The 828,737-nt window shown below is 42.2% G+C and overlaps 8 protein-coding genes, 4 long non-coding RNA genes, 3 other non-coding genes and 1 pseudogene across 23 annotated transcripts; 8 read left to right on the top strand and 8 right to left on the bottom strand.

Annotated features, from left to right (window-relative positions):
- Positions 1-51,458: 51,458 nt before the first annotated feature.
- On the top strand, positions 51,459-89,008 carry LOC143844236 (uncharacterized). The gene is made up of 4 exons (XR_013233881.1): positions 51,459-51,544; positions 84,017-84,067; positions 87,478-87,600; positions 88,303-89,008. It is a non-coding gene; the product is annotated as an uncharacterized LOC143844236 (long non-coding RNA).
- Positions 89,009-192,672: 103,664 nt separating this feature from the next.
- On the bottom strand, positions 192,673-267,276 carry LOC143844796 (chloride channel protein C-like). Its single transcript, XM_077352447.1, has 16 exons — positions 266,936-267,276; positions 263,595-263,724; positions 259,130-259,210; positions 256,518-256,693; positions 254,845-254,937; positions 252,345-252,588; positions 246,310-246,504; positions 244,561-244,658; positions 243,700-243,803; positions 242,372-242,543; positions 240,033-240,204; positions 227,248-227,414; positions 217,510-217,689; positions 197,371-197,467; positions 195,963-196,058; positions 192,673-194,398 (listed from the first exon to the last, which is right to left on the bottom strand). Exons 1-16 carry the CDS (start codon positions 267,184-267,186, stop codon positions 194,156-194,158), a joined length of 2,499 nt encoding a protein of 832 aa, XP_077208562.1. The 5' UTR covers positions 267,187-267,276; the 3' UTR covers positions 192,673-194,155.
- Positions 267,277-274,310: 7,034 nt separating this feature from the next.
- Positions 274,311-288,694, bottom strand: UBE2V2 (ubiquitin conjugating enzyme E2 V2). Its single transcript, XM_077352450.1, has 4 exons — positions 288,556-288,694; positions 280,529-280,674; positions 276,762-276,887; positions 274,311-275,184 (listed from the first exon to the last, which is right to left on the bottom strand). The coding sequence occupies exons 1-4, from the start codon at positions 288,569-288,571 to the stop codon at positions 275,038-275,040; spliced, it is 435 nt and encodes a 144-aa protein (XP_077208565.1). The 5' UTR covers positions 288,572-288,694; the 3' UTR covers positions 274,311-275,037.
- On the top strand, positions 288,688-323,620 carry LOC143844800 (uncharacterized). The gene is made up of 3 exons (XR_013234135.1): positions 288,688-288,779; positions 307,093-307,159; positions 323,503-323,620. It is a non-coding gene; the product is annotated as an uncharacterized LOC143844800 (long non-coding RNA).
- TRNAA-AGC (transfer RNA alanine (anticodon AGC)) lies at positions 297,770-297,842 on the top strand. Its single transcript has one exon. It is a non-coding gene; the product is annotated as a tRNA-Ala (tRNA).
- TRNAA-AGC (transfer RNA alanine (anticodon AGC)) lies at positions 298,348-298,420 on the bottom strand. The gene has a single exon. It is a non-coding gene; the product is annotated as a tRNA-Ala (tRNA).
- On the bottom strand, positions 304,253-327,789 carry MCM4 (minichromosome maintenance complex component 4). Its single transcript, XM_077352449.1, has 16 exons — positions 327,370-327,789; positions 323,614-323,778; positions 323,005-323,165; positions 321,370-321,471; positions 320,833-320,928; positions 317,423-317,518; positions 316,588-316,726; positions 315,514-315,734; positions 314,004-314,124; positions 312,971-313,230; positions 309,283-309,648; positions 308,827-308,954; positions 308,227-308,434; positions 306,136-306,364; positions 305,795-305,928; positions 304,253-304,681 (listed from the first exon to the last, which is right to left on the bottom strand). Exons 1-16 carry the CDS (start codon positions 327,440-327,442, stop codon positions 304,589-304,591), a joined length of 2,592 nt encoding a protein of 863 aa, XP_077208564.1. The 5' UTR covers positions 327,443-327,789; the 3' UTR covers positions 304,253-304,588.
- A 272-nt stretch (positions 327,790-328,061) lies between these two features.
- Positions 328,062-428,840, top strand: PRKDC (protein kinase, DNA-activated, catalytic subunit). The gene is made up of 86 exons (XM_077352448.1): positions 328,062-328,273; positions 330,040-330,116; positions 330,477-330,569; positions 330,979-331,053; positions 332,935-333,043; positions 335,194-335,306; positions 336,519-336,618; positions 338,218-338,273; positions 338,363-338,393; positions 339,502-339,659; positions 340,280-340,426; positions 342,690-342,854; positions 343,037-343,205; positions 343,782-343,831; positions 344,740-344,877; positions 345,158-345,310; positions 345,480-345,604; positions 347,042-347,201; positions 348,015-348,101; positions 349,471-349,590; positions 350,086-350,245; positions 351,333-351,439; positions 352,972-353,062; positions 355,313-355,476; positions 356,499-356,651; positions 357,786-357,893; positions 358,544-358,770; positions 359,503-359,597; positions 360,360-360,459; positions 361,264-361,397; positions 362,699-362,953; positions 363,821-364,047; positions 365,054-365,262; positions 365,373-365,505; positions 366,183-366,341; positions 367,268-367,471; positions 367,959-368,144; positions 369,963-370,067; positions 370,970-371,137; positions 371,895-372,022; positions 372,482-372,689; positions 372,842-373,020; positions 375,665-375,833; positions 376,547-376,612; positions 377,457-377,529; positions 379,015-379,163; positions 379,581-379,718; positions 380,288-380,407; positions 381,804-381,947; positions 382,328-382,479; positions 384,323-384,454; positions 385,552-385,663; positions 386,951-387,075; positions 387,174-387,323; positions 387,805-387,978; positions 389,106-389,204; positions 389,817-390,027; positions 391,081-391,267; positions 391,531-391,746; positions 392,042-392,154; positions 392,835-392,966; positions 393,761-393,940; positions 396,089-396,300; positions 396,751-396,889; positions 399,757-399,945; positions 400,679-400,903; positions 402,143-402,251; positions 402,738-402,840; positions 405,821-406,007; positions 407,412-407,586; positions 407,734-407,924; positions 409,678-409,858; positions 411,122-411,282; positions 411,664-411,875; positions 413,468-413,555; positions 413,695-413,838; positions 414,977-415,181; positions 416,169-416,236; positions 416,547-416,767; positions 418,582-418,674; positions 420,691-420,771; positions 423,795-423,866; positions 424,248-424,449; positions 425,493-425,681; positions 426,521-426,660; positions 427,268-428,840. Exons 1-86 carry the CDS (start codon positions 328,108-328,110, stop codon positions 427,470-427,472), a joined length of 12,426 nt encoding a protein of 4,141 aa, XP_077208563.1. The 5' UTR covers positions 328,062-328,107; the 3' UTR covers positions 427,473-428,840.
- LOC143845293 (U6 spliceosomal RNA) lies at positions 340,163-340,266 on the top strand. The gene has a single exon (XR_013234348.1). It is a non-coding gene; the product is annotated as a U6 spliceosomal RNA (small nuclear RNA).
- LOC143844957 (small ribosomal subunit protein uS5 pseudogene) lies at positions 394,358-395,821 on the bottom strand (annotated as a pseudogene).
- A 1,886-nt stretch (positions 428,841-430,726) lies between the features above and the next one.
- LOC143844801 (uncharacterized) lies at positions 430,727-436,612 on the bottom strand. The gene is made up of 2 exons (XR_013234136.1): positions 431,442-436,612; positions 430,727-431,342 (listed from the first exon to the last, which is right to left on the bottom strand). It is a non-coding gene; the product is annotated as an uncharacterized LOC143844801 (long non-coding RNA).
- Positions 436,613-437,171: 559 nt separating this feature from the next.
- CEBPD (CCAAT enhancer binding protein delta) lies at positions 437,172-439,044 on the top strand. The gene has a single exon (XM_077352452.1). The coding sequence runs from the start codon at positions 437,473-437,475 to the stop codon at positions 438,454-438,456; it is 984 nt and encodes a 327-aa protein (XP_077208567.1). The 5' UTR covers positions 437,172-437,472; the 3' UTR covers positions 438,457-439,044.
- A 2,454-nt stretch (positions 439,045-441,498) lies between these two features.
- Positions 441,499-635,350, bottom strand: SPIDR (scaffold protein involved in DNA repair). 3 transcript variants are annotated; one of them, XM_077352453.1, is made up of 20 exons: positions 635,177-635,350; positions 627,025-627,180; positions 624,704-624,776; positions 619,813-619,971; positions 617,766-617,929; positions 559,365-559,621; positions 555,509-555,609; positions 543,464-543,674; positions 509,172-509,385; positions 507,701-507,972; positions 476,664-476,825; positions 472,018-472,105; positions 469,407-469,544; positions 469,251-469,310; positions 457,978-458,188; positions 456,831-456,983; positions 448,105-448,198; positions 444,695-444,809; positions 443,530-443,583; positions 441,499-442,154 (listed from the first exon to the last, which is right to left on the bottom strand). In XM_077352453.1, exons 1-20 carry the CDS (start codon positions 635,189-635,191, stop codon positions 441,984-441,986), a joined length of 2,868 nt encoding a protein of 955 aa, XP_077208568.1. In that variant the 5' UTR covers positions 635,192-635,350; the 3' UTR covers positions 441,499-441,983. The 3 variants fall into 3 exon arrangements, 1 of the variants encoding a protein (XP_077208568.1); XR_013234137.1 differs by lacking the exons at positions 441,499-442,154; positions 443,530-443,583; positions 444,695-444,809 and having other exon boundaries at positions 448,110-448,198; positions 456,831-456,925; XR_013234138.1 differs by lacking the exons at positions 441,499-442,154; positions 443,530-443,583; positions 444,695-444,809 and having other exon boundaries at positions 448,110-448,198; positions 456,831-456,939.
- On the top strand, positions 479,857-487,863 carry LOC143844804 (uncharacterized). The gene is made up of 2 exons (XR_013234139.1): positions 479,857-480,018; positions 487,469-487,863. It is a non-coding gene; the product is annotated as an uncharacterized LOC143844804 (long non-coding RNA).
- A 117-nt stretch (positions 635,351-635,467) lies between the features above and the next one.
- LOC143844805 (ethanolaminephosphotransferase 1-like) lies at positions 635,468-696,257 on the top strand. 3 transcript variants are annotated; one of them, XM_077352455.1, is made up of 10 exons: positions 635,468-635,584; positions 655,663-655,731; positions 661,686-661,794; positions 666,751-666,825; positions 668,693-668,961; positions 672,229-672,337; positions 685,074-685,122; positions 686,075-686,255; positions 690,517-690,699; positions 693,992-696,257. In XM_077352455.1, the coding sequence occupies exons 2-10, from the start codon at positions 655,702-655,704 to the stop codon at positions 694,052-694,054; spliced, it is 1,068 nt and encodes a 355-aa protein (XP_077208570.1). In that variant the 5' UTR covers positions 635,468-635,584; positions 655,663-655,701; the 3' UTR covers positions 694,055-696,257. The 3 variants fall into 3 exon arrangements, with proteins under 3 accessions (XP_077208570.1, XP_077208569.1, XP_077208572.1); XM_077352454.1 differs by lacking the exon at positions 635,468-635,584 and adding an exon at positions 640,336-640,723; XM_077352457.1 differs by lacking the exon at positions 635,468-635,584 and adding an exon at positions 640,336-640,723 and having other exon boundaries at positions 655,668-655,731.
- A 7,534-nt stretch (positions 696,258-703,791) lies between these two features.
- Positions 703,792-824,618, bottom strand: MAPRE2 (microtubule associated protein RP/EB family member 2). 5 transcript variants are annotated; one of them, XM_077352460.1, is made up of 8 exons: positions 824,601-824,618; positions 797,334-797,393; positions 752,319-752,446; positions 732,324-732,469; positions 729,888-730,101; positions 717,346-717,485; positions 715,970-716,128; positions 703,792-712,099 (listed from the first exon to the last, which is right to left on the bottom strand). In XM_077352460.1, exons 3-8 carry the CDS (start codon positions 752,437-752,439, stop codon positions 712,028-712,030), a joined length of 852 nt encoding a protein of 283 aa, XP_077208575.1. In that variant the 5' UTR covers positions 752,440-752,446; positions 797,334-797,393; positions 824,601-824,618; the 3' UTR covers positions 703,792-712,027. The 5 variants fall into 5 exon arrangements, with proteins under 5 accessions (XP_077208575.1, XP_077208574.1, XP_077208576.1 ...); XM_077352459.1 differs by lacking the exon at positions 824,601-824,618 and adding an exon at positions 817,617-818,158; XM_077352461.1 differs by lacking the exon at positions 824,601-824,618 and adding an exon at positions 817,194-817,210.
- Between the last annotated feature and the right edge of the window lie 4,119 nt (positions 824,619-828,737).

Consider the following 828,737-nt stretch of genomic DNA (forward strand, 5'->3'; position numbering starts at 1 on the left):
AACAACAGCACACATGCATGCACATACGTAGCCAAGGCCTTCAGCAAGCCATCTGATTGCAATCAGCATTTTGTGGAGTGATAGCTCATCAAAAGGTTCAGCATTCGATTATAGCAGAAAGGACTCCTAACAATGTTAGCAAAACAAACAAAAGTGCAGAGCAGTTCGTTCAGCTGCCAAAGGGCCAGATGTATCTTGTGCCATAAACCGATGAGGAACAGAAAGCATCACTAGGGCTCGGTTCAGCACCCACAACCATGGTTCGGTTTTCCCAACACTGCTGTTCCTCCCTGGGCTCGCTCTGCACTTTTCCATCCTCCCCCCTCTCCTCACATAGCATAAAAGACTGCAAAACAATTGTGCCTCATGAAGACAAAGTGCTATTGTGCAAAAGAGCCCAGCATCGTCCCCTCCCTACAGATATGCGGACCTTGGAGGAGTAGCGATTTCCCATCTGCCCACAGTTTAGGTGTTCCACCTTACATTTCCAGCAGAGTGAGGTGGCACATTTTAGAGGGGCATTGCATTTTCTCTTTGAGCATTTCAACATCATCATTTTCTCCGCCATCAGTAATGCAGATAGGCTGAACAATTTTGATTATCATCAAAGCTGAGTTCAAAGGGCAGTTTTCTACCTCACAAATTGGTTGTAAACATCTGTATTATATTTCAAAATGGCAAGTTATTTAGCTATTACCCGAGAAACATTCAAAGAAAAATAAATACCTTAGATACATATAACATCTGTCACCAGATGCTATTCACTAATGGCAGGAGAAAAAATTAATTCCAGAGTATTCTGAATTTGGTTAGTTTTCAGAATTCACTGTAAAGCTAAAATGGTGGAATTTAAGTAATTAAAGAAGGCTTTGCTTTTCTACTAGCATTAGCAGTCTATGAAAGCACTGAGACTCAGGACACAGCAACAAAGGCTCATAGCTCTCAGATTATTTACAGCCTCATGGTCAGTTTGGTTCAATGGATAAAGTTTCAGGCAGGAATGTGTGAGGTTCACATCCTTGGTCAGCCATGCAGCTCACTGGGTGGCCTTGGCTAAGTCACAGTCATTTGTGGTGCACTTTCCCAGTATGTTAAATGAGTGGTGGAGCAGGGGTCCCTTGTGGTAGTGAATGAGCAGTCTCTCCCTTACTAACCTAGCAGGACTGGGGTCTAAATAAGGCTTGCTCTTCTGTGACTGAGAAACCTGAAGTGTTCAACTGGCAGCCAAGTGAGTCTGCTCCCTGATGCTGCCTTCATTCTCTTTTACTTGTTGTAAATACTTATTAAATCTCATTGTTGCAACCTACAGTAGGCTATTCTCACTGGCATGCTTTAATGTGCTCCTGTTAGCAGAACTACGTGACAGATTTGTGAGGATTGGGAGGAGAGACGGTGCTTATGTGGAGCCCAGATAGACCGTTTATGCACTGGGAACTTCACTGCCCCAGCTTCCATGCAGGAGCACAAATCGGGGGCAGATGAGGTACACTGGGCCAAATGCTCCCCCGTGTGGGTGCAGGAAGAGGTGGGGCAACCTACCATGACTAAAACTCCAGCCTGCAGCTGGGCATGAAACCTCCAGTGCGTAAACGGTCATAGTGATGCATTCAAAGAAAAAAACTCCTTTGCAGTTGGATTGTTGGAACAGGCTTGCAACATAGAATTTCCAAATATGCATTTGCTGAGATACTACATAATTCCCTAGTCTAACTTCATCAGAAAGCTGTGATCACTAATAAGAATAAGTATTTTGTACATAGGGCCCATTTGTGTATTCAAAGGAAGCAGTGAAAAAGGAAGCACGAGTGGATTGTATTGCCTGTCCTGGTACCCATCCAAAGAATACTATTTGCATTCTATCTCAGCATCTCATTATGAGACAAATGTACTTTCTCCCACCAGACAGGAAATGGAAGCAAGGTGAATAGATGAGCAAATCACCTCCCTTACTGCTCCTCCCCAACAATCAACATCACTTTGAAAGATGGCAGAGTCATGATTCAGAATAGCAGCACATATGCCTTTAAACAAAAACAATTAAAAAAAACACTATGGAGCACAACACCCCCATAGTTTTCATCCTAGTTTTAATTATTTCCCCACATGTGTGTAATTGAACAAGGAGAGAAACAGCAAGAAAATCGTTCCAAGTTGATCCACCACCATGTTGTGGGGGTGAAGTTAGCTTTGAAAACTTTCTTCTTTCCTCCATTCCTTTTGGACATTTGTCCTAAATTTTATCTACTTAGCATTGCTTTGGGAACTATTCCCCCTCAAAATGGGATCCTGGTTGTCTTGAAACCACACAGAAGCCTCAAAGCCCTAAAAACATTTCCTGAATGACTGTGGAGTGCATTTAAGGATACAACTACTTGTTATGAAAGTCTTTGCGTACCTACAACAGCATAAATAAATAGCCCTGAAATGTGCTGCTGGGGCCCTCTGACTGAAGTCCACATAAGCAATGCAGTCTGCCAACATCACTGAAATGAGTGCTGTTGGGGACCTGTCAAGAAGAAATGATAAAATGCAAAACAAAGAAAGAGGCAGAATTAGATTTTGAATTCAATTTTATCACTTGGCTCATGTCAAGTTTGGTAATGCAGGGTTTCCTTGGACAGATTTATTTCGCTAGGTAGAATATGATAAAGCCACAGGTTTTTGCACAATCTGAATAAAGGAAACCTTGCTATAAACAAACTGATTCCAAAGTTGGTTTAACATTCAAGGGTTTTTGACTAACAGTAGTATGTGTTTGTGCATGTCCAGTTCCACATATAGGTTTTGATAGCATGTTTCTCCACAGCACAGATCAATTATCAACAGAAAGTGTATGTGAGATGGTTGACCTTGTCCTTCAGTGCTGAAGGCCTGTGGGTTTGGGCCAGGAACAGGAATTCCCTGTACAGACAGTGAGTCTGCTGAAGGAGACAGGAGAGCAACCTCCACAGAAGAGGACTTTGTTCATTGCCACTAAGGAAAATTGACACAACATAGAGACAGCTATACAGAACATGGGGGTGGGGTGGTGGGGATGAAAATTTTAATCCTACTTCTTTCTTGAAGAATGTATGTGTGCATACATACATGCAAAAAAAATTAATGAAGATTAAGACAATATCACCAAATGAAGAGCTGGAAAGCATATTAATTTCTACTAACTAGTGAAACTACATCAGAGGAGATCACCAACTCATAAAGAATATTTTTAAATATCTGCCAGCCATATATGGGACTAGAAATTTGAGTTTTTGTCTTTTGCTGCATAGAAGTGCCTGTCAGTTATGTTATCCCCCTGCTGCAGAGGGTATGTAGTGTAGTAGAGGGTATGTAGTGTGGTAGTGAAGAAGAGAAAAGCACCCAATACATACAATGAGAGTGTTATAACTTCTACTGACATATGAAAGCTTCTGAAGCAGCACAGATCTCTTCATCTACATGTATATCATATGGCTATAAAAAGAGGAAGAACATGTTGGTTACAATAGAAAATCCAAATAAAAATATTTGCAGTGGAAACCAACCTGACCCAGTGTAATAGTAATGTTTAGATAAGGGGCTACAGTTTCCAATTGTCCTTACTCTAACCATGACAAAAGAAACAGGTGCAAAGGGATGGCCATGGCATTTGTCACATTGCCTTAAAATTCCACTTGCATTAGCCATTATTACCATGTTTTTTCTTATGTACAAACAACTTCATTAAGTTGTCTCACTTCTTTCCCACCGCTAATAAAACTGGTCTCTCACACACTTTCCCCCAAAGTAAAATGTATTTGCAACAATTATTTCTGTTTTATTTTACTAAGAAACGGTTGTCTTTTTCCAGGTGGGGGCGGAGGAAGGAGAGGCTAGAGAAAAGAACAGGGGGGGAAAGAAGAGTTCTGAGGGAGAACTGCAGCCAGGTGCAGTCCAATGAGAACCAGAAGGGCAGCAGGGGAGACAGTGACAAGAAGACAGCTCTACTGTCTGACTGAAGCTAGAGATAGAAACTCTGATTCAGACTGGCTGTGCTTAGGATAGCCCTGTCAGGAGGTGCCTGGAACCCATGAATTCCTGCTACTTAACCAGCAACCTCAAAAAGCCCAATGAAAGTTCTACCATGAACCAAGTTATTATTCCATAGCCCTTGATGGATGAAGCTTCCCTGTTTACTTACCCCATTAAAATGTTTGTTGCTACTAGGCACAAGTCAGTGTGGTTACTGGGAGCCACCAGGGTTAATATAGAATTTGCTAGTTCTGAAACGCCTTCAGCATTTGCCTCAAATCTGCACACACATGCAACTAACTTCTGTTGACATTATACAGTGTCAGGGGTTGGATTCCAAAAGGGGCTGAAGGCAAAAGAAAAAGGAACAGGGAACTTGGGTATGTCCTGAGACAACTATCTAGCATTTTCCAAAGTATAATGGCAGCAAAAGGAACCTCCTGACCAGAGACAAATTTGTTGCCCACATAACTGGGAAGTAAATCCAGATAACTCTACCAAAGGAGAAATCAAAGTTGTTAGGGGAGGTCATTCAGATAGCCACAGAAGTAGAGTAGGCCAGTAGAAGTTGCAGACAGATGTACAGCCCCAATAGTACAAGTTCATGAGACCAAAGCAAGAACTTCCCTTCCTGTTGCCCCTCCCTGGTGATGCAGAGTCAGTTCTATACTTTTCTCCAGATAAGCTGCCCAACTTTCAAGTATTCCATTATCTTCTGCTGTAACCTTTTGTTTCTCGAAAAGAATACATTTTATGCTATGGGCCAGAAACTGTATAACTGGCCTGGCTTTAGAGTCAGCAATTGGAGACCGATCTTGGATTCCAATAGAAATGCAATAGACTCCCACCACACACACTGGATCCCTCATCCTTCTATTTGATTTCTTCAAGGAACAGGACAGGTAATCTTTGGTCTCCATCTCGATCTATGCCCTGCCCCCTTATTTTCTAAATGACACAGTTTTTATTTTTGCTATGCCAATAAAAGCTCTGTGTATGTGTGTATATACAGACACCTTTAGCACAAGGAGTAACTTCTGCTCCAATTTGGAATAGCTCTGCTGAATATTTGGTTGTTGTTGCTGTATTAATTAGGATAAGGGAATATTTCTGTGTTTAGATTTAGTACTACTAATATTTGCTTAGGGTTCTCCCCCTCCCCCCCCCCCCACACACACACACTATCATACCAACTCCTGGAATAAACTTTGTATTCCTTTTAAATCAGGGCTCTGAAAAACTCTCAGCCACAATTTAAATGAACAAATAGACCCCGGACAGGGGTGGGGTCCAGGCCCAGACAGGGCCACCTAAATGGCCCTTTTTCTTTTATATGTAAGACTTATGGTTAAGATAGGGTATCAGTGACTACCAGCCACAGTAACTAAAGGGGACCACTATGCCCAGAGGTATTGTCTATCACAAATCGGAGGAAACATCAGGAAATAAAACTGGCAGACAGATAAACCATCGTTCTCATCCAAGAGGACTTTTATGTTCCCCTGAGCAAATTGAAATGTGGAGTTCTACCCATCTTCTGTTTTAAAAGTTTGTAGGATGAGCTCACAATTGTGTTCCAAGTGGAAAATGTGAGATATACTAATTACTCATCAGGAGGTGACCCTTTTCCTTATATTTTGACTGTTATGTAAAAAACTAGAGAAGGTTTTGAGGCACACTGCTCTCTACATGGGGAGTTAAAAATTAGATTTCCAGCCATACAGTGAGGTGAGATAGATGGAACAATAATTTCCTCATTAGACTGCTATATCTATAAGTACTGCATTCACTTGGGTAGCTGACATCAGTTTTTCCTGCATCTTTCTGATAGATTGGTGCCTGCCAATCTAATCCAGGAATGCAGTTCTATGGCCCTGGCAGAAAATAAAAGCAGTTTTACTTGGATCAGTTGCCAGATTATGGCAAGTGCAAATATGCAGAAAATATACTGGGCATGAGAAATCATATCACTCTTCCACGAAGAATCTGCCCCAACGCCAAAAGCACATCCCCCTGTGTACAGCATGAACATCTTACATTGTCCAGGAACATGGTCCATTATTCTTATTACAGTAAGGCTATTATTTCTAACAGTATTGCTTCAGGAAATAAAAAATAAATTCACCATGATCAATCATTTCTATGTTACTTTTGCTCAAATATAACCTGGTCTAAAAAAGACTGTTTTTTGTTTAGGTAACAAATCTATCTACTTGCCTAAAGGCCATTTTAAAAGTCCCCCATGAGGGAGCATCAGATTCCTCTTCCTGAATGACACTATGCCAAAGCTAGTCTACTGACCCTAATTTAAGCTCAAGTAATTGGGTGAAGAGATTGTTGAGGGAGTACAAATAGCTGCCACTTCCACTCAAAATGATTAAGTGTGGTTGCTAACCTTTGTGAACACTCAGATTATTGTGTGACTGACTTATGACCCCCCCCCCATTTCTTTTGCTAGGATGAAGGATGGTATTTCCTCAGTCAGCCAGATCTCATATAATGAAGACAACAGTAGAAATAAAGAACATGTTCATACCGAAAACAAGAAAAGGATACCACAAATTAGCATGCCAACTGCAGCCCAATGACTGCTTTGTACTCTCAGTTGGGGTGGGGTTTAGTGGCAGTTGCCATGGAAAACTGATACAGCTAAATATTTTGGGGGAAAACATTTAAATTTTCACTTTTGAAGCATTTCTCATTAAATAATAACTGGGGATCCTAAGGAGGCATTTCATTTCTCCTCTGCTATTCCTTTCCCTTCCCTTCCCTCTTTTCTAGCTTCCCTTCATTTATCCCACCCACTAACCTATCTAAGTTTATCTGTCCACTATCTTCCGCTTTCCTGCCTCCCCCCTCTGCAGTCCTAGGCCCAAGATGTGTGGTGCTAGTGCCTGTGCTCAGTTGTACAGTAGGGAACTGCAAGGACTTGCCTGTATCTCTCTCACCTGTATCTGTCTCCCCACTTTTACCTGTCTGTCTCCCACCCCCTTCTGCCCTCGTCTTCCTTTTTCTTCTGGTTCCTCCAATCTAATATTTAATATCAAATTGGCCATGTGTCATTACTGTTACTGATGTGACAGTGATAATTGTGGCTTTAAACTGTTTAAAATTGTTTTAGTATTTACTTGATTGCTTATTGTATTATCTAATTAATTTTTATGTGTAAACCGCCCCAAAGAAGTACCATTGTGAGGGACGGTATAGAAATTCCTAAATAAACAAACAAACAATGTTACTATGTATGGCATTTAGAGACACATCAAACATAGATGCATCAAACACAGAAATCATAAATTTTAAAATAATTTTATTGTATTCTTGTATTTTACTATGTGCTGGTTTTTAAATGCTAATATTGTTCCGAACTGCCCTGAACCCACTTGCAGGGAGGAAGCGGTCAGGAAATCTAATAATAAAAAATAATTTTAAAAATAGTACCTTTGAGTTGGATGACTCAGGCAGTCTCATAATAACCACACCTATCTCTGATTCCCTATCCATGCATGTGATGGAACGCTGCAGCTGGTATATGTCTTCCCTCCATAAATACACCACAGAAATAAACACACAACAAAATATACATAATGATTGCACAATCATGACCAAGCCTTGATTTGACTGCTTCACTGAAGTGCAGGAGATTCACCACACTTGGTGCAGTCCTCACTTATGACAGCAAGATGTGTTGACATTGGACGTGTGCACTTTCATGAGCTGACATATCTGTTTCTCCTTTGACTCATAGGATATTTTAACAAGAACAAAGATGAATAGCTAGAAAATGTGTACAATAAAATTGTTCATAGATTCAGACCAATGTCAGACATGTCAAATGATGAAGAAGCAGCTCAAGGGTTTTCAAAAGCCTTGGAAGCTTTTCACATTATTTTTACACAGCACCTCTTTTATGTATGATGCCATACCATGTCATATAACAGTACTGCAGCAATGCAGTTTAAGAGTAGGAAAGGCAATACACACCTATATCAGGAATAATGCTGTTTGTCTTATGAAGCTCCTGATAAACAACTGTACATAAATGTTTATCTAATTTCTACAACCAATACTGTTGTTGTACTCCTGAAGCACTTACCTAAAAGTAAACCAAGTATATCCACAGAAAAAAATTAGCTAGGGGAAGGGTCTGCTAGTTGTAACTCAGATCACCTGATCACACTTTTTATACAAGTAAATTTAGGATTAGAGGAATGCTTGCCTCCACACACTTATTCAAAAAACTCTATCAAATACTGTGGGAATTCTTTCTGAATAAACATGCATAGGATTGAGTTGTCTGTCTCAGTGACTATTTACAGTAGTCACACAGGACCTCTGAGACCTCTAACTAACTTAATACATGGTTAGCGCAAAGACATTCTGTACTTCCAGCAGCTCAGCGTTATTCATTTTAATGAAAGAGTAGATTACACATATACAGTATTTTATGGATGATGTTTTAATGGCTATTCATAATATTTCCTCAGGGTGCTACATTTGGAAAATGGCAAACTCAGGCAGAGTTTTACTTGATGCCTATGTAGAACTGAAATGGAACAGGCAACAAAGAAAATATATTTGGAAACTGGAAAGGCGACAATATTTAGAAACTGACTACAGAGTTGTCCACCGTAATAGCAAACTATCCAGAATGGCAGCTTCTTCTACACTACTGGTTATCCATCCTCTGCAGTGTGTAGCAGTAAGCAGGATTGTGTTCTTGGATACACTCTCAGTTCTCTAGGGCACTGATGGAGCCCAGTTGTCTTGGCCAGCATTACATACAAACTGATTATGCACCTGGAACATGCCCCAGATTCTTTAGCAATACTTAGCAAACATGTCAGTGTCAAAATGATTCCCAAAAGGTATAGTTTGAAAAGTCTGCTCAGCAGCATCGTCTCATGGTCAGTCAAGCAATTCTAAAGTAGAATTCAAATCAGTCTGCTCACAGATGAATAAACCAACAGATGGATCTATAAATTTACAGCCATGTGGTCCAACATCCTGTTTCACACAGTCACCCTGGAGGTCTACAGATCCATAGGCATATAAAGGCCAAGGACATTCCCTGATATAGCTTCCCAGCAGTAGCAGACATTTTGTTTGGTCACCGGGGATCATAACCACTGATGGATCCATACTCCATTAATCTGTCTTACCCTTTAAAAGCCATATATATTTGTGCCCATCACTACATTCACAGACAGTGAATTCCACAATTTAATTGCCCACTGAATAAAGAAGCATTTCCTTTTGCCTGTCTCCCACCAGTTGTTAGTTCATGCTTGGCAAATCTATCTCCACCTCATGCATGATGATCTTACCAAAGCAGGAATCTCTTTTTGCTGATCAGATCATACAAATTAGAATCTTAATATTATTTTAACAAAATAAGGTTGCAATCCTAAACACACTTATTACAGATTTACTGCTATGGATATAAGGCTTGATGCATGACTGATGAATGTCTTATCATTATTAAAGAAATACTAGAAGCAAAAATAAAAGGTGACAAAAATAGAATCATTAGTCAAATTTTGTGGGCATTTCTGAGAGGGCCCAGACAGCATCAGAGTTGTGCATGAGTGGGGATTAGCCCCACTGTCATGCAGGCACTGGCCCACCCTTCTCTGCCCATGCATAATCAGTCAACAAGACAATGAAAAATACAATGATGTTAGGAAAAGTTGAAAGTAGCAAGAAAAGGGGAACATGAGATGGACTGGAAGCCATGGTCCTCAGTTTGCAAGACCTAAGCAAGCTTATTAACAATAGGATGCTGTGCAGGTCACTAATTCATAGGGTCACCATAACTTGGAAGTGACTTGATGGCACTAAACATACACATATATAAGCTTCAGACTGTACTGCATAACTCTCCTATGCTTTTGCCCATTCTGCCACAAGCATTGTAGAGGATTGTGTACAAAACACTTCTATCTGATCTGCCTCTTAATTAAAATTAAAATTAAACCCACCTTTACTCCATTTCTTTCTCATCCTGCTGAACCCACCCACTATCATGATTCATAAATAATTATGCTGCATCCCAAATGAAGGGGTTTGAAGGCTGAATCCAGGGTGACTCAACAGAAAATCCCTATTATTTTCTTTGTATTTTTGTAACAAAGACAAACTATCCTTTCCCTCTGATACCAAGCTTGCTTTAATGGATTTCAATAATGTTCTGCCATAGATTGCAATAACAGCAGAATTCATTCATTTTCAGTCTCATTGCAATAGATAGTAAAAAGAATATGGACTTCTGGATTTTGAAATGAATTCAATTAACTTCCTGGAAAAATAACATTATTTTGATTTTATATGTCTCTTGATGAAAACATGTTTTCTTTACTTTTTCAGATGAACATCCTGAAAAGCAAGTAGTATCAAGACATATAACTTTGCATTTTGTAATTAACAGTAGCATCTCTTGAATAAGAGATGTGAAAAATGCCATGTGAAAAATGCCTCCATTAAGGGTATCATGGCCTTTTACTTAATAAGAGCAATAAACACATTAGCTGTCACAGCAGTAGACTTATATGCCCCCAATCCAGTATTGCCTCCTAGGCTCAGGAGTTCAGTTGCTCATATGGAGCTCCTTTATTAGCCACCCATTTATTTACCTGGGATTTGCTGGGGCTGATTGGATGTGAGGTAGACATTAATATATTTAGTTTTAGTTTTAACTATATTTATGTTAATTCATGCAAATTAACTAGAATTTTGATCAATTTTAAATCCTGATTACAGTATTAAGCATCAAATTTAAGAGATAGAAGAATGAACACCAATTGTACTGGGATAATTTTTTTCTGGGAGAATTAAAAGGATGGTAAATGCTATTATCAAAGCAACCACTTTCCTGTATATAATCCATATGGCAATTTTTCAGTAATTTTCTATCCTGAAACAATTATTAATAGATGTATTCATAACAGATTTTGTTTACAACTTGTCTGGTGTTTCCCACCTATATAACAGTTTTCATTTCTTTGAGGAGAAGTTGATTGGTCCTTGCTATTCAGCCTGTAAGAAAGAGCACATTAAATCATATTAGGCATCTGCTCCAAAGCAAATGTAAGGCAGGACACCTATGCCCCGTTCTTGCTCAAAGCTGTTGATTCTTTCTGTAAATATGCTGCTAATGCTAACTGCTAGTGTAGACTTGCATTCCTATCCTCCTAATACTAGGGCTTGGCGGTAATGTGTACTCAGCAGGCTACAGAAGGTGGTACTTAAAGAAATTGGCACGAGCAAGGCAGGTGGAGCCTGGAAGGGTTTTCTACCTGTAACAACAGCTGCCCTTTTTTAACATATAGGGTATTTTCCACTCCCTCAAGTGAAATGAGGATTTAAATTGCATTGAATATTTCCAGGATTTTTGTTTTAAGTCCCAGTATCTTTTTACAACTGGTCAATTGTACTTCAAAGGTGATTCTGCCATTGTGCCATGTGCAAATAAGGAGGTGCTCCCTATGTAAATCATCCATGTGAAGAAAGGTGCCAATGGGGATAATACTGGTCAGTGCCAAAATCACCTTCAAGTGGGCAGTCTCCTGATGACTGTTCTACAAGCAAAACATTCTACCTCTGTACTATGAGTGTCCTGTTCTCCCATACTTGTAAAAAGAAATCTGTTCTATTCATCCTTTTCGTATAAACCAAGATAATTTTACCATCTTCACTGAGTATATTTTACCCCTAGCTAATGTACAATAGGCCCCAAAACACAATTTCTGGGAGCAAATCTCAAAAATAATGGTTCTTTAGGCTCACTTCTTGCAAGTAAAACAATGACAGTTATCTAATTATCTGTTGGTCTGTTGGTCATACTTGAAGGAAGTTCAGAATTTACTCAGAAACCAGTGATTAAGCAAAATATCAAAAACTCAGCAGCTAGTACAGTCAATTAAAATGCAGTCATTTGTTGCCTTGATCATGATATAGCCTGTCAGATTATCACTTCTGCAATTTCTGTCTTCTTACATATCCATCCCTCTATTTTTAATAACAGAGCCTCTTGTGGCGCAGAGTGGTAAGGCAGCAGTCTGAAAGCTTTGCCCAGGAGGCTGGGAGTTTAATCCCAGCAGCCGGCTCAAGGTTGACTCAGCCTTCCATCCTTCCGAGGTCGGTAAAATGAGTACCCAGCTTGCTGCTGGGGGGTAAACGGTCATGACTGGGGAAGGCACTGGCAAACCACCCCGTATTGAGTCTGCCATGAAAACGCTAGAGGGCGTCACCCCAAGGGTCAGACATGAACCGGTGCTTGCACAGGGGATACCTTTACCTTTACCTATTTTTAATAACAAAATAGAATGCATTCTATTTGTAGGATAGTGTATTTTTATACCAGAAAAAATGCTTTTTAAAGTAAGTAGAAACATCCTCTTTATTCAAGACTTACTGCTTTTCTGTTCTCTTACAACTGTCATTATTTAATTTTTCTTTCTTCTCTTTTCCCTTCCTACACTGTTTTTCAATATTTGTTGACAGTAATTGCTGAAATTGCTGGATCTAGGAAATTCAAGTTTATGACACTGGCAGAAAATGGAGGTTGCCATGATAACATGATCTGCTACATTGGATATGCATTTTACATCTCTCTCTCTCTCTCTGACTATTTTGATGTATTGAATATAAACATACAATTAACATTATTTATGATATTAGTCGGATCAAGACAATATATCGGAGCAATTAAGAACTTATCAAATATTGTAATTCCTACAGAGAGGTGTGATGTCATTTCCATGCTTTCCCCAGAAATGATGCAAGAAGAAGAAAAAGAAGAGTTGATTTTTATACCCCACTTTTCACTACCAGAAACATCTTACTTCCTGGCTCCACAATAGACACCCTGTGAAGTAAGTGGGGCTGAGAGAGGTCTGACAGGACTGCTCTGGAAGAACAGCACTATCAGGACTGTGACTGGTCCAAGGTCACCCAGCTGGTTGCATGTGGAGGAATGGGAAATCAAGCTCTGATCATCAGATTCAAAGCTGTTGCTCTTAAACAGTACTCCAAGCTTGCCCACGGTGCCTGCCACAGCATCCCCTGCAGCTCCCGCCAAGGAGCATCACCATATATATCACCTTGAGGCAAATAGTTTAGGGTTCCTGGCTGGGTGAAAAATTGGGCTATTTTGCACCAAATACATAAAATAAAATATTTTTTCTGTGTAGTTAATGGGAACTGTATAGCAGAAATGCCCTTCCACAAGTTCCCATTTATTTTAAACAGGTTTATACAGGAGAGTTTTCCAATAAATTGCATGGGGCATCAGGCCAGGTAAAGTGTCTAGAGATAGAATCCAGCAACATCCCACAATATATACCTAGAGCCTTCTACCTTTGTCTGGTTCTCAATGGTATGACTGCCCTCCCAACATTATATCTTATGTATTTACTGCATGATAATTTGCATTGAGTATGTAGCCTTCTGGCAAGCACACAGCACAGTGGTGGACAAGTCATATACCAACACACAATACTTTCCATTATGCCCTAATCGCCAGACTTGAAAATGGTTATCATGAGCTTACACCGCTCCATGAGTCACAAGCCTCTCCCTGTCTCCAAAGAAGCAGTCTCGAAGCAGGCTGCCACGCGCCTGCTGCACCTGATTGTCTCATCGGCACATTCCAGCTAACAAAGGTAGACGAGCTGAGGCAAAGCCTGGGACACTGATACACTTGTTCTATCCCCACAGGTGTAGCAGCCTTCTGTTTTGAAAGCTCCTGGGTGTAGGCGTTAAAGAGCTGCATTCTTTCTTTAATTTGTACTCACTCCTTTTCCAGGCAGATGGAAACCCAGCCAACACCAACACTGACAGCAGAAACACAGGCCGGTGTGTGCAAGGCCAGGACAGCAGCATAAAGATCCTTACACCAAATTCTCTGCAATGTAATGGCAGAGGGTAAACAGCCGCTCAGCTTTTGCTACCAACTCAGCAACTTCCTGACAGCAGGATGTAGAAGGGAGCCAGACAACAGGATCTTCACTTCTTTAAAAATTAACTGTAATCATGAATATATAAATATTTTCATCTAGGGGTAATGCATACCCCCACAGCAGGTCTGAAGAAGGATGTCCTGTCCCTTTAAGAGAGGCTTAATGGAATGTTATTTACCAGATGATGTTTGAATGTTATACCCTGAAAAGCTTCAGCTGCTGGTTGCCATACCATAAGTTGCTATTTCATGGAAAGGAACTTTTTTCTTTAGGTCTATTGGCAACCCCGCCTCACAGACACACAAAAGAAAAAATTAGACATGGCTGGATATCAATATGTTCATCCATCCCTTTCTGGGGAAATCTGTGCATCATAAACACATTAATAAAATAGAGTGTGGTTTAGTATCAGGGACCAACTATTTCTGATTGCACTGATTAAAATAAAACTATATTCATGGTCAAGACCAGACCAGGGAACCAAAGACCACCTATTTCTTTCTTTAAGACATTTTTGTTCTACCTTATCCTAGGATTGCCAGCCTCCAGGTTGGGGTTGGAGAGCTCCTAAAATTACAACTGATATCCAGACTACATAAAACAGTTATTTATATAATTTTTTACTCCACTTTTCCTAGAAAAAAATGGTTGCTCAACTTTTTTACCATTGAGAAACACCTGAAACATTCTTCAGGCTCCAAGAAACCCCAGAAGTGGTGCCATCATGCAGAATATGGTTGGGAATCATAGCAGTGTAGACACCCAATCAAGGCTCCTCCCCTTCTCATCCCCTCCAGGCCAATCATTGGCCATTGGGGTTGGGGCTGGTTGACATGACCATATATGGTCATATCATCTTAAAAATGTTTAACAAATGTAAATAATATATTAAAAATTAACTTCCATCCATTTGGGAAACCCTTTCAGGGCCATAAAGAAACCCCAGAGCTTCACAAAACCTTGATTGAGAAAGTCTGATTTAGAAGGTGGACTGCAAGGCACTATACCCTATCAAGTTCCTTCCCCCTCACACACACACACACACACACACACAAATTCACCCTCCTGGTCTCCATCCTCAAATCATCAGATATTGCTAAGCCAGGAGTACGCAACCTTATCTTATCCCTTTGGGCTCATGCCAGCGAACAACACAGCCAGCCACCAAGCTGCAAAAGTCATAAAAATTGGCCAATTAAACAAATTAAAATAGATTGAAATACCTAGATTACAAATTTAAGAGCATTCTAATTTAAAACACAATGTTTCAGCACAATCACAATCCAATCTGCTCGAAAAACTCACCCTCCAACTAATCGTCTCTGGAATAAAACTGTCTTATATGTCATCATCTGCAAGTGAAGTGTCTTCCTCATTCACTCTGACTGGCTGTTCCAAAGAACTGTAGCCATATTGATCTGTAGCCATATAGACAGTCCTAAGGATGGGCACCTTGAGGAGGCTAACTGAAGAACATAACTGGCACAGGGGAACATAAGGGAGATGTGTTTCAATAAGTAAAAGGTCTCTAGGGTGTAAACTGCACGGAGCTTTTATTCCACTCCCAGGTCAATTCAGTCCCTCCCGTCTACACTGAAATCGATTTCCAGTTTGATTTCCATCGATGGAAATTTTCCATCTGCAACTGTCATGCCTCGACCCGCATTCACCGTACCTTTCCCTCGGAATATCAGGGAGCGCTTATTTTCCGGAAAATTCGCGCTGGATGCACCAAAGGATCCACGTGTAGATGTCCTCGGCACTCGGATTAACCGGCATTCCTCCCCCCGCTCCTCCCCAATGGTGACGTTACGGAACTGTCTTTTGCTGATTGGTCAACCAACCCCCGCGTTTCCAATGCTGATGCTGCATGGTTCTCTCTTGCTGATTAGTTGACAACCCCCCCCCCTTTCCAATGCTGACTGAACGTGTTTATCTCCTGCTGATTGACCAACTCGCGGAGTCGAAAGAAAGGGGGAATAATTGTTTCACGGGTAAATACGCTGTTCAGCTCTGTTTTGAGAGCTTAGATTATTTGAGACAGCACAGAAATGGAAAAGTGTACAAATACAGTAATAAAAAAAACATATCCAGGCGCACTCTGGTGGGAAGTACGTCAGAACATCAGGAATCGATTTAAACTAACGTGCTGCAGATGACGCAAGTATGTTAAAGCTGTTTCGTTTCGGAAATAATGTTTGTTGCAGATCACTCATAATGCCCGAGCCCGAATCGGGCGGAGATCGGCAAGAATAAAAGCGGGAAAATCAAGAGATGTAGAATAGGCCCAGGTGAAGAAGGACTTTGATGCTCCACCTCCACATTTAATATACAGAAAAACAAGGTCTAGAATAAACTTTTGTCAATATTTAATTGCCAACTATGTAAAACAAATACCCCCTCCTTTCTATTTTGGTGCCCTGTAAAGTCTAGCATCCTGTGCAGTAGACTAGTTTGCCTTTCTGGCCTGGGTCAATATGATTAGACTTTTATAGGTTCAGCCGTTAATACTGGTAAAGCCAAGGTTTAACATTTGTGACAATAGAGACATACTGCTGCAAAGTCTGTAATGATGGCTAAGTATCCCAAATGGAGATAGCTGTCTATATGGTAACAGGAAGCTGCAAAACACAGGAAAGCAGAACAGGACAGAGTAAAGGCTAAGACATGTGTTTGCATGTGTAATGAGTGTAGTTCAACAATGAGGCTGCTTGGTGGTTTCCCTCAATGGCTCATAGTGGCAAAATGTGATTCTAGAGTTGCCAGACTCTAGGTGGAGCATTGAGGTCTCCTGGAATTACAACAATTCCAGACTACACACATCAGTTCCTTGGATATAATAAGCACTTGGGGGTTGTATATGGCACTACGCTCTGTTGAGGACCCTACACTCCTCAAACACCTCTCCTCAGGCTCCACTGCAAATACTACTAGCCCTCCCAACATTATTGGGAGTTGTCAACCCTATTCAGGAGTTGTCAACCCTACTGATTGCCCATAGTCTCCAGAATCACAAGCTCAATAGAGCACTTTTGAACATAATTTCTTACTAAGGAGTCAAAGAAAGTAACTCTAATTTGTCCTTTGACCCCTCTAGTTAAAGATCTTGGGTGACAGAGAAGACACTCTGTGTGTGTGTGTGTGTGTGTGTGTGTGTGTGTGTGTGTGTAAGTCATAGTTGAGTTATGGCAGTCCAGTAGGTTTTCAAGGCCAAGGTCATTCCAAGGTGTTTTGCCAGTGCCTCCCTCTACATAGTGACCCTGAAATTCCTTGGTCGTCTACCATCCAAATGCTAACCAGGGGCAACCCAGCTTAGTTGATGAGATCGGGCTAGCCTGGGTCCTCCAGGTCACAGCACTGAGATTACAGAATGATATAGCTATCAATATATAATATATATAATATATATAATGATATAGCTTATATCATTATAAGCTATATATAAAGGATATAAATATAATATATAATGATATAAGGTAAAGATAAAGGTATCCCCTGTGCAAGCACCGGGTCATATCTGACCCTTGGGGTGATGCCCTCTAGCGTTTTCATGGCAGACTCAATACGGGGTGGTTTGCCAGTGCCTTCCCCAATATAATGATATAGCTATCAATATATTCAAACTAATATTTTCCTAACATTTAGCTTGAAATTTAGAGTGATGCAGAAGAAAAATGTACAGATGGAAATTATACCCAGCATATTTTGCAGGTGTCTTGGAAGGTGGCCCTGACCTGGATGGCCCATGCTAGCCTGATCCCATCTAATCTTGGAAACTAAGCAGGGTCAGTGCTGGTTAATATTAGGATGGGCGACAACTAAGCTACGTAGAGGCAGGTAATGGCAAACCACCTCTGAATTGCTTTGGAAACCCCACAGAGTCACCAGAAGTAGACTGCCACTTGACAGGACTTTCCACCACTACCGTAGGAGGGTGCTGATAGGAGCCTGATAAAATATGTGATCGAATTTTAATATGAGACAACTCACAAGACTTGTATGAAGTGCAGGCTGGAGCAAATTGACACTCCTCACAATTTTCTTTTTCTTTTTACTGGTGATAAGGAATAATGGAAGTTTATTTGGGATATATTACAATACCATTTTTAGACTTATCAGAGACCATGGGGTTTAAATGATCATAATTATAATTATAGCTTGAACGGATATGGCATAATTGGTCTACAGCTTTATTTTTAAATATTACATTTAAAAATTCCAGTTTAGCATAAACTAACAACAAGAACATGTGTATGTTTTCCCTGGATAAAAGAAGTTTGCAGGCAGCAATTATTGGTATTAAATTAGTGCAAAGGATAAGAATACCAGCATTCCACTTAAAATCAGGTGGGTTACACTAGACTGGGGAGATGGGGCAGAAAAATAGATCAATGTTTTTACATAATGTGCAAGTCTGTCCTGAGAAGCATCTGCTAAATTAGTTTCACTGAAGGGCTTCTTAACAGAACACCAATTCCACCTGCCTTAAATAAAGACAGTTTTCTACCAGTTTGGAAAACTATATTTTATATATCTACTAAATTTACCTAGGCGTACTTCTGTTATCTTGAACTCATTTTGATAAATAACCTTCAACTCATTTTTTGCCTGCTCTTGCAAGGAAACAAATCCAGCCTCACTTCCAATACAAGTTTAGACAACATGGTTAAATTAACAGCTTGAACATTAGAAAAAAAAAGATTAGGGTAATTAATGCCAAGATTATAGAACTAGGAGTGTTTTATACTGTAGGTAGGGCCACTATTTGGGAGGCCAAAAGAGAACTTTTACCATCAACTCAAAACAGGTCCTGACAGTGAACCATGAAAAAGAAATGTTCCATGCCCTTATAATTGTGCCAAAAAAAGGGATGCCTAAAGGCAGGTACCTAAGTCTCTATTCTGAATAGGCTGCTAGACACAGATACCTACATTGCAAGAATACAAGCAGTTCAAACATTCAAAATGTGCTGTTGTGTGCATAGCATTTGGAAATTAGAAGCCCAAAAGTGGATTTTAAAACTGGCAGAGTTAGAGCATTTAAAAAGTAAAGGTCTTGTAGCTAATTAATCATCAGCATTTTTCCTCTCCCGTCCCATTTGATGACCCAAGATGACCCTGGAAAGGGGTTATATCTTAGTAGTGAAACACATTTAAGCAAGGTCATAGATCCTGACATCACCAATTAAAGGATCTCAGGAAGCAGGTGTTGGGAAAGACACTTCTCTGCCTAAGATACCAGAAGTGTCACTGCCAGTCAGCCTTATGCCACTTTAACAGAATCCTGGTCCAGAGCCCACATCTTCAGATAGCCTGAGCTTGGGTAGGCCATGCTCATCCTCGAGCCAGTCTCTTATTGAGGCCCCACACTTTCAGGGCTTCAGTATACAAACTGAATCCCTGCAACAACAGGCTCTTTCTCATGCCTCTTTTTAAACTACTGTGACAAAAACAATTACTTATACATAACTTTAATAGAAGAAGAAGAGTTGGTTCTTATATGCCGCTTTTCTCTACCTGAAGGAGGCTCAAAGCGGCTTACAGTAGCCTTCCCTTTCCTCTCCCCACAACAGACACCCTGTGGGGTGGGTGAGGCTGAGAGAGCCCTGATATCACTGCTTGGTCAGAACAGTTTTATCAGTGCTGTGGCGAGCCCAGGGTCACCCAGCTGGCTGCATGTGGGGGAGTGCAGAATCGAACCCCGCTTGCCAGATTAGAAGTCCACACTCTTAACCACTACACTCCTAAATCCTAGAATTTCATTAATTTTGTTTACACTATGCATTGCCTGATAATTCAAACACACTGTTTCTGCAAATGGCAGGTTCTTCTTTCAAAAGAGGACTTGTACACATCTTCTAATCCTATTTCTGGTGTTCATTAAATGGCTCGTTTGGGGTTATGCTCTAAATGACAAAAATGGTTGCACAGAAAGTGGCTTTTTCATTGTTTACCAAAGATTCTGGCCCCATCTGTACGAGACAAGGCTACCACTTGTGTATATAGGTTTAAGTTGCTACTACTAAAATGGAAAAGATTCTTAATATCATATCACAGAGGGGAAGGAATGGAACCATGCCAACTAGTGTCCAGAGATGGAACAGGGGAGAGGCACTTTCTTTTTATCTGAAAACGTTGCTGAATATCAAATGGCAGATATTCAAGTGACAGCTTTTCTTTTCAAAGACTATTGAGAAGTAAAGAAGATATAATCATTTGGGTAAAGCAGGATGTGGTGCAGGCCAGGGCCTGCAGTGAAATGCATTCACCCAGTTATTTCACTGAAAGACGGAGACACTTGCCTATGGCAGGTGCAAAATTCAGGCAGTGCTCTGATTGTCTCAAGAGAAGCAGGCGGGGGGTGGGGAGAGAGAGAAATCTGCAGAAAGTGTTGGGACACGTTCTAAGCCTCTTAAACAATTATTTCTTGCTCTCTGTCCCCCTGCCCTCCTCAACCTCAACCTGCTTTTTCCCCAGTAAGAAAGGCTGTGGTTTGTAAGGGTTTCAACAGAAATGATAAAGAATATAGAGGCTTCATAAAGGTACAATCATTTTGCTTAAATAGATTCAGTGATATGGCAAGGTGTTTAATTGTGCATATGAAATATACTTTATTCTTATTTTAAAAGCCATTTTAAATGTTGTTTATCAAGGGTTTTTATATCCTAAGATGGATCTGCAACAAATTTCCTAATAATTTATTTTGCTCCATTTCCAAATATTAGAAGAGTGGAACATAAAGGGAGGAAGAAGAAAAACTCAGCTTTTTTCTGCAAAGGTGTCATTTCCACTATCCCTCTAGATTATCTAGAGATGTCATTTCTGGTATATTAATGTAAATAGTAATGTATTTGAATCCAACAGGCTATTAATAGTGCATGGATGTTACATGACAACACATCTTTTGTCCTGTGTGCCCAAGTCCTATTGCCTTACAGGGAGATGACAATAAGTATGACACTAAATTATGACACATAAATTATTATGACCCCCAAAAATTACCCTACCCACAAAAATCCCACAATGGTAACAACATTCAGTGCCTTACCCAAGACAGGGATCCAAAATTAGTATTATTTTTTTTTACACCTATAACATAATTCATCCAAAGTTGTATTTTTATTATTGCAGTTTCTGGTTATAACCAACAAGACTTAAAATAAATATTTTGGCTAAATTATGGCTTTGGTTTTTAGGGTCTGGGAGGAATAGTCCCTTTCTTTATGTAAGAATGGTTTCTGAAATATCATTTAAGGACTATCTGCATTACCAACCACTGCTTATATTTATTTATTTATATTTAAATTTTTATACAGCCCCTCACAACAAATCATCTCAGGGTGGTTCACAATATAAAGCCAATAAAATACAGTAAATATCCATAAAATCCCTTAATTATACAGTAAAATAGAAAGAGAAGCCAAAAGACAGGTGGTGGCATAATCTCTCCAAAACCAGTAACTGTTCCAGCCAAGGCCGCGTGGATGATCCTAAAATCCTGTCCGTCCAGGGGATGGATCATACACATGGGAAAGGATCCACAGATGCCATCTCCACTCACCACCCTGGCCTCAACCAAATGCCTGGCAGAAGAGCTCCATCTTGCAGGCCCTGCAGAACCCAGGGCCCTCAGCTCTTCTGGGAGCTCATTCCACCAGGTAGGGGCCAGGAGCAAAAAGACCCTGGCCCTGGTCAAGGCCAAGCGAATGTCCTCGGGGCCCAGAATAACCAGCAAATTCATATCCATACTTACTGGATAATCATGCATGTACAGTAGATAGAATCACATCAAAGAACCCACTATCTTCAGACATCTAGTTATTTACCCCTTAAAAAAAAAACCTGGTTCTTCAGATGCTACATACAAGAGACTGCAGACAATACAACTGCGCACACTATCATTACCAGTGCTGTATTAACTCTTGAAATGTACAAATATAAGAAACAAAGCAACAATAGTAGTTATAAGTAATTGAATTTTCATGATGAAATGTATTAATAGCTCAAAAGTGATAAATCACTGATTTACCTTCAAGACGTGTATGCACAACCAATAAAGAAACCAATGGTACTGAATTACATATTTAAAGCTAGGACACTAAACACACACTAAACAACTTAACACATTTGATTGTGGGAGCATATGCATGACTAAGCTAGTGCAAAGTGTTCCCCCTCTCCAAACACCGACAAATCATGCATTGCATCCCTTCATAGATTTCAGTTCTATGTAGAACCACCACACAACATAATAGTTAAAACTCTGAAGACATAGCCTATATAGTTACTGATGGTCTGAGACACTAGGACAAAATCTAGCTGCCATGGCTTCCTCTATGTACTTCTACCATATTTGTTACTCATCTTCCTCTTACACTGTGACATTCAACTTTTGCTTTTGCCTAACAGCAGGTGAGGAGGGAAACTGAGTCAGGGATAATCATTTGAAACAGTATCTGGTATGTGGAGCACTGGTATCTTGCTGCAGCTGATAGATAACACATGGATGGTTGTTACATAACTGTATTGTTCTGTGAAGAAAGTAACAGTAGTGTCAGGCTGCAGAAATTTCAGTGGAAGCCAGTCCTGCTGCAATTTGAGTTTATAGTAGAAATTAACTAAAGAGCACAAAAATATGTATAAACAAAACTGGCAAAAGCTACATTTGAGGTCTGGCCCACACAAGCAGCAGAATGAGGTAGTAGGCTGTACCACTTCAGTCTATTGGTGTCAGATTTGTAATGTTTTGCTATATATTTAAAAAAATCACATCAGAGAGCAGAGCTCTATCCTAGCCCTTCACACGTTGTGCTAATATTCCACTTACAGGAAAGTATTAATACAGAGAAACTTTGTAAATTGTAATCAGCCGTCTGAAGTTAGGATTGCCAGGTCTACTGATCCAGGTGGGAGTCCCGCTTTCCGGATGAACCTCCCCCTGAACTCCCCCCTCCCCCGACTCACCTAAACCCAGAAGAACATTGTGATGTTCCAGCATCACCTGGAAGTGACATTGGCATGCCAGGATCATGGGGGGGGGGGTAACATTCTGAGTTTGGGAGAAAACTCTATAGTTTGAAGCAAATTCTACCATAGAGTTTTGCCTGAAAGCCAGAATGCCACCCCATGACATCTCTAACATGTCAATGTTACTTCTGGGTGATGTCAGCATAATCCTGGAACTCCTGCCAGAAGCATCAAAGGACAAGGAAGTCCTATCTGAAGTGGTATATTCCATTCTGTCACCTCATTCTGTTGTGTGTGTAGGACAGTTCTGAGTTTGCAACCACATGCAACCAGCTGGGTGACCTTGGGCTCGCCACGGCACTGATAAAACTGTTCTGACCGGGCAGTGATATCAGGGCTCTCTCAGCCTCACCCACCCCACAGGGTGTCTGTTGTGGGGGGAGGAATGGGAAGGCGACTGTAAGCCGCTTTGAGCCTCCTTCAGGTAGGGAAAAGCGGCATATAAGAACCAACTCTTCTTCTTCTTCTTCTTCTTTAATCTGAGGATGCAGTTTTATAAATGACACCTGTAATCAGGGCATAAAATCTTACCCTCTAGCTACCTGCTTCAAAATGGCAACAGACCCCCTCACATATTGCGAATGAAGGCTTCATAGGAGATAATTGCACATTATAAACAACTGCCCAATTAAATTTTAAAACAAAAGTTCTAAAAGTTATTAAGGTGTCCCCCTCTCATTACACACATGCATACAGGATAGATTGCTTGAAGAATAGGGATCCGCTTCATGAAAAGATTTCATTTTAGTTAGGAACTCAGTGTACTCAAAAGCATGTTTGCCACCATCTACTAGAAAAGACTGAAGTAGACAAATTTGTGTTGTGTATTATTGCTCAAACTCAGAAGCACCTTGAGGCAGGCACTGACCTGCTTACATTTTTTCATTCCCTGCCCTTGATGGTATGAGTAACAGTCAGGAAAACAGGCTTCTTTTTAAAAGTGTTCAAAGGATTCAAAATATGGCCGAATCATTATTACCAGAAAGCTGCTGAATGTTTAGAATTCTATATCCTGATAAGATGTCTTCGCAAACTGAAAGAAATACAGGTTGTGTATCCAGTGCAGCATCTTAATATACTTACCTGGAATAAAATGCCCTTAGGGTGTTAGTTTTGCATTTCTCTCTCACCCACCCACACAACCTGATGCTGCACACACCTAAGAGACATTTCCTTTAGTAAAACGCTGCAGTTGTCAGAAGCTATCCCTCTATTCCAATGCCATTTATTAAACCCTGGAGTACTTTTTCCGCCATTACAACCATTAGAAGAAGAAGAAGAGTTGGTTCTTATATGCCGCTTTTCTCTACCAGAATGAGTCTCAAAGCAGCTTAGTCACCTTTCCATTCCTCTCCCCACAACAGACACCCTGTGAGGTCAGTGAGGCTGAGAGATCCCTGACATCACTGCTCGGTCAGAACAGTTTTATCAGTGCTGTGGTGAGCCCCAGGTCACCCAGCTGGCTGCATGTGGGGGAGCGGGGACTCAAACCCAGCTCACCATATTAGAAGTCCATGCTCCTAACCATTATATCAAGCTGTCTCTCTGAACAGGACTTATTACCAAGAAATCCCTATACAGGTACATGTGGGGTTGGGGTGGAAGGACAAATGTGATAAACCATGAGACTTTCTCTCCTTCTCCTTTCTCTCTATGCAAAATGTACCAAGATAGCCCACATAAGCCCGATCCCATCAGATCTTGGAAGCTAAGCAGGGCCAACCCAGACTACTATTTAGATGATACTTCCTCCAAGGATCACTAAGGGTCAGGGCACATAGGCAGAAAATGGCAAACTACCTCTGAACATCTCTTGCCTGGCTGCCAGACAAACCTTTGATACGCTATACAAATCATCCAATCCAATAAATATATAAATAAACATCCATGCACATGTGTAGAGGAAGGGCCAGTGCATGAGCCCCCTCCACACTGCTTCCTGAATAATGCTGCTCACAGGGAGGAAGCGCTACCTTTGCACATTTGCACCCTGAGGATGACTTGGCAAGTGTATGGAGGCAGGGGTGGGACCAACATCTTCATTCCCACTCCCCTTCCCTGCACAGAGAGTCAACATATGGACAGGTCATCCGTACAGAACTGCTGAGAAATGGATGTTGCTGGTCAAAGTAATCATTATGTTTTAGTATAGAGGCAAAATAGGAAGCCATCTGTCTGACACTTAATAAGCTAATCTAGCCCACAAGGAGAAGAAAACTGATCCTTTTGAGATTTTGAAAATGAAAAAAGAAAAACTGCTTAACAGATATTTTTATTTCATGAGATGCTCTACAACTGATGCCTGCAACAAATTAGGATGGTTTCCAAAATTTTAGTCCCATCATAAGTGTACTTCCTCCTGAAAGCAAACCTGGAGCATAGTCCAGTAACAGTGTATCAATTAGAACAATACCTTCCAGGCCCACATCTAATTTGACAAGGCTGGACAGAAATGCCACAAAAAGGGCCAAATCGTAACAAAAGTGTTTTGCAATTATCTTGGCAGCACATTTGTTGTAATTATGAGGAAACTCCACTTAACCACACATTTTATAAAGTTTGTTCTCCCCTTTCAATTAACACAACTATTTTGCATTTGCTCTTTCTTAATTTTAGTTTTAAAATTCTTCAACTAAAGGAGACAAAAGCTGCTGAACAGATTATTACATTAAGCATAATAAGATACGAATGGTTGAAAGCAAAGGAATTCCTTATTAAACTGTCTCTTTGGCAGATCATAATTGGATACTGCATCAGTACATGGCACCTGTACATTCTGATATGTTGTCATAACCCTCCAAGCTATGTAAACAAGCAAGTCCCGTCCTGTTGTGACTGACTCCAGTAATCAGAGAGATAGACAAAGTGATCTCAAAAGGAGTCAAGAACATGCACACGCGCTCACACACATCGGCAAGTGAAATGACTAAGCAAACACGGTGACTGTAAAGTGAAATTATACAAGGTCTCAAGCTTAAGAAAGTTAAAACTCCAGCAAATAAGGTTGTCAACAGGTCTGGAGAAAAATATCCTATCCCTTTAAAAGCGGCTCAAAATGTGAAAGCAGGCAGGTGAATTTCCATTATCATCATCAGGCTTCCACAGTGTCCCACTTCTCAAAACTCTGCTCAGAATGAGAGGTATGTAATTCACGTCACTGGAACACTTATCCCCCCATGGCAACAGTGTGTTTGAGCTGCGTTACACATATGTTAGCAATGGAGGAAAACTGATCACTATATTAATCAGTTCATTTTATACTCACAAGAGAAACTGGAGTCCAACTATGGTGTTGAATTAAAGATTTATCATTTTCAGAAGAGTCTCTGGTAACTCTTATCTGTGTCATTCATTCTCAGTTGTGAGGTCAGTGTTACCACACACTTTGTACCTGTTACCTGCATAACATGATATGACAAATATACTTGAAAGAGGGGGGGAAATACTGGCAAGAATGTACAATGCACATCACCAAATGTTTTATTCAGCCAAAAGAATGATTGCCTTTCAATATTTGCAGATCAAATCTAAGTATTTGGTCTTTTTCATCCCAATACTGGGGCTTAGAATCCATCAGTGGAGCAGCAAGTTTAAGCTTCATGATCCTTTGCTGAAAGGGAACATATAGGGGGTTAACATGGGTAGTTGCCCAGCCAAAGCCCTCCTTAAACACTGGCATGATTTGTACTTCCCCAATATAGAAGAACTGTGTTCTCCAAAAGTCTCAGACCACACAGACACATCATGACCATGCGCCAGCCATCAGTTTCCATGAGCAGTAAACAATCTGTCTGCCTACTGTCAATGGCTGCTCAGAACAAGGCTCCAAGGTTCAACAAAGTTCAATAAATTCATTTATTTATACAACTTTTATGTCCTGGCTAGCACTTGGAAGGGCAACCTCCAAGGAATAGCAGGGTCACAAAGCAGGGGCAGGCAACAGCAAACCACTCGGGAACAACTCTTGCCTGGCAGCCAATCTTAGGATCTTGTGGCTATATTACACACATGCCAAACAATAATTAATTAATTAATACTTTATATCATCCTTCTATGACAACTTTGTTCTATCCCCACCCCCAGACATAGGATTTCCCCTCTGTTTTGTTTTTTTCCCCCCTCTTTCTTTCTGACTGAGGAGCCCTTCTCTTTTCTTCTTTCCTGAAAATCTATGGCGGTTCCACCCAGTCAAGTTATTGTATTTTTATGCTGGCTCAGGCTAGGAACTTGAGGAAAGACACAAGATCACACTCTTAATTTATTTTTCATATTTATATACCACTGCTCTGCAATTGAACTCGCAGTGGTTTACAAAGAGCCTCAAAGAGCCTCTTGTGGCACAGAGTGGTAAGGCAGCAGACATACAGTCTGAAAGCTTTGCCTATGAGGCTGGGAGCTCAATCCCAGCAGCCGGCTCAAGGTTGACTCAGCCTTGCATTCTTTCGAGGTGGGTAAAATGAGTACCCAGCTTGCTGCTGGGGGGTAAACGGTAATGACTGGGGAAGGCACTGGCAAACCACCCCGTATTGAGTCTGCCATGAAAACACTAGAGGGCGTCACCCCAAGGGTCAGACATGACTCAGTGCTTGCACAGGGGATACCTTAACCTTTAGTGGTTTACAATAAAATAATAAATAATAAAATATAAATAATAAAATAATAAAAACCAAATAATAAAAACCATAAAACCCCGTTAAAACATTAAACTTTAACAATAAGCATTAAAAGATGGTGATATAGAGTTCTAACCCCTCACCCTCTCCCTCTGTCCAACTAGAAGCCAAGAGCTCTCTCTCATTGGCAGGAAGGGTCCTGATTTAGCCACTACTAAGGGATCCGCTGATGGTAACTCCAGGACTCCGGAAATAGCATGAGAAGCTTTATAACATGCAAAAATAAACAAAGTATTTTATTTAACATAGAAAGCACAAGGTGAGGTGATATCAGAGGTAAAATGCCTGAGGTAAATCAGTAAGAACTCGGGGATAACAATATTTTCACAAACTATAGTTTATACATTTCAAGCAATTGAGAGATTTAAACTTTTCACACAGCATCTTTGAGATGAGAGGCTTTTGTTTCAATGTTTCCTAAATACTTCCATATACTTTCTTGAATTTAACTGACTCTTCAAGTCTCAGAAGGCAGGGCTACACTACCAAGCTCTCAAATTCCTTCCCTGAGCACACAAGGGATCACTCCATACTTTAGAGCTATCTCCCTTTCAAATGGGCAGGGAATCTCTTTTCTCACTAGAAGATCTATCCCTTTTCCTGGCTTTCATGAAAGTCTTCACTGATTCACCCACTCCTCCTTGCCAACAGTCAGGGCTAAACTCAAACTGAGTTCTCTTCAAAAGTCAGTTCCCAGGTCTTTCTGCTCAACTGACAATATCCAATCAAATTCCTTTGAGCAGCCTGTGACTCAAGGCTCTCTGGCTCTGCGAGGCATTAATCCTTCACAGTGCATTACATGTTTATACAGCACTTATGAGCTTTTAAAATGTAGTCCATCATACATTCCTCCAAGGATCTCAGGGAAATTTGCATGGCTCTCAATTTCTCCATTTGTCTTCCAAGCAACCCTGTGAGGTAGGATCAGAGAAAGTTACTGTCCCAGGGTCACTCACTGAATTCATAGCAGATGGAAGATTTGATCCCAAGCCTCCTTGTTCCTATTTGAAAACTCCAGTAGCCTTCAACATACACTCGCAAGGTACAGTTCCAAACTTACAGATAAACCACACATAATATATATGCAATACATTTAAAAGAAAAGGTGTTGACTCAATTCTAATTTCTAATTTCTCTTCCGCTGCCGAACCTCACTGTGACATCAAAGCTGACAAGCCAATGTCTTGTGTCTGCCTGAAGCACCTCCTGAACAAGTGGCATAAAAGTGCCTACATTTTCTAAATAAATATGACATCGAGACAGAGGTGTCCACTGTAAAGTTGCCACAGTAAGCAAGCTAAATTTCTAATGAAACCAAGCTGATTAAACTAGCTTTACCTATACCCCAACCACTATGTTTGCATTCAGCTGCACCAGTCCAAGTCACTACTTTAAACTATTGATGTTCAATGTGATCCATAAGATCAAGCTGTATAACAAATGCTCAGACCCAAATCTGTGTTATCTACGTATGTGAAATTCATTTGGCTGCAGGTATCACTCCAGCTCATTATTGATTCCCCCATATAATGGACCACATTTGATCCTTCAGGTGAAATAAAAGGTAGGCAATAATTTAGCTGAGGTCTGGATTATTCTGTGAAATACAGAGCTTTGCCAAAAACATTTCCTGCAATTAGCAATCAAGACTCAAGGCTTCTTTGGAATCACATGGCAGATAAGCTTTTGCAAAGCACTGATTGTTCAGCCTTTCTGCAGGTCTCCTATGCTGCCTCATACACATTGGACAGCTCAGATCATCTTCTCTTAAAGAACAGTCAGAAAGGCAATTATAGAGCAGAGCTGCCAACTCCCAAACTTGTGTTTTATGTGATTCTGTCTTTTTAAAAAATGGTTTTTTTTCTGAAAGCATGTGTAGAAGTGTGAACATTCCCTCAGTCTCTGATCAAACAGTTAAGGCTGACATGAAGTAAAGTGTAAGTTCTTTTTCTACCTGTAAGGCATTCAAGCGCAAAGTGATAGGTGTGCAGACACATAGCATACCTGCAAGACCTCCTACGTCTCTGTTGCCAGACTTTGTGTTAATAAGAGTGCCCCCCTGTGGTACTAAGCTGAGGGGAAAAAATTAGACACTTGTTGAATATCAAAGCAACCTGCTTCTGTAAGAGGCATCAGATTTCACAGCAAAGTAGATTTACTGTACCGTTTATGCAAAGCAATCAAAGTAAGCTGTGTTGGAATCACTCTTGGTAAAGTAAATCTGGAAATCCACCTAAAAGTATGGGAACAAAGCAGTGCACCTCTTCACAGTGACGGAGACAGGAGATTTAACAATGCTATTAAAAGTTTCAGAGTCAGCAATTTATTATGGGTTGTTTATTGTTAGTATTGTCTAGCTACAGCTTTGAGGTATGTGAGCTTCACATGTAAAATGACAATCCCTGAATTAAAGTGGCTTCTCCCTACTTAGTTTAAGTTCAACTGAGGTTGCAAATCGTTGTGAGTCCCATTGTCAAAGAATATATTACGCCTAGCAAATCCTCCATTCCAGTCTAGTGCTGCCTCAATCTAGCTTTTGAGAGTGATCCTCTGCCTTAATGCCAAATCAGGACAACTTCAGGAGGTGTGGCTTCTTCTGTTACCACAGTGCTGTCTGATGGAAATTGAAGCCAGATCTGAACACCTTCTCCCTGTCAAGGAATGGAGGTTTTCTTGAATCCGTTCCTTCAAAATATACCTTTCCCCTCCACTTTCATGAATACTTTGAGGAGCCATGCCAGAAGACATGAGTTACACAAACTACCTTAATATGGGCAGGAAGCTACTAAATGTGAACATATTTGCTTCCTAAACACACTTCTTCATAAACACATCACAACAACTGTGATGTTTATTTGTATTTGTTTAAATGTAATTTAGTTGTTTAAATCTCCACTATGGTTGCCAACCTCCAGGCAGTGGTTGGAGATCTCCTGGGATTCCAAATTATCTCCAGGCAATTACAGGGATTACATCTGATCTCTAGGTCACTTTGGAAGGTTGATTCTATGGCATTTATACCCCACTGAAGTCCCTCTCTACCCTAACCCCTGCACTCCTCAGGCTCCAGCCCAAAAGCCTCCAGGCATTTTTCAACCTGGAGATGGCAATCCTAGTCTTTGCCAAAGCAAAGAGACAGAAACTATACAACCCATCATACCCTGAAAATGTAATGAGGTAACAAATAAAGAATATACAGCAGCAACTAAAAACAGCCCAAATAGACAAAGTCCACATGAGAAAATTGGAATGGATTAAAACAAACCCCACCACAGCAGCCTGTTAAAACCAATTACAACTGCAGAAAACAGAAGACCCATTTCTTTTTATAGCAGCTTTCAGGGGAAAAAATTACTAATAGTTGCTGTTTTCATTATAATACACATGTCAGGAAAGGAAACTGATAAAATTCTTCCTATCAGACATCTCTCTGTCCCATAACTTAGAAGCCTTCTTCAAAGGCAGTGTGCTTCAATTTCTAGGTTGTATTAGAAGAAAGTGTTCTGAAAGAGGGTTGCAAGTTTTGCAATTTTCAAATGACTTGACTATTGCAACTAATCAGCTATATTGCCCTCATTCTCCTCAGATACAGGGAACACTCCTTTTTGGATGTCAAAAAGAAAGCTTCAATCCAAATTCAATGTTCATGTATATCTACACAGTTCTAAATTTTATATGTGCACAAAGCCCCATTCAGTTCAAAAGAGAGAGCCAATCCACACATGCAACATGGTGTAGTGTTAAGGAGGGATGACTTCTAATCTGGCGAGCCAGGTTTGATTGCCCACTCCTCCTCCACATGCAGCCAGCTGGGTGACCTTGGTTTTGCCACGGCACTGATAAAGCTGTTCTGACTGAGCAGTGATATCAGGGCTCTCTCAGCCTTATCCACCTCATAGGGTGTCTGTTGTGGGGAGAGGAAAGGGAAGGAGATTGTAAGCTGCTTTGAGACTCCTTCTGGTAGAGAAAATCAGCATATAAGAACCAGCTATTCTTCTTCTTCTGCAAAGGAATGTACACACTGGGTTAGATCCATGGATACATTACAATGGGGGTCATCAACCCCCGGTCCGTGGCCTGGTACCGGGCCGCGAAGGCCACAGTACCAGGCCGCCGGCAGTCATGCCTGCCTTCCCCCCCCCCCCGCAGCGAGAAGCTCGCCAGGCCTGGCTAGCTTCTCACTGTGAGTGGGAGGGGAAGAGGCAGGCGCGGCCAGTGGCACACCGGCGACACAAATGCACATGCGCGGAGCTGCTGTGCATGCACATTAGCACCCCCTGGTGGCAAAAACGCAAATGTGTGGCAACTGTGCATGAACGTTTGCGTGCAGCTGCTGTGCGTGCGCGGCTTCTGGGCTGTCGGCTCTCCCCTCACCCCTGGAAGCGGTCCCTGACCACAGAAAGGTTGGGGACCGCTGCATTACAGCATCCCTGGTGCTTAATTATCTGGTGCAAGGAGCCTTCCCTTGATATAACACATTCTTCAGGGGAAAACTCTTTGTGTCAAAGGAAAGCACCACCACCAATGCATTCAACCCTAGAGTCTTACTCAAGGTTCCGCAACCAAGCGGATCCCTTGGGGATCCTTTGGGCTCCTTTGGGGCTCTGTCTGGGGCTTTGTGAGAGCTCCTCGGGGGTCTCCCAGGCCTTTCCCCTATATCCTGCCTTAATGTAGCTGGCCACAAGCTATTCCTAGCATTGCCATGAAAGCAGGGAACTGGCTGCTGCCATTGTCCTGGGTGGGTTCTTGTATAGTTACCACTCCTGGGCAGGGGGCAGAGCTTGGACACCTACTCCTGCCTCAAAGCACCTCCCCTCTCCTCCCCCCTCCAGTCATCCTTGGGTGTGGCAGGGAGGCATCATCAACTGACATTACTTCTAGCCCTGCTCCAGGGCTCCCAGAAGCCTGAAAATTATTTCAGGGTCTCCTCTATGCTTGAAAGGTTGAAAGGGGCTGGACTAGCCAGTCTCCATTTTGATTTAATTGAATGGGAAACTGCTTTGGGTGGAAAAACTCCATCAACCCATAGTGTAGCTCAAGTTTTTAAAAAAACCAGTAAGGGTTGATTCCTGACATATAACCATCCCTTCAGGTTCCATACAGCAAGTAGGATGCTGTGCAGCAGGATTTAGATAAGATTAGATATTCAGCTTCCCTTTTTCCAGATACCTTTGTGGTAGGAAGTCTGCTGAGAAGATTATTGAGCGCTCTGCTGCATTAAAATCACACACTACAAAAAAGGGGGTTTGAGGTATACTTGGTTTTCAGCCAGGGTAGGATATTTGTGAATCACTGACCTAGAAGTTATCCCATCACCAGAGCACTGAGCCATCCCTTCTTCATGCATACAGTTCTATTTAACAAAATTAACAAAATGATACTTGACAACTGCTTAATCCATGTTATAGTTTAATAACTTTTAGTATTTTAGATGGAAGATTAGCTACTGGGCATAGGGTAGAATTCTGCATCTAGATTTCCATAAGGCAATCAACCTCAAAGATTTTAAATATGCCTTCTCTTTTCTGTTCTCCATCTGTATGTGTATCGACAGACAGACAGACAGACAGACAGACAGACAGACAGACAGACAGACGGGATTTTGTTTTGGTTTTTTGCTTGAAATATACTTCATTACATAGTTTGTTTCTGTGGCTGATATACTTTTACATGACTGTTTGCAATATAAAAATGGCACAAGAAACATCGCCATCATTCATGCTTATTAAATATCATCACCAAACATCATCTTTCATGCTTATACTCGAAATTGCTGGAAATTAGAATGTTCAGTTTGCACAACACAGTTAATAAAATCAAATGCATTTAAATTTTAAATGATTATTTTTTAAAAAATTGCAAACAAAATAAAGCTCACTTGTTTTTGTGGGTTTTCAGGGCTGTATTTTCAGTCCCTTTCAGTAACTACAGCTGGTATTTTTAGAGGTAGGACATGGCATCTTTCTGTGCCAATATGGGCATCTTTCTGTGCCAAAGTGTGGAATGCATGAGCAATTGCTGGGCATTTTATTTACTTAGAGGAGGGGGGTGTAATGTATCACATTCCTGTCTTATCTGGGAGTCTTCCAGGGCATGGACTAGAACTACAAAGTGTCCTGTATCTGTGTGGAGTTCATTAGAAAGTCCATTGCCTATCTTATCTGATTAAATATTGCAAGATGTCTTTAGAATTCCATGGGGTTCTGTTTTTTTAGGGCTGGTAGCTATGTTTTAGTCAGGGACTGCCAAACCACAGCCACACAGTCCAGAAAACCCACAACCAGTAGACTCCAGTCATGAAAACCTTTGACAATTCAAAAGAGCTACTCTCTCTCCTCAGCCCCAGCCTACGCAGAACATGTTTGCCACTGCAGAATCCATTCACTATTTTTCTCTTGTCCCTGCTGTTTGTACACCTTTTCTTTGCAGTATTTCAGTGCAATCCTGAGCAAAGTTATACACTTTTAAATGTGTTAACTTCCATGGGACTGAAGAAAAAGAAGAGTTGGTTTTTATATGCCTGTTCCACTGACTGAGGTTTCTTTGAAGAGCACGTGCAAAGTCTGTCAGCAAATGGGATTTTGGCATAGCGACCTTTAGTCACTGCCCTTGGTAGGAGGTTTAGTCTCACAAGCCTAAAAAAAAGGTTTCAAGGAAGGTGATGTTAAAGATGAAAAATACTCCAGGTTTCTCCTTGCTGGGGGATAGATTTTTAAAAGATGGGAGAGCATGTTCTGCATGCTCCAGTGACAGTGTTCTGATAATCAATGTTCAAGATTCATGGCCTGAAGGTGTTATAAGCTTGTTTCTCATCAACAGCTGAATAAGCCTATAGACTTTAGTTTGTTGTTTATCTTCATGAACCAAGGTTATAAAAATTATCAGATAACATAAACCAGAAATTAAAAATGCAAAACCAGGCTAGCGAAGGCCAGTTGGGTAACACCAGTCAGTCAGTTTAGCTCAGCGGTTCCTTTGCAACCAGTTACAAGAAACTGTACATCTCTTTCAAAATGTCCCTGATCTATTTTGTTCTACTAAGAGAATTTCCTCTTTGTTGTACTGTATCTGAATGATGGACACACACCTCACCTGTGCACTGGGGAATGTTCAAAAACAACCACTGCTTTGTGCCTGGTTTATTTAGTTCCTTTCAAAGGTTGATGAAACTTTTTCTTTTATTGGGTCTCCCAATTCCTCAGAAATAAAGCTCAAGGAACATGAATGATTATCTAGATTATCTTGGCAGAGAGGAAGAAAAGGAAAAGAGAATCAAGTCAGTATATTTCAAGTAGAAGAAATGCATGTTTGTGCACTGGAGAAATTGTTCAAGGACAGTGAATGTATCTAAAATATGTCTCTTGTAACAGTGCCAAGGTCAATGAGAGCTAGAGTGACCTGCCACAAAATTGTGTTTTTCTATGTTCATCCAAGCCAACTCTCCCTTTCACCCCATTTCCTCCACAACATTTCAAAGATGTCTATAACTCCTCCACTTCCGGAATATTTGGCACTTCCTCAACGATGTGCACAAATGTCTAAAATCAAAACACAGGCACTGAATAGAGGACAAACTGTTCCTGAATTTCTGGAGTTGTGAGACTGGTTTTGTCTAGTGGCATCCAATATTTCAAAGCCGATCCCACCATTTCATTTATCTCTGGCACGCTAACACTGCACATGTAGTTCAGACACCCTGTGACATGTTTAAATCCAGCCTAAGGCTTCAATCCTGCGTAAACTTTTTTTAGAATTCAAAAGGACATTATTTCTAAGGAAATATGTTGCAAACATGTTAAACACCTCTATGAACACTTGGTAAGACAAATATTAGGTCTAAATAGGTTGATGATCCTTAAATCTTTTCCTGTTTGGAAGATGTTGACTGACCTCCATCTACCTCCACTAAAATGGGGAGATCTGTTATTGGTGTGATTTCTTTTGGTTGTTTAGCATCTATAGAATTATTTCACTAAAGTGATTTCTGTATTCAACTGAGATGAAAATAATATGATAAATCTCATGTGGCATAAGGAAGACAGTGCAGGAAAGAAACCAAGTATAAAAAGCAGCACAGAAAAGAGGTGCAAAATTGGAAGAAGCCTATAAAGTGGCTTTTAGGCGCCATATTTTATAGCTATTATTAAGAAACTAGCAGTAGAGCCCGCTGTCAAAAAAATACAGCGGGCCCTAGGGGAAGGTTTGCTTCCCCTCCCCCCCATGTTGCAAAACGCTCCCCAGGCCCCGGGGCTTGGAGAACGTTTTTAGGCGGCGTGGAGGTTTTAAAACGCTCCCCAAGCCCTGGGGAAGGCGATACGCGGCTCCCGGAGCCACGGATCGCCTTCCCCGGGACTTGGGGAGCGTTTTACAACCTGCACACCACCTTAAAACGCTCCCCACGCCCCGGGGAAGGTGATCCGTGGCTCCCGGAGCCGCGTATCGCCTTCCCCAGGGCTTGGGGAGCGTTTTAAAACCTCCACGCCGCCTAAAAACATTCTCCAAGCCCCGGGGCCTGGGGAGCGTTTTGCAACATGGGGGGGAGGGGAAGCAAACCTTCCCCTAGGGCCCGCTGTATTTTTTTGACAGCGGGCTCTACTGCTAGTTTCTTAATAATAGCTATAAAATATGGTGCCTAAAAGCCACTTTATAGGCTTCTTCCAATTTTGCACCTCTTTTCTGTGCTGCTTTTTATACTTGGTTTCTTTCCTGCACTGTCTTCCTTATGCCACATGAGATTTATCATATTATTTTCATAATACACATGTCAGGAAAGGAAACTGATAAAATTCTTCCTATCAGATATCTATCTGTCCCATAACTTAGAAGCCTTCTTCAAAGAAACAGGCAGTGTGCTTCAATTTCTAGGTTGTATTAGAAGAAAGCGCTTTGTGCCTCCCAATTGGTTATTGGCCGGGCAAGCAGCTTGGGGGTGTACTGACTGGTCAGTCCAGTCCACTGGTCAGTCCACTGGTCAGTCCAGGGGAAGGGGCCTATCGACACCCTTCCTCATCCCGGACAGGGCCCGCCTTCGCGGCCCTTACTCCTTTATTTAGTCCGCGGCGCCGTGGCACCGCAGGGCAGTTTAAAGATATGGCCTGTCTTAATACATTTTCCTTTTGTATGTTTACCCAGAAAATTTCATTAATGCTTACAAGGGCACTGTGTTTTCACAATCATCTTAATTTTTTATTGTGATTTTTGGCCACCCGCTTCTCATTCTGTAGTATGTGTGTGTTAGTTATTAAATCTGGAGCAGCCCACTCTCCATTAAAACAGCATATAGATGCTCCAGACAGAAGTTCACTGAACATTAGTAAATGTCAACAACTCCCACCTTTTTAATATAATTCAGGGTTCAAATGGAATCTCATATTTTCAAGAGTATTTTCAAAAGTCATTCATTTGGAGTTGAATGGCTTTGGGGCTAATCTGGCAATGCAAACTAGACCAACCCATTAAACATGGCCAAAGACAAGGATGTGATCATGAGGCTCTTATAAAGGTAGAGGTACTCAGAGGTTACACAGAGGCAGAAGGCAATGGGGATTGCTGGCAGGAAGCCTTCTGACATAAGAACCTTAAAAATCTAGTTTTTACCATTGGAAGGTCAAATGGGGGGGGAGTAATTCACTAAACAGTCTCATCAAGGATACATGAAGAGAAAGATGAACAATGTGTATTGCACTGCTGCTTATACTTGAGTACTTCAGTCACACTGTAAAAAGTCTGGTGCTAAAGAAATGTTTCCACAAATCTTCACAGCTAATCAGATTTCAAATTCCTAATCAGCAGCCTCACTAGCCTTAAGCTCCACCTCACCTCACCCAGTCTCTAAAACACTTGGTAGCAGGGCTGCCACCTTAAAAGTGGTACCTGGAGATTCCCCACTATTGTAATTGATCCCCAAATTACTAAGATCTATCCACCTGGAAAAAAATGGCTGTTTTGGAGGGTGACTCTGTGGCATTAGACCCATCTCACTCCAATCCCTGCTCTTCCCAGGCTCCACCCTCCAATATCCAGGTATTTCCCCATCCAGAGCTGGCACCCTACTTTGGAAGCCCCGGGAAAGGTGTTGGTGGGTGTCATGGCATCCACAGAGGCATCATGAAGGACCACTGAGCTCAAGTGCATGTAAAAATTGAGAAATTCAGAAAGTAAGAAATGTGCCCTTCATATTTGCTAGTGAGCACAATATGTCCATTTCATGTTGTAAGTATTCACAGAGACACCATCTGGTATCTGTCTGGAATTCATCCAGAATCTATACAATATCAATTCAATGACATGTTGAATACTTGCAAATATTACAAGCTGGTCAGGGATCACTTGGTAATCAAAATGTATGTGCTGGCCCTGAGTACCTTTTCCCTGTCAGCACCTAGAATCCATCCATGCATACCACACAAGCTACACTGATTTCAACGGTTTGATTAGACTTACATTATATTGGTCTGAATTAATTACTGCTCTGAAGGTACTGGACAGTGTAAAAATCAACAGGCATTCCGATATTTGAACTATATACTATTAAGACTTCCATGCCAGACACTGCAAGAACTTTTGTATGGGCATACATCAGATCTATTTTTGCTGCAAACAATGCCAGTGGAAGGAAGTGAGCTTTGCTTCCTATCCCATCAACAGGTAATTGGCCATCTGGAGTTTTAAAACTACCAGTAAAGGTACTGAACTTTATCCCTTCCTGTAGTAAAACACTCATTCCTGTTCTAAATATTAATCATTTCTATAGCTTTTTGCAATGTACAAAACAATATAATTTTATACAACTTATTTTCATAACAGTATCCAGGAATGCCTTACCCAAGGCTCACACAGCAAACTTCATGGAGGAGCATGGATTGAACCTGTCACATTCAGATCTGCACTCACCACTGGGTATAACATTGATGCTATTTTTGAAAAACAAAGAGTGCTAAAACCCCATAGTGCAAGGATTTGGAAATGGACCGTGAGACTTTCTGTTGTTGTTTTCAGTGCTAATTGTCATAAAGTAAACATGTGGAAAGTATCTATTCATCTGTAAATACTTTTGTGTCATAAGCATAGGAGAAAGAAAGAAAGAAAGAAAGAAAGAAAGAAAGAAAGAAAGAAAGAAAGAAAGAAAGAAAGAAAGAAAGAAAGAAAGAAAGAAAGAAAGAAAGAAAGAAAGTCTCAAAGTGGTTTATATCCACCTTCCCTTTCCTCTCCCCACAACAAAGACCCTGTGAGGTGGGTGAGGCTGAGAGAGCCCTGATATCACTGCTTGGTCAGAACAGCTTTATAAGGGCTGTGGTGAACCCAAGGTCACCTAGCTGGCTGCATGTGGAGAAGCAGGGAATTGTGGGGTGTGATGTTTTACATTCCAGAGCAAATATGGCTGTTCAATAATTGGAGTGAGGAAAAGGATATGAGAAGGAATATCCATTGTTCCTGGAGTCCATGTTTGTATGCTGTTTTTAACCAGAACAGCAGCCCCCCCCCCTTCCTGAGGCATGGGGTGGGTGGTCATTTAACTGGTGGGGGTGTTTTTAGTTGCTACCAGGTTGCTTTAATGTTGGGATTTTAATTTTTATATTGTGGGGTTTTATTGTTGTAACTCACTGCAAGACAGCTTGCTGATAGAGGGAGGTAAGAAATCCAATAATAATTTTTTTTAAAGTTGCAGCAAGGAATTTTTGCAACAAATTCCTGACCATATAGGTTTACACTGAAATTTTCATAAAATTCTTAACTGTAATAATATACTGATAATGTTTACAGGAATACTATACTCTTTCTAAATATAGATTTCTCTCATCTTTCTCTCATCTACGGGATCTTATGCATACTGAAAGAAGATAGCCTTGCTTATGCTTAGCAAGTCTAATTACTTAATTTTCCTATCTGTTAAAGCAGTGTCAACAAAAAGCCAATTCCTTCATTTTGCTTTATCCAACCAGAGTTCTTTACAATACATAAAATTTCATTTTATAGGATCATAGAATCACAGAGTTTGAAGGTACCTCCAGGAGCATCTAGTCCAACCCCCTTGCAGGAACCTACAACTACCTGCCCACCCACTCACAATTTGCCTAAGTACATAAAATCAGCTACTTCTTTGAATTAGTAATGTTGTGTCCATCGTGGTTTTTAAAATATCTCTTTGTTTGTTTTTAAATGTTATCTTAAGGAAGGCTAGGAATGGCTTAAAAGCAACCTGTGCAGCCACCCCTATATGATGCAACAATTGAGTCCCTTCTAAATAAACAGAGGGAAAGAAAACATAATTAAAAACAAAAAGACCAGTTGCTTGTGTCAACCTTATGACGAAGGTTCCCAAGAAAGCAGATTGCCTAAGTGTGATGAGCAATGATAGGGATTTCCTAGCTCTTAATGAACATTTCAAAACAGAGATCCGAATGGGCACAGAAGTGTTTGTCACCACCACAGGGGAAATCCAATGTGTGTGTGTGTGTGTATGCAGACCATTCTTAATTACTGCAGGTAAAACCAGTTATGTTCTCTGGAATAGTTGCAATGAAAAAAATCCAGATTATATTAAGTAGAGGTAAAGACATACTGAAACTTTCCACAGAGGAACAGAAAGATAAAAGAGCTTCCAGATAGAGACGGATCAATGGATCCATGGTTGATACTTGGTTGATACTTCTGATTTCCTTCCATGATGTTATTGAAATGTATTTTAATATGAAGACTATATATGTTATCATATTTTGTATTGACTATGGATCAATTTCAGGTTTGCAGTGGCGTAGATGGCCAGCATATTTTTTACTATGGTTTTGCAACCTAATTTTAATTGCAAAATGCATGTATCACAACTTTCTAGGAAATAATACCTGCAGTAGTGAGATTGATCCAACTGGCACAGATATTATCTTGCCAATCCAATATATGAGCAAATCTCATATATATATGTGTGTGTGTGTGTGTTTTTAAAGCTGATTCCAACCAAAGTAGGTATATTAATGGTGCCATCCTCAGCATATTTACACCTTCCCCATTGACTGAAAAGGGCCTCAAAGGGTTAAGCTTTGTTTGGGTGACACTGTAAGATCCTCTGATAAATAACTACCTAAACCAGGACAGAAATATACATTACAATAAAATAAAAGGCTGCTACCAAACAGTATCCTTTTATCAGTTTTCCTGATGTACTTTTTGCAAACTTAGCTCAAACTCACAGAATTTCCCCAGAAATGCATATTTCCTTGCCTTTTGTTCCACATTATTGGCAGAAGTGAAGGCATGAAAAACAATGGTATCCAGACAGGAGTAAGTTGTCCTACAACTGCCCTGAAGAGAAAGGGAAGGAAGAAAGGAGAGCTTCCATTTTTTGGCAACAGCCTGTGTTTCACAGAACATTTACTTCCACCCTGACTTATAACACAATGAAACCATGCATGGCAGTGGTGGCACCGGGCACCACCGGGTGGTGGTGGCACTGGGTGGTGGCTGGGCAGCATGCCCAGGGAAGAAATCCCCTGGCACACACAGCTGTATGTGCACATGTACAGCTCCAAGGTGAGTGGATTCTACTGCACTTTGTGGTGGCAGCAGCGGGAGGAGGTATGGGGGTCCCACTGCACAATGGTGGGTGATCGGCATGCTGGTCTCCCATCATTGGGGGGGGGCTAAAAATTCCCCATTCAACTCCGCAGCACCATGAAGCTCACTGGGTCATTTTGTGTCCCTGCAGGGACAGTGTAGATGGGAGGGTAAGCGTGGGCCTGGCTTGGCCAGGCCTCTGATGGCCACCGCAGCAAGAAAGGGAATGTGGAAGAATCCGTGTCCCCTTGCTGTAGGCTATCTGAGGCCCTAAAGTTGGCCAGGGCCAGGAGGGGGCCCAGATGGTACCACCATCGTACATACATGAGGATTAGCCCCGCTGGCCCAGTCTTCCCTGCCCATGCATAATTGGTCTCTGAGAGTGGTTTATAAGCATTTTGGTTTTAATAATGAGATTCAATGGTCTTTGATTATTTCTGGGATAATATATATTATTAGTATTTGTATATGTGTGTGTGTGTATAAACACATTTTTAAAATGAATTTTGTGGTCCTGGTAACTGAAGTCAGAGTTACACAAAGAGTTTCCAGGGCCCTTGTAACTGCTGGCAGGGGATGGGGAATGCATTCTGTAAGTAGAGAAAATTAGCATGAAAGTCACGTCAGCATGTTGGCTTTTGGGCAAAAACTTTATGATATAATTAGTTTTTTAAGTTTTGCCAAAAAAACAGTGTCACCCCCCCCCCCCCAACATAACCAATGTGCCTGTGTCACATTTACTTCCTGCTTCTTCCCCCCTGTGCCTGGTAAGTTCCCTCAGGTCTGAGAGCCCAAAAATGGGGGAAAGGCTCCAAACTGGGGAAACGCCAGCCCCCAATTGGAAACTGGCAGTCCTAGTTACAGATTTAAGAATACATTAATCTGCTACAAGAAAACATTTGGAGCCTTCAAGAAATTAGCACTGTTATGAGTGTAGATTTATGAACTCTGCTCAAAAAGAACCTTTTCATGTTGAGTGAGACTGTCTCCTGTTTGGCTCTGTGTGTGTGCATGTAAAAAACTATTGTGACACCTGTAGGAATATTATTGCTCAGCCTAATATAGGCATTTTCTTTTGTTACCCTGTCTGTGTTTCTGATTTTGTACATGCTTTAAAAACAGGAAGCGACTGCTATAATTTTAAAGAAATCTGGCAATCAACTCATTAAAGAACAAAAATTCCAAAAGAAAACAGAGATATATATTTGGAAGCATTCAAACAAGATTTCCTTAGCTAACCCCTGATTAGCTAATGCTTTATATTAAAAAGTGAATGGGGGAGGGATCTGACTGAAACTGGCTGATGTAGAAGATAGCAGCTGGATATATGTCTGGGAAGAGATTTAAATGAATTTATATTCAATCATTTTCCAGGGAAGGAAAGCAGAATAACATCATTTTGTCTACATAAATATTTTCATGAAAGTTAATATATCTATTATGCTGTATCAAGGTGTTGTTCTGAAAAAAAAGAAACATCTAGAATCACATTGTTTTCATTTTCAAAAGCTTTTCTGCAAAGTTTATAATAACTGTGTGCTGTCAAGTTGCAACCCTCATGGCTTTCCCATGGAATTTTCGAGATAAGAAATGAGCATGACCACTCATCGATATTATTAATTTGTCTTCTGAAAGAATATCTGGAATAATGTCTGGGTAAGACTTTAAAATGTGTTTGATTGGAGAAGATTTGTAAATCATAACCAGTGATGAGGCAAATGGCTATTTGCAAATTTGCTTCAAATAAATACCATAAGGAGCATGTGTGAGATTGCCCTTGAATTGTTCATCTTCCTGGATGTAGTTCACCCCCTGAGTTGTCAGGACAAATATCTATTTATAAGTATCTTAAATAAATGTTGTGTCTGTGGACATCCAGAAACCTGGAGTTTGGAGCAAGGACTGGAATCCTGATCTCTTGCTAGGGATATGCCAGATCCCAGTTTACAACCAATAAGCTAGCAGACTTATGAACCTCTCATGGGCCTCCATAAAGGGCTAATCATGTGTCTTGGTGGGACAAGCATGTTCCCCAGTTCTGATTGTCTGTGTTCAGTATTTCTGGTTCCAGTAAAGTTGTTTTTGATGCTGGGTGTCTTACTGAACCTATGGATTTAATACTAAATGAATTGTGGATTTAATTTAGATTTGTCTATTCTCATTGTGAAATGTCTGAGAAATGTGACAAGCTTGAAGAACATCTCCTACACTTTGCTAAATGGTCTTCAAAAAATGTTAATTCTTCTGGTGCTTCTTACCTAACTTCCCTGTCTCACTTAGAAAGCATTTCCCCACAAGCCAAACTTATGAGAACAATCTATCTAAGTGTGGAATTTCTCTTAAGAATGTAGACATTTTGATTAGTTTCCTCTACTGTTTACAAACATCGTTTCCTGTCAAAAATGTTTTCATATAGCCTGGTGACTGTGCTGTGATATTTCAGTCCAGTCACATGATTGAATATATAGAGAAACACTGGGAAAACAACTTTCTTAAACAAACAAACATCCTTGCTCTTGAACTTCATGCTCCTTGTAATCTTTGCCCTCATTAATCACACTCAATGTTTAACTTAAAAGCCTAAAGAGGATAACAAAGAAAAGGAGGGAGACAACCAAGGGTCTTTGAGGACAAGAAAAAATACTCTAGATTAAAATAATTCTGCATGGTAATTAGATCTTTTTTTTTTCCATTCAAGGAAAAATTCCCTAAACCGGAATTCAAAGAACCCCAGATAAGCAGGCTTGAGCCTGCTTGGTAGATGACTTTTCACATCATCAGACAATACAATACAGTACAGTGTGGTTGGCAGAATTGTTCTTAGGTGCATTCTCTCACACAGCCAGATGGGACTCCTAGTTCCCTCCCACTCAGAACTGTCCACACTGTGTACCACTCAACAGAGAAATGTTCAAATGAGCAAACCAGCCAAACTGTTGTTTATCAATATGGTTTGTTTTCAAATAGTCTTATTTGGTTGTTTGTCTAAACCTGTTATTGATGTTACTTTGCATGTGCAATTTTGTAAAGCCTAATGGAAGCTGGCATTTATACTCCCTCCCTGTGTTAATTATCCGACCCAACCATCCATGACTGGGTTGGGGGGGGGGGATGATTTCATCTACTGCACAGGTGGCAAAACCATCTGCCATGTCGAAAGACATTAAAGTTCACCTCCACAGCTACTGTGCAGCTGCAAAGCTGTTTGATGCACACTTTGTGTCATATGGCTGCAAGACAAAGTGATCTGAGGCTCAGGTAACATGAGCATGGCTATCAAAACCAGTATGCTTGTCTGGTGATGTGGCAAAGCTTTTAGCATCCCCAGTGCAAGCTGCTGTCTTTGCACCACATCACAGCATCAATTCCAGAGGGGCAGTTATGTTAGTCTGCTATAAGAGAGACCCTACTAAGCGTGGCTTGATTTTTCATGGTTGTATATCAAGCTCAATCCAATAAATCAATTGTTTAATTCACTTTGGTTGTATCTGTCTCTCACTTGTCTTATGCTGATAAAGGTATCATTATCATTATTGTTATAAAAGAAAGATGAAAAGAGGAATTTCTGTGCACTCTAAAAACTAGCATGTTTTATTTTAACACTAGGGGCTAAGCCCATTGCATCCAGGAATACAACAGGTGTTAGATTGGGGGGAAGGGTGAAAGAACTCTCCCTCCCCCCAGGACCTGGGAAGATTGTAGGCTGAAGGTCCCCAAGAAGGGAGCTCACCAGCAGGGGCAGCTTTCACGCAACAGAGATCTGCAGACTCTGAGCCTCAGGGGGAAGTAGGAGGAGGAGGGAGTGGTCAGGGGTGGGGGATGGAAGGCAATTGGCTGGCCGCTGGACAGGCAAGCCAATTGGAGAAAGAGGCACTCAGGGGTGGGACAGCTGCCCTGAGTGGGTGTTAAGCACTGAGTGTCACTTAAAGCCATTAGACACGTTTCACTTCCAAGGCCTTACCAGAAATATATTCTGTGGGACAGAAGAAGTGTCATGGACCTTGTCAGGTGCATGAAGTGTATAAATTTCTGAAGAGAAAAGTTGCAAGCAGCAAGGTGACCAAACCATGAAAGCTGGAAAAACTGAGACATAATAATGTAAAATTCAAATGCAATCAGTAGAAGTACAGGAACCATTCACAACAGCAATGATCTCTTTAGTTTTACTAAACTGAACAGCATCTGTAATAGCAAAGGAATTGAAAGAAATGCCACTATATTTCTCAATGAATTCTAATTCAGTCATCCCATGCTGGACTCTCCTTTTGTTGTTTCTTTTGCTGAAGGCCACAGCGACAGCTCCATAATAATCATAGTATAATCACATTTGTAAATGGGAGGATGATAATTTATTGGCTCATCAAGACAGACATACTCTACCGATTCATCTCTAATTTCACCTTGTTTTCACTTAGCTAATATGAAGTATAGCCAAAATGCCACTGCCCTCCTCCTTTTCTTTTCTCCTTTAAAATAATCAGCTGAAACCAAGAAAAGTTGGCCATTCTTGCCAGCGGGCAAATCTACTCACTCAACTAAGGTGGAGCGACTTTAACCACCCAAGAAGTATAATTATCACCCTGAAATGCTCCGTGTGGAATGTATTATTTCTGTCATGAAATGGAATTTCTGCATAATAAGGAAAACAGTGAGGCCCACGGATTTACTGGACTTCACTGGCATGGTTATGACACTAAGAGTAACCAATCAGAATACTGTAGCAGAGACAACTTTTTTCCAACCATATCCTAATTCTGTACAGTTATTAGCCAAAGAAAAGATGAATAAAAATAAAAGAATATTTATTTAGGTTGGGTTATCAGTCAATGAAAAGGTTTGCAAACCACCCAATACTGCCAACTATTCCACCTCCTCTGGTACACAATACTGAATGACCTTTTCATCTGTTGGCAAGGCAGTCCACCATGATGAATTATGTCAGCAGCTGCCAACAAAGGCCCCTGAGCCCCCTGACAGAAGGACATGTCATCATCAGAAGTAATGAAAGTGGGAGGAGCTGGAGAAAAATTATTTAAAAACCAGGGAGAAATGTGATGCAGGGATTAAAGGGGCTAACTGAATTGCCAACTCTAGCTTTGAAAATCTTTGAAGAGTTGAGGGAGAAGCCTGAGAGAGTGCCTGAGAGAGAAGCCTTTAGGGAGTGGAAGGACCTTGGTAGGGTATGATGCCAGGCAGAGTATCTTCCAAAGCTGTCAAGGAGAAGTGGAATAACTATTTCAATTAAATAATTAAGTGATTAAGTGATTAGTCTAAAGAGCAGTTGTAACTCTGGGAGTTTAATGGTTTGGTTAATTCTTTATGCCAATAAAGGTATTCTGATTCTGATTCTAGCTCTGGGAGATCTCCAGCCTTTACTGGGAAATTGGGAACTCTACTATCAATATCTGGGTCAGTGAACATGAGAATCTTCTTCATTAAAGATTTCTCTGGTACTTGGTTCCTTTCTTCAACATACAGCATTTTAAATTCTAATTAGCATCAGCCAGCAGAGGCAGTCAAATTCATTGTGCTATTTCAGTAAGCTCTGGACATCCTAAATGTCTGGTCTGCTAATCTCCTCACAAGTCAGACAACAGCCCTAGTCCCAACATTTTCAGTTTTATTCTTTAATTTTCTGTCTAGTATCAAAAGTTTGAGTTTGCCTTCTATACCTCAGTCCTCACATCTGAGTTTGGACTTCTGATGGGACTTTTGAATCTTGGTCTGAGAATATCTCTGATCCTGATGAGCTCAGCAGAGCTTCATGCTGCGGCTCCTAATTTATTTTGAATATATTGACTACAGTCTTATACATGGGATATGATTCCCTCTTCATAGCATCTGAAGAAATAAACTCCAACTCATGAAAGTTCATGCTGGAATAAATGTAGCTAGTCTTGGAGATGCCACTGGAGTTCTGTTTTATTTTCTAACAGGGTAACATGGCTACTCCATGGTCATTGCTACATGGCGCCTCCCTTCCTATTAGTGCTTCTAACCACATGGTTTTGATGCCAACAAAAGTAAGGGAACCACCACATTATTCTAGAGAAGCAAGCACTGGATAATGATGGAACTTATGTTTCACTAGAATGAATGTACATGTCAGATCCGTTTCAAATAATTCTAGGATTTTAGATTACTGTGACTAAATTTCATCAACAGGCAATTCATCAACATATTAAATTTTCCTTAATTACTTTATCAGCTCTAGCAAATTTCTATGCTTATCTGAACAGACAATTTTTTAAAAACCTGCAGTCTCCTGACAGCAGAATCCATCTTTTTCTTCTAAAATGGAAAATACCATAAACAAATTGTAGCTATCAAGAAGTTCTGGGAATTATTAGCACCCGATTTTGTGTCATGTTTTTCCGTTTCATCTCTGGCTGGCAGTTCTCCTGTTTCCTTTCACTAGTTCTAAGGGAAGGTGAGAGGCTACTTTGCATTGTCTGCCAAGGAACACTTGCCCTGTGGGATAGACAATGCCTTCCTACAGACAGGAAGAAGGCTTCAGCAGACAGGATACACCATACTTCCAATTCTAAAGTTTATTTTACTGTCATCACCCAAATGTATATATCTTACTATATTACTAAATGTGACACAAATTTGTTGAAGGAAGAATGGCAAATATAAGTCTTGCTACAAATAAAGTGATACATGAATCAAGATACAAAACTCCAGACACGGTGTATTCAAAATTTCTACAACCGAAGTTCTTATATACTTTGCAGCTAGAGAAGAAAGTATAGTTGATTAGGGACATTAAAAGAGCCCTGCGGGACCAGGCCAATAATCCATTTAGTTCAGCCACCTGTATCCTTTACTAGTCTATCACAGCAGTTCCCAACCCCCGGTCTGGGGACCGGGACCGGTCCAGGGATCAGTCGGTACTGGGCCACGGCTCCTCCTCGTCCTCCTCCCTGGCTGTTGCTTCAGGGGCTGCCCTGCCACTCTGCCGCCAGCTCACCATTGGTGCTCTCCGGTGGCCGCCATGGCTGGGGCTCCTCCTTGGCATGGCACTGCGCAGCTGCTGCTGGCAGTGCCCCCCAATGGGCAGCAGGAAGTCAGGGGTGCTGGCGGGAAAGCAAGCAGAGCAGGGGCTCAGGTGGCAGCAGCGGCGATGTCCCTCGGCAAAGACTACCCCCCTCCCCGGGCCTCAGTAAAATTGTCAAGCATTGACTGGTCCCCAGTGATAAAAAGGTTGGGGACCACTGGTCTATCAGATGTGACGCAAAACAGGAGCCCAGAGATAAAGCTTAAAAATCCCAAAACTGATCAAAAACTAAGGACTATTATGCACAGGAATTTTCCTTCATTTTCACTGTGCGTGCCTGTCGGGTGTTGTCATTATGCATTTATTTTCCTCCCTCCCTTCAGTTCACTTTCTGGGCACTGTTTCTCTGGGTTTTCTTTTATGTCGATTTCCCCCTTGTTTCACTTCCAAGCTGAAGGTAATTCTACAGTGTACATATTTCCTTGGATTCCCCCTCCCCTTTTGCTGCCTCTCAAAGGTCATTTCCCTGCTTACATTGAGATCATTCTACGCTTTCCACATCTTCCACCATCCTCCCCCCTTCAAGCTCCCCTACAAGCTCCACTGATTACTCTTTGTTGTTTATTTATTTATTTTTTTACAAGCAGCATGAGTCCAGCAATATGAGACTATCACTAGTCTTGGAACACTAAATTTAAAAAATTAAAATGAAGGAGGAAAAGTTTAAAAGAAGCCATGCAATATAAACTCAGAAAAAGAAACCAATCCAAAGGCAATACAATAAACTTAATACTATCAAAAACAAGAATAGTCTCTCTTTATATGTTCTTTCTTTTCTTATTCCTTATTTGTCAGGACTTCTACCAGAACAGCATCCTGATAATGTCCGTTTTCAATGGAAAACAACTTTCCTCAGTGGAAAGTCCTAGACAAATACAAATAAATCTTACAATGTTTTACATAAATATGGATACCTTTACCTTTACCTTTATGTAATACAAATTGCACATAGTATAATGTTAAACCACATACTTCCAATTAGTCAATTTTCAAATACAATGGATATCTATCCAATAGCTTATTTTAAACCAGTAGAAACAACATAAATGATAAATTAATTTTTACAAAAAGACTTGTGTAAACCTAACAAGTCTAATGAAGCTCATTCTTACCAGTAATAATAAACAAATGGTAGATTAGGTTTACACACAAGTCTTCTAATCCTGGCAAGCTGGGTTTGATTCTGCACTCCCCCTCCACGTGCAGCCAGCTGAGTGACCTCGGACTCGCCACAGCACTGATAAAGCTGTTCTGACCGAGCAGTGATATCAGGGCTCTCTCAGCCTCACCTACCTCACAGGGTGTCTGTTGTGGGGAGAGGAAAGGGAAGGCGACTGTAAGCCACTTTGAGACTCCTTTGGGTAGAGAAAAGCGGCATATAAGAACCAACTCGTCTTCTTCTTCTTCTTCTTTAACCACTACACCAGGCAAGTTCTCAATGTGGCTCCATATGGATCTTGATGTGAATGGAACCCCGGATCACAGGCAAGATGTAATTGTTTGCCATATTTCTGTGATGTCCAGAATATATGGCAGTAGGTAGTTACCAGATAATATAGTACAATTGTATATCCAACTGATAAAGTTTTCAAAAATAAAAGATTTATTACAAGTTCAGTTTAAAAAGTCAAACCTCCACAAGTCATCTGGGACCGAAAGTGAATTGCTAGGACACAACGTGCATGGGTCTCTTGGCAGCCCCTGAACTACTCACTGCCACTTCATACACCCAAGCCTAGTAGCAATTGCCTAGTAGCAAGCCCCTGAAATTTGGCTACCACATGACTCTCCTGGGTGACTTACCATTGCTCATCTTGTATGACTTGCCCAGGCTTGAAGGTACCATCCACAAAAGTCACTCAAACACTTAATTAGTGCACAACTTTTGCTACTTGGCCAGACTTTTCCGGGGGATAGACCTGTGAGAGCCAGGGAAGGGGAGAAAGCGGAATACTGGGGGTGAGGGCCAGAAAACAGTAAGTTGGTTGGGAAAGGAAAGGAGGAAGCAGGAGGGGAGGGACTACCAAAGGGAAGAGGAAATAGTGTGGGTTGGGAGATACAGAAGAAATGAGATACCCCCCTCCCCACAAGTTCTTGCAGGTCATCAAAATGTACAACCTCCAAGGATTAGCTCCTTCCCAGAAAATTGTTGAGTAATTTGTTAATCAACTCTTTATAACTTAATTACGGGGTTCATTGCAAGCAAATCTCCATGAACATAAGTTGTCAGTTTGGCAGCTAAGAGCATAGGCACATCTTGAGGTCAATTCTAACCCATTCAATCTTTTTGTAGCATTCAATTTATCAATGAAATAACATTACCCCTGAATATTGCTAAATGCAAAATGAGACACAATACAAACATTTAAAAGGTCTGATTTTTTGTCTATAAGGATTAGATTGATTTTCTGGTTTGTGAACTGTACTTAATTCTAGCTTTCTGAACAGTAAATATCATCCTTTTTAATGCCATCTAATTTGAGGTGGGAGCCTCTTGTGGCGCAGAGTGGTAAGGCAGCCGTCTGAAAGCTTTGCCTATGAGGCTGGGAGTTCGATCCCAGCAGCTGGCTCAAGGTCGACTCAGCCTTCCATCCTTCTGAGGTCGGTCAAATGAGTACCCAGCTTGCTGGGGTGTAAACGGTAATGACTGGGGAAGGCACTGTCAAATCACCCCGTATTGAGTCTGCCATGAAAACTCTGGAGGGTGTCACCCCAAGGGTCAGACATGACTCGGTGCTTGCACAGGGGATACCTTTACCTTTACCTTAATTTGAGGAGGAAAAATGGTAGCACTCACAACTAGGGTTGTGCGATTCGGCCGCCGAAGCGGCCGTTCCGTCCGGGCGCAGCCAGCGCCGCACCGCGGGGGGGGAGGGCGGTGCCGGCAGCGGCGTGACAGTGGGCGCAACCACGCAGGCGTGGAACTCCGCGCCTGCGTGGTTGCGCCCTCTGTCACACCGCTGCCGGCACCGCCCTCCCCCCCCCCACGGCGCGGCGCGGCGCTGGCTGCGCCCGGATGGAATGGCCGCTTCGGCGGCCGAATCGCACAACCCTACTCACAACTGTGTTTATGTTTTGTTTTTTTTACTTTGCATTTTCCGGTATTCAGTGGCAATGTCCTTGTAGAATCTAGTGCTACAAAAATATTGGACCTATTGGAATGTCTGTGTTCTTGGCTGCCAAACTGAATTTTCCAAACTGCCACACTGGTAAAAATGGACCTTGAATAATAATGTGAAGAAAGCCTTCCTTGAGTGCGTTCAGGGTCTTGCCAGAGCACGAGTTGTAAGTAGCACATCATATCATCTTGTTTTGCCTTATTCTGGAAAGAGTTGGCAGTTTTGTACCAATATGTGGCTTGATTCTAGTTCTGTATAACCTGGCTTGTCAACATTCATGTCTAAAGAGAAGTTTGAGATTTCAAGGCAAATCTCTTTTGAGGGGAGACAGAAAAACAACCAGGAAATCTACACTTAAAGCTACAATATTGCTTCTGTGGAAAATAAAAGGCATAATGGCTTGAGTTCAGAAAAAGATGCCAGCCACTGCTCTGAATTTCCAGGCTATGTGTCAGGTTCTGTCAGTGTTATATTATTTAAATGGAGCTTTATGTCTGTGCTTTCAAAATTATTTAATAGTAGCACTATTTTAAGAGAAACAATAACAAAAAAGAGAAACTGGTTCAGGAAGGTTACGTATTTATAAAATGTACTTATGGGAAATCATAAAAGCAAAAGTTATGTAGGCCCATGATTTCATCTTGGTATACACATTGCAAGAATTCAAAAGATTTATTGTGCAATCCTAAAAATGTTTTCCTGGATTAAGCCCCAATAAATAGACCTGAATAGGATTCTGGGTCAATCATTTTAGAATGGCAGTGATAATTACCAGGTAAATTATGTTTCAGCATATATTATTCAGACATCTGTTTAATGTGATAAATACAACATAACAAAAGGCCTTCTGAATCAGACCTGCTGTCCATCTAGGCCAGCATCCTCATTCACACAGAAGTCTAACCAGTTGCCTGCTGGGGCAAACAAAGAGGGCACACAAGCCAAGGCCTTCCCCTGATACTCCTTGAATTGCTGCCATTGTATAGAGAGGTTCCATTTACTCGCTGTGCTTAGTAGCTACTGATGGACCTATCCTCCATGAATCCTTGCCAGCAGAAGAAGTGGAGTGGAACCACTACCTGCTTGTTGCTGTATGTTCTCAGCAGCCAGCAAGCACACTGTGTTCCTTGCCCCTTCAGGTGGGACCATCCTGGGTATCCCCTCCTGCATGGCTGCAGCTCTTGGGGAAAGGGGAAGGGAGTCTGAAGAATGACCAGTCTCTGGACAGGTAGTTTCTACACTGTTTAAAACATCATGTTTAAATGCTTATACTTTATTTCCAATCTGTTTCAACTCTGTTTTCAGATTTCTAAGGTTCAAAGCCTATTCCACTGTTCATTGGATGTTTCAATCTTATTGATTGTACTTGACTTGCATTTGAATCTCAGTGAAAAAGGCCAGAATTGTTATCTCCCTAGTACTGGTGGGGACTGAGGCTGGGAAAGAGTGGCTTGCCAGGTTTGTGGATGAGATGAGATTTGAATCAGTAATCACCCAGATCATTCTCCTCCCCCTATTATGCTGCACTAGTGCAATGTAGATACAGTTCCTGTAGCTGTCTGCACCATTTGCACTACAAACAGGACTTTATAGTGATTTTCCTAGCATTTACTAGACTGAACAGGTACATGTGCGTCATATTCCATTGATGAGACAACATCTCTGTCTCAAAAAAGACAAATGATGGCAATAATTAGGAAAACGTTCACTTGAATTTCTTGGATACATTTAAGTTGCATTATCTACTCATTATGCTCCTGACAAGATAGGAGTCATTAAATGGGCAAAGATGAACACACAAATCAGTATCTTGTCTTCAGGTCACAAAAAAAAGCTGGAAGCCCTACTCCAGTCTAGACTTTATTCTTCCTATTTAAATTTATTTGAAAGTCAATGCCATGGCAGTGGTGGCCACAAAGGAGCAATATTTTTCAGCCATCATTGCATCCACAGAATGTAGACCTGCAGAACTCCTCCTGATGGTTCAAGGGCTATTGAGATCTGGCCAATGGGAGGAAGTGAACTTCTTCATGCTCCAAAGCAGCCATTTGCTCCAGAGACCTGATCTCTTTCATATGAAAAGTGGTTGCAATTCCAAGGGATCTCACCTGAAGGTAGACAACACTAGTTCTCATGGAGGGAATTACTGCTTTGGAGGGTGGATTCTGTGGGATTATATCCTGCTAAGGCCTCCCCCAAACTCTGCATTCCTCAGACTTTACCCAAAATCTCTGGGAAGTTCCCAACCTGGAACTGGCAACCTAGATAGGCCTGGCCTCAATGAATCCTCTCAAAGACCAAAACTAGCTTGAAAGGGGCTCTGTCCCCTCCTTCTGCCTTTTACTCATGGAAACTGAATCCTGAAATGCTATGGTTGCCTAGCAACAGCCACTGAGATAATCCAATTTTAAATGCTACAGATACTACTTTTATCTTTTTCAAAATATTTAAATTCCTCATTGTATTTTTGATTTTCTTTGATTTCACATTTTCCTGAAAACTTGGGGACCTTTTCAGGTTTGTGAAAAGATCTGCCTTGCCTGTCCACAACTCTGGTCACCAGATTTATTATCCAAAGATTTGCCCAATTTCACACTCAGAATATAAGATGCCACCACATATTCAAACACTGACATACAGAGACTATCATATAAAAAGAAAAAGAAGTTATGTGTGCATTATTATGTCCAACACCAGTGAGATTTACCTGAAAATATTATTTTTCCTCACCATTTTCACTTTAATTTCCAAAATCTTTAAACAACTTTACATTGGAAAATAGGCCACAAAGGAAAGGTTTAAGATAGTGTTTTTATTTCCCCCAGACATTTTAAAATAAAAAATGAGATAAAGGCAACTCAAGACATTGGCACAATATAAAAAGTCTGAGAGAGGAAATGCAGGGCAGGATTTCAGTCATTTAATCCCATTTGAGATGGAAAGTGTGACAAATGCTGTTCACATTTTTAAAGTATAACATCATCATATATTATGGCACATTTTCAACTTGGCTATGAGGCTGCAGTGTTCAGTGTTAACTGCATCCAAAATAGGTGACACAAGTAATATTAATAAGGCTAATATTTATTAAGAATGTTCAGCTGCTCAGTAGAGATATGATATCATATGTATGATATCATGCTCTATATGCATACATTAGTTTTATTCCACATTCTCAGAGCCAGGATGGCAAAGTGTGCCTCTAACCAGGGACTGTTGCAGTTTGTGAGTGTCTCAGAGTTATATGGCAGTAGGAGGAGCAATGGACAAAATAGACCCCTCCATGAATTCAGCACCAACTCTTCCTAATTTCTTAATTATTCAGATGATAGTAACTGTTGCAAGTGAATTTATCTATAGTAAAAAAAATGTCATTTTCGGTCTATTTAAAAAACTAAAAACACCAACACAGGTCTAGTAACACTTTGTTGTGAATGACTAGTGGCACTGTATGAAGATGTATTATGTTGTTAAACATAGCAGCTCACATTGTGTTATCCTAAGTGGGAAATATTCTTTAATAATGGTTTTTGAACTGTCTGTACTCTGGAGCAAAATATGGCATGATGGGAACTCACCATGAAACTCTCTGTGGCAGGAATTTTTGCCAGCCTCGAGGTAAGATCTGGAGATCTGCAATTACAATTGATCTTCAGACTATATGCATCACTTAGACCAATTATGCATGGGCTGGAATGCCTACGCTGGCGGTGGCAGGGCTTCGGGGGAAATCCCCAATAATGCATGCCGCTGCCATCAGTGCAGGCGTGTCCCAGCCCAGGCCCTCAGAAGACCCAGTTAATGAAACGCAGGTTCTTCCGGAGTCCCAGGACTCTCGAGGGCATAGGCTAGGGCCATGCCGCCCAAGCCCTGTGCATAATTGGAGGAGCCAGGCTTTTGGCCCGGCTCCTCCCCCCGACCTACAGTGCCCCTGCAGGGACACCTCTCATCTCTGCCGGCTCCATGGAGCCAACAGGGGTGACCCCCTGCCCCCAACATGGTGGGAGAGCAGCATGCTGATCCCCACCATCCTGCAGTTGGGGCCTCCTGCCCCCAATCCCCCCCCAGCTGCTGCCGCCGCTTACCTACACTCCCGGTCCCACGTTTCCTGCATGGGGCCACTGCGCCGGGACAGCTGGCGGAGCTCTGTCCCCGTGCATACACCGGGGACGGCGGGGCTTTTTGCCCCGCCACAATAGCACAGCGGCGGTGCGGAGTAGCTGCTGCTGTGCATAATGGTTCTTATGTATTTATTTTATTAAAATATTTATTCCCCTTCTGAAGAAAATGTCTGCTTTGGAAGATAGTCTGCCTGGCATTATACCCTACCAAGATCCCTTCCCCTCCCTAAACCTCACTCTCCCAGACTCCTATTTCTGAACGGAGTTGGCAACGCTAGGAGCAATTCTGTTGTGGATATGGTGAGTTTGAGACTTTGATATATCCAGTAGCAGCTGGTGTGGACATGAAGCCTCTGGAAGATATTCTATTGCAACTTTGGTTGATAATTTGGTGAGTTTGGGAATACATGCAGGGAGATACAAAGGAAATACCGTATTTGCCGGCATATAAGATGACTGGGCGTATAAGATGACCCCCCAACATTTCCACTCAAAATACAGTACTATGGGCCACTATGGGCAGCTATGTCTATCCCAACTGAAGTGCACCCGGCATATAAGACGACCCCCCCACTTGGAGGCATGTTTTTCAGGGGGGAAAGTAGTCTTATACGCCAGCAAATACTGTAGTTGTTCTTTCTGCCCCTCCTCTTATCTGAATGTGAGGATGAGTGTGAACCTCTAAAAAGAGTAAATGTGACTATACATAGTAGGACAAGGTACAAAACAACTCCACAACCTGAACTCACAGTAACTACACAGCCAGTGCTCCAGTTAAGAGGCAGATGAAAAGAAAGAAAAATAAAGGTGTCTCCTTGCTGTGAAGGAGAAGTAGAGCAAGAGGCTAGAGTAGTAGGTGAAGAGATTAAGGATGGGCATGGACCAAACCATGAAGTGAAATTTGTGATGAATGTTGCCATTAGTAGTTCCCAAACAGAAGTTCATGATGGGTTTACTGTCATGAACTTTCATTATCTTTTAAGGCAGTTCATGGAGCCTGTGGTCAGAGCAGAAAGCATGGATTTGGAAGAACTCTAAATCACACAAAAAAGTTAAACAACCAAAGCTCTTCCAGCAAATCAGCTGTTTTGGGTTTTCTTGGGCAGTCCAGTTAAAGGCTGGCCTGAACAATTTATTTCCTAGCTATACAAAAGCGTGCTGGCCTATTGGGAATCAGTGCATGTGCTGACTTCTCCCACCTGAGTATCATGTGTTTCTGGGTGGTGCAACTCCTTTCCCCACAGTTCAACCTAAGCCACTGCAAGAATCCCACTTGTCACAACAGGACATGTGAGAGCTTACGGCAGGGTAGAAAGGAGGGAAATGTGTGTCTGCACAGAAGATGCTGATGAACAACAGTTACAGGTAAGTGCAACTCTGTTTTCATCTTCCGTCTTCTCGTGCAGCACCACATCGGGGCCATTACTAAGTTACTTATTGTAAGAACAAGGCATGTAAAAGTGCCTTTCCTACACATGCATCCGTTCTAGAATGCTGGTACACTGCAGAATGCTTCACAAAGATATCTCCCAAAACCCAAGCTGCGGCCTTGCAGATGCTTTACTTTCACCTCTATAGTTTTGGGTCACAACCAATGTCACTATTTACTGGTAACGATATATGCTTTCAAAAGATCTTATGCATTAGGCTCTCCTCAGAGTAACACATTACATTCTGCATTTACCAAACTCTATCAGGAGGGAGTGGAGCTATGTGAAGCAGTATCGATAGGTGTAATGCTGCAGGAGGCAGGGAAAAGCTTAGCATGGGGATGACATTTTCCACAGCATCTCTTAATCATTGGTAGCATGTAGTTTTCGCTCTGATTCTATCTAAATTACCATATTTTACATTAGCCAGGAAAACTGCTGTTTCACCAGTATATCTGAGGAAGAGTGCTCGCACTTGAAAGCTCACGCCTTGAATAACTCTTTGTTGGTCTTAAAGGTGCTAGTGGACTCTGATTTTATTGTACACTTGGAAAAGTGTAGCATGAGTAACATCACTGTATTATCATATCCTGACCCTCATATGTAGCAGCCAATGAAACAAAATGCAGGAGGAAACAAGAGGTTGACGCAAAACCACACATTTTTCAGGTTCTGCCAGAGAGTACTACACACATATACCCATAACATGTAGTCAACCTGTGGTCCTCCAGATGTCCATGGACTACAATTCCCAGCAAATGCTGGCAGGGGCATCTGGAGGACCACAGGTTGACTACCCCTGATGTAGAGTACATTGTAATACTGGATTAATTTGCTATTTTAAGGATATTATATATGGTTCATACATTTCTACAGAAGAAAAAAAGAACAATAAGCAACAGCTAGTACTCTTTTCCAGAGAGGTCTGTAGACTTTATTGTGCCTCTTTGTTCAACTCTATTTTAATGAAGTTAAAATTAAAAGCAAAACTATTTCTGACTATATTTGCCAGGGCTTCTTTCACAACATTCTTTAGTGACATCAAAAATATCACACAGATGCAAGCCTTCCATGTGTGCTTGCATCCTGAACTCCAACCAATATGTGTTTGAACTCAGACTCCATTTTCAGTGCCAACATTTGGACTATTGAGCAAGCAAGAGCATAGAAGCCAAAACAAATCTAATTATTCCATGAGCACAATGTGAGCTGCCGAACTAGCACATTCAAAAAATAGTGTAATTACAGCAATAACAAACACCACAATGGGAATAAGAATGCAGATTGTGACAGAAACAAATTTATTTGGCTTTGAAATTATTTTTTCAAGAGTGAGATTTTCAGATCCAGAATTGTATAAGAGGTAGAGAGCAGAGAGTATTCTTGACAAAGAAACTAGTAACACCTGTCAGTAAAATTCAAACCACCTGTTCAGACTTCCTTGGGAATTCCTTTCTTGCAGCTGGCTGCATGCTCTCCCGTACTCAGCCTGTGTCTTCTCAGAAAACAGAAAATGGAAGAACAGGTTCCTCTTTTTAAAATGCCGCTCAGGAAAAGAATGTGCATGAAATAGACCACAATTTGAGATGAAAACTCAACTTTTGGAATACAGTAAACTCCTTTTCCTGTATAGTTGCATGCTTGCTGGTATCTCAATGGATATCGTCAACAGCATTGAGATCGAGCAAACAGAATTTGCTCAGGATACCCTGCTCCAAAGAAATCAAATTGGCCTCAATCCAGGCCAGAGCCTTTTCAGCCCTGGCCCCAACCTGGTGGAACACACTGGCCAATGAGATCAGGGGCCTGCAGGACCTCAGACAGTTCCACAGCCCTGTAAAACAGAAGGGTTCCATCAGGCCTACAGCTGAGGCTGTGAAATAACATCAGAAATTAATCTGCCTCCTGTTTTAGTGGCCAACAACAAAGGCTGGGAGCCAGGCCAGACCAAGCTGCAGCAAGAACCTGTAACTACTTCAGACCCAGTAAAGACTGCAGGCTTCAGCCTGGCTGTGGTATTTGGGAGCTGAGAACTATTTTGAGCCAGTCATTGTCCAGGAGTAGTGGTGGAGGTTGCAGGCAGGTAGTCCTCACCTCAGCAGCAAGTGGGGGAATGGGTTCCCCACTGCTATATCTAATTCTCAATAGACTATATGTAAGACATAAATCTGACATTAGAAACCATAACATTCAAAACCCATTGGGAGAATTTTTAATATTCTAAGAGCCTCTTGTGGCGCAGAGTGGTAAGGCAGCCGCCTGAAAGCTTTGCCCATGAGGTTGGGAGTTCAATCCCAGCAGCCGGCTCAAGGTTGACTCAGCCTTCCATCCTTCCGAGGTCGGTAAAATGAGTACCCAGCTTGCTGGGGGGTAAACGGTAATGACTGGGGAAGGCACTGGCAAACCACCCCGTATTGAGTCTGCCATGAAAACGCTAGAGGGCGTCACCCCAAGGGTCAGACATGACTCGGTGCTTGCACAGGGGATACCTTTACCTTTACCTTTAAGACATTCAGCTGCTGACCTAAGAGAAGCAGTTCTCTTACAAAGATATTTCAAAGGGAGATTAGAAAGAGAGACTGCTGAATTGCACCTGATAATGAAGCTCAAAACAATGCACCTTCCTGGACTGAATTGAGACCTAGGTTTCCTGTCTCGTTTGTTGTTGTTGTTGTTGTTGTTGTTGTTGTTAGGTGCGAAGTCGTGTCTGACCCATCGCAACTCCATGGACTATGATCCTCCAGGCCTTCCTGTCTTATTACCCGTGCTGATTTCTCCACACCTACTATCCGTCTGTATATCACACCTGATCCAATCGCTCCTGCTATTGTAATTCACCTGCTATTATCACCTGCTTGCTAATATCATCCAGCATCTGAAATCACTCCACTCACCAAAATATAGGACAGATGGACTCATACTATAGTTGCATCTGAAGAAGTGAGCAGCAATTCACAAAAGGTTCTACAAGACTCTTGCTCTTTTCTATAGATCATATCCCAATATTTATTCTGTTTCCCTCTTCCATCACCTCAGATGCATCACTTTGAGAAACTATGATTGATATGAAACTGCTTTGTTTATAAAGCTTAGATATATATGTCTAGTACAAAAGGGATCCTGTTGCTGAAGAACATTTGTGTCTGCATGATTAACCATGTGCTCCAAAACAGAGTGACCCCCTTCTAATTCCATTCGTGTTAATAGGCTTAGGAGGGTATTACTGTGCTTAAGAAATCTAGTCGTAAAAAAAAACATTAGAAGAATTAAGGATGAATTGGTACAGAACTGCTGCTCTTTTTTCAGTGCCTTTAAAATAAAGAAAATCAAAAATTCCAGAAACCTTAAACGAAATGCCAAAAGTAACAGTTTCAATTGGATACCATTACCTTACTGTGAGGTGGCTCTATATTATTTTTGGTTTTGCTTTCAATAAACTGCACAGCCTCACCAGCTTAATAAGCATTTGCTTTAAGTTTTCTTTTGTATAAAAACTGTTCTGTAAAGAAGTGGTTACCGGATACCCTGGGGCAGGAGTAGTCAACCTGTGGTCCTCCAGATGTTCATGGACTACAATTCCCATGAGCCCCTGCCAGCATTTGCTCTAGAGTAGGGTAGCAAATGCTGGCAGGGGCTCATGGGAATTGTAGTCCATGAACATCTGGAGGACCACAGGTTGACTACCCCTACTCTAGAGCAAATGCTGGCAGGGGCTCATGGGAATTGTAGTCCATGAACATCTGGAGGACCACAGGTTGACTACCCCTGCCCTGGGGTATGCAGCAGAACACTTCCATGTGTGACTCCTTTCTATAGATAACAAAGGATAACAGGAATTACCTCCCTAGAAATTGTCTTTCTTTCTCTTGAATTTTTATGAAGCATTAACTTTTCATTTAATGGTCTGGAACTACAAAAATAAAAATAAAAGAGAAGAAAATTAATCTCACATGTCACATATGATGGGGCAGAGAGGAAAAACGAAAACTGATAATCATATCTGCCCTAGGCAAATTTTGCAATCTACCTTGTGGCTCATTTGGAAGGGGAAGGGAAAGGGGAGGTACCTACATGAGAAACTATGCCAGCATGATCTGAGAGGGAGCTAAGTGATTCAGTAAATAGATTAAGATTGTATCAAAAACAGATTATATCATATCTGTTACATTTTTCTTAGACGTTCTCTAGTCTACTAGAGGTTCTATGGCAGAATATGGTTGACAAAGAACTCTGTTAGATTTAGGAATTCATTGGTTTACAAGTTCAATGCAATGTCCATGTTTTTCCCCCTCTTCTCTTTTGTTCATACAACAATACCATGAAGTAGGTTAGGCTGAGAGAGATTAATTGGCCCATTTCATAGCTGACTAAGGATTTCAACCCAGGTCTTTGTAGCTCTACCTTCTAACCACTATACCACACAAGCTCTCTGTGAAACCTAGGAGACTGCCCCTAGACTTTATTTTATTGGGCCCTTTCCTATTAACCAAGAGGCTCTCTAGTCTGTCTTAGCCACACACCAAGACTGTAACACAAAGACCACTACTGTAGACCTTGTTCCCTTTGGACATCTGCCATTGCCTGATCATTTTCATAAAGCAAGACCTTTATGTGGTTTTTAACGACTGAGTTTAAATGAGTTCAGAGTGAGTTTTTAGTTGGATAGTAATCCAGTTAATACTAATACTTTGCCAAAGTTTTTTTAACCTTTTAAAGTAAGGTTGAATACTCTAACCCACCTAGTAAACTTCAGATGGTGTTTGGGGAAGAAAGGAAACATTATAGAATGAAGCAATTTGCACCCCAGACTTTATGCAGCTGGGTGCTAACTGGATAGGGACAGATCACAGGCACTCGAGAGAGCCAAAGGAGTCCATCTTCTTTTATGAAAAAGCTGCTGTATTCCACTATTTGGAAACTGCACAGTGCATGTCAGGTACGCCCAGCTTTAGCGGATCAATCAACAGTGTAGATCATGTATCCATTATCTGAGTAAGTGACATCTGTCTCAGGATTTCTCTGACAGAAGCATTTAAAAAATATCACAGATGGTGAAATTGTGCCAACAACAGACATAGCTGAGTCCAGAGTGTAAACTGCACGGAGCTCATATTCTAGTCCCAGGTCGATTCAGTCCCTGCCGTCTACACAGAATGCGATTTCCGTTTTGATTTGGGGCGATCTAAATTTTCCTTCTGCAACAAGAAGGACTGATCCGGAGTGACCCTACCTTTATTGTACGGTATCTTAGAGTGCTTTTGCTCAATATTTATAAAATCCAGATTGAGAAACCAGGCTGTTTTGAATCTGGGCTTTGCTGTGTGATACAGAACCCCTGATTGGCCAAAGCTGGTCATGTGAGAAGCTTGCCTTAAAGGAGAAGCCCCTAATTTCTCTCAACTTCTGTCGGTCTTGTGTTTTCTCCCCTCCTCTGCCTTTTTCGATCCTCTCCCCCCCCCTCCAAGAAAAGAAAGAAGCTCCCTGCTTGGCTCAATGGGAGGCTTTGCTCCGGCCCAGGGACTTGCAGGGGAGGGGGTGGCCGGGGGAGACTTTGGCTCAGCCCTCAGAGTGGACCTGCTGTGGCGGACCTGCTCTGAGCCTTCCCCAGCTGCCCCCCTTCCCAGTGTTCCCCCAGCTTCCGTGTGGCCTTCGGAGCTGTGAGGCCCGCACAGAAGGCTCCGCCGGCCGGCCACCTACCTGGTGGGGGTGTCTGGGTGGGTCAGGAGGCACTGTGCACCTCCTGACCGGCCAGTCCAGGGCCAAGGGGCCAATCATTTTCCCCCATCCCAGACTGAGCCCACCCCCACACCCCTTAGCCTTTTATTTATACCGTGGAACGCAGTTTAGAGATGCTTAAATCCGGTGACCAAAGATGTGAATTCCTAAGACAGATCATTCTACAAACTTGAAAAGGGCTCCAGAGCCTCTGGGTATGCTGAAAAAATGTGAAATTAAAAAGAAAAATATACTGGGAAGCTTTAAAAAGACAAAAATGATAAAGGAGCGCCTCAGTGGCTGTTGTTCGGCAACCACAACGTTCCAAGATTTGGTTCTGTTAGCAAAAGGCAGGAGGAGAGGTAAAGCCCTACTTTGGCCTTTGACAGAGGGCACGCTGGGGCCAGGCCTGGCTGGTATTGCCACCTCCAGTTTGGGAAGTTCCTGGAGATTTTGTGGTAGAGACTAAGGGGGTTACAGCTTGGGGACTAGGGAGGCCTCAGTTGAATATGATCCCATAGAGACCATCCTCCAAAGCAGTAATTTTCTCCAGGGGGACATATGTCTGCTGTCCGGAGTTCAGCTGTAATTCTGGGAGATCACCAGGTGCCAGCTGAAGATTGGAAACCTTAGGCCTGGAAGCAACCTCTGTAACTCAGGCCTGTCTGCTTGCTACTGAGCCTGCTTGCACAGAAGGGTGGTCTATAAATCTTTAAACCGCCCGCGGCGCCACGGGCACCGCGGACTAAATAAAGCGCTAAGGGCTTGTGGGGAGTTAGGGCGGGCTCTGTCCGGAATAAAAACTTGGAAGAGTGAATCAGGAGCCACAAAGTGTCAATCCTAGACCGAGGAGGCAATGGGGAGGCCGCCATTGCCTCCGCCACGCTGCGGGGAAAGGAGCCGGCTCCTTTCCACCCTCACAGCCGCCCAAACTCTGCCTTCTCCCGGCCGCTGGGGCAGCCATACCGCATCGCAGACGCGGTGAGGCCACTCCGGCGGCCGGGAGAAGACCGCTGCTCACTTGCCATGGGCGCCGCCCCTTCTCCCGCCGCCTGCTACCGGCTCGCTGCCGCCACTCTGGACATCAACAGAAGCCTTCAGACCACTTGTCGGCGCCACCGGCGCCCGCAGCCACGCCTGCCCAACTCTGCCTTCTGCCGGCGACACTAACAGGTAAAGGCTGACGCTCACTCGCCATCGCCGCCGGCCCACGATGCCCCGGAGCGCTCGAAGGACTGCCCTTCGCCCAACACATCGACAGCCGGAGCCTGTGAGCCTGCCGCCGAGCCGCCAACCACCCCCGGACATCACCGCGCCCACGGAGAAGCTGCCGCCGAGTCCCCAACGGCCCGCGCCACCAGACAAAATGGCCACCAACCACACCTCGCTGCTGGCGAGCCACCGGCCGCCCTCGACCCTCACCCACCGCCTTAGGACGCTGCCGCTCGACGCTGTCGCTGGTAGGCTGCCTTTACTCTCCCTACCCTCGCCTCTCCCTCTCCCTCTGAGATCCCTCCCATATAACTCGCCACTGCCACTGCCCCCAATCTACCTCCCCTCTCTCTTTCTCATCACTGCTAGCGCCCATTGTATTTTTACTACAATGGGCTTTATTCCTAGTCTAATAATAATACTGATTAACAGCAGCCTTCCTATGAAATCCATGTGTGGTATAGCAGTTAAAGTATCAGGTAGGGTATAGGGTACCAAGATTGGAATCCCCATCTTGCTGTGGAAACTCACTGAGTGATTCTGAACCAATCACATATTTTCAGCCTACCTATCTCACAGGGTTGTTATGCAGATAAAAAGGAGGAGAAAAGAATAATGTGAGCTACTTTGGAAGGAGGGTATAAATGAAGAAAATAAATAATAAATATAGCTGAAGATGCGAGGCAGTTTAGAGGTGGGTTGGTGCCTGAAAAGTCCTTGACAGTTCCCTACCATATCCACTAGTCCTTGAAGATTCCCTAATATAAGGTAGGCCCAAAGGGGCCTTAGTTTGCCTAAGTAAAGGCTGCTGGGGGGCTGTGGAGGAGGGGTGGAGGAGCTGGACAGAGGGTCAGGGTCAGACAAAGGTAAGTCGACTATTGGGTAGGAAGAAGACAGGGCTGCCAATTCCAGGGTAGGAGAGCGATTTGGGAGCTGAGGAAAGTGGTGTTTGAGAGGGATGGTGACCTCAGAGGAGTATAATGTCACAGACAGCTTCAAACAACCAACAACTTTATTGGCCCAAGAGAACCCTGAATACCGATAGCCAAAACTGCTGAACTTATATACATTCTTGAGCCTCCTGCCAGGACTTACCATTGGCTGTTATCAGAAGCCCGTGATTGGTCCTTAATGTCTGTCCAGTGATTGACTAAAATCCCAGGACCAGTGAATCCCCAGCAAGGATTCAGGATCCCAGTCTCGGTTCCCAAGCTCAAGGTCTCTTTATGTCCACAAACACAACAATACACAACCTAGGACTTTTGTTTTTGAAAACTGAAAATAGTTTTTTGGGGAAAGAATTTATCCTGCTCCCAGTACCTTTTACCCAGTATTCAAGAATGCCAGTTATAAATGTCTTAGTATCATTTATAAGTGGAGATTAACACAATTTATGTGCTAAAGGGAGGTTAATAAAGTCCAGAACAAGTTAAGCCAGAAGCAGCACTACAAAACTCTATTAGCATTACTACCTTAGGGACTTTTAAAAATGGCACACAAGTGTAATAGTTTCATCCAGCTAAAATACCTGGAATGGACTGAGAGTTCAGAAGATTTCACAATGCATCTGGTTCTTGTAAATATGTTCCTAGTTGTTAATATTTCGGCTGTTTTTCAAAGAAAATGTCAAATAATTATTGTTCCTAGGTTGACTTCCCCCAAGATCCCATAGGGTTTATCTGCGTTTCAGGCTACAGTCTGGCTCTTTTACTCCACCTAATCTAGAATCATCGTAATCATCAGGGAGATACTATTTCCCAAGTCTCCCCCAGTCTGCAGATATCTAAATATGCACTTAGGCCACACTTAAACAGATGTTTCTGCAAATTTGAGGGACTTGTAGGCTTACAGAAGAATATGTCTTATTTAAAAAATGGGGTGGCGGTTAAATTCCACATACTTCAGGAGGCACAGGAGGCCAAGAAGTACACTGTGCCTTGCAAGAAAGTGGGGGGAGATGGCACTTCCCCTCCTGCAAGTTTTACAGCCCCCCCCCCCCAGAAGCTAAATGGAAGTCAACACCACTACACCCACACTTAGCCAGCAAGTCTGCGGCCTGTCTTCTGAAAGGTAGGTGAGAAAAGCAGCAAGGGTAGGGTGTAGTCTTGTATGCTTTGGGGCGCGTTGGCCACTTTCGTGGCCATTTAAGCCCGAGGCAGCCAGCGCTGCAGCGCGGGGGGGGGGGTGAGAGAAGAAAAATAAGAAGAGTTGGTTCTTATATGCTGCTTTTCTCTACCTGGAGGAGTCTCAAAGCGGCTTACAGTCACCTTCCCAGTCCTCTCTCCACAACAGACACCCTGTGAGGTGGGTGAGGCTGAGAGAGCCCTGATATCACTGCTCAGTCAGAACAGTTTTATCAGTGCTGTGGCGAGCCCAAGGTCACCCAGCTGGCTGCATGTGGGGGAGTGTAGAATCGAACCCAGCATGCCAGATTAGAAGTCTGCACTCCTAACCACTACATCAAACTGGTGGAGGGGTGATGCCAGTGGCGGTATGTGACCAAGTGCCCACATGCAGGTACAGAGCTCTATGCCTGCATGCATGCGCTGACTGGCATGTCATCACCACCCCTCCCCCCCCACGGCGCTTGAATGGCCACCAAAGCAGCCGAAGCACGCCAAAGCATTCTATTCCTAAACAGGAAAAAAAAATGCCCCAGGTGGATTGGCAGCGCTGCATAGCATCATGGAGCCACCTAGGGCATTTAGTGTCCCTTCCGAGACATGATAGTAATCCCAAGGCAGGGAGAGGAGTCAGGCCTGGAAGCCCCTACTCCTCCCTGCCAGATGGGCCTGGGTCAACATAGACCCTAATGGTGCCTATGGCAGGGAAGGGAACACCAGAAGAATCCATGTTCCCTTGCTGTGGGGCAACAAGGGACTGAATTGGGCTGGTGACAACATCATGTGGAAGTGGGGATATGCCCCACTGCCAGATGAGTGCTGGTCCAGGCCTTATTCCCCGTGCAGAAAAAGTCTAAAGGAAGCAAAGAGAATCTCCATTTGAAGTAGCAGAAAAGGAAGTGCAGATTTTTTGGGGTCTACCAACAAGTGTGTTGTTTGGGTCTACCAACAAGAAAAGGGAAGTTTTTGACTTTTTAAGTCAGATTCTACAAGAGAAGTAAATAAAATACCAGTCAAAAATGCCATTTTCAATAGAGGTATACTTACCAAAAGTAATCAAAACAGAAGAACAACTCAAGCTAACTGCAAGCAGATGATCCACATTAAGGAACTGAAGAAAAATCTTCAAACAACACAAAGTAAAGCTCAGTAGAAAAAACAGCCATGGCGTCAACATTGAGACAAAATTGATAGATTAATAGATTAAAAATGGTATTATCAAATATTAGTGAGCTCAGTTCTATGAAACATATGAAAATTTTCAACGAACTTAAAAAGCAAGATACAGGTATTTTATGTCTACAAGAAACCCACATACAGAAACAGGAACATATTTTAAATATTAAAAAATAGGAAAAGTATATCTTGCTTTAGCGCTAAACAAAATGTACAGAATAGCTTTTTATATAAATAATTCACAATTAGAAGTAATAGAAAAATTAAGAGAACCAAAGGTTAGGTATCTAATTTTAAATCCCCTATATACTTACGTATAAGCCTAGTTTTTCAGTACCTTTTTCACTCTGAAAAAACCCTCCTCGGCTTATATGCAGGTAGATAGGGTAGTTGAAATAAACGCCTGCTCCAGCCAGCCAGTCGTTGCATTGCCTTTTGCAAATGTGTACTGAAAGCTGAGCTTGCTCTGGCAGCTTGTAGGACGCTTTGACTGAGGGACTCTTTTTTTCCCTTTTGCCTTCAATGGCAAAAGGAATGGCAATGCTGGATGGGAGAGGCTGTGATGATGGAGCATTTCCCACCCTCGGCATATATGTTAGTCAATAAGTTTGCCCAGATTGTGTGGAAAAATTAGGTGCCTCGGCTTATATGCGGGTGTATACGGTATGAGACTTCCAGAAGACAAGGTGTGTATGCTGGCAATAATATATGTTCCAACATAACAGTGGAGGTACATTTCTATTGAAGATCTAGAGCAGGGGTAATCAAACTGCGGCCCTCCAGATGTCCATGGACTACAATTCCCAGGAGCCCCTGCCAGCCACTGTAGTAGGTGACAGATATTCTTTACAGGAGCACAGTTCCACTCTTGAGTCTTTTAGTCCAAGCCAAATGATTCCCCTTTTTCTTCTTACAATTCTACAAATCTACTTACAAGATTAAGTCAGTGGGCTTAGAAAGGTCTCACTTTTTTTCTGATTGTACTGTTGAAAAATTAGTTCACTGTCATGTCTCTGGGATCAATTTTTACACATTGAATAAATGTATCCACAGAAGAAAGCATATCTTGTCTTTAGGATACTGTATAGCCACTCTTGTGACTCCTCTTGTGAGTTATAACAGAATTTCTTTTTCCAGCTGTGGAAAACCACCATACTGCTAAAGCTTTTTCCATTATCAATAGCAACAGTTAAATTTGTACATCTGTAATTATTGCTCGGCCATGATTTTTTCCCTAACATCACAGTCAGTTGAGAGATGGTATCCAGAACACAATACTCTACAACCTAGATCATTTATCACCCATTTTGACACAGAAATACATTAAGTGGTTTTAGAGACAAGCTGAGAAAACCTCAGAAAACTGATGGTAATCAAGTAAGCATAAGAAATAAAACTTTTCTGAGCCCCATGAAACATAATGACAGTTTGTTGAAACTGTATGCCTTTTTCCCTTTTAACATCAAGTCTTGACATTGATTTAAAAACCTGACAACAATTGGCCAACTGGAGTGTTGACTCCACAGTTCCCTGACAAGTCAGCAGAAGGACTGTCTCATTTTTCTGGTGTCCAAAAATGAGAGATTGCAAACTGTTTTATCTATTGGGCCATTATTTGAGTTGTGACACATACTAATTACAATGGCAAAGATTATCTTTTTGTTACAAACATAATAGTGCCCAACATAATAGTCTTGCAATAGTGCCCAACATAATAGTCTTGCTACTAGCTATGTTTTCCTCAGAACCTGGCTGAAACTCACTTCGGCTGCGTGTTGATGCCACGGAGGGCCGGTTGGAGGTGGACTCAACCACCCCAGCAGCCTGTCCGTAGTGTGCACTGTGTCTGGGCAGCGTGTGTGGTGTCAGGAAGCAAGGTGGGTCCCAGCCTATTTGCCCAGGTTGCCGCAGAGAACAGCTTTCCTCTCTCCCATCCTGTGTTAATGTGAAAACAGTCTTGTTCAGTGTCTGAGATGGATGTCTCATGGTTAATATTTCACCACAGTTGCAGGTTTGTATGGAATGGACCCTGTTGGCACGTTGTTTGATGTACAATCTGACTTTCTGAGGTTTGAGGCCTCCATATGAGATGGCATGTAAATGAGCACAGCTGATGCTGCTCAGTGGCCAGGGGCTTATTTGCCAGGTGGCCTGGGGGCAGCCAACTGAAGTTTGCACCCTTCGGCTCCCCCCACACAGGTTACTTCCCCTAGCGGCAGATTCCAGTAGGCAAGAGGATCCGCTCTCCCAGTGGGGAATGGTGTGGATCTCAGGGTGCCTCTTGAGTCCGTGGGATGTGACACAGTCCACTGACTGCGAGGTCAGGCCTCCTCTCCCACACTATGCCAACCCTCCTGTGGGAGGTAATAAAGTTGTGACCTTGTTCATACCCAACATTGGTTTGTCATGTCTTATTCCAGCCCAAAGTCTGTTGTGATAACTCTCATTAGAATTATATTACATTGGTTCAAGTAGGATGCTCAGAAAAACAGGAATTTAAAAATCAGTCTGCCACCAAGTTTACTATGCCACACAAGGACCGATTATGCATGGGGTGAAATGCCTGGGTTGGCAGCAACAGAGCTGCGGGGCTAATCCCTCCCATTATGTCAGACCTTGCTGCCATCCCAGCTGCTGCCCAGCCCTGGCCCAACTCAGGTCCACAGATGGCCCACGGTATGGAACATGGATTCTTCCACATTCTCTGAGATGCTGCAGGCACCATTGGGGGCTAAGTCAGGCCAGTGCTGTGCATAATGGAGGAACTGGGCCTTTGTGCCAAGCTCCTCCCCAAACCTATGGTGTCCCTGCAGGGACACCACACGCCCCTGTCAGTTCCATGGAGCCATGGAGCTGGCCGGTGTGTTCCCTCACCTCCACCTTGTTGGGAGAGTGGCATGCTGCTCCCCTGCCATTGTGCGGTGGGGGACCATGCCCCCTACTCCCTCCTGCTGCCACCAGGCAGTGCACCAGGCTTTCCAGCTCCAGGCTATCCACATATACCGGTGGATTCCCTCCCCTGTGAATACATGGGAAGCAGTGGGGCATGCCACCCTGACGCAAGGACCTGGCAGCAGCCTGGCATGGCTACTGTCATGCATAATCAGTCAAGGTTTTTATCTCCCATAACTACAGTTAGGTCTATACATACAGGATAATGAGGAGGTGGTAAAGTGGGTTGTACCACTTCACATTACATGTGTGGGATACTGCTTTCAATATTGAACTTAAAAACCACTGCAATCAGAAAAGTAGGACATGGGAGGAGAGGTTGCATTCAAATTCTTTTCCTATTGCACTTTGTAGGGAGTTTTTTACAGAATAAAACATTAAAATGGTATTTACACCTCAAACTGAAGCGGTATGATCCAAGTTACCACCTCATTCTTCAGTAGACCAGGCTGAACTCCTGGGAATGCTTTAACAACTCAGGCTGAAATACATTTGATACTCAGTTGTGTGATTTTTGGCACCCCAATGAGGAAAAAATTCCCATATCCTTTTCTCCATGAGCGAGAATCCAACTTGGTGAAGGAATGATTAGAAGCAGCAAAAAACTGCAATCTTGGGCTCACTCTCCTGGAAGTAAGCCACTCTGAAGTAAACAGGGTTTATATTTCAGTAGACCTGGGTGTAAACTGCACGGAGCTTTTATTCCAACCCCAGATCGATTCAGTCCCTGCCCTCTACACAGAATGCGATTTCCGTTTGGATTTTGGGTGATTTAAATTTTCCTTCTGCAGCAAGAAGGATTGATCTGGAGTGACCCTACCTTTATTGTGCGATATCTTAGAGTGCTTTTAATCCTCAATATCCAGATTGGGAAAGAAAGCTCCGTGGTAGAGAACCTCTGATAGGCTATACCTGGTCATGTGACATGCTTGCCTACACCTGGTCATGTGACACGCTTGCCTACACCTGGTCATGTGACACGCTTGCCTTAAAGGAGAAGCCCCTAATTTCTCTCAACTTCTGTCGGTCCTGGATTTTTCCTCCCTCCTCTGCCTTTTTCGATCCTCTCCCCCACCCCTCCAAGAAAAGAAAGAGGCTCCCTGCCTGGCTCCTCTCCCCCCCCTTCAAGAAAAGAAAGAAAGAGGCTTGGCTCCCCCCCCCTTCTGAACTACCCTAACCACGTGCAGAAGACTTTCCTGTTTCAATGGGGGGGGGAGAAGAAGATCTGATTTCAAAGCGATCTGAATTCAACAGGATTGACAATGGAATAAACAAAGTAAGTGCAGACTCTGCCCTGGTTAGGATTGCTTCTAAAGATCAGAAAGAGAACGGGTTAAGCAGCCCCTCAGTGTCTTTCTTCTCTTGTTTGCAGCCTCCAAGCGTGTTTTGCATCTAAAAAACAAATTGTTAAGAATCACACAACTGAGTGTCACATGTGGTTTGAACTTTACTGAATAATGGGAATGGTACGATCAGATCAGAGAATGGATCAAAAAAAGGCTGGATTTCATTCTTTGTGAGAAAATAACCAGAAGAAAATGCTCTGGTCCCCATTTGGAAAATACCCACAAACAAGAGCAGAACCAAACTGGTGCCTTCTCTGTGAAACTGACCAGCTTTATAAATATACCTCAGTGCTTACAATGTGTGGTAGCATGAGCTTTTAAAGTTATAAATATGAGTAACATGTAGATACAAAGAAATAAAACATTCCTTACCATCTTTATCTCTTTTAGAGCAGTCTTACAAGTAAAGCTACTGTTTTCATTTCTGCTGAGACAACATATGTAGAATCTGAATTTAATTTATAGGTTTACTGAGAAAATCAGAGGAAGTTCTATTTAAATTCCAAGAACATGATGGGGATTTGCCCATTATCAGTCAAAAACTCAGTTGAAATTTTACAGGATTACTCATATTGATCAGGAAATCTAAAAAAGAATAATAAAGGAGTGTCACACAACCCCTAAGGTATGATTCAAATGAGAATTCCTGGATAACTAACCGCAAATCCATCGGGAAGCGGTTATAGAATAAAACAATGCTACTTAAATAATCACATAAAAACCATTGAAATCAATTAACTCTGGAGTAAGGAATGGCTCATGTTAATGAGGTTAGAAATCTCAGAAGTTGCAAATGCAGTCCTAGTAATAACATTGAGCAAATATGCATAATTTTATATTACTAGATATAGGAGCAGTAGAGCTCAGCCAAAACCCCTGGCCTTTTTGATCACATAAGTACAACTAATGGAAAGCATGAATATCAAGACAAAATTAAAGAACAAATATCTGCCCCAGATCATGTACCCCAGAGAGAACAGGATGTGAAAAGAATAGAGTGACAGAAGGCTGCAAGGAAGAGAGAGAGTATCATTGGTTTCCATCCAAACAATGTGGAAGTAATTGAAACTTCACAAGAACATTTCCATAATAGCAGTGCATGCAAAACAGGAAAATAGAGCACACCACAGATCCCAACTTACTGGGCTCCCACGGTCACATTTCATTCATTAAGTTGGAAGGATGTTTCTCCTTTTCCAACCTTTTATAAGGTGTTTATTATAAAAATAATGGATACTAAAGTATCTTCATCTAACTATATAATGGCATCACAATCATCTCAGTTACATTTTTTTATCTTCCTTCATCATCATTTTAGAAAGTATGAGTCAGATCCTTAGTATAGCTGTTTTGACCTCCTTGACCAAACAGATGTTAATGGGCAGATCCCCCAGATGTTTATTGCATCCCTCTCCAATGCTTGACAAAAGTAGTTTCCAGTGTTCCCCATATCCCAGAAGAAACCATGAATTAAATAAATAAGGCTATAATTTAACGGAATACAAAGGACCAACCCATGTTTAACAATACCCATCTGTTTAACTCCAAGTTGCCAGTGGAAAATTCATATCTCCTTTGTTAAGGAGAAGGAAATGCTCACACATGGCCAACACGTTCTGTACATAGAAGGTCCTGGATTAAGTCCACAGCATCTCCAGTTAATGGATCTTGGAATGTAGGTATTGGGAAAGACTGCAACCTGCAGATGATATTGAGCAAGATGGAACCAATAAGACTGTTTCCCTTGTCCATATTCTTGCTAATTTCTTTATGCAATGCCTTGCCTTCTGCTTTAGAGGGTTGGAGCAGTATTGAATACTGCTTGCTGTTTTCTCCAGTTATATACCCTGAAGATGAGCTGAGGAGAATGAGCAAGTTATTTGTATTAGTTTCCTGTAAACTCTGAGCCTGCTCCCCAAGTAATCCATTTGCTTGCATTATAGCAATGTCATCAGTGTTTGCTTGTGTTCTCTTCCATGATAAGGTCAAAAAGTTTCTTCTTTAATGCCAGTTTGCTGATTTCTTCAACAGCACACACAATTTCATGTCTCCCTTTCCTTGTATTTTTCTGCCGTTGGTTTTAGTAATCCAAATTATGCCAGACTACTTTTATTGTTACTTTCACCCAGGGAGCCAGCAGTGTGTGTGAGGGGGGATTTTCACATTATTTTACTGTATATGGCACTCTTATTTGTGTTTTGTTGCAATTGACTTTCATTAACATGTTACCTAAAATGATCAATAGCCATATTGCACTGGTCTTTTTTTATGGGGTAGGCTCAATACCCTGGGGGAAAATCACGACTTGAGGGTATGAAAATCCCGTTATTTTCACCATATTATTACATGTAAAATAATGTGAAAAAAATATTTATACACCCATGGCCCTTTCCAATGATGTTGCAACATCTTCTGGAGCCCTAACAGTCCAACTAAACCAAAAAACTAGCCACCCTGATCCATAACTTGCAAAACCCTGTCCCTAAGTAGATTACTTGAGAGTATGAAAATCCCAATATTTTCACCATATTATTACATGTAAAATAATGTGAAAAATATTTATACACCTCATGGCCCTTCTCAATGATGTTCCTGGGGGGAAAGCACAGCAGGCTTAGCAAGTGCCATGTTAGGTGATAGATCTCAATTTTGCATAGCAGCACAGTATCTCTAGTGCACCTGTGCAAATGTTTTTAAAAGGGGAAGCTGATCTGATGGCAGCAATGACAACATTGCTGATGTCCGCCACCCTTGAATTTTAAAATTGGATTGTAACCCAGTGTGAAGAACAACAAATTTAAAGCAGGAAATAGTATAGTGGGTGCAGGAGGAATGGGCAAATTGCTGAGTGCTCAATACCAAGCCATTTCCAAAACTTGGAGGTTAAGCACACAGAAGATTAGGAGTAAAGTCAGTATGCAGAAGAGGCCTATGTCTATATATTTCTACTGTACTATTAAATATTTTAGATATACACTTAAAATGCTTTTTAAAAATGTTTTAATGTCTTGATTCTTGCTGATTTAAGACCCTACAAGTAAATGGTTACAAAATTGGGATGAAGCACTTAGGCACATCGCTATGGAGCTGGCAAATGGGCTGCTGTGGCAAATGGGCTGTTGGCCCTAGACCAAACACTGCTGGGGGTTGGTTTCATGTGTCTCTCAGCCTGACCATAAGTGGATACAGCTGGGCTGGAAAAGATGCAATATTGTCACTGCATCCTCTTCCACTGCCAGAGCAGAGTAGGGGTACCATCTTGGAGGCAGAGAGAAAGAATCCAGAGGCAGAGCCAGCACTTACCTTGCGAGAGATCCTGGGTCTGACATCTGGCCTCCTCTGTACCTCCCCATATAAAGCAGTACAAGGCAATAATGTGTAAGCCAAGATCTGCAGCTAAGTTCTAGAAGCTGTAAAGCATACAAGGTTCCCTACTCACCCCAGAAAGACAGTGTAGCACACAGTTCCACTTCTGAGGCTCACAAGCACCCCCATCCCACCAACAGTATTTCACACTTGCTAATCAAATAGTACTCGGTTGTATGGTGTTGAGGTTATCACAGTCACTCCCCCACACACCATTCATTTACTGGACTCAGAAGTAAAATGTCCACAAATAATTTAAAAAGGACATTAACACAACAATGGAGAGGAATTGTTAATTTTATTTGCTTCGGCTAAGTGGGTAGCTGAATAGATAACCTATAACAATCACTCCTGAGAAAGCACACCTTACAGTAGGAGGCCTGTCCCAAAATCCAGAGTGGGAGCACAATATCAATTCAAGAGTGATACAAACCTTTAAACTATGGGAAAGGGGTACTTAATCTCACTGAAACTATATTTCCTCTTACAAAAATACAGTGTATCATTTAACTCATTATTTGCAAGGACAACCATTTTGAAATTCTGATTGAAATACATATTTCCTGGACATGGCCTACCTAATTAAGAGATCAGTGCCGTTATATTACTAATTATCTTACATAAGGAACAGTTCTAAAAAAAAAGAACAAGTACCAAAAACTTAACATGTTGCAAAACCTCAACAAGGGATACAAACCAAAGTCAAAAGCATTGTTGCATGTTATAGTTAGATAAATGTGAAATACTGCAGACAATAAACTAAGCTCGTAAAACCATAAATACCATCAAAGCTAAAATATCAAGAGAAAAACAGATTAAAAGAATCTTTGAATAAGATTTTGTTTTCTCATGTTGGAACCATGATTTACTCGAGTGATTCTCATGAGCGGCAGTTTCAGTATACCTTTTTCTGCATGCCTACACTGTGTACACAAGACTCACAAAGAAATGTCCCTACTCAGAGAAATTATTACGCTTAAAGTCCCAAAGGCTAGCCTGATTTTTTCATTAACAATCAACTAGTGACACAACTTACATCAAACTACTCTTTATTATATAAGCTATCACTTGACTTAGCGCTCTCTTAAATCTAGTTTTTTAGTTTTAGAATCTACATTTTTTTAGATGTGGACATCTTACTTAGTATCTGGCAGGACAGTTATGGAGGAAAGGCAATACCCCGAGGAATTTTTTTTTTTAAAGGTAAGGCTTATGTACTTACAGGAGGTTCTTGCCATAGAGTTCCTGGTGATTTCTAGAGTGACAAACAGTAGCTCTAGGAATCACCAGAAGATAGCAGCAGGCAACAGGACCTAGGGGAGGGAAATCCCACAAACACCAAAGGCTTGACAACCTTAGTTACAGGACAGGTTATGTGGGTCTGTTATTGAAGTGCTGCCTAGCTGAATTTGAGTGCTGCTCAACCACATCACTAAATATCACCACTGTCACTAACATTAATCAATAAACATTATAAAGTTGAAGTTGTGTCCAGCTAACTCACTGCCTACCTGATTGGATCTGGGGGTGTGCTGCCAATAGGGAGATACTACTCTGCCAGTGAGGGCCAATCATATCAATTTGCACTCTGCCAATTAGGTCTAAGCAGTGTAAATTGCACTCTGTCAATGAGGGCCAATCAATTTAAATTGCACTCTGCCAATGAGTTCCAATCAGTTCAAATTGCATGCAGACAACTCAATCCTTACCTGATTGGCCTGCCCTGGGAGTGTGCAGCCAGTAGGGAGAGAACACTACTAATCATGGCCATTCATGGGGCTTTTCTGTTCTCTTCTTCCTCCTTGATGGACAGAAGAAGTGTTGGCCTCTCTGAAAAGCTCTGCTGGGGGTAAGTTACTCCAGTCTCAGACTCTTTCCATCCTCCATCTCCTCCAGGCAAGGGAGGGAAGCCAGTTGCTAATTCTAATTCTCCTCCTCCCATCCTGTGGGCTGCAGGTTCTCATGATGAGCCAATTATTCCATTCCTAACTTTGGCCTTGAAGATAAGGACCAAGGCAGGATTTTAAATGCTACTGGCCTCTGTACTCATATATGATTTTCAGTTTGACCATTTTACTTCAAGCCAATGCCCAGTTTTTTGCCATTTCCTCTGTAATCTGCTTAGTATTTTCAGAAGATCATTTTAAAATAATAACTAGAATATAGGTGCTACAACTACATATGCTTGTATTATTTTCCTTCAGTTTCACATGGTACACAGTTTTAACATGGGATATTTTCAAACAAGCTGAATGAAAGGCTTTTATTTTAAGGATTCAAGAAACTGGGTACAACCAAAAACAAAGTTCTCTGAGTCTCTAGTGCATAGATAATCAATGCATCATCAAGTTACATAGAAGTTCAAAAACTCAGTGTTTAGAGAGCTGAATTCACTTTTTCTGATGCTGCACACATAGCTGAAGTGTTGACTTACATTAAGCGGAAAACCAGCTTTAGTGGTCAGGAATCATGCTCTATCTCCTGAACTAAAAATGCAACATTAATGTACAAAAAGACCCACAAAAAAGCTGTATGGTTTATTTTTATCATATTTCAGTCTCATGTTTTGTATGTGTTTTTTGTTTTAGGGAAGTTTGTCATGAAAACTATTGCCAGGATATTTCTACAGGGCTACCAATATACAGGAGACTGTAGTACACATCTGATAGATATTGTGAAAAATATCTTTTTTTCAGCAGAGCATTGGCAGGCAGCAGCATATAGAGAAGTGGAAGAATGTTTTTATGTTATAAATTCCAATCATATTCTATGGACCTAAATCCTATTCTTTGTGCTGATGCTTAGAGTTGTCTTTTTCTCAACCTTTAGAGCAGGCTCTCTCAATCAAGTTATTGTGAAATCCCGGGATTTCTTGATGGCTCTGGAACGTTTTCCTGAATGGGTGGGAGTTAATTAATGTGTTATATATTTTAAGTATGTTAAACAGTTATTGGGTGATATATGGTTATGTCAACCTGCTCCCTTTCCAAAATGGCCAATGATTTGCCTGGAGGGGGTAGGAAGGGGAGGGCCCCCAGGTGGGCATCTGCACAGCTGTGCTTCTCTGCCATATTCTGCACCATCGCACTACTTCTGGGGTTTCTCAAAGCCTGAAGAATATTTGAGGGGTTTCTCAATGGTAAAAAAAAGTTGAGAAAGGCTGCTTTAGAAACTCTACAATACAGTCAGGCATCCAGAATCCCAAATGGATGGCATTATACAGTTAATAAGGCTGCCACTCAGCTAATCAAGTAAACTCAAAAGATTAATTGACTTTCACACTGGGTATTTGGTTCAGCTTTGATGCTGATGGGGGAGTTCTTTTCCCTCACTTCCACAGAGTATTGTGGTGCTTATTTTTAAAAGGACAATTTAATTCTGATGGTCGTTGATCAGTCACTGAACAAGAAGCACTGTCCGCATTCTTTGAGCAAACAGCAGCCAACTACTCTCCATACACATGCCACATACAGTTGAGACTCAACACTCCACTTAAAACCCAACAATATTTCTGGGATATTGAACCATCATTAAAACTGTTTTTATTAGCATAATGAAAACTGAAACACTTGCATGCATCCAGAAAGAACTTCCAAGAACACAAAATTGGGTACAATGGGCAAAGACTGTCCCATTAATACCCGGACATGTAATTTAGTTATGGAGACACATCTATAAACAAAAACGAATAAGGTTTTTAAACAGCAGCTATCATATACTTTGCATCTGTGTTAGCCAAATGGAACATAAACTGCTTAACACAGACCATGCTTGGCCTGCTTTGGCAACCTTCCGTTTATTGCTGATTCCCAGTACATATTATGTATCAAGAATAAACTACATCCAAGTCACTACCCAATGGGAAGGACTTTTGCCAACTCCAGTCCATTATTGTTAAAGCCAAACTTCTGGCAGCCATGACCAAAAGAAAAAGTAGGAGTTGGAAGCACTTAGTTGGTGGCATGGCAGCAGGAGCTGCAGTGATTGCTCTCATATCCACTTTCTTTACTACTACCCAGTTGTAAGCTCAGCACCCCATGAGAGTCGACACCACCCACAGCAGCTAAGCAGAGAGCTTTAGCTAGTAACTCCACTCCCTGACCCATCCCAGTCTCTACACTAAACCAACATGTATCATGACTGATATCATTAGTTGATAATGCCGCTGCAATTTTTAAAATTAAAAACGTATAACACCCAGATTTCTTTTTCTGCAAAAGAGAATTATTTAGGATTCTAGAAGTTTTTCTGACCTAGCTCATCTACAAACTTCCTACAGCTTTTAGCAAGCCACAGTTTTTCAGCCTCCTATCTAAAATATGAGGATAATAATAGAGACAGAACTTATAGGACTAAATTATTGCATATACAAAGATAAATGCAAATATTATTACTTGTTGTGATGGAATGATATTTTTAAAAGCTTAGAAATGCTGTACAAACAGCTGAAGGACTATGAAGAGTTAATTCTTCAAAGCAACAGAGAGCCTTGAGTAACAGACTGCTCCAAACAATCTGATTGGTTAGCATCAGCTAAGCAGAGAAAGACATGAGAGCTGAATGCTGAGGAGACAATTAGATTTCTGCCTTGTATCTGATTTCAGCCTTAGCTGAGAAAAGTCAAGTACTGAGAGATTCAGCCCTGACTGAGAGCAGTTTAACACAGACAGGAGAACTGAGGGAAAGTTGGCAAGGACATGGGAAGCAGGTTAAGACTTCCATTCAGGCCAAAGAAGGGGGATAGAGTTTCTAGTTGGAGAAGAATTTCCCCACCCAGTCAAACAAGGAGTTAGTTCTGAAGACTGCAGAAATTCCTAGACTAGTGTGGTTATAAACTGTCTTTAGAGACCTTAAGAATCAGTTAAAAACTCAAGACAAGTAATGGTGTTTCAAGAGAAGGGTTTGCATCCTGGAGTGCACGAGCCTTCAGAAAACCAAAAATTAAAGGATACTCAAAGTATACTGAAATGTTTTGGGGAAATATTGGAACAGAAGCTTCTCAACATAAAGATTTAAGTCACTGTGAAAAGCTTAAGAAATTTGCAGTATACTGAAACAGAAATCCTAAAGTCTATTCATGTACTGGTTTTACCTCAGAAATTTCAACCCTTGAATTCACCTGACCTTTCCCCTCTGTGTTAAATAAAATATTTTGCTATTTTTAAATTTCAAAACAACTACCATCAGCACAATCCTCCAATCTACTGACTCATCGTTTGGTTCATACATTCAGTCAGGGTAGTACTGAAACAGAATCAAGAAGTGACATGAGTCCTTTACCTCCTCCATGCAGAGAGCCTCTAGCATGAACTGCTCTCTCCTTCTGTGCTCTATTGTACAGAGGTCTGATTCACAGAATTTACACATGCACAAACATTTTCTGAAGAGGAGAAATGGCATGAACAAACTGGGCATCTATGTGTTCAAGCACTCATATGAAGGATTCAGTTCACACTTGAGGCTGTTAGTGGAGCTGAAGGCTTCCACTGCTCCATCAACTTGACGAACCAAAGTGGCACCTCCAATAGCAAAGCCAGGGAAGAAAGGAACAAGTAGAACCAAGCAGAGGCATGGTTACATGATGAAGGGATAACGGCTTTTATTTGAGACAGTTTTTTTTTTCAACAAAGAACTACCTCTATGTCCTAACTGGACTGAATTATGAGCAAATACACAAATATCAAGTGCTAAATTATGATCAGTGTTAAGAATAATGCTCTGGAATTACTCTTCCTACTTTCCATTATTCTCTCATACTTAAAAACTTCTTTAAAGTATACATTAGTCTGTTTGCATATTAACACTGGTTTCCATGCACTGGAATGTGAGTAAAGAATTGCCCAATTCACAGGCCAAAGTTATAAAAATGTAAACACTGGGCAGCTTTGGTTTGCTGCATGAGACAGAATTTAGGCTGACATCAACCAAAACAGTCTAACTATAAAGTACATGGGAATTCCAGAGTCTAGAAGGAGTTTGTGAAGGCTATGAGGGATGATCCTGGCAAAATGCCCAGCCATCACAGAAGGCCTGTGAATCCTTAACCACAATGGGAATATCTAGGATCCTTTGCAGACTGCAGTCTTGCAATGCTACGCAATCACTCCTGCTACAGCATTATTAAGCAGGTGTATTTCCAGCAGAAGCTGGAAATAACGAAATCATAATCTGAGTCACTATGGTGTCTTCCATCACCACCCTCCTCTATCACATGTAAGTCAGAGAGCACAACTGACTGGCTAGCAGAGAGCACAAACTGAAAAAAAAACCCCAAAGCCCAGGGGGATGATGTTATGAGAGACGGTGTCTGAATTGTCACCAGCCATCACGGAAGCATACAGGAAGCCAGCCAGAGCCAGGAAGGACACTGCCCCGGTGCTTCCTTTCTGCCACTTCAAAAATATCAACTAATAGGCTCTCTTCAAGAAGTGCTGCACACAGATTGACATTAACTCTTGGCCTTTGCCTTAAATTATACAGTTGAAAAACAGAAGGAAAGAACTGCATGCTAAAACTAATCCTCATCTGTCTCAAAGACTTTCAGTAACAAGGTGATTGGGGGATTTTAAAAAACCAAGGCATAGAACTTGCTGTTTAAATGATGTAATTTCATTGATGGTTTCTTTAGTATTCTAGCCAAAGCATCTAATTCTGGAAAGGGCATATATTTCTGGCTTATAAAGCAGTGTAAAAGAAAACAGATCCATTGTCCTTCCCTCATTTCCCAATCCAAAACTGAATTGTGTAGGGATGCCAACCTCCAGGTTGGACCTGGGGATCCCCCAGAATTTCACCTCATCTCCAGACTCCAGGGAACAGTTTCCCTAGAGAAAATGGTTGCTTTGGAAGGCATTGAACCTCATTGAGGTCCCTTCTCCCTAGGCTCCATCCCCAAATCTCCAGGAGTTTCTCTGCCTAGATGTGGCAACCATCGACGGCTGGGGTGGGGAGGCAGCTGGCAACTCTAACGCTAGAACACATCTTGATAGGAAAGCATAAATTAAACCGTCAAAGGTTCTGCATTGTATAATAAGCAATTTTTTTTCGTATATGGCTGATGCCACAATATAATGCAGGAATTTCCACAAATCTTTCAAAAATATTTTGTTTGTTTGTTTTTAATCTTTATGACTTCACAACCCTGCACTCCAATGCAAAAATTAACTTTTAAGTAACATAAAGTTCCTAATAAAAGCATGCAGTATTTTATAGGCTGGAAAAGGTACAGTGAAAAAATACTGGCTTCAAAGAACACTGTCTTGACAATAAGCCCCAGAGCATAAAATAGGACTCTACTTAGGATTGCTCCCATTGTCTAGTGCCACATTGATCACTTGCCCTGCCATTCTTATTTTCCACCCAACTTAAAATTCTGAACACTTCTCAGATTCTCAATTTTTGTAATAATTCAGGATCACACATTTACTCTTCAACATTGTTATTCCTCTCACAGTTACTTTCCACATTGCTGGATGAAGTGAACACCTGTTTAGTCAAGAATGCCACATTGAATAAACATAATCTCTCTGTTGTAAACAGTTATGAGGCAGACACATTTCCCTAACTTTAAGCATGCTAGATTTGGTTGTATGCTCAATTATTTAGATTCCAGCCTACAAAATTCCAGCCTTCAAAATTATTTAAAATCCATTTTGAAATAGAAATTTGTTAGTTCATACCTACATTATGCATGGAGCTGTATATGTAAGCAAAATATTAGGAGCTGGTTGTAAAGCACAAACAATTTTATTACAGTCCTTCACTTTTTTAAAAAAGCTGATTATCCTAGACTAAAATTAATTAAACTCTAAGACTGCATAGGAAAAATGTGACATTTTATTAACTGTGGAAGGAATGTTGGTCCTTAACTGCCCCTCAAGTTCATAGACAAATGAGATCAGTTTTAAAAGGTTAAGTAAATAAGATATTTTATAATACAGTTCAGATGAAGCCTTTTTCAACAAAGTTGGTTTAAGAGTTCAAAAATTGGTTTACAATGTTGAAGATTTTAATGACTATTGATACCATTATATTACACTAGAACTGCAGCTATTAAATAGCCAAATTAATTGGGGAAAGTTTTTTATAACCCACAGCGAACCCATTTTTGCCTCTTTGCTGTTTACACATTCCAAAGAAGTCATCTCTGCTTTTATTTTTGCACCATTCTCCATTTAACCTTTTTCTTTTAATTTCTGAAGTGCTGTCAAAAGTCAGGCGTTCCTGGGTTGGCTGTCATAGCCAGAGTTTATTTTTATTTATTTATTTATTTATCTATCATACTTCTATACCGCCCTCCCCGGAGGCTCAGAGCGGTTTACATTATAACAGAGAACAATACATAAAACAGTCTGTAGAACATGTATAACTGATAACTAATAATTGTAACCAAATAACAACACAGTATAACAGTAAACAATATAGTAATACAAACAGGTCCAGGGCTTATTGATGGGATTCTGAGGTGGGGGGGAACAGCAAGCAACACTGACCTGACAACTTACTGCTTACAGAAAGCCTGAGCAAAGTAACAAATCAGTAAACATTATAAAATACAAACTGTCCGCTCACTCACTACCCCATTGCCCATCCCTCAGGGTGTGCCACCAATAGAGACAGAGCAGTCTGCCAATGAGGGCCAATCAGTTCAAATTGCACACTCCCAATGAGGACCAATCAGTTCAAATCACACTCTGCCAATGAGGGCCAATCAATTTAAATTAGCTCAATTAGCTCAAATTGCATGCAGATTAGTCACTCCTTACCTGATTCTCCCCTACCCTGGAAATAGTTCCCCAATAGGAGATAGCCCTCAGCCAGGAATGGCCTGCCCTAGTAGTGTAGCCAGCTTGGTGTAGTGGTTAGGAGTGTTGACGTCTAATCTGGCAAGCCAGGTTTGATTCTGCGCTCCCCCACATGCAGCCAGCTGGGTGACCTTGGGCTCGCCACAGCACTGATAAAGCTGTTCTGAAAGTGCAGTAATATCAGGGCTCTCTCAGCCTCACCTACCTCGCTGTCTGATGTGGGGAGAGGAAAGGGAAGATGATTGCAAGCTGCTTTGAGACTCCTTCGGGTAGAGAAAAGCGGCATATAAGAACCAACTCTTCTTCATCTTCGCCTCAATCAGGAGAAAGTTCTCAGCCAGGAAAGGCTAATAAGGGATCAGCTTTCTGATTCCAGTTTTCTGTCTGTTTCAGAAGTTTGGTGGGTAGAAGAGGAGCCAGCCTTCAGAACATGCTCTGCTGCCAGTAAGTTGCCCTGGCTGCCGGGCCTCTTTCACTCACAGGAAACGGGGGGGGGGGGGGGGGAAGCAAGCCACATTCTGGAGTAGCCTCTGTATACCTTCTGGAGAGGAGCTGTGGGAGACCCAGAAATGGCTCCCTGCTGGCCCTCTTGGACCCAGGGTGGCCAGGAAAAGCCTCTACCCTAGGAATGCTTACTCATAAGTAATTCATGGGCCCTGCCCTGGGAATGTTTACTTATGAGTAAGTCAGGGCCCTCAGCCAGTAATGACCCACCTTTGTAGTTTAGCCACAATCAAGAGGGAGTTCTCAGCCAGGAAAGGTTAATAACTGGTCAACTCTCATTATGCTCGATCTGTCGGCTGCTTTTGACATGGTCAACTATGAGTTATTGGACATGGGTACAGCTCTCAGCTGTTAACTCCTTCCTCCATAATCTGTTCCAGATGGTAGCAGGGGGGGAAGAGATATTGTGCCCCTTTTGGATCCCTTGTGGAGTTCCTCAGGGGGCGGTGCTCTCCCCCATGCTCTTCAATATCTTTATGCACCCTCTGGCTCAGCTGGTCTGGAGCTTAGGGCTGGGCTGTCATCAGTATGCTGATGACACCCAGCTCTATCTCCTCATGGACAGCTGACTGGGCTCCCCCCTGGGCCCATTCACCAAATATTTGGAAGCCATTGCTAGATGGCTCAAACAGAGTCATCTGAAACTCACCCCCTCCAAGAGGGAGGTCCTATGGCTGGGTAGGAGGGGGGCATACCAGGAAGCATGCTTGCTCACCCTGGCTGGGACACAACTGGTCACCATGCCCCAGGCCAGGAACTTGGGAGTGACCTTGGATGCCTTGCTATCCATGGAAGCACAGGTCAAAAAATTCATCAGGCATTTTTCCATCTCTACCAGGTGAGACTATTAGTGCCCTATCTGTCCTCCAAGCATCTGGCCAGGGTGATCCATGCGACAGTCACCTCCAGGATTGATTTCTGTAACTTGCCGTACACTGGCCTGCCCTTGTCCCTGACCCAGAAATTACAGCTTGTGCAAAATGCAGCTGCTACGGTCCTCACAGGAACACCTTGGAGGGCCCATATCCAGCCTTTGCTGAGGCAGCTGCATTGGTTCCCAGTTGTAGCCCGGATCAGGTTCAAGGTTTTGGTACTGACCTTGAAGGCTTTACACGGACTGGGACCCACATATCTATGAGACCGCCTGTCACCAGGGCCTTGCACTCTTTGGGTTCCAACTTACTAGTAATTCCTGGAGTCAAAGTGGCTTACTTGGCCTCAATTAGGGCCAGGGCCTTTCCAGTCTTGGCCCCTACCTGGTGGAATAAGCTCCCAGAGGAGCTACAGGCCCTGCCTGGAGCTTTCAGCTTTTGTCAGGGCCTGTAGGATGGAGCTGTTCCACCAGGTCTATGGTTGGGGCCACTGCAGAGAGAAGATCTGTGGACCCCCCAAAGGAAGGTATTCCACCACATTTAACAGTGGTGGCCAGCAGTTCTCCCCTAGTCCACAGTGGGGGTAGGTGGGGGAGGGTGGTTTGCCACCTCGCTTGTTATTGGAATCTGTATATTTGTTAATTGTTGTAATTTTAGGGGGGTTTTAGGGGACGCTGCATTTTTATTTTATTTTTATCTTGTAACCCACCACAAGCCAGCTCTGCTGAGAGTGGCAGGAAATTAATCATCATCATCATATGATTGTATATTCCATCACCGTGCCAAATTCAGGCTGACAGGAAACCACCATGCAAGGAGAAATGCTTCTAGTCAAGCCTTTCCCCCTGACTACTTAGCTTTCTAATAAGAAGCTGGATGCTAATATAATACTGTCCTCAAAGAGTTATGCTGGTGCTTTTCATAAATACACAGTCATGGTGAGAATACTGTCGTTTCTCAGGAAAGCAACATCCTGATCTCTGGTCTGCACAATTCAGTCCCTCTGGGAAAGGCTGATAACTTTTTACCTGTGACATTCCCAAACTGACCATGGACATTCAGACATGCAGACAGCAAAGCTCAGTTTGTCCAATGTCAAGTGCATTCCTCAGACACACAGACTAGCATGAGGTCAAGCAAGCACATTCACTAAGGGTATAGATTCTAGGAGCGGACAAATTAAAATTGCATTTCCTATCCCTCCTACAGATCCATATGGAATTGTTTCTAGTTCCATGGGGAGATCCATGTTCCAGTTTAGCTTTCCTTGAAAAATTGGGCTATAGCAAAGACACCTCTAATGTTCAGAATAAATTGAATGCACTTAAATAGAGAATGTTGTTGACAAACAGTCCTGGTAAATTTTAGATGAGTGGCAGGCACTTCCTAAAGTGGCAGAGAGGCAGCAACGCTCCTCCTAAATGAGCAAAGGGTAATTTCCTTTCAATCATACAAGACGAATTACTGTAAATGTATCTCATCTGGCAGCCTTTTTTGGTTCCACTAAATGGACAAACTGTGAGAAATGAAATAACACGCTGGCATCTGTACTTGCCATGGTAAAATTACTCAGACTTAGGAAGAACAGAGTTGCTTGTTCAGTTTATTCTAGAAAGGGAAGTGCCTGATTTGTTCTTTTTAAGGCTTCCTCCTCCCTCGTTCTCTCCAAGGCCCCACTGAATCCAATCCATGTCTGGCGAGCTGCCTCCTTGGCTATTGATTCAGCATCAAGCAGAAGCCAGACTGAGTCTAAGAATGAAGGCCTGGATTTCTTGTGAGAAAGCACAGGTTTTGGAGTGAACGGCTCATGGCTACAAGTTGGTCTTGATACAGGGAACCCCAAAAGCTCCTACATTTTATTAGAAGCCAGAATGAAGAGGCTGTCCCCCTATGGGAAGCACACAAATATGAACTACCTGGGTGGCAGATTTTACTGCTGCTAAAAATGAGTGGGAACTGTATCATATGATCTGGTTTTGAGAAAGATTGCCTTGAGCTGCGGTTGTGGTCTGAATCAACTTCTCTCTATTCCTCAGCCACAATGCAAACTTCAGAACTGATAAATTAAAAAGAAATTTGGAAGGGGGAAATTTAAACGGAGAAGAAGAACCACCGTTATCTTTAAATCCCAGAGAATCTTTTGGCAGAAAAGAGGGGAATAAATATTTCTCTCGCTGAAACCGCCACAATCCTTTCTTAGTTTGAGAGCCGAAGAACTCTCCTCTCAATCCCACTAGCTTGCTTGCTCTCTCCCTGCCTGCCTGCCTATCATCTTGCTCTAATTGTTTCCAGATTTGTGTGGGAGGTCAGGGCCCGGGAGTGCTGCTTCATGCCAAGTTTATAAACAGAGCAGTGTTTCCAGATGGCCACTGGCTCCAGCCTGGCTAGCAGGTTGATTGGGACCAGAATAACAACAGGTGGAGAACAGACAATGAATTCCTTGACACTTATTTTACTCCCTCCCCCCTCCCCCCACAGCAGCCACCACCATGACTACCAGACTCACCAGCAGACCCCTGATATTTTCCAGCCAGCAAAGGAATAGAAGGCACTGGAGAAAAACAAGTGACTTCCTCATTTCAAGAAAAAGAGGGGCAGAAGGTGAAGTCTGCTTTATTTTACTGCCATGGGCTACTTACCCCTGCTGTTAATTAAAGTTGCCTGTGGTGATTTATGGAGGGGGGCTCTTAAAGTTAAAGTGTACAAAGAACAAGTAAATTGTATATTTTTAAAAAACCAACTTAACATTCCCCCCTGTTCATGGACTCTTGCTCTAGGAACACAAACTTCCCCTGTTAATATTTTGGCAGCAGCTTCCACCCTCACAAACCTTTATATGCAGAATTCAACAGTCCAACTCTTTACATTTCCAGCTTTTATTCTTCCATGTAGACTGGCTGGAGATTAAAGCATAACATGATAGGGGATTTGCAGATTGTTTCAGGAAACCAGTCTGTAACTGGTTCATGACACATGTTCTAGTGTTTCTGACCACCTAGGCATTTAAAGATGTTATTCTAATGAACAGCATCATTTCCCGACTTTTGCAATGTAAGGTTGCCAGTTCCAGCTTGGGAAATTCTTGGGACTCTGGGGGGTGGAACCTGGAGATGGTGGGGTTTGGGGATGCATGGGACCTCAGAGGGATATAATACCATAGAGTCTGTCCTCCAAGACAGCCCTTTTCCCCAGGGAACTGATCAGTTGTAGTTCTAGAAGACCTCTGACCCCCATTTGGAGACTGGCAACCCAATCCCAACCTGAAGATAAAATCTGAATACTGGTGTTGCTTTTATATCATAGATCTACAGATCTACAGAATCTTTTAAAAGAAATCGTGAGGCTACTCGAAGCAAGGTTCAGCTTGTAAAATTAATGTACCCAACCAAGCCCATATGAGGTTTCACCAATACCTTTCATTCCTTTTCCTGCAACTTCAAGGCATGATTTCAATGACAAAAGGATTTAAAAGTTATTTCCCCTGATCTTCAATTTTCTCTACCCACCAGTCCAAACTACTCAAGTTACACCACAGTGTAAGCTCTCGCGATGGACCAAATCCAGCACAAAAGTGTTCAGCTATTACATCTAGTTTGTCATGGATGCTTATATGGATATGTACCCATATAATACACACGCACACAAGCACACATATTCCTATCAAGTCTAAACATATCTGTGGGTTTGTTTTCGTTTTTCCGGTATGCCATCTGAAGCATGGTGACAGAATGTAATACCAGTCTGATCAAAGACTATGATGAGACACAAGAAATGGAAAAACTCATCACCAGCTCTATAATAACCACTCCAAGTCCTCACCTACATCTATCCATATGCTTAACCTAAGGCTAAGATAAGGTAAACTGCCACTATCGACTAGGCTACAGTGGCTATCTTGTAGTGTAAATGTGTAATGGGCATATATGCATTTAAAACTGAAAATTCAAAAATAATATTGAAATGTGTGAACATATGTGTTGACATAGTCTAAATTTGTGTTTGCCATGTTGGTTGCTTTTTTCCATTAACAAATACTTATCAAAGATGATGTACAGATGTCCTGGTTGTTGTTTCAAATTAAAGAAAAGCATGTTTCAAACGTGGCTGTTGCATAGCCCATCATTCCCAGAGCTCGAACAAATTACTCCCAAAAGTGTTCAAAAGCGAGCCATATCGCTGACTTCTAATGTTCCTGCAAGGAGCCAGCTATGCTTCTCCTCAAATAACTTTTGAAACACCTCAAACCTAAATTAAGTTATTTTTCCCTTTCAAAAACTTGGCAAGAGGGTGAAAAAGCTAATGTGGAGGAGGTGAGAAATACCATTTCCAAATGTTAAAAAGTCCAAATAAACTGTTGGTAACAACCCAAATTCAGTAACAGTCAGATTATTTACCACACTGATTCAAAATAATTGTTGTTCAACGATTGTAATAAAGTTGATGCCAGGTGACTGATACAAATATTCCAGTAAATGTGTGGTTTTAATTTTCCAATTAAATTCTCAGAGGTTTTGTACAATAAAGGCCACAATTGCTAGTGGTGAAATCACTAGGGACTTTTTGTATCATTCAGCATCAGTGAGTCAAGAATGTGTGCTTTGTTTATTCTTTCTACTATATTTATAGTCTGTCTCATTGAGATTCAAATTGGATTACAAAGTGTAAATCGATGCAATCAATATGATGAGATATCTAATATGATGTACTAGAATCACAAGTTGCATAGAATATAACATGATACAGAACAATATAGAAAAATGCAACATCAGTAGAAAAAATTAATGCAATAACAAAAAGATAACCTATGCAGCATACAGATGCACAATGTTATAGTTCATTATCCCATGTACACATAGTTGTTGACCTTGCCCATTTACAGGGTGGAGAGTGGTGATCTTACAGATCTGAGTGTCTAAGGCCATGTAAGTGATAACCATTACCTTGAACAAGTGAAGTGACTGCCAAATGAGCATAATATACATGCTCCACCTAGCTCTTGATTTTAAAAAAATCAAGCATTCTTCATGAATTGCAGTATCTGTGCTATTCTAAGGGCAGACCCATATTCAAGAACAAAGCTAATGCAAAGCAATGCAATTAAATTCCTGTGCACATCTCTGAGCAAAAGGAGATGTTACCACTGCATTTTAGATGCATCAGCAAATACTAGGTTGCATCAGCAAATACAAATATTGTTTGTTTTGTCCTACAGCAATGTTCTAGCATGTATTGTAGCAATCACCTTGTATTTGCTCACTATAACTTACTACTACTGCATATATGTAAACACAATCCCGTGAACTCAAAAGTTAGCAGATTGTTATATCATTTGGTTGGGCCTAATATATGGTAGAATGTGGATGGTGTTCTGATGTTATTGTTGTTTTGATTTTACTTTGAAACCAACAGAGCTGCTAACAATTTCTTTCTATGAAACATCCCCTAAGTATAGACATACTTCACTCAGTAATATGCAACAAGCTGGAGTTATTCAAGTGGGTAGCGGTTTTGGTCTGAACTAGCACAACAAAAATATAGCCCAATAGCACCTTTAAGACCATCAAAGATTTATTCAAGATGTGAGCTTTTGGGTGCATGCACTCTTCCTCAGACTAATGAACAACCATCATAACCTCTCAGGGCTGGTGGTGGCGTCCCCCTGTTGGGCCCATGAGAGCTGCTTGGCCATCATGGCCTCACCTATAATATTTAATTTCAACTTGAAGAGATAGTTTTAGTTCTTGGTCTGAAAATGCCTTCTTTTTCTGCATTTTTTATTTAAGCATTTGTAAAACTGTAGAAACTTTCCATCTCCATTAGAGATACATGTATTTCTTGAAAAAAGTCATAAGGTCTGCATAAAAAATTAGGGGACTTTTTCTTTTTAGAAAAACAGCATACGAAGTATGGGGGTACCTGCTGGCAAATGGTAAAAATCTATAATCCTTATATACATGTGCCAATTCTTTAGCATGTTCTTTAGCTATCAGATGGTATATTTTGTGAAGATTTGAAATCCATAACACAAAAAATTCTTACAAGTAAATTCCCAGATGAAAACCTAGCAGATATCTATCAAAATGGCACTCTCTATTCCTGACAGTATGTTGCAATTAATAGAAGTTTCAGTGCATTCCTCAGACAATGGGTTGCTTTTCTGCATGCTTAAAATCATAACCAAGAAGTACATTGGGGACAATCACAACATAGCAAAATGGTGATGCTTTGGATGCTTGTCAAATGTATGAGGGATCCTCATCTAGATCACATTCATACAATTATTTTTCCATTAATTAATTTCTCAGAATAATAGTCCTGCTTTAACATAGCAGCATTTTAATTGTTCCATACTTCACCTTACTCAACAGCACTATTGAACTTAATATGTCTCAGCTGCGATTATCTGATTTACAGTAACGTTGTGGTATTTTTCCTTTCTCCTCATCTATTTGTACTTTACAGCATTCTCTGATTGCTCAGCATATTTTCATGCCTATAAAAAATTCAGTTTTGTGGTTTCCTCTCCCTCTGTTTTTATTCTTTTTCTAGTGGTTCATTCAATGTCTTTGTTTTAATTTGTGCTTATTCTAAAGTGTACTGTGATTTATGTTGGGATATATTTATACATAGAATGGTATTATAGTCTAAAACTTATACAATAATATTTTTTGTTGGACACGTAGTATATTGATGTCTACTTTTCTGTTTTGTTTCAAATGCTATTTACAATTAACATATTGCAAGGAACCCCCTAAATTATGGTTAAGGAAACCAAATATATTGGAGTCATTTAAATCTTCTATTTTTAGCCATATTGCATATGGCACATTCTTGCTTCTAAAATATATCTTCATGGATATTTCCAAACACATTATATACAGAGTTAAAGTAGTAAAAGAGAAAGGAAAATTATCAATAGACTATAACTTTTCTTTTATTACCAGGTAAATGTTAATGAATGTTTAAAGCAAATATTGAGCTTAGCATGGTGGCTCTCATTATCTAACTATGGCCACAGACCACACAATAAATCTAGTATTGTGTAGTAGTAGCGTGAGATAGTGGTTAGACTCCAAATGAGCAAACCCAAGTTCAAGTCTCCACCCGACCACAGACCTGAGTTTTCTTGGGCCTACTTCACAAAGAACAGGAGAACCAAGTATGTTACTTTGCTGTTCGGAAGAGTTGTCAGATACAAATTTAATAAATGAATCATTTTATTTTTTCCAGAATGCTGCTTAGTATTATCTAAAAAATAGAGACTGATAATGTTCAGCACTTGGATGATGACCAGGATGAAAGGAGGGTGAAGCTTCCCACACAAGCTTCATTGGAGTCAGGGTGAATCCTACAATGGGCCATCAAGGAAGCTGCTGCCACCACAGAATACTGAGGAGGTGATCTTGCCAGCCAAGTTGATGGTGTCTTCGCCGTCCAAGCTGGACTCTGAGTTGCTGCTCCCCAAGTAAGTGCCCAGGCCTGGCAGAATCCTGATGTGCACGGCCACCAAGGGGCAGTGAACCATAGGATCACTCCCAGAGCTGCTGCCCAGATCCAAGAGGACTTTTCTGGAGCCTCTTCCAGATTGGCATCAGGGTTGAGGTTCAGTCTTTTCCTGTTGTTGGCTCCCTCTGAATTTCTGTTTCACAGCGCCTGACAAAATCTTCACTTGAGGGAACTTGCTCTTGTTTCCCTTGGACTTCACCAACAGCTTTTGCCTCTTTTTTTCAAGTTAGTGCTTCCCCCAACCTTGGACAAAGAACTTCTGCATTCATTCAGTTCTTTCAGATCTTGATGCTGCTTCTGAGAAACCTCATTGAGGAAATTGGTCTCATACTCATCTAGGCCTCTGACCATATTTTTGAATTTGAATTGCTCTTCAAACTCATGATTCTTATCTTTTTGCCCCTGAAGTCTTTCATAGAGTGATCGGGAGTCATACACTTCCTCAGGACACTCTTCAGGGTCTTCCGGCTTCTGAACTTTCTCCCATTCTTCTGCTCTTCGAATTCTATTTCAGGGTTGGTACCACCTTCTCTTCCATTCATTGTGAAGCAGCCTTAATTCTTCTCCCCTCAGGCTTGAAGCTGATTGAGAAGGGAGCCTGCTGGACCAGAGGTTGTGCCACAACACCTACCTACTCTCACCGGGGACAGCACCACTGACCCTAGAGCCTCTATTTCCAATAAATGAATCTTAAGTGTGGTTACCACACTAGTAGTAGTGGTACTACCCTTGCTTTGGTTCTTTCCAGAATATAGGACAACAAATATCTTATCAGATTGCAGCCACCATCCTTTGCTGTCCTTCCCATACTGTTATTCTAGCTGTATTCCTAGATAGCCACATCAAATTTCCTGATTCTCACATTTCATAAAATTATGGCATTAATTAACCCCCCTTCTTTCTGCCCTCATGAAGGCTAGCAAGTGTTGACTGGCAGGTGGCGACTCAACCAGCGAAGACACGACTCCAGCTTTTGGCATATAACTTGGCCGCAGCCGTTTATTGACAGACCACCCCCAGCCGAGGGTTGGCCATATGTAGGTAAGGGAGCCTGACCCCATCAGCCGTCCAGCTGCTCGTACCAACCCGCGGCCCTTTTGCTCCACGCCTCACTCCCAGCCGGGAGGATGGGACACCTTCTGCCGTGGGTTCAGGGGAAGTGGCCGCGAGGAACCCAACGGGCGTCCGCCTCCATTGTTGTTCCCCCGCCACTTGGCTCCCCGGGCCCCTGGCCTCCCAGCCGGGTAGGCCGCGCCCGGGTCAATGCCGGTCTCTTTAAGGAGACCCCCCACCTCAGGGAGTCCCGCACGCAGACGGGCTCCCTGCCAACAGGCTCCCTACCTTGCATATCCATGACTGCGATGAATTTTAGAACGGAACGAAACGAAAAACAGGGAGGGTGGGCGGGCAACTGTCCTCGGCGAGCAGCTGGCGCGAAAGAGGATGGGGACGCCTGCTCCGGCCTTTTTAAGGCCGGCGGCCCCGCCCCTCTGCAGCCGCGCTCCGGCGCGGCCCCTATGACGCCGCCAGGAGCCGCGTCAACGCTGGGCGCCCCCGCGGCGTCAACGGCGGCTGTGCCGAGCCGCGGCCGCTATTTATTGCCTACTGCTGCTCTGAGAGATGTCAGGAGAAATCTTTCTTAAGTGAAGGCGTGAGGTAAAGCATGGAAGCAACACAGGGCAGATCTAGGAATCATAGAAAATGATCTTATCCCTGCTGCTCACTGCTTGTTCACCTCTGGGACACAATAGAGAGTTATAAATCCACTTTCCTGGATTTACCATATTGTGCTTTAAAAATGGCCACATCATGAAACAGCCTTGGGGGGTTGGTGGTGTCATTTGGAGGAGCCCCAAGGAGCTGCAAAAATTTGGAGGCTGTGTCACCAAATATTCCTTGTGTGGAAGTTGCTTCTTTCTTTACAAGCTAGTGTTTACAAAATATGTGTATGCCTGGGATGAACAAACATTGTTCAAAGTTTTCCTAATCTAAAATACATCCGCTTATATTATTCATATTTGGGCCAGATCTGTAGCTAGTAGTAAGAACAGAGTTTCTGTAAAATTTGCTGAGCCATAAGCCATGGTTTTAAGTCTTAAAACAGATTCAGAAAGTAGTTTTGTATGCTGTCAAAACAATGGCTCCATAGTGTCTGCAGTATCCCAGTACTTCCACATTAAGTGTCTGTTCTCAAATGGCCAACACAGACTTCTCGGGACTATTCTATAGGCCTTTATGGAATACAGTCTGTAGTCTGACTCTATTATATTAGTATTACAATTTTCCTGTTCAGTATTTTATGTTACATGCATTATTTCAATGCAGAGCTACCCAGAGAAAAAAGGGGAGAGATGCAAATGGCACAAGTCCAGAAACTATTCTCTGACATTTTCACAAGCATAGAGAGGTCATCTTCTGGCAAGGAAAAAGCAGGTAACACAAGCATTTGTGGATGAAGCATGGCTTTGCATAAAACTGCTGCTGAAGTTTGGAAATATGTTATTAATCTAACTCAAGAGAGCAAAGAAATAAATGGGCTGTAATTTATGAACAAAAACATATTTGTCCTCTGGATTTAGACCCCCTAGACTGTGCAGGCTTTAGAGAGAGGAAGCCTTTTCAAGTGAAACTAAAGAAAAAGAGCATGACATCTGCAAATCAATCAATACCATGAAGTTTCAGTTCCACACACCAAATAGGAGCCAAATAATTAAATTTATTTCTACTTCAGAGGTATGTCTTCTACTTAGAATAACATATTGGATGGAAAGTAGAAGTGACAGTTTCAAAGCTGCAGTCAGGGAGGGATTTGTTCTGATAAGAAATCAAAGTGAGAGGTTTATATAATCTTTTTTATCAAGTTTTTTTTAACCAAATATATATAATTGAGTAACACACTTGAGAATCTTTTCCAAAATATATTGTCATATAAAAAGCAAGTTTGTATATTAACAAACCAAAATAGTTATTATTACAAATATCTTCAACTGGAATACTATAATAGAAAATTATTACTCTTCCTACCTGCTTCATTTCTTCTTAATTCAGCCCCTTTTTTTCTTTTTTGGTCCTTTCATACTTTTTTCATGCTTGCTTCCTTTTTAGTTCTTGTATAGAGTATAGACAAAATATTTGGCAAGTGTGCATATTTTATATAGAGGTGTATTTTGATAGTTTTTCTGCAGGCATATATGGGTGGAAAGCTGTTAGAGCTGTCTAAACTCTGTTTTCTTCAGTCTTATGACTGCAAGTAATGGAAGTTTTTATGGAACTTGACTTATTGAGAGAAAACTATTTAAAAACAGGTAAGAATGAGATATGACTTTGAAGTTTTTTAATATAAAACAAAACGTCTACTAAACCATCTGTACACCGCCCGTGGCGCCGTGGGCACCACGGACTAAATAAAGGAGTAAGGCGTTCTGGGGCGGGATGTGTCCGGGATGAGGAAGGGTCCGGATTGGACCCTTCCTCATGACAGACAATCGGAGGGACCAATTGGCAGGCGCGAAGCAACTGCGAGCCGCGCACAGCGCCTGACGCCCGAAGCCTCCCTGCTTCGTGCCTCCCGATCCACCCCCCTCCAACCTCGCCCGGCTGCTGAGAAGACGCACCAGCCCCGGCCAGCCCCAAGAGGCAGCAAGAGGACGACGCCACAGCCGCGGCTTGCATGCCCTGCCAACAAACGCAGACCGGAGGAAAAGCCTGACGCGAGAGCCGCTGCCCGCCGATCGCCAGAGAGGCGGTGCCCGGAGGACACAGACGCCGGGAGAGGCACCCAGCCCCGCCCACCCGTGCGCGCACCCCGCGCCATCGCTGCAAATGAGCCGACCGACCCCGCTCTCTCCTGAGCCTACCCTCTCCAGTCTCGCCCAGCTGCCGCCATTGGCTGCATAGCCGCCCATACGACCCAACAGCCTCTGCAGCCGCTAAGAAGACGCCCCACCCACGACCAGGCCCAAGAGGTGGCGCCCGCCAGCCGCGCCTGCCTACCGCCACCAGCAGCAAAACGACAATGCCACGTCCGCGGCTCACATGCCCTGCCAAGAGCCACTGACCGCCCAGAAAGCCCGCTGCGAGAGCCGCTGCCCCCCCGCCGCCGTTCGTGAGAGGGCTGCTGCCCAGAGGATGTGGACGCCGCAACAGGCACCTGGCCCCACCCGCACCCAGCACCGCCGCCGCCAATGAGCTGCCCAACCCCGCTCTCTCCCGAGCCCACCTCTGACGCTCAGTTCTACGCAAACACCACCAACGGTAGGAAGGCTCCAAGCACGCCACCTGGCCAGCCTCACCTGCGGGGGGCCCGGTGGGGATGCTGCCAGCCGGTCCGGGAAGGGTCTCATGGTGCCTAGCTCCCGCTGTATTTAGGAGACAGCGGGCTTATTTACTAGTTACTAATATAACCATAAAATAAAAATAATTCTATATCACTGCAGCTCATGTTCCCTGAAATCCTATTATCTACTAACACTTCAAAATCTGATGATGAGTAAACTTTTAGGATTCATTGATATAGTTTCTCCCTTTGTTATAATGTATAGTCAGCAGGTTAGAAAAATCTCCAAAACATACATTCTCTAAAGATGTTCTATGGACAAGCATTGTATACTAGCCATATGAACATCAGAGACCCAAATAGTCGAGTTTGGGCCAGTCTCTGACAACAGGTTAAAATTCTGTATATCTAGTTTTATCTGTGCAAGGAAATCTGATCCTCTATGTTCACTGTGTTGGTGGATTAGATTCTGCATGTATGTAAACTGCAGTAGGGGGTTCTTAAATACCTCACAACGAACACCTAGAATCTTCAACTGAATTTCTGTGACAAACTTTATACAGAGGCCTTCCCTTGTCTCTGACCTGGGAATTGTAGTTGGTACAAAATGCAGCTGCTGGAGTCCTCACAAGGTCATAATGTCCAGCATATCCTGAGGCAGCTGCATTGGTTGCCAATTTGCCTCCAGGTCAGGTTCAGAGTTTTGGTTCTTACCTTTAAGGCCATTCATGGCTTGGGTCCCACCTATCTGAGGGAACACTTGTCTCCTTATTCCCTTTGCAGGTATCTCTGCTCTGCAGGTAGGAATCTGCTGGTTGTCCCCAGTCCATGGAAGGCATGCCTGGCCTGGGCCAGAGCCTTTTCTGTCCTGGCCCCAACCTGGTGGAACAAGCTCCCAGAAGAGCTAAGGGCCCAGACGGAATTGTCAATGTTCCACAGGGCCTATAAAACAGAGCTCTTCCACCAGGCATGAGGTCAGGCCAGGAAGAACAGCTTCCTCCCTGTAGGGGCCTATGGAAACCTGTTGGGCCAGACTCTCTCCGAAGCTACCTCCTGGAGTATTGACAGCTGTGTATGTGGGGGTTGGAGGAGAGGGGGAATCATTATTCTGCTGATAATGATCTGTGTTTGTGTGGGTATTGTCTTTAGGACCCATTATGTACGGCCGCCGAAACGGCGATTTCGGGTCACATGGAAAATGCGGTGGGGGAAGACGCGAAGCACACCGGTTATGCATGGGATGGGGCCCGATGGCAGCAAAACCCAGAGTAACCGATCATGCACGCGGCGATCCCAGCGCCACTTCTGGTTGCGCCCCGGTCACCCGGAAGCTGCACTTTCTTCTGCGTTTCGCTAATGCGGCTTTTCCGGCGGCATGCACCAAAGCTGCGGCCGGTTGCAGCCAGCACCGTGCGTTATTGGTGATTTTAGTCGCTGCCATTCCACCCCGAATGTGCGTTATTCCCCCCATGCATAATGGGTCTAGATGGGGCTTTTAAATCTTATGTAAACTGTCATGAGCTGGTTGTGTCCAAGAGTGGTGGTTAACAAATACAATTATCCTTACCACAGGTTCCTCTTAATATCTGAGAAAGGGCAATCTAGGCGGCACTGGCCAGGACAGGAACCTGTGGTCCGGCCTGCACTTCTGCCACTCCAGCGGGCCAATCCGGATATACCCAGCAAAGCTAGGCAGGTCCAGATTGGGCTGGCCCCTTTCCGCCAGACAGTTCTTGGATGGCAAGGAGGGCACTTCCAGGGCTCATGCCCTTCCCTCATGCTGCACCCAGCCGTCATGGGGTGGCCTGGCTGCTGCTACCTGCTGCTGCATGGCTGGACGGGCAGTGCGGAATTGGAGGTGGCAGCATGAAGGTTGGCCAGGCGACAGGCTTAGCACCGCATCAGCCTCCGACAGACTGCCGCCACTCCAGCCGCTCACCACCAGCCTGCCTGGCAGTGAGGCGCTTACCCGGCCTCTCTGCCAGAGGCTGGCTGGCCACTGTGGACTCACCGCCAGGGGGGAGGGCCTTTCCAGCACCTATTGGCCCTTATAGCCCTGTTGCCACCTCACAGAAGTGGCAACAGTGCTTTGCGGGCCAGAGGGAGGCGGGCGCAGGGACGGAGCCAGTGTCCATTGGCCAGGTGGTGACAGGGCTTTGTGGGCCAGCAGGAGGCTGGCGTGGGGGAGGGACCTGACAGAGGGGCCTTCCCCTTTCCCCATTGGCCTTCCCCTTCCCTGATTTTTAAAATGGGCTTTGATACTAGTTATAAATACTAATAAATAGTAATAATAAAATTATATATATATACTAGGAATAAAGGATAATTGGACACTTGGCCCTGAAGTGCCACTCGGAAGAGCGAATCAGGAGCCGCTTCGCGCCCCGAGAAAAGATTTGATTGATTTTTAGACTGCCCTCCCAGTGATCTGGTTCAATCTTATGACTTGAAAGTAATTGTAGTTTTAATGAAACTACAATGTCCTTTATATTCTAACTCTAGCACCATGCCTGTTCTGACTAAACTAGAGCCTCTTGTGGTGCAGAGTGGTAAGGCAGCCGTCTGAAAGCTTTGCCCATGAGGCTGGGAGTTCAATCCCAGCAGCCGGCTCAAGGTTGACTCAGCCTTCCATCCTTCCGAGGTCGGTAAAATGAGTACCCAGCTTGCTGGGGGGTAAACGGTCATGACTGGGGAAGGCACTGGCAAACCACCCCGTATTGAGTCTGCCATGAAAACGCTAGAGGGCGTCACCCCAAGGGTCAGACATGACTCGGTGCTTGCACAGGGGATACCTTTACCTTTACCTTTATGTTTTATCATTTCTTTAAAAAGAAAGGATTAAAACTGAAAAGTCTACTGCAAACTTCAAAAAACTCATTCTTTTTCATTCTGGTGATTACTGAACCTAATATGACACCTATATCCCCATTCTCCCCACCCACACCCACCCTTACCCCTCACATATATAACCTTCAAGCCATAACTCCAGCAGTTTATTTATCTGTTTTCCATTTTATTTACCTATGAAATAAGAACTGGACTCCTCATTCCACATAAACCTACCAATAAAATAATTCATATACATTTGCAAATAATATGACTCAAAGATTCAGTAAATTTCATTAGGGAATCAGTCCATCTAGATTGAAACATGCTTGCCCTCCTTTCCTACATAAGGTTAAGAATTCTTTGAGCTCCAGTTGGCATCAGGATGTACAAGCTAGTTGCTGTTCAGCAAATCAGTGCATCTAGCCATAATGTTTTCCATTTTGGTATATATGAAAAGGAAGAGGTCACATTTCAAACCTTGTCTGTCATCTATTGAAATGACCCAGTAAACAGAAATGCAGTCTGCTTGAGGTTTCAAGTTTGCTTCTATGCATTTGCAAAAGTGTTGTAATCTTTGGCACAGAAGAGTTTGTTTTTAATTGGACTTCAGATAATTAAATTAGCCCCTAAATGGTTATACCATAATCAGAAATAAATAAATACAAAAATGGAACTCCTGCCCTTGCTTTGCATTTTTTTAATACAGTAATATGTATGTAGACTTTTAGCTATTTAGATGAAAAAGAAGGCTTCTGTTTTTCTAAGGCACAATTTTGACCCCAAGCAGATAAAGAACATTAAACAACAAACATTCTGCAAAGAGTTACTGTGTTCTTCCCCCCTCAACTCTGTTTACATTAGAAAATCTACCCAGGGACAGAGGGGAAGGGGAAGGCAGGAAAGCTGCCTTTCATCGGCAGCTCTCACTTCCACTGGCTCCAGTTAAAGCTGGCCCCTGTTTCTCAGTAAGCTTACTCCACTCCAGATGTGCCTCGGCTCCAGAGTGGCTGCCATGTACAGTAAATCGGCATCTGAGGGCTCGTCAATCTGTGGAGTAGAGCAATTGTGGTCTCGCCAGGCCATCCCCCTGGCACAAACAGAAATCTGTGCTGCTAACGGGTGAAGGAGAGGAAAGGAGGTAAAGGAGGGTGTGAGAAGGGGGGCCAGCAGTTGAAGAGCTGGCAACAAATGAAAGGTGAGGGGCTGGTTCCCAATGGGAGGGAGAACACTCCTGGGAAGTGACTCTTCTTGGTATGATTGCAATTTTACTTGTAAACGTTTTACACAGCATTTGGAAATGTTGGCTGGCTACAGGTCACAGTCCTGTGACTTGCAATCAGAGCAAGAGTAGCAGCAAATCATGAGCAAGCACAGTTTGGAGTAAGTACATGTGAGTGGGGGTAGCACAGATCTCTTTCATCTGTGTCTGCAGCTTAAGCAGCAAAAGCAAGATGCTTTGTATTCATCACAATGTGCTGTAGAAGTCAATGTCATTCAAAACATTCTTCCAACATTCCAACAGATGGCCATTCATTTAGAGGCCAAACCTGATCTGCAAACCCCAAGATATACGCAATTTCTGATTCTTCCATTGTCTACGCTATAACAACAAAAATAATAGCTAAGTGGGGGGAAATATATTTAATTTGACTTGGACATAAGGCTAGATTGTGCATATTGCCATAGGAGGAATTATCACTTCGTGTGTTACTTACCTTCAAATATGCAAGCTCCCCTGAAGTTTGTTTCAAAGGTCAAATGCAATGAATCCTTGCATCTATTTGGATGACAGCCAAGCACTTTTGAAATGCTTTGGGAGCTTAGTGTGCAAATATACGCTCTATTATATATGAATATATGCTCCGTTAACTCACTGATTGCATGTGTGCTTGTACACATAAAGGGTCTGGCCACAAAGAAGACTGCCTGTAAATCAGGGTAAGGCCATCTGATATACGATCCCTGATCTGAAATAGCCCCAGGAAACTTCCTTGTATCCTATTAGCAGTAGCTCATCAGGACGCAAGCTTCTCCAGGGGGCAAAGAGAAGCTCCCTAGGTGATTTTCCAGCTGAGAAAATGACTTAAATCTGTTCCAACTTCGTACAGTTGCCAACTGCCAGGTGATGGCTGGAGATCTCCTGGGATTATCCCTGATCTCTAGGTGACAAAGATCATTTCACCAAAATGGCCACTTTGGAAGGTGGACTCTAAAGCATTAAGCTCCAAGGAAGTTCCTCACAGGAGAGCCAGTATAGTAAGGTGACCAGATTTTAACATTGGTAAAGCAGGACACCATTGACCGGGGGGGGGGGGGCGGGTCTTGATTAAAAATTTGGTTGATATAGAGCAACAAAATTTTTCATAGAATGCATGGAATGCAAAAATAGTATTGTAATATATATTTTTTAATTTCAACATAAGTACAATTTGCCACGTACCCTCAGATGTCCCTCCAAAAGTGCCCCCTGGAGAATCTGGTCACCTTACAGTATAGTGTTAAGAGCAGCAAACTCTAATCTGGAGAAAGTTGCAAATTGTTCTGAATTAGGAGTTAATACACTCATATGCTATTAAGAACTAATCACTTCAGATGACAGGCAAGGGATCCCATTTTTAACACCTCCCTAAGTGAAAGAACAACATAGCAAGCTATAACCTTTTTTCCTTATGTCCTAGCTATCTGTTTCCATTGAGTTTTTATTGGGAGATACTTTTAAAAGTCATTATATCTGTTCTACAGACTTAACATTCTGCTGTCTCATTCTGTTCTGCCTGTTTCCCTCCTTAAACAGCAATTCAGAGGCAAATACTGAATCTGTAAATTGTTAGTGCACTCCTGCACCCGTTAAATGTAGTGAAATGCTTACCTTATGCAGTCCTTATTTTAGTGGTAGAGCCTGAGGAGCGCAGGGAAAGGAGAGGGGAGAGACCTCAGCAGAATATAATGCCATGGAATCTGTCCTCTAAAGCAGTGGTGCCCAACCTTTTTATCACCGGGAACCACTCAACACTGGGGACCACTCACCGGGGACCACTCAACGCCTTTTACTGAGGCCCGGTTGGGGGGGTAGTTTACTCCTCTACTCTCAACCACTGCCCTAACACTCTATGATCACTGGGTAATGTTTAAACATCCCTTCAAAATAAGATACAGACATGCCACAACAATGAAGTGTGTTGTAAAGGGCTGGGGGGGATAAAGGAAAGGGCCGGGGGGGGGGGGGGAAGAAGGCGTCTTTCGGGGCCCACCTCCAATTAGTCAAAGGACCACATGTGGTCCCTCGCCCACAGGTTGGGGATCGCTACTCTAAAGGAGCCATTTTGTTAAAGAGAATAGATCTTGGTCATCTAGAGATCAATTGTAATTGTGGGAGGTTTCCAGTTTGGAAACTCTCTTAATTGGCCGTAAATAGATTTAATATGAAATTATTCAAAAATAATTTTTGAATCATTGCTTGAAATTATCAGGTAAAAGGTAAAGGTATCCCCTGTGCAAGCACCGGGTCATGTCTGACCCTTGGGGTGATGCCCTCTAGCGTTTTCATGGCAGACTCAATACAGGGTGGTTTACCAGTGCCTTCCCCAGTCATTACCGTTTTACCCCCCAGCAAGTTTGGTACTCATTTTACCGACATCAAAAGGATGGAAGGCTGAGTCAACCTTGAACCAGCTGCTGGGATTGAACTCCCAGCCTCATGGGCAGAGCTTTCAGACTGCATGTCTGCTGCCTTACCACTCTGTGCCACTCTGTGCCACAAGAGGCTCTTGAAATTATCAAGCAAGCATTTAAATGATTGCAGGACTGTGCCCAGAACCGTTCCTCATTAAAGTAACTAGGCTCTGGCAGTGTGTTTTGCTGGCTTTTGTGTTTGCACTTATTCAAGCACTTTTCTTTCTATTTCTTGAACATAAGGATTGAACTAAACAAGATGATGGGAGATCCAATGACTACCCCATCCTAGTTTTTTAAAAGTTAAAATTGCAGATGTGTAATTGCATGTGATTCAGATCAGAGAAGGAGCAGCATTTAATCCTACCATCCTGCACAGTTTCACCTGTCAAAACTGCTCTCTGCACGCTGCTTTTTGTCTGGTGAGAGAAAAGATGTGTACCTCCAACAGCTCATAGCAGCATGGGAAGGGTGATTTGATAAACAAAACCATGTGTGATCAGAAGAGTTAAATCCCCTTTTCCCACACCATGATCTGATCTGAATCCGGGACAGGTAAGATTGCAATTTAGATTCACAATAATTCTGGGAATAGCTTTGCCTGCTTTGATACTTACACCTGGACATTTCTCTACCAATGTTAATTTTCCTACCAACACCTTAAGAACTGGGGGGGGGGGTCAGTTTAGAACTGGAGACACTTAAATTTCAAACCTCTATTCAGCCATAAAGCAAACCAAGCCATCCACTTTCAGTCTAATTATCTCATGAGGTTATTTTTAGGAGGGAAAAAATATGCATACTGCCCTTAAATTCAGTAGCCTGAATTTAAGTGTGGGGGTATATGCAAATGCAGTCATTATGTAGGCTGAAAGCTGTCAAATCTGGTATACTGATTGCAAGGAGGAAAAGTCAAACATGTAATGAATTTGATAAGTTAGGATATTTCCCATCCATCAGGGAACTGTTTGTTTTTTCCTGCCCAAAGAAAAAAGCCAAAGAAAGAAAGCAAGAGAGCACAACGCTGATAATGAACTGTCTTGGGAAATTTGGGCAAGATGCTCAGATGTCAGGAGCCAAATCTGAATGACCTCAAATAACATACCTAAGAGCTAAGAGCAAGGCAAGTGTGTGAACTGGGAGGGTGATACTGAAAAGCAGTGCCTGAGAGATGAACCCACTTCTTATATTCTTAGAACCTCTTACATCTGTCTCATATAATGCAACTAAAATTAGGAGCAATCATTTCCCTCTCCTCAATAACATTGTGCATTACAACCAGCCCTCTTTCAAGGCTTAAACTGAGAGTCTAACTAATTTACAACATCTTCAGGTCAGGCCAGGGTTGACACAAAATGTTTCAGTCTGCTGTGAATTGTGAGTTCATGCTATGAATTAAATTCCCAGGCATGCAACCTAACTTGGACAGGGATTATAGTATACAGGGAGATGATGCTTGTGCCATCTCATCATATTGTTTTTCTACAGAGTCACAATCCAACACAACAGGGGGGATGGGAATGGTGGCCTAGGATCACCTCAGACTCACAACAATATTTAATTTCCATTGGATAACTTAAAAGAAGAAGAGTTGTTTTTTGTACCCCACTTTTTGCCTGAAGAAGTGGCTTATAATCGCCTTCCCTTCCTCTCCCCACAACAGACACCCTGTGAGGTAGATAAGGCTTGGAAGAGCTCTAAGAGAACTGTGACTGGCACAAGGTCATGCAGATGGCTGCATGTGGAGGAATGGGAAATTAAACCCAGTTCACCACATTAGAGGTCACCCCTCTTAACCCCTACACCAAGAGATACCTGTTATTTAGATGAATTGTTAGATCATTTTATATGTGTGGTACTATGCAGATGCACAAATACTGTTTACAACATTTCTATTTAGAACATTTTATTCAGCTTTTACTTCAAAGAGTACTCAGGGCAGTGTACATAATTCTCCTTTCCCCATTTTATCATCACAAGATGTTAGATAGGTTGAAAAAGGATAACCAGCTCAAGGCCACACAGGGAGCCTCATGACAGAATAGGGGCTTGAGCCCAAGTTTCCCAGTTTCTAGTTTGATACTTTAATCCAGGGGTAGTCAAACTACGGCCCTCCAGATGTCCATGGACTACAATTCCCAGGAGCCCCTGCCAGCGAATGCTGGCAGGGGCTTCTGGGAATTGTAGTCCATGGACATCTGGAGGGCCGCAGTTTGACTACCCCTGCTTTAATCCCTACACCACACCATACTTTCAACCTTGTGACAACTCAAACATCTGGCAGACTTGCTATTGACTCCCTTCACCCAGGCTGAATGGTCTCTTCCACTATGCAACAAACACAATATATTGGCGAATACATCTGAAGAGATGTTTGAATAAATGGCATAAGCATTCTTTCTATATCCCAGATTATGCTCAAGAAACACTAACAATAAGGCAAAATTCCTTTCTCGACTTTTGTCTTTCCTCAGTGTTTTACTGAATTATTTGCAAGGATATTTAAAGTTTACCATATACATGAGTGGTGATGGTGGAAAGTGCCGTCAAGTCACAGCCAACATCTGGAGACCCTGGAGGGTTTTCAAAGCAAGAGACTATAAGAAGCGGTTTGCCATTGCCTGCATTTGCATAGGGACCATGGATTCCTTTTGTGGTCTCCCAACCAAATATTAACCAAGGCCCTACTTAGTTTCCAAGATCTGACAAGATCAGGCAAGCACGGGCCACCCAGATCAAGGCATTACCTAAGTCACCTCTGAATGCACAGATCAGACTCTCCTTACTGGTTGCTTGGTGTCCAGTGACATTGCCTCAACACCTGCAGATAAGTGAATGAATTCTGGATCAAATGTATTAGGTAATACAGTGAATTACAAAACATCCGGCCGGTTCAGCCCAGCTCTTTGTCATCTTACACAAAAGAAGTTAAAAATATTAAAGGTTGTTGATTACTTGCCAGGCAAGGGTGGGTAGATTTAGTGACCTGCAATTTAAGATGACTTTGCTGCAAGGATATTTTTGACAAGAGGAGTATTGTACACCCATCAACATAAATTCAGTGATGGAAACAAAATATTTTGATCTATTTGCTGAAATTCTGACAATTTATTCTGCACAAGAAATTTATTAATAGGATAGTGGAATCCTAAAAACACTTTTTGAGATTAAACCCCACTGAGTAGACTTTGGTAGCATCCTGAGGTAAGCTGCTTATTGACTGGCAGGTGGCGACTCTTCCAGCAACGACACGACTCCAAATTGTTGGCAAATAACTTGGCCGCAGCCTTTATTAACAAAACAACCCCCTCCCTCTTAAACGTGGGGTTGGCCTTATGCAGGTGAAGGGGAGCCTGATCCCCAGCAGCCGTCCGGCTGCAAAACTTTAATCCGCGGCGCTCCGGCTCCACGCCTCGCTCCCAGCCGGGAGGATGGGACGCCTTCCGCCGCGGAATCCGAGGAAACGGCCACAAGGGACCCAAAGGGCGTCCGCCTCCATTGGGTCCCCCTGCCGCTTGGCCCCGGGCCCCTGGCCTCCCAGCCGGGTAGGCCGCGCCCGGGTACTGCCGGTCTCTTTAATGAGACCCCCACCTCAGGGAGTCCCGCACGCAGGCGGGCTCCCTGCCAACAGGCTCCCCGCCTAGCATAACCGCGGCTGCGACGTAAACATTTTTTAAACCGGGAGTGGAGGGTGGGTGTCTGTTCCCTCGAGCGGTCCAGGCGCGAAGAGGGCGGGTGCGCGTGCGTCTGGCCTATTTAAGGCCGCGCGCCCCGCCCCTCGCCTGCCGCGCACCGGCGCGGCCCGATGACGCCATCGGGAGCCGCGTCTGTTGCCGGGCGCCCCCGCGGCGTCAATGGCGGCCGCGCCAAGCCGCGGCCGCTCTTTGACTGGCAGGTGGCGACTCTTCCAGCAACGACACGACTCCAAATTGTTGGCAAATAACTTGGCCGCAGCCTTTATTAACAAAACAACCCCCTCCCTCTTAAACGTGGGGTTGGCCTTATGCAGGTGAAGGGGAGCCTGATCCCCAGCAGCCGTCCGGCTGCAAAACTTTAATCCGCGGCGCTCCGGCTCCACGCCTCGCTCCCAGCCGGGAGGATGGGACGCCTTCCGCCGCGGAATCCGAGGAAACGGCCACAAGGGACCCAAAGGGCGTCCGCCTCCATTGGGTCCCCCTGCCGCTTGGCCCCGGGCCCCTGGCCTCCCAGCCGGGTAGGCCGCGCCCGGGTACTGCCGGTCTCTTTAATGAGACCCCCACCTCAGGGAGTCCCGCACGCAGGCGGGCTCCCTGCCAACAGGCTCCCCGCCTAGCATAACCGCCACTGAACAGGTGTAGCACCCCTGTTCCCGCCAACCCTACGCCAATACCCCCAACAACCCAGTCCGGAGGTCGTCCAGCCAGAGTTCACTGCCACGCTCGGTCAAGTGAACTCCATCCTTCCGGTACAGAAAGGGGGCCCGAAAAGAAATCCCCGGGTGCAAGACGACGCACCCGCCCAGGGCCCGTATGGTCTTCACTGCCACCTTGTTGGCCTTGTGTTTGGCCCAGTTCACCCGGTCTGGCCGGACTGCCGCCCGCCAGGACAACCTGTCCAGCATCTCGGACCACAGCAACACGGCATCTGGAAGGCGCTGTCGCAAGGTGGTGAGGTCCGCTGCAATATTGGCGCTGAGCTCTCTCCCGGTCATCGCTGGCAAATCGTTCTCGCCCAGGTGTACCACCAGTATATCCGGTGCTCCACCGCGATGAACTCCGTCCGCCACCACTTCAAGCAAGGACCTCCACCGCATCCCGCGTCTGGTCCACCAGGCGATCCGACAACGGTCCTCCAGCCCCAGGTCCGGTCCCCTCGCAGATGCTGCGGCCTGCCGACCGGCCCAATACGGTATGCTGTGGCCCACGACGGCGACCGATGCTACTGGGCAAACACCTACAAAACAAAAGGATTAGTCCAACTGCCAAGGGCGTATGTATGCCTCAAACGCCCGGGATTGCCACCTCCCCAACCGCTTGATGTCCCCTTCCGACCGCCCTGCCAGGTAGGCCTGGGTGGCGGCCCCGATCCTGAACGAGTGGGACCCAAATGCGGAAGCCTGGAATCCCGCGGCAGACAGGCAAGCCCTCAAGACCGCGACGAACTGAAATCGAGACAGGCATGTGTACAAACAAGGCCCCCGGAAGGGGGGGCCGTAGACGTAAGTACTGAGCCATCCACAGTCGCGGGCAATCGGGCGAACCCGGGGAAGCTGTGAGTACCACCAAGCTGCCCCTTCCTTTCTGATCGGCCTTGGACCTCCGCAAAAAGCACTCGACGCCCTGCTCGTCAATCTGGACGTCCTCCACCCCAAGGCCCGACACGCCCGTGGACGATCGGGAACGAGCCGTAATTTCCCCGACCCGGAAGGCCCCATGGAAAGCCGTGCAAAAGGCTGCTGCGAACAATACTCCCTCGTAGGGGGATCGGCAAACACCCTGTATGCCATCAAGCAGACGCCCCAAAACCTCCCGTGTGATAGGGCGGCGGACATCCGGCCGAGCAGGAGCCTGCCGGCCCCATCCTTTGAGGGCCCGCCGGGCCAGGAACGATCTGCCGGGATCCCACGACCCGGCCGCCTGGCTGCAGAACGACAGTCCCGACAGTGTGACCCGCAAAGATCGATGCGACAGCCCGCGATCATGCAGGTGGGCCAGATACCGCAGGGCCATCTCCTCGTCCATTGGCCAGGCGGACCGGATACCCAACCGGCCTGCGAACTCCAGGAAGCCCGTCGCCGCCCGGCGGTAGGAACGCCTCGTGGATTCGGCCAGCGATGATAACACGCCGTCCCATATCACTCGGCTCCAAGCCGCCACATCTCCGCTGGGCAAACCTCCGGGTCCCTGGCCGCTCCGGGAGCGAGCCGACGAAATCTCTCGACCTGAAACCGAGAGAGAGCATCGGCAAGCTCGTTATTGACCCCAGGCAGATGCCGTGCCCGGAACGTGACGTTGTGTGACAAGCATGCCAAGACAAAGCGCCGGACCAATCGCATGACCCTGGTAGAACTCGAGGACTGCTTGTTAATGATATAAACCACTGCCTGGTTGTCACACAAAAACTCGACCCTCTTGTCCGCGAACTCCTGTCCCCACAACAGCACCGCTACGAGGATAGGGAAAAACTCCAAAAAAGTCATGTCTCGGAGAACCTCCCCTTGCCAATCCGGGGGCCACCGCTCTGCACACCAGCGGCCGGAGAAGTACACCCCGAATCCGACGCCCCCTGCCGCATCCGAGCAGACCTGGAGAGTGTCACGGGGCGCGAACGGTGACTGCCAAATAGCCACCCCATTGAAGCTTTCAAGGAATTCCTTCCACACTGAAAGGTCCAGCTTAATGGAACTGGTCATCCGCACGTGATGAAAGGGCCGGGTCAGACCCCTCGTGGCCCTGGAAAGGCGGAAACAGAAGGCCCTGCCCGGGGCGACTACCCGGCACGCAAAATTCAGATGCCCCAGGAGAACCTGAACCTCCCGAAGCGTGCACTTCCGCTTGGACAATGCCCCGGAAATCAGACCACGCAGCGTGACAAGCTTGTCCTCCGGTAACCTGGAAGTCCCCGAGACGGTGTCCAATTCAATGCCCAGGAAAGTAATCCTGGTGCCCGGGCCCTCCGTCTTTTCGGCTGCCAGAGGGACCCCCAGGCACGCCATGAGGTCCTGAAACCTGCGGAGGCGAGCAGCGCACAGTTCTGAGACCCCCGGCCCGGCCATCAAAAAGTCGTCCAAATAATGCGCTATCTCCGCGAACGGGCCCCTGACCCGCACCACCCACTCCAGGAAAGAACTGAAAGCCTCGAAGGCCGCGCAGGCAATGGAACACCCCATCGGCATGGCTTTATCTACGTACCACTTGTCCCGGAACCGAAATCCCAGCAAGCAGTAGTCATCTGGGTGGATGGGCAGGAGCCGGAACGCAGATTGCACGTCACATTTGGCCATCAGTGCGCTGCGTCCACAGCCCCGCACCATGGCAACGGCCGAATCAAACGGTGTATATCTAACTGCACATAGTTCCGGAGGGATCCCATCATTGACCGACCCCCCTTCCGGGTAAGAGAGGTGCTGAATGATACGGAATTCACCTGGCGTCTTCTTGGGCACCACACCCAGGGGGGAGATCCGTAAATTCTGTAGCGGGGGCCCATCGAACGGCCCGGCGATCCTCCCGGCCGCTCGCTCCTTCTCGAGCTTTGCCGCCACCACGTCAGGCATCTCCCTGGCTGACCGCAAGTTACCACTCGAGGTCGCCACCCTCTCCCCGGTATAGGGGATGCGGAAACCCTCGCAGAATCCCTTAGCAAGGTAAACGGCAGCCTTCCTGTCGGGGTAACCCCGCAGCCAGTCCACTAGTACGCCTAGCTTGACTGGCGTGGGAGCCAGCCCTCGAAGCTGGTGGTCCACTTCAAGCCACCTTTTGTCCCGTGGAAGGTGCTGCAGCCCCCGATCCACCGTCCTTCTTGCCGGTGGATCGGGCCCCTCGAAAGGGCTGCGCAGACGTCTGGGGTTGAGTGCACGCACCCATCGAATGCCCCGCCCCGCAAGACTCGCAGCGGTGCTCGAAGCGGCACTTGCGCCGCTTACACCCTCCTCTATTGTAATCCCAGCAGACGAGCCCGCTGAGTTTCTTGGCTGGGACCGATGACCCGGGGCGCATCCGTTCCCTCCTTGGCCGACCCGGGGACCCAACCTGGACGACCCACGCGTCGTGCAAGCGAAGGTCCCAGCGCGTTGACGCGTTGTGGGAGGCGAGCTCACGGAACTCCCTATCGTATTCCATGGCCGCTTCCTCCCCACCCCGCTCCCAGGCATCCAGTACCGTGTACAGGTATCTGCACAAGTGCCAACCCCTCTCAGGGTAGGCGCCGCAAATGAGCCCGTGGTATTCAGTGAACCCCTTGAGCCAGTTCAACATGGACCGCTCGCAGGGCTGGGGCTTCTGCGCTTCCTTATCACTGCGCTCCCCCGTGTCGCCCCCTTTATTGCGCCCGCGGACCATGTCGAAGAGATCTACAAAATACCCATCAAGGGCCTTCTCTCGCAGCTTCGCCGGGAGGTGAACCCCAGGAGGCGCCTCCCCGTCCTTGAACCACCCGGGCGGCTCCCTGCGCCATTCGCTGACGCCCGCTTCGTCCAGCTTGCGCTTCATGGAATGCCGCCTGCTCAACATCCACGGGGGTATCCCTGGTACGAAAGCTGCCTCAATCCAGTACCACCCGTCGTGTACCGTACTGTCCCCTTCTTCTCGCGAGGTCGACTCACCAGAAGAGTGGGTATGCCGCGAAGACCGACGCCTCTTATGAGCTTTCCGCTGCGTCTTCCTCGACCGCTTCCCCGCACCCCCGGAAGAAGCCGACGGCCTGTCCGCCTCCGCCGTCCGTTCCCGACTCCTGGACGAGGAACTGCGACGATGGCTCGAACTCCGGCGCCTGGATCGCCTATCAGTGAATCGGGCCAGAGCCTTGGCGTACCCCTCCCAGTATTCGGCCGACTTGGGAGACCCGCCCCGTCCCGAAGAACGGGAACTGGACCGAAATGGGGAGGACCCCCTGCCCCGTTCACGCCTGGAGCCCCTCGAAGGCCGACGCCCCTGGCCCCTCCCAGCCGAAGAGCCACTTGAACCCCCCGCCCAGCTGCCCCGACCCTGCAGGGGCCGGCGCAAAGGCGACGGGGTCCGCGGCCTGACCCGCCGACGGATCGTGCGGTCCCCCCGATCCCAACGCCTGATGGCTCGGGAACCGGACGACTCACTGGAGCCCGATGGCGCTATCACCCCTCCGCGCCGCCGCAGCGGGGAGCGGGGTCGGCCCGGGCGGTCCCCCGGCGATGAGGGGGAACCCCTATTGCGCCCCCCGGGGGCACCCCGCCGCGTGGCCGATTCACTGACCCCGCGGCGTGGGCTCCGCCCGGGCCCATCCCCGGACCCGCCCACCTCACGGCGTCGGGCAGCCGGAATGGCCGTAGCCCAGGCCCGGCTGGCCCTTAGGGCGCTCGCCCGCTTGCGCCCCCCGTCTTCCTGGCCGCGTTCCCGCACTGGGGGAGTCGGGGGGGATCTTTCCCCCCCGCCCCTGCCCCGCACCCGGTCCCGAGCACGTGGCGAGGGCCCACGGGTGGCCTCAGCCCCTGCCCGGGCCGAACTCGAGGCCTGACCCGACCTTGTCCTCGGGGGGGAGGCCCGCCCCCTGACCTGGGGGCTGCCCGCCTCATCCCCCGCGCCCCGCTCCCCGGGAGCCCCGGTGGGAGACCCCGTCCCACCTCCCTCCCGGCCGCGCTCCCCCGTTACCCGGGCTGCCGCCCCCCGTGCCGCTTGCCGCCGCCCTCCACGACGGACCCGGAGCCCGGCCGGGGACGAAGCCCTGGGCCGCGCCCGCGGGCTCTCTTCGCCGGCCCCGGCCCCTGCGACCTCAGGACTCCCGCGGCCTCTGGAAGCCGGCTGCCGCCGGCGGGGCATCTCCGCGCCGGTCCTCCCCGCCCCAACTACTCCTTCCTATCACGGGGAGCCAGCAAGCGCCCCAAGCGCCGTCCGCTGCTCCCCGCCGGGCGAAGCAGGCCTACTCCTTACCGCTCGGGAACAGCACGCTGTTCCCTCGAGCGGTCCAGGCGCGAAGAGGGCGGGTGCGCGTGCGTCTGGCCTATTTAAGGCCGCGCGCCCCGCCCCTCGCCTGCCGCGCACCGGCGCGGCCCGATGACGCCATCAGGAGCCGCGTCTGTTGCCGGGCGCCCCCGCGGCGTCAATGGCGGCCGCGCCGAGCCGCAGCCGCTCTATATGACAAACAGATGCTTTAGGTTGATCCTGCATTGAGCAGGCGGTTGGACTAGGTGAATTATAAATTATAACAATAAAATCAATTCAATAAATCTAATTTAAGTGTTTTAATTAATTAGGTTAAAAAGCATCTATTTTAGTTAAAGGTATGCATTGGTCAGTGTTTTGTCAGACTTCTTCAAAATGGGTCTCTGTCTGGTTTTCTATGCTGGTCACAAGCCACGTATTTAAAGCTCAATTCCAGTGCCTGCAGTTGGGCCCATAAACAGATCGGAATCCAGTGTAGAGAACCCCTGACTGGAGTGATATGTATTCCTACAGCACAAGAGATTCAATGAACAATGTAGTAGTACAGAATTAAAAGACAATACAAACAACAAAGTGCCTAAGGCAAAATATACTATAAACCAGGGGTAGTCAACCTGTGGTTCTCCAGATGTTCATGGACTACAATTCCCATGAGCCCCTGCCAGAAAAATGCTGGCAGGGGCTCATGGGAATTGTAGTCCATGGGCATCTGGAGGACCACAGGTTGACTACCCCTGCTATAAACAATGTACTAAGTTAATTACATATCAGAAAGATACTAATATCCAGTTCCATGTGCACCATGGAGCTGTGTGGTTATCATTTTACGCTGTACTGAAAAGCTTTTACTGGCGTTGCTGTGGTCATGGTAATAGTACTATTGATTCTATGTCATTTTTCTTTAAGAAATAAGAAAATCATATATAGCAGTGGTCCCCAACCTTTTTATCACCGGGGACCGGTCAACACTTGACAATTTTACTGAGGCCCAGGGGGGTAGTCTTTTGCTGAGGGATGTTGCCGCTGCCTGAGCCCCTGCTCCACTTGGTTTCCCACCGGTGCCTCTGACTTCCCACTGCCTGCTGCGCAGTGCCACATCGAGGGGGAGCCCCAGTCATGGTGTCCACTGGAGAGCACCAAAGGTGAGCCGGTGGCAGAGTGGCAGGGCAGCCCCCAAGGCAACAGCCAGGGAGGAGAACGAGGAGGAGCCATGTCCTGGTACCGACTGATCCACAGACCAGTAGCGGTCCCCAGACCGGGAGTTGAGGACCACTGATATATAGGTTACAAGTACAATTGATTTCAGCAAGAATGTTGTTCTGTCCAACATGATTCTAGACCATCATTCTACATAATGTCACTCGATGTTAGTGCACACTGAAAAACTAGGCAATCCGTCTCACCCTTAGAATTATATTTTCAGCCTCAACTTTGGTGACTGTAAGTACGTGCTTGTTTCCTAGGCACAGACTAAGAATTTCTTACTTAGCCCATTGACAAGTGGTCTGCCATTTCATATTCTCAGTACTGAGCAATACTTCCATAAGAGTTTCACCATATGAAATACTTTTGGAAAATCAGGTCATTAATTTTTAAGGTTTAATGTGGATTTTGGAACCCAAAATTTAAGCCTAATTCCAACTGCATACAACTCTGTAGTTCTTGGTAGCTGCAGCTTGTATTGATCAGTAAAGATTGATGGAACTCTGCACTTGTTTGTTGATTAACTCATTCCTCATGATGCTTAATTAGTCAAAATACTACTCTATAGAAAACATTGTTTACATAGAGCAACTGAAGCCCTCTCCATCAATCCATGTGCCTGTTGGATTGTATTTTCCACAGGCAGCCAGACCTGTGTCTTTTGTTTTACCCAAAGGCCAAGAATCTGTGTTTTGGTCACCTCTCTGAAACCACAGGAGATCTTGTAAATACCATGACCCTTCACACTGAGGCATGATATATCACGTGCGTATTGTTGAGAGGATCTGTAGAAGAATTCCTTCAACACAGAGGGAGGCTGACCAGCAATGTGACCCTCTTTAATACAACATAAAGTAGACCCTTTGATGGACTGAAAGGGTTTCTTCCTTTAAAAAGCAATCATGAGTGCAGACTGTTCTTCAAGACTGCAGATTATTGTCACGTAGTCTATATTAGTGAATATATTAAAGCACCCCACATTGTTACTTTTGCCTTACAAGCAGAAACATCAAAGGAATCTAAACATCCTAAATGATTGCTATGAGTACTGAAAATGTATAGAGTAAAATGACTGCTAGATCCTTAAAAATAGGGGACTCACAAGGACACATGGGGAAGCAATCTCTTTTCTCCTTCCCTACCAATTCTTCTCTTCCTTCCCTGAAAATCCCCAGTCTCCCCTTTTGCCTTCCCTCTCTCCTTCCCATGCATCAGCCAGCCCATCTTTGTTTGCCCCCTCCCAATCTTCAGCTTTCCACCCAATCTTCAGATTCCCCCCCCCCTTTCTTTTACTTCCCCGAACATTAACTTCAGATATGTTTATTTTTTAATTTATATCTTGCTTTTCTCCACAGTGGGGATTCAACATGACTCACATTTTTCTCCATTTTATCCTCACAGCACCCTTATGAGATAGGTTAGGGTGAAGCTGAGTCTCCCAGATCCTAGTCTGACACTCAAGTCACTACACCACAGTGGTTCTTGGTCCTGGCCTCAACCAAACACCTGGTGTAAGAGCTCCGTTTTGCAGGCCCTATTTGCAGAAAGATAGCTCCATCAGGGCCCTCAGATATTCCAGGAGCTCATTCCACCAGGCTGAAGCCAGGTGTGCTTCTCTAGGGCCAGGAAACACAAGGGGCCATATTAAGTTTAACTTTTACATAATTAAGTTATTGCTGATGGAGCTCAGATTTAATAATTTTTGTACATTTGTAACTCAGCCAGAAGAATAAACGTCAAAGAACCATTTGTGTTCTAATACTAAATTTTTGTCTAATGCAGTGGTTCTCAATCTTGGGGTCCCAACCCCATTTCGGGTCGCCTGGCCCCATCCACGGGGTCGCCAGGCTGCTAGCTGCCGCAGCAGTGGCAACAGGTGGTGGCAGCGGCCCGCAGCAGTAGCAGGCAGCAGTGGGGAGTGGTGGCAGTGGACAGAGGCAGGCGGAGGTGACGGAGCCATGGCACTGGCTGCCTCCATGCCACTTCCAAATTGTGCGCCTGCGTGTGCGTTCAACATGGCTGGTGGGCCATCGGCAGCATGTGTGAACGCAGGGGCGGTGGTGGCTGGGGTGTATGGTGTTCCACCGTGCCTCCTTGGATGGCCCTAGCTGCCGCAGGATGCTGGACACCGGTGCTGGCTCCCGGAGCATGGACGCTGGGCCTGGGAGTTTTTTTGGGGGGGTGGCTGTGTGTGGCACTGTGGCCACCTCCCAGTCAGTGGCCCCCTGAGCTGGACAGGTGTCCTAGTAGGTAGGAGGCATCCAGTGCACTCCACCCCTGTGGCTAGGTGGGAGCTCTAGCGGATGCAGGACATAGGGCGCGGCTGTCGCCTCGAGGTGCACATGCATGGGGCTGGGGCTGGCCAGTTCTCTCTAAAGGCGGTGGTACTGTGTCTCTGCAACCGGCCGTGGACTGGCTGTGGATTGTTGTGCACTTGCGTGCGCACTTGAGTGCACATGCCCACGCCTGCCACCACACAGTTGGGGTCGCAGCATAGTGGCGGTTGAGAACCACTGGTCTAATGCCAATATAGCTGCTGAAGTGAAGTTCATTTTACAAAAGCATGACATCCCTTTCATTGGGGCTAATGAGTGATATCCCTGGTGAATCCTGCCGTAGGTTTCTTAGTTCTCCACTATTATCTTCTTTCACTCTGCCCCCAAATACAATGAGCTTTCAGTTAGGAATTCTTGAGGGAGCCAAAGGCCTGCACCTTTCATGAATTAATCCTGAGTTCTTAAGAAACATGTTTCTGTTTAATGTGGGACATCTGACAGTATGGTCTGCATATCTCTTTGTTCACAAGCAGTGTATTAAAAGAAAGTGCTGGGTAATCAGTTTAATCAGGTCAGATGGGAATAAGTAAAGCCATTGACTAGCAATATTCACAGGCTCCATGAATACAGTCCCAGGAAGTCAATTTGGATATTTATTTTTCTATTGAATGTCTTAATCCTATTTGGCTGGCTCTAATGGGGACAAAAAGAATAGCTTTACAATAAATCTCATCCTTCATCTGTTCTGTGCAAATTGTCTTTCCTTATAACTTCAAAAGGTGGATTGCTGAAGTGTGTTGCCATTTAGAACAGATAAACTATCCTGTATCTAATGTTTTACTGGGCCACCATGAGGATCAATAATCCCAAGATAATGAGGCCAGGCGTATTCTTCTACAGACCTGATTGACCCCCTAGGTTTACAAAAATATGTAGTCGACCCCCCCAAAATGGACCATGGGTTTAAATCCTCTCCCAAGAACAGACCATAGTCAGTGCTTACACAGATAACATAATGGGGTACCACTAGGTCAGGTGGAAGAGCAGGTGGCAACAGTACCACATAAACTGGGTTGCAGAGGGAGAGCTGCCACTGTATGTGCTAGGTAGGTGAGAAGGAGAAAGGAGAACCAGAGCTGGCCCTGCAACATGAGCCAGGCAAGTGGAAGTAGCAAATTCAGCCTCCTCATCACCACTGTCCCTACTGCTTGACCCAAGCAGCAGTAATTCTGCAGCTGAGCAGGTTAGTAGATGTCCAGCAAAGAGGCAGTCCATCAAGAAAGGAGCAAAATGATGGGATCCCCCCCCCCATGAGTCTTGCAGGTCCCTGCTTGTTAACTGAATACTATGCTTTTGCACAGTGATTAATTCCAAAGACTGAAACCTCTTCCAGGCAATTATTAATCACCCAACAATTGTATATTCATTAATAATAATCAAATAGTATGACCTATTCTCTTATTCAGCCTTAGTTCTACGCTACTGCATATTGTAATTTGCAATTGTGTAAATGAATCATGTCCAATTGAGCACTGGATTGGTATCCTAACTTTAACCCCAATTTATGGCTTCTTACCATAGAATTCTGCTCCAAAATCAGAGTATCAACCCCCAACATCACTGACATGCCTGCATTGCTTCCAGGTGACATCAGTATGTCATGTTTACTTCCTGCTTCTTCCATCCCCATGTCTGGTAAGTTCCCCAGGTTTCTGAGAGCCTGAAAACAGGGGGAGAGGCTCCAAGACAGGGGATATCCAGGTCCCAACCAGGAACTGGCAACCTTACAAAGAAATCTTGAAAATTATAAAAGGATTTTTGGGGTGAAATGCAGCCTTAGGCATCTGTGATACTGTACTAACAACATTCCTTCCATTCACTAGGTTATATCACCCAATGTGACACATTTTGATTTTCTATTGTACCATATAAAATTTTGTTCCTGTTTTGAGAAGTTTTATTGCTGCTCTTGCCCTTACAGATAATTTTAGGGATGCATTTAATAAATACTGCCCTTTTATATTTTAAAGAGAAAAATTCATTTTTATTATAAGCATCCTGCAAGGGGTTCATCTAGATCAGTGGTCCCCAACCTTTTTATCACCGGGGACCGGTCAACACTTGACAATTTTAGTGAGGCCCGGGGGGGGGGAATCTTTTGCCGATGGACGTCACCGTCGCCGCCTGAGCCCCTGCTCCACTTGCTTTCCCTCCAGTGCTCCTGACTTGCCGCCGTCCGCTGGGGGGCGCTGCCAGCAGCAGCTGCATAGTGCCACGCCGAGGGAGAGCCCCAGCCATGGCAGCCACTGGAGAACACCAAAGGTGAGCCAGCAGCAGAATGGCAGGGCAGCCCTCGAGGCAGCAGACAGGGAGGAGGACAAGGAGGAGCCGCAGACCGGTACTGACTGAGCTGCGGACCGGTACTGGTCCCTAACCCGGGGGTTGGGGACCGCTGATTTAGATGACCCTGGAAGTCCCTTCCAACTCTATGATCCTATGATTCTATATGGCATTTTTTTCAAATAATTTGGAAAATCACAAGAAGACCTGAGATACTTCCCTTTAGGATTACTTGCTTTCAGAAGTCTGTTAAAACCTAATAAGTTACAAACAACTGTAAGGTGCTGCTCTAGGCCCCAGTCTAAGGCAAAAAGAAGCAGATCATGGAGTTAGAGAAGCAAGGCCTGGAAGTCATAGCTGACTTCCCCGCACTGAGAACAAAGAGGAGGTAGAACAGGCCCATTTCCTGTGTATCAATTAGGCAGAAAACTGTTTGCACAGTTTTGTTTCTATTCGTGGATCTAGAAGGTCCAGAGACTTGCTTTTCAAAAAAGAAAAAAACCTCATAGTGTATGCCAGCTAATGAGCCAAATGGGTACTAGGTGGCATGCTCAGAGTCCATTTAAAACCCAGTTTAAAAAAATGGCTACATGGTCTGCTGGGGGGGGGGGAATATGCTATGTCAAATTCTCCTTTCGCTCCAGTTTCCCCTATTTTTCCTACACATCACTGAATGCTTCTGGCAGGCTGAACAGCCTAAGTGTGTCAGTCGTGAGGTGCTGGTGGCAAAAGCAACTTGATGTGCCTATATCTAAGTTCAGGTCTTTGAACTTTGCAGCCAAATCTTTTTTGCTAAACTCCATTAAAAGGTGGAATAGCATTCCAGTGACTAGAACCACCGCTTCCCAATGTTTCATGGAAAGATGGGCCCTGATTTTTAAACAATGCTTCCCTTTGATATCATGTGAAATGAGAGCCATAAAACCCTACTGTCAAAGGCTGTGGCATATGTTTCTGTTGGATAAACTTGTTGAAGAGCCAAGAATCTCTCCACAAAAGGCCAATTCAGACTTACTTCTATCACTTCGGAAGAGATTAGCAGATACTACTTTTGTGTCTTTCCAGGGCGCCCTCCCCCCCCCAAAAAAAAACCTGCCTCTATCATCAGGGGATGCTTAGCATTGAAAACCAGCATTTTGTGAGTAGCCCTGGCCATGCCATCCACATAGCAGTAACATTTGGTGGCAGCCACCACCAATTTTCAAAATAACAAAAATGCCCACAGGTTCTACAGGGTTAGGAATCCTGGCATTCACATTTTTATAGGTGACATATTTCCATGGCAAAGGATGGTTTTAGTGATATACTGGCAGACTGGGCAGATTCTCAATCTGAGTATATTTTCAGAGGCAGAAGGGAACAAGCCTTACCATTTAAATGTTAAACAAACAAAAACCTACTAACCTATATCCATGGATTTCTTGTATACTCACCCATTATTCTTTCAAGCAATTAATAATACTGACATTTTATGGCTTTGACTGGATTTGCCATGAGGAAACTGTGGTGGAAGAAGTTACTCACTCAGTTCTCACTTACCATGCCCAGCTCAATGATATCCCAAACCAAAGCTGCAGAACTATCCCAAGAGCAATTGATGTAGCTGCTAAGTCATCTCGAAAAGCTTAACTGTCCTTATGTCACAGAAGCTGTCAAGCAACAGTTCTTTGTTATAGCAAGTGTTGCCCAATACCCAAACTCTGCACCAATGAATGTACCTGGCTCAAATATCCTGTTTTCTCATTTAATGGAAAGAAGCTGGCTCGTCCCCAGAGCTAGATGGGCTAGCGCAGTCACAAAAGCACTGATCAGAATGACAATCTGTTTCTCTTAAGAGTCTCAGACTCAGTTCAAATTTCTTAGCCTGTTATATCATGTCACCCTCTTGGCTATTCATGTTTACCCTCTTTGCTCTAATTATTTTTCTTTTGGTATTAATGCTATATGTTACAAAACAAATCATATATTTCCTTCTTCCAACAAGTCTGTGATTCTTTTTTTTTAAATTACTAACCTGGAGAAGAAAAAATCTTGGAGGACTTACAGCAAAAAGGGAGCATGTAAATGCTTAAGTAGACAAACATGGTACCCACACCAAAAAGGTACATGCATCCCAAGCAAATTTTGCTCATGCAAACTGTAAGTAACCTAGGTATGGTCTACAACAGGTTTTCTTGATAGCTCTGGAAGGATTTCCCAGATGGGTGGGAGTGTGTGTGTGTGCATTCTTATCCATTGTTGTTCCTCTATATATTTATGAAACAGCTTAGGGGGTGGGATGTGTCCGGCTGTCCAAGTTGGAATAGGGCCAATCAGGGTGCAGGCAGCTTTGCTCTGATTGGCCCTGCCCCTGCAGCTCCCGCCCTCCGTCCCTGGACTCTAGCCTCTTTGCTCTCAGACGCCTCAGTGCCTGGAGCCAGCAGCAGGTAAGGGGAGAGGCCCTGGGCAAAGGATTGTGGTGGAGGGCCTCCTAACGAGGGCCTCTGGGCCTGCTAGGCTGGGACTGCTGATGAGGGCCTCCTGGCCTGCTGATTGCTCATTAAGGACTGCTAACAATCTGCCCAGCCCCTGCCCACTCCACTTGATCTGGCTGTGAGCTGCAGCCCAAAGCCACCTTAAGTTGCCTGGCCAGGGGCCAAGGGAGGGGGCCCTATCAAGGCCCGTTCTTATGAATGGGCTTTGAAGCTAGTATATTTATATTTATATTTATATTTATATTTATATTTATATTTATATTTATATTTATATTTATATTTATATTTATATTTATATTTATATTTATATTTATATTTATATTTATATTTATATTTATATTTATATTTATATTTATATTTATATTTATATTTATATTTATATTTATATTTATATTTAAACGTTTATCAGATAATATGACCATATATGGTCATTGTGACCCACCCCCTCCCTAAATGGCCAATTATCGTTTATAATATCTTATTCGCTAAACACTACTAATATATTCATATCATACTAACAGGATATTCTAATATAATATTCACCAATATGACATTCACTGAGCTACTCATCATTACTACAAACCAGTATAGACAGCCAAAGGGAAGTTTTATGATAAATATATGCATAACAATATACATAAATGAAGACAAGTATTCTAAATGTTAAATAATACATTCATTATCACTCACAGCTGCCAAGCAATTACATATACAAAACTTAAAAACAGATTAAGATACAGATGACTGTATGAATAAAACGGCACATCTTGAATTAACAAGAATACTAGAGAGTTGTATTATGGTTGGAAAGAGATACAAAAGGAAAGAAAAAGTCACTTTTACCCATTCTTTGCCTTTTGTCAATTTGACCTGGGCTAGAAGGAACATTTGCTCAAGGATGCAGGTGACAGTCCTTTAAACTGAAGAGAACAAATAAACATCACCCCACTAAAACATTAACTTCAATTAGGAGGTATCTCCTTGAATACAATCCACAAAGAAATGCCCCTTTTTTACTCCCTTCATTTTGGTTTTCATTCCTTTTCCCAGTTATTTCTGGAGATGATGAGATCTGGGAATTACTCAGAGTGGGAAAAGATCAGACTGCTGGAGAGGGACGAGAAAGGGAATGTGGTTTCCTGAAAAGTTTCCAGAAACTACATGGGAAAATAAATCTTGAAAGAGATGTAGAACTGGAAACACTTCCTCTTGGAGCAGCATTTCCAGCAGTGTTTGTGAGGCCAAATGTAATAACAGTTCTGCTATTATTGTTGCAAAGAGGGTGGGCAATGAGTGGGGTGGAGGGGGCAATTCACACAGCAAGCAGCTGTAATTTCTGGGGTTACAAACCATGTCTACTATGAAGAATGGAATTTGTGTGGTTTTAATATGCAACTCTGCATAAAAAAGAAGCGGCTTTTTCATATCCATACTAAAAGCTATCAGAAACAAGGTTTCCAGGAATGCTTTAGGCAGCAAGAATCTAAACTAAAAACATGCCTTTAGTTTGGGCTTGATTTTAACTGCCTTTTCAGAACTTCATAGAGGACAATTCTCAACTTTCCTTCAATATTCTCTTTCATGGATCAACAATAAGCTTTAGGGCAGGTAGCTAAGAAATCTGTACAACAATGAGCATGAGTCAGACTGGGGTTGCCAGCTCTGGGTTGGGAAATACCTGGAAACATTGGAGATAGAGCTGGGAGTGGGCAGGATTTGGGTTGGAGAATGACTGCAACGGAATATAATGCTATGGAGTCCACCTTCCAAAGCAGACCTTTTCTCCAGGACTGTTTCCGCATTAGGTGATATACATTATTTTAGCCTTGTTTTGGATTTCCTTGGATGCTGCAGGTCGATTCTAGCTTTTCAGCATTTGGGCATTCCTCTCCTCATAAACCAGGCTGAAATTTGTAGTATGCTTTCCACACTGCAGCCTCCCATCATGCTTTGTTCTCCTCCCCTTTTCAAAAACTGTGTTTTTTGCAAAATGATGCCTGTTTGCACCTTTCTTCTCATTGTGCCCCTTAATCCCACCATTGTGCCCTTGATTGCCTCCCCCTTCCCCCCAAAGTGTCCTGAATGTAATTTAAAAAATTAAACCCTGAGTGATACTGCTATGCAATACTGCTTCTCTTTAAACTGATAAACAGCATTGGAACACGATCACCCCTTTAAAAAAAAAAAGAAAAAGAGGAGGGAACGAAGGAGGGAGGGAGGGAGGATGGCAACAAGGAAAAGGCCATGTCCAAATGACTCAAAATGGCAGGTGCAGCAAAAAGCTCAAGTGCACGCATTTCCAAACTGAGCAGCCCCAAAGTCAATCCCGTTAGACCTCCCTTGAAAAGTTGAAATCAGGTTTTCTGGGGATTCCTTTGCTGGAGACCAAGTGAGGGGGCAATTTGGGTCTACACCTGAAGTAGGGGATTTCAGTTCAGAAACACAGTGGTCTAAATGATTTAAACAAATAAGTTTTTTATATTGTCTGGAGATCTGTTGTAATTTGGGAAATCTCCAGCCCCAACATGGTGGCTGGCATCCTTACCAAAATCCTTGTTTCCCAGTAATATTGAGCAGTAACACTGCAACGTCATCCTGTGTTGCTACAACATTCTAGCAATCTCCCAGCTCTCTGTGGTTTTACCATAGATATTTCCCATAGTGATTTGGGGGATTGTTAGAGTGTTGTGATGCATAATATGACTTCAAGCTATTATGAGATGAGATGGGAGTGACATCATGGTGTTGAAGCTATAGCCCTCCCCAAATTTTCCCCCATTCCCCCACCAGGGGAATTTGAGGAGGGGAAAGAGATTAGCAGGCATGTGATGTCCAACATTCTACCTTCTGAAGCTGCCATTTTATCCAGGCAACTTGTATCAATGATCTGGTGATCAAGTTAATTATGGGGAAACTCCAGGCCCCACCTGGAGTATGCCAAAATGCAGACATTAAGAAGTATTTTCTTCAGTGGCAAAATCAAATGTATATTTTACAAAGCAATTTGTCAATTTTCATTCCGGACCGGCATTAGTAACAATCTTAACACTGTAGTGCAACAAAGAATTCTTCAGAAAGTAATATTAGAACAGAATCGTGTTTAAAATGTAGTATATAAGCAATCAGTAGGCTGCAGCCACTCTTGCTTGTGCACAAAGCAAATTGTGTGCTTTGTACACAATTCTGTTGTAATATTATCTTTTGAAGAAATCTCTGTTGGACTATGGTGTTAAGATAATACTAATATTGGTCCTGAATGAAAATTAACAAAGTGCTTTGTAAAATACTTATTTTGCCACTGAAGAAAATACCTTTGAAAACATTTAATAACTGGTCTGTATTCTGGCATACTTTATTTTTGGAATTAAAGAAGACTTCACTTATGGATTTAACTTGTGTAGCCTTTTTTCAGCTTCTTTGGTTGTTTGTTCTCTGCAAATCTGACAAGTTGCTTTCTCTGTCCCCACCTGATGTATGGCAGCTCTAAGACCTGGTCTGCCTACTAAATTTGCCAATCTCTAGGTGGGGATCTCCTGGAATTACTGTTGATCTCCAAATGACCAGAATCAGTGCCCCTGAAGAACACAACTACTTTGGAGGGTGGACACAATGGCAATTGCAATATCTCACATCCCAGAGCAGGCAACTCTATATGTTAACTGGTATCAGAACAGAACAACCATGTTTGTTAGTAGATGGAATTATAAGCCAAAGAAACTATATGTTGATAGTCATATAGATCCAAAGTCCAGCAAATTTTAAAAATCTACATCCTCAATTGATCCCCAGTCACATTCCTGAATCCTGCAGCAGACTGCAGTAAACTCAATGAAATAGAAAGGAGCCCAAAACTGTCCTGACAACTGCTCAAAGTAAAACCCTATGGGTGTTTTCACTGATTTCTATTAATATATAAACAGGGCTGAAAAACACACTGTGAGAGTGAAAGTTAAATGTGAGTCAGTCCCAATCTATCAGTCAAACTGCCTTATTAGGCGATTGATAAGATATCATGGGACATCCCCATGTGTTCTCCTTAGGATACTTAATATATTTGGGTACTTAATATATTTTTAATAAACATTTAAGCTCTTCTAAGAATTGTACTTTTTACAAAGCTTAACTGCAGCAAACAAGCAGCAGGAATTCACTGAGGGAGGCTAAAAATCAAAATATTTATTGCTCCAGCTCTCTAGGTCCTAGCATGATGTACTAGACAAAGTGCATAGGTTATACACAGATCATTCACAAATGAAAAACTCAGCTGCATAGCATAGTGGCTGAATAGGTCACTTTCTATCTGTTGGGATTCATGAGACTACTCTGGATAGGCCTGCCAACCTCCAGATGGGGCCTGGAGATCTCCAAGTATTGCAATTGAACACACAATGGAGTTCAGTTCCCCTGGATATAGGGCTGCCAACTTCCACATGGGGGCTGGAGGTCTCCTGGGTTTACAATTAATCTCTAGAGTTCAGTTCACCTGGGAAAAATAGCCACTTTGAAAGTTGGACTTCATGGCAATATACCCCAGTGAGATCCCTCCTCAAACTCTGTCTTCCCCAAGCTCCAGTCCAGATCTCCAGGTATTTCCCAACCCAGAGCTGGCAACTCTACTCCAGAGCAAGTTGTCTGAGGACTGAAGTTGGACCAAATGAAAATATACTTTGCATACCGAACAGCTACTACTATAAAGCTAAATTACAGGATAAAGGTGACAATTCCTTTTCATCCCGAGAAGTGTTTGGGCTATCTAACAATGTAATCCATCTAATTCTTCAAATCATAATAGTTGGGCTTTATTCATTTATCTATTTCACATTAATAATTATGTTTACATTATCGATTTAGGAGAGTTTGCCTTGCTAAACACTCATCAAAACAGAATATTATCATATGGCACGCTGTGAGCATCCCTTGTATTTTTCCATTTCACAAAAAAGATTCTTTTATATACACAACTATGAATGCAGAAGTAAAAGTTTTACATGTCTGGAACCCATGAGATCTGGTCATCCAGACTTAGTAAATGGGATTTCTTTTCTGAAAACAACAGCAAGGTTCCAAAAAAAAATGTTATTTGCTAAGGAGCCCCTGGATTTTTAGAGGACAGGAAGGCCTGGAGGATCATTGTCCATGGGGTTGCAATGGGTCGGACACAACTTCGCAACTAACAACCCTGGATTTGCTAAGGAGACAAACATGGGCATTACTTTTTAGTCATGAACGGTATGGCACCATCTAGTCCTTGCCCACAAAACACTCACCATCACTAAGCTTCAGGCATTAAAACTCTTTTCACTAAATGTACAGCCAGACTGAAATAAAAGATAATAATGTATCCTTGTTAACTTCTATACAATCAGTGGCCTAAATTGTTCTGCATGGAGAGCCAGACTTAGCTGTTCTTGAATACAATGCAATAAAGGTTAAGCACTTTAAAGTGATTCTCATTGGAAAAGGAGGGTTAAGCACATGTTTGTTGCTCTCTCTCTCTCTGTGTCTTCTATGGCATTTAAGTTGCTGAGATGTGCCTGATAAATCAGCTTATACAGACTCATGTTTGGGTGCAATTGCTTGAGTAAGAACCTTCAGACAGTGTTTGGAAATCCCCAGCAGTTGCCCTTCCAACCAGCACTGCTTACGCAAGCCAAGTTGTTTAAGTTAGCCTTAATTTCCCTCCACCCCACCCCAGGCATTCTTTCCAGGTGGTGAGAACTGCCTCCAAATACACCTGTTATAGTGCAGACAGCACAATACAGAAGAGCCTAAGCACACTGAGTCACTTGACACAATCAGATGAGCAAACAGCCATTAACTGTGTGTAGTTTTGCTGATTATTCCAGGACTTAGAAGAAACTTGCTTGGAATCACTTCAGAATAGGTATCAGACACAAGAACAATTTAACTTGGAAGTCATGCCAAGGAATTATGCCAGTTTTTACCTGTTGCAGCTGCTGGGAAACAGACGTGGACATGATGGAAAGCAACGTGTCTTTGCATGTCAGTGTGAGCAGGTGTTTTCAAACCACAGCTGTATCCTTCCCGACAATGCTGGCCGTCTCGAGCTTAAATAAATAATTCCCGGTGCCTAAAATATCCAGCAGTTTATTGGGGTGAGATAAAAACATCATCAAAGCAGGACTAGATGTTTTTTTTTTTAAGGGTGTACTATTTGCTTGAATATAATCTCTTTTTTTATTCTCATGACCGGCTAATTCTCATCTTTTACAGTGTTCTCTTTTTCCCCACCCACTCAAGGGAAAAAAACTGGGGTTAATAAGATATTACTCTTTTATGGCTGGTTTTACCCAGAGCAATTATCCCTGTTCATTGCATAGCAAAAGAAAAAAGAAACCGGTAGGGACAATAAAACTAATTACTAAGGAGACCTGCTGGGGGAAAAGGAAACTTTTTAGCCTCAGGTCAGATCTCATTCCAGCTGGACAATTCTGTGGTCAGAAGTTTTTATATGCTTTCCTTGTATGTATACACACACTTCTCATTTGCATTCTCAAAATATTATACGCAATATGTTTAATGTGGCCACTCTGCCACTACCACCCCATCCCCCACCAGTGGTCAGGGGGAACCTGGTAACCGTATCAAGGTTATCAACACTATGATTGTATGTTCGGTGGAGCAGAAGAGCATGTTGCGGATCTCCTCCATGACCAACCTTTATGGGGAAAAGGAACTCAGCATCAACTCCAGTGACTGGCTGACCTATCAAATGATGTGTTTTCTGAAGCCCTTTCAAGACACTACTGAGGTACTCTGCAGCCTGACAGCCAGCCTGGGGCAAGTCACCCCCTCATTCAAGAGCTGGACTCCACAATAGAGCCATACCCCAAGTGGACAGCTATTCTCCCACAGGTCAGGTCCCTGGCAGAGAAGTTGTGGGTGGCCATCAACACCAAGTTGCACCCTCTATGCAAGATAATACAAACCTGCAGTGCTCTTCAGAATTGTGCAATGGAAGTATGAGCTCTGCAAAGAAGTGCGGAGGGTGCAGGCCAACAGGAAGAGGCTGGGGAGAAGGAGGAAGAGAAGTTTGTCTTGCAGTTTCCTTCATACTACCATGCAACTTTGTTTGAGGGGGTTCAAACAAAATCTCATAGTCCATAAGATAAGCCATTAGAAACAAACCTCATTACAAAAAGGCAGTAACCACTATTCATAGCATTTCATCTCTCTTAGGCTGTGATAACCTCACAAACCATGTGTGAACTCAGCTCTGTGATTGTTTAACACAACACTAGCAAGAAAAAGGCTGCTAACAAGCTGAAGGATCCCTGTATATGCTTTGTATGATATAACATCCTTGATATGTGATATCAACTTTTATGTTGATTATATATTTATATATAACACCTTGAAACATGGAATGTAGTATCAGTCGAACCAAAAAGACATGATACAGTCCTCAGAGTTGCAAATCAAAATGGCATTCCAGTGTGCTTTTCTTTGTTCTCTCTGTAAATTACTGGTCCCATGTCCTGACAATATCATGTTGTGCATTGCCCTATCACACTCTCAAATGCACCTGATACTGAAAAGTAATTGACAGATGTTTAACATCATAACCTCCAAAGTATCACAGGTTCCATAATGCTAGTATGCTTCAAATGTCAGACAAAAATGCCTCTCAGTGATCTGTCAAGAGAGGTTTATCTTGCAACAAGATTATTTTCTTATAATACTCATAATATATTGCAGACAGGAATGCTGATATAAATCCTCTGACTACTATCACTGAACAAATGTATAATGAAGATAATCCCTAACTAGATGACTACCCAGGTAAAAATATGGACTTTCTCACCCTTTAGAAGCCACGTCTTGGTTTAATCCATAATTTTATTGTGATATGCATTGTTTTCACACAATAGAGTGTTTATAAAATGTAAGTTCTAAAAGCTAATTATTTGCAGAAGAGATTTCCGGAATTAGTAGTGCCTTATAGTACAATCTTCCCTTGGCACTCGTAATTGTTATTGTTTGTTTCCATTTCAAGGCACAGATGAAATGCATCTCAATTTTAGGAGGGGCTGGGGGAAGGGGAAAAGGAATACATAAAGAGACATTTCTTGTGAAGAAAATTAAAACAGATGCACAGAAGGGGAAAGATGCTGGTGGGAACAAGGATGAATTGAAGCACATTTTCTCTAGGAGATGACAGCTTTGTGTGATTCTGCAAGGCTTCCCACAAACAGACATCTCCCCTGTGGAAAGGTTCTCCGGAGGAGGTGGGATCGAATCTCTGGGAAGAGACGTTAGGAGGAGAAGGGTGTAACAATCCCAAATGAAGTCTTTCACGTCAGATTTGCATTGTTCTGCATAATTTCCTCATTTTTAAAAAAAGAATCCAGCATCTGTATGCTAGAAAACAGAAAGAAACCTCTTGTCTAATCCTGTTTATTTGAAGAAGCTCGGCCAACAGCAGACATGCTTTCCAGCAGGGTGATCCTAGTCTGCTCCAAGCTGACACAGTGACATGATGACTGGGCTTTGAAGATAGAGCAGCAGTGTTTATGTGGAGAGCAGTCCTGGTGGAGAGGGGAAGAAGGGGGAGGAGGCGCTGGGAGGGAAACTGGGAAACTGTAACTCATTGTGGATGGGTTGGCCTGGCCTGGGTGGCAAGCTCTTAAAGCTCAGAACATTCATCAACCTGCCTAGTGGGCCCGACATGCTGGAGCCACAAGTTACTCTCTCCCTCTCTAACTGTGTCAGGCGTGATCTAGTCCAACTGTGCGGAGACAGCACAGCCAGGCCAGACAAGCTCTGGTCAGTGCAAATAATCACAGCTCTGACTCCTTTCTCTGTTACTCAGCAAAGCCTGGCCACTGAACACAGAGTCCTTACAGGAAGTTTACGTCAATTCTCATACACACACTCACACTCACATACAGTCCAAGTCTTTTCAAACTCCATTTAAATCTCTCATGTTACACCCACAGATCTATATGGCCTGGTTTCTTAACCATTAGACAGACTTCAACAGTTAAAGCATGATTTTTCAAATCAGATTTACCTAACAACCCTTCTAGCTTCTACAACTTGGCTAATAAGCGTGAGTTTTACTAACCTTTTGCAAAACGTGCTGCAAGCCACTACTAAGCTCTGAGAGGGGACAGGGTTCATGCTATCTACCATTCATTTCTTCCAGAATAAGCAAGGAGGTTACAAATATACAAAGGTAACACACAAAATAAGCTGCTAACCAGGCTTGTCAGCTCTGGGTTGGAAAAATACCTGGAGATTTGGTGCATGGAGCCTGGAGAAGTCAGAGTTTAGGGAGGAGCGGGACCCCAGCAAGATCTAACGCCATAGTCCACCCTCCAAAGCAGCCATTTTCTCCAGGGGAGTTAATCTTGGTCACCTGGAGATCCACCGTAATAGTGAGAGATCTCCAAGTTCAACCTGGAGACTGGCAACGCTACTGCCAACAGCCAGAGAAAATATAAGTATCAGTGCCAAAATTTAGCTAGGAGAAATCCAGTTTCACAGTCCAGTTGTTTACAGGTTCATTTTTGGGAAATTAATGTTTAAAAAAATCTTTCCCTTCTCCTTGTGCATGTGAATCACTTTACCCATAATCACAGCCATACATTTGCCCACAAAGTTCTTATTGTGCTTCTGACATGTATTCACGCGAAAAGGGAACTCCATAAAAACAAGTTGCTATCAAGAATTATTACCCATCAGTACTTTGTGGGCTGGCTTATTACAAAGAGGGCCAAAATAGTTTGTGATTGGATCTTCCCAGCATTTTTGAAATGCTGATAGTTGCTGCAACAGGCTCATATTTCACTGGACCATGGCATATGGGAGACAGTCTTATCTTTGCACCCTACTCCCAGTTTTGTATACTGTATTTGGTTTTATAAAGGAGGGAAAGATGGGCAAAGTGAGGGGATCAGCATTTTAGGAGCTAGTATCACTATGTGTGCATGGTGGGGTCACACATTAGCAAATCCATGAAGGGTACAAGGGTACAAGGACATCACTTCTTCCTTGGCTCAAGTTATAGGAAGTTACAACACTGAGTAGGTAGAGATTTTTCCCAGGTGAATCATCAAAAGTCTAATTAAATGAATGCTATAATAAGCTACACCTTTCCCACCCACCCCCCATGTGCATATCGATCCTGTGAATGCACGAGTAGAGAAGAAGCAATACTGACAGCCCAGTCCTATTCTATTAGAGTAAGTCTAACTGCATTAAATCCTCATAGGAACCCAGTCCTAATAGGGACTTTGGATGCATATCTCAATGGGTGCCACAACATTTATGTAGTTGTAGATCATTATTCTGCTTAGCAAAGCATTTTAGGAATATTATAGTAATGTTCCATGCTTATTATGATAGCATCCTATATACTTACCATTGACAATATTAGGTTGAGACAGCACAGCCACTGTTATAGCTGCTCCTGTACATATATGGAAAGCTTGTGAGCATTCCTACAGTTAATCTGTGCCATCAGTGAACAGTGAAGTGCACATCAGGGAAAACTATACACAGAACTATACATCTGTGTTTCATCTGTGATTTTTTTAAAGTAGAACGTGCTACGAAAGCACTGGATAAAGTTCTGAATGTACACTAAGATGTATGTACAGCACATCAACCCTCTCCCATGTAAAGTCCAAACAGGAAACTGTAATCCAGCATTCAAGAAAGAATTTAGTCCTTAAAAACCTGGTCCTGCTTTATCCCTGACATTTTTACAAAACACAAATAGTCTCTATGTAGGAAAAAGCAGTCCCATCATCTCACCATGAGTGGTGGCTTCCTTGTCAACATGCCCACAGCACAGGCTTGCCAGGCCACCAGCAGGGGATGAGGAGATACAGCTGCCAGGTCCAGGCTAGGAAACTCCTGGACCATTTCCACATTAGGAGACATAACTTGTTTCAGCCTCGCTTTGGATTTCCTTTGGGATGCTGCAAATTGACTCTAGCCTGTCCACATTTGGGCTTTCCCTCCCCCCTCATTTCCCAGGCTGAAATTCATGATACGCTTTCCAATCTGAGTCTGGTGGAGGCAGCCTCCCATCATTCTTTGCTCCACTCCTCTTTCCAAAAAATATGATTTTTGCAAAATGGTGCTTGCTTGCACCTTTGTTTTCATTGTGCCTCCTAATCCCGCCATTCTAGGCTCTTGATCGCCTGGAGATTTGAGGGTGGAGAATAGGGAGGACAGGGAGTCCACCCTCCAAAGCACCCATTTTCTCCAGGGGACCTGATCTCTGTAGTCTGGAGATGAGCTGTAATTCCAGAAGTTCCCCAGGTCCCACCTGGAGTCTGGCATCCATACCACAGCAAAATAAACATGTTTGGCATGTTTTTACCTAAGATCAACCACTTTAGCTGTATTTGAAGAAGTGAGCAGTGACTCACAAACATTCATACCCTGCCACAAATTTTGTAAGTCTTTGAGAGCCAGTTTAGTGTAGTGATTAGGAGTGTGGACTTCTAATCTGGCATGCTGGGTTCAGTTCTGCACTCCCCCACATGCAACCAGCTGGGTGACCTTGGGCTCGCCACGGCACTGATAAAACTGTTCTGACCGGGCAGTGATATCAGGGCTCTCTCAGCCTCACCCACCCCACAGGGTGTCTGTTGTGGGGAGAGGAAAGGGAAGGCAACTGGAAGCCGCTTTGAGACTCCTTCGGGTAGAGAAAAGTGTATAAGTTCCAACTCTTCTTCTTCTTCCGGACTTCTAGTGCAGCATACCTAAACAGGGCACATGAAATTGGTTTTAATAAAATTGACCCTTTATTTTGTATGGTGGCTTAAAGATCACATACATTGGTGCTCATAAACTTCATTGGGAAAGGTTATTCGTAGCCAGGCTTCATCCCTGGTTTCTCCAGAAAGAGTCGCTGCACAAGGCCTTGGAGCTCTGTTGCCAATCAGAGAATCTAGTACTGACCTAGAAAGTTGACTGGACAGAAATTGTTTAAAATGGTATAAAAAGTGATCTGAGAAAAGGCAAGCTGAGTGCATTGTGCAGATGCCCATATTTCTCTGGATTTCTGAATCATGGAGAGTTTATTTGATGCATTATAGAATCAAGACTCACCGTGCAATCCTAAACAGAGTTGTTTCCTTCCAGGTCCACTGAAGTAAACAGGTTAAGAATGGTACAAAAACCATGCTTACAATTGCGTATTTAATCTCTAGGTGTAAAAGTAGTTTGGGTTCATATGTTTTAAATCTGTTTTTATTGTAGTGGGAAATTACTTCAGGGCAAGGTAGATTTTGCTTTGTCAACAGTTTGCCCTGGAGCAGAAAGGAGTGAGACTTATTCTTAAAACCAGTGTATGTGTGTGCTTGTTTGCATGTACATGACTTTGCAAAATCCAGGTCTGGTTTTACAATACAAACTGTTGTCTACTGTGAGTCTTGTTAAATGCTGAAAGAAAAGTCACACACTTGAGTGACACCACCCTTGCAGTTATTCCCAAGAGAAAAAAAGGACTCGGCATTGCACTAGTCCTAGTAAGGTGACCTTTTTGTAAGTGATAATATATGTCCTCATCACTGTCAGGTTGCATAATGCTAAACATAATGATCTAATTATTCACCCCAAATATAAAGGGCAGGGTTCCATGGGAATTTAGAAGAGCAACGCTGTGAACTCTGTTTCACAATACTAAAGGGGAAGGGTGTCACATGATCTTTTAATATGGGAAAATTTAAAAAAACAAAGCCTTTGGTTCAATAGCATCTCTATGTTCCTATTGCAAAATGACAAAAGAAAATTGAGATGTGGTCCATGATGGCCCATTGAATACTAATCTGTCTTCCACAATAATTTTATTATAGTTTCTATTGTGCATGATTCAGATCCCAGTTGTAAAGTCTACCAAAAAATTATGTGGGGCATCTAGGTGTTTTCTTTTGTTCAACTCATTCAACTATGCAGTGAGTACATTTCAGAAGACATGGCTGACTGTTTCTGTGACCCATGCGCACGCTAGTTTATGAAGATTATTTGGAGCAATCAGGGTCTGAAATTAATTGGTAAAGCTCAGTCCCTTAAGACTTAAATGTACAGTTGTATAGCTCCTGCACAGTTCAAACGCATTCATGTATTGAAAAGATTACAAATGGGGTGGTTAGCTTTCAGTTCTACCTGGAGCCATGTAAATGTACTTTCAGGGTAAAGAATTGAGATTATACTTATAGCTCTAAATTACAACCCATACTTTGCAACTAGTGCAAATGTCCCGTTAACCTTATTAGATCTTGCAGCAGACTTTAACTCCATTGACCATGGGTTTATGCTGAGAAGACTGCAGGGTCAGCAAATGCCTACAGAACCACTCTCTGGTGACTACATATTCTTAATAGGATATATCAGAAAATAGACATTGTTTTTGCATTGATCCAAGGTAATTTTATAACCAGACAACCACACAGCCACATGAATTATGCAGAGATGTCTGAACATTATACCTGACTTGATGGATTGAACAAAAGAGGCAGACACGTGTATATAAGGTTTGGAAACAACCATGTTCTTGGTCACTTGGGTGAAAGAACATGTTTTTCATTTGTTATTCACCAAAGAAAAGGAGTAATAATGCAGTAACAACCACCATCTTATCCTTGAATCCCTATAACAGCTTGGATCCAGTGTAATGGAGTAGATCCAGATAAATAGGTAAGTTACAGATTTCATATTCATATTAATATGCTGCTCTTATACTATTAGCTGTTGGTTGTGGGGTAACAAGAGGTAAAAGTTGGATAATTAAGCACATAACAGGCCCACACAGTTCACACTAAACCCAAGATCTACAACAGGCTATTACTATGAATCCATGTGAAATCACAGTCACCAAATGTCCTTTTTAAATAAACTATTCGTACTGATTTTCTACAAGATAGGGAATCTCATCTAGCCTTTTCCCCCATCTCCCCCTTGCAACTCCTCCTGGCTTTAATTAAACCCTATCCCACCCTAAATCTTTACAGAGAGAAGGCAGATATCTATATGCCTGCATTAGTGCTTGCAAAAGAACAATATTCACATATAATTTTTGGCGTCGACCGTTTGCCAATTGAAAATTGGCAAAATAGCCCTTAAAGAAATATATATCTATATCAATATCTATATATAGATAGATATAGTCTCCACCCTTGCAGGAAAATCCAGTATTTGCCAACAGCATAGCAAAAGGGTTTTTCAGAGTCAAAGCCTGAGAAATAATGTGTACAATATGTTCAGCATTTTCCCATAGAATTAACGTGGGAATCCCGTAGAATTCAACTCAAGACTGGGTTTTTTTAATGATTCATTCTTGCTACATCTACCCACTCCAACTGCAAGATGACTGTCTAAGGAGCCAAAGCATTTTTTGCAGGCATCACTAAAATGAGGTATAATGTTCACAGGCAGCACTTATGACAAAACATTGTGGAATGGAGAGGAACACACTCTAATCTCACATCAGCAAGAAGCTAAAACATTGCTCCAATGCATGTTCTGTCTTCCATTCAAGAGACATAATGCTATTACATAGTAACTGCTAAAATGTTTACGTTAGCCCTGAGTCTAATTCTGATAGGAAAATGTACTTCTTTTATCTAGGGAGTTAAAAAAAAAATTCAGAGTCCTCCTGAGTATACCAGAATTTACTTCCTTGTAAGCATGAGAATGAGATATTTTATGGTGCCTGTTATTTCATTTATGCAAGCCATTTCAAAAGGAAAAGGAAAAGGAAATATGTCATGCTGGTACATGTGCTAAAAAAAACAACATAGTTTTGTCTTTTGAACAAATATTTTAGGAAACTTCAAAATAAGATTATTCATCTTGCAACTCTGCTGAAAAAGCAGTTTGCTGACTGCCTGAGAAGTGTTTTCATATGGAGAAATAATAAATCACTGTAGTATCTGTTTTATAGGGAGTGCTTTTAGTTTGGATCCCCAAATAATAAGGGTATATAGATTTATGTAACAGGGGGTTTACACGAACTAACCCAAAGTGTGTCTAAATGTATCTAGTTGTAATTTATATTCCACCACTTCCAGTATCTGTTGTGAAATTGTATATGCTTAATTTTGAAACTCCCACCAAAGACCATTCATTTAACGGGATATCCCATATTTTTGCTTACAAAAACTCATGCTATTCTAAATTAGTTTTAGCTGCAAAATACCTGTTGTCCTTTCAACTAAAGAATGTGTTGAGGATTGTAATTACTGATGCATTTCTGTTTTTCCCCAGAGATTCCCCCAGAGATGCAGAATCTGGGTCATTATGATAAAACTGAAGGTGCCATTCCATCAATCCATTCCTTCAATAGGGCAGCTTTGCCCCCTACGGAGGAGAAGACAGAGATTTTGCTCAATTTTCCCTTCCTGACACGAACTCCTGATTTGTTCCCTACTTTTCAGGTCTGCTGACTGGCAGGAGAACAATTGGTGGGCTGGGGGCATTAACAAAAGGCTGCAGTGAAATGGATGTGATGGGCAAGTTGCTTTCCTTGGGCACAACTCCACTTGCACTGCTAGCCATTTTGTAAATTTGGCACAGGGCGGAGGGAAGCTGTCACTGACAGTCAGACTGAAAGAAGAGTTACCATATACATCAGACGATTCATCCTAAACATTCTGGTTATACCAACTTTTTTCCTAAAATGCTGTCCTACCAAACCATGCTTCCTTCCCCCCGACCTTTGTAGCATATTTTTTAAAGTATTTTGTGTTCCAACAGAGTATTAATCACCTGATGTGAATGCGTCAGATTGCAGCAATCTGCTGAGAAATATATTACTGAATCACTTCAGACTGGCCAGAAGTTCATGATGACGCTGATTGATGGCCTCTGGTGAATTTCTCCTTGCTGCTGTGAATGTACAGCAGTTCAGCTGTGCTTGGTGATGAGTATCAGAAAGAAAGATTACAAAGCCACAACTGTGTATGTGAAGCCCAACTCTAAAGAAAGATGCCTCTGAAGAGGATATGATACTAAAAACCCACACCAGCAAAAAGTATATCTTGTGTTAATAAGCCCAAAACACAAGATCTCTTTCACCTTTCACATAGTCTTTATTTATGTGAACTAATGATACCTTCACAACTCACCTCCTATATGCAGCTTATCACCCCCAACTGGTATATATGTTGCTCCAGTTTGTTCTCTCAGACCAACTTCTGATGTTACAGGTATTTCACTAGTAAATGGCCTCTACCAACAGAGTCCCAGGCTAATCTCACCTCTAGTGCTCATAAAGTGCTTTGAAATCCAGAGCACTGGTACTATTTCTTCTAATAAACAAATTACAAGGTAAAAGAGTCCTTTCTCCATGACCACAAAAAAAATTGAACAGAAAGACAACACTGACTTTTAAATCATTCCCAGGATCTGCTCTCTGATATGTTTCTGAATGGGCTGCCTTTAAAAGTATCTAGTAAATTTTTCTTGCAATCCACGTACTTGTTGGCATGTTAATTAAAAACAGGTATTTGTGACTGCAAACATCCCATCTTTCTTCCTTTTGTGCATTTTCTTGTGAGGATTTGTTGTTCCATTTCAAGGGTTTACTGTAAACTCTACAGAAAGTTGCAGTATTCTTCCTTAGAGCACTTCATTTATATCCATTATTGCTTTAGACCTGCACCAGCCCTGTAATTGAGCCAGTATTGTCATTCCCCAATAAGAATCCACTTCTCCAGTACCTTTGTTTTAATTTAAACTTTGTATCGTATATTGTATACTTTGTATTTATTTTATGCTGGTAATGTTTTATATTATTACAACCTGTAAATTCAATTCTCTACAAGTCTCCGGTGGTTATGGTGTTGAACTAAAGATCTGGAAGATTCAGGTGTAAATCCCCACTCTGCCATGGAAGCCTGCTGGATGATTTTGCATCAGTCACCCTCAGGCAGACCTGCAAACATGGTGTGTGTGACATGTGTGGGGAGGAGGGCAGCAACCAGAAAGACCACCCACAATCCAGGTGCTGAGGAAAGAGGAGCCGCCGCCTGATGACTGCCAGCCTCTCAGTCCTTCTTCAAGCCTCAGACCTGGGGTTCAGAGAAAATTTAATCTGACCACTACAATCCTCTTTCCCACATCAGGCTACTTCTGTGCCTTCTGTTCCTATCTTGGTGCCTTGGCAGATAGAACAGGAACAGTCCCAACTGTATCCTTCCTCGCTTTGGGTTGCAGGGCCTTAAATAATACAGGCCACTCTCCCTTGGTCCCAATCCTTTTCTCATGAGGCTGGCAAGCCTTCTGAATCTTCACCCATCTAAAGGGACTCTGCTGCCCCCAATGGTGTCCTAGTATAATGCCTATACAAGGCAGGGGCTATCTGAAAAACAAGCTGGGCATGGCCATGCTCCCAAACTGATCAGTAACACTAATCTTGCCAGGCCTGTGCATGCCTCCAGCAGCACTTGATTTAGTTCAAGTGTTGCTGGAGGAGGCCTCACCAGGATGAAGAAATGGGCAACATTGGGGACCACCCCAGAAAATGCAATACTGGGCTGCAACTTTCATGGGAGGTGAAGTCATAGCTTGGGGGAGAAGGCCAGAGTCTATGCCAAGTCTGACCTTCAATTGGACATCTGTGGATTTGATCCTAGTTTTGAGATATGGTGTTATCACCAACACAGTAGAAGAAGTGATGATGGAGGACGGGGTTGATTCCATTAGTTTTTTCATAAATTTTGTTCTGTCCCATATTTGTGCTAAAAACAAAAATACCCTTGAATCTGTAGTGATGCAACCTAAAACTGTTCCAAGATAGGTCTAGGTTTGTTGGTGTGAAATGACAGCTGAATACACAACCAAGGATAAAGAATTTATTGTTGTCAAGCATGCAGTCATGTCCAACTCATGGCGATCCCATAACAGCTGCTGCCATGATCCCTGACCCCATACCACCTCTCTCATCCAGTTCCCATTCCAACCATGTCCAACCACTGAGCCTGATTTCCTTTTTCTGTTGACCAATCCTAGCATAACCGCTTTCTCCATTGATTTGGATCATATGACATGGTGAAAGTAAGTGAGCCAGAGTTTCATGATTTTGGCCACCAATGATGTATCAGACTTTATGCACTGTAGTATTAACTTGTTTGTGATTTTGGCCATCCACGGAACCTGCAGAAGCCATCTTCAAAATCAGAGTTCAATTGAATCAATTCTTCTCTTGTCTGATTTTTTCATCGTCCAACTTTCACAGCCATCATTGGCTAATGGAAATTTGATAGATCTAACTAATCTACATAGGCTTATGTCCTTGCTTTTCCACGTTCATATCAAGCTCATAATTGCTGAGCAGCACAGAGCAATTCGACATTTTATTTCCATATTGCATACGCCACTTACATCAATTTGTGATCCAAGAAAAATGAATTCTTGAACACATTCAATCTGTTCACCATCAACTGGTATTGTGATGTGTCTGTTTTTTGCAGTGGTCATCAGTGTAATCAGCTGTTCTAGGCCTTCCTTAGTTTCTGACAGCAGGGTAGTGTTATCAGCATACCGAAGATTATTTATATTCCTTTCTCCAATCTTAATCCCAGTGTATGATTCTTTGAATTCAATTTCTCTCATAATGAATTTAGCATAAAAGCTAAACAGAATGGGGGAATAAATACAACTTTCGTGCATTCCCTTCTCTATTTTGAACCAGTCAGTGTCACCAAATGGTTTACATACAATGGCTTCTCAGTTTGTGTAGAGTGACTGCATCAGTTTGATAAAATGCACTGGCAACCCAAATTTTGCAGGGCTTCCCTCAATTTGTTCTGATCCACACAATCAAAAGATTTCTTGTAGTCAAACAGAACAGCCAATGAACTGTTGTGTTCGTGCTCCCAAAAAGCCCCTTTCCCTTTAAAAACTGTTTTGTAAAAACCAAAAAACACCAGTAGCAATGAATATTTTTTTCATTCAATGTCTCAGAAAGACCTTTTTCGCTGGCATAGGAGCTGGCACTTAATTGTTTACATGCTCTTCAAGTAAAAAATAATAATCCCCCGCCCAATGGGTGCAATTTCTGGCTGAAATTACGGGCAGTGTCGAACAGGGGGCTGTATTGTGCTCGGAAACTTTAAAGACAATTGCAGAAGGGAGCTTTGTTTTACTGTTAAGCACTTCTGACTTGCTCGTGGAGGGACCTCAGCTGAAGAAGCCTCACTTATTCGCTGCTTTCACCAGTTTAAGGGGGGGGGAAATGTCGATCTCGTCTCCGGAAGCTTGGGGGCGAGAGCTAGGGAGGGACATTTCTACTGCTACGGACATGTCTTTCACTGATGTGTTGTGGCTTGTGCTCAGAAGTGTAGTGGGTTTTTTCGAGGGGAATCCACTTTTTTTGATTTTCCCCTAAGTGCTATAAAATTCCAATTGTTGCTGGAGTTTGGCAGGAGTTTTGTGGTTTGTTTATGACGTCATATGGAACGTTAAATTAATAGCGTTTACAAAAGGTAAGATTTCGGCTACATTTAAGTTGTGCGGAATGGTATAGTGAAACTTGACCAAACTCACAATCTGAAAATGACATATGCCTTAACTGTTTACATATACAGTTCTCCAACCAATTAAGGCTACATTCACAGTAGGCTATTTCCAGGTACATATGGCTACTAAATGGATCAAGTCATCAACACACATCTACCTATCTTTTTTATAAGTTTTTTTTTATTTTAAACATAGAAAAGAAAAAATAAGTGTCATCACGAATACTGTGTAGAAAGAAAAAACAAAACCACAAAATACACAATGTAACATATTTACACAATTAACACACATCTACCTTTCTTAATTACAAACATATCAAATTATTTCTATGTCCAAGGAAACAACTGCATTCCCAAGATAACAATGTTTTTATGTAACACATAAAACCTTCCTCTGATGAAAGAGGCTCTTCCAATAGCAGCACCTCTTGCCACAGAGGAAGCTCTTTGGGTCAACCAAAGATGTAGCCAAGCATTTTGGGAGAACGACTAGTAGATTTATCCCCACCCAAGAGTTGGAAGGCCTGGTGAAAACCTAGCACTAGAATTTTAATCCATTATTTAGGAAGTCACCAAGGCAATTTGATGTTCATAATGCCATTTTGAAAAGACCATGACTCTAAATATATGTTTCTTTAACCTGTCTGAACCATCTGTGTTTTAGATTGTTATTCCTTGCCTAAAACATGATTTGTGTGAATTTCAGATGAACTGTTCAAACGTTTGAGTTTATGGATAAGTTTCAGACAATGGCAAAAGACAGAAATAATTAGCAGCCTGCAGAGAGAAGTCTAGAGAGGCATCGTGTTTCCTTCTTTTTCTCATGTGTAAATCAATTGTTGATTCTACCCAGTATAGGCTCCATGTCAAAAGTATAAACATAAAATGCCCAAATAGATTTCATCAACACATAAATAATGAAATGATTTCATCATCACCAGTAAAAAATAACTTTAGAGATAGCATGAAGGCACAATTCCAACTGTTTCTAATATACAAGCTTAAAAAGAAAGGATATAACAAGAATCTGAATTGTTCCAGGGAATTACACCTGGTAGTAGCAAGAGTGACAGACAAGTACACAGTGACAATAAAATCTTATGACCCTGCTGTTGCTAGAGACACAAGTGGCCTCTGAGAATGTTTGTCATTTTCCCTGCAGCACTGAAGGCCTGTGGTGGGCTGGCTCCACTGATCAGCTGGAGATGGTGTTTAGAAGCCTTTTTCATGCTGTTTATATTGCTGAGAAACCCAGTTCACCACAAACTAACATCGCCACCTTTTTGTTTACACACCTCCTTTCCAGGACGTTACTGCCCTCATCTACTAACCCAGCTCAGTGTGTGAGAAAAGAGTTTTTTATGTGAAGTTGGTTAATTATCTTTCTACAAGGTATTCACTCAGATGCCACCTGAGGAGACCTCTTGCTGACCATGTTTAATCAATGCCCACATTACTATATAAAGAGAGATTCCATCAAAATAAAGCTGTCCACAGAGGATAAGGAAAGAAGAGAAAGACTTTGGAAGCAAATTTCCTTTCAGAACCACAGAGAGGAGGGGGTTCTCTTTGACACATATGACTTGTCCTTTTTTGTAATACTTAATTTTACATGTTATACTATGCTCATCAGTGTATTTGTAATGCATATATCAGATAATGCTTTCTTGAGATGAAGAAGTATTTCAGCTCTACAGCAACTCACTTTTGAAATAATTGTACGCTTGAGTTACGATCATGTGTTTTACAGAGTACTCTTTGACCCGATAGCACCTTTTTCTTGTTGTACATTCTGGCTCACGTTTATGCCAGAACACATTCGTTTACTGCTTTATTGGAAAGATTGAGTATCTGATGGAAAGAGGCCATGGCATAGAGGTAGAGCACATGTGTTGCATGCAGAAAAGCCAAACTTTAATCCCTGGAATCTCTGATGTAAAAATAATTCAGATTGCAAGTATTGGAAAGAACTTTTCTGTTCAAGTTCCTACCACTCTGTTCTGCAGTACTGAGTTCGATTAATCTATGGGCTACTGGAGTATTATATGAAAATGTCAATGGCCCTTTTCCTTCTTCATGTGAACATCCAATCTTCTTTTTGAACATAATTTCATGTAGTATTTTCATAAAGTGGCTATATCCCAATGATTATAATTGGTGGGCCTCCATCAAACATGGAGAAAGAAGCAGTTGCCATATATTTCTTTCCAGATTGGTAAATCAAGTACTGTCATTATGACTATTTCCTCACTAGGTGACATACTTTTAGCCTCACTTTGGATTTCCTTTGGATGCTGTGTTCAACGCAGGCTAATCCTGCGTTGAACAGGGGGTTGGACTAGATGGCCTGTATGGCCCCTTCCAACTCTATGATTCTATGATTCTATGATTCTATGAATCAACTCTAGTGTTTCCGCATTTGGGCTTTCCTCCCCTCATTTCCCAGACTGAAATTCATGATATGCTCTCTTCACTGAGCCTGATGGAGGCAGCCTCCCATCATGCTTTGCTCCCTTCCCCTTTGCTCCCTTTCCCCTTTTTGTTTTTTGCAAAATGGTGCCTGCTTGGACCTTTGTTTTCATTGCGCCCCTTAATCCCACCACCTTAAAGTGTCCTGAATGTAATTTTTTTAAACCCTGAGTTATAACATTATCTGTTCCACATAATATATTTCTGGTAAGGGCTTGGAGGAGAAGTGTGTCTCATGGCTTAAGTGCCACTCAGCGTTTAACACCCATTCATGGTGCCTGTCCCGCCCCTGAGTATCTCCTCTTCCAACAGGCTTGCCTGTCTGTCCAGCAGCCAGCCAATCACCTTCCATCCCCCACCCCTGACCATCCCTCCTCCTTCCACTTTCCTCCGAGACTCAGAGGCTGCAAATCCCTCCTGTGTGAGAGCTGCACCTACTGGTGAGATCCCTGCCCGGGGGCCTCCATCCTGCTGCCTTTCTTGGTCCTGCAGGGAGCCCATCCATAGAGTTCTTCCACCTCACCCCCCCCCCAATCTAGCACGGTTGTATTCCTGAATGTAATGGGCTTGGCCCCAAGTAACATTATAATACTGCTGTGGAAGACTAAGACTGCTTTAAAAAAAGAGAGACTTTTAAAACAGCATTGTAACATGTAACGTGGAGGGAGGGGTTGGAAGATGGAACGGGGAGGGAGGACAGCAATGAGGAAAGGGGCATGACCAGATGACTCAAAATGGTAGGCACAGGAGAATACCTGATTGCATGCATTTCTGCATTTGTCAGCCCTGAATTAGATCCGATTGGACCTCGCTTGAAAAGATGAAATCCAGTTTTCTGGGGATTCCTTTGCTGCAGGGCAGGTGAGGGAGCAATTCAGAACTGTGCCTGAAGAAGCAAATTTTAGTGCGTAAATGGACTAAAAAGTTGACCCTTTAAAATGCAAATCCAAATTATATCAGAATCAGAAACAGTCTATGTTTTGCATTTTGACCAAGAGGCATCCTGGGCAAGAGGGCTGGGACCTGCCTCGCCCTGAGACCATGCATACTGCGTGCTGGCAGTGTACCCAGCCCATAGGCTGCTGGGGCAGTCCCGTCTGCGTCCAGCCAGCTCTCCAAGGGCATCAACAAGCAGCCACAGTAAGCCTCAGCTGCTTTTATTATTGTTATTTGATAGATTATTTCTACAACATTCTATGTAAACCACCTAGAACTGTATGGAAGGACGGTATAAAAATCCAGGCAGGCAGACAGATAGATAGATCTTACAGTTTTTGTAGCCCTTTTATCTGGCAATTCCTTCCTAAGGATAAAGTGAAGGACTTATAGTACACTGAGCAACTGAGTTAGTATCTCATATATGACTCCTTCAAGGTTACACTAGAGCAGGGGTAGTCAACCTGTGGTCCTCCAGATGTCCATGGACTACAATTCCCATGAGCCCCTGCCAGCAAATGGGAATTGTAGTCCATGGACATCTGGAGGACCACAGGTTGACTACCCCTGCACTTGAGGACTATGGGAGTGATCAATTGGGGGGGGGGGGGGGCTAGGGCTGGGAATTTCCTGGATATTTGGGGCTGGGATTTCAGAAGGGAGGGACCTCCTTGGACTATAATGCCAAGAGAGTTTACCCTCAAAAGGAGCCATTTTATCTGGGGAAATGATCTATGTTGTCTGAAGATCAGTTGTAATTCCAGAACTTCATGCTCCAATTTGGCGTTGGAATGTTAGGGAGGGCAAAGAGGACATGTCCAGGACTAGACCTTCAGCAGACTTCCTATGTTTTCTGCCTTTGTGTCTCTGTAGGGTTTTTTCATTTCGGAATGTCAGTTCTAGTCCCACACTGATACAATATTTGTGTTATCATTTAAAGAAGGAAATAATCCATTTATGAGCACCATTTGGATTAATGAAAAAGAGCAAAGCACAGAATTTACTGTCCTTTATCTGTATGGGCCTTCCTTCTTTGGGTCTACATAGGCTTACGCAGGACTGTAGCTGTCTTGTAAGAAGTGTCTAATTCTAAGGTGTAAAAATAGCATCTTAGAGAGGTCAGGATTCAACTATCTAGAAAACCTACCACATAGCTGAATGGATTCTATGGCTTTGGTTTATGCTCAAGGCATTGCAGGGTTTTTTCCCCCCAGAGATTGCATTGTTCAGGTATTAATATTGGACCCATCAATCAGTAGTCACTTCACATGTTTAAAAAGGATAAGCAATCCACAATTGTCATATTTTATCAGAGATTTCATTAATCTTTCAGCCTCAAGTGGAGGGAAAGAAAACATGAAACATTTCACATTGGTGCACTGAGCCCCATTATATCTGAGTTCACATGTCACAGAAATGCAAATGTAAAACCCACAAACTTCTGAGTTCGCAGGAACGGCAGCAGTGAGGAAAGCAATTCCACATCTTATGGAGAAGAAATTAAAGGTATTGGAGGGAAAAAAGAATGTGCTGCATGAGGCAAAAAACAGGGGGGTTGACTCCTGATGCCGAACATCTGGCACATTTTTGTGTTGACTCACCCGACTTAGTGAGAGAGTAAGCATCTTCAGTTCTACAAGAAACCTGTTCCAGACACAAGCCAGCTAAGCTGGCAGCTGTGGGAAGACCCACAGGAAGCAGGGACCCTGGAAGAAAGAGTGTGGGAGTACATCCTGTGTAGACAGATAACAAGTCATAGCAAGGCTATGGGAACTTCTTCAGCACCAGTATGGGAATGACATTTCACAAGTCAAGGTCCTGGTTCTTTGTTCAAGGAAGTGGGCTTTGAAAAAAGAAATCTGTTTAGTTTAAACTGCATAATTGTATCCTTGAAAATATTACCTCCACCACCCAGAACCACATAAACATTTACTAGTATATTTTATTCTTATAAAAAGTATGAACAGAGCTGAACAGCTCTGGGATATATTTGTTATAAGACAGTTTAGTGATCCACACATCTCTGCCCTCTGGAATATTTTTATCCTGTTCATCTTCCAAGGAGGTCAGAAAAGGATACAAGGATATCCCAACCTACATTTTATCTTCACAACAGATCTGTAAGGTACATTACAATAAAAGTGCAGGACTGGCCTAAGGTTCAGAGCTGAGCAGTGATTTGAACTGGGTATCCAAGGTAACTACATACCATGTTAGATCTCTGCTCTGATAAATTATCAGTTCTTCCATTGTGGTGTAGTAGTTAAGAGCAGGGGACTCTAATCTGGAGAACTGGGTTTGATTTCTTCACTTCTTCACATGAAGTCAGCAGGGTGTCCTTGGGCCAGTTACAGTTCTCTCAGAATTCTCTCAGTTCCAGCCACCTTACTAGGTGCTTATTGTGGGGGGGAAAGGGAATGCAATCTTAAGCTACTTTAAGGCAGAGAAAAGCAGGGTATAAAAATCTTTTAAAAATATTATTATTCTACTCCCTCCCTCCTTCCTTCTTCACCTACACAGGCTGGCAGGGGCTCATAGGAATTGTAGTCCATGGACATCTGGAAAGCCACAGTTTGTCTACCCGTGTCCTAAATGATACCTTATAAACTTTGCTTTTGTCTTTTTGTATTGAACACAATATTCTAGGAATTTGCTTTCACTACTGGTTTTTCCTGGAGATCCTGGAACTTTTAGCTAACAGAGAAGTCCCACCAGAGCATACAAATGTATCAGAAATTAGAAGCAGAGGGCAGAGAGGAAAACGATAGCCCAGTGATTTCCTGTCTGGTGGGGGCTTCCTGCACAGGGTGAAAGGACCAGCAAGTGCAGCGGGCTATTGACTTTATAACAGGAACTCCAAAGGAAGTAAAACTGCCTGTAGCTACATAGTGATCACTCTCTGGAAGACCTTCGTATGAAAGGAAAATAATCTCACACACGTTATTGTTTGAGGAAGTTATCAAAAGATGGACTTTTAGCAACCTGATTGCCATTCACCTGACATTCTCTTCTGCATTCTAACTGCTAGAATGTACAAATATAAACTCTAGCACATTGATTTTATTAATTTACATTTTTCTTTTTTTAAAATGATATACCTACCTTTTGCCTGAGTATTTCAGGACCCAAGGTTGGTAACAGCTATGAAGAACAACTGCATAAAACAAACTTCTTAAAACAACATAGATAAAAACATTTTAATACCACCTTATGTCACCCACACTTATTCTCCCTCTTCCCAGGAACAGGCTGTCCCTGAAGGTTTCAGGAACAGCTCTGTTTTCCAGTCTTGCCAGAAAGCCAGAAGGATAAGAGCCCCCTGGACTTCTTCCAGCAGGCTTTTGCAGAGGTCACTGAAAAGCCATTTAAAAGGCTTTAGCCTGAGCTGCTGCCAGATGCATCATGGACAAGGAGGGTACTGACAGTACAACCCGATGGGAAGAATGAAGCTGCCACATGGAAACTTGCAGAGATGGGTGGACCTTCATGTATGTGGTTCAGGATCACAAAAGGCTACCTTCCAAGTAGGGCCTGGAGATCTCCCAAAATTGCAACCAGTCTCCAGACTACAAGCTCAGTTCCCGTGGAGAAATTGGCTGCTTTGGAGACTGGATTCTGTGGCATTAGACCCCAATAAGGTCCCTCCCCTCTTCAAACCCCATCTCCCAAGGTTTTAACCCCCACCCCCTAAAATCTGCAGTTATTTCCCATTCTGGAGTAGGCAACTCTAGCTTTAAAGATCAGCACCAGCACTTTTAACTGGGCATGGATACTAACCAGCAGCCAGTAAAGGGACCTCAGAATAGGAGTGACATGGTTCCACCAACTATCCCCAGATAGCAAAACCTGAAATAAAGCCATTGATAACAATACATCAAAATCACAAGATGTCATAGTCCCGCTGTATACTACACTGGACAGAACACACCCGGAGCACTATATGCCATTCTGAAGGCCTTGCTTCAAAAAGGAGGCTGACAAAATTGAGAGGGTTCAGAAGAGAACAACAAGGATGATTTTGAGGCTTGGGGACCAAGCACTGTGAGGAAAGCACTGTGAGGGAATTGGAATATTCAGTCTGGAAAAGAGGAGGTTGAGAGGGGACATGATTGCTGTCTTTAAATAGTTGAAAGGTTGTCACTTAGAGGATGGCAAGGAAAGGTTCCTGTTAGCAGAGGATAGGACCCACAGTAATGGGTTTAAACTTCATGTAGAACGGTACTAGCTAAATATGGGGGGGGTCAGTTAGAATAGTTCAGCAGTGGAATAGTCTGCTTACAAAGGTGGTGAGCTCCCCTCACTGGCAGTCTTCAAGCTGTGGCTGGACAACAATTACAAACAGTACAACCACACTGAAACACAACCACCCACCCCCATACACACACACCCTGACTGCTGTTTTCCCAAGATAGGTGCTAGGTGTTAGAGGAGGGGCCAAAATCTTCCTTTAGGCCTGGCCTCAACTGAATTCTTGGTGGTGGCAAGCTCTCCCTCACTGTGGGTGGTGTAGAAAGCAAATGCAGTGTTGGGCTGTAACAACAGAGGCATCACATCAAACTGACAAGATATCATAGTCCCACTGTATACCGCATTGGTCAGACACTACCTGGAGTACTGTGTGCAGTTCTGGAGGCCTCACTTCAAAAAGGACATGGACCAAATTGAGAGGGTTCAGAGGAGTGTGATGAGAATGATCATGAGTCTGAGGACCAAGCTCTACAAAGAAAGGCTGAGGGACTTGGGAATGTTCAGCCTGGAGAAGCGGAGGTTGAAAGGGGACATGACTACTCTCTTTAAGTATTTGAAAGGATGTCAGAGGAGGGCAGGGGAAGGTTCCTGTTGGCAGCAGAGAATAGGACCCACAGTAGTGAGTTTAAACTATGGATAGAACGATATCGGCTAGATATCAGGGAAAAAATGTTCACGGTCAGAGTCGTTTAGCAGTGAAATCAACTGCCTAAGGAGGTGATGAACCCCCCTCACGGACTGGACAGATACTTATCCTGGATGCTTTAGGCTGATCCCTGCATTGAGCAGGGAGTAGGACTAGATGGCCTATATGGCCTCTTCCAACTCCATAATTCTATTCTAATATTTGCAAACATAGTAAATAATATTTTACAGTATGCTCCCTGTGAAAAATAATATCCCAAATATTTCTTCACCCTCCTGAGCAGAAGATTAATTTATTTAGCTTGTATTTGTTGTTGTTGTTGGTTAGTTAGTTGTGAAGTTGTGTCCACCCCATCGCGACCCCATGGACAATGATTCTCCAGGCCTTCCTGTCCTCTACCATTCTCCGGAGTCCATTTAAGCTTGCACTGAATGCTTCAGTGACTCCATCCAGCCACCTCATTCTCTGTCGTCCCCTTCTTCTTTAGCCCTCAATCGCTCCCAGCATTAGGCTCTTCTCCAGGGGGTCCTTCCTTCTCGTGAGGTGGCCAAAGTATTTGAGTTTCATCTTCAGGATCTGTCCTTCTAAGAAGCAGGCAGGGCTGATCTCCTCTAGGACTGACCGGTTTGTTTGCCTTGCAGTCCAAGGGACTCGCAAGAGTCTTCTCCAGCACCAGAGTTCAAAAGCCTCAATTCTTTGACCCTCGACCTTCCTTATGGTCCAACTTTCACATCCATACATTGCAATTGGGAAGACCATAGCCTTGACGAGATGCACTTTTGTTGGCAGGGTGATGTCTCTGCTTATTAGGATGCTGTGTCTTTTAATTTCTTTGCTGCATTCCCCATCTGCAGTGATCTTGGAGCCCAGGAAAATAAAATCTGTCACTAGCTCAATTTCTTCCCCATCTATTTGCCAGGAACTGATAGGGCCGGATACCAAGATCTTAGTTTGTATTTAGCTTGTATACAGGAGCCTCTAAAATGTAACTAGCAGGTAAATAAGTATTCATTTCACTATGAATAAGCTCAGTTTTGGTGTGCAGAGAACATGTGCTGTATGTATACCAGCTTAAAATGGAAAGCTATCTTGCAAACTATAATGTAGCATAGAAAATTGGGGAGCATCTTTGAAAGCATTATTTGATTCCCTTAAAGCTGGTGGGAAATACTCTGGGGGCATAAATAGAACACAGATGTTTGAAAATGCATTTTAATGTTCTGCTAAACATATTACCCTACCGGGAGATTGCTTCTCTCTGGGGACATTCCAATGAGAGCCCAGCTGATTGTTTCATATTGAAACAACATGTCCAAGATAAATTCCAGCAGAAAGAAACTAAAGCAGAGCTGCTCTGACCAAATATAAATCACAAACCTAAGAAACCATTTATCTCCCTTGGTTAGTCTTTTCCTCTTTCTTCTCCCTTTCCGCTCCAGTCTCCTCAAGAGCTGCCAACAGGAACAGAATAGTAGGTCACTGACAGTTAAACATAATCATAGGGCGTTTACCCCTATTCCCAAGTGCTATACAGATGGATACTGAATGGGAAGGCTGCACCTCTGACCAATACAGGCAGTTTATCCCAGTAGCACATATAGCTACTATATTCCGGGGGGGGGGGGGGCGTGGTGCTGTACAGTTAGAGGGCCCTCACACTGTGATTGTTAGGGGGGCTTCACAGGGATGCTGCTTGTGGAAATAAGAAGCTGTGAGTTAATTCCAAAGTTCCAACTATCCCTGGGAAGGGTTGCCCTGATGTTACAGCACAAGTAACAGGGCCAGCTAAGGCCCTGCAAATCCTTAAACTGGCTCTGGTGCTATTCTTTTCAAAGTAGAATTGAAAGAAACTTTCCATTTTTTAAAAGGCTAAAATTAGCTCGGAAGGGGGGTATTGTATTTTAGTCCACAGCACTATGAAAACAGGGCAGGAATTAACTCTGCAGAACTGATAGCAGCTCAAGGTAGCAATCTGAGTCAAGAAAATGGCCCAGAGGAATACATGAAACTTCCCTCCTCAACAATGTGATCCCATCCTATTCCTCTCTCGCTTATATTGCTATTTTTCATCCTCTTAAAATATGCACAAAATGCTAACCCATATGGCTCTCCCAGTTCACATCTAGTTGATTCCATACTTGCTGTGAAGGCAATGATATTTCATCATGTCCCAGAAGGCCTCTATAGACTACAGACTCTATTGACGGTCCCACACTTAGAGATCAAGCTTGGTGTAGTGGTTTAGAGTGGCATGGTTTGTGAGCAGGGTTTGATTCCCTGCTCCTCCACATGCAGCCAGTTGGGTGACATTGGGCTAGTCACAGTCCTGATAAAGCTGCTCTGACCAAGCAATAAGATCAGGGCCCTCTCAGCCTCACCTACCTCATAGCGTGTTTGTTGTGGGGTGAGGAAAGGGAAGGCAATTGTAAGCCACTTTGAGACTCCTTCAGGTAGAGGTGGTCCTTGGTATAGTGGTTAGGTGTGCGGACTTCTAATCTGGTGAGCTGGGTTGATTCCCCACTCCTCCTCCACATGGAGCCAGCTGAGTGACCTTGGGCTCGCCACAGCACTGATACAGCTGTTCTAACCAAGCAGTAATATCAGGGCTCTCTCAGCCTCTCCTAGAGGAAAGGAAAGGTGATTGTAAGTCACATTGAGACTCCTTTGGGTAGTGAAAAATGGAGTATAAAAACCAACTCAATATCTTATTCTAGAAATTCTTTATTTTAGGCCCTTCCCCCAATATTTTAGGAATATTGCTCTTATTATGTGTATCATTAAAGATTAAGTTTAAACATTTAATTATATAAGGGGCTTTAAACTATGTTTTGTTTTAGCCTAGGTTTTACATGAATGTTGAATGTTTTGTTTTGCTACTTTTCAATCACCTAAGCATGTAGAGGGAAAGAGAAAAACCCACAGTGTTATGATAAACTATAGCCAGTCTAGAGCACAATTTGCCCTGGGTTAACAAGGGAATTTATAATATGGTTTTAAAAGCAGGTCAAAAGACTCATTGTATCTCCAGACCAAACATTCACTATCCTCTAACCACTCAACTTAAGCTAATATTCCTGGAGACATGATTGCTCTTGGGCTTCACATTTGTGCATGAAGCAACTTGGGTGGGAAGATCAGATACTGTTTACTTCCCTAACACTGTCTGTTTACACTTCATAGTGGGAAAGCCTCCTGTGGAAAAAGCACACAGATATTTCACACACACATACACACCCTCAGACAAAGCTTAGGAAAAGTCTGTAGGGACCTATAGATCATACAGTATAAATCAAGGCATCACAACTGTAAACATATATGTTATGAGAAATGGGAACTAACCATTGCTTACAAATACACAGGCATAGACACAGCTGTAGGGGATAAAAGTGAAGGGGTGGATCATCAGTTGAGAATAACCAGGGTCTTTGCTTCACTCCCTGCTTTTTAGGAGTTATCAAATGTATCACACAAAATGATTATAGCTATCTGACATCTATATTACTTGTGGCTTGTTCCAGCACAATGATTGTTATAAATGACACGCTAACAGATGACATTTGTAAAATGGCTGTATTGTTTTGTGCAATTTTAGGCTTTGTTCTAGTTTTGCTTTGTTTTATCCTTCTAATGCTGTGGGTGTTCTTATGTTATGTTTAAAGTTAGCCTGAAAGAGAAGTTCTGACAGCTTAAGGAGCAGCATTGCTACACCCCTCAGTGCCCACTTGAAAACAGCAACCTCATAGCCAGAGCTCTGATTCTCTGAAACAGGGGGCAGACTGTGCCAAGGAAATGGTAACCACAGATCTCAAGGCAACCAGTCCACTAGTGGCAGGATGCAAAACTACTGATCAACGGTGAGGGTAAAGGTAAGACCAAGTGTTGGTTGCTATGGCAACCAAGTTTGGCCAGGAACTGGGAGATCACATTGGAGGCCAGGGAGATGAGTGGATCTGACATTAGGAAGCATTCAAGACCTGATAGCACAGAGCTGTGGAGGAGTCACTTCACAGGTTATCTGGAGAGACAGCTTGCAAATCACAAAGGAGGAAGAAAGTGATGTAAATTCTGACTTCTTTGAGCCTAGCTTTTATAGAATTACTAGGCATGGGATGACCTGTAGGAGGTTACCAGCACATCACGTATGCTGCTTAAACTGAGGGCCATTCCGCACAGCGTTGATGTTGGTGAAGTCTTACCATTGTGTAATGCTATTTTTTAAACATTATGTATGACATCGTACACAATCTGCAACACTCCTACAACACTCCTGCAAAAATCACTTTGCTAGACTCTTGAGAACAACCTACAACACATCCGAAAAAGACATGTGCGTTCTCAGTATAGTGGTAGCAAGCATGTCCCTCCCTAAGCTCTCGCACCCGAGCTTCCGGTGTTGCGATTGCCATTTTTTCCCCTTAAATTGGCAAAAGCAATGAATAAGTTATGCTTGTTTGGCTGAAATCCCTCCACAAGAGTTTCCAAGCACAATACAGCTCCCTGTTCGACACTGCCCGTACTTTTGGCCAGAAATTGCACCGGGGGGGGGAATTTTTTTTTAACTTTAAGAGCATGTAAACAATTAAGCGCCAGCTCCCACACCAGCGAAAAAGGTCTTTCTGATACATCAAATGAACAAATATGCATTGCTACAGGTGTTTTCGGGTTTTAAAAAAACAGTTTTTAAAGGGAAGCACGAACACAACATTTGTTCGTTTGACTGATGGCCAGGGGCGGGAGGAAGCGTGGAAAAATATTGCCTCCCCTGTTGTGATTTTGGTGAGACTGGAAACTTGTGCGTTATGAGAACAGCACTAGTGGGAGAGCCTTTTTACCGAGAAAAACCCCTGTGTGCATTACTGAGACCCGCCACTATTTATTGCAGCGCTTTTCAATAGCGCTCAGATTTAGCAACATTGCCCGTTTTGCGGAATGGCCCTGATTATCTGTAACCATTAATAAAGCTGGCAAGGGGTGCTGGGAGGACTCACGGCCTAACAACCAAAAAAGGTCAGCTGTCCTGGCTGCCCCATTCCTGATTGGCCATCCGTCCAACAAGCATCCAGTTAGGAAGGATATCCCATCCCTGGTTGCATCCCCCTCTTCTTCTATGTTTTGTTTTAGCCTAGGGATTTGGAGACCAAGACATATAAGGAGAGGTTAGGGGAGCTTGGTTTGCTTAGCCTGGAGAGGAGACGACTGAGAGGAGATCTGATAACCATCTTCTAGTATTTAAAAGGCTGCCATGTAGAGGATGGGACAGAGTTGTTCTCTCTTGTCCCGGAGGGATGGACCAGAACCAATGGGATGAAATTAATTCAAAAGAAATTATGTCTAAACATCTGGAAGAAGTTCCTGACAGTTAGAGGGGTTTCTCAGTGGAACAGGCTTCCTCGGGAGGTGGTAGGTTCTCCATCTTTGGAAATTTTTAAACAGAGGATGGATAGCCATCTGATGGAGAGGCTGATTCTGTGAAGGTTCAAGGGGATGGCAGGTTACAGTGGATGAGTGATAGGGTTGTGAATGTCCTGCATAGTGCTGGGGGTTAGACTAGATGACACAGGAGGTCCCTTCCAACTCTATTATTCTGTGATTCTATGATTCTTCTATTTGAAAGATGTTCCAGCCGAGTAAATAGGAGCTGGAAGGGAGGGCTGCTAGTGTAAATATACTGCTGAACTGATTACTGTGGGTTTTTAGCTGGAAATCAGCTTGGACAAACTTTTGGAGAGCATGGTGAAAGAAAGAAAGAAAGAAAGAAAGAAAGAAAGAAAGAAAGAAAGAAAGAAAGAAAGAAAGAAAGAAAGAAAGAAAGAAAGAAAGAAAGAAAGAAAGAAATTACACACGTCAAGGCTTAGCTGAGACTGAATGCTCCCTGTTCTAGAATTAGGCTCAAATCCTAGAGCATAGTGACCAGTGGATTGGGAGTCTTCCCTCTACAGAATTTTCAGGTAAACAAATAAGGTGTTTTCGAGTTCTCTTTTCAGCTTTAAGTCTTCAAACAGCTCCATTCACTCTCATATGGAAAAAATGAAAATTGAGAACATGTGATTTCCTTGAGACCAAATGAAAAAATCAGTGGTAATGTGGCAGATTCAAGCCTTAGAGCTTCTGATTCCCTGTCAAGTATCCAGTTGATTAAATATGAAGGAAACTGTACTGTGTCTGTTCAGTAGTTGTAGTCTGTTGCTGGAGTTGCTAAATAAAAAGAGCTGTTGTGAAGACTGAACCCGCAGACTTAATTCTGTGAACACTGGAATAAACGAGGAGGCCAAAGACAAAGATGTATCTTCGCAAGCTAAGGAGGGAGTTTCCATTCTCAGCTGACAAGAACAATTGTGTTGTGTAGAACTAAGGTGGCATTGCATGCTTCAAAGTGTACCCTCCCTTTTTAAGCCTTTCCTTTTCTAACACAGGATCTGAAGTCATGCTATTGTCACCAGAGTTTGGCGGGGGCTCAGTCACTGATACCGTGGCAGCAGGCGTGTGCCTGGTGCCAGTCCTTATTGTCGTGGCAGCCACAGCACCATATGAAGAAGGAGCCTGCAGGATGCAGGACAATACTGGGAAGGAAAAGGAGGGAATCCTCGACCTTGGGGCAGAGCCTGGGGGCAGACTATTGAACCCTGTGTCTCAGCAAGCCACTAGGAGTCTTTAAAAAAATTCTTGGAAGCTGCAGAGGTTGCAGATGAAAACAAAGGATTCTATCATGTAGGAAATACAATCCGACACAGAGAAATATGCTTTGTTTTCAGAGATAAAATAATCACAGAGCATTCCCGTAGGGTCAGGTTATCCATAAGCATCCTTCATAGAAACTGATGGACACAGGAGAAAAATTAAAAACAAAAATTAAAAAAACAGATGCACACTTGAGAACAGGTAATAACTTTCAGAGAGAAAAACTGTCTATAAATACATTACAATTTTTACCTGGGGAAGAAATTCAATAGGAATTGGTTAAAAGCATTCCACCCAAATAATGAAGATCTAAATAAATGTCTTAATACAGTTTCCCAGTGTACACTTTGAATCTTTCTGCCTTACAAACCAGTTTTCAAACATTGAGACAGTCTACATGCACTCAAAGGGAGATAAGCAGTATTCCCTTTCCTGGACTTATTCAGCAGTTTTCTTTTATTTCCATTAGCTGTTTCAGGTGGACTATAGATCTTCATCGTTAAACATAATAAAGCTCAAGTTGACAACTAGCTGCCTACCTGGGGGGGGGAGGGAGAGAGAGAGAGAGAGAGAGAGAGATTACAGGGGGGGGGAGTTAGCTACCTCCTGGGGCAGCCTCTGTGTGTCTTTTGGAAGGGGGGGGGGTGTGCGGAAGGCCTAGAAATGGTCCCCTAAGGCGACCAGGAAAAGCTCTACCTTGGGAATGTTTACTCATGAGTAAGTCATGGCTCCTGGTCTGGGAATGTTTACTCATGAGTAAGTCATTCCCTACAGCCAGAAATGGCTTACCCTGGTAGTTTAGCCGCTTGGCCAGGAAAGACGTCAGCTCTCCACCTCCAACTTCATGCCAGGTTCAGATGTTTGCTGGGTAGAAGAGGAACCAGCATCAGAGCATGTCCTGATGCCAGTAAGTTGCCCTGGGCTCCTTCAACTTGGCAGACATGGGGGGGGGCAATAGCCATTTCCTGGTGCAGCTCCTCTGTGCCTTCTGGAATGGGGCTTTGGGAGGCCCATAAACAGCCTCTTGCTGGCCCTCTTGGACCCAGGACAACCAGGAAAACTCTCTGTCCTGGGAATGTTTACTCATGAGTAAGTGATGTGAGGTTTGCAATTTGCAGTTTGAGAAGGGAGGACAGCCAATTGAAACAGGGAAAATAATGCTGATGTGGGTGAGGCTGGGAAGATGTAGACTTTCCTTTTTCATATGCATGCCAACTTTGTCTTGCTGCAATCTTTCCAAGACCAGCACAACAAAGCAAATTTGAGACCAATGGCATGGGAGATGGGGAAACTGAGGTAAAGAAATACCATGTGGACATGTGGAGGAGGGAGACACTGTTTCCCAGTAGAGGAAGAATTGGTTTTTATACCCTGATTTTCATTGCTTTTCCTTCCTCTCCCTACAACAGGCACCCTATGAAGTAGGTGAGGCTGAGAGAGCTCTGAGAGAAGCTGCTCTGTGAAAACAGTTTCTAACAGGACTATGACTAGTCCAAGGTCACCCAGAATATGGAGGATCAGGCAATCAAATCCAGCTTTCCGCATTAGAAGCTGCTTCTCTTAACCACCACACTAAGCTGTACTAATTGCCATTGCCTTAAAGTAGCTAGAGCACATGCAGAAGAAGCTGTTGTAGGAGGATGGTGTAAGTCCTCTTTTACTTGCTTCTTGAGTATTAGGGGATTCTTTCCCTTTAAATTTGGATCTTCTGGCCAATGGCTTCTCAGAGCAATTCAAGGAGGGAGACACTTGGGTATTTCCTATATGAAGAGGCGAGTGTGTGATTAATGTTGTTGTTGTTGTTGTTGTTATGTGCGAAGTCGTGTCCGACCCATCGCGACCCCATGGACAATGATCCTCCAGGCCTTCCTGTCCTCTACCATTCCCCGGATTCCATTTAAGTTTGCACCTACTGCTTCAGTGGTGTGATTAATAAGATTTCTATTTGAGAAGGCAGGAATGCTGTTGTCTTCTGTGTTCTTTCTGTGTGTGTGTGTGTGTGTAGGGGAGTGCTACACAGTACCCCATCGTCACCCCAAGCAGCTCTTTCCTCCAGGGGAACTGATCTCTTCAGTCTGGAAAGGAGCTTTCATTCTGGTGGTTTTCCAGGTCCCACCTGGAAGCTGGCATCCCTGAATAGTGGCAAGGATGCCAGCCTCCAACTGGGACCTGGAGATCCCACTTCTGGAGTTGCAAAAAGCTGATGTAGGGAAACCCTCTGTAAATTCTTTGCCAACCAATGTTTTTATGTTTGATTGGAACATACAACTTTTTTATTTAATTTGATGTTGAACTGAAGAATGTAAAGACTGAAAGATTTTCAGTTCTTCAAGCATATTTTGATATCAATTAAATATTTTAATTGAAGGAATAAACTGCAACAAGTTTATGAATTATTTGATGTTTATTGTTATCAAAAGTTACTGCCCCACAGCATTTATCTTTGTTTCCCACCTGGCATCCCTGCACCTCCATGGGATCCAATGCCAGAGAGTCCCAGCTTCCAAGAAGCCCTTTTCTCCAGGGGGATTGATCTCTGTTGCCTGGCAATGACCTGCAATTCCAGCAAATCCCCAGGTCTCAACTGGAGATTGGCATCCTACAACCTCTCTGGGGCACAGTGCTACAGAGTTCCCCTTCCCAAGCAAGCCCTTTCATCTGCAGGAGCCATTTTTCCCTAGGGAGCTAATGTCTATAATCTGCAGAATACGTCCAATTCCAGGAGATTTCCATGCCATACCTGGAGGTTGGTGACCCCCTGCGTTAGGAAAGTTCCTTGAGGTTTGGAGGTGGGGCCTCAAGACTCCAATGGTGGACAGGAGCTTTTGCCATATAGTCAGCCCACTAGAAGACAGGTATGCATCCTAGCACCTGTTGTTTCCCTGGATGCAATGGGCTTTGCCTCTATTATGAAGATTAAAATGAAGTCTCACAAAGTTTCTGTTTTGATATAATATGTTTTGATATGATACCAGAAGTTTAAATCTGTCTAATTGCATAAATAAATGAAGTTGATAAAAATGTCATATCTCTGGTGCTATTAAATATTCACTGTTATTTCTGAGACACTGTTCCATGTCACATCCTACTAAATACTTCCACCACATGCCAACCATCCAATGAGAAAACTGCAGGCACAGAATAGTGCATAACTATTGAATATTTGGAGAATATTAGCTTATCTAGAGAATATTCACACAAGCTCTATAGCACTTTGAAGAGATTTTTGTCAGGCAAATTTCTTTCAGTTCTGTACTAGAATGAGCGTTGAACGACACCTGCACAGTAGACACTACAGAGTGTCAGCCAATTTTAGGATTTCATATCTTTCCAGCAATTCAGATAGTACACTTTAAAAAATCACCTTCTCTCATCCTTCATATCCTTTATTGCCTTATTTACATCAACAGCAAACATCATTTTTTCTGGTAATGAAAAAGACAATTATTTTCTTGACTGTTCATCAAATCGTCTGAGAATTTATTCTAGTCATTTCAGAAAAAAAGGCAAGGGGGATGTGGCGTTGGCTTTTTAACTGTGGTTTTTATTTCCATAAACCTTAGAGCACAAGAATGCATGAGATATTTACGCAAATCTTTCCACAATTCCTGTGGCCTTGAGGAGCATTGCATTTGCATGAGTTCACTGCTGTGGTTGATTTGTGCTTTCTCAGCATCATTGCCAGAGACAAGGAACCACCAAAGATTTCTCTCCCTCTACTTCTCTTTCTTTCCTCCATCAAATAATCACTAAACAGATGGCACAGAATCATTAACAGTGTTAGAAGAATTGAGTCAAAATATCTGTTGCCCATCCACAATGGGTTAATGTTTTATTTATCTCTCTAACATTCATATGGTAAGAAGAAACTCAAGGGGGGAAATGGGATGGCCCCATTGGATTCTCAGAACATGGCTGCTATACTAGGCTATGAGAGCGTAGCTGGCCCAAGGTTGCTCAATGAGCTTCTTGGCTGACAGCATCTTTTTAATCAAGATCGGATGGATATAACAATGTGCTCAGCTCCTAAAGAATCCTCATTCTTTAATTCATTCACGTAGCCTTTGATTGGTCTTGAGTCCCAGTACAGCAACTTTGCGGAAGCTAAGCAAGTATGGCTCTGACTAAAAGGAGATCTCCTAGGAATCCTACATAATCCACATTGAGTTCTACTTAGAAAGATGGGAGGCAAATGCACTAAGGAACTTAATTCCAATCCTATCTATGTTTATTTGCTACATGTGCTACATGTGCAATATTCAGCCTCTCTATAATTTATGAACTATTGCAACTTCTCAGCCCTAGACTTTTGCTGGAACTCTGTCAAACTGAAGAAATCATTTAACTTCCTCTGCTTGTCATCATCAGAATTGTGCTTGACTTTACTGATTTTACTGCTGAAAGCAACCCCATTTTCACACTGGGAACCTAGCTGCCCTGGCTCATGTTTGGAAGCACAAATCCTGGGTGGGCAAGGTGCACCGGGCCAAATGCTCCCCCTTGTGGGAGCAGGAAGAGGCGGGGCAACCTGCCCTGACTCAAACTCCAGCCTGCAGCCTAGCACAAAGCCTCCAGTGTGAAAATTGTGTAGCAGCAAATTTACTTCCTAGAAAGCCCTTTGTTTCATCTGGGGACTGAAGCCCTCCTAACCATCAGTTTACTCACAAATATTCTGCTGATGCTTTCTGTAGGTGCAGTTGTCTTACCTAGTAACTTGAATGAACTCAGGTCTATCTTTACCAGTGGGCATTCACAGGCTGCCTTGAGTAACACTTTGCTGGAACCTTTTTCAGGAAAAAGACCTGATGTTGGTGAAGGGTTACTCACATCCATTATACTGAATTCTATGAAACAGAATTATACTCAACTGAATGGATGGTTCATCTAGCCCATTAGTTGTCCTCTCTGGCAGCAGCTCTCCAAAGATCTTCCATTCTTGCTATCTGACAGCCTTTTAACTGGAGGTGACAGGGCTTAAACCTCTGTGTAGAACATGCAAGATCAGGTACTGAGAAGTGGATGTGAATGCCCAAGGTCTGCAAAGGCCAGCATATGGCAGTATTGATAATTTCCAAGGTCTGAACTCACTTTTTAGAAGCATTGAATTTGACTTGTTATTTCTGTCTCTGGAAAGATTCCCTACTTGTTCTGGAAAAATATCAGCTATCCAAAAATAACTAGAGCAAAAGTAGCATTAAAGCTGAATTGGTAATTAATAAATGTAGTTCCTAGAATGTGGGTTCATGTTGTTTGGCTAAGTCCAATTAATTCTTTTTAAAATCAAAAACGTTTCCACAAAGGAAGATTTTCAGCTGCACTACTGGGAACTGATTTATTACTGTCTAGTTTCTGAGGATGGCTCCCCAGATGGCAAAGAGTGTGATCTTTATTGTATTCCCTTCTCCCTCCACACATGTTCAGACGTCAGAGTTTTTTATTGCAAATCCCTGCTGGTTTTGACCTTCATGTTCTGAGTCTTTCCCCCACTAAGTTTCTCTCCCATGGCTGGCCACAATTTTAGCATCTCATTCTCACCCTCTTCAGTAAGGACATGTGGTGTTACCCATGACTGACCTTAATGCCACTGAATGAGTCATTTGTGAACATAGCACTATAATTCCCAAAAAACCAAATGATATGCTTTGCAAACCAGTTAGATGCATGGCATTAATCAATTGGGGGGAGGGAGTAGTAGTAATACATAGGGAAGACGATTGCTTGAGACAAAGGAAGTGCTAGTTTTATTACTTGGAATTAATAACAGACCTTTGGTGGTTCTGCTGACAAATACCCCGAATGGGTTTCACACAATTTCCTTTCCAAAATTTCCCAGCTAACTTACTAAGACTCCTCAGAAGCTTGTGCAATCGGCTGCTACCAAATATGGTAAGATGTTGAATTATATTTGAACAACAAGTGTCTAAAATCTTCCATTAAATGGCTCCAGTGAGACAACTCAAATTTCATAGTGCTTCACACAGTCACTGTTGGGCTAGATTTCTTTACTAGTAGGAAATGAGAGCGGGATAATTTTCATCATAAAGTCAAATCTCAATCACTGTATCTTCTTGTTTCCAAGCTAAAGCTCTCTAGAGGCCTTATACTACAAGCTACTGTGCCGAGTTAAGGGCTTGTGGGGCAGGCATAAAATGCCTTGTATGAGGGGAGAGATTTATCCCTAAATGCAAGTGCAGTGATCCCTTGTGATGTTGTAGCAGTCCTTCCATTCACTTCAAGGCCTGATAAAATGGAATTATGTAAAAGTATAAGAGTAGCATAGGGATTCAACAGGGATAGAGACATGAACATGTAATGCTATGTCAGTTATATTCCTTGGCTTGAGAGCCACATACAGACCTTTGACATACTACCTATGGCTCTTCTGTGTTGCTATTGAGGCCTGGTGGAGCTTGGGTGGGGCAGAAGGTTTGCATCTTGCAGCCCCCATCACTGGAGGGATTGGATAAATTGTGAGTCTCCCTGAGCAGTGGGCCTTGTGCTATGGATGGAAGGAAAGCACTCATGCTCTTGAACAACTCTCCACCTTTCTTCACAGTCTGTGCCCTCTCATCTCAGCACCTAGGTAGCTGACAAGAGGATAGTAAAATGGCCACAGTAGGGTAGTTTAACCACTGTTTCTCTAATGCCAGCTCGCTCTTTTCTCAATCTCTTGACTCATCTGCTGAGCCTCATATGGAGGAGACAGCAGGAAATTATAAAGGGAAACTATGTGTAGAAGCAGAATACCCTTCCATGTGCAGAAATACACTGATTGTGAAAAGGTTCAGTTATATACTAAATATATTAGATATGTCTTATTGTTTGTATATGCGCAGTGAAGTGATGCATGGGACATATAGTAATCTAGTAGCTCTTTTGGTTTACAGCAACTGCAAATGTGGCTCTCTGTGAGTTGCAGAATGAGAATCACTATTCGAGATCCTACATATACTTTGTTTGCTCTGTGAATCTAAATAACATTCCATACAGCTAGGTTACCCAGCACATGCTAAAATCTTATGTTAAAGTAATCCAGATTTCCTCAAATATCCCCTTTGTTAGGATTTTATTTGACAAGGCTTGCTTATGATAAACAAACTTACTAAAAGAAAATAGATTCTTGTGGGCAAAAAAACAAAGCATAATGTTAAACCAGAAAAATTTGAACAAAGAAGCAAATATATATATATATATTGCTGCCTATTTAAAGTTGTGTTCACATTTATCTGCAAATATGCACAACCTGTTAAGATCCACTGTGGGACTTGGTTGACCATAGAACCAAATAATGGGAAACCTTTCTTTAATTCCGCCAAATGTACTTAATCCCTCACCATCTTCTTTGTCCTTAAATGTCCCACCAATGCACAATGAGTGCCTGGAACTGACCAAGATGGAACCTACAAAGCATTTCTTTAGAACAAAAGGCTTCTGTCCACAGAGTATGTCTTTTCCACATTCCCCCCTCTTGCTATAGCCAAAATATGTCCCCTGAGCCCCAGAATCAGCATTTTAGAAGGCATTTTAGGCTGCATTGAGAGGAAAGTCACACTCCATAGACATAAATCTTTTGACCCATCCACCCCCAACACACTAATGTTCAGGAAAATCTCTACCCTTGAGAAGGATTCTTTTTTCTCTGTACCCATTAGTTATAGAATACAGAGAAGAAAGACCTGGATGATTCTGGAAGCTCATGATCCACATTACTGCACATTACATGTGATACATGTGGTGCCTCTTAATCCCACCTGTATACTATTCAACTATTCTAGACTCAATTCTATATACAGTTAATTAACCACCTCAAACATCAGTATGTGAGCTACACACTGTCTTGGAAATATCAACATGGGTGAGAATGGTTATACTTTTCTTTTTAACTAACAGGTATATTAATTCTTCCCCTCAGAATCTGTTAAGATTTTTGTGTGTGATTGGGGTTTTAATGGGGGTTTTATTGAATTTTATTGTATGAATTTTCTTTTATGTGACCCACCGCAAGCCGATTTTTGAGAGCAGCGGGCTATAAATCCAAAAAATAAAATGCCCAGAAGAGATTCCTTCTGATATCCTTCCAAATATAAGATTTGCTGTTTAAAATATGAGAATCCTACATGATAGGATGTAACATGATAAGGATCATTCTGTTACTGCCTGTGGATGTTTCTCTTCTGGACAAGTTGTTAAGAAAATTTAAAGGTTACTGTATGTCACTAATATTTTATACAACCTATTCATTTGGGGGAGGGATTGTGATCACACCTGCTGGCCCCATCCCTGACAAGCTTTACAGTACAAATTATATTGACAAAGCCAACATGTCGTAGTATGACCAATTCATGGATGATGAGGCTTGCCACCTTGATCCTAATCTCCCACACTTACACATTAATATGCTCAGAATTTAACCATCTCCATGGGACTTGATTCTATTAAATAAGGACCATCTAATATGGTACAAGTCTTTGACTAGCACTAAAGCAAAGCTTTTAGACAGATGAAAAGAAAAGACGTTGGTAAATCCAATTTTCTGGATTCTCAAAATCACGAGTTAAAAATGGCCGAATCACAACCCAGCTACTGAACAGCCTCAGGATGTTGGAGGGGGGTCTATATGCCACCCACAAGTGAAGGCTGTCCAGGAACATTTTCCCGACAGTTTTCCTGAAGTTCCTGACAATTAGAGCAGTTTCTCAGTGGAACAGGCTTCTTTGGGAGCTATGGGTTCTCCATCTTTGGAACTTTTTAAACAGAGGCTAGATAGCCATCTGACAGAGAGGCTGATTGTGTGAAGGTTCAAGGGGGTGGAGGGTTACAGTGGATGAGCGATAGGGTTGTGCATGTCCTGCATAGTGTGGGGGGTTGGACTAGATTACCCAAAAGGACCCTTCCACTCTGTTATTCTATGATTCCTCATGCGGAAATGGCCTGTATTTACCACCCTCAATCATGAGTCTCAAAAATCACAAATCACAAAATGTGGGGGGGAGGGATGCTCAATCGTTCTCATGTTTCTCTATAGCAATGCAGCAGTGTTGATTTTTATTTAAAATGCATCTGTGTTGTAGCATTAACACATAGCAATGCAGATGTGCCCTTTTAAAAAAAAAATTGGGGGGCTGGTGGGTGGGGGAAAAGGTTCAGTCCATATAAGAATTCCATGCGGAAATGGTCCCTGTTTCTCATTTGGCTTAGAAAGCAGTCCTGAGCAGATCTATTTAAAATGCAACTCGAGTCTATTCACTCCCAAGAAAGTGTCCTTATGATGAGTTACTGTCCATTTACCTTCTCAGAATACATCTTTCTATGGAAAAGTGATCCTAAAAAGCAGAGACATCACCCTAGCCAACAAAAGTGCGTTTAGTCAAGGCTATGGTATTCCCAGTTGCAATGTATGGCTGCAAAAGTTGGACCATAAGGAAGGCCGAGCGTCAAAGAATTGAGGCTTTTGAACTCTGGTGCTGGAGAAGACTCTTGCGAGTCCCTTGGCCTGCAAGGCGAACAAACCGGTCAGTCCTAGAGGAGATCAGCCCTGACTGCTCTTTAGAAGGCCAGATCCTGAAGATGAAACTCAAATACTTTGGCCACCTCATGAGAAGGAAGGACTCCCTGGAGAAGAGCCTAATGCTGGGAGCGATCGAGGGCAAAAGAAGAAGGGGGCGACAGAGAACGAGGTGGATGGATGGAGTCACTGAAGCAGTAGGTGCAAACTTAAATGGACTCCGGGGAATGGTAGAGGACAGGAAGGCCTGGAGGATCATTGTCCATGGGGTCGCGATGGGTCGGACACGACTTCGCACATAACAACAACAATAGAAAGGTGATGCTGGCATTTAGCAAGTATGATATGCCACATTGACGCACTGTCTACTAAGCATTGAGGAACAATAGTAATATGCTTGTGTAAATGAAAGATGGTTTTATATGAACAAAATATTTTTCTCTGTTGACCATATAAAGTTTAATCCTGTTAAAGGTACGAAATCATCAGAACTTTACCACTTTCTCCAATATGAACATTCATAACCCTACATGCATTGGGAAATAGACATTCAACTATCCCAAACATTTATTTACCCCCAGGCAAGGGTGGGGGTCATATCAAAGATGGATGGATGGACGGACGGACAGATGAACAGCAAAATACCACCACTGAGAAAGCCTTTTATCTGGTTGCCTTCCATCTGATTTCTGCAGAAGGCTCAGAAATCAGCAATTGGGAAAAGGACTGGAGCTAGTCAGATGGATCATGTAAGAGCAGATGGTATTGCCATGTATCCCAGTCTCAAAGATACAGCCTTAAAAGTAAGAGCCAGCACTTTGAATTGTGCCTAGAAACAGATAACAGCATAGATGATACAATACAGCACCAGGATGATACAGTCCTTGAGTCTAGCCCCAAGCATCAGCCTGGCTGCTACACACTGGATCTCCTGAAGTTTCTAGACATTTTCCAAAACACCCCATAGCAAAGATGCTGTTTTGAGAACATGCTAGTTGGGGCTGACTAAAGGGGATACATGCCACAGAGAACACCTGAGCACACCTACATAGGCTGAAATCCAACAGTATCCAAAGCTACAAGTCTCTTCTTTCAAAAGGAGTGTGATCTCCTACAAGTCAAGCCCAACTCCACCCCATCACAGTCTTAATGAAGGTCATCAATTAACTGTGCCAAGGAATTCTGTATTATCAACGCAGCAGATTGATTCAAGTGGTTTAGTGCATTGCTCCTTTATACACAAAGGAAATGCAAAAAAGCTATCAAGAAAAGTTCTCCATTTATCACAAACTACCCAAATTTGTGAAATGTGAAAAGTGACCATAGTCACATCGACATGCCCATTTCTGATTCTTATTTTAATTTGCCAGTGAGTTTCACATGAACATATGAAGGCTGTATTTTCTCCAATACTTTCTACCATCTTAATATTTTAAATATCCTCAACATTCTATATGTTATAGGTATAGTTGCTGGGAGAAAAGGTAAAGGTAAAGGTATCCCCTGTACAAGCACCGAGTCATGTCTGACCCTTGGGGTGACACCCTCTAGCATTTTCATGGCAGACTCAATACGGGGTGGTTTGCCAGTGCCTTCCCCAGTCATTACCGTTTACCCCCCAGCAGCAAGCTGGGTACTCATTTTACCGACCTCGGAAGGATGGAAGGCTGAGTCAACCTTTAGCTGGCTGCTGGGATTGAACTCCCAGCCTCATGGGCAAAGCTTTCAGACAGCTGCCTTACCACTCTGCGCCACAAGAGGCTCATGGCTGGGAGAAACCTCTCTTTAAACCTGCCAAATGCTTTCCATTATAAGCCCTTTCAGTTACTTTTAAACTAGCCAAACACTAATTGTCCAGGCAAAATGTGTTTTGACGCCAACTTTCTGACTTCAACTGCTTTTTAAAAAAAATGCAGTGAGTTAGCTGAAGCTGATCCAGCTATTTCTCAGTATGAAGTTACTGCTGGATGAGGGCGACAGTTTTGTCAGTGTTCACTTTTCAACCACAGCCCATTTCTTGAAGAGTTGTAGCATTTCTAGCACCTCTGGAAGGAACCTGGCAGAGACTGAAAATAGATTTAGAAGGATCCTTTTCATGCTCCAGGCTTAGCTTGGATCATGCTTACTGTATAGACAGCAGGAATCTCCAAGAAAAAAAATGAGCAACACCTTTCCTACTTGTGAAGAAGAGGGTTTATTTTAGAGATTTGCACACTCTGCGAAGTTACCTTGACAAGACCAGTTGAGCCTTTACAAAACTATATTGTGTGCAGATAAAAGACAGGAGGAATATAATGTAGTCACATTTTGATAACCAAGATCTGAGCAGTGAAGAGGATTATTCTTGGGAACAGAACCATGGTCTGTAGGCATATTATACAGGAGGTATTGCTGCCAGCTCCCAGATGGGACCTGGAAGCCCCCAGAATTATATATCTTGAAAATACACAGATCAGTTCCCATGGAGAAAATGGATGCTTTTGAGGTCGGACTCTATGGCTGGTGGCTGGGGGACCTGGCAACCCTAACACTAACAGTAGGCATGCTGACAGAATTCTGGTCTAAGTCTGGCTGACGCCTGGATGGAAATCTGCATTGAAGCCTATGTACACAGCTATGAGTTCCACAGCAGAAGAACAGTAGGGTACTCAATAAATGAACTGTGGCACGGTCATAAAGGTACCGTCAGAAACTTAGAACAGCTATTTACAAGGGAGATGCCATAAGAAGCCACTGGCATTAGCATCCTTGTCACCCACAGGAATATGTTGGTCAGATGACAGAAGCATAACCATCCACTGCATTAAAACGCAACCATGTTGCATCTGCACGTGGAGAATGTATGAATTAATGGCACATTTTATGAAAAAATAATTCAGAGATCATTGCAATATTTGCCAGGATGGAGGAAACTCAGGTTTATTGCTGCGCTATGAAAGCACTGCTGATCTGAAGTTAACAAAAACAATGGGCCATTCTGCACAACTTAAATGTAGCTAAAGTCTTACATTTTGTAAACACTATTAATTTAACGTTTCACATGACATCATAAACAAACCGCAAAACTCCCACCAAACTCCAGCAACAATAGGAATTTTATAGCACTTAGGGGGAAATCCAAAAAAGTGGATTCCCCCCGAAAAAACTGCTACACTTCTGAACACAAGCCGCAACACATCAGCAAAAGACATGTGTGTTCTCAAAATAGCAGTAGAAAGAGTGTCCCTCCCTAGCTCTCGCCCCCGAGCTTCTGGAGACACGATCGCCATTTCCCCCCCACCTTAAACCGGCAAAAGCAACGAATAAGCAAGGCTTCTTTGGCTGAAGTCCCTCCACTAGCAATTCAGAAGTGCTTAACAGTAAAATAAAGTTCTGTTTGGCAATTGTCTTTAAAGTTTCCAAGCATAATACAGCCCCGTGTTCAACACTGCCCGTAATTTCGGCCAGAAATTGCACCCATCAGGGCGGAATTTTTTTTTTTACTTGAAGAGCGTGTAAACGATTAAGTGCCAGCTCCCACGCCAGCGAAAAAGGTCTTTCTGAGACATTGAATGAACAAATATTCGTTGCTACTGGTGTTTTCAGGTTTTTAAAAAACAGTTTTTAAAGGGAAAGAGACTTTTCAGGAGCACGAACACAACAGTTCGTTGGCTGCTCTGTTTGATTGACAGCCAGGGGCAAGAAGAAGTGTGGAAAAATACCGCCTCCTTTGTTGCGATTCCAGCGAGACCGGAAACCTGTGGGGAATGAATAGACTGCTACTGGGACTTCAGTATTCTGCTAGAATTGATGATGTGCAGAATGACGAAATTCTACTATTAAATATAGCATTGCATACTGCAAACATTTAGCAACTTTGGTTATTGTGTGGAATGGCCCACTGAATTTCAACTGAGATCTGCCCCCTTCATACTGTTCTCTAGTGTCTGTAATGCATGCAACTGTGATTTTTTTTCAGTACTCTTGTTCGTTTAATACCTGTTCCAGGGCATACCAAAGTTTTTTTCTGTCTTCATTTCTAAAATATTTTTCCAAAATATCTGTAATGCATCCCACTGTTTTTTATGTTCCTGGTCATTCTGGCTTTTACCCTCTACAGCAGCTGTCCCCAACCCCCAGTCCGGGGACCTGGACCGGTCCGTGGATCAGTTGGTACTGGGCCGTGGCTCCTCCTTGTCCTCCCCAGCTGCCGCCTTGGGGGCTGCCCTGCCACTCTGCCACCGGCTCACCTTTGGTGCTCTCCGGCGGCCGCCATTGCTGGGGCTCCCCTTTGGTGTGGTACTGCATAGCTGCTGCTGGCAGCGCCCCCAGCAGGCGGCGGGAAGTCAAGGATGCCGGAGGGAAAGCAAATGGAGCAGGGGCTCCGGCGGCGGTGATGTCCTTTGGCAAAAGACACCCCCCCCCGGGTCTCGGTAAAATTGTCAAGCGTTGACCGGTCCCCGGTGATAAAAAGGTTGGGGACCACTGTTCTAGACTATTGGCATTGTGTGGAATAAACATGGGCCAGTTCACTGTAGCACCTTCATTTGATGCTCAATCCACATCCATGTGGTTGGACAAAAGGGAGGGTGAGAAGCACAACAATAAAGTTTGTCCCAGATTAGAATATAAATGCATCTGGCTGTATATTCTGTTTCAGTTCTCCATCTGGAAGGACAGCTTCTCACAACTGCACTAAGAATGGATGTGATGTGAAAGATTAAAGATTGTGTGACGAGAGGGTTTGTGTCAAAATAATTTACTGGCTGAACTCGGTTAGTCATGAAGAAAATGCCGAATAATTGCTTTGGAAAGAAGGATTTAGCTAGCCATTAAAGAGGAAGTCATAGGATAGGATTTATCTGTTCCTAGCTCTTCTTAGAAGTAAAGGAAAGAAAGAAGGGAAGAAGAGTGGGGTTTTTTTATACTACTGGAAGCAGTCTCAAAGTGGCTTACAATTGCCTTCCCTTCCTCTCCTCACCCTGTAAGTTAGATGGGGCTGAGAGACATCTGAGAGAAATAAATGTTTGCCTATTGATTAAAACCAAAGCACACACACACACACACACCAAAAAACCACAGGTAGCCCCATTCTTTGGAGGAGGGCAGGGCTCCAGGCCTAGAGGCCTCTGTCGGGTAGACCTGTGGGTTAAGGTCACCTGACCTGGCTCCTGGAGAGATGTGATGGTTCTCTTTGCACTCTTCCCAGCTGTGTTTGAGTGGATTGAAAACTCAGATATTAGTATTGAGGGGAGATTTGCCTGAACTGTCAGCATTATCATTGTACTTTGGATGGCGATATGGAGATTTGCTTCTTATGTGCAACTCTACTGAGGGATCTCTAAATAAATAAACAAATCAACAACTGGTAGATAGGTTGGTGAGTTCTGTTTTATGATTTTAATCTTTGTACAGATTTTATCAGGGGCTGGCTAGACAATTAATAATGATAGACCAAAGTCCAAAGACATCCAGTGCCTTCCGATGGCATCCAGTACTATCTGACATTTTCCAGCACTGATTTTGGGATTCCAACCACAGAAATATTGTGCACATTAACCTCTTTGGGACTAAAATATCTCCAGAATAGGCCAGAAAGAGCATTAAACAAATTATAGTTCCCCCCCCCCCAAAAAAAAAAACAGTGTGATGCATTGAAGGCACTCCAGAACAATATTTTGGAAATCAAAACAAGGAAATATTGTGCACAGATTAACCCTTTTCAGACAAAAATGCCTCCAGAAAGAATGGAAGGAGAGGAAGTATTCCACAGTTAAGTGGCTGCGTTCCAAACGGTGCAGATGTTTCCAGAGATGTGCTGGGGAATTGTTGCTCAGGGGTTCAGGAGTGGTCAGAATAATCCCTGGGTAATCCCAACTAGAGGCTTCAGATTTGCCTCTCCCAGATATGGGAAGCTTCACAAAACTTGCTGGGCATGTAGGGGGACATCCAGAAAACAGATGCTGCAAGTAAGCATCTGCTATGGCTGCTTTTAGAGTTCCAAAATATTGTTCTGGAGTGCCTTTAACACATCCCACTATTTTTGTGGTACCGTTATTCGTATAATGCTTTTTCCAGGCTGTTCCAGGGTGTTCCAAAGATACTTGCCTTGGAAAGGGTTAATAAAAGTACAGGAGTTCCACTTTTTCATTTTTAAAATATTGTCCTTGAGCATCTGTGATGCATTCTCCTGGCTTTTGTTTAATGCCCATTCTGGGATGATACAGAGGCATTTTGACCCAGAGCAGGTTAATAAAGGGTTACACTTTTTCATTTCTAAAAAGTTGTTCGTGACTATAATGTACCCCACTGATTTTTGCTGTGCTCTCGTTTGTTTAATGACCGTTCTTGAGTGTTCCTGATGCATTTTGGACCAGAACAGGTTAATTAAAGGGTGCAAATTCCACTTTTTCATTTCTAAAATATTGCTCTCAAGTAACTGTAATGTATCCAACTATTTTTTTATGGTACTCCTGTTTGTTTAATGCCTGTTCTAGCCTGTTCTAGGCCACTCCGGCTTTTACCTTGTCCCTCTGGTTTATCTTTACCTGAAACTACAACCTATATTGTTTCCCGGGTCCTATTTCTGTACAATCATTTGCTCTGTTCAAAGGGAAGCTGTGGGGCTGACTGGCTTTTGGGTGGCCCCTGATAGCTCTCCCCTTTGTTGTGCTCAGTGGCTTGCTCTTGTCCATTGGGCTCAGCAGTCAAATCCTCCACTTCAGCCACTGGCCTGGGGGGGGGGATTAAATAAGAAAGGCAAAGGGGGGGGAAGCATAAAAATACACACTAAACACTCGCCGCACACAATAGCTGGAAAGCAGGAGTGGAGTGGCGTTTTCCTCTGTCACTGGCTCAATGTGTTCTGTAAGCACTTCCATCCTGTCAGCTCCCCTCCTCAGCCTCCACCTGCTGGCTGGCCGGCTGGCAAGGCAGTGCTGACCTGGCCACTCCCTCATTTCGCTGGCGCCAGCAGCTTGATGGGCCTTGCACTTTGATTATTTGTGTTAACAGTTAATTTAGCACCAGGGACACGTGTGCCAAAGCGGCCTCCACTTCCTTGAGCCTTCCAACAAATGGGACTTTTATGAGATGCCTTTTGCGGCTCCCCCGCCTTCTGTGACTTGAATCCATCTCTCTCGCATGCACACACCCCCCCTCTCCCCTGCTGCAGGCTCGCCTGTAATCTTTTCTACATCTTGCAGGAAAAGAGCTATTTCTGGCAGCTCAGTCTCTTAACACTCAGCCCAGTCAAACTGATTTAATAGAGATTTATAGACGCAAGACTACATGGCTCTGAGGCACTTTCCCAAAACGTTGTGCCTCTGTTATGTATGGAATGTATCTTATGTTTGGTGTTGAAGCTACACCACTGATTGGCACAGTCAATATCTATGTAGTTTTCTTTACATTATTATGTACATAAGAGTTTGCTATTCCTGCCCATTCACAAGCTAGTGCAAGTGAGCTGCTAGCATAGGATTATAAATGCAGACACTGAGGTCCAAGTTCATTACAACCCTGTCCACAGTTCTTTGTGTGAATATGACCTTTGATCTACAGCAATATATATTCCAGCACTCAAATAAATTGGATCATAATACCCTTTTTCCTGTTGCACTATATTGCAAACCTTGAAAACATGAATTCTATAAGGAGTTTGGAAAGGATTTTCTCAGTATGTTGTCTTTCTATTTTAAGAAAGTTATGTTTTTCCCCAGAAACAGATTCACAGTTCACACAGGGGACTCACTGTAATGATTACAATATCAAATTTGATTCAAAACTTATGTGTAGTCGTCTCTACAAACTTACATATACTACTCCTCCCATGAACAAATTATTCTTTCCATTCATATTCCTGCAGTAATAAATAAAATTATTATCCTAAATGTAAGAAAATAAACTAACAGACAAAATTAAAATATGTTAATAGTACCCTGATCTGAAAGACACGAATAGTTCCAATGACTCATAGTGGCATTCGGACAGAACAAGAATGGAAAATTCACGCTATGATTTATACACTTTCAACTTACTATGACATCTATATTTCATCTTTCCAGAAGTTCATGGTGGCTTACAACATCAAAAAATAACATTAGTTGGCCACTGAACACAGACTGTATCAGACCACATCACAGTCCAGTGGACAAACCAATAACAAGCCCACAGGTTCAATCTGGGGAGGCTGTTTGCTAGTCTTGCAGAAGACAGCTAAGGAGGGAGTCATCCACACCTTCTCTAGGAGGCCATTTGCAACATGACAGATAATGTCAGCAATTGTTGAGGGAGCAGGGAGAAGAACAATTAACAAAGTTTGCTGAATCAACCTAAGGTTGCCACAGGTTCCTATCAGGTGATAGGAATCTTTAAGCTCCGAGCCACAAAGGGCTTTAAAGATATAATTGAGGCCAGAAGCTAATAGAAAGCCTTCTCAGAGTGTATGTGGCATGTTCACCATAGGTCAATGCATTGTAACTCCTAAGCTGTCCTCAAGGGTAGCCACAATAATAAGCTACTCACAGACCTTTGGTTTTAATCGTGCAAGCTCATTGTGGCTCCAGGGCTTTTGTAAATAAAATGGACCCCAACAAAAGCAAAGAATTATTTTCTAAAGAGCATGTTTCATGTTCAGGAACATTTTTCACAAAGATGCACTGTATCATGCTAATTCGCACCTGCCACATGAAAATATAAAAATAATACACAACATTTAGATAATGCTTTCAGTGTTCAATGCACTTCCTGCGCTAGGATTGACAGGCCAAGTCCATCAACCAGCAAGAAGGTTGGGGGGCAGCTTGAGGGGGGCATGTAAGGTCACTGATGTTACTATATCACTTCTGAGAAAAACATGGAACTGATGTAGGAGGGTGGCATAGAGTTTCCAGTAATTCCTAGAGCTTCCCTACATCATTTATGGTTTTCCCTGAAGTGTTGTAACAGTTTCAGTGGTGTCACATTTATCCTCCAGCGGCTGCTTCAGACTGCCACCAGGAGATCTCCCAGCGAGGCTGAACAGCGTACCTAAATCCATCTACTGAGTTCTTGGCAGAGATGCAGTTTGAACCAGAGGTGTCCTCTCTCTCAGGTCACCAATATGTATCACACCCCAGGAGGATAAAGAGAAGCTGCCTGGTCACCACAGGACCAAAGATCACATGCTGACATTTGAGTAAAGCCAGCAGAAAGGCAATATTCATTGCTCAGCTTGCATCATCCACCCTTTTGTGTAATGCTCTCCAAAGCAGAAGAACCTTTAGAAGAAACAAGGCATGAGGCTATAGGGGAAATGAGGGGAGGAATTAGAAACTGCAGTGCAATCTAATATTTGAGGCTTGGCAAGAGTACCTATGGGATTTCATGAAAAATCCAGGATCTTTTTCGTTTTTGAGCAATTAACCAGATCCCCAGTATTGCTGGCTCCAGCAAGCCGCTTAGCTCTCTGTTTTATTACCCTTTTCCTTTCTCCTTTGCCAGCATTAGCTCCTATCCTTGTACTTGGGGGTGTTGGGGGGGGGGGAATCCCAGGCTGCTTAAGGTGCCACAAAGGGGCCACCGCAGACAAGTGCCAGGCAGTGCGTTTCAGAGTTAATGCAGAGCACAAATAAATAAGACCCACATTTGGATTCAAATGCTGTTGCGTGGAGCCATTTATGTGTGGCATAATTAAAAACATCCAGCTGTAATTTAATAGATCCCACCAAGTACAGACATAAAGTCTAGCAGTTTTTTTTTTCCTTCTGTAGATTTAACCCTTAGAGAGAAAGAGAGAAAACACAGGAGAAAACAGAGGGAAACTCAAGGAATATGCTGGGAGTACATAACACACACACACACACACACACACACACACAAAAACCCTATTTTGTTTGCATTCTTTTCATTTAAAGCAAGTTGCAAATAACTTTTGGACTAACGGAGTGGTATAAATAGCAATCACATTATTTAAATTGCTCTTTAGCCCCCCACAACAATGCTAGGAAATGAATCTTCAGTTTGCACAGTGCATTGTTTGTGGTTCCATGGAAAGATTAATGATGTGTGAAGATGCTGGCGGGGGAAGGTTTATTTCAGCTGGCAAAGCATGCGGTTGATCGGTTGATTACTCAAAAAAATTCTATGTGCCTCTGTGTGTGCTTCCATTTTTATAATTTTTAACTTCTATGCACTGCCATCTTTGTACACATTTAGTGGGGGGGGGGGGAGTTGATGTAACATGATGTATGACAGCAGATGCTAAAAGTCAGTCAGTCTCTGGTTCCAGGGCCAGTTCAGTCAGTACTGAGTCCCTGTGCACATTTCCCTCTCCCCTTTTTATGCTTATACCATCAAATAAAAGATACTGGGTGGACTGGCATGCTCTTAGACAAGCTTTTTTGCCACAGATATTCTATATGCAATAATGTGCAACAATACTAGCAGTCTACCTTGTAAGTTTATTGTAAAGATCACTGAGAATACATATTTTGAGACATTATGAAACATGCAATATACATAGTAAACATAATATACAACACATAAACAACCCACTGACAGTAAATTATAAGGTTCTGTCTTGGTAGAAAGTCAAGTCTGTCTTCCAGGGGGGCAAATGGAAGATACTGCTCCCCCCCCCCCAATGTCCACCTTTAAAAAAGAAAAATTTCCAATCTTGGCCTCTGAAACATGATTTTTTTTGGCAGACAAAATTTAACAGATTTTCATAGGCCCTAAACATTTGTTTTTAATGTGAGAAAAACAATTAAAACATGTTCTTCAACCATGTTGATGGATTCAAGGATTACTTTATGACTGCTGCTTTTATTGTTTCTCAAACAGAGTGGAACAAGAGCTTGAATAGAAAAATGAGGCCTCCCTCATTTAGGGAAATGGTGGTTTTCTTCCAGCTGGAATCTTGATATAGATCTCTTCCACACATAAAAGAAAGCAGAGCACTTTTTCTGCTGCAATATTTTTGCCATGTTACAGTTTCTCACCATGTCATTTTGAAAGGGTGTTTGGCTGCAAACCTTCCCAAATGAAAATAATCTGCCTTCCCCAATGAACATATAACTCTACACACTGTGCAAGTTTTCAGCAGAGCAAGGAGAAGAAGGCAGTAAAGTGGCAACAATCAAATCACAGAGAAAGCCAAATTGCCCTCCCCTAAGACAGTGTTTTCAATGCCTTCACACCATCTATTAAACCTCTTCCTGATTCATCTACAGTCTTGTGCTTATAGCTAGAACTGTAGATATTCATTTCACAACTGCATTGCATAAGTGAGGAAATGTATATCGACAACAGAATTTTTATGTCAGGTCTTTTTCAATATATCCATCTATAACCGCCCGCCCACAAAACCACTCTTAAAAATGGAATTAACGTCTCAGGAATTACATTACTGCTTCAAACAACTTCCAGGCAAAATTTAATGGACTGAGAAAGGACCTCAGTGTTAGAGGCAATTAAATTTCTCCCTTGCAGAGAAGGTCCAGAGAGATGAGACAAAATTGACCAGTAGCATTACCAGGTGCCTTCGCTATGGTAAGAAAATTGCCTCCTACCATTTTTGCCCAGATACCAGAGTGTTGCTTGGACATCAGAGACTTGATGATGTCACTTCTGGTACATGGCATAAGTGAGATTGCTAGTGATATAATTTGGTTCCCCAGCAGCAGCAGCCAGAGGTTTTTCAGAATCAAAATTGGGAGGGGGTCAAGATGGCATCAGCATAACAGCAATGATAGTTTAAGGCTCTCTTTATTTTACCTTTATTTTAATTTATCTTTTATTATCCTTTAATCAGCAACAGCAAGTTGATCGGTGTTGGGGGAAGAGGCTGGAGAAAGGGGACTTTTACCTTCAGCAGAGAGCTGGCAACTATATTGACATGTGAAATAATTTATTTTCCCTCCTATCCTGAGATGGTACATGGAAAGTTGTTTTCAAGACAATAAATTGATTGCTTCCTTTCTTTTCATCAAGAATATAGGACCTAAATTTTTAACATCCTGCCTCCTGGGCAGGAGTCACCCATTGCTTTAGTCTGGCAATTCCCAAAGCAGTATCTGTAACTAAAAAAATCTAAATCAACCAGAGATTAGCAAATATAATCCTCTCCCCAAACCCAGAACTTTATATTCCCACCCATGTAAAAGCTTTGCACTGTAGACCAGGAGTAGTCAACCTGTGGTCTTCCAGATGTTCATGAACTACAATTCCCATGAGCCCCTGCCAGCATTTGCTGGCAGGGGCTCATGGGAATTGTAGTACATGAACATCTGGAGGGCCACAGGTTGACTACCCCTGCTGTAGACCATTATTGCTGTGGCCAGTGGAAAGGAGGACATCTGGTCACAGGTGATCTCCATCGGTCCATCAAGGAGGCAAATGCCTATAAACTGTGGGGTAGGAATTGCAAAATTATCCGAGAACAAGGTTAAATATGACATTTCCCCCAAACTCACCATAGCTTTGAAGTGATGTTTATATTGAAAATTATATCAGTCTACTAAATCCTTAAATGTTTTAATTCTTATGTGCCCAAGAAATTATGGGTAGAAGAAAATTGGTTTGTATAAAGGAGATGTGAGTGAGAAAGAAGAGTACCACACAGTTTGGTTTAATTTTGTTATGGGGATTCCTGGAATACTCTAGAGATCAACATATTTATTGTCATCAATTAACCCTCAAGATGTCCATGCCAGAGTCTTTTTTTCCATCTTAATGATGAGTCATCAGATTCCACAAAAGGCATTTTGTGGTGGCTGTGGGCTGAAGACTACCTAGACTCTGAGGGTCAAAATCAAAACCATATGGGTAGCTGTTCTAATACTATTATTATGACCAATCATTCATGTATTGCCTTTATTTGTATCCTGTACTCCTGAAAAATCTAAGATGCATTTGTGGTTCTGGAGAACTGTTTTAGACAAATGCCTGCCAAACAGGCATATTGCTAAATTCAAGGAACAGTAGAACACAATCTACAACCTTAAATAAAAAATGGAAAGAGGCCAGGATTAAGTTTCCTTTCTGCTATCTGTTATCTTATACTCTTCATGGTGGACTCCTCTTTTCATCCTCATTTGAACAAAATGGGATTCCACATTGCTAGGGAAGGATGCACTTGTTACTGGCCAACAATACCTGGGGCTGGGGTGTATTGACCCACATCTGGAATCTAAAGTCTGTCCATATCCTAGTGCAGGGATAGTCAACCTGTGGTCCTCCGGATGTCCATGGACTACAATTCCTATGAGCCCCTGCCAGCATTTGCTGGCAGGGGCTCATGGGAATTGTAGTCTATGGACATCTGGAGGACCACAGGTTGACTAACCCTGTCCTAGTGCATTCTTTGCATGATATTTGGGATAGTAACAAAAGTAGTCTTCTTTAACTTTAACTTCTTTAACTGAACTTTTTGAATATAAAGACGGCTGCTGGCTCACCTGCAGCCCAGCATTAACAGAGCGGCTGGACTGGGCCACAAGGAGCGTTTATGGCTGGGGTTTTCCTGCGTCCCGCCTCCCCACTCTACCTGCAGCAGGCACGCCTTACCTAGTTGATGGGGGGGTGGGGCCAAGGCCTATTTAACTGGGAGCCGCATGTGGGATCCCTCTCTTCGGCTTGCGACTCTCAGCTCCTCCACGTTTTCCCACCCTCCCTCCCTTGAGTTGATAGAAAGGCTTCTTGTGGTTTGTTTTTGTGTTGCATTGTCACAGCTGGTGGTTTTGGAAGGGGCGGATCCTAGTTTTGGGGGAGCCCGCGCCTGCGTGCCGGGCTCTGAGGTTATCGGGAGCCTCCGTAAGAGGCTGGGTGCACGCGAACAGCAACTCCAAAAGGGGGAGGGGATCTGTATCGCCGTGCGGGTGAAGGTTAGAGCCCTAATAGAGATTAACGTCCGTAGGGCCTCCACCAGCATTCACCCTCCCGTGGGACCCAGCAGGCCTAGCGGAGGGAGAGCACGACCGCGTATGTCGTGGGCTCCCCACAAACAAGGGTTGGCCTGCTGGGTATTAGTGCATGGGGCTTCGAATGGTTTGTGTGCCATTCATGCCCGGATCCGTCCCTTAGTATGCCTACGCTCATGTGTTAATAAAGCTGTGGCCATTTTATTTGCCAAAAAGTATGGTGCCTTGTGACAATTAATGGGTATGCTCCACGTGGTCCAAAAAGTTCCAGCCTGCTGGTTAATGATTGATAGAAAGATGAAGGGAAGGAAGCAAGATTCAACAATGCAATATAGTAACTATGTACTATGTACAAGAACACAATGAAAAGGCAAATTTGAGCACTATCTAGAGTGCTCACCCATGGGTAAACTAGAGTGTTCACCCATGACTGATGTAACTGGAACCCCTCCATCCATGTGACTGTAGTATCCCTAAGAAGTAAGGAGCGAGAAAGGATAGCAGATTGGAGAAATCAAGTTTGAAGTAGGTAAGAAGGAGAAACAAGAGTGGAGTGGTGCTTTATAGTTTAGCTAAATGAGTGGGGGGAATGAGAGAGAGAGGTGGCATGATGCACAAGAACTGAGAGAGAATGGTGGGGGGATTGCAGTGCACTCCTGGCAGACAGAGGGTGTCTCTGAAGCACAGCTTAGATAGAGAGGCAGAGAGTAGATGTGAAAGTTAGAGGCAAGTACATGGTGAAAGCTAGATCAACTGGGAGAGAAAGGAGCAGGGGTAGAAAGAAAGATTAATGTATTGCCTGATTCTGTTGTGAGAGCATGGTCAAGAGTTGTAGAGACACAGGAGTTTCCAGGGACAGGCCGAAGCCAAAGTCACAGTGGTGGAGAACAAGTCCTGAGGGGAGGAACCTGAACTGAATCTAAAATGTCAGACTTAAAAAGGGCCCTTTATAGCTTAAACATGCAGCCTGTTCTTCCAGTGGGAGTAACATAGTTTTCGCAGTGCTTAAGATATTCCAAGAGAAATGCTGATAGGATTTGGGATGGATTATCCAGTTTATGAAGGACTTGGTTAGGTTACCGAACAGGACTGCACTGTTAAGGGTGCTGTCATGTACCCATAGCCCAGGTATGTGCTTTCAGTGGATGTGTTCAAAGGCAATCCAACACCATTTTAAATCATAGTGTTTTTAACTTAGGAATACGTATATGTGATTTTATATATTTTAACATTTATATTTATATAATATATTTTGTTATTGAAAAGATTTGTGTACTGTCTTTCCAGGCAATCTACAGCAACAATCAACAAATACAACAACCAGTAGTTAAAAACCAGCTTGGGACCCAGAAGAACTTCCACCTCCTCACTTCTTTTTTTTCCTTCTCAGAAAACCACCACAGCCTCTCTGCTTTCCCTGCTTCCTTCTCTTCTTCCTGCACACCAGCCAAGTTATCTTTATGTGCCTCTGTATTCAACTTACCTTCCTTCCCTCCCCCTGATAGCCTTTCCACAGGAACAATCTGGTCCAGTTGCATAGTGCAGGACTTGTACAGGGCACCTTATTTTATTTGTTCCTCTTCCCCATACAATTTCTTTATTCCCTCTTTCTGGCAGCCCCCCATATCCACACACCCACCAATCAATCTTTTATCTGCCCTATCTTCCCTCTATATTCAGCTATATTTATTATTTATTTCATTTATATCCCACTTTTCTCTACAATAGGTACCCAAAGCAGTTTACATTATTCCCAGTTCATCCATTTTATCCTGTGAAATAGGTTGGCCTCCAAGTTTATGACTGGTCAACAGTGAGCTTCCACAGCAGAGGGGAGATTTGAACTCGAGTCTCCCAGATCTTAGCTTGAAACTCTAGCCACTACACTAGCTTTGATGGGATGGCTGCAGCTGAACAGCAGCCAGCTGCCAAGCCTAGGTGAGTCATGCTCATCCTGTGTTGCTAAGTCGCCAGGGTGCTGCTGCCCAACCTGGCCCTCCCTCGAAGATTGAAAAAAAAACCAAGAAATGGCCACTCCCCACATCTTTTCCTGACTGAATATTATTGTGGCCATTTCTTGGTTTTTTTTTCAAAAAAATGGCCACTGAGACTACACGTTTCTTAAAACTTCAAGCAGTCCTTTTTATTATTTTTGGAGTTTTAACCCCCCACCCATTTTTTCAGATTTCTCTGCAAACACGGGGCTTTTCTCTGGTTTGTTGACAGATTTGTCTTGTTAGTCCACAGTTCCAATTTCTGACCTTAAACTGAAAATTAAATATATTGATAAAAAATACAATATAGCAATAATAGACAAGAAACCAATCTGATCAGTATGCCTAGATTAAATTTCTTCCCCCTATACAGCTTTAAAACAATCTAAAAGCAAGCTCAAAAAGCATGAGAGAAATTGCCTCTTTGGGGAATTGGCACTAGAAAATGGGCAATCCTACAGAAAAAGCCTAGCTTCTTCCTCTTTTTAATTTCACCTGATGGAGAGAGACACCTGCATTACTACCTGCTGGCTGCATCTAATTGGTGTCAGGGCTCAGATGGAGAGAATTTGCTCTTCAGTTATGTGGACCATGAAGGGCTTTAAAGCTTTTTACCTTCACCTTCAATTGAACTCTGAAACATGCTGGATACCGGTGAAAAGGCATAAAATTGGCTAAGTATGTTTATAATATCCAGCACCAGTTAACAAGTCCCTGCTACCTTTGGTGCCAATTTATGCTTCTGAATGGTCTTCCATAATGGATTCATCTACAGTGCATTTCAGTAGGCAGAACCAGAAATTCCTGAAGGCTGGATCAGTACAGCATGTACAGAGAGAGAAGAGCCACAGGGCAGCTAGAGTTTTAAAAATGTAGAAAATATTATATACCAGTATACACATGCTTAAGATGTAGTGGGCTAATAGCTAAACTTGGGATGTTTCATTGACTCCATCAGGAGAGTCCTTTTTTTTGTGTGGGGGATCAAATCATGGAAAGCATAAGTTATTATCTGCACTGCACATTTATAGAATTTTCACCAAATCAAATACTTTTGTGTACCCCCAAATAATCAGAGGAACTGTAGTGTGCTGAGAATCGATGAAAGGAACAAACTCATCTTGCAATTATTATTGTTATTATTATTTATTTGTTGGTTTATAGTTGTAAAAGCAGCTAGCTGTTTTTAATCAAGACATTTGACGTCTCCACTCCAGTTCTTTGCTTTATAGAATTAATAAGCAAATTAATAAATAAATTTAAAATAAAATTGCTGTCTCCATATTATCATAACATGGAATGCCACAATTATATGCTGTTTCCCATGAGTTTTGAAATATTAAGCATTAGGAAGGCTACAAACAACAAACTCCAGCACGACAATTGTAATAATGAACTAGGTATTTTTATGTGCACTTTGACCAAACTTGTAAAGGTTAAATTAATTCCCGGATCTACTGAATTAAAAGACCTCAGAGCAAAAGATCTGCTTTTCATTAATATGATAAAGGTCACTGGAAGTATATTTCTTTTCTTCTTGTTTTCCAAGACCTAAAGCAGTGCATTAGGGTTTAATAAAATTAGAAAGCACTGAATTATTAATAATAGACAGAGGGCCAGAACATTCAGGGAGATTCAAGATTCAGTACTGGGACACCTACCATAAAGAGGCTAATTCTGTTGCCTTTTAACACAAACAGTTCTTGGCAACTGAGACCTGGGCAGAGTCTGCACTTACTTTATTTATACAATTGTCAATCCTGTTGAATTCAGATCGATTTGAACTCGGGTCTTCCTCCCCCCCCCCTCCCCATTGAAACAGGAAAGTGTTCTGCACGTGGTTAGGGAGGCTCAGAAGGTGGGGGGGAGGCAAATGGAGACTCTTTCTTTGTTTTCTTGAAGTTGGGGGGAGAGGATCCAAGAAGTCAGAGGAGGGAGGAAAAAATCCTTTCTTTTCTTGAAGGGGTGGGGAGGATTCGAAGAAGGCAGAAAAAAAAATCCAAGACTGACAGAAGTTGAGAGAAATTAGGGGCTTCTCCTTTAAGGTAAGTTTGTCACATGACCACCCGTGGCCAATCACGGGTTCTCTACCACGGAGGGGAGCCCAGATTCAAAACAATGTGATTCTAAAATATATTGAGGTTTAAAAGCACTCTAAGATATCGCACAATAAAGGTAGGGTCACTCTGGATCAATCCTGCTTGCCGCAGAAGGAAAATTTAAATCGCCCCAAATCAAAACGGAAATCGCATTCTGTGTAGAGGGCAGGGACTGAATCGACCTGGGGTTGGAATAAAAGCTCTGTGCAGTTTACATCCTGAGCTCAGATGAGAAGATGGTGTAATACAATTCTGAAACAAATATTTTTCGTTTAGCTATTCTCACACCATTAAATGCTTACGTTTTTAGAACTACTCTTAATGCCATTATTCACCCCAATTAAATGTTCTGGGGAAAATAACCACCAAACATAGACTTCATCGGAGTTGGCCCACAGTCTTGCTCAGGTGACACCACCTCAACAGCTTACAAAACCTGGCTGTGAGGGCTTCAGGACGAGCTCACATAAAGCTTCAATCGATTACTCAGTGGAGACTAGAGATGAGCATGACCCAGCACACAAGCCTGAAAACATCGCAAAAATTGCCTGGGTCGCAGTTTGTGAGCTGAGGCTTGTGTGATCTTGCCCGCATGAGCCTCCCACAATCCTCTATGTGGTTTTCCAAGGTTCGGTGGATTGTGGTGGCTCGTGTCAGCAGCTGACATACTGGCACTGATGGACTGATCGTCAAAGCAACAAAACAGATGTACTTTTGCAGCCCCAAAAACAACAATAATAGTCCTCAACAGGCAACGCTGTGCAGCCACAGAGCTCCCACCTCCTCTATGGAAGCAGAATGATATATATATATCACCAGGACATACACAGTGGGGTTTTTTTTGCCAACTTCTGTCCAGAAATCAAATAGAGAGTACACTCACATTTGTATTAAGGTACACCAAAATCAGGAAAAGGAGATCATTCTTGTGGCAACCAGTGAGATACAAATAGAGAAAATCTGGTGGGTATCCTGAGATACAAATTGGATAATAAAACAACAGTGTTAGACTGGCCTGGTGACCTGGGAGAAGAACCCCATTGGAAGACAGAACTCCTGAACTCAAGCTTCAGGGCTAGGGGAAGAGACCTCACATACCTCCTTCAACTTTTAAAAATTGCATCTGAAGACACGTGCATGCATACAAATGCTCATACCTTGAATAGAACTTTGTTGGTTGTGAAGGTGCCACTGGACTCAAACTTTGTTCTGCTTCTTCAGACCAACACAGCTATCCACCTGGATCTAACATCAATAGTGTTTCACTTGGGCCGATTATGCACGGCCGCCGAAACGGCGATTTCGGGTCACATGGAAAACGCGGAGGGGGAAGACACGAAGCACACCGGTTATGCACGGGATGGGGCGCAACGGCGGCAAAACCCAGAGTAACCGATTATGCACGCGGCGATCCCGGCACCACTTCTGGTTGCGCCCCGGTCACCCGGAAGCTGTGCTTTCTTCCGTGTTTCGCTAACACGGCTTTGTCGGCGGCATGCACCGAAGGTGCGGCCGGTTGTAGCTGGCACCGTGCGTTATGAGTGATTTTAGTCGCCGCCATTTCACCCCGAATGTGCGCTATCCCCCCCCCGTGCATAAGGGGTCTGAGAGGAACCTGAACAGTACGTATGACTCCAAGTCAGAATGCAGTTATCCAGATGGTGGGAATAAAATAGGACTCCCAACTTTGTCCCTAAAATTTGAATTATCCACATTAAAGGCTGAATAGTTATTTTTTTCATTGTAGATTCTTTGTTGTGATTAAATAAAGTGGCGGTCTTTTGTTTTCCTGATTATCATCATCATCATCATCATCATCATCATTTTATTTATATCCCGCCTCCCCCCGGAGGCTCGAGGTGGGTCACATAAAACCAATCCTCTAAAACCAGTACAATAAAAACAATAAAAACATGGTACCCCACAAAAACCAATCCTTAACAAATTAATTAAGACAAGACAAGAATGGCGGCAAGGTTCATTGATTGATCATGTGCAATATACCTTCCCAAAATCTCTATGCCATTTCTCCATCACTTTCTATATCCAGAACACATCCTTGCCTTTACCCGCCAAGGTCATAATGTTCCAGTTCTCTTTCTCTCTTGCCTTCTCTGTTCTGTCATGATGGTTTCCACCTTGATAAAATGCAATGATAATAAAATCCAGTTAAAAACGAGGCTACAATTTGTTACTATTAAAACACCAGGAACTTATAAAATTGAAATATTAACACAACTGATGGAACCTTTCTCAGGCATATGTTCTCTTAGCAGCACTTAGATATTTACAGAGAGGAGATGACAAGTTCTGATTATGATCTTCAGTCTCTCAATACTACCCATGGTTGCCCCCAAATTTCCTATTCTCATAACTACTTTACCGTTTCATCCTTATTGGCCTATTCAGCACCAGGAATTCAGCCCAACCCATCACTTGTTGAGGATCGAGTCAAACTCCCACTGCCAAATGACATTGGTGCCAGCCCAGGGTGGCCCCAGGCAGGCCTGGCGCAACTCAGGCCCTCAGTTGCCTATGGAAAGGGAACATGGATAAATATGCATCCCCTTCTTTGCAGCGGGTCTCATTGGAGCCTATGCCAGGCCTGGACCATGTGACTGCAGAAAAATCAGGCCATTCTTTCCCCCACACCTGAGTACGGTGTCCTGGAAGGGGGAAAGTGCCCCAGGCAGCTTTGCCATACTGTTCCATGGAGCTGCCTTGGTAATTTTTTTTTAAGAATGCAGCATTGTGTTGTTCTGTAATACTACATTCTTTAAAAAAAAATTAAAATCCACACCGCGGATCCACTGCGGACTTGCAACCACACCAGCCATGCGGGAGCACACATTCGGAGTGGACAGGGCACAGCAGGCCAAATTCTCCCCCCTGTGGAGCCAGGAGGAGGCAGGGCAACCTGCCCTGAGCCAAAAACTAACATAGTGCAACACCTCCCATGCAGTAAATGCCATTGTCACTTACACTTGGAACTCACTACTAAACTTGAGATCAATCACCGCTTTTTCTACCTTTCTGTCTTCTACTCCTAGCAGGAACAAGACTTAGGTTATGTGTACATATCCTTGTACACTTTCAGCTACTGTTATTCTTCCTCCACCTCTCAAGGTAAAAATTTAGACTGTATACTCCTTGGAGTAGGGATCTATCTTCATGCCTTCCTGAGTTACTCTGCAAAGCTATATATATTGAGACACTTAAAGATCTGAACAGTGAGTAACTAGGAATCAGCTCACATCTGGAAGGCTTTTGTTTAACATTTGGTGAATGATGGTGTGGAAAAGTTCTTTAGGGCTGCTTCAAATTGGAGGGGAAGGCGCCATGACTTAGCTTCAGTTCATATATTACCTGAGGCTTTTATGTGGTAAAAAGCAGCATGCCTCTTTTCCTTCCACCATGTAGAAAATGTAATGTATGAGCTGGACTTCTACATGAACACCAGATTGCATGGAGACATCATTTGAAAATTTCTCTCCCCTCAAAAATGGAAAGAAGGTGGAGAATTTATGCAGATGCCTTAAAACCTCAGCTTTGTGGTGGAATGAACGTTAGCCCAACTCCTTCACCATGTAATAGGCCAAGACAGTGCATGAATTGTTTGTCAGAACAAATCTTAATCATGTTCTTAATAATATTTTGCTAAGAAATGGGAATTGCTGTTCTGACATTAAAAGGCTGGGAAAGAATCCTCTAAGAAATTGGTTCTCATACTGTGCATTGGGATTCATTGACCGGTTGTTCACAGTGACACATGCAGTGCTTCCCCATAACCTTAGACTGATAAGCCAACTCTATGTCCAGTGAAGCCAGCTGTCTTAAGGGAAGGCAATCGTCAAAGGTGAAGCCAAGGTGGTTCAGATGCTGTGGGAGTTAGGAGCAGTTTGGTGTAGTGGTTAGGAGTGCGAACTTCTAATCTGGCATGCCGGGTTTGATTCTGCGCTCCCCCACATGCAACCAGCTGGGTGACCTTGGCCTCGCCATGGCACTGATAAAACTGTTCTGACCGGGCAGTGATATCAGGGCTCTCTCAGCCTCACCCACCTCACAGGGTGTCTGTTGTGGGGAGAGGAAAGGGAAGGCGACTGTAAGCCGCTTTGAGCCTCCTTCGGGTAGGGAAAAGCGGCATATAAGAACCAACTCTTCTTCTTCTTCTTCATCTAAGTGGCTTCTATTGGGAAGCCCAGATATCTCTCAGGACAGACCGTCTTCTACAAGAATATAGACATGACTCCAACTAAAGCTGTTATGGTAACTGCAGTGCCTGGGAGGCTGTCCTTTTTCTAAGTCTGCAAGGCATAAGCACAGGTACAGTCAATGAATAGGAAACTGGCAGCTTCAGTTCTGGTGAACATTTCTCATTCCAACATGAAGGTAATCATAAGAATATATGGACTGCTACTGAAAAGAGGTGACTGAAAGAAATCTCATTTTTGTCTTGGCTAGTGGGGAGAGAAGAAACTGCAGATGGCAGCAGGCAGGCAGGCAGGTAAAGCAGTAACGTATTCTGTGGCTTTGCAGCAAAATAGTAAACTTTTCTGTTGCTGTTGTGTAGTGGTTAGAATTGGGAGACCCTGACCCAGTCATACACTCTTAAGCTATCTTCCCTCAACAAGGTAGTTGTGAAGATAAAAAAGGACCAGGCAAGAAAAGTGCCTGCTGCTTTAGGTCCCCATGCGAGAGACATGGGGGAAGAGTATAAATGAAGCAAATAAATATTGCTATAACAAAAGACAACCACACTGGTAAGTACAGATTGTGCCATAGCTTTTACTTGTGTTCACCATCTGCCAGCTTCCCTCCACCCCCGGTCACCATGTGCATGAGCCTGGTTATATATGCAGATATATCTATAAGGAAGACACACAAAATTAGCTGCAGGTTTCCACATGATTGTGCATTTAAGCGGGGGGGGGGGGGGGGTTGTGCCCATAAAGATAATTATCTTGCCATTTGCTTGTCACCTTCAATCTAAGTAAGAACAAACCACCAATTGAGCAAACAGCATATAGTCCTGCTTTCAGTTTAAAATTGATGTGTGCCAGCCACAGTGTATGAGATAATGAAACACTTCGTGTATTATTTGTGATGTATATGAGCTGCAAAGAAAGAGGATCTCATAATTTTAAGCCAACCACTTGGCAGAGTTCAAATAAATTCCACAGCTTGGGAGGAAGTTCATTTTTCCTCATTCAATCAATGTCCATTGAGAGGCATTTTAGTTTCTTTTTTGAAAAAGAGAATTATTTGTTTTACCTTGTTCTGCAAAAAATACATACATTTGCCAAAAGCAAAGTTTCCTTTTTTAACATCAAAATGGGAAAACCATTTCCCACCATTATTTTCAATCTCCCCCGGACTTTCCTTCATACCAGAAGTATACACATTAACAATATTGCAATAGAGTAAATGAAATGATCCTTTTCCTGGGCCAACTAGGATTGCAGTTTCTGGAGGCGGGCTTTTGAGAAGAACCAAGCCACCATAGACAGCCCTGTGGTACACGTGAGCAAGCAAGCTTTAGTTTTTACCTCATGTAAATGTTCCTAATTGTCCCTCATGTACTCCAAGCCTTACACATGTAGAGCCAGAACATAAGGTTGGCCTGGGATGTAATCAGCCTCACACAGAGGAACAGCCGGCGGTGACCGACTCAGTCTCAGAACAAGGTGGAAGCCAGACTGAAAAGGATCTGGATCATCGACCTAATTTAAAAACAAAAAAACTTTGCAAGCTGCCATTACCCATTCAAATACCTTGTGTGGGTTTAAAACATTGTAAATTGGGTAAAAATTCTTACTTCTGACATCTTAAAAATAGTCCCACCTACAGCCTCTGCTAACAAGGAGACTATTCCTTCCCTTAGGAAGCATTTTACATTTCCCTAATCCACCACCCAATCTTCCTCTGGAGAATCGGATTTACAAGGAGTCTCTCTGCCTCAAGGACATGACTTTCAGTTTCACAGCAGAAGCAACGTTGTACATTGATGCAAATGCCCACTATCTTACCTTGTCCTCAAAATGCTCCTGCTGGCGAGCTTTCCAATTCATTGCCACAGAGGCTGGTGGAGCAGAGGGCAAAGCAGAAGGCAGACCCAATGTAAGAGAGAAATCTGTACCCAGGTCCCCCTTTTCTGTTCCACACGTTAGTCAGAAAAGTATGGTTTGTGAGACAAGCAGGGTATGAGCACTACAAGTTTCGGTTTGATAAGTTCTTCAGATTCTTGGCTCAAGAACTTATTTTCTATGGCATAGAGTAACATAAAGCAAGAAGGACTGTGGCTAAATGTATCAGTCAAAAAGTAATTCCCTCATCACTAGGTAATTAATTACATACAACCAGCCTAAACAGTTTAATGGTTGCTGTATCCAAAAAGCAACTTGTAGGAGTCCCCTCACTTTTTCCTTTTAGGAGATATACAACCTTTCACAAGACAAAGCTTACTGACAAAGTAATTTGCAACTGTGGGATACCACAGCCTCTTGAAAAGCCATTTCCTTGAATACATTTCATTGCATATGTAAGTACAGGAATAATAGACCAAATATGAATTTCAGTCCACATATTCCTTTTAATATTTCTGCAACAGCTCACTAAAAACATCAATACCTTATTTTTGTTATTATTCATATGGGTTAAAATAGTCAGCACTCTACAAAAAGGTCAACACACAGTCATGCTTAAGACACACCTGTATACAATTTCACCACAATTATTCAGGAACGTCTAGATAAAAATTCAGATAAAACAGAAGTCTGTTAACAAATAGATTTAATTAATGTGTGAATCACATACTGAATTATGACTATCAAGAATATCAGGTAACAAAAAGGCTGAATAATGATGGCCTACTATGTCCAGGAAAGCTTAGTCAGGAATCTGTTTCAAAATACTGAATCTGGTAGCCATGAATGTGATGTATAAAAACCCAAAGATCAGTGCTCAGCTAACACTCAGCAGATGGTTTGCCATTTCAGTTTGTTCAAAAGATCTTTCCCCCAGGTCACTTCTTCAGGGATCTCTCTCTTACATCTTCAGGGATCTCTAAACTGAATGATCCAGCTTCTTTCAATAATATCCTTTTTCAAAAATAGCATTTCAAGAGTTAAGGAAGTGGATGCTTTGAGAATCATGGCCTTGGACATTTGTTCTACTTGTATTATCTTTTAGCTTGGCATAAAAACCACTGAAAATGATCCAAAAACAATAAGCATCTACTGAGGTCATTTTTGCAGTACTGTGGTGCTACAGTTCTATTTGAACAGGGTGGGCTGAGTGTGCGACTCATCCCTTCATTAAGAAAGTACTGCCAAGAAGGTGAACATGTTGGAAAGAGTGACATCTAGTGGTTCTTATCAGCAACTGGGTCTTACACACCCAATGAAAAGGCTACAAATGGGGACTCCAACAGGACAAAACAACACCGGGACACAACAAGGTCCTATAAGGAATTAGAGTTCCACTGAAAGGAGGAAACACACAGAAAATCCTGTTTGTTCTTGTAAGTGAGCACTTTGGTTTGGCGTTTTCATTCTGACTGTATTGGGTAAGAATTGTGTTGCCGAAGGCAATAAACCTTACGTTGAAGCAGGTAAGTGTATCCTTCATCAGGATCTAACCTGCCAGGTGAAATTCACGCTGCAGGATCGGGATGTGGCATGTCATCAACAGGGATCAGACAGAAGGAAAGCAGCCAAGCTTAGTAAGCACTTCACACAGCTTGAAAGAACCCGTCTCCTGGATTAATTTCCACTACCAGTAATATTCAGTTGTTTCTGGCAATGGTAGTCCTGCATTGTGCAGGGGGTTGGACTAGATGACCCTGGAGGTCCCTTCCAACTCTATGTTCTAGTCATTTGCTCTTTTTTTTAAAGAATCATTTAATGATTTACTTCATCACATGTATATCCACATGTATGTACAATTCATTGAGGAGACTACAAAGGGTCACAGACCTGACTGCCCCCAGAACAAAGTTTAAGTCCAGTGGCACTTTTAAGACCAACAAAGTTTTAGTCAGGATATACACTTTCATGTGCATGAAACCACTCAGACTTGATTCTGCCACTTCAACACAGCTGCCCTCAGGCACTGATGCATTCACTTTACAGCTTTACAGTCCCCAAATCACAGATAGCACAAGCCAGCTGAGGGCTCTCATATCCCTGTCATCTGGAGAGTCTGGATTGGGTCTGTCTTGCCATTGCTCCAAAGCTTCAAGTTGGTTTGTCCCTTCTGTGATTTGTGCCTTCAATACTTCTCTTCCCCAATTAGTTTTAGAATTAGTAGCCGTTTACCTCCTTTTAAAAACACAAGTGAAGGAGTGTGCCAAAAATGATTCCTTTTGCCGTTCTACAGCGACTGGATTTGCAGAAATGAGACATGTTATATTAAAGTTCCATCAACTGAGGCATGATGGCACCACTTGATGCAGCACTCTTTTTACCTTGTCAGTGTTGTTATCTTCCTGGAAGATCTGGCGGAAATAAATCTGGGAAACCTTCTATGTCATATTACCACAATGTGACTTTTGTTGACCAGGGTTGCTGACCATGATCAGTTCTCCTTGAGAAATTGTTGCTTTGGAGGGTGGACTCATTGGCATTATACCCTACTGAGGTCTTTCTAAATTACCCTCTCCGGGTTCTATCCCTAAAATCTCCAGGTATTTCCCAGCTCAGAGCTGGCAAGCCTACTTGTAGACTATTGTACTTAGTGCATCAGCTCCAGTTGCTATATCTGGTTCCACAATCACCAGTGAGGTATAGTGGTTAAGAGCAGTGGCCTCAGTCTGGCAAGCTGCATTTGATTCCCCGCTCCTTCATGTGCAGACAGCTGGGTGACCTTGAGATAGTCACAGCTCTGATAGAGCTGTTCTCAAAAAGCAGTTCTTTCAGAGCTCCCTCAGTCCAACCTATTTCCCAGGTTATCTGTCATGGGGAAAGGAAGTGAAGGTGATTGTAAGCTGCTTTGAGACTCCTTTGGATATGAAAAGCAGGGTATAAAAACCAACTTCTTCTCCTTCCCAGAATACAAGAGTTCAATCTGCTGCCAACATGTGTCTGTTGAAGTCAGGTAAGCATCCTACACATGATGCAGACAAGAGACCTTCTAATACCATTACCTGAAAAAGGGGTTGCCTTCTCCACACACACTTTTTTTACCCATACCATTTCCACACAAGAGCAAACTCCTGCATCAGCGCTCTTAAAGAATTGAACCATGTAAAACTTTCTGCATGAAATTTTATCTCCCCAGGATTAGATCTGAATTTTGTAGCCCCTTACCCCTCCCTTTCCAAATCTTCCTTTACAACATTTTTTCCCTTCAGATCTTAACTTGCAGAATTCCAGTCAGGAATTCCCAGATTCTAATTTGGTTTCCCACTGCACCACCATTTTGTGTTGTCTATGTCACATGTTCACCCCACCTACCATCCCCCACCCCATTGTTCCCTGAGCAATCTGGTTATTTTTTAAAGAGCTGACTGTGTTACCACCCAATCCCCCCCCCCCACCTCCATCCCTATTATAATAGAGCAACATTATAACATGGGAACAAAACAGGCAGCAAGGTTTCATGGAGCCTTCTCCATGCAATTACCTGTCCATAAAGTTCCTTTCCATTCTTTTTTGGGAGGTGGGAGGTAAACTTTGATGCCATGTGGTTGTATTGTGTCTTCATTCCCCCCTACTCGTCTCTTCCCCTATAGCTCCCTGGATGTTTTCTTTTTCTTTTCTTTTTTACAATGTTATGATAACATTACTGCATACTCAATAAAGGGAGGTCCCATTGCTGCAAAGGACACATTCCACATGCTTCATAATTATTGCATTGGTGTACCTTTAAAATGCCTTGACCAAGTGCCTTTAAAATGGCAGCAACCATGCTGTTCCCTACAATACATCTAGCCTTCTTACAGTGTTATGATGTTTTAATGTTACTGCACTTGTGCAAAAAAAAAAAGGAGGGTTGTTGCTGGTGAAGTACATAACTTCGCTTTCTAAAGGACGTGGCAAACACATGGGGAGAGTCAAATCTGAATTCAAGAAAAAATATTTGAAATAAATACCTTTTTGTGGAAGATTAGTCCAGCAAAGTCAGAGACTTGGGAAACAGCTGCAAAACTGAGGTACACAAAAAGTCTCAGCCTGATGAAGAATTCTGGAGAATGTGGAAGGTTGAGTAATGTGTTGTGTTATTTGGTTTTTCCTTACTGAATTGATTTTACTTTTGGGTTTTGCCTCCCAGTGATCATGCTCCTACTTTTGCCTGGAAAATCATTTGCTCATCCTGGTCATAATGATTTTCTTTTCTATATTACTTGGTTTGCATGCAAACTAATATAAAAACATTATGATAAAATGGTTCACATATGCTAGAACTATTACACATAAAGAAGCTTAAAAATGAATGTATCCATTAATAGACTGGGATGCGATCAAGCAACTCCTTTTTAGTTTTCATTTACTAGCAAAAGAATGGAAAAGATTCCTGTCATAAACATTGCACAACAATGCTACAAGTTGAATCCATTCAACTCAGAGGGAAATTCCTCATTATAATAATCTGCAAATCAGGTTCTCCGACTAGCCAGTTTTCTTCAAGAAAGCAAACGATTATCTGCCTTTTATTGCATATGTAGGTCTCCTTTTCCAGAGTCATTGCACAACTTCAATCCCAAATAAACATCCTCCCCTCACCTGTGGCAGGTTTTAAGACTGAACACTGTATCAAGGGAACCCAGTCTCCAAGGGGACAGGTAGCCTACTCTGAGACTGGGAAAGAAGACCTGTGTGGAATATGAACCCAGAATCTTGATGATTTATTCATTTCTATACCTTTTCATTATTTGAAATGCATCAACTATATTTTTGGAACCCTAGTGCTTGAGGAAGTGGCATATCTATTTTCCTCTTTCATTGAGAAGAACATAGGGTTCCTTTTTATAAAACATTATACAAATAAGGGCTGAAAAGCTCAGCATTTCCCATTCAGATTTCTTCCTGGAGTAAAGATTCCTCATCAGATAGAGGCAGCTGCGGTGACTGTTGGGGCCCCAGTTTCTCTTCCAGCTGGAAAGACATCAGATCTTTCCTGGTAATGATTCCAACAACCTGGTTCTGCAGATCAACAACTGTCAGGTGTCGAAGGCCCAGGGACCGAAAGATGATATATGTTCGCTGCAATGAGAAATGGGCTTGCACTGACATTGCTGATTTGTTTATATAGGGCTCCTTCAAAATAAAAACAAGAGACAAGAGAACAAAGGTCACAATGCGACTGTATCTGGATTCTCAAATGAAATTGACGGTGGCACAGCACTATGTTTTTTTAAATCTCAGATGTACTTTTAAATGATAAAAATACATAATAATGGCTTTCTTTTTATACTGGTCAATCAGGCTATATTTACTAGAAAACATCCAGATCACACATGGAAGAACAGCTTAGGCTAGACTAAAAAAAATGTGCTTGCAACAGTAAGTGACTGCATATTTATTAAGACGTGTTTTATAGCCCTGCTTTTGTTACAAAGTCATTTATGACTTCCTGAAACATTCTGCAATGAAAGTTTGTTTTAAAATAGGGGGGAGAAAGGTACTTCATGGGGTGGAGAGACACTATAGTGCTTGAAATTTGAACATCTCAGCACTCAGGGTTTCTAGAGTGGACAAAATAAGACCCACTTTACACATTTTTTTCATACATGGAGGTATTTGCATGTAGACAACAATGCAAAGAATAAAGATTATCCCTGTACAAGAAAAACTGCACAACATCACTTACAAAGTACAGCATAAATTTATTTTGCAGAACGTATGCTTGTAAGAAAGCTAATGTGCATCGTGTTTAATGCCTCAGGTCAAGAAGTATACTATGCTTTGTAACAGTCATTCAGTTTTTACAGTGCTCACACTAGACTTAAAATGCACTCGTGATGAGCTTGCCCTTTGCTGAATTATATGTTTCAGCTGCCTGGTACAGCACATTCAGCTGTTCCACTGAAAGTATATTATAGTCCTGTTAAATTATCTTCATTCGTTTTTGATAGTTTTCTCAGCACAAATCAAGGTACAGTTTTGCACAATAAAGCACCCTTAACCACTTCGCTTCAGTGCGCCCAATAACCTGCCCCTCTCTTTGGTACATAATTAGCTCCAAGTCTGACCATCTGTGCACCATGTTGACAGCTAATGCTTGCAGAGACAAAGATAACTTTTTCCTTGTGTTAAATGTTGCCATTCATGGACAACGCAGTGTCAATCACTGGTGTATACTCTTGGAGTCACATATAATAGAGCTACATTTAGCTTATATTGTCTCATGTGACAGGCAAAATCCAATGTGAAGAACTATCAAGGAAAACAGGCACAGGAAGCCAGTTTTTCATTGCTCTGTTTTGTAAGGTATGGCACTAGAGAGAGAAATCAAGAGTACAGCTATATGTTGTGTCTTTGCAATGCTTAGGAGCCAAATAATGAGTTTTAAATGTTCTGTTCCATTAACGTTGCATCCTTTTGCCAATCTGGAACATGTTTTCATTGCAGGTCCCCTTGAAATGGTTGCCTTTGTTGTATTTTCTTTTTGGCTCATTGTATCAACATCTGTTATGTTTATACAATATGAATTAAAACTCAGGAATGCTGTTTGTACTCGGCTACTTTTGTAGCGTCCCAGGATTGGCGGTGTTTATGTAAATCAGTGTAGCTGACACAGCCGTCATAAACAGAAGAGAAAATATAACAAACACATTGTTCATGGAGGAAATGTTTCTTTCAGAATTGGCTTCACTCTTACCAGATTGATGATGAGTTGCTCATACTGAGGGTCTGTACTGTAACGATCCAACAATATGGTCATCCATTGCTGATCATGCAATTTTTCAGCTCTGATCTGGAACAGATAATACTATAGTTCACTGTTATTTTTAGGATCACTTGGTTTATGAATGCCACTTGAGAGTCAGGACAAGTATGACAGTTTCACTGGATTTCGCAGCAATGTTCAGTACTGTTATACACTTCTGGGACTATTGTGAGGTGGTTCTGGCCATCCTTGATGTGTAGATCCAGCAACTGTTTCTGAGAGGCTATTATTTCTTTCCATGAGAAACCATATGGAATTTCTAAGGGTACCATTTTTCTCTCCTGTGCTTTTAACCATCTACATGAACCCGGTGGGACAGTATGTGGAATATGGTATTGTAAGTCAGCTGATGACACCCATCTCTATTTCTCCTTTTCATATGGATTAGATGACACCATTGGGGCCCTGAACAGCTGTCTGAATTGTGGATTGGAGTGGATTGGATGAGGGTGGATACTCCGATCAGATACCCCCATCATCACATTCAAAGATGGTTGGGGGTAGTGCCAACAGATATCTGGATGGGATTGCACACATTTTAGGTGAAGATTCAAATTCGTAATACTGGAATTCTAATGGACCTTGCATTGTTGCTGGTACCTTATAGACCGTTTATGCACTGGCCACTTTACTGCCCCAAGTCTCGTGCAGGAACACAAATAGGGGGCAGATGAGGTGCACTGGGCCAAATGCTCCCCCGTGTGGGTGCAGGAAGAGGTGGGGCCACCTGCCACGACTAAAACTCCAGCCTGCAACCCAGCATGAAACCTCCAGTGCATAAATGGTCATAATGATTCTTACCAACTGAATCTGTTTTCCGTTTATTTGTCTGTTTATATGCCACCCACCCTTGTGGCTTAGGCTGCTTTACAGTGAAAGATGTATAGTACAATACAAAGAAAGCATCATGAACCTTATAACATATCAAATATTTTAAACTGTAGAACCTTTAAACTTTACAATGCTGTATGTGCCTCCTCCAAATACAGTGGGTTGGATCCAGCTAGCTTTTCTACTCAATCTTGAAAAATTATTCTCATTGTGACAACCCCCATTACATATTCATTTGTTCATGTGGGTTCTGTGATACGAATTCAGCCTTTTTGGTGATCAAAGGAGACCTCTCTTTTACTTTTCACTAGGCTGGATCTAATCCAGTGTGTTATCTACTGCAGTTATACACCACTCTGAGTCAGGCAACTGGGAGGGTGGTATAAAAATCTAATTAATTGATTAATTAAATATTTGTTTTATAAAATCAGTAGTGATTTCTGGATCAAAATGGGTTATCTACTCCTCCCCAAATAAAACTGAAGAAGAAATAAAATATATATTTTACCTTCTGGAAGGGAAGAATAATTGGAGAAGAATGAGACTCTTCCATTGCCTCTGTTTCAAAGATGGCTTCGTTCTCCAGTAATACACAAAGCTCAAGCCTAATTTTAGGAAGGATATACTCATCACCAGACAAAACAACCAAAATTATTATGAGACAGAGAAATTGGAGAGTTGTTTTCCTACAGTGTGGAACAACAATGGACTACTCAGCCAAGTGGGACAGGAAAGGAATTAGAACAAATCCAATTAAAGCAATAGCAGACCTTCCCTTCTTGGCTATTAGTTCATGATGTTCAGCTTCATCAACAGAACTGGGTCTAACCAGATGGGCAGGCACCTGTTCCTGTAAATCTAGAAAAGGTAATGTCTATTATTGTTTTCTTCCTGTGCAAAAACTATTCCACTGACTTAAGATGCTCTTGGGTTGAAGCAACATCAGCAGATGGGTCCTGTGTTTAAAAAAAGATATAACTACTAACAGAGTGATATGATAGGATCTAACCCAGAATATACAAGGTTTATATTCACCTATTCTTTAGCTCACTCAAGCAGACTTTCAATAGGTGAATATTTAGTTTCACTAAATAAAGCATAGCTAAGAATAAGTCAAGCATATGAATCTAGGCAGTAAGAGCAGTGGAGGAAGGGAGAGAGGAAATCAGAAATGCAGCATTTTCCTGCTTATGAAAGTACACTTCTCTCATTAGATCACGCACTTGTTTCTGTAGTTCATTTTGCTATTAGTAACTTTTTTCCACAAAAGAGTATATTTTTGCAATCATGTATGTGAGAAACAAGGCTCCCCACCCCCATTCCTTTTGATACCACCTCTAGTATAGTCTTCTGCATTTAGTCTTTCAATCTGTGGATATGTTCACACGTGTGTGTACACACACACTTTGACATGCAAGTGCTACTGTGACTAAATGCATACAAATAGGAACTTCTGGCCCTTCAAAATGCAAATCAGTGAGCCCAGCTTATGTTGCTCTAACCCAGGAATTCCCAACCAGGGGTCTGTGGACCCAGAGGTCCACAGTAACTCTGAAGTGGCATGGTATGGGAGGGTCCATCTAGATCCATAAGTCTCCACTGGTGGGCTAAAATATTCCCATTGCCAAAACAGGGAGGGGATGGTACCCTCAACTAGGCTTTCAGGGCATGGTGGTCTGACCATGGAACAGTATTTGACTCCATCAGATCCACCTCTACCCCTGCACCAAATATCAGAGGGTGTGGCCTGCCTGGTAGATGGGGCTGGAAACAAATTGCAAGAATCCCAGTGTTACCATGGCAATTCCACATAGATACTGAAGCCTGGGGAACTGCAATGCCCAGGCAGCTGCCACTTCCAGCAGGCCCAACAGGGCAGTCGTTGGAGTGTTGGGTGGGTGGTAAACCAACTAGATGGCAAAGTTCTCGACTGACTCCCATCCTAAGCCAATACACTAAACCAGGGGTAGTCAACCTGTGGTCCTCCAGATGTCCATGGACTACAATTCCCATGAGCCCTGGCCAGCAAACGCTGGCAGGGACTCATGGGAATTGAAGTCCATGGACATCTGGAGGCCCACAGGCTGACTACCCCTGCACTAAACCACTGGGATCGATGGTGCAGGGAGAGCCCTGTAGGAGAAAACCTCCCAGACAATAATCACCAACCATGTCCCAATCATGCCCCAGTAATCAATTCTGGTATTCTTAAACAGCGGACATCAACAGACTGTTGTCTCCAAATTCTGTTTTACAAACATAGCAGTTGCATCTTTGATATGTTAAGGCCAACCTTAAACATTCTTACACCTGAAGCCAAATGCATGTTCTATCGTGCCCTGGGTTTAGGGGTTTTTTATTGACACAGAAATGATACATAAAGATAGAGGCCGAAGAGATCAGAAAACATCACCTCCTTATAATTTACTGACTCATAAAGCACTATGGCAACACTGGCTATGGGAGGCTTCTGAAAAGATGTGCTGTCGGGTAACTGAATTCATACAGAGCCAAAATCTTCCCTTCTGCTATTTCAAAGAAACTTGTTTTGCATAGATTATGGAAAGATATCTGCCTGAAGATTAAAATTATGGGACTGTCTGATCCCCAAGTCATGAAAAAGACTAACAACAATGGTGACTTGCTAGAAATTAAAAGCACCTTTGTTCAGGAGTCAGCTAGTAGTTATCCAGGTATAAGCCTAGATGTATGTTTAAGGGTAAACCAAAGGTTTCATGGAATACTAAAGGACACAATAATGTGCTTAGCAAAATTACCTTGGTTGCCAATATGGTCAGGTTCCAAGTTATTCCACATTGCCCTGAAATAAACCCAGCAGGATTCAAATAGTGCCTGGGCTTCATAAAACATCTGGATAGTGGTAAGGGCACATATCCATGCAATACATATACCTCGGGTATTTTGGAACGCTAGTAATGAAAAACCATGTTCTATTAAACATGACATATTCAAGAGGAAAAAGTAAGAACCCATTATTTCATTTGGACTTGTAGAAGTCAAGCTTCAGAAGCATAACAAGACCACTCTTTGATGTTCCATATATCCTTCGTATCACATCATCAAGTCTCTGAAACAGCAGCCCAAACATGTTTCTTGCACTACACTCTGGGCTTAACAGGAAGTTCTAGGGATCAGATGGGCAACTGGTAATTGTTCCTCTGCTCTTTATTTATTTAGAAAGGAAGAAAGCCCTTTAGGAAAGCAGTTCTTTTCAAAGATAGCCTGGCAAGGCCTAACAGCACTCTAATTCTATGGTATTAGTTACAAAACAGCCCATTAAAAAGACACAGTTAAGATAACACATTTTTACCCAAACCTCCCACATTAGATACTGCCCATTCTGTAATCATATGCTGAATTTATCAACGAATACCAGCCCTTCCACCAGCACAGCTGTGGAAAAAACCATTTATCTGGGGCTATGAACAATACAGAAATCATAGGAAAAGCCCCTTCTAGCTATAAAGTGCACATAATGTAGATTGAGCAATTATATCATAGGTGAGATAAACTCGACTGTACTTTGACTTTGCATATTACTGTCTACAACTAATTCGACAAAAACTGGATCCAAGAATGTGCTGTAGATCTGATAATTATGAAACTTGATTATAATTTTACTTCCAAAATACGCAACTGATTGGTGAAGTAATATTTCAAACTGGAATTTGTTTTAAATACTGATGTGATTGCTGTATTTCAATGGACTTTAGATATGTCGAAGAAAATGAAAAGACACATACAAATCCCCATTCAGTTGGTTCCCAAGTTTTCTCATAATTCATAGGACAACTGAGGAAGTTCTTCCACCATCTTGCATTTTCCCAAGCTCAAGGCCCAGTATTCTCCTCTACCATGTTCAAAGCTTAAAATATTTATCTGGTAAGGGGGACAATTCTCAACATGTTGTCATAAGTGTTTTACAATAAAACTGGAAGCACATCTAGATTAGCATCTGCCTCCCAGAAGGGAAATTAGAAGGGAAAATGGGTTTTGATGTATAAACATGACATTCTGAAAACATGTCTGAGACAAGCAAGACTTTCTCCTGTTGCACTCATTTTATAAAAAGTATAAGTAAAAGGTAAAGGTATCCCCTGTACAAGCACCGGGTCATGTCTGACCCTTGGGGTGATGCCGTCCAGCATTTTCATGGCAGACTCAATGCGGGGTGGTTTGCCAGTGCCTTCCCCAGTCATTACCGTTTACCCCCCAGCAAGCTGGGTACTCATTTTACCAACCTCAGAAGGATGGAAGGCTGAGTCAACCTTGAGCTGGTTGCTGGGATTGAACTCCCAGCCTCATGGGCAGAGCTTTCATACTGCATGTCTGTTGCCTTACCACTCTGCGCCCAAGAGGCTATTTATAAATAGTACAAGAAGTACAAGAAATCATAAGTGTTTTAGGACTCTGTAACAATCCCCCAGGTGAACCATAGATTAGAAGGGGTACAAATTTAAGATGATGCAAACATGGTCAGATTGCAAAAGTCATCTTGCCCAAATTAAGGGAATAAAAATGATGCAAACTCTGGCAAATCAAATGTATATTGACTATAAACCAAGCAAAAAGGAATGTACGGAGCAAATGACTAAAAAAACACAAAAATGATGCCAAAAACATCCAACCCAGGGTAACAGTGGGACAATTAGAAGACATGAAAGGTTTGATGAAGGAGGTTGGGGGAATACAGGGAATTAGGTATTCTCATCAGTCATCACTGCAATGAATGGTGAATAATCCCAGCAGACAGTCAGAGCAGTGTAGTGCTTAGAGTGTCAGATGAAGATCAGTGAGATCCAATGTCAAATTCCCAGAGCCAGGAAGCTCACTGAGAGATCTTGAGTCAGTCACACAGTCTCAGCATAACCTACCACCTGGTCTGTTGTGGAGATAAAATAAAGAAGAAAAGAGTGATGTAAACCACTTTGAATCCCCAGGAATGCTTCCACATCAGGAGACATGCCTTGTTTTAGCCTTGTTTTGGATTTCTTTTGGATGCTGCGAGCCGACTCTAGGCTTTCCACATTTGGGCTTTCCTCCCCCTATTTCCCAGGCTAAAATTTTGGTATATATGCTTTCTTCATCTGAGTTGGAGGCTGCCTCCCATCATCCTTCCCATTTTCCAAAAACTTTTTTTTTTTGCAAAATGGTGCCTGCTTGCACCTAATTCCACTATTCTGTGCCCTTGATCATCTTCTCCCTTTCCCCCCAAGTATGTGATTTTTTTAAATGTAGGATAGCACGTTACAATGTTATTGCAGCGTAAGGCTACTTTTTTTTACAGCTTGAAACACCATTGCAATGTAATCACACCTTTTCCAGAGGGAGGGGGAGGGAGGGAGAGGGATGGTAGATGGCAACAAAAAGGGGGAAATGCCACAAAGGACCCAAAGTGACAGCTATGGGATAAAACCAAATCCAAGCATTTCCCCATTTGGCAGCCACTAACTAGATTCTGCCTTGAAAGATGAACTTGCTATAACCAGGAATTTCATTGCTGCAGAGTAAGTGAGAGGGCAATTTGTTTCTGCACCTGGAAAAGTGGATTTTAGTGCAAAAACGATGTGAGCTCCCCTCTACTCAAATGCTAGCTCCTATCAGCAAACCCCAAAGGACCAGGCAGCAGTTGGGTAGTCTTTCTTAAAATTGCCCTATGCCACTTTAGGAATCAATTTTGTTGTTGTTGAAAAGGTCTGGAGAATGTAATAAATCTAAATAAATAAATCTAAATAAATCTAAATAAATTATTTATTTAGAATATTTCTACACTCTCTTCAGAGTCCTGCTCAAGGCAGCTTACAATGAAAAACCACGGTATATAAGCCAAGCCATTAGACATAAGCAGCATAAAAACTGTGCATTGAAAGGCTAAGATCAGACCCCTAATTAAAAGCCTGTATAAAAAGAAAATAAAAGTAGATGCCTGGTGAGGCTTAGGGTACAGCATTTCAAAGGCAAGGTGCTGCCACAGAAAATGATGTGTCTCTAGTCACTACCCACTACAGTTCTGAAGGTGGGGGGCACTGAGAGAAAAGCTTGAGAGGCAACTCTCAGTGGCCAGGCTATCAGTATGAGAGTAGACTGTCCTTCAGGTATCCTGGCCTCAAGCCATTTAGGGCCTTTAAACTAGGAATCTGTGCCTAGAAACAGATGGGGAGCCATTATACAGCATATATGACCCTAGAGCATGTATTATTTAGTCTAGAAAGACTGCTGTAGATGGGATAACAGAAATTGATGGTGAAACCACATAAGAGGCTTTAAATTCTGAAAACATCCAAAAGCTCCTGAAATATCTCTTGCTTTTAGTTTGAAACTGGGTCTTTTACAAATTATTTCTAAGCCAACAAAATTTTCAATTCCTGATGATTCCATCACATAGTTAAGGACAAAAAGGTGAGCAATCTTCCCATACATATCTAACATTTCCCTCATGCCCATACTTGATTGCAGTGTTTAACAACAATCTGCACTTCCGTCAAAGCCTCCCTCAGGCTACCAGTTGGCTGCCTGTGCTTTCAATTTGCCTCCTGGTATTTTATTGCACAGACCATATCACTACAATTCACTCTGAAGAGCTCTGTACACTTGTATGGTTATTTGAATGAAAAAGGTGACCCTTTACTTTTTAAACAATGAGAAGTGTATGGAGCCAGAACATTTGTTTGCCATTGTTATGGATAGAATGGGAAAAGGTTTTTAAATATGCATTTGTATTATTCGTTTGTAAAGGTGCTTAAAAATGTATGTAAAAGTTTCTGAAGGTATAGATGTGCTGGGGTGCAGTTTTTATATTCAGTGTAAAATATTTCTGCCAGAGTACACCATTATCATTTGAATAGTCAGAAGGTATAATAGCTCCATGGAGATGAGAGAAGATGCCTGGTAAGGCTTAGGGTACAGCATTTCAAAGGCAAGGTGCAGCCACTGAAAATGATGTGTCTCTAGTCACTACCCACTACAGTTCTGAAGATGGCCTCACTAGTTTGTTATGGCATTGCATTGTACTAGTTACATTACAGGAAATGGGAGAAAACTCTTATAAGACATAGCCACTTAAAAGGAATTTATTGTCATTACTGCCTCATTTGACTGTATTCAGCTGCAACTATAAATAAGGCAAAATTATTATACTTGTGATTTGACATGGAAATCATCTGTTTTGTTAAAAACATCAAATGATCAAAAGGTAATTCTATACATTCCTTTAATAAATACGAATGTGCTTTGCCATTACAATAATGAGCTTTGGAAATTCACTTTCTACTTTTCTTCTCAAACATACTATCATCTTTGTCATCTGAGGTCTGGTATAGCTATGGGTTAAACCAGGGAGAGAATCTTGATGTATAGATAAGAAATAAACTAAAGTGCATGGTTCAGACATAGCAGGAAATCTATGGGCCATTCCGCACAATGACCAATGTTGCTAAATGTTTGTAGTTTGCAGAAACGGTATATTTGAATTTCATCATTCCGCATACCTTCAATTCTAATGGAATATTGAAGTCCCAGGGCCATTCCGCATAACTTTAATGTAGCAGAAGGCTTGCAAATTGTAAATGCTACTAATTTGCAGTTTCGCAAAACGTCGCACACAATCTGCCACACTCCTGAAACAATCCCGCAAAAAGCGATTCGTTGTAGCGCTTACAGGGAAATCGGGAAAAGTGGTTTCACCCTCCGAAAAGCACTACACTCTTGCAAACAATCTGCAACAGTCGCGAAAAAGACCTGTGCGTTCCCATTGTTGCGGTTCCAACAAAGTCCCTCCCCCTGGCTCTCTCCTCCAAACTCCCAGCGAAACGAGCGCCATTTTTTTTTCACGGAGCAAGCAGAAAGCAACGAACCAGCGAGCCTTCATTCACCCAGCAAGGCTTCTCTGGCTACAGTCCCTCCACAGAAGTGCTTTAAAGCTCCCCTAAGTCCCCAAGCACAACACAGCCTCGTTTGCAAGTTCCCTTTATTTTCGGCCGAAAATCGCTTTAAAAGCTATTTTTTAAAAACCCGAAAGCATCAGTAGCAATAAGTATTTGTTCATTCGATGTCTCAAGATCTTTTTTGTTGGCATAGGAGCTGTCGCTTAATCATTTACATGCTCTTCAAGTAAAAGAAATCTCCCCCATGGGTGCAATTTCTGGCCGAAATTATGGGCAGTGTTGAACAGGGGGCAGTATTATGCTTGAGAACTTTAAAGACAATTGCAGAAGGGAGCTTTGTTTTACCGTTAAGTACTTCTGAATTGCTTGTGGAGGGACTTCAGCCAGAGAAGCCTCGCTTATTCGTTGCTTTCGCTGGTGTAAGGAGGAAAAAATGGCGATCGTGTCGCCGGAAGCTCAGGGGCGAGAGCTAGGGAGGGACATTAGTTCTACCGTTATTTTGAGAACACACATGTCTTTCGCTGATGTGTTGCAGCTTGTGCTCAGTAGTATAGCGGTTTTTTTCAGGGGGAATCCACTTTTCTGGATTTCCCTCTAAGCGCTATAAAATTCCGATTGTTGCTGGAGTTTGACGGGAGTTTTGCAGTTTGTTTACGATGTCATGCGGTATATTAAATTAATAGCGTTCACAAAAGGTAAGACTTTGGCTACATTTAAGTTGTGCGGAATGGACCCTGGTTGGGTGTTCTCAGTTCTTCAGCCATGTGTGAGGCAAAGGTGGAAGGAAAAGAGAATGTATAGCACCCTTTCAAAAGGACAAACTATGGTTTGTCATTACATCAGAATGCAGCCAATGAGTAAGGCAAAGGACATTTATAGGAAGAACAGTGGCTCATATAAGTCATCTGATTGTGATATATCCTTCTCGAAAGCAGCACATATTCAAAGCAAATAGTTTACAATAATGAAACACACTTGCCCCCAAGTAATTTTGGCTTACTAAATTTTTCAGTTCACTTTGCCAACCACAGAAAAATTATACCCAATAATCCACTCTAAAATATACATACATGTAACATTTTAGATCAATAAATGTTCTCTTAAAAGTTGTTACCATACAATGCAGCTTTACATTTTCAACTTTGTCATATTTTCTAAACTATGATCTCTTCAATTTACTTTCGGTTATGTGACATTGCACTTTACTGGAGGGAAAGCATGTATTAGCTAAACAATGTGGTTTGGATTTAGCGTTCCCATGCATCATCATGAAAATGTTTGTCTCAGCAATAGTGTCATTATTGTTACTGAGAACAGCTGCTCTGCTATTTCTTTTTTATGCAGACAACAAGAGCCATTTCTTACCAGTTGGACAGCAAACCAACAATTTAAAGTCCATGAACTGCGGAAAGAGTCCCTCATAATGGCATCCTAAGTAGAGTTATACCCTTCTATTTATTATTTATTTATATTTATATATCACCCTTCCCTGAGGCTCAGGGGACGTGGACTTCAATGTGTTTAGAAGAGTGTGTTTAGGATGGCAACATTAATCTGCTATATTCTGGAAACTGCTTTCTCCTATTGAAAAATAAATTGTTAAAACACAAATGCAGTTTCATTCTCTTGGGCTCCTTCACATTCCTCAAAGTTGAAATGGAAAAACTTGGACATGTACATAGCCAGCACTTAATTTTATTCTGCAGTCACTGAAAACACCTGACTATACCATGGACATCCAAGATTTCCAACAGTTGGAAAAACATGTAGTACAGGATATTGTATAGGTGTGCGCAAAAAGAAAATAAGCTTTTTTCAAGTTCAATTCAAATTGGACTGAATTGATTCAGTAAATGCAAAATCACCTGAATCTCAGAGGTTTGGATTCAGCAAGGTTCAGGAAAGACAAATTTTTCAGCTCCAAAGCATTTAACAAGACCTCAGTTTAAATGTCTCAGTCAGCAGAGCCATCATACTGCTGAGAGAACTCTCCCTGGGATCGGCTTGGGCTGTGTGAAGAGGGCCAGTTTGAAACACGCACACACCCCAAGGCCCAACAAACAGCTGACCCAGAGAGAGATTTCTCTTCCCAGCATCAGTTTGGGCTGTGCAGGTAACAGAAGAAGAAGCTGTCTTTGGGAACTGAATGGGGGGAGACGTTCCCCACCCCACTGAGCTCCTGGCTGCAAGTAGCCTTTTGCTTCTGGAAAGAAGAACCTAGCCTCTTTGCAGATCACCTTGGGTTTTGCAGAGCGTGAGACAATTTGAATTCCGCCTCACAGAGCCCATCATCTGGCAACCATTCCAACAATCCCTTTTGCTTCCCTCCTTTTTGAAGTTGGGGAGAGTGAAAGGGAGGAATTAAATAGCTGCTGGCCTAATTTAACACCTTGACCTAACTTAGCAGCTGACAGGGAGCCAGCTTGGGGTAGTGGTTAAGACTGCTGGCTTCTAATCTGTCCAGCTGGGTTGATTATCTGCTCCTCCACGTGCTGCCAGCTGGGTGATCTTGGGCTAGTCACAGTCCTGTTAGAAGCTGTTTTCTCAGAGCAGTCTCTCTCAGAGTTCTCTCAGCCTAACCTACCTGACAGGCTGTTTGTTATGGAGAGAGGAAGGGAAGGAGATTGTAAACAATTTTAAGACTCCTTCAGGCAGTGAAACGTGGGGTATAAGAACCAACTCTTCTTCTGTCTGGTCAAACTGTTAAGTTTAAATGGCTGACAGACTGGACAAGCTGTTGAGTTTAAATGACCAGCAGCCATTTCCGAACTTCTGGGAGGTGAAGAAAATCACTAGAATGGCTTGGAGGCTATTCCAGCCCTTCAGGAATCCCAGATCACCCAGATTGAAAGTCAAATAGATTCATGTTTTGCAATTCAGTTCCCAAATCAAACTAGACAATTGTGAGCCAGTTTAAACCTCAAAGGGAAGAACCAAAAGCACTGATTCAGGTTTTTTCTGAGTTTAACCAAGCTGAAGGCACACTCCTAAGTTTTATTTTCTGTGAAAACAGAGGTGGGCTGGATTTTGCAGAAATACCCAGATCTTTTGAAAACATTTGATTCTGTACTAAGACAAACTCTGAGAATATAAAGTAAAGCAGAGGGAGGGGATTTGCCAGCAATTTCTATAAGAAATTTTAACATGAGTTCATTTGGTTAGTAAGAACTCTGATGAACAACCACCTAAGAGAGAAGCAATGCTGTCTTAACTAGAACTAAGTAAAAAGTTCAGCCACACAACCGAAACTGGCAGCAGTTTTTTTTTTAAATTTTGAAAACCAAGTTTGGCTTATTGCCAATATCAGATTGGGTAAGTTTCTGGCAGTGCTCCCTTATTTTGAAAGGGGAAAAAAAAAGATTGCCTGAAGTATAATAATTTCCATCAAGCACTGAAATTTCAATGAGTTCCAAGGGCCGGTAGAGAAAAAAGGTTGCTTAAGTAATTAAAAGTACCCAGAAAGGTGGGCAACTGGCCAGAGCTTTTACTCATTTCACAAAACTGGCAACAGACAGAGGTTTTCAGCAGTTTCTCTTTATAAAGTGTTTTTGTACGTTCTTGGAGGCATGAGAAAGCATTGTGGCTTTGGTATAACCACCTTCCAATTCTGATGTGCAAATCTAAAACATTTTCCTGATTTAAAAGGCAGACTATGGTGAGATGAATTACCTGTCCCAAAGCAGCAGTGGCACCTTCAATTCTGTGGAGGTAAATGAAGTGTGTGGTGGAAGCAGACTGTCATGGAACACGATGGGCACAGGGCAATTGAGCTAATGCTTGAGCAAGGCAAAGTGAAGGCACAACCCATGCAGCATGGCCAGGGTCCAGTTCTTAGGTCATACACAGAGTTAGCAACTTTGTTACAAGAGCAGGTTCAGGACAAATCCAGAAGTCAGAGGCCAAATCCAATCCAAAAGGTCAAGACAGAGGCAGAATTACTAGTGGTGAGATCAGGAGTAATTTGATACAGTGCTTCCACAGCCCGTCTCCCCTGTTCTCCAGCTTTTATAGCAGAGATGCTAGTCTTATAGTTGGATTCCGTCTTGGGGGTATACACACACACCCTTCTCACTATCTAGATCCAGGTGTATCTGGCTGCTTATTGCACACTCCGCCTTCTTTCCAGCAATTAATGATGCTTTACAGGGGAGGCAAGGTGGATGGTGGAACACTGCCTGATTCTGAGCCAGGGGGATTAACAACTGGGTTGCTACTATCAGACTATAGATTGCTATTTGGCAGGGCAGAAGTAGCTTCTTGTAGCAGGCCATTTGTAACTGGCTGCCTACTGGAGCCTCCTTTGCCGGCCAATTCATCTTCTGCAGAGTTTTCTGCTTCTTCAGGGTTGGCAGACTTCAGTTGGTCCACAACACCTCCATCCAATGGGCCAGGTTACTATGGGTTCATACTTTATCCCTTTCAGTCTACAAGTTATTGGAGTTGGCTCTGCCTCCAGTGGGAATTGAGGATTTGTGCAAGCTCATATTCCTCATGCTCCTCAATTATTGCAGGGTGGTGGAGTGGAGGCCTTAATGAATTTGAGGGCTATATAGGAGCTAGGAGGGAACACTGCAGCACAGGTTGTATGTGCAACATGACCAGTAATTGCAGCTGATATGCCACAGCATCAATCAGTGTTGTAGAGAGGAACAGGCCAATAAATCTGTCTCTGAGAGGGCCATCGATTTTGGATATCCTAGGTTGAAAGCCATACCTGATTTCCAATCTTCAGAATTTTACCAGGTTGATGTTTGTAGTCAACTACTTCTTTAATTGGATTTAATTGGCTTGCTTGGCCTGTTATCAGATGAACTCATCCACTGCAAGGACATTCAAGGAAAACACAATTTGTGGAAGGAGATAGGAGTGGTAACCATAGTGAGGCATAAATGGTATTTGGTGGGTTGATGAATTAACAATGTTGTTGTAGGCAAACTCATCTATAGGCAGTAATGCAACCCATCTGTCCTTGACGGTTTGTATAACACCATGGCTAGTGTTCAAGAGTAGCACTGGTATGCTCTGTCTGCCTGTTAGACTGGGGGTAAAGTTCTGACAATAGATGCACCTGAGTGTCAAGGAGAGAATGAGAGGCTCACCTGAACTGGGATGTGAACTGAACCTCACAATCCAAGATCAGGTGTCCTGGTAATCCACATATTTATCCACAAGAATAGTTGAGGTTGCTAAGGCAGCAGCAGCCAAGACAGCTGGTTGGTTCTGATATAGACATGGGTCTCAGAAATGAAACTCCTGCCAGGTCCATCCAATGATGGGGTCATGAAGTGCTAGCCAAGCACTATCAGGAAATTAGGCATGCTCACCACATCACATTTTTGGTGTTGCTGAATGAGCAAGGTGAGAGGCTAGATCTCTCTGGTGATCAGACCTGATTGTAACAGAGATGGCATCCTTTGGAACAGAGAGATACTTGGTGTTGACTGGCAAACTTTGAATCCATAAAACAAGAGAATACCCCAGAGTCAGTCATGGCATAGACCAATAGATAGCATGTCTCTGGCTTTTGTTTCTCACAACAATTGGTAGAGTATCTTGTTCCCCCACAATACTGACAGAGGTTCGTAGAGTATCACCTGTTAATTTCTTCTGTTGACATTGAGTGTAGGGTTGGGCGCTTTGGTGCCCGAAGCGGACGGTCACTCCTGATGCAGCCAGTGCTGCGCCATGGGGGAGGAGGGGAGGCACGGGCGTCAGAGTGTCAGTGGGTGCACACACAGGTGCAGAGCTCTGCGCCTGCGTGTGTGTGCCTGATGACGTGCCGATGCTCACGCCTCCCCTCCCCCCTGCAGCACGGCGCTGACTGTGTCGGGAGCGACCGGCCACTTCAGGCACCAAAGTGCCCAACCCTACTTTCAACGTCAGCAGAAGAAATTAACAGGTGATACTCAGGCGCAGAAGTGCCCAACCGTAGTTGAAAGCATGTGCTCTCAGTTGCATGGAATCACATGCTCCCCTGCTAGCAACTCGGGGAAAAAAGGACTGGGCAGAGCACAGGCTGGTCTCCTTAGTTCCTGTCAAAGGCCATTTCCAGCTCCACCTGCTTCCAGCTCTCCAGCTACCCATCAATCTGGAGGCAGAGCAATATTAAGTTCTGAAGGGTTGCAGGATGTTCAATCCAAGCAATCTCATCTTGTATTTCATCAGACAGCCTCTCCAAGTACTGGTCAATTAATGCAGCTTCATTCCATTCCAAATTCTGAGCCAAAAGCTAAAATTCCCTGGTATAGTCCTGTGCCTTTTCAAGGTTGACAGAGCCCAACTGATCCATGACACTATAAAGAAAGCATCCCCATCCTCCATTGTTTCCAAAATACTAAAATCATACTAGAGAGTAGAAACTGAAGGGAGGCATTTTTGCAAGCTTAGCAGCACCAGTGCAATATATAGAGTACCCAGCAGTACTTGTGTAATCACAAGGTGCTCAGCAGAACCCAGAGCCATTGTGGCAATGCAAGTTCAACAAAACTGATGTCAAGTGCAGAATCACAGTCCAAGCAGGTGGGTTGGAAGCCCAGAAGAACCAATACAATATACAATGCCCAGAAAACCCAGTGCAATGCTAGCTGATGTCAAGCACAAAATCACAATCCAAATTGGAGGAGCTGTAAACCCAGCAGAACCAGTGCAGTGTACAGTGCCCAGAAAACCTAATGCTTTCTGTTCATATTAACAAAGGTTTGCTATTATACTACTCTTAAATACATTCTGTCTCCAAGCAGGATAGGAATGAGAAGGTCTTGAAACCATGAAGTGAAGATACAAGGGGGAGATCATGGAAAAATTAGGAAAATGGAGACAGAAAGAAAAGCATGGAAAAGGTGAGAGATTAAGATAGGGAAAGGTTGTTTAATCTTGCTGCAATATCCTAGCTAGTGCTTTGCAAGATCTGGCTGAAACTGAGTGCAAGGAAAGGAAGACAGAAAGTCTAGACAACTGAATGAAATGATCTACAGACTGGCAATTCCTGTAGCAGCTATCAGGATGCTGGCATGGTTGCACAATCTATTTAGCAAGTTTGCTTCAGTCTTGGAGAAATTGAGATGCTTTTTGCTATGTTCAGACTTCCCTGCGCCCATAAGTGGCTGCAGCTAGAACTGCATTTTTAAAATAAACGGAAAGACATTTGGCTCAACACAGTATGGTGCTGGCTTTGAGCATCCTCCAGCTGACTTCCTGAAGCTACGCCTGGGGTGGACGGCATCTCCTGTCCTTGGTATGCTACTGCAGTATGGAGCTCAAAATAGAAAGAAAGGAGTCCCTCTAAGTATGATCATGTTCAATACAAGGTAACTGAAAATGGAATATTAATTATGAAGGTATTTTTCAGCTATTGAAAGTGAGCATTGACTTTCAGGATCCTCTGAAGAGAGGATTTGACTATTGAACCTCTAGTCCATACATATAATGTACAATGTTTACATCTCACATAAACAGCTAATTTTCCCTCAATACCTAGAATTGTTTGGTTTTAATCCTTTATTAAATCATGTAGACATGGGGTGCGTACATTTACCTTTTTATTCCCATTGTCTTCCAGGTTACTGTGGTATTTGTACAAATTTCACACACTACCAGAAAGTGATCTGGAGTTCAAAATTGTAAGAGGGAGTTAACAAGGGAAAGAATGAGACAAACATTTTGGCTCAATCATTTATTAGCATCAGTTCTTATTTTATTGCTGTGGACAGCTGGGAAATAACTGAGTAGGTTAAGCTTATTTAATGTAACATTTTCAACCTGGTGGACTCTACAGTCTGTGAGCCATCAGAGCTGTATTTCTTTGGACACTTATTAAGAAGGTTTAATGGAAGTAGCAACAAGAAGTCTTGAGCTTCTTCTCACATTACTTTATTGGCATATATCTGAACATGTAAAATACTATTGTAAAAACATAAACATGTGTGCCAGAATCCAAGCCAGGCAGGATTCTGGAGAATTCTAGTGAGGATGAAATTTGGGCATGAAATTGGGGTCACTGTGGGTGGACAGGTAGTTGTGAGTTCCTGCATTGTGCATGGGGTTGGACCGGATGACCTTGGAGGTACCTTCCAACTCTATGATTTTATGATTCCTTGATTCTATGATTCTATATGAACTAGAGCATCAGACAAATATACTTGTCAGGGAATCAAAAATAGCCAACTTTGAGGTACAGACAGGGTCTCCACTAACATGTGGAACAGAGCATATAGCAAGGAATAAGTTTGGTGAAATATACCGACTTCTCCACCATACAATGTTATATACAGTTATATATAACTGCACAGTTATATAGCTGAAAGATAAAATAATAATAATTTTAAGATATTAGAAAAGAAAATTAATATTTTGAAATAACACTGGTATTATATACACATAACTCAACCAAATCTGTATTTCAAGGATTCAGCTATAATATTTAACCATATGAGCCCTATTTTATGAAACAGTTTTATGTTATTAGTTTGAAATGACCAATGGATGCAACGAAGGTGGTATTTCATATCAACATCTTCAAATTCTTTTAAATGAACTTTTTAAAAAACAGACAAACCAATATTTGGCTAAAAACATAATAAGATGCTCTCAAATTGTTCCTATTTTCCTAGGCATGTCCTCTATTTTATACATACAAATGAACAACTTCTTGATGTTGGCTCTTCAAAACTCAGACTAAAAGGAAGGAGAATTGTAGTTCTCAGCAGATTTTTACCGCAAAAAGGAAATTGATATTAAAGAAAAACAGAAACTGGAAACAATTACCAAGAATTCCTACAGAAAGCATAATCATGCAAGCAGAACCAAAACTGTGGGCATTTCCGCACATTGTTAAAAATAGTGTTACGCCAGCTGAATGGTGTAGCATTAAATATTATCATGCCTCCCAGCCATTCCGCACCTTTTTGCAGTCTCTCTCCAGTCTGCCACCTTTTTGTGCTTCTTACTCTCCACAAGTGCTGCTGGAAATGGCATAAGAGAGCAACGCAGTTTATACGTGACTCTTCTCTGCCTGTCAATCAAGCCAGGTAGCCAATCCCCTTTCTTCATGCTTTAAACGTCCCACAATATCTGCTATTTTTTTTACATTCATACTTCTCCATTTAAAGGCCTATGCATCTAATCATAGATGAATAGTGCTTTTTGAATGGCATTCCTTATGGAATCACGAGTTTTGATACTTTAAAAAAATACTCGTACCTTATTTTGGGGTGGGGGGGGACTTAAGAGAGGCATGCCTTCTTGTACAACTTTGGGAGAAAGTTATTTCTGGCATTGCCTGTACACTTGTCCACCTATTCGTTGCTCCAGGCTGTTCTTAATTTTTAAAAAGCACTTCCCATCCCCCAGAATAAGGGAGAGGGAGGTGGGTATGAGGGCAGGACATTGGAGGTGGAGGTAGCACTTCTTCCATATAGTTAGGTTTTTTGTCGTAATTATTTGTTCCCTTTTACTACTATTAAATATTTTGTATTTACAAATGCCAGATGCCTTCTTAAGTGGCTAAAGCCAGTCAGTTTGTGTGGAAATTGTGACAGACTTGTAAAGTGTTGTTACAAACAGACATGCTGTGAGATTTTTTAAAAAACGACATGCATAATTACACCCTACCCCCCCCCCCACCTTTGCTGCTATACTGGCTTGAAATGAAGAAGCCTGCTTCCGTTGGCTCTTATTTACTGAAGCAAGCTGTCACAAGCACTGAAGATATTGCTATACTATCCGAACTGTGACATGTTTTATCTTGAAAAGATTCACTCAAGTAAAAGAACAAAGGGAAGCTGCTGTTGACTTTTTCCTATCACGTTAACTATCTCAATTTTACAACCAATTTGATCACATTTCTGCAAATATTTCTAGTAAACTTCCAGGTGCCTTGAACCTTCTGCCTGTTTCAAACAGAATGTGCCCCCAAAGATTATTCAGGGTTCATTTTTCTTTCACTGAATTTATGTTAGATCTGTGGGTTCATAGATAGGTACACTGGAAGTTCATTTCAGCTCTTCATTGTGACCCCAGCATGATGATACAAAGAGGCAAAAACTGAACCAAGGAACACACAACTAACCCCAATGTACATACAAAAGCCTCACAGATCTTCCCGCCAGTGCATGCTATTGGACGGTTTCATTTTAAACTGACTGGATCCAGCAGACAGATCTAACCACTCATTGGTCAATTACAATGCAGGCTTACAATCCTGTCTTGGACCTCAAGCTTGGTCCTCGGCAGAACTACAGACACAACAGTTCGTTTCCATTGATTCTGATGTGAAATACAGTTTTGGCTCTTTCTTCCATCCCATTGAAATGAAATTCTTACAGTTACTACTTATTCCCTCAAGGGATCCTTCCTGTCAAACTTCAGATAGATTTTAAAGTGTCACTGTTTTATAGACAATGGAAATTCTTCTAAAAGCCGACAAAGGAAGTTGAGAACAGTTGGTTTCTATAACTCACTTTTCACTTAACTGAAGGTGCCTCAAAGTGGCTTAGAATTACTTTCCCTTTCTTCTCCCCATAACAGACACCCTGTGAGATAGGTAGGGCTAAGACCCCTGATAGAACTGCCATGTGAGAACAGCTCTAACAGGACTGTGAGTAGCCCCTAAAACATTCTTTGGGCTTCAAGAAACCCCAGAAGAGGCATAATAGTGTAGAATATGGTTGGGAAGCATAGCTGTGAACATGCCCACCTGAATCCCTCCCTTTCCCACTCCCACCCATTCAGGAAACCCTTCCAGGGCCATCAAGAAACCCTAGGGTTTCACAAAAGAAAATGGTTTAAAAGAAGAAGAAGAGTTGGTTCTTATATGCTGCTTTTCTCTGCCAGTTGACTTCTCAGAGCAGCTTCCCTTTCTTCTCCCCACAACAGATACCCTGTGAGGTAGGTGATGCTGAGAGAGCCCTGATATTACTCCTCAGTCAGAACAGCTTTAGCAGTGCTGTGACTTTCCTAATGTCATCCAGCTGACTGAATGTGGGGGAGCAGAAAATCAAACCCAGCTCTCCAGATTAGAGGCCACTGCTCTTAACCCCTGCACCAAGTTGGGAGTTAGCAACCCATGACATTAGGTAGTATATAGCAGACAAGCCATATAATGATATATTTTTAAAAGCCACTGGACAGACATCCTACTTAAGGGAAGTAGTACAATCTGGGTACTGGCATACAAGAATCAGGAGAGGCTGTAGCTTTCTTGTGTCACCACCCCACTCCTGGCATTGCTGTGTAAGCCAGTGGTCCCCAACCCCCAGTCCGGGGACCGGTGCCGGTCTGTAGATCAGTCGGTACCGGGCCGCAGCTCTTCCTTGTCCTCCTCCCTGACTGCTGCCTCAGGGGCTGCCCTGCCACTCTGCTGCCAGGTCACCTTTGGTGCTCTCCAGTGGCAGCCATGGCTGGGGCTCCTCCTCGGTGCAACACTGCGCAGCTACTGCTGGCAGCGCCCCCCAGCTGGCAGCAGGAAGTCAGAGGCGCCGGCAGGAAAGCAAGCAGAGCAGGGACTCAGGCAGCGACAGTGACGTCCCTCAGCAAAAGACTATCCCCCCCCCCCCGGGCCTCAGTAAAATTGTCAAGCATTGACCGGTCCCCGGTGATAAAAAGGTTGGGGACCACTGGTGTAAGCCTTTTCTCTTTTCCCTAAGGCTCAATTACATGGCACATGGAGTTCCATAATCCGTAAAGTCAGCTATGCCTACTGGGGCACTGTGATTTCTCATTGTGTAGCTAAATGCACATTCATTACTGAGAGAAGCTACCCAATTGCTGCTTGGCAATTTTCCCTAGTAATTCCTTCTCCTTCTTTTGTCAGTGAACCAGTAAAATACTTTGAAAAGGCAGTCTATCAGAGCCATGCCCATTACTTAGCATATCCGCACGATCTATGCAACTGTGCATGCGCATTAACACATCCACTAAGTTGTTCTCTCCTCACACTCCTGCCTCACCCTGGCCTTTTCAAGCTCCAAAGCCAAAACCAAAAAAGGAACACAACACAACCTTAACAGGTACTCAGAAGTTGAGCTGCACCATAAAATAATGTAAAAATGTTGATTATTTATTACAGTGCACAATTTAAAACTACATAAAAACTATATAGAACTAACAGCACATAAGACCAAACGCATTTCGACCCTACTGGGTCTTTCTCAGTGGTCAGAACTCTGACAAAAATATTTATACTAAACTCATTATAAAGTGTAGCTGAGTGGTTGAATGGGATCTGTAAATTATGGCTCCAACCAATATATGTAAATTTTAGACTTTTTGGAGACCACCTCCTATGACATATGCCTAGGGTCACCACCCTTCGCTATTATATAATTCTGTGCTGAGAGTGTATCTCATGTGCATCAGAAAAAAAACCTCCAAACCAGATAGCCACATGCTAGAATAACACAGTCTGATTTCCAAATATTATCAACTGCCTCTTTGTCTTTCAGTCTGGATTTAAGTAATTATATTCATTAGCAGACACTTCTCATTTTGTAGTTGGATTACTTAACATCCAAATGTACTGCTAGTAACTAATAACATGGTAATGATGAGGAATATATAGAGCTCCATAGATACAACAGTGGGCAAACATACACACGCAGTGGTTTCAGACCATAAAAAGAGAAAATTGCTAAATATTTCAAGGCCTCTGGTTCAAGATTTGCTCTTTCATAATTGCAGTATATTACAACTGTTGTTCTTGCCCAAGGGCCCACGGATCTTCAAGGAACGACATAACTATATCTTACCGTGTAATTGTTCCCAGAAATACCTCTGCCTGATCTGGCTTAGATTTGCATACCACTGGGAATCCACTATGGCGGGTGCTGGTAAGGAGCTGGGCCAAGAAAGCAACATTTTCCTTTAAATGGAGGACTTTGACACTGGGCTTCATGACATCACTGGCTGCAAACAATTCCAAATTTAACCTGAAAGACATAAAACAGACATCCAACCGTGTATTTAGTAAACAGGAAACCAGGCGTGCTGCACCACATTAGCATTTGATGACTTTATAATGTACTAGTGAATTACTTCAAGCTGTAAATAAATGGGTCTTATTTGAGAATATTTTACTGAAAATTTTACTGAAAATGTAATTAACCAATAAACTCATTATCAAACATGGCCTTCCTACTTATGAGTAAGGTGTATGATAAATTCAACCAGATGCAAATGCTGGTTTTCTGGGACAGCTATTAATCAGCTTCTGTGACTTTTTAAGCTTTTGGTTTTTCAAGTCCTTACTGAAAATGAAATCCTTAGGCACCATATTCAAGACACCAAAAGTTCTGTGTAGAGAGAGAAGGAAAAAAACAAATTTGGCTTTCACAGTTAAGAGAGAATGGCTAACACTGCTCAGAACAATCATGTACCCACATCAACATTTTGCCTCTGGCAGCAGTCATTGATGAAGATGAGAAACCCATTAACTCGGGGGTAGTCAAACTGCGGCCCTCCATAAGTACTAGGTGTTTTTATAAAGGTAAAGGTATCCCCTGTGCAAGCACCGAGTCATGTCTGACCCTTGGGGTGACGCCCTCTAGCGTTTTCATGGCAGACTCAATACAGGGTGGTTTGTCAGTGCCTTCCCCAGTCATTACCGTTTACCCCCCAGCAAGCTGGGTACTCATTTTACCGACCTCGGAAGGATGGAAGGCTGAGTCAACCTTGAGCCGGCTGCTGGGATTGAACTCCCAGCCTCATGGGCAGAGTTTTCAGACTGCATGTCTGCTGCCTTACCACTCTGCGCCACAAGAGGCTCTAGGTGTTTTTATACTTAAACATATTTTATGAGCATTTATCATGATTACTTTTGCGCACCTCATAATACTGTAGGGTTATTAACATAGGTCAGTCAAGGGATTCCTATCTTCGGCATGCATACTCAGTATATAGACCGGGTTAGTTGTGTTTTAACTATTTATTTTCCAGCATGTTAAACTAGGTAGTTGTTCAGGGTGATGGTTTTACATTTAAAAATACCTTTTCTCCCACTAAGTTCCAGCTCAGCAAATTGGAACCAATGAAACCAGATGGGGAAACTATCAGGTCAGTGGGAACAGGACCTAGGAAGGAAAGGCACATAGGAATACTTTCTCCAGTGACATCACCAGCACGGCATGGCTGGCAGTCCACCACAGTTCACCTCACCACTGTTTCAAGTGGGCTTAGCCAGAACTGGAAGAAGAAGGAAGCCTGGAGACGTTGATATCATCCAAAAAAACACTATAGATGTGATCTAGACAGTATGTATTACAATAAAATTGTTGCCAGAAGTTAATTTAACACTAAGAGGAGGTCCAAAACTGACAATTTGCTGCAGATTTAAATTGTTGGGGGATAAATACAAACTTGTCTGCCATGAACTCCATAAATTGTTAGTACTATAAGTATTCTTCTGGCAAGCATTCCAACAGGAAAGAACTTTCTCAAGACTTTAAGAGAGGAAAAATTATCTGTGGAACTGCATGCAAAGTAACAGGTTGAAGGTCTTGTTGTTTCTCACCTCTGAAAGGGTTCTAGCCTCCCCGCCTGCCAAACATTCCAGTTTTCTATGTGCAGGAAATTTTTTCATATGGAGAACTTTTCAATTATGTTAACCTCACCACCGCCACCTTCAGTATGAAGTGATACAGACCGGAAACAGTTTTTAAGAAAGCTACAAGTAGTGGCCTTCAGGACTCTTCCAACATGCCCTGAAATATCTCCCCTCTCTCCATTTTGCGGGATTAACATCCAGCCCAGTGAAGAGATCTGGAAAACTTAAAAGTGTGCGGTTCCTATTTTGTGATGCTTTGGTTGTTCCTAACAAAAAACATTAGACGGTGGTTGTTTTCAGATTTTTTCCTCCATAGAGCAACACAAATTTATCCTTTTAAATTCCAGAAACCAGTTTATTACCTCATCTGTTATTTGAGAACTAGGTCTTAGTGTGACAAGAAGCAGTAATATATGTCCTGTTGTTAAAACCATGGGAATATTCCTCTACAAGAATATGTTTAAAATAGACGTTCTCATGAAGATCAGCAATAGAGAACAGGCGGTTCTTCTCATTTCCATAGTTTTATTCCTTGCTTTCTGGGATTGGGGGGGGGAGTACCCTTACTCTCAACTTACTCACTTCACTTGGCAAGAATGTTTACCCATGGAGTAGCTGAAAGACTTCTTCATCGGAACAACGTTGGCTTTTAGTCTGACTTCTTGTAAACCATTGTTTTATTATCCTAACTTTTGTATCTTTATATAAATATATTTCAAGAGCTTGTTCTTCAAGATTACTTTATTTTCATGATGGTTGCCAGTAGCCTTTAGACACAGCAACCAAACTGTATTTAATCAATGAATTATACAGAATGCTCACAAGTGGCAATCATACAAGACCATTACTTGCCTCTTAATATTAATCACACTATAATTAAACCTGTTAAGGAATTTAAAATTGCTTTAACATTTACCTTGTTGTACAATCTGTTTAGTGTGGACTTGAAACACTAATGAAGTCTCCTTGCCCATGGTCATCCCAGGGCTCTACCAGGTTGCTCTTCTGATTCATCTGTATATTCTGATTCGTACATGATGGCAGAAAAATTTCATTGCTCACTTTATTAACTCAGGGAGAAAAGGAGTGGCAGGTTCAACTGTTACTCCCAAGTAGCAGAAAAGACACATAGACATATACAGTAGCAGTGGGAGAGCATGCTCCACCATTTCCCAAGTATGTACAAGGAAAGGAATTCCCTGGCGCACATGGTCTGCCCTAGAGCTGTGCATGTGCACACACAACTTTGGGGCGGGTGAGGTCCATTGCATCTTACAGTGGCAGGGGACAAGGGGACAAGGGGGTACCACCGCACAATGGTGGGAGAATGGCATGCCGCTATCCCACCATCATGGGGGGATGACAGTGCCCCATTTGGCTCCGCAACACTGCAAAACTGGACAGAGCATTTAGTATACCTGCAGGGTGGGGAAGAGGAGCTGGACCTCGAAGGTTCTTCCCTAATGCAGGCCAGGGCCGGGAGGGGGCCTGGATGACACCGACAACATGCATAAGCAGGGATTAGCCCCACTGGCATGCAGGCGCTGGCCTGGCTTACCCAGCCTGTGCAAAATCAGTCATAAAAAGGCAAATGCCTGGCATTCTGTTGCATTAGCTCAAATGGAGGTCTGGCAGTTTAGCTACTTACAGAGAGGATTTTCACATTACTGTACTAATCCAGATATTATTTATTGTTGGCCCAATTTCACGTAAAGCAATACAGGAAAGCAGTTTCACACAGAAAATTTCTTTCAGTTAATAAGTCATCTCTGAAGTGCTATGACCATTTCAAACAATGCCACTTATCCAATGCTTTTTTGTCATGTGATCTTCCTCAGAGTGCTTCTTTCTTTCTTTCTTTCTTTCTTTCTTTCTTTCTTTCTTTCTTTCTTTCTTTCTTTCTTTCTTTCTTTCTTTCTTTCTTTTTGCATTCTCAGTTGAGCTATAGCGGTATAATTGAGACCATTGAGATCAAAGTAAGATGGGCTACAGCACTCAACTTCAAACGTTCAAAAACAGAGGAAGATTGCCCAGCAAAAAAGGTTGGGCAAAAAAGCAACATTTCAGGTAGTGCTACAGACATTTTACAGAGCATACCACAGCAATTCAGAAGCACAAGGAAGAGATGAAAAGAAGAAGAAAACAGTTTTCATCCATTCAACCACATTTTGCAAGTGGGTTTGTCTGAACAAGTAAATAAATTCTGCTAGCAGCTGGCTACCAAAACAAATCTGTCTAAAATGACAGAAAAACCTGTCAGCTCTCAGTTACTAAAACGCCCTATATTTCAGATATGTTTGGGTCAATATAATATCTGTGTCACTTGTCTCCCTAATGTGGATTTGAACATTCTATTTGTTTGGCCACTACTGGTAGAACTGATGACAAATGACTTTCCAGATGTACTCTGCTGGGAACATAAACAGAAAGAAAAAATGGATTTTAAAAACTGGAGAAGTTTTCAGGCTGCTCTGTAAAAAAAAAAAAAAGGCTTATAGTATAATTCTAATTAGATATGTCCCTTTCTACATCCATGGCAATTACTAGGTTTTGAAGAGTGTAACTTAGTTTAAGATTGTGCCCATTTTGCATGGTGGCAACCACACCGGGCCACCAGCAGTGCGTTGCTGCGGATCTATATGCACTGCAGTATTCTGTGTCCCCTTGGGAGACAAAAAAAAAATGCCCCAGTATTCAAAGGGAAACCATTTTGTGGCTTATTCCTTTTTTCTGGCTTGTGTCTGCTCTAGCCATTAGGTGGCTGCAGGGAACGATTGTCTCTATTCCTATTAGAATGGTGTTGATTCTGATTAAAGCAGTTTTCCCTCTTGATCCTGTACTGAGAATGGGGACTACTGTTTGTCTGAATGCACACATTTTTGGAGTCCTGGTTTCTACATAACTGCTTCTTAGTGGGAAACTCAAGAGTACATGATTCTCTAAGCTGGTCTGCAATGGGGAGCTGTTTCTGGAAGCACCAAAAACAGGGCATTTTTGCCCTCTCTGGGCCCCATAGGACAGGGAAGGCCCAGGTCTTCCCTGTCCACACGGGTCTGCTGCACAACAGGCCCTGTTGGCCTCCACAGCGGCTAAGGGAATGCAGATTATCCTGTGTTCCCTTAGCCCAAGGCAACTGAGGGACCAATCCAAGACAGGCCCAAGAGGGAGGGGAGGGGGCCTGCCCAGCAGCTGCATCATGTTGAAGCAGGGATTCGCCCTGCTTCCATATGACCGCCCTCTCAGCCTTTTCCACCAATGCGGAATTGGTCTACATTACCTCAATCCGGTTGAGAGCATTTGCTGGCTGAAGGGGAAACTGAGAGTCCAAATGGTGTTCATACATATTTCTAGCCTGATCCAAACTCTGGGACCTTGTTTGTAGTCAGAATGAAAGCAACTTTCAAAAATCCAAAAGATGGTTTTATATCGATCAATTTTGGGGGGGCCTAGGTTTTTATCAGTTTTATTGTGTTATATTTTCATGGACTGAAAGTTTTACAGTGTTACATTTTCATTTCTATAATGTTCTAAAGCCTCTCACTATCAGCCCTATGTTGATAAGGTAAATTTTATTTGAGAAGGGAAAAATTCGGTATATGAGTTTCAAGTTCAAGACTTCAGTTCATCAGATGGTCTCAGATAAGCTGCTTTTGCATGTCTAACACAGTATTGATCAGTGTTCTTCTATGGGTGGTTGTTTCTCATGACTATGTCTAATTGCATAGATCAGATTAACCCAGGGAAGGCTTCTTATACAAACATATTCATTAGCCGTATCCTCTTGGCAATTCATAACTCTGTAAAGCCTTATTGCATTGAAAACCACTGGCCCTCTCTCAGCGGTTCATTAACATCCTTGTTAACAAGGTTCCCAAGTGATCTCCAGCACAGATCTTAAAACAGTTGCAGCAGGTAAACAGTCCATCTCTTCACAGAACAACTAGAACCAATATAGAATTGGCCTAATTCCTCTCTCTCAAACAAAAGTATCCAAAGAATCAGGTAATTTCTCTCTGCATACCTAGTAGGAATTATAGTGGAACTAAGTACACACAGTGATAATTTTTTAAGCCCAATAACATAAAGAAACTTAGAAAACTTCCACTGTGCACAGGATGGCATAGCACTGTTAGACTTCTTTTGGGTCACCCACAGCAAGCTATGCCACATGGAGGGAAAGGAGTTTCACAAGCAGCCCATGATGTGGCACGGGAATTTTTAAAAAAATCCTCAGACATACAAATATTATTGCGACGAATTTGAATAGTGTGATCTATATTTGTTACAGTAGCAAAAGTGGCCACTTATTTTTAGGTAAAATGACAAAGCAATAAAATACCAACAAGAGATGAGAATGGATTTCTAACATTTTTTCCCCTATGTGTTGATAGCTTGGGTGGGGTGAATCAGTCTGGAGAAGGTAAAGATGATTTAACCATTTCTCCCATACTATTTTCTCAATTAAAATTCCTTTTCCACTCCAGTTTTGTGCTGTGCCACAGGCACAGAAAGAATTCAAGTATCCTTAACTTGTGCACCTTTATCTGTAGTGAATATAAAAGCTCTCTAATCAGTGCATTAGAATATAGGAAAGGGTTGCATTCCCCCTCTTCTCCCCAAGACACAGCTCTGACACAAATGTTGTTCTAGAATCTGGACTATCCGTGTTCAAATTCCCACTCTGCTTAAGAAGTTTTCAGGGGGATCTTGGCTTCTCGTTGTCTCTCTCTGTTTCCCCTACCCCATATGATTGTAAGGATAAAATGAAAGAAGATAAAACAGTGGTGTAAGCCACACTGGGTCCCCATTAGAGAAAAAAAACAGAATATAAACATTTTTAAATTATTTTTAATTAGATTTTTAGTCTGCCATTCTCTAGAGACTACTGGCGGGTTACAATATAAAATCTTTCTTTAGTAAATAAATTTACTAAATTTAGTAAAAGTAAATTTAGTAAATAAATAAACTTATGTCTTCTATTAATTCTTGGGAAACAAGCATGTCCTCATGTGTTTGGCTTATCTCAAAGAACCCAGTAAATTTGCATCCTACAGAGGAGGTTATGTGCCTCTTCATGGTGAGCTGCTATATACAGCCATGTTATAACACAAAGTCTTTATGCAGTCAGATTTAAAGCAGCCCAAATGCAGTCACTTGATAGTCATTGACCTATTATGCATGGCAGCAGCCACAGTAGGCCGCCGCCAGTTTCTTGCCATGAGGCAGCAAGCCCCACTGCTTCCCATGTATGAAAGCGGGAAGATTTCCCGCAACAGACATGGTCCACCCTGGATTTTGGCGTGTACACGTGCTGCCGGAGTGGAAAGGGTCCACCGTGCTTCACTGCAGCAGGGGGGTTACTTTCACCTTTTTGGAAGTAAAAAATAATGTCCCATTCAGTTCTGCACTGCCACAAAGTGCTGCAGATCGGAACAGGGCATTTTCTGTCTCTGCTGGGGCACTGTAAACAGGGGAGGAGCCAAGCCAGGTAGCCAATAGCACCTGCGGCAAAAAAGGGAAGGCAGAAACTATTCATATTCCTTTGCCACAGGACATCAGAGTCCCTAATCTGAGCCAGGTCCAGGAGGGGCTGGACACGTGTCATGTGTAAATGGGGATTAGCCCCACTGCCATGCGAGCCTGGCCTTTCCTCCCATGCATAATCGGTCATCAACTGACTACTGTAAGCTTTCCAGAAGTTTAATCTTGACTCTGACAAGTGTTCCTTGAACCAAAAGTTTCATAGTGCGTTCATATGAATTGTACACATTGATGAATTGATATATGTATTTAATTTAATTAATAATATGTATTTAATTTTTGTTACTTTTGCTTTTTGAATGTATGGAATGTGTGTGTTGATTCTTAGCTGCCATTTCTTTTGGCAGATGGTGCAACCTATAAATGCCACAAACAGAGAGACAGTGCTCAACGTTTCTCAAGAAGTCTTCAGGAAAGTTGGCCAGTTTAATCATTTATGGCACTGACACAGCTGGATTACTGGGATGCTTTTAAGTGGAAAACCTCAGCAATTTGTTCTGTCTGCCAGCTGGTAGCCAGATATTAGAGCAGCCTTAACCAATTAGCTGAATATCCCACCAGTTCCTCCACTCACTGTGTGTTCCACCTGCTAGCTACCGCATCTGAGAGCTGAACAGGGATCAATGTAAACCAAAAGTTACAGCTCCGAGAAATGAGCCAAAGAAGCTTCTTTCTAGCCAGTAGAAACTATTCTATGTTTCCTTCTCAGCAGGAAGTCATTCATCCTTTGCATGTTATATATAAAGGCCTGCAGGAGAATGGTCCAGAAGTTGGAAACAAGAAATATTATTTCCATATGCTGCTACCATGAGCTTCCTTCTTCAAAATGAGTGCATTATGTGACTTTGTTTCTGATGCTGCTCGACCGACACACAAGCACACCAAAGTCAAGAGCAAGGATAGCACTCAGTAAGAACCTGCAGAAGACAACTGGCTGTGCTGTGGCAGATTCTTGCTACAGCAGCCACAGGGATTTTTATATTCTAGGACTCAGGAAGGAGTACATGATACTATGCCACATAGTTGGAGTCCAGGGGCACCTTTGAGACAAATGGTTTAGTTCTGGGTATAAGCTTTTGTGTGCATGCACACTTCTTCAGATACATTGAAACAGACTTCATCAAACATATGATGGGGGGTTAGTTGCCAGGAAGCTTAAGTTAGAGTTAAGATGCATAAGTAACTGGGTGATAAGTATAGCTAAGATTCAATTAAAACAGTTGGACCTGTGAATAGCAGCAAATTAGCATACAAATAAAGGAGTTAACAAGCAGATGTAAAAGCTAAGTCTGAGTCCAGTGGCACCTTTAACAACAAAGTCTAACTCTGTGTATAAGGAAGGTGGCCAGGACGAAGTTCTCCCACCAGTCAGTGGTTCTCTTGTCCACCCACATCTACTTTGGGAACCACATCTTGGAGAGAGCAAACCACCTTTGCCTTGCTGCTCTACGAGCCCTTTTAGTAACACTCAAGGACTGGTTTTGCAGGGCACAGGATCCATGTGGCTTTCACTTTATCCTGAGCATCCTCACTTAGAACAAGCTGTGTCCACTCTGATCCTCACAATGGTGTCATAGAATCTTCACACGAGCAATGCCATCTGAGCCAGCAATGCAAACAGGAGATTCTCCACTGCGAATGCGCTCACAAATGGCCACTCTCAAGAAGCAGACAACGAGAAATGGCTGAAAGGTCTGCTGCTTGGCAGCCTTATACAGGTATCCCATGGGTGTGTCATGGGCATGGATGCACACTCGACGTAACAGTGAGCCAAAACATGAAAATGTATCAATTTTAAGAATGCGGTTACACAAAGCTATGCCTCTATGATGCCGTGTTTACGCATTGCAATGCATAAGTTATACTTGCTAAGACATCTTGCTATTTTGACCTCTGTGCAGAAATTTCCCAAGAAATGAGTGACTGAGCTTGTGTTTCAACAAAAATAGAATCCAATAGCACTTTTAAGACCAACAAAGATTTGTTCAAGGTGTGAGCTTTCGAGTGCAAGCACTCTTCCTCAGACTAAATGCTTGTGTTTGTTAACTCTTTTATTTGTATGCTAATTTGCTTTCCATCATCAGGAAGAAGCCTCCACCAGCAAAGGGGTATGGTGATTTCAGATTATTCTTTGATTCCACTGTAGACCAACCCATTGTGCCCAGTGCTGTTTCTGTGGATACCTTGAACTCCAGGGATGATATTTGGGGTGACAAAGTAGGTTACACTGGGAGGGGGGAGAGCAACAAGGCCCCATCCCAGGAGTTCTCTTCCACTTGTGATAGCCACTGAATATAAGCCACCAAGATTTCCTTGAAAATGCAATATGTCTAACAGATTAAAGTTCAATCTAGGCAATAGTTTTCTGTGCCCAGCACTCACGGGAAAGATCACATTAACTCACCAGTTTTTCCTATGACAGACAAATGGTTCCGCATCTAAATAGGGAATGCATTTCAGCTTGAGTAAAGAACTATACAGAGACATGTTAAACCAATCGCCAACCATCTTGGCTAACATAACAGCCAGCATGATGAGTAACAAGGACTGCACATCATTTGTAATCTCTACCTAGAGTTGGAGGGAAATGAGAATAATGATCAGTATCAGCAGACTTCACATTCAGAACTAAGTAATAAAATAACTTCATAGTAATAAAGCAAAATATGACAGTGAAGTTGGGGAGGGGTTTAGTCACATTCATTAATTCCATAATGCTTACAAATAACCAATATGATTGATCCATCTCAACTTGATATGATGATGATATAAAAGAAGGAGAAAGAGGCAGGAGTTTCTGCTTCTCTGTTCCTTGTGCCACTTATGTTTGGGAATACTCTAATTTACTATTCACTCTGAAACACACACTAAGTATATGTAATTTCACTTACATTTTATAAAATTAAATGTATTCTTACATACTGATAAAGTTCACTTTTTTTTTGGGGGGGGGGAGGATTTTAGTTTCTTATACTCAAATAGGAGGCATTTGGAAGACATCTCCGTTATAGATTCCTTGCAAATGCATTTTGAAACTATTTGGCTTCCCCATCCCATTTAATAAAAATAAGCATAAAACTAATGCCTTGGCCAGCACTCATCTGGTTGTGGGGCTACTCCCTGCTTCCAGGTGATGTCTGTGCCAGCCCAGGGCCAGCCTGACTCAGATCCTCAATTGCCCCGCAGCAAGGGAACCCAAATTCTTCCCATGTTCCCTTCCTTGCCAACCTGTGAATACTGGTGCTGCTCTGGTTGGGGGAGTGCATGGGGTTTTCAGCGGCTTCCTGCTCCCCCAGACAGGGGGGGGGGTCCAAGGTGGTGCTGGAGGTGGGTGGGGGTATTCAAACCAGGGGTGGGCTGTTGTGGGGCCTTCCTGAGCCCCCAAAGTTGCACAGGCCTCCTACGCCCATCCCCAGAATCTCAGCCAGGCAGACAGCCTCAGAGGCCACATTGGCCTCCTTGGGGGTTGTCTGCAGCCCAGACTCTCCCTACCTACCTCCCAGCCACCCCCTTGGCCAGATGGCCTTGTAGCTTCCAGCTCTTCCTGCAGGTGGTTGGAGGAGGAAGAGGGAGCTGGGGTGGGGCATCCCCTAACTGATTGGTCTTCCGGGTGGGGGGTGATGCCATAGAGGGCTAAGGAGGAGGTGGAGGCAGTAGGGGATGATGCACAGCCTCCCTGATTGGTCCTTCCAGGCAAGTGGAGCTCAGATTGACATTTGATTTAAAGACAATCTGTTGTTATAACTCAACTGAGGTTCATCAACAAACTTGGGTTTGTTTATTTGTTAAAATGTTCCCCAAGTTTAAACATCATAAAAATTCTTATGAAACCATAAACTAACTAAACCAGTAAGTCTTCAATCTCACCGTGGTAAGAACAAAAGAAGAGGAGAAAGGGATCCCGTGAGCCAAAGATATCCTTCATGAACAAGGTCCTTCATGAACAAACTGTGGTTCATTTGGGATGCCTGAATACAGCATTTTTCTATGTAAAATGTCTTAACTGGAAAGCTATATGTACCTCTTTAATCCCAGGTACTGGTTGAATGCATTTCAACCAAATGGATATTGAATATAATTCTTCCTTACACTGTAGTTGTTTAAAAAAAACATGATATTTAGTAGGAAATAAAGAAGCTTTATGTGGACAGGATGCTCCTATTCCTTAGACAAATGCCAGTGATAGTATCTGACAATGAAAAGCTTCTTGCTCTGGAAGGTTAAGTTACCTACTGATGAGATAAAATCTCTTGTTGCATCTCCCAGTAAAAGGAAGAAACTGAATTCACTTTTAAAACCCTGTACTTAAATTATCTGTAGCTGCAAGAGCAAAGCCATCTGTTGATTCCTGCTGCTGAGAAGCCCTAGATGCTCAACAGCAGCTGTGCTCACCCCATGCCTTCATTCCAAGAACTGACTAAATGGGAGGGAGGAATCATTAGGACGTTTTCTGATTCTGCAGATGCAGTGATGAATCAATTTCAATTAATTAGATTCAGAAGAGGCATGGACAGGAGTTGCCACACTTATGATATACTTTTTCCATTAGCATAATAATGAGAGCAATTGAAAAAGCAAGAGATTAAAAATTAATACTTATCCAATTTCTAAAGATTTCTAAATCAGACTCCCACACATACCTACAAGTAACATGTAAGAAATCTGATCCATTCTGAAGGAGTGTGCATACCTAGACTCCCAATTCCTGTTGATTAATTGAACTTTGTTGAACTTTGGGCTGTCACCAGACTCAAATTTCTCTTGTATTTGTATGCTTATTTATGGCTAATCACAGATCTTGGCTACTGCCTTAGTCCAATCTCAGCTATTAGCACACAATCTCAGCTATTATCTCTTAGGCATCTTCACTTCAGTCAGTCCTTCCTGGCAATTCACCACCACCACCACCCCTACCTTTATGTAATGGTTCAGGAGATTCAGTTTCACAGTATCTGCCTAAGTGTATATGCCCATAAAAGCTTATACTATGAATAAAGGACACAGCAGTGGTGGAATGTTTCCACAATGGAGGGGGGGGGAGATCATTTTGCAGGAAGGTAGGATTGTGTGGAATGCAATCCCACCTTCCTGCAAAATAACAAAAGATTTTCTGGTCTGCCCTGTGGCAGACCAATCAATCTACCGCGAAGCAACACTAAGTCGACCGGGGCATTTTTTGCCTCCTCTGGGCCACCATAGGGCCCAGGCCCTGCTCTTCCCTGACCACGTGGGCCTGCTACATGACAGGCCCTGTTGGCCCCCACAGCGGCTAAGGGAATGCAGATTCTCCCATATCCGCTTAGCCAGGACAACTGAGGTCCCAATCCGTTACAGGCCCAGGAGGGGGCCTGCCCTGCAGATGTATCATGTGAAAGCAGGGATTAGCCCCGCTTCCATATGACCGCCTTCTCAGCCTTTTCCACCAGTGCAGAGCTTTCCTTGGTGGTATTCCATTCAGATACTGATCCACTTAGCTTCTGAGTTGGGACAATATCAGGCTATATCATGCTGCCGTCCCTACCACAATCAGAGTTGTCATGTTTCCATACTGCATAGTCTAAATGTTTTAGAAATGCATTTGCAATTCCATTGTTTAAATGGAGTTGGAATGACATGAGAAATATTCAGAAAATGTAGCACATAAACGCTGTTAGAAATATTCCCCATTCTGGCATATGTTCACTGATTTTCTCATTAGTCAACCCTTTTTCCTGACTGCATTCAAAAAGCATACTTAGGAATAGTCACTGTGGTGATCATGCTGTTCTATTATGCAAAGTGGCATTCCCACAAATCTTTGTTAGCAAGCAAATGACAGACATAAATGAGCCATTAGGCTGTTCTTTGAGGATTCAGCAAAGGATAAGAACCTGGCATCACACAGCCTCAGTTTGCCTTGATGCCCATATAGGAAACAGAAGGGGGCTCTAACCCTTCCGCCTGCATTCAGGTTTAGTATGCAGGAATAGTTCCCCCACTCTACCATTAGCCTTTTTACAAAAGGATATATGAGTCTTTGAAATGCTTGTCATCTTAGATGTCAAATAGTTGCTCAAGTCTGACATCTGAAATCCATGTAATGTATAACTTAAATTTGACTGTTTAATAAGCGCTTAAGACCAGGGACTTATCTTTTTGAGGTTCCTCTTCAAAGTACCATATTGAAAGTAGTATATAAATAACAACTTGAAGTAGTACAAAACACAGTAGCTTATTTGATATCAAGTGCTAGCAAGTGTCAGCGCATTACATCTGTTTTAAAGCAGTTTACATGGCTACCTGTGTAGTTTCAAGTTCAATTTAAGGTAAAGTGACCAGAATTCTGGGGCTGTAAGGCGAGATCCACCACCGCTGCAGAAGCCGCGGTGCGGCAGTGCGGCGGCAGAGCATGTGCGGCAGAGGCGGAAGCGGCGGCGGCTGCATGGCCTCCCTCCTACCTTGTCCTGCACCAGGCAGCAAGAGGCTCTGTGCACAGCATGTTCTCCCACCCCATGCGCAGGGCTCGCACCCAGCCTGTCCTGTGGCCAAGGCAGGCCCCCCTGGGTGGGGGAGGGAGAGTGCGAGGCTGACTCCTGCGTGCGCCACCAATTGCCACCCTGTCAGGGAAGGGGGAGGGATGCGCCTACTCCACCTCAATGCCATGGGACAATCTGGCAACTGCCTGGGACACAGAGCATTTGGGGGGAACCCGGGGCGGTCCCGCCATTTGCAGAATGGATGGTCATGTTAATTTAAGGACCTGGTTTGCCCTTTAAAGTTGTTCACAACATGGGACCCATATATCTTGGGGACCATTCTTCCACACAAGATCACATGCCAATTACACTCATCATTCTCCCAAACAGAGTTGTACATTCAACCTATGCCACAGCCTGCATTTTCTTCTGTCATGGGCTCCCAGAGGAGGGGAGGATGGCTCCTCCAACTTTTCTCAAAAGATGACTTCTCCTTTCAGTCAGTTTCTTTGTGAGGATTTCAGCTTAGATGGGTTTTAGCTGTGTCTAGTGTCACTCCGGGAGGGAGGGGAAGGTGTTAGTGTGGTTAGTGTGTTTTTTTTTTTACTGTATTGTTTATTATTTATTTATTTAGAATTATACTTATTTTCAATCTACTGAGATTCAGGATGAATTGCATCATAATAAAATCACATATAAAAATAAATGTATAGATAAAATGTTAAAAATCCTAAATATATGCTATTCTAAAATCTTAGATTTTGGGAATTATTTATCCTGGGAAAGTAGAATTATAAATATTTTGAATAAACTGTTTTGCTGTTACTCTTAATCACAATGGCCTGGTTTAAGTGCAAGATCTTCCCAATCACACTGGCAAAATGCAGGATCCTGAAACAAAGGAATTTTCTTGGAGGGAAGCCTGTGGATCTCATGCAACTATTGTCAAAGAGGAGCCCATTTTATTTATCTTCATCATACAGCTTACAATGTGGGCTTTAGCTCAAAAAGCTTGTATAACAATAAATGTGATAGTGCAAGGAGAGGACAAGTACATGAGAAGATATGAGGGTATTTTCTCATCACTGGGACAGGGTGGTAACTATATTTTATGGTTTTAATGTTATGTATTGGGTTGTAGTGGTTAGGTGTAGTAGTTAGTTGTACAGACTTCTAATCTGGTGAGCCGGGTTTGATTCTGCATTCCCCCACATGCAACCAGCTGGGTGACCTTGGGCTCACCCCAGCACTGATAAAGCTGTTCTGACTGAGCAGTAATATCAGGGCTCTCTCAGCCTCACCTATCTCACAGGGTGTCTGTTGTGGGGAGAGGAAAGGGAAAGTGACTCTAAGCCATTTTGAGACTCCTTCTGGTAGAGAAAAGCAGCATATAAGAACCAACTCTTCCTTTTTTAAAAAACTTTTTTTTGAGACCAGCAGGTAAAAAAATCCAATCAATCAATCAATCAATAAATGTGTTAGTCTTCGTAGGTTATTAGGCTCTTTGTTATTATGGTTGCCACAGATTGACATGGTTGCTTCCCATGGAAGCTGTACCTGGTGAACTGAAAAGACTTCTGGACTGTTTACTACTTAATTTGGGGTGCTCGCTTAGCTGGAAAGGGCGGAGTAAGACAACTGAGGTCATAAACTACGTCCCATGTAAGAGGCTCCATAGCATTACCAAAAAATGGTAATTTTTTTAAATTTAGTGACCCAGCACAATCTGTAGTGAAAACACAGAAAGCTAAGGAAACAGCTTCTCAGCCAGTACATTTTATCCCACATCACTTAATCATTTTCATTGTGGTGTGCCCTGAAGGGCTGATCATAAAGCAAGATTTATGGCTAAGCTTGATTTTGCTATTCCATTTAATGTAGCTCTTGGGGGAGAGAAAGGCCAGGTCAAAGACTGCGAGCCTTTAGGGTTGATTCAGCAGTACATCCCACGTAGCTAATGGATTTCAGAGAGATGCTGTTAATGGACAGATTTATATTTCATATATCAGCAAATTAGTTTCACCATCTTACCTCATACATAATTGCATGATTAGTGCAATGCTTCAGAGACCTTTAAAAAAAAATTTTTTAACCTCTTTTACCGTGCAGTCCTAAGCAGAGTGGCATCCTTCTAAGTTTATTGCCTTCAGTGGACCTGGAAGGGTACAACTCTGTTTAGGATTGCAGTGTTAGTCACTTGTGGAACTTATCCACATGCCCTATAGTGCTACATCTCCCAGGCGTCCGTCCACAGCATTATAACCAGTTGAAACCATTCTTATTATTTTCTTTTTATTGCATAACACATGCTTATGCATTTCATTAAGAGGCTCAACAGGGCACATCAAAGGGAGGTGGGCAGCTGCCCAGGAAACACAAAAGCAGCCACTGAAGTGCAACTACTGATAAAAGCCCTGGCCCTAGTTCTCAACCTCATTTGAGGTTAACTTGTTTCATGGTTTGGTGTTTGGTTTCGAAAAGCCAATCCAAAATGGAACCTCATTAGAACAGCGCCTGCTGATGCAGCAGTCTTTTCAGAATTCTTAACAAGGATTTTTTTCAAAAAAGAAATGAAATCGGGGGGGGGGGGTCACTTAAAAGTGAAGTCATCTGGAGAAGCAAGCATATTTGTACTCTATAAAGGCAAAGGCAAAAACAACACCCTTTATATTTACATTCATAAAAGGCAAATGACTGTAGAGTGGGTGTGAATATTCCTTAAACGGAACAGCTGGCTGCTTCATTCAGTTGATAAAAATAGCTATTTCTTGCCCTTTCTGATTCTTCTATAAAGGATATAGCATAGGATTGTTTCACTGGTGTCGCAAGTATGATTTCTGGCAGAAGTGCCCAACTGAAATCACTCTCAGATATTTTTGTGTTTTCACTCATTCTTAAGGTACATATTACTAGATAGGAAAATATTTTTGTCGCAGTGCTAATTCACTATTTCTCCTTTTAAACAAGACAGCTTGGCTCTTAGTACCTTTCCCACTAAGCAATGTCCTCCCTGCACTGCTGTTTCTTCCGCAACTCTCCTTTTCTCTTAGCCGGTCATAACATTCTGTTTTCACGCTCTCCCATTCAGCATGACCACCTATCCCTACCCCATCACAGGTCTCCATCTCCATTTCTCATTTACTCCCTTCTGCTGCAGTTTCTCTAGCCATAGAGCTCTGTTTTCTCAGTTCACTACATTGTGATTTGGAATCTGGAAGAGACAAACCACAGTTTGTGACTCTGCTTAACCACAAACTCCAGCTTGCTATGAAAGCAGAAATTATTCATTTATGAGCTATACTTATAATGACAGAAGGAAGGATAAGGGATACAGAGAACATCTGTTCATTCCCATAACAAATTATGGTTTGTCATTATGTATGAAATGTGCTGCTCTCTCTCTGTTTCCACGCCAGCAATCTCATTTGGATTGGCATTTTTAACTTTTCATTCATGTCCACACTGAAATCCATTTATTCAGGCACAGGCCCAAATTATTATTTGCCAACCTGTCTTGCTTAATGTAATACCCCAGAAGCCTGACTGGTATGGATTGAGTGCCGAAATTTCCAAGAATACCAGGAGCTGGTCTGCAGTGGCCCTTTCAACCACCTTACCCAGAAAGGCAAGATGTGAAGCTGGTCGGTAGCTGGCCTGGTCCTGTGGATCCAGCAGTGTTTTCTTTAGTATGGGATGGACCACTGCCTCCTTCAGCACCTCAGGGAACTCCCTGGTAGACAAGGAGAGGTTGCTAATATCCCTGAGAAGGACTCCTTGACACCCCCTTTGAGCAGCCAGGATGGACAGGGATCTAGAGGACAAGTGGTCACCCTCTCTGATCCCAGCAACTTGTCCACTTCAGTTAATGAGAGCCATCCGAAGACATCAAATGTCACCTCCAAAGGCAGCCAACAAGCCTTCAATTACCTAACTGCATCAACTGTAGCGGGAAGGTCCTGCCAGAGCAACAAGACTTTGTCCATGAAAAAGCTTGCTAATGCCTCACAGCTAAGATCCAATTTGCTAAGATTTTGGTGCCTCTCCTCGAGGACGGTAAGAGACCGAACTACCTTGAACAATTGAGCCGGGTGAGAGCTCACAGAAACAATTTCCATGGCAAAGAACTCACACTTTGCCACTTTCACTCCCATCTCATACACCCTCATAAGTATGCAATAAGATGTTCTAATCTTGTCACTACTTTGTTAGTTTCCTACACTTGCTCTAGTTGTCTCACTTCCCTCCTCCTCTCTTGAAGCTCCCTGGAATACCACAGGGCCTGTTTGAGGTGAGGGTGGAGAGGATGTCTAGGGGCAATCTCATCTATGGCTGCTGAAAGGTGAGACTGCCAGTCTTCATTGAGTCACCAGGAGGCATCGGGTCCCACAGAGCAGTTCAGAATCCAGTTGGGTCCATAAGTCTTCATGGGTGGGCTAAAATATACCCATCGCCCAAACAGGGATGGGATGGAATCTTGAGCCACGCCCGCAAGGCATAGTGGTCTGACCATGGGATGACAGACGTCGTGATCAGATCCACATCTATCCCAGCACTGTAGATCAAATTGAGGGCATGGCCAGCCTGATGGGTAGGACTGGTAATAAACTGTGAGAGTCCCAGTATCAGAGTCCCAGGGCCATGGTCAATACCAGGTCCAAGTCATGACCTGAGGATGGCACGTCTGCACTGAAGTCCCCCCGGATTATAAGGCTTGTCACTGCAATGCCCAGGCAGCCACCCCATCCAGCAGACTCAACAGGACATCTGGTGGGGCAATTGCCACACTAATAATGTTGTGGTTGGCACCTGTGATGACAGCAACATCAGGTTTGTTGCAATGGCAAAGCTGTCAGTGAGCTGGCTGATGGATGGGTGGATTATCTCTCTCTTCCCCTTCTCCATGATGTACCTTTGAAAATGTAGCTCTGTTTGTTGGACCCTAGAAGTTGGCTGTAGCCATCTGGAGCAACTAGAGCCAACTCCACTATCCAAACAGCTAAGAGGAAGGCAAATGTAGTGACAAATAATTATCCCCCATTTCGGAGGGTGTTGGGTAGGGCCTAGACATTTCCATGTATATAGGCAGGGATCATGCACAACTGGTACATTAAATTATCCCCACAGGGCTGCAATCAGCCTTTCACCCCCATGTTGTGTAGGTTCAATGTATACAAATGATTCTGACTGCTGGGATTATTAGAATGCAGGAGAATATAGAATCCCATTTGTGTTTTACTCTAGATTATGAGCTTAATATCTGCGGGCAGAATTGTGAGCATGATAATTCTGGCCAATAAAACTTAAAATCCTCATCTATCCAAGAGACTGTGCAGATCCTCTAAGTAAGAGATGCCCTTCTCTATGGAAGTTATCATTGTTATCATTTTTAGTTCATTTGCTAGTGGAAACAGAAGATTAGTACTTTGAAGTTGCTGCTGGTGTGTGCTGAACACAGCCAGAAAAGCACTTAATGACATCAACAGTTTTGACCTTTTTTGAAGCAGATGGAAATCTTCTAGATATTTGTTTTCCTTTCCCTAAAGAAATGCCAGCAAGATTGATTCAGTCATGCCACAAGAAATTGAAGCCATGCACATGGGCAACATGGCACACAAAGATTTGTTTCTGTGCACATTTTTTTCTTCCTCAAAGCAAACAGCCTGTCCTGGGTTTGCTACATTTCATTGGAACCCAAGGTAATTCAGAAGAGCCCAGGCTGCATCACCTTGGTGTTTAGGAAGACACTTCCAAGACACTTAGCTTGGAACCATCCAATATTTTGTGATTGGTTCCATAGTAGTAGGGTTGTCAGGGTCCCCTTAGAGGATGGGGGCGTGGTTGCCAGAGCCAAGCTGAGACATTCCTGAGTATTTGGAAATGGAGCCTGGGGAAGACATGAACCTCAGTGGGGTACAGTCCCATACAGTCAAGCCTCCAAAGCAGCCATTTTTTTCCAGAGGAAGAAATCTCTATAGTCTGGAGATGAGCTGTAATTTGACTGGCAGCCCTACATGGCAGACATTTTGTGGCGGTGATCACTCAATGTTTTTAAATTTTCAAAAGAGTCAGTGGATTCAACAAGGTTGGGGGGCATGTCCAGGTGCCATGCTAAGCTGGAAGATGCATTAGGCTCCATCTCATTCCCAGGGTTGAGATGTAAATAGAAAGAGCATTTCACATCCCTGTATCAAAAGGCTGCATATGAGATCTTTTAAAGAAAGGTATATTTACTGTCTTTATCATGGACAGCATATATAAACCAGAGGGCAGCCAGTGACAGGTTACGCCTCACTTTGTCATGTCCTGCTTCTTGAGGCTTCTCTGATGCCTTTAGGTGATAGAGCAAACTCTTGTTTTTACCCAGGCTTTCAGCTTTGTAGATGTTTTTATGGTCTAGTGTCTGTCATATGAATATCCTTGTAAGTTACTTATTGCCCCCAGACTATGGTTTACGGCTTGTTTCTATAGCTTGTTTTCTTATTGCTCATTCCAATGTTTTATTGTATTGTTTTCCACTTGTGAAATGTCTTGAGCATGTCTCTGGGGAAGCATCATATTTTTCCCCACATAAATAAACAAATAGATTTATATGGTGTTCCCAGCTCACACTGCAGGTCATGCCATTCTTCCATGATACTATTCAGCATATAAGAACCAGGCCTCCGTTGCATTGTGTCTATCCAACTTTCAGGGAGTAGCATGCACAGATAATATTTTCAAAGAATAAAATACAAAAAAGAAAAACATTCTATTCTGTAGCACTCTTTGGCTTTTGACTACATTTTTTTTAGACTATGAACTAGGGTTGCCAGCTCCATCCATGGGGGGAGGGAGTTATTGGGAGCAGGAAGGAATCCCAACCAGTGTTGCACATACATGTCTACATCACTTCATCTATGGTAAATTTGGCTTCTGTGATTAAAAACAAAATTGCCCAAGTACCAGAGCATGGCCCTGGTATTACCAACATGATGATGTCACTTCTGTGTCACATTGGAAGTGATGAAGACCCATCACTACAACATTGACTGGGCCATGCTCTGCATCAACTGGATGATCAGTGGCAGGGCAGTAGGGCCTGGTGGCCAGGACACTCCACCTCCACTGCGGAAGAGGATCTGGCAATCCTACATGGAACCCTTAATATCTGATTGTAATATTCAATGAATGTGACCCAAAAGGACACACAGAGAGAGAAAGAGAATACTGCCCAGGACCTGAATATCCTTGAAACTACTTGTCTAATTGGGCAAGTGGACACCTAACTTCGTGTGTGGCTGTGGCCTACACAACACATCACAAAGATGTAGGAGTCTGAGGAAACTACAATAAATATTGCCACATCGAGAATTTTCTAGAAAAGAACAATAAGACTCATGTCAATGAGGAAGGAGTAAATAGTCAAAAATGAAAGCATAGTCAGATATTGTGGGAAGGAGGCTACAAGGTTTTTAAAAAAGCATTTTACTATCTCTTCTGTGCCATAACTCTTCAACAGGAAGAATGTGCAGAAAGCCAAATCCAATATCTCAAAATCCTTTTTAAAAACTAGCCAACAACAAAGGAAAAATATGTACATTTTGTGATTTAAAGGAACTTCCTTTGAACTATGCTTTTGCACTGTCCTGCTTCTCCTATAGCATTTGCTCTATTTTCACTGGTTGTTAATCAAAGCAATCCTTCTTAGTCAAGAAAAAACACTAGAGATATAATATGCCAGCTAGAGAATTAGGGGAGCATTGCAGAACAGCCACAAACATTACTCAAATCTCTTTCGGAGGGGAGGAGTATGTGTGTATGTGCTACCCTTATTTTCTTTGGCGGTTATTTGTATTCAAAGTTGACAATATCTAGGGAAATCTGCAGTTTCTGAACTTTTCATTTCAGTACTGTACACTGTTTTCCACACAAGACTACAAGGATGAGAAAAGGATATTTAATTTTACCTCACAGAAGCAAGTTTTAAAAGAGAATTTAAATTATTTGTGTTCTGTGAGGGCACAATTTTTATTTCACTAGTCCTCTATAAACCTAGTTTAAATAGCACTAGCAGTCTGTCATCTAAGAATACTGCTAATTTAACTACTAGATGGAAATGCAATTTATTAGTGGAACAAATCCTTACTCCTACCAGAAAGGCTGGTTTTCATGGGTGCTACACATTCATTTGAATTTGGGCCAAACAATCTGGAGATTAATGGATTATAGATGACTTGGATTATACATGACAGCCGCTGGCCTTCTTGGATTATACATGGCCTTCTTGGATTATACATGACAGCCGCTGGCCTTCTAGAATCTAGATGCACTGGCTTTCTAGAATCTAGACTCTAGATGCAGAAGGAAGTGAAAGCTATCTCAGCTTAACAACACAAGGGTACACAAGCAGGGTCAATGCTTCCCCGACATCTATGTAAACATAAGAGGCACTCACTTTGGAAAGCATTCTGACTGGCTCTGAGTTCTATAAGACAGGCTCAGGCTTCTCTCACACATCATTTTAGCCAAAACATGTGAAACCTGAAAAAGGTGCAAGTATTACATACTCACTGTCACACACACACAAACACACACACTGTAGCTCTTTATCACTGTACTTCCTTCTGACCAGTCAAATTTCGGGACACAAAGAAAGGGTTTTTGAAGTCAGAAAAATTTGTTTTGTAATATCATAGTTGTTTCACAATAGTTCTCCTTGCAAATTAGATTAATTTTAAAACACACAAACACATACCATTATAACGGTGAGGGAAATAGTTAGCCTTGAAACACCACTGAAAAATGAAGCAGCACCAACAGCAGCAAACAGTCCTGGATCAATCCATGCAGCAAACTCATCAGTCTGAATTCCAAAAATGGAAACCAAGATCAAGCCAACAATCCTTCCATATAATGCTCCTATGTATCTACAAAGGAGAAGAAGAAAACAAGAGCTCTACTCAGGAAAGATACACCCAGTTCTCATTTTCTTTTTGTGCTATATTTGTGGGGACACTGATTGAGACCTTGCAGTTGGACATTCTCTCTTTAAGCAATTGGATGTAGGGCAGCATTGGTATACAAGCAGAGATGGTTCAGCTCCTATTTTCCCCCTGTAGAAAAAATAAGGGGAAAGGGGCATGCTAGCAATCGGGGGGGGGGGTGCACAGCCTTCCTACAAATGTATTTTAGAAAAAATGTAAAAGCCCAAGATTTACAATAATGGCAGGACGCATAGTGTATTGTTAACCATTTTTTGTTGTGGAAAAACTTGTGGGCTTTCCGCACTCCTTCAAAATTGCACAATGGTTACTAATTGAAAACGCTACAGTTTTGCCGTTATACACAACGTCGTTGACAATCTGCAACACTCCTGACACCGATTTGCAAAAAGCGCTTCATTGTAGCGCTTTCAGGGAAATCCCAAAAAGTGGATTCACCCTCCGGAAAGCGCCACACTCCTGCAACCAATCTGCAACACTAGTGGGAAAGTTCTGTGTGTTACCATTGTTGCGGTTTCTGCAAAGTCCCTCCCCCTGGCTCTCTCCTCTGAGCTTCTGGCGAAGCGTTCCGCCATTTTTTTCTCCAAGAAAGCGGAGATCAACGCACCGGCAAGCCTCCGTTTAGCCAGTGAGGCTTCCCCGTCTGCAGTCCCTCTGTTTACAGTCACTAAGCACAAGCAACACAGAAGCCCGTTTGCTGATTTATTTTCCCTTTATTTTTCACACTGTTTTTGGCCGAAAATCGCGCCCGTGAGGGGGGGGATTTTTTTTTTCACTCAGGGGGGAGCGTGGCAACGATGAAACGGCTGCTCAAACACCACCTGCTAGCTGGATGGGTCTCTCCATTGCAACGAATCAACGCATATTCGTTGCAACGGGTGTGTTTGTTTGTTTTTTAAACCTTTCTTAAAGGGAAAGGGGCTGTTTGGGAGCATGATAACGGCTGCCCATTGGCTGCTTGACGGCCAGGGGCGGGACGAGCTTGGCAATAGCGCTTCCTAGCTAGCGATTTTTGCCGAGATCAGAAGCCTGTGGGAAACGATAGAAACGCAACTGGATTCCACTACAAAGGCAGGTATGCATAACGACGAATTCCACTATTTTAAATGGCGATTTTTCGTTCAGCAAACAATTGCTACATGGATCCCGGTGCGGAAAGCCCCTCGAGTTATCCATGCTGAAGTATCATGGGAACTTCATTGTTAATTAGCAGTGATGTCACACACACACTGTCCAATAAGCGCTTGGGACATACACACAATCTCATTCCACACAGTAATTACCATTGCAGTGAGGGAACATTTGTGTTTTTCTACCAATAACATACTGTTGTTAGAGTACTGGGAATATACAAAGCCCATATAACAGAAGTTCTACTTTGAGGAAATAGATTCCACATAAATAAGAAAAATAATACTTATTAGCTGTGCAAAAATCCTGATAGAGCATAAAAATGAAGGTTAAAGATAGGGGTTCAAATTTCTCTGTCATACACTCAAAAGAATAATGCACCTTTTATCCTGTCCATGTCCTCTTTACATTAACCTGATATGTATGAGATTCAAAGAAAAAAAGCTCTTTATTAGGTTTTTCATTTCTTTTCAGACATGTGCTAGGAGGCTGAATTCCAGTAAGACTTTTCGAAGAAGTTGGCTTTTATACCCTGATATTCACTACCCAAGGGTGGCTTACAATCTCCTTCCCTTCCTCTCCTGACAACAGACACCTTGTTGGGTAGGTGGACCTGAGAGAACTATGATTGATCCAAGGTCACCTAACTGGCTTATGGAGGAGGGGGGAATCAAACCCAGCCCTTCAGATTAGAGTCTGCCAGTCTTAACTATTACACCACACACCAGCTCTCACCTTTCCCTCCTTACCCCAGACTCATCAAAGCAAAACCCATTTTGTCTAGTATAAAAGATGGATGCTATACCTGGCTACCACCCTCATGTGTAGTAAATAATGGCTATTTTTTACTTTAAGTTGATTTTTAAGTGTAGGGCTAAGTGGAATATACTAAACTGCTGTCACTACATTTCAGTTTTCAGCAGAGATAATTGTGCCCTAGAGTATCGTTGGCAGTACTTACAGCATAGGTATAACCAAACCACTGGCAACAGCAGACCCTGCTGTCAAGCAGGATAACAGGAAATAAAACACCAGTGCAGTAAAAAGAGAGGCATAACCAAATTCCTCGTGAGTCCCACGTCTGAACAGGTACATGATTCCTCTCATGCCATTCTCACCCAAGAGAGCAGCAGCTTTAAATGAGACAGAAGAGCAACAAAATAACAGTTCATACTGTTAAACCAAAAGAATCTCATATTTTAGTTCTTTTTTCTATTTTTTCTACTTAATTAGGAACAAAATAAGCTTCTGAGGGCACTCACTAATACACTCACTAAGCATGCCACAAAAACCATCTTTTCTTACATTCCTTTGTCTTAATAATCACTTGCGACTTAACCAGGTTTGCTTTCCAGTAACTGTATTTATTCTGCATGAATTTTAGCTCAAGGATTTTAGGCAACTTAAGCTAGGGAGTTCAAGCTATCCCTACTTGGGGCTGCAGGAAGTCAAGAATTCACCACCCACCCTCCTCACCCCTGAAAGGAGATAAGAAGATGGCGCCCAGCCTCCTTGCCCCGCATAGCAACAGGAAGAATCATAGAATCATAGAATCATAAGTTGGAAGGGGCCATACAGGCCATCTAGTCCAACCCCCTGCTCAACACAGTATCAGCCCAAAGCATCCTAAAGCAGTGAAGCTATCACTGTCCCTCATGGCCCTTTGGTGACAAGGGTAAGGAACAATGGTGCCCATTCTCCCATCACCTGACTATCAACCTCCCTCCACAATCAGGAGAGACAATAACATACAGAGGAGGTAAAGGGGCCACCCCCCCCACCCAACAGAGGGAGGGAAGGAGAGAGCAGACTCCTTGCAGGGAACCTACTCAAGCAGTTGGTTCTTTCTGGGCAGACCCAGATGCTGTGGGTGCATGGCCAGGCATGGAGACCTAGTGGGTAGGTCAGCCCATTGCACACATCTTTCTGATCTTGTCTTTTCATTACCATTATCTATTTTGGATTGTGATCTTTTTTGAAAATATTTAAAAACCCTCCTACTGACAAATCTTATACTGAAGTCCAATTGTCATCTGTTGATAAATGAACAATAATGGCATAATTGGGGGTCATCTGATCAACTGGAAAAAGAAGAAGAAGAAGAAGAAGAAGAAGAAGAAGAAGAAGAAGAAGAAGAAGAAGAAGAAGAAGAAGAAGAAGGAGTTGGTTCTTATGCTAATGTCTACAGAAATACCTGTGTAGCCCTTTTTAGAATTAGAAGCTTTGATCAGATCCTGACCCGAAAGGGGGAAAAATAATCTAGTTCTAGTTAAATGTTCTTGTACATACCTTCATTAAAGGTTTGATTTGAATTTTTCACTAAATCTGGCCCGATCTGTAATGCTGCCGGTGGACAATTATATTCTGAAATTTGCCATTTGACCTGGCTTATGCTTCAAAAACAAAAGAAAAGATACAATATTAATTCATAATTAAAATACAACCAGTCTACAAAATAGTATCAAATTGTTATAAAACAGGTGCTTTCTTGAAAAACTGACATCTTTATGTCTTTAAGACTAGAGTTAAACGTCCACATAGGAAGGAAAATTAGTGATAAAGACATTATATATCGTGGATTTTTTGTTTCTATTCTATACTCAGCAGTTAGACTCCACCCACCCCCCATCCAGAAGATACCTCGATTTTTTAGTTCTTTATGTGGCAGTCCTTCTAAAAGGTGGCAGAAGAAGACCCCAGGCCCATCACTGAGCAATTAATAGCATAAGGGGGAGAGGAGAGATTCTCTGCCAGCACTGCAATGCCATGGCTTTATAATTCTACTAGCCATAAAGCCCACTGCACATTGAAATTCAGCAGGCACTACGGTGGCTCTTGGGGGGGAGGAGTCACAGGGAGGGAGAGCATTTAAAATGACAGGGAAGGCCAGGGGAGAAGAGGAAGGCCTCCCGCCTCCCTCCCAACCTTCCCTGTCAGTGTGCAATGGCGCTGCAGCCAGGAGGCACCTCCCGATTTGGCCCTGCCTTGGACAGGCCATGCCCTGTGGCATGTACATATTTCATGTCCTATGCTCCTGCATACAAACATAGTTTTGCATTTTATGGAATATTCAGACAGGGACCTACTTTCAAACTGTAGAAGCATTATCAAACCCACGAAACCTATAAAATAATGTCTTTCTTTACTTACTTTTCTGATTTACTGGTCAAATCAAACATTGACTGGATCTTTACTGGTGTACAATGAAAGAAATACGGCACGTAGACAGTTGCAGTAATAGTTAAAACCTATACATTTGTATAGAAATGCACAAGGTAGAAATAGTGACATAGGATTAGTTTAAAATGAGCACATGCACATCCTCACAAAAACATGCAATAAATTTGGATCAGATAATCTTACATTTGGTATTCCTTATAGAATCATAAAATCATAGAATCATAGAATCATAGAGCTGGAAGGGACCTCATGAGTCATCTAATCCATTATGTAGGACACTCACATCCCAATCACTCATCTACTGTAACCTGCCACCCCTTTGCCTTCACAGAATCAGCCTCTCTGTCAGGTGGCTATCTAGCCTCTGTTTAAAAGTTTCCAAAGATGGAGAACCCACCACCTCCTGAGGAAGCCTGTTCCACTGAGAAACAGCTCTAATAGTCAGGAACTTCTTCCAGATGTTTAGATGGAATTTCTTTTGAATTAATTTCATCCCATTCATTCTGGTCTGTCCCTCTGGGGCAAGAGAGAACAATTCTGCCCCTCCATATGGCACCCTCGCCTCGTTTGCTTGCTTGCCCCACCCACTCACTTCCCCGGATCACCTCATTTGCTCGCTCACCTCCGGGCTGAAGTTGCACGTGCTGCCGTGCACCTTCCCTTCCCTTGCAGGTCCTGCCTGTGAAGAGTCCAGACAGGTGTGGTACGTGATGTGGGGGCGGCGCTTGAGTTTGGTGAAGGCCGGGCAGCCAGCCAGCCAGAGCCACGCCGTGTGCTCTCTTTGCAGCTGGGCACAGGACTTTCTAAGTACCTTATGGGACGCGGGACTATTTTGCCAAAGGTGGGAGAGTCCCGCAAGAAGTGGAACTAATGGTCACCTTACATAAGTGGCATGAGCAGCTTCCACTCCAGGATGAGTTTTCATGGTCATCTTTTTTTAAAGAACAAAGTTTGGGTCCAGTGGCACCCTTAAAACTCACAAAATTTTATTTAAGAAGTAAGTTTTCAAGTGCTCACAGACTTCTTCAGACTCAGTAAAATGGGAATTTACCAGCCCATACATATAGGCAGAGAGTAAGCAATAAATCAGTACACCACATAAGATGTTTAACAAATTCAAGGGCCTTACAGAAATAACAAGCTGAGTATATAAGATTATCATTTGTTTGGGTTTAACTCCAGAAAAACACAGTCAAGGAAATAAATATGTCAGGATTGGAGACTAATGGATCTTACATATTTACTTCCTTCACTATGTTTCCCCCCAGAGCTGAGCCAAAACAAATGATAAACTTATAAACTTAGCTCATTATTCCTGTAAGGCCCTTGAATCTACTCACTTCAAAATGTATGTTTTGCCTCTCTAGAATAGTCTGAGGCAGTTCACACAAAACAAAACAAACATTAAGGTCCCCTTTGTAAAATGTGTGGGTTCGCAGGAAGAATGCCTGGCTACTCAGCAAGCAAACAGATCCACATGCACAGCAACATTATCCAAAATAAAAATTGACACAAGATCTCAGTAATGCACACATGACGGGTCCCAATCATCCCACGTCCTTGTATACCTTGCATGAGGTTCTTTCTAACTTCTAAACGTAGCATTATTTGCTGTTCTGTTCATCCTTTCTTTTTCATGCCCAGGATTTCATTCTTATCAAAACCAGAGTAAATATGAGTAAATATGAAATATTCAAGAAAGTACTATTGAATACTTACAAGAATCAGGACAGATTCTAACAGCTTGGCTGTTTTTCTGAGGGATGTTTTTGGAATTGTGCTGAAGAACCACATACGTAATTTATTAATCTTGATATTCAGGAAAACAAAGAGAGCTCCTAAAAGACCCCCAAGTATTCCAAGGAAAATTGCTGGAACAAAGGCCAACACACTCATATCCAGTAAATTCTTAACCTGAGTTGAAAGAAAAAGAAACAGTGTGTTCTGTGAATATTGCCAGTTGGTTGATACACAGCTGCCACTGTGTAAGAAGCAGTATAAGACAACAGCTCAACAAATAAGCAGAAATTAGGTATATAAGAAGCAGATTGCTCTTGTGATAGTTTATAAACCCTAGTCAAGGTCTTTGTGCCAGATCTTCAGCATATCAAATGCAGCCTTCTACCTCTAGAATCTAGGCAAAGCTGTGCAAATTCTTTATACTGGAGATGTGTATGCAGATTTACATTAAACCAGAATTGGCATATATTCACCTACTGGGTATGTCCTGTGTTGTTTGATGCATGAATGACTGCTTAGCAAGTATCGGCCTTTTAAGGAAGCACTTTAAAAAGGATGATGTAATGACCTGTCAGCTGGATGTGGCAATGTCATCTGCAGGGGCCGGAATATTCAGTCTGCAATCAACTGGCATGAAGCAGCATTTAATGGATACGGAAATGCCCCATATTCTTCAGTCTTTCTCTTTCTAGTATTATGGTTCAACTTCATAGATGTCAAATTTCAGATGTTCAGTTATATAGGTGTCTATATATATATAGATATATATATATAGAGAGAGACACCTATATAACTGAACATCTGAAATTTGACATCTATGAAGTTGAACCATAATACTAGAAAGAGAAAGACTGAAGAACTGTCTGTTGTGTTTGAAACATGGTGTTTCTAATGTTTCGTAATTCCTGCAAGAGTTCATTCTATAGGTTAATAATATGCCTGCTCCTTAAATTCTACTTATATAACTAAGTTGATCTCCAACTTCTAAATAAGAGTATGTTGTCAAGTGGGATTTACTCCCAAGCAAATAGTAGCTTTCATACTAATACAGACATTTTTCAAGTCAAATAGCCCTTCAGAGACCAGAAGGTCTCTAAGGCGCTAGTGGATTCAAATTTAGATCTACTGCAGACCGGCACAGCTACCCTCCTGAAATTATCTTCAGGCATCTATAACATCCTGCACTTCAGAAAAATCAAGGAGATGTTATACAATAAAGCTTTGTTTACTAACTACACTATGTTGAACAGGGCAAAACAGAAGGGAAATATTTATCTTGGAAAATAACTCATAAGCTTTCCCTTTAGAGTTTATTAACTGTAAACTCAGTTGGTAACTTCTATAAAACACAAAAGAAGTCAAGTTTGCCTGCAGTCTGATACTAACAAAATTGCATTTTTCCCCTAGTTATTTGGCCAACCTAGAAACAGTGAAGCCATGGTGAAAACCATGTTGGCAGCAACTCTATCCAGCATTTCCTTGGGGGGGAAAGAAGTAAGATCAAGAGCTGTTCTATGAAATGTCCTAAAATGAGCTTGTAAAAAAACTATAAAATGTTATTTAAGGCAACAGCAGTTACAATACACTGTATTCATTTGGTAGGATAATTACAGATAAATAAGGAAGTGAGGTTGCACACCCTGATTAAGAGTAGGTAAAGACTTATTCTGAAATTGCCGTAGTGGATAGTGCAAAAGAAGAAGAGTTGGTTCTTATATGACATTTTTCTCTACCCGAAGGAGTCTCAAAGCGGCTTCCAGTCACCTTCCCTTTCCTCTCCCCACAGCAGACACCCTGTGAGGTTGGTGAGGCTGAGAGAGCCATGATTGTACTGCTTGGTCAGAACAGCTTTATTAGTGCTGTGGTGAGCCCAAGGTTACCCAGCTGGTTGCATGTGGAGGAGGAGTGGGGAATCAAACCCGGCATACCAGATTAGAAGTTGGTGCTCCTAACCACTACACTACATCAAGCTGTCTCTCCAGGAAAGACAGAGAAAGGAGCTGACTACATGTCTAACTGACTGGATCTGTGGCTTCCAAGTAGTAGAAGGATATTGTCCCTAAGAGAAGTAATCTGGAGACAAAGAATGACACTTAACAGGAGAGAAAGTGCTGGGTTCACTATTTAGAAATCTAAAATAAATAAATGAATGAATGAATAAATAAATAAATAAATAAATAAATAAATAAATCCTATCTAATAGTCTTATTGCTGCCCCCTGCAGAGTCCTCTTCTTCTTTGTACACCAGACATTGCCTATTCCAACAATATAAGCTACTTTAAAAAAAAAGCATTAAACTAGATTTCTTCCTTACATTTGCCTCAGTTGATCATATGTGGCAAGAGCCAGAGGGGGCACCAGCACAAAAGAGAGAGAGATAGAGAGAACAGTTTTTGATGATAAGCTTATTTCAGAGAGTAGTGACACCCACAGCAGCATTTCAGAACTGGGCTTCTAATGATATCAGTTTATTCCTAAAAGAGCTTTAAATATCAGAACCAACAGCTTCAATTAATCCAGAAAATAAACTGGTAACTGGTGGAAGGCAGAAAGTTAGCACCAGTCAGAAGCCATGCAACCACATTCTGGACTGACTCTTCTGCAAGCTTTCTTCAAGAGCAGATTCCAGTAATTTGGGACAAGGCCATAGAGACCACACATGTCAGGTCACTTCATAAAAGTGAAAACAGTATTCTACAATGCCTGTTGATATTCTCCTCTCACTTTTGCTATGCACTTTAGCTGTTTTCAGGATAACAGAGGCAAAGATAAGTAGAAAGAACTAGTCTCAGTTTTTCTAACAGGTTGGTAAACGGTTGGTAGCCTAAACAGACAAAGCACAGCTTCCATTTTCAGAGACAGCACTCCTCTGATTACTTCATGCTGAATTAAAATCTAGAGTTGGGTATTGATATTGTTGTCTGCCCATTAATGTGACCTGGACATAAAGCCATATTGCTCATGGACAACATTCTACTATATTACTGTTGTCTGTGGACACAAACAGACTGAGCTTGGGAGGTGAGACTGACATCCTGAACCCTCACTAGGGATTTGATGGTTCCAGGATTTTAGCCAATTACTGAACAGAATTATGGACCAGTCATGGGCCTCTGATAACAGCCAATGGCTTAGCAGGAAGCTTTAGAATGTATATAAGTTCAATAGTTCTGATTATTTGTATTCAGTGTTCTCTTGTTCAAATAAAGTTTATTGTTCCAATAAAGTTATTGGTTGTTTGGAACTGAGTGTCCATGTCTTGCTGAACCCAATGATTCAATAATTTCTGTCTCAGGAACTCTCCCAGAAGGCAAAGTAGAATTACAAAATTTCTTCTTGAGTGAGACTGGAAGATCATGACTGGAAGAGCGAGTTGGGTGTAGTAGTTAGGAGTGTGGACTTCTAATCTGGCGAGCCAGGTTTGATTCTGCACTCCCCCCGTTGCAGCCAGCTGGGTGACCTTGGGCTCACCACAGCACTGATAAAGCTGTTCTGATTGAGCAGTGATATCAGGGATCTCTCAGCCTCACCCACCTCACAGGGTGTCTCTCTTGGTCAGCAGTAGTTTGACTGATTGACTCTCTTGATCAGCTGTAGTATTGATCCAAGACAGCCAGCTTGGTGTAGTCATTAAGAGTGCGGAGTTCTAATCTGGCAAGCTGGGTTTGATTCCCAGCTCCTCCCCCACATGCAGCCAGCTAGGTGATCTTGAGTTCACCACAGCACTGCTAAAGGTGTTCTGACTGAGCAGTGATATCAGGGCTCTCTCAGCCTCACCCACCTCACAGGGTGTCTGTTGTGGGGAGAGGAAAGGGAAGGCATCTGTAAGCCTCCTTCAGCTAGAGAAAAGTGGCATATAAGAACCAACTCTTCTTCATGTGTGAAGTCCCCCCAAAAAGTGGGGGCATGGTATGTTCCACCTGGAGAACAATCCCCAGCAACTATAATATCTGGTACTGTAATTAGAATATTTAAATAGGTTTAACTATTGTTACACAAAGAAAGAACCAACACTTGAAGAGCTCAAGACCTCCTTGAATATTATTACAGGTAAATTTGCTGTGAGACTATTTTATTTCTAAAAGTTTACTTTCTTCCTGTCTTCACTCTAATTGCATCCAAATTCAATTATATTTGCTAAATTCCATGAACATACAGCTGGATAGGTATCAGATGAGAAAGAATTCCACAAAGGAATACTAAAGAATTCCATAAAGGAATACTAAAGAACAGCCTGCAAAAATCATATTAAGATAATCAAAATAGGAATAAAAATTAATAGAAAAAATATTGCTACTGAGCTTATAACAGAGATTGAACTCAAAGAATCAAACACTGGAATTAAGATTGGAGGAAGGAATATAAATAATCTTCAATATACTGATGTCACTACCTTCCTGTCAGTAACTAAGGAAGGCCTAGAATAGCTGATTATAAAAGTTAATGAAGTAAGTAAGAAATTTGGCCTTTTCGTAAACACTAAAAAGACAAAAATAATGACCCGGTAAAAAACAGACATGTCACAATAACAATTGATGGTGAAGAGATCAATTGCATTCAATAATTCATTTTTCTTGGATCACAAATTGATGTGAGTAGCAATTGTAGTATGGAAATAAAACATAGAATTGCTCTGGGTTGCTCAGCAATGATAAGCTTGAACCGAGCATGGAAAAGCAAGGATATAAGTCTGACTAACAAATGTAGTTAAACTCAAACTTAAATGGACTCCGGGGAATGGTAGAGGATGGGAAGGCCTGGAGGATCATTGTCCATGGGGTCACGATGGGTCGGACACGACTTCACACCTAACAACAACAATAACAAATCTAGATTAGTTAGATCTATCATATTTCCAATAGCTACTTATGGCTGTGAAAGTGGGATGATGAAAAAATCGGACAAGAGAAAAATCGATTCAATTGAACTCTGATGTTGGAGATGGCTTTTGCGGGTTCCATGGACAGCCAAAATCACAAACAAGGAAATACTACAGTGCATAAAGTCTGATATATCACTGGTAGGCAAAATCATGACATTCCAGCTCACTCACTTTGGTCATATCGTGTGATCCAACTCAATGGAGAATGATTATTCTAGGACTGGTCAATAGAAAAAGGAAACCAAGCTGACAAAGAATGCGGTCATTAGACACAATCAGAATGGACACTGGCCAGAACGTTGCATGGCTGAGGGAGGTGGTGCGGGATCGAGAATCATGGCAGCTGTGCCATGGGATTGCCAAGAGTCGGACATGACTGAATGGCTGACAACAACAACAAGTTGGTGCAACCAATGCTTAGTATTTGCAGGGGTTATTGCTATAAAACAGGATGGATCATTCTGTAAAGGTTTCTTGTCACTCAGTTCTCTTAGTGAGGTTTCAGCCTTGCCAAAAACATAAACAAGACAAGACACAGACTGTCCCCAACTATGTTGTGCATCAGTTTCTGTTTACACATTCCAGACTGAGGGACAGAAGATATTTTGTGGCAGACACATGAAAAGCAAAAATTAGTTTTTGCTTAAAACAGTCTATAATGCAAATGTTAAATATGCATTGACTAGAGCGTAACTTCTCTTCATGTCACACATGACACCAATAAGTTAGGTAAGAAGAGCTGAGATGCATTTTTAGAACATGTGTGAAAATGTTTTTTTACAGGAAAAATGGGTCCTCTTTCATCTTCTGCAAGTGCAGCTCCACCAAGGGAAGGGGTGGCTTTTCCCCTTGTCCTGTCACTCAGTCTACCAAGCTGCAATGCACAGCTAATCCTCTGTCTGCATAACCTCAGCAATGATATTCCCCATGGTTGGAAGCAGCTGTAGGAACCAAGAGAAGCATGGGAAATTGTGTGTGCCTTCCATGCACAGATGAGTGGATTCAATCAGTTATGGTCCTCTTTTAAATGTGAATTAAAGCACAGCAGAAATATTTTAAATAAATTGATAAGTTCAAAGCAATATGGATGCTGACATATAATGCCAGGTTGTTCATAAATGCAGCACATACCCAAAATAAAATCCTTTTCTCAGCTTTGAAAAATCCAAACTGGCCCCTGTAGACAAACCCACAGAGAGAAGAGGAGAGTAAATCTGTGGTGAAAGCAGCCATCATGCAGCAGAAGAAGGTTTGCCAGGCCAGCTTAATGTCCCAGAAAGAGGCCACTTCCTCCAGTGTAAATAGAAGTCCACCCACTGGAGCGTGGAAAACAGAGGCAATTCCTGCTCCTGCCCCAGCAGTAATGAAATTCCTCCTAAAGGAGGGAGACAAAACACAATAGACAAGAACAACAATGCAGCACAAGACAGCACAGTTTTTTTTCAGAATCCCATTTTGTATAATAGACTTTTGTGTCCTTGATCTTTAGTACAGACTTAAAGAGTTACCATTTGGTGAGCTAGGAAGAAGTTCCCAATTTAGACATTTTGGGGAATAGGAGTCAAAATACTATCTCTTTTTTTAACCGCCCACAGAGATAGACAATGGAATCTCTCAGAGCAGTAAAGTTTCAAACTAGCCTTCCCAGTTTACTGAGCACTGCCCACCTAAAACTCCTTCCAGGCCAGGTTTTCAAGATCACCTTTATCTTCCTGATATGATCCTGAAAGAATAGGGTGCTAATGTAGGAGAATGAAAACTTCAAAACTTGAAAATGCCCCTTCACATTACATATATACATTTCTATTACTAACAATTCATATACTTTAAAATAAACATTTTGTTTTTAATAACTGCTTCCTATGAAGTAAATAAATGGTTTTCCTTTCAATTCTGGAAAAGAAGTGTTGCTACAATCATATGGAGGTATGAAAATAGGGATGCCACCTTCAGGTGAGAGCTGGAGGTCACCTGGAATTACAGCTCATCTCCAGACTACAGAGAGATCAGTTCCTCTGGAGAAAATGGATGTTTTGACCGGGGGGGGGGGCATGGCTATTGTATCCCATGAGGTCCCTGTCCTCCTCAGACTCCATCCCCAAATTTGCAGTTTCCTAGCCTGGATCTGGTAACCCTACTCCCAATCCCTCCCGTTGACCAGAAGGAGGGACCTGACAGCCCTACATGACAATGGTGGGCCACCTGAAACTCACACTTGTCAGTAGGTTATGATTATCACAAACTGTTTCTGGATGATCTGTTCAGAGTTCACAGAGTCTTGTAAAGCTGAATCAGATCACGTAGTCTGGTACAATGGGAGCTCAGGAGCCAATATAATACCTGTGTAGTCTGAACGAGGAATTCCAGTTGCTAGGGGGACTTTTATGAATGTGCAAAGGATCTTTGAAAATTTGCAGAATTGGTTTTACATTAAATTCCTTGCGAAAATAAGTTTAAGGAATATGTCCCTAGTTTATGTCAGTAATTGTGGAGGCGAGCTTAAGAGGGCAAACGTATCATGTTTATTTGGACTGTCTGGTTATCCTTGGGCCATAGGAAGCTTTTTCTTTGGATGTACAACAAACACAATGGTCAGAGGCATGTTTTATTTATATACTTTGATCATCCAGTGAATTAAAACTGTAGTACATGATCCTTCAATCCCTTCCATATGCAAGCTTAACACAAACAATCAAAATAAATCCAGTGTAAAATAGAACCTTTCAGGATGCCCCACAGGTTTGCATATGCCAACTTTTCAAAATAAAAGAATGCATTTATAATTCATGTTCCTACTGAAAGACCTGCTGATTTTTCACATCTGAATTGGTTGGAAATATGTTTTTAAAAACAAGCAGGCAAAGGAAGTGTTTTTCCAGTTTCTCACACAGAGTGAAACCCTGACATGTTAACAATGTAGAGTGCTATCATGAATGGAAAGTTCTATTTTGTACATTCTTTATCAATTGATTTTGAGAGTGTTCTATGTAAATGTTTCAAAATATTTTATGTAAACTGTCTAGAGCCGTAGGGAAGGGCGATATAAAAATCTAAATAAAATAAATAAATAAACATGTACCTGAAGGCCATGAACAATCAGAGCAGGAGTCTAAATCTCATTTCCTTCTATGTATTCAACATAGCGCTTTCATTTTACAATATATGACCTTTGTCTACCCCAGGCTTTCTCAAGGGATTTCTTGACAGCCTTGGAAGGGTTTCCTGAATGGGTGGGAGTTAGTTATTTTTAATATATTTTTAATTTGTTAGACAGTTATTGGGTGATATGACCATATATGACCGTATATGTTGACCCCCCCCCTCCCATGGCCAATGATGTTTTCCAATTGATATAAAAAGACAAAACAGTTTGCTTGGTAGAGCACTATTTTTTTCTTCCTTAACTAAGAAAAGGCTGCTAAACATGAAAAGTCACATTAGTATGTGGCACAATTTAAAGAAAAAGAGGCAGTGAAATCTAGAAGCTTCAGGATAATTGAAAACTCATGGTGCACCATGAAGCCACACAAATAGGAGGAGGTGCAGCAAAAATACCTACAAACTTTCTACACAGATATATACTTCAGACGTTGCATACTTTGATTTAAAAATACTTGATACATTTTCTTACTTGTCAGCTGAATTCCAAAATCTGGTCAAGGAAGGAAGATGAATTCCAAGGATTTCAGACTTGAACTGGCTCAATCCATAGCCTATTATTGCACTGAAAAAAATGTATACGTATTAATGCAATATTTAACTTGTACTATTACAAAATTTCAATTAAGGAGAAGAAATACACAGATGCCAAAGAGCTGCAGAGCAATTTAGATTCTTTCCTAAGATTATTTTATTCACATTCAGAAATATACTATCCTCAAAAGAGGGGCAGTTTTAGATATACTTAAAGTATCTCTTGAATTTTTCTTGTGCCACCTGTGAATTATGCAAAACATAATCAGTTTTAAATCAAATGTATATTTTAATCAATTAAGATTATACATTAATTTTGCAGTGCCGAGAAAGGGTGTCCTGTAGGGGGCATTGGAGGAGATATATATTTAGCATAGATAAGATAGGGAACCTCCTGATGATTTTTAAATTATCTCCTCCAGTGTCCTGATTGACTCAACAGGGGACTTCTTGCCTGTTTAAACAAACTTCCTCCCAGCCTCCTTGCAAAAGTTGACCAACAGATTTACTACAACTAACAGTTAGTCAGGTCTCTTCTGTCCTCTTTCTATACATTGTTGTTTCTGTTCCAAATAAAAGCTGCTTTATTCTTTAAACAGCCTGGTGTCCTACCCTCTCTGCATATTGAAGCTGTATCAACTGTTAGACTATGACCCAGGACAGCTAGGTTCAAATCCCTACTCTGCCATGAAATTTGCTGAGTGACGTTGGGCTAGTCACTCTTTCTCAACCTAACCTACTTCAGAGGGTTTGCAAGGACAGAATGAAGGAGGGGAGAATGAAATATGTTGCCTTGAATTCCTTAGAGGAAGGATGGATAAAAATGTGCTAAATAAATACATCTTCACAACCCTGCAGCCTGAGCTTCCCAACACTAGATAAATGGGGATGCCAATGACTGAATATAGGTCCTTCTGCTTACAAAAATGCACCATTCTAGGACGCATTCCAAACCTTCTCCACACATTTAATGATCCCATCCCAAACATACAATCTCACAATGAGTCATAAGAGAGTTTTTATTTCAATCCTGTAATCACAATTTCTGCATTTTGAGATTATACCATGATCTTTTTGTGCTGATTTTTTTCCATGCCTCAAACACACTAACAATCAGGAGGGGTGTGTATTTTTGCAGGCTCAAATACTGGTATTTATTTAATTTAATGTAAATAGTTATTTAGAACATATATCTACATCCATGTAAACGTATTCAGGACAGAAGGGGGGAAATTGTGTTTTTGCAGACATAGAAAAGAACCATCAAAACATGAAGGCGTAAAACAAATAAAAATCAGAAGAAAACACTGTGGTTGTCCAATCCACTGGACTATCTCCAGCACAAACAACATTGAAATGAGTGTGGCAAGGTTATGCTCTGGCACAATTCCCATAGTTTCAGTGATATTTGCAGTCAAGACAAATTTCAGGCCACAGATCAGCTTTTCTAAGAAATCCCAGATGTGGAGGGGACTGCAGCTTAATTATGGGTTATATCCTCTTATGCAGATATATTTTCGATAAATAGTAGTACATGTTAAGGACAATTTATGCCATTATGGATATCACTAAAAGTTTATATCTGCAACTTTTAAAATATGTGTTCCTTACCCCAAGTGAATCATGGGACCTTCTGGTCCACAGAAGAGTCCAGATGCTACAGCTAGAACACAAGAGAGAAATGTTCCAACAAAAGTCCTGATATTAAAAATATGCTGAATAGAAGCACCGTTTAAAAAACCAATGACTTCTGGAAGTCCACTTGGTGTACCTGATGGACAAAAGAACTGCAAAAATAAAAAGATAACAGTATTTTAACAAGCACTTGGCAAAACCAAAACTAAAACTGCATAGCATCTGTCAAACATTTGGTACTATAAGGTGAAGAATTTTCAGTCAAGAGAAATTTCCAGTGCAATGTGCTCAAGATGAGGTTTTAAAAGCCTAAAGAAGCTTGAACGTCGCTTCCTAAGAATTCCCTTAAACTGCAGCTTTCTCAAAGAAGTATAATTTCTATGGTCTACTGTTATTTCTTTTGATGCAGCGTAAGATCAAATTACAATTTATGCAGTCTCAAACAAGCAATTGTGTCTGCTTTATTAGTAGCAATCACATTGAAAGACTGCTTTTCAACATGACGGTTCAGATCTTTTTTAACCATTTTAAATCATTACAGTTAAGCTAACAAAAACAAAAATGCTAACAGCATCAATAAGAACTCTTCATTTAAATAATTTATGTAAGAAAGAATCCAACTGGAATAGCACAAACAAGCTGGAAGAGATAATTCCATATGCTTTTAATCTAGAAACATTTTATCTGAGCAGGTCTTGGAAAGGTGGTCTAAAAATGTAATAAATAATAATAATATCTGCCATAATATTCCATGCTGGTTTAGGAAATAGAGGCAGTTCTTTTGATATCCATTTCATCTGAGTTGATGTAACTGAGTTAGTTCTAATTCATCAGTGTAAGGACCAAACAACACCTAATGTTAGAGATTCCTGTCTAGATTTTCTGATTTGTAGTTTAATGTTTTAAAAAACAGCTGAAGGAGGATTTTGATTGGGATGGTAACTTTTTTCCACCAGTTTCCCAGAAATCCACTCCCCATATTAGTTTCAATATACGAAACTCAGGCATCTTTTGGTGGTAGAGATGACATCATGTAAGTTGCTGAATGTCTTCAAGTAGTTATAAGGGACACAAAACTGCATGTCATTTTTGCTTCCCTAATGGACTTAAATCCTGGCAAATAGATGGGGAAGAAATGGAGGTAGTGACAGATTTTATTTTCCTGGGCTCCAAGATCACTGCAGATGGGGACTGAAGCAAATAAATTAAAAGACACTTGCTCCTCGGGAGGAAAGCTATGGCAAATCTAGACAGCATCCTAAAAAGCAGAGACATCAACCTGCCAACAAAAGTGTGTCAAATCAAGGCTATGGTCTTCCCAGTTGCAATGTATGGCTGTGAAAGTTGGACCATAAGGAAGGCCGAGCATCAAAGAATTGAAGCTTTTGAACTCTGGTATTGGAGAAGACTCTTGCAAGTCCCTTGGACTGCAAGGCGAACAATCCAGTCAGTCCTAGGCAGAGTCTGCACTTACTTTGTTTATTCCATTGTCAATCTTGTTGAATTCAGATGGATTTGAACTCAGGTCTTCCTCTTTCCCCCCCCCCCTCCTCATTGAAACAGAAAAGTGTTCTGCACATGGTTAGGGTAGTTCAGAAGTGGGGGAGGGAGCCAAGCCTCTTTCTTTCTTTTCTTGAAGGGAGGGGAGAGAGAGGAGCCAAGCAGGGAGCCTCTTTCTTTTCTTGGGGAGGGCTTGGGGGGGAGAGGATCGAAGAAGGCAGAGGAGGGGGGGGGAATCCAAGACTGACAGAAATTGAGAGAAATTAGGGGCTTCTCCTTTAAGGCAAGCTTGTCACATGAGCTGCTTTGGCCAATCAGGGGGTTCTCTACCACGGAGCAGAACCCAGATTCAAAACAGCCTGCTTTCTCAATCAGAATCTTTAAATATTGAGGATTAAAAGCACTCTAAGATATTGCACAATAAAGGTAGGGTCACTCCAGATCAATCCTTGTAGCAGAAGGAAAATTTAAATCGCCTAAAATCAAAACGGAAATCACATTCTGTGTAGACGGCAGGAACTGAATTGACCTGGGATTGGAATAAAAGCTCTGTGCAGTTTATACCCTAGAGGAGATCAGTCCTGACTGCTCCTTATAAGGCCAGATCCTGAAAATGAAACTCAAATACTTTGGCCACCTCATGAGAACGAAGGACTCCCTGGAGAAGAGCCTAATGCTGGGAGCGATTGAGGGCAAAAGAAGAATGGGATGACAGAGAATGAGGTGGCTGGATGGATTCACTGAAGCAGTTGGTGTGAACTTAAATTGACTCCGGGGAATGGTAGAGGACAGGAAGGCCTGGAGGATCATTGTCCATGGGGTCGCGATGGGTCGGACATGATTTCACACTTAACAACAACAACAACTGGACTTCAAACATTTTTAAGTGAATTAATTGTGAATTAATCTCTCCTGTACACCATCAACTGGTTGGAAAAAGTTATGGGAGTTGTATTTATTTGCAAGAGCATCATAACATCCCCACTCAAATGATCTACAGAACATAAGTACTGGTATTTATTCTCTTTAATCAGTAGCATAATCCTCCACCTCTCAGAATCTCATATTAGTTGACTTTTAGCCCTTACCACCACAAGTCCAGATGATACAATGATCATAGCCAGTCCAATTCCAAGTATGCAGATCCAGGTCATGTGAAAGTTGTTTTTCTGTTGGTTTTACAAAGAAATGAATACTGGGAGAAATGGCATAAAATACTGAAGTATTCACTTGCAAGACAAATTCCATTGTATTATTTAGTGGTAGCTTCAGATTTGGGACTAGTCGACATACTACATCTAATAAACAGCCCACATACTACCTTTAATAAACAGAAGAAGCTGGAAGTAACTTTCACATACTAGCATTTACACATCATTGCAATGTACAATGTGGGTCTTCTGCTTGAAATCAATAGTTTCTGTACTATTGCTAGCAACTTTAAGGAATGTCTTGTAGAAATTCCGTACCAGATGAGAGAACAGCATAACTGCCAGCATAATGAGAAAACTTGGCCAAAGAGAAGAAGTAATTGCATACAGGCTGTCCAACTTCTTCCACATGATGAAGTATGGATCAGCCCTCAGAACATAGTGATCCAGTTTACGCAGTGTTATATAATAGCCATTGAAAAAGCAACCACATGTAAGCTGCTCTACATGACGAGCAGCAATTGACCATGGAGATGTGTTTAATATCACCATGCTACTAAAAAGAAAGATTAGGAAGACATGAGGCATATAAGGCATATAACTAAATCCATGAGAATCTCCATATTCAAAGGCAGCAAACTTCTGAACACCAGTGTTAGGAGGCTATAGGTTGGCCACTCTGTGAAACAGAATGCTGGACTAGATAGGCTACTAGTCTGATCTAGCAGGGCTCTGCTTACGTTCTTGCCTTCGTATGGCAATCCCACAGGTCAGGGACATGCTGCATTTTGCAAGTTATCTGCAATTACTACAAATGCAGTGCTCAGTTTGGATCAGGATCACAGAGTGTATCAAAAGAGGCTCCAGCCTTCATTCTGTACCTTTCTACTGACTTGAAAAGACCCCTAAAGCTATATGGTCCATTGGCGAAACTCACATGCAAACCAAGGTAGCCTAATGGGCCAAATAGTGCTCCTCAGGACTATTTAAGGTCAGGTATGGCAGGAAGTCTGAAGCCCCATCTTCAAGCATATCCTTGTCCTGATCCAAGTATGGCACCACAGTTGCACACAAGGAATTGAGAAGAGCATGCAGTTCATGACTGGCAGTTACGCAGTCAGACATGAGTCGCATGTTTCATCCTTTGCACTCTCTCACACATGGATGTGTGGATATGTAGGGGTGCCTCTTTGCTGCTACCTGTGCTCTACTTGTAAATAATACAGATATCACACAATACCATCGGTCTCCAGTGCTGTTTCCTCCAAAGGGAGCCAACTGAGATAAGTACTTCCCAGGAATTTTACATCATTCAGAGAAATAAAGAACATTTCATAGCTGTATTTTCAGTCTTCTTCTTCCTTTGATTTGTTTGTGTTTGGACTAGCCAGAGTCATGTTGTCTCCAGAGCCCATTGCAAGTTGATAGGCTCCCACACATTTTCAAACATTTCACAATGCTGAGGTTAGAGTCACTTTGTGTCTAGGAGTCAAAGCTGCTTCTGTTGTTTCCTAACCTTAAATGGTTCAGCAAATTATCACAGACTTCCTGCCTTAACCTCATGTTGGGATTTTGACTTCAAACTGGAAATGTGTGGTCTGGGGTAGAAAGTCGGGGAGACCAGATGCATGTTACTTGGGTAATTTTATAAATTAAAGGGTAGTCAGTGGAATGCTGAGTGAATATTTTCCGCTTATTTTCTGAAGCATGACCCTTAATGCCAGGATTTTGTCTGACACTATCAGATATAACACAAGAAGAAGTAAAAAGGGAAGTGAATCCAACTGAACCTAAATGACTATTGGTGTCACCACATGCCAGGTGACATTTCTTGCTTTATCAGTGCTTTATACTGCAGCTAAAATACAGGAAAGTGTGTTGGAATATACAAGATCTAATGTGCATAAATGCAGATTGATAACCGCAAAATCCTGTAGGGGAGCAGTAAAGGGGACAGCTAGCTAATTTAGCTAAGTTAGGGAGCTCCCCCTATTTCAGATTGTCCCCTTCTTGTATCTGATTGGCTTACTTTCCTAGTTCTTCTGAGAAAACAGTCAGTCTCTTCCTCTCTCCCAGCCAGTATAGACAAGCTTCTCTCTTCCTTTCCTACAAAATATGTTCTTTTCTCCATGAACCTGTTTTGTTCTTAAGTAGTGTGTGCCCAGTTTTTCTGCATATTTACACTCTGGCAAAATCTCCATGAACCTATTTTGTTCTTAAGTAGTGTGTGCCCAGTTTTTCTGCATATTTACACTCCGGCAAAAAAGTGGACAAGTCACCATTTGTGACTTCCTTTAGTTGCTTATTTTGCATCCTGATTGGATTTGTTGCATAATAAAGAAACAGCAACAATATTCTATGGAATCTACAAAGCACCTTCACTGCCACAGCGATGTAAGTCAGAGACCGTTTCCCTTCAAAGAAGACAGGTTTGCACTGCCATCGCTGGGAACTGTCTTTCGAATAGAATGAGGGGAGAAGGCACATCTGTCCCCTTTGCTCTTTTCTCCTCTCCCCAAGTTTCTGTTTTCTGTGTCATTGATAAATTGCGTGCTGGGAACTGGCTATTGTATAGAGAGACAGGAAAGCTGTTGCAGAAAAAAACGATGGTTTCTTCCTTGGCCACCACACCAAAGTATTTGACATTGTGAGGAGAATTGTTCTTTAGATTCCCTTCTCAGTTTTGGGTGCTAAAAGGCCCTGTCTTCAACAGCTACCTACATTCTTCGGAGGGTGGAAGCACCTGGATTAGACCCTCAAATGATTATATCAGATCAAGAGGCTCATACAAGACCATGACCAGGTAATATTTTAGCAATATTCAGCTATTGCTGCTCTTATTGGTTGCTCTGATAGGAAATCTATCCATCTCATACAGGGCCAGCACAAACCATTCGGCTTCCCTAGTGGGCGATCCCCCAAGCTGCCCCAGTGAAGTGAAGGACAGCACAGTAGGAGCATAGACAGGGTGAGTCTATGCCCCCTATCAATGTTGCTATTACATCTTTGAAGCCTGTCCTGCCCAAGCAGCAGTAAAGATACAAGGAGGCTCCCACCATCATCCTTGCTGTCCATGTGATGAGGCCCTGGACTCAGGCAAGACCAGCAAGGAGAAAATTCCTGCCCCACGGGTGCCACAACTGTTTGCATCCAGGACAAGCTAGAGATGAAGGCTTTACATTATCAAAAGTCTTGATTCATAGCCTGCTCTCAGCTCTACCTGTCCCCTCTTTGCTCCCCATCCTCCCAACAGCCATCAAGCAAGGACTTCGCTATGTTTGAAAAGCACCCCTGCATCCTAACAATAAGAATGGGGTGCACAGTGAGTCCCTTTCTGACTCTGGCCAACAGTGCAGGTAGACAAAAGCAGCTGCCAGGAGGGGCCTGATTAAAAGACAATTTGTCTCCAAGTTTTAGTGCCCTTGTCCATTCCCCCTCTTATCCATGGCCATATTTGTAAAGAGATGGCTAGGTTTGGGAAATGCTGTCACATCCTAACAATCAGAACGAAATATAGCTTTCTTAAGACAACCAAGTCTTGATTACAGCCAGAGGATGGCCAGCCAGCCAGATGGGATACCGAAAAAGACAGGGGTCCACAGGGGCAAACATGTTATCAATAGCTGCCCATACATGAGCATGCTCTGGTGTGCCCCGCAACATCTGAAGTGGCCTGCCGAAGGAGGTCAAGAAGGCTCCAATTCTGTGAACTACATAAAATAGAACTGTTCAGGAGACCAGTTTTATAAATGTCATAGGACAATAGTGGAATAGTTCAGGAAGGCAATTTTATAAAAAGACAAGTGCTAGACTATACTACTGTGTAGCTTTGCACAGTGTGTATTATTCTGCTCTTACTGCATTGTTTTCTGCTTTTCTAATCCCATTTTTGGCACTGCTTGACATATACTGTCTGATATGTTTTGCATTGTTCCTGATTTTTAGAATCTTGATCCTATTGCATTGCTTAACAAATCTCTCATGCTATATGAGTACACTGTATTCCACCTTGTAATCCACCTTGGATCTCAGTGACAAAGATGGATTATAAATAAAGTAAACCAATAAATAATTAACAGTATGCCCGTAGAAGCCCCTCAGGTCACCATGGCCATGAGCTGTCCTGGTTTTACAGAGGCTAGAAGAGGACAGCAAGCTGATGACGTGCATTTTCCTCATTGAGACAAAGCATTCAGTGGTAGGGGGTGAGGAGTTCAAATGGATAAACTTAAGGATTCCTCACATAATGGCAACTGAATAGTTCAACATTACTTTTTCTCAGCGTTGGCAGAGCGATATGTTCAAGATCAGATGATTTGAGGTTAGAAAGTGTTAATTTAATGTTACTGCTACTTAAAGGTACATGAAAACAGAGAACGTTTACTATTTTCTTTCATTTTACCTGAATATAGTTCTCCACCAGTTCCCATTTCAGTTTGATGAGACAATCAATTATCTGATGGATCAGGAAACCCAGTGTTCCTACTATGATTCCAATAAGTCCCATCAACAACCACCGATCCCAGTCCATTCTAAAGATCAAAAAACAAAGTCCAGAACTTTATATCATTTGCAGTAATCTCAGAAGCATGTTGGTTAAAGAATTTCAAAAAGTGAATGAGCATATCATGACAGTAACTACAGAACATCTCAGTTTACATTTGAAAAACAACCATATTTTCCTTTGTGAATAGCGGAGAAACATCTAATGCGCACAGGTTGCCTAGCTAATGGTTTAGAACAGCCTTTCTCAACTTTTTTTGCCATTGAGAACCCCCTGAAACATTTTTCAGGCTTCAAGAAACCCCAGAAGTGACGTAATCATGCAGAATATAATTGGGAAGCATAGCTGTGTACATGCCCACCTGGGTTCCTCCCTTTCCCACTTCCACCTATTCAGGAAACCCTTCCAGGGCCATCATGAAACCTTGAGAAAGCCTGGTTTAGAAGAAGAAGAAGAGTTGGTTCTTATATGCTGCTTTTCTCTACCTGAAGAAGTCTCAAAGTGGCTTACAGTCACCTTCCCTTTCCTCTCTCCACAACAGACACACTGTGAGGGAGGAGAGGCTGAGAGAGCCCTGATATTACTGCTCAGTCAGAACACCTTTAGCAGTGCTGTGGCCAACCCAAGATCACCCAGCTGGCTGCATGTGGGGGAGGAGCTGGGAATCAAACCCAGCTTGCCAGATTAGAACTCGGCACTCTTAATGACTACGCCAAGCTGGCTGGCTTGGATCAATACTACCGCTGACCAAGAGAGTTCTAAAATTCACCAGCCTCTCCCTCTCCCTCTCCCTCATAGGGTGTGAAGAACTAATCTGTCTCCTCTATCTCCCTTTCCTTCTCATTCCTCACATATTACACAGCAAGCCAGTGTAGGGCAGTAGTCAGAGTGCTGGTCTAGGATCTAGGAAACCCTGTTTCAAACCCCCATTCAACCATGGAAGCATGCTAGGTGTCCTTAGTTCAGTCAGTGTGTGTTTGTGTGTGCGTGCACGCATGCACGCGCACATGCACATGCATGTGAAAAGTGTCATGAAGTTGCAACCAACTTATGGTGACCCCCATAGGATTTTCAAGACAAGTAATTAAGCAGAAGTGGTTTGTCATTGCTCTGCAATCTTCCTTGGTGGTTTCCCATCCAAGAACTGATCCTGCTTAACTTCCGAAGCCTGATGAAGCAGAGCTGTACTAGAACATTCCACATTGAGGGGGGAGGTACAATATAAAATAAAATATGGTCTATAATCTTGATACCTCAGAAGCTTCGTGACCAGCCTCAACCAGAATTTATTCTAGTCATATAATTATATCCATAGGACTGCAAATTATTTACCATTAATGTATACCTCTTACAGCACTTTTAACTAACCACAACAGTTGCATTAGATGATAAAGTAATAATGTCAAAATAGATTAAAGGAACTACTTTCCACTAGAAATCAGGCCTGTTTAGCATTATGAAGAATCATAGACCTATCTGTGTTCCTCTGAAAAAGTCTGCAGCACCAGTGGCAGAGAAAACAGATTTTTGCTTAAATCTACATGAAAGAAAGAAACCCACATCCCCAAATGTGTTGAACCAATCTGGTTAGTGGGCATACCAGCCTCCAGGAAGGACCTGATGATCCCCTTTAATTACAGTTCCTCTCCAGACCCCACAGACCAATTCCCCCTGGAGAAAATGGCTGCTTTGGAAGGTGGAGTCCATGGCATTGTATCCCACTGAGGTCCCTGTCTGCCCCAAGCTCCATCTACAAACTTGGATCTAGCTGCTGGCCTGGGGGGAACCCTGTTGGTTAGTTCAAATTAAAACACCTTTAATCGCATATATAATAGATTATAAAAATTAAAGCAATGTTGGGTCCACAAGAAAACAAGCAAATAACACACGAGTTAATTGATTAAACCACTACATCAGATCAAAGAGTAACATAAAATAGCAAAACCATAATATTAAACAGCATAAAACAACAATAAAAATGTTATATTACTTTTAGCAGCAAACTCTAGAAATTGGGTGACCTCTGTTGTGATACCAGGATTAATAACAGCTGGAAGGAATTGACATGATCTTTATTTACATAAGCCTTGTCCTACAGGAAGCTTAAAATAAATTTCCTACAAGGAGCTTCATGAAGAGGGCATTCTAAGATTATATGTGATATTGAATCAGGCAGACCCATTCTACAAGGAAGGGATGCCAAGGTATCTTCCAGTTAAGACCTGAGACGAAAAGCAGTAGTACGAGCCAGCATGAAAGTCCTACATTGGGAAGGAACATCTAGGGTTCGTGAATAGTGGACCATTCTCCCAAACTGATTTTGTAAACCAATTTTGACTGTTGGTTGGTGAACTTTCTTCCTTGCCAGACTTTATGTAGCACGGCTTGCATTGTAGCAGTGCAGCTGACTGTTATTCTAGCCATGATATTCTTGGAGTTAAAAAGTTGTTCCAATGTAGGTATTTACTAATTTCTTTCTTTGACTTATAATTCTAAAGGAATTGTCACTTGTCATTAGACATATGTCATTTGACATATAATTCCAAAGGAATTGTCCATAGCAGCAAAATACAAAACCAGTCCAGTGGCACCGTAGAGAGGAACACAAAATATTCCAGATCTGCTTATCTAATAGCTAATGAAAGGCTGTGCCAGTGGACTCCTATTTTATTTTCTCTTTTGAATGTGTCGGTTCCTTGCCTGTTCCAACAGCTTATTTTCCCTGAAAATCTGAGTGCATTATTCCCTCTTTGTCACCAATAGGTGGCATCAGAGGATTTTTTCTTAATTCTACATAAAAGCAATTTACAGTGGATATGAAGAATAGGACAGGATATCTGCAGCACATAACAGCTCCCGGGAAATTGACATGCAGTTGAAGACTAGCAAACCCAATCATTTTGTTTGCCTTGCAAAGGACCAAAGTGAGCCCTTGTGGCTATGGCTCGCAATATGTCTGTCCTTCTACCTGCACACACAAAGACCATTTCTCTTTACAGTCACAGTAACATCTTCACAGGCATGAAAGTTTTGGCCAGATCAAAGGGCAAGATAAACCCATCATAATGTAAACCAGACACGGGTCAGAATGGCCAGTGGTACAGTGCTATAAACTGCACAGGAAGAAATCTTTTTCCTTCATTTACTCACACACACCCTCCACCAATTCTTCACAGATTCCCAACTGTCTAGTAGTAATTTAGTCCTAGTTTTCAGTCCACATATTAAAGATGTGTTACCTGTAGGTTTGGCCCTGCAACCATTTCTTGTAAACTTTGCTATGCGAAGTCAAGTAATCCAAACTCTCATGGATAGACAGACGTTCTCTTTCCTCTTCTTGGAGACTGGTACTTCTGGAGCAACTTCTGCTACTATTGCTGGCATTGCGTCTGGAATCTAAAGACTCAATCAGATCCGGCCTCTCTTCTGCTAGCAACATCTGCTCTTTGCTGTCATCTGGACACCTCTTATAAGAAAGAACAGAGGGCATTTTACTGAAGAGCAAAAATGCTTAGATCCAAATCTTTGATCCTAGTTCCCGACTGAGTGAGAGCCAGGACAGGACAGTCAACCTGTGTAATGAAATATTTGCTATCTTATGTTGTGGGTTGGGTTGTTGCAACAGCACACAGAACCAACGTGTTTGTGTTATTTGTAGCCTGTCAGAACTAGATCTTGTTTTATGTGTGACTTTCCCACCAGGAGGGTTTGATAGGCAATGTAATGAATACTACAAGTTTCCTTAACAATCTAGAGCAGCGGTCCCCAACCCCCGGCTTGGAGACCAGTACCAGTCCATGGATCAGTCGGTACCGGGCCACAGCTCCTCCTCGTCCTCCTCCCCAGCTGCCACCTCAGGGGCTGACCTGCCACTCTGCCGCCGGCTCACCTTTGGTGCTCTCCGGCGGCCACCATGGCTTGGGCTCCCCCTCGGTTTGTGGCACTGTGCAGATGATGCTGGCAGCGCCTCCCTGTGGGCAGCGGGAAGTCAGGGGCACCGACAGGAAAGCAAGTGGAACAGGGGTTTAGGCGGCAGTGGCAATGTCCCTCAGCAAAAGATTACCCCCCCCCCCGGACCTCAGTAAAATTGTCAAGCATTGATTGGTCCCCGATGATAAAAATAAAAAAGTGTTGACCAGTCCCTGGTGAATTCACAGACGGTGATTACCAACAGGTCTCATTAAAAATCTTGATAATTTAATGTCAAATATACTTTAGAAGTATCAAACCAAACACCATTGCTTTAGCAATTCTTCAGCATTCAAAGTAGGATCAGGAACACTGGAAGATGTTAGCTTCACAGGGCACCTACTTCAGAGCAAAGAACCAAGCTTCACAGATTACTATTATTCCTATTTATGAGACAGAGTAACTGAAGACAGACCACCAGCCAATTCTGTATCACAGGGCTTCTTCATATGCAGCATTTTCCTACAGGAAGATAATTTCTCCTCCATTTAGGAATCAGAAGATTTAAGAGGTTGTGATTGTGATTATCCATAGAAGCAGTGGCACTGAGGCTTCTGAATATTTTCCGGACCTGAGTGTAGAACATGAATCTCCCTCTCTCTCCCTCTCTCTCCCTCTCCCTCCCCCCCTCTCTCTCTGCATTTAAATTATCTCCATCTAAGAAGAATGGCTTATGTCACCAAACTGAGTACAACTTCAGCATTTTGTACAGTGGCTAAGATTTTTAATTAGTTGCGTGGTGTGAGGAAGACAGCTATGAGACAAAACTCTCCAAAGGTAAACAAGTCAGTGTTGGCCATTGTGTATTTAAATTTATTTACATAGAAGAAGAAGAATAAGGAGGAGGAGTTATTTTTTTTTATTTATTTTGTTTATTCAATTTTTAGCCTGCCACTCCCGAAAGGCTCGTGGTAGGTTATAACATTTAAAACCCCAATAAAATCCCCCTAAAAACCATATAAATTGCACATACAAAAATCCAAGTTATAATTAGGCGTTATAACAGCTAAGACCTCCAGGGAAGGATATGGGAGAATAGATCTCCAGCCGTCAATAAGATGATGGATCTTATACACCACTTTTCTCTATCCAAAGGAGTCTCAGAGTGGCTTACATTCGCCTTCCCTTTCCTTTCCCCACAACCTGTGAGGGAGGTGAGGCTGAGAGAACCCTGCTAGGTCAGAACAGCTTTAGCAGTGCTGTGGCGAGCCCAAGGTCACCCAGCTGGCTGCATGTGGAGGAGCGCAGAATCAAACCCAGCATGCTAGATTAGAAGTCCACATTCCTAACCACTACACCAAGCTGGTTCTCCACACCTTTCTTTCCAGTGGGAGTCCAAAATGATTTAAACATTCTCCTCTCCTCCATTTTATCCTCATAAGGACTTGTGAGGTAGGTTAAGCTAAGAGTCTATGACTGGCCCAAGATCACCCAGCAAGCTCCCAGGGCAGAATGAGAACTTGAACTGGGTTCTCTCAGATCTTATTCCAGCACTCTAACCACTATACAACACTGGGTCTAAGAATACCTTTTTTCTCTTCAGTGTCTGCATCACATCACAGATATTTACCGTAAACTGAAAGATAACAATAGTGTGTATTTACATATGATATATTGACAATCACTTCAAAACACCACAGGTTCCTCTGCATTCTAAGAGCCTGGCTGTTTATTTTACAATAGGACAACAATGAACAAGACCTGGAACCCATCAAGCTGATTTAGGGCATTTCCGCACTCATTAAGTGTAGTGAAATGCTTACCTAATATAGTCATTATATTCCGGTCTCTCCATATGACGTTGCCAATATCCAGCATCTAGGCAGTAACCGGCTCACTACATTCTCCATTTTAAAGAGCTAGTTGGGGAATCGCATAAAGTGGATCTATTCAGCACAAGCTACAGGAGAGCAACTAGCTGGCAACCAGCAGAGGGAAGGTTTGGGGGCTCAAACACGCTAAAGGTGCTTGCCTCATCCTGCCCTCACACCCACCCCCCTCTCCCTTTTTCCCCAGGAATGGGAATTTCTTTTAAAAAATGGCTGACTTATTGGAGCAATGAATAGGTGGACAAGTATGCAGGCCTCTCTAAAGTCCCCCCCCCAAAAAAAAACAAACCAGGAATGAGATTAATTTTTAAAAGTATCAAAGGACTCATGATACCTAAGGGCTGGCATTCAAAAAGCACTATGCATCTATGATTCTCTATTGCAACAGAGACGTATGAATTTTAAAAAAATTAGCGGGCATTGTGGGACTTTTAAAACATGGAGAAAGCGGATTGATTTTCTGAATTGATTGACAGGCAGAAGCAAGTAATGTATAAGGTGCATTGCTCTCTTCCACCATTTCCAGCAGCAGATGTAGAGGATAAGACACGTGAAAAGAAGGCAGACAAACGTGAGACAGAAAAAAGGTGAGAAGGGGCTAGGAGGCACGATATGATTTAGCGCTACACCACTCAGCTGGCATAATGCTATTTTTACTGATGTGCGGAAATTGCCTTAGTGTTGCTTTCCATTATGTGAACTTCTTGGACTACATGAGCAACTGTGGTACTAGTTTATGATGGATGGTATCACTTATTGGTTTATTTGCATCATATGCAAAGCTTGGACTATCGTGGGAGAAGAGAAAAGGTAGACTTTCAGGGACATGCCATTGTATTAGGGGAGTTTTCAAAATCCTATATAAGCCTCCACACACATTTTTTCTGAATATTATCTGGGAGAGGAAAACATTCATTCAGATCAGGCTGTAAGAGACAACATATATGAATGAAAGCAGTAGAGGGGGGCTTGCTATTGTGCAACCTCCCAGCAAACTCCATGAAATGGTTATAAGTTATTACTGATACTAGCATAAGAGCAACTGGTGACTGGATTGTCATCAGAACCCATAAGAGTTAGAGTTGTACCAGTTTTCAAACAACTGGAAAGAGGTTATGATTTGGTTTTGTCCAGCAATTCCCTATACCTAGTTGTGCAGATGCAGGGAATTTAAAAAAAAGATTGGTGGTGGAGAATTGGCTGTTGGACGATTGAAGGTTTGAGTTTCCTTTTTAATTCCGTAGAATGTGTACAAGCTTAAAACAGCTCTTTGATTCCCAGCTGCAAGGTCAATGGGTCACCTGGCTTCAGTTTGGGGGACTGGAGTACTTATCTTCAGACAGTCATAAAGTTGAGAAAAAATTCCAAGAATATGTAGATAGGCTAGTCAGGTCAACTATGTCTTTATATTCTTGGATGCTTTAGGAAGCTTTGGGCTGATCCTGCGTTGAGCAGGGGGTTGGACTAGATGGCCTGTGTGGCCCCTTCCAACTCTTTGATTCTATGATTCTATTAAAAATTACTATGGTATCTTGTGTATTAGAACTATTAAAACCTGTTTTGAGCTGAAATTTCTGATCAAAGGTTACATATCTTTAACACTTTTCCTCCTCTAAATATTTATGAAACAGCCTCCTGGGAGGAGACTGTCCGGCCCCTTCCAGGATGTCCATACTTGAATCCCACCCATTCAGAAGCCACAGGCTCCTGATTGGTCAGGCAACCTCAGGCCTGCCTGCCAGAAATCCGCCAAGGCCATTGGCTGCCATTTGGCCACTGGACATCGGCATAAGGAGGCTGCTCATGGGGGGGGAGGAAGCCTCTGCTCCCCCAGGGCCAGGAAGACCCTCCATGCCCTCGCAGAGACTGTAGAGGTCCTTCCCGGCCCCTAGGTAAGTGCGGGGTGGGTGGGGAGGGGGAGGGCTCCACTCCTCCCAAAGCTGGGAAGGTCCTCTGCACCTTCCTGGGCACTTGGTAAGTGCGGGGTGCCGTAGGGTGGGGAGGGGAAGGCCTTCTCTCTGTTTCTCTCTCCTTTTCTCTGTCTTTCTCTCCCTCTCTTTCTACTTTTCCTTCCATTCTTTCTACCTGGCTCTTTCTCTTACTTCCTTCTGCCTATATTTCTGGCTGCCACTCTCTTTTCCCTCTTTTTCATAATTTATATTTATATTCATTTATATTTCTTTCTTACACTTTCTATCCTCTCTCTCTCTCTCTCTTTATATATCTCTTTCATTACTGTCTTTCTACCTGTCTCTCTTTCCTATTCCCCCCCTCCCCCCTGCTAGCGCCTGTGGTATCACCTACAACCGGCTTTCCCTCTAGACAGAATTTTAGACAGAATTGCTGCTTTGCATCGTGGGCTTTATGACAGCCAAGATGAATGCTTCCTTGTTTTGCTCAGCCAAGGTACTGCACATGCAAAAATGAAAGTAACTTATTTAACAAGCATTTTATTTTGTTAGTGATGCCATGCACACTGTAAACATGTAATTTCCAGGGTCATGGCAGGGAAGCATGACCAGCTGATATCAATTCCAGGGTTACTCAAAGCCTGAATAATATCTCAGGGGTTACTCCACAGTCAAAAGGTTGAGAAAGGCTGTTTTAAAAAGATATATATAGTAATACAGCAAGTCAAATCATTTATCCTTTCTCATAAAAATTAAGCTTTCTACTTTTGGGACCAATTTTAATTGGTTAACACATGAACAGAAAGGGAAACTAGCTGGTTCGTAGCTATATATACGTACCAGCTATATTTCCCTGTGTAAATCCATCTTTATGACATCAGGTATATCCAAATACAATGTGTTTTATGCAACTGTTACATTGAACAGCAATCAGCATTAGAGACATATACACATTATTGTAATGATCCAAATAGTCAACATCTCTGGGCAGCCCACTGCCTTTGAAATTCAACAATACTAGAAACATTTGCTTCCAGGTACATTTAACATTTTATATTTCAGAACAAAAACCAACATCCAGATCATTTACTGCTGGTTGATGTATTATATACTGCTTGAATTACTAAGTGATTTGCAATTCAGGTACTTGAAGTAACCAAATATTTGTGCTAAGCAAAACCAATGCTGAATAAATTCTATGCATGTATTGGGCTGCTTATGTAAGCCTGGGGAGTCTCAGCTTCTTCCTCGGTTTTGCATTTAAAACACTCAGGTGTAACCTCTTCTGGTTACACAAATATTGACAGTATTATTGAAAGATCTGAAATTATACAGAACTTCAGATGGAGCAGACTCCGCCTGTCTATATTACATTTTAAATGTACATGTGGTTCCATAGCTTCCCTTTTGACTTGACACAGCAGCACCTTTGACCATTTGAAACTTAGAAGCAGAATTATACAGAATTCTGAGAACTTAATTCCTTAGGTTTTAGATGTACAGGAGTGGTCGGAGAAGCTTAATGTGAGGTGTCTTTAGGTTGTTTTAATATTACCAAAAGCTGATTCTAAACAAAATTTACTTTATTAGTTCTTTTTCCAGTGGTGCAACTCTTGCTTTCTAAAATACTATAAAGAAAGGTGGGATTGGAGAAACTGAACTGGCCATAATGTAAACAGACATATATGTGAAAACCTTCTGCTGAGTTTTCTAAATTCTGTTTCTGGAATATTTGGGGGTACAACCTATGGATTTCTCATCACCTCATGTGATCACTGTCCATAAGAATATATGCCACCTCTAAGAATACATCTTCACAATGCAAAAAGTTAATGTGGTGGTAGGGACACCCAAATGTTTACTGAAATGTGGAGGGAAATTATGAGCTTTTAAAAAATCACACAGTGCCTTCTAGACTTATGTATGTGGGAGAATAGGATCTCTGCAAGTTCAATGGCTGCTCGATTCTCCTAATTCACCTGAACTGACACAAGATTGGGCCAAACCAGCAGCCATCACTAAATAGAACCTTCCTGTTTAGAGGAAGTTCACTTCTGATCATTTGTTGTGGGTATAAAGAGAAAGGCTGGTTAGCTAGCCTGCTTATTATTTATTTATTTATTTATTTAGATTTATATACCGCCCTCCCCGAAGGCTCAGAACAATCTGGCTAACTACTGCTAGAAATAGGGTTCTGGACAAAATGGATTGCTGCTCTGAACTTGCAGGGCTTCTACAATTCTCAGGGAAGCTACGGAAACAGCCAAACAAGCAACCTATACTTGGACTGCCTACAGAGCCATCAAAATTCACAGCAAAGTTACAGGTTCCCTTTCAGTTTTACATTGGGAGTTACCAAAGTCAAGTGCCTGAACAGCCATCCTGTCCATTTACACCCCATTGCTGTGTTCTATTTTTGCTGGACAGGGACTGTATGTGTCAGGCTGCTCTACTCATTAAAACACTCATTCCCCACACCCCAGTCATACTGATAGGCCTCATACTGCAACAACTTCCATTGTCCATCTAAGCTTCTTGACTCTTACAGCAGAAACATGACATCAAAGCTTGTCAAAGGCCAACAATTATGCCCTTTTTGTATTGTCGTACCCATTTGAGGGGAATATTAATAACTGTGATAAAAAAGGAATAAATGACATATGAAATGAGCAGCCATGAAAGCAGTCTCATTGTTTCTAGAGTCCTACAAAAAGTTACCCTCGCACAGGATAGTCTGGATAGTCTCTTAAGCAAGCAGCTCCATTGAAATAATTCAAGCAGTAGCTTTGGCTATCAAATGAAGCAGAATAGAAGTTGGACACAGATTAGAAGCAAGGTTCATTCATTCCTTGCAAGGCCCCAAAGGAATAAATAACTTAATACAGAAATGGCACAGCCTCCAAGGATACTTTCCACATTTTATTTACACTTGAAGACTTTATTCTCAATCACATTTTCCATACACCTATTTCCTTATTTTTTTTTGTTTCACTAAAACTTAAATGCATGGTTTATTAGAACAAAGACTGTAAACAAATATTTTGCAATGTCCATTACATGTAACACACAGGAGCCGCTTAAGAGAAAATCATTCCCTCATTTTATAAATACAAGTATCAAAACAATCCTGACTGTATTCTGTGACACTACTAGCATTCAGCACCCACACCTTTGCCAAAAAAATTTAACAAGTTGAGCAATGGTAGTTGCAGTACCCGCTACTTTAAAAACAATTTCATCTGCAGCTCTTTTACTAAAGCAAGATGGATAAAGCATGCCATTTATTATTTCTTTTTTCTTCTTGAGAAAAGGTTTTTCTGAAACATCTTACTCCACAGCAACCTGACACTTCTTGTCATGCTTTCGTCTTGAAACACTGGAGCTCCAATTTTAGGTTACTTCAGGCTTATGTTAAAATGATAGTGCCTTGCTAAAGAGGGAAAAATGTGCTGCCTTTTCTCTCTGATTGTGCCTGAAAACATATGGGGCATACATATATATATTCTTTCATATGTCCAGATAATGTACACCAGAAGAAACTCTTAATGTGTGGGTAGTTTTGCATTGTGAAATTGAATCAAGACATTAACATAAGTAGAAGTTGTTTAAGACAAGTTTGGGATTCAGCTAAAATTAATTGTTGTAAGTTTGTCCTTCTGGAGGTTGTGGAAGCTTCATATTTTCTTTGGACATCATTAGACGCCTTAGCTCTTGAAGTACAACTTTAATGCTATAAGAATTTTGCCATTTTGCTAACACTGGTATGCTCCGTGCATCCACCTGTCAAGGAAAGAATGCATAAATTTAAATCAGGAGTAAGGAATACAGAATACCTTATTTCACAATTGCAGTACTGTTCTTGTGTTTAATTTTCAAACTAACACCAGGAGGTGAGACAATATGGCTTGGTGAGGAAACGATCCATGTACATAAATGACCACTACACCTAGTCATACAGCATCATGGCTGTATATATTTAAGGTGAGGATTTGTTCACTCTTGTTACATGAGAATTTAATTACTGTAGCAGCAAAAATATTTCCTGGGTAAGCACTCCTGTTAAAATATAAACCTTCAAAAAAGGAAGGTGTGAAGGCTTATAGTTAGGTTAGGTCACCATTGCTTTAGCCAAACTACTAGCGCCTTACTTGGCCCCAGAACACCTAGTCACAGTGACCCACATGATGGTCACCTCTAGACTGAACTTCTGCAACTTGCTGTACACTGGCCTGCCCTTATCCTTGATTCAGAAACTACAACTGGTCCAGAATGCAGCTACCAGCGTCCTCAAAGCAAGACCTCCAGCCCATCCTCAAGCAGCTGTACTGGCTTCTTGTCAAATTCCGGATCAGCCTTAAGGTTTGTTTGTTTGTTTTTTTGGGGGGGGGGGAGTCCTGCAGAGCACAGCCCTTTCCCCTCCTGTGCCTTGGTGTGGCGGCACAGCTCACCGGCTGGCATGTCCTGCTCTGCACAAGTAACCATGAGAGGCCATGGAGTGAGCAACTGACAACCTCCTCCACACCATGGTGGTCCAGCTGGTGCACTGCACCACCACTACCAAGGTACAGGCAGGGGTGCAGGGAGCAGGACTCCTCCTGCAGATCAGGGCAGCCCAGTCAAGATGGCCCACCCTGCTCCGTGGACCATTTTCAAATGGGCTTTGCTGCTACTTTTAGCTATATTTACTGCTCACTTAATAAGGCATCTTGACAATTGATCAATGTGAGTGATTTATTCTACGGTATTCTGAAATTGTTGCCCATAGTTATGACATTGGGACACATAATATACAATACAAATATGTGATTCCCCCTCCCTCTCCAATCTAAAAAGTTGACAATGATGGAAACAGATCTCAAAGAAACTAACTAAATGTTGTTATGTCTTCCATTCCTTAACTATTTTGCGCTATATAAAATCAGAGAGAGTAGTTATTTGGAACAGACAAAACAAAAAACCTCTCAAAGTAATGCCTAGTTAAACTGTGTACATCAGTGCCACAGGGGTGTGGAGAGAACACTAGTTTAGATGGCTTTGTAAAAAAATTGGACAAATTCACAGGTGAAAGCCCCACCAACAGTTTTGATGACTGAACAGGAGCTCCATGTTTGAAAGCAGCATAACTCTAAATGCCAGTTGCTGGGAGACAGCAACAAGGGGAAATTTTGGCCTCTGTGCCCTTCCTGTGGGCTACTGGGGGAAAGAGCATAGAGGACTAGATAGCTTTTATGTCTGAACCAGTAAGGTTGAATTCAAGACATGTAGCAGGGGAAGCAAACATCCTTTCCCACCCCATCATACTCCTCATAGTTTTTCTGTAAAGTGAAACAGATTGCTCATCAAGCATTTCAACTTACCATTCCATTGGAATTATTTATTCCATTCATATTAATTTTAGTTACAAATCTAACTGTTGGAGGTGCTTCTGGATATTTAGGGCCACACTCTACTTTCAAGCTGTATATTCTGTTTTCATAATTTGTCTAGTAATGAAAGAGAAAGAATTATTCATTATATATGAAAGTCAACACACTTGCAAAATGCACTTTTAAAATACTGAAATGAAGCCAGTTGACCTGATTCTGGTGAACAGATTAAACTCATCCAAAATAACTAAAATGTTGTTCATCACGGAAGGGGAATAAATAGGAACTGAAATCTTTTTGCCCACGCTTCTGAATAGATCAGTTGAGAAAACTTGAGGGTTCCAACTGTGTAACCAGTTGTTGGTTCAGAGAAGAAAAACACAAGTACATGACCTACTTGTAGGTGTGGGCCCCTGTACATTTGGGGATGCACGTGCACAGCTGTCTAGCTAAATGAACAACCTCCTAGGAACCTATGTAAATCACCCTGAATTCTTCTAAGATGGAATAAAGAAAACATAAATGTAATCAACTCTACTAAGCAATCGAAAGATAGGGCTGGTTCCACTTATTTCACAGCACAGTGTATATGCCAAGCACCCATGTCAAAATAAAGATTAAGTCAGCCTGTGTCCAGCCTTATCTGTAGTTGTACCCACACATTACAATGACCTTCCTATACTTAATAGGCAAGGTGGAGCTACTCAGGACTAAATGAACTGAAGACTAGATGAACTGCTATAAATCTGATGGATCAAGCAGCAACATCTAAAACAGGTTAGCCCTCAAAATGGTGCTGCTGTAGTTATTCAGAACATGAGCTGAAATTCTTCATTGAGAATTCAGCTATTAATGTCGCCTTGTCTCAGTTCTACTTTTGTCATACAGGTATAACACTGACCTACTTCACAGAGCCTCCGTAAGGATTGCTAAGATACGGGATGAGCTGTGAAAGTGAGGGGGGAAAGTGCTGCGTTTTACAACACAGTAGCATTACTGAAGGCATAGATACATACAAGAACCTGGAGGTTGGGAGGGGGGGAACTATACATGGTTGAGATTTCTTTGCAGGGTGTCCTGCCTATCTCCCCATATTGACCTCAGACTTCCTTTGTGGTTCCCTACCCAAATACTAAACGAACCAACCGTGATCATCTCCTGAGATATGATGAGACTGGGCTAGTTGATGGAGCTTGAGATTTCTTTGTAGAACATCCTTCATCCTTCTGGATTCTTTTCCTCTGGGACTGGTTACAATCTTTAAAAAATTATTTTACCATTCTGCAACTGCCTTTACCCTTCAGAGCAAGAAGAAGCTTACACCAGCTTTTTAATATATGCTTTCCTATCGATACAGATTTTTTTCTGCCAGCCAATATGATTTGGGCCATGTTTTCACAGCAAATAAAGCACCCCCATATTTACTCTCAGATTACTGCTGGAACCACCATCTTGCACAGTAAAGCAAAGAAGTCTCAGCTATGCCTACTGTGTAAGCAGAGGGCAGAAAGCAGCAGAGGGCAAGCAGGTTTTGTAAAAACATCTCTCAACCCAAGCAAAGACTGACAAGACACTGGCCTCCCAACACTTCAGAATGAATTTAAAAAATGCCCCAGTCTGTAAACCACACTTAGAATTAGTACCAGCACTCTCTAACTTCTGTCGGAATCTATTCTTGGCCTGTAGTAACTTTGTTCAAGTTTCACTAACAGTGTCTTCATACTATTGCATACATTTGCTCTTTATGCTTCCAACAGGGGAATAATAGCTTTTTACCAATTCAGTGCACAAAAAAATGATTCTTAGTAAAAATACTGATGATGACACTGTGAGCCAGAAGACAATTCTGAATTTCCCCAGGACTCAGTTTAATGTCAATTTAAAAAGACAAGCACCAGAAGCTAAGGACTTCTCGCATTGTGAACATGAATGATTCTTTGGCTGTACCTCTCAAAACAGCATTCCAGATGAAAAGCATGCAAAATTAAGCAAAGGATAATAAGGCTGCCTGTAATGAGGATAAATTCCTGTTTATAGGTGTATGCATCCTTTTCTTGAATTATTTGAAATACTGCATTCTTTTATTGTTTTTAAATACTGCTTTAAAGTTTTGATGTTTGCTGCTCTCAGGACCCTATCTGGTGGGAGAGGTGGCAAAGAAATGTTTTAGAACAGTAATAGATAAAACTTAGGCATGCCTGAAAGCACAGCATTTCAAACAGTTCTATGTTGATATGAATGTGTTTGCTTTTTTGTTTTATACATCCCACTAAGCACAGTCATTTTTATTACCTTTACACAGGCGCCGCGGACTGAATAAAGCTGTAAGGGCTTAGGGGGAGGAGTTAGGGCGGGCTCTGTCCGGGATGAGGAAGGGTGCCGATTGGCCCCTTCCTCCGGACAGACCATTGGCCGGGCCAATCGGCAGGCGCAAAGAGCCTGCCGACTGGCCTGGCCGATTCCCGCCCTGCTGACAAGGGAGCCGATTCCCGCCCTGCTGACAAAGTAGCTCCCTTGCCAGTGGCCTGACGCATTGGGAGGCGCAAAGCACCTCCGACGCGTCAGGCCGCCAGCCAAGGGAGCCCCCGGCAGTCGCGCGGACCGCGGCTGCCAGGGGCTCCCTGCCCGGCGGCCTGACACGGTGAGAGGCGCGAAGCGCCTCTCGCTGCATCAGGCCGCCGGCCAAGGGAGCCCCCGCCAGCCGCGCTCCGCGCGGCTGCCGGGGGCTCCCTGCGGGGAAAGGCTAGCACCCATTGTATTTCCGCATACAATGGGCTTTGCCTCTAGTAGAATTCAGAATTTTTTAAAACAAAGCTGCTTTTATGACAGCTTCATACATACAAAATGCCTTCAAATTTGCCTAACAAAGAGAAAAACCTCAGGCTGTGCCTATTGTCAGGAATCACTGATCACTCCTATTTGTACTAATTCTGGTAAAATGCCTGCAATGCTAACACATAACTTAATATACATGACTCTAGAAACTAATAATGTCTAGGCAAGAGCTCAGATAATCCAGATGCCACTGCTCACCCATCCAACGCTTTGCCTCCAACTTTATTCTTCTGAATCACATATGGGAGGCTGAAGTTAGAGGGTGAGCACCAACAGATGGGTGGCATTAGACACACAGAGGCTCTCACACCTCCATATCAAAAAGGGAATCTGATATGAACCCCTGCCCCATCCTGTTTTATCTCAAGCAGTAACTACCTCTGCTGCCAATGTTTAAGTCTGACAGAATGAAAAGAAAGCAGACAAAAGTATTTTAATGTTTCTGAAAGTACACATTCAGTTTCTTGGCAGAGCTGAAATTACAGTGCAATAGGGGATATCTACAGCTATAAGTAAAATAGCTTGAATGCACCCAGCAGAGCAATGAACCTGTACTGAGTCATAGCTCTGAGATAGCAGTCCACCTGCATTATACTTCAATTTGAGCAGCACCCACTAGAGGCACATCCCCTCAATATAAATTTGATAGGCTTATGTCATGTGCGTATGAAAGTAATTACTCCTAGTGACAGGAACGGTAAATAAAAGTCTTTGCAGATTTTTTATCTTTCCACTCTTGGGAAACAAGACCGTAGACATCTACTGATTGTAAAGATGCCTGACATGGATTGCTAAAATTTAGCCCTCCAAGATTTTACCTTCTTTAGTTTAATAATGGTTATGAATGTTTCAGCTATTTTAAAACAAATTTACTGCTAAAATGTTATATTTTTTAAAAATGAAGGTTAACTTTTAGTACTGACCCTTGGAGGTCCAATAATCATGCCCGTCCACCTTGTAAGCGTCATGTCTTCATCATCTTCGAGGCCCCAGCTTACTGTACCATCTCCTACTCCTTTCTGACCTTCTTCAAGTTCTTCCAGCAAACGAAAATTACGAGGGACTTTAACTATTTGGGAAAATGAAACAATGTAAATAGCAATGTTCAATAGTATAACTAATCTCATTTCATGGAAGGTTGCCTATCACACATTACTTAAAAACTACTGAGAAAAATAAACCTGCTCCATTAATGAATAGTTGTGACACAATGAACAGTTTGAATTTTAAATTCTACAACAGAGTATCACATTATTTTGAACCAGCTTTAATTTGTTGAGAAATGTATTAGATTCTCATTTTTAAGTGATAGATTTCCAAAAATCTCAAATGTTCTGCCTGGAAGGTTGATAAAAGCATATCTTCCTTTCATAGGTTTATTTAGCAATTTGCAGTCATGAAAGATAGGTCCCATTGTAGTCACTGCAATAGTGAGCAATATTGAGTTTTAGTATACACTTCTGTCTACTTGTCTTGGCTAGAGTTCAAATGTTAGCATGTGACTGTGAGTCCCTGGGGGTTAATTGTTAGTGTTGAACATCTGCAGCTGAGTGGGGGAAGGCAGAACTGACAACCTGTCTAAAGCAGCCCACAGTCAAAGTGGCTTTTAGGCAATGCCAGAAAACACTACTTGTTTGGTGCCCTTCCCCTCTTAATTTGTATCTCCTGGACTTCAGGGAATTTTGCCGCTTATTATGGCAAACCTGAAGATGAAACTGAAATACTTTGGCCACCTCATGAGAAGGAAGGACTCCCTGGAGAAGAGCCTAATGCTGGGAGCGATTGAGGGCAAAAGAAGAAGGGGACGACAGAGAATGAGGTGGCTGGATGGAGTCACTGAAGCAGTTAGTGCAAAGTTAAATAGACTTTGAGGAATGGTAGAGGACAGGAAGGCTTGGAGGATCATTGTCCATGTGATCGCAATGGGTCAGACACGACTTTGCACCTAAAAACAACAACATGGCAAACAACCTCTGAATGTCTCTTGCCAGGCAACCAGACAATCTTAGGATCTCCCGGCTACATCAGACACACATCATACAATAAATACATACATCAAAACTTATTAGGTTCTAGTGGAATTGAAAACTTCACTGATTGTAGCATGTCCTGAGAATTTAGATGCTTTTGTGAGTTACTATTTGAGTTTCTAGTTCAGGCTACAAATTACAGTGAAAGATATGTCCAATGTAATAAGTTCCCAACAACAGCATTTATTAGCTGTATGTCAGGTTACAGTGGATGAGCGATAGGATTGTGAGTGTCCTGCATAGTGCGGGGGGTTGGACTAGATGACCGACGAGGTCCCTTCCAACTCTATTATTCTATGATTTTAACACTTGAACAGAAACCACATTCAGCTGATGGAGACTTTCTTATTCCATTCATTTTTAAAATATATATATTTCTCTTTTATCTTGCCTTTCCCCTCAATAGCAAAGCAGTGTATATAAATTCTCCTCCACCCATATTTGCATATAGCCAACACATATTCATCAAAGCCCATAAATTAAGCACCACATATCCCATAAAAGGAACCATTTCAAGTCAGCAAATTCTACTAGCAGCTGAAGCTCATGCATCAGGTAACTGATCCAGATATGTACACATTTGATTCCTTGTGTAGGGCAACTATTATGCAAGTACTCAGTGCCTACTCAAGTCGGTTTGACCACAAGAGTGCTCATGTGGCTATTTATGGAGACAGAACTGAGGAAAGTGCCAACTGAATTTAACAGATGATTGCAAGAGAATAAAAGATAGAAATCTGAATTTATAGATATGAGGCTGGATTCTCATTTGCACAAGTAATTACAACCGAGATGTAGAGACACAATCAGATTTGGCAAATCCATCATTCCTTATTTTAGCCTGATGCAGGAGAGGATAAACTGTTTATCGTTTGCTTTCAGATAGGGGTGTTCCCACTGCTTCCCCACAGGGCTGCACTCTAAGTAGGCCCTCCCAAGTGCACAGAAGTTTTTTGTTTTTTTTGGGGGGAGAGGGGGTAAAGAAGTAAGCCTTTCCCCACTATTATCAAGCTGCAACAAAAGCAGTTTTTCCTTCTTTGTCTAGGAGGCATGGCTTTGTCTAGGAGGCATGTACACTATTAGCAAAGAAAGCAGTTCCTGTTTTAGAAGGGGGGGGGAAAAAACCCTGACATATCTTGTTAAAACTGTCCTACTCTTGACTTCAACTAAGACTTCTGGTGCCCTATGGCTGCAATGGGAAACGGTTTTTGAATTAAATATCTCAAAATATAACCTTGTAAGGATTTTGCTTATTGTTTACATTTAATAGCTACAAATACTCGTTTACTTTGAACCTAGTTATGTCACCAGCTACAAAAAGAGAACCATTTATTAATATATGCAACATTTGCAAAACTGGTACACAGGCTCAGATTTTGAAGTATTCTACAGGTGATCAATGCAGTTGTCTAAGGAGTGGTCATGGACTACAAGAGTTTTGTGAGCATTTAAAACATCCTAGAAAAGTTACGGCCATTTCCCACCCCAAATACAGATAAATGCTGTAAGCATAAGATGACTCTTTTATTCAAGCTAATAGATTAAACAATTGTACTAGACTCACTTGCATTATGTAAACAAGATGCAAAATGATTAATTATTACACAAATAAATTATTGCTAACTCAAGCATAAATTATTGTTTACTCAAAAAACTACAGAAGCAATGCATACAATTAGGAGCAGTGGTTATCAATAGAAAGGGAGGGGAAAATACTGTTTTGATCAGGTATTAATAGTTGATTTGTGATAACTTTTTCGCCAAAACCAATACTGTTTTGAAAACTGGCCCTTGATTATAGCCAAAAAGGCTGGCACCCATCTCGCTGCTGATGCTCGCCGCAGCTACGCTGATGACCCGCCGCGGCCGCGCTGGATACCGCGCAATACTGGATGGTATGTAGAATGAGGTGGGCGGGAATCGGGAGGCCACTATGGGCAGCTATGTCTATCCCAACTGAAGTGCACCCGGCGTATAGGACTACCACCCCACTTGGAGGCATGTTTTTCAGGGGGGGAAAGTAGTATACGCCAGAAAATACAGTAAATATCCACTGGACATATTCAGTGCAGTGCTAGACTGAACTATCAGTTACTGAAAGGGTTCCAGAAGCTTCCTGTTTTGTTATGTTATATACTCTGGTTACTCTTCAGATCGCATAAGGAAATATGTAACGTTTCATTAGCCATTGACATTTGTCATGTACACTTTCAAAGAAAACTACTCTTGAATGGAATCTGAGCACTGTGCAAAACTTGTTTTGCCTACTAAATAAGTTAAAATGGAAACTTAATTCATTTCCATAGGCCATCTATTACATCTCATATTTTTTGACTGAACCTGAGCACTAAAAACAAGTTCTATCAAATGCTGGCTAAAATTGAGAGCAAGAAAACACAAATACACACCTGCAAAGCCCAGCACTGTTTTGATATAAATGCTTGTTCAGATAAAATGATTTTGTTTTATATTTTGGTCAATTAGATTATGTCATGGGAAACTGTAGTTCTGTCATTTCCATATGTGCTATTCAAATCACAAATAAATGTGATCTTTTTAAAAAAATGATTAGGACTTAATAACAATATTTGAGGTTTTCTTTTTTTATAAAAGTGATTTTTGAAATTCACATTTATACTATATCATTTTGTAGACTAGTAATTTACAAATTTATTTCCATAGCTAATACAGACATTTTTGTACAGCACTTTTTCCATATTTTGAACTACCATTATAATACTTTTATTTCCTGTTTATTGAAGAAATATGAATTTGGTTAACAATAATACCAAGTAATTTCAACTAATCTAATATCTACTTATGATTTGCTTTTAACGTCAGTACAAAATTTATAAAAATAAAATCACACTACATGCTCATTCTTCTGGCATTTTTTCCCCAGAACAAAAGAATATACAAGCAACAGTAATCCATCCAATGTGATACTTCTGTGTTGTGTAGAAATAGTGGATCAAACAAAAGTATCCATCATTTTTTGTACTGAAAATTACTGCATGAAAACTAGACAACACTGGGTTAAGATAACTCTAACTAGATGTCTCCAGCAACCGGGAGTAAACCACAATGTGGAAACCAGAGACCGGCCTTCTAATTTATTTATACAAAATTCCTCATGGTTCACCAATTTGTTTTGAACTGAAAGAATCAGAGGACATTTCTAAGGATCTTAGAAGACATTACAGATCGGCAGTAAGTGATTCCTAATATTAATTCTTGATTAAGTCCAAAAGGAAATTATCATTGGATCCCACCAAGAACCATATAATTTATCATTTTTTGAAGAAATCCCAGCAATCAGTTAAGCACTTTGTGGTCTTAGGAAACCTGATCCATTGTTCACTGCAGTCTACTTTTTTGTCTAACCTTCTTTAAATCTCAGTTTCCTAAATGTACAGGGGCCAATGTTGGGACAATAGGATGAAGCACTGTGAGTAAAAAAATGCAACTATGAACCAGGAAGTTCCCACTTGAAATACTGTCTGCACCATATAATCACTAGATAGTGTTAGGCAAGCCATTGTCCCCAAGCTATAACTGCAACATAGGCCTAGGTTTCAGGATTGCTTTAAGGATAGCAAAATAATATGTTGGGCATTCTGAAGTCAAAAGCTTTATGTATGAATTAAGTATCATGAAAACTCACAGGGTTACTATAACATGAAAGTAACCATACTGCACTCTGCCGAGTAAAGTGACAATTAAGAGCTTGACTTACTACAACAAGCAACGGAGTACTGTAAACTAATATGGTTACTTTTCAAACCACAAACTCAAAAGTATACATGCTGAGACCACTGCAAGCGATATTTAAAACTGGAAGCACTTAGTAGGATAGCCCCTTCACAGCACGCTGGATTTGATGAGATTAAGATGATGATAGGCTCCCTTATACAGTAGAAGCCAATGTGCTCACATTCCCCCCACACTACATCCTTCTTCGTAAAAAAAACTCTTAACAGAGAAAAACTGGATTCCCTGATACACAGTCAGGTGCGCTCTCCAAATGAACTTCTGTTAATTCCAGTTCTTTAGACTCATATTTTTTTCTTAACTTCTCAGCATCATAAACATTTGAGCAATAAATATTTCACAACTTACAGTGGGCAAGTCCATTGACAATGATATGAAATATGAAAACCATAGAGAGTAATTAAATGTTTTTAAAAATATTAACTAGACCAATCAGTTACTTGCTAGCCAACTGCAGTGGCAAGTATTCCAAAAACACCTTCATCCTTCCCCTCTTTCCATTCTTCTCCCACACCCACAACCAAGGGAGCCGAGGAACCCTGAGTGTCTATCCACTCTTATTGTATTTTACAACACAAGAATGTTATGAGTTACTCCCATTTACAGGTGGGGAGCCAAACTGAGATTAACAACTTGCCCATGGGACTTCCAAACAGTACAATGCTTCGATACTTTCTTGGATGGGAACATTAGAGGGGATAACTGCTATTTAAAATATTGCGGATTTCTTTTTTCAGGTACACTAATTTGTTCTTGTATTTCTTATCCTCAGTACTTTTATGAGAGTTAGCCAGTCAGACAGACAGGCAATAATGGTAACATTTCATTGTTGCTCTGGCCACAGTAATAATCAAGGCAGGTCCAAAAAAGCCTACTGTTGTATTTTGACTGTCACTCAATATCTCAAAATGCAAAACACCATCAACCTGAGGATTCAACTCATACTACCAGTTTTCTAAAATACTGTTGTACTATCCAGTTGGCAAAGCAAGTTGTAGCCTTAACAAATGTAGTACATAACTGGTATGTCTGCTTCATTACACCCAGTTATCTAACCCTTGAACTCTACCCTGTTCACCAAGGAATCTGTCATGCAATGCAGAGAGCTTGTGTTAGAGCCCCACCCAACGCAGAAAGCACAGCTTGTTTTCTTTTGATGTTACTATTTAAATTTGCTGCTTCTAGTAGCCCAAGTTTTGAGCTTTAAAATTCCATTTTGTAGTGTCCATACTTAGGATTTGTCTTCAATATCACATGACTGTACCAGGTTCCTGATGTATGTCCCCTTCACTCAAAATCTGCCCTAAACACTGGAAGCCCACTTGCCAGCCCACCAAGGTTCTTTCAGAAGCACCACATGACCTTACTCTGGGTAGGATTTTAAGAAAATGACTGATGATGATGCTGTGGTTTAAACGTAATAGCAATATGTTTGTAAGATGTATGCAGCTTCTCTAAAACCCACTTGAGACAGCACCTCGGGTTGCTGAGGTGATTTTTACTACTTTATAAATTGTTAAAGGTATATTTACAGACAGAAATGGCTAATAGTTCTGGCAATTAAAATCCAACAGATGTATATTCTGCAAAATTTAAATGAAGGAGCCTTTTGGGAATACTGAATGGATGGCTTCCATTAAAGAAATGGTAACATACTGTTGAGCGTACAGTGCCAGGATATAGTTGGAAGCACATGAAGCAACAACTCTGCTAAAGCAAAGTAGGTCTGAGTCTTGATAGAAGGTCATCGATGAATTCTTAGGGACTCTACCTTGAGTTCCATGACAGAATAAGGGCAAGACAGAAATGTAATAAATAAGGAAAGCAAAACATTGTGCTCACATATTTTAATTCGTTTTAGATAACTGTTTAGAATATACAGCATACCATAATATTTCTAACAACAATCACATGCTAGGGCCAAAGGATTTTATGGAGTTCAGTTTCCATCACTGCTGTGAAAGATCCAGGTCTCAAACCATCTCTACATTACCAGAAGTTATATTGATAATCTAAATCCAAGTAGTAGTCAAATATAAGTAATGAATTTTATATTACTTTCCATGATGAGCTAGTTTATACCAGTATCCAAAAAGAAAATACTACATTCTCTTGGGACTCAAACCACATATTATCCAGATAACCATTTTTAATACCAGTTTGATGTGTCATGGTTACAGTTTGTATTCTTAAAGTAAGAGTAGATCAAGTTCCTTTACTTCATCTGGATCAGTTAAAAATAACTAGCAAGAAACAGTATTATATACACAATCACCATTTAATTTTACTTAACATTCATTGGAAATCATCCCCCCCCCAGTTTCCTATTGACAGTTTTTATAGCAGTTTAGTTCCAACTTGATCTATAATATTTGTATCAAATGGATGGGAATTAATCCACTCTTCTACAATATTCTGAAAACTGGGGAGGGGGTATTGAGGAGACAAATCCTAAAAAACTAACGAAATGCAAAAATCTCACATTTCACCACGGATTGCAGTAACCACAACCAGGTTTCCTTTTTGAGTTCTGCAGTTAGCCAACGAAACCACAGAAAGTTGGAAGCAACAACATTACTTACAATTAAATGCTACAATAAAATTGTATAAGCAAGGCAGTACACGATTTGTAAAGTTAGGAAAGCACAGTGGATTTAATTTCAGTACACAAATACCTGTCCCCCTAATACCTACCCTTTCGAGGTAGTTAAGTGAGAGGCGGGAGATCTCCCTCTGCCACCAACATCATTCATTAATACTGTACTCATAAAAAGAGCGCTCCCCTTCTTTAGGAAGCAAACCCCGCAACTAGCCTAAGCCAAATCCCGCAGGCTTTCCCAGAGAAAACGCAAGCCCTTGAACAAAGCACCAGCCTTCCCAGCCCCCACCCACCCAGAAGGCCCCTGGCACTACCTGCCCTGCCCCCCTGCCCCCCACCAATTCCTCCCCACGCTGGGCGCCCTCTCTCCCTGCGCCACCCCCGCGGCCTCCTCACCTGCCTCCTCCAGCTTGAGCCCCCCTGCCAAGGCCGCACTGACACACCGGCCGCTCTGCACCGAGCGAGCAGCACCCCCCCCTCTCCGCCCCAACCGCACGCACCCCTCCCCGGACAGACCCCCTCGGCCGTGCCGAGACCCCCCAACACAGACCTGTGGATCCGGCCATCTTGCCCTAACCCCTCCTCCACCAGCCAGGAAACGCACAGGCGCCAATTGCGCGTCTTCTGCCTTGCGTGCAACATCACTTCCTGGAAACAAGCCCCGCCTCAGGCGGCGCTTCCGCAGAACAGCAAAGGGGCGGGGGGAGCCCAAGAGCGGCGTCAAGCATGGGGTGCCCGCGAGCGGCCTGTCATCTCACGAATGGCTGCTTAGGAGTAAGTCCCCACACACTGAGCAGTATTTGGAGCGCGCTCTGAGGAAGCCGGTGAATGCCATTGCTTCGGCGCCCGAGTCACAATGCGTGGGCTGCGGTGGCTGGTCGGACGTTATGGCTTTCTTCTCTCTTGCTTTTAGAGCACCCTTCGCAGTAAAGTCGATGGTGACCAATGCTAGGGGTTGAGGGTTTGCCTTGATGCTGTTGAACCTCCTTGGGTGAGGTGAGTGGGAAGGAACAAAAGAGGAGGAAGAATTAAGGGAGGTGCTTAAAGGAATGACAAGAATGCCCCTTAGGGTAAAAGGGATATGCCTGAAGGACTATTGGATATAATGGGTGTCAGGAATGCCAGTTTATTTGCATGGATTCCCATTGAAAAGAGACATTACAGAAAAATTGCAGTGAAAATGTGGCATGGACCCAGGGAGCTTCCAGAGTGGAAAGAAGATTCCTGGAATGAGTCTGGAATCAGTGTTCTGAGACTGGAAGGACAGCCCCCAGAGTAGAATCACAGCCCCCTTGTGGAATTATGTTCCTGGGAATCAGATAAACTGCTCTGAGCTTGGGATGAAAGCTCCCAAGTGGAAGTGTGTAAGCAGTGCTCTGTCACTGGACTGATAGCCCCCATTTGGGAATGATGACCTAGGGTTGCCATTCTCCAAGTGGAGGCTGAAGATCTCTCAGAATTACAACTCATCCCCAGGCTACAGAGAGCAGTTTCCCTGAAAATATGCTTTGGAAGGGGGACCCTTATGGTGTTAGGCCTCACTAAGGTCTTTCCCCTTCCCAAATGCCACTCTCCACAGGCTCCACACCTAGAATCTCCCAAGAATGGTCCCAACCCAGAGCTGGCAACCTTTTGCCCCTCTTGTTTTTTCCCCAGTCAAGATATAACAGACTTATGACAATCCTGGGACTGGAATGACAACCCCTAGAGTGGAAAGACAGTACCTGGGAATAGTGTAAGTGTTCTGGGAGACAGCTCCCAGAGTGGAAAGAATCCCCTAGAATGTATTTATTTATTTTATACTTAAATTTCTATACTGCCCCTCCTGGCTCTGCCGGCTCAGGGCAGTTTACATTGTAATGAAATATGGATCCATAAATAGATAAAAGAATTTTGAAAACACAAAATATTACATTGATAGATGCTTATAAGTCATAACCCGTTTTTACTGTTCACCATTGATTGTCCAGTACAATTGTCCAGTACAACCTACTCTCGCATTCAGTGGGAAAATTTATGGAGTTTTCAGAGGAGGGCCCGTTTGTTCATTGGCCCCAACCAAACACCTGGCAGAACAGCTCCGTTCTGCAGGCCTTTTGAAACTGTGAGAGCACCTTCAGGGCCTGCAGCTCTTCCGGGAGCTCGTTTCACCAGGTTGAGGCCAGGACCAAGAAGACTCTTGCCCTAGTTGAGGCCAAGCCTGTTTGCATTGGCAGAGCAAAGTGCTTTTCAGAGGATGTCATCAGTAAGCGGTCCCTCAGTCATGCTGGGCCCAGACTGCAAATGGCCTGGAAGGTCTCTACCAAAACCTCAAACCTGATCTGGAATTCAAGTGCAGTTGCCTGAGGACAGGCTGAATGTAGAACCTCCGAGGTGTCCTGGTGAGGACCCACACCACTGCATTCTGGACCAGTTTCAGTTTCCAGGTTAGGGTCAAGGGCAGGTGTTCTGGAACTAGAAAGATAGCCACCAGACTGGAATAACAGCCCCCGGACCCAGATAAACTGGAATAATGGTTCCTAGAGTGGAATTATAGCTCTTAGGAATAGTGTAAATCTTCTGGAACTGAAAAGACAATCACCAGAGCAGAATGGTGGCCTTTATATATTGATGTGGAATTAGATTGAGAGCCCCAGAGTGCAATGACTACCCTGGGAGGTGCATAACTTTCCTGTAATTGAGATGACATCCCAAGGAATGGAATGAGAGTGTCATAAGGATTCTGGATCTTGAATGATCACTCAAACAATGAAATTATGGTTCTTAGTAGCAGCATGAGTATTCTGGGACTCAAATTTCACCCCACCCCGCAATGGAATGATGATTATTGAGTTTGGCATTAAATGTTCTGGGAATGGAGTGGCAGTTATTAGATTTGAAGAAAAACTGTTCAGAAACCAGATTGAAAACCACCAGATTAAAAAAAAAATCCCTGGGAGTAGAAAAACTGTTCTAGAATTGGAATGACATTATTTCCAATCTGCAGTCTAAAAGGAATATCTGCTACCTAATAGCTGTAGCAGTTGACAAGATCTTACCATGTTATTGTCATCAATCCAGATCTTTTGCTGATACTCTTTCTAGGCAGCCATTGACAGTAGGTGAGAATGGCACATTAGAACAAGAAATTACTGATTATATTTAATCCATTGCTCTTTGCATCTCAGCATCTGACAGTCGCAAGAAACTTGGAGGAACCAACAAAAAGCACACTGGGGAAGGTTTCAGAGACGACTGGCCTGAGAAACACAAATTGGACTGGGATAAGTTTTAGCAGAAGCATCATGAAGCAGCAGGTCAAGAGGGATTATTGTTGAGGGGCAATCACCAATTAATATTTTATTTATTTATTGTATTTGTTGACCGCCACTCCCAGACATTACCGGCTCATGACAGTTTACAATAAAATGATAAAACCATATGAAATAAGAATAAATATACAATCCCATACTACTGGCAATAAAAACTAATCTAATCCTTCCCTCCCTTCTTTGCACACCCAAGCCAGCCACCCCCAACCACCATCTTGGGGGTACCTCATGCCCAGATGACCAGCAAATGGGCCTATATAGAGAGGGACCTGATCTTCAATGTGGTGGCCAGATTATTCAGCTGACATAGAGGAGATGGTAAAGATATGCCATGTCTGTATTCAGATGGCTACTATACTTTGTGAAACTTTAACGCCAGTGGAGTTTCTAGAGATCCCTTGGCAAAAAGTGAGACTTGATCTGTTTCACTGCCAGGGGAATTGGTTTCTCCTAGTCATAGATTACTACTCCCACTCCCTTGAAATCACTAACAGGTTGAACAACAAAATCCAAATCCAGTGGCACCTTTAAGAGCAACAAAGATTTATTCAAGGTGTGAGCTTTTGAGTGCAGACTATGAACTTCCATCATGACAGTGGGAATATAAAGCAAAAGTTAATTCTGTTAAATTAGTAAACTGTGTCACAACATCCAAATACAGCCATATGATAATTCTTTGCTAAAACAGCCAATCAGTGCAGTGGTCCTGCACTGTAAATCCCTTTTGGGAAGACCTGGAGTGACTGAGCTAGTCCAGAGTGATAATCTCTGAAGACAAGACATTAGAATCCCCAGCATTTGTTGGGGACTATGGATGTGATTATCAAGCATCTAGCCTCCAGTTTCCTCAGAGCAATGTATTCATTGAAGCAGTGGTCAAAATAGTGAAGATGCCGTGAAAGAAGAATGCAGATCCATATAAGGGGCTGATGGAGAACAGAGCTGCCACCGTGAGGACAGTACTTACTTCCTGCATCCCTCTCCTTCTTTAGCTGAGTCAGATTAAAATGCTATTGCTACTGTATCCTATCCAGAATGGAGTTCTCTTAAATAATGGATTCATATCAAAGCAGGCTCTGTGTGAACTCTGTTCCCTGGCAGCCCACACAGTATTCTGCAGTGCCATGTGCGCTCTGCCTAACAGTACAGTGGGTTATATTTATACCCAAAACAAAATGACACTTCGGTTATGGGAAGAAAGCTTGTGTTTAGATGGTTGTTCTTCATAGCAAACACCTTCACTTCTGCACAATGTGAGATCCAGCACAGCCACAAGCATGCAGCCCACATCAAGTGCAGGCAGGTGCAAGCCAGGCAAATGCCATGGCAAACCTGTTTCTTCCCTTCTGCCCTCTGTGGGGGAGGGAGATGTTCCTGGGCCATTTGTGCATCCCAATCCACCCCACCTTTGTAGCGACATGAGTGACTTGGATATCTATTTTTCTACAAATGTTGAATAAACAGGGCCCTGGAACAAAAGACTCTGAAAATCAATTGAACAAGTGGTCTGAGTATAATCTCAGAGTTTGGGAAGATGGCAGTAAAAACAAGTGTCAGGTCCGCGTACGTATTCCTAGTTTTTGTCATGGTTGTCATCTGGGGATGGTTCATGATAAACCTAGTGTTCAAACTAAAGTTATGCTAGTTTTATATTAAAAGGGAGGACTCTGAGTTTATCATCTGTGCAGTTATCATACAGCTGGGTTCTCTGCATTAATGCATTGGTTCAGATATTTTAAATATCATGCTGAACAGGAATTAGATTTCAGTCAGTCAGTAACCTTTTATTGGCATAAAATGTATAAGACATATAAAAATAGGGTTTAAAATTTCAACAAAATAATAAAATGGGGTTACATGACCAAACAGATCTTAAAATGATTAAATAAACTATAAGAGATAAAATACAAGGTAGGCAGCATATTATAAAAGCATCTTAGTTAAAACTCTGGCAACTAAAATGGTTATCTCTGGGTCTTTGTCAGAGAGCAGAAATTGCAAGGTCATAGATTTACTTACAGAAGGCTTGTTTCCCAGCAAAGTAACAAAGCTGTCATCCCGACACTGCTCATATAAGGGGCAATCTAACAAAATGTGTGAGACAGAGTCAGGGCAACCAGAACCACACGGACAGAGTCTCGCATGGTATGGGATATGGTGGAATCTTCCCTCTAAGACCTTTGAGGGGAAAGCATTCATTCGTGCCAGGAGAAAAGCTCTTCTCAGGGGTGGGACATCAAGGAGATGCAAATATGTAGGCATAATATTTCTCTGCATAATGATGCCAAAGAATGCTGGTGAGCAGACTCGAGGCTGGGTAGGTATGAGTTCCTGCTGCTCATGGTCTAAAATTCTCTGTTTAATAATCCGGAAGATACATTTTTCTTCCAGAGGTAGTAGGGAGTTCAGATCGATGCCAATGGAGACTGAATTAGATTTTAAAACGATGGAAGTGCCTTTTAGGATAAGGATTGGGCAAGAGAAACAACTGAAGAAAACATACTTTTCATATATGTTTCACTTTCTCTAAATCTGGGGAATATATGATATTTTCCCTTAAGTGCTGTTCACTGAGACTTTGGTTGACTTATAAATGGTTTTGTGTGGATCTATCACCTTTATGGACCTCCACAAGGGTCTATCACCTTTATGGACCTCCACTTATCCTTAGAAGTGAAGACAAAATTTAACATTTGTCCCTTTTACTGTGATGGGACAGTTTTCTGCAGGTAGTTGGCAACTGTAGGGTCTTCTGGTGATGACTGGTTGTGCATCTGGGATGCAGCTTTGTACCTGGCTACTCTTGGTGCATCTGGAGTTGTGGCATACATGTACATATACATACTCTTCATGTGTGACACTGCTATACTTCTGTTCTAGAACAGTGTGACATACCATGCAGATTTTTCAACTTCCACAAGGGGAAATATGTTGTCACCTTTAATTAGAGCTCAACATGATGTTATTTACCAGCTAATGTTATTTGCCTTCCTGCTGTGAAATGTTTCAGCTGCCTGTTTCTACACTTTATAACTCAATTAAAGGGATAGCACATTTTCTGTAAGTGGTTGGATAATAAAGAGAAGTCAAGTAGTGGGCATGTGTATGAGAATCTGTATTACCTTTAGGGTTCTATGAAAAGGAGAAAGAAGAGAGAGTTAATACTTAAAAAGTATTAGAATCTGGATTACTGCAAGAGGAAGTAACAGAAGTAACTAGCAAGGACAAAACAGCAATACTTCTATATCTGTTCTGTTTTTTACAGCACACTTCCTCACCCTTTCATCTTTTCTCTCTGGTTCTACTTCTGTTTTTGTTGTTCTAGTTGCATGTGAAGGCTACATGCCTCTCATGGTATTTAAAGTACTTGTTTTAGCCAGACCCAGACCATTTTGAACACTGATATTGTTCATTTCTGATGTGCAATTACAGTGCCATTCTAAGCACAGCTACTCCTTTCCAAGTAGAATCATAGAGTCGGAAGGGGGCATACAGGCCATCTAGTCCTACTCCCTGCTTAATGCAAGTTCAGCCTAAAGCAGCTGTCCCCAATCCCCGACCGGGACCGGTTCATGGATCAGTTGGTACCGGGCTGCGGCTCATCTTCCTCCTCGGCTGCTGCCTCGGGGGATGCCTTGCCAGTCTGCCACCGGCTCACCTTTGGTGCTCTCCAGCAGCTGTCATGACTGGGGCTCCCCCTCAGCATGGCACTGCGCAGCTGCTACTGGCAGTGCCCCCCAGCGGGTGGTGGGAAGTCAGGGGTGCCAGCAGGAAAGCAAGTGGAGCAGGGGCTCAGGTGGCGGCGGCAACGTCCCTTGGCAAAAGACTACCCCCCCCCACCTGGCCCTCAGTAAAATTGTCAAACATGTGATAAAAAGGTTGGGGACCACTAGCCTAGAGCAGCGGTCTGCAAGCTTTCGCTTACTGTGGACTGCTGCTGCGTAGTGGAAGGAGAGGGGGGCCGCACACGCCCGGCAGCCCCAGCGCAAACGCGCGTGCACGGACTGCCGCGCACGTGCGTTTGTGCCCAGCAGGGGCGCAAACGCGCGTGCGTGACAGTCCGCACATGCGCGTTTGCGCCACTGCCATGCCGGCGGTTGCGGCTCTCCCTCCCTGCCCCTCCGGGCCGCGAGCAAATCGGCCGCTAAAGCGGCTGATTAGCTTGCGGCTCAGCAAGCTTCTCTTCCCTCCCCTCCCGAAGCGAGAAGCTTGCCGGGCCGCAAGCTAATCAGCCGCTTTGGCGGCCGATTTGCTTGCGGCCTGGCAAGCTTCTCGCTTCGGGGGGGGGAAGAAGGAGCCGCGGCCCGGCGCCGAGGCCTTCGCAGCCCGCCACCGGGCCGCGGCCCGCGGGTTGGGGACCACTGGCCTAGAGCATCCAGGAGAAGTATCTGTCCAGCCACTGCTTGAAGACTGCCAGTAAGGGGGAGCCTTAGACAGCTGATTCCACTGCTGAGTAGAAGAAGAAGAGTTGGTTCTTATATGCCGCTTTTCTCTACCCGAAGGAGGCTCAAAGCGGCTTACATTCGCCTTCCCTTTCCTCTCTCCACAACAGACACCCTGTGAGGTGGGTGAGGCTGAGAGAGCCCTGATATCATTGCTTGGTCAGAACAGTTTTATTAGTGCTGTGGCGAGCCCAAGGTCACTCAGCTGGCTGCATGTGGGGGAGTGCAGAATCGAACCCGGCATGCCAGATTAGAAGTCTGCACTCCTAACTAATACACCTTACTGGCTCTATGCTGGCACTCTTTAAATGTTGTTACCAGCCATGTAGCCATATCTACAGACTTGGAATAGCAGAAGGACCAGATTTAATATATTGAGATACTAAGTACAACTATCCCTTACTCTTCTTCTTGATTAAACTGTGTAGCCTTAGGGCTTTGTAAATTATTTCTGAGATTCCACTTCCTGTTATGACCCTTCACTAAACTACAATTCCTGGTGAGGGGGGATTAGCTCAAATATTAAAGCATCTGCTTAGCACGTAAATATTTTAATAGCTTTTTGTTATGGTTATTATAGCCCAGCAACTTTGTCAAGCAGATTGCTGGTTCAAGATAAGCATCAATGATGGAGAAGAACCCTCCTGATAAGAGCTGTTCTGTGTTTTCAGGAAGACAGATTTGAATCCAATAGTACCTTAGATACCAACACGATTTTCAGGGTATAAGCTTTCAAGAATCAAAGCTCCTTTAGTCAGACAGAAGAAAAAAGGAAATCACAAGTCACAATGATATAGTAGTCTTCTCTATGTTTATAGGTGAAAAGGTTATAACATAAAGTCTAAATGGTCAAACATATGATCAAACAAAGAATCAACCAAAACGGGATCCTAGGTTAAGTGACCCGCTTTCTGTTTTATCTTCGTCAGTGGTTGCTCTTCCAATATACTGTCACAGTAGTAGTCATAGTATTACATTGGCAAGATGCTCATAATCGTCTGGGGATTTCATAAAGTGACCATTTAGACTTTATGTTATAACCTTTTCACCTATAAACATAGAGAAGACTACTATATCATTGTGCCTCGGGATTTCCTTTTTTCTTCTGAGCACATTGAGGAATCCACGGTTCTATACTTCCTTTAGTCAGACAGGCCCAAGTAGGAATTGTGATATGAATCCTAGTCAGAAGATGGGAGGGTGTTATAATAAGGGTGCCAGTCCCCAGCTGGGACTGGATATCCCCTAGGGGGGGGGACTGCATTATACTCCACTGATGTCTGAAATCCCATCGACCACTGACTCCACCTGCAAAGTCGCCAGCTGTTTCCCAACCCTATGCCGTAAACAATGCTTGTAAAGTTTGCAGAAGTGGAATAGATGTTGCGGTCAGCTTGATTAGAGCAGAAGGGAACTGCTTGAGGGCAGAAAATTAGCATCTGTTGTGAGATAAGAATCCTGTGTCAGCCTGGGCAGGGCCATTCTTCTGAATCTGAATGAACTCAAGTTCACCACTTTTGTGACAATTTCCCTTTGGGGCTTATTTGAGGACTGCCACTCTTAAATCAGCAATGGAAGCAATACCTGGAAAATTAAAATGTTCTCCCACGATTTTTTTTAAGTATTGTGGTTTTTTAATATTAAAATGTTATAGTTAGGTATTGGAAAAGGTGCTGCTCCTCCTGTTGGAGGGGGGGCGCACGTGTACGTGAGAAAGCACAGTAGTGACTAGGCTGTCAGAGAAAGACAACGCAGAGTTCTTAGTTGGAATTTGCTAAAACGAGATTGCTGGGGAGGGGCTGCCTAAATTACTCTGGGAAGGAGAGGTCTTGACTTGTAGGAGTGCCTGTTTGTTTCCACTTATACCTTGTTTATATATCTGCAAAGTCCCTATTGCCCCATTCGTTAAGGTAAGTCTGTCTTTAGAACTTTTCCTTCGGAAAGTCTGGAGAATGTGGTGTTTCCATTTCATGTAATGATTCACTAAAGGCTGACCCTCAATACCCACAGGGGGGAATTAGCTCAAATGGTAGAGCGCTCGCTTAGCATGCGAGAGGTAGCGGGATCGATGCCCGCATTCTCCAAGGGTATTTTTTGCAATAGAAAGGCTGCGCGCTCAGAGCCTGCTGTGCCTTTCAAAGGGAACAGGGAGAGAGGGGAGATCAAAGGGTTAGACCTTGTAAGCAAGCGAGGATAGCTATTGATCTCCTTTTGTAAGCACCTGGCTTTTATGTCCAGGGAGGGACATGGTTTCATGAAGAGAGTTCTGGCTCCTAACTGCTTAGGCATACGCAGCATACCTCAAAGTATGGAATGCCTGTTTGCCAAGCGAGAAGCAAATGGACTGGTGCATGCAGTTTTAATGGTTGGTTGGACTTCGGATAACTTCTGGATGGAAACTGACAATCATTTTGCTTGCATAAACTGGAGTAACTCTGCACAGAATTGTCCTGGCAGCTGCACAAATAACAATGCAACTGAAAGGTGGTTCCCAGTTTCTTTAATCTTGCATTTTAGGCAGTGATTTAAAACAAATGTTGTAAAACAGTATGAATTCAAATAAATAGTATTTAAAACAAAAAGCACCCTTGGAGAATGCGGGCATCGATCCCGCTACCTCTCGCATGCTAAGCGAGCGCTCTACCATTTGAGCTAATTCCCCTCTCACAAATGCTGCAGGGTGTGATAAAAAGCCTAGTCAGAGAAGAGCATGCTAGGAAAAGTTGCTGAGTCACCATATGGAGCAGAGCAGACAGCTGCGTTTGGAAACGGTCAACATTTTACCTATGTTATATTTGCTTCATGCAATAGCATTTCTATCTCCATAAAGGAAAAAAAATGATCTATTTGACAAGCAAAACAAAAGCAATGTTCCAGATCGTTTTAAACCAATCTGATACTGCACAGGGGAGGGAGCACACCCACCAAATTCTCCTCCTTGTTCCAAGATCCAATGAGAGGAAATATATATCCCATATAGCAGAAACATTAGAATCCATTGGCAGGCTGTATTCTATCATGTGATTCCAATACCCCCCCTCCTCTTTCCTTGTATTAGACCAGGGGTAGTCAAACTGCGGCCCTCCAGATGTCCATGGACTACAATTCCCAGAAGCCCCTGCCAGCATTCGCTGGCAGGGGCTTCTGGGATTTGTAGTCCATGGACATCTGGAGGGCCGCAGTTTGACTACCCCTGTATTAGACAAAGCCAAGCATTCTTATTTTAATTGTTTTCTGAATTTTAGGGAGCAAGCACTCAGATGCATCCCTACTCTATGTATATTTACTCAGTGATCATCCACCTGTGTGCAGTTTTGCAGCCCTAATATTTAATCTCAACTATATAATTATATATAACTGTACTTAGTACTTTGGAAAATGTAATAATGATTTATAAAAAGAGTTCCAAGAGGAGTTTGAGTCTTCAGAACTCATATGCCAATTGATTTGAAGCATTCAATAGCGGATGGCTCAGGCTAAATTGATCTTAGCAAACCACAGATGCAAAGCAGGGCTGGGCCTAGTTATTGCTTGGATGGGAGACCACCAGGGCAGTCAACACAAAGCCAGGCAATGGCAAATCATCTTTATCTTGCCTTGAAAACATGTGGTCAACCTGTGGTCCTCCAGCATTTGCTGGCAGGGGCTCATGGGAATTGTAGTCCATGAACATCTGGAGGACCACAGGTTGACTACCCCTGCTGTAGAGTTTTCAAAGCAAGACTAACATTGCTTGGCTCTGCATATAATGCCTGGAATTCTGACTCACTTGCTTCAATATGTATAGTGCTTTGTCATTGAAGCAATTTTAGTCACCAGTTAGGTTGTTTGCCATGGCTATGAACTTTTTCTTGTATTTACAACTGTAATTGAGAGCCAACTTTGGTGTAGTGGTTAGGAGCATGGACTTCTAATCTGGTGAGACGGGTTTGATTCCATGCTCCCCCACATTACCAGCTGGGTGACCTTGGGCTCACCACAACATGGATCAAGCTGTTCTAACCAAGCAATAATATTGGGGCTCTCTCAGCCTCACCCACCTCACAGGGTGTCTGTTGTGGGGAGAGGAAAGGGGATTATAAGCCACTTTGAGACTCCTGGTAAAGTGACATATAAGAACTCTTCTTATTCTAAGAATGGTCTAGTCCTCTCACATAAGATATAAGGAAAAGGAGGCAGTAGTTGGCTGAATTGCTCTGCCAGCTGTAAACCAACATTCAGCAGTTATTACTACGTATGTAGGCTGTGGAATTGCTGAAAATGTAGAAATCCATAATATTCTGTTTTATTTCCCTTTAGTGATCATCATGAATAAAGAAAAAGGCAAGATTTCCGTGCTGTTTAACCTTGTCAGTTATAGTAACTACTTGGTTCCAACTGGCGATAGCTATTCCCCCCCCCCCCCCGGGAAAAATGGACATTGATATCTTGAAATGAGAATAAGTTTGCTGGTACTTACCACACTTCAATTTTATTAAAATCAAGCACATTAACATATAATATATTCTTGAATGTCCAAAATTTGACACCTTCATTATGCTTATGATATAATAATAAAAAATAAAGGAATACCAAGTTAGGAATAACTCCTTTTCTGTTTCTGAGATATTGGTTGATTTAGGAAGATGGTAACAAATTTGTTGAAAAAAGTATACTAACATCATCTGATCAATCTGCATGGGAAGCCAGTAAAATTTTTGTAACGGGGTTTTTTATTAGTAAATCTGCTTTCTGGGGGAGAACCCCTCCAATTAAGAAACAATCTTAAGGATAAAATTGAGACATGTAATAATTTTTCATTACTACTCCTAATCTGTTAAGAGTTGCTAAGCAGAAATTGGAAGCACTGGCTGTATTAAAATATATGTTATATATGAAACAGAAGTTTTTTTAAAAGTGGGAAAGCTAAAAAGTTTCTATCAGAGTATTTTTTAAGTTGAAAAAGTAAGTTTTCAGGTTAAAAACAGGGAACTGGAATTTTGATTACCCATTCTAAAGAAATTATAGAATAATTTGTTTACTTGTATAGGTCTGAAACCCCAGATTAAAAAAATTATATATTATCCTGAAAAAAATTAAAACACCAAATTTACAAAAGATAAACTGAAAAAAGCCATGGAGCCCCAGGAAATTCTTGCAATTAAAAACTTAAAAACTCGGACTTGATGGTTTGACTCAGAATACTGCAAAAACAATTGAGCTTAATTATTTCTACCATATCTAGTGCATTTATAGTGCTAAGAACCTTTCACAAGTTGATCTAATAACAAATATAAAGTAAATACTGCACTGAGTTGAGTTTATATCCACCTATATCTTTCATACTAGGATTTTAAAATACCTCAATAAGCTTCAAGAGTTAATTTTTTGGTATGTACATTCAGATCAGACAGCCCTTATTTCTGGTAATAACCTACCAGGTAGTCTATAAAGTTTTCAGTCTTATGGTATATAAAAAAAACACATAGTACTCCATGTGCTTTTATCTTTCAGAAAAAAGTGTTTGATAGATTGGAGCATGGATTCGTAATAGTTTTAAGGGAATTTGAATTTGTTGCAACGGGCTGAAATAATTTATTACCGTTCAAGAGCAAGTTTAAGGATTGATAGTATGTTTTCACCCACCTTTAAGACTGGCAGAGGAGTTTGACAAGGGTATTTATTATCTGCTTTACTTTTTGTTATAAAACCTTTAGCTGTTTATATAGAATATACTTTGGATATTAAAGGAATAACAGTTGGTTCATGGGAATTTATGCTGGCTTCATATGCCAGCATATGAAAGTTAACCTTTCTAACATATTTTACTGCTTCTTGCAATGTTTTAGAACCTGTTTTGGAGATATATTCCAAGGCCTTTGGGTATAAATTAAATATTAAAAATCAGAAGTTATGTTTGTGAACAATTACCTCTTTAGCCTAAATGAAGAATGTTGGAATAGCTCAAGTAAAAAAGTGAACAGACCCAGGGAAATATCTGGGTGTTAAGGCATCTCTAGATAAAACTGATTTTCTGTTCTCAATTATCAATATATCTGGCATTAGAAAACAAACAAGAATACTTTGGGCTGATACTTAGAGGGACACACAGAAGTCTGGACATTCCTAATATTTCTTTGTATTACTGCCTCTAGGCTACCTTGGATATCCTATACGACAGCGGTCCGCAAGCTTGCGCCCGCTACGGACCGCTGCTCCGGAGTCCGGGGAGAGGGTGGCCCGGGGGCCCGTGCATGCGTGGACTGCCGCGCAAACGCGCGTGCGCAGCAGTCCGCACATGCGCGTTTGCGCCGCCGCCATGCCGGCGGCTGCGGCTCCCCCTCCCGCCCCCTCCAGGCCGCAAGCAAATGGGCCACTAAAGCGGCTGATTAGCTTGCGGCTCAGCAAGCTTCTCTTCCCTCCCCCCCAAAGCGAGAAGCTTGCTGGGCCGCGAGCTACTCGCTTTGGGGGGGGAGGGAAGAAGGAGCCGCGGCCCGGCACCAAGGCCTTCGCGGCCTGGCACCGGGCTGCGGGTTGGGGACCACTGCTATACGATGCAGACTATGTAATAATTGAACAGTCATTTGTAAAACTTCCATTAGACAGGAGGTTCATGTTATATGGAAGAAAACCCTTAAGAAACAATTACTATGGTAATAACTATAGTACTTGTATTATTGAAACATGAGATAAAGAAATAGCAAAGACATTTACTATCAAGCATGCAAAACCTGCTCAAGATTCTTGGCTCCCAAAGAACAAAATTGGCCTCAACCAGAGCCAGGGCTTTCTCAGCCTTGACACCAGCCTTGTGGAATGCTCTTCTGAGTGGATCAGAGCAGGCCCTGTGGGACTTAAAACAGTTCCACCAGGCTTATGGTTGAGGCCTGCAAATGCCACCAAGACGTTGGCCTCCCTAGCCAAATGCCATTCAATAGTCAATAACAACAAAATAACAAAGCACTGTACCTCCCCCTCCCTCCTACTAGAGAAAAGGCAATGAATCCTTTGTTTTAAATGTTTAATATGTTTTAATCATTGTTGTATCCTATGAAATGTTGTGAGCTGCCCTGATCCCTTTGGGAAGTTGGTTTTTATACCCTATTTTTCATTACCCAAAGGAGTCTCAAAGTGGCTGGCTTATAATCGCCTCTCCTCACAACATACATCATGTGAAGAAGGTGGGGCTGAGAGAGCTCCGAGAACTGTGACTAGCCCAAGGTCTCCCAGCTGGCTGCGTGTGGAGTGGGGAATCGAATCTATAGTGCTCTAGCATAAAATGCACACTTGCAAGATAAATACAAATGACTCATATCTATTGTGCATCTGTGCGAATTGCTGCTAAGTGAGACATCTTGGGAGACCTTTGAAAAGATCTTCTCAATTGTCTTAAAATTTAAATAGCAGCTGCGAGCAGGAACTGTTTTAAACCTTCTCCCTCATGTACAAATAGATCCACCCCTGCCTCTCACCCCCACTCTGCTGTGTTTAGCACCATAACAGGCAAACTAATAACAGCAATCATCCAGTGGTGTTTTTAAACTGTGAAACTGTAACGGGGAGGAGGAAGTTAAACTTTCTCTACCACCCCCACAGCATGCTGAGTCAAAAGGGGGGGGAAGAGATGTTATTTTTTTAAAATGCTAGATAAATTAGTTCTCAGATCTCCTGAAATCATATAGTTTGGCTCTCAGAGGCATGTGCACCCACACAAGCACCCACGGCAGCATTCCAAGAACTGGATTTAGGTCAGGAAGGTCTAGTCAGTAGTTCCTATACCCACTCGCTTCAGCGTTCCTTTTCCAGTAGTTTCAACTTCTCTTACCACAGAAAGGGAGGTTCTATGTGCATACACACAATACCTTTATTGGCATAAAACAGACAGAAAGGGAGGTGTCCTGGGATCCCATGATCTGTGAAGGGCTACTGTCACCAGAAGGGATAATTGGCAACTGACACACTCTTTCCGTCCATGGATCCCAAAGCCAGAATCTATAGCAACATGTACTGTACTAAATAGCTGTAGAAAACTATCACCCCATTTAGAAACTGAATTATATCTCTTAGAAGAAAAGGGTACTAATCTAAACAATTAAGAGTATTTCTTGTTTTCTAGACAAGCGTGAAACATATTTGAAATACAAAATAAGGTAAAGGTAAAAGTATCCCCTGTGCAAGTATTGTTTCATGTCTGACCCTTGGGGTGACACCCTCTAGCGTTTTCATGGCAGACTCAATACGGGGTGGTTTGCCAGTGCCTTCCCCAGTCATTGCCATTTACCCCTCAGCAAGTTGGGTACTCATTTTACCAACCTCGGAAGGATGGAAGGCTGAGTCAACCTTGAGCCGACTGCTGGGATCGAACTCCCAGCCTCATGGGCAGACAGCTTCAGACAGCATTTCTGCTGCCTTACCACCCTGCGCCACAAGAGGCTCTTTAGAAATACAAAATACAAGCTGATAACACATACCAGAACAGGTTAATCAGGTTTTTAAAATGCATGAGAACATAAAATCAGTAAATTAATTTTATTACAAATGATGACAATCATTTTATAATATGTGGAAGAACTGCTAAACCCAAACCATCATGTTACTCCTGTTTCTAAAGGTTGGTGTTAAATGAGCTTTAAGGGGTGGGGGTGGGGGGAAACCCTGTCCTTCAGTGATAACCTCCTATACTGTAAGAATAGACAGACTTTAAAAACTAATGTTGACTGAAATTTTCATAGTTGATTGTGGTAGCCTACTTCCTAATGCCAGTCTAACACAGTATAGAATATTTCAGTCACACGAGCACTAAGTTTGTTATAGAAGCATGTTTTACAATCCCATTATTGTGAAGTTGTATTTATAGCAATCTAACAGTCTTCCCAGTGACAGTCAAGAAGTCATCATCAGCCAATGCACGAAGGGCTTCTTCAAACATCTCTTTAGTAACTGCCTGAAAGAAAGAAAACTGAAATTGATACTATGCATTATAAACACAAGCCTTAAGCATTGTTCCAATGTATTTATTCTTCTTTTCAGAATAATCATGCATCAGAAAATCTTTCCACAGGAAAAATTCAGTTCATGTGAAACCATCAAGTTAATGTATTAATCAGATCAACACATGCTGATTTTCGAATAATGTTCTAAGAACTTGATCAGGTATTTCCCAAAGATAGCTTGCAAGATAGCTTAACTGTTACCACAGGAGTTTGGAGCCAGTCTAAACTGAACATGTCTCCCATCCTGCTACAGACACCCCCCCCATGTCATTTTTCCAAGTCTCCTGTCACCCAAGAGCAGCACATCATGAAGTTCAGTGGGCTGCAGTGGGAGGGAGAAGGACGGGAAACTTCAATCTGAATCCAACTTAAAATCTCCTTTTTACAGTATGCAATTATCAGAAATTGGACAAATTTTCTATCACATGCTCAGTATAAGCAGGGCACCAGTAAAATTCGCTTGGCTGAACTAATACCCCACATAAACAGAATATACTCCAGAATAGGCCTTGAGTTTCAGTGATAAAGGTGGGCCAAGAAAATAAATACACTCTGCTGCGTTGGGTTCCGTGGTAGACATACACAGGCTCCACAGACAAGCTTATGTGAGAAGAGTTACCTTGAAGTAAAAAGCACAAAAACTGAAAAAGCACTGGTGATAACACTACATACTATCTTATTTGGTGTTTATCATTTTGCACGCTTTGCCAATTTCCTACAGTCACTATTAAACTGGAAGTAATCATGCCTTCATTATACTATGAAATAATTTCTGCTCTCCACATAGGAATGTTCTAAGTCTGTTGCTTGCTCCAGCAGATCACAGCTTTCTCCCCTCAATTTTGCGAACCCTTCCCGCTATACTAACCTAAGAGACCACACATTATAATATATTCATTAAGTATTGGAAGATATCCTTATTTTTTTCCTTAAATGGAATTGTTTCCTATGATACTAATTTATTTTAAATTATGAGGCAGTACCTGTTTGTTTTGGACCATGTGGGAGCAAACAACACAAAGCATAGCACACATGCCTTTAAACACACAAAGCTGGGAACTTACTGTTTCAGATTGTGCACGTAGATCATCAAAAAGCTGTTGGTATCTTAAAGATGGGGTTTTACCCTTAGTCTGAATTAGTTTCTTCAGAGCTTGAGCAAGTTCTTCTTTGCGCTTACGGGCAGTAGCACTTATGCCTGCAGAAACAAACAGAAAACAAGTCTGAATTCTTTTTTTCCCAAGCAATGAAATGCACATATTTAAAACTGTCAGAGCTATAGATAAAACTCTTTTCATAGATTACTATGTCAACCGACTCTGGACTAATTGATCATGGTGGGTATTATTTAAACAGCATGTGAATGAAAAATATCCCACAGGTTAATTCATCCTTAGCTACAGACCTGTAGTGAGAATGGATATGTCCACTATTCCAGTTCTTGGATCAGTAGCAGACTGCTTGAGGGCCTCACGATGAAGACGCTTGGCTTCTTCCACATCTAGTGTTTCCACCTTGTTAGAAAAGCGCACTTTAGCGTGAGCTTCTGACAGACGTATCAAAGATTCCAGTTGTCGAGGATATGCAGAAACCATTCCTCTGCCACTTCCAATCTTCCTCATATCAACATATGCCTAATATGGAGAAAAGGGGTGGGGAAAGCATCTCTTTACATACATATGTATTTACAAAGGTTGCTAAATAGGACAATATCACTTAAACCTTGAGAACTTTTCTTTGAACTCAGGAGCCAGATCCAAGATTGAGTCCAAATTAACCTGTACAAAATACAAATGTTTCTGTTATATTTTGTTAACCTTTGGGGAGGGCGGTATATAAATAGATAAATAGATAAAATAAAATAAAAAATAAATATTAAGCAAGTTAAATGTTGCAAGTTATGAATGGAGATGCAGACTGGCCTGGAGAAACATGTCCTGTCCTTTCATAAAGGAGTAATAGGACATTATTTATCAGGTGATATTATTTGCATCCATTGCTACAGGAGCTTCAACAGTCCGGTGTTATCAGGGTAGGCCATTTTTCTCTACATCAAGTGAGGACTCTAAATCAGCATGTCAGACCTCATTCTAAGAGGTAAGATGATCCATTAGTTGTGAAGAGCAAGACCTTTACTGCAGTTGGTGTAAAGCCCTGGAATGCCTTTTTGAATAGCGTCTAGAGCTCCTGTGTCCTCATCTTCTTTCAGATTGTTGGCAGAGTTTGAATATGCAAGGAGGATCACAGCACTAGGCTGCTTAAAAGAATAGAACAGTTTTATTAAGAAGAGAAACAAACAGTGTATAGAAAGGAGAGGAGAAAGTTCTAGCAGTATAACTGTTCTGTTAATTGTCTGTTGCAGAGCCAAGCAAGGATGAAGTATGCTCAAAGGACAGAAAGTCTCCAATTGAGCCAATCGGGATACACTGGTGAGCTTAAAAATATCAAGAGGTTCCTGACTTAAATATGCTAACTACGCATTTGCTTTGATGTCCCTTGCTGGACATTCCTTGTTTTCTGTTCCATCATGCACACTACAGATCTTGCATATTCCAACACAGATGGGATGCAAAATGTTTCCTTCACTCCAGGAATAATTTTTGCACAACCCCTTAATTCCCCTACTCCACAGACACTAAACCCTTGAACATGTCATTGGAATGAACATACATTCCTCTTCAATTTTTTCCTGCCTCCATCTTCTCTCCGCTTTTTCTTAACTTCCTTGTCTTAGACTGCAAGCTCTTTAGGGCAGAATGATTTCCTTTTTGTGCTCTGTAAAGCATCACACACGTTGACTGTTCTGTTTACTACCCTCCCCCCACCATTTATTTATCTGAATGTAGCAAACTGGGCCTAACTAATGGGAAGTGGAATATTCCATGTTATGTTTGTATTAACAAGCACACTTAAAAGGCACGTACTGCAGCATAAGCTTGTGCAAATTCAAGCCTCTTTTTTAAAAGCTAATATTGTAAGACAGACCCATGACTATCACTAGACTCCTATGTATCTAAAATGCAGGGCATTCCTTTTAAGGGCTGATTATAGGCCTGTGGCTGGAGGAAAGCATTTTAAAAGTCTCTATATCCTGTGCAGTGCTACATTTTTGCTTTCCCCAGGAGTGATGTAGGATAGGAACTCTAAGGCCTGGCAACCCCAGCTAACTCCCCCTTTTCAACTCTGTAACTGTTTACAGGCTGAGAGTCAGCAGAGCTATAGGTGTCAAAAGCAAACTTCAGGCAACACTTGTGACCTGAATTTCCCAGGCCTGATTTAAATGAATAGATGTCTTCAAAGAATTTGTACTTTACTCTAAAGACATTCTTCCAAAGGCATAGCTTTCTACAGCCGATTCTACAATATGACTAGTAATAATGGTAACTATAGTTCACACTCTAGTTTCAATCTATTGAAAATCTACAGTAGGGTAATGACTGTTTTTAAAAGAATTTCAGAGTTGTTGGATTGAAAAAAACAGTTAATATGCTCTTACCTCAATAAGAGCCTGACTTGCTTCTTCGCTCAGTCTTGGATTGACATATCTGCGAGCATAAGCAATATAATCCCTCAAAACTGCCATATCCATGTACTCCTCTTCCACCTGCTCTTCAGTTTGATAGTACAAGGCAACCAAGTGATGAGCCAAACGTCTATCATATGCTTCATCTCGAGGGTCCAACATCAGGAAAATGAGATCGAATCTATTGAAGAAGGTCATTAACGGAATAATTTTTCCAAAATTAAATCTTTTGCTTGTAGAATTTGATGAAACAGTCAAAAATCACTACTACTACATGGTTTGTTTGGCTATAAAGGACTATATTTCATTTTACATTACATTCCCACTCCACAATTTGTAGCATGTACAGTAATCTCATACGGTCAGTTTAAACTAGTGGATTTCCATGAAGTATCCAAAGAACTCCCTATTGTTCTGAATATCTATACAAAACAAATACATCCCACAGAAGTACACAAAATAGGAGTTTCTAATGTTAGCAAAACATTTTCTAGCATTACTGTTCCAAAAATCACAATAATGGCATGCTACATAAAAGGCATATTAGACAGACTATACAGCAACAAAACATACCTAGATAACAATGTATGGGGAAGCTGGATGTTTTCAATAGTAGTCTTTTTTGGATTCCACTGAGACTCTATAGGATTAGCAGCTGCCAGGATGGAGGTACGAGCATTCAGTTGGCAAATAATTCCAGCCTGGTGGGAAGGAAAAATTTGAATGGGTATCATTTCAGATGTGAGCTTCAGCAATGAAAGTGCTATTTATAAAACATCTACATGCCATATTTCCATTGACAATGTCAACCCCCCAAGGCAGCTATCAATTAAAACAATAGTTCTGCAGGACTACATTTTAACTGTGCTTAAATGAACCTATCATTAAACCTTTTGTATGTACACGTTCAGACCAAACTCAGAGGTATTTCATAGACCCTAGCTTAGTTATTGCAGATACGTACTCTGTAAAACAGAATGCCTCTTAATAGCACTATACAAATAAGCATGTTTAAGATAAAACCTTTACCTTAGCAATAGAAAGTGTTTGCTGTTCCATGACTTCATGAAGCACTGACCTTGTACTTTCATTCATTTTATCAAACTCATCAATACAACAAATGCCGTTATCACTTAGAACCAAAGCTCCTGTCTGTAAAACTAACTGTCGCGTTTCAGGATCCTTCATGACATATGCTGTAAGACCAACAGCACTAGAGCCTTTCCCGGATGTATACTGGCCTCTTGGAACCAGGTTATAGACATACTGAAGTAGCTGTGACTTGCTTGTGCCAGGATCGCCACAAAGCAGAATGTTGATCTCAGCCCGGAAGTTTCCTCTTCCAGTGTGACTGAAATCCTTTCTTGATCCTCCAAACAGCTGAAGTAGAATGCCCTGCAAAGCCAAGTGGTTACAATTTGTTTTCTGAAGTGGGAGGTTAAATAGCATATGCGTATATGAGCACACGTGATGTAGGATCTGCTGATAAATCAGCTCCCATGTGGCTGCAGGCATGTATAGCCGGGTACAGCAAATTACCTGGCAAATTGGTCAGCAAATTAACACCTACAGATTTCTGACTTCACTGCCAAATCTGAAAGCCCTGAAAGACAGAGCTCTTGTGCTGGGCCTATGGTTGAAGCCAATTATATATAAATCATGGGCCTCCCTTCTGCCTCTTCTGCTCTCCCTTCCTCTTCCAACACCTCCTAGTACCCAACATCTGGCAGGCTATAAATCATCAATACAGTAATCTTGGTTGATGCTATTGGGTCTAATTGCGGTCCAAACATTTTAATCCCTTTATATTCGTATATGGATTATACTGGTTTTACTGTGTTTTAGATTCCATAAACAGCCCTGAGACGGTATGTGTGAGAGGAGCAATATATAAATCCCTAAATAAATAAATATCATTTTGGATTCCCAATGAATACCAAGCATTTACTATTGCTCCTCCTCCCAAGATCAGATCTAGCACAGATAATTTGTATAGTCAGTGCAAGCTTTAGAAGTGACAGCATAGATCAGCACTGTCATTTGAACAAAGCAATAATGTTAGTAAAAAAGCACTTCAATTCCTAAGGCAGCTAGATGCAATTATTTTGTATCAATCATATGAATTAATTGAAGAGCATTTTAACAAAGCAAGTCTATATATGTTAGTTACAAAGCACTTCCATTTTATTCAAGTTCCCTAAGAAGCAAGGATGTAATTTGTTTATGTCAATTATGTAAATGAAATGAAGAGCAAGATTCCAAAAGTGATAATAGCAATGATTTCATTTGGGCTTCCTAGAAGAAATTGCCAACTAACACATTTCTGCTAAGTAGTTAATGCCAAATAAAGTCAATTCTATTTTAATTGGGTGCACATAAATTCATAGAGAATCTTGAAAGCTTGCAGATTGCCATCAACAGGAATTGGTGCTATATTTGTTTATACCCTTTTTTTAGACAAACTGATTCCCAAGCATCTTCATTTGGTAAATTTTCCCCCAAATGCCAAAAATTTCACATATAGTCCATGTCAAATTTAGGAGAGAAATATTTGGCAAGATGCCAGTGGGCTGGCCTCCTTGTTCTGACTTGTTTTCTTTCCTGAGTTCTAAAGCTTCTTGTGTCATAGTTCATCTGACTAGCTTAATCGTTTTTAATTAAAAAGCCAATTGCTGAACCTTCAGGGAAACATAATCAGTATTCTGATGAGTGAAGACAGCTCCACAGCTCCATCTGTTCTATTCAAATGTGCTTTATCAAATACTGTGGCAAGCTGCTAGTGGCTAGTAGCCAATGAAAATCTGATATTTTCAGTTGGTGTAGATGATGGTATTTATTTATTTAAGGTATTTCTATACTGCCTCCAAAGAGGCCTGCTTGAAGCAGCTTACAATTAAAATCCTCAGCTCTGAAGGCAGTGGCCCACAGAGCAGGACTTGAGATGTAGATCTTAACTGGTAGCCTGGACAGAGATGGTCTTTCAGGTACCTTAGCCCCAAGCCATTTAGAGCGAATGAGTGAAGACAGCTCCACAGCTCCATCTGTTCTATTCAAATGTGCTTTATCAAATACTGTGGCAAGCTGCTAGTGGCTAGTAGCCAATGAAAATCTGATATTTTCAGTTGGTGTAGATGATGGTATTTATTTATTTAAGGTATTTCTATACTGCCTCCAAAGAGGCCTGCTTGAAGCAGCTTACAATTAAAATCCTCAGCTCTGAAGGCAGTGGCCCACAGAGCAGGACTTGAGATGTAGATCTTAACTGGTAGCCTGGACAGAGATGGTCTTTCAGGTACCTTAGCCCCAAGCCATTTAGAGCCTTTGCGGTTAAGAATCAGCACTTTTGAATTGTGCCACATAACATCTCTCGGCACAGGGGTGATACTGACCTTGTATCCCAGGCTTTCTCAACCTTTTTAAGGTTGAGAAACTTGTATCACATTCTGCAGGCTTCAAGAAACCTCGGATGTTATGTCAGCAGGCCACACCTCCCTACCATGCCCCTGGAAGTCACATGTCATAGAAATGACATCACCCAGAAAACTCCTACTGGATGTGACATCATGTGCAGCCCAGTTGCCTACTTTGCTGGTCTGGGAACAGGGCCAGGGAAGGCATCCGCTGCCCTGTTGCCACATGCAGTTAAGTTAAAATGAGAGTACTTACCTCTCTGGACTCCAGTCACTCCACATGAAATGAGCATTTATTTAAATTTATTCATGTTATTTATATAATACCTCTCACTGTGACATCTCAAGGCGGTGTACATAAAACCAGCAGGGGAATGGGAAAGGTACATAGAACATTTGGAACAATATGAATGAGTAAAGATATAAACAGTTAACAGCTTTGGCCAGCATGGATTTTTATGACTGGGACCTCTCCCCTTTCCACCCCCTCCAGGCCCATCACTGGCCATTTTTTGGGGGGGCAGAGGGACATAACCAGATATGGTCATATTATGATAATTAAAAAAAAAATTAAAACTTCCACCCAATTTGGGAAACCCTTCCAGGGCAATCAAGAAACCCTCAGGTTTCATGAAACGCTGGTTGAGAAAGCCTGCTGTAATCAGTAGTCTGACTACCAAGTTTTGGACCAACTGGAAGATTCGGAACCATTTTCAAAGGCAGTCCTGTGTACAGTACATTGCAGCAATTTAACCTGAATGGATCATGTTTCTGTGAACCTGTCACAGCTGATAGAAGATACTATACACCACAAAGGAGAATTAAGCCTCCAACCACAGGCCAGGATCCAGTAGCACTCCCAAATGATGAACCTGCTCCTTCAGGGGAATGCAAACCCCTCCAGGACAGGCTTGCCCTACAGTCCTTGAACAGCTTCTCCACTGAGCAACACCATGTCAATCCTGAGCTTCAGTTAGTAGGAAGAGTCTTTGCAGCTGCAGCCTCTGGTAGGTGAAGGTAAGAATGGTTGATTAACGGTTGGGTCTCCACCCCAGAGGCATAGCCCAAAGGTTTGAGAATTACGTAAGTGAGCCTTGGACTCCCAAGACTCCTCTTCCACTTCTATGTCCATCCCCTTCCACAGCAAGCCACCATTCTGGTCAGTGGAAAACTAATTAGTATATGTATTAAGGGAGCATGCAACCCAAAGGCTGCCCACAGTATTATGTTTTAACTAAGCCAAGGAACTGGATGTAGTACATTAATATGGCAAACACAGTAACCATGATATTTTAAGTTCTGCTTACCTTTTTGATGTCATCGTGCTCATAAATACTAGAAGCAAGTGCTGAAGAGAGCCTGTCATAAATATCTGGTTTCCTAGAAAGCTCCTGAAGCATTTTTTCACGTTCTTCTGTAAATATCATCTGTTCTGTTTCATCTTCCATGCCATGCAGACGTTTTGAATCCGTTTTACAGTAATGGATAACATCAATGTGGGTTTTATAAACAGATCTTACATTGCTCATCCTTGGAATGACACGAACAGGGACTGCTCTGTAGATACCTATCCCAATAAAAAATTATATTATAACGGCAAATGGATATCACATGACTTATCCCGCCCCCCCAAATGTCAACAGCCAGCTTTAACATTTTAGGTGGGCTGCAGGGTCAATTAACAATTTCTAAATCCATTAAATACTATAATTTAATTCTGAAATATGGTTGGCCACAATACAATAGTACACATGATTTAGTATGTTTACCAAGTACTGGAAAAGATTGGAGAATTTGCTTACTTGGTAATTTCTCCTACATGCTTGACAAAAAGTGGTCCAGATAACAGTTGATTTATAGAGGATTTCTAGGGCTGGTCTAGGAGGCACCTTCTACATAGTCCCTCCAGCCAGCAGTTAATATCTTAGCATAAAGCATGGCTTTTAATTTGCTAGGTGGGAAAAACCTGAAATAAGGCCAAACATAGTTCACTAAACTCAATCTACTGAGTGGGTCTTGCAAACAATATAGAAAAATTCACCAAGCAAGCAAATTGTATGTTCTTCCTAAATGTTACTTTTCAGTTGCCCAGAAAAACAGGGCATTACAGAGAAGTGATAGTAGCCCTGGAAGTAAAGGAGGCAAAATCCTGACTTTGTACTGCTTGAAGAAAAGACGTCTGGAAGACCATGTACTTGCCTTGTACTCCACCTCTACAGATGCCATGAAACAAAAAAGTACTATACAAGTGAATAGTAACTCCTCCAGCCCCTCCTACCCCAGACTAGTTACTTGTTAATGCAAGTAACGCAATCACTAGTATTCAAACATTCCTCTTACCTGTAACATTAACTCTGTCACCAGGTTGAACTTTATCGACTAGATCATTGTGAGCAAAAAGAACAATAGTGTATGGTGTCTGGCCAGCTGGCATGTCTTCTGGAGACTCCTGCAATTTGATCTGACATAAGAATTATATTTAGTTAAAATCACCACTGTTTATTTTATTGGACCATATAGCTGTGAGAAATATAAAATGCAAACTTTTCATGTTATAAATTCTTTATATCTAATTGTTGAGAAAAGGTAATAAAACAATACTTCTTTCAGAAGTGTACGCCTGTGTAAAGTGTAGATTCCTCTACTCTCTCCTAAACCACTGCTGAGGATCTCCAGTCCTCAGAAGTGGGAGGGGCAGGACTACATCAGACAGCAGAAGAAAGATCTGTTCACAGAGTTTTGCTCATTCTCCCCAGCAGCCAACACACCGAGATCAGTAGAACCTAGAATATCTCAGTATTTCCCTGGTTATGGAAACACACAGACAATAAGACAACTAGTGGTGCACAGCTCCCTTAGATTTACAAGGCCAATCTTCTTTTGCATATTAGGAGACTGAAAGTTACAGTGGAATTATATAAGCTTACTTCAAAACTGCAGTTAGTGCAAAAAAAAAAAAAAAAAGCTCTAGGAAGTTTAGCTGCCAGTGCTGCTTTGTTAGAATGAGTACTTACAAAAATCACCACTACTACCTACATGCCTACTCTTAAAACTAATAGTGCTACACATCTGCAGCAATTGCATATGCAAAACCATCAAACTACCTTGATCTGTCAAGCTGATTACAATTTTATCTAGCTGATTACAATTTTATCTATCTAAAATCAAAGAGCTCGACTGGAAAGCTTATGTACACTTCAACAGTTGATGCTTTAATTTTGAAGTGCAAAATCAATTTGGTACTTTCTAACAAGCCTATTCACTTGTTGTTAGGAAACAAACTATGAAAACTCATACAGAAGTAAAAGTGTGACAATTTGGAAACAGCAGAAGCATTCTGAGTGAAGGAGGAGGAGGGGGTAAATGTGAACAAGGGAGACAGGAGAGAGAGACAGCCCATAAGAAATAAATCCACTAACTGGTAAAAAGACATCATTTTTTAAAAGTATCTTCTACAGCAGTGATTCCCAAAGTGGGCGCTACCGCCCCCCGGTGGGGGCTGCAGCGATCCAGGGGGGCGACAATGGGCCACAGGTGCATTTGGGGGCGAATAACTATTAAAATTTTAAAAAATTAATTTCCAGGGGGCTGAGTAATATTTTTTCTGGAAAGGGGGCGGTAGGCCAGATATGTTAGGGAACCACTGTTCTATAGCATTTGTATATCCAGTATTAACATGTGTGTGTATATATGTATATCTTTCTAGGCATGTTACGATAGTCCAATACCTTATGCTATCCCTATCTAAATGAGCATCTCTAAAATTAGCTGATTAGTCTACAAAAACAAACATTTTGCTGTTAAAATCAAGCATTTCCAAACGTTATAGTGAGCCCAAGAAGCAACATACCATTTGTTTATCTGAGAACATAGAGCGATTGTGAATCAAAGCCATACTATGTGAGGTGTTACAGTTCTTGCAAACTGATGGCTCAGCAATCCTGCCACGGTCAATTTCCACTCTTGTTGTGAAGGCACAGACTTGGCACTTGAAGAATGCTTCCTGCATTTCTGGAATTAACTGAGAGCTTCTGATCACCATGCCAGTTATAGTGATAAGCTGGTCAATATCTATGCAGAGTACAAAAGGCAAAGATACCAATGTTTAAAAAGGGTTCTTGCATACTTAATAATGTAGAACCTAAAGAATGATTAATGACTGCCCAACACCACATGAAAGAAAGAACCAGCATCATGGAATGATGTGGCTAAGTATAGGATATAAATCTTCTACTTGATTTACTCATCAGGAAACAGAGTCATTTATTCTGTAGGGAGGCAGTACATATGCTTGCATCTTCTTCTACCTTAGACACTCTGTCCTTCGTAAATGTGTAAAAGATTGTCCATGCGGACAAGTATGTTACAATCAAACTGCCTTACACCGAAGACAGGCCATTGGACCATGTAGCTCAGTAAACACTTCTCCCAGTATGTGCCTCCTGTGATCCTTTAACTAGAGATTCTAGAAACAGAATCTGGGACCTTCACATGCAAAGTATGTATTCCACATCCTTGAGCCATGGCCTTTTCAAAATGGCTACTTTTTCAGCATTCATTTGCCTCAGACAAAAAGCTAAACTATACATGAATCCATGACTGAGAAATCTGGCTGTGGAGATATGGATTGAGGATGTGTTGCCTAGGAAAAGTTTTTAAAAAACGAACTAGAAATAGTTCCTCTAGCTGCTTTAAGTTTATAGAAAAAAGACAGATACTTATACCAGTGCCCTTTCTTCCTTGCTGGACTGGAAGAGTTAACAAAGCCAAACAACTCTTCTCCACCACTGTGGCCTATAGCTGTTTTTTTTGCAGAAAAGTTATACATCGGATAATCCAATCACAAATCCTCTGTCACATAGATATAGATAATAAATAATATGTTCTGTTTTAATATCAAGGTATTGCATTCAAAACATCTCACCCTCTGGATTTAAACTCCTCATGTGCCTGGTTTTTAATGCATTGTATGGTCGTACTTGAATTTGATGTTCTAATACTGAGTCGGGGTAACGGTCAAAAAAAATTTCATTAGCAGCCATATCGAATGTTGGAATAACTTCCTGTAAAAAGTAGACAGATATTTATCAGTATTTGCTCCCACATGACACAATAAAACATATTTTTGATTGCTAGATGGGATCAGCACTGACAATAATTTACACATTCTTTTTAAAAGATCGTAAGTCTGTGATTAGGACCACTATCTTTTAAAAAATTCCTGTGCGGGGTCTAATTTGTGTTTTTAAAGTAGACAATATTGGCAAATATCCAAAGCAACTAACTCCATGTGCAGCAAGGAGTACTCTTAACATCAACACCCAATGCTGCAGTGTAGACTGAATAAAACCAAGGAGAGTTTCAAAAGTACCTTGTAACAAAACACTGTTTTTCAAAGGAACAAAGTTTAAATGCCTTGGATACACATAATGTGGCTGATCACATCTCAGCAATTCTTACTACTTATCAGCAGCCATACAATTCCGCTTGACAGCAGCATTTCCAGGGTATCTGCACCTGACCTTAAGACAGGTATAAAATTCTCCTGCCTTGAGGAGGTGCAGCTACAGGCTGCATAGACCTTCAGGAATCCCTGAACATGGAGGTGCAGGTCACTAGAGTAGTTTGCCAGCTCCCTATGTGACCCCAGAACACCCTGAGACCACTTTGGAGAGGGGCGGACTAAAAATAAATTCTAGTGCCTTATTAATTCTATAGCATTTATGTTGATGGGACTACATGAAACATGTTACTCTTACCTGGGGATAAGATATCAGCTGTCTATAAAGATTTTCATCAAATGATTTTAGATGGTCACAGTTTATATTCAGAAATGGCTCTCCAACCAAGTTTACCTGCAAAATATTGCATCACATTAACAAATAGGTCCAAAAAACTACAATCCAGGTTTAAACTATACTATTGTAGTATACCCCCCTTCAAGGATCGCTGCCTTGTTGTGGCAAGGGGGCTTGCGTAGTTCAGTGAAGCTATGAGCTATGCCGTGCAGGGTCACCCAAGACGGACAGGTCATAGCTGAGAGCTCTGACAAAAGGTGATCCACTGGAGAAGGAAATGGCAAACCACTCCAGTATCTTTGCCATGAAAACTCTATGGACAGTTCCAATAGGCATAACGATATGACGCTGGAAGATGAGCCCCTCAGGTCGGAAGGTGTCCAATATGCTACTGGGGATGAGCAGACGGCTAGTACGAGTAGCGCCAGAATGAATGAAGCGGCTGGGCCAAAGCCGAAAGGACGCTCAGTTGTGGAAGTAACTGGTGGCGAAAAGACAGTCCGATGCTGTAAAGATTTTTATTCCATAGGAACCTGGAACGTCAGATCCATGAATCAAGGCAAGCTGGACGTGGTTAAACAAGAAATGAGAAGACTGAACATCGACATTTTAGGAATCAGTGAACTAAAATGGACAGGAATGGGTGAATTTAATTCAGATGACCATCAGGTATACTACTGTGGACAAGAATCTCGCAGAAGAAATGGAGTAGCCTTCATAATCAATAAGAGAGTAGGAAAAGCAGTCTTGGGATACAATCCCCAAAATGACAGAATGATCTCAGTTCGAATCCAAGGCAAACCATTCAACATCACAGTGATCCAGGTCTACGCCCCAACCACTGCTGCTGAAGAGGATGAAGTTGATCAGTTCTATGAAGCCCTACAACACCTTCTAGAAGCAACGCCCAAAAATGATGTGCGTATCATCATGGGGGATTGGAATGCTAAAGTAGGAAGCCAAAAGATAACCGGGATAACAGGCAAGTTTGGCCTTGGAGTACAAAATGAAGCAGGGCACAGGCTGGTAGAATTTTGTCAAGAGAATACAATGGTCATAGCAAACACTCTTTTCCAGCAACCCAAGAGACGACTCTATACATGGACATCACCAGACGGTCAACACAGAAATCAGATTGACTATGTGCTCTGCAGCCAAAGATGGAAAAGTTCTATCCAGTCAATAAAAACAAGACCAGGAGCTGATTGTGGTTCAGATCATGAGCTTCTTGTTGCAAAATTTAGGCTTAAATTGAAGAAAGTAGGGAAAAGCACTAGGCCACTCAGGTATGAACTAAATCATATCCCCGACGAATACACAGTGGAGGTGACAAATAGATTTAAGGAATTAGATCTGATAGACAGAGTGCCTGAAGAACTATGGACGGAGGTTCGCAACATTGTACAAGAGGTAGCAACTAAAACCATCCCAAAGAAAAAGAAATGCAAGAAATCAAAATGGCTGTCTGAGGAAGCTTTACAAATAGCTAAGGAGAGAAGGGAAGTGAAAGGCAAGGGAGAAAGAGAAAGATACACCCAATTGAATGCAGAATTCCAGAGAAAAGCTAGAAGAGATAAGAATGCCTTCTTAAATGAACAATGCAAACAAATAGAAGAAAACAATAGAATGGGGAGGACCAGAGATCTTTTCAAGAAAATTGGAGATATGAAGAGAACGTTTCATGCAAAGATGGGTATGATAAGGGACCAAAATGGTAGGGACCTCACAGAAGCAGAAGAGATCAAACAAAGGTGGCAAAATTATACAGAAGAACTATACAAGAGCGAGCTTAACATCCCTGATGACCACAATGGGGTAGTTACTGACCTGGAGCCAGACATCCTGGAATGTGAAGTCAAATGGGCCTTAGGAAGTCTGAGCAACAATAAAGCTAGTGGTAGTGACAGCATTCCAGTTGAACTATTCAAAATCTTAAAGGACGATGCAGTAAAAGTGCTACACTCAATATGCCAGCAAATTTGGAAAACTCAACAATGGCCACAGGATTGGAAAAGGTCAGTTTACATTCCAATCCCAAAGAAGGGCAATGCCAAAGAATGTTCAAACTACCGCACCATCGCACTAATTTCTCATGCTAGCAAAGTTATGCTCAAAATCCTACAAGCTAGGCTCCAGCAATATGTGGACCGAGAACTTCCAGAAGTACAGGCAGGATTTCGAAGAGGCAGAGGAACTAGAGATCAAATTGCCAACATACGCTGGATCATGGAGAAAGCTAGGGAGTACCAGAAGAACATCTACTTCTGCTTCATTGACTATGCTAAAGCCTTTGATTGTGTGGAGCACAACAAATTGTGGCAAGTGCTTAAAGAGATGGGAATACCAGAGCATCTTATTTGTCTCTTGAGAAATTTATATGCAGGTCAAGAAGCAACAGTGAGAACTGAACATGGAATCACTGACTGGTTCAAAATTGAGAAAGGAGTTCGGCAAGGCTGTATACTGTCGCCTTGCCTATTTAACTTGTATGCAGAGCACATCATGAGAAATGCGGGATTAGAGGAGTCACAAATTGGGATCAAGATTGCAGGGAGAAATATCAACAACCTCAGATATGCAGATGATACCACTCTAATGGCAGAAAGTGAAGAGGAACTAAAGAGCCTGTTGATGCGGGTGAAGGAGGAGAGTGCAAAAGTTGGCTTGAAACTCAACATCAAGAAAACAAAGATCATGGCATCCGGCCCTCTCAATTCCTGGCAAATAGAAGGGGAAGAAATGGAGATAGTGACAGATTTTATTTTCCTGGGCTCCAAGATCACTGCAGATGGGGACTGCAGCAAAGAAATTAAAAGACGCTTGCTCCTGGGGAGGAAAGCTATGGCAAATCTAGACAGCATCCTAAAAAGCAGAGACATCACCCTGCCAACAAAAGTGCGTTTAGTCAAGGCTATGGTCTTCCCAGTTGCAATGTATGGCTGCGAAAGTTGGACCATAAGGAAGGCCGAGCGTCAAAGAATTGAGGCTTTTGAACTCTGGTGCTGGAGAAGACTCTTGCGAGTCCCTTGGACTGCAAGGCGAACAAACCAGTCAGTCCTAGAGGAGATCAGCCCTGACTGCTCTTTAGAAGGCCAGATCCTGAAGATGAAACTCAAATATTTTGGCCACCTCATGAGAAGGAAGGACTCCCTGGAGAAGAGCCTAATGCTGGGAGAGATCGAGGGCAAAAGAAGAAGGGGACGACAGAGAATGAGGTGGATGGATGGAGTCACTGAAGCAGTAGGTGCAAACTTAAATGGACTCCGGGGAATGGTAGAGGACAGGAAGGCCTGGAGGATCATTGTCCATGGGGTCGCGATGGGTCGGACACGACTTCGCACATAACAACAACAACAACAATTGTAGTATACCTCCTCCAATCGCTGCATATATAGAGGCTCATTTGGGTCCAAACCAATGTCTTTATCTTTTTCAGTAGTTGGATCAATGAAGTATTGGAGAAATCTCTGAACAATGAAATAATTAATAATAATTAATAATTAAGTTGGTGTTTAGGTTTATCCAACAGAATAGTGATATGCTAACAATTCTATACATTTCATGACAAGTGATTCCTCAATAAAATTATTTCAAGTCCCGTAAAAGTCCTGCAATTATTTTACCACCACTAACTTAAGCATTAGACAAATCTATCTTGGATAGAAAATGTTTTCATAAAGGTCATTGCATAGTTATTCTCTGGGTTGGATTCCAGCAGCTTCTGACCACTGAAAAAATTACACTAGGTATCATGAGACCCCATCGTAGAAAACAAAAAGGAGAATCAGGGAAGACCGAATAGGAAAGCTAGCAGGATCTTATCCTCTGAAACATGATTTTTTTAAAGCACAATAAATAGGTAAGTTTAAACAAATCATCACAAGAGTAGGTAGCGATTACTCACTGACCTGGAACTTTTCTTTGCATGAGGCCACATTGACATCTGTTCCCCAGATCACAAGCTTTTGCCCAAGTGACTGCTCACTAGCAACCGCGTCTTCTACTGTAGGCTAAATACAAGAATAACACATCAGTGATAAATACTATGCTCTATTCTCCAATAAGTGAATTCCACTGAATTCAGTGGCAACACTTAGAGTAAACACAGGTTTTGTCTCTCAGTTCTTTAACCTGAAAAGCACTCTCAAAATGATTCACAGAATTACAAAAAAAAATGTTTTCAGTCGTCTACAACTCCATAATTGATTAACCTTAAACAAGGACACCGTTTTTTGGTATTTTATGCCCTCACACAAAACATTTAAAAATAAAGTACAGTGTACAATATGCTATTTTTCCATTATTTGAATCAAATGGAAAATTAAAAATATCTAGGGTGCTAGGGGTGAGTCTCCTCAAACAAAACAACTCTTCAGAAGCTCAGAATAACACCTTTTCATTTGTTCTGAAAAAAAAACAACTGTGAGACTCCTTCCTTACCAGTGCCTCTTCTAGGCCTTCAGCTGTTGTGCTGCTTTACCTCCCTAGGGCCTCCACAACCCTCAGAGGGCAGAGTCTCACCACCCAAGTCCTCTCTCTTTCCTGGAGCTTTAGTCCTCCAAAGTATAGTCCTCCTCTGCTCCTCCCTGGCCTAACTGTGGAGCCACCATTTATGCTTCCTCTGCAATCAGCTGCAGCCCCACCTCCTGGCCTCAAACCATTATTTAGACAATGTGCTGGAGTGCTACCTCTCTAGTCTCTTGCTCCACTTTCATTGGCTCTCTTTCTCTCTATGGCTAGTTTCCAAGAGACCTTCAGACAGGCTTCCCTTATTTGGCTCCTCCTAAGTTCTTTTGTGGCTGGGCTCCTCTTGTGCCACACCCAGACTATCTTGGTTGGGATTTTGTTGGCTCTTCCTGCTTGCTAAGTGGATCGATGGACTCTGAGGCTCACACTTCCACAGCATCACCTTTGTTGTCCTGGAGCTGGGAGATGATGTCATCAGCTGACACTCAAAGCTCTAGGGCCCAGGACTGAAATGGGGAGGTCCATGCCCAGTTGCTGTGCCTACCTACCACTCACAGCCCTGTCCTGCAAGTTCTGGCCAAGTTGGTGGGGGCTGCCTGAAATTTGGGGAAGGTGGGTGGGTCCTTCTTGGCTCATCATTGATGAACTCCCCACATTTGCCATAGGTGTCTTGCCTTAGGACAGGCCAGGTGTTGGCCCCAGATAACATACAGCATCCTTTTCCTTTCAGTAGTTTTACTCTTAACACACAAACACCACAAACAGTTATAGGTACTAATGTCCTCTTAAGAGAGGGAGACAGTTTTCAAGAATCTGAACACTGGTACATACTTTTAAACCTTCTTTATGTAAACCACAAAACCATTTTTCACCATAGCTATTAGCAAAGTTCATACTAAATAAGGGCTCATATGGAGTCTTTACCATTGAAAATTGTGACGACTTGGCCATCCTTCATACATCCTTCATACATCTAGACAAATATTGTTGTGGCCCTGTCAAGGCAGACTAATACATTGTCTGCAACAATCTCAAGCCAATAAATAGATGTCACCCATATAATCTGAAATACATACCATATCAGAATGCAAATCCACCTGCCTGGCTTTGCGGACAGACCCAAGATCAGCCCTCTGTCTAATTGGAGTGCCTCGCACACCACTCCTTGGGGTTCCTTCCACTCTAGAGCTTGGAGTGCCATAGGTCAGTGGTGAGCTAATATCAAAGTCAACTGGAACTGTTGCAAATAAAATGAGATTATTATTTTAAAGATTCTGAAAACCACAAATATCACAAGAGGTTGTACTTAGGATTGTGAGCTTCGGCCGCCAAAGCAGCCATTCGAGCCCTAAGTGGCCAGCGCTGAGGCACGGCCGGGGGAGAGGGGGGCACGGCAGTCAGCACACACATGCAGGTCCAGAGTGCCACCTCTCCCCCCCATATTGCGGTGCTGGCCGCTTCGGGCTCGAATGGCTGCTTCGACAGCCGAAGCACACGACCCTAGTTGTACACCTGTGGAACTTTTGGAACTAGAAAGAATGTTAGACTTTGCTTAGACAATATTTTCTTTCTAGGGAGTTCATTTCTTCCATAACAACATGAAGAGTCATAACTTGAAAAACCTTATTGCCGAAATCAGCACTTTACTGCTACTAATAGCTTATCCAGTTCAAATCCAAAAGTACCTGAATTTTGGAACTGCGGTGGACTTGAGAAAATAGTATCTTGGATGTTTGGACTTTGTGCATCAATTGGTGGGGAAGTTGGCATTGGCTGCAAGTCTCCTGTGGATGTAGAGTCATCTGTACGACGTCGTTGTGAAGGAGGGGATTGTACATCTTCAACAAGAGCTGTAACACAATAAGAGTTAACTACCCACTATATATTTATATCCCATCCCATATTTCAAAATAAGTACATGTCGGACAATCATTCTTCCGTATAACCTAATTGGTATAAAAACATATATCTACACAGTTAACGTCATTTTACATTTTAATTCTTGTTTTGTTTTAAATAGCTGTTAACTGATTGCAAAATATCATAAAATATCACTACTATCATAAAATATCACCCTATACAATCCCCTCCCTGCACTTTACTGTGTTATTACTGTTCTCAAATGAGAGATGGCAGTGAAGTCAGCAAAACACAACACATCTGCTAACTCATGCACAGCACAATTGTTTAGGAAAGTTTGATCTCTCACTGCCCTATAGGAAGGGCAACAAAACAATAACCAATTGATTATCAGCTGTGAGGCATTGGTGAATCACTTTGCAGACAAAATCTTCAAACTCTGTCATGTCCTCCCCCTCCAGCCTTAGACACAGAAAGTGAACTAGAGGTCCCTTGGCCATCTTTGGAGAGAACACCGAGTTACTTCATATGACTCACACTGACTGAAGTGGGCAGGATGCTTACAGCAGCGAGACCAACCACATGCCACTGCCCATCATGGCTAATACAAAAACCAGACATAAGAATAAGGGGTCCCCTCTGGGATATAATCAACCTCTCCCTTGAAACGGGAGATATCCCAGAAAGGCTAAAAGATGTAGTGGTTTGCCCGCTGCTGAAAAAAACGTCTCTGGACCAGTAAGAGCCCAACAACTACTGATCCATTTTGCACCTAGCGTTCCTCATAAAAATGGTTAAAAGGACTGTCACTGACCAAATATCAGCATTCTTGGTGGATGACCATTCTGATTCTTTCCCAGAAGCATTAACCAGCTTCCTGGAAGCAGTGACCATGTGGCTCAAGCAGAGTCATCTGAAGCTCAGTCCTTCAAAGATGGAAGTCCTGTGGCTGGGCACATCTTCCCAACCTGGACGGTGTGCATCTATCAGTGGCTCACTCTGCCAAGAACCTGGGCCTGATCCTGGATGTTTCTCTTTCCATGGAATCCCAGGTCACAAGAGTAGTGCAGCTGGCCTTCTACCACCTTTGCCAAGCCAAACTACTAGCGCCCTACTTGGCTCCGGAACACCTAGCCACAGTGATCCATGCAACGGTCACCTCCAGGCCAGTCTTCTGCAACTCACTTTACACAGGCCTCCCCTTAACTTTGATCCAGAAACTGCAACTTCTCCAGAATGCTGCGGACAGGGTCCTCACAGCAACACCATAGAGGTCCCATATCCAGCCTATCTGGCAACAACTGCGCTGACTACCGATTGAATTCCGGATCAGGCTTAAGGTCTTGATAATTACCTTCAAGGTCATATGCGGTCTGGGCCCGGTATACTTGAAGGACCACCTCGGTGCTCTATCACCTCCAACTGGCTAGTGATCCTGGGCTCCAAGAAAGTCCACTTGACCTCAACCAGGGCCAGAGTCTTCTCTGTCCTGGCCACCACCTGGTGGAACGAGCTTCCTGAGGAAATCAGGGCCCTAATGAAACTAAAACAGTTCCGCAGGGCCTGCAAAAGTGAGCTCCTCTGCCAGGCATTTGATTGAGGTCGACCGCAACTAAACAACATCTACTGGCTATGAACCTCCCTCCTTTGAACTTGTGCGACAGATCTGACCAATTCATGGGACTGTTAGATTGTTCACTATGTTAGAATGTTATTTTCTCTGTTAATTGTTATTATTACTGTTACCTTCCATTCATTATAATCAGTTTGATGTATTATTCTGTTATGTTCTATACGAACTACCCAGAGACATACAAATGCAATAATAAAATAAATTAAATAAAGCAACTTTCGTAGTGTTTTGGCTAAGTCTCAGTGAGAAGTGGGCTGCCATGTATTCTGCTTGGTTTGGCTAAGGCAGGGGTAGTCAAACTGCGGCCCTCCAGATGTCCATGGACTACATTTCCCAGAAGCCCCTGCCAGCATTTGCTGGCAGGGGCTTCTGGGAATTGTAGTCCATGGACATCTGGAGGGCCGCAGTTTGACTACCCCTGGGCTAAGGCAGTGGTCCCCAACCTGCGGGCCGCAAAGGCCATGGCGCCAGGCCGCGGCTCCCTCTCCCCGCCCCCCCCCTGCAGAAAAAAACTTCCCAGGCCGCAAGCTTGTGGCCCGGGAAGCTTCTTACTGAGGGAGGGGGGGGAGAGGGAATCAGGGCCGGGCTGTGCGCGGCCCGATGCCCTGCCAGTCCCCAACCTCAGATAGGTTGGGGACCACTGGGCTAAGGAATAAACAGCTAGTAGTGATTACCCCTGAGAGAAAGGGAGAGAAGAACTTACTTTGCTGTGTATGATTCCTTTTGCACTTTCCATTTGTGTTGAACTACTGCACAATATATCTTTAGATTATACAGTTTGCATGAGCTATTTAGATACTAAAGAAATGTCTTGGATTGGCAGATATGGAAAAAAAGAAAGCTAGATTATGTTTATGTTTTCAAAAGTTTTTTAAAGGATATATTAGAATGACAATCAGGATGCAAGGAAGGCATTCTATCTCTCTTGGTCCAACTTAAATCACAGAACAGCTGTTTGTTTTGATAAACCATCCCCCCCCCCAAATTTGAACACAGAGGAGGAACTCGCCTGTTATGCATTGTGTACATCTCTCCCAGAATAATGTCACAGGAAGTTGCAGTTTTTAAATGCCTGTCTCATAGATGCCCTTTTCAAGGCACAAATGTTCTCTCTGCACATGTTTCTGTGCACCCACAGAAACCCTGTTCTTGGTCCCTCTTCTTCGGGGAGGAGGCTATAGAACTTTCTAGAACTCTGCCTCTTTACCTGCACAATCTATTGAGCTTTAGGAACCAAGCAAAGATATTAGAATTCTCCTAGCTGAGCCTTTGCTTTTCTGCAGAGTTTTTATTACCATCTTGATACTAGGGAGATCCTGATTACTTAGAATGCTGAAAGGAGGAAGTGATCTCACAGGTGCGTATGTATGACCCAGAAGTCACACCAAGAAAGGGTGTTTTGGGGCTTTAGGCGTAAGAGACATCATCCTATCTGATCTGACCTGGATATATCACTGAAGGTGTCATCACATCCTTACTAAGCCCCATCTCCAGAATCTCCAGGTACTTTCCTAGCTGGACCTTACAAACTTAGATTCCAGGAATGTATTTGCTGGGATGATCCAACTGTTATTTGGGGATGCAGAACTGATTTTGTAAGTATTTGCATTTGGCAGTTGAACGAAACTCCAATAACTGTCAGTAGACAGCCAGCAATCAGCTTTAACCTCCTTGGAAAGCGGAGGTTAAAATATTCTCGGCCCCCTTATCCTCCAAAACGCCCAGTCAGCATAAAGCCGCTGCCTCACCTCAGGGCGCAAGGAAACCGGGGGGGGGGGGCGAACACACGCAAGAGCTGAAACGTGCACAGACGTTACGGAGAGATACACGCCGTCAGAGAAACACGTTACTTCCCACGCTCGGGAGTGGCAACATTTCCTCAGAACGAGAAACAGAAGCAAGGCTGGCGACTGCCAGGGCAGAGGCGCTGCGTGAACGAGCGACTTACGCGTCGGCGGGTTGGTTCCCCCTCGGTGGCGCTTGCTGCTCCGGCGGCTGGGGGTGGACGCTGGCGAGGACATGGCTCAGGACTCCCGGCGGGGAAGGGAAACAGAGCGGGCTGTGGGCGGCCCTCGAGAGTCGGGCTGCCTAGCCGCCGAGGCTGCTCTTCCCTGACCCGCGCGCGGACTCCCAGGCACGCCAGCAGCTCCCCGCACGGACCGGCCCCGCCGCGATTTGCCTTCCCCAAGGAAAGAGAAGGGGGAAATTCCGCGCCAAAACGATCACATGACCTCGAAGTTCGCGGGCTTTCCCACCAATCGCGCCGTGGGAGGAACCAATGCAGCCCGGGAAGGGGTGGTAACGTCATTTCCACCCGCAGTTTGAGCGCATGTCTGTGGAAGAACAACGTGCGCATCTTTGTCTACTGAAATGCACATTTGGCGCCACGAGCGGCCGTCTGTCTCGGAGCCCTTTCTCATCATGCCCCCCCCCCTCACGTCTGACCGATTTCGTAGCCGCAGAGTCGAAGCGGGGCAGCCTATTGATAGTGGCAGGGTAGTGAAAACCGCCACAGAAAACTGCGCCCGGGGCACGGCGTCCAGCCTTGGGGTGACGATGGTCTCGTCCAGCGCCCCTTTCCTCTTGGGAAGCCAATCGCCGCCTTCGCGCCCGCCCACCACGGGGTCTGGCCCCGCCCCCTTCCCTCTGGGCCCGGTGCTTGCTGGGCGGCCGGGCGGGAGGCATCATGGCGGCTCCCTCGCCTGTCGCCGGCGCGGGGCTGCAGGGGCTTCTGCTCCAGCTGCACGGGACCCTGCCAAGCCCGGACCCTGCCGGCGCCGCTCTTCGTGGCCACAGCGTGGTCCGTTCCCTGGCCGAGGCGTGCGTGACGAGCCGCGGGGAGGTCGTTCGCGGTGCGTAGGCGGCGCCTTTGAGAGCAGCGCGGGGGCTCCAGGACGGGCTTTGGGCACTTGGGGCGCGGGTTGTGGGAAAGACTTCATTACAGTTAGAAGCTTTTCTTCCCGCAAGCGGGTTTGCAGCTGCGGAACTCCCGGCCGCCTGCCCAGGCGCACTTTGTCGATCCATCGTTGCTGCTGAATGGCGCAGCCTCTTGCTTGCATTGATTTACACACCGTCAGCCGCCTTGTGTCTCGCCCCGAGGCAGGTGGACGACAAGTACCGTAACCAAGTGAATAAACGTATTCCAGTACTTCCCGCAAACAACAGCCACCCAACAGTAGGGCTACACCTTTTATATTAGGGCCAGCTAAAATGTGGCATTATAGGAAACAAGTTTTTGAGTTGCCATTATCATCATCATCACTCCCAATCATAAAAGCAACAAAACCAGAGCCCATTCTGCCCACATTAGATAATGCACTTTCAATGCTGAAGTAGATTTTCCTGTTCTGTGCAGGAAAATCCAGCTGCAAATGCACATTGGAAGTGCATTATCTGTTATGTGCAGAATGGGCCCAGGCCAACTGGGGGCAAGACTAGACGTTCCCCGAGAATGTTGGAAAATAGGACTCTGTAAAAAAACTGAAGGACCTCTCTTGAAAAATGGTCTGATAAAGAGCAGATAGGCTCTGGAAATACATCTTGAGGGTCAGTTAAAAGCAAATGGAAGAAATCACCTTGTTAAAGCTCCTGGGAGTATTTAGAATTCACTAGGGGAAGAAAATCCATATTCTCTCGTTCCTAGGGGTCATGCAAACGGTTTTGAATGCCCATTAAGCAGGAAATGGTTTAGAAAAGAAAAACAATGGCAAAGGTTTGAAGTTGGGCTGTGAGCAAATTTATCACGAATGTAGTGTAATAATTCCACAAAAAGTTAACTTTTTCTGAATATAATCATGAATATAACTTGCATAAAATAAGCAAGCCAGTTAAATATGTGAGTATTAGCACTTGCCAGAAGACATTTGATAGTATTAATTGTAGCATGAGATTGACCCATTATGCACAGGGGGAATAACGCACATTCGGGGTGGAATGGCGGCGACTAAAATCACGGATAACGCACAGTGCCGGCTGCAACCGGCTGCAGCTTCGGTGCCGAAAAAGCCGCGTCAGTGAAACGTGGAAGAAAGCGCAGCTTCCGGGTGACCGGGGCGCAACCAGAAGTGGCGCCGGGATCGCCACGTGCATAATTGGTTACTCTGGGTTGTGCCGCCGTCACGCCCCGTGCATAACCGGTGTGCGTCGCGTCTTCCCCCTCCGCGTTTTCCATGTGACCCGAAATTGCCGTTTCGGCGGCCGTGCATAATGGGCCAATGACAGTCAATCTAATAGTTACAGTGCTTCACTATAATTCTATAATGAGAAATACCTCGATTATAGTGGAATGCTTTTCTAAAGGGAAAGGTATTTACTATAAACCTGTAGTTGAAATTTCTCAAATTTCACATTTCTGTACTGAAGGAGAATAATTTTAGACTGAAACATTAAAGAACTGTGGGCACATTCCATCATTCCACAGGAGGAATTCTGTTTCATTTGTATGATACGTAGATGTGAACAGATGTTCTATATAACTAGGCCCATAAGCTAATTTATATCAACTAGTAATTTGATTACCTTTAGATGTTTTTATCTGTATAATATGTATTCTAGAACCATCCATTTGTAGAAATTTGCTTTGGTGCATGCTTTTAAACCTTTATTTTCTCTTCTACAGCTTTACAGACTTCATTGGTCTTTTCTAAAAAGGATGGGTTACTTGCATTTATCCACAAATCACTGAGCATAGAAGAAGTAAGTATTAATCATAGTTTATATCATGCATGCAAATGGTCGGTAATAGTTGCTTCCTGGTTACAAAGCAGAGAAGTGTTTTTGATTCCCCCCCCCCCCCCCATATGCCTTGTGGCGCTATGAGAATGGTGGGATGTAAGTCAAATTAAATAAACAAATAGGAAGAGATAAGTTATTTTTTCCCTTTTAGGCCAGCCTGTGCCACAAAAAACGAACATAGGTGTGTCTGGATTGGTAAAATGTTTTTTGAGCAAGTAATCTATTTGACAAGTCAATTTGAATTCTTATTAATTTCACATGTTTGTTGTCTAATTGCTTCTATGGTTTGGAGAAAATATTTTTAATGTGATCTATTTTCAGTTTCGTGATTGCAGAGAAGAAATATTAAAGTTTCTTTGTGCTTTTCTGGAAAAGATTGGACAGCATGTTCACCCTTATGCACATGATGTAAAGGTAGGTGAGGGAAATGACTAGCTTTTAGATGAATATACTTGTTAAACCTTTTTTAGTTACATACTCCCCTGTTCATTCTAACACTGTCAACAGTCAAGTTACTGTAAGTAATAAACAGAATTACATACTTAGCATTGTATTTTCAACTCTGTCCAGCAATAATAATCTAGCATTTTAGGCAATAATAATCTAGCATTTTAGTATAAATCTAGCATTATTGTTAACACATCCAGGGTACTTTGAAAAGTGCATTACATGTTTGGCATTTTACAAGAGCATTTAAGGGAAACAGGACGTACTTTTCTGCGCATGTAGACTGGTATCCTAAGGAAAATGCTGAAGAACAAGTTATTGCTTTTAAAATGTGGTACATCAATTACTGATTTGTTTATTCTCTTTTAACGTGCAGCGAACATGTATTAGTGTTTATACAAAGGATAAATCAGCAAAATGCAGGATCCCAGCCCTAGAGCTACTTATTAAGGTATTTATTTAAGAAATTTTAGCCTTCTTTTCTCCAGAAGAGAACTTAAGCAGCAAACTTTGTATTAGAATATCTGTCAGTGCCATCCTTACTTCCTTCAAAACTCATATATTTCACTGAATTTATAAAGGTGTAACTTGGTTGAGAATTGCACTGTAGGGTACAATTAGAATGATACTCAAAATTCATTGCCATAGGAATGTTACAGTAGTATGTTTTGTAATTGTAAATTAATCTTTAAGTCAGTGATATTCATGGTAGAAAGAATATCAAACTTCAGGAGGAAATATGCATCTCTACTCTAATGGCAGAAAGCGAAGAGGAACTAAAGAGCCTGTTGATGCGGGTGAAAGAGGAGAGTGCAAAAGTTGGCTTGAAACTCAACATCAAGAAAACAAAGATCATGGCATCCGGCCCTCTCAATTCCTGGCAAATAGATGGGGAAGAAATGGAGATAGTGACAGATTTTATTTTCCTGGGCTCCAAGATCACTGCAGATGGGGACTGCAGCAAAGAAATTAAAAGACGCTTACTCCTGGGGAGGAAAGCTATGGCAAATCTAGACAGCATCCTAAAAAGCAGAGACATCACCCTGACAACAAAAGCGTTTAGTCAAGGCTATGGTCTTCCCAGTTGCAATGTATGGCTGCGAAAGTTGGACCATAAGGAAGGCCGAGCGTCAAAAAATTGAGGCTTTTGAACTCTGGTGCTGGAGAAGACTCTTGTGAGTCCCTTGGACTGCAAGGCGAACAAACCGGTCAGTCCTAGAGGAGATCAGCCCTGACTGCTCTTTAGAAGGCCAGATCCTGAAGATGAAACTCAAATACTTTGGCCACCTCATGAGAAGGAAGGACTCCCTGGAGAAGAGCCTAATGCTGGGAGCGATCGAGGGCAAAAGAAGAAGGGGACGACAGAGAATGAGGTGGCTGGATGGAGTCACTGAAGCAGTAGGTGCAAACTTAAATGGACTCCGGGGAATGGTAGAGGACAGGAAGGCCTGGAGGATCATTGTCCATAGGGTCGCGATGGGTCGGACACGACTTTGCACATAACAACAACAACAAAACACAGAAATTGCAGTATGTCTAATTGCAACTTTATCCTTGTTTCTGGGAACATATAGTTTTTCATACTTATGTGTAAAATAATCAAAGGTTATTGCAGTAGTATGTTTGGAGATTATCTTTAATCTCCACAATGGAGATTATATTTAAGTAAGTGATTGCTAGGAAGAATTAAATACCTTTGGGAAGAGAATACAAAACAGTTTTGCATTTCAACCCCTCTTGGGGTCTTCTTCAGTGGTTTAATATTTAAATACACTCATGCAATGTAATAATGGGGACTATAAGGTGGTAAAAATATGAATGCAGAGGCTCCCACATGTATGAAATGTGTCTTTATATAGCTCTTTGAATCCCCCAAGTAAAATATTCTTCAAAGTGCCAGCCTTATTGAAGCCCTCTCTCACCCTGAGGGTATTCTTATGTGTCTCATAGAATGTTGTGTCATTAATCCATGTGTCAGAATGCTTTGAATTTGTGTAATAGTGCATGATATACATTGATGTTTTAAAATTTTATATGTACACATGAATTGAAATAACTGTATGCATTTTGATATTTAATATATTCTGCTGCTGTTCAACCTTTTAGGTTCCTAGCTTGTGTATACAAGTTGTGTTCCTTTTTTGCTCTTCTGTTTCAGTACAAAACAGCAACGCATTAATGGCAGCTTTTATTTGACAACACATTTTCCTGGCATCTTGATCTTTATCCAAGAGTCTATAAAGACTGACATTTTGTTATAAAGAAAATATGGTATTCTGTTATCTTGTTCTAGCTTTTTAAAATGTAATGGTTATTACAAATATCTTTCTAGCTGCTTCACAATGTACGATCAGCTGGTGTGATGGAGGACATGAAAGTTGGAGAAATCTTTAACAAATTCTATTGTGAACTTTCTGTAAAAAGTAAAGTTTCGGATACAGGTAATTCTATATTTATGTTAACTTTTAAAAGCTGGAAAATGGTGTGTCACCAGAATTAAGTCTTACGCATTCAGACATAATCCAGTAAAAATAAGCTTAGGGTAGTTGTACTCCCTGGTTCACAGCAGGCCTCATTGACAATCACTGTCATTGTGTTCTAGAGCAGCAGTCCCCAACCCCTGGTCCGGCGACCGGGACCCGTCCGTGGATCAGTTGGTACCGGGCTGTGGCTTCTACTCGTCCTCCTCCCTGGCTGCTGCCTCGGGGGCTGCCCTGCCACTCTGCTGCCAGCTCACCTTTGGTGCTCTCCGGCGGCCGCCATGGCTGGGGCTCCCCCTCGGCATGCCACTGCGCAGCTGCTGCTGGCAGCGCCCCCCAGTGGGCGGTGGGAAGTCAGGGGCACCAGTGGGAAAGCAAGTGGAGCAGGGGCTCAGGCGGAGGCGACGTTCCTCGGCAAAAGACTACCCCCCCCCCCGGCCTCAATAAAATTGTCAAGTGTTGACCGGTCCCTGGTGATAAAAAGGTTGGGGACCACTGTTCTCATGTGTATTCCCTGTGCATTGTGCTCAGAGTTAGTAGGGCTGTTTGATAGACATCTGAACAACAAAGTGCCATACCTTAATTTTACAAATCAATAAAAAGTTTAATACCTCAATTTTATTTCAGTATGCACTTTTGAAGCTTGGCTGCTTAGTGCCTCCAGTGGTACAAACAGTTTGCCATCCTGAAGTGCCTGTACCACACGATTCAAGAAAGTGCCCCAGCCTCCTTTGTCACATGCCATGACTCTTGGAAAACATAAATCATGGGCTGCTTCACTAGCTTCCTTATAAAATTTAGCACTGTGAACAGCCCAATTTCACCTGCATATTTTCTGTCTCTCAAGCTGCTCATAGAGGCAGCGGATGACATGGCAACCAAACAGCTGACAGTCTTAGTACCGCATCACAAAGGCTACAGACCTAAAAGCACTCTCCTGAGAAGAAGCTCCATGGAATAAATGGGAATTACTTCCAAGAAGGCCTCCTTAGGGTGCTCCTCAGCAGGCATAGCTTGCAAGTGCACTCACATTGCCTTGTCTTGCTACCAAGTCAGAGGCTTTTTTGCGTCGCACTCCCCTATCTCCCAAGTTTCATGGGAGCTTCCAGTGACAAGAAAAAAAGCCACATGATTCCCAAGCTGCGTAGTGACCACAACTTAGTTTGGGTTGGTTATTGCTGTATTTGTTACAGGTTTTTGAGTGCGGCTAAATAGTGCCGGCACCATTGTTTTAGGTTTGTAGGCCATTTGCCTCTTTGAAGGCTTGACCCTATGCTAGCAAATATAGGGTTTCTCCTTGTGAAAATTGTATCCCGTAACTGTCTATAACCTAGCTAGTTTCCTTTTTGGTTTATCTGTTACTCAACAGATAATTATTCTTCCTTGTGTTCTCCATGTTCGCTGACATGGATTCTTCACCTTACAGAGTGTGAATATTCTGGAGCTACAGCTAAGGAATTATTGCTTCTTTTTCCCTCTTCTGAAGAGGAAATATCTGATCAAAGTGTTTGGGCTTTAAGGGATGGGATGAGCACCTTTCCATTCATTTCCCTTCTGACTGCTGTATTATGAGCAGAAACCTATAGTTGTTGAAGATGTGGCAGGTGTAAAGGCTTAGAACTGCTACCAAGTATGTTAGCTTCTTCCTTTTTTCCAATTTTTTTATAATGGTGGCAATAAAAAGTATAATCAGTCTTACCTTTTCTCCTGGCCATGGCCCTGACCTGGATAACCCAGGCAAGCCTGATCCTGTGAGATTTTGGAAGCTAAGCAGGGCTAACTCTGACTGCTATTTGCCTCCAAGGAAGACGAGGGGTCATGACACAGAGGCAGGTAATGGCAAACCACCTCCTAACGTCCCTTGCCTGGATGTCAGATGAGCCTCAGATCTCCTGGTTATACTACACATGCCATACAATAAATAATTAATAATCTCAGTCACAGAAAACCCAGGTAGGATTAATTTTCGCTTTTTGTGGCTATTAGAATAAAAGTGCTAGTATACACGGCAAAGATAAAGGTCAGGATAGGGAGGGTGGGCACAATGAAGCCATTGATTCAGCTGTTTCCAAATAAATGTATGATTAGGATGCTGAACTTTTTTTTTTAAGTGCTGGAAAGGATTTATGAGCTCCTTGGAGTCTTGGGAGAAGTCCAACCTAGTGACATGCTTGAAAACTCTGAAAAACTATTCCGAGCTTATTTGGGTGAACTGAAAACACAGGTAAGGGGATGGAGTTGTGGGACATTGTTAACATTTTGTATATGTTTTAACGTGTTCAGAGTAAGTATTTTAAAATCTTCCTTAACTGAGTATAGGTAATTTTGGGGGGAAAGATTTGCTGTTTCCTAACTTGAAGTGTCAGCACCTTGGAATGGGTAGGGCGGAAAAGTTATAATCAGTGCTAGAGGGAAGATAGGAGCAATATACTAGAAAAGTGAACTGTAAAACTCTTATTGTTGTGAAACAGAATCCTAACCATTGTTACTGTTTACTTCTTTATGAGCATTAGCTACGCTTGTTACACATACGCTTATAAAAAAGTTCAGAATACTCAGCTACCTTTGCAGTCTATCAGAACTATTAACTATATCCATTTGCTGATCTACAGCATAACTTATTTCATTGGGAAATTCATCTAACTTGTTATGTTTTGTCAACAAGGTCATAAGGAGATTCTGGTTTTGTGTAATATACAATGGGCACAGTTTTTCAGAAGTTGGTTGCAAATAAGTCCTATTGAAAACCATGGAATGAAATTTCGTTGACTTCATTCAGTTTGATTAATTCCAGGACTTAACCATTGCTGACTTTTGCTGGATTGAGTCATAGAATCATAGAATCATAGAGTTGGAAGGGGCCATACAGGCCATCTAGTCCAACCTCCTGCTCAACGCAGGATCAGCCCTAAGCATCCTAAAGCATCCAAGAAAAGTGTGTATCCAACCTTTGCTTGAAGACTGCCAGTGAGGGGGAGCTCACCACCTTCTTAGGCAGCCTATTCCACTGCTGAACTACTCTGACTGTGAAAATTTTTTTCCTGATATCTAGCCTATATCGTTGTACTTGTAGTTTAAACCCATTACTGCGTGTCCTCTCCTCTGCAGCCAATGGGAACAGCATCCTGCCCTCCTCCAAATGACAACCTTTCAAATACTTAAAGAGGGCTATCATGTCCCCTCTCAACCTCCTTTTCTCCAGGCTGAACATTCCCAAGTCCCTCAACCTATCTTCATAGGGCTTGGTCCCTTGGATGATTCCTTGGAAATGTGTAATTCCTTGGAAATGTGTAATTGAAAAGAAAATCCCCAAAATTTGTAAAAGAATCTGTCTCAGTTCTTGTAGCAATAGTGTCTTTTATTATGCGTTTGTCTTAGAATATCAATCTGCTTTGGTATGTGACTTGACCCTAGCCCCCTCCTCCCATTTTTTTAGATGACATCTTCGACAAGAGAGCCCAAATTCCCAGTAGTAGCTGGGTGTCTGAAAGGGCTGTCTGCACTGATGTATAATTTTACAAAGTCCATGGATGAAGGTATAGTAATTTTCTTTTTTAAAACATTCTAAGTTCCTTGAGAGTATCATAGTGTTACTCAAGACTTCATGAAATAGCTCCCTCCTAAACTTTGTAGAGATTTGACCATTGGTCCCCCAGTTCATAAGCCTTGCAGGGCTCACCAGACCAGATTCTCTGCACCTCCATTTCTGTGATATGTCATAGACAGTCTGAAGTACCAAGATCCATAGCTGTCATAGACTGACTCTCTCCCTCCTCCCTTTTAGCAGTCCTGTAGTGGAGTCATAAGCAGAATCACAGTAGAAGGGTGGAGCTCTCTCTAGGATTGTACTGCTAATGATTTTGGTTCTCCAAAAATAGACCTCCTTTCGTCTGACCTTTCATGTATTTGCTAGCAATGGAGGCAAAGTCTCTATCCTCCTGTCCTTGTGCTTCATATCTAAGGAAGGCCTTACGCCGGTTCACAATTATGCTAATACAGTGACAAGTGTTCTCAGTGGATTATTTAATCCTTTGCGTTTATCTTCATTTACTGGATGTATTCACTGATCCTAGACATAACTTTTTCCAAATTTCTACATTTATTATTATGAAGGACTAGATATTAAGCCCGCTGTGGGCAAAATACAGCGGGCCCTAGGATGATGGATGGGTGGAGGGATGGGGTGAAGGAAGGAGGAAAAGGAGAAAGAGAGACAGAAAGACAGAAAGAAAGGGAGGAAGATAGAGACAGAAGAAGAGGGAGAGAAACAGGTAGCCAGAAAGAGGCAGATGGAGGAGAGGGAAGAAGGGAGAAAGGGAAAAACAAAAGGAATGCTGGGAGGAAGGGAAGGAGAAAGGGAATGCTGGGAGGAAGGGAGGAACAGAGTAAGGTAGGTGGCCTTGGGACCTTCTGCTGGGCCCAGGGGCAGGCTCGGCTGCCCCAGGGCCCGGCAGAAGGCTCGGGACGGGGGCGGCAGGCTTTGCGGCCTACTGCCGGGCCCAGGGGCAGGCTCGGCTGCCCCAGGGCCCGGCAGAAGGCTCGGGACGGGGGCGGCAGGCTTTGCGGCCTACTGCCGGGCCCAGGGGCAGGCTCGGCTGCCCCAGGGCCCGGCAGAAGGCTCGGGACGGGGGCGGCAGGCTTTGCGGCCTACTGCCGGGCCCAGGGGCAGGCTCGGCTGCCCCAGGGCCCGGCAGAAGGCTCGGGACGGGGGCGGCAGGCTTTGCGGCCTACTGCCGGGCCCAGGGGCAGGCTCGGCAGGCGAGGCTGGGCCAACCAGCCAATGGGGAGCCGCGCTTTGCGCGGCTCCCCATTGGCTGCTTGGCCCTCGAGTGACACTCGGAGGGCCCAATCAGGAGCCGCTTCGCGGCTCCTGATTGGGCCCTCCGAGTTTTTATCCCGGACAGGGCCCGCCCTAACTCCTCCCCACTTGCCCTTACTCCTTTATTCCTCCCGCTCCTCCGGAGCGGGGGGAGGGTTAAAGATTGGTTTAATTTCATGTGGTAAGAAAACTAATATGGACCTATGTTAACAAAACTTATTTGAAGAATAGATTTTTTAGAAGACCTGATTTCTTCTTACCATATTGATAAGAGACTTAATATCATACTGACCATATCATGGTTGTTTCAACTTAGATCCACAGACTTCAAAGGAGATATTTGATTTTGCAGTGAAGGCAATAAATCCACAGGTATGATGTATGCTTATTCAAAATTATCATATTTGATAATGTATCTTTGAGTAACAAGTTTTTTTATGGTAAAACCTTTGGTATTGCAGGTTGACTTGAAGAGATATGCAGTGCCTCTGGGTAAGAATTTTATTTTATATTGAATACACCAACGAAACAGCCATATTTTAGGACAGCTGATTATTTTTGCTTAAATAGATATTGCACTTGTACCTTTTTGCTTATAAGAGGTAAAATAGAATAATAATTAAGTTTGTCAAGCACACAAAGCCTGCTCAAGATCCCGGATCCCAGAGAAATCAACTTGGCCTCAACCAAAGCCAGGGCTTTCTTGGCCCTTGCACCAGCTTGGTGGAATGAACTCCCAAAAGAGAACAGGGCTCTGCAGGACCTAAAACAGTTCACAGAGCTATTCTACCAGGCCTATGGTTGAGGCCTACAGATCAACAGCTGTCCTCCCTACAAACAAAGGAACATAAGGATTTGGGGAAATAATGTCTAGATGCCAGCTACTGACAACTACACAGCACAGCTACTGACAACTACACAGCATAAGAAATGAAAATGAATTCGACAAACTCCTTAGATTTTAATGTTAATTTTCTTAATGTTTTGATGTTAAATTCTAATTTTTAATGTGGAAATGTCTTAACTCTGTTTTTATAAATATGGTAAGCCACCCTGATCCCTCACAGAAGGGCAGCATATACATTGGAAAGTAAATAAATAAAATACGGTAATATTAAAAAAATATGGACAAATTATTTAATTTTTAATTTCTGCCCAAGTATCTAATTCTATGGATGTATAGCTTATTGTAAGAGCCTCATGTGGCACAGAATGGTAAGGCAGCCGACATGCAGTCTGAAAGCTCTGCCCATGAGGCTGGGAGTTCAATCCCAGCAGCCGGCTCAAGGTTGACTCAGTCTTCCATCCTTCCGAGATCGGTAAAATGAGTACCCAGCTTGCTGGTGGGTAAATGGTGATGACTGGGGAAGGCACTGGCAAACCATCCTGTATTGAGTTTGCCATGAAAACACTAGAGGGCATCACCCCAAGGGTCAGACATGACCCAGTGCTTGCACAGGGGGATACCTTTACCTTTATGGCTTATTGTAATTCACCAAGAAAGGTGAAACTTCTGGCCTGTTAGAGCATGCTGGAACCAGCTAAGTTGTCTAGCTGGAACAAAATTTTAAATTTAAATTAAATGTTTTAAAATTTGCAGCTGGTCTACATTTGTTTAGCGTGCATGCTGTCCAGTTTAGTACCTGCCTTCTGGACAACTATGTCACACTGTTCGAAGTGATGTCTAAATGGTGTGGCCATCAAAATGCAGAACTGCGGAAAGTTGGGAATTCAGCCCTAGATGCATTTCTTAAACAGGTAAATAAATGCAGCTTATGATCCAGTATTTTATCCTTTCTCAAACTAGATGCTTCTCTCTGGTTAGTGAGCTATAGGAGAATCTTTACTCTCTTTCTCATAATTTTATTTCCTGTGTCTGTTTCATATTTATCTTTGCTAGTCTCACCATGGTTTCTCCTGTTTCTATGGGCATACAGAAACAAACTGCTCAGTTACAGTGTAATATACCTTGTAGGTGGGAGTTTGAGTGCAGTTGTAGTTCAGCATGGGAGCTAGTGCACATTCACTCTATTAAGAGGTATTTCTGATTATGATATGTTTTACCTGTACTTTCATATAATAGTTCTCACAGCTGCTGAGATCTATTTTGCTCCTTTCATCATAATAATGTATGCTGATGGATATGTAACAGTATATATGCAGATTGTGACCTTTACCTGTCTGGTTTGAGGAGGCTATTATCGAATAGACTCTGGGTATAATAATTAACTATAGTTTTTCTTCTTCCCTTTTTTATTTTTATGCTTGCTTCAGCATATAGACAGAAACTGGAACAGTACTGAGAAGATTAGCATGGGCCCTGTTCAAGGAAAAGAAAAGCAACTTTTAATTTGTTAATTTGTTTAATTTATTTGCAGATCTCTATAATGGTTGCAAAGGATGCAGAAACGCACAAGGGCACGCTGAACTACTTCATGAAACAATTTTATAGTATTATTAGAAAGATGGACTCCAGCAACAAGGAACTGTCTATTGCTATTCGCGGATATGGACTTTTTGCAGCAGTATGTAATTTATTTCTTTACACAGTAATATGACAGAAACATTGCATATTTAGCACGTTTTGCTAAAGCTTGTTGATATATTGCAGGATTCTCTCACTGGAGTGTATAGCAGGGTTATGCATTCAGCTAATTTTAGCTGGAAAAAAATACATCAGTATTTTTCAGTATTATTTCGGCCAGATATCTGTTTAATTTTTTTTTTTTTTGGCTATCCAAAATGGCCAAGCCTGAAAACCCCCCAAAACATTTGGAATTTTTTGGGAGTGCTGAAGTTAAAGGGTGTTTAAAGGAGTTGAAGTCCCATTAAACACCTTTCAAGTATGTTCGTGCCTTCAAAAAGGTCTTTAAAGAGATTGCAGTCCCTTTAAACACCTTCTGAGTTCACTTGCTCTGCATCTTACAAACTTTAAAGAGAGTTTAAAGAGACTGCAATCCCTTTAAATGCTTTTCTCCCCTCCACTGGAAACAATGGAGACACCGTCTTTGGGGCCCCATGTAACTAGACTCCCTTATCCAGTCTGGTCCCTCTATCACAAAAACAGCCCCCCAGTGCCCAAGATACTCTCAGGTCAATTATCCATTACAGCTTATGAGGACTCTAGAGTATAATGGTCTCCAGCTATTATAATGGAGCTGGAAAAAATTGGCATTCTCCAATATTTGATAAACCCAGATACCATGCCAGCATTGGAATTCAAGCATATTGGGAAATACTGATATTTTTAGGTTCAATATACCTGAACCTGAAAAATACTCACCTTTTTTGTATACTCCCTAGTATATAGTACATCCTTGAAGTGCTTTAATTAGACACGATAAGGTTTTTTGTTGTCCTTTAAACCTTTAAAGGTAAAAGGTAAAGGTATCCCCTGTGCAAGCACCGAGTCATGTCTGACCCTTGGGGTGACGCCCTCTAGCGTTTTCATGGCAGACTCAATATGGGGTGGTTTGCCAGTGCCTTCCCCAGTCATGACTGTTTACCCCCCAGCAAGCTGGGTACTCATTTTACCGACCTCGGAAGGATGGAAGGCTGAGTCAACCTTGAGCCGGCTGCTGGGATTGAACTCCCAGCCTTATGGGCAAAGCTTTCAGACGGCTGCCTTACCACTCTGCGCCACAAGAGGCTCTTTTTAAACCTTTAGGTTTCCTGAATTAATTTTGGAATTTTGAAAATGTTGGCATTTAATAATTGGACAAATATAAGCAAGGATTGGTGAGATACTGGGGGTGGGAGGGATACCACCAATCTACCTTCAACTCACTGAACCTCAACTCTACTGTTTTATGGGTTGGGCTGATATTGTGGTGGCACCACAGGCTCATGCTTATCCCCACAAAGGCAAACTAGCAAGGAGGTGAAATCTCATCCACATTCTGCTCCCCAAACTCTTGTCCAGCCATCTGTCCTCCACCCTGCCACTCTGGGGACAGTGGCTTGTGCCTTCCTTTACTTGCCTACAACAAATTCATAGAAATGGGGAATCTGGGGAATAGGTAGGGGCTGAAGGTTGAAGAAAAAATGAGAGTCGTAGGTGGGTTGAGTAGAAGCATTGCTGTTGACCAGTAAAGAATATGTAATTATCTTTCCTAGGTTTTTTTGGCATAGGTTATGTAAAAATGTATTCTTAATTTTTCTACAGTTTGAAAATTAATAAATTCATAGGTGATGCTAGAAGTTCAGTATTATTATAGCTTGAGGCCCATGAAGATTTTAAGGGAAATCAAACTAATAGGTTTGATGCAGAGCTTGAGGATTAGATGAGTAACTTTGACTCACCTTTTTCTGAACCTTAGTCTAGTACTGTAACTCGGGGTAACTGAACAGAAGCATGGTATTTTTTCTTCTTGTAGCTGTTTGACCTGCCTGTTTGTGTTGCCTAAATGAGCGAGCAAGCAGTAGAAGGGGTTATTTAGGTAAAAAAAAGATTGCTCTTGCCGTCCATATCCCTTTTCATGCTCTCTCACACACACACATGTGCCTCACAATACTTATGCTCCTGGGTATGATTATATGAGAGGTATGAATGGGATCTTCCATTTACCCTAATGGCTCTTTGCACAGCCTGCATGTGCATCCATATGTGTGAGTACTTGGAGAAAAACAGTGTTTTGAATTTGTCAGGATCTTCAGGACGTGGATCCTGCATCTGTGAGGATGACCCTTCCAGTGTCATGAATCATCTCCAGTGATGACTGGAATGTGGATTTTAATCTCATCTTAGTCTTAACTAATAAATATTTGTGTGTTTTTTTCTTTTTAAAGCCATGCAAAGCTATCAGTTCTAAGGATGTTGATTTCATGTATGTTGAGCTACTTCAGCGCTGCAAGCAGATGTACCTCACTGAGGCAGAAACCATGGATGACCACGTATATCAGCTACCGAGCTTCCTTCAGTCAATTGCAAGTGTCATATTCCACATAGATACAGTAAGTACACAATTTAAATCTCATTAGTGAATCTGTTCCTTTGTAGTTAGGAACTGAGTGAACCAACAGATGATGCGGATTGTGGCATCATTAATATTTTCTCTTTTGAAAAACCTTAAATGTTTTTATTTTAGTAAATTTGCAAGTGTTGTGTCCTAATATACCATTTTTTTTCCTTTTAGATTCCTGAAGTATACTCTCCAGTTCTTGAACGCCTGATTGTGGTGCAGATAGATAGTTTCCCACAATATAGCATAAAAATGCAGTCTACATGTTACAAATCCATTGTAAAGGTTTTTTTAGCCCTTGCCACCAAAGGGCCTGTATTGTGGAGTATTATGAGCACTGTGGGTGAGTTTTTAAAAATCTGGAGATGATTTTTGATTGATTGCATTTTAGTACTAGTTGAAGTTTGGGAGAAGTTTGCAAAGTATTTATTGAGCTCTGGGAATTGTTGAAGTCCTGTTATTCAGCACAGTTCCAGCTGCTGCCTCTTCAAATATTCTCTTCCCCCTTTCTCAACTTTTAATTCTCAGTACATATGAGTAATCAGTAGAGCAAGATGTTAAGGACAATAGTTGCTGATTTAAATGTGCTTTTAAATTTTACAAAGGATTCCAGGGGCCCCTCCATACGGAACAGTTAGCAGGAGTTCTTCTTGCCTGAGGTGCTGGGAGTGGGGGGGGGGGGGAAGCTCGTATTTTTGTGACTTTTTTCCAGCACTGGAGTAGGTTTGAGTTTTAAATGTTTTAAATTCTGGGCAGTTTTTATCTTTTATTTTTGTAATTGGCCGCAAGACAATCCTTGATACTGGCGGATAATAAATCTAATAAATGTATGCCTGCATGTATTTATGTTAGAATATTCAGACTTCTCTTACTACACCTAATCTTTTAAAAAGAAGTGTTGAAATATTTTTATTTTCAGTACATCAAGGTCTGATCAGAGTCTGTTCTAAACCACTTGCCTTTTTAAGGGTAAGTTTGTTGGGGAATAATTTTGGTATTAAAAATATGCATAAAGTGGAAAAAATGTTCCTTATCACATTCTTTTTTGCCTTTTTTGTATACTGTACCCTATTTTGTTTCTTTATTTCAGGTATCAGGGATCCTCAGCTTGAGGTGAAAATGTTAAATAGTGCAATTGGTGCTACAATTGTGTACAAAGTGTATTATGGATTATCCATATGTAACAACCCACTTGTTAAACCTTTCATAAATTAAAGTCACCTTGACCAGTAGTGTAAAATAGTTTGCCTTTCCTTCCATCACATGATCGACACAGCTGAGGCAGCTAGTAATACATTAGTGCTTTTGGAGCACCTCTGGTGTCTGTATATGCTGGTCCATTCTACCTGTGTGTTTCTTGAGTTATATTTTGCCCTGGGGGACATGGAATAGTAACTCTGTGAAATCTTTAGTAGTTTGATAGTTTTCTGCTTCTCCATAAATCTATTGTCTGCAACTTATGTCACTTTCAAAATATTTTGAATTTGCTCCTAATCTTTAGCATTTCACGGATACTGTTATAAGTTATACTTGCTAAGCTATTTCAAGTAATACAATTATGCAGCAATGCACTTGAATTCCAGGAGACCTTCTTTTTAAGAGTGAAGAAATGTATATCGTAAATGTCCTGGCAGTGCCACAGAATAAAATAGTTAGTATATGCTGGCACAATGGGCCTCTGTTGTGTTTTTCTTCTGAAGTCAGGTAGTCATATCAGAGTTGCTCCAGTTTAGGCACAATGGATTGCACTTATTTTTTTTAATTATTAGCCATGTTAAATTTATTATACCATAATAATATCCTAAGGCTGACTGTGGATAGTTGTATGCACAGTATAATTTTGCATATGTTTATTTCAATACTGTGGTGACTTGTAGGAAAATTCTGGAACAGGCATTTCTGCATCAGAAGAACATCCTGCTCCTGGAGAAGTTAGATCTGGGAAGTGGAAAGTGCCAACCTATAAAGATTACCTGGATATTTTTAGAAGTTTACTGAGCTGTGATACTATGAAGGTAAAAAATGCTAAGGTATACTGTTTGACAGAGAATTACTCTGCTCTCCAATACATTTTCCTGTCTTTCCTATATAATTTCATACCCAGCTTACCTAGCTGTATCTGTCTGTTTCTCCCCATTCTTCCAGTTTTCTGAAATGCCACTATGCCTGTATTTATGGCATAAATCCATTTGTGCTTCTGTATCATGTCTTCTGAGACACTTGCGTATTTAATGCAGTTCATAATTTAGGAATAACTTTTTTTTTTAATCTGAGTTATCTTTTTCTTCCAAATAGGACTCTCTGTTGGTAGATGAAACTTGTCTAATGGCAAATTCACCATTACAGTCTCTAAATCGTTTGTTGTATGATGAGCTCATAAAGTCAATCCTAAAAATAATTGAGAAGCTGGATCTTACAGTTCAGAAACAGAATGTTAATGAAGAGAAGGTAAAAGATTGGTTATGGAGAATTCTGAGGTTAATTGCAGATTATTCCAAGCTGTTTAGATTTTAGTAGGTCACAAACAGCAGTCCTTTTGTAAACTGCACAGTGCACCTGCAGAACAAGAAAAAAAATACATGATGCCAACTAAAATATCTGTTCCCTTGATTTCCAGCTCCCCCGGGATACAAATGATGCTGATGCTGATCTTACAATTCCTACTTCTGATCCAGCCGCAAACCTTCATCCTACCAAGCCTAAAGATTTTATAGCATTTATCAACCTAGTAGAGTTCTGCAGGTATGATATAGTCCGTGTATTTTAAAGAAGCATCAGACAGAGTTGTGAATTACACTGTGCTGTGCACTGATCTCATTTCCTCTATTGGTTACCGAGGGAACCAAACCCTGCTCAATTTTATCTGGGAGTTGGAGATTACATAGCCTTATGGGCAAAGTACTTTTTCACTCAAATAGCAATTTTCTTATAGTATTCAATGGCGTAAGGCATAAATATGGCCAATTGAATTGGCTTTAAAGGGGGATTAAACAAATTCATGGATGGTAGCTTACCAGTGACTATTAGCCGTGTTCACCATAGGACCATAGATTTGATCACACACAGCTGCTGCTGTATTCATGCTTTTAGTTATTCTGCTTCTGTCCCTCTGTGCTATTCTGTTACCAAGCTCCCACTCATGATTGCCCTGTCTTAAGGGATTTACTGTTTTATCCTATTCAATTCTGCACCCTTCTAATCCTGTTCAGTGCACTTGGAAGGGTGTAACACTGTTTAGGTTTGATTGAACTGTTAGAGTTAATGACAAAGTGGAGTTTCAGGAGCAATTTTTGAAAAAAGTAAGCAAAGTGGCACACCATACCACATTTATATATTTACTGCACTATCATTCTTTATATTTACTTATTTTGCTTTCTATTTCTAATCCTCCACTTCTGGAAAATATGATAGTACCATTCTTTGAATTCTACTATGAACTGTTTGTTTTTCATCATATTGCTGCCATTGTTTTGTATGCTCTTATTTTAATGGTTGGGGGTTTTATTTTGGGGATAACTTGTAACAGTAGGGGCTTCCGATCTTTTATAAAAAGAGTTGCTGAGTTTTCTTTCAGTAAGATAGCCAATTTTGCCATCTTAGCAAGTTCTCTTATTTTAAAGATCCAGTTCTCTATTATTGGTATTTGAAGGTCTTTCTATTTCTTAGCAAAAACAATCCTTGCTGCTGTTACCATATATTGAAACAGGGTCCTATATTGTTTATCCACTTCTTTGTCTATTAATCCAAGTAGGAAAACCTCTGGTTTAAACTGGAATTTTATCCTTAAAATAGTCTGTATTCCATCATGTATCTGAACCCAAAATCTTTTAGCGTTGACACCAGTCCACCAAAGATGGAAAAAGGTGCCTGGAATTTCTTTACACTTCAAGCAAGTATTTGCCATTCCCTTATGTATGTTAAAGTCACAAGTGTTAAATACCATCTGTACATTATCTTGTAAAAGTTTTCCTTCAGAGCCATACTAAGTGTAAATTGAATCCCTCTTTTCCACATATTTTCCCATTTCTCCAAATGTGTATTATAACCAAGGTTCTGGTACCATTTGACCATCCATTCTTTAACCTGTTTGTTTTCCATGTCTACCTTCAAAAGTAAGTTATACATGCTTTGCAGTGTAACTTGATGGTTTCCCTGTTGCTTTTCTCTTTATCTTCACAGAGACATCCTTCCGGAGAAGCATATTGAATATTTTGAACCATGGGTGTATTCCTTTGGTTACGAACTGATTATACAGTCAACACAATCACCTTTTATTAGTGGATTCTACAAGCTACTTTCCATTGCCATGAAAATTGCTAAGAAAATAGAATATTTTGAGGTGAAAAATCATATATAAGTAGAAGACTCTCTTTCCAAAGTGTTCAATGTAGTATTAATGTTCTGTTGAACATCCTATGAGGATAGAAGCAACCTAAGAGGACAACTTACTCACAACAACCTATTAGGATATGTTGTGGTGAGAGAGAAAATGAGTGGCCCCAGTTCACTCAACAAGCTTCATAGCACATTGGGGAGTTGAACCTGGATCTCTCAGATCCTAGGTCAACCATAGAATTGTCACACTGGCTCTCAAAAATCTATGGGTCTAAACTGCCAGATCCTTAACGTTGTGTTCAGAGGATTATTGTATGCAGTTGTACACATCCTACACCAACAAGTTCCCTGCCACGTGTTACTTATATACTAGGGGGCAAAGCCTGCTTTAAAAGTGAACTAGAAGTTGCCCCCACCCGCCTGTCAGTTGTTGCAGTGGGAGCAGGGGGAGAGTGGGCCGGAGGGCAGCATGGGCAAAACCCCATTTTAAAAGGGCCCTAGGAGCTGCCAGCTCAGAGTTCCTAACTTTTGAAATTGCTTTCAAGTTCTGAGTTAAAATTGGGGCAGATACCACAAAACATGGGAAGTTCGTGTATAGTAGCTTGTGATCCCATGAATAGTCTTGATGCTTTTTATAAATAAGCATAAATTGTAAAATTTTAAAAGGTTGTGTGGATCTGTGCACATGACTTGGTATACATTACTCTTTTCCGAATACATCCATTATCCAGTAGCATATTTTTAAAAATTAGAATACTGAAACTATTTTTAAGTATGGCCAAATGTGTACCATTCTGCATATTCTTCTGCTTGACAGGGTGTTGGTCCAAAGAGTAAAAACAAGAATCTTGAAAATCCTGAGAAGAGTTCCTGCTTTGCATTATTTGCAAAATTTGGAAAAGAGGTAAACAGATTTTTTGTATCTTTATTTTATATGTATGTATGTATTTATGAGCCTCTTGTGGCGCAGAGTGGTAAGGCAGCCGTCTGAAAGCTTTGCCCATGAGGCTGGGAGTTCAATCCCAGCAGCCGGCTCAAGGTTGACTCAGCCTTCCATCCTTCCGAGGTCGGTAAAATGAGTACCCAGCTTGCTGGGGGGTAAACGGTAATGACTGGGGAAGGCACTGGCAAACCACCCCGTACTGAGTCTGCCATGAAAACGCTATCGGGCGTCACCCCAAGGGTCAGGCATGACTCGGTGCTTGCACAGGGGATACCTTTACCTTTACCTATGTATTTAAAGAGTCTTGAGGTTCTGGACAAGAGAAAAACGTGATTATGTGACTTTCCCAGACAGTTTTAAGTGTAAACTGTATGCTTTGTACAGATTGCATTACTTAAATACAAACACACAGACTTGGCATCAGATGACTCCTTACTCAGGGCTGAAATATAATTAATCAACCTCTTTTTACATTAAAAATTAGCTGATTTTAATGAAGCTTTAATCTAAGAATTTTAAGAATTGCAGTTTTAACCTACTTCATATAGTAATAGCTCCTAAACCTTTTGGGTTATACAGAATGGAACATAGCGTCAGGGCTCAGTGGTAGAGCAACTGCTTTACAAGCAGAAGGTCTCATGTTCAGTCCCTGTCATCAGTTAAAAGGTAGACACATGTAGAATGCTGGAGAGCTGTTAACAGTGAGAGTAGACAGTACTGATAGATGGGTATGATTCATGTGTCTTCGAAGACGTATTTTCCAGGACTACTTGAGTTTAGGTGGTTCATTTACAGGGCGTATTAATATTACACCCTATGCCCACCCACCCCGAGCATGATGCTGTGGGTTCAAACTTACTGGTCATTCCTGGCCCCAAGGAAGCACTCCTGGCCTCGACCCAGGGCTAGGGCCTTCTCGGTTCTGGCCCCTACCTGGTGGAATGAGCTCATGGGAGAGCTGTGGGCCATACGGGAACTTTCGGCATTCCACAGGGCCCGGAAAATGGAGCTATTCCACCAGGCCTATGGTCGAGACCAGGGTAGTGAGGAAAATCAGTCCCCCCCCGTCCCCCCCGGTGTTAGGCAGCAGTTAGGCCATTTACTATCTTTGGCCCCTCTTTCTACCCCTTACTAGAGGTTGTTTGGGGGTTAGGGGATTGAGGAATCACCGCCATTTTTGTTCCAGTTTTGTTCTATGATTTTGTCAACCTGTTTTTAATGGGGTTTTTATTGGTGTTTTTATTGAACACTCTGTAACCCGCCACAAGCCTGTCTCGGGAGTGGCATTCTTAAATTTAAGAATAATACTAATCTATCTCTCTTGCACTAGGTGACAGCAAAGATGAAGCAATACAAAGATGAACTTTTAGCCTCATGTCTGATTTTTGTGCTTTCCTTGCCACATGACATCATCATGCTGGACATCAAGGCGTATATTCCTGCCTTGCAGGTGCGTAACAGTGAATGAGTAGCAGAGCCATTTTGTGGATTTAAGTCCCTTTTCCATGTTTTTACTTATAAAAGAGTCATATTTAGATTGGGAGTTTTAATGATGGCATTTTCCTTGGGCCAGTGGGTGAATTAATAGGCAAATGTATAGTGGCTTTATTATGAATCATTGTTAGCCTACATATCTAATCTGTAACTCTTTGCAGAAGTAGGTTTACTTAAAATGTAAACATTAAGGATGCATTTTCCCAAAAAGAAGATGAATGTGAATGCAAGATGATTCCACGTGGTGGTGGGAAGATATACACAAATAGTTTATTATAAAATGTGATTTTAAAATAGTGCTCTCTTTTTCTTAACAGCATATGTGAAAAAAATTAGTTTTCCATTCAGGAAAACAGGATATTTTACCTTACTGGTAGATGGGAAACTTCTGCTATCCAAGGATGCGCTTAAAAAAAAATATCTAACAGTTTTCTTTATGCTCCCTGAATAGAATGCTTTTAAGCTGGGACTCAGCTATACACCAATGGCTGAGGTGGCCCTGGATGCCCTGGAAGACTGGTCAGCTCACATACCTAGATACACAATGCAGCCTTATTACCAAGATATCCTGCCTTGCCTTGATGGTTATTTGAAAACTTCTACATCAACAGGTACAGGTCTAAAAAGGAATACAGGAAACCAGAAATTAGATGTTTAAGAAACCTTGTATTCACAGTGGACTAGTTTGCAGAACTTGTTGATGTGGAATACATCCTCTGGTGCGGCTCCTGGGATGAAAATGGATTAGGACGTGACGTCCATAGCTCTACCTAGGGAGTGCGCCAGAAGAGGCTTGGGCAGTTGCAGGGTGCTGTGGCAGGTGTTTGGCTGGGGCTGCATGGACCATTGTGGGAGGAGGCTGGGCCACCACTGTGCTGCCCAGGGAGGCGTGGGCAGTCGCAGGGCAGAGCGGCGACTATGTGGGCCATCGCCACCCTGTCCAGCTAGGGGATATTGTGAGGCGGTACTGAGGCCTTCAGCGCTGCCGTGAAGGTGAAGAGAGAGAGCAAGGGGGAGGAAATAGGGAGTCTGGGTGGTGGGGGAGGCCCTGGGGGCTGGGGCAGAGGCCACGCGGCTTCTAGGGGAAGGGTGGCTGCCTTCCAGGCCTCCGGGGGCCAGCGCAGAGGCCGCAATGCCCACGCAGGCCCAGGTGTTGCCTTCCAGGCTAGAGGAGGCCAGGGCCCTCCTGGGAGAGGAGGTAAGGAGGGAGGGGAGAGGACTCTTTCTGTATGTGTTTGTGTGTATGCGGTGGGGGGGGAATGTAGAGTAGGTCAGGGAAGGAAGAGTCAAGGGAGAGGGGAGGAGTAAGTGGGGAGGGAAGGGATTTGCATGTGTGTGTGTTTGGGGGGGGAGTAGATTAAAGCGCTCCAAAGCAGGTATGTGCCCCACATACCTTTGAGAGCCTGCGTCACTACTTTTATTGCATTCTGGAATGTCTTTGTCATTAGTATATCTGAGCTGGTGCCTCCCATTAGAAGGATGAAGTCACACAGGCCTGTCTTTGAGTTAGTGGCATCCATCCTAAAGTCTAGTGGGTTTTCTCTCCCTGCAGTCAGCAATAGCTTATTAAAAACACAGTGGAACCACTGCTACTACTAAGACTATAGTTTAAGAGTGTCTGTTACTATGAAAGTGCAAGATAATTTATTTCTGTAAATATCATACATGGGCATTAATAAATTGTTCCTTATATATTAGATGACTCTCAGAACAACTGGGAAGTGAAGAAATTTTCACAGGCTGTCCAGAAGGGATATAACAAAGTAGTGATACAGCGTCTGAGGAAAGCAAAGATTTTAGCAGTGGTAAAGTTTCTTTGTACTTATCTAGAGTATTACTTTCTGAACTGGAAGGCAAAAAAAGGGGGGTTAGGCAGCTACCATTCTGTGCTTGTATGAGGCATAAAAGATTATCTTTAGTGTAAAGAAACAATGTGCTTGCAGCCAAACACCCTGAATAATAAACAAGAAGAGCCAAATCTGGATTTATCATGAGTAGTTTTGAACATAAAGTTTCTTTGTAGTTCACATAGTCTGTTTTTCACAGGGGAATATTTTCTTGTGTGATTTTTGGATAACACGTCATGCCTCACTGTGATCGGCTGGGTACGAGTCCACTAGCGCCTTTGAGAGCAACAAGATTTTCAGGGTGCAAGTGTTTAAGAGTCAAAGCTCCAGATCTGATTAACAGAGTTTTGACTCTTGAAAGATTATACACTGGGAATTCTGTTGGTCTCTAAGGTGCTACTAGACTCCAGTCTAGCTCTGCTGCTGCAGACCAGCAGAGCCACTCTCTAAAACTATAATCAGCTGATCAACATGTCAATCAACAGTTTGTGAGTTTGTGGATAAAGCTGTTCTGACCGAGCAGTGATATCAGGGCTCTCTCAGCCTCACCTCCCTCACAGGGTGTCTGTTGTGAAGAGAGGAAAGGGAAGGTGACTGTAAGCCGCTTTGAGACTTTTTCAGGTAGAGAAAAGCAGCATATAAGAACCAACTCTTCGTCTTCTTCCCCCCATTCTGTAATTTCAACATTTCTCTGAATACGAAGGTTCTGTTTAGCCATCATGGCTAATAGCTTCTCCTTTTTTGAAGCCTGAATTGAGTTCAGGTTATTAGGTTAGGCATGAAATTGAAGAAAGGATAAAGTGCATCAAGTAGATGATGTGTTTGTGTGTTTTTGTGCAACCACAACATCAAATGCAAAAATTAGTGGATCAGCTGTTTTCAGTGCCATCATTGAATTAGGATCTGGGAGGTGCAGGTCTGAGTCCCCACTCTGCAATGGAAGGTTGCAGGATGACTTTGGGCCAATCACCTGTTTTCATCTTAATATTTCCTTACAGGGTGGATGTTGTGATAATGAAGTGGAGGAGAATAATGTTGCAGCTTGCTTTGGGTCCTCATTGGGGAGAAAAGCAGAATATAAATATTTAAATTATTAAATAATTTGAGGGAAGGACATGGTTTAAATTTTTGCAAATATTTTCCCAATACTAAGAAATTCTACTTCAAACTCTTAATTTGTTTGAATGTGACATTTAAACCCCTTTTTCTTTATGTTTTCTTAAATTGAAATGAACATGCAAAATCAGATCTTGCTATTTAGGGCATAAAAATATTCTGAAAATTTACCAGTTCAAATTTTGGGGGGGAAAGCTCTCATCACTCCTTTGAAATAATGGAATTCTAGAGAAATCTGAACAAGAAATTTTTAATTTCTTCCTTGCCGTTTAAAAACTGTACATGTAAAATGCTATTAAACTAAACATGAGTTAAATAGGCATTCCTTTTATACACATATGTTGTTCCTTATTTGTGATTATATTTTTATATAGGAAGAAGATCATTCACTGGAAGCCATAAGAATGAGAGTAGTATGTCTTCTTGGATCTCTGGGAGGACAAATCAATAGAAATTTAGTTACAGGTGAGGCCTAAAAATCTGTCTTTAAGTGTATAAATCTAGACTACTGCATTTTGAGACATCAGTTTCTGTGCCCAATGATGCATGAGAGAGGAATATGGCTAGGACCTCCTTTTCCTCACTGTTTCTTGCCTCTCCCCTGCAGCTGTCCCAAATATCCCATCATGCTACTCCTTAGGCACATGGAAGGAAAAATGAAGGGAGTCAGAGGTTTGCAGCAGGTGGATGGATCAGCGAAAATTGCCCCTCCTTCATTTCTGGAAATTTTCCACAGGATGTAACCTGAAGTTTTTAAATTTAAAACTGGGCAGGACTTTTCAAGATCATGGATTGTGTTGTTTTCTTCTGTACTTGCCATTTTGTGTTATTTTGGAGACGGGTCCAGTTCCTAGAATCTGTGCATTTGGTTTCTAAATGAGTATTACTCAAAACTTAGTTGTGTTACGAATGATTTGCTTTTGGCTTCAGTCTGAGCTTGTGGAATGATTAACGGTACGGTCTACACAGAACTCAGGAAGTTGTGTGAATGGTGAACCCAGTATTTTTTTCCCTCAAAAAAAAATCACATGCAGGTTAGAATGAAGGATTAAGTTCTAATAAGAATCACTGTGGGTGGGGGTTAACCTCATGTTTTGCTAATCTACCTGCTGCCACTTTTGATTTCATTTTGTTTTGTGCTTTTCTTTTGGTTTCATGCTTTTTATTCTGCCTAATTTATGTGTCTGAACACCACTGGAAGCACTTCAGGAAGGCAGTTAATAACCTGAACTTGGTTGTTTTTTTGCTGTCAAGTCACAGCTGACTTATGGCAACCTTAAAATGTTTTGAAGGCAAAAGATGTTCAGCGGTAGTTTGCCATTACCTGCCTCTGTGTCATGTCCTATCCAGATACTAGCTGGGCCTCCCCCCTTCTTAACTTTCAAGATCTGGCAAGATAGAACTAGCCCGAGTTGTCCAGGTCAGGGCAACCTGAACGTACAAAGTGTTTTGAACTTATACGTTTCATTTACAGCAGTTGTGTTGTAGGACTAAATCTGCAAATGGACTTCTTCACCCAGTATGTTACTTTGGAAAAGCTCGCAGCATTATTCTGTTGTGTTGTAATTGGTTATTCTACAGGAAGGGAAACAATCACTCCTCACATAGGTGCCTAAAAGTGCATTTCTATGCGGAGTTGATCTAGTTTAATTAATTTTGCTTACGATTTCACTGTAAATGTTTTTGGTGCTTTGTGACACAATCCAACTTCGTAATTACATCTCAGACTTCTTTGTTAAGAAATGCATTGGGTTGGGTTTGAAAGTCTGATTATCAGGGCCTTTTCGCACGGGGATCTTTGTTGCAAATTGTTTGCGGAATGAAAAATCGCCATTTAAAATAGTGGAATTCGTCGTTATGCATACCTGCCTTTGTAGTGGAATCAGTTGCGTTTTTTAGCGTTTCCCACAGGCTTCCGGTCTCGGCAGAAATCGCTAGAAAGGAAGCGCTATTGCCAAGCTCGTCCCACCCCTGGCCGTCAAGCAGCCAATGGGCAGCCGTTAGCATGCTCCCAAACAGCCCCTTTCCCTTTAAGAAAGGTTTAAAAAAAAAAAAAAACGACCCATAGCAACGAATCTAGGTAGATTCGTTGCTACGGAGAGACCCATCCAGCTGCCTAATGTGAGCTGTCGTTTGATTGTATGATCGTTTGCACGCTGCCTCGAGTGATAAAAAAAAATCCCCCCCCCCTCTCACGGGCCCGATTTTCGGCTGAATTTATTTGTAAAAAATAAAGGGACTTTATTTCAGCAAACGGGCTTTTCAGTGGTTTGTGCTTAGTGACTAAAGGTGAAGGACTGAAGCCAGGGAAGCCTCTAAACAGAAAGAGGCTCGCTGGTGCGTTTATCCCCGCTCGCTCGGAGAAAAAAAAATGGCGATCGCTTCGCCGGAAGTTTGGAGGAGAGAGCCAGGGGGAGGGACTTTGAAGAACCAGCAACAATGGTAACGCACAGGTCTTTAGCGCTACTGTTGCAGATTGGTTGCAGGAGTGTATCGCTATCCGGAGGGTGAATCCACTTTTCTGGATTCCCCTGAAAGCGCTACAACGAAGCGCTTTTTGCGGGTCGGTTTCAGGATTGTTGCAGATTGTCTACGACGTCGTGGGTTATGGCAAATTAGTAGCGTTTCCAAATAGCAACCATTGTGCTATTTTGAAGCCGTGCGAAATGGCCCTCAGTTTAACATAATTTTTATGTATTCTTCCAAATATGGTAGCTGCTTCTGCAGAGGAGAGAATGAAGAAATTTGTGTCTTGGGACACAGAGAAGCGCCTGAGCTTTGCAGTGCCGTTTGCTGATATGAAGCCTGTTATCTACCTGGATTTATTCTTGCCTCGGGTCACTGAACTGGCTCTTTCTTCAAGTGACAGGCAGACAAAGGTACTGATTTTCTACATTTTCTTGATATTGAACAAAAACGTTTATGGCAGATACTATAAAAAGAATTGCAGAATGGTTCTGTGCAATGGCTATATTGTGTAGCTCAATTAAATACACAGTTAATACACTTTATGTATCTAGGTTAAAACAGGTACCATAAACTGTATCTCATCAGAAGGAGGAATCATTTTATGGTCCCTCCAGAGGGCTAATAGTGAAGATACCTTTACATTCTTGTGGATATTTGGATGGGATACAGCAGTAATGTTTGGGGTACAAAGTAGCTCAATATGTGAACTGAAAGAATTTCCATATGTTCATGTTGGAATTGCTGAATCCCCCTAGTGACTGTATTATGTTTAATTACATATGGCTCCATAACTCACAAGAGCTGGTGTATAAGGAACTGTAGGAAGGGAGGACGGGAAAATAGTTTTGCACACAGAGCCACAAACCTTTGCTTGTTTTGTGCTACCACTGAGTCCTGCCCTGCTTAGCTATATAGGGTGGGAGGAAGCTACGTTTTTTCTGGTCTAAGGAAGCAAATGCATTTTCTTAGATTGGGGTCTTATGTTTATTTTATTTTATTAATTACATTTGTATGAGGCTCAGGGGGTCATAGACTAGTTTACTGAAATTCTGAAGCAGAAATCTGAGAGTGTAGGTTTTATGATGGTGTGTGCGCTATATATTTAGGTGCTCATACACGTTCTCTGGGTAGGGATTCTTTATTGTAGGAAAATTTATGAAATGCAGTGGTACAGAGTTCTTGGAAACAGGTTACATATATTTTTCATTTGGGTTTGTATCTCTAAAAAATAATTGTGATTTAATTGAAGATTTGACACTAGTGGTGGGTTAGTAAAATGATGTTTTACAAGCAAATGAATGTTAATAGGAGCAGCTTCAGATTATTTGGAGTAGTTTTATAAAAGGTTGGCAATTCTTCCTGCATCAGGTGTGCTATTTCCATCTACATCTGTGTGGGTAGCCACTTGACCATAACAGTTTTTCCCCTCTAGGTTGCAGCCTGTGAACTTTTACATAGCATAGTTATGTACATGCTCGGGAAAGCATCTCAAATACCTGAAGGCCAAGAAGTCTCCCAACCAATGTCTCATCTATATAGGCATACATTTCCTGTACTACTTCGACTTGCCTGTGATGTAGACCAGGCAAGTAAATCTAGTCCTTTGGTTTAAATTGGTCGGGTGGTTAGCTACTTAAAAGATTAAAAAAAAAAACAACAGACGTTTTGTGATTACTTTTCTTGTCTTGGATTTTGGCTTATCGGGGGCACCCATGTTTTTGTGTCATAGGATCCATGGAAAAGGAGAGAAGGGGAAACTGTACTACAAAGCTTAGAGCATAGCCATAATGCTTTTTTCCACATTTGTTAATTTGTCAGAAAAAAATGGCAATGCATCAGTTTTTAAACTTTGTTTTTAACGGTTCATTTGCTGCTGCTTCAATATTAATAAGCTACAAATAGTTGACTACTAAATGTCTCACATTAGTCTAGTGGGCTGGATTTAATAGGTGAATTAATAAGGGAGATGAGAGTGTAGTGCTTTTTACTTCAGTGAAATGTTGACTAAGATCTTAGTGGTTTATAAAATTATGAATGGGTTGGATAGGAAGAACATTTTTCATTCCCTTACGTAATACTAAAGCTTGGGAACACTTAGTGAAGTTGATGGACAGTCATAGGTTCAAGACAGAAAAGAAAGCATTACTGCAAAAGAAATTCAAAAGAAATTCCATCTAAACATCCGGAAGAAGTTCCTGACAGAGCGGTTTCTCAGTGGAACAGGCTTCCTTGGGGGGTGGTGGGTTCTGCATATTTGGAAATTTTTAAACAGAGGCTAGATAGCCATCTGACAGAAAGGCTGATTCTGTGAAGGCTCAAGGGGGTGGCAGGTTACAGTAGATGAGCGATTGGGATGTGAGTGTTTTGCATAGTGCAGGGGGTTGGACTAGATGACCCATATGGTCCCTTCCAACTCTATGATTCTATGATTCTATGCATACAACGTATAATTAACTTAGTTAAACATGCTGTAACAGGATGTCACGATGATAGCTTTAAAAGGGGACAAGTGAATGTGATGGAGGATAGGAGCATCAGTGACTGTTAGTGATGATGGTTAAATGAATTCTCTGTATATACTTGAGCCTCCATACTTCTGAGCCTCCTTGGACATCTGGTTAGCCACTGTGTAAAAACACTGTGCTTTTACGATCATGTTATGGCAGTGTTAATGCTAACCTAAAACCTAATTCAATACTATCTCTTTTTTCCCCTTTAGGTTACAAGGCAACTCTATGAACCTCTGGTTATGGAGTTAATTCACTGGTTCACCACCAACAAAAAGTTTGAAAGTCAGGACACTGTGACATTACTAGAAGCTATTTTGGTAGGTAACTCATCTATCAGTGACGCCATTTTTAAAATTAAAATATTTTTTCCCAGAAATGTATAGCCGCCTCTTATTTTTCAGAACCTTTTTTGGTTGCTGGAAAAGGTCATATTTATTTATCACTCTTAGCCTATATCGCTGTTTCATTTTCAGTTTATTATTTGACGATGGATAGTTTCCTGGCTCACTTTTATTGAATTTTGACCGTTTTTAAATTATCACATTTTATTAAAGCCAGCACAAATTCTTATTAACTCTTTAAAAAATCTGTATGCCGTGATTTTTTTTTAAAAAGGATCCTTTTTTATAAATGCTGAATACAGCCAAATAAAACGGAATAAAATTTAGGACAGTTGCTTAAGCTACAGGAGTCAAGAGTTTGAAACACTGAGAAATGTACAACATACACATTTAGGATGTGTGAAAAAAATATTTCCTCAGCTGTTCCTCCTTATCAAGCCATTCTTCTTCACCACATCTTATGCAGTGATGAAAACATTTGCTCCCAGTTTCTGGCACCTGAAGTTGAACACAGACGAGCCTTATGTAGTGCAATTTTTGGAACCTATTGATGTCAGTGGGGATTAGAAGGCCTAACTTTTCATAGGGTTTTACTCATAGCGAACCAAGTTTGCCCTTTCTTTCAGGCTGGGATAGTAGATCCTGTGGACAGCCCATTGAGAGACTTCTGTGGTCGTTGTGTCCGAGAATTTCTGAAATGGTCCATCAAACAGACAACGCCACAGCAGCAGGAGAAGAGTCCCGTGAACACCAAATCACTCTTCAAGAGGCTGTACAGCTTTGCTCTCCATCCCAATGCTTTTAAGCGGTTAGGAGCTGCCCTTGCTTTTAACAACATCTACAGAGAATTTAGGTGAGAGACAAAGCAGGTGCTGCTTCTAAGCAGAATACGGTACATTACAGAGATGACCATGGTGCATTGCATGCAGACGGTATTGGCTACTGAAACTCATGCTCCTCATAATTTTTATTATGGCCTGTATAAATTAAGCTGTCCTCCATGAGAGAGCATCCAGCTTTAGACCCTAACATTCTCCTTCCTCTGAGGGCAAGAAAGGGGAACAGGTGGATGAAACAGATGGGATGGGTTTTTTCCTGGAGGAACAACAACTCATTTTTGTTTTGGAAGCCTGTGAGAAGAATTTATTAGCTTCTTTTAATAAAATCTTCCCTGTAGTATAGGAACCGATTCATTTGTTTGAAATACTCTTTGCAGCGGATTATATTGCAGGCCTTTCTGGAGTGGTGAAGCTTATTTAATAAAAGCCCAAGTAGGGGTTTGCCATGACTGGAATGATTTAGGTGAATATGTACAGGGATCAGCACGTGAAGATGATTTCTTTAGGGCAGCAGACGGAGTTACACAACATTAAAATCTGTTCAAGTTCAGTAAATATGGTGCTGCAGCATGCAGTATTCGTGTCTGCTACAATCCCTCACTCCCAAAAATTTGCACTCTGCTTTTTAAAATGTTTCAGACTATGCAAACAATATATCTCTTGTCTTAAGCTGGAAGTATTGTAAAGCCCAGTCTTGCAAATAATAACTGAATCCTTATTTAATTATTTTTCCTCTTGTTTCTTAGGGAAGAGAATGTTCTGGTGGACCAATTTGTCTTTGAAGCACTGGTTGTGTACTTGGAAAGTCTGGCCTTGACCCATGGAGATGAGAAATCTTTGGGTGCATGTTTAATTAAAACCTTTTCAAAAAGAATTGCTGGATAAAGCTTATACTTAGTGCTTTAAAATGTTAAAGAAATATAGGCAGCAAAATGTTTTGGGGTTTCATGTTAGAATGTTTCAGGTTTTAAAACCTTTCAAATATTTATATCGGGATAAATATTGTTGTGCTATAAAAACATGCTGGGCAATTGGCACTTGCATTAGGAAGGACATTTTGTTTTAAACACTTGGACTATTTAAACTGTCTGTTGATTTAAAATACTTTGATTCTGCCTCATAGCATAAACCTTTTTGTTTACTTATTAAAAATAATAAAACATCAAAATAGCAGAATCATTGGCAGAAATAAATATGAAAATATGACAGCAGTTCAGCAATAAAAGTTAAGCATCTTTGCTTCCAACTTTCACAGATTTAAATAAAATGTAAACAATTTTTTAAAACTACCATGTGCTCTTTCTGCCTGTCTCCCCCAATCCTGGCTCAGAAATTAGGTTGAAATAGGTCTAGATAATGCTTTCTCCAACTAAGTCAGTAGCTAGTTGACTGGCTCTGATACCTTGTGTGTGCCGGAGGGATTGTTTTTGCTTTTTAAACAACTTTTTTGCCTCATTGTGTTTTTGAAGCATACATTGGTTAAGTAAAGTTCTTTTCATCTTATAAGATTTTAGTGTTGTGTGCAGGGTCAGAAACAGTCCTGATTATTATTTCTGATTCAATTGAGACTGTTAATATACAGACATTTTCAATTTGAAAACAGGTACAACCCAACAGTGTTGTGATGCAGTTGATCACCTGAAACGAATCATTAAGCACAAAGCATCAACTTTGAACAAAGAAAGCCAGCGGCGGTTACCTCGGTTAGTAATCTCTTCAGAGTTCTAAGAAGCACGGTTTCAGTGGGAAACAGCCACACAGCATCTAACAATGCATGTCTGCTCCCTCATATACTTTTCTGAAAACACACCCTGGTGAAACACTACTGTCAAGTCAAGTCTTTATTATTACGGTACTAGACCAGTAGTAAACACTACTGTCCTGCGTGAACATAATTGGGAGTGACACCATTGAGCTCTCAAATATTTTTCTGAGTAATCTATCTAGTGTCAACCCAGAAGGGTTTCGGGGTTTAAAATAGTAGAAGTTGCTGATAAATTGCAGTCTATGAAAATGTTGTATTTGCTGATGAGAGAGGACATCCCACCTTTCATAGAATTGGAGAGGTGGAGGCAGAGAACAATTAGTTACTTAAACGCTCTTAAATGTAAGTCCAGCCATAATAATTCCAAGTGGTCTAATAAGATAACAGTCCACATGTATGATAACAATCCATTTGAACTATCCCCCCCCCCCCAGCTTCTAACATTTCATATTTCTCATGCAGGAAATATCATGCTTCTTTTCTTTGCCCTTCGCTGCATGCTAAGCAAAATTGTAGATGACCAGTACCTTCTTCCATTTCCCAGTACCTGTCCAAATCAAATAGTATTGTCCCTATCTTGCTTACTAGTAAACATGTTTTACTATAGTATGCACTGCAAATAGCTGGGGGGTGGGGGTTGCCTACAGAAGGTCTTGGGGAAAAAATTATTCACCAAAAAGAACTTGTTAGTGTGGATTCAGTTAACAATATCATCTAATATTCTAATGTTAACTTCATGTAGGGGATTTCCACCTGATAAATCGATACGTTTAGAGGATATTGTCATGTGGCTTTTTCTGCAATGTGGACGACCCCAAACTGAGTGTCGGCATAAAGCCATGGAACTTTTCTTTGAATTTATTCCATTGCTGCCAGGTTTGTATACTATATAGGAAGTATTCCTATTGATGTGTCATAGGGGCTCAGAGATTGTACTATGGTGCTGGAAGCCACTGTGCAAATTGCTCCTCAGCCATGACAGTGACTTCAAGTGACACCTTAGTAAGTGAGTTCAGACAAGCCACTGTTTTTATCAGCTTCTGTCTTCCATTGAAATCCACATATATTTTCCATGTGTTGTAAATAAATGCATTCTGCAGAAAAATATAGTGACTGTGTCCAGGTTTGCAGTCTTTATATTTAACAAAGATAATTTAAAATCCTACTGATTACACTGGAAGCAACTTAAAATCTCTTTTTAGATGGTATATAAAATCGCTGCAAAATTATGATTTAAACTGTCTTCCACCATGCCAGGAAAATCCTTACTTTCATTACCTATGTGACAGTATTCTCTATCTTTACTTCAGAGTGGAGATTCCTTAAGCTACTTCTTCTGTTGGTCAGGGAACAATTTTCTAAATAAGCCATCTGTGTGGCAATCTAGAATGGGTTTTCATAATGGCAATCTAGAATGGGTTTTCATAATGGCCTTATATTTACAGGAGGGGAAAGTTTAGTCTTTGTAGCGTGAAGGCAGCAACAAATGCCAGAGAGGGCTCCGCTTAGTGGGCAGAAGGCAACAGATGTTCGAAGTTAGGGCAGGGCACCTCACAAGATGACAGTAGCAGCCTTGTGCAAACCCATCTGGAGTAGAGTAAGCCAAGGAAGAGGCTTAAGAGGAATAGGGTTCTGAGAAGGGAGGGCTGGAGCTGAGCTTGGCCAGCATGGGCAGAGTCCCAGAGATAAAAAGAGACTGAGGAGGTGAGGAATGCAAGCTGTCTGAATAAAGCTGAGATGTACAAAGAAGGAAGAAAGAGGAGCTGGAGTCTGATAAGACTACCAGATTGAGGCAGACTTGGTGGAACTTCCTCAAGGCAAAGACACAGTTTAGCCCCCTGGGGTTTGAAAGGCAGAAATAGTCATGTAAAGGGGAAATGAGATTGCGAGGAAGCCTGTGTGGACTTCACTGCATCCAATTTAGAGACAAGGAACAAGATTTCATCTAGTGAGTCTTTGCTGGCTAGGGAAGTCAGTTATGTTGTCCCGTTGTCCCCTGGGTGGCCATACTATTGCTGTCTTGACTGCTGGTCCATTGTTCATGCCACAGACATTCTGTGGGAAATTACTTATTATTATTTATTATTTTAACTTTTATTCCGTCCTTTGTCAGCAGACTCAGGGTGGATCACAACCTAATTAAAAACTAATGTTGCCTTTTTGTGTTTCTCTATCAGGAAACAAATCTCCATCTTTATGGCTGGATAATATCCTTCAGACACAAGGAATCCCCTTTCTCATAACGAAATTTGAAGGAGGTGGTACTGAGGGTAAAAGCGTGTCGGGAATCTTGTCTCATCCGACTCTTTCTAGTCTACAAGAAAATTTTAGTTTGCGAGCTGTCGTACAGTGGATGGATATGCTTCTGGCCGCTTTAGACTGCTACAATACTTTTATTGAGCAAGGAATGATCAAACCAAATGAAATACTAGGTAGGTGAAATCGTCTTACCGTCCTAAGTCTGTTGCACCAAAATGCAGAACTATATGTCAGAAAACCTTTTTCACTTTGAATTTGACATTTTATTTATTGTTATTGTTGTTATTGTTATTATATTTCTATACTGTTTCTCTCCATATGAGTTCAGGGCAGTTCACAACAATAAAAGCACATAAATTATAAATAAAATTCTATAATAAAATTACATACTAAAACACAGTTAACAATCCAATTCCCCCCCCTCCACCCACACACCCTTAACTACCTCTGCTGGAGATGGTATAAATAATATAGGAGAGCTGAGGAGGTGGAGGGAGGCTCATAAAGATTTGAACAGCCCTGGTCTCAACCATAGGCCTGATTAGAGAGTGCCCTTTTACAGGCCCTGCAGAACTCTGACAGCTCCACATCTTGATTGGTAACTTGTTCCATCAGGCTGGCACCAAGGCCTAAGCCAGGCAAATGAACCAAGAAGCCAAGAAGCTTCCTATTCTACTGTACCGTGCTTTCCTGCTGGGGTTTTATTGAGTCAGTCCATCTCATTAGGCATCTTCCCCTTTCAAAATGAAACTATGCCCCCCCCATTTATTGCAGGGGTCTATTTATTTCTCTGTTTATAAAAGGCTTCCAAATAGAATATACATTTAATAAATGTGCCTCCCCATGTTATATTAAAATACAATATAACTATTGAGAAACAAATACAGTATTAGAGGGGAAACGAAGGAATAATTCTGCTGTTTTTTTTGGGGGGAGGGGGGCAGGTAGAAAAATTATTTAGTCTACTTAATGTGTATAATAGGATAACATAGAACTGCATTTTATATTCCAACTGTATGATGTTGTTTAATTCTTTGAAGCTACCAATACTGAATCCTCATTCATGGTATCATTGGCGTTCTTTCTTGAAAAAATTGCCTTGCACAATGTATCTGATGCAGAACAGTGTTGTAACACTGTGTCAAAAAGCAACATGTTCAGCCCACAAGAAAAAGAAGATTACAATTACAACAAGTGCACGATTATAGTTCGTGTTATGGTTTTCGTTAGCATGATCTTGGAGACCTGTCAACAAGATTTCTGGAAGGTAGGCTTGGGTCGAATTAAGTTGTTAAAACCCCCAAATCAAGAACACAATTCATATAATGCTTCTTATTATCAGTGTGTGTTTCAAGTCCACCAAAACCCTTCTCCAGACAGGATGTTACACTAAAACAATATTTAAAAGGAACTTTGGCAAAAGAAACTGCCACAGAACTTGGTGCTAAATTCTTAAAGCTGGTTTCAGTTTATCCCAAGCAAGAGGTAGTAAAACAGCATTGGGTTTGCACCTAATAAAAAGTATTGCATGAACTGTCAAACATTTCATTGAGTAAGGGATCTTGGTATGAGCTTAAACGGCTCTCAGGATCCCATCTCTTACTCATCATGCATAATAAGAGATGACCTTGGCAGCAGCACTGACGTTATACTGATGAATGAACTGTAGATTCTGTCCTATGATGGAAATGATTAGTAACTAAAAGAAATATGTTGCCTTTGGCAATAATTGAATGTGGACACACTGAAGTTAGTATTTACTTCTTAACAAAAGGAGGACTGATTTTCCTGATATATCAATTATTTATAGTGTTAAAGTTGCAAGGAGCCATATAGGCTATCTAGTCCAGACTTTTGCTAATTGCATGATTCTCAAGCTACAGCATCACTGACAGATGATTGCCATGCATTTGCCTAAAGACCTCCTCTTAGCTAACTGGCTTCATTTTTGAACTGCTCTTGCCATAAGGAATGTTCTGCTTATAGTCAAATGACTGGGGGTGGGGTGGAGTGTTAGACTAGATGGCTTTGTAAGGCTTTGTCCATGATCCTGTGACATTTACCAGCTTTTTAAACATAAACCTCTGCAAATATAAATGCCCACATGTGTATGTTTGTTAACATAAACCTCTAAGTATATGTACACATGTGTGTAAGATACAGATATATATATTTCAAGCCTGCATTTATATAGTAAGCTCCAATGTTCATTAGTTTTTAATGGAAATTTTTGAAATGCTTGGATTCTCTGACTTTAAACTTGCCTTCTCTAGCTTCTGGAGAGAGAGTTGCTTAACAAAAATCTGATAGAACTCACCGTAAGAACAGTATGTGATCCTAAGAGCGTAGGCTTTAACACAGCTGATGTACAAGTCATGGAAAAGCTCCCAGATATCTGCGTGAGGCTTATCAAAGCTTTGATGAGGTCTCCCTATAAAGAATCTTTGGAGACTAGCATAAAGAAAGTAATAACTCCAGAAAGGTAGGCTCTCTCCTGTAATAACAGGGTGTCTTTTTAAGTGGGATCACAAACCTTTTTTGATGTGACAAATATTTTAACAACACAATCCTTATTCACCTTTGCTTTGTCAGTATTGAGAAGTTTTATGGTGTTGAGCTGTACAGTTCAGATGCTCGTTTGGATCATATTAAGCTTGGTGCCATTCTGTCTGCATGCAAACAGCTACACAGAGTTGGTCTGCTTCACTGCACCTTGCAGTCTCAGGTAAAGCCGTAGCTTTGTGCATATACTGAGTTTAGTGTTTTTGCAGGGTAAAGAAAAGTTATAAAATGTTGGGGTTTGCTGAAGTAATCTTGAAGTAACTAAAATACATGTGTCATATCAGCAAATTAAAGGACCAATATTAAGAGACATATCTTTTCCACAGCTAGATCCTAATGTGAGTAAAGTGAACTTTCCATCTTCTTCCCTCCCCTTGCAGCCTGGTATTCCCCCCCCCCTTGACTCTGAGGACCAGTGGGTCTCCAGGAACAATGGGGGACAGCAAAATGTGGAATGGGCAAAAATCACCCCCTTCTTGGCACAATTTGTTTCCTCACAACTAGCAATTGAACAGGCGGTTGTTCCATGCTGTGTGTCTGAATATTGCTGGGTAAATTTAATTCTGGTTTTGTTTGTATTAAAATATCTCTAGTATAATAATCATAAGATTTAAATATGGCATTTAAAATAGTCTAGAGGTAAGGAGGTGAAGGGCAGAACCTTTCTTCTGCAGCATACCAGACAATGCTTTTATCCCAGAAGAATCAAAGGTGTTTCGAGATGAGCAAAGAGAAGAAAATGTGGGGGGAATCTCCATTTTAAATCTGTACTCTCCCCCTTCCCTTCATGTTGTAATCATATTGTCAAGTGGAACTTTTGTTGTTTTTGTTCCCTTCAAGGGTGTAGGTCTACATTATGAGGTTGGCTCTAAGCTCCTCTTGGTTATATACAAAGGCATTGCACCAGGAGATGAAAGGAAGTCCCTGCCCTCATTGGACATGAGCAGTAAACGACTGGCTGAGGGACTACTGCAGCTGGCATTTGCTTTTGGTGTGCAGGTAGGAGGCTGTTTTATTAGTGATCTGTTCTTCCTGTAATATTCGTATCACTAGTATTTAATGTGAATGCATATAATTTGAAGCGTAACAGTATCTGTAGAAGTCACACATTATGTTCTTAAGAAGAAAAGTGGGAGTACAAAAGCCTATCTAGTTACGTAAAGCACTTTATAGAATGAATTCCAAAATACAACTTCAGATAAAAAGATAAAACACAGTATTTCACCATCCTGATCCTGGTGCTGGGATTTCTGTAGTTGGTTCACTCATAGCCATAGGCACCAAGCCATGGGTTAAGAACTATAGGGCCGGGTCTCCTTTCACAGAGATCACAGTATGGCATATCTTCTCTACATGCCTTATTATACTTAAATACAGGTAAAGCTCCAACTGTTAAGATTTGAGCAAGCAAAATGTGGCAATACCAAATGTGGCAGTTTGCCAAGCCCTCAAAATGTACAATGACAGACCACCTCTGAACATCTCTTGCTTTGAAAATTCTATGGGGCTGTCATGTCAGTTGTGACTTGGCAGCCCCCCCCCCCCCAATCTGTCGGTCGCTCAGTGATGCATATTTTCTTGGGATCAAGTCTAAGCTTTCTGAATTGTATCTCCTGAAGCCAAATGAGGCTTCTCCATCAAGGGTCGGGGCAGGGTGAGTGTGAAAGGTCCCTATTTTGTATAGTTGTGTCCCTGTATGGGGAAGGTGGGGATTCACGTCTGCATTTTGCTCCGAGGAAGACACTGAGAAGGACAAGGATTCATACCAAATAGTACCTCCCCCCCCCCCCGATAGCATCAGAGGTGGTTGAAATTTTCTATTGCTTCACAATGAGAAAAGACTTAACAGATGCAATGTTGACTGAAAGGTATAGTCATAAACATTGAAGTGCATGAAGGTAACATTTTGCATTTATTTCTTATAGTGCACGGAACTTGTGAGTCTCTTGTTGAATTCATTGATGTTATCTGTGCCATTATCTGGAGCATCCCAAAGGAACCTTATCAGTTTCTCTCATGGAGAGTATTTCTACAGTTTGTTCTCAGACACCATTAACAGAGAGCTGCTAAAAAAACTGGATGTAGCAGTACTTCATCTTATGAAATCTTCTCTAGACAGTCCTAAAATGGTACTGAGCCCTTGTTTCAATATAGTTCATTTTATAGTTCAATTTTACTTTCCAGACCAGTGAAAGAAGCAATTAGGAGTGTGCAATTATTTTTTTTAAACTGGTAGTTTTTGGTTCAGGCCTGTTAGACCTAATTTTTTTTCTGTATTTCTACAAAATTCTGGTGCTTTTTTTTCCCAGGTCAAATAGAACCAAGAAGAAATACTTTCTTCTCCCTTATAAACCACCTGATCCTGGAGCTGGCTTGGCTTCTTCTGCAGGGTGATTTAAGCTGTGCTGCAGGAGAGTCTGGCCCCAGGATCCATGTGCCACAAAATATATTTTCCATCATTCTTTGTAGAATTCGTGACATGTTTCTACTATCACTGTGGCAATAGGAACTATTTACATACTATTCTTATGAATCATTCGACTTGCATACCTTTTTTTTTAAGTTACCTTGCATAAAATGCTGCCTTCATTTCATGTAACCCTACCTTGTTTCCAGGTTGGTACTATCTTGAACGGCATGTTAGACCAAAGCTTTAGAGATCGTGCAGTTCACAAGCAACAGGGTGCGAAGCTAGTGAATGCTATACTGAAGAACTGGATACATCTTGACAACTGGAGGACCAGAGATTCAGCTCCTGAGAGCAAAATGGCTGTCTTGACACTACTGGCTAAAGTTCTGCAAGTAAAATCACCATTTCATTTCCAAAGCTGTTAATTGTGCTGGTGCTTGGAGTTGATGCTGTCCAACCCAGCCTCAAAGAGGCAGCATTAAGAAAAATCCAAGATAGCATCCTAAGTATTATTTTCAATCTCTTCTTAAGGTTGAGTCATTTTGATTCATAATGATGTTTTTAAAAGTACGCAGAATATTAACACAGTCCTGCCCAATGTTTCCAAGGACTAGATATCGCCAGTGTAATTCAGCTCTTGGGAACTGCATGTATCAGGAACCACCTTCATACCCCTCTCTGCCTTGCCCCTCATACAGCTGGCTTTGGCACAGCCGTGATAGCCTTAATCTTCCTTCAGGGAACATGATGATCTGGAAGCAAATAATCTAATGACTGGAGCCAGGACCATTCCAGACATGTAGGCTGCTCATGTTTGGGGCTCAAACCTGACCATGGCTGCTTTTCTGCATTCTGGAGGACTCTTTATGGGGATTTAAGGAAGCTAGAAAGGATCAATAACTTAACCTTATTGGGATGTTCCTGTAATTGAGCACTAGTTCCTGGGTCCAAATGGCTGCAGAATGCTGGTCTTTGTGGCCCCTTTCTGGTTTCCTCAGATCTCCTGAGATGTAGCCTGTTGAATATTAGATCCTATGGTAGATCCCATAGTTACTACTGCATCCTTCCATTGTGCCCTGCCCCAGACTATTCCTGACCATGGAAAGAGACATTCAGGGTTGGGATGTGGTATGAAAGACTATAGTAGGTTGGTGAAGTCAATGGAAATAAAATTGTATTTCATTACTGATGTGCAAAGCTTTCTGTGAAGGAGACAGTCTTTTTAATATATATTCATCTGACCTCCTGCTGGACATTCCACATTGTTCCCAAGGGTCCCCTCAACCTTTCAGGGGGTGCACTGGGCTAGATAATGTCCTTTCTGAGAACATTCAAGGAAGCTTGGCTTAAGTCTTCAGAACAGCATGCAGCAGGACTCTTAATATCCAGGGGAGATATAAGATATAAGCTGGCTCTGGATTCTGCTAAATAAGAACACCTTGCAGGACCGGAACTAGCTATACCAGATCAAATGAATTTTTTCACCCCCCTGTAATATTGTACAAATTTATATTCACACGTGTACATCTGTCAGTTTACCTCTGATGAAGATCTGTTACGTCGAAACGTGTTAGCTACAGGTCCTAACTGGGCAATACTGGTGTACTCACCTGGCTATTTTATGTGTGCCATCAGATCTTTTAATGTTTTTAAATATGAGCTCCAATAAAATGTTTCCATTTTTATAATTGTTTTCATCCCTAACCTTTTTGGTTCTCACCTGTTTTTCAGGTTGTTTTTTTTGTTGTTGTTGTTGTTTTTGTTTCCCTCTATGGTACCTGTTGTCTAGATAATGTCCTTCCTGAGATCACTCAAGGAAGCTTGGCTTAAGTCTAGTCATATTACTTTTTGTACATGGTTTGGTCTCATTGGGTTAGATCCAACCAGCTTTTCCACTGGTGAGAAAGGGAGAAGCAGTCCTATTTGACCATGGACAATAATCAAATGGATTCAGACAGATTAAGTGAAATTGGATCCCGTCAGGTTAAGTGGAAAAACTGGCTGGATCCAACCTGTTGTTCTCACAGACCTGCACAGATTTCATTTTTAGACCTGCACAGATTTCATTTTTAAATTAATAGGAAGTAGAGTATCAAAAGCACACAGCCATGAAGGCAAAATGATGGTAGCATCAGATGAATCCAAACCCTAAAAAAAGATTAGTCAATGTATATGATGACCAGTCTTTTTATTTCTCTACTTTCCTTTAGATTGATTCTTCTGTGTCATTTAATACACAACATGAGGCATTTTCTAATGTTTTTAGTACATACACAAGTCTCCTTACTGACCAGAATTTAGGCTTAAATCTTAAGGTAAGTTCTGTCTTTCTTTTGTACTGTGTTTTTAGTAGGAGTAGTAGTTCTGTAATACCTGGTGTCTATAGTATGGTCCCTAAAATAACATTATAGCTCATTGTTTGTAAAGAAAAGGGAACCAATAGCATGTTAACAGTGTGATTATATCCTTTCAAGGCTGCAGTGGGCATGTAACTCTGATTATGATTGAATGGCTAACAATGCAGCCCAGTCTGGCCCAGGCACATTTAAGTACAAAAAAAGTCTGATTAACTGTTAACATAAGGCAAGTCCAGCTTGTTTTTGTGTACTGTGGATGAATACAGTGTAACTGATTCTCTCCTTTGTCAGTAAAGAATAAAGTCCAGCCATTACACTGATTATTGTGACCACTGAATGTGGCTTAGCAGCAATATGTTCTGATAGAAGTTGACGCCTTTTTTCTTAGGATATCCATTTCTCAATGAATACAATAGAATGATTGCCATGATAACACTTTCACTTCTTACCTGGACCAGGTTTGAGCTTGTTAATTATAGAGCCTAAAGACTGGAAGGAACTTGCATAATTTAATTAATTTATCTCCACTGTGGCTTGCACAGGCATTACAGTCCCAATTCCTGGAGGGAGAACGGAGACTGGGGCATTGTGTTCTTCCTCCAACATCCCTTTCCCATGCAAACTCTACCCCCAAAAATGTTTTACAGTTAACATTAACACTGCTACCCTCAAAGGTTTGCAATCAGCCAGGATTTGAAACCAGAGTTTGAAGCTGGTTTCAAATCCAGTAGTAAAATTTGCTGTTTAGTATTCACTAACCCTGGCAGATGTTTTCTCTCTGCACATTCTTTGAAAGAATAATGATTTTTGAGGTCATTGAATATATAATGTGGTCTCATTCTAACCTGCATATATTTCAGAGTCAAGCAGTCATTATTCTTCCATTCTTTACTAATCTTGCTGGAGAAAGACTTGCGGACCTTAAGAATGCACTTGACCAATTTGTAGCATCTAATTTCCCTTTGAGATCTACTGAGTTTCCTAAAGGAACCTTAAGATACAACAACTTTGTAGACTGCATTAAAAAAGTAAGTGAAAAAATACGTGCAATTTATTGTTCTAGTTACTTATTTAAAAACCCTCATTTAGTTGGGCCCTGTAGAAATTTGTAACATGCCCTCAATCCCATTCATAGCATACAGTCTCATGAGTCATGAAAAAAAATGTATGTGTAACTTCTTTAAGATAGAAAGCAATCCCAAGCAGGACTACTGAGAATTCCCTTTGGATCTATAAAACATATTACATTTCAAGAAAAAGCTTATTCAGATTGTTTAATTTTGGTAATATCGCCTCTGTCACCTTCAGAATCAAAATGGTCTCTCCTGTTGTTATAAAGAAAACAACCAAATTGCTTAAAAACCATTTGAATACACAGCTGCCTTATATTGCATACTAATTTGATTAAAAAGTTTGTGCTTCACCAGCATTTTGTATAAAATGCACTGGTAGATCTAAAAAAAAAAAACAAATATTTGACTAATTCATCAATACAAACAGAAGAAAAAAGATGCAGTGGCCAAAAAATACCCCTGGACAGAACAAAATCATGTTGCATTAATGGAAGACACTAAATTGGTTGTCTTGCTGTATTTATTTGCTCACAGTTATGGGCATTGTGCCAACCTCATTGAAAATAACTGTGTTAACCTGTATAGACTTCATGTTTGACTCTTAAGTTCCTTTATCCCTGTAAAGTGTTCCTCATCATGTTTTAAAATACATGGTTTGTACTATATATTATCAAGAAATACCCTGTAACCATACAGCCTTTTTCTCTCATAGTTTCTAGATGCCCTGGAACTATCCCAGAGTCCTATGTTGTTGAAGCTGATGACAGAAATCCTTTGCAGGGACCACAGACACATAATGGAGGAACAATTTGAAATCAGCTTCACAAGAATTGCCAGAAGGTATTTCTCATCAGTAGCTGCAAAATGGAGAGCCTCAGTCACTGAGATCATAATGTATATGTTGAATTTTTCCATTCTTCCTTCACAGGAAAAACAAAAACCAAAACCAGGATGACTCTTATTCAGCCATAGTAGAAATGCACCTTGTGGTTTGAAGAAATGGTTCCATCCCAGATTCCTCTGCTTTTTCCATAGTAGTTGTTACTACTGTCTCACTTGTTTAGCCATTGGCTTTTGTTAATACAAAAACTATTCTTATAGGACATGCAGGATCAAGCAGTTGGCTTGAATTTTTCCTTGCAAGAATCCCACAGGCCCAAATTTTGCTTATTTCATTCCTTCACAATAAAATCATTACTTAGTGCCATGTTTCTGGAGGAGATTTGGAAATCTGAGTGAAGTTTTAACTAGAATGTGGTTTGATGGTCATGTTTATTATAAAGTTCTCTTTGTGTTTAGGGGTAGCTGTTACAAACAAGTGATATTGCTCGACACTGTACACAAAATGTTCCAGAGTGAAACGCTTCTTTCAGATGCAACCCGTCAAGCCTATGTAGATCGCTCGCTCCTCACTTTATTGCTACATTGCAGTGTAGATGCTCTGAATGATTTTTTTTGTAAGATTATTGTGGAGGCCATGGACTCGCTGAGATCAAGATTTACAAAGGTAAAAGAAGAACCACATCTTTATTGTTGGAAAAACTGTTTATTTGAAGACTGTTTTATTTGAAGAAGGATGGTATCAGAGTATAGGAATTTGAAGCTAATTAAACATTCTGGCCAGTAACTTGAGATTTTTTTTAATTTGTTTTTTCCTAGTCAAATGAAACCATGTTTGACACGCAGCTCACCAAGAAAATGAGCTATTACAAGATTTTGGAAGTGATGTATTCACGTCTTTCAAAAGAGGATGTGCATTCTAAAGATTCTAGAATTAACCAAGCCTTTCTGGGCTCCACCTCTGTAGAAGGGAATGAGCTTACGAAGACACTAATCAAGTAAGGATTTCTTATTTGTCCTTTGAAAACCATTATGCTAGTGGCTAATTTGATTTTGATATCAGATGTAGTTTATTAACTTTGGAATTTAGACAGTTCTCCTCCTTGGGCTGGATGTTTGACAGAGAATTTTTAAGGAGGAGAAAGGAAGAGAATTTAAAATATTCCTTCAAACCACAGTAATGCTAAACAGCCAAAATATGGGGGGGGGGGGGATGTCCTAAAATGATGCCTGCTCCTAATTTTTAACAACTGAGAATGAAGGTTTGACTCAGCTGGTTTGACCCAGATATCAAGCTGTTAGACCCCAATGAGTAGTTTATCTCTCCCTCTTGACTATTAGGGTTCACTCACTGCTGCCACCAGTGGCCGTTAATATAATTGCAGTATGACAGCCTGCAATAAGGTTCTTAGGGATCTACTGAAACCAAAAATGTACCTAAAAATACCTTATGAATATTTTCTGGGTATATTTCAGCATCCCAAAGATAACTGGGAATTTTCAGAAAAACAAGGGAAAAATACCTCCAAATATCCCAGATATATTTGGGGTAGATCTGAAAACCAGTGGAGAAGCAGGAGCAATGTACCTCTCAGCTGTTTGTTGAGCTTTCTTCTGCAGACTTTTAAAAGTTCTTCAGACTTCTTCAAGTCAAAAGGGACTGTGGGAGCTAGACCAAGAATCAGCTGAGCTAGAGGGAAGCAGTGCAGTTCCACACGAAGCTTCAGAGGAAGCCAGCTGAAAGCTTAGCTGCTGTGGTGGAAAGCAGAGTGCTCCCTGCTTGGGTCAGTTTTGGACTCGGCTTCTCTTGCAACCTCACTTAAATAGCCTGAAGCTCAGCTGAGCTCACAGAGAATGCTCCCTTCAGGTCAGTAGAAAGACCAGAAAACAGCTGACAGGAGAGCAATGTCAGCTGCCTGTCAGGTGGTTTTTGTGCTTTTGCTGCTGCTTTTTTTAAATTAGGGTTTTTTTTTCTTTTCCAAAAAACCCCAAAATCCCATAAAATGCCAGCATACTGAAATTTTTGGGGGAGGGACCAAATTGAAAATTATCAGTTAAACAAAATGGTACACTCCGTGAAAGATCAGAATCCCCTCCTTAACTGAGCCAATGTGGCGATAGGTTGGGGAAATTTTGGAAATGTTAGAAATATTCACAGTTCTCCTTTTTCCTTCTTCTACTTTGATAAGGATGAACCAAAGCATGAGGCTTTTTCTATGATTCCAAAGACCAAAAAACTTGACTTTCAGAAAGAGAAAATTATGTTTAATCAGCAGTCTATGGCTACAGCGACTAAAAGCATACAGTTGAACATCAAAAGACCACATGCATCTCAGCATGGAAAAGGCTCTTTATGATAAATGCATCCTCTTTCCATATGTCTAAAACTTAATGATGTTAAAGACATAGGCAGAAATATCTTACTCGTCGGGGTTTATTGTTCAGAGTCAATTTCAGTGTACTCCCTTCTCCATCTAGCTGGTCATCTCTCATGATGGCTTGGAGCAGCAGGCCTCCCCTATAGAATCCCCACAGTCCCAGGCATGTCTGCGTTTCTTGTGCATTCTGTGCCCTTCCCCCAGGAGGCGGCTTCTTTCAAAAACATTGCTTCCTTCCAGGGAAAACTTTTACCGCCCTCTGTCCAAAACCACCCCCACTGTAAATTCACACCAAAAGGAAGAGAAAAGACTAGACTAGATATACGGTAGAGCTCCTGAATTGCTCTGGGAAGTAGGAGAAGGATCTGGGAGAGCCAGATTAGAAACCCCACTCTGCCAGGGAAGCTTGCTAGATGACCTTTGGTCAGCCACACACTCTCAGCCTGACCTACTTCATAGGATGGTGCTTGTGAGAGTAGAATGGAGGAGGCAAGATTGTTGGAAGCCACTTTGGGTCCCTGTTATGGAGAATGGTAGGGTATAAATGAAATAAATAAGTGAATGAACTCTCATGGTATTTTACAAGTAGTTAAAACAGCTACCCTGAATCTCTGGGAAAGGGCGGAGTATAAATGTAATCAATCAATCCGTTAATTAGTTAAACATCTGTAAAAATACAGTATTTAAAACATTAGGTAAGCACCCTCAAAAGCCTTACTGAATAAATACATCTTATGTTGTCTGTCCCCCTGCAATGGTGTCAGTTGCGCACTTTGAATGAGGGGGCCCAGAATTGAGCGGTGGCAGCTGAGACAGCCTTCATGCATGTCTCTGGACACCCACGTCAGTTTCTGCAACAAGCCCACCCCCTGAACTGGGACGGAGCAGGCCCATACAGGTGAAAATGATCCTTAAGGACTAAAGTTGCTTCGGACTTTAGAAGTCGAAAATAGCACTCTTAATTGCGCCCAGAAACAAACTGGGACTCCATGCAGTTGATGTTGCACTGGTTTTGCATGCTCATTGTCACTTTTATCATTGATATTTCAGCTAGTGCGACCACTCAAGTACTAGATCCTTTTGTTTTCAATAATGGGTATTCTTAATTTCTGCAATAAATTGTGCCAGTTAAGAATTGAGGAAAAGTTGACATTTAAATGTTGCATTAGAAATGTCAATAGAATACCCAATTACAGCCTTGCTGAAATATACCGATCTACCTACAGCTCTGGCTATCAGCTTTTATTGTTTGTTTCGTTTCAAGGTTGTGCTATGATGCCTTTACAGAGAACATGTCGGGCGAAACTCAACTGCTGGAAAAGAGGAGACAGTACCACTGCGCTGCTTATAACTGTGCCATTGCAGTTATTAGCTGTGTGTTCAATGAAAGCAAGTTCTACCAAGGCTTTCTTTTGACCGAAAAACCGGAAAAGGTCTGTGTTTCATGATGAAATTTCAACTAAGATGGAGATTAACCTCAGTTGGCCCTATAACCAAAATGACTATTGAAAGACTACCAGCTGGCCCACTAACCTATTTAATAAGAAATCATGGCTCACTGTATAATCTTTACGAACATAAGAAGCAGCATTCCTGCATCCTGTCATGCAGTGGCCAGCCGGTTCCTGTGGAGGACCAGCAACAGTGCATAGAGGTCAGGGGTCTCCCGCAATACTGTCTCCTAGCACTGGTGTTCAAAAGATTTCTGACTCTGAACATGGAGGTTCCCTTTAGTCACTATGGATAGTAGCCATTGATAGACCTGCCCTTCATGAATTTGTCAAATCCCCTTTTAAATCCAAAGAGAGCTGGTTTCCCAGGGAGTGAGGGAGGGGTGGGGATTAAGGTGGATTCTTGGCAGCTTCTTCTTTTGAGCAGTAGCAGTAACAGACTGAAGGGAGGGTTGCTTGGGCGTGTCATGTGTGACTTTGTCTCAGCTGGATGCCTGCTGGCCATGACGAGAACTGGAGATTCAAATGGTATAAAATATTTTAAAGCATTTTGTTGATTGCTTCATAGTCATAATTAGCTCAAAAAATGGAAGTGCACCTGCTAATGAACATTTTGTGCAATACTGACTTTAACTGTAATCATCACGTGTTGTTTGCTAATAGAGTTTAAACTTTCATGTTAATTTGCTCTACAGAATCTATTTATTTTGGAAAACTTGCTGGATTTGCAACACCGCTATTCATTTCCAATAGAAGTTGAGGTATGAGGAAATTACTGGCTTTATGTATCATTGTTAATTGAAGTATTAAATAGAAGATAACAGCAATTTAAATTGTTCTTTCAATTTTTAGAAGGATTAACTCCTGTCTTCAGAGGGCGTCATCCTGCCCTGAGAGGAGCTAGATTATGTGGGCTGTGGGTTTAGACTGCAGAAACTGCCCTCTATGATGGGAGGAACTGAGGCAGGCCTGATTACATTAGTTCCCATCTAGTCTGCAGAAATTCTCCCCTTCAGCCTGATTCATTCCTTCAGATTCTTCAAGGGATGCCCTGCAAGCAGTTCTTCCGCAGGCCACCTCTTCTCCCCACCTTGTTGTCTGGACCATCAGTAGGAAGTTCATAATTCATACTTCCATGTCTTTGAGAGTTGTGTCTCTTCACCCTGATCAGTCTAGCAACAAGGAAACTGTGGCTGTCCTGGTTTAGATAGCTCTTTGTTTACAGGGCAACACTGAGCTAGGCTATCTGTGACTAACTGACTAGTGGTGGAGTAGAGTCAACTGGAAAAACAGTATTAGCTGCTGATTATAAGACAAAAGGAATGTAACCCTCACAGCAATTGGACTGTCACCTGCATTCTTTCCTGACCCAACTAAGCTATTGTACTGTAGCAGGTTAATGAATCAGAGCTTTCACTGTCTTTCTACCTAGGGATGTGCATGGCCTGTAGTCACCCCTCCCTCCCCCCAAGGTCTGCAGTGAACTTCTCAATGACTTTTCATATTTGATACTTCCTTTGGATATCTAGCTTTGGCAGCACCTAAATTTAACCCTATTAACCTGCAAGCATCCTGGAACTTCTTTCAAAATTTTGCATATTCTAGGTTCCTCTGGAAAGAAAGAAACGATATATTGCCATTAGGAAAGATGCCAGGGAAGCAATGAGTGTGGATTCAGGTATTGTTCTTTGCTGCTATTAGAAAAAACTATATTGTTGAGGATTTATTTATTTAAAGTCTCCAGAGTACATGGTGCTTTGTAGAGTTACTAGGAACCTGAAAGGTCTAATGTTTAAATACACTCGTGATGTAATAATGGGGACTATAAGGTGGTAAACAATATGAATGAAGAGGCTCCCACATGTATTAAATGTATCCAGATATATCTCTTGGAGTCCCCCAATTAAAATACTTATTCAAAGTGCCAGTCTTATTGAAACCCTCTCTCAGCCTGAATGTATTTTCATGTGTCTCATAGAATGCTTTGCAGAGTAACATCAGCCCTCCTCAAAGAGACCCAATTTTATTATCTAAATTTTGACTACTAGGAAGGCAACAACTGGCTGGGACACAACTTTAACACCACACCCCTTGCCAGGAATTTGCGGGCAATCCTTGACACGTCCCTTTCTATGGAGGCACAGGTCACGAGGGTAGCCCGTCAGGCATTTTACTAACTATGTCAGGCGAGGCTACTAGCGCCCAACCTGTCCTCAGAGCACCTGGCCATGGTGATCCATACAATGGTCACATCCAAAATTGACTTCTGTAACTTGCTGTACACTGGACTGCCCTTGTCTCTGACCCAAAAATTGGAGCTGATTCAAAATGCAGCTGCTAGGGTCCTCACAGGAACACCTTGGAGGGCTCACATCCAGCCTGTGCTGAGGCAGCTGCATTGGTTGCCGGTTGAGGCCCGGATCAGGTTCAAGGTTTTGATTTTGACCTTCAGGTTATAGAAGATCTGGGTCCCTCCTCTAATGCCCCTAATGGCTTTTACAGCACTAAATGCCCATCCATCTTGGGCAACCTCCCAGAGTCGGTGGGCGGTGCATACTGGGACTGGTTGGGATATTGGGGAGAGTATTGATTGGTTTTAGACCATTGGGGGTATGAGTTTTATCCTGTTTTATTGTTTTTGTAAACCACCATGAGCCGGCATGGTCCGGGAGTGATGGTCAATAAAGTAAAATATAAAGTGCAGGGAAGCAAATGGGGTTTCAAGAGAAATTTTAAAGGAAGCTAATGAGAAGTTTTGGGAGGAAGTTGTAAATTTAGGAGATTAAATTTAGGATATTAATTTCAATTGCAATTATATCCACAACATTTTCATTAAAAACAAAAATCCTTTAGTTATGAGAATGTTCATGAAAGCACATTTGCATTCTGTATTTCTAATACTTTAATGTTCCCTTAGCACGATCCTAATCCTTAAATCTTATTGAAATTAAGATTAAAACAGGGCTACCATGTTCCACAGGATTTTTCTGAATTGTCCATTTTCATGCAGTGTAAGCGACATGAAGTAAAGTAACTACTGCTAAGTATGAATACATCCATATCATTCAGTGAGGGGGAGAGCCTGTTGTATCAAGTGCATATATAGCATTTCTAGGGCATTGCTTTGTGGCCTCTTAGTTTAACGGAACTCTTTCTTTTGCAGCCGAGCCACACTATTTAGCCTCCGCATCATATATGGCAGACAGTAGCCTGAGTGAGGAAATGAGCCAATTTGATTTCTCAACTGGAGTCCAGAGTTTTTCATATAACTCTCAAGACCCTCCTGCTTCTACTTCTCAGTTCAGGAGGAAGGTGACTTTTGGGGGGGGGGGGAATATAAGTGTGTATTTCTATCTTATCTTTTTTCTTCTGTGGGGCTCACATCTGAAAATCTCTCACTTTGTCAACTGTATTTTTTATACCTCATATAGCTTTTAAACTCATACCAATGACCATTGTCTAGACCAGGAGAAAGGTGTCTGCAAGTTTCCACTGCATTCCCTTGTGTCTTGCAATCCCTTCTGACCCCTGCAAAGTTAACTCATGGGGTTGCAGGCTCTGTGTGGACAAACTACCATGGCTTGATGCCATGTAGTGAGGAGCAGGAAAAGGACAAAATTGCCCCCTTTGCCATCCTCAATGCAGCCCTACCACTGTAAGAAAGGACAGCTGGAAGAAAGAAACGCCTACAGTAAATAATTTGTTTAATTTTGCTTTTGTTTTCAAAAGGAACCCACGGAGTCTATGGGTCTGGGTGACATTATGGAATTGGAAATGGATGAGCTCAACCAACATGAGTGCATGGCCTCTATGACAACCCTGGTCAAACACATGCACAGAAATAACATCACTCCCGCAGTCGAAAAGGTCAGTATTCTAAATTAATAAATGAATGCAAAGCAAGTAGAAACCATAGTCCATAACCCTCATGATAAATCCAACATTTCACTTCAGTCCAAGTGCTGACTATAATGGTGGGGGGACGGACAAGGCTGGCTGACTAAACTATTGACTTCCTTTGGCTTGGGCATATAACTTGATCAGGAACGTTTTGTAAGTTTTTTCTCAGTTTCAGCATCGGGCCTGAGAGATTCCAGCTCTTCTCTTGGCCTTGGAGAAGGGCTGGAGACCTCAGTTTCTTTTCATAGAATGATGAGGGAGTCCTATGTGTGCTGTCCTCTTGCTATTTTGGTGGGCTAGATTTGGTCTCAGTTACACAACATGCTTCCCCTGAAGGGAAAGGTTTTCAGTATATGAAGTCTGTTCTGTTTCTTTTTAAAGTATGTGTGAAAGCAGCAGTTCCCATACTAGAAAATCTAATTTCATATTCAGAAACATACTTATAGACACATAAGTTTCTGTAACATCTTAACAGAAACAATATATTTCATTTTCTCAGGAAATGGTATAATATGTGTATAATATTTTTGTTTCAGGGTACAGTTTTGCCTGATCTTCCCCCATGGATGAGGTTTCTGCACAGCAAACTGGGGAATCTGTCTGTACCCATAAACATTCGCCTCTTTGTGGCCAAATTAATTGTGAATACTGAAGAAGTGAGTCCAATTTTTGCTTTGATAATCATAAAATGCTTGGTTTTGAGTCTAGTAGCACGTTAAGAAACCAACAAGAATTTTCATGGTATGCTGTCATAATAAATGGGAAGTATTAAAACCAAAGCCAAAGCAGTCTTCTTGCTTCTGTATTTAATATGTATGAACTTGCTTAAGGATTGTGTTCTAAAAGGGGGCAATATTATATCCAGCTGAAACCAGGAAGAGGAGCAGGATTCACAGTGTTCAGCAATAAAAAAAAGATCAGGATAGATTATTTGAAAGGACCCTAACCCTTTTTTAGTGTAATTTTTCAAAACTGTACCTGTTCTAACTATGTAGGAATTTAACAAAATTTAAGTCCAGTGACACCTTTAAGACCAACAAAAATTTATTCAAGATATGCGCTTTCGTGTGCATGCACACTTCCTCAAACATTGGAACAAGGATAATAAGAGTACAGGTATAAGGAGAAAGTAAATTAGTAGCAAATTAGTAAACAGCATCACAACATCCTAAATATACACTATGATAATTACTTGCTAGAAAAGCAAAACAGTCCTTTGCATTAAATTGTTGTTCATAAAAACATTGGGGGAATAAAACTGTTAAGGTTAGTAATTAATGGCAGATACTTTTCCAGTTGTGAAAAGAAGTAATTAAGAGTCTTGTTGCTAGCCCTATTCATCTCCACACAAGTTAAATTCCTGAGTGCATATATACCTTTCTGACTCATAAGCAACAGTGTGACCTTGTGTGTTTATAATCTTCTATGCTGTAGACATTGTGCATGTCAGTAATCTAGTACAAGGAAGAAATTGGGAGGGCAGAAATTGATAGTTTGTAGGGAGGGGCTAACTGGCAAATTAACAATTGCATTCCAGTGTTTATTTCAATGCTGGGTAAGTTTAGCAAAGTGGTTTTCTGTCTCTTGGTTTTTCAGTGTCTGTTTAAATTGTGTTTAAATGTCTGCTTAGTAGCTCATTATGGAGAATGTTAATTTCATTTAAGCTTCGCTAAATTCATATTGATTTTTGCTGGCGTTAGCACTTTTCTCAAAAATTACTGCTTGAAATGCCAAATAAAATTTATACCTTTAGCTGTAGCTCCTGCTTGGGGGAACTAGTAAAGGAAGGGGGAAATGGATTGAAAAACATATGTGATTGCCATTCACATTCATTGTTTAAGTATAACTCATCCATTCAAACATTACAAAGATCCTTGTTTTTCTACATAGACATCATGAAATGATTTATCACTGAAGCATCATATGTTTTGCTTATTTGCACAATTAGTTCTCAATCAAATTGTCTGGGTCATTTAGTTTACTGTACTAATGCTTTATGAGAGTTTCCAAAATGGCATTCTTTTTAGTTTAATTCTTATTTTTCTTTTCTAGGTTTTCCAGCCATATGCAAAGCAGTTTTTAGGTCCCTTGCTGCAGTTGGTTGTTTCTGGAGATAATGGAGGAGAGGGAATTCATTACATGGTGGTGGAAATAGTGGTCACCTTGTTGTGCTGGACCAGTATTGCTACTCCCAAAGTAAGAAAGTATGGCATGCATTTTGTCACAATGACCTGACCTAGGAGAGGTGTATGTATTGACCAGCTAATTTTAAAAGGGGGGGGGGAATTAACAGTGGAAAAATGTTGTATGTTCTTGTAGTTATGTTATAGATGGAACACACTGTCTGGGGAAGTAATGCTCTGTGTTCTTGGTGCTGGGGGGAGCATAGTGGGAGTCTTCTGGTCACGCTGGTGGAGCTCTTGATGACACCTGAGTGTTAGACTGGATGGGCCATTGGCCTGGTCCAGCAGGGCTTCCCTTATGCTCTTATGTCTCCTTTGTAATTTTTCTGTTTTATTTCAAGACGTTCTTGTATATAATCTAGCTAATGCTGCTTTGTATTCTCTTCACACTAGGGGAACATTAAGGATGAAATCCTAGCTAACAGGTTACTTGAGTTCTTGATGAAGAATGCATTTCACCAGAAAAGAGCAGTGTTCAGACATAATCTTGAAATTATAAAGACAACAGTAGAGTGCTGGAAGGACTGTCTCAGCATGCCTTACAGGTGACATTCTAATAATGTTTTGTAGTTGAAAAATATACTACACTACAAAGATCTGTAGTTTGTGATCATAAAAGCATCCAAATAGTTACAAATCATTAAAATCGGAGTCCGGTAGCACTTTTAAGACCAACAAAGATTTATTCAAGGTGTGAGCTTTCAAGTGCAAGCACTCTTCCTCAGACTCAGAGTGCTTGCACTCGAAAGCTCACACCCTGAATAAATCTTTGTTGGTCTTAAAGGTGCTACTGGACTCTTTATTTTACTGTGCTACTTCAGGCCAACTCGGCTACCCATTTGAACCATTTTAAATCATTGCTTTCTAATTCTCAGCATGGGTCTATTTGTAAATACTTACAACTACAGTTGGAGCCATGAACAAAGCAAATATTTCTGTAAATCTGAGGAAAAAAATAAGGTTTGCAGAAAAAATGTGAAATTTTTAAAAACAAAACATGGGAGGGGATTAGAATTCCCCAAAATGATAGTAGGATGTGTACCTTCAAGAAACAAATGCCCTCTTCAGTGCCCATTGTAGGAATTGCCTTACTGTTACAGTAGTATTACCAGCCTTCAGGCACTGGTTTCAGGCAGGAGGAGAAGACATGGTCCTTTACAGACATGTTCTGGCCTTTGAGGAAGAACTCATTTGGGCTGGGCCCAGCTGTGACCACTTTCAGGCCGGGCTGCATATTACTATACAACTGCAGCCACCATGCAAAAGTGTGGTGTAGTGATTAGAAGTTTAAACTGGGATTTGTGAGACCCAGGTTTGAATCTCCATTTGGCTATGGCAGCTCACTGTGTGAACTGCGCCAGTCACCCACTTCCAGCCTTACCTGACTTACAGGGTTTTTAGAGCAGCTGTCCCCAAGCCCCAGTCCAGGGACCAGTACTGGTCCGTGGATCAGTTGGCACCGGGCTGCAGATCCTCCTTGTCCTCCTCCCTGGCTGTTGCCTTGGGGGGCTGCCCTGCTACTCTGCTACCAGCTCACCTTTAGTGCTCTCCGGCAGCCACTATGGCTGGGGCTCCCCCTCAGCATGGCACTGTGCAGCTGCTGCTGACAGCGCCCCCCAATGGGCGGCGGGAAGTCAGGGGCACCAGCGGGAAAGCAAGCAGAGCAGGGGCTCAGGCAGCGGCAGTAATGCCTCTCGGCAAAAGACTACACCCCCGCCCGGACCTCAGTAAAATTGACAAGCGTTGACCGGTCCCCGGTGATAAAAGGTTGGTGACAACTGGTTTGGAGCAGTGGTTCCCAACCTTTTTATTACCGGGGACCACTCACCGGGGACTACTCAACGCCTTTTACTGAGGCCCGGTGGGGGGGGTAGTTTACTCCTCTATTCTCAACCACTGCCCTAGCGCTCTCTGATCGCTATGGTAATGTTTAAACATCCCTTCAAAATAAGATACAGACACGCCACAACAATGAAGTGTGTTGTAAAGGGCTGGGGGGGATGAAGTAAAGGGCCGGGGGAGGGGGAGAAGGCATCCTTCAGGGCCCACCTCCAATTAGTCGAAGGACCACATGTGCTCCGCAGCCCACAGGTTGGGGATCGCTAGTTTAGAGGATAAAATGGAGGTCAGGAGAATGACATAAGGTTGGTTGGTGTCCCCAGTAGGGAGAAATGAAGTAAATAAATACAGCAGAAGATGTAAGGCAGATAAAGGTTAAGTCAGCTGGTGTTTGGGAAGGATAGGAGTAAGCAGGAATATGGGAGAGGGCATATGGGGCTGCTCGGAGGAAGGAAAGAGGAAATAGTAGGGGAGGGTTATAGAGGAAAAGATTATGCTTCCTACAAGTGCTTATATTCATATTTTTGTCCATCCTTTTGTTTGTTACAGGATTATATTTGAACGGTTTTCTGATGAAGATCCGAATACAAAAGATAATTCAGTGGGAATTCAGTTATTAGGAATTGTTCTTGCTAATAACTTGCCTCCCTATGATCCAAAGTGTGAAATAGATAATGTGAGGTAAGAAAAACAACTTTCTGAAATTAGATAGCTGTATATAGGGCACAAAGAACATGGGCAGTAGAGAGGCATACTTGAAACACTTGCATCTTTGTTTCCTCACGTTTCTTACCAATTAGAGGGTCTACAAACAGTCCAGAACCCCAAGGTCAAGGCATTGTCACAATCTGGAAGAAGCTGGGATGTGTTTCTGGAGGTCTGTAATGGCAACTTCTTTTTAGGATCAGCCAGTTTCAACATAGATCGTTGCAGAATGTGTTTGTGTTGCATAAAAATAAATGAAATGAATAAAATAAGTACAGTGATTGGTGCACATGTCTGGAATATCTTCAGAAAATATGGGCTCTAGTTTTAACTCCACGTGTCTCCTTCATGTTTTAGCATCAGGTCCATAGAATCATAGAGTTGGAAGGGTCTCCAGGGTCATCTAGTCTAACTCCCTGCCCACCCACTCACAATCTGCCTAAGTTCATAAAATCAGCATTCCTGTCAGATCACAAAGTAGCACAAAGTAGCACTCCACAACTGCAGTGATAATGGGTGACCGTGCAGATGCTTTCCCCAAGGTAAACTAGAATACAATTGCCCGAATCACCTATCAGTATTTACTGCTCAGTGTTTTTATTTATTATTTATTTCACTTAACCTGTACCCCACTCTTACCTACCATGGAGACCCACAGTAGCTTAAACCTTTCTCCTCTCCTCCAGTGTATCCTCACAACAACCCTATGATGTCAGTGAGGCTGAGACCGTGTGACTAGCCCAAGGCCACCTAGTGGTCATGGCAGAGCAGGCATGGGTCTCCCAGATCCTAGTCTGACACTGACTCTTACACCACACTGGTTCTTAGTCTGAGGAAGAGTGCTTGTACTCAAAAGCTCACGCCTTGAATAAATTTTTGTTGGTCTTAAAGGTGCCACTGGACTCTGGTTTTATTGTGCTACTTCAGACCAACACGGCTACCCATTTGAATCTATCTCTCTGGTTCTTACACATACTTTATAAGTGATAGCATAGCTTTCCTAGATGCTGTCTGTCATTATTTGTGCCATGCCAAGAATGTCACAGGTTTGTTTTTTTGTTTTTTTATGCTAGATACTTCCAAGCTTTGGCTAACAATATGGCCTTCACAAGATACAAGGAAGTATATGCTGCTGCAGCAGAAGTGCTGGGACTCGTTCTTCAATATACTGCTGAAAAGGAAAGTGTGAGTATAAAGTAAAGTGTATTTTACAGTTTCTGAACCAGAGAAAGCTTTAGACTTCTGTCTGTAACATTTGGGGGTGGGGGGAGTTGACACTTCAGTAGGTATTATGGCAAACAAAGGTCTCAGTCTTACTGGGACTAGCACTCACTGGGAGAGTAAGCCGCCCCAAAATTGCACACTTCTGCAAAAGACCAAGATTGGCTCTATCAGTAGGAAAACACCTGTATTTATGTATCTAATTCTTTCATGCCCTGTATTTTGTCCCAGTGGGGCCCCAAAGCGACTTACATCAATTCTCCTCTTCTCTGTTTTATCCTAACAACTTTGTGAGGTGAAGCGTAGGCTGAGAGAGTGTGACTGGCTCAGGGTCATCCAATGAGCTTCCATGGCACAAATGGTGACTGATCTCCCAATGCTGTTGACGGCTACACTGTACTGGTTCTCTGTAGATAGAGGCAGCTTTGATCACCTAAAAGGTTTTATAACTACTGACTGTGTGGTAATACTTATTATTCATCTTCTGTCTTCAACACAGCCCCATATTGGGGTTTCTCAGGCCAGCTGCAATTGGGATTTTTAAAGCTTCTAGAAACTGATTGGACACCCCCCTCCCTGCCTTTGGAGCAAGTGCAGAGGTTTCCTGCCAAACTGTCACATGTTCATACTCCTAACCACTACACCCAGCTGGGACATCTTTCAGAATAGGGCATTTTCAAAACTCTCCCTAAGAAAACAGTAGAGGGAATGCATTCAATCTTGCTAACATAAATGCTCACTGTGGCTGGGGGGGGGGGGGGGGGGGGCGGGGAATGGAACACATGCCAGTTGACTGATGTCTAATCACCTCCCCAACATTCCTAGACTTCATTCTCCTCAGTAAAGCTGATGGACCTGAAAATGTAGTCACCTTCCTACCCATGGCATAGAGATTAACCTGAATATCTGTTTCCTTGTGGAGTTTCGTTATGTAAAAACTAGAAACTTTCAGCCTGGCCATTCTGAAGCTCTGTAAAAGCTGAAACTTTCAGGAACTGAAAACTTTCACATCTTAATAAAATCAGAGTCCAGTAGCACCTTTAAGACCAACAAAGATTTATTCAGGGTGTGAGCTTTTCAGTGCAAACTTAAAATACCCTGATTGCAGCTGTTCTGCACCTGTGCAGTCTGAATGTGCACAGAAGATGTTGATGAACCGCAGTTACTGGTAAGTGCAGCTCTGCTTTTATAGAGTTGTTGTTCAGGAGGTTGTGTTTACAAGTCCATAACTATGATCTGTTCAATTTTCAGGTATATGATGGTCCAATTTACGACATCATTGTAAAACAGTTAAAGCATCATCAAAATACCAGGGAAGACAAATTTATTATCTGCCTGAATAAACTGGCAAAGAACTTCCCTCCCCTTGCAGATAGGTATTTTGAAATTATGAGTTATCATACACCCTAAAAATGTTCCAACTACATAGCTGTGTTATTACATCTTGTGCTTTCTTGTTCTTGGTCATGGAAAGGTTTATGAATTCAGTCTTCTACTTGATACCAAAGCTTCATGGGGTGATGAAAACCTACTGTCTGGAGGTGATCATGTGCCGTGCCCAAGAAATACCCAGCTTGTACTTACAGCTGAAGAGCAAGGATTTTACCCAAGTTATGAGTCACAGGTAAGGAACAGTACAATTACTGCCTATTTCTTACAAGGCTGTCACACTTGTGGCACATAACCCATTGGAGAACCATCCTGTATAAGCTCGTTTAAGTAAATGGTTTTTAAAAAGACCTTCCACTATTTATTTTCAGTGAATGGGGAGAAAGCTTTTCTGAAAAACTTTGACTGCCCCATCACAACTGAAAGAAGAGAAAGCCACTTTCTTCTGTCTTCATAAGCAGAATATGTTCTTGTGCATTTCCTGTTTTCTACATCTAAAGTGATGTTTATTGGTCATACAACATGGGTTACTTTAAGTTTTAGCTCTGAACTTTAAAAAAGTTAATACAAACCAACCTGTAAATTAAAAGTATCTTTAGAAATGAAAAAAAATCCAAAATATTATATTTAATTTTATGCAACTTGTATTTAGCTGTTGAATGTTTAATCCCATCCAGTTGAAAGTAATGCAGGCATTTTCCCTCCCCTCCCCCCAGAGATGATGAGAGGCAAACAGTATGTTTAGACATAGTTTACAAGATGTTACCAAGGCTAACACCAGCGGAAGTACAAGAGCTTCTTCCTGCAGTCACAGGCTTCATCACTCATCCTTCACCACTGTGTCGGGGACGGATGTATGACATTCTCATGTGGATATATGATAATTACAGGTAGGAATTCAAGTGCACATCTTGTTATAGAAAATGGTCCTGTAAGCTCCCTTTTATTTGTTGCATTGTTTCAGAGCCTGGCTGCACATTACATTAGACAGAGAGGTTGAAGGTCAAGAACTATGTACCTTCCCTGGAATCGAGCAAACAAAGCTGAAGTAAAATTTTAAGCAAGCTCACAAAAGTTTCTGGCTCTTTCTTCCTCTGTTAGTTTTCTTTAAACATCTAAATGTATCTGCTTCATCAGCCCTGAGAGAACATGAGTTGCTTCAAGAAGGATCAGATGAGCAGTATCATAGAGAAAAATAATTAATTTTTATATGCCTGTGTGAAGTCTCATCCAACTTTGTGCCCATTTCTACCTTCATGCTGAGAGCTGTGCCTGCTTATGTGAAAAGTGTAATGTCTTGCCACACTTTGAATTGTTCATAACTCAACTTGTGAAGTGTGTGCATGGATGTAAGCGTGCATGATTGTAAGTTGTATACTACATTATTGGCTGTACAGTAGTACAATCTTCAGGTGTTTAAAGCTTCTGTGAAGATACAGTGTTTGAGTGGGGAAATCTTCCAACTGGGTCAAGAGGTGGGTGTTGTCATCAGGAATTATGAACAGAGATCAAGAAGGAAAAATATGGAAAGCTCAGAGGAAAATGGACCCAATTCAAGTGGGGTGGCTGATGGAATAGTTACCCCCTCCCCCTCAAGGTAACTGGAATGTTAAAGGAAGAATTTCTGGAAAATGTAGAATCCTGTGGGAAGTAGATTAAATTTTTCTCCCATGTGCATTTTTGCATTTTCAAACTGTCTCGTGCAGTCCCAGTTGACTCCATTACAAAATCACATTATTTACATGGCTACATGTACAATTTTTGCAACAGAGCCAATAGCAGTTCATAGGGTAAGTTGTGAAGTTATGAAGAGGGGGAAGTTGAAAGTGCTCCTCCCTGGGCAACATAATCACTCACCGAAAAGGGCTGGTGTGTGCCTGGCAGGCACAAAAATCCCACTGGATGTCCGATGCAAGTCCTTATGTCATGGACCAACAAACTTGAGGACTTTGTACCATGTAAGAGGAGGAAGAGTAGGGTGGTGCAGAAATCATAATTAGTTTTTCTCTTTCTGCAGGGATCCTGAAAGCCAGGCAGATGAAACATCTTCAGGGGTATTCAAACTGGCAAAAGAAGTTCTCCTTCAAGGACTGATTGATGAGAATTCTGGACTACAGTGAGTAACAGAGGTGGCAAGTGTAGTGACAAGAGCATTGGAAGCAGACTGGGGAAACAAAGTTCAAATGCCCATTCAGTCATGAAGCTCTCTGGTTACCCAGACCAATTACTGCTTCTCATTCTAGTCTATATCAGAATATTTGTTGTGAGGGTAAAATGGAGGAGGGAAGAACCATGTATCTAGTCCACTTGGACCTCATTGGAGAAGGTTGAAATAAAGATGTGATAGTAATGTATATTGGGGGTGAAAACTTAATAAAGGTTTTGCTAATTTCAAAAAAGAAAATATTTCCTGACATTTTTCCGAGTGCTCCCTCAAATTTCCAATGTTAATGCTGAACGAGTGAGAAAAGTCTGGGAGAGGGCCTTGTCTTCTGTGCCTTCCCATCCCTAAATACTGCAGTAGTCCAGGTTTCCTGTTTCTCTCAGTAATTACTTTACCCTGAAAAATGTGATGGAATCTGGATTTTAAAAGATGGGAGCAATTAATATGCTGTTGTGTTTTCAGCTGTCCAGACATCATAGGAATTCTTTTTTTTTTTTTAGCGTAACACTTTGATATTTTCCCCCCAGAATAGCATGTATCTGTCTGCTTCTTTTTCTTTCACAGATTAATTGTTAGGAATTTTTGGGGTGATGAAACTCGTTTACCAGGAAACACCCTTGATCGTATGTTGACTTTGTTAAGTTCTCTGTACTCCACCAAAATTGAAACTCATTACTTGAGTTTAGTTACCAATTTCCTGCTTGAAATGACCAGCAAGAGCCCAGATTATTCCAGGAAAATGTTTGAATATCCACTGTCGGAATGCAAATTTCAAGTGAGTTTATACTACATATTCCATTTCTGTCTGCTCTATACAATGGCAAAAAAAAGTGTTTCTCCCATTCAGTCATGTATGAGTGAGTTGCCAAGAAATCCTGTTCTGTTGTCTTATCTCAGTATATCCTTTAATTATTTTAGAAGCACTTCTCAGAGATTGCTCTAGCCCGTCTCTGTATTTGAAAATCAATGAGTTTGTCTTATTTGAAGATATTATTAAAGGGGAGGTTTTGCCCCATGCAGTTTGGATATCACTGCTTGATATGATTGCATTTGACCACAGATGTCAGGTGCTCAGGATTTGTAATATTATGTATTGTTTACATCAGTGTATCTTTTGGATCTACACATTTCTTTGTAAAATATTGATTCCAAGAGTCTGGAACTGGGTTTTAATAAGCCATCTCTATTTTTATAGTGCTTGTTTCTGTAATGACTTTAATGGTTTTGTTGATTTTATTGGTGTTTCAAGCCACTTTACGGAGTTCAATCAAAAACTTCAAAATTCAAATGCTCCATTTTGAGCAACAATAAAATAATATAGTAGAAAAGCTGAACTGAAGAATCGGATTTAGACCGTAGGCACTGATTTAAGAAGAATAATTAAAGTAGGTACATTTAACTAGGTACCTTTCGTAGCATTTTTCATAGTACAGTTCCTGTATGAACAGCTGCGGAGTGGGAACCATTTGGGAGGAGGGTATCCCCTTTGATCATCCAAAGGCTGTGCTTAAAGCATGGGACCCGCATAGATAAAAGCCGTATGGGATGAGGGCTGTAATAAAGGGGGGGATTGGGCAAGGCTGAGCAAAAAGGATTTAGCTGGAGCCAACCTCCCAAAGTCATTCTTACCTAAATAAAACACTTCATCTTTTGACATAATAACATGTTCAGCTGAGTCCTATATGTGTTTATTCACAAGTATCACCGAGTCTTTCAGACTTGCTCACAAGAAGCTACATATAGTTGTAGTCTTAGTATTATTTAGTTGTGTTCTGAAATGACAGCAATGGCGAAGATAGTTTCAGCAGCTTGCATTTTTCTCCCCTAGGAATTTGCTGTTGATTCAAATTGGCGTTTCCGTAGTACTGTTATTACACCTATGTTTGTGGAAACTCAAGCTTCCCAGGGCCCCAGCAGGCATCGGCCACCAGGAGGTTCCCTTTTGACTCATGGGTCCATGGGTGGCCAACTGAGGGCCACACAACAACAGTATGAATTTACACCCACACAAACTGGCAAGTGTCTATATAGGATGGATTTGAAGCTCTAGAAGTTGTCTGTAGAATTCTGGTGTCCTCATTCATGTTTTTCTGTATACTTTTGAATATATATTGATTTCTAAGTAAACTTCTCAGTTTCTGCATTAAACTTTATTCTGATGCTCTGTCTTCATCTTTTGGGGGTTTGTTATAATTTAACTATAAACAACAGACAATTTGGGAGGGGGTTAAACCATTTCTATGTGCATTGCCTGCTTAATACTTTCTGCTTATTACAGGTGGGAGGAGCTCTTTTAACTGGCTGTTAGGAAACAGTGTTGACACCTTTGCAGAATATACAGTTCCTTCATCGTCTGAATCCTTGTCTACATCCATGTTGCTCATCCACAAGTGGGCTGACAGGTCACAGAGAGGTGCTTTCAAACAATTAGGACCCAATTTTGGTGAAAAAAGACTGGGCTTGCCAGGAGATGAGGTGGATAGCAAAACCAAAGGTATGAATCTCCCCCTCCATTTTGAAGCTCCTTTTTTTTGTCTAGGCAAAGTAGTATAAGACATCACACAGAGAGCTTTTAGTCAAAGGACCAGTTGCCATTTAAAAACTTCAGCCATTATGTTAGGAAAGTCCATGGATTTTTCTTTCTCGTTTCTTCTTAAACTCTGTTCTAGGCAACAGCTTCTACCTTGGCTTTTGATTTTCAAGGTTTTCTATACAAAACAAGAGAGTGTGTATTTGGTTTCCTGTATGTGTATTTAAAGAAGAGTTTTTCCCCTCCACATATGCACTAGGTATAGACGAGCGGGCAGAAATTCTGAAGCTGCGGAGACGCTTCCTAAAGGATCAAGAAAAGCTCAATCTGATATATGCAAGGAAAGGTGTTGCTGAATTGAAAAAAGAAAAGGTTGGTTTGCATTTTCTGAATCGATCATAAAGGAGGAGAATTAGCTAGCACTGCAACATTGGCTTTAGGACTAGCTCTGCAGAAGTAGCTCTTTAGGAACAGTGATCAAGAATTTATTTTCCCTTTGGGACTTCTTCTTAAAAGATAACAAAAACTGTCTGACTTGCATGAGAGCAGTTTCTGGGTTTAAAAGTATCCTCTAGGACCTAGAGTCTAGGTTATCTGGGTATTATCTCTGTTCATGATTTCTTGAGGGATAAATTGTGTAAATGCCAAATGTTTTCCAGGTATATTTGACTGCTGAATTTTCTTCTTGAGCTACCAAGAAGCTCAAGCTGTTTATATATCAAAAGAAAGGTAGTATTTAGGACAAGGTAGACTGAAGAATGTAATGTATATATTCGAGTATAAGCTTACTTTTTCAGCACATTTTTAATGCTGAAAAAGCCCCCATAGGCTTATATTTGAGTGAGGGTCCTACTTAACCTGTTTTTCTTGATATCGTGGTAAAATTTGGTACCTCGGCTAAAATTCATGTCAGCTTATGCTCAAAAGTATATGGTACTTCCTAAAATCCCCTCCTGTGACTTGCAGTTAACTCAATAATAACTTCTACAAGCTATCCTAAATAAAATCTATATTCAAATTATTAGTTATTCTGAACTTATCAATTACTTCAGGAATTGAAAACTGAGCTGAAAATGAAACACGATGCTCAGGTCACTCTGTATAGGAGGTACAGGCAAGGAGATCTCCCTGACATCCAGATCGAATACAGCAGTCTGATCACTCCTCTGCAAGGCTTAGCACAGGTATGCGATCTCTTGTTTTTGACTGGCCAAATACAGTTTCTGCAAAACATGTTTTATAAAGCTACTCCAGAACCTATTTTCCTTCTGAATTGACTTTTGATTTGAATTGTATACAGGTTTCATTCAGTCACTCTGGGTTAAGGTATTAAATGCAGCATTTATCCCACTTAAATAAATACTACAGCATACATGTTGCAGCTCATTATATGTTATCTAGAATTTGTTTCATTGCAGTCTGGAGTGGTTGCTGCCGCCAAATGTAGTAGCACTAGTTGTATCAGATGTTCTGACAGGTTGTTTTGTAGCTTCCTGCCTCTACAATGTTTAGCTTTGCAATACTGTATTTACAATTGACCATTTTCATAGTAGTTATAGGGAGTAAAGGGAAGAAGGTTCTAGTGAATTATTCTTTAGATTGCCTTCTGTTTTGCATAGCATATGTTTTGCTTATTTTATACATCAGCGTGTTACCGTAGATTTACCACTGATGAACTTCTCTGAAAGACTGCCATGAGAGAACTAGCATATAGAACTACCATGGGGTTTTCAAGACAAGAGACAGGTGTGGTTTGCCATTGTCTGCCCCTGTGTAGCAAGCCTGGTGTTCCTTGATTGTGTCCCATCCATGTACTAGCCAGGGCTGACCCATTTAACTTTCAGTATCTGATAATATGGGACTAGACTGGGCTATCTGGTAATGTATTGCAGTGTGTTGCTCCCATTTCACTGGTTTGTGGAAGTGTCACTGCAGTAGTGTTTGTCCTGAAACTCTTTGCTTCTCCTCTTGCTTACAGAAAGACTCTACACTGGCAAAACAGCTCTTCAGCAGTCTGTTTGCTGGAATTTTGGAAGAAATGAGAAAATCTAAATCTCAGTCAGAGAAGCAGAGCGCCATTCAGCAGCTGGTGCAGGACTTCAATTGCTTCCTGACCACATCTGTCTTGTATTTCCCACCATTCATCTCCTGCATCCAGGTAGACAAAAACTCACTTCCATCATTTTGAAAGGCAGAAACTTTAAGAAGGGCCAGTGTAGATGTAACACTTCTGAAACTATCATCACAGTTTTGATTTTGGAATGGGGCATACTCATGCTTAGTTTCCAAACGGAGGTTGAGGAGTGCTATTGACTGTGGTTAGTGTTCATCAGAGGGAACGACACACTTGGGGGTACATAAGGCGTGAGGAATTTAAGAGGAAGAATTAAAGAAGATAAAGTTTTGATCCTACTGTTTATTCCTAGACACTAAACCATAGCTAATGCCTGGGAGCAGTGCATCTGGGATTAGCCCAAAATTCTCCTCCTACAAGTCTCTGGTCCTTCCCACAGATAGGTGCAGAATGCATTGCCTGCCTGCCTGAGAATCACTTGACATAATCACCACCCCAGTAATCTTTAAAGGAATCATATTGACTTTTAAGACATCAAGTCAAGTACTGTAGAACATAGGAAGATACGTCTTTCTCACAAAACAACACAAGTGCTGAAGCATTGTGCTTCTTATATTTGTCCTCTGCTTAGCAGCTTGGGTCCCTGTGTTTAGCCTTTGCCTAGTCTTCATGTTCATTTGAGTCTGTGAAGTAGAAGGATATTGATTCCCAAAGAAGGTAAACAAAAGAAAAGGGTAAGAATTGGTTAGCTGTAGACAAGCACCAGAACTTGCTTCACTTGGGGTATGTGTCTTTTATCCATTTGTGTTTCTTGTAAAAAGCTAGGCAGCCTTCTGGGTCTTCTGCGCAGAGACTCTGGTGTTGGGGGTCTTGGCCAGATGGTCGGTGTATTCCTGGCAAGGAGACTTAGTGAACATGGTCTCTTTCTAAAGGTCAGGGGTAGATAACTGTAGGCCTTGGAAATGGCATCGAAGGTGGCCTTAGCAAAGTTGCCCAGGGACGCAGTGCAGCTGCTAGCAGAGGGATAGCAGTCATCAGTACTAGCTCATCATCAGCTTTTTCACAGGAACTGGGGACAGCACATTTCCAGTACCGTGTGGTGTTGTGATGAAGTGCACAGGACAGATCTATAGCAGCCCATTATTTTGCATGGTTCTATGTGGGGCTTGCCAATCTTGTTACCCTGATAGTCACACCTCACTGGTATAATGGACAGCTTAGCCAAGGTGATGGCTCCACGAGTTGCAGTGGTGAATTCCTTGAAACATTTGATTCTAATGCCAGCGTGGCCATTGTAGTCACCAATGGTAACAAAGCTATTAAACCTGGCAAGACGAACAGCTTGGCGGGTGGGGGGGGGGGAACTGTTGCTACTCCTCCTGAAGGTGCCTGCCAATTTGCATACAATTTATAACCAATTTCTATACAATCACAAACAATGGATCTTCACGCCATTGGTCCGTTTCAGTTTAATTTCTGTGAAAGAACACTTGCATAATTTTATGGTTGGGGGTCACCACAACATGAGGAACTGTATTAAAGGGTCATGGCATTAGGAAGGTTGAGATCCACCGCCTTATCCTGATACATTTCTTTGTTCCTCTTAGCAGTCACCAATGATATAGATCAGGGGGGAGGAAATGCTCAGTTTTGACATCTGGATATTAATTTATTATTTAATTTAATTATATTTATATACCACCCTCCCTTGCAGCTCAGGGTGGTTTACATTGGAAACTTTCATAAAACAATACAATATAATAAGCAGCTTGATTTGAATATATAACATTTGTAACAATAGAAACTTGTATCAAAATAAAAGTTTACTATTTAACATTTGAGTCAAGTGTTACTGCACTTGGGGTTTTTCTTCTATGGATCAGATGATGGTGGGAGGGACCTCTGGGCTCCAGTTGGTGGTTGGGTTCACTTGTCTTGACCAAAAGCCTTGTGCAAGAGCTCCATTTTGCAGGCCCTGTGGCTTTGTTTTAGCTCTGTCAGGGCCCTGATGTCATCTGGAGCTCATTCTATCAGGTGAGAGCCAAGACTGAGAAAGCCCTGGCTCTGGTCAAGGACTGACGAACTTCCCTAGGGCCAGGGACCACCAAGCCGGCCTAAACACTATCAGTAAATTGTCCTAAACACTGGAGAGAAATGGGGAATAAAACATGTGGTTGTTGCAGAGACCCAAGAAAACATTTCTAATAGCTAATTATAGATTTACTGCAATAGGAGATGAGTTATCAGCACAAAGAGCTGCTGGATCTGACCCCTTCCAGTGTGAGTACTAGCTGCTTAGCAAGTTTACAACAACCTGCGGGTATCCTACTTCTTGAGCAAGCTCTAGTTCACGTATCTTCAGTAGAGGAGGAACCACCTGCTAAAAGAATGCGTGGAAAGTCAGACCTTTCTCCAGATGTAATCCGATGGATTGAACTAGCCAAGTAAGTTCTTGTTTTACTTTTTGTCCTAATCTAGAGATGACTTCTCTGTGGGGGACAGGTTAGGTTCCTTCTCTGTCTAAGAGCTACCAGTGGGAGCTGATTAAATGTTTACACGGGAGGGTAACAGTTAAAAGCGGTTCGTTCAGTTCCAAGCTGAGGCCCAGACTGAGTGAAATTGCTTTAAGCTCAAAACAAGCATGTAGTAGAAGAGCAGCCTAAAGCCAACGGGGGAAAAGTTAACTTGTAACAAGGAATCCCCAGTGCCTGAATACAGCTATGGCTCAAAAGTTTGTGTGGAGAAATTTTGTTTCGTTTTACCTGATTCATTCCTATGTTAAGCCAAAAAAAAGAAGTTCACTCCTTGTTTATGGTTATGGGAATAATTCTGTTTATGATAATAATGTGTTCTTGGTCAATCCAGATTTACTTTTGATGATTCTCACTTTCTAGACTTTATCGATCTGTTGGAGATTATGATGTCCTTCGGGGTATTTTTAGTGGAAAAATTGGTACTAAAGAAGTCACTCAGAAAGCCTTATTAGCAGAAGCAAACAGTGATTATGCTGAGGCAGCAAAACAATATGATGAGGTACATTTTATGCTTTATAAAACTTATTTTAAAGTGGCTGGGGGAAAAAAGTAATTGCTCAAGCTCAACGTTGACTTTTAAAAAGCTCTCAAAATAATAATTTTCTTTATTTGACTAGGATAGTCATCTTAGCATCTAAGGGAAATGAAAACGACTGGCACAACCAGCTGTTGGTGGCCAGCAATGTGATCGTTCCCCAATGCCCATTCCACCCCTGTCTAAGCTCCGAGAAGAGAAATGGGAGTTCAGAGCAAGTTTGGAGAAAATCTCATGATGAAACAGAAGAACATCCTATAGGGTGCTCACAAGGGCCTGTGGGACAGCAGTGAAAGCTGCGAAGAGAGACTTCTATGCAGCTTTCATTGTGTTCGCAAGCTCACGCCCAGCTCAATTGTTTTAGGGTAATTTGATTGCTTAGTGCCCTTGAAGAAAGGTGCTCAAATAATTTTCAAATGGCCATAAGCTGTGATCCATTTGCAAGCTATTTCACAGATAAAACCTTGTCCCTCCACCACAACCTTCCCCCAACTGTTAATACAGAAAACTAACTGGAGGCCCCCTCAGCCTTCCTGAGAAGGTGGTTTTGAAAGCTTCAGGGAACTTTCACAAACCAATGTGGATAGGGTGCTAGCTTCAATTAAGCTGATCACTTGCCCCTTCAGCCCTTAAATTGGGCAATGGGAGGATTGGAATACTCCTGTGAGAGGCTAAAGGAGGCAATGGTCTGATCCCTATTGAAGAAACCGTATTTAGATTTTCAGGACCCAGACAGCTGCTGCTCCATCTCAGATCTTGTGTTTATGGAGAAGTTAGTTGAGCAGGCAGCTGCAAACCAATTAAAAGCATACCTGAAGACCATGAAGTGGAAACAGCCCTGGTTGCTCTGACAGATGATCTCCAAAGACAACTGGATCGAGATGGGTTGGCACTGCTTGTGTTATTATCCCTCACAGCAGCGTATGACTTTCTCACTGACGTCAGGCTTGCCTTGTCTTGTCTTGCCTTGCCTGGTCTCCTTTCTTCAAGGTCAGGGACAGAGGGTTGCTGTTGGGGAAGAGCAGTCACACTGCTGCCAACTCCAGTGTTGGGTATCATAAGGCATGATTCTCTCCCTGGAATTATTTAATATATATTCATGTACCCTCTAGCCTAGCTTGTTGGAGGGGGGGGGGTTGGGCTTCAGTGTCACCAGTATGCAGAGGATACCAAGCTCTACCTGTTAATGAGCAGCTGGCTGAACACATCACCAAAATCCTTGGCCAGATGTTTGGAAGCCATGACAGAGTGGCTCCAGCAAAGCTGTCTGAAGCTTAACCCTCTGAAAATGAAGGTCCTGTGGCTGGGAAGGAAGGGATCAAAGGAGAAATTGTGCCTTCCCTGACTTGATAGGGTGCAGCTGCAAGCTGTACATACTGTCAAGAATCTGGGAGTGTCCCTCAACACCTCCCTTACTATAGAGGTGCAGGTCAGTAAAGTAGCTTGGGCATTTTTCCATCTATGCCAGGTGAAGCTACTAGCGTCCTACCTGGCCCCAGAACACCTAGCCACATGTGGCAGTCACCTCCAGGCTAGTTTACTGTAACTTGCTCTATACTGGCCTGATCCTGTTCCTGATCCAGAAATTACAACTGGTCCAGTATGTGGCCACCTGGCTCATTACAAGGACTCCGTGGAGAATGTACATTCAACCTGTTCTCCAGCAGCTGTGCTGGCTGTCGATCAAGTTCTGGATCATGTTCAAGGTGTTGGTTTTAACCTTCATGGCCTCGTGCAGTCCAGGACATGTGCATCTCCGCCAACTCCAACATGTTGGTAGTCCCCAACCCCAGAGAAATGCTCTCGGTCCTGGCTCCAACCTGGTAGTGTGAGCTGCCAACAGGGATCTGGGCCCTACTGGAGCTATCACCGTTCCATAGGGCCTGCAAATTGATGCTCTTCCACCAGGCATATGGTTGATGCCAAGGTCTGTACTCATTGACATCTGAATTGGGGCCCTTCCCCATTCCTTTCTCCCCTTCCACCTAAGCCTCAGTTTGTAAATTGAATTTTAGTTCTATTTGGATCCCAGGCTTGTTGGAGCATATTTTTAACCAGTAGTACTTTCACTGTTAAGTGGCTTTTATAATTTTATGTACAGGATTTTTAATATGTTGTCAGTTGCCCCAAGTCTATTGTTTGAGAGGGGTGGTGTAAAAATCTAACAAATAAATAAATAAACATAAAGTGCACATGAAAAAGTAGGCTTCAATGAAATTCTGTGGAGTGCTGCTATTTCATGCTCTTGAGTAATCCATCAGTGCAAATTGAAGCAGAGTCATACATTTGAAGCCCATTAACTTCAGTAGATTTAGAAGGTTGTTTAAGGATTACAGAATAAGATAACTCTACTGGTATGCTAAGAGCCTCTTGTGGTGCAGGGTGGTAAGGCAGCCGACATGCTGTCTGAAGCTCTGACTGTGAGGCTGGGAGTTCAATCCCAGTAGCCGGCTCAAGGTTGACTCAGCCTTTCATCCTTCTGAGGTCGGTAAAATGAGTACCCAGCTTGCTGGGGGGTAAACGGTAATGACCGGCGAAGCCACTGGCAAACCACCCCGTATTGAGTCTGCCGTGAAAATGCTAGAGGGCGTCACTCCAAGGGTCAGACATGATTCGGTGCTTGCACAGGGGATACCTCTACCTTACTGGTATGCTAAAAGGTATACAAACTTTGTGTAATTACCGAAGGAACTGCTTTGAACATCCTTGTATGCAAAGGAAGAAAGGATATAAATAAAAATTCATCTTGTAGTCTTTGTGCAGACTTGTGAATTAAAGTGTGCAGTGTGCTACCTATTTATCACTTAATACATTCATCTTTGCTCCTATAGGCACTTTCTAAGCAAGACTGGCCTGATGAGGAACCAACGGAAGCAGAAAAGGACTTTTGGGAATTGGCTTCTCTCGAGTGTTACAACCATCTAACAGAATGGAAATCTTTGGAATATTGTTCCACTATTAACCTTGATGATAAACAGCCCCCAGACCTAAATAAAACTTGGAGCAATCCATTTTATCAGGTTTGAAAAAATATATATTTGCCTGTATAGTTTCTAGCTTAAAAAAATGTGTTTATTTATTGTAACATATTATTTGGACAAATACCATATACTCTGTCTGAAGCCACACTGCAGAGCATGCGGAATATATGCAGTTTATCTCCCAGTACTCTCCCCCCCCCTTCTTGGGGGGCAAACAGTAACTATGTGGAAAAAAGGGTAGGTAGGCAACTTAAGGGCCACTTCCACTCAGGATAAACTGGCAGATTCGAGTTCAAAAGAGGAGGAAAATCCAAGGGATCAGTCAGCTGAAGAGGTTTCAGGCAAGCATTAGAAAAAACATCTCTCCCCCCGTTCTCCCCCCTTGAAAAAAACAGATCTTTATTATTATTTTATTGCACTTTAGGAATTTTTTCAAGTGCTCCTCAAAATACTTCTGGGGGTTAGCTAAAACATATCCTAAGAAGCATTTTACTTATTCCCCCCACCCCCAAAAAACAACCTTGGACTTCTAGTCAGTGCTCCCTCAACTATATAGGTTTCTATTTTTTTCCCCTGGGCCTTCACATCTAGTCTCTGATTAAAACGAAAAACAACTAGATTTGAACTGTATATTGTCCAAATACATTTGAAAAGCATCAGTTTCATTGATGATAGTAGCAGATTCTGTATGACTGACTTAGTGTTGTAAGTCAAAGGCAGCTTGCTGTGCCAAAAGCCATGTTCACTTTCACCCTTCTGTCCTCACTTGTAGGAGACTTATCTACCATATATAATTCGCAGCAAGCTAAAACTGCTCCTTCATGGTGGTGATGACCAGTCCTTGTTGACATTTATTGATGAAGCTATGAAGACAGAACAGAAGAAAGCTCTGATAGAAATGTACTACAGTCAAGAGCTGAGTCTTCTCTACATTTTGCAGGATGATTTTGATAGAGCCAAGTACTACATTAGTAATGCCATGCAGGTGTTCATGCAGGTAACATTCAAGTACCTCTAATGCAGTGCTCTAAAATGCATGCCGCTATTGCAAGTTGATATTAGACTTTCTTGCATGAATCATCTTCAGGAATCCATTTAAAATTTTTCTAACATCAAGTGGATTTTTTAAAGGGATATTAGAGGCACAGTGGATTCTTCGTGATGGAGAAATTTGGGTTCAGTTGAAGAGGTCCAAATAAATAAATAAAACTGTGTTTAGTAGAAGGAAAGTCTTTAATCAGTTGACCATGGTCAAGGCAATTATCTGTCTGTAGAAAAACTCACTAACAGCTTTACAGGCAAAAGCATAACCATATATAGACAACGAGACATTAGGGTCTTGCAGAACTGTTGCCCCAATTACACAATGGCAACTTTATAGTGCACCAAATCTAAACCAATAGAAAAGCAATCTGTACTTCCTTCTTAACATACTTGTAGGAGTACTACTACCTTATCTGTGGTATGCTACGAGCACAACACAAACTGCGGACTACTATAGTTTAAGAAAAACAGGATCTGTGTTAAAGGTTAGCTTGCCCTATGAGGTGAGGAATGCAGGCTTTTGGAGACTTAAGCTGAAAACAAAGATAGTAGTGCTGACTCACCACTGGGTCAGATGTTCTCAATTCTTTACCTGGCCTTCACAGACATGGCTGCACTATAGCTCATTCACGTTTCACCTTTCCCCCTTTCAGTCACTGGCTTGTTTACAGTCACAATGGAACTGTCTTTGTTCTCACCATTGTCTTACTAATCAGCTGAGGGTTCCTGATACAAATTCTGCCATACGCTTCAGGGTTTGCATGAGTTTCCAGTAGGCGCATGCTTATGTCAGGATCATCTTTAAGCATCTCCCTGTCTTTTAAAAAGAAATGCAATCTGAATGGAGTTATGTAGAACCAAAAAAACTTGCACACTGGTCTCTGTAATTTTGATTGGTTTTACTAAAATGTATTACGTGGATTTTTCCCCTTGAAGGATTATAGCTATAGTGAAGTTGGTGGAGTCCCGGTTTCCATAAATAGGGTAAATTAGGTTGCTCTTTCACTTTCTTTGAGATTGTCCAGGTGAAGTGATAGATTCAGCTGTTTGACTGAAGTAGCAGAACAAAATTTGAGTCCAAGGGCACCTTTAAGACCAACCAAGTTTTATTCAAGTGATGTCAGTGGGGAAATCCTACCAGATAGGAGAATTCATTGGCTAGCGGTGCAAAATGAATTATGTTTTCATGCAGAACTATTCCAGTATTGATTCAGTGTTACACCAGAGTCGACTTACCAAGCTGCAGTCAATTCAGACTATAACTGAAATACAAGATTTTGTCAACTTGATAGGCAGATCACGTAAGTTTACTTTTTTAATGAGATACTCTCACATATATTTAGTATCATTACTGTTTACTTTTAAACTTACAACATTTAAGTCTAGGTCTAATCTAGTCTGGCCATATTTCCCAAAGGGGAATAGTGTCTCAGCTAAAACATTTTGGGTGGATGCTGTGCCTGCTATCAGTTTTTTTTATTAGTTGCTTCTGATGTGTTATGATCCAGGAAGATTAGAATGCTTTGAGACTTTTGTTTTCCTGTACTGCACTAGAAGCTGTTTTTTGGCAAACAGGAAACAGACAACAACAGATCCTCGTGAGCAGTAAAACTGATTAAAAATATATATATATATACAATTGTCTCATTGATCAAAACCCTTACACGTAAAATATTTAAGTAAAATCTGGTACTATTTATGCTAGTTCGTCAGGATTTAAACTTCTTGTCCTGCATTGTCTGCCAGTAGATATGATTTTTCATTTTTTTAAAACAATGGCAACACAGCTTCTCGGGCATCCCTGAAGAGACTTATCAGTATTTGGATGAGCAGATATCCAGATTCCAAGATGGATCCTATGAATATTTGGGATGACATCATTACAAACAGGTACGTACATGCTTAGTCAACTATAACTGTTACACAGTTAAGAGTTTGTATGTTTGCATGTTCCTATGGATAGGAGTGTACAAAATCCGCCCAGTATTTGGGGGGTTTGAGTATACTGAACCCCCCAAAATTGACATTTCCCAATATACCCAAATCCCAGTACCAATATTCAAGAATGCTGAATTTTTTCAGCTCTATTATACCCTCTGGATATCGTTATCGTCAATGTCCCCTATAGGCTATAATAGAGAGTTGATCTTGGGGGTATTGGGCTCTGGGGAGCTGTTTTTTAAGGTAGAGGCAACACATTTGCAGCATAGCTGCTGATGCCTCTCCTAAGAGCCCCAAAGTTTGAAGAAGATTGGTCCAGGGGGTCCAGTTCTATGAGCCCCCAAAAGGTGCCCTATTGTCCGATGGTGATGGCAGTGCAAGTAAATTACAAAGGGTTTACAGTCCCTTTAAATGTCTTTTTCAAGTTGAGAGTTCACTCCAAAGGCATTTACAAGGATTGCAAGCCCTTTAAATGCACTTCAGCTAACTGACAAGCCCCAAAATGCCAAAAGTTTTCAGGAATTTTCAGGCTCAGCCATTTGAGTAGCCTTTTCTTCAATCCAGCTATATTAATACCTGAAAAATACCAGTATTTTTCTTCTTGGGATTATTAGACCTGAAAAAAAATTGGGATTTGTGAAAAATCGCAGATTCAAATACCATTCTGGTATAAGGAACTGGGATTTTTTTTTAATACTGATTTTTTTTTCAGATCCAATAGTCCCAAACTGAAAAATTGCTCATCCCTGGTCCACAGAGAGAAAATTAGCATGGCTTCGGCAAAGAAAAGTTCTGACTTACCAAACTCTTCTTTGACCATGCTAACAAGCATGTGGATAAAGGGTTATCAGATACCCATACATTTGGACTTTCAGAATGCTTTTGACAAGGTACTTCATCAAATTCAAAGCTTAACAATCATGGGATAAGAAAATGTATCCTCTTATGCATTAAAAACTGGTTAAATTTCTCCCTTGTGGAACTCAAGGTAGTTTACAATATAAATACAACATCATAAAAACACAATAAAAACAATTATAAAAGCTACAAAAACAAATTTAAGAATAAATGCTAAATCCCAACAATAAATGCTAAATCAATCAATTGCTGTCCTAAATAAACTTTCACCTGCCTTCTGAAGATGAACAGTGATTGGGCCAGGTGTACATGCCTGAGGTGGCCGGATTATAACTACACAATTGTGTTCCATAAATGGCGGGAAACAGAGAATATGAATAAATGGAAAGTTTTCACATTGGATTGTAGAGTATTAAGATCCAAGAAAGGATTGTTATTGGGACCAGTTCTATTTAATTTGTTCATAAATGATTTGGAATTAGAGGTGACTTGTGCAGTGGCCAAGTTTGTTGATGATGCCAAATTATTCAGGACTAGAAAGTAAGCCTGCGGTCCTGGGAATACAGCGGGCGCTAGCGGGCATTGTCAGTGCGGCGGGGCGACTTGGTGGCTTCCCAACTGGCGGGCCGTCACCGGAATCCAGCTGTGGCCTGCTCGGGAAGGTCGCAGCGGGCCCCCCCCAGGCTGCAGCCTACCTGTTGTGGCCGGGGTCTTGAGTGGGCGCTGGCCCCGGCGTCGGGGTGGGCATGGCTGCTGGGGGCTGCGGAGCCGCGCCGTGAGCAGCGAGCAGCAGCGGGCGCTCCTCGCGGCGTGGGGCGGCGGCCTATTCATGGGCGGGTTGGGCCCAGCTGGCGGCTTGGGCCCGGCTGGCAGCTCGGATGCGTCGTGTGGTGGGGCTGCAGGCGCCAGCGCTCCCGCAGCTGTGGGCGGTGGCCGGCCGGGGGCAGGCAGTGCCGCTGCCGCGGCCGGGTCCCACAAGGCATGCGGCCATGCGGCAACCTGGCCTGGCCGCGGGTAGGGAGCAAATGGCGGCGGTCGGCCGCATGGGGCCATGGCAGAGGGGGCTTTGCGCCTCCCGATTCGTCAGTCTGCCGGCAAGGGACCAATCGCGAGCCGCGCTCTGCGTGGCTCACGATTAGTCCCTTGCCGGCGGACTGACAATCAGAGGGCCCAATTAGCAGGTGCAAAGCACCTGCCGATTGGGCCCTCCGCTTGTCAGTCCGGGCGAAGGGGCCAATCGGCACCCTTCCTTATCACGGACAGGGCCCGCCCTCGGGGCCCTTACCGAATTATCTAATCTGCTCCGCTAGGAGCGGTTAAAGATGGTAAAAATCAAAGAGGATTGTGAAGAGCTGCGGGAGGCTCTGTCTGTACTGGGTAACTGGGCAATATGGTGTGAGTAAGTGTAAGCTGGAAGAAGTATAATATATAAATATTAAAGCAGTTGGAAATGGTGACTTTGGTTGTAATCAGGTTTAACATACATGTAAATGGAAAATTGCAAGAGAAGTTAAAAATGGTCACATTTTATTTAAAAGGACTAAGTCTAAAGAAGTTGCGAAGAGGATGCTCTTGAGGATGTTTGGAAGCTATTTAAATCCTCGGTAATTAAAGCTGAGATAGAAAGTATGCAACAAATCAGGAAAGTTATCATGAACTCTATGAGGGCACCAACATGTTGAATGAGCAAAGTCAAGAAAGCCATAACCCAAGACCAAAGAGTGCAGTTATTTAAGTGTTATTGTCAAAGGCTACAGAATTTGAGTCATTTTTATTTTTAAAAGATAATAGGGGGACACATGATAGAGGTTTATAAAAGTACAGTTCTAAATATCATTTGAGAGGCAGACAGCAGTGTGTGGGGGAGCTTTGTCCTTTGTTCTTTTCATGTAGACTTTCAGGCAGCATCTGGTTGGCCATTGTGAAAAACAGGGTCTTTGGTCTGATGATCTTAAAGTCTTATAATAGTCCCCTCAAGCTTTCCTATAGGAATGGGTGGTAAGGAATGAACTCTTTTCAGCCACAGTTACACTTTGGCAAGCAGTGTGTTTGTGTTCTTATTTTTGTGTAGATGTTTCTTTCTTAATAAAATTCAGGAGCGACTTCCTAATATCCACTTGGAAGACAGTATGGAAGTAGACGGAGGAGATCTTAATTGCAACACAGAAGGGGGCGACAAGAAGGAAGACATCAGCTTCATGATTAGAAACTGCAAGTTTACCATGAAAATGAAGATGATAGAAAGTGCCAGGAAACAGGTGATTGTATTTTTTGAATAGCTTCTGGTCTGTTGCAAGATTCATAGAAAGTAATCCAATCAGAAAAGTACATGACTGATAATTTCCTCATTGTATATTTTCAGTGCTTTGAGACATCCATTCTTAACATCATTGCCTTCAAATTTAGAATGCTAAATAGGCATGTTTAAAGAATCACGTTTTAATTATGCATTCACCTGTACTTCAGCAGTAACCTTTGAAATTCTTCTGCAGTTTTTTAAAGCTCAGTGTGGATTTTTTTTTTAGCTGTTGTGAGATACCTTTCCCAAGGAACGCTGTGCTTGCTCTTTCTTACAGCATGCTGCAAATGAGAACAATGTGTGGCATAAGATGTGGGGGATGAGATGTGGCATGAGATGTGGCTGGAACTTCCTTACTGTAGTTCTGGAAGGTTGGGATTTAAATGAAACCCAAATCTGTTCTGGTTCTATGGGTTTTGTTTACTCCTTCCATTCTCTGGGCAATGACAAAGTAAGTTACTTGAATGCAGGAATGTGTCTTGTTGGTTTCAATGGCTTAAGACATTTGAGGGGCAGGTTTGGATTCAGGCTCATCCTGAACTTTAAGTAGCAGTTGAAGCAATTTGACAGCTAGCGTGGTGCAGTGGTTGGAGTGCTGGACCAGGAGGTGCGGCCAGGGTCAGTCCCCCACTCTGGCACTGAAGCGTGCTGCATGATCTTGGACCAGTCACATGGACCTTCACCTCAGCCGACCACCCAAGATTGTTGTTGGGATAAAATGGAGCGAATGATACATGCGGTTTTTGTCACTAGGGGAGCAGAAAGCAAGGCATAAATGAAGTAAACACATAAAGTAAAAATGATAATAATGCCTGTATCCGGTACATGATATGGGCATTAATTGTGTTAAATAAAACAGCATTATTAGTGAACATTGGATTAAATGGGAAAATACAGACACATATGGTAAAGTAACCTCCAAAAACTTTGGCCAGTATGTCTTCCTGCTATGAAAATAAAATCGATTGTGACGTGTCATCAAGTAGCTCTTCTTGAACCATTTTTTTTAGCAATGTGGACCTTTTGGGTTGGATCCAACAAACTTTGCTGCTGGAGGAAAAAAAGAAAGGATTGCCTCTGACTGCCCAGAATGGCGATGCTGGGATGATAGGACCAGCATGTGCAAAAAGCATGTGGGATGGGGGTTGTAATAAGGAGTGGAATGATGTGATACTGGGTGGGGGAAATTAACTGAATTCAGTATATTTCTCCCTGACAACTTCTGTTTACAGAGTACAAATTACAGGAATCCTCCTCCTTTGTATTCTTCTCTTTCTTATGTCATGGAACCACATGTTTGTCCCCTTGCCAGTTTTTGTTACTAATGTTATTGAGCTTTTCCACTTTTGTCTGCTTAATGCAGAACAGCTTTTCAGTAGCCGTTAAACTTCTCAAGGACCTGCACAGAGATTCTAAGACCAGAGAAGACTGGCTGGTAAGATGGAACCACAGCTATTGCCGCTTCAGTCACAGCCGCAGCCGGAACCAAAGCAGCCCCGAACAAATACTTACAGTACTCAAAACAGTTTCATTGCTAGGTAATGTGATTTGTGTAGGTTTCCTCTGATGCACAATGTAATCATGCTGTATTGAAAATAATTTATAATTTCGTTTTATGGATATATCTGAATGTATCTGAATGTCAATTTTATAATATAATATTTTTTTAATACATGGTCTAACAGATGAATCCAGCTCTGGCACCCAGAGCAAGGATCTGCTAACCTTCCGGAATCAGAATCTTCTCCTGGGCACCACTTTCCACATTATGGCCAATGCACTTTCCAAAGATCCAAGATGCCTTGAGCAGATTGAGGACGAAAAAGCAAGAAAAGTCTTTGTACTTTCAGGAGAAAGGCCTGATGATATTGAAAAGGTAAGAAGTTTTTATATATGCCTGTGATGTGGTCAGGAAGGCCCCCTCACTTTGCAAACTGTGTAAAACAGAATTGTTGAGAAGGGTATTTTCATAAAGGGCTAGGGGAAACAATTTTTTGGCTCTATAATCCAAACAGTCAATGAAATAAAGGCTGGGGGAGGGGGAAGCAAGATGATAGTAATGAAACACTTCCTCAGTGGGTTGAGAAGCTTCACAGAACTACATCAGGCAAGGCCAAGATTGCAAAGTTTTCTTCAGAAAGTACTGACGTCAAGAGACTGTCAGGCCAGCTATAAATTCCATCTTGGAAAGGTGGTTCTTTTATAATCATTCATGCACTCTAGGAGTTAACAGAGAAAAAAATTATTTGGGAATTTTTTATGTATGTATGTATTTATTTATCTATTTATTTATTTATTATATTTATATACTGCCCTCCCCGAAGGCTCGGAGCGGTTTACATAGGAACAAAGAACAATACATAAAACATTCTATAAACAAGTGAATACCTTACAATAATAATACTAATAGTTGTAACCATCTTAACACAGCCCGCGGCGCCGTGGACTAAATAAAAGGATAAGGGCTTGGGAGGCGGGATGTGTCCGTGATGAGGAAGGGTGCCGATTGGCCCCTTCCTCTGGACAGACTACTTGATTGGTCCCCCCGAGTCCCCGTCGGAGCAACTGCGAGCCGCGCGCAGTTGCTCCTTTGCCCGCGGCCTGACGACCTCTCCTTTGCCGCAGCCTCTCGCTGCGTCAGGCCGCCGACCAAGGGAGCCCCCGGCAGCCGCGCTCTGCGCGACTGCCGGGGGCTCCCATGCCTAGCGCCCGCTGTATTTTACGTACAGCGGGCTTGATTACTAGTATAACAATATAACAGTATAAACTATATAAACAATACAACAGTGCAACAATACAAACAGGTCTAGAGAACTGGTGGAATTCTGAGGGGGGCAGGGGGGAGCAGGGGCCCTTCAATCGTTGTTGATTACGTCTGGTCTCAACCAAATGCCTGGTGGAAGAGCTCCTTTTTGCAGGCCCCGCGGAACTGTTTAAGCTCCATCAGGGCCCTGATCTCCTCTGGGAGCTCGTTCCACCAGGTGGAGGCCAGAAAAGAGAATGCTCTGGCCCTGGTCGAGACCAGGAAGACTTCTTTAGGGCCAGGGATCCTTAGCTGGTTGGTGACGGTAGAGCACAGAACTCTTTTGGGGGCATAGGCAGGGAGGCGATCTCTCAGGTACACTGGGCCCTGACCGTGTATGGCCTTGAAGGTAATTGTTGTTCAATTATTTGTTTCTTTGGAAAAAATTATATGCTAGAGATGTCCCACAAAATAAAGCACTATAGTAAAGTCATTAAAAAAAAACATAGAAATTGTAAAGCGCCATCAAACAAATCCAAGCACAAAATAAAACAGAATAACATAAGTGCTCAGGGAATAAATTTGTTCTGTTTCAGATTTGGATTCTGATGTCAAACATTTCTGTTAGAAATAGTCTGCAGATAACTTAAAATGTAATTTTAGCCGTCTGAGTAGTTTTTTCATAGTCAAAGCTGGCAGCAACAGGAGCTGATACACACTTTTCCAGTTGAGGGGAGTGTCCATTCCCCCCTCTTTTTCTTCTCACGCTTTTTGCAGCATTGTGAATACTTTCTGTTTGTTAACTCTGCCTCTATTAGTCAAATGTCCTTTGGAATGTTAATACTTTCTTAAATGTTTTCCTTGGATATTTTGTCCCATGGTGCAGGTCGTAGCAGGTTTGAACACAAGGGCTTTCCAGTGTTTCAGCTGTGCAGTGAGAAAAGCTGAAGAAGAAGTACAGTCCCTCTCTTTTGACCATATAAACACAAAGAGCATCATTGATGCTTATATGATATTGGCTAATTTCTGTGACGCTCATCTCCGTAAGAAAGAGGAAGGCTCAGCAGGTGAGTCAAAAAATTAGCTATCCATTCCTGTTGTTAACTCTGCAGAAGATAGATGGGAATACATGCTATTTAAGGCCAGATTCATGTGTTAATCTTTCTTTGTTTTGACATATTAAGTCATCATGTCAGTTTTTTGTGGTGAAAATGTTGACACAGAGTGAGGGTGTAGTCACAGCTTGGTTGACTTTTGGCTTTCACGATTGCTCTAAGATGGTAAATACGAGTTCTCTCTATGTTCAGGATGCAACTTATCAGCAGGCCTACTTATCTGCTTATGCCCCTCGCAGGGCACTTTGCTCTATGGGTATGAATCTGCTGGTTATCCTGGGCCCCCGAGACATCCGCCTGACCTCAACCTTTTTTGGCCCTGGCCACAACCTGGTGGAATGAGCTCCTGGAAGAGCTAAGGACCCTGTCGGATGTATCAATATTCCACAGGGCCTGTAAGACGGAGCTCTTCTGCCAGGTGTCTGGTTGAGGCAGGGAATATATATTCCATGCAAAACTGAAGTAGTAAAATCAACCCAAGAAGCTTTCCCCTCGAGGGACACTAAAACACAATTTAATTTTAAAGTAGCTGTCCAACGTTGTCGGGCAACATTCGGATGGATCCCTTTCAACCAGCATACTTGCTCCCGGACCATATTCCTCTCTTCTTTGCTCTCGTGTGGAAAATGCAGTTTGAACTGAACTCCAGTTTTCTGGAATATGGGTTAATTGAATATAGTTTTCCTCTCCAAAATCAGGATTATGCAGCAGGGTTTAATCCAGGTTTAGAATCCTGGTTTGGAGGAAACTTAACTCTTGTTCGCCCGTGGCACCTGCATTTAGAATTCATTTGTAACCAGAGTTAGTTTCCCACTGAGCTTCCCTGTGGGAGAGGAATATGCACATTGGCTTTAAAGTAACATTCCACTGAGCCCTAAGTACAATTAAAGAAATTGCTAATTACTTTGTATGTAATATACCTCTCTTCATAAATTCCATATGCTCCAGACAAGGGGACTGAATTTGCTTATTCTTGTCAGGATTTATTAGACTTCATGCTGGCCAAACAGCATTATTAGTACATTAATCTCTCATAGGGAAAGGTATGATAATACTCATGTGAGTAAAGCGCTCAGACCACGGAACCCTCAGTCCACATTGCCTGTTAGAAGGCACCTGTACATGCTTTTATAAGGCACTTTATGCAACGGATAAAGGTGGCATTTACTAACATTACAAACATGGGCATTGTGCTGGGTTTTTGTTCCTTGTCAGATATAAATGCTGTGGATTTGGAGAAGTTCCCTGCCATTGTGGTGGAGAAAGTAATCAAGGCTTTAAAACTGGATTCAAAAGAAGCTAGGCTAAAGTTTCCCCGACTGCTGCAAATCGTAGAGAAATATCCAACAGAGACCGTGGGCCTCATGGCACAGGAGGTAAGGCATTCTGTCATCTTGGTCAGACAACCAGCAAGAGGGTGGGTCATAACAGGTGGCTGGATGAATGTTAGTGGAGTGCTGTTGATTTGGAAGGTAGCTCTTCCTTGTCAGTTTGCTCTTGATTTTTTTTTGTTTCTTGCAACTGCCTTATTTCCCCTGGGCCAGGGATACTTTTTGTTCTAAGCAACATAAGGATATGATGACTCTTTATGCCAAGATGCAGCATCTACTCTTGCTTCATTGAAAGCTGTAAGACCGCACTATTGCCTGAATCAGCATTTGATATCCAGAAATATTTTTATATGAAAAACATGTATTTGCTTATAAGCTGGCATTACATCTCTGTGTTTGGTTTGTGCTCTGTTGTGTGTATTACAGATCTCCTCAGTTCCCTGTTGGCAGTTCATTGGCTGGATCAGCCAGCTGATGGCGATGCTTGATAAGGAGGAGGCCCTTGCAGTGCAGTATACAGTAGAAGAAATTGCCAACTGTTACCCACAGGCAATTGTGTATCCCTTCCTGATCAGCAGTGAAAGCTTTACTTTCCAAGATACCATAATTGGCCATAGGAATAAGGAGTTTGTTGCAAGGTAACCTTTATCAAGGACAAAAAATGTTGGGAGTAAATGTCCTCGTTTATTTTCAAAAAAATATACTTAAAAATGTTTTAAGCTGGAGTTTGTAAAGCTAAGCATTTAAATGTATGTTAAAAGACTTTGTTGTTGTGTAATACCTTCTGTGAAGTCCCGTCCTATAGATAGATATAGGCATAAATCTCATGGTATGCAGTGGACTTACTGCCAGGTTAATGTGTATAGGCTTACCCCTGTATTATTCTACATAACTATGCCAATGGATTTAAAAATAAATTCTGTGGTATTTTACATATTTTCATTGGATTTACTTCAAGTTTATCCCTCCACTCTATCAGCTTCCCCTTTCTGCAGTCCTCTGCATCTTATGAAGAGCTGTTATGTGGACCAAGGGTCTCTTGGCAGGAGAGTGCATAGAGTGCAGGAGAGTGCATTTGGGATGGACTTTGGTGCCCCAGATCCTCCCCTTTATTTGAGCTTTGGAGTTTGTACCAGGGGAAGAGTAACAACTTCAGCTAGTTTAAAAGGTGCAGGCAAGAGAAGAAAGAGGTTGGTGATGTGTTTAACAGTGATACAGTAAGATCTATCCACCATGTGCCTGTGACATAGCACAGTTGCTGTTCCATACAGGAAACTATGTGGTTACAGTTCCTCAGCAGTTTCAAGATAAGGTCGTGAAGTTTGTCCCTGGAGAATTTTAAGGAGTAGCAAAATTTGTGGCAGGGTATGTGCTTTCATGAGTCAGCTATATCTGAGAAGGTCCAGTTGGAGAGAAACAGTAATACACAGATACCAGGAGAACCTGCTGTGGCTGGATCCTCTAGGGAAAGTTATTAAATCAGCAGCAGTGCTAGCAAGTGTCTAAAAAAGCCCTAAGAGAAGTTTAAAAAAAATTAATTTAACATACATATATCCTGCCTGCTTGGGGAAGGGAATGGCAACCACCCTGTATTGAGTCTGCCAAGAAAATGCTAGAGGGCATCACCCAAAGGGTCAGACATGATTCGGTGCTTGCACAGGGGATACCTTTACCTTTATCCTGCCTCCTATCATTTTCAGGTAGAAGGATGGCAGAAAAATGTTTTAACTAATTAAAATAAGTGATATACTGCAGCAAACTATGGCCCTATTATCCGTTGACTTATAAAAATGTGCAATCTACTATTTGGTAGCCAATCCAAAAGCACTGGTCTGTGTTGAGATGTTGGTATTCAGTTGCGGCCAAGTTAGACTAAATGTGTCCTTATTGATCAAAATAAGAGCTTGCCATGGCTCGGGGAAAACCCTTCCGTCCCAATTGCAAGTAACTGAATACGAGCAGCTCATTGTGCAACACAGTCATATGATTGTTTTTGCAGATCCTTGTCCCTATAAATTAGGCTGTAAAAAACCTATACATTAGGCCTTAAACAAGCCGGAGGGTGATTTAATGTGCCAAAGTGTTGGTTGTGCTGTGATTTTGTTTTCAAAAAGCCTAATGAAAGTGATGACTTTTAGTACCTTTCTCTAAAGTGAGTTAAAAATGCTTCTGTAGTAGCCTTTCTTTCCCCGCCCCAGTGGTGACAACCGTGTTGCCCATTCTTGAACAGGGTGAAAAGCAAATTGGACAGAGGAGGCATGGTGCAAGAGTTCGTCCAGGCCTTAGAGCAGTTTTCCAATCCTGTAATGCTGTTCAAGGTACAGTTATCCAGTTTTGCCTCCTGTAGTGTGATGCTGAAAACTGTTTTCAGCCATTTACTAGTAACTAATGCATTTAAACCCTTGTTATCTGGATGCATGAAAAGAAAAGCATTGAAAATAAATTCTGTATCCACAGGACTGGACTGATGATATTAAAAATGAACTAGGAAAAGTTAAGAGAAATAAAAATGACATTCTGAAATTGTATGATGGAATATACCAGAACTTGGGAAATTTACATGCTTCGGGTCTTGGCTTATTCCGAAAACGATTTATTGAGGTACGTATGGACATCCCATCTCAGGAGCTGAATAGTACTGATCTAGATCAGGAGATAGTAATCCTGATTTAAATGGTTAAATTAGTTCGGATGCTGTCTTTTACATAACTGATAGGATTCAGAAAAAGATGAAATTCAGAAAAAGTTACCATCCTGCCTAGCATTGCAGTGCATATATCCAGGCTTTATAAACCATATTATTAATAATGTTTTCATTTACAGTCCCCCCTTTCTCACTGGGACTCAAGGCAGATTCCAACTGTGATTTTTTTTTAAAGGCTTTCAGTGAATTATTACGCAGTTTACAAAAGATAATAACATTAGTGAATTGTTAAGTGGATTCCAAGATTTGATAACAACATTTGAATCTAACAGCAAAGCTTCTGAGTAAGACAGAAGAATGCAGAGGGCTGGGATTGTAGACCAGAGGAAAACAAAATGCCCACATATCTGTTAAGGGCACACAAAATAGTGTCAGTGTAGGAAAAACTGTCCCTAATAAGTCATCTCCTGAGCTGATCTATTACACTGCAGTTTTGCACTCTCATCTACAGGAAAGTCTTCTTGAACAGTTCTGTTTTGCATATTTTGTGAAATGGTAGGAGCATGCCACTACAAAGAATGCCTGTCAACAGGCAGTTGCCATTTTTATTTGTCTGCAGGACTCTGGGAAGAATTGCACTCAGGATGTCTGAGGATATATGCTGCAGACTCTGCCGTTGGTAGAATCAAAAGTTTTAGTTCACTGATGCTCCTGTAGTAGTAGGAGACCATATCTCCTGAGCCCCAACCATCCCCAGCAATTTGTGCCCCCACCAATGCAGTCTAGTCCTTCCTTCATGGTGGAAGGGGAAGTGCTTGCTGAGGGGTAGAGTCCTTTCCTGCTAGCAGTAGATACTTTTTGCTACAGGCCTGCTATAGTTTGAGCTGGCAGTCGCACATTACTAATCTTCTGGGAAGCATAAGGGCCTACCCTTCTGTAAGCTGCATGCAAGCTTGTGTTAATTATACTTTGTAATACAAGCAGTGGTTCTTCCAGGTAGATATTTTAGCTGTCCTATTAGACTTCATAGAACTTTGTCGCTGTATTTGGCCTATTGCTCCTTTAATTCCTCTGTTGTAAATTTTTCTACCATAGCAATTTGGGAAGGAATTTGACAGTCACTTCGGAAAAAGAGGTTCAAAGCTGGTAGATATGAAAGCCAGTGAATTTAACAGCGTTGCACATTCTCTCTTCCTGAAAATGAAGAAATATCAGCAAGAACCTGGAAATCTGAAAGAGTACTCACCTTGGATGAGTGAATTCAAACCAGAATTCTTTAGCCATGAGCTGGAAATTCCTGGTAAGCTATGCCTATTGGATTGCAGGTTCACTTACTATTGTGATTATTAATTTGCAACATTTGCTTTATATATACGCATTTCACAGATCCCCTTTTCCATATATAGTCACTTTATTATATGCTTTTCCTTCTGGTTTTCCTGACTGTCAAAATGCAGTCACTGAAGTAAATGTAACCGTTTGACAGAGCACATTTAGTCTAAAATATGTACAAAATCAATAGATCCATGTTCTAGAAGAAGACAAACTTAGTTCTGAGCTGAGTTACACCATTCTAGGCCTTTTGACTTCACTGGCCTTTGTGTTATTCTACTTAGGATAGTACTGGTAGTCTGTCCTTTATGTCTGGATAGGATAGGATAGCTGCTGTCAAGAGTACAAAATACAGTATTAGCTTAAATATAAACTAAGGGTATTTTTCCCCAGGCTTCCCATCAAAACAAAAAGAAAAGAAATAAGAGTCCATCTTCTATTCACATACAAGTTACACTTATTTATGGATGTATCATATAATATTTGTTTGTGGGGGTGGTCTTTTCAATAAAAATGGTATGCAGCTGTTTGCCATACAGAGTTCCTATATGGTTCCAGAGTTCCTATATGGCCCCTATATATAATACGAAGGATGGTAACTTTTTCTGAATCCTGTATGGCCCCTATGGTTCCTATGTGGTCTCAATCATGCCAATAACCCGGGGAAGGGATTCCAGTGTGCTGTGATAGCTGGGGTTGGTAGAGCTATGTGGGGAGCCTTTACATCAACCTGTGTGCCTCACAGCAAGGAGCCCACATGCATCGCTCCTGTAACCTTCCACAGCAGCAGTAAAGTGTAAGAAAAGACCATCATTGGCCTTTCCTACTAGAGTTGTGTTTTGAGAATATTCACTCACAATCTGTTCAATCAAAGCAAAAAAACGTTACCTCGTTTCTTAATCAAATAAACATTCTTGGAGACTACAACTAAGCAATGACTTTTTCACCCTCTCAGGTCAGTATGATGGTAAAGGAAAGCCGTTGCCAGAATACCATGCAAAAATTGCAGGATTTGATGAAAGGGTATGTTACTATATTAACATGCAAAGTCTGCATATCACTTAATATTGTATGACAGCAAGTTGTGTGCAAGTTAACATTTCCTTCTTCCACACATAGAAAGGATCTGTTTGAGCATGCTTACATAATCATAACATAATATGACCTCTGTTTTAAACTATTTTGTAATTCTGTCTGGTGCTAATGTGAATACACGTATAGAGTATTCTTTGCTGTATTGCATTCATGCAGAAGTACAGGCTAATTCCTACACAGAAATATTTACTTGTCCTATGTCCAAACTGTGCTTTTCTTTTCCTCTGTTTCATGTAAGATAAAAGTCATGGTATCCATCCGGAGGCCAAAGCGTATAACGATCAGAGGCAGTGATGAGCAAGAGTACCCCTTCCTTGTGAAAGGAGGAGAAGATCTCCGGCAAGACCAGCGTATTGAGCAACTCTTTGGGATCATGAATACTGTCCTTTCTCAGGATGCTGCTTGCAGCCAAAGAAGCATGCAGCTAAAAACATACCAAGTTATACCAATGACTACTAGGTAGGTGCTTGCTGATCTTTTCTGTAACACATATATACCAATCTTTGTTGGTAAACTAGTAAGAGGACTACAGGGAATTAGCAGGAGAAATAGTGGTGAGTGAGAGTGGTGGAACTTGGGGACTGGGAGAATTGGGTTCAGATCTCCACCCATCTAGGAGGCATAGCAGGTAATCTTGGACCAGCCATCCTTTCACTCTAAGGGGACATTTGTGAGGATAATATGGCAAACAATGTAGATTGCCTCAAACTTCTTTGAACAATGATGAGGTGGAAATAGAACGGACAGAACTTGAGAGTGACATGGTGTAGTGCTTACTTTGTCAGACTAGGATCTGGGAGTCAAAGGGTCAAACACTGTCTCTGCCATGGAGTCACACGCTCTCAGCCTAATCTATCTCACAGGATTGTTGTGAGGATAAAACAGAGAAGGGCCTGCAAAAGCGAACTTTCCGCCAGGTTTCTGGCTGAGGCCAGGGCAAGGAAGATCTGCCCCCCCCCCCGATAGTTCCCCTGGGTTACTTATACCAGGAGGTCTGTTGAGCTGGGGCTGGTCGCCGCCAGGGGATGTAACTGGGTTTTTAAAAATGATTTTAACTGGATTTGATTATTATTATGGATTTTGTGAGGAAACTTTTGTGAACCACCAGGAGCCATTTTGGGAGTGGCGGCATAAAATTGAAGTGTGTGTGTATATAAATAAATATGAAGATGTTGCAAGTTACTTTGGGCTCTAATTGAGGTAAAAAGTTGGGGTATAAATGAAATAAATATTGCAGATTTCTTTCACATGCCCACCAGACAACTCCCCCAAAAGATTATAATTTACTAAAATCAATGATTAAAAAACACAATTTTAATATTTAGTGAAGGTATTAATAGAACAGCTTAAAATGTGAAAGAAATAGTGTGTTGCCTTCCTAGACAAAGACTTGCAGTTATAAACTGAATTTTTAAGGTTATTTTCTTCTGAGTAATGGTCTTAAAGCTATGAGGTAGATGTCTGAAGAAGATGGCAGTTGCAAGGAGAGGTGCAAACTCATTCTTGAGTGTACCAACCATGACTACTGTCCACACACAGCTTGAGAGGGACTGATTTAACAGGAAGGCTGTCCAAATCTGCACTTAAAAATCTGTACACAACATGCAAAGGAAGGTTCACTGCTTGGGTCTCCTCAAAGTACTGAGATGGTGCATCATATGTTAGATGGACAATTACATAACACCCAAGTTATTCATTTGTTTAAATAAAACAGAAGAATTCTTATTTCAGACTTTAGCTCTCAATTGCCTTTAGCTTCATTTATAACATTCCAATTGATATTTTAATGTAATTGAACAAAACAGCAAAAAAGATACAAGGCCTTATTCCATAGTGTGTCCTTGTTTGTATTTGTTACCCTTCGGGGGCCACTGGTATATAACAAACACTTGCGTTTCCTCAAGGATTCTTCTGTTTAGACTTGCTTGTGATCATTTTGTGTAGTGGCCAACTTTGGATTGGGACCACAGTGCTTGAGAAGAGGAGAATTTAAGCCACTGCCCACCCGTACCATTTTCCTAACCTGGCAGCTCTGCTTCAGTTGCCCTTTCTTTGCTTGCTGTGGCCCTGATCTGGATTGGGTTTGTGCATGTCTGGGACTGGAGCTCCCAGTACAAAACTTGCAAGACACATTTGATTGAAAGTTCTCATGGCAGACCCAGGGAGGATGTAAGGGTTAACATAACCTACAGCTAGTTCCATTGTCAAGCTTATCTTGTTCTACCTTTTGTTATCTCCTTGTCACCAGTCTACTTGGCTATGTTTTCTTTCAGGCTTGGGCTGATTGAATGGCTTGAGAATACCTGTACATTAAAGGAATTTCTTCTTAAAAATATGTCTGAACAAGAAAAAAATGATTATAACAGGTAATAGAGACATTTATTTGGCTGTATTTCTGGGCTTTGAATGACAGTCTTTAGAAGTATGTTAAGAACTGTGACCGTCAGCTATCATGACTTAATACAGCAATATCCAAAGAAACGAATGGCTCACATTAATTTGCAGAAGTCAAAGTACTTCCTTCCCTAGATTAATAATTGGCCGTTGTTTGGATAAAGTGCTCCATTTCACCTTTAACCCACATCTCTGCCTCCTTATCTAAACAAAGGGCTTGCTATCGTCTGGGGCTTCATCATCACAATTTCCTTATCAGCAGATTGATTTTTACAAGCAAGGGTTTTTGATTTTGGTTTGAATATGCAGGAAGTGAACTTCAGCCAGAATCGAGAGCAGTTGCATGCTCAGCATTGTAAACTTATCAGTTGAAGTGGACAGTAATTTCCTGATTAGAGGCAAGGAGGGTCTCTCCAGAGCTGTCACACGAGGAAAACCAACTCTGAGCCTTTTTCTATCATGCTCATTAGTAAATATGGCAAGGCTGAAACTAGCCCTGATTTTATTAACAGGCACTGTACAGCTGACACCTCACGTGAATGCTGGGCTTAAGGAAGTTGTTCATGTTCATGGTTCAGGGCCTGTTTGTAAGACTTTAGTTCTTCTCCATATTAAACATACAATATAAAATACATTTGACAGCTTACTTCGCTGTTTGAGTTGACCTCTTAGCCCAGTGTCATCAGCTCTAAAATGTTTTGACAAAAATTATTCACTTGAACATCTATTGTGGTGCCTTCTGCTTTTGAGTTCACACAGAAGGATATTAATATAAACTGAGTGTTCAGTTCTATAAGAGCTACTGTTCTATTTTAAAAGGGGTCGGGGATTGTGTTTCTAGAAATACCAATAATGTGTGTTCAAAGGATGTTTTACTGAGGATGAAAGTAATTATGCTTGCATGCTTCATATCAAAGATTTAGTCTAAAAAAGTACAGCCATCAGATTGCTTAATGTGAGAACAGTGGGCTTCTGTATATCATGAACTTGTACTAATGACATTGCAGTCCCAGGGGCAATAGAGGGAGCAAGAGTGTGGGGAGGATAGACCACAAACAATTTGTTGGAGAAAAACAGGTCACAGCTTTTATTGACTGCAATCCTAGGAACATCTGGTGCAGCATCGAGCCCAGACCCAGCATCAAGCAACCCGCTTGCCAGCCAGTGACATCAGACTTCACCCGACTCACCTGCTGGACAAAAATCATGTCTTGTGGTTCCACCTAGGTGGTGATCCATTGCATGGTTCCCTTGCCACTAGAGGGCTATAGCAGGGCAACAGGCCCCAAGCTGGGTGTGCTGCTTGGATGGCCTACCCCCCCAAGACCCCTTATGGGGGTCTCTTTGTCAAGGGAAGAAGGCATGCAGGCTCAGCCTCACCGAGAATTGGATCCAGTCCAATGGCCAAACTGCCTATGAAAAGCTGTGATAAAATCATACTGTCCATTAAGCCCTACCAGCACACAGTGATAAACCAAAGGGAAGGAAGGTGGGTGAGGAAACTTGTACAGACTGAGTGGCCCAATCCCCAGAGGCAGCTCCCTAGATCTTCTAGAAGTGGACCCCAGTGAAGCCTTGTGCCTCCTTGTCTACATGTGGGGGATCTCTGCCTCCCACCCAACTGGCCTGCTGCTGATTGGCTCCTGTCCTGAAGTCAAGCCTGATCACCACTGCCTATGAGCTATCTCCAGGGAGCCAGGTACATATACCCTTTGCTCCAAGCCCCTAGCCACAAAAGCATCCCCAGGTGAGTCCGGGGTTGTGACTTTGGTCAGTTTGCTACAAATAAGTACACCTTTTTAAAGGCAATGTACTTAACTTTGCATTTCTTAGGATCGTATTTGTGAAACTCTTGAAAAACAGTATTTTTCCTAGAAACACTGGGAGAAGTGGTTGGATAGAGTGATCTCCTTGGTGCTTAGAAGCTCTGTTTCCGATAATGTAGTAAACTGGTTGAGGATTGTTACAATTTTTGCCTCTTTGCATAGCTCCAATGGTCCATATGTTGATTACAAAAAGTGGCTCACCGAGATGGGGGTGAAGGATACAAACTATGCACCTATGTACAAGTAAGTTTTTAAATCAGATATTATTCATTTATAATCTGCATTACATTACTCAACTACAGGAATACTTACTAGGATTTTTCCATGCAGCACAAAAGCCACCCCTTCCACTCACAAAATGAATAAGATAGTTTTTCCAAATAGTTTTACTTGTAGACCAATAAACAAGAATATTACAGGGTTGTTAAATAAATCTAAACAGAGCCAGATCTTGGAAGCTAAGCAGGGTCAGTCCTGGTTAGGATTTGGGTGAGAGACCAGCAGGGAAGTCCAGGGTTGCTATGCAGAGGCAGGTGATGGTACCACAACTCCTCTTTTGCCTTGAAAACCCTGTGGCAGGGGTAGTCAACCTGTGGTCCTCCAGATATTCATGGACTACAATTCCCATGAGCCCCTGCTCATTTTTTTTCCAGTGAATATATCAAACTGTGAGTAAGCTTTCACATTTCATTAAATGAAAAGTGAATTTTGCTGCCAGTGCTTCATCCCTCACTATCTTATATCAGGATTCAGCACAGGCTTGTTCTGTTTCCTTACAGTCTCTACTCTTGCAGGAGAGATGGAGACTGTATGATTTTTTGTGAAGCCTTTAAAAAAACTGTGTTTAAAAAAATAATACAGATATTAATCTGGGATGACATTCTGCCTTGATATTCTATTGATGTCTTCATAGATCTGAAGCTCCCAAAGCTGTAAATAATTAGCCAACATATATAATAGTACTATGTTCCTGGCAGTTGGCAGCCTCTTCAGCAATAAGGGAAGAAGTGGCTGAAATATGTGTCTCACCTGCCATGATTTTAAAGAGGAACATAGCTTACTGTGGCTGTGAAGAGACTTTCTGGCTTTCCCACCCAGAATCACTCCCATCAATCCAAAGCAAGGGAAAAAAGAGTTGCTCAGGAAGGATCCCTCCTGTCTTTTGGACTGCCCTACCCACTTCCTTATGAGCCTCTTGTAGCGCAGAGTGGTAAGGCAGCTGTCTGAAAGCTTTGCCCATGAGGCTGGGAGTTCAATCCCAGCAGCCGGCTCAAGGTTGACTCAGCCTTCCATCCTTCCGAGGTCGGTAAAATGAGGACTCAGCTTGCTGGGGGGTAAACGGTCGTGACTGGGGAAGGCACTGGCAAACCACCCCGTATTGAGTCTGCCATGAAAACGCTGGAGGGCATCACCCCAAGGGTCAGACATGACTCGGTGCTTGCACAGGGGATACCTTTACCTTTACCCACTTCCTTTCCTCCTGCCAGGGAGATTGTGATTGGATTGCTGTCTTCTGGCATAGAACCTCAGCATCAGCTTTGCCATCTGGAACAATTTGCCTGCTCTTTTTCAAGTGTTGGCAGTTCAGCACTGAAGATGTCTCTTTCTTCTCCTCTCCCTTATTTGAACTGACAAACAGAAGCCAGTCAAGTTCAAAAGCACAAGTCACAAGAATTCCTTGAGATGCTTAATAAGGAAGTCTTTAATTGGAATGATATAAAATCCTGTACTCCACTCGGTTGTTATAAACTGGCCAGAGAAGATAGAGCCTGGGTAATTGTGAAGCCTGTGTGCTCCCTTCCCCTCCCTTTGGCTAACTCCAGTTTGTTACATAGGGTTGGCAGTTGCCTGGAGAAGAATGTTCTGTCCTTTTAAAAGAGGCTTAATGGGTTATTTGCCAGGTGATATGACTTGCCATCATGCCTGGAAAAGCTTTAGCTGCCCATTTCCACATAAGAAGCATCTGTTAAAGGGACAGGTCATTGTTTTCCAGACTAGTTTGCAAACATCTGCAGGCATTTTACCAAGGTGAGGTTTAAAAAAAAACAATTCAAATCTAGGTGTCTCAACAAATTGTTCTTAGTTGGTCTCTGCACACTCCATCAGAAAAGGAAGAGAATACATAAGCATGCCAAGTTAACTGTTTAAACCTGTTATTAACAAAACCTGAAAGGTTTGAAATTGGGCACCTTTTCCCCCTTGCCTTGGGGAACATAGGTTTGTGGGCTGCACTGTTCAAATGGAATAATTGAGTTTATGCTTAAATCATATTCAGTACAGGACCTTGCCTGGTGTTGGGGAATCAGGGTATAGACATCCACAAAGTCTCAGTGCTTCATCTTGTAGTGCAAATAGCCCATAATCTTAGTGGTGGGCAAGTGCTGTACTAGGATCAGTGAGGCCTGGATTGAAAGGGGTGACCTTGAGTTAATCTCATTCAGCCTCAGTGGAATTTTGAACATAAACTGAGGAAAGGATGAACCATGAAAGAGCCCTGGAGAAAAGGTGAGGTAAACAGATACAAAGTTCCTGATCAAATGTAACGTTTGCATGCATTAACAGTGTAAGAGTTGGGTGATGCTTCTCTTTAAAGAGGAGTCCATATCCCTGCTTCTTTCTCTTTGACCTGGTTTATGCGCAGTGGCCACTTGAAACTGCTCCCTCTGGCAAGTTGTTTTGTATGCTTAGCGTTCCCCATGCCACTGCAGGGGTCCAGAAAAGGATCCTATATTGAACAGTTATATAGAAAGGGAGGATACCAGAGTTGTTAATGTTTTTGAGAATATTTGTGAACCTCAGTTGACTCTGCTAAAGTGTCTTAATATGAGTGACAGTATTGAAGGAAAAGAACAGAATGTCATAAAGAATAGATAACAACTAATAGGATGGTTTACTAGATCAGTGGTCTTGAACAGGTGGGTGGTGAATAGGGATTACCATTTCTGGAAATCTTGATGTCTTGGGGCTGGAAGAGAGTTGCAAACTGTATTTTTATAGAGCATGCAGCATTGCCATTAAATAAATACTAGAGAGGTGGTTTGTTATTCTTTATGCCGCTCCATCATGGTACTTTACAGCATAAGCAAGAGCCAGGTCCCTGCCTCAGGGAGCTTATAAATCTAAAGCTAGACATGGAGTGAAAACAGCAAGGAATTTCAGTGGGATATTTGGAATAGATGTAAATTAAGGCAAAAACACCACCACAATGATCACTGTTGCTTTAAAAATTCTATCTTCCTAATTATTAATATTTGGCCTGCTTCCAGAAATGCTAGTCGGATAGAGACAGTGACTTCTTTTCAGCAACGGGAAAAGCTTGTGCCTGAAGACCTGCTGAGGTAAGTGTACTCTATAAACTTTGGTCTCTGAAATACTAAAATTGTTACTATGTATATGAATTCCATTTGACAGTGTTCATACGGCTAAGGACCACAGCTCCTCTGAAGACACCATTATTTATACCCCTTCCTCCTCACGCTCCCAGGTCAGTTCTTGGCTTGTGCAGGTAGAACCTCTTGAGGATCAGGCTTTGCCATTCTGATCTCTTCATTTCTACTTCTAGCATTATCCACTTATGCTTTGGGGCATGTGCCTGGAAAAGTGAGGGGGGAAGGTGATTCTTGATCTGGAATGTATTATTTTTGGCTGCCTAGGAGTGGCATTTATGGAATATAGGGTTGAAATGCAGTTTTTAATATATACATTTTGCTTCTCTTAAGGAGGGCCTTTATTAAGATGAGCACAACTCCAGAGGCATTTCTGTGTTTACGATCCCATTTTGCCAGCTCTCATGCCTTAATGTGCATCAGCCACTGGATTCTTGGTATTGGCGACAGACATTTGTCCAACTTCATGGTCAACAAGGAGACAGGTGGCATGGTGGGAATAGATTTTGGACACGCATTTGGTTCAGCTACACAGGTATTCTTCCAACTGTGCATTTTCTGCTGATTTCTTCAGACAAGTTTCAATGTTATGAGGAATTAATAAAGTGCTTGTTTATCGATATTACCGAATTCTTTGTTATTATTTTTGGATGCCTTTTTGCTGGTCAGATTTTCAGAGTAAAGCATTTAAAATTCATCTGCTCATCTGGAATATTCCTGCTGTTAGTGAAACAGAACCTTATTAGCGTAGCTGAAAATTGGAAAATTCAATTCCATACACTCAGGTATGGAAATTTGTAATTGTATAAATCCATCAAAATCATATACAGTTTCACTACACAAATCAAAACTGAATTGATGAGAATAGCAGTTTGTCTTTAACAACTGTTAACAGCAGAATGGAATAACTTTCTAAGAACAGTTTGAATGAGTGAAGGAAGCCAGATATAAGTGACCAAAAGTGGAATAGAATAATATGCCCATGTTGATTCTCTAGAAGCCATTTCCTTCAATATTACCTTGAATTCAGGCTACTGATTAGTTCTTAATCTGAGGAACAACAAAAAAATTGGTAAGTTGATGTGTTACTTAACCTCTATAACCTCCAACTTTATGGTGATCCCTGGCCCTAGGGACGCCGGCTTGACTTTAATCAGGGCCAGAGCCTTCTCTGTCCTGGCCTCCACCTGGTGGAACGAGCTCTCAGAGGAGATCAAGGCCCTGACAGAACTTGAACAGTTCTGTAGGGCCTGCAAAAGGGAGCTCCTCCATCAGGCATTTGGTTGAGGTGAACCCGAACCACTGCTTCCCATCTGCCCCCCTGAACCTCCCTCCTACAACCATTTCTGCAGACTCACCCATCCCACTGGGCCATCAGTATGACTTATTGTCCTTCCCAGTGCTATCATTCCATAATGTTTATTTTTACTATTGTGTTATTATATACTGAGTTATTTGTATTGTTCCTGTTTGATATAAATCGCCCTGAGCCTTTGGGGAGGGCAGTATATAAATAAAATAAATACTTATTTCTTTATAGCATTTATTTTAAATATATTTTTACTTTTCCTTACATAGTTTCTGCTTGTACCAGAGTTGATGCCCTTCCGTTTGACTCGCCAGTTCATTAATTTGATGTTGCCTATGAAAGAGACCGGCCTTATCTACAGCGTGATGGTGCATTCCTTAAAAGCCTACCGTGTGTACCAAGACCTTCTCATTAATACAATGGATATATTTGTGAAGGAGCCTTCCTTAGATTGGAAAGTAGGTTGTCTTGTTGTCTGTCCTGTATTATCTGCATAAAGCAAGAGAGATTGGATCATATAAGGAAGACAGAATGGTTATATGATGATATGGTGTGTTTTTATTTAATCGTTTAATTATTTGCTTTGTATCTTTCACTGAGTATCCCCCCCCCCCCCCAATCTTAGGTTTCATTGTGCTTGTGGTTGAAAAGCTTTGTCTACTTAATGGAGAGAGGAAGGGAGAAATGATGAGCAGGAAAGACCACATTAAAGGGCTATGAGAGGCAAGAGAGTGGGACTGGGTTGGGTCTGTCCCTTCAGAGACTGGAGTAGAGACTCATGGAACAGCCCTTTGCAGCACCCTCTTCCATCTCAGGCCTACTGGCCTTTAAAAAGCTGCCCCTCTTTGGAGTCTCTGCCACTGATGGGGGATGATAGCTAATAGCAGCAGGAATCCCCTCCACACACTTTTGTATGACTTATTTACTCTGTTGGGGAGCAATTTCTATTTATTAATTTATTTAGGATTAGGATATTTCTGTGCCACCTTTTGAGAGTCCTGCTCAAGGCAGCTTACAAATAAAACGATGTTCCTTAATCTGCTCACATACTACTCAAGGTGATTTTAAAATAGGGTTTATTATGTATTATTTCAACATTATTATTCCTGTATTGAAACGGTATAAAATGTATGTTGAAAATCTAAGAAATAGAAAAAGTGTTTAGCGCTTTAAATAGACGTCTAACTATGGTATGCATATCAATCAAATTTCTAAATATCAGGCATATATTATGTAGTTAATATTGTAGCTACCCATGAGATATTCTTCATAGGGTTATATGTGAATCTCTCCCTAGAATTTTGAACTCAAACAGCTTAAAAAAGGTGGAACATGGACTGAGGAAATAAACATACATGAAGTAAATTGGTATCCCCTTCAAAAAGTAAATTTTGCGAGAAGAAAATTGGCTGGTGCCAATCCAGCTGTGATCACCTGGTAAGTCTCTTTCATTTCCTTTATTTATTATGTGAGGGAAATCCCTGACTTTCTGTCCCATCCTAGCTGTCTTGCACCATTCCCTCTCCATTCCTTTCCAGGCAGTTTGGACAAATTGCTATTGGTATTTCAGTATTCATTATTTAAATAAATGAACACCAGGAATTATAGGAACTAAAGATCGAAATGGAAAGATATTAAGTGGCTATAAATTACTACAATGTAATTATGCTATATTGCAGTAGCAATTACTAGATTTTTAAAATAGTCTGCAAAAAACTCCTGCAGTGGTTTGGCAGGAGAAAGATGGTGGGAGATGGTGCCCTCAAGGGCCTGGGAGTGGGACAATGGTGCTGATGTGGGTGGGAGCTTTGCAGGGCAGGAAAATGTATGCCATTCCTTCCAGACTGCAATAACATGCTTGGGCAGCATTCTGTCAAAAAACTGCATCAGATTTGGGAGAGAGTGCATTGAGGGCTAGGAAAGTCTTGAAAGTATTATGTGAAAATAAAAATAAAAAACCCTGTGTGCAAGCAGCCCTAGTTAGTGATTCAACTGACAAATTTCTCAGATAAACAGTATTTGTTTTTAATGTTTTTAATTAAAGTGATGAATTGCGGCTGGGCCATGAAAAATCACCTTCCTACAGATATTACGTTTCTGCAGCACAAGGGAACAAAGAATATAATATCCGCGCCAGAGAAGCAGAAGGTGGTCTTTCAGAAGAAATGCAGGTGAAGTGCCTCATAGACCAAGCCACAGACTCAAACATCCTGGGCAGAGTTTGGGAAGGATGGGAGCCCTGGATGTGAAAGAAAATACAATCAAAAGTGTATGCATCACTGAAGGCAGTGTTCTCAGGACACCACCATCTGGAGCATGAAGAACCATTGAATTGTGTATTACTTGCACAGCAGTATGCTTTGTGCATGCAGTGCAAGTTGTGTGGTGCCACAGAATGAGTTTTCACAACTGTTACTTGGGATAGATGCAGGGAAATAGTCTATTCTATATACAAAAGCCCTGAAGAGGAAAACATGAACATTGTGCATTAAGGGGAAAATTAGGACTCATGAAAATATGACACTCGGTGCTCAACAATTATGCAGTTTATTGCTGATGTTTATGGAAGATAAGAAACAAACTGTATTTCACAAAATTAGAATAATTCAATAAAAATTGAATAGTTCATCTGCTAGGTATATAATATAAAGAAGTCCAACAATCCCTTATTATCTTTGGTACTATGAACTGGTGGAGACTACCGTTCACAAAATCATCTATTCATGGAAGTAGTGTATATCTGGACGTATGAACTCACATGAGATGGCCCCTGCTAGGAGAACACAAGCTTTCCCATTCACAGAGAAGTTACAGCAACAGGCATGTGGCACTGTTCCTCCTAGATGAGTCACAGAAGTTTATGTTTAATTTAATTTACTGCAGGAATATCTATCACCACTCTTCTGAGCTAACAGGCAAGTTATGCTAAATGAGCAGTAAGTAAATCTTAAATTCAGTAAGTTAAACAGTGATAAGTCAATCCTAAATTTTAATTGGCTGTAAAAATTTGGTCTCGCATGAGCACGTTTCCTTTCCATTGCCAGTGATATGGCATGAAACTAGCCTAGATGAAAATAGCAAAGTAGTTTACTGCAGTCAATCAAGTGCTTTGGCACCACCTCTCACACCAGAATTTGAACTGGAGAGAGGAGACAGTACTGTGTCTCTGTAATATCAGAGTATTTGATAGGGAATGTTTGGGGGGTATTACTAAACCTCTTCAGAAAAATCATCCATGAATTTAATGACTTCTGTCCAGGATGGGAGGGGGGAGCTCTTAGGTATGCACTAAGATACTTCAAAAAGTATTCAGCCAAAGTGAAGAGAAGGGGAAGCAACCCATTTCCAAGGTGGAAACCTGTAAAAATATGATCAGATCAGAAATTTGATCAATCTATTCAAAGGATCTGGTAAGTGAACTTTATTTAAAATATATGTGCTTGATAGATGATCCTGTTTTGCTACTATGAAACTTCAAAAGTCTTTTTGTATTAAGATTTTGTAAAATAGTTTAAACTTGGTGATCACAATAAAAAAAGATTTAAGTCAAATTAAAGTGGTTGAACTTCTGTTTGTGTGGATACTCACACAATGTAGAATTGATTTTGTTTTCTTTAATAATAAATCATTATATGAGGCTGGTGTGAAAGTATTATGTCAAGTCAAAAATAATTGCACAGAAAATGCTATTCAAATGATGAACTAACATACCCTGTTGCAATCAGAGTCATAGATCATGTCTGCTTCAGATTCAGTATTAATTTATCTTTTTGCTTATTCATTCCTTTACACAGCACTTTGATCTGTAAGTTCAGAGGGTAATGTTCCAAGTTTATAATTTAACTACATTATTAATTGCAATGCAATCATAAGAAAGTCTTGTGCAAATGACAGATTAAGTTATAATTACAATAAAATTCTTGACTGACTTTCAAATCCTTAAGGTAGGAGGACAATTTGGTGGTCAAACACCCCATAGTATTTTTCCTGCTTTTCACTCTTCCCTCGCACTGGTGCAGCAGTTACCTGTTGAGATCAGCATTTCCCGAACTAGATCGGCTCCAAAAGCACACATGGCGTCCAACAAAGGAAAAGAAAGCCATAGGAGCTAAAACGCTGGGGGGAGGGGAGCGTCGGCAGGGGGGAAGAGGGAATTTCCTGCATTGGGAGACAGCCCAAGGACATTCAATCCAACCTTATACCGATCACCTAAAGAGTACAATTGCCTCCTCACTTCTGCCCAGGAGACCTTCGGAGACCAACGCTATGGCTTTGACATCGTTTTGTCACGATCTGTGCAAACTTAGTATTTTTCCTTTGCTTCATCTGCTCAGTGCCATTACATGTAATTAACTGAAAGCGCAGTTCTCTAACTTCACCTCAGTATATAATGCAGGTTTTGCAGCGAGCTTTAAATGTGGAGTACTGCCCTGCCAGTACCCCAGTGATCCCCTGTTCTGTGTTGAGTGTTGTTAACACTATGTAGTGCTCCAATCTCTCCTCAAATCCATTATGTGGAAGGGGAGGGAGAGGGCAGCCCTGCAGTTATCATCAGCCTGATTTCTACTGCCCTTTGTCTCTGTGCCAGCTTTGTGAAGAAGAGACAGGTATCGAGCCTGACAACTAGGATCTACTGCAAGAAGATTGAGGCTTTTGGTAACTTGAGATCTTGCTGGCATTATTGAGACTAATCTAAGCAAAATAGTACCAGCCCAGATAAAATGGTTATGTAACATGTGTCTATAGATTGTTCCAGTGTCACACTGGGGGGTGTCACGATGCCCAGTCAATGAGGTGAAGCAGGACAAGCATTTTGTACATGCTACCTCTATTTCCTCTTGCTTCATCGATTTGTGGGGGAGGGGCTTGCATCTAGAACTCTTGTTCAGGTGAGCCACATGGCTGGAAAAATTATAGGGTTAGATTGGCCAAACCTAGCTCTGTTATGATTTGTGTTTTTTCAAGAACTTCCAGTTCAGCCACGTCACTGCAAATGCCATGTGTTGTGAGAGCTGAGCAGCTGACCAAAACTTTGGGAGGAAGAGTCAGAACCTCACGATCCTGTCCACCAGCTCAAAGGGTAGAGCTGTTTGCTTAGATTACAAAGCAGGAAAGATCCTGCATCAACCTCAGACCCTCCTTTGTGCTTCAGTACCAACTACCAAATGTCATCGAGAGCTGATAAGTAGCGGCTAAGATTCCAGTGAAACAAGCACTTACAGGAGAACACTAAACAATATAGCAAAGAAAAATATATAGCAAATAATGTGGCAAAGATATGTATCTATATTTTTTATTTATTATATTTAATGCCCTCTCTTCTGGCTCAGGACGGTTTACAATATAATTCTCATACAGTACATTATAAGAAACATTTAGTATAGAACTTCTGTAACAGTGAGAAAACTTGTGTGAAACAATATGACAGTATTCAATAACAGTAACAAACAGTGATATAACAGAACTCAATAACAAAAAATGTCTTGATCTGTCTGCACTGTGGTTCTGTTAGTGCAGTTTATGGGCGCTTCTGGTTTGTGGCTTGTTGTCTTGGCTGAATGCCTGGTGGAAGAGCTCCTTTTTGCAGGCCCTGTGGAATTGTTTTAGTTCTGGCAGGGGCCTGATGTTCTCTGGGAGCTCATTTCACTAGGTGTGGAAAAGACTGAGAAAGCCCCCTAGTGGTTGAAAGCCAAGTTTCCCTGGGGCCAGGGGCCACCAGTTTATTGATCTTAGACCTAAAGCTCTTTGGGGAGGGGCATAGGTAGGCAGTTTCTCAGATACTCAGGGCCCAGATCGCGTATAGCCTTGAAGGTAATTACCAGAACTTTAAGCCTGATCCGGTAGTCAACAGGTAGCCAGTGCAACTGTTGTAGTGCGGGCCGGATATGAGCCCTCCAAGGTGTCCCCGTAAGAACCCTGGCTGCTGCATTCTGCACCAGTAGAAGTTTCCAGGTCAGGGATAATGGTAGGCCTGCATAGAGCGAGCTGCAGAAATCCAGCCTAGAGGTGACCGTTGCGTGGGCCACTGTTGCTGTGTTCTGGGACCAGGTATGGTGCGGGTGGCTTGGCTTGGCGTAGGTGGAAGAACACCAGCTGGGCTACTTTTGCGATCAGCTCCTCTGTGGTAAAGAAGGAGTCAAAGATCACACCCAGGTTCCTGGCAGAGCATGCAACTCACAGTTGCACCCTGTCCAGGTTTGGCAGTTGCACTTCCTCACCTGGCCCCTTCCTACTGAACCACAGGACCTCCGTCTTTGCAGGATTAAGCTTCAGATGGCTTTTGAACCAGCTCATCACTGCTTCCAAGCATCTGGCTAATGAGTCTAGGGATGAGTCAGGATGGCCTTCCATCAACATGTCTTTAGGATCACAATGAAATCCTGGTTTCAAAGAGATTTCGTTAGCAGCAAAGCCTATGAGGTATAGAAAACAGCTCTAAGAAGGAACCAAACTCAAAGTGGCTGCTTTAGCTTTTCTTGCTTGAGTTTGACATACGGTTGCCTGTTAGTACATTTGTCCTCTGGATTCATGTCATCTGTGCTATGTACAGTGCTGAATTTCTAGTCTCCCATCAAAGCAGTGGGAGTCAAGGCATTTGTGGCCTGTGGCTGAAATGTAAGCAGAAAGTGTAACACCAATAGCTCTACTGAAGTGAAAGTTAGCAAAATCACTATAGAATATGATTACCGCCACATGGACAACGTCACACAGTCTTCTATGGACTAATCAATGTCCACAACACATCCAGTGAGAGTTGTACTGAACGGCTCAGCAGGCGCAGGGAAGAGGCTTCTGATCCTGCCTTCCCTTTACCAGACGCAGAAGGGGGAAGCGGCCTTGACGCTGCATTTGTGGATCTTGGAATGGGGGAGGAAAGTTGCTGAATACAAAGGACCACCCTGCCCTTCAGCAGCATGGAGTGGCACTCAGAAACCGGTTTCTGTGTGTGATTCAAGGCCAACGAGTTCATCTCTGCTTACTCATTTCACAAGTGATCTTCCTGCCCTAAGAGTTATTTGCATGATCAGTATTTACATTTTAGTGTTTAGAATATAACAGTATGGCATAGTTCCCTTTCATCTTGCAATTAAAATACCTTTAGGGGGAAATAGAGTAGGATTCAGCTTCACTGCAAACGTGGCTTGATTCTATATGTGTGTGGTAGCTTGGAAGTCATGAGATTTGTGGGGGCATTGACACAGTGCAATCTTAACTAAGTTTACTCACAAGTCCTACCACATTCAATAGGTCTTACACCAAGTGAGTGTTTAGGATTACAGCCAGAATTAGTTCAACTGGATTAATGAAAACTTGCAGGATCATGCCAGTGGTTTCAGACAAAACTCTCCTATTCCATTTCTTGAGCTCTCAGTCAGGAAACGCCCAGCTGCTGCCTATATCCACAGTCTACTGGGACAGTCACTGACACAAACGTGCCAGCAGTAATTTTTTATGCACCAAAAAGGGAGCGAATCCTGCTCCCACAGCAGATATGCCAGACTTCAGACATCAGTGGCCATTATGATCTTGAATTTTACATCCCTTAAATGGAAACACATTCCATATTCCAGTTGCCTGCCTCAGTCCCACCAACATTTATTTTACTGTATTTCTAGCCTGCCTTTTTCCTTAATTGGGACCCCACATGCCTTACATCAGTGGTCCCCAACCACTAAAGCGACTGATTAGCTTGCGGCCCGGCAAGCTTCTTTTTGTGGGGGGGAGAGGGAAGCAGGGCCGCTGGCACAAATGTGCATGTGCGGCAGTTTTGCACATGTGCGCATGCACTGCAGCTTTGCGCGTGGGCACATGAGCAGAAGTGCCACACATGTGCGTTTGCGCCCGCACAGGGGCGGACCTGCCGCGCAGGCGCGGCCGCCGGATCACCCTCCCCCTCCACCGGTCCGCAGCCTTACATTATTTGACTTGCTTCCATTTTATCTTCACAAAATTCCTGCGAAGCAGAAGTGTCTGACTGGTCGAAGATTATCGAATGATCCATGGGGGAGTGGGAATTCAAGCCAGGGTTTCTCAGATCATAGTCTAATAATCTACCCACTACACATCCATCTGGCCTTTTGATTTTCTACCTTCCTGATGCAATTAGTCATTAAATGAGCTAAACAATATCCCATGCATGATATAAAGTCTTTCAGGGGATCCAACTCTATGATTCTATTGCTAACTTGTTTCCAGTAACATTGTTTAAAAAAAGAAAGATAATATTGCCTCCAAAAAAAAAGAAGTTATCACCATCCAAGGTTTGAATCCCTTGCAAGTTTACCACAAGGGGAAGGATTTTGTCACCTCTGCCCGTCACAGCAACCTGAAATGCCTCCGATTTTGATCCAGAGGGTGGGGTGGTCTCCTGTTAGGGGAATCAAAGTCTGTATCGTCTAGACTACTGCAAAAATATTTACCCTTAATTCTGATCCAGTTCCAATTTCCTAATCATGAAAAATTGTACTAAATATAGGGGAACACTTCAGACTTCCAGGACATCCGTTGTTGTTGTTGTTGTTGTTGTTAGGTGCGAAGTTGTGTCTGACCCATTGCAACCCCACGGACAATGATCCTCCAGGCCTTCCTGTCCTCTACCATTCCCTGGAGTCCATTTAAGTTTGCACCTACTGTTTCAGTGACTCCATCCAGCCACCTCATTCTCTGTCGTCCCCTTTTTCTTTTGCCCTCAATCGCTCCCAGCATTAGGCTCTTCTCCAGGGAGTCCTTCCTTCTCATCAGGTGGCCAAAGTATTTGAGTTTCATCTTCAGGATCTGGCCTTCTAAGGAGCAGTCAGGGCTGATCTCCTCTAGGACTGACCGGTATGTTCGGCTTGCAGTCCAAGGGACTCTTCTCCAGCACCAGAGTTCAAAAGCCTTGATTCTTTGACACTCAGCCTTCCTTATGGTCCAACTTTCACAGCCATACATTGCAACTGGGAATACATTCAATAAGGGGCCTCAAAATAGCTATTTGATTGCAAAGGAACTTCAACAACAGACTAGAAAGGGAGACTGAAAAAATGCAAGTTATTACCACACTCAAAAGACAATAGCATACCCTGGATTCAACAAGGACATACATTTTTTAAAAATCTCACTATGCATGCTAATCTCATTCAACTCCTATATCCACATTCCTTACAATCCCCTCTTCTTTTTATTATATTTGGGACAATATGTAATGTGATGTTAGTAATATGTAATATAATTTGGAATTTCTGGTCTCAGGACAAGATAACTTGCCAGCACAGCTTGTCACTTGCCGGAATGCTTCCATGCATGGGTGGAGATGGATGGGACAAGCAACTAGCTGAGAGCCAGCTTGGTGTAGTGGTTAGGAGTCTGGACTTCTAATCTTGCAAGCCGTGTTTGATTCCCAGCTCCTCCCCCACATGCAGCCAGCTGGGTGACCTTGGGCTCGCCACAGCACTGCTAAAGCTGTTCTGACCGAGCAGTGATATCAGGGCTCTCTCAGCCTCACCCGCCTCACAGTGTGTCTGTTGTGGAGAGAGGAAAGGGAAGGCGACTGTAAGGCACTTTGAGACTCCTTCGGGTAGAGAAAAGCAGCATATAAGAACCAACTCTTGTTCTTTTAATTATTTCTTTTCACAACAGGTGAAAGTGCCTGCCATTAATTACTAACACAGAAAGTTTGATTTCTCCATTGTTTTTGTGAACTAGAACTGAATTCAAAAGGACTGATTAACTCTTTTAGCAAAGAATGATCATATGGCTTAATTCAGTGGTCCCCAACCTGCGGGCCGCGGCCCGGTGCCGGGCCGTGACTCCCTCTCCCCGCCCCCCCCGCAGTAAAAAACTTCCCAGGTCTCAAGCTTGCGGCCCGGGAAGCTTCTTACTGCGGGAGGGCGGGGAGAGGGAATCAGGGCCGGGCCGTGCGGGCGCGGCCTGATGCGCGGGCTTGGCCCGTGCGGGCGCGGTCCGCAGGTGCGGCCCGATGCACAGGCATGGCCCGCAGGCGCGGCCCGATTAGCGGGCGCGGTCCGTGTGGGCGCAGCCCGATGCCCTGCCGGTCCCCAGCCTCAGAAAGGTTGGGGACCACTGGCTTAATTGACAGAATTTACTCTTTTTGCTTTTGCCTTATATCTCCACAGTTATGATGGTTGTTCATTTGTCTGAGGAAGAGTGCATGCACTCAAAAACTCACCACTTGAATAAATCTTTGTTGGTCTTAAAGGTGCTACTGGCCTCAATTTTTGTTGTGCTACTTCAGATCAACACGGCTACCCACTTGTACCTGCACTAAAAGTTGTTATTCCTACTTTTTGGGGAAATGTTATTTCAGAATCATCTGAGTGGGTTCCATTCATCACGCAACATATTTCTGGTTGGGCATTGTGGGGGCTGCACAATGACCCTAAAGACAACTGACTCCACCTGTAAAAAGAAACTGCTCCAGAGAATACAGCCATCCTCATAAATGCAGGTGCAATATCCATCCACAAGGGGGCAATGCTTTAGCAGTTAAATCACAGACTTATCTCTTAAGGCAAGTATATTGGGCAGGGCAAATCTAGTGAGGAAAACTGTCCCATGGCCAGAACTGCTAACAAAACCCAGTTTTGTATTATTTTCATATACTGCAATCCTGTGAGAAAGGTGACAACATGTTGGGGCTAAGCTCTGAAGCCACCTGGCAAGGTAGCAACTAGTTCTGAACTTGCCTTTTAATGACTCCCACAACATCTTACATGCATCCCAGAATGGTGTTGATAGATGCATAACAATGTAACTTTGGGAATATTTAGATCAGCATCTGGAACAAGATTATTGAGGAAGATATGCCTCAAGTTTTGATTTTTGTTTAAATGTCACTCAAAGGCATAACTGACCTTTCACAGTCACGGAGGCATCTACTGACCTGTCCTGGGTTGCTTTCACGAGGGCTCTTTAAACTTGCTTTGGCTTCATGCCAAATTGATTTTTTTAAAGAGTTTTACATACCGAAAGGATAAAGTGCAACAACCACCACCCAGCTCAAAACAGGTTTGGAAAATCTTGGATTAAGGCTTCGTTAACTGTAGGAGGCCTGTGAAACCTGAAAGCAATCAGTTCGCCTTCAGAAGCCAAAGCAAGTTTTACCAAGAAGCCAAAGTGACCTTGCTAACCTGTTAGTTTAGTAGCCCTAGACTGCAGCTTACGGATCTCTTCGTGGGGAGGCAGTGAGGCCCAATGGCAGAGGGCTCAAGAGCCCGCATTCCTCCGAGTAGCTCTGGGCCAGTCCCTCACGTGCACAGCGAGAAAGCCGCAGGCTCCAGCAAGGCCAGCGGACTCCGAGGCGACCCACTCAGGTGTGGGGCAGAGGCACCCTCCAGGCAAGGGCAAAAGCAGGCTGCGGCGCCCCAGCCCGAAGCGATCCCGGGCTGGCTCAGGCCGGCCGGCTGCCTCCCCCCCCCCCCCCGCCGCCCCCGCAGGCTCTCTGACGTCTCACTGAGCTCAGCAAGTGCGCGCTCGGCCACGCAAGAGCCCGGGGGCTGGACGGCTGTCAGGAACAAGCCCACCCTCCGGCCGCCTGCAACGTGCTCAGGCAGGCGCCGGCCTCGGGATTCCTCCTGCCGGGAGGGCAATGCCCGCCCCTCGCAGTGTCTCGCGGGAGACACCCCCCCTCCCCCGCGGCCCCGGAGCCAGCCCGACGTGGAGCTGGGCGCCAAGAGGCAGCGCTCCCTGCCCCCAGCCCAAGGCGGCCGGCGGGATTTCCCCTTCCTCGGGGCGGCTGGGTCTGGCGGCCGCTGCGGGATCAAAGGTGGCGGAGCCCCAGGAGCGCGCCCCGCCCAGGCCAACTCTCCCGGAGGGCGGCGGCGGCCCCTCCCGCCCCCTCGGCAGCCAGGCTGGAGCGCGCAGAACCCGCCCACCTTCCCCACCTTCCCTCCGCCTCCCGGGGCTCCTCCAGCAACACCCGCCGCCGCCGCCGCCGCCTCCCTCTCCTCCTCCGCCGTCACAAGGGGCAGGAGGTGGAGCCGCGCTCAATAAAAGGGCGCCTGGGAGGCCCTCGGACGCCAGGGTTCCCTGCCACATGGTGTGCGCGCCGCCAGGAGCCCGGGAGCAGCGCCACGACGGGAGTTGGGGGCCGAGAGGAGGTAGCGGGAGCGCAGCGCTGGAGTAAGAGGGAGGGAGAGAGAGAGAGAGAGAGAGAGCGTGCGAGAGGCCAGGTGAGAGAGAGCGCCCGCCCACCCCGCGCGCCCTGAGCCGAGCCAGCCGGGCTCCCTTGGCCTCCGCCCAGCGCTTCCAATGAGCGCCGCCGCCCTGGACAGCCTGGACTCGCTGTCGTGCTACCGGAGCTGGTCGCTGGAGCCCGCCAACTTCTACGACACGAAGGCGGGCGAAGGCGGCGGCGGGCTGAGTCCGTCGTGCAAGGCGGGAGGCATGAGCGCCGTGGCGGCCGAGGAGTCCGGCGGCATGCCTTCGGGACCGGGCGGCCGGGACCTGGCGGAGCTCAGCGCCGCCGCCGCGTCGGCCATGTACGAGGACGAGAGCGCCATCGATTTCAGCTCCTACATCGACTCCATGGCGGCCGTGCCCAACTTGGAGCTGTGCAACGACGAGCTCTTCGCCGACCTCTTCAACAACAACCACAAGGGCGGCGAGCGCGGCGCTGCCTACGGGGACTACCTGCCCGCGCCCCCTCAGCCGCCGCACTCGCACTCGCACTCGCACCCGCACCAGGGGCCGTCGGGGGGCAGCGCCTTGGCCAGCCTGCTGCACGCCAGCGTCCCGCCCGGCCCGCTGCGCGGCGCCGTCAAGCAGGAGCCCGAGTGGGGGGACGAGGCGTCGGGCTCCGCGTCGGCCTCGCTGCTGCCCTCGCAGATCGCCACCTGCGCCCAGACGATCGTGAACCTGAGCGGCCAGCCCACGCCGCCCACCTCCCCGGAGCCCCCGGGCAGCGCCTCGCCCTCCAGCTACAGCAGCCGCTCCTCCGTCTCGTCGTCGTCGGGCGGCAAGGAGCGGGCCGTCAAAAAGTGCGTGGACAGGTTCAGCCCGGAGTACCGGCAGAGGCGGGAGCGCAACAACATCGCCGTGCGCAAGAGCCGCGACAAAGCCAAGCGCCGCAACCAGGAGATGCAGCAGAAGCTGGTGGAGCTGTCCGCCGAGAACGAGCGGCTCCACAAGAAGATCGAGCAGCTGACCCGGGACTTAAGCAGCCTGCGGCACTTCTTCAAGCAGCTGCCCAACGCCTCCTTCCTGCAGGCCCCCTCGGCCACGGACTGCCGGTAACTGGCTGCGGAGGGGAGCTGCGCAGGCTCCCCCGCCACAGACTTTGAACTTCTTCCAGAATACCTCAGAGAGCCGCACAGAGCAGCGGGAGCTGCAGGGCCGGGAGCGGGGCGGGTGTGCTTGCATGCGCGCGCCTCCGTGGGTCTCGGGCGAGGAGCCCTGCCGCGCGCCGAAATGGTGCCCAAGGAGGCGGCGTGCAAGGAGGCGGCGACTCGACTCCGCGCAGCCCTGCCTGCTCGCCTCCCAAGGACAGAGGGGAAAGGGGGCCCGGAATAAGCTGGCTTTCACACTTTACGTTTTTGAATGAACTAAGCCTGGGCCTTTAAACCACAAAACTTGCCAAAAATAGTGAAAAAAGAAAAGCTAAAATGTTGCCTCGTTTTCTTCCTAAATTATTTTTGTAATGATAGGGGTGGGGTTGGGTTTTTTTTTCTACATCTTACTCATATTGATGCAGCTACGGTACTTTGTAAGAAATGATTTCCGAACACTTTTTATTGTAAACAACGAAAATAAGACTATGCTCAAAACTTTTATATCAATTTTTACATTGTTCCTAAAAATAAAAAAAAACCACTTTGAAATTTATTTTGACTTATTTTTTGTGATGAACATGGGGGACAAGATAAACCTGCAATTTCTTGCTGAGGAGAGAAGTATTTGCATCACAATCTTATATTGTTGAGACACTATTAAAATGGAGTTCCAACACATATAACCTGAGTTCCATGGCAGTAATTTATTGGATGTGCAGACTTGGATGTACTTGAGCTGAGTGAAACAAATTTAGTTACCTGCATGGGTTGTTGCCCAAGTATGTCAAAAGGGATGGGGGTTTTGCCAACTCTTGACGGTTTTGTCGTGAAGTGGCTTACATTTTCCTTTCCTCACAACAGACACCCTGTGAGGTAGGTGGGTCTGAGAGCTCTGACAGAGCTGCTCTGTGAGAACAGCCTTAAGGTAACTGTGACTAGCCCAAAGGTCATTCAGCTGGCTGCATGTGAAGGAGGAGTGGGGATCAAATTCAGTCCTCTGTTGCTCTTAATCCCTTCACCACCCTGGCTCTCTACACTGCACCTTGTGCTGTTTTGAATAGGTCATCAACCTGCAGAAACTCCCAGGGATATCACCCTTTTATCCCACACATAAATGGATCTTTTCTTAACCACATATTTAATTGTATTCCAAGTGTATAAAATGATCACATAGGCCTTTTCTTAGCTCTATATGCCGGGAATTGAATTAAACATATGGTTATGCAGGTCAATATTGCTTGACATGTCTGAGAATTATAAATTTTATACTGGGTATAATTTTTGTGCAGGGTATATTGAAATTGCTATTCTAGCAAAATACTGCCTTGTAAGAGGGCAACATCCAGCTAAAAGCTAAAAGCAAGCTTTGACGTTAGCTCGATAGGTATCGGACACAATTTCAAATAGTGACTGATTGGCCATGAGAACCTAAATGAAGCCCCAGAAGGTAATAAACTCTACAAACAACATGATGGTGATAGTAGGACTTCTCCCAGGGATAAACAAAACAATAGTGGTTTCTGGAATGCAAGGCTAGTTGTATTTCTTCAAAATACACAGAAAGAGCCCAGTACCTAACAAGAAGTATAATAAATGGGGGAGGAGTGAAGGGGGGGAGAGACCAGTGATCATGGACCACACGTTTCTGCTGCATAGAGAAACCCTGGGAAGCTTTGATAGCCACAGCAACAAAATGCATGTCCACGTAGCAGAAGATACACATGAGTTTTACTCCCCCACCCCACACCGAGAAGAGCTCAACACACTGGCTCTGCCTTCTCCAACTGGCTGTGGATTCCTGGCCCTAAAGAGGCACGTTGAACCTCAGCAAGGACCAGGGCTTTTTTAGTCCTGGCCCCCACCTGGTGGAATGAGCTCCCCGAAGAGATCAGGGCCCTGCCTAAACTTCCACAGTTCCGCAGGGCCTGCAGAAGGGAGCTCTTCCAGCAGGCAGTTGCTTGAGGCCAACTGACTTAAAACACCTACAGGTCGTCCCCCCCACCCTCAGACTGAGAGGTCAAACCTACTGAGGGATTGTCAAAGTTGTTTGTTGGAATGCTGTTCTAGTTGAGATATTATTGTTATTTGTTATATTGATATTGTTCTATGTAAATGTTCTTCAATGTTTTATGTAAACCGCCCAGAGCTGTAGGGAAGGGCAGTATAAAAATCTAAATCAATCAATTAATTTCATGGGATTCAGCTGCCACAGTGCTGGCTGACCAAGACTGCACCCCAGCGTGTGGTTAGAAACTTTTTTTTTAGAGGTACAACCAGCTACAGCCACACGAGGAAATCTAACATTGCCACTGCCTCAATAATACACACATTTATATGGAAATGTGTAGGTAGGGCTGCCAACTTCCTGCAAAAAAACAAACAAACCCTGTTATAATAGAGGATTGATGGGATGCTTTCTACCTCCAAGTTGTGAAAAGCTTCAGCTGCTCTGGCCTACACATTAAACCTCTAGTAAATGAAAGGACAATTTCCTCCAGTCTGTTCTGAAGATTCCACCCTCCCATTTAGAACACAATGGTCATGAGCAAACGGAGCAGTGAAAAAGCTCAGTGCAAGCAAGAAGAAAATCCCATGTGTGCAGCTGCTTCCTGTTCTCCTTGCAAAAGAAAACAACCCCTGCAAATTCAGGGTTTGGGATCGGAACTAGGAGACTGAACCGAATCCACGCAGTCCAATTTTCTGGAATCGTGTTGGCCAAACAAGGTGTTCAAGTGGTGAAGAAAATGAAGATGAAGTTTGTGCAATTACCTACAAACTGAAAGGAAGTTCAAAAATTATCTTAAGCGTGGTTTATCGTTAAATGAATATAACTATTCTGAGTCAGTTATCTTGTTCTTTGCTTTTCATTATACTGTATAAAGCAACAGCCACTTGATGGGAAGATTGTGTGTAATTTTTTTAAAGGCAAAGACAAATTTAGACAATTATTAACTTGGCACATTAGTGGAATATGCCCTTGACACTTTTTATCACAACAGCAGAACACTTAACTCTTTGTCATATTTATTTGAATTTAGTAATAAATACAGATCAGCATCGCATCTCAAGAAAATGCATTTTATACAGGAAACAATTATTAGAACCTATATGCACAATTTATTTTAAAATGTACAGCTCAGAGCATTAATTGAAAACATTATATCAAAATATGAATTCAAAAGCTATTCACACCTAATCAGAGAAAGAGTCCCTCAAACTCATGACCAAAATCACCTTCTGCATGAAGACTGTTACTGGAAAAAACATATTTAAATAATTTGTTCTGAAATGGTTAGCGATGGACCAGAAATGCTTACACAGTGGGCATAATCCAGCCAAACATTTGCACTTTTATGTTTCATTTATTTCAGAGGAAGGGGTGTTGAGGGTTGGCTCATGCCCTGCAGTGAACTAATAAATTATAATTATTTTGAAGTCATCTCTCAGTTGATAGCCCATCTAGAATCACAGCTTACTGATAATACTTAATAACTACACTACAAAGTTCGTAGACTGAGTAGCATGCAGAATTTCTTTTCTTTCTGCAAAAGGGAGAACAATTTCTTCCAGTTCCACACGGCTAGATGGGTGGCAAGTTACAGACTGGACATAACAATATATAACCCCCACCTCCTTTCCCAGCACACTCTTCACTTCATAACTCTGTAATGATAAAACACACTCATTAAACAAACAATCCTGCACATTTTGTTCTAGCCAGCATGTAACTCAAAGATATCCTGTGTAGTGAGGTCTTCAAATAAAATACTTTTAACCCCTTTTTACTGCCCAAAAAGTAAAGCACACATATAATAACAACACATCATAATTATTTATTTATTCATATTTACATACTGCCCTCCACGACCACAGAATCAACATATTTGTGGCTAACTTAGGGTAGAAAAAGATGAACATGTTATATTTTTAATGAATGTTCATAGGGAATTTAGAAAAAGAAGAGTTGGGTCCTTTATATCCCACTTTTCAACTAACCAAAGATGTCTCAAAGAAGCTTACAATTGTCTTCCCTTCCGCTTCCCACAACAGACACCCTGTGAGGTAGGTTGGGCCAAGAAAAGTCTGAAAGAACTGTTCTGTGAGAACAGTTGTAACAGGACTGTGACTAGCCCAAGGTCACCCAGCTGGCTGCATGTGGAGTGGGGAATCAAACTTGGTTCTCCAGATTAGAAGCCGATACACTTAACCACTGCACCAAGCTGGATCTCATTCAGATGTCCATGCTTGTGATTGTCACTGATGTGTTAGCAAGGGCAGGTGCTTTCCTCCTCTGTTATCCTGCCATCCACATGAGCTACAATTGATGGGGGAGTGTGTTGACGCTGGGCAAAATGGTGATTTCAGTAAGACAATCAGCATTACCAACTGCAATCAAAACAGGTTGTGTCCATTAACTTGATCCAAGGACCATTACAGGATGGCATACTTTTGACTAGCCTACTTTTGGGCTGATCAACAGTATGTGCAACCACAGATTCAGCTTGTTGTCAAATTATCATGTGACCACACAAGTATGATAGTTCAGTCTAATGTAGCCATAATCCACTTCCAGTCCCAGGAAGAACGAAGGACTAGAAATGAAGTAACCAAATTGTGTATTTTTTTACCCACAATTTAAGCGAAATTGGAAAGTACACAAAATAATTGGGAAGTACACAAAATCTTCTTCAAGAGAAGAATTGCTTTTTTTTCTACCCCAGGGAGTCTCAATGCAACTTACAATCTCCTTCCCTTCCTCCCCTCACAATGAGCACCGAAGCTGAAGAGAGTTCATGAAGCTGAGAGAGTTCTGAGAGAGCTGTAACTGTAGCTGTAACTGGCTGAAGGTCACCCAGCAGGCCTCATGTGGAGGAATGGGGAATAAAACCTGGTACTCAAGACCTGCCTCCACTAATCTTAATTAACCACACCACGCTGGCTCATCCTCTACCCTGAAAAGGTATTTTAAAGTAATCACTTTATACAAGATTTATAAATCTTTGATTTATTTAATTAATATACTTTTAAGAATACTTACTCCATTTCTAGTGGGGGAAGTCTTCAGAAGCAAAGAAATGGTTCTCTGCAGAAGCTGATATACAATAGCAAAATGACAGAATGGAGATTAGTATAATGTGTACATTCTCAAATCATATTAAAAACTCTAGCATTTCATGAAAGTCTTCTTACTTACAGTAAAACAATTACAGCTACAATTTACTTGACCCATGCAACGACTTAATGTGACACAGAATGACATGAATAGTACTGCAGGGGGATGCAGAAGATTCTCTGTTTTTAGCAAACCACGGAAATGTTGTTTGGAAAAAAAGCCAGTGGGATGGATTTGGAGTGAATGACAAAGGTCTGAATCTTGTTTAGGTCTGGCACAAGCTGGATGGTGGTCAAGCCATTGTCTTCCAGCTACTGTAAGCCTTAAATGCACTGAAAATATCAAGCCTTTAGGACTGGGAATAATGCTGGACGGCATTTTAAATGCTTGTCCATTATCCCATAGAAAGAATGGTAGTTCTGGGTCTACAAGATGTCCATAAATAAGAAGTTCAAAGCTGTATAAATCAACTGGTATGGTCTCTCTTGGGCTTTCAAGGCAGTGTGTGGCCTTTGGATGAATGACAAAAACCAGCAAACAAGCCCACCCCCCGACGTTCACATATGGGAAATCAGTCTGTAGAAAAATATGATTTGGAAATCCAATTTTTAAAACAATGGAATACCAGCCAAATGAGGCTTAAATGTGATCCAGAAGAGCTGGAATGTTGAGAGCAGTTGTGAGTACCTCAAACAACTATAGGTCACTCCTACAGGAAGGAAAACCAGTCTGCTCAAGCTCCTGAGAGCCCAGAGTAAACTGGGGGAGTAAGGCTTCCAAACTGTTCTCCCCTCTTGCAATTCCTCATTCGTTCCCAAGTGCCTCTTCTAGGGCAGGACCTTCCACAGGTCCGCCTAAGTCTAACACCTTCAATAGATTCATTGGGATTAGAATGTGCCACAAACTGGCCCTGAAGATACCAGGACTCTGAGGATTTTCAGACTTTGCTGACTGAAGGAAGGCCTAAGGGTCTTTCATCAACCTGGGCTAGTAAAAAAATTGACATTTGCTTTCAAGGCTCCTGAGCTGAAACTCTAAGCTGCACTAGGTCCAAATGGACAGTGTTTGGATTACAAAAGTCTTCTCCTACCTTCACTTTTAGCGTGCAATGTGGTCGAGACTGGCAGAACAGAAAAACTTCTAGGTGCATTTTGAGAACTGGTGTGGTTACGGCTTCTGAACACTGTCGGCAGTATAGTGATCCTCTGAAATGAGAAAAGGCAAAGTTACTTAAACAAATTGCATCAGACTTTCCCTTGTCCCTCTCACTGCTTCAAAGTGAACAAGACACATTCTCTCTTGAGATGACTTTTGAGTCTAATTAGGAGAATATTCATCTTTTCATTTATGTTATTTCTGTTATTCAAGTATTTTTAATCTCAACCTTCCCCACAGAAGTTCAAGACAGTTTACATTGTGTCCCAGCACCACAAGCCTGAAAGTTACATTCATCCAAGAGTTAGGCCATTACACATTAGTGGCTCCACATTCAGTAATGTTAGGAAGTGGGTTTTTTCCTGCTTCTTTACAGCATCATGGGGTACTTGTAAACCTCTCAGCCTTTTGTCTAAACTTTTCATATTTTCCCTCCCACACAGCAGCCATTCTCTTGCCTTTGTCCCCATGACTGCTGTTTCCCCACCCCACACACACTTTTTAAAATAAACACCTGAATATTGTTAACCGAGAGCCAGTGTGGTGCAGTGGATAGAGGGTCAGATAAGGACCTGGGAGCTTAGGGCTGAATCCCTGTTCTGCCATGGAAGCTTGTTGAGGGACCTTGGGGCAGTCATGAATTCTCAGGACATTTCTGCACCCTTTAAATACAGTATATAGTCGTTATATTCCAGCCCCTCCATGCCAACATGCAGCATCCAAGCAGCCGGCTATATCCGCCATTTGAAAGTGCTAGTTGGTGAATCCCAAAAAGTAGATTCACCAACATATGTAGCACCATCTACCAGAGAGCAACCAGCAGGCCACCAACAAAAAAACACAACAAAACGTATGGAGGCAAAGAAGCACTATATCCGTCTCCAATGTCCCGCTCTCGCACCCGCATCCCTTTCTCTTCTCCCGGGGGCAGGAGTTTTCTTTTTTATTTTAAAATGAACTGCCTGGAGCAACAACTAGGCGTTCATTTGTGCAGGCAAAGGTAAAAAAAAATCCCCCCAAAGTTCGAACACAAAGCATGCCTCTCCAAGCTTCCCCTACCCTGCAATCAGGAACAAGACTCGTGATTCCATAAGAGGTGGCAATAAAGAAGCACTATGCATTAGATGCAAAGGTGTTTCAATGGAGAAGTACTGATTTAAAAAACATGGTGGGCACTGCAGGCATGGGGAAAAGGGATTGACTGCCTGGCTTAATTGACAGGTGGAAGAGAGTTGCGTATAAATCGTATTGCTCTCTTCCACCATTTCCAGCAGCACTTTTGGAGGGGGAGAAGTGCAAAATGGCAGCTGAGACAGCAGAAAAGGTGAGGGAGGGCCAGGAGGTGAGATATTATTTAGCGTTACATCACTCAGCTGGTGTAACACTATTTTTAAAGATGTGCAGAAATGCTGTCAGATTAAACTATGTCATAGGGTTCTTGTGAGGATAAAATGGAAGAGAGGAGAGTGACGTAAATCACTTGGGGGACCTGTGAGGAGAAAGGCAAGATAGAAACAAAGTAAATCAATTATCACTAAAATAATAGGAGTATCCGGTTCTTTGCATTGCTGGTTTGGTTTTAAAAGTTAGTCTCTAGCCTCTTTCATCCTGAAGTTATGTGAAATGTGTATCTCAGCAATGAAGGGAACCAGGCAAGATGGTCTTTATTAAATAAATAAAATAAGCCTTATGGTGCTTCATTTCGATCCCTTAATCCCTTAATCCTAATGGTACCTAGTGCCATGGTGTTCTGAGATAACATTTTCAATGAGCATTCTACTTTCACACCAAGATAATTTTTAGGGCTATAAACAAGAGATAGGGTCCCATGACAAAGCATTAAGGGGATGGGGGGAAGAGAAGGACATCTGCTTTGTTTTACCTTTTTTCCCATCCCTTGCTGAAGCTTCTCACCTCAGGGAACATTTGCAGCATCAGCAAAGTTGGGAAGTGCATGGACAAAGACCACAGTAAGAATTGTCCAGACCCTATAATGTTTTCTGTAACAAGACAGTTATCCTAATGCTGTAGCAAAATAACTATCTAATATAGATTATCCAGGCCCTATAATGGTTAAGGGTTTTATTTGGGGGAAGGTTAAGGGTTTTATTTGGGGGAATTAACACCATTCAATGGTTTATGTTTTCATCACATTTTGTAAGCTACCACAAGAAAGTCCCTGGAAGGGCAGCATAATTTTATCAATCCTTGCAACATTACCAGGAGAGACTGTAATGAGCTGGATGAGGCCAATTAAAGCCCAGACCAGATGGCAGTGCCATTATTCAATTCAACACCAAATCAGAAATTGAGTCAGTCTGTTCTGGATGGGTGACACTCCTCTTAAAAGAATATGCTTATTCTTCTACTTCATGGTTTTCTCTCCTCCATTTTACCCTCACAACAACCATGTGAGGAAGGTTAGACTGCATGTGCTTGACTGGCCCAAGGTCACACAGCAAGCTTCCACTCTTCACTGTTTGGGGATGCTGTGAGATCAGTGTTCACAGCAGAAGGCTTAGATCACCTGTCTGGCACATTGTACAACTGACCATTGTACAACTGTTTCACTAGCTGTGATGATTCTTAGGTGATTTCACCGGGTTTATCCATGCTCTCATACCATCTAAGCTAGACTACTGCAATGTGTTCTATGTGGGCTGCCTTTGAAGACAGTTTGGTAACTACTCCTGGCTTCAAATGCTGCAGCAAGCTAACTCTCTAGTATAAATTACAGACTACATACTTCAGTTCACTTGCTACCAATTTGATTCCAGCCTCTATTCAAAGCACAGGTTGGGACACTTAAAGCTCTACATCATCCTGGACATATTTGAAGAATTGCCTACTCCCAAGTGAATCCGCTCAACTAGTCTTTGGCAGCATGGGGGCAACAGACATAGGCAGACTTCCATTCCCAGGTGGTCTGGAGTTATATGAGGGGGTTATGAGATTTCACCATTTTCCTTTTTGTACATGTGCAACCTTACACGTTTCCTGTGTAGGCAGGTACCCTCTCCTGGCCTTTTGGTAGTCATGTCTGGTATCTTTGCAGTCTGCATGAAGCACACCCACTTTAATAGTACAGGATACAATTAAAACACAAAATATATCCACCTTCCACAGCTTTTGGAAACAATTTTCTTATCTGGTGGAACTACAGACAAAAGCTGTTACCACACCTCAATGAACATTTGGCAGGTATGGGCCAGATTGTCCTCTACTAAATTTCCTTAGGAATCTTTGGTGAGAAACACTGTCAAGAGTTTTGAGACTTCAAGTAGTACATAAATGCCTACAGGATGGCCCTTATCTGTGTGCTAGTTGACACAAGCATGTTCTTACCTGTGTTGTGGATGCTGCTCTAGTCTTCCATTGCCACATTTATTGCATGCAGGCCAGCAGAAAGCGGTCCCCTCATTAACACCAACAACAATGCCTTAGAAAAAGGGGAAATATTTGCTTAGATGAAGTGTACACTGGCCATGACCACTTTCAGCTCTCATGTAAATTTGGATTAAGATAAGGCGCCTCTTCTCTGCAGCATACAGGGATGTTTTAAAAGCAGATTTTTTTTTCAAAGAAAGAAAAATCTTAGGTATACTGCAACTTGCTTCATTAAAAAAACAGCAACACTGAGTTCAGAGCAACACTTTGCAAATAACATTTCACTTAACGTTTCTTTTACCCACACAACTTTAATAGGACTAATCAGGATGCTTTTAAATTTTAGTCAAAGCATTTCATATTGTTAACTGGAAAATCCTTATTTATATCAGTGCAACCAGGAAATCAAGTCAGCTTAAAAAAAAAAAAAAGACTGACATAAGTGACTACAAACATCAGTGAACTGAAAGCCAGAGATATTTTGGATAACTAGTTAACTATTGTTGTTAAGTGTAATAAATCAAGCAAACTGGGTATTTTACGGGAAGGCCAGTAAAAAGATTTAGAACAATGGTGATGCGTTGAGCCAAGCAATAAACATGAAGGATGTAGCAGCCTTTGCAAGTAAAACAGAGAGTGGTGATCTGTGACACCTGCAAATAAATGGATTATCATTGCCCAGCCCACAGTTTGTATGTCAAAGGCCAAACACCTCCTCGCCCCCACTGAGTTGTGCAAGAATATCTCAAACTGATGAGACAAAACAGAATTCTGGAAAAGCAAGCGTGACGGTGGTTATGCACCCTGAGTAGCAATGCTGGAACATTTACTTAAATAGGCTGGTAAGGAAAAGGGAATCATCTGGTAGTGGGGAAACTGATATTCTGGGACATGTAGAGACAATTACTACAGATTTCTGCTAGGAAAGGACTTTAGCTCACAGTAAAAATATGATCCCCCTTCAAGGATCGCTGCCTTGTTGTGGCAAGGGGGCTTGCGTAGTTCAGTGAAGCTATGAGCTATACCGTTCAGGGCCACCCAAGACGGACAGGTCATAGCTGAGAGCTCTGACAAAAGGTGATCCACTGGAGAAGGAAATGGCAAACCACTCCAGTATCTTTGCCATGAAAACTCTATGGACAGTTCCAATAGGCATAACAATATGACGCCGGAAGATGAGCCCCTCAGGTCAGAAGGTGTCCAATATGCTACTGGGGATGAGCAGACGGCTAGTACGAGTAGCGCCAGAATGAATGAAGCGACTGGGCCAAAGCTGAAAGGACGCTCAGTTGTGGAAGTAACTGGTGGCGAAAAGACAGTCCGATGCTGTAAAGATTTTTATTCCATAGGAACCTGGAACATCAGATCCATGAATCAAGGCAAGCTGGACGTGGTTAAACAAGAAATGACAAGACTGAACATCGACATTTTAGGAATCAGTGAACTAAAATGGACAGGAATGGGTGAATTTAATTCAGATGACCATCAGGTATACTACTGTGGACAAGAATCTCGCAGAAGAAATGGAGTAGCCTTCATAATCAATAAGAGAGTAGGAAAAGCAGTCTTGGGATACAATCCCCAAAATGACAGAATGATCTCAGTTCGAATCCAAGGCAAACCATTCAACATCACAGTGATCCAGGTCTATGCCCCAACCACTGCTGCTGAAGAGGATGAAGTTGATCAGTTCTATGAAGCCCTACAACACCTTCTAGAAGCAACACCAAAAAATGATGTGCTTATCATCATGGGGGATTGGAATGCTAAAGTAGGAAGCCAAAAGATAACCGGGATAACAGGCAAGTTTGGCCTTGGAGTACACAATGAAGCAGGGCACAGGCTGGTAGAATTTTGTCAAGAGAATACAATGGTCATAGCAAACACTCTTTTCCAACAACCCAAGAGACGACTCTACACATGGACATCACCAGACGGTCAACACAGAAATCAGATTGACTATGTGATCTGCAGCCAAAGATGGAAAAGTTCTATCCAGTCAATAAAAACAAGACCAGGAGCTGATTGTGGTTCAGATCATGAGCTTCTTGTTGCAAAATTTAGGCTTAAATTGAAGAAAGTAGGGAAAACCACTAGGCCACTCAGGTATGAACTAAATCATATCCCCAACGAATACACAGTAGTGGTGACAAATAGATTTAAGGAATTAGATCTGATAGACAGAGTGCCTGAAGAACTATGGACGGAGGTTCGCGACATTGTACAAGAGGTAGCAACTAAAAGCATCCCAAAGAAAAAGAAATGCAAGAAATCAAAATGGCTGTCTGAGGAAGCTTTACAAATAGCTAAGGAGAGAAGGGAAGTGAAAGGCAAGGGAGAAAGAGAAAGATACACCCAATTGAATGCAGAATTCCAAAGAAAAGCTAGAAGAGATAAGAATGCCTTCTTAAATGAACAGTGCAAACAAATAGAAGAAAACAATAGAATGGGCAGGACCAGAGATATTTTCAAGAAAATTGGAGATATGAAGAGAACGTTTCATGCAAAGATGGGTATGATAAGGGACCAAAATGGTAGGGACCTCACAGAAGCAGAAGAGATTAAACAAAGGTGGCAAAATTATACAGAAGAACTATACAAGAGCGAGCTTAACATCCCTGATGACCACAATGGGGTAGTTACTGACCTGGAGCCAGACATCCTGGAATGTGAAGTCAAATGGGCCTTAGGAAGTCTGAGCAACAATAAAGCTAGTGGTGGTGACAGCATTCCAGTTGAACTATTCAAAATCTTAAAGGACCATTGCACTAATTTCTCATGCTAGCAAAGTTATGCTCAAAATCCTACAAGCTAGGCTCCAGCAATATGTGGACCGAGAACTTCCAGAAGTACAGGCAGGATTTCAAAGAGGAAGAGGAACTAGAGATCAAATTGCCAACATACGCTGGATCATGGAGAAAGCTAGGGAGTACCAGAAGAACGTCTACTTCTGCTTCATTGACTATGCTAAAGCCTTTGATTGTGTGGAGCACAACAAATTGTGGCAAGTTCTTAAAGAGATGGGAATACCAGAGCATCTTATTTGTCTCTTGAGAAATTTATATGCAGGTCAAGAAGCAACAGTGAGAACTGAACATGGAATCACTAACTGGTTCAAAATTGAGAAAGGAGTTCGGCAAGGCTGTATACTGTCGCCTTGCCTATTTAACTTGTATGCAGAGCACATCATGAGAAATGTGGGATTAGAGGAGTCACAAATTGGGATCAAGATTGCAGGGAGAAATATCAATAGCCTCAGATATGCAGATGATACCACTCTAATGGCAGAAAGTGAAGAGGAACTAAAGAGCCTGTTGATGCGGGTGAAGGAGGAGAGTGCAAAAGTTGGCTTGAAACTCAACATCAAGAAAACAAAGATCATGGCATCCGGCCCTCTCAATTCATGGCAAATAGATGGGGAAGAAATGGAGATAGTGACAGATTTTATTTTCCTGGGCTCCAAGATCACTGCAGATGGGGACTGCAGCAAAGAAATTAAAAGACGCTTGCTCCTGGGGAGGAAACCTATGGCAAATCTAGACAGCATCCTAAAAAGCAGAGACATCACCCTGCCAACAAAAGTGCGTTTAGTCAAGGCTATGGTATTCCCAGTTGCAATGTATGGCTGCGAAAGTTGGACCATAAGGAAGGCCGAGCGTCAAAGAATTGAGCGTCAAAGAATTTTGAACTCTGGTGCTGGAGAAGACTCTTGCGAGTCCCTTGGACTGCAAGGCGAACAAACCGGTCAGTCCTAGAGGAGATCAGCCCTGACTGCTCTTTAGAAGGCCAGATCCTGAAGATGAAACTCAAATATTTTGGCCACCTCATGAGAAGGAAGGACTCCCTGGAGAAGAGCCTAATGCTGGGAGCGATCGAGGGCAAAAGAAGAAGGGGACGACAGAGAATGAGGTGGATGGATGGAGTCACTGAAGCAGTAGGTACAAACTTAAATGGACTCCTGGGAATGGTAGAGGACAGGAAGGCCTGGAGGATAGTTGTCCATGGGGTCGCGATGGGTCGGACACGACTTCGCACATAACAACAACAAAAAATATGATGATGCACAAAAGGATAGGATGGAGATTGATTTGCATATCAATGATGGTGCTGCTTGAGGCTCCTCCAATTTGTCTTATCAACAGCCCCATGAAATAAATGAGAAGCCAGGATCAGGGATTTGGACTCCAGTCTAAGCTCAGCACTGGCTCTCTACGTTTTAATAGGGATAATATAAGAAGCTAGCTTAAACATGACCACCTAAATTAGTAGTAGGTTTTCTGTACAATCCTATTTAAGCAGCCTTCTAAACTCCTGAAGAGTTTAGAAGAATGTAGATTGCACTGTTTATTAACCTTCTGATCCAAAAATTTGCGGGGGGCAACTATTTTCCTTACAGAACTCAATATTATTGATTTTACCTAGCTGATGTCCTGTGTCAGCTTTCCAGGTACAGAACAGTCAAGGTTGGCCATATGCAGAACCAAAGGAAATCATTATAGAAACTAAGAATATGCTAAAGAACTAACAAATAAAACCAGACAACACAGTCAATCAAGAACATTATTCTAAACATATGATTCTGCCCAGCACTTAGCCTTGGATTCATCTGTTTCAGACTAATTGATACCAGCTTCAGCTTTCCAGTATGTACTCTATGGTGAAGGGCTGGTCATGACCTTCTGCTAAGGCCATTAACATTCTCAACCTAATCAGCAAAGATGGAGGTTCCCTTCCCCGAATTCATGAGCACAGGGGCCATGATCAGTCATCAGAGAGTACTGGAAGAAACAGCCTCGTGATGGCCTGTCTCCTCCCCTCTCAGTCACCAAATCCAGCTTGCACCTACATGCATGCTCATCTTGCCTATGGACAGTCAGTAGATCAAACCCAGTGCATATGTATTAGGTACTGAATTTTTTTTGGTAGGGAGTTATACATGTATTAGCCTGGAGAAATAATGTAGGGGGGGGGAGTGGCAACTGCATATTCCCTACTATGTATGATTCATTAGCTAAAGTTTTTATTCCAAGGTGCCATGTATTCTTATTTGAAAAAATTAAACTAGAAATTAAGCTGATGAATTAGTAGACTGGAGTTGTTAAGCAGCCTCTCACTGAATGTGTTAGAAAAACATTTTACTATGATAGTGAAAGGTTCTTATTTTTCCCTTATATTTTAATGAAGGACTTTTGGCAAAAGAGGTTATCACATATCTTGTCCAAATTGTGACATTCTGAAGAAAAAACGTCTCCCCTTGAACTCACTGTGATGCACATAATATGTTACCATGTGTGTTCAGGGAGAAAGACGTACAACAATTACAGCCTGCTCATAAGGAAGAAACATTCCTTCCGTCACCTCATATTCTTCCATTACAGGATTAGGTAGTTTAAGATCTCCTCTAAAAGTGTAATCCTAAACAGGGTTGCACCTTGCCAAGTTCAATGACCCCAATGAATTTAGAAAGAGGTAACACTGTTTAGGATTGCGCTGTAAGTCTGGAAAATATTCCCTAGAAATATAAGAGCTCTGCTGACAAATGGCACTGCTCCTCTACAAACTTGGAAAGAATATTGAGAACCTGAATAGAGTGAAACGTTCATTGATGGAGAATTAGAACACACAAGCCACCAAAATAGTATCAAGTATACAGTAATAATTCACAGCACCTTATGAGTCAATTACATCATGCACACAGTGGAAAATATTCCACTCAAGAAGGGGAGGCAAGAATGCAACAAGGCACAATGGGAGGGTAAAAATGGAGCTATATCTGTGGAGCTCCAGCAAAGGTCTGATTCTTCATGCAGGGAGATGAGCACTCAGGCAGTTAATAATCCATAAGTAGTGCGGGGGGTGGGGGGAGAACATCAGAGACTAGGGGTGGATTTCAGACTGGGCACTTGGCAACTATGCAAACAAAGGAGAGTAGTTTGGAAGCCGACAGCTCATGGCCCTCAGGGTACATGGCAAGTCAAAGCACCATTTGGGGCCAATTCAAAACAAAAGGCTTGGTTCAAAATCAGATCCTTTCTTTTTTAGGCTTGGAAAAAAGGGAGTGGTGCAAGGAGTGCCACCGGAGTGGCCAAACTGGAGCAGGAGGATTCTGGGACTATTTCCCAAAAATGAAAGCAAGGGGAGGTTCCCAAGTGGAGAGAAATGCACTTGAAAGTGTTTTCAGCCACCTCATTGCACTTGGGTCCTGGCAGGCCATTCAATTACATTACAGTTCTAATTACATTACGGTGACTATCTGACCTATTCATAGGAAATGAACATCAGTGTTCATTACATTTCCTGACAAAAGGTTATCATGACAGGATCCTTTTTTACTACTATGGCCACTGAACAGTTATTTGAAAAACCTTGATCAATAGTTTGGTTGCCCAATACTGGGTAAAGGAAGGCTTCTCTCTGCGATGACTATTTTAATCAGTAAAGGTGATGAGATGAGGCGTATGCCTACTCCTTTGGCTAGGTCTTATTCATTTGATGTGATAATAGCCACAAACTTGTTTCTCAGCCTTATGCAGAAAAGAGCTTGTCCCACATCAAAAGAGATGGCAAGACAAAGAGAAAACCCAAATGGAGGCTTGATGGTAAAAACGACTGTACTATTTTGGTATCAAGAACGTAGTATTATTCTGTGAAACTATGACAAAAATTCAAAATCTACAAGATCAGCCCTTAATGGACTGACACAAACATGGTCACCAGCTACTCTTCACAAAAAGCTTTATGTGGTACTGAACTACTACAGCAGTCCTATATAGGACTAGACCTATTGCAGACAACATGATATATATGATGAATTCCTGGAGAACTATATGCATTTCTGAGCAAGTCAATGTAGGAAATGCAAGTTTGAAAAGCTATTATGGATGGCTATTATCCCTGTCAGTGAATCCAGCTCAGCACAGGATCATATGAAGTCACCTCGTGCAACATCAGCCTTTTGGCTTACTGAACCCAGTTTTGTCTGCTATGACTGGCCATGCACTCAAAGGCCTTAGAAAACTGTGTTTTCCCATCTTGTTACTGAAGACCCTTCACATGGAGATGCAGGAAAACTGATACTGGAATTTTCTGCATTGCAGGTATGAGCAGCGTCCCTAAGCAAGGGGAACGAAGGGTCATTAAGAATTATATTGGGGGCCAGACAAGGCAAACAGTTAGAAATCTTTTATTATGACAGAAAAATAGAGATGTCAAACTAGTGCTTTCGCACACCTCTCATGCTCACAAACCGTTCAGCGGCTGATGAACACATGCCAGCTTCCAATTTCTAATGACTGACTACAGCCAGGCTTAGTGTGCACATACAGTGTACAAGAATGGTGTGCAGGCTGGGTAAAGTAGTCTGGAATTAAGCAGGCAGCCTGCTACCTGTTTCCTCCATGTCATCCTAACAAAAGCCCTAGCACTGTGCAAAGAACTGTGGCCAGAACTGATCAGAAATCCCAGAGAGATTATTATTAGACAGATTCTTAAAGGGAGATGTCACAGGCATTGGCACCTGCTCTGTCTTTAAAGAGGAAAAGACAACCATTCCCTCTAGTTCACCTGTCTCCAGAACACACGATCCAAAAGGGTATTAGCAGCAGTCCTTGTGACTCTCTCCCTTCTGAGAGCTGCCTCCGTGCCTCTAAGCTGGCAGAGGAGCCTATCAAAAACTACTCTAACTTGGCTATTCCCAAGCTTAAACGAAAACAGCAATGAGAACCTTGCCCGATGCTTCATTTTGTAAGCTGTGGAAGCAACTAGCAAAAGGATCTGGTGAAAAGTCATGCAGGGAGGGATCACTTGGGAAAGGGAAGGTGAAAAGATTCTTCTTTCTCCCTCTAGCCACACTTGGTGGGAAGCATAAGAGAAGAGCAAAAGTGGTAATGACAAGGGGAAAAAAACATTCCTCTCCGCTGGGGCAGACAGTCTTCTCTGTCCCACAGAAAGTATGGGCAGGGAGAGGCACCCCTACCACAATGTAGATCTTGTAGGAAGGAGTGCACTGTACCAAGAAGAGCAGCAAATTACGGCCCTCCTCCTCATAAGCAGACACAGCAGTGAAAGCAATGCTCACTGTAGGAAGGAGAGAGTAATGCTCACTGTAATTGCCCCCTCCCCCTGCTCTGTATTTACATTCTACCTATTCCTCCCACCAAAAAACACAGAAACAGTGATCTAGTGAGAAACACTCCTGGAATGAAAGATGAACTCTTATCAACTTCCAAGGGAAATAGCTGCTGCATATGCACCATTAAAAGATACAACTGAAATATGTCTGCATTTGTGTAGTGGACAAACAGATTAACTTTGACATCCTGAGCAGAGTCACACCATTCTAAGCAGAGTCACACCATTCTAAGCTCATTAGCTTCAATAGCCTTAGAAAGGTAATTCTGCTCAGGATTTCACTTGCAATGGTTTAGAAAATGTTTGACTTTTTCTCACTCTGAACTGGAACACACAGGCCACTTGTCTGAAGATGGGCAAGGTTCATTCCATACTTCTTTTGTTGTTCAGTACCTACTGATGACTTGGGGTCAACAGAATACAGTTGAATGCAAGAACAATTGTAAGCACTTGACAAAAACAGTCTGGAATAACTTACAAGTTACACAGCACTGAGCAGTTCATTAAGACAAACCATTAGAAAACGTTTAACCCTCCGAAAGATTTGTACTAACCTCTTACAGTGCAAATGGAATTGACTGGAGTTGCAGAATCCAGCTCATCTAGTTTGACAGGGCCAGTCAGTTTAGTGATGTCAGCACCAGCAGCCCTACACAAAAGGGGCTTTTGTAATGAGAGAATGGTACGTTCAATGCAAATAATCCTACCTGCCAACAAAGACATTTTGATATGTTACAGTAACAAGGGGGGGGGGGAAAGGTGACTATATTGGTTATCTGGGAACATTATTGTTTCTTTCACTAAGCTTGATTTTGTCTGATGTACCGACCTCTGAAAATTAAATGCATGTTAGGATAAAGTTAAGTAAAGAGGCCTTTACCCCAGCCACTGGAATATGAGAAACAGAGGGGAGAAAAATCTGTTAATTTTATTATTTGAAAAAAAACCCTCTTTGGGTTTTTGCTTTGTTGTGTGCGTGTGTGTGCATGTGTTTTTCTGTGCATGGGTGCTGTTACTGCCATGTTATTCAGAAGCTAGACAAACTGTACTTTGCTCCCCAGATTTCTGCCCAATGAAGTGGGTGATTCAATGGATCTGGAACACTGACAGGAGAATTTTTTTTCATAAGTAGGTCAGCAGCTCAAAGGGAAGAGAGGTTCACAATGACCAAAGGTCATTATCATCTAGCAATTAACTTACCCAGAATGTGACTGTTTTTCCCAGCATATCGATATGCAGCAACAAATACTATGTCGGCAATTATAGATGAAGCAGTAGGGCTCTATCTTTGACAATGACAGATTTAAACACATGTTGGCCATTGTATTTTTAAGGCCAATTTGGCCAATGCCTTGTGATAACTGTGGATGATGGGGCTTATCCGCTTCTTGCCAAAATCTGGAGAAAAGGAAACTTAAACCTCCCTGCTCTTACTGAAGTTTCCCTCATGATTAAGGCATATCTAGGACACAAAAGGCACACTCATTCTCTCAAGAACAGAGAAACAATAATATAACACTAGAAGATAAAATCTTATTATTCATGAGCAAAAACAAGCATAGGACTAAGTTCCTTACTGTAAAATGCAGAATGCCTGCCAACTTGTTTTTTTTTTAGTTCTTAGGATATATTTTGGAGTGGCATGAAGAATCTTTCAAAACTAATAAAAGTTGATTGGGCAGCACTTGTTCCAGTGCTTACCATTTCCACAAAGGGCATCTTTGAAGAAAACAACACAGTCGGATGTATTCTTGAGCGCCTCCATCACTTCTGCATCAACCACACATGAGGAAGCAACGGAGACTCGCAGAGCTCTGGGAGTTTTCAAATTGACCCCAGCCTCACCCTGTAGTGAGGAATCAGTCACAAACAGCCAAAATTGGATTTGGCTTGAGGGAGCAGTACCTGTAACCTAGAGTTTGAAATAAAAAAATTATAAAAATACATACACAAACAATATATGATGAAATAAACATTACTTTTTATCCAGAATTAGATTGGGAAGAAGTTTCTCTTGTTCAGTTTGGGCACTGGCACTTATATACTGATAGGCTGTATTACTCAAAATGGAGATCTCCTGAATTAATTAACAAATTAGAGGAAGAGCTGTTTTTCTTCCCCATTTTTTACTACCTAAAGAAGTCTCTAAGTGGCTTATAATTCCGTACCCTTCCTCTCCTCACATCAGACACTCTGTGAGGCTGGGAGTGCTCTGAGAGAATTGGGACTGGCCCAAGGTCACCCAGCTGGATGAATATGGAGGAGTGGGGAATCAAGCCCAGTTCTCCAGAATAGAGGCCGCTTTTCTTCACACTAAGCTGGCTATCAACGCCAAGTTGGCTCTTAGTATTTTAATTAGAGACTTAGCAAGAGGTGAGTTAGCTATGGGATCTCCACCTATGTATACCAGGAAACAAAAATATACCAGTTAAAGTGAACTAAAGCGGTATAGAAAACACACAAAAACATGGGGAAACAAATTCACAAGACTGACTAGGAGATAAAGATTGAAAGGAGAGGGTGTACATTTGGGGAAAGCAATATTACCAGTCACAATGTAAAGATGTCTAAGGAGTCAGCAGCAAAATGACCAGCATTTCATAGGAAGAGGAAGCAGGCCCTCATGCAAGTGAGGGTGTGCAAAGAGTCCCGCAACACACAAAGATGGATGCTCCATTTTTACGGTAAATATGTTACCTTAGGCTATGCTGACATGCTAGATCCTAAAGCAATGCACTGATGGGACTTCCTGTGTATGACAATACCTTAGGACAGGGGTAGTCAACCTGTGGTCCTCCAGATGTCCATGGACTACAAGTCCCATGAGCCCCTGGGAATTGTAGTCCATGGACATCTGGAGGACCACAGGTTGACTACCCATGCCTTAGGAGACATGTGATGGATGGGTTTGTTTGGGTGTGGACAATGTTCTAGGGAAAACCTCAATGGGTTCCTAGAAGATAGATAATAACAGTGATTGCTCTACCTGAGTAAAACTAAAGAAGTTAATGTTTCTTGATGATCCCTTAAGTGTTGGAGGAGAAGCTATTAAGCTGAGGCTGACCTTTAGGAATTGCTAATTGAGGTCTGTGAGTATGAGGGAAAGGAGAGTTCACAGAGAGCCTACTATCCCAAAGAGATGCTTCTCTTTTTTTTGGAGGGGGGGGGAGGAACCCACTAGTGAAAGAGCTTCTATGTTATCACAGAATCCAAGTTTAAGTGACCATATATGTCTGGGGGATTGACATCTGGCTGCCATCAATGTTTTTATTCCTACTTGGGAGCAGGCAGTATACTCTTATGATTGAAATGCAACAGATATCTGTTCCAATGCCAATTTCAGACAGGCAGTATGCTGCAAATTAATACTGGATGCAATATCAAAGAAGGGTATTTCTTAATGGCTGTCTATGAAGTACCCCTCAGTGTGAAAAGGGTATGAAAAGCTTGCTAACAGCTGACCTGTATGACATTCACTATGCCATGTTACTTGTTTCTATGCATTCCCTGTAAGAGAACACTAGAGCAAAGAGCTGCAAGGCTCTTAGCATCAGTGCAAGCAGAAATGAGGTTGAAGCCAAGTTTGTAGGAACACAGCAAGATTTCAGAAGCAATTTTTACCACAACTCTTTCACCTGCAAAAAAACACCCTGCTTCTGAGGGCCAAGAACTCTCCAGAAGAATATGTCACATGGAAAGGTAAGTGGCACCAGAAAGAAATTGGTCCATATCAACACCTCACTCTTACACAAAGTGACCTTGTTCACAGAACTCCGACTCCACTCATGGAACATGGGTGTAGGGAAGATATGGACCAATTAACTGTCATTGCAGCTTATCTCCCTACAACCTAAGAATATTATTCTGAGGTGTTTCTTGAATCTCAGCAATGGGCAGAGGGGAAGGGAACTGCAATGAAAAGGTGGTATGGTTCCTCTGCAGAAATACTGGACTGGTCTCCCAGTTTCCTCTTACTGACTGCCTGCTGAAAGCAGACCTGCCCACTGTACAATGACAAAAGTAAACTGAGACTCCTGCTTTGAAGACTTTAGGGAAACCCCAGGTGACTTGATGGCATCCACTTCATGGGATTTAGAGAGAGGCAAAAACTGAGAAGATGGCAACAGATGTTGTCAAGTTGCCACAACCAAAGCCCTCAGAACTCTGAACCCAAAAATTATTGTAGTAAGAACTGCTAAACAACTGATGGTCAGGTAGAATACAGCATTTAGCTATTTTTGCACATTTTAGCAGAGAAGAATCATAGAATCAGAGTTGGAAGGGAACTCCAGGGTCATCTAGTCCAACCCCATGCACAATGTAGGAACTCTCAATTACCTGCCAACCCACAGTGATCCCAATTTCATGGCCAAGTGATCCCCCAACCAAAAATCTCCAGAATCCAGCCTAGCCTGGAGGAAATTCACCTATCATCCCACAGTGGTGATTAGCAATTCCTTGGGTATGCAAGGAAGGGCCACAAGAGACAAACACTGGCAAGATTAAACTTCAAGTACAACGATATAGGCTAGATATCAGGAAAAAATTTTTCACAGTCAGAGTAGTTCAGCAGTGGAATAGGCTGCCTAAGGAGGTGGTGAGCTCTCCCTCACTGGCGGACTTCAAGCAAAGGTTGGATACACACTTTTCTTGGATGCTTTAGGATGCTTAGGGCTGATCCTGCGTTGAGCAGGGGGTTGGACTAGATGGCCTGTATGGCCCCTTCCAACTCTATGATTCTACATCCTGTTCTGCCCACCCACTCACAATCTGCTTAAGTTCATACAATCAGGATTTCTGTCAGATGACTATCTAGCCTCTGCTTAAAAATTTACAAAGAAGGGGAACTCACCACCTTCTGAGGAACCCTGTGGACTAAGAAGAAGGAGAAGAATTGGTTCTTATATGCCGCTTTTCTCTACCCAAAGGAGTCTCAAAGCAGCTTATATTTGCCTTCCCTTTCCTCTCCCCACAACAGGTACCCTGAAGAAGAGTTGGTTCTTATATGCCACTTTTCCCTACCCGAAGGAGGCTCAAAGGGCTTACAGTCGCCTTCCCATTCCTCTCCTGGGAGGTAGGTGAGGCTGGTAGAGCCCTGATATTACTGCTTGGTCAGGATAGCTTTATCAATGCTGTGGCAAGCCCAAGGTCACCCAACTGGTTGTACATGGGGGAGCGCAGAATTGAACCCGGCTCACCAGATTAGAAATCTGCACTCCTAACCACTATAGAAAACTAGCTCTCTAAGTGGACTAAGATGGTAGTATAAGTAACCATTCTGGATCAGGGTTTTCAAACTCTGGCAGCTCAGTGCTATTTAACCAACTAACGTAGCTAACTACTCATGTGTGATGACTTTTTCATTTAAAGAATTATACATTTATATAAGAAAAATACAAGTGGAATTATTATTAGACTGTGTAAAGTACTCCACTCTCATGGTAGAAGATACTATATGTATAAACCTGGAAGTTTCTCTTTTGGACAAATGTCAACATTTTTCAAGGATGCATAGAAAACAGATGATTCACAGAAGGTAGTGGGTGAAACAGTCATCTACCAAAACAACATAAATATCCTGCTTGTCTAGGACAAAAAGAAAAAAAATTCAGCTCAAAGTAAAGGATATCAAAATAAATGACCTCATAATTAGAATGCCCAGCCTTAGTTTTCTGTAATACACTGGAAGAGAGTTCAAATTTCGAGTTTGTTCCCTAGAGCCAGTTTGGTGTAGTGGTTAGGAGTGCGGACTTCTAATCTGGCATGCCGGGTTCGATTCTGCGCTCCCCCACATGCAACCAGCTGGGTGACCTTGGGCTCGCCACAGTGCTGATAAAACTGTTCTGACCGAGCAGTGATATCAGCGCTCTCTCAGCCTCACCCACCCCACAGGGTGTCTGTTGTGGGGAGAGGAATGGGAAGGCGATTGTAAGCCGCTTTGAGCCTCCTTCGGGTAGGGAAAAGCGGCATATAAGAACCAACACTTCTTCTTCTTCTTCTTCTTCTTCTTCTTCTAATTGCTCTCCATACAGAACAAATTTGGAGTCCAGTGGCCAGCAAAGCTTTATTCAAGGTATGAGCTTTTGGGTGCATATACACTTCCTTAGATACACTATTTGATAGCTCATACCTTGAATAAAACTTTGTTGGTCTTAAAGGTAACACTGGGCTCTAAATTTGTTCTGCTGTTTTAAACCAACATTCAGTAATATGGCAACAATAAGGGAAGTTTTTGTTTACAGAGTTTAAATATTCAAAGAGAAAGAAAGCACCAAGCTACTTAAAATAATAAAATAGTTTTATTTAGAAGAGAAACAACTTTGTAGAGAAAGAGAGGAGAGAGACACTTAACTGTCTAACTGTTCTATTGTCTCCATCCTATCTGTTCTGGAGGCAAGCAGGGAGGAAATGTGCTCAAAGGAGCAGGAAGTCTCCAACTGAGCCAATCAGGACACTGGAGGAGATTATTTGAAAAACATCAGGAAGTTCCTATGCACATCTCCTCTGATGTCCCCTGCAGAATATTCTTAATATGCTTTTGAATCATGCATGCTACAAATCTTACATATTCAAACTGTTTATACAATATTCCAGACTTAATTATTGGCATAACAATTGATTTTTTAAATTATATAAACACATCTCAGAAGCTCATCAATCCTGCATTTTTATTTTATTTGGGGGACTTAGCACTTCCTCTTCCTCCATCTCCCCAACAGGACTATTTGTATGTTTAAGAAGATGGTCTAAGAAATTGTTATTAAGAGAGAACGGACTTACACCACTGTCAAAACTGAACACATTTAACGGGGCACAAGGTTTCATGGCCACTAAGATGCCAGAAGACTCTTGATTGATTTTATTGCAGCAGGACAACATTTGTCCCGCTGGAATTTGTATTGCTAAGGCTTCAGTTGTCATCATTTACTTTTTGTCTTTAAAAAAATCATTTTTATGTATTTGATTATTTAAATGAAAATGATGACATCTGAATGAAGCCCTGACAATGTATATTTATTTATTTATTTATTTATTTATTTATCATACTTCTATACCGCCCTCCCCGGAGGCTCAGGGCGGTTTAAATTCTGTCTACTGATTTATAGCAGTGGTCCCAAAACATAGCACGGAAAATATGCACAATTTTTTAACTTAAAATATGGCAAGTATTAAAGCCAAACTTGCTGTTGTCTCCATTTCAAGATTTATAGTTACTACTCTAAACAAATATTCTATCATTGCAGAATTCTAAAAGCTCACTGAAAGGCAGGGTTTTAGTTCTTAAAAAGTCACACGGGAAGAATCACAGAGCTTTTAAATACCAGACTTTAGATTCTGACCAGCAGGACAATCAACCAACAATCATAACTCATAAGCACAATTCATTTTAAAACTACTATCTTCCTGTATGTGTGTCAATTTGTTCTGAACAGAAAGGCCAGAACAGACAAACAGCAGCAGGATTGAGTTATGTGTGTACAGCTGCCCCAAGTCCAGATGGAATATATTTCCTCATTTTCCTTTTGTACCATAATACTTATTCTGAATAGTAATAATAAAAATGCTGTATTTCCATTTCCTCCTTCACACTGAGAAAGAACTGGGAAGTTCCAACTTAAATAGCCACATGGAGCAACCCTAGTGACTTCAGCACCCTACCTACATATGTATGTGCACAAAATAGCTTAGAATCTTCTTTATTAATCAAAGTATTTGTAAACTGCCTTTCCTCTTGGTTCAAGTTTAGGCACTGCTTCTCTGTTCTGAATAAATGTCTGCAAAAGAGATCTAAACCGAATCAAGGTCTCTCGCTTCGTATTTTATGATGCACCAGATTTGTATGAAGGACACAAATCCTATTGGCAAGGACTGAAGCAATAAACAAATTCTAGCCATGACATTTTGTCTGGAATGGCTAAAAAAGGTAAGTGATTTGTATCCTGATTAGTACAAAAATGTAATTCAGTTGATTTGTGGTTCATTTAAAAAAATCATTTATGAAGTTTTAAATGTTGTATTATATAGGATTTAAAAAATAGCTGTAAAATTAACCCTGCAGACTGTTAGGGGGCCTCTCTACAGTCTACAAAAGCGCATACTATTGTTTGCGGTTCCCTCCCTGGTTACCAACAGGCCACTGGCAGATACTGCCAGTATGTGAACACTGCTGATCCTGAAAGAAGTCTCTGATATACACAATGGAACATCTAGAAGAACCACCCAATGACACTGAATTTCCAGGATTTAGTGAAAAAGGCTTATATGTTCTCCTATATTCTTTTGTATTCCATCCTTTGACTCCTCTTCCCTCAGTGTCACTTATTAACATAAATAGTGGATGTGTGTATATTTTGGGGGGAACATGAAAAGAAGAAGCTGCTACTATTTATTTATTTTTATTGTACCACTCATATCTTGATATCTGCCATTTTCGGGATTATTGACCAGAAGATACCTAGTTGAAAGCAAAAGTAATTAAAGAAGTACACACCATAATCCCTTGGTCTGAAGTGAAATGAACAAAAGGGAAAAAACACACTCAAGACAGAATCCTTCAAAAAAATTGTTTTAGGGGAAACCACATCTAATCAGAATGTATAGAGAATGTATGAGAGGGCAAAAAAACATGCAGTGAATACTGTGGGATGTGAACTGCCTTGCTCATTCCAGGAGGAGCATATTCGACTACCAATGTATTTTTTAAGCTACATACAATTATTTTGTTAGCCATCAAGTAAGTAAATACGAAAGAGGAAGTATCCAATTATAAGTAGACTAATCCAATCTGCACAGCAGGCCTTTGAACAAGAGATAATGGTGTTAAGAGGGTGCATGATTGATTGCCTTAAGAAAAAGAGACAGACAGTGAGCCCAGCTTGACTTTGCAAATCCCTAGAGAAAGCAGGCTATTTCCAGCCACTTACAGAGCCTTGCAAAGTTACATTCAAAATGCTGGACCCTGATTTTATTCAGTGGTTAGCTGGACTGTAATATCCAACCTAAGCTTTTGGAATAAGAGCACACTAAATACATTCAGATACATTTCATATATTTAGTGGGACAGATCTCAGAAACTGTGTACAGTTTCTGTATTGACTATTCAAGATATCTAAAACTCCAATTAAAAACGCTAAATTGAGGGGAAAGTTTTAGGGCCTGTAAGAAGATTGCTGAAGGATAAGAAATGAAGTCAGTTTGCACTTCAATGTCCAGATCAGAAGACCAAAAGGTAGAGTGAAGTACTGGCAGACTGGTAGCCATATAGTTCTGTAATGTCATCCTTAGACAGGAACTTTAACGTGTAATCTTAGACCACTGAAGGTTATTCTTCTTCAAAGTGCGTCATACTGCCACTTTAATTTCCAAATATGTCATCTTTGAATGCGCTAAGGGTAGGTCTGAGGCAAAGTAACAACGAATGACCCATCTTGTATCTCTGCCAAAGTCTCTCTCTAATCCACCAGTCTTTCTGTAACTGCAGTTATTCACAAATCATGGTTTAAACTGTCCAAACTAATACCTCAGGAATACTCTGATAGAAACTTTCCAACAGTATGGAACTTTCTTTTCTTTCCTTTTTACTTTCTGTTCTATGTACAATGTTAGTGCTGTATTGTAAAGGGGGAGTCTTGACAAAAGAGTAAACATTGGTATAGTGGTTGGTATACTGTACTAGGACTGAAAAGACCTGGGTTCAAATTCCCACTCAGCCATGAAGCTCTCTGTATGACTTTCTCCAAGTATCCCAGCCTATTTCACAGGGTTGTTGGGTGGGTAATTGAGAAGTGGAAATAAGCCTATATTTTTTTCCTCTGAGGAAGGCTGTGATAAAATACAAAAGTTAAAAATGTTAGTATTAAGTGTGTAAATATAATAAAATTATATTACAGTGAATTAACTCTCAAAGGCAAAGATACCTCAATAGAAACTGGAAGCCTGGATGGGTACACCTACGGTCAAAATGTAACCCATAGCTAACGGAAAAGGTTTCCAAAATTTTCTAACCAATCAGCAAAAGTCCAAGAATGCATCCTTTCACAGAAGAATATATGAGCTACCAGGCTGAGATAAAACTCAATCCCAGATATTAAAGTGGTTCAAGCACACCATAATGTCAACTCTAAGGCCCATTCCGCACAAGTTAAATGTAGCAGGAGTGTGGCAAATTGTAAACGCTACTAATTTGCAGTTATGCACGACATCGCACACAATCTGCCACACTCCTGAAACTGATCCGCGAAAAGCGCTTCGTTGTAGCTCTTCCAGGGAAATCCCAAAAAGTGGATTCACCCTCTGGAAAGCGCTACACTCTTGCAAACAATCTGCAAGTTTTGAAAAAATTCTGTGCGTTACCATTGTTGCGGTTTCAGCAAAGTACCTCCCCCTGGCTCTCTCCTCTGAACTTCCGGCGAAGCGATCACCATTTTTTTTTCTCGGAGTGAGTGGTGAGCAACGAGCCGGCGAGCCTTCATACACCCAGCAAGCACAACACGGCCCCGTTTGCCAGTTCCCTTTATTTTTGGCCGAAAATCGCGTCCGTACACGGGGGGGGGGGGTTTCACTCGGGGGAGCATGGCAACGATGAATCGGCAGCTCACACGCCAGCTGCCAGCTAGATGGGTCTCTACGTTAGGAGGAAGCAAGGAAGCAAGGAATATTCGTTGCAACGTGTGTTTTTCTTTTTTTAAAAAACTGTTCTTAAAGGGAAAAGGGCTTTTCCGGAGCATGGTGAAAACCGCCCATTGGCTGCTCGTTTGATTGACGGCCAGGGGCGGGACAAAGCACGGGAAAAATCGCTTCCTTTCTAGCGATTTTTGGCGAGACTGGACACCTGTGGGAAACGATTGAAACGCTACTAGATTCCACTACAAAGGCAGATATGCGTTACACCGAATTCCACTATTTTAAATTCCGTTATTTCTTTCTGTAAGCAATTTGCCACATTGATCCTTGTGTGGAATGGGCCTAAAAATACCATCTCAAAGCACAATTCAAGCATTTTCTTGAAGTTCCACTGATGGAACATTTAGAACCTTTTACCTCTTGTTGGATAACTCTACTAATCTACAAAAGCTGATTCATTCAGGAAGTATTCACAGCCTTGCTATTTTAGGTCTGGATCAAAATAAGAGTGTCTTGTGGGTCTTTAAAGACTGATAAATATACTGTGTCATAAACTTTGGGAACTAAAATTCAATTTATCAGATATTTTCTTCCCCAAGAAAGTTTATGTCAAAATAGATCTATTATTCTATTAAGACACTGAGGGGAGGGGGGGTCTATGAATTATATCCTGATCGTTTTTTTAAAAAAACTGCTACATAGCAACTGTTACTTGCCATGTTAAGGAAAACATACACATTTTTCTCATCAGGACAAAGAGCAAATGAGGTTTAGAAAACTGGTATGTATGTGTGTGTATGTGGGTCTTATTTATTTGCCAAACCATCTCATCATGTCTAGAAGTCTTAAGTATGCAATTCCTACTTTTTCCTTTTATCCATGAGGATGGAACACCATGTATCAGTACTTTTGTACCTCTACCCCCATTTTCACATATATATTATTACTGCATAAAAATACATCCAACCAAAACATAATTGCTGTGATGAATCTAATCATATCCCCCCTTACTTCTCCTGTATATACACCTTGCATCCAGGGTGTAAACTGCACGGAGCTTTTATTCCAACCCCAGTTCGATTCAGTCCCTACCCTCTACACAGAATGCGATTTCCGTTTGGATTTGGGCCGATTTAAATTTTCCTCCTGCAGCAAGAAGGATTGATCCGGAGTGACCCTACCTTTATTGTGCGATATCTTAGAGTGCTTTTAATGCTCAATATTTTTCAAATCCAGATTGGGAAAGAAAGCTCCGTGGTAGAGAACCTCTGATAGGTCACATCTGGTCATGTGACAAGCTTGCCTTAAAGGAGAAGCCCCTAATTTCTCTCAACTTCTGTCAGTCCTAGATTTTTTCTCCCTTCTCTGTCTTTTTCAATCCTCCCCCCCCCTCCAAAAAAATAAAGAGGCTCCCTGCCTGGCACCTCTACCCCCCTTCAAGAAAAGAAAGAAAGAGGTTTGGCTCCCCCCCCTTCTGAACTACCCTAACCACGTGCAGAAGACTTTTCCCTTTCAATGGAGGGGGGGGGGGGGAGAGGAAGACCCAAGTTCAAAGGGATCTGAATTCAACAGGATTGACAATGGAATAAACAAAGTAAGTGCAGACTCTGCCCAGGAGAAACTGCACAGAGGAGGCACCACTCATCTTAACAGAAGTGTGACCTATATTCTTGGTGTCAACAAGCTGTTGTTTTCTCTAAACATAGCAAATATTCAGACTCCAACACAGTTTACACTTTTTCTCTGCGAGAGACAAATGATAGTGGAGGAAATCAATCATTTAGTCCAGGGGTCCCCAACCTTTTTGAGACCATGACACTGGTTGGTGGATACAACCACAAAACAGCCACCAAAGGAGACAGAGCCACACACACATGTATATACACAGGGGAAGCCTGAGTGGGGGAAAAGAGGAGTAAATTTAGGAAATACACTGGGAGTGAGAGAGAGAATAAAACACTATGGTGGCAGATGCCATTGAAATGACACTGTTTTAATCTGCATAGCCAAGCCAATTTCCAATGGCCAGGCAGAAGTTCTGCTGGGCAAAAGTCCCACCCAGACCACCCAGTTTCTAAAAACACTTGGTGGGGGCCCAAAAATGTCCTGGAGGACACAATGGTGCTGAGGGGCATCAGGCTGGGGAATCCCAATATAGTCAATTTGCTACAAGAAGGAATTTTAGGAGGTGTTGTTCCTGGGCACTTCACTTCTGATGAAAAGCTGTCTCCTGCCACTAGGCAGAATCTCCAAATTATAGATAAAAATGGCCAGGGAGAAGTGAGTATTTTATGGGTATATAAACTGTATTGACCATATTTTAACAAAAAGAGAAACAATAGGAAGGTTACCTTCAATCTTCGATATATAACATGTGCCCCAAAGCTGCAACATTTATTTAAGTCACACATCTGAAACACAATTAAAAAGTGAGCCAAACATTTTGTTGTAGACTTGTTAATTTACCAATAAATTTCACATGTAAAGCTGCCCTCCCCCCCAATTACCTGAATAATTTCTTTGAGAGTATACACAGCGGGAGGATAATACAACTCTGAAACTTGTGCTCTCTCATTAGCATCGATGTGATCAGGATGAGCAGCAAGAATATAGCAGAAACTAGGAGGGGGCAGGTTAACTGCAGCCTGTTTAAAATAAGGCAATCAAAATATGTGTAGTTATGAAAAGTGAATGCTTTCCATTTCAGTTATTTCGTTTCTAGTGTTCATTGGGGGGGGTCTTTACCAACTTGGAAGAGTGTGTTTAGAGAAACTAATTTTAAGGAGAATGAGGGCATGCTTCTGTGTTACACAGCTCCCAGAAGATAGACAGGAGGACTTGGGTGCCTTCATCCTCCCCTGGTTTCCTCTCTGCCAAGAACCGGAGTAGGAACCAGAGGGATACTGAACAAAGGATCTCCCCAGTCCTAGGAAATTAAGTCCTCTTTGGGAGATTGCAGGAAAGAAAGCATACAGATTTAAAGTCAAGCATTTATTTCTCCAGCAAGAATCTTAGTAGTGGCTGGGAAGAACTAGCATATAGACAGCCACTCCTACCCATTCTGTAGTAGCCGGATTCTCTCCAGATACTGAAACTGACCCTCTTGGCAAGATTAGGAGTAATATTTTATTCACACTTTTTATTTATGATATTTAATTTATACTTTGCTCTTTGGATGTCCCCAGGAATCCATGTCACAAGAAAATATACCTAAGCACTATCAACAGTTTTTGTCATGGCAGCCACTCTGCAAATGTATTCCATTATTTTTATGCCTTAAGATGATTTCTCTGACATTTGAGAATTTTAGCACGTGGGTGAATTTGACAATAAACAGATGAAAATGCGTCACTGAAAAACACACAAGCTGCCAAATTAAATCTTGGGCAGCAAGAGCATAATAGGGAACAAACATAAAGGGAACACGAAGCATGACTGATTCTTTCTGTTACAATGAGACCAAATCGTTTCTTTAAAAGATAATATCCATCACCTTTACAAGTACTAAAGCTTTTAGTATTAACCCTTGTTGTTGTGGTTTTTTGTCATGAAAGGTATATAATTCATTTAGGGAGTTATTGCTTGAAAGTGCCTAAAGATCAAAACAGAATTAGGATTAATGGAAACAGCTCTTCAGCTATTAATTTTTCTCCCGCCGATTTTCAAGCATAATGTCAAATCAAAACTGGATTCCTTTCAAATGTTTCTAGCAAATAGGCTGGTTTCTGAATAACACATCAGCTTTAAAGTGTTAATTTAAATGCAAACTAATGTGTTGTATGCAGACACATTTGTGTTAATAAAAATATGGAGATGAATATATATTATTGCCAATAAAAAGTATGATATCACTAGTACACAGACTCAAGAATTATATCACAAGTGTCCCCAACATGGTGTTTATAGGTGTCATAGCACCCCCTGACAACTTCCTGATGCCCACCAAGTGCTTTTAGAAAGTAGGTGCGATTTTTGCCCAGGCGCAACTTTTGCCCAGGTGCAACTTTTGCCCGGCAACACTTCTGATTAGCCATGGAGATTTAATTGCTTATGCGGATTTTTAAAAATATTGTTTGTCAAAAGCAGTCATCACAGAACAAGGAACTTCACTGTGTGACTGAAGGGAAGCTGCTGCAGCCAGTTTGTACCTGGCTCTGCCTTCTCCTGCAGCCATTTTGTGGAATCCATTTTGTGGCTGTGCCCACCACACTGTATTAACATTCAAAAACTGCCCACAGGCTCAAAACAGGTTGGGGACTTCTGATTTACAGTGACTAACATCATTAGTGTCCCATGAATTTCACGGATAAGCTAGCATGGCATTGCATCTAGAAAATATGCTCTCATTCTAACAAATGCCACATTCTAACAAATCCCTATGCCACTCAGGACAGACTATGTGTTTGGGGTCTCCCTTTTCATAGAAGAGTGGATGAGGATTTTATCAGTGCCCAAAGTGGGAGGACAGTCCTATTTTAGAGAGCAAATTGTTCTTTGTCTGTAAGAAATAACAGGGAATTGACACACAGGTAATTTTTTTGTATTTCAGTGTTTCTCTGTTTAGGACAGGGGTCCCCAGCCTTTTTGAGCCAGCAGGCTCCTTTGGTATCCTGACACAAGGTGGTGAATTCAGCCACCAAATGGCTACCCTAAAATGGATCCCAAGGAAGACAGAGCCAGCCACAATATGGCTCCTGTGCCGTGGTAGCAGTCCCTGACAAAGCAACATTTTTTAAAAATATGCAGAACCAATCAAATCTCCAACAGGCTATCAGAACCCTTGCTGAACACGTGGCTCCATGTGGCTTTTCCCACTTTCTAAAAGGATTTGGAGAGTTCCAGCAAAGGTGTTGACGAGTGCCATGGTGCCCACAGGCAGCATATTAGGAACTCCTGTAATAAATGAAGGATTAGAAGTTCTTTAAGATTCCACAAGGCTCTTCTTTGTTTTTATGGCAATAGACTATGATTTGAAGTTACCACACTGAAAAAGCCTGTTCTTGCAACTGTAATCGGCAGAAGCCAAAATACGCAGAACCTTCAAGAGGAAACAAGAAGGCACATCACAAATATTCTTGCATTATAGGAGTTGTTTTGTTTATGAAAACAGTATCTTACCGTGTCATTCTCTTGACTATGACCAAGAACTTTTAGAGGCAACATTGGAGGCCACAAACTGTCTATTAGGCTAAAAAGCCCCAGCTTTCTAGGAAAATCAAACACATAGAACCAAAATACATGAAGCATGTAATCTAGCATTACAGTTTAGGATGTTTTATTTACAAGAATTTTAAATATAATGAAACCACCCAATTCATGTAATAGTTTCTCATAGAATTCTAAATTTTAGTTATCTTTACAAGACCTCATTTTGTGACAGCAACAAACAGAAATATACTGATTCTTAACCATCACACTAATTGATTAAGCTGTATTATATAATTTTAGTAAAACATTATACTATATTGATTTTATTATTGTCTATTCAATTTTATTCAAAGGCAGTAGCAGCAGTTGTTAAAAATACATACCTGTCACAACTAGCCTAATGAACTATAATTAACATCTATCTTATTTATAGAAATATTTGTATCACCTTCCTCATGGCTCAAGTTAGCCATGAATGGCATGGAATTTGTCGTAGTTCCAGATTAATTTTGTACCTCATTAAACAGCAATATGATTTCAACTCAACACCCAAAACATCTCTCTCACTACATTTGTTTAGAAAAGGTAACAAAATCCTATTAAATTATTCTGTGTAGCAGGAACTATACATGACTGATTAATTGAGCTTGGTTATCTTTCTACATGTTTTATATCAGAATCTGATTCTTGCTAGAGAAGTAAAAGACAATAGATAGAAGACTAGAGACTGAAATACTGGTATTGAATGAAGAATGCAAAAGAATAAGAGCCAAATCAAAAGTTACCATTGCAAAATGATTACTGCAGCCTCATGGCTGGATCAGATGCCTTTCTGGTAATGTCTGTGGAGGAACCATGTGGATCAGGTCAATGATGTAGTTCCCTTGCCAATTCTAGAGAAGGATCCAGCTGACTTTGACAGAAACTACTAATTCTGCTCAAATAATTTCTCATTGTAGACATTATTATAGAAGCATCAGGAGAAACCTCAGGAAGGGAGAGATCATTTTGTTAGGGTGTGCAATCCACCCACACACACACACACACACTATTTTGGTGCAAGTCTATTGGTAGAGTATCCAGATACAAGATGTTTTTGGAATTTCAATTTTTTGCAGATCCAATAGACTGAAACTGAAAAAAGCTGATAACAAAAAAGCAGCAGCAAAGCTGCTAAAAACAACTGAATGGTGGCTCAGATGGGGCCCTTTTTGGTGATCTCTTTATACTCCCCAGGGGGTAAAGGTCAGTTCCAGGTACATTGTCTTTAAAGACCATTCCGCTCAACCTATCAGCTTCCATGCTTAAGTTTGCTGGAATATGGATGGCTTGAATGGAAGCACTGAGCTTCAGTACCTTGAACCGGATCAAAGTAGCCTCCTACTAGAACATTATAACTGTATTGTCTGTTTGGACAACAGCTAAGGACATTACAAAATGCTCGCAACTCTAGCAGATCAATATGAAGCTGCCTCTCATCTTCTGACCATGTACCCCATGCAGACAATCCCTCACAAATATTTTCTCAGGAGGTTAATGATGTACTCCTGCATTTGTGTTTTCCCTTATGTTTGGATTTGGTCTTAGCTGGTAACTTGGAAGAGGTACAATGAGCCAGAGGGGAGCTTGACCCAGATCAGACTTGTTGCAACATGGATCTGGGAGGTGGAGCTGATCGCATCAATTCCAAGAGTATGGCAACCAACAGTTTTTCCAGGGCTGACTTGGGCAATGGTTCTGTTGATTTGAGGGCTTTCTCCCACAATGCTACTTTAGGTTTTGACGCCCTATCTCCCTGAGCTTTGGGGGTGAAGTGTTGGCAGTTCTTACATGTGAGGACATTGTTCCTTTCACCCAGACATAGGTCATGTTTGTTTTTCCAGTCATCATGGCCCCACAATGGGTACATTTTTTGAAAAGGGCTTTCTAAGCCACAGTACAATGCAAAAGCCAGGATAACCCCTGGGGGAGAACTGGGGAAGCAATTCCTCACCAACGCAAAAGACTAGAGACACCAAAAAGATGACCTTCTTCAACAGCAAACGAGTAACTGAGGCTGGGGGCATTGCTGCACAAGAAAAGCACGTGGTCCCTGGACGGGAAGTAGTTTCTTAGATGTAAAGACTTCTCTGACAGCAGGTCTGCTCATGCGCAATCCCCAATGAGGCTTCACAGAAAATCAATGATGAACAGCCATTCTTAAAGATGCTTATAACTAGAGGGCAATGATGAAAAAGAAAATTGGTTATGTGGCCATGGAAAAGTGTTAGGATATGGTGTAGAATAAGAAACTTAACCTTTGACACATCCCATTTGAACCCCTGACTTAAGAGGAAGTATTAGAAATATAGGATTAATGGGAAACAGATAGTCAAGATAGATTCATGGAGGATAGGTCTATCAATGGCTACCATTCATGGTGACTGAGGGGAAACGCCACATTCAGAGATGCTAAGCCTCTGAATTCCAGAGCAAGGAAACATTAAGGGAAGGCCTCAGCCTCTATGTCCTGTTATTTGTCACCCAGTGGAACTAATTGGCCACTGTGTGAGACAGGATGCTGGACTAGATAGGTAATTGGTCTGATCCAGCAGGGTTCTTCTTACGTTCTTATCAGTGCAAAAAAAAAAAGTTGGAAACCAAAGCATAGAGTTAGGTAGAGGTCTAAAAACTAATAAAGGAACTTAAACAGAGCAAAATGAAACTGTAGAAGTCTTGAAGGGAATGGGAAAGATGAAGATGTCATGTTGCAAAGGGAGCAGAAGAGAGATGGAAGATCAGTCATGACATAACAGCTGCATGGAAATACAATGTTAGCAATGATCTCCTCTTGCTAAATGTCGTTAAGTGGGAATTTTGATAGCTCCATACAGATAATAAACTGACGGAGTCAGTGAGGATCAGATATTTTACCTCCATTGACTACAATCGGTCTGGAAGGGATATTATGTTAGAAAGACAACATAATTGTGATCATACTGCCTAAGTCTTTTCCACTCTTTAGCGATATCTGTCATACTAAACACAAACACTGGAATAAGGATCACAAGTTAAAGTTGGGTTTTACCTTTCCTTTTCTCCAACATACACTTCAAACTCATAAGCTAACTGTAACGTAATGACAGCCTCTGTTGGTACAGCATCTACAGAGTTATATTATTTCTTACTTTAAATGACCATGGATCAGAGTAGTATTCCGAAGTTCTTTTCCTACTTAGAGTGTCATACATGGAAAAGAACTAGCAAATTTTACACAATAGAATTTCCACTTTTCCCTAGTTTTATCATAATTTCCTTTAGGTCAGCCTGTCTTAATCTGCTGCAAAGTATTCAGGTTATGGTAGTGAAGCTCAGTCATATATGAGTAATAGCAACAGCATGAAAGGATGCCAGGAAACAAAAACACAGTTCCATGTACTGGTAATTCAGCTGATGGTATAATGACTGAGTGCAGTTCTACTCAACCCCAAAGTCAAAACAGAATCGCCGAACTATACAGGACAGAACATTTTTAAAAATCCAGGGTTATCAAATGTCCTCTTTATGAGGAAAGCTTAAAAATATAAATAAAGGGGCTGTTGAGCTTAGGTCACATTTTTTTTTAGTTTCTCAGCATCATCAAATATATAGGAATACAAATACATGCAGAAAGTACAACATAAACTGGACCATACATACAAAGAAACAACATGGTTATGGTAAAGATTAACATATCATTGCTTTGAAACATATACTTTGCACTACAGTCATGCAAAGGACAAGTAGCCAGAGGCAGTAAAAGGCTGGAGGACATGTCATCATGTATAACTGAGCTTTTTGAGTCAGACCACTGGTTCATCAAGCTCAGTATTAGCTAATTTGACTGGCAGCAGTTCCCACGATGCCACGATGCTTCTATTGTTTGCTTCCTGGGACTGTTTCAATGAAGATGGCAATAAATTAAACTGGGATGTTAAGTATGCAACAAATGCACCCTGTTTACTGAGATAAGCAGCTCCTAAATTCTGTGAGATCCTTCCCAAATCTTACTCAAAGGCATCTGAGACTTCAGGGAGTGTGGCATATAAATGTGATAAATAAATAATCTAACCTTAAAACTGACAAATTATTTGGCACATTCTCACTTTCCTAAAGGTGTAATAATCTTTACATATTTTACTAGGAGCAAGATTGATGCAATCTAACTTCTTACCTTGGTTCTAAGCTAAGCTTTTGACATCACATTATTGTGTACTAAGTCAAAGTTTACACTGCACTGCACTGCACTCCAGTTCCATTGGCCTGATCTAGATCTATGGTAGTTAACAGTTTTTGCCAAGAATGCCATAACAAGTCCAAAGTGCTAGACACTCTATTACTGAATGCTGGTGAATATGCAACCCTCCCTTACACCATTTCAGTGCTTGGTGTAGTTTTGTCTCCAGTCCATTGAGCCAGGGAGCAGGCAGCAGCACACTGCAGGAGAGTCAGGAGGCATACAGGCCCTAATTGCCACAAATCTGTGTAGACCAGGGGTAGTCAAACTGCGGCCTTCCAGATGTCAATGGACTACAATTCCCATGAGCCCCTCATAAAACCTTCATAAAACAAAATATATTTTCTTAAAGTATTCTTACCTTCCTCTGGTGACTCGGTGTTGAACTTTTATACCAGATACATTACAGTGTTTTCCTTCCCACCTTCTGCTATATTCTTCAATTGGTTCTAGAGACGACAATAAGATCTGAAATTGAACCTCACTAAACATCCCATAAGCATCTTGAAGAAGGAGACACAACCTGTGAGAGAGTGTATAAAAATTCTCATTATTAGTGTGTACAAAAAAGTTCTGGAATACTTTGGAATTAAGATTTTTCTCTCCTAGGATTTCCTTTATGGCTAGTATTTCCAATGAAACTGTAACTTTTACAACCAGCAACCATGTCCTTTACTGTAGGTATTCACTTAAAATTATGTTCTCTATGAAACCTGGCAAAGACCTTTGTTCAGGACCTTACAGATCTAATGCCAGCCACCAGAGACAGTGCTGGACTGGAAGGCAGCTTCATATGTGCACAGGTAAGAATTTCACATGTTAATCTGAATATCAGCCAATGTTTAGGCTGTAGGCTTCTAATACATGAAGGAACATTTTAAAAAGGTGCCCGAAAAGCAATTTCCAGAATTTATTTGCTCAGGTAATCTGTTCAGAATGAGTCTCAAGTTCCTTCATATACTTTGGCCCCACAAACATATGCTCTATACATGACTTATGTTCCAAATAAAAAACAAACAAAATACTGTCCCAAAATTCAGTCCCCCTTCAATGTTATCCTGTAGAACCCTGAATTATCATGTATCATCCATTTGAGGTTTTTAAATCTATTTCATACGAACTGCATTTCCATATAATGATACAATATAATAATTAACCAATTCACAACTGCCAAACAAAAACACGAAACAAAAGCTAACTTCCTTATCTTAACTAGCAGAGAAATAAGAACACACACAGACACACACAAACACACACATATCAGGTTAATCCTGGGATTAAAAATGGGTAAAAGCTACTACAAAGGAAGGCAAACTATCTATGCAAATATAGAACCATGACTGCTGAGCAGGGGTTCTATGACAACAAAGTTTACACTGTGGCATATTGTTTGTAACTGGCAGTTCTTCAAAACAATTTAAGTTCCCACTGTATGCCTACACAGTTTCCCAGATGACTGGATGCAAGTCCATAGCTACAGGGAGGCAAACGAGGACAATATCCCCTCAGAAACGTGCCATGCCCCTTCCTGGAATTCCTAGCTTTCACTTCAAAAAAGGAATACCCCAACCACCACCAACACTCCGGAGATAAAGAGAGTTGTGCAGCTGTTTTTGCCTGGGTTACTTGTGAAGGTTGGGGGGGGGGGGAGCAGCAAGACAGCTGAAACTCAGTTAACTCTTCCCTGACCAAGTTCATTCTTAACTGCTCTGGTCCACTGCCATCTCTCCCTGAGCCCTTTGCTTCTTTCTTGTTTGTTTCATTTCCCTTTTAATGTCCATAATGATGTGAGAACACTAGAAAGAAAACTGCTCCTCTGTTAGCTGTGGGAAATTTGCCTTAGCAGTTGGTGGAGCCATGGGGCAGAACAAAGAAATTAATGTGTAATTTCACTCAGCCAAACATCTGTTTTTAATTATTTATTGCAAGTCAGGGCTGTCACGTGCCTGCGTGAAAAATATGTGCCTTTTATGCATGTACAGAACACCTTTTATTCATCAATGAACAACTACCATCAAGTTTCTGTCCTCACCTCTCCCAAAGTCTGGGATCAAGGTATGAAGAGACATAATGTTCAGAACCTCTCACTACAATAAAAGACATAAAATAAGGCGAAAGTACCTAGGGGACATAACACCTAAGCAAGCTTCCCCATTCTCACTAAAGAAAAATAAGGTCTCTGGGAAAATCTAAATAACTCTTGGCCAAAAATTATTCCTTCTCTGTATGCCAATTCTGTTTCCTTCTCTGTATTCCTTCTCCGTAAACACCATGCACAGGAGCATACTGCTTTTCTCTCACCATCCAGTATGCCCCATCAATACAACATTTCTGGCTACAGGACAACTGCCTAATAAAACAGATCAGCTGCAAACTAAATAAGCTGCAGCTCCACAATGAATGAGTTGCAGTGAAGTAGCTCTATGCAAGCTCACTGCCTTTCCGTTTGCATATATTGCTAAATCACTGCAGGCTGTTTTGCAGGCCTTTTTCAAAGACGCTTGGAGTTATGTAAGCACACAAGAATATTGAGATCTATAGTTGCTGTGTGTGTGTACAAGTTCACGAGGAACAGTAAGTTACTTTTCAAAATCTGGCTAACATTAACCTTAGATGACATCCATACTGACATATCCTAGTTGGCTGACAAAATGAATCCAGGAGGGAAGGCAACAGCTGTACAAAAAATAAAGAAAACCTCTTTTACTTTGATGTGAGAAATAATATTCTACCTATGCTTTCTAGAACTCTAAGAAAAGACCAAATCTTATCTCCTATGAGATAAGACCACCATTGGATGCTTTACTACTAACATGGGTTCATATTGGTTTAGAGCTGAGGTTCCCCACATGAAACAAAGCTCACTGTAATAAGTATACAATCAAGCTATCACTACATTTTAATGTTTGGAGGTTAGTCAGCAAATTCAAAGGAAATAGTACAACAATCAGGGCCATTCTGCACATCTAAAAAAATAACATCACGCCAGTGAAATTGCGTGCCACTATAAAAAAAATCACACACTCCGTCATTTCTCACCTTCTTGCTCTCCTGCTTTCTTCTGCCACTTTTTGGCGCTTCCTGGCACCCTGCATGGCAGCCTGAAATGGCAGAGGAGAGGGATGCGCTATACACACATGTCTCCCTTCGCCTGTCAGGCAGCCTTTTCCCCTGTTTTAAAGGGACCGCAATGCAAGGGTTTTTTTTTTTAGTGAAACTTCTCTGTTGGTATGCCTATGCATCTAATCATAGATGCATAGTGCTTATTTTAATGCCACCTCACAGCCTTGAAGCTTAAGAAAAGTAATTTTTTCAAAACAAATTTTTGGCGGGGGGGGGTCTGAGAGGCATGCTTTGTGTGTCAACTGGTGGAGGAAAAATTATTTTGCTCTGTCTGGATGAAACAACATGTATTTGTTGCTCCAGGCAGCTTGCTACAACCCCCCTCCCATTCCCGGGAGAAGGGAGAGGAAGGCGGGTGCGAGGGCGGGCACTGGAGACGGAGATCGCACTACTTTGGTTACGCACATTTATTTTGCTTGTGGTTGCTGGTTGCTCTCTTCCCTCTTGCACTACATAGTTGGCCAAATCCAGTTTTGTAGATTCCCCAACTAGCACTTTAAAATGGAGGGTGTAGCTGCCGGTTTGCTGCTGGGACACTGGATGTTGACGCCGTTTGAAATGCCCCCCCCCAAAAAGAAAAGCGTCTGCAAAAGGTAATTCATTCACTTTATTTCCTGGGTGTGGAATGGCTCTCAGAATCTGCTGCTGGGGGATGGGAAGGAAGCTGTGCTGAAGGAGATATTACCCCCTCTAATTTAAAACTCAGTAGACAAGTCACTACCATTATGGCAATAAAACCCACAGAAAAGGTGTCACCTCATGCTTGATGAATTTTGCAAACATGCAGATAAACAGTACATTTTACATTTAAAAAAAAAAAAGACAAAAAAGTTTTTTTTTAAATAACCCAGCCTGATGTTGACTGAGCATGAGCTAAGAGGCACAGAATACTGAGGCCAGCTGAACAGCAGTACAGGAAGGGGAAAGAAGATAAGTGTGTGGAAGGAACTCAAGACCATAACAGCTTGTAGCAGGCAAGGCAAGATATAAACTGGACTGGTTACCTATTTGCTCTTGGCCCAGTTTAAAGTGCTGGTTCTTAGGCCTTCATACACTAGAGACCTAGTACTCATTGAACCACAACTTCCAGTATACTCCCACATGCAAACTGTTCTCTTCAGTTAGCTTTCCCCCTGTGGTAACAGAGTGGATGCAGAGAATTCTTTCGCTATCTGTATTCTGGTATTCTGGAAGGTATATAAAACAGCTTTATTTCAGAAAGCGTATTGTGGAGGGTTAACAGTTTTGGCAGATCTGGCTATTTTTTTTCTTGTGCACTGTTTTTACTTTGCCCATGGACTATTACACAATTTTTATTTCTTTGCAACTTGTTGCTTTGATACCTATCTTGACTCTAAGGAGACACAGTGGGATACAAATATCTTTAAACAATCACTTACATCCTTTCCCTCTCCCTGAGTTTCCAAAAGCTTTCAACTTGTACCTTGAGTATATCTATGTCTACCTATAGTTTCCTTCAAATTGAGTCCATCAGGCCTGGCACAGATCCAGCAGAGAACTTCTTTCTCTGAGCTAACAACTGTCATCCTGAAGTTGCTGCAATCAGAAAGAAGACAGGCACAACAGAACAACCTGGCCCTAGCAAGAGTTCCAGGCTGTTCTTGCAGCGGGAAAATATAATTTGAGATGTTCGTATCTATCTAAGTATGACATACCCAGGAGGTTTCCTACAGGTACGTACTAAAAGTCAACAGGAGCTGGAGAACTGACTTTAAAAAGCAGGGGTAGAAATATCCTTATCCATTGTTGTTCCTTTATATATTTGTGAAACAGCCTAGGGGTTGGGACGTGTCTGGCTGTCCAAGATGGAAGAGGGCCAATCAGGGTGCAGCCAGCTTTGCCCTGATTGGCCCTGCCCCTGCAGCTCCCGCCCTCTGGCCCTGGACTCTAGCCTCTTTGCTCTCACACGTCTCAGTGCCTTCAGCCAGTAGCAGGTAAGAGGAGAGGGCCCTTGGCAAAGGGTCATGGTGGAGGGCTTGCTAACGAGGGCTTCTTGGCCTGCTAAGCAGGGCCTGCTAACGAGGGCCTCTTGGCCTGCTAGGCTGGCCCTGCTGATGAGGGCCTCCCGGCCAGCTGACTGCCTGCTAAGGAGCTCTGTCCTGGCCCTGATAACGAGCTGCCCACCGCCCGCCTGCCCCACTTGATCTGGCTGCGAGCTGCCAACCAAAGCCACCTTAAACTTCCTGGCTGGGGGCCAAGGGAGGGGACCCTTTCAAGGCCCGTTCTTAGGAACGGGCTTTGAAGCTAGTAAATAAATAAAACTGTGATTAGAGACAATTCATTAGCGGTAAGGAAATGTCCTTCAGGGGAATGGAAGCCTACTCCTAGATCAACATCAAAACAGGTGGCAGCTGTCCTGAGGTAAAACTGATCTTTCCCGCAATTAATGCTGCAAAAACATGTGCAGATGCCCCAAGAGAAAAAGAGAGGTTTAGGTGTGTAGTTACCATCGGAGAGAGCATGAAGATGAGAGTGTGAGAACAGATTAATGAAAAGCTCACACATGATTCACTGGGAAGAACAAAAAAGCAGTGGGCAGGAAGCGATAAGAAACAAGGTGAAGATCAGAAGTTTTAAAACATCTTCCTCCTAAACGCAATGACTGTTCCTCCTGAGGTAGTGAACTTGTGTCTGGGGTATACATTTTCCAGAGTCAGAAGAGTTTTATTGCATCAGCCACTGGCCACCACAATCCTACCAAATATACCAGATATACAAAAGACATCTTGAAGGTGCGAGCCTATATGATGGAATGCTCTTCAGAACTGAAAAGAAATTCATACACATTAAAAATTAGCATTGTACGAAGAGCCTTGGCTATTTCTCACTGGCATACAAGCTTGGTCAGGCCAGTGTCCTCATTTGCAGTATGAAATGGTACACCCCATACAACATTTGCCAATCTCAGTGAGAACTGTGTTAAGGTGACTCTTATTTTAAAGCTTGGGAATATTCTGTTAATTTCTGAAAAGAGCTGGAGGCAGGGGAGAGGGAAGGTGAGGCCAATTACTTTGCATTATTTTATGACTGTGGTGGTAATGCTTCCATCTATTTATTTCTCAGTGGGTATTTGGAAATGACTGCGGTATTATGCCATCATGCCCCCTCCTAGTTAGTCATCCTTCTTGAGAAAGGAGGGAAAGGATTTGCTTCTGTACATACTAACTCCGTAACATGGTTGGAGGCCGTGGGTGTCTTTGTTTCTTTTGATCCCCCAAAGGAATAGGTCTAAACAACATTCCACAAGACAAACAGGTGCAACTTAAAAAAAAATGTTGATGAGAAGACAGCATGAGAACACTGCACCGTTGCTGGAAGGAGAACAGCACAGATACAACAGAGACAAGAGAACAGGAGGGTTGCAACTATTGTTGCCCACATATTGTGGAGAGGAATGGGGTATAGGGCATAGGAAGAACAATACTTTTTTATGTTTCTGTTTATTCGGTTAATTTATGCATTAAATAGCAGCAAGAAGGGACAGAAAAAAGGTAGAAGTTTGCAGAAACCCAGAGGTGATCTGTCTGACATTTATGGCAACATTTGCTCTTCCAATGCCACTAATTCTGTCTGTTCCTTGGAAGAATCTAGTCTTTTGTGCACATACATTCCTGGCAGGAAGCAAAGCAGGAGGAGATGCGTGCACACAAATACTTAGGATCTCTGCACTCCATTATCTTGGTCAAAACAGGCACAGCGCTGTGCCTACACAGTTGCAATCCAGCAACTTGTCTGGTCAAGTCTTGAGGTGGAGCACTTTAAGTTCTACTGGTGTGGCTTAGAATGAAATAGCAACCTTTGAAACTCCACCCAAACTGGATTTAACTTATCTGAACCTCTCAAATGCAAACAAAATCCCTCCGCCCATTGTGGATATTATCTTTAATGCAATCAGAACTGGAGCGATAGCTGGGCAAGCTTTAAAAGACACAATACCCAGCCTATTTTCATTTAAAAGGTTCTATTCTGTAAAATAAAACACCTTATTTAAACAATTACAAAGTGGTCCACTTTTAGTTTTACATGCACCAGTCTTATAATTTCACAATCTTGTGGCAGATGCCAGTGAAGCTGTGACATAGTCTTTCACAATGCATTCCATTTAACCGCGATGAAGCTGCTACCAACAAAGAACTTGAGCACTATTTATTGAAATTAAAACTTAGCTTACTTGTCAATCAATGTTTTCTGTGATTAGTAAAAGCCTTCCCCATTTCCAGTGTAAGCATCAGGAGAAAACAATTGGAGGTGGGAATGAAGGGACAAGTTCTATCTCACATGTTTAGGAAAACCCTAACAAAGAATGCTGATATTCATTTTCTTCAAAATTGACACTATTGTTCAGTTACTCTACAGAAATTTCCAGCTTCAGGTAATATTAGTCCAATCCTCGCTGCTAAGGAGAGCTCTGTGACAAGCCTGCTAATATATCCAGTAACTGTCTTCTCTTTCCTTTCTGCTTCAGTATTAAATTCTGTGTAGAAGCACATTTTTACTATGAATGCATGAAATTATAATTGTACTTAAGACTTTTAATAATGCTCACCAATTGCTGTTCTATTAGCTTTGGAACTCTATTGCTAGAAACAAAGATTGCATATACCATGAATTGTAGGTAGGTGGTTGTTTAAATAAAATTTGCATCCAATGGCACCTTTAAGCCTCAAATTTTGTTCTGCTACGTCAGACCAACATGGCTACTCCCTGAATCCAGGATTGAATGATATTCCCAGATTGTGATTCTTTACCAGATTAAGTTTGTCTAATGCACATGGCCACATTTTACAGACTATTTTTATGGCATGTATTTACAGACATAAACAAATAAAATAAAATGAAGAATTACTAACTACGTCTAATGCAGCCTTTCTCAACTTTTCTTTTACTGTTGAGAACCCCTGAAACATTTTAGAAACCCCAGAAGTGCTGCAATCCTGCAGAATATGGTTGAAAGGATAGCTGTATAATTGCCCACCTGGGGTCCCTCTCTTTCCCATCCCCTCTAGGCCCATCATTGGCCATTTTCAGGGGCAGTGCTAGTTGTTGTGGCCATGTATGGTTTTGACCTTTAAGGCTATACCAATCTGCGGAACCACTTATCTCCTTATGCCTCCCCCGTAGGGCTCTTTGCTTTGCAGGTATGAATCTGCTGGTTATCCTGGGGCCCCAGGAAGTATGTCTGGCCTCAACCAGGGCTAGGGCCTTTTCGGTCCTGGCCTCCACCTGGTGGAATAAGCTCCCAGAAGATCTGAGGGCCCTGTTGGAACTCTCTGGGTTCCACAGGGCCTGAAAGATGGAGCTCTTTCGCCAGACATTTGGCTGAGACTGGGGTAATAAGATCGTGTCCCTCCCCTATTTTCTTTGATTATCAGTTCCCCCTGGGCCGAATATTGCCTGAGATCAACTATTGGACAGGAAACTGAAAATGGGAGAGTGGAGGCACTGGGGTATGGTGGAGTAGGGCATATGATTACCATCATCAATGCTGTTGTAAGTCATTTTAAATTGTAAGTTGTATTTTGGGAATCTCTATGGGTTAGAGCCTCTTGTGGCGCAGAGTGGTAAGGCAGCCGTCTGAAAGCTTTGCCCATGAGGCTGGGAGTTCAATCCCAGCAGCCGGCTCAAGGTTGACTCAGCCTTCCATCCTTCCGAGGTCGGTAAAATGAGTACCCAGCTTGCTGGGGGGTAAACGGTAATGACTGGGGAAGGCACTGGCAAACCACCCCGTATTGAGTCTGCCATGAAAACGCTAGAGGGCGTCACCCCAAGGGTCAGACATGACTCGGTGCTTGCACAGGGGACATCTTTACCTTTATGGGTTAGTTTTAATGTGGGTGTTTTTAATGTAAACCACCACAAGCCAGCCGGGCCAAGAGTGGTGGTGTATAAGTCAAATAATAAATAAATACATAGATAGATAGATAAATAAATAAATGTTTAACAAACTTTTATAATATCTAAACTCCCACCTTTTCAGGAAACCCTTCCAGGGCCATCAAGAAACCCCAGGGTTTCATGCAGCTGTGGTTGAGAAAGCCTGCATCAGATATACCAGCCAGTACTGGTTAGCGTATTGTCAGTGTACTCATGCATTGTCAGTGACCACAAATACCAGCCTGTAGGAATAAAATTAATGAATGGAAGCAAAGATGATTTTGTTTTCAGTTGATAATGGAAGATAATTTACAGTGAAGTGCTATACTGCCTTAATATGGAAGCTCCCAAAAACAGCACTATATTTTGCATTGAATCCAAAACTATAGATACAGGAACTGTAGTAGTAGTAGTAGTAGTAGTAGTAGTAGTAGTAGTAGTAGTAGTAGTAGTAGTAGTAGTAGTAGTAGTAGTAGTAGTAGTAGTAGTAGTTATACAACTACAAATATAATTCAGGTTTCAAACATGCACAATATTATTGCAAAAGAAGAAATAGCAAGCATCAGTTTACATTTACCTTGTTTATATAATGCACAGAACCACAAACAAAGGAGTAAATGATATACCACAGTTACTTCCACCTGGTAATGATTCTCTTAGTAGCTTTCATTGCCAGTGAATTGAGAGGCATTCACAGTACCAACAGAGCATTCACATGAGCTGTTTTTTGTGGTTTCCATTTAAGTGGAAAAGCATATCTTTGCAATGTAAACAGCTAGAGATTTTGGTTATAATCTGGATGTTAGTACACAGATCGCTATAACAATATAGTGATATATATAGTGCTGGTTTCTTTTAAGAACCTGAAAAGTCCTCTGCTGATGGAGAGAAGTGGCAGTTGGGAGGACTCAGGGAGGCAAGGAAAATGGTGTCAATACTACATACAAAACCAGATTTAGCAATTGCCAAAATGAGCAACAATGATCTAGATTAGAATGGTTAACTGGCAGACCACAGATTGCATATAGTATATCAGGACCCTATCCTGCTCCAGACTGGGAGTATGAGGTGTCTAACTGGCACTCTATCCTCTGCATTAATGCAGGCCAAAGACAAAATCCACAAGAACTGTGTAGCACTTTCAGCTTGGCAGGCCCTCTTCCCATTAGGAAAAGAGAGATCAATGATATAGAAGTTTCCACAGGAATCTCCACTCATGACATGGGAGCCTGCCAGGTTTTCAGCCAAGGAGTGGTTCGACTCCCTGGCCAAGCTGCATGGGGAGAAGGGGCAATGATGACACAAGCGGGGAAGGCTTTGTTCCCTAAGCAAATTGGGCTGCAAGAGACCAAATTTCCAGTCTGAAAATCTGGACAGGCAAAATCTCTGTGTGATGAAATTCCATTCCTATGTATTACTGGAAGATTAGCTTGAAAAAGACACAGAACAAACATGCATTAAAAATAATCTCTTTGAAATAGCAGCAACATGAATAAAACTGTACTGATAAAGAATGGCTTATCAATAATGGAATAATTTTACCTTTAAATGGTTAAACGTTATATGGAGAGAGAGAAAAATGAATGGTGTAGAATTTATTCAACCACCCACAGAAAAATGTGAATATGACACCAAAATACTGAGACAATCCATGTGTGCTGGAAATGATCATTTCAAATATAGCCCTATTTATGAAGGCAAGATAAACAAAACAGCACCGTTTCAGTGAATGTGAAAGCAAGTGAAATATAATACAGTTTATTACGATGTGCAACATATATTTGGGGTTATATTCTCACTACTGTTTAATGTATGATCACTAAATCTGGGCTAAATAATTTACTGTTTCAAAAGTATGCTACAGAAGAAAAAGAGAAAAAACCCAGGAGATTTTCTGAGAATCCTAGTTTGGCAGAAATACAATATTGTCTTTCATTTTCTAGCTCTTTTCTTCTCCCCATCTCTAAATACACACACTCTAATTATTTCCCCTTCTCTGCTCACTTGCTGGCTCAGTGTCATAGTTGCCTGCTTATGAGCGAGAGAGTATGTGTGTGTATGTGAGAAGACTGTTTACAAAAGTTATGGTAGCATTTCTCAGCAGTCCATCGAGAATTCCAGGAAACAGCCTCTGTTATTTTATTCTAGGTCAATGTCGGCTCATGACAGGCAGCAAAGCTGACACAGGACAGCTCGCTCGGCCTTACAATCCTGTAGTGAGGCCTCAATGGGAGAGCCAGAGCGAGTGAGCACGAATGAGCCATGAGTGGGCGGAGTGGCTTCCCAGCACTCTACCAACCACAGCACAAGGAATTATGATAAACACCACTCTGGAAACAAGATACAACAGTACATTGTGTTCTTCTTCAGAAAAAACATCCAGACTTCGGTTCATTTAAAGTAAACAGTTAATCTTGTTTACCTTTTCAAAAAATGTGATGAGATGTTAACTGAACAACTCAGTGTGCACATGAATAAAGATACTTTTCTGTAAATTCAACCTTTTTTTTTTTTTTACTATTAAAAATAATGTTACAAATCAATCCAATATGTAAAGCTGATATTATCTATCTGCATGCACTGAGGAACTGATTTTGTTTTTTGGCTCAAACTGATTTACATCATGCCAAACAATACAGGCAGAGCAATGTATAAAATATAGAAATTTATATTTTACTAAAACTACAAATAAATGGTGCTGCTTGGAAAACACTATTAAGCAATGGCTTGCAGATCCAAAACTATCACTCTGAATGCCCAGATGAAAGAACTCAAATCTTTACACAAATGTTTAAATGAGGACTCTGGGATGCTTTGTTAGTTTATTATCAACAATATTAATAAAAGAGGAACTTGTCAGTGCTTATTAGAATCTATTTTGCAGCAGTCTCTGGTTGTTTGTGTGTAGACACATATTTAGGCATGCTGCAACTTAATATTTGAGTGTACTAGTTAACAGATAAATGTTGGGGAAACACAGAATTGTCCATAGTTACCAAATATGTTTCTGTTTGAAAACAAATATGTTCCCATTTTGCTCCTGCAAACACAGACCAAGAGTATGTAATTACAAAACAAGATTAGATTGATATCCTACTTTGATGAAGCCACTTTGTTCCTATTAACTAGTTACTGATGGCTTCTCTATGTGCAACAGAATTCTACCTTCTGGAAATAAGAAATTCAAACTAGAAGACTGAAAGCGAATGCTTATGATTGAAAATTAATGAAGTGATTTAGTAACTTATAAACAAATTAATATGTGACTTATGATTAAATCTGATATGGTTTGCCTAATGTACGTTATAAGTCATATGAATGTCAAAGTACATCATTAGATGGTATATGTGTGCAAAAACTTACGTTTACAGCTATTGCATGATGTTCAGGTACCAAGGACAACCCTTTAAGGCCACCTGAGTGGTTTGGGGATATTTGATTTTTCCAGTCATGTATAAGATGACAGTCACAGATTTTGTAGTAATTCATCCTGCCCAAGTATGCCTTCACCAGCTACCTGCACCTATTTGTCTTCCATGAATATCAGGCAATATGGGCCCCCAGGCTAAGAAGCAGGACAAAATAAATCTAAATATAAATGACATTCATCATCTATTATATTTCTTTCTTTGTATCTTGCTCAGCTCCAGGCAGCATCCACAACATATTAGGACTTTCCTGGAGTACTGAGTGATGATGTTTAAGCACTATGCGTGTGTGCACCATACAGTCCTCTTTGTCCTTCTACATCATTGCAGACTCCCATGCATAAAAACAAATGCACCACTATGACCGTTTATGCACTGGAGGTTTCATGCCGGGCTGCAGACTAGAGTTTTAGTCATAGCAGGTTGCCCCACCTCTTCCTGCACCCACATGAGGGAGCATTTGGCCCGGTGTACCTCATCCACCCCCGATCTGTGCTCCTGCACGGGAGGTGGTGCAGTGAAGTTCCCAGTGCATAAACGGTCTATTACCCAAATTAGAACTGAGTTGGGGACTTTGGCTTGTGAGAAGGGTAACAATGAGATTCTCCATCTGCACATACCAGCATCCTTCCCTTAGAAACTTGCAGAGACCAGTTTGAAATAAAATGATCTTAATGAAAAACAAATTAAAAATAAAACTAGCACACAAATTAAGTCAAGCATTCACACAAGACGAAAGGCAGAGATGAGATTGTGTGATAAGAGAATATAAACAGGAAAAGTACAGCTACTTTCACAATGTGCAGAAGTCTGAGCAAGGTTGAGGAAGAGTGTTTCCATTATGCATAGGGCTGGTACGGCAGGGCTGTGGATTGCGCCCACAGCACGAAAGGGAACACAGAAGTATCCATGTTTGCTTACTGCTGGCAATCAGAGGCGCTGGGTCAGATCAGGCTGGGTGGCATCAGTGTCATGCACAATTGCGGATTAGCCCCGCTGCCCTGCCGCCACCAGTACAGGCTTTCCACTCCGTGCATAATCTGTCCTCTGTACTTTTCCCAACTCTACAATGCTAGAATCGATCTGAGGTTATGCAGGGCTTGAAAAAAAAAAAAAGATTGGACCAGTAGGTTCAATTCTATGGGCCCCCAAAGAAAGTGTCCCCATCCTCATCTAATGGAGGGGGGGAGGCATTTAAGGGAATGTGTTTCCTTTAAAATTTAAAGCCATTTGCAAGTCATGGCACAAGTGAACTCTGAAGGTTTTTAAAATCTTGTCATCCCTTTACACCCATTCTCCAAGCCACAAGTTCACCCAGAAGGCTTCAACTTCAGTTATCTGCCTGTCCCAAGAATCCTGAATATTTTTGGAATTTTTTGCGTTCAGTCAAAATATATAGAAGAAGAAGAAGAAGAAGAGTTGGTTCTTATATGCCGCTTTTCCCTACCCGAAGGAGGCTCAAAGCGGCTTACAGTCGCCTTCCCATTCCTCCCCCCACAACAGACACCCTGTGGGGTGGGTGAGGCTGAGAGAGCCCTGATATCACTGCCCAGTCAGAACAGTTTTATCAGTGCCGTGGCGAGCCCAAGGTCACCCAGCTGGTTGCATGTGGGGGAGCGCAGAATCGAACCTGGCATGCCAGATTACAAGTCCGCACTCCTAACCACTACACCAAACTGGCCCTCCCCACCTCTATATCCAGCTGAACTATCAATAAGGCATTTTTCAGCCACCCCCCCCCCCCAGCTTGGATTAGCTGAATGAACATCCTTAGCGGTGCCTGGCCCTACAAATTTGGCAATAAAATGTTTGATGTTTCAGTGCCACTGTCAGCCAGTTTTGTAATTGAAAAATGCATGCACGGCACTTCTAAACAATCATAAATGTGATAGCATTGGCTAGGAATAGTTTTATGTAATATTTCTAGGTTTTTAAAATGTAGCTTTTAAATCATCAAGTTTTTCAAAAAGTTACCAGATTGCAGTGAAGGGTACTGAAGAATGATGATTAAAGTTAATCAATAGCAATCTAACTCATATACAGAGATTTTTGTCATCAGAGATCTCAAAGAGCTTTGCATACTATCTTCAGGATGAATCTAGGTTCTACTTTTCAGCTGCAGCCATGTAATCAGTATTTCCCTGAAATAGATGAGATTCTCTTTATCAGTACTCAAAAACAGGTCTATTTACTACTAGCCAAAGGTATAACACAAAGCAAAGAATGTCATATCTAATCTTAACTACAGAAGGAATTAGGGGAGACTGAAGGTAATCATACAATTAGAAATGGACAAGGGCATTTTGTTAACATCATCAGGTAACTCATGTCCAAACTGCATGAGTAATTTTGAATGAGTAATTCAAACTTGGATTTTATTCTTTATCTGGGCGTACCTGTAGCAGAAGATGGATACATGCACAGCATGCTATGGCAATGTCTCTGCACTGACTCTGGGGGAATACTGCAAAGAATATGGACAGCCACAAATGGCTTCCTTTCTTCATTATTCTGTATGCTGGTATGCTTTGCTTTTTTTGTTCTACATGTCTCTATGGATATAAGATACTTCCAAGCTCTTAATATCTTGGTTGTATTACAATGAGAAAAAATCTCACCACCCAGAAATTCTTCTCCGACATGGAATGTGAAATAAGATTGCAAGATTTTGTCCACATATTTCCAGAATTCAATACACAAAGTGCTGAAGGCAGTTGGCTATCGGACATACGTGCAAAGCTATTATTTTTAAACCTTTCTATTATCAACTGAAGTTCTTGCTAATGAAGATGTATATGATCTATAAAAGGCAATTATTAAAAATAAGTACTTTTAAAAGACATTATCCCTTTACTTTAAAGGTCAGACTGAGAATGCGTGGCTGACCCAAGGCCACCCAGTAAGCTTCCATGGCAGAGTGGGGATATGAACGTGGGTTTCCCAGATTCTATCTGCCACTCTACCTACTACATATTGAATCGAATCTGAACAAGCAAATTACATGCCAAAGGAAGGAGGAAAAAAAGCCCTATATGGACAGGCGCAAATACCTTCCTTTCTTCATGATTCTGTATGCTGCTATATTTGGGTTTTCTCAATTTTCAAGGTCTTTAGGGATATAAGGAACAGAAAATATCTCACTGCAGAATAAAATGTAATTGTAGAAAAATTATTCCTTTTACAAAAACCCTTCTCCCGCCAAAAAATCAACTCTAGGGAGGTGCTGTGGCTCAGTAGCAGAGCATCTGCTTAGCATACAGAAGGTCCCAGGTTCAATCCTTGGAAGTTAGAGGCTCTGGTGGTCAGGGTAGTAATCCTGAGGGTGTTTTGTTTTTCATAATCATGTAATTCTGGAACAAAGGAGAATTCAGTAACTGTATCGGGTAATTTGCAGTCAACCATAAATAATAAAAAAACAATAAATGGTCAGCCTGACAAAATGAGAAGGGCTCCCATAATATATGAAACAGAATTGTACCAGAGCATCTGACATTTCTCTTTCTGGGTCTCTTTGATTTTAACCTTGGATCCCATCAGATTAGATGGGATTTGTGTAGAAACTGAAAGATTGTTCCTCCTCAAGAACAGAAGTAATCTGAACTTTTCCTTTACAAGAGCTGCACAGTGTTCTAATATATAATCTATGACCATTCAAAGAGCCTTCAAGTAGGTCAGTGATATGATGACTAACAACTCTGTTTCCATCAGAAACCCTCAATCCTATGAAAGAAGTTTACATGCTAACAGGCAAATGTTAATCAGTTGCAGCTGGATCCCAGCTATAAAAAGCATTAATGAAAACACAAATACTAACTTCACCACCCCCACTCTTCACTCTCTAAGTCCCTACGTCAAAGCTCTGCAAAGGCATCACTTTCCAAGTGCTCTGTGTGAATGAACTGCCTGCTCTGAACTAGCTTGGTCTGGTTCCCTGAAGTCTGTTTACTGAACAGCATGTGCAGAGACGCACACTAATCATGGGGGAGAGACAAGTCACATGATCCCTTGGCTCAGTCAACTGGTATTAGCGATAGCCTTGAAATATGTGCTTTTCTGAGTAAATAAGACCAGGCAGAAGAGAATAAAAGAGTTTCCAATAATGAAATGTACTAATCTAAGAACAAAAGAATGTCAACTTGCATTACTACTGAGCACTTGATCACAAAATATTATACTTCAGCAAATTAGTAATTCTTCAATGTAATGCATTTGTTGAGTGAATCTGATGAAAGAGAACCTATGTTTCTATTTCCTTATTTCCTTATTCATTTTGTCAAATATCTCACGTACATATATCTAAATGCAGGGTATCACTTTAACTCCAGTAAAAGGATTGAATGGACATACAGACCATGTCAAAATTTAAGTCCTAGTGTTACACAAGGAAAGTTTGCTCTTGATGTTTTTTGGGGCTTTCTACTTTGCAACATACTAATACAGAAAGCAACCAGACCAGATCAGCTTAATGGGCTGTAGATTGGGTTAGTGGTCAACAAATCACAACAGAGACTTTAGAATGATTGTGGTCTACTTCTTTCAGACTATACAGGTGATCCCATATGGATGCTTATGAACAACAACCAAAAAACAGGTTGGTACAGGTGTTAGCTGCCTGGATGCATACAGCACCTCCTCTACAGTTTGGTGTAATGGTTAAGAGCCATGGCTTCTAATCTGGCGAGCCGGGTTGGATTCCCGGCTCCTCCACATGCAGCCATTTTCTGATTTAGCAATTTTTCTCCACCCCATACAAATTTCCAAGTCTTGCATGCCTCAAAGCCATTTTTAAAAAAATGAATGGGAACAGCTTCTGAACAGGATACTGACCAAAATAATGTGCTGTGTGTACATTACCATGTAGAGATTTCATTTTATTAGGTCAAAGACTTGTCTTCTAAAGACAAAACAAGTAAAAACTGGCTCATCTCTGTACCGACACCAAGACTGCTGGTGACAGATGCAGTGTCCTTTTAATTAAAAACAGGAAAACAGCTATGTGGATTAAACAAAACAGGGAATTTGAAGCACATGAAACATTTCTCAGGACAGACTGAAGTACCATTTATTTCATTAGCACTCACATCAGCTTTGCAAAATATAGATATCAAAAGGAAATCTTATCATCATAGAATCATAGAATCAGAGTTGGAAGGGGCCCTACAGGCCATCTAGTCCAACCCCCTGCTCAACGCAGGATCAGCCCTAAGCATCCTAAAGCATCCAAGAAAAGTGTGTATCCAACCTTTGCTTGAAGACTGCCAGTGAGGGGGAGCTCACCACCTCCTTAGGCAGCCTATTCCACTGCTGAACTACTCTGACTGTGAAAATTTCTTCCCTGATATCTAGCCTATATCGTTGTACTTGTAGTTTAAACCCATTACTGCGTGTCCTTTCCTCTGCAGCCAATGGGAACAGCATCCTGCCCTCCTCCAAGTGCCAACCTTTAAAATACTTAAAAGAGGGCTATCATATCCCCTCTCAACCTCCTTTTCTCCAGGCTGAACATTCCCAAGTCCCTCAACCTATCTTCATAGGGCTTGGTCCCTTGCCCCCAGATCATCCTTGTCGCTCTCCTCTGTACCCTTTCAATCATGTACTAGTAAAGCATGGAAAATAATTTTGGTAAATTCAGTTGGGGGAGGGAAAATAAGGCACAATAATTGACAAAGGAATGTGTATTAAAAGACATGGGAAACAGTAGATGTAGGTTCAAAACCCCATTCAGGGATGAATTTGATTTCCTTAGCTAGTTTATAGTAGTGGTTAAGGGTGGCAGCTTCTAATCTGGTGAACCGGGTTTGATTCCCTGTTCCTCCACATGTAGCCAGCTGGGTGACCCTAAGGTAGTCACAGTTCTGGTAGTGCTGTTTTCACAGAGCAGTCCTTTCAGAGCTCTCTCAGCCTCACCTCACAGGGTGCCCATTGTTAGGAGAGGAAGGGAAGGTGACTGTAAGCCACTTTGAGACTCTTTCAGGTAGTGAAAAGTGGGATATAAAAACCAACCCATCTTTGTCTTCTAAATATAAAATATAAATATATTACCATTTCAACCCTACAGGCCATCAAAAATAAAAATTGGATTTTCATATAATCTAATGATAAAGATAGGATCCAACTACAAATGGAACATAAGCCTTGATTTGTTTTCGCTACAAAAGCATATTGGGTTCATGGAAGTGCAAGGACAATATAGAAGTTCTTCTCTTCTTTCTTTGCTGAATATATTCTTATGAACTATATACTTAGGCATGAAGAGCTTTCTGAGGCTAATGGTGAACTCTTTATTGGTTTCACAACTTATTTCAGCAGATCTCCAATAAATCAGATTACAAAAGGATCATCAAGCTACAATTATTATTGCCATTCCTTTTTCTTTCTTGAAAAAAAAACTTGCAAGTTGCCCCCAAAGGGGGTTGGGTACCCCTATATTGCACAACACAATAAAGGACATAATGTATACTTGCATCTGTACTACAAACGCTCAAGTTTGGGTATTTTGTGTTCATGTGAACCTGGGAAGAACTTGCTAGCTAGGGCACAGCTTTTATGCCCACTCAGTCCTACCCCCCCCCCCCCGTGGCTTGCCTGTAAAAGGGAATTTGATACTCTTCTGTTAATGGATAATGATTTAATGTTCATATTATATTTCAATATTTTATATCTCTTAGACACTTTGGTGGTTTGACATATAGAGAAAGGTGGGGTATAAATGAACATAATTAAAAAACAGTGAATCAGAAGGAACTACTGAACGTTTTTTATACTCCAATACCAAATGCTTCAGTATGAATTAATTTTTGACTGGCATAAGATTTTTAAGATATAAGGCCTGTATGTTATAATCAGTAGCTGCAAGCATCAAAACCATTCCTAGTTTTTTTGTTGGAGTTAATCTTATCTGTAAACTTAAGTGATGAGTGATACATCATTAATCTGCATATTTAATTAAGATGCCTCTCCTGACATATTTCAGCACCTTCTAAAAAGTTATTTGCTTGAGATCTAATCAAGTGTGACTATCCCACCCATTTTCCTCCAGCTGGCCAATTAAGGCATAATATGTATAAACTACTTTCTTCACTTAATGTAATTTACTTATATTCTCTCATGAGGTCTCACTTCATTCTCCTTCAAAGAGCTAAAATTAGGTGCTCTGTATATCACCCCACTCCTTGGGTCACAGGAATTACTTGCTGGAGAACTGGATCGAAGGGAGTTTAATACGGGACACACAACAACAAATTCATTCTGGTCATAGGAATCCCAGAAAGTCAATCCTATACAGTAGTTTACTGTAATATTTAACAGAGCAAAACACCCCAAGGAAATAAATAGGTTTAGGGGGAAATACACTACGTAGAATCATGACCTCCATCTGCTGCACTCCTTTAGGCTGTTCAGTGTCCAGCTAATGGAAGCTATTAAGCTAACCCTCTATGTCACTAGACCTGGCTTTCTCAACCTGGGTTTCGCAAACCCTTGGGGTTTCTTGACAGCTCTAGAAGGGTTTCCCAAATGAGTGGAAGTTAATTAATGTTTAGTATATATTTTTTAATTTTGTTAAACATTTATTCATGATATGACCATATATGGTTATGTTGACCTGCACCCCCCTCCCAAAATGGCCAATGATGGGCCTGGAGGAGGTGGGAAGGGGAAGGGCCCTGGGTAGACTTGTACACAGCTATGCTTCCCAACCAACTTCTGCATGATCAAGCCATTTTGGGGTTTCTCAAAGCCTGAAGGACGTTTCAGGGGGTTCTCAATGGTAAAAAAGTTCAGAAAGGCTGCACTAGACTCAGACTGCCTAGATACCTGGCCTGCCACTCACATTCCGGCAAACACTTAGTTATTCTTCAACTATGGGCAGGGCTTAGAAGATACTTAACTAAGGCTTCATTAGGAGGTGGTGTAGTATAGTGGCTCAGGATATGAACTGTGAGCTCAGAAATCCCCAGTTCGTTTAATTTCAGTCAAAGTCAGCAGCCCTAAGGTCACTATTCCAGCAAAACAAAAATATAGTAGGGGGATCCAATAAGCCTATTTGGATGAACAGAAAACTTCTGGTGGAACTAAAGAAGAAAAAGTTCAAGAAATGGAGGGAAGGACAGATCTCTAAAGAAGAGTATCTGTAGGTTACTAGGCACTGTAGTTCAGCCACCAGAAAGGCCAAAGCTGGGGGTGAACTGAGACTGGCCAGGGAAGCCCACTATAACAAAATAAGCTTCTTCAGATATGTAAGGCTTATGAAGCAATAGGTCTATTGTCGGGTAAAGATGGACAGACTCTAACAGAGGACAGAAAGAAAGCAGAACAGCTTAGTGTTTTTCCAGAATAATATGGATATATCTAGGAATGGTAGTAAGCAAGGTATAGTGTCTGGGTGGCAGGACAGAGAGGTTGTCAAGAGGCACCTGGATGCACTGCATGAGTTCAAATTCCCTGAGCTGGATGTCCATTATCTTTAGGACCTCTTGGAGTACTGGAGCGGTGCCAGAAGACTGGAGGAGAGCTAATGTTATCCCAATCTTCAAAAAAGGGAGGAGAAACTACAAGCCAGTGAGTCTGACTTTAATTGCAAAGAAGATATGGAACAGATTTTAAAGGGGGTGATCTGCAAACTTTTAAAGGATAATTTGCTGATCCAGGGAAGGCAGCACAGATTTGTCTCCAGCAGGTCCTGCCAGGTCAACCTGGTTTTCTTTGACCAAATGATGGGCTTATTGGATCATGCAAACTCCATTAATGTTGTTTACCTGGATTTCAGGAAGGCTTTTGAAAAGGCTTCCCGTGATGTTCTGGAGAACTGTAGACTATATTTTCAGATGGTTAGATGGTTAAGGAACTGGCTAGAAAACCACACCCGAAGAGTGGTTGTCAATGATATTTCATTAGATTGGAGGAAGGTGAGCAGCCGAGTGCCACAGGGCTTGGTACTAGGTCCGGTATTTTTCAACATTTTTATCAATGATCTGGATGAGGGGGTGGAGGGACTCCTCATTAAATTTGTATATGACACCAAATTGTGAGGAGTAGCAAACATCCCAGAAGATAGACATAGAGATCTGAACATGCTGAAAAAGTGGGCAAATGAGAACAAGATGCAATTCCATAAGGAGAAGTGTAGAGTTCTACATCTGGGTCACAAAAATGAGAAGCATTATACTGAATGGGAGATATACTTCTCAGTAGCAGTGTGTGTGAATGAGAAGGCAATGCAGTCTTAGGTATCAACAGAGGCATCATATAAAAATATCACAAAATGTCATAGTTCTGCTGTTTACTGCATTAGTCTGACTGTACCTGGAATACTGAGTGTGACTACTGTAGATTTATTTCTCCTTTGGGAGTGTTGGTTAGAAAAGGATACTCTTCCCACCAAAAGCCCTCTATGGGGCACCCTGAATTCCATGGGAGGGAGCACTGACCCTTAACAGGGCCGTGGTTCTACTCCCCACTGTTAATCCCACCACACCTGGGCAGATCACTGAGCATTAGCCTCTGTCTGGATCACCATGGCCACCTGCCAATGCTATCCTCACCTGCCCTCCCAGACAGGTTGGCACCTGCCAGAATATGTGGCATCTCTAGTGGAGGCTCCATCCATGGTGAGTCCCGAGTTCTCATGAGTCAACAGGACTGTTTCCATCCCATGTCCCAAAACAGTGACATTTTGAGCCCCAGAGGGTGTCCATTACCACCAGCCTCCTAGCCCTACACCCATTCTGTGCAAAAACAGAAGACCAAGGTACCTTGAAGGCCAGAGAACATGGGAGGTAGATCATGGGACAGCACAAGAAGAGATCTGTAAAGACACCCCTTGGCAGATGGCAACTGAAGTCTTATTTCTAAGGAATTTATGTAGGGGAAAACATTGGATTTCAACATAGGAGGGCATGGAGAAAGACATAAATTCACAAGTATTTGACATGGGGCCAAGAAAAGAGGAGAAGTATGCCTGGAGAAAGAATGTAAACTTGGCCCATGGTGTGGAAGTTGTTGGGAGACCATCTCACTAAATGGGCCGGTTGTTGTCATGGCAATCCCAGTGCTCAATGGCCATTGTGGCCAGGTGACCTGTTCAAAATACATGGAAATGGGCAAGAGGAGAACACGATGCTTCAGTCAACATGGCATGGCTGTCAGTCTGCATTGCCTGAGTCAACAGGTGGGTACCCAAGCAAGGGGAGATTGAAAGACAGAAATGCCAACTCGTCCAGGGGGACAGTCTTTTGCTCCCGGCAGGGATTGGTCCCTGCTGCACAGGGAGAACAGTGGGGTGGAAATGCTGCAGGTGTCGGCAATGAGTGGAAGAGGATAGGTAGCTTGGGTCTGTCCCACAGCACATGTAGGCCTTGCAAATCCTGTACTCCACAACACAGTGATCACTGGGAATCATTTGGAAGTAGTACCAAACATCTGGCTGAAACCTGGAATCCAATCTGGGAATGCAAGCCAGTTTAAGACGCTGTGAATAAGGTCCACTGCTAGTCTTTGAGGATGGGCCCAAGGGTGTGTTTGAGACAGATGCAGACATGGTGGCTCCAGTCCCCATCCCCCAGCTCTGCAAAGTAAGGTTCCTCCTCCAGAAACAGCATGAGCAACTGCTGCTCCTTTGGCTGTTCAAGGAATCCCTCCACATTGGAGTCTGAAAAAAGACTATGTGTCTGTGATGTGAAGCAGTCCTCTGCATTCTCGTCTGCCACACCACCCAATGTAGAACTCACAAGACTGACGGGGGGGGGGATAGTCAACTGTGGGGGGCTCCTCCTTTTTTGGCACTGGGTGAGCCTTCACTGAGAAGGGTCCTACATAGTAAGAGAAGGGGTGAGCCTCCTCACTCCATAATGCACACCTCTTGTCTGCACCCTACCTTTCACTCAAGGCCAACCATGCATATGCACTCAGTCAATCTCAAACTCTCAATTCAGGCCTGGCAGATAGAATAGACATGACTCCTATAAATCAGTTTTTTTAGGGGGGGGAGAATAACAATGGGGTGCCATTACAAGTCACAAGTAACCCTTGCAGAAAATTAACTAGGGGATACCTCAATCGTCACTGGATTTAAAACAAGGGAAAGCCCCAAGGCTTGTGAGCAGGGGAAAGAGGGCAAAGAGGAACAAAATTTGTGCTCTAAGAGAAAGTCAAGAAAATTAAAACTTGACTGGTAAAGGTGATACTTTAAGGTAGACCCACATGTGATGGCAGTGTAGGGGAGGGGGGAAGAAAAAGGAAAAGAAATCAGAAAGCCAGTAAACTGATTTGGCTATCCAGTGACAGCCAGCCAAAATATCCAGACCAGATGAGAGGGCTGGAGCCACAGCCAGGGCCACTCACCCATCCACCAAGTAAAGGATACCATTGAGATCAAACTGTGCCTCAGCTTCAGAGTGTTGGGGGGGGGGGAGACAGGATTTATTGGTGGTCTTTAACCCCACTTCCAGAAAGGAAAGTCAAAGTAAAATAGGGTATCAAACTAACACCCAGGAAAAGCCCACCTAAATATGAGATGTGTCCCAGAAATGGAGCTCTGATTGTGTTTGAGATTATTCTATCTGCTTAAATGCTAAAAGCCAATAAGCTGATTTGGCTGTGCAGCATCCAGATTAGATTTGGCTGTTCAGCACACACACCAAGTGAAGGGAAAACCCGAAATAAAATGTTTCCCAAAAGAAAAGAAAAGTAGAAATCTGGATTTGTGGGAGATCTTTCACCCCACTTTAAGAGAAAAAAAATAGGAGAGTTAAGCCAGAAGGGGATTAAAAGGAAAACCCTTAAAGAACCTGTTGGGAAAAAATTGTTTTCCCCTGCTCTCAGACAGAATACTTCAAAGACAGAAAATAAAAGACATCTGCCTGTAGCCAGTGAAAAAGTCAAGTTAGTGCCACAGGGACAGGCAATTGGACACCAAATGGGGGAGGGGGATTTGAATGCCAGCCAGAAATGAGCAGCCAAAGACCCACAAGTAAGGCTAAAGGTGCTCCTTTTCTCTAGAACCACTCAATCTATCCCACAAAATTCTCTCCCTCCAAATAGCAATGCACCTCTCTCTCTCCACCACCCAGTCCCACCGAGAGCAAAAGAACACAATGCTTTCTCACACAGCCTCAGGGATTATATATACCAAGGCATTCCCACTGAAACCAAGGGGAGCACTACACTTAGCTAATGAGGGTGCCACTCAAACTAAACAGGTAATAGCCATGGAAACAAAAAAAAAACACAACCCTCCCAAGCCCCATCTATGCTGGGAGATTTTTGTGTGCTTCACAAGTTCAACATGCGTGTGCCGAGGAGAGAAACTCCACCCTCCCCCAAAGCCCACGAATGCACACAGAGGGGTAAGATCCGTATGTGGTCATGCACAGTCGTCAGGGGTGTGGCCATATGAGCCTGGTTCATGAGCCATAAACAATTTGTGAGTTCGCGAAGACCTGTGGGTTGCGTCATGCCTATCTCTAATCTGAGGCTAGAAAGGTGGTATGTGAGGGCCTTCTCCATCATGACACCAAACCTTTGGAACTGCCTCCAAAGAGAGATTCATCCGTCTCTTTTTATCAGTGTCTTTCCCCAGCAGGCAAAGCCTCTTCTGTTTTGGCTGGCATAGACTCAATAATGGTTTGGGGCCTTCCTTCCAGTGTTTTTTATGTGTATATTTTACTTGCATTTTAATTGTTGAAATGTTTTGAATGTTTTTTATATTTGCGGCCTTGTGGACCTTGATTGGGTATAAAGGCAACATAAAAATGCTTTAAATAAACCATAAACCATAAATAAATAATGCTGGTATGCCAGACACTGCAATGAGTACCAAGTTAATGTAGGTCACTCACATTGGAATGAAAGACATTATATAATATCACAAACTAAACTGATATTTATCTTCCTTTAAACAATTATACTGTGCAAATACTCATGAAATTTTTGGTTCTCAATTGGCTAACAATCATTAAAGTTTTAAAATATATATAATAGTATTGACCCTTTATTTAAAAAAAAGAAAAAAGAAAAATCACAATAAAATCAGGAGAAACTAAAACAAATATCAGATAAAATATCCATTTTGGAGGCATATGTAATATGTAAGTGTTACATATTCTGTGTAACTTGCCCAGATGGGGCTCTGTTAGAAGGTTAGAACAGTGGTCCCCAACCTTTCCGAGGTTGGGGACCGGCAGGGCATCGGGCCGCGTCCGCACGGACCGGCCGCGCCTGCAGGCTGCGCCCGCACATCGGGCCGCGCCCACATGGGCCGTGTGGGGCCCGGCCCTGATTCCCTCTCCCCACCCTCCCGCAGTAAGAAGCTTCCCGGGCCGCAAGCTTGCAGCCTGGAAAGTTTTTGGGGACCACTGGGTTAGAAGACTATAAACAATATCTGCAGCCATGCTTCCAAATGTTTAAATAGAAAACTAGGGTGTTTAAAGCCTCTTGAGAAACTCATTTAAACCTCTCCGAGATTATTAAAGGAAAAGAGGGATATGAGGTAAATAATAGAAATAATTTTAGGATAGGAATTTTAGGAAATTCCAATACACACATTGCTGATCCCTCCTCCAGCCCCCGCTACACTTTAGGAATAAGCAAACAAACCTCCAAGTAGAATTCGATCAGTATACTTCAACTTTCTAGAGAGATGTTTGATTAAAATAATAAAGGCAAGCACAACCCCTGCCAAATAATAATTAGACGTCTTTATGAAAACATAAAAAATATGATACATCACTTTAAAAGACACTGTTTCTATCTTGTGAGGAATTCAGTGAAGCACGTGTAGATTGTCTGCTTCCTGTTTATCTTGCACTTGAAGAAATGCATCCCAGAAGAATTAGTGATGTTCTTAAATATCATATGTTTGTGAATGTTTTGTTTAGAAACTTTTAGCAAAAAAAAAAAACAATGGTATGCTGTAAACAGAATGAAAGTTGCCCACAAAAGAAAACCGTTTGACAGATGCTAACATCTGCGAACATGGATTTTCCATAACTGTCCTTTCCCTCCCATCCCTCTTTAACCACAATAAACACTAATTTAAAATGTCTTGTGTAACTGAAGCTTGGGCTTTCCTTAGGGTAAATACGAGTAACCTCAATCCCAATTTAACTACCTTGAAATGTTAGTAATAGTATTGGACCCATTATCTTTATGCAGATGTAGCTCTTGAGATAAGTTTAATTACATTTGTGTTAAGATAAATAAATGGACAAAGTACAGGAGATAAAGTTTAAAAATTTATGAATAATTCAGATCTGAATCGGGTGAAGGAGATTAATTATACTTAACATTACCCAAGTTCATATAGTAACTCATTAAAAGTTGACGAAGCATAATCATTCCCATTGTAAGGATTTTTTATATTGCATAAAACAAATTAGAAGGGTACATGCTCCTCATTACGCACATCAGTTACTGCCCCTCCCCATGAAAAAGGGAAATCTGGAAAGAATAACAAATTTTATTTTATTTTATTGTCATTATTTATTCAAACCACTGGTTAATTATATAACAGGGCATTTCTTCTGCTGTACTGCAAAACTGCGTGTAATGGCTAAAATTGCTTCTGGTTGCATGTGGCAGAATGGAGAATCAAACCCAGTTATCCAGATAAAAGCCACCACTCTTAATTACTACAAGGCTACAGTGATAGCACATTACAGGCCATTAATAAGAACCTATCTTTCCTGCTTTGGCCCTAATCAATGGTGACTGTTGTAGAAAAGCCAGGAATACCTTCAGACCAGAGGAACAAAGACTTGGACAGCTTTGCTGTAGAGAAATGGATATTCATCACCCACTTTTCACTGAAAGTTAAGTATGCTACCTTTTTGCAAGTGATGGAGCTCTGTTTTTGTCACTATATCCTCAACTTTTAAGATTTCTTCCTTCACTATAAAAGATCTCTCTATCCATTAATACATCTCATGGAAGCTTGGCAATCTTGTCTTGAGCTATGAGAACAGCCTCCTGGCGAGAGGGTCTCTTCATTGATTCTTCACACAATTAACTGAGACATGCCAGCTTTAGAACAAACAACTGGGGACCCATGAGAACTTTGTGGAAAGAGGGGAACAGCTTCCACCTTATTTTCAGTGCTTCCCCTACTCGCTCACCTTCTCATTCTGGCAGTGACTGGGACAGCAGATGTTTCCTCCTCCTCCCATCTTCTGGTTACTGCTGCTTGCTCACTTTACCTCCATCATGCAGAAAGGTGCGGAGAAGTGAAGGAAAAAGCAGCAGCAGGGACACCTTCATCCCAGCCACTACTGCTTTGTTACCTAGGCAAGGGAAGCAGCTATGGATGGAAGAGAAGTCTTAGGGGCTTTTTGCATGCCTTCAAAATAGCACAATGGTTGCTAATTGAAAACGCTACTGATTTGCTGTTTTGCACAACGTCGTCGACAATCTGCCACACACCTGAAACCAATTTTCCAAAAGCGCTTCCTTGTAGCGCTTTCAGGGAAATCCCCAAAACTGGATTCACCCTCCGGAAAGCGATACACTCCTGCAACCAATCTGCAACACTAGCGAAAAAGACCTGTGCGTTAACATTGTTGCGGTTTCTACAAAGTCCCTCCCCCTGGCTCTCCTCTCTGATCTTCCGGCGAAGCGATCGCCATTTTTTTTTCTCCGAGCGAGCGGGGATAAACGCACCAGCGAGCCTCTTTCTGTTTAGAGGCTTCCCTGGCTTCAGTCCTTCCCCTTTAGTCACTAAGCACAAACCACAGAAAAGCCCGTTTGCTGATGTATTTTCCCATTAATTTTTACACATTCATTCAGCCGAAAATCGGGCCCGTGAGAGGGGGGGGGATTTTTTTTTTTTTCACTCGGAGGCAGCATGGCAACGATCAAACGATCAAACGACAGCTCAAACACATTAGGCAGCTGGATGGGCCTCTCCGTTGCAACTAATCTACACAGATTCGTTACAATGGGTCTGTTTTTTTTTTTTTTAAAAAAACCTTTCTTAAAGGGAAAGGGGCTGTTTGGGAGCATGCTAACGGCTGCCCATTGGCTGCTTGACGGCCAGGGGCGGGACGAGCTTGGCAATAGCGCTTCCTTTCTAGCGATTTCTGCCGAGACCGGAAGCCTGTGGGAAACGCTACAAAACGCAACTGGATTCCACTACAAAGGCAGGTATGCATAACGACGAATTCCACTATTTTAAATGGCGATTTTTCATTCAGTGACCAATTTGCTACAAAGATCCCGGTGCGTAAAGCCCCTTAGTCTTCTCCTACTCTTCCAGCCAATGCTGCTGCCATGTTGCCCAATCACTTTTCTTTCCTGCTGGCAGTGGTGATGACAACAATGGCCACAATTCTCTCTCTCTCTCTCTCGCCTCCCCAGCCCTGGTTGCCCACCCTCTGTTTGTCTGGCTTCTTCTCTTCTGCTGCTGGCCTCTTTCTCCCTCCCCTTCACCCACTATAGTGTCTTGTGAACTGTTTCATGAATGCTATCTGCACAAGCATAAATAATGCTTCGTTAGTTTGGGCACGTCTGTAACCCCTCCCCCCTTTTCTTTTTTGTTTGTAAAGTCTTGTTCAGATCTCTGGGATTAGTAGTACATGGTCCTATGTATATCCCAGGGCCATGTTCAGGTAGATAGATGACTATTCTGATTACTTCTCTTAGTCCTAACACACCATTTAAGACCCCCCACCCCCACCCTGAACAACACAAAAAAACCTGTATGGAATGTAAGTACACTAAATTTAACTCTAGCTTCTCTACACAGTACTCAGTATCCACTACAGTCCCTCCAGGATAATTTTTGTGTTTCTTCAGCACTGTCTGGGTGTCATTCTTTCCCTCTTGTTGGTATGATTTAGACAGCTGAAAATCCTAGATCTGCTACCATCTTCCTCCAGTCTTACTTTTCCCAGGACAGACCAGGTTCTAGCCATTTTATTAAGGGTATGGAAGAAGCAGTCAGGCCTTGTTGAAGTTAGAAGTACTGGTTTTGTCAGTGCCTTGATAAGAAGGCCAATGAATCCTATATATGCCATCTTGATGTTCATGATGAAAGGAAGATGGGATGAACACTGATTTTCATTTTTAACTTTGATAGTGAACAGAGCAAAAATACTGGAACAAAGCACAACTATGCCCACCCCCAGGCAATTTCATATAAGGAAGTAAATTTTAAAAATTAACTGTTAAGTTTGAGTCCAGTGACACCTTTAAGACCAACCAAGTTTAATTCAGGGGATAAACTTTTGTGTGCATGCACACTTCATTAATTGCACTGAAACAGACTTTGCCAGTCATTACTGATAGTTAGAAGTGGGTTTAGTTACTAGGAAGGGCTAATTGGAGTCAAGATGCATAAATAACTGAGCAATAAGTATAGCTAAGGTTGCATTAAAGCAGTTGGTAAACCCCCTGGATAATTGTTAATTGTCTGTTTAAAAACAACAATGCACCCTTTTATTTAGCTCTTTGATTCAAAAGGTTTTCACATTATGTTTTGTGAACTGTCTTACATAGAGTTATACTCTGAAATCCTGCACTTAATGTTGCAACCTGCCCTCAGCCTTCAGGATAAATATTAAGTAAATTATATGTATCTGTTCACTCTGCTTAACAATTCTAGCAGCAGTAAACGCTACCAATTATTCATCATTGACCCCCACCCCCGAATTCAACCAGTATATACATAGCAAACAAATATTTAAAACACAATTTATACATTGATCCCAACAATGTAGAAATGCAGAGCTGAGATATCTCAGCAGGAAAAGAATTGCTCAATGTAGCAAGAATAATGTACAGTTCCTTATCAAGATTCCTACTGAAATATCCTGGGTATTTTGGGGCTTATTGTTTAGTGACAGCCTCCTCCTCTCTAAGCACTTGTTAAATGCTTCATTCAATTTCTCTTGATAAAAAGAAATTAGGTCCATCACTAGGAGAATGGGAGACTAGGGCAGAATCTGCACTTACTTTGTTTATTCCATTGTCAATCCTGTTGAATTCAGATCGATCTGAACTCAGGTCTTCCTCCCCCCCCCCATTGAAACGGGAAAGTGTTCTGCACATGGTTAGGGTAGTTCAGAAGGGGAGGGAGCCAAGCCTCTTTCTTTCTTTTCTTGGAGAGGGGGGGGGGGGGGAGAGAGGATCGAAGAAGACAGAGGAGGGGGAAAAACACAAGACCGACAGAAGTTGAGAGAAATTAGGGGCTTCTCCATTAAGGGAAACTTGTCACATGACCAACTTTGGCCAATCAGGGGTTCTCTACCACGGAGCAAAGCCCAGATTCAAAATAGCCTGCTTTCTCAATCTGGATTTTAAAAATATTGAGCATTAAAAGCACTCTAAGATATCACACAACAAAGGTAGGGTCACTCTGGATCAATCCTTCTTGCTGTGTAGACAGCAGGGATTGAGTCAACCTGGGATTGGAATAAAAGCTCCGTGCAGTTTACACCTAGGAAGAGGAACAACAACTACAATGCAGTCTTGGAATAAAGCATTACACTGCTTTTAAAAATTAAATGAATAGAATGAAGAATTTGTCACCAAGACTTTTAGAGCCAAATGTAACATCTACTGCTGGGTGTTATGTTCAGAGCTACCAACCTTCTTTTTTAAAAATAAAGCAACAGATGCCTACTGCCCAAAGTTGGTTTTGGATCACAGCAAAGGGGGAGGGGCAAGTTTATTCCTCTCAATCAGAAACAGCTCTGGAGATGTTTCTACTACTTTGTGCTACTTAACTCAGTGGAGCAAATCCACAAACTCATGAAAGATCCCTAATGTGGATTTCAATGTTGAGTAGGTCATTTTGCTTTTCTTTAGCACTTCTTGCAGTAGCATCCCATTTTGAGCAAAAGAGCAGGATCATTTTGTCCATGGAAAAAATCTGACCATTTAATCATATCAGCTCACCCCTGTACTCTGCTCCTTCCCTCAGTTCAACAGAGATCATACTGGGACGATTAATGCTACTTACCTAACATTTTGCAGATCTAAATTTAGCAACGGTGCTGTGCTTTGGGCAGGGTCATTTCCTTGACGATGGCATCCGACCCCTTCTTGAGCAAGCAGGTAATATACTCTTTGAACAACCACTTGCACCTGCATTCCTCTTCCTCCAGTTCTTCCTTGTGTCTCCACAACATCAAGGAGAGAGTCACTCAAGGAAGTAACTGCGAAGGGGGATAGTTTGGTCTCAGTGTTGCTATGAGTGTGTGTAGCCTTGAAAAGCTTCATACTGGGACAGACCTGGCAAAAACAAAGCCATAAATCAAAACATTGTGCAGATTATAAAAACAAGAGAAACTATTACTTACACCAAATTTAATTCTAAGATTACAGAGGCCAGTCTCTAAATCTAGACTGGCATCAGTTTTTGACAGCAAAACAGAGATAATCTTTGTCTCTCACCAGGGGAGAACCTTTTTTTGTATTCTCTAAACAACACTGACCATTCAGAAACTTCTAGCCCCAATCAGAAACTGGTAACTGGGTAATTGGGGTAAGAATGAAACCATAACTACATAATTATAGCCATGGGTGAGGCTTTGCCTCTAACGGCAGAACTTAAGCAGGTACTGACATGATTTTTTCTTTTTAAAAAGCTTCCAAGGAAAGGAATATAATGATCTATGGAGCCCTGGCTCTGCAAAAATTGTGCTTTATTATATTCAACTATGAAAGCTGAACTACTGCAAAAGTAAACAAAACAAAAACAAAAAACAAATCAAGACAGATTTAAGTAGGTAGCCATGTTGGTCTAAAGCAGCAGAACAAAGTTCGAGACAAGTAACAACTTTAAGACCAAAATTTTTTATTTCAGGTATAAGCTTCTGTGTGCATGGACACTTTTTATGTCTGAAGAAATGTCCATGCACATGAAAGTTTATACCCGGAATAAAACTTTGTTGATCTTAAAGGTGCCACTCATCTCTAACTTTGTTCAAAAACAAATCAGATTTATGACAAGGATTTATGCCAAATTAAGCTAGGATCAATACTGGGCAAAGATGTGCCCAGAGGATATCGCATAAATGATGCCATGCAGCCATATGAACTCACACATTCTATTGCTCTCTTCTTATAGAAAGCATAATAGAAGAATATGGAAGCTCAAAAAAATCCATTAAATGCTTATTCAGAGGGAAACTGAACATTGTAAGAAAACATGCGGGAAGCATTGAGAAGAGCAACTCAGTGTTCTACCCCCTCCCTCTCTCATACACAATGCAACTTAGTAGGACTGAGTAGTAGGACTACAACTCTCTCAACTGTACAATAAACCACATGCTAAAATTTTGCTTGTAAAAACTTGAATATTATTCATTACTGAACAATATTCAAGCTGCTCAAATAAAGGCTGCAGGAAACATGAGCATTCTTGCTGTTTCTGAACATTCAGTTCATCAGCATGGTACAAAGTATTAAAAACCAAAAACAAGCTTTACCTGATTAACTGCAGATGCCTGAGGTTGACTTTCTATTGTATCAGATAATCTGAATATCTGGGCCAGAGAGATGTTTCTTTTAGTAAGCAATGGCTCTTCAAAATGTGACCAACTCAATTCTTTTGGTTCTTTTGGTTCTTTAAGAAAGACCTTTTGGCTAAAGTAGGTATTCATAATTACTGGAACATCTTCATTTGGCAGAAGTAATTTTTGCCTGAAAAAAAGAATGAGCCCTTATTACCTTGTAAGAAGTTAAAGCTTCCAACAAGTCATGCTATTATCCTGAATGGAAATCTGATCCAGATTTATATAATTATTTTATTATATACTTTAAAAATTGGTTTCAGTAAGTATCTGTTTCATATAAAATATTAATGAATGTAGGTTAAATGAAGTATGCATTTGAAGGCAGTGTCCCACTACATGCTTTAAGAATCATTGTTCTTCTGTTACTGCTATTACTATTGTTAGCCACCTGACATGGTTACTAAGTGTATAGTGTATGTTTCTATGTTCCAGTGGATGAGTGATAGGGTTGTGAGTGTCCTGCATAGTGTTGGACTAGATGACCCGGGAGGTACCTTCCAACTCTATGATTCCTGTTCCCTATGTTTTATGTAAACCACTCTTAGCCTCAGGGGAAGGCTGTATATAAATATATAATAAATAAATTGTTCCAGATGTACAAAAGGATTTTAAAATAGGTTTAATACTTTTTCTGCAATAAAATCATAATACTATTTTAGCTGTTTGCATATACAGCAGTTATCGCTACCATTCTGCACAGCAGCATCCTAAATTTTAAATTCCACATATTTGTAGTAAGAAATTCTCAAGCACTTTTCTGCCTTTATGAACTCCAATGTACCCACCATCACCTACAGAAAATGGACTTTCACTTAGCTAGGGACTAAGTCAGTCTACTCTTATCGTGCTTTTGAAAAGACATATGAGAGAAATTTAAGATGCCTGCTCTCTTCACAGCACAGACTGAAATTTAACAGATAGGTAATCTGCCAGTATAGTAATTATTGAAGTGTCACCAACCTATCCCCTAAAACAGTGGTCCCCAACCTTTTTATCACCGGGGACCACTCAACGCTTGACAATTTTACTGAGGCCCGGTGGGGGGGGGGGTAGTTTACTCCTCTACTGTCAACCACTGCCCTAACGCTCTCTGATCGCTATGGTAATGTTTAAGCATCTCTTCAAAATAAGATACAGACACACCACAACAATGAACATAAGGAACATTTTATTTTCATGGAAATTTTAACTCATGACAATGACAAATCAATGGGAATCCTGAGCTTGTTTCTCTGCAACGAGATAGTCCCATCTGGGAGTGATGGGAGACAATGACACCCGAAGTATGTTGTAAAGAGCCGGGGGGATGAAGTAAAGGGCTGGGGGGGGGGAGAAGGCGTCCTTCGCGGCCCACCTCCAATTAGTCGATGGACCACATGTTGGGGATCGCTACCCTAAAGGTCTGCTTTGCTTCCTTAGGGAATTAGGTACCCTACATTGGAAAACAATATTACATATATACATTAGACAATGATATTATTAACAATGATATTATTAATTAGAAAGCAAGAATGTTGATAAGAGAAGAAGAATTTTACACACTCAAACTATATTTCTAAAAATAGCTGATTAAAATAATGGATAAATTTTATAAACATAAAATTGGAAATTACAAGATTCTGGCCCACAGACCACTAAAGAAAGAGGCACATAATGGGAGAAGACATAGCCAAGTATTCATATATTTAACTAAGTATTGTACTATTAGCAAAATAAAACAGGTTGAGACACTGTTTAGCTGTATTATTGTAATGTTCTTGATCCAGCTTTCCAGGGTTTTTAATTAGTTCCTCCTTTTCACTACCCAGGGGGTAAAAAATCATGATGTTCACTCATTCAAAAACTACATGACTATGACAAATTGAACAATGATCAGAATATTACTCCCAGTTAGTAGTAACAGAAACGTTTTCTTTTTAGGTGCTACCAGAAGTTCAGTTAAGGGCATCCAAAGGATCACTAATTTATCCTCTAACACAATAGTAAAGTACAGCAGCTTTAAAGTTCTAATGTATGGGAGTCTACTTTTTGCATCTTATCCATTTGGTGCCTTTAAATAATTGTGAAACACCCTTGGGGGATGAACGGTCTGGCCACTCCAGGGCCAATCCACTGGCTGCACCCTGATTGGCCCTGCCCCTACAGCTCATGGCCTCCCTCACCAAGCCCTCACCCCTTGCCTCACAGACGTGCCTGGCTGTGACTCCGCCGCTCCACGTCCAGGGCCTCAGGTAGGAGGAACAGCCGCGGGGAAGAGGGCGGGGGGTGGGGAGAGGGAGTGCTTCCCTTCAGCCTGGAAAGCACACCCAGGGCCTGTGCGAGACCCCGGGTGAGCTTTCCAGGCTGCAGGGAAGCGCTCAAGATGCAGGGGTGGGGGGGGAGGAGAGAGGGAGCGCTTCCCTGTGGCCTGGAAAGCAAACCCGGGACTTCGCACAAGCCCCGGGCGTGCTTTCCAGGCCACAGGGAGGCACTCGGGCTGTGGGGTGGCAGGGGGGAGGGGGAGCGCTTCCCTGTAGCCACCGGGAAGCGCTCGGGCTGCAGCGGGGGAGACGGGACGCTTCCTGGGCCAGGGGGATGTTCTCTGCCTTTGCGCCCAGCGGAGGAGGGCCTGCTGCATCCTCTTGGCCCCGGAAGCCTTGGCTCTGCGTCTGCGATGCAGCTCCAGGCCATTACGCCACTTCGGCCTGTGCACCCAGCGGAGGCCTTGTACCCCATCACACATGCAACACCAGGCCTTCCAGGGCCAACAGGCCCTCTCTGGCACCCAACTCTCCTCCTGCGCGCCCCACAGGTAGGCACTCTCCTCCCCCCTTGCACCCACCCGCTGCTCTCCACCGCCCAAGACCTCCTAAGGTCAGCTTTGAGGGGGGGGGTCCTTTTCTCTTGCCCCTTCTCCCCTTTCAAAGCTCATTTTTTATAAATGGGCTTTGCTGCTAGTACACTAATAAAGCAGTTCTGAAATTAACAAAATGTGAGATTGTGAGTCCCCCCTGAGGGGCAGGGCCTTTGGCCTTGAGGTTGAAGAAAGAGTCTGGTGATGATAGATGACGGTGCACCCCCTCAATGTAGCCAGGCTTTATTTCAGGGGTTGAGTTAGGCACAGAAGGCAATAAGGAAGCATGTCCAGACACAAAAGTAGACAGTAATAAGTAAATCCTAAATGAGAAAGCATGGCTAAGAAGTAAGTACAACTAGTAGCTGAGGCGTTCTTGTTTACAGATTGTGTTTGGCCTTTTTAGGAGGATCTTCTTGAAAGGAAGGTTTATTAAGATTGCTGGTAGAGCCGTCTTCCAGGTACAGCTTGACCCTAGATTGCCTAGTCAGAAATTACAGGATACAAATCCCCTGCAATCACTAACATGAGAAGACATCAGGGTAGTATAGTGGAATAAAATATGGTAAGAAGAACATATTGGTAAGTCAGGTCAGGGGAGTGGTCTTGCAAAAAGAGGAGATATAGAGTGGCAAAACAAGGTCTGTAGCCAATTTCATTCTAAAAATCTAAAGTAACATCAATTTTCTTAAGAGCAGGGCAGTAATTTCTGCAAGTTCTCTCCTCAAGAGGTACACTATGCTGTTCCTTGGAACCCACTGACCCCCAGGAATAATTCAAGTGGCTGCAGTAGGTGTGGGGAACTAGAAGAAACCATCAACCCCTCTTAAAAACATTGACATGCCTTTAAATGTTGGAAGTGTGTGCTAGTAGACAAGTTACTAGCATACTAAGATCCAGCTGTGTGTAACAAACAATTGCTAAACATGTATCAGATTCAAAAAGTGATGGGCCAATTGTTTCACTGATGTATTTCCGAAGGAATTAATTCATTTTTGCTGCTGGCAGAGAACTGCCCAACTATGTTTGAATTCTTGATATATTCAAGTTAACACATATGTTAGTAGCTAATTTCTCCTAAACAAAGTAGAATACTGAGGTAAAGAGATCAAAACAAAAAGTCTTAGTGTCTTAACAGTTACACCTATTGGTCTCCACAGCAGGCTGAACCACTGTCCCGAAGCTAGACAAAATTTTGAAACAAGAAGAACACTTAAGTCAGGGGTAGTGAATGCTGGCAGGGGTTCATGGGAAATGTAGTCCATGGACATCTGGAGGGCCGCAGTTTGACTACCCCTGACTTAAGTCTTATGCAAAAACTGTTTTTGTTTGTATGACATTAGTATAAAGTCTTATTAGGAATATATAAACAATTGTTACAACAGTTATTAGCAAAAATCAAGAGACCTATAATCAAGGTGTAGAATGCTAATTTGAAATCAAAGTCACTTCCTTTTCTTCACAGCAAAAATGCTTACTTACAAGGCTCAGAAAGCATTAACAGATTTAAGAGTTTACACAGACAGAAAAATTACATCGGTGCTGCTTTTCTCATCACAGTGCTCAATTTCTCTTAGTCTTGTCTTCCATTTCTTCACCATTCATCTTTCTTTAAGCTCCAGATTCCAGTCTTATGCCTCCCCTCTTGCCTCTCTTTCAATTGCTCCAATTCTTGGCTAGGCATCCTGCATTCTTCTTACTCCCTACCAAAATCTGGCCTTTCTAGCCTCTAGGCCCTGTGTGAAGTTTTTTCTACACACAACTCCTTTTCCCTTCATCTTATCAGTCTAGTTTTTCCTGTTCCTGTTCCTCAGTTCACAATGTACTTTGCCCTCTTACTTCAACCATGCTGTCTTTGGGGTATTAGATCATAGAGGTACAACTATGGGAGATGCTGGAAATCTATGATCAGATATTTAGACCATCAGGGTTGTGTATGAGTGTGGGTATGTGAGTGTGCGCGCGTGTGTGTAAGACAAGTGTTGACTTGACTAAATGATGAACTCCCAGCTAGGAATCTCCTCACAAACTGTTGTTAGGTCCTATCGGGGAAGAAAAAAAAACCCTATTTTTTATTTATTGGGGCTATAGCAATTGGGCAGGAAAAGATTTTGACATAAAATCACCTAAGGGCTTTAATTCCCTAAGTATCAAAGCTCCAAGCCAAATCACCTTTTCTCCTAAAGCTATACAATTCAAGATATTGGGAGATTCAATCATGGCTCTTTCAATTCTTGTCTAGTCAAGCCTGTAGCTTCTTATTTACTGAGCAGCATTCAACAAGGAGAGAAACAATAAATACCATTCAATACCATTGTAGTAGGGGAGTGCAGTCAGCTAATCAAGCAGGGTGAAAAACACTGAAAAATACCAAGAATATTTGGGACTTTTTTTGACCACCTGATCACTAAATTTAAAAGGTTTAAAATGACTGTACTTTTAAAAGCCATCCATGTGAACTCTCAACTTGGAGAAAGCATTTAAAGGGACTAAGAGTCCTTTCCCCCCTTTCATGAAAATAATGGAAGATGGGGGTACCTTATTTGAGGGTCCATATAATATTACTCCCTAGTCCAATCTTCTTCAAACTTGGGGGGGTTGTTTGAGAAGAGGCACCAGCAGCTATGCCCAAATTGGATAGGGGATGAGCCAACAAGCTTTTCCTTCTTAGCCATCAGAATTTTACTACAGCTACTGAACATGAATGCATGGAAGCCTCAAAAAAGGGGTAAAATAGGTTAGGACAAGGCAGCAGTGCAGCCCTACTTCCTTAGGGATGTCTTATTTCTAAAGCTAGTTCATATTTGAAAATCTGAGACCAGTTTTCAATCTATGGACTGTTGAATGTAGGAGGTGGTGGTCACCCTTAAGAAAACCTTTTTCAAAGTCTTTACTACTGCCAATAAAACCCTGATTTTCTTGGACACTGTCAAAGAATGATGGGTAGTATTCATACAATGGGCACTTCATACAAAGAGATGAGCGGAAGAAAGTGAAGTAATATAATTATAGAATGTTGCATCCTTCATAGCTCTAAATACTTCTAATCAGATAAAGCAATGTATAATAAAATGCTCTGAAATGAAACAAAAGAAAATAACAGAGAGTGGCAATTTCTTCGGAAATCTAATGTAAGCAAGTCACTCATGCAGACAGATTCAAGAAGACAAGTAAAATGAAGTTATTCTGTAGTCTTGGCAAATTATACAAAACAAAATAGAGGGAAAGCTAAGGCTGGAAATATGTCCTTATATAACCCCTCTTTTTAAGACAGCAAGAGCAACCATTGTACAACACACAATGAGATTCAGCATTTTTATTAGTTTGGAGAGTTTTAGAGTATCTCAAATATATTTTAATATGCATTTGATTATTTCAAAATTTACTCCAGTTCCAGTTTGCCAAGTCCATGCACAAAGAACATTTTACAGTGAATTTGTCACTTCATAATTATTTGATGCTTACCACAGAATAGAGAAAAGCAAGTTTAATTCTTAAGTAACTTCAGTTAATTCAAATTTCCTGAATAAGTATATATGTCCACACTTCAAAGGTGAAGTTCAAATCCCTGTGTTTTTCAAACACTAGAAGGTGAAGTCTGCTTTAAGCAAGCTGGGAGCTGGGGGGCAGCAGGTGCTAGGGCCAGGATTCCTGTTGGCTGGCCAGAAGCAAAGAGGGCCATGAGGGTGGTAGGGGCAGTGTGGAGTGGGCACCTGGCTTCCAGCCACCTGCCCCTGAGTCAAGTAGTAGAGTGAGTGCAGTGGGGCCGGGGTACAGCAGCCTCTCAGCATACTGCTGCCTCGTGCAGAGTACAGGAGGGCAGCATGTGTGACAGGGTAGAGGATCCGCCTGGCTTCTCGCTGCCAGGGCCAGAGGCCAGGAGGGCTCTGAGAATGGTGGAGCGAGAGTGGAGTGGCCACCTGTCTCAGTGCTGCCTGGGCTGGAGTCCACTGGGGCAGCACTTGAGGTGGGGGCCAGGCAGAATGCCCAGGCAACACCCCATTGGCAGCAGCAGAAGCCAGAAGAGCTGTGGGTGTGGTAGGGCTGTGGCAAGGGCTGGGAACTCTCTTGACATTTAGCAGCCACACTGGGGCCAAGGAGGCGTGCAGGGCATGGCAGACAGGGACGGGGAAGAGCCTATGCCTATGTTAAATACCCTTCATGTGCCCTCTTACAGAACTGCAAGCACAAGAGCAGAACACATTTTATCATTTTACAAGTTTAAATTAACAAATCAATTAAGGAATTGTTCTCTATTCAGTCACATACAGTCACATACACTGAAAACAGTGCATTCACATCAAATAACTAAAGTGTTATATAATATATACATTTTACAAAAGTAAACTAGAAGCTGAATTCCTGCACAGCAGATTAATGGCTGGGGGAAAAGTTAAGAATACTTAGCATCATATTTCTATGGAGGAGTTTCCCTGCTTGCCTACAAAAGCTGGAGGGAAGAAAATAACAATAGTTGAGAGAACACACTCAGTTTGATAATCAGCACAAGTCCCTCTCTACCTGGCCCTATGGGAATCAGATTAACAGTTACAATGTGATCTCTTTCTTTGTGTACATTTAAATATTACATCCTTGGGGGGGGGGGATATCCATTAGAAGATGATTGGCCTGACAAGGAGCCTATGCAGACCATATCAGTATCCAGCTACTACTGGAAGCCAGCCAGGAGACCTGAACTACAGCTTTGGTGGAGACTGTCTGCTCCCTTGGCCTTAGGGCTGATGGTGAAATATATTACAGCTGCTGACGTATTGGAAAGGAAGATTTTAGGACAGAGAGGTAGACAAGGAGAATAATGGAAAAACTGCTGTGGTTTAGTTGTTGTCCCCCACTAGCATCACACTACCCCTTCCCTTTTCAGCCCAGTTCTTTTCTAAACTAGCCTACTTTTGTGCTTTTGTGACTAGGTATACCAAAAACTAACAGCAGGATGTGTTCAAAGAAGCACTTTAATCAGCAGAAGTGATAATGTATCCTAGTAACCAGTGTGGTATAGGACTTAAGAGTGTTGAGCTAGAACCTGGAAGAGCCAAGTTTGCATTTACATTTCACCATGGATGCTTACTAGATGACCGTGGGCCACTGCACAAGGCTGTTGAAAGGATAAAATGGAGAAGAGAATAATACGCTACTTTAGGTCCCCACTGTGGAAGAGAGTATTTTGAAAGTATATAATAAATAGTCAAGAATTAACAATTCTGGGGAATGCTTATCTGGATTTACATACCATCAGCATTATTTCATAGCTAAAGCAGCAGAAGAAATGAACCACTATTTTACACAAATATGATTCTGGAATGTAATATTTTTTTTTAAATTGCCTTAAAACAGCACTCATGCACAGCATTCTGCCATTACAATTTTGATCAATTTATTTAATACAACTATGTAGAATACAGCCACCTCTGCAGTTTATGTGTTAAAAATTCTACTATTTTCTCTGATTTTCTTCTCGTTCCAGGATGTAAAAGAATTTACCTTAATTTGTAAGTATACCATGTGCTTGTCATGTAAAACAGAAGGAAGGAGTAAAAACACAAAAAACTAAAAAAATACCACCTAAAAATAAAGAATGAGATTGCAGTTAGGTTTTAGAGCATATGGCTGTATGATTATTCTTATCTTTGTTAGGAGTGAAAACTACTGTGTAACGTCCCAGGCTGATGAAGCTTCCCTGCATACTCAACAATATCATCATATCATATCATACTACTTATATAAAACCCTACTAACAAGGAGGGTCCTGTTAATGGAAAGAAGATGAGCATCCTCAGGCTATGAACATTCACAGAGACTTTGAGATAAGCATCTACTGAGTGGAAAGTAAAACCAGAAACAGGATAAATCCATAAGGATTTCAAGGTATCTTGAACTCTTAAGTAGATGGGGTAATAAAGAAAGTTTTGTAAAGTATGTATATAAATTAACTGGGAGCCAGAACTGCTAACATTAAGACAACTGTTCCATATTCAGGTTAGTTAATCTATAGTACATATGTAGTCTATATTACATATTTCTCAAGGGCATCATTTCTAAGGTAAAAAATCCTTTTTTGGTATCTGCTTGCCTTATAAACATACCAGTTACTCTGCTCAGAACTTGCAATATATGGGGTTCTTTTACTTTTGTTTTAAATTGTGATGTTTTAAATGATCATTGGTAAGCCACCTTGAGCCATAACGAAAGATCTGGTTTAAATATTTTAATAAACAAATAAGTAACTTAATTTTAAAAAAACACCAGAAGGGATATTAAGAAGAAGAAGAAGAAGAAGAAGAAGAAGAAGAAGAAGAAGAAGGGCCATTTCGCACGGCTTCAAAGTAGCACAATCGTTGCTATTTGGAAACGCTACTAATTTGCCATAACCCACGACGTCGTAGACAATCTGCAACAATCCTGAAACCAATCAGCAAAAAGCGCTTTGTTGTGGCGCTTTCAGGGGAATCCAGAAAAGTGGATTCACCCTCCGGATAGCGATACACTCCTGCAACCAATCTGCAACAGTAGCGCTAAAGACCTGTGCGTTACTATTGTTGCTGGTTCTTCAAAGTCCCTCCCCCTGGCTCTCTCCTCCAAACTTCCGGCGAAGCGATCGCCATTTTTTTTTCTCCGAGCGAGCGGGGATAAACGCACCGGCGAGCCTCTTTCTGTTTAGAGGCTTCCCTGGCTTCAGTCCTTCACCTTTAGTCACTAAGCACAAACCACTGAAAAGCCCGTTTGCTGAAATAAAGTCCCTTTATTTTTTACAAATAAATCCAGCCGAAAATCGGGCCCGTGAGAGGGGGGGGGTTTATCACTCGAGGCAGCGTGCAAACGATCATACAATCAAACGACAGCTCACATTAGGCAGCTGGATGGGTCTCTCCGTAGCAACGAATCTACCTAGATTCGTTGCTATGGGTCGTTTTTTTTTTTTTTTAAACCTTTCTTAAAGGGAAAGGGGCTGTTTGGGAGCATGCTAACGGCTGCCCATTGGCTGCTTGACAGCCAGGGGCGGGACGAGCTTGGCAATAGCGCTTCCTTTCTAGCGATTTCTGCCGAGACCGGAAGCCTGTGGGAAACGCTAAAAAACGCAACTGATTCCACTACAAAGGCAGGTATGCATAACGACGAATTCCACTATTTTAAATGGCGATTTTTCATTCCGCAAACAATTTGCAACAAAGATCCCTGTGCGAAAAGGCCCGAAGAGTTGGTTCTTATATGCTGCTTTTCCCTACCCGAAGGAGGCTCAAAGCGGCTTACAGTCGCCTTCCCATTCCTCTCCCCACAACAGACACCCTGTGGGGTGGGTGAGGCTGAGAGAGCGCTGATATCACTGCCTGGTCAGAACAGTTTTATCAGTGCCGTGGCGAGCCCAAGGTCACCCAGCTGGTTGCATGTGGGGGAGTGCAGAATCGAACCTGGCATGCCAGATTAGAAGTCCACACTCCTAACCACTACACCAAACTGGCACACTCCTAACCACTACACCAAAAACCATGTGCAGGCATGAGTCCAGAATTGCAGAATACAGTACTGATATGCCACTGAAATATATCCCCTGAATTACATCTTATCCATAACAGCTCTTGCCACACTTTGTTTTATATGCCCCAGAGACAGAGAAATAGTGCCTAACTGTCCTCTCCAAATCTCATCTACTCTCAGGCCAAACTGATCAGCACACACTGGTTATAGTGTATAGGACTATCAATGGATGTTCCTGAACAAAAAAAACCCAAGTTATTGGGATGATGCATGTTTTGATTATTTGCACATGGGTAACAGGAAATACTGGAATGGATTGTGACTAGTGTTTCCATAGATACAAGGATTTTCTCTTGTACACTAGGATTTACCTCTACAAACAATACTAGTCTGAAATGTCATTGGGTCCCACTTGTATAGAGGAACCAGGTCATGGAGTAGAGAGGCAAGTTGAGTTCAGGGTGTATGGGAACCCACTGCTCAGCCATATACTTGGTGAATTTAAGGTAACAGATGTGCAAAAGGTACATTGGAGTTCTCTATATTACCTCAAAGAACTACTTCAAAGATGGCTAGATCAGAACAAATAAAGCATAGGAAAAGCTGGAGCAATCTCTGTTATTCTATCTATTCTGTAATGCATTTTCATTGTATGGAAAGGATGCTGCCATAAATGGATTTGAGAGGAGGATCCAGTGTCCTATGCTGGGAATTCTTCAGAAACACATTCAGAAACACCACCGTAGGATGACAGAGAAAATTACCCTCATTAAAGGATAATTCCGAAAACTAATCATTATATACCCTATAAAATTTATTTATGGGAGTTAACATAAAAACTTTATATGGAAACCAATAGCCTGAATGCTTCAGCAGGGGAGGGGGGAGAACCCACCCAGATTGATTTTACAACTCTGAGGTGGATTTGTAAATTGTTGACAGATGGCACTCAGAGAGTGCTTGTTAATGATTCTTCATCATCTTAGAGAGGAGTGTCTAGTGGAGTGCCTCAGGGATCTGTTCTTGTCCCTGCATTGTTCAACATCTTTATAAATGACTTGGATGAAGAAATAGAGATGTTCATTAAATATGCATATCATTCTAAATTGGAAGGGGTATTAAATACAGAATCAAGATTCATAATGATTCTGAACGGCTTAAAAACTAACAAAATAATTTAAATTTCAAGTGGGTAGCTATATTGGTCTAAAGCAGCAGAACAAATTTAGAGTCCAGTGGCACCTTTAAGACCAACCAATTTTTATTCAAGGTATATGAGCTTTCATGTGCATGCATACTTCCTCAGATACCTTGAATAAAAAATTGTTGGTCTTAAAGATACCACTGGATTCTAAATTTGTTCTAAATAATTCTAATGGAGAGATATGTGCAAAGTTCCCCATTTAGGCATAATTATAAGGTGGGGGAGACTTGTGTTGATATTACCACATGCAAAATGGATTTTAGTAGGTTGCACAGTGAATATGATTCAGCAGAGTGGTAGCTAAAAAGACAAATGGGATTTGGGACTACATCAACATAAGTGGTAGTAATATTTTGCTCTAGTTCAACCTCACTTGGAGTACTGTGTCCAGTTTTGGTCTCCACAGTTTAAGGTGGTTGTTGATAAACTGGAACATGCCCATAGGAGGGCAATAAAGACCACGTCCTATGCAGAAAGATTGAAAGAGCTGGTTATGAGACAGTCCCCAGGAGGGTGCATTAAATAAAAATAAAATACAAATTTAGCCAGGAGAGGAAACGAGAGGTGATAGAGCCATCTTCAAGTATTTGAAAGGCTGTCATTATAGAGGATGGAGTAGAATTGTTGGACCAGAACTAATAGGTTGAAATTAAATCGAAAGAGGTTTTGGCTAAATATCCGGAAGAACTTCCTGACAGATAAGAGCAGTTCCTCAGTGCAACAAGCTTCCTTGGGAGGTGGTGGGTGCTCCTCCTTTGGAAGTTTTTAAGCAGAGGCTAGGTGGGCTTCTTACAGCAATGCTGATTCTATGATTCTATATGAATTTAGGGAAATGAGCGAGGAAGGCTGAAAGAGATAAGCCAGTGCTCAGCTGATGGCTCTTTCTTATATGCTTAGGAAAATGCCAATCACTGCTTTAGGGTCAGGAATGAATTATCCTGCAGCTCAAACTGGCCAGAGATTGTGGAGTAGTTTTTGTTTGTTTGTTTCAATTTTTGATCTTCCTCTGGGCATAGAACAGAGGTCATTAAGGGGGAGGTAGCTGTGATTTTCCTGCATTGTGCAGGGAGTTGACTAGATGACACTTGGTGTCCCTTCCAGCTCTATGTTGGTATGATAAAGTACCATTTAAAATAATAAGTACTAATGTGTAATTATGCCTGCAGTTTGCAATGTCAGAATCATAAAATATTTGATTTCCATCATCTAATCAGTTTTATCAGATACCTGAATATAAGGGCATTACTCAAACCCATTCAATTTTGAGAGAGACCTGGTTCTGAAATCCATCCAAATAAGAATCAAATGGAAAAGGATGAGATAAATATAAGTGGTCATAGGATGTAGGGAAAGCATATCCTGGGTGAAATAAGTACGATATTGAGTCTGCTCAAAGAAAAAAAAGAATTTGTGTTAACAGGCAACTGCAACTACAGAATACACTAATAGAATTAGAGAGTTAAAAATGGTCATACAGGCCATACAGTCAAACCCCCTGGTCAATGCAGTATCAGCCTAAAACATCCCTGACATTCATTCAGCTGCTGCTTCAAGACTGAGTGGGATTGGTTCTACTTTTCCTGGCAGCCATTTTGAGATCAGAACTGCCCCTACAACAGCTACTACCTATTTTCAAAATTCCAGAAGTGCCCAAATGGAACCCTGGTATAGATTATTCAACTGTGGTTTTACTGAGCCTGATTAAAAACAAAATAATTATAGCAATATTAAGTCACTGAGGACACAGCTTATTTGTTATTTCTATCTATTTCTAGAACCACAACTAAAGTATTTGTAAAAGTAAGAAAACCATGCTCTCTTTCTGAGTCTCTGTACTTTTTCAGGTGAAAAATATAGAGAGATGTTCCAGAATAGATTTCACCGACACATAAACTTGGTTATAATTCATACAAATGTATGTCAAATTATTTTTCACTTCTGTTCGTGTAATCTTCAATATTATATAAACTTACTGTTATAATTATCACTCATGTGTCAGACAGCTCAAATCATTATTTCCAAAAAATGATGTAATATAGAATCATAGAGTTGGAAGGGACCACCAGGGTCATCTAGTCCAACGCCCTGCACAGTGCAGAAACTCACAGGGCCTTTTTGCACGGGGATCTTTGTTGCAAATTGTTTGCGGAATGAAAAATCGCCATTTAAAATAGTGGAATTCGTCGTTATGCATACCTGCCTTTGTAGTGGAATCAGTTGCGTTTTTTAGCGTTTCCCACAGGCTTCCGGTCTCGGCAGAAATCGCTAGAAAGGAAGCTCTATTGCCAAGCTCGTCCCGCCCCTGGCCGTCAAGCAGCCAATGGGCAGCCGTTAGCATGCTCCCAAACAGCCCCTTTCCCTTTAAGGAAGGTTTTTTAAAAAAAAAAAAACAGACCCATTGTAACGAATCTGGGTAGATTCGTTGCAACGGAGAGACCCATCCAGCTGCCTGGGGTGTTTGAGCTGTCGTTTGATCAGTTAATCGTTAACACGCTGCCTCAGAGTGAAAAAAAAAATCCCCCCCCTCTCACGGGCCCGATTTTCGGCTGAATGGAATGTGTAAAATGTGTGTGTGAAATGTGTGTGTGAAATGTGTGTGCTTAATGACTGAAGGGGAGGGACTGAAGCCGGGAAGCCTCTGTTTGAGCTGTCATTTGATCATGGCCACGCTGCCTCGGAGTGGAAAAAAAAATCCCCCCCTCCCCCCCCTCACGGGCGCGATTTTCAGCCGAAACAGTGTGAAAAATATAGGGAAAATACATCAGCAAACGGGCTTCTGCGGGCTTCTTGTGACTGTAAACAGCTCTGAGGAGGGACTGCAGCCTGGGAAGCCTCACTGGCTAAACAGATGCTCGCCGGTGCGTTGATCTCCACTCGCTCGGAGAAAAAAAAATGGCGATCGCTTCGCCGGAAGTTTGGAGGACAGGCTCAGGAGGAGGGACTTTGAAGAAACCGCAACAATGGGAACGCACAGGTCTTTTTCGCTACTGTTGCAGATTGGTTGCAGGAGTGTATCGCTTTCCGGAGGGTGAATCCACTTTTTGGGATTCCCCTAAAAGCGCTACAACGAAGCGCTTTTTGCTGATTGGTTTCAGGAGTGTTGCAGATTGTCTACGACGTCGTGCGTTAAGGCAAATTAGTAGCGTTTTCAATTAGCAACCATTGTGCTATTTTGAAGCCGTGCAAAAAGCCCCACAACTACCTGTTCATCCACACTGACCCCAATTTCAAGTCATGTACGGGGGTTTTAGTGCGCGTTCGGGGTGGAATGGCGGCGACTAAAATCACCGATAACGCACAGAGTTGGCTGCAACCGGCCGCAGATTCAGTGCACGCCGCCGAAAAAGCTGCGTTAGCGGAACACGGAAGAAAGCGCAGCTTCCCGGGCGCAACCGGAGGCGGCGCCGAATTGACGGCGTGCATAATCGGGGAGGCCGGAGGGTCGGAGGCGGCGCGACCGCTCAAGCGGCTGCCGGAACAAACGGCAGCGCAGGCCGGGGGGAACCCAAGGGAACACGGACGGAACGGTGGCCGGAGAGCTCACAGTGGAGGGGGGCGAGGGGATCGCCGCGGCTAAGGACAGCAGAGAGGCTGGCCACCCACCTCCCACCCATTCCCAAACACACACCCCAACCACAAACGAGAACGAAGGCGAGGTCTCTAAGAAAATACAAAAACTTTATAAAACAGTGTGAATGAACAAAGCACAAATATTAAAGTAGGGGAAACAATATAAAGGGGAAACCTATGGAGCAGAGGAACCGGAGCAGCAAAGAAGAGGAGAGGCGAACTGGGAGTAAACTAAGGGGAAGGGGAAACATGCTCCCTCCCCCTCCGTGCCTGACAAACCCGGCAGGGCTGCGTCTGCACAGGCTGCTTCTGCCCTTTCTGGCCTCCACCTCCGACGCTCACTAACGCAGCGGCGCGCTCGCCTCACTTCCCCTTGGCTACGCATCGATGCCTTGACACCCGCCACTCCGGGTTTTGCCACCGTCGCGCCCCGTCCCATGCATAACCGGTTTGCTTCGCGTCTTCCCCCTCAGCGTTTTCCATGTGACCCGAAATCGCCGTTTCGGCAGCCGTGCATAATGGGCCCAAATGATCCCCTCAAATAGTATATTAATAGTATGTTAACACAAAGAAATTGTGCTTAACTACTTTTGTGCCACAATTAAAACATAAATACTAGCTTTATCAAGATTGCTTAATGTAAAAAAAATTAGATTTTATTTCTATTTATCTTAAGTAGATAAGTTTCTGAATACTGACATTCCTACTAAATGCCAAGTGGTTGCAGGTAGTCACATTCATTCAAATTGAAAGCAAAACACAAAATCTATATAATACTTTTTGTTAAATCTGCGGGTTTGAAGGAAGCCAGGAACACAGGGAGTTCATTCAGCTCTTTGTTGCGATCTCAGCATGGTGGTACAAGAGTCAGAACTGAACCAAGAAACCCCTCAAAAACCCCAACTTATATACAATCACAAACAAAAGATCTTCCGGCGTAGTTGATTGATTTAAACTGATTGGAATCCAGCATTGGGATCTTGGCTTTGCTTTGGTCAATAATATGTCAGTTCAATCCTTCATTGGACCTTAAGCTCGGTCTTCTGTAGGATCATTAACATGACTACATACATAAAACTTTTATTAGAAGCAACCAAAATTACACAAAACAATGAATTCTTAATCAGGCTGTCTCCATTTAGAAAAGGGGGGAGGGAATCATGACTCCAGGTCATGATCTTAAGCCTTTGCCTGGTGAACCGCTGAGCAGGTATGCAGATTTGAAAGCTCCTGGGGTCAGGTTACAACTTTAGGCTTCTGGGAGGGAGAGGCCAAAAATGGAAGCAGTTGATCAAAATGCTACTGTGCACCAGAAAAAGCACATAGATCCTTACCGAAAGCAGATAGAACAATATAGTTGTCAATGTGTTAACAATTAAATAAATTAATTTCAGCTGGTGGTTCTTCTGGTAAAGAGTCAATGGAAAAAACTGGGCAAAGTTACCTTGTGCTGGGGAGGAAGTAAGCATTCATCAAATAAAATACATTCTATCTACATTTTGATAATAGTCATTTGTCTGGATGATATTCTATCCATATTTTTTTACTGTGGACCATTGTGACTACTACAGTACTTCTAGCAGCTCTCCAATTTAGTAGAAGGATATTACTGCATCACACAAAAGAGATGATGCATTCTGCTAGAAATAGATCATATTTCTTGGACATTTCTTGGACATTCACACAAAAAGAATGAAGTTAATCATATGTTATATAATGATGCAATTAAGAGAGAATTTCTATTTGCTGGTGCTTCCAATAATTATTTCTCAGTTTTAGCTTAGAAAAGTTAAATCCTTGCTTTAGATATGTCACTTATTCTAAGTTAAAACAGGAAAGAATACAATAATCATTCAATAATCTTGTACTAAGACAATGACCTTGTACAAGCAATCCTTTTAAACAGTATTTTAACCGTTACAGTCACTATATGGTAAAATAATGGTAAAATAATCCTAGAAAAACAATGTTATTCCAGTATATTCATGTATATAGATTTGAACGCCTTAGCAGAGTCCTTGATATTTTCAATCTTGAAAAAGAAAAATTGAAATCTTTTAGCACTTTACACAAAGATGAAAGCATAAGACCTACTGAAATTTTTAAAGCCCCAACTTAGCAACTATAACACAGCAAACTTAAAATCTATTTTAACTCATTTTGAAATGCTATTCAGCGTTTGTGTAGAGCAGCTGGGATTTTTAAGACTGTCATATGATGGACTATGAGCTGACCTCTGGCACAGAATGGAAGTGAACACATTCACCTCTTTGGGTTTTCCCCTTTCTCTTCCCAGATCTTTACCCAGGGCACAGTGCTCCTAGGGAGTTCCTCACTTAGCCGCCACAGAAGTCTGGAGAGGGCAGGCAGCCAAACTGAAAACACAATGACTGGTCTGAGTTTTTCAGAAACACAGATGACTGGCATTCCCCTTATACAGAAATATACCCGTTACTACAATTATAAAAGGAAATCTGGGTCAAGGCTTGGCAGGGGGGCCATTCTTGGCAGGGGGGGGGCTTGGCAGGAGGGCCATTCTTACTGAAAAATCCTCCATTTTATTCGAGAAGAAAAAGATATCCTAAGGACCTGGAAGTCCCTTGTGTGAAAACTAAAGCTATGACCACTCTCTGGAAGACTCTTACAAACTAATCACCTCTCAGCAGTAAACTAACAGGGAAGCAGACAGGTAAACTGCTAGGCAGGGCTAAGTTAAAAGAAAGAGTACAATAGAGTTACAAAATTAGGACCTCAAAATCCCTCACACAGGAGGGAATAAGGAGTGCAGATCATAAGCCCATTCTAGTAAGTGTCAAGCTCTTAAGGCAGGGATTCCCAACTGGGATCCATGGACGTGAGGGAACTATGGAGGGAGTCTGCGGCCCTTCCCCTCCTGCCTTAATGATCTCAGCCCCACCCAAATGTGAGTTCTCTCATGGTTTTTGCATCTGGGAAAGGGGCAAAGCCTGCATGCTTACTCCTGGCTTATACCACCGCCTCCCCCTCCCTTAGTCCTTGAGACTGACTGTTAACATGAGTGGTGATGATACTTTTGGGCATGTGAAAGGGTAGGTGGCCAGCTGACATCATTTCTCGAGCTTCATGAAGCCTGAAAAATTATTTCAGGGGCTGCTCCATGGTTAAAAGGTTGAAAAAGGCTGCCTTAGCTAGATGTGTAGCTGAAACTCAGGTTAGAAGGCAGTAGTTACCAAACTATAACATGAATCTGACAATATGCCAAGTTCAAGGAATCCTCCAATGTGGGGACTGTTAAGGAAACCAGTCTATTGTCTTATCATGCCAACACTTTTATATATATATAAATACAGCATTTGAATAAAATAGAGAGGTGCACAGACAATATCCTGGCATTTCGGCCCTTAGCCCACTCCTGGTCTCAGAGTAGAAATGTAGCACCCTGCTTTGCAACAAAAGGCAGAAACAGAAGGATAACTTTTATGTAACAGCAAACAGGTGGGGGAAGAAGAATGGCAGGAAAATGAGACAAGGACAGGCTCGCTTATCTTATCACTGGCCTGCCTGAGAAGATCAGGAAGGCTCCTACTCTCCCTGCTTTCCGCAAACTATGCAAAGCTGAATTATTCAAGAGGGCTTTTCTACACGGTAATAGGGTCACACCGTTCAAACTGGTTCACAAAGGTACCTGGATAAATGATTAGAGAGTATGATCTGTACTACTGTATACAGCTTATTGAAAGTAGTACCTTACTATGTAATTTTTGCATTGTCCGTGTCATGTTTGCTTGAGGCCAACTGACCCAAAACATCTACAGGTCCCTCCCCCCTCAGACTGAGAGGTCGAACCTACTGAGGGAGTGACAAAGTTATGGTTGTTGAAATGTTATTCTAGTTGTTTTGGTTGGTATGTCATTGTTATGGTTATATTGATATTGTTCTATGTAAAGGTTCTCAAATGTTTTATGTAAACCGCCCAGAGCCATAGGGAAGGGCGGTATAAAAATACAAATACATAAATAAATGTTAATATTTGCTTCAATTCTCTTTTTTAGATTTCTGGTTGGTTCCAGATTACAACAATCCTAATCCTAGTGCACTGTTTATTGCATATTCCATCCCGTTGACTGTACTGACTCACTCTATCATGATAGAAACCACCCTAAACCTTTTGGAAGGGTGGCATAAAAATTGAAAAAAATAAAATAATAATAATCTCCCTTGAATTACAGCAAGAAAAGCAGACTATAATAAATAGATTAATTATAAGCAAACAAACATCAAACTAAGTGATAAAGAAGATAAAAGGTAATATCAAATTAGGTAGGCCCAGAAGAAATCATGTAATATTGAAAGAGGAGGAGACTTCAAGCAGACAGGTGTTTGGAAAGAAAGGAAGACACCAAGAAAGGAGATCAAGGCCCATTATTCTCTAATAGTGTACGACTGTTCTTCTTTGCCTTGGCTAACCAGGACTGTGATAGTAGCAGGCTGTGAACAGGGATGAGAACAAACCACATTTTTGTAGTTCAGTTCATAGCTGAATCATAAACTGAACCACAAACAGATATATTGGTTTGCAAACTTAAACTGGTTCATATTGGTTCATGAGCCCTGCTTTCTGCTCCCTGTCAAAAGTGGCAATGTGCATAAAGCAGGGGGTTAAAACCAAACAGCACAGGGGTGGGAAGATGAAAGCAAAGTTGAAGCTATTTAACCCCCTGCTTTCTGCTCCTTGCCACTCAGCTGTTTTTTCTTCACAAACAGCAACAAATTAACTTGTGGAAGTTTGTGATGAAAGTCAGCTGTGTGCCAATTCGTATACATCCCTAGCTGTGACTTCTACTTAGATGCCTCATAATACTACCACCTTCCCCCTGGTGGATGGAGATTGCTAGGAGATGCAATCGTTGCCCTGGGATCATTTCAAGAAGCAGATGCTAAGCGAGATCAGCGCCACCCTTCAAAAGGTGTCACCTATTGTTCACATTTGGGTACAGACTGAGAGTTCCCAAGTCCTTAGACATAGGAAACAGACTAGCTGGAGGGAAATGTCTACTTTGGAAGGAAACTGTTATTTTATTCCTACCTCCTGTTTTTCCAAGAAAATGGTACTTCACAATGCTTTTTGAATGACCTCCTGATCTTGACCAAGAAAGCATACTGCAAGCATTTCATTAAACCGTGTGTAAATATAAGTCACAACAAATTTCATCAGGAAAAGTTATCTGAAAGCAGTTTCAGAATTTCACAATTCTCAAGTATCTCAAAGAACATGCATTAGGTGGTAAACATCAAAACATTATAATATTGTTTAAAAATCAAGACGTTAAAACAGCATGTAAAGTAAAATAAATATTTAAACAATACCTCAAAACCTTTAAAAACAGAAACACAGTCCTTACTATTTGCTGGCTCCAAACTATATTGGGCTTTAACGATAAATACCAGCACCTTTAATTGAGCCAGAAACAAATTGGAAGCCACTGTAAATGGAATAAGAATGGAGTTACATGGTCCTTTCAACCCACTCCAGTCAACATTCTGTATCCAGTATAGCTTCTGGACAGTCTTCATGGGTGACCCCACATAAACTATAAAATATTGGCATTATTAAAATATTCTGCAGCTGCAAAATTGTAGAGCAATATATTTTCCATACTGAAAATTATCAGATATTTGAAGAATCAGTGGTTCTCAACCTGGGGGTCAGAACCCCTTTGGGGGTTCAATGACCCTTTCACAGGGGTCGTGGCAGAGCAAGCAGCTTGGCGTGGGGGTGTCATCCACACAACAGCCTTGCGGGGTAGATCAAAATAGTGCTTTCGTCGTCTGGAGCAGCGGAAAAGAGTGAGATCGGCATGGTGGGACAAGAGGCAGTACTGAACTGAGAAACCCCAGAAAAAAATGTATATACAATCCTGAACAATGGATCTTCAAGCCATTGGTCAGTTTCAGTTTAATTTCTGTGAACAAACCCTTGCATAATTTGATGGTTGGGGGTCACCACAACATGAGGAACTGTATTAAAGAGTCACAACATTAGAAAGGCTGAGAACCACTGTTCTAAACCAATTATCTGACCTGCCTTCTATGCCACCTTTAATTTCCTTTTGTAAAACAACTATGACAAACAATAAAACCTTCCCAAATGAAAGACACAGCACTGGAATGTTCCTGCTCATCCTAGTTTTTCACTTGTAAACACAACAGGAATGTTATGAATTTCTAAAATACGTCTGCAAGCACAGCCCAGAATATGATGACATTATAGCTGTATTTTTAAAGGTTTTTTTAAAGTTATTTGACCTCTATTTAAATACAAACTGGGATGTTTTTAAAATACAGACTGTACCTATCATCATGAGGAGAAACATCTAAATATCTTTTCTGACATTTGGTTTATGAGTTATGCTTCTCCACACTGAACAGTGGAACAAATTCCAAACACTACACAGAACTGACAAAACAGAATGTTCTTTCTATATTCATCATACTGCACAGTCTTGCAAAGAATGCACTATGATGAATGAGTGATCTTTTGAACCAGGGGCTTTTCTACACAACATATTATTTACGGCTTTAAATGCATAACTTTGTGTAGGCAATACTGGGTTGTTACCACTTCACATGATAAATGCAGACACGGTACCTCAAGGTTCCTATCTAATACTACCACTGAGGTTCCCCCAACCCCAGTCAATATTATATTCAACTTATTCAGGGGAATTCAGCTTTCTCACCACTGATTTTACTCTAGAATAAATGACAGCTGACTTTTGTATATGGAACAAGCCTGCATATCTGAGCATACAAGAGAGGACAGGATTTGCTAGACTGCTTTAGTTACAAAGTGTTGACTGTAAAATGAGGAGACTGAGACATGCTGTCTCTGATTTTTTTCTTGGAAAGTCAGAGCGTTTATGTCTTATGCTTTACATGCAGCTTTAATTTACAAAGGTACATGCAGTGCTCTCTCTCTCTCTAAAGCCCAGAGAAGTTAACAGCTAAAGGTTATACTATAAGTAATCAGAAGCAAAGTGATTTTGCTGATTCACGTTGTCCAGACTTTGCAAGGCAATAATTTAAAGCACTACTACGACAATTGTTACGGCACTGAGGGTGGCATCCCAAAATGATTAGAAAATGCTATTGTATTTATAACAGCTATCAATGTACAATGTCTTAAAAAGGTAAAACGAAGTGCCTGTTGAAGACTGTGAGTCCATAATGATCTAATCCTGCAGTCCAAGGAAAGCTCAACTATGTGAATATTCTGTGATGCCTCATATACAGACACATTATTTATACTGGTAAGTAAGCCTTTTAAAAAAGATCTATTACCATTGGAAAAGTCAAGATCTTCAAAAGTTGAAACTGACAAAGTGCAGAAGTTATAACAATATTTTAAGAAAGAAAATGAAATTAATTTTGTGTGAAAAGTAGAAATGCTATCACTACATAACAGTATCGCTTTTTAACATGATACATTTTTATTTGGCGGGACAGTGTGCAGGGATGGCAGCAGCAGGGACGTAGAGGCGGCACATGGTGGGCTGTCTGCCGGACGGGATAGCCTTGATACTTGAGTGTTGCTGGAGGGGCGGCGTGCCATCAGAGGTAGCAGGCACTCAGGTCTGTTGGCCAAGGGGCTTGGCATGGTCTGGGCATGGTGGGTGCCAGCGGGTGGGTGGAGGCGCGTGGACCGCCACAGAATGGAGGTATGGTGGCACGTGGGGCAGCAGCCAAGGCTGCACACAAGGCACGCAGGTCGCTGGCAGCTGGCCCCAGCATCGGGTCACACAGTGAGGAAAGGGAGCGGCATCCTCGGCAGCCAGCCAGCCTGTGGAGTCGAGGCGGTGCGAGCGGCTCCCTGGCGGGTGAGGTGGTGGTGAGTGGGTATAGCGGTGGCAGCCTGTCAGAGCGTCGATCTCGGTGGCGGCATGGGATGACGAACCAGGCTGCATGTGGGCCGGGGCAGCTGCTGGCGGCAGGGTGCAGGCTCGGGGAAGGGCATGAGCTGTGGGAGCGCCCTCCTCACCATCCAGGAAGTGTCTGGCAGCAAGGCTGGCCGTGCGGCTCGTGGAGGCGGTGGCTCCAGTGGCCAGACCAATCCGGACGTACCCAGCTTTGCTGGGTGCATCCAGATTGACCTGCTGGAGCTGAAGCACTGGCCAGACCCGGACAGACCTGGAAAGCGCTGCCGGACAGTGCTGCCCAGATGGCCATTTCAGAAATATTTAGAGGAACTATGGTAAGGATTTGTATACTGCCTCCTTTGGACTGGCTGTCTCAGGGCAGTGAACAACAAGATGCATTAAATTTAAACAAAATACATAAAACATAAAACCAGTTAAGAATTACTTATGTTAGTTTTTATGAATAGTGTGTGCTCATATTTCTGTGTTTTTCTTCATTCGGTAGTACTGGGCAAAAACTCATATGGAAACAAACTAATAAGCTTAATTTAGCTTTTACAAAGTTATATGTGCAACACAGGACTACTTCCAGGGTGAAATGTCTTGCCCCTCCTCAATTTGGTCAGCACCCCCAGATTCAAAACTGACTTCCTTTGGTGTCTTTAGAAGTAAAGTACACTAGCAGTACAATTCCATAGCACATTTATTCAAGATTTGATTATCACATCTTTAAAGCCATTGTGACTGTTAATAGCCAAAGTGTTTTATTTGGGGGGGGGGGGGGAGATATAGTGAAGTAGCAATTTTTGCCGACTGCTTTCCAAATTCTAAAAATACATAAAACAAATAACTCTCAAACTGTGAAATGTTGGTCAGCAAACATGTTATGCTAAGCAACACAGCCCTTCCCCCCCCTGCTAAAAATAAAACTGTATGTTACTGCAATACTTTTCACTCACTGTAGCCAAGAACTCCAAAACCTCCCTGAAACTAACCTCAGTTGGATCATTTGCTTGTGTACTATGAGTCAGCACTTCTCAGCATTGCTGGAAATTCCTCAGTGTAAACTCCTCCCATGTAGCAGGAAACTTCAAATCCAGTTCAGTGTATACCAGGAAACACACATTTTACTGGAGTCACATAAGCATATTTTTGTATAGCTACCAGCTATGCTGGCTGCAGATTCCTTTTGTTGCAGAAAAGAAAGGCTTTGAGCGACAAACATGGGAATAACTGAAATAACTCTTTTTTGTCTCTGATCATGTGCAGCATGTATAAAAATAGCACGTTACAATTATTTAGTTTATGATTAAAGTCCAAAAAGCAACATCAAATAGCTTAGGCATCAAAGTATCGCATAATGCTATAAACTTTGTCCCAAGATCCATTTGGCCTATGGGATAGCTGTTCTTTATTTATTGGGACTGCTTCCCAAATATGATTTTCATTCAGTAGGGTAGCCAGAAAGTTGGACAGGACATGATTGTGCATAGAGAGAATTTCAGGCAGTACAACTTTTTACATCACTGTGAGGCAGACTGCACTTACCAAAATGTTTTTCTTCTATCCAACGGTAATTTTTTTTTTGAAATCTTCCCATTTACACTGTCATTCAGGGGAGTACTGGTGAAAACTTCGGCATAATGTACCGTATTTGCCGGCGTATAAGACGGCTTTTTTCCTCTGAAAAACATGCCTCCAAGTGGGGGGGCCGTCTTATACGCCGGGTGCTCTTCTGCCGAGCGGCGGTGGGCGGCGAGCGGCGAGCGGCTCCCCCCCACTGGGTGAGCTGCGCCGGCGGGCGGCGAGCGGCGGTGAGCGGCTCCCCCCCACTGGGTGAGCTGCGCCGGCGGGCGGCGAGCGGCGAGCGGCGGCGGGTGGCGGGGAGCGGCAAGCGGCGAGCGGCGGCGAGCGGCTCCCCCCCACTGGGTGAGCAGCGCGGCGGGCGGCGAGCGGCGAGCGGCAGCGGGCGGCGGCGAGCGGCAGGCGGCGAGCGGCTCCCCCCCCACTGGGCTCACTCAATATTTTGAGTTGAAATGTTGGGGGGGTCGTCTTATACGCCCAGTCGCCTTGTACGCCGACAAATACGGTAACAGCAACTGATTGATTCTACCCAGTCATCGTTTACATTTTAAACTGTATTTAGACCAGATACCAGGCAGTTGTAGAAATAACATTCATTCTCATGGTACTACCTCCTATTATTTCTGCAACTGTCTGGTATCTAGTCTAAAGACAGTTTGAAATGTAAACAATGACTGGGTAGAATGAATCGGTTATAATCCAGAAACCCATTTGAGAACCTATAATGTTTTATGCAGTCTACCAAAATCTCTAGTGCAAAAAACCCTACCAAGAATGTGCAGAAGTTCCCAAAACATTGTACAAATCTTCAGTGTCATCATAATAGTTTTATCTTATACCATTGTATATGTTTTTGGTTGGGTGGATCAGATCCATTGATTGATATAATTTATATATTGCCCTCCTATAGGGAATATAGCAGTCATGTGGCATTTTTATTAATGGTAATTGCAAGTCTAGCTCTCTTCAAGCCACAGACTGAGTGCCACTGATCAATAGCCTAGAAACCCCTGATTGAAAACCATTCTGGTCCAGATACCACATTATACTCCACTCAGGAAGGAATTCAGCATCACCTCTAATATTAAGCTTGAACATTTCCCTATGAGGAATGTCTATGTCAGGGGTGGCCAAACTGTGGCTCTCCAGATATCCATGGACTACAATTACCATGAGCCCCTGCCAGCTGGCCAGCCCTGGTCTATACTCAAGGCCAAAAGATTTGGGATCAGGATTGTCTGCCTTTGCAATTAGTGGCTGCTTTGAAAACTGGAAAAGATTGCTAAGTGAGAATATGAACAGTCACCTCCTACAGATCTTCCATGATATAACACACCTATCCAATGTGACAATTAGATGGGTGTGAAGAAAAAGACAGGGACAAGGACCTGAACCTGTCCCTCTCCCCCATTTCCAGATGACTGAAATTTGTACAGGCGTTTTAAATCACAGAAGACTAAGAGCAACGGGTAAAGCACTCATCCATCCACCTTTCCCCATCTTCAGAACAAGTGTCCAAAGCAAAGTGTGAGATCCTAAGCACAGAAGCTTCACTCTCTCCTATATATGTTTCTCCAACACCTTACTTTCAAAATCCAAATTTCTTCCAGAATCCCCAAATTCAGTTGATGTTACTATCTTTGTTAAATCCAGTTCCAAAGACAAACAGACCATACCTGATAAGTCATGTGAATGCACAAATGATAAAAGCTGCTTATTACATTTAAAAATAATTTTAAAATACATTTGTGCTGTTTAAAAGAAGAACCAGGAGTTCTAGCATCAGATACAAGCTCATTATACACTGGCAACTAGTTCACATAATGAGAAAGTCACACCTGTCATTTGGAAGAGGAAACAGATCAAGCACACATACCATTTTGCACATCAGCACACAGGAAAGGGACATCCCTTTCCCCCAACTGCAAACTAGGTATCTGCATGCCCATGTTAACTCCATAGTCCCCATCCTGTTCCAATTAAATGAAAAATCCTATAAGGCTAAAAATCTCTAGCAGAAATGTTCAATGCCTTTATAACATTAAAGTAAGGCACATCATGAGGCCTATGCTTTACCACTATTTTGCTCTAATAAAACATGCAGTTTCATTGGTGATGCTATAGACTAGGGATTCCCAACCAGGATTCCAGGGACCCCTGGGGGTCTGTGGGAGCTCTGGATGCAGCCCATGGCCTTTCCCATCCTGCCTTAATTGACTTGGTCACAAGCTAGGGAATAGGCTGCCTCTGCCCAGAGGACTCGGTGGTTAGGCCATAGGTGTAAAAATCAAAAGGGTGAGGGAGTCGGTTGGGTTATGGTATGGGTGGTTTAGGCTGTCTTCTCAGCTCCTGCCCTTCTGTCAAGCCAACATGCAGCACAGCAGTCATAGTAGTAGTAAAGTCAGGGGGAAGGAGTGAAAATAGGGCAAAGGGTACGAGTGGTGATGTCACTTCCAGGGGTGTGGCAGGGAGGCATGGCCAGCTGACATCACTTCCGGGGGTCCTTGAAGCCTGAACAGTTATTTCAGGGGCTCCTCCACAGTAAAAAGTTTGGAAAAAGCTGCTATAGATGGCATTGTTGTTGTTATTAGGTGTGAAGTCATAGAATCATAGAATCATAGAATCATAGAGTTGGAAGGGGCCATACAGGCCATCTAGTCCAACCCCCTGCTCAACGCAGGATTAGCCCTAAGCATTAGCCCTAAGTCATGTCCAACCCATCGCGATCCCATGGACAATGATCCTCCAGGCCTTCCTGTCCTCTACCATTTCCTGTCCATTCAAATTCGCACCGACTGCTTCAGTGACTCCATCCAACCACCTCATTCTCTGTCGTCCATAGATGGCATACGGAAAGTTAAATACTTGGCAAATAAATTAGATCGCACATGGATACCTACAGTCTTGAACATATCAGAGGTATGCACCTTTAAGACCAACAACGATTTATTCAGGTTGTGAGCTTTTGAGTGCAAGCACTCTTCGTCAGACTATGATCTTCTTAGATGACAGGATATATATAGCAGAATATATATAACTTTTAACAATAACAAGAAAAATATACATCACTGTTTATATATATATACACACACACACTAGGGGCAAAGCCCATTGTATTCTGAAATAAAATGGGTGCTAGCATGGGCACCAGTGGGCCGGGGGGCTTACAGGGCCGGCCCCTTCCCCCCGGTCTGTTGACCCCCCTCCCCCCTGGCCACGGCGTACGAAAGGAGCAGGCCCAATGTGTCTCTGATGCGTCGAGCCTGGTGTTCTCGCTGCGGTGTTGGCTCCCCCCCCCCAGGTCCCGGCATCGGTGCGGCCAGAAGAGCAGGCCTGCCACGTCTCCGACGCGGTGGCCCTACTCTTGAGAATGCATCGAAGCCTTCGCACCCCACCCTCCCTGGCCAAGGTTCCTGCCTCACCGGCGGGAAAGGAGCAAGGCCGCCACATCTTCAATGTGGTGGCCCTGCTCCTTTCCTGGCGACGAAGCCTCTGACAGAGGCCAACTCACTGGCCAGTCCAGGGCGGGCCAAGTGGCCAATGGGGAACCGCGCTGCACACGGATCCCTATTGGCCATTTGGCCCTAGCCCCTCCGAGTTTTTATCACAGACTCAGCCCGCCCCTTTCTCCTCCCACTTTGCCCTTACTGTTTTATTTATACCGGTTTACAGATATATATGCCTCTGCATACTAAAAAGGCCATTTTTCATACAGTCTTCCAAAACAAGCAGTTTAAGGCATATGAACAAACGTCTGCTTTTCTCAACTACCCACCCCTCCGGTAAAGAGCAATGAGATTAAAATGTGGAAGACAGCCAAATACCTCAGCCATCACAGTCACTAATAGATGCATTTAACATTTACACGGCTTTCAAATGCAAGGCATCTGCTTCTAATTTCAAGTCTGGCTTACAATGAAAGTGCCTCCTCCACAATACTTTTATTATAAACTGTTCTCCCCACTCCCCCTAATTTCTTCCTCCTTTTTGGAAGAGGCTGTTCCTTCCTTCTTGCTGGAAGCCACCTGACCACTGCCAGGAAGAGGAATGCAAAACATTCCCAGGAGCAGCTCCTGACGTCAGCATTGCATTCCACCTCCCAATGTTCAGAACAGCTTGGAAATTCCAGCCTCTAGTAGAGCTAATTGAACGCGATAGCAGCTCTAGCCTGCGCTGAATCATGTTAAAAAGTATTCTGTGTTATTACTGGTAGTACTTAACTGCCTGACAGAATGGCAAGCCTGATCTTTTTGCTTTTTTTTGTCACTGAACTACCGTGCTTATTTCTGATGACATACTTAAGCCTTGACCAGTTGCCCAAACCAAATTAAATAGCTGAAATTATCATGTATCATTTCTGTGCCTATATGCTATATCCTGGTGAGAACGGTGTCAGTAGGAAAATAGTAGGAAATAGGAAAATTTCTCAGGTAGTTTGGCATTATGTGTGAGTGACCTAAGTATAGCCTGCTCCCAAGAAAATTTTCATACTGTAGTTTGTAGACCAATTATTATCCAAGGCCTTAATATAGTTGACTGGGTTCAATGCTAAGCTTCTGCTAATGGAAGAACTGCCTGCAAAAGCCAAGGGATTTTCACCATTTTCCCACATCACAGTCAGCAGTCCCTGGGGGAGGGGGATGTCCCCTGAACCCTGGGGAGGGGGTCAGAATTTCAAAAATAATAGTAGGCTGCAATGGGAAGGGGAAGGAAGAACAATTCTATTCCATACTCAGAGCTCTGTTTGCTTACTTTGGATCCAACCCAATGGGTTTTCATAAAACCTATTCGGATAAGTATTTTTTGTTTGTTCTGTCTGCTAAAACCAGTTTCAATTACTGGGAACAACAACTTTTCATAATGCCAGAAAAACAGCATGCAGGAAAGAGGGGTCTCAAAGGGATATGGAATTGGGCTAAACAATCTATCACAAAAACTATTTTCCATGTGCAGACAACAAGGAAGAAAATTGTTCAAAAAGATGCTTCAAAAATCCCATGACTCTCCTGAGTCCCATTACAGGGACTTGTGGTCATGCAATCACAGCCAACTTTCCCTGGCCTAAATACAGCAAGAGATTTGATTCCCTTTAAATCACTAATGGGAACATTTGGCATGGAACAGTAAATTCCCAAATTCCCAGAAACACATACACTTAAAACAGAGAAACATTTAGCAACATGTCATCTCACAATTTTGTTAGTGGGCAAAACAACTTTTAATTCAGAGACTAGCTGTGAAATATCATAGTCCTTAAAATAGGACAAGCAATCTTTAACCGCTACGACAGAGCGGAATAAATAAAAGAGTAAGGGCCCTGAGGGCGGGCCCTGTCCGGGATGAGGAAGGGTGCAGATTGGCCCCTTCCCCTGGACTGACAAGCGGAGGGCCCAATCGGGAGGCGCTTTGCGCCTCCCGATTAGGCCCTCCGCTTGTCAGTCCAACCCCAAACTCCCAATCAGCAGCCGCGTGCAGCGTGGCTGCTGATTGGCTGTTTGCCCCAGCTACAACCAATTGGGAGGCGCAAAGCGCCTCCCGCCCGCCCCACCCCCAACGAGGGCTAACCTTCACTCCACAGCGGCCATTCCTTTGCTGGCCGCCGAGAGCGAAGGTAGGCCGCTGGCCCCCGCCATCTCGCCGTCAATGACTCCCCAGACCCCGGGGGGGCCGGCTCGCTGAGCTGCCCAGCACCCTCCCCGGGGCCTGGGTAGCCTTTTCGCTTGCTGCGGGGGCCGACAAACGCTCCCCAGGCCCCGGGGAAGACGATCCGCGGTTCGGCGAGTCCTCCCTGGGGCCTGGGGACCGTTTTCGTTTGCTGGGGGGGAGGAAAAATGCTCCCCAGGGCCTGGGGAGCGCCTTCACTTGCTGGGGGGGGCCCTGCCCTTCCCAACCGCCCAGGCAGCGCTGCCACTGCGGTTGGGGACGGCTAGCACCCGCTGTATTTTTTTTACAGCGGGCTTCATTACTAGTAGGTATATAATGTGAAAAGACAAGACAACAAGGATATACACAGTAATGTATGTCATCAGTTCTATATACATTGCACTGGTGAAAAAGTCATCCAAAGACAAACCAAAAATGAGAAGAAAACTTTTTTAACTGGAGTTTTCTAGCTCAAGCAAGGATGCTTCTCTTTTTCTCTGACATGTTCTATATTTATATCCGAAGTCGAAACTTAGAAACTTCACAGAACCTGGGCAAGCATCATTCCAGGGCCTGCCAATAACTGATGATGTTAAATCAAGCACTGCTCTTTGTATACCATAACCCAAACTTAGTGTAGGAATGGGTATCTAGGATAAAGTTTATCCAAAGTGACCATTTGACTTCCCTGAGCCCTATCAGCTTGTGCACTGCACCTACTAACATTCCCTGCCTGATCAGGATATGAACTCAATTATCAGGTCTCAAAAATACAGTCTCATTTTTCTCTGCAATCCTAATCCAGGTCTGAATCAGTGGTAACACTGTGTTTGAGAAAACACAGAATTAGCAAGACACCTTTGGGTCTATGATCAGATAATTCCTTTAGGTAATTTATTTAGCAAATGTCAAATCTTCCAGCCTAAAATGGCTGTGCTATAACAGAACACTGATGTTTAAATTTGTTTTAAAAGCATCTGGGACCAATGTATTTGAAAGACCATTTAACCTGCTATGCCCCACCACAGGGCCTTGCACATTGCCCGTACAATCATGTTGGTGGTCCCTGGCCCTCATGGGTTTCACCTGGCCTTGACCACTGCCAGGTGGCATGAACTCCCAGAAGAGCTGAGGGCCCTTCTTCAGTTCCGCAGGGCCTACAAGGTGCAGCTCTTCTGTGAGGCATCTGGGGGCTTCAGTTGGGGTGGTTGGGAAGGGGGATTTTAAGGTTATGTTCTGATGTTTTTATTGTATTCTATATTCATTGCAAGGTACTGTGGCTTAGCTGGTCTAGGAGTGGCAGCATAGACATTTAACCAATAAATAAAGAGGAATGGACACAACCCAGCTCATGAGCCAAAATTCGGCACAAACTTGGTCTGGTTCAGAATCCATGAACCAATGTTTGGGAAAGGCACCTTCCCAGAACTTTTACCAGACTTTTTCCCATTTGGCTATTTGGGCCAATTAACCTATCAAGCGAGCAGTGTGATCTGTAAGAAGGGTGTGCCTATCAGCTGATTTCAATGGCTGTGAGCAATTAAACCCATCCAATTTCACGCCTCCCTGCTTCTGAGGGGAAAGGGAAGTGGACTGGTGAAATTGCTATGATCCATTTAAATCTAACAGTGGAGAGGATCCAACTATCAACTGATTAAATAGCTGTGGTCCATTAAATCCAACTGTTTCACTCCTTCCCATTGAAGTGGTGAGAAGCAAAACAGATGGGTTACATGGCTGCTCCATGGGTGATCCCAGCTTTGCTCTTGGCCGTGGCACACTGTGGGCCAGGTCTGAATTTGCCAGTTTGGAGTATTTTTGTATCATTCGGGGCCACCCAGAGTCCTGATCCAGAACTTTTAGGACCAGGCCTAAAAGGCAGACTATAAATAATGTAAATAATATACTACCTATTCATAATATAGGTAGCAAATTCTATTTCAATAAGTCTATTGAAATATAGCAAATTCTATTTCAATAAGTCAGATTTAAGGTCTACCTCCGTCTTATTCAATAAAAAGCAGAATTTATAAAAGGGTTATATTATCATAGGAACTCATTTCAAGAGCCATATGTAATAAGAAAACTGTCCACTGTTTGATAACAACGGACAACGAACCCACTAACCATTTTTGTCCCTGCAGTATCCCTGTAATTAATTTCCTCCATTGCAAAAGTTTTAAAGTTTCCTTTTTAAAAGAAGCAATTTGCTCTATTGTAGCAGTCTAATATATTTTTACAATTTCACATCTCCATTTCTTTCATAGCTCAGCATCTTACTGCACTAACAAAAAAATTAAAATATTAGATTCCCAGATTAGGCTATAATATCTCCAGTGCTATTTAGCATTTCCAATGCTATTTATTCTGTGCTCTTCACACAGAATTATGTGAAGAGTTCTGAGGAAATTATTATAAGAGTTATAGACTTTAAAATTAAAATGAATAAATTAAGATCTCCCTCCACTGTCTCAGGAATAATTTCACTGAGGATGGATTCTGAACTGACTAAACACTAAATGCCTTCTCAATCCCAAAATTATTGCTGAAGATTTGACTGTCCAACACTTATTACTGTACTGTTACGATATAAGTTATCCTAAAAATAATTTGCTTGGCAGATGAAAATCCTGTTATTTAAGAAACTTAAAAAATCTAGGTTGCAACCTAGAATCATAGAGTTGGAAGGGGCCATATAGGCCATCTAGTCCAACCCCCTGCTCAACGCAGGATCAGCCCAAAGTATCCTAAAGCATCCAAGAAAAGTGTGTATCCAACCTTTGCTTGAAGACTGCCAGTGAGGGGGAGCTCACCACCTCCTTAGGCAGCCTATTCCACTGCTGAACTACTCTGACTGTGAACCATGAGAAAACATGCAAAGTAAACCAAGATGCTACAAGGGGAAGGATCCTTAGGGATAGTTTATAATCTTAAAGTCTTTGAAGGCTAATCATCTACAGATTCGATAATTACATCTTTTTTACAGCAAAGACTTTACTGCCAGTGACTGAATTTTGGAGAATTTTATCATGGGGTGGTTAATTTCTTGCCCTTATCTACCCCCTTCTGCTTTTGCAAAAACTTCAAAGGAAGAATGAAAAGGACAACTACCTCTCTTTTTGATGGTAGGGATTTGTCTGCTGATTTTTTCCCTCTACTTTGTCTGCTTGAATATTTATAACTTCTAAAATGCATACGGTATCAAAGAGCTCTGTAGTAACAATATCCCTTGTTGGCCTTGATCTGCCTGCAGCACCACTGATCCTGGGAGCTTGTCTTTATCAATGTGATAAATAGGGGAACTAAAGATACACAGAATCTCTTTGATTTTTGTTTGTTTGGGGGCTTCTTTCCCCCCCTCATTGGGAGCTATAAAACATATCTCCTGTCAGACCAAAAACACATTATTCATCATTTGAAAGACTATAGTAGACAAATGTGGTGACGCACTTTCCATTTTTAGAATTTTTTTTTTGTTTCAAACTATATTAGTGGTTGGACCATAAGCCTTGTTTCTATTTGCACTATTCTTTGGCCATTGTGGAAGCAGTCTTCCTTTGCAGACCACATTCCTTTAGCGCCTGGCATTTTTCAGCTTATTGAATGATATGTGTCTTGCATGAGTAGCAGTGGCTCATGCCAAATGAACACACTGTGTAATGGAGGGCTGCCTCCGCAACATAGCAGGATGGTCCACAAGCAAGAGAAGTCTTACCATTCAAGTCAATGCATATGGCTAAACCCTTATGTGCACTTCCTAATATGAAGCAGACTCCAATATGCAGAAATAAATGCATTTATGAAAGGACAGGTAGTATGGGGAGAAGTCAAAATGTTAGGCTACTGCTCTGAGCAGACCAAAGCCATAGCTAGGTATCTTGCAGTGTGTCATACTAACACCTAGGCATCTTCTAAAACAATGCAACAAACTGTTCTGATGAAAGAATCATTAAGCTATAATTTACAGCCTGCCTTTTGTACTTACCAAGGAGGATAGATACATATGACATCCTGTGGAATTGCTTTGAGACGAGTGGCTGTTTCTTTTGCAAAAAGAACTTTAATTCTTGGCTGAATTTCTTCTACAGAAGAACTGGCAGCACCAATTTGTTCCAAATGATGGCAGATAGCTATGCACAGAATGCATTCCTCATATATTTCCAAGATCTTCACCATTAGTTCACCAGACTTACTACCTGAAAATTAATCAGTGAAAAATTAATGAGATCGAGAAAACACACAAGAATGCACCACTTCTTTGCTTCCTTCTCATTATTTGCCCTTGGTTGTTGCAAGCACAGAACTGTATAATAAATCTGCTTGCACTTTTGAAAAAGCATTGTACAAGCCTTCAATACATGCAAATGAATCCATCATCTTTAAACATAGTTGTGTTGAGTGATAAAATGTAGTACTCTTTATCAAAATGCTTTAATGTGTTTTGCAAAGTAAAATACTTGCCACAGCAAGCTGGAATTTTATTTGAAGAGAGATGCTACTGAATAGGCAAACAGTTTAATAGACATGGCCATGCCCCGATAGACTGAAGATTCCCTGGGGCTTCAGTTCTCTTACTTGATGGGAGGACACACCGAAAGGTGAATGAAGACTTATTTAAACAAAGAAAAATTAGCCTTAAAAAGTCCACCAGTCCAAACTTAAAGGGCACCAGAATGCCACAAAAAACAAACTTTTCACATAACAATGCATTTATTTCGATTACTTAAATCACTATGATTTTAGCAATGTAGGAGACAACAAATGAGGTACAACAGTGGTCCTCAACCCCCGGTCCGGGGATCAGTCCCGGTCCATGGATCAGTTGGTACCAGGCCGTGGATTCTCCTCATCCTCCTCCCCGGCTGCTGCCTTGGGGGCTGTCCTGCTACTCTTCCACCGGCTCACCTTTGGTGCTCTCCAGCGGCCACCATGGCTGGGGCTCCCTCTCAGTTTGGCAGTGCGCAGCTGCTGCTGGCAGCGGCCCCCAGCAGGCAGCAGGAAGCCAGGGGCGCCGGCGGGAAAGCAAGTGGAGCAGGGGCTCAGGTGGCAGCAATATCTTTTGGCAAAAGACTAACTATCCACCCGGGCCTCAGTAAAATTGTCAAGCGGTGAACGGTCCCCGATGATAAAAAGGTTGGGGACCACTGAGGTACAATATAAAATTCTTGAATGTGCAAACTATATCCAATAGTAAACTGTCTTGTCCCATCTGGATAATGAAAGTCCTTAAAATGAAAGTCCTTAAATCCTTAAAAATGATTCTGTTCACTGTAGCTTTCAAACATAGCAACCAGTCAGTGTGCTCACTATTCAGTCCAGGATGGGAGAAGATTACAAAAGAGGGCCTCTATTAATGATCTTCAGTAGAATCATTGGCCGCAAGACCTTCGGAACAGTTCCTGAAGTGCCCCCAGCTCATTCCAACAGGCTGGTGCCAAGACCGACAAGGACCTGGTTGAGGCCAAATGTACATCTCTAAGTCTAGGAATCACCAGCCTGTTCGCACGGGTGGAGCGAAGCCCTCTTCAGGGGGAATTAATCTGTCAGGTGGTCCTTCAGGTACATCAGACCCAGACCATGCATGGCCTTAAAAAGTAGTACTAAAACACTGAAATTGTTCCAGATATGGGCCCTCCAAGATATTCTAGTGAGGACCTGTGCCACTGCATTCTGGTTAGCTGCAATTTCCAGTTCAGGGACAAGGGCAGTTACACTAATCTAATCTGGAGGTGACCAATGCATGAATCACTGTAGCCAGGTGTTCTGGGACCAGGAAGGGCACTAGTAGCCTTGTTTGGTGGAGGTGCTAAAATGCCAATTGTGCTACTCTAGTGACTTGAACTTCCATAGATAGGGAGGCATCAAAAATCACACTCGTTCCTAGAGGTTTGTGCAGTTACCAGTTGCATGCTGTTTAATCAGAGAAGCTGTGCTTCCTCTCCTGGTCCCTTTCTACCCAGTCACAGGACCTCCATCTTGGAGGAGTTGAGTTTCAGGTGGCTCTGCTAGATCCAAGCTGCTACAGCTTCCAAACAACCAGCAAATGTTTCCAGGAGTTAGTTCACACTGCCATCCAATAAGGGCTAGAATTGGGTGTCATCTGCATATTGATGGGACCCAAATCCCTGGACTAGCTGTGCAAGAGGGCACATAAAGGAGTTAAATAATGTGGGGACAGCACCACACCCTGGGGAACTCCAGAAGGAAGTTGGCAGCGGCACAATTTCTTATTCCACACTGTATCCATGGCCCTGGGGAAAGGAGTTCAGCCATTGCAAGGCTGTTCCCCCCTATTCCAGCAAGGAGCTTGTGGTCTACCATGTGAAATGCTAGTGTGAGGTCTAACAACACAAGCAGTACCAATCCACCTCGGTCCAGCTGGCATCAAAGATAGGCTGTCAGGACAACTAGGGCCATCTCAACCCCATGGCCAGGTCGGAAGCCAGACTGGAATAGTTCAAAGACTGATGCTTCCTCTAGATATGCTAAAAGCTGTTTCATGACTGCCTTTTCAACCATCTTCCCCAGAAACGCAAGATGCGAGACAGGGCAGTAGTTGGCTGGGCTCTGCTCAGGGTGGTCTCCCCCAAACATACAGGAAAATATAAATAAACAAATAAATAAACAAATAAATAAATAAATAAATAAATAAATAAATCTAAAACTAAAATGGGGGGAGACTTAAAATGGCTTATAGAAGACTAAATAGCTTCTTAAGTTATGGAATGTTAAGAGAAGGCCCTGAGAATTTAGGAAAGACTGAAGGGAATGATTTTGAAAAGTGGGATGAGATTTCCATGTCAACCTCTGATATTTTGCAAACTCCCAACTATTCGCTATATCTAATACTGAAGTGACTAAACGTTATTATAACTAAAGCGGTAAAACCCAGGTCACCCACAATTAAAGCAGAGGTTTTTACATGCTTGAGTATCAGTAATGCAGAAAGAACTCTATTTGAAAGGGGGGCAATCCTCAAAAGAATATTCTAAGAGCTACCTTGAAAGCCTGAAGAATCTGGGGTGTCCAAATTCTTTTCCTCCCTCACCAGATTAGGGTGTCCAAATTCTTTTCCTCCCTCACCAGATTACTCGTAGATTCTTAATTCATAATCAGTAATACCTTCTAGTAGCAGCAGATACAGAAGCTTGGACAGTTTTAAAAAGAGACAGAACTAGGAATAACCACTTGATACTTAAAATATTTCAGCCTCAGAAGAGATGCTCAAGTAAAGTTTACCAGTGTTTCTGAATAGGTTTTTACACATCACATCAAAGCAGTTCTGTTCCAGTAATACATAGCATTGCACATACAGCTGCCATATCAATTAGGCCCTGTACTATCCTGGTATGACATGCCTACATTATCTTTAATCTTTGCTTTATTCTGTTTGCTTTCAGATGCCTTGCTTTAACAAGCTTATAAAAGAATACAAATACTTGGAAAGCCAGAAACCTGCTACTGCAAAACAATAAAACAATGGGATGGTAAATATTTAAAAAGTCTGTTTGGTACATGATATTAAAGCAGTCATCTCCAATGACTTCAGTCAAAATAGAACATTTATTTAAAAAATACATTATGGAAGAGAAAGAAATAAGCACACTACAAGTGGGGCCCCACAATATTTGCAGGAGGAATCCCATGTTTCCCACACACTTTCCATAAGCCCCGTGCAGCCCCTGGGCTCCCCTGCAACCACTGGGCCTCCCCCTGGTATTGGCAGTTTGTCTGGAGCATTTTGGACAGCCTCAGTGATGCTTCCTTTCTCTCCTCCCACTCTCAGCAGCTAAACTGAAGTTGCTCCAGGTAGGTTTGTCAAGGCTTCCCTCCCTCCCTCCTCCCATTCTTTACACAGCCACTGGCAGACCAGGATCTCACAGGCTGCACTGCTGCCGGCAGCATGCCCTAGGTGGTTACCTGGCTGTGCCACCACTGCTGAACCCAGCCCAGCTCTCCTGCACTGCCAATGAATGCTGGTGGTGTGTTCTCTACATTTGTGCAGAGAATGTTATTTTACTTTTGGGGGAATTACTCCCGCCGTGAAAAGTTTTTTAAATGATTTCAGATTTTTCTGCAACCCTGAGGAATGCCTCCATTTTGATTGAAAAATCTATTTAGCCTCTATGTGGCCCTAAACCACATATTTAGCTATCCGCAGATGGGGGCCACAGACTGCTAGTAGTATAGAGATATGTTTTCACGCTGACTGATTGTTGAACCTTCTCAGAAAGTTCAGGCTTTCTATTTTTCCAGATGAGCACATAACTGAACTAATCAATACATCGTGCATTTTCCAAACATCTCCTGCTCCTAACCTCTGGTAGAAATTTTCACTAACAAAAAAATTCCTAATTTTTTTTTTGCCTAGGTGAAGCTCTGCTCATGCTAGAGTGCCTCTCCCATGATGCAGTCTCTTGTGTACCCCTGGTTTAAGCAATCGCAAGCAACACTCCTAGACATGATATAAAAGTCTTCAATAGGAGGCAGAAGTGACAATAGTTACTGCCATTCTCTGCTGCCCAAGCATTAGTGGGAAATGACTGCAGGATACAACCAATTGTTTCTTTAAACATAAATACCAAACTCAAGGTCATTCAGTTGCTTGCTGGATTAAGACGTAATAAAACTGCCAGATTTCATAGTAGCTCAGATTGTAATTCTTGTTTAAAGAAGTAGCTATGTAGCATGCTCCCATGCAGCAAGTACATGGTCAGACAGAGAGGCTTTTTGCACGCCTTCAAAATCGCACAATGGTTGCCAATTGGAAACGCTATTGATTTGCCATAACGCACGACGTCGTAGACAATCTGCCACACACCTGAAACCAATCTGCAAAAAGCGCTTCCTTGTAGCGCTTTCAGGGGAATCCCAAAAAGTGGATTCACCCTCCGGAAAGCGCTACACTCTTGCAACCAATCTGCAACACTAGCGAAAAAGACCTGTGCGTTAACATTGTTGCGGTTTCTTCAAAGTCCCTCCTCCTGAGCCTGTCCTCCAAACTTCCGGCGAAGCGATCGCCATTTTTTTTTCTCCGAGCGAGCGGGGATAAATGCACCAGCGAGCCTCTTTCTGTTTAGAGGCTTCCCTGGCTTCAGTCCTTCACCTTTAGTCACTAAGCACAAACCACATAAAAGCCCGTTTGCTGAAATGAAGTCCCTTTATTTTTTACACATTAATTCAGCCGAAAATCGGGCCCGTGAGAGGGGGGGGGATTTTTTTTTATCACTCGAGGCAGCGTGGCAACGATCATACGATCAAACGACAGCTCACATTAGGCAGCTGGATGGGTCTGTCCGTTGCAACGAATCTACACAGATTCGTTACAATGGGTCTGTTTTTTTTTTTTTTTAAAAAAAACCTTTCTTAAAGGGAAAGGGGCTGTTTGGGAGCATGCTAACGGCTGCCCATTGGCTGCTTGACGGCCAGGGGCGGGACGAGCTTGGCAATAGCGCTTCCTTTTCTGCCGAGACCGGAAGCTGTGGGAAACGCTACAAAACGCAACTGGATTCCACTACAAAGGCAGGTATGCATAACGACGAATTCCACTATTTTAAATGGCGATTTTTCATTCAGTGACCAATTTGCAACAAAGATCCCGGTGCGTAAAGCCCCAGAATATCAAAAAGAACTTTAAAAAATCAATTTGTGCCTTTATTCATTCCTCAACCGTTGAGTGTGATTACAGCAGTCATTAAAAATTTCTTGCTACTTAGAGTGACTCTAATATGGTACAGTACAGATTTGGAAACCTTCCAAAGAGCTGGTAAAGGTGACATCTCCAGCACTGCTTCCAAAAGCCCATTAAAGAGAACACATGCAACAACAGAAAACACCTGAGAATAGCGAGCAGCAGCATGAACCACTGTTAGTAGGAAGTGTTAAGCAAATGGAATTGGTACACAGGTTCAAAAAGGTTATTATCCTTTAGATATGTGCATCTCATGTCACAATGGACTTAAAATATAAGCTTCAGCTGCCTGAGCTGAACCATGAAGCAAACTAGTAGCCAAGGCAAATGTTTTAATATTGGTACTTTGTGCACAAAACAAGTCAAAGTCAACATTTGAACATCTGTTATTTCCCAGAACTAAACTCCACATAATAAAATGGGACCTACATCTGAGTAGATCCACTTAGGTTTACTCCTAAATCTAAAAAGTGGCTTAGATACTTTGAATATGGTTAGATACATTCTGTGAAGAATATTATCACACTACTCACTTACGAAGAAACTCTGTAAGATTAAAACAATAACTATTTAATTTGAGGGAAAATATTTAATCAATCTTTTTGTTAAAACATTTTACTGTTTGCTTTACTGTTGGCATAGTAAGAAGAGCCATTTTTTGTATCCTGCTTTTTGCTATCTGAAGAAATCTCAAAGCAGCTTATAATTGCCATCCCTTCCACTCCCCACAACAGATACCCTGTGAGTAGGTGAGTCTGAGGGAGTTCTGAGTGAGGAACAAAACCCAGTTCTCCAGATTAGAGTCCGCTGGTCTTAACCACTACTCCAAGCTGGCTCTTGGTGGTTTTTGTACCCCACTTTTCATTACCCAAAGGAGTCTCATAGCAGCCTATTTTGCCTGAAGGAATTGAGGCTTTGGCACTGGTATAATGCAACAAAACAGGGAGCCATCCAACAGATTCAATAAACAGACAGCTTAACAGGAATATATAAATTGTGGATATTTTCTATCCAAGTGTCATTTTTGACAACTATTTTGGAAAACCAGAACACAGCTCCTGGGCAAGCCTCTCCTTCTTTTAGTTTTTTTATTTTGCTTTTTTTTGGGGGGGGGAGTGAAATATAACATATTAAAATAGACTCTTAAAAGCCAACAAACTAAATAGACTCTTAAAAGCCAACACAATTAAACCCATATACACATGGATTTCCCCCTTTCTTTCTTTTAATATAATATAATATAATTTAATAGTAATATAATAAATGTATAAATACTTTTTCCTTGCTTTCTATTTTTTTTATTTCTTGGTAATTTTTCTTTCCTCCTCTTCTCCTTTCCCAATTCCCTTTTTCTCTATTACCTCTCTCTCCCCTCTTTCCGTTATCAAATTTAAAGAATAGAAGATATAAAATATTTTGCTCGTCATACAGTTATGATTATGAAATGCTATTAGGAGATAAGCTATATTCTTCATTTCTCATTTTCTATATTTTCATTTAGAATGCTTATTATATAAGAAGATTGTTAGCAGTATTTTAGCACTACATACTCTAATATTTCAGTGCTGTATACTCACAACATCAGTCACTGGAGCAAATATTGTTTGTTTAATATGAATGGCCAATATACCTTGGGTTTGCAATTGTAAATATTTATAACCTACTTTTCCCATATAGCCATAAACTGTAAATGTGCTTCAAACAGCAGGAGCCCATGAAAGTGTTCTGAGGAAGTTTTTAAAGTATGGATAGGTTTGTTTGGAGTAAGGGACCCTTTATATATCCTGGGACCAGAAAATTTAGGATTTAAAAGGTTAAAAGCCAGTACTTTAAATTTGGCCTTTAAACACACTAGAAGCAAATCCAGATGTTAAATTGGCATAATATAATCCATGCGGCTGACTCTTGTTAACAATCTGGTCACTGCATTCTAGACCAGCTGCAGTTTGAATACATACATATAAAGCTGTTTTATACTAAGTCAGACCATTGATCTACTGAAATAAGTACCATTTATTCTGATTGGCAGCAGTTCTTCAGATTCTCAGGTTGATGTTTTTCACATCAGCTACTACCAGATCTTTTAAAACTGGAAATGCCAGGGATTTAAGTCAGAACCTCTGCAGCAAAACAGATACTCTACACTAAAGCCATAATCAACCATTGCTCCTTTATTTTCATTCTGGTTCTTTGCCACATTTAAAGTATCCTTTCTGGATGTTTTTTAAAGACATCTCACAGAGACCATGTTACCAAATGAACATGTAGTCATGTTCACTCAGATCTTCATTACATCCATAGCTAGCCCTTTCATTTCCAGGATGAGGTACAACTAATAACTAGATCAAAGTAAAAAAAAAAACCAGGCAACTGCCTTTTGTCAGGTAAGTCAGCCTGAACCATAAGGTACAAAGCAATGTTATGAGTTGCCATCAAGTGATCTACTGCCAAAAGGCACCAACAATGGTAGAACGTTTCCAGAAGAGAGCACTAAGGGGTTGAGAAAGTGAGAAAGTATGTGCTTTCTGTCCACAAGTGAATCGCTGGATGGGTCCGATTCAGCAGATCCTCCCTGACAGATATTCTCCAACAATATCTGCACCAGTCTGAAGAATTACAGATGACTTGGATGAAAAGGTAACCAGAAAATTACCTCCATATTTTCTTTCCATATCCTGCTGAGCACCCTGCTAATTAGGGGAGTAGAAGGGAAGGCATACAATAGGCCTAGTGGCCAACGGTGGTAGAGCATCTACTCCCTCCACTGCAGAGGCTACAAATGTGAATAGAAATCTTGGATTTTGTTAGTTGTTTGATGTTGTAAACAAGTCCATGACTGGAGTGTCAAAACATTTTAAGACGTCTTGGAACACTTGTTTGTTCAGTGCCCATTCCATCTGGTCTAAATTCCTCCAACTCAGCCAGGCTGCTTGAGTATTCAATATGCCCTGAACTTGTTTTGAGGGAAAACTCAGGCTCCAGATTAGGGTGGGGTGGGGTGGAAGAACTCTGCAGACAGCCTCCCCCTCTCCCCAGGACCTGGAACGACTGCAGGCAGCTGTTAGGGAACTCACTGGCAGGGGAAGCTCTCATGCGGCAGGGATCTGCAGCCTCCAAGTCTCAGAGGGAAGTGGAAGGAGGAGGGGTGGTCAGGGGTGGGGGGTGGAAGGTGACTGGCTGGCTGCTGGACAGACAGACAAGCTAGTTGGAGGAGGAGGCACTCAGGGGCAGGACAGCTGGGTGGCACATAAGCCATGAGACACACTCCTTCTCCAAGGCCTTACCAGAAATATTAAGTGGAACTTTTACCCTGCCATCCCCCAAAAGGACTCAGGGCAGCTTTAGATCCTTCACCCTGATGTCATCCATGTAAGGTTATTTATGAATCCCTTTTTGTCTCAGAGCAGCTATCAAAGTCACCATGGTCTTTGTAAAGACCCGTGAGGAAGAGGACAGGCTACCATACATTGGTAATGGCTGTCTTTGAAGGAAAGTCACAGGTACTTCCTGGATGACTGATGCATACGTACTTGAAGGTAGGCCTCCTTGTGGTCAAAGAAAGTTAGGTAGTTGTCCTGCTGAATAACATTTGGAGGATTCCATGCAGAACTTTCTTCTGCAAACCCACAACCTTAGACTGAGCTGCCTAAGGTTTAGAATCACTCTCCAGTTCTATAATGTCTTAGGAACAATAACTATCCACAGGACTCTCAAAGTGGCTTACAATCACCTGCCCTTTCTCTTTTCACAACCAACACACTTTGAAGTGAGACTGAAAGAGCTCAGAGAGAACTGTGACTAGTTCAAGGTCTCCCAGATGGCTGCATGTGGAGGAGTGGGGAAACAAATCTGGTTTTCCATATTAGAGGCTGTCATTCTTAACAATTACATCAAGCTGGCTCTTTGAGTAAACAACAATACCAGAGAAGGGATACAGCAGGGTGAAGGAAGGATACAGCAGGTATTTTGTTGTCAAATTCCACAACTGAAAAGGCCCAACAGTCTGGACTTGTCTCCCCGCAAATGTGTGCAAAGTCCTGTAAGCAGCCCATAATCCTGGAGTCAAGCAGAGGGCTTCTTTCATGGTACAACTCTCTTATTGTTTGTTGGCAATTGTCTATGTTGAAATTTAGATTGGTAACCGAAAGAGTGGCCACTTCTGAAATCTCAGTTCTCTCTGCCTCAAATGAAAGGTCTGTAGGATTCAAAAGGACTTCCCTTTGTATTCCTTTTCCTTATTCATATATGTGGAAGGCAGTCTCCAATCCAAATATTAACAAGGGTTGACCCAGTTGGCTTCTAAGACCCAATGAAGTGGGCTTATTTTGTGTTTTTTTAATATTTGTTGCTAATTTCCAGAAGTTGGTATTACCAATTATTTTTACAACTGCTGATCTGAAGCTTCAGTATTATCATACATAATCACATTACTTCAAAGTCAAAGCACCTTTATTGGCATAATCATAACAAAGCATTTGTGTTAAAAGAGAAGGTTTTCCCATTCCCAATTCAGTTGATGAAAATCCTCTGGAGGAATTTTGCAATAGCTTCAGATACTTGAGAGTTTTGATCCGATAAGAGAAAGTGCACTATTGTCGAGGGATCGTGAATCTTGTTCTTCCTCTTGACAGGATTTATGGACTGTTCTCTAAGATGGTTGTGCTGCTCACAAAAGAGCAGAACGTGTTCCACCGACTCAGGTTTCTTTAACGAGCACGTACAAAGTCTGTCGAGGTAGCGACCTTTAGTCACTGCTAGGAGGTTTAGTTTCGCAAGCATAAAAAATCGTTTCAAGGAAGGTAATGTTAAGGATGCAAAATACTCCAGGATCCTCCTTGCCAGAGGATAGATTTTGAAAAGGCATATCCAAGATTTGTTTCTCTTCAAGGTTTTCCAAAAGCTCAGTAGACAGGCCTACTGACTGTAGTTGTTTATCTTCATGAACAAGGGTGACAGAAATTATCAGATAACATTAGGTAGACCAGGCTCCATTAGGTAGACATTAGGTAGTTCAGGCTAAGCCAGTATTGAAAGATGCACAGCCAGGCTTGAGAGGCCAGCTGGATGACGCTGGTCTCCAAGTATATAGTCTAAGCAGAGATGCATTTGGAGAGACCCAATAATCGGCGAAGAAAGGCAGATTGCAGCCTCTCTATTCCTGCAGTGAGTTCTATACCACATAGAGAGCCAGTTTGGTGTAGTGGTTAGGAGTGCAGACTTCTAATCTGGCATGCCGGGTTCGATTCTGCACTCCCCCACATGCAGCCAGCTGCGTGACCTTGGGCTCGCCACGGTACTGATAAAAACTGTTCTGACCGAACAGTGATATCAGGGCTCTCTCAGCCTCACCCACTCCACAGGGTGTCTGTTGTGGGGAGAGGAATGGGAAGGCGACTATAAGCCGCTTTGAGCCTCCTTCGGGTAGGAAAAAGCGGCATATAAGAACCAACTCTTCTTCTTCTTCTTCTACTGGTAGGCCACAGAAAAGTTTTGGGATTAGCATGGTTTGAAAAATTTTAATAGCGGCAGGGAAGTTCTGGCCTCCCTTACAAAAGTTGAATCTATCTATTGCATTTGTCCCGAGATCTGTGCAGTTTGGTATTTGCTTCTAGCGTTGGACGCTTGGGCTGCCAAAGCAGCAATTCCAACCCGAAGCAGCCAGCACTGCGGTGCAGTGGGGGGAGGGGCAGCAGCAGTGCCGGTGTGCCAGTTGGTGCCTGCGTGTATGTACCAACTGGCACGCCGGCACTGGCGCCACCCATCCCCCCATGCGCTGCGGCGCTGGCTGCTTTGGGCTGGAATGGCTGCTTTGGCAGCCGAAGTGCCCAAGCCTATTTGCTTTCAATCTAGGGCCCATTTCAATGTTTGGTGAAAATATTTGGTGTGGTGCACTTGCTCAATGTAATGTTCATTTATTTTCCACTTGGGTGAGCTTTCTGGATTTGGAAAATACAACTATTTTAGATTTGATGAAGTTGATCTTGAGTTGCTTTTGATCACAATGGCTAGAGAATGGTTTGGAGAATCTGCTTGAAAATATCAGAAGTTTTTGTAATAGGGTGACAATTATTATGTTGCTGTTGTAACATTAGTGCATTTTTTTTCTTTTTTTCACTGTATAATCTGAACAATATCAAGTTACCAACAAGAACAGGCATATTGTTTTGGCAGTGGTCCACAGAGCTTAGTTAGGAAACAGAAGATCTCTCACTACTATAGTCATATTGGACAGATATAAGGCTGGTCAACCTCGCTGACCGTGTCCTGATGAAGAAAATATGTGCATAACAACCAAAAGAGTTCACAAAAATAGTGCCACATTTCTGCAGTGGTTCTTACCTGATGGTGTTTGATTATCTGAAACACAATGATGTCGCCAAAAGCTACTGGCAGCCCTCTCTCGGTTCTGCAGTCTATTCAATCGTTCTGCTAGTCCTCCTCTACAGTGAACAAAAGATCATACAATCATACCAAGATCAATTCTTTTACCCAGATACAAGGTAGCTGTAAAATACATTTTCTGAGCTCCCTACAGGAAATAGGACACTAAAAATACACTTGCACAAAATGATGCAAACATAATCAGCGTATGACTTCCATTTAGTAGAAACTTTTTTCCTATATTATTTATCTCCTGTGTTCCAGGAATTAGAAGAGCAAATCTGAAAACAGCTCAGGAGGACTGTTTGGGTCAGTGCAACTCTTTGTGAAGAGTGTAATTTCAGCCACAACTCTCTGTTGAGTATACTTTGACCATTAGCCTCCAGCAGATTACTGGAAGATGTGTGACCACTGGCAAGCATGTGTCCCAAAATACTTTTTACACATACTTGACCTCATGATTTATTTCAGAAGCTGGGTCAAGTGTGCACTTTTCAGCAGCCTAGAAGTTGTTCATGGCTGGAATAGTTCAGTATTTGAAAATGGCATGCAATGTAAATATGCTTCAAATACTATTGTAGCAGTGCTGGTATCTACAATTCAGATCTAAACTTGTCCACATTAGAAAGGTCATTTGAGCTGATGAAATGTTGAATAAATGCCTCTACTTATAATTTCAAAGTTCAGGTGAGGCCATTGTTGAAATCCCCTCAGTTCTGAAGGTAGGAGGCGAGCAGTGTTTCCTTCAGTACTGCCCATCGTTACTGCCCTAAGGAAGCCAATCAGTGAACCATCCTGCAGGCATTTGAAGGCATAGGCCTTTTATGCACGGCGGCAACTACTGCACGCTGCTGCTGTGCCGTTGCAATGGGGCGGGATGCCCCGCCATTCCCTGTGTATGCATGGGGGCAGGGCATGTTGGGCTGCCCCCGTGTAGTGCACACACGCGCGCTGAACGCTGGGGCCAGGAGGTAAGCCGGAGTGGCGGGGGAGAGGTTGGACGGCCCAGGGGAGGGGGGGCCAAGCCCCCTCCGCATGCCAATGTGGGGGCAGGGGGTTGCCCCTGCCAGCTCCGGGGTTCTGCGGAGCCCGCAGGGGCATGTGATGTCCCTACAGGGACACCGTAGGGTTGGGGCTGGGCAGGCCGACAGGCCTGGCACTGGCGATTATGCACAGCGCCAGCCCGCCACAGCCCCGGCTTACCCAGGAAGCTACGGAAGATCCATAGCCCTGGGCCGGGAGGCGCCCACACTGGCGGCGGCAGCAACCGTTATCAGTGATTTTCCCCGAAGTTCAAAACATTTTATAATCACATATACCCTCTTAACTAATTAATCATCAGCCCAAAGAGACTTATGAAGGAAACTTGTAAATACTTCATAAATGTATCTGCCTACCTGCTACTAACTTCTTTTTCTCTGTATAAAGGTAGATAATACGTGAGCTTGTACTTTAAAGTGTATTGCAGTAAGGTAGCTTGTAAAGAAATCCGAACAACCGCATATGAGCTCTAACATAGTCTAGTGTAGCCTAATATTCAGTGCTGCCATTCAATGTCTTGGTATCTTTCTTCTTAAAGTTTGCAACAAAAAACTGACAAAAATCCTGACCACAAGCCCAAACCACAATTTACAATATAAGAAACTCCCCCCCCCCCCGAAATCTTACGTTTTTGGCTAACAAAACCTGAGCACAAAACAGAAATGTTAGTTCAAAACTACAAACCAAGGTCCTAATTTCACGGTGATAAAAACAAAGAAAGGGTCAAAATAGACATGCCACTGGGGGTTGGATATGCAAAGGTTGGATACACACTTTTCTTGGATGCTTTAGGATGCTTTGGGCTGATCCTGCGTTGAGCAGGGGGTTGGACTAGATGATTCTGTGGGAGCTCAGAACAGGGAAAGGACAGCTTTAATCCTGCCCTATGACAATGCTTTTCCAACTTGGAACAGTCTCATGGAGGTACTATTCACCCTGTTGGATTAAGCATATATTCACTCTGTGTGCTGCACTTTCTTTGCCAGAACTGGCCAAATATCAGCACTAAGGGGCCAGTTTTGATTAGCATGAAATTGTGACTGGAGCTTTGCACCAAGCTACTTCAAGTGAAAATGTAAAAGACAGTTGTCATCTGGATCAAATGTAATGCTTCCCTTCTTCATTCACATTTACTCCTTCCTGCATTTTTCTTTCACTAGAAAGTATGGTTTCCTTTTCATCTGAAAAGGCAAACTATATATTGCATTTGTCCTTCTTACAAAACCTGGAAACCAAGGTTTGATCTTTGTTTTCAAGTCTAATTTGATGAGCATGTTATAGTGCAGGGGTAGTTGAACTGCGGCCCTCCAGATGCCCATGGACTACAATTCCCATGAACCCCTACAAGAGGCTCATGAGAATTGTACTCCATGGACATCTGGAGGGCTACAGTTTGACTACCCGTTATAGTGTGTTGGTTTGGACATTAAAGCAAACAAAAATGAAGAGAACTGGAGGACCCAAGGAGTATTATTATTGTTGTTATTTCCCCAAGACTCCCTCACACAATGCCTAATGATATTACTGGCCCACTTTGGACAGTCAGTGCTTCATCCATCCTGAATAACACCTGCTCCAGTTCTCAAGATAGTTTTGCAATGGTTAAAAATTCATTTTAAGAAGCAGAAAAATGTACAAATAAATGTGTCCTTTTAAAGAGAAGGAAAATGATGGGGTTTCTGCACAAACCGTGAGGGGATTAGCCAGTCTGCAAAGCCGGGAGAAAGGCAATTTCACACCACAGACGAACAAAATATAAGCCCTCTTTTACATCTGTCTTCACTTTGAAGCAATCTCGTTCTCTTTACATCATTTTCACCTTAGTTTTCACTTGGTGATTTAGTTGTCTGAGAGCACATATGTGTGAAAATCACAAAGGGCATGGCTTTGGTCCAAGAGTGTCCCAAATACATCATTTTTATTTTATTTTATTTTGTCTATACTGCTCCTCACAACAAAGTCATCTCAGGGCAGTGGACAAAATATAATAAACATAAAAAACCAAGATGCATAAATAATCAATAGAAGGACAGTTAAAAACTTTAAAAATATAAATAGTTTAAAAACACGGGCCCCATGGGGGGGGGGGAGACTCAGACCAGACGTTTCAACTGCTGTTTCCGGTCACCTCGACCATAGGCTTGGCAGAAGAGCTTCATTTTGCAGGCCATGTTGAACTCTACAATATGTCAGGGCCCTGATCTCCCCAGGGAGCTCATTCCACCAAGTGTGAGCCAATGCCAAAATGTCCCTGGCTCTGGTTAAGGCCAAGCATACTTCTCTGAGGCTGAGGACCTCTAGCTATTTGGCATTGGCTGTTCAAAGAACTCTTCGAGGGATGTATTCAGATAGGCAGTCCCTCAGATACGGATGGCCCAGACTGTGTATCACCTCACACAGGCTAAAATATTTATATCAGGAAGATTTCAAACAAATACTTATTGATATGGGGAAAAAAGAAATGAGATAGTTGTGAAGGGAGATTGTATCTACGCAATTATGTATTGTATTGTTGGGATGGGGATTAGTTGTGTGAATGCTTTGAAAAACTACACAGATACTGTGATCTCAACATCTAGAGAACTTCTGAAAATTAAGTTGAGCTTGCAGGGATGATTCACAGTCTTAACTTTTATTGCACAACCCTTCATTTCCAAAACAAAGCTGTCAGATATTTAACCCTTATGTGGATGTCTGCAGTGTTGAAGCAGTGTTGAAGCAGTACTGGTTAACATATAAAATATTACATTTAAAACTTGATATATATATATACCTTAGTAATTTTCGTTTCTTTGCAGAATTATCTAGTCCCTTCAGATTCTTGTCTATCTTTTTCTTAGGTGTTTGCAGAACAGCCTGAGCAGATTTTAACCAGTCGGTTGCTGATCTTCCATTATCCAGCTCAGATCCTGATCCAAAACTTAACTTGAGTTTTTTTGGCAATTCTAAATTATCAGCAGTAGTTTCAGTTCGGCATTCTTCTACATTTTCATTGTCTGAGGAATACTCAGAAATTTCTATAGTTGTTGCCTGCAGTAAGGAAAATACAATAAGGAAAATACAGAAAAGCAAGCCATTTGTCAGAGTCATCAGGAACAGGAAAACATACAATTGGACAAACTACTAATAACATCCTGCATAATCTACCTAGCCAAATAATGGCCAAAAGTAAGGATTCTGCTTTAGTTTGCATTGCTGTAAAGTTTGTTCTATATCACAGAGCCAGCGTGGTATAGTGGACTCCACTAAGTGGAGGACTCTAATCTGGAGAACCAGGTTTGATTCTCCACTCCTCCACATGAAGCCTGCTTGGTGACCTTGGACCAGTCATGCTTCTCTCAGAGCTCTCTAAGCCCCACCTACCTCACAAGCTGAATATTGGGGGAAGAGGAAAGAAAGGCACTTGAAGTTGCTTTGGACCGCTCTGCACTGGGAACTTCACTGCTTCAGCTCCCATGTGGGAACACAAATCCAGGGTGGATAAGGTGTACTGGGCCAAATGCTCCCCTGTGCAGGAGCAGGATGAGGCGGAGCAACTTACTCTGGCTCAAACTCCAGCCTGGCACGTAGCCTTTGGTGTGGAAATGGTCTTTGAGACTCTTTAAGGTAGAGAAATGTGGGGTATATATAAGACCAACTAACTAATGGCCATGGCTCAGTAGTAGAGGCCTTGCTTTGCTTGCATAATATCTCAGGCACAATCTCTGATATCACCAGGTAAAGAATCCAAGTTACCAGGCACTAGGAAAGACCTTGCTTTGCATGAGACTCTAAACACTTGTTGCAAGTAAGAAAGGACAAATAAGAGCTCAATTGATCTGACAGTATGATACAGATGTGAATGTACTTTACAAAAGATTTTGAAGTTGCATATATCTCCATGGTATTTCAGACAATCAAGGTTCATGGGAATAAAGTGGGCAACCTCCCCCCCCCCAACAAAAGACTACCTCTGAAAAGGAGGAGAAACCACACAGATGTTTTAGACTAAGAAGAACAGTTTTTCAGTGTAAACATCAAATTTCATTTTGTCATTGAGACACCCTCCAACTTTATTATAACTTTAATCATAAACACAACCAGGATTTTTTTTAGGCCTGAGCTTAGTTCCTTCCTGGTCTTCTTGTGCATCTGCTACAGAAGGATGCTTGCAGTTCAATAATCATCCTACTGGTGTATATTCACCTGAGCCAGATTGCCTTGCCAGTAAGCCTGATACAAACTACAAGCAAACTTGCCTGAGATAAATGACTGCTCATCCCTTTGTCCTTTTACTGCTTTATCATCAACCCAATTTTTATATGAAAGCAGAAAACTATCCAACACTCTTAAGTATGTCTACATATAAGCAGAGGTTCTTACTATATAAATATAACCACCTCTTGTAACATAGCTACAAGTAAACAATGGACAAAGTAATAAAAAAAAACATAATCTTTATTTTTTCACCCATCCTTCCCACAAAGCTCAGGGTGGGTAACATCATTCATAAATACATTAAAATAATAATATACATTAAAACAATTCAAACTAACCCCTCTACCACTAGTTAAATACTAAATATTAATATTAGAGATTAAATCTTAAGGAAGGTGTCTGTATTTGGGCAAATGTATCTTCCAATTATGTTTTGATGGATTTTGGATTCTTCAGGGGAGACCAGCCAATTAGATGTTATGGGTGTTATCTTCCTGGCCTCAACCACAGGCCTGGTGGAATAGCTCTGTTTTGCAGGCCTTGCAGATCTCAGATCCCACAGGGCCCTGATTTCAGCTGGCAGAGCATTCTACCAGACTGGGTCCAGGGCTGAAAAAACCCTGGCCCTGGCTGAGGCCAGTCTCACCTCTCTGGGGCGAGCGACCCTGAACAGATTTTGGTCATTGCACTGTAGTGCTCTTGAGGGGGGCATAATGAGAGAGGAAGTCCCACAGGTGAGATGGTCACAGACCGTTTAGGGCTTTGAAGGTCAGCACGAAAATCTTGAATCTATTCCAGTTCCAATCTGGAGCCAATGCAGCTGGGCAAGGACCAGTGTCATGTCCGCTCTCCACTGGGTCCCTGTTTGGACCAGATGGAGTCTCCAGTCTCAAGGGAAGCCCTGCATAGAGTGAGTTGCAGAAGTCTAACATATTCCTAACCATGAACAGCATAAGAGGAAGCAACAGGTTTAGCATATCTCAGGTATGAGCCAAGACCCTTCAGGTGGTATGTGTTTTAACATAAGATTAACATAAGAGATAATTAATCGTATATTCTCCACCCTTTATCCCCCTGTCCAGAGCTGCACTCCTATAACTCTGCCGGTACACTGAGGCTCAACTTGCTTATGTAATAAGCAGCATACTAACATGTAGCAGCCAAATACTCTGAGTCAGGCTACCCATTATCGACTGTAATAAACTACTTTGTGTGGATGGGGCTCTCTATTAGCCTTCAAGCTTGCACAATGAATTAGACCAACACAAAGCATTATCTTATGTTGTAATCAAAAAGACACATTCAATCTTCTGTGCTCCCCACCATCCTACATCAGGGCCCCCTGCCCCCATTCCCCCCCTCCAGCTGCTGCCGCAGCTTACCGGCGCTTATGGCCCCACAGTGGCCAGGGTGCACCCAGGATGCTCCACCCCCGTGCGTACTTGGGGAACGATGGGGCTTTTTACCCCGGTGCACTGGAACGGCGGTCATAATGGTTAAAGTGTCAGTAGGATCTGGGAAATCTAGGTTCGAAGCCCCACTTGTGCCATGGAAGCTCGCTGGGTGTCCTTGAACCAGTTACACACCTTAAGCCTAACCTACCTCACAAGGTTGTTGTGAGGATAAAACAAAGGAGAGGACAATGATGTAAGTCACTTTGGGTCCCAAGTGAAAGGCAGGATATAAATCCCCCTCCTTATTACAGACCTCATCCCATATGCCTTTTGTTCATGCAGATCCTATGACCCTCTCCACAAATATATCCTTGGGGAATGCTTACTGGGCCAGCTTGGTATAGTGGTTGAGAGCAGCAGCTTCTAATTTCGTGAACCGGGCTTGATTCCTCACTCCTCCACATGCAGCTAGGAGGGTAACCTTGAGCTCCTCCCAGTCCTGATTATGCTGTTCTCACAGAGCAGTCCTGTCAGAGGTGTCTCAGCACCACCTACCTCACAAGGGTGTCTGTTGTGGGGAGAGGAAGGGAAGGTGATGGCAAGCCACTTTGAGACTCCTTCAGGTAATGAAAAGCAGGGTATAAAAACCAACTCTTCTTCTTCCCCCTTTTTCACCAGCCAATAATCTGACTGAACCCAGTCTGGTTTGTTGAGTGATCACATGCCACTCTATGACCCATTATGCACGGGGGTTTTAGCGCACATTTGGGATGGAATGGAGGCGACTAAAATCACCGATAACGCACGGTGCCGGCTGCAACCGGCCGCAGCTTCGGTGCATGCTGCCGAAAAAGCCGCGTTAGCGAAACGCGGAAGAAAGCGCAGCTTCTGGGTGACCGGGGCGCAACCAGAAGAGGCGCCCGGATCGCCGCGTGCATAATCGGTTACTCTGGGTTTTGCCGCCGTCGCGCCCCGCCCCGTGCATAACCGGTGTGCATCGCGTCTTCCCCCTCTGCGTTTTCCATGTGACCCGAAATTGCTATTTCGGCGGCCGTGCATAATGGGCCTATCAGAGTCTTCCACTAGACCTGTTCAACTGTATACTTCCAGCATATATTGCTTGTCTTACACAATTAAAACAACAACAATTTAAAATAAAGTGCAAAATATTGAGATCATATATGGAAAATAAATACATTTTCCCCCTGGCGTAGTAGAACTATTTTCATTAGCACAGAACAGTCTGTTTCAACAATAGCACCTTTAATGTTCTTAACATCCAAGTCCCGCCCCACCCCCCAAAAAAAACCCTAATCCTTTGTTTACATATTTTCTTATGGCTTGGCGGTTTTCCAGAAAGTTAAAACATGTTCAATATATACATTCCAAAACATTGCTTAAATGTCCTTTATTTAGCTTTAACACATAGAATGCAATTACTAAAAACTTTTCATAGCGAAGCACTGGGAGAAACATTGGTACAGATTAAAATTTAGCTTTGCTCTAGGCAGAAACCAGCAATGGAAGAATATTTGCTAGGCTATGCTTGCCTCTCACCTAGTTTTGCCACAGTTCTCAAAGTACTCTAGGCTTAAATCAACTTTTTTACCATTGCAAAACATTTGTCAGGCTTCAAGAAGCCCCAGAAGTGGAGCAGTCACACAGAATATGGTTAGGAAGTATGGTTTTCACAATCCCCACCCCCCTCCAAGCCATTTTGGGAGGGGGGCAGGTCACAATGAACAGATATGGTCATATCACCTGATAAATTTTAACACATTTACATCACTAATAAGTATATTTTTGTGCCTATTTAGGTTTTCATTTCAGATACTTGAATTAATCTGGTATTTCTACAATCCAATAGTAGAATCCCAAAGGGAGTTACACCCACCTAAGTCCATAGACTTCAATACACTTGAAAGGGTGTAACTCTGCTCAGGATTGTACTCTAGCAGTACTAAAACAAAATATTTAGTTTCTTACATTTAGACCATTCTTTGACCAATACTCATTACTTGCCAAATTCTAAGTAATCTTACAATAATTTTACATAGGAAAGCGTATGAAGTTTAGTAAGACTGTGTGAGTGAACCTGCTTCTTTCCAATAATGCATTATAAATATAATGTTTAAAATTACTATCTAAAAATTCTAAGCTTTTAAGCTCACTGGTATGACAGCTAGTTGTGCCCTTCTTCAAAAGGAGGCAGCAATGAGAGATTATAAGAGTCTCCAAAAATTCCAGAAAAGGCGGAAAAAAACACCCCAAAACAACTTTCTAGATGTTTTCCAGCTACATCAACCTGTACAACACCAAATTATTTATTCCCCCATTTTCTAGTACAAGTTGTTTTTCAGGTTCACAACTCAACTTTTACTTCATATATGTCATTTCATATTTTTGTACAACCTGGTTCTTCATAGTGTGTTCTTCTACTCTGGTCCTTACAAAAATTAACCAGTTTTCTCTTGGCAATCCCATATTTTGATTTCATTTCTGAATCATCTAGTTTCTTCTCAGTTTTGTTGCTCATCTTATTTTTCTCTCAATTGCTTGAGCACATGCATCACCACTATATGCTCTTAATTAACTCATTTTGTATTTTCATCAGCTACATAATTTTCTCCCTTGATAGAAATCTATGTTCCTTATGTTCATATTTAAGGTGTATTTTACACCTCGTTTTTCACTACCCAAAGGAGACTCAAAGCAACTTACAAATACCTTTCCCACCCTCTCCCCACAACAGGCATCCTGTGAGGTAGGTGGGGCTGGGAGAACAGCCCTAAGAGAACTGTAACTAGCCCAAGGACACCCTGCTAGCTATGCGCGGAGGAGTAGAGAATCCAACCTAGTTCTCCAGATTAGAGGCCGCTGCTCTTAACCACTACACCTAACTGGCTTAATGCCACCTAGTATATACTTCTCATACCACAACCTACTCAAAAATATTAATATGCTTTTTACCTTCTGGGTCTTCCTCCCAAATGTTGACATTTATAATTGTTTCTTGGTCCAGAGCTCACCTTTGTAGTTGCTCTTCTCATTTTCTCCTTCTTCCTCACGTAGATTTATTTCCTAGTTAATCAGCCTACATGCAGGGACCTGCTATTTTAATTTCTGACTTGTGCCCAGAATTCTTTATGAATCAAATCAGGAGGGAAAACAGATTGGGTGGGATAAAAAGACACAGCTGCCTTTGAACCCCAAGAATTATGAATCCTATATGGGGGAGAGTCCTTCGGCAACAGTGGCCAATGCAGAGTTTTATTAGCTTTTAAAATGTTATAACTGTGCTTGTAGTAATAACATGAAGTAGTTGACAATGGATATGTGAAGGACTAAACATGATTTAACTGTACATGAATTATTAGTGCATATGTCCATTGTTACAGTATGATTCTTTGGAATACGGAAGAAATCTTTCATGAATGGGTATGAATAACTTACAGCAGGCTTTTTCAACCAGGGTTTCATTAAACCCTAGGGTTTCTTGACAGGGTTTCCAGATTGGGTGACAGTTATTTAATTTTTTATATCTTTTTAAAATTTGTTAAACACTTATCAGGTGATATGACCATATATGTTGACCCACCCAAAAAAAGATCAAATATGGTTCTCGAGGAGGTGGGAAAGGGGGAGGTATTTTAAAAACAGAATTGATTGTAATGCAGAATGTTTTACTGCTTTTTTTAAAATAACAGAGTATGATTAATTCATTTTATATTGCATTACCATAATAAAGAAGAAGAAGAAGAGTTGGTTCGTATATGCCGCTTTTCCCTACCCGAAGGAGGCTCAAAGCGGCTTACAGTCACCTTCCCATTCCTTTCCCCACAATAGACACCCTGTGGGGTGAGTAAGGCTGAGAGAGCCCTGATATCACTGCTCGGTCAGAACAATTTTATCAGTCCATGGCGAGCCCAAGGTCACCCAGCTGGTTGCATGTGGGGGAGTGCAGAATCGAACCTGGCATGCCGGATTAGAAGTCCACACTCCTAACCACTACACCAAACTGGGTCTACACCAAAGTTCACAAGGTGGTTCGAAAATGTGAAACACAGAAACAAAATTTTTAACAACTTTGTATTAAACTAACTTGCCATGACAGATCTAACTCCTAAAATGAAGAAGACTTTATGTGGAAATAAATTCCACTTCTGAGTTCCCCACATTTCTAGGACCTTATGCAGCCAAAGGTGTAGGCCATGATACTTCATCCTGCATTAAACTAGAGAATCATGCAGGAATTAAATTACATTCCAAGTCCTGATGCGACAGACAGGTGAGAAACTCAGTGCTTGCTTCGGCAGCACATATACTAAAATTGGAACGATACAGAGAAGATTAGACAGGTGAGAAACTCAGTCCTTAATCAAAGGCTCATCTTGTGACCCATGGGATCTCCCTACAGCCAGGCCAAAATGAATGATCATATTTTCATTCTTCTTTGGTTCTATGCAAAGTATTATGGATGACACCTGCTTTCTTCAAAGTATAAAACCACAGAAAGGCAACATTCAGATTGTGAAATTTTAAACAGTAATGTGTGGGCAGTGCTAACCCGGACGATAAACACAACAAAACAGTAAGACTGATAAATCTGCAGTTCCTCCCCTCCACCACCACCTTAGAACAGCAAGTCCAGACAGTAAATTCATCTACTGCAAAATAATTCTGATAATAATGCCTTTATACTTGCTATATTTTTCACTGCTTCCCATGCAAGACTATTCTTTACACTACTCCCAGAAGGTTTTCAGTGACATATACATTCAAATTAGAATATTATTTTAAACAAGGTGAAATAATTTTCTGCATTAAAAATGCCAGACTATATGTTTATACCCAAACCTTCTTCAAACACATCTAAAGCAGGATTTGATTTTTTACAGTTGTGCAGCTGACTTACACGACACTTTCTCTCCTCCTCCCCTACAGATTTATTCTCAACTAAACTCCCAGCACCAAGAAGAAAAAGGAAAAAAACACATTACATGAGAACTGGAAGGTTAATTGGCAGATATAGGAAATGTTCATATTTTTAACACACACACACTTTTTGCACTACAGATCAGAGTGCTCTCATTTATTTATTTACATTTATATACTGCCCTCCCTTGTGGTTTACATGGAACTTTCATAAAACAGTATATTGTAAATAAACATATTGGTTTGAACATATTGAACCACTACTACCATGGCCTGCACATTACAGTAAGGAAAAGTATAAAGTCTGACTAATCAAATATACTTATTATTCAAGCTTTTATTAATGATTACTACCAATTGTTACAGTTAGGAAAGGATTATATTATTATTCTGGGAAAACCAGATTCTTAGTGACGTTTTTTAAAAAGTGTTATGTTACAGAAATTTCTACTTCACCACCCAACTATTCATGACTACAAATTCTGAAGCAAGTTCAGTACTCTGTCTATTATGCCATGTTGACTCTCTATGAATTCATCTTCCCATTTATCATCTGACACTCTCAGCAGCAAGAGGATACAGTCTGGCAAATTAGCTCCTCAGGATGTTGTGCTTCTATCAAACACAATAGTAACTGCACTGTATACTAACATCATATGCCACATTAGGACAAAGTGAAGAAAAATAATGTAAATGCAGTGGAAATTTACAGTTCATCAGATTAGAATTTAGTTATAGTCCCCCATGTTGTCAGAACAGCATTTAAGTGCTATTTAAAATGTGGTTACAACTTTTATGATTTAGAAAAGATACCACATCCAGAAGCTCAAAGCCTTATCATATTGGGGCAGTGATATCATCTCTACATGGAGGTAGCAATCAATATCACTTCCTCCACATTGTATACTTTGTACATTTTTTTTTAGTGTTGACTAGGTATGTTCGGTCCAAAAATAGGTACTGAGAGGACTCTAGGCATAAGTTCCATCATAGATAGATAATTAAAACTGGAAACAACAGTGATCACAAATCTTAATAGATCTGAGGATCCAGAGTTAGAGCTCAGGAAACAACTATCACTGAAATATTAGTTATTGGGACTTATTACTATTTGATGAAGTATTTACCGTAATTAAAGTTTATATAGAATTCAGCTAACACTAAGATCTGGCTGGAACAATTCTAGATCTTGGTAGAAAATCCCCAAAAGATAATAACTGGTCATCATCTCCTTGGGTCTTATTGCTGAGGCTCCCAATAGATCTCAGTCTGAGAAAGGAAAATTCCATGGACAACACAGAATTCACAACACCCCTTAAAGCAGTGGCTCTTAACTTTGGGGTCCCAACCCCAATTGGGGTTGCCTGGACCCTTCCCCGGAGTTGCCAGATTGGTGGCTGCTGCAGCAGCAGTGGCAGCAATGGCAGCCAGCAGTGGTGGGCAGAGACAGCGGTAGCAGGAGGCAGTGGCAGGAGGTGGAATTGAACAGTTGACTTTGGCAGTTCATCAATGCATCAATATTGCGTGCTTACTATTGCAAAGAGAAAGCTTTTATATATTTGCCTTAGATTCTGGGACCTACAGGTCTGAACACAGCTTGGGGCTTGTCATTCCTCCGATGAATGGTGGAGCTGATGGTCATTTGATACTATTCAGTAGTTATAACTTTGGATGGACATTTAATATTGTATTAATATTGTAGAAATAGACTAATTGGAGACTGTATTTTATTCTAAACAGTTTGGAGAAAACCTTGTAGGAATTACTTTGATTATACTAATGAGAGAAGCTTGAGAGGTGGGATTCTTGCAGTTTAATTTATTTTCTATATTAACCTAAATTTTAATGTAATTTGAAATGTATGAGCATATTGTAATGAGTCATGGTGTATAGGGACATGTTTCATAGGAACAAAGCCACTGAGGAAAGACTGTGGATTTGAAAGTGGGAGAATAAAATCCAGACACTGGGAAATCCAGACCCTTTGGGAAATAATTCTGCTGAACTGTTCTTAAAAATCACTTTATTTACATGCCGCATGGTCAGTCATTATTCGTTTTTCAGAGAGGATTGCTCTCTAGCTAACAGAAAAACCCCAGGAAGAAGGTTCCCAAAGGATGCTGCTGCCATGAAAAAAATAGACAGAGTAGCCAGCACAGCCCCCTCCCTCAAGGCATACTTTGTGTGACAGGAGTTCCTAACTTTTTTTAGTCTGCAGACACTTCTGGAAATCTGTCATAATGTGATAGCTCAATCACACAATGGCTTCTCCTAGAGGCAAACCCACACACAAAATTGCTGCTGCAGCTTACTTTCAGACACACTGTGAAGATCCTTGTGCTATGGTGGCAGCTGCTATCAAAACACTACTCTTAAATATCTGCACAGCCAATCAAACTTCCAATGGCCAATTGGAAGTTTTCCTGTGCCAAAACCCCATCTAACCCCTCCCACTTAATACACTTGGTGGGTTCCAGAAAAGGTGTCAATGGATGCCATGGATTGTATGAGCATCAAGTTGAGGCCTCCCAACTATATGAGTTGAGGGATTGGGGAGTGGGGCAGGGATTTCTATGACAAAAAACTAGCACTAAATGTTTCCCAGTCCTAGTTTTGTGCTGAACAGTGTGATGTACCAAGAACACAAACAATTAATTCGTTACAAATCTAGTAGCCTGTCTGAAGTAACTCTATCACCAAGCTAGTATGAAGATCTCCAAACTTTTTGAGCCTATGGGTACATTTGGAATTTTTGCAAGCAAATGGTAAGCACCATCCAAACGGTGCTGCCACAGGGCATGGGGTCAAATTCAAAATGGCTACAGCAGAAGGCAGAGCCAAACACAATACCTCCCCTCTCACATTGCAAAATAATGAACATAGCAATCACAATAAAGGCATGAAGCTACCTTATTGAAAGTGTGGCCAGTGGTCTGTCAAGGTTATCATTAGTTATTATTCTAACTTTGGTTAGAATAATGGTCCAGACCGTGGGAGAACAGCAAACCTGGGCAAGCAAGTGGGTGGGCTTCAACTCCTGATCTCCCCTGGTGGAACAGCCCAGCTTCTTGGACTCTAAATCAAGAAAAAAAATGCTCTCCCTTGTTTGCTCTCGTGCACCAGAAACTCATGGCAACAGTCAGTCAGGCCTGAATGAATAATGTACCACACACTCACTAAGGAAAAACCAGTTGCTTACCAATCCTCCAGTCCTGCTGGTAGCCAATATCTTTCATTTAAATGACAGCAGCCAATAACAAGCCCTGCCTTACAATGACCCAGGCTTTGCCCACTTTCTGAAAACCTTGGTGGGCAACCAGGGAAACCCTTGGCTAGTTCTATTCTGATCTTCAACAAAGACACAAATCAATCACACTTGGTGTGCACAGGCACCACGAGACCTTTGCTAGTAGAGGGGTTTCTTTATCACTAAATTACAAACATTTCCAGAAAAGCTAAAAGGATCTCCAATTAGCTATGTTTTTTTCTCAGCCACAAATATCACAAACCATGGCACAATTCCCCAAATAGATGACCTTGTATCTACCTGATATACTGTCTCCATCATCCTTTGCAGTATTTTCCCTAATGCATGCAATCTGGCCAAAATAACATTACCTGTATTATTTTTAAAAGAGTGCTTAAGATTAACATTGACAAAGTATAGTTGAAATAAGAACTAGTGCCCACATAACTTCTCCAAACAAAGCAATAAACTGCAGTGTTACCAACTGTCAGTGCTTCAAAATTGCTTGGAAAATCAGTTCAAACAAAATTTATGTACCTATTCATTTCTCCTAATACATAATAATGAGTTTCACAAGACAACTGAAGCTCATAGCACGATTCTACTGAAATCAATGAACTTAGAGAGTAGAACCACATACAAATTCACTGTTAAGCAATTCTTCCTTTAATGCTGAAATCATCAGTGTTGCAAGGCCCATTTTAACGCAACAAAATCCAACTGGTCAAGCAACATAGCTAAACTAATTTCAAGGAATAAAACCAAGGGGGACAGATTCTAAGTAGGAAAAAAATATGAAGAAAATAAAATGCAGCCTTCTTGAAGCTGAAGTTATATTTTCCAGTTCTGAGCATAAACACATAGCAGAAGTAAAACAGGTTTCACAGGTTACACTCATCAAATTCAACTACAAGCTGTTACAGCCTGTCTCTACTAGAACAGGTTTTTTTTTTCCATAATACTTGGATCACACTATAATATCAGTGGCCACCTGCTCAGTTGATACTTCAGTTTTTATTTCAAAAACAGTCATGCCAGTCTAATACATTTTCCAACCTGTGTAGGAGGATAAAGTATTAATCCCATTGAAATCAACAATAAGCATATAAGTACAAATATACAAAGCTGATGTAGGAACTTTTTTCCAACACAGCGATGAGCTCCAATGATGCTGCATTGTGTTGCATAACTGGACTGCTTGACGCAGCTATCCTTTCTGCATTTGCAATCAAAGCTCTGGTACTGTTCATGCCGACAAAAGCAGCAGACTTATGGACACTTCATTTTGTCCTTGGGAAACGGATTCCCAAACATGTCTAAAATGTTTTTAGACGCAGATACGCAGCCAGACTATGCATTACATGAAATGCCATATAACCTTTGCCTGACATTTTTTTCTCTCAGAACAAAAAGTGGCTGTTGGAGTTGCAAGCAAGAATAGAAGGAAGGTTGAAAGTGGACAGTTCTCTAGGTATCTGTTTATCTTCATCTCCTTAAATCTATTTGCTCCCCCACTTACCAGGAAAAAATACAGGGGCAACTAGTAGTATAAAGTAGAAATCCACATTGTTGCAGATTAACTCCACTACTGAGAAATTTAAAATAGCTTACTGAAGCAGCATGCTTTGTTATATAAGCCCTAGCTTTTTTCCTCTCCTCCCTAGATTACAAAAGAAATATCAAACCCTGAAACCAAATTAACCAGTGCAGTTAAAAATGTTTAAAAGAAAACCATGAAATACTAAAAGGCACCAACTTTCCCCATGTTTGTTTAAACACCTTTAAATATTTTATAAAAGTCTAAAATATTTCTTGAAAGCATACAAAATATTATTCCTTAAATATATATTTTGGAAACATATCTTCAACATTTAATACACACTTTACTTCTTAGTAGAAAAATATGAGAGAAAATTATTGTTATTGTTATATTTATTTTCTGCCACTCCCTAACCGGCTCGTGGTGGGTCACAGTGTCGTAAAACCCCATTAAAACTCCCATTAGAAGACTTCAAATACCCCCAATATGGTGGAAAAATCCCATTCCCACCCCTGCTACTGAAGTGGAATGGAGGAGGAGGTCCAACGATGTACACTTTAACCCCCCAGGGGGGGCGATAGATCTACCTCGCCGACCCCAGCCTCAACCATAGACCTGGTGGAAGAGCTCCGTTTTACAGGTCCTGCAGAACGCTGAAAGATCCCGTAGAGCGCTAGTAGTCGAGCCTGGCGAAGATGGAAAAATGCCTGGCTAGCTACTCTCTTGACCTGTGCCTCCATAGTCAGGGAGGCATCAATGGTCACACCCAAGTTCTTGGCCTGGGATGTGATGGTAAGTTGTGCCCCTGCCAGGGTGGGTAAAATGTAAACAACGTGTCTGGGTTGTGTGTTATCTTTGCAGCCAAATAGAAAACTGGGGCAAAAAAGTCTAAATTGCTACTCATGGAACACCCTTTACTGTCCAAAAAAAGGAAAAACTTCAGAAAGGTTGGAAGTCTAGCTAAATAGTCATTCATAGTAGGAGGTAAGGAATGGGTGACAGTAAAAGACTTAACATGTTAGAAACTAACTACATTTTATCTGTGTTCTACATGTTTTTCAACTAATTTTTTAAAATGCATGCATTGTTCAACGATATGTCAGCTTCTAACTGAACCTGATTACAAGTATGCTGTGGTACCTGGTTAAAATATGTAAATTTCTTTTTAGCTCCTAGAAAATATTTTTAATGCACATCAACCACATCACTGTGTTTCAAACAATAACAGAGTTTTATCCCAATTCATTCTCACAATATCCTTGTGAGAGCCTATTGGCCTACCATCTAAATTTAGCTACTAAAGAGGGATTTGCAGAATTTCTTATAAACACTGAATATGCCATTACTAGAAGATGAAGAAGAGTTGGTTCTTATATACTGCTTTATTGAGTTGGGCACTTCGGCCGCCGAAGCAGCCATTCAAACCCGAAGCAGCCAGCGCCACGACGTGGAGGGGAAGTGAATGTGCACATACCCCTTTCTCATGATCACAGAGTCATAGAGTTGGAAGAGACCTCCAGGTTCATCTAAGTCCAACCCCCTGCACAATGCAGGAACTCACAACTACCTGCCTACCTTCAGTGACCCCAAGTGATCCAGCACCAAAAATTTCCAGAATCCAGCCTGGCTTGGAGGAAATTCACCTATCATCCCACAGTGGCAATCAGCAGTTCCCTGGGTATGCAAGGAAGGGCTACAAGAGACAAACACTGGCACATACCTTCCTGCCCACCCACTCACAATCTGCCTAAGTTCATAAAATCAGCATTTCTGATTTTATCGCCACTGCTTTCCAAATGTAGCTGATTATGGTGAAGGAGAGTTCACAAAGCTACTTCCTCTATGTGGTCTCACCCTGCAGATGACCAGGTGATCATGTGGAAGCTCACATCTGTTCTCTCACACCCATGCATTTAGAGAATGTGAGGCTGCTGTGAACACTATGTTTATGTATGGATGAGGACATAATAAGGTAGAAAGAATTTCAATGGCAAAATTATTTGAAAAAAATCTATTTGCCCACATTTAAGGAAAATAACTTTACCCTTTGTATAACACAGAGATCTCACTCATGTTCTTCAATGAATATTACTTTAAGCAGGTTACTATGCCACTTAGATTTGGATACTTTCTTTTCTAAAAAAGTTATGACAGTAATGACTCTCATCTACTTATGGGAAATATGGGTTGTCTACATCTCCCCTTCTCACAACTTCACAAGAAAGAAGAAACAGAATGCACAGTATTATGCACAACGGATTGCAACAGAATTCTTGGTGGTCTGTTTCTATATCAAAAGTTTCTTCCAACCCCCCTGCTTAGGCAGCTAAATAAAGATGTAACACCTACTAATATAATTTTTTTAAAAAAAAGACCTACAAGTAGACTGGCCAACTAAGGCAAGTCTGTTTGTAAATTAAAAGACAAAGTTCCAATTGAGTTGGTATCTGTGAATAGCCTATACCAGGGATTCCCAACCAGGGGCCTGTGGACCTCCAGGGGTCTGCAGGAGGTCTGGAGGGGATCTGCAGCCTTTCTCCTCCTACCTAAATGGTCTTGGCAACAAGCTAGGAAACTGGTCACTTCTCCCCACAGGGTTTGGTGGGTAGGCCAGGGTGAAAAAATCAAAGGGGGTGGGTTGGGTTTTGGCATGGGAAGGGAGGGTGTCTGGGCTGTCTTCTCAGCTCCTGCCCTTCTTTCCAGCCTACACAACATGTAGCCACAGTAGTAGTAGTAAAGGGGAGGGGAGGAAGCAAAAGAAGGACAAAGGTTGTGGGTGGTTATGATACTTCTGAGGGACATGGCAGGGAGGCGTGATCAGCTTTTATCACTTCTGGGGGTCCTCAAAGCCTAGACATTTATATCAGGGGCTCTTCCACAATCACAAGGTTGAAAAGGGCTGGCCTATACAATTTCTGGAAACCAGGCCTGAAGCATCTCATCTTGGGTCATTCAAAGTACAAACCTAAATAACTAATTAATTAAGTAAGCCTGGTCAATTAAATAAAAAAAATTTGCTGAAGGAAAGTACTACGAGAATTGACTGAAGTTTGAATGTTTTTGAACTTAAAAAGTTACAGTAAGAATTGTGAAATATTGCCTGTAAATAAGCTCTAGGTTCCCCACATTCTGTTCTGCTCCACCCCCAATCAGTAAAAAAACATATACTATTACACTGCCCAAACTGTGTGGGTACGTTTAGATTATGTACCAGACTAGCATAGCTTGACCAACTTCTCATTATTTAGGAGGCACTTCCTTCTACAGTTCCTCAATTCAGCAAGTGATGAAATTCAAAAGCACAGTTATGAACATAACAAGAATTCTGCTGCATCACACCACAAGTTTAAATAGTCCACCATGCTGCTTTCAGTCGTAGCTAGCCAAGTCTCCACGAAGTCATACATACACAGGACAGAAAGCAAACGACTATCCTTCTGTATGTTCCATGAATCCTGTGTGTTGCACTGATTTCAGAGCCTTAGAGGAAAGGCAAGCTACAGAGTTAGATGTTGAAATGGCGTTGTGTTCTATAAGAAGCTGTTCCTCCAAAGGAAATTGCAAATTCATCTCAAAGAGGAAGCTGTGGAATGAAATTTAATGTTCCAAAACAATTTAATGTCAAAAAGTGTGAAAGTCAAAGTGACAAGTACACCCAGTAATTGAAGCATGTATAGAAATTGTCAGTATGCACTGTTAATACTTATCTTATTAATTTGCTCCTTCACAAGCATTAATTAAAGACATCAACAAAAAAGCACACATGAGAAATGCATATTAACATTTAGGTACATTTACCAAGGCTGTTGATACTATACAGTCAAGATCATAGCAGAAAAAAGTAACTTTGTAATTTCTCTCACAACAAAACTCAAGTTCATGCTAGTACAAGATTTCTACATAGAAGTTACTTTAGGGTCCCTTTCATGTCTCACTGATATATTAAACTTGTAGTCCACAAATCTATATACTGACACTACAGACAATATTCACCATGTATTCGCTAAATTGATGGCTAGAAAGCTGCATAGCTGCTATTTCTCATAAACCAGGATTAAGCCATAGATTAGAACTCTAGTTTGAAGCAACAATTCTTTGAAACACATAATTCAGATATCATAACAAACTGCTTTGACTTTTAATCCAGGAATCAATTTTGGCATGGACTGTACAAGGAGGAGGGAAAGAGGAATATGTGAGCCTGAGGTGTTTCTGGCTCATTCAAGTCACAAATTATGTTTGACATTTGAACACAGTCTGAAATTTGAATGAATATGGTAACATCATTGGACTATCCAAGAGTTCACTACATTTTGAAATCAGTAGTGTTATTAAGGTTTTCTGGTCCCAACCCTCCTAATTTTAGGAAGATAGTTATAATTCTCCTGGCAGAGTTTTGGAATATTCAACTAGTACTGTATTTTATATTGTTATAATCAAGCATGGTCTTGAACCTAAAAATTCCAGTTTGGGCAACCCCTGAACTGAGCCAAAAATGTCTGGAACCAAACTGGCCAGTTTGAATCCCCCTTTCTGCTGGCCATGGGGGAGGGGGCCTGGGAAGTGTTAAACTGCCAGCAGCCATTTAACATGTCCATTTGGCTCTCCCTGCTTCAAGGGGGGGGGGGGGGTCGCAAAACTGACAGGTTTAATGGCTCGCAGCCATTTTTAACTAGGTTTTTAAACGACTCGTAGCTTTTAAAACTAGATTTTTAAATGATGGTAAGCTGCTTTAGAGGTATTTTATTCTAAAAACAGGCTGAAAATATTGTCAATTAATAAATAACTTGTTCTCTTTGCCCAACAGGACATTACAAAGCTTTGTTCTATTTTTTGCTGTCGTTCCAGCTAATTTTTGGTGACCTCATGGAGTTTTCAAGAAAAGAGACATTAGGAAATGCTTCGCTAGTGCCCACCTAGCGACCCTAGTAGTCTCCTATTGAAATACTAACTGCCATTGGTATCCAGGTCAGGGATCATTTTAACTAGTGAAATACCAGTAAATAGCTCTTCTATATTGCTTGCCTGAACTGTCTACATTTAACCTAGTCTTAGATTGTGTCACTGTTCTTAGTTTGCCTTCCTTTAGCATTAAATCAAAATCTACCATATCTTTTCAGAAAATAAAAGATAAATATTAATCTTTCAAGAAAGTCAACCGGAAAACACACTTTAAGCCCCCTGGTTTCATTTCATGCACCATATCTGCCTACCAAAGAACATTTTGATGGTATCATTTATTTTTCACTAAACGATAGCTTTCTCCAATTGCAACAGGAAAAAAAAACATTCAAAGAAGATTTTTGTTAGATAAATTCTAGAAAGTCAATTGAGAGAAAAACTGTAAAAAGAGTTCCATTACAATTTACAGAAATATAAAACACATTTCATATAATATGAATAAAAATGAAGAGACAGGACAACACTGTCCACTGAAAATATTCCTTGTCAATAATATATAGTAACTTGTCACCATTTAGAGGTAGTACTTTTTCTTTATGTTCAGATCAGCTAGCATTAGAGCACATCAGGACAATTAGGCAGGACAATTATGTAGTATTTCTAGAAATAATGAATGAAACATAGCATCCAGAACTGCTCAGTTATGCATCTTACAGACACAGATGCCAATACCCCCCCCAAAGTAAATATTTTCTTCCCCCTGCACTAGTTCAGTCATTTCTGATTCTAAGCCATTATCAACATGCTCATATTCTAGGCTAAGGTCAACTGGGCCATTAGAATTGCTACAAAATTCTGCTGGCAGGCAGAAGAATAATATATTCTGGCATGGTGAATTTATGTCAGTTTTGTACCATCAGGAATACTGCAAGATCAAGGAGAATATCTGGACAAAGCTAGAAGCATAACAGGGAAGGAAAGGTCCTTATTCCACTTCTTACTCATCTATTGGGCCAATATGGTTCAATGTCATAATTCCATCAGGTAGCATAAATACAACCAGGAGTCCAAACACTGCACTTATATCTCCTCTCCCTTCTACTCCCAATCCTTGTTGGAAGATTAACTGCTAAATCTGTCCACACACTATTGTAGTACCAGGAGTACCTATCCCCCAGTAAGTGAACACACACATCTAGCCATACACAGTATTATGATTGAGAGCGGCAGAGTCCAATCCATTACAATATTATCTATAACAGTAATTTCTAGGCTATCTTGACCTTATATTTACTGTGGTATTTTTAATGGAAAGCTAAACTTAAAAGAATCAAACCCGGTATCCTTGTCATCTTTAATCTTATCTAAATTAAGGATTATATGAAACTAGAAAATAAGCCCGCTGTTGTCTGAATACAGCAGGCCCTAGCAGTTAATCCCCCCCCCTGCGGAACAGCCTACCTAAAGCGTAGCAGGGAGGAAGAGCGGAGAGCCATTCGGAGGCATTCTCCTTCCCTCTCTGAGCTCCATCCTTCCGGTGGCGCTGGCCGGTCGTCGAGGGCTCCTCAGGCTCTTCTCCCCGCCCCGCGGAGTGGGTGCACAGGACTCGCGGCAGGCCCTGCGCCCTTGCTGAGCGAGGCGAGGTTGGCTGGCTGGCTGATGGGCAGGAGAAGGAGGCTTCAGCGCAGCGGCAAGCTGAGGAAGTGGCAGCAGCAGAGGTCAGCGCAGCAGCAAGAGGCGGCGGCGGCATAGCTGCTGGGTGCGGGGGCGTCAGGGGCGGTGCGGACGTCTCCGGCGGCGCCGCTGACGGGGCCGCCAGCTTTGCCGCCGCCGCAGAAGCCTCTGCCTGCTGCGTGCGCACTGGCGGCTCCGGTGCTGGTCCCGCTGGTGGCGGTGGCTTCACCACTAGTGAGGATGTCTCGATTGTTGGCCTGACGGCCCCACCGGCTTCGGGGCGGCCAGCGGCTTGTTGGCGGGCTGCGGGGCTCCTCGTTAATGTTGGAGGAGGCGGCGGCGGGAGGTGAGTGTGGCCAGCGGCTCGGCGGCGGGCTGCGGGGCTCCGGGTTGATGTTGGAGGAGGCGGCAGGAGGCGCTTTGCGCCTCCCGCCGCACCAGGCCGCCAGTAAAGGAGCAACTGCGAGCCGCGCTGCGCGCAGCTCGCAGTTGCTCGGGGCTAGGAATCGGAGGGACCAATCGGCAGGCACAAAGCGCCTGCCGATTGGTCCCTCCGATTGTCTGTCCGGAAGAAGGGTCCAATCCGGACCCTTCCTCATCACGGACACATCCCGCCCCAGAACCCCTTACCCTTTTATTTAGTCCGTGGCGCCCGTGGCGCCACGGGCGGTGTTAAGATTATGAAGATTAACATATTCTTTATCTGAGAATCTGTAAACATAACTCATTTTCTGCCCTCCCCGAAATTTGTAAAACATGCACATTTGAGAAGAATTTTTTTTTTTACAAAATACAGAGAAAGTTGGGCCAATCAACTTTTTTAACATTCAGGGCCTTGTTTATATCCCAAAACATACACAGTATCTGAGATTATTATAAACACTGCATATATACTGTTAAAAGAGCCATTTTAACATTTCATCTACATTGCTGTCCAAAATAATTATAAAAGTAGACAACTAACAAGTTTGCCGGGGACAAAGAGCTCCTAAGATTAGTATATTTTAGTTACAAGAGTTCATCCAGTACAGTCAACTATTTCAGATACCAGATTTCTCAGATTAAAAGGAGGGGGATAGTCATAAAGCACAAGGCTTGCATCATGTCTATATTATCTCTTATCAGGAGAAGGGCCATGGTTCAGTGGCAAGAATGTCTGATTTAGATGCAAAATCTCCCAACTTCAGTACCTGACATCTCCTGTTATGACAATCACATAGTGAACAATATGAAAGATGTCTACCCAGAGAGCTCCTACCAGTCAAAGACAATAGTGGCCAACATAGACAGATGCCCTGACTTAGCATAATGCGTATGTGTTCATGTTTATATGCCCAACTAGGAAGTGACCAAGTTTTGTCATTAGGAGCCTACCAAAGAGAAAATTAGATGGAAAACAACCTGATCTCAACGCCAAAGGTATCCCAGGTCACAATCATCTTCCATTATTTCTTTTCTCAGGCAAGGAAATATTCACACCTAAAAATAACAAGGATCCCCTCTGCACACAACCTATGGCAGCAGAGACAATTCAAAAATATGCAGTTATGATGCCACTGTCATTCTTTTCTTTCTGTCTTTTAGACGCATATAACAATCAGGTCTATAAAAGGTATTGCAATACCCAGCATGGGTAAAAACGAAGAAAAGCAAAATCTTGTTCTCTGCTCACAGCCCCGGGTTTTTGTGACACTGTATGAGCTATTGCAGTGCATTTATTGAACAGCATCAATTATGGAGTAACTTCTGAAAGCACCAAAGAAACCTGGGGTTGCCATTCTCCTTGCTTCCCACTTGTTCCTCTCTCGAACACCTCAACATCTCTGTTATATATACTGATGATGATGATGATGATGATGATCTGAAGGATGAGGGTACTAGACTCTTTGTAGCTTTCACATTATCTGGAATCTTCCCATGGGATTCAAATGGGTAGCTGTGTTGGTCTGAAGTAGCACAATAAAAACAGATTCCAGTAGCAGATGTATTCAAGGCGTGAGCTTTCGAGTGCAAGCACTCTTCCTCAGACTATGAACTTCCATCATGACAGTGGGAATATAAAGCAAAAAAAAAAAAATAATTCTGTTAAATTAGTAAACTGTGTCACACAGCCAAATACAGCCATATGATAATTCTTTGCCAAAACAGCCAATGGGAGCCATTGATCACTGACATAGACAGTTTTATTTATCCTATGTTTTCGTGAACTACAACTGAATTCGAGGGGTATGATTGGCTGTTTTAGCAAAGAAGTATCATATGGCTGTATTTGGATGAGTAATTTCCCTTATAATAACTATGCATATGGCACAACTAATTAAGCAATCTCCTTTTTAAAATACTTTAGTAGCCTAACATTTAATGGAAAGTAGTAGATATTTTGCTTGCTCGGTTTACTGAAATCCTAGTATCAAACTAAGGTATTTCAAGCATTGACTAGCAGGACGTGCACTCCTGACTTGGATAGCCCAGGTTAGCCCAATCTCATCAGATCTAAGAAGCAAAGCAGGGTGAGCCCTGGTTAGTGTTGGGATGGGAAGCCACTAAGAAGTACCAGGGATGCTATACAGAGGCAGACAATGGCAACCCTCCTCTGAATGTTTCTTGCCTTGAAAGTCCTATTGAGGTATCATAAATCAGGTGTGACTTGAAAGCAAAAAAAAAAAAAAAAACGATATGCAAGTCAATCAAACCTCAAGTATATCTCTTTAGCAAATAATGTACAGATACATGTTTAAAAAATGTGGGATAACTGCAGATTTTTTTTTACCTCTGTTCTGAACACACAATTGAATACATAAATCCAGATAAGTATTCTTCACAAAGCAGCCAAATCTATCTAACACCTCATCAACTACCTGATTTCCAGTAAATAGGTATACTGAATGACAATATGCTTATAATTCTGTTTACAGATAAGAGAAAAACGAAATCAGCAGGCCAAAATGATAAGTCTCACAGCCACTCTTGTTTGGTGTATAAATCATATAATTTCTGGGCAATCAGAACGGGCTCCTATGTATATTTTCCACTGTTTTCAAATACGTCTTCAATGATTGCCGCTGCAGAGTCTGGAATCCATTTAACAGTAAATTAAGACGTATCTCTCAGCTTTAAGCTCTCTATCTTGAGGCAATTTTACTCCTATGTGCCCCTTACAGCAAACTAAAATTACAGTAGGTTTCTTGAACACAAAAATCAAAGCTTGAGTCCCAAAACTTCTTGTAATATTTTACTATTTACACTGACAGAGTTGTAAAACTGCTATTCCAGGAGGTAAAGTAGCTGCTACTGCTCAGAAAAGATGAAGGTGACTAAATCTCATGAATTAAGAGCTGGAATAAACACTAGATTGATAACCAAGCAGTCACAGCAGGTTGACTAAAAATCTCAAAACAAGCACCACATTCCTCATTTTCTGGACAGCCATGGTTACAAGTCATTGTTTTTTAATCACTCAATAAAGGCAGTTGTGTAATGGAAAAGGCTACAAGGGCATGAAATACATCTTATTTTGCAAAAAAAGGAATAGAAGACTATATATAGATATTTTTATGGAGCAATGCAACTGAATTAGGGCTTACTGGTTCAGACTCAGTTACATGGCAGGAGTAAAATGTAGTGGAAGAAAAACATGCACTAAATTTCTTAAGTGTAACAGCTTTCCCTTACATTAAGAAGAATAAACCTTGCAGACAGAAGAGCTTCAGGCCAGCAAGCAGGGTTCTATTTATTTAAACAATTTCTATCTCACTCTTTCCATCATAGGTGTTCAAGATTACTACTCAACAAAAGATCTCAGCATACAAATGAACTTAAAGCCTTTGAAATTTAAGTTCTACTTTAGCCTTCTTTTTATGTTTTTCTGTAAGAATTCTTTTCACTTGGGCAGCTAGGTGGGTCTGAAGCAGCAGAACCATGTCCAAGTTCAGGGGCACCTTTAAGATCAACATTGTTTTATTTAAGATACAGGCTTTCGTATGCACACACTTCACAGACACAACTGAAATGGAAGTTATCCATGGCCACCTCATGAGAAGGAAGGACTCCCTGGAGAAGAGCCTAATGCTGGGAGCGATCGAGGGCAAAAGAAGAAGGGGACGACAGGGAATGAGGTGGCTGGATGGAGTCATTGAAGCAGTAGGTGCAAACTTAAATGGACTCCGGGGAATGGTAGAGGACAGGAAGGCCTGGAGGATCATTGTCCATGGGGGCGCAATGGGTCAGACACGACTTCGCACCTAACAACAACAGCAATAACAACAACAACAACAATGTGTTTGTGTTTAATTCCAGGTAGAGGACATAGTGAAAAAAATAAATATGTCTCAATTGGAGACTGATGGGTTAAAGTACGCTTCTTAATTATGGGATGCTGAGAGTAATTAACTGAGACCCTGTCATTATGCTCCATCCATCTGTTCTCAAGCATGAAGACAACTTTACAGCATCCTCTTCTTCGGGTGTGTAGAGCATATCTCCTCTGTTCCCAGACCAGAGGAAAATAATCTAATCTACCACTCTAAATTATATTACATTCTATTATTCCATATGAGAAATAGGCCTTCTGGAAGACTGGTAAGAAAGAATATAGAAGGAAAGACTGAATGAGGTTAACATATGTAGTGAGATAAGAAACTAATATCTGTTAAGAGACCTGGAGATCCCAGTGTTCTGAGTTTGTAATAATTTGTAAGTCAGCAATTTCCATTTCTAGTCTGTTCCTGAAGTTCCTTTGCAATAAAACAACTAATTTAAGCTCACCCACTGAATGTCCTAGAAGGCTGAAGTGTTCACATGACATACAGGTTTCTCAGTCGTATGATTCTTGATGTCAGATTTGTGTCCATTTATCCTATTTGCCCTATTTAAAGAACCAAAGAGCACTGATGGCATTTAATGGCATATATATCATTAGAAGATGAGCAAGTGAATGAGCCTGAGATTGTGTAATTGATGTTGTTAAGTCCAGTGATTGTGTTGTCTGAGTATATGTGGCAAGAAAGTTGGCATCTCGGTTTATTCCAAGCTCTGGTACCAGTGTCTATGTTCAAGGTAGATGCTGTGTTAATGTGGGTGAAGAGTTGCTTTAGATTGGGGGGGGGGGGGGCTGTCTGTGTGCAATAAAAGCTCTGACCCCCCCCCCCAGTGCTTGTGAAACGAGAACTGCTGTTATTCAGTAGAAGTTGATGATACATCAAACTGTTTTGAGCTGAGTCACATAAATTTGTTATGTGACTAGTAGCTGTGTTCTACTGTTCTCTGAGGTCTGCCTTGTAATAGGCTTTCTCTGGGTATTGGCCTAGCTTTGTTGGTCTGCTTCTTGATTCCACTGGGTCGATATTTCAGTTCTAAAAAGGATTGTTGTAGGTCCCTCAGGTGAGACTCTCTGTAGGATTGAAACAGATGTGGTTGTAGTATAAAGTCTGGCTGCAGACAATAGACTATATTTAAGATGGTAAGCTAGATGCATGTTGATAGGCTCACACACAAAAGTTTATCCCTTGAAAAAACACTGTTGGTCTTAAAAAGTGCCACTAGACTCAAACTTTGTTTTCAAAGGGATAGTATTCTATCGGCAGAACTGTCATCTGCAATCTGATGTGGTATAATCCAGGTGCTGTGCTACTACATTATTTGATTTGGTGCTTTATGAATACTAGTTCTACAGAGAGGGAGAACTGCAAGACTTATTTTCAGGAGCAAATGCCTCTCTGAAACCAATGAACCTTCTTATAATGTAAAAATTAAGAACAAAACACATCTCTAAAGTAAACAGGATAGCAAATAAATATCAGAAAGAATAACTTTCTTGGCAGAAAAGGAGCAGTAAAAATTCTTTTCTCCTTTCCTCTCTACAGAAGAGAACAACACAAAGTCTCTTACCCTTTGTAATAAAACTGTAAAATACAGGAAATCACTGAAACCGAGTGACACCTAGTGATGAGCACCAAGTTGATCAGACTTCACACTCCCACACAGTTAAGATAAGGGAGCAAGCTTGGACAGGTAGTTGCTCAGGAGTGGGTGTTAAAGCATGGGAACCTGGTACAAATGTGTTTCTCTCCCTCAAACTAAACATTAAGACAGCCAAGACTCAAGAGTTGATACATAACCCAAAGACAAGTTGGTAATGAAGCCAGATAGAGCAGAAAAATTCAGTCAATTATCCACTTAATTCTCCCAGGAAAGCACATCTCCTCCCAAAAACAAAAAAATTGGAGCTGCTGCAGATATTTCTGGAGTAATTTTAAAAACACAAACAAAAACAAATCTAAAGATAAAGAGGTGGTAGTGGATGATTTCCATGTGTACTTTCAATATCAGCAGTTGCTTCAGGATAGTTTAGTGGCAGCTTGACTTTACAGCCCCTGTAACTAATGTCCTGTTACTAGCTGTTTTATGGGCTTGTCAAACAGATTATTTTGCCAGTGGTTCCCAAATGCTTGCTAACAGTGCAGTTACTGGAAGTAAGAAGGGAGTGGAGGCAGGGATGCAATGCAATTTGTGGCGGGGTTACAGGAAGGAAAAGCTATGCAAAGTAGAATCTTCACTAGTCTCCTAAAAGGGAAGAAGCTGCGAGAAAGAAAGTTAAGGATTTCCACTGTGACACAGTGCACTCCTGAGGAGAGATCATCAGGGTTCTGACTCCTTTCAGAATAAAAATCCACTGCCTCAAACAGAACTGCTTTTCTGTCACCCTAAAATGAAATCTGGACATGCAGGCAGTTAATAAAACCAACTAGAAAACCCATAGCAGCATCTACTTTTAGCCCAAGCTGAAGCAGGACATCAAGGGGAATTTCAGCATTGAAGAGGCTTGTTTGCCATCTGGATTTAGAACCCCGAGTAAAAGCACTGAGCCATATTCCCTGTCCACAGTTTATGTTCTAAAGCATGAAGCCTGTTTTATTTTACTAAAAATGTTTTTGGATAATTATGCTAGCAGCTCTACAAATCCCTTCATCTATTTGCAGAATTTGCCAGGACACAGCCACCTATCATGCAAAGACATGACTGACATTCCTTGCCCAGCCAGAACCTACGCTGAAACTTATTTGAATGAACTTGACCCTCCTTGGCTGCAAGCCAGCATGCAGCGTCACTAAATGACTTAACAGAACACAGTGTTCTTGGCACCAGCACAAAAATGTGTTGAGAGCCATGCTGGAGAGAATCTAAGTATAACATTTCACATTAATAAAAAGAACGAGTAATAAAGGGATAGTAAACACAACGCTTGAAGTAGTAATCGGAACGTTTGCTTGCTAGAGGAAGTTTTTAAAACGGCTTTGTGCTTCTTACCCTATTTCACAGAAAAGCAAATATATGTACGTTTCTCGTGAGTTGAGCTCCCTGGTCTCACCCCACCCTCAATATGTCTTCCAATCCAAGCTCAAACACATTCCAGGTCCTGCTTTCCCTTAGTGCAGTACCTGGAAAATTCCAATCACCTTTTAGCTTACAGGAGAAGGGAGTGACAGCCAGTTTAACTAATAATGATCCATGACTCACTTCCCGTCGATACCTTAAGGTAAATGCTACACGGTACGCACTTCACACAATTCGTCTGGCTAGAATAATCTGTCATGAAGTCATGCCATTCATAAATGGATTATATTAACTCAAAGCAAGCAAGAGGGAAGGCTCACAAAATTTACCAGGGACTCAGTGTACTTCCTTTATGTAAATATAAGCCACTTTACCTCCTCACCCTCATTTCCTCATTTGGGATTTCCCCACAATTCGTTCCCAGTGCCCTGCCAAATTCCACTTGTCTCTTCTCTCCACACTCATTCACTTTCTACTTTATGGGCCATATCTTCATCCCCACTATTGGTAAGGAGTCAGGCTAAACTCATTTTTCTCTGCAACAGCATGCCTAAAAAATAAAGTTCTGGAAAATGGAAACTGCACTCACAGGCAAAAAAGACAATGTCCATGTACTATGCAGGTCTGCATCATCTCTGGAGGAAGAATGATATCGGGCTTTAAAATCGGGGTCTAGCGGAATTTTATCTACTTCAATACAAGAACTGTAGAAGTCTGTAACTGTAGGAAATAGCATGGAATTTATCCTTTTATCCTAATTTATCCTTCTTTGAGCAATTACATAAGACTAAGCTCCATCAAGCCCAATGAGACTTAAATATGAGTAAGCACATATTCTGCAGATATTAATTTGCGAGTGAGATTCACCATCACATTCTGCACACAGAGTGTGCTCACTAAAGCAAGAGATGTTGCTCAGTGATACAGCACAAGATTTGTATGCAGAAGTGCTCAGATTTAATCCCTGGCTTCTCATGAAGCATATCTTGGGAGAAGCCTCCCACTTCCTGAGATATACTGTCAGGGAGGCAGCATGATGCAGTGGTGTGGCTTTAAGCTCCATTCTGCCATTCTCCATTCTCATGTAAACTCACTGGGTAACCTTGGGCTTGGGCTCGCTCTAACCAGCCTCACAAGATGGCTGTTGCAAGGATAAAATGGAGGATGGAAGAATTATAGTGTAAGCTGATCCAGGTACCCACTGTGGGCAAAAACAAGATATAAATATATAAATAAATATATCATTATTAATATGATTAAATTTATAGACTGCCCTTCTCCTCAAGCAGGCTTGTAAAAGTTTACAAAAAAGAGCTAGATGAACCATCTCTATGTAGCATTATATGTTTATCATGGATTTCATGGTCTACCAACCTAGATTATAAACCAACTAGGAAATAAGCCCACTGTACTCAAGATACAGCGGGCGCTAGCTTTCCCCCCCCCACGGCAAGACCTATCTGTGTGACTGGAGTCGGCGGGTGTGTGTGCGGGCGGAGAGCGGGCAGCAGGCATTGGCGGGCGCGGCGCCGTGGGCGGCTCTGCCGTCGCTGCTGCCAGGTCCGCCGCTCATGGCTCCTGCGCCACCGCCGCTGTCCTGTTGCTGCCGGTCTGCCCCGCTGCCGCCGTGGCCTGCTCCGGCGGCTCCACCGTCGTAGGTGTCAGCGGCGGCTACTCCCCAGCCACTGTCCACAGTGCCGGTTCTGCCGCCGCCACGGCCAAATTCCGCCGGCTCCACCATTGTCATCGCCAGCGGCGGCGGCTCCACAGCCGCAGGCCGCCGCACCAAATCCGGCGGCGCCGCGGCTTGATCCCGCGGCGGGAGGAGCAGCGGCTCCAACACGGGCGTCTCCGCCGGCTCTGCTGGCTCCGCTGTCGCTGTTTGCAGCCTCAGCGGCTCGGCAGCTGCGGTTCGCTGCGGCGGCTCTGCCGCCATCGGGAAAGGGAAAGAGGTAATGGCGGCGGGCGGGCGAGTGTGGAGAGAGTGGAAGGGGGGTGGACTGGGAGGCGCAAAGCGCCTCCCCATTAGTCAGTCTGGCGGCAAGTCAGTCCGGCGCTGCACGCAGCTCGCAATTGGTCCTTTGCTGCCAGACTGACAATCAAACGACCCAATTGGCCCCTTTGATTGTCAGTCCAGGGGAAGGGGCCTATCGGCACCCTTCCTCATCCCGGACAGGACCCGCCCTCGGGGCCCTTACTGCTTTAATCCGCTCCGCTAGGAGTGGTTAAAGATACCAACATAGATAAATTGCAGGACATTTTAAAGAAGTGTTTGTTAATTTAAATCTGTAGAGCTTTAAACTTGCATCTTATTATTAAGACTAATCTTTGCTCTATATAGTGCCTATACAGCATGATAATCCAAGAGCTTATCCTGCTCATTCAATAGTTGTATCATTTAACTGCACTAATATATTTTTTAAAAAATATCAATGTTCTAGCAGCAATACAGGCATCCAACATCAGAGCTTATCACTACCAAGATCTTCTTCAATCACCTTCTTCTAGACATTGTGAAAAATAAATCCTGCAAATGCCACACAGTCAAAATTATAGTTTTAAGATCAAAAATATGACATTCTGGCCCCAAGGTTTGTTTGTTTTAAGTGTCCTTCTAAAATCAAAATGATGCTATTGTCATTCTGGCCCAAGTAAAACAGAGGCTTAACATAAGTGCCATTAAAGCTTTTTAAATGATACAGGCTACTCAGTCGTAAGCCTGTTTATTAGGTCATTCTGATACACGCTACAATAATCAATTAAACAACATACAGTAATTTGGGATTTTTAGCACACCTCACTTATTTTCTCACCAGGCAGTAAAGTCATTATGATTACTGTACAAGAAGTCATGTTTTTATCATAAATTTTTGCCATTTCCAGCTATTTTGGGGTCCAGCATGACCATTCCTTCATGATAAAACACCTCTGGAGTGTAACAATGAATAGAGCTCAAGAAGAGCTACTCCGATGAAGTATGTGAAGTATAGATGTGGAGGGGGTTTGTCCCAGAGTATTTTCCTCCTTTCCCCAGTAATTGCCTTTACTTGCAAAGGGGGGAAAGCTAGAGAGAAGCACACTCCTTGCCATGAGGTGGCATCCTTTCTGCAAGCAAATGTATTACATGGGGCGAGTGATGTGAGAGTGTAAAAACTAATGTCCTGTTGTATGGCTTGCTATGAAGGCATTTAATTGCAATCCATACCAAGGCTGTAACTTGAATTCACTCCCCCAGTCTGTCATAATGACAGGCAGTTTGACGGTACATGATAAACACAAATTACTATATTACAAAACTGTTCAGCCTACATTACTACTACTCTCATTCTCTTTGCAGGGAATCTGAAAGGGATCATTAAATCTTGAATTTAGTACTTCATTCTCAACAGACCCTGTTAACCAGACCCAAGAAGTAATGATCCTGATCCTGACCTTCAATAAAAGAACAAAAATACAAACACCAGGGTAGAAAGAAATTATCACATTACATGGGGGAGACACTGAATATATATTTTAAAACACTTTTTACTAGTTATAACTGCACAGAAGAGGGATACAGATTATTTCAATAGCCTGTTCCAATATCCTACACTAATACTTGAAATATCACAAAATACTCATTCAAATTCGATGAAGTCTGAAAGTTGGTTGGTGAACTGGTCCTACCAGTTTGTGAGGTTTCTAAGGCACTCCCTGTTGATTAGTGGGAAAGCAGGGAAGGCAGCCATAATCTCTAAAGCTGGCAGAGCTGAGAAGATGAGGATGTAACATACTTACCATAATCATGTAGGCTACTGCTCTTTGTAAGACTAGTTTGCAGCCACTTAAATGGATGAATCTGTTAGTGAAGGACAGGAGAAGGCTGATTTCTCAGTACACTGGAAAATTACAAGAGGACTCACAACTTTTGTCAGCTCTTTATTCCTGTTTCTCTATCCATATCAAAATGATAGGTTAAGTATGCAAAGCTATGTACTATGTTGTCCCTGGGAAGTTCACCTGGCCTCAACCAGGGCCAGGGCTTTTTCAGTTCTGGCCCTGAACTGATAGAATGAGCTCCTGGAAGAGCTGAGGGCCCTGACGGAGCTATTACAGTCTGCAGGGCCTGTAAGACAGAGCTCTTCTGCCTGGCGTTTAGTTGAGGCTGGGCTAGGAAGATCTGGTCCCTCCCTGTATGGTAAATCCTTGTGGACTTCTGTAGCCTGTTGTCATCAGCCAGGGGTGGGTGGGGAAGGAAATAGTTGGTTGTTCCGCCATTTGTTGATGTGGGTTGTTGTTATGTTTTTATGTTTTGTGGATTTTTATTGTAACTGTCATTGTGGACCTTGTTGTGAATCACACAAGCCAATTGCTCAGGAGTGGTAATCAATCAAACAATCAATCAATCAATCAATCAATCAATCAATCAATCAATCAGTAAATGTATTAAGAGATTTTGAGATACTGAAAAATAGAAAACCACTGTCTACTTATTTATTACTTATATTAGCAGGAAGGCCCATTGCATCCAGGAAAGCAATGGGCTCTAGCGGCATACCTGGAGGCAGAAGGCTGGGCGCGATGTGTCCACGGAGAAGGTTGGCATCTGGGCAGGCATGTCTCAACAAACGTAGGTAGTAGGCAGTGCGGCGAGGGCATGAGGCTCGAGCGGCTGGGTGGGCAGCTGGAGGTGGGCAGCTGGACGCTGGGTGGGCAGCTGGAGGTGATGAGGCTGCAGCCAAGAGACACCAGTGCTGCATGGTGGTGAGGCGGCCGCTGGGCCTAGTGGACAGCTGCGCCCACCCAAGCAGGTGGATGGCGAGAGCCACGGGGCCAACAGCTGTGTGAGTGGACCAGGGAGAGTGCGGAGTGAGTGCGCGGCGGCGATGGTGGCCTGGAAGGCCGGTTGGGGGAGGTGCAGCGGCCGCAGTGGCGATGTTCTGGAGGTGCGGGTGGCGGTCAGCGGCAGGCGGTCTCACCAGAGGGTTCCTCGTTGGCATGGTATCTGGGCGGCGCGACAACCGGTGGGGAAGGGCCTTGGCGAGCAGAAGTGGGCGCTGCAGGGAGCCGCCCAGGGGCCGTCCCAATCCAGAAGCGCCCATCTTTACTAGGTGTGTCCGGATTGGCCCGCTCAGTCGGCTCCTGGAGGCAGGCGCTCCAGGGGCCGACCCAATACGGACACCGGATTGGCCCGCTGACCTGGACACCACCCAGACAGGGTGGCCCTTCGCAACACAGACAGGTTCTTTGTCAAATTTAAGAGCCACTAATGGTAAGGATTTCTATACCATCCTCCCCTGAGGCTCAGAGCGGTTTACATAAAATGTAGGGCTATTACAGTGTAAATTCATAGTATAATATATGTATATATAAATGTGGTTTCTTACATGCTTTCAAAGCCAGGAAAAATATTTTCTGAACAAGTACAGTACACTGTTATTCTGAACCCCCCCTTCTATAAAGAATCAGTCATGTTAGCCACATATGTATTCACAGTTCACATCAAAGAAAAGAAGCAGCATAGCTACTAAACACTACCACATTTCATAGTGGAACTCTGTAACTTAAGGTGAGCAGATAAAACGGTTGCTTGCAGGAGAAATTTGGTCAGAGGTGTAGGGAAAAGGTTTCCCAATGGCAAGCTCCCAAAATACACCTGAACACTTTGCCTAGATTTTCTGGCTATACAGGTGAACATGTGATGGCATCATACACTACTTCTTCCCTACTATTCACCTCTCTAATGCACATGTAATACTTTATGCCTGACATGCTCTTTCTGGTACTGAATATATGGGTTGGATCTAGACTAAATTTTCTGAACCCTCAAGGAACTTCTAGTTGTGGAACAGATTGTATACTGCCCCCCACCGCAACCCCCCCCCCCAAAAAAAAACACACAGTCCACTGATTTCCCTGCTCTTGGGAAAAAAGAAGATGTTCAGGATCAGCATAAGAAGCAAATCTACAACAGGAAAAGAGAACTGGTGTAAATTACTCTGGATTCAAACCTATGCCTCTAAGCTAAACCAAGCCATCTTCCAAAAATAGGGACATTTCTAAGGCCAATTTCACAGTACTAAATGCAAAAAGCAAACAGTAAGATGGCAACAGCATGATGGTGTTTTGATTTTTCCATGTGAACACAGTAATCTAATTCCTTATATCACAGGCAGCCAGTCATTACTCCACCCTTCTCCTATATACATTTGCAGGTATTTGCTTCTTTTTTCCCTTCTAAATCCGCAATGGATCCTGACCTTCTGAATTGGTTTTGAGCTTGTCTGAACTGGGATAATTAATGTATATTTCCACAAGCAACTTCATATAATGGTCAAAGAGGGTGTTTTTTAAAGTTTAAACACATTTGTATAAGTTTGCACATGGTTATTTAGCTACCTGTTTACGCAGAACTCCGGCTCAGAATAAATTCTCCATACTACATTTTAAGTATGTTTGGTTCTCTCATTTCTGGTTACTCACCCTTTTAAATTGTCCACATCAATAATTTTTACAATGAAATAATCCAATAGCAAAGCCTTTCAATCCAACAAACTAAAGCTGATCAACAAACGTGTACTCAGCCAAGTTATTCCAATAATTCAAAATGTTACATTTTTAGAGGTGGTCTAATATTTACTGCCACTAAAATATTTTCTTGGCTAAAATACTCAAAGATGATATCACCCAGAACTTTGATGCTCCAGTTTGGATTCAGATTTTGAGTTCTGAAGACACAAGTGCATGAATTAGGGTTCGCAGGTCCCTCCTGGCCACCAGCAACAGGTGGGGAGGTAGGGTTGCCAAATCCAGGCTGGGAAACTCCTGGAGATTTTGGGCAGATGAGGATATAAGTGGGGTGCAGGGCCATGGAGTCCACCCTCCAAAGCAGTAATTTTCTCCAGTGGAGCTGATATCTGTAATCTAGAGATAATTCAAGGTTGTCGTCCTTAACAAAAATGTTAACTCCCTTGATTTTGATAAAACTGATTTCAGAAGATGTCCAGGCTTAGATTTTGACATGGCTTCTTTTTCTTTTAGTGTATAGCAGGAGTAGTCAAACTGCAACCCTCCAGATGTCCATGGACTACAATTCCCATTCGCTAGCAGTGTATAGCAAAGTGCTGCCAGGCAAGAGACATTTGGAGGTGGGTTTGCCTCCATCAGACTGAGAGTAATTTATCTTTATTTATTTATTAAATTCCCAGAACGGCCTTAAATTTACCCGGCAAATTTCATGGCATGAGAGGGAATTTGAACTTGGATTTCCCAGACCTTAGTCCACCTTAACCACTACACCACACTGACTCTCTTGGCATGGTTCTGACAAGAATTCAAAACAAGAGAAAAGAACTGGATGCCTGATGCTTGTTCCTTATACCCAGAACCTTTTTGTTTTTTAATGTAGGCCAAAAATAGCCAAAGGAGAAAGAAGGAATTTCCATAGTTCTGGCCACGCTAAAAAATGGGGGGGAAACATCTATATAAGCTAAGAAAGATCATAAGAACAAATGACCACGGGGAAATAGTGTTCTTAAAAAATCCAGGTGCAACTTTAATTCAGTCATAGAACACCTGATTTGCACAGAGAAGATCTGGTATTCAACCCTCAGGATCTAATAGCAGAGGTGAAAAGGAATCTTTCCAAGACCATTCAAAACCACTGCTAGCCACAGTTGAAAGAACTAGGCTAGATGATCTGACTCAACATAAGTCTTAATATGTTAAAGACTTATCAAAAATAGCCTGTTTGTTTGCTAATGATTATTTGGTCACGGAGGACCACAGGTTAGATCACAGATTAGAAGAAGAGTTGATTCTTATATGCCTCTTTTTTCTACCAGAAGGAATCTCAAAGTAGCTTAAAATCACCTTCCCTTTCGTCTCCCCACAAGAGACACCCGGTGAAATATGTGAGGCTGAGAGAACCATGATATTACTGCTCTGCCAATTATAGCAACTATATTTGGAGGGCAAAGACATGATTGAAATCAGAAATAGTTAATTCATGCTGCACACAACTCTTTGTTTCTATCTTTGTGTGCTTAATCTGACAGGTTGCTGGGGAGAGTGAGGGCTACCTCTTGCCCCCTTGATCCCTGTCCGTCCTGGCTCCTCAAAGGAGGGGGCCTTTGGATAGGAGAGAAGCTCATGGATATTGTCAACTGCTCCCTACAATCTTGGGAGTTTCCAGAGCTGCTTAAGAAGGCAGTGGTTTGTCCTCTCCTCAAGAAACCATCGCTGAACCCACGTGATCCGGCCATTTACCGACTACTCTCGCATCTTGCATTTCTGGAGAAGGTAGTTTAAGGGTCATGGTGGACCAGCTCCTGGCGTTCCTGGAGGAAACTTTGGCACTAAACCCATATCAGTCTGGCTTCCATCCTGGTCACAGGGTGGAGACAGTACTGGTCACCCTGACGGATGATCTCTGTCGCCAGCTGGATCGGGGCAGATCAGCCATGCTGGCTCTATTAGATCTGTCGGCCACATTTGACGTGGGCGACCATGACCTGCTGGTTTGCTGCCTCACCGGGACTGGGATACATGGCACAGCCTTGAGCTGGATATGCTCCTTTCTCCAAAACTGGACCCAGAGGGTGGCGGTGGAGAAAGAGTTGTCGAGGTCAGTTCGGCTCCCTTATGGGGTCCCGCAGGGCTCGGTCCTCTCCCCCATGCTGTTTAACATCTTTATGCGCTCTCTGGCCCAACTGGTGCAGCGTTACGGCTTGAGTTATGGCGGATTACACCCAGCTGTATCTCCTGATGGATGGCTTCCTGGACTCTCCCTGGATCCATTTGCCAGATGTTTGGAAGCCGTGGCTGGGTGGCTTAAGCAGAGTTGCCTGAAACTCAACCCCTCCAAGATGGAGGTCCTATGGCTGGGTGGTAGGGGAGTAGATCAGTAAGCAGGCCTACCCACCTTGGCAGGGATGCAACTGGACATCGCGTCCCAGGCCAGGAATTTGGAAGTGACCTTCAATGCCTCATTAACGCTGGATGCTCAGGTCAAGAAAGTAGCCAGCCAGGCATTTTTCCATCTTCACCAGGCTCAGCTACTAGCACCCTACCTGCCCCCTGAACACCTAGCCACAGTAATCCATGCGACTGTTACCTCCAGAATAGATTTCTGTAACTCAATCTACGTGAGCCTGCCCCTGAGCTTGATCCGGAAGTTACAGCTGGTACAAAATGCAGCTGATCAGATCCTCATGGGGACATCTTGGAGGGCCTGTGCTGATGCAGCTGCATTGGTTACCGGTTGCTGCCCAGATCTGGTTCAAGATTTTGGTACTTACTTTTAAGGCCCTGTGTAGTCTGGAACCCACATACATGAGGGACTGCCTTTCGCCCTATGCCCCCCCACAGTTTTACGCTCTGCTGGTGCAAACTTACTGGTCATCCCTGGCCCCCGGGAAGCACATCTGGCCTCAACCAGGGCCTTTTCGATCCTGGCCCCTGCATGGTGGAATGAGCCCCTGGAAGAGCTATGGGCCCTGCGGGAGCTTTCGGCATTCCACAGAGCCTGCAAGACAGAGCTCTTTCGCCAGGTCTATGTTTGAGGCTGGCGTACTAAAGTAGATCTAGACCCTGCTCCTCGGTTACTCTACTGGCGGAGTAAGATCTGCATCCCCTCTGTCTACCCCCGGAGGTAACAGTAGGAGTGATTTAGTATTGTTTTTTCACTGCAGTATACCTGGGATTCTATGTATTGTTTGCTGTGCATTCTGAGATAGTTTTTGGATTGTTTTAGGGATGATTTTATTGGGGATTTTATGCATGTTTGTAACCTACCACAAGCCTTTTCGGGAGTGGTGGGCCAGAAATCAAATAAATAAATAAACAAACAAATAAATAAAATGATAATGATGATGATAATAATGATGATGATCATCATCATCATCTTGACTACTCTCAATCAATTGCCATCTCTAGTTTGTATTTCAATGCTTAACAAAATCAACCCCAATTTTGTTATTAGGACAATGTACACAAAGTAATATCTACAAAAGGACTTCTGTTTACTTATTTAAAATATTGTTATTCTCTTCCCTCCCAAAAAATCTCACCTAAGGCAAATAACAAAACAGAGGCTGTAGAGGAAAGGACGTGCAGTAATGGGTTTAAACCAGTGGTCCCCAACCTTTTTCTGGCTGGGGACCAGCGGGGGCAACTGCCCCGCCCGCGCAGCACGCATGCGCAGCTAAAATCGCGAAAGTGCCGCGGATGCGTGGTTCCAGCCGCGCATGGCGCATGTGCGGCCCTGATTCCCTCTCCCCCCCTCCCACAGTAAGAAGCTTCCTGGGCTGCAAGCTTGCGGCCTGGGGAAGTTTTTTACTGCGGGGGGGGGCGGAGAGAGGGAACCGCGGCCCGGCGCCCTGGCCTTCGCGGCCCGGCACCGGGCCGCGGACCGCAGGTTGGGGACCACTGGTTTAAACTACAACAATATAGGCTAGATATCAGGAAAAAAATTTTCACAGTCAGAGTAGTTCAGCAGTAGAATAGGCTGCCTAAGGAGGTGGTGAGCTCCCCCTCACTGGCAGTCTTCAAGCAAAGATTGGATACACACTTTTCTTGGATGCTTTAGGATGCTTTGGGCTGATCCTGCGTAGAGCAGGGGATGGACCAGATGGCCTGTATGGCCCCTTCCAACTCTATGATTCTGTGAAGAAATAATGCCATTTATAACAATGGTAAACAATCGATAAAACTGTTTTTAGAATTTTCAGCAGTAAAACAAAAATCGCTAATATTGGGAGTATAGAAATGTACAGCAGAGATGAGGCTAAAATACCTCCAATGGTAATATTTTATAAAAGCCTGGGTTGAAGAGAGATGTTTTAATCTGCCACCTAAGGATTGATAATGAAAGCTGTACCAAGTAAGTTGGCTTGGAAAGCATATTATACTCCCAAGCTATGAAGCTGTCATTCTCCTGAAAGAGACCCGTCCTCCAGAAACAACTGGGCAACTCCTCCATTCTAGAGCAGCTTTATTCATTGATGAACACCACACCAGTTTTCTGTGGACTGAGGTTCAGTTCACTGGTTCTCATCCTTCCCATATCTTCTCCAAGCATTTGTTCAAACTTCCACATACCCATCAGACCCTGCTATTAGAAACAGGGCTGAGTGCCAGCCATGTATTGATGGTATATCAATCCAAACTTCTGGACAATTTCATATGGAGGCTATAAAGCATGGGGGAAAGACCACAGACAAATGAAAAGGGCTGAGAAGTCCCACAGCACCACCTTCTGGAAGCAGATAGACCAGTAGGACCAGAACTGGAATAACAGGGAGCTCCTGACTTCCAGTTCAGCCATCTTCTCTAGAAGTATAGCATGGTTTATGGCATCAAAAGTCTCAGAGATCCAGAAAAATATATTCTCCTATCATACCTTGTTAAAAAAAACAACAACAACCGAGGCTATTTCTGCCCCATACTCAGTACTAAATCCAAATGTAAGTGGATTTCAAAACTCTGTTTCTTCCCAAGACCACCTGAAGTTCTTCAGACACTCAAGCATTTTGCCAGGGGTTCTGGGGTCTTCAGACCATACTTATTCCAGTCATTTGGGTCTGAGAACTAGCCCAAGATCATCCAGTGAGATTCATGCCAATGTGGGAATCTAAATCAGGGCTTCTTAAATTCATAACTCTAGCCACTAAACCAAATGGGTTCTAAACTGTCTAGAACTACATATAAAGGTTGAAGACACAGCAGATGCATTAATCTGAAACCAGAATGTTTATTCATGGTTGCCTTGGTGTGGTCTCACATTTGTTCCTCATGGGCCAAATTGTGAAGTGATAACTTACTATACACACTAAAATAAAGTAGTTATTAAAATATGTTTACCACTTTCCTGCACATCAGGATTTCTTATTATTTATTTATTCATTTATTTATTTACTATTCTGAAAGCCCGTTGCATCCAGGAATGCAACGGGCACCAGTGGCGGGCCCCCCATGATGCCGCCACTGCTGCCCTACTTGCTGTTCCCGCTGGTGGCTAGGCCAACGGCTCTGCAGCCAGTCGGCCTGGTGTGTGGCAGCTGAGCTGGTAGTTCTGCTGGCAGCTGGGCTGATGGCCTGGTGCATGGTGGCCAAGCTAGTAATCGTGCTGGCGGCTGGGCCAACAGCTCCACAGCTGGTTGGGCTGCTGCTGCTGGCGGCCAAGGCATGACACTGCGGAAGCACCTTCCTCGGTGGACAGGCAGCTTCTGGGCGCACGCCTGCCTGAGTGCCATGCAGCTGGCTTCTGGAGGCAGGCGCTCCAAGGGACAGCCCAATCCTGGCCGTGCCCAGACTGGCCTGTGCAGGCAGAAGCGCAGGCTGGACACCCAGATGTGTCCTGGACAGTGCTCCTCCCATATGGGCTCTTTACAAATATTAGAGCCACTAACGGTTAGGATTAGATTTTTATATCGCCCTCCCATACGGCTCAGGGCGGTTTAAGTACATATGCCTGGTAAAGTGATCTCCAACTAGTACATTACAGATGAACTATTTCCTATTAGTTTATATTCAGCTGTTCCACCATGAACTTTACATTCCCCAATATTCTGATGAATGATCCATGCTAGCCTCTTCTTCCAGGTGTAATTAAGTGCATACAAACAAACTAACAATTGAAGTGGAATATACCATGTTTTGTTAAGACAAAAGGGTGGAAACAATAAGAAATGGGGGCTAGGTTGACTTTCTAAGTTATGAAATCTAAAAAATACACCCTGAATTCAAGGGAAATAGAAAATATGAAACCATTTCTTTCAGAATGATACACTATTTTGAAAACAATGTTTAAAAAATAATAGTAGATACTGCTGCAGATATCTTACATCAAAGAATCAAAGAAGTATAACGTTAGCACTGATTTGATTGGTTTACTAAATAAGTCACATTATTAAGACTGTTAAAAAAGTACTTTCAAGTACTACAGAATATGGAACATATGCCAGATACTTTCTCAATGAAAGTATCCGGTGCACACTGAATCTTGCTGCCATAGTGTGGGTTCAGTGTGCACCAGATACTTTCATTGGGCAAGTATCTGGCATATGTTCCATATTCTGCAGTACTTGAAAATACTGGTCTGGAGGGCACTTCACTCTGCAACAACTAATCTTCTGGTGATCCCTGGCCCAAAAGAGGTCTGACTGGCCCAGTTCCTTTTCAGCCCTGGCCCCTGCCTGGGAGAATGAGCTTCCAGAGAACCCTAACAGAGGGCCCTAACAGAATGAACACAGTTCCACAGGCCCAGCAAGTGGGGTACTCATTTTACCGACCTTGGAAGGATGGAAGGCTGAGTCAACCTTGAGCCGGCTGCTGGAATTGAACTCCCAGCCTCATGGGCAGAGCTTCCGACTGCATGTCTGCTGCCTTACCACTCTGCGCCACAAGAGGCGCCCTGTAAGATACAGCTCTTCAACAGGTTTATGGTTGAGGCCAGTTTGGTCAAATAAACATACAAATAATATTGGGCCTCCCTCACTGCAATCCAAAAGCTCTTTGCTACCTCAACAAGAAGAACCATATGGGGATATCACCAATTGTTTTATTTTATGGATTTAACAATGTATTTTAATTGTTTTCATTATTTTAATTATCTTTGTATTCTAACAATGCTGTAAACCTCCCTGAGACAGCAGTGCCAATAGGGGCAGTCTAAAAATGTACTAATAAATAAAATTTAAATTAATGACAGATTTACTTATCTGAGTAATGTCTTTTGCAGGTGCCAACCTGCAAATGAGCAAAATCAACAACTGCTCATACATGCTCCTCCTCCATTGCGGCACCCATCTTATGGAATGACCTGCCTGAGGAAGTCAGGAAGGTTCCCACTTTCTTGGCCTTCCATAAACTATGCAAAACTGAATTATTCAAGAGAGTTTTTCTATACAAGCAATAGTAATATAGTACTAAATCATTCCCAAAGTTATTTAGATAAACTACTAGGGACTACAGTCTATATGACTGTGTTTAGCTTACTGAAACTGGGATCCTACTATGTAACATTTGTGTCACTTGATGTGTCATGTTGAGACTAATGTTCTGCTTCAATTCTGTGCTTAGATTTCTGGCTGATTCTGCAACCCTAATCCTATTATATTGTTTACTGAATACTCTAGCCTGTTAATCAGATCAAACCCACACTGACAGTAGAGAGATGATATTGCAAACAAATGTGAAAATGAAATACATGGGCAGATTACCACCCCCTCCCCCCCAAAAAATACTGTTGTTTCTCTAGGCGCTGCCCCAAGTATGTTAGCTGCCCTGTACATTAGCACCCAGGTGCCACTCCAGGCCCAGCAGGTGGTAAAGGAGTTGTTACCAAGGCAACAGTGCTTGGGGAGAGCAAGTGAGCTGCTGCCAGTGCCACTGAGGCAGTAAAGTTGCTGGGCGGGGGGAGCCACTGCAGCAATGAGGACACAGGGCAGATGGGTGAGCCAAAAAAGTCAGCAAGACACTAGCCAGGATGCTGAGGTGGTGAAGAGGCTGGGGGACTTGATGAGGCACTGTTGAGGCAGTGAAGCTGCTAGGACAGCTAGCTGCAATCACAGTAGCAACCAAGAGGCTAGGGGGCTGCATTAGCAGCCAGGAAAGCTGCCAGGGCAGAGAAGAGTCCAGGTGAGCTGCTGGCTGGAGTGACAAAGCTGCCAAGGGTTACATGAGATGCCACAAAAGTAACACATTTGCAGGGAGGGAAAGTGAGCCACAGCAGCTGTGAAGAGGCTAGGTGAACCACTGCAGCTAATGAAGAAAGGGAAAGCAATGAGGTGGGGAAGTGAGAGTAGACATGGGGGGCAGAGATGCCAAAAGAGATTCACAGAAAGTAAGGGAGGCAAGAAAGAGACACTGATAGCAGTAGAGATAAGGGAGGAATCAAATGGGGAGGGGGGAGAACGGGATTGCTGCTCCTGCAAATTACATGCAGGTCCCCACTTGTACACTCTTATTGGAGATTTGGTCCAAACTACAAGTTACAGAAGTACACAATATTGAAAGAACACAACTAAAAAGGTAACCGTGAAGTAAGTGGAGCAGGAGGTTACCAAATGATGGTTTTCATGAAATCAAAAGGCTAAAAGTTTAGGCTGAGCTAGTATATGTGCCGCTTCTGTAAATACATTTTTGGGGAAGGGGAACACAAGTGTAGGCAAGCGCTACTCAAAGTTCATATTGTTCATTAAAAACCCTATTTATTTGGAATGTTCTGATAAGAGAAGAATCATAAACATGAATGGCAGGTTATGGAAGGAAAAGATGCTTGTCTTATGACTCATCTATCTGTACAAAGATAATGAAAAACCACCACTCTCAACATGAAGATGAGCATTCCTAAGAAAACATGGACTGCTTCTAAGCACAAGGTGAGAGCCCTATTAGGATTTCATCAAGCTGTCTCTAGGTCAGATTCATATTAAAATCTTAGGTTAAATACTGTGTCAAGTTGTAAATTGATAGGTAGAAGAGGAATCATTTCAGTGCTTTAAAAAGCCAACAAGAAAACAGAGTAACTGAAGAAAGTACATAAATGCTGTTATACTTGGGGAAATCACTATATATTATATATGTATTTAAAACAGAGCAGTTCATTTTTACAAAACATCCCCAATACAAGCAATGGAGATACAATCAAGGAATGCAAACAACTGTTTTGTCTCTTTCTTCCTGCTTCAGCTTGTTCCACCCACCCAAATAACCAGTAATACCACCCTGGCCCCTCTTTATCATATGTTGTTTGGATATTCTCCCTCGAAGCAAAGGCTAGCAGAAGCATGAAAGAAAGCACAAATATGTAGGCTGGCCTCTCCCTTTTGACATAAAACAGGCTAAACTTTTATAGATACACATCTAAGAACTTTATCCATCTAAGAAATGGAAAGAAAACAGACATAAAGGCTTCAAATGACCAGATTTCTGAAATCTGTCTTCCAGAAAGCACTCAAAAATTATACAAACTCTCTCTAGATTAAAAAGATTCTACTGGAAGCAAGATACAGAACAACCCTACTATATGACACGTCTTCTAAAAAGAAACCAGCAGAGCTCATCTTCAAGTAAAATGAGAATCCCAAACAACTGAAGCAGATTCATAGGATAAAGTACAGGAAAAGCATATTCACTATGTCAACTGGAGACCCACCAAATGAAACTTTTTCAGCAACCTGTACAGGGTGGCTAGGTCTCTGAGCTCTGCTTAGTATAATTCACATCAAAAAATATTGACACTAAATGCTGTAGTGTGAGATGCAATTTTATTTATAGAAAACCATTTTTTGAAATGCTTTCTTATTTGGTACATTACTATGAACAAATGTTCCTTTAAAAATACAATAAAAACTAACTAGCATTTCCACTAAGCCAAATGGGAGTCCTGGAAACTGGAAGCCTTCTAGAAGCACAGGGCTATGTATTTTAAACATTTTAAACTTTCAAATTTTTATGCAGCTTACAAACTTGTGGACTGTACCTGCCCCTCAAAATTAAAGCCATCTCTTTCTATTGTAAGCAGTAACATAAGGGTTTAAGTTAGGAAGAGTAAACAACAGGGAGATTGGTATCCTAACCCTAACTTTTCAGCTGAAGTTTCTTCCGAGGATTGCTCAGCTACAGGACAGAAATCATCAATAGCAGAACATAATAATGAAGAGGACACTGTACACATGCCTATTATTGGTTCTGCCACAGTATATTCATCTAGAAATTAGCAAACACAGCATCATCAAAACAACCATAAATTTTATTTAGCACCTCCGAGAAAAAGCATCATATTCTGCTTTTGCAGAAGTTGCTAATTAGTAAGAACATTTAAAATACAACCAACCATGAAAGCTTTTGAGAGAGAATATTAATCTAAGGAATTTTCCTCCAGGACAGATTGCTCTGGGATCCTGAATGGGTTTGGTATTTTTCCCCTTCTTCTGGGACTAGAGCAGGGGTCACTGGGAGGAGGGGCTATGAATTTCCTGCACTGGCCTAAATAACCCTTGGGGTCTCTATGTTTCTACACCTTTAACATAAAAACAAGTTAAAAGACAAAATAAGAAAACCAGTTTCAGTTGTAACTGCAGTCCAACCCAGAAACACAGCAATAATGAGCAATTCACAATGCATTCCCTATCCTGAAAGAAGGATCTAGTCATTAGGTATCTGCTTCACAAGACATAAATGGCACATCAGAGACTGCATTCACTCATGGCTCACCTACCCGTAGCAACCTCTCCTTTTCACAGCACTGAGTAATTCTGCATATCACATTCAGATATTCTTTAGAAAAGGGACATGTTCATGTCAAGACTCATGTACCATTATAAATTTCACCCCTTCTGTCTTGATACTAATCTTAAACACTTCCGTATGCCTGCTAGGTTTGCAGGATCTTGTTCACCCCCTCCCCCATGAACCTGGGCATTTGTAGCCACGCATTCCAATTCTCTGTCTTTGTGTGTGATTATATACACACACACAGTTGCAATGTATGGCTGTGAAAGTTGGACCATAAGGAAGGCCGTCAAAAAATTGAGGCTTTTGAACTCTGGTGCTGGAGAAGACTCTTGCGAGTCCCTTGGACTGCAATGCGAACAAACCAGTCAGTCCTAGAGGAGATCAGCCCTGACTGCTCCTTAGAAGGCCAGATCCTGAAGATGAAACTCAAATACTTTGGCCACCTCATGAGAAGGAAGGACTCCCTGGAGAAGAGCCTAATGCTGGGAGTGATTGAGGGCAAAAGAAGAAGGGGACAAGAGAGAATGAGGTGGCTAGATGGAGTCACTGAAGCAATAGGTGCAAACTTAAATGGACTCCGGGGAATGGAAGAAGACAGGAAGGCCTGGAGGATCATTGTTCATGGGGTCGCGATGGGTCGGACACGACTTCGCACCTAACAACAACAAATATACACATACAAAAGTGAGGCATTATAAAGTTGCTGTGTTGTAGGATTTTAAAATTTCTGGGATTCTAAGTCATAAGAGACTCTTGTGGCGCAGAGTGGTAAGGCAGCGACATGCTATCTGAATCTCTGACCATGAGGCTGGGAGTTCAATCCCAGCAGCCAGCTCAAGGTTGACTCAGCCTTCCATCCTTCCGAGGTCGGTAAAATGAGTACCCAGCTTGCTGGGAGGTAAACGGTAATGACTGGGGAAGGAACTGGTAAACCACCCCGTATTGAGTCTGCCATGAAAACGCTAGAGGGCGTCACCCCAAGGGTCAGACATGACTCTGTGCTTGCACAGGGAATATCTTTTTAAGTCATTGGCAGAAGACAGTTGAACTTTTCCACTGGAAGATTCCCATGGTGAATAGGTGAATAAATTAAAACTCATACAAAAAGAAAAAGGCTTCAATAAGAGTTCATTCATTTTTTAATTTACTTATTTATTGTAGTCACAGATCAATCAGAATATGGCTCAGGAAGACTGACTGTCCACAGCAACTACAGAAAGGTTTGTACTTGAAGGCTTTCACGTTGGCCATGTTTGCAGATACAGAGAAGAGGGAGGCAATTATCACAAATTAATTATACAGCACCATCACAGGATATGGTACTCTAGAGCAGTGGTCCCCAACCCCTGGTCCAGGGACCGGTCCATCGATCAGTCGGTACCGGGCCACAGCTCCTCCTCGTCCTCCTCCCCGGCTGCAGCCTCAGGGGCTGCCCTGCCACTCTGCTGCCGGCTCACCTTTGGTGCTCTCCAGTGGCCACCATGGCTGGGGCTCCCCCTCAGCATGGCACTGCGCAGCTGCTGCTGGCAGCTCCTCCCAGCAGGCGGTGGGAAGTCAGGGGCTCAGGCAGCGGTGACGTCCCTTGGCAAAAGACTACCCCCCCCCGGGCCTCAGTAAAACTGTAAAGCATTGTCCAGTCCCCGGTGATAAAAAGGTTGGTATGAAGAAAAAAAGGCATGTCTCCAGCTAAGAAAAATTTCAACTGTGGGCAAGCCTGGAAAGGACGGAAGCAGGGTGGGAAGGCATACCATCACTAAGAAGACAGCTTAAGGGGCAAGTCAACAACACTACTCTTTGTTGATAACATATAAACCCTGATCACAATACATTCTAATCCAGTTCATTGCTTTATATATTTGGGCCTGATTTGGACAACATCTTCAACTTTCTTCCTACAAGAGAGAAAAATAAGTAATTGTGGACTTTCCAAATAATTCAACTACTGCCAATTTCCTTTCTTGCAGATTCTTGCCAAAAAGCAGGGTCTTTTCCAAGAAGAAGAGTTGGTTCTTATATGCCACTTTTCTCTTTGTGAAGGAGTCTCAGAGTGTCTTACAGTTGCGTTCCCTTTCCTCTCCCCACAGCAGATACCCTGTGAGGTAGGTGAGGCTGAGAGAGCCCTGACATTACTGCTCGGTCAAAACAGCTTTATCAGTGCTGTGGTGAATCCAAGGTCACCCAGCTGGCTGCATGCGGGGGAGCGCAGAATTAAACCCAGCTCGCCATATTAGAAGTATGCGCCCCTAACCACTACAACACCAAGCTGGCTATCCCACAGAGAATGAAGGAGGGGGATCCAATGGTAATTTTTAAAGCAACTTTCCTGCCTTAATCATTTTCTCATCCTCTTTTTTTTTTTCCAAAAAAAGAACATGACACTGAAGTGTGTATATATTCCAACAGCTATTGGAAGGTCTTTAGATGTACTTTTATTTATTACATATGAACACATCTCTGGCATTTTATTAAACTCTACTGCCTACAAATCTAGGCCCAAAGCAAGTTCAAATCTATGTGAAGTGCTGCTCCTGGTAAGACTATCAGATATATTTTTCAGTCTTTTTGGTTTTTTTAACCAGTTATTTAGAGTGCATAAGTACTGGTGCTGAAGGCCGTCAGATGCGCTTAAGCAGCAGTTCTCCAGAAACATGCAAGAAATGAAATGTGGCTGACCTGAAGCCGAAAAGGAATTAGGAAACAAAAGTAGCTGCATGTTTTAAATTAGCACAAATACAATCCCTATTAGGAATGGAATTTGCAATTACAGAACTTTCTGCATGCTATTCTGCTATAGTTAGGCCTCAACTACATAAGCAGCTTAATGATGTGAGGGACTAGAAAGTACCCACCTCAAAAGTCCTCCATGTAAAAAAAAAGTCCTTGAAAATATAAAATTAGTATATCAGAAGCTGTTCTAGTATTCATTCTACAACTCACAAAGAGCCAGGCTTGCAATCACCAGCAACCAAAAGTGCCACATGAATACTGACTACCCCCTCACCCCACCACACACACGCATACAAAATATAAATTATACAATATTACATATAACTATAACCTTTTAAAATTACCATATTACTGCTATATAGAATTGTCTCTCCATGGCACTGTTGAACCTTTGCCAGCCCTCATGTATCTGGAGTGAGGGGAAAGGTTTCCTTCACTGTCTTCTCATTCTCCTCTCAGAATAAGAGATAAGCCTTCTGGAGGAGAGCCATGGAGAAGGGGAGAAAAACTACCCCCACCCCTTTGGTGCCTTTCCTGGATGGTTGCCATGTTGGTTATACTCTCTTCTCTGCCAACTTCTTCTCCTTCCAGTAGCTGCCTTGGTGTTGGAATGAGACTGCAGAGAAGGGTGGAGAGGGGGGGCTGTTGGAGAGGATGGGCCCTTTACTTGGCATAAGGTCCAAATCTCAGAGAAGCTCAAAGTTTATCTACAAGTCCCTGCAGCAGTGCCTGTTTCAAAGTGGGAACCACTTGCCAACCACCTGCCAATGCCCTTGCTCATTTTCCTGGAAACGTGGAGGGGGTGCCACATTCGGAAGCATTGCTCTGAAAAGCCAGTAATGGCATATCAAAGAATATCCATTTCTTTATTCCAAAGGGGATTTTTAAAGATAGGGAAACATTCAAAATGTAACCCCCCACCTTCACGCTAAAGTGCTATGATCCTCTCTACCACTTCACTCTACTGCAAATGTAGATTAGGCCCTAATTGAGGAGTACATTTTTAAAAGCTTTCCTAATGATTCATTCAAAGTTCTCAAGCAACAGGCAGAGCAGCATGGCATTTCGTGTGTCATGATTATCACCAACAAATGCCAGCATAAAACAATAGACACATAACCTCTTGCAACAGATACATAACTTTTTATCAGGGTTAAGTCATCAGTCTGTCCCAGATTCTGTTTCATGTAACCATGACACAACATCCTAAAATAAACCATTTTATATTATTATTATTATTATTATTACACAATTATATTACACAACAAAAATGTGTGTAAAGGATGGACAAGAAAATGTGAAGCACACATGTAGCTAATTTTCTGCCTATGATTATTATAGTGCCCTAATTTTAGGTATATCAGTTCATTAACAACCAAAGGTGAATTCCAAATCCATCAGGCTCCACTGGAGCATTTCCAGTTGCCTTCAATAGAATGGAGCTCCAGAGCAGCAATACAGGGACACACTTAAGTTCATGTAAGAAACTTGTACTAAGAGATTTTCCTTAGCAGCTGGCTGACCCATGCTGTCAGTTTCAGAACCTCCCCTTCTTAAAAGTAAGTTTGCAGAGGAGAGGGGGGAACAGGATGCTACTTAGGAAGCATGTTAGGAATCATTTGGGCTGATAGTTTGAATCACATCACATCTTTTCAGAAATAAGGAGCGTAGGTTGAGGTAGATTACAGAGCTAAAAGTGAGACAAATCTTAACTCCATGTACTATTGTGAGTTCTTTATTAACACAAAACTCTGCTTTTTAACTTTTCACTTAGGAACACGTTGTACTTGTAGTCTGGAGTAAGGCCAGGAATGTGTGTATCTATGTGTGTTATGGGTATATTGGAGGAGTCTGGTTTTCTGGTAGTATTTAGGTTTGTACATATATTGATTCATTTGCAGAGTAAGGTATAAGAGGTTTGAAGGTTTTTGGAGGTGAGGTTAGTGATTAATGTGCTATTTTACAGAAGTGTTTTAGTAAAAAATAGTTGTTGTGATTAACATTTCATTCTATATTTTTAGGTATATTATCTCTTTACAATGTATAGGCCAGGCATTACTTAACATGTATCTTGGTCATATTGTTTGATTCCTGTGATTCTGTATATGTAAGTTTTCCCACTGTTGAAGGCTCTCATCAAAATGAGCTTATTTTTTGCTTCCTTTCTAGAATTAAAAATATTTTATGTACATAAATGTATATTTTTTGGTTTGATGCATATTAAGAGAGTCTTTTTTGACTTATTTATGGTCAGAATTTTTTATATGTGCTTAGGAGTTTTTCAGTGGCAACCACACATATATACACACACTGATTTATTCAATTGATATACTGCTCCTAATTGTGACATCTCGTATAGGCATAAATACCTGCAACTTAGTGTTTTTAGGATTTGGTTTATGTTGCAGTGTTTTCCTATCCTTTAGTTCAAAAGGCCAAAAAAGCTCTTTCATCTATCTCACAGTTGCTCAGGAAAGCCATAATCTTTCACTTTGCTTCCATTATGCTTTCTTACATACTCTACCGCACACACAACCCCCCCAACTTTGCTAAATAAATGCACATTTAGAAAAGTATCTGTATTAATAAACTTTAACATGCTTAAATACAATCAAAGCACATTAATCACATTGGCGTAGAAGAAGGAGAATGCTGGAGAAAAAAACTAGTGGGGGTGCCAAAACTGGAGAAAGGGAAGAAGGCAATGGAAAGCTTTTGACAGGATCTCCAAATCTGACTGTACTACAGAGGAATCCTTGCCACTGTGGTATGACCTCACCTTATCATCTTCTAGCTTCTTTCAATGTGAGAGCAAACAAAGGCAGAAGATGTAGTGCCCTTACTTGCCGCATATTCACACTAGTGGTAGGTCCTTTCAAAGAAGCAACAAAATATTATGGTGACTCTATAGAGTTTTGTGACTCATCAGGTGAAGCTCCATGACCAACTGAGGGTCCCAAACCATGTGTTGAAGTCCATTCAGAGATGGAGTTGGGACAGGGTAGATTTACCACTATAATAACTAAGACTTAAGCAATGAAGAACCAGTCAATACTTAGTTAAGTTTTGCAGTGCTGGCATCTTCAAGTGCTCTTACTTAAGAGGGCAGGAGGAGACAAAAGGAGAATGGGAGACTCAAACTTGCCTGGAGATTTTGCTGTCTTCCCGTGCCTGCTAACAGCTGAGACTCGCCTTTCTTTACCCTTACTACTGAATGAATTAAGTCCTTTTTCCCTATCTTTCTTAGTCTCTAAGTCTACTGTGTGCTTCCCATGGCATTATAAGAAATGATAATTAAAACATTTAAAGAAGGGAAAATGGGCATTTTATACAAATGCTGGCAAGCAAAAGAATTTAACACAGAGAGTTGGCCAACTTGTGATTTTCCACTCAGGAACAATAACAGAACATACTCCCTCAATGAAACCACTAATAATGCTAAGCAGTAGTATTTTTAGACCACCACTAATGTCATTTATTCCTATTACATACTGCACAATACAACAAAACAAAATAAATAAATCTTTATTTTGAGAGACCACCCTTCCTAAATGCTCAGAACAGGAAACAGTGAGATTTATTAGTAAATATTTCTCATCTGTTTTATTAGATTGTTCAGTATTATGTATACTCTTCATTGCATAAGAAAAAGGTTTTTTCCCTGAACACCTGTAATAAAGTAGTCAATACCCAAGTTATTTATATGTCATAAAGAACAACTAGATACCAATGAGATGCATCATGACAAAGATGCCCGTAGGACAAGGAACACCCACAAATCCAGATGACTCAGGTATAGACATCATGGTTCAACACATGACAAAAATCCCAGGGAGTCACCAGACAGTATGACGTTGAATAAAAACTCCTTGCTGACCTTATTTACAAGTATCTGCTAAATCTGTATAATCTAGCCACTTTGACTCCTCTTACAGAAACAGTTGATTATTCAGCAAAAGCTTGTAAGCAAAATACTTGTCTCTGTCAAGTTCACCTTCTTTCTGCACAGTGAATGAAGGGTGAAAATATTAATTCTGCACCTAAAGGCTAATCGAACATATAAGTGTTCAAAGTGTGCTAAAACCAGCTTTGTTGACATGAAACTCAAAGAAGGAATACTTCCAGCTGTAGAAAGGATACTTCCAGCACGTCCTCCACTTCTCAAAAGTTACTTCCACCTTACTGCCCATTCACCTTTGGGACATGGACTAAGTCATAATAAGCAGACAATGCAATGTTTTGCATTCTATCTGTTCTATGTCTACTTTTAAAATACAACGTTTGGGGGTTCTACTTAATTTCTCACTAAAAATGTTAGTCAAGTTTGATTCATACTGTCACTTTAAAATTAGTCCTCATCAATTTGCAAAAGCTCAGCACATACAACACAATTGCTTATAAGCCTATGAATTTTGATACAAGACACACTGCATTTCAAGATCCTTTATTTTATGCTATAAAATATTTCAAATAAACAGACATATGAATAAAAGGCATCTCTGGATTAACCTGTTATTGTAGTTTTATACAAACAGCAACCTTAGTCCATATTTGTTGCATTTTACAAATTGAAAGGTTTTATCATCATCATAATAAATAACTTTCCAAACTTGATCCAGAATATTTGGAAGGAAGAAAAATATTTCCACACAGATCCTTCCCTTTTTCATTTTTTTGTAAATTTTAAAGAAGTTTTGACTTACAAGCACTTGTGTACTAAAACAGTATTGTACTTGGTGATGAAATGAATTGTTTTACTTTTTTACACACAATCTGCATATATTATGTAGCATCTCATAAATAGATTCTTTTTATCAATATAATAACATCTTATTCTATATGACAGTCTTATTCCCACTGGGAAGACAACAAAATATGCTTTTTGGTTTTGTAATTAAAAAAAATATTTTAACAACCCCTTAACTGGCACTATTTGTGACTAGCACGAACATGGTAAAAGCTTCTATCTCCCTAATAGCTTTGTCTTCCCTAAAAATTACTCATAGAACCAAACCATTCATCATGCACTTAAGAATGCAAAACATGCAAGGAATCAAATAATTATAATGGCCATCTCCTATGTAACATGAGTCAACTCCCAACGTTAAGTTTAATGATCCATGCAAGCCACTGCCCTGGAAATTCCCACAAAGGACACACCATTATGAAAATCATTGGAAGCCAGGTTGTATTTTGGATGGTGCTGCTATGATATGAGTACAATAGGAAATGCATTCTACTTGAGCTTGAAAAGAGGACTGTCTTCAGGGAAGGGAAAACTGTAAAATGATGTCAGCATGATAATTAACAGGAAGAGACAATTTCACAAAATATTATTTTCTCCTAGACAGAATTTTAAAAGCTAATGACAAAGGATTTTTGTCCGTTCGAAAACATTTTCAAGTTTGTTAGGCCTCATCCGTTTAACATTTCATCATTTTCCTAAAGGTTTTAAGACCTCGTTCCTTCCTTTTTGATTAAATACAGCCCTACTCAAAACATATTAAGTCTAAGACCAGTGGGTAGCAGAATTATACATGCGATCCATTTCGGGGATCGCTTCAGATTATACAAACATTTGATTTACTCATAAACACAAAGATAATACAACAAATATATGCTGAACAAAAGCAAATAAAATTAAGCAGTACAACATATCCTAGGACAATCTGTACATTACTCAGCTTTTACAGAAACTTTCAGTGCATTTTAAGCATCACTTTCTCTCGCAAAGAGTATCTTCTTAAAAAAATCTCACAGCAGTGGCATCACATGAAAGAACTTTTTTTGATAATTTCTGTATTCCATTAAACCTTCATATAAACTTAATCTATTTACCAAAAGAATTCCACAGTACCTGGATGAGCAGAATTGTTCTACTCTTGCCTTGTTCAGCTGTGAGAATTTCAACCAACAATTCAGCCTACTAAACTATAAATGTTAGCACTGAATTTGAAAAGACTGCAGAAGACTAGGTTAGATCCTGTCAAACATTATAATGAACACAAGCTAACTCCTTGTCACCATGGCAGTTCCCTAACTCCCCCTTCATGTTATTTCATAGAATCATAGAGTTGGAAGGGCTTTCCAGGGTCTTCTAGTCCAACCCCCTTCACAATGCAGGAACTCACAACTACCTGTCAACCCACAGTGACCCCAATTTCATACGCAAGTAATCCCACCACCAAACATCTCCAGAATCCAGCCTTGTATGGAAGAAATTCATCTACCTTCCTACAGAGACAATTAGCAATTCCCTGGGTATGCAAGGAAGGGCCACAAGAGACAAACACTGGAAAATCCTTTCCTGCCCATCCACTCACAATCTGCCTAAATTCATAAAATCAGAATTTCCGTCAGATGACTATCTAGCCTCCGCTTAAAAACTTCCAAAGAGGGAGAACACACCACATCTGAAGGAAGTCTGTTCCACTGAGAAACTGTCCTGTCAGGCACTTCTTCCGGATGTTTATCCGAAAATCCTTTTGAATTAATTTCAACCCATTGGTTCTGGTCCAACCCATTGGGGCAACAGCAAACAACTCTGCTCCATCTTCTATATGACAGTCCTTCAAGTATTTGAAGATGGTTATCATATAATGTCTTTGTCATCTTCTCTCCAGGTTAAACAGAACAAGATCCCTCAACCTTTCCCCATATGACTTCGTTTCTAAACCCCTCACCATCTTTGTAGCCCTCCTCTGGACATGCTCCAGTTTCTCTACATCTTTCTTCAGTTGTGGTGCCGAAAACTGAATACAGCACTCCAAGTGAAGTCTAACCAGAGCAGAACAAATTGGCAACATCACCTCACGTTATCTGGACACGATACTTCTTTTAATACATTCCAAAATCCCATTTAACTTTTTAGCTACCAAGTCTACTGACTCATGTTCAGCTTAAGGACTACTAGGGCCCCCAGATCCTTTTCACACATAAACCATTTATGCACTGGGAACTTCTCTGCCCCAGCTCCCGTGCAGGGGCACAAATCGGAGGCGGATGAGGTACACCGGGTCAAATGCTCGCCTGTGTGGGTACAGGAAGAGGTGGGGCAACCAGCCATGACTAAAACTCCAGCCTGTAGCCCAGCATAAAACCTCCAGTGCATAAACGGTTATACTTTCACACATCCTATAGTGATGCATTTGGTTTTTCCTACCTAAATGCAGATTATATTTATCACTATTGAAATTCATTTTAGCCCAGTTTTCCAGCCTGTCAAGATCATCCTGCATTCTGATTATGTCTTCTGTATCCTGATTATGTCTTCTGTATCCTGATTATGTGTTTGCTACCCCTCGCAGTTGCTACCCCTGCAAATTTAATAAGCACCCTCTATATTACTTCATTCAAATCATTTATGAATATGTTGAAGAAGACAGGGCATAGGACAGATCCCTGAGGCACACCACGCATCACTTCTCTCCAAGAAGATGATGAACCATTTACAAGCACCCTTTGGGTGCAATCTATCAACCAGTTCTCAATCCACCTAACAGTAATAGGATCCATACTGCATTTTACCAACTTGTCAATAAGAATATCATGTGGAACGTTATCAAAAGCCTTGCTAAAATCAAGGTAAACTGTGTCCACTATGTCTTCCAACAGGTTTTCTCTTGGTATCTTTCTGGCTGAGTACTTTAGTTCCAAAAAGGTTTGCTGTAGATCATTCCCACTATGCATGCTAACCTCATTTAACTCTTATATCCACATTCCTTACAATCCCCTCTTCTTTTTAATTTAATTTGGAACAATGTGACTGTAATGTGATGTTAGTAATATGCAATATAATTTTGAATTTAACTCTCTGGTCTCAGGACAAGATACTTGCCAGCACAGCTTGTCACTTGCAGGGATGTTTCCATGCTTGGGTGGACAAGGATGGGGCCAGCAAGGAGTCTCTTTTAATTACTTCTTTTTACAAGTAGGAAAGTGCCTGCCACTAATTACTAATGTGGACAGTTTTATTTCTCCAGCGTTTTTGTGAACTACAACTGAAGCCAAAATGACTGATTAGCTGTTTTAGCAAAGAATTATCATATGGCATCCTATGGCTTAACTTGGATATTATGACACAGTTTACTAATTAGCCATAATTTGCTTTTGCCTTATATCACTACAGTTATGATGGTTGTTCATTTAGCTGAGGAAGAGTGCATGCACTGGAAAGCACACACCTTGAATAAATCTTTTTTGGGTCTTAAAGGTGCTATAGGTCTTTATTTTTATATTTCAAATGAATTCAACCTCTTCCTTTTACCTTTCTTCATAGTCCAACTTTTACACCTACATTTAGTAATGGGGAATGTATGAATTATCTTGATCTTGGTCACCAGCAATACACTTACGGAGCTTTTCTACTTCCTTCATGGCTGCCCTTCCCAGTCTCAATCTCTTCCCGACTTCTTGATGCAGTCTCCCTTTTGGTTAATGATGAAGCCAAGGAATTGATAATCTTAACGCAATTTCAGTCTCTTCATCGTCAACCTTAAATTTGTATAATCCCTCAATAGTCATTACTTTTATCTTCTTGATGTTCAGGTATAATCCTGCCCTGGTACTTTCCCATTTCACCTTCATTTTAGTAGTCATTTTGACTCTTTTCCATTTCATTCTATATCTCAAATTCTTAATGTTTCCCCACCAGTTTTCTTTGTACCTTTATTTAATTTAATCCAGTTTTCCTTATGCATTTTGCATATAAACTGAACACATAGAGAAATAAAATACATAATTGTCTGACACCTTTGCCAACTATTTCTTTGTACTCTGTCCTAAGCATAGCCTCTTGTCTAGTGTACAGGTTGGGGATCAAAATGTTATGTCGCATTAATTTTAGATTTTGTTATATTTTTATGCACATATTAATGTTTATTTGTATTTTGTATTTTAAACTAATCTAACATTGCTTTATTTTTCAAAAGGTTCACTACAAAATTTGTGGTGGTTGGAAGGGCTGAATTTAGGCTCAGATAAAACTATAAACCCACTCCCTGCTACTAGTGATGTGTACTAGTTAGTCAAACAAATCAGCATAAAAACTGAGCCATTGATCTAGACACAAACATTTCTATTATAAACAGATATGTTGCAAGTTATTTTTCATGTCTATATTTTGCTAGATACACACTTAATTTCTCAAATCTTTGACATCTCATCTAATTATTTTATGAGTCCAAATACATTCAACAAAAGTTGCATAATATCTGTTTTAGCATCTATGGGGAAAATATAAATTATGGATGCTTTCTCTACCCAATCCTGAAACTTGGGGCATATGGTTAATGAAGAACTCTATGAAGACTGATGTGTATTACTGCATTTTGAGAGTTAATAATTCAAGATTATAAATATTATATTTTGTGGGTATAAGTACAGACATTGCTGTTTCCATGCTTAATCATAAACTGTTTATGGGTCAGAGGAAATCCACAAGCTTTGGGCAAAAATTTTAAGACACACTTATCTACATCCACTCCTATGCAAAGCCGAGTCCCTCAAGAGTTTCCTCCAAATCACTCCTGCAAACTGACAAAAGCACTTTGTCTCTGCTGAATCATGGTTCTGCAACTGCATCAAAACAGCTCCTGAATTTGCAACAAATAATGCAAGCTACCAGAAAGAAATAGAATAAACAGTTTTCTTTGCATCGACAGATGGCTAACTACACTAAAACCTATGCCTATTTAACGTATTTGCTCTTAAGTATTTTTTCTTAAATATTGTCAGATTTGACAGCAGGGGACACTGGTGGAGACCAGCAAGTTGGCCCCCCGGTACCTCAACAGCAGGTCTCCAGTGGGATTTGGTCAGGTTGGGATGGGTTTTGACTTCTCCCCTTGCCCGGCATCTTCACAGCTGCTGGGTTGGCTGCACTGCTGCACCCCGCCTCCCTGTTTTTCTGGCAGCTCTGCAGGGCCGCGGAAAGAGCTTCAGGGCACTGTCTATGCCTCCTGGGCCTTACATATGTGAAAGGCAATCTAATATGAATACGTGCACCAACTGTGCACCCCTAAACAGCTGCTGTTCTGATACTCACCCATAAATTTGCAAAGTTTGGATTCTATATTGTAGTTTTTACTGCTGTCATTTCCATTTTGTAAAAAGGCCTTTCTCACAAGACAGCCCCCATTCTGACATTTTCTTGAAAGAAATGTAAGATAGATGGTGTTTGGAAGATTCTTTGAGGTTGGGGAGCAGGGAATGCAGAATGTGTTTGAGGATTTGAATTGTCACTGGGATTCTATTACAGCTGTTTTAATTATATAATTGTTGTTAACTAGTTCTGACTGTTCTAAACTAGACTGGAAAAAAGAAAAGTGGGAAAAAACTGTATGTGACAAATATCATGGAACACACAACTTAGTTTTTGGTCAGCTTGACCTAGTGATATTGTTTAAATGCAAACAATGCACCCAAGAGTCTCATTCCCAAAATCCATCTTTCCTGTGGGTTTTCAGATATACCCAAACAAAACCAAAACAAGTGGGCTCTTATTGCCCCCTACTGGATGTTCTAAGAATACTCTGACTTAACAAGCCAAAATATGGAAATTAAAACTATTCACGCTTTCAAGCATCTAAAGTGTGTTCGACTAAAGTTCATGCATTCATTTTTAAATGCAAAGTTTAAATAATGTATGAGTCTGGTATTTTGTGGGGATTTTTTGCATTTTAAAGGCTGCTCGAAGAGGAATGAAATGGCATTTCAAACTCACAAGATGGGGCCATAAAATATCAAAAATCAGTCTTGAAATATTGAAATAAAACATTCTATAAATAAAACATTCCAATATAGAGGGATTAGTGGTGGACCACCTGCTTTGCATATAGAAGAGTTCAGGTTGAAACTGAGAGATCACAAGTTAGAAGGATCCAATAATGGGTGGTGCAAATGACCTCCCAATGGAGAGTTGTTTCCAGGCACAGTAGACAAGATTTAGCTTGACAGATCAGTGTTTGACTAAAGCACATACTCAATAAGGAATTAAGAAAGAACAAACCTCCAGGCCCATCAAAATTTTCTGAATATAAATTCTGTCTCTATGCTCCTGAAGTTATCTTATTTAAATGTTGAGTCCAATAGCACCTTTAAGACCAACAAAGATTTATTCAAGGTGTGAGCTTTCAAGTGCATGCACTCTTCCTCAGACAAAATGAACAATCATCATAATTGTAGAGATATAAGGCAAAGGCAACTTATAGCAAATTAGTAAACTTTGTCATAATATCCAAATTAAGCCATAGGATGCCATATGATAATTCTTTGCTAAAACAGCTTATCAGTCCTTTTGAGTTCAGTTGTAATTCACAAAAACACTGGAGAAATAAAATTGCCCATGTTATTAATTAATGGCAGATACTTGTAAAAAGAAATAATTAAAAGAGACTAGTTGCTGGCTACCCCCTTGAATCTATCTTTATTTAAATGTGCTTAACAAAACCATAAACTATTCTGATGGGCAGTCGACAATGAGAAACTCTAGTTTCTGGAAGAGCCTTCCCCACAGGCCCAAGTGGCCACCCAAGCCATAGCTGGAGCCACTCTCCTTGGCCACTGGCACCACTGAGAAGTCAAGGGGGAATCCTTTGCCCTCCGCTTATTCTTATGACTTTGAAAACACCAGGGAATGTGGGCTCAAGTAGTATTAGCAAGTGGTACCATACTCTTAAGATTTGCAATCAAAACTAGTTTCATGACATACCTCAAAAAGAAACTTAAGAACACTTTAGAATCCTAAAAATATTCCATTCAATTTTATTTGAAATTTCTAGCCTCTTTTTCCCCCTTATGCAGCAAGGAACAAACGTTTTTTAGTATTAGAGCACACTTCAGGTCATGCCAAATATTCACTGTAGTCTTGTATTACCACTACTTCCCTGTACAGAAATACATTGTCAGATTTTGTAAGCAAAGGTTGTGAAAGAAAGGATAGCTAATCACATAAAGACAAGTGCCTGCACAATATTATACACATCTTATTAAATTGGATTTTCTTACTTTCACAAGCTGGTCTCTTTCTTCTTCATCAAATACAAAGGAGCTGTTTGTACAAGAATCAGTATCAGATATACTCAAGGTAGTGTCATCTGTTTTTGATCCATTACACTGTCCATCATCCTCGTAATCACTATCTTGTTCCCAATCGATTAAATGTAGTTCACCTTAAGATGGGGAGGGGGAGTAAACATTAAAGCAGGCTTTACAAATGCTAATATGAATATACTTATCCTGGATGTTTTGGGCTGATCCTGCATTGATCAGGGGGCTGGACTAGATAACCTGTATGACCCCTTCCAACTCTTATGATTCTATTCCCCATAAAATGCCTTACTTTTCACACCCTAGTTAACTGTATGAATCAAATATCTCTTGGAAAAACACATGGAGGCTAGCCACATATTTAAAGGTCTGGGCCCTGAGGGACCACCCCTCTGCCACCCCCCAGAGAGCATTATTTTCTTCAAACTCCAACAAGCTTGTTACCAGAAACACATACACACATGTCCAAGACATGTGTATATTTAGCAGTGGGGAATTGCGTGAGAGGTTTGGTAACGTAGCAATTGGATCATTTGGTAATGCTTACGAGGTGATAACACCAGTCAACCAGTTCGGAAAAAACTTTCAGGTGCGCTTTCTCCACCCTGATCCGTGTCATCCAAGTTTCAATTTTTCACTACCCAAAGCGGATTTCAAATCATCAATTTTATAAACGTTAACACCAGTCAACCAGTTCGGAAAAAACTTTCAGGTGCGCTTTCTCCACCCTGATCCGTGTCATCCAAGTTTCAATTTTTCACTACCCAAAGCGGATTTCAAATCATCATTTTTATAAATGTTAAATTGCCCCTGTGCGCATGATCTCAGGGCATGGTCTGATGGACAGATTAGTTTTGTTCATGTAAAGTTGATGAAAATCTTGCCAGTGCTTGAACTGTCTGGGAATCTGTGCATACTGCCTTGAGTTCCATGGAAGACATGTGGAACAAATATCATCTTTCACTTGCTCGCTTCTGTGAAAGCTCCCAAGTTTTACTACCTCTGTTCCCTGCCTTTTGACTGCCTTTTGACTCCAATTTCATAACAGTCAAGTATTCTTAGGCTACTATGAAAACTAAAAAAAAACAAAACTATTTTAAACAAATCATTGGACTCATGAGAGCTGGTAAAATCTTTAACGAAAGTTGTGATTCTTAGAAGCAATGAACTGTGTATTACTCTAGAAAAAATTCACAACAAAATCATGCACTTACAATAAGCAAAAGTTGCTGCTTTTTTCTTGACTAACCAAATAATTTAAACCAATTTTTGACCCTTGCACAATAGCCAGCATATGGAAGCAGTGATCTAGTAGTTGTACGAGGTTGCCATCAATGCAAGATGATGGACATGACCATCCACTTCTCTGACTAGCCTGGAAGTAACATTGGGCCCAGTGCTGCTTAGAAGGCAAATCAGGGAAGTAACTGGCCTGTTATCCTGATCATGTGTTGACCCTCCCACACTGATCAACACTACTGTAATTTCAACATTATACATTGGGCTACTTCTGAACATTTCAGCTGGTACAGAATGCTACCATTACATTAGTGCCTGGTTTATACCAGTATGATTATGTATATATGACCATATAACAACTGTGCTTCAGCTTCATTGGTTACCTATTTGTTTCCAGGGACAATTCAAGGTGCTGGTGGTTACTTTCTGTCCTTCTTGACCTGGGACATTCATATCTAATAGACCACCCTACCATGTTGGCACAGTTTATCGTATATAATACAGAAAGTTCCTACACGCTCTTCTTTCCATAAGACGTACATAGCAGAATTGTTTCAACATGCCTTTAGCAGAAATAACTGATGTATATCTGATAGCTAGCTGTAACAATACTGCAGTTTTAACTTCCTGCATTTTAACTCTTATGTTTCATTACATTTTTGTAATGTATATGTATATTTGATTATCCAGCTTAGGCATTATAGAAAAGCTGGATATAATATTTTAATCCAACAAAACAAAATGGAACATGCACAAAGAACCTCACCATCACTACATCCATCTTTGGGAACCAAATCAGATTTTGCCACTTCCAGGAAAGACAATCTTGAAGTCACGGTCTTATTTTCATCATTTGACAAATCACTCCCACTGAAGTCCCATAATATGTCTGCAAATTCATTTGAGCTCTTGCTTTTTGAGATTCCTATGGAAAAGAATACATAGATCCTTAGCACAATATAGTATCTGGGTATTCCAAATTCAACCTGTTCCTCTGAGTAATATTACGATGAAGCCATCACAATAATTACATCATATTGATGCTTCAGCTACTTAGGGAGCAACTAAAATTTCAACTGTTTACTGCCTAAACTGTGAAATTATACACAACAAATAACATGTACTACTAACATAGAAATGCACTACTTGGAACAACTTGCTGACCTAGAGGTGGCAGTTCTGAAGAACAGTGGCAGATCACATTTAGAATGTCAGAAGATCAAAACATTACTAGTACCAACAACCCTTACTATGGTCCTAAATGCTTTTAAGAAATGTGTGGCATTGACTAGACTATACTTCGACCGTTTATGCACTGGAGGTTTCATGCCAGGCTGCAGGCTGGAGTTTTAGTCGTAGCAGGTTGCCCTACCTCTTCCTGCACCTAGGTGGGAGAGCATTTGGCCTGGTGCACCTCATCCACCCCCGATCTGTGCTCCTGACAGAGGGGTGGGGCAGTGAAGTTCCCAGTGCATAAACAGTCTTCCAAAGCCCAAACCAAATATTTCTCAGCAGCAGCTCTCACCAAGAGATGGCTTGCAAAAAAACCAACAACAAGAACAACAATATTACTTCTAAGTCACTGGTACATATTCAGAAGAATGCATGAAGTGATTTGCTGCACAAGCAGCCATGTTATAAGTTGTTGCCAGAAAAAATTACATAACTTTCTTGAAGATGCAGATTGAGATCCCAGGACTGCAGTCTTTATATTTGGGGCAGATTGTACTGTGCTATGGCACAATAACTAGAATAATAGAATAACAGAGTTGGATCCTGAGTCATCTAGTCCAACCCCCTGCACTATGCAGGACACTCGCAACCCTATCGCTCATCCACTGTAAACTGCCACCCCCTTGAACCTTCACAAAATTATGTTTAATGATTATATCTTATTCAGCTATTCATTTTTTTTTCATACACATTGTCATGGAACATTTCCATGGGTGGAAGTGGAAGACAATTTTTGCCACTTATACTCTTCCTGCTACAAACTTCCAACTCTGATGCTATTCCTAGAGCAGCATTTTGGGTAGCAGTGTGGGGTGGTAAGAAAGCCACAATCTGTAGAGGGAAAGTCTTTCCAACCACAGGACCCAACACAGGCATATAAAAAGTTAAATCAGTATTCTCTTTATAAGAAACAGCCAACAGAGTCACCTATGCAGATTTTTAAAAATCCTTTACAACAGAACGAGCTACGATTGACTCTGTGTTAAGTGCTTTCAAGATGACTTGAAAGTGCTGACCCTTTGAATTAATGATCTCCAAAATGTCCTACTGAGGGCCATGGCCTTTACTGAGTTAATCCATTTCATGTTGCTCTTCCCCTTTTCCTGCAGCCTTCAACTTTGTCAACATTTTTCTACATGTAAGACAACATAAAAAATAAAGGGGTAAAAAAATCCAAAATGCAGCTATAACAACAATGGCTTTGATCCAGAACAGTGTTTCGAGAGGGACAATGATTTCATCCCACTGACCACTTCCACCTACCCCACCTTCAACAGCAGACCAAGATGTTCCTGGGGCATTTCAGGCTTCTATAGGAGAGGTGGAGGCACAAAAGCTGGTTCTGCAAGCAGAATCCCTTGCATCCACAGAAACATTGCTCGGGATCCAAGTCATTGATGGCATGAGTTCATGACTTCACTCAGAATACTGCACAAGCAAGCAGGGAATACTGGAACCAAGACAGGCTCCAGTTTGCCTCCCCTGCCTACTTACTTTTCTCCTCTATGTTCATTGCCCTAGCAAGCACAGAGAAGAAAGTGGGAAAACAAGGAGGGAGGCAAAACCAAGCACAAAAGGATTACTGGGGACTTCCTGAGTTCAGTCTCTTAGCCACTATTCTTCACTACCTCTCCTAAAACCCGTGAAATCAGTCTCAAAAAGACAAAAGAAATCATCTCAGAAATCTAAACAATACATTAAGGAATCTTAGGGGCACTTTAAACTATTTCACAGTCATGTTTGCTCAAGTTGTGAATGGAGCAAGTCTCGGGGCTTTTCCCACATTCTTCTAAATTTTCCTTTCTTGACGGAGGGCTCTGTTCCATACAAATTTTGCTCCCTCTAGTGGATGATTCAATACTACACTGGTTTATTTCCAGTATATCTTCCTGCAGATTTAAACAAGTTTTTTATGTTTGGTGTAAAAAAGCAGTGAAGAACATAAAATCTAATCCAGTCTTGTCAGCAAGACATGAACATCAGCAAAATAAAAATAAATAATCTGAATAAAATAAAAGGGAAACATGCCCTCAGTTTTATAAAGTGCCTTCAGCTAATATAGATAGCAAGTGATCCGGGACACACACATTTAAATCTGCATGTCCCTTCTTCACATTCCACTATTAAGATGGTAAACATTTAAAAGATAAAAACATAAATATAACTTTAAATGGTATTTAGGCACATATGGCTACGTAGCTGTAATGTGATACATCACATTCCACATGCCACTCTTTCCAAATCCATTGTGCCAACAACATTTATTTTATATGCTAGTTTGAAAGCACTGCCAGCAGTCACCTATTGTTTTAAAAAAATTCCAAAAAATCTCAGTACTTGCAGCATTCCTTGTGCATTGTCAGACCCCTCGTTGCTTTGAAGGGAGGTTTGCCTGCAAATACTCTTTGTCAACACTGCTTGCATCCTGCGATTGTGTTGCTCTGCAATTGCATCTCAGTGCTGGAAATATACAAAAGTGTGCCAGTTTCGCCAAAGGCTGACCAGTAATATCTGCACTCATGCAGAAAGCAGGAAATTGAACTCTTCAACCAGATGCCATGCTTTTCCCGGAGCTGCCTGGATTCCTCAGGTAACATTGTTACCCTGCACGGGTACTCAGCCGCTAGCTTTTCTCTCCCCTCCCTTGCAACAATACCCATTTGCAGGTCAATAGTGCAAAGAGCCTCTTGTGGCGCAGAGTGGTAAGGCAGCCATCTGAAAGCTTTGCCCATGAGGCTGGGAGTTCAATCCCAGCAGCCGGCTCAAGGTTGACTCAGCCTTCCATCCTTCCGAGGTTGGTAAAATGAGTACCCAGCTTGCTGGGGGGTAAACGGTAATGACTGGGGAAGGCACTGGCAAACCACCCCGTATTGAGTCTGCCATGAAAACGCTAGAGGGCGTCACCCCAAGGGTCAGACATGACTCGGTGCTTGCACAGGGGATACCTATATGAGCCTCTTGTGGCGCAGAGTGGTAAGGCAGCCATCTGAAAGCTTTGCCCATGAGGCTGGGAGTTCAATCCCAGCAGCCGGCTCAAGGTTGACTCAACCTTCTATCCTTCTGAGGTCGGTAAAATGAGTACCCAGCTTGCTGGGGGGTAAACGGTAATGACTGGGGAAGGCACTGGCAAACCACCCCGTATTGAGTCTGCCATGAAAACGCTGGAGGGCGTCACCCCAAGGGTCAGACATGACTCGGTGCTTGCACAGGGGATACCTTTACCTTTTTAGTGCAAAGAGGAACGTAACTAACCTTATCATGCCTTAAGTGATCTGTCCTGCCTGATTCAACTATGGAACTCCACCCAGAGCAATCACCAGTATTAGCTCTACCCAACAAACTCTCTGGGACCTTGCCCTATATTTTGTCCAAACTGGTCAAGAACAGCATCTACCTCGTGAATTTCTGTTACACTGGCAATCTTATCAAGCTCATAGTTTTAGGAGCTGAAGAGCCGAACTTTAACCCCCAGACACAAATCTGGCTATTTAAGACACACACTAGAACCCCTCTATGCGTGTGGAGTATGTGTGTATGTGTCTGTCTTCTGGATATCCCACATATACCTGAAGTGATGGTCATTTTCACTATTTCTTCTTAGACTTCTGTATGCCATGAAGGTAGTTATGGGGGGGGGGGGGGGTTGTCCCTTATATTCCCCTACTGCACCATCTCAGCTCTGTTTTCTCTTGTGCAAATGCTTAGTTTAATTTGAGTGCAAGTTGGCTAGTTTTATTTTTAATTTGATTTGCAATAAGAATCATTTTCATTTTATTTAAACTGGTCTTTGCACATTTCTAAGGGAAGGATCCTGGTATACACAGGTGATCCATTTGTTTCTCACAAACTAAATTCCACATTCCAATATAATTTGGGTAACAATACATATTTGCAAAGAATAATTCTCTTTAGAGATTCTGCAGTCTGCTTAAGTATACACCTGAATGTACCAATACTGTTTATTCAAATTTTCACCCTGTTTCCACAGAGTGCAACTTTCTTTTTTTTGTAAAACTATACATATTATCACATCAGAAAAAAGTCTTGACAACACTTGAAAGAACTTACTTTCTACACAAAGATGACAGAAAAATACAGAATGTATTTAGTGCAGCAAAAACAGGTACACAATGCATTTTACATCACATTTACAGTACATTACATAAATTGTAATCTCCCATTACAGAGCCAGATGAAGCTGTCTTGACCACAAGTCTACAGATCTCAATCCCCCCCCCCCATCTTAGCACAGGTACACTAGCCCAGATGTGTACAACGCCTGGCTGGGAAGGAAATGAGAAAGGTAATCATGCACATCTTCCCTACACTAACATAGGAATTGTGACACACAGAAAAAGCTATGCAAGTTAAACACACACACACTCTTATGCTACTAACATGAAAAAATAAAATAGCTATTGTACCTCCATCAGCTGAATGGAGTAGTGATATAAAGCTCTTTTTAGCTCTAGATGGGTTTTCAGAAGATCTTGAGGCCTGTTTTAAAATGCAAATGATTACAAAATTAGTACATAACCCATAACATCATTCATCAATGGAAATTATTCTTCAGTATTTACTTAGATTAGCCTTCCTCAACTTTTTTACCATTGAGAAACCCCTGAAACATTCTTCAAGCTTTGAGAAACTCCAGAAGTGGTATGATCATACAAAATATGGTTAGGAAGCATAGTTGTATACACGCCCATCCAGGGCCCCTCCCCTTACCGTCCAAGTTCATCATTGGTCATTTTGGGGGGGGGGGGATCAACATGACCCTATATGGTCATATCACTCAATACATGTTTAACACATTTTATTTAATTAACTCCCACCTATTCAGGAAACCCTTCCAGCGCTGTCAATAAACCCCAGGGTTTCACAAAACTCTAGCTGAGAAAGCCTAACTTAGATTATTTCACAGCTCATTTTATGCACTACATTCTAATGATTATGCATACAAACAAGTGGACAATATTTTTCAGTTCATTCTTAAGGAACTCCAGCAGGGTACCTCTGTAATCTGCAAACCATGCAGAAATACAAATCAAAGCTTCTGTAATCATGCTACATTTTATGTTATTGTTCATGCTATTTGACTGAATTGGAGAATGTGCTGCTGCTCAGGCAACATTCAAATTACTGCTGGAATTTTGCCTGATTGGCATCTGTGCAAGTGTTTAAATAACCAATCACTTATCTCATAGGCCTCTCCACCTGTATCTGCCAGACTACACTCCCAAGGGAGGCTTATATCATGCCTCACACCCACACACTAGGAAATTTATGGGCAATACTGGAGTGTAATTTGTATTTTTAATTTGAATCTAATTATATTTATACTATATTTTCAAATGGCATGTGATTTTAAATAATTATGTTGTTATCCACACTGAGTCTGTCAAGAGAGGGCAAAACAAAAGTTAAATTATTATTAATAATATAATATTAATTATTATTATATTCAGTGGGTAAGCAGGCCTGTTATGATATTGCAGCTAAGAAGGCACAAAGAAAAGTGTAGTGCTGACAGAATGCCAGTGAACCACCATGAAAAATAAACACTATGCCATAGGATCGTTCACTCTGTCCTTCAAACAGACTCAGCTGTGGCTAAAATTAACACTGGAACAGGCAATATCAATGCTTAATGTTAGCTAGGTTTGCTAACTAACTTCAAATCCTGGCTGACAGGAAGAAATGACCAATGTTGATGCTGATGTAACTGTTATCCATATGGAAATAACAGGGAGATGTACTAAAGTCCCTCAGTTAAAATCAATAAACCAGTTAAAGCCTGGGCCCCCAATCTTTATAAACCTGTGGGCACTTTCAGAATTTTGCACTGGGCTGGTGAGCAACACCTCAAACTGGTTGTTGCAGGAGGTAGAGCCAAGCCCCAAATGGCTGCTTAAGTAGGCAAACACCTCCCCCCCCCCACACACACACACACACTTTACAAAATAAATGCAGAAGATGAATTAACAAAATGAAGGAAAGCCTGAGGAAGGGAGGGAAGGCGAGGGAAGGAAAAAAGCAAAGTAAGGGAGGGAGATAAAGAGAAGGGAAAATGGAACCGCAAACTGACTAAAGAAAACCCAAGTACTTAGCAGTCCTGAACTTCAAATGGCTGCAGCTGATGTTGCAGCAGAAAACGCTTTCACTTGAAAGGTGGCAACCAATAACAAGCCCTGCCTTACAATGGCCCCACCAAATTTCTGTCAAGCTTAGTGGCCAGGGGGAAAATGATGGGCACCATGAAGCCCATGGTTGCCATGTTGGAGAACACGGAGTTAAAGAGCAGACTGTTATGTAACTAACAAAATCCTTAGTAAATACAGAAGTATAATAAAAATTCCATTCATACATTCTTCATAACCAGCGTATTTTTCCTAACTGCTCCATAAGAACAGTGGAAATATAAGGCAAAAGCAATTATGTTAAATTAGTAAACTGCCACATCCAAATTCAACCATATGATAATTCTTTGCTAAAACAGCCAATCAGTCCCCTCGATTGGCTGTTTTAGCAAATAATTATCATATGGCATCATATGGCTGCATTTGGATGTTGTGATACAGTTTACTAATTTAACATAGCTTTTGTCTTATATTTCCACAGTTATTGTGGTAGTTCATTAGTCTGAGGAAGAGTGCATGCACTTGAAAGCTCATGCCTTGAATAAATCTTTGTTGGTCTTAAAGGTGCTATTGGACTCCCTACTCCATAAAAATCACTATTTTACCTCCAGCAAAGTATCCACCTGAAATCCATCACCACAACGAAGCCAAGCACTCGAAACAGAAGCAGCAGCCTCTGTTGCCCCAATACTTGGCTTTCCTTCTGCCACAGGCTTGTCATCTGGAAAAGACATAAGATCCATGCAGTGTGCCCACTTACGCTGCAAGAAACAACAACAACAGTTATTTCAAACACTGGCAGTTATTTTTTTAACAACAAATTGGATGTGACAAAAAATCATAAAGGCTCATAAAAATAGAAAAACTATTAATCAGAACAGTCTATTTCTTAATTTTATTATTATTATTATTATTATTTAATTTCTAGACCGCCCTTCTCCCAATAGGTCTCAGGGCGGTTTACAACATAAATAGTTAAAACACAATAAAATCCCCATAAAAACCCCAATTAAAAGTTACATATAACATAACATATAGCGGCGGTGGTCACAATTCTGATCTTAGTTCAGCCTGGTGGAGAGAATAATGTTCAGAAGAGGGTGGCACCAATACAATAGATCTAACCATGATCTCGGTGTTAGAGATCTCAATATTGGAGGGGATCCTCTGATGGATTAGTGGGAGAGCTGCCCTTATGTTGATGCTTAAAACTTGCTATTTGGGAATATACATCACAGAATAAGAAATGTATTAATTTCCAATGCAGAATTAATTTAATAAAAAACAAAAGCATATGAATCACCATTATTCCACATTTCCAGTTTATCTACAAGTTCAGCCATATACATTGACTGAAACATAAGTATGGTTAAGAGTGACATGATTGCAGTTTTTATCCCACCATTACTATTACAGTCATGCCAGCTAAAAGCCTGCAAACCCAATCCTGCCAAACAAAGCTATGCAGAAGTATTGTGGTAAGGACAGAGAAAAGGTCTGTGCACAATATAGCTCCTTCTGAATGAAAGCATTTCTGACAGAAGTTCTGACCAGGGAGGAGGGTTCTCCAGGAAACTGAGCTGGGAAATTTTCTAGACATTTTAAATGTGTAAATAATGTTGTTGTTGTTAGGTGCGAAGTCGTGTCCGACCCATCGCAACCCCATGAACAATGATCCTCTGGGCCTTACTGTCCTCTACCATTCCCCGGAGTCCATTTAAGTTTGCACCGACTGCTTCAGTAAGCAAAAGTCTTTATTTGGAGAATCAGTACAAAAATCAGCACATCGCTTAAGCTCTTAGACAAAAATCTTGACAGAGACACAGGGTAAGGGTGGCGCAAAGCTAAGCGAGGGAGCATTGGGGCAGCATTTGTTGGGAACAATAATTCACACAGAAAGAGCAATACAGTTTTCTTTTGATCTACGGAGTGCCACAGTAGCCGAGTCACCCATCTAGTGTTTAGACTAAGTTCAGTGTGAGAACAGCCTTGAGATAAGGAAGTGTGAACTGGACGAGCCTTTGAAATGCAGGCGGAGATGGGAGGGACACTCTCAAGTGGGCTAGGGAAGGTGCCACAACTCATCGGACAAGCAATAAGACAAATCTTAAAAGGGGGTGAGAACTACAGGTCAGGAACTAGGGGTTCATGATAGCAAATAACGGGTTTTTCCCAAAGGGTTATAAAATTCATTATAGGCTGTTATTTTAATGTAACTTGATCTTGCTTTCTTTAAAATGGAATGGATTTATGCATTTCATAGAGTCTCACTTTTGTTATATGATAGATGAACTTTGTAAATATGCTTATGTAGCATATGCATGTGATTGGTATATAAAGTATGCAAGAAACAAGTTGCAATCACTATTGTAATAACATTATTAATTTGGGTAAAGCCTCCGAAATGTTCCCCCCCCCAATTTATTATTTCATAAAAAGATAAGATAGGGCTAAAAGTTATCATGCAACAATGAAGGCAATACTTGATCAATTCTGAACACTGCTCCTTTCTCCTTGCACTCTGCCCTAAATATTTATATAGCTGTTCCAAAGAAAGCCACCCTGGTCCTCTGAAGCTGTGACAAACATGTAGCGACAATAATTCTATTGTTCAGTCACAATAGCCGTTACAATTATTGTTTTTCCTGGATTCAAAATTTGACACACATTGTGTTAAAACTGTCTAAAAGGGAGGGGGGGGGGAATGAACATCTAGTGTTCAGATGGATTGAATTATATTCAAGGCAGCTAACATTCAATGTGTTTTTCATAAAAACCAACAATGAAAAATTATATAAAAATTACTAAGTACAAAATAGTATTTCACGACATAACAGAACTTTCCATATATATAATTCAATTCATGCTAAATGAAAAAAAAAGTTTTTTTCTCACCAATAGGGGCTACTTTGCATTTCAGCTATGAATGAACTCTTACATTTTAGCTTTATTATTTATTTAGATTAGATCAGGGGTAGTCAAACTGCGGCCCTCCAGATGTCCACGGCCTACAATCCCCACAAGCCCCTGCCAGCGAATGCATCTGGAGGGCCGCAGTTTGACTACCGCTGATTTAGATCATATTCGTATACCCTGCTTTGCTCCCCAGCAGGAGCCCAAAAAGGCTTACACCACAATTTACCCCTCATCTATTTAATCCTATAGCCTGCCCTCCAGGATCAGGCTGCGTGTGAGAGCGGCACAAGGTCACCCAGAAACCTTTGATTACAGACTGGGGATCTAAAACTGGGTTTCCCAGATCCTAGTGCAACACACTAACTGCTACAGCGGGCTAGCTTCCACTGTATATATTAACATATGCTGCAGAACGGACAAAATACATCTAATAAGACAGAGTATGCCATGGAGTCTCACATTCAAGCCTATGACATGACAATGAAGGTGATCAAGCCAGTTCATTTATCTGCTACTATTGCATCCTTTCAACTTTACCCAGCTTAATTGGAAGAAGAAGAGTTCGTTCTTATATGCCACTTTTCTCTACCTGAAGGAGACTCAAAGCGGCTTACAGTCACCTTCCCTTTCTTCTCCCCACAACAGACACCCTGTGAGGTGGGTGAGGCTGAGAAAGCCCTGATATCACTGCTCGATCAGAACAGCTTTATCAGTGCCGTGGCAAGCCCAAGGTCACCCAGCTGGCTGCAGGTGGGGGAGTGCAGAATCAAACCCGGCATGCCAGATTAGAAGTCCGTACTCCTAACTACTCCACCAAACTGGCTCTCTTCACCACTACACAAAACTGCCTCAACTTAAGGTGGTTTGTGATCTTTGAATTACTTTAAATTTGAGTTCTGAACCCCTCGTGAAAGGAGCAGCTATATTTTTGCAAGAATCTTCAATAAAATTTCTCTTAAGCAATCTCATTTGTTACATTGAAACCTGCTTGCCCAGCCTCAACAGATCCCTCTGGAGCTCCTCACTGTCCTCCCAGGTTTTAACCACCATGAACAGCTTAGTGTCATCTGCAAACTTAGTGATTCACTGTTTACTTCCAACTCAAAATAATTAAAGAACAAGTTTAAAAAAGCACTGGACACAGTACCCAGCTGCTTACTGCCCTCCACTGTGAAAACTGCCTGTTTATAATCACTCTGTTTCCTGTTAATTAGTTTTTAATCCACATGGGGACTTGTTCTCTTATCCCATCTGAGCTTACTTAGGAGCCTTTGATAAGGAACTCTGTGAAAAGCTTTCTGGAAGTCTACGTAAACATGTACTGGGTCACCCTTATCCAAAGTTTGTTCACCCCTTCAAAAACTCTAAAAGGTTAGTAAGACACAATCTTCATTCACATATATATCAGATCATATATATCCTTTAATGCGGTGTTCCCCAACCACCGGGAAATGGCCCGGGACCGGGCTGTGGAGGCCTCGGTACCGGACTGTGGGGGGGGGGGAACTGCTGGCACTGGCACGCCTCCCTCCGCCCCGTGACCTGCGCTCACCATGGTGCAATAAAAATGGAACATATCTCTAACCGCTCCTGTGGAGCGGATTATATAATCGGATAAGGGCACCCAAGGCGGGCCCTGTCCATGATGAGGAAGGGTGCCGATAGGCCCCTTCCCCTGTACTGACAATCGGAGGGCCCAATCGGCAGGCGCTTTGCGCCTGCCGATTGGGCCCTCCGATTGTCAGTCCGGCAGCAAGGGACCAATCGTGAGCCGCACACAGTGCGGCTCACGATTGGTCCCTTCCCGCCAGACTGATGAATCGGGAGGTGCTTCGCGCCTCCCGATCTGCCCCCCCTCGACGGCGCTCACTGCAGCCTCCCTGCCGCCATTCGCGCGCTTGCCACGCACCAACCACCTCGCCGAAGTCTTCCGGCTCCTGCTGCACCCACGCCTCTTGCCCCGCCGCCACCTGCCACCGCACCTCACTACCCTGCACCTCGATGAAGCCGCCTACGGCCGGGAGTGCCCACGCCCGCCACCCCACACAACTACACGTGGCCGCATCCCCACTCCTGCCCCACCGCCCGAACGCTGCCGTTGTCGCCCCCACGCACTCAGGGACGGCCGCCGCAGACCCGTCCACCCAGCCCACACGCCGCCCAAGCCTCGCCCAGCCGCGACAGACGACATGCCCCGAGCCCAACGCCTACCTCCTGCCCTCCGAGCCTGCGACCAGCCTCCCGCCAGCTCCACGCTCCTGCCCGACCTCCAACAAGCAGGTAGGACGCGCCCCAGCCCACCCACTCACGGCCTCTTCACCGGCCGCCCACTGCCCGGCCTCAGATCGGTCCCCGCTGCGCCCCAGAAGTCCTACACCCTGCTAGCACCTGCTGTCTGCAGAATACAGCGGGCTCTATTTCTAGTACCATTATAATACTGACAATGAAGAAAAGTATGTTCCATTGTTTCTATTTGACCAAAGCCACAAGGGCACATCCTTTCACCATAAGTAATTTTCTTGTATCTCCCTTCAAGTACAGCTGAAGGAGGGGCATTGGAACAAGCTAAAGTAAAGGCCCTCCAGTGACTAGGTACTTTAAGATTAGCTAAATAAGCCATGAGTGCTGTAAGACAGTGGTCACCAACCTTTTTATCACCGGGGACCACTCAACGCCGGGGACAACTCACCGGGGACCACTCAACGCCTTTTATTGAGGCCCAGTGGGGGGGGTAGTTTACTCCTCTACTCTCAACCACTGCCCTAACGCTCTCTGATCGCTATGGTAATGTTTAAACATCCCTTCAAAATAAGATACAGACACGCCACAACAATGAACATAAGGAACATTTTATTTTCATGGAAATTTTAACTCATGACAATGACAAATCAATGGGAACCCTGAGCTTGTTTCTCTGCAATGAGATAGTCCCATCTGGGAGTGATGGGAGACAATGACACCCGAAGTGTGTTGTAAAGGCCGGGGGGGATGAAGTAAAGGGCCGGGGGGGGAGAAGGCGTCATTCGGGGCCCACCTCCAAATAGTCGAAGGACCACATGTGGTCCGCAGCCCACAGGTTGGGGATCGCTACTGTAAGATACCTATTGCTTTCACTAACAATAAAGGCAGAGTTACTTGCTAAATCATGTTGGCATTCTATATCCACTACTCGCTGTTTAATAACTTATTTAGCCTGGTTATAAGCCATCTTCAACAGCTCTATAAGGCATTTGGTTTCTTAATTGTATCAGCTATTAATTATGTGTATCAACTCATAACGGTGTATTAGTTTTAACTTAGTGGAAACTTATGTCTGTCTTCTAAAGCTTTTAGTGTTTTGTTAGCCTTGAATTTACAAATCTAAGGCAAAGCATAAACATTTTAAATCAAACAAAATATGGAATTCTCTCTGCTGACCGGGGTAAGCCAATACAAGCATATTTTATGTATGCTAAAATGACTTCACTGATTGCCTGCCTGTTTTCAGGTGCACTTTCAGTGCCAGTTCTTACCTTTAAAGTCCTTCATAAACTGGGACCCACCATGTCTCAAGGACTGTTTCCATATGAACCTGTTTGCCAATTTGTTCCATCAGATTTTTACCATTCCACCTCTATAACATGCCCCACCCCCGCTAAAGCATAGTCCTTTTTAGTTGTTGCTTGCATAAGAAGGTGCAGTAGACCACTTTTTTCCAGGAAGAGGTTTTATATGTTGAATATTTGGTTCATAAATCTGTCAATTTTTAAAACTGATTATTTGGGGGTTTTAATGATACCTAGTAACAATTTTTTAAGTCATCTTGGGCCCTTCTGAAGAAGGCAGGATTTATCTAGATGAATTAATAAACAGATGAAGGGGTAACCAAACATAATACTCTTCCAATCATTTTGGTGATCAGTACTGGCCCCCACCTGGTGGAATGAGCTCCCCAAAGAGATCAGGGCCCTGTCAGAACTTCCACAATTCCGCGGGACCTGCAAAAGGAAGCTCTTCCACCAGGCATTTGGTGAGGCCGACTGACTCGTAACATCTACAGGTACCCCCCACCCCAGACTGAGGGATCGAACCTACTGAGATAATGTCAAAGTTACTGTTGAAATACTGTTCTAGTTGATATGTTATTGTTATTGTTATATTGATTTTGAGAGTGTTCTATGTAAATGTTCCAAAATGTTTTATGTAAACCGCCCAGAGCCGTAGGGAAGGGCAGTATAAAAATCTAAATAAAAATCTAAATAAATAAATACTGCCAGATAAAAATATCTTGACTTGTATAAACAATGACACTAAAATTAAAAGCTGAAAAGATCAGTATAGCTGCAAATCTATTCAGACTTCAATCTATAATTCCACATCAAAGCTTCCTTACCAAGATGAAAAGTGAATAAATTAATAGGTAAAATTCTAGTTTATGTTACTTGTCATGCTTATTAATGATGTGCCTTGAGGAGTGAACTCTTGAAGTTAAATAAAAGCTGGTTATAAGTTTGGAGGCCTCTTGTGGCGCAGAGTGGTAAGGCAGCCATCTGAAGCTTTGCCCATGAGGCTGGGAGTTCGATCCCAGCAGCCGGCTCAAGGTTGACTCAGTCTTCCATCCTTCCGAGGTCGGTAAAATGAGTACCCAGCTTGCTGCTGGGGGGTAAACGGTAATGACTGGGGAAGGCACTGGCAAACCACCCCGTATTGAGTCTGCCATGAAAACGCTGGAGGGCGTCACCCCATGGGTCAGACATGACTTGGTGCTTGCACAGGGGATACCTTTACCTTTATAAGTTTGGAGTGACTTCCCATGTTTAGAAAGATACCACATTCAAAGCAACACAGTATTTTCCCAACTGATTTCTTCATTTTATCTTGGAACGTGAGCAGTGATTGATGCCAATGGAGAAAATGTACTAACATGAAGCCCACTTTTGATTTCTCTTGTCAGTGAAATGACATTGAAACTTTAGAACTGCATGGTCCACTTACTAAGTTCTCTACTCTCATACTACATCAACAACTCATCATTTTTATAAGCACTGAGAAAAGAAACAAACTGTAAGTCTTGCTTCAATGGCCTGCTTTGAAACATTTGGGTTTGAACATTTTGTGAAAAATTCCAACAGGAGAGCAGCAAACTTCTTTTGTATCAGCCATCAAAAGACAGGGTGTGAAGAAACAGTAAAATTCTAGGACCAGCAAATTCTAGGATGTGCACAGACACATTAGTCACCATTTGAGCTGACACAAAATCCCACAGCATCCTCTGTCTACTGCTATACTTAATTAAACCAGATCCTCCCTGTTTTAAGATAGTAATATATTAAAAATATCACGTCGTACTCTGATCTCTTCTATATAATTTCCCATCATTGCACTCAGTCTTACCAAACAGTTCTTCATGAAAGGTTCAAGATGTTCAGCTTTAAATCATTTAAAAATGCATTTATAATTTCACTTGTTGATTGTATACCTTTCCGCCGCAATAAGCCTCTTTGAAAACCAAGCGGCTGAAAGTGTGAGAAACAAACGTGTTGGGTTTTTTTTTAATCGTAGGAGCATGCCAGTTTCGTTCCCCCAAAACAAAACAAAGCCCACTTTCTACGCCCAGACAGTATATCCATTCATTCCCCCGCCCCGGCTATCTTCACACACGTGGCAACTCTCCTACTGCAAACGTGCGACAGTCCCCCGGGGCTTAATTCGTGGCAGAGCGCCTTTGCTCCGGGATGCTCTGCGTGTATTCAACCACCACAAGCTCCCAAGCATCTGTGAGCAATAAAAAGAGAGCGGACGAATGCAACTTGCGGGTCATACTTTCTTGCCAAGCCGCACAACTCCCCCCGCCCCGAGTACCTTCTTGCTGGGCATCGCAGGCTCTCTCGGGACGAGCCCGTCACGGGACGTGCGGCTAGGAAGACGCAAAACCAACGCTCGTCCCAGCACCGATAAGGAACCGGCGGGGGGGGGGGGGTAGTCTCCCCTCGCTCCCGGTTTGGCGCCGTTTCTCCGTCGGCGCTCTTGATTGGGGGAAACACGACACATTGCGTGTGACGTCACAGAGAGGCGCCTTTCTTGCAGCTGCTCCCTCCCGCCTCACGAGGGCTGTCGTGCGCCAAGGTCTATGTAGTCATTTTGTCAGGCAAACTCGGTGCGCACGCGCGGTGCTACAAGACCTTGCTGGTTTGTTCATTTGATCCGAGCTTGGCTGTTCGGTTCAGCGTTCGCAGGCCGACTTCTTTGATAGTCTCTTAAAAATCAATAGTAAGATCTCTGTTAGTTGCGGTGATAGTAGTTCCTTGTTGGGGTTAGGGTTGCCAGGGCCAGGCTGAGAAGTTCCTGGAGATTTAGGGGTGGAGCATGAGGAAGCTGGGGTTGGGGAGGGAATTTAGCAGGGTATAATGCCACAAAGCCCTGAGCTGCCACTTTCTCCAGGGGAACGGGTCTCTGGAGATATTTTGAAATTCTGGATCTCCAAGTCTTACCTGGAGGGTGGCAACCCTGAAATTCTGTGTGAAGTACAGGTGTATTTATTTATTTAAATTATTTATTTATTTATTTATTTATTTATTTATATACTGCCCTCCCCGGGGGCTCAGGGCGGTTTACATAATAACATAAGAACAATACATGGAACCATACATAAAATGGTTCTGTTGGATCAGGCCAGTAATTCATCTAATCCAGTGCCCTGGTTCACATGACTACCAACTGACTGCCCTACATAAAGGCCCTCTACAACTGGAATTTAGAGATCTACAGCCTCTGCAAATGGAGATTCTCAGTACTAAGCATGGGTAGTTGCTTCTGTCTAATCCTCTTTTAAAGCCATCTGTGCTCATGATCATGGCAATCGCTATGTCTGCTATGGTTTGGACTCATTCTACATTATGAGTGGTCGCTTAATACTGTTTTTGTGAGTTTCCCAGCAGTTTTATACAGTTAAGCTGCTTGACAGGACACTGCCACAAGAAATCTGTAATAAAGACACAATTTCATTTGCAATATTGATACTCCATTTGTACATAAAATGGGTAATAGAACCAAATCAGAATATATAGAGAGGATTATTGTTTACTTGATTAATGGAATTTGATTCATGTGCAACAGAGGAAAAGAGCCACTGGGATGCTGTGGTGGAAGACCCAGGTTCAGACCCCCAATCTACCATGGGACCTTGCTAGATAATGTTGAGCCAATCGCACACTCTCAGCCTAACCTACCTCACAGGGTCTCTCAGTAATGTCCACTGTGCATCCTGCTGACTCATCATCCCAAACTGAATGGGAAAAAGAGAGCTCAGGAAGACCAGCTGTCATACTTATCCTTTAGGAGTTGACCAAAGTTGCTTTATTGCCTTCTCGGTTACAATGTGGTTATATTTAGGGATGGGCACAAACCAGGAAAATGCAATTCAGTTTGTCACCTGCCCCATTTGTGAACCATGAGCCATCACAAATGGAGGAGAGAATAATGCTGTAAGCATCGTTGTAAGTAATAAACATGTTTAACTAGAGCAGTGTTTCCCAAACAGGGGCCTAGGGACCCTCCAGGAATCTGGGGGGGGGGGGTCCCTGGCATTTCCCCTGCTGCCTTAGCTAAGCTTGGGAACTAGCCTTGTTCCCCCTTCCACTCAAGCATGAGTGGTTTAGCCTGCTGGTGGTTTTCCCAACTGGGAGGAGCAGCCTACATACTTATTCCCAACTTAAACTGCCTACCGTCTCTCCCACAGTCCTCGTCAAACCTGCTTGTTAGTATTTATATGCTCCTTGGAGAATGTTTCTTTCCATGGTGCTATTGGGAGGTTCTGTTTTTCTGCCTAAAATTTTGGGAAGGAAAGGGATCCATAGTTTGTTTTGGAAGGGTTGTGTGTGTGTGTGTGTGGGGGGGGAGACAGGAGGTTTGCACTTAATAGCCCATAGGCCCTCTCCCTGCTTCCTCTCCTGCTGCATTCCCCGATAGCAAGGAAGTAGGCAGAGAGCCAGTTGGAGAAGGGCATTTTTCTGTAAAAAAATAAAAAAAAAAACTGGTGAGCTTTGTGAAAGAAAGAGGGCCTGGCCTTGTGTGGGGATGGTAGCTGGGGGGGACAGACAGACAGAAGGCTGGCTCTTTATCACCTATAGCCTGTCCCCCTGCTTCCTCTCTTGCTGTATGCCCCATAGCAAGGAAAAGGGAAGAGAGACAGTTGGGAGGCGGTTCTGCCTAAAACTGGTGAGCTTGCAAAGGAAAGGGAGCCAGGGCTTGTGTGGGGATGGTGGCTGGGCAGGGGGAGAGAGAGAGAGGAGACTGGATCTTAATATCCCATAGCTCCTCCCCCTGCTCCCTCTCCTGTTGCATGCCCCAATAGCAAGGAAGAAAGTAGGTAGTCCTACCTAGAGGCTGACATCCCTGACCCTCCAAAGCAGCCATTTTCTCCAGGGGAACTGATCTCTGTAATTCCAGGGGATCCCCAGGTCCCACCTGGAAGTTGGCATCCTTAGCTGAGAGCTACTACACCTGGATCCAGTGCAAGGACTGTGCACAGCCTGCATAAGGATTCCTTTCTTCCCATATTTCCCTTTGCCCTAGCAGCCATTTCTGATCCTGAGAAAAACTTTCCCAATGGGAAAGTGCTTTTGGAGTTTTAGCCCAGCTGGTGGGCCTGGTAATACCACTTCCTGTGAGTTGGGAATAATCTGTTGATGGGAGTGTCTGGGTGATGTCGCTTCCAGTGGCACATGACTTCCAGGGGTGTGGTCAGCTAACATCACTTCGACCGTTTATGCACTGGCAACTTCATTGCTCCACCCTCCTGTCAGGAGCACAGATCGGGGGTGGATGAGATGCACCAGGCCAAGTACTCCCCCATATGAGTACAGGAAGATGTGGGACAACCTGCCACGACTAAAACTCCAGCCTGCAACCCGGCATGAAACCTCCAGGGCGTAAACGGTCTTCCGGGGGTCCTCAAAGCCTGAAGGATACTGAGATAGACTCTTGGCTTGATCTTCTTAACCTTCACTGTTTATATTTGCAATTTATCTCTATGCTTGTGTATATGCCCATTGACAGGCAGAATTGTGTAGTGGCTAGAGTGTCAGACGAGGATCAGGAAGACTCTGGCTTGAATTCCCACTCTACTATGGAAATTTTCAGGGTGCCTTTAGGCCAGTCACACACTGTAACCTAATTTACAGGGTTGTTGTGAGAATAAAATGGAGAAGTGTACAATGAAAACGTCTCTCCACATTGGGGAGAAGGGCAGGAGACAGTGAAGAAATAAAAGTGTAATTAAGGCACACAAAAAGCTGAGCCCAGCAGTGCTGCTATTATCACCTTAGGGGCTCAACCTGGGTCTCTTTGAGAACTGGGCCCATTCCGTACACATAGGATAATGCACTTTCAATGTGCTTTGGTGGATGGATTTTCCTGTGCAGAACAAGAAAACCTACTTCAAGTGTGACCTACAACAAGTGTGATCTAGTTACAGAAATGGCTGACCCATCATAAGTCTTATACTGCAGCATCATTAAGTCTCTGTGTCAATGGAGAAGTGTACCTACTGGAATTCTATTATTTGCATCTAATCTAAGAAAGAGGGAAGGTGGCATAATGCAGCCTCATCTTGTCAGATCTCAGAAGCTAAGCAAGATTGGTACTTGATAGGGAGACCACCAAGCTGCCTGTGTTTCTCACTTGCCTTCAAGGCATTTTGCTTGGGTCACCATAAGTCAGCTGTGACTTAATGGCACTTAACACACACATGCACAGCACTAAGAGGGGGACAGTGAAATCTTTTGCAGTTGCACCATTCTGAGTCCACGGAGATCAGTGACTTCAGACTCCTTGTCATGTATGACCCCAGACACAAAAGGGAAAGTTAGGAATCATGGTTTTGAGATCCCTGTTAAACCTTTTGCCTAGCTTTCTGGGTTCTTTGATATTTCACAAAACTAATTTAGACCACATTGGTAGATGAATTTTTAAGTACACGTTCATTAAATAAGCTATTGCATTATACAGTCTGTGCAAAATAATTGCTTATGTATGTGATACATATTTATAACATATGTAAAATATTTTGGAGGCCTGTACAGAGGCAGATTAGACAGCCAAATTAAATATACGGGAATCCACAGTCTGATCCATAGACACTGCTAATATTTTAAAGCAAATTAAAAATGTCAAGGGCCTGATCCTGATTGGGTCCAGAGAACAGCTGACCGAGGAGCTTTAGTTCCCTCTCTCTCACACACACACAACCCTACCTCTTTTCAAGTACAGAACCACTAAGAGGGGTAAGGGGTGGGGGATGCTAAAGAGAACTATCATTCAATCCTAGACATAATTTAGGATTGCATCCATAATGACTAACGTGCAAATTTAGGAACACTTTCCTAGAAGTAAATGGCATTGAACCTGAGTACACTATAAGCCTAATAATATCGTTGGTCCCAAGCAGCACACACTCTTCCTTCAGTAAGTTTTAAACGTTTTGAATAAAGACACCCAACAAACTTCTTTCCGATCCGTTACGAGAAAGACTGTGGAGCGCACAGCACACCTCCGAAATAAACAACACCGCAATCTTTCGAGCGGTTCCATAGAAAGCGGGAGGCGTTTTCAGTGCAAGCACAGGCCACACGCAGGGCAGACGAATAAACGCGCCCACACTTCCGAGCGCCGTTGAGTCCCTCGAGCGCAAGCAACCACTAAGGGGCCTCTTTTGCTTTCCCCCTGAAACGGGGCCCGTTGCTGAAGCTAGCCGCAAGACGAGCCCCATGAAGCGTGCGAGCACAGGATAGCGTTCCCCCAAAATTCAACTTCGTGGATCAGGCTTTCTCAACCAGGGTTTCCTGAAACCCTGGGGTTTCTTGACGGCCCCGGAAGGGTTTGCGCATTATATGGGAGTCAACAATTGATTGTTCATACAATTTAAAAATTTGTTAAACATTGATTGGGTGATATGACCATTGGGCCTTTTATTGCGCAATACGTCGTCCCCCCCCCCCCATGGCCAATGATGGGCCTGGAGGGGGAGGGAAAGGGAGGGCGCCCGGGTAGCGGAACGCACAGCGCTGCTTCCCAACCGTGATCCGCACAATCCTGTCTCTTCGGGGGTTTCTCCAGCCGGAGGAAAAGGTTGCACAGGGATGTCGTTGGATTTAAAGGTTGCCGCTGGGCTCCAACTGCGTTCCTCGAGACTCGGGCAGCCAGGGAGAAGCACGAGCGGCGTTTCTCCCGCCTCCTGGCTCTGCGCGCTCCCCGCCCACTCCGCGGGAAGCCTAAGGGGCGGCGCGGCCCATCCGCAGGAGCAGAGCGGCGGGAAAGGCGCAGCAGAAGGTGCCCGAGAACTCACTGGCCGGCATGTGGTACATCCAGTATGTGACTGCCCAGCAGTTGGCCGGCTTCCGCCAATACAAGGTACTGCTAGTCTCAAGGCTTCTCAGCTTTGCTCCTTTTCCCCTGAAAGGAGAGTGCCGACTGTCCGCGGGCAGAAATCAGCCGCCGCCAGGCTTCGTGCGACTCTTCTTTTGCGCATGAAAAGAACTTGCGGCGCACCAAGCAGCCCCTGTCTCTCGACTTCTTGTCCTTTTCTTTTCCCGCCCCGAAACTGTGCGTTCGGGGCAGCGGTTCTTTTTTTGGGAACGTGGCTGATAATTCCTTTGCCAAGGAATACCCGCTGGAGTCCGAACAGATTTAGGAAGTCTTTGGAAATCTCGCTTGGCTATAATGAGTAACAACCCTATAAACGCAGACGATGCCAAACGGTGAGGAGCGGTTGCTCGCTTATGTTGACATGGCATCAAGAACAGCCAAGCAGTGAGGTACAGAGAACGCTTTAGCATGCGCTTTCCCCCTGGTACATTAATTCTTTTATTGCATCTTTATTATTGCCCTCTTGGTTTTAACTCTGCTCCCTGCGGTGTATGAAAGACTGAAGTGCAATTCTGTGTGCCTGTGCAGTGTCCCAATAAACAATTTAGAATTCCCATGTAATGTTCAGCCTGAGGGTTTCTTGGTATTTTGTTTTTGTGCCTACCAATATCTCCTTTGGAAGTTTAGAGTTGGCTTCTCTAAGTAGTTGGATTTTCACGTTGTAGAGCTGGGGAAACCTTGGGATACCCTGCTACTCAGAGATGAAGGTATAGACTTGACCTGATGTGGTGTGATGTAGCCCTTTAAGGCACTACTAGCCAGAGATGGCAACATGAATTATTAATCTGGTGTTTTGCCCCTATTTGACCTGGACAGCCATCATTTCCTTTGTTTTGTTCCCATGAGTCACCACAACATGCTAAAAATGCCACCATTGGGCCAACAAGAGTTAAAAACCACTGAGACGATGATGTGATGAATAAAGCAGAATCTCTATGATCAAAAATAGAGGTTCACTTAGGTAGCATTATGAAAGTATGTTTTACCATAAAACTAATTAACAGCATAGCATTCTAGGGAATTTTAATTCCAGTTGAGAAATTGAAATATGAAGGAATTAGGTAGATCTGCTAGTAGGGTAAGAAGAAGAGGAGTTGGAGAGCGACTGCAAGCCACTTTGAGACTCCTTCAGGTAGAGAAAAGCAGCATATAAGAACCAACCTTCTTCTTATATGCTGCTTTTCTCTGCTGGAAGGAGTCTCAAAGTGTCTTACAGTCGCCTTCCCTTTCCTCTCCACACAGCAGACACCCTGTGAGGTAGGTGAACCTGAGCTAGGAAATCTTCTAGACTAGCAATCCCCAACCTCTGGACCCCCACATGTGGTCCGTCGACTAATTGGAGGTGAGCCACGAAGGACACCTTCTCTCCCTCCCCCCCCGGCCCTTTACAACACACTTCGGGTATCATTGTCTCCCATCACTCCCAGATGGGATTATCTCGTTGCAGAGAAACAAGCTCAGGGTTCCCATTGATTTGTCATTGTCATGAGTTAAAATTTCCATGAAAATAAAATGTTCCTTATGTTCATTGTTGTGGCATGTCTGTAACTTATTTTGAAGGGATGTTTAAACATTACCATAGTGATCAGAGAGCGTTAGGGCAGTGGTTGAAAGTAGAGGAGTAAACTTACCCCCCCACCGGGCCTCAGTAAAATTGTCAAGTGTTGAATGGTTCCTGGTGATAAAAAGGTTGGGGACCACTGTTCTAGACCATTTAAATGTTTAAGTAATGTTAGCAAAGTTTAAATAATTTTAACAAAATAAGGCCAAACATACCATGTACAAGCACTGGAGTTTATCTATGCTTCATTCCACTCACTTAGTGCATCTAACATAACTGATCTGCAGCACAATGGTAAGTGACAACTATAGACTTTGTATACATCCTTAACACGCCCGCGGTGCCACGGGCGCCACGGACTAAATAAAGCGCTAAGCGCTCTGTGGGAGGAGTTAGGGCAGGATTAGTCCATGATGAGGAAGGGGCCTGATTGGCCCCTTCCTCCGGACAGACCATTGGCCCAGCCGATTCCCGCCCTTCTGACAACGAAGCAACTGCGAGCCGTGCAGAGCGCAGCTCGCAGTTACTTCCTTGCCGGCGGCCTCCCGACGCGTCAGGCCGCTGACCCAGGGAGCCCCCAGCAGCCGCGCTCCGCCCGACTGTCGGGGGCTCCCTAATCTGGCGCCCGCTGTATTAGTTGCAGCGGGCTTGATTACTAGTATGTTATATAGTGAATGAACAGACTCATTTCAGAACAGATGGTACGATGGTGTGTGTAGCCAAAATTCCAGAGTGCCTTTCAACATCATATGTATTTCAAACCTCCCAGGCGTCTAGTCACCCAGATTCCTAGAAAATTTCTGTTGCCGCCTTCAGAGATTTTACACAAAACTACAAACGTTTTCCGTGCCCAAACTTAATAAATCCCCAAGTCAAAGGGTTAATCCTTGAATCTGAACTACAACTTCCTGTTTGGGATGTAAGATTTAAGAGTTGTAGCCCCTTGCACCTTAAGTTTCCTATCAACACCTGCAAGTGTCCCTTAAAAATCACTTCTTCAATGCAAACCTGCCACCTCCTACTCTTAGATTCAGGTATCCAGCATAAATGTTTATACTAAACTTCATTCCTAGTTCACAGAATGACACCCAAACAGCACTTTAAACAGAAATCTTGGTTTGAAGCATGCAGCATGACATAGCACATGTCCCTGACCTGAATAGCCTAAATTAGCCTGATCTTGGAAGCTCCCTAGGATCAGCACTGGCTAGTGTTTGGATGGCAGACTTATATGGAAGACCAAGGTCATGACACACAGGCAAGCAACCTCCGAACATCTCTTGCATTGAAAACCTTATGAAGTTGCCATCCTAGTGGAATTCTCTCTCTGGCAATGTCAGGGCCTTGTGGCACCTTGGACATTTCTGCCGGGCCTGTAAGACAGAGCTGTTCTATTGCATTTAAAAATGGTGTTACCTGCCCTGAGTCCCAGGGAAAGGGCAGGCTATAACTATTGTTGTTATTATTAGTCAACTGTGATATGATAACAGCAACGTGTATATTTATTGGTCCCTTCAGTATGATCAAAAACTGAAATCTGTGGCAGTATTGAATGTGGTTATTTTAACTAGGGTGGAGTCTGCAATGAGTTTTTATTCCAATCCCTGGTCGAATCAGTCCCTGCCATCTCCACTGAATGGGATTTCCATTTTGATTTTGTCAGATTTAAATTTTCCCTCTGGAACAAGCATGATTGATCCGGAGTGACCCTACCTTTATCCTGCAATATCTTAGAGCAGTGGTCCCCAATGGCGCCGGGCCGCAGCTCCCTCTCCCCGCCCCCCCGCAGTAAAAAACTTCCCAGGCCGCAAGCTTGCGGCCCGGGAAGCTTCTTACTGCAGGAGGGCGGGGAGAGGGAATCAGGGCCGCGCCGCACACTGCGCATGCCCAGCCGGGCCGCGTATGCACACATGCGCCATGCGCGGCCGAAATGGCGTGGGCAGGCCAGGGGCGTGGCGGCGTGGCGACGGTGTCCGGCAGGAGGGACCAGCGGAAGCGGGCAGAGACATTGTGCCACGTGGCCTGCAAGGGTGAGGCGCGGCACTGGGAGCGGGCTGGCTTCGGCGTTGGCCGCGGGCTTCAGGTGCCGTATTGGGGCTCGCAGGCACTGAAGGATGGGGCAGCGGTATTGTGATCGTGGTGCGGCGGCCATGCAGAGGCCGCAGCGTGTAGCTGTGGCGGCAGCGGGCACGGCCGGCCTCTTGGAGGCGTGGAGAGGTGCGGGGTGGCGGCAGGCGGCTGCGGGTCGACGGACGCGGGTGATGGGTGGGCGGCATGCGGAGGGCGGCAGGGAGCTGGATGTTGGTCGGCGGGCCAAGGAATGGCGGCGGCGAGGCTGCTGCGAGCACAGCCGAGGGAGGGCGGATCGGGAGGCGCTTTGCACCTCCCAATTTTTTAGTCCGGCAGCAAGGGACCAATCACGAGCCGCACTGTGTGCTGCTCACGATTGGTCCCTTGCCGCTGGACAGACAATCAGAGGGCCCAATCGGCAGGTGCTTTGCGCCTGCCGATTGGGCCCTCTGATTATCAGTCATGAGAAAGGGGCCTATCGGCACCCTTCCTCATCACAGACAGGGCCCCCCTTAGGTGCCCTTAACCGATTATTTAATCCACTCCGCAGGAGCGGTTAAAGATTGTATGCATTTGTGTTTTGTTTTATGAGTTCCATCAAGTCACAACCAACTTATGGCAACCAAAGCTAAGGTCGTTCATGGCACGTGAGAAGCAAAGGTGGTTTGTAATGGCCATGCTGTACAGAGTTTTACTTGGCAATCTCCCATCCAAGTATCAATACTGCTTATTTTCAAAGACCTGAGAAGAGTGGGCTATACCATGTTGTCTTCCTTCCTTCCTGTTTTGTTTTGTAAGCTATTGCATTTCTCAGGTCCACAGTCTTAACTGTGGCCATACTGAATGCACTGACTGAAGAACAGGATGCATAAAAATCTATACGAACACAGACAGGAGTAGAAAAAAGTTAAAGCCAGAAAACCAAAATAAGGAAGAAAGTTTACAAAAGGTTTAATAACAGAGTAAGTGCTAATGAGTTATATATGTATTAAATTAATATAACTTTAATAATCACAAATAGTAAGAAATGTCAATACAACCAAATTTGCTTTGGCCACAAGGCTTTCTGCAGTAGTATAAATCAGTGGTCCCCAACCTTTTTTCGGCTGGGGACCGGCAGGGCAACTGCCCCGCCCGCGCCCGAGCGCATGCGCGGCCGGGCCGCACATGCGCAATGCGCGGCCCTGATTCCCTCTCCCCCCTCTCCCGCAGTAAGAAGCTTCCCGGGCCGCAAGCTTGCGGCCTGGGAAGTTTTTTACTGCGGGGGGGGGCGGGGAGAGGGAACCACGGCCCAGCGCCCTGGCCTTCGCGGCCCGTCACCGGGCCGCGGACCGCAGGTTGGGGACCACTGGTATAAATTATTAAAATACACACCTTAAAGTAAAATTTTTCATCAAACAAAATGCATTTCTGACCTCAACTTTAAAACACGCCCAAGATAATTCCCACTAGTGAGTGAAATAAATAAGCACTATTACAAATCGTTCTTCAGATTGTGGCTATTCATGGTCCAAATGTCTTTATAAGCAAGGTCAGAATGAATTGTTGTTCTATAGAAACTTTCTTGGTTATTTGCATAAAAATAAATGTCATTAAAAAAATTTAATCAGATTTAAAAAATTTAAATCAGATTTTTATAACCTGTGAAACAATATACTAGGGCTCAACGTCTAATTTTATAATACAAGACAATATAGTCATAATGTTTTTGAAAAGGTTTGTAAATGAGCTACAATAGTTTATGGATTTGGGGCTCAATCTCATGGAGTTCCAGAATTCTGTGTAGATTATTTCGATTTATGTTACTTGTTGTTCAGTGTATAATAGCTACCATCAGAGATATACAGTTTTGCAGTTCTCAAACTATGAATTTGTCTCCAGAGATCACTTGCTCATTAACAACAAAAATGTTTTCAAAAAATAATATAAATATGAGAAATAAACAACAGACCTAATGTCCTTATGCAAATTTGTGCACACATTCATTCGTTGCCTTGCATCTTAACACAGCCCGCGGCGCTGAGGGCGCTGCGGACTAAGTAAAGCCGTAAGGGCTTAGTGGGAGGAGTTAGAGCGGGTTCTGTCCAGGGTAAGGAAGGGTGCCGATTGGCTCCTTCCTCCGATCAGACCATTGGCAGGGCCAATTGGCAGGCGCTTTGCGCCTGCCGATTGGCCTGGCCGATTCCCGCCCTGCCGACAAGGAAGCAACTGCGAGCCACGCAGAGCGCGGCTCGCAGTTGCTCCCTTGCCAGCGGCCAAGGGAGCCCCCGTCAGCCGCGCTGGGCGCGACTGCCGGGGGCTCCGTTGCCTAGCGCCCGCTGTATTTTTATTACAGCGGGCTTGATTACTAGTAAAGGTATAAAATTGTAGTTTAGCCAAGTGTATATATTGCTCTGTTTTTGCTGCCTGGTTCTCCTCTTCTGTAAACTGTTTTGTACATTGACTAAGGTACGTCCCGTCTCATACTGGCTTTTTAATATCTTCAGTGTCTTCTAAATTTTTGATCTCATTAATGTCCTAATGTTGTAGTCTTGCATGGATTATTAAATATCTTGTGCTGTTTGCCTTTGTTTATTTGCTGTTTAATTTTGTATTCTGCTTGAATCGCACTGAGGAAGGAAGGCCATAAATGAAGTAAATAAATTAATCCCTTACCTCTCTCTAAAAATGCAAAATATCAAGAAATTCAGTTAATAGGGAAAAACATGATCATGTTTGAATAGCATTTTCCATTCAGATCTCTCGGTTTGCTTAATGGATATGAGATCAATGCAAAACCATATAATCGCAGCAGGTAGAGAGACCCAGGTTGGGAATATTTTAATGAAAGTCTTCTGCCTATGGACAGGTTTGCCAAACAGCAGGTGGTAACCTGGAGGTCTCCTGCTGTTACACATGATCTCCATTTGACCAACCTGGAGAAACTGTCTGCTTTGGAGCATAGCTTCTTTGGCATTATACCCCACTAAGGCTCCTTTCCATCCCATACCTTGTCTTCACCAGACTCTACCCCCCCAAAGCGCAGAGCTGGCAACCTTACCTATGGGTAAGACCAGGATTCATGCCAAATGTAAACAATGCAACGAAGGAAATGCAAGACCTGGTTGTCTGAACAATACAGCATCATGAGAAATTACATAGAAAGCCATGATTAAATTGAGTCTTCTGGACTATTTATTTCTTCCAATTTTTAGCCCAATGATGCCAGCTCATGGTGACTCACAACATTTTAAAATACAAGTTTCAATATAAAACAGTCTTAAAACTTGGTCCAAGGGACCAAGCCCTATGAAGATAGGTTGAGGGACATGGGAATGTTCAGCCTGGAGAAAAGGAGATTGAGACGGCATGATAGCCCTCTTTAAGTATTTGAAAGGTTGTCATTTGGAGGAGGGCAGGATGCTATTCCCATTGGCTGCAGAGGAAAGGACACACAGTAATGGGTTTAAACTACAAGTACAATGATATAGGCTAGATATCAGGAAAAAAAATTTCACAGTCAGAGTAGTTCAGCAGTGGAATAGACTGCCTAAGGAGGTGGTGAGCTCCCCCTCACTGGCAGTCTTCAAGCAAAGGTTGGATACACACTTTTCTTGAATGCTTTAGGATGCTTAGGGCTGATCCTGTGTTGAGCAGGGGGTTGGACTAGATGGCCTGTATGGCCCCTTCCAACTCTATGATTCTATGATTCTATGAATAAAACCAATAACTACTATTGCAATAATAATTACAACATTAATCAAGGAACATTAAGGTTCTGGTAATCAGCTTTAAGGCCATACGCGGTTTGGGCCCAGTGTATCTGAGAGATCGCCTTCCTGCCTATATCCCCAAAAGAGTCTTACGCTCTGCCACCTCCAAATGGCTGCGGATCCCTGGCCCCAGAGAAGCGCGTCGGACCTCAACAAGGGCGAGAGCCTTCTCGGTCCTGGCCCCCACCTGGTGGAATGAGCTCCCTGAGGAGATCAGAGCCCGGCCCGAACTTCCACAGTTCCGCAGGGCCTGCAAGAGGGAGCTCTTGCACCAGGCATTTGCTTGAGGCTGACCAACTCAGAACACCTGCTGGTCCCCCCAGATGCCTGCCCATGACTCTCCCAAAGTTACTGTTAATTGTTATTATATTATAATTGTGGTTTTGTAATCTTTTGATGTTTTTTAAAGTTGTTTTGATGTTATAGTCTACATAATGTTTCATGTAAGTTATAATGTTCTGTGTAAACCGCCCAGAGCTGCAAAGAAATGGGCAGTATAGAAATCTAAATAAATAAAATAAATAAATAAAATAAACATTAAACAACAGATAGATGTTCTTCTCTGGCTGTGGAAAGAAGTAGATTTTAAAATTCCAAGTTGAGGTTTCAAGGAGGTGCCCCAAGATGACGTGATTTAATTCAATTTGATTTAAATCAAATCCACCCTGTGGAAGAATAAATATAAGGTAATTGTACTCTCTGATTAACTTTCAGCAATTAAGATTCAGGTTAACTGCCTTAATCCAATCTCAGCTGCAATCGCCCAGTGACTTATGCATGTAACTAGCCCTTCCTGGCAATTAACCCCCACCCCACCCTCTCTCTACTTATATTTAATAATTGAGGGAATTTTGTTTAATTGTATGTGAAGAATTTTACATGAACACAAACGCTTATACTTTGCATGAAACTTTGTTGGTCTTAAAGCTGTCACTTGACTCAAAGATTGTTTTTTCAGCCATTAAATATAAATTAGGTATAACATTAATCAAGCCCCTGCCTTCTCTAAAATCTTAGATCAGTGGTTCATTTTTGACATAGCAAGTGAATAGAGTCCACTAGTTTGTTACTAAGTTCTGCCAGGTGTATCATACACACACACCAGTGCCAGTGTTGTTGTTCCAGGCATATTTAAAAAACAGGTTAGTCATGCTCTTGACTGTAATTGACTTCACATGGCTGGTAGGGCTGTACTTCACCTGGCAGAGCATGTGGTACAAGGCTGATTTAAACTAAACTAGTATACTAGGGGCCATTTCGCACGGCTTCAAAATAGCACAATGGTTGCTAATAGGAAACGCTACTAATTTGCCATAACCCACGACGTCGTCGACAATCTGCAACAATCCTGAAACCGACCCGCAAAAAGCGCTTCGTTGTAGCGCTTTCGGGGGAATCCATAAAAGTGGATTCACCCTCCGGATAGCGATACACTCCTGCAACCAATCTGCAACAGTAGCGCTAAAGACCTGTGCGTTACCATTGTTGCTGGTTCTTCAAAGTCCCTCCCCCTGGCTCTCTCCTCCAAACTTCCGGCGAAGCGATCGCCATTTTTTTTTCTCCGAGCGAGCGGGGATAAACGCACCAGCGAGCCTCTTTCTGTTTAGAGGCTTCCCTGGCTTCAGTCCTTCACCTTTAGTCACTAAGCACAAACCACATAAAAGCCCGTTTGCTGAAATAAAGTCCCTTTATTTTTTACACATAAATTCAGCCGAAAATCGGGCCCGTGAGAGGGGGGGGGATTTTTTTTTTAATCACTCGAGGCAGCGTGCAAACGATCATACAATCAAACGACAGCTCACGTTAGGCAGCTGGATGGGTCTCTCCTTAGCAACGAATCTACCTAGATTCGTTGCTATGGGTCTGTTTTTTTTTTTAAAAAACCTTTCTTAAAGGGAAAGGGGCTGTTTGGGAGCATGCTAACGGCTGCCCATTGGCTGCTTGACGGCCAGGGGCGGGACGAGCTTGGCAATAGCGCTTCCTTTCTAGCGATTTCTGCCGAGACCGGAAGCCTGTGGGAAACGCTAAAAAACGCAACTGATTCCACTACAAAGGCAGGTATGCATAACGACGAATTCCACTATTTTAAATGGCGATTTTTCATTCCGCAAACAATTTGCAACAAAGATCCCCGTGCGAAAAGGCCCTAGGTTTTACTAAATTAGACTAATTAATTAGCAGGCACAATTACTTTTAAAAAACTCAGCATTCTTTAGAATTAGTAAGATCAATATGCAGATGATCCCGAGCTCTTCCTCCTGATGGATGACTGCCCTGATTCACCCCCAGAATCCTTAGCCAGTTATCTGGAAGCAGAGATGAGATGGCTCAAGCAGAGTCATCTGGAGTTCAGTCCTTCAAAGACAGAGGTCCTATGACTGGGCAGGAAGAGTCCAGATGAGGAAGTGCCATTAGCCAACTTGGACAGGGTATAACTATCAGTGGCTCACTCCACAAAGAATCTGGACGTGATCCTGTTCACCTCCCTCTCTATGGAGGAACAGATCACAAGAGTAGTGTGGCTGGCGTTCTACCATCTGCACCAAGCCAAGCTACTAGCACCCTACTTGACCCCAGAATGGCCAGCCACAGTAATCCATGTGACAGTCACCTCTAGACTGGATTTCTGCAACTCGCTTTATGCAGGCTTACCCTTAACCTTGATCCAGAAACTACTGATGGTCCAGAATGCATTAGCCAGGGTCCTCACAGGAATACCATGGAGGTCCCATATCTGGCCTACTCTCCAACAACTGCACTGGCTACCAGTTGAATCCCAGATCAGACTTAAGGTTTTGGTAATCACCTTTAAGGCAATACATGATCTGATCCCAGTGTACCTGAGGGACCGCCTCGCTGTCTATACCCCCCCCCAAGAGCTCTAAACTCCACCACATCCAACTGGCTGGTGATCCCTGGCCCCAAAGAAGCACATCTGACCTCAACTAGGGCCCTGCTGGAGCTAGCACAGTTCCACAGGGCCCACAAAATGAAGCTCTTCTGCCATGCATTTGGTTGCTTGATTAATGTTGTAAAATGTCTGTGAAGTTCCAGTAGTACAACCTGCCCTTTTCTGCCAAATAATATTTCTTGAACTTTTTTAATGTGCTAAATTGAGTGCTATAGCTCTAGACCAATTTAGGACTTATGCTATAGCAGCACCATTGAGTTGCCTGAAGTGTTATATTGGTCTAGCATTATAACACTCACCTTAGAACATTTTTTGTTTTTAAGTTCAAGGAAGATTGTGTAGCGAAAAAGTTCAGCTTTACCCAGAACTGGGCTAACAACAGATAAAATCTGGTTTAGTATAGTAATGTGAAAGGAACCAGTGTCTCAGACCAAATGAGATTAGAAAGGATCTGAGTTCTCTGAGAACCAAATGTATAAGATTTTTAAATTAAATAAGCTTAGTTATTGTATACAAACAGCCACCTTGTTTCCTAATGTGAATCATGTTGTCAGTGTTATTCCCCATTGGTCCAACCAGGCAAAAGACAAACCTCAGTATAAAGAAAGCAACAATGGGGAGGGAGTTCTTTTTAAAAATAACATGAATATTCTGGCAAGGTAAGCTAAACCTTTTTTCCAGCCATACTGTGGTGCTTGAAGCATTTTTTGCTCTCAGCTATTTTCTGGTATCAGAGCCTGCCTGGAAGGGAAGATTTGGAATGGTCAAGGAGTGGGCAAAAAGATCCTGGGAAAAATAGAAATAATGCATTCACTTACTAACCCATGCCTCCCTGTGCACACTGTTCAGGTGGCAATTTGAATTGCCTGTAAATCAGGGGAAATGTTATCCCATGTAGCTGAAGTTTGCTCGAAGGGATTGCTTGCAACAAATCTTAGACATTTCATCCTAGTTAGATAGAAAACTCCCAGTCTGAAATGTGTTTGCAACTGAAACCAAAAAAATAAAAATGGAATAAGGAATAAGGAGTAATAATAAAAAGAGCCTCTTGTGGCGCAGAGTGGTAAGGCAGCAGACATGCAGTGTGAAAGCTCTGCCCATGAGGCTGGGAGTTCAATCCCAGCAGCCAGCTTAAGGTTGACTCAGCCTTCCATCCTTCTGAGGTCGGTGAAATGAGTACCCAGATTGCTGGGAGGTAAACGGTAATGACTGGGGAAGGCACTGGCAAACCACCCCGTATTGAGTCTGCCATGAAAACGCTGGAGGGCGTCACCCAAAGGGTCAGACATGACCTGGTGCTTGCACAGGGGATACCTTTACCTTTACCTTTAATATGCTGGTATTTTCATCTTTTATAAATTGCCTTGTTTTTTAAACAGTAGGTTTTAAATAGTAAGTTAAACATTATAAGCATTGGATTCTTGTTTGAATCCATTATCCAGTAAGAAACATAGTAAGGTTTTTATGGGAATAACAATGAGCAGACATCGGTTTATTTTTAAAATGCTACAGTTTTGCAGAAGGTCACAAACTTAAAAGTATTTTTGGCTTAAATTTATCAGCATGTTTTTCTCCAAATATAGATATTAAATATATTGATAGTAAAATATAGAAATCTTATCCATTTGGTGCCTCTTAATAATTGTAAAACAGCCTTGGGGGAACGAAAGATCCAGCCTTTCTAGGGCTGCACCCTGATTGGCCCTGTCCTGATTGGCCCTGCCCCTACAGCTCCCTCCCTCCCTCACCAAGCCCTCACCCCTTGTCTCACAGATGGGCCTGGCTGTTAGACATGCCTCGCAGACGTGTCTGGCCACTCCATTTGCAGGGCCCCAGGTAAGAGGCCGCAGGGGGGAGAGGGGGCGCTTCCCAAAGGCATGGAAAGCATGCCCGGGGCCTTGCTGAAGCCCCAGGTGTGCTTTCCAGGGCCCCGGGAAGCCATCTGACTGGGGAGGAGCGTTTTCTGGGGGCCTGGCAAGCACACCTGGGGCCTCGCTGAGGCCTCGGGTGTGCTTGCCAGGCCCCCGGAAACTCATCCGGCCTCAGGAGGGGGGGAGCGCTTCCAGGCCCCCAGAAAGCGCTCCCTCTCCCCCACCTGCCCTCGCCCTCAGCGCTTCCTGCTGGCCTGGAAAGCGGCTGGAAAGCTGACGGGGAGGACCCTTTCAAAGCCCATTCTTATGAACAAGCTTTGAAGCTAGTCAAACAATATTATTTTGTCGGCTGTTGTGCCCGAGGTTGTTTTGTACCTGCATTATTTATAGTACTGTCCTTGAAGTAAATACCTAATTTTTATGTTGTTATTTTAGCATCATTTCATGCATAATTAATGTCTAAAATAATGACTTTCACTATAGGATATTGATTTTCTTTACCTATTTTGGACCATGCTAGTTCTCTCCATGGTTTTAAAAATTGTTTTCTGCATCAGTCCAATTGATTTTAAGAGATTCAGTAACATGTCTATAATTAACAAATTAGGTCCGATTTTGAATGAGACAGGTTTGCCCATATATTTCTTACGGAACCAATGCTATGTTCTCATTGGCCATGTATATATTATTAGCAGCATGTGTATCTGTCTGTAAGTACATATACATACAAAACATGAAAATAGACATGTAAGAAAAAATTCAGTGCTCTTGTACTTCGTACTTGTACCTTCACTTGAAATTCACTTGTTCAACCTGTATAAATTAGACTTTGATTCCTGTGTTTTGTTCAGTCTTGCCAGAGTTTGAACTTGGTGGATAGCTGCTGGACAGCAGATGCTGGTGTAAGAACAGGGTTAGCAGGCTCCAACTGAGAGCATGGGATCCCATACCTTCAGTTCCCATTTCCCACCATTATTCAATAGAACAACAGTAGAAGAAGAAAAAAATAATGGCTTGGGGACAACAGTGTGACATCCCTGCTGGAAGATCCCCCCATAGATCCCCCCATAGACCACCCCTGCAGTTACTAAAGAAGTGGGATATCATTACTGAGTTTCCCTGGAAATGCCAGAACACCATCATGAACAATGTATTCATGCTTAGAATCGCCCACGTGTGTCTTCTTGCCCAGTGCCCTCCTATTTGAGACGAAGAAGTTAGCAAGGAAACAGCCCCCCCCCCAAAGGATCAAAATAGGGAAAGTATGTTCAAGCTTTGGAGAAAGACTGGCTCCTATAGGACATTCATTGGACACTGGAAGTGCTCATCTGGACCAGGGCCTGTTTTAGAAACATAAGAGGTCTCAAAGAACTTTATCTGGCCTTCTGGTCCATAGAATCAATTAACTCCTTAGTGTCCTACATACTTAACATATGATATCACTGTATGCAAAGGAGCCAATTGTATATTTAACATATCTATTCCTGTATTTTATGTATGTTATTTATTTATGCCTGACCATTGATAAAGGCAGGGATGCCGAAATGCATCTGGTCAGTGGTGCCATTAGCATGAATGTCTATTTGGATTTTGATGAGGCCATATTTCAAACCTTGAGTTCTTAATTTTAATAAATATGAATATTTAATTTTATAACACGTTTTACCCTACAGAGGATTGAACATACTTTCCCTATTTTGATCCTTTTTTTTAGGGGGTCTTGACCTGAGTCAGGATATTTTCTCCTTTTTGTTGTGGATAATATGAAACAGAATCACAACCTTCCATATTCATTTAAATTAATGGGCGCAGAAGGGTGTACCTTCTAAGAAATCGTACTCAGGACTGCTTGGAATTACATCTCATGTTATTCATTGACATTTAGTTCCAGGAAAGCAACTTTAGGTTTGTAACTTTGCATATCTTGTTTCGAATCCTGACAGTACAATCCCATACAGTTATTCCCTTGAAAATCCATTAACGTTAGTGGATTTAGCCTGGAATAGCTCTGCAATCCCAAACAGGTGTAATTAAGAAGCAATCCCAAGCAGGCCTGCTCAGAAGTAGGCCTCAGTGGGGCTTATAGGAAAGTGCTGCATGGATTGCATTGTTCATACTTTAAAGTCATAGGAATTTGAGAGAGAGTTAAGTCTGAGAGGTGAGGCTAGGTGAGGAGAAACTAAAGACGCGAGGATGGGGCAGATACAGGGAGAGCTGGAAATTGTAACAGGGAATGAGCTCTTACTGTTGTTTTTCCAGAAAGAATTAATGACCATTCCACAAAGAAAAAATAAAAGAACACGCACATCATAGAAAGGTTGCTGATTTTGCAGAAGTGGCTGCTATGATCCTGGAGAAATGTGTAACAAAAGATTTGGTTATGGGGATAATAAAACAGTTTTAATATTCTGCTATTGAAATTAGATTTCCAAATTATTATGGCTTATGCTTGCATACTATTTCAATTACTACTTCAATTACTATGAATTATTACTTTTTAAACAGTAAATGTTAAGCTCTTTATTCAGAAGAAATGCCTACTCTTAAAATATATTTACATTGTCGTATTGTAAATAAAACAAAAACTGAAGTGATCATGAAAAACAGGCATACTAAACAAAAACAGTTCTATGTTATCAACACTGAGTGCATGGAAAACTTTATTTTTTAAATCTTAAAATACCACAAATATGAAGTAAACTCAGCTTTTGAAGATATTCGGTTTTAATGCATAATTATAAATTTGTTTTTAATTGCAGTACAGAGCTGTGGATTCAAACCCTTTATCTGTATATATTATGCAACCATTATGGAACAGACTTGTACAGGTAAGAGTCTTACTGTATTAATTAAATTATGCTTTGAATATGGTTTCGCGACATCATGTGTTTCGATCACTGCCTGTTTTGGAACAGTTAATGAAAAATCTAACTATAAAAGCAATCACTACAATTACTATTAAAATGACATTACTATTTTAATATCTTAGGATGCCAGATATTTCTGACTAAAACTTCCCTTTTAGATAGGTCAGGATATACATGAATACTAAAGATGTATTTCTTTGTTTACAATATTTCTATTCCACCTCTTCAGAGTCCTGCTCATTATGGTTTACAATTAATCACAGTATAAAGCATTAATGTATTTAAAACATTTTATGCCACCTTTCAACCTGGTCAGAGTTTACAAAGTAGCAGTCATCAGAAACATTAAAATATTTAAGCAATGAAAACACATAAGCAACAGCAGAAGGAGGGCCAGATATAAGCAACATAAAAACAGTCCATAAAATAGAGCAGACAATTCAGAGGTTGATAAGATAAAACCCCTTATTCAAAGCCTAGGTAAAGAGATGTGTTCTAGCCTTGTGCCTAAAAGAAAATATAGTAGATGCCAGGCAAGCCTCAATGGGGAAGGCATTACTAAGGCAAGGTTCTACTATGATGAAGAAGAGTTGGTTCTTATATGCCGCTTTTCTCTACCCGAAGGAGTCTCAAAACTTTCATAAAACCATGAAAAATGCCCTGTCTCTGAAGGCAGGGACAGAGAGAGCAGGGCTGAATCTGCATTGGGCTTTTTATTCTCGATGACCCCGAATTTTGAAAAGTCATCCACACATTATTCGATTTCCATTTTGATATTTAGCACTTTAAATTTTTCCTCCGCAACATCTATGATTGATCTGCGGTGACACTACCTTTCCTCCACGATATCCAGGAGTGGATATAACTCGCTACATTTGAGAAAATCACTCACAAAGCTTGTATTAAGTGTAGATGTTCTGCGTTTTGCCAGATTAACTTCCTCCCCCTCTCCTGCGCCTCCAATGCTGACATAGCAAAGCAGTCTGTCACTGATAGGTCAGGGCATCAGTTCAAAGACCTGGTTCCCATTTGCCATTCCCTCGCAAGACTTACTTTTGTTGTCATTTCTAAAGTGACTGTGCTCCAAGCCCACAATTCTATGTGCTGAGATTTGCATTGTTCCCTCTCATTCTCCCCACCCACTTGCTTTGGCTGTAGAGTCAGGAGATGAATGGCAGGAAATAAACCTCTCCCCAGCCTTGTACTCCAATGCCGGCTGGAGCTCCATGACCACTGCTCCCCTCCCCCTTCTTAGCTTCCCCAATCAAGCAAGAAGGAGAGAACAACAGCACAATTAAGTGTAGAATGTAGTCTCTTTCAATTCAAGAAAAAGGAAGGAGGAAGACCCGGGTTCAGATGATTTGAATTCAGCAGGATTGACAACAGTGGGGAAAAGGTAAGAGCAGAACCAGCCCAGAACATAGGCAGATATTAACTGGAAGGCTAGATAGTCTTGGAGGAGGTAGTTGTTTTCAGGACTAAGCTTCAATTTCTTGGCCTTTGTCTGTCCTATTGCCTTCTCTAGACACCTGTTTGGGACTTCTGTAAATCTACCTGGCTAAGAAGAAACATCAGGCTGTCATCCACATATTGGTGGCACCTCACTGCAAATCCCCCTATGACCTCTCCCAATAGGTTCATTTAGATATTAAATAGCATGAGGGATAAATTAGAACCCTGCAGGACCCCATAGCATAAATGCCACAAGGCTGAGAAACAGTCCTCCAGTAGCACCTTCTGGAATTATTTGGTCAAATAAGAGCAGAACCACTGAGGCATGGTTCTTCCTACTCCTAGCCCAGCCATCCTCTTCAGAAGGACATCATACTTCATGGTATCAAAAGCCACTGAGAAGTCAAAGAGAATCAACAGAGACTCTAGCATCCCCTAGTGCTTGAGATAAAAGCCACTGCACAACCCAGAAAAGCTCAGCTGGACAGCATTGTACATGCATAATGGAGAGGAAAACATGAGCCAGTTTCACTGTTTTCAGTGTCACAGAGTAAGCAAGATGTGTTTGTTTCAAGCTGTTCTCCACTTGTGCTCTAAGAATCTTTCCAACCATTTCAAAATCTGAATGAACCAGGGGCGTTCCAGAATCCATGGAAGAAGAGATGGCACTCGGGGACAATAATGTCTGCAGCCTGAATCCTCTCCATATTCCACAGGTCAATTAGAGCTGCAACAAGAGCACCAGTTGTGCGTAATGGAAATTCCTCAAGAGATATAAGGAATCCATCTGGATCCATCAGTCTTTTGGGGTGGACCATTCTAGATTACAATTGTAATGGGAAAATATGGGGTTGGGAAAATGAAATCGGAGATTCTCCTCCCTTTATGTATTGTAAGAGCCCAGAACCTACAGTGATTTATACCTGGACATTGTGGTTGCAATCCACAGACCCTTGTTTGCACAGATCTTACATTGTCAGCTGTCGCAAACAAAGCCCCATGGGTACACAGGTCACTTTCCTTTCCTTGGTGACTGCAAGAGGATCTGTTTGCAAATATGAACGCAATTCTGAACACCACAGAAGAAAAGTGAATCCTGGGCAGTTTTCTGTGTCTGCAGAATCTTGTTTTCAATTTAAATGTATTGTAAAATAATACCAGCGTTTTTTTAAAAAGTATATACAATCCTTTAGCAAGCTTAGAATGCTCAGAAGTTTAGTAGAGTTTTTTTGTTAGTCTACTGATATTTTGACTAGCTGTTCAGATCAATGTAAAATGTCATTATCTTCCACTACACTCTACCTAGAGCTGGAACATATTGAAAACCATTGTGTGTATAATTTGTTTTTCCTGTAACATACTGTGTCTTCTCACTTAAGGGTATTTGCTCCAAGTAGCACCATTTTTCCTTGAGAAGATGAAGATAAAAGCCATTATCATGATCACAAAAGAGGACTAAAATCTGAACTGTAAAAAAGAATCTGAAGATGTTTTTTTACTTTAAAAATAATTGCTTTCACTGAGATTTACTACTCTTGAAGAAAAGCCAGAGCCAATAACAATCAGCATAATCCTGTATGTCAGTATTGATCTTTGAGGAAGTAATAACACAAAGTGCATCTTAGAGAATGATTGTAGTATTGGGGGAGGAGCTTGAATATTGTCTATAGTTTTATATTTTTCATTTTTAGAATATTTCAGTTTAATAAAGATCATATTAGCTTTAGACTATGGATTCAAATATTACTTTTATATAAGATCTTCCTGATTATCCCAATTCCAATGGCATACATTTTCTTATAGCCAGTCACAGTGGAAGGAAAAAGATGAACGTCCTCATCGTGTAATAACTCTCATATACCATCTATGAAGACTGCAGTGTCCATTGAAATCCTCATTACTGAAGCCAGTGCAGGAGGAAATAAACTGACTATAAAAATGCAGAGAGAGCACAGACATTTAGAAGAACCATGCACAAACCAATTCTAGTGTTTGTTTATAGACTGCCAAGGAAATCAGGAGTAAGTTAAGCATGTGGAAAAACTCAGAGGGAGAAATGGTAATAAGTAATTTTAGCACATCTCATTAAAGCTTTTTTCAAAAGTGCACAGTAGAGTAAATATACAAAACCTCATGGAGGACTGACCAGCTTGCTTTTTCCAAACCTGTCAGTGAACTATATTTCATTTTAGATGTTGTTTCTGTCATAAGGTAGTTAATTAGTCTTACAGTATTTGAAGTCAGCTGTAATTAAGTAGGAGATATGTTAATATTCTTTCATGTGACTTGTATGTTCCTTGATATTGTTTCCAAGAGAAAGTCTCATGGACTGGGTTGTCAAACATTCTTAATTATTTTGTTTAGATTTTTATTCCGATTGCTTTCCAAAATTCAAAACTGATGTTGGTATTGCTCGCCAAGCATTCAGTAGTTAGTTTCTCAGTGGAGCTGTTCCGAAGTGATCATAAACATTACATTTTAAAATAGAGTAATTATTTGATGGCTAACCAGGAAGATTATATATAGATTTGGAGAGTAAGCTTGGTGTAGTAGTTAAGAGCGGCAGTTTCTAATCTGACAGTTCAGCTTTGAGTCCCCATTCCTTCACATGCAGCTACTGGGTGGCCTTGAGCTAATCACAGTCCTTATGGAGCTGTTCTCGCAGTCTCCCTCAGAGCTCTCTCAGCCCCACCTACTTCACAGGGTGTCTATTGTGGTGACAGGAAGGCAAGGCAATTGTAAGCCATTTTGAGACTCCTTCTGGTAGTTAAAAGCAGGGTATAAAAACCAATTCTTCTAAGGACACTGGTAAGCCCAAATGTTTATGTTTATGTACGCTATATGCACCTTTTAGAAGTGATAGCAGACTGCGACTATAAACTGTCAAACTTATAAATAAAACAAACAGAACTCCACTCTGTGTTCACAGAATGCAGTCAAAAAGATAGACTTGGGAATGGGAAGACCCAGGTTCAAGTGTCAGGTCAGACATACAGTTAAAAAGATGATTTTGGACCTATTTACATTATGTCTCATCCCAATCTACCGCATTAGGTTGCTGAGGATAATAGAGAATAGAGAAGAATCATATGTGTCACTCTGCTCCTTAAAGAAAGGATAGAATAAAGATGCAGAGAGATATTATGGGGCAAATGCTATCTACTCTCCACCATATATTTTCTGTTCCCCAATTCTCCTCTTCGTTCCTCTACTTAACCTTTTCTGTTTCTCAAATTCTCTCCCCGGCTTAACTGCTATCACAGCATAAACGGTGGACCTCATTTTCTCCATCAGCTTTCCAAATTTCCTGGCTGATTGAAACAAAATCTAAGAACATCCACTACAAGAGGGCCATTGACTTCCTACACTGTTGCCAGTGCATGTTGATACCACAACCATCAGCAGCTAAGCCTAGTCCATTTTGAAGGAGGCTCACATTCTCTGTGCAGGAAGTTCACAGCACCCACCATACCTAGGTGTTGGATGGTGGTACAGAAAGCTGGATGCCACCAATCCACCATCATGTCTGTGCCTTTACAAGGCAGACTAGACAGCTGGAGATATCTTCTGGTTATTTTAAGTAACAAATTATGATGGAAATTTGCACATACTTAATTCCCTTAATACTGGGCTGATTTCCACATATCCAGGAGAAGTAGAACTCACTGAATAAGTTTGCATTTTGACAAAATATATTCAGTCAAAGAAAGAAACAATTTCACTATGCAAAAAGGATCATCAACCTTCAAGATGAATATGTGTTTTTAATTTACTGTGCCATTTTGCACTAGAATTGCATTAAGTATCCAAACTGGATTTCTGCTGTTTGTAAATTGCTAAATGGATGAATATATAAAACACAGAGCTGGAACCAGCGGAAGACATTGGAACCAGCTGGAACATTGTGGAAGACACGATATAGCTGTTCTTGCCACCTGTGCATTTTTATCCTGAACCCTGGGTGACCTCTATCAATTATAACATTACTTTCTCCCCACCCCCATTTCCATTGTTATCTCCCTGCAGTTGACCCACATTAGGTGTGAGCAGAAACTCTTACTAGAGGGGTAGCTTCAACATAAACTGTGCCCCAGGAAGAGATGGTGGATGTCAGTGTTTAACATATGTTTTACAGCACAGGACCAAAAACAGGATCTAATAGCAGACAGTGAAAATTGATGGTTTTCTTAGTAGAGGTGATCATTCTTCCCACCCACCCCCCACCCCCCCAAAAAAATATTAAAGGTATTTAGCCTACTTGAAGGCTACTTCTGTCTGCTGCACCTAATGTTACCACACTGTGGTGCTGCAGTCTTTTTGGAATTTCTGTTCTTTGCAATGAAAACTTTTTCCTGTGACACATTAAGTATTTGCAGGTAAACATACCAAGAATGGCAGTCAATAAATATAATATAATACATTTTAGTTCTCACATTTTTCTAACTCTTTTTTAAACTACGCAGATGGTGCCCTTATGGATTGCTCCCAATCTTTTAACCCTCACAGGATTTCTGATGATTTTGATTCATTATTTGATATTATCTATTTATGACTGGGACTACACGGCATCAGGTAACTGTTAGTTTCTTGTATCTTGTTATATCTAACATTATCTAACATGACATAGCTAGGCAATGGAAGAGATACTTTCCATGTTTGCAGGGGGCTATGATAGACAATGCTGTAGATGGCAGAACTCCACTGGCACAGTTTAGACTATTCAAGGTGCTAATAACTAACCCTTTTCTCAATTCATCAGGAAGCCATTGCCACCAATTCTGGCTGGGGAGAAGAGAGCAAGCCAGTTGAAGGGTAGTGGCAGGCCACGCCTATAGGGTTAGGGGCCATGAAGGCAGCAAAAGGAGAAGAGAGGAGTCATTAGACAACCTGGAAAATAGGAAGGGTTTGGCAACAGAAGGCCACAGTTTGGGGTAGGTATGGCCCCAGCTATGAAGGCTATGAAAGTACAAATGAGGACAGAGAAAGACAACGAGAACAGCAGAACGGAGGAGCTGAGATAAAGAAGCCAGGAAGGAAGGGACACAGAGAAGAAAGTAGCCCCCCTTGTCTGGGACAGTGGGGACACCTTGGCTTTTACTTCTACCAGGGATCAATAAATTTGTTTATAAAATTAACATTATTATTGACTTGACAATGTCTGTTCCCTGAAAGATGCCATTTCATTGAGTTTTTGGAATATTTTATTTATTTGAATTTGTATTTGAATTTTTTAGCTACTACTCAACTATAAGGTCTCGCAGCCACTTACAGCATTAAAATAATATAAATAAGGTTAACATAACCAAAACAGAAGACAAATGTAAATTATTAAGATTAAAATGTTAAAATATGTGGATAGCACCATATGGCTAACAAAAAAACAACCCAAACATGTGGATTACCCTCCAAACAAACATAAACAATTCAGTCTTTCATGCCCTGTGGAAACTAAACAAGTCTGGCAGCACACTAGTATCATCCAAGAGTGCATTCCACAGAGTAGGGGGCCACAACCAAGTAGCCTCTTCCTCAGGTAACATCTAACAAAGTCATCCTGGGGCTGGGCACCAACAAGTGATCACTAGACTAGAGGATGACTGTAGGGAGCATGGCGTGGTTGAAATGGAAGAGACAGTCCCATAGGTATGAGGGTACCAATCCATTAAGAACTTTAAAGGTTAATACCAACACTTTGAATTGGATCCGAGACTAATTGGTAGTCAGTGCAGCTGCCTAAGAATTAGAGTATTATGAGTTAACCCTTGTGTTCCAGGTAGCAACTTGCCAGCTGGTAGAGTAAATTGCAGTAGTTCAATATGAAGGTGACTGTTGCATGGATCCATGAAGCAAGATCTGATCCAGACAAATAAGGAGCCAACTGGGGAGCCTGGCATTGGTTAAAAAAAAAAAACATGGACCATGCTAACATGGATACTTGTTTATACGATGATAGCACAAAATCCAACCATACCACAAGACTCTTTACAGAGTGTACAGCTGTCAGCTGGACACCATCAAGTCTTGGAAGTGACCCTCCAGCTGGCATTTCAACCCTTTTGAGTCGCATGACCTCCATCTCTGATGGATTAAACTTTAGCCATCTCCCCCTTAACCATTGAACTACACTATCTAGGTACTGGGATAGTACCAAAAGCCTTGTCACTGGCTGCTTGTCTAGCAGGAGTAAGAACTGAGTGTTATCAGCATATTGATGGCACCCAACTCCAAACCTCTTAGTGAACTCAGCAAGAAGGTTCATATAGAAGAGGAGTTGGTTTTTATATTCCACTTCCTATACCAGAAGGAGTATCAAAGCGGCTTACAGTCACCTTCCCTTTCCTCTCCCCACAACAGACACCCTGTGAGGCTGAGAGAGCCCTGATATTACTGCTCAGTCAGAACAGCTCTATCAGTGCTGTGATGAGCCCAAGGTCAGCCCAAGATGAGCTGCTTATGGAGGAGGAGCAGAGAATCAAACCCAGCTCACCAGATTAGTTGGCACTTCTAACCACTACACCAGGCTGGCTCTCCAAGCTTTGTGCTAAATAATATGTATATATGTTAAATAACAACAGAGAGAAAATGGAGCTCTGTGGGATCCCACAATTGAGGTCTCATTGGGAAGGCCTCCCCTCCTTAATAGGAACCCTCTGAGAATGTCCCTAGAAAAACAAAGAAGACCAACTAAGAGTAGTTCCCTTCACCACCAGGGAGGCAAGGTGGTCAATCAGGACCAAACGTCAACTTTATCAAAGGCTGCTGATAGAACCAGAGGGATCAACAGTGTCAGCATACTTTTATCCAGATGTATTATCCAGATTTATTTGGTTAAAAAATCAAGCCATATGTCAATTTTAGATTTATTTTTTTGTTTATCAGCCTTTAAAAATAAAAAAATGGAAAAAGGAAAAACTATTCCTATGTATGTTAGAATGCAATTTCAAACTATCACTGGGGATTGTTGGTATTAAGATGTTTCAGTTCGGCTTTTCCTCCTCCCAGCTATATCAAATGAAACCACAACCATTCAAGACTCACCCTTGTGAAGGTAGAGATTAGTGAAAAAGGAGCAAGAGCTGGCCTGCCAAATACTATCTGTTCCTGTTCCACACGAAGTCTATCAAACATCTGCACTAGATGCAATATTTGCATAGGTCCTTTAGGTTTTAAACCCATATGGTTATCAATGGGTGAATCTCTGCCTAATTCCTAAGCCTGTTAGTCTCATTTTCTCACTGCATGTAACTGCCAGTGTATTGAGCGGGGGGGGGGGGGGCATTAAAGTATTGTCCTGTATGTAAATGGGCATGCAGTGTGGAGGTTCCCACTCTCTGATGGAACCTTCAGGGGTAACTTTGGGCCAGTCACACACTCTCACCGAGTTGTTCTGAGAATAAAATTAAGGAAAAGGTGTAAATTACTTTGTCCCAACAATGGGAAGAAAGGCTATGAAATGAATGAATAAATGTCCTCGAATTTCTAGTTTTCATTAAACTGTAACACAGCTATACAGATTTGTGATTCAATGGCTTTTGTTCTGTGTCTGAGTGGAGCTTGGAGATAACTTCAGGTGACTGAGGCACAATTCACTAGGAGGGAAGATGGTTTAGAAACTTATTACACCTTCACATGGTCTCCTGTCCAACCTGTATGTGAAGGGACTCCAAACACTTTGAGCTGTCTCCCAGTGGTAAGAACTCTCAACTACAGATTGATTAGGTTTTGTTTTCTTTTTGAGAGGAACCCATAGTAGGTACAAGGAGGGGGAGAGTAGTCATCTTCATTCACCTCTAGTGACTCTGAGCTGTAAATGGAAATTGTTTGCAGTTGAGGCAGTAGTTATAGTTGCAGGTTAAAAAAAACAAAACATGGAATCCAGTGGCACCTTGAAGACTAAGAACATTTATTCCAGCAGACTCTTTTGTGAGTCAGAGTCAGCATCGGTTTTGTGACTCACTTCAGCAGATGCACGATCAGATGCAGGCCATGGGCAGAAACTGGCTCAAGTATTCCTGTACTCCTTGAAAGCTGTACTGTGATGCTGGCAACACTTGGAGACATAAGCTGCCAGTTACATGGGGGTGGGAATGAAGCTTCAAAAGACAAGCAATGTAGACAGAAGTGGTCAAATGAAAAGTAGTAATCCAACTATGAAATATGCAGAACACAGAAGGAATGATTGTGGTCTGGCATTGTAATATTTCATGGAATATTTTAGAATTCCTTCAAACGTTGGCCCTTTTTTGTAGAAATTATTAACTGAAGTAATTCCAGCATATAATTATTTATTTATAATCACATTTTTATACCGGCACTCCCAGCAAAACTGGTTCGTTGCGGTTTACAACCAATAAAACATAAAATAAAACATTAATAAACTACACTGTAAACATCAGACCCAGTTACATTAATACCCCCAAAATCGATGGCGGTTAAAATACAGATCTTCTCCCCAATGACTCAATGCCTCAGCACCCACAGTCAAGCCATCACTATTGCATATGATGTAAGACGGGAGTCCTAGCCCACAGACATGGGGGGTGGGTGGGAAGAGACCCGATCTTAAAACCCCAAGCTCTCCACCCAGCCTCATTCAAATGCCCGGTGAAAGAGCTCTGACTTGCAGGCCCTGCAGAACGAAGAGAGCTCTATCAGGGCCCACAGCTCTTCTGGAAGGTCATTTCACCAGGTAGGGGCCAGGACTGAAAAAGCCTGGTTGAGGCCAGGCACACCAACAGATTCATACCCACAGAGCGAAATGCCCTACAGGGGGCATAAGCAGGTAAGATGTCTCGCAGGTAGGTAGGACCCAAGCCGCATATAGCCTTAAAGGTCAAAAACAGTAACTTGAATTTATTGGGAAGCAAACCGTAGGCCAGTGCAGCTGTCTCAGCAAAAGCTGGACTTGGGTCCTCCAAGATGACCTAGCGAGGATCCATGCAGCTGCATTCTGTACCAGTTGCAGTTTCCAGGTCAAAGACAAGGGAAAGCCCACATAGAGCGAGTTGTAGAAGTTTAATCTGGAAGTGACCATTGCTTGGATCACTGTGGCCAGGTGTTCCAAGGATAGGTATTTTAAGGTATTCCCTATTTTAAAAAAAGTCATTATCTGCAGACAGCATGTCAGGGAGAAGGCTAAGCTAAATTTTTTGTTTCTTTTTTGTACAGAGGAACTTTTTAAATGGAGGAGCAGTCCATTATATGCTCCTTCCTGCAATCTGAAATGGTCCTGCTACTGAGAAATCTCTTCAATGAGCGCAAGATCTATGGCACTATGAAGAGCTGAGTTTGATAAACTCTGTATTTAAATCAATGGCAGAATATATATCAATCACAGCTTCAAAACAGATTGATAAAATATAGCTCTTTCTATATATTTGTATACAGGTTTTAAGATAGGTGCCTTAAAATTTGGTACCAGAAACCATATTGTAGCCTGGCTTATTTATTGACTTGTTAATGACAGCAGACTTATCTTATACTCATTTCTGTGACTAAACTGTTATATTTTCATTTCCTTTGGGGCAGGATCCAGTCCTGGGTTGATTCCAACATGGGTCTGGGTTTTTGGTGCGTTTGCCAGCTGTTTGGCTTACATTTTAGGTAAAGTATGATGAGAAAACTTGCACAGCCAAGTCTGTAGATATTTCTACTCAAGCTCTATGCAAGTGTAACACTAACTGAAACGAAGAGGTCAGGATAGGCCTGTGAATTTAGTCAGAGGTCTGAAAGATTATTGGAGAATCCATGCATTTTAGCAATGGCAGAGATAACATAGATTTCAGGGAAATTATTACAGCAAGGAAATTTATTATGTGAAGGTCTACATGTTTGCTCAGTTAACTGATTCCTTAATTCAGGGTAATGTTACATCTGAACCCAGTAGTTAAGTAATGCCATGGAGACAAATTCTGGGGCCCATTCCGCACCAGGGTCAATGTGGCAAATTGATTATGGAAATAAAAAACAGAATTCAAAATAGTGGAATTCGGCGTAACGCATACCTGCCTTTGTAGTGGAATCCAGTTGCGTTTCAATCGTTTGCCACAGGTTTCCGGTCTTGCCAAAAATCACTAGAAGGGAAGTGATTTTTTCCGTCCTTTGTCCCGCCCCTGGCCATCAATCAAATGAGCAGCCAATGGGCAGTTGTTACCATGCTCCGGAAAAGCCCCTTTCCCTTTAAGAACAGGTTTTATTTAAAAAAAAGAAAAACACACGTTGCAACGAATATGCCTTGATTCCTTGATTCCTTGCTTCCTCCTAATGTAGAGACCCATCTAGCTGGCAGCTGGCGTGTGAGCTGCCGTTTCATCATTGCCACGCTCCCCCAAGTGAAAAAAAAATCCCCCCCCCCCGTGCACGGGCCGAAAATAAAGGGAACTTGCAAACGGGGCTGTGTTGTGCTTGATGACTTGAGGGGAGGTTTAAAGCAGCTCTGTGGAGGGACTACAGCTGGAGAAGCCTCGCTGCCTCTTTGCTCTCCGCTCGCTCCGAGAAAAAAAATGGCAATCGCTTCACCGGAAATTCAGAGGAGAGAGCCAGGGGGAGGGACTTTGCTGAAACCGTAACAATGGTAACACATAGAACTTTTTCGAAACTGTTGCAGATTGTTTGCAAGAGTGTAGCGCTTTCCAGTGCGTGAATCCACTTTTTGGGATTTCTCTGGAAGCGCTACAACGAAGCGCTTTTAGCGGGACTGTTTCAGGAGTGTGGCAGATTGTGTATGACGTCGTGCATAACTGCATATTAGTAGCGATTACAATTTGCCACACTCCTGCTACATTAAACTTGTGCGGAATGGACCTGGGAGTTAATTGTGGGCAGGGTCATTAGGAAATTTTGCCCAAAAGGTCTAGACAAGGAAAAGAGTTACAAACAGAATAGTCAGGGGTGTAGAGCACACCATGATGCACAAACCTTAACTATTCAAACCTGAACTGTTATCCAGCGTTAATGAAAAAGCTGAAGCAATTCACACACAGGTAACAAGAGAAACAAAAGGCAGATGCTATGTTCTTAATATTTCTTCAATTCAAACTAGTAGAAAGTTAGTCATCTAATATCAAAGCACAGTTCAATATCTAAGGGAGAGAGAACTAAATTGAGTGGTCTCTGAGAGAGAAGGCACAGGTGAAATTTGACTACTTTTAGGACTACTACTTGGGAATATACAGTCCCTGCCGCTTGGTAAATATCCAGTTGTATGTACTATTTTAAATATGAAGAAATAGGAATGTGTCTGTTATTTATATCCACACTGTTCTTTTACCAGCTTTGAAAAACAAGAATTTTAAAAAGTCCTCTGAACTTTTGGCCTACATTGAGAGTGGTTTGAAAGCATGTTCCCTAGAGTTAATACAGATAATAAGATACTTAACATTTTGAGAGACACAAAATGCTAAATATGTCATTATCTTTGTAATTTGTCTTTACAACTAATTTATCTAGATTATTTTCTATTTCTTTATAGATTCTTTAGATGGAAAACATGCTCGAAGAACTCAGTCCAGTAGCCCTCTGGGAGAGCTATTTGACCATGGACTAGATAGCTGGGCTGCCTCAATTTTGCCCCTTTCTTTGTTTTCCATCTGTTCCCGTGATAATGGAAAGGTTGGACTTCCCGTGTCCACCATGTATTTATTTTTGATAGTTATATCACTAAATTTTACATTTTCGCATTGGGAAAAAAAGATCACAGGTGTTCTTTTTCTTCCTTGGGGATATGAAATAAGCCAAGTGGTAAGTATTTATTACTTTGTATAATTGAAACTTTTAATAAAATAAAATATTAACAGACACAACAAGTATTTCTCAGGGCAAATACATTTGGTGAAGATATTAAATGAGTACTAATGCCAGCATGTTGTCGTAGTAAAGAGCAAATTTGATTCCCTATTCCTCCACGTGAAGCCTGAGTGATCTTGGGTCACTCACAGTTTTCTTACTCAGCCCCACCTACCTTACATGATGTCTTTTGCGGGGAGAGGAAAGGGAGGTGATTGTGAGCTGCTTTGAGACACCTTTTGGTACTGAAAAGTGGGATCTGAAAACTAGCTCTTCTTCTAAAAGTATTGAAGAAATACTTCTTTATTAGATGAGAATAATGCATATGAGAATAATTAATAGTATCAGTCCCCTTCTTTATGAGAAAAAATAAGCAGGAACCTGTACAGACTTGCAGGAGACATCTCATTTCCTTCCCCCCCATGTTTCCTCTTTTTCTTTCCTGAAAGCCCCTTTGATTTTCACCTTTTCCTACTCACTTTTCTCCTTCCCATCAAACAACCCACCTATATTTATCTGCCCTGTTGTCTTTAGTTCCCCTCCCCAACAGCCTCTACCTAGGAAAACAATGGCTTGACATGCATCAGCTGGGTTCTGTCAACCTGGAAGAAGCAGAGGACCGTTTCCATACTGGAAGCTTTGCACTGCGCTGCAAGTTGGAGTCTGAGCTGAGGCAGGTTACCCCGCCTCTTCCTGCTCCCATATGGGGGAGCATTTGGCCCGGTGCACCTCTCCACCCCAGATTTGTGCTCCCACACAGGAGCCAGGGCAGTAAAGTTCTCAGTGTGGAGACAGCAAACAGCAATTAATGAAGAGAGTTGGGGATGGGAACGTTGAGTCTAATAATGTCACATTATGCATTTTATTAGATGGAGCAGTGAGAAAAGGGAAGACATGAGGCATGAGGTTTTCAGTGGCGTCTGTGCATTTCCAATAGCATCTAATATCAGTTATGATAAAAACAATTTATCCCTCCAACGTTGTATTGCTGCATGTAAATTTAGATTGACAAATATTCTTAAAAAGTCATAAAATCCCTATCTTTTATGCAGTCAAGGCCATTTAAAAAAGTATGTTTGATTCAAAAACTTGAATTCAACCACTTGCTTTGAAAAAAGAAAAGAACAAATTTAAATGGCTCTAGTATTTATCAAGAATATACCAAAAAATGGCAAGCTATCACTACATTTTTTAAGCATAATATGACTTTAGGTATAACCATATGGTATTGACACATGGATATATATTGATTAAAGAGATATTTTTAAATCATTGGGGAAAGTGTGCAGCAATGTGGCTTTTGAATTGTTGTTTTAAAAAATCATATGAGTATCATTGTTTGGGACAAAGGTTTCTGTTCTAATTGAGACATAAAACTAACTTCTAGCATCACAAACTTAACTGCCTTTGCAGTGTTTTCATAATATACCTTGTGACGTTCAGCCCATGCAGAAGCAACATTTTAGATCAGTGGATAATTAATTGTTCTTTACTGTTAATTACAGTTGCAAATTTGATTCCCCTTCTGTGTGATAATGGTATTAGCCTTACAGAAGATATTTAATAAAATCGTGACATATCCTCTTTTCATCATTATGTTTTAAAAGACTTTAATAGCCATTCTTTTTGCTAAGCCACTGTGGTGTGCACAGCTGCCCCAGATACTCTGAACCTCTTCCTAAGCCTAAACACATTGACTAGGTATTGAATCATTTGCTTCAGTGGAACATATTTTTGTATACATATGCTCAAGATCTCAGCTCTTTCCATGGCCAGAGTAAATTTTTTGCCATCAGCAGTTTTGTCTGAAAGAGATTTAAGAGTAGCATATTCAGACAGGCACAGCCCTTGTAAAGCAAGCTGTGTTGAAACTATTCCAAGTTTTCTATTTTATTGTTCCCTTTACACAGGTATGTGTTTGAAATATTTTAGCCCCATCTTGATAAACAAGATGGGACTTTCTGATTCTTTCAAGGTTTCATATCTCTTGAAAATCACAACCCTGAAACAACAGAGTATGTGGTAACATTTTTGTGAAGCACCATAAAGCTGTGGTATGATAAGAGTTAGGGCCATTTCGCACGGCTTCAAAATAGCACAATGGTTGCTAATTGGAAACGCTACTAATTTGCCATAACCCACGACGTCGTAGACAATCTGCAACAATCCTGAAACCGACCCGCAAAAAGCGCTTCGTTGTAGCGCTTTCAGGGGAATCCAGAAAAGTGGATTCACCCTCCGGATAGCGATACACTCCTGCAACCAATCTGCAACAGTAGCGCTAAAGACCTGTGCGTTACCATTGTTGCTGGTTCTTCAAAGTCCCTCCCCCTGGCTCTCTCCTCCAAACTTCCGGCGAAGCGATCGCCATTTTTTTTTCTCCGAGCGAGCGGGGATAAACGCACCAGCGAGCCTCTTTCTGTTTAGAGGCTTCCCTGGCTTCAGTCCTTCACCTTTAGTCACTAAGCACAAACCACATAAAAGCCCGTTTGCTGAAATAAAGTCCCTTTATTTTTTACACATAAATTCAGCCGAAAATCGGGCCTGTGAGAGGGGGGGGGGATTTTTTTTTTATCACTCGAGGCAGCGTGCAAACGATCATACAATCAAACGACAGCTCACATTAGGCAGCTGGATGGGTCTCTCCGTAGCAACGAATCTACCTAGATTCGTTGCTATGGGTCGTTTTTTTTTTTTTAAAAACCTTTCTTAAAGGGAAAGGGGCTGTTTGGGAGCATGCTAACGGCTGCCCATTGGCTGCTTGACGGCCAGGGGCGGGACGAGCTTGGCAATAGCGCTTCCTTTCTAGCGATTTCTGCCGAGACCGGAAGCCTGTGGGAAACGCTAAAAAACGCAACTGATTCCACTACAAAGGCAGGTATGCATAACGACGAATTCCACTATTTTAAATGGCGATTTTTCATTCCGCAAACAATTTGCAACAAAGATCCCCGTGCGAAAAGGCCCTTAGAATCAGTTCCCTAAGTATTTTAATCTTGGTTTTAGTTATACATGTAGCTTGCTCAGTTTTATTTATTTTATTGTATGCTACTATATGCAGCCTAAACCTGTCTTTGTTATATACATTTCAAACTTGTTTCTGGTTATGCATTTGTCCCCTTATTTTTGTCTATTTTATATGCCAATAAAAAGGCTCTGATTTGGATATTCTTACGTTTTATTTTGCAGATAAAATGAAAGACATTTTTCTTTTTCCTTCAGGTTTTACTGGCCGCATATTTGTTGACTGCTGTTTTTGGAGTAGAAGCTTGGCACAGACCTTTGATCTTTGGTTATTATGTCACAGATGCGTTACTAATACTTACTCTAGGTAAGGATCTGTTAAAATCTATACTACTGCACTGCATTACCTGTATAAATAAAGTAGCTTGTATTCAGCCACACTGGCTATGTTTTCAAAAGAGAAGTCTGCAATGTTCACTGATGGGTGCAGCTTGCTAACCCAGCCTTTCTCAATTTTTTTACCGTTGAGAAATCCCTGAAACATTCTTCAGACTTTGAGAAACCCCAGAAGTGGTGTGATCATGCAGAATACAGTTGGGAAGCATTGCTGTGTACACACACACAGGGTCCCTTCCCCTTCCTACACCTTCCAGGCCCATGACTGGCCATTTGTGGAGGGGGAGGGAACCAGTTGACCATACCCCAAAAATATATTGCCATACCCAAAAAATGTTTAACAATTTTGTAAAAAAACCTGTAAGTCCCACCCATCCAGGAAACCCTTCCAGAGCCATCAAGAAACCCCAGGGTTTCCAAAACTCTGAGAAAGAATTTGTCTAACCAAATTCTCCTTCAATATCCATTTCTTTTGAAAACACTTCCTGAATCACAGTGCCTCACAATAACTGCTAAATGATATTAATTTCCTAACACATCCTCACAACTTCTTATTAACCTATCCATTTTCATTCAGGGTCTTGTCCAAAGATACTAAGAGCAATCCTAAACAACTGTACTTGGACCCATTCACTGCAAGCATAGTGTTCTTAGAATGAGAGGGCCAAGGTGCTCTATTGCATCAGTTTTTTATATATATATTTTACGTTATTTATATCTTGCCTTTCCCTGACGTGGGGATCCAAAGTGGGTTACAGCATTCTGCTGTCCTCCAATGTATCCTCACAATAACCCTGTGAAATAGGTTAGGCTGAGTGTATGTGACTGGCCCAAGGTCACCCTGCATCTTTTTGTGGCAATGTAGGGATTTGAACTTTTGTGTCTCAGATCCTGATCAGAAAACACTAACCATTACACCATACTGGCTCTCATAGTATGCAGTTTTCCCCACTCTTCTCTTGTCCATGCCACTGAGGTACCTGCCTATCAAACAGGCGGGAAAGAAAAGAGGGTGGAAGGCAGGGGGTTAAGCCGTTAGATAGTCAATGTAAGTTGCTAGGCAGTTATTTTAGTGACTAATTTTTAGAAATGTAAATGATAACAATCAAGTATATACCTATGTATTTTTTAATATGTTGTAAACCACCTCCTATGGGAGAGAGGCAGTTTAAAAATCAAATAATAATAGTAACATGTGTATGTCATGTTCAAAAACCATGCAGTTTAACGGTTTGAAACAACATGGTGTGATTTGGAGGTGGATTGTATAAGAGGCCAGCACAGATACTTGGGAAAGATGAATACTAGCTGGTCCAAATTCATTATGTGCATTTCCGCACATCGAAGAAGTTGTTACGCCAGTATAGTGACGTAGCATTAAATATTATTGCACCTCCAGCCATTCCTCACCTTCTTGCTGTCTTGCTTTCATCTGTTGCCTTTTCACGTTTCTTACACTCCACATTGCCTGCTGGAAATGGCGGAAGAGAGCAACGCTCTTTACATACAACTCTTTTCTACGTGTCAATCTATCCTGGCAACCAATCCCCTTTCTTAATGTTTTAAAGGGCCCGTAATGCCTGCTAGTTTTTTAAAATGCAATACTTCTCAGTTGAAACGCCTATTCGTCTAATCTAATAATAGATGCATAGTGCTTTTTAAATGCCACCCCTTATGGAATCACAAGTCTTGATACTTAAAAAAAAATCTCATTCCTGATTTTTTTTGGGGGGGGAACTTTAGAGAAGCATGCTTTGTGTAACTGTTTTGGGGAGAAAATTATTTTTTGCTTTGCCTGCACGCTTGTATGGCTGTTTGTTGGTCTGCTACAAGAAAAAAATTCCGTCTCTGGTAGATGGGAGAGTGAGGCGGGTGTGAGGGCAGGACATTGGAGGCACAGATAGCACTTCTTCACTTCCATACATTTCTTTTGCTGATGGCCTGCTGGTTGCTTTCCTGTAGCTTGCATTTTTTAGGTTGGAGAATGCACTTTATGTAATTCCTCAACTAGCGCTTTAAAATGGAGGCTATAGCAAGCAGTTTGCTGCCTGGACAATGGATGTTGGCGATATCATGCAGAGTGGCCAGAATATAATGACTACCTATGGTTAGCATTTCACTACATTTAACTGGTGCAGAATTGTTCTAAGTATATAGGAGATGGTTCTGGGATGTTGCCTGATTTATACAGGGAATGCAGTTTTTCTTTGCCAGGCAACTATTTCCCTTTGCACTTGTCATTAGGAGACTCTGCTATCAAATTAACAAGTTGCAGACTTCTTTGGGGTTGATAGGCCATGAATGAAGCTGTTCATGCTCCACAATATTATTAATATAAGAGGTGACCAGTTGGTGAAAGCTTGAAATCTCTGGAAACAGATTTTACTAAATTTTGATTTAAAAAAGAAGAGAGAACACTAAGAGAACACTAAGCTACTTTGGGTTCACATGGGAAATGGCAAGGCATATACATTAAATAAATAAATAACATCTCTGGATACGCATTTCAAGGAAGTGAATTATACCAATTCAGAAGTTCTTAATAGGATTTGTGTACTTTTAGTTGTGTCATAGTCAAAGTGCAGTTTAATACATCTTAGTTATTAGTGATCTAGAGCATGTGACCTTCTTTACCACACTATACTTCACCGTGGTGATTCTCATCGTTCAAAGGCCAGCCTGTAATGAACTGAACCCTTACTTATTTCCTCATGGGATGATGGGTGATAAAGGCACATGGTGATGGCATTATGCAACCACTTCAATAGACATTCAGCCGAAGCACAGCTTCATTTAATTCACACCTTGTTCCACCCCTCTGGCTGTTGCAATCATGCCTTTGTCTCCATTCAAGACAGAAATCCTTTTCTGTCATCAAACATCAAACTCTTTGAGCCTCTTTCAGACACTTGGTAGCACCTATGAATGTTGAGACTGCATAATAGGAGAGGAATTGTGTACATTTTCACTAGAGTATATTTGGTATTCATATTACAACAGATTTAAACTTCAAATGCTAAAGTACAAGAATCCAATCCAAAGTGGAGTTATACTGTTCTAAGCCCCTTGACTTCAGTGGATTTAAAAGGCTTTAACTTGGTTTAGGATTGCATTGTTAGGTATTCAACTGAGGGGGAAATGAAGGCAAATCTAACAATAAATATATGTAGAAAAAATAATCATGTTTTGACAGAAGCAGTAAACAATATTATTTACAAAATGCCTAAAAGTAAGCAGGTTGTTGTATATTAGGAAAAAAACAAGAAAGGCCCAGAAGGATTACAGTTTTAAAAGTCCAGTTTTTAAAGGGGGGAATGGAAGAGCTCAGAAAACTGCAGTAAAGAAATTGATTTGAGGAGTCAGTTTAAGGAAGGTAATGAAGAGGTCAGCCAGTTGCCAAAAGGGAAATTTCCGATTCCACTATAGAAGTTTTCTCTTATTACCTATGATTATGCTACAAAAATTTCTAAAATTAGAAATTTTATTCAGATCATTTCTAGTCTATGAATAGTCTATACTTAAAAAAATGATTTGAGATTATTTTCTTTGTTTCTACTGGTCTCAGTGGGAAACATTTTTCCATCTGCAACTTTCCCCGTCAGGTATTATGCCACACACACACACACACACACACACACACACACAAGTATCCATCTGCTTTGAATCTGGTAGAGGAGGAAACACCCCTATTTTATGGACTGTTAAATTCTTATCTACACAGAGATGCATGAACTAGTGTATGAGATCATTTTCCCTCAGTTCCCAGGATCTTAACACTGAGCCCTGCCTCCCATATCCTCTGATACTTTCAGGGGCTTTCCGCACTCCTTCAAAATTGCACAATGGTTGCCAATTGAAAACGCTACAGTTTTGCCATTATGCGCAATGTCGTTGACAATCTGCCACATACCTGAAACCGATCCGCAAAAAGCGCTTCCTTGTAGCGCTTTCAGGGAAATCCCCAAAAGTGGATTCACCCTCCGGAAAGTGCTACACTCCTGCAACCAATCTGCAACACTAGCGGGAAAGTTCTGTGCGTTACCATTGTTGTGGTTTCTACAAAGTCCCTCCCCCTGGCTCTCTCCTCTGATCTTCCGGCGAAGCGATCGCCATTTTTTTTTTCTCCGAGCGAGCAGAGATCAACGCACCGGCGAGCCTCCGTTTAGATGCTTCCCCGGCTTCAGTCCCTCCACAGAGCTGTTTAGTCACTAAGCACAAACAACAGAGAAGCCTGTTTGCTGATGTATTTTCCCTTTATTTTTCACACTGTTTTCGGCCGAAAATCGCGCCCGTGAGGGGGGGGGATTCTTTTTTTCACTCGGGGGGAGCGTGGCAACGATGAAACGGCAGCTCAAACACACCTGCCAGCTGGATGGGTCTCTCCGTTGCAACAAATCAATGCATATTCGTTGCAACGGGTGTTTTTTTGTTTGTTTTTTTAAACCTTTCTTAAAGGGAAAGGGGCTGTTTGGTAGCATGCTAACGGCCGCCCATTGGCTGCTTGACGGCCAGGGGCGGGACGAGCTCAGCAATAGCGCTTCCTTTCTAGCGATTTTTGCTGAGACCAGAAGCTTGTGGGAAACGATGGAAACGCAACTGGATTCCACTACAAAGTCAGGTATGCATAACGACGAATTCCACTATTTTAAATGGCGATTTTTCGTTCAGCAAACAATTTGCTACAAGGATCCCGGTGCGGAAAGCCCCTCAGTTTTTTTTCTTCCAGTCAGATTAATTGGGATTGGAGATGTGCTGGGGGGAAAGTGCTTCAAGCTATTGGAGGAAGAAGATGGGAGCTAGTTTATTTTTTAAATAACATTTATACCCTGTATGTCTTACTTAATAAGGGCCATCACAGTGGCTAACAAATGAATGCATACATAATAAAATCACATTTTAAAAACCAACAAAACCCCATCATTAAAACAATTAAAATCAATCTAAAATACACAACCATAAAAGCAGCCATTAAGCCACTGGGCAGGAATGAGGATCACTGTTGGAATGCAAAACAAAACAGAAGATGTCAACAAAAGGGAACAGGCAAATTTTGGTGCTATGACTGAGAAAGCCTTCTCCTGGGCTCCCTGCCTAATCTCAGAAGATGGGAGCACCTGAAACAGGGACTCCAAAGATTACTATAGAGTTCAGGCAGGTTCATAAGAGAGTAGGTGATCCTTCAGGTATGCTGGTCCAAGCAGTAGCAGAGATGTTGAGCTCATTTGTTACAAGGGCCGAATCTGACATAAGTGTCACCTTGTTAGGCCAGGTCATGCATACCATAAAATGTAATGCCAGGTACCAGAGATACAAACTTCATAAAGGATACAAGCAAACCCAATTAACAATATTATTTTCTACTCAAAACACAAACATGCTTAAACAATTTAACACACATGCAGTATTTCCTTTATTTTTTTATTTTTTATTAGCTGACTCCTCTTGCTCTAATTGTATAAAAATTTGAAGTCTGTGTCTGTGCTGTGGCAATCTTGAGTATGCCGTTTAGATACATCTGTAAGCCGAGAATGTACTTTTGATATATTGACATTTTTTACAGATAAGAGCTGTTCACAGACATGTGATGTCTCAAACATAGACAGAAATTTAGAAGCAAATGCATTAAAGGGGGTAATTCAGACCCCAAACTAGTAAAATTCGTTAATGCCAACTTCAGAAAGCTTATCCTTCAGTTCAGCATCACACTGTTCCTCCACCCACCTGCAAATTATGGCATCCATTCATTGGTAGGCTGGGAGCAGTATGAATGTCCCATTTTGGCAATTATGTGTAATCTGCCTCTTACCTTAGCAAAACGTTTCCTGTCCATCTTCTCCCATTCCCCAGCACAAGCAGTCCCAGAGGTCCTCTTCTCTTTCGGACAACACTTCCCTACTATACAATTTTTTTTCTCTGCCACCTAGAAGCAGTTTTGTGTGTGAAACAAGGTTTTTTCCTCACTTAGAGATGTCCATCCAAAATCATACTCATATTTTTAAAAAACTCCCAAGAAACTGGAGCTACCACCCTCAACATTTGCTCAATCTACCACAAAAATCATGAATCCTCCACAGATTCACCAGCCACCTGTTAATGACCCAAATTCCCAAATCGCCCTCTCCTCTCACTACCTCATCCACACCAATCTACTCTCCTCCTCATCTCAAACCTGCTCCCACTGATCACTCCTTTCCTTGCACTTCAGTCCCACTTAGAAACCTGATCTTCCACAAAGACACATATACACACCGTGGTGCTGAAAAATGCACCTGTCAGCTTATCCACCAGATTACTTCCCTGGTTCCTCTTGTTTTCTTTGCTTTACCTCATTCAACTGTGAAACACAGAAGGAGAAAAATGCCAGAATCAAAGTCACTTCTTGAAATTATCAAATATTTTAGTGATTGGATTAATTCTATTTAAGGTGATTTGATTTATATTGTTTATTAATTGTTTTACAAATGCCCAACCTTGTTAATGGATACATCACATTTCTCTTGTGCAACCCCACTGGTAGTTGTGCAGCTCCCATTCATTACATTAGTGTTTCCACAAGTGCCAGAGGGTTGGGGGCATACAAAAAGATGTCTGCTGAGTTCATATTCGTCATTTTAGTCTTGCAAAATATTGTTTGGTTGTCTTAGTAGGTTATACTAGCATCTAACATGATCACCCTGGTTTTGAGGGAATGGAAAACAAAGTAGTACTAAAATACTCAAATATTTTAAAGATTGTTTCCTAGATTTCCCACAGGAAACTTTAAATACTAATTGGATATCACTTAGCCATTGGGTGGCATTTATTAGTCACTGCTGAGCATTTTATGGTGACCTCCGACTGCTATAATCAATACTTGGCAGAAAGATCTAAGTGCAAAGTTTTGTGGATATTTGTACTTATTCAATAAGTATTCTCATGGGATGCATCTTAACTCTTGTTTACAGAGTTACAAGAAATCAAATGAGGAGAGGAATAATGGGGGATTTGCTAGTCTTCAGTGGTAAAAGTGAGGATTTTACAAATGTTTAACTGTTGAACTGCATCTGGAACAGTTCCTCAGCTGCTCCATCTTTAAACCGCCCGTGGCACCGCGGGCGCCACGGACTAAATAAAAGGCTAAGGGGTTCTAGGGCGGGATGTGTCCGTGATGAGGAAGGGTCCGGATTGGACCCTTCCTCCCGACAGACAATCGGAGGGACCAATTGGCAGCCGCGCAGTGCCTGCCGATTGGTCCCTCCGATTCCCAGCCCCAGCAACCGTGAGCCGCGCTGCACGCGGCGCGCAGTTGCTCCCTTTGCCGCTGGCCTGGTGCGTCAGAGGCGCAAAGCGCCTCCTACGCGTCAGGCCGGCCGCAAGGGAGCCCCCGACAGCCGTGCGCAGCCGTGCGCAGCCGTGCGCAACCTCCGAGGAGCCACTGAAAAGAAAAGAAAAAAACCACACTGAACAAAAAAAAAAGACGAGAAGCGCCATTACCTGGCTCGCCGTCCATAGGACAGGTTGCCGCCTGCCCGCGAGACCAGGAGAGCCCAGATGCCGCCGCCAACAAGAGGACGGGTCGTCGCCTGCCCGCGCACCCGGGAGCAGCCTGCGCCGCCACCCGCCGCCACAAGACGCCCCCGCCTCGCTGCAGCCGCTGCCAGCCCCGCCTGCATGGAGCCGGGACCGCCAGCCTGAGCACCATGGGGGAGTGGCGCCACCGCCCACCCCACCCACCTGACACCGGAAGCTGCCGAAGCCGCGCGAGAGGAGCCGGGCCACCCGTGCAATGCTCCGCTCACCCGCTGTCCCACCGAGCCGTGAGCGGCAGCCTCGACATCGCGCTGGAGCGGCACCTCCGCCCACCCTGCCCACCCGATGGCCGAAGTTGCCCCAGCCCGCCGGGGGAGCCGCGCTGAGCGGCTCAAGACTCCACCAATCAGCTCTCTCCTGCCCTCCAGCCCGGCTGCCTCCGCTTCCTGCCTTGCGCACGCACTCCGGTAAGCCACGGGCCAGGGGGCAGCCCAGGATTACTCGCTGCCGCCTTGCCAGATGGCCAACACCTGGCCTCGGGTACGTGCTCTCGCCCCGCTGCCACCTCTACCTCCACAGCCTCCCTAGAGCCCGCTGTATTTTGATTACAGCGGGCTTATTTTCTAGTCTCTTATAATTTGCAGAGTGAATTAAACAAGCAACATGTGAAAGACACTACTTTCCATGTTAGGGGAAAGTCTAGATTACTTCTGTCATTTCACACTTATTTTATTTTACTTATACATGGCCCCTCCTTAGAAATGGGCTTGGAAAAGTTTACAACAATAAATAGAATTAAACCACAGTCTGATGAGCTATTTCTCCCCACAGCCTTTCAGTCTTATGTTGGGAGGGGGTAAGGAGAGGAGGGAGGCCCATATGATTTTCCAGCCACCATGGCCAACCATAGGCTTGGTGACAGAGTGGGGTCTTGCAGGCCCTGCGGAAATTTGATAACTCCGTGAGGACATGTTTTTTGACTGGTAACTCATTCTACCAGGCAAACGTATTTGGGGCCAGGAACCACCATGAAGTTGGTATTTGCAGAGTGCAATGCTCTCTGGGAAACATATTGGGAGAGGCAGTCCCTCAAGTACACATGGCCAAATATGTACTATATATCAGGACTTTCTTCACAGGAGAATCTTTAGACATTTTGGTGGAACTACTTAAGATGGTGGCCATCTTGGCCTCAGGACAGAAGGCTCCACCGGGCACTTGCATTCTGCCACATTCCATGGGGTAGAGAGGAGGACATGCTCTGCCTCCTGCCTGGATAAGTAGCAGGTTGGACAGAGATGAGGAGGAAGGAACAGGTGCCAGCTAAACTTCTTACGCTTCAGTTTGGAAGCAGAATGGTTCTATAGCATATGACAGGTAGGGGTGGTCCTAGTCATTCTGGGGCCCCATGTAGAACTTGATGATGAGCCCCCAGAGTCACTCAAACAGCCCAGGGGAAGGGCAATCAGCTGTAGGGTGGTCAGCTCCCCTCACCCTATGGCTGATTTGGCTGCAAGGTAGTGGGAGCTCCCAGCAGCTTCCCTTGATGCCCTGTGGCTATGACTACCCATGCTGACAAGTGCTGGCGAGGGAGCAGGAGAAGGCTCAGGAAGGTCCATGCACATATTAAAATTAAAGTGAGAGAGACTGCTAAAATTTGAGAACTGTTCGGGGCAAGGATCTGTTCCTAAAGATTGTTTCAGATGATGCTTGCCCTATTGCAAAAGGTGTTGTGGATGCCAATGAGCAAGTGAATCTCTCATTTCACAGCCATGTTGTACCATCTGTTCTTCCTTATGAGAGCAATACCTGAAGATTTGCTTCTTCCTAAAAGTGTGGGTAACAACCTGCCTCATTACCCAGAGTACCATTGACCAGAATGTACAGTAACACAGATTAATATAGGGAAGGTCTAAGAAACTGCACCTGCCCTCATAAGAACGAGAATGAGAACTGGAATGACCCATTCATTTTAAAGAAAGACAAGGACATGGTTGTGGTCAGTGAATTCATCCTGACCAAAATAGCACTGCGTATAAAGAACAAATAGTTGGCAGCAGCTTTGGACTGCTAATTCTAGCCCAAGCCTCTATTTATGTTCCTCTTGGTAGCTTTCATTTTAACAAATCAAACTTTAACATTGCAGCAGGAAATTTAGATTTAACCTCAAGCATCATTGTTTTGTCTTAGCTCTTCTTTAATATGATGCAGATGTTTAACTGCTATACATGTCAGGTTTTTGTTGCAAATGCCCTTCCTGCTTAATCGAAACCATAAGTAACTGCAGTACAGATTAACTATAGGCAGTATTGAGAGAATCATAGTTGAAAAGATATGCAAACATATCCAACACACTAGAGATGCTTCTTGCAGGATATAATCCAGATGTTATGTATAAGGTAGCTGTTAGCTTTGTTTTTAGGAAAGCAGAGAGGAAAATGATGGAGTAATTACAATGTTAAAATAATAAACAACACGAAGAACAGCATCTGAAATGTTTCATATCCTCAAGCTTCTTAAAACAAGGGTGACCAGGTTTGGAATTGTCAGCAATCCTATACCAGGCCTGCAGACAGACCTGTGGTTACTTTCAGAGAGTAGTTGTGTTGGCCTGCAGTAGAACAACTAGATCAGCCTTTCTCAACTTTTTTACCATTGAGAAACCCCTGAAACATTCTTCAGGCTTTGAGAAACCCCCGAAGTGGCCTGATCCTGCAGAATATAATTGGGAAGCATAGCTGTGTACATACTCACCTGGGACCCCCTCCCCTTCCCATCTACTCCAGACCCTTCACTGGCCATTTTGGGAGGCTGGGGGCCAGTTGACATGACCCTATATGATCATATCTCCCAATAAATGTTTAACAAATTTAAAAAATATATTTAAAAAAATCAATTACCTCCCACCCATTCAGGAAACCCTTTCAGGGCTGTCAAGAAACTCATGAAACCCTGGTTGAAGAAGCCTGGACTAGATTCAAGTCCAAAAGCACCCCAGAGACTAACAAGATTTGGGGCATACATTTTTGAGAGTCAAAACTCTCCTTGTCAGATGCCAACTAATGTGACAAATCAGGCAAAGGGAGCTTTGTCTCTCAAAAACGTATACTTTGGTGAGGGGGGGGATCACTTGGGCATGAAATTGGGGTCACTGTGGGTAGGCAGGTAGCTGTGAGTTCCTGCATTGTGCAGGGGAATGGACAAGATGACTATATAAACCTTGGAGGCCCCTTCCAACTCCATGATTCTAGTATTCTATTCCACCCCCCAAAAAATCTTGTTGGTCTCTGAGGTGCTCCTGAACTCAGACCTAGGATTGCCTCCCCGTCTATATTTGTGAATTACTGCAAATGACATTTGCACCTTTGCCTTCATCCATTCCTCATTTGTTGTTGAACTGCAGATGCAAGATATGTGATTGAATCTCTATTTTGGAAAAACAAAATCACACACACAAAAAGACCACTGAAATGCTATCAGTGGGGGTTGCCAGCTTGCAGGGGATAGGAGGGGATGATAACCATTTTGCCAGTAAAAATCACCCCTACTGAATAGTGAGTTCATGAAAGTGCAGAGACACTCATATCCAAAAGCATCAACTCTTTTATTGATCACCAATGCCTGAATAACTAAACAGTATACCACCTGAACTTATATTTATTATTATATATACAGTTGAGTGGTTCCCTCCAAAGCCAGTGATCGGCCCTAAGCGGAGCTCCTTGACTGGTTAAAACAGACAACTAATAGCAGGCCGGATCCTACACATCAGCAAATGGAATTCATGCATCCTCAATGCCCAGCCTGGATTCCCCACTCCCGGTCTCTGCAGACCTGCATACACAACTACTCCCGTCCAGCCTGCTGTATCCCCATTACTGGGAAGAATACCTTACTTCCCACTGAGGCAAACATCAATCTAAAGGGACTGATTTTGAGCAAGAAAAGTAGGCTAAAAGGATTAAGCATACACACTGAATTGCAACTGGTCCTCTCAAGTTGGTAGCGCCCAGTGGCTGAATTTAATGTAAAATTATCATATAACAGCACATTCACATGACATTCAGTTTGTGCCTATGTCTATAGGATTCTTGACTTACTACCGGATCTTCCTACTGCAGCTTAACCCAAAGCCAAAGGCTCCCACTCCATAAAGTACATGCAGAATATTGTATGCTATATTTGGCTGCAGGTGCCTTTGGGTATGGGTGGTCCACTATGGTGTGTAAGAAACATTATCATGGGTTGCATGCAAAGGGCATCTATTCACTTGAGACTACAAATCTGTCAAACTGGCCTGCGCATCAGTGTTCTTTATATGCTTGAAACATTCTTCCCCCTCATTCTCCCTCCATTTACAAACCAACATTTGCATAGCAAATATAAAAAGCCCCGAGACTTATTTAAAGGGGCCATTTCCGCTGCGGGGGAGGAACGCCAACAGGGACCTGGCTGGTGGGAGAGAACTCACAGCCCTGGCATCCTCTGGGCAGCACTTGCATTGCCACAGCAACGGGGACATGGCCGAGCCAGGTGTCTGTTAAAAGAACGGCCTGATGTTGCGTCTTTTCCCCCTCAGGGTGCCCAAAGACGTGAAACCCACCCTCCCTCCCTGTTTATGAATTGTTGGACTGTTAGATGTTGGGTGGTATTATTGTTTAATTGTTGCAGCCAGCGGAAGTGGAGCATGGGAAGGATCAATTTTGGGGCAGCCAAGCTTACTCACTTGCCTCCCCTAGGTTTGTGGGGGGGGGGCTTAAGGGGATGTGCAGATGCAGAGCCTGATTGAAGGCCAGCATTTCCAGGGGGCAGGAGAACCCAGCGGAGGCTGATGCCCAGAAGGCATCCATGTTGCCTCCCTCCTTTTTTAGTCTGCTGTTATGTCCGGGACTTTGGGCTGGATAGCCAATGCAACCCATTGAGGGGCAGGCTCCTGTGGGGTGCCTTGTAGTCAGCTGACCACAAGAGGGCAGGATCCTCTTCCCATGCTTGCCATGCTCAATGTTGAATAAAGGCTGTAGCCAAATATTTTATGCCAAATTATGGATGTCAGTATCCCCCCACAAGGCAATGCATTCTGTGTATATTTGATGAATTTGTTTGTATGCCCTGTCTCTTCAAAACATATATTGAATCAATAAGTCTTTTTGTCAAAGCCATGTAACCATGAATCATCATTTATACATTTCTCTTCCTAGTCTTCTGCGTCTTAATTGCCCTTCCACAGACGTTCTACAACATTCATCTGTAAGTAAATGCCAACATAAGGGAATGCTCTTTCATCCTGCTGAAGGCATTGTGCTTTTTATCTTATAATGAAATATATCTCAGTGTTTCAATCTACTTTGTTTCAGCCAGCTACAAATTGCTAACTGAATTATTATACAGCCAAACTAGTTTCGATACTAGACAGTGGTTCTCCCCACTCCACTCCACTTCATTCTTTTCTTCTTACAATCTCATGTCTGTTTATAACAACAGTTTGTAATATGCTGCTTTCATAAGTGATGAAATTTCTGCACTAAAACTTAAAAGGGGGTGGGTGGGACAGGGGGTTCAGTGGATGCTGTGGATGGAGAAAGCTCACAGTTTCAGTTTCTGACCTCCCCAGTCAAAAATGTCTCAAATGATAGAAAAGTCTTTTCTCCCCTTGTGACTGTGGAAAGCTGTTTCTCTTCAGAGAAGACCATACTGACCTAGATGGGCCAGGGCTCTGACTTGGGGTAGGGCAACTTCATATCAATAGTTCCAGTGGTTTTTCCAAATGCTGCTGACTAAAGCAAAGGATACTCTTTTCCATCTTTCTGTATTGTACTGTCCTTGATAGTAAGATGTTATGCATATTTATTCACATTAGGTTCCGTAGAATCCAGTGGAACTTTCTCACAATAAAATGGTCATAAAATTGCAACCTGAATAATAAATGCTACATTAGAGCTGAGGAGCTGCTTATTATGGCTATTATAGGTAGCAAAAAAGTCTGCCTATTTCTAGGAAAATAATCTGATTCAATGCATGATAAACTAATAATTTGTGCACTTTATAAGTTTTTTTTCTCTGCAATTGTAGCAGAATAATTTTCTTTTTTTTTAAAAAAAGGTGGATGGCTATAGGCTGTGACCAGTGTCTCAGGACATGTGACTCTGATTATATAGGTGAATACTTTCTCTACTCATAAAGTCAGTTGCTTCTTTTGTAGAGCATATGGAAAGAAAACACTGCAGAATTATTCTTTGTATGAAGGACTGCTACCACTGTTGTCTCCTGTGCTGCTCATCATGCTCCTTACCATCTGGGTGTTTTTATCACCATGTGAAATACTAGTAAAACAAACCAGACTGTTCCTGTGGATGGTTGGAGTTGTGTTCTCAAATGTTATTGTAAGTATCCTTGGGTGTCTTTCAAATGCATTTGATAAACACCATATCCTAATGAATAAAATGGAACTATATTTGTTTTGTTATAACTCTGCAGAGACTTTGTGGCATACTGCTCATTTACCTTTAAAAAATCAACCCTAAGTTGCACTTTTTCAGTCTTACATTTTATAATGTAAAATGAGTCAGCTGAGTGATTTGCAGAAATTGCAGTTTACAGTGATTTAATAGTTTTGAGTATATTTCCTTCAGTATTGAGTTACCCATGGGAGCCACAGTGACTTTAGAGATGATTGTAAGCCTGTTCTGGATGGGTCACTCCCCCCAAAGGATTGGGTGTACACTTTAGGAGTGCTCTGTGGTTTGGTTTTAATGTTTGAATACCTATGTGGTACATTAGCGTCATCTGCACCTAGGAAATGCAGTCCTAGGCCCGCTACTGCAGATTTTCCAAGTAGTAATCCTTAATCTGGACTTTAAATTATGCCCCTGCCTTACACACTTCTTTTGCCTTCCATGTATTCTGCAGCTACAATTAAAAAGAAAAACCATGTTTCTGAATGGGGGTGGAAAGTCACTTGTGACATGTGGGAAGTGGTGTTGAATCTTGGGTTGTTTTTTTTTAATGTACATCATAGCCTTGCTGCAGCTGCACAATTGCTTCCAGCAAGCGTCTATTTAAATCCTCATGGTTCAAGTTTTACATGTGCATTTTAGCATTAATTCATTGAATGAAAGGATCCAGAAAGGAACACAGACAAAGGGGGAAATTGGCAAGACTTCTTTTTGAAAAGGACAAACAACTGATAAGCCCCGTTTTCCATGTTGCAGAGCACTAGGGAATTCTTTGCTGTGTTAATGTGAAAAATGGGAGTCACATGATTGCATAATATGGGAACATGCTGAGTGTACAGAATACACAGTAGAACCATTGATACTGCCATCGTAAGCTATGATCATTGGTAATATGTGAATGTGTGCGCACATCTGTGCGGAGTTGGCTATAATGCCATCAAGCTTTGCACAGGGTTGCAGTTTTTATGGGGGGGGAGTCCTCTGGCAGAAGCTCTGGAGAGCATTTTTAGTCTTATGTTACTAAACTGAAAAAAGAGGTATTTTCACAGATGCCCTATTGCAGCTATATAGTAACTAATTCCCTGCCCTTGCAAATCTGCACGTTTTTCTCTTTGTAATTCTCTAATTTGATCCTGCCCATTGGTTGCGATTGTGGCAGTCTTTTAAAGCCTGTCCTGTGCGGATTGCACTCTGCCTTCCAAATGAATTAATCTTAAGCAATTTTTAAGTTTGGCGGTTTGTAGAAGGTTCATGTAGCTCAGTCGCCATTTTGACATTAGGTTTCCAGAAACTGCCAAAATGGCTCGCCCTGACTAAACAATTAAAGCATTAAAGGGAATCTTTTTACAACACTTTGGGCTTCTCATCACAATGTCTCTCTTTACATCTAGTGTCAATTTCTTTCTGCTCTGACAATCCCACCCTTTATTTTGTTTGCATGCAGCACTGACTTTTTCATTATTATTTTTTGCACTGGGAATGCTGCCATTCGCCTCCTCTCTGACTTCCCTTTAAAGTAAATAAAAGCGGGGAACTAAACCTTACATAGCTATTTTTAAACATTCTCTCCATTTAAAAAAATTATTCAGTGATCCAAGACTAGTGATAGTCTCATATTGCTGCTTTTCAAAAACAAAATTAGAAATTTTAAAATGAGGGGGAAATGGCACCTATATACTAATGAATGAGGGAAGATGGTGAAAGGGCAGAGGGAAGAATCCAAGGGAGTCCACAAGCAAAACAAGGGGGAAAGCAGCACAAAATACTTTCAGAAAACCCAGGGAAACAGTGACCAGAAAGTGAACTGAGTGCTGAAGGGTGCAGAATGTAGGATGACACAGAAAACATGACAGACATGTGCAGTGAATGTGAGGGAAATGCATGTGCATAATAGGCACTAGTATCTGTAATATATGCCCTGGCAGCTTCTAGAGTTGACTAGGAGCCTTGCATTCCTCGTGGGGCTACCTTTTGATGTGTCCAGAAATTATAGGTGATCAATCGTGCAACTGCTAGGTTGCTGGCCAACATTCACCGAAGATTCAGTTCTAGTTCTCAAGCAGTTTACTTTGGATCCAGAGCAATAGCAAAGAGATTATAATGTAATCTTTAAAAACACTACTTAGCTGAAAAACTACCTTATCCCATATACCGCCTAATGATATCTAGGTCTTTTATGGATATCCCTGCTTTCTAAGGGGTTAGAGATGGCTGGAGGTTGGGCCTCTTCCTGTTCAAGAGACTGACCAAGACCTCTTTTAGGACTTATGGCCTGTTTTATTGTAGATTTTTAAATGCTTCCTGCTACTGTTTTCTTTTTTCTTTTTATTATGTTCAGGTTTATCTTATTTTATTATAAGGCATTTGTGGGTCTTTTTGGCCAGGAAGCAGATTATAAATGAAGTAGCTACTTAAAGCTAAGAAAAAATTGTAATCAGTTCCAAGAAATTAAAAAATGTTCATTATGCAGACCAAATAGTGTAATCCATCAGAAAAGCATTGAGCAAAAATGGTTCTTTCATTAGTTTTAAATATTTGAAAGTTAAATATTCCACAGTGGCCATGAGTAAGGAAGATAGCCAACTTACATTGTTCCATTTAGGAATCCAGCTTCTAAAATCAAATATAAAATGTAAATATTACTGATGTTCACATATTTATTAAGGGTCCAGAAAAACACAGAGATAGCTGCTTTTGCTCACATAGGTCCTTTTTGAAACAAGCATTTAGCCTTGCAGCGTGGCTTTATTCTATAAAGGACAAGATTTATTGCACAATGATTTCAGCCTGAGTAGATGCTTTTGTTAAGATTCCAGCTGTATTCCTCAATGAGAGAAACTTACTTTGGAATTTCCTGCTCATGATAGTATCCAGACATATCTGAGCCAATAATGGCAAGGCGCCCACAAGAGAAGAAGCATGGACACATGTTCCTTGTTAGCTAGCATTTCACCATGGATATTCAGTAAAATGTATATTTCAGAAATAATTATTATTGTGTTAGGAAATAAATATGAACCATGTCTTAATTCACACCATACAAAAACAACCAGACCTTGTATTTCATGAATCCCACATTATCTCTCTCTATTAGACTTTTCTATTCCTCTTTCCTATTCAGAAACTAGTTGCCATTGCAATTTCTTTACCCTCCACAGTTCTACCAAATTTGTCACAATCCCGTACAAAGTTAAGTGTGCTTAAGCCCATTGCTATCAACCAAATTAAGTATGCCTAAATCTGTAATCGATTGTAGCTACTGTCTTTCATTTTTATTCACTGTCTCAAATAACAAATTTAGTCAGAATTCATCTGCTCTTGTCTACACCTTTTATTTTTATAGCATTTATTTGTTTAAAAGACCAAATAAGAATGCAGTTTGAGACAAGTAGGCATGGCTACCTAGTGTGGTGGAAAAGGGTGGGAGATGATAAACAATTTAGAAACTTGCATTCTTTAGTACTAAGTAGTTGCTAAAAAGGAAATTTATTCAATAGTCCATCCTTAAAGAATGTCAGTTCTCAACAAGCATTAACATTTTACAGGGGAATATCTGAAATGTTCCAATCCCATTGTGTATATATTTTTAAAATCCAGTGGATATTTAAGGGCTTATTCGCCTCATGGTTCCGGGGGGAAATGAAATATAGAGTCTCAGCATGTCTAAGAGAAGGAGGTGCTCCTGGTCAGTAAGGCTATAAGTCTTACCTTTAAAGCTCTTTGTGATCTGGGACACACAAACCTGGGGCTGTCACTCAACATACAAACCAAGGCTCTGGTTACACTCTTCCAGTCAGCTTCTCCTTACCATTCTTGCATGGGACCTAAGGTTGGGACCTAAGGTACTCTCTGTACTGATAATCAGCAGAGTATGTGTGTGTGTGGGGGGGTGTTATTCAATTATCTTATCCTACTGAAGCTCCACTGTTCTTCAAAAGCAGCATTTTGGTGAGCTTAGTGGGCTGCAACAGCGGGGGGTGGGGGGAGCCAGGCAAGTTCAATTGAAGTTCAAGTGGAGCTCTGCTAATGACATTTTGAATCTAACCATTCTTTTCTATAATAAAGGGCAATATTTTATGATGAATCTGGGGGATGTGGTGCTATCTCCATTTCCTAATCTCTTTCCAAACTGGGGAAAATGTTATTTTCTTCTGCCACCCACTCATATATACAAATTTAATTCCTACAGTGCAGGATGATAATATGCCAGATGACTAACACGAGATCCGAAGTGCTTCACTGGCTTTTGATCCCATTAGCTGTCATGGTCTACACAGCAACTGCTGGGTTTCAAGGCAAACTGGAAGAACCAATACTTGTAGCCTTTACCATCTTCGTCACAGCTGTTCATGTGCACTATGGAGTTTGTGTGGTAATGTGTGTTATTATAATTAGTAGCAAAATATAGTTTGCATTCTCAAAACATGGACACCTTCCTGGCTGATTTCATTCCTTTTGGAAGGCCCCCACCTGCTCACCCTGGGGCAGCCTGCACTCCACCTTGCCCTCTTCTTGGTGGAAGGTTCCCCAGTCCTCAGAATGGGAGGGGAGGAGGTTGCACCACGCTGTTCATCATCCAAGCTGGATGTGTCCCCACTGCAGCATAGGACCCCCAGCAACCATTTTCTTTTTAGCCTGTCCAGGGAACCTCCTTTTATTCCTCCAATTTGGAGTTCATGCTCCCCTGGCCCTATCAATCATGGCCCTGTTTTCCCACTTGTCCATACAACCATTGAACATTCCACTTGCCCTTCATTGGGCTGCCCCTCATTGGTTGGCCAATCTTCTGAGCCCTCTCTTTTAATTACCCCCCAAGCATATTTGTGGGGCAGGTGCTTTTGCCCTGGTCTGTGAGTCAGCTCCTGATTTGGTGATGGGAGCCAATGGTAAGTGATGCTAGAGATGCAAACACTTGCCTGGGCGGTGCAACCATGATGCTGGAGCTTACACCCTCCCTCCTGCCTGCTCCTGTTCCATGGTGGCCATGTCACCTCCTGACTTGCCTCTTGCTACTTGAACATACATCAAGGGCAGTTTTGAGACTAGTGGGGGGGTGTCAGTGTGCAACCTGGCTCTTCTCAGCATAAGGGCTTCTCCCAACCCAGGGCTTGCTGCAGATCCCAGACACCCTTCTAGCAAAACAGTGGCTTGGATTATTTTTTCATACCAATTTCAGTTTCATAAATGCCCTAACAATTTAGATATCTTTATGAATCAGTTAGATTTGAGTCCAGTAGCACCAGGGTATAAGCTTTCAAGAATCAATGCTTACTTCTGTCAGACACAGTAGAATAAAAATAAAGATCTGAGTCCTTTTATCCTAATCAGAAGGTGGCATGGGTGCTGTAAAGAATGCTTCTAAAGGATGCAAAGGTACAATGTAAACTAGAATCAGCTTGATTGAAGCCAGGGGGAACTGATTGGGGGTGTGTGAAAATTAGCATCTGTAGTGAGATAAAAATTCTATGTCCTATGGGGTCCATTGTTCTGAACTTGTGAATTAACTCAAATTTAGTAATCTCATTTCCCTCTGAAATTTATTTATTTGAGGATTGTCACTCTTAAATCAGAAATAAAATAACCTGAAAATTTTAAATGGTCTGACTAGGATAAAAGGATTCAGATCTCCACTTCTACTGTGTCCGATGAAGGGAGCTTTGACCCTCAAGTTTATACCCTAAAACTCTTATTGGTCTTTAAGGTGCAACTGGACTCCTCTAACTGTTCTGCCCTCTCATACCCTCTGAAACTATATGAATCAGGTGACTGTATTTATATTTGTTTAATGTGCCTGCAAGTATGCAGACAGTTATAAGAAAAAAAAATACTAGGGATGGACATGAATCTGTTCACAAACTAAAATCATGAATTTTGGCCAGTTTGTGAAGTGATGTTTGTGAACCGAAGAACCACCACAAACTGCCATTAATTTTTATAGAGTTTGTGAAAAGCAGAAAGCAGGGATTTAAATGGGTCTAAGCCAGTTAAACCTCTGCTTTCTGTTCCCCACCACTCAGCTGTTTGGTTTAAATGGCTCAAGCAGAAAGCAGCAAGTGAAATGGCTTAGTCATTTTGTCCCCCTGTCTTTTGCTTCTCACCATAAGCAGCAGCGATCAGAAAGCAGGGATTTAAAGGGCTCATGAACCAATATAAACTGGCAATTTATGAGCAGGTATTCCAGTTCATGGTTCAGCCATGAACTACTACAAAAACAGTTTGTGACCATTTCTAAACAATACCTCTTGACCATCCTTTAATTCTTTCTTTTAAATTAATTAGTTCAATCAGATAAAGAATCAATCAGTTAAAGTACTGTAAAGTACTTTACAGTCCCATAAATACAGGATCAAGAGGATAAAAATATTAGGTTAGGTTTTAGCTCTAAACCAATCACAGTTATAATCTCAGCTGATTTTATATAACTATTTATATATGCCATATAGGTCTGCAATTCTTTGCGAAAGGAAACTGCTACAGGAAAATAGGAACATATATGAAAATAAGATTCTGCAGTAGCTTGCCAGATTATTTTTTGATTGGCACAATCCTAGAGTATCGTGGAAAACTCAGTTTGTGGATCATTTTTTATAACTTTGATATTTTTATCCTTACTAAGGACAGGCAATAGGTTTTTCTCACATGCTCCAGGAATTCCAGGATTTCATATTACTTGAAAACCATTTTGAGGCAGCTGGTAATCAGAGGAAGTACTGGGTTGGATCCAGTACAAGACCATGCAAGGATCTCCAGTCTTCCTGGCTTTCCTCCCTCCCCAGCAACAGTCCTTCGCTGACTCCAGGAAAATTTATTCATATGGTCACAGGAGCTTCACAGTGTAATAGTCACCCAGTATGCCAGACTGCAGTGGGGAGGGAAAGTGTACAGAATTATTCCCTTCTTCCTCTTTCATCTGCAGAGCTCTGCTCACATAAAAGGCAGGAAGGAGTGATTTTACTCTCTCCCCTTCATGACTGCAACTGAACCATAAGTTGTTACTCTGTACAGGTACTGCAACTCTGTGAATAAGTTTCTTAGGACTGAAAAGGCACGTTGTGTGGAGGGAAAAGCTGGGAAATGTTGAATATCAGTGCCTTTCACAAAAAGATCACAGGATTTAACTTGCTGTCTTCAGGCTTTGCCTCAGCCCCAAAAGATGATCTGCACTTGTGATTTGAGGAGGCCTAGGAACCTTGCACACATCACCTGAGCTACCTGGAGGAGTGGCAAGATTTATTTGATAATATACAAATTTTACTTCACAATAATAGTTTTACCCATCAGTTTTTAAGCATACTTAGTTCAACATTCTTTTGAGATTTTTGATGTGAAATTCCATAAAAAGGCTTTACCTTCTTCCTCAGATGGAAAGTAGCCATGACTATACATGTGAAGGACCAGCTGCACAAGTCACAGCAGTGCCCATTGGTATCTCAATTATTAACATGGGATTGTTGATAAGGGTCAAATAATTTAGTTTCTGACATCAAGCAAGTATTAAATGTGGCCCTAGTACATTTATCACATTAACAGACTGCAAAGGGGAATTACAGTGAGGATACTAGCTTTGATCTAAAGTTCCTTCAATTTCATGTAATTAGATCATACTTTTAGATTTTGATAGTGGTGTAATTCCATTTTCTAATCAAGATTTCCTTTTTTTTAAGGGGAAACAGCTGAGCCAACATTTCAATATCTACATCTTTTCTTTGAAGAAGTACTCTACATAAATTTGAGATCTAATGCATCAAACCTACAAGATGTTATATTATTATGTGACAGAAACAGACATGGAGTAGAAGCTTCTGACTTAAAATGAAACCACTGGTACTCAAAGTGAAGCGGTGCTGAAAAGTGGAGCTTTGACTCCCTTCCTTTTTGATCTTCCAATTTACTTCCAGTATTCACTATTTTCTTAGAATACCTATTTCCACTGGAATTAATCTTCTTGAGATATCTTACCTTTTCCTCTTTCTTCTTTCTTCCAGAGTGATCTGGCTAATCCTTTATACATTATAGACATGCTTATGACTACTTTTACTTAGTAATGATCCGTTCTTCTAAAGGACCAAATTACAACAAGTAATGCCATTGGGAATGGCTGTTATGGGATCATTACAAGTGTCTTTAATTCATAATGCTGTATTATGAGGTGAACTGTTTTGCTCTGAAATTATTAACTCTGTTTGCAATTTAAAATAAGATACATTTTGATCTTCCAAGCCACGTGCACCTGTGTAATTGGCTTTCATCAGATTAGATGGAACATGCACAGATATTGATGGCTTTAATCCCCTACTTGGTTTCCATTAAACTGATGATTACTGAAGTTGATTTGAATGTTTTGTATATTAGAAAGTAATTTACAGAATACTGCAGTCCACCAAGCAAATCATCAAGCTGTGGAAAGTCACATACATCAACAAGGTAGGACATAACAGCATGAAAATGTGATCTTTACAAAAAATAATTGCATGAGGTTTGGAGGGAAACCTGGCCACAGTAAGCTTTGTAATTCAACAATATATTTAAGAACTAAAAGAAATCAATCTGGCATTCAGTCCCAGACAAACCAATTTTATGGGATTCTTTTTTAAAGTAAATCAAACATCCTGGCTCCATCCTTGGCAACTCTCCCCTCACCAACATTACAATTTCTAACCAGCCACGCAAGAATGTATATGCAGATATAATTCGTAATAAAAGATGTTGTTCCATAACTGAATTATAAACTAAGCCATACTGAGTTATCCACCATTTATCTCTAGTATCTTTAGGCAAATAAGACATTTTTGCTTCAAGTCACGATCAGAATCTAGGCCAGTACAACATTTGTGTGATTAAAGAAATTCAATTAGCACAGATATGCTTACTGCTACTATATGCTCTGACTTGTAGAACAAATGCAATACAACATGTTAACTCAAATGGAAAGCCCCAATTGTACAATGTAATTCTCTTTTTTGCACATATGTTGAAGCACAGAACTCATATATTACGGGTCAGTTCTAATAGCACTGTTAACTGAAATGTATATATTTTGTAGAGAAATTTAATTGAATTTATAATTTAATTTTATCTTTAATTGTTTTAATTGTTTTTTGTTCGCCACCTTGTAGACCATGATTGGGTGGGAAGGCAGCAAAAATGTTGTAAATAAAAATAATAAATAATTTTTCATGGCAATACAGTTAAATTATACTAAGACTAAATCACAAAAAATTCGGCCATTTACTATCATATTATGTCTAAGCTAGCGGAACATTTAGCCACGTGTACAGATATATGAACATTTTCACACTACAAAGGGTGTTACACTGCGAGGTCCAAAATGACTCTAATATTTGGTTTGGGGAAGCACATGGAAAAGGGTGGCCCCCTTCATCAGTTTATCTTCTGGTGCAATACTGAAACCCCAAAATCCAGTTCTAAATTTATTTACATGTATCTAACCAATTATTTAAACTAAACTTCCTTGCCACTGCATGCTTTTACTTACAGACTGAGTCTCATTCAGGCATTCACTTTTTTGTTACTTCATATTTAATCTGCCCTGTCCTGGATAGCCCAGGCTAGCCCGATCCTGTCAGGATACAGAGGCTATGCAAGAATGTACATTTGCAATACCTTGTAATCCATAACATTAGAAATGTTACAAAATTGTAAACAGCCTTTCTATAGTTACTTATAATACTTTTATTCTGCTGTAATTTAATACCTGGGAAGTGATGCAATAAATAAAATCTGTTCAAACTGTTTTTGTTTCTATATTATATATTTATTAGATTCTCAGAGCAAATACCAAAGCCACTATTTTCAGGGAGTCTGAAGAACTGAGTCCAACTGAGGTAATGAGAGATAAAGTTCTAGATTTATTGGGGAAATTATCAACCAATATGTCTCCAGGTCTTGACAGCATATACCCGAGAGGCCTTAAGGAACTCAAATGTGTGATTCTTGCTTTACTCATCCATAGATGTAATGTATCACTAATTCAGTCACTATACCAGGAAACTGAACAGTAGCAAATGTTACACTCATTTTCATAAAAGGGTCCAGAGGGGAAACAAGAAGTAACAGGCCAGTTACCTCGCCCCAGTAGATAAATTAGGGCACTGAGGAAAAAGGCCTACTGAAAGAAAATCAGCACAGCTTCTGCAAAGGGAAGTCCTGCCTCATCAGACTTTTGGAGTTCTTTCAGAAAAAAAGCATGTTGGCCACAGTGACATTATATACTTAGATTTTCAAAAGGCTTTTGATAGGTACCTCGCCAATGACACCTGAGTAAAATTAGCAGTCACGGAATAAAAGGACAGGTTTGCTTAAGGATTAGAAATTGATTGCATGAAGGGAAGCAAAGAGTAGAAATAAATGGATAATTCCCACAACAGAGGAAAATAAGCAGAAAGTTCTCACAAGTATTGGGGCTGGTATTATTTAGCTTATATATAAATTATCTGAAACAAGGGGTGAGTAGTATAGTGGCCAGGTTTTAAGAGAACAAAATTATTCAGGACTATGGGCAATGTCCATTGTAACAAGAAATAAAGCAGGTGCTAGGAAGCACACCTGCACCCTAGCTTTCCTGGGGGCTGGCTACATGGCAAAAGCTCCTGCCCATCCTTGGCCTCAAGGAACATTCCTGACCAAGGTGTCAGCAATCTCCAGCTGCAGCCCGGAAATCTCCTGGAATTGGACTATAGAGATCAGCTCCCCCGGGGAAAATGGCTGTTTTGGAGGGTGGACTCTACAACAAGTCATCTCCAGGATCCCAGAGTTTAAAGGGCATATTTGGGAGGGGGGGAACTCTGTGGCAGAGAGGTCGCAGGATGGGAGAGGTTGCGACCTGGGGATTTGCAGGTCACTTCCAGGCTACAGAGATCAGTCCCCCTGGAGAAAAGCCCTGGCTTTGAATCCCACGGAGATGCTGGGATGCCAGGCTCCAGGTGGGAAACAAAGAAATGCTGGGTGGCAGTCATTGCTAATAACAATAAACATCAAATAATAAACTTGTTGCAGTTTCTTCCTTCAATGAAAATTGATAGTAAAATTTATTTAAAGAACTGAAAACCTTACAGGCAGTATGTTCTTCAGTTCAATATCAGAGTAAATCAAAAAGAGTTTGTTACAATCAAACATGAAAACATTGGTTGGCAAATTACTCCCTCTGTCAGCTTTTCTCAACTTTTTTACCATTGAGAAATATTATTCAGGCTTTGAGAAAACCTAGAAGTGGGATTTCCAGGTCCCAGCTGGATGCTAGCATCCCCACCACTGGTCAGAAGAGCCAGCTTCCAGGTGGGACCCGGAGAACCCACAGAATGAAAACTCCTCTCCAGATTGCAGAGATCAGTTCCTCTGAAGGAAAGGGCTGCTTGGGATGGGGATGGAGAGCTTCGTTGCTCTCCTCTCTACACACACACACAGAAGACAAAAGCATTCCTGCCTTCTCAAATTGCAAACCTTATCAAATCACAATAACTCCTCCATGTAGGAAATGCCTGAGAGTCTCCATCATTGGATTGCTCTGAGAAGCAATTGGCCAGAAGGCCCAAATTTAAAGGAAAAGAATCCCCTAACAGTCAATGAGCAAGTCAAAACAGACTTACACCATCTAATTGGAACAGCTTCTTTTGCCTGTGGTCTAGCTACATCTCTTTAAAGCAATGGCAATTTGCACAGCTTGGTGTAGTAATTAAGAGCAGCGGCTTCTAATGTGTGAGCTAGATTTGATTCCCTGCTCCTCCACATGCTGGCCTTGGGATAGTCACAGTCCTGTTAGAAACTGTTCTCACAGAGCAATTTCAGAACTCTCTCAGCCTCACGTACCTCACAGGGTGTCTGTAGTAGGGAGAGGATGGGAAGACTTAATTATAAGCCACTCAGACTGTTTGGGCAGTGAAAAGCAGGTCATAAAAACCAATTATACTGGGAAGGTGTTCCTGGGAAACTGTTCTCCCACCCAGATCAACATTATTTCCCCTGCTCCAATTGCCTGTGGTTATACCCAAAGCATTCCTCCCTTTTCAGATAGCAAATTGCAAACCTCATGTCTTACTCATGAGTAAGCATTCCCAGGGCAGAGGCTTTTCCTGACTGTCCTGGGTATCTAAGGCTGACAGGGGCATTTCTGGACCTCCCACAGCCCCCATCCCCCATCCTGATGGCACACAGAGGTGATGGCTCGCTCCCCCACTCCCGTGTCTGCCAAGTTGAAAGAGATAGGAGACCAGAGAAACTTACTGGTAGCAGGGCAGCTCCTCTTCCACCCAACAAACTTCTGAGACTAGAAGGAAGTTTGAGGCTGAGAGCAGATCCATTATTAGATTTTCCTGGCTGAGAGCTTCCTCCTGATTGGGGCTAAACTACCAGGGCTGAGGGCTCTCCTATTGGGGCTGAACTATCCTGGCTGGGGGATATGACTTACTCATGAGTAAAAACTCCCAGGACAAGTGGCCATGACTTACTCATGAGTAAACATTCTTGAGCTTTTCGTTACTGACCACTCAATTTACCTGATTGGCTCTCATAGGCAAAGTGCAATTTAAAAAGATTGACCATCACTCATGAGTAAACATTTCCAGGGTAGAGGCTTTTCCTGGCTGTCTGCATGCAATTTGACCTGATTGGCCCTCATTGGCAGAGTGCAGTTTGAACTGATTGGCGCTCATTGACAATGTTCTCTCCCAATTTCTGGCATACCCAAAGGGATGCCAGATAGGGAATGAGTTGGCTGCACACAAGCCAACTCATCTTCATCTTTATAATGTTTAGTGGTAGTGATAGTGAAAACAAAAAATGACTGTGAAGAATACCAGGCAGATCTCCACAGATTGGTTGAGAAGGTAATAATGTGTCAAATAAAGTTCATAAGTGTAGTGATGTGTGCTGGGGAAAAATCCTTCAAAGCTAATGCTGAGGCTAAGGGGGGGTTATAATAGATAGCATAATGAAAACGTAAACCCAGTGTGCTGCAGTGATGAAAAAAGGAAACTGTGTTATGGATTATTGGGAAAGGGACTGAAAAATAAAACAGCCAATATTCCAACGCTCCTGTACAGATCCATAGTGCTGCATCATTTGGAATACTGTGCTCAGTTGTGGTCACTGTATCTCCAAAAAGCTCTGTAATAGATACAGAAGAGGGCAACAAAAATGATTTGGGGGTTGGAGCACCTTTCCTATGCGGAAAGGCTGAAGAGTTTGGAACTTTTTAGTACAGAAAACAGATAACTAAGAGGAGATACGTCAGTTGGAGGAGGAGGCACTCAGAGGCGGGACAGCTGCCCTGAGTGGGTGCTAAGCACTGAGTGGCACTTAAGCCATGAGATACACCCCTCCTCCAAGCTCTTACCAGAAATATTAAGTGAAACAGATGATATGGTGAAAAGAGTTGACAAAGAGAACCATTCCTCCCTCTCCCAATATAGTGTAATGAGGGCATCCTGTTAAGCTAGACAGACAAAAGGAAACATGTCTTTACAAAGAAAGGAAATACTTCTGTATAAATAACGTTTTTATAAATACGTTATTGGCTGTTCTTTCACCTGGATATACTGGGGCTGAATTTTGGTTCTCCATAATGACCACCATCAAAAAATCCCCAAAATATATAGGATATTTTGGAATAGCCAGATAGTTGAATTTAAAAGAAGAGCAGGTTTTTTATACCCTGGTTTTCATTTCCTGAAGGAGTCCTAAAGCAGCTTAGAAACGCCTTCCTTTACTCATAACAGATACCCTGTGAGGTAGGTGGGGATAACCACTACACCACATTTAAAAGGATTGCTGTCCCTTTAAATGCCATCTACGTGAACTCGCTGCTTGCAGAAGGCTTTTAAGAACAGTGAACTCTTTACCCACCTTCAGAGGTCACTTGGTAGGCTCTGTTGGGCAGTCCAGTTTAAACTTGGCTGCCTAGCAGAGCCTTCTAGGAAAGTTCTTCCTTCAGCTCCTTAGCAGGATCCACCGAGGCAGTGGGAGTTGAGAACTCCCAACCAGGTCTACTTCCCCACTGCACGCTGATACTGGTAACAGTTTCTCTTGCAGTGAGTGCAGTTTAACGTGGGCTGCAGGAGAAGTGAAGAAAGCCCAAAGTCAGGCTAGATTTTTACTTTTTTTTTCCTACTTGGGACTATTGGACTCAGAAAAAATCCTGGATTTGAATACCAAACTGATCCAGGATTTTTTATTTTTATTTTTTTTGCATATGCCTAATGGTAACTAAAGGGAATCTCCACATTCATAGGCAGTCAAACTCTGAATACCAGTGCCAGGAAGCAATATCAGTGGAAGGTCTTGTTCTCTAGGCCCTGTTGTTAGACCTCCCAAGGAACTGGTGGGTCACTGAGACAGGATGATGGACTAGAGAGACCACTGGTCTGATCCTGCAGGGTCTTATGTTCTTATATGGTACTGCATCAAATACTACCCCTTCCGTTTCTCATAAAGTTCCATTGGATACAACCCTTTGTCAACAAATGTTTGGAAAGTTGTCAGCACAAGTTTGGCAGAGATAATTCATGAAAAAAACCAAATAGCACAGAGATTGCAATTTACACATTTTTATATTACCAACATGAGTTTGGACCCTAAGACACTTTTCTACAATGAAGAATCTTCCACTTAGACCAGAAGTCTTCTTATGAGTTGTTCACTGAAGAAAAATTCTTCACTGAGTGGAAAGGAACCCTTAAGGCACAACACATCAAAATATAAACTATATATATAGTTTATATAGTTTATATATAAAATATATATAATATAATGTAAACTTCACATAAAATGTGAGAGATGCTTCTGACAACATGCCAGCCCTCTGACTGACCCTTGGGGGAGAAGGCTCTACCCCCCTGAGGGCCACTCAGAGTTGCTGGTGCGCCATCAAGTAGCACTGGGGGACCTCTGGTTGGCCCTCACTGCAAGGGCCCTCCCCACTGAGGGCTAATCAAGAGCTCTTCTCTCCTTATCCCACTTTGCCCAAGCACAAAGAACCATACGAGAAAGGAAGAAAGGTTCAAAACATAAACAGAGAAAAACAGAACCTTTCCAAGGCAATTGGTACAATAAATTTTATATATCAATAATTTTTTAAGGACCAACCAAAACGGTTTCTAGATATACTCCGTTTTCACAATTTTTCAGTGGTTGATTCCTTATACTCTTATCAAGCAATGTTTTTATATATAGATAGGCCACAGGCTCTGTAAAGTATTGTGGGGAATGTCAGTCAAAAAATCTAGAGTATATCTAGAAACCGTTTTGGTTGGTCCTTAAAAAATTATTGATATATAAAATTTATTGTACCAATTGCCTTGGAAAGGTTCAAGCACAAAGAACCGGCAGGAGGTAAGCCATTTAGCTCAATGCAACCAGCCAACACACTTCTTAACCACCGGCAGGGGCTGTGAAGGCTGGCCACCTCCTCTACAGAGCCTGCACCCAGGTCCACTGCCTCCTTGCTGCCCACAAGGACTGGGATGGCTGGCCACCCTCTCCACAGATCTGTCTCACTTCCTTACCACTGGCAGAAACGGTGACCATTGTAACCTCATCAGATTCTGAGGAAGAAGCCATGTGTAGAGTTGTGCTGGCATCAGCACCAGAGCCACAGGAACCACCAGCAGACTCAGAACTGGTCAAGGAGCCCAACTCAGAACCTGAACCAGGTACAAGACCTCAGCCTCTGGGCATCCTGCTGAAGCACCAGCTGATTCTCCACCCTCATCTCCTGAGCCCAGAGAACATCGTATTGCAAGTAATGCCTCATGTTATTCAAGAGATGCCACTCAGCAAGGTTAGAAGCTCAATGTAGGCCTGGTTTCTGTGAGTACTTGCAGAGCTCTGACTCTAACTGATAGGTTTTTGTGATTAGCTGAGCATCAAGCTTATAATGAGAGTGGAGACAATGGCTGACTGCTGGCAATGTTGCTTATCCCTGACCCTGCACTCTCTGTTCCTTGCTTCAATTGGATTCTCTGTGCTACTGACCTTCAGCTAGTGACCTGGGTTATGGACCCTGTCCAGTCTTTGACTTTTTCTGCTGCTGGTGCAATAACTGTTTCAGCTCTGACTTTCAGGTTATGTATATGGACTTTGCACATTCTTTCCCCTTGAGACTACCTGCCTGGCAGCACACCACTCCCTGCTCATGTCTAGAAACTTGACAGGCTGCTGGGGGGCCGCCCGCCTCCTCCACAGAGGCCCTACTGGCCTTCCTGGCCCCCAGCAGTGGTGAGGAGGCAGCCAAGGACACATGTCCTCCAAGGAGGAGGCAGCCAGACTTCCCATCCACACCAGAGGCCAGAATGGCTGTGCATGTCTCCCACGCCTCCTCCTCACTGGCACTGGTGGTACAAGCAGATGCCTCCCTTGCCTGTGCCCTTTCACTGTTCACCCCCCTCCTTGTCTCCTGCGGGGGCAAGGGGAGGCCACTGCATCCTGCGCCACATTCTCACCACTCTCTACAGCCACCACAACCAAAGCTGGAGGGGGGACCAGGGTGCCAGCCCCCAGCCTGCTTTTAAAGCGGGCTTTGCCACCGGACTAGAGGGGTGGAGTGGGGAGCAAGACATTTAGAAAGTAGCAAAAAGAGGAAGAAAGAACAATTTTTCTTTCTTGAAGAAACAGAGCATTTTACTTTTCTCCCAGGACAAAATCCATAGAATTATTAATAAAAATATCGATACTAAACTAGAGCACCACGATTTCCTTGCATATAGTTTTCTCACAGCAAGCAATTATTCTTGTTCCCTTGTTAAATCTGTTGTAATTAATAGGAGAGAGATTAAATCTTCAAGGCTTCCTTCATGTAACCTCCTGCTGTACTAGATGAGGCCCCTCACAAAATAATAATTGGCTATTTTATGTAAATTTCACAAATGTTGACATATCACTAAAATTCCAGAATCAATAACTTCTTGGAGGGGTTCAAGGGAACATGCACAGTTTTTATTGGGTTAACAAGACAATTGTGCCTAGGAGAAATATTAGTATGCATTAGAGTTATCTTTCCAACAGCAAAGGCTTCTTGTACCCCCAGATGCTCCACTTTGGGCACAAGAGTCCTGAATGCATAAAGAAGATGCCCTGTCAACAACACCTCTGTCTGTTCCCACGGTGTGGAGTGCTGTCTGCTTGCAACTCTCGGCACATAAAATCATCCCAAGGTCTCTTGGAGTTGAAGATCTTCCCCTAGCTTTGGTGAAGGTTTCTACAAAGATTATTTCCACAACAGATTTAGAATTTTACAATGAATGTTACACTAAATGAAAAACTGTTTTTTAATTCCATTATTTTGTCCCAGAAAGTGCTTCAAGGAAGGAAGTGTGCTAGGTACATCTAAGAAATACTGCTTAAAGTATTTGATTTTGCCTCAACTCCAAATTCCTGAACAGTACCATTTCTTGTTTACAAATAAGAAAACCCATTATGTATACCCTAATGAAGGTCTATTGAGCTAGACAGATTGTAACATATACTTTTTTTATTAAATATGTAAAAAGATCAACGCAAGTCAAGTTATTCACATATTCAGAGACCCCCCAAAAATCCACTCTATCATGCGACAATTGGTGGGCAACATAAAATGACTGATACATCAGAATAAGACTTTATCTATTATGTCATTACGTATCTATTTATAATTAACAATACATATGTTTACATTCCTTTCAGTTTACATTTAATATATAACCAAAGCTTTATGGTGTGCTATTTAGTAAAAGTAATTACAAATGCATATTAAAACCATAAAGGAATAACAGGGTTACTCACCACGGAGGGAGGGTCCTCTTTCCCTTCCCAGAGTCTCTTACTTCCCTCAGCACAACTGAGCAGATCAGGTTCTAATATGCTACTATTATATTCCTGCCCCCTAGGTCAGCCACTTCCGGTCTTCAAATACCAAAAGAGGGCAGGGAAATGGCTTCACAGGTCAATAAACAGAAAGAACTGAAGAAAACCAGCTACACATCCATCCTCTCCTTAACCCACACAAATTCTAACTTACAGGACTGGGAGGTAAAGTGGCTTTGATGGGGTCTATCCAAGAACAAAGAACCCCAGAAAAGCTCTGAAAGCGCTTCAAAAGGAAGTGATTTGAAAAAACAGTCAAGAATAAAAAGAAAGTTACAACTGCCTTGGTGGTTGTGGGAAGGTGCTGAACAGTTAGTTCAGATATCTAGCATGTGCCCTAAATTACATTTGATCACAATGGGCATTTTGAACACAGTGGAACTAGTTGTATAATAATCATAGATAATTTAAAAGCAGAACATGTGTAGCTGATGTTTATGCTGTATCATGACAGTATTCCACATCCTCCTGAAAGAAATTCCTTAAACTGCTTTATGCATAAAATGTTCAAGTGAAACTAAATCATTCCTGCTAACAGTAATAGTAAAAGGCTAGTCAGGGAGTACATTGATTTTCACAGGGTCACAAAACAAAGTTGTACTTACCTGTAATAATTGTTCGAGTATCTTCTGTACAGGCACACATGGGGACTGCTCATGAGCAGGCCTGCCATCAGAAAGCTATTTACAGCTAAGAACATCCAAGGGGTGTTATGTGTTAGAGCCAAAAGCTTGTTCCCACTCAGGGACCACGTTCTCCCATGCAGCAGCATCCCCTCCCACCCTCAGTACCTCTAGCACCACGGAAGTTGAGCATGCAGCGGGGCTGGACTGTGCCTGCACAGAAGATCCTCAATGAACAAGTTACAGGGAAGTGCAACTTTGTTTTCATTATCAATCTTCTGTGCAGTCCCAAGCTATTAACCAGGCATGCTCACCTTACTTGAACAGCAAATGCAGTACTGCCTTCTCCACTTGAGCTTTTCACCTTGCTTGCAGATCCAGCTCATAGTACCGTACCAACATGTTCGCTGATAACCATGTAGCAGCCCAGCAGATCTCCATCAATGGTACTCCATTGAGAATAACTGCAAGAGAAGCCATGGCTCTGGTAGAATGGGCATGAATGTTTAATGGACACAATATCCAGGCTAATGAATAGTCTTAGAAAAAGCCTTCCTTCCCTTATTAGGACTAGCAAAACATATAAATTAAGTCCTATCTCTACAGAACTCCATAATTCTTTTCAAGTAAAATAAAATGGCCCTTTTACCATCTAAAGAGTGTAACGTTCTCTCATTTTCTGAAATTGGTGTGGGGGGAAATACAGGCAAAATAACATCCTGAGATAAATGGAACAGAAATTTCTTTAGGTGGGAACATAAGACTGGGGCCCATTCCACACTCATAGGATAATGCACTTTCAATGTGCTTTGGCAGCTGGATTTTCTTGTGCGGAACAGGAAAATCTACTTCTAAAGTGCATTGAAAGTGCATTATCTATTGTGTGCAGAATAGGTCTCTGTCTAGTAATACTCTGATAATAATCCTCTCAGAAAAAAATCTTTAGAAATGGGAGATTCACTTGAAAAACCGCTAGCTCACTTATTCTCCTCACTGACATAAGTCACCAGAAAACAGACTTTAATTGAGAGTGTGGCCAATGAACAAGTAGCAATGTGATCAAATAGCTTACACATCAATTGTGTCAAACCAAGCGAAAAAGACCATTGGGAAAATAAATGGTCTTGGAGTGGACAAAGATTACATAGTCCTTTAAGAATTTTTTTAGATAGTGGGGAAATATTGAGCCTTCATCCAATCTTCCACAGAAACGAGATATAGCAGCAAGATGGACTTTCAGGGAAGAAAATGCCATGACTTTATTCTTCAAATGGAACAGATATTCAAATCTGATTTGCAATGAAGCCCTGCCAGGGGAAACCACTTTCCCAATACACCAGAAGTGAACCTGTCTCCACTTATGCATATAAGACTTTCTTGTAGTGGGTTTACAGGAATGTCATTAATCTCCTGTGATAATACTAAGCCGCTATCCCAAACCTCCAAATCATCAGGTGGAGGTCATTCATATTATGATGAGTGAAGTGATTGGCACTGATTAAGTCCCAACTGTTCGGTCACATGAAAGTATTTCTCCTTGGATATCTTCATGAGAGCGAGGAACTAGATTTGGTGAGTCTAGAAAAGTGCTACCAAAATCATGCCTGATCTCTCCTGGACTTTTCTACAACCCTGATTAGAAGTGGAAATAGATGGAATACATAAAACAGAAATAAATCCCCTAGGGAGACTATGCCTTGCCCGGCTCAAAAGCAAAATCTCATTACTGCCTTGTTCTCTCTTGTTGAAAAGTGATTAACCTCTGGAATTGTCCAGAGTGTGAAAATGGGCTCCAGGTACATTGTTCTTATGGATCACTCATGAGACTGTCCCTGCTCTGCTCAATTTGTCTGCCTCAGTGTTTAATCTCCAAGGAATATTCATGGCTTGATGGCAAGCATTGAGTTTCAGTACCATAGACCAGGTCAGAATAGCCTCCTGGCATAGCCTCATGGGCCCTGTGTCTCCTTGCTTGTTTAAGTAAAACATAGTGACAGTGTTTTCTGTTTGAATATATAGATTCCATACAATATCTGAAATACCACCGGGGTCATAATGGACTGTTGATAACACTAGCAAATTAATATGAAATTGCCTCTCATCTTCTGACCACATACCTCTTGCTGACAACCCTTGGGAGTGGGCTTCCCAGCCCCCAAGTGAGGTATCCATCGTAAGGATGGCATCAGGCTCAGAAACTCCAAAGGGCATGCATGCCCTGATACAAATTGTTGTGAGAGAGCCGCCATGATAAAGACTGAATAATCAGTCTGGGGATAAAAAACCTATACCACAAATTAGAAATCAGAGCTGCAAGAGTCGCATATGGCCAATTTTCATCATTGAAGCTATGTGGCCCAACAGGAGAAAGATCTTCCAAACCAAGTGGAACCACTTTGATTGAAACTGCATAACTAAAACAGAAATAGTTTGCACTCTATCAAGGATTAAGAAACTTTCCCCCGCTACTGAGTCAACCATGGCCCTTATAAATTGTACCCTCTGAATGTAATTGTGACTTTTTCCAATTGATCAAAAGTCTCATTCTTTGACAGGCTTCAAAGACTAATGAGCAGTGTCTCAAAGGTTTGTCTCTGGAATCTACCACCAGTAACTAGACATCCATATTGGGAAATAAATAAAAACCCTGCATGCAGAAATAGGGCTAAATACTTGGCAACCACCATTGGGTACTTTCGCCAAACCAAACGGCAAAACCATGTACTAGAACACCCGCTTCCCACAAGAAAACTCAGGAATTTCCAATATGAAGGATGAATAGAAATACAAAGATAAGCATATTTCAAACTGATATTTAATAACGGTAAAACTGAAGGAATTAAAACCATGCAAAACTGAGAAATGTGTAGAAAAACATTTAAATTTCTGAGATCCAAAATGGGCTTTACACCCCATCCTTCTTATCAACTAGGAACATTCTAGAGAAAAACCCTTCAGAAGCATGAGAATCCAATACCTCCATGATCACACCTTTATCAATCAAGGCAATTAATTCCTGAAACAGATCTGGTACTGCTTGGGTAGAGGTTCCCAAGTGGTAAAAGACTCCCAGATGGCATAAAACAGTGCCAACCTGAGTCCCAATCTTAAGTTAGAACTCTTGCATTTTTGTTATCCCTTTTGAGAAACAAAGGGTTTAGAAGTCAAATACTGGAGACCTGGATGGTTAGCAAAATGGTAATCTCTGTGATAAGAGTGCCAGGTGTGCTGTCCAAATGGCCTCTACTTGAACTGCAACAGGCCCAGCTGTTGGACCTCCAATGATTTGGCTGTCTGTGTATTCTTCCTTATCAAGGATAGTGTGTCATCCATTTCACTGTAGAAAAGCATGGAACCCTTGAAGGGAAAGCCTTGCATTCTCTATTTGGTCTCTGCAGGCAGAGCAGTTGACCTCAACCAAACATGAAGCCAAGGAACAATTGAACTCAGCATGCCACATGCTGCTGAGTCCATGGAGTGTTGACTCTCATTGATTTGTTGCTTTGAGAGTTTTATTGCCTCTGCATGTAGAACTTTGGTCATTGGTTGTTTCTCCTCCAGTAGAAGCTACAGAAAAGGTAGAATTCTGTCCCACAAAGAGCTGAGAGCTATGAACTATGGTGACATGCTTCACAATCTTGAATCCCTACACAGAGGAAGAGTATAATTTTCCTCATAGGACATCTACTTTCCATCATTTTGTCAGTAGGAGCTGAGTGGTAAGCCTGATGATCCCTTGGTTGTATTTCCTCCATCACTAATGAAGATAGTGGGGGTGAGTTGTAAAATTATTAAAGGGTTCTTTCTTGATTCTGTTGAAAGTTCTATTCTTCTTGATGTAGACTGAAGGGATCCAGGCCTTCCAGTAATTGGAATGCAATAATACCAGGGAAATCAGAATACAGGCACCTCAAACTTTTATCTCTTGGTTTGTGTCCACCAGTTATGACCTCTATTTCAAGAGATTGTTCCTGTACTCAGAAAGCCTCTGTAAGGAAAGCGGGAGAGGACTCACCCCTCTCATTCAGACTCAGATCAGATATCAGACTCAATGGTAGTATCATTTCCCTAACTACAGGGATAGGAGAATGAGGCTTGTAGGAGGTTGCAGCTGAATGTGGGTACTAGGACACCCAATGAGGATAAGGGTATACATTCATCTTCCTGGCCTGGTACTATTATCACCCGATTCTTCCAGGTAACCTGGAGACATTAAGTATAGGCCATCGCATCGGAGGTTGCAGGTGTGGCCATGTAACCGAATCCATGTGTTCTGACTCACATTGATGCAATGCACTTCTCCATCTGAAATTTGGCGTCTCGGGACCTGGGTTTCTCCTGTAGTGATGGAATGGGCTCAGATGCCTGTACAGGAGTGTACTACTGAGAGACAGCCTTGTGCTTGTCTTTAGATTTGGTCTTTGCCTTCTTAGGTTGGGATGAGGCACTATGGGCTGATGATCAAGATCCAGCATGGATCCATTGTGCCCTGGATCTGGGCAGCAGAGCTGGCCATGTTGACTCCAAGGATGCTGATACTTCTGTGGAACCAATCTGGACTCAGCTTCAGAAACTTTGGGGGCCTTCTCTCACTGCCTTGAGTTTTGAAGCCCTATCACCCTGAGCCTTGGGGGTAACCTTGTGCCCTTTACCCAAACAGAACAGATATAGGGCATGTTCATTGGTTTAGGTCCTCTTCACCCCATAAGAGATACATTTTTTGAAAAGCACCTCTTGCCTTTGAGGCAAGAGGACCAGAGGTTCAAATAATCCTAGCTAACTAGGGAAACAATTTCCCACACATGAAGCTCCTGGAGACTCACAAAGCAAGATCTTCTTTGGTGGCAAAAGAAAATCTGAGGGTGGGAGGGTGTGCTGCTGCGCAAACTACATGTTCCCTGCACAGTAACCAGCTTCTGGCTCCAGCGCTCAGCACCCCTTGGAGGCTCTTAGCTGTAAAGGCCTGCTGATGTGCAGTCCCCACTGCACAGAAGATTGATGATGAAGCTATGTTACTTTCATTCTGTACATATCAGCTACAGTTCTATTTAAGGATTTCTGTACTGCCCCTCTCAGACATACCATCTCAGAGTGGTTTACACAGTCTAAAAACTCAATGAAACCAATAAAATTAAAATTTAAAAAATTTAAAAGCCACAATTAATCACTGTTTCATCAGCCAAAAATCTATAATAATTTGTAGCCAGTCAAGGTATTAGAGTTAGGAGGAATTGGAGTAGGAAAGGAGGGCACGGAGGGAGGCCCATGATTTGGAAGTAATTGTTGTTGTTGTCCAGCTGACCTCAGCCAAAGGCCTGATGGAAGAGCTCCGTCTGGCAGGCCCTTCAGAACTTGGCGAGTTCCAACAGGGCCCTGATCTCTCTGGAGAGCTCATTCTACCAGGCAGGAGCCAGGGGAAAGACCCTGGCACTGGTTGAGGCCAGTCGAATTTCCTTAGGGCCAGGGAACCTTTGCTGTTTGGTACGACTCGCCTGAAGAGCTGTCTGGGGAACATATTCAGAGCTAAGGGGTTAAAAACGAGGAAATGCAAATATTTGTTCCATTGTTCAAAAGCACCGTATATGTTGCCTAAACAGTGACTAGATGCTTCACTACATAATTTCTCTGGAAAAAAACACACATATTCTAAAATTAAGCAAGTATGCCTTGCATCTATGCATGTATGTAAGAAGCCACCATTTAAGTACAGCAACACCGCTGATTGTTAAGCCGATGGCATATGCAGGGCTTTATTTAGAATTATAGTAGCTACAGCCTGCAGGGCAGGGATGATATTCTGCTTCTTGGCTTTTGAACTTGGCTTTTGAACTTAGTGTGCGATACTCTGCTAGGATTTTTGTTGTTGTTGTACCTATCATGCCAAATAACCAGTCCAATCTGAGATTAAGAAATTAAATAATAAACCAGAGAAACCAAGTAAATTTTTAAAGGGAAAAAAAGGTAACTAGACTAAGAAAATGTGCAACTTAAGTTTAAGAAATAAGGAATGTTTTAATACATGGCTATATTTCTATTTATAAAATGCCATCATCCAAGTGCAAGATTAACAAGAATGGTAATATTGAAACACAAGGCAATGAACATTTCTGTAAGCCAACATTCTGCACTCTCAATCCATCCAGTAGTCACAGCCAGACCACATAATTATTAATTCTCATGTTTTGTTCCAGATAATATACCTCCAAAAAATTATGACTGAAAACTGACACAAAGCAACTGCATGGAAAACAGGTGCTCATTTAACATCATATTTCAAAGGTGAGACTTCAAAGGAAAATTAGGTGTGATTGTGCTTGTAACTGGTTCAGCATAGCCAAGTCTATCATCATGAACATGTTCATCCTCTACATAATGCAAGAGAGAAAGGAAGCAGTTGCTCTGCAGCATCCCCATTTCTAGCTGTGGAAGCTTGAACCCCCGCCGTGGCATCTGCAGGCAGAGATACAGTGGTCAAGATTTTGCTTGAACCAACAGATACCAAATAGGAAAGAGAAACAGGAAGAAATAAGTTTCTAGTTGCAGGGGAAGTATTTAAAAACTCTCAATCTAACAGTTGAGAGACATCTATCTCCCACAAATGAAGATATACTGTGCAGCTTTCTAACATGCTTTGGTGTAAACATCAGGAGGATTAAAGTTTTGTTTGTTTGAAGATAGGAAAAAGTTGCTTTCTTGTGTTGTTTTAAATGATGGGAACAGGTATAATCTGAGTGTGATATCAGTCGTTTCCCCTCCTTCACACTGACTAAATTTATGCACAAGGCAGACCAAAAAGACCACAATATGTGAGGAAACCAAACAGAACAATACTTTTTGCCATAAGAGATGCCCATATAAATAGTTTTGAACAAATTACAAACGTATCATACTTAAGACAAAAGGAAAAAATAAATATATATTATATATTTATATATTTTTTAAAAGCTGAACAAATCTCAAGCAGCCAAATGGTGAAGTTGCAGTGGTAGAAACTGGGATCGCAGCCTGGAGACCTTCTCAGGTGCAAACTCCGACAGAAGACTTCTGCAAACACATTTTGGCAAAGGATGGGCACAGAATGCAGCAACTGGCTGACACTCACTATGGAACATTTATGTTAATGGCAGACTGAGAGTGGTTGGTTTCAAGTCTGAGGCCACACACGTTCTATTCTTCAGAAGAAAGTTCCCACACAAAGTGAAAATTATCAAATGTGCCAGCTGGTCAGTACTCTTCCTGCTGCTGGGGCTGTTCATGAACCTGTTCCTCGCCTTCATGGTCTTCTGTGTGGCTCTCCTGAGTGTGAAAAGTAGGAAAGGTCTTTATTACAAATAGGAAAATAAAAGTGTGATTCTTCCCCTCTATGCTGCTGAAAACATTAGATTAATTGAATATGTCTGAACTGCTATACAAATCTATTAGGCACACTATCATTGCTTTGGAAATGCCAGACAGAGACTGTACAACTCAGTATTAAATAAGCAAGGTAGATTGACTAGTCATCAATAGACCAAAATACAATTAAAGTTTTACAGAGGAATTGCCTGTAGTTCTTAGAATCACAAACCAACTCTGATTGCCAAGAAGTTGAATGATTAATATAACTAGTATACCTAATAAGAGTGGATGAGAGACTCATTATTTTGGCCTTTTGATTTCGTTTTTGGCTTATCTAGAACACTGGGAAATCACTGGTGCAGTTTCTTTGCACTGAGCTCTTAGAATCACGACAGACTTTCTGCTTTGCTAAAGATTCAAACTGTAAATACATTACAATACAAACACACAGTGCCTGAACATCATACTTCTAACATTATAATCTGCTTACTTTCATTATCCCCAAATTAAAAGCTTGCTTTATTGAAAATAATAATTGTTTTCCTGTAAAATTCCTATACAGTTAATAACTGCATTTCTGAAATGGACATTAAAGACATGTTCGAAAGGAGGTGCTTTCATCAAAACCATTTGCTTCCGATCCAAAGCAGCTCTCCTCCTTCTAGCCACTTCAGGTAGTACATTAACAGGGACAGAAGTGTCTGACCATTGTGTGTGGAGGGGAAGGGAATGAGGCATAAGACTGGTTTTATTGCCTTCCCTTGTAGAGTGGAATAGCAAAGGAGTATGTCTTCCTTCCTCCTCACTTAGAATTAGGGCCATCCTATTTACTCCATGAGTTAGCTTTATGTTGTCATTCCATGATCAGTTGTAATAGCTGTGGGGCATCTTGACTAGGGAGCAACAGTGGATTTTGTTTACCAAGTGTCAGTGAACAGTCCATCACTTTTTTCTACATCACCACTGCAGAATGCAAGTCATAATGTAGCTAAAACTGCTGCATAAATTGATGGTAGACACATAGCTAAGAATTTCCATGGTCACAGCAGCTCCAAGAAGCATCATGATGATTACAGAAACGGCTCCTTAACTTATCTGCTACCACATACAATAGCTTCTCAGCACAATGGGGACCTAGGGACTGTTAGGAGGGAACAAATAGAGAAAATGCTGGAGAGTGACCTTGAGTCCTCACAGATACAAAGCATTTTTTCCTACTTTTATGCCACTCTTCCCCAAAGGCTCAAGGCAGCTTACAAGGTTAAAACCACATAAATGCATTATGATTAATACATTGTTAAAATCATTAAAATACATAAACATAAACATTAGCTGCTACTTCATTTCAGTTCAGGGATGGAAAAGGGGCCACGTGTTATTCCAGTGGCGTTCTGATTGAGTGGGTTCTTGGTTAAGGGGGCCAGCAGTTATGATGGACCATTCCTGCCTTAACCATAGGCCTGATGGAACAGCTCTGTCTTGAATGCAGCCCTTACTATCAAATTATAGTTTCACACAATTTCATGAAAGATCCTGTATAACTCTTAAATCAAAACATGTAATATTGTTTTTTCTGTGATACAACATTTTAAGTTAAGACAAAATATAAATATGGTCCTTTTCCCCAAAAGTTATTGTCACAGCCCCTGATTCAGACCTTTCTCTTATTTTATACCACTTTTCCAAAGACAAGTCCCTCAGGCTGGAGAGTTGTGCCCACATCCAGCCGGTGCTACGACATCCGTACTGGTTACCAGTCAGCTTCTCGGTCAAGTTCAAGGTATTGGTTTTAACCTTTAAGGCTCTATGCAGCTTGGGTCCTGCTTATCTGCAGGACCGTTTATCTGTCTATGCCCCCCCCCTGCAGGGCTTTTTGCTCTGTGGATATGAATCTACTGGTTGTCCCCCCCTGGATATCCGTCTGGCCTCAAGCAGGGCCAGGGCCTTTTTGGCCCTGGTGGAATAAGCTCCCTGTCAGAATTTTCAGCTTTCCATGGGGACTATAAGACGGAGCTCTTCCACCAGATGTATGATTGAGGCCAATACAGGGTACCAAAGTTACTATTGGTGGATCTCCAATGTGTGTGTCAGGTCAGAGCCATCGCTCCCAGGGAAGGGATTTTTGACCCATATGCTGAATGGGGGTGGGGGTGGAGTTTTTTAAGAATTGCTATCAACTGCCATCTTGTTAATTGCATTAAGGGGTGTTTCTAGGGGTTTAACTGTGTTTTTATCATTTTATTTCAAACTGCCACGAGTCAACTGAGAGCAGCGGTATAGAAATGAAAAAATAATAAATAAATACATTTTATACAGTCTAATGTCAGCTTTAGGTGCGTGAGGTAAAGTGGATCTATGTTGCTTGGAATGTCTACTCTGACAAATGCACAGGATTACTCATTCCTGTACCAGACAGGACGCCACTTCCATATCCAGATCCCTTTGTTGTGGATCCTACAGAGTGTATAGTGAGGGGTGTGGGCTGAGGATAACACAGGAGTCATATAACAACAGGTAAGTTTATTTACTTGGTAAAAGTGGCTCATAATTCTTTACCACTCCAGCCTCCAGCTGATACAATTACCAGAGCTGGGAGGAGTGCTATACTTAGAAGTTACAATGTTTGTCCTTTCAGCAGTTCTGCCATAAATACAATACCTAAACAGCTTGAACAAGTCCACTATTTAATCTAGGAACAGCACTCAATCCCCGCCTGTAAAAATCAATCAATACAGTCTCTCCTGGACTCCGAAATACCTCTTATCCCTTCTTCCTACAAAATCCAGCTGTCCCCTTTGTCCATTATTTGTTGACAGTTAAAACTCCCTTCATTTTTCACACTCCAGCATTCCATTTAGCCTATTTGAATTTGACTAGTCAGTTCAAAAATCCTCTTATCCATTAGTTACCTTTTTTTAAAGTTCAGAATTAAATTAGTTTATATGAAACTCAGTTTCAGAATAATCTATAAGAAAGCATATTAGACTTTCTGAAGTTGCTGCAGAGCATATTTTGAAACAACTAGATTTGCACAAGTATATCTACTGTAACACATTTGGAATGCTCTGGAGAAATGCGCCACAACAAATGGCCACTGCTTCCTTTTACTGCCATTATTATCTTTCCCCAGGTTTCTGACAAGTTATTGTGGCTTTGCCTCAGACCTTTCATACCAGTAGATACAACTGTGATAAACCCCACAAATTACACAATCACACAGGGACTGAGAATGATAACAGCAAGGGTTCAGGAAGTCAATACACTCAGTTCCTTTAATGTCACAGGTTTCATTCATCTGAATGGGAGGGACTTTCTCCAAGTTTGTCCCAGACATAATAGGACAAGAACCTAGAATATCCATGCATTGTTCTTTCTAGACAAAAGGAGAAATAATTGATAGGATGATGGAGTACTGGGTAAGTAGGAAGCCATTGGAGGACAAGAGGGGAAGGTGTAGTATTTGGCCCCCTAGCTACTCATTGAATATTATCCATCCCAAAGGCAAGCAGCAAACTGCATCTCTGGGCTATGATCACAGAATAAATCCCAAATAAATGGCAACAAACATGAACTAGGAACTTACTTGCTCAGCAAAGCTTAAACAACAAAATATATTACTGAAAAGGTATACTAGATTTTTCCTCCAAAGCTATAAAATATCTTCTGTGGTTACCTGGAAATCCCCAAATCCACTCAATATAACACTGGCTGCCCTCCTATAAGTGCTAAGATACCATAGCTGCTGTGAATGAAATCAGGCCTATATCAGTTTAAAACATGCAATGCACATTTGTGTGACTGAAAAGCAGACGATGATCTCAGACTCACATGTTCTTCTGAAGCGTAGAGAACTTCCATTAGCCGCTGGACAAGGTCATTATTTTCCTGCCCATGTTCTTGACAGAGAAGCTCAATCTCCCTTAATTTGCCAAAATAGAAATCCCTTTCCTTCTCTACACCTTCAAGTGCAACTTTTAATGAATGTACCTGTAAAAAGACACTTCTTTAGCACACTTAATCACTGAATAATTCCTTTGACAACTGATAAGAAGACTGAATGTTCATATGATTTCAAAACAATGTGAAATATTACACTGTCATTCAGAATAAGTGTTCATGCCTCCCTATAACAGGGGTCCCCAGCATGGTGCCCATGTGCGCAAAGGTATCTGCTGATACTTTTCCTGGTGCCTGCAAAGTGTTTTTAGAAACTGGACAGAGCCAGATAGGGCTCACTGGGTCACTGGAGAGCTGACTGGCTGTGCAAAAAATTTTTAAGTGTTACTTTGGCAGCAGCTACCCCCATATCACAAAGATCTTCACTGAGGCAGCAATTCTGTGGCTAGTTCCACCTCTTGCAGCAGACATTTTGTGTCTGAGCTCATCATGCTGTGTCAGAATTCCAAATGTTCCCTCAGGCTCAAAAAGGCTGGGGACCTTTGCCATATTATCACTACACTCAAACTAGAATTGCCAAAGCCTAGAAATATACTATAAAAATAGGGAATGGGGAGACACATATTTCCCCCCTGAATAGTTTTTCTAGTGGAAATAATGAACAGTTTTTTTGGGGGGGGGGGCTCTTGAATATTATTTTATCACACAGAATAATGAATGATATATTTCCCTATCCATATATCTTCTATCAACCTCAGGGGTGAAATGGTATGGGAGAAAGGAACTTGGAAACACAGCTTAAGACTGAAAAAAACACAGCTTAAAATATAGCATTTATATAGCAGTGTCTATGTCTTATTGTTAGCACAGTTGATGTATTATTAGGGACTGCTACATAGGCAGAAAAGTTCATGGGTTTATACAGCACAGCTAAAATCCTTATACTTGGGCACCACTTTTTTAGCTCTGGTTATCTTGTAACTATGGCACTATTATGCGCATGCTCATATGTCCTTGGTTAACTGTGCCATGGCATGAAAAGGAGAGGGAGGGAGGCAACATCACCATCTACTGAATCACAAGAGCTTTTTTAAAATCCAGGAGTTGGTACCAGCAGTGACATGGGCTTACTGTTCTATGGCAATCTGGCTTGAGTAGGACAACTGTGCTACGTTTGGCAAATTTAGCAGGCATTTAACACTGATGCAGTAACTACCAGGCTATCTGGAAAATTTCTTTACCATAAATCCTTGCTTTGCATCTTTACTGAATCACTCCAAAATGTGTTCATTTCTAAAGTATGTTACCTGTTCACTGAGCTGTATAACTTGTGTCTCCAAATCTTTATCAGATTTGGAGGTTGAGCTGCCAGGTGGTGTCTTTTTTGCTGATGATGGACGAGATGGGGTAGATCCTGGTTTTGAAGCTGGACTGGATTTGGCAGCACCTAAAATATACAATAAGTTGTTGTACACAATATTTGGCTTTTTGATGAAACATTTATTTCTGCCTGTACAGATGATTCAGCAAGACATTTTGTTTTAGAGCAGACAGATATAAAATAATCACAGAAAATCACCCTAAGTGCCATGTGTAAATATGAGAAAAGCAATCATAACCTATGGTTATGTATAATAAACAAACATCTGAGCTACTGAAAAACAAAGAACTCCCTTTAAATTAACAAAATGCAGCAATACCTTCTAGCAACCCCATACACACCAAACAAACCAAATGTATTCATCTTGTGTTTCCAGATTCAAGACACCCTTATTAGCACAATTCATTAATGTAAATGTGAATGAAAATCATCACCATAAAGCCTCCATACTACAAGGTTGAGAGAAGCTTTTGGAGTGGTAGCATTGACCAAGGAGGTTCCGACATTCTGGAAATCACTAGGGAGTCCCTAAACCTGGACACGGGATTAATTTTGAAATGCAAATAAACAGGACTGTGGTATCCATTTAAATTATTTTGATCTAATTTTGCATAGGTCACCACCACTTCACCTTCCTAAATTTGTGAAGAAACAAATAGAAAATTTAGGTCAGGGCTCTCCATTCTCACTGAGCCCATTGGAATTTTCTTTTGCTCAACAGTCTTTTTTGGTAGCTGCCTCTAACTCAATGCTTACTGAGAGTCATGTCTTCCTCTATCTTCAATGGAATGTGGGCACTGAAAGAAAATGGCTGTAATGGGCACAAATTGGCTGCCATGGAATCCTGTGACCAATCACAAAACATTAAGCATCTTCCAATTATAGAAGCAGCCATTACTGAATAGGCATTCCAGACAGACACAAAGGTGATAATAATCTATCTAGTGGAATCACAACTTAGATTTGCTCATTGCTTGTTATATTTAGATATTTAAGCTGCTTTAAGAAATGGGAGCATGATTTATTAATTGGTTTACGTTTACAGGAATGAAAATGAATATGGAAAAATGTCATCTTGAAATTAATCTTGACGAGTTTCAAAGAAAATTTTGGTAAAATATTTTTGCAATAATATCAAATCTCATAAATTAGCGATTATATACAAAAACGTATGAGATGCTTGTTGAAAATGTGGTTAGGCCAGGCGAATTTGGTAATATACTTAACTTATACTTGCAAAATGTGATTTGGTTCATTAATAACATGTTATGAAGCAATATACCACTAATCCTGTTAGGATATTTAAAAGGACTGGTAGCTTCTGCAGGTATTTATGATGAACTCTGATTACAGCTGCTAAGATAGTTATTGTAGAATGCTGGGAGGGGGGGAGAACAGAACTCCCAACTATAAAGAGATTAATTTAATCATATTTAAAATATGGCCTTATTAACCAAATTAACATACTACCCATAAGGTGCAACACATACTTTACAACATACAGATAAGTTTTCTGAAAGCTGGGCAATTTTTATTCTTTTTTATTTTAATTTTTATTATGCATTGGAACTAAAGAGACAGAACACACCCCCTCGCTTTTAATGAACACACTTTGCTTTTTTCTTTGTATTAATAAAGAACACTTTATATCTATAAACACACTTTGCTTCTTTTCTCTTCTTTGTATTAATGTATACAATAGTAATAATACAATTGATAAAAAGTAGCTTCAATTAGGGCAGGAGAATAAGCACATTGAAAGAGAAATTCTGCAAGACGCATCATCCATCACTGCAATAATTGATCCCCAAGTCATTACCACTTACTATACTCTTCCAGACAAAGAACTTGGCCATTTAGAGAAAATCCTTCGTCTTTAAGCCTACTCATTTTACTGCTTAACTTCCTCAGTATGAATAACAGAATTTCATATATTTTTTAAAATCCAAAAGTCGTCAAACACTGCAGTCCTAAACAGAGTTGACTTCAATGGGCTTAGAAGGTACAGCTCTGCTTTGGATCACACTGTAAATCGATTGCATTTTCTCTGTCCAGAAAACCTGTCTTCAAGCAGACAAATTATCAACCAACCAACCAACCAACCAACCAACCAACCAACCAACCAACCAACCAACCAACCAACCAACCAACCAATCAATCAACAGTCTCTTTTGCTAGCTGCCTCTAACTCAATGCTTACTGAGAGTCATGTCTTCCTCTGTTTTTGACATTATTACAGAGCAGTTGCACACTCTTTCAGTATATGTAAACCTGATATAGCAGCTATCAAACACATTATACAAGTCTCAAAGCAATTAAAATGGATGCTCTAAAAGAATATTTTCATTAACGAAATCCCAGCAGAATCTCCTTTCACAGTTTGCCTAACAGATTTTGAAGCCCATTCTGCAATTCTATACCTTTCACTGTAACACAGGATCCCCTTTTTTAAAGCCTTAATAAATTAATTTCTATAAATGATGGGGTGGGTTCTATGGCAGCTGAGTGCTTGAGCCTTCATTAGGTTCGACCAGCTGGGGCTGGGGAAGTTTTAGCACTTACATTTCACACTAATATATACCTGGGTATAATTAACACTAAAACATTTATGATCATTTGCATTTGTATTTGACATAGAAAATTGCAACTTGGGGGGAGAAACCTACTAAAATACCTATGGCTCAGTTTTCTTAAATACAGTAGGCCAAATGACAAGGGAGGGAGTCTTTCAAAAACTCATGGCCCAGTTAGTTGAACTGGAAACCTTTATGCCAAGGAGGCAGCTGCATAGCCTACAGTAAAACAACGTGCATCAAGAACAACTCAGTTCAAACTGGCAGGTTGCTTTCTCATTATCTGTAGCCAGCACAGAGCACAAAAACTCTCAAACTTTAACACTTTCAAGTCTGCATTATAGCAAAGCAATCATTCAGCATTGTCTTGAGATGCCCATGCGCCCTCCAAAGGACCACTGATTGAATATCTAATAATAATTTCCATCCACTACCTGAACACAGTTTATCACCCTTGAAAATCGAATTTAAAACATCCTATCAGTTCATATTAACAGTAACATGCAGCTTACAGAAGGCACTGTACAATAAAAGGAGAAGAAGCATACAATTTCACTGGAAGCCTGAACATTTTGCTTTGAATAGTTCCTTCTAACAGTTGGATATATTTAAGACTTCATAAAATGCACAGAAATTCTAGCCCAAGATGCAGTAGTGACCTACATATTCACTCTGTTCACAGCACTGTTTGGGTTGAACATGAGATAACACTTGAACTTTCATGATTCCTTTCTCCCTTGCACATTCCCATTCCCTTTGCTTCACAGCAAAACAGTATGTTGTTGTAATCCCAAGTGGCAAACTATGATTTGTGCTTCTTTTTTTTAAGGAAAAAGGAATGCATCTCCTCTAGGGTGAATTGCACACCCTGTACTATGTAAGGAATCCATGCATTTAACGATGCAGAGGAGCAAGCAACTTCCCTCTTTGTATATTATATCATAAGTGAAGAAATCACTCATGTATCCTCTGCAAGTAACTCTGAAAATGTGCAAAGCTGGCCTTATTCTATGAGGAAAAAAGACAAGTAGTGAAAGACACCTCAAGCATTCCAAGGCAAACAGAGGGTTAATTAATAATTTTATGCCTGAAACTGAATTCCTGAGTACCAAACTCTGTTAGGAGGCATAGTTATGGTGACGGCCTATGTGCATATATTCTGGCTTTGCCCTTCAAACAACATGTGAGGAAAAAGCTGGCTCCTTTCCCAACCATTGTTCACATGTGTTTGAAAGGAAAAGCAATGAGGTAATAATCTGGGCAACATTCCCAATTTGACAGAATATTTTGCATTTGTGTCCAAGAATCTGCTTCTGAATACAAAATGCATCATGTGAAGCAGTCTGAGTGTTCTGAATCAGAATTATCTATAGGGTCACCATCTCTCTATAGCAAAACTGCTCTACCTTTCAAGCTAGAAACAAGACATCATTAGAGTAGCCAAGAGATTAATTCTAAAGAACTATTTATGCTACAATTTCCAAGCTGCATTATCCCTGACCTGCAATGACTCACTAGCTACAGCATAGCTCTTACAGCATTAGAGATTCTCTTATGGTATTTCATGAAACTGTGAGAATTTATTCTATTCTGGCCAACGCTTGCCCATAACAACTTAATTCTTAAGACAAATAAAGGATACTTAAGATAGATATAAATTCTCCATTTCCAGAAAAAGGAAACAGATGCTAAGCTTCACGGGGATCTACATGTTTAGCATTAGATTAAGATACTGAAAGTAATTTCCTGCTGGCTTCTGCTCACTCGGGGGTTAACAGTCAAGCTTGTTTGGAGGAAACTGCGAGGTTGAAGTTCACTGTACATCTACAGCTTCACAGCTCCTCACTTTCTAAGGTGTAGATCTACTGACACTTATTCCTTCCTGCTAGTAATTGTGAAAAACAATTTGCTCTAGATGGCATTGGTAGTTGGGGCATTGGAAAAAAATGTTTTTCTCCTTTGACCCTCTACTTCTTTATCTCACCCATTTTGGGTTGGAGGGAGAGGGGGGCCTACCTTGACCTCAGGCTTGGCCCCATCAAGCAGGCCACTGGGCTGTTTCAGGGCTTTGGAGTGTGGGGGTGGGGACTGGGATCTAGCTATCGCCTGCCACAACTTGGAGTTGAGAATACTACGTCCCACCCAACAACCAACCTACCTTCTGTCTTCAGCTTTCTGTCACTTCTCTCAGCTACAGTCTCTACTTAGGAAAACTAGTATTTCTCCACAGTAGAGACCAAAGCATCTCTCTCTCTCTCTCTCTCTCTCTCTCTCTCTCTCTCTCTCTCTCTCTCTCTCTCTCTCTCTCTCTCTCTCTCTCTCTCTCTCTCTCTCTCTCTCTCTCATTCATTCATTCATTCATTCAATTTATATACTATCCCTCACTATGATGTCTTGGGGTGGTTTAAAACATGTATAACAATATGAACAGAAGGCATAACAAACATGAACAGGTGGAGATCAATCAAAATTCAAGGACTTTGCACACAGGGTAATAGATTGCAATAGATCACGTCAGAAGGGGTGACAACAGCTGGGCAGTAGCTTTAGCTTGGGGGGTATGGAGTCTCAGGGTTAGGGTTGCACGCTTCGGTGCACACCAAAGCCCGAAGCGGCCAGTGCTACAGAGCGGAGGGCAGGGGTGATGCCGGTGGTGATGTCCTCTCCACCCTGCAGTGCTGGCCACCTTGGGCTTTGGTGCTCGCCAAAGTGGCCAGAGCATGCTGGAGTGCGCGACCCTACTCAGAGTTGCTTAACAGGAGGGCCGGGTTGAGGGAGGCCCCTGGCACTGGTCTCAACCAAAAGGCTGGCAAATGTGTATGGATACACTTTGGATTGTATCCATACAACCCTCTGAGATAGTGTCAAGACCCAGACCAAGCCTCTGCCCCTCTGACAGGCCTATAGAGTTCAGACCTGTGGGTCCTTCAAGCTATGTGAACACAAGAAACCAGTTCTTTTTTAAAAAGTAGGAAAAGGTTCATTAGACAACAGCAACAACAAAAGGATTACTGTTGGGCAATACAATCTATTGAATTAAGTAGTTTAAAACAATAAAACAGAATTCCAGGGTTGAAACCTAGAGGCTCAGACATTCTCCTAAGATCCAGCATAGTCCATGCCTCTGTTATACACAATGAACAAGTCAGCCTTTCCCCCCTTAATCTCTAGACTGATTATACTTTTTGATCCTCTAGCATCAGGTGATACTCCAAATCCAATTAGGGGTCAAATTCAGGGGAACTCTCTAGAATTGTTATGCTCCCCTTTCCTACCTTATAAACAGCTGGTTTTAAAAACAAACAAACAGAAACACTAATTACTACATCCTTGGCTATGGCCTTGAAAAAGATTAGAGCTTGTGAACAAGATGAACTAATTATGGTCACCTACAAAGCTAGAGCCTCTTGTGGCGCAGAGTGGTAAGGCATCCGTCTGAAAGCTTTGCCCATGAGGTTGGGAGTTCGATCCCAACAGCCGGCTCAAGGTTGACTCAGCCTTCTATCCTTCCGAGGTCGGTAAAATGAGTACCCAGCTTGCTGGGGGGTAAACGGTCATGACTGGGGAAGGCACTGGCAAACCACCCCGTATTGAGTCTGCCATGAAAACGCTAGAGGGCGTCACCCCAAGGGTCAGACATGACTCGGTGCTTGCACAGGGGATACCTTTACAAAGCTAGAATAGATTTATTAATATTCACATTCATCCTTAGGTGGAAGCAGGGTGCTTTTGCCTCAGAAGCAATTTAGGCTAAAAGTCAGATTCCACAGCAAGATGAGAATCTGCATCTTGCAGACCTTACTCTGAAGCTCTAACCATGACAGTACACTGGCCTTCATTGAACAATAGCAAGCTGCCAGGCCTAGCTGAGATTTCTATCTTCAGGTGGGACTTGAAGATACCTCAGAATAACAACTGAATTCCAAACAACAAAGATCTGTCCCCCTAAAGAAAATGACTGTTTTTGATGATAGACACTGGCATTATAACATGATGAGGCCTCTCACCTCCCCACACTCAGCACTCCTCAGACTACCACAAAATCTCCAGGAATTTCCCAAACTAGATCTGGGTGTAATCTACATGGGGCTTTTTACCCACTGCCAGTTCGAATAAATCCCTGCTGTCTACACTGAATTTGATTTCCACTTTGATTTTGGACGCTTTAAATTTTCCCATTGCAACATGCATGATTGATCCAGGGTGGCCCTACCTTTTCCCCATGATATCCAGAAGTGGATATAACCCTTAATATTTTAAAAATCGGCATCAGTAAATGTGCAGATCTCTTTGCGAAATTAACTTCCTGCCTTATGCCTTCAATGCTGTAGCAAAGCAGTCTTCCCTGATTAGCCTGGGCGTCAGTTCAAAGACTTCCTGGTTCCTGGTTGCAAGGCTTGTCTTAAAATGATTGTGCTCCAGAAGCCCCAACTTCTCTCAGCAGATATTTGCCTCTTGGATTCATTCCCCCTCCTCTGCTGTCTCCAATTCTCTCCCCCCTCCCATTCAAGAAGACTCCTGCTGTGCTTGGCTCTCCTCCCCACTCTGAGCTTCCCCAACTGAGTGCAGAACACTTTCTGTTTCAATTTGGGGAGGGGGGAGTAGAGGAAGACCTGAGTTCAGCAGGATCAAAGTAAGTGCAGAATCAGCCCTGGCAACTTGACCTGGATCTGAATCCTCCCTCAAAAGCCCAAATAGGCCTGGGAAGGGCCTTCTCCCTCCCTTTGCCATTTCTTTCACAAAAGCCCAGCATGGAATACTGTGGTTGCCTAGCAACAGCCACTGAGGGAATAAGTTTTTTTCTGCAAACCTGGGTCCTTTTTCAGTTTTGTAGAAAGACCTATCTTGCTCATTCACAGTTCCAGTCATAAGATTTAAGAATCCAAAGACTGGCCGACTTCACTATTAGAATATAAGATTTCTGTGTAAATATACAATCTTTTCAGGGATCTACCTACTGTTTAAATGTGACAAGCTTTGTCCACAATCAATATGCTATAATCATATACATGATAATAAACTACTGAATGGTTTGATGTTTTCAATTGTAAAATTAACCTAATATGCAAATATGCTGTTAGTTCTGTTGTGACCCTGAGAAACTGTTTCTGTCAAAAGCACATTCTGTTATTTACTACAAACTGTGTGTATTTCTATGTTCAATTTTTTCCTCTCTTCAATGGTAAAAACCAATTGGTTAAGGTAGCACAGGGTACAATTGTTTACAGCTCTCTTTCTTTAACACTGGATATATTTGCAATTTTGCTTATCATGCAAATGTCATAAGTAATCCAAACAGTAAAATTTTATGATTAGTTATGAATGACACAGTTCATATTCTTAATGTAGGTATAACAAGAGAATTCAGCGGGAAATATGTTTTCTCCCATGCCCCCACCTTCTTTTTGGTAAAAAAATTACAGTACCCTTCCATACCAGAACTAGGGGGTCCTCATTTCAGCAATCGATTTTGAGGTGCAAACAGGAAAATACTGATTGCTTTAGAATGGCAACTACTACTGAGAGGAGGAAAGCTGCAGCACAGGGCCTAGCACAGCTCCTCCCTTGGCCAGTGGTCAGCAATTGACAGGCTTCAATTGTGAAGCAAAGGATTATTAGCTTTTCCTAGGGAAGTTCTGCTGCTTTGTAGAAAATTGTGTGTCCTTTCCCTGAGAAAAGTGAGCTCCAAAAATTTACAGTACCCATGTTGTTTGTATTCTCGTAAATCTATTGCTGCAGCACTAACCATTAGAAACTTGTAAAACAATTCAGGAGAGGCTGTGTCTTTTTAATGTCAATTGATGGACCTTTGTTACACTGAAAGTCAAACTGGCTAATTGCACTGCTGTCTTTTTAAGTAAAAGCAGAAGTATGAAGGATGTTCAGTTCTGTGGAATACTCACAGAATAATCTGCTCAATGATAAAGACTACTACTGTAGACTGACATTCAAGGCATTACATGGATACTGCAGATTGCTTTGATATCACAGTTGTAGATTCCCTTGCCTTACACATCAGCAGAAGAAACAGGTCAGGACTACATTATTCACTAATTATTAGCATAAATAATTTAATTATCTGGTCCAAGGATCTCAGGGTGACATCCATCATGCTCCTTTCCCCCATTTTATTCTTACAATGACCCATGTGAAGCAAGCTAGTCTGAGAAAGAGTGAGTTGCCCAATGTCACCCAGCGGGCTTCCGGGTGGGTAGAGTTGTGAATCTGGGTCTCCTAGTACTGGTCCAACACTTCTACTACTGCACAACAATGGAACCTACATTGATTAGAATAGGGGAAAGAGTAGCATATAATCACACATTCCAACTATCCGTATTCAATAATACAATCCTTATTTTAAAATACCAGGTTGTTTTGCCTTTTAGTGACATGTTGGGGGGTGCCATTTTGAAGTTCTTTAATGTGCACTAAGAAAACAACTCTTAGGCGTTAAATTCTCTAAGATAAGAGATAGATGCTCATAAATGCATGTGCATGACAATAAAATGACAGGACACTGCTCTCATTCAGTCATTATGCCTATTCATTAAGGCCTCAAACATTGGTTTCATCTCACAAAAAAGGCGTTAATTAAGAAAAGGCAGGGACATCCTGTTATCACCAATTACAGCTGTTGTGAATGGCTGTTGTGTTTCTCCCTTACATGTGGGCTGCCAGAGAGTTTATCAAAACCCTGCCTGCTTGGGAGTCAAAAAGATCTAGCAGAAGGATGACAAGGGAGAAGGCACTTCCTTGACACTCCAATGCATTCTGTTGCCAGGAATCTTGGTAACTATAGAATGTGTGCCAACTACTCTAGGGATATGCTGCTATTCTTTTCCAACAGAAATTGTCATTGGCAGGAAGCTGCAGAAGTTAAGAGACAGTCAGGTTTAACTACATGGACATATGAACATGTGTCGCAACATGTGAACCAATGTTTCATTTTCTGTAGCACTAGGGAGGGAGGCAAAAACTACAAGCATCTAGTATGTTACTGGGCTATTATTTGATTTGCTGACAGATGATAAACTGCTCTGCATGTATTTTGTGAAGTGTGTTATAAGTGTTATAATGATACATGTTTCAAAGATAGCTTTTCTATTTAAACTGACAGTGTAAGAAGGTGAAGCAAACCTGGAGAAATTTGCTGAATTGTCCATCTTATCTTACCCATTTATAAACTGCTTTTTCTGCAAGCTCAATGTCCCTTCCAGCTACTACCTTCTGTATTACATGGCACTTTGTTCTGGAAGATGCCTCAACATTCAAAGTGGCTTTTCAAGAAATGCAGAGGCTTTTAAGAGAAGGAAAGTGTTGCACCCTCAAACCATCTCCCCCCCCCCCGCTTCTCTTAATTTGCTGTGTTTGCAAGAAAACTGAATCCAGCCCTAATCTTAAACCCGGTACACCAAATGCATATTTTATACTCTAACTAGCTTCAAAGCCCGTTCCTAAGAATAAGCCTTGAAAGGGTCCCCTCCCCTGACCCCTGGCCAGGCAGCTTAAGGTGGCTTTGGGCCACAGCTCACAGCCGGATCAAGTGGGGCAGGTGGGGGCTGGCCAGCTCCTTAGCAGGCAGTCAGCAGGCCCGGAGGCCCTCGTTAGCAGGCCCAGCCTAGCAGGCCAAGAGGCCCTCATTAGCAGGCCCAGCCTAGCAGGCCAAGAGGCCCTCGTTAGCAAGCCCAGCCTAGCAGGCCAAGAGGCCCTCATTAGTAGGCTCTCCACCACGACCCTTTGCCCAGGGCCCTCCCCCCTTACCTGCTGCTGGCTCCTTGGCTATGGCTCCAGGCAGTGAGGTGAGTCTGAGAGCAAAGAAGCTCGAGTCCAGGGACAGAGGGCAGGAGCTGCAGGGGCAGGGCCAATCAGGGTGCAGGCAGCTTTGCTGGGCCATGATTGGCCCTATTCCAACTTGGACAGCCGGACACATTCCACCCCCCCCCCCAGGCTGTTTCACAAATATATAAAGGAACCATGGATAAGGATATCTGTATTAATGTATAAGAATTCTCATAAGAAGCAACTATGAGATTAATACCAATGGCAATATTAAAGAACTGGAACATTTCCTGTTCTATTTCTGAAAGTATATAGTTTGTTGTATTTAATCTTAAAGTTACTTCTGAATGAAAGGAATTATTGTTTAATCTTTACTCAGATGGGATTTACCTTTGTCAGCACATTACGGACATCCTGAGTGAAAGGTCACAGTCAAATCAACTGTGAGTCTGTGTGCACATGCACATATGCACAAGCTATCAGATGCCCTAAAGAGTATAAGAAATTCGTGCTCACAAGATAATTATAAGTTAAGACATCCCCTAATTACCAAAACAAATTAGACAACTACACTTACTGTGCAATCATTCGGGGAGGGAGGAGGAGACAAGGCACTATGCTGGCATATCTGTATCTTCAAAATGTGCCAGTGGAACACCCTGATAGCTGTGCATGCCACTATGGCATCAGAGTAGAGCAACACCTGTGTGAGTTGCTATGCTGGTGAGCATAGGGGTGGACCTAAAGGTGTGATGAGAGTTAGTGGGCTCCCTAAGCTGCCCCAGCCAAGGGATGCCCCTCAAAGACAGAAAGTTATGCCGGCAGTTATGTCTATACATAAGGAAAGGCAAAACACCACCCACAAGCTGCAGAGTAACACAGGATGCTGACTGCAGCTGCAACCAATCACTCTCCTCCAGGCCAGGAGAATTTATTCACTATGGTTCTTGGCTCACACACATGAACAGGATTATACTGCTGATTTGAGAAAATGTTTAGTTTTGTGGCTTCCCTATAGAATTTACAACTATATCACCAATTTAGACAAAAAGGTTTTTTAAAATCAATAAATGGGATCCCTGCATTCCATTTAGTAAATATCAACATATTACTTTAAAGTATATTGATTTACTTTCTCCTAGTGGACCAGCACTTAAGATTTGGAAACATTCCAGTCACTATAAAATTTGATTATGCTAGCAGTTTCCTGTAAGGATAATGGAAGAGATAGAAAAGAAGCTCTTCCCATTCCTTAAAAGGGGTGGTCATACTGTAGCTATCCAGATGTCCATGGACTACAGCAACATGCTGACAGAGGCTCATGGGAATTAAAGTCCATGGACATCTGGAGAGCCACAGTCTGACCAACCCTGAATGCCAATCAGCAAGAACTCTGCTGGGAACCTCCTCTAAATTAAGAAGGATTCCAAGCGATTTACTCCTCTGAATCCTAGCACAGGACTTCTAAAAGAAAAAAGGCAGGTCAATTTTTTTTTTGGAAAGGCCTAGATTAATAGCTTTTAATTCTTTACTTTGGAGCTTTCATTTTGTCTTTGCATGGGGGAAAAGAACAACAACCTGAAATACATCTAACGGGAAAAACAATCCTGCCAATATACACCTGAGCCACAAACTGAAAACCAAGTATTGAACCAATAATAGCACCAGAAGTCGAGGTGACTATACCAACAATAGCCATCACCAAACACCACAATCCAATTCTGTGCCTAGCCTGTCATTAGGGGAAAGATGTGTGCTTCAACAAGTCAGTAATTCAAAGTGAAGCATGCTAAAATGTACAACTGAGAAAGTCACAGCAGAACAACTTTCAGTTCCCAAGCTTAAGTAACAACCATTTATGACAACAGCATAACAAAAAAGAGAATAGCAAGGTGGATTTACAATACTCGCCAATTGTGTCTACAATGCTATGCCACTTTATGTATTATATAACGGCTTTAGCACATCTGCACAGCACTGAACCTCATCATGATCTGTCATACTGTGATGCAGTTGTCACAATTCCATGTCAATTATTTGATCACATTTACAGTAAATATTCCATTAGTAGTTACCATTTTAGTACAGAAACACATTGTGTAACCACAGACAATACCTGCTGTTGGGGAGTTTGCATGATGAGATTTTTTGGGCAAATTAAAGATCTGTTCGCCAGGATCAGGTGGTGGAATAGCATCTTGGCCTTGCCGGGCCTCCACAGGATCATATTCTTTCCCATCATAGTTAGCATCAAAGAACTTTTTAAACCACTGAATGAAATCCAAGTTGTCCTGAAAGCGCCCCTTTACCAATTTCTCCACTGGAATAACCTGTATTGAATAGCACAAGATGGGTCAGCATCATAACATAACAACTGACAATTTTCAACACTTATCACAACTCTCCAAGTACTAATGTACTTATCACAAGTTAATGTAGAACAAAATGATAACTAGAGAGCAAAAGTAATACTATATGCAAATCATTGGCTAGTTAGTTTGATTGTTAATTTATGACACATTAACTGGAATTATATGGAGCTCTGGAGTTTCAAATCTGTATCATTTAGTTCAAACAAATCCTTTTAAAATATATATCGCTCTTTAACTGTGTTCTCATCTAAATATACCTGGTAGTATCATAGGGACAACTCTTTATTTATTTAATTACGTTTGTATACTGCCCTCCCCTAAGGTTCAGGGCGGTTCACAAATAACATAACAGAATAATGTATTAAACTGACTGAATATAATAAATCAAGGTAATAATAGTAATAACAATAAACAGAGAATAATATTCTAACAGTGAACAATCTAACAGGCCCATGGCTGGTCAGATCTGTCGCATGGGTACAAGGGAGGGGTGTTTAGGGACCAGTAGGTGTTTAGTTTTGGTTGACCTCAACCAAATGCCTGGTGGAGGAGCTCCCTTTTGCAGCCCCTGTGGAACTGTTTTAATTTAAGATAAATCCCTTATCTCCTCTGGAAGCTCATTCCACCAGGTGGGGGCCAGGACAGAAAAGGCTCTGGCCCTGGTTGAGGTCAAGCAGACTTCCTTGGGGCCAGGGATCACTAGCTAGTTGGAGATGGTATAGTACAGAGCTCTTTGAGGGGTGTAGGCAGAGAGGTGGTCCTTCAGGTACATTGGGTCCAGACCACGTATGGCCTTGAAGGTAATTACCAAGACCTTAAGCATGATCCAGAGTACGACTGGTAGCCAGTTGTTGGAGGACAGGCCGGATGTGGGACCTCCATGCTGTTGCTGTAAGGACCCTGACCGCTGCATTCTGGACTAGTTACAGTTACGAGATCAAAGTTAAGGGTAGGCCTGCATGGAGCGAGTTGCAGAAGTCTAGCCTGGAGATAACCACTGTGTGGATCATTATGGCTAGGTGTTCTGGGGCCAAGTAAGCCGCTAGTAGTTTGGCTTGGCAAAGGTGATAGAAGGCCAGCCGCTTTACTCTTGTGACCTGGGCCTCCATGGAAAGAGAAGCATCCAAGATCACACCCAGGTTCGTGGCAGAGTAAGCCACTGATAGTTGCACTCCATCCAGGTTGGGCAGACATGCTTCCTCATTTGGATCCTTCCTGCCCAGCCACAAGACCTCTGTCTTTGAAGGACTGAGCTTCAAAGCTTCTGCTTGAGCCACCTCAACACTGCTTCCAGGGATATTTGACTCAAACATCTAAAAATGGAGTCAGATAACTGGATTAAAGGGGTGGAAGACTTGTTTGAGAATTTTTCAAATGTTAATTATAGACAAATTGTGGTAATATATTTGTAAGTCTTCTGTAGGCCTCACTCAAAATAGTATATTTTAGGTGTTAGAATGTTAAAACTCCAACTATTTCCAGATCATCATAACATTTATTTTAAAATTGGTCTTTTATGAAAATAAGGGTTGCATCCAATTATTTCTCCATAACGGGCATAATAGGCAGAAAGTCCAGTTACATTAAACACTGACAATTTAGGAATATTCCTAGATGACTCAATCATCAATGTAGATCTGGAATTTTTATACTCAGTTGTATTCTATTCATAGAATTCATGACGTAGATAAAATTATTTCCAAGGTAAAGAAGTAAATTTTGTGATAATTTAGGAAAAAAATAGGAATTGGGATGAGAAACTGAGATATAAGCAATACTTTCCTATCAAATCAACTTTTATCCTGACTGAATAGCATAAAATGCATCCTTTATAACTTAGCATATAAAATTGGAGCCTATGGCTTGGTTATAGGATATAAAATTGTAAATCTCTATTTTCTACGTCCACAATATTTGTGTTTGCAACCTGCTGTACCCTATGCTACCATACCACATGTACTTTTAAAATGTTTGCTATCTGACTAGTAGAGGAAATAAAACACTGAAGGCAACAGAAAAATTCTGTTGTAAATAAAAGGAAGTGCATTATTTGGACAGAATAGCCAACAGAGCCTATTTGCTCTACTGGGTAGACTTTGTTACATACAATCAGAAAGTGCATCCTCTGAAATATAATTTCACACTTCTGCAACAGAATATGTAAAATGATCTATATTTACCTTATCCACATTCATTCTTTTAAATGATGCTTGCAGAAGTTTGAAGTTATGAATGTACTCATGCTCCAGCTTTGCCTGGAATTTTACTTTCTTCAAGCTAATACACCCTGGGAACAACATATCCATGAACTGGCAGTAAGCTGCCCCTAAAAAAAGAGAGATTACATTTATATTCATTACAATGCAAATAACTGAGATAATAACTTCTCCCAAATTAAAACTTATCTATATTATTGCCTGCAGTGATCCAGTACAGTGCAGAAAATTCAAACCTAACTTATACATGTTGGTAGTGAACACTTTCAATATGAATATTTCCAACCTTATCTTTGTCTACTGGGCAAATCTCTATGGTGATTAGCCAGGAAGATGAAATAGCAATATTGAAAAATAATTATTGAAAAGTACAAGAAGAATCTCCAGGCTATGTAGAAAAGAGGATGAATGGAATACAAATGTTTTGACCCTCAAAAACGGTATAGATATAAGCGCCAACGTTTGTATGGCACTCAAGAGCTTGGTGTAGTAGTTAGGAGTGTGGACTTCTAATCTGGTGAGCTGGGTTCGATTCTGCACTCCCCCACATGCAACCAGCTGGATGACCTTGGGCTCGCCCCAGCACTGATAAAGCTGTTCGGCCAAGCGGGAATATTGAGGCTCTCTCAGCCTCACCTACCTCACAGGGTGTCTGTCGTGGGGGGAGAAAGGGGAAGGCGAATGTAAACCGCTTTGAGACTCCTTCAGGTAGAGAAAAGTGGCATATGAGAACCAACTCTTGTTATTCGAATACATTCAGGTATAATAAAGAGATTTTACATGAAATGAAATAAGATTGCTGCCGTGTGTTTTGATTTATGGAAACTTTATCATGGCTCAGAAATTCTTTCGGTGATCAGAAATGCAAAACAAGAAAACAAAAACATTCAAGGGGGCCAAGAAGGGGGCCAAGAAGACTACTCTGACCAGGGGGCCAAGAAGGGGGCCAAGAAGACTACTCTGATGAGTTTGGTCTTAGCAGAGTTAAAGATGAAAAGGAATTAGGAGGCTTGCCCTACTGCTCAATTCCAGTACACTGATTCCAGCAGGCTTAGAAAGGAGAATGTTTGCCTAGAATTACACTGTTTAGTAGGTTACTGAAGGACCCTGAATAAGGAGGCAAAAACACTGAAAGCTTCTTATAGAGCCTTTTGTCTATCCAAGATGAGGCATGCATTTCCCAGCCACCTCATCATACCCAAAGCAATCCATGTTAACTCTGTAACTACCAATAAATTGTCCACCTCACAGTCATCATTAAAGGTAAAGGTATCCCCTGTGCAAGCACCAGGTCTTGTCTGACCCTTGGGGTGACGCCCTCTAGCGTTTTCATGGCACACTCAATATGGGGTGGTTTGCCAGTGCCTTCCCCAGTCATTACCGTTTACCCCCCAGAAAGCTGGGTACTCATTTTACCGACCTCAGAAGGATGGAAGGCTGAGTCAACCTTGAGCCGGCTGCTGGGATTGAACTCCCAGCCTCATGGGCAGACAGCTTCAGACAGCATGTCTGCTGCCTTATCACTCAGCGCCACAAGAGGCTCTTAATTGCAGTCATCATTGAATGAGTTTAAATCTGATGTCGTTAATATATTTTTACATGTCTTCACAACATGTATCATAGAATCATAGAATAATAGAGTTGGAAGGGACCTCCTGGGTCATCTAGTCCAACACCTTGCACTAAGCAGGACACTCACAACCCTATCGCTCATCAACTGTAACCTAACACTCCCTTAAATCTTCACGGAATCAGCCTCTCTGTCAGATGGCTATCCAGCCTCTGTTTAAAAGTCCCCAAGGATGGCGAAGCCACCACTTCCCAAGAAAGCCTGTTCCACTGAGAAACTGTCAGGAACTTCTTCCGGATCTTGAGATGAAATTTCTTTTGAATTAATTTCATCCCATTGGTTCTGGTCTGTTTCCCCAGGGCAAGAGAGAACAACTCTGCTCCATCCTCTATAGCAGTGGTCCCCAACCTTTTTAGCACCAGGGACCGGTCGATGTTTGACAATTTTACTGAGGCCCGGCCGGGAGGGTAGTCTTTTGCTGAGGGATCCCGCCACTGCCGCCACCTGATCCCCTGCCTAACTTGCTTTCCTGCCGGTGCCCCTGACTACCCACCGCCCTCAGGGGGGCCCTGCCAGCAGCAGCTGCGCAGTGCCACGCCGAGGGGAAGCCCCAGCCATGGCGGCCGCTGGAAAGCATCAAAGGTGAGCCAGCAGAAGAGGGGCAGGGCAGCCCCCTAGGCAGCAGCCGGGGAGGAAAATGAGGAGGAGCCGCGGCCCAGTACCGACTGATCCATGGACTGGCATTGGTCACCGGACTGGGGGCTGGGGACCTCTGCTCTATATGGCAGTCTTTTAAATATTTGAAGATGGTTATCAAATCCCCTCTCAGTCATCTCCTCTCCAGGCTAAACAGACCAAGTTCCCCCAACCTTTCTTCTTCATACACCTTGGTTTCCAAACCCCTCACCATCTTTGTTGCCCTCCTCTGGACATGCTCCAGTTTGTCTACATCCCTCTTCAACTGGTGTGCCCCAAACTGAACACAGTACTCCTAGCGAGGCCAAACCAGAGCAGAGTAAAGCGGTACCAGAGTAAAGCGGTAACTTCCGTGATCTGGACACGATACTCCCTTTGATGCAGCCCAAAATCCCATTTGCATTTTTAGTCACCGAGTCACACTGTTGACTCATGTTCAATGTATGGTCTACTAAGACTCCTAGATCTTTTTTGCACATACTACTGCTGACAAGTCTCCCCCATCCTATATTGGTGTCTATGTTTTTTTCTACCTAAATGCAGAACTTAACATTTGTCCGTATTGAAGTTCATTTTATTCAGTTTAGACCTGTTCTCGAACCTATCAAGATCATCCTGTTCACATCACTGCTTTTTATCTGCTTTTATCACATCACTGCTTTGTGTTTCTTAGTCATATCCCGCTACATGATAATTTGGTCTCACTGAACCTTAATGGTTACAAGAAACTGCCTCTGCACTGATTAGGTCAGAAGAGACACAAATTAGTACTGGAGTCCTTCATTTTGGATAGTAGATTTTGATGGGTGAGATGAAGCAGAGCACAAGATCTGAAAGAAATGGTAAGGTTTACAAACATCCAACCTCCAGAATCACCTGGAATAAAGAACCCCATGTCCCTAGGAATTAACCAGAGTTGAACAAAAAGAGGTCACCTGCATAACATACAAGTCAGATCCTGCAGTGCATTGAGAAGCTATCGAGGAATGGTGGGCATGAGAGCCCACAGTGACCCAGGCCAAGACCCTGGGTGCTGGATGATAGGACCAGCCATTTCAGCCATGGGCTGGAATCCCACCTATCCCAACAAGCCATGGCATGAAGCTGACATAATGGCTGCTATGCTGACACATTCCCTGGTAATGCTGCTCAGTAGAGCAATGTGAACCCCCCTGATCAACCATATACCTTGTTCCACGATGAACCTGTTCTTGTATTGTTTTTTTTCTTTTCTTTTTTTATAATGCCAATAAAGGTACAATCGACTAAGTACAGAGGCCCACAGCTCATGCTATCAGGGAGGTATTTCTGAGCTGATTCACCCATCCCCAGACTGCCACACTTTGTGGGTGCTGTCCCCTTATCCCCGCCAAAGGACTCATTAGAATATGGGGTGCCAAGCGTTACACACTGATGCTTATGGACAGCCTTTGGTGGTTACCTTTTCTAGGCTCTGACCTGAATTTCCATCGTGAGGGCTTCCCAGAGGGCCCCTTCCATCCCCTCTGGGATCATCTGCTCAGCAAGGGATCTGCAACAAAATCCCATCGCTGGCCCGATCCCCAACTGACACCCTCCATCTGAGAGTGGCCTGGCCAAACGGTTGCTGGGTTCCCAGGAGAGCTGGCTATGAGCGCAGAGCGCCCTAGCCTGGGAACAGCCTTGCCAACAGCCGCTGTGGAGAGCAAGCTGCCCTGTGGCATGCTGGGCCAAGAGGCCAGGACCCACACACCTGGCGCCTTTACAGGCGTTCCACCCGCCTTGTTGACGCTATGGGCTGTGCATGCATGCAGCATGCACTGCAGTGGGCCACTGGGGCAGTCGCATCCGCCTCCAGCCAGCCCTTCGCAGCATCAACTGGTGGCTGCGGTGAGGCTTTGTCATGCATTACAATTACTCACTGGAGAGAGGTTTTCTGCATTAAAAGGTTATTATTTCATATTACAAGGATCCTGATGTAGAATTAAACGATTTTCTTGGGTCATATACCTGAAACAATCAGGTAGATTTTAGGGGAAATTATATGTTTTTTAGCAGTTTGAATGGGTGTGATTGAGACACGGGATGAACAGACATGCTACCAGGAACAAATATTCTGAGACATTTTAAATAATCTGATGCACTGGTCATTTTTGCTTCTAGCACTATTCATAAATGATTTTCTTAAAAATGAATGTATTTGATACAGTGTTACCTGGGAGTGGTGTTTGACTGAATTTTGTTCTCTTTCATGGAAATCCTTCCCCATATTCATGTATGGATAGACAGCAATGGAAAGTTCTCATGAGACCACAACACTGTTTAAAACCATTTTCTCCCTCATTAGTGTGTTTGGAAAGGAATGATGTTTGGAAAGGAAATTTTAAAGACAAACACACATACATCAAATCTCACCAATCATCCCTTTAAGAGACTGTAAGCAGAGCCAGACATCCTTTTCTGAAAGCAGTTCAGTATTTCCTTCAGAGCTTCTTGCGTGCTTTGGTTCCTCTGGGGTATTGATTTAGTTAGCACTGTTTTCAACATTCACAGGCTAGGTTACAGAACGTATTTGCAAACGTGGCTGTGTTAGCTATATGCATGAGTGACAACTACTTTTGACCCAATTAGAGTGCAGAAATTCTATACTGCCTTCTGTTCAGTTCTAGAGGCAGCAAACAGACAATTATGACAATGCCTATAGCTTCACTGACCTAGCAAACTAATTCTTTTGTGTTAACATCCTTTAAATTTTTATTAGGGAAGAAATCCTTTTTTTTTTTTTTTACTCATGATCAAGTGACTTCACAAAAGGGAATTCATTCTATATTTAAGGTAGGATAACTGGCCAAACAGCGTTTTAACATAGTGAAACTTTACGGGAACGAGACCGTTCCATGGATACCATCTGATGTAGCCAACAATGTGAATAAAAGTTGCTCACATCATCAGAATTTGAAATAGAATGATATACTCATCTACCCAATTGCTTCTAAAGAAAACAAACTCTCATACTTAAATTTCCTACAGAGATCTGGTTATTACCACATTTTCAAATAATTTCCTCAGTGGTATAGATGCTTATAATAAATCTCCACAACTTGTCCAATCAGGAATAACCTTATCCATTTACCATTCTCAAGAAAAATCATTTTTTTTTAGCATAGAAAAAAAGTTATCTGGGGGACAGAGTATCTAGGGAGGTATCCTCTACAAATGTCTAGTGTCTGCCAACATAGAAAAAAGTTATATGGGGGACACAGTTTTAGCGAAGTATCATCTACAAATCTCTAGTGTTTCCCAATCCACTGGACACTAGAGATTTGTAAAGGATACCTTACTGAATACTATGTCCCCCAGATAACTTTTTTCTATGCTAGAAAGAATTTGGTTCTTCATGAGAATGATAAATGGATAAGGCTATCCCTGATTGGACAAGTTGTGAAAATTTATAACAAGCATCTATGCCACCAAGGAATTTATACGAAAACACGGTAATAATCAGTTTGTGTTTTGGCTGTCCTACAATCAGTTTTGAATTAAAGACGTTTCTTCTTTAGAATTTCCCTGTAGATATTCTGCCAGCTTCTTTGGGGGGAGTGCAGTAGAGTCAGCTCTTCCCTCCCATTCCTTTTCCATTGTGTGTTATTTCAAGGCCACTAGAGACCAATCAGATGAGCAGAAAGTCATTCTGCCCCCCTAACTCCTCCCTTAGTTAAATTATATACACACAGTTAACCCCTACAACTGGAGAAATCACTCCGGGGCTCTGGAGTAACCCTGGTTGAAAATGACTGGAATAGATAAAATGCATTAAATGGTGCATTACCATAAAGGTAAAGTTAAAGCATCCCCTGTGCAAGCACCGAGTCATGTCTGACCCTTGGGGTGACGCCCTCTAGCATTTTCATGGCAGACTTAATACAGGGTGGTTTGCCATTCCCTTCCCCAGTCATTACCGTTTACCCCCCAGCAAGTTGGGTACTCATTTTACCTACTTCGGAAGGATGGAAGGCTGAGTCAACCTTGAGCCGGCTGTTGGGACTAAACTCCCAGCCTCATGGACAGAGGTTCAGCATGTCTGCTGCTTTACCACTCTGCTTCACAAGAAGCTCTTACCATAAAGAGCTCCAAATTGGACACATTTGGGTGGGCATAGTCCATACATTTTTTAAGCATAAGGAAGTCTACTTTCTAAATAATGAAAAATGAAAGCTGAAATTCATAGGAAACTGACTTCTGAGATGCCAGAGAGATCAGCAAATTAAATTAACTTAGAAGCAAGGATTTCATACTCTTGTCTAGCACTTTTTTCCCCTATGAAAGTAATAATTAATATCAATTTTGTTCTTCTGTTTAAAGTTAGACTATGCTTAAACCTTGGAGCAGATGAACAAAAAGGCATAATAGCCGAGATGCATATCTACTGCTCATGTATTGCAAAAACAAATATCTACACCTAAAATTTCCACTTGTACTAGAGTTCTTTCAAAAGCAGAAACACAAGAAAAAACTACAGTAGCCTTTTGTTCTTAGGAAAATTTATTGTATTCCTACTTGCATTACTGCTTATGCAACAAATCCCTAGCAGCAATTTCTTTCTGTAAATGGGCCTTCAGGGTATATCGGGAAATCCAAGCCTCAGTCCCTTTGAGCCACTGCCTCCAAGAATACTAAGCAGTCTCAAACATGTGGGTCCCTGAGGGTGAGTGCACAAGAAGATTAAAACCTTTAGAAAAATACACACAGGTTTATTGAGCCAATAAAATTAAAAAATATTACTGGGCAACAGTAATATTTAGAGTTAGTTAGTAAAGCTAACTTTTTCTTTCTGACACCTCAGGTGCATTAACAGGTGCACCATTCAGTGTAGAGTCCAGTCTCAAAGTTAATGCATCTATCCCATAGGATCAAAAGTAGTGTAGTGTTACCCTTAGCTAAGGCACAATTATAGTTTCTTGTTCTCTGGCATCAGGTGGTCTTCGAAATCCAGTCAGAGAGCTTGTTAAGTGGAGCTCTCCAGGAGGTGATGCAGTGTGCCCCTGGCTCCCTCCTCCCATCTAGTCACTGAACTGAGCACAGGTTTTTCTCTTGGATAACTAACCACGTTCTGATATCAAACCTTGAAAGAGATGCAGACAGTACTTATGAGAAAGGCTAATTAGAGACACTTGCAATCTGAAACAGACCCACTATTATTCATAGAATCATAGAATCATAGAGTTGGAAGGGGCCATACAGGCCATCTAGTCCAACCCCCTGCTCAACGCAGGATTAGCCCTAAGCATCCAAGAAAAGTGTGTATCCAACCTTTGCTTGAAGACTGCCAGTGAGCGGGAGCTCACCACCTCCTTAGGCAGCCTATTCCACTGCTGAACTACTCTGACTGTGAAAAAATTTTTTCCTGATATCTAGCCTATATCGTTGTACTTTTAGTTTAAACCCATTACTGTGTGTCCTTTCCTCTGCAGCCAATGGGAACAGCATCCTGCCCTCCTCCAAATGACAACCTTTCAAATACTTAAAGAGGGCTATCATGTCCCCTCTCAACCTCCTTTTCTCCAGGCTGAACATTCCCAAGTCCCTCAACCTATCTTCATAGGGCTTGGTCCCTTGGCCCCAGATCTTCCTCGTTGCTCTCCTTTGTACCCTTTCGATTTTATCTACGTCCTTCTTGAAGTGAGGCCTCCAGAACTGCACACAGTACTCCAGGTGTGGTCTGACCAGTGTCGTATACAATGGGACTATGACATCTTGTGATTTTGATGTGAACCCTTGATAAAACTAGGGTGATTTGCCTCACAGGATACATTATGGGAGAGGGATTCACAAGAACTTGTGTTTGTCATTTTGCATGCCAGTGAGCTAGAATAACAGTAAGACATATTGTTTTGGGAAGCTCTTCCACAAGTACAACTATGCCACGCAGATTTCTATTTGTGCATTGTTGGATTCAACCTACTGTATCCAGTAGCAAAGGGCTGGTCCCTGTGCAGTCTGCCAAATCTATGCCATATTGTTAACATGTATGTCATTCAGGGTTCTGCAAACTTTGGGGAACCAGAAAACTATCAGACTGGACTGTAGAAAAAACAACCTCTTCCTCCCCATCTTTAGTAGAGGGATCAGAAGTCAATAATTTCCCTCCTCCCCATTGAAAGCGGGGGAAGAAAGGAGAAGGAAATAGATGTGACCCCTTTTTCCTCTCCTTTTTACAATGGGACAGCAGAAGCTTTATTTTTGTTTCCCACTTTCAACAAATGTTTATGTGTACAGCTATACAAGTTTTGCTTTGCTTTAGCTTAATCCATGGCCTCTCAAATATTTTCTTCTCTTACCTTGCCATTAACTGTTGAATTTTGCTGGAAAAGGAGACTATTTACTAGAAGAAATCGCCTAGAAATGGTCCTGGTAGCAGTGAAAATTGTGCTTTACAAACGCACAGATGGGAGCAAAACAGCAGCATCTTGCAAAAAGTATGTATGATGTAATATTTTGGCAAGAACAGATGTAACTGTAAAGCAGTTTAGTTTTATAGCCACAGGTTTCCAGAATGCCCAAAATTGTAAAAGTAATTTTTAATATTGTTATTTATGAAAATTAGAGTAGGTCACAGATTTGATTTAGTTTTCTAGACATTCAGTTAATGAAAGTTTCTTTTAAAGGTAATTTAAATTAAAATATTTTCTCTGCCTCTTGCCACCCATGAAAACACATGTGTTGAGAGGATGCATCAAGTATATCAACTTGTTCATTAATTAAATAACTGATACACATCTGTCAGGAAATTTACCCCAATGCATGTGAGCCAGCTTGGTGTAGTTGTTAAGAGCAGTGGCTTCTAATCTGGAGAACCAGGTTTGATTCCTCATTCCTCCACATGCAGCCATCTGGGTGACCTTAGGTTAGTCACAGTACTGTTAGAGCTGTTCTCACAGAGCAGTTTCTCACACAGCTCTCTCAGCCTCACCTACCTCACCTACCTTTTTATCCGGAAAAATGTTTTCACAGTCAGAGTAGTTCAGCAGTGGAATAGGCTGCCTAAGGAGGTAGTGAACTCCCCCTCACTGGCAGTCTTCAAGCAAGCTTGGATACACACTTTTCTTGGATGCTTTAGGATGCTTAGGGCTGATCCTGCATTGAGCAGGGGGTTGGACTAGATGGCCTGTATAGCCCCTTCCAACTCTATGATTCTCACAGGTAGGTTGTGGGAAGAGGAAGGTAAGGCAATTGTAAGCCTCTTTAAGACTCCATCGGGCAGTGAAAAGTGGGGTATAAAAACCAACTCTTCTTCTGAATACCTAAAGAAAACCACAATAGACTCAAACTGGCTCTAGAGCACACTGTTTCTGTCATTGGAGGGCTATGTGCATATCTCTTAAGTAGCTGGGACAACCACGCAATGAGATAAATACTGTCCCCCCCATGCACTCATTTTTAAGTGGCAACATAGTCTCCATAGAGCACCTTTTAATTACCAAGCACACAGATATCTATTGGTGGGAGAATGCCTGCCATTACCTGAAACAAGCCAACCATAACGTGTGACTGCTCCTCCCCCCCCCCCCCCCACAATCTCCTATGTTTCCTCTCTTGTGTCAGTTGCTCATGGGCCTGATGAGAGCCCTGACAGGTCCAGCTTGCTGGCCATAAATCTGACACCTCTGCTCTAGGATTCACTTAACCCCTTTCTTTCACCAAGCTGCAGCTGCAATCCAGACCCTGGTTATTTGAGGGGAAAGTTACCCTGTTCTTAACAACTGAATGTCAACAACAACCTTAAATCAGAGGAACCCTAAACCTACATGTTGAAAACTGTAATATGTAGCTCAAGCTCTAGAAGTGTGTAAAGCTGTCTCCGCCTAATCCCACTTACCCAAAGCATGGAAGCCAATTCATGTTAAATTTATACTATTTGTCTGTTGTGTCAAGGACCTTCATCATGGAGGAAAGATTCTTAAAAGTGTAGCAGCTATCAGAATTTAGGTCCAGGCTTCAAGAAAGTGGCTTTCTTGCATACACATATCCTTATTACACCACAGCTAAATTGGCAGTCTTTAGAACACATATAATATGAACCCGAGTCCGCCGGTTGTTCCTCTCTTACACTATCAGTTTTGAAATACAAAGACTAGCATTTACAAGGCTTGAAGGATAAGGCAATGATAAAGAAGCATGCTTTATTTCTGTCTAATGTAAACATTTACATGATTGAGTTGAGAAACACAGCCGTTAAGATCACAGGTTTATCTATGGTTTATCTATTGGGGAAGCATCTGTGGCTTGGTGGTAATGCATATGCTTTGTATGGAGAAGGCCCCACCTACATCTCTGACATCTCCATTAAAAGAACTAGATAGTGGGTGATGTGAAGCAGGGGTAGTCAAACTGTAGTCCTCCAGTTGTTCATGGACTACAATTCCCATGAGCCCCTGCCAGTGTTTGCTGGGAATTGCTCATGGGAATTGTAGTCCATGAACATCTGGAGGTTGACTGCCCCTGATGTGAAGGACCTCGACCGAAGACCTTGGAGAGCTACAGTCTGAGTGGACAATGCTACCATGGGCAGCCCAATGTTCTGACACAGTATAAGGCAGCTTTTTTGTATTTTTTGTAAATATCACTAATGAGACACTGGCCATTCTTTGGGCAGCTAAAAACACATTACATTTAATCAGGCACACAGGAAATAGTTAGGGCTTGATCCAGGGCTAGATCCAGACTAACTGGCAACTTTGCACTGATTTCTCCTTCCTATCGCAAACTTTTTCTACACGCTGTTATCAGGGAACTCTGTTTCTCAGGAATAGCATTTTGTGGAGATCAGTGGGCTTCATCAAGAGGGTAGAGGAAAGAAAGCTCCATGCTGCTGATGGAAGTAATCTGGAACCAACCCTCTGTCCCTTGGTTATCCAAAGAAAAGCTTTCTTTGAACTAACTGCTTCCAAATCTTTTCCCTTGTCCTAAAGCTACTCCCCTCTCCACACAGAGGAAATCTATCTAGTTCAGGCACGATGTCTCCGATGTAGTGAGAAAGGATTTTTTTTGGGGGGGTGGGGGTGTTCATAAGAGATGTGACTTTAGTTTCTGAGCTATCCAATAAAGAAGAATGCTGTTGTCCAACTAAAGCAATCAATAATTGTAGCACCTCCAGCACAATAATATTAAAAACTGCTTATATAACCAGATGCTTGGAGTTTATGCTACTTATCCAGTGTGTTGCTGTTATAAGCAGAAGTTAAAAGGTCATGCTAATCATCTTCAATTATGAACCCAACATTTAAAATTTAGATCTAGGAGGCACACGATTTTCATAATTGAGTTCCAGAAGGCTGGCAAGCCCCACCCTCAATCCTGACACCCACCACAATAAGGTGATGTTATAAAAAATCTGCCTACAAGCAGCTTTATTAACATGTTGCAAGCATTCTCTGCAGGCATTTTGTGTCTAATATCTTATCTCTGCATAGAAAAGTGGACAAAAAACTAGGGATCATTATCTAGAGCAGGGGTAGTCAACCTGTGGTCCTCCAGATGTTCATGGACTACAATTCCCATGAGCCCCTGCCAGCATTTGCCACCATTACAGCAGGAATTCTCCACTGATTAAACATGTTATTTTTTTATTTTATTTATTGACACAATTCATAGCATAGTAATGATAATATAGAACAGGGTCCATAAATGCTTTTTATGATGAAAGTTAGTAGCATCAGCCAGCATGAGGTAAAGGTAGGTAAAGGTATCCCCTGTGCAAGCACTGGATCATGTCTGACCCTTGGGGTGACGCCCTCCAGCGTTTTCATGGCAGACTCAATACGGGGTGGTTTGCCAGTGCCTTCCCCAGTCATTACCGTTTAAAGGTAAAGGTAAAGGTATCCCCTGTGCAAGCACCGGGTCATGTCTGACCCTTGGGGTGACGCCTTCCAGCGTTTTCATGGCAGACTCAATACGGGGTGGTTTGCCAGTGCCTTCCCCAGTCATGACCGTTTACCCCCCAGCAAGCTGGGTACTCATTTTACCAACCTCGGAAGGATGGAAGGCTGAGTCAACCTTGAGCCGGCTGCTGGGATTGAACTCCCAGCCTCATGGGCAAAGCTTTCAGACGGCTGCCTTACCACTCTGCGCCACAAGAGGCTCTTCTGCACCACAAGAGGCTCTTCTGCGCCACAAGAGGCTCTTGGGCAGAGCTTTCAAGACAGCATTTCTGCTGCCTTACCACCCTGTGCCACAAGAGGCTCAGCCAGTATACAGCACCGCTATTTGTAAAAGAAAACTTATGCTGGTCTGTTGCAACAAGGGAACAGAACTTTCCTTTTTAAAGCCATCACTACCTTTGAACCAACCAGGGAAGGTTGTTTTATAGTTAACATCTTGTCTTGCTTCACAAATAATAGAGGGTGAGCAGAACTGCTGGGTTGTACACTGGAAATGTTTTACTTTTGCTTATATATTCCCACTGTCATGATGGTCAGTTCACAGTCTGAAGAAGAGTGCTTGCACTCAGAAGCTCATGCCCTGAATAAATCTTTGTTGGTCTTAAAGGTGCCACTGGACTCTGATTATATTTAGGAAACGTTTTAGTTGACCTATATATCTGAATCCACTGGAAGTGGCACAGACATTCCAGACTTTGTCCCATAATCCAGAATGGCAGCTAGGCTTGCTTCACCTCCGTTGAGCTCTCTAGCATACAAACCCAACAGATGCAACCAGATCACTCAGATAACTAACTCCAAGCTTTTGCACACAACTTGTAAGGCCTAGTGAGGCTTCAGGGCTTTCCAGATCATACTGGGACCCCTCAGATTTGGAATGTCTGATTCAAATATAATAATGGTTCTACTTCCACTTAAGCAGAATCCCCAGTCTGGTATTGCATCACCTATTTGTTTGACCAAATAGCTGACAGAAGCTCAACTAATGTGCTATTCGACTCTATCTACTAGTTGATATTACACAACATCTAGAGCTATTGGGAATCACATACCGGGTTTGTTTATGAATCCTAAGGTTTCCAGATTTTGATGTTAGTTAAGAATAATTAGCTGATACACAACTTATTTTTTTAGATTGAAGTTATGTTGGTACAGACATCATGAGGAGGAACCCATGGCCTTATATATAAAAATTTCTTGTCCTGACCACACAGCATAGGAAATAAAATAATGTGTATAAATGCGTATAAAATTACAATCCTTATCAAAAATTAAAAATTTAACAACGTTTTAGTATAATGTCAATTTCAATTATAATACTTTGTTTCCCCACTTTTTAATTTCAGAGAAAAAGACCTGGTTGGGAAAAATATATAATACTCTCTGAATGTGTGTTTGCTTACTGTATTTCTGACCATTGAGGAAAGCTGCAGAGGCTGAAATACATCCGATTCCATGTAGTTCATAGGATCTGCTCATGTTTTTAATTTGATATGTGTACACTATATAATAAATGTTTAATTTGTTATAATACCAAGGCCTAGCCCAGAGGCATATTCAGTAGCAACAGGCCTGCCTGAGGCATACCAGGAATTAAGTAAAGGCATCTGTCCAGTAATTTTTTCTATAGCCTGAATTGGTTTTTAGTATTTGAATCAGTAATAATGTTTGGGCAACTTCTCCTAGAGCCATATTTTGTGTCATTTTATGATGTGCATCCACATACTACATCATTTTATTTTCCATTTTTTAAGAAAAAACAAGGGTGTAACTAACACATAACTTTCAATTTATCATTTGTAGCTTGTAAACCACCCTGGATACCACCCTAAATTAATATAGGCGGAGTGGGAAAGGGCTGTTTACAGCATACATATGTGCAGTACTCTCGAGTTCTGAGTACGTGTTTCTTCCTGTTAAGTAGGCAGAGTTCAGCATAAGGTCCCCTGTGCTTTCTGCAGCCTGGTGTAATAATTACAAACTGGGTGATCTCAGCTCTATAGTGTCTAAATATAGCCTGCAACTCTATTAACCCTGCTTTTGAGAAAATGAAAGCTGGAAAGCCTTCCCGACCATACAAAAGATCTAAAATTCTTCGGTCTGGGTGTGACCATGCTGTCATTGGAAAATTAGTTTCTGCTTACAGACTTAAGTGAGAAATATTTCTGCAAATGAATTATTTGTGGGGGAGGGGGATTCTGGCATGATGTCAGAATGTTCTCATAAAGGCACAGGCTGGAATGCAACACTTAAATTCCAAAGAATTATGTTTAAGGGCTGTTTACACTTGCCCACAAAAATTGGTTCCATTCAACTATAGATCCTGTACATACTTAGTGTCCCTTGCTGTCACCAAGCTGTACACCCATCAGGTCACTACCTAACAGAATCTACAACAATACTGTGCTAAAAGACAAAACAAGAATTACTCAGCCTTACAATGCTAATCAAAACATGTGCATATCACACATTGCCTAGCAGGAGGGCAGCTAAATAGCCTGCAGGAAGAAAAAACACCACACCAATATTTTGGAAAATAAAGGCCACAGCTTTATTCACTCCTAGCAAGGAGAGTTGGCGTGGCATGAGGAAGAATCCTACAAAGAACCGGTCAGCAGACCGGGGATAATCAAGGTCTCAGATGGCGCCCTGGAGAACCAGCCTAGGCGTAAGCCTATAGAATGGAAAGCTCCTTGCCATCCAAAACCCACATCCCAGGGAGGTGGCTTGACAGAGATCTTTCGGGCGTAAGCCTCTGTCTGTCTCCCTAAACCACCTGGCAATGCGAGCCTGCCTACCCAGCCGGGTTGACATTTCGCTCGCATACGTGCCGATCTCTTAAAGAGACCCCCAATGACGGAGGAGAAACAGATATGCAAACCTGTTTCCTCCAAAAAGGATTCTCCCCATGCCAACCCGCTGCTGTGACAAAACAGTATAAACCCTAACAAATAACCTCTAAATACATTTGTTCGCAAACAAACCCGAGAAAAAAGGGGGGAGGGGGGGAAGCTTCTCGCAGCCGCGTTAAGGGAGGAAAGAGGCCGAGCACGCTTGCCCGGCCCCTTAAATAGGCGTCAGCGACGCCCACTCCTCCCCCTCCCAAGAGGCGCGATGCGCCTCTACAGCCTCATCCCGAGGCACTAGCTGTAAGGCGCGTCAGCATAGCCGCGCCTTTTCTTCGCTGCCAGCTCGCACCTCCGCGGCAGCAGTGGAGGAGCCTCGGTAAGTCCCGGCTCTCATTAATATAGATTGTGTCAAAACACATAAGACAACAGGCTCAAAATTTAAGCTTTGCCTGCCCACAGTTCTTCTCTAGTATATTTGACTGTATACGTAAACCAAGGGAAAACTTCCTTCCCTCTCTATACTCTTGCGGCTTCTGGGCTCTACTGGGATTGTGATCAATGCTGCTGCAGTCTGTCCAATCAATGGGGACATAAACAGAATTAGTGGCTGTCTCCACTTTCCCTGACACATTAGGACACAACTTCCAAAGTATCCATGGTGCACCCTGGGAAATGTACCCATACAGGGTTCTTGATCATTAAGACTTCAGACCCCTGGGACAGTACATTTTTCAGAGTGCATTTTAGGTTTCAAGGCAGAGAAGATAACTGCTCCTTGAAAGACTTACAAATCTTTAATCCCTTCCTCTAATCGCTACCCAACTGCTCAATCACCACAGCAGCTGATTCATATGTCCTGTTTTGTTAGCTTGGTTCTAGTCATCACAACTGGCTACAAGAGACTGGAGTTGGTGTGGGGGGGGGGAGAGATTGGTGTAATGATTAAGAGTGGCTGCTTCTAATCTGGAAAGCTAGGTTTGAATTCCCAGTCCTCCACGTGCAATCAGATGGGTAACTGGGAAGGAACTGGAGAAAGCAGAGAAGAAAGATGTATCCAGCTGCAAGTGAGCTATGAAGCTTGTCAGCTCTCTAGAGACTTCAGCAAAGAAACAGCAATTCCACTTATGTAGAGTAGCAAAACAAATAGCTTGCTTGCAATGCCGCCTACAAACTTACCCCCCCCCCAAAAAAAAACAAGAAAAGAAATCCAAATCTCCAGGAATATCTCCAACCCAGGCACCCAGCCGGTTGCATATAAAACAGCTCTTAGGCTAGAGGTAGTCTATAAAAACAATTGAAAATGAAAGGATAACCCAGCGCTCAAAGGTCCATGGAGGGGTTTCTTGGAAAACACCGACAGGCACATATGCCCATCAACTGCTAACACTGACTTTTTATTCTCTCCTTTAGGAATACATGGGGAGGGCTGTAAGTTCTTGCTCATCAGCGCTGACTTGTAGAGGCTTCTGGATCCCGGCTGCGGATCCACTCCTCTTCATATAAGTCAGACAACAGGAAAATATCTATCAGACTGTCTTCCTCACCCTGCCTCTTCCTTCTCTCCATCTGTCCACTGTCTTCTGAAGTTGTCCACACAAGCGCTTGTCCCTGCCATGCCAGCATCAATGCCTTGCCTCTCTCTGCCCATCCATTTCTTCTGCTAGGTGGGTACAGGGAGTCCAAAGGCTACTCCAAGGCACTAGTGGGGACACTGCCTCTTGGCAGAGACAGACCATCACCACCAGGCTACTATGGGCCTTTTGATCCCCTAATGTTGATGTCACCTCTGGACAATTAGTGGAAGAGGACCCTGGCCATCACCTCTGTCTCACAGTCTAGCACTTAGGAGAGCAAGGGGAGCTTTGGGGGTGGGAGGAAGGACAATACAAAGGCCATATTCCACTACTAAGAAAGCCCTGTCTTTAGCTGAAGCCCACCTCACCTCTGCAGGCAGGGGGACACAGAGTTGTGCTTGGGAGGAATATCTGAACTGATGGTCTGGACTAGCGATCCCCAAACTGTGGGCCGTGGACCACATGTGGTCCTTCGACTAATTGGAGGTGGGCCCCAAAGGACGCCTTCTCCCCCCCCCCGGCCCTTTACAACACACTTCGGGTGTCATTGTCTCCCATCACTCCCAGATGGGACTATCTCGTTGCAGAGAAACAAGCTCAGGGTTCCCATTGATTTGTCATTGTCATGAGTTAAAATTTCCATGAAAATAAAATGTTCCTTATGTTCATTGTTGTGGCATGTCTGTATCTTATTTTGAAGGGATGTTTAAACATTACCATAGTGATCAAAGAGCGTTAGGGCAGTGGTTGAGAGTAGAGGAGTAAACTACCCCCCCATGGGCCTCAGTAAAAGGCGTTGAGTGGTCCCCGGCGATAAAAAGGTTGGGGACCACTGGTCTGGACAACAGAATGGTCCTTGCAAATACATGTCACTGTCCTGTGACCAAAATAAATCCAGGCTGAACTGAAATAAACAACCTAACTAAAACCTACTCAGCCATACATTCATACAAACTAGTTTTGCATCCAGCAACAGAGGAATATCTCAAACAACAAAACAGAGCTACAGGCTAATGTGTCTCAATAAGCTGTGATATCTAGTTGATTTCCCATTCCTAGGACACAAGAATCTTCAGATTCTAACCTAGTTAAGACATTCAGCACTCACCATGAAATATGGTACAGTCTGTGGTACTTTACATGATGTCTGTCATTGCACTGACCTTAATGCTCAAAATGAACTCATCAATCCACAATATTCACAACTCATCTGAAGACATTGCTAAAACCTACCAGTCTCGGTAAGTCAAATCTACAACTTGCTTTAGCAGCAGCTCAGTTCAAACACTATGGAAAAACTCAGCTTGGTCTAATCATAGCTGAGAACCCCAATAATTGATTGAAAGTTCAGTCGACAAAGCAGATAATGGTCTAGTACAGGAGTGGCCAAACTGTGGTTCTCCCGATGTCCATGGACTACAATTACCATAAGCCCCTGCCAGCAAAGTAAGGGGACTCTCCAGGTCTGCAGAAAAATCCAGGTTTTAAGAAATAATTTGAGAGTATACTCCTCTGGAATTAATAATTCGTTACTTGTCCAGATGCCACCAAAAGAAGGTTGCTAGAGGAGTCTGAGTGGCACTATGGATTGTTATTAGTCATGTAAAACTTGGAGGGGGGAGGCATGGAGCAGTGATAGCCACCTGAGGCAGGTGATGAGGGAAAGCTGGTTCCATCTCACCTCCCCTGCCTGCTTTCTCTCCCCTAATTACTCTGGCTTGCCTTCCCCAACCTCCTGCTTCCTTTTTTGACTGTGTTTTAGCTCACTTGGTTCTGGGCAGAGGGAGGCAAGCCAGAAATGGTGCTGATCGGGACAAGCAGGAGCCACAGGGAAGAAGAGGAAAATGGGAAAGAGCTGATCTAATTATATTTTAAGCAGCCTTAAGCACAGATATTGAGGGCTATGATCACATATTGTGCATATCATTTTATTTTAGCAAAAGGAAGCTATCGTGAAATATTTTTAGAGAATGTTTCAATAAATATTGTAAAGTAATAAAATCAAATATTTAAAAAACAATGTAAAATATAATCATGCAAACTACAAGGCTGTTTTCTTTTCACAGTAAGCCACACCCTCATAAATTATAACCTGCTAAAGCACCCATTATTTCTGAATAGATTTCTCTTGTCTCCATCAGCCCAATTTAGAAGACCTCCTTTATGTTCACAGCATAAGGGAACCACTCATAGCAAATGTCAAATGTGCAGGGGGGGGGAGAAAAGAAAATGCATCTAGTACATATTAGAAAGACCTCGAAGCAATGTAATAATGATTGCTGAAAATCCATTACATCCTTTCTCATTTCACATCATTACTCTTGTGAGCTTTTTATATCCCATAAAATGGCTGCCAGGCAACTTGAATACTGCAGTAGATTTTCATTCATCTAGACTCACACCGGAGACTTGCTCTTACAGTATTCAGCTACTTGAACTCCCATACAGTATTTTGTTTATTATTTCCTCCACAAAATGTTGTTGTTGTTTACCTTTTGCAACCCACTGCATGACGATTGCTCCTGATTTTCATGTATTTTACTCACAAATCACATTGCCTTCTGCAACTTCAATCTCTTTCAAACTTCCTTTTTCCACTGCAGATGCAGCAATCCCCTCGTTTATTACAAAACTTCTAAGGAGTACTATAAAGCTGTTCTGAAAGAGCAGTAATATCCGGGCTCTCTAAGCTTCACCTACCTCACAGGGTGTCTGTTGTTGGGAGAGGAAAAGGAAGGAGATTCTAAGCCGCTTTGAGACTCCTTCGGGTAGAGAAAAGCGGCATATAAAAACCAACTCTTCTTCTACTTTAGTTGCTGTGGCAAAGCACACAAAGAGTGCATCTCCAAAGGGGCTGAGCACAACACAATTGGCCTCAACTATGCTGTCACAACAAGCCAAATAAGAAGTCACAACAAGAGCTACCTGTACCACACAAAAAAGAAAATGAAGTGGCCTTGTGCCCAAAAATTCTAGAAGTGGCTTGGAAATAAGGCTTATGTCAATTCCAGTGGTCCATCAACCACCTGAGGACCTGACTCATTATTCCAAAGCCTTGGATCCATATGTCTGGATAACTCACACATCTGCCCACACGAATCATTAGCTTGAGTAAAGTGTAGATCCACACTAAATATAAAAATATGAAATTTAATTGAAATACTTCAAATCTGTGCATCACCCCTCCAATAGATTCTTCAACAAACAGAATTGCTAAGACATTCAGATACTCTACAACAAATAGGATCCAGTAAAAACAGGGTAAAAGAAAAGAGAGAAAACATTCTGGTAAATGTAGGTACATAACTGAATGTCTAATGGTTAAAAACACATATGTAAAAGCTGTGGCTTACCTGAACATAGTTGTTCGACTTTTGTGTAATTTAAAGCTAATATATCATTCACCCATGCAATGATGTCATGTCTGCTCATAGTTTCTTGGGTTATAGAGGTAGAATACACGTTGACCGCCATTCCCCAGCTGCAAGTTAAAACAGATAAGATGTATACTGAGAACATGGTTGTACTTCAAAATATACAGCCTAGCTTTGATCCATGTTGATATGATTAAACCGTTCTTGAGGTTCTCCAAGATCAGTGTAGTTCTTCCTTCAGTGACAGTTTTCCAATTACATCCTGAAACACTGTGGGATTGACAGCACATATATCAGTAAGTATAATACAAAGCAAATCTAAAGCCCACAGAATCTTGGCTGGATGGACAAGCTCACAGATCTCACAAAAAATGGCCATACTAACTAGTCAGGTCAATGGAAGATCAACGCAAGAATTTCAAGAACATTATTACCTGGCATTTCTCAGTAAATAGATTTAAGGGTGAGCAATGGTGAACCAATACTACCAAATTAATGTTGGGGAGGAAATACCAATTTCCTGTATTTGTTTTTTCTATATGTAACATACCACTTTTCTTCTTTTATTAAATTAAATTTAAAAAATAATCTTTCTCACATACTTCTGTGTATATAAGAACTCATATTACTCAAGAAGACATACTGAAAAAAGTGTTATCCTCCACTATTAACTAGGATTTGGGAATATAAATGTTAATGCCCACAGGCAGCTCCAATAGGCTTAGAGACTCAGCATGGATTTCACAAGAACAAGTCATGTCAGACCAACCTTATCTCTTTTTTTGAGAAAGTGACCACCTTGCTGGATCAGGGGAATGCCATGGACATAGTTTATCTGGATTTCAGTAAATCTTTTGATAAGGTTCCACATGATATTCTTGTTCACAAGTTGGTAAAATGCGGTATAGATCTTAATTCTGTCAGGTCGATCAATAACTGGTTGACAAATCGTACCCCTGATACGGTACTTGTTGATGGTTCAGCATCTTCTTGGAAAAGAGTGACAAGTGGAGTACCCCAAGGATCTGTCCTGGGGCCTGTGTTGTTCAACATATCTATAAATGATTTGGATGAGGAATTAGAGGGGTAGCAAACACAACTGAAGGGGTAGCAAACACAACTGAAGACAGCAACAGAATACAGGATGATCTTGATAGGCTCGAGAAGTGGGCTAAACTGAATAAAATGAAATTCAATAGAGACAAATGTAAACTTCTGCATTTAGGTAGGAAAAAACAAATACACCAATATAAGATGGGGGAGACTTGTCTTGGCAGTAGCATGTGCAAAAAGATTTTAGGATTCTTAGTAGACCATACATTGAACATGAGTCAGCAGTGTGACTCAGTGGCTAAAAAGGCAAATGGGATTTTGGGCTGTATCAAACGTATTGCGTCCAGATCACAGGAGTGGTAACGCTTTACTGTGCTCTGGTTCAGCCTCACTTGGAGTACTGTGTTCAGTTTTGGGCACCCCACTTGAAGAGGGATGTTGACAAACTGGAACATCTCCAGAGGAGGGCAAGAAAGATGGAGAGGGTTTGGAGACCAAGACATATGAAGAAAGGTTGGGGGAGCTTGGTCTGTTTAGCCAAGAGAAGAGACGACTGAGAGGGGATCTGATAACCATCTTCAAGTATTTAAAAGGGTGCCATATGGAGGATGGAGCAGAATTGTTCTCTCTTGCCCCAGAGGGACAGACCAGAACGAATGGGATGAAATTAATTCAAAAGAAATTAGTTCCTGACAGTTAGAGTGGTTTCTCAGTGGAACAAGCTTCCTTGGGAGGTGGTGGGTTCTCCATTTTTGGAAATTTCTAAACAGAGGCTAGATAGCTATCTCACGGAGAGGCTAATTCTGTGAAGACAAAGGGGTGGCATGTTACAGTAGATGAGCGATAGGGATATGAGTATCCTGCATAGTGCAGTAGGTTGGACTAGATTACCCCTGAGGTCCCTTCCAACTCTATTATTCTATGATCTTATGATTTTATTATTCTAGATAGGTCTAAATAATAATGTACCGTTATTTTTCACTGTTCAGCTCATTCCTGATGCTCAACATGTTTATTGAAAGTTTTACACAACCACACAAAAGACACAAAACCTATAAAACATTACCACCAACACCACTTAACCCCCGATAACAAATAATAATAAAGACAACCTCCCCCCAAAACCAAAAACATATAATAAAAACAACAAAAATATTTATAAAAGACCTCTGACCATCTACAAATCAGATCATTCCTAACAGATATGGCTACTTAGCATTTTAGAAGGCTATTTGTTTTCACTTTGTCAATATATTTAGGCCATAACACCACGAATACTTTCATAAGAAACAGATACATCAACTAGAAGGTACAAGATGCCATAACCTACTAGCACAGTATTCAATGGCACTTCAGTGACCTCACACTTTGTGGTTTATAAAGGCATGAGGCATTCCCCAATGTACATTTACAGTTTCAAATTTTTATAAAATAAAAATAATTAAACACAGCATCCATTTTTATTGTATATGTGGCTTGCTAGTATGGACCATATTGACATCTGGAACTTACCTGACACATACACTGGTTGATGTAATATTCCACCAGTCTATTTGAGTAGGCAGAGCAGAGTGCTCTTCGAGGGGTACAGTCAAACAGTCTCTCAGATACACCAAGCTCAGATTGCGAAAGGCCTTAAAGGTTAATATCAAAACACTGATCTTAATCCAAAATTCAACTGGGAATCAGTGCAGTTGCTTAAGGGCTGGCTGAATATGTGTCCTTCAGCGTGCATTCTGGACCAGTTGCAGTTTCTCGATCAGTGATAAGGGCAAGCCAATGTAGAACGAGTTACAGCAATCTAGCCTGGAGGTGACCATGACATGGTGCTCTTAGGCCAGGTAGGCCATTAGTAGCTTGACTTGGTGGAGATGCAAAAATGCCAGCTGCGCTATCCTAGTGACCTGAGCTTCCGTCAAGAGGGGGGCATCAACATGCCCAAATTCCTAGCATACTGTGCAGCAATCTGCTGCAAACTGACAAGGCAGGGTCCTTTTCTGCCCAGTCTCATGACCTCAGTCTTGGAGGAGTTGAGTTTCAAGTGATTTTGCTTGAGCTAAACTGTCACTGCTTACAAGCATCTGGTGAATGTTTCAGGGGCAGAGTTGGGATGACAGTCCATTAGGAAAGAGAGCTGGTTGTCATCAGAATACTGGTGGCACCCAAGCCCAGCCCCATACCAGCTGGGCAAGTGAGTGCATAAGTACGTAAATAAGGTGGGCAAAGGGACTATACCCTATGGTACTTCACATGGGAGTGGGCAGCATTAAGATTGAGTCTCCTCTACTGCAACCCTTCCGTGGCCCTGGAGAAAGGAGATCAGCCACTGTAGGGCAGTCACCTGTATTCCAGTGTCAACAAGGCAGTGAACAAGAAGCTCATGGTCTACCATGTTGAATGCTGCTATGAGGTCAAACAACATGAGTAGCACTCACCTGCCTCAGTCCAGCTGTTGCCAGACGTCATCCATCAGGGCAATCAGGGCCATCTCTACCCTATATCCAGGATGTAAACCAGACTGGATCCCATACAACAAATATACACTTTTAACTAACTACCATCTGGACTTTTGGAGCCATTCCATGCCGAAGGGACTTGGGATTGGGGACTTTTCTCCATTGACTTCCTCACCACATTAGAGAATAGGCCAAGGTGTAAGGCTGCTATGGCCCTCTGGTTTTCAGCCCACTAAGTATGAGTCATCTCACTGAACTCCTGACAGACCTGCCTGGGTGACTGTGCTGGGTTATAGTTTCTCTGCTTAGAGCCTGTCAATCTAAGCTATAGACCCATTATGCACGAGCCAGAATGCCCGAAGTGGCGGCGACAGGACTTCGGGGAAAATCCCCGATTATGCCTGACATCGCTGCCATCTAGAGCCCAGCCCGGCCCAGGGCCACAGAAGGCCCGCGTTATGGAAACGCGGGAACTTCCGCAGCTTCCTGATACTGTGGGCGCCTGCAGGGGCTGGGGTGGGCCAGCGCTGTGCATAATTGCCAGCGCTGGGCCTTTCGGCCCGCCCAGCCCCAACCTACGGTGTCCCTGTAGGGACACCGCATGCTGCTGCGGGCTCTGCGGAGCCGGTAGGGATGTTCCCCTGCCCCCACCAAAGCGTGTGGAGGGGGCCCAGTCGCCCCACTCCCCCTGGCCCCTCTCCACCCCCCCAGCCACTGCTGCTTACCCCGCTAGCCCCGGCGCAAAGCGCATGTGCGCACACTACACCGGGGCAGCCAGGAATGGCAGGGCATCCTGCCTCGCCGCAACGGCACGGCAGCAGCACAGAGTAGATGCCATCGTGCATAAAGGGTCATAGCTAGGCTGCAAATCCTAAAGTAACTGCCAGAGTTCAAGTCTATAAACCTATCCATAGTATCCTGTTTCATTTCTTTCCAATTTTTTAAACAAAATTACTGTGGAGTGGTACAGGTGCCCACATTCTAACACAGGAGATTCAAGGTTCAAAACATACTGAGTCATGATGTTTACTGTCTTCAATAAAGTTTTCTCATTCACCCCTTCTCTCTTAACAGTTTTCCTAAGGCTAAAAGAAATATATAAATGGCAAATAAGCCAGAGCCCTAGTGCAAGAAATTTATATTACGGCAGCTTGTTGTACTTCCCAAAAGCGGAACACAAAGACAAATTTGGCAGAGGAATTTCCCAGAATTTGTTTTTTGGGGGCCCGTTCCTTTCCAAAGCCAAGCACACACTACTAATAATACAACTATACAGAACTCCCAAGAACATCTTAGAATGTTGGTAAACTGTACTTGAACAATATATAATTAGAATAAAATGTATATCATGAAAATATCAATAGCAATGTGCATGCGTAGGTACATTTACCAAAACAAAAGAACTTTTACCTGGTAAGAGTAACAGAATTGGATCCTGGCAGACATTCTTGGGCAGAATTCTATAACCACAGTTGTAGTTATAATTTGCGCTGTACTTTTGTGGTTGAATTACTATGGTTGTAGAATTCTTTTTAATAGATGACTCAAAAAGATTCCACAGTTAGACTTTTCCCATTGATATCAAAGGGTCAGGAGGCCAATGTACGGGAGAAGCCATTCTCAGTTCACAAATGGAATGCAGAACAAGTCCACTCAAAGTGTCTTTGTGGTTTTTTTTTTTTACTTAGAGAACAATGCTGTGAACTAGAAGGCAGCGGTAAGATGCTGTCTAGCAACAATGAAACATAACAGATTAAATGGCCAAAAGGGAGAAAAACCCTTAATTCTGCAACACATTTTTTCAGAGATCTCCTGACTTTCTAATGATGTGGCCTGTACAAATGCCTCTAGTGCCAGCAAGAAACTGGAAGTCAATGGAGAAAATCACTGAAGCTTTTCTGTTGTTCTTATGTTTGCAAGCTAATGCTCAGGAACAGGGCCGGAATTCTGCTCTTTATCTAGGAGACAGAGTACTTGAAACATGCTCTGCTCTAGGAATGGTATCCATTTAAGTACTGCATTCTATTTGGAAGAAGACCCACCTATTCCATGCTTTCTACCTTTAGAACAAGAATGATTGGTGTGAAGCAGAGAATTTCAGTTTCACAGTACTGATGCACTTCATATGAAGTGGTGCTCACAAGCATGTGCTTATTTATATAGTTATAGAATGCCATGTAATTATGCATCTTCTCCACCCTTCTTTTCAGGCAGCAGCTGCAATCCCAATTTTCATTTGTGGGCACAATCACCCATTTCTATCATTGCTTTATTGCAAGCATTTGCAATGGGATTTTCCTTTGTGGAAAAGCTGATCTAGTTTGCAAAGGATGCTGAAGTAAAGTGACAATGCAATATCCAACAATGCGTGGATGCAGCCATGGAAAATAAATGCATTTCAAGAAAGTAGCCAGGTTTGCCAAAAACAGTTGCTCAGTGTTTGCACAGAAAGATCATTTATATGTTGTTTATTCACACATTCTATTTTTAAAAAGGCCAGATTAGTCTGAGATAATTTACTTATTAATAGCTTTCTTGTTATAATCTTTATAAGTGTTGACAATTGTATTTATTTAAAACATTTCTAGACCACACACTCTCCTTAGATTTAAGATGGTAAATAGTACAAGTTGCAAGCACATAAATTGCAATATTCCAGGTAACAATACTAGCTACACTAAAACAGATTAAGACACAAAGATACAAAATTAAAAGCAGTCAAGACTTTACACAGGATCAACATACTGCTGGATCCACACAAAGAATTAACCATCCACCAAACAATCTCTGAAACAAAACTGTCTTGCATGCTTTCCTAAAGGTAGATTCAAGTGGGTAACCGTGTTGTTCTGAAGTATCACAACAAAAATTGAGTCCAATGGGACCTTTAAGACCAACAAAGATTTCTTCAAGGCGTGAGCTTTCAAGCGAATGCACTCTTCCTCAGACTAAATGGAACAAGAATTATAAGAGTACATATATATATATATATATAAGGTAAATCAGTGGCAAATTAGTAAACTGTGTCACAGTATCCAAATTATGCCATATGATAATTCTTTACTAAAACTACTAAGTCTTTCTGAGTTCAGTTGGAGAAATAAAATTGTCCATGTTAGATTCAATTGTTGGTCAATTTTTGTTGTATATGTTAGTAATTAATGGCAGACACTTTCCCAGTTGTGAAAATAATTTAAAAAGACTAGGTGCTTGTCCCATCTATCTCCACCCAAGCACGGAAGCATCCCTACAAGTGACAAGCTGTGCTGGTAAGTTATCTTGTCTTGAGACCAGAGAGTTAAATCACATATTGCTAACATCACATTACAGTCACATTGTTCCAAATAAAATAAAAAGAAGAGGGGATTGTAAACAATGTGGATATAAGAGTTGATTGAGGTTAGCATGCATAGTGAGATTAATAAAAACTATGTCCTTGTTGAGTCCAGTACATGCCATGGTTTTGAGCGTTATAATAACTTCCATTTCTGCAATCTCCCTTTCTTAGTCTGTTCTTGAAGTTCCATTGCAATAAAACAGCTAATTTGGGGTCCCTTATTGCAGTGGTCCCCAACCTGCGGGCCACGGCCCGGTGCCAGGCCGTGAAGGCCATGGCGCCGGGCCGCGGCTCCCTCTCCCCGCCCCCCCGCAGTAAAAAACTTCCCAGGCCACAAGCTTGCGGCCCGGGAATCTTCTTACTGCGGGAGGGCAGGGAGAGGGAATCAGGGCCGCGCCGCGCCCGCGCATTGCGCATGCGCATTGCGCATTCACACATGTGCAATGCGCGGGCACGGCCTGATGCTCGGGCGTGGCCCACGGGCGCGGACCGATGTCCTGCCGGTCCCCAGCCTCAGAAAGGTTGGGGACCACTGCCTTATTGAATGTCCTGGAAGGCTGAAGTGTTCCTCTACAGGTTTTTCAGTCCTGTGATTTTTGATGTCAAGATTTATGTACATTAATTCTTTGGTGGAGGGTTTGACCTGTTTGCCCTATGTAGATAACAGAGGGGCATTGTTGGCATTTAATGGCATACACAATGTTAGAAGATGAGCAAGTGAATAATCCTTTGATGGGGTACATGAAGTTGTTATGTCCAGTGATTGTGTTATTGGAATGTATGTGGCAGCAAAGTTGGCATCTGGATTTGTTGTAAGCACTAGTACCAGTGTCCATGCTCAAATTAGATTAAATTAGCCATATGTCTGGAAGCAGTGATGGGCTGGCTCAAGCAGAGCCATCTGAAGCTAAATTTTTCAAAGACGGAGCTCAAGGTCCAGGCGAGGAAGCGTGACTGCCCTACCCGGACGGGGTACAGCTATCAATTCCACACTCATGCAGGAACCTGAGCATGATCTTTGACACCTCTCTCTCTCTCCATCGAGGAACAGATTACGAGAGTATCTTGGCTGGCATATTTCTACCTGCATCAAGCCAAGCTACTAGCGCCCTACCTGGCCCCAGAACACCTAACCACAGTGATCCAAGCAACAGTCAACTTTAGGCTGGATTTCTGTAACTTGCTCTATGCAGGTCAACCCTTAGCCATGATCCAGAAACTTCAACTGGTGCAGAATGCAGCATCCAGGGTTCTCACAGGAACACCTTGGAAAGCCCACATCTGGCCTGCACCCCAACAACTGCACTGACTACCAGTTGACTACCAAATCAGGAGTAAGGTTCTGGTAATCACCTTCAAGCCCATATGCAGTCTAGGCCCTGAGTACCTGAGAAACCGCTTCTCCACCTACGCTCCCCAGAGAGCACTACGCTCCAGAAACATCAACAAATTGGTGATCCCTGGCCTCAAGGAAGCTCAAATGACCATGACCAGAGCCAGGGCTTTTTCAGACCTGGCCCCCTCCTGGTGGAACGAGCTCCCAGATGATATCAGGGCCCTTCCACAAGGCCTTTGGCTGAGACAAATCCACCAACTAGAGCCTAGAGGTCCCTCCCATCATCAGTCTGCACTAACAGAAAAGAACAGAAACCACAGTGCAGAAAAATGGAGAACTGACCTATTGTTAAATGTTGATTTTGTAAACAATTTCTATGAAACACAAGTTCTTATTATCAAAATTGTTAAGCATGTTCAAACCAATGTTTATTTACAATGTACTGTTTTCATGAAAGTTCCATTGTAAACTGCCCTGAGCCAGAGGGTGGTATATAAATATGCCATACCATACCATAAGCTTAGCTGGCTAGGGACAAAAGAATTACCCTGCAAATATCCATGTAGACCAGATTCTCAACTTTTTAACCACTGTGAAACCTCTGAAGCATTCTTTAGGCTTTGAGAAACTCTGGAAGTGGTGCGATCATGCAGAATATGGTTGGGAAGCATAGCTGTATACATGGCCATCCAAGACCCCTCCCCTTCCCACCCCCTCCAGGCCCATCACTGGCCTTTTTGGGAGAGGGAGGCTGGTCAACATGACCATATATGGTCATATCTCACGATAAATGTTTAACAATTTTTAAAATATATATTCAAAATTAATTAATTCCCACCCATTTGGGAAATCTTTCTAGGGCCCTCAAGAAATTCCAAGGTTTCATGAAGGTCTGATCTAGACAATCCAAAATCTTGTTTCACACAGTAGTCAACCATCAGTGAATGTAACTAATATCCACCCCCTTTGGTTGCTTCTCAGCTACCGATGTTCAGATCTGAGGCCACCATCACATTTCAGACCTATTCTCCATTAATTTGTCTAGTTCCTCTTTAAAGCCATTCTTATTAGGGGTAACACTACATCTCATGACAGTGAGTTCCAAAAGTTAATTACGTCTTATGAGAAGTACTTTCTTACATCTGTCCTGAATCTACTTTAAGGACCTTGAGTTCTCTTTTACAAAACACACACACAAAAATCACTTTTTCATCTCCCCACTTAGCTGCATCTCTTCTAATCTTCAAACACATTATCCTTTGAACCTCCTTTGAAATCTCCAACTTCTTAGCCTTTCCTTGTAGGGAAAATATTCTAACACTCTGATCTTTTCCATGGCCCTTTTCTGCAACTTTCCCAGCTTTATGGTATCTTTTTTTGAGATGGCATGACCGGAGTAGTACAGAGTAGCCAAATCATAGATCTATATAAGAACATTTTGTCTTTTTCACTGCTGCTGCACTACTGTGTAACATGGCTTTCACAATGGCACCATGACCCTACGATCACTTTCTGATTAGTTAGCTAGTATGGATTTACTACAGTTCTGGCTAGGTCTCATTATGTTCTTTTTACTCAAAGATTTCTAATGGTGTTCAGTTGCTATATTTTTGGCCACTCATAATGCCTGTTGGCCAGCATACATTACATTTTCATCTATATAGAATGTTCCCATGACTTTTTTTAAATTAAAAAAGCTCAAAATGCTGAGCCTTGTATAACATAAATGTTCAGTCTGTGTAATGTTTATCTTAATCTGGGAGCAAGTACCTTCAACATGAATCACAGATCTGCCAAACTAAAATACAGTTCATTGGTTAACCAGTGGCTAAACATATAAAATAAATAGCCTGTGATGATTCAGAGAATAACCACAAAGTAGTAGAGAAATAGTAACAAAACTTCAGAAGAATCCAAAGGAAAATATGAACTGGAAAAACTTCAAACTTTAAATCTAGCCAACAATGGTGGCGTTCCAAGAAATCTTGGGAAAGCCTATTGTGTGATATAAACCTTGAGTACTTAGGAGACTAGGTAGCATAAAAATACAATTAAAATATTTAAAGACAGACTATCACTCCAGATACTCCATCTGCTGGGAGTAGTTCTACATTATAACAAAAGGGATTAAATAGTGGAGTTATTTTACCCTTAGGAGAAAACAAGCAGATGACCCATAAGGAGTTGAAGGGGATACCTGATTTTCTCTTCCTCACTATTTTTGCTTTCCCTTCCCTGATAGGCCCTACAGCATCTCCCCTTTTCCAGCTTCCTTCTCTCCTTCCCATCTATCAGCCAATCAACCTCTTTGGCCATCCTGTCTTCAGTGTTCCCTCCCTCTCTTCCCCAGCAACCTCTACCCAGGAAAACTATGACCCAATTGTGCTAGGTTGGCAATGGATGTGGGCCCTGTTGCACAGTGGTAGCTACTGGGCCCAGTTACATAGCAGCGAATCAGCAAGGACTTGTCAGGATGATCTCACAGGAAAGTGAGACCTGGCAAGTCCCCACACTATTTTCCTACCATTCCCCATACTATTTCCTTTTTCCTTGTCCCTGCAAGCCCTATATCCTCCCCTTCCCCAGCTTCCTTCTCTACCTACCAATCAGTCTGTTACTTGCTCCCATCTAAATATATATTATTTTATTGACTTCATTTATATTGCACATTTCTTCATGATAAGGACCCAAAGCAGCTTATGTCATTCTCATCTCCTTCATTTTATCCTTACAACAACTCTGTGAAGTAGGTTAGGCTGAGTGAATCTAACTGGCCCTAAGTTACCCAGTAAGCTTCCATAACAGAGTAGTGATTCATTCCTGGACAAAAATTCTAACCATTACATTCCACTGCCTTTCATGGGGTGGCTGCTATTGAATAGTAGCAAGGAGCCATTCCTGGATGAGTCATGCAAGTTACCAGGTGTTTGCTGCCAGGCTGCCCCAAGGACTCCTTCCTCAAAAACAGCCAGAGAAAAAGCTCTGCTCCCTTCACCTGCCTTTCACTGACAGAAATCAAGGGCTGAAAGCTTACCATATTGTTGTAGCCAATAACCTCTACAATGGCTACTGAGTTCCTACAGGTGCAATTCCTACTTTTACTGGGTGAATTAAAGCCCCAGTGCATTTTCTTTAAACAAAAAAAGATATTTCTGCAAACCTTAGTCTTTTCTTCAGTTTGCAGATAGATTTGTCCTATCTGTTCTTGTCTCCAATCTCCAGATTTAAGTTTCCACAGATTTGCCCATGTTGAGAATTAGATAAATTGATGATGAACAAACATCCAGAATGATCTGAAATATATCCATATGTTTCAAAGAGTCCAGGAATGATTCACATATTACAAAGTCATCTTGGCCTCCACAAAGACTTTGGATCACATATGTGTTGTGAGTTCCATGTTTCCCAGGTGATTCAAATCAAGACCATAACGCGTGCGAACTTCAGCCTTCCCCCAAATGGGCCTAGAGGACTGCTATTTTTACTGCTGAGAAATGTACATGGAATGATAGCTTCACCTAAGTTTCCCAGCAGTGCAAGCAGCAGCTCCCAAGGATCATTTCACGTTGGGAAAATGAAATGGGAATGAGGCTGAAGTGCCTTCTCCTCATGCAACGTCATTCCAATTAAATCAATTCTGAATACACTCAGGAAGCATTATTATTATTATTATTATTATTATTATTATTATTATTATTTAGATTTATTTCCCACCACTCCCAAATGGCTCATGGCGGGTTACAGTGTCTTAGAACCCCATTAAAACTCCCATTAAAAGACTTTAAAATGTCACAGCATGGCGGCACAATAATAAGATCCCCTTCCAACCCCCCCTTCCTAAAAAAGGGGGGGTGGAGGAGAAGGAGGTCAACAGTGTTCAAGAAGAACCCCAGGGGAGAGCAGTCGATGTACCACGGCAGCCCCAGCCTCAACCATAGACCTGGCGGAAGAGCTCCATCTTGCAGGCCCTGCAGAATGTTGAAAGGTCCCGCAGGGCCCGCAGCTCTCCTGGGAGCTCATTCCACCAGGTGGGGGCCAGGACCGAAAAGGCCCTGGCCGAGGCTAGGCGTGCTTCCCTAGGGCCGGGAACGATTATTCCAAGTCCTTCTGGCAGCTAGAGATTTAAAAGTCCAGATAAATGGAAAAATTTTTAAAACCCCATCTACAGACTTCGCCTCAAATTTTTCCAGTGTGAAAATGTCATCCTGACAATTTATTGACTGTCATAGACAATTAAAATACAAAATACAACAGCAACAGGTAAAACGTAATGACAGTAATGGCAAACAAAATATAAGGACTAAATACAAGATAAATGGATGTATCACCGAGAGCTAGTAATCTGAAGAATAAGTATAAACTGTCAACATTAACATACCAGTATAAATAAGTGATTACATATTAACAACCCACTTTTTTCTAATTCTAGGGGCTAACCAAGCAAATCTAGCAACTTTGTTAGATCACTGTTCAAATCTGATAGTAACAATTGCAGGCGTTGGATTTCTCAGGCCACAGAGGCAATCTCTAACCACTGATACTAATACTCATGTATGTATGTGATTCTATAATTTGCTCTCAAATAAGACATGGTCAGTGGTCTCAATTTGGCCCTTGCTGCAGATGCAAAGCAGTTCTATGACTGGGAGTCTGTTAAATTTCCCACTCAAATATGCAGAGTATACAGCATTATAATGAAGGAAGATAGGACGCGTCAGGCCGTCCGACGCGTCAGGCCTCCGACGTGTCAAGCCGTCGGCCAGGGAGCTGCCGTGAGCCACGCGCAACGTGGCTCGCGGTTGCTCCCTGCACGCTGCCCTCCAGACTTGCCGCCAAGAGATCGCTGGGCCCAGAAGAGGAGCTGCACTCACCACCGGAGGCCCCAACATCGGTGGCGGCGCAATCGCTGCGCCCGTCCGAGGAGCCGTGATTCCCGTCGCCCGTCCCCCGAATGCTGCTGCCCCCAGAGATGCGCCCGCCCGCTGTGGTGCCCACCCGCACTGTCCGCACACAGACCTACCGGCACTTTGCGCCCTCAGGTAAGCTGCGGTGTGCCCACGCAGTCCAGGACTCACGGCTAGAGCCCGCTGTATTTATACTACAGCGGGCCTATTTTCTAGTCTGTTTATAATAGGGCACTTATCTTTTGGAACGTTGTCACATCAGCCAATGTTTGCGACTCCATGCAAATCTCCACCAGGCAAGAAAAAATAAGTATTTTCCAGGGGCTTTTCATGCAGTGTGTGGACTAATGACTTTTGGGGTTATTATTGATGGCTGTTTATATATATAAGGTGTGTTAGTTGTTAATTGTCCAATATATGATATATGTGTTTTGAATAACAGTCTCAATTTCTTGTACCCAGCATTTTGTATACTTTTGGAGTGTACTTTCCTGCCAACTGTATGTATTGTTTGCTGTTTTGACTAAGTTTTCTGTTCCCACAAGGCACTTCTGTCACTGGAACCGAATACTCCCCTTCCTCCTCGAGTCCACTGATCTTCCCAACATGTATTTAACAGATGAGTACAATAACCAGAAGCTCCAAATCAGAACAAGCTAAAGTACTAGAACCAAATGCAATACTAAATATCAGGATTTTCATAAGTACTCATCTGTTGACTTCAACTAATGGCGAAGTCTATCAAATGTAAATAAGTACAGCAAGAGCAAACTCAACCAAACATTTTGAAGGATTTCCAAAATAAAATCAATATAGCATTATAACTATCTAGCTTATTTGAATGTGCATCTTCTACTTGCCACCTCCCCAGTTTAGATGTTCTTGCCATAATACATTATTACCCATCACTTCTGTGCAATTCTATAAATTAACAAGAGCTTGACATGAAGAAAAATGAGTGTGATGAAATTCACACTCTTTGTCAGCAACTAGTTCCCTACGTTCTAAACCCTCATAGGAAACACGTCTATGAAAAAGATACACCCTCAAAACTGGGAATTGGTAGACACTGGATTCTGGACAGGTCTGCTCTTTGTGAACCAGGAGAAATCCACCTGCCAAAGACAGCTTTAGGGAGGTGCATCTCCCCCACCCCCCAGAAAAGGGGTGTGTCTTCCAGCTCCAGATATCAAGAAGCAAAAAATTCTGGTATTTCCAGGTTCAGTTCAGTTTGGTTTTCCTTCCACAATTCTGATATATTTTGGTCCCATTATTCCCAACAGGGAATTTTTGTGAAACTGAAATAACTGTTTTTAAATCCAGTGGCACTGAATTTATAGCAGAGCAATTGGTGTCTGTCCTTTAAACTAGCGATCCCCAACCTGTGGGCCGTGGACCACATGTGGTTCTTCGACTAATTGGAGGTGGGCCCCGAAGGACGCCTTCTCCCCCCCCCCCGGCCCTTTACAACACACTTCGGGTGTCATTGTCTCCCATCACTCCCAGGTGGGACTATTTTGTTGCAGAGAAACAAGCTCAGAGTTCCCATTGATTTGTCATTGTCATGAGTTAAAATTTCCATGAAAATAAAATGTTCCTTATGTTCATTGTTGTGGTGTGTCTGTATCTTATTTTGAAGGGATGGTTAAACATTACCATAGCGATCAGAGAGCATTAGGGCAGTGGTTGAGAGTAGAGGAGTAAACTACCCCCCCCCCACCGGGCCTCAGTAAAAGGCGTTGAGTGGTCCCCGGTGATAAAAAGGTTGGGGACCACTGCTTTAAACAACCCTCAAATTTCAAATGCATTAGATCAAAAAGTCCAATTCTATGCAACAACGTACCCTTGGCCATCCACTATTGATACCTATAGGGGGGATAAGCCTGAGAATTCATACCAATGTATTACAAGTCACAGAGAACAGGAATATTGTTGTAACCTTAGCAAATGTAAAAATCAAACAATCCGTCAAAGGTGCAATCCAAAAATCTGGTAATGTAACCCCCAAGAATAACTGCCAATGTACAACCCAAGAATTTCAAACCTGAGGGGAAATTGTCCCGCCTGAGAGGCACCTCCAAGTTCAGAGTCACTAAGCCTCTGCATCTCAGAGCCAGGAAGCAATATCAGGAGAATAACTCAACTTCTATGCCCTGTTGTTTGCCATCCAGAGGAATTGGTTGGCCTCTTAGTGAAACAGGGTGCCGGATTAGATGGACCATTGATCCAGCAGAGCTCTTCTTATGTTCTTATAAACAAAGAATCCACTGCAAAGAGAAACCTGACATGAAGCCACTCATAGACCGTTTATGCACTGGGAACTTCAGTGCCCCAGCTCTCATGCAGGAGCACAAATTGGAGGCGGATGAGGTGCCCCAGGCCAAGTATTCCCCCATGTGGGTGCAGGAAGAGGTGGGGCAACTTGCTATGACTAAAACTCCAGCCTGCAGCCTGGCATGAAACCTCCAGTGCATAAACGGTCATAGAGAGAACACAACTTTGCAGAGGGAGGGAGGGAGGGAGGGAGAGGGAGAGAACGAGAGGGAGAGAAAGAGAGGTCTGCCTCCTGATACTCCTGGATTAATGCTGAATATTTTGAAATGCATTTACTGGTATCCCAGAAAATCCCAGATACCATCCAGACACAGGCACATAGACACACACCCCGATTAGGTTTTTTTGGGATTATATATTCAGCTCAATTATATCCCAACACAAATCCTTAATCAGCTCATATTCTCTCACTACAACTCTAATTTGGGTGCAATTTGGGAGTAACAAAGAACAGCATAAGTCTCTCAGTTTTTAATTTTTTCAATTTTAGCCTCATTGCAAGCACAAGAGATCCCCAAGTCTTCCTTAAAACAGCAGTATATTCCAGAGGGATATCTCACTTGCAATAGTGAAGAAGAAGTTATAGCAACAGGACTCCTTCCATGCCTCACCTTTCTTCATAGTCTTCTCTGCACAGGTTTGTCTATCAACTTTTGTCAAGGGATGAACTTTCCAAGATAAAGAACAGCTACCTTACTAAAAGCTGCATACAGAATTAAATATGACATCTATCCCTAGAGAATAAACTAATTTGGGAATCTGGTAGAACTGCTGCCAGAATAAGATAGCTAGGTCAGTGCTTTAAAAGTCTGTAATTCAGTTTTTCTGGAAAAAATGTGTATTTTGGAAAAGGAAAGAGATTGCTGATTTTTGAAAAATAGATTTCACTTTTCATTTTTGCAAGATCATTTGTTGTTAGGTGCGAAGTTGTGTCCGACCCATCACGACCCCATGGACAATGATCCTCCAGGCCTTCCTGTCCTCTACCATTCCCCGGAGTTCATTTAAGTTTGCACCTACTGCTTCAGTTACTCCATCCAGCCCCCATATTCTCTGTCGTCCCCTTCTTCTTTTGCCCTCGATTGCTCCCAGCATTAGGCTCTTCTCCAGGGAGTCCTTCCTTCTCATGAGGTGGCCAAAGTATTTGAGTTTCATCTTCAGGAACTGGCCTTCTAAGGCGCAGTCTGGGCTGATCTCCTCTAGGACTGACCGGTTTGTTCGTCGTGTAGTCCAAGGGACTCACAAGAGTCTTCTCCAGCACCAGAGTTCAAAAGCCTCAATTCTTTGACACTCGGCCTTCCTTATGGTCCAACTTTCACAGCCATACATTGCAACTGGGGATACCATAGCCTTGACTAAACGCACCTTTGTTGGCAGGATGATGGCTCTGCTTTTTAGGATGCTGTCTAGATTTGCTATAGCTTTCCTCCTCAGGAGCAAGCGTCTTTTAATTTCTTTGCTGCAGTCCCCATCTGCAGTGATCTTGGAGCCCAGGAAAATAAAATCTGTCACTATCTCCATTTCTTCCCCATCTATTTGCCAGGAATTGGGAGGGCCGGATGCCATGATCTTTGTTTTCTTGATGTTGAGTTTCAAGCTAACTTTTGCACTCTCCTCCTTCACCCGCATCAACAGGCTCTTTAGTTCCTCTTCACTTTCTGCCATTAGAGTGGTACCATCCGCATATCTGAGGTTGTTGATATTTCTCCCTGCAATCTTGATCCCAATTTGTGACTCCTTTAATCCCGTCTTTCTCACGATGTGCTCCGCATACAAGTTAAATAGGCAAGGCTCCTTTCTCAATTTTGAACCAATCAGTGATTCCATGTTCAGTTCTCACGGTTGCTTCTTGACCTGCATATAAGTTTCTCAAGAGACAAATAAGATGCTCTGGTATTCCCATCACTTTAAGTACTTGACACAATTTGTTGTGCTCCACACAATCAAAGGCTTTAGCATAGTCAATGAAGCAGAAGTAGATGTTCTTCTGGAACTCCCTAGCTTTCTCCATGATCCAGCGTATGTTGGCAATTTGATCTCTAGTTCCTCTGCCTCTTCGAAATCCTGCCTGTACTTCTGGAAGTTCTCGGTACACATATTGCTGGAGCCTAGCTTGTAAAATTTTGAGCATAACTTTGCTAGCATGAGAAATGAGTGCAATGGTGCAGTAGCTTGAACATTCTTTGGCATTGCCCTTCTTTGGGATTGGAATGTAAACTGACCATTTCCAAGTCACATGAATGTTAGAAAAATGTGATTTCTGTTTAATCAGAAGATTTCAAAATATCGGTTTTATTGAGGGCAAAAAATTATTTATAAGATGAGAGATTTGGGGAGAGATTTTAAAGTTTTTCAATTAAGTTGTGTCCCTTAAACAGCCTAGTGTAAAAATGAAATCTGAATACAAATGTGGAAAGTTACTAACAGAACACTAAATCCAAGATTGTTTATCAAAATATTACATTAAAATATTAATTTTCTGTTGTTTTACAAAGGCCAAGGTCAAAAATATTGTGATGTCAACCATTGTTCATAAATAGTCCATGTATATTACAAATGCATGTTATTATATTATATTACAAGCATATAAAAGTGAAGACTTTTGTCTGGCATATCCCCAATAGCTGTTACTGACCATCTTTCAAGTGTTGTTTATATTTTTAATTGATTGATTTTACAATGTTACTGTTTTTTTAAACATTGTTTACTGCCTTCTAGACTCTAATAGGGTGAAAAGTCAGTATAATATTTTTAAATAAAGAAATTCATTATTAGGCAAACTGTGAATATTTAGACAATCAACCAAAAGTTATTACTTACTATCCCACAAAACCCATCAATTTTCCCATTAACTATTTATTTATTTACCTATTTATTAAAACAGCTTTCTCTACCTCAGCTTTATGTTCACGATTCCCATATGAGGAAGGGTATATTCACAGATTTACTGGCCCAAGGCCACCCTCTTGAGCTTTATCATGATTCAATGAGGATTCAAATCTAGAACTTTCTGGTCATGTCTACCATGTCAGCACACTGTCTCTCAGCCACACGCTGGCTATCAAGAGAACAATTCTGAAACTTTCTGGACAATTAAGTATTCAAGCAAGTAGGCTTAGTCAAGTTCAAACAATCCTTGAATGCATTTAGAGAACTAGAAAACAAGCCATGAGCTTGTATGCTTCCCCTGTGTCACAGAGAGCCACCTTGGTGTACTGGTTAGGAGTGTGGACTTCTAATCTGGCAAGCTAGGTTTGATTCCATGCTCCCCCACCTGCAAATAGCTGGATAACCTTGGGCTTGCCACAGCACTGATAAAGCTGTTCTGACTACTCAGTAATATCGGGGCTCTCTTAGCCTCACCCACCTCACAGGGTGTCTGTTGTGGGGAGAGGAAAGAGAAGGTGACTATAAGCCGCTTTGAGACTCCTTTGGGTAGAGAAAAACAGCATATAAGAACCAACTCTTCTATTTCTTGAACCATCCCTCTTAACCTTTTGTTTTGTATCAGTTATAAACCTTGTCCTCATCGTCAATCTATAGCTAATACCAAAGCCAAAATAGTATTTAATATATATGCTTCCTCTCCAGAGAACTTGGAGAAAGGAGCATGAGGGGTCCTTAATGAAACCCATATCCCTAAAGATAAAGGTAAAGGTATCCCCTGTGCAAGCACCGAGTCATGTCTGACCCTTGGGGTGACGCCCTCTAGCGTTTTCATGGCAGACTCAATACGGGGTGGTTTGCCAGTGCCTTCCCCAGTCATGACCGTTTACCCCCCAGCAAGCTGGGTACTCATTTTACTGACCTCGGAAGGATGGAAGGCTGAGTCAACCTTGAGCCGGCTGCTGGGATTGAACTCCCAGCCTTATGGGCAAAGCTTTCAGACAGCTGCCTTACCACTCTGCGCCACAAGAGGCTCTCCCATATCCCTAGAACTCCTTTTATTTTAGCCTCTCTCTGGCCCACTGTCTTCCTACATGCAGTTTTCCACATTTTTCACACAATTCTGGGATCACTGTGAGCCAGATTTATGAGAGCATAGGCACAGGACTCACAAGCTTGGTAATCTTTTGCCCTTTTCATTCAGACTACAAACTGTACAAAGATTAACAACTGCATGGACAATGAGAGGCTTATATTATCATGAATGTTATGGTTTATTCCCATTATACCAACTGCATCTCCATCCGTGACACAAGGTCTCCTCCATTTGTTCTAACTACGCTTTTGAGAAACAATAATCCACAAAGGGAATTATTGGGCTCACCCAATGGGACACCCTCAGGAATAGACAAAGGGCAGATGGCATGGCAATGATGAACAGTCACCAATCAAACCCATGTAGGCCAGTGAAGTCTCCACACCAGTCTGTCCCTACACTGTTGCAAAATACCATTAAGCTTACAGAACTTCCAAGCATGTTTTGTTGCAAGTAAAGAGTACAGCTGCAAGGCCAAAGCCTTTCTGCTCAGAGCGAAAAGCTTAAGTCGGAGCACCCTCTTCCCTAATCATTCACTCTGCTAGAGATCAAGTATACGCAAAGCTCAACTTGGTACTCAGATTTTATGGGGTCTTTACATTGTCCTAAATAGAAGGGAAGTTGTAATGCAGTTAGTGAGGCACTTTCCCCCTGCCAGTGTTATGCTGTAGATTCATAAATAGATTCTGAGCCCACTGGAGCTCTTTTGATAATAGGACCTCAGAGAACATGTGACTCAACCAGCCATGCATTAGTTTGTGTGAGAGTGGGGATGGACAGGTTGTAACCAACTGAATAAAAAGCCCTACTTGAGGTCATACAGTAATCAAGTCAAAGCAGAGCTAGAGCCAGAGCAGGCACATCTCTACAGAGAGATATGGCAAGGTGATCCAGGCAGGGGACCATGAAGGAGTCCTTGAATGAAGATGGAGGACAATTCACGGCCTTCCTGGTGGATCTAAAATAATGGATATGGACACACATTACAAGAGGTGGGGGCGGGACCCTCTGCTCTCCTGTCCTTCAAGCACTGCTCACCTCCAAACCAAAATCAGAAGCCATGCTTTCCCATGGGTGACTTAAACAACAAAAGTTAACCATAGTTTGCCAATTCAGGCAACACAACACACTGCCATTAATGAGGAACAGGAAATTGAGAAGGAAGCCACACCCAAGGAACATGCATGTCAGTATGTCCCTCTCCAAGCCATGATTTAGAGGATTACCTGAGGTGTGAGCACTCTTTCTTTTGTAAATCAATACAGAGGAAATAACAATCTAATGGTATTCTAATAGCATCCTGCTGCATCACAAATTGCTGCTATGTTTGTCCCTTTTCATAAAGAAGCTTCCATCTCAGTTGATCTTGGCAGATTTCAGAGAGCTACACCAGCTGAGGTAATGACAATTTCATGGTGGCTGCAAAGAATGCACCCTGGTGAAATATGAATGGAATTATCTGCCACCTTCATTTTCTAGGTTTTGGATTATTCCTGGATTTGGAATTGACATGGTGCTCCCCAATTATGATGGGGTCCAGCTTACTCTTACTGACGGTTAAGGAGACTAGGAGTGGTGCTTGATTCGGCTTTACTGCTGGAGAAGCAAGATAATGCAGCTGCAAAAAATGCATTGTATCAACTTCAGTTAGTTTGGGAAATAACCCCCCTATCTTGACACTGTGTACCTGGCCATGTGGATCCATGCTATGCTTATCTCAAGGCTAAACTACTATAGTGCAGAGGTAGTCAACCTGTGGTCCTCCAGATGTTACTGGACTACAATTCCCATGAGCCCCTGCCAGCATTCACTGGACATCTGGAGGACCACAGGTTGACTACCCCTGTTAGTGCATTCTGCAAGGGTAAGCCCTTGTGCATTCCCTGTGACAGTTCCCACATTATGAAACAACCTGCCTGAGGCTATTAGCAAGGCCTTCCATGCTTCTGCAAAATGCTCCAAACAGAGTTGTTCAGGAAGGCTTGCTTGTAGAATTAGCCAAACTGTAGGATAATATAGATAGATATATTCGGTAATGACTTGTTAGGGATAAAGTTTTTCTTATACTGGTTGTCTTCTTGCTTTAAACAGGTACATTTACATGTGTTGTTCTTGTTCCCCTCCCACAATTCTACAATTCCTAGCCAGGAATCTTAGCCAGGAATGCTGTTAAGATTCAAATGTTTTATTTTGTAATCTGTTTACTGACTAACTGAAAAGTATTTAGTTTTTATCATATGTATAGATTGACTTCACTTATTATGTGACAGATAGTAAAGAACACTGTACCCATCACCTTGTTCCAATCATCATGCTAGAAATGATACTCATCATTGTCCAAACCCAGAATAATGCTATAAGGGAATCATGTACTGGTGAGTTAGGAAGTCAGGAAATAAGTAATTAACCTCCTCAAAAAGAATGCCTGCAGTTAATCCTTATCATGGAATAAATTCCAGCCCAAATAGTTCTAAACAATGTAGTTTTGGAATATTTTGGCAACCAGACCTTTCTAAATAAAACTCTGTATTTTTATCCCAATTATGAAAGGGTCCTACTGCAACATTAAATACTAGGGAATGTAATTTATTATCTGCATACTATGCAGATTAAGTACATGCTTGATATACACACACTTAAAAACAGATGAAACTGATCCAATGAACTTATGTTGAACAATGTATAAACAAATATTAGATCTTCATTTTTCCCAACATGTAGGATTAAACACTTTTAATCAACAATTTATATTTTACTAAGAAGGATGCACTCTGACCTGGATGGCCTCTCACCAGATAAGCTGAGCGGGATCTGCTCTAGTGAATATTTTGATGGGGAGTCACCAAAGAATTCCAGAGTTGCTATGCAGAGGAAGGCAAGGACAAACTACCTCTGTTAGTCTGTTCCATTGAAAACCCTACAGCAGGGTTAGTCAATCTGTGGTCCTCCAGATGTCCATGAATGCTGGCAGGGGCTCATGGGAATTGTAGTCCATGGACATCTGGAGGACCACAGGTGGACTACCCCTGCCCTACAGGGTTGCTATAAGTTGGCTGTGACCTGATCTCACTTTATACTCTCAAGCAAAAAGATGACTGGCATTTTTTTCTCAGAGGAACAGGGCCAGAAGTATATATTACTTGGTGATAGCAGGAGGTAAGAAATCCAATGAGAGAGAGAGAGAGAGAGAGAGAGAGAGAGAGAGAGAGAGAGATTAAAGGAAAGATTTGGTGTCAAAATCCTCATTCCACATTACCATTTCCAACCAGCACTGCATCTATATACGATATTTTCAAAATCAGTAAAAAGGAAAATAATAAAGAGATTTCCTGAATAGCTGTAAAGGCTTAGGAAACAGACTAAATGTGCATAGGTTATTCAAGGAGGCGGAGAAATCCTTGAACAGCACAAATAATTCAAATGTTGTCACTTCGCCAAATGAAAAAAAAAGGTTAAAAAAATTAATCCCGCAGTCAGGTCAGTTTAAATGAACTGTCAGAAAACAGAACTGCTACTCCTAAAGAATATCCATCTAAAATAGGCTATACAATACTCAGGTGAGCAAACACACTTGCTTCTTTTTGTTCTACATGCTACATTTCACTACACAACACGGCTTCACCAAATATTTTTGTAACGGTTTTAGGGACAGTTTCATTTCCTGCAGCTTGCTCGACTGTATGAGCTTGGGGGGGGGGGGGAGAGTGATTCGAGAGTGAGGGAGGAGAAAGGGGCGGAAGCACAATAAAGAAGACATGTATGGTTGCATTTTATTATTCTCCTATTTGAAAGCAGGAAGCTGGAAAGAAACCCCCCAGTCTAGTTGCAGTCTCTGTTCTATTGTTATCAGTACTGAACTGTGCAAACCAACCATCTTAATAAGCTTATCTTGGGGAACATATTGTCAGATATGTTAATACAAGGAAAGGGGGGGGACTGCTACCCAAAGGTACATGCCCAGCCATTAATCAAAAACCGCTCAGAATTGTGACAAAGAACCTAGCCACCATCCTCCTGCTGCTGCAAGAAATGCTGCGGAAACATCCAAAAGGGAGAAGGAGGTCAGTGTTCGTTCCCTGCAAGGCGGCACAGGCGACATGCGCAGTCAAGGTGCTATGTCCTTTCGGCGGCTGCTGTGAGCCCACCTTGTTTCCCAACCCAAGGTTCGGGGGAGGCGATTTTGGAGCGTACGCCTGAAGCCCTGACCTCTGCTGTCAACCTTTCCGCCAATGAGGCGGCGCGAGCCTTACAAAGCTCCATCAATCTGGCGGGCGAGCATCGCACACTGCAGTCGAAGCCCGAGGATTCCATTTTCCCGTCCACGCTGCCACGAGCCGCCCCCCCCCCCCGCCCGCTTTCTTCTCTTCCCCGGTCCCGTGCAAAAAACGCAAGCTGACAGCAGCCTGACTCCTTTTGTTGTTGCCTTGCTTTGCACAAGGCGGCTCGCTTCCCGCTGTGCCAAGCAAAGGGGGGCGTGGGTGTGAGACTGCGAGCAAGGAAGTCCTGCCCGTCCAAGACAGAGGCGGCCTCTTCGCAAGATGTTTGGTCATCTGGACAATGCCCGGGGCTTCACCACGCCGCGCGCTTGCGAGAGGGAGCCGCGCCAGATTCGGTTTAAAGCGCCGCTGCTTGGGTTATGCAACCGCCTGCAAGCCTCCCCGCCGCTCTGCTCTGCTGCGGCTTCCCGTGCCTCGGTGTGTGTCCGCCTGCGCACGGCCGGCGGAGGCCGCGAGAAAGGGAGCTGCTGGGGCTTACCTGTAGGAACGCTCCCCTCGCACCGTGTGCTTCCTGAAAGGGATGATGGTGCCGTTATCCTGGATGATGTCGTTGTTGTTCTCGCCATTTGGGGACAGCGCTTGGGTAGGTCCAGGCATTGGAGCGCTCCCGTCAGGCAGGCAGGCAGGCAAGCAGCCCTCTCCCGGTGCGGCGGCGAAGCTGGGGCGGGCGGGCGGGCTCGTCTGCTGCTTCGCTACGGGCTCTGTCCGTCTCCCGCGCCCCCCTCCCTTTCCTCCTCGGCCGCTGACGTCAAACAGCCGGGAGCAGCTCTCGGGCCACGTGACGCGGCCCCTCGCCATGGCAACCAGCTAACTCATCAGATCTGCTCAATTCGCGCAGGGCGAGAGCGCGACCACGCCAGGGCGGCCGGAGAGGCGCAAGGGGCGGCGGGCCTCACACATCTGGCACATCAAGAACCCAGCAGAGCCCCCCCCCCCGCCTCCCCCGCCCGGCAGCGCCTTCCTCTAGGAGTCCCCTTCCGCCCCGCATTGGAGAAATACTGTTGCATGCACAAAGAGGCAGCTTCGGGGAGGGGGGACGCGCGGCACTGGCCATTTTCCCCCTTTTCTTCCTCCTCCCCAGTTTAAACAAAACCAGCAACGGTGCAACGTGGAAAGACGTATATGTTTAGCTCAGATTTAAGTTGCATGAAACCACGGCGGCCACATTGTGAACGAGGGCTGATGGGCGTAGACGAGGCAAACACACCCCACTTGGCAAAATCTGCGGGCTTTAAATTCGGGGGAGGGGAGGAGAGGGGGGTCTCCTTTGAAACGACGTTCTATAATAAATCACGCTCGCTGAAGCTTCCACAAAGCACGGTGGAGAGGGAAGTTCTCAACGGGTACGGAGGCAGGATTGCACCACACCAAAGAGCACGTTTACGCGGCTCTTAAATCATCTCTTCAAATAATAGGTTAGGAGATTGTCAGTGGAACAGAAATGTACACATTTTCGCCATGCTAAGCCCAGAGACAAGCAAAGAGGCAGCGTGGGTTTTTTCCAGCCCCTTGCACTCAGGCCCCTGAGTCATTGTTTGTCCTACATTTAGAAGGAAAAACAAAAGAACCCAGCCTTTTTTAAAAGCCTCTTAATCCACCATCGTCTCTTTTCCTGATAATATCAAGTTATTTTTGGTCTCAAGCTACTGGAATTAGTATCAACACCAGCCTCCCCCTACTAAACCCAGATGTCAGCAATAATCCAAACATCAGCAACAAGGTAAACAGGCTCTCATATTCCCAGCTTCTTATTTCAAATGTCAGTTACTTATAACAGGTCCTGGCCCTTGCACATCTTCAAGTTTCTTCTTCATTCTGGTTATACAATGATGCACATCTTGCTCTTATTTATTGGAGGGGTAGTGGTGATGTTTTGCTTGGAAGCTTGACTTTCACAACTACTCCTGTTCCTAATAAATGTTTGCCTTCTTCGTATTTCTGTTACAAACTGCTAGCAGGAAAAGGGTGCTTCTCTTAGACAAAGAATGTGCTGAAATCACCTTGAAAAGTTCAAACACATTTAAAAGCCGCAGGGCATTTACTGAATTTCTGTGATGGCTTTCTTCCTTTCCTTGCAGAAAGGGGAGTAGTGAATAGAGGATGTAGTGCATTTTGCAAGAAGTTACTTGGATTACCATTTTTGTTACCAGACCTTTAAATAGCCATTTTAAGCACCTCTTCCTTTTTGTTCACAGCTCATGAACCATATCTGTCTGTCAGGCTTCTTTGATCTCCGGATGCCCCTACATACCAATAGTTCTCAGCCAATAAGGAGAAAAAGTATTTGGTCTTAGGAAACATTTTAAATATCAACATACAATAATTACCATGAGGGAGGGGTTCCCTAGGTTACATCTTTACTATTGCCTTACTACACAGAAGATAGTTGCCATCAGTTGCACATGCTGTTATAGCTGGGCTTGTAGATCATGAAACAATTGCCTTTCTCCCATGGTTTCTGTATTACACATAGAATGATTAAATTATTCTGGGTTCTAGGATAGGCTAGAAGTTGGCAATGGACATATGGCAAAGAATGACAGTGATTTAAGGGGCCTGAAAGGCCACTGGAATGTACACTGTCCCAAAAAAACATGTGGAGAAGAAAGCAAGGTACAGATGTTTGTATGTAAAAGCTAGGACCTCCCAAGCCAAACGGGGAAGCTGACTTACATGAGACTAAACTTAACATAGCTATTTCTATGGGCATTTCAAGGGCCCACTGGAATAGGAAAAAATCAATGAGATGCTGTTATCTCTCGATATAAAGTCCATTAAAATGTCAGAGAAGAATGTATTGAGGTGATATAGCTTAGTATGTTGGAGGCAAAGAGTCTCATAAGCAGACAGTGCCATAGAGAAGCTATAGACCAACAAAGCAAACTTAATAAGTAGGGAGCATGCTATTACGCATCATCTAAAATTCTGAGGTGCTCTTGTAATGGAGAAAGAAATCAAAGGGATATAACACTGGCTTCCAGGGCCCCCCTTCCAGGGCCTTCCTCAAGCTACACCCAGGGTGGAGTGCACCCTCCCCACACATACCCTGCCCTTTGAAGCACTGGCAAGGAAGAGGGAAAACTGCTAGAAAATTTTCTTCTATAGCAAAAGACCTGGCAGCCTTAAATCCAGTACTGAAGCAGCAAGGGATACTTGAAAACTGCTGCAACCTGTAATATCTAGGCACCTTTCACTCACCCCAAAGGAAACAAAATACATTTTGTAGCCCCTACCCCAAGTGTTCTTCAACATATCACAGTATTCTTTCATATACAATGCTGCTACACTTTCATTTCACCCTTACTTTACAGAAAGCCAAGACTAGGAATCAATGGAACATTCTGCCAGTGGACAGAAGTAAGGAGTAGTGGGTCCCACAAGGACTGGTACAGGGGGCAATATTATTTAATTTGTTCATAAATTATCTGGAACTAGGAGTGAGTGGTGTAGTGGCAAAGTTTGCAGATGATACAAAGGGTGACTGTGAAGAGCTCCAAGAGGACCTCCAAAACCTTAGTGACTTGGTGGCAATGTGGCAAATGAAGTTCAGTTTTGATAATATAGGCTAACTAGTATCAAAGCCCATTTTAAAAATGGGCTTTGAAAGGGGTGGCAGGCAGGAGGGGGTGAGAGGGTGGCCGCGGCTCCCTTTGGCTCGCAAAGTGGCCTAAAGGGAATGGAAAGGAAATGAGAATAGAACACCCAATATTGAAATGCCTTTGTACAGACCTATGTTGCAGCCTCAGCTGGAAAACTATGTACAGTTCTAGTCACTGCATCACTAAAAGGACATTGCAGAGCTCGGAATAGTACAGATCATTCAGAGGTTCAAGCACCTTCCCTATGAGGAAAGACTGGAGAATCTGGGACTTCTCAGTTTAGAAAAAAATATGACAAAGGGGAACATAATAGACGTTTATAAAATAATGCGTGGAATGCAGAGAGTTTAAAATATGGAATTTGCTACCAAAGGAAGTAGTAATAGCCACAGGAATAAAAAGCTTTAAAAGGAGATTAGATAGGTTCATGGAAGGTAAGTCTATCAGTAGCTACTAGCCATGGTGACTGAGGGAACCTTCACATTCAGAAGCATTAATCCGCTGAATCCTAGAGCCAGGAGGCAACATCAGAGGAAGACCTCAGTCTCTATGCCCTGTTGTTGGCCATTGAGAAGAACTGGTTGACCACTGTGTGAGAAAAGATGCTGGGCTAGGTGGACTATTGATCTGATCCAGCAGGGCTCTTCTTATGTTCTTATGTACAGAAATAGATACGCCATTCTGGTTGCCAGTCCCACCCCACTAAATCTCAGTAAGAGGTATCGGAACATACTTAGCTTCTAGTATTTGGATTTCAAATTAATCCTGCTAATTTCCCATTATTTGTGCATTAGTATGTAACATCAGAGGCCAGCGCACTGCACATTTCCAGTTTCTCCATCATACTTTCCAGAACATTAACTGGGACCTCATTTACAAGTCTGCTTCCCCTGTGATCACACATGCTTTCTTATTTATTCAGAAAATTTCTATGCTACCTCTCAAGGCAACAAAAATAAAACACGAAATTAACTGAAAAACATAAAATGAACAGTGAGTAGTATATAATGCCTATCCAGATATTCACCTCTAGTATTTGCTTCATCTTCCAATCCTGTGACCCTCAACAGGAAGGAACAATGAAAATGCCATGTCTTATTGCCAACCTGCAGGTGGCACTTGGAAATCTCCTGCTGTTTCCAGTTATCTTTAGATCGGTTCCCCTGGTGAAAAGGGCTGCTTTGGAGGGTGAACTCTATGGCATTACATCCTACTGAAGTCCCTCCCTTCCCCAAACCCCACCTTCCTGAGGCTTCACACCCAAAATCTCCATGTATTTCTGAACCCAGAACTGACAACCCAAATATGCCCCCAGGTCTTCAACTATCATATTCAGCATAATTGAGGATCTTTGGGGATCCTGTCAAGATTTCATCTGATTCCCATGTGCATGAGCAGGAGTAAACAGTAGTGAATGAGTCTGATAGTCTTGCAATCCTCTGTCTTATATTCTAGCTACAATAGCACTGCACATCTTCCAAATTAGCTTGTTCACTCTTCCTATTGAGAGGGTCAGAGAAAGCTGTGTAAAGTAGCTATCTACTGCTTTGTGCCTATTCCATGGTTGGGGGATGGGATTATTGGTTTCCTATAGTTTTCTTTGGTCCTTGGAATGGGTATTTATTCTCCTGATGGCCCAAGATCCTCTCTATAGGAAAATCCTGGTACTTTGAGAGAGGCTATTAATCATGCAGATAAGGTCAACTGAAACCAGTAGACTCCATATACTTGCACCAGGAACAATACTGTTGCCATGGTTTGGAAGATGCAATAAACTAAGGATGAACTTTGCCATTTGCTGGTACTGTTACAAAGAAGCAACAACAGAGCAGTGACTATTGTAGGCTAATAGATATCCTGAAAATCTTTAGGGGCAATGCTGAGGCGAGAGCTGCTGAAGAGTGCTAGACTGTATAAAAATAACATTTAGAACACAAACATTCAGAACACAGGGACATTCTAACCCGTTAAATGTAGTGAAATGTATCTAAGCAGCAAACCAGTAGCTACATCCTCCATTTTAAAGTGCTAACTGGGGAATCGCATAAAGTGGATTCCCCCAACTAAAAAGCACAAGCTAGAGGAGAGAAACCAGCAGGCAACCAACCAAAGAAATGTGTGGAGGCGAAGAAGCACTATCTCCACCTCCAATGTCCCACCCTTGCACCTGCCTCCCTCTCCCTTCTCCTGGGGATTTTTTAAAAAGTAAACTCCCTGGAACAACGAATAGCCATTCATTCATGCAGGCAAAAAAAAAAAAAATTCCCCACAGTTTAAACACGAAGCATGCCTCTTTAAAGTTTTCTCCCCTTACCAATCAGGAACAATTCTTCTCCCCCCCCCCCCAAATAAGGACTCGAATCACTAGGAGCCCAATCCAGCTGCCTGGGCTTCGGGGCCCATGAAAGTCTATGGCACCATAGACTATAACGGGAATTTTGGCATTCCTACATTTCCCGGGGCCTGGGGTGGGTGGGATTTGAGGTAGAGCCTCCATACTTTCAGAGTATCTCTGGGAGGCTCTTCACTGACTCTCTTTCAAATTTCAGAATGATTGGTGCAAGAGGTCCACTTCTAGGGGCTCCTGAAGAGGGTGCCCCATCCCACCATTATATCCAAATGAGAGTCTGTCCCATAGCATATAATGGAGGGATGGGGGCACCCTTTTCGGGAGACCCTAGATGGGGACCCTTGGACCAATCATTCTGAAATTTGGAGGGGAGTAGGGGAAGAGTCTCCCAGAGGTACCCGGAAAGTATGGAGGGTCTACCTCAAACCCCAACCCCCCAGACAGCAGGAAAGGCAGGAATTCCCATTATAGAATATGGAGGAAGGAGATTGTCTGCCTGGATTGATTGACAAGTAGAAGTGAGTTGTGTATAAGGTGCATGGCTCTCTTCCACCATTTCCAGAAGGACATGTGAAGGGTAAGGAACACGAAATGGCAGCAAACATAACAAGACAGCAGAGAAGGTGAGGAATGGCTGGAAATCGAGGTAACATTTAGTGATTTGCCATTCAGCTGGTAAAATGCTATTTTTACTGATGTACAGAAATGCCCACAATATAAACAAAGAAAAAATGAAGCATCAGCTTTACTGACACCACCAAAATAGCAATTTCAAAACTGAGAATCAGAGTTTGAATATAGCATTATCAGTCCTCTTGCTTCAGCACTCAGTAACTATGTTTTGTGGGTGATCTAGTCTCAACAACGGTTCATTTATTCTAATTTTGTCTTTTTAAACTATGATGACAAAAAGGGAGAACAGTGAGTCAGCTTTCCTTGAATTACCCCCCCACTGACAACTGAACCACATGCAATAGTGAGAAAAGCAGGGAGGACCAATGTGGGATCCATATGGTCAACAGACATTTGGCTGGCTGACATTTACCATTTGGAAATACTGAACACATCGCAGACATAATTAATTTTGCATACAATGCAAGTTACTACTATATCTACAGTACATCATCCTGGACACAGTACATCCTCCTCCTCCCATTCAAAGTTTTATGCAAAACAATGCTATATGTGGACCCAATGGTAGAAAACACTACCTGCAAGTAAGTAGTCAGAATGCTCTTTCTCTCTCTCTCTGGTTATTTAAAATACAGTAAATTAATATAATGTAGTTTTAGAGATTGTAAGAAAAGTTAGGAAACAGATTTTTCCATCAAGATTAATAAACTAAAGATTTCTCATCAAATACGGCAACCCACTATTAATTCCTTTTAGTGAGTAAACAGAAGTCTTTAAGAACGAGGAATCTTCTTTTGTCTGAAGATAATAAATTTCCCCTTGTTTATTTTATAGCCAAACAAATTATTAAAACTAATATGTTTGACCCATTTTTAAGAGGGCCAGTATGAATAATAAACCAAACTGTATCCTGGACTGTATGAACAGAGGAAATCTTAGGATTACAAGCATCATTTATGACTCAGTAAAAAACTAGTTTTATTTACTATTACAGCATTTTACATGGTTACATATATAACAAATATTTTGTTTAACAGGAGGTTCATTGGTTGGCAAATGACTTAAAGATCGGTATTTTAAAATCTCCAGGAAAAGCTTTTTCAAAACAAGCTTTAGTCAGTTTGTAATAATATTAAATTCACATCCTCCACCCCACCCCACTGTCTCTTTGGCATTAACTATGATCAGACATCCATATAAACAGCAGAAAAGCAGCTCAAAGGAGATTTATGCCTCAAAATGTTCTATGAGTGGTTGCTGCATTACTTTCCCATCACTAAGCTGTCTAGGCACGTGTCCATGTATCCCAGATGCTGCAGCATGGAGCTTTCAGTCTTTGATAATTAAAAGAAAGATAGCTGGCTGAACTCTCTTGGCTCTCTGAAGGACAAAAAATAGGACCTACAGATTTTTATGAAATGACTGTTTGCAGCTTACTGTTGTTTTTTCTTTGCTACCTTGTACATTTATAAAAACAGCAGTCCCCTGGGCCTTAAATACCAACAAAATTTATTCCAGTATTATACTTTAATAAATTGCCATGTCTTTAAGGTGCCACTGGACTATCTGCAAACCACTCGGGGAGCGATATAAATAAAACAGTAAGGCTAAGGGGTCCAGTATAGCAAACAGGGGCCAACGATTGGCCCCTTGGCCCCGGATTGGCAAGAATTCCAGCCAGTCGGGTGAGGGGCCAATTGGAAGGCGTGAAGCGCCTTCCAATTGGGCCCTCCCCAGGACAGAGTTCCATCCAGTCCCGCCCATCCCGCCCACCCAGACTGCTCCTGACCACTGCAGGGAAAGCACTTCACATTGATTAATAAAGAGGGCTGCCAAGGGGGATGAGAACAGAGGCTTGGACAGGATGTGCCAGCCCTTTTCACCCCAAGGCTGTCCTAACTGTCATGTCCAACGGTAAATTGCCTCAGAACATGACAGAGCTGGCAGGAGGCTGGTGATTGTGCTCCCTCCCCCTCCCTTCAGGCCTGTTGCAAAGGAGCCTAACAGCCCCTGACTGAGGCGTTTCCGAGAGCAACGCAAGGGAGCCTCAGGGCATGGGGGTGGGCATTCCTTTTGAGGGGGAGAATTTCTCCTTCTGCTAAACGGCTGACAAGGAGGCCACAGAAAAGCACCTTCTCACTTAAAGTACTGCTCTGGCCAGGGGTTATACTTAGCCAAGCCATGTGTATTTCTTCTTTGCAACTCTCTGCAGATTTGAGGCCACTGCACAGCGTTATTCTGCAGATGAAACTGGATGCTGTTGAGGGGGTTCTTTTGTCTCCTGTTTCATCTGCACAACAACCCTGTGCAGTAGGCCTCAAGTCTTTCAATTCAACAACAACCTGTGTGAGAGGCCTTAATTTTTTCTTCTCTACCACAATCCTGTCCAAAGCAGCCTTTTCTGCCTGGGGGGCTGATCTTTATATGATGAAGATGAGCTGTAATTCCAGGAGCTCTCCAGGCCCCACCTGGAGGTTGGCTACCCTTGGGTTGGAAATACTCCTCGGGTTTTGGAGGTGGGACTTCAAAATCGTACAATGCCTCAGAGTCCAGCCTTCGAGGAGGCCACGGGTGTGCTTCTGGGCCCGGGGGTGGGCGGGAAGGAAGCCAAAAGCACACCTAGTGCTCGTAGTATTTACAAGTACAACGGGCATGGTCCCTAGTATAAAAGGTAAAGATATCCCCTGTGCAAGCACCAGGTCATGTCTGACCTTTGGGGTGACGCCCTCTAGCGTTTTCATGGCAGACTCAATATGGGGTGGTTTGCCAGTGCCTTCCCCAGTCATTACCGTTTACCCCCAAGCAAGGTACTCATTTTACTGACCTCAGAAGAATGGAAGGCTGAGTCAACCTTGAGCGGGCTGCTGGGATTGAACTCCCAGCATCATGGGCAGAGCTTCAGACTGCATGTCTGCTGCCTTACAACCCTGCGCCACAAGAGGCTCTGGTCCCTAGTATAGAATAATACAATTATCATCTGAAATCTTCACATTGATTAATAAAAATGCAGAATATTCACTAAATAATTTATTAAATTCAACCAATGAACACTTGATATAGATCAGTAGAGACAACTAGACCTGGATAAGCTCAGGCCTTTGCAATCTTATCAAATCTGAGAACTAAGCAAGGTCAGCATTGGTGAGTATTTGGGTGGGAGACCTCCAAAGAATACCAAGATCATCATGACATGAAGGTATGCAATGGCAAACCACTTTTGAATGGCTCTTGTCTTGAAATCCCCACAAGGTCACTGTAAATCAGCTGTGATTTGCAGTGACCCTTTTTTAGCCTCTCTCAGAGGCTGATGTAGAACTGTAGATATATACCAGAAACTGGTCCAACCACTATCCCTCTGTACACTCCTAGTAAGCAATCCTATATGTTGAGTGAATTGAACTTAGGGTAGATTTAGCAGCAAGAACAGATAGCCATTGATCTGAAGTTGCCCTCAGACCCTTAACTGCCTCTGTATGTGGAACAGGAGATCAGTGTATGCCTGGAGGAATACTGGTTCTGGAGACAGGAAAATTCTGATCTTCTAGAAATGCACTCTTTCCCTAATTCTAATTCAAAACTGGTACAGATGTAATTGCTAACTATGATTTGACTAATACATGCTGAATTAAGAACAAATAAGAGAAGACTGACTCCTAGTGATACTACAAAAAACCTGTGATGGTCAAAAGGAACATTTGACTTTTCCAAGTAAGGGTATGTCATAGTTTCAGTTAAGCTTCATATGCTATAAAGTCCACACCACTAGAGACATGCTCTCAAAACTCAGATGATCTTTAAAAAAATTAACTATTTAATATTTTGATATTTACTCTGATAGAATTAACAGAACATAATTTTACAATTGTTTCAATAGGCAGATGTAATTCTGCCTATTAGATTTGGCAGGCCATATTAACCTGCAGATTCAATCCAAACATCAATATATTTGTTATTTATGATTATGATAAAGTAATCAAATAGCAACTGACAATAGTGTTTTTAGTCCATCTGTTCAGATATGGCATGATGAGTTATTTAAGTTCATGCTATTGATGTTAAGGTCTAAAATCTTTTTTTTTTTACTATCACTTAAAGCAGGACAGGAAGAGTACATACTTAATTATTTAATTTATACAATACATTTCTCCCCATTGGGAACCCAAAGCAGTTGATACCAATCTCCTTTCCTTTATGATAGATTATCATAGTTCCAGTGCTTAGCCTCATGTGGCATCCCTAATTATGTCATGAAGCTTCATGAGATCTCTTAACTTTAACTCAAACATGGATTGATATCTCAGGTAGTTACAGTCAAACTGAAATTTAGGTAGCATTTGTAATTGTCAAAAATTAACTTTCTGTTGGAACAGAATAATAGGATGCAAAATTCTCTATACACATCCTGTATGTAAACTACAAAGTATTATAAGATTCAATATAATTTCCTGATAGACTCTTTTATGGTTTTAAAAACAAAGCCCCCCCCCCCCATGTGCTTTTACATGAAAGTGATTGACCTCAAGGTAGGATTAAAAAAGTCACTTCCTATGCAAACTGAAGCAAACTCCTTCTCTAAGGGCCCGCTTCAGCTATTATAGTAAGCATCATGGGGCCAGGGGGTGGAATTAAAGGAACTACGAAGAAGAAAGTAGGGGCAGGGTGGAGGCTAGGGATAAAAAGAATAAGCATTGCTTATTCAGCAATGGTCTCCAGTGCAATGTTATGCAGAGATACTCCAGGCTATGCCTATTGGCTTCAGTAAGTTTAGACTGGAGTAAATCTGCATAGGATTGCATTGCTTGCTACAAAAGTTGAACAGCCACAAACATTATGCTGACCTGATAGGAAAGAAGAAGAAGTTGGTTTTTATACCCCACTTTTCACTGCCCAAAGGATTCCCAAAGTGGCTTACAATCACCTTCCCTTCCTCTCCCCACAACAGACACCCTGAGAGGTAGGTGGGGCTGAGAGAGCTATGACAGGACTGCTTGGTCAGAACAGCATTATCAGGGATGTGATGAGCCCAAGGTCACCCAGATTAGAAGCTGCTGCTCTTAAGCACTACACCAATCTGGTTCCATGCTGATTTATAGGTTGGAAGGTATAGTGGCAGAGTAGAATTAAAGGTACAAAAGCAAAAATATTGCATCTCATTGCATGTCATGACACAAAGAAAAAGATGCATTCCATTTACTCCTCAATTCTCATTACAATTCTTGAATAAGCCATTTAAACTTCTAAAATCTACTGGTTAATCTTAATGCTTGGTTGTGTTCTGTGCACATGACATTGTCTTCTGCCAGCAGGTAAAAACTTCTGTTTCATTTGCTACTCAAAGATTCCTTCTATTTGCTATGATTTAATTATGTTTTTTTTAGTTTTGGTTTTAACTCATCCAGTAATGTGCTTTTATAATGCTCTGTCTTTAATTCTTAGCTGCCTTGATGAACCTGATTAAATAAAATAACTAAACAAGTACTAAGTAGTAAACAGGAATCATCACCCTTGTTCCAAAATGCTTTATATTTAGAGTACTGTGTATAATAACATCACCCTGTACAATATGGGTATATCAAAATGCATTATCTGTGGCTGTTCAAACCAGCTACAACAGTCTTCCCCTGAAAATCTCTGAGAATCAGTGTATGCAGATGTTTTAGAAGTACCACAAAATACAAACTGTTTTCACAAGTCTGGATGAAAGCCTATGGATGGCGAAGGGCATTGGCAATTTGGCATTATGCTTGCATTATAGCTTGTTTTCAGGGAAACAGATTGTTACTAATCCTTAAAACCTGGGATGCGGTGGGCAATAAATCTCAACAACATGAAAAGAATACAACAGAAGGGGGAGCACAAAGAAATGAGGCAACAGGGGGTGAATGGAACGGGCACAGAATTAAGCACCCTGGCAACAGCTGTTCATCTTCAAGTACACGCCTTTGCAGCATGCATGAACCAGCAGAGAGAGAAAAATCCAGAAAGAACTTATGACAAATTACAAAGCTTATAATTATCATTTGACCAAACTAAAAATAAACTATTACATCAGTGATTCTTTCTTCACTTCAGGACAGTAAGCATAAATATTAATCATGCAAGATTATTGCTGACCTTTAGTCTGGGATTTATTCTGTATGTCATTTGAACTATGTGGGACATTGGACACAATGCACAGAACACTCGATGGATTGATATGGATCACACTGCTGCCAGAGCAGCTTTGGTACCCACAATGCCACAGAAATAAATTGATTTGCCAGTAGGACAGCCGTTTGAACAAATTTATTTCAGGACTTTGGATACCCAGTTCTTTGCTCCCACTGTAGATGAAGAGCCCAAGGTTTAAATGTACAGTTCCTGCTCATGTAATTGACATGCAGAGAAGCAGCCAGTTGCTCTTTATAGAAATACTAGTAATAAAGCCCGCTGTATGACGAATACAGCGGGCGCTAGAAACGTACAGTTTTGCGTGTCCCCCGGGCGGCGGTCTCACGGCGGCGGCGGCTCTCTGAGGCGTCAGGCCGCTGGGCAGGGAGCCCCCGGCAGCCGCGCTCCACGCAACTGCCAGGGGTTCCCTCAGGCGGCGGCCTAACGCGGCGACAGGCGCTTTGCGCCTCTCACCGCGTCAGGCCGGGAGCAACTGGGCTGGGAATCAGAGGGACCAATCGGCAGGCGCGAAGCACCTGCCGATTGGTCCCTCCGATTGTGTCCGGAGGAAGGGTCCAATCCGGACCCTTCCTCATTACAGACACATCCCGCCCCAGAACCCCTTAGCCCTTCATTTATGGGTGTTTAGATTTGAACCAAAAAGGGAGTGAATACATACAGGATTTTCAAAGCAGTGAAATGGCTGTGGAAACACGCACAAACCATCTCACAAGCCTTAAGTGACTGCAGCCCTTTCTCAAAGGTCAGAGACAGAGGGTGGCATCTGGGAGGAGCACCTCCCAGCATCAGGCCCTCACTTGTGGGGTCCCACAGGGAGAAATACTTTCCTGGATGTTATTTAATATCTACATGCACCCCTCACCCAGTAGATCTGGAAGTTTGGGCTGGGTTTTCACTAATATGCTGATGATACACAGCTATTTCTGTTAATGGACTATTCAGCATCAACACCACTAGACTATTTAGCCTGATGCCTGGAAGTTGTGGTAGACTGGCTCAAGTGGAGCCAGATAAAACTGAATCCAGCTGAGATGGAGGTCCTCTGTCACGTCCACATGTGGAGAGACAGTTGGCACAGCTCCTGGCTCTTAATAGAGCCCAGCCAACACCAATGACTTCTGTCAGGAGTTTGGTCATGATTCTGGATTCCTCCCTTTCAATGGAGGCCCAAATCATGAACACCATTTGCCTTGCATTTTCCCATCAGCACCAGATATGACAACTTGCACCATACCTCTCAGCATGAGATTTAGACTGGGTAATTCATGCAACTGTCACTTCTATATTAGATTTCTACAATTCACTCTATGTAGGACTGTTCTTAAAACTCCAACTGCTGCAAAATGTGGTAGTGTGGGTTTTCAAGGAGACTCAGTGGATAGCACATATGATACCAGTGCTCTCCCAGCTGCATTAGCTTCAGATTGGAGACTGAATCAGGTTCAAGGTTTTGGTATTAACCTTAAAAGCCCTAAAGAGTATGGGACCAATGGATCTGTGGGGCCACCTTTTCCACTGTGCTCCCCCAAGGTCATTAAGATCCTCTGAGAATCACCATCCCAAAGGAAGTGAGACTGGCCTCGACTGGTGGAATGCTCTGCCAAAGGAGATCAAGGCCCCGCAGGACCACAACCAGTTCCACAGGGCCTGCAAGAAAGAGCTGTTCCACCAGGCCTACGTTTGAGGCCCTGATAGACCATCAAGAAGTGCTGGCCTCACTGCTGGAAATTGAGGGAATATCTGCTCTCCAAGGATTTGCACTCACCCAACCTAAATCAATTTGGGGCTACTGTACAAAGGAAATGTTTTGCTGAATATGTATATGTTTTTATACTTTTATTATTATTGTATGTTGTTATCCACACTGAGCATTTAGGAAGGGCTGGCTATAAAATAAAGATGTATTTATTATTTAAAAATTGGGCTGATTTGGAGCTTGGGAACCATTTTCAGGGAAGGTGCATTCCCTGAACACTTACCAGACTTTTAGTAGGTCCAGTTTGGCTGCTCGAGACATCAGACATCCTCTGTGAGCTCCGCTGCCTCGGGCTGTGTGAAGGAGCCCAAACTAGCTGGACCAGATATGAGCCATGACCAAACTGCATTTTCCCAGGTTATGCCCATCCCTAAACATTACTTCTCCATGGTTCACTTTTGGGGAGAACCATTTACATCAATCTGGTTCCTTTGAGGGGAGAAAACACGGGGGGGGGGGAGCAGTTTAGGAACCCTCATGTTTTAAGACTTGAAATGAAGAAACGGGGGGGAAACTGTTCCCTTTCAGAGTGTTGAGTTAAACTTTTTAGAGCATTATTTTAACATTATATACCTACAGCAGATCATCCTGCTAGTAAGATTCTTCACTGATAGTCAGTAAAGCCTCTGTCCCATGTGATATTGTTCTCAGAAATCCCACAGTCTGAAGCATAGTCAAAGAGATCCCTTTTCACCAGAGGAAAAACTGGATCCCTTCCTATAGCACTGCTACTGCATGTGTATTGTACTTAGCTATGATGGGGGGGAAGACTTTCAAAAGTTGCAAAATACAGGACAACCTTATTTGGCCCAGAAATACAACAAGGGTCGTGCACATCACAATCCTAAACAGAGTTGTAACCATCTACTTCAATGGACTTCGAAGTATATAATTGCTTAGAGTGTCTCTATGACAGGAAAATTCTAAGAGCTACACCTTCCAAATCTATTAATTTTACAAGCATGTACCTCTGATTAGTATTGCTGTTTAAGAAATCCCATATCCTTATTGAACACTGGGGGAGGGAAACCATTTGAGGATTTTAATTCAGCAATTCCATGCTGGAATTTCTCCTAGAAGTTCTTCAGCTGCGGAATAGTCACTTTTAGATCAGCAGTATTATGGCTTCAACATCTGAAATGTTCTACCACTGGTTTCTGAATATGGGTCAGCTAGATTGTCTATTCTGTTAGAACGTTATTTTCTCTGATTATTATTATTACCATTGCATTTCATTTGAAATAGTCACTGAATTTGACGTATTGTTCTTGTTTTCGTTCCATGTAGCCTTAGGGGACGGCGGTATACGAATGTAATAAATAAATAAATAATAGCAGACATGAGCCCATTGATTGTTTTGTACAGGAAACACCTTCATAGAGGTGGTTTGTTTGTAATGCTGTGTATGGTATTTTTATTCTGCTTTTCCACAAAGGAATACCCAAAATATCTTAATTTCTTAGGGTGCAGAAGTTTACATATCCATTTTGAATACTGGATATATTTGTAACAGTAAATATTTGTACGTAATAGTTGTTTAAATAAAAGCTAATTACACTTATAAACTTACTAACATAGCAAACAATACAATTTTATGAGCTATGCTGTATGCATCATGTTTTGAAAATAGCAGAACTTAATTCTGAGAAGATAAGAAATGCATATGCTTAACAACCCCCTTCCCCAAGTTTCATTTTCATTGTTTATAAAAACTTTTCAGCTCTTGTAGTTTTTTTTTGGGGGGGTGGGATGGACACAGAACAACACCTGACATTTGAAAATAGAAATAATAAATGGGGACATCTACTTGCATCACAGAACAGCAACTTCTGACTCTTAATGATTACTGTTCACTTAAATTAAATGCATTGAAATAGAAAACCCATCTTCTTCTAAATAAAACAGCCAGCTGAACTCTAATTGGTTCTTGGGGAGCAATAGCCAATATTAATAATACGTATATTTCAAATGGCTTGCCTGATTGTAGTTTTTATAGGTTTCTTGTTTGTTAAATAGATTTCTTAAACATTGTCAAACAGCATAGTTAAAAAGCTTAAACAAATTAGGATTTTAAAAAATAAGAAGCTTGAACCAGCTTTTATAGAGGTATCTCCTCAGTATCTCAGTTATTATCCAACAGTACAGATGATCCATGTCTATGCTTTCACTTCATGTGCATTCTGATGCACATCTGTGTTTGCATTAGATTAGAATGTTCAAGAGAGAGATATGAAATGACTGGATGCATCTTTTGATGTGGATGCAAGCATGCATCCCCATTCAACATTTATGGCTGTTTATTACAATGAAGTTGTGGCAGTGGGACACACCCACCCACACCCACCCAACTAGAGATAAAATGCACAATTAGCTGTGCCATTCTAAACAGAGTAACACCTTTCTAAGTCCATTAAAGTCAATAGCTTTAGATGGGTGTAACTCTGCTTAGGATGGTAATGCCAGTGGACTAAAGACTCTAGAACTTTGTAACATAAAAACTTTCTACATAGCTTTATATTATATTACTACTTGAGTAAATCAGAGAGTGCTGTCTTTTAAAACTGGGACCTTTAAAACTTCAGATTAGTTACTTACTGAAATTCCCAAGAGATAGTTCCTGGTTTTAGAACAGGGGAAAAAGTCATGTAGAATTTCAGATCATTTTAAAACAAGGCCATAAAAGGACATTTATCTTATTTCTAAATTAAGTAAGCAGCCTGGAGCTATAAACAAACATTCTATGTATGCTAACTACTACCCCCTCCCTGCTCAAGTATCCAATTTTCTTTCCACATTTCACCAAAAAAGCCATATAATAATAGATTTAAAACTGGCTAATAATGGTAAGGTGCAATTACTTTTAAGGGGAAAGTTTAGGCTAGAAATATTATAATATACTATGTTAATGATAGGGTTTCTCTAGTACTGTTCAAGGCTTGATCTAACGTCTGCAATACACAAATTTGCATCAAGTCCTTAATATACTAGGGGCCATTCTGCACTCGTTCAAAATTGCACAATGGTTGCAAATTGAAATCGCTACTGATTTGCTGTTATGCACAACGTAGTTGACAATCTGCAACACTCCTGAAACTGATCCGCAAAAAGCGCTTCGTTGTAGCGCTTTCAGGGAAATCCCAAAAAGTGGATTCACCCTCCGGAAAGCACTACACTCTTGCAACCAATCTGCAACACTAGCGGGAAAGTTCTGTGCGTTTCTGCAAAGTCCCTCCCCCTGCCTCTCTGATCTTCTGGCGAAGCGATCGCCATTTTTTTTCTCGGATCGAGCGGAGATCAACGCACCGGCGAGCCTTCATTTACCCAGCGAGGCTTCCCTGGCTGCAGTCCATTCCCAGAGCTGTTTTAAGTCACCAAGCACCAAGCAACACACAGCCCCGTTTCCTGGTTTATTTTCCCTTTATTTTTCACTCTATTTTCGGCCGAAAATTGCGCCCGTGCAGGGTTGGGGTATTTTTTTTTCACTTGGGGGGAGCGTGGCAACAATGAAATGACAGCTCAAACACCACTTGCTAGCTAGATGGGTCTCTCCGTTGCAACGAATCAACGCAGATTCATTGCAACGTGTATGTTTTTTTTTAAACTTCCTTAAATGGAAAGGGGCTTTTCGGGAGCATGATAACGGCCGCCCATTGGCTGCTTAATGGCCAGGGGCGGGACAAAGCTCGGCAATATCGCTTCGGCTAGCGATTTTTGCCGAGACCGGAAACCTGTGGGAAACGATAGAAACGCAACTGGATTCCACTACAAAGGCAGGTATGCATAACGACGAATTCCACTATTTAAAATGGCGTTTTTTCCTTCTGCAACCAATTTGCTACATAGATCCTGGTGCGGAATGGCCCTAGGTTAAGCCAGCTACACTTAAACTAGATTTTTATCATACTGGTGAGAAAGAAATAGTTTGCACAGTATGAATTTCATTTCAGGATTCAAATCCATTTCAGCACAATAACCATAGTTCCAAAAGACCAGTTTCAAATGACTGCTAGAAGCAATGGATGTGGACAAGACACTGTAGATGCTTTCAGATGAAACTTTAACACCACTTTGCAGTTGAACTGCCAAAGCCAACAGAATTAGGCACATTTATATTCACAGCATGCAATCTCTCAGGTACACAGTGCGGGAAGTGAGCTGTTAATAGCTCTTTGACCAAAAAGTGTAAAGAGAATTTGAAGGATTTATACTTTGCCATTGCACCATTATTGATTTATATGTCACATAATATGTTGGGTCTCCTCTTTTGCCTCCTGAAACACTAGAGTAGTGGGAGATGTACAGTTTAAGGAAGCTGAACAGCCAGGAATCTAAGTAAATCAATTAAATCTGTAGAGAATCATAAGGCTGGAAGACAATATTTGCAGAAAAAAGTCACAGTGTCCTTAGTTATCTATTCAAGGGGAAAAGTGGAGTGCGGTTTTCTACCAGCTAAGATCAAAAAGCATTCAAAACATTAAAGGTTTTCCTATGATTTTTTAATGTACAAATACAAAAATAGTTTTCCTATCCTCAGTATTAAAAAAATAAAATACAGCTTTAATGTCCTGTTTTGCAATGACATTTCAATTGACATTTTGGCTGTCTTCACTTATACTACTTTATACTAAATATATAAATACAAATACTGTAGTACAGATAGCTACAACTTGCATTTTCAAGCCCCAAGCAAAAATTCTGTTGACGATTTTTGGAAGAGGGGATTTCTACTTCCAGAATAAAAAATGAAGCTTTGTAATAAAAGACTATGCTAGCATTTAAGAAGTATGTTTAATATCCCAGAGATTAATTTTTAGAGACAAAAACTGCATAGACAATATATTACAAGAAATTCTCAGGAAAATTGTCTTGTTGAGCTACGAATAACTAATTCAGGAAACACGGAATTTCTTAGACTGGTTTTCAGGACCTGGGATATAGTGTCTGTAAGGTCTGTTCATTCTGTACCCAGTTACTTATTACTTATTACTGTAATTACTTATTACTGTAATAAGTTACTTTCACTCTATTTGTAAACAGCAGCAGTGCCAGTAGTACTGACGTAATATCTTATACGGAGTCAGGTTCATCTAAATGGAGTATGTAGCTTTAAAATTTAAAATAGCAGCAGGTTTGCAGATGTAACGCTGGATGTTTACAATGTCGTGCAAAACACCAAAAATATGGCGTTGCAAAGGATAAGACTCCCACTTCTTTAATTGGGTGCGGAATGGCCCACAGTTTTCCCTAGAATATCTAGGACACCAAGGTATGATTTAACTCAGGGTATGAATGCAAGCAGTGACATTTTCAAAAGCATCAAGCCTGATGGATGCTTTTACATTAGTCCTTCAACCTGAAGGAGGACTTAAAAAGTAAAAGAAAACCTGTTGCATAAAGCAGATGTGCATGGTGCATATATTATAGAACCATGCTGCACACTAGAATTCTCAAAATATATATCTTCATACTAGGTAAAAAGCTCACTGCACATGTAAATGCAGCGGGTGCTAGTGGGGAGATGTTTGAGGGGGGATGTGGTGGGCAGGCGGGGAGACCGGCTACACAAGGCACAGAGCAGCCTCCTCTCCTGGCCCCTCAGTGCTGCCTCAGTGCTAGCACTGCCGCCAACGGTCAGGTGCAGCAGCAGGCTGGGCAGGCGTTGGTGGCAGGTGGGGAGTGTGTGGCAGTTTGCAGCTGGGGCAAGGCGTCCAGAGCAGGGCGGGTTGGCATGCAGCGCTGGAGCCATGCATCATGCTGCTGGCTGGGGCAAGGACAAGGCAGTGGAGGAGTGCCATCCTTGGCGGCCAGGTAGCATCTGGCCATGAGGCTGGCAGCACACCTCATGGCCAGCTCCCGGATGTAGGCGCTCTAGGGGCCGGCCCAATCCAGCAGCACCCAGCTTTGCCCCGTGTGGGTTGTAGCGCAGGACAGACACCAGATGTGTCCCAGACAGTGCTCCACTCACAAGGGCTCTACCAAAATATTAGAGGGAACAATGGTAAGGATAAGCATATTGCTCTAAAGAAGGGAAAGCAGCTGCATTGTTTCATCCTGTAAGAAACATTTCTTATGAATTTTACATCTTCAAAGGTTTTCTAAACATTGCCACCTTGTGGATGTATTGCTAAATCATATTACTGTTCCTTTGTCCTTTTCACAGATAACATTTGACTACAAATTTCCTAAGAGGAAAAGAAAACTTGAATGTCAACAGACGAATGGGTTGTTAGTCTGAATTGACAATTTTTAAATCGGTATTTTCACGTATCCAAGTAAAGTCTCTATCCATCCATCCATCCATCCATCCATCCATCCATCCATCCATCCATCCACCCATCTACCCATCTATCCATCTATGTTAGGCTGAGAAATTAAAGGGACCCCCTGTGCAATGTCGAAATATTTATCTTCCTTTTTATTTTTTAAAGTTTCACAATTATTGCAACTGTTCCAGTTCAGAACACAAGAAAAAAGGGCTAATGAGGGAAAGATCCTACAAACCAGCTATAACAGATGAATCTATTGCTTGTGGTGGTAAAAGGCATAAAGTCTGTGATAGTTCTTCATTATTCTGACAACTGACTGTGGTATATTCATACATTCAGGCAATAATGGTCAGGCAAACCCACCAGCTATATCTTGTTAGGCCTAATGGCTTGCCAATGAATATATATAGCTATTAAGGGCTGGTCAAATGCTTCTTTAATTTCGGTGTATGATTCTCTCTGTGTTAGTGGCAAACTAATCTGCAATCTTTTGTATATTCTGAATTTACTTTAGTAATGCATCAAGAATACAAAACTTACTTTGTGCATTCACACACTTTCTTGAATAGCTGGAATGGATTATCTTGCTGTGATTAGGTACTAGAAAAGAGAACATAAAAAAATTAGATCAACACATAAACCATGAAAACAACAACTTAGCAAGCAATACATTGGGTTTTTTTGTATTTACATAGACAAAAAGCTATAAAGCTGTCTCATTAGGTTTAAAATTAGTAAAAGAACAGGAACTTTTTATTATAGTACTGTAACTCAGGAAAATTCATGTTATCAAATAGATATTCCTGTCTGCAAGATAATAATGTCCTATATTATAGTGAATCCATAGTCTCTGTTTTTCACTGCTTCTCCATCACAATGAGCAAGCCCATGGGAAATGGATATGTTGCAATTCTTACACTATATAGTTTACACAGATAATATGAATTCCCTTAGGGTGTATTAAGATATCTGTCCATTTGTCACATCATGTGGTAAAAAAAAAACAACCCTGTTCTCCCCTTAAACAACAAAAACTTCCCAGAGACGTTCTGATCAAAGCCACATTTTTATTCTTCCTTCCAAAATGAACACTAATTAGTTTTATAAACATGAAATGAAATGCCTGCAAATAATAAATCAATGAAATTCACATAAGTCTTCTTAGGATTCCTGAGCCTACAGATTAGGACAAGGGATAAATCAAGCAGAGAAACCAAAAGTTGGTAATACATTTGGAGGGCATGACAGCAGCCTGATCTACAAATCAGTTAAGGAAGTTTATGCAGTCCCATTTAATTCCATTAACATCTGTATAAAACAATATGCTTGTGACTGCAGATATTGCCTCTAAAAGAAATCCTACTCCAGATTCAGTTAAAAATGCATTTTACCTGTAGTCATATAGGCCTTAGCTGAAAAACATCATGTAATCAAATCAGTTAACATCACATGACATATATTTTATATAGCTATAACAGGCCTAATCACATAAATGGTGCACAACTCAGCAATGTCACCAGTGGCCATCAAGGAGAAAGAAACATTGACAGCATGCACAAATAGCACTGCTTGAAAGACATGCGCCTGTAAAATGTGTTCAAGCAAGGCTTACTAGGCACCATAACAACACTGTTAGCTAAGTCATTTCTGTCTCTGAAAATCAGTCTTATATCCTCGCCTTTTTATACTGGGGTATAAGAGTTTGCATAACGTTCCTAGAATAAACATTTATTTAGTTACTGTATTGATATATCTACCTTTTTACAAAGCACGCAGGGCAGTGTACAAACAAAAACAATAATATAAACAAAATGCCCGCCAGAATGAAAAATCACAAGATTTCAAATCCCCTGCCCCACCCTTGGTACCCTACTGGATCAGAGAAGCCTACACTGGAACAAGCCACCTGGCTACTTGGCTACCAGTTCCCCAAGAACTGATATATTGTTGTTATCACGTTAAGGTTATCCCCTTATCCATGGTTCCTCTATATATTTGTGAAACAGCCTGGGGGGTGGGATGTGTCCAGCAGTCCAAGTTGGAATAGGGCCAATCAGGGTGCAGCTGGCCCTGGGCAAAGCAGCAGGTAAGGGGAGAGGGCCCTGGGCAAAGTACAAGCCCTCCACCACAATCCTTGTTAGACAACACCCTATCAGATATAGAGGGAGGGGATTATACCCACTCTGCCCAGACAATACAGAGCCCTTCACAGCAACATTGCCTGTTAGCATCAGTACAAACACAACTACAGTACTGCTTTATGAATGATGTAGCATCTGGCCCTGTACTGCATGTGGATGATTAAATATTGTTGGAGTGAACAACTCAGCATGCTTGGACGTGGGGGATACTACATCACTCTAAATGTGTATAGGTGGGATGCCTCTGTCTTAACCTGGGAACTGCCGTCTGACTTGTCTCTTGCTCACTTTGTCCTCACTTTCTTCTTCACGTAGCCTCCCATGGAGACACATGTCTCTGCAGGTCTCTCCTATAGATACAATGCTCTCACACGCAAACGCTGGACAAGCTGTGATAGGGAAAGTATCCTTTAGATTAAGCTTCTCTCTCTCCTTTTCACAGCAACCTGAATGGGAACTTAATCTATTTGAATAAATGTAAGTTTATATTTTTACCCCTCTGGGAAGAGTTATTTATGCACTCAGTACCACACTTCTATGACTGGACAAAACTCTTCTATATTAACCAAATATCCCAATAAATACATCCAACATTTAAGCTCCTTTATTTGCTGTGGCCAGCGATATACTTGATTCTAATAAACATCTTGGCTCTCGGAGCTTGAAAAACTTTCAAAACTATAGTGAAGTGATGCTTTGTTCTTGTATGGCAACACCTGGAAGTGCATTGAGTGGACTCTGTGCCTTTATCCCATTTGCCTGTGCTCAGATCCAGTTTACTTCAAGACACAATTTTATTACTTCTAAATGGAAGTGATCAAGTTTTTCTGAAATGCCTAGTTACTTATTGAGACTTTGCCAGCACTCTTTACCCAACAGTTACGACACATGACAAAGAGGTGTAAATTTAAACTACCAGGACATACAAAGTGCTAAACATTAGTTTAATTATGAATATTCATAAAAAGATGTAGATAGAGGAGACAGAGGGCCCCGTAAAACTCAGTTTACTAAATCCAAGAGATGTACCACTTCACAAAACTACCCTGCTGGACTTTGTTCCACACGCCACAGGAACGACAGGTCCCATGTTAGAACTATTATTAAATTTACCACCTCCAAGCTGTTTTTTTTCCTATGTGGGGGATATTCATGAAGGGTTAATTCTCACAATTTTTAAGGCCACCTTCTAGTTGACACCATGACTTCTGTGTACCCTACTACAGGGGTAGTCAACCTGTGGTCCTCCAGATGTTCCTGGACTACAATTCCCACAAGCCTCTGCCAGCAAATGTTGGCAGGGGCTCGTGGAAATTGTAGTCCATGAACATCTGGAGGACCACAGGTTGACTACCCCTGCCCTACTAGATAGGGATTTTACAAATTCCATGCTAGTAGAGGTTACTACTGTTTGTTAATATCAGAGTTTAACCATTAAAACGTGGAACTGACACATCCATCAGCAAAAAAAGAAACTATTCACTGTAGAAAACAGATTCTTGGGGATTTTAGCACCATGCAACTCATGCACTTTGATGGATGCTATTTGTAAGGACTTAATCTTCATGCCTTGGATGCTGATTTTCATCCCCATTGAGTCTGACAACCATTCATTTCAACCACTCTCAGCTGAGCTTCAATTGATTCCAAGGTGAGTTAAGTACTTGCAGAACATAACATGACCAAGATCTATAGAATTCACTCAAGGCCATGGGGACTGCTGTCAAAGTTCTATATCATACTATCTAAAGACAGCGCCAAAGCTATGATGCATAAGTGATGATATTGAGAGGAATGTAGAGCCTTTGAAATATCAGATAATGCACCATAAATCTTGTTTGCTCTTTCAGCACAACAATGGGAAGGAAACACAGGAAGCAGAACAAATTTGTTTCCCAGTGGTTCTAATATTGCAGGAGGCAGTCTTTTATTATGTTTGTGCAGACCTATCAATGATTTTCCAGATTACAATACTGGGTACAGACATTGCTATTTTGCCTATCCGAACTTTACCCTATAAATTTTCCACAATAATTTTCTAACAAATATCTCATGTCAACACCCTTATATGTATTTTAGCCACAAGAAAGTCAGTTTAAGGTCAGTTCAAAGTCACAAATAGTCAGAGAATTAATTGTTTAATTTAATGAAATAGTAATTTCCTGGAATATCAATATGAAAGAATCCTGCCCTCAAGTTCCTTTGCCTTATCTGGTGAGCAGCCCAAGTGGTTTCAAGAATCTATGCAAATGTATACATAATTAAAAAAAAACACTACTCTTACTCTGAAGCTTTATTCAAGTGTGCTTATTTATTAGGGGAGGGGTGGAATATGCCACCTCTCTAGAGAACCTGCTCAAAGTGGCTTATTTTCTATATGATAATACTTATTCAGCCACACAACTTAATGGAAAACCTGCAAAATGCAGGGCTGTTTATACAGGGACAACCACTTCTGCTATGTCAGCTTGGTATTGTGGTTAAGAGCGGCAGCTTCTACTCTGGCAAGCCAGGTTGAATTCCCGTCTCCCCCACATGTAGCCAGCTGGGTAACCTTGGACTCGCCACAGCACTGATAGAGCTGTTCTGGCCAGCAGTGATATCAGGGCTCTCTCAGCCTCACCTGCCTGTTTGTTGTAGGGAGAAGAAACGGAAGGTGATTGTAAGCTGCTTTGAGACTTCTTCAGGTAGATAAAAGCAGCATATAAAAACCAACTCCTCTTTTTCCACTTCTAGCTGTAATTCCATAATGCAATGTGGGTAGGGCCTAAAGATTTAAATAACTTAAACATTCTGATTTTTAGTTACTTGACAAGAAACATTACTGTTCTACTGCTAAGCAGAGTAGATAGACTGCTAATTTTGAAGTAATGTCAGTTTTCAGAAAGGTCTATTATCCCATCTGGTTTCTAGACACAGAAAACCAAGCAAAAATCAATCTTACAAGATCTAGCCTATTTTACAGCCAGTGAAATAAAAACATGTCTTTTATGAAAACCCTGCCAGGCCCACAATGAATTTTTATCAGGTTTCCATAAGGAAGCCTGTGAATATACTTGGTGGGATGAGAATGCCTTAGGAGATTTTTAATAAGTGTGCGACTCTCAATAATTAAAGCAACAATTTTGTTATGACTAACATAACTAGCTCCATTTTACAGATAGGAAATTGCTCTTGACAACTTGACAACAGCCAACGAGTTTTACTAACTGTAAACTGAAATTTACCACTAAGCATAATATATTTACTGATAAAGCAGTATAGTAGAAATATAGCAAGGACTTACAACAATTTTTAAATAAATTTCTATTTTTTAAATAATGGTGTTCAACACGCTTGTACATACAAGGAAGGGTCTGTTTTCTAATGGATTTATTTCCAAGGACAACACGTAGTACCACCAACCAACAGCAAGCAAAAGGAAGTAATACATCACCTTGCCAAACATTTCTGGCTGCCAAGAATCATCAGTGTTTTGGCTCCTATCATTCTACAACCTTATCATAGAAGAACATTTTTATTTTTTACAACATTCATTTGCCAATGGAATACTGCTCTTCCAAGCTAACAAAGTTCAACAAACCCCTTGAAAAGCAGGTCCATCAAACTTCAGAATGTAGTTTATGAACAATCCGTAGTGTGCCATCTCAAATGAAAATTCATGCAAATTTTAAATGTAGGTTGAATATTTGACTAGAAAATGAAATCTGGCTTGAATACAGGCCTGAAATAAAGTAGTAGGCTTTCAGCCAGAGCTTATCACAATTTAATGAAATATTTGACATTAAGAGTGCAAGCAATGTACATCATCTATCACAGCCAGTTACACAGACTGGGTTTCAGAGGGAACAAGTATCATTTAAATGAATTACAAACATAACAGTGGCCCAGTTAAGGGGAATGTTAACTGAAATGAACATTCATTTTATTTCTACAAAAAAGCAAATAATTCTAAAGATGTTTGGCATATTAATTCAATAAGCCTACTAAGCACAAGAAACTATTGCAACCTTTCAATATTTATTTTACCTATATCAGTCATCGTGATCATCAAAGGCAGACTAGACTTCGGGTGGTACTACAGCAGCCCAGGTGATGTAGCTGTTGGCATATCAGTCCAAATTCTGGGAAACTCAGCCCATGGAAGCTCACTGGGTGACTTTGGGCTAGTCACTTATTCTCAGTCTAACCACTTACAGGTTGTAAGGAGGAGGGGAGATAAAACTTATACAATGCTTTGGGTCCCCCTGGGTAGAAAAATGGGATGTCTCCTCTTCTACCTATTCACTATAGCAGTATAGAAGAAGCAGCTACTGATTGGATTGTAAAATCTTGAAACAGAAGTAAACACTAGCATGGTTTCCACACTCTAACCATCATAACAAGAGCTGTTCCCCTCCAGGTTATCAGGTCGCAGTCTTATCTGTACCTTGTATTATGAACAAGATTAGGGAATGTGGGGATAGCTGGCAGGAATTCACTGAGGAGTATTGTTTACATATGTTAGGAAAGGACGATGTTAGACTTTTAAGGATTTCATTTTATAAAGGCGTTGCCATTCTGTCAGCCAGAACGGGAGGGAAGATAGAATGGGAGGTTTGGCTAAATCTAAGTAACTTAATTGGCAAAAGCAGGATTTGAACTAGAGATATTCCAGCCCACAGCCACTAAGCTACACAGTGCTGCATTGAAACTTATGTTAACAAATTAGTTTTGCCTTTTGACTTATCTTATATTCTAACTGCAAAGTCAGCCCATCTTTAGATATTTAAATAGGGTGATTGGAGTTGTGTATGAGCAAGACAGATCTTTCTAAAAACATCCAGGTAAGCCTTACCAGGCTTGCCAGCTTCCTGGAGATTTTGTGGTAAAGTTTGAGAAGGACAAGGTTTGGAGAACAGAGAGGCTTCTTCAAGATATACCACCCTCCAAAGCAGCTATTTTATCTAGGGAAACATAAATCTGGGTGACTTGATACCACTCAATTTGCATGACTCAAATAGGCCTAACCATTTACTACTGGTTAACAACAGTTAATCTATGAAATCCAGTGTGTTATAGTGGCTAGAGCTTCAGAGTGTTAGAAAACGCAATGTCTGGTTTACAAAGAAGAAGAGAAGAACCAACCTACAGGAGGGAGCAAGAAGCCAATTAAATAGGATAGTGAGTGTTGTGTCCGTGGGCATTTAGAGACCGTGAACCCATGTCTGGTATTTGCTGGTTTCCAGTTTGCAGCCAATCAGCGAACAGAATTAAGGTGCAATCATGGGCCTCCATTAAAAGCCAATCATATTTCTTGGTGGGAGTTATGAATGTGTATATAAGCTCCTTAGTTCTGGTTATCTGTGCAAAGTATTTCTGGTTACAGTAAAATTGTTTGGTTGTTGGAGCTGAATGTCCATGTCTTACCGAACCCACAGACTTAATAGTGAGGTCAGCATCTTCTCTCCTGTTAAATGTCATTCCTTATCTGTATTGCTACTCTTAGTGCAATTTCCCCCTTCTTCTTGGAAGAGCCATACCCAGTCTTACCCTCTTTCTCAACTAGAGTGGTAGTTAGGAACCTATCTCTGTCTCTCCTCTTTTTTATCAAATACATTAATTTCTAAACAAACATTTATCTATTTAATCGGGTTGTGCACCACTGCTGTGTTAATTATTCTGCCAACACAGAGTAGGATCTGGGAGACCTATGTTCAAATCTTCACCTTGCTGTGGAAGCTGACTGGGTGATTTTGGACCAGTCACATACCTACTTACCTCACAGGGTTGTTGGGTGAATAAAAAGGAGAAGCAATTAATGAACATTGTAAGGTCCCATCCCACGTCCTTGAGGATTCTCTACCACGCAAGTGGGCCTGGCCCAGTATCCAGCATCACACAACTGGGCCATAGTTTTCCTAGGTAGAGATTACTGGGGACAGAGAAAAATGGTTTAAGACAAAAGGGGCAGATAAAGATAGGTTAGCTGTTGGATGGGAAGGAGGTAGCACTGTGAACAGGAGGTGGAAGTAGACCATAGGAAGCGTAGAATTTAAAGAGGGTATGGACCTTAGATAATACACCCCAACGACTCCACCCTCCAAAGCAGCAATTTCCTTCAGAAGAAACAGGATTGCCAACATCCAGGAAGGAGCTAGAGATCACCCGGAATGACTTTTCTCCAGATGACAGAGATCAATTTTCCAGGAGAAAATGGCTGTTTTGGAGAATGAATCTACCTAGGCCAGGCAGCTTAGTACTCTTCAACAGCAACATCCCTATGAAAGCAGTGTGGTGTAGTACTTAGATCTCAAGAGTAGGGTCTACAAGACTCAGGTTCAAATCCACAAGTTGCTGTGAAAGCTCACTGGTTGATTTGGGGCTAGTCACATATTTTCAGTTTAACCTATTGTACAAAGAAGAGAGAAGAATGATGTAAGTTGCTTTTGTCCCCACAGCTGAGAAAGGGGAAGGTATAAATGAAGTAAATAAATAATAAATACAGCTGAAGGTGGAAGGAAGAGAAAAGTTAGGATGATGAACAGCTAAGAAGGAGAGAATAAGGTAGGGAAAGGGGAGAGGATAGGCGGTGGACAGGAGGATAGAAAGAGAAAATATTGTGGGGAGATAAACTGATATTTGTCATTGTTTTAACCCTGGTAAACTGCCTCAAGACGACCAGGCAGTGAGAGGTGGCATATTAATTTAAATGAAATAAAATGTTTCCTGGCCGCTTTTTCTGCACAAACTTTTTTTTGCTCTATCAGATTATGAAATTCAGTATTTAATTGGACTATAAAACAGTTTCTCTTTGGGAGCCTTACCAGATGGTCCATTTTTTCCCCTGGGAATATTGTGGGTTAGGGCTGGGTCAAAAGATGTGTTAAGGGTACTTAAGCCTTCCCCTTGACCATTTTCCTGACCTGCATTGTCCATGCAGGTGCTACTTGCCCTGCTGAGGACTCCTGAGGACTGAAGATTCTGATGGAATACAAATAAGTAGGGTCAAATAGTACTCCCTGGGACTGTTTCAGATTGGGGGGAGAGGTTTAAGACAAAATAAGGATAGTAGTACTTTGCTCATTGGGGTCAATTCTGGCTAGGGTTACCAGCTCCAGGCTGCAAAGTTCCTGGAGATTTTGTGATGAAGTCTGAGGAGTGCAGGATTTGGGGAGGGGAGAGGCATCAGTGTGGTATAATGCCACAGAATCCATTGCTATTATCTCCATGGAGAACAGATGCCTGGAGTTCAGTTGTAATTCTGGGGAGTTTCCAGATACCACTTGGAGGTGGTAACCCTAGGCCTGGCAGCAACCTCGTCTACAGCCCTATCCCAGTGCTATGAATCCCTACTTATGAAAAATTTATCTGGCACTCCCAGTTAAACATCATCTTTATTACAGCACTTCTCTCAACAAGCTACACTGTTTAATTAATTACTGCAAAGCAGAGAATTATGTACACAGTCATTCCACATTTTTCCCCTTATGTATCATGCAAGTATATATGCAGGAGCCCTACTCTGTAACCACAAACTGAGTTCTCTCTGTCTCTGAAATGAATCATCTTAGAATACTGTGGCTTTAAAAACACTGGCAACTTTAAAATGGGAGTAACCTTGTTTTTGTTGAAGTAGACTGGTCTTAGGATGGATAGCAAAAAGGTAGCAAAGTTTCAAACATTTTATGAAATGTCCAGGCAAGAAATTAAGTAAATAGTGATATTTTCCTTATAATTATCCCAGCTAGTAATTAAGCTACCAGTTCTTCCTAGGAAGTAGGGCTAATATAGACCCAGGAAATCTGTGATCAATATTTCTCAAGGGCAGAAGGTGATTAGGGCCTCAGTACCAGGAAAGCAAGTTTTAATTCTTCATGACACTATTTCCCAGATGGAAATTGCCTCCTCAGCTGAAGTTTGGCTTGTGCAAAAAAAAAAAAAAGTATTTATGAAACAGATGCACTAGCTAGGACAGACAAAATTAAGATTGAACAATGCACTTCCAAGTCATAAACAGTGGAAATATTATTTAGCCTTTACCTGCATCATACGGAACAAAAATAATAGCAAAATTAATAACTGCCATATATATGTTATTATATTGCAAAAGTCAAACACCAAAGTTTCCCTCGTTAAAGTTATTCCTCCCTCATTGCCATGATCTAGTCATCACTGTCCTACATTCTGCACATGGACTTCCTGTAACAATGCTTATCAGTTTATCCTTCTATTCAGAACTGTGAACTATTCTGGTCCCAAGAACCAATCTTTCCCAATCTTCCCTTCTCCCACATTTTGGTATCTTCCTCTGGGCAACCCATCTGCAATATTCCCTCATGCAATTATAAATGTTTTACAAGTTACTAATGGTTCAGGCTGAGAAATAACCTCAAGATAATGGCCTCTCCACTTATATGGTCCACCTCATCTCTGTGACCATCTAACTCCCATAAAGAGGAAGCAGCCTGAAGGTGGAATAGTGTTTGATTTTAAACTTAATGCATTTTCGAGTTTTAAAACCTATTTATTAATGTTGGATATTTTAGCTCTCAGCCTCTGGAGAAGGGTGGGGTATAAATGTACTAGATAAATAATACCTAAAGACAAAATAGTATAGTAGTACTTTCCACTGTTCCTATCTTTGGCTTTCTCTATGGCCCATTATGCATGGAGTGGAAGGTCCGCATTTGGGGTGGAATGGCAGCGGCTAAAATGACTAATTATGCACGCTGCAGGTGGCAACCAGGCACAGAGTCAATGTATGCCGCCGAAAAAGCCGCGTTAGCAAGATGCGGAAGAAAGTGGAGCTTCCCGGGACTAGGGTGCAACCAGAATCGGCTACGGAGTAGCCGTGTGCATAATCGGATACTCTGGGTTTTGCTGCTGTTGCATTCCATCCTGTGTATAAGCAATTTGCTTCGCTTCTTCCTCCTCTGCGTTCTCCATGCTGCCGTTTCAGCGGCCGTGCATAATAGGCCCATATGGGTAACTTACTCCAGATCCAATGTTGTTGGAAAGACAGAGGGGAAGTTCCTCCTGCAACAAAGCTGATAGCTGCTATGTGGGTGGGAAAGTTCTGGTATTCCCTGTCCAGGCCTCCTGACAGCCGTTTCCCCTGTAATCACAGAGTCCAGCCTCCTCCCCACCATGGAGCTTTGAAAAAATCAGCAACTGTATACTTTGGCTATATCATGCAATCCAACTCAATGGAGAAAGTGATTGTGTTCGGATTGGTCAGCCGAAAAAGGAAACTAGGCTGACAAAGAATGCAATGGTTAGACACGATCAAGATAGACACCATCCAGAACACTGCATGGCTGAGGGAGGCAGTGCAGGATCAGACACTACTGAATGGCCGACAACCACAACAATATCATTATAACATCCCATCTATCATTCTCTGAATCCCCATAATTCTTTTTTTTAATGTTTGTAGCCCCTTTTTGTTGCAGAACTATATGGGAAAAGGCCTATCTCTGCAAGAAAAAGGGCTACAGATTTTTAAAATGAAAAGTGGCAATTCAGAGAGAAACCTGTAAACACATGATTAGAACAACAGTCAATTGCCAATTAAAGTCTGGTCTACAAGGGAGGGATTGGTTGCTGCTGGGGAACAGGGGAAGGGAAACATGCAATGGAGAAGCCCTGTTGCCACTGAGGGGTACTGGCAGCTACAGCAGCAGCAGGGAAACTACACAAGTCTGTCACTATGTGGAAAATACTTTTCTCTTCATCCATGGTTCCATCTTCCCTGTTCATATGCTGAACATCCTTAAGAGCACAAAAGGATCATTTTGTCCAACATCTTGTTTTCCACAGCAGTCAGCCAGTTCCTTTGGGCAGCCAGTAGGGCATAGAGGCCTCCCCTGATACTGACTACTGGCACTGGTATTCAGAGGTTTACTACCTTTGAACATGGGTGTTCTCTTGAGCCAGCACAGTTAATAGCCACTGATAGATCTATCCTTCATGAATCTATCTAAATCATAGATCAAGCAGGTTTTTTTGGGAGGAGGGGCACTGATTTTATGTATTCTGCGCTGACTACCAACTTGTACAGTTCCTTTATCAAATATAGACCGCTTTTTTGTCATGGTCATTATATTATACTCCTCCTTGCCAAGCAACTCTGTCATTTCTGAGTTCTGTACAATATTTGGCACACATTGTTATAAGGCTATTATTAGTAACCTAACCTTGAAAACATAAGCACCAGACACTGACAGATTGCCAAGAAAAACTATTTTAGAGTCAGACTTCATTCTTACCCAGATTTATTAAACAGAAAGTGCTTATGTGGCTGAAAGATAAGAGCTGTCTTCCATCTAGGCAAATTAGCTCCTGACCAACATACCCCAAGGAGTGAAACAAGGCAAACACTTGTCATTCTGTGTCCTGAAACACACCCAAGGGTAGTTGTAGCCCTTGCTTTTGTTACTTACTCCTGATGCAAACTAACTAGTTTACAAAAATGGTAATGAACATGTCAGACTTTACTTAGCTACTATCCTATTTAGAGGAAGCTATGAGGACAACATGGATTTTAAACACATTGTAATCTAAACTGTGGGCAGCTCCAATAGTTGTTTGCACTCCCACCCATTCTTCCCTTTTAGTTAATTTTCAAAGTCTTCAACCCACCCCTTTGGGCACCGGCAGTAGTAGCTCTCATGGACAGGAGGATTCAACAAAGTTGAGCCTGAATTCTGGCTCAAAGTCACCTCCTGGAACAATAACATAAGAACAGAACTCCTCTTTTTGACAAGTTCATGATGTGCTGCATTCTTACTGGAGACATCTAGTACAAAGCTAAAGGTAAAACAAAAACTGAGTCCAATGGCACCTTTAAGACCAAAAAAGATTTATTCAAGGCATGAGCTTTCAAGTGCTTGCACTCTTCAAGCTCACGTCTTGAATACACCTTTATTGGTCTTAAAGGTGCTATTGGACTTAATTTTTGCTGTGCTATTTCAGACCAACACAGCTACCCTCTTGAATCTACAGTTAATGGTACATAACTGAAAAAGTAGAGGCTGGAGTGATTGGCATGAATTCTTGTTCAGTAAAAAGATTATTATTAGAATGAAGAGACATTTTAAGTGTGGTTAAAGTAATCTAGCCACACATTCCTTGCCATGAAAAGAAACGCCTGGGAACTCAGGGAAGCTGCTTGTCTGTTCTCAGCCTTACTTTCAGTTTCACCTCCAAGCAATCATCAGCTCCTGGTAAATTTCCCTAAAAGGGATCTATTGCCTTTGAGAGGGAGGACAGAAGTGTTGATTGCTTTAGCAGAGGCATCAAATATTTATCTAATTATATATTTTTTTATTAAAAATAATTTATGAGACTCAGTTTAAACAAAAAAGCAGCAGGTACCATGAGCTGTATCATCAGCTGCCAGGAAGGAGGGAAAAAATATGGCAGCAACAAAGCAAGGTGGGAATGACCAGCATCTCTATTTTGAAATAAGCTTTTCATCTTCTTACTCATGAATGGACTGCAAAGAGTACAGTTGGGGAGCTACTAAATATTCCAAATCAGGGGTAGTCAAACTGCGGCCTTCCAGATGTCCATGCACTACAATTCCCATGAGCCCCTGAGCCCCTGGAATTGTAGTCCATGGATATCTGGAGGGCCGCAGTTTGACTACCCCTTTTTTAGAATGTTCTTTACCACTCTTCAATGCTCAGAATGAAACATTCTCAGAGCTCCAATTATATTCCTCTTCCACCGTCAAACATCTTTTACAAAAAGAAACTGTTACCTTTCAATGAGCTATATTTCTAACTAAATATATAACCATCGATATTTGAAAAATCGCCATCAGTAAGTGTGCAGATTTCTGCTTTTTGCTAATTAACTTCCTTCTCTGTGGCTCATAGGAAAGCAGTCTTCACTGATTGGCTAGGGCGTCATTTCAGTGACTTTCTGGTTCCCAGTTGTAAGGCTTGTCTTAAAGTGACTGTGCTCCAGAAGCCCTAATGTCTCTCAGCAGAGATTTGCCTCCTGGATTTATTCCCCCCTCCTCTGCTGTCTCCCATCCCCCCTACTCGTTCAAGAAAAGAAAGAAAGACTCCTGCTGCGCTTGGCTCCACTTCCCACTCTGAGCTTCCCAAATCAAGTCCAGAAAACTTTGTTTCAATGGAGGGGGGGGGGAGAATAGAAGAAGACCCGAGTTCAAATTGATCTGAATTCAGCAGGATCCACAATGGAAAAAGCAAAATAAGTGCAGAATCAGCCCTGTTCAAGTGTCTTATTCCTGCTGGCAGTATACTTTTCAATGTGCTTTCTTCCTCTTGGCATAAACAACTTCAAATTGTATCCAATCCTAGGATAATAACCTAAAGGAGATATTAAATTCAGTTGTACTATGTATTTGATTCAAATACATGCGAACGCTGGCAGGAGCTCATGGGGATTGTAGTCCATGGACATCTGGAGGGCCGCAGTTTGACTACCCCTGATGTGAACTGACTGCAAAAGAAGTCCAACTACAAAGCCTTGTAAAATAGCCAGATGTTATGAAGCTTTCCCCTCCAAATGAATGCAGAACAATCCAATATGGGCCTGACCAAAAGGACTGTTACAGTGACAAGTGTATGGCTGGGATATATGCCATCACCAGCCCACTTTACAGGAGCTGTAGCAACAGAGTGGATTATGAAATCCACAACAGGCACCCTGTGAGGTAAGTGGGGCTGAGAGAGCCCTGACAGGACTATGGCTACTCAAGATCACCCAGCTGGCTGCATGTGGAGAAGTGGGGAATCAAACCCAACTCTCCAGATTAGAGTCTAACCACTACATCAAGCTGACTCTCAGTCAGCCACCTCAAGAGCAATTGTTTGCTATTATTTAAGGCTTAAGCCACTTCAAGAGCATTTTCCTATGATTTATTTTTATGTACAAAATTTGTATCCTGCTTTTCTGTCATTACAAGGGCCACTGAGGTGGCTAACTTAAATTGTTAGCCACCTGATACATGATAAAATACATTACAGAACCATTAAAATAACTCCCTCCCCAACATATGTTATTAAAACAAGTTTTAAAGGTAAAGGTAAAGGTATCCCCTGTGCAAGCACCGGTCATGTCTGACCCTTGGAGTGACGCCCTCTAGTGTTTTCATGGCAGACTCAATACGGGGTGGTTTGCCAGTGCCTTCCCCAGTCATTACCGTTTACCCCCCAGCAAGCTGGGTACTCATTTTACCGACCTCGGAAGGATGGAAGGCTGAGTCAACCTTGAGCCGGCTGCTGGCATTGAACTCCCAGCCTCACAGGCAGACAGCTTCAGACAGCATTTCTGCTGCCTTACCACCCTGCGCCACGCTCTTAAAACAAGTTTTAAAAGAGCTAAAAGCAGGGTTAAAACACATATAGAACAGTTTAAATATTTACCAAATATAAAACATTGGTTAGGAAGGAATGGAATGCCAACCAAAAGGAAAAAATTGGTGAAAGTTGACAACAGAAGATGACAGAAGCATCTCCATAGGGAGAAAGTTACACAGCTTTGGTGCCATAATCAAGAAAGCCTTCTTCTGGGTTGCCACCCAGATAATCTCAGAAGCTATGGGCACCCAAGGCAGGGCATCTGAAGATGACCATAACAGTTGCACAAATTCATATGGGATTAGGTGGTCCTTTGGTTATGTTGGTGTTAAACCATATAGAGCTTTGAAGATCAAGACCAGCACCTTGAATTGTACAGAAAACAAACTGGAAGCCAGTGTAGGTAGGCCAAAATTGCAACACCTTGTACCAAATGAAATTTCCAAATAGATTTCAAGGTCTGCCCCATGTAGAGTGCATTGCAGTAACCCAATCTAGATGTAACCAGGTAACAGATCACAATGGCCAGATAACTTCTGTTCAGGAAAGGCCACAGCTGGCAAACCAGTCAAAACTGGTAAAAGGTGCTCTTGGCCACAGTTGCCACCTGTTTATCCAACAGTAGGTTTGAGTCTATGAGAACCCCAGACTATGGGCTTGTTCCTTCAAGGGGAGTGCAACCCCATCCAGACCAGGTGGCACCTTCAATCCTGGATCAAACTTTCCATCCACCAGAAGTAATGTACTGTGTACATATTTAAAATACATAGAACAAACAATCTAGGCTAGAAGGATTATCTACACAAATATCCCATATCTGCAAAATATTAATTTTTGTAGCTAGAGGTTAACTTATATAACTTAAATTATGGAAGCATACAAGTAAGAAGTTGCTTCATATTAGATATTCCTACTAAATTCAAGATATTATTGAGCAAAATAATCTGGGGATTTAAGTAAGCATATAACTTGGAGAGTTAATTGCACTTTTTGAAAAATGAATGGTTTCTCCAATTTCAAAGCTATCACACAATGGAATATAAGAAGCTGAATATATTACATGGAGCAGAGACTTTGCTGATGACAATAGTAAATTAGAGGCAGTCTTATCACAGATGGCTGAGGAAGATACAATTCATATTTTAGAAAGATACAAAAAAGTTCTAGAATCAGCAAGAATCTTGGGGGGAGACAATACACTCCTCAAAAACACCTACTGAGCCAAAGCCCAATAGAACAATCTGAGAGGTACCCCAAGAAAACAATTGCATAATACCAAAATTTCAATATAGACGCTGAAAAACAAGCAAGTTACCTATTTAGATTTTAACTTGCCACAACCCACCAAGGTTCAGGGTAAAATAGAAAAGAACATACAGAATCTCTTTAAGATATGGAAGCATATTGCTAAAATAACTTATTGTTCCCCCAAACTCCTCTCTTAATCTAAAGAGTCTTGCATCACTTCTGGAAGAATTCCATATGTCAGTCTGAGTTCCCTTGCCATTTATATTTGTCAGAGCTGGAAGAAAGCAATTTGGCATCTATAAACTAGTTAAAAGTGCCCCTAAATAGTACGAGAGAAGCAACTTTTCAGCATCTTGCCCTACCAGAAGGAGGAGCTGTATCAGCAATCAGTATGCTCCATAAAGGACTTAATTGCCCCCTTTTCCTTCTCTGTCTTTCTTCCCCATCCCAGCCCCTTAGACTTCTAATCTTCTCAGGATCTGTGACCCTTTCATTTTTCTTCTTTCACTTTCGCATCCCTCCACCAGATTTTTCTCCAGATCCCCTCCCGTTCCCACTCTCCCTTCCTTTATATGGGGAAACCTACGTCATCCCCAATAAGACGACTGACATTTTAGACAAAGAACGAAGTCTCATGTACAGTAGTTCCACTGAGGTATAATTATACAGAGAATGGTCTACATAAATAGGGCTGTGCAGAATGTTCTTTTCTTTTTTTAAAAACTTAGTTTCATTACCTTTGTTATTAAAACTATTTAGTATTCTTCATTTTTGTTTCATTGGTTTTAATGCAAAATAGTTTCTGCTCCTTATTCCCTTTCCCATCTAAGAGGGATGAAATTCTCAGAAACTGAATATCTTCCAGTCTACTAAATTTCAGATAGACTGAAGAAAACACCTGAGTTCCCTTGCCATTTATATCTATGGCAGGGCAGAGGAGAAAGTGGGTAACATGGCATATGTTTAAAATGTATCAACAAAGAAAGTCCATCAGGCAGGCATTATGTTTAGCAGGAAAATGTAGAGCCACCATGTAACTCTCTGCTTGCTCTGTGATACTAGAGTGTGCGTTTTTTCTTCCTTTTGCTCTGTCATCTCCTGTGATCCCATCTGAGATTACTTGGTTATGTCTTACTGATTGGAACAACACCATAGCTCCATAGGCTTCCCATGGATTGCTGATTGTTCTGCATACACACTATAGAGATAAGTTGCTGCCTAGCAACTGGGGCATCAATTGTGGCATTTATAGCCAACTTCCCAAGGGAGGCATGCAAGCAAAATATTTGCCTCTGTCTTCTTCAGAGATAGCACTATACACTGCTGCAGGGTGGAGAATGCAGAATTTACATAGACACACTACCTAGATGCCAGGTTGTAGGCACATTTGTCCTGGTGCCAAGCAGACAGCACCACTATAGCAAACAAATAAAGGATGCTGCTTATATAGAAGCCTACTCATTTCCAAGCCAGTGAAGCAGCAATGTGATGAGAAAACACTCCAGAGAGGCAGACCCCAATCAGGACAATCCTCTTTGGTGCCATGATCTGCGTAACTCTGCTTTGCACTTTCATGCAGCAGACTGTATCTGTAGATGCTGGTGTGAGAAGACAGATAATTCCTTTGTATTTATAGTGTTGTAATGTTGTCTAAGAAGAAGCTGCAGTCTGCACCGTTGGCACTTCCATGAACATCAGACTTATGGCTATGGCAAACTCCTGCAAAGGTTCTGCTTTGACAGTAAGAGGGCCTGTGTTCCAGGAAAACATAACAAAGAGGACAGATTGATAAGTATGTAAGGGACCAAGCCTAGTGTAAATGGACTGAAAATCTGAAATGTGCACATTTAGTGACTCGCATAGTTTCAGGCACACCTTTAAATTTACTATAAGATGAAGTAAATTTAAAGGTTTACTCTTCCTTAGAGTAGACCTAGGTGTGGGGGTGGAGATTTCAAACAGAAGTATCTGCATGGACCTCATGAAGTTTCACTAATTCTATTCTTTACTTCTCTATGCTATGAAACAAAAATTGTAGGTACCACTCAAGTTTTCCAAATTGCCCTTTAGTGTATTTCCCACAAGATACAAGCTCCACCCTATACCTACTTCTCCTAGAATCCCCAACTGTGGCTACCCCTGGTGACACAGAGCATGGCAGGCAGATTTCTAGGGAAAACCTTAGCCTACATATTCACTGCCCCTGAGACCAGCTGGAGACAACACGTACATCAGAGTGTTTCAATACACAGGGGAATCTTGGAGGTTAACTAACTGCTGAGGTCACACCAGTTAATGTTCTGTTCAAACAGCTGGGCACTTTATCCACTGAATCTTTTATTAAACATACATGCACACTGTCCCACACACATCTAGCTCAGGAAGCAGAACTAATGAAAGCATTTAGCATAAATAAAACAGCAGTCCTCGTTGACTTTAAACTAGATAATCCTGAGATTCACTGCAAGCAGTCAAAGGTATGGAGATAATATCTCTACAACTCTTATACTCTGGGCACCTTAATAATGCAAAACCATGAAGTGGGTGGGAATAGGCTGCCAACGCTGGAAAGTCTTTTCCTTGCTGCTGTGCTCATTTGTATGACACACAGAACCCCCATTCTTTAATGGGGGTGGTTTCTTCAGGAGATTTCTGTACAGAACAGCCTGAAGTAATCTCCCCCCCCCCCACATACACACACTGCAATCCCCTTGTGCATATGTGAAACAGGAAGCTTAATCTTTCCAAGCTCTAAATCATATTTAGCCTTTAGACGTGAGTGATGAATTTAGCTGTTCTCCAACATGAATGCATGTCTTAAAATAGATCACTCTGGCAATTAAATCCCTGTGCCCAATGAAATAAAATACGCATCTCTACCAGGTTATGCTGTTCCTTCCTGGGGGTATTTGTGTATTCACTCTGTGGCCTATCCACAGAAAAAAGCCTCTGTAGCCACAACCCAGATGGCTAAAGTGCATACTGTTTCCTCTATGGCAGGGTTCTCAAACTGGGGAGTCATCTCCCCTGCTACACACCAGAGGCAGGGTGAGGCGTGGAGTATGGGGGAGCACTGCAGCTATCAAAACCGCTACACCAACTATGGAAGCGGCTCAGAAGCTCGCCCTCTCCGGCTTTCTTCCCCAGCTGGCTTGATTTAGGAGGGAACTTGAGATGCTCTGCTTTGCCTTTTAACAAGGCTGCTTGGATTAATGCCATAGTTCACAGATCCTTGCGCACACAGCAATCGGCTGCAGAACTGCCTGTTAAGCTTCTGTCTGCCAAACGATGGCTGGGGGCTCCAAAGACCAGAATAAGTTTAGAAGAGAGGCCTAAGTCCACAGACGTTGGTACACACTGCTTTATGGCAGGTCCAAAAACAAAACATAGTCTTCTGAGCAAAAGCACCAAGCAGTCAGGGCCCCAATTCAACAAAGCTGCAAATGCAAAGGGGAACTGGCAGCACTGGCCAGCCAGCAAATACTTGATCTGCCCTTTTGGAACTGGGTTCTTCGCAAAACAAACCAGGCAGTTTTGAGTTCGTTGCGTGACTCAGGATTTGTTTCCTCTTTGACCATGGGTCCTGGCCCACTACTAAAGGATGCCAACCCCTGGCCTCAACCGGGCCAGGCTCTGCCCCGGCCACCTCCTGCCAGCCCTGCGGCACCCCTCTGGGCAGGCCAGTTAAAACTCACCAGCTGGCCCCCTGCCCAGCCCAGGCAGCTCCTTTGCCACAGAGTCCTGCTGGGGCTGGCAGCGGCTGCGCTCCTCCGCAGACAGGGCTGCTTTGTGCCTCGGCCGTCTCTCCCTCCCTCCGCTCGGTGCCGCCGCTTCCCTTCGCCCGAGGCACGGAGTTGGGCTTCAGCCTGGCACGTCCCCGCTGCCAGCGTGGCAAAGCCAGTGCACGCCGCCAAGGGAGCTCGAAGCCACCCGGGGTGCCCCCGCCGCCGCGGCCACGGCCACGGCCGGCCAGGTACGCGGCTCTCCGGGCAACTTCTTGGCGCCGCGCAGTGCCGGAGAGAGAGCTCCCCCTGCCGCCGCTCGCCCCACGCGGCCGCCATGCCCGCGCTGCGCCCGCCGCGGTGGGCTGTGAGCCGCCTGGCTGGCGCTTCACTCACCTGCTCGTGCCGGGCTGGGCCGCCGCCGCTCGCTCCGCTTCGCCTTTGACAGCTGCCTTTTGTTTTCCCCTCCCTCCGTCTCCGCTTCGGCGGCCGCTCCGCCCCAAGAGCCACGTGAAGCGGGCGGGCAAGCCGGCCTTGCAATGGGGATGGGCGGTCCCGGCGCGTAGCGGCGGGGAAAGGCGAGTGGAAACGGGGCCAATGACTGTCGCCCGGCCTGAAGGAGCAGCAGCAGCAGGAGGCGGAGTGAAGCGAGCCTGCGAGTGGAGGCGGGAGAGCTGTGTCACGCCAGCGCCCAGCCGAGCCTGCTGGAGCTTCCGGCTTGCTCAGTCATCGGCTCCGCGGGCCGCGGCCCCCGTCAGCCACAGCGCGACCGCAGAGCGGGGTTTGCTCGGCTGGTTCCCTTTGGCGAGGCCGCCCTTTCCTGCCGCCGCTTTGCAGCAGCCCCCGAAGCAAGGGACGGGTCCCTCCCAGCGCTGGCGCCTGGAGTCGGGCGGAGCCGCGTTCGCCACCCGGCTCTCTGCCCGGGAAGCTTCGGAGCGGCCGCCCGTGGCGCAGCCCAAGGCTCTCGGCTTCACCTGCCCGCCAGGGTTGTTGGGAGAGGGCAGGGGAGCCCCACCCCCTGGCCGTGGGAGTTTCTTGGAAGATGAACAGAAGTGATGGGAATCATAAACGGGGGCTTCATAGCTTGTTCGAGACTAAATACGGATGCCAGCCTCCACCTGGAACCTGGGCACCTCCTGGAATTACAGCTCACCTCTATAAGGATAGATTCAAATGAGTAGCCGTGTTGGTCTGAAGTAGCACAATAAAATCAGAGTCCAGTGGCACCTTCAAGACCAACAAAGATTTATTCAAGGTGTGAGCTTTCCAGCACAAGCACTCTTCGTCAGACTATGAACTGTAACAAGATTAATTTTTGCTTATATATTCCTACTGTTATGAAGGTCAGTTCTTAGTCTGAGGAAGAGTGCTTGCACTCAAAAGCTCACACCTTGAATAAATCTTTGTTGGTCTTAAAGGTGCCACTGGACTCTGATTTTATTGAGCTCACATCTATATTACTGAGATCAGTTTCCCTGGAGAAAATGAATGGTTTGGAGGGGGGCCTCCTGGGCACTGTACCCCACGGAGGTCCCTATTGCCCCCTGGCTCAATCCTGGTATCTCCAGGAGTTTCCCAACCTGGATTCGGCAACCCTACTCCCACCCCCCCACCAGGGGACCAGGGGAGGGGATGGGGGTGACAACCCTAAAACGGTTTCAGCTTAGCATGCAAGCATTTAGGTTGACTAGAAGTTCATGCTTGAGTGCAGTGGCACCTTTAAGGCCCACTGAGTATTCTGAGTATAAGCTGATGAAGTGTGTGTGGCACTGCACAGCTGCTGCTGGCAGCGCCCCCCAGCGGGCGGTGGGAATTCAGGGGCACCAGCGGGAAAGCAAGTGAAGCAGGGGCTCAGGTGGCGGCAACGTCCCTTGGCAAACGACTACCCCCCCCCCAGGCCTCAGTAAAATTGTCAAGTGTTGACCGGTCCCTGGTGATAAAAAGGTTGGGGACCACTGCTATAGTTCACCCTGAGACTCAAAAAGAAAGGTGAGCCACCCTGAGACTCAAAAAGAAAGGTGAGCTATCAATGACTGACATATTTATTTTATAGTGTCATTGATATCCTGCCTTTCTTCTTGATTGGGATGCTTTCTTTTGTTGTATTTCTGGAATCGACCACCTTCTTCTTGGATCTCAGAGACTAAGCAGTCTCAGCACTGGGGAATATTTGCAAGGGAGAGCACCAAGGAATACCGGGGCTATTATGTGGAGGCAGGCAATGGCAAACCATTTCTCAATGTCTCTTGCCTTGAAAATCCCAAGCCATGGCTTGATGGCCAGAAAAAGATTATGCAGGGGCAATGGCTACCCCTGAACTGATTTTGCCCTGACCTGGGTGGCCTTGTTGTTAGGTGTGAAGTCGTGTCCGACCCATAGCGACCCCATGGACAATGATCCTCCAGGCCTTCCTGTCCTCTACCATTCCCTGGAGTCCATTTAAGCTCACACTGACTCCATCCAGCCACTTCATTCTCTGTCGCCCCCTTCTTCTTTTGCCCTCAATCGCTCCCAGCATTAGGCTCTTCTCCAGGGAGTCCTTCCTTCTCATGAAGTGGCCAAAGTATTTGAGTTTCATCTTCAGGATCTGGCCTTCTAAGGAGCAGTCAGGGCTGATCTCCTCTAGGACCTGACTTTGCCCTGACCTGGGTTGCCTAGGCTAGCCCAATTTCATCAGATCTTGGAAAGTGAGCAGGGGCTGCTCTGGTTAGTGCTTGGATGGGAGAAAAAAGAGACTCAGTATGGACACTTGTCTTTTAGCATTCACTCACTCCCTACCTACCTACTTTATTTTCCTAGCCTTTTCTCAGTCCTTTGAAATGTCCTACCAGAATGTGTGCAGAAGACACCTTCACTCACTGCATTTAGAACAGCGGTTCACAAGCTTTCGGCCGCTGCGGACCGCTGCGGCGGAGTGGGGGAAGAGGGTGGCCCGGGGGCCCACGCACGCACGGCAGCCCCAGCGCAAATGCGCATGCACGCATGCGCGTTTGCGCCGCCGCCATGCCGGCGGCCGTGGCTCCCCCTCCCGGCCCCTCCAGGCCGCCAGCAAATCGACCACTAAAGCAGCCGATTAGCTTGCGGCTTGACAAGATTCTCTTCCCTCCCTTCCCGAAACAAGAAGCTTGCCGGGCCGCAAGCTAATCGGCCGCTTTGGCGGCCGATTTGCTCGTGGCCTGGCGAGCTTCTCGCTTTGGGGGGGGAGGGAAGAAGAAGCCGCGGCCCGATGCTGGGCCACGGCCCGCGGGTTGGGGACCACTGATTTAGAAGGTGTTTAAGACAGTTTTATTTTAGAGAGCATTTGATGAAGGGTAAACGGTTTCAGATTTGGGTGGGTATCTCTTAATCTTGTGTGTGCTTGTAATTCAGAGTGGTTTTTAATTCTGTGTTATTTCATTAGCATGGTCTTAGAATTCTATGCACTTCTAGTCTGCAATCTGTGCATTTTTAGAAGGCTTTGGGAGGAGGACTACTTATTCCAGTTACTGTCAAAGAAACCTAGTGCATACAGATCTTAGATATCAAATGAAATCAGCATAGTTGCAGAACAACCTGTGGCAGCTGTCACATTTGTGAAAAATCTTCTTCAAAGGGTTGTTCTCAGTTCAGCAGAATCTCCTATTCAGGCTGTAGCCCAATTAATGCAAGAGCTATTTTAACTCTTTCAAGGAATCAAATAATTAGCCTGCCTGAAGTTGATGAGATATGCAAATGAGACAGCATCCAGTATAGATTACAGTTGTCACCCTACTTCTAAGGAACAGTATTGCATTGACAAGCATTAAGTCCATAGTGCTTCAGGCAGCTATTTAAGGAACAGATCCCTAAATGATTTTTTTCATTACATCCAGCCATTCAGTTCTGCTAACAAAATATCAGATGAGCATTTGAGAACTGTAAAAGAGATGGAGGTTAGCCTTAACCAGATGAACTAATTTTCTTGTTCTAGGCTATCAAAACATAGGCTTTCCTCCTCTCATGTGTCTCCTGCAGTTAGCTTGCAAGCTACTGAACAAATAAACAGTGTATATTTTAAACCTTGGAGGGGGAGGGAGTCAGAGGATAAAGTTTTTGTTAAGTTTTTTATTTTGGGGGATTGGTAATAATGATGCTCAGGTGAATGATGAATGTCAGAGGGAGACAGTCTGAACATGGAATATTTGAAAGTTAATCTATTTGTTTGTGTATTCTAAATTTATATTTGCTCTTTGAAAACAGACAATTTTCATGAACATTCAGTGTGTTTCAGTCAAGTGACCAGTCTACTGTGAACAAACCCTCATTTGAGAAGTACACCACTGTTCTTTGTTAATTAATAATGATCCCACAGCCAGCCAGACTCTGCCTGGTACAAATTCAGTGAATATTGTGTTAAACATTTCATACATGCATGACATGTCTTAAATAAGAAATAAAAATAAAAAGAGATATCAAATGCTTGCTAGGAACTGTTTTCTAAAGAGTTTTCATGGCTATTAGCCACAATGGCTAAATAAATATCCATATTCAGGGGCAACGCATCTCTAACCACCAGTTTTTCTTCAAAGCACAAGTAGCAACAAAACAGCCAGGAGTGTAGAAATCAGGAGAAGAGAGTCTGAGACTTCTAGCCCAACATCCTAAACTTTCTGTAATAAAACTGTCTTAACCTGCCTTCAGAAGGCGCAGAAGACTGGTAAATACCAGGGGAAACAGAAACTACCATGAGCTGGCTGGGCCAAGAGTGGTGGTCTATAAACTCAGTTATAAATAAAATAAATATTGCACAAAAACTTTCTGCAGGTAATGCTGAAAAAGGACACTACCCAACCAAAGAGTAAGAACTTGCTGCAGATTTAACCATGAACTGTCTCCCATGGAGATTCTTAAAGTAGCTTACCATTTGTTGAGTCATGCATCAAAATATATGTACAAGGAACAATATTGTAATGGTGGAGAAGGAATGTTTAAACATGGACATGAGTGATGGCCCTAAGGAAGGGATAGATTACCTGTTATGCAGGGCATATGGATTCTGTCTCCTGAACAAGTTATCTTCTATAAACATTAATAATCTGTGCTTTCACGTGGGTATATAGGATTCTGCATTAATTGCAATGGATTGGAGGCACTCAGTTTTGTATGTACAAATTATGCATGTGTGAAATAGGCCCACGCAAAGAAATGAAGGGGAAATTAATCTAAGCAAGAAAGGCATTATATTTTGTAATAATAATTCATGAAATAATAATTCATGAAATAATAATTCATGTATTTAGTTTGTTGTGGCAAAAATATACAGGAGTATCTGTACAGCACCAGGACCCTGTGTGTGTGTGAGAGAGTGCATACAGAGATCTCTAAAAGCACTGTACTAACAGTGCTCTTGTCAGATGTAGCAATTCCTTACCAAGGCTGAGCTCAAGAAAGTGAATCCTGTGGTTGGAAGTAGATTAGTGCGTAAGTTATTTAGTCAGTTTGATGCCCTTCCATATAGAAAAGCTTACATAATGTATATACACACATTATCTATATACATGATGTATATATATACACATACATTAATTATGGGTCATACAATTATTCAACTGATCCTTAAAAATTAAAAAGGGAGCTGTTTATCTGAAGTACGGGGGAAGGGTAGGGTGAAAGCAAGTTCATCCACCAACCATAGCATGAAAGCAGAGGATGAAGCTAGCTCTTATTTTTAGGTATGTTGTTACTTGGTCTTTTAGCTAAAGTAGAGATTCGGAGAGTCCATATTCTGTATCAGATTCCCTTTCTCTCTCACCAACCTATACTGTACCTACCTGGTATGAACCCAGGATATTTTGATTGTGCACAGTATTTATTTATTGACTTATACTTTGCCTTTCTATCAAATGGGGACTCAAAGCAGATTACATTATTCCCTTCTCCTTCATTTTATCAAAGGAATTTCTATGCAGACTGCCAAATTGTGCTTTGTCTCCTGCCCAGAATTGCGGGATAATAAATTGCACTTTTTCACCCCTCCACACTGAAAAGCCTTCCCACTTCTTTCTGCCACTGCGTCTTGCTTTCCCCCCTCCTCACTAGCGTGGGAAAAGGCACAAGAGAGAGCAATGTGCTCTTTACTCACTGCTCCTTGGCCTGTCAATCACTGGAGGCAACCAATCAGGTTTGTGAGTCTCCCCCCCCCCCCGAGCACTAATTTTTTTAAAAAAATTGAAACCTATGCATGGCAATGAATACACATTGCCACGGAAGATACGCCCCTCCCAATCCAAATGCCGCTGGCCAGCAAAGGGCATGGTGAGGGAGGCAGATTCCCACCGCTGCAGTATTTCGACGGCCGTCTGTAAGGTTTAGTGATCGTAATTAACCACTGCCACCATGGCTGCCTTGCCGGCCAAGCTGCCAAACCCCCATCCCTTCTGCTTCTCTTTTCCCCCACCCCTTTCTGTCCACCTGCCTGCCACTTAGCCCTTTCCTTCCCAACTCAGCTTGGCCCAAGCTGCCACTGCTGCCACCTCGTGGGGAAGCCTCTTCTGCTGGAAAGAAAGCAGCACATACCCCATCAGCAATGGCCTTTATCAAGAAGCTTGCACAGAGAAAGCTTAGGCCAAATGGTTGTCCAAAGAGGAATAAAAAGGTAAAATTTATTATTTTCTCCTATGTAATAATAATTGTTTTGCTAGCTGGTCTTTCTTTTTTTATATTTCTGTAAATGCTTTATATGTAACAAAAATAAAAAAATAAAAAAGGTAAAATTTAGTATGAGAGCATACCATCAGAGAAAAGGAAATCCTAGAACAGGTAAAATGACTAGAATTGTTTATACAGTAAAATATATGCTGAAATTAAAGAACAAACATTTTGTTTATGTGTTTTGTGGATTACATTGAAAATTAGCTAGGGAAGAATACTGTCATTTAATATAATCAAGGAATAAGATGCTGAGCTACAAACAAAACACTATGACCATTTTTGCACTGGGAACTTTGCTGCCCTGGTTCTCGTGTAGAAGTACAAATCTAGGGTAGCCGAGGGGCTCTGTCCAAACGCTCCCCCGTGCAGGAGCAGGAAGAGGTGAGGCAACCTGCCCTAGCTCCAATTCCAGCCTGCAGCCTGGTGCAAAGCCTCTGGTGTGGAAATGGTCTATGTATCCTTCAAAATAAAGGAACAAAAATTATTATATTTGTGTTTGCTCATAAAATGCATTATTAATTCTCAAGTCAGTCCTTTATTATATTCTCTATTTATTGTATCTTTCCCTGGTGCTTGAGGAACAGTAGATTGAAACTGAAGAGAAACACAAATCAAATATAAGAGCTAACTTCCTAAACAAATTTTAAAAAATATCTGACTGCCAGGAAGGATGAGAGGAAATGGGAAAAAAAGGGTAGAGAATTGGCTTACCAAACAGTAGATCCTTTGTGGGTAACATCACATTCACAAACAGGCTGTTCAAGGCTGCAATCTGGATGCCAAAATAAAAGTGCTTGTCATTCTGTTTACTTGTCCCTAATACATGCGATAGAATTGTTGGGACAGAAGAAGAAAAGCCTCTCTCAGAGAACTGCAAACCGAAAACATGTTCTTTCCTATCTTGGATTGCACAAGGCTAGGGTTTGCCAGCACAAGGCTGGCAACTGGCTGGAGGCTTACAAGTTGGGCAGCCAGAGGTGGGGGTTGTGGTACTGTCATTGGTGACATAATGACATCACCAGTGTGGCACTGATGTTAACATAGAGTTTTGCCCAAATGCTAGAGTATCCTTGGTGAAGCACTGACATCATTTCTGGGCATACAGGGAATGACATCAGCACATCAGGACACTGTCCATCGCCCCCAGGTATAGGGGTGCTAGCTTCCCTGGTTTTACAGCTCATCTCTAGATGACAGAAATTAGTTCCCTTGAAGACAATAGCTGCTTTGGAGGGTGGACTCCATAGCATTATACTCCATTGAAATCTCTCCCCACCCCAAATCCCCCCCTCTCTTGGCTCTACCTACAAAGTCTCTAGAGATTTCCCAATGTAGAGCTGGCAACCCTACCCCCAATTGTGGCTCTTGTTTTTTCCCCCTCTACCTACCTGATTAGCTGTGGGAAGCACCTGCTGGTAGCCTCACCCCCAATGGGGACCTGGCAAGCCTACTATAGATTATTAATTTATTATTGAATTTATTGACCGCCACTCTTGGCCCACTAGCGTTTTGACTGGGTATGGCACTGGGCACTGGGTATGGTAATGACTGGGGAAGGCACTGGCAAACCACCCCGTATTGAGTCTGCCATGAAAACGCTAGAGGGCGTCACCCCAAGGGTCAGACATAACCCGGTGCTTGCACAGGGGATACCTTTACCTTTTTACTCTTGGCCCGGCCAGCTCATGGCAGTTTACATAAAAGATAAAGAAACTATAAAACCCCAGGACAAAGCCAGTATTGGTGACAGCCAATCAACAATCTCCTGTACCATCTCCTCAACCCTCCAAAAGCTGTCACCATTGCCCTGGAGGAAGTTCACAGACAATCTCTGGCTTAGAGGACTGCAGTGCTATGGGTGGAGGGACCAGATCTTACTGCCCCAGCCACAACAAAACAGGCCCTGTGGAACTCAGATAGCTCCATCAGGGCCCTCAGCTCTTCTAGGAGCTCATTTCACCAGGTTGGGCCAGGACTGAAAAGGCCATGGCCCTGGGCAAAGCCAGGCATACCTCCTGGGGGCTTTGGACAACCAGCAGATTCATACCCAGAGAGTGAAGGGCCCTGCGGGGGCAAAAAGAGACCTTTACCTTGAAGGTCCAAAATGACTGAAGGAGACCATCAAGCCCACCAGTTAAGATCTGCCTTTCAAGTTGCACTCTCAGTATCCTGGCCTACAGAGGTGAGGTAAATGTTGACTAGAGATATGTCTTTTTATCTCAAGGGTCCTTGACTTTGGAATGCCCTTGGGTGATAAAATGTGAAGTTCACATGTCAATCAGCCATGCCTGGAGGGGATTGGTTGGCCAAAGTGATTGACACTGGTAGGCAGGGCAAAGCGCAACAAGCCTAAAGAGCGTTGCTCGCTCTCCTCACGTTTCCAGCAGTGAGTGAGGAGTGCAACACACTCAAAAAGTGGCCATTGCAAATTGAGATAGCTTGAGAGCTGTGGTGTGCCAGTGAGTCACTATTATTTCTTACACTTTGCCATACAGCAGGCTTCATGTGATAAGCCCTCAGTAAAACTAATGCAACAATTTGAGTTCCCACTAACTTGTCCCATTATTTTGAATGGGCTTGGATATGATTACATTTAGCAGGTATTAATATTAATTATGTGGGGGGAGGAAGACAGATATTGTGCACAAGTCTGTTTTATTACCAAACTAGCAATATTCCTCTCATTATAATTGGGGGAGTAGAAAGAGTTTTTGCGAGACCATTTGAGGAGTGTGGTTTTCAGGTAGACACATATTGCATTCCTTAAGAGATCTTTCTCAGCCAGCTACAAGATACCGGCAGAATATGGTCAGCAAAAATTGTCATCACCTGCTTAACATCTCTTACAGATACTGAGTACAGCAATGATGAAACAGAATTTTGTACTGTGAAACTGAAGTGGGAACACCATTTCTTATTAAAGGGAATGGTGCATATCTGATTTTTTGTAGCTTGGGAGCATGTACCTATTGAACACTTACTGAAAGCAAAGTCCTATTTATTATTTTGAAGATTCATGTGTTGCCTTCCTACAAAGTATGCACGGTGACTTACAATATAAAATGGAAACAGGTAAACCATTTAGCTAGCGAGTTCAAGGTGAATTCCCAATAATTATGTTCAGAAATGCAACTAAAATATAATACAAATGCTTCAGCTTTTTTCTGGCATATTATATTGGCTGCTGATTTTTAAGACCAAAGCCAGAGCAAAAAAAAAAACAACAACCAACAATCCCTACATGAGGTTCATATTAATCAACAAATAATTAAAGACAAAGTTAGTTGTTTAATGTGATACTCAAAAACATTTGTTTTCCAAGAAAAATAAATTTAACTTGAACCTCTCATATACTTTAAACTGCTGTTCTGTATGCCCTTGTTCCATATTTGCTTTTCTACCTAATGCTCTTTACATATTGCAAACAGCCCTATTTCAAGGGATGCAAAGGGAATTCCCTAGAAGCAGTGTCCCTTTGAGTCTTAATTATTCTGTTCTTCAAAGCCACTGGGTTTTTCATCCATCTGAGAGGTTTCGGGCTACGTGATGATTTGTTCAGCCCTTGGAAGGAAATGAACAGAGAGTGAAGAGCTCCTGCCCACATGGAAAACTTCCAAATTGTGTATAACACAAGGAGACCGTTGTGTGCATTTTAGATTCACTCCTTGAGCTTAAAGAAAACTCTCAGCTTCTCCTCTTCCACTCAAGGAGTTCAGCTGCTTTGGAAACTGACTGAGAAGGAAAACCACTTAAAGCTATTTGGAACTAGTTCTGCTTTAGGGACAGAATCACCCAGGCTGGCTGCTCTTTCTTAAAGAGATTGAGGCTCATCTTCTGCCATGGCTTGATTTCACATATTTTGAGGCTTTATTGAATGGTTCACTTAATTAAGTTCACTGGAATTGCTTCCAATTTATTCATTCCTTCCTGATCTCCTGGCCTGGTGTTCTCTTGCTGTTCACAGCGAGCCCAATTTTGCCCAAATAATAGTTTTCCTTTGCTCCCATATGTTTTTCATTTCCAAAGAGTACTTATTTGAAGCCAGGGCTCAGTTGGAACCCATTCTGATATCCCAACCTCTTCCCTCATTTGGGACTGATAAAATAAGAAATACAGTAGAGAATACTCCTGAGTATGTTGTACTAGGCCAGGCAAGCGAAATCTGATCAGATCTCAGAAGCCAAGCAGAATCGACCCTGGCTAGTATTTAGAAGGGGGCCCTCCAAGGAACACTGGGGGCATGATGCAGGGGCAGGCAATGACAAACCACATCCAAATGACTCTTGTCTGACTTCCAGATCATCTTAGGATCTCCTGGCTGTACTACATACATGCCGTACAATAAATACATAAATAAATACTCAGGGAGCTGTCTACTAAATCTTGGTACACAGTCAGGCACTTGGACAGTCCTTTGCAAGATATGACAAGAAACTAGTAGAGTTTCCAACACTTTAAAATTGAAAGAATAGTAAAATGGCAGAAATCCTGGCTGTATCGTACAAAGTCACTTTTTAAAGGTTGGGGTAGATTTTTTTTAATTTTAATTTTTGTACTGTTTTTATTCAAAGATAACTAGCTGTGAAATACATGCCTATAATGGGGGAAAAGAACATTAATAGTAATTAGGAGCTGCCTCGATTCTCCTAAGAGCCTTAACAAACCAGTGTTTAGCCTCTTGTTTCACAGAGTGGCCATCCAGTTACTCTGAATGGCCAGCAAAAAGACATAGAGGCCAAGGCCTTTCCTGATGTTGTCTCCTGGCACCAGTATTCAATAGCTTCCTGTCTCTGAATATGGAGGTTCCTTTCAGTTATTTAGTAGTCCCGAAAGACCTCTCCTCCATTT

This window comes from Paroedura picta, chromosome 9 (genome assembly GCF_049243985.1).
Source record: "Paroedura picta isolate Pp20150507F chromosome 9, Ppicta_v3.0, whole genome shotgun sequence".
Lineage (NCBI taxonomy): Eukaryota > Metazoa > Chordata > Lepidosauria > Squamata > Gekkonidae > Paroedura > Paroedura picta.

What these genes read in the sequence shown, in the direction of transcription:
- LOC143844796 (XM_077352447.1), bottom strand. Translation starts at nt 267,186, where the DNA reads ATGCCCTCTGTTCTTTCTTATAAGAGGTGTCCAGATGACAGCAAAGAG. An exon ending in TTGCAGGGCCAAACCTACAG is followed by an intron (nt 263,725 to 266,935) that starts GTAACACATCTT and finishes TTTGATCTTTAG; the next exon opens with AATGGACTGGGATCGGTGGT. An exon ending in AGAAAAGGATTTTATTTTGG is followed by an intron (nt 246,505 to 252,344) that starts GTATGTGCTGCA and finishes CTTTCAACTCAG; the next exon opens with GTTAAGAATTTACTGGATAT.
- UBE2V2 (XM_077352450.1), bottom strand. An exon ending in TGATTATTGGACCTCCAAGG is followed by an intron (nt 276,888 to 280,528) that starts GTCAGTACTAAA and finishes TTTCATTACTAG; the next exon opens with ACAAATTATGAAAACAGAAT. An exon ending in TAAATAATTCCAATGGAATG is followed by an intron (nt 275,185 to 276,761) that starts GTAAGTTGAAAT and finishes TTTCCTTGACAG; the next exon opens with GTGGATGCACGGAGCATACC.
- MCM4 (XM_077352449.1), bottom strand. Translation starts at nt 327,442, where the DNA reads ATGTCCTCGCCAGCGTCCACCCCCAGCCGCCGGAGCAGCAAGCGCCAC. An exon ending in GGGAACCAACCCGCCGACGC is followed by an intron (nt 323,779 to 327,369) that starts GTAAGTCGCTCG and finishes ATTGTGTTACAG; the next exon opens with CTCTTGTTGAAGATGTACAA. An exon ending in GAGGAGTTTAAATCCAGAGG is followed by an intron (nt 315,735 to 316,587) that starts GTGAGATGTTTT and finishes TACTCTGCATAG; the next exon opens with ATATTGACCAGCTTATCACT.
- PRKDC (XM_077352448.1), top strand. Translation starts at nt 328,108, where the DNA reads ATGGCGGCTCCCTCGCCTGTCGCCGGCGCGGGGCTGCAGGGGCTTCTG. An exon ending in ATTTAGGCTTAAATCTTAAG is followed by an intron (nt 370,068 to 370,969) that starts GTAAGTTCTGTC and finishes CATATATTTCAG; the next exon opens with AGTCAAGCAGTCATTATTCT. An exon ending in TTCCCTCCCCTTGCAGATAG is followed by an intron (nt 387,076 to 387,173) that starts GTATTTTGAAAT and finishes GGTCATGGAAAG; the next exon opens with GTTTATGAATTCAGTCTTCT.
- CEBPD (XM_077352452.1), top strand. Translation starts at nt 437,473, where the DNA reads ATGAGCGCCGCCGCCCTGGACAGCCTGGACTCGCTGTCGTGCTACCGG.
- SPIDR (XM_077352453.1), bottom strand. An exon ending in CACCGAGTCACCAGAGGAAG is followed by an intron (nt 472,106 to 476,663) that starts GTAAGAATACTT and finishes TGATTTTCCTAG; the next exon opens with AAAGCTGGGGCTTTTTAGCC. An exon ending in TTCCATTTGCACTGTAAGAG is followed by an intron (nt 448,199 to 456,830) that starts GTTAGTACAAAT and finishes CCTTTTTCTAAG; the next exon opens with GCATTGTTGTTGGTGTTAAT.
- LOC143844805 (XM_077352454.1), top strand. Translation starts at nt 640,667, where the DNA reads ATGTGGTACATCCAGTATGTGACTGCCCAGCAGTTGGCCGGCTTCCGC. An exon ending in CCGGCTTCCGCCAATACAAG is followed by an intron (nt 640,724 to 655,662) that starts GTACTGCTAGTC and finishes TTTTAATTGCAG; the next exon opens with TACAGAGCTGTGGATTCAAA. An exon ending in GTTACTAATACTTACTCTAG is followed by an intron (nt 672,338 to 685,073) that starts GTAAGGATCTGT and finishes TTCTCTTCCTAG; the next exon opens with TCTTCTGCGTCTTAATTGCC.
- MAPRE2 (XM_077352458.1), bottom strand. Translation starts at nt 776,615, where the DNA reads ATGCCTGGACCTACCCAAGCGCTGTCCCCAAATGGCGAGAACAACAAC. An exon ending in CGAGGGGAGCGTTCCTACAG is followed by an intron (nt 752,447 to 776,496) that starts GTAAGCCCCAGC and finishes TTTAACTTGCAG; the next exon opens with CTGGGGAATGGCGGTCAACG. An exon ending in TCTACGCTTCAGAAGAACAT is followed by an intron (nt 712,100 to 715,969) that starts GTGAGTCTGAGA and finishes TTTCACACTCAG; the next exon opens with GAGAGCCACACAGAAGACCA.